Below are 827089 nucleotides of genomic sequence, written 5' to 3' on the forward strand. Positions count from 1 at the left end.
GACGCGGTCGCCCAAGATCAAATTCCAGGCGGTGATGACTCTTTTCACGTCGTCGATGGAGTAGCTGAGGGAGACGTTCTGAGCGAGACTCGTCATTTGCCGAGCTATGGCCGCCGTTGTGCTGGGGTGATTCTCGAGGACGGCGAGAGCACGGATCAGGACGGGGGTCTCGCCGCGTGCCTCTTCGGGGAGCAGCGAGACCAGTCGATGTCGTAACTGCCGCGGGGCATGATCTGAACTGCTGAGTGCGAAAAATGTCCCCGTACCGTTGTACCGCCATGGCCGTGGGCCTGGTTTAAAAGTCTTCGTGCGGCCGCCCAAAACTCACGCGTCGGGTCGCCCTCTGGAACCAGAAGATGTTATTATGCCATTTGAAGTTCCTTTGCGGTTCGACGTCCTCCTTTTGTGAAGTGTAGTCTCCTCGGCGGAGTTTCTGTTCATGTGAGACGCGTCGCGTCGCTCTCTCTCGGGGCTTCTTCAAGCGGGCTTCGAAAACCCCTGACCTGATGTCTATGAAAGATAACCGCCGGCGCTCGGCCCCCTCAACATTAAAATGCTGACCGCCCCTCGCAAGAACCTCGAACTTTCCTGACCTGCTTCTTTTGCCTGTAGGGCCGTTCGATTCCTACAAGGAGAGGAAGAATTTCAGGGTCATAACCACCGCCGACCCACAGATCATGGCGCGATCAGCCTCCCCATGTGAGAGTCTCCCCGGCTCGATAAGGATCTTTTCGCGAAAATACTGCAACGCAACCTCTAAAGTATATATGGCACAACTTGGATCGACTTCATTGACAACACAAAGATACCTCACGGGTACACCTGGTGGGACTAGGACTGGACATCGAGATTGTCCACATCAAGCCGCACGCCCCAGTTTCTCAGGGAGAGGGTGACGGACGAAAGATTGACCAACCGCGTAGACAACTTGCGAGTGACGACGGTGACCCCAAATAGAAACAAGAAGGACGCGAGCGAGGGGTCAGAATGCGAGCGCGATCACAGAATCTTGTATATTGAAATTGTGCACGTACCTGGTAAAACTTAAAAAACTAAAAATGAAAGTCCATTCGGCCCCCTGGCGTACTGGTTGGGAAAGGGGAGCGACTCGAGGACTAGTTACCATGCTCGTCGAGTCAGGCCTCACCATCGCGGGCTAGGAGTAAGGTACGACGGTACGGGGAGTTTTCTGGGAAAGCGAGAATGCTCGGTAGACCTGAAGTCTTACGGTACGACGGTACGGGGAGTTTTCTGGGAAAGCGAGAATGCTCGGTAGACCTGAAGTCTTACGGTACGACGGTACGGGGAGTTTTCTTGGAAAGCGAGAATGCTCAGTGGACCTGAAGCCTTACGGTACGACGGTACGGGGAGTTTTCCTAAAGCTGGAGCGAGATGAGCTTTTCTTTTTAATCCCAGGAACACAATCACCCACTTGACAAGCTCTGCGAGAAGGAAGAAGGGAGAACAACCGGGAGGTTGGGATAATGTCCGACGCGGTTGTATGAGAGGGGCACCCACTGGAGGTGGGAGGCGGGACCTTGGGTCGTGCTTGGATGCGCCCCTTGCTGATGCGCCGAAAAAGCGACCGGACGGGGGCAAAAACAATTGGCAAGTCTTTCGCGTGTGTCTCTATCAGAACGGGCATCGTCGCAGAAGGACATATGACCGACTAAAACCGCCCGCCCTGGGAAGCTGGGGCCGCTGGGGGTTCATCTGGGAAGCCAATAATGACGAAGAGGTTCGGCGAAGGGTACGCCAATGGCTCTACATCTACATGAAAAGTATCATCTCTATGCTTATCAATGCTACTCAGCGCCGTATACATTTGCCTTGGCGGTTGGAAGCGCAAGAGCCGTCACATTGCGGATATGGTTTTGTTGATGTTCGCCCGCCGCTGGGAATATCCCACTTCTTTACAGTGGGGCCATCCGCACTATACCGCTGTTCACCAACAAGATGCGCGTTGACCCAATCCGTCAGATAGGCAAAGTTTGCAACAAGAGTACCGCTCAGAATGTCCCACTGCTTGATGGTGCAATCGGCGCCGCCACTGAACAAGTGCGAGTTTGTGTGTCGAGCGCGAGAGCGGCGAAGTGCCCTTGTCGGAAATGTGTGAGTGTGCCGAGCGTGACGACGAAATCCGAAACTGTTTGACGAACTGTGTGATTTGACGAACTTTGTCAGAGGGAAGTGTTCTGCCGAAGTGTCGACCCTTGCTTGACGAAAATGTTTGACGTTTGTGTTGAGCGCGATCCATACGAAAGTATTTGGATGACGAAACCCGTTCGACGAAAATTTTTGACCGAGCTCGTGCTGAGCTGAGCGACCGAAGTTCATTGTACGACGTTTCGCTGTTGGTTATGCGCTCGCTTGGCCTCCCTCCGCATCTGGTTGCGCTTTTGCTGTTGGTCGAGCGTGCTTGGCCTGCACAATTGACACCCACACCGACCTCTGCGGCAACATCCACAAGCACGTCTGCATTGGCAAACCCTGTACATACATCCGCCTCGAGATCCTCAGCTACGATTGTGGACGAGACCCGACGGTTGACCTTCTTCTCCATGTTCGGCTGCCCTTGTTGCCAACTTCAACGCTGTGAAGATCGGAATCCGAGATCAAAACCCTTTCCATTTAAAAGGAGGAGGTTGCGCCCGAGATTCTCTCCCGATCACCACCGAAATCTGCAAAATCATCGAAAATGGACGCCTTGTATCCAGAGAACCAACCGATCACTCCCGGGCAAAAAGAGGTTGCTTTCCGCCTAGCCATGTACGCGAAGTTCTTGTCCCACGGGATCCATATGATCGACGACCGCGAGTTCGATTGGAGTGAACACGGGTATCTTGACGCTGACGACATTCCCATTCACGAAGTCCCGTACCACAACCTTCGCTATATCATCTTGCACGTCGCCCATATGGCGTCATTCATCGCTGGAGATACGCCGACAACAGTGAGGGGATACAAAAACCAACAGCGGAATACTGCCGTCATGATGGCGACCCTCAGCAACGCCTGGAGGGAGGTCGAACGCGCAAGAAGCTCCGCGGCGGCCGATGAGTATCACGACTGCCCGCTATACAAACTTCGTTTCGAAACCCTGTTTCGCACGTTAAGCGCCTGGCTATTTCGAATGCAGAATGCCGTCTCACGCTTGGATGATGTTGTGATGTTGGATGAGATCCCGACGGATCTTCTACTTTGATACCCTTCCGTCAATGTCAAGATTCGTATTCTTCCAACGAGATCATTGGAACGTTTTCGATTGGATACTTGAGGACGATTATCCCCCCGAAGATTGCAACGGGTGTGTATGGGATGAAAACTTGTCCATACCGCTGCCCCCTCGAAGGTTGTAGGACCGTTTTCCGAGGAAATCTGTGAGGAATCGTCCTTGTCCTCGGACAGCTCCGAAGTGGATGACCCATGTCGCTCTTGTGGCAAAGGACAAGGGCGCAAACCCTGACAAAATTCAAAATGTGGCCACTCGACGTGCCACAAATGCTGTCGGACAACTACGATCTCCCAAGAGTATATCCCGACTCTGAGGAAGGGGAGAAGGCGTAATTCATGATTTTGACTGACCCTCCTGGTATTCCGCCATTCCTGTCATTCTGTCATTCTGTCATTCTGTCATTATACACCCATGAAATCTTGGTTCAATATTTTGTGATCTCATGTAATACTTTGTCTCCTTGAGTGATCCTTGTCATGCAGTGCGTTGTCTAGATACCAAATGATTTGAAGATGGCATTTTGAAGACGCTCCTGGGGCTTCTTCTGGGATTCGATATGTAGCAAGGAGTCTGAAATTTCGGGTTTCGACTTAAATCTAAAAAAGTCATGTGACCGAATCAAGCACTTTCAGGATGATGCCCTCATCCCAAGTCCGTGAAACGACCTGGAGGATTGTTAACTACCACTACCTCCCCGTAATCCGCGATCGCTCGTCGAAAAAGGCGATGAACTCCCGAGATCTTCTTCTTTTGTTGCTTTGCGTTGGACTGGGACTATTGCACGTACGACTCCCCATCCGACGACATGCTAATCCACCAGAGAATCCACTCGAATCAGCGGGTGGCCAAGGGTTCCACGTCCGGATCGTGAAGATTACGAACAAGTCAGACTATCCCATGACGGTGAGGCAGGAGCCTTCCGGGGAAGAGATTCACATTCTCCCCAGTCTGTACGACGACCCGGATATGGACACCATCGGGAAGATCTCTTGGTTGTCAGTCAAAATGACAAACTTCAGCATCGGAGGAAACCATTACGTGGTCGTCCGTTTCAGAGACAATCCGGAGAGACACTATTACGCTGGCCCAGGCGAAATCGTACTAAATCGTCTCGCGGATCCACGAGAGACGATCATGTATAGCGGGCTGGTCGAACAAGTCGAATGGATTTGGCACTACGGTCCAGATCGTATGTTACCCATTTCGGATACCGCCAAGCACCAAGACGAGCGCTTATATCAGGACCAAGAGGCTAGCCGTGCGTCTAGAAGCAAAGCAAAGAGCGACGACCAGCTCTTGCGAGAGGGTTGGATCAAATCGGAAGGGCGCTTTTACAAATCTGTACGACGACAAGTAGTTTCTGGAAGTTGGGCCCCGAGTTTTATCTATTACGACGAGACGGTAGCCCAGCGCCTGTAGTGCGTCAGCGCCGCCGGTAGAATAGTCTCTCGTTTTGCAATGGCTGTCTGTACCCCGCTTGCGTATCTCATGTATATGGATGTAAGAAACTGGGCTTGGCGAGGGCTGGAGGTTCGACATCAAATTTCGAAAGCATGCGACCAGATTATTATCCTGCATGTCACGTAAGATCCGTTTTTGGAAGTTGAACGGCCCTGCCGTCATGTGTGATAATCACACCCAAAGGATTAATATCATTGGACGGCCGCGCACCTATGGTCACTCTCCCACCTTGATCACTCAGCAACAGGATGAGGACACCCAAAGGGAAATGGTTTTGGGTGCGAATCGGGCAGATGCATGATATGAATATATAGGATGACCGTCCTAAGCAACCAAATTGACTAACACGTAGTCCGTATCTATCAAAACTTCCATCTGCACGATTCCCATTTTCTGGGGAGTGGCGAAGTTGACCCCCATGAATCCCATTTTTCAATCAGTTTTCATTGAAACCACGCGGTACATAATGCATAGATTTACAGAAGACTCTGCTACTGATAATGGAAAATTTACCAAGACATGTGGCTCAGGGTGAGGAACCGGTGTCGAATAAGAGGTCCGGCGAGGCGTGTGATCTGCAGCGACTGAGCTTGCGAAAACGTGCTTTCGAAAAGGGTGGTCCCAGGAGTAATGTATGTTCGGTTACTCCTGAATGCCAAACTCTAGGGGAGACGCGAAGGTGTTGAGCGTTTCGATGTGTGGTATTCGTCGGAGGGGTCATGGTCGAAAATGTCATAATCGGCCTTCATGCAGTCCGTGCACTGCTCAGGGGGGTCGCCATACTTTAGGAATTTATCCATGCAACACCAACAGACGTGGTGTCCGCATTGTAAGGTGTGACAGTATCGTTCAGGCAGAATGTCCCTATGGCCGACGCAACGAACCTTATGTTCGTTTTGTTGGTTATTCGCGATCATTGTTGTGGTATGTTGAGTATGTTGCGTATGTAGATGATTCTGTGTAAGTTGTGTAAGTAAAGCGACTCCTTCGAACCCGAGACCTCTCCTTTTATATTCCGTATTCCCCACCTGCTCCGCACTTTTGAATGTGTGCCGAGCGCGACGAAATCCATGTGTCGAAAATGTCTGACGAAGTGAGTGTGTGAATGTGTATGTCGAGCGCCAGAGCGACGAAATTCACTTGACGGAAATGTGGTGAGTGTGCCGAGCGTGACGACGAAATCCATTTGTTGGCGAAGCGAGTGTGTGAAGCGCGAGATGGCTTTCGCTGTTGGTCGGGCGTGCTTGGCCGGCCTCCTTCGGCATCTGGTCGCGCTAGTGTCCGAATAGGAATTCGTCCGTCCTTTCCTCATCAAGGCGCTTTGCTCCATTATCCTGTGAGGGATGAACTGTCAATACTGTCAAACCAGTCACCAGAAATTTGCCTTCTGTGCACTTTCCGTCTTGCGGCTCACTTGCGGCGCTTGTGCACATTTGCCGCGTTCTTGTTGTTGTACATGTTACCACGTCCATGTCGCACACAATTCTCAGCAGGATGCTTTCACGGTTAGGCCGCTGGAGCCTGGAAGAAGAGACTTGGTTGTGGAGTCGCATCACCGGCAGGGAGTGTGGGAGTGAGAGAACTCAGAGCTAATTATGGCGAGAGCGGACTTGGACTTGAAGATCACCTGAGAAGAAGGACGGTACAGGGAAGATGATCACCGTCCACTGCCTGGTCCCTCCACTGGAAATCTACGTAACGGAAGGGCACACTCACACACTCACACACTCACACACTAATCTCATCCACACACCTTTCGTTCGATGCGGTACGGAACCCTGCGCTTCTGCTTTTCCGCCCGCAATACGTTGGACGGTGCCCTTGTCTATCTTTAGCTGCGCGGCAAGGTCTCGATTGTCTTCGCCGAGAAGACGACACCAGAAAATTCGGGTATGTCAACGTGGGCAGTGTACAGGTAAACTTGTGGACGACCCATCCTTTCCAGTAAAGTTTAAACTTATTTGACCCCTTCATGGATGCGTCTGCTTATAAGGCTTTCCATCTTCTTTTTCTATGTATAGACATACAAACTGTCGAACCGTCAAAAGAGAATGCTCTCTTCAGCCCCCAAAAGCGTACAGAGCCTCCGTCGTCAAGGTTAAAGGATTGCCGCTCGACCGGCTCCTGCCGCAGAGCAATACCATACGAGAGGGCTCATTCCCATCCCGATTATGATTCCGGCCGAACTATCTCACAGCCAATGGACAACAACTGCTTCTTTATGGCTTCATCGTTTAGCAGTAGTGGGTCGGACTCGCTCATTTTGATGCTCAGCGAATCAGTAATATTGCGTGCCATTCGGTCCTCCGCGATCGCCTTGATTTCGGCCAGAATTATAGCCTTGAGCTCTCCAAACGCGCTTTGGGAGGAGGCCTGAGCGACAGGTTTGCCTTCAAGGAGGCTGCTGCGATCCTTCGGTTGTTCGGGATTCTCCCGTGCGAAAAGCGCGGGCAAGCTTGTCACCTTGGTCGGATCGTTCGCATACTGAAGGAGATCCAAATATTCCAGTCTAATCTTTGTGTCGACCGTGGACGCGACGATCCTGGGCTCTGCGTCGATGAAGCTGTCTAGCTTTTGGATGCCGGCTTGGAAACTGCAGCAGCGTCGATTGATCTTCTCATCTTTACCGCACTTATCCGAGACCACCCGAATTGCTCCCAGAAGCGTCGCACCGTGTGAAAGGACTATTTCGAAGAAATCGTATGTCTCCATGTCGTAGAGATGGACACCCGGGATAATGGGTTGTGAGGACTCCATTAAGGAGTTCATAGAGCAGATCGCGGCCCCTTCGGCGGTAAGCATGGCGCGCCATCCATGGTCCGTCAGCGGGGTATCTCTCGGGGCCGGAACGCGCGCGCAAAGCTTTTTCTTCGCCCGAGAATCGGAAACCCACAAGTAATGCTTTTCTTGAGCAGGAGCGTCGGCAGGAGCGCTGAGCGCCGGGAGGTTCCGGAGATGGCCCCGATCCCCCTTGTGCGCTACGTTGATGTAGAACGCTGCGCCGATGTTTGTTTCCTTGATGGTCCCGCACGTGCCAAAGACTGCGAAACGGAATTCATGAAAATTGTGGTGACGATAGTGCTCCTTGAAGGCCCGCATGAAATCGTTAAGCTTCAGCAGAAACTTGATATCGCTGTCATCAATAACTTTGCATAGGAATATGCGATATTTCGGATCTTCTGCTGTGCCTTTATTGTAGCAGACAACGTCGAATTCGTGGGTTACATTGCGGATCCGCGTATGGACGATGATGTTTTTGAGAGCTCCGATGGCTTTCCAGAACTCAAAGTTCTTTAGGAATACGATGAAAATCATGTGGTCGCTAGGTAAACCTTTGTGGGTGAGTTCCCTTTAAGCTGAAAGTGAGAAGAGGTACGTTGGCGTGCGGGACCAAAAGATATCAGAAGCACGCATTTAGCACTCGAAACACGGCGGTGCCTCACTGTCGAGTGGAGAAATCATGCTCGTAGAGAGCGTTCCTAACTGTGACTTACCAAGAGCTGTTGCCCGTGATGAGCACCGGCGAGAAGAGGAGCGAGGGAGCCCGAAAGGGGAACGGACAGCGGGATATAAGAAAAGGTCTCTTCAAGTCTTCTGTGAACAGAGTCGCTGTCGAAGTGCGTTTCTATCGGTAAAGTATCTTAACTACTCTCGTCTTCGTTCTTCCCTAACCCTAAGTTCCCTAATTGGTTTTGGATTATGTCAGCCGACAGGTGAAACGCGCTGTCGGAATTGCCGATCAATTACGTAATCGCTATAGGCCGCTACTGGAGAACACGTGTCCACGTCAGTCAGTCCGTAGTCAGCGCGCAAGGTTATAAGGCCAACGGTTCAATGGGTAGTATGCAAAACGTAACAAACGAAATGGCTTCCACCTGTGCACACCAACAAGAGCTCATGCGCTTCCAACAAGTCATGGATAGCGACATGAAGGGGCCGTCCGGACGTGGACGAGCAGAATCATGACCAAATCCGTGCACAATTCATCCACATGTTCGGACGATCCAAGGGCTTCCTTTGCGGGTAGATGTTATTCTCGGATTGCCATGGATCTATATGCTTGACGATGTTCGTTTCGAGCATATAGAAGACGAGATTCCTGTTCTACGATTCCGTGCAGATGAAGTTGAACATACCCTGGTTGCCAGACCAGTAACTAGGAAATGGGAATCCCAGTCGTCCTGTAATGCAGCCGATCTGCGGTCCTTTGACATCAGAAAGAAGTCTAAACGATTCCAGGCGGCGATGCCTGAACGAGAAGACTCGAGTGTAGGAGTTGTAACTTATCTCGAAAAAAGGTGTATGGGAAGTGTTACATAGCGTACGCTATGGACATAGAAGCTGCAGTGAATGCGTCACCAGCTTATGTCCCCGCAGATGAGCGCAATCGCGCCGAACCAGAGCCACAGGTTCAGATGTGCGAAGCTACAGGACAGAAGGTTGATTTGGGCGTGCCATCGGATCACCTTCTATATCCAACGTTGACGAAGTACGTGGATAGTTTGTTTGTGCAACTGCGGCTATTTCCAGGCCTTCGCCACGTATGATAGCGCCAGGCTCGGCGAGATCAGCCGGCGCACCTTGGCCGGTGAAGACGTGTCAGAGGCAGAGATGGGGCTTCTTTCTGGAGCCATACATCGCGCGCGACTGAGTCAGCCACTGGTGGAGGACTTCGATGATGTCGTGAGCGAATGGAAGGATTTCCTGAAAGCGGTAACCACGAGCGCAGACCGGATTTAACGGGTCGGTGGGTTACGTATCCGCTGACCTCATTCGGGGGGCCCCTGGATCTGCAGGGGGGCCAACCACCTTGCATCCGTCGAACAAGCATGTTTACTTGCTCTCAGGCAGAAAAATCAGCAAACGGAACCAATACGATTGCGACATATATTGCAACAACAGACTCTTGGCCTGCCTCGGTGACAGCACCAGTACAGCAGATTCGGGGAGACCGCTACCGCTCCGGTCGCGGGCGTCGTTGGGACTTATCACTCAGCACTTAAGTGAACTTTTCAGAATAAAAGTGCACTGTCTTGGTCTGCGTTTTGAACCCCATCGGTTCCTGGGCCTCGCTTTGTTTCATGTCGGAACCCCATGTTTCCTGCAGGAAAGCTTCCAGTGTAGTTAGTGGACTTTTTCTTCGGCAAGTTTCTCCTACACAACGTTATAGTAACTTTTTTTTTGAGGCATCTCGCCTTTTTTTCGCTTCTTTTCTATTATTCGAAAAACTTAAGAAAAAGTACACCAATCACACCGCAACCCCAGAATCCTGCATAAAATCCAGTGGACTTTTTCTTCAAGGAGTTCGAAAAGAACACCAAAAAGTCCACTGGTTCCTGGAAAAGTCCACCATTTTCCCTCGTGGCGATCAGGGACTTGATCTTGTCGCGCCGTTTTGCAGTCCTGAACCTGCGTAATGGGAGGCTGGGTAACCGGCGTCGGACCACCCACGGGCGGAACCTTCCAACCGTTCATGTTCGCGGGCTTCGACGTCGCGATAGCCTTCGGCAACGCCTCCCGCTTAACACTGAAAGGCACGCGTTTTTTATAACCCGCTTTTCCACCCTTGACGACCAGCCGCTGAATCGTGTCTGGACATAAACCCAGTTGCTGTGATAGCTCCCGGAGCGTGTTCGCAGTCGCAAAGGATCTTGATTGCACGTTCGACTTTTCACGGATTGACGATATTGACCGGGATGCCTTCCGAGATCTTTTGACCCGCATTCACGACAACCGCGGCACCCTGGACATGCGCCTCAAGGTGGAGAAGTACCTTTTAAAAAAAAAGTTTGAGCACGAAGCACACGAAGGAGACCTGGCGGTGATCTGGAAGCGCGCACCAGAACTGATAGACTGCGTTGATGAGTTGGCTTACGGTACGGCGTCTGTTGACTGGGATTGGGACCTCGTCTCATATGCTGATCCTGAAGACCACATTGTCAATCGGATTCTAGCCGAGAACGGCGTCACTCTGGAGCCACGTCAAAATTTCTACTTGCCCGATAACATGTCGACACTGATACCTTTCGAAACGATAAAAACAAAATTTGCGTTCCATTCCCCTGTTCCAGATTACCGCTCAGGGCCTGTCGCGGCCGTCCTCGATGCGTTCTTTCAACTTCATCTATATAAATCAAAACTGGTAAGGGACGGACTGCAGCGCCGCCATGTGTACAAGCCCGATAAGGACTCCCTGATACTCATCCAATTATCCCCGGACAACATTCGTTTGCGCGTCGAATCGGAACCGGAGGGCCATTCCGGAGTCGAATCAGCCGACGAAGAGGTGTCCTCGGAGTGATTTCTTTCCAGCGCCCAGACAATTCCTGTCATAAGACCAGAAAAACTTTTCGGCATCAGAGACGGTTGTGTTACGCCGAAGTATTCCCTTGACCGCCAAGTTGTGCTAGTGTGTCGATGCGGTGGGAAAAAGGGGTGTTGTCACGCTAGTTGGTGCATTCCTTATATAGATATCACGAACTAGCGTGACAACACCCCTTTTTTCGACGGCCAAAGCCACCCACTCTAGTTCTTCCTAGAAGGTTTAAGATCCTGCTAGCTGTGGACGAAGTATAGCAGGATGAGCAATCCCTGCCATGTGTGGAGGGATCCGGCTGCGTTTGGCTGTGTGCGGCGGCATGGTTTGGCGCGTCTTGGGTTTTGACGGGTAATTGACAATGAAAGCTTTTGCTGAGGTAAGCGCTGATGTAAGCCATGGTATGGACGCGTCGGCCATAACAAAACCCTTTCTCGTCCTCGCCGTTGAAGAAGGCTGTTAGAGGGATTTGATCCGCCTCATCCAGCGACGATTCGAACCAGATCCGACGCATGTTTTCACTGCGGCCGGCAGGGACATTTCCCCTCGGGGTGCCTTGTTTAGCATCACCCCAGCTCTGGTGACCAGCCGGCCCCTCCTTAAGGAAGAGCCCATGAACCGTCTTGGCGCTGCGGCGGACCTTGGGAGGTTGACTGATATGCGCGAACGGATCGAAATGGAGGAGAGCTCACGGACGGCAGTTCCGACGTGAGCCTAGAAACGGATTCGAAAACGCCGCGGTATGCTGGCGGTGCGGTCGGGAAAGGCACTATCAGGCGGCGTGCTACGCACGTCGACATCAGGATGGGAAAGCATTATCATAATACCGAGTTGAGTAATCCACGGAACAGTGTTAACCACAACCTCAATTATCAGCTTATCGAAGAGAACGGTTACAGTCCCTCTCATTTTCCGATCGCAAATCGAGCGATCAACAGGATTGGCGGCTCCGGCAACGACAGTGGGACCCTTGACCGCGCCCATGTCGAATCGGGGTTTCCCCCAAATCGAGGGCTCGATGCAAATTAAGAAAACCGGATAAACGACGGAAAAGAACGAGAGCGTGGCGCATGTGAGGTGAGCCAAACATACGGAAGCATCAAGACCATCAACATGAAGAATGGACAGGAACAAGCGGTAGCAAATTACTTTACCCGTGCAATGAGATGTGCGCCACGCCGGTCGTCGCATCTTACACAAGATGTGCAATTGTCTACCTATGACGATTGCGGGCAGGAGGCAAGAGTCTCTCATCCGATGTCTGCGCCTAGCGCTACCCCTGCAAGACGGGGACTTCGTATCACCTCAGGAGTGGTCCTTCACAGATGGCATCAGTTTGCGCTAGGAGGACGTGCATGCCCCAACCCTGTCCCTAACCCTAACCCTAACCCTAACCCTAACCCTATTTCCTGCATCTTGTCGAACTCGCCGAAGAGCTCCTGCTTCCTATGCGCGCCGAAGGCGCATCGTTTGTGAATGGAATCGACGGTGGTAGCGGTGAAGCCTGCTGCTTCAAGCGCGACCTTCTGGGCTTCGCGGACGGTCTTGAACAGCGTTTCGCGTGCAATCAGGGTAGTGGCCTCACAGACCGACATGGTCTGTTGGACAATGGAGACGAGTTGTTCCTGCGTCATCCCAGGCGCGGCTGATTGACCGAGGAGGGAGAGGATGGTGGCATGCTCCTTGAAAGCCCGTTGGTGCCAGTGAACGAGGGGAGCGTAGTTCGCCTTCACCTTCTTGAAAGCTTCCTTCTCAGCGGCGGAGCAATGCACGAGGAGGACATTGTCTGTGGGCGTGCCGGAGTTCATGTTGATGGAGTAGGCGTCCAACACGTCAACTTTGGGGATGCGACGCTGAAGTTCCTTCTCACTCTCCTCCTGCATCGAAACAGATACGACGCCTTCGTCGCGGAGGATGTCGGCGAGGTGCATGGTGAGCGGGATCACCGACCGGCTGGTTGGGAGGCGCACGCGGGTGTCGGCGGCGCCGGACTCGGAGTCGGAATGGTGCAAGCCTTCAGGGTGTTCGAGTTCGTTATCCTCATCATCATCCGCCGGTGCGCGGGACGTGACGACGTTTGGTTTTGGGTCTCTCGGCCGCTTGAATGTCGCGAAAGGATGGCAGCGTTTGGCTCATGGCAATGAAAACCGGCTGCGTGTCCGGTCTAGGATCCCACATGGTCTTTTGAAGCCGGGGGCGAGGAGGAAGTTCGCCGGGCTTCACGCGAGGATAACGGGCGCCTTTTTGGCATGAATGGCGTCGAGGCGATGTTTGGGGATGGGGATGGGGATGGGGATGGGCGCATTCGACGTGGACATGTCGTCGTGCGTACGCTTGCGGCGCGCCCTAGCCAGAGCGATCGCGGCGTGGTGGCGTTCTACAAGCCTTTCCCGTTTTCTTTCGAGGGCGGCGATAAGGGCAGCCTGGTTGTCTCGCTCAATAGAGGCGACGACCTGCTCGGCGTGAGAGAGATGCTCTTCCCATTCCGCAATTTCATCGGCTGTGGGGTTTGCGGGAAGGCTCGGAATGCGGCGAGGGATGCGACGCTCGCGCTCACGGGGTTGAGCGTCGTTTCCCTCTTGGTTGTCGGTTGTCTCCTCATGTTGGAATTCACGCTGAGAATGTTGGAATTCACGCTGAGAACGGTGTGTTGCGAGGCGTTGTCGTCCATGGTGATGATAATGCCGCGGGCGAAAACACAGGTGTGGTAGGTCTGTGCAATAGCCGGGGGAGGAGAGCGAATGTGAATTCAAGGTCTCCTTGTTTTGCGTCTATGCGCTGGGTAAAAACCCAAACCGGTGGCCGCTCGCTGGAGCGACTGCTGGTTGATTCCCCTTCTGTCCAAAGACAGAATCACCATGGAGACCAGATATCGACGTACCTGTGTCGAGAATGATTGAAATTAGGTCGATGTTGTGCAGAATCAGAGTGCAATGTCGTGAACAGAGAGTGCGCTTAGCCTGTTTTTGTTCCAAGATCTGTGCGCTCGAGTGAAAAAGAGATAAGGGAAAGGGAGCTATACGCACCGCAATCTGTTATTTATCCTGTCACTCGCGAAGGAAAATAGAGAAGCTTAGTAAGCAACCTCCGAATGAAGTCCATTATGTGCGGTGCCAGAAGAGAACCGAGAAAGATAACATACGTAGTTTGCACTAAGTAATAAAAACCAACATAAAAGAGTATGATAAATAGCGCAAAAAGCAAAATAACAAAAATCGCAAGAAAAGAAGGAGGTTAGGTCGGGAACCAAAGCCCGCCGGGCGCAAGCATTTTACATAGGAAAAGGGCAAGTCGGGGACGAGACTGACTAGGGAGTACTCGTAGCTGCCTTCTCTCTCTCTCTCCCCCTCTCCTCTCCTCTCACCCTCATAACTATAGCGAGAGGTGGGGAGCAACGAAAATATACATGTACAAAGTGTGTTGAGTGACTGCTTGTATTGGGTTTGGGTTGTCGATAAAGTGGGGTGCCTACTACCGTCGAGAGGCTTTTTCCATCCCCACAAACTACTGAGGGGAGCGCATCAGGGACTGATTGATGGATTTCGCCACGCTGGCAAACAGGCGTTCGATTTCGGGCGCGCAACGGATAAAGTTCGTGTGGTCCCAGAAGTTGTAGCGTGGGTTCCGGATCAGTTCAATGAACGTGATCAAGAGGCCGTATGGGTGAGGTCGGTTCACGACCAGGCGTTCAATCAAGACCCTGCAAATTGTGAGACATCAGAGGCTGTGCAAATATCATTCAGTACGTTCATACACCCCACACATACCTTGTGATCTGCTCCTGAATAACTTCCTGAGTAGCTTCGGCAAATAAATACAACAAGACACAGCTGAAGTAGTGGGTGTGACTGTTGGGGTATCGCAGCTGGTTGGCGATGGCGCTAAACAACAGATAACGGCCTGTTCGACATATATGTTTAGCTCCCAATCTCTGATATCGTCACTGCTCAAAACACAATGTGCATACCTTCTGTGTCCAGATCAACCGCCAGCTGCTGGAAAATATCCATCGGCGCACTGGGCGAAACAGGCGACGCACCCCCTTGCGCCCCCTTGTTCTGCGACTGTGCGATGGCTTGCACTCCTATGTACAATACCAAAGCGTTGATGGTAGACACGTTATACTGCGTGCTCTCGCTGCTAGCCGACGCAGGTCCAGTCAAGAGCAGGCGGCCGCGCAGATCGTTCAGGAACTGAGATGGGCCCCGCGATTTGAGGTACGCATCCACATCCTGCTTCAGGTTGTTCCTCAACAGACCGCTGGTATAGTCGGACAGCACGTGGGGTGGCTGGTTGATTTCGGGAAGGAGATCAACCTTCAGGTTGGGGGTGAAGGGATCGGGTAACCGCATGGTTCGTGGGAACGCGCTGAGGATCAAGTTGCGAAGCTGAATGCACATGTGGGGGATGACGTCCACGAAGCTGAAGTGGTAGTCGCAGAGGAACTCGGGGAAGTCATGGAGCAACACCAGCAAGATCCTCAAAGTTGCTCGGTAGAGCAGTCGAGTTGTGTCGGACATCTCGGATTGCTTCAAGAAGGGACCGAGGAACTTGAACAGGTCGACAAGCAACCTCTGGAAGAACGGCCAGAACTGAAAAGCAACTCTGCATCAGCTCCTGTCATGCGGAAGTCATAACAAACCTATATATTTACCTTCTGGTTCTCCGCAAGCAAGAGCTTGGGCATAAAGAACCGGTGGGAAACCAGTTGCAACCACGAGAACGTGAATCCAGGCAGGAACGATGGTTGCAAAGTGTGGAAGGTATTGCTATAGAGATGACCACACCGTTAGGTGCCTTCCAACAACGCGCGCCGGTTCCAGGATATAAACTTACCTGACAGCCGACAAGATCTGGATATAGATCGGCTGCAGATCCCACTCAAACATGCTCAAGTCGTTCAGCAAGGTCGAGAACAAGCGGAAGAACGGGCGCTGGTTGAAATGCTCCCGCTGCTGCTCGTGCGAGTGAACCAGCACCAAGACAATGATGGACAGAATCTTGGCGGTTAGGTTGAGGCGCGCATGGTTGTTGTCCACACCGGCTGGGTCCACATGGTATCGGACAAGTAAGACGATGAGCCGGGCGAATGCATCAACTGCTTGGAAGGGTGCCGGAAGCCCTGGCGCGGCCTGTGCTTTGTTGTACGCATCCATGCAGATCTCGGTGCATACGCGGAAGAACAGAGGCGAGATGGCTTCCGCTCGCAAAATTCCTTGCTGCTGCAACTACAGAGGGGAAGACGGGAAAGTCAGAGTCAAGATGCCCACGTTTCTGTTGTGAACGACGACATATACCTGTTGGATGAAGAACGCGTGGGACTTTTCATTCGACGCAGGATGGTAGAACGTGCGAACCCAGTCGTGGAAGAGTGCAGCCAGATGTTCCCGAAGGCTGGCGGTCTCGATATCCTTTGTCGTCAAATCCTTGACAGAGAACAAAGGTAGCCGGTTTTTCACAGCGTTCAAACGCTTCGCACAACTATAACAACCAACTTCAGTCAAAAATGGAATCCGAAAGTATCGAAATTCAGAAACATACCCTTCCGGCAACTTGCCGGGTGCTGCGGCAAGTCGGTTAAGCACCTCGAAGGAGTTGAAGAAGTCGTTCTGTACCGACATAGGCGCCTCGCTAGCCATGAACTGCTCGATCAGCTGCACGGTGAATTCGATGACGGTAGTTCGCCCGGTCTCCATGAGCCGTGAGAGTTGCATGTCCAGTTCGGGAATGCTGAGAAGCTTAGCTTGAACGACGGCAATCGTGGCCGAGACGTTGAACTTTCTCTGTGAAACCCGGATACTATCAGTATAAGATCCTCGCATGTGTGGAACTTGATATCTCTTTGAATCACCTCATCGTCATGGTACAACAACCACTCCTTGATTTCCTTCGCCAGCCGCTTTGAGATTTCGCACAGCTTTTCCAGGAGTAGCATGCAAATCTCCCTCATCAACGGCGTCTCGTTGTTGTAGACAAGTTGCATGATCTTCTGCGCGTACAACAAGCTCATCTCATCACGATTGACGGGGCTCATGATGACCGTTGAGATATCCCTAAGAAGATTCTGAATCGCGTGCGGAGTAGGAAGCGAGGCCAAGGTTGCCGTGGGAGTCTGGGCAACCTGAGTCTCAAGCTCGTTGATAGCTTGCGAGAACTTCTCAATGAACTGCTGAGCGGAAAACTGCGACGACTCTTCATCCGAATTCTGGCCGAGGGGATGTCTCGCCTGGTCAGGCCTTCCGTCGCGGGCGGCGCCAGCGCCACCACGCGGCAGTTTGTCCAGAGGCTCCGGCACAGGGGAGGCATTGGCATTGATCCTCGCGAAATCCTCGTACACGCGCAATTGTTGGCCGCTGAGACCCCCGGCCTTGAGGCGGAGAGGGTCGGGAAGATTTGATGGGTATCGTGACGAAGCGAAAACCGACATGTCGTAGAAGGGCCCGTTGTTCCTCGTTCGGTGTTGCCTCCTGTTGATGAACGACGGTTGCAGAGCTTCGTCAATGTCGGGCAACGCTTTCTCAGCGGCAGCTTTCTCAAGCACAGAGCACGCAAGGTCCAGGTTGTCGGCAACAATGATGTACACGGCTTGTTCGGGCATCGTCTGTTCCGTGAAGCCGTTCTGGACAAGCAGGCTCCTCAGATGAGACATCATGCTGACACGCAGAGGCTCCCGCGAGGACACGGATGCCAGGCTCCCTGCTAAACTGGAGACCATGAGATGCGCTGCTTTGCGCATCCTGTTCTCATCATTTTCCAGTGCGAAATCCTTGATGACCAGTTCCCTTGTGGCGATCCCCGCAATGGTAACGCTGCGTTCGACAACAGGAGAGATGATTTCCCTGATCGCCCGGTCGATGGCGATGTACACGATCCTCTTCAATGAAGGTTGGGCGTTGAAGATAGGCAGGTTCGGGTTGAATGTGATGAAGGCGGCCAAGTTCGGGATGCCACCAATGCTCTCGTCGCCTCCAGCCGAAGGATGAGCACTGAGAGCAGATGCGTCATTCGCAAAGCCTTGGGCCAATGCATTCGAGCCGCCGGCCACATTGACATCTCCCGTCTGCAACGAGCCGGACGCCCCAATCCCAGACGAGGTCAAAGACGGTCCCTTTGCCCCGAACTGATTAGCGGACTCAGCACTCTTCGCCGGACGATTACGAAGTAGGTTGGTCGGCTCGATATCTATCAACCAGTATAAGGTGAGACCAGTCCCAATGCAATATGGCAAACAAATGAACCTTACCTTTGATCTGAAGTTTCAGGTTCTTACTGAGAACTTCAATCTCGAACTTCAAGTTCAGCTTCAAGTCAGCGTAGTGGTACAGCTCCGCCAATAGCTTCATGATCGCCATCACCCACGGGTTTGGTGGCTTGAATACTTTGCTCTTGGCATTTTTCGAGCCCTGTTCCAGGACCTTGCATACGAACGGTATCACAACGATGAGTCGTCCGCTGTCATATCCTTCCAGCAAGAGATCCTGCACGGAGCAAAAAGCAAGGAAGGGTCAACAAAGATGTCGTTACGGGCCTGAAGGTAGAACAATCATACGTACCTTCACAGCAAGATTCTTATGCTTGATGGGCTTGTTCTTGGCGAGTGTGATCAATCCTAGCCACGTTCCCAGGTTCTTCAACAAGGATCGCTCTTGAGACGACGTCACCGTCTTCTCAGAGTTCAGCAACACCTTGATGTTCGAGTACGTCTCGTGCAATATTCTCCTGTGAAGGTTCTTGCTCTCCAACATATCCAAGAAATCGATATACAGAGAATGGAAGTTCGGCTCAATACTAGCGCGCTTGACCAGGAAGTAATGACTGAACCACCGGTGATGCGGCTCTTTGAGAATATCCTTCATCTCCACCGCTTTACTGTCGATGTTTGCGACGGAGATGTTGTTGATGATGAACAGAATCTTATCTTGAATTGCTTCATTAGGCACTTCAGACTGATCCCGGCCTGGCGAATCCAATACGGAATCGACCCTCAGAGCCGTGAATACCGGGGCTTCCTCTTGCTTGGGCAGCTCCGCTTGCTCGATAGCGACGTTCGAGTTCAACGCGAGACTCGCTTCCGCGTTCAACTGCTCAGCGGGGTTCGCGTTGCCGTCAACCCCGCGCTGCAACGTCTTGATGTACTCAACAATGTCTGGGTGCGCTTGGTACAGATGTGAGATCTGCAGAAGCAAGGAACAGTACTGTGGCCATTCCCCTAGACGAGCTTGGAATTGATTCAGCGCCTGAATCCCGAATTTGAATAGGCGAGCTCCGACTGGTTGTCGTAGCGCATCCAAAACGTATCGCAGAGCCATCCCAAGCGCCCTTGACGATACAATCTGATTCTGAATCATCGCACCGAAGAGAACGCTTGTGACTGCAAGCTCCTTGTCCGGGTATCTTGCAAAGAACTTGTACTCGTCGAACAGGTTGTGCACCATGCACTTGTAGATATCCACTTCCCGCTGGTTCTGGGATTGTTTGAAGTTTTGTAGAAGATCCATCACTTGACTGATCGACAGCTCGCCTTTGTAGATTCGTTCGTAGTAAGAGTTCGCCTCTTCTTCCACATCATCCGGGAAAGAAATGCCTTCCCCTACTGCGCCTTCGCCAAATGTTGGAACGTTGGCTAGGCGTGGATATGTTTGCAGGCAAGCACTGGAGACATCCTTGAGATATGCGGCATTGGCAGGAGTCAACCTGTTTGATCGCGTGGGTCAGCAATCTTTCCTGTCCAAAATAACGTGCCGAATGATCAAAAACGATGGACTTACGGTGTATGCGCATGCAGAACCCGCAAGAATGTTGCCACCACATCCACCGACAGCGGAATGGACCGCTTGGTGTTGGCTACATCGCCTCTCTGGTTCTGAACGTTTATCTTCTCATTGAGAAAGTCCAGGCATGCAAGAACGAAGACATCGCCTTGATCCCGCAAATGGTCCTGCAACCACTTCTCCAAGTTCAAGTAATCCCGTCGGGATGCCAAAGCAGCGAGATCAATGGAAAACGAGAACGGCCTGGTTTCCAAGATAGCGGATAGCGCCTTGAAACGCATAGATGTCAGGGGACATGTTTGTTGCGCCATTGCTTTGTGAAATGAATCAACATACCCGCATCTCTTGCGCGACATCCAAAATTCGAGAAAGGGAAGAAGGATCTTTCGTGTACATGTGCAGAAGTCCGGAGATGGAGAGATTCTGATTATACTGCCACAGCCGAGGAAGCACGAAGGTGGAGTTGGGATGGCCGGTAAGGAACAGCATCACCAGACCGGGGGTAAGCTCTTTCATGGCGGTGTTCCAAGGAATCTGAACGGGGCACGAATTAGACCGGAAGCATTGAACCCTGGCATCGGGAGGCTACATACCGTCATCTGGGCGAACCCGAGCAGCATGAGTTCGGGTGCTTGCTGTACCCCATAGTCCAGAATAGTCTTCACTTCCGTGTAGAGAGGACCGTCAGATAGCGTGACAAGAGTCTCAATCAGATCCAGTGAATTGAAAGGCTGTGTCACTAAAGACGGGAGTAGCTGCCGCGCAGTTGCAGCGACATCCATCGGCACGACCCGCTTTGTTATTGTTTGGTTCAAGCTGAACAGTTCCGGTACAGACTGCACTGCTTGTCTGATAAAGGATAGCTGTCCTGGCGGATTTTCCCATTTTCCGAAGAAGGCGGTAATCGGAAATTGGTAGGCATCCTGGAAAGGTACTATGAGTTCGGAGACTATTTCCATTATGGGTGATCACTGAACAGACCTTGATGACAGCCTTAGAGGCGTTGAGGATGATCGCCAACCCCTGCGCATCTGTGATGTGAAAGTCTGGTCGATCAAGACTGCGCAACACCGTGAACCAGTCCAAATCCGGATTCTGTAACGATAAACCAAACATCCCGCATTTAGTGACCGTCGTTCTGCGGAGGAGACGCTTCGAAACCCGACATTACCACTTCGAGAGCGCAGTCCACGAATATCTCAACGTTCCATGAGGTGGAACGCTGTAGGTTCACGCCTTCGGATTTGAAGATGGACATTGCCAGAGCGTCCTGGGAGGGGTCTCTATCCCAACCGAAGCTCGTCCGAACCATCATCACCAAGACCTCCGCAACAACCGCGTTCGTTAAATTCGCTCTCGTCACCCCGCCATGATTGAAAAGCCTTCGAACAATCTCCCGCGAGGAGGATGCATTGTAGCCGAGCGCCTGCATTAGCTGCGCCAGCTTCGCGCCTGAAGAGGATGCATCCAGAGCTGACATCCTGGTGAACCATGCGAAGTCAGACACTACTCGGGTCCATGCAGGAAGAAAATCAAAGTCCAACCTTTCCGGAGTTGCTCTATCAGATCTTTCGTGGATATCGCCAGGTCCCACCTGGGCTTTCACTGATTCGCGACCCCTCTGAGAATCGAGGTGGCTGATGTGTTGAAGAGTGATCAAACTATGCCAAGCGAGCTGCGCTTCGGATTCCCCAACGCGAGTAAGCGCTTCTTCGGACTCCGGAGGGAGTCGGAGTATGCGTTCACTGATATAATTAACTATGGAAAGAAAAGCGGCGGTGAGCAATGGATGCTCGCCCTGGTTTAAACCGAGCAGAAACCTACGGGCAGGTTCCGACGCACTAAGCACTGTCGATAGCAAAGCACCAACAACTGTGCGCTGAATCCACGATAGCTCACAGTTGAAAAATGCTTCCCAGCTCACTGACTGATCTGGCAGAAGATCACGAAGCTGTGCGACTGGGAATTTGCAAGTGACAGGAGCGCTGGAGACGGGCTTCGCAAAGTGACTAAGAAACTGGCAGAGTAGAGATTGCGTTACGAGAGGAGTTCGAAGCTAGGTTTGACAGTGGTATGCACCACACCGGTAGGCACGGCATTGGCGTGAAACCTCACATACCTCGTAAACGTCCTCGAAGTCCGTTCGAAGTTCCCAGCCGGGAGCGCCTTTTTCTATGTCCTTGAATAAATCCCAAAGGATTGCAAAGAGAGCTTTCTTCGGGAGCGGGTGGTCGAATGTCACGAAGCGATCCAAAGAGGAGTCCGCGGTGCTGTGTGGTTGTGGTTTGTCTTGATGCGATAGTTCCGGTTTCAGTTCCGAGTTCATTGGGCGGGAGCGCCCCTTTCAACTGCAACGACTATGGGGGGGGGAGGTTGAAGGCGCACGGAGACGGTAAGTTTGCTATCCGACTTGTGCCATGCCTGGGCGATGCTGGTGATTGAGCTCTGAGCGCTTTGAGTGGGAACTTGTCTGCCAGCAGTGGGGAAGGGTCGGCCACATAACGCACGTCAAGCGGACATAGATAAGTCAGCAGCATTAACCACAAAATAATAATTAAATTAAAGAGCGCCAGGCGTAGTGTGCCAATCCAGGTGCCAATGCCCTGCTCGTTTTGCAGCGTATGGTTATTTTACGCTACGTTCTGAAGGCCCTCCCAGCGAAGAACAAATCAGTAAAAAGCACGTTCTTGGCAAATGGCTTCAGAGAAAGACGTCGATGACTTCGACGTGGACACGTTTTTGCGTTTGGAGGTAGGTTCTACCGTCTGATTATCGAGATCGCACCATTTTGTGCCAAGGATTAAACTACGTTCTCGCAGTCAACGGGATTCAACCAAGACAAAGAAGTAGAGCGGATACTCAAACTCCACGCGACTACGAAAAACCCTCTCGAGATTCTGGAGCATCCGCTTTCAGTCTACATCACCCTGAACATCGATGAAAGGGCAACCCGCGTTGCGTTCCGCAAAAAGTCACTGCTGCTGCATCCGGACAAATGCAAGCATCCGCGCGCACAAGAGTCGTTCGATATTCTGAAAAAGGCTGAGACGGAGGTTATGGATGACGAAAAGCGGAAGTCACTTCTGAGCTTCCTGAGGGATTCGCGCGACGCGGTGCTGAGACGGCAAGGCATACAGGGACCCGTTGATGAGCAGGAACCGCGGTGGCAGGAGATGATGAAAGATGATAAGCTCTGCAATGTCATCAAACTGGAAATGAGGCGGCTTTTCACGGAAGACGAAGGGAGGCTGAGGTTGCGAATGAAGAATGAATTTGATCGTAGGGCGACAGAGGCGGAGGAAAAGCTATTAGAGAGGAAACGGAAAGCGGAACATGACAAGCTATGGGAAGAAACCAGGGACGCTCGGGTGGGCTCCTGGCGTAATTTCGTGAAGAAGGGGCCAAAGAAGTTGAAGAAACCGCTTCCTACAGGCGGCCCTAAGCGGTGAAAACCTCAGTCTTCAAACCTCCTGAACTTTCAACCGCACCTCGACAAGGTAATCCCTCATGTAAATAATACATAACAATGGTAGCGTGAAAATGTACAAATAACTTATGCTAAGAGAAGCTTCCAAATGCAATGCGCTCAACTCTATCGCTTTCTGACCGCTTTCCACTTATATATCGGCAACCCCTTCGCATCCACGCCGACCTTCTGCTTTGGCCCTTTGCCCATCAGGTTCTTCTGCACTTCCATTTCCAGCTGCGCTTTCCGCAACTGTTCCTCGCGGTCCAACCGCGCTGCAAGCTCCTTATACGCCTTCTCACGCTTCTTTGAGCTCTTAGCAACCTCTGGCAATTCGCACGTTTCGAGCATCTGGTTCGTCGGCCGATTATATTTGCGATGGAGGAGCTCCTTCTGGGTATCAAAGTGTTTTGCGGCATCGAAGTTTTTTGCTGTAAGGTATCAAATGTGTAAGCTATATGCAATGGGTTTGAAGGATCACTCAGGCGAAAAGAACCCCAATGACGCACCTTCTTCCTCAGTGTCAACAAATATCGTATGGTTCAGCTTCGGCTTTGACGAGCTGGAAGCCCTTGGCGGTTTCTTCACCTCCTCCTCATCTTCCTCATCCAGCTTCATAAAGTCGTACCGAATGGGATCATCCTCGTCATCCAAATCCATCTTGTCCCCACCGTCCCCCTCATCTACCGGTTCGTCGCCCTCCTCCAAAAAGTGCAGCCCACTCCGCAATTTCTCAATCTTCTTCGCATTGAGACTCTTCTGATAGTTGACATATCCTACATCCTGCGTCTTCAACAACTTCAAGAACTCGTGATCGAACTGCTGTTCCCGCTCCCTCGTCAACGTATGTACTCCTTTCCTCGTTTTGGCATTGACCATGCCAAAGTAGAATTCATCCGGGTTCTTGAATGACGCCTTCTGGCGGAGCGTCTTCAAGGTCTTTTGCTTGCGGTTGTAGTCCCGTGCACGGAGCACATAGTCCTTGTGCTTCTCGAGAAGACCACGGTTCTCGCGGGACGATAATTGGGACCGCTCTTTGTGGTTACGCCGTTGGACGGCATTTCGGAGGGACGACATGGCGGTTTTTATTTTGCCGTTGCCAAACTATTCGAGGTGGTGTGGAAAGAGGCGGACCAGCTGGGCCCTGAAGAGATGCCTCTTGCTCTTCGACGCTGTTGAACTTACAGTTTGTGGAAAGCTCTATGGGGCCTGGGGCTGTTCACAAAGTCAAAGTGAGGACGGTTAATGTGCGTCGACAAAAATAGAACAGGAAGGGGAGGAAAACCTTGTGTGACGCGAGCGGGGAAGGCCATTTTCACCACTGTCATTTTCTCAACCTCAGGCTTCGTGAAAACGGCGAGCATAGAAGGACACATTGCTGCTCACCTCAGCTGTTCACCAGCCCACCATGAAAGAAGGCAAAAGATTGGCTCGTTTTTAACCATAGTTACATCGCTAGCCCGGACAGAGCATCGCATGGGCGCAGAAACTACCGTCAGGTAGCGGGAAAGGATATGGCGGTGAGCCACACCCGAGGCTAGGCAGTGTGTGCATACCCGCATGATTGGGTTCGTGATTGGGTTCGCAAGACTAAATTTAAAGTGCACGAGCCATCACAAATACACGGTCGCTGTCGGCCACGTTCTATTATAGGGACTGGAGAGAACGGTCTCATACTTATGCCGACCGGCGAGCACAAGCCGAAGGCAAAGATTCCCGACAAAACGAAACTAAGGTGAGATCAGATCTGACAATGCAAAAATAAAGCCAACAAAGCGCACAATAGAAGATGGTGTAGAATAGATTTGAATTTTGCGGAAAGTGAGACGAATAAAGACATGCTACACCATGTGAAATCAGGTTGCAAGAGACTCGCCACAAGCAAAAGAAAGCTCCCTTCTAAACTGGACAACCCCGCATTCATGAATCAAGATTGTCCATTCCAGTACCCCTGCTGTTGGCTTTGTCCAGCACCGGAACCCTGCTGCCTGCCGCCGCCGCCGTAAAGGCCGCCGGCACCTTGGTATTGCTGGTGCATCTGCAGGTACGGGTTCTGCGCAGGAACGTGCGGCTGCTGGTGAAGATGTTGTTGGCTGTGCTGCTGCTGCTGACCATGCTGTTGTTGCTGGTGCTGCTGCTGCTGCTGGCCGTGCAAGCCACCGAACTGCTGCTGTTGGTTGTAGTAAGACCCACTCGACTGCGATGGCAAGGCGGAGTTGGAGGCGTTGCCGCTGCCTACACCCGAGGGCTGGCTACCGACACCGGCGGCGGTGTTTTGGTATTTGTGCTCGTATTGTTGGCGAGGTGGTCGGCTTGCCTGCTGCGGCTTGTAGTCCTGCTGACTAGCGCCGCCGGCGGTTCCTGACGACGGCTGTCCGGGTTTGTTTTGCGCGGGAAGGCTCTGTTGGTGCAACCCGAAACCTTGGTACCCTTGCTGAGGAAGACCGCTGTAGTTCTTGTAGTCGTGGCCGCCGAGTCCACTGGTCAGCTCATCGTAGCCACCTTGTTGGTAAAGGTGGGGTTGATGTTGACCAGGTAATTGCTGGCTTTGCAGATGTTGCTGCCCGCCCGTGGAGTAGCCACCATAGCCGACATTGCCGCCGCTGGAAGGCTTTGAAGACGTGGTTGCACTAGCGGTGGGTTGCTGTGACTGCTGAGGGTAACCAGGGTACACGGACTTGTTTCCGAAAGGCTGGCCGTACGGGCTCGATTGATACGATTGGAACTGGTTAGGCATGTGGTAGTACGGGTAGTAAGGGTAAGGCAGCGGGTAACCCTGTTGCTGCTGTTGTTGCTGCTGTTGTGTGCCCTGGTGCAAGGAGGCAGACGGGGAAGCCTGTCCCCCCTGGGTTCCTGGTTGCGCGGACGCCGTGTCTTGCCCCTGGTATTTAGTTGCCGCACCTTGCTGGTAGATGGAGGGATCGTAGTAACCATGCTATAAATTCACACCATTTAGTCAGAAACAGCCCATGTAGGACAATATAAACCATTCCATCTGGTCTCACCATCATAGCCGCGCGTGCTTGTGCATCGGACCCATACAACGCCGAGTACTCCGCTGGCAACTGGCCCATATGGCCGAGACCAAAACCGGAGGCAGCGGCGAGTTGCTGCGTAGGGAAGTACGACCCGTAGGGTCCAACTCCACCGTTCGTTAGGCCCGGCGCTGCCGGTCCAGGGTTCGATTGCGCAACATCGTTTTGCTTCGCAGCTCCTTGCTGCAAACCTGGCGCATTCGTGGGGCGAGTATCCCGGGCTCCAGGTTGTTGGCCGTGGGAAACCTGCGATTGGTGTTGAGACTGGCCCTGCTGGATCGTTTGAGACACGTTTTGCGCTGCATTGGATTGAGGAGCTTCGGGGGCGTCAAGTGCAGATGCATCGAGATCCTCTTCATCGGCTGATCCTCCCAAACGAAGCGAGCCAAACTGAACTCCCAAGGTAGACTTGCTGGCGCTGGATGGCATGACTACTGCTGCGTCCTGCTTCAACTTGCGACCAGTGAACGGTGCGGGCTTGGGTGCCGCCGCCTTCAGACCCGGTGGTGCCGATGTTTTCAGCGCTGGACTCGTTTGCTCCTCTACGCGCTCCTCAGCAGTTGGTGGCTTCAGTGGGCTGGAGGACCTCGACTGAGGCCTGGCAATAGGTGCATGCACGGGAGATTTTGGTTCCGGCGTCTTTGTCTTCTCCTCGATCACTTCTTTGGCGAGGCTCTTCACCGGGCTCGGCGAGCGTGCGCGCTCTGAGACGGATTTAGGGGACTCGGGGACAGGCTTGACCGGAGATTTCGCACGAGGAACCTCTTTCGGAGGCGCTGGACGCGCGGGAGTAGGAGTCGGAGTTGGAACCTTCTCAGCCCTATCGAAGGTTGAGCAAAGGCATCATGTTAGTAAAACGATGGGTATCGAGTTCATGTGAAATTGAACATACGTTTTGAGCAGGGCCGCCCATGACGTCGGCGGCTTCGCCGCTGGGGTAGACCGAGCCAAGTCAGGTTTCGCCTCAGCTCCCGTCGCAGGCTTGGCCTCGGACTTTGTCGCAGGTTTGGGCTGAGTAGGTTTGATAGACGTCGCCCAGCCCGTTGCTTTGTCAGAGGGCGTTTCCGCACTCCACGTATCGGCCTGATCGGTTGGCACAGCGGCCCAGTCGTCTGCAGTACCGGGAGCTTCGTCTTTGGATTTGGACTCCTCGTTTTGCTCTCCTGTTGCAGTTCCCCAAGCGTCCGCTGGAGCACTATCCCATTCGCTTGCTGGAGCGGCCTCTGTCTCTCCGTGGCCTCCGTTTTGATGGCGACCACCCCGGGAGCCTATATTGGGCGTAACGATTGAGGATGAGCATAGAAACAATAAAGCCGGTAATGAGAATGAATATTTTCCTCACCTCCAACCATGGCACCGCCACGACCGCCTCCGCGACCACCGCGACTGCCACCTCGACCACCGCGACTTGCATATGTGCCTGTAAATGACAAGCAAATTAGGACAATGGTATCGGTAACGAGAACGTGCTGCTCAGAGCTCGCGGGCTCGTGGTCTGACGCTCGATGCCTTGGCGACCAACGATAACCGTACGTACCACCACGCGCTGGGCGGTTGTTGTCCCTCGCAAACCCATCACGAGAGGGAGGTCCTGGCTTGGATGAGCGGTTTCCACGGGTAGACAAGGAATCTCCGATGGGCTGGCTTTGCTTTGGTTTGTCCTTTTTGTCACGCTTCTTGACTTCACCCCACTGCTCAGCAACACCTGTGAACGTTAAGACAGCATCAGGCTCTGCCTACAGGAAGGAGCTGAACCCAATAAGACATTTTACCTTCAGTAATTCTGGAAATTGCAACGTCAAGATCGCCCTGTGTCTCCTCCAAAAGCGCAAGTAAATCTGCTTCCGACCAGTCTCCGAACAGTTGTTTCAGAGAGGACAGCTCTTGTGGGTACGCTTTCTTGACCTTCAGACTCCCATCGTCCAGGGAGTTTGTGGCAGACGCATTTTGAGGGTCTTGAGTCGACCGATGAGGTTGTCTATCACCTGTGCGGCGAGTTTGGGTGTTTGGAGTCACCATTTCGTTATCACTTTTCGTATCGAAGGCGACTGGAGATCTATGGACAGTAATTGATATTTCAGTTGCTGTTTCGGTCGCAGCTCAATATAATGCCGCCAATGATTGGAGCCTCCAAACGAGCTCCCGCTTTAGGTCAGAGAAGAATGGAGATTTCGGATCGCGTCCACACAACGGGTGGGATTGCGTGATCTACCCCGTGTGTACGGCGGCCAGCTACTCTGCCATTGCTGGTTCTCGTGGGACGTCCGTAGAAACGTTGTCAAATTGTTTACCTTCAGAGGGAAAACCCAGCGAGATCAAAGTCCAGGTGTCCTGATCGGTTGACGACAACGGTGGGGGAACCCACTGCTCGTTTCGAGATCGTCCGGGAGGATCAGCGACTTGTATAAAACACTGCTTGAAGCGAGCGAGACAGAGAAGCTCCAACTCAGCTACTGATAGTGTCTGTAGTACGTTGCCAGGGAGAGGGGTGGGAGCCGGGGGACTGGAAGTGCTGTTGCTTGTTGTTGAGGTTCTCGATGCCTGTAGTCAGAGCGCCTCCAGGCAAACACAAAACATAGGGGAAGCAGTTCCGTCGTTTCTCGTCTTCGGCAATGCTGGGTGCTGTGCTCGGTGCCTTTCCGAGGTGCGTAACTCGAGACACGCACCAGCATTCTTGGTGCCTGTACCCTATCACTGAAGGGATCGCCTCATGGTGCGCCGTTATAGAGTTATGCATGGTTGCGATGCAAGCCCTGCGCCCCTTTCCCGAGGTCACGCACCCTGGCACGGAATCATTTAATCCGCTTCCTCACGTCACGTGCATTTTTCCTTTTACGTTAATCTGACGCTCACGGCAAGAGTAACATTTACGCATGTCCATTACAGCTATGTCCCTGTACGGGCTAAAAGATGCTATAGAGCTACACTCCCATCAGGAAACTACTCAGTTTGTACATAGAATCAAAGGGGAAATCGTAAGGTCCGAAACATGAACCTCATCAAAGTTATACACGCATGTCAAACAAAGGACGAAGTCGCAAAAAAAAAAAGGAAAAGATTTACATGAGCATAGTGGCACCAGAAATTACGCCTGGGAGTCCATCTTCAGATATGTACAAAGGGTCAACGTATTCGGCTGCAGCCGGGACGTGGTAAAACTCGGGATGTTCGCCGGAATGCATCCCCTCGGAGGGTGCGATGCGACCCATCATCATATCGGCGTCCATCATAGGTCGCCGGTGTGCATTGATCGGAACCGACCCGCGGCGACCCATGGCAACGCTGAGGAACGGAGTTTGTTGATCGTGGCCGTCCGTCCAGGAATCGTGTGTTCGGCGACGATCAAGCTTCACGCCGTAAGGCAAATCGTAGCCGAGCTGAGACTGCATCGGAGTGGATGTCAGGGTCTGATGACCGGAAGGGTCGATGGTCTCGCCAAGCTCGACGGGAGAACATAGCGGTTGTTCATCGTCTACGGCTGACATCTCTTCCCAAGGATGGCCCTCCTCGATCGGATGCATATTGTCGACGGATATGGTTCGCGGTAAGTTGTGGTGTTGACTCGGTGACGAAAGCATTTGTTGTTGGAACGAGGCGAGATATTCAGGAGGGCACGAGCCTCTTCGGAGGGAAGACCATGATGGATCCGGATGAAATGCATCCATAGGCCCGCCAAGGTGCGCCTCGCTCATGTCATTGGCATGGGTAAGCGGGTGTACAATCGCATCTGATCGCGTGTCGGCTCGCCGAACTAAGAGCTCGTCCGAGATCATGGTAGGTGTCCTCTGCCACAAGTAGCGGTGAGGGGTCAAACCGGGGTGTGTACCCTGCTCCTCGGACTGTGCTGGCAATTCTTCGTACTGTGCTGATCCGGTGTTAACATAAGAATCTTGGTCTCCGACGAAAAGTCCCGCAGATGTGGGGCTCGGAGGTTGGACGCCGGCTGGGAAGCCTTCGACGGGTATGCCATAGTACAGGCTAGGAAGCGACATGGCGCGGCTACGCATATATGGTTGACGGACTTTCTTAAAATCGCTTTCCCACAAGTACGGGGCATCGGCTTGGTATGGTGGTTCGCAAACAGCGTAGCCGTGATGAGTTATATCGGCCTCAATACTCGGAGCGGTGCTACCGCCCATTGGGGCCGGCATGCGGTATTGCTCGTTAACAGGGGCCGCGGAAGAATCTGTCGTGCTGTTTACACTCGATACTTCTGTCATCGCATTCTCCGGTTTGGACTCCGTCTTGGAAGTCGAGGAAGACCCTCCATCACCCGCCGTGGAGGTAGCAGCAGCATTCTTCTTATTCAATACCGCCTTTTCTTTGGCACGACGATTTTGGAACCATATCTGCACCCCGCGAGCTGCAACCAAACAAGCACACAGATGTGAGATACGTATACGCAAAACAAATCCGTTGAAGTTCCCAAACTTACGTGACATCTGAATTCTTCGGGCCAGCATATCCCTCTCCTTTGCATCGGGTCGTTTTTCCTTTGCGTAGTACTGCTCGAGAACATGGAGTTGCTCCTTGGTGGTCTTGTGCCGAGTCTTGTGGCAAAATGGGTTGTAGGATGGGGCGGAAAAGGCTGCGTACGGCGCGTAGGGGGGGAGATGACAGTAGGCGGGCACCATCCTGTTGTGTCTCGCCGCCACCAGATCCAGCGGTACGTGCGGGTTTGCCATGACAGCTTGGCTGTGGGTGATCTTCACACAAAATGTGAGGTAAGCCGAGGTTTGAGGAGCTACGCTACTGTAAGGCAGTGTGTCCTTATGATCGAGCTACGAAGATGCTATCCCCTTAAGACGTTACTGATAAGAGGCCATTTGCAATCACAGAATGAGGATGGTGGTGGCCATGACAGACACAGCGATGGGCAGTCAGCAAGCTCTGCTTTCCCGTGGAAAGGTCGCGTGCAATCCAGCGTGCAATCAGGGTTGTGAGCAATCCAGGGGTTCTCCGTCACCGCAAGCCGACAACGGCGACAAGTACCACTCCAGTACTACTCCTGCGCACGCCGGTCAGCCAGTGTGGTATGATGCATCTGTGTGCTATCCCATGGACCAGGACCCTGCGGGATGTCCACCCCCGAACGGTTGTGTGCAACCGACGATCGGCGAGACACTGCCCAGTGCCAACCGCGTCCGCGTCCCAGTCGGAGTAAAGTTGACCCGCCTGAGCTGTTGGCAGTGGTGAAGTTTCTCGAAGCCCACCGAGCGTACTGTACTTAAGCAAACGGAATACCGTTTCGATGTTTCATCAGCGATCATCGAAGCCTAGAGCATCGAAACGACACAAGAGCTCAACTTCACCATCCAATATGTACCTGGAATTCGATCGCGGGCTTCCTGTCACGCAACCCTGCATATGCACCGCGACGCGCCGACTGTCAACAACGCCTGCACCTTCAACAGTATCTCTTCAATGACATGAGTGAGAAGGAGAGGCAGACTCCTGGCCCTGAGTTAACGGATACGGAGTCTTGGCAAAAGGCTTACAAAGAGGATCCGTATACAGATATCATCGACGGCGCACTGAAAACGCCTGAGCACGAGAAAAACTCATACCAGCGACGATTCACATGAAGTCACGGTTTGACAACGTATGAGGGGAAGATCTATGTCCCTGACTTGATACACCCAGCATTTCTCAAACAACTCCACAACAAACTCACAACCGGAGTGGCACTATGGCCTGTGGACCTGGAACCTTGCCGATTGGTGGTGGCCAAGCATTCGCAAGGATGTGCTCAATTACATACAACATGTCCCATTTGCCGCCGCTATAAAGCTTCATGCAAGAAATTCGGCTTCCTTCGGCCACTCCTTGTTCAAGACTATTGATAGACAGCCAAAGTTTCAAGTTTTATCCCGACATTGCGGACCAAGGCAATCATCCCGTTGACGCGATTAAACGAAGACTCCATAAGAATGTCAATATTGGCATTACTTTCCGGAATTGATGACTCTCAGTCCCGAATTTCGCAAATCCGTTGCGTCCGATTTACGACAGCACCGTGTACCCATTGATCAGTACGAAGAACGTATCAAAAGAAGAAGTGAACGAGAAAAGCAGAAGAAGGCGCGAGACGAACGAATCACTGAGGTGTCGTTCAATGTAAACGCAATTCAGCTCTCGGCACAACCCTGAGCAAGCTCGCACGTACCTTAAAAACGTATACAACATTCAATCCGAAGAAGTAAGCATGGGAGAATTCATGATGTTTCAGCAACTCGCGACCGAACATTACAAGACCCCGACCTTAAGCGGAATTAGCCCGCAGAGGACAAGCTTGATTCCGTCCTGACCCCGTCCACTACCTCTCCGGACGTATCATGAATAAAGAGGCCAGCAGCCCTAAGCTGGCACGGATCTACATGAATCACATGTGGAAACATACGGGTACTGCACCCACATGGAGCTAGGACTCTCGCAGGGCCCATTATCGACCGAAAACTTGCGGCAATATTCACTCGCATTGCACTATGGCCCATGTCAGCGAGCACATGTACCCATATGTGTATCCGATGTCGGCCTGGAGCGACATCGCAAGCAACGGGTTCTGGTCTGAACAATTCATGACCAGGCAAAAGGACATCCGCGCCACAACCTGTTAAACGTTAAAATGACTCACGAGCGCTGTCGAAATATTGCCGTCCAGCGGCTTCAAATATTCAAGCCATTCGAGAAAATGTTGCACATTATTGAACACTGGTGGACGTCGGCCATCAAGATAACTCGACAGGCCGCTACTCCGAATGACTTCACCAGTACCCTCTAAAAGACGGCAGGCAAGGGCCGCTGCTAAGGCCGGCAGGCCTCCACCGGGCACGGAGGAACCGGGCTCAGAGGCATCCTCAGAGGCGGAGCAGAGCCCGAAAGTCATTAGGAAGCGAAAGCCCAAGGTGTGTGCACTCCCTGGAACGAGTACTCGCCGGGAAGCAAGGACGGAAGGGATGACGGAAGGGGGCGGAGACGGGGGACACACGCATCGGAGCGGTTTAGCGGGCCTTCCCTCTCGTATCCGTGTCATGGTTCGCCCCGTCGACATCGTATTGGGGATACTCTGAGTTTATCGTGTCCCCACCCTTTAGATTCCGGCACCCGGTGCGCTTGCCGTTCTGAAATCCGTGCATCAAGATCTGTTGGAAGTGCGGGCGAAACATGAATATCAAGCCCTGACAACCAAACTGCATTTCGAAGAGGATGGAAGTGTTGCACACGGGAAGAACAAGACGTTAGCTGCTTACGAAGAGGCGCTGTTGGCTTTGCTGGAACGGTTGGACGCTCTGCAGGCGGAGGGTATCCCCGCGGTTCGGGAGGCTAGAAAGAATGCCATAAAGGCTGTGCAAGAACGCTTGCAAACGCTGGATGCATACAAACGAGGAGAGCCGGTGGAGGTGCCCGACAAACAGGAGCTGACGAAGATGAAGACGGCGGTGAAAGCAGCCGTGACGTCACAAAGCAGCGGAACGGGGTTTCAACTCTTGCTGGTGACAGTTTTCGCAAGTGAGCATTTCTCTGGGCTGATTCGAACGCGGACATCTCTTAATATAGAATCATCTCCCCTCTCCTAGGTGCAATGGTGTTGGGATATTTTGGATACGTTCAGAAGTTTCTAGACTTCTTCAAACAGCACATCTGAATGACACCCATTATATTGAACGAGCTGAGCCCTGGAGAAGAAAAGTCCTTTGGTCGCGGACGAAGATGTTATACCATCCTGGTCCTGGGTCCTGGAGGGAGATATTGGGAGCTGCGCCCACACTGGAATTGCCTCCTTGCCGGGTGCATGCTATGGATCCTTGATGTCTCAGACTGGGAACGCCGATAGGCTCGTATAGAGCCGATTTCTCCGAGTGTGTATATGTGTAGGGAATTGGACATGGGCAAACGCGCCGACATCGCGCATTTCCATCTTTCTCTTCCTGTACCGGTGCCATCGGGAAGGGAAAGGAAGAAGGGTGGGGATAATACTACTGAAAATTGAACTAATCTCCTACATCTACATCTGCTATCAACCCTTGGGAGCGTGATTTCAAGCCGCTTGGTGGTCATGGCGAGAATATTGATGAATCAAGAAGCGAAAGAGAGCGCCGGCTTGAATGTCACGACCAAGGATGATGGGAGAACCGGGGCTCCTCCAGTTGTTGCAAACAAAAGCTTACATTTGCTGCTGATCTTGGGTTGGGCGTAGGTACATAGAGAGGTCAAGACCTAAAGGTCATCCATTCTAGGTTCACCTCATCGACATAATCATCACCAAGATAATAGTAGTGGCGAAGGGTGTGGCACCCCATGCCTTCCTTGTGGCGGCGGAACCACCTTCTTCGATGATGACACTTGTGCCATGTCATCTGGGGATGGCTGCACTCGTGTACGTCGTTGTCGGCACTACCTGCTGCCAAACACCGAGATCTTGTCATCAAACACGGCCTACATATACAGGTCAAGAAAGACATACAAAACAACAGCGCTCGCGCTCGCTCCCAACAATTGCAAAATTGGAGCAAAACATCCAAGTCAACCCCAATGCAGGCTGCCTCAACACTCGAACGAAGAACTGGGAGTTGAACTCCTGAGCCACGTGTCCGTGAGCCGAGCTTATCCAACTACCCCAACCACCATTGTTGGATGGTTGGATGTGAACGTCGCTGTAACGTCCGAGGAAACTTGGTCGATATTGGGCCCTTCCGAGAGGGCTGAGATACGATGTATTGTGTGAATGAAAAATTGAAGAAGTCCCCGACAGTCGCCAAAGTGGCTTCAAAAGATGCGGCTCGATCTCACTTTCATGCAGACTTGGAAGCACGCCAAGCGAGAAGTTAGGATCCGAGGGAAATGGTCTGCCGCAGGGTCTGCCGCCGCGATATTGGCTTTGTTAGCTTTGTTGATTTGGTTTTCAGCACTTCAGGAACACCCGTATTGGCAATATGGAACCGATGGCACCACGAAAATGGTGCATTCTGTATATATACACGTCAGAGACGAAAACTTTGCACCAGCAATTGGAGGGTATAAAAGGCCAGCTAATGTTTCATGAGCGTATTGTGGCACAGAAGCGGATGCGCGCACCTAGAGCGACACGACAAGTTCGATTGATTTTCCTCGCATTTCACAGAGGACTTTAGACTTGATCGAACTCGGAGAGGATGTAATTGCGGAGAAGATGAAAAGACCTTGAAAAGACCTTGAGTGGGATGACGATTCCGACGAATATCGACTCAATTTTCCACCTTCTGTCCGGAAATAAATCGTCGGACAATGAATCTTGTGCGGTTTGTGGAAGTGTCCTCTTCCTCCTCACCACCACCGGCAACATAAACCTACTGCAAAGATTTTCGGAATTGTACGCCCTGCTAATGTCCCGCGAAGAAAAGACAGAGAGGAACCTCGCCGCAAGATTGGAATTTGGCGTAGATCAGTGAGCATCGAGGCCGCCGGAGTGCTTATTCGACCGGCATATGTAGGATGACATTTACAGTATATATACACGGTCCACCATTCGCGAAAAACGCGTTCCTCACGAGGCCTGGAAGAAAAAACGTGGGATATACGCACCATGCATCATCCATAGCGGCATCCCCGTCACAGGAAAGGAAAGCTGAACTCCGGAACCACGAAAGTGTCGCTGTCGTAGGATATTGAGTGAAAACGTCTAGGTGATCATATATTTCTGAGAGGGATTAGCGGAATATCCTGTTGCTCCGACATTCACTATAACTCGCAAATCACCGATATAGCTTCGCCACTGCAATTGTTTTCCTGACTGCCTCGGAAAAGCGCAATCACAAGCGAGTCGAGGTATTATAGTATATGTAGGTGCTGCAGAACGAAGGGAACTTGACCATCATCCAGGAAAGCTGTCAGCCTCGCTGTCACCTGTATATGTCCTACTGTCAGTTTGTTACCAAGGATCCTGGTCCCACGACGGCTGGGGGACGTTTGGTTGAGGAAGCCACCCGGGGGACACAAGTCTCCACAATGTTGACCGGGGATGTTTGGTTGAGGAAGCCATGGACGACTTACGCGTTGCATTGCCGGTAAACGAGCCGACAAGTGAACCGACACGGTTGCCTGGCACTGGCTGGCAGAGGATCGCCCGGTAATGGTGACCTCATGAAAGTCCTGTGAAGAATGCGCGCGTGAAATGAAAAGGAGTGGCACACAAAGACGACAAAGACAACGATGAAGGCACGATGAAAGAACGATGTATGAGGGAAAACTTGCGGCGAAGAAGTCCTAGACACCTATAAATAAGGTAATGAGGTGCTCTTGTGGGGGATGCCTTGGTCATGAGGGAAGACAGGTCAAAATCTGCCCATCGCGGGGCCGGATGAAGCGTGAGAGCTGCGGACTGTTATGCTTCATCTGACACGATCAGGACCTTAGTATATAGTCGTGGAGGCTGAAGTTTTGAATTGCTGGAACTTCCTGCTCTGCGTTTCACTTGTTATCGCCCGTTCCCAGGAAGTTTGCAACCATTGTATCGCAACACACAAGACGGCAGTACGATTGCAGAGAGCTTAAGGACGCATCTCGAAAAAGGCTTGCTATTCTGGCTATCCATACCGACATCGCAACGGCTTCTATCCATCCAGACAAATAGAAGAAAGCACAGAGGACACTCTTTGGAAGGGCTAAGCTTCTTCTTTCTACTTGGACCGCTATAACAACATCGTTCAGATCGGGGTAGGATTTGGCTTTTACGAGCGGTTGAAAATGTAAGATTCCAGGTTTTATTGTAATAAAGGTGTGGAAAGATCCCAAACCTTCATGCTGTTTCGGCGCTTCTCATCTGAGTGGCTTGAGATCCCTCGCAACATCCTAACGAGGAAACACAGCCCATGCACGAACTTGTCTTCCGTGGAAGATTCTCGTTGATTCACTCACGTTTGTCAGCGTTACAGGAAGAAACGTCTTCGAGGAAACTGGCGGGGAAGAGGCCAGTACGCGTCATTTGAGCACTTTTAGAATGCGTATTGGGAACCTTTGCAGGATTCTATACTACTCTCCTCTTTATGACGACGACAAGCCTATTTTGTGATGAGAGCCTCGTCTTTCTTGGGACTATCATGATTATTCTCTGGTACTCTATCTGGAACGTCGCCAAGTGGTCAAAAGATGCGCCTCGATCTCACTTTCATGCAGACTTGGAAGCACGACGAACTCCTAACGCCAAGCGAGAAGTAGGGATCCGAGGGAAAAGGCTGGCGCCGCGATATTGGCTTTGTTGATTTGGTTTTCAGCACTTCAGGAACACGCTTCTTGGAAATATGGAGCCATGCAGTATCGAGTTCGACGACTCGCTGACTTTGGACGTCCGGTAAGCTTGTACCATAAGCAGATGCACGTTTGGCCATGCTTATCGGACTTCCATAACTGCATGAAGTGCTGCATGACGTTCAATTCTCGACCAGCTCTGTTTAGATTACCAGAGCCTTGCCACGACGCAGCCCTTTCTGTGTGTTTTCCCGACGATTTCATCAAAAGGGCTTTTCGAGGAACTGCAAACCCTGCAAACCTCCGGCAACCGTCATATCGAGCTAGGTTGCACCTCAAAGTCATGCTTGCAACTGCGCGGTGAAGCAAGCAATTTAGCCGCATCTCTTCTCGCGGCGGATTGAACTGCTGGACACTGCACACGTTAGCTGTGTGACGCTTCATTCAACATATCGTCACTAAAAGCATTCTCAGGGGCACGCGTCGATATGGTGAGAAGTAGATCCGGCGGATGTCGGCAAAGGAGTTTGTGGACCCATGACTCAGACTGCAACCATCTGGATTAGCAATGGCGGCAGCGCCTGCAGTTCGAAATCCAGGAACAATCTCGGACATAGGGCGATCATGATGCAAGTTAAAAAATTTGATTGAACCATAGAACAAATCAGGGAAAGCGCAACGTCAGGAGGAGGGTCTAGCTACTGGGCAAATGAAGGGGCATAGAGTCTGTTTGGTCACACGGACGATCCGTATACGAACGAAGGAGGGGGATGCCATCCCAAAATAACAATATCTCTGCTATGTTTTCTCAAGCAAATAACGAAGGGATATCCGGTATCCTTATCAATCACCGACATTCAGGGCGGCATGGACATACTAAGTTAAATTGGATGATGCATGCAGATGTGAACCCTAGTTTCAGCGACATGTTCGCTGGTTCACAAAACGGCCGGCCACGGAGTTGAAGCCGGGCAATCAACCGCGACGCGTTCGACACTTAAAAAGAGATTCACGGCTCCAATATATGGTCGTTGATGTCCCCAAGCGGAGACGGGTCCAGCCTCATCTGTAGGTGATCGTCGAAAAGCTCATCTTCACACGCCGGAGCGCAGAGAGAGGGGTGCAGATACTCTTCGGCAAGATTCGACGGAGCGCGTTCGTCGTCTAGGTCGTCATTCGTCAGAGGGCCTGCGGAATGGTCGGAATGACCGTCGGATCCGGTGCCTGTATGAATGGAATCTGACCGACGATCGCTACTAGCGGATGGAGGCTCTTGCTCGTCGCTGTAGCCGAATGGACCCCTGGACGACGATCCGCGCGACACATCCAGCGATTCATGAATCGAACTCGGGTAACGCATCGTTTGCATTTGAGGCGGCATTGACGCGTCGGGGCTAGCATAATCACGGTGGCGTTCGTACGCACTGCTTCTACGACGATTCATCCCATGGTCAGGAGATTGGCGAGTGGTGCTCGATGACGCAGGCATACTGCCGGCTCGCGGAGGATGATCGGGGTTCGAATGCGATTGAGGGGTGATGTCGATGCCGTCGAGGCTAACTCTGTGTTTCTTCAAAGCGCTTTCGCGTCGTTTCTTCAGGGGCGTATACTTGTATCCGGGATACCTCAACGCATGATCTTTGCGACCTTGTTCTGCCTTTCGACGATAGTGCTCCTTGACATTCTCGCTTTCTCCACGCCACATCTCGCCAATGATGACCGAGATGTCCTTGTTGTTGGCCCCGGCGTGCTTGGCCAGTACTTCATGTTGCTTGTCCATTCGATCTGCAGCGAGAATAAGTGGTAGATGTTAGACAATGCTGACTTATCATGCTCTGCATGTAATACGGCAACATCAGCATGTATGAACTTCTGTACTCACAGGTCATAAACGAGTTGGCAGGTCGAGGTATCCGCTTCGGGGCCGCTGGTGGAGGTGGGGGCGGTGGCCTCGCATGTTCAAACATGACCAAAGGGTTTATGGAGGGAACCGTGAACTGGGTCACCAGATTCGTCGTGACTGGTAATTGCGATGTCTGGCCTGTCTGAACCAGGATCGGTGTGTAGCCATCGGGGACGATGCAGTACTGTTGACTCCCACTATTGTACAATTGGGAGGGAATGACTCGGGGAGCACTCATCGAGGGCAACGGCGCTGTAGCGTACAGCGGTTGAACTGGGAGGAGGCTCTGCGATTGATGATGAATCAAAGTAGGTTGTTGTGGAAGTGACATAGGCTGCGAGGTGGCTGGCTGGAACTGCAGATGCTGAAGCTGCTGCGGCATAAGCATAGGATGCTGATGTTGTTGCAGCGGCGTCGCAGGCGGGACCTGTTGCTGTTGTTGCTGTTGCTGTTGCTGTTGCTGTTGCCAAAGTTGCTGTTGTTGAAGAACATGCTGCGGAGCTTGAGCCTGACCTTGATTTTGACCCTGCTGGCGCATAGCCGTAATCAAGTTCATCATCTCAAGATTTGGTCCCGAGGCATACGAAGGAGGCGCTTGGATGGGGTGTTGTCCGACGACCAAGGGCTGAGAACCCATCTGGGAGGGCTCCCCGCCAGACTGCACGTACGAATAGGTCGATGTGGGTATCTGCGCGTAATGCATTCTGTTCCAGGTTCGATGAATGCCGAGTCCTCGATGCGCACTGTGGGAGACGTTCTATACGCTTTCGACAAACAAAGCACGAAATCTGCGAGCCGCCGGTTTAGTGAAGTATTCCTCGACCCAGATGTTTGTCGAGACGCGAGATGCCAGGAGGGTGATCATAAAGTGAATAGATTCGGTTTACGGTTGTCGGTTGGAAGTCGGGCTGACTATGGGGAAGTTCAAGGAGAGCCGGGGATGTAAGTACCTCTTGAGAACCGGTGTGAGAGCCGGATCCTCCTTTATGTGCTTCTTAAAACCGATTGGTCGTTGGGAAGCTGCTTACTTGCTGTCGAGTGTCGAGTTCCTGCACACTGTGTACTTCTAGAGTCCGCTGTGTCCCTCGTCTGCGCGGAAAGTATTCATCCGGAGCGTTCAAGGCTTGGCTCGGGAGACAGTTTTGTAACAAAGAACGTATGTTTGACCGGTTTTCTTTGGAAACTCCTCTTTTTCGGGAAGCTTGGGCTCAGGCAGAGCCGCCAGTTGGACGCAAGCCCTGGTGCTCTAGGGGATTGGTTGGAGCGGTATCCAATACTGCACGGTTTTTTCCAACATACAGTACCACGACAAAAGTTTTCGGAACGCACGCGTTTCAATTATAAACAATTAGAAAAATCGCTTATCGAAGGGCTTTAATTGACAACCATGCATACTGGACTTTAGCGCATGGGAGTGATACGGTTGGATTGCCCGGAAGCAGGAGCATATTCAATCTACATAGTAGTCAAGTCTGAAAACTGTCTGGTTGTCAAGTTATAGAAGTCAGAGGAGCAGTCCTCCCATAATTGATTTTCGGGTCCAATTAGAGAAAAAACTCAAACCAATCTTCCGCATGGTATTCTGCCCAAACCAACTTGACAAAGCGCATGGCCAGTTATAAGGAAAACAAGCGGATCAACATGAAGCTTATATTCGTCTCTATGGGCGGATTTAAGTTTAGTGCATAATTGTGGATTTTACCCAGTAGCAAAAGAAGACGGATTTTCTAATTGATTATAATTGAAACGCGTGCATTCCGAAAACTTTCGTCGTCGTACTGTACGTTCGTGGAATATGCTCGGATTTCGGCGTGAACTCAGTGCGTTCCATTCTATTCCCCTGAGCGTTGCCCGCAGGGGTCTGCTGTGACTCTCCTGAGTTGACCAGCTTGCCTTGGTTACATCAAGGGGAACGTGCAAATGAATGGGTGTCTGCAGTGAACGCAGCACAATTTGGAAGGGTCGGAGGTACAGTACGACATTGATGTTGTTATGAACCTAAGGGCCCGCGCGTCTATAATCTAGGTGCTACGACTAACGCAGATCTCGCGCGTTCCCCAATCCATGGGACACTACCGTTCGCCGACATCTGGGACTCTGGGAGCAACTGGGAGGTCTACCGTACACCCAAGGACTTGCCAAGATCCGCAGGGAAACAGCCTTTCCTGTCAAGGACCAGAGCCGTCGTCATCATTACCGGGCGGTTTCTATGATCCGGCATGTTCACTATGATTCATGTGCGTGCATTCATACTGATCCCTACATCCATACGATAAGCAGTCGCATATAAGGTGTTGAAGGAGGTCCTTGGGTCCCAGGGTCATCTCCTCCGAGAACTCCGCTTGGGAATGAACCAGGCATGTGAGGCGATTCTATTGTCACGGCTCTGGTTTTGTTCCGCGCTGTCGAAATACAGTCAATCCAAATTGATATTATCCTCGCTGAACGACGAACCTGATCGCAAATCCTCCTCCCCAATGAAATCGCCATTTCAAACTCCGACAGCTTCACACTCAGGGTGTATGTGATGCGATGATAGGGTGAGAAGTGGCCTTATACAAAATGCGCCGATGCATTTGCGTACCGGGGCAGCTACCGTGCGACTTGTAGCGCACACATCAGTCTCGATGGCAAGCCACAATCAGGGTAGGAGAGAGACAGGTGCAAGGGCGCAATTCGAAAGTGATAGTCAAAACCTGCAGCATATTTTGGCACGGAATCGCGGCAAGAAGATTCGGAGAAGTCGGAGTCTGCCTAGCATCCCCAGCTCATACGATGATGACCAGCCACCGCTATCGCCATCAAATCCGGGAGGTTCGGGCACCCTCAAGGTCATACAGGGACGCGGATGGGTCCCTCGCATGGTAGCAACACTAGATCCGAGAGTAGGCGAGAGCGCGCAAGATGAGGGACGGATCTTGAAGCGTGTGCCTCCCTCGCCAACAAGGTTGGAGGGTCCAACGCCGGTTCTTCGTACAGAGAACGTTTCGGAAATGACCAATCCCGCCGGAATGCAGAGTGAGGGTATGGAGTTGACCGTCGGGCCCCCAGGTGACTCCTCTGGCCGATCTTCGCGAATTGAGCCGGACTCTGGGTCAAGATCTAGCCGGCCTTCCTCCAGTGATATTCCCAGGAGTTCATTAACTATGGGGGAGGTCATTGGGCAACCTCCTCAACGGAAGCCGCCGCCCGTTCCCATGACCAGATCAAAAACCTCAGGAAGGAAAAACAAACCAGCTCCGCAGGCTCCTGGGAGGTCATTATCAGAGCAGGCGACAATATCGTCCATTGCCGAGCAGCCAATACCTGAACCTGGCCTGACGGGACAAAGGGAATTCTCGGCGGCAAAACAGCAGAGAGATCATCTTCTCCTAGTTGCTGAGCACATCATTGGAACAGCGAGAAATGAGGGTCTCACGACCACTGATACGCAATATGGTGATGATATTCAGCAGCGAGTTAACGAGATCGAGCAAGGTAGTTGGAATATTTGGAATAATTCACACTTACGTCTTTTGAACTTTGATCTGACGCGCTAGCCCATACCTAGAGATCTTTAAGGCGACCGCTGCCACGGCGCTCTCGGGCAACTCCGAAAGTGCTGATTTGGAGCTCTTCTCCAGCGTTGGGCCGATTGGGTCGAAACTGGGAGAGCTCGGTAACGTCATTCGAGCACCGAATAGAGCCTCCCTGATCGAGATGCTTTCTTCGATTCCTGTCCCCCAAGGAAGTAACGCAGCGATCAACGTGCGTGGGGGGCAATCCCACCGCTCTGTTGGAGTCGACCTAGCAGCATCGTCCATTGGGAAACTGACGGGGGGACAACCGGGATGGACGCACCCAGTGAGCAGCGGCGAGATATATGCGGCATCACCAGCGGTACCCGCATATGACACTTCGTACTCTGTCTCGAACTTTTCCCCAAATGCTGTCTTCAATCCGTTGGCACCTACAGCAACCACGGCATCGGCTGTTGGGCGACTTGAAAACTCGGCTGGCGGAGGCGCTTTCGGTGAGCCGGCCATTACTCCTTCATCCGTAGGCAAAATGGAGGGTCCTATCCACATTCAAACGGAATTTGCATTCCCGACTGGATCCGGAACAGTTGGAGCATATCCCGTGCAAAGGGCGATTTCAGCTCAAACTGTGAAGTCCAAAGCCGCACAACCCATTTTGACCCCGGAAATATCAATGGGAATTGGCAAGCTACCCCCGGAAGGCTCGGCGCAGGCATCTGGCACGGGACCAACGTATTACGTGGATTGGTCCCCGCAAGACGGGATGAAAAGCACATTGGCAACCGGGAGCGGGGAGATTTCCGCCGTACACAGAAATTCGGAGCCTACAGCCCGGTCTGTCCGGGACTTGAATGCACCTGCGCGGCGACCAATTGATGTCAGGGGCCCAACGGACCGTGCGGAGAAGATCTTTGACGCCGACCCTCCGAAAGCATCATCAATCTTCGGAAAGCGAAGCGAGAAGAAGAAAAAACAAAGCGACATTGGAAAAGGAAAAGCTAAATGGGAACCTGAGGATGACGGTTCGTCTGAATTCTCGTTCGATGAAACCAAAGTTTCCGGCCTCGCGAAATCGCAATCCATCGAAGAGATGCCACGGGAGAGTATCAAAGTGCGTAAACCACGGGGCGACGCTGGCGATGAAGCTGAGGACGGAGAGGGCGGACCATCCGTCGAGGTCCACGATGTATATGAAACTCGTCGGAAGTTGCGCATGTGCCCTTGGATCTCCTGGAAAGTAGATAACAAAGGTGAAGACGGGGACCAAAAAAAACGCAAATTGAAACGTGCTAATAAAGCGCGCAGGAGTTACTGGGCATGCTGCGGACGATGCTGCTCTTGTGCAGCCTTCGCACGAGGAGTCTGCGGTGGACTCTGTCTGATTTTTACGGCTGTTCTCTTGTTCACCAACCTCATTATCCTCAACATCGGCGTTGTGCGAGACTCCATCACCGCGAAAGCCGCTATAGCGGCATTGCAGCAAATCTCGGGAGTGAACTTCACGGTCACCGTGGAGATGGCGGTCCCAACATCAAATGCAGCGCCCGTCTTCTCTTCAACGCATCAGCCGGCTTTGCTTTCCTCCTCCACCATCAATTTGCCTGCCCCCTCCACTTCACAACCTTTTTCGACGTCTTCCATTGCCGCGTTAGTACCTGTATATACATCGCCTTCGCCCTCTTCTGCTTATGTGACGACGAGTACATTGTTCACGTCAATATTACTCTCCAGCGTACCCTCGTTGACATCAACACCCTCGAGCACATCCTCAACTTCCACATCATTTGAATCGGCATCAACTCTGAGCCGTTCCGCGGTGATAACCTCGACACCAGTGACGACTAGTTCGGAGATCACTAACAACGCGCCCAGTCCTCCGCCGAGCATCACAACTATATCCAACCCTACATCGACATCCCCGTCGACAACATCCATCGCTCCTCCAGCGTCTACGTCCGTCCGCTCCACCTCATCCTCGGCAACACCCACTTCGTCATCGTTTACGACCGACTCAATATTCTCAAGTTCAAGTATTACATCCTCGATTCTTCCCTTATCCATATCCACATCCACATCCACATCCATATCCACATTCACGTCCGCATCCACATCGACATCCACATCCCCATCCGCATCCGCATCCACATCCACGTCCGCATCCGCATCCACATCGACATCCACATCCCCATCCGCATCCGCATCCACATCCACATTCGAATCCGAACCCGCATCCGCATCCACATCCACATCCGAATCCGCATCCGCATCCACATCCACATCCACATCCACATCCACATCCACATCCACATCCACATCCACATCCACATCCACATCCACATCCACATCCACATCCACATCCATCTCTTCCATCTTCCCGTCGACATCAACGACGTACACGACGCCAGACGCGAGCAGCAGCATCACGTCCGACAGCTCGACAATAACTTCCGAGACCACAAGTAGCTCGCAAGGATCGAGCAACTCCAGTACCATAGCAGCAGCTGACAGCTCGAGCACCGCTACTAGTAGCTCTGTCACAATCACAGCTTCCGCCACTTCCGACGCATCCTCCACGACGCCGACCACGTCCGAGGATACGACGAGCTCGGCAACCTCAAGCACATCAGATGCCGCGAGCACAAGGACAATCTCGGATGTCAGCAGCAGCTCCACAACGACCTCTGATGCCAGCAGCACAACGACAATCTCGGATGTCAGCAGTAGCTCCACGACGACTTCTGATGCCAGCAGCACAACGACAATCTCAGATGTCAGCAGCAGCTCCACGACGACCTCTGATGCCAGCAGCACAACGACAATCTTGGATGTCAGCAGCGGCTCCACGACGACCTCTGATGCTAGCAGCACAACAACAATCTCGGATGTCAGCAGCAGCTCCACGACGACCTCTGATGCTAGCAGCACAACGACAACCTCTGAGACCAGCAGCTCCATCACTTCTAATGCCAGCAGCACAACTGCAACCTCTGAGACCAGCAGCTCCATCACTTCTGATGCCATTAGCTCAACTGCAACCTCTGAGACCAGCAGCTCCATCACTTCTGATGCCAGTAGCAGAACGACAACCTCTGAGACCAGCAGCTCCATCACTTCTGATGCCAGCAGCTCAACGACAACCTCGGATACCAGTAGCTCCGCCACATCAACCACTTACACCACGGCAACAACCACGACATCATCGGTCGCGGCAGAGCCAGTCCCAACGCGAACGTGGCCGAATTCGGACAACTCAAAGGCGGCAGGCATTCCCTTAGACTCGACAGATCTATCCCTTCGCACACAATGCGTGGACGCGTACACGCAAACCAGCGGAGCTCCCTACCCTGCCAATTCTGCTGACCCTGCCGTGGTCTCGTTCCTGTCGACAACATGCCGGAATACTTGCCTCACGGACATCGGGGTCTTGCCCACGAACGTACTCAACTTTTGCGTGATGGGGCTGTTCAGCTACGACAATGGCTACATTACTGGGTTCTTGTTGAACAATGATCCGTGTACATGGACAACGGACACGAACAACTTTGTCACTTGCGATAGTACTTCCAATGGGATAACTGCCTTGTAAGTTCTGCGTGCGCTTGGGAAGATGCCTCGCACAAGAGTCCCGCGGAAGGGTGGCACTGACACGCTTCCACATGTATAAAACTATATAGGAATGTTGTCAATGCCTTGACGGCTGGGATGCCCGGCTATATGCGGTGGCTCGTGTCCATGACAGCCCTGTAAGTCCGACATCTCATGTTATTCGTTAAGAACATCGCGATTGACAGTGGACAACAGGACGGTAGATGGCTCACCTGGAACCTCTGGGGGGGCTTCCTGGTCGGCGGACTTCTGGAGACTACCAAATCTGGCATACTTGTAAGTGGGGGCAGGATGGTCGGTACTGGCTGTTGAACACTGACATTACGAACAGGAGCGCAAGCAGCGGAGATTGGAATATCGTCATTCCCCCATACGACGGTGCTCAAACGTTCCCAAACATGATCCCAGCGCTGAATCACCTGTGAGTATATGTAAAGGAGAGCTCGGTGGCTCCATCTGGGATCCTTCTGATATGTTCAACCGTCTCAAGTCTATTTTCGGGAATTACGGGCACCATATCATTGAACGATGCTCTGGGTACCGCGCCCATGAATGACCTGTGAGTGGGACTACGAGAATGCTTCTGCATTGCGAGTGCCCAACCTCATGGCTAAACTGCTTCTTTAGGGCAATTGATTATTGCACTGGGTTGACAGACGACATAGGGACATACACATGGATGGCAGAGAGTCCCGACCACAACAACCAGTGGCAGACGTCTCTAACGTCACTGTCGATCACCTTCTCTGGCCTGACGGGCATTTTCCCCGTGCAATGGGGTCTCTTCCAAAACATTCAAGCTATGTAAGTTTCCGAAATCAAGCGTCCATGGAGACCGATGATAGACGAGGCATACTAAATTGAGATTTCCGTAATTCTGTCCTCAGATATCTCAGCGGGAATCAAATGTCCGGAGTCATCCCCAGTGGGGCTTGTAACTGGCCAAACATGCCGCAGACAGGCGGCACCCTTGCTACCGATTATCTATGTGACGTTAGAGGCAATGCAGCAGTTATTGATAACAGAAACTGCCTAGCGTGCAATCCCGATATTTACTAGATTATTCGGCTTATATGCAATGATATTCTTGTACGGAGTGCCTCGCCCGCAGTCCCTTTGAGTTTATGAAAACCCACTCACGAAGATCGTTTTTGATTTGTTTTGCATCAGTCGCCTTGACCGCCTCGGTGTAAAGATAAGGTAAGAGAATTGGTATCATTGGATTCTCCGTGATAAGAAGTAACTACGTTCATGGGAGGGAATCTAGGTTTAATGACAAGAAAATAGGGTGGTTATACGGCTGATCCAGGAAACGGCTTCGCTTACATTGACATAATGAAATCCGGAGCGATGAGAATACTTTACCGGTTCGGATACCAGGATCTGCCTAATCCTGTTCAAATCAAAACCGGTGTCGATCTGTGCAATGCAACTTCAAGGTTGGTAAGGTTTTTGTGAGAACGCATGTGCAGCAAAGATAATACCTCTATACGGTTTATGATCATTGGTGGTTGATGGTCGTCGTGCCTCACGATGCCGTAGTTCTTTACCTGAGCCCAGTCGATAAGCTTCCAGCCTCGACGTTCAGCTCTTTCAGCTTCAATCGAAGAGCCTACCGGCAATTCCAATGGCTTCACCCCCGCAGACCTCAGCCGGTCCGCCTCGCAGGCACGTTGGCTCAAAATGTACGCTTTTGCCACTTCGTCTACCTCATCCATTTCCTCGAATTCCTCCGGAACAGTCGGCTCCGTCATGGTTGAGTATGGGAATAAGCTTGTCTGGTGCTAAAGGTGGGCTGTCAACAACTAATATACAGATATACTGAAAACTAGTGTAGCAAAAACTATCTACGATTTCTTCCCAAGTTTCACGGCCTTGTAAACAAATGCGCCGGAGGACCTTCAAAGTCGTGCAATAACTTCATAGTACAACACTCATGAGCAATTTCCCATCTGTAGTTGCCCAAAGCCCATGAAGGAAACGGCTATCAACGATATATGATTTTTGTAGCATCATTCTATGCAACGGGCAGTAGTGACTCGGTAGGCATCGGTGGGCATGCGCCGGCCGGCGCCAATTAGAGGGATGAACGCCTACGGAAGAGGAGTCTACAAGCTGATCAAAACTGAGAGCATAGAATCGGCCTCAGCATCACATCTATGAAGGATGACACAAAAACATTCGTACCCTTATTTGATATGTCCCTGGCTTCGTCATATATCGTACCCATTTGACACTCGGATAATTGCTCTTTTCGAAGATTTTCAAGAAGCGCACCATCAGGCCTGACGCTGTGAACATCAGAACCTACACACATGATGGCGATGATTGTTAGTGAGTTGAAAGGGCCACGGCCAACATACCAAACCAATTGAACTAACCTGGAAGTCTAGTGATATTGGCGGTCGTGACCAGACTTTCTTCGTAGTTGTGGAAGTGAGCTCGGCTTCCGCCCGAAGTAGGTATTCTTGCTGCCCCTGGAAACGAGAGATCCTGCACGAGACAGATAAGTAGCTGAGCACGTCGCTGGATGAGATTGGAGTCCCCACATCAGCCATACGTACTTCCATACGATGGCATTCTCGCTACCAACGTATTTCGCTTTCCCGGCTGTCACGAAACACTTGGCGCCGCTGGTGTTGGTTGGCACCGGTATCTTTAACTGCACATTCTGCCCAAAGATCTTCCCATTGAACTGTGACCGGACCGACACTTTGAACTCCATCCGTGATTTCGAAACCTCGATGACCACCGCGTGCACGCGGAAGGGAAGGTTGATATTTTCCGTCGTACGGTATTTCATCAGCTCGCATTCTCCATCAGGAGGAATGAAGTTGATTGTCCTGTCGCGCTCAAAGTTGCCAAGTTTGACGCATTGATGGAACTGGCAATCGTCTAGCTCCACGGCCCCAGGTGCTCTTCGACCCGCACTGCCAAGTTTCCCTTCCTTCTCCAACAATACTTTGTCATTGAGACCAAACTTGCACTCAGGCATGCCCGACAAGTATGCCCGCATAATAATCTGTCCGGAAACATCAGCCCGAAGTATGGTACCTGAAGCAAGCTCTGTTAGTCACTCCCTCAACATTCAGACACTAGGCAGTTCGTTTACCTTTCGCACTCATTAACAAATTCACACTCTCCACAACATCCAGGAAGGCCTCATTCTTCCTGTACTTGATATCTGGCCTCCTCCATGCAACTGCTCCTGTGGCCTGTATTGCTATTCGGGAACCTTCTTCCTTCTGTATGTTGAATGCGATTCCATTGATCATCAGTCACATGTGGCATTGTATGGAACTCTGCTCCATGCTCGTACCATCGCCTTTTCCGACCGCACGCCCTCCGTTGTTATATACAGCTTCAAGGTCTCTGCCTCTGTATTCTGTGGAAATCCGAAATCGCAAATCTCTGTGGGACATCTATGAGACTTCCGAAGAAAGCTGGGTGCTGAGAGACAGTATACCGTACCATCCAGCAACTCATATATCAGAGTGAAGTTGCTCTTCACTGCATCCTCGTCGAATTTTCCAAAGTAACTGCGACCAAGGTTTACCACCTTGTACAAGAATTCGAAGATGAGAGCGGCGTTCGCGTTTATCTTCGTGACTCCGACCAGGTAGATATTCTCATGGCGGACATGAAAGAAGGACATGCTCCCTAACGTTGTGATAGGAGAGCGCACGTCCGTCGACGAAACGACTTGGATTCTGAACACATCCGCTACCGAGCGCCTAGAGCGAGCTGGAGTTAGCGTATGGTTCATGTGACCTTTCCCTCTGGGGCAACGTGAGAGCGGCGGCTCAGCCCCACACCCCTTATTCGTAAGCGCGAAAACTTCAAGGCCCCACAGCCTGCCTTCGCCTGTTCATAGAAGCCCAGGAGCTCAAAGGTTCAAATACTCACTTGATGTCTGGTCTATACACGCGAGATATGAGGACCTCTCCCTTCACGTTGAAGATGAAGAAAGCGCTCAACATTGTTCGTGCGCGTTGAAGCCTGAATGTTATGAGAACGCTGAGCGCAGTAGCAGTTTGCAGCCCGAAATTGAGAGAGTGGGTGGTGGGTAGTTGCTGCCTGTGGGCTCTTGTATGCTTCTCCGAGATGTCAACGGCGCGATTTAGGGCAATGGTGGAGAGGTAGCGCTGGCGGAGGATGTGCGGGACGCGTTGGAGGGACCAGAGGGACCTTCTGGTGCTCACGCTTCAGATGCTGGCCAATTGTGGTTTCCCACGATAAGCGTATTTCAGTTGCGTGGACTTCGAGGCAGGTGCTGGGTTGGAGCTAGAGTAGACTTCCGGTTTTGTTCGTCGTCTGCATATATATTTTTTGCTTATTCCTGTGTGTAGGCAGCAAGCAAACTTGGAGTTGTAATTTCCATCGGAAGTGTGACGGGAAGATGGTGGCACACTTACGTGAAGCGCTCAGGCGAAACCTATGCACTGCAGGCCTATCCCTCAGTGAAGCCTTCTCGGCTCAGCGATACAATTCGGACCCGCTATGCACCCGCTTTTCGCCTCTTCCGACTTTTCCAAACCGCAAGTCAACCGCAGCTTTTATAATTTTCAGCACGAAGGCCATGTGGGAGCCGTTCAAGAACTACCTGGCGGAGGATCCTGTCAATAGACTAGAGGGCACAGCGAATCCGATCGATGACTATGCCCGAACGAAAATAGCCGACGCTCTGCGGGAGGCGCTGCCCGCCGACGTCGCGTACGAGATACGATATCCGTACGAGGAGGGAGAGCGATTCGTGTATTTCCAGCGGATGGCGCACCTCGCTGGTCTCGCATACTTTGATCCGAATTGGCAGTTCTTGTGCGTTCATCCGGTGCATGGCCCGTGGTTGGCTTTTAGAGCAGTGGTATTGGTGGATTTGGACGGGCCTGACCCGACGGTGAGCGTAGAGGAAGTGAAAAACCCGTGCGGGGGTGTCGTGGACCATGCGAGGGCGTTGTACGAGCAGTTGCAGGAGGAGGCGGCGAGCGATCCCCATGATCTTGCCACCGCCTATCATAAAAGATGGCGTATGTTGGTGCAAATCAGAGACGAATTGGCCTCGTTCTTGGGCGAGCGGGCGGTCAGAGAAAGATACTCAGATACGCAAGTGACGTATCACTATCTGAAAGATAGACAGATCCTAAGGGATGCACTCAATCGGAGATAGAGCCGATATAGTAGTTACTCTGCGGTCCGGCATCCATCACCACTAATGAAGCCAGGATGTACGCCCCCGAAAAGCATTATTACGTCCAAAATGAACTCTATATTACACGCCAGTTTTCACAAAAACTAACGATCCGCGTTGCAGTCTTCAGTTGAGATTACCCCACGTTTTGCCAGTTTTCAGACGCACGTTAACTGGCACCCGCATATCGCATGTTTTCTCCATGCAATCTCGGATGATCGGGCGGACAACATCTACGAGATTCAGCGGAACCTCCTGTGTGCGTTGTTGATCAGGATCTGAACAGAGGATCTCCATTGAAAGGATACTGCCACTTACGTATAAGAGTTCGTCATGGATCTGCAGGATGAGATGAGGGACGGTATTCGCTGGAACGTCATCGCGTAACCACATTCCCCATCGGCGCTCTCGAAACTGTTTATCTGTGGTCGAGATGTTCGGTACTGATGGTCATTCATGAGCAACGGTCAACGAGCACGATAGCTCACCAAGATGCGCCATTGCGACTTTGATCTAAAAGAACCACACGAATATGAGTTGCAGTATTGGAGACTTCTCCGAGCAGTCAATCAACTTACCAAATCCGCTGCGGAGCCTTGCACGGTGGTATCTGTTGTCATATGAGGTCAGCAACGTCACCGAGAGGCAGAGTCTCCTCCGTGAACGACAGACATACTTATTGACTGGCGCTCTGCATGAGCCCTAAACATGCGCAAAAAGGGTGTGAATCCATGGCCCTCGCACGATGGATACATATAGCCAACTAATCGTACCTGTCAGCGCTCGTCTTGGAATGGATGTCAGGCAAGTATCGTCTCCTTCCCAGTAACGTCTCGACGTAACCGTTTTCATGGCACATCTGCACGGTTCTCCGCTTCCACGCCGCGACTCCCGGGTATTTTTCGTCCATCGTACGTATCAAACCTTCCGCTTCAGTTAACGGTATGTTGAGGTCCTCGGCAATGGCAATTGGCCCTTTCCCGTACATTACTATATTGCCCAGATGGAGGTGTCAACGGCGATATTCCAAGCCTCGGGTTTCGATGCGTCTGTGAACTGAACTCACCTCCATAGGTGCAAGCCTTCGCTCGATCTCTATCCGCTTCCTGTACGTCACCGACTTTTTTCTGCATCAACTCTGCCGCTAGCATGCAGAAGAAATCTCCGCCCGAATGAATCAGGGCGATAAGCTTTTCATCGCCTGACATATGGGCTGAGAGCGCACACATGTGAGCGACGGAACTGGGGAACCATAAACCCATCCAATGCATACGACAATGTATTACGGGCCCCAATGTCTCACATTCACCTACCAATGATACGCAGCTCCACCTGCCCGTAGTCTGCTGACACAAAGATCATTCCCTCAGCAGCGCAGAAAGCGTTACGGATGTTCACGGACTCGATATCAAGCCCATCGCCGGCGCGTCGCGGGTGGGGAATACTCTGCAAGTTGGGGTTTGTAGTTGTCACCCGTCCCGTAGCCTAGACCCGATGAACCAACCAAGACGAGGTAGTTTTAGCAATCAAGCGCAACGTCGGCCAAAAGGCTAGATCTTGCCAACTTACCGTATGTGTCTGGAATGTACAGTGAATCCGATCCATAGCAAAGATGCCCGACGTCACCTTCGCGATTTGCAGAGGCACCAGATGAGTAGCAGCAAGCTTAGACAACCTCCGGTGTTCCATCATCATAGCAGGCAACGGGTGGTGATCCTTAAGTTTCTCCAGTATCTCCTTCGACGTCCGGCGGAATACGTTTTTGCCCTTCTCGCGCCGCTTGTCATCTTCTCGTTTGGTCGCTGGATCCAAAACGCTATCGTAAGGAAGTTGAAGCACGTCATATAGTACTTTGGCCACCTCTTGCCCTTCCGTCAGATTGAAGGCGGTCCCGGCGAGCTTGTGGGCCTGGCTCTCGATGCTGGCAAGCGCCCCACGATATATGTCGGTACACTTCTGGATGTCTTTCAATTGAATTCCGATGCCGACATGCTGCATCTTGGCGAGAATGAAGGCGATCGGCATCTCGATGTTAACAAAGTGTTTGTCGAGACCTTGGGCGCATATTCGCTGGTACAGTGTTTCCATCAGTTTGTACGTCTGCCATGCCGCTTTAGAACATTGGCTCATGATGTCTAACGGGTCACCCTTGAGCGGTGGCTTTACGAGATGGGCCTCAAAGAGACCTTGAAGGGAACGTTCCGGCATGTCTGGCTCCAGCAGCCAGTTTGCGATCTTGGGGTCTCGGAATGTAGGCACAGGAACGACTTTGTTCTCAAGTAGGTGTCCTATGTGCGACTTGGCGTCGAAACATATCTTGACGGACCGAATTTCGAACACTGGCTGAAGGGCGCGCCAGCTGAACACCTTGCTGGTGGTGTCCATGTAGTACACGGTCTCAGGATCCCAACATATGGAGAGGCCGCGTGGCTGGAGGCGGCCCGAGCTCTTGCTAGGCACGCAATGTATATGCCAAACGAAGCTCTTCTTCGCAATCCACGTGCTGAGAACCTCTTTGAATGAGGACTCGCTTGCGGTCGCATGGCTCACAATGTATGGCCGATCGCCTTCCTTGCGACCTGCTCCCAAAGGAGTTGGTTGTACAGCAACCGGTGTGTCAACTGCTACCGGTCCACCGACTCGCGGGCATGGCGTCTCGATATTCCTCATGCGTGCCCTTTTCGCCAGCGCACTCCCAGGAGTTCGCACGCTGTTAGCCGACGATATAATCGGTGTCCTCCCCTTCTGTGTACGCGCAGACATCGGGCTCGCCAGGTCTCGTACCCTTGCAAGGAGATTTCTCTTCCGCTGCGCGTCCACGGCAGCCTGCTGCAATTGCGTATGAACAACCTTGACCGCGCCTTGCGAGATCATATGAGCCGCCCGGTACAGTAAGCGCTTCTGGGCTTCCCTGTCATTGTCAGCTGGATGGAAGGGCGATCCCTTTCGCAGTGCTTCAAAGATGGCGTCAGGACTTGCGGCGGCGAGGGAGGTCACATCCTTGAAACCGGCGGCGTAGAGCATTCGGGCCCGCGCACCTCCAATCTCGGGGATCTGCATGAGGTCCACCAAGTCTCCCGTGACACCAAAGTTGAGACGATCCTGGAACTTGTCCAGGATAGCGACGAGATTGTCCCAGCCGAGATGCTGACAGAATATCTTCACCATCCCAGCGAACGTTCCTGACTGCATTTGCAGGCTCTGCAGATCTCCACGGCTGATATTCGGATATTTATGCAGGATGAGGTCGAAGGGCTTTTCTTGCACAAGGTCGTTGAGAATCATGGCGATATAGAAGCGTTTGTGAATGGCACGACCGCTCGCATCGTTGTCGGCGGACCATCCCCGTCGCTTTCTTGCGCGATAGAGCGAGATTTCATTGATACCGACGAGATCGGCGACGTTTTTGCGAGCATTGTCAACGGTGAGGTCAGCATACAACTCGGCGTATTTGTTCCAGTCTACATACTTGTCGTCCATGTAAACTGGTGTCACGAGGTAAACAGTGTGCAGCTCTTCGTTCAGAGCAAAGCGCTCGCTGGCGCGATGCAGCTCATCGTAAACTACCAAAGCTTCTTCCGGGGACAACGAGGAGAAGACGGCAGCCCGGCCAAGCCTCGTCGGTCGGAACTGCTGATTCTCATCGCGCCCGATGAATCGATTGGTTTCCAAAAACGTGAGGGCGCCGAGAAGGCAATTGTGCGTCTCCTCATCATGCTCCCCGTGCTCGGCATACAACAAAGTGTATCGTAGATACATCTGCATATCCTCCAGGGACGACACGACACCTGCTACGACGACCTCCAACAAGGCTCTCTTCATCCCTTTTACGTCGGTCAGCAGGCATGATGTTACGGGGTGCAGATCGGAGCTAATCAATGCTTGTGCCGCCGCGAACTCGTATTTGTCGCTGCACATAATAATGCTCTCCCCATGCGAATCGAGTCCCTTTCGTCCAGCCCGTCCGCGCATCTGCTGGTACTCCCGTGGGCTGATCAGCTCTCCTCGGAACTTCTTCAGGTCACGGAAGATGACCCGTCGAGCAGGGAGATTCACCCCCATGGCGAGTGTCGAAGTGCATGCTATGACATTGATAACACCAGCTCGATACGCATCCTCAATGATCTCTTTCTCCTCCGTGATCAGGCCAGCGTGGTGGAACGCCACACCCGCCATGATGTAGTTCGCCAAATCCGTGTCGAGGCTCCCAGGGGTACGCTCGAGTTCCCGCACCACATCACGGCGCTTTTCCATCACCTCATTGCTGGCCGTCCGCGGAAGCCGGTTGCTCAGCAGCTTTGCGGTGTTCTCGCAATATCGCTTAGAAGCGGGGCAAAAGATCAAAACGGACGCAGATTCCTCGACCGTGGGCACAACCAAGGAGAGGAGGAGGTCGGGGTCCCAGGTGTTTGGCTTCCCTAGACCTTTGAGCAGGTTCCCTTCGGAATCATAGAGGCTGTTGCCGAATTTGATGTACTCCGTTAGCGGGACCGGGCGGAAGTCGGTAACGTACAAGTGAGCATCCAACCATCTTTCTGGTTGCGTAGTAGAATATTAGCCAACGTAGAAGCCTGCGCTTGCAGGGAATTGCCCACGACAAACTCACCAAAGATGTTGATGTTTGGTAATGTCGCTGACATCCCAACGACCTGCAGCTGCCCGGCCAGAATGAACGAAAGCTTCGTTAACAAAAGTTCCAGCAGATATCCTCGTTGTGGATCTCCTGCCATGTGCAGCTCATCAACTACTACGATGCCAAGCTCTTCGAGTTTGTTCTCTTGTTGCAGTTTGTTAACCAGGCTGTTTGCCTACAGGTAAGATCGTTGGAAACGAGGGAGACGATAGTTGAGGCGGTATTTTTGCGTACCTTCTCAATCGTGCAATATGCAATGTCGATCGCATCGAACGAAGCAGCTCCGACATCACTGTAGTATCCGACGATGTTCAAAGATTGAGAGGCAAAGATGTTCTGCATCGCTTTGGTTCGCTCGCTAGCCAACGCAACGAATGGCACAATCATGATCGCTTTCCGCCTCGTCTTCAGAACTTTCTTCAACATCACTATGTCCGCTACCAAACTTTTGCCACCGCTCGTCGGGGCGCTGTAAAGCAGATTTTTCGAGCCGTCTAGAACTCCTTCCAGCTGGAGGCACTCGGCTTGCCAAGGATACAACGTAGTAATACCATGTCGAGCATACGCCGTGATGATTTCCTCGGGAATGCCGTAAACGTCGTTGGAAAGTAAGAGAGAGGTGTTCTCATCCGCGTCCGCAACGAAAAGTTTATCTATGGGCACGATGGTACCTTCGGAGTCATCCGATCCGCTTGTGTTGGCCTCCACAATCTTTTGCGGGCTCGGCGCCTCATCAGTGTCGGTAATCTGTCCTCGCATCGCAACATCCGGCTCAATGTCAAATGCAGAGTCATCATCCATCATCCAGTCATCGTCCGTCTCGAAAGCCGCGAGAGCCTCCATCACATCCTCGGACATTTCGGAGTCTGGGTCCGTGTCGTGGTTCGTAACGATATCCGGAATCTGAATGACACCTGTTTTGAACTCGTCCGTGATGGGACCCACGTTCGACGATGGTGGTACATCCTTCCGCGTCAATCCATAATCGGCTTCGGAGTTCTTCTGAGGAGCCCGCTGTGACCTTGAAGAGATCGCCATTTCCGTGACAGATAGATTCCCACTTCGTTGTGGTCGACTTCGAGCTAGTGGAGAGCTTTCGGCACTATCGAGGTTCCCTCTCATCTTGAGCTCGAGGCTCGGTACTTTTCTGTTTACAACGCTTCTATCTCCTTCGTGAGCCATCATGGAAGAGGCGTTCTTCTCTATTTCTTCCAGATCCTCGTAATCCAAATCGACTTCGTATTGTGAGTAAGGTGTCACAGGACTTATTCGAGATGATTGCAAGAGCTGCGAGGCCTTCGCAAATGTGGGAGTTTCACTCAATGACCTTCTTACAGCTGATAACGGATCTCTCAGTCTGCTCGGTTCCGGCGTCTCAGCGACCTCTATCCGACATCGATCCGACAAGAGCGATGGACTCTGGGAGGCAGACTTTACCGTGTCGATTTCTGCAGCAATTGGAGAACCCTCCACCATCACATTGGAGACCAAGAGCTCCGGCGTATCCGGTACTGTGTCTTCGCCTTCCGTAGGAGACTCGTCCGAGGATTCCCTCAGTAGCCTATTGCCGGGGTAAACCAAACGTCCGGACCGTCGCAACTTAGGGGTTGGTGGACTGCTCCTCCGGCTTTCAAGTGCGTTGGTGCTAGCGGGTTCCTTCACCTGGGTCTGCAGATTCGGTCGCTTATACTTCGAATTGATCGGCGCGCGCCCGGGTTTGGTGGCTCCGAACAAGTTAGTTATCCGAGGCTGCGATTGCTGCGGTCCTTCCGGCTCAATGGCTGCGGCCGTTGCTGAGACCTTCCTCTTCCTCTTTGGAGGCATGGCCGCAGTGCGAGACGGAAAGAAGCCCCGTGGACTCTCTGAGATCTTTGCAGGCGATGTCAAGCAAGCCCGTTCGAGTTGACACCTACGGACGGCCAACTACACTTTCAGAACTAGCAGGCCATGGCACCCGACCAGGATCCTTTTCGTAGTTCAACCTATATAGAATACAGTTCAACCCGCCGTGTATATATATTAGATGGAGGCGGGTGGGAAACAGACACTGGCAGTCACTTTCCACACTTCAGGAAGTACCGTTGTTCCCAGGGAAAAGGCGTGGTGGGGATTCGGGGGGGGGTGGTCCCAAACGTCCCAAATGAAGTGCGTCCGAACGAGAGAGGCGTGTTCGATGGAATGAGTCATGACTGCATCAAAGTCACGTGGACAGACAGACAGACACATACGCTGCGATGAAATTCACAACTGGGCGATCAGGTCGCGGATCTGCCTGCGTCTGGGTGCGAGCGAGCGAGCGAGAGCACTTTCTTTTTCGCGGCTTACAATTACCCGCAGAAGGCAACGACTCGTTTTCAACAAGAAACAGCGACACTTCGACCACATAGACCACAGCGAGAGGAACGCCTTCCGCGGGACGAAGAGCACCCATCCACAGACGGGCCCCCGAGAGGAACTTGAACCGTCTTAGGCAAAGAGGCCTTCACTGGAGCAGGAGGAAAGAAAAACGGACCTTTTTGTGGACTTTCGCCACCTACGTAGATAGTCACTAGTCGAAATGGGAAAGCAGAAGAAGGAGAAAACCCGCCAGGCGGCCGAAAAGACCACTGGGTCAGGCCACTCCCTCAGCAATGTCACCCATGTGAAGGGAGTCAACTTCTACCGTGACGCAAAGAAAGTGCGTCAGGTGAACATGCTGAAGGGTGGAAAAGCTACCAGGAACGCCGATGGAAAGATCATCAAGGCCGCCGAGTACCAGACTCGCTTGGCTCCTGGAACACAAGCGAGGATTGCTCCGGACAGGAATTGGTTCAGTACGTCTATGCTACCGGAATGCGTTTGCTGCTACCTTACATCGCGGCTAACGCTCTTCAACCCACAGCAAACACTCGAACCATTGGTCAAAATGCCTTGAATAGCTTTCGCGAAGCTATGGCCACCAAGGCCGATGACCCCTACACGGTCATTATGCGTCAGAACAAGCTACCCATGAGTTTACTGACTGACCCTACCAAGGTATTGCCTCAGCTTCCTTTGATCGCAGGGGGATATTCGTCTAACCGTTTGCCATCTTGGTCGCATTCAAGGTTGCCTCCATGAAATTGCTTGAAGTTGACCCTTTTGCCAACACATTCGGCCCCAAAGCACAAAGGAAGCGACCAAAGCTGAAGGCCGGATCTTTGGATGATCTGGCAACGAACGTCGAGACCTCTTTGGGTAAGCAAGGGTGTTTGAACCTTGCTTTCAAGTAATGTGTTACTCATTCAAAATCCCAGATGGCTATGACACCACCAAGGACGGACGACTCTTGGCCAACGTGAGGACAGATGGACAGATCGACGGAGCGCAAGACCCTTTCTTGCGTGCTGGGCAATCGAAGCGTATCTGGAATGAACTCTACAAGGTGCTGGATTCCTCTGACGTCGTCATCCACGTTCTTGACGCGAGAGACCCGATCGGAACGCGGTGCAAAAACGTTGAGAAGTTCATGAGAGAGGAGGCCAAACACAAACATCTCATCTTCGTCCTGAACAAGTGTGATCTTGTTCCCACGTGGGTTACGGTGCGTATACTCCATGTCTCATGAAAGGAACGAGCTAGGAGTCAAAGGAACGAGCTAGGAGTCTAATATGCCCGATCACATAGGCGAAATGGGTGAAGATTCTGTCGCAAGAATACCCCACGCTGGCTTTCCACGCCAGCATTAACAACTCCTTCGGAAAGGGATCTCTTATCCAATTATTGCGTCAATTCAGCAAGCTTCACTCTGACAAGAAGCAAATCTCGGTCGGATTCTTTGGGTACCCCAACACCGGGAAGAGTTCCATCATCAACACTTTGAGACAGAAGAAGGTCTGCACAGTCGCACCCATTCCTGGAGAAACCAAGGTATGTGTGGAAGCCGCTGGCCATATACCGTATTATGCATGTCCAATTTCGCATCTAATCGCCCATCTTCCGTCAGGTCTGGCAATACATTACCTTGATGAAGCGCATCTACCTGATCGATTGCCCCGGTGTCGTCGCCCCGTCCATGGAAGACTCTGAGACCGACTTGGTGTTGCGCGGTGTGACCCGTATCGAGAACATTGCTGGACCTGAGCATCACATCCCCGCCGTGTTGGAACGTGTGCGTCCTGAATACATGCGCCGGACGTATGGAGTCAGGGAGTGGGAGGACTCGGTGGACTTCCTAAGTCAAGTTGCTCGGTCGAGTGGAAAGCTGCTGAAGGTATGACAGCACATTCTCGCATACACTTCACATCGTAGATCCAAAACTCACGTTTCTCTACTGCAGGGAGGAGAAGCTGATTTGAACACGGTCGCCAAGATGATTCTGAACGACTGGCTTCGCGGCAAGATCCCATACTACACCATGCCCCCTGACTCACCCGAGTTTGAGGCAGCTGCTGCTGCTAACGCTGCTGCTGAGAGCGCTGTACCCATGGTGCAACAGCTCTTCAGCAAGATTCCAGTTACCGCCAAATTCCTCCCCGACGACATGAAGCGGAAGCAACCAGAGACTGCCGAGGACGAGGCTGCCGAGGAGGCATCTGCGAACGGCGACGAGACTGTGGTTGCGGACGACGAAGATGTTGATAAGGAGGCTACGGCGGAAGTCACTGATTGGGATGAGGTTTTCGAGAGTGTGGTAGGAGAGGAGGCGCCCTTCGTAGAGAAGGAAGCGGAGGTTGAGGATGCCGCCCAAGCGGATGACGATGACCAGGAGGACATCTCGGATGCCGAGTCATCTGCAGAAGAGGAAGAAGAGGAGACGAAGGTAGTCGAGGAGAAGCCCTCCACCAAAGGCAAATCCACAAAGACACCAGTCAAGGCGAAAGCAGACAATAAAGCCCCCAGCAAAGCAGCCGCGAGCAAAAACAAGCGTGCCCGTGACGCCGATGCCGACGAGGACCCAGCGGACGCCGACAAGGGCCGCACGCGCAAGTCCCCGCGCATGACGACCAACAAGAAGAAGGTCGGAGAGCATTACTACGAGACCGCCAACGTGAAGAATAAGAACCGCAAGAAGTCGAAGCCTGTAGATCCCAACACCCTGGCGAAGAAGTTGCAAGGGAAGGGAACGAAGAGGAACTAGGGTTTTGGTGGAGCTTAGCCGTAGTGGTTAGCGTATCATTATCAGCCAGCAATAGCATTTCTTGGACCTCGCCACTGTTCCAAAGCCGTTTTGCAAATGCCAGCCGTATCTTAAACGTGTAGATAATTTCCCATTGCATTTTTTTATCTTTATTATTGTAACATGAAAGACATTACAGCATAGACGTGTGGACGTTGCCCTTTTGCCCACCACCCACCTGCGGAACAACAAAGCCTCGTATGTGCAACTCCTCTCTTATGATGTCATGGTTTCGCGCGCGTCGCGTTGGAGATGATTGTATAAAAGCTCCCCACCGCCCAGCCCCGTCTTCGCCCAACGAACCGGCAATGCTGCATACCAACGCACAAAAAACGCTCACCAACCTACAAACCAGAAACCTCCTCATCCACAGCACCAAACCCCCCCGTGCTTCCCCGTACACAACCTCAACTCGCAAATCACCTGCAGCCCCGACCCCCACGAAGATGTCCACCCCCCAACAAAACGGAGCAACCCCCTCCTCCGCCGCCCAATTCCAGCACCAAGCCCAGGAATCTGCCGCGGCGGACAAGACCGCCACCCCGGGGGCCGAGCAGGCGCACGTTGACGCTACCGCCGAGAAGCACTGGGGCACAACTCAGAAGTATTTGACTGAGGAGGACGCGTATGGGCCTGGCGGTGACCCGGATAAGAAGAAGGAGGGGAAGTGAGGAGGATTCGACGGTGGAAGTCGAAGGATCGGAAAGTGGAGGAGTTTTGGGTCATAGGAGTTCTAGGTCGAATGTATCATATTTGAGTTTTGACGACTGAAGGGTCGTGTTCATAAGATTGTCCCCTTGAGCCTCCCATTTATGCGAATGCGATTGTGTAAGCTCTGTGAATTGATTGCTTGTCATTGAATGAGCAGCATGTAGTCTATTAGATGCAAAGTAGCAGCTGTGCCAAAAACAATTCTACCAAAAACGTGCCCAACCGTCATCACCGTAGAATCAAGCAAACATCCTCCCAAACATCTTCTTCTCCTTCTGCGTATGTGCCTTCAGCTTTCCCTGCAAGATCTGCTGCTCCCGCCTCAACTCCGTCCACTCTGAACCCGACTTCGGCACCGCCTTCCGCTCCAGAATGTCTTCCAGTTTGGCAAAATCCGACTGTGCCAGATCCAGATCCCTGCCGACGCGCGAATACGCTTGACCACGCCGAAAGATGGCCTTAACGTTCTCCGAGTCGGTTTTCAGGACTTCGGTGCATGCTGGGATGACTGGTGCAAAATCGTTAAGTTTTATCTTGCATGCTGCGTAGTTTAGCCGACAGCTTTGGAGGAGGGCTTCTAACGTCGACAAGTCGATTTCTGGCTCTTTCGTTGTAGAGTCCCCGTTCTGGGCAGGCGCTGCCATTGCTGATTTTGATTTTGACGGACTTGATGTTCCCTGCAGCTTGCTGGGCCGGTCCGGCCTCCCCATATCCTGCACTTCCGGACTCATTGCCACGCTCTCCAGTAGCGCCAGCGCCCGTGTATACTTGTCCAGAGCCTCTTGGTACTTCCCCTCCTTATATAGCCGCCCTCCTTCATCCTTTCTCACAGGCGCTTCCCGGAACTTTTCCATCATGCTCATTTCCCACGGCTCTTTAGTGAACGAGTTTGGAGTTTGCACGTCAATCAGTTCGATTTCGAACTCGAGAGGCGCCCCGTGTAGCGCGGCCAAGTCGGTTTGCGCGTTCATCTCTTCCTGGAATGAGTGCGCACAACAACCGCCGCCAATGGTTTTGACCGGAAGCCCTTTGGCAACGTTTATGCGGTTCTCTCTTTCCTGTTTTAAGACTTTCGCAAGTTGTACGTACCCCTGTATCTCGGAGTTAGAATGCAACCACTAGCACCATCAGATGAACTAGTTCACATACCTCCGTGTATTCAGGCATGCACAGAAACCTCGCCTTCTCTCCCACCCGCATACTTTTCACCGCAATCTCCAGTGCCCGCACTGAAAAGCTGTATCCTATCCGCAACTCGAACGGCTTGTCGGGATCATCTTCCCGTGTATCCGTTACTTTCGTTCGGATGGGCCGATCTCCACTCGCATCTCCTGCCGCCTTCGATGCCGGCGGATGGCTACATGTATGGTCATGCTTGTGAGCACCGTCCTGTTTCGCTGCGTCGCTTTTACCCTGTCCACCCTTCTTCCCGCCCTTTGACTTCTCCTCGCCCGACTGTAGGTGAGGGGGTATCGCGTATGTAAACGTCTTGAAGTGGAAGAGCGCATTGGTACCACGAGTCCACTCCGGTGCTGGTACGTTGGAGCTGCTGCTGCCCTCCAGTTTCACCTTCAAGACGCCGTCGTCGTCTGTCACCCTCTCCATTTGCGAGAGCAGCCATTGTGGGTCTATGGCTGCCATTTTCCAGCCTGGTGTTTGAGCCGGTGAATGCGAGTATAGACAGACGAGGTTTCTTCCTTGCCCGCCTCTCTTTCTGAAGGAGCGTTCAACGTTAAATATGCTGGTGAGTACTAGCGATGTGGGACGAAGGCTTTGTCCGCTTCTCCGAAAGTGGCTGGATATCTGGCGTGAAGGACGCGTTTGAAAGAGTGGTCCGTGGCCGTCCGCCTCCCTCCAATCCCAAGTCTATCTCAAGTGTGTCACTTGCTTCTCACAATGATGTACAAATGTGCATGATGTCTAAACCCGTCGCAATCCTCGAACAGCGCTCAGCACTACCCCTCAAGCACTCGGTTCGACATTATCATCGCCTTCCAACGCCTCAGCCGAGGTCGCGCTCCGAGACTTCCTGCTGCTTGCATCGTTGTCATCAAACTCCGAGTCTTTCGGCGTTTTCGCCTTGTCATCAGCTATGAAGAGGGATGAAGAACCATCGACCGTTTAAACGATAGATTCAATGAAAAAGAGCGTTCATGACATACCTGCAAGCTTGATGTCATTGAAATCCGTATTCTTTTTCTTGAGAAGCCAATCTTCACTAGTGGGATCAAGCGGGACGTCTTCTTTGCGCTGATCTCGCTTCTGACCAGATTCATTTGCTCTATGATGGCAATAGATGAACGCATGTTCGGCTGCGGATGCGGAACGTTATCCTGATGTACCTGAACTTCTGGAAATCAGAGTCAAATGTTTCCTGCTGCAGTGAATTGCTTTTCCCAAACTTTCGGGCCTGAAGAAAGAAAGTTAGAAAGATTGACCAGCTCATCAATCACAACCGGGAAAGGTCTTACCGAAAATGTGGAGTTAACCACCGACTGTGCAAACGGAACGTACATGTCCTGCACAACAGGCGGTGGAGGCTCGACCTACGCAAAAGAAAGCGTTGCATAAGAGTTGCCTGCCCGATGTGCATATTCATATACAAAAGCCTACCTCCGGCTCAAAGGATCGCTCAGATGCCGCTTTTGGTTGTGGTTTCGCAACTTCAGCTTCTGGGGCTTCTGTGGGCTCTTCCTCTGCATTGCTTTCCGTCCGAGTGCTGTTGGAAGTATCATCAATATCTGGCATATTTGCATACCGAGGATTTGTGGCTTCCCACTTACTTTTCTGATTCTCTACTCACGACAGCGACCGAAGTTGATAAGATGAGTGAAATGCATTCTGGAGGTCATGACTGTTCAAAGTTCATACCTAGTAGCTGGAAAGATGTCGAACGGAGACGCGACGACCGATTGTGCGCCGGAGCTCGGAGGCCGGCGCCCGCTCTTTGGTCGCTTCGTGCGCTTCTCATGGGTACTGTTGCGGTAGACCGTTCGTGTTAGCTACCCAAGCATGGGACGCAGATACCATAGGGCAAGACTTACTCGTCCTTGTCCTCATCCGAGCTGTATCCTTCTTCCGAGTCGGAAGACTTGCGGACATCTTGACTGCTACGGATCTGTACATTGTTCCGTCGCAGGTACCGCACTTGCTCTCGGGTGAGTTCTTTGCAAAACGTGTCCGGCTTGTCCTATAGGACGAGAAAGCAACGTTAGCGCCTCATTTCCTCGAACACTGTCTTTACTGTCATATTTACCTCCAACAAGGCAAAGAAGTTTTGACCCATGTGCTCCCGGAGAGCAGTTGCAACGTACTCAAAGTTCTCAACCAGGAACTGCGAGAAATCCAATGAAATTAGTGCAAGGTTCCAATGATCTCAATGGACACAACAACTTACGATGAGAGCGTTTGCTGCGTAGTTCTGACTATCCGGGTGTCCCACGTTCGCAATCACGTTCAGGAGACCACTGACAACCTGCGATTCGATCATACGCTCTGCTAGAGTCCGGTTTATGGCCGCGATGACTCTTTATGAGAAAGTTAGAGATGCGTCCTGTTTCACATTTACTGGGATGCACATACCCCAGGAGTTTTGCAGCATATGCTTGTTGCATGTAGCCTGCAGTGACAGTTTCGCTTTGTCCTTTGCTCTCGTCCCCTGCTTTTGCCACAAGCCCGCCCCAAGCTCCTGTAGTTTTTCCCGCATCCCCTTTCCCCCGTCTTCTGCGATCTGTGGTTCTCTAGTCGTTTGAAAAATCTCCATAGCGAGGAACAGAAAAAGGATGCGCTTCACCTTCTGGTAGCTCCTCCTTTACGTCTTCCACAGTATTCTTGAGAATCGTGATGAGCTGCGTAATGATGATGTCTTGCAGAGCTGGCCGCTTGAGCAGTTCACGTAAGATCTCGTAACCTGCAAATGGTGCAACCGCTATCAGCGCTGCGCTCATATACTAGTATCCACAAAGTGAACCCACCCTCGTATTGAATCTGTATATGCGGATTCTTGAGCAATGCGATGGTAGCTTCGACAATCGAAGGATGGATCGCTTGAATGGAGGGCTACCAGAGTCAGACAGGAGGACAGGCCGCGGGACTGAGATGAATTGTCACCTACAAGCAACAGCCGAAGCGCTTGCCCCGCCATTTGCTGGGACGTGGGTGGAGGTCCCTGAGAGGTGAGCAGAGAGAGCAAGGACTTGTAGACTTGCATCAGGAATTTCGGATTGCCCTGCGGTCCTCTGTGGTGAGCCTTTTGACTAGCCGTAGACTGCAGAAGACAAAAACTTACCACTCCGAGCTGATATAAAAGGTTCCTCGCATAGTCTTGCGTAATTTCGGAGCGGGATCTGCCAAGACAATCCGAGACGGCGCGCACACCTGGAATATGGAGGTGTGAGCGGATGATGTCCACTCGTCTGAGGATAAGTCAACATATACCATAGCTTTCGCAGATGAATTCCTTGTATCTTCGGCCCGCTTGTGCGACACTGAGAAGGACTCTCAAAGCTTCCGCCTTGTCTGGCTGTTGAAAAGTTGAGGACGTGAGCGACAAACGATAATCTTCGACAGTATAGGTGGATACCTCCTTGACTTGCGCCAGTCCGAGGATTTCTAAAACCGTGAGAACCCCCCCAACCTCCAAGAACTCTGCGAGGAAACGATGACCACTGGACGCAGAGATGAATACATTGATCGCTTGGAGTTGAATAGATAGGCTATGCCCGAGAAGGTAACTTTGCGAGGGTTTCAGTAAATGGCATCGCTTTTCATTCCCCTCTTCACATCAGAGCTCATACCTCAAGCGTAGCCATGCGGAAATCCTTGTCAGAAAGAGACTAGCTCCATTGCTAAACTCCCTTTCCAGTTGAGGGCCCGTTTTGTTCCGATTATGGGTAACGAACTCTTGTAGAATCTTCTCTCTCACACTTCTTGTCCCCTAATCATGTCGGAATTTCGAAAGTTTGAGGGCACTGCTTTCTTGCGGAATCCGAAATTGTTTATACCTTGTCCCACGTCTTGCTTAGTTGCATAAAGTAGGTCGGTTGACAACTGGGCAGAAGGGGATTCCCCACTCGTGCCGCTGGAGGGAGTCGTTCTAAGATATTATATTTCAAGAAAGCCGGGTCCATTTCAGAGCCCCGAACGACAGTTTTGCTTGAGTACTGCATATCTGCAATGCCGCCTGAGGCTTCATAGTCTACTTTTGGGTATGTCTTCGTGGTCTTTAGGTCTTGCACATGCTGTCGGAGAATCGGACGGTCGGAGATGGGCGATTATGATGAAGCGTCAGCGCGTCTGGACACCAGCATTCCTCAGATTTCCCCTCTTCCCTTCCTCCAAAGCATCTTCCCACGATTGCCTGGCTTGCTCTGACTTTTCCCACGCAACAGGACCGCATACTTTCCTACGCCGTCTTGCTGTGCCTTGGGCGTAGAAGCCGTAGCGACCTTGCGCACTGGGAGCAGCTATGATAGGAATAGTCTGCTGACACCGTTCCACCTCTGAAACTCGTTTGTTCTACGGAAAGACTCCAGGCGGGATACTCCAATGAACCGACAAAGAGAGCCCACCCTCCCTGCTTCCACGTTCGGCGTGCATGTGTACGATGCTCAGGAGGCGCTGGAGGTTGGGAACAACCTGCGGAAGCAATTGGGCCCCGAGTTCGTTTCAAACCGAAGTGGCCCTGGTGGAAGTGAGTTTTTGCAGTTCGGTGCGTAATGTCTTTTGTGCTAATCTCACCGTTTCACTTTTTCAAGGCAAAGTCTCGTATATTGAGGGATGGAAAGTAGTAAGCCTGGCGAACGAAATATTTGGCTTCAATGGCTGGTCGCACAGCGTTGTGGATATGACCGTCGACTTTGTAAGATGCTGGAGGAGGGCCAAAACGAGGGTTAGGCGCTGACCACGTCGGTTTTGTCTTTTGAAGGTGGACATCGAGAACGGGAAAGTCAGCACGGGCATATCCTCAATCGTGCGTGTGACGCTGAAAGATGGAACGTATCGAGAGGTTGGCTTCCATTCTCTTTCAATCAAGAATCTGTCCCGTCCTCTGACCGTGCGGCGTTTCACCCGCCGAGAACCACAGGATGTCGGCTATGGATCTATAGAGAATGCCAAATCGAAGTCAGCAGCCTTCGAAAAGGTAACATCTATGATTGTCAGTCGACGAGACGGCTTTATCAATAACCTAGGCTCCCCTTTTTCTACTTCGTCGGCAGGCAAAGAAGGAATCCATTACCGATGCACTCAAACGGGCATTGAAGAGCTTCGGGAATAGTATGGGGGGATGCTTATACGATAAAGACTACCTGAAGAAGGTGCAAAGAATTTCCGTACCTGTGAGTGTTGACTTCTCTTTTGTTCCATTGCTTTGAGAAGAATGTCCTCGCTGGCATTGACTCTCCAAGATCTCAGCAGAGCACCAACATTGATCCTAAAGCACTCTATCGCCATGAGAGTTTCCGCGAAGTTCCTAGCAAGATTCCTCCCGATTTCATGAACAAGACCAGCGGCGACCGGCATGCTGGGAAACCCACTTCAACGGGGCTGAACCAACAACGACCACCACCGAATCATCAACATAGTCCTCAGCCGAATGGTAGTTTTCCGGAGGAAGCGCCTTGTTCTCATGCTGAGGAGGTTTCACTCAACCGTGCGGCGATTCTCTTTAAGTTGCTGCTCCAGTACCACCAGCGGCCCATTCGTTTGGGACTATGAGCTCGTTTGGAGGTAACTATTGTTCGAGGAGGACCGCGACCGATGATACCCTCTGATCCCATTCTCCCATCATCGCGCGTAGACGACGACGATTTGTTGGTTGGTGCTGACTTGGAAACCATCGACCCCAGATTGCTTCAGGAGGCAACTCCAGTTAAGCCCACCAAGTAAGCAGTTTCGGTGGACAACACTCGACCTTGCATAAGCAACTCATGGGAAGTCCATATTCGAATCCTAGTCGAGCACCACATAACTCTCTGGCCAACCAGTTTGGCCAAGATACAACAGCAGCGCCTTATGCCTCAGGCAATCAGTCTTTTCAGACGAACCAAGGTACGACAGTTGTGCAGAACCCGCGCAGTCAAGAACAACAACGAAACGTCCACGCCCCTCCGGGTAAGTCGATCAGTGTACGTTATTCTACCGATGAATACCCTAACTAATTTGACCTCCTTAGGTATGGGACCCATGTCAAACAATATAAACAGTAGGGCTGGTCCCAACACAGTTCCGCACAACACAGTTCCGCCCAATGGTATCCCCAATAATCCATCATCGATGCAAATGCATCATCAGACCAACCAAGGGTCTCTGCACCAGCAATCAACATCCTCTGAGCGTCCCAAGCAGGCTCAGATGCAACCGGGGCCAGGGCAGCAACAGATAAATCAGTCGACGACTGTACCACCGCAACCTGGTCCGCATCCAATGCAGAACCAACAGGAACGGACGCATCTGCCACCACAACAGAATGCGCAGCAAACCGGGGAGCAGAATCGGAATGTACAGAACGGTGCAAGCAACGGACATCAAGGACCAGGCTATCAGCAGAAGGAGAACCAAATGCAGTCAGCCCTGAAGCCTTCCCCGACCCGGTCTCTAGACGCGTCCAAGAGGCTCGTAACGCAGAAGTCAGCCCCCGGAGGCTTGGGCATGGGACAAGGCGGTGGCGCTAGTTTCCCGCAACGCTCAGGCCCAAATGCAACGAACAATAACCCCAAGAATAGTGGGCAGGGGCACCCACGCCAAAACGGTATGCAGCAGAATACCGGGCAACACCGAACGTCTCAAGCTGGACAGCAAGAGGGTGGGCAACAGCACAATGGCCAGAATGTAAATATGCAAAGCGCAAATGGCCAACAGCAAATGAAGCGAGGACTCGATGCGTTGGATCCTAGGTGAGAGACAATCGACTGTGGGAATTGACCTGGGAATGGTTCACCGAGCGATGTCTTTTGGGACGGTTGTCCTCAGGCCGAATGGATCAGGGTTCGCTCAACATAGCGGGTCCGCGCCTGGATCAGCAGTCCAAAATACCATGCACCCTCAGCATATGCAGGCGGAGAATGGATCGGGTCAACGCTTCGCTCCTGCAATGAAGCGGCCGCGAACGGAGATCCCCGGTTTCACGTGAGACACGCCGCGCTACATCGTTGTGGATTCGCGACGTCGCCTCTTTCTTAGGTGATTGTATTGTGGACGTTGAGGAGGGCCTCCGGACACCTTCTGCGCCCAGTAAATCTGGATTTGTACATATATGTAAAGTAAGGATTCGTCTAGGAATGTGATTACAGATAGCCTCCTCCCGCGTGCGCCTCCTTCTGATTAAGCCATAGACCCTACATATACACTATTTACTGACACCACTTGGAAACGACTTGCCTACACACCGAGCCCTCCACTCGCCATGATATGTTGCCCTGTGACCCATCTTGCAGACTCACTACTGAGCCAAGCAACCACCTGCGCAACATCGTCGGGATCTCCAACACGGCCCATTGGCGTTTGTTTTGCAAACATGGCGTTGAGCTCCTCCTTAGTACCGTGCTGGGCGTTCGCCTCATAGAGCATATCGGTGGACGTCGCGCCGGGCAGTACAGCGTTGACGGTGATGTTCCTGCTAGCAAACTCCGCAGCCCACGCACGGGTGAAGAAATCGAGAAGCGCTTTGGACCCTCCGTAGATGCTGTCACCTCGCGGATTTTGAAGCCGGGAACTGACCGACCCGATGTTGATGATGCGGCCGCCGTCGTTGATGTAGGGATACAGAGCCTGAACGAGGATGAGCGGCCCGCGAGCGTTGATGTCCATCGCGCGATCATAGTCTGCGACGCGGAGTTTCGTTATGGGGGAGGAAGGGGGAGCGATTGCAGCGTTGTTGACCAGGATGTCAATGCGAGGTTCGGGTCGCGCTTGGGCTTCTGATCCGGTTGAATGCTTCGATGCTACACCTGCCATCTCGGCGGCGAACTTCTTGACCTCCTCCACCATCTGGATAATCTGGTCGGGCTTGCCCATATCTGCTTTGACCGTCGTGCACGCCCTGCCCAGCTTTTCGATGGCTTCTTGGACATCCGTTGGCGGGCTATCGCTGCTGTAGTTGAGGACGATGTCGGCGCCCCGTCCTGCGAGAAGAATAGCGATAGCTTTGCCAATGCCCCTGGATGAGCCAGTGACCAAAGCAAGCTTTCCAGTGAGATCTGGGGCGTTCGGGCTTGTCGTCATGGTTGCGAATCCCGTATGCTGCGTGCTGTATAGATCTGAGTTTTGTATTATGAGGGAGTCCCTCTTTTAAAGGAGAGGTACTTGTCGCAGCGGGGCAGGGAGTTACTAGATAGAGGTAGAGGTACAGTATTTTACACTTTGTATATAATTACGTGTATAATCGCGTGACGACTTGTAGAAGCCGTCTGACCCATGCCCCTCGGCACTGTGTGGGGTCAACATGCTAGGGTATTTTACGTGCACCTGCACACACGGGTGGAACAGACACTAACTAACTAAGTAACTAGCCCACTTGTCTTGATCCATTTTCGCAGAGACTGCACCGACATCATGGCCAGGCGTACTCGTTCAATTCAGACTCAGTCTTGAATGAACATCCTATTTGCGAGTTAAAGATAGGAGGAGTCAGTCAGCATTCTCACATGTTTTCAAGGTAAAGTTGAACTGATTGCGCACATACCCACGACAAAGAGAAGCACGTTCCATTCATCATTCCTTCAAACTCGCTTGCTCTCAGCCTGTTTGGACTGACGACTTGAAGGCGTGGGAACTACGTAGTTGGTCGAAAGTCTCGTATTAACACACAGCTGGCTGACGGTAAAACCACATCAAATGCAGAAGACGGGTTAAGTTACCTACCTGACCACGGCTCGATGCCGTGTGGGATATGCGAAAGGACACTTGTTAAGACAGAAGCGTTGCGTTGTTCCCGACGAGACAACTGGGGGAAGCCGATGGTGCCCTCCTTTTATATCCTTGCGGGGTGTGCAATATCCTTGCGGGGCGTTCTCTTCCCGGAGCCGCTAGAAGTGGACTCTGTACCAACGCTTGAGGCGTGAACTTGAAATTGAGCCGCGCTGCACATGGGTGATGGGATGGGCTGATTGCCATATGGGTGTCATGTGTTTCATCCGTCTCGGCGCGTCATCAATTGCACGGGCACTCTTAATCTCAATACTTCTCCAATCGATGCGTGGGATGGGTTGTTTCCATCCGCAAACACGGCAAACAATTGCATGTGTTTTGGGTGCTCCTCATCAGACTCCTCTGAGTCCTCTCATCACGGTCTCACCTCCTCCCCGGGCTTATATACGGATTCTTGAGGCTTGAGGCTGGTACATCATAGAGGTACTACCTCAGTCTACCTGGATTGGTACGTACGTATCTCAATACTCCTTTCCTTCTGAAATGCTTCGCAGTCTTCTCTATTCACGATAATCGATAAAGTACAAGTTTTCTTCTACTTGGGCGGCGACCGATAAGGTATTCGAAACGCGATTTAGCGTCCGGTGATGCATTTGAATGCGGGTAGAGGTTGTGTAGGTAGGATACAGCCTCTAGGATGTACGGCCGGAGCTTTCGAGGTAGATGGGTATCCACGAAGGTAGCGCGCCGTCTAAAACAATATGCGCAAGTCAAGTCTTCGGTGCGGAAGTCGCTTGCATGGGGTCTCTTCGTCCTCAATCTTGGTCGCCTACGCCTAGCACTCCCCTGTCATGCGGCGTGAGAACGCAACGGGCCACCGAAATGGACCGTCCGTAGGAAGTATGTCAGAGTCTTTGAGACCCGAGGAAAGCGACTGGTCAGTATGCAAAAAAAAAAAATAGGAGTTTCTTACACGGATGTGTGGAGCGACCTATCTACGAAAGTTTCAAATGAGATTGGAATAATGTCCAAGAGTAAACCGCTCAATCCGGAAAAGACAATGGAGATCCCAAATTTGTTCTTTGATACAGGGACTCGATTAGATCTCTCTCTAGCTTAATGTACAGTCAGGTAGCAAAAAGCTGTCTCTCCTAATTGGATTCAATGACCATTTCAAAAGGGAGACAGACGCCGTCGGCTGCCGACTATTAGGTCTCATCAGGACATGCCCGAGATTAAGGATGATGAGTGATGCACGGCTGGCGACACTGACTTAATCTCGAGGAGAGACAGCTTTTTCCTATCTGACGATACAGCAGGTATCCCCTAAATGCTACTCTTGTGCAACGGGCCGCCGGGTGTCGCCATCCCTGCTGAGCTGCTTTATGCACTGGTCGCGATCCGCATTTCCTCCGCTTGACCCTCGGGCCTCCGCCATCCGCGCAAGTATTGTTGTCGCTTGAAGTCAAAACGTCGTCCGGATTCGATTTCGAGGAGCGGCGCTCGCGCAGTATCACCTTACAAATACTCCGAGCGTCTCACGCAAAGACGGGGTTGCATGAGAAGCTCGTAGTGTTTGTACGAAATGCTGCACGACGGCGACAGGTCCGTCGGGTAGTCTTTACGCTGTCGACAGGCACGGTCGAAAGATAATTTTCTGCTAGGTGCTGGAAGTTCGCCGGAATCGCGGCCCATCATCAAGATCCCAGTGTCGGGTGACAAAAGAACCGAGCGATGCGAGGCAGATGGCCACGCACATGGCAACGCTTTCAATGGTGGCGTTCTTTGCCGGATAGTTGGTGAGATTCGCATTTACCGCATCTAGTGTGCACTGCAAGCTGGCTGTTGCTGGCATGGCATAGGTATGCGGCCGGTGCCGTCCTAAGCTATGCTCGCGTGCTGATGTGCATTAAGAAAGGCCATGGCACCCGTGTCGGAATGTTGGAAACCCGCGGACTGGAAAACAAATGTCCAAGTCATCGACATTCGTCGGCAACGAATTCCACGATTTCAGCAAACTCCCCAGCACCTACCAGAAAATGATCTTTCGAGCCTGCATCTTTCAGACGATACAGTTGTGCGAGGATCTGGCCGACGTCGGCATCACCGCCGCAAATATCTGCTTCTGGCAGACGATTGCTAGAGACGCCACAAACAGGAATATCCCCATCGAAATTCTCGATACGAAAAAGGTCGATATCACTCGCATTGACTGGGTGATCCCATCCAAAACTCCTTCCAAACTCTTCGACGAGGTCAGGAAAGAACTTCGCATTCAACGCAAGACGCTCGGGCGGCAAGGAACAAGTCTGGAACGCGCGAGTCTCTCATTCCTTGTGCACAAGGGTTTACCATCCGCCATCCGCCAAACGATTTTGAGGCAGCTTCGAAGGGAAGAGAAAGCGGCCGCCGAGCTGACGAAAGAACAAGCGGCCGAAGCTGAGCTACAGGGGACACTGGCCCGTCGTTGCCCGTGCGCCGCCGTTGCCAAAGAACTACTTCCGTCGCTGCTGTTGGCGGGTGGAGAAGAAGGTGAAGAGAAAGAGGCTGGGGCCGAGGGTGAGGCCGAGGGTAAGGTTGAAGAGGGCGAAGAAGAGCAGGAGGAGGAGCACATAGATGAGGGCGACCAGCAAGGCGGATCTTCACCGGCTGGGGCAGGAAAGAGGCGAGCGGGAGGATCGGAGCAGGAGGAAAGCGGCGCGAGGAAGAGGCGTGCTTGAAAGTGTGTAATATCTGGTTCCACTGCGTAGCGGTTTGGAGTGGGTGTTTTTCGTTGAAAATGGGAGATGCGGTCTCAAGGCTTGATGTGGGAGCGTATGAGAGAGCTTATGAGAGAAGGAGACGGTGTAGCAAGTTGTGTTATAAGTTAGCTATCTGTTTTTGAACAACAGCGCATTGTCAACATAGGCCGTTTCTAACAGGGTTGTTCAGTTCCCCCTCGCAAAAATGGTCGATTTCCCATATGAAATCTGGGCCAAAAAAAGTAAAAAGGATTTTTTGGGAAACGGATAAAAACTGTCACGAAATGCTCCAGGCGGGGTTCGAACCCGCGATCACTGCATTGCATGGGAGGAATGGCCACCTATAAGTACAGTGCGTTAACCACTACGCCACTGGAGCCAGGTTCTTTCGCCACTCAGGCGGGAGGGTCATGTCGCGTAAGTTGTTCGACTCGAAACCACGCTGGTGGCCACATCCATACAGTACATGTCGAGTGTTGATGAGTCGACCCTAACCCTAACCCTAATCTCGACAATCCCAAGAGGTCAGTTCCAGTGCGAGGTGAGCTTCGTCCAACTTTCGCGAGGATGTGCCGTAGAAAGGGTACTACTTAATGAGGACTGGCGGAAGGCGGCCGTCTTGTCCCATGTTGCGGATGTTATCGGCTCCTCGATCTCAAAGCTCCAGAGAAAGACGGCACTTTCGATACAAAGACACAAGTCTCAATAATCAGTGCAAGGGTCGAATAGTATGAGCAAAGGGAGAGCGCAAGAACCATTTGCATTCTAACCTTGTACGCTAGCGGCTGACCCCGTGAACGTCCTCATGCTATCGGCTAAGGCTCGCCCCTACTGTTGGTGTCGGACGGAGCCGTAGGACCACACACGATGTTCCGTGTCTTTCAATAGCTCCGCTTGCCGCTGAAAACGAAAAAGTAGTGTGCTCCCCGTAATGCTGTGTCACACACACCTTGCCCCCCTTTGAGACTTCTCTAGTCCACAAATTCCTCCACGCCTTTGAAGTGCTCAAACATAGCGTTCGTTGTCGTACAGTACGATGGTATTCCCCTGACCGATCCAGAATGCGAGCAAGAGTCGTCGGGGGCTGTTCAGCCCGTCTCCTTCAGGTAGACACCTCACCTCCGACGGTCAGTCTCGCCGCTATTCATCGTTCGGTTTGCCGCTCACTGGTCCTCCGTTCGCTTTCGAAAAGTCTCGTTTGAGTATGGACTATAGGGACGCTCTAGCCGCCGCCCACCTAAGGCTGAACCTTGCACTGTGCAACCCTTTCGGTGCTTTTCTTGCTTTTGGGGGAAAAGACATTTCAGACAGAGTCATCAAGCCGCACTTGACTTTTGCCGCAGATCGTCCACCTTCAGTTACCCGGATTCCGGTAATCCGGATTTTACACCGGAGAACGAACGCTGGAACGAACGCGTGGTCTCCAGGTGCTCCTGTCAGTCTGGATGTCTGCTGGATGTAGCGCTGCTAGCGCACTGTAACGGCAATGAGGTGGAACAATGTAGATGAATGTACGGACTTCCGTGGAAATGCCAATGAGAACAGACATGCCCAAAGTCAACGCATTTTCTAAGGAATAATGAACACTAAAAGCAGAGGCATCTTCGGCACTAAGGTTGTTCTCCAAGCCAACGGTGCGCTTCTTGCTGCCTATGCGATTCCCGCGACCGGAAAGCAATTTAGGTTTGCTATCCATCTAATTCGTACGAGCATGAATACCCTCTGATCGACAGTGCGAGCAGCCGGCAGCCGCATCCTGGCTTGGTGTTCGATATAGGTGTGCCATGTATTTTCCGAGTGATCGATGACCATACGGAACACTCTGCTGGCGATGATTTGCTTTATTATTTCTTTCCCCAAGACTCTCGATAGGTACGTAATAGGGAAGCATCGGACAAGTACCGTTATTTCCTGCCGCCTATCTGTGTGAATCCAGTGTAGTGGACTGTAGATAAAGAGTTTTGTGCAGTAGTACTATTAAGTTTTGCAGCGCACGCGACTACTTCACACTTGGGCGCTGCGCGATTCGACCAGTCCCCGCCAAAGGGGGACGGGTCCAGCGCACACCTCACACTCCTCTGACGTACGAAGTGAACACATAATAATACCCTAGACGCACCCTTGCCCCCATTGCAGGTGGGAACTCTGCATAGATCCACGACCGCATTGCAGCAGAAGGTTACTGTAGTCTACCTTCCTTTAGAGCAGATCTTCTGTTGTTGTCTTTTTGTCGGTGTGCAGCGGTCTTTTGTGTCCCTTTTGAAGCTTGTGGAGCCCTTTGTTTTTGCCCATTCAGAATCGGGTCCCACACCGTCTGTTGAACCGCAGGAAGGGGTTGTGGGAATAAGCAGACGCAGCTCTCGACTGTTCAACGACCATCTACACTCATAGCAGCGTCCCGCAACAATGGCACAGGATTCTGCAAGTAGTGGGGGGTCATGGACGGCTTCTTCAGCGCCAAAGGCCCCGCAGTCCCACACCAACCTCGACCTGGATCGGTATCTTGCAGACACTCAAAAGCACATGGCGGAGTGGGTGGCAACCGCTTGCTTCTCCAACGAGGACTACACCGCTCACGACAGCAGCGTCGAGTCGTCTGGGTCTAACTTGCCGCCGATCCAGGAAGAAGCTGAATCCCCAGCGAGGCAGGGTCATTCGCAGAGTTCCTCACCGTTTTCGCCCCCTAAACCCGGACAGAAGCTATCCCTCGATCTACCAAGAACGATTCCGATGTCGGAGAGTGCCGATGTTTCCGATTCATTTCCGAATTCCGCTCTCAGCGACTCCTCCGAACGTCCTCATATCAAACGAGGGAAGTCTGGCCCACGGATACCGGCAGTGAATCCATTTGCCATCAGAAGTGCACGGAACTCCCTCGATCTTCCCCACGGGGTCAATGGGCCGATCAACAGTTCAATGGATTCGGGTTCACAATTGTCAAAGATCGATACACGGCTTCGTACGTTTCCGGGCTGGGAAGAGTCGAGCGAGCACAAGCGAGAGAACTCTGATGAGACGCTGGTCGCCGATTCGGACATCTGCAGTGCTTACGAGTTTCTCAGCACCGCCAGTCCCATCGCGCATTTGCCAACGCCTGACCCGGACGATTTCACTGAGATTCCTCGACTAGGATTCCCCGAGCCACCGACGAACTCCTTAGCAAAGCGGGGAGACTATCTGCGGGAGCAGGAGGCCGCGCGAAGGAGAGCCAAGTCCATGAAGAGACTCTCTTCTCTTTACCGCTTTTCAAGCAGCTCTGGACGGCCTAGATCCAATAGCGCCTCGGGCACCTCTTCTTTCGACATCTTGACGCAGCCCTTCGTTCTGCCACCGATCGTCACACAACCTGCGATTCAGAAGAACCCGTACACGCCTGCATACTCGATCGAAGAATGGTTAAGTTATCAGAACAACGCCAGGGTGGTATCTCCCACCCAAGAATCCATCCCTCGTTTTCAGGCAGAGGCCGAGTCCAACGGGGCGAACACCAATTTGCCTCCTACCTCGAGCGTGGCAGAGTGGAACAAAGGGCCGCTGTTCAATGCAAAGGTAATGTCCAATTTCTACTGTGTATTGTGACTTCATGCACCATGTTCACTCATCGCTTCTTCTGACTCGGTCAATATAGGATGCAACCATCACTACTTCCGCAGTCACTACCTCCAACACCCGGCCGCAACCTCAGTCTCCCCGATCAGTCGCTCCGACAAAAGCACAAAAAGAAACAAACGCGAAAGCGAACCTGACGGAGGTGCTACTCGACTACACCATGACGGTTAACCGCCTCCGTGAGCCCATGTTGGAGCATCAGCGTGCCGTACTTCGTCCATCGAAGTCAGCTCTCCTGCCGAGGCCAGCGACACCTGTCTCGCGGGCTGCAACCGCAGTGAACGGAACGTCGAGCCCCGGGAGCGTAAAGTCGATACCTTCAGTGAAAGCGACGAGTATTACCGAAGAACATCCAATGCCTTATGCGAAAGATGCCGGGCTTGTAAAGGAACACGCAGCTTTGATGGAAAGGTTTAGACCAAGAAAAAAATCCATCCGCAAAGCTGCTCCACTGTCACCGGTCGCCGCGAAGAGTGTGGCGTCGGCGCCGGCCAGCGATGAGAAGCTTGTGCAAGAACATACTAATCTGATGGAGACTCCCAAAAGTCCGAGCATGGAGGCTCATCGGGAGCCTGCCGCGTCACCGCCGGAAACAGCGAAGAACTTGGCACCACCCATTGGTGGAAAGGACGCCGAGCTGTTAAAGGAACATGCTGTACTGATGGAAAGTGTGAAACGCCCGAGCATGGAGACTACTAAGCAACCCGCTACACCTTCTCGAGCACCCGTGGAGAGCCTGGTACCGACCAGCGATGGGAAGGATGCCACGCTTGTGGAAGAACACACCGCTTTGATGGAAAAACTCAGACGGCCGAGTTTGGAAACTACCCAGAAAGCCGCCCCGTTTTCGCCTGTGTCTACAAAAGGCGCAGCGCCCGACGGTGATGGGAAAGTTGCAAAGCTTGTGGAAGAGCATACCGCTCTCATAGAGAAAGTTCGACGACCAAGTTCGGAGACTACCCCGGGAACTGCCCCATCGCTAAAAGTTCCCACTACGGCCAGCGATGCGAAAGATGAGAAACTCGTGAAGGAGCATGGTGCATTGATGGAAAAGCTCAAGCGGCCAAGCTTGGAAACGACTCCGCCGAATGCAGCCCCGCTAGAAGCACCCAAGAGTGCGGCTGCGGCCAGCAATGCGAAAGATCGGAAACTTCCCACTACGGCCAGCGATGCGAAAGATGAGAAACTCGTGAAGGAGCATGGTGCATTGATGGAAAAGCTCAAGCGGCCAACCTTGGAAACGACTCCGCCGAATGCAGCCCCGCTAGAAGCACCCAAGAGTGCGGCTGCGGCCAGCAATGCGAAAGATCAGAAACTTGTGATTGAGCATGCAGCACTGGTAGAGAAATTGAACCAACCAGAAGCGCAGAGGACAACTGACGAAGCCCAAATGTCACCAATGCCCTTGGGCTCAAAGGATGAGACGTCGACTCGCGGCCCTGGAGACAAGAAGCTTGTCGAACAACATGTTGCTCTCATGAAAAAGCTATCTGAACCTTCACTCGGGAAGGAGCAACTGGATCGGAATCTCAATGAGGCCGAGGGCAGCGTCATGCCCCAAACGGATACGAGGCCGGCGCATTCCATGCGTGATGAGCTGCTTGTTGAGGAGCTTGGTGCCAAACTTGAACGTCTGAGGCAGCCTGTGACAGCCGAGGTTGAGGAAAAGTCGTCGGAAAGGAAGATTCCGGGGAAGCCGAACCAGTCCATGGCCGAGCAACGGCAGAACAACTTCCGAGTGAGTGTACCTTCCATCGTGGCCTCCAACGGCCGGACCTCCCCAAAGTCCCCGCGTGACGGTCTCCTGGTCAAGGAGCATGCAGCACTTCTCGCCGGAGTGACAGCACCGATCACAAACGGCAAGGCGATTCGTGAAGCACCGCCGATCAAGCCCGCGAATCCGCAGGTATCGAAAGCGCAGAAATCCACGCTTGATGGGCACCCCGCCAAGGACCATAGCACTACAGACGGGCGATTGGGGCGTGCAGGCATCAAAGATGATGCGGAATCTCCGAAGACTGCCACCAGCAGCAGCCAGCGAAAGTCCTCGAAATCCCCGGAGCCGCCGCGCGACAATAACTTTTTGGAGGACTTTGAAAAACGCGTCGATCGTCTCGCCCGGCCCGACATGGAGGATCAGCGGGCATGCGTACCGGCTTCGAAGCGAGACAGGGAAGCACGTGGTACGGCGTCCACTACTTCGGCGTCACGGCAAGTGCCTGCCAAGGTTGACCCGAAAGTGACGGAGATTGAAGATTATGCAAAGGCGGTCACGCGGCTGGCGCGACCCAACATGGCGGAACAGCGGGCGGAACTGCGGACGACAAAAAGTACCAACACGGATAACGCTCACGAGACAGCGGATCAGTCCATGAAGCGGAAACCCTCTATGAGCAGGCTCGTTTGGGACAAGTTGCGGGGCAAGGACTCGAACAAGAAGAAGGAGACTGCGGACGACATCCCGCCCGTCCCACCAATCCCTCGGAGTGCATCTCCCACACCTCCGAATTCGAAAATCTGGAGCATGAAAAAGCCTTCCAGCATAAAGTCTTCGGTCAGCGCAGATGCCCGCGGCGAGCCAAATGGGACCGAAGAAAGCCCTAAGGCGGTTTCGGAGCCACCATCCCCTCCTCGAGCGCGGAGTAAAAGCATCTTCAGTCGTCGGAAAGCCAGGGGAGATGATATGAGTATCAAGAGCAAAGAGGACGGGGAAAGCGGGGGGAAGCCTAGCGGCCGTCCCACGCGGTCACCCTTATTGGCGGCGAGTAGCCCAACCACAAACAAAAGCGACATGGGAGATCTAACAGCGGCATTAGGCGCTGCCATCAGCGATGCTGTGGGTGTCACGTACTCCGAGATGGTCAGCCCCGATCCGGTACTCAGAAAGCCTAAAAAGTGTCTGACCTCAATCGAATCTGTCGACGAGACTCCTGTCCACCTCGATCCGGAGATCAGAAAGCGGGTGACCATCATCGAGAGCAACGATGCTGGGGATCTGGAAGGGTTTGAGGGGATCGTCGCTACCTGGGCATCTCAGCCAGACGACGCACATGCGTCAATCAGTCCGAAACCAAGTCTTGAGAGTACTGGAGACAAAGGGGACGCAGCTTTCACAAACGTGAAGACTACACTTGCCATTGATGACCCGACGTCGCACACAATGTCTTATCCAACCCCGGGCACCACACCACCGGCTACACCAAGTAGGCCATTTGAATCCGACGACGTTGCGGAACCCTTACCACCCCGCTCTCTCTCTCTGCCCACAACCACCATCGAGAATATCCCTACACCCATCACCAAGAAGGTGACTCTCCGCCGGAATGTTTCCAGTGCGAAGAAGCTGGCAACCCTTCGAGTCGCACTCGCCCGTCGTCGGTCACTCGCGTGGACTGCCATCCGCCCCTTCCCACCGCCTCGGAAGGAGTCGTTGCACCCTAATGTCCGGCGCTCCCTCAAACGCGTGCGCTCGCCGCTTTTGGCTTCAAGGAACGGCAGCGTCACCTCGCTCAGGTACGGCAAGCTGGACGCAAAGTGGTCTTCGTCGTCGTTGCCGATGTAGAATCCCTCCGTTCAACAGACTCGTTGCCTCGAATGGACGCTCAAAACGACTGGCGCGCACGCCCTATTACCTCGCTGCTACTCAAAACCTCTCATCGGCATATCTCAATACCATCTCATCGTCACCCTAATCGCTTGGGACCAGCAGGAGGATCTTCTTCGACCTTCTCGATCTTTGATTCATAATTTGATCCATATTTTTGTGTACAGTTTATAATTAGAGTCCTATTTTCCCTCATCGGCGTATAGTGTTTCAGTTTTGCGTTCCCGTTCCCTGTAATCATATTGTACTTTTACTGTAGTCCACTTCAATAAGCTCGGCTGGCCCGTTCTATATTCTAGTCTGACATTGTGCGGCGATGAGCGCGATTTCTGGCTCCGCCCATCATTTTCCACAGCGCTCAAATTGCTAAACATGCCGCAACGAAGGCAGGGAATCTACTCCAAAAACGTGACCGTAACTCGAAGAACCCCCTGCAAAGTCGACTCTAAACCGTATCATCATGTTCCTCCTTCGCCGCATCGTCCTTCTGCCCCTCCCCGCTCTTCCCAATCTCACCCCTCGTCGCCCGCCACTCCACCGACCCCGATTGTCGTCCAACAAGGTCCTCAGGATGCTCGACTTTCGGCGCGCCCTTCAGCTGCGTCTCCTCCGCCTTATCACGTTCTTCCAGTTCGGCGATCATGCTTGGTGGCAGCCCTTCGCGGAGAGCATGGGTTAAAACTTTTACTTGCTGTTGAGAGGCAGACAGAACATGATTTAGTGAGAACGTCGTTCGCGACAGTTATGATGTATAGAGAGAGAGAGGACCTGTGATAACCAAGCTTCGTCGACCAGAGTCCGACGCGCGAACGTTTCGTCTGGTCTGGCGGTGTAGCGGTGGATGACGTCCACGACCTCGTAAGGACCGATGCTGAAGATGTAGGTCAGCTTCTTTCCCCAGCCTGCCTCGTACCTGGCAGAGGATTGTAAGCGTTTAGTACGTTCGGACAGACGCGAAATGGTACCAATCGTTCAAGCCTGACATCAGTGGTTGGTCATAGGATCCATCTCCCTCGCAGCAATCGCAGTTTATCCATCGCTTCTCCCGATCGTTGTAGATCTCTGTCCATACCTACTCCAGGATTTGAATTTAGCGTTTTACTCTTGCATCGGCTCTACTCCTGGATCGCTGCAGCCACATCGGGACGACGACGCCGAGCAAAGTCACTCACATGGTCGGTGAAGTCCAGCACGTAACGAGCGTCGAAACCCATCGCTTTCGCGAACAAGCAGAACACCTGATCAAGATTCGATAATCAGATGCTAACAATGCTCTGACGGAAGACAAAGAGAAATTCCCTCGTACATTCGCCCATTCGCCGCATCGCCCTGACTTGGTCTCCATCAGTTTCCGCAGGTCGCTACATACATGCAAAGAGTTCGTCAGTATCAGTTGCAGATAGAGGTCCATTTGAAATATCAGAATCTCACTTGTAGCGAGGGAACCTCGTCTCTTTCGAGCATGCGGTGCATTTATACAGCTCTACCCTCCCGCATTGATAGCTCGCCTCTGTGGGTGTTGGCTGAGCTCCCCCTACTCCAGTTGTTGAGCTCTAATGACACATGGGTGACAAGTGAGCCTTTTCACGCACACACTCGTTTCCGAGTCATAGATGAGCTGACGGCTACCTTACAGAACTGACATTCCGGCGCGTTGACCCACGTGAAATACTACAGTCTTCCATTCAATGAGTATACGCGATGCCTAACCAGTTCTCGTCCCATCGCCCAGCTAATATCCCGGGGTTCACCTTTGTTTTGAACCATCTCAACAAAGCCTTGACCAACTGATCATGGAAATGCAGGTCGGCATTCGCTTTCACCTCCGACTGAGCTTGTTCGTGGAGTTCATCCACCGGGATAGCGTCACGTGCTGCATCCTGTCGCGTGTATCGAAGCGGAAGTCAAACCATCAGCAATCAACATCAATCAGCAACCATCAGGAATCGACCCATCATCCATCAACCTTTGACCATCAACGTATCAACCATCAACCCCCCATCAAAACCCACCGAGGCGGATACTGCGCTCTTGGCGCGATGTGGTGCTCGCTTCGCTCGCAAAAGATCTGACGCTCGCTGAGGCTCGGTAAGAAATGCGGTGATGAGAGTATTGCGCCTTTGGCGCAATGTGGCTCGCTCCGCTGTCCCTCGCCGCAGACAGCCAACATCGCTCGCTTCGCTTGCGGCTCGTATGGCTCGCGAAAAGCGTTTGCTCTGGTCGACCACGCGGTCGACCACGCGGTCACCCAGACCGAACCAACCCTGCACCACGCTTCGCCCGCCGCAGTCGGCCGTCTCCCTATGTCCCGCAAAATGACCCCATACCTGCAGTTCAAAGTCCTCGTAGTGACGAGATTGAGCGATCGCAGACTGAAGTCTGAAACAGCAATACGACGTGAGTCCAGGTAGATTAGGGCAAGGCTAACCTAGCCAGCAGCTATCCTACCGGCCTATTATTTCGCGCTGACCCTGCACGTTGGGTGCTGTCCGGGTTGGCTGCGGTCGAGACTGCTGGCGTTCTCTAAGCCACACCAGGAAGCTGCGAAAAGGATGAAAGTGCTGCAGTTAGCTACAGTATCTTCTTCGGGGAGAGTTTTGTTGGTTAGGCTATGTCTCTCGCTCGACGTGGCGACGTACTTCTGATAGACCTCGTCGGCCATCCTCAGGGCCTCCGTCGCCTCGACCATGTTGAGTGTTGGCGTGAGAGTTGAGATCACAGTCGGAAGCCTGCTCGAGCTCGTCCGTGCCCAGATGCAGGATGGCCTTGGATGGCAGTCGCCGGTTGTGACGTTTGCTGACGCGTGTGACAAACTCCCCGCGGCCTCCATTGGGCCTCACGTCCAACCACTCTTTTCGACTGACGGCGCTGTGAGGATGCTGGTGGTAGCCGTGCTCTTCCCCTGTTGGGAGGTTTTGGACGTGCAGGGCCCGTTCTCCGTCTTGGCGAAGGTTGCCGCTGTCTCCGAGAGTTCTGAGCAATATGCCTTTGCCTGGGTCGGGGAGCAAACCAAGGAACCCATTCCCTCGTCCGCCCACTTTCCGGTCCTCGCTGACTACGATTGGGACTCTTGTCCGCAGGCCGACGTCTTACTGATACCTGTAAGTGATTAGCATCTCGACACACTTTGTTAACGGCACACTATAACTTACATAAGACGGCCTATTAGGGCGGCCCAGGAAGCTTGACAGCCGCGTTTGACCGCAAACTACTTGACTTTGTACGGAGGCAGAGCAAGACCGCTCGTCGGGTGGCTAGTATCTGCACTGGATCGTCCATCTTGGCCGAAGCTGGCCTCCTGGACGGGCGGAGAGCCACTTCAAACAAAGCCGTGTTCGGCTTGCAAACCCAGGTTCGATTGCTGTCCTGATGGCCCTCATCAGTCACACGGAGTTTTTTGCTGAATTTCATTTGCAGTACGGAAAGTCGGTGACATGGATACGAGACGCTCGCTATGTGACCGATGGAAAGTTTACCACCGCTAGCGGTGTCTCTGCTGGCTTGGACATAGGATTTGACCTTGCAAAAGAGTTGTTCAGCGCTGTCCAAGCCGATAAGGTCGCAGGTCTCGTCGGATACGTCCCACTTTCAGACGGCGATGACCCGTTTGCGACACTGCATAAGCCTACGGGTATGATGGGGGCTCTCTCAACTTCGAATATCGTCGAATCCGTCTTATGATGCCTATCTGATGTTCGCGTTTCTAGGCCCTTGGGCAGACTACCTCTACTTTAAAGCTACCACCTTAGTTGCCAGCTCAGTGGTGCGAGAACGTACCGATCTTCAAGGGCAGGCGACCACCAGCCGACTGCCTTCGCTTCCTCTGACGTTCTTCTCGAAGAGGAAGTCGAACACCATCAAAGTACTGTTGTTTCCCGGCTTCGACAGTCTGGATGTGGCTGGAATACTGGAAGCCTGTTTTGGACTTGCGAGCACCCACATAGTCGAGCTCGTAGCTATGCAAGGGGTACCTCCAGCGAATGCCGATGAGTTGGTCGTCACGGGCGGGGATTCATCCGCGCGGAACGCGAACCAGTCGAAGATTGTTCGCGTTCGCTGCGATTCGGCAATACACGCGCCCATCGATGCCCTTCCAAAAGACTGGACCTCGTCGGTTATCCTCGTACCATCCGTCCCGCCGGAAAAGTACGTTCAACTGGAAGCGTCGCTCGCGAGTGGGCTGGAAGATCTTTTGCGCGGATCGGCGGCTGTACTCGCTTGCGGAGAAGCTATGGTCCGCTTGTTACAATCAAGGAATACGCTTTCCGAGCAAGTCCTGAATGAGTACAATGGACCCAAACGATGGGGCCAAGATGAAACTGGCAAGCTGTTCGTCGCCCAGACAGGAGTTACACGTGAGTATCTTCCCTGATCAAGAGGAGCGTACATTCTGTCTCTCCCTTGCTAATTCTCATTCGGGTATATCAAGCCATCACCCCGATGCTCGCCATAATTAGAGATGTTGCCGGCGCAGCTGCGGCTCGGGACGCTGCGATGGAGATGGAAATCGCGCCAAACCTTATGCCCGACGGCGTTACTTTGGCGTAGTGGGTAAACTGGTGTAGTAGTAGTAGTTAGGTTTCGTAGTAGATAGACAGCTAAGACCTTGTACAACTCGCACATCAGGCCTTCACTTTTCGAACGTGCTGCAGAAATTGGATCATTTCAGTGATGCAAAACTATTATACAATGAACTTCTTGAAGCAGATCCTGCTGATGCAATTCACGCCCCTAAAAACAGTCCTTCAACTTCCTCAACGCCCCCAAAACTTCCACCACGCTCGCATCAGCCGGCAACCCCACGGCCTCCCTAATCGACGGCGTATCGCATCGCAGAAAGGGGTTGAAAGTCTTTTCATCGCCGATCGTCGAGGGCACGGTGCATGTGTTGGATTCCACCCATTTGGCTTTCGCGACCACGGCTGGGTTTTGCCCGTCCACGTGTACTGCGAATTTCAGGTTGGACTGGAGGGAAGAACATCTCAGTGAAGACATTGTCAGATGGACGACCGGGCATGGATGTAATCCCTTACCTTTGTGTACTCGTGTCCCACATACACCTTTGTTGCAGCCGGTAACTGCCCCAGAACGTTATACAGCGAGTTGTGCATCTGCTCTGGTGTCCCCTCAAAGAACTTCCCGCATCTAAAAAGCCATATTTTCGAACATCAGCACCGTCACCGACCCCACCCCTAACAAATCACAGCCATCCCGCCTCCTCACCCAGCAACAAAAAGCGTATCCCCCGTAAAAATCGCCTTCTCCCCCGACTTCTTATCCTCAACATAAAACGAGACACTGCCCAGCGTATGGCACAGTGTATAAAGCGGCGTGATGTGCAGCTCGCCCACCGTGAAGGCCGCCCGGTCGACGACTTTCTCGGTGAGCCCCGGGATCCGGTCGTCGCCGCCCCAAACGGGGATGTTTGGGATCTGGTGGAGGAACCCTTTGTTGCCGCCGGCGTGGTCCGCGTGATGGTGCTGGTGAATAAAGGTTAGTGTCGCCATCTCCAGTCCAGATCCTCCGTCGATGGTCCGCGTATCATAGCATACTCACTGTCGTCAATATCCCCGATATCTTCACGTTCTCTTTCTCCATCACTGGGATGACCTTTCGCGGCTCAACAGGGTCTACGGCAAGTCCCTATTCAGCCCACATCATTAGTAAACCTATCTTCCCAGGACGCAGCCACCGCACCCCACCCAGGGGTGTATGCAAAAACGCGGACTACAAGACTATACTGGAAACTACATACTACGCCGTTATCGTCCACGAGCACATATGCATAATTGTCCGATAAACATGGAACGGGAATAACTCGCATAGCGGTGGGTATTGAGGTGGTGAAGTAGCGATGGGGAGGAAGGAGGGGATGAATTGCTGATCTTGCGCTTGAGAAAGGAATGCAGCGAGAGCGAGAGCAAAGCATGTGGTTGCTATATCGAAAAGGTATCCTGAAGCAAAGAACGCAATGTGGCGACGGAAGGCTTGCGAGTCTCTTCATGAGCTGTGAGCGAAAAGCCGCGTTCTGGGCGTTCTCGGCGCCAGCGGCGTTTTGTTTTGCACGCGTCCGCCATACGTGCACGTCACGGCGTCAACAGCCACGGTTTCTGTGGCTTCTGTGGACAACAAGTATTGTAATTATATGTACAGTCGACGAAGGGCCTGCCTGCAGCCCTTCAGAATACAATTTCAACTACAAAAAATGAGAAAAAGAACTTGTAATGGCCCATAAAAGTAGGGAAGAGAAAACTAACGTACGAGACGTAAAGGTTTTTCGCGATGAATCAGAGAAGCCGCGAGCAGCAGCGATCCTTGGTGATTCAAGGTTGAATGAACTCTAGCAGACACTGGGCGAGTGCTTCAGGGTCATCTTCCGGAACGTAGTGGCCTGAAGAGAGTAAAGGTCGCGTGAGTTTCGGTCAGACAAAGGATTCACAGTCTGATGGGCGTACAGATCAGAGGACGAGACTCACCAGCACTGTCGATCGTGACCAATCTCGCACCCATCAAATTCGCAAACCACTTCCCCAGACCACTCCAACACCTATCCCTCGTACCCCAAATCACCAGCGCGCGATGATTCGCGCCCGAAGTCGTCGGAGTCGTGACGACCAGCTTTCCATCGACCCACCGCCTCGCCACCCGACGCGCATAGTCGGTCAAGAACAATTTGGCCTTCTCTGTTTCGACTTCTACGCTTTGGTTGTTGGCGAGGAGGGGCGAGATGAGAGGAGTACGGTGGGCGAAGAAGGGGAAGAGTTCGCGAATGCGAAGGATCAGCGGGTCGGAGAAGAGCGGGAGGGGTAGGGCGGAAGGGAGAGTCTTTACTGCGTGGGCGTGCGATACAGTTGGGTCTGGAGAAGAGGAGGGCTCAAATGAGCTCTTCTAGCAGTATGTGAGCGCAAGAGGAAAGGCACTCACATGGGACGTCGTATCCACGGGCCTCGCCAATGGTAAGCCTGCTACTGGAAGAGAAGGCCGTAGCACATCGTATCATAGTGGACGGTTTGACGAACGTCCGGAAGGTGTAAAAGAGGGATCTTGCAATGAGAAGCGTCTCAATTTCTCTCCCACTGCATTCCTCCTGTTTGGGAAAAGTCAGTGATCAGGTGTAGTCCGAACATTGACATTCTACATGACCTTGAACCTACCTGATGAGGAGGCAGGAAGGTATTCACGAACACCAACCGACTTAGGTTGCTCCCAAAGTCGCCCATCTCAGCCAGCGCGATTCCGACCACAGTGCCTCCAGTCCCATGTGCTACAAGCGTGACGTCCAGGTCCGGATTCGAAAAGCGGTTCAGGAGCGAGCGTATCGCAGCGACTTGAATCTGAATAAGTGCCGCGCCCGACATGGGGATTTTGTCCGATTTCCCATGGCTGAAGAGTAATCGAGACTTAGATTAGCTCGGCACGGTGTGGTAGCGAGAAATGCGTCCGTCTACAAACCCTGGAAGATCGATGGCAATCACCCGCAGCCCGGCATCCACCAGCTGGCGGATCACTTTTCGGTACATGTACATCCACGTCAAAGCCCCATGAACCAGCACGACAACTTTTTGCTTCGTTGCACCACCAGGCGGTGAACTAGACTCCCGGGTCCCTTCATCAATGTAGTGGATGCGCAAAGAGCCCAGCTTGAAGTATTTCGGTTGAAACGGGAAGAGTTCCTTGATAGGCTCGAAGGATGCGTCCGATGTTCGAATGATAGCGTATTTATTGATCTTTGGGAGGTACGCGGGGGCGGCCGATGCGGCTGATGTATTCCAACAGTAAGACCTCTCTCAATCGTGACGGACGGTAAGCCACCACGTCAACTTACTGCTATATATCGAACCGCTCGTTTCACTCCCGCCGTCGCTAAACGTTGAGTTCCGGTGGAACTTCGGCCTCACCGCCGCGCTAACGTTTCGATGCGACCTACTCTCCTCCCCATGCCTCACATCCAGGGAAGACGTACTAGCAGTCGAAGACGGTGGTGGCGTCGGCAACGGCTCTCCTGAGACCCCAGTCGCCGCCGTCAAGGAGCCGCGACGTTCAGTAGGAGATAAAGACGCGCGCCGCTTGTCGGGGCCACTTCCCAGCTCGCGCTTGGGGGTTATTCGCTCGTACAGGTATGTGAGCACAACGAAAGGCTGGATGCACGTCAAAGTAAAATAGCGGACGGGTCTCCACGACAGCCAAAGATCGGCCACTCGGACGAATGGGGAGAGCAAATCCACAGGCGGTCGACCCGAGTGATCTCCGGGCTGATGTTGAGTGGCGGCGGCCATCACGGATGAGGTCTGTTATGGCGAAGCTGCCCGTCACCGACAGACGGAGGTTATCTAAACATTAGGGATGAGGAGCAGACTCTCCATGAAATTGCTCGTTTGATTGACAGAGCGTCGCCGTGACCTTGAAAATTCAGGGACTCCGACCGTTTGACCGTCGTTTGCACGAGCCTGCCTCACGCGTGCTCGTAATTTAGCCCTGGTCATGAACACGTTTGGCATAACATTGGAGTCCCTGCCAGGACTGGGGCTACTGTCCTGACATCCCATGTCTGCCACTGGCCGCACTGCCAAAGCAGTCATTTGTCTGTGAGTGGATGTCCATAGGCTTCGTCGCAATCGGCATCTCGGCCAAGTAATCCGACTCTCGGAAGCGCATGCGAGTGTATGGACGCTTCCCGTAGTGTATTTCGAATGCCATACGAGTATTCAATGCATTCCCAGTGCATAGGGACCCCAACATCCCTGTTTCATTGTGCTTGATGGCGCTGCCACTCCGACTGCCATCCGACAGAATCATCACACACTCCCCTCGTCCAGAATACAGCCAGGAGTTCTCCGACTGCACATCATGGCCCTTCCTTGCCCGAAAATCCCCATGTATCTACACCCATATCATCCCATCCCATCCCGACCACCACTTCCCCCTACTTCTGCTTCTGCTTATGCTTCGGATTCTCCCTGCATTCCACCCTCAGCTTCCCTCTCCGCTTGCAAAAGAAGCAATTCTCGCATCGGAGTTTTAGCGCCGTTCGCGTGCGGTAGCCGCGGGTGAAGAGGGGAGCTAGTGATATTGTCGGTCGTGGCGGTATCAGTAGTGCGGGTGTAAGTGCGACGGTTGGTGAGGAGGTGATGGATGGGAAGGCCCGTAGGCGGGCGGGGAAGAGGATGTGACGGAGGGCGGTGAACATGGATTTTCGATAAGTTGCAGAATGTTATTAGCGTTGTGTGAATTTCCTTCGGTGGGTTTTTGTTCAAGTTTTGCTGTTGTGTGCCGCAAGCTTTGCCGTTTGTCGATCAACGGGCGCTTTCAGCGATTTCTCCCAATAGAAATTGAGGGTGTCGAGTTGTCCGCCACGAAAGGATGTAAACTGTCGGTAGCTCGTCTGTGTGTTGCTGCACCTGCTGCACCTGGATGTCTGCGAGAAAGTCTACAATCCAGCCAAAACCTGGCCAAAACTCTGTGGAAAGTTACGGGAGGCATCGGCGGCTGCGCCACACCCGTCCATAACGTGTCCCTAATGGAACAACGACGACTCAATTTCGAGCGATCCACCATCGATTCCCGCCATACATCCCAACGCAAACCCCCCACAGCGTAACCGACAATGTCGTTCTTCTGGAGGGAAGCTGGTATGACGTACGTATCCTAAGCTTCCCAGAACACATCCCATCATTCCCCTTCCCGACCTGAGCTTCAGCCGACGGCTAAATTCCGATTTTGATGTGGGCCTGACTTTCTCTCCTATACCTTTTTAGATACCTGCAATACGCCAACGTCTCGGCCAAGGCGCTTCGCAACGTTTTGAAGGAAAACGCTAAGGTTCTTGCCCTCCGTCGTGAGGAGCAGTACGCAAAGGTGCAGGTCTGGAAGGATGGAAAGCAGGGTGACTCGGTACGTTTACGGGAGTTTTCGAAATTAACTTTTTGTTGGCTGGCTCGGGTTCTCTGTAGATGGGGAGTCTATGGAAGAAGCCATGTCCGCTTCTAGCAGATTCACTGACTCTATTCTGATTTTTATTTTGCAGAAAGTCATTGACGCCTCGGGCAACAAGACTGGACACTAGTGTATTTTCCCCGCAACAATATCCACCTTCTCTGCCCATGCCGCTGGAAACGTAAATAAATAGAAAGCGATCTAGAGCATCGAAGATCTGACTGGAAGTTTAGTGGGAGCGTTCTGAAACAGAGCGGATTTGCGTTTTCGAATGGAATTCGTGAACAACAACAACAACACTGAGGGGACGAATGGAAGTGGTGTCGTGTATGATGGGGTGGGCGGACATGGGTTGCGTCTTGGAGCGTACTCGGAAGATGTCAGGGGGGGTTACGTTCCAGTGAAGGGAATCATTCGTTAGGCCACTTTCAGGGGCGGATGCTGGCATGGCGTGGGTCTCGGACGGCTGATAAGCCACACGACTGAACACCTGCAGACTGTCATACAGCGGTTTTACCGTTCCCTCCTCCATATCAGGGTCAGCTACAAGATGCAGTCCAGATCCAAATGCTTTCCTGAGGGAAGCAGATCCTACAGACTTCCGGGAAAGCAGAATGGATCCCAAAGGAGATCCAAGCGCATCAAGGAGATCTCCGAGCTAAAGGTTTCTCTTCGCAGGTCAGGGTACGCAATTGCGGTACCAACCAAAAGCTACATCTCTTAATAAACTTCTATTATGCATAAGGGAATCAAGTTCCGGGATGAGTGGTAATCTAGTGTATGGGGTTCCATGAGGCTCGCTAAGGTAAAATCTACTTGGTAAGGTCCTTCTGGTTGTGCTTGAAGAAAGGCTCAAAGTGAGGCAAGATGAAGTCGTGAAGGTGTTTTGCGCCCTACAGGAATGGGATTACGGTTACGGTTCTTAGAATGATTGCCTTGTCCACCGTGGATCGCCCTCCAAAATCTCCAGGCACTCACATCGTATTTGGGCAAGAACATGAGGAATGTTCCAACAAGCTTGGCGACGTAGTACAGAGGGAAGTAGTAGAGGATAGTCCCCGCCTTTAACTCGACGAGGGACAAAAGTCCGAGGAACCAGAAGTATGTAACCCAGACCTTCAGGGATTCGACATCGTTCTTCGAGGACGCTTCAAATGCCCTGCGAAAAAAGATCGATGAGTGAACCTGAAAAGAATCGCGGAAGGCGTCCATCGCAGAAACGATCGCTGCTCATGCATTGCAAGCTTATACGTACCGGTAGGTGGGGTAGATGAGAGCAAGGACGGTGGTAGTGAGGCCGGCCCAGATGTTGAAGAAGACGGAGATGGAGACCAAAACGTATATGGCAAGAGTGAAGTACGTCTATGAATAGGGCGAATGGAAGTGCAGTCAAATTGAGAGGAAGTTCATCGGGAGAAAGCTGAATAGTATCGTCTCCAAAAAACTTCCACGCAACGCTCGTCGCCATCCCGAACCAGTGCTCCAATCCGAGACACCGAACAAGCAATATCTCCCGTTGCCCCCTGCCTTCCTCTATCCCTTGCTCAATCCCGATCCAACAGCTTCCCCATTTACAAACGAACCTTGGGAACACCCGTCGCCGCCTCAATTCGGTTCAGAGTCCGGAACTTTGCGAGGTAGTTGTCGAACTGCTGTTGGTAGGGGGTGATTTTGTCCATTTTGTCGTATCTGGGAAGAAGGAAAGTATGCGGTGCGCGGGTTGAGGCTCAGTGAAGGACGCTTGTTCTGGCGAGTATAGGTAGTAGATAGATTGCTTAATACTGCTGCAATGCCGATGGCGATGTCGAGGAGGGTGTTCGCCGTAGCGGCCTCGCTGCGGTATGAATGACGAAAAAAAGTCAACGCGCAAACATGCAAATTGACACTCTCTACTACTCCTAGGCGTGGCTTTCATTTCGCCCGCATCTCTTGCATGTGCACACTGCCAACACCCACAACCCACACCACCTCACCACCTAGGTCTGCGGTCGTGCCGTGCCACTGCCGGCAAGTGGGATATATATACAGCATATACAGTATGATGTTTTCGCGCAAATTCGGAGCGTTCAAAATCAAAAAAAAACCCGTGTTGTGTCTGTGCGTGCGGCGGAGGATAATATGGCAATCGGTGTTCTATATACGATGGGGGTTTGGGAGACAGAGGCGAGAACTACTATCCTGTGCCCCGCCAAATCGCCGCCGATATGTGTTCGGATTGCTGCTGACCGAGTCGCACAATATATAGGAGCATCTGTCGCTAAGCGACTCGGTCTTTATACGGGTGGGTGCTAGACGGCTGTCGGTGTGGACTCATTTGCGCCGAACACTCCCTACACTTTTCGTGGGTGTAGCTTCATAGATATAGAAAAGCAGCCCGCTATTGGGGCGGTCTTGTGGGCTGCAAAAAGTAACGATGTCGGAGGCTCCACCGCCAGCGGCCTTGGCCATCCCACCGCCCGCCGTGAGCATCGACGTTACTCGTCCTGCCAACCATCGCATCCGTCCACTTGCGGCCCTATCGACTTCCAACCCTTGCCCCTTAAACACTGACACCAATGCTCCCCTCCCGCCTGCAACTCCACTGACGAGCAGATCGACTATATTCTGCCCGCTCCCCGCTCGCAGTTTTGACGACCTGGGCAGTCCCTTATCCCCGACGACACCTGTAAGCCCCAATGTCCCGTTTCCGGCTAGCGTGACACGTTTGAGGACAATTGCGGTCACGCTGATGGCCTTGATGTTCCTAGCGGCCAGTGCTCAAAATGTGTATCGGTACATTAACCAGGTACGTGCCGTAGGGAGACGAGAGGAGATCTGATCTGTGACTTATCCCACCGGTGCTGTGTGCTAAAAATTCGACGTTGAATCCTGATGGGCTCCTAGACGCCGCTGATTAAACACACAATTCGCACCACACAACTGCAAATCCCAAACATCATATTCTGTCTCAACCCAGAACAATACGGAAACCCGATCGCAACATCTTTCATCAATGGAGACGCGGAGCCGACTTGCTTCGGTGATATTGCCCTTCAAACAAGCGACGAAATCGGAGTGGTGAACTTAACTCAATATGTTCAACCAGTGACATTGCCATCCGAGGCGCAATTTTTGACTTGGAGGTTACCTGACAACGCTTCTGTCATTTGCCACCGATTTTCCTCCCCGAATTTGCAGTTTACGGCCTACTCGAAAGAGGCGTATTCCGCTTCGGAGAACAGCGTTTCTGTTGTTACTTGCGGTTACGACTACAGACCCTCGGAACGAACGAACGCGAATGGGAGAGATTGGGAGAGGCGAAATGATAGACTGCACACCGCCATCTTTACGGCCGGCAGTGATGTCACACGTCTCTCTAAACTGCCAGCCGAGGTCGTGTGCAATACTACGCTCGACGTGTACCTCACTTACGAGAACACAAAGGCACTGAAGGGTGATATGCAGACGAAAATCAGGTGGGCCCTGGGTCAGAGTATCGTGTGGTACTATTCACAATCATTGGCGACCTACGTTGATCCCCACCGCCTGGCCACGGGAAGGAATTACAGGTTAGCCTCCCATTGTTCATCATGTGTGCACACCACTAGCTCATGTCTTTTCTTCTCCGCCCGTCAGTGCCTACATCCGTATATCCGCCATCAACGAGCTCGAAGATATCAACGAACCCAACGTGTACATGGTCAGCGTGAAGGAGGAAGTCCCATCTTTGTCACCGATTGACATCTTTGTTACCGTCGGAGGTGTCTTATCCTTCCTCACGACGGTCTTCCTCTTCCTATTCGGATCGCGTCGATTGACGCCATTCGGGTTCGTCCACGCGATCTTCTCGAGACAGATGAAGAAGTACTTGAGGACCAAGTATGGGGACTTCACAAGCTTGGCTGACGTGGCGGTGCCAAAACCTAAGCGGCCCAAGAGACGGAAGCAAAGAAGGAGCCCGAAGAGCCCTGAAAAATCAATGGATGTGTACTCGGGCAGCAGTAACGATGCGAAGAAGGCAGCGGGGGAAAAGGGATTCCCGTTGACCTCGCCCGTCGCAAGCCTGGACAAAAACGGCGAAAAGGAACACTCTCCCCTGCGGTATCCCTTCCCAGCCGAGACTCCGCAGGGAAGTCCAACGACGCCAGCTACACCCATCCCGGCGATAACAAGGAACGATCCGTCTCCCACATCTCCCATCGGATTCTCAACCCTTCCCTCACCAACCACCTCAAATTTACAACACCACCAACATTTCCTAGATCTAGCCCGCCAACGCCGCTGGGTCGAAGAGCAGCGGCGCGTAGGCGGATCGAGTGCGTGGACGGCGGCCGCTACTCCAACATCCGCCGTCGGGGACCCGCGGATATTCCTCAGTTCGCCCGCAGAGCAGAGACATCTGAGGGCGTTGGAGAACTTCTTGTCGGAGTTCTTTGTCGACACGGATATTGCTGTGCCGATCGTGGGCAAGCTGACAAGGCGGAAGGGGAAGACTGGAGGGGACGTGGCTGGGGATGGAAGTGGGAAGGACCCGGAGAATAACGTCTGATCTTGGATAGCGCGATGGCTGGCCCATCTCTTGAGCTACCGTGGTTGACTGCAAGTGCGACATTTCCGCGGCGTACCTATGCCACGGTTTTAGATAGATCTTAGTAGTTTGATTAGACATATACCCTTTCCAGTTACTTTGAATGTAGGAAGGCATACATTGGCGATATGTCGCCATGCCCGAAGTGCCCTCTATTGATGAGAACGTTGATGTTTAACACTCCTTGAATTCGCCAAGTTTTGCGAACTCAATATAGGACGCCCTCTATCTGGTGCTAGAAGCTATCTAGTTCACGGGAGTCCCACGTAGTCCAACTCATGTCTTAGCAACCCCACCCGTCACACTGCTCGCCTTACTCAAACCTTAAAATCATTCTCGATGAGATTGTTCTTACGTGGCACATTCATTCCGCGAAGCACCGCGGGACGCTTAGCGGCCCGGTGGAGCCACTGGTCCACTAATGGAAGCTCCTCGAGGCTTAAACCTGCCCAATTGTGTGCCGCAACTGTGGTGACAAGGTCAGACAAGGTCCTCAGCTGCAAGTGTGCTCCCCGATCTCGTTGCCACCGTGACCAACGTTAGACCACTTACCCCAACCAAAGCACGCAACATCCGCCAGCGAGTACTCTCCAATGAGATACTCCCTGCCGTCGCTCAGCTGACGCTCCATGACGCTATACAAGCGCTTGGTCTCATCTTGGTAGCGCTTGATTGCGTATGGAATGTTTTCCGGCGCGTAACGAAAGAAGTGATTCGCTTGACCCCTTTTCAATTGCACGCGTCGGTTGGATTAGCCTCCATCGCGCGAAGGGCCATGTGGCGACCGCACTTACTGCATAGGGCCAAGCCCGCCCATCTGCCAGTTGAGCCACTGGATGGCCTCACTGCGCTTGTTTGCGTCTTCGGAAAGAAGGATATTCTTGGGATCGTGGTGTTCTGCCAAGTACATCAGGATGGCCCCGGTCTCAAACACGGGGAAGTCACCGCGGCTGTGGTCGACGATCGCTGGGATCCTGCCTGCGGGGACATCCCAAATCACACATCATCTTCTCCAGTTCCAGCTGCGATAATCGTTCGACAGTGTTTGATTACCATTGGGGTTGATCTTCAAGAACCATTCTATATGGGGTTGGAAAGAGTATGACCAACATTATTGTTCCGCAAGGAACCTCAACCACTAAACTACCCGTAGGTTCCATTGACTAACCTTCCTTTTGAACATTTTCTGTGATGTCGACTTCTACGACCTAGCCCCTTGAGCGTCAGCCACACAGAACCCCTATGACAAACGCTGCTGATAGACGCAGGCCTCCCGTACTTTGTATTTGAGTCCAAGTTCTTCGAGACCGATGCTGGCCTTCTGGCCGTTGGGAGTCCCTACATGGAGGAATTGGTGCAAGATGACGTCTTGAAGTTAGATCTCCCTTCGAACACGACATAACGAACCAAAAGTGTAGAGGGTAATCTTGGGGGATGCAGACGCTGTGGCGTATGTTTGCATGCGAGCTCGGAATTGTGATGTGCGACATGCGTGCGATCGGAAGGTATCGACTGTGAGGTAGGCCAGTTTAGACGGCTGTCCTTTGATAGCGGCGGCCATATTGCCGAGGACCTTTGACGAAAGATCCTACAACGGGCTCAGGCTCTCCTGTCAGCCTCCTCCGCCTCTCAGCCTTCCTCCGCACACGTCACCAGTTGGGGAGATTGACAACACGTCGTAAGCAGACATTGTTGACAGGATGTGAGCTCGCCCCTGGTCGGAACTACTCGTTCATGTATTGTTTGAGCTGGCATCATCACCTAGTCCCTAGGCGCTTCTTTGAACATGCCGAGGGGAGCTAGCGTCACTTGCGTACCGTGGGCGTACCGTGGTCGTTCTCCCTTTTTCTATTATGCTCCATACTTAATAGACACCACAATCCTGCTTTCTACTCGACTATCAGTCTTCTATGCATTTTTCATTCGATGCAATGGCCCGTTGTCCGCAACGATTCTAGAGTTCTTGAGGACATCGCGCTCAAACTACTAAAACTTGTCACTGTCCGCAACAATTCGGCGACTTTTTCGATCCTATGTATTCTTCATACGCCCATGCCGCCAAGGCTATTTTCGACTATTGTACAACATCCCCGCTACGATGTCCTATGTATAACCAACCTGCACGTCATCAATCTCCTTCAGCACCTCGAATACATCGGACCAACCACGATGGGCCTATGACCATCCTCGGCGCGACCGCTGCACACTATATCAACCGCTCAGAACAACCCTAACGTACTCCTTTTCTTTGCCGTTGAGGTACTGCTCACAGAGCGCAGAAAAGGAGTTCATATCAGTTTGCGCACAAGTCCGCAGGAATTCCGTTAGGTACGCCTAGATGGGATTTCATGTCAGTCTGGCGAATCAAGTGATGCTGCCACAAGATAGGACATATCGCACCTTTAGATCGATCTTGTAGACGGGGTCATTTGACGCTTCAGCGTTGTCTTTGCCCAGGTTTTCTAACTCATCAGCGCCTAAATCGCCCATCATCCCTATGAAAGCAAAGACTATCAGCACTCAAACCACTCGACAACTGATCTCCCGATGTTCCTCACCTTTCATTACAGGATCGGCGCCAATGAAATCGTCCTCCCATTCTTCACTCTGTCAAAGTTACATGCCCCTGTCAGACAGCTATCAGACAACCTAAGTTGGGAGACCCTGGACGCACCTCATCCTCATCGTCCCAACTGCCTTCCTCGTCGCCATCATCTTCATCTCGGTAGTTCCCTCTTGTGGAAAGCTTGCCCATTTGACTGTCCGATTGATGTTGGAGTTCCACAAGGATCAGCTTGATCGCCTTCGCCGGAAAGGGGATAATGGAGAACTGTTGTGGCTCTGTTTGGGAAACAGCTGAGTATGAACAAGTGGATGTGCTTTGCAACGATTTCAAGAACTCATGAAAGACCCACTTTTCTGACTCATGGACCGAGTGACAATTTCTGAGCAAATTCCTTGTAAGTATTCGTCAGTGACTTTACGCAGCCACCATGCAACTCACTATTAGAAGTGACGATTTCGTCTCCTTTGACCATTATGTTGTTCAAACGTGGATCCCGCGTCTCAAACACTTTTGTGAGACCAATCGCGCTGTGAATCGACAGATCAGGCCGACGTTAGCTCCAAAAGTCTATACTGACACAAACGCGAAAAGGGATAAATACCTCAATTTGATGGTGAGGAAACCTTGGAAGTCGGTGAATTGTTCTGCCCACGCCGTCAGAACGATTTCCAGCCCGCTCTTCCCAGAGACATTCACAGAAGACAGAAAATCCAGCGTGCCCGCCGTTTGCTGAATAAATAGGTTGGCGAACACGAGAACCAGTTGCTGCCGGTTTTTTCGATAGTTAGCATTGGTATTTTGAGATTTTCCGAAATATCTGTACCTGAATGAACGACGGTGTCTTTGACACAGCCAGCTTTTGCAAGACAGCGTCCAGGATTTGTGGCAGAACCGGCATAATATCATTTCCAGCCTACCACCAATCAGACCTTGTGAGTAGATTGCGAATGGAATTTCGCAGTGGTGCCTGACATACCTTCTGAATGAGTGCATTTATTAGGTCGCCGACAAAGATTCCAGCGCTCTCGCTATGATTGGGGCGGCATAGTTTGGCAATAAACGCAACAATAAGATCAAGCCCCGAATGTCCCTCATGAGACCATTTGGCGATTCCCGCAAAGTCCCTTTGTACGAGTGCCCGGATCGTATCCTGGCCATTCTGCAGTATCGCGGCCTGGTCTTCCGTCACAGTGTGTAGCAGCATGATCACTTGCGGGAAGACCGACGACCTGTACTCTGGCGCGAACGGTTCCGGGGCGTTCTTGATCAGGTCGGTCATCAATGAGAGCGCCGTCTTATTAAGGAAGAGTTTTCCATTAGTTATACAAACCAAGGATGTCAGATGACGACTCTCTACATACCGCCACGGCTGACGGCATATTGTGCACATTTTCCGCCTGCAGCACATCCCGTAAAGCTGGGATCATCCGCTCTTGGAGGCGAGGCGCAATCATTTCGTTGGAAGCCAATATCGAGAACAGATCGACCACAACTTCCGACAGGTGGTAATCTAAGCATATCAACGGTCAATTGCTGCGACAACGCGAAGCGATCTGCTTCATACGAATCGGCATACCTTCAGCATTTCGGTTCCAGACGTGCAGGACCATTGTCGTGAGAGGGTCAACGTATTGCGCCGTGATCTCCTTGTTGACTTGGATGACCATCTCCAAGGTCTCGAGGAGAAGGGCAAGCACTTCGTCACTAGCAGCTTCCGTAAGACCCACGATGCCTTGAATCATAGCCGCTTGGAAGGGTATCAGGCTCTGTGGTCCAAGAGTTCCACAGAAGCTAAAATGATGTTGGTTAGAGGTTTCATAGATACCTTGGGAACACGTAATAATTGACACACTTTTGGAGAGCCTTCACGGCCGAGATCTTGACGGCAGGATTCGTAACGTTCGGGCCCAATGCCTCCACCGCTGCTGTCATGTACTGTGTCACAGTCTCATCAGATAATATCTCAGCAAATCGGCTGGACAGCCATAGCGATCGACCCTGCAAGAATGGGCATTCTGGTAGCCAGTCGTCAGCCAGATACGATTTTCAGGCCTGGAGGTAATTCGAGATACGCACCGTTGCACCGCATGTCGGCAAGGACAACATGGTTGAAGAAACCTTCCATGTCGAAGACAAAGCTCTGTTGTTGCAGCCCATCGATGAAAATGTCGCTGACCCTGCCGACCGATAGCAGACATGCCTCGTGAACTTTCCACCTTCAAAGATAACAGACGATTAGCTCGGCTTGATTGAGGCGTATGCCCCGAGGCAATCGTGGAAACATACCAATTCACATCGCCGGCTGCGCGGGCCTGAGTCGACTCTTGTAATTTTGCTTGAACCACGTGCGAAATGGCCTGAAGGGTCTCTTGCGAGTAGAACTCGGCCAAAGACTATGAGAGAATGCAGTAATGAGACGCTTGAAGATATCTCTCGACGGCGGCGAACTGAGCACATACCATCAACAGCTCCTCTGCAGCGATTCTGATATTGAAAGTCAGCGCCTCATCGCTGTCATCCTGGATATACTGATTCATGTCGTTGACCCATGTGTCTTGCTGCAATCATGCGAGATACCAGACGTGAGTTTCGGTGTGAATTTAATTGCTCGAGTGCAGATGCACCAACCAGCTCAGCAGTGATCTGCAGATACGTCAAGCAGACGCCAACCAACTGCGGTAGTAGCTGCCCAGCCTCTCGCGCCCCGCTCACGCCGGAAGAGAAGAAATGCCGCAGATGGCGCTTCTTTGCAACAATCTGCATGAACTCTAGCAGCGAGTACAGTAAACTCTCGAATCCCAAGATCTCGCCATCGCTATCCACATCCTCTGTTTCGATGACATCGTCGTCCGGGTTGACTCGCTCCCGCACGTATTGGGGTTGTAGGGCCACGAGATGATTCCAGATGGGTTCCAAGAACTCCGTGATGTATGTCGCCATGAGCTTGGGGAACTGCTTCAACAGCTTACATAATGTCTGGAGCGGTATGTCAGACTTTCAACTGCATATGCTCGGACCACAACGAGAATAGTTACCCGAAGGATCTCATGTTTGACGGGAACGGTCTCCGCGGGCGTTTCCACAAAAGACAAGATCTCCTTGAAAGTTGCCATCCACCGCGGTATAACGGGATCCAGATATAATGATATGACATTCGGATGCTCTTCGGACACGGTATAGATCATCGCGCTGAAATCCCGGAATACTGCCAACGCCCGCGATCTATCCCGAGGATGCGTCTGCATCGGACGCAGAATGTTGTCAGTACACCCACCGTGGATTCTCGGCCACGCCTCGTCAGACATCACATACGTTGACGTCCGCAAAGATCCTGTGAAGCTCGGGCAGAAGTGCAGGCGCGATGTACGGGAAGTGTGTATCCGTCAAGTCATCTCGGACGAACTCGGCCAACACGCGCATGGCACCGTGAACCTGATCGCCATCGCCGCTTCGAAGCGCGGGGATGATGTAGTCGAACAGATTGGGCCAGGCTTCCGGGAAGTCGAAATGCGCAATCTGCGCTACTACGTATGCCTGCAGGTCGAAGAGCGACGTCGGTCAGAAAGATGCACTTCCTCGAAGTATGCGTGAATGTGTGCTCCTTACGCTAATGACACGTATCTGCTTGGTGGGGTCCGCAATGCCCCTGATCATCAGATTCCTAACACTGGATTTGACCTGGAGTGACCATGCATGAATATGCAAAGTCCCATAGCAAGCTTTCGCTGTCAGCTGAGCCCACCTCTTCGGGAATGTCTCTCGTGGTCACTCCCAGGATCCCCTGCTCCACTTTGCCGGTCCACCTATCGCCAACATACTTCCTCAACGTCACAGCTGATAGCTGCCTTTCAGCAAAGGGGTACGTTTGAGTGACCACGATGCTCGCCAAGCACTTGGGATAGTCTGAGGTGCAGGGAACTTGAGTGATCTAGGGGAGTCCCAAGTCATAATGCCGTAGCAGCGGGCTTCCTACCGGGGTGCTGAGAAGCCAGACCCTCCAGCTGCTGCTCTGCCAGTTTCCGAATGTGGGAGTCCTGGGAGAGACACCCACTCAGTGTGCTCAGAACCGTTTGTTCCATTGTGCCGCCTCCTAACATCCCTGTCAATTCGTGAGCGTTCAAAGTCCTCCGCCAGATAGTAAACCACTTATCAGGTCATACTTGTGTAGGCCAGAAAGAGAAGACCTTCCCTCTCGCTGAAGTCTTTATTGCAGTCCGTGGATATGTACGTATGTATAGTCTGGCGCTCTCCTTCTGACGGTTCCCACCCGTGCGAATTGTGCACCCTGTCCGAAAGAGCGAAGCGGTGCTGCCGACCAACGCGTTGACACTCCCTTCTCGCCTTCCTCGCCATTCAGTTCGCAACTCGACAAACTACGGACCTTCTTGACGATACAGATACAGTATCCAGGGCGGATGAGCCTTCATATTCAGTCGCAAGCCAGTTTTTCTTCTCCGGAATGTTGGCCAATCACGCCTCCTTGCTAAGGCAAGGTTCCTACCGCCGTCTCCTGTCCAAACCCCAGTTCCGCACAACCCACCTCCGTCTCTCGTCCACCCAACCACCAGCAGCATCCTCCAGCAGCAGCGCCACCGCTGCTGCATCCCCCGCCCGCGGCTGGCGCAAATACGCCCATCAATTCCGCAACCACCCGGCATCTCATTTGGTCTCCTTCGCCCTCCTGCACGAACTAACCGCAGTCATCCCACTGCCCTTGATCTACTTCCTCCTTTCAACCACCGAACTACCGATCCCTTTCCCCGACGATATCCTCGCGGACGGGAACCGACGGATGGGCAAGATGCTAAAGTATTTTGGGGTCGGGGAAGGGATCAGGGAGGACAGCAAGGCGATGCTGTATATGGCGACGAGTTACGCGGTGGTCAAGGCTGCGATGCCGTTGAGGATTGGGCTGTGTTTTGTCTTGACGCCGTGGTTTGCGAGGGTTGCTGTGGTACCGGTGCAGAATGGGGTGAGGAGATTCGCGGGGTTGTTTGGACGGTCAAAGAGTTCTTAGGACGTTATTCTGAGACGGAAGTCGCGAGGCCTGTTCCGGAGCACTCTTTTTTTGGTCGATGGCGAGGATAATCCGCCGATACCAAGACACGCGGGGAAATAAGCGGGAAATGTAGATATGATTTGTACAAGAAGAGCACTAGTAAAGACTAGAATTACAGATGCTAGAGACCCTCATAAACCGTAATGCCTGGGACGAATCCCATACCCTTCTACACGTAGCGAAACGCTTCTAAATCTAATCATCCAACCTACGCTTAGCTTTGTGCGCCTGCGCTCTCACATCCTCTTTGACTTTCTGTGCCGCGGTCTTATAACCGCCCTTAGTGCCCAGATTGAAGCCCATGCTCCTTAACTTCTTTGCCACAGTGGGCACTATGGCCGCAGTGATGCCCAACTTGATGGGCAGAAACATTTTCGTCATCGCCATTGCCAACAGTATGTTGGTCAACATGGCGTGAGTGGCTGGGTTCTTCAGCCACTCGGGCATGTGCCGTTCCCACCACGTCGGTTCCTTCGCTGTTTCGTCGTTCAACGCATCTGCCGCGCGAAGCTCGGGTTCTGGGTCGGCCGGGTGGAAGCCCAGGAACTCCTTGATCTTCCTGAACGCGGTCTTGATCTGTTTCTGGTCGATTCCCAGTACCATGATGGAGGTGAGGCAGGCGCAGAAGGTCATGAAGGACAGGGTGAGATAGGTGATGGTCGCTATCGGGCCGTATTCGCGGAGGAGGGATTTGAAGTCGCGCTTCGGCGGTTCTTGGGCGCCAGGTGGCGGTGGCGGTGGCGTGTTGAGCGGTGATTCGGAGGTGGTGGAGGCGAACCGGGTGTTTATGCGGGTTGCTGATGTTGCTGTCGATGGGGAACGTAAGGAATTGCTTCGGGCAAACGAGTGGAATCCCGATTGTTGTTGTCGCTGGCCGGCGGCGTTCGGTTGCCATGCATCCCGGAAATCACTGAGATGGAGAATGGTTGGCGTCTGTCCACTGCATTGCTTGACTGAGAAACGAAGGTCACTGATTCACTCACCTCATACTGGGAAACTTCCGAGGTACAGCTGTAGGGATCATCAATCGCACGCCATGGAGATCTCGCGTTGCCTTCAACTGGCAGGCGAGGCGAGATCTACAGAACGATTTGGTTGTGAGAACCGGTCCGCGGTACTTGTCCCCACCAGCGTAGCATGCTTACCCATCCGTCCGACCAACAGCATACTCTAGCATGTCTTCCTCCTCCTCTGTCACGGGTGGAAGCTTGTTTTGGTAAGCCGGGTCCACTATAGGTAGCGCAACTCGATCAGTCTTATGTCCGGAAGACAGTGGACGTTCACAGATGCATACCAATAACATGGCAGGTCGCACACTCCAAGTTGCCTCCGCATGTGCCTTCAAGGGACGGTAGGTCGTTGTCCCTGCCAATTTCCATCAATCTCGCTCCAACTGGCACCTCGAAAGTCTCCGTAGCATTGTCCGGTAGGATATACGTCAGAGAGATCGTTTCCTGGCTTGCCGCAGGGTTCGGCTGAGACTCGGCTCCCGCGCTCGACTTCGAAATCTCCGTTCTGTATATGCCCTCCTGCTCTTCTTTGGTCAAGCCCAATCGTCCCCTCCACTTGTCCCAGAGTACTTTGTTCTCCAACGCTGAGTCCAGCAACTTCCCTGCGTCTTCCTTTTCGAGAAGGCCGTACCAATTTCCGGCGGGGTAAACCACGGCGTTCCCTGCGTGTTTGTGGCCACCGATATGTGACACACCGTAGACCTTAACGGTGTCGGAGAGACCCCTCTTTGCCACTTCCTTCTTCAAGCTGTCATACAGTGGTAATCCCTTATCTCCGCACCGACAGTCTCGTGCACCATGGATGCAAACCAATATATGAAGTTTGTGGGGATCCTTCTCGAAGGCGATGCTGCTCTTCGAGCCTGCGGGCTCGGAGAAGAGCTTAGCGACTTTGGGGAAATCCGACACGGATACTGACGGAATGCGAATGCCGTCCGGTAGGATCAGAAGAGACCGGGAGCTGTCGTCCGATACCGGGTCAACATCAGGGGAAACGATACTACTCGCCCCATAGTCTGTCAAAGCTGATTGTAGAGCTGCGTAGTATTCATCCTGTTCGTTGATCTTCGATATCCAAGGGTTCGCACCTGCGCCAGAACGATATAAGCAGCCTGAAGAAATAGCACTCGACAGACAACGAGCACCTACGAGAGTTGACCAGGACGTGGCGCTTGTATTTGCCGACGGTGGCGACGTGCGGTGGCAAGTCGCTTGCACTATCCTCCTCATCTTTTCGTTCCTTCTTATCCTTCTTGCTGCCAAGAGAGGGTCGAGTAGTCGAAAAAGCAGCCACGGTTTCGTTTCTCGCATTGGCCCTCACAAGTGCGGCAGAACCGCGCGGGAATGCTCGTATCGTGAGAGAAGGTGAGACTGACGCCAGCCGAGACGCCCTGAGGGCGGACCTCGGGAGTGTTGTTCTTAAAGCGCTCAACATTGTGGGTTGACGGAATACCTTGCTGTCAAGGAGCGGCCTTCGGTGGGAGGAAAAGCGTCGGAGTGATGGTTTTATGGACCTTCGCGCTGGAAACTGTGGTAAGTAAGACCAGCGGGCTATGAGGTTGTCTGCAGCTCTATCTATCCCCTCACAGTCTCGAGCCCCCTCGCTGGCAAGCTGTTGTGGTTCAAGTTAGTTCCTGCGAGGTCTGTGGGGCTGACCAATGGCGTCGGAGAGGTCGGAGCGGAGAGGCCAGGGGCGCTAGCAACGGAATTCCTTCATTTCGTGGTGATTTCGTGGACAGCGCCAACCAGTGGCAGAGGAACGCGTTGTTGCGAGCTGAGGTCATGGATATCCCCATTCTTCTTTACCTTACATTCGACTTGCTGGACTGCGGATGCACTGTGAAACGATGCTAGGTTCTTCGCTGGGCATCTTCTCAAGGGTTCAAATGTCCTTCGTATTAGGTTTGCTGCAGGAAGGGAGCTCTGGACATTCAACCGCGAAAGGATCCAGCAAGTAGGGCCCTGCTTATGACTCTCCTTCGATTCGACCCGGAAGCAGATTGTCTGAGCAGGCTGGTGTCCGATACAACTCCTGCGATTGCCAATAAAGCAGAGATTGATGGTCCGTTTGTCCTTCGTCAAGCTTTCTCTCAGAGTCGTTTTGCCACCGTGAATTCGACACCGCGTCTTTTGAATTGACGGTATCGGACATGGCCCAATCATTTGCGAACGGAGATGCAGCGCACTAACTTGTTGGGTAGCATAGCTCCCTGAGCTTGTGGCTATTATCTCTATACTGTCTAAAATCTAGCTGAACTCCTGTCGGCGCGAGGTCTGGGTTCTTGTAGTGTCAACTGGGCCGGACCCTTTTCGAGGCGAAGGTTCACTTTCATCCAGCAAACGACAAATCCGGCCAGCCACACATCATTTCCGTCGCAGCCAGCAACATGTCTCCAACCGCAAAGAACCATGTACATCAACATGAGCTCTTACTGGCCGAGGATGATCCATACCTGGCCAACTCTATGCGGCCAGGGGAGTTGACACAAAAGCGGCGCGGGAAGTATGTCGAAATCCCGCAGGTGCTGGATGGCTTCTTCATGGTATGCCCGCGTGTTGACTGCTTTCGTCGACATATATAGCGTCCCAGTAGGCTACCCATACCACTTCTGAAGCTAAAGTGCCTACTCGCTCTCTATTAGCTAAATAAAGCACCAGCAGAAGATCCCGACAACGTCTACTACCTCGACTTGACGGGGGAAAACCTACGGCATGTCATTGAAGATGACCTCACATTGTTCGCCAATCTGGAGATTCTGCATTGCGGTGAGAACAACTTGCCGCTGGCAAAACTGGGGGTTCTCCCGGGGCTGAGAAGGCTGGTGATGCCTTGCAACGATGTGACGGATCTGGATTTGGAGGTTGAAGGGAGATTTCTGGGGCTTGAGGTTCGTAAGGTCGTCTCGTATGCGGGATCGTTTCCGTATGGTGGGGAAGAACCACAGCCCTGTAAGGCCCAATCTATCCTGATATACTCCTGAATTACCGAAGTAGGAATTGGACCTCTCCTACAACCGATTAACACCCGCCGGTATCACGGTCTTGGCCTCGCTTCCCTCTCTCCGTCGTCTCGACCTCTCCACCAACGGGCTCACATCATTACCAACAACGCTGATGGACATGACTAATTGGCGGGAACGTGTGATCGAGAGTCTTTTGCCGGAGGAAGATTTGCAGGCTTTGGAGGGGTGGTTGAAGGCTGAACTGCCGGCGCATGGTGACGGGAAGGAGGCGAAGGGTGGAAAGGAGATGAATGGGAAGGAGAAGAAAGTGTCTAAGGCAGAGGACGCAGCGGCGGCATCTTCGCCGTCCGTTATAGCGGAAACGGCGACAAAGTCGAATGATGTTCCGGCGACTGAACGACCCGCTGAAACCCCAGCCGACCCAGGCTCCGAAGAAAACGTGGCGGACGGGTCCACCTCAGACCGTCCAACAACAATCCCGCAAGTTGTACAAGTGGCCAAAGAAATGGCCGTCACGATTGACGAAGACGACGATGATGCATCTATAGCCACCGCCTCTGATGCGGGCGACGCGGAGGCGCCAGATGCTGCAGATTCAGAGGAAGTAGCGCATAGCGAGGAAGATGTTGAGGAGAGCGCCGTCGACCGGAACGCAGATGTGGCGGACGAGGAGAATACAGTGGGAGAGCTGGATGCCAATAGGGCGCAGAATATCTTGAACAGTTCCGGTGGACCGGGTTTCAAACGGCTGGAGCTGCTATCACTCGAGAACAATCGAATCAACAGCCCCGAGACCTTTAGAATCTTAGCGGCACTACCGAAGTAAGATCACTCCTGCCAACATGTCTTGCTTCCGTATTATTACCGACTGACCGCGTATTGCATCGCACCAGCTTGAAAACGCTGAACTTGTCTCGGAACCACATCACAACGCTAGCTTTCCTCACCCCAGCCAGAACGCAATCCTCATTTCACGCCGGAGTTCCAGATACCTCAGAGCCAAGATATGATGGATTCTATTCGTTGGTTGAGGTCAATCTATCTTTCAACAATATCGGATCGCCGGAGCAGCTGACGGGCGTGATATGGCTGCCTGCGTTGAAGAGAGTTTTCTTGGAAGGGAACCCGGTGATGCAGCGGGTGAATCAAAAAGTCACCATCCGGGATGGGGATTCGGATACTGGTGAGCTTCCTACTAACACTAAGCGAAGCAGCGTATGCTCGTTCTAACTCTCCGTGTGGCATACCTTTATAGTCCTGGGCTACCTGCATTTCAACCCCCTCTTCGAACTGCCTCAAAAGTACTCCATTCAAATCGCCGATGCCGTTTACAACATTCCCACCACCACCATCCCCTGCCTCTCCCCAACCTCCACTCTCATGCGCCCAATCGACTCGCCGCGCGAGATCACACCAGACCACGACACCGCCCCCCTCGTCCCACGGCACCTCCACCCAGCCCCTCTCACCCGCCCGGCACAATACCACACCACAATCGCATCCTCCCGCTTCCTTTCCCACCTGCACCGCAAAAACGCGCCACCATCCATCTCCGGTCGCAACATCGTAGCCTCGCACACAGTCTCCGACGCTGGCGAAACGAAATGGACGCTCGAAGCCGGCGTGAAGCGCAAAGCACGGCGAGCGTATGATTTCAGCGATGAGGACTTTAGGGAGATTGTGCGGCAGGGATTTATTCCGGATGTGGAGGAGTTGGTGAAGATCGGGGAGGAGAGGGAGATGAGGATGGCGTTGATGGAGGCGATGGGGCAGGGAGGGTTGGATGGCGGCCGTGATAGTGACGGGAAGATGGGGATGGAACTTGGGGGCCTTGAGAGAGGCGAGGACCGAAAGTCGAGGGGGTCTAGTCCAGGATCAGAGGGGGCTCGGCTGGAAGACGCCGAACCACTCGATGGGGAGGAACCGCTTCAATACGACCCAACAGCGAAAGACGATACGTTCCTCACCCGCGTGCACATCACAGGCGGAGGCGGCCTCGGCTCATCCGACGACCACATGTCCTCGCTCAGCTCATCGCAAGCCTCTGGTCTGTCCACGCCGCCGCGGACGCCATCCCCGTTTTCCACCATCGACGTCAACATCCTCGACGACGACACAGACGCGGACCTGCCGCCGCTGCCGAAAACACTGACGGGTGCGCTGCGGGCTCTCCGCCACGCGCTGTCGAATCCAGTCAGCGGGTGGGCGCCGGTGCCGAAGCCGTATGCGCTGCAGACGCTTGCGTCGACGCAGAAGGCTTATCAGCATCAGGTGGTTGCTGGGGGAAGGGGGAAGGCTGCGTTTGGAGGTAAAGCGCCATTCCGGTTTACGAAAGGCGGAGGTGCGGGTGGGAAGGGTGGAAATACGGCGGTACTGCCAAGCCTGCCGCCTAGAGGCACGCCAAAGGGTGGTAGGGTGACGACGAAGAATGCCGGGCCGTCCGATGAGTTCACGCCGATGAGAGAGTTGATGCGAGGCGTAGATGAGAAGATTGAGATTGTGGAAGAAAGTATCGGTGAGTACAAGGCGTTCATATGGCAGTGCACGCCTCAGGAAAATGGAATCAGCGATACTCATTACATCCCTACATCTCCATATACAAGCGGCACTCATGAAACCGGCGCCGGCTTTGCGCTTCGCCATCAGAAACGCCAGTTTGATCCCGCCTTCGCAAAAACTGCTTCATCAGGTGCAAACCGAGTACGACAGGATCGAGCGGATGTACACGGTCGCAGCGCTCGCGGAACGAAGTGCTGCAGCTCGCAAACCGCAGAACGCAGGTGCAAGGGCCAGTGCAGCAAAAAATGCCGGGAACACGTCACCGAGTGGTGCGAGTGTGGTGGTGTGAGCGGCATCATGCCCCTTCTCCTGTATATATGGCCATCATCACTAGATTGCAGGGCAATAAACGTTGCAGCTTGGGCCCGGAGTTGGTTTAGTTCGTTTTATTGTTTTTTTTTAATGTGCTTTTCAAGTTTTTCTATACAGGGTTCACACCACAACCACGAGTGATGGGGACCAACCACGTTCAGAGAAGCCATTCCGGCCCTCAGGGCCCCCAGCGAAACAACGACCACGATACTTTTCCTCCCTTACATGCGAAGGGGACTTGTTGCCTTCGCGACATCCAAGGTTCTATGAAGGCGGATGGATGACGCGTTCCAAAATGGCACTATATATATGTTGTGGGAGACGAAAGGTTCTTAAGATGTTTCGATTGTTTGTCGATCCATAGGTCGTCAGACAAGCGAGGGTACGACTGCTTGGAAGTCGAACACTTCTATTGGGATTTGCGGAACTCTGAAGGCGCCAAGTTGCCGTTAGTGGCGAATCCTGGACATATGCGAGCCATCGAGTTCAGGCACTTACGTTCCAAGACGGGATAGATGCTTTCGAATGCCTCGTAAATCTCGTTACGAAGCTAGGGATGTAAATAAAGAAAATCAGCACCTCGTTTGACAGAGATGATGACAGTGACGACTTAAGCATACCTTTGCACCCGTGAGCACGATCTTTCCCGAGACGAAGATCAGTAGCACGATTTTCGGTTTCGCCATACGATAAATCAAGCCCGGGAACAACTCAGGTTCGTACTGTGTAGATGGCAAGAGTAACGAGCAATGAGAACAAGGTCTTACGCAACGAGAACGCGATGCCACGACTTACACTGCAGAACGCTGAGTGAGCCATCGCTAATCCTTCCAGCCTGATGGGGAACTTGACATCGGTCGAACCAACGATGTTTTGTATTTTAAATTCAGCGAATTTCGCAGGGAATCCTAACTTCTGGATGATGCGGGCGTATTTCCGGGCGGCCAGCCGAGATTGTTCTTCAGACTTGGCACCCGTGACGACCATTTTGCCAGAGGCGAAGATCAACGCAGTTGTTTTCGGTTCGCGAATACGCATAATGACGGCAGCGAAACGCTAGGATATCGGAAGATACCACAAACGAAGAAGTTGCGCAATAGAGATCAGGACGTGAACGTGATTGAGGAGGCAAAGATTAGCTCAAGTTCCCGAGTGCCACATGGTAGACTAAAGTAGCCTTTGTGATCACCTTAGGGTTGTACTCGGCATTTCTAGCGTGCATCGCGATGGTCTTCAAATCCAAACGGCAGTCCAGATTGACGGTCGCAACGATGTTTCTTTTTTGGGCAAGGAAGCAATTGAGAAACTCATTTTTGCGAAAATACACCAACCGTGCGGAAGAATCCCGCAGTCCCGCAAGTCCCGCGCCAACGCAATAGGTACCAAGCCCTAGGCTTTTCAGAAAACGAAGCCAACGCCAGCAGGGACCAAGAGATCTACCCCACCAAGCTCCGACAATCTACCATATAGACCGATTGATCATATCGGTCCAAGTGGTACTTACTGAAGCATAGGCTTGATGCCCGAACCAGAAGGTCCGGCATCCTGCTCAGGCGACGCTTCCTGCTCAGCCCTGTCGACAACAGCTGTAGACATGACTTGAAGTCCGGAAGTGTTTCGTTTAGGAAAACCGCCGGTCAATGCGCTGGTACGAGGGCAGCAATGCGCTCTTATCGGATGCACCAGCAAACGAAGCGTCGCCAGGGAGCGTTCCTTTGCCGCAAAGCTTTTTCGCAATCCTTCTTTAATGTCTGTCCTCACACCACGAAACGACTGTGAAGCCGCCTAGAGAAGTCCGCTGGGAATCAAATCACTCTGCCCAAAGCCGATGATTCCAGTAGTAGCCCAAGTGTCCGAACACGACTCTCGCAGGGGGTTCAGAGCGAGACCCCAGGGTATAGCTGATGGGTAGTTGATGGATATTTACAGATAACTGACCCCAAAAGTGAGAGTGGAGAATCTATACCGGAAAATGGTAAAGTTATCCCCTTCTCTTGGCGCTCGATTCGGGCGGGGGCGGCGTTCGAAGGTTCTCCCTTATATAGCAAAATTTTGTTTGCAACTTTAGAACACGGTTTCGGATTTGGCTCAGCAGGGAAAGTGAGAGGCGGGCGCAGGGCAGGAGCGCGGCCCATTTGATATGCGCTCGTCACCTCCGGGGGGGCGGTGACTTTAGCATCCCGCGCTTTTCCGTTGGTCCCCATCTCTTCCATGTGATGACTGCGATGATGCGGGCCTCTTTTCGGACACGGTCACCGGCCGTCACCACCCAGGTCACCACCCAACGACCCTGAAATCTTCCGGTAAGTTGACGTTTCGACAGAAGCTATTTCTACATCGCATTGCAACTGTTGGGACGAAAGCCGAAAGGTTCAGACACCGTTTGGTTCGCTGCTCCTGTGATTTCCGGCGACGACAGACGACTTCTTGGGTGGACTTCAACAACTGTGTCGGCGATGGTAGGGTACAACGAGAAGGATGTCGTAGAGTTGGGTGTCATAGGAATGGGTGGGTGCACAATAGTTCGTTGTGTGATCCTGCCGCGAAAAAGCACTCACGGGACAGTTATGGTCTATAGGTGATATGGGCCGTGTTTATGCGAAAGCATTCGCAAGGGCGGGCTGGAAGCGGTATTTGCAGGAGACTTGGTGTGGGAGTGCCTGGGACAAGAGGAAATGACGGTCCGCTCCCTAGGGTGAATGTTTGCGACATCCCCACCAAATACCAGGCATTGAAAGACGAGCTGCAAGGTTTGGCGCTCCCATCTTGGTTTTATTTGAGCGATTGCAATAAGAAGCTGGATTCCATCGCAGGCACCGGCATCAACGTTCTTCCTGACGGATTTGCCGTCGCACGTCGAAGTGACTACATCATGTATTGTGTGGAAGCGGCTAACGTGGACAAGGTGGTGGCGGCCTATGCACCAGGTATCAAACATCTGAAAGACACATTTTCGCGAAACGCATACTCATCATACTCCCACGATCGCTTTTAGCAACGAAGATAGGCGCCGTTGTGTGCGGACAGGTTCGTTCAGACATTCGATCCAAATCCGAGGCAGGGTTCGGAAAACTAAACCACGCTTTGACGTTAAACCTTGCAGACATCCGTGAAAGACCCTGAGATCCGGGCATTCGAGAAGCACGTCCCGCAGGATGTCCACATCGTAACATGCCACTCTCTCCATGGCCCTGGTGTCAATCCGGCGGGACAACCGCTGGTTGTCATGCGGCACCGATCCAACGACGAGGCCTTTCGGCTTACGGTTCGGATACTGGAAGCTTTGAACTCCAAGATCGTATATTTGTCTTACCAGGAGCATGGTAGTTTCAGTCGTTTGAACTTGAGGGTTTCTAGGTGCATTGCTGAGCGAATTGGGTCCGGCAATCTCAGATCGTATCACTGCCGATACTCAAGTAGCGACGCATTTAGCGTTTCTCAGGTGAGCTTGAAGCACTGGTCGGATGGACCCTATGTCACTAGCTTCTATCGGCGCACATTGGCGTAACGATATGGCGATGCATAGTCACCTATTTGAACGCACGTCCTATTGTTGGCAGTATGGGAACAGCTTGGAAAGCAGCGGCCGTATATCCTGTAATGTAACACTTCCTTTTGTATGTAAATCTTTTCCGACAATCTGACTCATTCTTGACATATATGATGCTCTAGTGGGAGAACCCATCTTATGTTGGCGGCCTGGAGAACGTCAAAACCCTCATGATGCTGCGGATTTACAGTAATAAATGGCATGTTTATGCAGGTACACATCTTCGTAATATTGGGCAATGATTGTCTGTGGGACGCTCATTATCCCGTTGATTAACCCCTTCTCACAGGTCTGGCGCTTCTCAACCCCAGCGCAAAAGCGCAAGTCCGCCAGTACGCACAATCGGTCTCTGAACTTTTCAAGATGATGATCCAAGAAGACGACCAAGCGTTTAGGAATCGCATTGCTGCTGTAAGTATGCATTCAAGGCCCTGGAGACCGTTCGACCCCTCATCGCTTCTCCTTTGACCCTCACAGGCATCCGAGTTTGTGTTTGGCAAATCTGCGACGACTACCACGAAGGGCCAAAGCAGCATGCTATTGTCTGACGATGTCATGGATAAGTTTGCGCTCTCCGCCATCCCGAGACATGATTGGAAGCCGAATTCGCACCTCTCACTGCTTGCGGTGGTCGATTGTTGGTGGAAACTCGGTATAAAGTAAGCCGCAATCGAGCATCGCTCAGCTGCACATATTGATGTTGCATATCCAACCAACCCGCCTTCAACTTCCCCCAGTCCATACGCCCACCTCATATGCCAAACCCCGCCTTTCCGCATGCTCCTAGGCAGCACCGAGTACCTCTTCCGCACGCCTCTGCTACTAGAAGACAGCATCGTCGCGGCCCTCCGCGAGAAATCGATTAGAGCGGATGATTGCGAGTTCTATACGGCGACGAGAGGGTGGGTCGAGTGCATTGAGCAGGGGGATTTCGAGGGATATCGGGCACGGTTCGAGGGGACGAAGGAGTTCTTTAGGGAGAGATTAGATGAGGGGGCTAAGGTGAGTCGCTTAAGGCGGGACCTGGAGACCGTAGTTCAAAACTCATTTTGATGTGATTTGGCAGGCCTCAGCAGAACTCATCGAAACGATTGCGAAGCGGACCGCCGCTTCAAATTCGACGGCAAATGTTCATTCAAAATTATGACCGGCTTCAAATGCCTGTGACGCATTATATGTACACTAGAAGTCACAATATCAAAAATCGCATCTCATCAAGCTGAGCGCATGTCGCGATCTGAGCTCCTGGCCTGGATGCTCTAATCGAAGGGTAACGGCCGTGGTCTAGCTGGCTGTGAAGGACCATCCTCCGCTCCACCCGCCGCCCTAGCCGCAATAGCACTCGGGATCCTAATCCCACAACATTGCGGAAATTCCTGGCCAAACGCATGGATATGGCCGTCCCCACACGGGTCATCATCATCCATCATGCTCTTCCCACCCACGGAGTGTCCGTGCCCATCCTCATGGCCCTCATGTGAATGCAGTTGCGCGCTTCCCTCGAAAGCCACCAGGGATCCGAACAGGAAATGCTGCATGATGGGCAACTTGTGCAGTACCTCCGCATCGTACATTTTCATCATTCCCGACGCGATTTTGGACCATTGCTTGACCCCGCTGATGTCGTCCAGCATGGGGGAGTGCCAACGCAGTGAGGCTGTCTTTACTGAGTTGATGAATTTAATGCAGGCCAGGTACATGTAGTCTTTGGAGAATTCTTCGACGATGTCAGGGTCGTGGATGGCTTTCGGGCGGATATGCTTGTGGTCTAGTGTAGCCAATGTCAGAGCGGTTCGTTGTTTCGGGAGGTGAAATTGCAGCAGGAGTCTCACCTGAGAGTTGAGAAGCGCCAAACAAAAAGGGCAAAAAATGGTAGTCATCAAGACCCCAAACACCATGTGATCCTGCTGGTTCCAGCCAGTAGGCGAACTGTAGACTCCGCATGACGCCAATGTACCTATGGAACTGGTTCAGCTCGGGTGTTGCAATGTCGATAGCGCTGGGAAATCTCGCACCTCCAAAACACCGACAGTACTAATGCAGGATAATCTTGCTCGGTGACGAAGCCCAGCTTCTTCAAACATAATCTGCAACAACCCAGGTAAGTTTCACATATGGTCTGCACTTGTTTCGGACGCTCAAAGATACTTACAATAAGGCGATGAAATGAGCCTCGTGTCCTGTCCCATAATCGATGCGCTTCCGGTTTCCGAAACTGTTGAGGAGGTACGTTGCCAGTTCTGGCGCTGCTGGTGCTGGCACAATCTCTTCAAGCAGTGACTCCGCGTGCTAAAGGACGGCAACTGTAAGCGCCCTGCTCATCTGAAAATCTGGCAGCAAAGGCAGTGCAAACACACCGTTGACAGACGGTCATACCACGTCTTGAAAGCAGGATTTCCGAAACGGGACTTTGCATTCTCCGCAGGCGGGATCTCTTTCACCCACTCATCCAGGCGATCCAGTATCGATATAAGCTTCTTCACGGTCTACTCTTGCACAATGTCGTCCATCGTGAGATCACATGTCGCGCCCGGAACGAACAACGCCTACTCTCCCAAATCTCGAGTTCCAGAACCCACCTCGCTCTTTGGCACCTCAGTCCTCAGCGTGTTGCCTCGTACAGAGGCGCTCAGACTCTCAATAAATCCGAGGATTTCTTTATGGGTATCGCTGGTTTGGAATTTTTCGAGGTCCTCTGAAGTGAGAATGGACCGCGTGGGGACTTGGAATTCTGCCGGCGCCTGCGCATTGGCGGCACTTGGCTGATGCTGCCCATCCTCTGCGGGAGCAACCATGGTTCCTGTTGCAGGGGTGTGTTCGACAGTGGCTGCCATTTTCACTTCTATTCTCCGTTTGAGATCACAGGATGAGTTCAAGTCTGAGCTAGCGAGACTTTGGCTTTTCAAAGTCGAATGAATGTGCACATCGGCAGAGTCAAGCATTCCGTGTTCTCCAGTTGCGAGATTGCGTCATAGTTCGCGCAGTCGGGTCAGCTGACATAAGCATACGACAGCGTGCCATTCATTCGATTCACACTGGGAGCTCGTTATATTTGCTCAGCCGGTGGCTCGGCCGCCTTCCACATTCGGTATTGGCGAGACTCCGTGCACTCTCCTCACGGCGCCTTTCTTCCTCCTTCTTTCACCGTCGCCTCACTCCGATATCCAAAATCCGCCGGGAACGAAGAACAAGCCGGGCCGGTATTCGCGATCTTCCATGCTTTAAAACGCGCCCCTACTATACGGTCTACGAGTATTGTACAGTCATCTCGCAAAAGGCTGTGCCCCCGTGAAATAAATCAGCGACTGCCGCGACGCCAAATTCACGTGAGTGACCAATGTTGATTTCAATCAGAGGGGGGCACGGCTTTTTGCGAGGTGATTGTACACCGCAGAGAGTCTAGACCCTTCCATTGGGCTTTCTACACATTCACTCTCCGATTTTACGCCTATATCGTCTCCATCAGGTGATTTTCACTTACCACCCCTAGACCCGTTTAGCAGAGCCACTGCCAAGTCGATTCATGCTCACACTTGGGCACACCTGGCTCCTATACCAGGCTCCCGCTGTCGACCACCTTGACATATCTGGAAACCGGTTTTCTCAACTCGAGCCTCGGAGCCACAGAACCATACGCCTGAACGACGTTTTGCTCTTTCATCTCGCATTCGTCTGCGTATACCTTGTTGGCCCCGGTTTTTGCTGATCATTGTAAACAACTGGCGATTTTCCAATCGTAAACACTGCCGATCTTCGAAGCCTCGTTTCCAAGTCGACGCCTGCGCGTGATATTCGAAGAAGCATTACCAGTATGGCTGAAAGCGACCTCTTTTATCAACAAATGAATAACCCCACATGGCCACCCTCGTCCGACAACTACGAGTTGCCGCCGTCTCCACGCGGCCGACCGAATGCATCCGACCATGTCGCAAACTCATACTCGCAAGTGGGCTGCTCGGGCCCACCGCATGTCGGCGGGTATGCATACCCGCCAGGTCAACCAATGCCTCTCCAGATGTACGGATACATGGACCCACATGCGACCGCTAGTCAGTATGGAACCCCGTTCATGCACGCTTGTGAAGGCAGATCGCTGGTTCATGCCGACCCTTTCGGGTTGATGGATCTTTCGTCGGCGTCAGCTACGACTGGCGACAATGAAGCTGATCCGCATCCGGCCCAAACACGTCCTCAACATTTGACGGCCAATACCGTCTGGAACTCCGGTGCATATGAATATCGTCAGTACCTTGCTCTCGGCAATTGGCAACCATCGCGGGACAGGGAAATATCTGACATTTCATTTCACGAAGCCCAGCCCATAGGAATCGACCCGTTGCATCGGGCATATACCAACGGTAATCCTGGTTACAATTATCAGACATCTGCTGGCCCCCAAAATGGCCCGTCCGATATATTGAGTAGCCACCATGCCATCGATCCGACGAGAGGGCTGGCTCAAAATACAATTTTGGCCCCTCCAACACGAAACACGAAAGCAACTGCGGCAAATCCCTCGATGTATTCTCCGGGAGCGCCTGGCAAGCTTAGGAAGCTGCGGCTACGGACGTCCGATTCAGACCTGAGCAGTCTCTCAACGCGGGTGGGTTCTACGGGCGATGAAGGTGGGGACGAGCGCGACCACTGGGGCGAAAGCAAGTCCGCAGGGAAGAATGCCGCTGCGACAACGACCAAAGATGCGAAACGGCCGGCAAACTCGTGGATACTCTACCGTCAAGAAAAGCATCCTATCGTGCTGAAGCAGCACGCAGGCATCACGAACAACAATATCAGCAAGATCGTTGCCGAGTGGTGGAAAAATGAGCCTGAGGAGATCAAGCGGATATATAAGTCGCGGGCGGAAGAGGAGCGCCGTCGACATCGCCTGCTCCATCCGGACTACAAGTATGCCCCTCGCAAAAACAAACAGCGTCGCAGTCGCGTCAAAAAAGAAAAGCTGGATCGGGGGAAGAGCAGCACGGCGGGCGGGGCGAACAGAGCCAAGCAGGCGCCTATGTCAGACGACAGCGACGCCGCGCTCAACTCCCTCAAGCCTAAGTTACCGACTTTGCCTGTCGCCCTCCCTATTTCGGCTGAGCCGTGGTCCCCAGGCAAAGATCCTGGGGCATTTTCCTTTGACCCACACCATTTCGACACTCGCCAACTTTTGATGGCTGCAGGGTCGTCTTCGGCAACGTTGGTACCTTGGGACGACAATGACCCCGGCCTCCACAGCGTCTACGCACCAGGCCACAATCCATCGAGCGCTGGACCATTTGACCACTACTCTTCCGCGCTCGCGGACGACCTGTCCGTGTATCTACCCTCTCACCTGTACCCGGTTCACCCAGCACACTCTCCCTTCCCTGTTCATAACATTCCGCACATCCGTCCGTCAGTGGTGCCTTCGCAAATGCCTACACTGAGCGCGGCACCCCCCTTCCCGCCGCTACTCGACCCCACAACGCCAAACGTCGTCTCGGACTTTGTCAGCGCTCCGACGCAACATGTCTTTTCTGGATCAGCGGGCCCGCCGTCAGAGCAACAGTTCAATGGTCTCGCTGACAACAAGGAAGACAGCCCATTCCGCGGCTCAGATTTTCCGTTCACGTCGTTGGGAATGACGCTCCCGGGTGACGAGAAGCCGAATGCCTTCGGAACCGACGCCGATGCTGTGCTGGCTTCCGACGATTTTGTATCTGTTGTTGATTTGTTTCTCTCTGACGGTCCTCAAGATTTGCAAGTCCAACTTCCATGACCTGGACAACCTCAACACTGTTTCATTTCCTTGAACTTGATTTGAGTGTCAGAGATCCTCGATCCTCTTGTTAAGCAGTTTAGCTGCCTTATTTTGTTTATCCTGTCAATATACCCACCCCCATTGGTCTTCGGAAGAGCTGTCGAGAGCCGCCACCATTTTTGTGGACGGAACGCGTCAGGCCTAGTACTGTACAGTAGTGGGACGTCCATCGATCAACAACACAAACCTTCGCCCCGAATCCCGATCCAATTTGGATGCCATAATCCAATTGGGAACGCCATTTCCGCCCGTCGTCCACAACACAAAAACCCTCATGTCCCCATGTCCTACAGTGCATCGGTCCCACATTACGCCGTATATAAGTAGCGGCAACCCACCTCCCATCGCCTAAAGCCGTTCAGTGAGACCTCGAAGCGTGTTACAGCATACTGCGAACAAATGTCGCAAGTTTTTGATTTCACGGAACATTCTCATCGAAGGTGCGTGATTCGCTCGCGAATGCCGTTCCGGGCATGTCTATCTTTCGAACGAGCACTTTCTCATCCGCAACTTGTCTTCCAGATGGAACCCGTTGACGGAGTCGTGGGTTCTGTGTTCACCGCACCGTGCGAAGCGACCATGGCAAGGTAAGAGTTGCCTCGAGAGCTAAGGGCGTCGGACGGGAATTGACTCTGTTAGTGTTGCCACAGGTCAGCAGGAGTCGAATACGGTGGAAAAGCGACCGGAGTATGATCCGAAGTGCTACCTTTGGTGAGAGGTTAAAGTTTACGGTATGGCCTTGATATGGTCCATCTACTAACTCCTAACGTTGGTCAGCCCCGGGAACTCCAGGGTAGGCGGAGAGCTGCAGAATCCCAACTATGTCCGCACCTTCATCTTCCCCAACGACTTCCCTGCCGTAAACCAACACCAGCCATCTTTCCACGAGTCAAGCCCCGTACCGACATCCGACGACAAGCAGTCATCGTCAGTCACATCCCTCGCAAACGACCTCCTGAAAGCCGAAGGCGTCCGCGGCCAATGCAAAGTGATCTGCTTCCATCCGCGCCACGACCTAACCATGGCGCAAATGACCGTCGCGGAGATCACGCCCATCATCGACGCATGGGCCGCCGAGTATACCGAGCTGGCCAAAGTGCCATACATCAACTACGTGCAGATTTTTGAGAACAAGGGCGCGGCGATGGGATGCTCTAACCCGCACCCGCATGGGCAGATCTGGGCGTTGGAGGGTGTGCCGGAGGAGCCCAGCAAGGAGATTAGGGCAATGAGGCGGTACCGTGAGAAGAAGGGCGCGGACCGGTGCTTGTTGTGTGATTACGCGACGTTGGAGAGTTCGGATAGGTCTCGCCTCGTATGCGAGAATGACTCTTTCGCTTGCGTCGTTCCGTTCTGGGCGGTCTGGCCGTTCGAAACCATGATTGTCGCTAAGCAGCACGTCACTGCCCTGCCCCAATTGTCTGCTTCCCAACGCACCGACCTCGCTGACATCCTCCGCCGAATCACCTGCAGGTACGACAACCTCTTTCAGACGTCTTTCCCGTACTCAATGGGAGTGCATGGCGCGCCTACCGATGGAAAGGACCATGATGGGGACTGCCACTTGCATTTGCACATGTACCCGCCGCTTTTGCGCAGCGCTACGGTCAAGAAGTTTCTGGTGGGTTTCGAGATGATGGGCGAGCCGCAGCGGGACTTGACATCTGAGCAGGCGGCGGAGAAGTTGCGGAACTGCTCGGAGGTTCATTTCACTGTTGAGCCGAAGAAGGAGTAGAAATCCCCCACCGATTCGTATCGTCCCTGCATAGCATAGAATCTAGGGACATGTAGTACCATAGCAGCTCTCTGACACTTCAATTTCGTATTCATTCATTCATCCCCGAACCGCCCTTCGAACGCATATGCCCCTTGCCAAAGGAGAACTCCCAACCAACGAGATACAGCACGATTATATGTTACAATTCGGACGATGTCTAGCGGGACTGGTCAAGGAAGAACTAGCTCCCTAATGCGACCAAAGCGGATTTGCTGAAGGCTTCTAGCGACTAAGCGACTAGTAGAGGCTGCATCCTACATCGCTTAAGATATTACTTTGCCCCGCCCGAAACGACATTGACCAACCAATCCAGCGCATCCGTCAATCCCTCCCCTGTCTTTGCACTACATTTGTATATCGTCCACGTCCTGTTTCTCAGACTTGTCAACCCCAGCGCCTCGCTAACCTCCGTATGCGACATAGCCCCCTCCATATCCTGCTTGTTTGCCAACACTAGTAGCGCGGCATCCTTCAACTCCTCCTCCTCCAGCATGGCCACCAGCTCCTCTTTACTCGTCCCCACCCGCTCTCTATCTTGCGAGTCGACGACGTAGATGATTGCGTCTGTGTTTGCGTAGTAGCATCGCCAGTAGGGCCGGATGGAGGTTTGCCCGCCGAGATCCCAGACTTGGAACTTAATGTTTTTGTAGGTGACTGTTTCGACGTTGAAGCCGACGGTGGGTATCGTGGTGACGACCTCGCCGATTTGGAAGCGGTAGAGGATGGTCGTTTTGCCGGCGCCGTCGAGTCCCAGGATGAGGATGCGAACTTCTTTGGAGCCCCAGAGGCGGGAGAACATGCGGGAGAAGAGTTGGCCCATGCTTATTTGGTAGGGTTTTTGCGTAATTCGGGTGTTTGAGTGAAGGGTTGTGGGAAAATGGATGTCTTTGACGGGATCGGTGTTCGTCGTCGTCGATGGGAGGCTTTATGTTTCGAAAAAGCCAGCCACTAAACAGTTCTGGACAGAAAGCGTGAGTTGTCGATGGCTATGGAAACCTAGTGAAGCTCCTTTCCCTGAGAACTGGTTGACTGACGTCTCAGGAGACACTCACCGTGGTCGTAGAGGCTGCACGATGAACGGTTGGTTGGTTGGTTTTGAGCAAGAGCAGGCCGTTCTGAGAGGACGGAGGGTGACGGTCAATTGGTAATCAACGGGCTCGTATGATACTTATCCGCGGGCGTGTGACTTATCTGCTTCGCAACAACGTAGGCGCATATATATACGTAGCATCAACTTGGACAAGCGCGACGTTTACGCCGTTTGTGGAAAAGGGGTGCATAACTGCGCCGGATACTCCACGTTTCTTCGATCATCGTAGCTATGCGTCTCGCATGCGTAGACGTCAAAATCAAGACTGGGAAGCGATTTTTGTGCTGTCCGCTTTGGCTCGGTGAAAACTGCCCGTACCCATATCGACGAAGTTCAATAGAAGTTTTGGTCCCCCTTTTTAGCATGCATGACGAATAGATCCATGCAGATGACCGGACGTTTATTGTCCGTCGTATATTGCGTCAACACGTACGATATCGACGCTGGAAAGATGTTCAGAGAGGCCGGCGGGGAAAGATGGGAGCCTGTGACGGTTCTCCCCACGCGTTTTGCGGGTTCAGCATATCGGCAAGCATTCGTCAAGAAGCGAGTCCGAAATTGAAGTTCCCAAGGACAAAACTTCCAGCAAAACTCCCAACCCAGCTTGAGATCGAGACGCATTTACGGGCCCCGGAGGCTCTTTATACAATATATATCAGCAACGTGCGTTTCCCCAACGCTGGCATGTTTGTGACCTCAAGGGCCGTCTTGCCTTTGCATTAGAATACCTGTGTTATTCGACTTTTCGGCACTGAGTACCGCCTTGGCTGACGCTGCATGAGAGTGACGATTTCAGGGTGGAAAGAGGCAGGAAATAGTGGTGGAAGCAGTCTGCGCGGAGATTTTTCTACGGGCGTACCTTCGAACTCGAGTGGGACACGATTGTTCGGTTGGAGGGAGCAGGCTCCCAGTCGCTTAGCGCTACTGCGTACCTGTAGTCCGCTACGCTGCACGAAGGAGGCATTATTGGACGAACGCAGGGATAGCATGGCCATTCACAAGCAGGACAGTTTCATAGCTATTCGGTCGAAAATAGGGCATAGACTACCGGCGGACTCTTCTGCCGCGGTGATGGGGAATCGGGTGAAGAGCTCTGCAGCGGGAGGTGGGGCGTGGAAAACCTACGCGGCACCGCTGTCGGCGAAGAGCAGTCAGCACAGTCAGCGCATGGATGAAGATGATATGCCCGTCGTTGTTGAGAGTTCATCGACAAATGGCAGAAACTCGATCGTCATCGTGGCGGACGATCCTGCCCATACCACACAGCTTCGAAACGGTGCGGACGGCCGTAAACGCAAACGACGTGAATTAGAGAGGGACACGAAGCCAGGCGTCGAGGCAACGCCAACACTCGTGTCCATCAGAAGCCTGTCGAAGTCTCGCCGAACACCGGCCATCCTGCGGCGGATCAAAACGCCGCTGATGGATTTGGCACTGCCAGGCATTCCTCTGTCGAGAAGTCCGAGAAAGACGGGACTAGAGCTTCTGTTCATGCGAACGGACCAATCGCCATCAGCCAGTCTGCGACGAACACAGGCAGCTGGCACAGGACGTCCGGCGGTGAAAACATTGAAAAGGCCGAGAACTCCCGACCTTAAGATGGAAGATTTGAATGGACGAAAGGACAAAAGGCCCAGGCTTAGTGACAGCCTGCTCCTCGGAATTACCAAGTCACCAGCACCATCGAGGCTTCGAAAGTTTAGGAGCAGAGGCGAAAGTGCAGGAGATCTAACGTTATACTTCTCACAAGAGCGGGATGCGTCAGACCAGAGTGTAGCGCTCACATTTCAACCGTGTGAGTCAGCTCCGCGACCTTCAAACCCGCGGAGGTCCCTCGAAGACCAGCCGCGGCACTCCCTGGGATCTGAGTTTGACATGGACGAACTGCTGAGCGGCTCTGAGTCCCCGCAGCTGATATCGGAGTCGGACGAAACAGGGTCAACACGCGGCACATCATCTGCAGCCGCAAAGAATGCGCGTGTTACGGCGGTGCCAGGCCCCTTAAAGCTCGTCGAAGTTCCCAGTATCCGACCGCCGCCATCACTCAAAAAGGTTCCCACTTCTGCAGAGCGACAATCGCCGAAGCTCGTTGGAGTTCCCAGCATACGACTGCCCCCATCACTTGAAAAGACTACGACTTCTGCAGGACGGCAATCGCCAAAATTCGTTACAGTTCCCCTCATACGACCGCCATCATCACTTGAACGGACTGCGACGTCTGCAGGGCGGCAACTGAAGCCCGATCGTCCGATCTCACGTTCACGGTCAGATATGGGAGCGCGTGCGATAAATGACGCCTCTGCGTCGGCACTTCATGCTGAGCCGACTGGAGATGTGCTGGAACAGGATGGAGTGGCGGCGGCAAATGCTCCAAAACGGTCACGTCTTGCGCGGCAGTCGTCTTCCAGGGTGGAAGTCATCCCGCCCCCGCAGAGCAAGCTGACGAAATCTTCAACCGACATCCCGTTCTCCCACGTCGCTCGGGCAGGGAGAGCCAACATGGACGGTAATGGCACGACGATGGCAAGACATTCCCAAACACGGCAGAAAACACCAGCAAAGTCTGAGCGCCCAGGCCGGAAAAGCACACCGCCAATGCACGAGGCCTCATCATCCGATACATTTGCGCCATTCGTAGCTGTAAAGTCAGAACCGGCTTTCCACGGCCTTCGAAAGCGTCAACGAGCGCCTCGGACGTCCATCCTGGCGGCGTTGCAACCGTTCATTGGGTCGAGCAAAAGCCCGAAAAGGGAGCCTGGCACTTTGGGGTCTCAACGCCGGCGGTCGGTTACTCCAACGACTCGGCGTTCAAGGACGCCGCCTGCAGCTGACATCATTTTGGACCCAGGCGAAGCGAAAAATGGATTTGCTTCATATAGCACGTCGCGAACGACCAGACGTGGAAGCTCCGCGGTGTTGATAACTATGGAATCGCCGAAAATATCAGTAAACGGCACGACGGACGCAACTACAGTTGGAGTGGAGCGCGAGGCAGCGGTCATTCAACCGGTGACCGAACAGTTGGAGAAATCGTCCAGCGTTACAGCTTCTTCTGTTGATGGACAAGTTGAAGCCCTAGCGGTTGCCGAGGTTTCCGTTGAAGCGACAAGCACGCCGCAGAGTGGTCGTCCCGTGACCACTGCGATCCCAGGGCTATCAGCAAATGACTCTCCTGGCACTACTACAAATGCTGTGCCGCGCTCTACAGCCTTCAATAAAGATGTGGCCGACCCATGTGCAGGTCCATCGAGCGCAAAAGCATCCTCTCAGGGTATCCTGGCTGAACCCGTGGCGGTTCTGGAGATCCCCACCGAAACAACGCGCAAACTGAGAAGTGGACGGTCAACGGTCTCCATAACTACGGAAGCACGGAAGGTATCTCTCACAACTGGGACCGCTTCGACCGATCTACCGCGCAGCACAACCCTCGCTCAAATGGTGTCTGAACAAATGGAGGGTGGAGATAGATCAATTCACAGCGTGTCCCGTGTTCAGATTGAAGTTCCCGAAGGTTCCGACGAATCAACGAAAACGGAAACAGATGAGTCTCCCCATCATCCGATGTGGACGGCATCGGCGGGCCTCCGGAGTTTGCACGAGACCCTTCTCTCCTGTATGGAACCGCCCGCGGTCAGCTCTAACGATGGGGAGAGAAAGCAATCACCCCCAGTGACGACCACCCTGAGCACGCCTGCCGTTTCCCAGTCAACGAACACGCCAAGATCGATCGCGATCTCGCAGTCGAAGGATACGCGCCCTGCGGCCGTCTCCGTGCAAACCCCATTCACTCCCAACAAAAGCAATGCGTCTCTCCTAAAACCACCATCCGTCTCGAGCGTCGTCATTCCGCCCAATGCAACTGCGCTGGCAAGTCCGAAGCGCCAAATCTCCGTGCTTACACCCGGCAAACCACACCTTGCTCCACATAAAATGCCGACAACACCAAATGCACGCTTCTCCGCCCAACGCAAGCACCAGCCTTCAAGCTCCAAAAGCATCTTTGACTTCCCGGACAGCCAGGAAGCCGATGTTCCAACGTTTGAGATTCCGAAAGACCTCGCCCTCAATTCGATGCGTGCGCTCGCGTCTCCGCGTCCGAGTAAGACGTATCGGACGCCGAAGGTGATTGCAGCTCATGCCCTTTTATTCAGCGAAAGGAGTGAATCTAAAGTGATACTCATACGTACCTATTGTAAACTCTTTAGCGCACGGTGCAAGCTTCCCATCGGCCTGCCATTGTGACCACGCCGCGGTCCGCACAGAACATCGGACAGACTCCCGACCGGCCACCCACTACGCGTCCTGCTGTGAGCGCAATGTCCAATGTTTCCACGAGGGTGGACATGGTGTTACCGTCTATCACGCGGCAAGACTCTCTCAGCTATCTGTACGCCGATCGCTCCTCGCAGGGCGAAGATCATGTGGGCCGTCTCGACCTGGTTAGTAACCATTTAACGCTTGTTATGGAGGAGCCAGTCGTTGGGTTTAATGATATTTCCCTCGTCTTTGATTGCAGATGGCACTGCCAAAGTCTCAAGAGTCGCAAAGCCTGCCTTCGCTGGACATCGACGCCGAAATGCGCAGTATCGAGAGGTTTCTGGAACACGATGTGGATTTGCTGAAGGATAGGGCATCTCCCGCGAGTCTGACTTCGACGAGTAGACAGCCACAGTCATCTGGACGACCGGAATTGAAGCTGGCACTGGGCGCTGTGAGGGGGTCTTCTGATGACATCTCGGAAGTTTCCATAAGTTCGGATCTGGACGATGATGATAGCGACGAGGAGCCTTGAGATATTTTCGGAGAGGCTTTGGCGCCAGCTGAGCCTAAGGCATGCGGTGCAGGCGTGCTCGGACCCCTGGCCATGGTCTGCTACCGAGGCTCGTATCGAAACGTCCTCAGGCGCTCCACCAGCGCAAATTTGAGGTGCCGCCCTTTAGCGTTAGGTATTCAATGTATGTATGTGGCGTTTGTAAGCGCCTCTCCATCCCTCAACGTTAGGACGTGAATTTGGAGGCTTGTAAGCCACCGTTTCATTCGAAAGTATCAGTGTAGCGAATCACGACAGATTTGGGTGCGGAGAGTGCTAATATATTTTTGGAATGGCAAAACTATGTACACATGGTTACATCCAAAACGCCGCTTTACTTCTTGACAACGCGGCAAACCTCCGCACGCACAGGGAAGTTGTGCTCAATCTTCCCGATTTCGGGGAACCCTTCCAGCTCGACGCCCTTGCGGAACATCAAGCAGTGGGTCGACCCACCGAAGTGGAACATTCCGATCTGATCTCCCTTCTTCACTTTCTGCCCTTCCTTCACCGTAATCTCGCACGTACTGACTTCCACCATCCCAATGCCGAGGAAAGCCATGAGCCCGATGCGGGGGTTGTCGGACTCGATGAAGATCAAGGCGCGCGTGGCCGTTGCCGTCAGGTAGCCCTGAGATATGCTCTCTTGCCTAATGTCGATATCGTGGTGATCGCCGTTCGGGTCCCCAACGCCTTCGAATAGGGGCTCGGAATAATACGTGCCGTCAACAACGTACGCTTTCTTAACGGTACCGGAAACAGGCGCATGCCAGCGATGGTAGCTCAACGCGCTGAGGAAAGCTTGGTACACTGTGCCGCCGATGAACTTCTCAGCCAAGGGGTCGTGGGCAAGCATATCCAGCACCGAGTACTGCTGACCCTTGTTCCAGAACCGATCGCGGGCCTGCACGTTTTTGGAGACGTTGTAGGGCTTGCTTTCGCAGGCATTGGCGATCACGTCGTCGTCGTCGGGCGACGCGACGGGCCGGGCGCCTTCGCGGAATTGACGGGTAAAGAAATCGTCCCACGACTTATACCCATGGTACTTGGCAGATGGGTCGCACACGAAGAGGTCTTCGAACTTTTTGCGCGCCGCGGCGTTCTCCTCGCCCAGGTTGGCCGTGATCTCCAGATCGTGCTTGCCGTGCTCGCTGAACCACCCGAACTGGTCGTTGCCAAGCACGGCCGCGCTCTCCTCCGTCGTGAGATATCTTCCCCACTCGTTCAACACCTTCTTTAGCATCTTGTTCACCTCCGGGTCCAAGAACGCCGCGTAGCCGCTCGGTGTGCCCATAGGCCAGTCCAGCACGGCGCCAATGGGCGTCCCGACCATCCCGACTTTTTGGGACTTGTCATTCCAGTGCGGCGCGACCGTCAAGATGTGGTTAAGCACCTGCAACATGTGTTCGTAATCTCGAACTTGCTTGTGATTGCCGCTGGGATCCATTGTGTAAGGCTGCTTTTTCGGGATCTCTTCGAACATGCCGCTGAATAGGAGGTAGAGTCGGGTGTTGTTGTCGATTAGATCTTTGAATTCTTGGATGACCGGATGGAGTGGCTTAGGGTTCTTGTCCACATGGTCTACCACCGAACCCAACCATTCTCGATGGATGCGATGGTCCGTTGGCATCCAGTCTCCAGGCCTACAATGAAGTAAAAACGTGAGCAGATGTGCGTCATTTCGTATTCAGGGGGTAGTTGTGCCCAGCTAGATTTCTATTCCCGCCCCGATCGATGTCGCTCCGTTTCTCGATGTGCTTACCGGTTCCTTTTGTGTTCTTTAGGGACATCCTTGTTCCTCTGATGGAGTGGCATTTTGGATGCAGTTGTGTATACGAACGTAGGTGTGTACGGGCTTTGTCCTTGGAAAAAGGACGAACGCTGGTCTCCCTTTCTTTTTATATGCGCTCAAACAGGAGATGATGACATCAGAGAATGTGGGGAGAGCTCGAAGGAACGCGCGGCTGAGGAGGTGCGGGCACGTCGGCGGCGACACCTATTAATCTATACACATGCACATGGGCAACGGCAAAGCCCCGACTCGCTGCGCACGCCGGATAATGGCTCTTGTCATTCACTATCATGAATGGAACAAACACCCCGGTACAAAGTTGAACAAACAAATAACCCGGAAACAGAGAAAGAACTCCCGCTTCACTAGCCCATAGGCTCATATGTAACTTGCAGCAGGAAGGATCATCCTACGCAGCCAGCAGGCCTAGGGTCCGCGGGGAGAGGATGCTTCATTCAGGGTCTCTTCAAGGCCTTGGCCCTCGAATGCTCGGTGGACATTCCGCCACTGCGTCCATCCGCCTGCATCGCCGTCCATGTCAAGGATCGAGTGCGGATTTCGGGTTTATGGAATGTTCTGTTTTGGAACGACATGATTCCGGCGGGAGACATCGCGTCTTGCGTCAAAAACGCGTCATGATCTCAGTTTCGAGCCTCTCTTGACTCTCGAGTCTTCTGGCGGCGGGAAATAGATATGGAAGCCCCAACAGTTCTCGTTCTATCATATATGACGCGCAATTCATGACGTCTCCTTTCAGAACAACTACATCATTCTTGTGGCCATTGTGACGGCGTACCTCCTCCTTACCAACTTTTGGCTTCTTCTCACCATCTTTTACTGTACATCCTCGGTTGGTGGGAAGTTCGGGAGTGATCAGTCGGTGATGACGCTTGACATGGTCTTTTTGCAGCGGGATGCAAATTCATTTCCTCCATGCCGGCGAACCAACCAACCACACTTCCGGGCGGAAGTAAGGAGAAACTCAGAGCCATTTTGCGTTCATGCCTCTCGCAAAATGGCTAATCTTCCCTTTTGCAGTCCTATCCAAGTCACCTCCACTCAACTCTGGCCGGTTTTGGCTTCACCTCGCTACTGTTTTTCGACATTTCTGGAGCGACCGGAACGATTTTCTACATGTTCGCGATATGCGCTCTCATCATTGGAGTGCACGCAGGGATGATGGAACCGCCGATTGAGGCCAGCTATTCCGAGCAGCAAGTTTGATCATAATGCATACAAGGCCAGCAGCCTGCAGTGCTTAGTTAAAAGACCCCTCTGCGTGCCCATACCAGTTTGTCCCAAAGAAAGCTGTCAGGCTCTCTGGGCCAATTTCCCAGGACGAGCTTGGTTGCGACCAGACCTCTGATTTCAGCTCCCGGTTGATCTCCTCGATCGTCCGGATCCATTTCGCCACTCTGGCCAGATCCGTCGGCTGGCCATCACGACCAAAATCGCTAATCGACACAAAGCGGGCTACCGTGATGTGCGCCGTTGGCACCACGTAGCGGGCTTTGAGGGGCGTTCGCGACTTCCGAACCGCTTCGGAAACGTCCCTTCGCAGGTGATGATGGGTGTACGACGCAGAAACATCAGGAACAAAGCTTAGAGCAATGGCACCCGCATCAAAGCTCAGTTGCGGATGGACAAGTCTTGAACTTTGGCCGGCCAAACAATCTTTTATCCGGCCAAAGTGCGGACGCAAGACCTCGACCAGCGATGCGATCTCCTCGGGCGTTCTTGAGTGAGCGATCTCAAGCACGGTCAAGTGGAGATACGAGCCGGGCACGATCCAGATGTCTGAAAACCAAGTTTAGGGACCAGCTGCCCCAAAAGAGGCTACAAACGGCGATGAGGTAACTGACTGGGTGCAAGGGCGGCCAGACGATCCTGGAGGTTCTTGACCAGGCCGCATATGTGTTTTGGCGGTCTTGCCCAAATGCTGAGGCCATTGCGCACATCGGGGACAGAAGGATTGGCCAAGAGCCCGCTCAGAACAGTATCTGGAACCATGCCTTCAAACGTTGAATCGAGCATTAAGTCTGCATTTCGTTTATTGCGGTTGGTCCTGTGTTGTTCGTACGCTGCGGAAATCAAGGCCTGGTGTCGGTCAGCAAGGTGGTGCGCGAAAACAAGCGGCATGCAACGATACAGACAGCATCAGCGGCGTTAGCGTCGATCAAAGCATCGAAAGGGTTTGTGTTGTCGGGAGCCTGAGCGGCCGTCATGGTTCCAGCTTACTGTATAGCTCAACGCCAGAGATGCCGGGAAGAGATGAAGCAAATCAGTCACTCGTGTGTCGAGATTCTTGAGCAAGTGCCGCTTCGTCGTCGACGGCCGTTTGTTAAGGTTTTGCCGCTCGTGACGCGCGGTGCCAAGTTGCTGATGTGTCACACTGTCACTGGCCTTCCGCCAATGCGAGCCTCGCGCCGTCAGCGACAGAACCACTTTCGCACGCTGCATTGCACACCCCGGAACTTGGATATTCGACAGTCATAACGACACCCCCAGACCCCAAGAAGTCCTTTGGGGCGAGGGGCAAAGAGCATTTGTCCAAAGTTCGTTTAGCGATACCTGCGTATCTTGCCTCGCGTACCCTCCCCGAAACACCATGGGCGAAGTCGGCATCACAGACGTACCGGCGTCTCCAAGGGAAGCAGAGCTTACACTGGACGAACCCGCAGGAACGGCGACGCCCATCCTGCCAGTGGAACTGCATGTTGCAAACGACGGTTTATCCCACCGTTTCGCAAGCTCGTCCGCGGAAGCGGATACCGGTCTTACCGAGGAAGAGGAACCCCGTCCACCAGAACGGTCTGACGCCCCAGATGCAGGCTCCCTGGCAGAGGACGTGGGTCCTACACATGACGAGACTAGTGATAGAGATACAGCAACTGCGGCACCTGGCTCTCTCAACCCAGAAACGAACAGCACGGAAACGGGGGCGGTACCAGAAGAACATCGAATATGCCGCATTTGTTACGGGGGCCCAGCGGAACCAGATGAGCCGTATCTTGGCCGACTCATTAGTCCTTGCAAGTGTAAAGGGACGATGCGGTTTGTTCACACTGGTGCGTATGCATATTCATCGCAAACCGCAAGTGCACATCACATGAGAAAAGGGTGTCATTGACTTCTTTCGGTTATGCAGGGTGTTTGAACGAGTGGCGGAAAGTGAGTCGGAAGAAGGAGAGCTTCTACCAATGTGATCATTGCCTTTATAAGTATCACTTCCGGCGGACGACGTGGGCACATTGGTTGACGAATGAAGGTGAGCTTCTCGGGTCGTCAATGGTGAATGGATCTCACCGTTATTGAGCATCACCTCCGACTCACCCACCTAGCGATCGTAACACTCATAACCATCGGAGTCTTCCTATCGGCCGTCATCCTCGCCGGTTTCGTCGGGAAGCTTCTCGTGTTCCTGATGTCAGACGACGAGGAACCTGAAGCTGCGGACGATGATGCCGTGCTCTGGTTCCTTCAAGGCTCTCGCATCTCCTTCTGGGCGGCGGACCGCGCTCACGTGTACGAGTACATCGTCGAGCATTTCCTCTGGGGATTTAGCGTTGTGGGGATGTTGGGCTTGTCTCAGATGGTCGTTCCGTTGTTCAGCGGGCCCTGGGCGCCGAGGTTACCACGAATCAGGAATTGGAATGAAAGCAGCGGATCAATCGTGCTTATCGTGTCGATGTGCATTGGGGCGGTCAGAGCGTTGTGGTTTATCTGGAAGGCGGTCAGGAAGTGGAGCAGGCAGAAACTTTCGAGGATGGAATTGGCGATTTTGGATGTTTCCGCAGATGCGTAGGATGTGGACGGCACGGAGGCAGTGCGAGGAGCACAGCGATACGCGTACTATGTAGCTTCTCTATCACCTCCTCAAAGTGATCTCACGGCGACATAGGTTTAGGCCGAGACCCAAAGCCACAGGGGAAACTCCCATAATGACACGCGCATCCCGCTTCCGCATCCCGTTGCAAAGTAGTTAGGAATTCCCAATCACCCGCACGAATGAACTAAACAGAAGGCGTTATAATTCAAGATCTCGCACCATCGTCGTGCCCTGTTACATAGTCTTCTGAGCCTGCGCTAACAGCTAGCTACCTAACCCTATTTGTTCTCCGTCTCTGTCCAAAATTCCCATGGGAAGCCTTGAGGAATATATTCCGGTTTATCGTGAATGAAGCCTACCAGCCACTCCAAAGCGTCCTACCCACATCGACCGGGGTTAGAGAATACACAGATGAAGGAGAAAGCGAACAAGTCAGGGAGGCTTACCACCAATCGCGGCCCGGGGCGATTGAACATAGCATCCCCATCAACAACAGCAATCTTCTCGCAGTGAGCCGTCGCATCCTTCCACCAATCCAACTTCATCGCCAGCCTGGCTTCCCGCTTGGCATCCTCCAAGTTGAGCCCACATGGGCATATGATGATGATCTCGGGTTTACTGTCGATGACAGCTTGAGCGCGGGTGCGCACTGACGGACCAGCGCCTTCCTCGGAGGTCGCTGGCGCAATCGGGTGGCTTGCCCCGGCCATCTCGATCAGTTGTGGCGTCCAGTGACCGCCTGGGTAGATAGGATCCGTCCATTCCAAGAATGCAACTCGTTTGCGCCTGCCGCCCGATGCTTCCAAGAGCGCCGCCCCGCGGGTCTTTGCTTCGGCGATCCTCTTCTCCAGGTTCTTGATCGTCTCGGCCGCCTCGGCTTCCATGTTGACTGCCCGCCCAACTTCTGCGATGTTGTGCAAAATGTCTTGCAGGCTCATTGGGTTCAGTGTCACAACTTCTGGAGAGGGGTTCATCTTTTGTGCCACTCGCTGGACTGTGAAAGCAGATGTGAGTGGAATAAGGAAGTAGGACGACGTGAGCAGACCAGCTTACCCGTGACGAGATCAATGGCACAGACATTACAAAGATCCTGAGTAAGAATCACTTGCGGTTGCAGCTTCTCCAGAAGAGTCGTGTCCAATGTATAGAGACTCTACAACTTTGATGTCTCGGTCAAAGAGTTCTCCAACACCTGAGACCGCTAGACTGAGCAACACACCTGCCCTTGCGCAAGAGCCTCGGAGACCTGCCGATCCACGTCCGCGGAAGTTGTAAAAGTGGTCTTTTGACCTGTCAGGATCGGTCGGTCGGTGATGCTGATTGGGTAGTTGTCCTTCCATAGTCATTCCAATTAGCGACCTTCCTCCTAAATTCACCGTCGCCGGCCCAGAAAACGTCCGCAATAGCCCACCTCATGACTCCTTCCGACTAGCAGCTTCTCCCCTCCTATCAAGCATAGCATTTCGGTCGCCGAAGGCAGGACTGAGACCTGCGAGGTGAAGGGAAGTTAGCGAGGCCCTCGACCGGAGAAAGTCCCATTCAGAGCTCAAAACACCTACCACCCGCATTCCCTTGGTGACGACGTTCCCGACGACCATTGTGCTTTTGTATTCTTCTATTCGGGTGAACGACAATCTCCGCAGCTCAACGGCGCTGTGCAAACCTGGCAAACCGGTCCGAGTGAAGCCGAAGTCGACCCCAGGCGCGTGGTTCTGATGAACTTTCGAACTTCAACTTCAACTTGAACTCTCGCTCCTTCTCCTTTCCCTCCCGTGTCCCCGTCGACTCCCCCTGTACCCAAAGAGGATGACTGACTTTGTATCAGGAAGGCCCCGCATCCACCTCCCCTCGCTGGAGGAGGACGAGCGGGTGGTCCGGGGCGGCGGCTCCAATGGGGCGACAAAGGTGTGTTTGATCTTGACAATTCCCACGTATGAAGCTCGCCATTGACCCTGTTGCCATTTATAGGGAGGCCTTACTCTCGACGATCTAGGTGTGTATGCAGGAGGGACAGAGGGGCTGCTTGAATCTTCAGCTGGCATATCAAAAGTCCCTGGAAAGCTGATAAACTATCCACCCCACCAACAGAGGATGAATTCGAGCCAGCGGACACAACGTCGAGGGCGCAAGCCGACCATCAAGCCATTTTGGAAGACTTCGAAAAGAAGCGGTTGGCCAGGAACCTCGCTGTGCCGACGGACGATGGACGGGTGCGGGCCAGGTTACGGGAAGAGGGCGAGCCTATAACGCTCTTTGGCGAAGGGGTATGTTCTTTTGCCCTGCATGCTGTCATAGAGCGAGAGGCTGATAGTGCGGTCCATAGCCAGCAGAGCGACGAGACCGTCTCCGATCAATTCTGGCGCAGAAGCTACATGACCAGCCGATGATGGATGTGGATGAGAGCGAGGACGAGAGCGATGATGAGGAGAAGGCGGAGGCGGAGGAAGAGTTTTATACTTATGGGCCCGATGAGCTGTTGGAAGCTAGGAAAGATATTTCCACTTACTCCATATCAAGGTGGGATACGCTGAGGTGGTGGATGGCTTGGCGCCTAGCTGACTGGGAATTCTATTCAACAGAGCGAAACATAGACTGGACTGTCACCGCGCCGAACTGGAGCTACCATATCCGCAACGGAAAAAGATGCGACACGAATTTTATACCAACATCAAAACATTCGAAACACGCTCGCTACAGTACGGAGACGAGCGGCCATTGTCTAGCTGCTCCTTTTCGCCAAACTCCCGATTACTAGCAACAGCATCGTGGGGTGGGTTGGTCAAACTGTGGAGTGTACCAGAATGCACCCACCTACATACCCTGAAAGGGCATCGCGATCGAGTCAGTGGGCTCGCGTTCCACCCTGGGTCAACCCTCTCGCAATCGCCCGAAGCCCTCAACCTTGTAACGGGCGGGTCGGACGGCACCGTGCATCTGTGGAACTTCAACAGCGAAGCCCCGATAGGCTCCCTTGAGGGCCACGAGCAGCGTGTGACCCGTGTAGCATTCCACCCGTCAGGCCGATACATCGGCACAGCTTCCACCGACACCTCCTGGCGGCTCTGGGACGCCCAGACATCCCAGGAGCTTCTCCTCCAAGAAGGCCACTCCCGCGAGCTCTTCGCCATCGGCTTCCAAGTCGACGGATCATTAGCCGCAACGGGCGGCATGGACGCCATCGGGCGCGTATGGGACCTGCGAACCGGGAAGTCAATCATGGTGCTGCAGGGCCACGTCAAACACATCCTGTGTCTCGACTGGAGTCCGAACGGGTACCAGCTGGCGACTGGCAGCGAGGACAACTCGATACGCGTGTGGGATATGCGCGCGGCGAAGAGCCTCTATACCGTGCCGGCGCATACGAATCTTGTCAGCCAGGTGCGGTATTGGCACGCAGCGGAAAACTTTGAGCAGTCGATTGATAAGGAGTGGACGTTCAAGGCGGATATTATGAGGGTTGATGGGGATGATGGTGATGCCGCAAAACTCACGCGTGTAGAATCAAATGGGGCGGCGCCGATGGAAGTCGAGAGTGAGATCACGACAAAAGTCGAAGGCGATGCGGACACGGCGGGTGCGGGGGCTGCAGGAGGTGTGAGCGCGGCGACGAGACGGCAACTCCTTGATGGATCGTTCCTCGTGTCGAGTTCGTATGATGGGACGTGTAAAGTATGGACGGATGGTGACTATAAGCCGGTCAAGGCGCTGACGGGGTTGGAGGGCAAGGTGATGGCTTGTGATATCTCTGGTGGTGAGTACCTATGCATCTTTTCTCGTCCTTGGTAGTGGAATCTGAGTGTAAACGGTTCCCATTTCATAGACGCAAAGTTCATCGCGACGGCATCGTACGATCGCACGTTCAAACTTTACGCCACCGAAAATGTCGAGACATAGATCACGACGAGCTGTGACGCACTGGATGCTTGATAGCCCGGTAGTCCGTAGCTGTATCCTAGCCCCCATCGAGTTACATTTCCCCGTATTTCCATCTCGCTACTGGTGCTGTATCCTTTGTGCTTATCGTCCGTACATCACGCAGCCCATCCTCAATCATCCAAAGCCCATGCTGGATCACTTGCATTGCGACCGCACGAATTATGTCGCGGAGGGCAGAACTGCCGTGGATGTCAGATATGCAACGGCGACTATAGATATGCTATTCAAAATTTAAGGCAATACGGTATACCGAATTGGTGCAGTATGTAGAATGGATATGGCTCCGACCATTACGAGAAGAGAAGTTATCTTCTTCTAGTGCTTGCGCTTGTCGGCACCTACGCCGTCATACGTGTAGAAGCCCTCGCCAGATTTCCTTCCCAGCTTGCCAGCCTTAACGTGCTTCTCCAACAGAGCAGAAGGCGCAATTAACTTGTCTCCCTTCAAACCCTCTCCAGACTGGTACCACCCGTCAGTGATATGCTTGATGGTGTCGAGACCAACGTAGTCCATCAATTCGAAAGGTCCCAAAGGGTATCCTGCACCAAGCTTCATGGCGGTGTCCACATCCTGCATAGACGCATCGCCCCGCTCGACCAATCGCAGCGACTCCATCATGTATGGGACCAGCAGCCTGTTGACGACAAAGCCAGGGGTGTCCTTGCAAGCAACGGGGATCTTGCCCATTTTCTTGGTGACGGCCACAAGAGAGTCAAAGACGGCGTCGACGGTCTCGGGCGTGCGGATAACCTCTACCAGCTTCATCTGGGGAACAGGGTTGAAGAAATGCAGACCGGCAAAGTGTGCTTGACGGCTCGCCTTTGTCGCAGAAGCAATATCGCGGATGGGTAACGACGAGGTGTTTGACAAAGATGGTCGATGCGGACGCGGCTTCATCCAGAGCTTTGAAAAGGGCCCGCTTCGTCTTGAGGTTCTCGACGATCGCTTCAATGACCAGCTGCGAATCGCGCGCAGCGGCCCCAGAGTCCTTAGAGAGTGTGATACGGGACATGATGTCGTCGATGTACTTTCGTGCCTCGGCTCCCTCAACGTCTCCTCCGAACTTCTTCTTGGCGACCCGCTTCAAGGAAGAGGTGATGATCTTCTCGCCTTTGCGTAAGGAATCGTCTGTGAGATCCACCATGGAGACTTTGAAACCAGACTGGGCGGCGACTTGGACGACACCTGCACCCATCAAACCGGAACCGATGACTGTGATGCGCTCGACGGGCTTGACGTTCGCTGAGGAGGATGCATAGCCATGGCGGGAGACGGACGTTGCGACGGCAGCGACGGCACAGGTGGTGGAACGAGGGGTGTTGACGGCACCGAGACGCCCGAGGACGGTTGAGGCTGCTTTGCTTGCCATTGTTGCGATGCGGAGTTGGATTGTTTGTTCGGCGGTGGGAATCCCCGTCGTCGTCGCTTGGAGCTTTTATGCCTGGGGGATGCTCGAAACGCGTGCGTGTGAGTGTGCCGGGTGGAACCGGGGGTAAATAAACCGCTCAAGTCACGTGTCAGCCACGTTGTTTAAACGGGTGCATTACTGCCTCGTCATGACTTGCCACCAACTGAAGGCCCAACGACCATCATCTCAACAAGAATCTAGGGGCATTCTTCATCCCTTGGTTTTCACTTGACAGCAGTTGCACGGCCGGAGTCCAACAAGTCGCTGGTAAGCAACGGGTACTTCCTTGCTTTCACTTCCAGACCCGACATCTTAAGGCTGATCACGCGTGTACCTGTAGTTTCCTCCTGGGGTTCTCAATACGACCGTCGACATATATTCTTGGAACGAACTAACATGGCGCCACCACGAAAGAAGACTACGCTGGGGTTTCCGGTCTTTGCGGTAACCTGGACGCCATCGAGGCATCGCGTCGCGATCGGTGGCGGCGGTGGACCGACGAAGGCGGGAGTCAAGAACGCGATGGTGAGGCTGCTTGGAGGTTGTGGGGCTGTATGGAGGAGCAGGAAAACAATCGGACAGATCGATTTACGTGCTTTCACTCCCAGATTCTGTATGATGTCGACCCCAACACTCTCGACGTCAAGCCTGTGACGGAACAACTGTTTGGGAAAAAGGACGATGGATGTATGAGTATTGCTGTTCACCCAAAGGTACTGGATAACGGCTGGGATTGGCGCTTTGAGTGCATCACTGACGCTGGGTTACAGGAGAAGGCTTTCATAGCTGGAGTCAACTGCCCGGAGGAGCAAATGAAGGCAGGCCAGAATGAGAACTGTCGCGTGTTCTTCCTGAAAAACAAGGTGTACGTTGCAGGGGTTGAATATCAGGGTGGAAAACCTTGGCTGACTATGACGGTCACCACTTTCAGATTCACCGCCAAAGGAGCCCATAAAACCTTGGACAGCACGGATCCGTTCTTCCATCAGGTGCAGTAGTCCTCTCGAAGCGACCAGCTATGCACCAACTTACCGTCCCAACCTGTCGATAGAAAATCTCTCGATTCACTGAGGATGGTAAACTCTTGGTGACAGGGAACACAGATGGAAAGGTACCATGGTGACATGTTGTGCATTTGCACACGGAATGACACTGACGTCGCCCACAAAGTTAAGCATATGGACATGGCCAGACTTCAAGCCGGCAATTCCGCCAATTGACCATAAAGGAGAGATTGTAGATGCAGATTTCAGTCCTGATGGCAAGCAGGTAAGGCCAGTGTTTCAGAATTGCGCCTCTATGACCTGGAAACTGATAATCATCATCTCAAAACATAACAACAGCTGGTGTCTGTCACAGCAAACATCTGCTACGTAACAAATGTCTCAAATGCAAAGACCCTCTGGTCCATCGAGAAACCCGTCATGAAGAAAACGATAAAGTCCGAGTTCCGCGCATCGCGGTTCGGCGTGCGCGCATCAGAAGGCTACCTGTTCCTCGTCATCAACGCAAAAGACCGGAAGCGGGCATTCATTTGCAAGTGGCAAGTGAAAGGGTGGAAGCTGCATAGGCAAAAAGCGATCGGGTCGAAACCTGTTACTGCGTTTACGATAAGGTATGGCCTTTGAATGCTACCCTTCACTCTCCACGTGCTGACTTTGCAATTCTCTAACCACAGCAAAACGGGGGAGTTGCTCGCATTTGGAGCAGCAGATCTGAGCGTGAATGTGATTTCGGCTAAAGGCTTGCAGGTAACGGAAGCGGTCTATATGTCTTATACCTTTGACTGACACCAATACTGATTCTGACCTATCTCCCCGCTAGACAATATACCGGATACCAAATGTCCACGATTTCCCCCTGACCGCATTAGATTTCGACCCAACAGGACAGATACTCGTCAGTGGATCCGCCGACGGGACGGTCCACGTGGCCCTTGTGCCGCCAGCTTCAGGTAAGCCCGGACTCTCAGCCTCTCGTAGCAGGGAACGAGCCTAACTCAGCGTATTGTTCATCCCTTTCTAGGCAACCTGTACATCATCCCCATCATCCTCATCCTTCTTTTCATCACGGGCCTGCTGACGTATCTGGCCATGCTGGAAGATGACAACGGCGAACTGTAAATAGCTAGTTGTACATAGTGTATTTTGTTACCATGTTCATTCTGGATGTGGTGAGACTGACTACTTGTCCATAGATGCATACATTTGCTTTCTTTTGAGGCCCTGTGGATTGTGGAAGGGCTGCGTTGTCGGAGTCTTCATCCAACGCGTGTGTGAAGCAGTGTGTGAAGGCCGTCCTATTCACCGCCGATGATCGCTCCGCGCATAACCAAGGTGAGTCGACGCCCCTCCGCTACACGTACGAACGGGAGACTGCCGCGCTTCAGTTCGTGGTCGAAGCTCAGACCGAGGGCCATGTCGCTGCCGGCACCCTTTCCGTTGTTCAGGAATGCCTCTCGCATCGGTATGGTAACGGTATGCCAACGGCTGTCTGCTGGTGTGGGCGAAAGACGTGCGGGGGAGGATAACTGGAGTAGCCTCTAGGCGCCACCGGTTGTGCGCAAGGAGGAGGAGTTGTTCTTTTGTGGATGGGGCATGACCTTGCCATTCTCACCTTCAGCAGGTTTCTAGCCGTGCTTCGGACCTGGCCTTCTTTGTGTACGTTTCAACAGCGCTCTCGTCACATGCATCGCCTGTTCTTCATCCGTCGTCTCCCGGCTCCATTCGTCCCAGCCTGCTCCCACACCTCCTTACCCATCTTTTCCCAATCCCGCGTCCTACGAAGAACAATGTCGACCGGCCCAGTATCCGAAGTGGCGGAGACGGAACCAGCATCGGCTTCGAATGCGACGACGACAGCTGATGGCGAGCCTTTGACGATGTATCTATTTGTCCGGAAGGATTTGGAGAGTGTAAATGTCGGCTATTTAGACGAGGCGGTGGGATCACGCCCGATGCAATGAAAGAAGGAAGGGAACGGGCGTAGAGATGATTTGATCAACTCATCAAAGCATATCCTTCATCATCGCACCATAGGACCTCAACTGGCCATCAGGAAGGTAGATGGTGAAACCCCGCCCTGAATCATGTGGACAACGGAAGGGAACAAGTCGCTGACGTTCCCTTATCCAGCGTTATAACACAAGCATGTCATGCATCCATGGCGGTGATGCACAAGAACAGCCGGGATCCAGCTGTCCTGGAGTATCTTAACGATCTTGAGAGGTGCGTCCATCAAAACCCACAAAAGCATTCACAGCATAACCTCTATCTTACACAACGCAATCCCTCATATTCTACCCCCACCAGAATGCACAAAGTAACATTCGCAGCCCGGGACCCCGCGCACCTCACCAAGATCCGCACCGCGCTCACCACGCACTCCAAAGTGTTCCACGAATGGATCGAACAGCCCGAGGGGATCCCGACGTGCATTGCTACGATGCCGTATCGGAGGTCGGAGATGAGGGAGGTTATGAAGAGGTGTCGGGTTAGTCTGTATAAGTAGGCAGCGGGGGTTGAAGGTTGAGACTAGGGATGGAAGAGTGGGGTGGGATGATTTTGGGTGGAGGTTGAGGTACTATTGTTCGATCTGTATCAGGAGGTTTTGCCGATGCGGCACAAGCCCGACGAGCGCACGTACATTCGACATGTAGGTTACATAGTGTGATGTGATCTAGACTATCTCCTACATAATGCGAGCTGCGACTACGTCGGTGCGCCAGGATTTATAGGCAATAGAAATGATAGGAGAACTACATACTGCCATCTCGAGATTCCCAGGACTATATCGGAATTCAATCGCTATATCGTGACGGAAAGCTTCCACCTTTGCGGTTCCCTCCATGGATGACGGGTTAAGGCTCTTCAACCAGAACGTCGAACGCTCCTTAGATGGTATGGCAAAGTCGCCGCCGTCGTCGCTCAAGTCTTGCTGGAAATTCACGGTCGGCGTTCTGCGAATGGCGCTCTGACCATGAAAGGCCTTACATCCGATCCGCGATCGAATGTCCCGTCGCACGTCCATGGAAGGTTGCCACATTCCCTAATAGACTGCTGGGCCACCCGCGATAAGTGGGGTATCCCATATGCAATCACACGGCCGGATGCATGTTGTTTAGGCCCGTCAGGACCCTTCGGAAGGACCTCTGGGTGCAAGCCTACGAAGCGTCGTCCACACAATCCGTCGCCATAATCTCCCTCCCCAAACTCATCCCCTCCTCCCTCCCCCACCCTTCCTCGCCCCCTCCCCCAACCTCGGCATCTTGATTCCCAACCCGCCCAACATACTCCCCGCGGGCCCCGGCAACCCCTCCTGCGCCGAAAACGACTCCAGGATGTTCTTGACGAGGTTCAGGTCTAGATCTACTGGTGCGTTTTTGCGTGTTTCCTCATCACCTTCTTCCTCATCATTCTCATCGTCCTTTGAGTTGGGTTGGGATGGTGCGGGAACGGCCTTTTCGAACGTCCCCGCGAGTTTGGTATGCAAGAGCTCGCGGTCCATCGCTTGCATGTACTGCTCCAGTTGTGGGTCGCCTGTAGGTTCGTCGGTTTCCGAATCCTCTGCGTTATCGGTGCGGGAGAACGGTGCGGTCCAGTCGTCATCGTCGTCTGCTAGTTCTGTGAACCTGCTGTCGTCGGTCGAGGCGGGTCTGAGCACGTCTGGGTCGAATTGTTGTTGAGGGGATTTTTGGTTTTGCAAGTGAGCCATTTCGGTGGCGTCGATACCGAAGGCTTGCATTAGGGTCTGCATGAATTGCTGGTCATCGAATTTGATACCCCCTGCACGATCCGCCGCCGTTCTCCCACGCCCCCCATCGCCCTCATCCTCATTATCCTCCTCCTCCTCGTCCTCCTCCTCATTCGGAAACAACGCCCCTTTCAACCCACTCTGCTTCCCAACAAACTCGCTAAACCCACCAAACATCTTCGCCAACTCATCCATATCCCGCTGATCCTCCTCATCCATCTCCTCCACGTCCTCTTCGCCGCGGGGCATGCCCGCAAAATCTTCCTGGGCGTGTTTGAACTCCTCCTGTCGGGCGTTCAGCATATCGTCCAGGTGCGTGGGGTCGATGTCCATCCAGCTGTCGCTGTCTTCGTTGAGGTTTGTGTCGGTTATGTTGACAGGCGGACGGGCGAGGGCGGCCTTTATCCGCGTGACGGGGTTATCTTCTTTCTGTTCCGTCGTCCTGGCTTGCAGGAACTGGAACTGTGCTCTGGATTCGAGGTCTTTGTAAATTCGTGAACCGGGGAGCTCGGAGCGGAAGAAGTTCAGTTTGTTGAGTTTGTGAAGAAACCGCGCCCAGGCTGGATCCGCGGCGAATGCATAGGTATCGACCGTAGCTGCGTCCGCCTGCGTATCCAGATTCTGCCAGTGTTCGTCGGCATAGAGCATTTCGAAACCGCAGGCGATCTTCATGCCCAGTTCGTGGGATTTGAAGTCGGGGGAGTTGGGTGGAGGCAGGCGGAAGGGTTTTGGCGGGTGGAACTTTTGGCTGACGAGTTGGGCGTATTGATGGCGGTTCATGCGGATGAGGGATGTGGTTGAGGAGGCGGGTGGGAATTGCTCCATTTTATAGCAGGCCTGGTGATATAAGGAGGGAGTGAGCGTCGGAATCGGTTGATCAGGAGCATGTCCCGTTGTACAAACCTTCAACGCCAATGGATCGCGGTTATAGAATGCCTCAACAGCAGGCGCAATCAAATTGGGCTCATGATGTAACACCTGCGCAACATTGAATGGAACATGACACTTTGCATGATGCATGTTTTTCATCGCAGCACCCGGGTAACCGTTGAGACGTTGCATAATGACATCTTGCACCTTCTCTGGTGCATTCGTCGGTGCGGAGCCTCTGATAGTGTCTAGGGCTTGTTCGAGAGTAATATTGCCGGCTGGGTAGAGTGGGATTTCGGCTGGTGTTCGCGGAATGGGAATGATATGAAGAACGCCCTTATGCAAAAACACCTGGAGAGATTCATGGGTAAATTAGTGAAGGATCGCATGAGGTTCGCAACAAAAAGCCAACCCACTCTGTTCCGGATGGTAGTAGGATCAATCCAGGCGCTCAAGTGATCAGCCGCCTCGATGAGTAAAAACTCCCCGTCGTTGTCGCGAACACTGACGACGGCATCTGGATATTTCGCTGTGATTTCGACCAGTAGCGATACAATAAACCACTCGTCTTCCAAGCAGTCACCGAACCGTGTAGAGCCGCGAATACACGAGGTTGAGGCGTCTTTTTCGAGTGATCGAGGTTAGCAAGGAGGGGACGGTGTGTGCAACAACTGATGACCCACACTTACCAAACCCGCTATCAGTCCTCAAGACAAACGCATCCTTGTGCCAGATATAGCCGTCGGTCCATTGCGAGACGAAGGAGAACACTTCCGCAATGAACTCTTCTGCCGCCTGCTGCCATTCCGCCTGCGTGGGTGCTGGATATGCAGGAGACGGACGGAAGTCCCTATGTATAGAGTATTCTACGGTATCGACCTCGTCGTGGCGTTCACCGAAGACCTTGTCCATCTTTCATTCGCCCGTAGCGCTTCAGTAGTGCAGAGCAATCGACGAGACCAACAGCTTCGACGGCGCTCAGGGAAGAGTCGCGAGTGACGGCAATCAGGGGAACGAAATGACAGCAGCGCCGCGTTATAACCTGCACACTTGCGGAGGAACTCCACGGAATCGCAGGGAAAGCCTTTGCTGGGCGGGCACAGCGCTGCTTCCTCATTCAGGTGAGCCTTAGCTTCGGTTGGGATGGATGGAGTGAGTGAGGAGCTCGGCGGGTCGCTCATATGGCCAAGTCTGGGGCGAGAGTGTTTCCGCCTCGTCCCGACAAACTCGAAATTGGGCAGCTAAAGGGGACGGGCACCGACTTTGGGGATAGAGCACCCGTAGGGAGAGGAGTACCGGTCTTTCTCTTAGTTGAAAGGTGGAGAAGGGCCAGCAGTGGTCCATCTGGTGGGTGGGAGAAAAGGGTCATGTGCGAGGAGAGGGGTGCACCGATCTCCCGTCCGGTCTGTCTTGGAGGAAAGCCGGGTCACTTGTTTCCCATACGCCAGCCCAACGTTTGGCACCAGCAGAACGGTGGGAGAAAGGGGAGAGGGGATACGCTATGGACCTCGCAAAAGTTTGCTCTTCCTAATTTAGAAAGCCGTTCTGTCCCCTCCAGGCCAGCCTCCAGGCGCATACATATACCTGTACCCCGTTTCCCAAAAATGTCCGAAACAAAACGCAAATCCCGGCACCCCTCCCTCGACACACCCCTCCCTCTCCCCCACGCTCACAGCGGGGCGACCGCAACATCCAACGAACACGGGCTGTGGATCCAGCTATGCCAGGAACTATGGCGGTTCTCGCGACAGCTGCCGGAGGTCGATGCAGCGGTGCCGAAGGTGAATTCGGTGCATACTAAGATCATTCAGAGGCAGGAGAATGGTAGGTGTGGGAGACGGGGAGGGGTATGAAGGGGGTGGAGGGGGGTGATGGGGAGGAGGAATGGAGGGTGATCAGGCGGGTGAGGTGAGGAGGGATGGGATTGAAGGGGAGGGATGGGGGAGGAAAGATGGCGCGGACGAACCCAATGGGCGAAATATCACCTCCAACCTGTCCAACATTCAACCCCTTCCTCTTCTTTCTTCTGTTCTTCAGGAAAGGACTTCCACGCAAAAGGCGCCATGAAGATCCTCTCCCTCTACGAACGCGCCAACTCCAAAATTGCGGAACAGACGAAGTACGTCCTTCCCCTCTTCCCCTTGTCGCTCCACCCTCCGCTCCTCTCCCTCCCCCCACTCACCACCCATCACTCCCTAACCCCACACCCCAGCTTCTTAACAACAGCCCTCGACAAGACCGCCATCCTCCTCCTCCTCCGCGAAAACCACGACGCAACCACACCGACACCGGACTCCACCCACCCCTCGAAAACACGCAAGAAGCGCAAACTGGACGAAAAAGGGCGCGTCGGTGTCGGTGCCGGGTCACCCACGGCCCCCGTGATTGTGGGGGAGAAGCCGCATACCGTGTTGCTTATACCTGGAAACAAAAAAGGTCGTGGCGGTGCGGGGTAAGCGTCCATCCCCCATCAACCATTCCATGTCATGGTCGCATGAGATGTTAACGGCAACTCAACGACATTTGCAGAACCACAGACCCCCTCCGCCCAGGCCAACAGGTGATCGCGCGCCCTACCCAACCCCACGCCACGGAATGGATCATGGGCACCGTCGAGCGATACATCCCCGAGCGCGGCCTCTATCTATTCACGGACGCGGAGGACGAGGACGGGGCTTTGCAACCCAAGTATGTCGAAAACTCACTCTCTGCATGTTCGTCCCCTCTCTTTGGCATTGACATGGATGATCCATCATGTGGTTTTTTAGGACACCCCTCTACTTCCCACCCCGCGACCTGATCCCCCTCCCCGCCACCGACACCGAGATCGCCAAGAAACAGATCATCGCAAGGGACAAGCCCGTGCTCGCGTTGTACCCCGGCACGACGTGTTTCTATCGCGGGAGGGTAAAGAGCGGGCCTACGAAGGTAAATGGGAGATCCGACGATGTGGCGTATGAGAGAGGGGGCGGGAGTTGATGTATTTTTTGTGGGGGGGTCTTTTTTTTTGTCACAGGCATCACCGAACGAATACAAGATCGTGTTTGAGGACGACCAGAACCAGGAGCGGGCCGTGCCGGCGCGGATGGTTGTTGATGCTGTGCTTGCTGGGGAGTGAAAGCGGAATGATGGATGATGGGGTAGTCTGCGGAAGGGGGGAGCGGGAGAGTGATTTTCATCACTGGGGTTCTTGGATTCTGCGGCCGGCTACCTACCATTTTGTTCGTATACATCTGAATAGAGCACCTAAGAAGATGGAATCGGCTCCGTTCGCTAGAAAGTGAGGGACGGCTTTCACATATGAGATGCAGTACAGTACATCGCAACAAACGGCGAAAACCCCCGCCCCTACCCCAACCACGCCTACTGTAACCCGTGCAAGTCGGGCTGTGGCGTGTTCTGCAGTTGCGCGTCGACAGTCACGTGACGGGGGATGATCCTGCTCGCGCGCCCTCTCTCCGTCTCTCTCTCCGACGGATAGCAATGCTGTCTTTCCTTTCCTTGCTCTACCTGCGTTCCCGCTCGCTGCCTTCGTTGCCATAGCCCTCGCTACTCCCGCCCATAACCCCCTCACCACCAAACTTATTCCACAGCATGCAAGTCGATCAGCCAGCAGCGCCAGCCCCCGCGCAGAACGGAGAGGCTCCCATGACAAGCAAGGACTACTATTTTGACTCCTATGCCCACTTTGGTATGGGCCCTATTGCGCTCCTCTGCTCCCCTTTGGCCGCCCTATCTCACCCCTCCCTATTATTACTCCCACAGGCATCCACGAAGAGATGCTGAAGGATGAAGTGCGGACCATGAGCTACCGCAACGCCATTTACCAAAACTCCCACCTCTTCAAGGACAAAGTTGTCCTCGACGTTGGTTGCGGAACCGGTATCCTCTGCATGTTTGCCGCGAAAGCAGGCGCAAAGATGGTCATCGGTGTAGACATGTCCAACATCATCAACCAGGCAAAGGTTATCGTCAAGGACAACGGCTTCGAAGGCAAAATCCACCTCGTGCAGGGAAAAATGGAGGAGGTCGTCTTGCCCGTCGACAAAGTCGATATCATCATCTCAGAATGGATGGGTTACGCCCTTCTCTACGAGTCCATGCTCAACACCGTCCTGTACGCCCGTGACAGGTACTTGGCCCCTGGTGGTCTCATCTTCCCGGACAAGGCTACCATGTACCTTTCCGCGATCGAGGATGCCGACTACAAGGAGGAAAAGATTGGGTTTTGGGACAGCGTTTACGGCTTTGACATGTCCCATATCAAATCTCTTGCGTTGAGGGAACCGTTGGTGGACACCGTGGACTCCAAGGCCGTCGTGACAACAGCCTGCGGGTTCAGGGATATCGACCTCTACACCGTCAAGGTCGAGGACCTGGAATTCAAAGTGCCGTTCGAGATTACGGCAAACAGGGACGACTACATCCACGCTTTCCTGTGCTACTTTGACATTGACTTTTCTTGCTGCCACAAGAAGGTCTCTTTCTCCACTGGCCCTCACGCACGTTACACCCACTGGAAGCAGGTAGGCCTGACAATCATTGGACATTGGCATATTTCTGTACTCTCCCATTTCACACGGCCAATCATTGACACTCCCCCTCTCGCGCCCCACTCAGACGGTCTTCTACCTCCGCGAATACCTCACCATCCGCAAAGGCGAAAAGATCTCGGGCACATTCTCCCTTGCCGCAAACGACAAGAACCCGCGCGACCTCGACATTATCATCAACCACACCTTCCACGGCCAATTGGCCTCAAACGAGTCGACGCATGAATACAAGATGTGTTAAAAAACAATCGATTCATGTCTTCACCCCCGGCCCGCTATCATAGACAAAGGTTTGCAAATGTGCTGGCCACCGTGCACGTCAGCCTCGGCTCACCCACCTCCCAACCCACCCTCCTTCCGTCCGACAACCGATCTGCCACTCCGATAGACTGGGACACAGCACAACACACACTGATACTCTAGCCGCACCCTCTTCCCACTTGCGAGGCGCCATGCCCCTTGTACATAGTTCCCCCAGCCCCATCTCTAGCTAGTACACCCACCCCCCCAACTCCCGTATTTTATTTGGTCGTTCTTTCGTTTTTTTATTATGTTTTGTGTTCTATTGCTGAATGCAAATGTGCGATGACTGATGGGGTTATGGCAGCGTGCTCGCGCCCCCCGAAAACATTATGTGTTGTGTACAAGGTGGACGGTTCCTGTTTGCTGTGGGTTATGGTTGCCGCTTTGGGCGGAGGACCTAACGACTCGTCGTGAAGGGCTCTGGTTTTCGCCGTGTACCGTCCCCAAACGATCTCTTTCTACCCTTGAATCTCCCATACCATTCGCGCAGTGCAACAAGTTTAGCACGTAGTAATCGTCAGGTCGAAAGCAGCTGTGTTCATACGTGTTTGTCGACGAACTTTCGAACGAAGCGGCTCGGTACCATCTCGTCGAGAGCGTCATTCCCCTGGTGGCGGAGAAAGAACGCGGCGGATACGTCCGAAAGCATCCAGCGTCAATACCGACTCCGCTGACGTTCACGATGACCATGAACGCCGCCGGGGCGGTAGACAGTGGCATACTACAGCGCCGGCGTCCCGTTCCATCCCGGGGATTGCATCCCACAAAACCAGCATGTCACAAAAGCCCCACATCCCTCCCCCTCCTCCCTCTCGTTCCCGTCACCCCCTCCTCCCGCCACCCCCCGCACCCCCCAACCCCTTCCTCACCAACCCGGTCAACCCCTTATGCTCCTCCGCCAACAAATGCTCCGGCCGCGCTTTGAACAGGTACTTGTGCCGTAATACCGTCACCACATTATATGTCGGTTTCAGCTCCCGCTGCTGTTTCGGAATCTTCTCCCTCGTCGTTGCTGCTGTTGTTGCTGTTGTTGTTGTTGTTGTTGGTGGCGGTGTAGATAAACCATGAGCGTTGTCATCGTCCATGGGCAGCGACCCCACCTCTACCTCCCCGGCATCCAACGACATCTCAAGCGACAAATGGATCGGAGGCGGTGCGGGCGGCGGCGTGCGTTGCATCTCATCGCCTTCCACATCATCCTCGTCGATATCCATCACCTCGGCGTCGTCTTCATCCTTGAGAGGTGGGATATCACTCGGTAGATGCTTCTGAAGCACAGCAATAGGGTTCTTGAGCGGGACCCGCTGGCCCTCGAGACGGTGGTGCCCGATTTCCAGGTACGTTGTTTTACCCTGCATGCCCCGAATTCGCACGTTAGGTTTAAAAACAATTCGTTCAAGCACAGAACCAGTCAATCACAGCAAGACGTACGCCAATTCCCGAAACTCACATTCTGGGAAATCCGCCACCGCCCCAACGGCGCCCCGGCCAGATCATGCCGGCGGAGGTCGTCCTTGTCGCTGGATTCGTGTTGTTGGGTGTGCAGGGAGCCTTGGAGTTCTATGAGTGTCCATGCGGGTGGGGTGGTGGTGGAGGAGGAGGAGGAGTGGGAGGAGGGGAGGGTTGTTGGGAGGATTAGTTGGACCATTTTTTGAAGGAGTGATGGGGGTGGGTTTGGTTGATTGAGGGGCTAGTGGGCAAACGACGGGGAGAAGGAGGGTGAGTTCCGCAAACCGTCCAAAGCTTCGGACAACTTCGCTGTCGAATGCCGTCAGTTGCATCTGACAAACCGACCCCTTCGCGCGTTGCTGAGGATGCAAAACCCTTAGAGCGTTCCTTGCTCACATTCAGACCTCATTGCAGCAGTTAGCGACAAAAGATGAAAGTGACAGATGGTCCACATTGTATTCTACAGTTGCTCCACGCATATCTACAAAATCCTCGCATCAGCACCCCCAAAATCACCGATCAAAAGCCCCACCCTCCTCCCCCAACCCCCCATCCAAATCCCACCCAAACTCCTCATCCCCCTCCTCCTCCTCCTCCTTCCCACTCGGCTGCAAAGATCTATAATTCCGATACATCCTCCACCGCCTCAACCGATGCACCGCAAGGGCGAACCGGTCCCAGATCTTGTCGTAGCCGAGGAACCGCGCGATGAGGTAGCCCGTGAACAGGAGGACGGCGGCGATCGCACCGAGAATCAAGGGGATGTTGAGGATGGCTTTGCCGATGTGCTTGGAGATGCTGCCCTTTGCTGGGGTGGCGAGCTTGGAAGGCGTTTTGGGGACGGATTCGAGGAGGGCCATTAGGCCGCGGACGTGCTGTGGTAGGGAGGGCGTAAAGTTAGCGTTGACTCCGGGATGCGGACAGGTCAACGGCATTGCCACGAACCTCATGCAAGACACTGTGAATATCCGCTTGTTTCTTCCCCTTCGTCCCAATCTCCAGTCCCAGAGCAAAAGCGCCTGCCTGGTCAAACGTCCAGTCAAGATCCGATCCCGACAGAGTGGTCCCCCGTGCGTCATACTCCGTCCCAACTATATAGGCGCTATTGGTGGCGAAAGTCAGCGTACTGACAATCCCATCATACGTCGCCGCATCAGCATCCGTGAACAGCTTGCGCGCCCGCTGCACACTGCTATTCGATGGGTGATACGTGTACGGAATGACCAGCCGCGACCGATTCGCCGTCGCCGCATCACGCAGAAACACCGCCACCCTCGGCTTAGCGACATTCGTGACAAACTCCTGCAAAGCATTTGTCTCCGGCTCCGAGAACTCGTCGTCGCCGTGATAGTTCGGCGAACATTCGTCCGTGTACTTTTGGCTCGTTGCCTTGTTGGGCAGGTACAGATCCCATGCGAAATTCCAGTTCGCGGCTAGATCGACGCCACCCTTCGATGTGTCTGCTTTACACCCCGGCCGCATGTTCTTGGCCTTCCCCGATATGGACCCGTCGACGTTCAACATTGGCACCACGTACAGTTTCGTGGTGGCTAGTAATGCTGCCATTTGTGGTTCGTTGACGATTGTCTTTGCGAGCTCTAACGCGGCTGACGCTGACATTGGCTCGTTTCCGCGGGTTAGTGCTGTTACGAGCATCGAGGGACGCTTATCCAGCGGCGTTGCCAGGTTGACGGTGTCTGTTAGTGCCAATACTGGGATGGGCCTAGGGTGGGAGTACCGTCAGCGAGCAGCTTCTCAAAAGCAGACACTGCACTAGAGCATACCTGCTTTGTAGTGACTGTCCTATTTCTATCTTCGACACAAGGTTCGTCTTGTTCTTGACGATAGCATTGCAACCAGTGACAACCTCGTCGTACTGCGAAACAGAGGGGGTTCAGACGCTCGATACTAGTCCGCTGCCAGCATAGCTAAGTCCTCCTCACCTTCCAGTAACCGTCGTACGGACCCTCTTCCACCTTGCCGTCGAACCAGTTCGTCTGCGGGCCGGCGTAGGCTGGAGCGACACAAAGCGAAGCAAATGTCGCCAGCAGCAGTATGCCTGACGGAAGAGGGTGTTTGAGAAGCAGCATTGCTATGATACAGGTATTCTCTATGTATGTTGCAGCTGAGGGTTTGAGGTGGGAGGGATAGTGAGGGACGTTCGAAGTTGTCCTTGGCGGGAGTGCTCAGTAGCCGCTTGCTGTCACTTCTCCTCTCGGAATGCGAAAAATCACCTCGGCTTCTTTCGCAACTCAACGTCTCTCGGCCAAGAACACACACACACACACACACACACACAAAATGGCTGGAAAGAAACGTCAGGCCCCCGCCGCCTCAGAAGACCATGGTGACGCTATGGACGTCTCACCCCGCAAGGGCCCAAAGACTGTCAGCGACAACTCCGTCCATGATCAGCTGCCACAACAAAACGAAGACGAGGGAATGGGCGAGTTCGAGGACCAGTTCGAGGACGAAGTGGAGGACGAGGACGAGGGAGAGGTCGTCATCGCCCCTGATAGCGATGAGGAGGAGGATGAGGATGGTGAGTGGCAAACCCGCAAATACTTACAACGCTTGCCTGTAGAGTATCACGCTGAAGCTTTTCAATGTGAAAAAAAAAAACTTTTGAACAGAAATGGAACTCGACAACAATGACGACGAGGCAGAACCCGCCGACGACCTCGAAGTTTACCTCCCCGGTCAAAAGCTAGCCGAGGACGAAGAACTGGTCGCCGATCCCAGCACTTACGAAATGCTGCACTCCATGGGTGTCGAATGGCCCTGCCTCAGTTTCGACGTTCTTCGAGACAGGTTGGGTACGGGACGAGCTACCTTCCCGATGACCTCGTACATCGTTGCTGGGTCACAGGCGGAGCAGGCTAAGGACAACAAATTGTATGTTATGAAGATGAGCCAGTTGCACAAGACGAAGGTGGCGGATGATGAGGATGGGGAGGAGAGCGGGGATGATGATTTGGATGATGACCCTATTCTGGAGTACAAAACCGTACCGCATTACGGAGGGGTCAACCGTGTCAGGGTGAGTGGCGGGGGTGATGGTTGAAGGTAGAACCCGGACGCAGTGTCTGATCTGCCCATACTTTCACAGGTTATGCCGCACAACGAAGCCCACATCGTAGCCTCCTGGGCAGACACGGGGAAGGTGCACATCTACGATATCACCGAACATGTCCGTGCCTTAGATACCCCCGGTCTCATCCCGCCAAGAGAGCCAAAGCCAATGTACACGATCGACAACCACGGAGCCTACGAAGGTTACGCCATGGACTGGTCGTCCCTTCAAACCGGCCATCTCGTCACTGGAGACACCAAGGGACGCATCTTCCTGACCCAGAGGACAGAGTCGGCCCAATTTGTCACGAACAAGGACTACTTCCGTGGCCACACTGATTCCGTGGAGGATCTTCAGTGGTGTCCTACGAGGACGAACGTCTTTGCGTCTGCGAGTGTTGATCAGACGATCAAGATTTGGGATGCGAGGGAGCGAAGCAAGCCACAATTGAGTGTGCACGCTCACGATTCCGATGTCAATGTCATTAGCTGGCACACGTTAGTACCATCTCTCTCGGCCTGATATCGGCTCTAGACTGATCTTTGCTAACCAATCTTCATCATTCTCAAAAAGAACGAAAGACAACCTCCTGGCCTCCGGCTCCGATTCCGGCGTGTTCAGCATCTGGGATCTCCGCACCTGGTCCGTCACCGCCACCCCCACCCCCGCCGCGACCTACAAATGGCACCAAGACGCCATCACCTCCATCGAATGGGCGCCCCACGAATCCTCCGCCCTCGCTGTCGCGGGCGCCGACGACCAAATCACCCTGTGGGATCTGTCTATGGAGAAGGACGAAGACGAGGCGCCCACGATCGGCGCGTCCGGTGTGGAAGTACCGCCCCAGCTGATGTTTATTCATCAGGGCCAGCAGCACATTAAGGAGTTGCATTACCATAGGCAATGTCCGGGCGTGATTATTAGCACGGCGTTGAATGGGTTCAATGTATTCAAGACTATCAACTCTTGAGTAGTGAGGGACCTACCGCCGCGTAGATAGAGTTGGCGGATGCGGGCGTCAGCGGGCAGTTCCTGGTGAACCGACCTGACCCGCATGTTTCAAGGATATATGGCCTGACTGAGGGCTATATCAGCAATAGTCGTAGGGCCAAGCTAGATGGTAGTACCAGCAACATCACTTTTTTCTTCATATGTAATTTATCATCCCGAGAAGCAATAGCATCATAGCACCCACCACACTTCGCATGTTCCCAAGAGCAGACGCGCGGGAGTGTGGAATGTTCGTATCCTGGGGGGTTCTTTGAGCGGAGCCGCCGGAGAGCCGCTTGCGAGGCGTTTTGCACGCGGCGCGACGTCACATTCACGAATCACCAACACTCCGTCAGCCTCCAAGCCCTCGCTCGACATAAGCGCAAACATAAAGCAGGACGTTGGCCTTTGAGGGTCCTCACCAACACCAACTCAACTCTCGCAAGTCAAACGCCCCTAGCAGAGCCATGTCGCCCGATAACAGCAAATCCGAACTGGGACCCCTTCCCGCGCACTTCAAGAAGGAAAACGTCCGGGTCATTTGCTGCGATATCGGTAAGTAGCTTTCCATCCCAAACTCCGCTCCTATTCCCTATTCGCTGGAACCTGTTCCCACTGACATATATTCTTCAATTCTCAATAGACGGCACAACCATACGAAAGGACCACACAGTCTCCAAACGCACCATCAACGCCTTTCACTACCTCCGAAAAAACCACCCCGATGTGCAAATCATGTTCGCGACAGGTCGGCCCGCCAGCGCCGCTGGGAACATTGCCCCGTTGCTGAAAGACGAGACCGACGGCAAGGACAGCGCACCAAAGGGGAAAGGAAACGCAGTCATCGGCGTGTACCTAAACGGCTCCCTCGTCCTCGAACACGCCGACGGGACCGTCAAATCCGCCACGACGGGTATCGACCTCACCAACGGACAACCCGTCGAGTACGACCCGTCCCTCGCTGACAAAGTCACGGGCGGGGATACCTCCTTCAAAGGGCCGTGGTACGCCTACATCGACACCACCCGCCTGCACATCCTGCATGAACGCCGCCTCCTCCCCAAGGACGCGATCTGGTACCTCAACTACGCGGAAACCTACAATCTGACCATCATCGCCTACTGCGGCAACGAGATAGTCACCCCCAACCGTTACGACGCGGTGTTTGAGCACACGTTTGCCGCCGGTGAGCCGCGCGCGATCTACGATAAGGATCTGAAGGGGAAGGTGGAGCGCGGGGAATTGGTGCCGCACAAATTTGCACTTGTGAGCATGGACTTTGCGAGGATGGACGATGTGGAGCGGTCGTTGGGGGTCGAGGAGGGGGATGTGGTGGAGGCGGGGAGGGATGGGAAGCATAACTTCATCCCGCATGCGTCGCTGGGCCCGCGACCGCGCGATACGACGAAATTGCTGAGGCTCGGGAAGGATCGGTTGGAGGTGATGCATGTTGACGCTTCCAAGGCTGCTGCGTTGCAGACGCTGTGCAAGAGCAATAAACTAGGCACCGGCAAGGTGTCCATGAGCCATGTCATGGCGTTTGGCGATGGGTTCAACGACATTGAGATGGTGCAGGAAGCCGGCATGGGTGTTGCGATGGCTAACGGGGAGGAACCACTCAGAAAGATTGCGGACTTTGTGAGTGCGACGAACGACGAAGATGGGGTGGCGAGGGTGCTGGAGAAGGTGTTTGATATAGAGTGGAAGGATTGAAAAATGTGATCATCCCTACTCGACCCAGGTCGCCACTCTAGAGAAGGTTTATGTAGAACAGGGCATTTCGCATCTATCACAGTGTATTTACATGTTTTAACATAGATCTCTACTCTAATACATCTACATTGCCGTAACGCACTCATCACGACTCCGGTTCAATTTGAATACTTCGTCAATAAATAAACGCTATGTACAAGTTCCAAGGAAACAATGACTCGAGGGAAGGCACAGCTCAAGGTCTACCACGTCTTTTTTTTTACACGGAACCTTCTACAACCTAGAAGTTCTGACACTTCCCATCAAAATCGCAGCCAATCTTCCCAGCCAACGCTTGCTTCAGCAGATGTATCGGACACGCTTCACGGCCTTCGCATCCGGGTATCACGACGGGTTGCTCGCCGACAAGGGCGCGAACTTTGTAGGTTTTCCGATCGTTCGCGATGTGGTGTCGTTGCGGATGATCAAGCTCTTGGGATGCGGGGCATTCCAGCAGTTCGAAGATGAAGTTCCCGCCGAAAGGGGAGAACTCGGCGCCGCGGAATACTCTGGCCTTGATCTGCTCGTCAGTCCAGTGTGGTTGAATCCCCTTCGGCGAATGCGGATCCCGAAACAAGCCGAGTGTCGAGATAAGCGGCGTAAGCGTCTCAGCATGACCGAACCGGAACGCCGCCATGGGATGATTTGGCGTGCCTCCTCCCCTACGGCTCCCAGCGGCGATAGTCTCATCAAAACCCCCAAAGATCTTTGTCAAAAGCGGACAAGCCAGCCACTCATTCACATCCCCCTCCAACCCATACGCTCTATAATAGTTCAGATTCAAATCCACCGCGAAGTCATTCAACGCCAGCTCCTCGTCCGTAAACAACGAGCAGAACCCGGCCTCCTTGCCCTGAATGGTGTATTCGAAAGCGCAGAGCTTGAACATTATCGTCACGTCATGGATCGTCAGGTCGTGTAGGAGAGCGTCGCGGGCCAGTCGGGCGATGATGGCGGGGTAGCGACGCTGGGCGAAGGTCGTGCCGGGTAAGGGTAACGGGGGATTTTCCGTCGCGTTTTCGTAGCGCTTGCAGCAATCGTAAGGGCGGAGAATGGGATCTTGGTGGTTGGGGAAAATGGAGGTTTGGAGGGACGAAAAAGCGACATCCTGGTCGTGCTTATGGGCGAACAGCCCTTGCTGAAACGCTCGTCCTGATGTGATCGTCCGCGATACATTTGTCGTCTGCCATTCGATCCTGCCCACATCCGAGACAAGATGCGCGTACTTTTCCTTCAACCGCCGGCCGAGTTCGAATGAATCCACTTCGCCTTGCGTCGTCAGCATTCCGGTCATTGCGAAATCACACGGAGCCGTGAAGTTCGTCAGGAAGCTGTACTTGTGCCCCGCAGGTGGTGGTGGAGGGGTATACGTTGTTGCGAGCTTCGTGCGCAGATCCAGATATTGCTTGAGATCTGATCCGTTGGGGTTGCGTGTGCCGTGGCGGGCTAAGAGTTGGACGTTGACGACCTTGCATGTGCTTGCTTCTTGACGGTTACCTGATCTGAGCTGTTTACTTTCCCACGCCGTCCTCAGAGGCACGTTGTCGTCGGTTCTGTCGCGCCAAGACTGTGCGCTGGAATCCTCGTCGGGGACAAGGTACCGCGACTTTGTGCTCAACCGCAACTTTCGTTCCGGTGGTGGAAGGAGTTTGAGGTGGTCGTCGACTACGACAGGAGCTGGGAAGTCTACCTCGCTCGTCGCGGTGGTCCGGCACGGAATGTCCAGAGAGCCGCAAAGTGCCTCCGACTGTGCCGTGGCGGGGACAGGACCGGCGTCGGCTGCCGCAAGGAGTAAGAGGGACGCAAATACGGGGATGTATCTTTGGCTTCGCATGACTGTGCGGGTTCTGGCTAATGAAATTGTTGCCTTCTTGGAGTGCGAATGGTGCGGTGCCAGCGGGCGGCGACTGCTGCAGACGGACTCGAAGGAGTAAGTCAAGACTCAGTTAGTGTAGAGAGGAACTGCATGCACCCATAAGCCTTTATATTCCCAGCAGCAGTTGTTCCAGCTGGTCCCTTGGTGGGGCTGGAGGGAGGCAGCGACGGAAAACGTGCTGTGCCGAGAGGTCGCGAACAACGCGAGCAGAAGTGGTGATGACGGCTTGGCTGGCTCAGGGTGGGGGAAGTTGAACAGGGGGACGGCTCATTTTTATTTCAGGCCACGTGCCAGCAGATGCAGTTCAATTGAACAACACACGCCCGGCGGAAATACCCGCTTGTGTGTCCTTCACATTCACAAGCAACTGCAAACGCTCCCCAAACCTCAACCAACGAGAAAACTCGCTCAAAATGGCTGGCGGTCACAAGTAAGTCTCCTCTCCTCAACGGAGCTCATAGCAGTCTACTGGTCGGTTGCAAAATTGCGGTAGGGACTCACTACTGATAAATCTGTGTCTCTTTCCACGGTCCTCGCTCGCCTTCGGTTGATTCCCACTCTCGCTCGTCTTCGAACATACGATCGCCTTCCGCCTTCTCCTTCTCTCTGTGCTAACACGTCACCAACAAAAGATGGTGGGGAAACCAATCGCTGCAAAGCGGATTCTACGAATATGGTCTGTCGCCATTTCAAACACAGACCATGAAGGGCTTCTTCAACCCCGGAGCCTTCAGGCTGTTCAAGCGCTTGGGACGACAGGCCTTGTTCATTGGTCCCCCAGCGCTGGCCTTCTTCTACGTGAAGGACTGGGCTGATGCCAAGGTGCGTTTGCTGGAGGACTTTGAGTTTTTGTATGGGAAAACCGTACTGACGGACGATTTTGACATAGTTCGAGCACTACAATCGGAAGGCATATCTCTTGAGCCCCGAGCACAAGCACGAGCACTAGATACATCGTTAGAGGCAGAATCCCTCGAATTGTCATCATATACCGGACTTAGCCCAAAATACATCAAATATGAATCAGAGTTTCGTCGCGGAGACTTGATGTACGTTACAATCCACCACATCACTTATTTGTTTTGTGTCAAAGGGGTTCCCATTTGTGTTCAGGTTCTCGCCTCATGGCCGGCTATTTATCGTTGCTATGCTGGTGCGTGCATGTTTATCGATAAAGTTGCACTCCAGCAGCCTTTATAACCTGCTCTCATTGTTTGTTTCACAGCGGTTCTGCCACTACCTCAAGCTTTTCAACCTGAAGTTCCTCCACGTCTTGACGACATGAGCTCTGCAACACACGCCACGGAGTCTCGCGTCATCCCCTGCCCTCTGCACATCCTCTGGCAACAGATAGTCGCTACACCGTTACGGTTCTGGAAGACGGCGGTGCAATCGGTAGAAGTCGTCTCCGGGTCGCCAACGGAGGTTGGGGCGCAGTTCATCGTGCAGTTCAAGGACGGAACTAGGCAGCGCCTCCAGATCAATGAGCTCTCTGAGCTCCATCACCATGTGACCTATGAACTTCTTGAGAGCGACCCTCCCGTGTACACATTGGCCGCTCTGCACACGATCCGCTTGGTGCGGGTGACACACGACAACTCAACATACGTGGAGCTCTCGGCGCAGTTCACTCAGCGGCGAAAACACTACCGCAGTCGTGGAGGACTCACGCCTAAAGAAGAAGGAGGCTCTCAAAGCCTTAGCTACGCTCTGATTTTATTTTGGAGATCGCCCGCCACCATCTATCTGCCTTATCCGCCTTGTAAGAAGACAGCAGCGCCGTCTTGTAGCGCCTCTTCGTCCCCACTCCCATCGTCCCCTTCCCTGTCTCGGCGCCCTGGTTCGATAAAGCGTCTCCCTTTGATTCCTTGTTGGCCCCCTCCGCGCCTTCCTTGAACTCTACAGTGTCGCGTGTATTCGATGTTCTTTAACTTTTGTAGCTCCTCTATAATCTTGCTTTTGATCATGGGCTGTTCTCCGGGTATTCACTGAGCATCCATTGCCTGTACTTAGGGTAGAGATCTGATGGTTTCTCCATGTGTCGCGGAGCTGAGGAGTGGTTGAGATGCTAGGAATCGATGCGATGTGAGGAACGGGGTGGGAAACATCACTGTGGGGTGAGCTCCCCGTCAAACGGTCGAGCGAGACTACACCCGTGTGAGGACGTAAATCCCTCCAATCGACTGCGTGCTTGATGTGGCTCTCGGGAAAACATTCTGGTTTCCCACTACGGCTTCGAAGAGACGGTTGCTATTATTCTGTTTGTCTACACAGAGCGGGAAGGCAGGCTGGAAATCATCCAGGGAAGCGTACGCCTAGACAGAGGAGCTGCTCACGACTGACTACTCTAGAGAGTCTACACCATATTGGAAAACTAATCGGCAACCCGAGGATTGACCAGCGCCGAATCGTACGCCAAATCATTCAAGCACTCCACACATCCTCAAACTGCTCGAAGTGAGGCCGAAGTCCCGTGGCTTCCACCGTCATCTCTTCCAGCGACCTTGGCTTCCTTTCGTCATTATCCACTCCCTTCTTGTCCTTTGCTCCTTTACTGAGTTCTGCGTTCATTTCTCTCTCCTTCTTATCAATTTCCGGGTAGATTTCATCGTTATTGGCCCAATCACCCTTCACTCGTGGGATAATGTGGACATGGACGTGCGGTACCGTTTGGCCAGCCATCGGTCCATCCTAAAGGTCAGATTGCCCATTATCAGATCGATCCCCGCAGCACAATCAATAACATCGACATCGTTACCTGTAGTGTAATCGTCAAAGATTCACCCTTATACTCCTTCTCCACAACAGCCCCGACCTTTTGAGCTGTGAGGAACATGTCCTTGACTTCATCCGATGTGAGCTCAGAGAATCGGGGCACAACCCGTCGAGGTAAGACTAGAACATCTGTATGACAAACATCAGAGGACCTTTTCTCAGGGACAGCTGTTACCAAGAGCGAGTAGTCGGAAAGCGACTTTGTACATACGGCCACTTTAGGATTGGAAGAACAAGGTGTTAGCAGTGGCCCGGGAACAACCACTCTCTACTGCAGAGCGCTCATTTTAATAAGCCAATAGATAGCAAGTTCAACGCACTTACGGAACAATGGGCTTGTAGTTGACGATTCCTAGAGACAGCTTTGTGGTGAGAAATACCTCCCCTGCCGGGATGGGCCATTGCCCGAACTTGAAAACCTGGCCCATTGTGAAGCGCGACGGGATACAGTAATACGAGAAGATTGCTGAGAAAGGCTTTGGAGGGAGAGTCTACGGTAGGGTGAGCGACGATGATTGTGAACGTCGAGTCTGTATCGTTGAAGGGAGACTCTGAACAGGTCTTACGAGTTGGCTGGGTCAAGCGGGCATCGGTGATGCTAGATGGTCAACTCGTCACCACAAGCGCGAGAAGCGGAGCTCTCTTCTGCAGTTTGCACCAGAGTTTGCACTCCGGTTTGCACTTTCCGCACTCTTTCCCAACTCTGTTTTCGCGCAAGGACAGCGTCCACGACGGGAACGACGACGTAGACAACGTGCTCATTTCCGCATACCTTGTCGCCTCAAACTGTCCACCGTTGGGAAGCCTTTGTTTTTGGAACACCTCCGAATATCTCCCATAACGCCTCGCCTCTCCACCATGGACCAAACGCTCTCAAAACGCCTCGGCTTCCTCCACGACGCCGCCCACGCCCTCTTCGCCTCCCATCCGTCCCTCTCCCGCCACTACCTCTCGACATTCACCGAAACCTGCGTCGCAACGCAAACGCCTATTATCGACAAGGTTGCACGGCGATATTGCTCGAGGTGTGCGACGCTGTATGCGGCGGGACGGACGGTGGATGTTTGTGTGAGGAGGGTGCATGGCAGGCAGGAGAAGGGGAAGGGCAAAAGTTCGGAGGCGGGGCGAGGGGTGAAGGGTGAGGCGCCGGCGCCCGGCAAGGAGAAAGTGACTCCAGAGGGAGGGACACCGGGCGTTGAGCAGAAGAAGAAAGGGAAGAGACTACAAAAGCAGAAGCGGCTTGGGACAGCGGATATGGGAAGGGCAGAAACCCGAAAGTCCGAAACGGGAAAAACAGCACAGTGGACTGCAGAAACGTACGAGACGGCTACGAGCGGACTCACACCAGTTAACATAAACCGCTTGGGCGATGAAACAACCTCAGCACGACAATCGACAGCACCGCTGGCGAGCAGCTATATTGCCTACGTCTGCACGACATGTACCGCGGAAACGAGGTTGGCAGGCACACCAGCAGGGTTTACACTCCCGAAGCCGGTATCCACTTCCCTTCCCATCAAAATTGCCAAGCCGAAGAGTAAAACATCATTAAGTACTGCCGCCTTCGCCACATCTGCAACCACGCCGAAGGTTGCAGCATCCTTATCCCGCAACGCATCGAAGTCGGCGTCATCAAATGCTGCGGAGTCTTCCAAGTCGGTAGCGCAGGCACAGCTCCCTAAACCCGCAGATCCAAACTCAAAAGCAGCAACGAAGCGGAAACGGAAGGATGATTTGCAGAGTCTGCTTGCTAAGAAAGGGAGTGGCGGCAGTGGTTCCGGATCGTTGTCGCTCACGGATTTTCTTTCGGATCTTTGAGCGTATTCGAATCGGACCATATACCCTCCACCTGCGCGTCCATTTTCGTCAACATTATGTACAACGATCGATAAACCCATAGGTTTGGCATCTGCTTTGCCATTATTTCGTACATAGAACCTACATCGTAGATGCGGTCTACTGAAAATGCAACTAGTCCTCCCGTTTCCGCACATTCCGATTCCCTTTCATGGCGGCCCCAAGTTTCCGTTTCTTGAAAACTGGCGCGGCGGATCCCGTCGCCAAGCCATCAGTCGCAAAGAGGTCGCCGTTGTCTTGGATCATTTTCTCCTTCAACTTGAACTCTTTCAAATTCTGCTCAGGCTCCTCATCCCCATCATCCGCCCATGAATTTCCCACAAACTCCGACACCTGCTCCTTCTTGTCATCGCCTCCTGTCGCAGTGGATGATGGAGGTGGGGGCGGATGAATCGCAATGGTTTCCCAATCACCGTACGGATGTGATTCGGTGTCATCCTTCTCGGTCTTGTTCTTGATAGAGGATGCTTCCTGTGACTTCTTGTTGAGGTTCTCGAGGACTGTGGCCACGGCTGAGTTGGTTGCGGCGTCTTTCTGAGATTGACGACGGGCTGCTGCTGCCGCTTCCGGGGTTAGCGCTAGTGTCGAAGGTCCCTGGGTATCCCGGGCGTATTGTTTGCCTGCCGCCTGAGAGAGCCTTTGTGTTAATCGACTAGAGAAGGATAGTGTTGAAGGCAGAGACAGCCATGCCTGCTCAATCTTTTCCAACATCGCCTTCGTCTCCGCATCCACCGCATTTTTCTCTTCCTGTCGTTTATGCACGTCCCGCAGATAATTTGCTATGTTCTCTTTGTGCTTTCGTCCGCCATCGTGATTTTGCCGGCTCTATTTCACCCCCCAGGGAAAGAATAGAAGAAACGCAGGCTGTCGTAAGACCGTCAGCCCTCTATTGGGACAGCGATTGAAGGAGTCCCTGGGAAAACTTACGATTTTGTTGTCTGCAATGTATATCCCGCAGTACTTACAGTAGTGTTTCTTGTTGGAAACCCAGTATTCTGACATGATCTCTATTTGTCGACGAGACTTGGACCTCGATATCTATGGGACGGCAGTAACAAGCGAGCTATAACAGGTGCTCGTTAGCAGCAGGTATGTAGTTCTTGTCCTTTGGTTTCGGAGTTGATGTTGAAGTGCCGTTTGCGCGCATAAAAAACTACAGACCGAGGACCTGAGGAAGGGGCAGCATTTTTCTCGTTCACTCCGACCTGGCGTCCGAATAGTCCGAATAGAAGAAGCACAGCGTCGTTTACAAGCATCAACAGCCCCGCACTATGTCAAATGTCACTCGCACTGGGGACAGGGTGCTCTACTCTCTCGAGGGCAAGACCCTGAAGCTCGACACTGCTGAAGATGCTAAGCAGTACGCCGACGAGATCCGGGGGGTGGAAGGTCTCACGGAAATCAAACTAAGTGGAAACACTTTCGGAGTGGAGGCTGGTCGGGCTATTGCGCTGGCGCTGAAGGATCAGCATGCTTTGAAGGTGCGTAGTCATTTGGCTGGGAGATTTGTTTGGATTTATATGTTCTCATCGACTATTTTGGCTTTCCAGGTCGCAGGTTTGGCGGACATGTTCACCAGTCGTCTGAGAAACGAAATTCCCCTCGTCTTGGACGCCCTGGTGGAGGCCCTCGAGGACAAGAAAAACCTGGTGGAACTCGACCTGTCGGGTAGGTAGCTGTGTGTGACACACCAGAGCCTTAAGAACATCGAAGCTCATAAGGCCAATTTTGATTTCATTCCAGACAATGCCTTCGGACCGGCTGGGGCTGAGCCTCTGCAACGGCTGCTGATCAACAACCGTAACATCCAGATTCTTCGATTCTACAACAACGGCCTGGGCATAGAAGGAGCGCGGCTAGTCTCTGCTGCATTGGTCAAAGCGGCCGAGAAGAACAAACAGGAAGGTCGACCATCATCCTTGCGCGTGATCTACATCGGGCGCAACCGTATGGAGAGCAAGGGTGTAGAGCACCTTTGCAAAGCCTTCGAAGCCCACGGAGAGAGTCTGCGCGAAATTCGCATGCCGCAAAACAGCATCCGCCCAGAAGGCATCACAGCGTTGATGACTGCCCTCGCATCGTGCAAGAACCTCGAACATTTGGATTTGCAGGACAACACGTTTACGGAGGGGGGTTCGGACGCGATTGCCAAGGTGCTGCCCACATGGACGAACCTCAAAGTGCTCCACATCGGCGATTGTCTTTTGGGTGAGAAGGGTGCCAAGAAGGTCTTGCGGGCGTTGACACCCGGACACTCTGCGCTTGAGAAGCTCCACCTGGCATTCAACGAGATCGACCCGGAGGGCGCTGGTCTAATTCCCACGCTGTTGTCGAATAAGAAGAACCTGACGCTACTCGAGCTGAACGGGAATGCGTTCGATCCAGAAGGCGATGCTGTGCGGGACATCAAGCGCGCCCTGCTTGAGCTTGGACAGGAGGGTGCGTTAGATGAGTTAGATGAGATGGAATGGGACGAGGAGGAGGAGGAGGAGGAGGAGGAGGAGGAAGCAGATGCCAGCGGCAAGGAGGAGGAGGAGGATGCAGACGTTGATGCACTCACGGCTGCCACTGCCAAGCTCAACGTATGATATTCGAGCGTATCTCATAGTTTACCTAGTACTTTACCTATGCCATCAACGATAGATTTGTACTCTTTTAGACTCTGTCAATATTTTATTTCCGAAGACTGAATGCGTAATAGTGTAACTGCCTGGCTAACTGAAGCAGAGGGAACAGACAGTGATATTGGGATATACGCCAGGTTCAGTGACGGGAGTGCATGATATGTGCATCCTCATTCCTCATTCCTCCGAACCCATCTATTCGCTATAATAACTCAACTTTATCCTCTTCTAACAGCCGCCTTATCGATTTGTATCTGAGAATGTAAATATTGTTCTTGCGCATCACGATCGTCTCGGAGCTGACAAGCCGGACCAGAAAGTGAGCGGATGGCACTGAAAGCAAACGGGTCCTCGTCGAAACGCACCTATCTTCCAGCTGAAACTCCCCTATGTCTTCCAGTATTCGGCATATCACTGCATCTTCCAGATCCGGCATGCTCACTGCGGGTAGGCATACCATCAGTACTGATCGAGATCCCCTTCTGGTTCGTACGGTAGCACTCACCCATACTGCTGTCCCCTGCTTGATCGTCCAAACGCGTCAGGAATGGCGGCAGACCCTCCAGACATGACTTCGTAAAGTGTTTTTCTAGAAGTTGTTGAAGGCTGCAGGGAGAGGTACGTTGAGAGCTAGAGATGAGTGTCCGTCCAAATCTGATGCGTCCCAAGGCAACATCTCCATCTTCCACAGCTGTATCGCAGTCATCCCCTCATCCCCTCATCCCGCTTGTCGGATGCTCACTTCTCTGCAAATGCCAACTCCTCCTCCGATAATCGCCCGCGAAACTCTGGTTCTCGAAGGAAGAACGCCGTGTATTTCTGTATCTGCGATTTGAACCCACGTCAGGAGTGTATTCCACATGAGGCAATCCAGAACCTCCCATTCGCCACCTTTGCTAGCCGCGTCCGTAGGTAGCTCCTGATCACAAATTTGATCCTCTCCATCTCTTGCTGGTACAGTACGTTGAGAAACGCTCCATCGGCGGTATCTGACGTTTTCGTTTCTAATATGCTCGTCTGGCAAACCCTTCTTAGCACCGAATGCGGCGGTCACCCGCACAATCCGTCGACACCAAAAAATGTACTCCACACACCTGCGCTTCAACCATCTCCAGCAAGCTCCGTACCAGCTCATCCTGATACGGCAATATTTCCGGCGCGCAGCGCTCATTTACCCACCATTGGGTGAGGGTCCGAACATCGTCGTTGAAGTAGCTTGTGGAGGGGTCCTCGAGCTCTTCGTCGAATTCGAACGGTGAGTCTGTGTCCATGGAATGGCCAGCAGGCCCGTCGGCCGCAGACGGTGAAGAAGTGAGCATGTTGCGGTGGGAGCACTTGGCGAGAGAAGATGATGCGAGGTGGCTGACGGTGTTCTGGTCCGATATTGCGGACGGGGCGGGGAACGACGACTCTTTGTAGCGCCGTGTCTGTACCCTGTGCACGGAATTGCTATGCCTCTTCGCCCTTTGAACCGTTCAAACTCCTGTACTTCGTTTTGAAGTTGTTCTCTCCTTCCAACATGCATGTCCAGCTCGTCGGACACGGCGCCAAATCCATCGCCAGCACGCGTGCACCACGCGTATGAGGATTGAACTCTGAATGAACAAGGAAGGTAGGAACCCAGAGGAAGATGCCGTGGAATACGGCGAACAACAGAAATGCAAAGGGGTTGGGCGCATAGAACTCGTTTCAGACGAAGCGGGTATATTACAAGAAGAGGGTATCGGACCAGCCTGCATACGTTTCCCAAGATGCAGGATATGGAGCTCACGGGAACATACTGCTCGGATTAGGTTTTCCGAGCACCGACTGCTCTTCCCTCTGGATCGAATCGTTCGAGCCGTTCGCAGATGGGTCGGCCTTCGGTAAAGAATACCCCGCGGTGCCGCGGGCTGCTGAAGAGTGGTGGGCGGAAAATGGTATCCCAACGGCCTGCGATAAGCTCTGGTCCGAATACCCCCGTCCTGCTGCCTGCCACTGGTCTTGCGCTTGCTGCTGATAATGATCTTGATATGGACGCCCACCTCCGCCGCTGGCAATATCATGGTCATGCGGTGGTCGGTGTTGCCCTGTATCCAGATACGGATTCCGCCCGTGGTTAGTTGCCCACGTCCTGTCCACGGCCACTGGCATGCTGACTCTCCGAGCAGCTGCCTCGCTGCCTCCCTGGAGTTGATTTGACCAGCGAGGCGAGGTTGCCTCCTTAGGAACTTCCGCCCCCATCGGCTCGTGATTGTCGCGTGGAAGACGGTTTGGATAGGTACCGGAGTCATACACCGGTCGGAAGCTGTCACCAGCTGGACGTTGATACGATCCATAAGGGAAAAACTGCTGCCGCTCAAATGACTGCTCGGGTTGCTGCTGGCTGTGATACCGTGTGTGATCTTCCTGCACTCCCGGATACTGATAGCCGTAGCCGTACGACTGCGGTTGGATCTGGAGCGATTGATGTCGTCTATGTTGGCCGCCGCCATACTCCTGGTAACCGCTCGGAGCCACATAAGCGCTCTGGGTGCCAGGAATCGCGTAATCCCCATGTGCTGCATCTATATTGATCGCTACGAGTGACGGCCGTCGATTGGTGGGGACGGATGGTGGTATTTGCAATGGGGGCTGATAAGCGGGTTGGGATGGGTGAGAGGAGGGCGAGTGTGCTGTTGTAGGTGAATGCATAGACATCGATACGACCTGGTTTGTTTGGTAGGAAGAGTGCTGTTGATGCTCATTTGGGGAGAGCGGCGAATGTAGGGAATACCCGTGCTGGTACGGGTAGTCCCGGTAGGAAGAGGAAGGCGAATGCTGATGTTGTGCGGAACGGGGCATAGAGTGGTGCTGAGACTGTTGTGGTGAGTATTCCGGCGCATCGGCGGGGGTGTGGCTCGACAGACTGGGCTGGAGGCCATATGGCCCCAAGTCAGGCATGCTCGCGTACTTGTACGCGCCCGACAACGATGACGGATTGTCGCTACTATTCCCATTGCGGTCCCTCGTTGTCGCGGCAAAGTGTGCCGCCACTGCCGCCATATGCGCGGTATATAAACCACGGTTGTCAGTGACAACGGAGCTTCGTCTGCTCTGATGTCTGCTGTAGGGAGCACTTGCGGGATCATTGGGAACATCACCAAATGGATCCCACTCAACAGAGCCAAATAGTGAGGGTCGCCTAGATGGGACTGCGCTACGCTCGCCAGTCTCGCCATGTCGTGGGTGTCCCTCTCCCATCAGTTGCGCCATTTGATCTTCCACCATCGTGAGCTGCTGCGACTGGGAAAAGGCCGAGTTTTGGCCGAGGAAACCCAATGGATAATTGTAAGATCCTGCGCGCATCGCACTGTTGTGAGCAGAGCCCAATCCTTCAGCGCCCGTCACTTCCGAACGAGCTTTTCGTAATGGATAGCCTCCAGCAGCAAGAGCCTCTGTCGGTTGGACATTTGTCTGCCCGTGCGAATTATACGCGTTGTTGCCCGGATATGTATAATCTGCATGCTCGGTGGGTCCCGGCTCAAATGGTCCGGGGGCTTCCCGGGTCAGCGTTGGTATCGAGGCAGGAGCGCCTCTACCACTTTGTTGATCATATTGATGTTGTTCCACTGACCTATGCGTCACGCTTTCCGGCGCTACGTCCGCATAAGATGCTGTCAGGGCAACCCGCGGACTTCGCTGCTGCGTTGATTCCGCGGCATCGGTACGGTTAACATCTACCGTCGCCAGTCGCGAAGGGCGTGAGGACGACGTAGGCGACATATCCAGCCCAGTGTAAGCGGAATGGTGTGGGGATAACGGCGAGTTCAGCGGCGTACTGGTCCTCAGAGACTCGAGGCGCGAGGAACCCGTTCGAGACGCGTCTGCTATCAGATCGTTCCCTAACGTTCGGTGGCTATTGATCGAACGACTACTCAGCGAAGAGATGCTGCTTTGTCGTGCGCTGACGAACTGTGAATCGGTGGCCGATATTGAGTCTGCACTGGAACTGTTGCTTCCGCCGCTGGCGTCGCGCGATGTCCGCGAAGGAACATCTTGTGCCGCTGATCTCCCCGTTGTTGGAGCCGGACCCATCGAAGAACCGTACGGTTCTACTGCTATGGGCAAATTTCCCGCCATGTTAGCGTTCCCACCCCTCATGTCCACAATGGGTAATCCCGCGTGAGCAGCGTTGGCGTGGTTGCGCATCGCTTCGTTCCCGCTTTGCCGTTGAGCAGCTGCCAGTCGCTGTAGTTGTGGAGGTAGCGTCTCCTCCAAGCTGCTAATCGTATTAGCCCGCGGACGCCGGCGGGCATTGTGTGGTTCATAACCTTGACTGTCCATATCCGGTCGAGAATCCATTGGGACCCCGGAGGTCGCTACTGATTGCATAGGCTTCCGTGCGCCCTGCGGCATAAATGGCCCAGTATATGCCTCCCCAGTGACGAAAGGATGCATCCTCGCTTGATGAGGTGTCCACCGCTCGAACGGGTTGATGGTGAGTACTCCGTGCAAGAAATCAATGAAGCATTGACGGCTGAGCGTTTCTACAGGGGAGTGTCAGTATCATAGGACCGGAACGAAGAGCAATGCCGGAAACATACCTTTTTCCATATCTTGCACCGACGCCCCTTTCTTCGTTAGTGGATATGCGTTAATCACCTCCGGTAAGGTAGTTCCTGAAAAATACCGCTTCGAGGGCTGTTCGGTAGTTCCAGATTCCTAGCCATTCACATTCGTACGTTAGAAGCAGCTCAGGACCTGTTGACATGCGGAGAGCAGATATCGCGAAATACCTCCATATATTCCACAGGAGTTTTCAGCACAAAAAATGGCCTGCCATCTGCTGTGTACCGCTTGTTCAGGAAGTTCCTGGCCTGCTTCCCTTTCTCGCACATGTACGTGGGCGGCAAACTGCAGGAATGTACCACATAAGCATCGCCGTCCTCTTAAAAAGATGTGACCCAAAAGTATTTCCTTCGGACGTACCCCAACATCTCAACTATCCTCGAGATCTGATTGTATTCCGAAGAACCAGGGAACAGAGGAAGCCCCAAAAACAGTTCTGCTGCAATGCAACCTAATGACCACATATCGATAGACGACGTGTATCTGATTGCCATTAAACGAAATATATGTCGGTGTCAGAGAACAAATGGTTGTGGCAAATGAACACAGGCACTTACGGTAGCCCCAGGAGTACCTCCGGTGATCTATAGAACCGAGACTGGATATATGTGTACACAGTCTGATTTTCATGGCACGCCGATCCAAAATCGATCACTTTGATGTTCGGAGACTCCAGGCTACAGCGACATTCATAGTTAGTGTCAGGCATATGTCGTTCCCAATAAGAAGTTTCCCTCACTTTTTCAGTAGGATGTTCTATGGCGATGTGACGTCAGTTTGTTGACATGCCATTCAGCAAAGATGAAGAGTGCAGCTTGACTTACCTCGGGTTTCAGGTCGCAGTGGATTATACGCGCCTTGTTCAGAACAACCAGTGAATCCAAGATCTGGCGAATGAAGATCCGTACCAAGTTCGCGGACAATCCGCGGAATTGATTTTGTTTGATCAGCTCGTATAGATTCACACTCATAATCTCGAATACGATGCAGAGGTGGCTGAAGTGTACGAAATGGTCCACCATGCGCACAATGTGATGCGAATCGTTCGGGTCAAATTTCCGGTTCAGCTGAAAGAGGTATGTGTCAGTCCAAGTGTTGGCGGTGGCACAGCTATGGTCCGGAACTTCCATACCATCTCCAGTATTGCGACTTCCATGAGAGACTGATTGCGATAGGCGGGTTTGTTCTTGATGACCTTTATCGCCACCGCCTCTTTTGTCTTTATATTCACACATTTGGCAACCTGCCCAAACGTTCCTTGCCCAAGAATATCCTGAATGCTGTACCTACAAAGCGATCGACACCATATCGTCAAGGAACGCGGCGATTTCTGATTGGACGCGTGCACATGACATACTGTCGGCCTTCCTGGTCTCCCAGAATATCATTGACATAGAGGAGATAGTCCCAGTCTTCATTGTCCTTGCCTCCGTTATGGACAGGTTTTGATGGTTTCGTCAGAACCCTCCGCGGGTTGTGCGTCTGCTGGTATATGAACCCCGGGTTCGCTCGGGAAAAGCTGGACAGCAATTGCAAAGAGGCGGCATGCAAAAGCTTCATGCATAGCTATTCAGTCTTGCTTCTGCTTTGCTTTCCACTGAATCTGATGTGCTCATACCAATGGTGTGCCTGACGGTGCCAGTTCTGCCCGACGTGCTTTCCAGTCCACAACACGACTGAAGTTCCTCGCAACCTTCCGCTCGGGAGAGAAATCTACTTTCGGCCCAGCCACTGTATACTCTCGTCGAATCTTCGACTGAAGGAACGACAATCGCTTCCTCTCCAGCTGATGCATGGTCGGCTTCGTCACAGGTGATGGTGACGCCGGAGATTCCAAGACGTTCCCCACGGCTGACCGAGCAGCCATACCCGAGGATAACGGGCTAAGGTTTGCTCCCAAAAAGCGATCGTCTCCCACGCTCGACCGGCTCTTCGTATCCACATATAATGGTCTCTCTGTAGATGCCGAGTTCCGCCCTGCATTTGAACTTTCTGCGGACATGGGCATACTACTCGCCGGAGGACCCGTTTGCCCGTACGACCTCCGAGTAGCTACAGGAGACTGACGAAGGGGATCCTGCCAACCGGAAGCGACAAATTGAGTTCTTCTGCTGGTCGAAAACCTCATAATTGCTTCCCTGACCAACCCAAACCGAACAAACCTGTGGAGACGGGGAATTCCGTTGCATGCTGATGTTAGCCGGAGGCGGAACTACAACTGCTGGGACGTTTCCAGTATGTCGCCGGCTCAGGGAAGTGTGACGAACAGCCGGAGGGTTCTTGGGATCTGTTGCACCCAGCGTCGAGAAGGCATTGCCTTGTGGAGGCGACAAAGCAGTCGGCGGTGACAGTGGCGCGGAATAGTGAAGCGATACAACGTCGTACGGAGAAGTCGCTGGCGGCGCTGGTGGCTGGTAGTTCAGTGCTGGCGAGGTAGCATGCAGATACGCTGCGGGATTGGCTTTGGGTGACGTTGGAAGTAAATCCTGCGGCTCGTGATCCTCCCGACCGTTTGATATAGTAATGGTCATGTGATAATCAGAAGTTGGTTGCTTCGTGATGTGCAGAGAGGAGTTGCTTTCTCGCCGACGTTTTCGCAATGGACTTTTTGAGGGGAGCCGTTGGGGAGCAGGTCTCAGGTATAATGGGATGGGAGATGGGAAGGAACGTCACAGGCTGGCGCGAAGAGGTTGGCGCTAGAGGCTCTAAAGGAAGTTAGACTTCCGAGCAAAATTACAGTACTTACAGTTAGGGTTACGTGCCCTAGTAGGGTTAACAGCCCATAGAAGTCCACAGTTCGTGCGTTAGGGTTAGATTCCTCGTGAGGTAACCCGCCTTCCTCGCGAAGTACTGTACACAAGTCAGAGGTAGGGTTAGGATCCTCGCGAGGTAACGGGCCTCTCCTCTCCCTGAACCGTTTCCGGACTGGTCCGTACAACTGATGCACTCCCATTCTACCCAGCAGGGATGGATCGATGTTCGACATCCTTCATCGAGCGCATCCACCGACAACGACATGGCGAAGCGCATGAGCAGAACCTATCTCCCGCGGGTTTGCGAAATACGTCGACCGAACGGTAAATACGTCGACGCAGCGGGGTTGGTACCACGGGTAACATGACAAATCACATTGCCACACAGCTGTCCAGACACACGTCAACCACGACATCCACACCAATGTTGCAAATCCCGTGTATTTGCCAGAGGTACAGACAGTCCTCGTCCTCCAACCCAAACTCACAACGGGGAAAAGGCTCAATCTACCTATGCGTTGTAAGCGTGTGTCATCATTTTCCTGTCCGGCCAATCAATCGTCAGCAAAAGTGAGCGTATCAGGCTTGTATGGTTTGATACTCACTGCACGGCCATAAGAGCCTGATATCTCACGTCGCCGTCAGCGTGTGTCATGAGTTGCATGACTTGCGTTTTGGCGCCTATCTCTTCCAGTGCCCTGCATCACGAAAGAAAACGCGTTGGTCTGCTTAGCTGTTGACATTCAATTTCAGACTTGGGAGTCGTAACGCACTTCTTCCCGTTCGTCGCGTATTTCACGAACTGGCCAATATCGTGGGCTGCGACGGCCAGGACTACTGGTGATTGCGATGTCGCCACGATCCGGGAGACCAACCTACGTGGGTGTACAATGTTTAAAGGGGCCGGTCGGAGAAAATGGTTGATGAGCGAGCAAGGCCTACCTCAACAGCTCAAAATCGCGCTCGGTCAACTTGTTTGCGTTCTGCTTCCAGAACTGCTCTGACAAGTGTGGTGGTGACCATTCGAGCTTTCCGGACCGGACCTCGGTCTCGTACTCGTCCCATGTGCTGTATGAATCACCAGAAACTTAGGGCGTTGGCTTTCCGGTGTCACAAAAGTATCGAGGTGCTTCTAACCTGAGGTTGGCGACATTCCTCGTGAGCTCCTCCTTCAGATAAGCCAAATCCTCCAGGATATCCTCGTCGGACCATTTCCTCCCTGACAAGTTCTCGCAGACGTTGAGAAGCTTGTTCCCGATTAAGGCAGCCATGTTTTCTTGGGGCGCTTCGCTCATCAGATTCTAAGTGTCGAATGGGAATGTTTAGAAGCGCGTTCAGGGTGCATTAATCGCTGACGATAGTTTCATACTTTGAAGGTGGCGATAACGACTCGCGATACTTTCTCCTTGATCGCAGCTTTGACGATGTCGATGAGTAATGGTACAACATCGTACTTGCTGTACAAGCATTCTGTGAGTGCTCTACTTATCCGAGTCTGCCCAAAATATGTTCTCCATACCGTTGCAGATCAGCGGCAATGTCCTTGATCAAGGTCAGTAACCACAGGTTGTAAATGACCTGATACTGCATCTGGGCACTCGGTGATCCCTTCTTGAGGATGTCCACCATGCTGTGCAAGAATACCCTATGCGTCAGTAGAAGTAGCAGCACTTGCTAAAGCTCCAACTTTTCCGCACTTTTGAACGCCCTGGTGTGTCTGATAGAACGGCAATCTGTACTCTGGAATAGACAGAATGCTCTGGAGCAGTTGCACAGCGATATCCACAATATTGACGTTCGCATTCTGCATCTGTGTCGTTAACCACGTGAGCAGTTCCGAGATGTCTGTGGTCTCATTCGATGGCGCATGGCTAGAGACGTGACCCTTCAGCGAGTGTCGTGATAGTCGGGACGAGATCAAATGTGAACTCACAGTAGAAGGTAGGTGGCGATCTTGGCTGATTTGAGCTGAATGTATTCGTCATCTTTCTTGAGCAGCCTATGGAGGAATGTGAGCTTCATGTGGAATGTATGCGAGATCGAATCCCGATCGTACTTGAAAAATGGTCCATATGGAAGTGTCGGATCATTTTTCTGCTGTGCCAAGCGGAAGAACAACTGCACGCGCTCCGGCTTCTCTGCAAACAGAGTGAATGCCGATATTAGTCTTCTGAATCCGGCGCTCCTCCATGTTCCAGCGTCATCGGCCCTCAATTCGTTTCAACAACAACGTCACTTTGCCCACCTGACAGTACGTCGTCTATCAGAACCAGAATGTTCTGAATTGTGTCGGCCCGTACCAGCTTCTGCAGTAAGGTGAGGAACAGGTCGCTGTACTTGTCTCCGGCCTGAAGAAACTCTTACATTAGCACACCCGAACTGCAACTGAGACAAAACTGATGTAGGATCCTACTTCAGAGAGGGCAGCAGATGGAGATTTCTCAAACTGTCGTATTTGTGCTAGTTCATCCTCTGTAATCAAAGAAGCTCTTTGATATCCCTGCAATCAAAAACAAAATCGACGTTAACGCTGAACGTGGCGGGACGGCAAGGTAAGCCGGCGACGAACACATCGGCACAGCCCTGTGCGCGAAAGTGCGCACCACAGCTACGCTCAGTCATACACATCGTCGCCTTTACCTCCCAAGGGATGGTCCTCGCCCTTATGGACACAGTCTGGTCCTCCAAGTATTTGTTATGACTGGCCACGATTGGCGCGTCAATGGAGACGTTGGATAGGTCATCTTGGGCGGGGGTGGCGTTCGCGACAGTCATCGTGAGCACACAATGTCCAGCTTCACTGTCCGGTGGAAGGCGCAGAGACGAGGTAAGTTCAAGGATTCCAGTGTTCCCTCCACTTGGCGGAACTGTTATCTCCAAAGTCGACTACTGCTGTAGGTCGAGAAAACCCGCTTGTTGTTAAACATGCACTCTGCATTGTACTTCAATGGCGAACTGGAAAGACCATGTCCCATACCAGTTTCTCCGTGCCTGTGTGTGAAGACCGTGAATGCTTTGTTCAGTGACTTTGACCGTGTGGGCGTGAGAAGTTGGGCTTGATCGTGGGAATATGCAGTCGGCCAGTGCAACTCGGTGGTTGTGCAGGAAGTTGGAGAGTCTGAGAGTTCCAACGAAGGGCCCTTGTCATGGGATTAGGGTTACGGGATTAGGGTTAAAAACCCTAACGGTTAGGGTTAGGGTTAGGGGTTAACCTCGCTTTCGCACGACGCATATCTTCAAACATCAACACTGTGAAGGACCCTATAGAGAATCGAGGAGAAGGAACGTTCCCGTTTTGGCCCAATGCGTGATGACATGTATTTCATTACGCATTGCAGAGAGCGGACGGAAAGGGTTAGGGTTGAGTCGCTGTCGCCAGGGGGTTGAACCCGAATCCCGGATCGCGCTATGGGGATGTGCTCGAGTCTAGCCGAAGATCGGCCCTCAACTCAGAGGTTGGCAGGAACTTCTATCCACAGGGGGTATACGAGGCCCAACGCGCTTGACAAAAACTAACCAATCCGTAACAAAATGGTTCAAACATAAACATAACAACGCTGTCCTACGCTTTTGGGCTACAACCTGATACGTGCTATGGGTATCTTAGCGCTCGTACGAGAGATGGTTTTTTGGGACGGAGAGGCTCTGAATGATTCCCTGGTGGAGGCTCAGACGGAGGGGGAAAAGGGTGTAAACGAGTTAAAAGCTTCGAAATCAAAGGGGATAATGTGTTCGCGGAATCGAGTCCGCTTGTCGTGGTGGTAGCAGAAATTGCCCAACAGCATCGTCCAGAATTCGTTTGATTGCCCGTTTCAGGCCCCGTAAATCCTCGGCAAAAGTGATCCCATTCTTGACTGTCTTCTCCCCAACTTGAGGCAATGATGTGGTGCTGGACGACATAATGAAGTAGCGCTGAGAGTTAAGGAATATGGAACGTACAACAGACTGCGATGTTCCGAACAGGTTCACAGGAGCCGACCAACATATCATGCCTGAAGCCGCGGAGAAGCCAGTGAAGAGACGACCTGTCTTTCTAGAACGTGGAAAGTTAGTTCAGTTTGGAAGTTTCAAATTGCCCGCTCTTACTCCGGTTCCTATTTAAAGCTTTGGCGGCTCAGCCACGTTTCAGATGATTCTCCTATACTGTGGGTGTTACCGTGCATCATTGGGATCGTTTCCGCATTTATTTGAACGCTGGGTTGCAGGAGGCAACCGGTGATGGGGGTGGGTGCAGATTGAAAGAGGGCAGAGATTGCTTTCCGAGCGAATGGGTGTGCTGGTTTGGGGGATGCGGGGAAGGGAAACCTTTTCCAAATTCAAATTCGGGGGGGGGCCATTCAAAGCGAACGTTGCGCGTTCATTCTGCGGTTAGGGTTCCATGCGGACTGGCTTTGCACATTGGGAGCATCGGGCAACTGGCAGGGCGAACAGAACAGAGACCCCATATACATATATACTCCCAGTCGGTAGTCCCTGTGTATCCTACAGCGAGTGGATGTTCTCCCTCTTTCGTGCTGCCGTATCACCTGCACGAAGCAGAACCGTCGCCTTGCCCGTCTACTGTGCTCTTTTTCCGCATTCCTTCCACTTCGTCCAGCACACTACGCAGTCTCCCGTCAGAATGGCCAGCAGCAGCAGCATACCACAGAAAAGGGATCTGGAGCTCTCTCCCGAAGAAGCGTCGCTGTCTACGTCGCCGAAACGAGTGAAAGACGAGGAGAACGGCCCCAGTACGGATGTGAAGCCGAAGACCGAGAGCTATGCGACGGATAAGGCATTTTTTCTGGAAGCCGATATGGGCATAACGGCCTACATGGCGCCGGACATTCCTGGGTTTGAGGGGCTTTTGAAGACACGGTATGTTTCTGTTTTCGTTCTAGGGAAGCTGTAGCTGTGGCCACTGTTCTAATTTCAAAAAACTTGGTTGATGTAGGTTCTCCGATTTCCAGGTCAACGAAGTACTCGCGGACGGAACCATCTGCCACTTGGAGTCGACTGCCGCACCAGCCGTTCCGGAAGAGGAGGCCGTCGAAGCAGTTGAACCGAATGAGGACGTGGGATACACAGAAATCGCCGAGTTAGTCAACGACGAAGCGTTCATGTCGAACCTGCGCGCAATGGTCGAAGCCGTCAACGTCAGCCGAGTGCGACCCAACACCCACCCCGAAACAGACGCCACATTAACCCCATCAACCGACCCCGAACCCAAACCAGAGCCCGTCCCGCTCCCAGACCCCATAAGCACGATCGTCGCCGAAAAGTCCGCACGGACAAAGCTGCACAAGCTCATCGAAGTGCATTTCGGCAGCAAGTTGGACAGCCAAGGCGCCGAAGGCGGCGGGCTATTCGTCCGGCCCAAAACCAATCAGAAGCGTGGGGACCGCAATGCCCGCGGTGGAGGCCGAGGCCCGCAGCAGAAGAACTCATGGGGCCCGCGGCGGAACAACAAGAAGGAGTGGGAGCTGTGGGGTGGGGAGTATACCGAGTTTACGCTGTATAAGGAGAACATGGACACGATGAATGCGATTTCGAAGATTGCGGCGTATCTGCGGTGAGGACCCGCCTTGAGGAGAGGTTGGGATTTCTTCGCTCGTGTGGATGTTACTGTTTTGCTGACAATCGTATTCTTTGGCGCGTGGACCAGAATGACGGGCAAGAGCTTCTCCTATGCGGGAACAAAGGACAAGCGGGCCGTCACCACGCAGAAAGTCACCGTCTCGCGTGTGATGCCATGGAGGCTCGAACAGCTCAACAAGGGATTGAGAGGGATGCAGATCGGGGACTACAGGTAATGCTCAACCTCACTGGGCACTTAGTGGGCATGCAAGTTGTTTCCCGGGAAATATGCCCTAATCTCCCGGCCTTGGACCTCTCTTACAGACCCAGACAGACCCAAATGACCCTCGGCGAATCGCGCGGAAACCACTTCAAGATCGTCCTCAGGTAATTGCATGCATAAACACGATTCCTGAAACAACACCCACCCACTTGCTCCCATCTCACGCCTCCCTCCCAATACAGAGACGTCCAAATGACTAACGAACACGACCTCAACCGCGCCATGTCCTCCCTCCGCGACAACGGCTTCGTCAACTACTTTGGCATGCAGCGCTTCGGCACGCGGTCGCTGCCCACTTACGCCGTCGGGATCGCGTACCTCGGTGCGAATTTCGAGAGGGGAGTGGAGATGATTATGGAGCCTAAGGAAGGGGGTTCGTAAAAAACTCTGAATATCCAGCTGGTGGCCAGCAGTGAATGTTGAATGGCTTTTTGTAGACCGCCCAGATGTACTGGAAGCCCGCCGCCTGTGGCGAGAGGAAGGCAACGCGGCTGAGGCGTTGAAGAAGTTGCCGAAGCATTTACTCGCTGAGCGGTCTATATTGCAATACTTCAAGAGTACGAAGAATGTCAATAACTACCTTGGAGCTTTGGAGGCGGTAAGGAATTCAATGAATCCACAACATCTGGGTGGGTAGGCGGAACGGTTTCTCTGACCCACAATACTGTCTGATTTTAGATTCCGCGCAACCTGCGCTTAATGTACCTCCACTCCTACCAAAGCTTTGTCTGGAACAACATGGCCACCGAGCGGCTAAAACTCTACGGCCCAACCCCCGTCGTCGGCGACCTCGTCGACATCACCGGCTCCGACCTCGACATCCCAGACGAGGACGACGTAAACCCATCCGATGACGACACCCCCGCTCCCAGAACCTCAAACAACAAACGCACGCGAACCCCCTCCCAAAAATCATCACAAAAAATCCTCACCATCCAGACCCCCGAACAAGCCGCCCAATACACCTTCGCCGACGTCGTCCTCCCTTTACCAGGCTACGACGTAGAGTACCCCACCCACGCCCTCCGCTCCTCCTACACGACCTTCATGGCCCAACACAACGTCGACCCCTTCTCCATGCACCGGAAACACAATACGGCCTCCCTCCCGGGTTCCTACCGCAAGATCATATGCAAACCGCGTGATGTAGCCTGGAAGTTGTTGAGGTACATCGACCCGGAGTGTGATCTCGCCATAACGGATTTGGAGAGGGTGCAGGGCAGGAAGGAGGTGGAGACGGTGGCGGGTGGGGGCAGGGTTGCGGTTGTGGTGGAGTTTACGTTGGGGGTGAGTCAGTATGCGACGATGGCGTTGAGGGAGTGCGCGAAGATGGAGACCGCTAGTGGGTTTCATGAGCGGACATGGGTTGATAGTCAGAATAAGAAAGGCAAGGGAGGGAAGGAGGGGGCGAACGAGGAGGAGAAGGAGGCAGGGAATGGGGAAGGAGGGGTTGCCCCTGAGGAACCTGCGGTGTAGAGGGAACTCGCGGTGTACAGTTTGGCTTCATCCAACATGTCCCTAGGTAGGTTTGCGTACCGGTAGGTGTGTATATGTAGATAAGGAATTTCCATTCCAACTAGACTGGTTGTGGAGCGAGCCCGTTTGTTTGTTTTAACTTATTCAAGTTCTCGTCAGACATGCAGAGATAACAGCGTAGTCAACCCACCAGAACTGAAGTTGAGGATGACTGCCTTGCGGACGATGTTGAGCCGAGTGTCAAGACTGATAGCAACGTCAAGTCGTCGAAAGGGGCCACCCTTTACTGTATGTTCATGGCACGATTCGTATCACTTCGTGAGGCCCATTACTCGGTACTCGGTGTGTAAGATGTTTCTGGACTTCGGGGAGACTGTGGCCGGCAAGCATGGGGAGATCGTGTTCCCAAACAAGCTGATGTGCATAGCATTCCTTCGTTCGAATTCGATTGGGCAACGAGAGATTCGAGAGTGTAAGGTGCGTTCGCCATCAACGTGCACGCCATAGCGTAGCTATGGCACTCACGTAGAACTTTCCCCAAGTGACAAAGAGCTTACTGGTCTGAAAGCTGACGCTGCCTAACCATGCCCGGTTGAGGCCGTTGACCACATGAGGCCAGGACCAAGTTGCAGGCATCGGGATCTGGCTCATTTTCGACCAATATATCAAGACAATTCTCCAGAAGGAGCGGGTCATGGGATTAGGGTTGGGGATTAGGGTTATCACCGGGATTAGGGTTGGTGCGTAATTGATTTTCGAGCGTGAATGTTCTAGTCGTGCGTTGTTTTCCCCGACAAACGCAGTGATATATCCTGCAAGGATGGTGGGCAGCAGAGGGAACCCATTATACGGGGAGCAATGCGAGCGCTCATGGACAACGGCACTTTATACGATTCCCCGATGCCTTATTAACACCGCCGGGGTGGGCGGCGTGCACGTTGCAGAAATAAAAATCGGTGAAGCCTATCTAAAATGAGATATCTTGTACACATGTATACGACCATGTAGTCTGGATGTACATACATTCACAGTCTTACACCTGGAGCCCGGGCGCGGGGCATGGAAACGCCATCTGCACGGCAGGACGACCATGAATGAATTCCGCTCGGCGGCTCAAGGTACAGTATTTTCCGTCGTTGCCATGCGGCCTCCCAATGGTCGACGATGTCAGCTGTGTTCGTCCGCCTTCATGCAACGCCTACTTTGATACGGCCCATCTTTCACCGACGATCGCAGCACCGGGCGCAATTGCGTATGGGCGTGGGCGCAACGCCCGTCTCGCCCGTCTCCTTACGCCCGTCAGGACTCAGGAGACTTCCAAGGCGCCCAACGCCCACCTGCACATGCACTGTCATGCAGAACTGCGCTGCGACGCAGCCAATCAGCGACGCCTTCATTTCCGAAAACCTTAAATCCACGCGCGGTGATTGGCTCTGAGCACCAATTACGGTCGCACAGACGCGCGGGAAGGCACCTCGAAGGGAAGTTCAGCTCCAAGACAACTGTCAATTTCATGGCCGGGTTGTTCGTGGGCGTTGCGGAGAGCAAGTCGCAGCTCCTGGTTATCATACGAAGCGGGTATATAAATCTCGGATTGTGTGCGCCTACTCGAACGGCCCTCGCACAGATACATGGCAACACAGCGCCAACGACGCCAACGACGCCAAATGATCCTTGTCAGTCTCACAGTGTCCCCTGGAGAATGATCAAAGCATAATCGCCAACTTGCCAGCAAGGTGGGGCGCTGCTTCTCTCCACACACATGATACGCCTGCTCACTTCCTGATGACACCCAGAACCATGTCTCCGCTTTCTGCTGGCAGATATAAAAGAGGCGAGTGATCTAGCATCCCTCTTCCACATTTCAAGGTCCCAAGTTCTCAATCCATTTTCAACCCTGTCCGCCATGGCTGACACAACCGACACCAAGCATGTCGACGGCGACGTCCGTGACGTCCAGATCACCGATGCCGATGTCAAGGATCATAAGGATTTCGAAGAGGTGCAGCCGCACGATGCCACCGCCTACAGCAATCACCCGGAGGAGACCCAAGTTACGGCACGCGCCATCCTCGTCGGAATGATGCTCGGTACCATCGTCGGCGCTTCGAACCTCTACCTCGGGCTGAAGACCGGTTTCACCTTCGGCGCATCGCTATTCGGTGCCATTGGTGGCTTCGCTATCCTCAAGCCGCTTTCTCGCGTCATAGGCGGTCACTTTGGCCCTAAGGAAAACTGCACCGTTCAGACTGCTGCGACCGCCTCCGGTGGTCTCACGATCATCTTCGTCTCCGCCATCCCTGCCATGTACAAGCTCAACCTCCTTGGCGCATCGCCAAAGGAGGACATTGGTCGCCTCATGCTCCTTACCCTCGTTGGATCCTACTATGGTCTCTTCTTCGCTGTTCCCCTCCGCAAGTACTTCGTTATCAAGCAAAAGTTGCCTTTCCCTTCGCCCACCGCTTCCGCCTACACCATCCGCTCTCTGCACGAGGGTGCTGCCGGTGAGGCTGCCGGTATCAAGAAAGCCAAGGTCATGTTTGGCTGTTTCTTTGCCGCGATCATTTGGACGATTATCGGCTATTTCGTTCCCGGTATCTTGAAAGACATGCATGTGTTCTACTGGCTTTACTCCTGGGGATACCACGCTGCCATCCAGGCCGAGAATTGGCACTGGTGGTTCGAATGGACGCCCGTAAGTACCGCTTCGTTCACCAGAAGAGTCTTGCGCCGTCTCGATACTGACTCTGCTTCCTCAATCTGACCTGACATTAGGCCTTCATCGGCGCCGGAATGTTGAGCGGTATGAACGCATCCGCGTCATTGGCTTTCGGGTCCTTCTTGGCTTGGGGCCTCATTGGCCCAATGCTCGTTGCCAACGGCTTGGCGTTCGGAGGTCCAAAACAACTACTAATGGGTATGGAACCAACGGACCCTGGATTCGAGCCGGACTATATTCACTACATGGCTGCGATAACCGCCGACCCCAAGAACGCGCCGTCGCCCAGGTACTGGATGCTCTGGCCCGGAGTGATGCTCATGGTAGTCACCTCCTTCGCTGAGCTCGGCTGGAATTGGAAGTACATCTACTCTGGTTTGAAAGGTGCCATCGATGGCGTTTTCCGCAAGAACGGTGGCGCGGACGTCGATGGCGAAGACGTGGACCCCGCGCCCGCTCACGAGCAAGTTCCGGTCTGGGCCTGGAGCAGCGGTATCCTCGTTGCTGCCGTCTTGACCATCATCGTCCTCCGCACACAGTTCAACGTCGGCATTGGAGAAGGCATCCTCTCCATCATCCTCGCTTTCTTCTTCGCCTTCATCGGGTTGCAATCCGCAGGTTACACCGACATCAACCCCGTCTCAGCCGTCGCCAAGACCTCTCAGCTCGTGTTTGGTGGCGTCACCAAAGGCCAAGGCATGGTCAAAGGCCAAGATCTCATCGACGCTCAGCGTCTGAACCTTGTCGCCGGAACCGTTGCCGCCGCCGCGGCGGCGCAAAGTGTCGACATGGTCGGAGACCTGAAAACTGGCCATATCCTCGGTGAGTATAAATTCCTAAGGAGAATGGACCATTTTTGGCATCCCTTTCGGCATTTGACCCTATTTTTTTCCTTAGGAGCCGCCCCGAAAGGCCAATTCTGGGCCCAAGTCGCCGGCACCCTCATCTCCGTACCCGTCTGCGTGGGCCTTTTCGTCCTCTATTCGCAAGCGTACCCCTGCATCACAGAGACCGACGCCTACATCAAGGCCAACAAGATCGAGTGTCCGTTCGACATGCCGTCCGTCGGCGCATGGAAGGCCTGTGCGATTGCGCTCACGGACCCCAACCCCGCCATTCCGAACAGCAGTGGATACGTTGCAATCGGCGCCGCGTTCTTTGCCGTCCTCACCGTCATCCTTCGCAACACGCTGTCACCCAAACTCGCCCGCTTCGTGCCCAACACCGCCGCTATTGGCATTGCATTCGTGTTGCCTGACACAATCTACGGGTCCGCCATGGTGTTTGGAGCGGCGATTTCCTTGCTCTGGGAGCGGAAGTCGCCCGCCAGTGCTGCTTTCTACATGTCTGCTGTCGCCGCTGGATTGATTGGTGCGTACTCTCATATTACTTGCGTCTGTTCTTACATCCATGACCAATTCCTCATCCATGTGTGTCTACTCTTCCAGCTGGCGAAGGTATCGGGGGTCTCATCCAGGCCATCCTACAGCTTGCAGGTATCACGCAAGCCGAACATGCCAATTACGTCGGATGCCCCTTCGGCCCAGGAGGATGCTAGTTACCCCTTACTGTGACCACATTAGCGACCTCAGACGGCGAGAAGCAATAGATAGCTGGCTCTGTCTTTTCACCCCTCGCCTTTCTTTTGGGCGTACTTTCCCGCATATACACCCACCGCTTAGGTACCGGCCCCAGGTTGACCTCAACTGTACATATATGCGCTTGTATACTCGGCGTACCTAATACATATCCTGTTTTGGGCGATTTAGCGTGCTTCAAGTGCTGCTCTTGGGAAGGCGCGGTCCGATTTGGTAATCGTGGTGTCAATTTGTATGCCCCCCTTCCGCATTTGGGTCTCTTCCTTTCAACATCCAGCCAACAACAGAATCCATCCCATCCCATCGCGTGTATTATAGTTATCTTCCGGCCCGGGTATACATACGTATGCTATGCAAGGGCCTGTTCTATGTTCTGAATCCTACTCATCAAATCCTCCATGTATGTTTTAGAATACCTAAGCGTAGTGTTTGAATGCGTCTACGAGGCAGCTTTCGCGACCTTATTGGCCTTCACGAACAGACCGTGGGCTGGTGGGCACGAAAAGTAGCGGTTGCCTTGGACGAGTCCATCATGCTTGCCCACTGGAAGAATAGAAGCATCAGTAATTTAATACAGAGGATCATAAGAGCGGTAGTTACTCACCAGGCCTATCCAATCCAATCCCACACCAAAGTCCAGTCTCAGGGTGCCCTTGCAACTGTCCGACAAATTGCACGACGCCCGCACACGTTTCGCCCTTGATGTTGACGTTCACTCGCTCGCCTTCTTTGATAGGTGGGTATGCGCTGGCGTTGGTTTTCGATGATGGGTGCGCGTCGAGGCTGTCGTCGTTGCGGTAGCTGGGCGTATGGGGTGCTGTTTGCGGTCGTTGTTGGCCCACTGTGTGAAGATCGCGGATGGGGAATGAAAAGCGGTCAGTGACTTCTCACGCAGTCCCGGATCAACGATGGGATTCCCAAAGCGACTGTTCCGATAATGTTGCAATGCAAGACAAACCCAAAAAACTCACGATGTCCAGACAGCTGCGGTCCAGATCCCCACCACCACCTGCTCCCACTTTCGGGATGGTTCCCTGTGGCAGGCGGCGGGTTCATCGAGAAGTCGTCCACACCGGCGCCGCCGTTTGTAAGGTTGCGCCCTGCAGCTTCTTGCTTCGCTCGGGATAGGCCTGGGAAGTATGTCAACTGTGACGGAGGGGCCGAGGCTGTATTAGAGACCATGGATGGGAAGATGGACACGCATGTTAGAAGATAGTACCAGACTTACCTCGATCAACGGATCTGCAAGTGACCCCCGCTGGAACTGCAGTCGGCGGACTTCGCGACGGAGTTTCTGGACTTGGAGCTGGTACGCCTGGTAGAGATGAGAGCGTACATTGCGACGTGACTTAGCATTGATATCCCTAGCCGTTATTTACCGACGCATAGAAAACTCCGCGATCTTTACCTTTTTCTGTCTATCCAGCAATATCCTGGTGCTTTCGTCTATTTTGTGAGACGACTTCGTCGTGCCGCCGCTATGAGCCTACATGTCCGACATAGATACCAAACAAGAGTCAGTTGTCAACGAGTGGAGAGTTTGGTCTCAAGATAATCATATGCCATTACACTGCGCAGTTCAGCTTCCCGTGCACGCAGAAGGTCTATGGCATGGTCGCGTTCTCCAAGCTGCTCTTTGAGCGATGCGATTTGGTAGCGAAGTTGGGCGATGAGTGGCGCCGTGGCGGCGTCGGGGACGTCTTGGCGATGCGCGTGAGGTTTTTGATGCTCCTGCTGCAGTTGAGTGTAAGACCGGTGAGAAGGAAAGAAGAATACACGTAGCGGGCAGCAGCAATCAAACCAACCTGCTGAACATTCGCCCTTCCTTTTGGAGGCAGCGAGGGTAGAGCCCCAGTCCCCGATTGCTTATGCCCAGGTTTCTTCTCCTTTCTCTGCACTTTTGGCGACTTGTCCACCGAAGGCGATCGGTTCGAATACAATCGTGACTCCTCATCAGGCTCCCTATCACCCGTCCGCGGTCCGGCGGTGTTTGTATTGCTGTGATGATGCGGATGCACCATGTTCGCTATGGAATTCAGCAACGACTTCGATTTAGCTTTCAAAGAAGTGTGTGAGGCCACGTGGTCGTTAGCGAGGTGCTGCTTCGACCCGGACGTGGACGATACATGGAAGTAACCTTCGTCGATTTCGGCGTCCACGGCGCGCGAAGATGGACGGCGCTGCGGGGTCTGCGATGATGGAATGGGCGGCAGCTGCCAGTCTGCGCTCTGATGCGCAGATCCTCGCCTCGATTCACGGCGGCTGGAGTTGTTGCTGCCTGGCCCTTGCTGCTGTCCAACGTAGTTTGCTTGCTCTCTGATATTCGCAGGCTCGTCGAAGGCGTCCATGCTGTAGCCGTAATCGTCATCCGTCGCCGTGCGTGGTCTGATCGCGTATGCGTCGGAATCATGTCGGTTTTGATCGAGCTGGTTTGCGGACGCGGCCCGTGAAGAGTGTCGGCTGGCCTCGCGGGCCAGGCCAACGTCGACGGGTACTTGCGCCGCGTTATCATCATCAAAGGCATCCATGGTGTACCCGAAATCTTGACTGGCTGCATTTGACTTGTGCCTCCCGTTATCGTTTGCGAGCGCATTACGCGACCCACTCACGTTCTTGCGGCTCGCAGCGCGTGATTTTGCCTGCTGGTCGGTTAGCACATCCTGCGAGCCCTTCGCTGCACTGGGCTGATTCTGGTTGGACGATGCCGATGCTGCGCGGACGTTGTTGTGACTGGCCGCTTGTGATTTCGCAGGCGTATCGTTTAGGTGGGTGCGGGACACTGCCTGCGACTCGAAATCATCGGCGTATCCTTCACCCTCAGCGTCGTCCCGCTGCGTGTCACGATCCTCTTCGAAATCGTTTGCGCTATAACCGCGAACGTCGTTATAACTCGGAGTATGCGATCGGCCGGTAGATACCTCTCGCGATCGCTGTGAAGCGAGATTGGGGCGACTAGCAGCGTGTGACGTCCCAGCCGCGTCCTGCAGCGCTGTTTTTGAGGATGTGCTACCTTCTCCACGTATGTCTTTGCGACTTGCAGCCTGCGACTTGCTGGCTTGTTTACCCAGCTGCTCCCGAGAAGCGTGCTGGGAAGCAGTCACACTCGCGGCCCCTTCCGGCCCAACGTGCCCGCTCCCTACAAAGTCGTCCTCATACCCATTCGCATCGCCGTTTGCATCATTCGAGGATATGTTTTGCGACTGGGCCAGAAGCTGTCTCGATCCACCACGAGATCTCACATCGCCCTTGCTGGCGCCTTTCGAGTGCCGGCCTGACCCACCGCCCAGGGCGGCCGCCAGCGCATCCAAGGGAGCATGCAAATCGCGGCCGCTTGCGGCAACCGATTTGGTGCTGTTGTGCGCGCTTTTCTTCTTCGCGGCAGACAGCGCGTCGAGCGCTTCGTGGACCTCATGTCGGCTATTGGCGGGCAGATTGGCATCGTTGAGGTGTGCGCGAGAGGGATGAGTGCTTTCGGTTCCGTCAGTGTTGCTGCCGCGACGCAGGTTCGCTTCGCTCTGCGCTGCAGTCCCGCCCTGCTCGAAACCCGGGTCGTCATCGTAAGCGTCTCCTGCATAGGCTGATTGGTCAGAAACACCCTGTGCTGTTGGCTCTTGGCCGCCAACGCTCTGCTTCGACAAATGCGATCGTGACTGCGACAGACTGGCATTTGCCGCCCCGACGTGTTGCGAACCGCGCACGTCGTTTGCTGCTGCAACGTTTTGCGAGCCACGCATGTCATTACGACTCGTCGTCTGGCCTTCGCCGCCGAGTTTCTGACGGCTCGATGCCTTGTTGCCCTCAGCAATTCCGCGTGACAAGTGCTGTTGCGAACCAGCCATATTCTGAGATCCTCGAACATCCCCCCGACTGCCCGCCGCGGCAATTGCGTTCGATGACCCTTCAAGAGTGTTTCGCGATCCACGAACGTCCGCGCGACTCTGTTTCGGGGAGCTTGATGCCGCCGCATTGTTGTCGAGACGCTGCGAGCCCATCAAGTCCTGCCGGCTCACAACCTGCGACTTGCCGCCCGCCAAAGCATTGTATGAGCCTCGCACATCTTGTCGACTCGCCTCCCACTTGTCTGTAGCTAAAACGTTCCGCGAACCTCTCACAATCTGAGGACTTGTGATTTCCCCGGCGACCAGAGCGTTGCGTGATCCGGCTACATCCTGATGGTTGATATGCATTTGCGATTTGCGGCCGTCCACCCGGCCGCTTTCGAAGTCCTCGAACTCGTCTTCGTTGTAGCCAGACTGGTTGTTGGTGTACTCATCGCCTGCGGCTCGAAGGGAGTGGCGGGATTCTGGACGGCTTATAGGCCCACGTGTATCGTCAGGGCGGTTTTCGTCCTTAGTATGCTTTGGCTCGTCGTTTTGGAGCTGCTGCTGCGAGTTGCGAAGGTTGTCGCGGCTAACAGAGCGTGAGCCTGCGCCGGCATCGGCAGTTGCTAGCCGCTGTTGCGATCTTCCACGCAAGTTGTCCCGACTGACAGAGCGTGAGCCTGCACCGCCGGTATTGTGTAACTGCTGTTGCGATATTCCATGGAGATTGTCCCGACTGGCAGAGCGTGAGCCGGTGGCACCGCCATCGTTAACCAATTGGTGCTGGGACTTCCCACGTAGGTTGTCTCGACTGACAGAACGCGATCCCGCGCCGCTCGCCAACGCTTGCTGAGACCTCCCACGCAGCTTGTCGTCACTCCCACCAAGAGCAGGGCGGGAGCTGCGCATATTGTCCTGGCTATCAGATTTTTGTCGCTCTTCACTTTGCAACGCCTGGCGCGATCCACGCAGGTTGTCTCGGGTGCCAGGTTGGTGCTGCTCTTCATCTCGCGGTGCTTGGCGTGGACTTCGCAAATTCTCCTGGCTACCGGTCTGCTGACGCAGGTTATCCCGGCTACCCGACCTTTGCGGCTCATCAGCACGCAAAGCCTGGCGCGATGCGCGTAGATTAGCCTGACTGCCGACTGGTACATTTGCTGCAGACCTGTGATGCTGCTCGGCATCTCGCAACCCCTGACGCGACCCACTCAGATTTTCCCGGCTGCCAGCTGGTATATTTGCTGCCGACTTGTGATGCCGCTGTTCGCTATTCAATTCCTGACGAGATGCCTTCAGGTTGTCCCGGCTACCGGCCTGCGCACTATCCACAACATTGGCCTGACTGGCTGCTAAGTTCGCTCGACTGCCCGCCACGTTCGCTTGGTTACCAGTCACATTCGCTCGACTACCGGCCACGTTCGCTTGACTCCCCGCCACGTTTGCGTGACTAGCCGCCACGTTTGCTCGACTACCTGCCACATTTCCGTAACTACCCACAACTTTTGATCGAGACGGCGCCGCACGCATGTCCGCCTGCGATCGGCCGACAGTATCATTCAGGGGTTGTTGAGATCGCGCAAGAGTGGCCGTGGAACCGATGGGCAATGTGGCGCGGCTTCCTGTGCCCGCGGGTCCTGTCCCGCCCGCGCCGAAATCTTCAAACTCTTCGTCGCCGTAGGCTTGCTGGTCCTGTTGGAGGTGCTGCGACTGACTGCGGGATTGAGTTTGGCCAGCGACATCGGGCCGCGATGCACCGGGGCGGACATCCTGGCGACTCGCGGCCTGCGACTCCGCGGGGCGGACCGATCCGCTGTCTTCGAACCTTTCCTGGTCGTACTCGTCGTTGCGGTTCAGCGCTGGCTGCGAGTTGAGCCGGGCCTGGCTGCCACGTACAGACACCACTCTCTGAGGCTGCTCTTCCCGCTCAGGCTCGACCGCCTCGCGCTCCTTCCGATTTAGCGCCTGCTGCGAAGTGAGTTGGTTCTGACTGCCACCTACAGACGCTACTCTCTCAGGCTGTAGCTCGGGCTCGAACGCGTCGTCATCGTAGGTTCCAGCATCGCGCACCGAACGCACCGATCGTCCGGCAGCCATATCAGGGCGGCTTCCACGCTGAATCTGCGATTGAGACTGCGACGCATTGCGCGGGTGATCCAAAAGACTCGTACTGCCGCCAGCGACGGAATTAGTTGAGCCTCGCGTCCTGTCTCCTTCCACATTAGCGATATTGCTTTTCGATGTGGATGCGTTGAGTGCGTCGCGGCTTGTGGAGGGTTTGATTGCTTGCAGAGACTTGCGGGATCCTCTCGCCGCTCCCTCAGCGGCAGGTTCCGATATGGGTGCCGGTGCGTAATCATCGTCTCGTAAATGATCATCAGACACCCGCCGGGCTTCCTCCCCGTCCCGAACATCCGCACGGCTGCCGGCAGCCTCGCTCTTATTGCCACTACCTTGATTCAAAGCCTCACGGCTTGCAGCTTTAGCTCTCAGTGACGCCTTTGATCCGTTATTCCTTTTATCGTTATCTCGTCCATCCTCATTCCCACTCTTGTTATTATCATTCCCTACGCTTTCACCCTTCAACTCCTCCTCAGCATGCCTGATCGAAGTATGCATCATCGCCGACGCCCATTTCGATATCGTGCCTGACCCCGTGGTGGAGCGGGTGGGTAGTTCCGGGTTGGACCCTGTGACGTTGGATTTGGATCCGCTAAGGCTAGATTTGGAGCCGGTAAGGTTGGGTTTCGACCCTCCGCCGCCGCTGCTGTTCAGCCCCGATGCGGTCGATTTGCGGAGACCGAGCTTGCTGAGCATGGCGGTAGGCTGTTTTGTAATCTAGGTGTCAGAGGATTTGGTCTTTGCGTGGTGGGTATGTCCCCGGCGGAGAGTCTCTGTGCGTCGTAAATCGAGCGAATGCCGAACTGACGTACGAACGCAGAGTTCCCGTCGATTATGTGCACTCGTCCGTCTATATATGTGTCCGTTGCTTTTTGTGGGATGTAGTTGTTCCGGGAGTTACACCGGCTGCGTGCCTCGCTCACACTCCCGACTTGCGCTGCCGATAAATCCCTTCGGAAAGCTCGGCAAAGAAAATCGGGAAGCGTTCTCAATGCCCGAAATGCGATCCACCGCCAGTTAGAACAAGAAAAGGTATCTTAGGTCGAAAAGCGCTTGGGTAAAATCGGGCTGAAATGATAACTCCCCCCAGGTACGCAACACAGTCGAGAAATTTCCGGATAAGCCTTGTCAGCAGGGATTCCTCACGGAGGCAAAATTGACAGCATTCGAAGTGAGGCCGGAGATTTTCTTTGAGGGTCCTGATTTGAGAGATTTTAACGGCATGAGGGCTTGAAGTGGGTTCGAAGAGTTGAGAGAGAGGGTTGAGTTGCGCTTAACTATGCATACTCAACCACTGGGATTGTGCGTTTTGGGATTTTGAAGTGGAAGGAGGCGGAGACGCGCGCTGTTGCTTTTGGTGAGCAAAGGTGACCTCAATCGACAGTTTGCATAAGATGGACTATAGATGGACGGACGGAACTCCAAGACCAGGCAACTACCCGGCATAGTTCTAGGACCAGTATATTGGAGTCACCAGTGATCAAATTTATTGATGTTGCAAGCTGAATGTGTATATATACAATTTTAGTGGGTTATGATTTGTCACTCTATAGTTCAATTGTCCAAGTGACTCCTCGTCCAAAGTCAAAGTCCAGAACAATGTCTTATCCCGGATGTTATCCATGTCCTCCCCCGATTAAAGTCGATGTCAATCCCGCTCGAAAGGACATCAGCCTCATCAGGCCCTCGATCATGTCCCATTGAGGTGGAGCTTCTGGAGCGTGCATGTCCATTCCTATTGTATATCCATCCGATTGTTGGCGTCTTGACGGCCGCGGACATCGTCCAGCTTCATAACATGAAGCTCCGCCTGCTGTACAGTCTCAAGGGCATTGAGCTCTGGGTTCAGCTTCCCTTGCCAACGCCGCCGATATACTTGCTTGGCCTCGTCTCTGCGTAGCAAGCTGACATTCCGGGTTAACGTGATTGCCGGGTTGCCGTAAGAATCGATAGATGCTGCCGCCTTGCTGGTCCTGGATGCACACTATTGTAGATAGATTTTTGGGTAGCTGCGAGCAGTAGCGCTGCTGCTGACCAACGATCGCCTTTCCCGCCTGCCCGTCATTCGTGATCCACGAGATCAAGGTATTCCGAGCAAACATTGACCGTGCGGCAAATCAAACAGGAAAGACGATGGAGTAATGAGTGTCAGGGGCGCGACCATGGTGGCCGCGCCGGTATATGGGAGCGACGGGCCCGCCCAGGAAGGACCTCGGGGGCTCTACCGGTTGGTCCAACCATGAAATGCCGAACTGCACCGGACTTTGTGCGCAAGCGATGTTCTGGTGACTTTTCGAAGTAGCCCAGTGGTGGCCACAGATATGCATACACAGGTCTCTGATTGCCATGCTCTGGACACAACTCCTCGAAGTTTGCGAACTGCTCGCACGTGGGCCTGAACACTGACACGCCACCCTCGTCAATGTCATATTCAGGGGAAGCGGCGGGGGCGGCTGTGGTCGGCGTGATATATACATTGCTGGCGACGCCGTCTACTCTTCGGCCTGGGTGTCCTGCAGGATCGCTTTCCGGAGGTATTTCACCCCGCAGCAAGGCACCGGTGGTTGAAGCTTGCAGTCTCTACCGCATAGAGAGCAAAAAGGGAGGACGGTCAAGTCCTTGTGAGAGGAGACAAGACGGAACTTCACAGCGCCGGTTGGAGGTCTCAAAAGTACGGGGCGGCTGTTGCAAACCCCGACGATGGCAGTGTTTCTCTTGCACTTCGGGCGCGTAAAGCGTCGATTCGAAGTGTCGCTTTTTGGAATCCGGGAGTATGCTTTGTCCTTATGAGATCCGATTTGTTCCTCGAGGTACCCCTCAACGGGTCGAGATAGTATACGTTGCAGCTTGCGGTATTGCCGTCACGAGACAGCCGCGAACCTCCTTCCTTTTGCATTTCATGTCTTACCAAGGGTGTCCTGAGTAGTGAGTATTGATCGATAATGCCGTTTCAAATCGTAGACATGGCTGCGTTCGGAGGGATGTCTGACGTAGGGAAACTGGTCCTGTTCGAGGCGGTCGCATTTTTCATTCTCGAATCGCTTGTCGGGATTGGCAGCCGTATGGCTTGATCGTAGTATGAATCGATCGATAGTGGCGCTTACGATCGTGGGACCGACGAAAGATGGCTTCATCATCCCGAGGGTTTGCATGTGAACATTTTTTCATGCGAATGCGCTTCCGAATGTGCTTTCAGCGCCCCGACCTTGCCGAACGTCCTTTCGGAGTCCTGCTGGACCGAAATAATTTCCGCCATATGGCGTGGTTTGGCAAATTTATTGGTATTGAGCCGCGGTCGGGAGAGAAGGAGTGGCCTGCTATGCGTGAACGTTCGACGCTCCATGTTCGACTTGGTAGTGTGTCTCCCCCTCGAGTGATCTCCCGACCCCTCTTTTTCCGTTTGGAGCTTGTGTTGGTGTTATTCCGCGCCGGTCCTGGGTCGAGCAGGCTTGCCTCGGTTCGGGGGGCGCTCGCGGAACTCCCGTGGGAACGTGCGCTGATGGAGATCAAATTCTCCGAGGAGAAAAAGGTGGGCTGCCAGGTCAATGTTCGGATGATTGCGGACATCTTGAGCGTCTCAATGCAAAAATGGGTGTGAATGCTGGTGACGGTTTTGAGTTCCGCAATCGGTCCTAGAGGACCCAAGTGATGCCATCCATGTGCCGCACAGCAGAGGATTTCTTGATACTCCGGCGCATCTTGTAGAATGAATCGAAGAGCTCGCCAAAAAAGACCGGTAACTGCCCCCGCAATGACGAAGGGGAGCTGGAGTCGTCGAGCTCTCTTGACTTTCATGGCGACGGCACGGTGCAGTTTTTGCACTGTTTCAGAATGCGCGATGGGTGCGGTTTAGGATGGTTTCGCTGGCGCATCTGACGGAGCGGGCTGCTTTCCGTGGGTCATGAAGTTGATAATGTTCTCCATGTGTCGTAAGGGCTGGAGCTGGGGGACCCATCTCCCCGAGTGGGCAGTGAAGCTCATGATGCAGGAAGGCAAGGATTTGTTAGCGCCGGCGGATTGGACGCAAACCAAGCTCTCTATCTGTGAACTCGTTGATGGTATTTGCGTGGCCGGGAAGCAGGCGTGTGCTGCAGGGCCTGCTGGGCTTGCTCCCTTCTGCCGCTTAGTGGTAACCAGATGAGCCGGGGGTCACGGGCGGGTACGTAAAGTGGTAGAGGAGGTTACGGAACAGTAAAAGTAAGAGACCCGAGGTGGTTGCGTGCGAAAAACGCAAGTTGTATTTGATGGCGCAACAACCTCAGTCCTCCCTACTTATACTGTGGCTAAACCTCCCCTCGCTGACGTTTTGCGCCTCCCTCTCTCTCTGCGTTCTGGGAAGCCTGTCGGAGTTGTGTTGTGGGTTATTTATTAGACTTCAAATTAAGTAATGAAAGGCCTTTCAGGAGGGTTGACGGGCGTAGTGTCGAAATCGGGGCTCTAATGGGGAAATGCGTCACTCCCTTGTGGGATTCAATCCATTCAATCCATAGTGAGAGAGCTAACCCAAACTGCGCCCAATCCCCCCCCCCCCCCCCTCGTCTCTTGCCACGTCTCTCCCGCACGTCATACCAACACTGGTCCAACAGGCAGGGCTTTCCGCAAACGAACAGGAGCTCAAAAGCCAAAGCTTTCCTGCTCACTTCCTCATCCTCATCCTCATCCTCACACACAGCAACAGCCATGTCGCTCTTCAACCAACTCGTCTACTACATGCTCGTAGGAGAGCTCATCGTATACCTCCTCACGCTGGTCCCGCTCTCCTTCTTGCCAATCCAAACGTACGTACATATCTATCCTAAACTGCTCAGTTCACCAACCATCTCACAGGGTTGACGGTAGTTGGGTGTTACTGGTTGATGGATGTCGTTGGTTGATGATTGACTCACTCACACCTCCCTCCTTCACCTTAGCCGAAAGAACATGATGAATTTAGTTTCCCGCGCCGCCCGCTCCGAGCCAGTCGTCTGGACAGCCCGTATCGTATTCTTCATCGTCGCGGGTGTCTTTCTCGATACCGTCAACAGGCTGTACCGGATGGAGGTTGAGTTGCACTCCACTGCCGCGGCGTTGGATGCGGCTGCCAATGATATGATGGGACAGAATGTGGGGGCTGCCCATCATCACCATGTGATTGATTCGAACCCGTTGGCGAGATTGGAGCAGAAGGCGAGGCTGTTTTATGCTCAGAGGAATTTGTATCTGAGTCTTTTTGCGATTTTCATGATTTTGTGAGTATTGCGAGTGTGATTCCGAGTGCGTAGCGAGGACGAACGCGGTGGAGTGCGAGGTGCGAGCAAAGCTAGCGCAGTGTAATACCGAGCGTCAGATCTTTGCGAGCGGAGCGAGCTTCACACACACGCAGCCCAACCGTGCTCGCTCCGCTTGCCATCCACCATCCGACCAACCGACCAACCAAGCGTCCAACCATCGCTTTTTCGCTTCGCTTCGCATCCATGTTATCCACCCCTCACGACACTCATCACACTCACATATCCCTTTCCCTCCCTCTCGTCTTCTAGGGTCGACTACCGCCGCATCCGCGACGTGTACCTCCAACTCAGCTACCAAGAAGAGATCGCCGCAAAGACACAAAAGATCCGGATCCTCACGCGCCAGATCGAAAACGTCACGGGCGTCACGTCCGCCGTCAGCGAGCCGACCACTTCCACCACCAAGAAGACCGCCATTGTCGCGACACCGGAAGTGGATGTCAAGCCCACGGTTGACACGATTCCTGCTGAGATTGCGATGGAGGATTTGAGGGATGTGAAGGAGGGGGCGAGGAAGAGGGGTGCGAATGCGGTTGTTCTTGATTAGTTGCGATCTTTGTGGAAGGCCGGACTGTCCATTATCTTCCCCTTCTGGGGCTAGGTATCGAACATTGAGATATCTCAAACGCCCATCGAGCGCGCGTAACGCCGTACGCGGCTACCCGGCCTTTTACCATATTTGTTCCCTTCTGTTTGTATCATACCATCGCATATGGCATTTGTCTCTACTGTAGATATGCAGTAATAGTATACCTTAGCTTACCCGATAAACGAGTGGGGCTTTTCGAAGCAGGGTTCGTCTTAAAGAACTAGGACAGCACTCCAACTGGAGCATCACGTGACATCGATCTCAACTTTAATTCACCTCCCATTTCGCACTCTCACCTCCACCGCCCATTTCCAATTGCGCACCAGAAACTGGAAGCTCCCCCATATTCATAATGGCCGTCGAACAGAACCCCTTACTCAACGGAGGCAACACGCTGCAGGCTATCCGCTACTCACGAGGTATGTCCCCAGGTGTCTATTTTGTCGGTCGTTATTGTTTTGTGTGTGTTTGCGCAACGGCGACTTGCTTTCCCCTTTCGTCGGAAATAACTCACCCTCGTTTTATATTGCTAGGTTCACTGCTCGTCCTCAACCAGCTGCTGTTACCGTTCGAGTCCGTGTATGAGAAGGTCGAGGATATCAAGGGCGGACATCATGTTATCCAGACGATGAAAGTCCGGGGTGGTGAGTATACCTGAATTGCGCTCCCTGGTCATATTTTTCGCAGGGTTGGAAATTAAACCCACACAATTTCCCAGCCCCAGCAATCGCAATAGTGGCCGCCCTCTCCCTCGCCATCGAACTACACACCACCTCTTCCACCCTCCCCACCCCCAGCGCCATCGCCGACCACGTCCACCAAAAACTCAGCTACCTAAAAACCTCGCGCCCAACCGCCGTAAACCTCTTCGAAGCCGCCGATCGTCTCAACGCTTTAGTCCAGCGGCACGCGGTAGGGGAGGACGCGACTGCCGAAAGCACCGCGTTGGTGTATATACAGGCTGCTGAGGCGATGCTGGAGCAGGATGTTGGGGATAATCGGAATATCGGGATGCATGGGGCGGAGTATATCCTCACCCACTCTTCGAATTCAGAGGGCATCCAGGTCCTCACCCACTGCAACACCGGCTCCCTCGCCACAGCCGGGTGGGGCACCGCTCTCGGCATCATCCGCGAACTCCACGCCCGGGGTAACCTATCCCACGCATTCTGCACCGAGACCCGCCCATACAACCAAGGTTCGCGTCTCACCGCCTACGAACTCGTCTACGAACGGATCCCTGCGACCTTGATCTGCGACAGCATGGTGTCGCACCTCCTCCGCACGCACAAGATCGCGGCGATCGTCGTGGGCGCGGATCGGGTGGCGGCGAATGGGGATACGGCGAACAAGATTGGGACGTATCAGTTGGCCATTACCGCGCGGTATCACAATGTTCCCTTTATCGTCGCTGCCCCGACTACATCTATCGATCTGAACACGCCGAACGGCGACGCGATCACAATCGAGGAACGGTCACCCTTAGAAGTTGTGCAGGTTCGCGGAAGGGTTGTGGATGACGCTGCGGGTGTCAAAGAGCACGATGATGGGAGAGCGGAGGTGGTGACGGAAACGGTGCATGTAGCCGCGCCGGGGGTGGAGGTGTGGAACCCGGCGTTTGATGTGGCGCCTGCGGGGCTGATCAGTGCGATTGTTACGGAGCGGGGGGTTTGTGTGAAGGGGAAGGGAGAGGGGGTGTTTGATTTGAGGGGGTTTTTGGCGTAGGGATTGCATTAGATAGTGTTTTCGGTTCGACTGTCCAGTCGTCGTTGTAGTAGTAGGTTGAGCTATTCAGACGAGGGTAGTGCAGAAAGGAGTATCGTTGTGTTATGCGTCTGCGAGTCGTGTGTCTCTCTGTGTGTCTCGCCGCTGGAAGAGACGAGAACCACGCGCCCTCAAAAGGCCCCAAGACGGGCGTGACTTTTTGGATCCCCGCCTGACTTCCTCCTCGTCTCAACCCACCAACCCATCATCCATCGTCCTTCCTGCCTCCTCCCATCGCCCCCTCTCCCGACTCCCACCCCAGCCCTCCTCCCCCCCCTGCATACATTCCACAATGTCCGCCCTCCCCCCCTTCGACCAGCACGCCACCTTCCACCTCACCTCGCCCCCGCACCCGACCTGGACGCCCGGCACACATCAGCCCGCGCCGGCCTCGCACGGGTCGACGGTGAGCATCGACCCGGCCGCGCTCGCGAAGCCGGATATGTATAAGTTGATCATCAGCGCGGTGGTGCCGCGGCCGATTGCGTTGGTGAGCACGGTGGATGCGGAGACGGGCGTTGTGAATGTCGCGCCGTATAGTTATTTCAATGTGGTTTGTCATGACCCGCCGACGCTGATGGTAAGGTTTGGGGGGAGGGGGGGAAGGGGGAAGTGGAGGGAGGGGGGGACAGCGGTGGCTGCAACACGCTGGGGGTGGATAAGAATGCTCTGCGATACATCGAGAAGTTCTGCCGCCAAGAAAAAGGGCTCACGTCTCTCTCACTCAACGCCCGCACAGATCTCGGTCAACGCCGGGCGGACGGGGCCCAAAGACACACTCCGCAACATCCTCTCGACGTCGCAGCTCGTGATCAACACGTTCTCGGAATGGACCGCCGAGTCCGCCAACCACACCACGACGCCGTACCCGGCCAGCGTGTCCGAGCTCCCCTCGTCGGCGCTCACCCCGGTCGCGTCGGAGCTGGTCCGCCCGCCGCGCATCGCCGAATCCGCCGTCTCGTTCGAGTGCCGCGTCGCGCACGTCAACATGCTGCATAACAAGGACGGGAAGGCCACCGCCGGCGTCGTGCTGGCCGAGGTCGTGAGGGTCCATGTCAAGGAGGGGGTGTATGATCGGGAGAAGGGGATTGTGGATCTGGCGGAGTTGAGGCCGCTCGGGAGGTTGGGCGGCACGATGTATGGGCGGGTCGTGAGTGGGTTTGAGCTGCATAGGCCCGCGACCGTCGTGGCGGAGACTAAGGAGGCGAGGGAGGTGCAGGAGGGGAAATTGGCGGTGGCCGAGCAGGCGAGGAACTAGGAGCCCCTTTCGATCCCTTTTCGTGGGCCATATTCCACGGACACTCACGTCTGGACGTTGCGGTTTCTTTTACTATATCGACTTTTCGGAACGTGAACGATGGCCGAGCCACTTCCGCAGCGACAGACAGAACCCCTAATGCTCCCCAGGCGTATCTTCTGATCCCATTCCCACGGTCGTAACATTTTTTCCCCCCATCCCGTCTCCTTTCATATTACATGCCTTCTGTACATTCCCCAAATACTGGACTGTATGTTTGTGTGGTCACAACAATATATACATTGGTGATGCTAATAGTTTGCCCAAATTGGGAAAGCGGATGAAGCTACCCTTCACCCTACGTGTGGACTATGTAGGTACAGCCGCACTGCATCGACCGATAGGCGTGGGTGTTCCGGAGATGCCTGTGGTATGTGTCGCCCGGCGTGGTGGACCGTAGAGTACGGTGTCACCACGTCGACCCTGCGTTCATGAAGCCCATGAAGCGACGGGGAATAGATCCTCGGTCCGATGCCGATGTGTGGCGATAGAAGGGTGGAATTCTCGCGGTGCCCGGGGTGCAGGACTGTATGCTGCGAAATGTTGGCGCATGGAATGTGGTTGTTTAGGGGGGGTATCGGCCCCATGGCAGCCTGCGTGCTTTCGGGTCGAAGAAAGCCGATCCCAGTTTCGCTTCCTCGTAAACTACACCCCACCCTCCGCCGGCAAAACTCCCGCCGCCGGCCCAACCCCAACCCCATCCAACCCACCATAAACATACCCATTCGCCTTATCAATCACCCTCGCGAGGCTCAACACACTCTGCAGATCCTCAATCGCCAGCGTCTGAAAGCCGACCAGACTGTAATCGCGTACAAGATCACACAGGGCCTCGTTCAACCCGCGAAACTTTCTCGCGAAATACGATGGTTGTCTCGCTGTTGTGCTCTCCCCACCCTCCTCACCATCGTTATTCAACCTCTCCAACAGATAATCCAAATCCTGCACCTCCGTATAGAACTCCACGGGGAACGCCGTCTCCCCATACCGCTCCATCACATCGACCTTGCTCAGCACATTCACATGCGGGAGCTCCATCTGGATCATTGTTTTCAAACTCAGCAGCAGCAACGCGACGTATTTCGCCGGGTCGGTGCAGTAATGCGAGTCGACGAGGTGCACACAGCAGAGCCGGAGATCCAGGTTCTTGCTCAACCGCTCCACGATGTGCTTTAACGAGTTGTGGTGGGTGAAGAGCTCCACTTGGCCCGGGCAGTCGATCAGGATGTACGTGTTGGATTCGAGTAGGGGCTTGAGCTGGGATTCGAGCCAGTCGAGGTTTTTTTCGAGATACTCCAGACAGTAGATCAGCCCGCCATTTGGGCCGAGATTGAATTCCTCCATTGTGTCTTCGAGGGTGATTAGGGAGGAAATGTCGATGGTGGGCGTGTAGGGGAGGGCGTCGTTGGCGGGGTCGAGATTGACGATTGCGCAGGGGCGGGAGAGGGATTGGTAGAATTGGGAGAGGCCGTGGCAGTAGGTGGTTTTGCCGGAGCCGGGGGGGCCGACTATTAATTGGCCGAAGGACATTCGTGAGAAGCTGGGTGGGGTTGAGTGGGTTTCTTGGGGTGAGAAGTCGGTGGAGGGTCCTCTGTCGGTGTGAAGTGGGGGATATCGTATCTTCACTGCTGTGCAAATGTCCTTCGAGCAATGTCCTGCTTGTCCTCCTGTCCTCCGCGCAATGCGACGAGATTGCAAAGGGCATTCTGAAGAAGGACAACCCAATCCTCCCAATCCCACACTTTCCCACGCGCCCAACAAGCCCAGCCAGGCATCATGTCAACAGCCCAAACTAACCCACCACCTCCACCGGCACCACTCTCCACAGGAGCAGGAGCTCCGCCAACCAGTGCCGACTCCCATCCTCCCGGCGACCCGGAGACCCCGCTAACGGCCGGCTCCATAGGCGACGATCTGAGCAATGTGCGTGTATCACGTCCCCTCCTCATCACTCCCACAGTAGGGAATGAAATGACTCGGGGGCGCTGAACCTTGGATTTGGGTTGGGTGACATGTAGGTGACACCGCAGGAATTAGCCAAAGCCGAGAAAACGCTGCAGGAACTGCTGAGTCGCAAGAAACAGGTGGATCGATCACTGGTGTGTACCCCAACATCATTCCAACTTTGCTTTACCTCACACCCCCATGTTGCAAGCCACTCACGTCTCCCCTCTGATTCCCACAGATAGAACTCGAAAAGCGCATCTATAATATCGAAACAGGCTACCTGGAAGACACGTCACAGGGCAACATCATCCGCGGGTTCGAGGGGTACCTGACGAACACGGGGCTGGGAAATAGAAAGAAGCAGAAGCTGGTGGAGGAGGATCGGTTGTTTTCCAGGAGTAGTGTTACGTATCCTAAGGTAGGGTGTTTGTGTCGGGTGTATGTCCTTCCGTTTCAGGTGAGGGATTTATTACTGATGAGAGGAATATGATGAAAAAGGCATTGGAAATAGCCTCCCACACCCGCCACGACGACGACGACAGCTCCCACCGTCACCACTCAACATCCACCGCCGCGCAGGCATCATCGTCCACCTACCGCGGCACACCCACACCGCTCTCGCAAGTAGACCGGTTGAAGAAGGCGGCGCAGAAGAGGCGCAAGTCGAGTTTGAGTGCTGAGCCGGTGGATGCGACGCCGGTGGCGAGGAAGAAGAGGAGGGGTGGGGAGGAGGAGAATGAGTGATGGTAGGGAGTGGGGGTTTATTATGGACGGGAGAGTTGATGTGTATGGATTGGGGAGGGAACGGGGGGAGATGGGGTTTCTTCTTCCGGGCCATTGTGCACAGTTACTGTATACCCAGATCCCGCTTGTGGTGGAGTTTCCCACCGATTAATTGGCTCGTAGGATCAGAGGGTAGTCCGTTGAGGCAAACACAGAAAAGGTGGAGGGCAGTGTACATGTCTATTTGCAAGTCATTTGTATATAAATACAATTGGAATCCGTGCCAGTTTCAACTGCAGCATTAAGCGGATGGCGCACGGCGGGTTGCTGGAACGACCAAAGTGCACACGCATGCGATGTCGGTCGTATCCCCAGTATGACTCTTCTCGCCCATTCTCAAGTCTTGTCCTCACCGCCAAAATCCTACTGCTTCAACAACCTCCTCGGCAAAAACCGCCCCCACATCCTCAACGCCACGGCTCTGAAATACGGCCCACGTCCAAAGATCCGCCCGACCGTCAACAGGATCGCCGAGTACAGCGGCAGCGTGGTCAGAAGGTAGGCGATGCGGTAACTCCAGGGTCCTTCTATAAATGTTCCTGCGGGGTATCACACAAACGTCAGTCATCGAAAATAATACCATACCGAAAGGGACTACTTGGGAGATGTCGATAGTTACCCTCAATACCCAAAACCCTCTCCAAGAAGGGCTTAACAACCCTAACCGTGGTCGAACCCGTGATCCCAAACACGAGGAAGATGACGCTCCAGTCCCACCACCAGCCCTTTGAGAAGCGCGGGTGGAGGGATGCGAGGGCTGCTGTGGCTGCCGCGGAGGCCGCTGATGACGGTAGGGGGGATGGTGGGGGTGTGAATGGGGTTGTGATTGTGGGCGGTAGGAGGGGGGTGGTTGTGGATGGGTCGGTTGGCATTTTATTTGGCGGGGGTTGGGAAGGGGATCTGAGGGCGGTGCTGTGCAATGGTGGTTTGGGCTGTGGCGTTGAGGAAATGGATCGGGGTGTGAGGTGGTGTTGTTGTAACGAGCGGCCACTGACTGTGGGTAGTGGTCGAGCGAAGGTCAAGTGAGACGCAGAAGGTATTATTGAACTCCGGAGTGAAGTGAGGGTGTGGAGAGCTCTGAAGGAGGTGGGGAGACGGGACATTTGGTGTGTGTGGAGTGAGAAGGGGCGGCGGCGGGATGGAGGGCAGTGTGAGGTGGGTGGGAGGTGTGAACTCTCTCTTATGGGAGTGCTGCGTGCGGAGTCATCCGTGGAAGGCCGGGAAATGAGCGAGACCGCCTTACGAGGACGACAGCCCGGAAGCACTTGCGCCTTACCAGCCTGCCCGCCTGCCAGTATGGAGTATGGGAAGCGAGAAGGAAGGAGGGCGGAAGTGCGACGGCGGAACCCTCACCTCACGCGTCCCATTCCGGGCGGAGATGGGAACGACTGGAAGGACGACGTCCCGTTACTTTTTTTTCATTCTCATCCCAGCAACTATTCTCATTCGGCAAACCATACACACTCCCACTCCCTTCGGCAACCCGCAATGCCCACCCCAACCTCAATCTACATCTCCCCCTCCCCCCAATCCCCCCACTCCTCCCTTCCCCTCCCTCTCCCCCTCCCGCCCCTCCTCTCCCCGCTCCTCTTCACCCCAGACACAGACTCCCTCTCACCCACCCACGCCCCCGCAACACCCACAACAACCCCCGCCCAACTCCGCGACGCTCTCGCCCCTTTACTCACACTCCAAATCGGGCCCGCGTTGGATAGAGCACTTGGACACGATCCACGGGCGGTGGGGAGACTTTGGAAGGGCGTGGTGGACAGTAGGGTTGAGAGGGAGGCGGGTGGGAGTGGCGGGGTTAGGGAGAGGGTTGCGAGGGGGCTCGTGGAGAGTGTGAAGAGGGTGTGTGGGCTGGAGATTTTGGAGGAGAATGCGAAGATGATTGTTGAGGCTTATTCTTTGGATACGGGCGTGGTCGATGGCATGGATACCGCTGAGGCGTTTATTCTGGATCTTAAGGTATGTGTGCGAGCGGACCCTAGGGAAAACGAAGCGAGCTGGGAGACCAGGCGTCAGATCTTTTGCGAGCGAAGCGAGCTCGGTCCGCGCCCCGCCCCCCCAACAATCTTGTCGCCAGTTTCTTTATGGTTTTGTGAACCATTGTCTTTCAAAATAAGCACTCAACCCGCTTCCCTCTCTCTTCTATCCCTCAGGGCGGCCTCTCAACGACCCGTCTCACCCTCCTCCACACCCTGCACGCCCTCATCACCTCCCACTGCACTTCCCAACCCCTCATCCAACCGGACACATCCACCTCACACCCGGACCTCCCACCACCACCAACGACTTCACAACGCCCAACAAAAACGTTCCTTCAAGCCGCCCAATCCCTCTTCACACCCGCCGCGCACCCGCGCGTCCGAACAGGGCATGTAAGCGCCGAACAGATGCGGGCGGAGGTGTTTGGGTATTGGCGAAGGGGGAAGAGCCGGGGAGGGAGTCGGGTGGGGCTTGATCTTGACGGGGATGGTAAAAATGCGACTACTACAACAAATATAAATGTGAGGGAGGAGGAGATCACACCCGCCGACTGGACATACTCCCACCTCTCCACGCCCTACACGTCCGCCTATAGCGCCGCGCACGATGATGAGGCGTTTGAGCGGATTCTGGTGCTTTGTTGGCCCGGGCTGGGTGAGGCTGCCGGGATTGAGAGATACGTAGATGGTGGGGAAGGTGGGGAGGGCGAGGCGAAAGGGGAGCGGGAGGAGGATGTGATGGGGAGTATTGGGATGCGGAAGAAGAGGGTGTTGGCGAGACGGGTTAGGCGGTTGAATGCGCTTGGTAAGATAACGGCGAACATCGCTATGATTACTTTCTTCCTTCTATTGGGCCGTATATCTAAACATACTTCTTTTGGGGATATCTACACACAGTATCAGACGCCCGCCGCTTCCGCACAGCCCTCGACCTCATGATCCTCCGCCACCCGCCCTCCCTTCCCCACAAACCCTCCGTCACCACCAACCCCTCCCTCCCGCCACCCCCCACATCAACAACAACCCCCTCCCCGACCTCCCCCTCCGCCCCCATGGCCCCCCGCGAACTCAAGCAAGGCCTCCTAAACCCCTTACTGGACCGCACCTTCATCCACAATGTCGTCAGGGGCCTGTACGACCTCGCTCAGTGTCCGCTCACCTCCCCCGCCTCCACCTCGGATGCGCCCATAACACCCGCAGAAGACCTCAGCACCCTCGACAGCATCTACCGCCGTCTTCTCCGCGAAACCGCCTCGCGCTCCCACAGCAACAGTAACAACGCGGCAGTGACGCTGGCGGATGTGGAGTGGGCGTTGAAGGGCGCGGTGAGGAAGGAGGTGGGGTTCTTGGAGTATTGTGTTGTTGCAAGGGTTTGGGGGGGATAGATATGTGGGTCGGTGATGTCGTTGCTGGGATTTTGGGTCTGCCGATCGATTCAATATCCTGCTGCGGTGTTGTTTGGATGGGAGTATACGGAAGAGGGTGAATCATGCAACGACGTTTTGGTTGTTGATAAATTGAATATGAACATGTTGATACCATCTACGCAATACACGAAATTGAGAATCGATGAATGAGAATGATTTGATGTCGCCAAGGTCGCTATGCCGAATATAGGTTCCACGTAGACTAAGGGGGGCGACCCAGCATGCATGTTTCTGATTATGTGGGTCTGCGTCGGTCTTCCGGGCAGTCCCTAGTAATCGTAGTTGGACCGCACCATCAACGGCTTCGGAAACTTGCGCCCGTCCGGCTTTCGCTCCGACCGCGCGATCTGCAACTTCAGCGCCGCTGGCCGGATCGCCGTATCCAGTACCCGTGCGGACAGTAGCTCAAGCTCGGGTCGATCGGCAACAGCTGCGAGGTTTGGTTATCTCCAGACGCACCATAGTGTAGGGTTGATCTTCACACCCCGTGCTTCTGTCGAGCGTAGTTGTCGTTCGTAGCGATGGGGTGATGGGCGCCCACTGTCTTGATGGTATGGACTATGGTATCTCCTGACTATGGATTTTTCTGCAACCCAGATGGTCGTGTGGGTGGTCGTTGTTAAGGATGAGTACGGACCCTGAGCTATCGGCCAACGTTCAATGCCGCGTGGGTTCCTATCGACATCCGCCACACCCAGCACGGGAATGATAGTAGACATCAAGCCCCGTATGTAAGCTTATAGTCTCCTTGCCAGGATGGTATCTCCCTGCATTTGTGTCTGTGAGGTTCGTATGATCCAACCATATCGATGCCTTGTGCTCTATGTAGTCCTAGATGGCCTGTTGCGCGAGGGGATGTTTCCTACACCTGCCAAAACATCGTCAAGAAGGCGATTGCTCATTCCTGCATTCGGAGCTCGGTCCCTTAGGATGATTACCCCCGGTAGGTGGGGAACCTCTTTTGCCGGATTTGGGCAGATCAGAGCCATTCTGGTCGTGTTTTGATGGTGGGGTGTGTCGGGGGTGGTGCCGACATCCGCCGCTTCTTTCTACTCCCCTCCAGCGCCTCCCAGACCGTTGGCACCGTGATTGTTGTGGTCTCACCGTACATGCATTTCTCGCCGATTTTGTTGAGTTCCCTAGAGAGGATCCAACAAGGTCAGTTTCTGCGGATATGGTGGACACGGCAAAATGGAAGTCTCTACTTGAGGAATATGTCCCTAGCCCCTGTCTCCGGGTCGCGGATTGGGAGGCAGATGATGGGCATTCGAGACCATTGCATTCTGTGGCCCCTCAGGCCCGCACTTCGGTGAACAAGCGTGCTCTCTTTTCCCCCATGGGGTCTGTAGGGGTTCTGGATGGAGAGCCCGTCACCTGCTTCGATGAGTTGACTGATGTTCTGATGTTGGTTGATGGGTGACCATTTCCAGCGCCTCCCCGATCCTTGAGATCAACCCCCGCTATCACGACTGGCCTGGCTTCCGCCACTTGACTGCCAGTTGTATGTGGTGTACGAGTGTTTGAAAGCCCTTGATTCCGTTATTTTTTCTCTCCCCGAGGTTCAATGACGATTACCATCCCTTTGTCCGGGCAAGTCGAAAGCTGAACAGCTTCATCCATCCCTGGCAACTCATGCAAATCATCATTCGAAAATTAACTGAACTGTTGCCGCCGAAGGTCCTCAGTGTCCCGAATCTTCAGACGAAGTATGAGGAACAAAAGCTTTGATCATGGCATCCAACGGTAGCCACACGACCTCAAGAGTGGAGAGGAGTGGTGTCCGCCGCAGACCACACCACATGAGACGGACATCACGATGGGGACAGGAAAATCAGCCGAAAGGTTTCGATGGGCGAGTGGTGGCGGCCGGCAGCGCACCGTAAACGACATCCCACGAGAAAATAGGGTTCCGATAGATCCGATAGGTTCCGGAATTCCCTCGTTTCCTTCTCTTCAGTCTGAGTACATTGATCTCTGTGGCATTCCACACCAACGAGACGGGTAGCGGTGTCGTTTCTCGGGCTTCATTGGTAACATGGCGAGCGCGAGCAATAAAGAGGTTGTAAGCTGCCCTTGTGAGGAAAGACCCGGAAGCTCATTACGAGAGATCGCCAGTGAAAGAGCAGGAGGGGTCATATTCATGGGCGCCTGGATCAACATTTAGCACAAGATTGTCGACGAATTCAGGCCCTATCCCCAGTTCGTTGTGGTGATTGTCCACAACATTAGGGCCTTGCGGTATAGCGGATGGACTGGTGCGAGCAAAGACGTCTTGACACACCTAGCCTCCCGTGCCACGACCCAGCGGATTCTCATCTTCCCAAAGTTCCCGGACCCGCACTGGCCTTTAAGGTATCCTCACCGTCTGTGATGTGTGCGTTGCTGATGTGCGTCCGCATGTCGTGAACGTGTCTTGATGTGCTGGGATGTCCACGCTTTCCTTTTATTGCGCTGGGTGCGTGTCGTCGTCAGGTGAGGATAACTGGATCGGTCAAGTACCTTGACGTTGTCGAGTAGGAGAGTACAATGCAGCTCCGGCGTACCACGAGCAATTCCCTCGTACGCCTTGTAGAGCTCCTCTGTCCGCTCGTTCCTCCGCCGGGCGAGTTTCTCTTCATTGCGGTCTTCTCCAACGCCGCCTTCTGCTTCACCACCTGTAGTTCCAATTCGGAAGGTCGTCTTCATCAACTGAATGTTGCTTGTAAAGCGTCAGCAAACAGAAAACGCGGACGTTCTAGGGCCTTCCAAAGCCAGGAGCTTTGGAGCAGGGTTCAGCACCTCTGACGGAGACATTCCGGTTCGAGGCTGCGGGGTTCACTTTCCAGCCCAACTTGATGTGGGCCGCTGTCTCAAGACCCACATCGTTGTACCCGTATCGACATGCTTCAGAGCAACGCAATGAACAAAGTCTTAATGATCGCATACAAGGCAGCCATATGATCTGGCCTGGATCATATGGCTGGTGTCTTCGGCCAGCGTTCCTCGAAATATGCCAAGACAACAAGCAAAAGTCAAATAGTCCCCAGCAGTCGAAATGAGCATCCGCCGCCAGGCGTTCCCACTGAAGATTCCCTTGCCCCCGTCGAGGTTGGCGTCCCCGCCACCTCCTTAAGAATGCTGGCACTTTGGAAAATATCGCATCGGCATAACCGCCATAGCTTCGCCAGCTCCTTCTATCGATCTCCTAGCCCTTCTGATCCTTCTCACAATAATCTCGTTGAGCTCCTGCCTCGAACCCTCCCTCTCCTGAACCTTCTGGCTCCGCTCCTCCATTGTCCCCGCCTTCGACCCCAATCACCCCACTTCCAAATTATCCCGCTCCAAAACATCCTTATCAGCTTTTCCTGCTGCTCGCGCGTCAAGGCCATCGCGCCTTGAGACATGAGTGAGATGAGTACGGTACCGGTGGAAATGGCGACATCGGCGACGTGGGAATCGATGGTTTAGATGGTGGCGGATGTCGTATATTATCAGAAATTCCAGGGTCCTTCGTCCATGGGAACCTGAGCGGTGCACTCTCCGCTTGCATAGCGTTTTCGACAGCGCGTCAAACACGTGATCAACTCGTTGAGGTCGCTTGGCCTTGAAGCCCCGCAAGTGCTCCGCTTCCCTCAACAACCATCAACAACCACCAATACAACGCAAGGATGACCTTCCGCAAAGGCTTCACTCAGTCCCTCCGCCAACTTTCAGCCGACGCTCGCAAGCCGGCAAAGAAAGACGCCGCCATCACCACCCTCAAGGACATGCTGGCCCACGAAGCAGACAGCCAAGCCCAACGCGCAATTCTATACACCCTATGTGAGCTCCCAGAGACGAGAGCCTGGGCTTTCAAAAAGGTTGAGGAGGACGGGAAATGGACGGACGCTGATGTGGAGATATTGAAGGCGGCTGACGAGTCTGGCAAGGATGTTGGTGAGGTTCAGAAGGCCAGGGACGTCACGATGGCCCCCGTCACGATGGCGCCTGTTCCAGACCCAGCACCCCGAATCGACCAAGAGACTCTGCAAAGTCTCAAAACCGCTCTGATCCTCGAAACGATCTCCTCATCGCTGACGATGATCACATCCATTGCCACCCTCTCGAACCGAATTTTCCACTCGGCCACGACTACGCCCGAAATCCTGCACGACCTGCTGTTCACGCTCATGCAATCCCGTTTAGATATCGCCACGATTGAAACCGGCGGGGAAGACGAGCTTCTGCAATCATGCATTGTCGACCTATTCGGGGGGTCTGCGAACGTTCCGTACCATCGGCTGGTGTGCTACATTGATATGCTGCGATTTGACGGGGAGAGTAAGAAGGTGGCAAGGATAGCGGCGAATTTGATGTTAGTAGATCATCTACGGGAGGATGGGGGTGCGGTGGATATTGCTGAGCGACCTATTGAGTATATTTTGGACACCCTGAAGGCGTATAGGGACTCTATTAGGATGTAGGGTTGGACGACGGTTCCATGCCACTTTTAGTCTAGCGATGGAATAGATATTGGAATTAGTGGCTTCAATGAGGAAACAGATGGAGCAACTCCTTACCCACATCATGCGTCTATGAGTAGCGCTTTCAGATGCAGACAGCGCATCAGTTCCCAGAGAAGTTCAGTCCAGTGCATGAGAGGCGGCCAGTTTAAATCCATTATGGCACGTGATCCACCACGGTCAATTGAATAGCGGCAGATAAGCCATCGATCCACCGACAGACCGACTTCCTTCTCCCTCTCCATCCGGCGATCGCACGGCAAGAGATATCTAAGAGCATACAGACTGGGCCCAGCCTCTACAACCCTGTGCACTGTACGCCAGCCGTTGTGGTGAACTGTGTTGCGCGCTCCATAAATATGGCCGCCAGGTACGTTTACGAGTTCGGCTCATCTCAACCATCGCTCGAGCTGTCAAATCTGGCCATCTGGTTCCTTCCGACCCACCAGCCATTGCTTTCGTCCTTGTCATTTCCCCAAGCCGGTGCTAATGGTTTCATTCCTTTTCGCTCTGGTTCCTGCAGGCTTCCGACTCCTTGCAAGTTTGGCTGCAGCGTGACTCATACCTTTCCCATCGCCTCTCGTCAGTCGCCCATCTGGTGCCAAGTCGGTTGAAAGTCCAAAGCCGAGTTGTGTCCTCGTTCAAAAAGCAGAGCCTAGACTTCATCGACACTGTGCCATGCTTCTTGCTCGCCGTCATTCACATCAGCGCCTTCCGCGGTGTCAAGATGTGCATTCCAAGCGCTCTGGCAATTCCTGTCAGTGGCACCGACGTTGCTGATATTGATCATCACCAGCTTAACGTATCCGTGGGAGACTTCACATCTGCTCTGGCTATGGATCATTTTTCCACAAGATGGTGGTCTCGATCAAGAGTTACAACCGGCCTCGAAACACTTTCGACAGTGACAATTTCCGAACGGCATCAGTGCTACGGAGCGGACTAAATATCGTAAACGCCAACCTCTCATAGAACTGAGGCTCGCCATGCGGCGGATTGCTAAACATCTCTGCCGGCTCTGTTGAAGTAATGACCAAAGTTCACTCACTTCTCTACTCCCTGTCTTTGTCTTCGTGGCGCCGTCCACTCGCTGTCCCTCGGTGTGGCGAGCTCCTGCCGAAACTCCGGTCGCTCTGCTCAACGACTAAGAGGACGCCAATGGAAAACCGACTTTGCGCAGCGCACTACCTTCGAGATGGAGAAGGAACGACCGTACCGAGTAGCGCGAAAGGACATCCAGGATATTATGCTCCCAAGCCGATGGAAGGAATACCAAGATGTCCCCGCGCACATGTACACCCGTGTACATGGAATCTTCTCTCGCTCAGCCTTCGCCACACGATCCCCTGCCCATACAGCAATGCGAAAATGGGAAAAGGAGGTCGCAGCACAATCATTTTCGTCGTAATTAGCGACCTGCCCACACCAGTCCGGCAATGCGCAAAGGCATTCCCCGCCACTCACGGTATCCGCGCCACTCGGGACGACCTCGAAGACCCGATAGCGCTACTTCGGCAGGCAGCCTTCCCCCGAATTTGCGGACGGTGGTGCGCGAGCGGAAAGGCCAACCGGACATTTCGCATTGCCACCGACAACACCCTCATCACCAGCACCAGGAAGGCCTTCACCGCGGAATTTGTCACCAGGTGTACTATTGTTAGACATCGACAGGGCCCGCTTCCGCTGTCAGTTGGTCGGTGCGCCCGAAGGATCGCCAAAGGTCATTATCGTCCATATTGCACCAAACACTTCCCTGACGGTTCGAACAGCCGAAACCTTGAGAGTGCGGAACCAGGACGTTGCTGCCCAGAAAGTGGAGTTTCCAAACGCTGTCCGCGAATTGGAGGTAAACAAAGTGCAAGGCCGCCTTCGAATCATTACCCGGAGCAATATCTGGGAGGGCATTAAGTCGGCAGAGGGAATCAAGCTCCCGGCAGAGGGAGTCGAGGGCAAGGTCGCGGCGGAGGGAATCAAGGGCAAGGTTCGGCGAACACAAACAATACGGAATCAACACCTCGCGGCAGAGGGCAAGGTCCGGCGAACACAAACAATACCCAATCAACATCTCGCGGCAATACCCAATCAACACATCACGGCAGAGCGAATACAAACAACACCCAATCAACAACTCGCTGCAGAGCGAATACAAACAACACCCAATCAATATCTCGCATCACAGACCCCACCAAAATACAATCACATCGAAATCGATTATCTGTGCCATGTACCGTACGACCTGCTCTACCGGCGGATATCAGCAAGGTCAATGGAGCCAAGTACAAGTATGTCACCGTTGACACGTTTTAGGCAATGACGCAGGGTACCCTGGATGGTAGGGATGGAGGATGGAAAACGGCAACGACAAGTCGGCAGGATCCTAGATTCCGAACTCGACGCGGTCACCCGGCAACGAATGCACAATCAGTGATTCACGGAGCAGTGTGGACGACCACGACATCTGGCGGAAAAGCGAACCAGGGCAAATTCCCGCGACCCACGGCTGAGAGCGTCGACCTCAAATCCTCGAGAGGCTGGGCGCAATACCTGGAATTCGCGGAGCATGCTACAGCCCACAAGCGTATGGCCATCTGCCACGAGTGGATAGACCCCACTGGCCATACTAGACGACGGAGGGTCGTCGACAGTCTTCGCCCAAAGTCAGCGAAACATCCCACCTGGCTCCCCGGGCACCATGTGCGTTATCAACTTCAACGTCACAGCCGACTGCCACGTGAACCCCAACAACCACGGGTACACCGTCCAGTACGTTCACGGACGCTTTGATGCTGGTGATCTCACCTTTTGCAACCTATCCGTTCGCGCCTCCACACCGTCAGGAACGAATACCATGCTCCGTACCCAGCGAGTAGAGCACACGGTCCTCGACTGGGGACCTCGACAAGGAGAAAACTGGACCACCACCTGGCGCTTTAGTCAACCAACAACGATGCCGCGAGACGTCTTAGCCGCCGCCACCACGTCCCCGAGTGCAAGGGGTCGCGCATCCGGTTCACCTTCCAGTGCATGCCGGCCCATTCCTAAGGAACCCCGTAGCGAGGCCGCATGGAGGAGCTCCTCCACAACTACCTACTGCTCTAAAGGAACCCGACGACGTTGAAAGAACCGCAACGAGTACAGGCTCTGCAAGTTGCAACCGCGGAAGCCGCAGCGGATCTCTCGTTCCACACCCGAGTGGTCGAGTATGGCAACTGGGACGCATTCAGGTTGTACCAGCTTAGTCAGCTCCAACGGGAACGGATGGCTCGGCGCCGGCGGAATAGTCTTCCCCTTCAAACATCTGTGCCTCAGTTGCGCTGATTGACTCCGTGACTCGAAATTCGTTGACTGGACCGCCATCCCATCCGAATGATCAGTCCATTCACTCTACACATCATCAATATGGTCAGATCACAGCCATTCTCCACAGACGAATTCTCCATTCAGGATCCTTATGAAGGAGAAGTCGTCCATGGGGAATGTCGGTGACACATGACCTCCACTCCAACACCTCAGTCGACGATACTCATCCGGCTCTTAACGGCACCCTAACTCTTCGGCACATTCGCGTGCACCGTGAGCGGTCTTTATCTCCTTCCATTGAATTGCCGACTCTCTGGATCCCATCAGTCAGCAGAGCAATGGAAGGCGATTATAGGGACGACGACGACGACCAGGGTCGCCCCGTCGCTTCGTCCTCTGCCAGCGTAACCTCGGGGATCGTCCCCGCCGTGTGCTGGTTGTGCGGTAATCTCCGCGACGGAGATATGTTCCTCACCCCCTGCCTGCACCACATATGCCGGGAGTGCATCTTCGCGGCCTCGGAGCAGGTACGTCTAGTAGCATCGGTTGTACCCAGACCGTTCCCTCACATTACAACCCCTCAGTGCGATGGGGAACCATTCCGCTGCGGCGGTCGCAACAAGAGTGGGGTCAAGTGCCGGAGGGAACTCCAGTTCTCCGGTACCCCCTTCCACTGCTCAGACCAGGAGTGCCCCAGCGACATGAACAGTCGGTCCTACGCCTGTGTCGACCTCACGTGTGAGAGAAGCGTTGCGACTAGCGACCGAGATTGCGACTTAAGGTACCGAAAGGACAACTACGAGAATCTAGCGAAGCATCTGGCTACTACCCACTCGTTCCCATACTCAACCTCAGTATTCCAGACAGCCAGTCGATACGCGAAAAGATGGCGAACGGTGGCAAGAAAGACGGGAACGGAAAGAAGAGCGGCGACGGAGAGAACGGCAAGAAGAAGAAGCAGACAGCCCGCAAGACGGGGACGCCGGCAGTCCCTCCAGCTGTACCTCCGCCGGGACCCTCAAAACCGACTACGCGCTCAACGCGCGCATCCTCCGCAGCGGCCGCAAGTGACTCGTCTATGTTGAAGTCCCGTGTGAGAGAAGCTCTGCGACTAGCGACCGAGGTTGCGACGATTTGGTATCGAAAGGACAACTACGAGAATCTCGCGAAACATCCGGCGGCTACCCACGCGAGGGTCCAGAGATCGAAGAAAAAGAAGGGTTCTTTCGAGGCGTTGATGGAGAAAGCGGACTACCTTGGGTGCAAGGCAGTGTCGGAGTCGAGGTACAAGAGCAAGGGTGGCATTTCGAAGGAGAAGATGAAGGAAGCAAAGCGCCGCAGCGACGCGGCCGAGACAAACGAGAGGGATAAATTGAAGAAACGACTTGCGTACTTAAAGAAGCACATGGAAGAGTCGTCTTCGGAAGAGGAGAGTGACGGTGACGGAAACGGTGGGGAGTGTGTGAGTGCTCCGAACACGTTAAGGGGTAAGTTCCCTTCGTAACTCTCGTGGTAATCGCCCGCCGTTAACCTTGACGTAACCTTAGCGACATGGAAGTGGCAAGGTGGACTAATGATCAGCCCAGATCAACCCGGCTCCCAGATTGAGTTTCGCCATCCCCGGTCAGGGGAGTGTTCAAAACGGCACTAATCTTCAGTTTGGTACGTCAGATTGGTCATCCGCCGAAGTGCACGTTCCCGAAGGCACTGACTCTGCGACGAAGATTGGGCGGATATCGGTCGGGCGAGTTGGCAGAGGCAGAGATAAAACACTATGCCCATACATATGGATCGGTGATCTTGAAGTCGCCCTTCAGGAAGTTGATAGAGGAGATTGACTTTGAAGTGTCCCGGGCGCACAATCAGAGCATCGCGACAACCCCGGGGGCGACGCCGTTCGCTGAAAGGCATCGCTGGTATCAAGAGGCAGTCGATGCCCTCCAGGAGGCCGCTGAGACGTGCATCAGCGCCCTCTTCTCAGACTCGCTTCATGAGGACGGTCAACACCCTCACCGCAAACTTGCGCAAACGGGAACGCCTAGAGCAGCCTGAGAGCGTCGGAGGAACACCGGGTGTATTGCGAAAAGCTGGACAAACTCGACGCCGTGGTCGATCCTCTGACTGAGGATGCGGCCGCGAGAACGATTCAAGCGGCGACTGAGGTGTGGCGATTAATCATGAAGTGCCGCGAGGGGAAACCTGGTATTCTCTACAAGCTGGCAAGGAAGAGTTGGGAAGCACGCCTGCTCGACACAACGGTCAGCTAGTCGAGTTACCACCCCCGGCCAGAGGACGACCTTTGCGCCAGCCGATCTCGAATGAAGGATACTGGAATTGCCCTGTGGTCCTACCTCCGTGCTTCCTCTACGTGAGCGGAGAGGAAAAACCCTCGCCGCACTTTCCGACTTCGGTTGAGAATCCTATGGAAGCAACGGCTGCTAAAACCCTCTTGGATCGCCTGCAGATGAAGGGCGTCCCGATGTCGACCGTGGGAGTCCGACTCCCTACCGAGGCCAGCTTGCGAACATCCGCGAGGTACTTGGCCAAGCCATCGAAGAAAGACACATCCCAGCATCGGTCGGCAGAGTGCCGAAAGAACCCACTCATCCAACATCACACCAGCTTCCCACCCACAGCATGCGTCCTTTCACGATCTGTATCTGCGTCTGGCTCTTTGCTAGCTGCTGTTCGGCGTTCAGCTTTCGATCGTTGCTCGGTTTGGACCAGCGAGACGACGAGGACCACGATGAGGACGAAGCCTATGAAGACGACCCCGACGAACAAGACGGCTCGACAGAACGGGGCAAGTCCCACCGCGCAGGGTATACCTGCATTGCGGAACGCCGAGCGCAGTGGTGGTTGGTACAAGCCGTGCAGAATCGCGACGGTCCACCTGAACCTGCCGGCTGGCCTGAAGATGTGGATGAGGATGAGCGTCATTACTTCTCATTCGAGTATCATCTCGAGTTGGCTCATGTTTCGGCACATGGAATTGCTGCACGCCAAATGACGCTCATCCTCCTCCACATCTTCAGTTGGCTCATGTTTCGGCGCACATGGAATTGCTGCACGCCAAATGACGCTCATCCTCCTCCACATCTTCAGTTGGCTCATGTTTCGGCGCACATGGAATTGCTGCACGCCCAAGAGCAGCGCGACGGGGAAGCGAGATGGCTTGTGATGTGCCCCCGATCACCAGAAAACACGGGCGCGACGAGGACGACAAGGACGAGGGTGGTCGACGCCAGGAGAAGCGCGGTCGTCGTATGTAGGTGTAGGGCGCGGGCGCCGGCCCCTTGGACCCAGAAGCTCCAAAGACACGGGTCAGGGGTACATGCACTTCAACAAGCCTGTTCTCTACACCAAACGGCGGGTGGATGTAATCGCCGTGCTGTTGCCTTGGATGATCCATCCATGTACGACCTGTCGGAGATGCACTGGCAGATGGGCAGGAGGAGACGGAGACGACGATCGCCGTATTCCGATACCTCTGGATCCTATACGAGCCAACGATCGTTACCCGCATGGTCGATGGCCACCAGGTCGAGTTTTACTGGTGGCCACTCGACCAAATGAGGCACATCAGGACGCTGCAGAGGCGTGCCCGCTCGGCGGCTGCCTTCGGCCTCTGTCGAGTGGATTCAGAGGCGCGAATCTACACTGGGGGAGTTCGACGCGTGGATCAGAAAAGTGAGAAAGTACGCTGCGGTCGATGTCCCCCTCAAGCACGATCTTTTCCCAAAGGATGTGGACAAGTTGCGCAAGCACCACTGGCGGTGTACCACTTGTGGGTTCGAGTTCAAACACCTGAACAATCAACCTCCCTCGGCACACGTACGCTGGCACAGCACGGAGCTTCAAAAGCACTACGAGGAGGACTTCTCCAACGAAGACTATCCCGAGGAGGAAAAGGAGCGAGCGAGAAAAAGACGTCGCCGCGAGTAGTTGTTCGTAGTCCGTACGTACTTCATCAACACTCGGGACAAGGGCGGGCATGTGAAGGGAGTGCCAGAGTGCAGCTGATCTACGGAGGGTCTCTGCAGCGTATACTGCAAGATACCATGCAAGATACATTCAATTTGCCAGCATTACGACTGAACCCGCCCAGGCTCTGGCGCGCCTCCTGAGGGCCATGAGGCTCGGGACATTCAAGGAGAATACGGCAATCGCGTTCAGGTCAACGCTATAGCGACCGCGATCGCCTACAACGACCTTTCCGAGGTTCGCGCTTTCTTGACGACTGGCTAGGAAATACGCAACCTCGCAGATGCCTTTCGTCCGTATGCCCAAGCGACCGGACGTACTGGCATCACTATGGCGCTTGATCCAGACTCAGACACTCTTTCCGAGCGGGGCACTGATACAGGCGAACGCGCAGGGGAGGTTCGAGACGCTGAGGAGAGTGATCGAGAACCTTCAAAACCACTGGAACTCGACCCAGACTGCTGCGTGCGCGGAAGCACATCACGGTTACAACTACAAGTTGGATAAGCCGCACCGCGTGTGTAGCACGCAAAACAAACCAACCATGCGGTGGCTCAACCTCTCCTTGGCTACAGAGGCCCCTCTGTGAAAGCTGACCCTGACCCACGGCTGAGAGTGTCGACTTGAAGTTCCGGTCTTGAATTGCGGTCGACATCCAGCGACGGACACGCAGGCGGTAATCCACGGAGGAGTGTGGACCACGACGACCTCCGGTGGGGAGACGAACAAGGGCAAATTCCCCCGCCCCATGGCCGAAAGTGTGGACTTGAGGTACGGCCGCGGGTGGGCAGAGTACCTGGAATTTGCGGGGAACGCCACGGCCCACAAACGAATGGCTATCTGCCACGAGTGGATCGACAGCAACTGACAGGATAGTTCGCGTCTTCGCACAACACTCCCCCGACTCGAGCTGTCCAAAAGTCAGGCTGTCCAACTTCCACTCTCAACTCCATAACAATGAACAACACACTCCCTCTCCGACATCCACATCCACTCAACCCGTCAGTATGCCAAACGGACCAATCTGCCCGATCTGTATGATCAACCCTGGCACCCACTGCGGTCCGTGTGGGCACCTATATTGCCGTACGTGTATCGTCGGCCAAATGGTGACCCACTTGCACGCCCCACGCTGTGGCGTTTGTCGGTGAGTGGGGCGAAGGGGTAATCCAACTGATAAACGTGTATTGACTGCTTCTCTTAGAGGCCCTTGGCCAATTTACTTTAATCCGGGACGCCACGACCGTCAGTGCTGCATGTGCGGCACCTGGATCTCGTGTCGTACGATCAGCTCGTGTGGCATCCACACCGTATGCAATTCATGCTCCATTTTCCTCGTCCGGTGCACGAATCAAGTTCGTTGCCCGTCTTGTTATGTGGCTTTTGACTTCCCGCCGCTCACTTGGCTCCGAAAAGTTATTATTTAACGACACGGCGTGTAGTGTAGACTTTACTATCGTAATCCGCCATGCTCGACGAAGGAAGGTCATCGACAACCTCCCCGCGCAATGCCAACGCAACATTCCCGCCGGCTCCCCCGGTACTATGTGCGTTCTCAACTTTAACGTGACAGTAGACTGCCACGTGAACCCCAGCGACCACAGGTACACCGTCCAGTACGTTCACGGACAGATCTTCAACTGATCAATCGGAATGCGGATTTCACACACGTACGTCTGCAAACTGATGACCCAGGATTGGGTTACCAATTCTGGTGTGGAGCCAGTGACGTTGACGGTTCGAAGCTGGGAACCTCGCCTTCCGCAACCTGTCCCTCCGCGCCACCCCGTCCGGAACGATCACCATGGTCCTCAAGGCGAAAGCTGGACCAACACTGGCGTTTTAGTCAACCAACTACGATGCCGCGCGACGATATATCTGCTAGGACGACCCGACCTCCATGATGAGTGGGTGAAATACAGGGGAGGATCATGGCCCACTACGGAGAGAAGTATTACCCTGAAGCTCCACCTGCTACGCCGACCAAAGCGACTGGCACTTTGCGGCGTGGCCGGACAACGAGCGGACCAATGCGTATAGCACCGGGCTCGGCAAAACCAGGGCACTCTGTCAGGTGGAAGAGGGTTCCTACATGCGCCACCTCGTTGACGCCATCTTCACCTATATGGACCAGCATAGTTAGCAGAACGCGCAGAAGATCATTGTGAACCAAGAAGGCCGGTTCGAGTACTTCCGCACCATGTTACGGAACCTCGGCGGTCTTGTGGAGGACAAGGTCCTGACCATCCTGAACAAAGTACGGGAGGAGTGCAAGACGCACAAGGAGGACATCAAGCAAGATTTAGATGACCTCGCCACTGGCTGTACATATTGGGACAGGACGGATATTACAAGATTGATCCAACACACCATTTGGCTGCTCTGATGATTGCGCAGACATCTCGTACAATAGCGCGGGTCGTCGCGAACATGACCTGCGGCTGGGGCTCATCGTCGAGTCCTGTGGATCCCGGCCGGCTCTGGTTCGATGGAAGGCTTCAAGGGGAACAATGCACGCCGCGGGGCTCTCGTCGTGGCGTCAAGCACTAGGGATATGCCAGGGGGACGTCGCACTATTCAATGAAAGGAAGGGCAGACATGTTGGCGAAGAAGTTTCTCGTTGCCACGGAAAACCTTCACCAAGCGTCTGCTGCAGGAGCTCGCCAAACGCAACCCCACCGCGGCGGCCTACCTGATGATGTCCATGCCAGAGGTGTACGGGCCACATTCCGATGAGTTCCCCCCGCTGTTCGCCACTACCAACTATCAAGTGGTCGTTCACTCCGACCCGTCGGACGACGGCGTAGCCGGCGAGCTGAACCCGCACACAGGCCGCGCCACATGGAAGCTGACCCCCAAGGAGGAGCTTCCGGAGGAGCTTCCGGAGGAGCCTCAAGCCCGCAAGCCATGCACGCAATGGGTGGCAGGCTACGCCGCCGCTCCGCCAACCGTCGTCGGCGAGTGGATATTTGCGCTGCCAGAGCAAGGCTTCTACTTGGTGCTGCAACACGGGGATCTCACGGGAGGGCCATATCCAGAAGGCCTACGCATCCACACACGGGCCCTTGCCGCGTCCTTCAGACAAAAGAAATGGGCTGAATACGTCAGTGCTCGACTGCTGGATGGAGATACTGAAAAAGAGGCGACGGATGCGGCTAAAAGGGCGGGGATCCGATTGACAGGTTCCGAGGAGGACGCATCCGAGACGGTAACATGGCTTAGCCAGAGTGTGCGGCTGCAGACCATCCGCCGGGCCGAGTCACTCACTAGGCAAGTGTGGCCCCGCGAAGTTGTGATCGGCACAAAACAGTGCCCTGGGAAGCGCGAAGCTACCATGCGTAGGATTACGGCTGAACGCCTCTAAGTCGGAATCCATGCTAGAACGCCGCCAACATATCGAACGAGAAAAAGGAAATGATAAAAAAGATGGCGACGAGTACCGCCAAGATGCTTGCGGCGATGGAATCCCTCCGGAACCAGACCAAGCGGGATTTCCAAGTCGATCTCGTAATAAATGCGGCTTCGGCCCGTTTGAAGGTCGAGCTCGCGTCGGCTGCACGAAGAGCTGAATGGTCCCTCTTCCGTGTCCCTCTTCGAATGGGACACGGTGCCGTCGTTCACCGGGGTCCGCCGACGATACGTCCACACCGGCAACGAGGTTTACAAGTCGATCCAAGACCACATGATCGCCGTCCGGTGGTGCGGCCGCATTTACTGTACATCTGCGGGTACATACATCGGGACAGACTGGATCGTACTGGCACAATTCTCGGGGTCGGCGAGGAATCCTCGGTCGTGGGGCTTTCCCGACACTTGCGCGAACCAAGAATGTGGAGATTCATACATGAAGAGGTGCAGGTTTCAGAGCGCCTCTTCCTTCTTTCTTCTTTTTCCTTGCGCTCAACCTCTTTAGTTGACTTAAGCACGATGGGACGACAGAAGAATCCCAAGTCTGGAAGGGGTGGTGTGGTTGGGGGGGGGGGGGGGGGGCGGGGGGGGAGCGGGGGGGGGCGGGGGGGGGGGGGGGGTCGCCGCGCTCGGGCTCGCTTGTTGCATGATTTGTTGAGGCGGTTCAATCGGTTGACAGAGGCATACGTTGTGCGACGATTGGATGAGCACGGCTGGATTGGGTCGGGGCTGCTTGAGGCGTGGTAAGCTATCATGTATTGCGCTATTGCGTGTTCGCGTAGGGATGTAGGCGGTTGCAGGTTTGGGGGACAGTGGTTGTTTGCTAACTTTTCTTTTCGCTATACCTCTCCTCCCAGTGATGCTCTGCACCGCGCCAACCACTGGGCTGAGGTCAACTGCCGGGCGGGTCGTGCGGTGTCGCTGGAGACGGTTGAGCACTGCCCTATGATGATCGTGCCATCATTCTGAGACCTTGCGGGGTGGAGGTTCTCACTGTGGACGTTTCAGATCCCCTCTATCCCCCAGGAACGGAGGACGGGAGAACCGCACCGTCTCAAAAAGGCGGCGTCGGGTCCCTCTTCCTACGTTCTGGCGCGGGGTACGAGCGATGCTGCCGATACGTGCTGGACGGGGTGATCGGATATGCGTGATTTAGTCAGGACAGGTTGTGGAGTCTGTCGATCTCCACAATATCGTTAAGGAATACCGCTGGGCTATCTTGACTCGATGTGACATGCAGCCCATCGTCACCGATACGCTGACTACCGCCCAGACGAACGAGCTCAAGGACCTCGTCCCCGGAGGTCTACGCACCGCTATGGAAAACTTCTACGAGGACCTCAACGCACTGGCCGAACCGTACATACTCTTTTCAGGTTTGTGGATAACATCCAGCTGATCTTTGGAGAGCCCGGTGTCCACAGCCAGGAAGCATGCCCTTCTTGATGTTCAAGCTGCCTCCTCAATATCCACCTGGGAACTAGGGGTGCGCAGTTCGCCTCTCGACACGGTGTGCGTATCGAGACTGCCCTCCGAGCATCGGCCCGGGGTGCACTGGGAACTGGGCTCAAGAATGCGGCTACACGTGCCGCTTCCTACGCTGCTCTACGCCAGATCGGTACGGACGTTACCCCAAACAGTCCTTCACCCCTGGCGGTTTCAACAACTGAGCAATTGGCCGAAAAGGATGCATTGGCTGCAAGGGAGAAATCTTTCATTTACCTCCGGGACCAGCCACGGTCTTCAAACAAGGCAAGCCCACTGCCTATCCCGTGGGACCCGCTCGCATTATCAGTAGAAACCTGCAACTCATTTGGGAATCACTCACTTGGGAATCAAGAAACAGCGAACAGCGCAACAGCCGCAACAGCCGCAACAGCGAACATGTCCCTCAATCAGCACGAGCGAGAAACCGTAGAAGATGCGCTAGGCACCCTGAAAACCTGCAAGCTCCAGACGATAGCCGTAACCAAACTACCGAAAGGAATAAGGATTTTGCTTTTCGTCGAGATGGACGGCCCAATGTATATGGGTGCATACGAGGTAAGTGCCATGCCGCCCAGCCGATGTCCCATCTGCGTGCAAGATAATGCCCAGTAGTAGGGGCCCGTGTATCATATATGGAAACAACTTTGGCGCCTCGCCTGGGCGCCTACGGCTACCCGAGACATTATTGGCATTGACCAAGAATGCGTTGAGGAAACGGACGTTACACGCTCGCTTTGGCTAGCCATTATCTTTGCGATCAAACTCTGGCATTAAATCGGACACGTCGTGCTGGGGCCCGCTTTGTCCTACCAATTCCGTCTCGCGGGGCAGCAGGTGGTCGGCGTTCGCCATGGTGGATAAGCGTGTTATACTATCAGCCGCGTACGCCAGGCACGCAGTTCCCGACCGTGCTGAATGCGGGGGGGCGGGTTGCAGGGGCCAGCAGGAAAGATGGGAAGTTATCCGCCAGGGCATCGCCGCTCGCGCCCGCTGTCTGCAACGAAGGCTGCCAGACTTGCCGCCGCTTTCTCGGCGGACGCAGGAATCGGGAACCATCTGAGAGGGAGGCCGGTGGAAGCGACAAGTGGTCACAAGATCAACTAGAGACGTACCCCTCACTTGCATGGGCACTCAGGTTGTGCCTGGCTACGCTTCCATATCGCAAGAGATCCTACGAGTCTTTGAATACGGATGAGAGAGACACGGAGATGGCCATGGCCGTCTGCACATTCTACGCTCAGAGACTTCGGGACGTGTACAGTATCAATCCCAAGCTGGGATAGCCGTTCTGGTTACAGACTCAGGCTTTGAAAGCGACTTTGTTACTCCTATCGGCATCGACGACATCTACGCCGAGGCATCCTCCTCTTCCGACGACGAACGCACCTACGACGAATTCCTACGCGATACGGCATCGAACGCGGCTTCCCCTTCATCGACAAATAAGCAACCTCCGAACGGAGTCCATTGTGCTCTGGACGAGGAACGTAGTCCTTTAGAGTCTATGGACAAGGAGGAGGTTGCTTAGTATCCCACCGCCGCACTACCCCCCGCACTACCCGCCGCACTAAGCACATCCTCCCGAATGCCGCATTCGCCTCTCAATTCGCATCGGTTTATTTATCAACATACTTATGGGTTTACGGGTTTCCCTGGACATTAGGTCCTAAATTGCGCACTGCGCTCCCGATGGCTAGTTCTTCTTCATCGAAACATCCCTCCCTCCCACCGTAGTAGCTTTTTCAGTCATAGCACTCGTACGCTCAAAAGAGATAAGGGAACAGGAAAGGATAGGGTTATCTGTTATTTATTCACTCGAGAAGAAAAATAGAGAAGCTTACTAAGCAACCTCCTCCTCGTCCATAGACTCCAGAGGACTACATACTGTCCGTTCCTCGTCCAGAGCCCTTCAAGGCGTAAAGGCGGACGCGTCCCGTTGAAAGATGCCTTGTGTTACGTACGCAATCAGGCCGCGGAAAGTCCGACGTTCTTGGCTTGCTTTCGCCTAGCGCTTTTGCTCGCATAGATCAGCCAACTAAAATATTGCGGTCTGAACAGCATACGCATACCCCCAGTCCGGACATACCCCACATATAGCATCCACTCCACAAGGCACGCCACCATGGGAGCCGGTGTCTCCTCCAGTCGTCGCCCTCCAGTCGTCGCCGTCCATCCAGCAACCAGCAACCAAGTTACGTCTCCCAATCCCCCGTCACTTCCATTCAAGAAAGCCAAGCACCCCCGACCACGACAAGTCTCCTTCCCCCGCATACACCAAAACACATCCCGCCGCGGCCGCTACATGCGTCTAGCCGTACGGTTCGACCCCGGCGGAAAAGATGCGCGACGGGCGTTCAAAAGCGCAAAGAAGTGGAGGGCGGCGTGGGTGGAGTTTGTGACATTGCTGGAGGCGGGAGCGAGGGGGTGTGCGGCTTGGAGCGAGGTACAGTACGTCTCATACAAAAATCACATAAACCCTGCAAAAAACCAGAATCCGCCTTACTCACATTTTCCGTTCCCCCACCCCCCCCCCCCCCCCCACAGTACGAAACACTCAACCGACCCATCGGCTTCAGCGGCCCCTTCACGCATACCTCCCACCTCATCGCTCAACTCCCTGCTTTGTCGCACACCTTTCTGACGCAGCTTGACGCGCACATTACACTGCTTGCGCTCATGTCGCACCAGCCGACGCACGCGCGCGAGGCTATCAAGCGGGAGGAGGGGGTTATGATGTTGCGGAACATGATGGCGACGCTTGGGGAGATGTGGGGCGCGGTTGGGAAGATTTGTGGGGAGATGGAGGGGGCGTTTGGTGGCAGTGATAAGGAGGGGGGCAAGGACGGGGGAAGGGAGGACGATTGGGGAAGGGACGGGTGTGTGGAGGCGAAGATGAAGATTCTGAAGCGGGTGGGGAGGGTGTTTGGGAAAGCGGCGAGGCGGTGGGAGTGCGTGTGTGTGGAGGAGGTTAAAGCAGTGGGGAGTTTGAGGGAGTGGTGGAGGAAGGATTGGATGGTGAGTTTTCTTATCCCACCCTCATCTTTCCGCCCTAGCGTTTACTCCGCATGTGAAAACATGCCTTCGCGAATCGGTTTTCTCAATTATTCATCTCGGACATAGGCACGAATGAAGAACTCCACGACGGACACCACCCCGACTTACCTCACCCTCCTCGACACCTGGCACACGCTGCTCACCTCCCCAGCCGCACTTCCTTCCAGAACAGGCGTCACCCGCGCCACCGCCATCCTTTCCAGCGCGCTCACCCAGCAACACGACAGCGAGCGCGCTACCTCCCAAAACATCGCGCTCGTGCGCAAACTCAGTCGGAATGCGACCGCCGCGTCGAAGAAGCTTTCCAGGGGCCGTGTCGCGCCTGCCGACGCTGCGGTGGAGTATAGTGTGAAGGGAGTGAAGGAACGGAGGAAGTTGTCACAGGATCTGCATGCGTTGGATGTGGCGAAGGAGCGGTTGGAGGAAGGTGTGAGGAGGAACAAGGAGTTAGCGGAAGGGGTTGTCTGCAGGGCCGTGGGTGGGCTGTGGGGGAGTTTGGGGAGGTATGGGGTGGTTTTAGAGGGGTTGTATGTGGGGGTGCTGAGGGAGCGGGAGAGTGCAGCTTTTTTGGACGGGGACAAGTTGATGCAAGTGTCGAGTGCCGACTCTGCACCTGTGCAGCGGCCATCACGGGAAGAGGTGCTGAATCCCGCAGTGGCACATCCGCCACCTTCGGAGCTGGCCCACTCGCAGGCAATAGCCCGGCCGCGACGAGCCAGTCGAGTCAAGATCCCACTATACGAGTACACTTTGGACCACTCGCCAACATCTATCCCCGCCTTCCCACCCGTCGTACCCCCCAAACGCGACCAGAAACGCCCATCCTCCGCCACGTATCCTATTCCCCTCCCCGCCCTCCCCGACCCCAACCCCAACCCGCCAGCTATCCCACCCAAGAAACCAAAATCATCCCCCAACACCCTCACATCCCGCCCCCACTCCGCGCGCGCATCCTACCCAGTCATCAAATCCCTCTACCCCTCCCTCGATGCCCCCTCCCTCACAGACCAAGCACACCCCGACCTCCATCTCCACCCACACCCCCCAACAGCCCCACCCCTCCACCACTTCCCCCGCTCGCATTCATCCATTTCGTCCAATTCACAGGACCCCGACAACACCGCATTCCCAACCACCCTCCTCCCGTCCTCATCCCATTCATCAACAAACACGCTCGCCACAACAACAACCACACCACCCAAAACGAAAACGAGCAAGAAAGTCAATGCGCCGCCCCCGCCGCCGTTCGCGCCGGGGTACGATCCCACGCTGCGGGAACCATCGCGCATCCCGACTACAACAACATTGGAACCGCTACCACAGCCCTCCTCGCAGATCCGAAAACCCGCCCCGCCACCCATCCCCGCGCGCCCGGCGCACATCCGAAAACGGCTGTACAAACCAGCAGGCGAGAAGGGGTCAGAGAGGGTCGCGGCGCCGGCGGTGCCTGAGAGGAGGAAAAGGCCCAGGTCGGGGGGGAAGAGGGAGGGGGTTGCTTGTTGAGCGTGTTTGGGCGGGCGTGGAGCCGGGGATCATCTCATACCCCACTTATCTTTTGGGTGGGTTTATCTTCATACCCGTTTATCTTTTTGACATTTTTCCCAATTTTTGTACATACGGTCTCTCCTGCGGTCGGCGTTGAGCGCCCCTGACCTATATTTCATATTGGTCATATCGTAACAGAACGTTTTTCATGCTCTAGCGAGGTTTCCTCATGCACAGATATACTACTTTCTGTGGATCGAAACCCACCCCGCCTTCGGTTTCTGCCAATCCGCAGTGACCCCAATTCCTGCACCGTGACACCTGCCCTCACGCGCAGCGACGTACGGAAATGACTGAGGAGAATCGTTGCGATCATCAATGGGATGGAAGTTTTTGATGGGGCTGGCACTTCTTCCAAGATGTTGTTCTGGGACTTGGGGGATGTGTTTTTGTGTGGTTGATGAAGGTCCGACACACTTGTTGGGTTTCGGACTTTTTGTTGGCAGCGGGTGAACGCGAAAACGTGTTGTGCTTACTCGCAACTCGCAACCGAAGGTAAAGGGAAAGCCAGGACGAAAAAGACGCAGGTAGCATCGTAGATGTACCACGATGTGGAACACCATAGGCGCCAACCCGACGGAAGAAACCCGGTTACGCGGAGAACGGAACACAATGAAAGGAATATGTGCTTGACAAAGGAGTGGTATACAACGAGACAGAGAGAGGGGGAGAGAGGGAGAGAGGGAGGCAGCAAGAACGCAGGGAATCACAACCCACCCCTTACACAACCCGATGAACACCATCAACCTCATCAATGCCCTCAATCCTAACCCCAATATCCTGCAAGATCCCGTCGTTGAGACGGTAGCACCACCCGTAAATGGTAAGCTTCTGCCCGCGCTTCCAGGCGTTCTGGACGATGGAGGTGTAGGCGATGGCGTGCGCGGAGCGCGAGCAGTTGATTTCGACCATGCGGTCGCATTTCTCGGATTCGGTGAGGTGTTTGAGGGTGGGAGCATGGAAGCTGTAGAGTTCTGTGTTGCGGAAGGTCGATGGAGGATTGTCAGGCGCTTTGCGAGACTTTTGATGTGTATCACCTTGCCATTTGGACCACATACCTTTCACGGTACGAATCCAGTTATCAACGATCCCAAACTGCTGGTTCTGCAGCGCAGCCGCGACACCTCCGCATCCGTAATGGCCACAGACAATGATGTGCCTGACCTTGAGGACGTCGACGGCGTATTGGAGGACACTGAGGCAGTTCAGATCGGCGTGCTGGACGATGTTGGCGATGTTGCGGTGCACGAACACCTCTCCTGGGCCCAATTTCAGGAGCTGCGACATTTAGTTAGTACGTGATCAAGCGGTTCGAAGACGCAGGTATGCACTTGTCTCACCTCGTTAGCGGGAACACGTGAGTCGGCGCATCCGATCCAAAGGACCTCGGGAACCTGCCTCTGAGCGAGCTTCTCGAAGAAACCGGGTTTGGCGGCGCTGATCTCTGCAGCCCCTGCGAGGTATTCCATTTTTGTCAGCTGGAGGCGCTCCCTCGGCGTTTACGAAAGACTAACGGCGGTGGAAGATGGTTCCCGCATACTCACATTCCCTGTTGTTCTGCATCATGATTTCAGGGGTCAGATGAGGGGCGGGCGTTGTTGGTGTAGCCATGGTGGCAAGAGTAGTGTCCTATGGGCAAGATGGGTAATTCTGGTCATCTCAAGAGAGTCGTCAAGTGAGCCCATTTCGGAGGGGGCGTGTCCTCACCTGGGTATATATGTATGCAAGAAAAGCTCTCTAGATGAAGAGGAGAGAGAGGAAGACAGATACTGTACGTCCTGAGTTGGAGGTTATGTGATGCAGCCTTGGGATCGCCCGCGATGAGACCAGGAAGAAAGGACGCAGACATCCATACGGACGCTGACTCGACGCGACAAGGACACATCATCCCCAGCATAGCCACCAGCAGAAGTCGCCGGCCTGCCTGCCCATCTGAACAAGTACATACAGTACACACAGCAACAGCGTTAGGGTTGTGTTCCTCGCGAGGTAACGGTCTTTCCGCGCAGAGGGTAAACTCAGACCTTCCGCGAGCTCGGCGAGAGAAACAGCCTCCCGTACAGTACGAGCAAACAGCCGTACGAGCAAACTCGCCACCGCTAGACGTTCCTTTCCTATTGCGCACCGTCCGCATCCGGCAACGCGAGTCTGTTTGCACATCTATGGTTGTATCACGGGAAGGCGGCGAAATAAACCCAAATGAAGTCTGCAGGTGCATTTGCGGTGTACGGGACGGGCTCGTTGTTATTTGGTATGAGGGGTATTGAGTTCATACGCGAGGAATTGTGGCGACGTGTGGAGACAGCCCTCTCCAGTGCGCTGGGGATAGCTACCACCACATACCCCACCGACGGCCCACCCTCCACCCTCCACCCTCCCGCAGCAAACCGAGCCCAGCCATCGTCCATGAGACCACCAGTCCAAAATCAACTCACGAAAACTAAACAGAAAGAACGAAAATCGACGCCGTTAGCCTTTCTCACGCTGATACGCGAGGTTAAGGGGATGGATCATACCTGTTGCAGGAACTGGATAATGATCATAAGGGGGCAGCGGGAGAGCAGTTGTGTGGCGTCAGTAAAAGCTATCAAGCGACATCCGGGCGCATGCACCTTGCAACTACATACCGACTCGGCCACAATCCGCGCGCGCGCATTCAACGACAACTTCATCTCACTAATCTCCTTATCAACCTCCTCCATAAACTGCACGATGAAATCCACCAGTTTGTGCTTATACATCGTCTCCGTGTGCGTGTTTGTTATCAAAAAGGAGATATCATATCCCTTGACAAAAAAATCCCATCAGTCCCCACTGTGTCACACCCACCAGAACGGGGATCTGAGCACACACTTACAGGCACCGGCTTTCGTCTCAAGATATAGAACCCCTCAGCGCGCATCATCAAGAACCTCGTGAATTTATGGCAGAGGATACGTTCGATCTCGTCGGCCTGTTTGACTTTTATGGAGATGCGGAGGGAGTTGATGGAGCCTTCGATGAGGGTTTTTTCGTTCTCATTGCGGGAGATTTGGACGGGGGTTAGGAGGACTTCTGGGGTTACTCTGGTGAGATCAGAGAGGGAGGGTGGGTTAGTGTCGCGAGCAAAGCGAGCCACATGGTGCCGGAGGGGAAGGGTTGCCACTGAGTGGGATTTTGTTTACGAACCGGGCTTCGACTTCGGGTTTGTTGTGCCGCTCGACGACTTGTGAGGCAAAGTTTTCGAGACAGAGGGCGGCGGTTAGCGTGGCGCGCACGGCAGCGAGGTAGGGGCGTAGTGTGTTTGACTGAGGGGGGTGAGGGAAGGGATGGGTTAGATTGTGGGTGGGTGGCGACGGGAGTTTTTGTCAGTTCTGACAGGCAGCACGCCGATACCACACCCAGGGCAAATAGTAGCCCGACCCTGCCGAGGCCCGGGTCATCCCAGCCTACCGCCATCTACTCCAGGAAACGTCACGCCAAGACCCAGATGCCCATGGGTCCCATCCTCCCGCTCCTCATCCTTCCCTGGCACACCCATCCCCGGCTGTGCATTTCCTCCCGCTCCCTGATCCCACTAAGCAGCTCCATAGCGGGTATGCGATATCGATCGGGTTCTCTCCCCCAGTCGTCCCCGGATTGTCCCGCTGTCGGCGAAGGACGGACGGTGATCACGTTGTTGTTGTTGTTGGCGCGATTCGGACGGGATGCGATGGAAGTAGACTGGGCCCTGTCTGCTGTGGAGACGGGACTTACCATTGGTGGAGTGGTTGTGGCGTGGTTGCTGGGATTGTTGTGTGGGAAGGTGCGAGGGGTGTTTGTGATGGGAAGGGGATGAGGCGGGCGGGCGCAAGTTTCCTGCTTCATGACACTCCGTCGCTCTCCTACGCCGTACCTTAGCCTTCCGACCGTATACATACACTCCACAGAAGCTACCCACAGCGACCCTGCATACCGCCAGCTTATCCGCTCACAGCAAGCGGAAGTGCATCTCATTGGCTCTACTTACGCTTACGGTCCTGATAACACCCCAATTCAAAGTCCACTCGACGGACCCCCTCAAATGTCCGGTGGCACCCACACCCCAACCTCCCCCCGCACCTCCATAGCCCACCTCGTCGCAGCCGCAGAACATCTCGAGCGCTGGGACCACCACGACTCCAAAACCGGTAGCCCCACCGACGACTCCACCACCACGACGGCAGGGAAGCGACGGGCGGTCGCGGGCTCGGGCAGTGTGTCCGCAGCGGGGTCACGAAGGGCGTCGCGGTCGAGTAGTCCCGATCGGAATGATGGCGCGGGAGACGGTGAGAATAGTAGTAGTAACGGCAATGGGAATGGGAATGGAACCACTACCGGTGGAAGGAAGAAGAAACCACCTCCAGCGAAACGCAAAGTAACCCACGCATGCATTTTCTGTCGACGGAGCCATATGACATGCGACGACCACCGGCCTTGTAAACGGTGTATCAAGAGGAAGATAGGGCATTTGTGTCGGAATGACGAGAAGAGTGGTGGTGGTGGTGGGGGTGGTGCTGGTGGTGCTAATAGCGGAGCGGTGGATGCGCATCGTGGGATAGGGTCAGAGGACGAGCATACCCAGTCGTTGGATGTCGGCACCGGGTATACGGGCGAGGTGGTGGATGTCGGGCCGTCACCACGCACGTATCTGGACATGGCGGACCTAGGCGCGGCAGCTGGGGTGGTGCCGATGAGCTCCATTCTGAACCCTGCCCACGCCAACAGCAGCAACAGCAGCGCGGCAAACGATATAGTCAACCTACCTTCAACGCAGGTGTTGAACGCCAACATGGCCAGCGCGTTGGTTAACATCGACGCTATTTCACATCACCAGCAACAACAACATCTCCCGCATCAGCATACGGCACCGACACACCTGCCGAGCTATGCTGCGTACGATAACGGGTTCGCGCATGCAGGCATGTCTGGGTTCCCGCACGTGTTTGCGTCAGCGAGTATGGGCAACGAGTTTGCAGTCTTGTCTGATTTCTTATCGAGTTGGGACGGCACGCTGGACGGCATCAACCAGCAGCAGACCCTGGGCGTCGGATACGAGGCCCTCGAGGGGTTGGTACAAGAACCCCAGGACGGCGCTCTCACCACCGACCCCGCCCTCCCGCAACCCCCACCAACAACAACAACCACCACCGGCCGAAAATACTCTGACACCTCCCTCAACGGCACCAAACTCTCCTCCGCCGAGCGTTTCATCCTCACCGCGGCCGACCCCAACGACGGCCCCAACGAAGACCGTCTCCACTCCATCATCCTTGCCAAAATCGACGCAGGGCTTCTCAAACCCTACAACTACATCAACGGCTACACCCGCTTGCAGAAATGGATGGACACGCACATGTCCGCCCCATCCCGCCAACGTATCCTCCACGTACTCGGCATGTTCCGTCCCCGCTTCCGCCAAGTCGCGCAGAGTCTCACCGACTACGACCTCGTGATGGTCGAAGAAGCCTTCGAGCGGCTGTTACTAGAATACGACCGCGTGTTCTCAGCCATGGGCATCCCCGCCTGTCTCTGGCGGCGCACGGGCGAGATCTACAAAGCCAACAAGGAATTCGCGAACCTTGTCGGACTCGAAGGCGGGGAACTGAGGGACGGGAAGGTGAAGCTGTATGAGTTGATGGATGAGGATTCGGCGGTGAATTATTGGGAGAAGTATGGGAATATTGCGTTTGATGCGGGGCAGAAGGCCGTGCTTACTAGTTGTGTGTTGTTGCCGAGGAAGGGGAGTAAGAGTATTACGGTGGGTGGGACGCCGACGACGACGACGGGGGAGCCGCAGGAGACGAGAGGCGAGCATTGCTGTTTTAGTTTTACGATTCGGAGGGATAAGTATAATATCCCGTTGCTGGTACGTCGGGAGTTTATGTTCTCTCTGTTCGTCGTGCTTTTTGTCTTGGGGCATCAGATAAGTGACCTTCCGTTTCTTCATTAGATTGCAGGCAATTTCCTCGTCGTACGCAGCAACAGCGCCACCACACCGGCTGCCCAATAACACCGCGGAGAATCAAATGCGGCACGCAAGATACCCCCCCACATACTCCAGACTATTCCCCGCGCCCCGCATGTATTCAGCCCAAAACGACCGTCTCACCATATGCGTATTTCAACATTATTAGACAACAAAACATGGGCAATATGCGTAACTGTCCGGCTCGCTGCACTTTGAGGGGATGCTTGTTGCACTGGTTTGAACCGAGGGGTTTGCCAACTGCGCTGGGGGGAGTCCCACACCAAAAGTCCGGGGTACCACCGAGGGACTAGGAAACTCGCGTGGGATGTCAATCCTCACAGCTTAAGTTCGCTTCCGCGTCCCCCCCTAGTAAACAGAGCAAGGCCTTCTGCGGTGAATTAGAACTCCTTCCCACGCGATAGCTGCTCAGGACCTGACAGACTTCTTGGCCGTCCGCATTCCGCTCTGACAAGCGCAGAAGTACCCCTCACTATCACGGTGAGGCGGCGGGGCGACTCGGTCGAGCCCATTGTGTTGCGGCAGAGCCGCGTTCCGCGAAAACACAAGCGGCAGTGTTCTACGCAGATGTCGCCCTTTGAACTGGGGCAACCATGGCGCAAGCTCTTGTACGTCAAGCAGGGGTTTCCTGATAACTATGTCGACAAGACGTTCTTGGATGCTCTGCAGAAGAATGGTAGGCGCGGCGGATTACTTGGACTCGAAAAATTCCGTTCGCCCACGCGCATGCAGCATTACGAGGAGTGAATGCTGGACTCGGCTTGCGCAGCGTATTGCATGGAAGAAATGCCTGAACGGTAGCAAGGGCGAGTAGGAGCGGCGAGTTAATCGAGTCCGTTTGCGGTAGAGGCACCTATCGCAAAAGTCAACAACAGCGAGCACTCGTGGTTTGGTGCGAGCGAAGCAAGCCGCAGCCGTTGTGTAATATCTCGCCGCCCAAGTCGAGGCCGGAGTTTGTGGATAGCGAGAAAGTGGCGGTTTATTGGACGAATATGGGGGAGGTGGCGATGTTGTTTCTATGATGTTCATCCCTCCCAACCATCTCATCAATCACCCTTCCGCGCCTATGCATCGCTCACCCGACTCACGTCCTTCATTCCCCATCCAGTGAACGTGCGCGCCCACAAGTACTGGCCCACCGTCCTCCGCACCTGCGCTGTCTCGCAGCACATCAGCGGGATAACAGCCTTCATCGCCGTCTTAGTGCATCGCTACTCCGGTGTCCTCGCGCCGGACCGGCTAATGATGTGGGATGCAGTGGGACGCCCTCGCCGCTTCGGACAGGTGGCGAGGCGAATCGGTTCAGCGCGGTGGTCGGCCGCACCCCGGATCCTTTCGGGTCCTGGTCATGCAGGCGGTGTCATTCTCGTTTGGTATCAGCGGCGAGTGTGCACTCTGGAACGGATGTTGTGTATGGCGGGCAGGGGCCGGTCATCGACCCTGCTGCACACGAAGGGGTGGGAACAGGGTGTGGCTGCACCAACGTTTTGGGTAGAAACGTATCGGGACCAGTGAACGCAAAAGCCAACGACCGGGTGCCGTCAATGTGCGTACATACATAGTAGTTACTTCGCGAGGAAGGTGGGTTACCTCGCGAGGATTCTAACCCGTTACTTGTGCGTCTTGCGTGGTTCACGCGCGGGCAAGTGACAAATGCGCCGTCCTCCCAGGGAAGTTCCGACTCCCAACTTTTCCCCAAAACCTTGACATTCCGACCCTTCCTACACAGACAACCAACCCTCTTCTCCTACCACCTCACCAACCCACAACACAATGTCCTGGCGCCAACTAGTCCACAATCAACTCGTCGACGCACTCGCAAACAACAAGGCGTTTCAGAAAATAGCGGTGACTACTACGCATAGGTTTAATGAGCTTAGCGGGAAAGGTTGGTATGAATGATGCGGAACGTGGAGACGGAGGTGGGGAGGGGGTGGGGAGGGGGTGCGGGGAAGGAAGGAACGGTGTGAGGGAAGGGGTACTGGAGGAGGAGGGGATATTGGATGCTGGGGAATGGGTAGGGATCGCGGCGAGGTTTGACCGAGGGTTGGAATGGGACAGGTTGGCTGAGCACGTTCTACGGGGGTGAGACGGAAGGGCGGCAGCCAGGAATGAGGTGGGAAACTTATGCTTGGAGTCTCCACGCACGGACTCGGCCGAATTGTCTGAGCAACCCTTGGACTTGGCCCAGGATGTTTTCAAACACTACACCTTCCATTTTCGGCCACCCCCTTACTTACATACTCCCTCCTTCACACAACCAGGCGCCCAAAAAGCAACCCAAATCCAACAAGAGGTCGCCAACCCGGAACAGCTGGAACAGGCCAAGGAGAAAATGATCATTGTAAGTCTCCCTCAACCAATCTCATCAACCATTCGTTCCTACTCAACTCTCTTCTCTCTTTCTCTGTGGATCTAGTTCATGGAAGAGTTCCGAAAGGTATGGATTCGAAATTTGAGAGTGGGAAGAATGAAGGAGGATGATTGGCGTGACTTCCACTGACTGTTTTTTTTTGTGGTATAGGAAATTGGGGAAGGCATCGATAGGAGTTTTGGGCGGAAGAACTGAGATATCTCCACATTCACACACCCACACACACACACACACACACACCGGGGAATCCAGTTCCCCCATTACCTCATACCGCCATCCAAACCTCAAATACGGTTCCGTCCTCTACCGGCGACAGTCTGGTCGCCTCCGCATCACTTAAAGGGCGCCACAAGCTTTCACTGTATATAGTCTTCCTTTACCTCCCCCGGTATCACTTTCCGGTTAATTTAAGTTCTTGTTTGTTGTTCCTGAAGTTTTTCCACTGAATATGAGAAGGAAAATGGAGTCTCTATACCCCACCCTCCGGCGTGATTTGCGCTCCATCATCGATTTTAATTTCAATCAAAAAATAGTCGTATTTCTCTTCCAAATGTATATATCAAATTCTATAAGAGTTCATTCCGCAAAAAAAGGGGGAAAAAAGGGAAAAAGGAACGTAGAGGGTCATATAGGAGGGATGGGTAGGTCGATGGATCTATGTTGACGCATGTTGGGTGCGGGTAGCACGACAAGGCATCGTGACAGGCGTTCGGGGTGTTGAGGCGCGCATAAGGGTGTTCAGGGCTAATCGTCAATAGTCAGCCGTCGCATCTACTTTCGTCGCTGGGCGTTGAGCTCGTCGATTTCCTCTTCCAGGGCCTTGACTTGCTTGTGTTGGGTTTCGAGGTCGCGGTTGAGGCGGTCGCGTTCGGCGATCAACTGTTTGTGTTAGATGGAAGAGGTAGGATGAGCAAGGCCATATGCGAGACTAGTCCATTTGCCAGGCGATTTGAAGTTGACAAAAACTTACCCTCTGCTCCCATTGCCTGAACCTATTCTCCTCCAGCCTAACCTGCTCCGTGAATCGTTTCCTCAACGCCTCCTCCTCCTCCTTCATATTCCCCTCCAGCTGCTTACGCGCGCGGGAGGCTGGGTCATCGTCGGTCCGTCCCTCTGAAGCCAGCTTCTCGGCGCGGAAGTTCTCGTAGTGGGCCTCCTCGGTGCTCGCGATGAGGTCGTGCATGTGCGTGCGGATGAGCAGGTTGCGCAGCTTCTTGAAGTCGCAGTGGGCTTCGTTCTCGACTTCGGCGACGCCCCAGAGATATTGGCGACCCCGGACTTTTTCGCCGTTGACGACAACGTCGGATTCGCTGGCGATTACGGAGAAAGGCATCGCGGACTGTGGAAGATAAGTGTGGTGTCAATTGAAGTGGGCCTATGCTCCCTCCAACTGAAACTGCACGCCAACTTACGAGAATGCTCTGGTTCCGCCTTGTGCTGTCCTCGTCGTCACTCTGCACAGGTGGGCTGTACACTGCAATGTTATGCGCAGCTAAGCAATCTCGGATCTAAGCGACAAAAAGCCTAGATTAGTGCAAGATTCCCTACATCTGAATTTATCTTTCAAATGGAGTTGAAAACCTACCCTGTCCTTGAAAACGGCCAGCTCTCCAGGAGTAATAGTGTCGGCCTTTGCAATAATGGGGATCAGATTGACTCTGCTTCCGAGCTGCTTCATGACTTCGATATCAAGGGGCTTGAGTCTGCACAACGTTTGTCAGTCCATCACATCCAGCCAATAAAACCACCACCCAATAAGCCCACAATCCAAGAACGTACGTGTGTCCAGTAGGCTGAATAAAGTACAGGCAAACGTGCACACGCAAGTCATCCTTCTCCCGTCGTTCAGCCCGACGCTCATGGTGCATGTAGTTGAGGTGCTGCTCGTCAAGGAACTCCACGACAGGAACCCAGCAGTCCTGGTTGTTCACGTAGTCTCCAAAGCCGGGGGTGTCGATGACGGTCAAGCGCACGTTGAAACCTTTCTCCTCGATCTCTGAATGGGGAGTGGGAACATTCGGTGTATCAGCCGTCGCGTTCCTGTTCCCTCCAAGCATTCCCAAACGGCCCTTTCCGCCACGCTATACCAACCTGCGCGGACAACATCGATCTGGACGGTACGTTCGAGCTGCTTTTGGAAACGGTGTTCCGGTCGTTTGTACTCGCGGAGGAGGGTTGTGAACAACGTGTTGACAAAGGTGGTCTTTCCCAGTCCACTCTCGCCTGTGAAGTAGAGCGGGTGAGTTCTAACATACTCCCAGAATTCTGCGCTGTCGCACAACAAAGACTTATAGCAAGCCTCTTCCGCCCTGAATATGCATACCGAGGACCATGACGGTGAAGTTTGCGCCCTTTCGCGAGACGATTTTATGGCGCTGGTTGGGCAGGTTTGCCACACCGATGAGGGGGGCGGCGACGGGAGCCATTGTTGCGCTGGTGTCTGTGTTCGGTGGGTGGTGGTGGTGGTGGTGTTGTTGTGAGAGTGCGTTTGTGAGTGTGGATCTCCCGGCGACGGAATTGCGCTAATGCCGTGAGTGAAAACTTTGCGGCCCGTCGCCGCAGGACCGACGAGAGGGCCGAGAGGAGGACCAACGACCACTTGCGCGTCTCAGTGACTCACTTCAAAGAACGGCCTCAATAAATTCCTCCTCCAGATCACGTGAGCCAAACCTGAGCATCACCCCCTTTCCCAAACTCTTTAGGGTTTAGGGTTAGGGTTGGTAACACCCGCTTGGTTGAGTACAATGGGATGAAGGAGTGGGAAGCGCCGGCTACGTATCCGGGGGGCATGCCTCCTTGATGTTCTCTTATATCTTTCATACCCATTGCCAGCCTCCGCGAAAGAACGAAGAAAGGGAGAGCGACCATATCCGTACTGTACATTAGTTGTTATGGTACGTAGGTTAGTTACCCCAAAAACTCACCAAGTTTATGTTGCTTATTATGGTGTTAAGTGGACGGTAGGGTTATGGTTAGGGTTAGCGTCGTTAGCAATTCCCAATAAAATCTACGCGTTTGGGCCTCGTCCCCCTTGCCCAAACTCCGCTACTACCTTTAGAAAGGCCTTTGGTTCCCACGCCATCATCTTCCACCACGACGCTCAGGTGATGGAACGTTCTCTCGTGCTGCTGTTCTCTCTTGTCCTTCCTCCAACGGGGCGCTCTCCTAGTTCGGAAAAGAGTGGTGAGTGCCATCACTTGTGAGAGCACCCGATGACCAGAAGTCATTTGAATTGACAAGTGACTTATGGAAACGTGGGAATAAACAGTTTGAGCTGTATTAGAGAGCCCAGCTCAAAGGCAATACCCATAGAATATGTTTATGAAAGCCGTGTGTGCGTTACGAAAGCTTTCCCAGATCGCTTAGGGGCGGCAACCAAGATCAACTCGAGCACCGAAAGCTTTGCGGATCCTCTGCCCTAACTTGATTCGTCAGTGCACCTCCTTCCGTGAAGGGAATTGCTGTCACACCGCTCATTGCGTGTCTTGTCAGACACCGACGACCGTACTATGGACATAGGTTGGACACGATTTTATGTAACCTGACGTTCTCGTTATCACCCGGCTAATCGCTGACTTTCGCTTCAAAAGACGTAGGAAGCACGACGGCACGGCTCGTCAAATCAAGTCTGTCGTTTCACGACAGCGACACAAATTCACATACATCCGTCGCATCAGATCTCGACGACGATGAGGACGATGATGGCTCTCCGGACGAAGCTGATGATGCAGATGAGGAGGACGATGAAGACGGGAATGCTGGCGTGTCGAAACGGTTCCGGAAGAAGGAGTTGGAGTTCATGTAAGTGGGCCATCTATGACGGTGTCGCTGTCGACGCGGCCCTGATTATTGGAGTAATTCCAGGCGCATGAACAAAGCAATGGAAGCCCGTAGTGCAGCTGTCATCAAGATGGCTGAGCAGGTTATGGTACGTTGCTCAGCAACCTTCGGCTGTCGTTCCAAGTCCTGGAGAACAAATACTTAACACCTTGCTGGGTTCCTTCGCGCAGAAAGAAGGCAAAGAGACCCTCACGAGGCCGATGACCGCCCCTGCTGGCGGAAAAGATGCGAGGATTAGCGAGGCGGCGGAGGATAGTGAAGGGTAAGTCCGGATGTGCTGGAGCTACATGCATGCCGCAAAGTGTGTTGTGAAAGGCCTGAAGTTCTGATGCATGTTGATCAAAGCCCGCATGCCAAGCCCCGGACGGTGTCCAAAGTGCATGGCAAGCCGCGACAGGTAACAAACCGGAGGCTTTGGGTTCAGTGGTGTGTTTGCCGATTCTCATCTTGGAACATCAGATTCCATCCCGCCCTCAGACAGCCATTCCCTCTCGGTCAGCCTTTCAAAGATCATCTGCCGCCACTTCGGCCACGTAAGTATTATCCCGCATGCCACCCGTACGATCATTAGCTCTAATTTTTTTCCTCATCGCCTGATGCAGTTTGGACGGCAATTCAACACCATCATCTGCAGAAACATATACACCCGCGACTCATAATCCCGCTGGCACACCGAATCCGTCACTCGTCCCTGATCATGACGATGAGGTTGGAGGGGAGGCATCGGTGCGCCTTTTGAAGGCTCGCATGGCTGTTATGCAGCAGGACATGGACCGGCTCGTTATACAAAACACATCGAAGGTACCGAAGCTGACCTCGTAATTCCGAGATTCTCCTTGTATTGGGCATTCGCTAAATCAGTTTTGGATCTTTTAGAACGATACAATAGCAGCGCTCCAACAACGGATCAAAACCCTTGAATCCGAGAATGGCAATTTGAGTCGTTCACTGTGGACGACTGATGCGCAACATAGCCGTGTGCAAGCAAAGATGGAGGAGTTTAAAAAGCGGGCTGAGAATTCCGAAAGCGCCATAGCGAGTCTGAAAAAGGTACATAGTGCGGACTTGCTGTTGATGAGCGTGGCGGTGCGGAACTCGGTTGACCGACTCCCCTACCAATGTAGTCTTTGGATGCACAAACAAGGACCCAAAGACAAAAGGAAACGGAGGGCAATGCTAAGGATGTGCGGTGCGTCACTGATGGGTTCCGTAGGTGATGGTTGTCAAAACAACGATCCTAAAAGCTTCCCCGACTTCTTAAGACTGAACCGAGCATTAGACGAGATTGAGCGACGCAAGCAGATGGCCGCGAAAGCGCAGCAGGAAGCAAAGGTGAGAGAAAACTATGCATCTTACCCACTCGTCGCATCGCTACCTCTCTCCCCAAAGAGCATCGCGGATTTCTTACCTGTCATTGCCATTCCTTTCAAAGGAGAAACTCGAAGAAAGCCAGCGTACCAATGAGAAACTCCTGCACGACCTGCGCCGGGCCACCAAGCAAAAGAACGATCTGCTAATGGCGTTCAAGAAACAGGCTGTTCTTTGTGACGTATTGAAACGGCAAAAGGTAAGCACGGAACACATATCGTTCTGACGGGATGTCCATAGCAATAATGCGGCATGGGTGAGGAGAGTAACGGTGAAACAGTGATTTATTTACCCCTTCCTCTGCTGGTTGACTATAGATCCACATTGAAGCCGCGAAGCTGCTAGATATTGCCGAGCAGGATTTCATGCGCGCTTTGAACTGGGAGAACTCGTAGTCGTATACGAATTCTCCGGACGTATATGCGTTTATGATGTAGTCCATTGAAATAATTGTAGTCCATTGAAATAATTCTAGAATCATGTTACTGACTTGATTTGGCAACATCATCTCCTGGCAGGGGTATCCGTCTTGGCTGACGTCAGTCGTTTCTCTCGACGCACAGTGTGCGATTGCTTGATGGAATGATTTGGTCAAAGCTCGCATAAGGCTCTTATCATCATGGTGATTCGCAGCGTTCTTTGAGGCTCAATGGCATCAGAGTCTGCATCAGAGTAGCTTCCGGGTGCTTTGTTTCACTAATGGATGAGCGAAGAATTTGTCGACGACAAACGACTGTACAGTACAACGCAATAATTAAAATTTCGGCACAGGTACGCGATTCATACAAGAAGTTACAAGACCAGAAGGGAGATGTATATCCAAGAAAACATTTCTATCGCCAAGAGGCAGTGGTGACCCGAAAGCAAGCACATCTACGAGGGGTAAAGGAGAGACAGTCTAAAAATCCGCGTCGAGGGTAAATTCCCGTGACTCCTCGTTCTTCTGCATAACTCCCGCCATCTGGTACTCGCCAACCTTCTTCTCAAAGAAATTCGTCTTGCCCTGCAAGGAGATCAACTCCATAAAGTCAAAGGGGTTGTCAACACCGTATTCCTTGTCGTAGCCCAAAGCCACGAAGAGCCTGTCCGCGACAAACTCGATGTAGCGCATCATCAGCGTAGCGTTCATGCCGATCAGAGCAACGGGTAGGGAGTCTGACAAGAACTCTTGTTCGATCGAAACGGCCTCACGGAGAAGTGCGCGCACTGTTTCGCGCTCCGGCTTGTTGCGGATGAGGGAGTATAGGAGACAGGCAAAATCCGTGTGGAGGCCCTCATCGCGCGAGATGAGCTCGTTGGAAAAGGTGAGGCCGGGCATGAGACCGCGCTTCTTCAACCAGAAAATAGCAGCGAAGGAACCAGAGAAGAAGATTCCTTCTACGGCGGCAAAGGCAACGAGGCGAATGGCAAAGGAGGAAGACGGGTCGGAAATCCAGCGAAGAGCCCAGTCAGCTTTTTTGCGAATGCACGGAACTAACGAATGAAAACCCGCGTGAGTAAGAGCAGATGGTCTCAAAGAGGAATGAAGCCACGCGCTTACCGGTCTCCAGAGCGTCAAAAAGGAACTCCTTCTCCTTGGGATCTCTGATGTAGGTGTCAATTAACAGGGAGTACATCTCAGAATGGATGTTCTCGATCATGATTTGGAACCCATAGAAGCATCGAGCCTCTGCAATCTGCACATCATTCGAGAACCGTTCGACCAAGTTCTCGTTGACGATGCCGTCGGACGCGGCGAAGAATGCCAGAACTCGAGAGATGAAAAAGCGCTCGTTGTCGGTCAATTTGTGGTCCCAGTCGCGCATATCCTTGGATAGATCGACTTCTTCGGCGGTCCAGAAGGAAGCTTCGGCCTTCTTGTACATTTGCCACACCTGAAATAGAACAAATGTTGACCAATAAGCGAATGCTCCATCGCTTGAGGCACAGCAAAACGAAAACGTACCTCATGGTATTGAATTGGGAACAACACAAATCGGCGCGCGTTAGGGGTCAACAGAGGCTCATTATCCAGATTCGGCGCTGAGATGACTCCAGACGGTGCCGCAAGCTCGCCTTTGGATGGAACGCGCGCAACATTTGCGACTGTGCTTTGTTCCGCGGTCGGCGACCCAGTTGGGGAAGCAACCGGCGACGAGCCGTTTCTTGTGTGTACGTCGACCATTGTGAGGGGTGCGAGGACTTTGTGAGAGAACACCGAAGCTTGACTTGCGTTACGGGGAGAGACGCCTGCTTCCGTTGATGTAAACCGAAAGCGTTCAAAAGGAATTGGAAGTCCGACTGACTGCTGTGCGGATAAAGCGATTGCGGAGTATGCGGAACGTGCGTTGGCTTTCAAAGAGACTGTGGGATATGGCGATACCGCCGTGCTTTTGCAGAGAGTTCACAGGAGTTGAGCGCGGACTGTGTGCTTGAGTTCTGATTGTGAAAACAGATGGCGAGGAAGAAGGAGGGGGTTTGAGTGCGCTGGAAGGGAAGGCAGGAGAGACGGAACGCTTCACCATTTGTCAGTCCGAACAGCCAATCCGTCCGAACCCAAACGCCCCTGATTCGTTCCGGTGGCTGTGCATGCCATTCGTAAATGAACTTTCCCGTCAATGGCGCCAATCCCGGATGGGGATGTATTTATACTGTATCGCTCGAGTTCTGGTGGGATTTCGTTTCTCGCATCAAATACACCCACCCCGAACACGAAAGATGCCTCCAAAACGAGCCCGCAGGGGCACCGCAAAGGAGCCCCACTCCGAACCCGCCTCCGACAACGAAGCCGACGGCGACACAGTCCCGCCCGCCGCCAAGACCGTCAAAACAACCCCCGCCGCCACAGTACATGCCAACGCCGACGCGCAACATACCACCCCGCAGGCGTTCAGCTTGCAGCTGGAAGGGAGGAAGAAGTTGAGTATTTCTCAGGTACATATGTGATGGGGAGGTGGGAGAGTTGGGAATGTGCAGGGTGGGAATGACTTTGTGTTATATAGTTCAAGGGCAAGACGCTGATTGATATCCGCGAATGTGAGTACTCCGGTTGTCATCTTGGGCTCGCCATCGTGGGGTAGACGATCATGACTGATAAACGCTCGAGATCAGATTATCTGGATAAATCGAGCGGGTCGGAGAAGCCCGGGAAGAAAGGTAAGTATTCCCCAACCTGTTTTATTTGACTCGAGTTGCTAAAAGTTCGGTTGATCGCCGGATGTGACGTGCTAACGTTCTTTCCGCCGAAGGCATAGCAATCCCGATCGAGTCGTGGGAGATCATCAAGTCGAAGATCGGCGAGATTGACCAGGCGGTTAAGGATTTGGAGGGTGCAGCGGCGGAGTAGGGGTTTGCGGGTGATCCACTGAGGCGCTGGTTGTCGTGTGTTCGGATGGTTGGCAGGTATTGTAGCGCGAGCCGGCGACAGGTGTTAGATATATAGGTGTATGAGTATAGGGGTCCCGGGCGTAGGTCTAGATTCACTCAGTGCGGCCGTATGATTCCAAAAATGTATATATATGTAAAACACAAACATCGCAATGTTTGCCAGTATCATAGCGTCGAACTGTCCGTCCCGTCGGAAAGATCCATCCGACCCCTACAGTAACGACCCAACATCGGCACTACCAAAATTGGCAAAACCACCTGCCACATCTGCCCCAATGCCTCCCCGCCACCACTCGTGATCGGCTCTACCTTTAGCGTCGACGTCGCCGCGGCCTTCCTCGTCGCCGCCGTACTGCTTGCCCCACTACTCCCCCCACCAAAAGGCGGAACATGAGTCGTCTCCGCACACCTCGTCCCATTCCCACCCACCCCATTCAACAACCCCCACAACACCCCAGAATATAATAGAGTCATTACCACTACACGCCCGATTCAGCCTGCCACCTATCAGACCGATAGGTTGCCCACTTACGCCCGTCAGCCTGCCATCCTGGATAGCAGGCAGACGACAAGATTCGCGCTCTATACTTGCTGCTGACTGTTTGCGAAGCTTGACTTACACTCTGAAGTCTTGAATGCCGGTTTGTCGGCAGGCATGTTGTGAATGCATAAGATGAAACAGATCCATTGACGTGACAAGTGGCGTAGGTTCAGATCCATCCACTCGTGGGTGCTAGTTGAGAAGAGAAAGCTTTCATCAGCTCTTTCAAAGCCCGGAGTAGCCAATGTGACAGCACAGACCTGACCTCCGATAGTCTCCACAATCCTTCTCAAAAAAGAACTCTGTAACTTCCAACGCAGAGGTCGGAACCCCCTCCCCAAAGCGATTACAAACATCAACGCCTTGCTTGGAGGTTTCTTCCGAGCTTATGCGGAAGTAATGCGCGCGCAAATTGAAGAGGGCAGCGATGGAACCCCGAGAGCTCAGAAAAAAGAGTGGTAAGGCAAAGGGTCCCCGAAGATAGAGAATGTACATAGGTCCTCTCACAGACCTTAATAAGCCCCAGCAGGGTGAAGCGTCCACGCTCAAAGGTACAAGAAGAGGGAGAGAACAGCGGAAACCAGAAACGGCCCCAAAGAGCAAGCCATGCGCCAAACCGTGCCGATAGATACATACCACTGCGGGTAGCCCTTCCCCATCTCAGGGCGATGAAGCGACGTGTTCCCAGGTGTTCGCCGAGAACGCGTCAAGGGCGTCCACTTTCTCAGAGACTTCCGTTGCCCTGTTTCTCCGCACGGTTCCGCCTCTGCATGCAGCAACCACCCGCAGCCGGACCAGCTCCTTCCTCGTCGCTTCATGTCGCCGGCGGCCACCGCTCCCCACGCCGCTATCAGACGGACAGGCCTGCAGCGTGACGTCCTCGGTAAGTCCTACTCTCCGTAGCAAAAGAAAGCACACCATTCTCCGCCCACCCGCGTTCTTGCAGACTCTCGTCGTGACTGAACAACCCCCTCTTCATAAGATCTCTACCGAGCCCTCCACCGCGCCATCCGCCAGAAACCCGAAAGCGCCCGCTCCCACTTCTACCACCATGTGCAGACGAAATTCAGACAGGACGCCGCGTCCGTGACCGTGAAGGATATCACCACCATCGAGTACCTGCTACGACGCGGGAGGAGGCAGTTGGAGGTGCTGAGGAGTGATGCTGTTGTTGACATACATTAGGGAGAAAGCGAGAAGTGGGGCAAAGGAGGAGTGTTATGCTTAGCTACGTAGGGGTATGGTTTAATTGATGTTTTGGGAGGGAAGGCCGGCTGCAAGAAGGAAGGGGTGTGGATTCACCCAAGTGTACATAGATAGAGGGGCAAGCAGCATGGAGAAGAGGCGATGATTGAGATTCCACGTACGAGGAAGCTGCTCCTTGACTGCACATCGATTTTCTCGGTGTTTGTGTGTGCCTGCACGGAGATGGCAAGGGAGGCCGTTGGGGTTGGGTAGTGGGAAGCAAGCCACGACCGTCTGGCGCGGTTTGTCACCGTTCATGTTCAGCGACCAGCTGCATTCTCCAACTCCTTTTGGGACTCAGCTTGATCTTGAGGGCTTGTTGCATGCAACGGAACTCATAGAACATTCACCGTCTCGTTCGGAGTAGCGCCGATTGCATCGCGGCGGCGGCAGAACATGCCAAATCAATCCGGAGCTACGGGTAAGACCTCTCCCGTCCAATATGACGACGTCGAACACACACACATCCGTCACATCCTTCAACGTAGAACCAGAAAGGAATGTGACAAAAACATATACAATGTTTGCAAAAAAGACCCCCCTTCAACATGTACATGCCTTACGCAAAAACACCCATCCAGCTACCCAGTCCATCTCCCCCATCTTCTCCCCACCTCATCCGTTAACAACAGCCCCACCATTGGGATGCAAAGTCTGCCCACTGATATACGTCGAATCCGGGCCCGCAAGGAACACATACGACGTCGCAACCTCCGCCGGCTGCCCAGGGCGCTTCAACGGGACCGTCGTCCCGAACGACTTGATGCTGTCCTCCGTCATCGTTGCCGCGCTGAATTGAAAAGAGGGGAGTGGAGTTAGCCGCCCCCCGCTGAAATCATCCCCGACTGATTCCAACCAGCAAACACTCACATCAAGGGCGTCCAAATCGGACCGGGCGCCACAGCATTCACACGGATCCCCTTCTCGGCCAGCTGCAACGCCAGCGAGCGTGTGAAGGCCACAATGGCTCCCTTGGTCGACGTATAGCTACAAGCGAAAATCAACACATGTCAATAAACAACCCTCTCAAACTCAACGCGGGTGTCAACCAACTCACTCGAGAAGCGTAGGATGCCCCTTGTAGTGATTCACACTCGTCGTGTTGATGATCGCCGACCCAGGCTTCAGGTGCGGCAGCGCGTGCTTGCACAGGAAGAACTGGGAGTAGATGTTGACTTTGAAGGTTCGGTCGAGCTGCTCACTGTCACATCACCCGTAGTATCAGCAACACATGTTCATCTCATGTGAAGGAGGGGGGGGGGGGGGGTGACATACGCAGAGATATCCGCCAAACTCGGCACCTCCTTCTGCGTCGCGGCGTTGTTGACGAGGATCTCGAGGTGTCCGTATTCCTTGATCGTCCGGTCGATAATCTCTTTACAGTTCTACAACCAAAAAAAAAACAACCCCCATTAGCATCCCCCTCCCAAATCACAGTGCCCGTTGATGTGATTGATTGGTTAACGCACCCCCTCATCCGCAACATCCTTCTGAATCAACAAACACCGCCTCCCCTCCGCCTCCACCAGCTTCCTCGTCTCCTGCGCGTCGGACTCCTCCTCGGGGAGGTACACGATCGTCGAGTCCGCGCCCTCCTTGGCAAAGAGGACCGCAACCGCCCTTCCTAAACCCATCAAAAAGGTTTCAACATCCCCCGCGGGGGAAAACACAACGAACAACGGTGTGATGAGCAAAACGCACCGATCCCGGAATCACCCCCGGTGATGACAGCCACCTTCCCGCGCAGCTTCTCCGCGCCGCGATACTCCGCGAGCTGCGGCACCGCGGCGCCCGTGCCGACCGGGAGGGTGGACGTGTGCGGCTGCGGGTGCAGGTGGGATTGCAGGCCGGGGGAGGGCTGGGTCTAGGCGTGTCGTGACGATATAGACGGGTTAGGAGGGGGGGATGAACTTGAGTTGTGATTGCAAATCATGATGGGTTCTTTTTTTGGGTTTACCTGCACGGGGGGCTGCGAGCCCGCTTTGTACTGCTCTGCCGACATCCTGGTATATGTTCTTCGTTTGGGTGCTGGTGTTCCTTCGTATATGAATGCGTTCGCGTGTCGTTTGTCGCAAATGTAACGGATATGCCGGGATTATACGACGGGAGCGTGAAATCCCTGCTGGGGGCGTTTATATACGCATGAACGCAAGGATATGGGACGGAGGTGTGGCGGGGCCCCCATATTCCATATTCGCGGGGAATCCGCTCATACAGCGCTGGTTTTGCGTAATTATGACCGCCCCTCGCCGCGTATACGCAGACGCAGCCCCGGGGCACTGGAAGAGCACGCAATGGAATGGGAAAGACAGACAAGGGGGGGGGAGGGAGCGGAAAATGCCGCCCGATTTGCGAAAGGTAGGCGGAAAGTGCCGTCGTGACGTCAATTTCGGCGCAGAGGGAAACACGAAGGGCGAATTCCGACAGCGCGTTCACGCTGATTTGACAGTGTCTGCATTTTTTTCACATTCACCCCCACCCGAAAACGAATCAATCGGAAGGGAAAAGAACACATCACACAGGGGTATACTATATTTCTTTTTCGCCAAAATGAACACGAATAGAATACAATGAAAAAACCGCTCCCTCAACATCGACCGCGTATAACTGTAACTATGAGGGAGTTGGGGCGGGGGATGCTGACACTAGTACCCGGCCTTTTGGAATCTCGGGGGAATCTCGGGCGGGGGGGCTGTCGTTTACTTTCCGTTTCCTTTTTGCTTTCGGGACCGCTTCCGATCTCAATACCGGCGGAAATCAAAGATGCTCTGCAGCTCGCTGACAGTGAGCCACACCCATTCCTATCACAGACACAAAAGAAAGGGGGGGGGGGCCTCGGTCAGCATCAGCACACCATCGCCACCCCGCCCCCCCCCCCCCCCTCGAAAACCACAAACACGCTCGCACAAAGAAACTCACCTCCTTATTCCGCCTCCACTCCCTCCTCACAACCGCAAAAAACAAACACTCCCCCACAAACCCCACCCACATCCCCACATCCACCCACGACGCCCACCCATGCAGGTCGGGTCTCTCCGTCCTCGCGCCGTCATACCTCCCCTCCGCATCGGCCACCCGCTTCCATTTCGCCGCACTGTCATCCGCCTCCAACCACCACCACGGCGGGACCGCACACACCCTGCTCTCGTAGTTCGCTCCTGCTGGGCCGTGCATCACGACCGCGTCGATCGCGCGGGTGAGCACCCCCGGCTCGACCATCCAGGGGACGTAGCACGCGCCCGCGGTGAGCAGGAGCAGTTTGGTGGTCCAGGTCGGGTGGTGCCTGCGGCGACGGCCGGTGGGGGTTGAGGAGGAGGTGCGGCGGGAGGGTGGCGGGGAGGGGGAGGGTGCGGTGCCGGACAGGATGAGGAGGATCAGGAGGGGGATGGGGAGGTGTTGGAGGAGGGAGAGGGTTGTTGAGAGGTAGAAGAGGAGGGGGGGTGCGGGGGTTGGGTTGGGGAGGTAGAGGGGGGGTGGGAGGGTGGCCGAGTCGAAGGGGGTTGTTGTGGGTGGGTTGCTGGGGTTGGGGAGAGTCATGGGGCGGGTTACTTTTATGAAGGAAGGAAATTGGAGAAAAGGGAGTGGATTACATACGTAGCCAACCAGATTCCAAACAGATTCAATCCCCACAACACACACCCCGCAAACGGCCAGCTCGCAAACACCCGGCCCCAGAACCCGTCCCACATACATCTCCACCACGAGCATGTGCAACACCTCGACCCACCACGCCGCGTATCCTCATCGTCTCCGAAAACACTATCATCGTCACGGGGGATCCCTTCCAGAAGTGCTTGCTCCTCGCTCGCGTCGATGGACCGGTGGGCGCGGGATCGGTGTGGGGAGGTTTGGGCGCTCGTGCGGCGGCTAGCGGCGGCGGCGGAAGCGATGTTGGTCGCGCGGAGGGTGGCGGGTGAGGGGGTGTGCTCGTCGTCGGTGGACGGGTCGGGGATGAGAAGGGAGACGGAGGGTGCGCGGGAGGATGGAGTGGTGGATGAGCCGTAGGCGGGGTAGGAGACTGGGCGGCGGGGAGGGATTGAGGAGGAGGAGGATCGGGGGTCGGGTGGTGGGTTGTCGGTGGCTGTATTGTTGTTTACGGGTCCTCTCATCACGACTGTGGGGAGATAGACGTGAGCATCACCGAGTTTCATCTGGGTGCGAGACAAAAGGCTACTTACATGAAGAACGATGCTGCAACTGATAGTTCAGTGCCAGAGTGAGCAAAAGCGTCGCGAAACTCCTCAGCACTGCCGAACTGAGCAACAGCCATGCATCCATGATCTGCGGTTCAACAGTCGCCTCCTTCTTTGAGCCCGCTATCGGTTCCACAATGATGGGCGTCGTTGATCTCTGATGTGGCAGATCCAGTGTGTATCGTACAAAATCTATCAAGAAGCTGGAACGAATTGAGAGGGAGGAGAAAAAAAATGATGAGAGTTAGATGGTTGGTCGCTCTGCTCGCGGCAAGGAGTTTGGGCTGCGACGGCGGAGCCCGCTTCGCTCGCAAAAGATCTGACGTTCGGTAAGGCTCACTAAGAGATGCGGTGAGGGGGGCATTGCGCCTTTAGAGCAATGTTGCTCGCTCCGCTCGCGCTTCGCTGTCGCCCCCCGCTCGACGCAAATCCATCAGCCTCCGCCTACACTCCCTCCCATCCCCCTCTCGCCACTCACCTCACCCCCAAAACCGCAAACCACGCACTCCACCATCCATTCCTAACACTAGCGTCCCCAATCCGCCGATTGAACACCCTGGCGCCATCATACCTCCCCTTCACGACCCCCGCAAACACCACGCTCGTTAGTCCGATGATCAGAAACGTGAGCGAGACGTTCGGATTGTGCAGTTTGGGGCCGGGGGAGGAGGGGGGCGGGAGGGAGGAGGAGGGGTACGGGCAGGTGGGGAGCGGGTGCCCGGAGAGGATGTCGTAGGGGAGGGGCATTCTTGGCCGTATCTCTGAGAACGGGCGCTGCAGCTGAAGCGAGGGAGGGTGGGTGCTGTTGGTTGTTATGAGGGACGGTGGTTGGAGGGAGTCTGTGGGTTGCGTTGGTGCTGCTGTCCAGGTATACAGTAATAGTTGGGTGTGTTTTGCGAGCGAGCGAGAGCCCCCGTGGAGAAGCGCCTTCCGAGTCCCGCCCGACACGCCAACGTCACCCTCAACGCCCTCCACGACGCGTCAGATGCCCCCTTTCTCTCTCGCTTCCCCCCTTCTCGCTTCCTGACGGAGAGCTGTGTCCATGCAAGCAATGTCTTTTTTTTATGAGTTATCCAACCCCATCTCTATGATATCCCGCCACCCCGCTGTCTAAAACGCAATAGATACTCCAACTACCTAGTCCCCCCCCCCCACACATCTTCTACCCACTAGCAACCGCCACCGTCTTCTCCTCCTCCCTACTCTCTATCCTATTCTGCACAGTGAAAGACCCTTGCAAATGCGTCCTAACCACTCCAGCAAGAAGGATGAGCGAGAAGGGCACATCCGGGTTCCCGCTCGTGCTCAACTCGATCCATTTCTTGAGGTCTGCGCGCATTTGGGATTCGGAGATTCCTACCGATGGTCTATGATGAATGGGGGGGCGAGAGTACGTTAACTGTTGTTGTTCCCGAAACGTAAGACGTAGCACCCAGGTGATAAACTTACAACCCCCGCGCATCAACAGCCGCCTTCACCTCCTCCACACTTAGATCCTCAAACCCTTCCTGCAGCAACAACTGATCGTCCCTGCGGATATACTCCTCATGTTGGCGGAGGACGCGTCTCAAATACGGAGCCGGGCCGAAGCGCCAGATGCCGAGGTATTTGTTAAAGTCGCGCAGTTGGGAGCCTTTTAGGTGGGTGATGTGGAAGTATTGCGGTTGCGTGTTGGCGAGTTGGAGGAGGAAGGCGTCGGTTGTCAGGGATGAAGGGGAGACCTGTGGGGAGAGGACGGGGGGCATGTGGGTTTGTCAAGATGTCTCATGCAAGGGGCTCTCGAGTACGAAACATACGTTCTGTCCACCGACGGATTCACCATCGTTGATCTTCTCAACCACAGTAAACCCCAGCTCCTGCCGAATGGACTGCAACCGTTTCGTCTTTGCTTCCTACAAAAATTCCAAAATCTTGTCAGTCAAGAAGTAATCCACACAACCATCTCACATTTTTCCTCCATTCTCTTACCACTTGCTCAGGAGTAAGGCACGGGCTAGGAACGATCCCACGAAGCAGCAAAAACGGAATGGCTTCTCCGAGAAACACGCAGCAGAACACAAAAGGAATCGCTTTCCAGAAATCACGCTCGTTCTTCTTAATCTGTAAAACGGTCAGATACTCCACTATGAGACACTTCATTCCACCAACCGTGGGGTAACATGTAGATAGACGCACCAAGAAATACTCCTTCCTAGTCCACTCATACCCCTCCACCGTATTCCTCCTCTTCAACTCCTTGCACTCCTTCGTCTCCGCCATGAAGATCTTCCCGCCCGCGATGATCTGCTTCATCATCGCTTTGGACTTTTCAAAGAACTCTTTTGCTTTCTCGCCCAGGCCCGGTGTTGCCACTGCAGAGTCGGAGCTGGGCTTTTGGACGACTTGCGTCCGCTTGACGGTGGTGGAGGGGCGTTGGGTGGCGGAGTTGGGGGTTGAGGTTATGGAGCGGTATGGTCTGGAAGAAGGACGGGAGTTGAGTTGCAGTTGCAGTTGTCAGGGTCATATTCGATCCTCCGCCCGTCGGCTGGAATGGGCACAAACATACCGAGCTAACGCATACGAGGTTGGTAATCCGGTGAAAGGTCGAGAGGCGCCGAGTCCCAAGAGAGAGCGCTGCGGGGCGAATGCCAGCCTGCCCATGGCTATGTGTTGCTTGCCAACTCTTATTACCGTTGTTGCAGTCATTGTGGGCTGGGAGTTGCGGAAGCTGCGGGAGTTTGGACTGTTGAGAAGAAGCGCTCCGTTCTGCTCCTTCGAAGCCGGCTTTCAACAGTACTGTCACTTTCCCTCGCATCCAACAAAACAGCCTCTCCACAGCTTGCCAAGAAGCACCTACATGTTCCTACTCCCAATCCAGGTGATTGTCCCGAATCTACATACATAAACATACCCTCCCGTCGCTCTCACGCCTCTCGAACCAAAAAGCGATAAGAACCTCCGCTAGGGCTCATCAAACCCAATGCGCGCCCGCGACGTCCTCCTCAACATCCTATGGTTCCTCCTCGGCGGCGAAGTGCTCTTCCTGCTCTGTACGTAAACCGCCACCCGCAACCTTCATCTCCAACCTGTTTCGTTCCCCATCCGAAGAACCGTTGGAGTCAAATGTGATTTTGGGATATGCATCGCGGAGACTGACGCTCCCACTCTGTCCATTTTGGTTCTGTGTAGACTGTATCGGCGGGCTGTTGATGATGATCACAAGTACGGGGCCCCCCCTCCCCACCCCCTTGCCCGCCTCCCGTCCCACCCACCCACTCACTCCCCGTTTTTTTGTTTCTTGCCTTTTTGAAGTCGTCGGCATCCCCTTCGGCATCGAAGCCATCAAACTCGGCTCGCTCTCCCTCCTCCCCTTTGGCGCCGCCGTCGGCAACCTCCCCGGCATCCACGGCCTGCGGTTCGTGTTCAATGTGGTGTGGTTTTTGGTTATTGGTGAGTTTGATCGGGATGATTGGGGCGGGGGGAGGAGGGGGAGGGTGTTGATGGATGGGATTGGATTGATGGATGGTTTGCAGGATGGATTATTGCACTGTTTCATTTTCTGCTGTCGTTGATTTTCGCGGTGACTATTATTGGTACGTTCTCCACCACATCAACCGTTTGTATCTGCGAACTCTCCTCATCCAACTCCCGTCTGATGCGCAACCCAACAGGCCTCCCATTCGCCTACGAGCACTGGAAGCTCGGATTCGTCGGGGCGTTCCCTTTCGGCAAAATCATCGTGCACTAAAAGCCCCACCTCAATCCCACACGACACAAGTTTCATAACAAACATCCCCTCAAATTACATACATATCCCCAAGTCGTCATTTACGCAGTTTTTCTCTCGAAAACTGTCAACTGTACATAATCATAATCTCCCACGGCCCGCCAATCCATGTAACCAACCCCCACTACCGTTTTTCTTTACAAATAGTTTATACGGCGACAGACACCGGGGAAGACAGCGTGTCAGTCCAGTTTTGTAGAAAGAGCTTGGGCTTAGTGACCGTGTGGGTCCTGCTCCTGCTGCTCGGGTTCTATCTTGATCATATCGCTGTGGAAAGGTGGAGGGTGAGCATACGGTCCTTTTTATCAACCTGCCGACAGTGAAAGACTGGGAAGCTTACTCTATCCTCAACAACGCGATAGCAGCCTCCGTGGCGGCCTTGAGCGACTTGAGTTTGGACATGGCGGGCTCGAGGACTCCTGCCTTGAGGTTATCCCTCGGAACACCCTTGATCAAGTCGAGGCCGTACCTATAAACAGACAGGAGAGTGTTAGCTGAGATGCGCATTCGCGTCTTTGTACACGGAATGATGCACATACCACTTCAGAGCCTGCTTCGACTTGTCCCCGCCGGCATTCTGCGCGGCGTTGTGGTACGCGCGGAGCTTGGCGACCAAGTCAGTGGCATCCTTCGCGGCATTGACGGCCAATGTCTTGGGGATGATCAGCAAGGCGTTGGCGTATTCCGCAATGGCGAGTTGCTCACGAGATCCCTACAATGTGAAAGGTTGCAAGATCAACACAATGGTTCCACTGGACACACACGAAACTAGAAATGTAGCCATCCACACGATACTCACCAGGGTAGTGGCAAAGTTCTCCAAGTAGATAGAGAGGGCACTCTCGACAGCACCGCCACCAGGAACGACGGCGTTGCTCTCCAGCGTACGCTTGACGGCACACAGGCAATCGTGGACAGATCGCTCCATCTCGTCCAGCATGTAGTCGTTGGCTCCACGCAGGATGATGGAGGCAGAGGAGTGGACCTTGGTGCCCTTGACCAAAATGCACTCGTCGTCAGAGATGCGCTCTTGGACGACTTCTTCGGCGTTTCCAAGGTATGCCGCGTCAAACGTCTCTTCTCCCTCCAAATTTGCCAGTGTTGCGACCAAGGTAGCTATAAAGTGCCAAACAGATCAGCCCATCGCGACGCATCTGTCTATATTCATCCAAGAAAAGATTATGAGACGTACCTCCCGTAGCCTTGGCGATCCGCTTCAAGTCCTCCTTCTTGACACGACGCACAGCCATAGCGCCAGCCTCCACGAAAAGCTTCAGGCACAAGTCATCGATACCCTTGGTGGTAAGAATAACGTTGGCTCCCGTCGCCAGAATCTTCTGGATACGCTCCGTTGTGATCTCAATCTCCCTCCTTCGGATAGCCTCAAGCTTGTCGGGGTCGTCGATAACGATATTGACACCAAGGTGCATACGCGCCTTTTGCAGGTTCATGTCGAGACATGCGATCTTTGCTCCGACGACCTTTGTCTTGATAGCTGTTGACAAGGGCTTAGATACGAGCAACATCTTAGACAGAAGAACATGGCACAGGTACCTTGCGACGCAACAGTGCAGTTGAGCGCGTAACCCTTAATCAGCAGCGACTCCTTGCCAGACTTTCCGTGCGCCTTCAAGATGTTCACAGCCTTGACGGGATACTTGGCTTCTCCCTTGTAGTTCACAGTCTTGACGGCCGTGATAGCATCCACAACAAGATCCGCGAAAAACTCGTCCTCACTGGGAAATCAAAGCGACGGTCAGCACATCACCCACATGGGAGACTTTGAAACACTGCACCCTCTGAACTCACGATCCGATGATCTTCGAGGACATGGTAGTCTTCGCGACATTTATCAGACATTCACGGCCCAAAGCATCCACCTTCACCGTCATCTGATCCACAATGAACTTGACAGCCTCCTTGCTCGCGAGCCTGTATCCAGAGATGATGGTCGTGGGGTGGATCTTGTTCTTTACCAGGTCGTTTGCGCGTTTCAAGAGCTCCGAGGCAATGATGACGACAGACGTTGTGCCGTCTCCGACCTCTTTGTCCTGTTGTTGAGCCAGCTCTACCAGGACGCGAGCGGCGGGGTGCTCGACTTCCAGGAGCTTCAGGATGGTCGCTCCGTCGTTGGAGATCGTCACGTCCTGTGATGGAACAGTGAGCTCGCTGTACACCGGCAGGCAGTGCATAGATCGTGGAAGAGACTCACTCCGATGTCATCCACGAGCATCTTGTCCAAGCCGACGGGACCTAATGAACTTTTCACCACGTTGGCGACAGTAAGCGCAGCCAAGACTAATACGAGTTTGGGAAGAAAACTGATAGTCAAACGTCTTTTCCTAGACAACCCGTCCTGAAGACAAAGAGTCTTACCATTTTGTGCCCTGACTTCAGCACCCGAGGTTCTTGTACCTGCGCAGATCACAAACGGGGCAGTGAAAGGCAACGTTAGTGATCCAATTCGCAGTCCATAAGACGCAGTCCATAAGACATAAAACCCGGACTCCAGCGCGTATGCCTCCTCGTTCCCCAACCGAGCAATAAGGGGAGGTATGCATACCTCCGATAGGCAGCGGGTTTCCCTGTCTGGACGCCATTGTGATCTAAGGGTATGTGTGGGTTGAGATCGTCGCGAGTTGATATTTCCCAGCGGTTGGTTTTTCCTGATCGACGGGTGTAATGCCGTGCTTTGAGGAGAGAGTTGACGGCAGATATAGACGCTGGTATACGCTCTACTTTGCAGTCAAATGGACGTTGGGAATATAATAGATGTTTCGTGGTCGGGTAGGAGCAATGGGTATTGCAGCAGCTCGGACTTGGAAAGTTGCGCTGGTTGGAAGGGTCCGGATGCGAACGGTCACGTGATTTTATTATGTGTGAGTTCTTTTCAGGCACGGAACTAGCAGACGGAATCCTCCAAGCCGAGATCCAACACCGTATACATGATGTATCAAGTTTCTGTATTCTGAGCTCCACCATCGTTCGAATTAGCCTAAGCAAATGTGGCATAAAGTTACATTGCTTCTACGTCGGAGTGGGTGTGTGATGTAGACGACTGTCGGATGCTATCCACAGGCCCGTCTCTTCTCCCTTGTTCTTCAACCGAAACCAGATCATATATCCTCATCCTCCTCATCATTCTCCGACTCGTCTCCAAAAAGATCGTCAGCGGGCTTTCGCGATGCCTGAGGGTGTATCGATCTAGCAGGAGGCACATCCAGATCCTCGTCCTCCTCGTCTTCATCCTCATCGTCATACCGACTACGTGACGACTTCTTCGTCTGTCTCGGCGCATCGTCTTCATCATCATCCTCATCATCAACTACAAAATCATCCCGATTTGCCCTAGGCGGAGCCCGTTCCTCCTCATCATCATCCTCCCTCCCAAACTCATCCACATCATCCTCCCCAACTCCATCCTCATCACCGCCCGCGCCAGGTGAATCATTCCGTCTCGCACTTGCTGTTGAAGCACGGCGCTCGTCTTCGACTTTCTGCGCATCTTCGGCGGAATCGATCCATTGGGAGTAGACGTCGACGGGCTCGGCTAGAGCGTGGATTTTGGATTGGTAGGAGACGCCGCAGGCCCGGCAGGCGAGATTGCCGATTTTGTTGGCTTGGTCTCTGTATATGATCATTCATTATGGTAGGGATGGTTTTGCGTGAGGAAGAACCTTCCATCGGATGACGTGCGCACAGGGTATGAAACCTACAGTTTAACGGTAACGGTATCCTCATGACTGCAATATAAGCACGCAAACTTCTGGTCCAGCGTTTGCTTCGTCCTCTTCATAGGCTTCCTTGCCGACTTTCTCTTTCCCATGGCGTCGAAGAGGTGTTGTTGATGTTGAAAGTGGGTGAGGCTGGGAGGAGTAAGCTGTAGTTAGAATTGCTTTGCGAAAGACGGTTCAGAGATCAGGAGATCGTGGTCGGCAACCCAGCTCTGTGCGTGCGTAAAACTTACCTCGATGATATCTGAGAAGCGTCCAAAGGGGGTGACTGCTGTGACCTGAATCCGAACGGGAAAGCAAAGGATTGCAAGCGCTGGAAACTCCAAAGTTGACGCGGATGACAGTGAGAACCAAGTGAGAACCGACTTCCACTCAACTTCCACTTATTCGCCATAACTGAAACCTGGATCCTCGCAATCGTGCTCAAACAGTTGACCCACCACACCCGCCTTCCCACACGCAGATCACTCCATCCACTCCTCCCACTCTCCCTCCCTTCCCTATCGCAAAAATGTCAACACCAATGGACATCGACAACCCGCCCACAGACGTCGTCGACACAGCCGAGCCCGGCAGCAGCACGGCCAAACCAAAGAGCGCAAAGGGCAAGGAAGCCGCCGCGGGAAAGAAACGATTCGAGGTCAAGAAGTGGAATGCTGTAGCGTTGTGGGCTTGGGGTAGGTTTGGGGAAGGGATAATTTAGGGGTGGGGATGGGATTGGGGTCAGGACGACGGGGGTTTCATATGTGCTGGGGATTTTGGAGATGAGAGCTGGGGTGTAAGCGGTTCCAATACTGGACGGGAGCAGTAGTTTGATGTCCTTTGGATGGTTTCAGATATTGTGGTCGACAACTGTGCCATTTGCCGAAATCACATCATGGACCTGTGCATAGAATGCCAAGCGAACCAAGCATCAGCGACGAGCGAGGAGTGTACTGTGGCCTGGGGAATCTGTAATGTGAGTATCCGGCATGCGGATTCGTTGGAGGCACTACTCCATCCAAATTGGAGTAGCTATGGGAGAGGGTTGGGAAACGACGCACTGCTCCTCTGGCGCTCAGCAACAAGAAACATTCGCACCATCGCTTATTCCTCTCTCTCCCTCCATAGCACGCGTTCCATTTCCACTGCATATCCAGGTGGTTGAAGACCCGCCAAGTGTGTCCATTGGATAACCGAGAGTGGGAGTTCCAAAAGGTATGCATCTGGCCTCGCTTTGCTACCACCATGATATCAACACCCAAAACTGACATTTCCCATCACCCCAGTACGGTCGCTAAGGAGGTGTTGTATATAAGATGGTTGCTCTTCCGAAGATTTGTCGTTTAGTTTTTCCCGGGCTCGTTCTGGCGAGCACTTTCGCTCGCTCGCAGATACCTACACCCCTCCTTTACCTTTTGATCATGAGTGTATATGATTTACTTACCTCTGCGTCATGACAAATATACCTTTCCTCTGTGCCGGTCCACACTGTTTGTGACATGCTGTGCGGCCCGCAGGTGGATGTTTGGGAGGCATGCTTCTTTTTCATTTCAATGTATCAAGATAGCACTTCGCACGTGACGAAACCTTTAGGGAAGCGCATGGGTATGAAGGTGCTTATGGAAATGGAATGCGGAGAGGTACAAGTTGCCATCATCGGCGACGCCTCAGGCAGAGGTACAATGATGTGGATGGCAGATAACCACCACGGAAAATGGGATGGGGTGAAATCTAGACTACCGGTTACGGGAGAATGCGTCGGGTCTGCGGCCATCAATGCCAAACACCACCGAACGCACAATCAAGAGGAAATTCTTGGTGCTTAGGACGTCCCGATTGTGCACTTTCATCCGTAGTGGTTGTCTCCCAGGAATCTCAAATGGCGTCCAGTCTTGGTTGATACATTCGGGGTTGGAGCAACCCACCAATCCGTGGACGAATTCCATTCTTCCCTTTCTAGCTTGCCACGGCCGAGGTGACAGCTGGCGTCGGATGTTTTTCTTCACACGCCCGTGGCAGTGTGGGCACACGGACGACGTTCGATACTCATCCAGCAAGTAGCATGGAATGCCGTTTCTCGCAAAGAGCGTGCGGAATCTGTTCCATGATGAGTTAGCATATTATAGTACATAAAAAACAATGATGGTCACTCACCCCTTGGTCTTCGATGACTCCTGAAAGCGCATCGTTTTCCCAGCATCGCTCCAATCACCCAAGATGACCGAAAAATGCTTTCCATACCGGCGTCGCATGTTCTTGATGAGCTTGCTCTCAGACTTTTGCCGCAGTGAGAACGCCTTGAATCTGCGAGCTACGTGAATCTCATCCTGGTAAAACTCGTCCATGGCGGGATCTGGGATATGGATGTCAGCCCATGTATTATGGAATTTGAAGACAATGCATAATACATCATACCTGCATGTAAGTGATCCACAATGAACGCTGAGAACGCCTCGATGTTCATGCTCTTGTGCGATGGAATATGTGATTCCATCTCAGCAATGCCGGCATTGATCTTTCGCTCTCTCATGTCTCTTTGAAAGTACCGAGACTTTGTCTCGACCGCCCGTTGATTGGATGTGTATCTGGTATGGGGTGGTGCATTGTGAGGACGCTGCAACGGAATGTTGCCGCAATGGGGATGGTGGGCGGAGACGGGGGGCTGGCGGGCGGAGACTGGGGGCTGGCGGGCGGAGACGGGGGGCTCGCGGGCGGAGACGGGGGGCTGGCGGGCGGAGACAGGGGGCTGGCGGGCGGAGACGGGGGGCTGGGCGGTGGAGACGGGGGGCTGGCGGGCGGAGACGGGGGGCTGGGGGGCGGAGACGGGGGGCTGGCGGGCGGAGACGGGGGGCTGGGGGGCGGAGACGGGGAGCGGCGGCAGAGACGGGGGGCTGGGCGGTGGAGACGGGGGTTGGGATGGTGGAGACGGGGGGATGGTGGGCGGAGACGGGGGGCTGGCGGGTGAGGTGCGTGGTGGCTGGGGCGGGTGCGGGGAGGGTGGTTGAGGGGACGACGGGTTTGCCCGGGAGGGCAGCGATGGCGTCCAGATATGCCTGCGCGCGCCCACACTTATTGCAGGCCGCCCTGGCTGTCTTGACGTTGTTCACAATGCCCGTTCGCCACGCGGCGGACGTCCGAGCCCCGCAAACAACGCATACTCCTCCAGGAGCAAGGCAGGAGTAGTTTCGGTCGTCCCTACCCCTCCCTGCTCCAGCACCAGATTGAGTTCGGCGTGGGGGCGCTTTGGGCATGGTTGTTGTCGTTGTTGTCGTTGTTGTTGTGTTGTCGTTGTTGTTGTTGCTGTGTCGGGGTGTGGAACTCGGCGTGTGCTGGGGTTGGAAGAAGAGAGCGCGAGGAGGAGGTCTCAGAGACAGGGACCGCAAAAGTAGGTAGGTTTGACAGTATTTGGACAGTGTAGGCATATATATACAGTGTAGGCATATACGGTACAGGTGGCCAAAAGAGCTATTCGCTGGTCTATGAGTCGAATTCATCATTAGATCTATGTACTGTATGTATTACTGCATTTCTACTTGACATTTCTATGGCCATCTACGTTCTAAAATCTACATATACCGTGGCCGAGAGCTACATATACCGTTTATCAACCCATGCCGTGCCGTTCAACACCTTGGTAATCGTATACTGCGACAATTCCTTCGTCGCCAGCCGTCTCGAGAACCCAGCCCGCTTCTGCTTTCGCGCGCCAACGCCCTTGTTGTTATACTCATAGAACTGCAAGTTCTCCACCGGATCGGTCGGTCTCCACCGCGCCCATCCCTCCGGGTTGACCACATCAGACAGGTTCGAGTTCATAAACAGGACGTGTGCGAACGTCCGCCACGGCCGGCCAAGGAAGACACCGCCCTTAACCGTCGGCACCGCCTTCTTCGCCGCGGCAACCGTACACTGATTGAACACATACACGCCCCGATTCTGCGCCGAGTCCACCCCGGACGCCGTCACCCAGCCCTTATCCAACGACCGCATATCGCATTTCTGAAAGTACGCGCGGGAGCGTTGTCCGAAGATATAATCCGTCCGGCCCTCGATGTACGTCTTTCCGAAGAAATGGTGGCCTGCGTTGGTGAGGAGCGTGTCCTGGTATCCCAGCAACTGACACCCATAATACGCCTGCCGATCGTCCTGCGCAGACACTGCGATAGCCTGTGATCCAACCCACTCGTTGCGGATGTTGACGTTGTACACTGCGAAATCCTTCAGATGCGCCTGCAGGGTTCCGCTTTTGTCGTTGCTTCCCACCGTCGACGCGGGCTGCTTGTAGGTGATCAACACCTGGTTGGATTTGTAGTCTGCGTCGTGGCGGGAGTATCCGATGATGGTTAAGGGTGCCTTGCGATTGATCACGACCTGCTCGCGGTAGACGCCGGGGTAGATGAAGAGGGTGGCGGGTTTATCGGCGGGAAGGGCTTGGATGGCTGAAGAGACTGTGGGGAAGGTTTTCGTGGTGCCTTTTGGGGTTTTGGAGACGATGAAGGCGCCCGGCGGTGGGTTGGTGACGGCGGAGACGCCGACGGAGGTACAGAGCAGGGCGAGGAGGGTGGTTTGGGTTATTGAGACCATGGTTGCGAAGTGAGGGGGGTATGTTGGGAACAGAATGTGTTGGAGGTTGGGAGGGGCATGCTTCTCGGGTACTCTCTTATATCATTTTCTCGCCTGGTAATGATTTTGGCCAGGATGCGAACTTTATCACGTTCATGTCCGATCTCGTGCGTTGGGGATGCAAGCAGAGAACGCTCGCTGACAGGTTCGTCCAAACGCCCACCTCAAATTTGTCTGGTCGGGATCTCTTAGATGCCGTCAATTTGAGTGCAACACGCGCGTAGGGGGCCTGTCAGATGATACCAAAAACTATCTGTTTACCGACCCCCCCTTTCTCTGCACGCTCATTGGTGAAACATGAAAGCTCATCCAATGCCCATCAGCGCCAACTCCGCTCCGTCAAACCTTGAAAAACATTCCTGGGCGATTGGATTGTTTTTTTTTGTTCCGGCAGCCAGACAAACGAAATGTTGGGCCAAACGTAAATGCGTGGCGAAATCTATACCATCAGGGCCACGAAAATGAAAGACGGGCATCAAAGCGAAGCTTCTTTTTTGAAACAGGACACGAAGCCGGGTGACCAATGCGCAAAGGAAGAAAGTACATTGATCTTATGAAAGAGAAAGCGTTCAACACCAAGGAACGTTGCCGATATATTCGCGCGCAGTCTGCGTCTCGGCACGGTCTACGAGACACTCACAGATTTCAAAGAGCTCCTCCGTTGACACTGAACGGCGCGGGTGATGTACACTCGCTTTCAAAACACCGCAAACGGATATTGGCGACGCACAACAATAAGAAGCTCGGCAGGAGTCATCTCTTCAGAATACTTACAATGAGTGTCGAATGTGGACGGATGCTCCTCGCTAATGACGAATAAACCTGCAGTGTAACTTTATTGGATTTTAACTTGCTAATCGGCTTCCAACGTACCTGACATGTACAATAAGCAATCAGTAACCTGAATAGATACCGATCCACGGTCCCTCCGTTCCAGGCTCCGTCATTCCGGAACGTGGCGCCAACTATGGCGTATACGATCATACGATTTCCCACAAGTGCCAGTGCTAGGCAATCCAAAGGGACCAAAGGGGCAGCTTTGGTGAGCCAAAGAGCTCTCGAAGAATCTGAAATGTGAACAACGATCATATATATGAGACTTAGCAAACCACCCACCCCGCTCCAGCGCCTCGCATATGTGAGAAAAAAAACCGGCCGGGTGCTGTCAGTTAGCCCCACCGACGCCCATAACATCCAACCTCGGGCTCTGCGCAAAAATGATCAAACCCTTCAGCAGCTGCTGGCTCGACAGCATCGACACGGGCATGAACTGGGTGCAGCTCGTCGGATGCACGATGGTCATGTATGGGTACCTCATCTCGAACCGGCGAGGTAGGGAAGCAAACTGTTGATCTCAATATTGATAGCAATTGAGTTAACGACTTATCTCTAAAATGATCTGGCTAAGGACTATGGACGATCGTGCTCGCGCATGGCGCGGCGGGGTTTTTGGGGACCATCATGGAGAGTGCGTTTATTGCGAATGACAAATGTGAGGGGGCGACGAGGGTTGGGTTGATTTTGGGTAGGTTGTGATGTTTGCGTTTGGATTGAACAGTGCCGCATTATTGACGCATTGCACTCGCAACAGGGTTCAACGAGCTGAACTGGATCACGAACGAAATCGCCACCGTCTACTACTCCCTCTGCAAGATCGAAGTCATCATAACCCAAGACACGTACCGCCGCTACCTGCGCTACTTCATGGGCGTCCTCGCGCTCATCTTCACCGGGTTCCGCATGAACATCGGCATCCTGCGCGTGCGCGACAACGTCACGGGCAACCCCGCCATCTCCGAAGCGCACAGCTGGGCGTTTATCATCTGGGGCATCGCGGACCTGCTCATTTTCTTCATGCTGGTCGGCAAAACCTACATGGATATCCACGACGCGAAGCAGCAGCAGAATATCCGTGGCGCGGGCGATCTGATCATGACGCTGATGAAATCGTCGTTGTTGCGGTTGATTATTATCTGCGCGAATACGCTTGCGATTGTGGTTGTCGGGCAGATCAAGAACCCGACGCCGACGTTGGCGGGGTTCAACCAGTTTTTGTGGATGATCAAGGGCACGTATCCGATAATTCTGCTGTTTGATATTTTGACGACGCAGGCGATTATTAAGACCACGGTGAATTCGAGGGTGAAGAGCCAGAATTCCGCGTCGGACAAATCAAAGAACGCCGCGAGTGATCGGAAGTTGGTCGTGCAGCCGGGCGTCGTGGGGTCGAGCAGGATTGATGGAGTGGGGCTGAAGTCGAAGGGTTCGAATATGGTCTGAGCTTGAGCTTTGAGACACGAAAGGGATGAAAGCTGGCTTTTGGGCGAGAGTATAGTGCGATCGGATTTGAATAACATCCGATGCGTCTTAGAGTTTGAGTTTTCGAAAGTCCCTAAGCTCTACATGTTGTAAAACAAGGTGGTCCCAAGGGCTACATACATCGAGGCTTATCTTGACTGGCCAGTGTTTTCTCATTCGGGCCAAACTTTGTTGGATGCCAGTGCATAAGGGGATCCGCAGCACACGACCGCACCGTTTCGCTTCCGCTCGCACATCATACCACGGGGCTCACATCAGAGCAGCTTATTCGTCGAGCCATCGCTCCCTAACATCCCCGGCCCCATCCAACCAGTCTACTCCAACCCATGAGCCCTCAACCGCAACCCCAGACCCTCAACCTGCCTCTCCTTCAAGCTAACCAACTCCTCCAACCTCTCCACCTTGTGCTGCAGCATCCCCACCGTCTCGGTTAATTGCTGGATCTGTTGTTGTTGGTGGTGGTGTTGTGGTGAAACGGCATACCCCACATCTATTGGACCACCCATCTGCTGTGTGGTGTATGCATATCCGCTATCCCCGTGCGCGGGCGCGATCATGCCCCCTGCACCTACACCCAGATTCGCCTGTGAGTGTGCAGCATCCAAGGACGCCATTGACCCATTTGAGGAGTTGAGATGGGAGTAGGAATTGAGCGAGGAATGCGACCGATGGTGCCGGGCGAGGTACGCCTCAATCTAAGCCCACGATATCTGTCAGTGAACCCACACGGAAAAGCTCACGCATACTTGTATACGCACATACCTTGTCCTTCAACCCCCGCAACACGCCCTCGACCACCCCCGGCGTGCATTTTACGATCGCTTCGGCTGTTGAGGTGTCTACCCTCAGTCCGAGGCGGCGAAAAACTTTTTCTGGAAATAAAAATGCCCGCTCAGCTATTGTCCATGTGTCGGGTGCAAAGACGCAAAATGGGGCTTACGATCTAATGTAGCCCAATTGTACAACTTTTGCTTGACTCCGTTTGCCGGGGGGTAGTTGTGCAAATCCACCAGTTTCGGGATGTAGTGGTGTATCACCTCCGCTGTTGCCACTGTATGTAGCAAAAAGGCATCATATGATAGTCAATCGTGCGATCCTTGAAAGCAAATATCAGAGACTGAAAATGGAAAACGCACCGCCATCACTGAAATCCCGTTGTATATTTCGTTTCGGGCGCGAGAGGGGGATGCTGTCGACCCAGGTGTATATTGCGTCGTTAGGGTCTTCTTCTTCCGTTGTCGTTGAAGAATTTACTGGTAGGGGAAGGACGGATGGCTGTGTTGTTGGATTCAATGGCAAGGCGGATGGGAAGGTGTTGGGGTTCTGCATGGGGTTGTGGTTGGGTAGGCTGAAAGGTGTGGGGTAGGCGGGTGGGTGTTGGTGGGTGTAGAGGGATGCCATTGCTGAGGCTGGTTCGGATGATGGGTTGTTATGTGGCTCTGAAACAGCGGAAGGTATTGGGGTCGAAAACGATATCTGTGGTCTCCATAGTGTCAAAAGCGGGATTAGCTTTTTGGGTGGTGTCACGCGTTTCCGTCATTCTTGACGCGTTCAGCCCTTCGCCGTGAACAGAGAACGACAGAATCGGACAGTCAACACAATTTGGGCAAGACGTTGGTTTGCGGTTTTCCTTGCAACATAACGAAGAAGTCCTGTATATGAGAACTGCTGCAGGTTCGCAAGGTACTCTGAATCTACAGGGCGGATCGCAGTACCGTGTGTTTCTGCGGTTTGAGTTGGCCCGTGGCGAAGCAACTCGCCGGCGAGCGTCGGATTGAATACCGTCGCTTGATTGTCGACATCGCTTTGAAAGTTACACTGATTGAGAAGTGGCGGTGGGCAGGATCGCTGACGCCCTACTGTCAAGTACCCCCAAACGCTCACTCCCCCGACCTCCTCCAACACAACCCACGATGTCCTACTACTACCGCAACGCCGGCGACTCCTCCGAGCCCAGCACCCCCACGCGCGACTACCTCACCGCCGACGCCCCCACCATCCCGCGCTCCCCCTCCGTGTCTTCCGTCTCCTCCATCCGCAGCTACCGCACTCGCCGCACCCACCGCGCCTCCCTCGCCACCATCAAGTCCTTCGCCTCCACCGAGTCCGCGTCTTTCCCCTCCGAAGAATCCCTCACGGAAGACGACGCCCGTATCGCACGCTCTAAACTTCAGGACCGCATGCGGGTGTACTACCAGACTCAAACCAACTTCAATGATTTGAGTGCTGAGGCGGTGGATGAGTTGTTTGATCTGGCACTCGCGGCAGGCTACGGGTCACAGGCAGCCCACCAGCGCACCTCCCTCAACGCCACCTCCAAAGCAGCCAAACTCAAGCTCATCCAGATTATCAACGCCGAAGACCAGCGCTCCCCACAAGGCGACTCTGAAAAACGACCCTCCTACTACGTCCAGTACCTCCTCTCCACCACCCAACATTCACAGCACAAGAAACGCGGGGAGAAGTTCTTGAATGCGATCTCGAGGAGTGTTACCGGGGGCCAAAGTAGACAGGGGGTTCTGGTCGGGGTGTTGGAGGAGCTATACAGGCAGTGTAGAAGCCAACCGACGAGTTGGATGAATGATTTTGCGGCTTTGGGCGGGTGGGAGGCGTTAATTGGGGTGTTGAGGGGGGCTCATCGGAAGAATGATAGGTACTTTTGGGGTGCGCTCATGGAGTGGGATGCACGTGCGGCTAGAAAATGGCTGACGCTTTTCCACTGCCATTAGCAAAGGACGGCATTTCGAAGTCGAACGCAATGTATTGCAAGTATTGAAGATCCTGACGAACCAGCGAGTAAGTGATGGGTGAATCCTCTGTTCTCTCGAATCCCACATCACTGACACCGCATGTCCCACCAGAAAGGCATCCTGGTCCTCCTCTCCTCCCCCTCCTACCTGCGCACGATCGTCCTCTCTCTCGACTCCCCCCAGCTTGCCATCCGCACCACCGCAATCGACTTCCTGCTCTGCCTCGTCACCATCGAGTACCCGCGCGGGCACAAGCTGGTTATGGACGCCTTCAACCACTTTCGCGCGAGCCATGATGATTTGTATACGTTCGCAAGGCTGGTGGAGAGTTTGGAGTATTTGGTTTCGACTCGGGGCGTTTTTGGGACGGCTGTTGGGGCCAGAGTGGAGGGCGCGAGGGATCCGGGGTTGAGTTGGGGCGGGAGGGGGAAGGGGGATATGCAGAGAGAGATTAAAGGGTTTTTGGTATGTCCTGCGGTTTTACGGACGTGGGAAAGGAAGGGTTAAGCGGATGGTGATGGAATTTCTGATGGTGGATCCTCTTTCTGTAGGTTTCGGCGATAACGCTGCTCAAACTGGTTGTTCAAGTCCCCGACGAGCTGGAATACAGGATTCATCTCCGCAACGAGTTGATGGCGTCGGGGTTTGGGCGTGTCCTGAAGGCAAGCAACCCCATTCGCTCCCGTGCATCAAGCCTCAACGTTTAACTAACCCACACCCACCCCCTCAGCGCCTCCGAACCTGGGCCGCCTCCGAATTCTCCGAAATCCTCACGCATGTCGACCAATTCGAAGAGCAAGCCGCGCGCGACCACCAAGACTTCGCCGACGATCTCGAAAACGTCACTAGCCTCGACTTGCAGGACCCGTACGGTATCCTGGACGCGCTGATGGGCTCTGTGTGTACGACGGAGCAGGATGGTGGCAGGGATTATGTGTTGAGCATTTTGCAGCATTTGCTGATTCCGGCGAGGTTGATTGATGCGCCGTCGAGGTATGTTGTTGTTGTTGAACGAGGATATGGGGAAAGGCAGGCGTGCGGGCTAATGATGGGCGGTTTGTTTGTAGAGCGAAAGTATTCCGCCTCCTCGACCTCATGATTTCGCAAGTCGTGCTGGATCGCAACGGGATGGACCCCAGCTTTACGGACATGTACCGGGTGTCGATCGAGGAAGTGATGGAAGGGATCTCGGAGGAGATCAGCTCCGAGAATGAGTTGCTGAAGGCGAAGCTGGTGCAGTCGAAGATGACGAGGTCTGAGAGTAGGGATAAGTTTGGTGAGTTGCGCGACGGCTGGGTTTAACCATCCACTTCATACTCTCGTCTTGGGGTGGTGACATGCGGAATGTAGGTTGTTGATGTGCTGTGATTGTTTCTCTCAGGACCATCGGGATCACGAAAAGTCTCCTCCGCCTGGGACGGCGGACCTCCGCGCTTCGGGGATAACAACCTCCTAGATCTAAAACGGCAGCTCGACGGCGACTCAGCGGCACATAAGAAGAGTCTCGAAGACCATCTGAAGGTACAGGACCCTCAGTCGCACGGTTGAGCAAGCACCACGCTGACCATATCATTCACCACAGGACCTAGAAGACATCCTCAAAGTGATCCAAGAGAACGGCATAGAAGGCCGTGTGGACTCGGCTTATGGGTCGCATAACGATGTGTCAAGTGGCCAGCCCGGGTCATCAGATTCCACCACTACCACAACAACAGCAGCCGCCCTGCCCGGAACGCAAATGCCACCCCCACCCCACCCGCTAGCCCCCATGTTAAGCGAACCGGTCATCTTCACTCCGCCCCTCTCCGCACAGACCAGCGCAGCGTCATTAAATATCGGACCCCTGTCTGCCCAAACCAGCACTGCGAGCTTGTTGACTGATCCCGCGCAACCACCACCGCCACCAGGGACGGTCGGGCCGCCCCCGCCGCCTCCCGTTTTGGGCGGTCCGCCCCCGCCCGGTCCACCGCCGCCCCCTGGGCCCGGACCGCCACCGCCGCCGGGGCCGCCTCCACCGGGCGGGTTTGGGTTGCTCCCACGTAAGCCTCTGAGCCGCCTTCCCAGTTTCACATCTTTCCTTCGCTTAACACGTCTTTCCTTCGCTTAACACACAAACGCAGCCCCCAAAAACACCCGCCCCCAAAAGTATCGCCCCAAAACCCCCGTCCGCAGATTCGCGTGGGAAAAAGTCTCCGAATCCGACGCCAAAGAGTGCATCTGGGGGCGGAAAGCGCAGCTCAAGAAGGAAGCTGAGTCTCACACTTCCCCGGATGAGAACCCCGACGATGGTGATGCATCACCGGGCACGAAGGACATGGAAGACCAGGCGGAGCAACTGGGCGTGTTCGAGGAGGTCGAGTCGCTGTTTGCGGTCCGGAAAGTGAAAGAGGATGAAGCGGTGAAGGCGGTGGTTGTGAAGGAGATGTCGGTGATTGATCCGAAGAAGGCGCAGAGTTTGGGTATGTTTGTTACATCGCCCCCCCCCCCCCCCCCCCCCCCGTATGGTTGCGGTTCATACGTCGGCGTGTTCTTAGTTTTTCGATCGCATGCTAGGCATCTTCCTGTCCGCCGGCGATACGAAAAACTTCACCCCGCTCGACTGGCGCAAAGCCGTTCTGGCGGCCGATCCGGTGATCATGACGGAGCGGGTTACCACCTCGTTGCTGGAGAATGCCCTGACGAAGGACGATGTATGTGTTTGCTTGTCATGGCATTCTGATACACTTCTCAGATTTACTGACTTATAATGCAGATCGCGGCGCTGAAGGCTGTTGATATGAGCACCGGGCCAAAACTCGCTAAAATGGATTTGTTCTTGCTCGAGGTACGCATTCCCTCTCCCGCCCTTGGGCCCCTGTTCATGGACCTATCCCTAACGGTATCACGGTATCTTTCACCTCCATTGCCCCGCCATCCTTTGTAGATGATGAAAATCGACCGCTGTGCCGATCGCCTCAAAGCGATGAAATGCCGCGCGCAGTTCGGGGAGCGGTGTGATAAATTGTACCAGGTACAACTAAACCAACCCAGGAACCATTAGCCGGCTTGGTCTCACACGCTAACATCCGTTTCGTTGTTGTCTTTTTTAGGATGTGATGACTGCGTATGAGGGGTTTGATGCGTTGCAGACTTCGGACGCTTTTGCTGATTTGTTGGAGGTAGCCAGTCTGAAAATGGGAGGCCTGTTTGGCCTGTGCCGGTTCTCACCAACCCACTATTCTCAAATAGTTGATCCTCCTCATCGGAAACTACCTCAATTCGGGCTCACTCTCCGGCGGCGCGCACGGGTTCCGGATCAAGAACATCAACAGGGTAGGTCCCCGAACGTCTCACCTGCCCACCTCCCCACCATCCACATCTCTAACTGTGATGTTGTATGATGTGATGTATAGTTGGAAGGCACAAAAGGCGTAACGAAATCCTCGCTCCTCCATTTCATCGCGGACACGGTCGAGACCAAGTTTCCGCACATGCGTGATTTCCTGGACGATTTGAAAATCGTTTATAGGGCTCAGAGGAGTATGTCTTCCTTTTCACACGGCGGCGTGGGATGCTTAAACGACATGGAGGACTAACCATAGCCTTCACCCACACAGTCGACTTGGATGCTCTGAGGCAGGGTATCCGAGATCTCCGAGTGGAGATGGAGGAAACGCGGGAGATTGTGAATTCCATCAAACCGTCGCCCACCGTTACCGAAAACGGCGTAGAGATGCCCGACCGCTTCAGCGCTGAAATGGCCGCCTTCATGAAAGACTCCACGCAGAGATACGACGCGCTCTCCGAAGCGCACACCAAGATGCTGAAATCGTTCGAAGACGCCGTGGTGTTCTACGGCGAGGACCCGGCACTCACGAAACCGGAGGACTTTCTCCCCGTGTTCACGACGTTCATGGACAGCTACACGGTCGCGTCGGCCGAGAACAAAGTGGTCCGGGACCGCAAAGAGCGGGATGAGAAGCGGCGGAAGGCAGAAGAGGAGCGTTTGTCCAAACGGCGGAAGAGTAAAGCGGCGACTACGGAGATGTTTGCGTTGCCGAGCTTGCCGACGCTTGGGGCGGGGGATGAGGGGGATGATGGGGAGGCTGGCGGTGGGTTTGGGCTTGGAATGGATGATTTGTTGGAGTCGCTGAAGCGCGGGACGGGGAGTGGTGGAGGTGGTGCGGGTGGGAATAGTGGTGGAAAGACGGCGCCGCCGCCACGACGCAGTTCGCGACGGAGGTCGAGCGGTGGGTCGAGTCGGCAGCGGAGTCGGAGTCGGAAGGCGAGTGGGGCGAGTTTGTCAGAGACGGTGAGGGAGGCGTTGGGGTTGGCGTTGCTGAGGGAGGAGAGTGAGGGCGTCTTGGGGAGGGAAGAGGGGGGTGAGGAGTGAGTTGCGAAACCTCCTATATCGAAAGTTTTTGCGGGCGGTGACATTGCACGACTCGTGCCAGATGCGCGCTTCGCAGGAGGATTCGAACGATGCTGGCAGTTGCACATACCACTTCTCATGAGTGTATGTACTATTTCTCATGTGTATGTATACACTGACCTATATGCGGCTCATTTCTCATGATGTGCATCTACAAGAATGCTCCTTTGCGTACTCCTTCCACATTCGCCCCAACTAACCCAGCATTCGAGGCAACACCAGTTACCGGAACAAAATCCTGGCGCATCCGTAGGTGGGAACCCAAGATGGAACCAGTACTGCCAGGTATGGCCACAGCGCCAAATCTAGTAAGGCTTCTGAACCTGTTGTTGAAATATCCCATGTTCCTATTGAACACGTTAACGGGCCAGGAACCTGCTGACGAGCCTTCCATCGACAGCAGACCTCATTGAACTTACGAGGCCGCTCAAAACTTGCTCCGTCCAGTCCAGGCAGAATGCGCAACCCTCGAAATTGCGGCCCAAGTACTCCTCCGTGCCCGGAATTTTCGAGGGTGCCACAGCCTATGTTATGTGCGCTCGACACATCGAGCACGAGATGCTAGTAGAGCTCTGTATCAGCGTCTTGCGGATTCGGTTTCCGTCGCGAATGTGAGGGCCCGCTTGTCGGGAGGGAGGTGATGGGTTGGTGATGGGTTTCCGGCAAGGAACAGCTGCGAGCTATATATGTACAGTCACCTCGCAAAACTCTGTACCCCCCCCCTGAAATAAATCAGCGACTGCCGCGACGCCAAATTCACGTGAGTGACCAATATTGATTTCAATTAGAGGGGGGGTACAGAGTTTTGCGAGGTGACTGTACAGTAAGTGATGTTCTCCGTCTGCCCGTCGAGAAACGCGTGAGGTGAGCGCGTCGGGGTTTCCAGCGCCCTCCCACTCCCTCCCACGAACAGCCCTCGTATGCACGCCATCTCCTACTAACCATCGTCGTGAACAAACACTACAACGAATACATAGTGGCGCCTCATACCCAGTCTCTCCGCGCCCTCCTCCAAAGAAAGCCCCAACTTCCAACAGTCTGCACCGAAAAACAAAAAACCCCCTTAACGCAGAAACCTTCCCAGAAAAACGAAAACAGAGTTCGTATTCCCCCGCCCTAATCTCTATAAAGTCTACCCAAGTCCAAAAAGGTCTCTAACCAACCCCGCACATCCTCCTCGCACATCGCAACCCCCGCCCTCACTCCGCACTCCACCCCTTGATAGTCTCATACCCACTCATGGCAATCATCGCCCCGGGCACGGTCACCAGCACCCTCAACCTCAACCCTTTATAGAACCCCCCCCAGCCCTCCTGGGTCCAGATACTCTTCGCGAGGAACCAGTATCCCCTGCGCATGCACTCTGCGTCGGCGGGGGCGGTCCTGTCGAGGAGCTGGTGGCGAATGCGCAGGATCTCCAGGGGGTTGTTGGCCGTGACTGCAGACAGGCCGGCGAGGCCGCCCGAGAGCGCGTTGGTGAGGTGGTCGTGGGTCTGCGGGGATACGAGTGGGGGTGGGGGTCGGGAGGGTGCTAGGGAGGGGAGTTTGGAGAGGAGGTGGGTTTCGAGGAAGAGGAGGAAGCGGTGGACGAGCGGTTTGCCGCGTTCGTAGGTGCCCCATTGGACGGCGGATGCGGGCGCGTAGGCTCCTATATCTGCCGTGCGTGAAAGGGGAGATGGGGTTCAGAAAACTGGCCCGGGGGGCGTTTCTCAACGTGCAGACACAGAACGCTCACAGGCGAGGTAGCCGCGGTAGAACCCGCGGGGCCCTTCGGTGCGAAACACCTTCTTGATCAGATCTATCGCAATGCCAAAAAAAAAAACCAAACCTGCATTAGTCGGCTCCACACGCCCCCGTTTTCGCCCCCATCCCCGTCACCCCCCCCCCCCCCCCCCCAAACACGCATTACCAATCGGCCCGGCATAAAGCCTCGAATTATGCTGGAACCCCGTCACATTCTGCACCTGCAAGCGCTGCGCCACCACGTCGGCGGGGACATAGAACAGGCCGGCGGCGATCTCCGCACACGCTCCGGCGGCAAACCCGCGCACGAACGCCGACCGCTCGAGCAGGTCGCGCGGCATGCTCTGCGCGCACGCGTCCTGCGCCGTCTCGTACGCGAGGTAGTACATCGCCTGGCCGGGGAACGAGCCGATGACCGCGGGGAGGAGGCCGCGCCAGAAGCGGGGGATGCCTAGGGGATGGTCATTCAGAATATCAGTGGTGATTGGCGGGAGTGTGGAAAGTGAATATGCGGGGATGGGCCGGAGCCGCGGGGACTTGCCTTCGGTTCGCGCTATCCGGTACACCGTATGGAGAATCCCCGTGTTCCCGAACGATGTCCCCTACCACCACTTTCGCCCGTTAGCCCATTGTGCGAGTGTCTCATCCCCCCCCGTTCTCGGCCTCCGCCTCCCTCCCCGACCCCCCACACTCACCCTCTGGCTCATTATCACCGTCTTGACAGTATCCAGCGGAAACAAGCACGAATCGAGCCCGAGGATGAACAACGACCCAAACACGGCGTATTTCCCGCTATCCATGTCGGAGAGATTCACGCGGTCCGCTGTTGCCATCATTTCCGCTGTGGTTGCTGGGGATGAAAGAACATCGGTGGCATTGGGGAGGGCTGGGCGGAAGGGAGGATGTGGTTCTGATGCCATTTTTGTGTTGGAGGTTTGAACGAGGCGGTGCTGAGGTGTGGGGTTTGTTGGTTCTGAACTGGCGCAAGCACACTTGGGGTGGAGGGTGGATTTGACAGGCGAGATGGAGAGGCCGGCGGGGTGTGCTTGAGGGGTTTTTTTTGCTGTGGGAGAGGGATATGAGAGAGATGGAGCCTGTGAAAGAACTGAGGCTTTGGACGGTGTAAGCCGGATTAAGCCGTCCGAATGAAAGAGCCTGGGAAGGGTTTATGGCGGGGGTGGGGGGGGGGGGGGGGGACGCGACGCCACGACTACCGGACAGGAGAACACGGCCATGGCAAAAGCCCGACTTGCTCACGTCACGCGTTTCCGGACGAACACTCCTTCGGAACGCATCGCAGAAGTGCAGCAGACCACACCAGACGAAACTAGGGCAAGGGCACCCAACGGGCCCAATATATGTATGTACAAGCATATCGAATCCAGAAACCGCACAACAGTCATAGAAGAGCAATCGAGGCCAAGAGCCATTACCTTCCAACCTTTTTTCCTAAGGGTATCCTTCCCCCCAGCTAATTATATACAGTACAGTCACACAAAGTCCTAGTCCAGTTGAATGCAACACAATTCATTTCCCTTCTTCGACTTCGACCACCGTCCAATCACTCCCCACCCGTTCCACCCCCTGCCCAGCCCCACCCGCGAGCTCCCCAGGTGTACTCGTCCCACTCTTCTTCCCCGCAGGCGAGCCCGGCCCACTGCCCGCCTCATCACCTCCAAGCGTTCCATACCACCGTAGGTCATCGTCGGTGAGTAGATGCTGAGAGTGAGGTGAATCGGCGGGATCCTTGGCGTGTTGGATGGTGTGGGAGAGGGCGGTGGTGAGCGAGATGGAGAGGATGAGGGACCAGGAGGATGTTAGGAGGGGTGTGTAGGGTCCTGCTGATGTTGCTGTTGAGACTGTATAATACGGAGTTTAGTCGACATGTTCGAATGGTTGAAACAGAAAAGGGGGTTATAGCATACCTCGACCGAGTAAGATAGCCCCCTGCAACAAACTCAACCACGGATACCCCGTCCTCGCCCACAAACAGCCCCCTGCCAACACTAGCATCACAGTGCCAGCATACTCCGCGACCTTCACCGCCCGTGCCCCATCTTCGACTTCATACCCTGGTAATCCCAGCCGTTCCTTCAACACCAAGGAGTCCTTCTCCGCAACGAATTCGGACATGTCGTAAACGAACAGCGCGGAGGCAGCAAGAACAGCAGCGATGCGTCCAAACTGGTCGTGATACAACAACCGGCGACGCGGGCCCCCGTGAAGAGTGTGGCAGAGTTCATAGGCGATGAGGATCACGGTTGGTGTGAGGAGGGCGGCGAGGAGGGTGTTGGTGAGGGAGAGGGTGTGGAGAAGATGCAGGGGAAGATGGGGGCTGAGGGTGGTGGTGAGGTCGCGGAGGAGGAGGGAGAAGAGGAGGGGGAGGAGGAGGAGGGTTGGGGGTTTGGTAGTGGTGGCGGGGGAGTGGCGGAGGGTGAGGAGGGTGTAGTAGATGCAGGTGAGCTGCGTGTTGGGATGATAGGTCGATGAGCATGTTTTTTGAGGAGATTGATGAACGCATGAATAGGACATACCTGCGCAACGGTATACCCGCCAAACACAATCTGCAACCTTGTCCACATCATCGTCCTTCAAAGGTAGTTCAAGAGTGACTAAACCTATTCGCCCCTTCCAGCGAGCTACTTTTCCTTGTGTGTCCGAGCGTGGGAAACGACACCGAATTGCGCAGAATGTCTAGGAATTCGTAAGAGGCCTCTATCGGGTGAGTGACTGCCGACGAGCGATACAGCGTTCGATGACTGTGAAGTTGGCGGTTTCCAGCTCGTATTGAGTATGTGTGATGCTTTTCGAATAGTGAGATGGCAGGCTGTCAGAACACAATGTCCTAAGTAGGTCTCGCACTCCGACGTTGGGGGGGTGGGAAAGCGAGGTTAGGGAGGCGGCGGGGGGGGGGGGGGGGGGGGGGTGCCAGGGATAGGGCGAGAGAGAGCACAGGCGGCACACAGCGTATGTACTATGGAGCCGAAGCCAGCGGGTATGGCGAGCGACGTTGGGTAAATACTGGACGCAACTTGGCTGGTGGGAAGAACAGAGGGCCATCCCGCAGTCCCGCAGTCAGTCAGTCAGAGAAGTCAGTGCAGGATGTCATCACTCTCTCGCTCTTGTTGAGACGTTGACCGACAAGGAGGGCCAACCGCACACGTGTCAGACGGGCACACCCTTCGATTCTCAACCCACAGCATGCTCATGTCTCGCCTTATTACTACTATGATTACAATGCTACTCCCACAGCGCCCCTTCACCGTCTCTCTTGCAAACCCATCCCCATCTCCCTTCACATACAATACTCCTATTCGTTCTGGCCTTTCACCCCGCGCGCGCGCAGGAAAAAGAACCATGGCTGCTCTTCCACCACGTGCTCCGTTCAACCCAACTCCTGCAAAGGCCCGCTGTCGGACGATGTGGCGGAGCGGCCGATACGGTGATACGCCGTTGTTTCTCGATATGGGAGCGGTCTGGGGGTGGCGCGCGGGCGGTCCGAAATGTACATAGACCGTCGTGGTTTACCGTGATGGTGACTTGGCGCGGGCATCCGGTGTGCATCTGCGTTTGATCCGCGTGGGAAGATCGGGCATCGCTCCCACAATGGACCCCTCCGGCTCTTCGTCCGTTTTCGAGCCCCTTTTGACTTTGGGGTTTCGTGCCCCTCGGCGCGATCTCGATAAGTGTTCACACAGGCTCCGGCTGAACCTCCCCTGCCTTCTCCACCCTCCTCGGCGGCCACAAAAAGAACGTGCTCGTCGTCGCCTTATACTCCTGATAGTCTGCGAGCAATCGGGGGCAAGAAGAAGGGCTCGGTCAATGCACATCCCCCCAAAAGCATAGCGGAACATCGACGTCAAATGAAACGCCCTTACCTGCCCTACCCCCATACCTCTCCTCCGCCCCCTTCTCACTCAGCCGCACCCCACTGACCCCCACCACAAGCGCTACAACAAACACGGGCCCGATAACCCCCACCCACATCCACTGCTCCACGAACCCCCTAACACACAACAAAAAAACCCCGGCCCAGAGCACACACTCCCCATAGTAGTTCGCATATCTCGACCACCTCCAGATCCCCACCCTCACGAACTCCTTCGGGTGGCGCAACTTAAACAGCTGTTTCTGGACGTCCGCGGTGATCTCCACCCCCAGCCCGTACGCATAGACGACCGTACCGACGCCGTCGAGTGCCGCGAAAGCCGGCTGGTCCGCGGCCGGCGTGCCGAGGACGATGAAGACGGGGAGGGCGGTGAGGTAGACCCACACGGCCTGCATGGCCCAGACGATGATGAATTTCCCAGGGTGGTGTTTGTATGCGTCGAAGCGCTGGACAAAATAGCGTGGTCAGACCCCCCCTCGACGATCACACACCTCCCGGTGAATGCCAACGCACCTTATCCTCCATCCGACTGGCGCGCCACGCCAAGAACCCGCCCAACCGGACGGTCCACACACACACACACGTCGCGGCGACAATCTGCCGCGCGCTCAGAGCCCCGATGGAGTCCCCGGCCTCCCGTCGCCAGAGGAGTGCGACAAGGGTGCATGTGACGAAGGTGATGGCGCCGCTCGCGTCGTAGAATTTCTCGGTGCGGAGGGGTGCGGAGATGAGGTAGGAGAGGAACTGGAGGGCGAAGGTGAGGTAGAGGGACGTCAGGAGGGAGTTGCCAACTGGTGTCATTTTAGAAAGGGGGTGGCGAACTGGTGATGGGGGGAGTGCGGTTCGTTTTGCTCGCAGGAGAGTGAAGATACTCCGTGGTGCTTTTATATCCGGCCTGTCGCTTCTGTGTGTTGCACATTCCACAACCACCCGGCAGCCCTTCCAAAAAAGCACCGAACGGGAAACGGGAAAGGGGGGGGGGGGCAGGGGGAGGCGAAATGCGATCGCGATCCCGAGAACCGTCACAACTTCCGAGTCTCCGTCACGGGCGCGCGCGCGGGGGTCGGGAGAGCCCAAATCGGGAACTGCCAAATCGCGCGCGGGTATCGAAAAGCCAAGTTTCGCTGCGATCCCCTCCCCACCATATGATGATTCACCCATCAAATCCACGATGTGTCCTCCATCCTGACTCCTGACTTTGGAAAGATGCGGGCTGGCAGAGGAGAGGAGGGGGCGTTGGGTCGAGCGTCGGATGAGGGATGATGGCCATTCGGTGCGTGACGGAGGGGATTCTCACTCGGAGGCATCGGCGATTGTTCGCGCGATGTGCGCAGTTCAATTTACATCGGCGATCGCCATATCCGGCAGTACTGTACTTGAATCACAGTCGAAACCCACGACAAGCAAAGCGGATCTTCTTCACTTCCCGACCATACGACACAAACGACACAGACTTCATTTTAAAAGAGAACAAGGAACTAGGATACTCTTTCCCCGCCCTCCTTGCCCACCCCGCTCTTCTTCGTTCGTTGATGAATGAATGCAAAATAAGAATAAGAACTATGGCAAAAATGAAACCAACCGTAGGCAGCGCGTACAGGAAATCTAGGGCATTTTCTCAGCTCATATTGTTGTGCGGGGCGGGGTTTCGCCCATAGTGGGGGTATATATGCAAAAAGTGGTATCCGCCCCTCCATTACCATATCCACCCCACTCTTTCTCAACCGAATGATTCTAAACCCCCGCCTTCGCCACGGGCGCTTTCTTCGAATCCTCAACAACAACGAACCTACTCCCTCTACTCAATGTCTGCCTTGGCCGCCAATACGTCGAATGCTCGCGCGTCACCGTGAATCTGCCTTTCACTGAGACGTTGACGGCTTGTTCGATTGTCGGGCGGCGGGTGGGTGGGCGTGGGGCGATGAGGGGTTGTTGTTGTTGTTGTTTTTGGGTCGTTTCGGTAGCCGGAGGGGAGACCGTCGCAGGTGCGGTGGGGGTATGCTCGATATCTACAGTCCCAGGTTTCCCCGTCGTCCACACCCGCATCTTCTCCTGCTGCTGCGGACAAAGCAACGGTTTCGGTTTCGCGATCGTATGCGGTCTCGGTTTCTCGTTCGGCAGGTCCGAGGGGAATTGGCAGGCGAGGATGTCGGCGAGAATGTGCGGGCGGGTGCAGGCTATTGTTGTGCGGCGGGGGAAGGAGTCGTGGGTTAGGAGGACGGCGGGGATGGACGGTTTGCGGGAGGAGGGTGAGTGGAGGGATTCTGCGGCGGTTGCTGTGATGGGGAGCATGCTTTGAGATTGGTGGGAGGCGTGGACGGGTATGCAGAGGGAGGATGTGTCTATGGCGGGTTTTGGCGCTTGTATTCCAGATACGTAAGACGAATCCCAATGGTGGTGCTGCTGGTCCACAGGGACTTTCCCCTCTGAATCCGGTGGTGGTGTAGCCGGCGTGAAATGTACATGCACGTTCTTGAATGCCGACACGGAGGATGTCAAATCCGAGCGGTCCTTGACGGGAAAATGCGTGCTGGCAGGTTCCTGCGGGCCGAACGCTGAGGGTGGTGGCATCACCTCGTGTAGGTGAGGGATGCGTGCAGGCGGTGAGATTCCAAACGCGGGTGCTGCTGTGCCAACTACGCGAGACTCGCGCGCGGGATCCATGCGAATCAACGCAGGTGATGTTGAATGTTTCGCGGCGGCGACGGGGAGCTCACGGGCGCTCGCGGAGTGGGACAGCGTCGGAGAAATGGAGCGCGACCTTCCCGAAGTCTCGACAGACACTTCAAAGCGGGATTTGGCTGAGGGTCGTCTCCACAGCGCACCCACAGATGCCGGCCCTGATGCTATCGGGGTAGACGGCGAGAACCCGCTGCTCGTCAGCGACGTCGTGGAGGAGGAGCGGGATGACTGAGACAGGTCTGCTGACTCGTAGGCTGGGGATCGGGGTGCACCTATGGAGACTGGGGATGTGAGGGATCCCGTCGAGGACCAGGACGATGAGGACACGGAATCCATTGTTTTTGGGGTGTATTCTGCGTTGTCGTGGCTCAACGACAGTGGAAACGAAGCGTTGAGGGCAGGTGTGGACCGAGCTTTCTGGATATGACTCGAATCGCGGGTGACGACCGAGAAACGGGAGAGTTTCCGGGTGGGTAGACCGGCTTGCGATGCTGATGTCGTGAGTGGATTCACAACTTGCGGTGGTTGTGATTGTTGTGAATGCGATGTTGACGGTAATGGCTGCTCCTTTTGGGTATCCAGCGGAGTTGTGTCCTTCCGCTCGGCAGCCTCCTCTATTCTCCCACCCATTCCCAGTGAACCAGCGTCCGCGTTCCCATTTATTTCCCACATTTGAGCTTCCTTCTTGCTCGCGAGACGCGAAGATCCTGCAGTGAATGAGAGAACGCCGTTATCATCGGTTGGTGGCGGCGGCGGCGAATGGACGGAGAGTGGCGAGAGGACGGGCGCGGACGGGGCGGACGAAGGAGTTTGTGGCGAAACGTGCGACAGGTCCATAAAAGGCCGCTGCAACAGAATGCTGCCGCCTTCCCACAATTTCGTCGTCGAACGTATGGTTGGGATGTCTCAGAGGGGTGATAATTCTCGTATATATTTTGCTGTCCTACTCCGAATCACACAAATCGAAAAATATTGACTTTTCGTGGGGAACTTCAGGCACCTGCTGGGAAAATAGGATTGCCACAGCTTGCAACGCTCAAACGAGACCAGACTGTTCCGTGCTATGCTGTTGCAGTTGTGAGTGCAAGCGTATATATCTCGAAGTTGTGCTTGCCGGCCGTGGGAAACTGTCGAGGAAATTTGGCAGAGCGAGGAATTTCCCAAGCCGAGAGCAGCCTTTTTCTGTTCCGTGGGATTCTCGAGTTCAGCAGCGTCCAAGCGGAATGCCGTGGGCGAGCGAGAGTGAGAAAGGCTGCCGATGGAGGTCGGTTGCTGTGAGTTGGGCGACGGGCGGTGCTTGCTGGTGTGGGCTTTTGTGTAGAGGGGGGGGGGGATGAAGTCAAGAAAAAGAATGTTCATATGTGGGTGGGTGGTTGCTACCGTGTTGCGTGTCTTTTCCCATTGCCGGCCCAGCTGGATTCAGAACTTCCGGACATGGACATTGGACTCTCCATTTGGCATGTGCTTGCTTGCGGATATCATCAGATCTGCGTTGGGGCTGGAAACGCTTCTGCCCGCCCACCCGCATGCATGCTTGCTTTGGTTTGGGGCTGTTGCGCTTTACCTTAACCTTGGGTAACGTTGCCGGGCCATATCATATCTGCCCATCTGTGAGGAGGAATCTGGAGGGATTCCAAAGCAAGGTTGGGCCAAAAACCTTGTTGCGCCCTCCCTCCCTTGAGTCCCTTCTCGATGGCCTCCTCCGGAAGAAAACAATGACGATGACGCGCGGTGGCCACAGAGTCGCACACGTGGCAATCGGCGCGTTTCGCCGGTTTCGGCTTGCAACCTTCAAGCCCTCGTTGCGCAGTCAAGCGCCCGCCCATTGCGCCTCACACATGGCAAAACAAGCCTTCCTTTATTCCAGCAGAGTTCCTTTTATATTCCGAGAGTCTCTGATGTCACATGACCCAATCTATGAATGAAGACGACTGTCCATGACCTTCCAATGCATCCTCCGCAATGTCCAATCCAGAACTGGTACTTATTGTCACTTGATCTATTACCATATACAAGATAGAGTAAAGCGAGCCGCTACGGGAGCTAATCCTACAGGAGCCCTGCTATACTGCAGCCCACAGGAAGGTTCTGAACCTTACGCCTTGGGCTGGTAGGTGGAGAGGTAGAACCATTTGTCGACTACGTTGGAGGTGAGAGGGACGGTAAGTTGAAGCCTCAACAAACAAGATGAGAATAGTGAACAGGACTTACTGGAGGCGTCGATAGGCGCAGGGGGTTGCGGGGCAGCAGCGGGGATGGCCTTGAGCTCGGCGGAATCTGTTCCGACCTTGTAGGGGCTCTCCGCGACGTTGGTGTTCACGCTGTAAAGTATGAAGAGAAGAGTTAACATCTGCTCGTCGTATCCTCACGAATCAATCGAAACGCTCGTACGTTGTGATATCGTAACCCTCTCCCTTGTTGGGGATCTCCTTCTTGATCAAACGGTGCCACGCCTCGTAGCACTCGTGCACGACCTCCGTGGCGTACTTCTTGTTCTTGGCCTCACCAGAGAACGCAAAGTTGTTCTCGGGCTTGTCGTCGGGGATCTTGTAGATCCTGAACCACTCGTTTGTCGCACGCATCAGACCAGGGAGGTGGGTCTCAACGTCCTCCATGTCGTTGAGCTTGTGAGCCAAGGGGTCGTTGATGTCGATGGCGATGATCTTCCAGTCGGTTTCGCCTTCGTCAATCAGGGCCATGGTTCCGAGGATCTTGACCTGCTTGATCTGTCCGGTGTAGCCGACAGTCTCACCGATCTCGCAAACGTCGAGCGGGTCGTTGTCTCCCTTAGCCTTGGTGTCGGGGTGGACGGCGTTGGGGTCTTCCCATGTTTGTGGGAAAGCACCGTAGTTCCAGATGTAACCGTGGTGGGGGAAGCAGTTGCGGACGTAACGGAGCTTGCCCTTCTTGATATCCTGCTTAATGGGGTTGAAAGGCTCGTCCTTCGAGATCTCGAGCTTAGCGTTGGTCCAGCGGGGGATTTCAACAACCATGTTCAAGATGGTCTTTTCCTCATTCGCGAAAAGAGGAATGTCGTGGAAAGGAGAGACAACCTTTCCAGCGGCGTCCTCTGAAAATGCACACAAGATCAGATGGGCATAGACGAACAGACGAACAGACAAACCGTTTCAATTAAAACAAGCGGTACAAGCCCGGGAAGCTACCGCCCAAAAACTCACCAATGAAGACCCTGTGCTCCCGGGTGTTAGGGGCACCGATAACTCTGGGCTTGTATCCAGTCATGTTGCTGTTTGCTTTTGCTGAGAATGTGCGACGCTGGGGGGCGGCAAGAGAAGGCTGCAGAAGTTGGTTGCGGACGAGGAGAGTCCTACGAACTGCTGCGCTGATAGGAGCGTGAGCTGAAGGAGACAGTTTGGGCAACAACGACGACGACAGTTTCGACGACCGGGGGGTATTTGCGACGATGAGGACGAGGATTGACGATGGCGGCAAGCAATGTGGGCTTTTTCGCGAGTTGGCCTTCTTTTGCTTCATTGCGCCACGGAAGTCTCGGAGAAGGGGGCAGTCACTTACCACTTCTGCGTAATGGTTTACCGGCCCCCCTCCCGTGTCTTCAGCGCGTTTGAGCATGGAAACGCTGATGGAAACGCCTCAACGGAGTGGAACTGGAGTATTCCACAGTACGACTGAGGACAGACACGAATCGAAGGGGAAGACCGTGGGAACCAGCTTCGATACAGTCCCCCCAATTCTTTGACGAATAGCAGGGAGGACGATGATTGAAGATGGCGTTCATATCAGAGCGACTGGAGGCTCAGCTTCACGCACTCGACGGACTCTTCCACTTGGCCGCCGACCACGATGATCTAAGCGACGCATTCCGCACTTTGTTCGGGTCAGCCGGCGCGGAAGTGGCGGCGAGCGTCGAGTATGCAGTGGACACCACCAGAGGAGTGGAGGAGACACAGGAGGCATGGCCTGAACCCATCCGACTGCTGGCATGCGTTGCTTTCGCCACCGCCGATTCCCACAGTTGGACGACACGCAGACGCTGGCGACCAGGGGAAGACGGTCTGCCAACGTTACAGCAAATCGAACTTGTCTTTCAAGTGCACAAGGGTGTCTATGGAGTTACAGAGACATTCAGGAGGAAAGTCAGGACTGACGGGTGAGTCTGCTGTCCTTCCCCAGGGACATTATCCGCTCGCAGAGTTGGCGTTCCTCTCCAAGATAGCGGCGGTACTGCAGGCGACGTTGTTGCAGCGTCTGCTGGTGTCATCCACGAGATGGCCGCCAGACATTGCGTACTGGCGAGATCAGCAAATGTCCACCAGCAAAACCATCTACTACGTTCTGTCGATGCTTCCTCAACAGATCTCTCGCTACTTTGCAAATCCTGTATGAATACACTCGCGCAACCACCCATTCGTCAATCCGTCCCCAGTTCCTTTTGTTCTCCGATCGTCTGAATGCAGAGCTTTGTCGAAACTTTTTCGAAAGGGCCGCCCTTCTTCCAACGACGCTCACGACAACGGCTTTCTTGGGACCTTATGCCTTGTACAAAATTTCACACCTCCTTGCGATGGTGAGAAAAGGAGCTTCAGGCTTCATCTACGCCCTGAACTGAAGTCAAACCCCACTCTGCCAAAACCTATTACTAAATGCATGCTCAACAATGTAATCATGCCCCATCTCATCATACACCGCCCGCGCCACCGCACTCGCCCGGAAGGTGTCGGCACGGGCCCACTGCGCGGCGCCCTTCCAGGCATCGAGCAACGGATTGGCTGCGCGACGGACGTTGATGGTGGATCCGAAGGGTTGTAGGGCGCGGAGCTCGGCTTCGATGCGTTCCGTAAGGTTGGGGAGGAGGGCGTTCCCGCCGGTTACTATTACGTTCTGTGTGGACGGTATTATTGTGTGATGGTATGAAGTGAGTGAGTGGATCCGACGGGAGGAAGAAATCTATGGCAAACTCACCTGCATCATGCTCTGTCGCTGTGCAGCCGTAAACCTTTTCAGCACCTCATCACAAATCTCAACAATCCCCGCTTGATCAAGCCCCACAATCGACGGCTGAAACAATACCTCCGGCACCCTTATCCGCTCCACATTGAGGTGAATCTGGTTCTGGATCGCCGGTTCAGTAAGATCGACCGGATGCGTGCCGTGAGTTAACCGGTACATAATCGACTCGCTGAACGGTCTACCGTCCTCGAACGGATCCTCTTCCACGAAATCCGGGTCATGTTGGAGTAGTAGCTCGTCAAGTTTAGTCAATTGCGCGACGTCACCGTCTTCATCCGAGTCATCTTCCTTGCTAATCGAGCGGTACACGCCCCAATCATCGTCATCGGCGCCGAAGGTGTCCTCGCTGTTCCCCGCGCGTCGACTCTTACTCGGCGTATCTTCCGCCGCCAAGGACGCTAGCGTGCGCATTCGCAGTTTCGACTCCCGGCTACGTCGGTCGTTCAGTTTCGCTTTCCGTCGTCGCCGCTCTCGCATCCGTGCCAGTAACGCCTGTCTCGCGTTTCGACGGTCCTCAAGCCACCCTTGGGGATTTTGCACCCGTCGTTCTTCATCCAATCGCAGGTCTTCGGCTTCTTTCGCTATTTCTTCTTCCTTCGCTATCCGCACACGTTCACGTGCGTCCCATCCGGCTTTGAGGAGACGCTGTTTCTTCTTTTCCCTTTTCTGATCGGGGGTCAAATCGTCGTCTGGTACGCCGAGGAGTGGAAAGGTTGGGACAACCTTCTCTTCTGGCTCTTCGATCCCCAGCATGCGGTTTCGCGACTTTCTGATTGCGGTCTCGATCTTTTTCGTCTCGGATTGTAGTTCTGCCTCCGAATGGAAGCCGGCATCGTGCATGCGTCTCTATGAGAAGTGAGGAACGTTAGCGGGTCGGCTTCGCCCAAAAACACAAGATCTGGACGTACCCTGAACTCTGAACCGGTCTCGGTCAACTTCGATTCCATCAATTGTTTCAAGTCGCCAAGATACTCCTCTTTCTCCTTCAGCTGGGGATGTTTTCATCGTGTCAGTTTGGGCTGCATCCGGGAACCCTTACTGTAGGTGCTCACGCAACACCCACCTTCTCCTCGCGCATCCTCGCAGCCTGCTCCTGCAGTCTATGGCCCTGCTCCCTTCGTTTCTGCGTCAACAGCTCGGCTTCTTCCGCGCCAAGCTCTGGTCTCTGTATTGAGGGTGCCATTCCATTAAGCTCGCACGCCACATCAACAGACGTACGCACGACGTCAAATCAGCCAAACCTTTGCTTGAAACGGAAACTGCACGATGCGGGTTTGCGCATTGAGGGTTTCAGGATAACTCAAGGCTTTCAGGTCCGAAGCATAATCGAGTGATACGTAGGCATGTTCGTGCACGAGGTCCTGCGTGGGGAGGTCATTAGCACACAAAGATCTGGTGTGCTGGGTTCGAACTTCAGGATTCGTACCTGGCATTGCTCAGGCGATACACGATGCGGAAACGCTGAGTACTTATACTGCAGTAGCTGCAGCATGTACCCGGGGAAGTCCTGTCCTCCGTAGGACAATCTGGGATTGTTGAGCTAGTGAGCCTTTCCACATCCACTATTCAGGCCAACGCACCATAACGTTTCGCATACCGTTTGCAGTGCTCCACAACCCCCTTCCCTTCAAGAATCGGTATCACACTCGTTCCGTGGTGGCTCGATGAGACCACCATACCCGCGTCCATCGATCCCGTGTTCGCGTAGTAGCTGAAAAGCGAGTCGATGCCGTAGGACACCGCTGGGACATTGTAGCATTCGAATAGAAGTTCTGAAACGCCTATTGCTCGGTCAGCGCACTTGTCGGTCCGTCTTCCGAAACATGGCCCTCTTAACCCACTCACATCGCCGACTATGAACCGGGTTGCACAGCGTTTCCGTCATCAACACCGGATGGCGTACCGAGTCCGTATCGATTCCCAGTTTCATAAACACGTAATCTAGGGTTTGTTCCTTTAGGTCAAATCAATGGCTATCCTCCAAGATATTCCGCCGTATACGGAGCAGGGCCGCCCGTTGCTCACCAAAGTGTTTGGATTGGCTACAACACCGTTCTCGAAGGCCGTTTTGCTACTCGCACGCTGAGCCGCTATGACGACATCGTTTCCTACTAGGATACCGGAGTCCGCCTTCGCCGACTTGCTCCCTCTGTACTTCGCTATTATATTCTCGAACTGCACTGACATGGGAGCCAATGTCAGCCGCGAATGTCGACCGCGAACATGGCGTGATCTACTCACATCGCGGCTCCGTATCCGACGCCCAACCAGCTCTTAAATGGCTGGACCCATTGTCTATCACGATGGGAACGTCTGTGTTCCGGAATTCTTCGTATTCGTAGGATGGCGTCTCTGGAGGAGGAGGGGGGTCGGGAGCGAGAAAGACCTTTGGTGGAATTGGTCCTGCCATTACGGACATCGAGGGAGATGCTTCGCACAGTGAAGGGGAAACTATGCAAACACTTCTAAGGCTGATTACTTGGGAAACTGTCTTGTCCCGACTTCAAGTCTGCAGTAGGCTGCAGTACAGTACATACAGTACCTCCCGACGCTCCCGTGCACCTGAACTATTGGCGTTCAGTATTCAGCGCCGGAAGGGCCGGAAGCTGGCCGGAAGTGTGCGCTGCCCATCTTGCAAAGTCTTCCCCTCCCTATTGCAAGCAGGGAAGCATATTCCTGCAGGCGGCCTCTCTTGCTCCCCTCACTGACACTACACTCATACTGCACTCCAAGCATCGCGGGAGATCCTACATCAGCAGCTCAGAACCCCATAGCCCACAGTGATCCCGGGGCGTTCGCGTTCTCTCCATTCTCCAGAAAAACAGAACACAATGTCCACGAACAACCCATCACCCCCTCCCCCCGCACCCCCCCCAACCATCCCGGCAACCCCACCGCAGTCAAAACGCCTCACAAAACGCACCGACCGCCGGCTTTACACCAACTCCCTCCCCCTCATCCTCCCCCACGCCCCCTCGTCCTCCCCCCACGTCTCACCATTCACTTTCCTCACCACCCTCTTCGCCACCTTACCGCCCGCCCCACCATACAAAGCAACCCTCGACTCCACCGGCTGCATCCACGTATCCCCCCACGACACGGACCGGGCGCGGAGATGGGAACAACGCGTGGGGGTGAGGACGACTATGCGGTTGGTTAAGGGAGATGGGGACGTGGGAGGCGGGAGGAGGATACCTGCGCTGGGGCTGTGGTATGGCGGGTTCTTTGGGAAGGCGACGTTGTCGAGGGGGGAGATGACGTGGTGGGAGAGGGCGTGGGAGGCTGTCGGGGATGCTGCGAATGATGATGGAGGCGGAGGGGAGGGGCCACGGCAGTTACGATTAGGCCATGTTCCACGCGCGATTGCTGGGGAGAGTCTGGCAACGAAGCGGTTAGCGGCGGCAAGACGGGCGGTGGGTCCACAAGCGGGATCGAAAACGGATGATGCTGATGAGGTTGATGACGACGACGGCGGTGGTGATGCGGAGGTAGACCCCTGGGACATCACACTCGGCTCCGACCCGGAAAACCACCAACTCATGCCCGAAGAAGCCTTCTTCCTCGCTCACGGCCTCGGGATCCTCGGGATCATCTCATCACTCTCATCACCCTCCCTCTCCCCCCACCTCACTCCCCAGGCCCTCTGGACCGCCCTCCGCGCCCCCACCCTGACCATCCCCTCACCCCCCTCGCCCCCGACCCTGTCACCCTCCGACTTTGCCTTAACCTACACAGCCTACCACCACTACAAATCCCGCGGCTGGGTCGTCAAATCCGGCATCAAATTCGGCACCCATTTCGTCCTCTACCGCCGCGGCCCTATCTTCCGACACGCCGAGTATGCGGTTGTCGTCGTTCCCACCCTCCTCACACATGATCACACCACACCCCCGGATACATCATGCGTTCCCCAACCGGTGGTACCACAAACGACGTGGCGGCAGACGCTAACGCTCTCCCGCGTGCTCGCGCAGGTGAACAAGAGCGTGCTGCTGTGTTATGTAGGCGTGCCTGCGGATATGCGCGCGGAGGACCTGGGGGATCCGAGTGTCGTGCGCCGGTTGAGCGTGTGGGATGTGGCCATGCGGAGGTGGGTGCCTAGTCGGACTAGGGGGTAGATGCACGCAGGGCGTATGCATGTTTATAAACTTTTGGGTGTGAAGATATGGACGTATATGGATGTGGGATGGGGCGATGCGCGCGAAAGGGAATTGGGAGCGTTGGATGTATTATATGATACAAGCCGAGAGCATGCTCCAAGTAATGGCCCTGAATGACTCCTACGTACTGTACATTATACAGTCCCTCATCCAGCTCATACAGTACGTACAGTACAGTACACCAGTTTTTGGGAATCCAAACCTGGTCTGAATCCTGCAGTACGTTCAGAGCGCGCCCCCTCTGTGACACATGCGTCAAAGTGCGCGTGCACGTTGTTCGCCAATCAAGGTGCGCCGCCATGCGGAGTGGCCCGTCACATTGAAGTTGCAATTCGAAAGGAAAGCCGTCGAACATCGCAGCATCTCGCCCGCTGACTCGCGATCCCGCCACAGCAGCGCGCATACATACGGTACAGCTATCGAACGACGCTTTTGAAAGGACCGACCGCCGGAAAAAGCCAGGGACCCTTCTTGAAGAGCACGCCCGCCGCATACTTCTTTAAAGCACTGCAGTCATGGCACTGGTAGGTAACCTTACCCGCTTCGCTTGTCATCCTCATCCTCTGTCTGAGACACCAAGCTTAACGTGAAGACACTTCCCATATGTGTAGGATCTGAAAAGCATACCAAAGGAGTTTGTCGCGACCGCCGACTTTCTGCGGAGCGGGGATGCGAAGCTGACGTTGAAACAGGGCACGCTTGATGGGAGGCGGGTAGATTTCTTCAAAGGTATGGGGGGATGGATATTGGGCGGTTGTGTGAGGAGGGGCGGGGGTGAAATAGGAGGAAGGGGTAGTGAAGAGGGGGGTCATCAACGGCTTGGTGGATACGTGGAACCATTCTGCTAATAGAACGTCTATCAAATCCAGGCAAACACGCCGTAAACGCCCTTCTCCGCAAACCCTCCCCCAAACGCCCAACCGTCACCTCCCGCCCGACCGCCGAATCCCACCTCTCCGAACTCCACCGCAACGGCCTCTTTATCCAAGTGGACCGCTCCTCCAAACCCACAAAGCCCACCACCCCCGGCGGCGGGCCGCCCCCCATCCCACTCCAACTCTCCCAGCCGCAAGCACCCTTCTCGCCGGATCATTACTACGCTTGGGTCTACGAGGGGTCGCAGCTCAAGGGCATATTGATTGGAACGGGCGTGTTGGCGGTGACGTTTGCGGGGGTGATGTTCCCGTTATGGCCGGCGTCGTTGCGTCAGGGGGTGTATTACCTGTCGTTGGGGCTGTTGGGGCTGATGGGGCTGTTTATGGTGTTGGTGCTGTTTAGGATGGTGCTTTGGTTGGTGTTGAAGGCGGGGACGGGGAGGGATGGGTGGTTGTATCCCAATTTGTTTGCGGATGTGGGCGTTGTGGAGAGCTTTACGCCGGTTTGGGGGTGAGTTGAGCGATTTGGGGGGTCTGGCGCCTCTTCATTCCGTACAGTGACATTGACATTATATCCCTCCTCCACTTTGTCAGCTGGGAAGACGTCAAACCGAAAAAGAAGCGCTCAAAAGCCGTCAAGGAGGCGGTCGGCAGCAGCGACGGGGACGGAGATGGGAATGTCGACCATGAGGATTAGATTTCAACACATCACATTACCTCCTACACCCTTAAACCTGCCATGCCGACACTCGCATTGAACCTTACACAGTGGTAAAATGCACCCACCCGCCCATGTCGTTTTGATTGGCCCTCCGACCAATAGCTACCGCCACCGATGACCTACCGGATGTTTTTGTACAAATGCATATAACAAACACGAAATGAGAAGCTTTCAGGGTTCTTGGGCTTCATAGAAGGTAGTTTGGGTAGGATGCGCATCGGCCCTCATTGATTCCCACGCCGGCGTGATGGTCATGGGCGCCTATGTATCGGTCCGCTTTCACCTGGTCGAGAGTCTTCCTGTAAACGCAGAAGGAACAATCAGTAAAATTTCTTTTTGGACATACGAACAAAGAAGGTGCGGATGCGGGTCCGAAGGATCGCGGATGTGGGCATTCGCGTTTTCCGGTCGGTAGCAAGTCATCGAGAATTTTCCTTGGAGTGAAGTGATCGTTTTCCTCGAACAAATCTCTAAACCTGTGCCATACGCTTCTTCGGATGCTCTCGACGACGACCGCCAGCGGCATCGTCGAGGTACGGTTGAGGAGTATCGGTGGCGTTGCGTCGCCACTGCTTGGCGGGCTTGGCTCTTCTTCTTTCTTGGTTTCGATGGTGTTGCCCGTTCCGCCGATCTGGATGTTGGTGCCTTCGATGTTGATGATTATGGTTGATTCGCTTCGACGCTTTCCAGAGCACATCGGGCCCTAGCCGACCCAAGCGTGGCGTTCATTGACCGGAATCTCAGACCAAGTGTTAGGCAGGAATCACCGCCTGCCAGGGCGCAGAAAACCATCGCCTGCCATGGCGCAAAAGGAGCTCCCGCCCGCAAAGAGCACCCCTTTTTGCGCCATGGCAGACGGTGATTTTTTCGCCATGGCAGACGGTGATTTTTGCGCCCTGGCAGACGGTGATTCCAACTCCGCCGTATGGGTCGGCAGGATTCTGGATGACGGCACCATCGTGCACTCGGTCCACACGCTATCCGGTGTCACACTGCATGCTGAAAGCCGTTCATCGCTTCGGGATGCTGTTGAGACCCTCGAAAAGAGTTCGAGTTGGTCGTCGCTTCTCTTCGCTTCTCATAACGCCGATTTTCACCGAGCTGTCCCGGGGGTCGATATTTCGTCACTGTGGCATTGACAATGTCGTGATACACTCCGCGACAAGGCGGCCCCTGGCGGCTCGCTGGTAGTTCCAACCTGGTTCCAGTCCTCGTGCGTGTCGTCGATTCGTGCAGGCCCTCAGTTGAAAAGGTCAACGAAATCGCTTATGGGAAATCGCTTATCGCAGCATCCTAACTATATAAAAGTGATTGAGTTATCAGTCTCACTTGCTTACCAGAAATAAACGGCCCCTTTTCGTTCTTTCGCTTCGAGGCTTTGGCTATTTCGTTCATGTTAGAGACTTACGGGGCGGGTCGTGGGGAAATGTGTACGCGTAAACCACTTGGAGGGAGGATACTATCGGATCATGGTCGATGGCTGGTCGAGATGTGTCCACGGCAGAGCGGCAGCTCGTAGTCGTAAGCGTTTCATGGACTGAGAGAGTCGAGAGGGCTTCGAGTTTCATGGCCCATGTTCACAATTTTTCTGCCTCCTGCGTGGACTTTGAAACCTATGATCACCGATTGCCTTTGATACCCCGAGCAACGACTTCCGCTCCCGCTTCCATTGAAATGAAAGTCTGGCCGTAAACGCATCCCGTACGTTGCCCTTCGGAAAAATCCAGCAGCAAGGAAATACAGCCTAGAAAAGGTGGACCAATCACGATCACCCCAGTTTCAGAAAACCAGCGCCGCCGACTCATTCCCTGGGCTGCGCTCCTTGTCCCTCTTATCGTTCTTTGGCCGCGAATTCACAAGTAGTTTCCTACGGAAAGGAAGTTCCACACGGTACACATTATACCCTGAGTTACAGTAGCCGACGCAACCGAGATGAGCAACGGACAGGTGAGGGTGCATTGCTGGGCTTGGTTCCCTCCTTGTCCTGCTTTCGATATGATACGCATGAAGAACCCATGTCAACCGTAGGTCACCATCCTGTACTTCGCCTCAGCAAGGGACGCAACAAAGACCTCCCAAGAAACGCTCTCTATCGACTCCCTTCGAACAGCAGGCGGCGCTCAAGTCTCGATACCAGACCTCATCACCGCGCTCAAAGCGCGCCATCCGGCTCTCCAACTCATCTTTACGACCGCGATAGTGGCGGTCAATAACGCATATGTGGACAGAGACGGGCGGAGCGTAGATTCGGGCGACATCGTGGCTGTCAAGGCGGGAGATGAGATTGCTGTTATACCGCCCGTTAGCGGTGGATGAAGCAAATTTCCAAGTTCTACGCTTTGGCGGTGCTGGGCTATATGTGCAAACTTTCGCTTCGGATATGTGGAAGATATGCGGAAAGCGTGGGTCAGATTGGAGATGCGACAGGAGGGTTGGAACTCAGAAGGGGGTGTCTGGGCGGCAGGTGACAGGACAATGGTGCTGGAGAGGTGAGGATAGGTGGTCGATCATTTGGAGGGGAATGGAAAGCCTTAGCTCGCAGCGATTTTCGATGAGTTCTCAAATCGCTCCAGGGAAATCACCTCGGCCAGACAACGGGCCCAGCGAAACATAGTGACACCAAAGTGAACTGCACCTTTGCAGAGTGGGGTCAATCTGCGGATGGGCGGGATGAGGTGGCTTCTCCATGTCAGCAACTTGGAGCACCTCTTCGCTGAGGTGACGCTGCTCGGCGAGCTCGATCCACTGCGCTTTCAGCTCGACCGTGATTAGCTTTACTTGGTGTAGAAATCGGAGTTTGCTGAGTAGAGGCCGGGGCTTCAAAAAGGCGCCGTACTTGGGTGTTCTTCGGCTGAGCTTGGGAGGGTCGGCCGCCGGCTGATTTAACCTGCGGGGTGGTGAGTTGGCTGAGATTCGCAGGATGGTTGGGGTTGGGATTCGCCGGGGGGTTGGGATTCGCCGATTCGGATAGCTCGCGGTGTCGGGCAAGTTGTGACTGTGCTTCAAAAAAGTCGTCGTATTTTAAATGGTCATCTAAACCGAATTGATTGTCCATGTCGAGGCCGTTTGGAGTAGGTGGTAGGGGCCCATGAGTATTGCCCTCCTGTGTCAGATCACTATTCTCTTCAGTTCCCTCGGCAAGCTCTCTAGCACGGTGGATGAGCTCAGCTTTGGGCCCTTTTTTCGGTAGTGTTTCCGTAGTGTTGGCGGCAGGGTGCAAGGGGACCTGTTTGCGGCGAGGAGCAGGGTTGCTTTGCGAAGCCATTCCTAAAAATAGCTTAGTCGTTGGTGGTTGGTGATTTGTCGAGCGTCGGTGAAGGTTGCCTCAGGGTCTTCAACGAGGTCCAGCGCTCAGCAGCCACTGCCAATAAATCGGAGTCAATCGGAGTTGATTACGCGACTTGTCCGATTTTCCCCACTTACCGCCCAACTTTTCGTCCAACCTGGCAGCATCTTCAGGCAAGTTCGGGTGGACATTTCAGTGGGGGCTCTCGGCAGGGTGGTTTCCTACACGGGAGGAGAGTTATGACCCGACTTCTGGTGAATGGAGTGTGGTGATGTTCCGTGCGTTTTCGCCGTTCTGTCTCGGTCTCCCGCGCCTTACCCGTACGAGTTTACGGCCTTCAGCGCGAACTTACAGCCTTCAGCGCAGCCGTCCGAAGCGAGGGTTGTGCCGAGATTGTGCGGGTTCGATTTCGTCAGCGCGTCTCGTAAGCGCATGACTAAGCATGCGTCCAGTGCAAAACGCGTCGGGAATACGCGTTGGAGAACGTTGCCGTGCGAGCATTCCGGAGTCCAGACTCCTTGCAACTTACAGGTGTCCTCCCCAGCGGTTCAAAAATGTAAAGGAATAGCTACATATATAAATATACGTGTACCGTAGGTATGCCTGAATAGTAGCATCTTTTTGTGGTGCCAACGAATATGGCAAAGGGAGGGTCTCATCAGAGGCACAGGCCCATCCATCCTTCCTCCGACCCAGGCCGCTAGGCGGAGTGCTGCAATCACGAACTTGCGGGGACGCTGGGGGGCTTGAATCCTCATTCACTTGCCTCTCTAGCACCATTATCACCCAAAAGTAGACTTGGGGAGCGGCCGATACAGGGAAGGAAAAACGACTCGCTTGAAAAAAAGAGAAATTTGTTTAGATAGTCCTCCTTTGACATCCGCTCACCGTCGATTTTCAGGATGGTCGGGGCGGATTTTGCATGTGGTTGTGTTAGGCCGCACGAGGGGAGCCGTTATGCGACCTATTACAGTGGCACTGGTTTTGAGCTGCAAGTGCTTCGACTTGTGCGTAGAGGCGCATCGGCCGTTGCTAGATCGGTAGCAGATGGGATGTCCTGCATGCACTGCAAGCTGCCATCCTCATCGAGTGTTACAAACGGGGGTATGGACGGAGGATTTGAGCTTTCTGCCGACGCTCCTCGGAATGGCGAATGCTCCTCGGAAGGCGGCGCTCCTCGGAATGGCGGATGCTCGGACGAGGAGCTTGCGAATTCTCGGACGAGGAGCTTGCAAATGCTCGGACGAGAGGATTCACTCCTGGGAATGGCGGCGCTCCTCGGAATGGCGAATGCTCGGACGGGAGAAATTCGCTTCTGGGAATGGCGAATGCTTGGTTCCAGTCTCCGCCGCACCGCAGTTGTATAGTTTGGACCTGCGGAAGTCTGCGGAGATCCAGCCGATCCTCTTGAGGCCAGTTGCCGCCTTCTTGACGGTCCGAGTTCCCCATGTCTCACTTCCATTGCGTACAATGCGCGCGAGCCTCCATTCCGTACAATGCTCGCAAGGGCATTCTGGTGTCTCCGCCCTTTGAATGTTTGATACCAGTCGCTGTCGTTCACTGACTACTCGTGCCAAGGTCTCGTATCATACTCGCCCGCAGTCGCGCCGACGGCGCTCCGGCGGCACTCTCTTCCAGAGAGTGCCGGACAGTCCAACGTACACGACACTCCAACGCACTTTTCTAAGAACAACAAAATCCTAACCCTAACCCTAACCGTAACCCTATTACATAAGGTCCTCCTTTCAATGCAGTCAAACCACTGCGAGGCCGCCCCAATGCAGTCAGCCTCAAGCGAGTGATGGCAAGGTGTCGTTTAAGAAATCCACAATGAAAAGTGCGTTGGAGTGTCGTGTGCGTTGGACTGTCCGGCAGTGGGCACCACGCAGCGCGGGAAGTACCGGGTCGAGAATGATACGAGACCTTTGGCACGGGTAGGGACTTCCAGCGCGCGCCATCATCATCCCCTTCCCTCAAGTAACGCCCCACCCTCGGCTCACTACGAACAAGTCATTGAAGTGTGTGCCTTGTGTGCAGTACAGTCAGGGCGGTTATCGAATCTCTCTATCTCTATCGAATATAAGTTACCAGCACGGAACACTGACGCCTGGAATCTAGTCGAAACGTAGTCATCCTTAGCCATGTTCACAAAGCGTGGTCATCCTCGAGTGTCTGTCGGCAAAAGGGAATTGTAATGCTCTCCCAGGCCGTATGCATGTCGATGATATCTGTGAACACGGGATGGTGGTTGCGTCAGCATTCCATCAAGGGGTCACACGTTGCAATCCCTCCTCCAAGCACTCACGAAACAAATAATGGCTCAGCATCCAAGTCCTCTCCAATCTTCAACACGGGCGTTCCCATTTGGACCACATGTATCGGCATTTCCAACGCGCATGAGATTGCTTGCAGCTGCAAACATTGGAAGGGTGAGCAGCGCCTTCAACCATTAACCATCGCTCATCACCCATCCCTCAGTGCCAGTACCTCAGTCTGCCCACCCCACGCTGCCGTGTTCTCCACCTCATCACAGTAAGCTGTGTAATCCTCCAGTGTGAACATATCGCCAGCGTTGGTCACAAGAAGGGGAGGAAGTCATCTGGATGACCTCGTAGGAAGTCCGCTGCTATCCTTCTCAGGTCCTTATATGTCTGTGATTCAATAGCGTGTGAGAAGTTCGATCACCGCATCACCCGGAAACGCGAGCAGAAACGCACCTTTCCGTCCGCCGCACCTTTTGCCGCCAGCTGATCCACGATCGCATTGTACATGCTAAAAAAAGCGGTATAAGTATCGCGGCCTGTTTCCCTCTAGACCCCATGTGAACCTTCACAGATCCGTACCAATGTCCATCAGGCGGAATCTGCTTTATTCTCAAATTCATAGGTCCCAACATGTTTGCAATAGCATTTTCTTCAATCTCCTTATGATTCACGGAATTCTTCGCCTCTTGTGCCGCCTGCCGCCGAATCGCGTCGAACTCTGCTGCTTTCCGTTGCTACAGGATTGAGGGTGAGATGTCTTTCTCAAATGAAAACGCAACTGAAAATGCCAATGTTGTACCTTTCGTAATTGCGCTTTGTTCGGCTTGCGCTTCCGCTCTTGTGGTGTACCAGGGGTTGAGCTGTCCTCTCCCTCTCAAGTCTTCTGCTGCGTCTTCTCCAGGCCTGTCAACCTTTTGCCGGGAACTGGTCAGCAGCCCCTCTCCCACAAGCGTTCTGCAACACAGGAACGCTGTACCTCTTCCGCAGTGTCAGCTCCAGCGGCCGTGACGGTGGCCTGTGCCGCCTTCTGTTCGAGATCCTTTTTCTCGTTTGTATGTCTATCGTCCAACTCCTTTTCCAGTAGTGCCACCTGCACCTGAACTTCCTTTTTCTGTTGGAATGACCGATTGACACCAATTCTTTAGAGATGCCCTTAAACTGATGCAAGGTGTGCTATCCCCGCAAAACAATGGACGGGAGTAGTACCTTCTGCTTGTTGCCTCCAACTGACTTCTTTAAGGTAGTAATCTTCCCATTCAAGTCCTTGAGTCCTTCCGGTGTCTCGCCAAGAGGTCCTCCATGGTTTCCCTTGTCTCCTGCTCTCTGCGAGTGTCCCGGCTGCAATGTCGTTGCCGCCTCCAGGGAAGACTGGCGTGGACTTTCTGAATCTTTTCGCATGTAACCCTAACTGTAAGTTACAGTATTTCGCACGTCCTCTCGCGCGGAAGCCCTGCCAGAGTTCCTGCACAGACAGAATCGCATTCTGGTGACATTCTGCATTTGCATTCCACCACAAACCCACATCCCATCCCTACCTCACCAAATAACGCAAGAATGCCACCTAAGAAACGTAAGGCAGGAGCAGCCCCCGCTAAATCCCGCAAAAAAGCGGCCGCACCCGCAAAACAAGAAGAAGAAATAGAAACGCCAGTACCAATACCACCACCGGAGGAGACTGGTGATCGCTCACAGTCGGAGGAAGTAGAAGAAGAACGGGCATCATCAACAAGAGCGTCAAAGCGGCGAAAAGGTTCGGCTAGCCAGGATGTCGTTGCCTCACAGCCTATAGAGGTTGCATCCACTGCAAAAGCACCAGCGAGAGGCAAGCGCGGCCGCCCTGCCGCCGACGAATCGACAACACTAGCAGTCACCGAAGAAAGCGTCGAGGAACGCGGTGGGCGGAAAGTGACGAAGAAGGTGCGCAGGGAGGAGGGTGCGTTGCCGGAGGGGAAGACTGTAGCGGTTACGGTCGAGACGGTGACGGTGGAGAAGGTTCCTGTTGGGGAAGTGGTAACGGAGAAGGGCGAGCAGTCGGCGAAGGAGAAGTTGGCGGAACGGATGAAGAAGTTGCAGGATCTTAAGAAATTAAGGGTGTGTAGCCCCTTCATCATTAGTTGCATCAACGGTTTTTCGCGAATGGGTTCTGATACGACTGGTGGGTTTTGTAGAGCGAGTCCCAGAAGGCGAATAGGGAAGACGTGAAAGCCGAGTTCCGAAAGAAGCAGGAGAACCCCAAGGAAGCGATACGGCAGGAACGCAAGCGGGATAAAGCGGCGACGTTACTTGCCAAGGAGGTTCGTCCAGAATCAAATGGCAGATTGGCAAGGGAACCTGATTCTAACCCCTTCTTGACGATAGACGGCAGATTTGGGCGGGCAAGATTACGAGCGCCTACGGTCGATGAACTACTCGATAGAGGATGTCGAGCGGTGGGAGGAGAAAGAGAGGGAGAAGGAGGAGAATGCCGATAAAGGGTTCACAGGTACATTCTTAAATAACGCTCCGTCCCCTTCTTCACCGTCCATACTTGTAACTCACCTCTCTCTCTCATAAATCAAAAGACCACGCCCAAGTCCAAGCCCGCAAATACAACAACCTTATCCGCTCCCTCAAACCCAATCTCGACACCTACACCGACCAAAAAGCCCACGCCCACATCGACGCAGCCGGCGACAACGCCTTCTTCCCGGACGCCAACTCCCTCGCGTACGCCAACCCGGAGGTCAAGACCAGTTCTCAGGGGGTGCAGAGGGTTGTGGCGGATTTGAAGAAGCAGTTACGTTTTGGGGTTTTCATACGTATTCTTTGGGTGTTGGAAATCTTTGAGTGGGACTGACCCTTCTTTTTTACAATCCTTTTTAGGAACGAGAAAAGAGCAACCTTCTCCCGCCGCCGCGAATTCAACGAGGACGACGACGTTACGTACATCAACGAGCGGAATATGCATTTCAACAAGAAGATCTCGCGCGCTTATGATAAGTATACGGCGGAGATTAAGGCGAATTTCGAGAGGGGAACTGCGTTGTAGGTTCCGAGATGGGTGGTTGTGCGTTGGAAGCACCTGATATGTGATACGAGTCACTGTAATTCGAAACTGGAGACGGCTTTGGCCTACTCCACAGTTTCTTTCCCATTGCTGGGTTTTGTACATTTTTATAATTATGGCAACGTTTTTCATATGCAATGCATCAGCTCGCCAAATGCCCTCTATAGTATAGCGGTCCGAAGAACGGACGAGTCTAATCCTGCCTCTATTCCAAAAAAAAGAAAAAGTGTCTGTGATTCTATCTATAAAGGGTCCTTTCAAAGATAAAAAGTGTCTCAATCGTCAACCGGGGGGCTTTACCGCATCCTTCTCCTTCCCACCACTCTGCACCACCGTCGTCGTCTTCCCATCCCCAGCACCACCCAACTCCTCCGCACACCCACACTTCCACTCCTCATTCACCCTCGTACAATCAAACACCGCCTTTCTCAACCGCTCATTAACCTTATTATGCGCCTCACATGCCCATTGCGATATGGTCGCGCGCGAGGTGACGTCGGGCGGGAGGGCGGTGAGGATTTGGGCAAAGTGGCGGGCGCTGGAATGAATCAGTTTATCAGATTTCGTGAGATGATGAACGAAGACAGGGATAAGAATTATGGGATGGGAGGTGGGAACGCACCAGTCGCCACAGGGGTATAACCTCGCAAACAGATATATATAATCGCGCATGGCGGTCTGCTCGTCCTCGGTGGGCTCTTCGGGAAACTTGCCGGCCATGGTGTGTAGCACGCGCCATGCTGCTCGGCCTAGTTCGGCCCTATTGCGATGAAGCTGCATCAGTTGTCTATTCACCCTATATATGATCGTGCCAGGTTGACAATTCCACCCGCCGTGGGAAAAAAAGGTGTTCCAACAACCGAAACGCATATGGACGTGAGATACTCACTTCAATGTCTCATTCCCCATCATGCTCATAATAACCGCCCCCGGCTTTCTCACTGCCTGCAACTGTCCTGCCCCTATCCTCCCCGACGACACCGTGCCCTGCTTTTTAGCGGCATTTGGAACATTTGGGATGTTGTTGGTGAGAGCGAAGGACGAGGAGCGGGCAGAGAGGGCGGAGGAGTTTTGGGAGAATGCTGCGAGGGTGAGGAGGAAGACTGTGCAGGCGAGCAGAGCGAGGAGAGTGTAGGTTGGGCGGATGGTGGGCATGTAGGGAGTGGTGGGGAGAGGGGAGAAGGGGGATGGAATTGTGCGAGTTCTAATAGGGAATTGCTAACGACGCTACCCGTGTTTGCAATCCACGCTGCCCTCCCCAACTCCCACTGCCCCACTGACGACGAACACTGAGCGTCGTCGGAGACGCACTCTCCTAGATCCCCACTCGGACGCACACCATAGATACAGTACATAGATCCTCCTGTCTCTGGCCCCCGTCTTGGAACTATACTCAACCCAGCCACCCCGTTTGTTACACTCCCACACTCCCGAGAATTTTGTCGAAAATGGACTCCACTGCAACGTCAACCTCAAAGAAACGGCCCCAGGAGACCGAACGTTCCGCCTCTCCATCCACCACCTCCACAGCTGCCACCTCCACCTCCACGCCTTCCAAAAAAGCCAAACATCGTCATATCGAACACCACGTCACATGCACAGACGATCCCAACTGCCGCGGATGTTCCGCCGGCGAGGTGGTCATCACTTTCACCGCCACCCCGGACAACGCTGACGGTAACGAAGGTGGTGACGACGCCTCAACGGCCACAGCTTCACAAAGCGATCCGTCCGCTGCTCAGCTGTATCGCATGGCCCTGCAGGAACGGGAGGACCTAGAGAACCGGAGGGCGGATATCAAAGAGAGGGAGCGGAAGAAAAAAGCGGCGACCAATTCCGCCGGGAACGAAAGTGCTGGCGCTGGCGCCACCGCCGCGAATGGAACATCTGCAACATTTCCAACAACAACAGAAGACGGCGGCGGAAAGGACGAACAATTGAATGATGATGAAGACGACCTCCAAGGCCGCCGCAAAGTCGTCATCAAGCTCTTCGAACTAGCCATCGACAAATTCGAAGCCGAGACCCGCGTCCCCGCCACCACACCCCGTACCGAAAAACCCGCATTCGATTTCTCCACGGGGAGCCCAACCGATACCCGTGAGCTTGGCGGGAAGCTCATGTTCGGGTCCTGTCTCCTTGATTTCGGATCGTTTTTCCCGTTACCAGAGTACATTGAACGCAGCGTGGATCTGTTTTCCGAGTGTGTGGCGTTTCTGGAGACGGATCAGGGCACGGCGGCGAGGGGCTCGTGGGGCGCTGGCGCCGCGTTGTTTGGCCTGGCGAGGGCAAAGATGGAGCTGTTGAGGAATCGGTATGAGACAATGGCCGATGCAGATGAGGAGGCTGAGAGCGATGATAGCGATGATAGCGATGAGGAGGACAAGAGGGGCGGTGGTAATGCGGCGGGGAAGCCGAGTGCAGGCCGGAAACTGTTGTCCTTTGAAACGGAGGACACGCTGATTGCAGAAGCCAAGACTGCTGTCGACAAGGTATGGCTTGATATCGCAAAAAGGCAACCCCAATTCCCCACTCACGACTTCGAGTATAGGGCCTGGCACTGGTATCCCGCGACAAGGACGCCTTCGTAGTGCAATGCGTCTCCGCCGCCCTCCTCTTCCGTGGCCACGCTCAACTGCAACGCGAACGCTACGTCGCCGGTCTAGATCGCCGTTAGTTCTCCATGTCCCAATTCCTGCCCATTGCAACGCAAATCTCAAACCTCATTTCGTTCTTTGGTTTTTCCAGACTCAACCCGCTTCACAAAAACCTTCACAACAGCCCTGCACTACCTCAACGAAGCCCAATCCGCCCACCCGCAAGCAACGTCCTTCCACATTGAGGCCCTCGAGGCACGCGGCGCTTGTTTGTATTACCTTGCGGCCGAGCAGGCTGCGCAACTCGACGAGGACGAGGATGAGGACGAGGAACCCGAGTCCGAAACGGAGGGTGACAAGAAGGACGGGAAGAAAGGGGAGAAGGATGGGAAGAAGGAGCAGAGAAGAGAGACATTGGAGATGGTGCACGAAGCCGAAACAGCCCTCCGCGTCGCCATCAAAATCTGCGAGAACGCCAAACTGGAGGCCGGGAAACACGTCGTGCCTGAACTGCATCTCGTAAGTTCTCAAAAAAAAACAATGAATCATCACCGAGGTGTGTTTTTTTTCCGTGGGTTGTTGACTTTATTTTTTTTTGGTTTAGTTGGCCCAAACCCTCCTCCTCCGCACCAACCTCGAATCCGACGAATCAAAGACGATGGAGCTGTTCCACGAGGCGGTGGTTTGTCTTCGGAGAGCTTTTGAGTTGGATCCTGGTACGTTTTCAAGAACAATCCCCTCGTCTTTTGCCCCCCTTCATTCAACTAACTGATGGGATGGGCATGTTTTCTTTGTTTTAGATAATGAGGAGATCCACTCGCAGTTGGAGCAGATGGGCGTTTTTGATGAGACTAGTGGGAGTGAGAGTGGGGGCAGTGCGGGTGGGGAGAGTGATGGGGAGGAATGAAGGCAAAGATGGGAAGGATATATTAGGCCACGTTGAGCGTGGCTGCCGACGCGCGATCTGGGTTGGGCATGGGCACTGCGTGCGGGGGATCCCCACTCCCACCTGGACATTCTCGTTCCCACTGAGCAAAGCGAGCTCCGGAAACGCAACACGAACCATCCATGGCACGCACGCAAATCTCGCCTCCCCCTATCCCCCTATCCCCCCCCCCCCCCCCAATGCGAGAGGACACATCAAGTAACACGCCTGGGCCGTCCGCCCCAATTGGACACCAGGCGGTGTTCCCCACACTTACGTTTGAACCTGCCATTCCCCCACATTATTTACAGTACATTTTCTTTTTTCCCCTTGTTCATTATTATAACCCAATTAGGCATTTCCGCTTTTGATGTCCCTCCCCATCCCAGCATTTACATCTACGCTCTCTTCCGCGCTGGACCGGAGTTTGCACACGTTCTCCCGCCTCCCTCCCGCCCCCCAATATTTTATCGCACGCAAGATGAATGCATCGAAGGACCCAGCGACGCTATCGAGGAGGCCTGTTTGCCCCTCTACGACGCTCAAACACGATGTGCGTGATATGGTCTAAATTTTTGGTGAATGCGTGATGCAGTACAGCGGGTGCCGAGCGCACGGTCAGTAGACCTTTTCGAAGATCTCTACCGGGTGGCGGTGCTCCAACGCCTTCGAACCCACTCAACTGTACCATACACAATCCCCTCCCGCGAAATCCAAAACTCCAAAAGCGCGCAAAGAAAGCCCGCATATAACACACACAAATCTACGCAAACATATCGTCTTCCTCCTCCTCGTCTTCCACTTGCACTGGAACCTGCCTCTCCTCCCGCCCCATCCACCTCGTCTCCCAAATCAAGACCCACATCCGATGCCTGTTCCTCGTCCAAGGGCTCACGGGCTAATCATCTTGTTCATCCGCTTCCTCCTTAGCAAAGGAGAAGGAAAAAGCAGACGCCTTGACACCACGCGTCTACTACCGACACCATGAGCAATGGGATTATACGGGTTCGGGCCTGTGACCCCCTTGCATGTGGAAATCATACCCCTACGCAGAAGATCGCTCCACTCCTCTGGGAACAAGCGGCATGCGCGTCATGGCATGCTGGATAGTACTACGTACTGTGCATACTTCCTTTTTCTATAATGCCGTTGGCGTTTGAAGCGCCAGCGTCATCAACCTCCCTCTTAATCAGTTAGCGGCCCGACGCGATGCGATCAAATCGACTCTGAAGGCGACGCACGACAGTGGGGATGTCCGGTGCGGCGTCAGAATGCCACCCCCAAAATGCCGCATGGAGTCTGCTGTACAAGCTGGTTGACCAAGCTCGTTGACTGTTGATGCTAGGTGCTAGTAATCGTTCTTGCATACTGCCTCGGGTTAGAGCTCCTTCACACCCAACACGGTATTCTTCTACATCAAACGGGATATACGAACAATATCATTAAACGATTCGGCATGGAAAACGCTCATCCGCGCAAAACGCGCTTACCTCAACGAAGTACAACATGCGAGAAGGATATATATCGACCAAAAGATGACGATGAGGCTGTCCTAGATGCCGATACACCGTATGCCGCCGCCATAGGAGCGTTGATGTACCTTGCCAACTGCACGCGTCCAGATATATCCTTCGCCGTCCACTGTCTTGCCCGCTCGACGAAAGAACCGACACAACGACACTGGATGGGTGTGAAAACATTCTGCGGTATCTAAAAGGAACCAGCGACCTCGGTCTATTCTACGAGAAAAAGGAGAACAAGGCTTTGGTTGGCTACTCCGACGCCGGATACCTCTCAGATCCACATACCGCAAAATTGCAAACTGGATACGTTTTTCTTCACGGCGGAACCGCAATATGTCACCGATCCACGAAACAACCCGTCGTCGCAACATCCTCAGACCACGCTGAACCATCGCCCTACATGAAGCAACCCGGGAAGCCATTTGGTTACGGATGATGATCAACCATGTGGAATCTACGACGAGAAGAGGCAACACCTGCCATGAACGTAACAACGATATTCGAGGATAACTCCACATGCATCATCCAAATCGCCCACGGCTTCATTAAAGGCGATAGAACCAAGCACATCGAGCCCAAGGTTTATGCCTACATCCGTCAAGAGAATGCGAAAACGATTAATGTCACTCAGATCAATACGCACGACAACGTTGCGGATATATTTACCAAATCCCTAGATGAAAACAAACACTGGAAGTTTGTTCACGCTCTAGGATTGCGCCGAACAGCCGATGTTGCCTGATACGACGATGCGCATCTTTTCCTACTCCCAGGATCTATTTTTTCCTCACGGAGGTTTTTATGACTGGGAGAGGTTTTTTACCGAGGCATCCACGACTACGACGGCGAAGCGGTCGCGGAAGTTGATAGCGTATCGCGAGGCTGCCCCTATTCCGGGCTGTCTCAAGCGATCGTGACGTGAAGAGCGAATCGCGAGGCTGCACCTATTCCGGGCTGTCTCGAGCGATAGCGGAAGTTGATAGCGTAGCCAACCGCGAGGCTGCCCCTATTCCGGGCTGTCTCTAGCGATCGCGAAGTTGAGAGCGAAACGATCAGAATGCAATGCGACCGCGACTGCCACTGCGACTGAATTCGATCTGCAGTCTGAGAGGGAGTGTTATATTCAGCACAGCTCCCGCAGATAGAAAGCTGGTGTGTGCAGACCGTCCGTTCGAATGTCTATAAAACGAGTGGTGTATGTGAAGGAGAATTAAAGTAACGAGTTCCACAACACTTGCTGACTCGCAGGGTCCAGTGGGATTCGAGACCGTCTGTTCGCACAAAGACCAGAAGACCCCTGTCCAAGATCGCTCCCTCAGGAAACCGACCCCCCCCACCACCCCCTATCGGTCTCACCCATACATAAGTCTCTAGGGACAAGCACCCTCACAGATACTTCCCCCCCGTCCCATTATCGTGTATATATATAGACTATGACAGATATCACAGAAGCTGCCGCAAAGAAACTGCGGGTGCCCGAACTAAAGACAGGTATGCAGAGTCCTCACGATTCACTCTCAGGCTCCGCGTTCTTTTCCTCCGTTCGGACGTCCTTATCCACAATCAACTCCTCACTCAGAGCTGGCAAAGTTCAACCTCCCCACAACTGGAAGGAAGGAAGATCTCCTCGCCCGACTTTTGGAGCACCTCGCGAAATCGAGTGGGGGTTCCACAGCACCATCTGGGACTACTACCACCACAACCACCGCATCTTCCAAGATCAGTAACACTCCCGTCAAGAGTGACTCTATCCGGATGCCAACGATGACTACTGCCACGCCTCTTTCGGCCAAATCCCCCACGGGCGCGCCAACTATCACGGGTCCGGACGGGCAACACGCGCCACCAGCTGGTGATAAGGTAAGTCCGTGGAAGAGTGCCCCGAGGCGTAATCATGAAAGTATTCATCGCGCTCAACATCCTCCTATCTTTGGCAGGCTGCAATGACGGAAGAAGAGCGGCGAATAGCTAGGGCAAAGCGATTTGGAATACCTGTCGAACCGGCTGCCCCTGCAGACGCAAAGACGACAACGACGGCAGGACCAAAGCAAGCTGCCGCTGCGAAACCTGCCAAAGAGGTTGCGAAACCCGCTAGGCCAGCATCAGGCTCCAAGGCTCAGGCTCCAGCTGCGGCACTACCACCGGTTAAGGTATGCACATCTGTAGCAAACGCGTATCTTGAGGCCATTGTTGGAGCACTCATCAAATAGCCATTGCGCGTCCGTTTCCCAGCTCGACCCGGCAGTGCTCAAAAAGCGTCAAGAGAAATTCGGAATCGTGAATGAAGATCTCCCTAAACTCATTGCCAAAGCAGAAGAGGAAGAGAAGAAGAGGAAACGCGCGGAACGATTTGGAAATCCTGTTCCTGAGGTATGGACTCCCGGCAAACGATACCGAGCATGTATGGGAGGACTTACTCGACATCTTTCACGTCAGCCTACCGGTGAACCCAAGAAACAAAAGGTCTAGAGAAAAAGAATGTATGATTAACTTTGTGATGCCTCTGTGGTGTTCCGTCGATGCTTTCTATAGCCATGTCCCCTTTGAGCCGCCCTGCCTTCAATTGGTTCCGAGCCATTATGGGCATCGAAATGGACGACAATTCAGGAGCCGAGGGCTTCATGTGTTTTACATATGGTTAGGTGGTTTTTAGCACCTGGCGCTGAGTAGGGTTCGAGCGTGCGGATATGGATTCTCGTACATTTTATGGGCTTGGAACAAATATACCGTATTCCAAACCAACGAACGCTTGTTGGCTTTTGAGCTGTGTGTGCAGCAACCCTAACTCGTGCATGTAACCCTAACTGTAAGTTATTTCGCGCGGAAGGAACTTAAGCGTTCGTCACTTGGGAGGAACGAGATCCGCTGCTGCCGAAGCCAAAGCATCGGCGCGCCTGAGCCAGCGCTAAACGGTCCATAGTCTCGAAGTTCAATAACTCTCAGTCTGCGCTTCAGCCACATTTTTAGGAGGCGGATGTAGATGGAGGTCGCCTAAGAATGCTCTATCAATCCGGCGAGGAATATTCGATTATTAGATAGGACGCGCCGAAAGAGAACTGCGAGACCATCCGGCTCTCGAATCCACCCCACGGGATTTCGACATGTCGGAAACGCGCTGTCGCTTTCCTCCGTTTCCGTCCTGCCTTCGCCCGTTGCATCCTCCCTCCCAAAGGAAGGTCCCCGTTATGTTCAACAAGAAGATTGCGTGTACAGCTGCTTCGTAAACCTTGCACACCTGTGTATAGGTGTATAGGTGTATTATATAGCGCTATCCAAAGGTCAATCATACCCTGCTTCGTCCCTCGGGCTTGGCTCATATACATCCATATTTTCACGCCGTTTGTTTCCTTCTACGCCTGATCATTCCGTGTCCTCACTTATGTCCTCGCATCCAAAATGTACGCCCCTTCCAAACCTGGTTTACTCCTCCTCCTGCTCCTCACTGTCCTTTCCGTCTTTCAGCTTCTTTTTCGATGGTTTTCGTACCAACTTCATTGGAGAGACCGCTTCGGGATATACCGTCCGCAGCGCCGCGAGCAGCTTCACATTGTTAGGGGTGAGCGGTACCGCAGCGCGGGTTTCGAATGCGTGGCGGTGTCGATGCTTTTCAATCTTGGTCCAGTGGGTTTCCAGCATTTTCTATTTGGTTTTGGTATCGGTGATGGTTTCATCAGCATATATGCCGGTATGGCGACGCCGATGAGAATGTTTCCTTCATACCTTCAACTCGTCAACCGCCATGAGGCACCGTGGAAGATTCGCGATGTTCTCGAGAGAATTTGCAATGGGAATCATGCCGATTTGGACGAACAGGTAGACAGGATAGCGAATCTCGATCCGGTAGAGATAGAACGTCAAGCCGTCTGCAAAACACGTCAGGACCGAAAAATGGCGGGCAGCTGAAGGTGAGACGAGGCGGAACTAAGGGTCATCAGAACATTGAGTCCGGGGGAACGCACCCGGTGCTATGCAAGTCATCAGACTAGGAATGTCATCGCCCCAATCGTACTTTGCTACATCTTTTTTCAGATGTTCCAAAGCACGGAGTAGGCCGTCGGCGAGTTCGAGGCGGCGGAGGTGATTCGAGGCATAAGGTGATTTCAGCTCGCCAAGCCAGAGAGGTCGACCTTGCGCAGACAGAGTGATATCTGGTCGAGCTCGCCCGTTCATCGTGCTGTCACTGCAAGGGGCGGCAGAACCACATCTTCTAGTCGGTTTCAAACCATACTTCACCGTAACAGAAAATGATGCAAGCCCTACTATTGGATCCGCCAAATTTTTTTTGCGAGGCGATTGAAGTGCGGGCTGCAGAATTTGGCAGTAAAGCTTGCCTCGCTTTCTGGACCAGGCGCATCTACCGATAGATGGGGGTATCTGCCTCGACCATCTGAGAATACGACCTGAGGGACGGAGATTCAAGCAAAGCCGGCACTCACAACGTCTCCAAACACTGTCGATAGTCCCGTGCGATATCCCGAAATTCGGGGCTTTCGTCCTCATCGCCGGCGAGAATGGAGGTCTCTAGCAGGCTGCTCGCCGACGCCAGAGCTGAGGATGCGGGACGAGCAGTCGCCGCCCAAAGAGTGTCCCCTTGGGTTACAGCTTCGTAAAGATGCGCCCAGTCGTTGTGGGTGATATAACGACTGTACGGCCCAGGGCGAACCTTCTGCAATACGAGTCCTTTGCGGAGAGAGCTAAGAGACATGTCAGCAATCTTACCTGGATCGGATACTGTCCCATTAGTGCTGTTGCGAATTTGTTAGATCTTACATGGCTCTTAGTACTTTGTACTGTGAGAACACCTGTGCCTCAAGGGGAACTTGTTCATCAAGAAGTATATCGCGGACAACACTCCTGATGATATGTGATACGTTCAAACTACGTTCTCCAATCCTCAGCTGCGTAGGTGCCAAAGGTCAATCATTGCCGGAATTCGAAATATCCGGTCCTCGACCACGGTCATGTTCTCCTCGTTAACTTACGTCGTCGGCGCATTCCACGTCTCCCCCATTCAACATCTCTCGTAAGCCAGGTATATCTGCGTCATTGCTTTCTTCCTGCTCTACGTACGGCGGAAGTGGTGCAGCATTTGGTGTTTCATGGGTAGATTCTCCTCGCGGCCTTTTCTGGTTTTCTCTCCCATGTTGTGCCCCCAATCTTTCGATCCGCCGCTTCAGATCATTGGCATGTACAGTCCGTGCTGCTGGTGTGATTTCTTCATATTGGTCTAGCACTTCCGGCATCTGTGCGATCTTTACGGAAACTTCGAACGCCTTCCTGTCCTTGGCGAATTGCGCCGCATCGCCATCCTGTATAAGAGGCGGGAAGGAACAAAAAAGAGACGAAGGAGGGTTTCACTTTCACCGATTCGATCTGATTTAGGATTCCGCAGAAATGGCTTCGAAGAGAGCGCGCAGGACGAAGCTCATCACCTTCGAGCAGGACGAAGCTCTCGAAGGCTGCACTCTCTTTTCAGCCTACTCTGCCTGTTCCGGCATTGAGTGAGGAGCGCAGGACGAAGCTCATCACCTTCGAGCAGGACGAAGCTCTCGAAGGCTGCTCCTCACCCATTGCCCAACGGAACAGTCGAATCCTCAGACCAGAAGAGTGGACGTACCTTAATGCGCGTTGTGGTCGGTGCCATAGTTTTGATCCATCTGTCGAGCACGCTTATCCAGTGGTTGAAGGACTTCTCGTATAGATCAGAAAGGGGAATAGAATCCTGTAAATGCTGAAAGAAAGAGGACGTGGTGAAGGAGCCATTGTTGACCGATCGTAAGAACGTGTTCACTATGTCCTGGTCCGTCATGGCGCTATACCAAGGAGCAGAGGGCACCTATGGGTGTCTATATGTATGTACGTGCGTGCTGGAGCTGGCCCGACGATGCTAGGGATTGCACCAGGGTCAACGGGGTCAACGCCTCAGTCCAGATTGAAGGGTGCGACTGGGGTGCGAGGACTGAGGAGCGGAGAGGGCCTATTCGGACATTTCGGACGCGCCTACCATCGTCCAGCTTGGAAGACCTACCTTTAAATGTATGTACGTGTAGTATGGCAGTGCATTTCCTAGATTATCCTCAACTGCGACTTGGATCTCTATGTCTGCTTCCCCGGACAGCGCATAGGTCCCTATCCAGAGCAGTGTCTGTACATGGACCTGAGAAAATCAAAGCTTGATACCCAACCCCTGCCATCATGTGTGGGTCTGATGTGGTTTGCGCGGCTTCGAGCTTTCAGTACCTATCAACTATGTGCATGTCCCCAAGAACAGGGTTGAGTGCGGGGAATCGTTATTGATCGTGAGACCTGCCGGGCCAGGCTAGCTAGAGACACCAGACTTCATTAGCTTACATTTGTCGCAGTTCGCACTGGCGTGGCTCCGAGGACTTTGGATGGCTGTTTTTGGCGGTCATGTCCGAAAGCCCCGGTGACCTTACCCTAAGGTCATCCCTGCTCCTCAGGAGTCTGAAACTTCCTTTCCTGGAGGCTGGGCCAACTTCGTCGAGTACGTGCTGTGAAGAAGTGGCAGTGTTCTGAGGGGCGACTGCAGCACGGTCAAACGACCGAGAGCGGAAGTTTGGCGAGGCCGAGCGAAGCGAGGCTGAGCCAAATGCCTAGACGCTGTCGAGGCCGCAGGGTGCAGCGGTCCGATGCTGTTTGGACGCTTGGGCAGTGGCATTGAGCATCTCCCGCGGCTGTGTTGAAAAAAGGAAGCGACATCGGCGTCACGAGAAAGACCAAAGCCTTTTCTTTGAGGGAAAGGATCCACTGAACCTCAAGGCGCTGATGCGTCCTGGCCAGCAGACTCACGGCGGTATCCTGAGCACTCCGCGCCGATTTGCGGGACGACGAACCCCATACCACTCCCCGCCGCCTTGCATACACTGAGTACGTACCCTAATGCACGGCGTTGAAGTTACCCTCATCAATGTCGCGGGAAAAACTCCATGAATCGATTTGTTCAGTAGGCCTATGTCTCTTCATTCACTCAGACTCTTGGTGTAGAGGTTGGAAAAATGATAATATATTCAAAAGGACATGTATAATACAAAATGTTTATCAAGGGTCATAGAAGCTCCTCCCCACGGTCCCCGCATCGTCCCCCTCCCCCAGTGCTCCCATCCGATCAAAATGTCCATATCAACGCATATAGCGTCTGTCGCTATGTAATAAGAGTCGGAAGACAGAGCAGGGGAGTTGCTGTGGATGATGGTGATACGGGTGGCGCCGATGCTGTTGCCTCTTCGACTCCTTCATGAAGGCCTCAAACAAGAGGAACCGTTCGATATCTTCTTTGAGGCTGATGGCAAGCCACGGATGGTGGCTGTGGGCTTCTCTATAATTTCGTCGTATGGTAGGAATCTGGCTCCTAGGCGCGGTTTTCTGTTCACATCTTTAGTTTGTGGAGTAGGTTGGGTTACCGGTGCCGCTTGTCGCGCTGGGGATGCCGCTCGTCGAGCCGGAAGATCATAACTGCTCTCCCCATCGGAATCGCCCCGTAGTTCCCCCAATCGCCCGTTGTAGGTTGGGGAGCCCGACTGTCCCGGTTGGGCTTGCAAGTACAGCAGGACAACGAGGGGGGTCGGAGTGTGATGCGAATGCTGCTTACGAGAGGCCGCGCTCCCTTTTCTCCCGTCGCCCCTTCCGGAAAGCCCTCCCCTTCTCGCTACCGCCCCCAAACACAAGCAAACACTCAACATGTCGCAGAAACTACGCAAAGCGGTGGTAAGTCCTCCCTCCATGTTTCCGGATGCAGGCTATCCCCGGGCCACCTCCCACCCATATCGTTGAGTGTCACCTCCATGTTAAAACTCCATTTCTAATTCCCAACCCACCAACAGGACACCCTCTTAAAGGAAACCTCAACAAAACGCTCCCTGAAGAAAGCCTCCGCCCCAGCCCCACCACCAGACCCCTCCCTCAACCCGACCTCTTCAAAAATAACCAAAAAAAAGCCCGCCCCTCCAAAAAAAACCTCAACAACAGCCCACGCCCTGAACTTCCGCAAATCCGAACGGCAAGCCAAATCCGCCCGCGCTGCGCTCAAAGCCAACGCCGCGTTAGTTGAGCGGATGCGTGTCGCCGGTGTCAAGAATACGTTGCGGAAGATGGAGGCTGCTGAGGGTGGGATTGGGACGGAGGAGAGACGGGAGAGGAATATGAAGTGGTTTGGGAGGAGGGTGGGTGCGGGCCAGAGGGAGGTGCTGGAGAAGGTGCGTTGCATCATGTGTTTTTCTGCGGTCGTTTTTCTTTTGTTGCGGGTTGAGAGAATCAAGGCTGTGGATGGGGCGGATTTGTCCTTACAGCTTTTTTTGTTTCTCGATAATAGCTGAAGAACCGATGAGTGAGCGGGTGGAAGCAAATCACCGGCGGCTCCCCTTTTTTGGACGACAAAGTAACTTATAAAAACCATCGGTAAACGAAAACAAAAGGAACCGCTTGGCATTCTCATGGCCCTGCTCAGCGGACCCAAAATTCGATCACCGTTTAGCCGAAACTCTTTTTGCCATAGCACGTATGTAGCACGTAGACTAGGACTTCAACACTGCAACCTGGAGAAAGACACATCGCGGATGCGGACAGCGGCAAGGAGTTGCAGGACTCTGCAAGGAAGCACGAAGAGTGGGCATCCATCTTGGCGATGTCCTGATCGAACGGCGTGAAACTCGTATAGTTTCTTTCATTGATCGGTATATGTGATGTAGAAATCCCCTTTGTCCCAAATTCGAATTAGTGCATTTGATCACAAAACAAAACCACACTCAAATACGCCAGAGTACTAGTCAACCTCTAAATCCTGGGCTTCACCTAAGGACTCCCAAACCTCACAAACTCCCCGTACAAACCTCCCTCGTAACCCTACAATCCCCCACTACAGCCACCAAACTCGGATGCACCTCCCCTCCCTCAAACATCTCCACCACCTCCCGAGTATCCGCTTCCTCCCCTCGCCACGCCGCAACCACCCGCACAGCGAGCACATACCGCGCCAACGCGGCAAACACGTCATGGTCGAATGTCAATCGGGGGTCTGCTTTCCGATTGTGTTGGCGGAAGCGGTGGAAGATGGATTGGAGGGAGGAGATGTAGGATGGGAGGGACGCGGGTGGTGGGTGCGATAATGGTGGCGATGATGTGCGCGCCAGGAAGGCGGTGAGACTTCCAAAGGCGATATAGGCGTCGACGAAGGGTTCGCGGCGAGGGTTGGCGGCTTCTTTCGCGAAGAGGATGGGGGAGGGTGTACCGGTCGAGTCTTTAGTAGGCTTGTTTTGTGCGGGTGGAATGATCGCAGATTCTAAAAGAGGGGTGTAAGCGGGGGGAAAACAAACCGGAGAAACAGGAAAAGCATTGACCAGACATACCAAACGCAGCCAGCCCCTCCGCACTCGCACTAGGCCCTAGCAATAACCCGGCGAAACATTCCACCACATAACTGGACGTAGACGCATGCGTCCAGCTGCGGGTCGCGAGGTACCGTCCCAACAGCAATCGACACCGTGCCGCCGTCACCGTTTGCTGCAAAATTCTGAAGTCAATCACCGCCCCTACATCTCAATACGCCAAATACACTCAAATCACAACAAAACATACCTTCACCCCCAAAACCTCCCCACTGACAACCTCCGCGGCCACCTCCCTCACATCCGGGTCATCATCCTCCAACAACCGCTCCAGCAAAAACAACAGATCCACCACAAGCCTTTCCTCCCTTTCCTCCTTCCCCCCCTCAACAATATGAGCTAACCGCATAAGTCTTAGACACTCGGCCGCAGCCAACCGCACGCTAAGGGGCTGGTCGTCTCGCGTCCAGTGGGAGAGAATACGGATTAGGGTTGGGGTGGGTGTGGGGAGGTGGGCATACAGGGCGCCGAGGAGGGGGAGGTAGGCTTCGGCGGAGGTGATGTTTGAGGCGGGGGCGGTGGAGGAGGAGGGGAGCAAGAGGGCGGTCGTGACGGCCGTTGCGAAGGACTCTGTGTCGGCTGTTGCAGCGTGGTAGCGCGAGAATAAGCGTACGAGGAGGCTGGCGGATTCCGTTCGGACTCGGTAGTATAGGCCTGGGGCTTTGCTTAATACCAGTCCTTTCAGAGCCATCACCAGCGGGTCAACTTCTATCCCTATATCCTGATTGTTGGTCGCTACGATTTCTGCCACGAAGCCCAACGCGTCAAGCTGCACATCATAATCAGCGTCAGTCACGAGCCGGATGATAGTCGCGGTCGTCGTGGCCGTGCTTGATGCGGTGCGTGGTGAGGTGGTGAGGAGTTTGAGCAGCTGGGTGGCTTGCGCGCGGCGAATAGCGTAGTCCAACGGTGACAGTACATGACTGAGTTCATGCGCAGGTGTAGGCAGGCCCGACTCCAGCAACGCTTGCCGTAGGGGAGCAAAAGCCTCATCCGCGATCCTCGACAAATCCTCCTCCTCCTCCCCACCGGCACCACCACGAACCCACACAGCCTCCACGAAAAACTCCGTCAAAAGCCCCGTAAACAACTCCCTCGTCAACGGGAACATCCCCGTTTCCACGCCCCTCATCCGTCCAAACACCACAGGCAACCGTTCAATCGCCTCCCTCCTCACCCCAGCCCTCGCAACCCGCTGCGCAAGATGCAACCTCATCACCGCCTGTACCTGCAACAACGCGCCATGCACCGCGTTCTGCTGCCCCGGTCCAATCCTTCCCGCCGGGGACGACAACGGGGCAAGCAGCCCCTCAACAACCCCAACGACCGTCTCCGACTGCACAAGCGGCGCAAACGCATGTGCGGCCATCACCCGCGCCTTATAGATCGTCGCGGCAGCACAGCGCGCCACGACGGGTCTGAACGGCGTCAGAGATGTCGTGGTGGGCACATCCGGGTCGTCCACTGCTGACGGTTTCAGCCGCGCGAGGATCATGAGGATCGGGTATAACGCCGGATGCAGCACCGCAACCCTCGTCTCCAACAACTCCGCCGCGGCCGACAACTCCCTCAACAGCAACGGGTGCAACGCGGGGTACCGCGCGAAGAATTCCCGCGCAGTCAGGGCGTTCACGGCATGCTGCTCGTCTTTTGTTTTTTTGGTCCCGAAGATCTTGTTGACGAGGGTGCTGAACAGCATCGCGGCGCAGTTGCGGACGGGGAAACACGGGGACGAGAACCCGTTCACGCACAGCTCGAAGGCTTGTCCCAGAAACGGTCGTGAATCCGGTGCTAATGTCGCGTCCTGCAACACGGCGCGGACCACGTTGAAGGCATGCACTTGGGGTAAATCCAACCGCTCATTGGCGTCGGCGGGGACTGGTTGGGCTGCGATGGCGAAGAGACGCGCAAAGGTGAGTTTGAGAAGGGAGGAGCGGGAGGTGGGTGGGGCGCCGGTGATGACAGCTAGGACGCCGAGAGGAAGGCCGGCGGAACGGCGGGTTATGGAGGTGTCGACTGAGACGACCTGCGCGAGGAAATGCTTGAGCCATGCCTCTGGTAGGTGTATCAATTGGGATTGGTTGGAGGATAGGAGGGTGGCGCAGAGACTTGCGAAGGAGGTGTGCACTGCCGAAAATGCACCCCTGTGTCGAATCGAGCCCAACAATGTCCGGAGCAGATTCCCCGCGGACTCGATCTGATCGTAGGTAAGCACCGCCGTAGCGTTATCCTCCTCACCCATCGACTTTGGCAACGGTGCCCGACACACAACAGCCTGCGTAACCGCCGACGTTTCCTTAATCGTATGGAAACACGCATACAGCATCAACTGCGCATCCGATTTCTTCGTGTCCCCCTCCTCCTCTTCCTCATCATCCGCTTCGGCCTCCGCAATCACATCCTCCATATTTTTCTGCATATCCGCAAATGACGCCGGGAGGTTGCCCTCGGGTGACTCGTCGGCGCAGATGGCCAGCACGGCCTCACATGCGGTGCTGACTAACTCCCAGATCTCGGCGACGAGGGATTTCCACTCGATGGTGTGGGAATGGACGGTGGGAGAGGCCCAGGGGATCTCGGATAGGATGTTGTGGAGGGCGCGGAAGAGGCCGTGCATTGGGTAGGCTGTTGCGCTTTGGTACAGGTTGCGTTTGGCGATAGCGATGTTGTGCGTAAGTAATCCCACGAGCTGCCGGACGAAGAAAATCGTGGGGTCGTGGCTCCCCGTGTCCGTCATTTCGCCAACCCGTGTTAGGGACAATCTCCACCCAAGCGCTTTAACATATTTCTCAAACACCAGCTTCACAACCATCGCCCCCGTATCACTCTGATGCGACTTCACACTTGCCACCCACTCCACCCCCGTCCTCACCAACTCCCCCGCCGCCTCAGCATCCTCATACCCCGGCAGCGGACTTGGCAACCTCACCAAAAGCGCATACGCACGCTCCCTATTCGGCGTGAACGTGTCATTGCAAATGATCCCAATCAGCGCCCGGACCGTGCGGGGGGTGCCTAGGACGGGGTAATCCGGCATATCAGCGAGGGTGACTTTCGCGGTGACGTCGATGGCGGTGTCTTCGGAGTCGAAGATGGTGGACATGAGGGCGAGGTTGCTGGATGTGCGCTGGAAGGAGCAGCCGGGGAAGAGGGAGGCGACGGTTGTATCGATTAGCCATCTTACAAAGTCTCGTTTCATGTCTAGTTTTGCTAGTAGCTCGGTTGCCGCTGTTCGCATCTCGGATAAGTTCGGTGGACAGTCACCGACTTCCTCAGAGTGATCAATGAAGGCTTTCCGGGAGAGGTAGTCCCTCCAATTCGCATACATGGCGCGTCGTAGCCGTCGCAACAATTTAACAAGATGGGTCTGCACACGTTGTCTGAATTCCGGTGACTGCGAGTCAAGGCTGATGAGCAGAAACTGCTGGAGTGTTCGTAATTCCTCTGAGCTGAAATCCGCGGTCTGCTGGCGGGCTTCGCACAGCAGGGCGAGGACGTCGATGCGGAGGTTGGGGTCCGGGTGGCTGATGGCTTGGTCGACCATATCGCCCTTCTCCGCGAGGAAGGCGTCGATTTTGATGAGGTCGAGGGATCGCGCGGCTTTGGAAACTGCGATGGTTGCGTGTAAACTGAACGACGTTTTCGTTGTCGAGGTATCTGATAGCCGGTAGGATTCCAACGTGTCGAGGATCAATGGAAACGAGGCCGGGTTTTCCTTCATAACCAGCGTTGTCATATTCTCGCTGCAAAATTTGCGGACGACCTGGTTCTGGTTGGTCAACGCGCGACAGACGGGTGCTACCCAGAACTCGTTGGCCTGGCGATTCCTCCGCTGGTCTTTGGGTATATCCGCAAACGCATCTTTCAGGAACCTGTTGATGAACGCCGTGACGCGGCTCGCTAGCATGGGGTTGGTCATGACTTCGAAGCAGTTGTCCAAGAATTTGGATCGTAGTTGGATGATGGTGTGCGGGCGAACCTTTGATAGCATCAAGGAGAGGAGATCGTACTTGACTTTGCGGTGCCAGTCTGCGTTGAGGAGGGCGTGCAGCATGTGTTCGATGTGCGGTTTTGCTGTTTCAGAAAGGCTGCCGACATGCAGCAAATCAAGCAGGGCGTCGAGGACGTCTTTCAGTTTATGCTGCAGCGCGTCGCATTGGTCCTCCCAGCCGTTGAAGACATAGGCGAAGATCTTGTCGGACGTGGACGCATGGATCAGTTGGATGACCTGAGTCAATTCATCTTGTGTTGCGTCGGCAGTTTTGCCGGCGAGGATGCTGCGAGCGGCGGTGAGCCATGCCGCTAGGGTCTGGAAGGCCAGGATACGGGTCGCGGCGTCAGATGAGGAATCGCAAACTCGTAGGGTCTTCTCCAGGATCAACGTCAACGCGTTCTGCTGACTGTTCGGTACGGTGAGGAACATATCGCGCTCATTGAACGTCGTCAAGAGTCCGCGAAAAATGCATAATGTGGAGTAGTCCCACCGCTCGTCCTCGTACCAAACCGGCTTGTTGGCAGCGTGGGCTGGGATCGCAAGAGATAGGCCGGTTCCAAAAAGAGTTTGTACTGCTCCTACCGGACTCGTGTTGTAGAGCAGACTGGCAATCAGGAAGCCGGCCATGAACTGTGCGTCTCTTGAAAAGTTTGGCGTGAAGCAAATGGTTACAGCAGCATCCAGGAGTTTTCGGATCGTCTCGTTTCCATCTCGCGTCCCTGCTCCGCCCTGCATAGTCGTGTGCACCGCTTCCGAAAAGCGAGACAGAAGGGCAGTAATCGTCTTCAACAGATCCGCACAGGTAGATTGGGTGCCATTGAGATGAAGGTCATTAGATGCATCGAAGGATTGGTCTGACGTCGAGCTCGCTGTGTTGATGAGCCTAATGAGCTCATTCAGATGTGTAACAAGGACGACCAGCGTTTCCTCGTAGGTCTCTAGCGAAATCGCTTTTCCGGCGACATTCCGCTCATGTGTCGCGAGAACGACGGCACAGTAACCCGTCAAGATGGTTGGATCTTGCCCGGACGCCACTGAGCACGAACCGAACTCCTTAAGGAATTCCCCGTATCGATTCTGCAACCGTGAGCGAGCCAACATGCGATCCCACCGAGATGCAAGATTCTCGGGGGGTGTTTGATCCACATATTCATTCGACCTGACGAAGAGGGCAAAGATAGCACCTCTGAAAGAAGCCTCGGTAGTGGCGGACGGCGTGAAGTGGCGGTCCAAAGCCCCTGGTAGTACGCATTCGTCTAGAAAGCGATACACTTCGAGACGGTCGGTTTGCGTTATTTCCTTATCCTGCGCGGCTTTTCCTATTGAAGTTCCTACTCGTCTGAACGCACTCAGTTGCGCAACGGCATTCTGGGACGGCTTCAGCGCCGAGTCGAGCAAAGCCACCAAAGTATCTAGGTGCTTGTTCGTTGTAGAGGCTGAATTTCTCCGACGTTTGAAAGCATCTACTATTCCTCTCCAGGCCTCGAGGTTCCTGCCGGAGACGTCGTGCGTCTTTGACCTTATCGTTGACATGGGAATTCGCAGGGAGGGCTATACAACTACAAAAGTAAGAGTAAATATACACTTTCTGGCTATGCTCTCTAACTCTATCTACTGGTCCTCCGGCACACGGCCTTTGCCAAGCAAGCTTGGCGGATAATAAGACTGCAAAGTACAGTACGTACTAAATAATTCACACTTCCACACTTCCAGACAGTAGGACCTTCCCGTCGACGGCTCACGTAAGCACCCAAGCCTCCCGTGCGCCACACAAGGTTTATTTCGGCAATCCCGTGCCCTCCATTAAACAGGCGTCACACTTCGCTTGTTTATTGCGGATTGCGGAGGCGCCAATGAACACCATCCCAGGAACCTGCATCGCATCCCCACTTACTACGCTCACCCCAGGTGTCTGTTTTCTACTCGCTGCAGGCCTCTCAGACTACCAGTAGCGATAACGGAGGCAATTCGCAGCGCATTCGAAGAGTAGCATATTGTACGCCTTTAGCAGTTCCTGAGTGTGACGCCCAATTTCAACCACCGCGTATTGTCTTTATCCCAGCGCTGAACACCTCTCATCTGAACCTGCAAACTCTCCACCATCATGGCCTACCGAGCGGGCGGGCCTACGCACGCCTACCCGAACTACGTAGAAGCAGCGAGAATAGCGCCCGGTTACAGGTTTCCCGCTCCAGCAGGCGCCGCCGGCGCATATGGTGCAGGCGCCGCGCCACCTGCGGCGTTCCATCCTCACAGGGCGTTTACCCCGCAACGACACCCGTATATGACACCATATGAAGCGCATTTACGGCCACATTCCCATCATCCGGGCCAGCAGCACTTGCAAGCGGCGCATATGCATTTCGCGCCCCACGGTCGACTTTCGCCGCCTGAGTCTATTGGAGGAAGGCCGGGTGACGTCCTTGGTGGTCGTCGCCCTTATGGACCGCCGATGTGGCATCCTGGACATCCTGGACATGAGAGAGATGCGGGACATTTACTGAATGGACGCAGGAGTTCCATACCCGACGCATTGTGAGTGATCAAGATTCGGGGATCATCTGGAACGTAAATCGTGCTTGTGGAACTGACAATTCCCTTTTTCATTTAGATATGACCCGGAATCAAGAGACGCCCATGGTCACTTCCCCGGCGGTGCGTATCCCGCCATGGAATCCCGGGTGCACCCGCGAATGCACGCCGTAGCAGCTGTTGATCCGGCTCTGTACCATCGCGTATCGGAAGCTGTCCGACGAGGGTCGAAAGAAGGACTGGGAGGACAGATTCTGGGAAAACAATCAAATTCAGAAGATTTAGGTTCCAATGGGCCGTCTGTCATTGATTTGACGGAAGATGAGGATGAGGCGGGTGACATGGTACGTTCAACGTTCGGTGTGCACTGAAGGGATCATTTGGACAGCAGAGCTGATTGAAATTGCGATTTTAGGTTATATCCCCCGTATCAAATGGCACCGTTCAAGGACCCCCCAACCCTCCTCACCCGTATCCACAAGAATGGTCGGATGGCCAGGTACCATTTCCCAACGGCCATCCTCAACCATCCCAACTCTCCTCCCTCTTACCCGAAAACATTCCCTACCCCGCCTCCCGCAAACGCAAAGAGCCCTTATCAGCACTCGTCCCGCACCACCCGCTCGGCGGCGGCAAACGACCACGGCCTGGCCCGGCGGAAGAGTTGGGCGTGCCCCTTGCGCCGCGTATAGCCATCAACCCGAGGTTCCTGGCAAGATATGCTGGAAAGAATGGGGCTGCACCTCCTCCGCCGCCTTTGTCGACGAATGGGGTTAGCAATGCTGTGGGAACGGTGAAGAGAGTTACGCCTGTAGACAGCGCGGATGGAGTCAATGCGGCGACGATAACTGCACAACAACAACGGAACGGCCACGTACCTTCTTCAATCCAGAATGGAATAACTAACGGTATACGCTCAGGAGCCAACCTTGGGAATCGCAACCTCCAACATATCGATCTTCTGACACCACATGCAAACCATGTCTCTTCCCCAATTCCAGGTAAACCCGCCAACGCAACCATCCCAACCATCCCAACCACCACCACAACAACAACAACAACAACAAAACGCCCACTATCCGCCAGCACACCCACAACAGGCTTCTCACTCGACACGCACCCATGGAAAATCACGAGCGCGAAGAAGATTGTTGCCAAGGTTGCGCCTAAACCGTCGACGCCCACGACCACGATAAGCACGGAGGAGGGTGGTGGAAAGACGGTGAATGGGGATACGGGGAAGAGGAGGAGGGTGATTTATGAGGATGCGTGGATGTCACCGGTGCGTATATGGGTCGTATGGGTTGGTATGGGGTGGTCGTGTGATGGGTGTGGAGAGCGTACGGGAGAGCATCTGGAAGAGGATGGAGAGCAATACGGGAAAAAAGGGTTGGGGTGCCGAGAGTGTCTCGTAACCTATTACTTTGCAGCAAGCTAGGCGGACTGCGCAGTCTATTGAAAAGAAAGAAATGGCCATATGGTTGGAGGGGTGTCGCGAGCTTTTGCGTTTTTCCTGTTCCACCTCGCGAAATGATTCTCGCGCTACTAATTCCGGTTCCCCTCCCCCTCTCCCTTCTCTTTTGTTTCCTTTCCTTCCCTTTTTCATTGCATGTGGCACAATTCTTGCTTTCCGAACGCCGAACCTTCACTCGCACACCACACCCGAACCTCAACTTTCCAACCCGCGCTTTGTGGCTTCCGACCTCTGTGACCTCCACGACCTCGATGGATCATCACAAAACAAAAACAGGAGGAACACCGGGTGAAATGCATGGCGGCGCGCTCATTGGGATAGAGCAGTCTGTTGAACAGACTATGTTTTGATGAGACCCTCCACTCCCGCAGAGATGCATAGCTTTTTGGGCGGCTGTTTCGATTGTGGACGGACACGTACATACTCCGCGTCGGAATTTCGGCTACGACGGGGTGATACCCCAGGATACCTACCCCTTCGACCACATGCACCACCCCACCTGTCATGATACCCTCTCCGCGTTACATATCGACCGCATACCGACTACATAGCCCCGCCAACCGATGTATAACCAACCGACATGTAATATCGAAGATGCCCAAGGTAAGGCACCACCCCACGACCTGGATGCGGTGCGCCGCGTAAAGAAGGAAAAGAAAAAAAGTGAAGCCGAAAAGGGAGTGAAGCAAAGACAGTTTTGGGATAGAAGAGAGTGAGAATGTGTGAGAGAAATGGTGTTTCTGGGCTTGCGCGCCCTCTGTTATGTTATGTTGTTCGTTTGCTTGTTTTCTTGCGCTTTATTAGACACTCTTTTTGGGTTGATTTCTTACTTGGGTTGGATGGGTCGGATGGGTAAGGTGAACGGGATGTGAGAGTAGGAAGGGGGGTGGGGTGAGATAGTAAGCTTGGGAGCGGCGAGTGTTGAAGAGAGATAATGATACGTTAATGAATGATTACAAAATGGTTACAAAGCTGAAATTTTACAATGTCTTTGGAATACGCCTAGAGAAGCGTTCTATTTCGACGTCTGAAAATCCATATCTAGACTCTCGGGAAGCCAAACGGCCTTCCAAAAATGTCCTCATCTACGCCGAATCCTCGACGAATTCGACGGGCACAAAGTCGACGAAGAGGAGGATAACCTGACAGGCCGTTGTTCAATCGGGGGTACGCCGTCATCGAACCTCAACCCATGCCACTCCTCACGCAAGCGACCCCGCAATCCCCTGTAAGATCGCCTGTTTCCGATCAATCAATTCCCGCTGCACCCCCAAGAGAAAGAACCAATCAGTCAGTATCCTTAGAACCCAAATGTCACAATGCCACCTAGAAAGCGAAGCAACCCACCAAATCCCGTTTGCGCTCCCCCAGCTTCAACCTCGCCAACGTAATATCCGGCGGCAAATCCTTCAACGCGTCCAGTGCCGTTTCTTTCTTCTCTGTTTCCGCGGCTAGGTCTGCGATTTCTTGTTTCAGGTCTACAAGGGCGCCGTAGGAGTAGGAGTCGACGTTTGCGGGAATGCGGTGCTGGTGAGATTTAAGGTTAGGGGAGATTGGGGGTCAAGGCAAGTGGGTGGGGGTTTACCTCGTAGGATTGGAGACGATCGAGGTATTCGTCTCCCTTTTGGCGAAGCATGTGCGCGTTGCGTTTCTGTTCGCGGATTCGTTGGCGGTCGAGTTCTTCGTTGGTTTCTATGTTTGCGACAGTTCTGGTATGTCGCCGATGTTAGTGATGGGCGACACCAAGATCAAGGCGTTCTGCGTTGCACATACGTGTGGGCTTCCGAGTAGGCTGCCTCAGTTCTCCGGTTCAGCTTCTCCAGTTGTTCCAAGGTGGTGCGCCGCTGTTGCAAATCGTGGTCGAGCGCCAATTCCTCGAGGACTAGCGATGTGAGCCCAGTTTGATAGCTGAGGTCCGATTTGCGAGCTTAGATGACGATTTCGAAATCCCTACAAGACAAGCTCGGTTCGTACCTCGCCACATCAACGTCGTCTCCCAACCCAAGAGCTATCGCCAGCGACGTCAGGGAACCTAAATCCGCCTCCCCTGTCTTCGATATCCTGTCGTTCGAGAGACCCATTGTTTGGAGAATATCGGATAGCCGTGCCGCTGATCACATCGAAAACCAAAACCATCAGATAAAAACCCCTGCTGGAGAAGTGCTGTTCCACATACCTTCGTGCGCATAAAACCCCCCAACATCCCCCTGAGCTTCCTGAACGACCCTCGCTACCACCCTCCGCGCATCGTCTCGTTCTGCAACGCCTTTCAGAACATTTGCGCTGCTAATGGAGCCCAAAAGTTGTTCGTGGACGGTGTCTGTTGCGTCTTCCGCGGGGAAGATGGCGGGGTAGTTTGAGGTGATGGTTACCCATAGCCGGGAGAGGTCTGCTGCTTCGGTGACGGAGTGGATTCCTTTGGATGAATGTGGGCTTAGAGCTGGTTCCATTGCCTGTGCCGGTCGCTGTCGTTGGTTTGAGAGTTTTTGGAGAGTCATTTGCTCAATGTCCAGGACGTTTTCCAGCAAACGCGTGGTAATCTTCGGACAAGCGGTGAAAGTCGGCGACGTGGGACTGGTTGGACCGGCGACACAGGGGGGGAAAGGCGTAGGAGGACCCTGAGGAGGACCTGCGGAAGAGCGAGGCAGAGCGGCTTGGGTGGGCGTAGGCTTGTCGTCGAGGAGGTTCTAGGAACGGCTGTGGGCGCTCGATGTTCCTACGAGAAGTCTTGTTAAAGCAGCCCCCTTGACAATTGAGCCTTGAGCGACAACTACGAGGACGCTCTTGCCGTCGCTCGATTCCCACGACGACCCAACATCTTCACTCGGATATACTCTGCCAACGACGACCGCTCACACTTCCAGCCATCAGGGACTGCAACGGCGGCCATGAAGGACTCCCTCGTCCCCTCCGTCTTCAAGAAAAGGGAGCCATCACCGTCATTCTTCGCAACGCCCCAGGGCCTCATCACGGCCCTCCTCACAACCCCCCTCCTCTACTTTGCCCTTCACCCCCGGACCTGGAAACGATACAAAACCGCCGAATACGTTACCCCAGACGTACTGCACCGGTTCAAGCCCAACGGTCCCAAACCCTCCCCATCATCATCATCTACGCTCCCACCGGGCCAAGGCACCCTCGCCGGAAAGTGCACCTCCGTCCGGGACAACGATAACTTCCGGCTGTACCATCGACCGTTCTGGCATCGCGTGCTGAGGTTTCGTGTGCCCGCGACACAGAAGGAGTTGAAGGACGAGACGATTCATGTGCGATTGGCGGGGGTTGACGCGCCGGAGGCCGCGCATTTCGGGCAGCAGGCTCAGCCGTACTCTGCGGAAGCTAAACAGTGGCTGGAGCAAAGGGTCATGGAGAAGACGGTGTTTGTTAGGCCGTTGAGGAGGGATCAGTATGGGCGATTGGTATGTAGGATTGAGCCCGAGCGATGGCGAGCCCAAGCGGGTCGCGTCAGGCGATAGCCGTATTCATAATCGTTCGCATTCCATCGCTCACACATCCCATTTACCAGGTCTCAATGGTCTGGACACGCTCCCTCTTTCCTCCCTTCCGACGCAACGTGAACGTCGACATGCTGCGAGCAGGATGGGCGGTCCTTTACACGGCTACGGGCGCAGAGTACGATGGAATGTACGAGGAGCTTAAGCAGGCGGAGTTGCATGCTAGGTGGGTGACGGGTGGGATGATTGAGATGGTTGTCCTTGCGTTTGGTCGCTTTGCTTGGCGGTGGTGCTGAATGGAAAGGTTGAATCATTTGTAGGGCGACACGGCGCGGCATGTGGGCCTCCGAGAAGCCGTTGGTCAGCCCTGGGGAGCATAAGAAAGCTGGGCGGAAGGCCTAAAATGCGATAGCTTGTGGACATCTGTTTCTCTTTGGGTTCGGTTCTCTTGGTTCTCCGGCGTTCATCCCTCCAGCTGGATGCACTCGAATCGCGTTCGATCGCATGGGCGACGCCAGAATGAAACGGGAACGAAGCCCCTCAGTTTGCAGATGCGTTGGGGCCCCTTCTTTGGAAGTCAGATGCCAAGAACCCCCTGGATGCGGTTCCATGGCGGTCTCGACCCGATGCACGTTTTTTTGGCACACCATTTCACACAATGTTCACCTTTTGGGGAACTCATCGTTCGGCAATGTGTTTTGGCATCTCGCTTTTTCTTTTTTGGAATCCCGTCTTCGAACTCGCATCATCGCACACAATCTCTCCATGCGGTGGGAACAAGCCAACGCGAATCGCACTTCTGAAACGAACTTGCATTACGCCGCGAAACAAACACCTGCCTCCTGTGCTTCCTGTGCTTCCTGTGCGTCCATATAGAGACAAGAATCATCAACCAATCACGATCTTCATCCACCTCTACACCCCCAACACCTCCCTCAAAACCGCCTCAACCCTCCTAACCCCCCTCCTCACACTCGCATCAACAACAGCAACATGCGGCGCCATGATATACACCACATTCCCCAACGGCCGCGCAAACACGCCCTTGGACCGCAATGCGGAGATGAAGGTGGACGAGGTGGTGGAATTGTAACCTTTTTGGGCGGTCGAGAGCTCGAGGATGAGGACGGAGCCGAGGGAGAGGACGCCGTCGAGGCGCGGATGGTGGGAGAGGGTTGTTATGAACTGTGTGGGAAGGGGAGAGGGGAGGAGGGGTTAGCGTTTGTTAGAATTCATGCACCCATAAACAAATAAAGTCCACGGGGTGGTCAATGAAGACACCCATGTCGCAAAAAAACTCACCTCCTCATCCCACACACCACCCCCCACCGTCTCGGGCAACACATGTCTCCCCTCCTCGCCCTGTCCATACTCCCCACCGTCGCCCTTCACCACCCCTTCTATGAACCCCTCATACTCCCCCAAAGCCTTCTCCGCAACCGCGCACCCCACCGCCGCCGCCGTATAACTATGCCCATGCAACATCGCCTCCTTCTTACTCTCCCCCAAAAAACTCTCATAAACCTCCCCCGTCACAACCGTCGCGGAAACAGGGACGATCCCCCCACTCATATTCTTGGCGTACACCGCGATATCGGGCACCTGGCCGAGGAGTTGGGCCCCGGGGGACGCGATGCCGAGACCGAGCCGGTGGAACCCGACAAAGACCTCGTCAAAGATGGTTGGGGTGGGGATGCCGTAGTGTTTGAGCGTGAGGGCTGAGACCGTAGAGAGCAGGGTGCGTTGGAAGAGGGGGTCGATGAACTGCATGCCCCCCGCGCCAAGGAGGAGGGGCTCGAGGAGGACGGAGCCGATGATGTTACCGGCTGAGAGATAGGGGGTGAGAGCGGCGGTTATGTGGTGTTCGTAGAGGGTGGCGAGGGCGGGGGAGCGGGTGGGGGCGAAGAGGGAGGTGAGGGTTGGGAAGGTTTCGGAGGTGTTGGAGGTGCCCGAGAGGGAGGGCGGGAGACGGATGGTGTAGCGCCCGTTTTTGAGGGTGATGGTTGGGGGGGTGAACCAGAGGCCGCGGGGTTTGTACCTGAAAAAAACAATGAACGGGGGTATGAGTATGTTGTCAGTACGGTGAGCGAGGACGCGAGGGCATATTACCAGTTGATCTCCTCATTATATGTATTCGGATTCGCCGCATCCATAGCCCCAATCGTGTCGCCGTGATACCCGCCCTCCATACCCACCACCTTCATCTCCCTCCTCCGTCCTGCCTCCCTACCCACGTCTCCCTTCCCGACCTTCTCTAACCGCTTCTCAACAACCTTCTGCGCGGCCTTCAATGCCACCTCCACGCCCGTGGACCCATTATCCGTATAGAACACCCTCTCGCCCCACCCCTTCCCGACCGTGCGGAGGAGGGTGGACGCGAGGGCGTAGGCGGGCTCGTGGATGCATTCGGGGAAGATGACGTGGCCGTAGCGGGCGGATGTGTGTGCCGCGGTGAGGGTTAGGCTGTGCGGGGCGTGGCCGAGGGATTGGGTCCACCAAGAGGCGCAGGCGTCGTAGGCGGGTGTGATTGAGCCGGCGGTGGGGGCTTGGGAGGGTGTTTCGAGCGCGCCGCTTTGAGGAGTGTTGGGAGGTGGGGCGTCGGGTGAGGGTGTAGCAACCCCATCGTTGTCGGAAAGCGTCTTCAACGGGTTGTACAACGCAAAACTATCCCCATACGCCGAATCGATCACCGTCGTCTCCTTAACCATCCTATGCTGCGTAAACGGCCACCACACCTTTTCCTCCCCTCGTTTCGCCAAATGCTCCAACCGGTCCAACCTCTGCGAATGGTGCGCCAGTAACCCACGGACAACCTCATCCGCCACGCCAAGTCCTTCATACCACACCATCAGATCCGTAAAGTCCCGCAACCGTTCCTCGTTCGAGAGCGCCTTGCCGTCCTTCGGCACGGGCATCGGCGGCGGGGGCGGGAAGACATGCAAGGGAACGCCGGCATCGATCTGGCGTTGGATGGCGAGGTGGTTGTTATATCTGGGGTTATCGAAGAGGAGCACGGCGGCGATGTCGTAACCGCGGAGGAGGAGGGACTCGTAGGAGGAGAGGGTGGTTGAGATGCCGCCGAGCTGGGCGTCGCCGATGAGGAGGGAGGGGAGGCGGAGGGGGCGGAAGGCGCTGGCTTGGGGGGTGCCGGACATGACGGGGGATGTAACGCCGCCGGCGGTTTCGAGGAGGGCGAGGGAGGGGGAGCGGAGGGTGTGTGCGTGGGTGTAGGCGGTGTTGAGGGCGGCGGTTGTCGCGTCCAGGAGTTGCAGGTCTGAAATTGGGCGGTTTTCCTACGGGGATATTCGAGATTTTTGTTATTTTTTTTGGTTCCTGACGGAAGGGCGGATGGCGACTGCATGTGCATACACGTTCGGCGCAGAGATGCGGCCCCGCCGGCTCCCTGTACGTGAACAGAGTGGTCGCATGCACATCAGGGCAGAACTGCTTTACATGTCTGTCGAAACCAGAAGAACGACATTGGTAACCGCACATCTTTCGCTGCCAAGCAATCCGGCATGAAACGGAGTTCATTAACAACTCCTGCAATACCCATCCCTCACCTGGCATCCGAATCCTCCGGGTATCCCGTCTGCACGGGTTTGATATAGAACACCTCGCGTTTGCGGTTTCCACACAACGTTGCCTTCCAAAGAAACGAAAACCAATTATTAGACTCTGTTAGAGAAATCCAACACTCTTAAAGGACAGTCCACACACCTCAAAGTCCGCTCTAGGAGCCTTCACAGCAGCACGACATATTGCAGCAGAGAGGAGGGTCTTCCCTACGCCAGTGTTTGCCGAGTAGATCTGGAAGGTGGGCAGGAGGGCACGGAAGGATGCTGGACCGTGGGCGGACATTGCGGCGGGTGACTTTGGGAGAGAGAGGAGAGCAAGGCGCAAGCCTCGAGCAGGGAGCTATGTATGTACCTCCTTTTTGTGGACAGGGGTTTTGAAGGGGGCGGCAAGGGAGGAAAGGGGGGGTTGAAGGGGGGGTCTGTCTGGTGGATGTCACACTCGGCAAGTCACACGCGCTCCATTGCAATCGGACACAAGGCGGGAGGTGTTCCGTTTTTCCTTCAGCTCTCATCCGCCCGTCGGAGTTTCCTGCGTTTTTCGACTCGCTCAGGCAGCAGCAGGGCAAGTGGTCTCTTCTGAAGGTTGGCGCTGGTCGTTCCCCGAATACAGACAGTTTTGTGTTGCCCGCCAAGGATCACTCACCTTGGGGAGTGTGCAAACGGCCGTCGACCAAATGTACCCTTTCGAGTGGCTCTTCTCCTCGTTTACCTCCTCCGAACAATCAGAAGCACCAGAACCCACTCCTCCCACCCCACAACCACCCGCCCAATCCCTCCTCCGAACCTCCTTCCTCGCCACCCACAGCGCCTCCTACAACTCCACCATCGAACACCTCCTCCCCACGGAATACCCCCATCTCCACTCTCACACCTATCTCGACCACGCCGGCGCCACCCCCTACCCCTCCTCCATCCTCACCCAGCACACCCGCGACCTCCTCTCCTTCCCCTTCAGCAACCCGCACTCCGCCGGCAGCCCCTCAGCGTCCGCGACACAAGAACGCATCACTGCCGTCCGTGGGCAGGTGTTGCGGTATTTGAACGCGGATCCGGAGGAGTATGCGGTGGTGTTTACGAAGGGCGCGACGGACGCCGCGAGGATTGTTGGGGAGGGGGTGGATTGGGGAGGTGCGGGAGGGGAGTTTTGGTATTTGAGGGAGAGTCATACGAGTGTGGTGGGGATTCGGAGCGTGGTGGAGGATAGGGGTGGGCAAGGGAGGGCGAGGGTTATCACTGCAGAGAGTATCGATGCGTTCTTAAACGCCCCCAATGGACTGAGTGAGGGGGACGAGCACCGCCGCTTGGATACCACTCAATACAACCTCCTCGCCTTCCCCGCCCAATGCAACGCCACAGGCACCCGGTACCCCCTCAACTGGGTCACCAAGTTCCGCCGCCGTCGCCACAACACCAACACCCTCCCCTTCCTAACCCTCCTCGACGCGGCCTCCTACCTCTCCACCTCCTCCCTTGACCTCACAGCGCACCCAGCCGACTTCACCATCCTCTCCTTCTACAAAATCTTTGGCTTCCCAACCGGTCTCGGCGCGCTCATCATCCGGCGATCCGTCGCTCACCTGCTAAACAAATCTTATTTCGGCGGCGGGACGGTAAGCGCCATCAGCGTATCGGACGATCCACATTCCGCTTCCTGGCACGAACCGAAACAGGATGTGGCAGCCCGTTTCGAAGACGGCACCCTCCCTTTCCTCCAAATCCTCGCCCTCGCTCACGGTTTCACTTTCATCGAATCCACACTCGGCGGGATTACCCGCATCGGCACACACGCCCTCTGCCTCCGCGACTTCACACGCACCCACATGTCCCAACTCACACACCCACATACCACCACACCCTTGTGCGTCATCTACGAGTCCCCACCTACCCTGGGCAGGTCCCAGGGCCCCATCCTCTGCTTCAACCTCCTCACACCCACCGGCGCACCCATCAGCCCGACCTCCGTGCTACGACTCGCGGCCGTGCAAGGGATACATTTACGCGCCGGGTGTTTTTGTAACCCGGGAGCGTGTCAGCAGCATCTTTGCCTGACTCCCGCGGATGTACGGAGGAATCATGAGCTGCATGGGGTCGTGTGTGGAGGCGAGTACGATATCGTTGATGGAACATTCACTGGGTGTTTGCGGATTTCGTTCGGTGCTTGTTCGAGTTTTGGGGATGTTGAGAATTGGATACAGTTCCTCACCACCTACTACCTCTCCACACCGCCGACACCCTCACCCACCACGCCGCCGTCGTTGAAAATAACAATAACCTCCCTCCACCTCTACCCCATCAAATCCTGCGCCCCCTTCTCCCCGCCCTCCTGGCCCTTAACCCCAACAGGTCTCCACCTCGACCGCGCCTTCGCCCTCGTCGACGCACACAACACCCCCTTGACACTCAAACGATTCCCCGCGATGGCGAATATCCGCATCTTGGATATCGACCTAGTGAAGGGTGTTATGACTGTCAACGCCGGCGAGGAGCGGGGGGTGGAGATTGCGTTGTGCGAGAGTGGAGAGAGGACGGGAGAGGTGGGGGTTTGTACGCGGCGGGTTGGGGGGATCATGCAAGGCAAGGGGGATGTGGATGGGTATTTCTCAACGTTTTTGGGGGTGGAGTGTCGGCTTATGAGGTCTTCCAGTATATCACCGCCACAACGATCCGAGTCGGCGACGACACAACACCAAAAATCGTTCGCAAACACCTCGCCCTTGCTCATTACCACCCGCGCCTCCTTCGACACCCTACACGCCCAACTCCCCGCTGCCGTACGGGCAAAGGGGTCGGTGACACCCGCGGCGATGCGGGCGAATATCATCCTCAGCGGCGTCGCGGCATGGGGCGAAGACGCCTTCCTCAACAAAACATTACACATCACGAATCCGAATCAGCACAAGGTGGAAATTGGGGTTACGGCCCACTGCACGCGCTGCGCGATTGTGAATGTGGATAATGAGGGCGCCGTGGGGAGGGAGCCGTATAGCACATTGGGGAGGGTGAGGAGGATAGAGGGTTTTGGGGTCTGTTTTGGGGTGTTGGGTGGGGTTAGAGCGGGTGGGTTTCTACGGGTGGGGGATGTGGTGGAGGTCGGGGAGTAGGCCAATGGGTGTAGAGTAGAGTTCTTTGAAAGATATGTAGATTTTTGGATGTGTGTTGCATTTTTGGGCGGAGATACGCCGAGATGGGTGACTTGCGACTTGTCGACCGTAGTGCAAGGAGCGTGGGGTGGACTTGCGGCACTTACTGTAGGTAATTCAAGAGGGAAGTTGTCTGGTAGTAGGGGTCCGCCACGTAAGGAATATGAGATTAGTTGTGTCCCGGAAAATCTCACCTGTTGCTTCGCCTTCGAGATGCCCGAATCCTCAAGAGGGGGACGCAGCACCAGCGTCTCTCAACCTCACTCAGGCTGGCAAGTCAACCCACCTGCAGACGGTCTCCATGATCTCGGCGGTGTGTCAGAACCCAATCTATCTATGGCTGACCTTCTGTTGGAAGACAGCAACTCTCCCCACAACAAACATCGGGCCCCTACGCGGATGTCGATGTGGTCGACTCAAAGTAGCTTTTATTCATTCAAGTGATATCATGCGACAAGTTCACTCAGAGGCATCCAACCCCCCTTCACAGTCGCTTTCGGCCGTCCCCCAACGCGACAGTGTCTACAAAGAAAACATTAACGTTAACATCCATCTCTCCCACATAAACAACATCACCCCAGTACTCACCCAACAACCCACTCCCTCTCCTCCTCCTCCGGCACCCTCATCACCTCCCCCCCATAACCCCTAATCACCTCATCCTTCGGATCGTAATACCCATCGCCCACATCAAACGTATCAGCAGGAATCTCCCGCGGCCCATTCACGTCGTTGCTCAGCTGCGGCTCGCCGGGGAGGAACCCGTTCACGCGCTCGGAGTAGAAACGGCGGTCGGGGGGCGTGCAGTAGTCCCAGGTGGTGGGGGTGTAGGTTAGGCCGTCGTGGAATGTGTAGGTGCCCTAGTGGGAGAGGGGATGTACGTTGTGAGAGTGGTGGATGGATTAACGGGATCCAGGGGCACGGATGTACCTCGACCGCGCGCCCGTTGTCCCAGGATGCGTCGTATTTGCCGCCGTGCGTGAAATGGATGGTGCCTGTTCCGTGAAACCTGCATCACGAGGCGACAGGGAGATATATCCAATAGCCGTCAGACACTCCCACATCTTGAAAGTACTGCAACCCGCATCCACAAGCCCCAACTTTCCGGCTTGGTTGTACCTACTGGCCGTCTTTGAACTCCCCAATGTAAACATTCCCATCCGGAAACGTGTACTTCCCCCGTCCTTCTATCCTAAAGCGGCAAAACAGCATGTGAGTATTCAAAGCCGGTGGGATAAGGCATGCAGAAACCCAGGCGTCCATCTTTACCTTTCATTGACGACTTCAGCCTCAAAAGGCGAGCCTGCAAATGCCATGTCCGCAAGATGTGCTAGCCAGAGGATATGGATCGACGTCGGTTAAGTATTCACGCTGCGATGAGGGGTATCTGTCCGAAAAAGAGTCTCCCACACTCTGCGCAGACGCCGCTTAAGGTTATTTTGAACGCGACGGCGGTGTGTCTGGGACGAACTTTTACAGAGAAAGAGAACTTTGGCAGATTCGAGAAACCCCACGTGGTGATCCGTTACATGATATCTGCATGAAATGCAGACGGAGTCCATCCAACAGTCAAGAGAGGTTTGGCACTGAGGCTACGCTCCAAATGGACGAGCCGTGACCCCCTTTCCCAGATGCCGTTTCTCAAAGTGGGGCGTTGGAAGAGACATTCTTGCGTAGTTTCTCTCTGTTCTGCCTAACCTACTCATAACCTATGACATCAATCCTGATACCCATCTCCAAGCGCATTGCATTAATAGGACTGCGGGCGTCGCTCAAATCATTGCATGTAGTTAAAGCTCCCTGTTGCCGCCAATTGACAGCGCCTTCGGAGACGGGAAGACGGGAGCTGCTGACATAAGAGAGTGTGAGTCACCGATGCCGTCAGTCGCCCTGCCCTCGTCGCCGCCCTTCTTTTTTCACACTCCAAACCAACTTCTTGCTGAAAAGAAAGGTCATCCGTCGCACAGGCTGCCTGAGCGAACCTCGGTCACATCTCCTCCCCAGCTACTCAGCCCGCACTCGCCCTCGTGGGATTCCGGAAAAGACCTCTCCATTGCGCAGACACTCCCGACTCCCATCACTATCACTCCTCCACAAAATGACAACCGCTGAGGTACACTGACATCCAGCATAACTGGGCCCCTAGATGTTAACCCTCTCCTTGCATCGCACAGTCCCAAGACCCCACAACATCCCCCACCCAAGACTCATCCGCCCTGTCCGCTCTCGCCTCCCTAGCCCAATCAGTCGCGGACCAGACGGGGCTGTTGGTGCTTGACTTGCAGAATGGGAATACTCTCGCTGTAAGGCTTTCAGTCATACAAAGGGCCTCCACCGGGTCTGCGCTACGGTTATACTGATGAAGTTTGTGTTTCTCCAGGCATCCGGCGACCTAGCCGACGACCCACCCACCGCCAAAGACATCTTCACGATCGTCCGGGACGCTATCGCCTTGAGCAAAACGGGCGCGCAAACCGCTGCGGAGAACGACGAGGACGGAGGGTCGGAATTTGTGCGCGTTACTGGTGAGATAGATTGTGGGTGTTATCTTGTGGTGTATGGGGTGTGGGTGACTCATTCCTTTTTTTTGGGTAGTGGGCTTGGGAGGGCAGGAGCTTGTTGTTACGGCTGATGAGCGGTTTGTGTATGCTGTTAAGAAGAGTAGGGGGTGAATTAGGGGTCGGTGGGTGAGGAAGGGATTGCCGGCGTCAATATGGCCGTGGACGTGAGGATCACTGTGCATGCGATTATAGGTGCGGAGGGAGATTTGTCGGCATGCGACGTGGTGCCGGTGCCAAACTCAAAGGTGTGAACCAACCCACCCAGAGATGGACTGAAAGGAAAGACCGGCAAGACCCCCACGGCAGCCGTGGTCGTCGTTCCGGTCTGAATTCATGAACGCAATCCCGAAACGAAGCGTTTGTGCGGCTCACACAGCGCAATGCGAGTCGCAAAAGCGAAAACGAAACCTGGGGGAAAGGAGAAAAAACGCATTCATTTTTCTCCCTTTTGTGCCGTGCCTACTTGGGATTGCGCGTCAAACCGCAGAAATGTGGCAGTCTCCGCGAACGTGGCTTTGCTACGGAATGCAGGCGTCGAAGAATATCAAGAGAGATTTCCGACGGGGAATTGCAGCAACCGGAACGACGGAGCGGGCGTTTGTCTGCGCGGAGTTCCATATAGCGTCAACAATGCAAAACGGAGGGTGGGCGCTTGGGAAGAGCTGGGTTTTAATGTAGAGTTTTCTGAGAGTCTGTGGTTTGTTATTGTGGGTGGGCATATAGCCTTGACTAAATGCGATTTCTTTACGGAAAGCATGGATGCAAGTCGTGCTCCTGCGTATGGCGGGGATGAATCGCTATTTCTTGTTACTTCTTGTACAGACAGGATGGGTCGCTGATGCAAGGTAATGCCAGGAAGATCAATGTGCATTCGCTACCAAAGAAGAAGAATACAAGTACATACGCCTAAACGACAGGTGGGCGGGGGCTTGTGAGTATCTCTTTCGTTTGCCCACGCCCGGCTTGCAGCGCTTCTGCGATTGCCCTCTTCTCCTTATCGAGAGCGTCCTCGGCTTTTTTGACCTCTTCATCGATGAAAGCCCGCTCTTCCTCATGGGACTACCAAAATGTATGCGTCGTCCTGCTCATCGTCACCCGCCCTGATCACCTTCCAATGGAAGTGCCCATACCCTGTGTCATGTGTCCATTGCCAAGATAGAGCTCTGTCACAGGTATCGCAAACAGTTGTGTATCATGTGTGTGGGCGCCCCTTTTTATAGTAAAGATCGAACCGTGGAGCAGAGACAACTGTCAACCCTTCCATATCTGAGTCCTCCAGCATCCTCTTGTAGGCAGGAATCTGAGTAATGGAACCCTTGTTCCACTCAAGCTTGCGCTCACTCGGGGTCCCCGCCCACTTGAGCAATTTGGCAAGCCGTTGCTCGATTTGTTCCCGCCTTCCTTTTAGCCGACCGGATTCTGCGGTCATCGGAATGGGATTCCCAACTGCTGCAGCGTTTCGCTCGAGCTGACGGATCGATTCCATTGCGTTGTCCAATACTTGAGCATACTTCCGCAGCGACTGTTCTTGTTCCTGGGTTGGCAAAAGAGAGAACGCATTACAGATGTGCAATTGTCACCACCCACCACCCTTGCGAGTTTGCAAGATATCTTATGTGAGAGGGCACTCTACACTCACCGGCAACATCTCCTGGTTTGCGTGATTGACGATCCTGTCGTTTTCTAGGATGGCTGCCGCGTGGGCAGCTCGCAGTTCATGTTCCAATACTTTGGATACTTCGATACTGCTCTTTTCCGTTGAACGCACAGCATCTAAAGCAGATGGTATATCAGAAGCTACAGTTTGGTTGAGGTTGACAAGAGATAGATCTCGCACTTACCAACCAATGGGCCACCTCTGGGGACTCCTGCATTTTCTTCGCCAAGGTCAACGTCGTCCTCATCTTCGCCGAGTGTAGATGCTCGGACCACCTGATCTTCCGATGGCTCATTGCTCTCCGGCTTCGGGATATCAGGGTAACGATCGCGAAGGTGCAGGTATCTGGGAGCGCAAAAGATGTTACTCGTAAGCACACAACAGCGACTCCAAACCCCGTAGACCACCGGACTTACAAGATTTCGAGTTGTGCGGTCTGCCGGTAGACGTTCGCAGGTGCGACGATAACCCCGGCCAAGGACACCATCAAAAAGGCATAGTAACTGCCCTTCCGCCGCATAGTCTCAAAGAGCCTTGATGATATCGCGTGTGGCCTGATCGATTTTCACTTCATCATCCGAGGAGATGGAGGGCGTGACGGGATTGATACCCCCTGTGGCAGATGGTGTTGTGGGAGACTTCGCCAATGCCCGGTATGATGCGCAAGCTCGCGAGGAGGCAATGTCTCATATTGGGGAATGTAATCCACCCTTGACACCTCTGACGGAAGCGGCTGAAACGCAGATCCAGACTATTGAGGACGGCCGCGCGGTTGATGAGGGGCCCAGCGAGATCGTAACATCGGTCTTCCTCTCCCGACGCCCCATATCGCCATCTTCTTTCTCTGATTCCACCCCGAGCTGGGATAGACATGCCCTCTTCGGTGTTCACACATGTCCGACACATCACACTCTGGGACGATAACGTGATGGGTCGGACATATGTGAACTTCCGCACATAGATATCCAATAAATCCTCAACGTGTCGGAGGAGGGGGTATTTCCCAATGCTGTGCAGGCGGCGAACTGGAATAAGACGATCAATGTCGCTTGGTCTTGAATGGTTTTGATCAAGTTCGCCATTGGAAGATAGCCTCCCCCGTCAGGGTGTTGAAAGTAAGCCCCTTTTGTCGTTCAAATTGACCAAAACGGGAAGCAAGCGAGGATGATCAATGGGTCAACTCTGCCCTCCGAAAGGCTCGCTTCAGCAAGTCACTGATCTTCTGGTCGGAGCGCATGGCAGCGATTTGGGCCTCGAGAGTTGCAACGTGCGCCGCCAATTTCGCTATGTCGGTGTCCTTCTCTTGTGAATCCTCCACGAGATGCGCATTGAGTTCATTAACGGTTGCCTCCAGTTTCTCCTTCTCCTCTCTTTCTCGCCGGTACACGCCGAGCGCTTCGGACACTCGGAGCTTGGAGTGTTCCGCTTTTGCCAGAAGTTGCTTTTCCAGTGTATCTTTAACCTTCGCGAGCTCGACGTGATCTCCACATGGAAGCGGCGCTTGTGCATTCCAAGTTTGATGTCGCAGGGATTCTTGTAATGCACATTTGGCAGGACTTGTGGGTCGTGCAGCGTCTACCGCAGCTTGCGTCTCGATCATCTCCGATCGCATCCGATTGTACTCTGTCTGTAATGCAAGGAACTCTCCGACGTAGCTCGGGCACGCATAAAAATAAAGTGGACTTCTTTGTTAAAACAACCGTTGCTCTTCGGGCGTTGGTTTGATCCCTTCATCATCCCCACTATTATCTTCCAATCGTGATAAATCATCGACTTGCTCGGTCACTGTCAACGACGAATCGGTACGAGAGAGCGTGTGTCAGGAGCAGTGGAGATGGCGGAGACAGTTTGTCTCGGAGACAATGATGAACTCACCCTCACGCAAATGCGTATTCCTCCTCCTCCCACAACTCGGAGCCCGCTGTCTCGTCGCCACCAGATGTAGATCCGTATGACAACACGGACTCCGAGTGTGGGAGGCTCTCCATCGACATATACTCCTCGTCATCATCATCGGCGTCGTCGGAGGCGGGTGTAAAAGCCTGCCCCGTCTCTGCCTTCTGCTTCGCAGCTGCCAGGCGCGCTCGGTGGGCGTCGAAGAGGGGCGTAGTGTGCGCCATCATCGCCTGGCGTGTGGTTGAACCGCACGTCTCCTTCACCAGCTTTCCCAACGCCCGCCAGTGTCCCTCCTCCTCCTCAAGTGTGGCCAGCTCCTCTTGCGCCATTTCGGCTGCGTCATACCCCTCCTCGTCCTTGTCGCCGGTCGTGGGGGTGGGCGCTGCTGCTGCTGCTGCTGCGGCTGCTACCCCTGCGATGGCGGCGGCGCGGGTGGGGCGGGTGGGCCGCGGGTGGGGCGGGTGGGCATGGGGGCAGGGTTGAGGAGGGCGGAGATTGGGATGGGGTTGGGGATTGGGGCGGGGTTAAGGAGGCTGGTGATCGCGAGGGGGTTGGGGATAGGGGCGGTGGGAGCGGCAGCGGCGACGGGAGGGTGGGGGGTGGAGACTGGGGGCTGGGGGGCGGAGACGGGGGGCTGGGGGGCGGCGACAGGGGGAGCGGCGGCAGAGACGGGGGCTGGGCGGTGGAGACGGGGGTTGGGATGGTGGGAGGGCGGGGCGGGAGGTGAAGGGTGAGGCGCGTGGTGGCTTGGGCGGGTGCGGGGAGGTGGTTGAGGGGACGACGGGTTTGCCCGGGAGGGCAGCGATGGCATCAAGATACGCCTGGGCGCGCCCACACTTATTGCAGGCAGCCCGGGCTGTCTTGATGTTGTTGACAATGCCCGTACGCCACGCAGCTCCCAGTCTACGCCACTTGTTGAGCACTCTGTCGTTTTCAAGAGTCATGGCAATTGTGCTTCTCTGCAGCTCCTTGACCATGAGTGCTGAGACTTCAAGGGATGCTGGCTCCTTTGCCCGTATAGAGACTGGAGCAAGTCAACATTGTGTCAGACCTTTGATCCTCTTGCAGACACGGACATTTACAGAGGACCATAGCAGCTGAAGCGCTCGGTTTCTGAGTAGAGAACTGCCCGCCCTAAGTCGCTCTCATCGTCATCCTCGTCCAATGTGGATGCCCTCATCACCTCCACATCCTCAGCTTCATCACTGTCATCATCGTTGCTGTCGTTGTTGCGAGCCTTGGGTGCGACGACGTTGAGGTGGGGAGGTGGGACGGGAGACCGGGGGGGGGGGGGGGGGGGGGACGCGGGGCGCTTTCCACTGCGGCTACGCAGCCCGAACGCAACCAGCAGTCAGTCCGCTTGATGCCAGCTTCACCTCCCCTTCGCCCCTCTCCAATAAGACGTCCATTCATGTGTGTGCCTCCGTACGCCACGGTGCGTAATCATGGAGCAGAGAAATACTCGATGGTCGCTGAGCCGAGGAGGCCTGGATTGATGAGGACCGTGGTGAAGAGCATCCGCTGATATGCGGTACAAATAATGATACAGTGTTCTTGCGGCCCGATTGCCTGGCAGATCCGCGTGTGTTCCAAGCGCCATTCGTCTTCCAGCGACTTCCTGAGCCCCTTCCAATACACCCAAAAGCTGAAGAGGCTCAGCCTGCGAATCTCCGACGCCTTTCCGTACAGGAAAAGGGCGTCCAGTATTGCGGTCAGATCGTCCGTGAAGGCTTCCGATCGCTGTGTTGGCTTGATCGCCGTGTACTCAAATAACCCCTCCAGCTCCTCCTCTCTGTCTTTCAACCTCGTTTGAAGACTGGCGCTAAACAACTCGAGTTCTTCGATCGTCTGTGGGGCTGGGGGTAGATCTTCGGCGTTGTCGTCCTGCGCCGACTGCTTGCCCTTCCCCGTGTCTTCAGCGCGCTCGGCCGCGAGCTTTTCCTTGAGCCCCCACGTGGCGACGATGTTTCGAACACGGCGGCCATTCAGCGCCCTCATCCAGGTTACCCGCTGTCGTCGCCGGTCATTCGGAGACCGACCTCGAGGGTCATTGTCGTAATCAACAAAGCCCCGCGGCCCGAAGGTCTCATGCAATCGAGTTTGTCCGGCAGCCGCTTGACCTTCCGTTGTCACCCAGAGGACTGCAACGTTCTCAATAGTCTTGAGCTCCGAGGCCCAAGCCATCTCCACTTGAAGTTGCATACGAAAGAAGTGCCCGTATCCGGTTGGGGAGGGATTGTTGTTGTGAAGGAAGGTCGTTGCCATCACTGCGCGCTTTTCCGCAACCTCCTCGTCTTCGGAATAATGGTACAAGTCAGGCAAAACGGCCGACGTTGCGCTCAATTCGGCCACCGATAGTCCGAAGAGCCATGTTTGCATTGCGGATGTTACTCGCAGGGACAAGCCTTGGTTTGGCATTGACGCCGCATGGTTACTTTCCAGATATGCCTGCACCCCGTGATTTTGAATGTGGCCAGCTCGTCGCTGCATTGCCAGTGCACAGGGGTATTCCGTTCCCATTCCACAATCCGGCGCACCATTTCGTCCCACCCCTCGATTTTCTCCTTCTTCACATGGACCGTGGTGCCTGCGATAGTCTTGAGGACTTCCGTTGTGGTAATGGTTTCCTCTGGTCGTGGGTGTGGTGATGGGTTGGGGGGTGCAGGGCGGTCGTATGGTTTTGGCCGGTGGTGGGAGCTGCCTGTGTTTGATGGGATCGCATAAATGAAGCGTCCGCCTATAGAAAAGCCCTCCTGGTCCTTGAACAGTGCTCACCTTGAGACCTTGTACCAACATCGACATCTAACGATGCAACTCGCCTAGATTCCACCAATACCAGCTTTGCCATGGCGAGGCAGGTCATGATCGTTTTGCGGTCCTGTGGAAGGCTTCCTGGATCCAGTTGTAGCATTGCGGCCGTATGGGTACACATCCCGTCTTGTGTTGTGGAACTCGTTACTTTATTCCCCTTCACACACACCACTCGTTTTATAGACATTCGATCGGACGGTCTGCACACACACACAACCAGCTCTCTATCTGCAGAGAAGAAAAGGGGTACGGTAACTATAAAAAGGAAGCTGTGGCTGAAACTGGTTGTTTACAACACTCCCTCTCAGACTGCAGATCGAATTCAGTCGCAGTCACTGTCGCAGTCGCAGTCATCGTCGCAGTCGCTCTGCATTCTGATCCCATGGAACGTTCCGCTCTCAACTTCCGCGATCGATGGAGACAGCCCGGAATAGGGGCAGCCTCGCGATTCGCTCTTCTCGACTTCCCAATCGCTTGAGGTGCAGCCTGGATTTGGGCACTCGCGGTACGCTCTCTCGACTTCCCAATCGCTTGAGGTGCAGCCTGGATTTGGGCACTCGCGGTACGCTCTCTCGACTTCCGTCATCGCTTCGCCATCGTAGTCGTGGATGCCTCGGTAAAAACCTCTCCCAGGTGTAAAAACCTCCGTGAGGAAAAAAAAATGGATCCTGGGAGTAGGAAAAGAGCGCATCGTCGTATCAGGCAACATCGGCTTTTCGGCGCAATCCTAGAGCGTGAACAAACTTCCAGTGTTTGTTTTCATCGAGTGACTTGGTAAATATATCCGCAACGTTGTCGTGCGTATTGATCTGAGTGACGTTCATTGTTTTCGCATTCTCTTGACGGATATAGGCATAAACTTTGGGCTCGATGTGCTTGGTTCTGTTGCCTTTAATGAAGCCGTTGGCGATTTGGATGATGCATGGGGAGTTATCTTCGAATATCATTGTTCGTTCATGGCAGGTGTCGCCTCTTCTCGTCGTAGATTCCACATGGTTGATCATCATCCGCAACCAAATGGCTTCCCGGGTTGCTTCATGTAGGGCGATGGTTCAGCGTGGTTTGAGGATGTTGCGACGACGGGTTGTTTCGTGGATCGGTGACATATTGCGGTTCCGCCGTGAAGAAAAACGTATCCAGTTTGCAATTTTGCGGTATGTGGATCTGAGAGGTATCCGGCGTCGGAGTAGCCAACCAAAGCCTTGTTCTCCTTTTTCTCGTAGAATAGACCGAGGTCGCTGGTTCCTTTTAGATACCGCAGAATGTTTTTCACACCCATCCAGTGTCGTTGTGTCGGTTCTTTCGTCGAGCGGGCAAGACAGTGGACGGCGAAGGATATATCTGGACGCGTGCAGTTGGCAAGGTACATCAACGCTCCTATGGCGGCGGCATACGGTGTATCGGCATCTAGGACAGCCTCATCGTCATCTTTTGGTCGATATATATCCTTCTCGCATGTTGTACTTCGTTGAGGTAAGCGCGTTTTGCGCGGATGAGCGTTTTCCATGCCGAATCGTTTAATGATATTGTTCGTATATCCCGTTTGATGTAGAAGAATACCGTTTTGGGTGTGAAGGAGCTCTAATCTGAGGCAGTATGATGTCCGCCCGAGATCCTTCATCTCGTATTCGGTCTTGAGGTGGGAAATATCGCTCTGGATAGCTGCGTCAATGCCAACCATATTGAGATCGTTGACATAAACTGCAATGATGACGAATTCTCCCGTCTTGGGGTTGCTTTTGATGAATAGACAGGGAGTGATGTCCTCGTTGACGAAACGGAGGGATATGAGGTATGCTGAATACCTCAGAGTTGTTGGTACCATATGCGTCCTGATTGCTTTAATCCGTAGAACGATTTCTTCAATTTTACGCACGCTAAACGCAGTCCTTTCGTCGGCAGTGGGGATTTCATGTAGATGACTTTATCGAGGTCGCCGTAAAGATACGCGGTAATGACATCGAGTTGATGCATCTTCAAGAGGTGTTGAGTAGCGTAGCTGATGAGGAATCGAAACATGATTGCGTCCATCACCGGTGAGTATGTATGCTCATAATTGATACCATACGTCTGCGTGAACCCTTGGGCAACAAGATGGGCTTTATAGCGGGAGACTGATCCATCTGCGTTTCTTTTTCGCACTGGAACAAATCTGTGGCCAACGGGAACAATGTCAGAAGGACATTCTTCAACTTTGTCAAATACCTCTCTTTTTCGCAAAGAATTCAGCTCTTTGTCAATTGCTTGTTTCCATCTCCGCCAGTCCGGGCGTTTCATTGCTTCTGCGACGCTCCTGGGATCTGGGTCATCCAGCGCTGTGGCTAGCAGACACGCGGATGCGATGTGATGGCAAGGAACCTCTGTGATTGGCGTTTTTCTAGCCTCCGTTTCATCCAAACTGACAAAATTTGCCGTATTTAGGCCTGCATGGGTGTCCCCATCGCTTTCAACTGCATGGGCGTCCCCATCGTTGTTTGCGGGTGTAGCCACTTGTGGCATTGCAGCTCTTGGCGTTGTAGCCTCTTTTGGCGTCGTAGCCTTCATCATACGTGCACGCTTCTGGGGCGCCTTTGATTTTCCGTCGGTATGCCGTTTTGTACTCATAGGTAGGGGAGCTGGTCGTTCAACGGGAACGATAGCTGGCATATTGTAATAATGCTAGGTCTGTTGTCAGAGGCAAGCTCTGCCTCCGCTTCGATGTATTGAAAGAATTCTAGAGTTTCTACCTCTCGGGGCGCCGCCCGAAGGCTTTTCTTCCCTTCGGGAGTCACCCCAGAGCGTAGAACTCCAATATAATCTATGCTACACGTGATCTCATGCCCTACGCGCTTCCCCACACTAAGGTGACACCTGCAGCACCTCATTACACCCCCCTTAGAGCCAAGTGTCACTCCGACACCGACCGCACCTGTCAGTCGCTCCCCGCTGTTCCTCGATGTGCAGCTGACACAGGTGTCGGCCATGAGGAGTGCGCATGGCTCTATTGGAGCGGCTGGGGGCACCGGTGGTCACCACGATGGCAATCAAGTCCACGCCGATATGAGGTAGAGATGATTCGGCCGCAGCTGGTCATGGGGCGCTATGGTCCTTGTTGCTGCGGCATATAAAAGGAAGGCAGTAGTCCCCTCGGCACCTTCCCGCCAGTCTCCGGACTTACATTTCTTACCCCCAATCTCGTAACCTCTCACCGTCGCCGTTCCCCTCTTCACTATGGCCAGCGTAGCTCCTCCTGCCAAGCCCACTGCTGCCGGCCCGTCATCGGGGAAGAAGAAAGTAGGGGAGGGCCCCACCAAAGGCGACAGCCTAAAGAAGGCTCTCAAGCGACAGTGAGTGGTGAGTCCACGGAGGTTGCCCAATTGACCGAACTTACGTGGTTTGACCAATTCTATCTCAGGACACCCCCAAGGTGCACGCGGACAGTACCCCGGAGCCCCCGGCTCCACCGGCCCGACCTACGTGTTGGAACTGCAACACTTACCGCGCCCGCAAGATGTTCCCCTCGGCGTGCCAGCATGTTATATACCGGCCTTGCATCCTCCCGCTCTGTGATGACACCGTAAGGAACCGCATGTCATGGGTGGTTCCCGTGAGGTGACTGACAGCTCACGTCTCTTCCCAACACGCCTGTCGGGGAGTTCACGTGCGGCTACGTTGACGGTTTCGGGGAGGAGTGTGAAGCGCCGCTCTTCTGCCAGGCGCTACCCTGCACCTGTGTGTGGCCCGACTGCGATTGTCTGGCCCAGGACGTGCAGGTCTTCCCCTGCGACCACATCCAGTGTATGGGGCATGTCCGTGCGTAAGTACAACAGTCGTGAATTTTCGACAGGTCCCGCCACTGACGTGATGCGCTCCGTCTAGCCAGATGAACGTCCAGCAGTTCATCCCGCTGCGTTGTGGCATGGGGACTGCCTGCCACGGCACACGTTGCCAATGGTCTTTCGCCAAACAGGCTGGTATTTAGCCTGGCGTCGTCGTTCTTCTTTCTTGTATATATTTCGTTGAATTTGATCTCTTGGGAGCGTTTCCCTTTGGTACTTCACCGATCGTCCTGAGCCCTGGTGCCTCGCACCCGCTCGCATCCGAGGCCTTGGGATTGCATACCCGCCCGCATGAGCCCTGACACCTCGCTTGCCCGCTCGCATAGGCCCTGGTACCCTGTACCCGCCCGCATCCTAGGCCTTGGTATGGCATACCCGTCCGCATGAGCCCTGACACCTTGCTTGCCCGCTCGTGTTATGATCTCGACGACTGAGGCGGAAGCGAAGTAGAGAAGACAGAGCGAGAGCGATAGGCGACAAGAGATTGTATTGGCGAAACAAGAAACAAGGACTAGATCAGTAGATGAGAAGACCTGGTGTTGATCTGCTGGGGAGGAAGGGAATGGACAAAGAGAGGCCGGCTATTTGTAGATAGACAACCCAGCAGATCAAAGAACACCAACAACAAGAGGGGACTGAGGGGGGCGCCAGCTATGCTCCTAGAGCGGGCGCGGCGAGCGTAGAGAGCATTGCTACAGCTGCTGGCTATGGAGATGTAGTGGGGGATGTGGAGAAGCCGAGGGGGGATTGGCAAAATGAGAGGAGAGAGGAGGAGCGGCGATATTGCGGGAGGATTGGCGAAATGAGAGGAGAGAGGGGGAGTGGCATTGACATTGACATTGACACTGACATTGACACTGACATTGACATTGACATTGGCATTTGACATTGGTGGTTGACATTGGCGGCTGTCAGTAGGTAAGCTTATGGTATGGGCGCATCGTCCATAACAGCTCGCATAGGCCCTGGTACCCTGTATTGTGGAAGACCAGGTCGGCGGTGGATTCAGCGGATTCTGACTCGCTGCAGGCGATGAAGTGGGCCATCTTGGTGAGGCGACAGTTGACGTTCAGGATGGAGTCGTACCCATCAATGGGAGGCAGACCGGTGATAAAGTCCAGGGACCAAGATCCCCAAGGGCGGGTAGGAATACTGTTGGGCTGGAGTAGGCCGTACGGTTTGTGTTGACTGGATTTCGCTTGGCTACAGATATCCCAGGACTTGACATAGGCCTTGACGAAGCGCCACTGGCTGGGCCACCAGTAGTTGCGGGAGGCGAGTTCGAGCGTCTTGGACATCCCAAAGTGGCCGGCTAGGGGTGTATCGTGCATGTTGTGGCAGACTTCAGCTTGGAGCTCATTGGTGGGGACATAGACAAGGTTATCGTGCAGCAGGACCCCATCTTCATCTGAGAACCGCTTGATACGATCTTGGGTTTCCTCGGTTCGTTGGGCGAGGGGTATCTTGAGCTTTTCACGAATGGTCTTAGCGAGGGGATCAGAGGCCTGGGCGGCCTTAATCTTGTCAAGCAGCGTGGTATCCATGGGTGTGAGGTAGGCCGCGGCGAGTCGAAGGCGTTCGGGAGTCAAAATTGTGGTTGCCTGGGAGCGGAACGCTTCTTCCCCCTCTTTTAGCTCATGTTCGAGAGAGGAGGAGTGGTGATATTGCAAGAGGATTGGCAAAATGAGAGGAGAGAGGGGGAGTGGCATTGACATTGTCATTGACACTGACATTGACACTGACATTGACATTGACATTGGCGTTTGACATTTGGCGGTTGACATTGGCGGCTGTCAGTAGGTAAGCTTATGGTATGGGCGCGTCGTCCATAACATCACCCCTCTCTTTAGCGGCGGCGGCAGCGGCGTCGAGTTTGGTGTGGCCGCAGAGGAGGTGCTACGGGGACAGAGGAAGGCTTGTTGGGGTACGCGCTGTGGAAGTCCTGGAGGAGTGCGTCGGTATGGGTGAGGTGTTCCACGGGCTCCCAGGTGTTCTCGGAGTCAGGCCAGCCCTGCCATTTGACCAAGTACTGAAGGCGACGACAATGGATGCGAGAGTCAAGGATGGCTTCGACAACCCACTCTTCTTGACCCTCAACGGTCTCTGGGGGCGCGGGTTCGGGTTCGTGTCGTTCGGGGATAGTGAAGCGGGGTTCGAGGAGCGAGACATGGAAGACATCGTGGATTTTGTACGTAGGCGGGAGCTTGAGCCGGTAGGCGACGGGATTGATTTTTTCAACAATGGGGAATGGCCTGATCTTGCGATGGTCGAGTTTCTGAGAGGGCCGGGCTGTCTGGAGGTTTTTGCGGAGGAGCCAGACATGGTTGCCAGGCTTGAAGTCCGGTCCAGGAATTCATTTAGCGTCGGCGTAGCGCTTCATCTGATCTTGGGCTTCCTTGAGCTCGAGGGCGAGCTGTTCATGGACTTCCCTGATTTGTTTAGCGCGGGCTTCAGCGGCGGGGTTGACGGATTCGGAGGTAGCAGAGGCTGCGAAACTGAAGCGGGGGTGGAGACCCTTGTTGGCGTAGAAGGGGGTGGTCTGGGAGGCGGACTGGTGGGTGTTGTTGTAGGCAAACTCGGCGGACGACAGAAGCTGTTTCCAGTTGTCCTGTTGGTGGTTGCAAAAGCATCGGAGATACTGCTCCAGGATCTGGTTGGTGCGTTCCGTCTGGCCATTGCTCTGGGGGTGGAAGGCCGAGGAGAGGTTGGCTTTTGCCCCAAGGAGTTCGAGAAGTCGACGCCAGAACCGGGACTTAAACTGGGGTCCTCGGTCAGAGATGACGTCGTCGGGGAGGCCGTGGAGACGGATGATGTTGTGGAAGACTAGGTCGGCGGTGGATTCGGCGGATTCTGACTCGCTGCAGGCGATGAAGTGGGCCATCTTGGTGAGGCGACAGTTGACGTTCAGGATGGAGTTGTACCCGTCCATGGGAGGCAGACTGGTGATAAAGTCCAGGGACCAAGATCCCCAAGGGCGGGTAGGGATACTGTTGGGCTGGAGTAGACCATATGGTTTGCGTCGAATGGATTTCGCTTGGCTACAGGTATCGCAGGACTTGACGTAGGCCTTGACGAAGCGCCACTGGCTGGGCCACCAGTAGTTGCGGGAGGCGAGTTCGAGCGTCTTGGACATCCCAAAGTGGCCGGCTAGGGGTGTATTGTGCATGTCATGGCAGACTTCAGCTCGGAGCTTGTTGGTGGGGACATAAACCAGGATATCGTGCAGCAGGATCCCATCTTCATCTGAGAACCGCTTGATACAATCTTGGGTTTCCTCGGTTCGTTGGGCGAGGGGTATCTTGAGCTTTTCACGAATGGTCTTAGCGAGGGGATCAGAGGCCTGGGCGGCCTTAATCTTGTCAAGCAGCGTGGTATCCATGGGTGTGAGGTAGGCCGCGGCGAGTCGAAGGCGTTCGGGAGTCAAAATTGTGGTTGCCTGGGAGCGGAACGCTTCTTCCCCCTCTTTTAGCTCATGTTCGGAGCGTCGGGAGAGGGCATCGGCTTGGTGCTGCTGGGAACCGGGGCGATAGGTAATGACAAAGTCAAAATCCGAGAAGAATATCGACCAGCGGGCTTGGCGGCGGTTCAGGGTGCGGTTGGTCATGAAGTACTGAAGGTTTTTATGGTCGGAGTAAACGGTGATCTTGTGACGGGCGCCAATGAGATGGTGTCGCCACTGGGCAAAGGAGTCTTGGATGGCCAGAAGTTCCTTGTCGTAGAGCTCGTAGTTGATCTCTTCGGCCGTGAATTTGCGAGAGTGGAAGACCACGGGGTGGAGCTGATTGTCCTGGTCAGGTTGGAGGAGAACTGCGCCAAGAGCGAAGTCGGAGGTGTCAGTTTCGACGACGAAGGGCTTCTCTGGGTCAGGGTGAGCAAGGATGGGGGCGGTGGTGAATGCTTTCTTCAGGTTCTCGAAGGCGGGTGTTTGCGGCGGGTGTCCAGGCGTACGGGATGTCTTTCCGGGTCAGGGCTGTGAGCGGGGTAGCGATCTTGGAATAACCTTGGATGAATCGGCGATAGAAGTTGGCAAAGCCGAGGAAGCGCTGGACGCCTTTGACATTCTTGGGAGGTTCCCAATCTGTGATGGCAGCGATCTTCTTGGGGTCCATCTGGATGCCTTTCTCGGAGATGATGAAGCTAGGAACTCGACAGATTCGCGGTTGAATTCGCACTTCTCGGGTTTGGCGTACAACCCATGCTGGCGGAGGCGGGACAAGACTTCGCGGAAGTGCTTGGGGTGATCTTCGAGGTTCTTGGAGAATGTCAGGATATCGTCAAGGTAGACGACAACAAACACATCGAGAATGTTGCGGAAGATGTCGTTCATTAGGTACTGGAAAACGTCAGAAGCATTGCTGAGTCCAAAGGGCATGACGTTGTATTCGAATAGGCCGTAGCGGCAGCGGAGAGCGGTCTTCCATTCATCGCCTGGGCGCATGTGTAAGAGGTTGTAAGCGCCGCGGAGGTCGATCTTGGTGAGACGGCGGGCGCCGCGCAAACGATCCATGATACCGTTGATCAGGGGCAGGGGGTAGCGATTCTTCACCGTGATGCTGTTCAGGCCTCGATAATCCACGCAGAGGCGGAGAGAACCGTCCTTTTTCCTTCACGAATAAGACTGGCGCACCGGCAGGGGACTTTGAGGGTTTGGTGAATCCTTTGGCAAGGTTTTCTTCGAGGTATTCGCAGAGTGCCTTCATTTCTGGTTCGCTGAGGCTGTAGATCGGGCCGAAAGGTGGCTGCTTGCCTTCTTCCAGATCGATTGGACAGTCGTAGGGCCGGTGCTCGGGGAGAGTGTCAGCAGTTCTCTTTTCGAAAACGTCGGCGAAGTCTTCATACTCGGGGGGCAGGAAGTCTTTGATGTCTTTCTCGGGTGTCGGGGGGTTACTGGGGCTAGGCGTGGCCGGGAGATCGGGTTTCGCAGGGTTGGCGTAGGCGACAAAGACCTGGTCATGCCTTGCTGCGACCCGGAAGGCTGGGGCGGAGATGAACGAGACTCGGAGCGGCATGGGAGCCGGTTCTGGGGTGCTGGAGCGAGATACCTTGGGTACTGGAATCGACCATGTTTCGTCGACGGGGACTTCATCCTGGGGGATGCGGATCAAGGGCTCGGGGGTTCTGGCGGGTGCTGGGCTCGGGGGTGCTGGAGAGTTGTCCCAATTCGCGAATTCATGGTACTGACAGTCGCAACGGAAACCTGACCGAAAGGTTCTTGAAGTCAAGGTTAATGTCGTGGAGGCGGAGCCAGGGGAGACCAAGGAGGATTGGAGCATGGGGTGATTTGGTGACATGGAAGACGAGTTCTTCGAAAGTGGTCGTCGACCCACATGCCTACTGGTTGGGTGTGATGGGTGATTGGCTCAGCAGAGCTGGGTTGACCGTCAACAAGTTCGATCGTCAGTGGACGCTGATGCGGGACTAGGGCGATGCGGTGTTTGCGGGCAAAGTCTCTGTCGATGAAGCAGGACAGGGCACCGTTGTCGATCATGGCTGAGGTAGGTATCGGGGCGCGGCTGGATGATACCATTATGGTAACGGGGTAGTTGAAGGGTTCGACGGGACCCAGCGCAAGCATGGCGCGGGGGTTAATTTCGGAGTTTTCGACGTGGGCAGCGGCTAGGAGGGTTGTGTCGGCTATAACGGAGTCGGGAACCAGGGGGGTGGCCTCTTCCGATGCAGGAGCTGCGAGGTTAGGAGGCCCAGAGGAATGTGTGTTGTCCAGTCGCTGGGGCTTTACTGCGGCTGGACCTTGGGAAAACCCTGTTCCGTGGAGGTTTCTTTGATGTCGACGTTGGCAGCACGGGTGGTGGTCTTGTTCTTGACGGGGCAGACTTTTGCAATGTGCCCCGCGCCACCGCAGTAAAGGCAGAGGTTGTTGGAAATACGGCGTTGGCGTTCCTGAGGGCTCAGAGGGCCGCGGGGACGAGCGGCGTCAATCTGCATAGGCTCGCTGTGGTCGACAGTGGTGGTACTAGTAAACGAGGTATGGGGAACCGGGAAGGTCTGGTGGCTTCTGTTTCGCTCCAGGCGGCGCTCAAACAGCCGGTTATCGCACTGGATAGCCTGCTCCATCACCACATCAATGGTGGCCGCAGGGGGCTTTGTGAGCATCAGGTCTTTGACGTCTTCGTTGAGGCCACGGCGGAAGGTAGCAATCAGGGCCTGGTCGTTCCAGGAGACATCGCATTGTAGCTGGCGGAACTCAGCGACGTATTCGGTTGCTGCACGGGTTTGGCGAAGGTTCTGGAGCTTGTTTTCAGAGGTGCAGACCCTGTCGCTCTCTCCGAAGACCGATTGCATCTGACTGATAAAACTATCGAAGTCCTGAAGGCTGTGATCTTAACGTTCGACTAGGGGCGCCATCCAGGCTTGCGCAGTGCCGGTGAGGTGGGTGCCAATCGTTTGGATCTTGATGATGTCGCTGGGGTAGCGGTCGGGCTGGAGAGCAAACATCAACTGGATGTTGTTCAACCACCCACGGAATTTGCCGCGGGTACCATCAAACTTCTCAGGCGAGCTGATTCTGGGCTCCAGAGCTCCCGGAGCAGGGTTAATGACTTGGGGATGGGTGTACGCATCGGCTTGAACCTGGGCGGCGATGCTCTGGGCAGCTTGTGCGTCGGCTTGGGCTTGCGCTGGTTGGCCTGCAAGTTGGCGTTTTGGCTTTGCAAGGCGGCGATGGCTTGGCACATATCGTTCCATTGCTCGGCGGTGAAAGGTACGGATTCGGATTTAGACATGGCGAAAAAGGTTTGTCGGATGCAGGGCTGGACAGGTTCTGAACTTCGCAGTGTTGGAGCAGATCAAACTGTTATGATCTCGACGACGGGGGCGGAAGCAAAGTAGAGAAGACAGGGCAAGTGTGATAGGCGACAAGAGATTGTATTGGCGAAACAAGAAACAAGGACTAGAACAGGAGATGAGAAGAACTGGTGTTGATCTGCTGGGGAGGAAGGGAATGGACGAAGAGAGGCCGGCTATTTATAGATAGGCAACCCAGCAGATCAGAGAACAACAACAACAAGAGGGGACTGGGGGGGCGCCAGCTATGCTCCTAGAGCGTGCGTGGCGAGCGTAGAGAGCATTGCTACAGCTGCTGGCTATGGGGAAGTAGTGGGGGGTGTGGAGAAGCCGAGGGGGGATTGGCGAAATGAGAGGAGAGAGGAGGAGTGGCGATATTGCAGGAGGATTGGCGAAATGAGAGGAGAGAGGGGGAGTGGCATTGACATTGACATTGACACTGACATTGACACTGACATTGACATTGACATTGGCATTTGACATTGGCGGTTGACATTGGCGGCTGTTAGTAGGTCAGCTTATGGTATGGGCGCGTCATCCATAACACTTCAGGAGGTTTGCAGCGTGGAGGACAGTGTGTCCCCATGATGAGGCGGGTAGGTTGCTGTGTAGAATCATTGGTCTGGTGATCGCTTGGATTCTTTTGATTATTGATTCTGCCGTCCCATTCTGACTGTGGCGATAATTGGTTGATGTCTCAAATTTGATGCCTTGGCTTTCCAGAAAGCGCAACATCGTATGGGAAGTGAATTCCCGAGCGTTATCCATGCGAATGGTGAGAATCTGGTGTTCCGGGAACTGGTTTCAAAGGTAAATAATGTTGGCAGTGATGCGGGGAAAAGCGAAGGCTTTAGCTGATAACAAATTGACCATAGCAAATCTGGCGGATGCGTCAATGAATACCATATTAATATCGGAAGGGGCCGGATGCAGGTGTGTATGGACCGCTGATGTCGACGTGTATGCGTTCAAGGAATTTCAGAGGTTGTTGCGGTTCCTCACTTGGGCATGGGGTCATAACAAACTTACCCAACTTGCAGGATTCGCAGGTGCGTCGGATATCGATGAGTGAGGATTGTGCGATGTTGCGGAGGGGCAGATCTGTAGCGTCAGCAATGCGTATGAACATCGTTGATCCCGGATGTCCCAATCGTGCATGCCAAAGTTGGGTGGTGGCTTCATTCTTCTTGCCGACAGTGTGTCCGACAAAGGATATTGGTAAGAGGTGCGTACTGTAGAGCCCGTTCTGCACTTCACGGCATTGTTCACTCAATCTTCCTTCCTTGGTTATTTGTAGTATTTCAACCCTCCCTCCCATCTCCTTTACGGTGAGTGTACGCATGTGGAATCCATTTTCACGTAGGCTGCGGAAGCTAAAGATTGATCGTGGGCCGGTAGCTGCGTACAGCGCATCTGGGATATCATGCTACTTCTATTTGGAAGAGAGAAGCGGGTGTGTCCCTTGCACATGCCTCCGGCGGGGGCGCCGATTGTATTGATGTGGATGGGAGAGTCATTTTGGATGGAGATGAAGAGGCGTTTGTCGTTGAGGATGGTATGTGTTGAACCTGAGTCAATGATGGGCACTTTGCCGACGCCGGTGGTTACTCCGACGCTGGTGGTTGTCATTCCGACGAATCCATTGGTCATGAAGTCGTTGGCGTCGTTCAGCTCAGTGATGTAGGATTTGAGGGCGTCATTCTTGATGTCCTTCTTCTTTCTTGTTTCCTCCCATGCAGCGACAAGGTGGTCGGGAATGCAGCATCTGGCCGATATGTGGCCTGCGGTTCCGCAGCGGAAACAGGTACGGTTGTCTTTACTATCATCCGTTGAACGTGTCCCGTTTCTAAAATGGTTTCCTTTTCCGCGGCCTCTTCCTCTTCCAGCTCCATCTCGGCGAAGTCCTGCTTGGCCTCGGCCCCCGCGGCCTCTTCCTCGGCCTCTTCCGCGACCCCTTTCAGCATTGGAGATGTAATTGGATTCTTTGTTTTCGACGACGGTTCCAGGTTTGGGTGCAGACGTTTGAATCGTTTGCATCGTCGAATTGTTGGTCTCAAACTGTTGAAGAATTCTTGATGACTCTTGGTACGTTTTGTAGTTGCGTCCCCATAGCTGGTTGCTGAGGAGTTGGGCGCTTGTGGGCATGGAAAGTGGGGTCTGTTCAATGATATCTTTATCGGTAAGGTTGGTGCGGCCGCAATCCTTCATTCTGTTGAAGAGATTGAACAACTTTGTATTGTGGTCGTTGACGGATTTGAAGTCGCTGAAGCGGAGACTGGTCCATTCCTGCATGACGCGGCTTGACTCCGCAAGGTACTGGTGTTCAAAGCGTTTGGCGAGGGCTTCCCAGATTTGATTGGCAGATTTGAGGGTGCAATATTATTCTTTGAGGTTCGTGTGGATTGCATTGCGGTGCATTGCATCTGGTAGTTCTTGCCGTTGGCAGAAAGGACCTCCACATGGTTCAATTTGGAGGCGGCGTTAGAGGTGGATGACATGGTTTTTTATTTTTATGTTTAGGGTAAGCGTCATGTTTTGTTTAGGTTGTATAGATTGTTGCTAGCGGGATTGGTTTTTGTGTAGTGGCGTGTAGGCGGTTTGGCTCTAGCTCGTAGGTGGAATGGGTTTTTGCGTAGGTGGTCTTTCTCTAGAGTAGGATGGTCTATGGTGCTGATAACGTGTTGTGGAACTCGTTACTTTATTCCCCTTCACACACACCACTTGTTTTATAGACATTTGATCGGACGGTCTGCACACACACACAACCAGCTCTCTATCTGCAGAGAGGAAAAGGGGTACGGTAACTATAAAAAGGAAGCTGTGGCTGAAACTGGTTGTTTACAACATCTTGCCCATTGCGGCCACGCTTACAATAGATGTAGGAGTCACAGAGGATGCTCAATAAGTGGGCTGGGCAAGACCCAGGGCAAGACCCGGCCAGGTGATTGACGTGTCTACTAAAAGGGAAACCTCCCTTGCGCTTCCCCAAAGCCCCGCTTACAATCTTCTTGGAACTGCGGATCTATGAGCTTATACCGCTGGTCAACTGAAATTGTGCTACTCGCTACTGAAATTATGCCACAATCCCAATACAGACACGACGTTCACCATCATTGTCGCTCATCTCTACCGTAGACTCTCCCTCCAAAGCCTTTCTCAGCAATCTTCTCGTATTATCTTGTCGCGCTTCACAATGGGCCAGGTTTTCAAGTTTGGGCAATGGCCCATCCCGGCAGGGGAGGTATTTCTCACCACAAAGCTGTCTCTAGGAATCGTCAACTACAAGCCCATTGTTCCGTAAGTGTGTTGAACTTGCTATCTGCAGTAGAGTGGTTGTTCCGGGGCCACTGCTAACACCTTGTTCTTCCAATCCTAAAGCGGACGTATGTTCAAAGTTGCTTTCCGACTACTCGCTCTTGGTAACAGCTCTCCCTGAGAAAAAGTCCTCTGATGTTCGTCATACAGACGTTCTAGTCTTACCTCGACGGGTTGTGCCCCGATTCTCTGAGCTCACATCGGATGAAGTCAAGGACATGTTCCTCACAGCTCAAAAGGTTGGGGCTGTTGTGGAGAAGGAGTATAAGGGTGAAGCTTTGATGATTACACTACAGGTAACGATGTCGATGTTATTGATTGTGCTGCGGGGATCGATCTGATAATGGGCAATCCGACCTTTAGGATGGAGCGATGGCCGGCCAAACGGTACCGCACGTCCATGTCCACATTATCACTCGAGTGAAGGGTGATTGGACCAATAACGATGAAATCTACCCGGAAATTGATAAGAAGGAGAGAGAAATGAACGCAGAACTCAGTAAAGGAGAAAAGGTAGTATCGGTATTTCACACCCTGCCATTTTATATTTGTTGCTAATAAGCTACTTTCTACGAAGGACAAGAAGGGAGTGGATAATGACGAAAGGAAGCCAAGGACGCTGGAAGAGATGACGGTGGAAGCGACAGGACTTCGGCCTCACTTCGAGCAGTTTGAGGATGTGTGGAGTGCTTGAATGATTTATGTAGATTCCGAGAGTCTGGCGTACGATTCGGCACTGGTCAATCCTCAGGTTGCCGATTTTCAACTGTGTTTGAAGACTGGCAATAAACAACTGGACAGCGGGTTGCGATTGTCCGTTCGTCTGCTGGTGGTTACTCGAGTTCCCCAATCTGTGGCACTTGGGGTAGGTCTTCGGCGTTTGTCGTCCTGCGTTGACTGTTTGCCCTTCCCCATGTCTTCAGCGCGCTCGGCCGCTAGCTATTCCTTGCGCCGCTTCCTTCTCCACCCTCTCCTTGTACACGAGTTACATGCCGCGCGGGCGGTCTTCACTCTTCCCACCAACCCCGTCCTCCACGCAGGAGACGATGTAGTACCGCAGACGCAGCAGCGCCCACCTGGGGCCAGGCAGGAGTAGCCGCGATCGTCAAGGTCGGCTTGACTGGGGCGGGAGCGTGCCACGTCTTGCGGAGAGGCCTTGCTGCGATATCTTTTTCCTGTTTGGAGGTTTCTGACGAAGGTAAAAAGTGTCCTCGTCCCGGAAGGCGTAACCGCCGACGAGATGGTGAAGGCGTGACTGTGAACAGGCTGGAAGTATGAGTACCGATGATAGGGCCGCGGGGAATTGTGACTTTGGACCCATACCTTGCACCCCAGTTTCGACATCTCGCTTCCGGTGGCAGAAGCGGTGGCTCCGGGGTGTGCTGCAAATTTGCATCATCATGCACTTGACCTTTTCCGAGCAACAACATATCCATAATTGGGCGAGTATATCATCGATATGTTGTTGCTCGGAAAGGGTCAAGTGGATGATGATGCAAGCACCACACATCGGGGCCCAAGTAATCAGTTGGATGAAGAGGAACACTTACACAGGCACGCCGTGATGGTAAGGAGATGAGCGGCATGTTTGGCATCGAGATCTGCTGTCAGCTGGGCTTTCTCCTTCGCCGCCTCACTCTCCTTGAGCTCCGACTTGGCCCTATGGATGGATTCTTCCTTCTCGGCGAACGCGGCCAGTTGGCGTTGAGCTCCGCTCGCTTTGCTGCTTCCTCTTCGAGCTTCGCCGCGAGATGGCCGGCATGTTTGTCATGGAGTTCTGCGGTCAGCTGGGGTTTCTCCTTCGCCGCATCAACTTTCACCTTGCCCGAGCTCGCTCGCAAAGTATTTTACGAGGTCTTGGACGCTGACCGGGTTGCTGTCCACGGGTGGTGTTCCTTGAGATTTTTCGACGTCTTCTTGACCTGTCTCTTCAGCTTTGCGCTCCTCTTCATTGGCCACGGGCCACTGTCACGACGAAAGGACTTCCTGTCCGGCACAACAAGAGGAAAAGCCTCGAAGGTGTTTTTGCTTGCCCGGTTAAAGTAAATTAAGAGGAATCCAGACAGTGAGAATCTTGATAGTGAGCACCGTATCATTCTGTCTGATCGGCCCTCCCGGGGCGGGTTGAATGTCAAGGATTTCGTATTGAAGCAGCGATGTGGACACTGGATGCCACAGTGCCGGGACCATATGGGGTATGTCTTTTTGAGACATCGGTGGCTAGTTGGAAGTCCATATGCTTTCCGGGGTCGTTTTCAATTGCCCCGTCGCAAGTGGTTACCTTATAGAGACGATAAGTGGTTAATATCAATGCGAGACAGGACAGGTGATTGACAGCTACTTACAGTCAATGTTGCATTTGCCAACACCTTGGTACCAGCCTCTTCCCGAGGAAAAAAAAGAACGGCGTCCCGCGCGAGATCAAGGCCTTTCGCCACGGGGACCAGCGGCACCGGGTCTCTCAGTGGCAAACCTTCATTGATGTTCTGCTCATGCTCTCCTTGGAGGTGTGGATAAAAGGCCGCTGTGATCCAGTTGTTTGCATGCTGGCAGACGGCACTTGGCAGGGACTCCCGCCAGCTGCGGCTCATGTATGAACAAAGCCTGAAAACTTCATCGAGGTCCAGGTACTTGAGCACGTTAAGGAGGACGTCCTCTGTACGCAAGGCCCTGTGATGAAGTAACGCCGAATCAGATGTTTGCACAGATGTCTGACGATTTCTACGATCCCCACGTTTGCGCCTTACCAATGTTCGGTCGGATCCACCATCAGAGACTGAATCCGCCCTCCCGGGGCGTCGGCCTTGATGGGGGCGTCGGCCTTGACGTTCTTGACCGAGGGCGGCCGACCTGGGGCCTTGACAATGATGTTGACGATGATGTTGTTCGAGTTCGGCCAGATCGGCCGTCGGAAAACGAAGTGAGATGTGCGGGATGCTGTCATACCGTAGGGTACTGAAAGAAACTCACGAGCGGGTTCCTCTGGAGCATGCTTTGGGACGAGCTCCGCGAGAGTGTCAACTCCAAATACCTCGACAACGACCGGGGGGCGACGGTTGAGATCCACAACGAGAAGGCTGCTGATCTCGATCGCTTCATCGCTGTCACTTGCATCCTGTTGAGTGGATGAGACGCCCTTCTGAGAGGTTGAGTTCGCCCGTTAATCTTTCTTTTAGCCCGCCCGAATATTTTTGACCTCCATCGAGATCACCATTCCGATGGGCCCACCGCCCACAAAGTCCGCTTCATGTTGATGATAATGGCGCCGGTGAGGTTCAACTTTTCTTCGTCTTCCAGTCCTCCACGGGGGCCCGAACTTCCTTGATTCGCTCGATGTCCTACGCTCCTACGATCGACGAGGGCTTAAAGCGACTGCTGAGGAGGGGAAGGGAGGGGATCCAACGGAGACCGCAGAATCCACTCTCTACCCCTCTCGTTCTCCTTCTTTCCTCCTTCTTTGATTTTTCCTCGGGACGTCTCCCATGTGCCGTCATTTCCCAAGAAGAGAGACAAGGCGAGAAGCATATACAAGAAGTGAAATGATGCCGGCTTGTAGCCGCAGCGATGGAAATACGGCTTGTAGCCTCATCGAAAGTCCCCATCGTGCAAAGCGTCTTTCCACGGCTTCACGAGCATGCCGCGGGATGCAAAAGAAGCGAGCAAGAGCGGACCCAGCGACGTCGCTTTCCCTGTCCGAATGACGATCCGACGGGAGTCCCCGGGTTGTCGGATTTACTTTGGGATGTTGCGCGTGGCAGCACCTTCTTTCTTCTTGGCACCAATGACAGCTCAACCAGATTGAGACCGAGCCAGCGGCGCTCGCTAATGGGCCGATGACATGCCCAGCAAAGGTGTGGTGCGTAGAGTGTGCGGGTGGCGTTTCAGAGGGGGGCTAGCAGTACTCTGCGCCTGCGTAGGCTTGACGGTGTTGAGGATAAGCAGGAGCAGTGCGGTGAAACCTGAGACCAATCTCCACGATTTTTTGTTTCTCGGCCCTTTGTTCCGAGATAGGATGTGGTGCAAAGTGTGCGGATTTGCTGGGAGGACACACAAGAGGGGAAATTCGCTCTCCCGTTTTTGACAGCAAAATGACACTATTTCGTGATCCTTCAAAAAAAGGACACCCACCCCTTGACGCCCTAGTTCTCGTTGGACTAAACCAACGGGAGGGCTCTAAGATGACTCAGAGAAATGCAAGAGACGACCAGTTTTCGGCATGGAGCGACGGGGTTATGTAAGTTTTCTTGTAGTGGACAAAAGTCCTTCAACGGACGTAACAGAGCGACGGACCGTTGCAGGTGATCAACCACGTTAGATATCATTTCGCCAATGACGGCGAGATGTTCGTTGGGCCATCTGTACCACCTAACCCTGCTGTCATCCCCAATAGTCCAAAGAAAAGCTATTGCAAACGAGGGTCTTCTCGTCCCAGTGGCATGTGAGTATTGATGCAGCCTTGCGTAAGATTGCCTCACTGCACATGCACATGCATTCTCTGACATGTGTGCTCTTGTACGTACTGTGTATATGGCGAATGTGCGTCTGAAAGGATGGGATGTTTTTCGCAAAGAAAAAAACGTATGGCATCCTCAGGCAGAGGGGCAATTGAAGTGCGGGCATTGTGCAAAACGAGTGGCTGGCGACGCGTTTTTACAGAGGAGCGGAGACACCCAGGAGACACCGCCCAAAAACGAAAGCCACCTTCACCCACCCCGCGACACAGACGTCATATCGTGCTGGAATGGTGTGCCATACAGTATGAGAGTTTGCCTTTCGGGAATGGGGGGCGGAGGGCAAAGTTGGCAAAGATCAGAAAGCGCCCCGCATATTGGGCAAATGCTTCCCGTTGATGGGCCATGAGGTTTTTCCGCCTCAATAATGGAAGCTACTGGAGTCCTTGGATTCGGGAACCGTCCTGGCTCCCGGCGCACACCACCGACGCCCAACCAGCGATGCCCCTCACAAAGATCAAGGCTGCTGATTGATGAATGCGAGCTCGTTCGACAACCATGGCGCAGACAGGCTGGGGGAGAACCGCCACGAAAGATGTCAGCAATTCCCAATGTGCGCAATCCCGTGTCACTCTCGCGTGCATCCCACCCACCCCAGCGTTCGCTTCCAATCCAATGCTTCTCGCAGAGGGTTCCGCAGCCTTCCCCAAAACAGAACATACCCCCCCCCCCCCCCCCCCCCCCCCCCAGAACCCCCATATAAAAACGCACTATCCCAAGGGTCCCCTTCTTCTCCCTTCAACAACAAGTCCCAAACCAGAATTACATGCTCCGCACAACTCAGCGTCGCATCACACTCCTGCGGTCACATCTCTACACAAACCACCGTTCATACTCAACTACACAACATAGCAAGATGACTGCCGTCACACCTACCGCCACGTTCACCCTGAACAACGGACACACTATTCCCGCTGTTGGGCTCGGGACTTGTGAGTATATTGTATTTGGGTTGCGATGGGTTAAGGTGATCTAAGGATGGTGGGACTGAACTTGGGACATTTTTTTGTAGGGCAATCGAAGCCTGGAGAAGTTGGAGAGGCTGTTCTAGCTGCGATTGATGCGGGGTACACGCACATCGATGGTGCTTACGTCTGTAAGTGTTTATATCAACATTGCGCGATGCACTTTATGCGCTTGGGAGAAGATAACTTACACCGAGTCCCATCTTAACAGACGGTAACGAGAAGGAAATCGGCGAAGCGCTCAAGAAGGCCTTCACCTCCGGCAAGATCAAGCGCGAGAACCTCTTCTACACCTCCAAGCTCTGGAACACCTTCCACCAGCCCTCCAAGGTCTCCGAAGCCATCACCAAGACTCTCTCCGACCTCCAGCTCGACTACCTGGACCTGTACCTGATCCACTGGCCCGTGTCCTTCCAACCGGGCAGCGACCTCTTCCCCAAGGACAAGGACGGCAAGGTGATCACGGACCCCACCGACATCGTCGACACATGGAAGGAGTTGGAGAAATTGGTGGACGCGGGCAAAGTGCGCTCGATCGGTGTTTCCAACGCCGATGTGGCCACCCTGAAGAAGGTGATTGACAACGCCCGCATCAAGCCCGTCATCAACCAGGTCGAGCTGCACCCGTATCTCCCCCAGCCCGCGCTGCTCGAGTACGCCAAGAAGGAGAACGTACTCCTCACCGCCTACTCCCCACTCGGATCCGGTAAAGACCACTCCCCGTTGAAGGAGCAGGTCATCGTCGACATTGCCAAGAAGCACGGCAAGGACCCTGGGCAGATCTTGCTCTCCTGGGCTGTGCAGCGTGGAACTGTCGTGATTCCCAAGTCTGTCAAGGCGGAACGGATTGCGAGCAACAGGAAGATTGAGAAGTTGAGCGAGGAGGAGATTGCCCAGATTAATGGGATTAAGGAGCGTGTGAGGATTGTGGACCCGAAGGAGTTCTGGGGGCTTGATCTGTTCAAGGGTGACACTGCTGACAAGTAAAACGGTGGACATCCCACTTCATTTGTACATTTTACTGTAGCTTAGCTTATTTATAGCTTACTACCGCAATTTTGTGAACGATTGTTCCTTTTTGAATACACCACCACTCATGTCGCTCTTCCCCCGAGATGTCTTTTTCTGTAAGCCGTGCGTGGGGAAAAGGCCGTCTGGGAATAAGTGAGGGAGACGGCGCTGTATATACCCCCCTGTCTTCTTATGGTTATCCGGGGCCACGGATTTACCCCCCCCCCCCCCCCCCCCCCCCTTCTCAATACTCTGTCCATCTCACCCAGAATTTCACCCATTCGCACTTGAGTTGACCGTCCCCCAAAATCCAACGTCGCCCCCAACACCCAGAAGCTTGCATTATGCGCCTACATCTGTGCATGAAACCCGACTCTCAGATATCCAGCACAACTACACGATAAATAATAAACGCCCCCCTGTCTGTCACCCACTGATCTCACACACATCCTCTAGCCTCTCCCACCCGTCTGCATTCACGCTCCATTCCATTCGTCACCAGATGACCAAAAGAAGTGGCCAGCACGATTTGCATTGAAATGCGGGCAAACAAAAACAAAAAGGAGATTCTCGCTCCTGGGCAGGCTTGAACTGCCAACCTCTCGATTGCTAACTTGTGTTACCTTGTGTAACCCGAGTATAACAGTCGAACGCGCTAACCAATTGCGCCACAGAAGCTTTGGATGATCGCTCCTGTTTGGTTGTTTGACTTGACACTTACGATCGCAGCTTTTTTGGGACGAAGGACGAACGAGGTTTTACTTTTGGGATGGACGGTGACCAACGTGTGAGAAGCTCACTGAACGGGAGACGCGGTCCGACGTATGTATCTACGGGCGCACGATGTAGGATTGCGGGGGTTCATGGCCTGATGTATGTATGTATTTTGCTGGATCGCCAGTTCAACGTTCGTGTGGGGGTGTGGAACGCGTAGGCCATAAAGCTCAAGCATCTCGTGCAGTCCCCGGAATACGTAAAGAAACGGGCGTCTGAAAAGTTTGGGACCTGAAAACGCGTAGGCGAGGGAACCAACACCGACGAGGGTTCGCGCGCGCAGGCAACCGTTCTGAGATAGGGGTTGCGATGCACGCACGCACGCCATTACGCTTCGCGACCGGGGAGGTTCCGCCGGCCCCCGGAACATCCCCCCTCAAACCCCGCAAAACCCTCACCCACAAAAGTCTCATCGGTCTCAATCAAACAAAACCTCTGTTTCGTTTCCTGAAAATAAACAAGGGACAAAGCAACGCACAAGGGGAAGCAAGAAAAAACAAGAAAACACAACAGGAAAGGGGGCGTAATATAATTAAGGGGGGGTCGCGTTATCGTACTATTTTGATGATAAGGGGCGGGGCGGAAAGTCCGTATATTCATCCGTCTCCACATTCCCGTGGGAGGCGAGGGGGGTGGGGGGTCGTCGAAAGGGGGAGGGGGGGATCTCGGCATTCGCCATTCGACTTTTCTAGCGGGCGGGCATTCAAGCCTCGGCCTCGGCCTCACCCTCCTCCTCATCAAACTCGCCCTCCTCCTCGGCGGTCGCGTCCTGGTACTGCTGGTACTCGCTCACGAGATCATTCATGTTGCTCTCCGCCTCCGTAAACTCCATCTCGTCCATGCCCTCGCCCGTGTACCAGTGGAGGAACGCCTTTCTCCTAAACATGGCCGTGAACTGGTCCGAGATGCGCTTGAAGAGCTCCTGGATGGCGGTCGAGTTCCCGACAAAGGTGACGGCCATCTTGAGCCCCTTGGGCGGGATGTCGCAGACCGCCGTCTTGACGTTGTTGGGGATCCATTCGACAAAGTAGGACGAGTTCTTGTTTTGTACGTTGAGCATCTGCTCGTCGACTTCTTTCATCGACATGCGCCCGCGGAACATGGCCGCGACGGTTAGGTAGCGCCCGTGGCGAGGGTCCGACGCCGCCATCATGTTTTTGGCGTCAAACATCTGTTGCGTGAGTTCGGGCACCGTCAGAGCGCGGTACTGTTGGGAGCCGCGGGAGGTGAGGGGCGCGAAGCCGACCATGAAGAAGTGGAGACGCGGGAAGGGGACCATGTTCACCGCGAGCTTGCGGAGGTCGGCGTCTGTAGAGAGTTGAAGGAAAGAGAGGAGATAATGAGTAAGTATGAATGTCGACAATGGCGATGGGAACAACAACTCCCAAACAACGGGCGATACTTACTCAGCTGACCCGGGAAACGCAAGCAGGTGGTGATACCGCTCATGACAGCGGAGACGAGGTGGTTCAAGTCGCCGTAGGTGGGGGTAGTGAGCTTCAAGGTCCGGAAGCAGATGTCGTAGAGCGCCTCGTTGTCGATACAGAACGTTTCGTCAGAGTTCTCGACGAGCTGGTGGACGGACAGTGTCGCGTTGTAGGGCTCGACGACGGTGTCGGACACCTTAGGTGATGGGACCACGGAAAAGGTACACATCATACTATGGTGATGATAGTGGGGTGGAACAGCGGAAAGAGGTAAGTATCGCGACGATGATGGAAACGCACGTCAAAGCCAACCAGATCACGTAGCGAACGCGACAAGAAAAATGAAAGACTTACCGATCGGGATACTCTTCACGAATTTTAGAGATTAGCAACGTTCCCATACCAGCACCGGTACCTCCTCCCAAGGAGTGAGTGATCTGGAATCCTTGGAGACAGTCGCAAGATTCGGCTTCTTTCCGGACGACATCCAAGACCGAGTCTACGAGCTCGGCTCCCTCGGTGTAGTGTCCTTTCGCCCAGTTGTTACCGGCACCGGATTGTCCGAACACAAAGTTGTCCTATGCAGTAGAGAAGGATGATGGTGTTCAGTTGGGGGATCGATTCATGAGATTTGTGAAATTTCCTGGGGACATTGCCCAAGAAGAAAGATCAAGACTGAAAGAGGCTAGGATACTTACAGGACGGAAGAGCTGCCCAAAGGGACCAGCACGGACCGAGTCCATCGTGCCGGGCTCCAAGTCGACAAGGACGGCGCGAGGCACGTACTTGCCACCGGTCGCCTCATTGAAGTAGACGTTGATGCGCTCGAGTTGGAGGTCGGAATCACCGTGGTAAGTACCGGTGGGATCGATGCCGTGCTACAGATTGAAGAGACGGAGGAATTGAATAGACGTAAGAGGGAAGTGAGGAGAGACCAACCACGCGTCATCTTTGGAGAGAGCGAGGGCCAGAGTATCTCTGAAAAATGCTGTAAGGGATGGGATAGTTGGTATTTACCTCATCGGAGATGACCTCCCAAAACTTGGCACCAATCTAGACGCGAAAAAAAACGAGTATCGGACAAAGAATCAATCTCGGATCTCACAAAGCACAACGCCCTTACACCTAGGACGACTCATCGCAGTGAAGATAGCCGGGCCTACCTGGTTACCGCACTGTGAACGAAGTGAAATAAAAGAATCAAAGGTCAGTGTGAGGATCGCGCAGAGATTCGTGGTGTTGAGATTGCCCCGTGAAGGGCCTGGGCGTGCCACGCGTTTACATACCTGACCCGTCTGAAGATGCACAATCTCACGCATGACTGCAGCAGTATTTCGATTTCTTTGTGGTAGTGGAGTGTGGGAGTGGAGTGGGTGTGGGTGGGTGGGTGAGTGACAGGAAGGGAGGAAAGCAGATGGGGCGGGTGTTTGGGCAGCTTGCGGGGGGGGCTGCTGAGGGCTGCGGGTTTCTGCTTACGCTTCCTCCTGATTGATTGCGAAGGCGCGGACGCGTTTCGTTGCTGGCGGAGTGCGAAAAGGGGCAGCCCTCCAGACAACCGCCCGGGGTGTGACTTTTGGCTCTGATGCTTCCCCTCTCTTCCTCTTTTCCTCAAGCCCCGGTCGTCTTCCCTTCTCCTCAGTCTTCCCTGCATGCAAGCCCATCGCTCCCCTCCTCACAAGTCAATACCGTCCCTCTCGTTCCACGCAAGTTCTCCGCCCTCGACCTGTCACCCACAAATGCCAGTCCAAACAACCCCACCCCGCCCCACCCGCCAACCCCCTCCACCCTCCCTCTTCACCCTAACAGAAACAAAAGGCGACCTCTTCACCCTCTCTCCGCCCTCCGCCGCCCTCGTCCACTGCGTCTCCCAAGACCTCCACATGGGCAAGGGCATCGCCACCCACTTCAAACACCTCTTCGGTGGAGTCTCTGTTCTGAAAGCACAGAACCGTAATGTCGGCCACGTCGCGATCCTCACACCTCTCACAGCGCCCCGTGTCGAACCGCATCCCGCGGTTTATCTCATCACGAAACAAAGGTACTGTACGCCGAAGGGCGAAGCGAGCCCAGGATGACGGATCACCGTCACAGCCCCACCCTCCTTGTCGCGAGCGGAGCGGAGCAACCCATCCTCTCCATGTTGATGGTTGTTGACGGCTCGATGGCTCGATGGCTTGACATTAACGCCTCTTCTCGCCCCGCCCCCACAGATACTACGGCAAACCCACACTGGCAACCCTCCGGGCAAGTCTAGTGGACTTGCGCCGCGTCTGTGAGGAAATGGGGATCAGCGAGCTCGCGATGCCGCGGATCGGGTGTGGGCTGGACGCATTGCGGTGGGATGCGGTTGTGTCGATGTTGAAGGAGGTGTTTCAGGGAACGGAGATGAGGGTCCATGTTTTCCACATCTGAGCGTAATCTGGGAACACCAGGAGACGTTACGAGGGGGATGGGCCGTTCGTAGATGTGCTGCCCAGTTTTCCCCCAACCATGTCCAACAGTCATCACATACAGTACATCCCGCCCGCCGACGTATTCACCTCCCTGCTTTCTATTATCGAACCACTATACCACGTTTGTCTTTGTATCGATAGCCAATCTAATGCAGTAAGGCAGATAGCGGTTTGTTTCTGACTGAATTTTTATTCAAAATAGGATATGAACTACGGGCCATTCCTTTCAGACAGGTCGCACGACCATCCCATCCACTCACTCATGCGGCGATGCGCACTAACACTAAGGAACATTAAACACTAAAAGAGCTACCTCTACTCTAATCTCTAAAAAGTCCTACCTCAACAACCCTTCCAACCTCACCACCCTAAACCCCCCCCCCCCCCCCCCCTACTCCCTATAATCCCCCTCCCCACCCCCACCCCTCCTCATCCTCATCCCCCACTTCCTCAAATCCATATTCACATCCCCACTCACCTCCCTCACCAGCTTATCCATCTCCCTCTGTCTGAACCGATCCCACTTCCTCCGGTCCGTCAGCACAAAATGGCGCTGCAGCACCGCGTCGCGGGAGAGTGCCATCTTCGTGAGCGGGGAGAGGGGCAGCGTGATGGATGCGAGCCGTTCGCGGGCGTCGTGTTCTTGGATTTCGCCCAGGGTTACTTCCGTGAGGGTGTGGATTGTCATGGGGGACGGGAGGGTGCGGGGGGTTGATGATGATGATGATCCAGTTGTTGGGGGGGCGGGGGTGTCGGCGGTTGCGGGTGATGACGGTGCGACAGCGGTAGTCGTCGTCGCAGTCACGGTACTGACATTATTATCCGACTCAACCTCGCCCCCATTCCACATAATCTGCTCCCCAAAATACTCCCCGGGCGAAATATATCCCAAAAAAATCGCAATACAGCACGGCCCTTCAACTTGTGCGTCTTCAAGTAAACCCGAGTCCGTCCGAGCGCGGACGGCGTGAGGTGGCCGGATTTTCGCGTGGCGGTGCAGGTGTAGTTTGATGGCTTCTTCCGTGGTGACTTCGAGGTGGGTGAAGGCGGCGAGGACGCCGGATTTGAGGAATGAGATTTTGGAGACTGTTGCGCCCTGTTTGAGGACGTAGGTGCCTTTGGGGTAGCGGACTACTGCCATTGCCTGGGTGCAGAATGAAACAAAGGAAAACGGGAATGGTGAGTAGCATAATCACCCACGAGGGTAACGTGAGTTGTGTCTTACGTTTGCGATGAGGTTTACTTCGCGTTCGTCGGTAATTCCAACGTATCGGCGGAGGTACAGGATTCGTTCCTGCCGTTCCTTTTCGTGCACGAATCTAGAAAGGAGTACATTTAAGTCTCAAGTCCAACCACTCAAAAACATAAAGATTACGTCATAATCCTTCACGAAATCTCACCGAACAACCCTAAGATAATCCGCCTTTTCAATCTTCAACAACACGCACGAAGTCACCGTCTTGATCGTAGCCGAGCGCACCGTAATATGCGAAAGCGCAAGCTCCCCGAACCCCGCGCCCGCCTCCAAACTCTTCAACACAATACTCTGCCTCACGACATCCACCACATCCATCTCCGCCAACGCATTCCCCTCCGCATCATTCGCATTCTTCAGACCTTTCGTTCCGCCTTTCAGGACAAGGATGTCCACCGTGCCTTCGAGGATGACGAACCAGCTGGACCCGATGTCGCCCTGCCGGAAGACGGTGCGATTTTGTTCCATTAGGACGGGGTGGATGACGCCTAGGAGTTGGGTCATGGTGAAGTCGGACATGGCGCTGAAGGCTTTGAGAGTGCGGAGACCGGCGAACAGGCGCTTGACTTCGTCGGGGGTGCGTTGGGTTTCGGGTTTGTTGAGGATGCTGACGATTTCGGGCACGGTGGGGGTGAGGTTGGTTGCGGAACCTGATGTGGGGCGCTTTTCGAGTGACTTGCTTGAGTGAGGCCTTTTGACGGTAGTTTTATCGCGCTTCGCTTTCGTTCTAGCGTTGTTATGATCTTTGGAAGTCTGCAAACTCCTTTCCAGCCCCATCTGCTGCGATCTGCTCGTCGCTGCCACCTTCGCGAGAGAGGGAATCACGACCTGTTCCGGCCCTTTCACGGTCCGCTGCCGCTTCTGACTCAGCGCTGCGATGTTCACCGGCGGAGGGGTCCGCAGCTCCTTCATGAAATCCCGCAGCCGGGCGAGGAACTCGGCATGTTTATCTTCTACCGGCGGCAACCCAACGACGTTCCTCGAGCTCGACTCCATCCCCGTGTCCTCCGCCTCCATATCCACCGGATTGATCAACGGGACCTTCTGTGCGGACGTGTGACCCCAGATCGTATCCGCTATCTCACACAACCGTTTCACTTCGACGGCTCGTTTGCGACGAGACATGCGCGGAGATGCGAGGTCCCGTTGTCGAAGCTCGGCACAGTCGTGCGTCCTGTGAGCCTAACCAATCCGAATCATGTTGTTATTGTTTGATTGCCATTCTCAGCTCTGAGCGACGGTCCCACCTTATGGCATTTCGTATCCACCGGCGGCAAATGTATTTCGCTCATTTCAGCCGCTGTTGCGTCGTCCGACAAGTTCGGGGGTTCCTGTTCTATCCAACACAATTGCACTAAGTATGTATGAATACCCCTACGTGGCGGTCACATCTCTTCGTCTCCTGTCATCTTCAAATTCAGGTCCGCCCATTGAAAGACATATACAGCGCATTGCTCAAAGGAAGGATGAGCCCCAGCCACTCCTTACCCTTCAGGTGCGTCTCCAATAAAGTAAACCGTGCGTGGGAAAACGTGTGAGATTCGGTGGTGTGTGAATAAATTTCGAAAGTATAGTTGTTCTTTTCGGGGTTTCTGGAGTTGCTGAACGGGAGAGAGCGATACGAGATGGGCGGTTTGCCCCTCTTCTTGAATTGGGTGGAAAGCCTGGAGCGAGGTACGATGCAATTCTGGATGCAATTGGGAGTTATCTTCAGCTGAGGATTTCGGGAAAATGGCCCTTTCGTGGCGTCTTGGGGGATTCCCCACGGCCAGCCGGCAGTATGGACCAAGTATGGACAGACGGACAGACAGACGTCCTGGTTTCCTACGAGCAAGCAAGGGAAGCCATACTGTATGTAGGGCCTCTGTGCTCGCATCGCTCGCAACCCCTCGTCACCACAGTCATCGTCGTCGCAGATATCATGATTCATGATGGTCCTGCCTGCGTCGCCAAATGCACCGCAAACGGCCAACAGCTTCTTGCCGGTACAACAAGGCCGCTCGCCGCTCAGGACTCAGGAGGCCGCTACATATACAGAGTAGGTGACCAGGTCAGTACGGTACCTACCTACATACTACCAGATGCCCTGCCAGGTGCCTTGCCAATGTTGGCATGCTGCCCGAAACGGTCGTCTCATCTTTCGGTTGACCTCTCGATATGTAACGACGACCAAGTGCTACTGATTCTTCTTATGCCGTTCAACAAAGCAACATAGAATATCACACAAGCACTGAACGATTACTCCATATTTCAGCAAGTTTTGACCTCATTTCTGCGACCCCTACTCATATTACCAGCCATGACCGTCGACTATACCGCCTTCGAGACCCTCCATGCCCGCATCCTCACCCTAGAGTCCGCCACACGGGATTTACCAGCCCTATCCGCCCGCCTGTCTACGCTCGAAATTGAGCTCTCATCAAAAGCCTACACCTCCAAAACAGCAGCTGATCTAGCAGCATCGATCGGCAAAAGCGTCGACAAGCTCGAAGACAATCTCTCGCTTAAATCCATCTCGGCGGCGCTGACCGGAAACAAGAAGCAAAAGCTGGAGAAGGAGCGCGAAGACCTCGTCCATGTTCGCGAAGTGGCACTCAGGGAGGCGGAAGCGATGCGGGCGGTCGAGGTGCAGCTGCCCGGTGTCAGGCAGCAGCACACCGCGATGGAGGCGGCCGCGCGGGAGTTGGAGACGCTCCGAAAACAGGAAACGCAGTTGCTGGAGCAGTGGTTCAGCGGGCCGATCGTAGACCCCGAGGAGGCACTGTTGAAGGCCGCGTTGGCCACGGCGACATCTGCGCTGGCTGGTCCGACGACCGAGCTAGCGACCATGAACGCCGTGTCTAAACTCGTGGATCAGGGATACTGGGCACTCGACAAGGCGATGAAGTACATGGGCCGCAAGCGGTGCGACGACGGCATGTGGATCGGCATCGACCCCATCATGGTCCGCCTCCAGGACTCGGTCAAGATCGCGAATGAAGCGATCGAGAAAGCCAACACCGCGCTCGTGCGCGCTCAGCACATGTTGGACGAGTCGCCTTCCGTCTTGCTGGTCTCAAAAACCAACACTTCCCTCCTCCCACCCCTCCCTCTCCCCCTGTTCGGCGCCGACGTCACATCACGCGTAGCAGACGACCTCTTCAGATCCCCGGGGGTGCCCAGCGCCATGAAGGCTGAGGACGTTTACAAGTTCGCAGTCGCTATGCAGCCCGTTGTGGACCAGGTGCAAACGGCCGACGGGATTCTGAAGGATCGGACTGAGGAGCTGGAGAAAAGGAAGGGCAAGCTGCGGGAGGAGGCTGGTGCCGCGGCGAGGGAGTTGTATGAGGCCCGCGTGCGGCTTTTGCAAGAGCGTGTGCTGCAGACGTAAGTTGGTGTGTAGGATAGGTGTTTTTTGTTGGGGAGAGTAGGTCGTCTGAAAACCGCTAAGGAGGTCGAAGGCACACTGAAAAGGGTGCGAATCGCACTGGGAAAAGTGGGCCAACAAGTCGTGGCGTTCGATGAGGCACCTTGGACAACCATGGGAGATATAGTTCGCATAGTTCACCCGAGATAGGCGCGGGGTACAGTGTAATTTCAAACTCCGAGACACCCGAACGACAGCTCAGATTGGGCTATTCTGTCGCTGAGTTTATTATGGGGAACTGGGCTGCGGGGTCATTCCCATTCCCTCAAGCCTTGTATATATATATGCCAGACCAAGGCATGCCACTAAATTGTTCGCAAACGCAATGGTGGCAAAAAGCTATGCCAATCTTCGAAATTACCTCCGGCTGCCTCTCTGCCGCAGGAAATTGCCAAAATAACTGTGATCGAACTAGCGTTCATTCCACATCGGCTACTCTACCATCTCGGGGTGTATCATGTATCAGACATATGTATGCCGTTCTGACTATCCGAGTATCTCTTCGTGGTTACCGCGCCGTGGTGCGCTTCTACGACGACATCGCCGCGTCCTTATCCCCTTCAATCAAAAATGTCAAAAATAGCCTGCTGGTCCTTATAATTGTTATCCACGACATTGACGAGGAACCAGGACTCCGCGACGGTCGTGATCAGGTCGTGCGAGGGTGTTGAAGGGGTGTAGAGGTTTGCCCATTTTTGCCAGAGTTCGAAGGCTTCGTCCTGTAATTGAGAGCGGGGGTCAGTAAACTGTGTGCGGCGAGGTTTTTGCTTTTGACGTTACCTTCCAGGCGATGAAGCTGGCCGAGTCGACGATGGTGGGTTGTACGATTTCTTGGCCGGGGAAGACGCCCCATGTTACGGCGTTGGGGGAGTCGCCTTGTGTGTTTGTGCGGAGGTCGCCCTATTTGTTGCGAAAACAGAGTTTGTTCAGTATCGTCCAAGCGGCATCTGAAAAGAGTTATGTACATCACCCCGAACAGTTACCTGCTTATTTACGGCATAATACGTAACGAACGGATACCCCGCAATCTTCTTCACCAGCCTATCCAGCTCCTCAGGCCCCACAAAAAACTCCAAATACGCCTTCTGGTACACAAATCCGTTTTTGGGTCCCCAACCAAACACGGGATGCGACGACGGCGCGCCGTCCACCGCGGGCTGCGAGTTTATCGTCAGGTAGCCCTTGGTGTTGATATCCACAAGCCGGGATCGGATGACGTCGGATTCGGCTATTAAGGGCCCGTCGCACCAGGGGAGGACGTTGAGCTCGTTTGTGCAGTAGGCGCGGAAAAGCTCGTAGAGGTCGGGGAGGGTGCTGGGGTGTTTCCAAAGGGAGAGGCATTCGGAGGCGGAGTGTTTGAGGTTGAAGCCGTAGCCGTCCAGTTCGCCAAAGGCTTTTGTTGTAAGAAGGGGAGGTGTAAATGGGCGTGCTCTTTCGGTAGCGACATGCAAATACGAATACCGCAGTCACTAACCTGGCGACCTCGCATCCCCCCACCGCCCGTTCGGAAAATCGTCCCACGCTTCCGTCCGCAAGATGTAGCTGCGTATGCGGTTCTTCCAGAAGATAGGCCGCACGTTCTCCTTTTCGCGGTTCCGCGCCAATGACTGGACATCGACGATAGCAAGCTTTGTTGGTCAGTACAAACCGGCGAACGAGAAAGTAGAAAGACAAGGAAGGGGCGGGGCGATTTTGAGGCCGTTGTGCGTGTATCAACGAAACGGGGACGATGGCTTACCGGGTTCCACGGTAACGGCCGCACCTGGTCAATCGGCGCGACAAACTGCAACCCTTCCAAGATAAGCCGCGTCGACCGCTCCAGATTGAGGGTATAGAAATGGAACCCGCGGATCCCACTCTCCTTCATCTTATTGCACATATCGATCGCTAACCGGATCCCATAGTCCTTCACGGCCCTGTCGTCGTCCTTGATCGGTTCCAGGTCCCGTAAGATGTGGTCGGGGACGTAGGTCTTGCAGAGCGATGTCATGCGGTTGAAGCCGCCGTAGTTTTGGATGGGCATGATGCCGGGGAGGATCGGGGCTGTGATGCCGAGGTCAAGGGCCTTTTTGTACCAGGTGATGAACAGGTCTACGTCGTAGAAGAGCTGAGTGACGACGTAATCGGCGCCCGCTTCGATCTTGCGTTTGAGGTGCCGTAGGTCTTCTTCTGGGTCTGGGTTATCCGTATGACCTTCCGGGTAGGCTGGAAAGGAACGATCGTCAGCAGTATACTCTTCACCAACTGCATTCGAAGATGGGACATACCTGCCACCCCAATACAAAAGTAATCCCCATACTCATGCCTGATATACTTCACAAGATCAATCGCATACGAGAATCCTGTCTCGACCTTTGTCCACGTCTCCTGCCCTCGCGGTGGATCCCCTCTCAGCGCAAGGATGTTCTGTATCCCGGCAGCCTTCGCATCCTTTAGCGCGATGTCGATCTTTTCCCGGGGCATGTTTGTGCACGTCCTGTTCGCTGGAGTCATCAGCCGACGACGGGTGGATGGCAACTATCCGACAAAGCCCAACACTCACAAATGCATACAAGTCTCCAGCCCATATACCGCCTGCGCGGTCGTGCACACTTGCATAGTCACATCCGAGCTGCTCCCGCCAGCGTTCCAAGTCACGTCGACGAACTCTGGGCCCAGTTGGTACATGCGCTCCTGTTCATCCAAACAAACAAAGCATCAGAATGGGCTGCCTGGCTCTTGGCTGGAGCCATGGCTGACCCACCATGCGGTCATATAGATTGATCACACCGGCTTCAGTTTTCGGTGGGAAGTATTCGAAGGACTAGGGGGAGGGTGGGAATGGGTCATGTTTGGGCTGGATGAAGACAGGCATCGGGCAGACGATCGCCGGAACTTACCCAGAAGCACCTGTCCTCGGCTATCCATGAGGAAATGAGAGAGCGAGCGTTAGTACGCGCCCAGATACTAGACTGGGAGTTGGGCCGCTCAATAGGGGTCGCTGTGCTTGAGCAATGCTCGAACGTGGCTGCGCCGTAGGCCCTGTCTCCAAAGCTTGGGTGTGGCACATTGCGAGTGGTGGGCGGAAGCATCCTGCTGCTTACCTGTTGCCTTTGCTATCTTGTCGGTGATCTTCATGGTAGCTTTGGCGACGAGGTTTGCGACGAAGTGTGTTTGTGAAGCGGGCTATAAAAGTCAGGGGGGGTGGGGGGCAGTTGGGTGGGGGGGGGGGGGGGGAGTTGGGAAGTTTGGCGCACGAACATCGACGCGTGAGGGGAAAGGGAGATGAGATGATGCTGAGAGAGAGGGACCCCAAGACAGCCCCAGGAGCCGCCAGCGACAACACTACATAGACACCCTCCAAACAACATACTGTACACTATACACTCAAATGTCACATAGAACTTTGTGGCGCTGATGTCTGATGTCTGATGTAGATATATGCAGATAGTTCTTGATTGCTATGTTCAGTATGTACACTGCCATGGCAGTCTATAATCCCGGTCGTGGTCCAACTACCGGCTCTTACTCTGCAAAAACTCCACCACCTTCTGCAAAGCCTTATACCGATGACTAATAGTATTCTTCACCTCCTTCGTCAACTCCGCATAAGTCTCCCCAAACCCATCCGGCTGAAAAACCGCATCCCACCCAAAATCCGTCGGCCCCTTCGCCGGCACAATCGTCCCCCTCGTCCTCCCCTCAAAAACCACCGGCTCCTGCCCAGGCTCACAGTACGCAAACGTGCACACCGCATCCGCCGACTTATCCTCAAACCCCGCCAGCATCCTGTTCAGCCCATCGTGGCCCACCCCCTCCATGAACCACTTGATGTACGGCCCGGGCAGGTCGTTGAGGGCTTTGAAGCAGAGGGAGGTATCTTCGGTGAGCACAGGTGTGTTGAGCAGCGCGCAGGCGTGCCGCGCTTTTTCGCGCGAGACCGTTTGCGTTGTGCCTTGGAGTTCCGGGAGGTCGAGCTTGTGGTTGGTGACAGTGAGCCCGGTGGGGGAGAGGATGGCTTGCACTTCGAGCAGTTTGTTGGCGTTGCCGGTTACAAAGACTAGGGGTTCTTGGGCGGACATGGTGTTTGGCGTCGGTGTGTTGTGAATGGTTTTGTTTCGGACGGTAGTTGTCTGAGGGGTTGAGAGCCAGTCAGACACCAATAAAGCTGGTTATCCCCCGTACTAAGTCAGTGAACCCCACGTTCGTGTACGCCACGGACACCGGCGACGACGGCGACAATGACGGCGGCAGCTCATCATCATCATCCTTATGGTACGGGGATTGGAGCCCTACTCTAGAACTCTCATAATACCTAGTGGTGCCGACGGCAGCCATTCTAAGGGGCACAGACGCGATCACTGCATTTAGATACTCACCGGTCGTCGGCCAGATCTCCTGGACAACTGACGAACGTCAGTCAGTTCAGCTTCAGAAGGCCGCAACTTAGCTGGTCTCCCGGTGGGTTTTTTGGACTGGTAGGAGGTTGGGTCGCCTGGTGCGTCGTCACGAAACCTCTTTATGGTCCTATAAACGGCCATAGTGGAAACTTGCTCCATTGCGGCAATCTCAACCTTGTTTTTTCCTGCCCGGTGCAAGGCAAGTATGGCTGATCTCTTCTGGGGGGTCAGTGCTCTTCCCATTGTGGGCTGGTGTGGTTGACGAGTGCTGGCGTTGTCAAAAAGTTGGAAGATTGAAGATTGCCGACATTGCCCGTCCACGAGCGTCCGCGCGAAATAACTTACATACAGTTAAGTGTCATGGGATTAGGGTTGGGGATTAGGGTTATCACCGGGTTAGGGTTGTGAGGTTGGGGATTAGGGTTGGTAAACCCTAACCGGGTTATATCCCATGACAGTTAGGGTCACATGCGCGAGTAACAGTCCACGGATCTAGAGTCTTTTCTGGAGGCGGCAACGCCGCCGTGGCCAGCCTTGTACAGTAGTTGTCAGGGACTCAGGGAGGGCAATTGCGGGTTGAAAGGGTTTGAGGGGAAGTGTGAGCAAGGTGAGAAAGACGGTGGGGCAAGTCTGGCAAACGCTGGACATGCACGCGTTCTGTGGCTCTTCTCAAAACGCACCCCAAATCCCAACTCACGCGAAAGAGGCATAGCAAACCAACCAAGCCTGCCCGCCCATCAACAATCGACGAACAGAAAGCCGCGAACTTGAACTGATTGCAACCATGACCGTGCTCCCCTCGCCTTTCAACCCCTCAAGCACGAACGACACAAGAACAGAAAACCAAACTTCTTTTTATTTCGAGGCCTATGTACATATCACAGAAGTCAATGAATAAACGGATGATGCAAAGTGACATCGCATTCCATCGCACCCCCATCCCCATCGCGCGTCTCTCCCATGCCGGTCTTTTCCACACTTTGCTTGTTGTGCGATGTGTGGCGGATATGGGGTGAGTCAAGTGTGGGTGGCACGAATGGGTCGCGGGAGACCGAACGATCCATGGAAAGAACCGATTGGAAGACGGGTGTGGGAGGAGATGGGGAAGGACGATGGGTGTTGTTTATTCCGCCCCCCCTAGAACCACTTGGCCCATATGATACCGATGATGAGCAGGATGAGGAGGATGATGATTCCGAAGGAGAGGATTTTGTTTTGGATCATCCTGTGGAGGTTGAAAGGGTCGGAAAGGAAAGGGGTGTTGAGAGGGTAGTTTGTTTCGCATATGGCTGCATTTCGCCGTTCACCAACGAGGGCAGTATAGGCCCCACTCTGCATTCACTGATTCCCTCCGCTCGTTCCCCTCCGCCCGCTCGGCTGGCTAACGCTCACCTACCTCCGATGCATAGTCTTCAACGCCCCCTGACTCTTCGTAATCCACGTATCCGCACTACTCAACCCATCCCTCGTCCTATAAATCTGCTCCCGCTGCCTATTCAAATCATCCAACGTCGCAATCCCCACCGCCTCCGTCTCCAACGCCAATCGCCTCGCATCCTCCAGTCTCCTACTACCCTGCTGCAATCGCTCCGTGCCGTTCATCAATCTACTCCTCTGGTCAGACGACGCGATCTCGAAATCCACCACGTGGGAGCCGTTGTTGGAGGGACGGGAGAGGAGGGCGTCGCGGTCGGCGGTGGTGGAGTAGGTGCGACGGAGCTGTTTTGTGGAATCCTTTGCGGAACGCACGCGCGGGGCGAGACGCATGCGGGTGGCGGCGGGGAGGGTGGACAGCTCGACTTCCATTTGGGAGATGATCTCGTCGAGTTCTTCGAAGCCGGCTTCGAGCTGGTGGGTTAGGAGTTTCTTTTGTTCTGTTCATCGAGATGTTTTTCGTGAGTGTCAAGGGCGGCGTTCAAACCAGATTATCGAAAACATGCACGGCCACTCCAGAGGTAGGAATTTTTTCGCTCAGCATCTCCGCTCGTATGCCATTTCCCAACTTGCACCCCTCAAATCCCAACCCGATTCAACCAGAGCCGCTCGGAGACAGGCGCAAGAGCTATTCGGTCCCACACCCCAGTCCAATCGCCGAATGCCAAGCCCAGCTCCATCCACGTCATCCCCACCGGTCTTCCTCCCATGCCTCCAACCCCCGCACTTCCAGAACACCCACAGCAAACCCACCCCCACCGACTCCCTCCCACCCGAACCCCCAACTCCGTCCCAACTCCGCCCCACATTTGCAACCCCCACAACTCCGCAAACCTTCTCAACTCACCCCCAGATGCAGCCGCGACCGCATCAACCTGCCTCAGGAGCGACTCATGCAGCGTGTCGTACTCCTTCTGGTACGTTTCGAGGATTTCGGAGCCTTCTGACATTTTGAGCTTTGTGGTGACTTGCAATCCGGATGAGTGTTGGGTGACGATGAGGGTTTGGGGGTGTTTGAAGGGAGCTTCAAGGGTGATGACGCCGCCCCGTGTGTTGTTTATGTGGGCGCGGGGATTACATAAGCAACTCAGCTGGGTTCCCGTCACTTCTGCATTCCGGAACTTCCATCGACTCCCTCACATAGACCACAAAGCCCACACGCACGCTACCATGCAAACAACACACCCAAGACAATCATCAAGCGCCGGAAGAGCCTTCAAGACGAGTCCTCGCCGAAGCGGAAGACGGAGATCGTTGCCTCTTGGGCTTGATGATACTTTCGGCGGGGTGCTTATGGGGAAGGCGAATGACGGCGCTCACAGTGGACCCATTCTGAACATCACTTCGAGTCATTCACGGCCGTCAAGTGGAGGAGAAGTCGGGAAGGTATGAATATGCTTCACTATCGCTTACAATAACTCGCTTCATTCTCATTGATCCGAATGCCCCATTTCATATAGATAATCCAACTCCCAACCCTCCACAACGAACTCGTCCGTCTCCAACTCTCCCCGCCGCCCTTCAGCGCCTCTGACTCCGATCATAGACGCTACTCCACCCCCGACCGCGGCGACCATGGCAAATCCACCCTGCCCCATCTAGATAAACGCGGCGGGATACACGCGCGCTCGGAGGAGGATGTTCGCAAACGAACATCGCCTGGTAGCAGGCCAGTGAGACAGGCGTGGGAAATGGAGCGGGATAGTAAGGAGGGCGAATTGCGAGTCGTGAATTTGGAACGATTGATGTTGGAGGCAGTTGGGGCTCCGCTCCCAACAACCCCTGACAAGGAGAAGGAGAATGCGGCAGGGTCAGCGCCGCGGTCCCGCAAAGGCTCAGCCCATCGTCGACGATTCAGCCACTACCCTCGCTCCAACGGAAGCACGCCTCACCAGAGCCGGCCCGTCTCCGCGCGCAACATCCCGCTTCCGCCTTCACGACCGCAGACGCCGGACCCGGATATGGCTGTCATGGGTGTCATACCGCCGATTTTGACCGGTTTGGCTTCGCAAGCCGGATTACATATCCCCTTGGGTATGGGACGGCTGCGGCCCGTGTCGCCGCTCACAGGTGAACAGATAGGGTCCCCGTTGCGGCAGGTTGTGAATCAGAGTTTGGAGGAGATAAGGAGGCGTGACGAAAGCACTGCTTCCGCGCCACGTCCCATCGCCAGCGCACCAGACCCGACCCCCGCACCCACGGGCTTCTTCTTCAAAGCAGACGGCGACATGCAGTTCGACCTCCAAGAAGCCACCGCCTTCATGCACGTCCTCCAAAAAGAGTCCAAAGTCCGTTTTGTCGCATTAGCCGAACAACCCCCACCCTCGCCCACCCTCGACTCGACATCCTCCACCGACGCCCAAACCACCGACACGGTCCCGCGTGAATCATCTATGGGATCAGGAAGCTACCCGCGCAGATCGCCCGAGACACCCGCGTTGCAGGTCAAGACCCCACGGCAGATGTCGCGACGGTCCCGGCGGAGCGTGGATTTCTTCACGCAGCCGTTTGTGGAGAGGAAGGAGGAGCCGGTGACGAGCAGGTTGTTTGAGCCGTTGTTGCTCTTGCAGAGTTTGGATGAGCCTGCTGCAGGGCCAGTGGCGCTTGGGGTGGTTGATGAGGTGGAGTTGGGGGATGTGGGGGTGGAGGGAGGGATGGAAAATGTGCGCGCGACTGCGGGGCTGTCACCGGCAGGCAGCGAGCGAGGGAATGATGGGTTGCAAAACGCTACGTCGGGCTCCTCCCACTCGATCAGTTCAGTGCCCGAGGATCCGCAGAACGACTCTGACTTAGGCGCGGAGATCACGATACTGTCGGGACCCACATCCCGTGAAAATGAGCCGGTGATAGTTCGCTTCGTCAATTCTGCGGATTTGGAGGATGAGGGAGATGAAGATGGTCACCTCCCATTGCAGAGTGATGAGGCGGGGGGAATGCCGGCGCATGAGGAGGAGGAAGGGCCTGCGAGTGAATCGGTGATGGAAGGGCCACCCGGCGGGGCAGAGGAGCCGAATGGGCTGTATAATGGTGAGTTCTCCACGGTCAATTTGACAACGCGGGCGGAGATCGCTGAGCAAAAGAACCACCTCAGACCCAACAGAAGAAGAAACATCGCAGACTGGAACATCGCAGAGTGAAGCTGCGTATCCATCCAACGGTGACAGGGAGGTTGTGGATCCCGGACAGTCGCGGGAAACAGTTTCGCAGATTGCGACCCCTGAGCCGGCCCAGCAGTCCTTTCCTGTGTCCAACCGGAACTCATCAGCTCCGCTGGTAAGTTCTTCAGGAGCAAGCGGATCCGAGGCAGGCTGCTATAACACATCTTTCTTCGCACGTAGCCCGCGCCCATCACACGGGCGATCGTTCATCCTCCACCGCAGGTTTGGACGCGTAGCCTCCTAAAGCTTCACCTTTCTGAATACATGGTCGCTGATGAAAGGGGTTTTTTTCGTCGCAGATCGCAGCCATGAACGAATTCAACGACTACAATAGCCGGTGGAACAGCCGAGAGCGCAGTCTGTTGCGTTCACAGGAATGCATGGCTCTCGCCGTTCTCGACAAGGTAAAGCACACCCCAAAACGGGATGGTGATCAACACCGATGTGTTCATCAACCCATAACTTCCTCCCTATTTGTCTTTAGTACGTCTACACCCTCCACCTCTCCACTCTCAAGAGGCAGCAAACCCTCCACAAAGACCTCATCCACACTCAAACGCGCAACGACGCGCATCTCGCGCGGATGGCAGCCAAAGAGCGGCGGGAGTGTATCTCGCAGGGCCGTGATTTGCACCTGTGGACGTCGCCGGGGACGGCGGGGATGGCAAAGAGGTGTGAGGCTAGTGGGTGTTGGAAGAGTGGCTTGTATCGGGAGGTTGGTGTTAGGAAGAGGGCTTGATAGGAGTGTAGATAGGTAGAAGGTAGGGCGAGACCCACGGGTTTAGAGGCTGGGACGGCAGTTTAGAGAGAGGGAGAGGGAGCGGTTGTGCCTGCAGCGGAATGTCGGCGCTGGCTTCCTTTTATACCCATTTGAAGGACACTGAAGAAAAAAGTGAACCGCATCATACTGTGTATGATTGGACCTCTTCCGGCCACGACATTGAGGGGACATATACCACAGATGCTAAACTGTCACATACAGTCCTCTACATATTACAACGTCCCTCAAAGTCCACATCCCCGCCCACACAACCCCCACTCCCAGCAGTCCCACCCCCTCATCTCGAAGTAATCATAACCTTCTCAATGCTTGTCTGATACATCTCAAACTTACTGCTAATCCTTTCAATAATGTCCTCTAACCCCGCCGCATCCACACTCTCCTGCCGCCTCAACTCCGCAATCTTCTCCTCCATCTCAATCACAATCCGGGTGTTTTCGTCAGTCGCGGTGGCGCAGTGGGTCCGTTCGACGTTCGCGGCGTCGAATTCGTGTTTGAGTTTTGTGAGTTTGGCGGACATGGCGTCTTTTTTGACCGATTGGTGCTTTTGGAGGCGGGTAAGCTTTTCGTGGGCGCCGGTTATTTGGCGTTTCATTTGCTGAATTGTCGAAATCGAGGACCATGGGTAATGAGCACAGCGCAAACTGCATCAAGATTTCGATGAAAAAGCATTTCCAAAAGCAACACAACTTACATCCTCCCTGAAATCCAGCTCCCGAATCTCGCCCCTCCGCTTCTCAATATTCTCCTTATCCGAAACCACCTTCCTCGCCGCCTGCTCCGCCTTGTTCTTCTCGGCCTCACACTCCGCCATTAGCTTCAAGCACGCGTCAATGTCCTGCTCCACCATGTTCATGAGGTCTACTTTTAGCTGCAGCTCGCGGGATCTCTTTTGTATTGATGCGACGGTGTTCTTGTCGCCTTGGAGGGAGTTGTTCATTTCGGCTATTGACTAAGACGATGGGAGAGGGTGATGAGTGGGGATGGTATAGAGGGGGGGGGGGAATGGGAGGGGGGACATACCGCTTTGAGCTTTTCGGGGCTTTGGACGATGCGTGATTTTAGACGGACGCAGTCTTGTTTCAGGTTCATGATGGTCATTTGCATTTTCGACTAGAAGGGGTATTCGTGTTACTCCCCTCATGCACACCGTATAGAGTCTGACCGGGTGACATCCATTCCAATCCAATCCAATTCCCCTACCAGCTTCTCCGCCAACTCCGTCTTCTCCTTTTTCAGCGCTTCCGCCTCAGACGTCAACCCCGTTTGTTTCTTTTGCAGTTGCCGCAGATCAGCCGTGAGTTCGGAGTTTGCATCACGGAGCTTTTGCGCCGCTGGCTCCTGTTCTGCCCTTTGCTGTCTGTACGGATAATCCGATATTCAGCAGTGGCATAAAATCCATGACGTCTTCCCAAAAACCCCAACAACTTACCTCAGCGTATTGACTTTGTCTGCCAGTTGCCGGTTTTGATCTTCCAGGGCCTGCTTTCGTTGTATGATCTCCTCCTGCGATCCCGCGCGCAATCAGCTGTCTCGTCGCCAAATGCCCATCGCGAGTTTGCAAACCCTTACCCCTCGAACCGTACACTTTTCATAAACGCCCAACCTCTCCTCCCTGAACTTTCCAAAATTGACCACCGCGCTCAAAATCTTCCTAATCCTCGGCGGTTCCGGCCTCAAAATGTCCCTCATGCTGAAGTCGTCCACTCCAATCTCGGACATCAGCCGTCTCAACGCGCGGTAATACGACACGAGCGTGATACTCTCCTGCTGCAGTTCCGGCTGCTCGAGGATCTGCATCGCGTCGAAGCTGATTTGGCTGTAGTGCTCGCGCGTGCGGTTGAGGAGGGTGTGTGTGATGTGGTCGTAGATGGCAAGGATGCGGGCTTGGGTGGGTTTGGTGAGGTCTTCTTCGGCGAGGGCGAGGCCGAAGTCGGTCATGCACGGGATGAGCTCGGAGGGTTTGAGGAGAGGGAAGGAGAAGGTGCTCTCCGAGGATGGAGGCTTGTAGTGGCGGTTGCCGCGGTCCATGGTTGCTTTTTCCGTGCGTGGGCCGAGGTTGGGTTGGTGCCGCCGCCGTGAAGTGTGAGTTCTGGTGGGATGCGGTGTTGCGAGGTGTGAGTGAAATCGGGCTGTACAGTAGGTGGGAGTGGCAGCCGCGTCCAAAAAGAGATGACACCGGCGTACGAAGGGTAGCTACTTCTGCCGATCGGGCGACTCTGCAACCTTCCTCTTGTTTCTGTGCTGTGTTGCTGTATGTACATACAGTATGTATGTGGTTGTCGTTTGCCTTCGCCTTGCGAGTTTGCGTTTGGTCGGACGGACTGCTATGTCCGAAACGCGCTTTGCTTTGGCTCATCCAGCCCCAGAGTCGGCCGGCCTACGTTACAGGAGTAACCCTCCCCCAGGCTCCCATTAGGAAGGAGCAACCAACTATCAGCCCGCACCTCAGAGCTCTCCTGCTCTGTCCATACACTCCCTCCCTCCCTCCCTTCCAGCTGCTATCGCTCTACAGCTCGCTAGCTACACAGCTATCGGAAAGCACACCGTACCCGCTAGCAAACGATGACTCAACGACCGGGAGAGACCACCGTGTCTGACGACGGTAAGTAAGCACCCCCGCACAAAGCGAACGGGTCCACTCCAATGGCAACGACGTCCGATGGAAGAGGGACTATCTTGCGCAAAAGTATCGGAACTCAACTTCCCCGCTCGTCGTCTTCCATTTCACAGTCCGCCCTGGCGCCTCTGAACAGGACAAGCAGATCATCGCTGAGAAAATCATAAACGAAGAATACAAAATATGGAAGAAGAACAGTCCCTTTCTCTATGAGTATGTTCAGTTCCTCCTCGCTTCCTTGTTGCAGGCACCTCCAGGATTTCCGAAAACTCACGGTTTTGCAACTTTCTCAGCACCGTAATCACCCACGCTATGGAATGGCCTTCCCTCACAGCACAGTGGCTTCCAGATATCGAGAGGTAGCGTTGGAGCATAGCGAGACGGACAGTCTGCTGGGGGCGATTCAGCCCTGTGTGCATCATCACAAACGTAACCTCACAACCATCCCAAATACAGGCCCGACGGAATGGAGTACACAATCCAACGACTTCTATTGGGAACCCATACCTCCGATTCGGAGCAGAACTATCTGCAGATTGCTCAGGTGCAGCTGCCCACTGAGACGACCGATAATGATAGGTCGAAGTTTGATGAAGAGCGTGGAGGTAGGGTAACGTGAGGGATAGAGGGTGCGAGGCGCAACGCTTGCGAGCAATGCGAGCCGTGAGCGCGAGCAAAGCAGAGTGTCTTGGCCGAGGGAAGCGGGGTGTCTGTGCCCGAGCAAAGCGAGGTGCGGGTCTGGGAGAACCGCTAGGTCGACCAGAGCGAACGCCTTACGCGAGCGAATCTATGCAGAAACCCAACTTACTAAGCGACGGGCGAGCGACAGCGAAGGGCAGAGCGGAGCGAGCCACATTGCGCCAAAAGGCGAAATACACCCCTTACCTTGGATAATTCAGGGTTGAAGGGCTAGGGCTGATGGTTGACAGTTGATGATGGATGGTGGTTGCTGGTTGATGGATGACACATTTTTCTAACGCTCATTATTGCTTCTCAGAAGCCGGGAGCTACGGCGGCAACGAATGCAAGATCAACGTTATCCAAAAGATTAATCACGATGGGGAGGTCAACCGAGCACGCTACATGCCCTTGAACCCAAACATCATCGCTACGCGCACCGTCTCGGGACCCGTCTATGTGTTTGACCGCACACGGCACACGTCGGCGCCTACCCCCGACGGTATCTGTAACCCGGAGATCAAGCTTGTTGGTCACACGAAAGAAGGGTTTGTACTCGATGGCTTTGCGTTTCTCATGTCTTTAGTCAGCGGCCTCCCAACTCACGCTTATTCCCACACAGATATGGCATGTCATGGCATCCAACGCTCCTGGGCCGCCTGATCACAGGATCTGAGGACACGACGATCTGCGAGTGGGATATCACAGGGGCTACTAAGGAGCGGAAAACCATGGCGCCGACACGGACGTACACGGGTCACTCTGCTTGGGTCGAGGTTCGTCGAGACATACTCCATCTTTCCATTCTCTGTGAGATGAAGATCACTGACCCCTTATATCGGAAATCGTAGGATGTGGCGTGGTCAGAACTCTGCGAACCGATATTTGCCTCTGTAGCCGACGACAAGAAGTTGATGATGTAAGGGCCTTTGCCCTTTCTTCCGTGAGCTGGACCTCGAATATGGATTCTAAACTGGCATTGTTTCTATTGACGTGTTTAGTTGGGACACGCGAAATCCCGCATCACACAAACCGCATACCAGCGTCGACGCACACACCGCCGAGATCAACTGCGTGGCGTTCAACCCCCAAAACGAGTTCCTCCTCGCTACCGGGTCCGCCGACAAGGTAGGAAAAAAAAACCATGTCCCCTCCCCCAAAACCCCCCGCAAGCTAACCCCTCCCCCCCCCCCCCCCCCCCCCCCCCCCCCCGTCCAATCTCACAGACAGTAGCCCTCTGGGACATGCGCAACCTCCTCCGCCCCCTCCACACCTTCGAAGGCCACCAAGACGCGATCCTCCAAGTCGAATGGGCCCCCTTCGACGGCAGCATCCTTGCCTCCTCGAGCGCGGATAGGAGGTTGAATGTGTGGGATCTCAGCAGGATTGGCGAAGAGCAGACGCCGGAGGATGCTGAGGATGGACCGCCGGAGTTGTTGGTAAGAAATAAAAGTCATAGGAAGATTGTGGGGGATAGGGGGGGTAGAAAGGGTGGAGGGGGAAGGGTGTTATTGATTGTGATTTTTCCATTTTTTTTAGTTTGTGCACGGAGGCCACACGAACAACATCGCGGACTTTGACTGGAACCGAAACGATCCGTGGGTGATGTGTAGTGTGGCGGAGGATAATGTGTGTCAGGTTTGGCAGATGGTGAGTTTTGAGACACACTTGGTGTGTCCAAAGGTTTCGTTTTCGTTTTTTGGTATCTGTGGTTGGTGATGAGCTGATGGGTTCGTGGTGTGATTGTGATTAGGCGAGTAACATATACAACGCGGAAGAGGTCGATGTGCCGGATACCGAGTTGGAGTAGGCATAGCTAGCCGTCTAGAGATTCGGATAGTACCACCCCGTGGGGTCTCGTCGACGCTTGACACCAACGCGGCGTGGTTGTTCTTGCCAGCTCTCGCCCACGGTCCCCTCTTGCCCCCCTGCTCCTTGCAACGCTCGCACCCCATCCGCCCCCCCAGCGAACGTACATTACATATTATGCACACACACACACCAGGGCTGTATCTCGCGGCGCCTGGGGCTTTTGTATTTTTTCCCCCTTTTTTGTGATTGTGTATTTTTGAGGTGGGAAATGAATGGGGTCAGATTTTTTTTTTTCCGGGGCGAGGCTGGGACCCAAACCCAACAGTGTCGAAAATGTCAATGGCGGGGATGGCCAGCGCCCCGCGTAAGGAATCGTATCGCGCCTGTTTTCGAGACGGCATGTGCGATATGGACAACCCTCCAGGAACCAACAAGCAAGCAAGCAAGGGGGGATGAAGGCTTTGCTTTCGCGGCTTTCGGGCCTTCCTTCATTTCATGGAACTATCTTCATCTCGGAACCCCAACCACAGCAATGCACAAATCTCGCTCTTCTGATGGTATCCTATATACACGCCTTTTGCTTCATGTATTTGCAGAGATGATGAAGTATGTCTATGATATATGTCTGCATGCTTGGGGAGAAATGTCCGCAGGGCAGAGAGAGACCCCCCATGTCCACCGCAAGCCTATCTACCAAATGTTAACAACCTTGTCCGCCGGACGGCGCATAGGGCCCACCGACACATTGTACGCTTTCCAGAACCCTTCAATGTCCGACAACGGCCCATTGATCCTGAAATGCGCGGGCGAGTGCACATCACTCGCAACCTGCTTGCGGGTCGACTCCTCCCTCCTGTTCTCACGGTACGAGACCGCGTACCCGGCAAAGAACTGCTGCTCAGGCGTGAGCGTCACGGCGACCTTCCCTGCGGCATCGCGGAGCACCAAATCAGGCAACCGCCCGTTCTTGGCCATGTAGTTCTGGAACGCAGAGAACCCGATCGCGACGCCGCCCAGATCGGCAATGTTCTCGCCGACCGTCGCGCTGCCGTCGATGTGCAGGCCGAGCACCTCGTACCCGTTGAATTGAGAGATCAGGCCCTCCGTGCGGTTCGCGAAGGCGGCCGCGTCCGCGGGCGTCCACCAGTCGTCCAATTGACCAGTTCCGTCATACAAACGACCATCGTTGTCGAAGCCGTGGGTGAACTCGTGGCCGACGGTACCCGCAGCCATGGAGCCGTAGTTGAATCCGAGGAGATCCTCTTTACGGCCGTATGCGGAGGGGTAGTAGTTGGGCGGGGTCATCATCGCGGCAGTGACGACGATACAGTTGACCAGAGGGTCGTAGTACGCATTGACCTCAGTGGGCGACATGTCCCACCGGTTCGTGTCCGGTTTCTTGCCCACCTCCGAGATAGCCTTCTTGGTGCGCGCGGCGAGGATGATGCGGCGGTTGGCCGCGTACGGCTTGGTGGCGCTCACGCCCTTGACCTCGGCATACGTGTTCCATGTCTCGGGGTACGCGATCTTGGCATTCACCATCCCCAATTTCTCAAACGCCTTCTGCTTCGTCTCGGCCGACAACCAGTCGCGGGTGGAGATGTGGTCCTTGAACGCAGCACGCACAGTCTCGACAATCTCTTCCGCGGTCGCCTTGTCCTGCGCCGAGAACGCGGCCTCCACAAAGGGGCGCGCAATCGTGTCGGGGAGATTAGCCTCCACGAAGCTCTTGACCTCCTTCCACCGCTCGCCTTGCTGTTCCTGCCCGCCCAGCGTCTTGCCAAAGAACTCAAACTGCGCCGTGGCGAACTTCTTGGGCAAGAACGGCGCGTTGGCGGAGAGGAAGTTGAACCGGATGTACTGCTTGAACACCTCGGTCGTGTTCTTTTGCGCGAGGAGGTCGCTGACGGTGGTGAAATACGCCGGGTTGTTGACAATCACAAACTCGCCGACCTGCTTGGTGCTGCTGAACCCCAACGTGCGGAAATACGTCTTCCAGTCAACGTTGGGCGCGGTGGCGGTCAGATTCGCAACCGTCAACACATTGTACGTCTGCTCCACATCGTCCCGGTCATCCACCGACAACGACGCAAGCGCGAGCGTCGACTCAAGATCCCGGATGCGCTTCGCCGTCGCGGTCGCGGCCTTCTTCCCCAATTTCGGGTCCGCGAGCGTCAACACCCGCGCGATGTACTTGACATACTCGGCGTGGATCGGGTCGGTCGCGTTCAGGAAGTAGTCGCGGGGGATGTTGAGCTCCGAGTCGGACAGATCGGACAAATAGACCACGTTCTTGGGCGTCTTCGGGTCCTTCGCGACCCCGGTCGTAAAGACCACACCCAGCGCTTCCCTATGCACGGTCGCGATCAACTCCACCAACGCGGCCGGCGTGTTCCTGCACTTCCTGATCATCCCCAACACATCCTCCACGGGCTTCAACCCAGCCTTCTCGATCAGCTTCACGTCCATCGCCGACTTGACGACGTTCGCAAACAGCGTGGTGTTCCTGGTCGTCTGCGCCTGCTCGAACAGGTTCCTGAGCACGTTGTCGACGTAGTTGGCGGACTCGCTGAACGCGGACACGGACGTGCGGTCGGCAGGGATCGGGTGCGTCTTCTTCCACCCGCCGTTCACGTAGTTGTCGAAATCCTGCTTGGGATCCACCGAGAGGTCAAAGTCGCTGATGTTGAACGGGACCCCCGGGCGCGTCACCACGGGGAGGGTGGTGGAGGTGGGCACCGCGGAGGTGGAGGTGCGGGTGGACGTGGACGAGACGGCCTTGGTGGGTGCCGCGACGGCCGGCGAGAAGACGGCGAGCGCCGTGGCCGCGCAGGCGAGAAGGAAGGTGCGGGCGACCATTTTTGGAATGTCCGCTTCGTTTTTTCCTGGCACGGAGAGAGACGAGCCACTTATATATATCTATACCCCGAGGCTGCTGGAGAAGAAGGGAAAGGGGCCCGATAAGGGCCGGCCCTTTTTTATACGATTTGGAGGAGCGACGGGGCTTCAAGTTGGAACTTCCGAAGCGGGATCCCATGATGTCCCCGATTTCCCCATGTCCACAAAAATACCCGCATGGACGTTCCGGACTTCATCGAAAATTCTTCCCCCGGTGGGCCGGTGGGATAATTTCATATCAAGCTCGCCGCGCACAGGCAACCGGCACGCACACGCTCCCCGGGGAATGTTCAATGTGCTCAAGGACAAACACCAGAACAAGACCCATATCCAATCCCACTTCTTTAGCTTTGAAATGAGAATCGGAGCAAACATCTCTAAACCAAACTGCAGATAGCCACACATCCCATCCCAGCCATCAAGTGTGTCATCAGGACAGCTGAACACCGATCAAGGCCCATCCCGGCAGGACGCCATCGTCTGCAAATTCGACGCCAATGTTTGTTGGCCCCACACCAGTGCAAGCGGTGTTACCGACGGGGGTGTGCGACGTCGATGTCCGTGAATGAATTTTTGTTGCAAAATTGACTTGCCCTTTTTGGGGCCGCGGGTTTGGAAGGTGGGAAGGTGGAACTTCGAAGTGGACGCGCACGGATGACATAAGCATCGGAGGGCTTGGATCGACGCGTTTTGGAACAGGCGGCTTGCAAAGCGGGATAGACCATTCAAGTATCGAGACTATTGCCTCCCCTACTGGCGCCGGGGATCAAGATGGCATTGTTTGATGATACGTTTAGCGCGAGTAAGAGCGAGCCCTAGTATACGGCCCCCGGCCGTTAATCTACCTCTACAACGGGCCCCGCCTCACACCCACCGACCAAGCCCTACCAGCACTCAACAGAATGAATCAACCGATCTCGGCGTCCCACCTTTCCCAAGCGTGCAAGAACCCCGCAACAGAACCAGCAATCGATATCTTCTTCCAGTGGGGATCCGTCGGGAACCGCTGAGAGGGTTAGCAGGACTACAGCGAATGATGTGACGCTGGTGCATGCGATGCCGAAATAACAGTTCAATGGGGCGGGATGACGGCGATACATGGAGAAATCGTTTCGGGGGGTATTGAAAGACGCTTCTGTCCTGTCCTCGGCGCTCGATCTTGTTGGGGATGCGAATGTCATGGCGATCGGGGCGTGGAATGGCTTGGGCGAGGGGACGGGGGTGGGGAGAGATTATCATTAGAGTGTGAAGGGGGAGTTGGTTGCTCCGACGAGGTTTGGAGTGAGAGGCAGTGTGTGGTGGGGAGTGCGGGGTGAGAGATAGGAGAGTGGCGCGGAGTCGGGGTGGTGGACGTGGGGGATTTGTACGTTGGTCGTGGCGGCAGTGCTTGGGGTCGTTTGAATGGGTAATTTTGGGGGGAAGAAAACGACCCGATTACGGAGAATACGGCCCGCAGCAGGACAGGGCCTTTGCATTGGAGCGATGTTCGCTTTCTGGAGTTTGTCATGCTATTAATAATACCAATGTTGATACATAGTTCGCCGAGAACTTCCTTATGCGGCTTCACTCGTGAAGAAATGCTTAAGCATGGGTGTAGCTTTCACAGGAAGCTGGGTTCCAGCTTCTGCAACTCCACATTTGGGCGGCGGTCGACATCTCGTGAGCGGTCCACCCCGACATTCTTACGCCGTCCTTTCCCTGAACGATGGTTCAGGGCATCCCTCTAGGAACGGATTCCATGGCGGAGATAACATCGCGGCCATTACACTTCGATCGCACAAATCGCTGCTCCCCCTCCCGGACCTCCATTCCTCTTCCCAGCCTTCCCTCCCGTGCGGCGAACCATATTCCAGTTTTCGCATATCCACCCAATCTTCATTCAAAACTCTCGGGCGGTAAGGTGATCCCTGACCGCAAACACGTAATCACCCTGCAGGACGACGTGGTTGTTGAGCTCGGAGACGGCGATACGTTCGGCGGGGATGAAGGATGCAAGTTCGCGGGCGAGGAACTGTGTGGGACAGGCGTGTGTGGGTTAGTTTCGTGGGTCAATGGTTCTTGGGAGCTTACGGCCGAGAACGCACGCTCAGATTCGTCCGCCCAAGAATATGTCTTTCGCATGATCTTGGATCTGCCCTCCATCCCATCTCCCAGTGTGCTCAATCAGCCACAACGTTACTCCCCCTGATCCTCCCGTCTCAACCCCAAAGCACATCAGCTCCCTCTCGGTAAGTTCCCCATATCCTCACCTCAGCACTCCCATCGACTCTCCTAATCGTCGTAATGATCTGCGTCCGGCCCTTTTCGTACGCCCTGTATACGGGCAGGTTGCCTGTTTTCGTTCGTCGGACGCGGTACGGGAGTGTGTCTGTAATTGCAAAGGGTGTGAGTAAAACGGCTTTCCCAAATGATACCGCCCCATCGCTGCTCGCTACCTTTCTTCCTTGCAGGTTCAGCGGTGGGATCTCCTATCAGCTCAGTCTTCATGACGGTCGGTCGCGGGCGGTTGCCGAGTGGTGCGCCGCGGTAGCCTCTCGAAGGAGTGAGTATGGTAGCTGCGGATCGTGGGAATAGCGGCGATGGCGTCGAAGGTGAGGCATTTTGTAGTGGTTGTTGGCGGGAAGCGGGATACGATCGGAGGCTGTGGGAGGAGAGTGTTCGCGCGGGTGTGCAACTGCTCAGAGAGGGTGCTGTCCGAGACCGCTGCGAGCGGAGGAGGGTTGTAGTTGCCCGTATCATGGGTGCTGTGCGAAAGCAGTGGTTGCTGCCAGGTGTGTGTCTGTTCTGCCTGTGGCGATGACGTTCTCTTGCCCAGTCTGATCCCGCAGTGCTGTGGAAAAGGCGAAAAAGAGCGACGGGAAGAAGCGCAGAGGAGCGCGTGTGGCGCAGTCATGGGAGTGCGACTAATGCGAGGTGTGATATTAACACCCCCCCCTGGGTGCTCAGAAGACGGACAGAAAACCCCTCGGGTCTCGCACAGCAACAGCAAGGAGAGCAAAAAGGCAGAAGGCCATATTCGGCTTGCTCTCATAATACCCGGAAAAATTACATAGGAGAGCGAAATGGCCGGTCGTGGGGGAGGTGGTGGAGGATGGCGAGGTGGTCGTGGAGGAGGCGGTGGGGGCGGCTTCGGCAGAGGACGGAGTGGGCTGGATATGCCCGATGACCTGGAGGTCCAATACAAAGAGACGCCGCTTTTTCCTGTGAGTGCTGAAGCCTCGCTCCGTAGCGTTGCTCTGGGTGGGAGAGTGAGCACTTTGTCTCCGGAAGTTTAAACCCGTCTAATTGGAGGCCATCACCGCGATCTCGCTACTTCCCTTAGGACTACCAACCAAATCCTTTTACTGAAATGAGTAAGGACGAGGAGCGGCTGATGGAGGGATGGAAACTGTTCATGGATACGTGCAAAGACTTGCCATACTACATCGACGTTGCACCACCAAAACAAGGTTCGCGTCCTTCCGATGTCTCCCTGCATATCGTACGTTGATCCTCACACAACCTCTCTCACACCCCAGACATAGAACGGTATTCAGACCGCTTCAAAAAGCCACAAAAAGCCGGCCGCAAAACATTCGCCACAGTCCCCACCGACCTCTCCTTTTTTCCGGACGAGCTGCATAGCGTCAAGGATGCGTCTAAAGCACCGCGAGCGGCCAAATTGGTGAAGAAGGATATTGATTTGAGCAAATTGGATGCGCTGGAGAAGGAGGAGGGGGCTGGTGGGAAGGTGCAGGCCGCAGGAGAAGACGACGATGACGATGAGTTGCCAGCAGAAGAGATCGACGAGGATCTCGAGGAAGACGATAACGACTACATTATTGATCATTATGACGACGAGTACGACGATTTGGATGGGGGTGGTGGCAGTGGACGTGAGTCTAAACGCTTTCTGTGGGCGTTCGGGTCGCACTTGACCTGTGTTGTGTTGTGGAACATCACTGATACGCTTATCTTTTTCAGAGGAGGATTACTCATAGCTGCCGCTGCTCTCCATCATGACATTATGTTGTCGCTCATTATCGACATCGTTTCCCACATGCGCAACAAGACAACCACTCGCCGAGAGTCGTATACTTTCGCATTTTATTTATGATATTTCATCGACAATCGATGCCGCGCACACCCATCTGTGTGCCTTTTTGGATCCCCATTTTACACGCTTCCGCTTGTACCATACTACAAAAAGATATCCCATGCATGCCGTACAACATAGCATGCGCATATCCCCCTCCCATCCCGACTCATCACATCCTACACACACAATACATATAGAGAGTTACGGGATGCCCACAATAAAGTCAAACCACTTCCGCCTCCACATTGTCCTTCTCATATCCTTGGCAGCTCTTCCTTTTCTTTCTCCATTCCCTCATTCATATCTCCATCCGTTCCATCAAACATTGGCAGAAGCAGCAACCATCGCGTCCCCGTTCGGCTCCTCCCGCCCAGCAGCTCCAGGAGTCACGATCTGAACAACAGGCGTGCCCCCAAGCCCGGGCTTCCCATCCGCCACCAATTTCTCCCCCTCCCTCAAAGACCGCACATCCCCTTCCTCATCTCGTGTTCCAAGAAGCATACTCAATCCCGTCGGTACGGACATGGACGCAGGCAGCATCCGGAACCCGAGGTTGATCATCTTCTTCACGGTGCCTGAGATGCCCATCGTCGGTGGTGTAGCTGTCATCGGGGTGGTGGTGGTGGTGGACGTCACCATCTCCTCCCGACTGATCTGATCCACCCCACCACCGAAAATCAACCCCCGCATCTCCGCCCGAAACTCATCCGCCAAGCCCGATCTGGTAGGCGAAAGCGGGTGGGCGGTCGTTACCTCCAGCGGGGCCACATGAGTTTGCGATGTGATTGGGTGCACGGGGGCTGATGGGTGGCGTATGTGGCGTGTAGTGGGGGCGGATAGGGTTGTGCGTGCGAGGGTGGGCGAGGGAAAGGGTGAGGGAGAGGGCGAGGCGGGGAGAGGGGTGGATAGAGCGTGGTGGAGGAGGGTTGAAAAGTTCAAGAGGGATTGGCATGGGAGGTTTTGTGGTGGTGTTGCCTCCGCGATGGTTGTAGGTGGTTCGGTATGGACTTGGGTGTCGTGTGCGGGCGGGGTGACGATGCTGGGCGTGTCGAGGGATGTGGGAATGAGGTCCGGTTCTGCCCCACCAGACGTTTTAGGAGATGTTTCTTCGGCAGGGTTGCCTGATATCGGTCCCGCGACGGCCGGTTCCACACCCGCATCCGCATCGCAGGAGGTCACCTCAAGCGATGTGCTTCGCACGGGAAGACCAGACGCCGTACCCGTCTCGGGCTGCGTTCTCTCCACTTCCGCGACGGGTGGTTCCGTGCCCGTAGGGACATCGCTGGTGGTCAGGTCAAGTAATGTGTTTCGAATGGGGAGGTTGGAGGGCGTAGCCGCTTCGGCATTCTTTATTTCTATCTCCGCGTCGTTGCTTTTTACCACTGGATCCGATTTAGGGAGGACGAACGGCGAATCCAACCCCGGCAAACCCGGTAAGTTCAACGCAACTTCAGTAGGAGGGATAGTTGTGGCTTTCACGGCTGCCGTCGCAGCACCAGCGCAGCTGGTCACTACAAGCGACGTATCTTGTACGGGAAGGTCGGCCGCCGTATTCGCCGTGGGATCCCTCGCATTAGCCTCCCGCTCTCTCTTCGTCAGCGCCTGATCGCCCTTCTTCACCGACAACGGTGATCTGGGAAGCACAAACGGCGCATCCAACCCGGGCAAACACGCTTTTTGCTCATCCAACACAAACGAATCCGAGCGTTTCGGCATCTCCGGCCGCTTGGCCTCCACCCGGACCTCCATCGGCTTCACCGCCATCGGACCCACCGCCAACGACAACGAAGGTGCCGACGCGTTGTTGTGAGCTCCCATACGGAGTCCGATTGACGACCTGCTTGCCGGTTTAGCGGGCATATTATGACGGATCTCGGTCGGATCCACGCCAAAGATATCCGTTGCATTTTCGATCAAGAACAAACACGCCGCTTCTTCCGCCGTCATCATCATGTCACCAGTCGTAGCTGTGGACGCCCCACCATCGATGCCGAACACGACCTTATGAACCCCCTTCACAATATTCTTCGAATACATGCTGAACACATCCCGCGTGCTGATCCGCTGCCAATGCGCAAACATCAACCGCAGCACGTCCTTGTTGGCGCCCGCGTACGGCGTCTCGCAGACAATGGCGCGGAATTCAGAGACCTTGTCCGTCAATTTACTGCTCGTCGTCTCCGCGTAGTGGTTCCGCAACCCTTGTGCCGCGCCGCGGAGCTGGTCGGCTATACCCCGGGGCAAGACGGTCGGCCCGGCCAGATCGCCATCAGCGCCCTTTTTCTTCACGCAGCAGAGTTTGATGTACGCCAAAACGAGCTTGGAGAGATACTTTGCATCCGCTTTAGGTTTATTGCCCGACCCGGCGGAGAGAAGGTTCCAGGTCGCGATACTCGGGCGTGCCAACAACTGCGACACCGGCTCGCGGAGTTTATCTTCTTCGCCTGCCGTCAACGCAGCATACAACAACTTCTCATTTTTCCCGCTACGCTCGATATCCCCAAACGCACGCTGCAGGAGCTCGTACGTCGTGATCGGGTCGTTCGCGCACCCGGCGTTCCGGCCCGCACCCGGAGACTTGCCGCCGATCCCGAACATCGAGCTGATCGTCCGGCGAGGGGTGGGAGACGCCGCCCGGCTGTTCATCATGCTCCCCGGGATCGGCGGGCGTGCACTACTCCCCGGTTTACCCCGGTTCGGCATCGTGTAAAACGGCGGCGGCGCCGCATCCCCGTTCCCAAATCCGGCGATCGACGGCCTCCGCCCCGTTATCCCCTTCAACGCCATGCTCAGTCTCCTCACACTAATGCCCCCGCCGCCGCCGCGCGGACCCGCCGGCTCCTTTGGCGTGTTGATGTTGGACTCTGTCGCGAGTGAGGCGAGCGAGGCGATGGAGGTTGAGCGGGAGACGGATTGGGACGGGGCGCGGGAGGTCGCGCAGGAGGAGGCGAGGGATTGGGCGGCGCAGTGGGTGGTGATTATGGAGTGGAGGAGGGGGAGGAGGGTGGTGCGGAAGTGGGGTTGGTGGGTTTGTTTGGTGGTTTTGAGGTGGTGGTGGGTTGTTGTTACTATGGCGGTGAAGTGAGATGTGAGTGGATACGCAGGAGGGCAGAATGGACGACGATTGACATGTGATGCATGGAGAAATTCCGTGGTGGACACCTCGCTACTCACCTTCCTCCAACACCCTCCGTCGAACACCACCCACAGCAACGCACTTCTCCGCGGCCGTATAGTCGCTCAACTCCGTGTACGGCGTCTCAGCCGTGGCAAACTCCCGTGGCGCGGCAAGATGGAGCCATGTACGCCCGTCGTCTGCGTACTGTACGATTCCGAGTGCGTCTGCATTGAGGATGAGTGTGAGATGGGTGAATAGGGGGATTTGAGGTCATGGGGTAATGAAACTTACGGTACGATCCTTTGACTTTGGCTACGATGTCCCAGACGTTGGACCCGGCCGGGCATACAATCAGGCCGATAGATCCCTGGATATCGCATACTCGAGTTAGAACACAACCATAGTAATCCAGCACGCGCACAACCAGGTTTCCAACGCACCAAACGCCCTCCAGTCAACCCGGCCAGATGATTATAGTACACATCCACGCCATTCCAGGTCTGCGCATACACCGCAAGCGGTTTCTGTACCGTTTGCGATTTCGGTCCTGTTGTGCACGACGCAGTTATATTGGGGATGAACTGGACATTGGCGGTGAATGTGGGGAGACCTTACCCTTATTCGGTTTGGTTAAGAGATAGATCTGGGCGTTCCGCGCGGCTCGCAGGAACTCGTTCTTGCGGGAGATGTTTTCGGCCCGGATGGCGCGGGTGCCGTCTATGATGTCCTTGAGGCCGATTATGAAGTCTGGTGGCGCAAGGTGGGGGAACAGACCGTTAATGAATGCAAGTGCGCCCACTTAAGAGCTTCAGGCCGCGTACCATGCTCATTGAGATTCGCAAGCACCATCTTCTGCAGCTCATACACATAATTCTCCTCATATGGGGATCTCTTCCTTCTCGTAGACTGTTTCGGATTCGCAGGCCCGCGCACCGCGACGAGCACGCAGGTCGAGAAAAGGAGCAGCGTGACTGCTTCGCAGGGTGTGCTGCTCACTAGATTATCCAGTGTTTGGGCTCGTAGCTCGAAGAGGAACAGTGTACCCGCTTTGGCGAGGGTGCCCCCGGTCTTGAAAACGCAGTCCATAGCCAACGGCAGTTGATCCTCCTCCGCCTTCTTCTGATAATCCTCCATCACGGCCAATAGACTGCACACAGCGTCCAGGGCGCCACGGACATGCGGGCGGGCTTGATGGTCCCCGGGCAACAACTTCATCAAATTCTCAAACCCGAGCTTGTACTGGAACGGTCTTTGGGAGGGCAGGAACCTCAAATCGCTAAACGACGTCGGTACGCCATCGGACTCCTCGAGGCGAGTGCTACAATCGGTAATGAACTCTTGGAAATCGGGGTTTGTCTTAGGGTCCCGCGCCACGGCGACCGCCAGGCGTCTGGCATAGGCTGAGTAGGCCTTCACGCTATTCGGGCTCGTAAGTATATCCGCAAACGCATCGCAGAAGCGACTCATGCCTTGCTCATTGGCGAGGTCGCCCAGTTGCTGGAGCATCTGATCCGACACGGCCACCAGCTCGGCCATGTCCGGCGCGATCTGCCGGAGAAATTCACGACTGCCTACACTAGGCCGCACCCGACCTCCCGTCAGTCGAAGCACGTAGCCCTTCTGATACAGCTTCAGTTTCCCGTTGAAAGATCTTTCTATTGCCATCATTTCTAGTAGTGTGCCGCGGACTTTTGGGCTGTCGATGTGTGTCGGCGGCGTCCTCTCGGACTCCTTCGCGATCCCGCTGTCTATTGTTTTCGGGGCTGGCATGCAGAGACCGAGATCGACGAACGCTCGGCACTCCTTCTCGGGTGAGATGAATTCGTGTAGCGTGGTCCCACCAAAGGCGTCCATGAGCGCCGCAGGAGGCGCCGGGGCTGCACCCACATTTTCCGCCCCGTTGCCAAGCTGTGTGATCACATCCACCACAACATGGTCCACCTTGTCCTCCGCCCGCCACACCGGATCCAGCGCCTCCAGCATCGGCACCGGGTTGCTACGCACCAAACACGTCTCCTGCTCCGCCATCGCTGCAAGATCCGCAATCTCGTCGGACTCTTCCTCTGTATGCGGTGGCGAGTGCAGGAATCCTGCTGAACGCAGACTGGCCGTTACCCATGGCTGCGACAGGTACGCCCGGAGAGCGGCGTGTACAATCGGTGAGTCGGATGTGATGGCGGCGCTGACGCGGTGCGAGCTGAAGCCCTGAAAAGTCCGCATAGGACGTTAAGTACACAATTTTGATGCGCTGGCAGCCAGGAATGAGGCCGAATCAGACTACGTACATGAGGCGAACGAATATAAACCTCGCTCTCGACCGGCGGCTCCTGAACCAGCTTCTTACTACTCCCTTTCCGATCCGGCTGCTTCTTTGTGATCGTTGCAAACACATGCCCAAACATGGCCGGGATAAAGAAGGTAGGCCCCGCCTCCTGTTTCGCATCATTCTTCTTCCGCACGTCCGCGACTTTCTCGACCTTCGCCTTGCCGCCGATCAGACTCGTGCGGCTGCTCCGCGCGCTTGGCGTCGGTGGTCGGCCGTAGATGCGCTCGGCGGCGGTTGCGGCTTGCAAAGCAGGAGATGCAGTTGTGATCGCGGCGTTGGGGCTTCTCTCGCCGTCCGCTGGGTGTGCTTTGTCGCCTTTGGGAACGCTGACGCTGATGTTGTCCCTTGATTTGAGCGGGAAGGGCTGCGGTTGGGTTACTTCTGGGCAGATTGTGAAGCCCGCCTCGGTCAGAGCGCTCTCCGCAAGCTGTAAAGAATGAAGGGGTTGCGAGTCAGTCCCAATACGTCAAAAAGACCTCGGGCATGAGAGAAACTGATCCCGTGCAAGGAAAAGTGTCAAACATACCCGGGCAATGTCTTCCTCGGTGGCCATGACGGAGGAACGAGGAGCAACAAATGAGCTTGAGAGTCTCCGCAGTGTAAATGAATGAGTATTTTCCAGTCCGATGACACAAGGGAGAGTATGGAAAGTGAAAAAGTCGGGCACATGCGACTGACAACAAAAGTTGACAGGATTGACGGGAACGCGAGCTTATATAAGCGAGCGGAATCGCGTTTTTGGCTGAAGTTGGCCCCGGCGCATGCAATTCTCCAACTTGCCGCCATAACCGACGGTGCGGCTCTGCAGGAAGGTCCTAATAAGTACTACTCATGACGTTCTATTTCTTCCGGAGACACGCATTTTGAGATTCCCGCCTCTACAAGAGTTCTAGACGTTTGCGAGGGATTCTGATGGCAAAGCATATGGATGCCAAAACTGTCCTTTATGGAGGGATGTCTTCTAGCCCACATCCCACATCCAATTGAGAATTCACCCTAATTTCTACACCCGCATTCGAGCAAGCGTTGAGGAAGACACAGCAATATGCCTGCACCTAAAAACACCCGGGGATCTGACAAGACCGCATTTCCGGGGGTGGAGAAGAGCGAAAACGACGACGAGATGCGGAAGAGAAGCGACAAGGAGCCTGGCGGTGGCAGTCGCGAGACAACCACCACCCCAGCCAACTCCAGCGAAACCTGCGCGGACCACCCAACAGGGACCATCCAACCCACCCGCCTCACCGCCGCGACCACCATCGACAAACTCAAACCCCCCACCTACTCCTCCCGCACCCCGCTCCTCCTCCGCGTCACCTTCCTCTTCCTCCGCCCACCCCACAACAAAACCCAGCACCTCGTCGCCCTCAACCACCCCCACGCCGTCACCGACCTGCTCACCCTCGCCGCCAAACTGCTGCGCAACCTCCACTCCGTCATGGTCCACCCCCTCCCGAGCGCGGACGATGTGACGATCAGCGTTTATGAAGTCGTGAGGGATGACGAGGGCCGGGATGTGCTGGCAGCCGAGGGGGAGAGGGGGGAGGGGTGGAGGCGGGTCCGAGAGAAGTATGCGATCACTGCGGGGATTTCATGCGGGAGGGGGATCTGGTCGGTGTTTTGAAGGGGGAGAGGTATCTGGTTGTGCATTCCGGTATGTGTTTTGGGGCCCCCTTTTTCGCAAAGGGATGCAGATTTGAACATTCTCTCTCCACACACACATACCAGGCTGGGACCACAAGCTCCCGACCCCGACGCTCGCGCGCCTCCCCCCCGTGCCCACCCAACCCGCCCCCCCCCCGCAAACGATCGCAACATCCCAACACAAAACACCGACAACTCCCACCCCGCGCCGCCCGCGCCGCACCTTCTGGACCGACCTGCGCCCCGCCGCCCTCCCCTTCATGCTCGTCATGGCCATCGGCTTCCTCCTCCCCGTCCTCTTCCCCTCGCTCATCGGCCTGCCGTGGCTGAGACGCAAGTTTATTGATGATGAGGAGTGGGCGAGGAGGGAGGCGGAGTTCAGGGAGGCCGAGAGGAGGGTTGGGGAGAGGATGGGTGGGGTGTGAGCGTGGTGGGAGATGGACGGGCGGATAGGGAGAGGGAGGAAGAGGGGGAGTTGGGGTAGATGTACATCTACGAAATCTAAAATTCAAACACTTTTCTCAAACCCCGCAAAATGCTTCAGTTAGGGTTAAAACTCTTCCGCTCCATCGACACCAACTGACAGTGTATAAGTTTCAGTCAAGGAAGAAAGTCTCATGACCTTGGAATTGACTGAGCAGCCTTCAGGTTGGTCGAGATGGCCGTGATCATTCTTGAGAAAGACCAGACATCCGGGCGTTTTTCCTAACGGTATTCTCAATTGTATTCTCAACCAAACTTGTTCGGAAAAGCATCTATTACATCCTAACAGTCCATCAAAATCTACTCTACCGTCTATGTTGCAATCCAGAGCAATCCCGATTTCTGACCCCAGATAACCACCTCCCAAGTCTGCTAATCTACTGCATGCAGTCCGCCGACACAAAGCTCGGACAGGGGGGATGTGATACGTTACGCCGAACAATTCGGTTCGCGGCAACGATGCAAATGCAGAGCCGAGACCATTGCCTCCCGGTGCGCTGGGCCTGTTCCAAGCCGATTGCATGCGCAGAGGGGTGGACGGCGGGTGGCGAAGGCCGTCCGTTAGTTTTGCGTCGTGCTTTCTTGACTACGTCTGTCTGTGTGGGTCGACATTGAAAGACTCGCTCTCCCTTCAGATGAGATCCTCCTTATGCTCCGCATCCGGCACAGTCCAATCCAACGGGTACGTCGCGCCTTCCGGGATCTTGAATTCTGCATCCCCAACAAACAAGTCAGTCATTTCCCACCACACCCTTAACACCCTCCTCCCGCCAAACAACGTACCTCTCAACGCCTTGAGCACCTCCCCAACCGTGTCCCCGACAACAACCAACCCCCTCGCCCTCTCCCCCACAAACCCCTCCCTCACCGCGCCAGAAATCATCGCCACCAGCGGATCATAGTACCCGTTCGTGTTGACGACCCCAACAGGCTTGCCGTGGATCCCGAGCTGCAACCACGTGATGACCTCAAACAGTTCCTCAAACGTGCCGTAGCCGCCCGGGAGCGCGATGAAGGCGGACGAGTGCGCGGCCATCAGCCGTTTGCGGGTATGCATGTCCTAAAATGAAACCGGCTAGGTGAATATTGTCCCCCGATTTCCTAAGCGATGAGTGGGAGATAGTTACGCACGTTGACGACGGTGATCTCACCGATAGCAGCCATCCCCTCCACCCCCGTCAACGCCCTTGGCATAAACCCCAGCACCTTCCCTCCGGCCTCATGCACCGCTCGCGCAACCGTCCCCATCAATCCCATGTTCCCACCCCCATACACCAATCCAATCCCCTCCTAAAAAAATGAAATCACACAATGAGTGGATGATACAGTGGGAGGGTGCCGGGGGGAGACGTACGGCAACCATGAGGGCGCCTAAGGCTTTGGCGTCGGCTATGTAGGCGGGGTGGGTGCCTGGGCGGGAGCCGCAGAAGACGCAGATGGTCTTCAGCTCGGTTGGCTGGGTGGCGGACATTGGGGTTGAGTTGGTTTTCGAGGTGTGAGGTGGGTGAGATTTGCGAGCCGTGGACGGTGGACGAGAGTGGTGGACGGATATATGTGAAGTGGGTCGAGTGTGGTGGGACGATGTCGCAGCGGCTTCTCTTTTGTATGCGCCGTTCTCTTCGGGTGTTGAAGGTGTTCCCACCACAGCGAGTGAAAACATCAACAAGCGCATCGCGAGGAAAACGCCCCACTTGGACGACTCGCATCCTTTCCCGGAGAAAAAAGTCCATATTTTCACGACAAACATACATGTACATGTACTCCTCCCTCCACACACCCACGGTATCCATCCATAAAAACCAGAAATCCTAAAAAAAAATCCTATGCCGCCCCACCCCCCCACCCATAAGATATCTCCATCTCCGACAACGCACCAAACCCCGCAGAAATCATCCTTCAAACCCTCCCCACCCCACTCCGTCTCACACCCATCATAAACCCGCCGACCTTCTCCACATCCACCTCGCGATCACTCTCCACCGCTTTCAAGAGAGGGTCCAGCATCGCGTCGACGGATTCCAGGGGGACCGAGCAGCATTGGGAGATGAGCTTCTTGCAGAGGAGTTCTGTTGGTGTCGGTTGCGGGTGGAGCGGGCTGGTGGGTGAGGGGGTGAGCGCGGTGGCGGTAGGGGAGAGGGCGGACGGGGTGAGGGAGCGGAGCCGGGCGATTTCGGAGCGGAGGTGCCGTTCGGTGCGTTCTTTCGTAGCGAGTTGCGCACGCAGCGTCTCGACCGTCGGTATCGTTCCATTCTCGCCATGTGTTGCCTCTCCGCTTCCATTCCCATTCGCACCGCCCTCATTCACGTTCACCCCATTCTCAACATCCCCCGCATGCACATCATCCCCCTCCGCAGCCCCCGCTGCCCCCTCCACCACCTCCCGCTCTCCTCCCACTCTAGCCATCTCCCCCCCCAGAACGCCCTCCAACCCCCTGATCCTCAAAATCATATCCGGCAAGGTCTCATTCTCCTCCCTCAGTTTCTGATTCATCTTCCGGACATTCGCCAACTCGCGTGTGACCTGTCGTAGCTGAGATCGGACCTCGTCCAACTGTGTGGTCCGCGCGGCCATTTCGGTGGTGAAGGTTTGGGACATTTCGTCGACCATTTGTTGGACTGCTGTAATTTCGAAAAAAAAAAAGATGAGATGGTTGGGTTTTGGGTAAGTAATGGGGATGACTGACCAGAATATGAGATGTAAAAGGGTGAAAGAGACAAAACCTACCAGAAGCAATCTCACCCCCCTTATTCGCACTCGCAACCGCACTCAACGCCAACGCCGCATCCTCCTCGTCCGTTCTGATGCTCGGAAACACAACCCTTGTCATCGGTTCCCCGGCCTCCATCCCCGCCGCCCAATCCCCACCCCCACCCCCACCCGCACCGTCCCCGCTCTCCGCCGCAACCCCATGCATCTCCGCCGTCCCCAACAGATCCTCAAACCCAAAATCAATCGGCCTCACCCCCGCGCGATTCTCAACCGTCGGGTCAGCGCCCACGTCGACCAGCTGCTCGACCAGGTTCCGATTCCCGACCCGTGCCGCGACGTTCAGAGGCGTGTCGCCCGCGTAGTCCTGCGGATCGACAAACGTCGCAAAGTGGCCCCCGCCGTGCCGCGCCACCCATTCAAGGAAACATTCCGCGTAGTACCGGGACGCGGCGACGCGGCCCTCCAGTCCGGCGGTGGCTGCAATGTGGTGCAGGACGTTGCGGCGTTTCGCGTCGAGGAGGGCCACGGTCGGGTGCAGGAGGTGTAACAACTCCGGGAACGTCTGCGTGTCGTAGTTGTTGGTCACGCGGACGGCGCGGATCAGGGCCGTCTCGCCGTCATTATTAACGCTACGGATATCTGCGCCTTTTTGGAGGAGGACGCGGACGACGTTGATACGTGCCAATGCCGCCGCCCAGTGGAGGGAGGTGTGGCCTTGGTCGTCGATGATGATGTCGAGGTCGAGGTCGGGGGGGAGCACGGGCCCGGAGAGGATGTCGGGGATGTAGGAAGGGTCTTCGTGGACGAACATGGCCATGAGCATTGCGCGGTACTTTTCGGCGTTGGTTTCGATGGGGGTGTCTGAGAAAGCGTCGGGATTGCTCGCGCCTGCTAGGGATGTTACAGTCTCGGTCTCGTCTACGTGATTGTTATTGTTATTGTTGTTGTTGTTCTTTTGCCGTTTGGCGGGAGGGGAGGAGACGGCGGGATGCTGGCTGTCGTCGCCGTCACCTGCCTGCTCGGGCTCAATCTCGACCATGCGCTTGTTGGCGCGGGCTTTACCCTTTTTCTTGGGGCCCTCGGCACCACCTGCATCGTCGGTTGCATGGCGGGCTTTGGTCTTGCCCAAGGCGATGTTGTTGGCTGCTGCGACCGCGTTGTTGCGCTTAATCAGGTCGCGGTTGGCAGCGTAGACTTGCTCCTTGGTCGGCGTGTGGTCGGAAAGGCCTGGGGCAGGGAACGCGAAATCAAAGATAGGTTGTAGTGCAACCTCCACATTGTATTGTTGGGCTAGTTGAACACCGCGCTGGAACGGAACCCTGTGGAAGGGAAGGAAAATGATTGTCAGCGTTCTCACTCGGTACAACGTTTCAAAAGACATGCAAGGCCACGACAACTCGCGGCGATACATACCAAGTCCCCTGATACTTCCCATACCCCCCCTGCACCTTCTCATGCTCGCCCGTCATAACCTCCTTATCCAAAATCTTCGTCCTGCGCCCCTTATCCACACCCGCAACCTTCAAAATCTGCGTCGCATTCAAGTACCCGTCGCTCTTCCTCCTCATCACCGCAACACCATTGGCCATCATCTCGTACACGCCGATGCCAGAGTATACGGCCGAGTAGATCTCGCCTTCGCCTGCGAGGAGCTGGATTTGCACGGTGCCTGGTATCGCGGGGGTTGTGGCCGGGTCGATTTTGGCGATCAGGTCTTTGGAGTCTTCGGTGTCCATTGCATCGTCGTCGGTTGGGCGGGCGGATTGGGTATAGATGTTTCGAGGGGATACGCCGCCGAGGCCGGATGAGGAGGATGCGGATTCGGTCAGACGCGTGAAGGCTGGGATGTGGATTTGGGGGAGGGGTGGTGGGCCCGTGGCACCGCTCGCGGAGAGCATGGGCGGTGGGCCGCTGCTGCTGCTGCTCCCACCGAGGGCGGTGGGAGTTGCCGACAAGCTACCACCGCCGCGATTGAAGAAGCTCTGCAAGAAGTCCGGTGGGGCGCTTCCTGGTCCTCCTGCGCCTCCTGTAGCGGACGAGGATGGCGCCATTGAGGAAAGCATAGGATGTGGGGAATACGAGGATGTATGCGGCGTGCCGGTGGTACTATTCAACGTGGACGAGTTGTATTGAGCAGCGCGCTGAGAGAATGAAGGGAAAAGCGTGGAAGAGGGCAACGGTGAGTAGGAGGACGACGGGATGGAGAGGGGCGTCTGTTGCTGTGCTTGCGTCGCACCGCTCAACGCCGTCGCTGGTTGCTGTGGGCGAGACATAGCGGACTGATAGTACGGAGGAAGTGGGGTTGACGTAGACGTCTGGTGCTGCTGGGACAAGGAGGACGTCGTAGTGGTTGCATTAGCAGGAGGAGGACCCGTTGCTGATGGGCCAGCTTGAGGTTGCGGCGCCGAGTCGTTATCAGCGCGTAGCATGGGTGCCTCGTTTTTCTCAATTGCGTCACGGGTTGGAAAAAACGGGTTGGAATTAAGCTTAAGCCTCTGCGCGACGGTTTGCCTTTCCCCGGGGAGTTGCGCCTCAGACGTTGATACGCTTGGACTGTGAGTGAGTGAGAGAGACGGAAGTGCGTAAGTGAACCGAGGTAAGCTTATTTTTCGATAGCAAGATTGCACGAAGGGGAAAATGGGGAAAAAGAGGCCCGCAGCAGGTTGTGGAATGCGGACGTGTTTTGGATCTGCCCATTTGACCCGTTGAAATGCATATTGCCGGCTAGTCTCCGGTCCACCATCCCCGTATGGAAATAATTAGCACGACACTCACCTTTATGGGTTCAGGCTTGGGGAGGCCGCAGCGACTTTTGGGAGTGGGGAGCGGTAGATTCCACGTGGGTTTCTTTGTTCGTTTGGCGTTCAAGGACACGAGCAAGCGAGGAAGGCGATAGCAATAGGCTAGGAGGGAGGGCGACGAGCGGACAGTATACGCTAGGGGGGGGTTGCTTATGGCAGTGTGGTTGGTGCTGGGGGTGGGTTGTCAGGTCGTGTTCAGTTCGTGTAAGTTTCGTGAGGGAAGCGTTGCGCCGTCTGGCCCCTTCTGTCCCCCTGATTCTACGTTAGCCTCGCGATTAGGACTCACACGCTCCATTTCGCGTCGAGAGAGAGAGAGAACACGCGTTCATCAATTCAGGCGGCGGCTTTTCACCCGCTGCATTGACTGTATTAAAAGAGGAGGGACCGAGGAATTTGTGCATTTCAACACAACGTCGGTTTCGCAGCACATGAGGGACACATTTTGAATGTGGATCGAGTGAACTACGGTGGTGGGTAAAGCGGTCCATAAACGACGAGTGAAGTTTTTCGCAAAACAGTCGTAGTAGATATGTATGTCTTTAAACAAGCAGCTTCATCAAAGTCTGCTAGGACTGGCTGCTTCCCTTCGAAGCTGATCAATCGCCTCAGGAACACCACCAAGTGGGCAACTCCAGTGTTACTCCACCCTTGCGTGTCGCAAAAACTCGCTGACAGTCAAGAGGGTCAAGGTAGTATACAGTCAGTGCCGCTTGTTTTGCAACTGTGCCTAACAACCAACAGTACGTGGATTTGCGTGTCCAAGATCGATCAACGCGTTTGTGATGTGCTTACGTGATGAAGAAATCGCGATCGTTGAGGGAAGGTTCGAAACACAAGCAGAGACTGACGAGGAGAGAGGGGAGAACAAGCGACGAGAACGAAGCAAGAACAATTCATTAGTATACGTACCCAACCCAACCCAAATCAAGTTTTAATCAACCAATCCCGTTCATCGCTCAATTGGGTTTCACATTTGCCACCAATGAAGAAAGAATGCGCCGCCGCTCTCGCTTTCTTCCAAAACCCGTTTGAGATGATGATGCGCACACAAATAAACCCTAATAAGATGCAAAATGCGGTGAATGTCGAGCAATCGTTGTTTCACAATTGGAATCGTGCGCAGAACAGGGATACCTGTCCGATTGTTGTCATTGTCTTCTGTCTGTCCGTGCGCCGCTATCTACGCGGTCGGTCGGTATGCCGTTGCAAGGCTCTATCTACTACACCGATACCGTTGGCGGACTTTGCAGGAAATCCCCAACGCCCGCCGAGAGAGGGCAGGTATACTGTATGTGATCCCCGCTACAATAATGGTCCCCCCAGCAGGTCCTCGCAAAACGTTTAAAAGAGCACCGGCACCAGCACCAGCCCCCTCTTCCCAACAGACACCGACTCCTCCATCAACCTCCATTCACACATCACAAACTCAAATACATTCGCACGGTCGCAAACAAAATCAACATGCACATCTCATACCTCCTTCTCGCCCTCGCCTCCACCCTCACCTCAACAACCCTCGCCGCACCCACCCCGCAAGCCTGCTTCATCTCCACCAAATCCGCCCTCCCCGCCGAAGTCGCCTCTTCCATCCCCGCCCTCGCCCGCACCATCCGCTGCTCCACAACCACCTTCCTCCAAACATCCCCCACAAAAATCCCCGACCTCATCTCGGGATCCACCTCCTTCTCATCCATCGATTTCCGCAACTCCGCCCTCGACCCGCTCGGGTTCGCGTTGGCTAACTTCGCCGTCAACGACCCCAAAACCGCGAACTTGGCAACCCTGACCGAGAAACTGAACGTCTACCTCGCCTTCGAAGCCGCCCTCCGCTCCTCCGGCGCGAGCACCAGCGCATTGACAAAGGCCAAGGTCCCCAAATTCTTCCTGCAGTTCCAGCTGGCGAGGGTCGAGGTGGCGCAGACCGGGAAGACCGCCGTCGCCGGCGGCGTCGAGCATCAGAGGGCAAAGGTTAGCAAAAATGCGGCCGCCATCAGGGCTTCGCAGGCCGAGCTGAAGGAGTTGGCTGCTATCAAGGCGTAGGGGCATATGTATGAATACGATGGTTTGGATTGTTTCCCCCTTTTGGAGTGCGCTTTTGTGTATAGATGTGTTTTGTAGATTTTGTTTAGAGTTCTTGTTTTTATTATATAATGTGCATACGCGAATCGATTACTTGTGCAGAATATGTTGTCGCCATGCATAAGTCGCCACGTCCCGGCAGAGGACGAAAACAGAGAAGGAGCGTTGAGGATGCCGGTGCGCGAGAACAGGGTATGATAGTCAATTATGGCGATATATACAACAAACAGGTCTTCAATTCACATTTCACGCCGTTCGCAGAATCAGATGAACGCCGCTGTCGGAAAACACCGGCTGGCTCAGTTCGCCGACTTGAAGGGCGTAGGTGGCGTTCTCAAATGCGGCTGGTGGAAATCCAATGTAGCTGATTGTCAGTGCTCATTGGCCAGATAAAGGCAGTTGGAAGGACATTTAACGACGTGCCTTGCATATCACCCCGCCCAAACACCCCGAGATCGCCACCGCGTTTGGCGGAGCTGCAGTCGGATTCTTTGCTAGCGAGTTGTGCAAAGTCTGTGCCGGATATGAGTTGGGTGCGGAAGTCTATGGGTAGGAGACCTGAGCATGTGAGCGCGAGGGGTTCAGAGAGGAAAAGGACGGACTTTACCATTGATCTTTTGCAACGCCTCCTCTTTCGTTCGCGTAATGTTATCCTAGAAATATCTCAGGGTGAGCTTCTCCCCACCATCCCAACAACCCATCACACCCCGTCCCCGCACCTACCTCCTTCCAACTCTTAGGGTTCCGACTCTCCCGATGCTTCACCAGCAAATGCGACGCGCGCACTTTCTCCGCCGTCGCCCCACCACCACTTGCAGCACCCCCGACGAAACCGGGCGGCTTTTCCCATAGACTTTCGCCGGTGTTGCGGTTGAAGTAGTAGGCCCGGCTGCGGCTTTTGGAGAAGCGTTCCTGTTGGGTTGGGGAGGGTGAGGTGGTATGGGTGAGACGGTGGTATTTGCCGTCGACGAGCATCGTTCTCTACGACGCAGTTCTCTCGGTGTCGCTCGATACTTTTGAGCTCAGCTTGGTTTCGCTCGGTCTCGCTGGCCTACCAACAGTCCCATGCCTAAGGCACAGTGGCCCGCCTTCGCTCTCACTCTGCTCGCCTCACTCCACCTCGCCATCCTCAAACCCCTTTGTGCCTCGCTCCTCTCCGTACCTCCCATTCGTCGGCCTAATTTGGACAAAAATGGCGACCCGTGTCAATCTTGGGAAGATGTGAAATCTGCAACTAGAAAGATATCACGCCTTGCGGTCGGACGTACCATTTTGGAGCTGTGCTGTAGTAGTTATGTGGGTAATGAGGTTCGATGACCACAGACAAGTTCGCTTTGCTAATTTGTTGCTGCGAGTTTAATGTTTGAGACTGGTTCGAGATCAGTTCGAGACGTTATGGGCATGGAACGCGCGGGTTGCAACCAGCCTTGAGACGAAGCGCATCTGAGCTTTCCGGCCAATTCCCGTGCTGTAGCCTGTCATCACCTGCTGCATATTCCAACTGTGGTATTGGGTATTGAACAGCAGCGACCCAAGCGGATCGTATCTACATAGCCTCGTGTGCGCTACTGCCCATCCTTTCCCATTGACCACCGAAATCCGGAGTGGAGCCCTTTTCGAGATACGAGCTGTGAGTGGTCTTTTGATTTCGTTGCGGTAGCTATCGTTCTACCTGCTCGATTTTTCTCATGCACGTCTTCTTTGGCAGTGAGAAGCTAACATTCACCGCCTGCGACCTTTGGCCATCATCTCTCGCTGCTGCGCATGCTTATAACAGTTTAGTTTGCAAGCCATCGTTGTTTACACAGCGCACAGCCTGTAGTCTTCTCGGGGTTGCTGTCGCACTCCGACTCCCGCTTCTATTTGCGAACGTCAGCCTTTTTGTTCTCGTACGTTTCTGGGTCCTGTTTTCATGAGCGTGGTTGAGCGAAACCACACTTTGCCGTCGTTTCGCTAACGATGTTTCTTCCATGGCGTAGTCACTGCCCGGTTCCGACATTCGATCACTGCGCACACTCTTGGTTCTGCTCGAAAGTGAACGCAAACGCTCTGACCGAACCGCCGCGGAACGGACAGTAACAACATGGCTCAGTTCACACTCCCTCCGGAGATTATCCTCTTCATATTCGACGAGGTTGACCACAGTACAGCAAAGCGTATGGTCGAAGTTTGCAGAGAATGGCATGGGATACTATTGCGACCGTTATATCAAGATATCTTACTGAAAAATCCGGCGCGCTTTCTTGGGCTCTTCACCACGTTGACCCAGTTTCCGGAACGCCGCAATTGGATCGTCAGTTTGGTCCTCGAAACTCTCCCAGGCCCTGAGGAGGGCCCTGTCCTCTGGGGTTATTCTGATACGGCATTGGCAACCGCCGTGCTTCGAATGTGCGGACCTCAACTGGAGTTCGTAAAGCTTAAGCTTGAGAATAAGAAGCTTGATGTGCCGGAAGACGAAGATATACAGGAAGACGAAAGAGAAACTCACGAACAGCGGTTTCGTATCTATTGGGACGCCAGAACTGGTCTCCTACAGCTGAAACTCGGCGACACAAATGGAAACCCGTATTTGATCAGTCTGGCTCTGGATATGATGTTCCTAGTGAGCGGTGACATTCGCGACCTTGAGATTATCAGTACTCAATGGCCGGAGGTTGGAGAGTTCAACTTCCCGACGCTCCCGCCAATGCCCAGGTTGGAACGATTGCTGACGATGTATTCGAACGCATTGCCCGTGTTTGCCAGGATCAAGGATGACGTGTGCCCGCTACTTCGCGAGGTTGTCGTATTTGGGGACTGGCAGGATAATGCAGAAACGCCATGGACGCTTCCATCTAGCATTCAACGTCTGCAAATGCTGGCCTCTGACTGGCCGCCATACTTTCCGCCATGGACTCGGCGAGACGCCAACCGGCTTCTTCGGTACTTCTGGCAAGATTCTGTGATCAGAAGACAGGAAGAGGACCGTAGGGAGCCGTTCCTGCTCGAAGCTCTTGAAAAGTACAATGGAGGCGGCAGACTCGAGATTATCTGCCTCAAAAATCAGCTCACGTCCCCAGAATTCATGAAGATGAAAGGAATCATAGAAAGCACGGGGAAGTTCGACCGAGTTGAATTTGTCAAGCTCGATAAGACGAATGAATTGGAAGAGCGTGCTAATCGCGAGGAAATGGGTGACATTGATTTCGATTGATGGGGATGTCAACGGTGGACGACAATAGGCGGCGCCTCGCGCCAACACCACGCTGCACTAAACTACACGACAGTCCTCGCATTGGGCATTGACTGGGTTACACTGGGCGGAAACGAGTTCGATTTAGGTGCTGAACAATCATGCGGGTCGCCAGCTAGAGGTATGCGGCGTAGGTGCAGGAATGCTTACGGCTTATTGGGTTCCGTCGTAGCAGTCAGGGACGGAAGGTGCCGGAATTGGAGAGTGAAAGTGGACCTGCTCAAATGTGCGACTCTGTACTACGCATCGGTCCCTTTTGTATAGTGTCATTGCTTGTTCGAGCTTTTCTGTATATACGCTCTTCTGCAAATGAGAGAACCTACTCTATCTACAAAGGGAAAGCGATACTACGATATCACGATGTGCGCAACAGTGGCTATGTACAGTGCGTACAAGTTGGAGTGAATTGAGAACCTCCACCTTGATGACAAAGTTGAACGGTTCTAGAGGGTCCTGATCTATTCCGCTGCCGCGCCGCTCACACTCACACGCCCGCCCTTGAACATCTTGGCGACCACCATCCCGATCCCGCCCAGTCGTGATGTTCGCCGCGGCTTCTTGAGCGCGTGTTTGGCCACGGTCTGCTTTTCCAGCGGCTGCTGCGATTCGTCCGTCGCTTCGTCTCGTTTGGCGATGTCTGCTATTGATGACACCACCGGATGCACTTCCTCCGTCTCGATGGTCCTTTCCCCATCCGGTACAACGGACAATCTGGCCTCCGGCTCCGCAAGCGCGAGGACCACATCATCCCCCTCATCCTCCTCGATCACCTCAGGTTCAGCAACCGACCCAAAATCCAGCGTAAAACTCGGCGCATGTTCCGACGTCCGCTCCAATTTGTCAAAATCCCCGTCTCGTAAATCAATCACAACCGGTAGCTCATCGAACGATACGCGGCTGCCTTTACTGCTCCCCGTGTTTCCGTAGCCAAACTGCGATTTCTTCAAAATCGCGCGGTGTTGGAGGTGCCGGTGGTTCGGGTGCCGCGGGAGGTGTGGGCTGGACGTGTTTGAGGAGGCGGAGGAGAGGAGGGAGGAGGTGGAGGGCGTGCGGGAGCGGATGTGGCGGGCGAGGGGGAAGGGGAGTTTGGGTGGGAGCGGTGGTCGGGATGTGGATAGTGGGTCGAACGCATCGGGTGGGTCGGGGATGGGTAACGTCCCGCCGGTTTCATCATGTCCACCGTGCTCCGCGGAACTCCCCAGCAAATCCAACTCCCCCAGGTCCAAGATCCCCCCGCCGCCCGCGCGCGTGTTCGCAGCCTCCACCTGCTTCCTCTTATACTGCTTCGACCATCTGAGCATGATATGCATGCGATTCAGCCGTTCCTCCTCGTCGGAGGCTGCTACGTCGTCCTGCGGGAGACGGGACGAGAGCATGGAGGCTATAATTGGGTCGACTACGGCGGGAGCGTCTGTTGATGTGGAAGCGAATGTGTCGGTGTGGTTATCGGGGTGGAAGGAAATGAACATACTGTTCATTTTGGTGTTGAGGAGGGTTTGTGGGCTGCCCGGTGGGGAGCTGGAGGCGTCTTGGTCTGCGTCGTCGCCTGATATGCTGACTTGAGGTGCGGGTCCGGTCACTATGTCCTCGGACTCCGCGTTAGCGTCGCGAGGGAGTGGTTCGGCTTCGCCCTCGGTGTAGGTCTCGTTCAAGGTACATGTCTCCGCCGCATCCTCGAGAGCGGACGAGACGCCGTACGTGCCCATCGGAGGAACCTTCCTCGAACAAAAAGGCGGGGCGTGATCAAGAATAGCTTTGCTCTTCGCGTCGCCAAATCGCTTCTTCCTGCGATAGCCAGAAAAACCACGAGTCACGGAAGGAGAGATCTGTACTACAGTCCGGTAGCGAGGCGCCTGGGGGGATTGTAGTGTCGATATACTCTCCAAGAAAACGCAACGAATTTGGGAGTGTGAAAGCAGGTTGTAAGTCCCTTGAGGTCCAGATTATTCCCGCCTCAAGAGTTCCGGCGTGACGAAGCTCCGAAGACAGAGGGTTGGTATTTACGGAGAGCGGAGGATCGGGCAGGATGGGCGGGGTGTTTATATTCGAATCCCGGCAATGCCATCCAACTCTTTGATGGCCCTCCTGATTCACCGAATTGATTGGCGAATGTCAGCTACTTGCATTGTGGCACCAAACTTACGACTGCGGAAAGTGTGACAGGATTTCCAATGTGGGGATTGATTGAGCCGGTATGCGGGACATATCAGCTGGAACCTTTGGGGGTCCAGACTCTGGCAGGAAAATGAAATGAATTACGGACATGAGAATCGGGTACGGGAGCACAATGTACGAGCGGGGCGCTAAACTGGTATTTTCTAATCAGCCATGCTGTCATCGTCGTTATCGGAAATAGAAGTGAGGCTTGGCACGATGCTGCGTCATTACTTGAGGATCCTAGCCGCTGTCGCTAGAGTGTAAAAAGCTTAAGTTTGTGCTAAACCCAGGCCCACGGTCCGAGAACGAGGTTAACCAAGCGTCATCTCCTGCAGGTGGATGCCGTTGGCAGGAGGATCGGGTCCATTGCAGAAGCTGGATCCGGAGAATGATTGATTCTCGAAGGCGAGGGACAGTAATGACAGGGCGGTAACGCGCTGTCGATATCGGAAGGTGCTTACTTGTCCACCTTCCTATCAGCCACAACTCCCGCCGTGAACATGCAACTGCCGCACATCAGCCCGTCCACCCACCCACCTTTGAACTCATGCAGGACTCGGGGTCCGGGGAAAAGCGGTGATTTCGGCGCTATATAAAAGAGCAGCGATACCTCCTAACTGCCCCTCTTCCGTCTCACAGAAACATATCCCCACTGGATATTCCACCTGCAACCCACACAGCTAAGACAAGCCACGAGAGATCTGAACATAGTGGATATGAACTCAAATCGACGCAATCCGAAAATGGCAACACATAGTACCATTCCAGAAGCGACTGCTGCCGAGACAAAACCGATACCCACATCCACAGCCGAAATGCCTCCCCGACACGTCTCCGATACATCCGATTCGGACGGCGAAGCGCACATCTGCTACGTCTGCGGACTGGATTTCCGGACTGAGCGCGAGTTCAGCGTCCACGTGAAGTCTCCCGAGCATTCGGAGATGGCAAGCGATGGAGCTGGGGGCTCCAGGAAAGGCGCTCCAGCAAGTTTTGGGAAGGGGATGAAGAGGATCATTGCGAATAGGAAGCGGGCCGTGGCCAAGAGGGCTGGGAAAAAAGGCCCGAAGGTGAATAGTGAAGCGGTGGAGGCTGAGGCAGCGCAGCGGGAAGAAGACGAGGTTGTGTACGCATCGCCATCAGAGGCAGCATCGGAGCAAGCTTCCGCACCATCACCCAACAACGACACCTCGACATCCGCCCCCACCTCCTCAGAAAATCGTTTTGTCTTCGGCGGCGCACCCCCCAAATCCAAATCCACACACGCCGTCTCAACAACCACCCACCTCCCCACCACCAACACCCACCGTCACATCCCAGCGGCTCTCGCCCAAACCCTCACCACTCTCCCCACATCCACGCAACGCACGCTCCTACAACACACCCGACAAGCCGAGCTGATCTCCATGGCGCACTTGCCAGCGTCTGCGTTGGTTCAGATTGCGAGAGATATGGAGGTTGCGACGAGGGAGAGCGCGCGGACGGCGCAGAAGGCGTATGCGGAGGGCGGTGTGAGGGCCAATTTGCAGCGGAATTTCAAGAGTATGAGCAAGGCGATGGACGCGGGGTTAATGACGACCAAGACGTGATGAGGTAGATAGTATTAGATGAACTATGGACTCCACGAACCTTTTTTGGATCTTGTAATATACCAACTTCTAGAACTATTGAAATTTGTATAAGAGATGCTGTGCCTGGTGTGATCATCGACCGCTCGTGTAATACATGTGTTTGAGTTCTGAATTCGCGGTACAAGACAATCCGACTATGGACGAGCCGGTACAATGGTTGCGGTGATGGGCGTTTGTATGAGTTAAAGCAGCTTTTCGGTCTCGCACTCCTGCAGTTACGATCTCACATGCCTTCGGCAGCTACAACGGGTTCTGTGTATCACTTTTGAAGAGGGACTCGCCAAAAACAATAGGATTTCATAGATGGTCGCCGGCGACATCGGGTGAGAGAACTATGAGCTGGGACCTCCCAACCTCTGTGGTACGTCTGCTATGGAATGCATCGGAGTGTAAAACGGCAACCACACCTCCGGTCATTCCATCCCGGCGAAACCTGGCATTGTTTTTTGTAAATGCCCCAGTTCAGCAGGGTACACACTATTAGGGCCTCCATATGAATGCGAATGATGACGGGGAAAAGGGTGTCACTCATTTTTGATGATGTCGCCGGGACCGAACTTCGTTCCAAAACAGTACTGCAGCGGTCGTGGAAGACGTCAGCGCGTAACCTTCTTGGCTGACCGCGGCGCTCGTTTCGAAGAAGGTGGCGGCTGCGGAGGAGGCTTTTGGGTTTTCGCCGTCGACGAGCTTTTCCCAGCACCGCTAGCAGTAAAGGCTTTCCCATCCTTCGCGTTCCTCTTCCGCTTCGTTCCCTTCGCTTGCGGCTCGGGATCCCACGGGTTGCTTCCGGTTATCAAGAAACGGTACATCATGTGCGGTTTCAAGAACTCCATCATGCTTTTGAGGTTTTCGAAAGGACGGGTTTGAAACCTAAGTTGGTGGTGAAGAAGGGCGCCGTACAGCGGATTGATGCCGGTAAGCAGCCAGGAAAGAGTGACGTGGATTCTGTCAATCTTGTAGCTTAAAGCTCGCATACGGAACGCTGCGTTTGGATCATCAAAGTCGAGGATCGTGCATTCGAAAGCCTGCATGTACATTGGTTCATCATAGGGTAAGGTGATCGTCAGCATCAGCTAAACAATAGAAGCACTGAAGACTCCCAAAAGGACAAAGGCGAAAAGTTTCTGCAACAGAATGGAGGCGTACCAATTCCTTGTAGCCGATAATGGCATGCGCAGCGTCAGCCGAATCTTTCTGCTTTCGGTCATTCTGATGCTTCTGGATAGCCGTCGAGAACCCGCTCAGCGAGGAATCAAACCGTTTCCCCCTCGTAGGCCTCCCGCTTGCATTCGTCCCTGACCTCCCGCCAAAAGCCTTCCACCCCACAAAGTCCACGGCTTGGGGTCCGCCATCCTCTATCAACACATCCACCTCCTCTCGGTCGCATGCGAGTCCCGTTATCGTTTTTTCACCCAAGATGACTGTGATTGGCGTGAAGGTGATCATATCTGTTGGCGGGTCGAATGCTACAGGAGCAAAGAAGCATGCGACGTTATGGAAGTCGGTTTCCACAAGGAACAGAGGAGGCGCAGTCCTATCGAGTTGGCTGCGATCTTCATATGCGTAAGGAAGCGTCCGGCTGAGGTGGGTGTCGACCAAGGCGTATGGGAAAAGACGGTCGCATACAGCTTTGACCGAGCGAGAGATAGGTCGCAGCCTGAATATAATTGAGACAATGGTAAGCATGGAGGAATCCCCACAATTGCGCCTTGCTACAGCGGAACGCACACCTCCAAACCGAGCGCCAATCGAGCACGCGGGCCTCCAAGACCAAGTCCAGAATTATGTGGACTGGCAGCGCGGAAGTGTTGCTGTAGCTCCTTTTCGAGTTTCGCCTGTTTGAGGGCATCTTCGCTGCGTATATCGGTTTCTCCGTATGTGCCTGTTCCACGGGTCGAAAAGAAGGGAGGAACAGAGGAAGCGGAAAGACGCTGGGAACTGGGGAAAGACGCATGAACATCTGGGGAATGCTCGGAATGCGACATCTTGGCCATTCCCCCCAGGAGGACAGACCGCCTCTCAGAACCAGTTACGACAGACGAGATATATCATGTATCCTCTGATACCCCTTTCGGAGAGAGCGCAGAGAGGTCTTTATCGGCTGCTTAACATCACATCCAAGGAAATCAAAGACTTTGTTCCCAAAATTACCGTCCGACAGCAAACGCGCCGGTCTCCCATCAAAACCGGATGAACTTGCGGGCATTGTCAGATGTGCGCTTTTCTGCACGCCCCATTCAGAATTTTCACCGGTCTGACCTATCATCTTAATCTGCCTACTTGACTACTGTGTAGCCGGGCAATTCCTACAATCCGAGGGCATTTCCTATAATCGTTCCCCAGCTCTGAAAGCCAGGTTCCACTAGAGATGCCCCTGATTCACAAGGCGATCCCACTTTTTGATGTGCTCGAGAATGTGTACAGCTATTGCGCGTTGCCGGCCAACCTTGAGACATAGAGGTCTTAGGCGAGACCCTCGAGTTACTAGGGACGGATTCGGGAGACCTTCTTCTGAGTGGCCATAGTTTCGTCGATCTGTGGGGCCTAGGTCAACACTGCCTTCCATATTCGCCCTGGGCCGAAAAAACCCAACCGCGGCACGAAAAGCGACTTTCAAGCTTCTATATCAACTGCTACATCTTCCGGCGTCGTCTGCTGAGGATGAACAAGTTGAGGAGGAGATGTAGGGAGCTGTTTTCTTTGTAGCCTCCCACCCTTCAACGTTCCAACCAACCAACCAACCAACCAACGTTTTATATCAATATAAAAGACAAGAAGTATTGTAAGCGCGGGGTACGAGCAGAGATTTCCCCACACGAAGGAACAACGGAAAACTCTGAATTGTTGGCAAAATAAGCGGGCTCCCACGTACTTCGATAAGGGTGAGGAGGCGACGACGGACGAGGAGTTCACTGATTTGTATCGAATGGCTTGGAGGCTGCTGAACGAGGGGCTGGAAGAGGAGGAGAGAAAGAAGATGAGGAGAAGATTATTTGGAAAGAGCAATGCGAAGGCGAAGAAAAGCTGTCCGATTCCGCAGAGGGAGGAGAACAGAAGCCAGATGGTAGACGAGTGATTTATCAGATTGATAGGGATATGTTACCTTCTTTTGGAGACTAGACCTTTCTTCGCTCATCTAGCGTTGAGGAGAAAAAAACCCTTTGCCTTTGTTGCTTTGCTGTTCAAGCGAACTATATGTACGCTTCGCACCACGAGGAAACTCGTTCGTGTTCAATTGACGAACGCTAAACGCAGTTCCTCTTGACGAACTGTTGGCAGGCATACACCAACGATGCGGTTTGTGGTGGGCCTGTAATGAGCGCAGACCCTAGGTAGTAGAAAGCAACCGCCCAGAATGGAAGTCACATCTGTATACCCAGTTTCCGTAACCACCGTCTACGGCTGTGGTTGTACTGTAATTGGCTCTGCTGTCAGGATAAGTAGCTGTCAAAGCGCGTCGGAGTTGCCTCCGAGGTTGAGATCGACGCGAAAACATACTGTAACATGTATTATATTCTGCTAGAGCACGCCGAGAATCCGTTTTCGAGAGGAATTGACTTTCACAATGGATTAATCTCATTTATGCTTCGTATTTATTCAGATTATGCAGAAGCATGAGCAACATGATTTCAAGATCTAGCATCTGATCATATGTATGCCTTAAGTGATAAGTGGAAGTTCGGGGATGATCCAATCATTTCCGGGTAGAAGGAGCATCAATGACAGCTGTAAATGGGCCTTGTCTGGACGACCCTTGTCATGCCAGTAACTCTAAGGTACTATCGCCCGGAATCGGTCTGCTTTGAGCAATGAAGACGTTGATAGAACTGGAAAGCGGAAACACAAGCACCGACGCTGAACCAACGACGGTATCCCCTTGCTCCTCCTAACAAAGCAAGCCCACCCCCAGAATGGCCATCGTACAATCCCAGTATCGGCTAGAAGGAGCATCAATGACAGCTGTAAATGGGACCCTTGTCTGGACGAGCCTTGTCAAGCCAGTAACTCTAACGGTAAAAAACTCACGAGTTTATATTTACTTGATCAGAATGGGCAACGGGAAACGGGAGGACATGTCAATTCTCATTGGCAGCGATGTGGTCCTCTACGCTGGCGCTCTTTCTTGCTTTAGAGCTCTCCTCGTCGACGGCCCAATATTGTCGCTCGGAATCCGTCTGCTTTGAGCAATCACGACGTTGATAGTACTGGAAAGCGGAAACACAGGCACCGACGCTGAACCAACGACCGCCCACATGACGTCCGAGCCTTTGATGATGGAAACCGAGACGGGTCCAGCAACCGGATCCGATTTCAATCCTGCAGCACTCGCCGCGCACCTAGGCGGTGGCTCCACGAAAAGCCATACGAATGCCCCGCTGTGGTGCATTCTTATCGTGGGTCAGCTCGCAATTTTGGCTGTCATTATTGTGCCTAGCAGCACGCTTTTCGTGACGAACGCGTATAGTACGGTTGAACAGGTGAGGGTTAGTCGAACAACCGCTTTCCAGACTCGGAAATGTTCTGACCGTTTCGCCACCCTCATCTCAGAATGCAGATGTCATTTTAGATGTAAGGCCTTGACGCACACAGATTTGGTATCAATGAGGATTCTCACATATTCCCGGGAACAGTTGACGATTTCCAAGTCATTAAACGAAATCTCTGCCACGTTAAATACCAGCTACATCGTAGCTCATAACTTTGGAAAACGGCCAAGCACCACGGCGGTGATTTTGAATGCTTTGGCAGGCGCCAGCTTGGAGGAACAAGTGACCCTTAAACAAGACTGGCCCCGCGGTAAGCTAGACTGTCCGCTTCCTTCTGAGCTCGTTGCGGACGCTGAGCGTACTCTTCGCGATGGACAGAGCTTGCGAATACTTTGGTAGATCATGCCAACATCGCAACGTGAGTGAATCGCACGACGTTCATTGATATCTGCTGATCCGAAACTAACCCGATTCTTGACAGCATTGCGTGCTTTGGAAACGGAGGTGAGTGTTTTCGTTTCGAGTTCCGTCTCAACCAAAAAATATATACGAATGATTGGCTTCTCCACAATAACTTCAGGACCGACTCCGCCTTTCGTTGTGCAAGTGGCCATGGACAAATGGGAGTTCCCCATCACTCCCGCGAGCATCGGCACCACTTATCCCACCATACCAGCCGATTACTACAGCCGAAGATTCTTCACTTACGACTTCATGGACAGTCGAACTCCCGCAGTCACATCTTCCCGCTTCCCCGGTGAGGTCGCGCCTGGCAACCAAGTGTACTACATGCATAACCTGGACGCAAAAGCCACACTATTCTCGCCGACGCTCCAGGCCGCATTGCAGAACAGCTCGGTCATAAACGCAAAGTTTCAATACTACTTCCAATCGCCCGATCCCGCCTTTCCGCAGCTCTGGGCGTATCCTCCGGGGTTGCCATATAACTATTCTGCCGATCCGGGGTATCAGTACATGCAAGCTGCATCGAGAGAGGGCGCAAGGAAGTGGACGGTGAACGGCTTGAGCAATACTCTCTATGGGTTAGTGGCGCGAAGATGCAAGCAAATTTGAGAGAGATGTCTGATAATGGTTGGGTTTACAGGACTGTCATGACGAACTTGTATGCCTTCAACGGGAGTCAGGCGTCTATCCCTTCGCACATGTGTGAGGCGGGCGGATCCATTGCTGATTCCCTCAACCCGCTCCTGGAAGCTTCCGTGCCGTCTGACAATGGTCTCATATTTGTGTTTGATACCACGCCGGCGGCCGAAACAGTGCCACCCTTGAAGCCTGGTCCCCTGATTGCGTCGTCCGTCAAAGACTCCGCCTTTAGAACCATCCTTCGACCGCCTTCCAGAGTGTTCGAAAGATGTGAGTTGGCTTCTGCATGCTTCATGGGCGGTGCGGTGCATGCAACCAAACTTATCCGTTCAGTTTACACCACGCCACTCAGTCATCGTACAAAGCTCGCCGGACCCACGCATATCCCAAATTGGCAACTTCCTCGCAGCACAGAACCCCGCCCTGACTCTGACAGGTCGAAATAAATACCAAGCCAAACTCAACGGCACGACGTGGTATCTCGCGACGCAGGAGCTCCGTCCGGACGACGCGGGCACTCTCTGGCAAGTCGTGGTCGCCTTCCCTCGAAGCGACTTCTTCCACGGCATCGACTCGTCCATCCGCCTGAGCATCATCGTCATCGCCGTCCTCACTTCTGTCGGGCTGATATTCATCCTCATCCTGTCGTTCGCATTTACCATCCCGCTGCGCAGACTTGGCTATCGCATGGAAGAGGTGACACAGATGAGATTCAGCAGCCTGGAAAATAGGTCGCTGGAGGCCCGTAGTTTCGTGCGCGAGATAGGATCATTGGAAAACACGTTCCAAGTCATGGTTCAGGCATTGTGAGTGTTGATCGCTCATTTCAGCGGTTCTATTCTTACGGCGGCGTATCTAATCCCTAGCTCTTTTTCCTAATTAGCGCTGCTGGAATCCGCATGAACGCCAGCTTAACCACGAAGACCAAGTTCACCGCGACTCACGATCACGCCCCGCCGCATGACGGCGCAAATGATTTGGTTGCGGGCCTTGAGGATTGTCCGGGAAAGAGACGGATCGAGGACTACATATGAAAGGAAAACATGGTGGTCTGGTCCTGGTGAACGTTGGCGGGTAGTTTGTACAATAGCATCAAAAAGAGAGAGAGAAGGCCCGAGTGGGTTAGTTAACCCATATGCGCCTAACTGGTTTTCGCATGCCTGTACGAGCTTTATGTGCCGAAAGACCTCTCCTTGCGCTAGCAGAAGAATCGATGCCCTGAAAAGGGCTTCAAAGCACAGCCCACCGGATGTGACCGATTGCCATGGATGCATACGTGTGCTCCCACATAGCAGTTAATAGCCGTCAATCACGCGCAACGGCGACTCCCCAGTTTACGCCGTTGACTGATTTACTGCAAAGGCTCACTCGCCTGTTGTGAGGTCATCAAACTGGTACATGTTCCCAGGCAGGCCGGTCGGTGACTTCTGCTGGTCAGAGAGATTTGTAGTCCGAAGATGAGCAACTGGTTTATAGCAAGCGGCACAATGATTCTTCGCCGTCTTTGGACATTTACAGCACCGCCACCGGACAGTGCTCACCCTGCGTCCCTGACGTTGGAGGGTTCGGGATCGGACCTTCCAGTTATATGCTCGTCGCGTGCATCGACTCGCCTAGGATCATTCAAGTTGCCATTCGCTGAAGTGCAGTAATTGCCCGGCGGATTACTGGTGTTTGGACAGCGACCCATTGAACGTAATAAAACGTTTTACACTCTGCTAGATACCCAAGCCCGGTGTACTTCACTGTTCATACCCGTAGTGTACTTAACCTAGAACGTTGATCGTATCTAGATACAGCAATACCATCTTTCAATTTACCACATATTCCCGCCCTTTACACATCGAGGCCGTGGGGATACCGATGCAGATAAAAGCTCTTGGACCTACAGCATATGCCCCGTCCTTGCGCTAATTCTCCTTCATCAATCTCCGGAAACGTACAAGCCACCGGCGAAGTTGTTTCCGCAGGGACTTCATGGCGCATATCGTATCAGGCTTACTTTATTGACCAGGCCCGTTTGCGTTTCCACGAAGCACCGCAGATAAAGCAAAGACGGCGATGGTCAGCGAAATTATTTGATCAAGTCTGGCGTGAAGTTGCCCAAGCATTTTATTGTCTAGTACAGTAAGAGGGAGGTGCACCAGGTACCTCGAGAGAATGTAGGATGAGGAAAATCTAAGGTGGGATGTGCCTCTATGTAGCAATGATATTTGAGATTTGATTTCAGAACAGTCTAAGACCAATACGACCCCGACGTCTAGACTACAGGGAAAAAGATGCTCAGGCCGGCGGCCGCAGCTGCCGCGAGCACGCCCTGCGCTGCCCTGTTGCCGCTTGCGCCCGCGCTTGGTTGGACTGCGGCCGCGGGGGCAGGGCCGGCAGGCTGAGCCGGGACAACGGCGGATCCAGCACCGGGCTGAGTGGTTTGTACGACCGGCACTGTCGGCCTTCCTGGCGGCCGTTTCGGCCTTGTGACAACTACACCAGACGTGATGGTCTCGTTCCGAAGTCTTGTCGTCCAGGCGTAGAGAGGCAGCGACAGGGTCGGCACCTGCCCATCGCCGCACACACAGACAGCGGTGTAAGAGTCGTACGCAGTGAAGGTGCCGGTGTTAGTAGTGTTCAACGCGGTACACCCGTTCAAGCACTGTGCCCCAAAGAGGGCTCTAGCCCGCCCGCGATGGCGCCTACGGAAGGGGTGGAAATTGTATACCGGCGGAATCACCTGCTGTCCCGTGGTGGGTGATACGAAGGGGATGGGGATCGCGGTAGCGGCGCAGGCTTTGCACATTGTCGCGGCGAACGGGGCATCAACGGGACCAACGCAAGTGCTGCCAGTGGCGGCACTTCTGGGGCGGCCTGTCGGGCAGCCAGGGTTGATCTGAGCTTGCAATTGCTGACAGCGGCTTCGAAGGCTCGGCAGTATTCGGTTGTAGTGGTGTTGCTGGCGATAGGAGCCGTCTCGGTGGTGTTAGTGGCGGGCGTTTGGGCGAGGACGGCGGAGGCTTGCAGCAGGGCGAGCGTCACACCTACTGCAGCGAAGATTTTCGATGGCATTGTCGCAGGGATGTTCTTGGGGGTTTTTGGGGTTTCGGAGTTCTTCTTTGCTGATGCCTTCCAAGACGAAATGGCATTTGAATGCGTACTGGGAAGACGATGGGAAGAGGAGCAAGAGGAAACGTCGCCTTTATATACAAATGGGGAGGCCTCAGGTACCTTTTTGCAAGCCTCCGAGAGCCTCCGTAAACGACTCGAACCTTAATACCTTATATTACGTAGCAGGAGAGCGGGCCGAGGCTCCGAGCGCGATTCACATTCCTCCTTCCTCTCCTGCGGCAGCGTGAAGTTCAGCGGTCGGTGGGTCGCGTGGCCCATCGTGGCAGAGCGGGTAACTTCCGGCGGACGGTCGGAAGGATTGTGCAGTAGGTGGCCAAAAGTCCGGGTGCGACGGGTTCGCCAAGCCTCCGTGTGCAGTATTTGCAGTTGGGCTTGTTGGTTGCATCGGATGAGGAGGAAGGAGTAGAGGAGGAGCCTCTTGAGTCTTGAGGCGTCGTACCCGGACTTTTGGCCACCTACTGTATATATACGCTCGCCGCTGAGCACACTTGTCATACAATGAATGGTACGCCAGGACTGCCGCGGTGACGTTGACAATGAGGACTTCAGGAACAGAGCCGAGCTTCTTCGAGAGCTGCACGCATGCCGGACTGAAAACTGTTCATGTATCACTTATATATACAAGTTGCCATCATCGGCGACGCCTCAGGCAGAGGTACAATGATGTGGATGGCAGATAACCACCACGGAAAATGGGATGGGGTGAAATCTAGACTACCGGTTACGGGAGAATGCGTCTGGTCTGCGGCCATCAATGCCAAACACCACCGAGCGCACAATCGAGAGGAAATTCTTGGTGCTCAGGACGTCCCGATTGTGCACTCTCATCCGTAGTCGTAGTGGTTGTCTTCTTCCAGGAATCTCAAATGGCGTCCAGTCTTGGTTGATACATTCGGGGTTGGGGCAACCCACCAATCCGTGGACGAATTCCATTCTTCCCTTTCTAGCTTGCCACGGCCGAGACGACAGCCGGCGTCGGATGTTTTTCTTCACACGCCCGTGGCAGTCTGGGCACACGGAAGACGTTCGATACTCATCTAGCAAGTAGCATGGAATGCTGTTTCTTGCAAAGAGTGTGCGGAATCTGATTTCCATGATGATGAGTTAGCATATTATAATACACAGTAGGTACTACCAATGATAGTCTAGTCACTCACCCTTTGGTCTTTGATGACTCCTGAAAGCGCATGGTTTTTCCAGCGTCGCTCCAATCACCCAAGATGACCGAAAAATGCTTTCCATACAGGCGTCGCATGTTCTTGATGAGCTTGCTCTCAGACTTTTGCCGCAGTGAGAATGCCTTGAATCTGCAAGCGACGTGAATCTCATCCCGGTAAAACTCATCCAGGGCGGGATCTGGGATATGGATGGATGTCAGCCCATGTATTACTAAATTTGAAGACAGCGCATAATACATCATACCTGCATGTATGTGATCCACAATGAACGCTGAGAACACCTCGATGTTCATGCTCTTGTGCGACGGAATACGCGATTCCATCTCAGCGACGCCGGCATTGATCCTACGCTCTCTCATGTCTCTTTGAAAGTACCGCGACTTTGTCTCAACCGCCCGTTGATTGGATGTGTATCTGGTACGGGGTGGTGTTTTGTGAGTTTTGTGAGAATGCGGCAACAGATGGTGGGGATGGTGAAGGGGGGGGGGGGGGGGGGATGGTGGGACGGGGACGAGGACAGGGTTGAGGAGGGCGTTGATTGGGATAGCGGCGACAGTGGGGACAGCGGCGACAGCGGGGACAGCGGAGCGGGGACAGCGGCGACAGCGGGGACCGCGGCAACAGCGGGGATAGCGGAGCGGGGACAGCGGGGACAGCGGCGACAGCGGGGATAGCGGAGCGGGGACAGTGGCGACAGCGGGGACAGCGGCGACAACACATCCCATGCCGGTTGACCTCCCGCAAGCGGCGGTCGTGCTCAGCACAGGAAGCGTTGAGATCAGCGATGGCGGAAGTTGATAGCATAAAGTTGATGGCGTAACCAACAGCGGCGACAGCGGGGACAGCGGGGACAGCGGGGACAGCGGCGACAGCGGCGACAGCGGGGAGGGACAGCGGGGACAGCGGGGCAGTAGTAATCAACTGAAACGTACCTAAATGGCCGCTCCTTCTTGATGTCTCGACAGAACAAGAGGTCACGCTTGCCCGGATCAATGCTGACGATGTTTGGAGCCTCCCGTAGTTCGGCGATGTGGTGCTCAAAATACAGCTGCTTGACTTCTTCCCGCATTTGGGCCTTGCTGCGCTTCCGGGCCCGATGCCCATACTTGAGCCCTGGCTTCTTGAAGTGGATGGTAGCAGAATACCCGTTTGTGCTGATTGACCCATCAAATTTGAGACCAAGCTTCTTTCGATCCTTGAAGACCTTGTCCTGCAATCCGTCATTCAGTGAGGTGAGGTGAGTGAAATAAGCGCAGAGGGATAGAGACTTACATTCACGTTGAGAAACTGCCCCCACAGCGCCTGTTATGAATGGGCGGAGCCGATGGAAATAGAGGCGACTTGTGGTGCAGGTTGTTGACAGGTAATGGTATTCAGACCGAAACAAGAACTAGAACAAGACTAGGAAGAACTGGTGTTGATCTGCTGGGGGATCAGGAAGTGGGGAGCTCAGGGGAGGCGGCTATTTATGTTTTTCTGGGAAGGCTGGGGAAGCGTGGGGAAGCAGAAGGGTATGGAATGAGAGGGAAGCCAAGAGAAGCGCCAAGGGTGGGGAAGCATAGAAACAGAAGACTGGGGATGGGGTGGCTACGCTGAGGCTGTGGGCGGGTACGTGGGGAAGTATGGAGAAGGGTTTGTAAGCGCCGAGTGTTGGGAGGTGTGGCTACGTGCGGCTGCCTGGAGAAATGAAGGCAGTAGGCAGGTGTGGGGTAGCGCGGCTGCGTGCGGCTGCGAGGTTTGGCAGATGTCAGGTTTTGACAGGGAATTGACATTGACTGACTGTTGGGATGCTGTCATGAGGTAAGCGCATGGTATGGACGCGTCGTCCATAACATCACCCCCTCCTTTAGCCACGGCGTCCGGATGTTGTTTTGATGTTGGCAGGCTTTGGTCGGGGTTTGTCGGGGTACTTTTGGTGGAACTGGGCAACAAGCTCTTGACATCGGGCAAGGTGTTCCACTGGCTCCCATGTGTTCTCCGAGCTTGGCCAACCCTGCCACTTGATGAGGTACTGAAGGTGCGTGCGTCGAATACGGGAGTCAAGAATGTCTTCCACAATCCATTCCTCCTGTCCTTCGACTTCTTCTGGTGGGGTGGGTTCTGGCTCAGTTCGCTCCGGAATGGTGAAACGTGGTTCAAGAAGGGAGACATGGAAGACGTTGTGAATTTTGTAGGATGGGGGAAGCTTGAGGCGATATGTGACCGAGTTGATCTTCTCCGTGATTGTGAAGGGGCCAATCTTACGGTGATCAAGTTTCTGGGAAGGTCGGAGAGTCTTGAGATTCCGCTGTAAGAGCCAGACACTGTCCCCGGGTTTCATGTCTGGGCCAGGTGCCCTCTTAGCATCGGCAAAGCGCTTCATGCGTCCTTGGGCCTCCTTGAGCTCAGTGGCAAGCTGTTCATGGATTTCCTTGAGATGGTTGGCACGAGCTTTGGCTGCAGGATTAAGGGATTCGGTTGTGGTGGCGGAAGCCAGACTGAATCGAGGATGGAACCCATAGTTGGCGTAGAAGGGGGTTGTCTGGGTGGCGGAGTGGATGGTGTTATTGTAAGAGAACTCAGCAGAAGACAAGAGTTCCTTCCAGTTATCTTCTTGATAGTTGCAAAAGCAGCGAAGGTATTGCTCAAGAATCTGATTGGTCCGCTCGGTTTGTCCATCGCTCTGGGGATGGAACGCCGATGAGAGGTTGACCTTGGTTCCCAGGAGAGCGAAGAGACGTTTCCAGAAGTGGGAGTTGAACTGTGGGCCACGGTCAGATACAATATCGTCGGGGAGTCCATGGAGCCGGATGACATGGTGCCAGATCAGATCTGCAGTTGACTCAGCGGTGGCAGTTTTCCTGCACGGTACAAAGTGCGCCATCTTGGTGAACCGGCAGATGACAACGAGCACAGAATCAACCCCATCACTGGCGGGTAGATCCGTGATGAAGTCCATGGAAATTGACCCCCAGGGGCGGTCAGGGACCTGCAGGGGTTGGAGGAGACCGTAGGGCTTGTGTCTGCTGGTCTTGGCTTGAGCACATACGTCGCAGGACCTGATGTAGGACTTGACAAAACGCCACTGGCTAGGCCACCAGTAGTTGCGTGAGATGAGCTCCAGGGTCTTTGACATGCCGTAGTGTCCTGCCAAACGCGTGTCATGCATGTCCCGGCAGATCTCAGCACGGAGCTTGTTGGTGGGGACGTAGACAAGGTTGTCGTACAGCAGAACCCCATTTTCCTCGGAGAATCGCTTTATCCGTTCTTGGTCTTCTTGAGATTGCTGGGCAATGGGGGCCCTAAGCTGTCGCCGGATGGTTTGCGCAAACACATCGGATGCCAGGGCAGCTTTGATTTGGTCAAGGAGCGAGGAGTCCAGTGGGGTCAGATGTGGCGGCCAGGCGGAGATGGTCAGGGGTGAGGATCGTGGTTTCCTGGGAGCGGAATGCTTCTTCCCCCTCCCTTGGCTCGTATTCAGAGCGACGAGAGAGGGCGTCAGCTTGGTGTTGCTGGGTACCAGGGCGGTATGTGATGACAAAGTCGAAATCAGCAAAGAAGATTGACCAGCGGGATTGGCGGCGGTTGAGGGTACGGGTAGTCATGAAGTACTGGAGGTTCTTGTGGTCACAGTAAACGATGACCTTGTGGCGGGCACCAATGAGGTGGTGTCGCCATTGAGCAAATGAGTCTTGGATAGCCAGGAGTTCCTTGTTGTAGATCTCATAGTTGATTTCCTCAGGAGTAAATTTGCGGGAGTGAAAGGCCACGGGGTGGAGTTGATCTGTGTCATCGGGTTGAAGGAGGACGGCGCCAAGGGCAAAGTCGGAGGCATCGGATTCGACAATGAAGGGCTTGTCAGGGTCGGGGTGAGTCAGGATAGGTGCGGAGGTGAAGGCTTTCTTGAGGGTTTCAAAAGCTAGGTGTGCAGCGTGGGTCCATTTGAATGGCAAGTCTTTGTGAGTGAGCGTGGTCAGGGGTGCAACGATCGCAGAGTACCCTTTGATGAATCGCCGGTAGAAGTTGGCAAAACCCAGGAAGCGCTGGATGCCTTTGACATTCGTCGGGGGTTCCCATTCGGTAATGGCAGCCGTCTTCTTTGGGTCCATGGAAATGCCTTGCTGGGAGATGATAAACCCCAGGAACTCAACAGAGTCACGGTTGAATTCGCATTTTTCCGGTTTCGCATACAGCCCGTGCTGGCGGAGTCGTGAGAGCACCTCTCGGACGTGGTTGGGGTGGTCTTCTGGGTTTTTTGAGAAGATCAGAATGTCGTCAAGGTAGACCACAACAAAAACGTCGAGAATGTCACGGAATATGTCGTTCATGAGGTGTTGGAATACTCCAGGGGCATTGGTGAGCCCAAACGGCATGACATTATACTCGAATAGGCCGTAGCGACATCGGAACGCTGTCTTCCATTCATCCCCTGGCCGGATCCGAAGAAGGTTGTAGGCTCCCCGGAGGTCAATCTTGGTGAGCCGGCGTGCCCCTCGAAGACAATCCATGATGCTGTTAATCAAGGGCAAGGGATAGCGATTCTTGATGGTGATATTGTTGAGTCCACGATAGTCGACGCACAGACGGAGGGAACCGTCCTTTTTCTTGACAAAGAGGACTGGGGCACCGGCGGGAGACTTGGAGTGCTTGATGAACCCCTTAGCTAGGTTCTCTTCAAGGTAGTCACAGAGTGCCTGCATTTCAGGCTCGCTGAGACTATAGATCGGGCCGAACGGTGGCTGTTTGCCCTCTTCTAAGTCGATGGGACAGTCGTAGGGTCGGTGCTCTGGGAGGGTATCCGCGTTCTTCTTGGCAAAGACGTCCGCAAAATCTTGGTATTCTTCAGGAATGATGGCCTTCGGATCTTTTGGAGGAGTGGTCGCCAGGGCTTGGGAATCTGACTTGGTCGGATTGGCGTAGGCAATGAATGCCTGGTCATGCCTTGCCGCCACACGGAAAGCTGGGGCGCTGATAAACGATACGTGGATCGGTGTGGGTGCTGGGTCCAGTGTGTTGGGTGTCTGGGCTAGGGAGACTGAAATCTCGTCTTGATGGATACGGATCAGAGGCTCAGGGGTTTTTGAGGGCTTCGGGCTAGGTTCTGTTGGCAGGGCATCCCAGGAGGCGTATTGTCCAAAACCGCAATGGCAGCGGACGCAAAGAGTGCGAGTCTTCCAGTGTAGCTCCACATCATGGAGCTCAAACCAGGGAATCCCCAGGATGATTGGCGCATGCGGGGAACATGTCACATGGAATACCACCTCCTCAAAATGGTCGTTGACCCACATGCCCAAAGGTTGGGTGTGATGGGTAATGGAGCCCGCATGGCTGGGACGTCCGTCAACCAGTTCAAGCGCAATGGGGTCCTCCTTCTTGACAAGTGGGATGCGGTGCTTGCGGGCATAACTTTCGTTGATGAAGCACGACATCGCACCGGTGTCGAGTAGTGCTGAAAGCTGAACTGGAGCTCGCTGGGCCGATATCTGCAGGGTAACAGGGTACTCGAATGGTGAGGATGGGCCCAAAGTCCGCATGGGTGAGGGTATCTCAGATAGGAGATTGACATTGTTGGTGGTCAGGAGAAGGGTGTTGCTGGAGATGCCAGGATCGGAGCAAGGTTTTGTGGCTTCTCCCTTGGCAGTACTTGCGTGGTGAGAAGGCCCAGGACAGGTGTTGCCCAGCTGCTCGGCCTTTACTGCAGCTGGACTTGGGCAAAATCCTGGATGGGTGCAGGTTCCTTAACCGCAACATTCGCCGTGCGTGGTTTGTTCGGGCAGAGTTTGGCTATGTGGCCGGGTTTACCACAATAGAGGCAAAGTTTGTTTGTGATGCGGTGTTGGCGCTCTAGCGGTGTGAGGGGTCCTCGCGGACGAGCAGCGTCAATGATCATAGGGTCGTCTGGGCGGTTGTCGGGGCTCATGAGGGTGGGGCTAGTGGTAACTGGCACATATGGCTGTCGGTTCCTGCTTCGCTCTAGACGGCGCTCAAACAATCGGTTGTCACATTGGATGGCCTGTTCCATCACGGTGTTGATTGAGGCGGTAGGGGGCATCGTGAGCATTAAGTCCTTGACGTCTTCTTTGAGGCCGCGACGGAAGGTGGCAATCAATGCCTGGTCATTCCACGACACATCGCATTGCAGCTGTCGGAATTCAGCTACATACTCTGTTGCTGCACGGGTTTGTCGAAGGTTCTGGAGCTTGTTTTCGGATGTGCGGATCCTGTCGCTGTCTCCAAAGACTGCTTGCATTTGCTGGATGAAATCATCCAGGTTCGTAAGGGAATGATGGTCTTGTTCGACAAGGGGCGCCAGCCAGGCCTGGGCGGTGCCAGTGAGGTAGGTGCCAATAGTTCGTATCTTGGTCTGATCGGTGGGGTAGCGCCTGGGTTGGAGGGCGAACATGAGCCGGATCTGGTTGAGGAACCCACGGAACTTGCTTCGGGTGCCATCAAATTTGTCTGGGAGACTGATTTTGGGTTCAGGGGCAGTGGTCTGGGTTTGCGCTAGTTCGGCTTGTAGGGTGGTATTCTGTGCTCGAAGTTCGTCAATCGCATTGCACATGGCTTGCCAGGCTTCGGCCGTGAGGGGAAGGGCGTCGGACATGGTGATTTGGCGTGGAGGTACAGCGGCTGGGGGTTGTTGAGCAGATCAAACTGTTATGAATGGGCGGAGCCGATGGAAATAGAGGCGACTTGTGGTGCAGGTTGTTGACAGGTAATGGTTTTCAGACCGAAACAAGAACTAGAACAAGACTAGGAAGAACCGGTGTTGATCTGCTGGGGGATCAGGAAGTGGGGAGCTCAGGGGAGGCGGCTATTTATGTTTTTCTGGGAAGGCTGGGGAAGCGTGGGGAAGCAGAAGGGTATGGAATGAGAGGGAAGCCAAGAGAAGCGCCAAGGGTGGGGAAGCATAGAAACAGAAGACTGGGGATGGGGTGGCTACGCTGAGGCTGTGGGCGGGTACGTGGGGAAGTATGGAGAAGGGTTTGTAAGCGCCGAGTGTTGGGAGGTGTGGCTACGTGCGGCTGCGTGGAGAAATGAAGGCAGTAGCAGGTGTGGGGTAGCGCGGCTGCGTGCGGCTGCGAGGTTTGGCAGATGTCAGGTTTTGACAGGGAATTGACATTGACTGACTGTTGGGATGCTGTCATGAGGTAAGCGCATGGTATGGACGCGTCGTCCATAACAGCTCCCGCTTGCGTTCATCGGTGAATTCCCCCATGCGACGTTGGCTCAAACCCAGGATATGAATGGCTAGGATCAGCGTGTCGATCCGAACAGATGACTGGATTCGAGATTTGCGCAGCGGGATAGCGGAAAACAGCCGCATTCCACGGCGCTCATGGAGGCGTGAGAGCTCACAATAGGCACCTGTGATGAGGCGAGGCAGGTGCGGACCATGATTAGCCGAAAGAGGAAGCCGTGGGGTGGGGGGAGGGGAGGAGGGGGGGGGGGGGTTCGCTTCCTGTCGGTCAACATGCCGAGCCTGCTGCTGCCCCGGTCGCCTAGCGAGGACCCGCGCACTTCGCTGACGGAGAAGGAACGGACGGAGAAGGCGGATAACACCTGCGTCGTCACTTTGGCCAGACCCCTCACACCGGCCCGCTGTCGACTCCCACCACAGCACACCATCATGCCCACTATGAACCCATCCCTGCTCACTTTGGGTCTGACCCTCCTCCCCCTTATCGCCGGGCAACCCCTCCCCACCCCCGTCGCTCCCGCCCCCGTCGGACCGATTATCCCTCCTCCGGTCGTTGTGCAGCTGCCGCCGGCTGCTAGTCCGGTTGTAAACCCGGGGATTCCGCCCGTTGTTACTCCGGGGGCGACCGCGGCTCCCGGAGTGGTGGCACCCGCGCCGAGTCCGATTGGGCCAGGGGGTTGTAAAACGATATCGCCGACTTCGTTGTGTAAAGTCCCAGTGCTGCTGTATGCCCACCGCTGTATGCCCGCTGCCGCGCGATGTGGGCTTGAGCGTCTATGTTCGGCACGCGGCGAACACGTCGTCGGCGATGGCAACAGCGCATCACAAACCACGTTGGCCGGGGTCCCGGCGCGCAGCCATTCGGCCAGGTCGGCGTACTAAGCGAGGCGCTTGCTTGCGTCGCTGCGCAGCCACGCACGGGCCAGAGGAAGGGGAGGGGGGGTTGATAAATATACAGGATGCAACTCACCTAAATATGGCATTGCGTCCACCGCAAGGCTGTACGCAAGGGGCTCATCCTGGGGAGGAAACAGAGCCCACAGCTCTTTGAGGATTGTCCGCTCAAGTCGTGTGAGGCTGCCAAACTCCTCTTCCGTCGGAAACTCTTCAAACGTCGCAAATTTTGTAAATGGACGGACCCGCTGATAATACTGTCTCCGCTGCGCTTGGTTGGCTCTGGCTCTACGGAGATGCAGAACGACTTGCTTCAAACCAATCCTTTCGTTAACGTAGCGCAGAAACATTTGCATAAAATGCTCTTGTACGTTAACTTTGAGGTTGGTGAAGATGCTCTGAGCCGTGTACGCTGCGGTCTGTTGGCAATACCGCATGCGTATGGGGGCGAATCCGTGAACATCGCAGTACTCTTGAACCCGTGGACGCAACTCTTGCGCGATGATCGGACTGCCATTGTAGCCTGGGTTGTTTAGCAGCTCAAATATCACACTGATGTGCTTGTCGGTGATGTCCGGGAAATCGTGTAGAGGATGATCAGCTGTGGTGGGCGGACGTAGTAGTCAGGACATTGTTATGGGAAATATTATGGGAAACATACAGTGTACCTCAAAAACTCACCAAGATAGTACTTGAGAAAGAAGGTGGTGTGGCGCGCAAGGACGTGAACATTGCCGATGAATGTTGTCAGGCGCTCCCTTTGAATTTGATTTTGATTATGGATTCGGTGAAGCGAAACCTTGGTGCATGCATGTGTCTGCCGGGGTCGTTGAGCGGGTGGTGGTGGCGGGGGTTCATACACCAGGGATCCACCCGGTGTGCTGGGAAAACGGAAAGGGATGGGCGCGAGGAGGTTCAGTGGGCGCTGCAGACCCCTGTCCGCGGGTGAAAGCCCTCGCTGCGGCTGCTGCTGCTGCCCGTCTTCATCGCCGGAGCTCTCGCCGGAACTCTCGCTAACCATGTCTGCAATTGCTTGGGGCAAGTGGCGTTGGACAGACGGTGGGAATTCGAATCGCGGGGGTGGTTGCAATGGTGTCTGCACAGCGGTTGGCAGACGTATGGGCAACCGCGGGGTAACCGGAGCAACCTTTCTCCTCTTCCGCCGTGGAGTGGTAGCTCCGGTAAAGATGCCACACCACAGGTGCCCCTGGAGCGCCTGGTGTGATGGCATGATGGCCGTGCTGTGCTGTGCTGTGCAGGCAAGTGGTGAGATCAAGGGGACCGAGCAAGGGGACCGAGCAACACATCCTGCTTACCTGCGATGTGTTGAAGTCTTTTAGAGATTGGTTGGGGGTTTGCCTTGATGTGCGAGGCTGTAAGGCTGTAAGGCCGAGGGTGAAGGCTGTAAGGTGAAGCCTTACAGGCTGTAAGGTGATGGCGATGGCGGTGGCGATGGCGGTGGCACAGTGGTAGTTGGCGTCCTCTTGTTCGCGCGTCGCCTGCGCCGGATTCCAGGAGAGCGTTTTCGCACTTCCCGGCGTATTTCACAATTCGCTGCATATGGAGATTGCAAGAGCAGGAACGGAAGATACCTCAGTCAAACGGCCCGAAGCCTGCTGGACAGGAGTAAGCTGAGCTGCTATGGGATCGCGGATTCATATGCGTGCGGTGACCGCGGCACTGAAGTCGATTGCTTTGCCGAGACCTCGCCTAAGCAGCACAAGAAAAGCGCTCGACGATTTAGAAACCTTTCGAGCCTTGAAGCCATCCAAACAGAACAAGATTCTCCAAGCGCGCTTGGTGGAGCTCCGGAATCACGAGAGTATTGCCCAGAGAACCGACGAGTGGCACGCGGCACGTCGCACCCGGATCACAGTAAGTAGTCGCATTGCCACCTTCGTTGGAAAGGAATGTAAGGCGCACAACGTTTGGCAGAGGACGTATGGAGTCCCCCAGCTCAATTTTTGAACCGCTCTGTACCGCTCTAGGCCTCCGAAGTCCCATCGTTTCTCTATCGGAGCGAACGCGTCGTCGATGGCTACTACGATGACTTCCAGATACCCCCAGACCACCGCTTCTATGACGAAAACATGCACATCTCGCCTTTCAACGGTCCCGAAATCGTTTTAGATCGCAAAGTGTCTGAGGAGCGGCGGAAAAGCAACCGCGCCCAGGCTTGGGGCATCGGTTTCGAGCCTCTTGCTTCTTTGATCTATGAGAAGCTTTCGAAACGGAAGCTTGAGAGCTTCGGCCTGCTCCTGCACGACGCGTATCCATGGCTAGGCGCGTCGGTGGATGGAGTGGAGACAAAGAATGGCTTGGTAGTGGAGATCAAGTGTCCATCAAGGATGGTTAGCGAGTTCCCTGAACTAGAACCGCCAGAGTTGCATTATTGGGTGCAGGTCCAGATTCAATTGGAGGTATTGGGGTTACCGGAAGGCTCTCTTTTCACGGTAAGCACCAGATGTTCGAACCATGCCCTTTCTTGAAATTTCGCCTGATCTCTTTGCGTCTGTTAGTGCTACTTTATGAAGTATAACGATGAAGAAGACTTTCTAACAGATCCCATTGAACGGATACGGGGGTGTATGCTGGTTCCGGTATCCGATCGGAAAAAAGCGAGGCTGCCAACCATATACCCCCCAGCGCCGTTGATGATTCTTGATCCCGAGGCGTCAGAAGCGGAGAGGATTGCCCTGATTGAATGGGCAAATAAGGAGATCCGTGACGGAAGCCTGCCGCCCGCTGAAACCTCATCCACAGAAGAATCGGTTGAGGATGAGGTGGAGGAGGCCGCGGAATCACAGCTCATCCCCACCTACAAAACGCTGTATTGGGGATTACACACACACACGACGAAACCCATTCGGAGAAACAAAACATGGTTCGAGTCGATACTGCCCGATCTCGTGCAAACTCACGACGACCTAACGGGAAGGATTGCAGATTGGGACATGGAGACTTCGGAGAGGGAGAGTGTGGCGGGAGCGAAACCGGCGAAGAGGAAAACGGCAAAGAAGCGGATAAAGAAGAAGGCTGGGATAGAAGACGACGCTGGAGATCAGGCAGTTGGTGATACCATCAGCGACGAAGGCGGTTCCGGGGAAACGGTGGGGAAAGCAGCTCAGAAGGCGTCTCGGAAGAAAAAAATAAGCAAGAAGAGCGATCTTGAAGAAACCGCTGGAGGAGAGAATGCTGCAGATGTTGGTGATACCATCAGCGACGACGGCGGGTCCGGGGAGACGGTGAAGAGGCCTGCTAAGAGGGGCCCTAGGAAGAAAACTATAAGCAAGACGGGCGATCTCGAAGAGATTGCCGCAGAACATGTCATCAGCGACGGTCGGCTGGCTGAAACGTCGGAGCAGCGGTCACAGGAGCCTTCTAAGAAGCGAACAATAAGCCAAAGGATCGGAGTCACCGATACCGCTAGAGAAGACATATTCAGTTTTCTCGTTCCCGCTGCCAAGTCGGAGGAATCGATACAAAAGCCCAAGAAGGAAAAGATCGACAAGAGCGACCAAGAAGAGACCGCTGCAGTAGAAGATATTTTCCCCTCTATGACCAACGGCGCCAAACCGGTGGAGTTATCCAAGAAAGCTGCTAAGGCGAGCGGGTAAAGGTCCCTGTCGACTAGAATCCTAGAGCGCAACTCCATGCGCAGATCGAAGATATGGGACGTCCACTGCACGGATAGATGTATGTTGCGGCGTATCTACCCTCCCCAGCATGGTTAGAGTCCCCGATTTAATGTATTCTATTGTCGATATTTCTAATCCTCAGGTCCCAAAAATACATATTGATCCCGCTGCTGCTATATATGTCTAGCGTAAGCTACTCAAAGTAGAAGAAGACTCTTCTCTGGGCTACTATCATGTCCTCCAATCGACCACCCAAAACCAGTAATCCGCGCCGTCTCGATCACACCAGATCCGTCAAACCCCGTTCGTTCTGCCTCGCGCACGCCCGCTCACACGCCCCCACAACCATGAACGTCACGGCAGCCGATGGCCCAGCCTTCAGCACCGCGGGAACGATCCCTTTGTACAGCGCGCGCACGCCTTCGCTTCGAGCGATGGCGAGACCGCACCGGATGAAGGACCGGGGGTATGCTGGTACGCTGCCGACCACGTAGGAGGTCCGCGTTGGGCCTTGGATTTGGAGGCGTTTCCTACGATGACAGACGGTTTAATGAATTGATTTGACCCAAGGTTGGACATGGTAGGGCATGGGGTCCATCTTTATTACCTCACTACGTCGAAAGGCATGACCGCGGATTTCCCAATCATACCCGCCAAACCACCTGTCAAGAAACTTTCCAGCCCTGTCCCCTATAAAAGTGCGAAAAGTTGAGCAAAAGCGCAAGCGAGTGCCAAATCAAAAATCAAGGAGCGCTTCAACGCACCTTTAGCCTCGTTCCATCGACAGCATCATTCAATATCCTGTAAGACGCAAACACAATCCCCATCTGGGGCATCATCTGCATCACACTCGGCCACACGCCCCGATAGAACCCCCGTATCCCCTCCGTCCTCGCTATCTGTCCCACCGCCTGCATCAACCCGGTATACGGTCCACCCTCGGCGCCCTGGACCGCAAACCGCGTCCTCAACAGATCAAACGGGTATGTCGACACCGTCGCGGCGCATCCCGCCAACGCACCCGCGACCATCTCCGCAGGTAAATGCTGTAGCAGGCTAGATAATTGCGCGGGGAGACCTGAATCGTGTCGTTGTTGGGCGGATTTCGCTTTGTGTTCGTTGATGAAAGTGACGGCTCGGTTGTAGGTGTAGAACTGGACTGCTCCGTATGTAAGGTAGAGGTACTCTGCCGAGAGATTGCCCTTCCAGAGGCCACGGTAGCCTTCTTCCCGGACGATTCGGCTGAAGGACTGCACGACTCCGCGGTACTTTTTCGGAGCTTCAGTTGTAGTAGTTGCTTGTGTTGTTGTTGAGGACATTGGCGCGGAGGCCGCTGCCGTCGCTGTTGATGGAGCTCCACCTGCATGTATGGACTCAACAATAGCAGTCCGTGCCGAAGGGATGTGCGATAGTGTGTTCTTCGCTATTTCTTTCAAAGGCGTCAGAGCGCCAGTCTGCAGCTGGAAACGAATTTTTATGACATCCAGCGGCGCAATGACGAAGCGGGAGACGACGCCGGCCGTTGCACCACATAGAGCGTTCTGCCATGGCGGTATTTTCACTTTCGCTTGTTTGGGCTGTGAGGGCTTTTCGGTCAATGCTGCAGCGGCGTTTGTCGTCGTGAGGGACGCTGGACCGTCATGGACGCTGGCCATGGCTATCGAACTCGTGGAGAATTTTTGCGTTATGCACTTTGGCGAGTTTGAGTGCGGAGGAGAATATGCTACGCCTCGCCCACAGAATCGTTCCGAAGGTCAAAAATGTCACAGGGGGCGGTCTTTTATCTCCGTCTGCAATCTACTCTACCTCTGGGAAGGCAAATTGGGGTGAATTCTGAGAGCGCTGGGCGTGCGTCAACAAACGCGATATCGATGGAACAACACCTGGAAAGTGCCTTCACAAAGACTCTTGACCGGGTTGGCCGTCACAGCGTCAACCTCAACTTCAGGTTGGCCCCTCTCTCAACACACCCTCCACCTTGGATCCTTGGACACCATGGCAACTGCCTGTCTCAACGGACGCGACACCTGGAACTACCAGCTAGAAGCAGGTAGGGCTCACTGAGTGGTGAAACAACGCACCGCACCCAGTTCGAACTTCGAAGAGCAGATCACGGCAAGTCCTATCGGGAGGAACGGAGGACCGCGCGACAATGACTCTCTCAGTTGGGCGAACTGCGCCTGCTGCTTTGTGAAACTTGATGCACAAGGTAAGCCGACTGTTTGGACTAAGGCAAGAATATGTTAGAGATGAAATGAACATGGATCCCTCATTCGAGCTACCTGTGCGTTGGTCACCGCCGCGGTGGGAGCTTTGCATCTGTGTGAAGATGGTTGACCCGGTAGTTGACGGTTTCCCTGATGGTCGCCTCCGTAGAGCATCTTCAGTAGATCTCTCGGTTGCCTCTTCACTTGGGTTTTGGACACAACGCATCTTCCGAGCAATGAATACCGGAACTTCACCGAGCGAAAGGCAGCAGAGAGTAACAAGTGCGAGCTGGAAGGTGCCTGATGCACTGATGCACTGCACGTCGTCTGGCTAATCATCGCATCAGCCTGCTTTCACCGTCAGGCGAGGAAATTACCTGGACCGTGGAGCCAAATAAATCGCAAAGACTGAGTGGACAAGAGAATGTGCGCATGGTCTGTTGGATGCACAGAAGATGGACAGAAGATGAGGTCAACCTTCTAAGTGAGAGCGTTTAAGGTCAAGCTGTTTAACACAGTTCGAAACCCATTCTTTCAGTGATTGCCGAACAGACATCGGGAAGAGTTTAGCGAACGCTATGTCACGGTCTGATTCCTTACGCGAAGGATATCACTCCTGCTCGCATTCTTCTATAATCTGTACTAGCAACGGCCAACTTCTACACCTGGCGTCTACGCCTTCCCTGTTGCTCATGCATCGATCCCAGCATGGACCGGATGGTGGATTGCCGTAGCTCGTCCGGCAATGGGGAAATGCGTGCGGCGTGTGTCGAAGAAAACCCCTTCACAACCGGTTACGCCGTATACGCCGTCTACAATCTGGGCGCAAATGTGCATGCGGCCCATCATGCCTGAACTGCCCGCTCCTTACCGAGTACAGGGGAGAGCCTCACTGGACTTTTGCGGTCGCAAAGGAGGTCTCGGAAACGGACACGGCTCCCGAGAAATCTGGTTTCAAGCACGCCGACATCACCTTCCGATATGGAAACGGGTAGCTGTAGAGAAACGGCAGCTCTTTTATGGGGGCAATGAATGGATTACGGAACGGATAAGAGTGAAAGAGAGGAGGGAACGCGTAGCCCTGGATGACCTCAATAGGAGGTCATTCGCTGTAGGACTGACGTAGGAGCAATGGAGGACGCATCTCTAGAAGCGACTTTCCATCGGGCTTCGACATGGTGAGAACCACGGTATCCCCACTCGGAGTGAGAGCCCCCAGACGTCATTCACGTGATACGTAGTTTGAAGAAAAAGGCAAATATCCAAGTACGGAGCGCTTGCAGCAGTCCACCGGGTCAGACTTCATGTATGGGAATTCGACCCTTCAGAACCTTTTCTGCTCATCAGCCTCGTCATTTCCGGATATGGCCGAGTTACTGATTAGTACGTGAGGGTATGGAAGTCCGCGGACCGAGGTAAAAGTGTCAAGCCCTGCTACTATCTAGATCTAGCATGACGCCAACTCGTCGGAGAGGCAACCGGAGTTTGCGAGAATTGAGCGTCTCCCACCGGCCGAGGAGAACGCGCGCATCACGCACGGCGATCGTCCTTCCAAAGCCCCGTTTCCTCACGTCACCAACTTGCGTTTTCCTCCTGTCCCCCTACTGCCTTTTCCCTGCCCGTCCCCTTTTTGGAAAACCCCCCAGGTAAAAAGGATGGGCACCCCTTTCCCCACGCTCTCCTCCTTCTGCAACTTCGAATTCACAGACACTCCATATTACTGTACAACGCATAGTCCTACAGTACCCCGCAGTGGTGTCGCACGCTTAGGAGGAGCTGAAGAGGGAGGCGAACGGTGCGCGACAATTTTGCAACCGAGAGGCTGTCCAAAAAGAGGGCATTTCCGAAATGGATGTCCACCTATTGGCTGGAAGGGCCCACAAACGCTCAGTCTTACTTCCTGGGCCTATGTTGGGTGACGGGAAGGCTCCCGATGCTCGAGACCTCCTGGCACGCACATACGCTGTCATTAGCCACCGCGCTCGTCGGTTGACGATACTCTCTCGACATGGAAGCCCAGACCGCCTAGTGGTTGCTTATCAGGAGTTGGTCATTGACTGCCACTCGTTCTTGGCGACAGTAGCTCGAAAACACTTGCAGGCCACTCTCGCTCCGGGTTCGACAGGCAGTTTTGGTGCTGCACCTGGTTACCCCGATATTTCGCACTTCCCTGGTGCAAAACAGCTTGCTCTTCTTCAAGCGATTAACGCCCTCAAGGATGCGCTGAATACACTCTCGCGAAGTATACGATATACTGCCAGCTCCGGATCGAATGTGGATATGGGACATGGTGACGCAGGAAAGCCAGATGGGCCGGACCCGTTAGAAGGCGACGTGCGTCGTGTCTTGGAAGCTACTAGACGTTTGGTTGAAATCGTGAGCAAGTTTCGGACGCATCACGAACCGGATGCAGGAAGCGTATCCCGTAAAGCAACAATCAGCAAACGGCCGTCATTTGCGTCTCTGGTGGGACAGTTTGGCACGAAGAACATCAACAGATCACTGTCAGATCCTACCACATCCACCAGCAGTCGGAGCAATGGGATCCAAAAAGGCAGGCGACCGTCTGGGAGTCGTATATCGCTACCGCTTGCTGTCGAGTCACATACTACGAAAAAGCGCACAGGCACTCTTGCGAGTGAATGCGATTGCGGAGGAAGAGATATACGTCGCGTTATACCCGTGCTTTCCGAGTTAGGAATCGTTGTCGGAAGCTCTCTGCAGGAAGTGCGAATATTAAAGAAGAACCTTCTGCATAGTTGCGACATCCCGACAACATCGAGGGCAATCGAAGACATGAGCATAACCGAAGCATGTTACGAGCAGGCACTCAACCGATTGCTTCCGTTGATCTCGTCTCTGGCTTCCGATGGGGATCATGGGCACGCAACGGCCGCTGATCTCGAGCGCCTACAGCAAGACCTGGTGGAAAAGGACGCAAAGCTAAATGCCCTAACGAAAGAGTGTGAGAACACTCAGCGAATGAACGCCGCACTCCTCGAGGAAAACGCCATGCTTAAGGCTGACATAGAAGCTCTCAATCGAAGAACCAGTAACTTGGAGCTATGCCAGACGCCCCGGTCCGAGGACACCATACGACTTTCCGAATTTCCCTTGTTGAGTCCTGCCACGGAGATTGACGGAGGGGACTCATACCTGGGTACAAGCGGCATACCATCAGTAGCGGTGTCTTCGCCTGTACTCAACTACGCCGAGATCACCATGCAGAATGTCTCGCGCGAGCCTGACACTACCGCACAGCGAATCCATAGTGGGGTCATACAAGCCGAGGCCTTGTTAAACACGGTGAAACAAAGGCGGCTGGCCGCACGATCTTCTATGAGCTCTGTCAAGTCAACTGCCATCAAGTCATCAAGGAGTCTCCCTGAGATCACAGGCTACACATCCTTGTGGTATGATTTCAACCGCGCGGTGAGTTGCAGTCGAGTTGTCGTCGTACGCCTGGCTGCCACCATCTAATATGTCATTCGCTTGTCCGTCAGTTTGACGCTGATCCAAAGACGACAGCATGTCTCAAAATTCAGCGGCTTTGGCGAGGTTACGTTGCTCGTAAGAAGCTCAAGAACATCAAGCATCGGTTGATGATCGTCAATGAGGTGTTGGACACGGAGGCTTCATACGTCCGAGGGCTGCTCGTTCTGCACAAGGTATGAGGCGTTCGCAGCGACTGTAATCACTGAAAGATCGTTCGGAAATCTGATGTGACCTCTTAGGAATATATGCTTCCCTTGCAAGAAGAAAAAGACGAGAAGTCGCATTCAATAACACCGACTGATTTCGACAACATGTTTGGGCATCTTAGCGAAATCATGCAGTTCAGTCAAAGGCTTCTCGACTCCATGGTGGACAGGGTGGCCTACTGGCATCACGAACAATGCTTTGGTGACATTTTCATCGATGCCGCCGAGTCCATGAAAATCTATGCTCACTACATCAACAATTACGATCTCGCCATGGAAACCCTACAACGCCTGCTCGACAACTTTACCTTTGCCAAACGACTGCAGAGTCTCGAGAAAGCAGCAAGCCGATCGCACGATCTGAAGGATCTTCTGATAACGCCAGTGCAGCGACCACCGCGATATCTACTGCTGTTGCAGGAATTGCTGAAGAGAACGCCAGAGAAGCATCCTGACTATGAAAACTTGGTTTCTGCTGTGAAGCGGATAAAGCGAACTGTCCACACGATCAACGAGCGGAAGAAGAGACACGAGTCCATGCGGAAACTGCATGAAGCGGTGCGCGGCAGCCCTATACATCTCGTGGCTACAAATCGATACATGGTGTTCTCGGGACCCGTTTTGGAACTTAACGAAAGATCAACTGGTGTCAACGACCTCAAATACCACCGCCACTTACTGCTATTCAACGACCTGCTTCTATGCGCCTCACCAACCTCCAATATTACCGAAACGAATTCAGCTAACCCAGAAGCGACACAATATGACTTCAAATGGGCACTGCCTCTTGCAGACATTGTGACCGTAATTGAACGAGACTCCAACTGCTTCCAAGTTGCATGGAAGGCCGGAGCTTCTTCAGGAATCAGAATACTATATACCCGCAACCAAGAAGAGCACACGGACTGGGTCAAACATTTCGCCCACGCTCGCAAAAACCAGATCAGACTCTCACGTCAATCAACATTGGAAGGAGCCGGCCTTATCCTCCCGCCAACCCACCTAGTCGTCAAAACCGCCACACGCCGTAAAAGCTTGCAAACGATCAACCAAACGATAGAGCGTCTAGAATCCGAAATCCAAGAAGAGGCCAAAGTCATCGAGGGCTTCCAACTCCTCGAAAACCTAAACTCGACGAAACCGGAATCCGCAACCAAATCTGCCAAATCTGTTCCGGGGCCAATCAAAGCGCTCGCTACTCCGTTCGCACCTGTCATCAAATCTCATAATCGGCCGATGTTGAGCTGGGATCGGGAGAATTGGATTGGGTTACTTCCTGGTGTCAAGAAACTTTCGAGGACTTTGTCGTTGAGGGGCCAGAGGGATGAGTCGGAGAAGAAGCTGGGGGTTTTGAAGCGTGAAGTCTCTCGGTAAGTTGTGTGGGTCATTGTTTCGGAAAAGTACACCCGGATCACTCTCTCATTATTTTTGTTTTCCAACATAGGCATCAGCTCCTCAGACAGCAACTCCAAACCCCGCCTCCCTTGGGATGAATCGCGCACCTGGACTTCGGACAAGTTGCTGGACTTCCCTACAACATGGCCCTTGACTTGTCCCTGTCAAACAGTGTCCTCCCACCGGAGACGCCTGGAACCTAGCCTTAAGTGTAGACCACTTTCTGAGGATATTTCCTGCTTATACATGGCGTCTCCCTCCCTCCCTCGTTGACCCTTTTTGGCCGTCCCTAGTGGCGTATGTTCGTAATGTCGTGTCGCCCGTTACCTATTCCTGTATCATATACCCGTTGTGCACACAGCTATAAACATATTCCGACAAGGTTTATAATAAACGTTGGTGTTGGTCTACTTGTTGTAATACCATTGCTGAGTTGTCGGACCATTCTCACTGGCTCGTATTTGCATCGTATCGCGCCGGCTCGCATCATACCAAACACACCTCCGCCAGTTCGTATTCTCACATTGAATAATGATCTGGCGGGATAAACACAATTCAGACAAGATCTATCTAGCAAGTCAGAGCGGGATACATGATGCGATCCGCAGAGGCCTCGCTAGAACCGCGAGAGACCAATCATCGACTCGTTGTGTTGAACTGCAGGAAGAAAGCGTCCGTTGGTTCGTTGGTGTACAGAACGTGGTTGATGTAGTGTTGTCTGTAAGGTAAACGCGCACGACATCCATTAGTAAGTCATGCCAACTTCCTTTCTACCGCCGCAAGCCGACATCTCCAAAGCCGAAAATAACGTCCACCAAACACTCACTTCGCCTTCTGCTCCCCAGCCTTCTCCCTATTTTCCTCCAACAGCCTCGCAGCGTCCTCGCGCTGCCGGCGAACCTTCTCGCGCTCAAGCAGCATTGCGGCGCGGATGTTGGCTGCGTCTTGGCGGGCTATGCGTTGTGCTTCTTGGCGTTCTTCTTCGCGTTTGGTCTGTGGTGGGTTGTGAGTTTGGGGAGTGGGAGAGTGGGAATGGGTTGGGTTGGGCTTTACCTGGAGGTCTGCACGCTGCTTTGCTTGTACTTGCGCGATGTATTCTTGTTGTTCCCTCGTGATGCCTTTGAAATCGTCTACGCGGACTCTGTACATCACAAGAAACAGTAGCCAGTTACCTTCCCATCATGTTTCCTACGTATTCAAAGGGTAATGCACTGAACTTACTGATGGCCACCCCGGATGTTGAACACATCAGGCTGCTCGGTCAAGAACCGGCCGTTCACTTGCTGATTCACCTCGTCGATGCTTTGCTGCTCTTCATGGCGGCGGCGTTCTGCTTCGCGCTCTTTTTTGAATTGAGCCTGGGATGAAAGAGGGCGGGATGCATTAGCGGTCTCTTGGAGCCGTTGCATGATACACATGCACCATCGGAATGTGTAAGGTTTTGTGGAGCTTACCTGTTGGCGATTGAACGCCTCATCGGCACGAGCTTGCGCCTGCCGCGCCTCTTGCACGGCCTTTTGAAGTGTTAGGACTTTTTGGTCAACGTCGTTTTGGTACTGCTCGTATCGACTAGAGGGGATGAAGAGTGAGGCCATGCGTTCTCCTTCTCTTCGGCACGATCCAAAAAACTCAATAGATCCTCCTCCCATCTTATGCCCCTCGTCAAATCCTACCTCTTCTCCTCAGCTTCCTCCGCCTTCTTCATCCTCCGCTCCCAAACCTGCTCATTCGTCCACGCCCTAATCTGCTCCTTCTGCAACTTCTTCCTCCTCTCCTGCGCCAAATCCTCCCCTTCAAACCTCTGACACGAGCTCAGCCCAATCGTCTGATCATCATCACCGATCCGGCCCGGCCGGTCCTTTCGCAGCGCTAAGGGGTCGTAGAGGTCATAGTCCCTCCGCTGGGTGGGGTGTTGGTGGGCTGACCGGAATTGATTGAGACGTTCGAGCTCGCTGCGGGCTTGCGCGGCGGCTTCGGCTTCGAGGTGGGCGAGGGTGAGGTTGGCTTCGCGCATTGCTTTGTCTGTGGAAGGTTCAGAAGCTTGGTTTGAGAAGACGGAGGTGGAGGATGGGGTCTGACGAACCGAAAGCTTCCTCCCTCTGCTGCTCTTCCCGCTTTATTCGCTCCTTTGTCCTCATTTGATCCTCCAAAGCCTGGACATCAATCTGCCGAGGAAAGCGGTTAGACTCGGGTGAGCATCCTAGCCGATGTGACCAAGCCCCGACAATCATATCTCATACCCCAAAAACCCGTATCTTAGGATCAAAAATCCTCTTCTTGCGCTCCGCGTCGAGATGCTTCCGCCTGTTAATGGCCGCATCCCGCAGGGTGTCGGAAAGGATCTCGACTTTGTACATGGCTCTCAAACGCAACTGCTCGCACGGATGTACAGGTGTCGGCCGGAGTCTCTCAAGGAAGAGCACCGGTTATGAAGATACAATCCCTGTTTGCCGGCGGACCAGATTGTCGGGACTCCTTCGAAAACACTTATCCTGAGTTTAAAAGGTGGCAAAAACGCAAGTCGGAGATTATTGACAGGATGCTCATTGCTGACGTGAGCTGTCAGTAGGCCGCATGTTGCGGTGGTGCTCTCAACTGCGAATTCAGAATCAGTCATCGCAGGGCATCCTTCTGCTTTGGTATAGGCTAGGCTTCTCAATACACGGCGGGTTGGAGTCGCCTATGGAAGGCAGTAGCGGAGCGCACACAGTCCTGCCGGTCCACTGGGCGCCTACCCGCGGCAGCCTGGTCAAGATGGCGGATAGGGAATTAGGTTCGTACCCTCGGTGGTGTATCCCGTTGGACAACTGTAGCCTCTATTGGGAAAGTGTCCACGCTGGGCATATGTTTCAGTCTCAGTCTTAATTATTGATGTATTTGGCCGTGGTCCTGCATCTCTACCAGAATACAAAGCGAAATAGTACGTTGCGGGAGTTTCAGGCGATCCTTCGAAGGTTCAGGGAATCTGTGAAGTGATAATTGTCTTGTTCGTTTGCGCAGTACGGCTTTGAAAGCCCGCTTGCGAGAGGAGGAGAAGGTGCAGGTTGGCTCTATTTCACGGCATTGTCGACTATTGATTGGCTGACGAGACTCTCTGCCGGTCCTTCCCTTCAGACGTTCGAGCAGCTTCTCTCCCAGTTAACGAAACTAAAGAGCGATGTTCGTCGCTTGAAGCTAGAACAAGGGTGAGCCCCCAGTTATGGGCGAGCTACTTACTCTTGGTGCCTATGGATAGTAATCAAAAGCCCTTGTGTTGTAAGGCTGTGGAGGGAGTCAGAAAGCCCCCCGAGACACGGAGGAGAGCGAGCCCGGGAAGGCGACGCGAGATCAAATGGCAATCACAATCGAAATGGATGACACAATATTCAGTCATGCATATCCTACTCGAAAGTAACTCGGGATATATGGGTGTGTATTCAGAGATGGAAATTTCTGGCGAATGAAATCGGTGTGAATGCATCAGCTGAACATTATACTGCCAGGAGCCTAATGATACGAAATGTGGTGTTGCTAGACTACAATTTCGGAGCTACCACCTGCTACTTGGACTTGGAAGAGAGAGCAACGACACCAGGGAGCTCCTTGCCTTCGAGCAACTCAAGACTGGCACCTCCGCCAGTGCTCACGTGGGAAAAGTCGGCTTCCCTGTTGGCCTTGGCGACGGCGGTGGCGGTGTCACCTCCACCAACGATCGTCGTGGCACCTCGCTTGGTAGCGGCAGCGCACGCTTCCAGTAGACTGTTTGTGCCTTCCGCAAACTTCTCAAACTCGAACACTCCGGCGGGACCGTTCCAGAGGATGGTCTTGGCATCCGCGAGGGCTTGCTTGGATTCCTCGTTGGTCTTCTTTCCCGAGTCGAGACCGAGCCATCCCTTTGGAATGCCTTCTTGCTTGGTGGCATAACCGACGTTGGCGTTGGCGTCGAACTTGTCGGCGATGACAAAGTCGACGGGGAGGTAGAACTTTACATTCTTGGCCTTTGCTTTGTCAACAAGCTTCTGTACGATCTTGGAACCCTCCTCGTCGAACAGGGAGTTTCCAATCTCAACACCTTCCAGTGTCTTGAGGAAGGTGAAGGCCATTCCTCCGCAGATGATGCACGCGTTGACCTTGTCCAGCAGGTTGTCAATGAGCTGGATCTTGTCAGACACCTTGGCTCCACCGAGGATGGCGACGAAGGGGCTCTCAGGGGACTCCAAGGCCTTGGCGAAGAAGTCGAGCTCCTTCTTCATGAGGAAACCCGCGGCCTTGATGGGAAGGTTTACGCCGACCATGGAGCTGTGTGCGCGGTGGGCGGTACCGAAGGCATCGTTGACATACACGTCTCCCAGCTTGGAGAGCGATGCGCGGAACTTGTCGACATCCTCCTTAGGTGCCTTTATCTTATTGCCCTCCTTGTCCTTGACGGATCCCTCCTCCTCAATGTGGAACCGCAAGTTCTCCAATAGGATGACTTCTCCGTTCGAGGCCTTTGCGCAGTGCTGCTCGACCTTTTCGCCGACGCAATCGTCCAGGAAGGTAACTTTTGTGCCCAGCTGCTTTTCAACTTCGGCAGCAACTGGCTTCAGAGAGTACTTTGGAACGACCTTGCCGTCGGGGCGCCCAAGATGGCTCATGAGGACGACGCTCTTAGCACCCTTCTCCAAAGCATACTTGATCGTGGGGATTGCGGCGACGATACGCTGGTTGTTGGAGATTTTGCCGTCTGCGAAAGGCACGTTGAAGTCAACGCTGGGGATAGAGGGTGGAGGAATAAAGCGTGAGCGCTTTGTTACAATTGTCCTTCTTTAGCATTGCCCATCCGGCTCACCGAATAAGGACACGTTTGTCCTTGATATCAACGTCCTGGATGCCGAGCTTGTTGCTAAGAGACATGGTTGCGTATTTGTTGGGATGAGTAGTGCGGTGCGGTTGAGTGATAATGCGTATGAGATGGCTAGACCAGGAGATGTTGGGTTTGGTCAGATGATAACGATGGAAGGTGCGAAGTGGAAGGCAACATGACGGGCATCGATGGGAAACAACGGGTGAAGCCGGGGCGGGTTGTTCAGACCGTTTCTAACCAGTTATTTTCTGGTTTCCTTAAGCTTGCCCCCAACCACATGTGCACGGCAACAGGCACCAGTTGTCGGAGGCCGTCAGCAACCATAGCAGCAACCCGCCGTCCGTATTAATCGTGCGTCGATGAATGCAATGGCGAGAGAAGGGTAGGTCTATCGTCGGCGGACAGCAATTAGGGTGTTACTAACCCTAACCCTAACCTTAACCCTAACTGGGGCACTTAACAATTACAGTAACTTCTCGTTTATTTCAATTCCGGTTACTTCAACTTTCGCTTATTTCAACGGTCAGAGGGTTAGGGTTAGGGTTAGGGTTCGGGTAACATTGACTTTGACAACACTGAGAGCACGAGGCTTGAGCACACTGAAGAGTTCATTGCTCGCCAGATTCTTAGTGAGGAAGGGTTGGAGGTTATGGGGTTAGCCTAGGGAGTGCCTGTTTACCGAGCTTAGCGCAGGTTTTAGTTGCGTACCTGTTTGTATACCCTTAGTATGAGGAGGATTTCAGATATTTCAACTTTCGCTTATTTCAAGGGTCAACGGTGTTGAAATAAACGAGAAGTTACTGTAGAGTATGTGTGCTCAAAGGTAGCGTGGATAGCAAACACGGGTAGCGTCGTTAGCAACTTTCTTTGGTAAAGTACCGATTGGCCAATCCCTGAAGGCCGCCTTTCCACTCCCTGACTGGGAGCCCAAGGACATATAAGCATCTAAATACTCTGGGTTTAAGGGAATGTTACTGGATCTGGATGCCGTATTCTGTGGCGACGCAGGATCTGCGATACCGTCCCGGCAAGCGCCATCCTCCCGCAATAAGGGCTCCATTTTTTACAAAGTTCCGACAGCGCTCCTCGAAAGGCAAAGAGACCCCAGACGATTCAGCCATCGATGAGGTTGCCCCGTCTACACATGTCACGCCTGTCACTTGAGGTCCCGTTAAACGGCGGAGTACTTCACATCGAGGACGTGGCGGAACCACAATCGGCTCGTCTTCAGGTCCAGTTCAGATAGTGGCGTAAGCATCGAGACCGGACTGTCAAAAGACTTCGATTTAAGCAGCGGCTCACCGCCAGGTCGGTTATCGGCGCTACGAAAATCGGATATGGTATGGGAAATCGAACGACACCGTCGGGCTCATATATATGAGAGTGGCCAACTCAGAGCGGTTATGGAGGCTGCTGTCAACGGTGGTCGCTGTGCTGCGCGCTCGCGTTGTCGTCGTCGATCCGGCATTCGGATCGGCGATTTATGAGCGAGATCGACGTTCTACGATCCCCAATAGCATCCGCAAAGACACTTTCCACGCATTTCTCAACGCCTCTTTCATTTGCCATTTGCAACGCCAAGAGCTGGCCGAAGGGAAGGGGAAGAAAAAGGCAGCCCTCCCTCTCTCGCCCTTGCTCGCGGCTCTGGTTTTCTCTCCTTCGGCCCTTCCGTCGGTTTTCCTGCTTTTCGGTCGGCAAACCACGAAACATGTGTGCAACGGCAGAGGAGGGTTTTGGGTCTGGATGTGGGGGGATAGGCCGGAACTCGCACGGATCCCGCAGGGAACTTCTCTCGGCGGCTTGCACCAGAATCGTCGAGCGCAACATCGAACCGAAAGCGAGATACAGTAAACGCTACGCAACATAACGACAGGAACAATTCGGATTACATTCTGTACTGGACGGAATTACCCCGCCTTGCTATGGTCCAAACGATCAACGAATCGCCCGCATCGAAAACTCGATTTAAGTTATGATATACGAAGAGAGAAAACCGAGGACCTATGACAAAGGTTCGAAAAACGAACATTGCTACCGTGCCTTTCACATCGCCCCACCACCCAAAAAAGAGGACGTGTCAGCAAGCCTCCATACTTGGGAGGTGGAAAATTCCGGAAAAATGGGGAAGATAGGTTCCAAACTAGCTGGACGAGTTCGGTATGTAAGAGGGCGATGCGGAGCGGGTTCATCGCTACGACGGCATGAAAGCGTGTCGGAACAGCGTGGGGTTTCGATTGGGAAACCGGAGTAGACGCGCGGTGTGTCGGGCACCGTCGTACGCCCCGAATGGGATAGAGCGGTCGGGAAGGGAAGACCGCTCGCTTGATATCCGTCCCGTCCACTGAGCATCCGAGTATCTTATCTGTCGCGATCGCCATCGCATGGCCAACCGCCAAGCCCAATGAAAGAACTCGATATAGGCACGCGTGCACTGAAGAACGCTGCAAAGCAATGCTACAGTCTGGAAGCCGCCATCGCATTTTCCAAGCACATCAACATCGATCGTCACGCATTCTTCCCTTGAGGCACCGGGGTATCCGGAATAAGTGCCGTCGAGGTCGCCGATCCCAACTTCGGACCTGCCTTGCTACTGTGATTCGTGATAGCACTGTCGCCAGATGCCCGGCCAGCTGCAACGCTACTTCCGCCTCCAGCGCCATTCGTACCCGCGGCTGGACCTCCACCAGTATCGGCAATGTTGAATTTTCGCTGCTTTTTGGAGTAGGCGAGACCGCAGGCGTTACATAGGCTAAAATGGAATGGAGGGAGGGAGGGACAGACGCCCGGTTAGCCGCGAATTCGAAAATACGGCAGCGGCGAAATGGAGTGACTCACGTTTTGGGACCATCGGGGCCTTTACGCCACTCCGGGGACGACGTTGTCCCACACTGGCGACAAAAGAGCTCTTCGCTTCTCGGGGCTTTCCGCTATTCGCAGGAAGAATGGAGTGGATCGAGACGCATCAGCAAATCCTTTCGGCAATTCACGCGACATCTCTCTACCGCCATGAAATCCCAAAATTACCTTTCGTTTCGGCGGAGCACTCGGTTCAGATTTCTCCTTGACGCCAATATTAATATCCGAAACGGCCACGAGGCTACTTGAAGACAAAGACTGGTCCTTGTCTCCGCGATACGATGCTTTGTCTTTCATGCCTGCATTATCTGACAAAGATCCAGCTTGCTGATCACCGACCGGTCGCCCCGTTTCCAAATCATTGAATGGTTCGAAAGATTCTGGATCGTGTGGATGTGGGATCCGTGGCGACGGTGGACCCACCCGAAGCAACGGATGCGTTCCGGGATCTATCCCGCGTTCCCGGAGTTCCACGCTGAGCTGGCGCCGTAAGCGCAGATTTTCGATCCGGTACTCTAACAGCGAGTCGACTGCTAGCGACGCTTTCGAACGGTATTCTCGAGCGGTTAGAACTACGCAACGTGCCGTGCCCACCGAGGAAGCCGCATTGGCAGCACCGGGCCCGTTCGTCAAGCTCTTGATATGCTTGTCATCCATCAGCTGTTTGCCTCGCACCTCCAGCAATACGAAATCGCCGGCTTTCTTTTGGTATCTCAGATACATCGTGCACGATGGTGGCACGCTAATGCCGGTCGCACTGGAAGCCGACGTTCCATCACCCCCCGAGAGATCTTGGCTCTGCAGGGTCCGCAGCAGAGGTGCACGGTCTTCCCGGTGCAAAATTTCGGAGACATGATGCCCCGCTAGATCGTTACCAGTATAGCCCAGGAACCGCTTCACGGAAGGCGAACAGTACACGATTGTTCCGGATGGAGTGACGACGTGAAGGAAGTCATCTAGCTCGTTCAACAACCTTCGATATCCCTCTTCGGTCGCTGTGAAATGGGATATGACTGAGGTGACATGGCGCGACAGGTTCGCTTTTGCGGTGTTGTGCGAGTCTTCCGATCCTGTGGCTTCTGATGCGCCGTCACCATGCCCGTCGCCTGAATCAGGCGTCGATCGATATCCTACGTAATAGCAGCAACTATCAACGCTTCTGATCATCGAAATAAGGACAGCACACCAATGCAACTGGTAATTGCACGATCACGGCTGCGCAAGGAAGATTTCGAGGTCGATACTTACGATTATCTTTGGACGGCTCACTTCGTCTCCGCGGCACCTGTTGATAATGCGATTGCTGCCCTTGCGACTGCTGCCCTTGCGACTGCTGCGTCGACGGGTATGTGGGCGGTAGCGCTTGGAATGACTGGAAAGGGGATGGAGATGCAGAGGACGATTTGCGTGCAGCTGCGGATGGGAAAGGAGTGGGTAACATCGAGCTCGGACTTGGAGTTCCGTCGACTCCTCGCGAGGGATACTGCAATTGCGGCGGGAGTATATTCGCTAAGAGGAAATTACTTTGCCTGGCGGTAGATGCATCTGCTTGGCCCGACTGCGGCACCGGTGGATTTTGACCAGGCTGTGGAAGCTGGGAGGATGTTGGGAGTGGCAATCCAGGGCCTCGCTCTCCGGCGCCGCCTATGGACTGCTGACCATAGCCTTTCAACGGTCCTTCCGTCGAGTCGACATTTACGCCCCCACTCGCCATGTATGTGTCATAGCCATATTGCATGGCCATTGATGAGTTCGGTCGCTGAGACGGTTGGCCGGATGCTCGGGTATCTGGCCCGGAAGGGTAAAGAGGCGCCGATGTGGGATTGTATTGTATCGCCCCCGATCCGTTCGATGCTCCGCTGTCTCCGAATTGGTATCTATGCTGTGGAACGTGCCCAGGCATAGATCCTTGAGGCTGCATTACAAACTGCTGGGAATCTGCTGCGGGATACCGGTGATATGGCTGATTATTGGGCGAAGCAGATGTGGGGTAAGGAGCAGCGTAGCTCGACGCAGGTGGGATGAGAGGCGGTTGTTGATATTGCCCTGACGGTAAGTTATTGTACATATTCGTGGAAATAGGCGGTGGTGGATAATTTCTGGGTTGATATGGCACCGCTGCAGGCGGTTGTGGTTGCTGTGGAAGATACGGGTTCCCTATGCCTCCCGGTGGTTGAGGAGGGACCTGCTGCTGCATATATCCGCCGGATGGCTGTTGTTGAATTGGATTCCCTATCTGAGGTAAAGGCGGCGGTGGAGGGTAATTCGTACTTGGGTACTGTTGTGAATGCAGCTGCTGCTGTTGTTCTTCGCGCCAGCTGGTTGCGCCATTGTCATAAACGCTACCCTGTTCTGGTGGACGATCCATCTTCACGCCTATTGTATTGTGGCGGATCCTCTCCTGGTGGCTTTTCCAATATAAAGTTCGTTCGTGGTGGTTCAGACTCCTGAGGAGGACTTTACCGCGAAAGGTTTGGCTATGGAGGCGAGAGGGTGTTTTCGATTCCCACTGCGACTTGGCGGAACCAATTGCCTTCTTTCGAGCAAAGCGGAGTCGTTTCCCGTGTGCAATCGGCGACCAGCCGTGGGCTAGACGCGGGGCAAACGTGCGGCGAGATAGACGAAGAGCGAGAAGCTTGTGTCTGAACGCAAGCCCTGATGACTGCCCGACCACCTCCTTGTTCTTGGTGTCCGGATTGAGCAAGTTGAGCACGTTGAGCAGTTGCGCAAGACGAGGCAAGGCAAGGGCTGATCCTGGAAGGATCCTTTACGGCGATCCCACTTTTTGCCGACGCTAACTGCTGATTTACATTAGCGCCCTGATTAGCCCCAGAAGGAAGAGTCAGCGTGGCGCTCCAATGCTCCGTCCCCCTTTTGCCAGAAACACGCAGATCCGGCCGTGACATCACGGGAGGGTGTATGACTGCTACAGCACCCACGGCTCGAAGTCACCGGCCCCCCCGCGTCCTCGTGCTTCGACGTTCCGAGAAAGTGGTAAATGGACCAACCCAATACCCCCGGCGATCATATTTTTCCGTCATTTTGACAGGCGATGGCATCAAACGACAGGGATTCAGATTCAAGCGAAAATGGGAGGAATCAACTCTTTGGGAAACGCAAACTGTCGTAGCAAAATTCGCCGTCTACCACATGAACCGCTGTATAACGCCAGGCTCGGAAGGCCATGTGAACCCCTTCTCTCCAAATAGATATAGAGTCCCGACGTTGACTATGAGGAAGAAGATAAGCTCCCCCACACTACATGCAAGTGCAAATTCGGTTACTTGCTTCGTCGCAGTATTGACGGTGTGCTTCTTGGATGCTTTCGCTTGGCCGGTCTTCGAGTGAGGACCGGCATGTGTGCGGTTGCTTGCTGGTGACGAAGGGATGGTATGCACCCGATAGATCAGGAACGGGATGATGTAGTACCGGAAGTCAAAAAGAGGTGTTGGGACCAGTGTGACTGCTGTGCAGATCGCATACAGGGGTAAGAGTAGCGCTGGCTGGCGAGGAGTCGAGACTGAAATTTCCCATGTAGGCCGTCAGTTACACTTTCGTTTCGTGGCATCGGCTTCAGGTAAAGGGCACTGCAGATACCCACCAAATCTGCGGAAACACGACCAGGCCGCAAACACGTATCCCGGCACCACGGCATATCGTGCCAATGGGTGTCGGCGGTATACATTCTTCCAGATGTAGAACGAGTAGTGTCGATTGTCCGCAAGTAAGAATGGGTGCTCGATTCTGTTTCCGAAACATGGTGGTGAGACCGAACTCTCGCACCGGATTCGTGCTGAATGTGCGCGCAAGACACCTACGTGAATTCTCGCACGGTACAAGCGATGCTCAATATGTAGACGGCCGTCAGCACAACTGTCGATAAACTAACCAACGAGGGGTATGAGAAAGTGGATATCTCCGTTTCCGAAAGCCCGACACCGCTTACCATCCGCGGGCAGACCGGCACTTCCGTCCCACATCCTCTAACGCGCTTGTCCACTCGATTGTGAATATGCTGAATCCAAAGAGTGTGCAAATGAAATAGTATAGCTGTGGGATATGCAAGGTGGCGATGTGGTTTGATCTATCGCCTGATCATCGAATTCGTGAGTGATGTGACCATGTGAACACGCCGGCGACGCCGCTTGAATTTACCTAGCACGATGCCATTGTTCCAGTAGACGAAGCCCACAAAAGTCAGCGCAACGCTGATGTACGGCCAGAGGCAGAATACCAAAGGCCCGATCTGTGTGGTAGCCGCCATCACGAACTTCGCAACAAGATTCAGAAAGGCTCCTGAAATGCCGCGAATAGCTTCCTTAAGTACTGCAGCCATGCGCATGTCCCCATTCCGTACGCCCCCGCCACCAACCTGGGCCTCGTAGGTCACTGAAAGAAACATCATGAAATGACGTCTTCCTCCCAGCACCAGTCGTCGAAAGCAACCTCAAAGTCGCAGCTCCGGCCGCAAACATGATCCAGATAACGTTTGTTTGCCTGTAGGTGACCGACACCAAACCTATCTTCGCAATACGAGACGGTGGAGAATGCGAGACCGGAAGTTAGGCAGATGCTCCACGGTGCGCAACGCAAACTCTACACCATCCTTCAGCACCAATAACGAGGAGGGTCGCGATACTCACAAGAGCACTCGACTTATGCCACCCTTTCACCGACATCAAATACGACAGCAAGACCCAAAATGTCGATCCGGGATCCGTGTAGTACAGCCCATGAAAAAAGTACGATATCGGCATCATTGACAATGCCAATGCCTGCGGGACACAGCCTCGCACGCTCATTTTTGGGTTCAGTGTGCTGCCTAGTATCACGAGAACCACGTATGTCCCCAGAAGGAAAAGGAGATTATGTGCCCGAAGACTTTCGGTGCTACACGCTGCCGCCCAGGAAGTCGAGGCCAACAATGAATGGAGCTTGCTGAGAAGATAGGACGTGATGTATCTAGGCAAACGTAGGCCGCATAAGAGCCTATGTCATGTCTACTTACAGGACGGAGGAACTCACAGTCCTGGTGGTGTTGTAATCTTGGGATCCCATACGTGAAAGTTGCCCAGGCAATATTGCTGAGCTTGCCTAACGTGGAATATCTCATCCTAAAAACCGGAGGAGTGGCGTTAACCTATTTCAGTCAGGTCACTTTCTTGATGGACAGGCTGGGAAGCAACGGAGGTGAGCACGCACCATGTAAGGTTCGGGTGCTCTCAAATTCACATAGCGCTGACTGAGCCCACCCGCGAGCAGCAGCGGCGCGGCGCCTGCCAGCACCCAGGTGGCCGCAGACCGCTTCATAGGGTACCCGTCGCAGGATCAACAGTGGCTATGGAGCTGTGAACAATGCTTTTTGAAGGACGGAAGGAAACCCCGGCCGAGTCCAAAAAGGTCAGAAGTCTCAGAAGTTGACCGCAACGGCGCTGTTCCCACGCGTGCCCCTGTGGAGCCTGTGGGTCGCCAGTTGACAGAGCTTTGGACGTCAGAAAAAGCCCCGGGTATACCTTGCAAGGAACACCCTCCTTCTCTTCAGAGGTCTATCGTAACGATGCTGGACCGCTTTGTGCGGCGTCTGTCGCATATCGACGCATTTCCCAAAGTCCAGCGCAACATTCAGCAACCAACAGGCTCCGGCGGCCTGGCGACATTACTGGTCGGAGTACTGCTAGCATATTTGACGCTCTCGGAGTTTGCCCAGTACAGGGCAGTCACACAGGACTACGAGTTTTTGGTGGACCAGACGAGGAGTAATGGTAAAGCGGACCTTGGGCTGCAGATCAACTTGGACTTGACGATTGCTACCCCTTGTCAACGTGAGTTGACGTTTTTGCCCCAGACGATGATGACATCTTGAAGACATTGTCTGACCTGAGGTTGCGTTTGGTGAACAGAGTTAAGAGCAGATGTGTTGGACTATTCCGGAACGACGCTAGGTGTGTCACATCAACTGGAATCGAAGGAGGTAAAAACTAGGGGGTCGGAAAGAATGGGAGGACAGGACGAGAAGTGTAAACAGCGGACGTTTGTCGGTTGACAGGTTGTGTTCTCCACAAAAGGCACGCGGTTGTTTCGGTAAGAGGGGAATATCATTGAAAGGAGCAACACTACTTGGAATGCTGAGACCCCCGCCACATTGTGTAGGGACGTCAGTGGCAAAGATAAAGGCGTCAATGTCCATAAGATTGTTGGACAGGCGAAGAAAGCAGAGAAAGAGGACGCATCGGCACATCCCAATGGTGAATTTGCCCATAATGAACGTCTCCGGCTTCACATGTCTTCTCACACTCTTTCTACCAACCCTTATTGCAGATGGGGCTGCGTGTAGAGTCACCGGCGCCTTGAAACTGGCGAAAGTGTCAGGGATGCTCCATTTCACAGCGCTTGGACACGGATATGCGGGCGGGCATACCCCACACGAAGGTCAGACTTCTATCAGTACAGCATAGAGCGTTCAATGCAGAAGATTGGCGCTTACCGTCCCCCATAAAACAACCCAGTGATGAACTTCACGCATCGAATCGACAAGCTGTCTTTCGGTGCCTACTACCCCGGCCTCCACAACCCACTAGACCGGACACTCGAGCTCGCAAAGACACCACTGGACATGTTCCAATACTTCATTGCCGTGGTGCCTACCATCTACCTCGATAATCGACGTACCTTCGGCAGTAAGGTGCTGTTGACGAATCAGTATGCCGTGACGGATTACCAGAGATCGCTCGAGGGCCAGGCTGTCGGCGGTGTCCCAGGTAAGTGTGTAGGTGTCTAATCTATGCGCGAGGGGGTGGTTTCTCATGTCATGGTCCATCCGCTAGGCATTTTCATCAAGTACGACATAGAACCTATAATGGTGCGGATAACTGAGTCACATCAGGGCTTCCTTAACTTCTTGACTCGATTATGTGGGATAATAGGAGGTATGAAAGCACGCTATGGATTATTCGTCCAAAGCAATGGCGTTGTTGACTGTTCTTGTGACAGGCATATTCGTTACCATCGGAATTCTGCTGGACGTTATACGGTGGATGATGAAATGGTTTTGATGTTCATAGCGGCTGTCTCCATTTGCGATCACGACTCGTCGCAGATTCTCATCCGTCGGTAGGCTCTCACGCCGTCGGTCTCCGCCTTGACATCCGTCACTGTCGACACTCTCAGATCCTACGGAACACTGTCCGCGCGAGCCCTGTCTACATAGCCGTCTCCAACTCAAGTTTGAAATGCTACCATAAATACAAAGGCATAGCTAGAGAGTGCCGTCGTATATATCCACGGACCCCGAACCGAATGCATTCATCTCCCACAGCCTACATAATCAACTCAATACGACAGATTCTTCCTGCCCTTCAACATCCGCCGCTTAAGTATCATCCTTCCACCCAGCGTCCTCAACCGCTTCAGAAACCCATGCCGCCTCTTCCTCTTGATTGTGCTCGGTTGGTATTCTCGTCCGTAGCTGACGAAACGTGGACGGAGGGACGCTAGGAACGGGGATGGTGGGAGAGGGAGGAGGGAGGAGGTGATGGGCGTTGTTGCGGGGGAAGCTCTGATGTACATCTGAGAGTGTCAGCGCGCGCAGAATGTAAATTGATAAAAGAGCGCTTTGACATATACCTTCGGTTGATGCTCGTTAGCCCTATTGGTGATCTCTGCGACAGCATCGTGCTACAGCCAAGGAAAGCGATCGGGATGTCAATCATCGGTAGGGCCTCATGAGGCATAGAATTTTCGATCCAACATCAGAACCTACCCGAAAGTGAGCCGGCCACAAACTCTACTCCCCACAAGCGAGCGACTCGGGGAGGCACCCAGTGAGAGACGGGATATCCCTGATATCAGTGATCTGAACTCCATGATTATTGTGCCGTTTGTGATACGTTTGGTCCTGTATACAGAAGGAATCGATAGGCAGGAAGTTGAGTGCGTTTCCTCTCTCCTATCGATCTGTTTTACACTTTCTCCCCATATTCCTTCATGGGTTGTGAAGAACTTCCCTCGCCTCCCGGGAGCAGTACTTAAGAGCTCCCTCGGCCACATATGCGTGGCCGATCAGAAACGTTTCCCACTTCACAACGTTGATATCAACCTGGTCATGCTCCCATAGACCTTCGCCACTCCATATCCACCCCGACATCAACACCTCGGTTGGACCTGTGTTGCCAAAATGTTGCTACTCCGCAGGAAGTGTGGCTTTTCTGACGAGTTCCGCCCGGGCTGTCCGGCGACTCTCGAGCCGGGGTCGACAGATGCTGCTGCTTCGGAGTACTCACTACAAGCCTGTAAGAACCGTCGAGTAGCTCACCTTCCCGCACTATCGTTGCTGGTGATGTTGCAGGGTTGCACGAATGGGCTTCGATCGTCGGTCAACCCAGCACCTCGAACCCGCCTCGAACATAATTTAAAGATGTTTCCACGTGACCTTCTGCCAGACTGTCGCTCTTTGCACTCGCAGCATCCATTATCCAGGAGGACACCAATCGAGAGCCTCGTTCAAGCATCGGAATTCATCGAATCCACGCAGAGCCTATTATTATAAGCCTTCCAAAGCCCGCAAAGTCGTAACAAAGATTTACAAATGAAAACAAAACGACTCTCCTCTAAATGGAGCTAAGGGGCTATTGAGGGAGGAAGGAAAATCCCCTACCTATGGTTTACACCCGTCCCATACGCCAGAAGTTCCCCTTTTAGATAAAGATGACAGTCTCCTCCTGCTCTTGATACCATAAGGTGTTCTGGGCCGACATTTGCCTCAAAGCCATCTTGACCTCCTCCAACGCGAATCGTTCCTGTTCAGGGATGCTGTTGTTGATATGCGACAAGATGTCGTGCACCATGGCAGTGCCATCGCTGCCGGATCGCTCGAGGACTTCTCTGACACTGAAGAGGCCTTGTCGGAACTGGTCGAAGCGCTGCGGGTCGAGGGGTGTATTGGATGACGAGGCGCCTTGCGTGGTGTTGTTTAAGGTTGCGGAGCCCGACGACTCGATCAGACCCGTCAAATCGCCCGTAGAGCCGGAGGAGGCAGTGCCGTTTGGCTCGGCTGTTGCGGAAGTAGAGATGTCAGCAACATGCGCACTTTCTTGCGTCCCGTGCCAAGGGAGGAAGAGGTACTAACCATGATCCATATCAACGTTCATCTGGGAAAGTGCGTTCGCCGTCTGATCCACTGCATTCTGCTCGGCCCTCGTGGTACGCCTTGGTGTTGTTGGTTTACTCCTACGTCAGTTTGTGAGTACCAGCGAAACCACATGAAAACTTGCTGGGTATAGCATTCCCATCAAGACGAACCTGCCAGTGTACTCTCCATCACTATCATCGTCGCTATCTTCTGATTCCGAATCGTCGGCAATCTTTGCGCGCTTCGTCCGTTTCTTTACTTTCACTTCTTTGTAGAGAGCGAACTTCAAGATCTCTACAGCGACCTCGGCATCATTCTAAGAATGAAAGGCTTCAGGAAACGTGGCAGCGATGAGCGAAGGGTAAAGCTGCGTTAATTACCTTTTCTACACGCGGACTCAGCCTAGCTTTTGCGTGAGCGGTCGACAGCCGAATAAGAGTTTCAAGCGTACGCGCCGTGATGGGCATTGTCTGTACGAGGCAGAAGATAGGCCGATCGGCATCACGGTTCGCGTCATCCAAAGGTTCTACACAACGTACCCTGTACTTGTCACCCTCACCCTCCTTCGATGCCCTCAGTTCCGAGTACTCCTGGCAAATATATTCTGTCGCATCCTCCGTCAACACAGGCTTTACTCTCGTCTTCGCGTAGTGCAAGAACTTCTTCAAGAAGCTAATCGATAGCAGCTCAATCTTCGCCTCCTTCCGTCGACCGCTGCGCGTGCGTGTGCCCGCCTTGTCGCGCAATCCGACGTGCAGCAGCTTGTTGTATTTCTGGAACACCTCCGTGCGTTGAGTCTCTTCTTCGTTGGCCGAACTGCTGAACGCTCCGGGAAGGCCTTGCATCATAGAGTCGTTGATGGGTGCACCTGTGAAAGGGGGATCGTATGAGTCTCGGGATATGGGGCTACCAAAACCATCCCATTTTGTATCATACCCTCTTCCAACCCTGGTGGCACATATCGGTGAACACGACCAACATGTTCCGAGATCATCCGGTTCAATTCATCATCCGTTGTGTCCAGCACGACAAACACCAAATCGAAACGAGATAGCAAAGAGTCCGGCAGAAGAATGTTCTGATGGGGAGGCTTATCGATCATGTACTGTGGAGGTTTCGCATTAGTTACTCCAGGAGATGCGCATCATGCTTGGAGATACTTACGTGTCCGTAGACAGGATTGGCTGCCGCCAATACGCTGCACCTTGCATTCAACGAGGTGTGAATACCAGCCTTTGCGATCGTGACAGTTTGCTGTTCCATGACTTCGTGGATCGCCACACGGTCCACATCGTTCATCTTGTCGAATTCATCGATACACACGACTCCACGATCGGCCAACACCATTGCTCCAGCTTCCAGTGTCCTCTCGCCTGCAAGTGCGAGCGTTTAGTTTCCTCGGTTATGATGCACGTAAGATAAACCCGTTCAGACCACCTACCAGTTTCCTTATCTGTCGTCACCGCTGCGGTCAAACCTACACCGGATGACCCGCGTCCAGTCGTCGCGATCGCCAATGGGGCAATGTTCAGGACAAACCGCAGCATCTGAGACTTTGCCGTTGAAGGATCTCCAATCAAGAGCATGTTGATGTCACTGGCCATGAGGGGAAGAATTAGCACCGGATGCAGACAGTTTCAGGCTATCTGTCCACATACCCTCTCAAATGCGTTCCATTGGCCAAGTTCTTCTCAATTCCGCCCAAAAGCAGAAGTAGCAAGGCCTTCTTGATGTAATCATGCCCGTATATCGAAGGGGCCAAGCTCTGCGCCAACAATTCGAAGACATTCTCCCTCCTTGCGATCTTCTTGATATCGCTGATGTCGGTATCCGTGACCTGCGGCTGCTGCACCTCCTTCGAGAGCAGGCGGATGCTGTTGGCCAGAATTACGGTCTTGAAAATAGCAGAAACGTTGGCGGCAGATTTGCCTAACGAGCGGAACACGCCGACAATCTGTACGCGATCTCCGGGCTTCACTTTGTCGGCGAGGTCATCATCCAGGATGACATCGATCGGGCGAGGAAGCTGCCCTGCAGGCGCGCGCTCGGGCATTTCCTGAAGCGAAACGGTTTGGTAATCGCGGTATGCGGAGAATCCGAATTCCGTTGTCAATTTGTTGCCCTCGTCGTCCTGAGAGATTCATTTGCGTAAGGAACTAAATTAAAAGGATCTCTCCCGCCGAGAGCTTTGAACCCACCTCTTTGGGGTAAATAGCCCCGGTAGGCACAGCATTGCCCAAACTCGTCCCATCCCTATACTCCCTCATGTGAAACACTTCGGTCTTTTCGCAATAATGTACACTCCGCACAACCTTTGGCCTCACAAGCGAGCCTGTGCAAACAACAATCAATCTCCATAACGCGGGAACGGATGATCTCGCACTCGTAAGAACTTACATCGTGTAATAATCCCCTCAATCGAGATCATCTTCCCCAGATGACCTGAGCTGACATTCCTCGGGCTGACTTGATGGTCTCCGAATGATCCTTCCAACCCAACGTAAAAGTTCTGCTCCTCCATTCTCCCATTGCCCGTGACCGCCGCAGGGTTCTGCAACGACAGAGCAATGTCTTTCAGGGCTTTATCGAAAGGTGGGAGGTAGTCCATCGGAGCTTGAAGGAGTCTGTCATGAACGAGCGTCAGTGTAATCTGAGAGCTGAGTTGCAACAGGGGAAATGTGACCTCACCCTTGAGCGTATTCACGGTTGTACTGCCGCAGATGGTTGATGCTAACCATGAGCCGCCTCTCTTTGGCGATAAGCATCTTGCGAATCTTCTCCTTGTATTGGTTTTCGCCATACTGTCCAGAACAAGTTCCTCAGTGTCACCTTCTTCCTCAGGCACGATCTCGAGGATATTTGAGTCGCTACGTACGTCTTCGTCCAGGAACTCCTGGAAGAATCTGACTCGCTCGTTGAAGAGCTCGTCTGCGCCTAGGTTGCGCAGGTTCCCCGCTTCAGCTGCCATGTTGGGAGGTAACGAACGCTTCTAACTAAGAATGTGTGATGCGCTAATGCACACGGACCGATGAAACGAGGAGAATGAGCCGGCCCAGGTGCTCTTAGTGAATGCTGCAAGGTGGGAGAGAGCGGGGCTCAACAGCTGCCTAGTGGTTGCCTTTCTCCTTGCGCTGTGCCTGTCCGAATAGGATGCTCAGTATCTTCTGGACAATTCTGCGTTCGGACACGCGTCCGAACATTGCCTTGTTTAACTCGGGTACCAAAAATTGCTATGGCTGCAAAGCCCCTGCAATATCTCACACACGTTTGCTCACATGCTGATGGTGCATATGGCCCGGAAACGAACGAAGAAGGAGTTGTTATCCTTAATAGATCCATCAGTCTGTACCCAATGGGCATTGCACGTTGTCTGGAAGCCAGTGGACAGTCTCTGTCTTAGAGGAATGTCAGGAGGGGGCTTTCGGGTTAACCCTAACCCCCCGTGGAGCTAGAGATTGCAACTCAGCAGCCGCAGGCAGATCCCAAAGGCACTCGCAGCATTACCGGTTCAAGCGTGAGATGGTCGCATGTAGTACAGTAGCTGACTATCCCCAGCTGTGAATGGTTGTTTTCCAATGGTGGAGGCAGTAACAAGTGAAGAAGAGTCACTGTCAGTCAGATGCGGCGCGCGTCGCGGCCGCTGGTTAGATGAGCCCTGCGCGTTTCCCCGGAGCGGGACGCCATGCGACGACGGTAGGGCTCTGTCTGCTTTGCAGCCATAGAATATTTTCCATGGACAACGACATGGGAACGCTGTGTCAAGCAGCTTTGTCACCCGCAGGAAAGCATGCATGCTCTCAAAAATAAGCGACTACTAGTAACGTTAATCGAAGGGACATCGATTAGGGTAAGCAGGACTGCCGAAATCGAACTGGAGAAGGACTGAGCTTTGAACTCCGAGCAAGGACCCCGAGTGTTCTACGTACAGTCAGGGGAAATAAAGGTGGACCCCTCGTGAAATGAATTACCGACTGCCGGCGACGACTTTTATTTCAATTGGAGGAGGGTCTACCTTTATTTCCCCTCACTGTACAGCACATCTTTGAGGGAAACCCGATAGGCTTCAAACGACGGGTTCAATGAACTCATGCAAAGAATTTCACAAGTGTACAGCGCGGCCGTCAGTTTTTCCAAAATAATGGTATCTCGAATGTGTATTTCACGGAAATATCAAATACAGTTTCATGAGGGAGGGGGGGATGACCACTAAATTAACTCAACGGTTTATATACATAATGACACACGGGTTACGTTGCAGCTCGAGGGACGTATCTAATCGACCTCTTCCATCTTGGACTCGGCGGTGGCCTCCTCCAATGGTGGCAGGTCATCGTGCTCTTGCGCTGGTGCGTCCTCCTCGTCGATGGACAGACCAAGCTTGACCATCCGGTGGATGCGGCCGGCGAAGCTGGACGGGTCCTCGAGGGAGAAACCGGAGGCGAGAAGGGCGGTGTCGAACAGTAGGTGAGTGAGGTCCTTCACGGTCTTGTCGTTCTTGTCCTCCGCGACCTTGACCTTGAGAGCCTTGACGATAGCGTTGTCGGGGTTCAGCTCGAGGGTCTTCTTCGAGGCCATGTAGCTAGACATGGAACTATCCCGGAGAGCCTGGGCCTTCATGATACGCTCCATGTTCGCAGACCATCCATATTGTCCGGTGACGAGAACGCAGGGGGAGTTGATGATGCGGTTGGAGATAACGACCTTCTCGACCTTGTCGCCAAGGATCTCCTTGATTTGCTTGGTGAGAGGCTCGAACTCGGCCTTCTGCTCCTCAAGAGCCTTCTTCTCGTCCTCATCCTCCTCCAACTCAAGACCTTCCTTGGTGGCGGACATGAGCTTCTTGCCGTCAAACTCCTTGAGTTGCTGGACGCAGTACTCGTCGATGGGGTCAACCATGTACAAGACCTCGAAACCCTTCTTCTTGAGCACTTCCAAGAAGGGGGAGTTCTCGACGGCCGCCTTGGATTCGCCGGTGATGTAGTAGATGTTCTTTTGCTTCTCGGGCATGCGGGTGACGTAGTCCTTGAAGGAGGTCATCTCCTCACCAGACTTGGTAGAGTGGAAGCGGAGGAGCTCGGCGAGCTTGGTGCGGTTGGTGGAGTCCTCGTGAATACCGAGCTTGATGTTCTTGGAGAAGGCCTCGTAGAACTTGTTGAAGTTCTCCTTGTCCTCGGAGATCTCCTGGAACATCTCGAGACACTTCTTGACAATGTTCTTGCGGATGACCTTGAGGATCTTGTTTTGCTGAAGCACCTCACGGGAGATGTTCAAAGGAAGGTCCTCGGAGTCGACGATACCCTTGACGAAGTTGAGCCACTCGGGGATCAAGTCATCACAGTCGTCCATAATGAACACACGGCGAACGTAGAGCTTGATGTTGTTACGCTTCTTCTTCGTCTCGAAGAGGTCGAAGGGAGCGCGCTTGGGAATGAAGAGGATGGCACGGAACTCGAGTTGACCCTCGACGGAGAAGTGCTTGACAGAGAGGTGTTCCTCCCAGTCGTTGGACAAGCTCTTGTAGAAGGCAGCGTATTCTTCGTTGGTAATGTCATCGGGGTTACGGGTCCAGAGAGGCTTGATCTTGTTAAGCTCCTCGGTCTCCTTGGTAATCTCCTTGACGGTCTTCTTCTTCTTCTCGGTCTTTTCCTCCTCGTCCTCGACCTCCTCAATCTTTGGCTTGTCCTCCTCATCTTCCTTCTTCACCTCAACCTCTTCGTCCTCAACTTCCTTCTCGACTTCCTTCTCGACGACGAGCTGGATGGGGTATCCAATGAACTCAGAGTGCTTCTTAACGATGTCCTTGATAGTCTTCTCCTCGAGGTACTCCAACTGGTCCTCCTTCATGTGGAGGCGGATGATGGTACCACGGCCGATCTGCTCGTTCTGAGTGTCGCGGGTGATGGTGAAGGAGCCACCGGCAGCGGAGGCCCAGACGTACTGCTCGTCGTCGTTGTGCTTGGTGATGACCTCAACACGGTCGGCAACGAGGTAAGCAGAGTAGAAACCGACACCAAATTGACCGATCATGGAAATGTCGGCGCCAGAGGAGAGAGCCTCCATGAATGCCTTGGTTCCGGACTTTGCGATGGTACCCAAGCTATTAACGAGGTCGGCCTTGGTCATACCGATACCAGAATCGCGGATCTCGAGGATCTTGTTGGTCTTGTCGGGCGTGAGGCGGATGAACAACTCCTTCTCGGAGTCAAGCACCGACGAGTCCGTCAGGGACTGGTAGCGGACCTTGTCGAGAGCATCGGAGGCGTTGGAGATCAGTTCACGAAGGAAGACTTCCTTGTTGGAATAGAAGGTGTTGATAATCAGGGACATCAACTGTTGGAAGCAGAGAGAGAAGGAAGTTAGTTTCCACCGATATCGACATCTGATCTAGCCTTGGGAAAATGTGCCTGAAAAACCTACCTGAGAGATCTCAGCCTGGAAGGCAAATGTTTCAGCTCCTTCCGCCATGTTTGCAATGTGTATTCGTTGAGAACTGGGGGAAACTGTGGTCTGTTGGGGGTGATCGAGTAGATCAAGTGGTGGTTCGAGGCTCGACGGCTGTGTGTCGCAGAAGAGAAACTGGGGAGGAGCGAGGGTTGCGGTTTCGACGGGGTTTTTATGAGGAGGAAAGTTGCTGAGAGTGTGGCCGGCGGGGCCCAGGCACGAGCGGTCTGTGACTTCCGCAGTTAGGCCGCGTCGTGCTATCGATTGTGAGTTGCACTGCGCAAAAGCAGGTAGAAGTCACCGACCCCATTCGCGGCCCGAGCGATTCCAAAGCAAGATCCAGAAAACGTTGGAATTTTTTGATTAGCGGACAAGCCATTTCTCAATGAAAAAGGAGCAAGATGAAAGGCGGTCGTTTTTCTGTCCAGTTCCGAAGAACTGGAAGGAACTTCCATGCCCTTCTGCAGGCTTCCAAGCGGTGACTCAACTGTGTCCGAGAACCTACGGGGATAGACTCGGACGAACCGGAAATGGCGTTCCTCGTCCACCATCCAAGAAAGATGGCACGAGACACAGGCTGAAGTGGGAACGACTCTACGCCGTCGATATACAGTACAGTACGTAGGATACGCCCTCCACTTGTGCTCGGAAAACCACCAGAACCTGTGGTCGTTATTTGTCAGAAAACCACGGTCATTTCTCTGTCAAGTCCCGCAATGCCTCACCACCCGTCCCCATTCGGCACCGATGCTCTCTTCGGCTCCTCACCGTCCTTCCTCAGACGTACCTTTGACTCACCACTCCCTCCAGTAAACGCCCCCACCACACCTGACAACCAGCATTACCACTCTCAGCACCAGCTTTACTCAACAATACGAGGAGTTAACAGTGATATGGCAGGGATGGGAGCGGGGACGGGCATGCGCGATATGGCAGGTGGCGGAGGCGGCATAGGAGCGGTTGCTGGATCTGGAGTTGAGCAAAGCAACCTGTGGGCACGGGACAGGACGGAGCAAGTATTGGAAGGTACGTCTTGTCTGCCAAGCCTTGTATACCGTATGCTTTGTAGGGTACACGCGCGGGAAACCTGAACCTCGGAGTCATCACGGGTGGAAACCAATCTTCTCTCCTAAGCAGCAACGGCAACTGAGATACTCGAATGCGCCCGGGTGCTCGCAGAAGATCTGGAAAACGACGACTGGATGCATGCAAAGAAAAGGACATCTTGGACACCTGCTTTGCTGAAGCCTCATTCAAGACTGACTTCTCGGCACGGCTCGGGGCCCGGAATCGGAGGGAGGGAAAGAACGGTATCAATTGGAAATGAGATCAAAGCATGGTTGAGGAAGAATCCCAAGGTCGGGGTTGGCTGTGGCGAGGAGGATAAATAATGTCGAATGAAGAAAGGTTTTGGAGCATGCATTTTTTGGAGGGGGCGGACCTTTGGGATTGCGTTCACACGTAGCGAAAGAGTACGACGGCTCGTACGATAGCATTGAGGAAGCGAATGTGTGGGATGGGAGTCCCGGAACTTTGCGCATATGTACGTATGTATCACACAAAAACCAAAAATGTATATGTACCATGCCTCGGACCACTCTCATGCTCCGTCAGTCATCATCCGATGTGTCTCCGTACGCCCCACATACTAAGCCGGTGGCATCTACACTCGTTGCCTGCATTTTCGTTGGGCTCTCTAACCCCTCAGACAATTTTCGCTTCTTGACTACTGCCGTTGCTAATGGCCCAGGTGTTGACGGTACTTGCGATGAGGGACCAGATATACGTGGAGGGAAGGAAGTAGATGGTCCAGATGACGGAAGAGAAAACGGAGCCCTGGATAGGGTGACCGCGAACGGATCATGTTGAGACCTGGACTTGCTTCTAAGCGCGGAGAGGACTTTGCGGGCTGCTGGGGTATTGGGTATAGACGTGCGAGGCTGTGATGACTTGCTTGTGGAGAAGATGGATCCGTTGTGAATAAGTTCCTTTTTCTTTGCTATCGTTAGTGGAGACGGTCCTATCGTTCGGGAGTATCAATGAGTGATCTTCTTCCTCGGGCCGCAAACAGGGATGGACACTCACCCCAGTCGATCTGCTTCGCGATAGCTTCATCCTCCGTACTCGCCGGCAGGATCGTCAGCATCAACGAATTCTTCTCCGCAATCGCCAACCCTTCGTCCTCCACAACCTTCCTCTCTTTCTTATCCGTTCTGAACTTCCTCCTCATCGTCTGCGACAGCGTATACGGATCCTGCCAGTTCCTATCATTGAGCTGCTTCAATTTCGTCAAGTAACGCGATGCCTCTGTCGCCTTCCGTTCATCGTTCGTGCTTTTTTCCAGTCGAGAGAATGCGGCGTCAGCTGTGTTCGCAAGAGATGCATCGTTCGTCTCGTATGTCAGCGCCGGCAGGCCGATGTCTTCCGGGTCGTAGCGTTCCTCTCGTCGCCGAGCCCCGCTGATAATCACGTATTCGGCATTCTTCGGATCGGTGTGTATCTCGATCCAGGAGGAGCAGAGGTGGCACTTCATTCGGAAGCTCCATATGGGCGTTGTGTAGTACATTCCCGCTTTCTTCTTCTCCGCATTGTACCTCACGCCTGTCGTATGGAGCGACGTTACCGTTTCAACGCACATGCACACATCGTTTTTGAAACGCAAACTTGACATACCCATCCCAACATGGTTTCCACAGCCCTCACACCAAATATTGTACGGGAGCTCGAACCGCACAATAAGAATCCCCTGGTCCAGCTTCCGTGCTCTATCTCGAAGTGGATGCTGCCCAACATATGTGTTGATAGACCCTTTGGAGGGATCCCAATCAGGGGGCTGTTGGAAGAAACAAAACATGAGTGTCTGAACACCGTTAAGAAGAATGCATAGAGGGACTTACATAGTATTTGTTTGTGGCCTTGCGCTCAGCCATTGTGCGCCATTTCAATTATACAGTTGTTGTGAGGAACCTGGTGAGAAGCCTGGTTGAAGCCTCGAGCTCAGAGCTCGCCCAGGAGCTCGCTGTCAACGCGTTGGTCCCCTCCTCGCTCTCTTCGTCACCTCCTCCGCTCATCTGCCGCACCCTGCTGAGCACCCTGCTTCGACGCACGGCCAAGTCTTTCTACATAGACAATCACTGACTGGAAAATGGAAGCTATGTGCGGAGGCCGTTCCGAGAGCTCACCACTGAGATGGCCTCGTTCACACGAGATTCCTTACGGCGTTCAGAGACACAACGAAGCAGACAACGAAGCACCTGTTTCAGACGGCAAAGCGAGTTGAAAGGGAATCGGGTTCCACTTGCATCACTCATCTTCCACCAGTCTGCGACGTTCATACTTTGCAGTTCAGTTTATTCACTGCACCTCATATGTCTTCCCATATCAGAACCTCCCACACCGTTCAGGGAAGAACCTTCCATATGCCTACCTCATTGAATGGAAAAACCCGGTTGCAACCTCCCTACCTACGCTCAAAACCGATATACCGGACGCCCACTTGAAGATTGAAGGTGAAGGTACAATATTCAAGGTGCGCAAAATATGGCTCAAACTACACTGCGAGTACTTCTCCGGCCCGTGGGTCGAAAATCGGGACACACGAGGAGAGATGCAGCGCATCACACTCAAGAATTTCCCGGCGCGAAGCGTTGGATGTTTCCTAGCTGCCCTCTACGATCGTTTCGCCACTGAATCGTTCTGGACGAGGGAGGATGTGGTCTTCATTTTGATTGACCTGGCTGGCTTTTTTGCTACCGACGTGGTACGACCTGCAGGCGGCCCATAACGTGAACATTGTGGAAACTTTCTCAAGGAAGCAACCGAGCGAATCTCGCAAATTGATGTTCTCCGCCCCCTGTGCCGTGCATTCCTAGAGAACAGGCTGTAGAGCGACTTGCGACTATCTCGTTGAAAACTACAAACTAACGATGGTGCGTCCCGGCGGAATCAATGGCGCAGCGCTGGTGAGATTGTGGAAATCCACAAAGAAAAGCACTTCCAGAGTCTTTCTTCCGACATGCAAAATTGTCTTACCCATCAGAAGGAACTTCTCGCTCAGCTTCCGGCGCATCGGGAAGATCAAGACGCATGGGGGTGTCAGGAAGATGTAGGCAAAGGTAGCTGGAACGAGGATGCACGCTTCAGGGAAAGCATGACTATCAGTCGATCTTGATAGCAAACAGATATGGAATGAAGAATATGAGAACGCCTCCTGGAAGTGGTCATATGGAAGGGATGTGCATGGCCTAGGAGGAGGCTAGTTGTTATTCGATTTATGATAGCGCCTTCGTATATTTGCCTATCACGTCGCAAACAGATTCGATCATGCGTTTGAACTTTGATGCTGTTTGTGGGTTTGCGTTTGTGTGCTGTCAGCGGTCCTGTCAATTTCCAGCTTGAAAACAATTGCGGCCACACGGAGCTTCGGAGGCCCCTGACCTTCCCATGATTCCCTCCACCTACGCTTCTCCTTGCAACGACAAACCGACCCGACGGCCGAGCCCTGCTTTCTACCGACCGCTGTTAGAGCTGACCTGCGGCTCACGACGCACATTTATGTCACGACGTCAAGGCAGCTACTCTTTCTAGATTCTCTTCGGGATTAGCTTGGCCCTCCGACAACTAAACCATAGCCCCGACGTAACCCTCCTTTGCCAACCCGACGAGTCACTGGGAAGGGAACAAGACCATGGCAATAGATCAAGAGGCGCCGGAGCCGCCAACGTACGAGGCTCTAATTGCGCAAATTGCTCGGCTACCCACCTCTCGGTTTGCGAGACCTCAGCACCCTCTTTCACCTTCAGAAACGGATTCCTCCAGCGCCGCGCCACCGGCGTATATCCCTCGCGAACGTTCTTCTATTCCGCTACTTGTTCCATTGCAGTGCGACGGCGTTACACGGCCACGAGTTGTCTTCATGGCCTCCTCAGTCATCGCCCACGTTATGCAAACTCGCACCGTCGGCCTTTCGACGCATTCGCCACTTGAGCCGCCCACCGCTCTCTCGGTGCCACGGCAGCTGAGTGTCCGCGACTTTCTCCGACGATATCTACCTCATTTTGTCCTTTTGCCCCTCATCACTGGCGTTGTGATTGCCATCGATCCGGTCCTAGTCCGGGACGTACGTGTGGATAGAACAGATCCCGATAGGACAATCGTAGAGATGGCAGGGCTATCGGAATGGGAGTTCCCGCTCTCTGCGACTTCGAGGACACTGAAACATAAGAGCAAGAATGTCAAATTGTGCGTAAATAGGAGGATCGCAGACGTGTTGAAAATGATCGATCCTCTTGGGTTTGAATTGGCAATGGGGGACATGACAAATGTGGAGTTGGGACTTGGGAACACTCTGGCTGATGCCTTGAGATGAGCTGGATCTTTCCAGAACACAACGCGGCGTAGATTTTTGGTATCTAGTCTTACGTAGTTTCCGTAGTCTCAATCTCCCTCCAATGTAACTTTGAGTGCGGGCTCTCAACCCCCGGGATGAATGCTTGATGCAAACCCTTTGATTGTCCTTACGTGGCTCCAACGATGATAGAGCTGTGCAAAAGAAAGACATCGTCGGCGCCAGCAGCGTTGTCGGTAACGAGGCTTACGATTCTTCTTACGATCCACCAGCCTCACGCGTCAGCTTCGCGTTAACTTCGCGCCGAGCACCAGAAGTCAGTTGACAAGTGAAGGCAATACCCGTAGAATATATTTTGAAAGCGGTATGTTCGTTACGATAAGTTTTCCCAGATCACTTCGGTGTGGGCATTATCCGCCAGCTATCAGGCTCGTCCTGCAATTACCTTCACCGGTCTCAACTATACCGATTTAAGAAAGTCTTGTGACGGGATCACATAGATCATGGCTTGATTTCTACCCAGGTTCAGAATGGCTAGAGGCGTGGACTATGGGCAGAAGAGCGTGGCGGCAGACTTGGCGCCTTTGCGTTGCTTGACTTACGCTTCACCATAAGCCGGCAGACAGAGAGTTACATACGATGACATGACACGGGATTCGGGGATCTTGACCGACGGGGAGTGATACCGAACATGTAAGAAAAAGGAGGTGTCGGGTTAGCTATGGTCTCAACCGTCCCAACCTTGCTGTGCTTCACAAAAGTCGATCTGTTCAGCCAACGAAGAGTGGTCCTTTCTTGATCCTGTGATGGTCGCAAAGCTTGGCATTCCGTATCCTCGACTTCCCGAGTAGAATCAGTCTGCTGTTGCAGAATCCATGAGTAAGAAAAGCGAGAAAACGTGGAAAGCCACCCCTCAGGAAAGCCACGTTCAGGTCCGCGGCGCGTTGTTGACGCGAAGCGAGGCGAAGCCTTATCTTTCCGCCAAAAGGTCTTGGCATTCGCAAGGCGCTGATGGACTGACCATCATGTCAACCCGCACAGGACAACGCCGTCCAGATATAGCCCCAGACCTTGTTGTACAAAAAGGCTGAGAAGGTCTCAAAGCTTCCTCCGTCGAAGTTCTACAACACGAACTTACAGGTTGGCGAAAAAAAGTTGTTGTGCAAAGCCATCACCACCCGATTTCCCACCACCCACTGGCAGCCATCCGAGCGCAACAATGGCCGATAGGAAGCTTCCTTCAGCGCCTCCCAGCTACAAGGCCGCCACTGGCCGGCCTCCAACTCCCCCGGAGAAACAGCGTGACTACCTCATTGAGCCGAGCGCCCCTCCACTGCCGAACAGACCCGGTCCGCCGCTGCCCAGTCCGCCGCTGCCCAGTAGGCCGTATGGAAGTTCGTCAACGTTTACCCACCTCGAACTGTCGACGCCGGATACCGCGGAAGGCTCTTCCGACGACAAGAAGTTGCCTGCCGACGTGGAGTTTCGCTCTGACGGCCGGTTCACGCTCATTTTGCCTCGACACAAGGACCTCGACGATGTCCTGCCGGAGTATTATGCAACTCTATTTAAAGAGCAGGATCCGGCGGTTATCAAAGCCCAGCAGAAGGTGGATTGGCGCGTACCGTGCATGTCAATCGTCATCCAGATCGTCGGGAGTCGAGGTGACGTGCAGCCGTACTTGGCACTTGCGAAAGAGCTGCAAACTTTCGGGCACCGCGTGCGCATAGCGACGCATGATATCTTCCGCAAACTGATCCGGGATAACGGCGTCGAGTTCTTCAACATCGGCGGTGACTCGGCCGAGCTAATGGCATTCATGGTCGAGAACGGTGGCTTGATACCTAGCGTCGCTTCGATCGCGCGGGGGGATGTGGGAAAAAAGCGAAAGGCGATAGCAGAGATTCTGCGTGGAACGTGGAAGAGCTGCGTTGAGAAAGACGACGAGACGGGCGCCCCGTTCCTGGCGGAGTGTATTATCGCCAACCCACCATCGTTTGGGCACATCCATTGCGCGGAGAAGCTGGGGATTCCGCTGCACATGTCGTTCACCATGCCGTGGACGCCAACAGGGAGTTTTCCTCACCCACTCACAAAGATTGACCATACCGACTCTGTGAGACGGAAATGGAACAAACTGAGTTATACGGTGGTGGAGCAGCTGACGTGGTCAGGGCTCGGCGATTTGATCAATGCCTTCAGGAGAGACATCGGGCTCACGAGGGAGTTGAGCATGTGGCAGGGGACGGAATCTCTGATTGAACTGAAGGTACCCTACACCTACTGTTGGAGTCCGTCGCTTATTGCGAAGCCGGTGGATTGGGGAGATCACATCGGTAAGTTACTTGTGAGGTTTCCCGGTCCTCCTCGTGGGTTACTTACTCATTTCTGCGTCTTCCTGGTAGATATTACCGGCTTCTACTTCCTTGACCTTGCATCAAACTATACACCACCAGATGACTTGACCGACTTCCTGCGAGCTGGGCCACCGCCAATTTACATCGGCTTCGGCAGTATCACCGGCTACGACCCTACGAAGCTCACGAAAGCCATTCTCGAAGGTGTGAAGCTCTCAGGTGTCCGCGCCATCATTTCTAAAGGCTGGGCCGGTCTTGGCAAGGGTAGCGACGCAACGAGTCAAGACAAGCAAACATTCTTTATAGGAGACTGCCCCCACGACTGGCTTTTCAAACACGTATCAGCAGTCTGTCACCACGGCGGGGCAGGCACACTCAGTGCCGGTTTACGTTGTGGAAAACCGACCATCGTCGTCCCTTTCTTCGGTGACCAGTTCTTCTGGGGCGCCATGGTACACCGCATGAAAGCGGGGCCGAAACCCATTCCCGCGAAACACATGAACGCAGAGAAACTCGCAGATGCGATCCGACAGGCCCTGTCACCGGAGATGATCGAGGTGGCTCAAAACATCGCGTCGCAGATGCAACAGGAGAACGGCGTGAGAGCAGGGGTGAACGCTCTCCACGCCAGCTTACCGCTCGAAACCATGCATAGCGATTTCAACGACCAGTACGTGGCCGCATACGCGATTTCATCCGCGAAATTGCGAATCTCGAAACCCGTTGCGCAGGTGCTTGCATTAGCGGGCGTCATCACGGAAGCGGATCTCCGGATCCATCATACGAAGGAATGGGTAATACCTGATGACAAGGATCGGATTTTGGGTCATAGTGCGATTACGGGTGTTGCGGACGGGTTTGTGTCGTTGTTTTCCGAGACGTCGAGGGGGATTAAGAGTGCGAAGGGGAAGGAGACGGCTGGGGATAAAACTCTGGCGGTTACGAAGGGAGTTGGGGTAGGTGTGGGGAAGCTGATATTGCTTCCCTTGAAAGGTATGCATGATCGAGCGTTGTCCGTGCGTTGCGCTGCACTCCATAGCTAATTGCCGTTCACTTCAATTACCCCAGGCGGCCTCGAAACCTACCAAGAAGTCTCCGATGGTCTCTATCGCGCCCCCGGCCTCTGGGACGCGACGTACAAACCCCGTCAGCAAAAGCACATCAACGGCGCACTCACAGGCACGCTCGAAGGCATGAAAACCATGGGCGCCGGGTTTGCCGACGGGATCATCGACCTTGTCCGGAAACCCGTTGAATTTGGCAAACAGGACGGCGCCCTCGGCGTCGCGAAAGGCGTCATGGTTGGCGCGACCAACTGCGCGTTTAAGCCGTTTATGGGTATGATTGGCGGGGTCGGGATGGTGGGTAAGGGATTGTACCGGGAAGCGACAAAGGGAAAAAGTAGCAGTAAAGTCACGCAGGCGATAACGAATGGGGAGGAGGGCGAGGCGGTTGCGACGGGGGATTGGAGAGTGGATGCGGCGTCCATGACTGGGTTTGATGCGATGGTGTGTGAGCAGATTGTGAGGGAGTTTGAGGCGAGGGTTGTTAGGAAGGAGGGGAAGTTAAAGAGGAGGAAGACCAAGTAGACGTAGACTTAAAAGTATATATATACTTCATTTTGCAGGAGGTAATATGAATTGACATTTTTTTTTTACTACTATGCAAGGGGGCGCAGGCTTTGGCGTTCGAGTGCAAACGTGCACGAAAAAACATTTGGGGAGATAACATGTTATGGATGCATTTCGTGGTGATGATGTCTATGAACCAAAAAGAAAAGGAATACACACGCATGGTATTTGCAGCAGATAAATGCTTGAACGAAAAAACGTGGGATATATGCTTGAACGGCCCCGGTACTACTTGGCGTCCGCTGACCAGTTTTCTAAACCATAAAGCTCTCCCCACACCCACACGTCTCCTTGACATTCGGGTTATTGAACACAAACTCCGAATGCAGCACATCATCCACGAAATCCATCTCGCTGCCAATAAGACTGAACAGAGCCTTGGAGTCCACGACCACTTTTACGCCGTCCTGCTCCACCACTTCGTCGAAGCGGCCGGGTGCGGCTACGTAGTCGAGGCTGTAGGAGAGGCCTGAGCAGCCGCGCTTTTTGGTGCCTACTTTCAGGTATTGTGGCTTTTCAGGGTTGGAGAGCATTCTGCGGAGGCGCTCGACTGCTCGTGGGGTCTACGGAAGTGAAGAGGGTGGGGTTTGGTTAGCACCTGGAGGAGCAGGTGAACGCACGGGAAGTCCCATCATGGATCAAACTTACGATTGTCAGTGCTGCTTTCCTCGGCGCAAACCTGGGAGCCGCAGCTGCTTTTCGGACGGAAGTTCCTGGCGGCAGATTCGTGGCAGACGTCGTGGTAGACGGCGCCGTTGCAGCGGTGCTGAGAGGCTGTGTCCTTGCACTTTGGGTGGCTTGTGATAGGGAAGATGCCTGCGACAGCGGCGGAGCGGGCGCTGACGGCCTGCTATGCAGAGAACGGAATGATTGCGGTGTTGTGCGCAACGGGATCGCAGGTGTTTGTGGAACGAACCGCGAGTGACGGGCGGCTGATTGGATGCGACAGCGCAAACAGGTCGATGGAGCGGATAATCGTAGTATTGGTGACATTATGTTGCGACTTTCGGTTCGGCGGTTCGATGGGCTCTGCTAGTCTCCTAAGTGCTCTCCCTGCAATCCCTCCTCCTCTAATTCTATCAGGTGTGATCGCGGACTTTAGCCCTGCGAGAATCGCAGACTGTTTGTGGTCGTTTTAGGCCGCGGTAAATTATGAAAATCGATCAGACGAGTTCTAGAGAACGGTAAGTTCTGTCTCTATCTCTCTACTTGTTCTCCTGTGAGTGCTGTAAGTGTGTGGTGCCGGCTCGGGGATAGTACACTGCGTTTCGTTGGAGCGTCTGAGAATTGGCAGGGCGGTTTGAAGTCCCGAAAGTCGCCAGATCATGCGCGCCTCCAATCCGCCTGACTAATGGCGTGGCTTATTACGCTCCGACACTATTGACACTCTCCTCCTAACGCTTGGAAGCGCTACCCCTTTGTGAACTCGCTACGACGTCAGTCTCGCAGGAGTGTCACTTCAAGCAGCCCAAATGCTCTGCCACACCTTTCGAGTGATTCTCGGTTGAAAGTCGCATCGAGCCCAGTCCATGTCATTCCAATCGATGTAGATGCCAGATATATGTAGGACCCTAATTGCGGGGAAGCGCCACCCCTTTGTGAACTCGCTACGACGTCAGTCTCGCAGGAGTGTCGCTTCAAGCAGCCCAAATGCTCTCGACGCTAGCTCCTCTGATGAATATTTTTTGAACGCTGAAAATCCACTGGATGGACGACTCATCCCATCAAAATTCTCACAAAGGAGGACGCCCCAACAATGTTCGCTGAGTCTGACACAAGAAGCCTGCCATGCGTCGATAAGCCAAGAGGCATGGGGTGTGTGCAAACATGGACAAGGCCCGAACCTGAACCGAGGGAGTCGAGGATTGGATGTGGAAAGCGGAAAACGCAAACGCGTCGGGCCGTGCGTGTGCTTCCCTCCCCTCCCCACTTCCTCCCCACTTACTCAACTTCCCCTGGCCAATCTGGCCCATTGCACGAAAAGTCAAGCACTTTCTCACGCAACAGCTGCCGCGTCGCTCAGGCCGCTGCACCGCAGTCGCAGAGATCTCGGCTCTTTCAACACTCTTAGGTTCCGAAACCACAATGAGCAACAACATCACGAACTGGGCTTATCAGCAAGCGATCAAGCTTCTGAACCCGAACAGAAACGACGACCATACCGCCCAAGCTCCGGCCCCACAAGCCCCTCAAAAGCCGGAGATAAAGCGTCACAAGATTAGCCCAACTGATTTCCCCGAAACCCCAAGCCTCCCTGCCCTCTCGGTGGCCGGCGAAAAGAACAAGCAGCGGCTGAGACTACATCTACTAAACAATGAATTGGTACTGCTCGCCTGTCGCCTTGCCATAAAACCAGAGGAAATGGAATACCGCCAATTCTTGGTCACCCAGATGCGCGGAATAGTCCTGGACTTCTGCAAGGCCCGAAACTTGGCGCAAGATGCAATCACGTTGAGAGTGGTTGGCTCACATGCCTTCAGTTTAGGCAGGCACAACAGCGGGCTGGATTTGGAGTTCAGGACCGACAATACTGGAGTGAAAGCTGAGCAAATGCTGGATTCGTTTAGCATGTGGATGAAGCATGGGGCCAATCAGACCGCGAATACCTTGCTCAACCTCAACAGAATGAGGAAGGGAGGTGACGGATTGCGCCCCTATGTTCAGGTACCAACCCGGTTCGGAGGTGTCAGCGTTTTTCTTCGCGTCAACGTCCCAAACGCGGCTGCCGCCGCTGCCAGCTTCCGAACCTACCTTAAACAGAATCGCGAGGACTTGCAATATCCATTGATGTTGGTTCTCGCATACTACTTCGAGTCGCGCTTCTTCTTGGATCCCGAGGACGGTGGCATCAACATGTTCTGTCTTGCACATATGGTTGTGGCATCCGCACAGAGGGAACACCGACCCAAAAACCTAAACCTGTGCGATACGTTCATGGACTTCCTGCAGTTTTACTCGGGGGTGTACCAGGCACAATCCATGGCCATCTTCATCCGGCCAAACTTCGTCTTCGTTCACCGGAAACACACCGCGACCAACGCCAAACCCAAACCTCCCCCACCGGATCGCAAAAGTCTCACCAGCAAGCAGCCCATCCAGATCCTGGAACCTCACGACCCTGAAAACGACATGACGGCGGGCGCATGGCGATGGGAGGAAATGCGGTGCGAGCTCATGAGTATCTCCGTCATCGTCAAGGAGCGGTTGGAGCTGAACACCATTAGTGGCATCAACAGCAGCTTGACGAATGGGGTCTTGGGAGGGTTCATTCCGCCCCCGCCGCGGGTGGTGCAGGATTACCGAGACGCAGTGGCGAGGGTATGGGTGAAAGCCTGCACGCTTCACGATCCCAACACTCCGGAATTTTTGACCTTCTTGGCCAGCGAAGCGCCGGTGGTCCCCATCACCCAATCTTCCGCCCAACCGCCTGTAAAAATCGAAACCATCTCCTTGATCTCGGATGATGAGGCCGACGAAAATGATGGTCACCCTCTAGGCCCCGTCGGTGGAATGGCTCGATAGTCCTAGTTCCTCCGTCGGTACATATATACCCGGTTCTTTGATGTTTTAGTTTCGCCACTTCGCGCCCTCTCGCCGCCACGTATACTTGGAGAACCGGCCCGCGGTGGGAGGATGGTCGCTGTTGCGGCGGACCCCTTCTGTTTGTTTTTGGCGTTACCCTGTGTGTTTGTATATGTCAATGAATGATAGTTGTAAATATATGAACCCATATCCGAGCGTAGAATACCCGAATCTGCCATCTCAACTCGAAGTCGCTTTGAAATCGTCAGAATGTAAAAGCCCGCAAATGATACCATTAAAGATGCTATGTACAAATGGAAAATGAAATGGAGAAAGGCCTTGGAGTGGAGAGAAAGGACGGTGAATACGCCGTAAAATGGGGTTGCGTGGATATATAGAGACAGTCCTACAACGGCTAAATGATTATCGATCAAAAGAAGTATTTGCATGAAGAAAGAAAGAAAGGGTATGTCAATCACCGCCAAGGTGACTGGGTCGAATACTGAAGTTGCGAATGCGAAAGTCGTTGCTGCAGGTCCAATTCATCGTGCGCTTGTTGAGTTTCATTGGGCGGCGTGACCGAGAAATACGAGAGATGCGAGATGTGCCGTGATGGCGGGGATGGGTAGGTGAGGGTGGTAGTGTCTGATCGTTGGCTGGATAGTGACGCCCGCGTGACGGTGCTCGGGAGCAAGGCGAGAGGCAAACCACCGGACTCTTCTTCGTCTTTCAGTACCGTCGTTCCTCGAGACAAGCTCGTTAACGATGAGTTGGTCAGGAGGTCGTCGATGTTGGTATGAGAGCCGTCCGTCCTGCCCCTATGATGACTGCTCTTGACGATGAACGGGTTCGTCAACGAGCCGTCCAACCCCGCCGCACGCGACATTTCCCTCCCGGCCGCTCTAACAGGCCACGCCAACCCCTCGACCGGCTTCCCCGCCATGGGCCCGTCAAACGCATATGGCAAATGCGGCTGATTCTCCGCCTGCACATCAATCTCGTACTCCGGATCCAGTAGGGAATTTCTCGCAGCCGTAGGCGATCGGTATGTGCGTCGTCTATTCGCGACAGCGGTGGAGATGGGACATGCCGGCCGTACGTCTTTGCGCCTCTGCCGTCGCCGTTCGCGACTCAGATTGAACCAGCGGGATCTCCGTATTCGGAAAAATTCCTTCCATTCCGCGAGGATGGCTTTGCGAAAACCGAATATTATAAATGTCCACGTCCCGAGGAGGCCGGGAATCATCTCGGCCAGGATGAGGAGACGGAGGGATGTGACAGAAGGTCTGGTGAACGGGCGTATGAGTATTTCTTTTAGCTTGATGCTATGAATCTTCGACAGAGCCACTCACGTGATTATAGGTGAGCATTTTTCTTGGGAGCCCCCTGGACTTAGTATGCAAGTTAACCAGCTGACTTTGGTATCCATCGATATCTTCTGCGGAATGGCATCCTGCACGTAGAAATACTACGAACCCAACCATAGCGTCAGCAAGTCCCATTTTTTTCTGAAGCTACGGTGTTCTGCAGACGGACACGTACCCAATAGTAAGCGAAACTCGCAAGGTAGACCGTCACCAGCGCCATACTCCTCCAACTCGTCTTCCACAGCTGTAACACTCGTCGTCTCGTTCCGCTGGTCCCGTCCCAACTCCCCGTAATCGTTTCGGAAGGTATGAAGATAGCGTGGCGGTCGGCAAGGAATGCGATTTTGCATACGTACATCAGAGTCGACGCGTGCAGGAGAACGCCCAAACCAATAACGGGAAGATAGGGATAGAAGAAGATGATCAGTGCCCGCCGGTGTTTGAGAAAACACGCTGACCCAAACTCGTAGGAGATTTCGGTCAAGTCGAGGGCGACGACAGTCATGACCATAGGGATGGCCCAGCTGATCGGGCCGATGTATTTGAAGTTTCGCGAAATGATGTCGGAGTTCCAAACGGTTTTGCAATGTAGGTTGAGCAGTACCGCGGAACAGGTACATATACATGCACCACTACCAAAGACGTTCATTGCACCTGGAACAACACGAGGGAAGGAATCGTTGAGAATACTCCGTTTTTGTCTGCAACAATACCAGTACCCATCACCAGCCCACCTTGAACAGTGCAGCTTAAATTATTCGACTGATCCGATTGAGTTATTCCATCTGCAGCACATTGCGTTTCCAACCTTCGACCCAAGCTGATAAAGCTCGCCACGCAGAACAGAAACATCGCCACCACAAACGACTGCAGTATCCTCAACGCTTCACTCGGCATCTGACGAGCAATCAAAAGCGAGCAGAGCAGGATGAAGGCCAGGATTGCCGATAATCCGCGCATCGTATCGGTCACATTTAGCACTCTCCCGATCTTGTTCGGGGGGAAGAGCTGCTCCATGTGAGGGCAGCGCATGCAGCAGGCACCCAGACATATTTGATTCTTCAGGCATGGCCCATTGGGTACGGGATTTCGAACTAGAGGTTCCGGGCAGCCCACATCTACCATTGTCCTGTTATCAAGGACCTGTTTTCGCGGGCTGCATTGCGATACGTCGGTAGACCATGGGATCGATGTCCCTGGCATGTCCGCGTTGCATTGGGGAATTCGGTAGGTCAAATTGTAAGCGGCAAATAATTCGTCACATGAAGTTTTCACACGCTCGCAGTCTGCGATGATATAAACGTTGAGTCTGCGATAATCTGAGGTTGAGGTTGACCGCTCGCTATACCTGATTTGCAAGGCGGATTTGCGATAGTTCCTATTGTTTTTGTCAAACATTCAGCGATCTATCAAGGGAAATTGCCGATACCGAGCAGAACCCTCACCATTCGCCGCACATTCCGGAAACGCCAAAGCACAGTGGAGCCCGAAGAAGGCGTCGAAGCACGACGGAAAAGGCGCCAAAGCCGTCTCCAGCACATAGTCGACGCCAGAAGCTATGAGTAGCTTCTCGGTATCACCCACGGTGGGCAGTTTCGGCCGTACTGGGTAGTTGATAACGTGTCTGCATACCCCGTCTGCGAGGTCATAGGTGGAGCAAGCTTTGAAGTGGAAATGGGCGGAGGACGCGGTAAGCAAGGAATCGCTTGGAGATGACAACGCCGTTGTTGGCATGACTATTTCCAACTCACCTTGAGCGCTCGCTGCAGTGACCAACCCGCTTGCCACGAGCGTCCAGATCCAGGTCCGCATTGGCCATCCACACGCTACGTTTCGACAACTTTTCCACCACGCAATGGCGCATGGAGAGAGTGTTCGTGGGAGCTTTGTTCGTCAGTCGCCGCCGTATTTCTTTTTTTTCCGTCCTCGAGAGCACAAGTGAGGGACATATATGCGCCAGGGCATAGATTAATTCTGTGTGCGCACATGGAGTAATGCAGATGACTGCGCAGGTACAACCCCAATCCTTGATTACTTGGGACGGTGACATAGTCAGATCTAAGCGGATTGCACATGTACTCGTGTTAGGGGTTAGGTACGCTTGCCAGATAACATTGCCCTCTGTCCCGATGCCGAGACATGGCCGCGGGGATCCTACCGTAGCCACATCCCCAGGACCTGTTTGGCACTGAATTTGCATCATGAGGTTGCTGCCTGATGATGAGAAGGAAAGAAGGCTACGAAGGAAGGCCTCCTCGAATCGGGCCAGAGAAATTTTGGGCATGTTTGACCGACTTCGTACAATTCGTACACAATGATAAGGGGTGAACTACGAGGGGTATGTGAAGAAAGGGAGAGCTCATGTTCATTTTATAGTGTTGACGCACTGTGTGATGTGTTTGTTTGTGGCAAAGGCGTCCCTAAGCCGACGTTGTGTGATGTGTGTAAGGTCGGTTCTTGCGTTGGTAAGGTTGGTTCGCCGCGCGTGATGTGATGTACAGTAGTTTACTTCGCTATTGGCAGCGGTGTGGTTGATATTGAACGGTTCTTGCGGCGTCGCACGTGTGATATGATATGAGATGATCGGTTCTTGCATCATCGCGCTGGTCTGGTGCGTTTATGCTGCTCGTCTCCGTATCCACAAAGACTGTGGATGAGCTTTACGCCATCGTTTGTAGGCAGGCGTGTATCGAAGTGCGGATTCGGGTTCCCATGTAGGGTCAGGATAGCCGGTCCATTTACTAGAAGATTTCGTACGGCGCGTCGCTTGTCGATGATATCCTCTACAACCCATTCAGGTTGTCCGCGTTCTTCGATTGGTTCAGGAGGTTGTGAAACAGCACGTTGCGGGTATTCCTCTAAGCGATGTGGTCATAAAATATCGACGTGAAAGACAGGCCAGATGCCGATGATCTTTGATGGTGATAAATCGAGTTCGTAGGTATCGGGATGCGTTCCTAGCGCGATAATTTTGAATGGTCCGATCCATGTAGCTGAGAATCTAAGTCCTCTTCATTGGTCAACTTCTAGGTTGATTCCTTGTCGATTTAAATCCACAAGGTTGCCGATTTTGTATGCAATTGGCGTTTGACCGTTGTCGTGTTGACGTGCGAATTGATCTTGCGATCTCTGAAGGTTTTCGCGTACGATACAGGCGATGTCTTCTTGCCCTCTCTTGTAGGGTTTGATTTCGTTTTGATCTACAGCTCAAAGCTTGAGTTCTTGTCCTTTGAGTGTTGGATTCCAACCCGGTAGGATTGGAGAGCGTCCGAGATGTACTTTGAATGGCAATAAACCTTCATATTCCCCCTTGGAGCGGTGTTGTATGCGAATTTGACTAGGGGCAATAGCTTAGTCCAATTGGTTTTTTCGTAATTGAGGTATTCCTTCCAAATCCTTTTCAGGGTTTGGATGGCTCACTCAACTTTGCCGTCAGTCTGCTGATGTTGAGCCGTAGCATTTAACACTGAGGAGAATATCAAACGCGAGGAAGAAGTCGGAGAGTGTGCGAGGTTTGCGATCCGTAACGAAGACTTTTGGCATACCAACATGTTTCCATACGTGACCTAAGAAAGCTTGGGCTAGTTCGCATCCAGTGATAGCTTTCTTGATCGGCGTCAGGATCACACGTCCGGAAAGGTAATCGATGCAAACGAGACAAGAATTTATCTTGTCTATGGTGGAAATATCGAATCTGACCGTGTGCCATCTTCCCAGAGGAATAGGAAGAGGTGGAAGAAATCTGTATCGACGGTGACCAGGTTTGAATTGTCGACAGGATTTGCAAGTTCCAACGTACATGAGAACGTCGGAGCGGACGGTAGGCCAGTAGTATTCCGTAAGAATTCAGTTGGCTCGAATTGACGGCCCGCCAGATTATTGACGCGCTGTCGAGTTTTTCGTTTTTCGACAGCCTCTGCCCTTCCACTTGCTTTCTTACTTAAAACTTAGACCCATCCCACTCACCGGAGACGCACACTCTCATTGCCAAATCGTCCCTTAATTGCTCAGGGGATAAGAATATTATGGGGGACCAGCGCTTGCAGTATGGGTCGTACTCAAACTTCGGCGAGCGCCTGAGTCCGGGGCTCAAACCTGTCAGTCGTCCCTCACATATTCCCACGGGCCAACATGACTCAATTGCCTGGGAAACCAGACTCATACGTAGAGATTCTTAAGTAGAGGGAAGCAATATACGAGAGGAACAGGATTCCGGGGTCGATATGCGTCTTACAAATACAGGTTTTCGCCCTTGTTCACGTCCTCCCGCAAGAAACTGCATATGTCAGGCACAGTATTGGGAAGACGAACTCTGTGACTGCCAGACACAAGAGAAAAGGAAATCCATTGAGAAGCGGACTTGGAAGAAAGCATCAAGAAAAAAGGTCCCAGGGTGCTTGGGAAATGTTTCCCTTGCAGCAAAGCCGCGCGTCAATTTCCACCCCCGTCCCCCCACTCTGCATAACCCCCCATCGGTCCCCGTTTCTGTCTGTACATGTACGTAGTAACAAGCCGATTATAAGGTACAGCCGTCGAACAGCACAGCACAGCACTGCACTGCATTTTTGCTTCTCTCGGTTCCCCTTGTTGCCCCTCCCGGTGAGACTTGCTCAGCTCTTCCCTCTCCTCCCGTTACCTCTCAAAACCCAGATTTCCCACGCTCAGACCGTTTTAACGTTTTCCTCCTTACCAACAGCACACACTCGCTCTCACAGTCTCAAAGAGCTGCAGCTACTGCCGTCCTCACTCTCCACACTCTACTCACCTATCTTAAGTCGCAACACCTTTCTACGGTCAGTCCCGGTGGTTTGGCGTCTGCCTCTCAGCTGTCAAATATTCGTGTGAAAACCCGTTTCAAGACGTTGAGCCGTTGCGTTTGGGTTGAACCTGAAGTTAAACTCATCGTCGTTCTCCTTCCAACCTTCTATGCCCTGTTTTTATAGATGAGCGGTTGGGAGGACGAGCCTGCATCTGCCGAAAGCGCTGGTTGGGATATCAAGGAACCCGAGCCTTCGTCTGCTCCTCAAGCCTCTGACGAAACTACCAACGAAACCCCCTACGGCCAAAGTTCCGGAAACGACTATGGCAGTGGCGGCAATGATTACGGCGGCGGCGACTTCGGTGGCGGTGGTGGTGGCGAAGGGAGAGCCTGTCGTCGCTGCCATCAAGAAGGTATGTACGCGAAAAGCTGTGCTCGTCGAATCTCGGTACAGCTCAGCAAGGTCCACGGTGTTCATCCACTTCGCCTCTTCTCCCAGGCCACATGGCTGCCGAATGCACTGAGCCGGACACCAGACCTTGCCATAATTGCGGAGAAGTCGGGCACCAGTCCCGCGAATGCCCTCAGCCACGCAAGCCTCGTGAAGGCGAAAGTTGCCGTCGGTGCGGTTCCCTTCAGCATGTGAACAGGGATTGCCCTCTCAAGAACGTTCCCAAGGAAGGCCAAGGTTGCTACGATTGTGGCAGGTAAGTCTAAAATCTATCCCAATCTGCTAACATTTCTTCTGCTCCCACGTTCCATACTGACACCATCAATCCATTTCCCGAATGCAGTACTACGCACTTCCCTCGCGACTGTCCTATGCGCAAGGCTCCTGAAGAACCCGCGGACCCCGCAGTTCTCGACGATCTGTGGGGGAAAGTTAAAGCTACCGACAAAACCGGCGAATTTGACGATGTCAAGGCCGCCATCCTCGCATATGTCAAGGCCGATCGCGCCCATATTACCTGGCTCGACGTTGAGGAGAAGTTGCGGGAATCTGGATGCAGGTGCGATGCATACAACTTCAAGTCCATTTCGACGATTAGACTCACACTGATGCAATACTGTAGGACTCATATTTTGGCCGAAGGTCCTCGAATGCTTCCTCCCTCGAAGGAACTTGCCGACAACAAGGGCGATGGCAACAAGAAGTACGAGGTTGTCATTGTTCGCAACGCTCGTCAGCTTAAAATGAAACTCAAGGTACGAATATGCGCCGCCCCTGTCCGATTCTATAGCCGTACTCACAAGGTGTGATTGCTTCATCGTAGGACGAGTCTGCGATTGAAAAGAACAAGGAGAACCTCCAGGACGCTGGAATGATTCGCGAGAGACTCCGCAATGAAGAAAACCGCAAGTACGAGTTGCCCGAATGGGCCATGGATCTCCTCACTGCCGACCAGAAGAACATGGCCTTGAACAACTGCCTCCGCTGCGGTAAGGAAAGGCGACCCCTTTCGCGCTTGCGATTCCTAGATTCTCATCAACTGTCCCGCTCCGTTCACTTTTAGGCAACTCCGAGCACAAAACCAAAGACTGCACCGAGGAGAGAGCTACCGATGATGAAAAAAAGAAGTTGGCCGCCTGCTTCAAGGTATGTATTCTACAAAGGCACCTCTGGCGCCGGGCATCGGCACTCATTAATCCCGTTCGCTCGTATCCTCCTTTGTAAATAGTGTGGAAATGAGGGTCACAGCTTCCGGAACTGCCCTGCGCCCAATCGTAAGTGCACTATGGTTGCATCAATGATGGCATGGTGGAAGCCAACCTCATCTCAATTCCTTTACAGCGGAGTTCGCCTGCAAGCGTTGCCAAGGCTATGGTCACCGCAGCAAGGAATGCTCCCAGCCCGACACCCGCGAGCCGTGAGTAGAACGATCTCGCATCCCCAGCGTTATGCGATTCTGGGCTGACTAACATATATCAATCACAGCATGAAGTGTCGTCGTTGCGGTGAAGAAGGTACGAACGACTTGATTCCTAACGGCATATGGGTGCAACTCGTAGCCCAAAACAGTCGAATGGAAGCTGACCCCTTGGCAACTCCTTAGGCCACAAGAGCTCCGAATGTGAAGCACCGGACACTCGTACTTGCAACAATTGCGGTGAACCTGGTCACATGCGCAGTGACTGCCCCAACCCGCCCAAGGGTCGCCCCTGCCACAAGTGAGTCCATCACGTTTCCTGAGCGGCAAAAGTTTCCTCATTGACCGTTTTTTACACTCCACCATACCAGCTGCGGTCAAGAAGGGCATATCTCTCGCGAATGTCAAGAGCCCAAAGTGTTCCGTTGCCGTAAATGCAACCAGCCAGGTAAGGTTCTTCTCCGAACACTACCTACGGGTGCTTGGTTACTCAAAAAGTTTTCTTCCCACCAATATCTAGGCCACAGGGAGCGTGAATGCCCCGGCGAGGTCCCTGCCGACACCGACACTGGTGCCGTCCCCATGGACACCGCCTACCCCGCTGAGCAAGTTGTCGGTGGTGGTGATGGCGGCTGGTGATTGCAAGAAGTTCCCAGTTGGCAACTGGCCATTTAAAAAAATCTCGTTTCAATCATACCAAATAGCTCCTTCTGTATTTCTCGCGTTTTTCTTTCGTATCCTTCGAGGCCTGTCGCCCAGGATATCTCGTTTCCTTTTTCCTGCTAGTACTGCAAATGTTGCTTCAACTCCCCGGCCCGTTCATAGGTCCTCCCTTCTCTCCCACATGCTGCTTTCGAAACATTGTGAAAAGTATTCTCGAGCACTGTCAATGCTGTCAAATGTTTGTCCATCACGTGATTGTCGATTCACGTAAAGGCGAAACAGCATGTCCCGCTTTTCGGCTTTTTCGCAGTTTGGTCGTTGGGACATTTAGCACTGACCTGACGGACTGGTTTATCGCAAACGGTCAAAACGTCCAGGATACAAGTAACTCGGTCAAGTAGCAGATAGAGTAGGGGGTCCGGCTATTTGTAAGAGGAAAGTTCGCTGCGAAAAATAAAGTATATTATACCGGCCATGGCGCCAGCAGCAGCGACCCCGCACGCAAAGAAGCGGAAGGCGGCACCTACACCTCAGAAGGACGACGCCGATTCAAAGTCCGCAGAGAAAGTATCAGCAAAGAAACCGAAAGTAGATAAACCCGCGACGAAAGCCGTGGCGGATAAGCCAGTAGTACCCGTGACAAAAGCGCCGGTGGTGGAAGAGGCATTCCCTCGCGGTGGAGCTTCTGCACTCACACCTTTGGAGTACCGTGAGGTTTCTGACCAGGCGAAACAGGATGTTCTGTTTGAGGTGAGGACTGTTTTTGTGCTTGCAATGAGATGTGGCAACCCAGACTAAACTGGTGTTTCGGCAACAGCAACAAAATGAGACGCCAGAAGCAAAGCCTAAGCCAAAGTCGAAGAAGCGGAGGGCTGAAGACGGCAAGGCGGAGGAGGACTCCGCCAAAAAAGCACGGACGGAAGGGACCACTCACGCGGAAATGCTTTCGTTCAAGCGTCTGAATGTTGGAATGACGCTGCTGGGTTGCATCAAGGAGATCAACGATTTGGATATCGCCATCTCGCTTCCCGATCAGCTTACGGGATATGTATCCATTACGGAAATCTCCGACTACATCACCGCCCAGGTTGAGAAGGCAGCTGGAGACAACGAGGACAGCGAAGAGGACGAGGAGGAGGAGAGCGAGGAGAGCGTTCCGGAATTGCGCGAGTACTTCGGTCTTGGCCAGGTCGTGTCGTGCGTGATTACGGCGTTGGAGCATGACGCCGACTCGGAGGGCAAGGCGGGATCTGGCCGCAGGAGAGTGGCGCTTTCTCTGAAGCCGGAACTCGTCAACGCCAACATCAGCAGCTCAGACCTGGTGGAGGGCCTCGTGCTTGCGTGCTCGATTGTCAGTGAGGAAGATCATGGGTTTATTCTGTCGGTAGGGATCGAGGGTGCGTCTGGCTTCTTGTTGAAGAAGAACGCAAAGGCGTTTGTTGAGAAACAAAACGAAGGACGTCCATTGAAGATTGGACAGGTTTTGCACGGGAATGTGCTGAAGGTGGATGAGGCTCGGAAAGTCGTGTCCGTGACGCTCGACCCCGAGGTTCAGGCGAAAGCGGTGGTGCCTGCCACGCAAGTCATTGCTTTCGACGCTTTGAAAGCCGGCGCGCTCGTGAATGCGAAAGTGAAAGACGTGCTCGACAATGGTATTCTGTTGACTTTCCTCGGCGTGTTGGAAGGCACCGTCAACTTGGCCCACCTGGGTTCCTTGATTGTGGATCCGGAGGAAGAGCTTCCCGCCAAATATAAGGTGGGGCAGAGGCTCCGTGTGCGTGTGCTCTACGTGGACCCCATTCGCAAGAAGATCGCTGCGACATTATCCCCTAGCCTGCTGCACTTTGTCCGATTCACCCCACCGGCGGTCGAGATCGGGTCTATTTTCGACGACTTCGTCGTACGACGTATCGATGCGAAACTGGGTCTCCTGGTCGAGCAGAAGGATGCAGGGTTTGCTTTCGTGCACATTTCCCGATTGTCAGACACGAAGGTTGAGAAGATGGATAAGAACTATAAGGTCGGCAGCAAACACCGCGGACGTGTTACCGGAATCGATTACTGCGATGGCCTCCTGCACGTTAGCTTCCAGAAATCCGTTCTGGAACAGCCTTTCCTTCGCTACGATGAAATCAAGCCAGGTATGGCTGTGAAGGGTCAGGTTGCCAAGCTCCTGCCAAATGGAGCCATCATCTCCCTGGCTGGTTCGATCACCGGATTCTGCCCGAAGCTCCATTTCGCGGACATTGCCTTGACGCAGCCGGAGAAGATGTTTAAGACGGGCGTTGTTCTGAAGTTCCTGGTGTTATCCGTCGACGCCAAGAACCGTAAGGTCACGTTGACACATAAGAAGAGCATTCTGAACTCGACGCTTCCGAAAGTGGCGTCCTACGAGGACGTCAAGTCTGGAGACATTGTGCACGGTGTCATTATGGCTCTTAAGGACTTTGGATGCTTGGTTAGCTTCTTCGGCGATGTTCGTGCGTTGGCCCCTATTTCCGAGTTGAGCGAGAAGTTTGTGGAGAAGGCTGCGGATGTCGTTACCCTGGGACAGGTCGTCAAGTGTCGCGTGCTGAACGTTGACGCTGCGGCTGAGAAGATGCGCGTGAGTTTCAAGCTGCTCGGCGGAGCGGAAGGACAAGCATCTCTCGAAGCTGAGAAGGTGGGAGAGATCGCCTCCGCCACGGTCATTAGCGTGATGCCGTCAGGTCTACTAGTCGAGCTGCGACCATCGCTGGCCCGCGGTTATCTTGCGAAATCCCACCTCTCGGATCATACTGGAAATGTGGAAAAGCTCCACAAAGGCTTCCAGGAGCGCTCGGTGCTGAAGGAGGTCGTGATTATCGGCAAGGACGAGAAGCGTGGCCACGCTATCATTTCGATGAAGAGCCTACTCATCGAAGAAACGAAGCGTCGCAAGGCCGCTTTTGCATTTGACGACATTGAGGAAGGCATGCTTGTACCAGGATTTGTAAAGAACATCACTGACAAGCGATGCTTTGTGTCCTTGGTCGGAGGCGTTGTCGTGGCGGCCATATCCCATAACATCTCTGATCGCTACGTGACCAAGGTGGAAGACTTTCTGCAAATCGGCCAAACGGTCGTGGCGGTCGTCACCAAGGTCGACAAAGAGGACCACAAGATCGAGATCAGTCTGAAGCACTCGCAATGCTCCAAAGCCGAAAACGCTCTGCGATACGAAACCGAACTTTTGCGGTCTTTCTTCCATGAGCAGGACGTGCTCCAGTTTGGTCAGCTTCCCAAGGATAAGGTGAAGGCGGTCAAGGCGTGGGCCATTGGATTGAAGCTGGGAGAGGTTACGCAAGCTGTTGTCACGTCGTCGATGCCTTACGGTGTCATTGTGGAACTTCCCCACAATGTGTCCGGGCTCATCCTGAACCCGCCTGCAGGACAGGAGTTTGCTGCCGGGGCGAAGGTTAATGTCAAGATCATGGACGCTAATGCCGATCGGAAGATCGTCGACTTGATCTACGTGAGCGACGCAGATGTCGCGGACAACAAGCCGAACGCGGACATCGCCGTGACCAAGGAGGCACAGAGCAAATCCGACAAGAAGATCGTCGTGGAGGCCACCATCCAGATTGTCAAAGAAGACTATGCCATTGCGATTATCCCATCGCTCCACAACGCTGCCGCCTTCGTCTTCTCCCGACACTTCAACACCACCGGCACATTTGCTCGATTCCGCGCCGGTCAGCAGATCAAGGCCACTATCACTCAAGTGCCTTCTCGTGGAGACTCGACGAAGAACTTTGACGGATACATCAGGCAAAGACTTCTGATCGTGCCGGTCGTCGAGTCCGAACAGCCGCAGGGCGGTTCAGACAGCAAGCGTGCCATCAAAGGCGCCATCGACCCCGGTTTCAAATCACTGGACGACTACTCCCTTGGAGCGACAGTAAAGGCCAAGATTGCGTCGGTCAAGGACACCCAGCTGAACATGACGCTCGGTTCCAACCTGAAAGGACGCGTCCACATTACGCAAGTGTACGATTGCATTGAGGATATCACTGACCTGAAGCACCCGTTGCATCACTTCAAAATCGGGGACATCATCGAGTGCAAGGTCATTGGTTTCCATGACGCCAAGACTCACAGGACCTTGCCGTTCTCACACCGCAAGAACCCTTCGCACACGGTCGTCGAATTGACGGTCAAGCCATCGGAGCTTGCCTTACCCGAGGGGCGAGTCTCGACCGAGACGGAAGTTCCTCCTACCCTCGATACCTTGCAATCCGGCGCAAAGTATGTCGGTTTCACCCAGAGTGTCGACGAGGATGCTCTGTGGATTCACATCGGACCCAACCTTCTTGGCCGTGCGCATTTAATGGATCATCCCAACCCCGTGGCACTCAAACGTCCCCACAAGTTCTTCCCTACGGGTAGCGCCGTGCAGTGCTGGGTAGTCCGGGCGAACTCCGAACGCAAGATTCTCGATCTCAGCTTGAAGGTGCCTGGGCATCACGACACGGTGGAAGTCGGAGCCAAATTCAACGGGAAGGTGAAGAAGGTTGAGGCTGGGAAGGGCTTGCTTGTGCAGATTTCGCCCGCGTTGACTGGCAGAGTCTACTTGACGGACATCACGGACGAGTATGTGAAGGATCCACTTGAAGGGTTCCGCGTCGGCGGAATCGTGGAATGCGTCGTTATTGGTTCGGACACTGTCAACAAGCGTCTCGATCTCTCTTTACGCCACTCTCGCACCAAGCCCACCGAGGATGCTGAAGTCCCCAACCCGGAGGTCAAGGACATCGGTGATGTCGTCAACGACACGGTCGTCAGCGGATACATCCGCAGCATCTCCGACGGAGGCGTGTTCGTCGGTCTCAACCATAACCTCGCCGCTCGCGTCAAGATCTCAGAGTTGTCCGACGCCTTCATCAAGAACTGGAAGGAGGCGTACACGGTCGGCCAATTGGTCCGGGGACGCATCGTCAATGTCAACGCTGATCAGAACCGTATTGAGATGTCGCTGAAACAAAGCGTTGTCGACCCCGAGGCTGCTGGCGTGCAGATCAAGTGGAACGACATCGAGCAGGGGCAGAAGGTCAAGGGTACCGTCAAGGCCATCCTTGAGTTTGGAATCTTCATCCAGCTGGCCAACAGCGCTATCACCGGTCTTTGCCACAAGACGGAGCTTTCTGACAGCCCCGTAACGGCTATCGACAAGCTGTACTCCGTAGGCGACGCCGTCAAAGCGCTGGTGCTGAAGGTTGACAGAGAGGCGAAGAAGCTTTCCCTGAGTTTGAAGGCGTCTCACTTCGACGAGACGGACTATGCCGATGACGCGAAAGTCATGGAGATGGATGAGTCTGGCAGCGACGCGGAATCGGATGTCGCCGAGGTGGTTGGATCCGATTACGAGGACGAGGACGAGAACGAGGATGTTGAAGGAAGCGATGCTGAGGAGGAAGATGACGCCATGTTGATCGATGGTGCAAGCGAAGGCGACGATGATGACGATGACTCTATGGAGATCGACGAGCCGACTGCGGCCTTGCTCAACTCGTTCGTAAATCTGCCCGATGAAAGCGATGACGAGGACGATGAGCAGGAGGAGCAGGAAGGCCTCGATGTGGGTGGGTTCAACTGGGACGGCACTAGCGCGGGCGCAAACGCCGCAGGCGAGAGCGATGATGAAGACGGGGCCGAAGGCTCAGACGACGAGGACGAGTCCACGCAAACAGGGAAGAAGAAGACTCGCCGCGCCAAGCAGCGCGCTAAGCGCGAGGAAGAGGAGCGGATTGCACAAAAAGAACAGTCGCTCCTCGAAGGTGACCAGCCACCGGAAGTCGCGGAGGATTTCGAACGTCTATTGCTCGGATCTCCCAACAGCTCTTTCCTGTGGATTAAGTTCATGGCTTTCCAGCTCCAGATGGCGGAAGTCGAGAAGGCTCGTCAAGTCGCTGAGCGCGCTTTGAAATCGATCAGCTTCAGAGAAGAGCAGGAGAAGATGAACGTATGGGTCGCACTCATGAACTTGGAAAACTCTTATGGCACGCAAGAAAGCCTTCTGAAGGTCTTTGAGCGGGCGGTGTCCATGAACGAGCCCAAGGCCGTGTACATCCAGCTGATCAAAATTTACGAACGGACCGAGAAGTGGGATGTAAGTAAACGTCTCGGACCCGTTCTCATCTGTTGCTGCGTGTTATTGATCGCATTTGCCTTTACAGCAAGCTGAACAGCTCCACCAAGTCGCTACGAAGAAGTTCAACAAGAGCTCCAAAATCTGGACCTCCTTCGGACTGTTCCAACTCAAGCGCGGGAAAGTGGAGGAGGCACGGAAGATCTTGCAAAGGAGTTTGCAGAGTTTGGCCAAGCGCAAACGTAAGTTGACATATCGTCGCATCTCATAATGGATCCCGAGCTCGGTTTCCTGATGTCCTGCATCCATCCTGCAGACGTCAAAACCATCTGCAAGTTTGCGCAAATGGAGTTCAAATATGGCGAGCCAGAACGTGGACGCACGATCTTTGAGGGTATCATGAGCAACTACCCCAAGCGCGTGGATCTATGGTCTGTCTACCTCGACATGGAGATCAGGAATGGAGATGTCTCGATCACAAGGTATGCTACTCTCTTCGCTCATCAACTCTTTGGATGAACTCGAGCTCATTGAACCTTCCCTCCCTCACAGACGTCTCTTCGAGCGGGTGATCGCACTCAAGTTCTCCTCAAAGAAGATGAAGTTCTTCTTCAAGAAGTACCTCGACTTTGAAAAGAAGAACGGGACACCGGAGACTGTCAACCACGTCAAGCAGGCGGCCGTCGCGTACGTCGAGTCCCTGCAAAACTGAAGAATCTGTTCCCGGACACTGGCGTAGGCATTTAAGACGTAGAAGATAGGTCGATAGGCATTATATATCATTCACGACCCGATATTTATTGTACATAGTATGTCTCTCTTTTTGCAATCACCACTGCTTCATCATACGAACTGGATGTTGCGTTGAGTCGATGGGCACTGGAACATGAGGCTGTCAAGTTTTCTGGTAACAATGTCGATCCCGCCGGCCACAATGCACATGGGGAGCGACCGACAGCAGTGAGTGGATCACGTCACGACGGTTGCACCGACCAAAGCCCCGAAGGGTCTTCGCGTTCAGACTTCAAACCAACTATTTGAGGCTTGCACTTTTGCAAAACACAAGGGCCTCAACAACTCAACGAGACTCACGTCATCCGTATAACTAGCAAACCCTTCCAGACTCTCTCGCTACTTTGAAAACGGTCTCGCCTGGTTTGACGAACGGAGCTGGGCTTTGGAATCCCGCGTTTGAAATTTCGGCAAACTGAAGTCTGGACCAGAGTCTGGACTCACTTCGACGAGCAACCTCAATTGACGCATAGCTACCCAGCACTGGTGGCTGCCTTGCGCCCACGGAGAAGTTATGGGTAACACACAGGCCCGCCCACCGCCCGGGGGTCAGTGTTTCGTTGGGTACTTTTTTCGTCGCATCTTGCTTCTGTCTAACGCATATTGTCCTACCTATAATCATCCTAGCCCCGGTGGACCTGCGCCATTTCGAGCTTCTGCAGTACATCGGAAAAGGGGCGTTCGGGAAAGTGAGGGTGGTGAAGCGGAAGGACACGAACAAAATCTACGCGATGAAGTATATCGACAAGGTGGAATGCGTCAAGATGCGCGCGGTGCATAACATCTTTCGCGAACGGCGGATATTGGAGGAGATTGATCATCCGTTTGTTGTGAACCTTCGGTACGCGGTGCCTGTGGTGACGGAAGTTGGGGGAGCAAGGAAGAAGTATGCTGATTGAAATCCCCGGCTGTAGATACGCCTTTCAGGACGATAGTTGGCTGTTCATGATCACGGATTTGATGGCTGGAGGCGACATGCGTTTTCATATCGACCAGAGGCATGGATTTCCGCATGAATCTGTGAGAATCATGGCGGCCGAGTTGGTGTGCGCTCTCGAATACCTGCATAAGAGGAATATTGTGCACCGGGATGTGAAGGTGAACCAGCTTTGTTGTCCCCGCATCCGTGAAGTTCATGAATTGACTCTTCCTGGCTTGATTCAGCCCGACAATATCTTGTTTGACGAGAAAGGACATGTTCATCTGACGGATTTCAACATTGCGGTGCACTACAATAGGAAGAAGTACGTTTCCTGCTTGTGATTAGGGTGCTGTGATTTGGCAGCAGGTCGCTGATCGCGAGAACCACAGCAAGCTCACATCTGAATCGGGGACGCTGAACTACATGGCCCCGGAGGTTTTTACGAAAGTCGGGTACAGCTGGCCTATCGATTGGTGGGGTCTGGGAATCGTCATTTTCGAAGCCCTGTACGGACGAAGACCGTTCCGCAGCGGCGAGGACGATAATGTTGTCAAGGACAACATATGCCATCAGGAATTGGAATTTCCGGATCGGAATTTGCTCGATGCCAAACCAGTAGAGCTACCGCTAGAGGTGGAAGACTTCATACGCCGCCTGGTTGAGCGCGACGTAAGAAAACGAATCGGGTGCGGAATCATGGGTGTGGAAGAGATTGAAGCCCATCCGTGGTTTCGAGGAATCAACTGGCAAACGGTGGAGAAACTAGAACTACAGCCAGTTTTCGTCCCCGACGCCACGCGCGGAAACTACGATCCATTATTGGATCTGGAAGAAATGTTTGCAGACACCGAACCATTAGCCTACAAATCCAGACAGAAGAAAGCACCGAAGGCGAAATCGCAAGATCTTGCTGTAGTAGATGCGGACACGCCGACAGCTGGAAAGGAAGTTCGAGACGAACGATGCTTGACGAGCCCTATCGAACATAGCGACGAGAACAGCCCTTCCGCGCCAAACCAGCCGGAACGAACACCAGAAGAGATAATGCAGAGGGAGCTCGATTACCTTGACGAGCACTTCAAACACTTTGACTACAGCGTCTACGAAAGCTATAGAGGATTCGTAGACGAGAGGACGATGAGCGTGTCGGAACAAGTTCCGGAGTGGGTCAAAAATCTAGATGAGGCGGGCACATCCCCAGTATCAATACCAGCCCCGCTACCAGAGCGGACATCTATGGCCTCCAGCATCCTGGAGTCCCCGATAGGAACGCCTCCTGCCGAGTTGAGCCGGATGGGCAGCCTTGTGATGAAGACTGTGTGGGAACCACCACGGGCTCCACCACCACCAGAGGAGTTTGTCGGCAATGAAGGGTTGTTCGATCCGGAAAAGTCGACGGGAGATTTATCTTTCCCACGGGCATCTGCCGCGCCAAAGTCAGCTGGGCCAGCTGTTTTCGACTCGACAGCGCCGGGCTGTCACGGCCAGCAGGACTATGACTTGGCGACGATGCACAAGGAAGCGAGACAGTCGGTTGCCACATTATAGTAGCTTTCTCTTCGTTGAGGGGATCTACACTTTTGGACAGGGAGGTTGTTCGGGATCACTGCATGTAGATTTAAGTAGAGGCATAGTTCTTTTTAATAGACTTGTTGTGTTCTTATGGCGGTTGGGATCCGCCGAAGCGCGTTTATCACTGCGCTTCCAATTCGTCGTAGATCCCACCAAACATCTCCCCTGGCTGGCCCCTCTCAGAATTGCCCACTTTCCCACGAGCATTACTTGAGAGATAGAAGAGGTCCATATCATTCTCCACAAGTTTGTTGTTTGTCTAGCAGACACACACACCAGCGCCATGCCTCGGACGCAAGACTCGCTCCTTCGCAGCCAGAGGGGCACAACGCCCTCTCAGCAATTCGCCAGCTTGCAGACTCGGCATTCCGTCCACGGAAGCTCCCTCCAGAGGCCACGCATCCCTCGCTTCACAACCGACTATCGCCACTCCATGGGCCCGGGCACTGCGCCTTCCTTGCAAGTTGTGGGCGTGGAGGGCGAAGACGGGCAACGGCTCGACGGCGTCGCTTTCGATAGTCACCCGTCGCTTGTGAGCGACAGTTCGGAGAACGGGTTGGACGGGCATGAGGATAATGGAAACGAGTCGGGGTTTATGACGGAGGAGGAGAGGGCTGCACAGGAAAACAGCCGGACCTTGCGGGATGTACAGGAGGTACGTTCACCGTCGCCTCGCGGAACGGGAGAGAAGACCTCTGTGGAGTAGAAGTCGAATGTTCCCACTCATATTATCGTACGTTCTTTCGTAGGCTATCAACATCAAGCACCCTTTCGGTCTTCGAATTTGGAAACCAGCACTGTACCGCAAATTTAGGAGTATCGACACGAAAACCTACAAAGCCCTGCATGCCGTACCGGGGGAGAAGCCTGCTAGGCCGTTATACCTCAATCCCGGGAATGTTCTATGGTGTCTCCTCTTTGGATGGTGGATTTCACTGGTGTATGTTCTGGTGGCACTCCTCGTGCTGGCACCAGTCTCGCTTGTGGGCAAGGTCTTTGCTACGATCTGGTTTTGTGGACGCAAGAGAGAGCCCATGCTGTTTGGCATCAAGACGTTCTTGCCGTGGTTCTTTTTGGAACTGGAACATTGCTGGCAATACGCGAAGGTAACGTCTTCCCGTACTCCACTCTCTTCCACCCCCCTGCTGATGTATACTTTCACCACAGGTCCTGTTGAACATATCTGGATATATGTTTTGGCCGTTTGGAAAGTTCATTGCCAAGAGGCGCATGTATCATATGATCTTTGAGCAGGAGGATGCGCTCGACGGTAGCCACGCCGATGAGCAAACGAGTCTCTTGGGCGATTACGACCAGGAAACTCCAGGAGCGCATGAGGACACTTACGTCGTGGGCATCTCGGACGAGTCAGTCCCTTACGACTCGCAGGAAAGGGCCGTCAACGGGTCAGCACCCAAGTTCTCTCCCCATCACGGAGATGAAGATGCTGGAAACCTCTCGGACGAATCGGAGGATTCGTGGCGCGAATATCAGTCCTCGAGCAGGCGGTACAGCATCACAGTTTCCCGGGCCATTCATTGGCAGGAGTGGGTCCCACGATGGATTCGCAAATTGTACAGCGCAGGCCTCTCCGGTTGTCTATTCCGTCTCTGCGTGATCGTATTGATTGGCCCACTTCACCTGGTGATCACATGCGCATGCACGTTCTTCGTCTTCTCTTTACCGATGGCAAAGCTGAACTACGTCTTGCTCAAACACCTTCTTCGACACCCATTGCAAATCTCGGCACATACGCCTGTCAATGCGCCTAGTCCGGGGGACAGACCTAGCCGTAGAGCAGCGATCAAATCCCGCGCCTCTGCTGCTTGGAGACGGACAAGTCAGTATATCTGGCGACCAGCTTCGATTCTGTCCGATACCGCCCAGCCGATCGCCATTCCTACGACTCTCGGTACACCCACTGTTATGCCTACAGGCGCCGTCGCCCAAGGACCACAGCTGGCACCAGAGTTCCAAGTTATTCTTTGCACGTACAACGCGCTAGGATGGGAGTACTACAAGTACACCATCGATGGGATCAACATCATCTTCATTAACTTGATTGCCGTGGTCGCCTTCGCCCTGCTCGATTTTTACTTCATCGGACCAACTTTCGGGTTCCACGGTATCGCCTCCATGAACGTCATCTTCTCGGCCAGTCTGATATCCTCGATCCCGCTGGCGTATTTCATCGGAATGGCTGTCGCTTCCATCACTTCCGAAACCGGTTCTCTTGCTATTGGTGCTGTCATCAATGCCACTTTCGGTAGTATTATCGAAATCATCCTTTACATGCTCGCCTTGAGTGAAGGAAAGACACGTGTGGTTGAGGGAGCGGTCGTTGGGAGTCTTCTCGCTGGACTGCTCGCATTGCCCGGTGTGTCCATGTTCTTCGGCGGGATCAAAAGGAAGGAACAGCGCTTCAACGCCAAAGCAGCTGGGGTCACGGCCACCATGCTTATCATGGCGGTAGTTGGATGTTTCACGCCGACGCTGTTCCAGGAAATCTACGGTACTCAAGAGCTCACGTGCTTGACATGCCCTAAACTTGGGGCACTAGAAACCGCTGATGCTCCCACAACGCTGCTACACAGGTGCATTGGGTGCAGAATGCGGTCTACCCCACCTTTCCGTGACTCCATTTACGTTGGAAGCACCAGGTATCTGGTGTACTTCTGCAGTGGTCTGCTTATCCTTATGTACGCTGTCGGACTCCTGTTCACGCTCCGGACCCACTCCCGTGTGATCTACGCCAAGCCGAAATCCAGCAAGCGAAAGAACAAGTACCGGAAGCACCGAGTGAGCAGATTTGTGAAGAGGAGCGACACTGGCGGAGTTGCGCCGTCGCCGGCATTATCCGCTCAAGGAGTTCCTCACGAAAAGGACACATCCGGCGCAGGAACTCCATTGGAAGGCCCCTCAACGCATTCTAGGGGTTCCGTCCACAGCACGCTTCGCGGAAGGAAGACAGCATTCCGCACATCCCAAGTGCCGTCCGAGAACAGCGGGGAGCCAAGTTTGAGCGAATATCCGTTCCCCTTCGTCAATGGAGAGCATCTGAACCCGGAATCTGCTCGATCTTCCTCGCCCAGTAACCGACGCTCGTCAGAGGTCCCCAGCACTCCCATGTCACCTTCGCTACCTCCACGCCGCAGTGTACATACAACTGGCGGTGTCATCCTCGTGCAGGATCCAGATCCGGTCGTCGCTGTACAACAGGGCGATGATTGGGATAGTGCGTCGGCTCATTCTTCGGATGAGGATGACGATTCCGTGGCGGACGGAGGGCATGATCACCCGAACTGGGGCTTGACCAAGAGCGCGATCGTTCTGCTGGGATGTACGGTGCTGTACTCCCTCGTTGCCGAAGTTCTGATATCCAGTGTGGACAGTGTCGTCGAGAAGATGGGGATTGGAGAGAAGGTTCTGGGAGTTACGTTGTTCAGTTGGGTTCCTCTTGTGACTGAGTTCTGTGAGTACCGTGGTTGATGCACCATTCGATTCCGTCCCGGTAATTTACATACGTCTGCTGATAATACTGTTATATCTCCTCAGACAACGCTATTGCCTTTGCCATGAACAACAACATCGCCCTTTCTCTCGAGATCGGATCCGCGTACGTCATGCAAGCCGCGATGCTCCAAATCCCCGTCATCATCTTCTTCTCCAACATCTACTTTCCAACAACCCAAAAGCCCATCACGGTCCCCGACCCAGATCCCGACCACGACCACGACATGTTAGCCACTTCAGCCAACCGTCTTCCGAGTTTACCGTTACGCAACCTCTTCAACCGCGTCTTTGGGCCAGGGTCTCCGTCGTCGGCGGAGATGCAATCCGCCTCCCAACAACACGATTGGACCCGCGCGGGACCTCATCACCACGCCGAAGGGTTCACGATGATTTTCCCGCGGTGGGACCTCTACGCCGTCATATTCGGCACCTTTATCCTCACCTACATCTACATTGAGGGTAAGGCCAACTACTTCAAGGGGTCTATGCTTCTTGGGGCGTATGCCGTGTTGTGTGCCGTCTACTTCTTCGAACCGAACTGGGATTGAGAGGCGGCTGGTATCTTTTGCGGCATTGGGCGGAGCTCTGCTACCTTCGTCGTGCCGATATTTTTTTCGAGCCAAGCGTATTGCGTATTTTGTCTTCTCCACATCGTTCTCGTAACGCGTTTCTTGCGAGTCTCCCTGCTCTCGTGGGGCGCCTTCTGTATATAGCTTTTCACACATATTCGCCTGTGTAGCCTCCCTTTCGTTCCCATGTTTTGCTCCCCCATGGCCGCCTCGCCAAATCTGGTCGCTGTATCTCTGTCAGGCCGTCGATGCATTTCCTGTGGATATTGAATCAATTTTGAATGTGGCATTACACCTTAGATCGAGCGATCCTCAGATTCATGTAGGCCAATATGATGTAATGAATCCTTTACGACTAAGGTAACACTCATAGAACTGGTACAGAGGGAAACTCCACTAAAAAGAATCGCGCCTTGATATCCGGAATGTATAGAAAGGATCCGGGTTCTACTGCGATGCGAGCACCTATTCTGAAGACATCTACACCGACTCCCTTGCTGCCATCGCCAGATTCGGTACGCTCGCTTCCACAAATCAGGAATCCCTCCGTCGTCCTACGACCTATCAACTCTACGCCGACTTCCGCCTCTTTGGTTTCGCAGCCACCAAAAACTTATGCAGATCGCACTTGATCACGCCGCAGAGCGGTTTATATGCGAGACGATTCACTTCAGGGAAGAAGACTACGCCTGCGGCGCGTTCGACGGCTAGAGAGCGAGTGAGTGAAAGATATCATGAGCAAGTGATGCGAAGGATGCCCAGGGGCGGACGGGAAGAGGTGCCAGCTTACCATCCAAAGGCAAGACAAACTCTTGCAACGGTACGTCGCCGATCTCTGTGTTGGGCAGGACAAATGTCGCCATGGCTTCGGTTTTGCCCTTGACGCCCAAGACAACTACCGAAAAGTGGCGGTCAGTACAGGACCCGGATACATCAGAAAGATCACATTTGGACCCGTGTATCATCGCCAACCAAACCTTTATAGAAATGCGTCGGAACAGCAACATTCGGCGGATTCCCAATCATCTCATACTTGACATAATGCTTCCCATCGTCTTCCAACTTGGGCAGGTACAAGGGTCCCGTAATGACGTAGACGTCGTCGAAGTCCTTTGTGAGGGTGCGCACGAAATGCTCAAAGTAGAACCAGTAGTTGCGATTGAAGCCTTTGCCGACTTGCGGGCTGATGTTTGTCACTTTTTGGAGGAAGGGGTGAATTTATGCATAGAGGGGAGGGTGGGTGGGTTTGAATTGGGCTTACAGAGGAAGGTTTCGTCCATGGCGTCTTGCGATTCGACCACATCTGCTGCCGGGACGAGATGGCCCCTGTAGCGTGCGGATCATCACATCAGCAGATGCCCTCCTCTTACGCAACCCATCCAATGCAACGATCGACTGCTAATGCATGCATATAGCCAACCTATCGAACCCTGATCCCACGAAATCCTTCAAATGTGCGCGAAATAGCCGAGGAATCTGCTGGTCTTCCCGGAAGGCAGATTTCTGCCGGTCCGGCTTCTCCTCATCCAACGCCGCTTCGAGTAGGCCCGCTACTCCAGGGTTCGCCGCTACAGAGCGAGCTGTCAAATGCTCTGCTACCTGTCATCCGCACGAGAGGACGCTGTTTGAGCCACAAATGTGCGAGGCGGGGGACGGATGCCATCAAACTGCCACTCGTACCCAGTTGGGGTTGCGCAAAGACCTGTTGTAAGAGCCCACTGTACAATGAATCCTCTCTTAGTTTTTCTGGGTCTCACCCCAGGGTCTGCATAGCAGCATAGCTCACCGTACGCCGTCCGATACAAGAGGTCAGAAACCGGGCCTAGACAGCCAACGCTGTTTATGAGTGAGCTGACTAGCTTGCGGAAAAAAGGTAACCGACCGCCCAGCCTCAGCTTATACCTGGGAACCCATATTTCATTATTTCCTTCGCCGCGGTCATATGAGCCGGTACTCCCAAAGTTGGCGGACTCGAGACCGGCACATGACTGACAGGCCCCTCGGACGCTGGCGGCGGCCTCACATTCGGCGTTGCAGGTGCACGAGTGCCGAGATGATATAGCGTTGCCGCCGTCACACCTCCCAGTAGACCGCTGCCGAACACCAGTAGACCGCTGCCGAAGACGCCTAGTGTGTAGTTCCGTATGGACGGCATTATGCCTTTGGAGATGTGTGCAGGGCTGGGAATTTGTCCCTCCTCCTTCAGCGTTCAACGTGTCAAGGAGGTATATAATGGTGCACCATGCAACATGACCGCTTCATGCCTAGACATTACAGCGCTGTCCGACGCTTTTGGGCTACAACTTATGCTTCGCCCATGGCCCATGCCCACTAGGTAGCCGACTTCTGCCAAAGTTTGTCCAGCTCCGCATACGCGATTCCGCCGTACACAAAGGCCGTCTTGTCAGTGCCGTACGCTTTCAGAAGTCCTCCGTTCTCAAATCACAGTGGGACATTCCAATTGTCGGCCATGATGTGCCATGTCTCAAAATCTTATATTTCCCTGCAATCTGTGTATTTGCCAAAAAATCGTAGTATTCAGAGAGCGACTATGACGAGGCCCTATTGGCTTGAAGGCTTGATATCGTTCGCGCGGGCTGCGTTTCCAGCGCCTTCCTCGCTTTTCCCAAGGGTCGCCGTGTTCGCATCTTGACCTCGAATGGCCGTCGGGCCGAATGTGCTTGTGGTACGCGTTTCTGTGGTTGGAGCTAAGCTGTTTTCGGAAGGATGTCCAAGAACGACCTGAAATGGGAAGTAGTCTAGTGATTAGGACAGTCCTCGCAGGAAGAAGGAGAAACTTGCACCATTATATACCTCCTTGAACTGTTGGACGATAGGCTTCTCACGCTCGTCGATGTCAGGCATGTTGAAGAGTGGTGGTGATTGGATGTTTTTTGGTCGAATATGTCAATCTACTCGAAAAGATAGCGGGTGCTCTGTCCATGGCAAGCGCTTTATACTACATTGTACCCTCTCACCGAGCAGGTATGGCGTCACAGATACGTTATTCAAGTTTTGACACCATTTCGACAGGACCACATGGTATCTCCCCGCCTTTGGAGTTGTTTCTTCCGCGATATTACTTTGAATGGAACTTACCTGACTATGGGATCCGCAAGGGTTCCGACTTCTTGCGCAATGCCAAACTTATTGGGCATTGACGGTGAATAGGTATATGGAGCAAGTCTCTCCGATACGGCGACGGATGCTGCATTATGCTCCGTACGTCCATCATCTTGTCTACATGCTATGTCAAACTGAGGAGCTTATAGACCGAGGAAGTCTCCAGAGTCGTTACGGCTGACAACCTGAACATCAGAGCTACAGTATACGGTGACTGCTTTGGCGGCGCAAGGTGGGCAGCTGAGGGTAAGACTGGCTTCGATGCGATGTGGCGCGTGTGGCTTTTGCACGGCGAGGCGCCACTTGGGGCAACCTCCGCGAACTCGCAACCTCAACATCACCCATTGGGGACTGTTACTTCGGTGGTTTCAAAAGCCATAACGCTCTCGCCATCAAGGGTAGCTTGGCCTAAGTGGTTACGTAGTAGTGAAGCCGCCAAGACTCGCCGCGAAGCGACTGACCGCGGAAACCTGTCTGTTTAGCGTTCCATTGAAGAACGACATTGAACGGACGCATTGGACAGCGAGCAAAGAACATGTCGCTACAACAAAGCTTCAGGTTAACGAGAGCGGTCGCTCAGAGGTCGAGGGGGTCAGCGAGCTGCTGTTCGTTAGCAGGGGAGCGCTGCGAAGGTCTGCAAACACGGATACTACCCACTCAATCCCGACAACGAGATCAGCGATCTTCCCACAGCACGCTGGCTTCGCTACGCACACCATTCCTATCCACCGCCATTGTTTGTACATCCACCTCTGTCCTTCGTTCCCCCGCATCTCTCCTTCCGTCGCCAACACATGTACCAGTTCGGCATTACGATCGCCAAAAGTACCTGAAACAGAAGAAGGCACTGAAAGCCAAACAGAACCAAGAGGACATCACGCTTGAGGATGGACTGGAAGTGTTTCGCGTATGTTCGTGCGGATGTATCGAATTTGGGGTTTTTTTTGAGATTGGGGCTGATGGAGATATGGAACTGCTATGTAGAAATATTGTCTTGGCGAAAACAGGCTCTTCTCCGCGCACGTACAGGTCTTGAGGCAGGAAGAGGGACAACGGCCTATTCGAGGAGACGTAGCGCTACCAAATCAGGTCTCGGCGGAAGATAAGGCCATTACGCTCGTGTTTGCCACGGTAAGCGGAGATGAGATAGACTCAAAGCCCCGGCGGCGCAGAGCGAGTCACTGACATTCAACATCCTACAAAAGGGAGAGGCAGCAGATGAGGCGAAGCGATTGGGTGCTCACATTGTCGGAGGAAAGGAACTCATTGAAGAGGTACGTATCAATGTGCGGCAGATGAAAGTCGAACGAGATCCCGATCTGAACCTCTCTATCCAATAGATCAAGGCGGGCAAATTGGACTTCGACAAAGTGTTATCTACGAAGGAGATGTTCCCAGCAGTCATTGAAATCGCGCGTATACTCGGTCCCAAGGGGCTGATGCCAAGTCCTGCTAAGGGTGGGTGTCATACACTGATTTGGTGATGGCCGAATATTGCTCCACGTGGTCGGAGCTGTACTATATCACCTACGCATACTGAACTCCTTCGATTATAGGCACTGTATCTGACGACATATCATCGATGATGAGTTCCCTTCGTGCTGTTACGAAATTCGAAGTGGACCCGGACGGTTTTATACATATGGGTACGGTCGCTGATTGTTCCTTGGAAAGGGCGTTCAGCAGACGCTTACTTTTATCGCTTTGGTATTTCAGAGATTGGGAAAACGTCGTGGTCGGATGATAAGCTCTTAGGTAGGCCGAATGTACTCCCGGATGTCGTCTGTGGGCAGTCTGCTGAATGCGCGTTGAATCCATAGATAACATCAAAGCGTTCGTGGCGGCGGTGGTGAGTGTGCGACCGCCAAAGACAGATGGTAGGTTCCTCATATCATATTGGTGTGCATCACGTTCCATCCGAACTCACACTGATACTCTCTCGCCTCCATGTAGCCACGAAGTTTATTCAGAGCGTGAGCATCTCTGCAAAATACACGGCAGGAGTGAATCTGCCACTGAAGCCTTTCAAAGCGCTTTCGGGTACAGCTAAGAAGTGATAGAAAGAGAAGCATAGAGATGGTAGCATAGATTTGGGCTACTTCTGAATGTGAATATGAGCGTCGAACGCGCATGCTGAGAAGCCTAGTATTCAGTATGGAGTCGGGGGAGACGGTCGGAAACGCAAGGCTGCGGACGTAGGGGTGAACGCAAGCCTCCATGTTGGGAAGTCGCGGTAGCGAAGGCGTATGAAGACCTGAAGTAGAGGCGTGAAGAAACAACCACATGACAGACACACCTTTCATATCCTCCTGCTCATACTGTAAAAACCCATCGCTGCTTATGGACCACTCCAGTAAGAAGATCGATTGAATTATACTACATCTACATGCGCGGCATAGCAGACGTCCTGCTCAAAGCTACTCATGCAACCTATTACTGCTTCACCACTCGACATGCTTCCGATCTCTGTAAAATAGACCGTTTTCCAACTTCCCACCCTCCAAAATCTCCTGCTTGTCTGCTGTTGCCAACCACACCGGGGTTTTGGCTCCATCCTCTACACTCAGATGTGCGGCTTCTCCGCCCATGTTTGTCCTAACCCATCCAGGACAACATGCTGCAACCAAGATGTTCTTGGATGTGATTTCTGGTTGCCTAGCGAGCACTCGGGAGAACGCGGTGACCCCAACTTTGGACACACCGTAGGCCTGTTGGGGCCAACCTTTGCTTGCGTATGTCCCGTCCGCGACCGAAGCGACGAACTGATCCATCAGCTTGTCGAGGCCGTCAAGTGTCAGACTCTTGGATGAGAACTGGTCTTGAAGCTCCTTGGAGACTTGTCCGAGCCTTCCCATCGTGGAGCTGACATTGACTATCCTGCCATTTTCGGGTATGAGAGGCAAGAACGCCTGAGTTGTTTTGCGGGTTCCGGTATAGTTCGTAGTGACGGTCCACTTGGCAATCTCCCCGTCGAAAGCGCTTCCCTTAGCGGCGACGCCCGCATTGTTGATCAGCACGTTGACGATGCCCGCCTCGCTCTTCACACGCGCAGCGGCGGCATTGATGCTCGCCTCGTTAGTTACGTCGAGGTGCAAGAATGCGATCGACGTATCGGCTGGCAAGCCGTTCTTCAGCTCGTCGACGGCCTCGTTGCCTCGCTTTTCGTCGCGCGCGGCGAGGTAGATGAGAGAGCTGGTCGGGCGGTGGGCCAGTTGAGCTACGATGGCTTTACCAATACCTTGGTTTGCGCCAGTTACGATGGCGACGAACTTGCTGGTGTTGGGTGCGGACGGCATTTTGGCGGTTCTTCGGGTCGAGAAGAAGGATTTGAAGTCTGATGACTTGTAACGTCTTCCGGTCTGGGTGGTGGGTTCTCGGCTTTGGCAGGCGTGCCTTGTATGCGCCGATTCTGGGCCAGTAATGAATCCAGCTAAGCACTACGCGTAGCTAGTGGCTGCTTCCTATTGCATCGGCCCTATAGCCATGTTGATAAAGGTGTGGAGTCGTCCAATGGTCACGGGGGTTGCCACCATGTCATCTAGGCTTCATCAGCTTCATACCCAGCTGAGTTTCGTCCAGAGGTATTCGCATTCGAAAATATAGGGGTCGACGCGTGATGAATGTTCGGACGATACCAGGGACGATACCAAAACGCAGGAGGAAGCCAAGGCCTATTGCCCACTGAACTCGTTCGGAAACAGCTCCGTCCAACGTACGGATACGTCGTCCAAGGAGGGCGCTCTCTGCTAGAGGAGCAGGATTCTTCTAGAAGAAGGACTCCCCGTCGTACACTCCCATTCACTCAAGGCCGTTCCCACGAGCGATACATATACATAGCACCGGTCGCACCGTGTAATAGCGGGGCAATTAAGAACTGTTCATATGACCGGCATGCTCACCAACGGTACGAATGGTGTGGTGGTGGATGACAGCCCTCTGCGAATCGCATTCTATGTCAGTGGACACGGTGAGTGAGATTGTCTCACGCGTCAACTATTGTGGCCAGACTTTCTAACCACCGATCTCGTGGTCTAGGGTTCGGCCACGCTACGTACGGATTTTGCATACGGTGCTGAGACTCAGGAGAAGGCTGATCGCCGTATACTGATCAGGATGATCCTTTTCCTTCCTCGTCGCCCAGAACAGCCGCGCTGTGGTCACGATCAAAGCCCTCGCCACCCTGGGGCATCACGTCGTAATCGTTAGTTCCGCGCCACCGTTCATCTTCCGCGACACGATCGAGTCATGTGCCAATTGCGAGTTGCGGAGTATAGCTACGCTGTGTCCGGGAGTGATACAGAAGGATCCGGTAACGGTGGATGTTGCGGAGACGATGCGGCAGTTGGACGTGTTTTGGACGGACGCGAAGGATGTTGTTGGGACGGAGGCGGAGTGGATGAAGGGGGCGAGGTTGGATGTTGTTTGTTTGGATGCGCCGTTTTTGCCGGCTTCTGTGGCTAAGGTACGACTGGGGAAGTGGACATCTCGAATAACGCTCTCGGAATTTAGCCCCATTCACCCCTCCGTCTTACCTCATACACAGCAACTAGGCATCCCTTCCATCCTCCTCACCAACTTCACCTTCGACGCCATCTTCTCCGCCCTCGCCAACACCCCAAAAGCCACCCACCTCGTTTCCCAATGCACCTCCATGTACAACTCCACCGACCTCCTCCTCCGCATGCCGGGCCATATCCCCATCCCGGCCTTCACCCACCGCCCAGATCACATCATCGACATCTCACTGATCGTGCGCAAATCCCGCGAATCCCGTACAGCCGTGCGAGAGATGCTGGACATCCCTGTTGACGCGCCGTGCGTGCTGATCACGTTTGGCGGGTTTGAATTGGGGGAGGATGTGTTGACGGAGGAGAAGGTGTTACCCGATGGGTGGTACGGGTTGCTCGCGTGCCGATCCGCGGGGGCTGACGCTTTGGGGCGATTACGGCGTATCCGCACGGACAGGTACTACATGCCGGATTTGATCAACGCGGCGGATGTGGTGATGGGGAAATGCGGGTATGGGACCTGCTCGGAGGTCGTGGCGCATAACGTGCCGCTGGTGTATGTGCCGAGATCGGGGTTTGAGACGGAAGAGGAGGGATTGGTGGGGAATCTGATGGGACCGTATGGACATGCTGTTGAGATGCCGCAGACGGACTTTTATGCGGGGAATTGGGCGGGGTATATAGCGAAAGCTGCGGAGTTGCGTGCGCAGCCTGTGAGGGAACAGATTGCGCATGATGGGGAGATTTTGGCTGCAGAGACGGTGGTTGCTGTTGGTAGACGGAAGTTTCCTGGACTGAGGACGTAGGACTTTGAGAATGATGTTCATTGTTTTAGGGACGGTGGTCCCGCAGTGTTGTTATGTGCATGCATCTAATGATTCTATGTAAATTGAGTGTGTTGCTCCACGTCGGAGTTTCCTCGCTCCGCAATCCCATTGCGTTCCTCGTCGTGTGGCCTCCGTCCACTCAATGCCCACCCTCCCCCGTGACCCCCAACGTCACCAAACTCGTAATCATAATCACCACTCCAAAACAGCCCAAAAAGATAGCGCCCGCCCGCTTCGGGTTGAACCGGGCGGGTCGGTCCGACTCCCGGTCTTCTTGTGTGCTGTACTTGTAGTAGAAGAGGCCAGGGAGGATGTAGCAGATTGTTGTGGAGCCGGTTGCGCCGACGAAGGCTAGGACCTGAGGAATAGAGAAAAAATTGGTCAAGATCTCGCGCACGTACGCAATAAGCAGACCGCAGGACATACCGTAGCCAAATTATGCAACACCAACGCCAAAAGCAAGCTGCTTCCCATCAACCCCAACGTCATGGCCACCCAACGAGTCCGCCCAATCTCGCCCGGCAGCGCAGGAACCTCGTCCACCGCGCATCGGTGGGACTGCAAGTTCGTTATTATCTTGTCCAGGGATGCTCGGGCCGGGTGGCATTGGAGCGGGTAGGAGAGCAGGACGAGGAAGACGATGGCGAGCTGGCCGCCTGTTATTAGGGCGTTTGCGGGATCTGGGATGCAAGAATGGATGAGGCTTGGATCTGCGGGTGGCTGGGACACATGCCGACAGAGATCTTACATTGTCCGATGATATTCGACGAAACAGTGTTTCCAAACGTCAGATAGCCCAAAACCGCTACGGTTTGATAGACAAAGAAGGCGGTGCCTACGGATGTGACGACGACTTTCCGCATGCGCTTGTGCTCGTTCTCAATTAGTTCGTTGTACACCGAGAAGATCTAGTGTGCATTCTGGTCTTGTTATGTCCTGTTCCTGGGTAGTACGATGATGAAAGCGAGCTTGGTTCAACACTTACATTCTGATGACCTGGAGATGCAAACTCCGTTAGTCGTCATCTTCGTGTAGTGCTTAATGATGAGCCTCTATCACTCACATGTGAACGCAAACACAAATATAGGAATCACTCCAAAAAAATGGCGATCCAGCTTAAACCACTTGATCTCATCCCAATGCACATGCGGTGGCATTCCCTCTTGCGGAGCGAAGAAGTACGTCACCACGATGAACACAAGGTAAATCACGGAGAGCAGCGCAAATCCTGATGTGTATCGAAGCGAGTCCAGCCGTCTCAAAAAACATAGCGGCGACACCAGCAGGAGGCAGGCGATGAGCCAGAAAGTTTTGCTGAGAAGGAGGGAGTCTGGAGACACTTCTGGATGGAAACCTAGGATAACTCTTGGGAGCTGCATCGTATGAACTTTTATCAGCCACCGTCCACGATGCCGCCAGAGCAAAAGGAACGGCATACCAAGTCTCCACAAATAACAAGATACGATATTGAGACGCCGAAGCACTTGACGGCAATGGCCACGTCAAACCAGACCGCCGCCCCTGGATAGGTTATTTTCGCGCAGGAGTTGAATGAGGACGTCCGCCCGACTTTCGAAGCGATCTCACTAAGGAGAAGTAATCCGAATGCTGCTGCTGTTCCCGATAAGCCAATAAGAACGATACCGAAGCCAAGACCGACGCGCGCTAGTGCTGAGGGCTATGTGCGAAGCGCCAAGAGAAAGCCAGGTTAGGCCCCCATAACGGTCATATGCCGGCTCACAGCGGTTCTCGTGCCTCGTGCTGATTTCCTCCCCTCTCACTGACAAGTGCCAAATAAATCCATACCATGGCCAGCATTCCGCTCCCCAAAATAGTGTTCCCAATGTTGATACACGAGCTCGCAAAAGACCCCGTGGGCTTCCACTCATCATATATCTCAATGGCAACGTCTTCCTCGTCGTCCTCGTCGTCGGCTGCACTAGTGACTGATCGATACGTTCCATAGCTCCTGGTTGGCGATACGCCGGGATTCGAACTCCCTGCGGAGTGGAGAGACTCTGAGGACCGTGGGCGGCGGTCGAGATCGTCTGCTGGTGGCCCGGCTCCGTTTCGAGAGATGAGACTTTCGGAGGAAATACGGCCAGCGGGTGCTGTTGCGGCTACCTTTGCGTAGTCTCGGGGCATTGTTCGAGAGGGTCGCCGTGGGGGTCTGCTGTGGGGGTGTTCCGGTTTACTTCCCCTATATATACAACCTTCGCAATTGCCAAAGTGGAGAGCGAGTTCGCGAGGCCTCCCCTCCGCCTGAAACCAAAACGAGAGCGCGTGTGATGAGAGCATTGATGACTCACCGCCCGCAGTCACCAATTCGTCGCTTCCAACGCTTCCCCATCTCTACCACCATACAGTAACTTCGACATTGCGGCAAAACAACCACCACACACACACACAATGACAAACTCCACCCCCTTCCAACCTCCCTTCGAGCTGTCCTCTTTGCTCCACTCAGGCTACAGCAACCCAACCCTGCGCCAATGGCAGTCCGCGGACGGAAAAACTATCACAAAGAACTCGCTCATTTACCCGGTGTTCATTCACGATAATGTCGACGAGAAGGTCGAGATCGCGTCTCTTCCCAACCAGTATAGGTATGGTGTGAGTTTCCGAGCGATAGCGAGCCCAGTTGCGCCGGAGTCCGAGTGAAGCGAGGCGGAAGAATGCTTGAGGGGTTTCCGAGCGAGGGAGGTGCAAGAATGCCCGAGATTCCGAGCGATAGCGAGCCCAACATCCTCGTCGCGAGCGGAGCGAGCCGAGTATTGTTTGTTGATGGTTGATGGATGGTGGGCTGACGTTCGACAGTTGATGGGTGACACATACTCTTGCATTCCCCCACAGGTTCGGAGTCAACACCCTCAAAGCCCATTTTGCGCCCCTCGTCGCAAAGGGCTTACGAACAGTAATGCTCTTCGGCGTCCCCACCACCAAGCCAAAGGACGGCAGAGGTTCCCTCGCAGACGACCCCGAGGGCCCCGTCATCCAAGCGATCAAATTATTCCGCAAAGAGTTCCCGCAAGTGGTTGTGGCGTGCGACGTATGTTTGTGCGAGTATACGGACCATGGGCACTGTGGGGTGCTGAATGAGGATGGGACGATCAATAATACGCCGTCGATTGGGAGGTTGGCGGAGGTTTCGTTGAATTACGCGAAAGCAGGTTAGCACGAGGTCGTAATTTAAGCGTCGGCAAATTTCTCACACCGGTGGATTGTAGGATGTCAGATAATAGCCCCGTCGGACATGATGGACGGCCGCATCAAAGCCATCAAGCAGATCCTCTACGACAACGGTCTCGGCTCGAAGGTCGCCGTCATGGCTTACGGAGCAAAGTTCGCCAGTGTGTTCTACGGACCATTCCGGTACTGCCTCACTCACCTCTATAACGGCCCACGTAGTCTCGATGTCACTAATCCCATTATCCCTATCCAGTGACGCGGCCGGCTCAGCCCCCATCCAAGGCTCCGGCGACCGTAAATGCTACCAACTCCCCCCCGGCGCCCGGGGCCTCGCGCGGCGGGCCCTCTCCCGCGACGTAGCCGAGGGCGCCGACATGCTGGTCGTCAAGCCCGCATACCCGTACCTCGACATTGTGCGAGACGCAAAGGAGCTGTGCCCGGATCACCCGATTGTGATTTATCAGGTGTCGGGGGAGTATGCGATGCTATGGCATGCGGCGAAGGCGGGCGCGGTGGATTTAAAGGCGGGGGTTTTGGAGAGTTTGGAGTGTGCTTTGAGGGCCGGTGGGTATCTCTACGTGGGGTTTGACTTGACTTCCGCGACATGACTTCAATGCTGATCGGTTCTCTCCTTTCATACAGGTGCCAACATCCTCATCACCTATTACACACCCGAGCTCCTCGACTGGTTGGAGCAGTAGCGCACGGGAATGTAGTTCAACATACCATAGCATCGCCAGATTTTGGGTTCATCTCTGATTCGAATGTAGCCAAAGGCCGTGAATTTATTATATAGAGTAACATACGCCATCTTTATGCTAGCCTTAACGCGCTGGTGGGGCTATCAACACTACGACCTGAATTACGAGCTTGAATCGGCCTTGCACTGCTAGCTACGCTATTCCTGTCGCGGGCAGACCCGCCGTTTACCTGTCCAACAATTTCTCATGCTCAGCGAACCTGTTTCCGCAGTACAGGCAGTGCGCGATCTGCTGAAGGACGAGGTTTGCGAGCTCAGATGGTTGATTAGCTGCGTTGAGGTAGGGTATAAGCCTGATGCACATCATGCCAGCAAGAAGGAAGAAGAAACAACGTACGTGCAGCGAGCTTCCGTCCACACCCCGTACACGTCCGCAACCCAACCGCTCCCAACGTCGATATCGTCGCCGAACACCGTGCTAAGAACATCAACGTGACATCATCAGCACACACCGCCCAAACCCACAGAATCCACAAACAATCACATACTCCAAACATGCCCAGCCGCACAAACCCCCCTCTCAATCCCCGCCAACCCCACCATCTCCCCACACGCAACACACGCTTCTCTCGCGGGCAGCGCCTCACTCCCTGTACCGCCTCCGGAAACTAGGGCCCGTTCGAGGTCATCGGGGTATAGGGGCGTTGCGCGATTCCTGAGTTGGGTGCAGCAGTCTGCGAAGGCGCTCAGCGTGCTCTCGTCGTGGGATTTGGATAGGCAGAGGGTGGCGTAGGCGTCGGTGAGGAGGCCGATTTGGGTTGTGTCGTGGTCTGATTTGAGGGGTGTGAGAAGTGGGCAAAACTTATGGGCGCTGGCGGAGGATTGGTCTTACCGGTCAGTGTGTCGGTATTGGAGACGTAGGCTTTCAGGAGGTGCATGGTTTGAGAGAGGTAGTAGGCGGTTAGTCGATGGCGGACGCTGAGTTGTGATGCTCGAAGGGATGCGGTGATTTCCTTTGATATCGATTTAGCCTGGGCCTAGTGGAATGGGTAAGGGATGAGTGCCTGTTATTCTCCGTGAGTGGTGGTGATGACCCACCAGTAGATGACCGATAAAGTAATCTTGGAGCCGCAACACGTTAATCTTCGGGTTGCCGAAGAGTGCTTTGCGATAGCCGTTCAGTCTATAGTAATTTGCATTCAGCGTTGTGTACGAGATCCCCACAAAAAACGAAGTGATAGGCGCATCAACGAGGGCAGCAACCTACACTGCATCATCAGCACTCGGCGCCCTCGCGCTAACATTCCGCCATTCCCGAATAAGATGCGAGTCGTCGTACGAGTCACAAAACTCATTGAACGCCTTTTGCGCGAGAGACGTAAATGTATCTCCCGGTTGAGACCATTGCGCGATATCGGCTAGGCAGTATTGGATGATGTCCCATAGTATGTAGGATGATGAATGGGATGTTACTGCGGAGGTTGCGCTTGGTCAGCTGATTTGGGGCGATGACATGTACATGCAAATCGGAGAGCCAGCCTTACAGGTATCTGGCAAACGCAGCAGTTTGCTGAGCTGCACAATGAGATCCTTCTCGAAATCCTCCACGCCTTGCGCGTAAACAGGTCGGACGGTCACAAACGATATAAGACGGTTCGCGGTGTGGTATACAAAATCGTTTGGCGAGGCCGTGCTATGCACAACCATTCTGTCAGCATCCCTGGATCGAGCGCGCATACACTTGATCAAAAAGCCCTTACTGGAAAACAACAGCATCAAACAACCCATTCGCAGATGACGCTGCCCCAAAGATCCGGATCTGCTGCCCCTGTCTCGGCTGACTCTCCTCCGCGTCATTATCTTCCGCCGCATCCTCCTCTCCATCTGCGTTGTCGTTGCTGCCGAGTTGCAGGAGATCCTCATACAAGTCGTCGGTGCTCTCGTCGATTATCCCTAGCCGCTCGGCGGCGCCTTCTTTGATGGTGGAGACGGTGAAGCAGCGGCCGTCGACGGTGAAGACGCGCATTTCGGAGGCGTCCATTCCCCAGACTACGCCTGGTGTGTGTGGTATGTTGTTAGAAGTTTCTCCCAAACTCGGACGAGCACAGCGTCGTCTATTCCCCATGTGAGCGCATGGATTGTGCTACGCACCGGCGATGGACATGATCTTCGGAAATGCCAGGCTCAACGTGCGGCCCTCGCTCGTTGCCATCAGATCTTTCGCAGCAGGCGGGAACCAGATTGTCAACGTGCGGCCTTTACAGATGGCAACGCATTCTCGATCGGTCTGCGCTTATAACGTCGTAAGAATGTCGATATCTGGCAGTGACGAGGTTGGGGTTCCTTTTTCTCACCATTCCCCTCTGAGTTTGCACGAGGGTAACCGTCCTCCCATCATTCTTGTGCAGCGCTGAGACCAGCCTCATGGTGCAGGAAAACATGTTTTCCAGGTCGATGATAACTTGCCAAACGGACACGGTGCCATCGGCTGATGCGACGGTCAGGTACGAGGCTGCGAACCGAAAAGGTTCTCAGCCCAACGTGGAACCGAGATGGGACGTTTTCTATCGAGCAAAGCACGTACAGATCTGGCCGTCGTCCATCGTTTGCCATGAAGACCAACTGAGTCGGCTGACCCATCCGCTCTGCACAGTCTCCAACGCCACTCGCGATATGGAGACCCCTTTTTGGTTGCTGAACCTATGACCCTTTCTTTCAGCGAATGCGGGATTTGCGTCGAAGCACAACAGAAATATGCACCTCCATAAGCTCACAGATCCATCTTTGGCCCCCAATGCGATTATCCCAAATGGTTCTTTGTCGGGCGAAGGACAACATGGTGACCAGGCAATCGCTGCGGTGCCATACATCCTTAGTATTGCGCCATCTCTGATTCATTTGTCCATAGCATAATAGTATCTCACATTTTATGGATAGCTGATTGAGCTCTTCGACCGTCAGCTCATCCAGGCCTCGATCTCCCGATAATTCCGCCCGGTAGAGGGCACTCAAATCTTGTAACTACCCTCAAATGAACGTCAAGATTTGACGCGACTTGATTGAGAGAGACTAGATCGAACCTGCTCCCAGGATGAAATTGCAGGATCCGCATTTGGCTGCCAGATAATGACAGAATACAGCGTCGAGACTGTTGCTAACAAGCAGCTTCAAATGAACCATGGTAAGTCGGAAAGGGGCTCGGCAGCCAGATTGTAGGTCCGCCGCGCATACCTACCCCCCCAAATCTGAGAAACCACTTGGCGACCAAACAGCTTGATTGAAGCCATCTTTCCAAACTTGCACGGCTTTTATGTCCTCTGCTCAGCGATTTAGTCAGTGTCGCATCCGCGTTCATATGCGTTCCAGACGGCGGAATACCATCTTCAGCTAAAAGCAGCAGTTTCAGAAACGCGCTGTCCTTATTATTTCCTGAGGGATTGCTGATTGAGGTGCGGTGGTACTCAAAAGAATCCTCGGCCTGATGCGGAGTCTACCGGTCCCTGAGAAAGTTAGTCCGATCCAGGGAATTGAACCACCTGTGCGAAACCGTTTCTGTGGATTCTCTAACCAGCAGGAATACAAAGGACAAAGTGGTTACTGCGAGCTGGTTGTCGTCTGACCACGCCAGACTATCAGCAGTGTTCGGACGAGTCTTGAGGACAGCTGTGCCTGTTGACATGTTGGTCGGCCTCCACTGTGTCCTCGCAAACGGCCTGTGGGAAAGCCATTTCGTCTTTGTCCGAACCCTCTTTCCTGTTGACGCGCTCGTCAAGAATCCCGTAGTGTGCCGCCCATTCACGGGAGGAGCTCACTCAGAACCCATAATACCGTAAAACGAGTCCCATACGAACGGCGCTCAGGAGTCAGCAACCCCAACTTCGCTTGGAACATGCATGGGAGTCATAGATACCGGGTCTTCTTCTCTACTTGAAAAGTAACTCAGTTGTTCCAGCGAGTAGACAAATATAGTAGGCAAAACACACGTAGCAAAGTTTCCCGGTTTGCACCGAGTTTACAACCAGAAAGCGAAGTCCACATGAATGGAATACCCAACGAGCAAGTAGGTATCCAAGGAACCAGGATGAACGACGATGAAGCAGCGCCTTCCGGCCCGGGTAGCCCATTCGTTCGAGAGTCCACGCCGATGTTCACCATTTATCGCGACTCGGCCACGCACCGCTTCCGTCGCTACTCCGGCGACGAAGACGACGACGACGAAGAGGACTATCAACCGAGCACCCCCAAAGCAAAGCCGGTTCATAAACGACATGCCGCCAAACCCATTCCTATACAAAGACCCTCGTCCGCTCACAGCAGACTCTCTATGTCGATGGAGTCGACAGGCGCTTTCGGCCAAAATCGTATCGGATCCCCTTTATTTCAAAGCTATCGGCCTTCTATATCGACGGGTCTGCTGGGGTCTCGTCGTAATTCAGATGGAATGCTTATGGATGATCAAGGAGGTGATGCGGATGCCATGGCACTGGACAGAACACCCCGGAGAGACTCCAAGCGTCACTCGCTCTGTGGGAGGTCACTGTCCCGAATAGCCGCCCTTCTGAAGGTACGGGTCTTACTTTGGCGGGAATCGTGAATGCGAAGTTGCTGACGTTCTCTTGAACACACCAGGATGAAGCAGACCCTTTGGACAAGGAGATTGCACACGAGCGCGCCATCAACACCAGCAGTCTCTCCCTTCCACCGGTTAGCTCGGAGGACACCGATGACATGATAGATGACATATCGCCTGATTTGCCGGGAGGCACTTTTGAACCTGCAACACCACGTCATACCAGACCTCTTAGCATCAACACAAGTGATTTCAGCCGGGTACGTTTTCAGATGCTCAATCTTCGAGTCGCTGGGCTTCAAACCTGACCAAATCACGCTCCCTTTAGCAGCCTTCCACACCCGAGGACGTTCACCCGGTGACGGTCCGCACTGTCGCCATCCCGAATTCAGCGCTGAAAGATCCCGCTACCTATGTTTCGCATTCATCCAAATTGAATCCTGAAAATAATGTAAGCTGGTGAACGAATGTTCTTAGGTTGATCCTGGTTTCTCACACTTGCTATTTGTCTACATTTCACAGTTTGCGTCGAAGCATCACGATATTATGGTGGCCTCCCCCTGCCTTTCACCCATTCATCCTTCGATGATATCAATGTCACCAAGTGCAGTAGACAGGAAAGGGAAAAGAAAGCGTACGTTCCATAACCATGGTTGCATTGATTCGGACTTGCGTTTACTGACTTCTACCAGTGTCAACAGTCTCCACGGACTCGGATCGGTTTGAACCATATAAGCGCCATCATCGCATGCCAGCATCGCCCACTCTTCATTCGCCCACCATAGGTCATCCCTCCACGTCATCCGGCAACGCCAGTCTGAACGGGGCATCGTACTTCACATCTCCGGCGCCTGCGACATCAAGGTCGACAGGGGGAACCCCTCCGCCGTTTAGCCTGCCGATACCCCTGGTCTTTCAACGTCAACGATCACCGTCGGTCTCCAGCGCTGCATCAAGCGGAATTGCTGCGGCATCAGCGATCCCGAACTGGGCTACCGGCTTTGAACGGGCGTCGTCTGCTTCTTCTTCAATGTCATCTTCATCAATGGGAGTCACAGCGCAACCTCTATCGGATGCAGTGGCCGGTGGCACAGCAATGACACCGCAGCCACAGCACTTGTTCATGTCGGGGTCGAACTTGCAACATATCTTTCAACAAGGCAATACGGCACACCCTCTGGTCATTGCTAGTCCAAGGGCTATGGGACAGCGACTTAATCTCACCGGCACGCAGGAAGGCTTCACGAAAATGAGTATCGCCGACCCGTAACGCATCTTCGACACCCAAGCCAGCCTCCAGATCCGCTCACCTTCGCTCGCAATATACATTTTCAAATCCCTCACATAGCCGATATATGGCGTCTCTGTTTCTAATTCGGTGATTTGGTTTATAGTAGATACCCGCCAAGGCTCAAAGCTCTGGCATTTTTTTTGTAAATACATAGTTGTTGTTGTTTCAATCCGACGTCGCCTTCAGGCGTATATGAACTTCAGTTCCTTCGCAGTCTCCGGAGCTCTGTCTTCAGCTGCCCCTCGTTCGTAAAACGCGTGCCCCTCAGGTGCCCCTTGTCTGCACGGAAAGTCCTTGCGCAACCATACCGCGAAACGAGGACTGTTGAAGAACATCACGCTTGGTCTTTGCAGCGAAACGCAGGGGGAAGCGGACACAGGGAGTTTGGGTGCTATGTCCTCATCTTTGGTCAAAAACTCAGGTTCTGCATCGTAGCATGGTTTCGGACCAGTTCTCGGACGCTCTGGACGAAATGGACGTGGACACGCTGCCAGCCCCCGTCACCACGCTGGACACATGCGAGAGATCAATACGCCGGAGGTCTCTCCCTCCATTACCCAGCACGGCAGAGCTTTCAGAAGGAGAGTCGTCACAGCGCGGACGCGTAGCAACTACCGGTCGCAAGCGGAAAACGAGCGTTCTATCTCAACTCACCAGGGAAACCAAGCTAGCCAAAGAGCGGGGCTCCCCAGCTCCCAGCAGCAGCAGACCCAAGCGGCTCCCGTTCGCCGACCTAGCGAACTACGATGATATCCTCTGCGACCTGCTGGTCGACTCCCTGCACCTGGGGTTCAAAACGCATAAAATGAACGGCGATTTTTATTGCCCCGACGCTTCACCGCACGGTGGCGTTGATGTTTTGGATGCCCCGAGGAAGACGCCCGGGTTGGAGAGGGAGCAGAGCGATACGGAGGCTGTTGCGGCGGCTGTCATTGATATCGTGAGGAGATATGTCATTGATGAGAAGAGGCTGGATTTGGCTGCTCAGGCTCTGTTGACGTGCATAACCATTCCGGAGGATGGTTTTAAAAGGTGGGTATTGCGAAATATCATGCAGAGAGGGGTTCCGCTCGGCAATAACTCCGCCTTGATAGTTTTGGTACCATGTCTGAGGCGCTTCAACGATCCTTCCAAGTTTTCGTGCCCTTCTTCCGTGGGAAAACGCCTGAGCAATTGCAGGACTTCACAGAGTAGGTGGTTGCATGCTGGCTAGTCAATCTCCGCAATCACTTATCCGCACATCGCAATCTAGTCATGCGGGACGGTACTTCGGAATGTATCACCCAGCCGCGGGGTATGAAGTAGCACAGACCAACCGATACGGCAGCTCAGGGAAGGTGGAAGCGTGTCTACGAGCGACACGCACCTTCGCGGTTGGGGATGAGATGCGATATTGCACCGGGGTCATCGCCGAACTGGATCAGAGCGAGGAGGCATATCTCACCGATCGAGACTTTAGCGTCATGTTCTTGACAAAGAAGGAGTGCTCTTGCTTGTTCCTTGGCCCGGCGCGGTTCATGAACCATGATTGTGATCCCAACGCCAAGGTACCGATGTATCTCTGGCTGACCGCTATGAAAGTGACGTATCTCACACGAAGAATGTGATCGAATAGTTCATCATTCTGAGCCTGAAACGGAATCTCATCGGCTTCAAGGTGCTGAAACCGATCGAAGTTGGAGACGAGATTACTACTTTTTATGGCGAGAACTACTTTGGAGAAAACAATAAGGAATGCCTATGCGGAACTTGTGAACGGTGCGTTTCATATCGGCGGCCAGATGCAATATGGGTATGGGCTAACCCGTGAGACAGATTGCACAAGGGAGCTTTCACCAGGCACGACGCCCTGCGCGAGATATTACCCGATGGGGAATACGAGCTCCCCATGATTGCCAAACTGAGGAAGAACTCGGCCCGCTCGCACACGTGGTCATTCGAGCAGAACTTTGATTCCGGAACTGACTCTGCTGATAAGAAAAAGGATAAAGATGACGCTAACGTGCCCAAATGCGCAACCTGCAATGAAGGGCTCCTTGCGCTCAATGCAACTCCGGAAACGGACTGTCAACGGTGTATGCGCCATGGTGAAATTTTCGGCGTACGGTGGCCGAATAGGAAGGGAATAAGACGGTCGACCACCACCAATGTGAGTAAATGTGGCAACTTGTCACATGCTTGTATTCCTCCTGAATTTGGGCCTGATCGCTTCTCGGTTTTCTCTCTGGCTCGTACAGGCCTTGGAAGAGGCCAACGTCAACTCGAGTACGGAAGACTCTGTCACTGGCAACACGACATCCATGTCTGATGTGGAGAACACAGAAGGTGAGGCGTGAGCTCGTCTCTCGTTGTAAATTTGTACTTATGTTGAAGTTTTATTGTGCACAGACACTCCTGTTGCGAAAAAGCCGCGGAAACGAGGCCCACGGAAAAGGAAGAAGGTGAGCTACCATTCGAAGGCGCTGACCAGGGCCCAAATGCTGACGACGCTCGTTATGAATCTCAGGAACCTTCCGAGCCCGTCGTCGTGTTGGATCCTCCAGGAAAACTGGTCCCCGACGGTGAGTTTTGATACCTCGTCGGCGCCTCGGAATGGAACTAACTTCGGATGCAATATAGAGTTCCATCCTCATCTGGTGCTAGTGGATCCGGGCGATGATAGTGTGCCTTATTGGTGGCCTGCACTAGTGAGTTCGACCCCCAAAATGTATCGTTAGTATCCTAGCTAACTTTTGCTCTCCAGGTGGTACCGACCGCCAAGCTGACCAGGACTATGCCGAAACCCGAGGAGCCACAACAGCGACTTGTTACCTTTATGGAAGACGCCTCCTAGTACGTAACGATATCATCAACTCGTTATCGGCTGGTATGGGTATCTCATGATTATCGCACTTGCAGCTGGGTCGCTGAGCCTGAGGAGATGAGGTTACTCGTCAAAGATGAAGAGCCTTTCCTGACCTTCTGGAAAGATCCAAACTTCCAGAAAGACCGTGGCGTCATTAATGCTATGCTGTTGCTCGAGACCGGGAAGCTCCCCAAAGGAATCAAGCAGGAATCGTGGGCTCGGAAAGCGTGGTCGCAAAAGGACATCCAGCGTACCTCGGAAACAAATACTCCAGCAACGGTATAAATTCTGTGACGCATATTCTGCAATGATCAATCCCTGCTAAACTCTTGTCTACGTCTACATAGGCCCGGAAAAAGAGATCTGCCTCTGAAATCGATGACACTCGGACGCCGGACTCGAAAAATTCGAAAAAGCGACGCGTCTCTTACGGTACTACCCCACGAAAGAAACCGGAGCAGACGGTTGAGGAGACTCCGCTAGACAGTACACGCAAACCTGGCAAGATCGGGCGCCCGCGGAAATCTTCATTGGCGACTCCGTTCGTGGCAGTAGAAGGTGCGTGGGCTGATTATTGCATCTACTATCCCTATTGCGCTCAGTACTCACATCATCTCCATCGACAGAGAGTCCGGAGAACGTCCATATTGACATTGAGGCGTGTAGCACGGTAGAAAACTCGCCGTCCAAAGATGATGGACGCCATACGAAAAGCGCACCGGCAACTGTGTCGCGAGATCCCGTGCCTGCAATTCAGGCATCGTCTAGCACGCGTGGCAGTACAGGAAACATGCGACGTCCGCCCACAGAACGACCTCCTCCGCTGGTTCGAAAACGTCCACGTAGGGTTCCTGTTGGCACGTCATTCATTAAGCCAGGGGCTGTAGCAGCTACGGCAAAGGCAAAAGCTAAGGATGAGGAGACGGGTCAGAAGCCGAGCCGGGACACACTGCCCAATTCGGTGGACGACAAGGAGATGATGGAAATTGATGTAGTGAACGACACATCAACAGAACTACATCGCAATTCTCTTCTGGTGACGGAAACAACGGAGCTCATGGCCTCAACGGTCATCATAAACGGTGATTTAGAAGTCCCCAACGCTCCGACCTCAGTTCCGTCAATCAGCAGGATGCACGCGTCGGTAATTAGCACTGGTTTCACCTCGACCTCCTCGCTATCGTCATTGGAAATGTACTCCGATTCTGACGACGACGAAGACGTTCCCCGAGACGGCTACGACAGCCCCGAAGCGGCTCCAGAGCCATCCCGCGATGCACCGCCAGGGGAAGTCATGTCGGACAGCGTGCCGGTTTGTGATAAGGCCGTGATTGATGAAACGAGCATGGAGTGCGATATAGATATAGATACCCCGGCTGCCCATGAACCCGGATGTGAAGAGGCGCCATCCAGGCAACCGATACCACAGGATCACGTTGCGGGTTCCAGCGCAGGCATGTCCGACGGCCGTAGCGCGCCGGCCTCGGAGAGCGATAAGGTGATAGACGATGGAACGAGTATGCAATGCAATGTCGATACGGCGACCGCCGCTGAGCTCGAAGCCAACGAGAAATCGATCATACAGCCAATACCGGAGGCTCGGCCATCTGAACCCTCACACGAGTGTGCTATGGATGTATCGAATGGCGCTCGGGCTAACCTGCCCGGTATGCCCGAGCCGGGGATACAGAGTGATGCGACAATTGGCCTATCTCACATACACGCGCTTCAAACGGCCCCCGCTGCATCGTACGATATGCTCAGCGCAAGCACGTGGCTATCCGATATCCTTGTCTCGCCACGGCGGTCGGTGCCCTCATTACGCAATTTGGCGATGGTTGCATTCAGGGCGAGCAATCCGTTTATGACTGAGCAAATTCCTGTGGGAAGCGCGCTCGCGGACGAAGCCAAAAGCGGCATGCAGGCCCTTTTAGAGCCAGTTGCCAATAGAGGGCCTGCACAGCGGATGGAGGGGTCAGACGCAGAGGAAGCAGACCAAGTGGACTCGGACGAAGAGGAATTATGCGGATTTGTTTCACTGCCGGCGTCAATGCGCGTATCGACGACGAGTGCGTCCGCCCTGAGCCATCTGTTTATGCCAACGCCACGAAGCTGTTTGGAAGATTCGTTGGCGGACGGAGCCCGTCCGGTGGCCGCTACTCATCTGGGGCCTGCACAACCAACGGAGGTGTATTTCGAGGCGGAGGAGTGGGGCCGCGCCACCCGTGTGGAGCCTGCACAGCCAATGGAGGTGGATTCCAAGGCGGAGGGGTCGGACCGAGAGGGAGACCGTCCAGTAGCCGCTACCTATGTCGAGCCTGCACGGCCGGTGGAGGTAGATTCCGAGGCGGAGGAGTCGGACCGAGCGGGACCAGGCGCAGAGGCACCCAAATCGGACGCAGATTCCGACACGCCATTCGAATTGGAAGACGAAACGACTGCACAGGCGTCCGAGGAGGAAATAGGACCTTCATCACTGGTGTCAGACTCGGATGATGAGGAGGAGCTGCAGATCGATCCCAAGCCCACCCTCCAAGCCCATCCGAACACGCACGCATATGCCCTGGAAGGCCGTCAAGACACCGACCTATATGTCTCGGTCCCCTTCAAGATCAACCTGCTTGAATGCCCCGGCTGCCGCATGGATCTTATGAGCATAATAACGCAACAGGGCGTGGACCACCACTGTCAGCTGGTCGTCCGGGCGCCGGTGGCTACAGTGGGTCAGAAAATGTAGGTTTTTTTTCGGTCGCTGTTCCGGGCGCACGTGCCACGATTGGGGAAACCCTGTATTCATTTTTTTTCCACAACCCTTTTCCCCTCTGTATCTCAACGCAATAGTGACGGCGTATTCGTCCCGTTCGCGCCACATCGCCAACTTCCGCGAATGGCTCCAGCTGCCGGGATAGAGATGGGCACGCGTATGCAAGACCGCACATGACTTGGGTTGGGTCGGATTACGCCAACCTTTCGTCTCCTTCTCTGATGTTAGCCCCCTTACCCCTAATGAGAACGATCGAGTGCACGGAAAGTACAAGAAAGTACATATATAGAGCACAAAAAAAGGCCGGGTGTGGCAGGCAGCGTTTCAGGTGGGGTACTTAAACTCTTTATAGCTGGACTCTGAATACGTACAGAACAGATTGTGTAATATGAGGGGGCATGCGCTAAAAACCTATATGCGTATTATGACTGAATAGTGCCGACAAAACGTATACCATGACCATGAAACGAGCAACCTTCGACTTCCAGTAACTGAGGCTTTGTATTCAGAAAATGATTGAAGCATTACACGTAGAAATAAGGGGATGCAGAGAACAAAAATAAACACACCGATATGGTACACGGAGTAAGATCACGACGAAATTTGGGAAAGAGCCAAGCACAATGCTAAGATACTCAATATATAAGGGCAGTAGAGCAACAACGATCAAGCCAACTGCTGTACGGCCCTCGCATCCTCCCTGCTGCAGGTAGCAATATGGTTCCTTAACAGAGCAATCTGGCTCTCCATGGATCCCAACAACCTAACCGCATCCAGCTGGCACATGCGCTTAACCCTGTGCTGGAACATGCCCAGGTCCACTTCCGGCGACGAAGCGATGGTGAAAGGGTCGAACGGCGACGGCGACGAAGACGATGTGGTGGAGTCTTGGTTGGACTCGATGGATTCGCGGCGGCGCTTGAGGGACGGGTTCGTCGTCATTGGCGTGGCGGACGTGGAGGAGGGGTCGAGACGCGCGGTGATTGCTTCTGCGAACGCGTGTTGCATGGCGAAGGCTTCCGTGGTGTACGTTTGGTGTGGCTTGTGGATACCAGACGTGTTGTTGATGGACACGACCTTGACCATTGCTCCGGCGTCCTTCCGCAATGCAGCGGCGCTCGGCATAACCACAGCGTAGTCGGTGCCGTTGGCGGTGGAGACAATGGACAGCTCGACCGAAGAGGAGGTCTTCTGGCGGATGTTCGATGGGCGGTGGCATTGATACTGCTTGTAGTATAAGCCTAGAAAGGAAGGACAAGCGGTTGAGAAAAAGGTTCAACGTCGGGCGAGGTTGATCAAGGACAGGGTACATACCACATGCGTTGCACAACGGATGCTGCCTGTCAGCAGTGCGACGCCACAAGGGCGTCCGACTGGTCTTGCAGTTGAAGCAGATAAGGTTGCGAGTGTTTTCGCGGATTTTCTTGCGCTCAGCCTTTGTCAACTTGCTCATGTTGATGGGCGGAATGACCTGGAGTTCCGGTAAAGGGATGTCCACACTTGCGGAGACATTCTCGGGTCGGTTTGCGTTCGCCTGAAGCATCGACTGCGTCACTTGATGCTGATCCACCAACTGCTGGGCAGCAGAGGCTACAGCACTTACAGTGGTTGCAGCGGAAGCATTGCTGCCCAAGGGCATGGAAGGCTGCGGGAGGCCCGAGTCTCCATCGACCATGGGCGGCAGTGAGAGCGCCCACTGGTTGAGCATCGGCGCGAGCGTAGACCCATCCGGTATCTTCATTCCAGATGCGTTCAAGGTCAATCCCAAGGTGTTGTCCGTGAAGCGATGGTCAGATGTCCACTGATATTCTTCAATCGGCGGAACATACTTTCCGTCAGGAGACAGAGGAGTGTAGAAAGACGTACTGTAGCTGGCGTTGTCGCCACCCGGCACGATGTCACCAGCCAGGTCGGAGAAGAGAGGTAACTCGGCGAACTTGCTTGACGACGGCGAGGGCGCCGAGTCCTCAGATACCGGGCTGACGGGTTCAAACCCGCCAGGCATCCAGTTCTGAGATGCCTCCGAGTTGAGAGGGGTCCCTGGGTAGTTACCCGTCGGGAAGAGTTGCTGATCTAGCATCTGCCAATCGGCAGATCCGTAGAACGAGAAGGTAGGGCTGCTGTTGTTGTCCATATTCGGGAATGAGATGATTTGCGATGGTAGTGGATTTCTTTCGCTGAGGATCTGTAAGATCCTTTCCGTTCGTGTGTTTGAGACTGCGTGCGTTGAAGCTTCGTGCGGTATTGAATAAGGTTGCTTTATTCGCTAATGATGGAGAGCGACAAGATTCGGCTGTTCGTCCGTTTCGAGTCAGATTGTAGTTGGCTGTTTTGGTTCAGGTTATGTTCGTTCGATATTGTAAACGTTTCGGTTTCGCACGGGGTTCTTTCAGTCGCAATCGCAGCCAACGTGTTCGCCGGATACAGTGAAGAAGAAGTAAGCCATTTGAGAAAATATAAGAGTATTGAATAGTTAGGTTGAAAGGCGTCAGGCTCGGATCGAACAGTATCCGAGCTGATAATAATAAGGAATAGAACGGCGATATGTGAATCCCCGAACAAGAAGGAAGGGTTTAGTTGGAACAGGCTTTGCGGCTGCTGAGTCCAAGCTGTCGAATGCTGGTGCGGAAGAGAACCGGAGATAGGGTTGCGGAATCCAGTGTGGGAAGAAGTAAGCGTTGCGCCTTTGCGGGCAGCTACTCGTCGAAGAGCGTGTGGTTGCGGGTTGCAGCGGGCGGGCGGGCGGGGGGTGGTGCGCTCACTACTGCTGTTGTCTGCGTCTCTCTTCTGTTTGCGAGGCACTCTGAGTTTTCCCAGTCCGTCGCTGGGCGGTGGGGATGAACGGGAAGAAGGAGGGAGGGTGACCCTGTGTGGGCGGCTATGCTTTTGGGAGGGAGTGTGTGTGTGTGGGGGGGGGGGGGGGTTGTTGGGGTGCTATCCTATCGCAGGTTGCGCCCTCCCACTCTTGATTGCGATGAGTCCTAATACTGTTCTGGGGGACTCCCACCACGGGTGCGACGCTGATGTCCGTCCCATAAGACTCCCCATTACTAAACCGCACAAAATACTTGCATATGATTGGCAACCCACGCGCCTGGGGGCTGCTGCTGGGTGCGTGTTCCGTGTACTCCCGCCGCCTTCATTAGTACTGTGTGTGGAGAAATCGTGGGGAACAAGGGACCCATCCCCCGCGAAGAAAAACACACATGCCTCAGCTCACCGTCACGTGATCCCTCCAATACCTTCGACATTCGATCGACTCTGTATGTGCGGTGCCAGAAGAGAACCGAGAGAGATAACATAAGATAGTACAGTACAGTACCAGAAGGTGTAATTCCACTGTTAGATATGTGTTTGTGAGGTAAGCATGCGCGTGAGACTTTCCTCCATCAGAGGCTGTCGAATTTTGACGCTCGCTCTCTCCCTCACCTCTCTATCGCCCACCTCTCTCACCCACCTCCCTCACCCAACGACCGTCGAACTCCGATAATACGCCCTCACCGACATGTCAAGCCACAAGCCCGGTGCCGTGCGGCTTCCGCTACCGCCGGGAAGCGGCCCTCGAGGGATTATCGGGGACGGGAACTGCCAGTTTCGCGCGCCTGCATTCTGCCTGCGGAGCAACCAACAGCAACACGGCGACGTCAGAAGAGCGCTCATTGAACAGATGGAGGCGGAGGCTGATGGACGGCTTAAGTATCGGGATGCGTTTGACAGGACCTTACTTGCCGCTCAACAAGAAGATCACGGGTATCAAGGGGACGGTCAACCGCTGAGCTTTGAGCATTTTCTTGAGGAGATGGGGAAGGGTGGCATGTGGCGACGAGACCTTACGCTGCGTGCACTGGCTAACCTTTACCTCGTCAACTTCGGTGTGTTCATTGCCCAGACGGATGGAGGGGGGCTACTACTTCCATAAAGTCACGCCGGAAATGGGACCTGCGGCCAGCACATACTTCCTTATCTTTGATGGGAATCACTACGATGTGCTGGTCAAAAAAAGCACTGGGGACCCCATTCAAGCCTTGGACAATGTGGACGATGGGTGGGAAACAGCGCACGGGTATCGCGCAACGAAAGCATCGAAGAAGCGCCGCGTAAGTTCCGACACAGAACCTGAAAACGCCTGTAGAGCTAAGCGCCTGCCGCAGACAACACTGCAGACAACGGTATCCCATCAAATGCTCGACAACGCCGACAAGCCGCAGAAACCGCTCGAACCAAGCTATGGCATCTTTTTGGTATGGGCAACGGCAAAGAACACGGAGAGGACCTTGGGAATTGCTCAGATCCCGAAGAAATACAAACTCGGTCTACCTCTGCAATGGAGTTGTCTGATTCCGACGCAATTCAATCCGAATCCGAATCCGACGTTGGAGGAAGCGACTTTGCTGATGTTGAAATGTCCAACATGGAGGCTGGTATCCACACTCCCCTGGATGAGGATATGCCGGATAACAGTTTGGCGTGCGATGATGAATCACTGGTTAGTTGGCTGATTGACATTGGACTACGTTTCATTTCCTGACATATGGAACATATACTCAGGACAAGAGACAGAAGCGACTTCAGAGAAACATGCGCCAACGGGACAAGCGTGCAGTTGGTAAACGGGGACGGATTGAGGCTCCCTTTGTATGTATGTATGTATGTATGTATGCACATGTATGTGCATGAACACTCTAATCTCTTCCTTGACAGCCCTGTTCTAATTGCTATCGTCCTGCCGCGTGTAATTTGTCGGTTTGAGGGTGCAGGCGGCGTGTATTGCGAATGAGGTGTGCGGAGTGTGCGCGGTGCCCGTTGTGCGTGGTCATTCTACATACGTCTGCCTGTCCACGAAGAGATGGGAGGCAAACATGACACCCTCCCACTCTCTCCAGATCGCTTTCCTTCCATTCCCGTGCGTGAGATGAATCCTCCTTTCATGCGTCATTCACATCGTGAAGCGAAGGAATGCGAGACGTCGAGGAGCGTAAGGACGCAGCGCAATTATGCCCCGAGGTGAAGCGCCGTTCGAAACGGGCAGTGATAGGTGCCTCAGTTCTCCGTCTCACTCGCCCGCCCCCCGCCTTTCCACCCAGAAAGCGTGACTGCAGTCCACATGGCTAAAGTCCCACCCCCGCAACCCCAACCACCGTCTCCATCCTCCCGGTCCCTCCGTGCCTTCATGCCATGAAGCCGTACTGGCTAACCCCTTCATATATCTACTTCGCCGGCGACTCGACCCCAATATCGGTATTAGCTTCTTCCCACTTCTTCCGTCGTTCGCGCGAGGATTTTAGGCTTGAGCGTTTCTTGCCGATGTACTATGGGGAGTGGGAGAGGTGGGAGAGGCAGGGGAGTGTGAGATAGATCCGTGGGAAGATGCTCCCCTTCCCGTCTTGTTGCTTTTATCCGGAATCCCCTTCTTTTCCACTTCCTTATCGTTCTCACCCCAACCAGACTCCAGACTCCTCGGAACCCCAACGACCTGCCCGCCGTATTCCCCCCCTCCCCGTCATTCTCTTTCAGAACATACCTCCTTTCTCAAACATTTCTCCAGCTCCTCTTTGAGCACGTCGCAGCGGCCCAGCAAGCGGCCCCATAGGTTCTCGCGGTCTACGCAGGCGCGGAACTTGTCGCTGATGGCTACGCAGGGTTCTGGGAGGGTCATGTTTGGGGGTGACTGGTGGTGGTGGTGGTGGTGGTGGTGGTGGTGGTAGGGTAGTGGGAGACGAGGGGGATGGAGGGAGTGAGACTGGGAAACGGAAGTTACTGTAACTTCTCCTAAGGCGCCTCCCCACCCCCACCCCCACCGACATTGCGGAAATCACCTCCACAGCGGACCCCCCGACACCCCCACAAACACTACTGCCCACTCGCTGTTTCAGCACTCCAACAATGGCTCCCCAACCGAAAATATCGCCCTCAATGCTCTCCTCAGACTTTGCCTGTCTCGCCGACGAGGCGAAGCGCATGGTCGGCTGTGGCGCTGACTGTCTTCATATGGATATTATGGATGGGTGAGTTGTGGGGGGTGTGAGGGGGATGCGGGCGTGGTAGGGCGATGGGGAGGGTGGTGGTGTAGAGGAGTATCGAAGTAGGACAGGCCCGCTTGTGGATGGACTCGACAGCCGGAAAGATGACCACTGACTTTTCCGTGATCTTGAAAAACACAACAGGCACTTCGTACCCAACCTGACCATGGGCCACCCTGTGATCAAGAGTCTGCGGAAGCACACTGATGCGTTTCTAGGTAATTGTTTTTCATCCGTTGCTTTTGCCTTCGTGTACCCGCTTCCAAGCGCCAATGCTCGTTTTCGTTGCTAGACTGCCATATGATGGTGTCGAACCCAGAACAGGTCAGTCCTCCAAAACCGTCCCTCGTCCAGTAAACATCACCTCCAATCCAGATACTGACTTTGATCCATAGTGGGTAGAAGAATTCGCCAAAGCCGGCGCCTCCATGTACTGCTTCCACTACGAGGCGACGTCGGACCCGGGCGCCCTGATCGACAAGATCAAAGCCTCAGGGATGAAAGCCGGACTGGCGATCAAGCCCAAGACGGCCGTGGAGGTCGTGTTTCCATTCGCGGAGAAGCTGGATCAGGTGCTTGTTATGACTGTCGGTACGTATACCCCCATCTCGTGTCTCCCCCCCTCCTCGCTCGGCATAACCCCATTTGCTATTGTTTTCGCAGAACCCGGCTTCGGCGGCCAAAAATTCATGCACGACTGCATCCCCAAAGTCCGCACTCTCCGCTCCAAATACCCCAACCTCGACATCCAGGTCGACGGCGGGGTCGGGCCGGACAATATTGACCTTGCGACGGAGGCTGGGGCGAATGTCATTGTTGCGGGGACGTCGGTTTTTGGTGCGCCGGAGCCGAGGGAGGCTATTCGGGTGCTTAGAGAGAGTGTGCTTGTCAATGTTACGAATAAGTAGGTTCGGCGGTGTAGGCTAGGTGCAGGTGTAGGAGGGTTCTTTTTGGGGGGTGTAAATTGGAACGGCGATAGTTAAAGAATACAGTAGAATCATTTCATACATGTTGAGCATCTGGGCGTAAGAATTTGCATTGCAAACGAGGTAATATATTTTGAGACCATCCAGCTCTAGTACACTCCTTTACCTACTAAGACCCGGCTCGCATCCCATCACCTTTCATCCCGACCCAACATCTTGCACCTCCTCCTCAACCGCTTCCTCGTTCACAGCATCCTCTACCTGCGCATCCTCCACATCTTCGTCCACTTTATCTTCCTCCTCTACAAAAACACCCTCTTCACCACCATCCTGCCCCGCATCTCCACCCACTTCCTCCTCCTCCCGCTCAGCAACTCCAGCATCTTCCCCGTCCTCTACATCCTCCTGTCCCTCTCCCTGTTTCGGTTCGTCCCCACCCTCCTGCTCGGGCGCGCCGGCGTCCTCACCCTCGTCGGCGTTGGTCGTCGCTGCAGGGCTTACGTTCGTTTCGGCGGCGTCCGCAGCGTCCGTTTCGGATCCGGATACAGCTGTCGCGGCTTCGACCTCCTGCTCTGGCGACATCGCAGGCTCATCCTCAGCGATGGACGCATCGGCGTCTGAAACCTCAACAGCCTCCGATACCGACTCCGTGGCTGCATCTTCATCAACAACCTCGCCGGCCTCACTCCCCACCCACGCTTCCCCAGCCCCCACAATGCGCGTCGCCCCGCCCCCCCTTTTCTTCTCCCCAGCCTCCCGTCTCCTCCTTTCCCGCTCCTCCCTCTCCCCCCTCAAAACCTCCCTCCCAACACTCCGCGTCTCGACCCTCCACTCCGGGTCCAACCTTGGATGCTCCGCAACCCCACCCTCCGCAAGATACCCCCGCGTCATCACCACCCCCGCGTCCACGACAGGCGGGGCGCGCCGCGGGAGCACGGGGCGGATGAGCGTATCCGCGTCCCGGACGGCGTGGCGGGCGTGCAGGGTGTGGGCGGTGCGGCGGGTGCGGTCGAGGAGGGCTTTGCGGGTCCATTGGGTGTGCGGGTGGTCGAGGGAGGGGTCGGCGTCGGCGGTCAGGGCGAGGAGCTCGGTGGACCCGCCCGTGCGTGGTCTCCGCTCAGACGAGTCGAGCGCGACAACCGAGCGTGAATCGGCCCCCTTCAGTCCTGCCTCTCTAGGCGAGAGGATGTCGTCGATCGTGGCGTACTGCAGCATCTTGTCGCGGACGAGGAGGTCCGAGAGGATGGTTTTGGACGTGGTGAGTTCGGGGAGACGGGTCAGCGGGTTTGCGAGCGGTGGCGGGGGATTGGAGGGTGTGTGGGTGTGCAGGAGGTGCTGGTGTGTGTAGCGGTAGGTTAGGTGGGGTTCGGGGGCTGTTGCCGGGCGCTGTTTGGGGATCGATTGTAGGAAAACAGTGTGAGTTGGGGCAAATCCATCTTTTCCTCAACCTTGTGCCCCACGTTCGGGATGATTACCTTATCCCCACCCCCATGATAGGTAACCCACACCCCCGCAGTCGCCCTCGGCACCGGTCTATCCGGCTCCGGCTGGCTCCACACGGCCAGAAACTTCACTCTTTTGCGCTGTTCGCTTGTTCCGCGGTGTTGGAGGTCGCATGTCCATGTCAATGGTGGAAGGGTTGTTTTAGATGACGTGGTAGATGGGCGGGGGTTGAGGTGGTTCTCGCTCCAGGAGGAGAGGAGGGAGGTTACGGCGACGTGGGCTTCGTGTTCGAGGGCGGTGGGGGGGCGGTGGATTGTTGTTGCCATGGTTTTTGTGGGTTTTTTGTTGCGGGCATCAGTTCAAGGGATAATCTGAAAGCTGGCGAGTGGTAAAAGTTCTGCAGGGGAATATTCTCCGGCGTTTGTGCGAACACTCGTCCAGTCACTTCTCGGTTATTTCAACACCGTTGACCCTTCTTGAAATAAGCGAAAGTTGAAATATCTGAAATCCTCCTCATACGCAACTAAAACCTACGCTAAGCTCGGTGAACAGGCACTCCCTAGGCTAACTCCATAACCTCCAACCCTTCCTCACTAAGAATCTGGCGAGCAATGGAGGGCGCTTACAGTGCCTTGCTTGGCTGGAACCATTCTCAGATCCGTACGCACATACTCTGCGTGCAACTCCATCAACTTGGTCCTAGAACATTTTCTTCCCTATTGAAGGAGAAAAGAATATGGTTTCTGGAATGCAGATGTTACCCTGCCATACGGGCGACCGTAAAGAGGGCAGCGAAAGCGGTTGCTCATGTCTCACGCCGTATGTACGAAAATGAACGTCGTCGACACCTTTGTTGCGTAGCCCATCCGACGGACGTGAAAATTCCGACGCCGGGGGGCTGATGCGCGTTGCTAGACTTGCCAGACTCGTCCGCGAAGCCCATTGGCTGCAATCCGGCCAACGCGTCTCGGTAAGTCCAGCAGGCCTGGTCGCATAGCCCTCCTCAACAACCTTCCCCCCCCTCCCCAACCCAACTTGGTTGCCCACGCAAAGTTCTTCAACGTCCGGCTCGCCATAGCTATACCGGACAGGGCTTACAGACCACACAACCCCACCTCCGCATACCCCTGGGGCTCATAGTCTCGGCGAAAAGCCACAACTCACGAGCATTCTGGTACCCCCAAGGTGCGTTGTTACTGTACAATAGTGCCTCCTCATTGCGTGTGAGAACGAGCTCGGCAGCGGAATATCGCTTGCATGGAGAGGCGCCCTACAGGCTTCGGGGCGTTGTAGGTTACTCTCCCTGCGCAATGTGCTGATCGTCAACTGTGCAGTTCCCTGTCTGGGCTACAACTTGGAAATGATGACAACCGACTCGCCAACCCAACCAAAGGCAGAGGAAGCTGTCGAGGAATCCGCCGTCGCCGCAGAGTCTGTGCCGGCCGGGACTGAGGAGGTTGAAGGTATGAGAGCCTCACTTCTCACCACCTTCGATGATCTGTCGAAAAGCTGACACCTGCCTTCCAGTGCCCATAGAAGACCAAACCTTCTCCCTGACCGTCCGCTTACCGGAGTCCACTACGCAACCCATCAAGTTGTATGTTTCCTCGCAGACCGCCATCCAGGACATTCGCCAGGCCATCTTTGACGTTCCCGACGCGTCGGGATACACTTGTTTCTACCTGACTTTCAACGGACAAAAGTTGAGCGATTTCACAGAGCTCGGCGAGATTGAGGATTTCACGCCTGATTCAGAGCTGGAGCTGCATGAGGGTGGGTTCTTTGATGGAAGCAGGGTGTGCAATTCGCTTTTCAGAGTCTGGAGATCTCACATCTCGCTGTGCAGATGCATACAATGACAGAGAGTTGAGAGTCCACCTCACACGGTTTCGCGAGACCATGACCCTGTTCAACAGCCATCAGCTGAATCGGGGCGTGGACTATGCAAGTTCGTATTTGGGACACGTCGACCGTTGGGATGGTAAGAATGTGGCAAGCATTAGTGGGGCTGCTGAGAAGACATGCGACTGATAAGGCGTCTCCTCAATCAACCAGACTCAGAAAACCTGAATGTTAACGGGAAAGGCAAAAAGAAGGCCAGAACCGAGAAGAACACAAAACCTGGAACTCGCGCAACAGATGACTTGCACGCCTTCGACGACTACGATTTCGAATGTACAGGCCACAATTTGCTCTCGGACTTTGTTGTGGAATACACCGACGAAGCTGAGAGACTGAAGCCAGTGAAGAGCTTCTCTATGTCGGCCTGGAATCCTGTGCCCCATTCGCAGCGTTCTGCAGGGGATCTGCTTTACTTGCGAGTGCAAACCTTGGAAAGCGAAGTTCTTCACATCACTTGCAGTACGTTTGGCTTCTTCATCAACGGGTCGACCGACACACACTTCGACCCCGCACCGAGGGAGGTCAAATCCTACCATGAGCACAACCTCGCCGTGACATTATCCAAAGCCAGCCCCCAGTTTGCAAAAACGTTCGCGAAGCTGCAAAACAAAGTCGCCCAGAGGAACCCTCTGGAATATCTCCACACAGTTGAGGCAGTGTACCCCTGGGCAGTTCGTAGCCGGAAAGTTGCGGCCGATGAAGGCCGCACGTTGGACATGCACCTGCATGCGACGGATCAAGCGGATGGCTTTGGAAGCCACGACTGGAACGAAGAGCTCCAGTCCATCCGCGAGCTCCCGCACGGCACACCGCATGAGAAGGTTCACCGGGACCAAGCGCTCTACCGCATCCACAGCGAGTTCATTGAGGCAGCGTCCCGCGGTGCTGTCGCGGTCCTCACTGGAAACGCCATCCCCCTCAACCCGCAGGAGCCTACAGCTACTCAGATGTTCCTCCACAACAACATTTTCTACTCTGTCGGCTACGACAACCGTGAAGTGTTTGACCGGATAGGCGGTGAAGCCGCCGCCCACGTCGCTGTCTCCAAAGACGTCGACGGTGTTCGTCTGCTCAACAACCTCGAGATTCCCGACCTCTTCACTGTCGGCACAGCTGTCATCGACTACCAAGGCCACCGTGTCGTCGCACAGAGTGTCATCCCAGGCATCCTCCGCCGCGCACCCGACGCCGACCCGCTCGTCAAGTACGGCAGCGTCGACATGGGCAATGAAATTGCAGCTGACCCGGAGTTCCATGTGATGTCCGAAAAGATCGCCAAAGCCCTCCACCTGGGTGAACATACCGTTGTCGACGGTGCTGGCAAGGAGTGGAAGCTCCACACGAGCCTTGAGACTAAGGGAATTGTGGGACAGGATGACCGCAAGTACTTTTTGGATCTATTCAGGGTCACGCCGGTGGATGTGGAGTTTTTGGAGGAAATTGATGGAAAGAAGGATACTGATGGTGAGAAGGAGGTGCCGGAGAAGAGCGAGGATGGAGAAGAGAAGAATGACAAGGCGGACAAGTCTGGGTTACCGGAGTATCCTCACCGATTGGTTCTTATGAGACCGGAGTTGTTGGACCACTTTTACGAGCATAAGCTTCGGGCTGCTATGGCTGAGGCCAAGACGAAGGAAGGCAAGGGCGAAGAGAAGAAGAATGAAGAAGAGGAGGCCTCCAAGGAAAGTGCCGGTGAACTGACAAAAAAGGCAACAAAGGAGAATGCCACGGAGACTACGGAAACTTCTGATGAAGCGAAGGAGAAGCCCGCTGTCGAGAACGGAGATCGAAAGCAGGCCGAGCCCGCTGACGATGTCGACTCTGCCATCTCGCAAACCATCTCGCAATTCAAGCTGAGCCTCAACCCCGATGTGTTCACGCCTATCCAGCAGGGAGACGCACCTGAGGTCAAAGCTGCGCACGAAAATGCTGTTCGCGACGTCGCGCTCTTTCTGCGTAAAACGATGCTGCAACGCCTAGTCATCGAGTGCGTTTACCACGCCCAGCTCACCGACAGTGAAGCACTGACGAAGCGATTCCACTCCCGCGGTATCAACATGCGGTACTTAGGCAAAGCTGTGGAGGTGGCTCAGGAGGTGGGCAGTGTTACAAAGGCGGCAACCAACGCTGACGGTGCGGTTTCGCCCCTCAAGCACAATGCGTACTTCATCCGTGTGTGCAAGCAGGAGATGGTCGGTCGAGCTGCCAAGCATATTCTGAGGAACATGTTGAAGGAGTCACCCGGACACGCCATGAGGGAGTGCGTGGCGAAATTCCTGAGCTGTTTGTTCGCCGATGAAGATGTGGAGATCAACTTTGAATACAAGGCCTCCCAGGGCCGGAAGATTGGACTTAAAGCCAAGTCTCAGCCGGAGTTGCCGTTCGCGTCCTTGACTCCTGCGTCCGTTCACGCTGACATTAGGCACGAGGTGGCCAAGAGGTACAGATTCACGGATCTCTCTGCGACGTTCTGGCGCGAGAGGCCTTTGGCCCTTCTCCGCTCCATCTGCATCAAAGTGGGTTTGCAGATCGAGGCCTTGGACTACTTCGCCGGGTCTCCATCCTCCACCACCCCCTTGTTCAACCCGAGCAACATCATTACACATCTCCCGGTCATCAAACACCACCCACCGCGCGCGACCTTCGCCGAAGAGACGCTCGAGTCCGCCAACTACACCCTCAACACCCACCCTGCCCTCGCCATCGAGCTCTACACCGAAGCCGCTACAGTCTACGAACAGATCTACGGGCCCGTACACGCCGACACCGCGCGCGCATACACAGCCCTCGCCCTCGCATACCACCAAACCGGCGACATCGACAAGGCCGTCGGGTGGGCGCGCAAAGCCGTCGTCGTCGGCGAACGATGCCTGGGTGTCGATTGCGAGGAAGTTGTAGGATGGTATGCCAACCTGGCTTACTTTGAGTATGTGCGCGCCAACAGCGAGTTGGTGGATGTGGCTGATGAGGAAGGGGCTCCCAAGCTTCCCCCGAAGAGTGATGGGGAGCTTGCGAGGGAGAAGAGGGTGCGGGATGAACGTATTGCGAGGGCGTTGAGGTTGATGAGGCATGCGCTGAGGATGTGGGAGAAGATTGCGGCTGGGGAGAGGAACTTGGAGGGTGCGAGCACAGATGTGAGTGACAATTTTCTGTGACATTTCTCTCGGGAGCGGAAGGGAGGAATTCTTTTGTGTAGCTGCGGCGGTAGCCTCACATCGAGGCCGACCGGTCCGCCGTTGCCAATGCCGGCAACCGTCATTACTTCCTTCTCCCATACGATCATGGACTGTGGCTGATCTCGTCCCTCCTTCTATAGTCCAATTTGTCAACGATCCTCTCAGACATCAACCCGTCAGTTTCGCTCCAATTCCTCCTCCGCGCACTCGACACGCACACAACCCTCCTTGGCAAATCGCACGCACTCACTCTCAAATCCCAAGAGTCGCTCGTGAAACACTACATCCAGATCGGGGATTTCCACCAAGCCGTCACTGCACAGCGCATCGTCTGCGAGATCCTCAGAGCGCGCCATGTGCCTGCGGCTACCAAAGGGGACAGCGAAGAGGTGAAGGATGGTAACGACGCGGCTGCCGCTGCCGTCGCTGCTGAGATGGACAGGGAGGAGGAGAAGTTGAGGACTGCTGAGGCTATCTTGGCTGGGTTGACTGCGAGGGCTGTGAGCGAGGTGAATAGTTTATTTCGTCGCAACTCACCATACAAACCCCTATTGACCTCGTACTGACTGAATCTCACTCCAATCAAATAATAGGCAAGGAAAGCAGCGCTCCTCAAGTCCTCCGCGAAATCAAGTCGCGTCGGCAATGGCGTAACATTAGAGCCCTCGTTTTCCAACGGACAAGGTACCAATGGAACGGCGGAAAAGAAGAAGAAGAAAAAGGACAAGGAGCCTTCCATCGACCAATTGCTCGAGTTCATTGGCGAGAAGAAGCAGGCACCTGCGGCTCAGCCGGGGAAGAAGGCCGGCGGCAAGAAGCCCGTTGCTGCCAACGGTGCGACTGCGGCGGCCAAGAAGTGAGGTGACCAGCAGCAGCTCGCCTCCTTTGCATCCGGTGTGAGATGGCCAGGCTCTGCGCTTCTATCAGGTGGTTCCCAGACGGCGGGGCGCATTGCCCTACCTGAGTTGATATCGTTAATCCCGCACGAAGGAGTTTGATGGATCACATTATCGCGCACAGGCGCACACGCACGATCCATACGCCCGCCATTGGCTCACCACTTTCATCACACGCACATCCGCACTTCATCATAGACACAAAAAGAACATGCACATCCCTCATCACACCATCCCCCCCACACATATCTAGAGTTATGCTGTTCCCATCATGTTTCCATTTTTATATATGTATGTATTTGTGCATATGCACCGAGCCCTTTTTGCTTAACAACCAATTCGATAGAGTAAACAGGAGAATACCGAATCTTGTAGACTATTTTCTCTGAAGATGTCGATGGCCACGTTAACCATTCCACCTCGGTTCCTACCTACTATCTTAAGGAGCCGAAGATCTCGATGTGGACGTTGCAACTGGCCAGCTACATCCTCATGTCGAAAGGTAGGTCGTTTTAGGAGTCAATCGATGCTTTTTGGTTAGGGCAGGCCTTCGTGAGTCAAGCACAATGTCACTAATTACGTGACCCATCTTGAGCCTGAAAACGTATTCTTCTTCTTCGTTCATCCCCTTGACGAAGTCATCGTACCAGCCTAGCCAGCGTTTCGGAAGGTTCCCGTCAGGCCCAGCGAAGGCATGGACGAGATCAGCCCACACTAGGAGAAGGATTCCCGGCGAGACCCCTGTGATCTCCTGAGAATGCTCCAACGCGTAAGCCGCCGACTGATATGTGGGGTGGCACGCCTTGCATATCATGACGCATCGCTTGGCGCCATCCATTCCGCTGGAGATGCGATGCAGCAACGTCTGCGGCATCACGTGCTGGCAGACGAGCTCATCGCGAGCTGAGTTGCCGCAACGGACGCAGCCTTGAGCGATCTCGGCGAGATGGTCGTCACGGTTCTTGTACTGCACAGGGTCCATTATTGATGGTGAACGGCGAGGGGAGAAAGATTTCCCTGAGGTTGCGCTCGGACTTTATACACATGGCGGTTTGCCATAACCTAGGAAAGGTAGAAAAACTGCGATCAACGAACGCCTTCGTTTCCGTAGGTACCAACAATCTTACCCGCGGCAATAAAACGAGTTTCAACATCCGCATCACAACCTCAGCAGTTCAGTCCTGCCTCTCGAATGCAGTTCCTTCATATCGACGTTTTTTACACGCAGCTCAATCCACTTCTCCGCCACAACCTCGATAAAGGCTTCCATATAGATTTCGGCAATCAATGGAACGAAGGCTCGCGCCGCCGGACAAGACCTCGGGTCGGTCGAAAACGTCAGACTTACTTTTGGTTCCTTAGCCCGCTCGTTCACTTTTGTGACGTCGATGCGTGAAATGTCGCCATCAAGATGAAAATGCTAGCTTTTTTGGCAAAGTTTCGACAGCGCGTAAGCCGTCACTTTCGACGAGCAGTCCGACAGCATGAATTCCAGCTTAGACCTTTAGAATACTTCTTTCGTTATGTGATATGGCCTGACTATATCGGCATCATGAGACAGGCAAATGCGATAGAAGCTATCTCATCGTCTTCTATAGCCAGAAGATACTTTATCGATCCCAAAGGTACTGTATCCAGAGGAGGGGTTACTTCGGACCAATTCCGCACATTTTCTGGTACGGCGCTACAATAACCGCGAAATACAAGCTCCACGTAATCGGCCAATATGGGCCATTAAGGCCATAATTAAGCATTTTTAGCCATTATGCAGGTACTCGAAGTTCACAAATCCTTCATGGCGTAGTGATCATGGAGAAACGCCATCTACTATGTATATTTTGTGTTCAGCTCCTGAAAATAATCCACGCCGTAAGAGCTACCCAAATTTGTATCTGATAATTGATGTGAAAGGGTCACAAGCGAGCAGGCTATATTCCCTCTTACGCGCCAGTACGCCCTGCAGACCCGTGCACCCCATTCCAGCAATCCAGACTCGGCAGTGGCGGGTACCTCTTATCCTCGGGCTTCGCTACCTCTGACGCTAAAGATGCCTCCACCTGCTCTGTTGTTCTATTTGCAATCGCGGTCGTAGGCGATCGCAAGAACCCAGTATGGACCAGGAACCCGATATACAGCGGCATGAGTGCGCGCATCGAGTGCGGTATCGGTTGTACCGCCGACGATGCCGATACCGCGGTAAGTGCTGCGCGAGCTAAGACGCGTTCGGCGTTGGTGGTATCCAGCACGGGAGACTTGGTGCTGGTGGGTAGGTCATCGACCACGAAGTGGAGGAGAGGAAAGAGAGCTGATGATGTTGGCGAGGTGGTGGTGTCATCGCCCGACGATGATGAAGAGCCGGAAAGGACAAAGTCCATCAGCGATGTCCGCCAGTGAATGTAGTCTGTCGGTTGTAGCGGTCGGTAGCCTACCGCGGCTAGCTGTGCGAATAGGTCGTTGAAGCTGAAACCTTCGGGATTGTAGCAGTGGAAGACTGTGTTGTCGGGAATGGCGGTTGAAGCATCGCCATTCGTGGTAGGCAACGACCGGGCTGCGACGTACGGGTCCGTGGCGACGGCTCCTACCACAGCGGCGACGTAATCTACTGGACACATGTTGATAGCATTGGCGATACGCGGGGCTCTGCCAAGATCCACGCACCCCTTGACCAGACGCCAGATAAAATCATCGGTGTTCGTCACGCCCGTCGTCGTGGAGCCGACAATGTAACCCGGTCGGATGATCGTCGTGGGCAGGTCGGGCTGAGATGAAATTCCCCGATTACGCTTCCTGGCCCGGACGACAAGTTGCTCAGCGACCCATTTGGTTTGCCCGTATCCGGAACGCAGACCCCGCTTCGCACCCATCAGGTCATCGTCTTCGTAGACCCTGGTCCCGGTATCCAGCTTGCGCACATAATGCGGGGTGTCAAGCACAGACGTAGATGAGACAAAATGCACGGGCTTGACATGGGTGGTCGTCGCCAGACGCAAACACCAAAGCGTGCTCAGAACATTAGCGGCTCGGAGCTTGTGGTAAGGATAGACCCAGTGCACCAATGCACCGTTGTGTATGACCACATGTGCCGTTCGGCTGAGCTCCGCCCATTCCGCCTCTGAAAGCCCCAGCCGCGGCTGCGCCAGATCTCCGCAGAGGGCTGTAAGACGGCCTTTGGCCACCCAGTCCTCATTCCACACAAGATATCTCGACGAGTTGGTCCGGATGCGATCGATCGCGTCCTTTGTCGACTTTGCGCGAACCAGTGCGGTGACTTTGTTGTTGGGCGAGCGATTGAGCAAATCAGCGACGATGAAGGCACCAAGGAAGCCTGTAACGCCGGTAGCGAAGAACGAGGCGCTGACCTCCCCAGGGCGTTCAGCAGTAGGAGACAGCCCCGCCGTGGTAATAGGAAACTCCGCGTCCAACGTTTCCAGATCTGCCGCGTAATCCACCTCTCCCACCGTGTCGGCATCGTCAGCGTCTCCCTTCGGCCGGGATCCCAGCGTTGGAGAGCGCCGCTCGTTCCCACCACCACCAGACACGAGCCCCAGCTCGCTATCCATATACCTCTCCACCTCGCCAGACATTCCTCGCACCGTCGGTGTCTTGTACACAATACCAAGAGGTACATCCACCCTGAGGTTCTTCCTGATCATGAACACGAGTTGCGTGGCAAGAATGGAGTGCCCGCCAATGTCAAAGAAGTTGTCGTCGAGGCCTATGGAAGCTGTTGGTTGACGAAGGACTGAGCTCCAGATTTCCCGCACGGCTGTCTCGATGGTTGTCAAAGACGCTGCGTTGGCTTGTTCTTCGACGGCTGGGAATAGCGATGCGAGGAGGGCTGTGTCTGGGAAGGGAAGCGCGTTCTTGTCGACCTTGCCGTTAGGGGTCAGAGGCATTCGCTTAAGAGGTACGATCACTGCAAAAGAAGTATTTTAGCACGTGCCGGTTTAGATGAAGATGGCCCTGTCATCGATTGAAATCCACATACCTCCAGGCACCGCATACGACGGCAACTTCCCTTTCAAATATTCCCGAACACCAGCAACCAGGCTCGCCACATTCTCCGTCGAATCCACAGGAACGATATAGCTAATCAGCACCTTCTCCTCATCTTTATCTCTCTTGACCATGGAGACGTTCTCCCGAACTTGCGGACACTGAGACAGATGTGTGTCAATCTCCTTCAACTCAATCCGGAATCCGCGAATCTTGACCTGATCGTCGGCTCGGCCCGTGCATTCCACCGAACCGTTCGGCAGATAGCGGCCCAGATCCCCGGTGCGGTAGCAGCGATCACGGGGGCCTAGGTAGTAGGGCCACGCCTTCTGAGGCGCCGATAGGTTCTTGGTCGCATCGCCGAATGGGTTTGCGACAAACTTGGCCGCTTTGGCTTCCTCGTCCAGGTAGCCTTCCGCCAAACCGCTACTCCTCACGTAAATCTCGCCAACCTCACCGATTCCACACAGCGCGCCGGCTGGGTTGACGACGAGTAGCTGAACATCAATCATCCCCTTGCCCGCAGGAATGATATCCTTCAACTCAGACAAAAACCCAGGGTTCTTGTTACTCGGCGGAACAATCAAGTGACTAACGGCGCGCTGGGTCTCCGTCGTACCGTACATGTTCACGACATGCACGTTTTCAGCAAGATATTGCAGTCGGAGGACATCGCGCTTCGTGAGAACGTCTCCGACAAAGAACGCGTTGCGAAGGGTTGGGATGGGTGTTGTAGCATTAGCGGAGAGGAGTTGGCCCATTGCTGGGGTGAGATGTGTTACGGTGATACCATGATGCGCCATCCATTCTGCGAGGCGACCAGGTAGACCGATGTCTTCGGATGTAGGGATGCGAAGCTGAGCACCGAGGAAGAGAGGGGTGAAGACTGGGGCACGCAAGAACAGAGAATCAATTAGCAGCAGGCTCTTGAACTCTCCATCCAGAAAATGAAGAGTACTCACTGTCGCGCTGGATGGGATCATGTGCAATGCCGCTCAGCATGGTAAATCGCTCATTTTCCGTTATGCCAAAAGTTTCCTTCATCCACGGATAGAAATGGGTCAAGGAGAAATGCCGTCCCTTGACGCCCTTGGGAATACCTGTACTTCCACTTGTAAAGCTCAGAGTGCTTCCGGAATCCGGGCCCAAAACAACGTCCGGTGCAGTCCCCTTGAGCTCAGCGTCAGGTCCAAAAATGTCGTTTCCGTCCGGCCCTAATCCTCCCGTCAGGTTTCCATCATCATGTATCAGCAGCGAGGGCACCATGCACACGATGTCCAGATTGTTCGCGACGTACTCCTTGACCTCCTGGTCCAGTTCTCCCGCCTTGGCCAACACGACAAGTCCACGCGGTACGGCGACTGATAAATAGATATTTTGGCGAGACGGCGGGTAGGCCGGGTCGATGACGCTGAAGATGGCACCGGCCTTCAACACGCCCATCACGGCCACTACTAAATCAACTCCGCGATACGAGTAAAGAACGACCACATCTTCCCGTTGGATTCCATTTCGAAGCAGGTGGTGCGCCAGAACGTTCGAAGCCTCGTTGATCGCTTGGTAAGAGAATTCGCGCAATGGAGCCAATGAGGGGGAGACGTTCGTATCACGGCTCTCTACCACACAAACCCTGTCGGGGTGCGCTTGAGCATTACGTGCGAAGATGTCGGTGATAGCTCCTTCGAAGCCGTCATAGTGTAAATCAGCGGCGGGATCTGGGAGTAGTGGTCTCGAGAATGTTGACACGAGTGAGATGGCGCCAATCGGGGAGTCGATGTTGGCAGCAGCACCTTCCAAAACTAGTTGCAGTTGTTCAAGCATGTCCGTTATGCGACTATGCGCAAAAAGCACCGAGTTGTAAACGATGCGAATATCTATCGGGAGCAGTCTACGCAGTGTGGGCTCTTGCGAGATGAAGATGGTGATGTCGCAAGACGAGGATGTGGTCGTGGACGCCAAGGTCTCTTGATTCGTATCGGTGAGATTGAAGAAGCGGACTTTGAACAACGATGGTTGATGTGGGTTTGCCTGCTGCTGGGCCGGCTGCGATTTGACCGGGGAAGGCAAAGGAGGTACCAATGCGTTCAGCAATGTCTGAAAGGGCACCTCGTTCGTAGTCGCATCCAGTTCTGCCTCCAGAACGGCACGGATGACAGAGCGAAACGTCGCATCGGCCGTAACAGGGAACCTGAGAACAAGCGGGTTGGATGTCGTCGAGCTGGATCCGACCGTGATATCGCTCTCGCCGCTATGACGATGCAAAAGCACAGCAAAGGCAGCCAGGAGGATGGTGAACGGAGTCACCGTTGCCCCTACACCCTCGTTCCCGCTGTTCACCGCCAGCGACAACTGCAGTATCGCCAACGAGGTTTTCTCACTGACGTGAAGGACCTGATCTGCCTCCACCACTCTGCTGGGAATAGGCCGTGGATAGTCCGTCGGGAGTAGGAGCTCAGTGAGGTCTGCTAAACGCTGCTTCCAACCTGCCAGCAGTGCGTCGTTCCCAGAAGGTTCTGTATCGACGCGAAGATGAGGAGCGACACCGTTGCTTCCTGGCATTTTGACTCTTTGTAAGAAGGGTGTCGTGGGAATGGGTTGGAAAGGTGCAGACCGAAGAAGCCGGAGGTTCCCAGAGGTCAAGTCCGCGGGAATGTAAATACAATGAATTGGCTTGGACAACGACAGCTATACGCAATTCCACCTGCTCACTTATATGGCCGTTGGGAGAAGACAGCTATGCGACTGAGAGAGTGAACCTGGAGAGTAGAGCTGCTTTTGAGCCTTTGATATTTCTGTGTGTTTTTCCCACGGCTTCCCCATGAGTGCATGCCCAGTGGTGAAAAAGGTCTCCAGAGAACGGAGGCATTGACAGCAAAAAGAGATGGCGGAGATTGTCATCAGAGATCGGGCGCAGCTCACATCTGCTGAGTCACATGGTCCGTGACTTCATATGTCAGGGGAGGAAGTCAGCGGCTCCGTGCGCATCCTTTGAATTTAACAGTTTGGTTCGACGTTTGGCGGTGAGTACGTACAGTATATACGACGAGTTCGCCCTTCAGGAAATGTGAAGGTACTGGATTCGATGTACTGTAGGGGCGGCAACGGCTTGACTTGGTTTGACTTGGCTTGACTAGACACCGTAGCACATTCCCGACAAATGCGGGCAATGCATGGGCCGACCTGATCTCGTGAAATCTGTCAGCGCGCTGATGCAAACCACTACTGACCTCAGAATGGATATGCGAGCTCTGGAGAGGAAGATGGACCGCGGCTTTGCCACTGCGAACTATGAACACCCAATTCGCTGCTGTGAACATCCAACTCGCTGCTATAAACGCCACTCTGCACCGCCCGCTCCCGCCGCCTCGTCTTCAGGCGCTGCTCCGGCGGCTCAGTCGTAGTCCTTTACTTCATCCTTGATCCCTTCCTTTGCACGGCGTAAATTGGCTCTCCTCGTTTTTCCGCTACACTATTCTTCTTCGTATCGCGTCGATATCCTCACTCATAGTCTCTCCCCATTCGTATGTTGCCGTAAATAGCCAGCTCATTAATCCAATCGTTTTGTCCATAACATCCCCTAATTCTCAAATCCCTCAATTTTTTGGTCCTATTTCTTCTTAGCGCTCTTTGCTCCACCCTTCGCTGACTTAGCGCCCTCCTTGCCTTTACCGCCTTTACCCTTCTTAGCCGAACCGGACTGCCCAAAGAAGGTAAGATCAACACTACACTCATCTCCGAGAAGCATTACACATGGAAAAGGATGTTTTCACACATACCCGCTGTTTAGCCAACTCCCTCCTAACCTTCCATCCCTTAAAGAACGCCTGAATGCGCGTCGCGGCCATTACGTCGTGGCGGAGGAGGGCTTCGCGTTCCTAAATGAAAAATTCATAGATGTGAGTGTCTGAGGGGAGGGGAAGGTGGCAACCGGAGGTTTGGCTTTACTTTGCATTTTTCGTCTTCGACCTTCCGCTCTTCCATGATAGTTTCGTACTCCTTTTCCATGTCGGCGTGCCCGGCAGAGAGTTCGTCTAGTTGGGCCTTTTCTTCGAGGTAGATTGCCTGGGAATTGTATCATCGGATGTTAGTGATGTGTGGGCAGTTGTTTCATTCACATGTGCGACTTGGGTTGAGACTGGGCTGATATGATATTCAAAATTATGCGGTGATGATGGTAGTCGGGGGTTATTAGAGGATTACGTAGAGTGATGATAAGAATGGGGGTTCCAAAAGATGAATGTTATAAGGGATACGCCGAGATGACGGATGATGCTAAATATGAGGGAGTTCTATCTACAGAAAGGTGGCAGAGGGGAGAAGGAACGCCGATTCGGATTCCTCACAACGAGTCTGCTCAGTGATGTTCGACGGGATTCCGATAGTTGTGGTGCGTGTGTGGTTTTGCCGTGTCACCGTGCGATTTGCATTGGTGCAGCAGCGTCTAATGGCATCGATGGCGGTAATGGCGGTGGTGGGATGGTAGGTATCTCAAGCATGACGGATGAAGACACCGAGCCTTCCTCCTGCTCCACATCGACATCGACATCCACATCCACATCTACTACCTCCACATCGTCCACCTCCGCATCCGTCTCCTCCCCGCCCTCCCCATCGCCCCCATACAGGACTCCAGGCGGATCCGGCGCGACGCCCAACACCTCCCTGCTATGCACCACAGCGGGGTTCAAATACATCGGCAAGGTATCGACACTAAACGTCGGCTGCGGGTCAAAATAGACGGCCGGAAACCCCGTAATCACAATCGGCAGCTGTATCTTTAGAGATTTCGAGAAGGATGCGGTGGAGGTGATTTTAACGACGAGGACGTGGGTGACGTTCAGGATGACGGATTTGATGGAGGGCGGCATGATGCAGGAGGAAGGGATGGGGAAGTTGATGATGCGGTTGATGCGGCGGGTTTTAGAGGAGAAGGTTTCGGTGAAGTTGAGGCGGTGGATGCGCTCCGTGAAGGGGCCGCGGAGTCTGCGAAGAGATACATGTTAGCTATGGGGTTCGACTTGCGCGCGCTGATGGAAGTATTTCATAGCTTGTGAACTCACTCATTGACAATCTTGTAGGAAGCCCTCTGTTTCAGCGCCACAGCTTTCAACACAACCCCACTCCCCGAATGATTTGTAATATCAATCGACAATGGCACCGTCTCTTCACTTGTATAGCCCGTCCGTGGGGTGCTAACCCTCACCGCCAGATGCCCTGATTTCCACAACCAAAACCCCACGGGCACATTCTGCTCCTGCGCGCTGCCCTCCAGCATATCCAGATCCGACGCGTCTAGTGTCGATGGGACCGTTACAGGGTGGTACACCAGTTTGTTGAGTTGGCCTGGTCGGGCTAGGACGGCGGCGACTTCGTACCGTACGCGGCCGTAGCGGCCTTCGAAGGATGGGGGGAGTTGTGCAGGGGGTACGCGGAACGCGAATGGGTACCGGTGCTCGCCTTCGGGTATATCTTCTGTGTCGTTCGAGGGTACGATCGAGCCTATCAAGGATTCCAACTCTTTAAATAACGTCACCGTCGAGGTGTTCTGGTCCGCTGGTCTAAATCAAATCGCGAAAGGATGGAAATCATTGATGAGTGTCTGCTCAACCATCCACCAACAGCGACCATCATCAACCATCCACCAACATCAACCAACTTCAACTAACTACCCGCGGTTAGGGTAATCTTGCGCCTTTGGCGCAATGTGGCTCGCTCCGGTCGGGCGAGAACCAACCTCAAGCATTCCTGGGCCTCGCTTTGCTCGGACAACGGCCCAGTTGGGGATCGCTATCGCTCGCCTTCTCCTCGGTATCGCTCGGATTTTCGCGCTCACGCACCTAATATCATCCGTCTTGTGAAGCTGAGTCTGAATGATGCCCGAGAACCTCACTCTCAACAATTTCACTTTAACGGGCGTCAAAGCAACCAGCACAATTTCCCCTCGCAATATCTGGCCTGGCGAGAACGTGGTTTTCCCTCCCTCTAGTTCGATATCGAATCGTGATATTTGTTTTTTCGTTTGAAAGGGGTGTATTGGAGGGGGTACGAGAGTGGGTAGTTGTGTTGAGGCGTCGAGAAGGTTCGTTGGTGATATGGGGTCGGTCATTGTTGGAGGTGTGTGATGAATGGCAGGGTCCGGAATAAGGCAGAGGTGTGGGACGGTTGGAAGTGTTTAGAGCGTTACACCTGCGCCGCAACAAAACAGTAGTACGTTGTTGTTCTGAGGGGTATTCGGAGTAGTGCGGCGATTTTGGCGAGTGTAAGTACAGTATGTCGTCTAAGCGAGGAGGCAGCTACAGTAGTTGCGTCCGTTGTTCACACTTCTGTTTGCGATATGCCGTGAACGAGCCTTTTTTTCGAAACGGGTTCCGCTCCTCGGTATGAGATGACGGCTGCATTTTTGCTCTCTCTCAATGATGGGGGGGGGGGGGGGAGGGGGGGAGGAACAATTGAAACGGGACGGAGATCCAGCCGGGTTGGCGTCGAAGTCCAAGGCGATGGATCAGACTCATCAGAGGGATCCCCCGGTGCGACTGGGACGCGCCTTCGTTTCGGTCTTTGGGACTGGGAACCACTGCAACATCACGTGACCGTCTGCTTGATTCAACGAAATGGAACGCGAAACCCAACGTGCTTCCTGGTTGGAGCTATTCAGCGAGCTATTCCATCTTGCTGAGTTAGGGTTAGGGTTAGGGTTAGGGTTACTCGTGCTGGGAAACTTATCGCACGGAGACGAACGGATATCCACTCTCGGAAGCACATCTTCATCCGTTGCTTTTCGCCTGGTCGTTTACATACCGAACTTGCACAGGTCCATCCCCCAAAATCTTAACCAACAACCCACCCAAGCAAGAGTCCCAAGCAAGAGTCCCAGCAAAAGAAGATGGGTATCTCCTATCACCACCGCTCGCTCACCCCCACCGTCTACCACCACCTCACCCAACAATCCGCCTACCCCTTCCTGCACCTCGTTACAACATTTACTCTCCTCTTCTTCACCCTCTACAACCTCTCCCACCGCCTCCTCAACAAAACTGACACAATCACTGTACTGATGAACCAAGTTCAACCGGCATTCGCAGGCCGAGCTTCGGATGAGGCCAGTAGACTTTGGATGACTTCAGCCATTTTATATCGAAGGTCGCTATGCCTTGAGACAGACAGGACTCCCAACATACTAACCTGCACAAGTCATACTATGCTTCCGCCCTCGCTGTGAGTCTTTGGTTCGTTACCCAGGTTCAACCTCACAGAAAGAACTGCCAAGCTATGGTACGGACAAGGATGATGAGCGATCCGGCAGTCGTAGAGGAGGTGCCGGTAACGTTGGGTATGAGCGCGTTGGGTCTGAGGGCGTTCGTAGAAGGGGCTTGCTGACGAAGCGCGTTGAAGAAGAGGTGATCGCCTTGAGAGAGTGACGTACTAAATTCACGTGAGTGAGCGACATCGATTTCAATTAGACCCTGAGTCGTGTTTTCCCCCCCCAAACACTGACGACGGCGAAAAACTCAGTATATAACGTTACGCTCGGACAATCATCCCATCAGCTGCAGCAGACCCATTAATACGTATTGAATATCGGCGCCTTACTGCGTCTTCCACCCAGCACCGAACTCACCGCCTCGCCTTTTCCGATAAAATCCTTCCCGACAAACCCCACTGTGCTGCTGAAACACAGCTGGTTTCATGCAAAGTGGCTGTCTAGTCGCAATCTGCTCGCCATATCATCCTTTTATTATGCCTTGTTGTACTCTGTGCGAAAAATCCTCCTCCCTGGCATACCATCCCCTGTCCTGCCGTTGTCGCCGCACCCTTCTCAAGCAGCCCACTGCAACATTACTTTCCGCCTCTCCTTTCACCGCCATAAGCGGCAAATATACCTCAAAAAGGCGACAACGAATTGGGAGACGATTTCGAGATTATAGATTAGAGACATAAGCGAAAAATGCAATTAAATGTGAGTATCCTCGCGAGCCGCGAGGTCCCATTGCGCCAAAGGCGCAATACTCTCTAAGTTACTTCTTAGCGAACCCTAGCGAGCGTCAGATCTTTTGCGAGCGAAGCGAGCACTACATTGCACCGAAGGGGCAACACTTTCCATACCCACGTAGATGGTTGACATTCGATGGTTGATGGGTTGATGAGTAGATGATTGGTCTGGTTTGAGGCGAGGTCGTCTTATAAATTGTTCATTTTCCCTCTCAGAGATATGCAGTTTTGGGTTTACCTCGAAAGGTGAGGAGCAACGCAAACAAAGCCAATTCTGCCATGCCACTCGACGGCAGCGGCATCAAGCCGACGCTCAAAGCTGATCCAGCGGCAATGGCGCAGTTGAGGGAGCTTTTCCCGTTTGTGGCTGAGCATCAGCTGGAATCAACATTGGAAGCGGCTTCCAACGATATAGCGCAGGCAGTAGCGATGCTGTGTAGCGCAGATATGATCTCCATGCAGAGCATCGAAAAGCCGGGAGCATCCCCGACGGCCGTAAATGGTTCACGGGGAATTCATTCACCGACCACATCCGTCAGTCCAAACTCGAGCCAGCCTTCCAGCGTGTTTGGCGCTTCCGCCGAATACCAGCTATTATCGTCACTGTTTCCCTCCCTATCCGTGTCGGCGTTGGAAGAGGCGTACTCCAACGCAGGAAACAACATGGAAACAGCCGTAGATCAGCTGTTGGCCGCCGATAGCGAGTCATCCGACGACAGTGCATCTGGCCTCTCTGGCTCTGAATCATGCGCCGACTCTGCCAGCAGCAAACCTTACGACGATGCCTCCTCTACATCTTCCTCCATGACCCGGAGCAGTCGAAGCACAACTGGATCCAGGGGAGCTGAAGAGACGACCCATCCACGTGGAAGCTCCCAACCCCCGCGATACGCTGAGAGCATGGAGGCATTGACGGCCATGTTTCCGTCCCACACGCACAAAACCATCACTTCGGCTCTAAAGACACATTATGGGGATGTAGACCGCGCCACCACCTCACTCGCCAAGCTCATGCTGGACGAAACTGGAGCGAGTCAAACGTGTGATGATGGCTCTGATTCAGCCCTTGCCGTTCTCGTCGACGTGTTCCCAAATCATAACGTCGATATTTTGAAACGGACCCTGAGACGCACGGGTGGGGTGGACGCCGCGGTCGTTGCGTTATCGGGTGGGCCTGATAAAGAGACGAAAGCTGCTTGGAGTGGGAAAGGCTCGTTGTTTGTGGACACGGAAGATGGAGATGTGGCTGGAACCCCACGGAAAAGTGGGAAGAAGGGGAATGGAAGTTGGAATACGAAAACGAGCCTAGGGGAGAACAAAATATGGACATTATCCATGACTGGGGCCTCTGTTGCGTCGAGTCCGCGGTTCTCGGGGCCGCCCGCTGTTGAGGTAAGACTATACACTGGACAATTCCTTGTTGGCGGCCGATTCATTAGTCTCATCGCCAACCACGTATTCTTCTGCCTCGCAGTCGCCGAAACCCGGACTCCTCTCACCCCAAACTCCAACCAACAAGCACGCAACAACATGGCAAGACCCCAAAGAACTTCGCCAGATGGCGCACGAGGTTCGCGATAGCCGCAACGAGTTGTTCCGCCGGGCTGCCACCGCCTTCCGCAAAGGCAATCTCACGGGCAAAGGCTCTGCCGCTTACTACAGCGACGAAGGACGCATTCTTACGGCTCAGATTGCGAGGTGGAATGAGCAGGCTGCCAAGTCGATTATTGAGCGGAATAAGTACGTAATTGGACACGATCTAGTTGATTTATTTGCATTGGTGTTGTTGAGAGGGAATAGTTCTCCCTATTGTGCATGCCACTCACCTCATCTCCTCCCTTACCTCACCAGCGCCCGCTTCCCGCACGACCCCAACACGATCGACTTACACGAACTCACCGTCCGCGAAGCAGTCGCCTACGCCCTCGAAGCCGTCAACGCCTGGCACGCCCGCCCAAACACATCTTCCTCGCGCCCGCTGAAAATCATCGCTGGCGCAGGCACGCATTCCTCTGACGGCGTCCGCAAGGTTTATCCAGCAGTAGTGAGAGCGCTGAGAGCGAAGGGGTGGAAGGTGTCGGAGGAGGGTGCGGGGTGGTTTTTGGTTAGGGATCGGTGAGGGTCTCTTATCGATTCGACCAGCCCACTCTTCCTCCTGGAATCTTTTTTGGCCCGCGACTCTCGGCTTTCACTTGAGCGACTACCCTCACCGTAGCACACCTTCGCGCGTGCCATACACCGACGTAGATATTTTGGTCCTCATCCTGCTGTCTCGTGTAGACTGTAGACACCCTTCCGACGCCGCCTTTTGTGTTTGGAACTGCCACTTTGTAGATATGAACTTTATTTGCACAGTCTGAATATACCCTTCAATACTTCTGGAATATGACCGAGTGTTTCAGTGTTTGATTAGGAGCGAAGATTGTATATACAGTGTAGAAGGGGGATCCAGCTTCGTTTAGACTCAGGTAATTGTTCCTCCGAGATGTGCTTCGCAGAGCACAAGATACAGTTACGTGGATGTTTCCGGGAGTTTTGTGCGGATATACCTATTGCTCGCCCCAGTTCTGTAGGAGCAAGCCGTGTACGATTGTTTCACGAGGAAAGCGCTTCTACCGACGCCCGTCATTTGGTGGATTATTTGTACCCGTGCCTCCCTGCCCGAACGCGTTCACAAGGCCCGAGTTGAGAGGAATGCCTTGTGCCGCGAGTTGCGAGAGAATCTGTTGTGTTTGCTGCTGCTGTTCTTGCTGTGAGAGCGGGTTCGGTGGTGGTTGTACTTGTGGGTACGCCGGTCGCCCCTGCTGTTGGTGTGGCGGCGGCGTATTGCTCATTTGTTGCGGATATTGCTGGAATGGCGGACGGGCCCCTCCTGCTCCTCCTCCTCCGCCATTCCACCCACCACCTCCGTCATTCCGCCGCTCCCCGTCCCTTCTGTCACCACCCGGCCCGCCAAACCGCCCCTCGTTATACGCCGGCCCAGCCCCTCGCCCCGCGCCAAACCGCTGATCCCTGGCATCAGGCGGGGCGAACCGCTGTTGGTGCTGCGTATTGCCGTAATTGCCGCCGCTGCTGTTGTTGCTATTATGCCGCGAACCCATAGCCACCAAGTTGGGGTTGCCCTGCGGATTATTATCTCGGAACTGTGGCGGCGGCGGTCGACGGTCGCGATGGGCATCTTCATAGCCGCCGCGCTGCTGTGATGCGGCTCCTCCATCGTGGTCTCTCCGCCCTGCAGGTGTCCCCTGCCCTAACCCAGGCGGTAATCCCGATCCCAACCCGGGCAGCAGCGCCGCTGGATCGTGTGCTACTACATCCGGGACTGTGGTCGTATGATGGTGGGCATCGTCTTGATGGTGGTGGTGGTGATCGTCGTCCCTCGCGTTCCCATACCGATCATCGCGCACGAAACTGAACACGTCGCTCATGCCGTCAGCGGGCCTGTTCCGCGCCCAGAAGCGGGTGGTATGGTCGTTGGAGCCGGAAACGAGGATGTGGCCTAGCGGGTGCCAGTCGAGCGCAAAGACGGAGGATTCATGTGCTGCTTCGATGCCGCCAGTTGAGTGCTCGACGCTGTTGACAGATGAATGGATCAGAGAAGTGCTTGGGGGAAGTCTGAGAGTTGTTCTGCTTACCCAACGTTCCAGAACATCATACTGCCATCCGTTCCACCACTAACGAACTCTGTTTCGTGGAAGGGGTGCCATGCCACGGCTGGATACCCGGCGAGAGTCACATGTAAGTAAGCAACTGGGCACTAGAGAACGCGGGCGGAAGCTGCTCCATTCTCTCCACTTGGCTCTATGACCGGGAATGGTAAACTTACACTGTACGTCCTTCTTGTGCCCACGGAAGGTCTGCATCTCCCGCATCGTTCTGATATCGAAGACTCGCAGCAGCTGGTCGCGAGAGGCTGTCGCGAGCCAGTTTCCGTTCTTATTCCATTGAATGCCCAGAATTGTGTTCTTATGACCATGACTAGCAAAGACAGGATGTTAGCGTTCCGGCAGGGTAGATCCGTATGAGTGGAAGGATTCAGTAAGCAACTTACAGCGTTGAGAGAGCCTTCCCTGTCTTGGGATCCCAGAGTTTTGCCAGATTGTCCTTGGATCCCGATGCAAGTAGGCCTTTGCTTGGATGCCAATCAATGCATTTCACATCCCATCCGTGCCCTGCATACCCATAGAATGTGCGTCAGCAGCCGCATGGCACTTTCCTCTCTCTCCACATTTCTTTCATGTCTTCCTCAACAACTCCGCGTATTTTGCTCACGGCTTACACAAGCCCCTGACAACAACATACCCGTCAAGACTCTCTCCTCGATTCCATCAGCAAACGACCAAACCTTGATCGTCCCATCATCCGAACAGCTCGCAAACTTTGCATCAGTCGGCGAAAAGCACAAATCGCGCACCGTCTCCTTGTGCGCGACCACCACTTTGAGGTTATTAAGGTTCGACTGCCAGTACTTGACAATGCCACCGTCATCGCCCGTGATCAGCCATGTGTCGTTATGTGACCATACCATCGTGCGTACTGCTGTGTCGTGTGCCTGGAAATGGAAGCAATCTAGTTTAGACTCTGAATCGTCAAATCTAAACGTACGAGACATGGAAGAACCACCCCATTACCTGCATGATGGTCTCGAAGTTGAATGTTAAACCGTTCCATAGCGTGAATTCCCCACTTGAGGCGCCTGTAATCAGTCGTCGGCCGTCTGGTGTCCACTATATTCGATGTTCGCAGAAGGAAGGAGAAAGACCATATATCAGGAAACTGCATGCCAACGTGTCCTTTCCATCCCCTACCGCAGTCCATCCCTCTCCACCCCTCAACCCCCACTTCCCAAATTCGGAACAAAACAAGCATTGCGCACCCTGACAGCGTTTATGGGACATCGAATTTTATTGGTAGAAGTATGCACAAATTTGGTAGTTATTGAGGTTGATGGGTTGTTCGGATAGCAAAAAGGAGCTAGGACCTATTTTGTTCCCCATTTGCGCAGAGAAAGAAAAAGAAATACCGGTGATCAACCGCCATGCCTTCATAATACAACTCCCAGGCACAGCGCTTTTGCCTTGGAATATCAATGCTCCGATAATGCGTCGCTCCGCTCGTGCTGTTGCAAAGACAAGTGAAGAAAATGATTGAAATGCGAACTTACATCGATGATGAAATTTGGGTCGGGCTGTACTGCCAAATGCTGCTTCCAGTTCCTTTGATATGCTCGTGTCTGTTTGGATTGAAAATGTTGAGAGGGCGCCCGCAGAAACCACAACCGCATGCTTTGCACTCCAGTGCCTGCAAGCCCTCTTTTCCCCCTAACGCACGAACGGAATAATGCATACCTCAAGGTGGCGAATAATAAAGGCGTTGAGGTCGATAGTACGCCTTTGAATGGCCTTGCGCACTCGCTTCCCGTCGATGAACTGCTGCCCCCCACCGCCTCCCCCACCATACCCGCCGCCGCCGCCTCCTCCTCCATACCCTCCCCCGCCTCCACCAGACCCGCCCGCGAAACGGCGCTGCTGATAGGGAGCTGGCCTGTTTGCCTGGTAGGAGGCCATGTTGCTACTCTGTACTAGTGAGGTATGATCTGTTCAGCGACTTTCCCACGATATCATCAACGCTGGTTTTGAGACCGAGGACTGAGTTGAGTATGAACAGGTTCAAAAGCGGGAGGGTGAGTCACACACGCGCTGTCACTCCTCTGCTTGCTGTCAGACGCGTAGCTCTCCTCTTGCTCTTTTGATCTGACGGATGGCTTTTTTCTCTCTTCTTCATAGCATCTTCTCGCGCATCCGCCTCTCGTTTCCTTTGGAGCAAACAGCGAACCAGAAGATTGCCGGCAGCTGGGGAACGCAATCAGACGGCTAGATATGGCTATCCATCCACCGCTGCTGCATCAGCAGCAACAACCGCTGCCCAAGGCCTCCATCGCTCGCGCAGGCGTCTATCCGTCCTTCCTTAAACGTGTTCCGGCCCCAAAGGGTGGATGGGCCCCTTCAGACCGTCAGATGGGAATGAACAAAAGAAGGATGTCCGATGCACAGAGAGAGGATATCAGGCGCATCGCAGATGCGATCTTGGATCCTGATGCCAATGGTTCGGGCCCGAGCGATCCTCGATTAGGTATAGAGGAGTAGTTGGACTTGAATGTGTTTCACAAGCGATTGTACTAACAGACATTTCTCTTCACGAACGATCACAGTAACGACTTCGAGCCTCATCCCCAACACGCATTACAAACTTACCCTCCGTCCGTCCAACCCATCAGACAACCTGCATGGCCCATTTCCACCTGCACATCCATCACACGCGCACATTCACGACCCACCCATTCTGGAAGTCACAGATGTAGCGGATCCTTTCGACCGCTACACTTTCTCATGTACATCAAATGCCCTCGCTGCCGTCGCATCACACGCAGGTTGGGATGCTGAAGAGGATGACATTGAATTTGACGATGATGGTAGGGAGAACCGGAAAGGATTCGGGCGCAAGGTAGCGCATGACAAGAGAGATGGAACTGGGATACCGGACGAGGAGGAAAATGACGAATACAAGTCGTTGTTCGCAAAGTTTGCAAAAGTTCTGAAATCGCTGTTGAGGAAATGCGAGGATGAGCCAAAACAGTAGGTGACGGTTTGCACGCTCTGCTTCGTTACCAAGGTCATCAGAATGCTCATGCCCGTGTTTCGCATAGGTACTCCATTACTGTCTCACATACACCAGCGACAGCCCCCGCGGCGAGCACGATCATTTTGAGAGTCTACAAGCAACTCCCTGTGTCCAGCGCTGCGGAGCGGCAAAGTATCTCAGGCCGCGACGCCCCACCCTCGCGCAAAACAAAACCACGCTTGATGCTCCATTTGGTACTCCAAAAGTCGGACTGGGAAAACACCAAGCGGGATATGTGGGGAGAGATTGTGAGGTTGAGGGTAAGTGCCTTCCATGGATGATTCGTCACTTTTCGTCATCTGGATGTTGATGCTCATTTTCGATTCAGAAACACAACGATGCGTTGACCCTCCGTTTGCTGCAAACCACCGAATACCTTTGCAAGCACAAGCCGTCCCTGCTGCCGACCTCTTTAGCCAAGGCGCTACTACATCCTCGATATGATTCTCCGTTCAAAGGGTTGGCTGGTGCGCACGGGATAGGGTCTGATGGCACTGACAGCGATAGAGAAGGTGGGTGAGCAATTATCGCAGATGTCATGGCCAATAGGACTTCCCACTGACATCGATGCATCTCCAGTGATAGAGGCACAGCCACTCAAGCTTAACATAATATACCCACCTGCACCAGCACCAATCCCACACAACACACCCGTACAACCGCATATGCCTGCATCTGAGCCTGCGCCTTTGCCCAACACATTACCACCGGACGCACATCATCATCACTTCTGCCGCAGGCATCACTGCTGTCGTCACCTCTGCGACAACAAGCATGCTCATAAGCATTACGCCTCTGATGTGTCGGCGGCTTCGTCGCACCAACATCAGTCCCATCAGCGAACCCGCCGTCATCACGAGAGCAAGTCTTGCTCACGATGCATCCGCAGAGCGCAACGTGCAGGCATCGACATCACTTCCCCTGCCTTCCATCATCAGTCACACCCCACAGTCGCCCCACCGATCGCACATAATCCACATATGTATGCTCCACCCGCTCCACCCCACCAGCCATCCTCACACATGGAAAAGGAAACCTTCATTGCAACCCTCCACCGGCACACCCGCCTTCTCCACGACTCAACCCGCGGTGCGCGGCGAGTTGGCTATTACACCCTCACCCTTGCGCACTCCACACGCCCGTTCGAGCATTTCACGAGCGGGAGGATCACCGAGGCGGGGTGGGTAAGGACAATGCTGGGTGGCCAAGCGGGTGCAGATGCTGGGGAGTATGAGGATGTGGAGGATTGGGAAAGTGGGGGAGGGCAGGCAAGCGAGGGAGTGAAGGATGTGCTGTTTGGGGAGTACATCAAAAAGTGTGACAGTGAGCCGGGGGTGTATCGTGCGGTGTGGACGGCACATCCGGCGGCGGCTAGGGACATGTTTACGGCGAATATGGACCCCACGCAGTGTCGTTCCACCCATCGTCACCCGAGACATAAACATTCGCACAATCACAAGCAGTGGTGTATCTACCACGACACGACCGCACCACCAGGGCCAAACGTCGCCGCGACCGCCACAGCACCTATCAGCTACGCCACTTCGCCCGCAGATTCCTCAACATGCACCCTCACATTGCAAACACGCGACCCACCCGACAAGCGGTGGCACACCGTAGTCGCTCTCCCCTTCCACCCTACTTCAAACGCCACGGTAATGCACGAGCTACGCGCCACATATTTCGCGCTCACCGAGGAAGTCGAGGAGAAAGCGGGGCGGCTGCGTGGCGTTGTGGAGGGCTGTGTCTGCTCGGAACCGGGGATTGTGCGCGGGCTGGGCGAGTGGGTGAGCGTGATTGGGCGTGGGCATGGGCATAAGGAAGATGGTGCCCATGGGGTTGAAAAGAGGGACAGAAGGCCGCTTAGCGAGATTGGCGGAGGAGGAAGGATGTTTGTTAACCAGGCGAGCCGGCCGCCGGATGTGTTTTGGCGCGATCTGGATCCTTCTACAATCCTCTCCCGCCGGAAAGAGCAGGATTCCCCACGGCATCAACCGGTTGCTAGTGCTCAGACACTACAGCCACCGCCGCCCAAGGCCACCCACGCGGTTCCGCCACTGCCGCACCGTCGCCCTCGCCAACAGGCTGTCGACACGAGCAAAAACCTTGCACATTCCACCATCGCTCAAGCACCACCTTCTACACAAACCGATACCCACGCATGCAGCCGCCCCGGACGCCACGCCCGGCGCGACCGCAACCACATCCAGCGCATGCAATCCCGCAGCCGCAGCCGCAACCCATCACCATCAAAATCCAAGCGGCGCGCCGCTGCAGAACAGAAGGCAAAAACCTTAGGCGAACTGCAACGCGCGTTGGATTTACTGAATGAGCGTGCGGAGAGAGTGAAGGTTGTTGCACGGGAGGCGCATCACGGCGGAGAGGTTGAAGATGCGCGATCTGAGCGTGTTGCTGTCCGTGATGAGGATGATATGGCCTATGATAGAACTGGGCATGAGAGTGCGGATGCGTACGCATCGGCCTCCGAGCGCAGTAGAACTACCTCTGAGAGATTGAGAGATTACCTCGCGACAGTTCCACCGCCGCGGGCGTTTCTGCGGCCGCGCAGGGAACTCTCGGGGGGCTCGGATGGCGACTCCGATGATGAAAAGGAAAGCGAGCGAGGGTGGCCGCGGAACTGGCGGCCGCAGCGTGATGCGCGTATGGCGTGGTAAAAGGACTCATGTGTTTGATCTGTGTGATGACGGGGAACGAGGCAAGCGGCGAGGAAGGGGCCGCCGCCGCTGCCCATTTGCGCATTCCGGCCGCTGCGTTTGCTGAGCGAGAAACCAAGCCTCAAAGGCCTCCCTCCCTCGCATCATTTGCGTCCCATATCTCATGTGCACGTATGTGCTTGATATAATGCACGCGTATATGCTTAAAATAATGTACATATACAGCTTCTCTCTCTCTCTCTACTGCAATGCCGGCTCTTTTGATTGCGGTAGTTGTACAAGAATGCAGTTCAGTACGCCGCGGATGAATCAGAAACTGTACAGGCCGTGCTCTACCGTCGCGATGCTACGCCTCCACACATGGTGGTTACGCTAATAAGATGAAACGTGAAAGCCAAGGACTCCGAAAATGTGCCGCTAATGATTGTCTAGTACTTGTGCTTAAACCGCGTGCGAATCAGGTATCTGCGAAGTCGTAACGAAGTCACCATAGTCATGTGCGTGCTCAAATCTAAAGAAGAAGCGAAGTGCACCCCACTTACCTGATCTTCGCCTGCTGCACTTTGTACACGATGAACTCATCATATTGCAGGTATGCGCCAGGAACCTTGCTCGGTACGCCCTTTCCGCACGGCACATTCACATCGGGCTCGTCAGGGAGCGCAGTGTAATCCTTCGGGTCAGGGGTTGTTTGGCCCTGCCCGTGAGTGGAATGGCACCCAGCGGCCTCGGCGCCTTCGCCGGCATGGTAATCTGCGTTGGTCAATTTGTGCGTGTCGCCCAATTCCACTTCGCAGAGAAGGAGAATGCCAGTTGGCGAGGAGCGGCTGGTGCAGCAGTAGTTGGCGCTTTTGGAAACCATGTTGGCGAAGTAGATCCCCTTTCCGAACTGTAAGCAAGGATGTGTATCCAGTTGAGTGCCTGCGGGGTGGCATAATCCAACCGCGTAAGAAACGTACCATGTAACCAGTCACTGGAGCCTCTGGTGGTGCAATTTTCAATCCTTGAGACAAGATACCGACAAAGTTTGTGCTGAGAGATCGAAGTTCAATCGCCAGTGACGGTCGCAGGAACCGGACGGGTCAGAATCTACTTACAGACGACTACCATGCCAGAGCAGCTGTTTGTTATGCAACGATTTGCAGCGATCGGCCTCGTCCTCACGCGCAACCTTATTTGATTGGCATCGGTCAAGACCCCAATCTCGTATGGACAAACGGATCAAGCGCACGCAAGAACCTACATCGAAGATGTCCTCAATCTCAAGGCTGTAGCTGTTGTGCGTGGCCGCATGCGTGTTCTTCATGTACTTTTCGATCAGAGTGAAAGTCGGCGACTCCCTATCTATGGGTTTAAGACCCGTGTTCAGCGACTTGTAATGGTTGTCGATGGGATTCGAGTCCAAGAGATTCTTCGTAGACTTGAGAATCTCCGTTGCGACTTCGATGTCCCCAAGAGCCTCGACCATTTCAAGCTTGGACTTGAGCAACTGGGGCGTATTGATCACCGTCGGCCGGGTGGTGTTGGGAAAAACATGTGGGATGATGGTGTAGAAGAGGCTGCTCAATTCGATCAAGACATCCCTGCTAGGCTTTGGCTTCGCCAGTTCATCGGAAATTGCGGCCAGAGCGTTATATCCTTTCTTGATGTTTGTTTTGGTCAGCTTCCCCAACGGCAACTTCTTGGCGTCATATCCAATTTCGACCATGCTTTGAGTCATCATTTCCACATTGAATATCAGACTAATAAGATCTTGAACTCGGCTCGGTAACTTTGAATCCGGGACTTTGACTTCTTCCTTCACAGCATCTCCATCCTCAGATGCTTTCGATTCCTTGTTGTCCTCCAGATCATCTCCGTAGTCGCGTTCGAGAAGGAAATATTTCCCTGGGTGCTTGACAAACTCAGCTCGATCGTCCCAGTCGTTCTTCGTCTTGTCCCGAAACTTTCCCTTAAACCTGCAATGTTTTGGGGCAGCTTATTTATCACCTGCACAATGGATAACACATCAAATAAAGAACTTCATTTATAGCTAACCCGGCAATTGCACGGTCCAGGGAAATTTGCTCCAGCTTGTCCTGCCCGGTAGCTCCGACCCTTCCCCATCTGGAAACGATCTGTCAGTAGAGCGTCTGAGAATGGAGGCATCCAGATGGCGTGACGCCGCCCCAAACCTGTTCCAAAGGTAGTATGACTTGTTTGCGTCGTCTTCCAGCACTTGGATAACATAGAATTTGTTGTTGTTGTTCTTGATCTCCGTTTGGTTGAGCATGCAATCTGAACGTGAGGAGAATCGATGAGAAGATTTTCTCGTGTAGGGAGCACTCCGTTGCGAAACCCACCATACACGCCGGACTCGTCCTCGTATACGTGGCAGGTTCGTGCCACAGGGCAAACCTCGTCAACAACGGCGTTCCCTTTCTTGATGAATTTCACCATTTTGGCCGGCTCCTCCGGCACAGCATCTTCGTCGTCTTCGGTTTCGCGTTTTCGCTTGCTACCGGCTTCGGTCTTTGTTTTCTTTCCATTCGTTGGCTTTTCCTCTTCGGCCTCATCCTCATCCTCCTGCTCGTCGTCCTCGTCTCTTTCATCGGCGTCCACCTTGAAGTCCTCAGTGTTCAAGATTTTACCTTGCTGGGCTGAGCAAACGAAATAATCCAGGGACACAACGGAAACATCGGTGCGCCCCTTAGCAGTTTTCAACTTTGCTGACTGCTTAAGAACATCGTCAGGTACGACCACAAGGTGCGTTAACTGTGCCAACGGGAACGATATTGTCAGATGGCTGAAATCAGGAGGCACGCTAGGCGATACGATCCTGTCGGAGCGAGACAGCCGCACTCACCGCTTTCGTCACAGAGGCGACGACTTTCCCGCCACAAGCGTTGATATAGGAGAGCGCTTGACTTGCTCTCCGGTCTTTGGCAGCATAGGCAGAAAGGGTGATGACGAGGCTATCGAACAGGGTGGAGTCCGGGACGGCAGGAGTATCGGTCTTTGCAGCCTGCTTCCCTCTTGTCTTGGGCGGCATTCTGAGAGCGCAGTTCTTGGGTGAGGAGGGGGTTGTGGCAGAGAAGAAGCGGCACGACGTTCAAGGGCTTTTATGTATGCGCCGGGTAGAAGCCACGAAAGGGCGAGCGGTCACTGGGAATATTGCAATCTGCTAATGGACTGCTGTGCCACTCCCGCCCTCCAGCGATTTCGACACTGCTTTCGACAGGCTCCGCCGTGGGCGCCAGGGACTGAGGGACAATCGCTCACAAGTTGGAGTAAGGGTCCGTAAACTTTACGCTTGATGCGAACAAAGCGCCCCTCCCCCCAAGGCGGTTCCAGGTGTGGCACACCACAAATGCTTCTATTTCCATCGTGGCATCTGCGTCTTCCTCTCAATATGGTTTACAATGCGGTTACTTTCGACAAAAGTCGGCCACCATATCCAGATTTCACAGCTCACTATTATCGGCTTCTCGTTTTCAGTCAGAACGCCCAGAACCGTTTGAAAGGACATCCCGCAGCCCGCATCAATACACTAGAATCAAGACGAACGACATGGCCGCACTCGGCGAACAACGACCTCGCTTCGGACCGCAAGGCAGCCGCATGCGTCGCTCGCAATCCAACCCAGCCTTCGTGCAAGAGCAAGCCGACACGTTCACCGGGTTCTTGTGGAAACACTCTCGCACGCATCCCAGCCGATGGATGCGCAGGCACTTCCGCTTCGAAAACAACTACCTATCCTACCACCACTCAGCGGCCGTTAACTCGCCACCACGCTTCGTCATCCATGCATCGGCCATCGACCGGGTTGTGGCGAGGGGAGCGCCCGCTTCGGGGATAGGAGGCCATGTGTTTGATATCTTCTTCAAAGACGGCAGCCCCGCCATTGAGGTGGCCGCTATCACCAAGCCAAAGATGGAGCAATGCGTCACTGTGCTGGTGCGGGGTATAGCGTCGAAAAAAGACGCAAAAGAGACGCTGACCGTAGAGGTTGCCGCCACGGAGGCGGTCGCTGACCGACCGCTGTCCTTCCACTCGGCCCCGCCCCGCGCTGTACCACTCTTATGGCCATTTCCGGACGTTCCGCTGGACCCACCTGCGTCGCGTCGGAAATCAGACGCTGAAAAGGGTACATCCAAGTTTGATGGCCAACTACCTGCTCTCCCGAAACTTCCGTCGCTCGCAGAGCTTATGGCTCGCGTTGACCAGGCGGTGGCGGACATACCGCGGACCACGATCGACTTTGTGGCTGATGAGAAAAATGACAGGGAGCCTCAGACTGGGGAAGCATCTGAGCAGAGAGGGTTGGAAGAGGGAGAAGCCGAGCAAACAGGGTTGAAAACGCCGGTGCAAAAGTCCAGTCTGAAAATGCCAACGTGGTCGAACAGCACGGGCGGAGCGACCGCGATTTCCAACGCCGCGGCGAAAAATGGGGGATCACAGGAAAACCTCACAGGATACCAGCCTCTGCCAGGTCGAGTGCTGCAGCAATTCCAGCGGTCAAAATCCATCACCTCGAAACCAAACACAAAAGCGAGCACCACCACCGCACCCACGATCGCAACACTTCCATCTCGGGGAGGATCGTCGACGACGGGGCAAAAGGAGCGGAGGAACGCTGCTCTGTTCCCCAGTTACTCAACCTCGGATCTGTACACACCCGACCCAATGCTCACTTCATCATCGGGGCCTCACCCATCGGGACCTCGCCCATCGGCTTTGCATAGTACGGAAACGCTTGATGCGTTGATGCAGGCTTTGCGCAATGAGCCTAAGTTTGTAGGCAACCCGCGTCGGTACGGCATGCTGCCACCGCGGGTGGCGAATCTGTTAAAGGATTTGCCACCACTACCAAAGGGGGCGGAGGAGACGGTGAAGGCATACAAGGCACCGGTCCGTCCCGTTTCATCCGTCCCAGGCACCGAAACCGACTTCAACGACAATCTTGCAACGATCATGTCCGACACCTCTACACCCACCACCGAACAAACCCACCGTCACCGCAAATCCGTCGACAGCGCCCGGACCATCATCCGCCCCGCCCCCATCGAAGTCGCCGCCGATCACACCCTCCCAACAGCCAACCTCTCCCCACTCTCCCCCAGCCGCGACCTCCTCCGCACCCCCGTCGCCGAGTCCCCGCTCGCAACCGGTCTCGATCCCGCCCGCACGACCTCACCCGCCACACGACAGGCCGTGCTGCTGAAAGTGATCAACATCCTCCGTCACGGCGACGCGTTGCATGAGCGGCTAAATCAGGAAGAGGAGAAATTGATGGAGGCCGTGGACCAGTTTGGGAAAGGCGGGAACGCGACGTCGGGGAAGGCGACCGAGCTGGCGGCGAGGACGAAGGCAAGGCGGAAGGCGTTGGATGAGTTTCGGATTGCGGTCGAGGATTTGGGTCGAAAGACTAGGGGTTACATCCGTAAGTTGCCTTTGGGTACCGGTGGTGGTGATGAGGGGGCGAAGGAGGATAAGACCTTATCGATTGCGAGTGATGCATCGATTTCAAACGCTGCGATTGATTTGGTGGAGAGTGTAGAGGTGACCATCATGAAGCTCGCGCAGTTGAAAGAGATCTTTGGGCCTTTAATGTGAGGCTCTCAACTTCGCTCATCCTTGGAGCGATGGATCCTTTCTCGACTTATAATGCGAGGACGCAGATAGGCGCAGTTAGAGTAGGCCTTTTGCAAACTTGTGTTTCGAGAAAACTCGTAATTGATAGAATGATACCTGGTGTGTTTGATCCAATTCGGAAAACGTTTGAGGGGGGTATATTTGAAGGAAAAGATTCCAAAAAAATAGGGACGATATTATACATAGGGTGAAGGTAACCTTCCTCACCGGTTGAGCGTTATGGAAGGGGAAGCACCTAAGCTATCATGATACTGGCACAGTTGATGTAAAACTAATATCCCATTGACGATTGAATCCAAGTCCAAAGTTCATGTCGAAAATGCGGCAAGTAACAGTTGTGATGGGTGGATAGCGCGGTGGCTATTGCCACGAGAAATACAACACGATATTAGTGGTATTATCATCCAAGCTCAGTCGGTCGAGGCCAGCCAAGCTCGCTTGCGTTATGTAGTTGCTGGCAGATGTCGCGTCCGCGTTGCTGCTGACGGCTTTAATTATGTCGTCGTCGGTTACTCCGTCCCACACGCCGTCGGTGGCCATTACGAGGAACCGATCCGAGGGGGTTAGCGTCACGACGTCGACTTCTGGTTCGCACGTTATTCCTAGGCGGCGGGCCACGTTGTCTCCTAATGTTCTGGTCACCACTAGCCTGCATGCATGAGGGAGATTAGTTTTTCGGAGTGCGGGCTTGTGAAATCTGCAGATGGATAACTTACCCAGGATATGGCAACGTGCCCTTGAAGATCCGCAGGGGTCCTGTTTCGAATTCCACGTCCGCAATCAGAAAGGAAGGCTCAGATTTGCACACAGAGAACGTCCTAAACGACGTACCGTCGGTATTGCCATCCGTTGGTAAGCTCTCTACTCTCGCCCCGGCTTTTGTCACCCTCTCGTACTCTCCTGGATCTGTGCAATTATGATCTCTGCATCATTCGTCCCAGAAGTTTGACGAAAGAAACATGGTAAGCATTTCACGCGTGCGCCAACCTTTGCCGTCTTTCTCATTTCAACAGTCAGCCTCCTCTCACCTCGTCAACGGCCGGAGCGACAGGCCGCCCTGGGCCTCCGTCCGTCCCAGGACCACGCGACTGTCGCCAATATGCGCCACATAAAGCGTCTCGCCTACCAGCAACACCAACGCGACGGTCGATCCCGACATGTACGTATCGATGCTCTGCTCATCCTCCAGTTTCTCGTTCACGAGACGAAACACGTTCGTGAACGCGGTTTTCGGGTCCCCTGCTAATATCTGTTCCGCGTGTTGCGCAACGACGGCGGCGAACTGCTCTTTGACGAACTGTGCGACTTTTGTTCCTTCACTGCCGTGGCCGTCCAGGATGATAAAGAGGTAGGTTGGATGTGGGTTTGAGGGGATCGCGGAAGGGTGTATCAGGAAGGCATCTTGTTGGGAGGCGCGTCGGCCAATGTCGGTGCTCGCACCATATGAGACCGTAAGTGGCATCGCTCGAGACTAAGTAGCGCTGCGGTTCCGGAAGAAAGTGGTGCGGTTGATCTCGGGAGAGTGTAGTTGACTTCTCGTTATGTGCTGAGCTCAATAGTGGGAAAAAGCCAAGACAGACACAATTGCGTTTTGGCCCTGGCGACTGCTCCTCCAGAGATGGCCTCCCGATGCGACCCTGTAGCACCTTGAATACAGCGAACACGAGCCAAGCTACCAGCCGGACCCGAAAGGAAAGGCAGCTGATGGTGAGGACAGTCGAACGGGATGGCCGGAAGTGTTGAGAAGGAAAGGGAACGGAAACCGGCAGGAATTTTGAAAATTTTGAGGGTTGAAGCCGCAATCCGATAAAGTTGATTGATGACTTGCTGAGCCATGCGATCCCAATCGACAGCACCCACTAGGGCAAAATGACGGGAACCAGCCACGCCACTTCCAAACTCCGCTCATTCTCACCCCGGCTTCTTTCTTGCATGCACTGGATTACTCGCACTCCTTTGCTGACCTGAAGCTGCATCACGGCGTTTCCATACACCCAAGTTCCCAGCTTTTCAACCGTTTCATTACGCATTTCTGCTGTACGCTATCTTGCTCTGAAAAGTTAGGACTGGTATCTGCGAAAAGTGGATTTGCGATTGGAGACTAATTTCTCCCCGTTCGCACAGCAGGTTCAGCCTGACGAAGCGAGGCGGAGACATTGGCGACTAGTTCCAGAAGCGAATGCCGCAAATACATGTGACGGTAGCGCGATCATCATGGCGACACTTCCACAACTAGATACAGCGCCACACCACCATGCCCATGGTCCACACGCATCACATGGTGGAGAAGGTCACATCCAATCCCACCACTCCCATTACCACCATTTCCAGCAACAGCATCCCGCTCCACTGATCCATGCACATTCCCGGCCCCTTCCACTCCACACACAGGCGCCGCCCAGCGCGCTTATCACAACCGGCCACAGCCAACACCACCACCATGGCGCCCCGCCAAAACCAGAAACATGGTCCCATCGACATTTCCCAACCTACCATGCGACCTCATCAAAGCTTCTGAGTAAGAAGTGGGAGGAGAGGGCGAGGCAGATTCATCTGCAGAAACTGAGGAATGCTGCTTGTACGGTTGATAATCGGCCGCCCAAGAGGCGGCCGCATCTGGAGGTCAGGCTGAAGAAGCTGCAGTCTGAGCAAGGTGAGGGTTAAGAAAACAAGCAAGCTAAAAAGTAGGGGCTTAAACAGAGGGTCACGCTAACCGAACCTACACCAGAACGACTGTACGAAATTGAACGAGCAAACCACATCCTCCTCGACCGCATCTCTTTCCAAATGCAAGCCGCATCCAACCTCCAACCCGGGATCTCACCAGCTGCTGACGAGCCTACCCCCGTTCCTGGCGGGACCACCGTCCTAACCGCTTCTGGTACGCCAGCGCCTGGCAGTCTGCACGGTCCACGGCGCGCACAAATTCTTCGCTCGATAGCGAAAGAGAATGCAACGATCATGCAGCGCATCGAGGACCAGCCACCCAACTACAAGCGCTCGAACTGGACGCGGGAACGATGCAAGAATCTGGACTACTTGCGCAACATTGCAAGTTTCCCGGAGAGTTATACGCGCCTGTTGGAGGATCATTTGGAGATTGGCCGGAAGAAGAAAAATGGAGAGGCCGGTGCATGCGGGCCGGGATGTTCGCATGGGCATTCCGGGCATGGAACGGCGCAGGAGGGACCGAGAAAGCTGGCGCCCCCGCCTGTGCAAAGACCCAAGACGGCGCAGAACCCGAGAACAGGCGGGCTGAACTCACCCACGGTGGCTACGCTCGGCAACCCGAGAATGTCGGCGTCGCTGATCGGACCGCGGGGAATCGTCGGAAGGCCGCAGCGGGCAGGCTCCGCACGCGATTTGGGGAGCAAACGGGCCAGCCTGCTTGAACTGGCGCGTGGGGATGACGACTTGGACTTGGCACCGAGCGAGGAAGGGACGGCGGGAGAAGAGGACTGGGTGCCTGTGTTAGAAACGGGGCGTCCGCAGACCAGAGTCAATCGGATGAAGGGACCGTTGTCAGAGTATGGGGAGAGTGAAGATGAGCGGGAGAGGGACCGGGGACGACAGACCGAAACGGCGTCTTTCGGGTTCGAAACAGAGAATGAATCTGAGGGTGCGGGGCCGAGCCGGCCCGAATCTCGAGAACAGCTTGATGACGAGCAGCGGTACGATGGAGGGGCTGCTGCGGAGGCAGAGGAAGAAGACAACGAACCTGCACCAACGCAAAGACACGCGACACCCTCAGAAGCCGCTGATGAGCAACTAGCGGGAGCCTTCGCAGAGCAAGGCAATCAATACAGCGACGAGTATGACAACGAAAAGTTCGAGTCCTTGCCCTCCTTACCCGCTCAAGACTCGCGACCCGTCTCTGCAATTGTGGATTATTGATCACACAGACCCATTCCCGCGGCAGTGTAGCTGTAGAAGACCAACCCCACTTACATAATGTAATCACCAACAGTAAAAACCTTGAGCCAGCATGGCAGCATCTGTCTTTTGTAGTGAGTGTGCGAGACTAGCGAGGTGTCCGGCAACTTTCTCCAAGACGCGTTCCTGTTCTATTCCTGTCCGCCCTCCGGGACCTCCGAGACCTCCGTGTCGACCGTCAAAAGCTCAAGCCACGACTCTCAAATCGACAGCCTGAAAGGAGGAACATCTGCCAACCCACGCCTGCTTAAAACGCCAAGAAGGAGACCAGTCCCCGTCATCCCACCACCACCATGTCCACACTCTTCAACGTTGCCTTGCTGCTCTTCATCATCAACGCCTTTACCGCCCTCTTCTTCTTCTTCGACAAAGAACGATCTCTTAAACAAGGATGTGGGTGTGACGTCGTGAAGATGGCTGCTGATCGTCTACCTGGATTTTTTTCTCTGTGTTTCTTTCGACGTTCTGTTCCTGCCGTTATGGTGACTCGTTTTTCGGTGACAAGCAGATCGCCGCTCTCGGAAGCGTACTGGTGGGTACCAGCAAATTTGTGAAGTGTTCCCTAATTGGTGTGGGAAAATGTGAGCACAGCCAAACTTGCCCTTTTAGATCTTACATAGGATGGCAATCAATCTGCCAAACTGGAAAGGGAGTTGGAACTTGCAAAACGCTCGCCACACTGGGTATCGGATACATATTTGTCAGCGGGAGTCTGCGTATATGCATTCAAGCTTGTGGAGTGGTGGCGATTGTTTGCAACTCAGCAGCCCCGTACGGCATCTGCCCAGCCGGTCTACCAACGACCATATGTGCGTTGCTAGATGCGTTTCGAAACATGCACGTTTGTCTTCCCGACCGGCGTATCTGTAAACAGCTGAACACTGTATGTAGAATAACCCCGCAATTTGACATATTAAGGAGCAAATATCATGTCGACCGCATCCATTCTACAGTCACACCTCGTTGATATCAACTCCGTTTATGTCAATTCGTGCCGCAGGCCATAAGCACGGAGCTGCTGCGACATCGGCTCTAACCATCGGCTTTTGTTTAGCGCCCGAACCTTCTGAGGACGAAAGGGCCTTGTCTTGTTTAGCGCAATTGGAGACTTATGTCACGGACAAGGGTATTGATGTAAACGAGGAGGTGTGACAGTACGTTGGACGTTTTGAGGACGTTTGCCGATCTCATGATATAAGAGAGGTTCCTCGGTTATCGAAACCCCAAAGCTTAAATCTAGAGCAGGTTGGTCTTTCGGAAGGGCTGTTCAGATTTTCCCATTTCTTCGCTGAAGCTGATTGCCAGCACCGCACACCGGTTAACCAACACGACACCTCAAACTCTATCTCAACATCTGGCCGAATATCCAGTGTTGGGCACTTAATGAAAGGGTTAGGGTTAGGGTTAGGGTTCTCTGATTCGTTGATGATGAGCGGTGCGACGATATCACCGTGCTCATATCCAAATTTTGTACGCTCCAAGCGCAAGTCTCCGCAAGACCCCCGGAAGCCTCCCAGTTTCCCCAACATTTCAGATTCCAACACTGAACAAGACATAGAAGACCACTGAAAATATTTGATTGACAGATATGAACAGCTACATATGCTCAGATTGCAAGAACGCAAATCTAAGCTTTGCCAGCCTTCTTGTCGGAGAAGATATAGGTGAGACCGCACTTCCCGCAGTACTGACGGTCAAAGTGCATGGCCATGAAGACACCGGCACCGCAGGTCTCGTTGGGGCACTCACGACGGAGACGGGTGATCTTGCCATCGTCGTCGACCTTGTAGTACTTCAAGACCGCAAGCTTAACCTTCTTGTGCTTGTGCTTGATCTTCTTGGGGGTGGTGTACGTCTTCTTCTTACGCTTCTTGGCACCACCACGAAGGCGGAGCACCAAGTGGAGGGTGGACTCCTTCTGAATGTTGTAGTCTGGTGCAAAAAAAAGGCGACTTAGCGTCTGGATATATTACCGCCGAGGTTTGGACCACGGTAAAAAAAAACCTACCAGAAAGAGTACGGCCGTCCTCGAGCTGCTTGCCCGCGAAGATCAGACGCTGCTGGTCTGGGGGAATTCCCTCCTTGTCTTGGATCTTAGCCTTGACATTTTCGATGGTGTCGGACGACTCCACCTCAAGGGTGATAGTCTTACCCGTGAGGGTCTTGACGAAGATCTGCATGTCTGTAAATTGAAGCGGTGAAGTCAGTTTTCTTCGCTCCTTCGTTGGTCGACTGTTAAAAGAACGCTTGCGGGTATTTGCCGCTGCCGGTCGAATGGGGAGAGCCACCAGACATGCATTGGAACTACTCACTTGCAACTCTCTCAGTTCAGACTAGCTTGTTCAGTGAAAAAGAAGCGTCCTCACCTGGCCCGAGATATGAGACAAACGGGATGCCAAATTTCCGGGAGTAGCGGAGAAAGAAAGAAGAGCAGAGCCGAGCTAAAGTGCGAGGGTGGCGGCCGACGAACGAAAAAAACGATCAGTCACGTGACTCGGAGAGGTGTGACGTGAATTTCGACAGTGCGTCAGGAAGTGGCTTTGAAATGCAGGACTTCTCCGGCCGGCCATCTCAACAGAAGGCACTTGGACCGGGGCATCCAAGGGTTCGTCGCGAGGTGCTCAGTGCTTGCTTGTTGTTTCTATTTTCTCAGCTCTCATGTCATGCTTGTTCCTGAGGCTCGAGTACGCTAAAAACCGGGAAACGATCCCACTTCAGAACATCATGAGGACTGCCACAGCGCCGCGGCTGCTCCCGGAGCTCATCGAACCGGTCCTCGAATACCTTTCCATACCATTCCTACGCCTGGTCTGCCGCCGCGTCAGCCGAGAATGGCGTTACGCGACCGACACCGTGATCCCAAAGCTCCTGCTTCGTCCACCACTACGAGCCGAAATGGCTTACCTCGACCACGTCTTGATGCGCTACGAGTACGTCAACTTCGACACGCTGCAGTTGATTGATGAACGACAGGATGGAGTTGAGGAGAATAGCGGAGTTCGAGAGGAAAGTTACAAGGACCGGTTAGTCGTGTTCCGCCCCAAACCCGCCGGAGACGTTTGGTTCCAAGTCTGGCACGGGTTTTCAGCCGAGCACGACGCGAGTGTCTGGGAAGACGTAAGGTTCTCAGACGGTTCTTGGGAGTCCAATTGCGACGGCTTTCTGCCGCGCGTAGTATACGATATTAGTGCCGTCGGCGGGTCGGGGATCAAAGTCGCGCGGCGCGGCCCCTGGACGCTGGAGTACGAGGTCCTAGACGAGCATGAGGACTCGGGCGGATATGACGGGGACGACGATTTCGATGAGGCGTACGAGATTCGCGTGCGGTTGGTGTCGATTACCATCACTTTGCGGCATTTGCTGACGTGGGACGGGATGAGGAGGATACGGATTGAGCACAGCAGAGCGTTTTTCGATCAGAAAAAGTTGAGAGAGGTGGAGGCGAACGAGGACGAGAGGACGAGAAGACGGCGGCGGGGAAGATAATCCGAGGGCTCCGCACGTCAACACCTCGAAGCTCTGGCATTGGCAAGCGTCTTACATGAAACCGGATGTTAGAGTTTCGAGCTCAAGCCCCCGCGCCTGGCTGCATTGGCGGATATCAGAATATGCTTGCAGATCGCGGCCCACCCAACGAAAGGCTATCGCATGCAAGCAAGTTGCGCACGAGTAGACTGTTTGTCCAATGCGGTGGCCGCCTTGCAACAACCTGCCGCTCAAAGCTCGGGGCAGTTTTGGACGGGTGTTTGGCTTCGTCACTACGCTCATCCATCGCTTACGATGGTAGGATAGAGGCCTATCATGGTTGACTGGCCTACTAAGAATCAAAGTTCGTTCCCGGAGCGAGAGGCTGAAGGATGGTCGCCGGTACGAAAGAGAACTGGCGTAGCGGTGAACAGCTGATATGTTTGACTTTGGAGAGTCACCCCTATTCCCTATCTCGATCCCTACCTCCCCTCTCTTTTTGGAGCCGAGAACACACAGTCACTCGCACACACATGCATACCACCTCGTTTTTGCTAAGAATATTTGAAATGTCTATTGAATATGGATTCTCTATGATGATACATTGCTTATAGGGCCAGCCAGCCAGTCAATTAGGGGGTTTACAGCAACTAGGAGTTCGATGAGGGACTGACAGACCACCTGAAACAGCTTACTGAATACGGTACAGCAGGTGGTGTAGGAGCCGCGAAAATCGGGTGTGGCAACCCGACTTTTAAATGAAGGTCTGGGGACCGTCCGTTTTCGCTGTGCTTCCCGCATCGATTAACACCGGGTGTATGTGATTATGCTGATTTGCTACAGTTGAGGCTCTCCTCTCCTGCCTATTTACAAGAGCGTGCCGAACACCCGGTCCCACAACTTGGTGGTGATTCCGTAGCCAAGGTTGGCGTCCTTGTAGTGGTGGTCCAAGTGGTAGCTCTTCATGGTTCGTAGATGAGCCGCGAAAGGTCTGCCGTGGTGTAGGTAAACTATATCGCACAGGAATAAGATCGTCAGGAATCGAACTCCGAGGCACGTCGACCTGATGCAAGCGCAAACTTACAATGTATCAGGTCGTACCCGACATAGCCTGGAATGACACCTGTTGCCAGACCGTACACCCACTCCTTGGGCAGGATCGCGCTGAAAAAGTTCCAGAGGCCGATTCCCAGAATTACGGAAAGAGCTGGAGGCATCACAAGACGCAGCCTGTGAACGACCCAATATATCAGATTAGACAACAGACAAAGGAATGCGACAATGAGATGTGATTCTTACCTGTCCATGGGGAGGTAGTGGTGAATACCGTGCAGCAGGAAGTGCAACGTAAGAGCAACACGGTTGTCTGGCAAAACCGCCTCCACGTGGAACAGGAACCTATGCAGGCTGTACTCGATCACGGTCCAGAGAAGCACGCCAAGAGGCAATAATTGCAATGTGGCCGGCAGGCCGATTTGCTGGCTGGCAAGGTATAGAGACACGATCCAGATCGGCGCCCAGAACATGGGCACGGCGTACCAAACGGTCTTGGTTAACGACTCCAAAATCGGATTCCCGAAGATTGGCGCCGACCCCTTAGCGTGTCGTGGCATGTGAACATGCTTTAGGTAGTGCTCTTTGGTGAAGTTGCCGAACCAGACCTGCACCAGCATAGGCTTTGTGACGTCGATGAATGGTTCGACAGGGGTGGTTGTCGTGGTGGTCGTCGTGGTGGTTGTTGTACGCTTCTTCAGAACCGAGACGCCCTCGGAATCCACTGCGCTGGCTGTTACGGACGACGCCGCTAATTCGCCAATGTAGTACTCCTCAAGCAGTTCGTAAGCCGACTCTGAGTGGTCGTGCTCGACGGGGTCCTTCATGACCTCGGACACGTCCTTTCCTCCATACTGCAGCAACAGCTCTTCGCCTCCGGGGTGATCGAACATGAAATTTGTGACATCGTAGACTATACGAATAGAACAGACGTTAGTGAATAGGATCCACTAGAGAAGGTTTTCGACTGACTGAGGATAAGGACCGCCTTCTTCCTGCCATGGCCCTCTCAACGCAGTGTCATGATGCCCCAGGCAAGTAAAAGTGTTCTAATTCTTCGCCTTGCTAGGCTCCCAGGGTTGGCTAAAACGGCCTCACCTCCGGCCTTCCTGCCATCCCTGAACCGTTCTACGCCCTCCGGTCGGTCGTTTGTCAGGCTTCCGCCAACCCGAATTTGCAAGCCTCCAAGGAAAACAAGGCAGTCCTTGCAGCCTGTTCCTGCCACGTCTCCCTGCGACGACTCCTCGATGTCCTCCCAACGCTTCCCGTCCCATGACAACACACCTTTGCTTCCCAAGGTCAGCCATAGGGATTTCGCCGTGTGGTGTTCGGAGACCTCCTCGTGGGAGAAGGTGCGGACCTCCTGCTGGTCGACGACCGTTGTTTGTGCGCTTATCCCCATCATCTTGGAGGGTTGGTATCGGGAAACCGGTGAATATGTGTGGTGTGGGGTGGGATCAGTTCTGTCGACAGAGCTGAGAGGTTGTCCCAAAACTGTGAATTTGACCGTCGTTTGTCAGAGCGGCAGAAGATCGCGGGAGTCGACTCAGTCGAACAAAGTGGAGCGGTTTCTTATCATCGCAGGTTAGGATTCCCGACCATTTGGGCGCTTTCGAGGCTAATCATTCTTGCCGCCAAGCAAACGCGGCAAACCTGAAGCGGCAAATTTTGATGCGCCGCGGCAAAGCGAGCGAACGCCTTACGCAAGCATGACTCTTGTATAAACAAACTCCCTCGGACTGCGCAATTGAACGAAACGCGTGCGGTGAACTTGTTATGCAACAGCTGCGCCGATCTATCTCCAACGCGTCGCATATGTCGGTCCCCTTGCGTCCCCTCTCGGTTCCCAGAAACCCCTTGCATATCTGTTGTCCCGAACCATGAACATGAACGCCGCCGCCAAACATGTCCTTTGACCGCTGAGAAATATCGGAACCCTGGGAGCTTCCGGCAATTGCTCAAAAAGCCCGCCCTTAGGCCCCCGTCCTTGCTCAAGATCTACTCATTCGCACGTAAAAACGTACATATCATCGCCGCCGGAGAAAGGACGTATAGAGACTTCGTGTTTCGTTTGTAGATATCGGGGTCGGGGATCGTGTCAAGATCACCTACCTGTACCTAGATTAGCTCCGATAGAGTCGTCGTTGTTTTCGTCGGAGTTCATTGCGTTTGTTGTCTTCGCTCTTCATCCTATCCTTTTCCTCAAGTCAGCACCAGCGCACTTGAGTAAGTAGGGCAGCAACCAAACACGGAGCATGGATTCACCACGAGCCGACCGCAACCGCGATGATCCAGCAGCAAAAGGCGGCCACTCCGTTCTGTTCGCCCCTCGCCGAAGTCATCACGGCCGCCGGAATACGGGCGGCGTCGGCAAAGGCATAATATCTGGCTCGGGAGCCGGTGGTGGGGCTCTCGCGTATCTCAAGAAGTTAGGACGACCAGGGTGCCTACGCTACGTGTTCTTTGCCCTGCTCGTATGCTTCGTCACGTATACAATCCTTCTCAGCAGCGACTCGGCGAGCCAGTCTTTGGAATCGACCAAAAATGCCGCGCATGGATTCTTGTCCAGAAAGCACCGCTTCAAGCTGCATCACCAAGATCCTACCATACCTGATCAAGAAGATGAGTCTGTGAACTATGACGAGTCTAGCGAGGTCCCGGTCGCAGTGGGCAGTGATAGCGATGCAGCGGCGCCGGACGACCCATCAAACTCAAATACGGAGAACAAGGCTACCTCGCCTGAGAGCGAGGACCAGAGTGAAAACAAACAAACGCCAATGTCTTCCATCACCGGGGAAAACATGAACGCGACTGAAGTGGCCAATGCAATAGCGGACAACGAGCCGGGAGCCCACAACGCACGACTTCCCGCGGCGATGCTGCCCAACAAGGGCGGTGAAGACAACGCCGTAGCGCAAGCTCAGCAAGCCGCGCCGGCACCAGACTCCGACGCGTCGCGACGACCTGCTTCCCCCGGAGCCGACAAGAAACAATCACAGTCTCCTACAGGAAACAAAAAGGATGATATCGCATGGTACAAAGCGCAATACGAGGCGTTGAAACGTCGCATGGCATTGGAGATGGAGAACGCAGTGCAGGCCGATCGGGAGCGCCGCAAGGAGGAACTGGAGACGTTGGTCGAATCCAAGTTAACACAGCGGATCGCGAACGAGCGCGCAGAGATGGAGAAGGAATTCAAGAAGAAGCTTACGCACGAGATCGAGCATGTGAAGGGTGATGCGCGCGATACGGTTACTTCTGAGCTGGACAAGATATTTGCCACTGCCAATGTCAACCAGCTCAATCAGAGGATATTCCATCCGGACCTGGCCAACCGCCTGTCCAGAACGAAGCTTGTTGAGTTGACTGGATTCAAAATGTGTGAAATGCTCGACGGGGCCTTGTTTAATCCCTGGGTGAACCTACGTACGTAGTCCTCGCCGATTCATACGGTGGAATGCAAAGTCTGTGACACTGACGTCTTTTTGAACTTCCTTGTCAAAACAGTGCCCATCGGCGGCAGCCTCGTAACCGCCAATCCCTCCCGCGCGCTCGCAACGGGGATGCTCGACGCCCTCGCACGCAAAATCTTTGACAACATCAACTCCTGGGCCGACGACGACAAGTTCGACAAAGACTCCGTTACCCGATTCGCATGTTACATGGCAGCCCACGGACGGAACGAGTATGGACTCATGACCGATGGCGCCTGGTTGGTGCACATCAACGGTTCCAAGTATTTCCAGGACTTGGTCCTCGAAGGTCCGGGAGATACGCCGCTACATCCCGGTGTAAGATATTTGGGCGTCGAGGGAGAGAGGAAGATCGCAGAGGAGAAACAGCGTAAGGAGAAGGAGGATGCTGAAGGTAACCATGAGAAGAAAAAGGAGCATCCACAAGATCCCAACAATGAACATAAGAGTGATGATAAGAAGGATGATAAGGAAGAGCAAAATAACCAACATGACGATGGCCATCGCAACAACGATGATAAAGCCAGGCGTGAACTCGCCGGCGACAGCGGCGAAAACAAGCAAGCCGAAACCAATAAAGAGCAACCCAAACCGGATGACCTCACCCGCTTCGACCTCCAGATCCCCACCCTTGGCTCCGATGTCACCAAAGACCCCTCATCGCCACAAGTCCCTCGACACAAATACAAGATCGCTTACTTACTTCTTGTCCACGAGCGCCTCGACATCTTCGAGACCCTCTTCGCCGCGCTGTACAACACCGACGGTGTGTTTCTCATTCACGTCGACTCCAAGCGTGTGGATTTCAAACGGAAGGTTCGGGAATGGTTGATCAGGCACCCTATCTACAAGGATGCGCGGAATATTTTCTTGGGCAGATCATTCAACCTGAACTGGGGAGCAAGCAGTATCGTGTTTGGACAGTTGCAGGGGTTCTTTTCCTTGATGGATGTCGCTGATTGGGACTATGTCGTCAATTTGAGTGGATACGACTATCCCATCCGCAGCTCGAAGAGTATTCATGCCATTCTTGAGGTAGATTCTTGTCACGAAGAAAACTTACATGCTTGTTCGGACACTGCCCTAACGTCATCCACTCTCCCTCCCAGCGTGACCCCGGGAAGGTGTACATCGAGCACTGGCAAGACCCCGATACGGAATGGCGCATGGAACGCGCCTTTTTCCTCGCCGAGTCCAAGACGTACGTCAAAACACCCACCGCCGCTCCCGACCGTCGTTTCGCGCTGGATCACCGTTTCCGTCCTATGAAGCACCACCAATGGATGATTCTTCCGCGCGATTTCATCTCCTACCTCCGCAAATCGCAAGACGCGCACGACCTCCTCGCATGGCAAGAACACTCCTGGATCCCCGACGAGTCGTACTTTGCCATGGTCGCCCTGTCGCCCAAGTCCGGATACGCCGACAAGATCATCAACGATTGCAAACGCTTCATCTTCTTCGACAAGGGTGCCCTGCATCCCATCTGGATCCGCGATGGCGATGAGCACAAGCTGGAAAAGGGCGCAAATGTTGAGGTTTCCCTTCCGCCAGAGAAACGTGATAACGCTACCAACCCCACCCGCGAGTACTTTTTCGTGCGCAAAATCAACAGCCTGTGGGAGAAAAAGATTAGTGGGTGGATGGATGACAAGAGACGGAAGACGGATGAGGCATTGGCGCAGGAGATCGAAGAGATCGATAAACGGTTTTGGAAGAATCCAGATGAAACGGGAGATTATAGTGTTTATTGAGGACCTAGAGCTTTCACCATGACAGATACTCCGAGACACATATTCTGGTCAATTTTTCTTTTTCTATTCCCTTTCTCCGCACCATTGCGGCTTGTATTCACCTTATATGATTCTTTTGTAAGCTCTACCCTATTTATCTATGGCAATGATCCCCATCGTTTCATTACAGCTGCGTTGCTGTATATGTACGCTTCGAGTGCTTTTCCGCTCAGGATTTCCCATGGCGTAACGGCACCAAGCTGTCCGTAGATCGAGTAAACCTACTGCCAGGCGATAATGTTTGGGTGTTAAGGCCTGCGATCCGCAATCGGAAGACATGTGTCGTCTCCAAGTCGTAGCTCGGTGCAGGCGGTGGTAAAACCTATGGTCATGTTTAAGATCTCCTGCCGTATGCCATTTGAAATCACCGTGCTGTCCCGCCCCTTTGGGATTTTCGCGGAACTGGAAGTCCAGCCGCAAGCGATGAGGCATGGACAATCATATTCTGTGGCTTGTTCACCGACGCTTCGCTTGACCCGAAGGCTCTATAAGGTTCATCCTCCTGAGTTACACGGGCAGGCGGGCACAGCAAGTCGGGGGTTCGGACTATACGAATCGATATCCCTCGACGATCTTCCCTCAATAATACAGCCTCGATGTATCCATTCCCACCCAAACGGCGGGGCCTTATTTGGGTCCGCCCCTAGCAGCCCTCGCAGCGCTCCTCCTGCCCCTAGCCGACAGCGGTCCAAGCAATGGTCCTCTGCTCTTTTTCCTCACTGGCTTCGCCCCTTTCCCCGTCCTTCCCTTGCCGCGCTTGAATGGCGAGAAACCCCTCCCTGTCCGGCTGGCCGCGATCGCGGAGATTACGAACACGGCTGCAAGGGAGGTAAGGAGAGCTATCCGGGACCCACTCCATGTGCGTATAGAGCGAAGTGCGGCTGTGAAGACGGAGAGAGGAGGACGAGCTGGGGCCGCCGTGCTGGAGGACATTTATAGCGTTCGGCAGTGGCTTGCGTATGAGAACTGCTACGTCGTCGATGAGGCGGGAACTCGAGGCTACTTCAAAAGTCCCACTTTCGACCAGATCCAGCAAACCAGCCAGTGAGTACTCACCGCCGACATACTGCACGTTTCGCAGGGGCGTGTCGCTCTCGGGCCCACCCTCACTTTGACAGCAACTGACACTATCCACGCGACACTCCATTTTCCGCTCCCCAAAAAAACTGAGCTTCCTCGTTTTCGACGCAGACCGCAGCACAGACAAGGGCAACGCGTGAACGCCGTTGGTGCGGGACTTCAGCGGAATTGGCAGGGCTATCAGAATAATTGAAAATATCTCACAAAAGTTTCGAAACCACTGAGTTACAGGCCATTTTTGTAAAGTCATACCGAATTTCTGGAACCTGCTTTTTGGAGTGCAGTCGTGCATCGCACAACTTCTGAACCATCATGAGGTGTTACGCCCTCAGAAACTAGACTACAAGGAACAAAAAATTATAATTGCTCAAAGCGATTCGGCTCATTGCCCACATGCTACGGATGTACAAAGTTGCTCAAAAGTCATATGTCCTAATACTAAAGCCTCGGCCGTCGTAATGTCCATATTGCGAGCAAACCACACCATCATGTCCGTACTAATTTTGATGAACATAACCTGGCAGTTCTGACACATGCCGTTGGGTCCTAAATGTCTCCGGGCACCCACACGAGGCTAACGGCAGAAGGCAGTCGTTGGCGTGATCGGATCCTGCCATGAATTAGGCGAAGCGGAAATCTGAAACTGGTGAATTGGGATGTCCGTATTGAACTGTACGACTGGGGAACGCCTCAGCGGGAGAGGCAGCAGCATCTCTGAAATCTTGGTCGCGGGCGAGGGTTGCGGCGGCGGCGGAACGGGGATGGGGGGCAAAGTTTCAAGGGTAACTCGTGATTTCTTCTTTGGTCACTTCGCTGGGCACTAACAGGGGGCAGCCCGGGTTGCCAAAGCTTGTAGAAACCAATCTTCCTTGATCCATGCTTTGTCGCCTTGAGGACTTCTTCCGAGTGGATAATATCGAAGTCCATGTGGACCAGCCCGTGAAAGGTATGGACAAGATGATCATGCATGCGTGAGACGGCTCCTTCGTAGTTCTCCGAGTTGCTTTTGGAAGATGACGGGTGGTTTTCCTTGTCTGTGACATGAGAGCGTCGCAGTCGGAATGGAGGCCCTCAGAGAACGCATCAAGATCAACAAAAGGGCGAGATTTGGGCGGTGCGGCGATGAACATATCCGGTGAGCTGAGCCAGCGGTCATGCTGAAAGACATTGTAGATACCATCCGTCTGTATGCCTTTCTCATCCGCCCCCCCCCCCCCCCCCCCCCCCCCCCCCCCCCGGCCTGTAAACCCATAACTATATGCGCTTGAGGGGAAAATGCGGCATCCGAGAGGAGGTGCTGAGTGTGGCGGGAAGTGAGGTGGGATACTAAGCAACCTCCTTCTGTCCATAGACTCTGGAGGACTACGTTCCTCGTCCAGAGCACAATGGACTCCATTCGGAGGTTGCTTATTTGTCAATGAAGAGGAAGCCATGTTCGATGCCATATCGCGTAGGAATTTGTCGTAGGTGCGCTTGTCTTTGGAGCAGGATGCCTTGGTGTACACGTCGTCGATGCCAATGGTGTAATGTGTTTGGAACACTCTTGAATTGGGTACCCAACGCCCCTTCTTGATCGTTTCTTTGCTGAGTCCACTGTGAGTTTGTGCGGTCATGATGGCGTGAGTGATGGATTTTGGTGTTGTTGTGCGAAGACGCAAACTATCCTGTCAGTTACTGTCATTGCGTAAGCAGACGCGTAAGCAGTCTGGTCACGTTCAGAGAGACAAAGACCCCGACGCCAGAGTCTGGAGTATATAGAGACATACAAGAAGTAATACAATAAGACCAGTAATGGTTCTACGCTTCATCGGCTCCTTCCAGTAATAACACAACAGGTTATGAGCACTGTTTGCGGAGCCGAAACAAAGCAGTAAGGAACGTATCGCAAACTCGTTAAGCCAGCACAAAAAACCGCCATGGCCTTCAGACAAAGCCCAATTCAGACACGCGCCCGCGCCGGAGAGCTGAGGAAGAGTTGGTCAGGAAGAGCTGAGGCGGAGCACAAATCAGTAGAAGAGGAGCTTCAAGAGCAGGTGGAAGGTGTTGATGAGAAGAACGAGGCTGCATACAAGCTGGAGTTGTTGGAGCAAGAGGTCCGTGAACAGTGTAACGTCAGAGGAAACGTAGACGATATTGGGCCCTTCCGAGACGGCTGAGAGCAATGTATTGTAGTGAAGAAAAAAGTAAGAAGCTCTTCGCAGCAGCCGCTCGACTGACAGCTTTATATATGGGCTGCTAGTGGGGCTTGCGTGGCTTCAGCGAGGCTTGGCGCCTTATGTAATGTATATCAAGAGCTCGGGTGGCCAGCCCGGGTCTCGGATCAAGTAGAAGTAAAGAGATATAATATGAAAAACAAGTGAAGATGAGATATCCCTGACACCTCCCTCAGGTCCTGAGGAGGGCGCCGAATAAATAAGAGGTGAACTACAAGGGATATGTGAAGAAAGGGAGAGCTCATGTTCATTTTCAAGTGTTGTTGCACTTGTTCATTTTATAGTGTTGACGCACTGTGTAATGTGTGTGTTTGAGGCAAAGGCGGCCCTAAGCCGACGTCGTGTGTGATGTGGGTGTGTAAGGTCGGTTCTTGCGTCGCTGCGCGTGATGTGATGTAGTTTACGTCGCTATTGTCAGCGGTGTGATTGATAGTGAGCGGTTCTTGCAGCGTTGCGCGTGTGATGTGATATGGGATGCTCTATGCTGTTCGTCTCCGTATCCACAAAGATTGTGGGTGAGCTTTTTGCCATCGTTTGTAGGCAGGCGTGTAGGGAAGTGCGGATTTGGGTTCCCAAGTGGGGTCAGGATAACCGAGCCATTTGACTAGAAGATTTCGTATGGCGCGTCGCTCGTCGATGATATCTTCTACAACCCATTCAGGTTGTCCGCGTTCTTTGATTGGTGGAGGAGGTTGTGGAACTGCACGTTGCGGATATTGCTCTTCGCGATGTGGTCGTAAAATATTGACGTGAAAGACAGGCCAGATGCCGCTGATCTTCGATGGTGATAAATCGAGTTTGTAGGTATCAGGATGTGCTCCCAGTGCAATGATTTTGAATGGTCGGATCCACGTAGCTGAGTATCAAAGTCCTCTTCGAGCGTCTACTTCTAGGTTGATTCCTTGTCAATTTAGATCGACAAGGTCGCCAATTTGATATGCGATTGGGGTTCGACCTTTGTTGTGTTGACGTGCGAATTGATCTTGCGATCTCTGAAGGTTTTTGCGTACAATACGGGCGATGTCTTCCTGCCCTTTCTTGAAGAGTTCGATCTTGTTTCGATCTACAGCTTGAAGTTTGTGTTCTTGTCCTTTGAGTGTTGGATTCCAACCCGGAAGGATTGGAGAGCATCCGAGATCTACTTCGAATGGCAATAAACCTTCATATTCCTCCCTCAGAGTGGTATTGTATGTGAATTCGATTAAAGGCAATAGTTTTTTCCAATTGCTTTTGTCGCAGTTGAGGTATTGCTTCCAAATCCTGTTCAGGGTTTGGATGGCTCGCTCAACTTTGCCGTCAGTTTGCTGATGACGAGCCGTAGCAAATTCGTGTTTTACACCGAGGAGAATATCAAATGCGAGGAAGAAGTCGGAAAGTGCGCAAGGTTCGCGATCCGTAACGCAGATTTTTGGTGTACCGACATGATTCCAAACATGATCTAGAAAGACTTGAGCTAGTTTGCGTCCAGTAATTGTCCTCTTGATCAGTGTTAGAATCACACGTCCGGAAGGGTAATCAATGCAGACAAGATAAGAGTTTGTTTCATCTACTTCGAAATGTCGAATCCAATTGTGTGCCATATTCCAAAAGGTATAGGAAGAGGTCAAAGAAATCCATATCGACAATGACCTGGTTTGAATTGTCCGCAGGATTTGCAAGTCCCAACGTATTTGATGACGTCGGAGCGTACGGTAGGCCAGTAATAGTCCGTAAGAATTCTCGCAAGAGTCTTCTTAACACTGAGACGTCCTCCGGTGGCGAGTTCGTCATGGAATTTCCGCAAAATCTCCGGGCAAATGTCTTTAGGAACGTATAGACGTCCTTCATGTCGTACTAATCCATTTTCGAACGTATAACGGAGTTCTTTTGAAGTTTTCTCGTGATGAGGCTTTCGAGAAATTTCATCGAGATAATCCGAATATGGATCTTCGCGTAGCGCTTTTTTCCATTCTTCTTCTGAGCAGGTAGGTGAGTTTCGTGGATCGTCTATCGTAGCGTTGGAGGAAGGTTCATTGACAAGCATGTTGCTGATCTGCGTATGCATGTCGAGGCGTTGTTGACAATCTACACACCGAGGCGCATAGATTGGATTGCGGGAGAGTATGTCGGCAATATGATTCCATTGTCCAGGTAAATACCGGATGTCGAAATCATACTCTTGGTGCTTCTCCACCCAATTGGCTTGTCTTCTGCTCAAATGGGGTTGCGTTTGGATGAATTCGAGTCCCTTGTGATCGCTAAAACATCGGAAGTAACGACCGATGAGATATAGTCCATTGGCGACCAACATCTTGACAGGAGCTAAAAGCTCTTGTTCGTGCGTAGGATATCGAGTTTCTGCGTCCTTCATCTTTCTAGAAAAGAAGACCACAGGCCGGAGCCGAGGTAACTTCTTCCATTGTCCGACAAGAGTAGGCAGATTAGTAGGGATCGTTTCATCGCCAGAAGGTTGTCCAATCCAGCCAGCAATAGCGTAGCCTGATGAATCGGTATAGACGTAAATCGGCTTGGTTTCGTCGATGGTTGCTAGCGTAGGCGCATTGATCAACGCTTCTTTCAAGTTTTGAAATGCCTCTTGTTGCTCAGGACCCCATCGAAATTTGACTTTCGAAGATTAAATACTTGATAGGGGCAGAGCAATGTCCGAATAACCTTGTACGAAGTCGAGGAAGTAATTCGTGAACCCGAGAAAGCTTTGAACTCCTTTTGTTGACTTTGGAGTAGCCCAATCCTTGATAGCTTGGATTTTCGAGGGCGCGATGCGAACACCATGTCTTCCGAAAATATGTTTGTTATGATCTCGACGACTGAGGCGGAAGCGAAGTAGAGAAGACAAGGCGCGAGTGATAGGCGACAAGAGATTGTATTGGCGAAACAAGAGACAAGGACTAGAACAAGAGATGAGAAGAACTGGTGTTGATCTGCTGGGGAGGAAGGGAATGCACGAAGAGAGGCCGGCTATCTATAGGTAGGCAACCCAGCAGGCCAGAGAACAACAACAACAAGAGGGGACTGGGGGGGGGGCGCCAGCTATGCCCCTAGAGCGTGCGTGACAAGCGTAGAGAGCATTGCTACAGCTGCTGGCTTATGGTGAAGTAGTGGGGGATGTGGAGAAGCTGAGGGGGGATTGGCGAAATGAGAGGAGAGAGGAGGAGCGGCGATATTGCGGGAGGATAGGCAAAATGAGAGGAGAGAGGGAGAGTGGTGTTGACATTGACATTGACACTGACTTTGACACTGACATTGACATTGACATTGGCGTTTGACATTTGGCGGTTGACATTGGCGGCTGTCAGTAGGTAAGCTTATGGTATGGGCGCGTCATCCATAACATCACCCCTCTCTTTAGCGGCAGCGGCGGCGGCGTCGAGTTTGGTGTGGCCGCAGAGGAGGTGCTACGGGGACAGAGGAAGGCTTGTTGGGGTACGCGCTGTGGAAGTCCTGGAGGAGTGCGTCGGTATGGGTGAGGTGTTCCACAGGCTCCCAGGTGTTCTCAGAGTCAGGCCAGCCCTGCCATTTGACCAAGTACTGAAGGCGACGACGATGGATGCGAGAGTCAAGGATGGCTTTGACAACCCACTATTCTTGACCCTCAACGGTCTCTGGGGGCGCGGGTTCGGGTTCGTGTCATTCGGGGATGGTGAAGCGGGGTTCGAGGAGCGAGACAGGGAAGACATCGTGGATTTTGTACGTAGGCGGGAGCTTGAGCCGGTAGGCGACGGGATTGATTTTTTCAACGATGGGGAATAGCCCAATCTTGCCATGGTCGAGTTTCTGAGAGGGTCGGGTTGTCTGGAGGTTTTTGCGGAGGAGCCAGACGTGGTCGCCAGGCTCGAAGTCCGGTCCAGGAATTCGTTTGGCATCGGCGAAGCGCTTCATTTGATCTTCGGCTTCCTTGAGCTCGAGGGCGAGCTGTTCATGGACTTCCCTAATTTGTTTAGCGCGGGCTTCAGCGGCGGGGTTGACGGATTCGGAGGTAGCAGAGGCCGCGAAACTGAAGCGGGGGTGGAGACCCTTGTTGGCGTAGAAGGGGGTGGTCTGGGAGGCGGACTGATGGGTGTTGTTGTAGGCGAACTCGGCGGACGACAGAAGCTGTTTCCAGTTGTCCTGTTGGTGGTTGCAAAAGCGTCGGGGATACTGCTCCAGGATCTGGTTGGTGCGTTCCGTCTGGCCGTCGCTCTGGGGGTGAAAGACCGAGGACAGGTTGGCTTTCGCCCCAAGGAGTTCGTGAAGTCGACGCCAGAAACGGGACTTGAACTGGGGTCCTTGGTCAGAGATGATGTCGTCGGGGAGGCCGTGGAGACGGATGATATTGTGGGAGACTAGGTCGGCGGTGGATTTGGCGGATTCTGACTCTCTGCAGGCGATGAAGTGGGCCATCTTGGTGAGGGGGCAGTTGACGTTCAGGATGGAGTCGTACCCATCAACGGGAGGCAGACCGGTGATAAAGTCCAGGGACCAAGATCCCCAAGGGCGGGTAGGGATACTGTTGGGCTGGGGTAGGCCGTAGGGTTTGTGTCGACTGGATTTCGCTTGGCTACAGATATCGCAGGACTTGACGTAGGCCTTGACGAAGCGCCACTGGCTGGGCCACCAGTAGTTGCGGGAGGCGAGTTTGAGCGTCTTGGAACATCCCAAAGTGGCCGGCTAGGGGTATATCGTGCATGTCGTGGCAGACTTCAGCTCGGAGCTCGTTGGTGGGGACATAGACAAGGTTATCGTGCAGCAGGATCCCATCTTCATCTGAGAACCGCTTGATACGATCTTGGGTTTCCTCGGTCCGTTGGGCAAGGGGTATCTTGAGCTCTTTGCGGATGGTCTTAGCGAGGGGATCAGAGGCCTGGGCGGCCTTAATCTTGTCAAGCAGCGTAGTATCCATGGGTGTGAGGTAGGCCGCGGCGAGTCGAAGGCGTTCGGGAGTCAAAATTGTGGTCGCCTGGGAGCGGAACGCTTCTTCCCCCTCCTTTAGCTCATGTTCGGAGCGTCGGGAGAGGGCATCGGCTTGGTGCTGCTGGGAACCGGGGCGATAGGTAATGACAAAGTCAAAATCCGAGAAGAATATCGACCAGCGGGCTTGGCGGCGGTTCAGGGTGCGGGTGGTCATGAAGTACTGAAGGTTTTTATGGTCGGAGTAAACGGTGATCTTGTGACGGGCGCCAATGAGATGGTGTCGCCACTGGGCAAAGGAGTCTTGGATGGCCAGAAGTTCCTTGTCGTAGATCTCGTAGTTGATCTCTTCGGCCGTGAATTTGCGAGAGTGGAAGGCCACAGGGTGGAGCTGATTGTCCTGGTCAGGTTGGAGGAGAACTGCGCCAAGAGCGAAGTCGGAGGCGTCAGTTTCGACGACGAAGGGCTTCTCTGGGTCAGGGTGAGCAAGGATGGGGGCGGTGGTGAATGATTTCTTCAGGTTCTCAAAGGCGGTGTTTGCGGCGGGCGTCCAGGCGTACGGGATGTCTTTCCGGGTCAGGGCTGTGAGCGGGGTAGCGATCTTGGAATAACCTTGGATGAAGCGGCGATAGAAGTTGGCAAAGCCGAGGAACCGCTGGACGCGTTTGACATTCTTGGGAGGTTCCCAATCCGTGATGGCAGTGATCTTCTTGGGGTCCATCTGGATGCCTTTCTTGGAGATGATGAAGCCTAGGAACTCAATGGATTCGCGGTTGAATTCGCACTTCTCTGGTTTGGCGTACAACCCATGCTGTCGGAGGCGGGACAAGACTTCACGGACATGTTTGGGGTGATCTTCGGGGTTCTTGGAGAATATCAGGATATCCTCGAGGTAGACGACAACAAACACATCGAGAATGTCGCGGAAGATGTCGTTCATCTGGTACTGGAAGACGCCAGGAGCATTGCTGAGTCCAAGAGGCATGACATTGTATTCAAATAGGCCGCAGCGGCAGCGGAAGGCGGTCTTCCATTCATCGCCCGGGCGCATGCGTAAGAGGTTATAAGCGCCGCGGAGGTCGATCTTGGTGAGACGGCGGGCGCCGCGCAAACATTCCATGATACCGTTGATCAGGGGCAGGGGGTAGCGATTCTTCACCGTGATGCTGTTCAGGCTTTGATAATCGACGCAGAGGCGGAGAGAACCGTCCTTTTTCTTCACGAATAAGACTGGCGCACCAGCAGGGGACTTTGAGGGTTTGATGAATCCTTTGGCGAGGTTTTCTTCGAGGTATTCGCAGAGTGCCTTCATTTCTGATTCGCTGAGGCTGTAGATCGGGCCGAAAGGTGGCTGCTTGCCTTCTTCCAGATCGATTGGACAGTCGTAGGGCCGGTGCTCGGGGAGAGTGTCAGCATTTCTCTTTTCGGAAACGCAGGCGAAGTCTCGATACTTGGGGGGCAGGAAGTCTTTGATGTCTTTCTCGGGTGTCGGGGGGTTACTGGGGCTAGGCGAGGCCGGGAGATTGGGTTTCGCAGGGTTGGCGTAGGCGACAAAGACCTGGTCATGCCTTGCTGCGACCCGGAAGGCTGGGGCGGAGATGAACGAGACACGGAGCGGCGTGGGAGCCGGTTCTGGGGTGCTGGAGCGAGATACCTTGGGTACTGGAATCGATCATGTTTTGTCAACGGGCCTTCATCCTGGGGGATGCGGATCACGGGCTCGGGTGTTCTGGCAGGTGCTGGGCTCGGGGGTGCCGGGGAGTGCTCCCAATTCGCGAATTCATGGTACTGACAGTCGCAACAGAAACCGACCGAAAGGTTCTTGAAGTCAAGGTTAATGTCATGGAGGCGGAGCCAGGAAAGACCAAGGAGGATTGGGGCGTGGGGTGATTTGGTGACATGGAAGACGAGTTCTTCAAAGTGGTTGTCGACCCACATGCCTACTGGATGGGTGTGATGGGTGATTGGCCCAGCAGAGCTGGGTTGACCGTCAACGAGTTCGATCGTCAGTGGACGCTGATGCAGGACTAGGGCGATGCGGTGTTTGCGGGCAAAGTCTCTGTCGATGAAGCAGGACAGGGCGCCATTGTCGATCATGGCTGAGGTAGGTATCGGGGCGCGGCTGGATGATACCTTGATGGTAACGGGGTAGTTGAAGGGTTTGACGGGACCCAGGGCAAGCAGGGTGCGTGGGTTAATTTCGGAGTTTTCGACATGGGCGGCGGCTAGGAGGGTTGTGTTGGCTATAACGGAGTCGGGAACCGGGGGGGTGGCCTCTTCCGTTGCAGGAGCTGCGAAGTTAGGAGGCCGAGAGGAGTGTGTGTTGTCCAGTCGCTGGGGCTTTACTGCGGCTGGACCTTGGGAAAACCCTGTTCTGTGGAGGTTTCTTCGATGTCGACGTTGGCGGCACGGGTGGTGGTCTTGTTCTTAGCTGGGCAGGCCTTTGCAATGTGCCCCGGGCCACCGCCGTAGAGGCAGAGGTTGTTGGAAATGCGGCGTTGGCGTTCCTGGGGGCTCAGAGGGCCGCGGGGACGAGCGGCGTCAATCTGCGTGGGCTCGCTGTGGTCGACGGTGGTGGTAGTAATAAACGAGGTATGGGGAACTGGGAAGGTCTGGCGGGTTGTTTCGTTCCAGGCGGCGCTCAAACAGTCAGTTATCGCACTGGATAGCCTGCTCCATCACCGTATCAATGGTGGCAGCAGGAGGCATCGTGAGCATCAGATCCTTGACGTCCTCTTTGAGGCCACGGCGGAAGGTGTTATGATTTCGAAGACTGAGGCGGAAGCGAAGTAGAGAAGACAAGGCGAGAGCGATGGGCAACAAGAGATTGTCGTGCTGAAACAAGAGACAAGGACTAGAACAAGAGACGAGAAGAACTGGTGTTGATCTGCTGGGGGATCAGGAAGTGGGGAGCTCAGGGGAGGCGGCTATTTATGTTTTTCTGGGAAGGCTGGGGAAGCGTGGGGAAGCAGAAGGGTACGGAATGAGAGGGAAGCCAAGAGAAGCGCCAAGGGTGGGGAAGCATAGAAGCAGAAGACTGGGGATGGGGTGGCTACGCTGAGGCTGTGGGCGGGTACGTGGGGAAGTATGGAGAAGGGTTTGTAAGCGCCGAGTGTTGGGAGGTGTGGCTACGTGCGGCTGCGTGGAGAAATGAAGGCAGTGGCAGGTGTGGGGTAGCGCGGCTGCGTGCGGCTGCGAGGTTTGGCAGATGTCAGGGTTTGACAGGGAATTGACATTGACTGACTGTTGGGATGCTGTCATGAGGTAAGCGCATGGTATGGACGCGTCGTCCATAACATCACCCCCTCCTTTAGCCACAGGCGTCCGGATGTTGTTTTGATGTTGGCAGGCTTTGGTCGGGGTTTGTCGGGGTACTTTTGGTGGAACTGGGCAACAAGCTCTTGACATCGGGCAAGGTGTTCCACTGGCTCCCATGTGTTCTCCGAGCTTGGCCAACCCTGCCACTTGATGAGGTACTGAAGGTGCAGTGCGTCGAATACGGGAGTCAAGAATGTCTTCCACAATCCATTCCTCCTGTCCTTCGACTTCTTCTGGTGGGGTGGGTTCTGGCTCAGTTCGCTCCGGAATGGTGAAACGTGGTTCAAGAAGGGAGACATGGAAGACGTTGTGAATTTTGTAGGATGGGGGAAGCTTGAGGCGATATGTGACCGAGTTGATCTTCTCCGTGATTGTGAAGGGGCCAATCTTACGGTGATCAAGTTTCTGGGAAGGTCGGAGAGTCTTGAGATTCCGCTGTAAGAGCCAGACACTGTCCCCGGGTTTCATGTCTGGGCCAGGTGCCCTCTTAGCATCGGCAAAGCGCTTCATGCGTCCTTGGGCCTCCTTGAGCTCAGTGGCAAGCTGTTCATGGATTTCCTTGAGATGGTTGGCACGAGCTTCGGCTGCAGGATTAAGGGATTCGGTTGTGGTGGCGGAAGCCAGACTGAATCGAGGATGGAACCCATAGTTGGCGTAGAAGGGGGTTGTCTGGGTGGCGGAGTGGATGGTGTTATTGTAAGAGAACTCAGCAGAAGACAAGAGTTCCTTCCAGTTATCTTGTTGATAGTTGCAAAAGCAGCGAAGGTATTGCTCAAGAATCTGATTGGTCCGCTCGGTTTGTCCATCGCTCTGGGGATGGAACGCCGATGAGAGGTTGACCTTGGTTCCCAGGAGAGCGAAGAGACGTTTCCAGAAGTGGGAGTTGAACTGTGGGCCACGGTCAGATACAATATCGTCGGGGAGTCCATGGAGCCGGATGACATGGTGCCAGATCAGATCTGCAGTTGACTCAGCGGTGGCAGTTTTCCTGCACGGTACAAAGTGCGCCATCTTGGTGAACCGGCAGATGACAACGAGCACAGAATCAACCCCATCACTGGCGGGTAGATCCGTGATGAAGTCCATGGAAATTGACCCCCAGGGGCGGTCAGGGACCTGCAGGGGTTGGAGGAGACCGTAGGGCTTGTGTCTGCTGGTCTTGGCTTGAGCACATACGTCGCAGGACCTGATGTAGGACTTGACAAAACGCCACTGGCTAGGCCACCAGTAGTTGCGTGAGATGAGCTCCAGGGTCTTTGACATGCCGTAGTGTCCTGCCAAACGCGTGTCATGCATGTCCCGGCAGATCTCAGCACGGAGCTTGTTGGTGGGGACGTAGACAAGGTTGTCGTACAGCAGAACCCCATTTTCCTCGGAGAATCGCTTTATCCGTTCTTGGTCTTCTTGAGATTGCTGGGCAATGGGGGCCCTAAGCTGTCGCCGGATGGTTTGCGCAAACACATCGGATGCCAGGGCAGCTTTGATTTGGTCAAGGAGCGAGGAGTCCAGTGGGGTCAGATAAGTGGCGGCCAGGCGGAGATGGTCAGGGGTGAGGATCGTGGTTTCCTGGGAGCGGAATGCTTCTTCCCCCTCCCTTAGCTCGTATTCAGAGCGACGAGAGAGGGCGTCAGCTTGGTGTTGCTGGGTACCAGGGCGGTATGTGATGACAAAGTCGAAATCAGCAAAGAAGATTGACCAGCGGGATTGGCGGCGGTTGAGGGTACGGGTAGTCATGAAGTACTGGAGGTTCTTGTGGTCACAGTAAACGATGACCTTGTGGCGGGCACCAATGAGGTGGTGTCGCCATTGAGCAAATGAGTCGTGGATAGCCAGGAGTTCCTTGTCATAGATCTCATAGTTGATTTCCTCAGGAGTAAATTTGCGGGAGTGAAAGGCCACGGGGTGGAGTTGATCTGTGTCATCGGGTTGAAGGAGGACGGCGCCAAGGGCAAAGTCGGAGGCATCGGATTCGACAATGAAGGGCTTGTCAGGGTCGGGGTGAGTCAGGATAGGTGCGGAGGTGAAGGCTTTCTTGAGGGTTTCAAAAGCTAGGTGTGCAGCGTGGGTCCATTTGAATGGCAAGTCTTTGCGAGTGAGCGTGGTCAGGGGTGCAACGATCGCAGAGTACCCTTTGATGAATCGCCGGTAGAAGTTGGCAAAACCAAGGAAGCGCTGGATGCCTTTGACATTCGTCGGGGGTTCCCATTCGGTAATGGCAGCCGTCTCCTTTGGGTCCATGGAAATGCCTTGCTGGGAGATGATAAACCCCAGGAACTCAACAGAGTCACGGTTGAATTCGCATTTTTCCGGTTTCGCATACAGCCCGTGCTGGCGGAGTCGTGAGAGCACCTCTCGGACGTGGTTGGGGTGGTCTTCTGGGTTTTTTGAGAAGATCAGAATGTCGTCAAGGTAGACCACAACAAAAACGTCGAGAATGTCACGGAATATGTCGTTCATGAGGTGTTGGAATACTCCAGGGGCATTGGTGAGCCCAAACGGCATGACATTATACTCGAATAGGCCGTAGCGACATCGGAACGCTGTCTTCCATTCATCCCCTGGCCGGATCCGAAGAAGGCTGTAGGCTCCCCGGAGGTCAATCTTGGTGAGCCGGCGTGCCCCTCGAAGACGATCCATGATGCTGTTAATCAAGGGCAAGGGATAGCGATTCTTGATGGTGATATTGTTGAGTCCACGATAGTCGACGCACAGACGGAGGGAACCGTCCTTTTTCTTGACAAAGAGGACTGGGGCACCGGCAGGAGACTTGGAGTGCTTGATGAACCCCTTAGCTAGGTTCTCTTCAAGGTAGTCACAGAGTGCCTGCATTTCAAGCTCGCTGAGACTATAGATCGGGCCAAACGGTGGCTGTTTGCCCTCTTCTAAGTCGATGGGACAGTCGTAGGGTCGGTGCTCTGGGAGGGTATCCGTGTTCTTCTTGGCGAAGACGTCCGCAAAATCTTGGTATTCTTCAGGAATGATGGCCTTCGGATCTTTTGGAGGAGTGGTCGCCAGGGCTTGGGAATCTGACTTGGTCGGATTGGCGTAGGCAATGAATGCCTGGTCATGCCTTGCCGCCACACGGAAAGCTGGGGCGCGATAAACGATACGTGGATTGGTGTGGGTGCTGGGTCCAGTGTGTTGGGTGTCTGGGCTAGGGAGACTGAAATCTCGTCTTGATGGATACGGATCAGAGGTTCAGGGGTTTTGAGGGCTTCGGGCTAGGTTCTGTTGGCAGGGCATCCCAGGAGGCGTATTGTCCAAAACCGCAATGGCAGCGGACGCAAAGAGTGCAAGTCTTCCAGTGTAGCTCCACATCATGGAGCTCAAACCAGGGAAGCCCCAGGATGATTGGCGCATGCGGGGAACATGTCACATGGAATACCACCTCCTGAAAATGGTCGTTGACCCACATGCCCAAAGGTTGGGTGTGATGGGTAATGGAGCCCGCATGGCTGGGACGTCCGTCAACCAGTTCAAGCGCAATGGGGTCCTCCTTCTCGACAAGTGGGATGCGGTGCTTGCGGGCATAACTTTCGTCGATGAAGCACGACATCGCACCGGTGTCGAGTAGTGCTGAAAGCTGAACTGGAGCTCGCTGGGCCGATATCTGCAGGGTAACAGGGTACTCGAATGGTGAGGATGGGCCCAAAGTCCGCATGGGTGAGGGTATCTCAGATAGGAGATTGACATTGTTGGTGGTCAGGAGAAGGGTGTTGCTGGAGATGCCAGGATCGGAGCAAGGTTTTGTGGCTTCTCCCTTGGCAGTACTTGCGTGGTGAGAAGGCCCAGGACAGGTGTTGCCCAGCTGCTCGGCCTTTACTGCAGCTGGACTTGGGCAAAATCCTGGATGGGTGCAGGTTCTTAACCGCGACATTCGCCGTGCGTATCTTGTTCGGGCAGAGTTCGGCTATGTGGCCGGGTTTACCACAGTCGAGGCAAAGTTTGTTTGTGATGTGGTGTTGGCGCTCTAGCGGTGTGAGGGGTCCTCGCGGACGAGCAGCGTCAATGATCATAGGGTCGTCTGGGCGGTTGTCGGGGCTCATGAGGGTGGGGCTAGTGGTAACTGGCACATATGGCTGTCGGTTCCTGCTTCGCTCTAGACGGCGCTCAAACAATCGGTTGTCACATTGGATGGCCTGTTCCATCACGGTGTCGATTGAGGCGGTAGGGGGCATCGTGAGCATTAAGTCCTTGACGTCTTCTTTGAGGCCGCGATGGAAGGTGGCAATCAATGCCTGGTCATTCCACGACACATCGCATTGCAGCTGTCGGAATTCAGCTACATACTCTGTTGCTGCACGGGTTTGTCGAAGGTTCTGGAGCTTGTTTTCGGATGTGCGGATCCTGTCGCTGTCTCCAAAGACTGCTTGCATTTGCTGGATGAAATCATCCAGGTTTGTAAGGGAATGATGGTCTTGTTCGACAAGGGGCGCCAGCCAGGCCTGGGCGGTGCCAGTGAGGTAGGTGCCAATAGTTCGTATCTTGGTCTGATCATTGGGGTAGCGCCTGGGTTGGAGGGCGAACATGAGCCGGATCTGGTTGAGGAACCCACGGAACTTGATTCGGGTGCCATCAAATTTGTCTGGGAGACTGATTTTGGGTTCGGGGGCGTGGGTGGCAGGGGCAGTGGTCTGGGTTTGCGCTAGTTCGGCTTGTAGGGTGGTATTCTGTGCTCGAAGTTCGTCAATCGCATTGCACATGGCTTGCCAGGCTTCGGCCGTGAGGGGAAGGGCGTCGGACATGGTGACTTGGCGTGGAGGTACAGCGGCTGGGGGTTGTTGAGCAGATCAAACTGTTATGAATGGGCGGAGCCGATGGAAATAGAGGCGACTTGTGGTGCAGGTTGTTGACAGGTAATGGTATTCAGACCGAAACAAGAACTAGAACAAGACTAGGAAGAACTGGTGTTGATCTGCTGGGGGATCAGGAAGTGGGGAGCTCAGGGGAGGCGGCTATTTATGTTTTTCTGGGAAGGCTGGGGAAGCGTGGGGATGCAGAAGGGTACGGAATGAGAGGGAAGCCAAGAGAAGCGCCAAGGGTGGGGAAGCATAGAAACAGAAGACTGGGGATGGGGTGGCTACGCTGAGGCTGTGGGCGGGTACGTGGGGAAGTATGGAGAAGGGTTTGTAAGCGCCGAGTGTTGGGAGGTGTGGCTACGTGCGGCTGCGTGCAGAAATGAAGGCAGTGGCAGGTGTGGGGTAGCGCGGCTGCGTGCGGCTGCGAGGTTTGGCAGATGTCAGGTTTTGACAGGGAATTGACATTGACTGACTGTTGGGATGCTGTCATGAGGTAAGCGCATGGTATGGACGCGTCGTCCATAACACATGGGGTGCCAGCGACACAGAAGTCATATATGGCACGTTTGCCTGGATAGGGCTAGTCGAATACTGGGGGCGAGTGCTGTTCACAGGCGACTGAGCGAGCGGGTTCACGGAGGGGACGGTAGGTCCGCCTTGTTGTGGCGCTCGGCCCGAATTCAAGAACAAGGTAACCAATCCAGTCAGAGTGATTGTTTGATCCTTCATTTGAAGCATCTCCTCTTCCTGCTTAACAGGCATTGGTTCTTCCTGAATGGAATCCATCAGGAAGGGGTCGGTTCCGGTATGTCCGCGTGATTCAGGCGCATCCACATATGGCATGGTTGCGTCTTTCCATTCTGCAATAGTAGCAGAAAGATCCTCCTTCCTCTTTTTCTCATCCACAAATTCCCCAGGCATTTTGTAAGGCGGGGTAGGTGTTGGTTCACTGCGTAAGTCGGCATGACGGGCTACGCCTTCATTAAGCGGAGTACGTGAGTCAATGCCAGTGCGCTGATTAATAGATTCAGAACTCTTAACAGCAGGTTGAACTTTCTTTCCTCCTCCTCTAGTAGCCGCAGGTAGGGGTCCCAGGAGAGCTCCTCCTTGGGACCGTGTGTGGTGAGTGGAGGGCTTGCCGGCTGCCACAGCAGCTGCGTAGCCCTTCTGAGGTTGGGTTGTTGAATCCTTAGGTGGCATGGTGCTTTCTAAGAGAGCGGTGACTGGAGACCGTGAGTTCTTTATCCTGGAACGTCGAAGATTGAATACTTGATAGGGGCAGAGCAATGTCCGAAGAACCTTGTACGAAGTTGAGGAAGTAATTCGTGAACCCGAGAAAGCTTTGAACTCCTTTTGTTGACTTTGGAGTAGCCCAATCCTTGATAGCTTGGATTTTCGAGGGCGCGATGCGAACACCATGTCTTCCGAAAATATGTTTGTTATGATCTCGACGACTGAGGCGGAAGCGAAGTAGAGAAGACAAGGCGCGAGTGATAGGCGACAAGAGATTGTATTGGCGAAACAAGAGACAAGGACTAGAACAAGAGATGAGAAGAACTGGTGTTGATCTGCTGGGGAGGAAGGGAATGCACGAAGAGAGGCCGGCTATCTATAGGTAGGCAACCCAGCAGGCCAGAGAACAACAACAACAAGAGGGGACTGGGGGGGGGCGCCAGCTATGCCCCTAGAGCGTGCGTGACAAGCGTAGAGAGCATTGCTACAGCTGCTGGCTTATGGTGAAGTAGTGGGGGATGTGGAGAAGCTGAGGGGGGATTGGCGAAATGAGAGGAGAGAGGAGGAGCGGCGATATTGCGGGAGGATAGGCAAAATGAGAGGAGAGAGGGAGAGTGGTGTTGACATTGACATTGACACTGACTTTGACACTGACATTGACATTGACATTGGCGTTTGACATTTGGCGGTTGACATTGGCGGCTGTCAGTAGGTAAGCTTATGGTATGGGCGCGTCGTCCATAACATCACCCCTCTCTTTAGCGGCAGCGGCGGCGGCGTCGAGTTTGGTGTGGCCGCAGAGGAGGTGCTACGGGGACAGAGGAAGGCTTGTTGGGGTACGCGCTGTGGAAGTCCTGGAGGAGTGCGTCGGTATGGGTGAGGTGTTCCACAGGGCTCCCAGGTGTTCTCAGAGTCAGGCCAGCCCTGCCATTTGACCAAGTACTGAAGGCGACGACGATGGATGCGAGAGTCAAGGATGGCTTTGACAACCCACTATTCTTGACCCTCAACGGTCTCTGGGGGCGCGGGTTCGGGTTCGTGTCATTCGGGGATGGTGAAGCGGGGTTCGAGGAGCGAGACAGGGAAGACATCGTGGATTTTGTACGTAGGCGGGAGCTTGAGCCGGTAGGCGACGGGATTGATTTTTTCAACGATGGGGAATAGCCCAATCTTGCCATGGTCGAGTTTCTGAGAGGGTCGGGTTGTCTGGAGGTTTTTGCGGAGGAGCCAGACGTGGTCGCCAGGCTCGAAGTCCGGTCCAGGAATTCGTTTGGCATCGGCGAAGCGCTTCATTTGATCTTCGGCTTCCTTGAGCTCGAGGGCGAGCTGTTCATGGACTTCCCTAATTTGTTTAGCGCGGGCTTCAGCGGCGGGGTTGACGGATTCGGAGGTAGCAGAGGCCGCGAAACTGAAGCGGGGGTGGAGACCCTTGTTGGCGTAGAAGGGGGTGGTCTGGGAGGCGGACTGATGGGTGTTGTCGTAGGCGAACTCGGCGGACGACAGAAGCTGTTTCCAGTTGTCCTGTTGGTGGTTGCAAAAGCGTCGGGGATACTGCTCCAGGATCTGGTTGGTGCGTTCCGTCTGGCCGTCGCTCTGGGGGTGAAAGACCGAGGACAGGTTGGCTTTCGCCCCAAGGAGTTCGTGAAGTCGACGCCAGAAACGGGACTTGAACTGGGGTCCTTGGTCAGAGATGATGTTGTCGGGGAGGCCGTGGAGACGGATGATGTTGTGGAAGACTAGGTCGGCGGTGGATTCGGCGGATTCTGACTCGCTGCAGGCGATGAAGTGGGCCATCTTGGTGAGGCGACAGTTGACGTTCAGGATGGAGTCGTACCCGTCCACGGGAGGCAGACCGGTGATAAAGTCCAGGGACCAAGATCCCCAAGGGCGGGTAGGGATACTGTTGGGCTGGAGTAGGCCGTATGGTTTGTGTCGACTGGATTTCGCTTGGCTACAGGTATCGCAGGACTTGACGTAGGCCTTGACGAAGCGTCCACTGGCTGGGCCACCAGTAGTTGCGGGAGGCGAGTTCGAGCGTCTTGGACATCCCAAAGTGGCCGGCTAGGGGAGTATCAGTGCATGTCGTGGCAGACTTCAGCTCGGAGCTCGTTGGTGGGGACATAGACCAGGTTATTGTGCAGCAGGATCCCATCTTCATCTGAGAACCGCTTGATACGATCTTGGGTTTCCTCAGTTCGTTGGGCGAGGGGTATCTTGAGCTTTTCGCGAATGGTCTTAGCGAGGGGAATCATAGGCCTGGGCGGCCTTAATCTTGTCAAGCAGCGTGGTATCCATGGGTGTGAGGTAGGCAGCCGCGAGTCGAAGGCAGTTCGGGAGTCAAAATTGTGGTTGCCTGGGAGCGGAACGCTTCTTCCCCCTCTTTTAGCTCATGTTCGGAGCGTCGGGAGAGGGCATCGGCTTGGTGCTGCTGGGAACCGGGGCAATAGGTAATGACAAAGTCAAAATCCGAGAAGAATATCGACCAGCGGGCTTGGCGGCGGTTCAGGGTGCGGGTGGTCATGAAGTACTGAAGGTTTTTGTGGTCGGAGTAAACGGTGATCTTGTGACGGGCGCCAATGAGATGGTGGCGCCACTGGGCAAAGGAGTCTTGGATGGCCAGAAGTTCCTTGTAGTAGATCTCGTAGTTGATCTCTTCGGCCATGAATTTGCGAGAGGGGAAGGCCACGGGGTGGAGCTGATTGTCCTGGTCAGGTTGGAGGAGAACTGCGCCAAGAGCGAAGTCGGAGGCGTCAGTTTCGACGACGAAGGGCTTCTCTGGGTCAGGGTGAGCAAGGATGGGGGCGGTGGTGAATGCTCTCTTCAGGTTCTCGAAGGCGGTGTTTGCGGCGGGTGTCCAGGTGTATGGGATGTCTCTCCGGGTCAGGGCGCTGTGAGCGGGGTAGCGATCTTGGAATAACCTTGGATGAAGCGGCGATAGAAGTTGGCAAAGCCGAGGAACCGCTGGACGCCTTTGACATTCTTGGGAGGTTCCCAATCCGTGATGGCAGCGATCTTCTTGGGGTCCATCTGGATGCCTTTCTTGGAGATGATGAAGCCTAGGAACTCAATGGATTCGCGGTTGAATTCGCACTTCTCTGGTTTGGCGTACAACCCATGCTGTCGGAGGCGGGACAAGACTTCGTGGACATGTTGGGGGTGATCTTTGGGGTTCTTGGAGAATATCAGGATATCGTCGAGGTAGACGACAACAAACACATTGAGAATGTCGCGGAAGATGTCATTCATCAGGTACTGGAAGACGCCAGGAGCATTGCTGAGTCCAAGAGGCATGACATTGTATTTGAATAGGCCGTAGCGGCAGCGGAAGGCGGTCTTCCATTCATCGCCCAGGCGAATGCGTAAGAGGTTATAAGCGCCGCGGAGGTCGATCTTGGTGAGACGGCGGGCGCCGCGCAAACATTCCATGATACCGTTGATCAGGGGCAGGGGGTAGCGATTCTTCACCGTGATGCTGTTCAGGCCTCGATAATCGACGCAGAGGCGGAGAGAACCGTCCTTTTTCTTCACGAATAAGACTGGCGCACCGGCAGGGGACTTTGAGGGTTTGATGAATCCTTTGGCGAGGTTTTCTTCGAGGTATTCGCAGAGTGCCTTCATTTCTGGTTCGCTGAGGCTGTAGATCGGGCCGAAAGGTGGCTGCTTGCCTTCTTCCAGATCGATTGGACAGTCGTAGGGGCGGTGCTCGGGGAGAGTGTCAGCATTTCTCTTTTCGAAAACGCCGGCGAAGTCTCGATACTCGGGGGGCAGGAAGTCTTTGATGTCTTTCTCGGGTGTTGTGGGGTTACTGGGGCTAGGCGAGGCCGGGAGATCGGGTTTCGCAGGGTTGGCGTAGGCGACAAAGACCTGGCCATGCCTTGCTGCCACCCGGAAGGCTGGGGCGGAGATGAACGAGACTCGGAGCGGCATGGGAGCCGGTTCTGGGGTGCTGGAGCAAGATACCTTGGGTACTGGAATCGACCATGTTTCGTCGGCGGGGACTTCATCCTGGGGGATGCGGATCAAGGGCTCAGGGGTTCTGGCGGGTGCTGGGCTCGGGGGTGCTGGAGAGTTGTCCCAATTCGCGAATTCATGGTACAGACAGTCGCAACGGAAACCGACCGAAAGGTTCTTGAAGTCAAGGTTAATGTCGTGGAGGCGGAGCCAGGGGAGACCAAGGAGGATTGGAGCATGGGGTGATTTGGTGACATGGAAGACGAGTTCTTCGAAGTGGTCGTCGACCCACATGCCTACTGGTTGGGTGTGATGGGTGATTGGCCCAGCAGAGCTGGGTTGACCGTCAACGAGTTCGATTGTCAGTGGACGCTGATGCGGGACTAGGGCGATGCGGTGTTTGCGGGCAAAGTCTCTGTCGATGAAGCAGGACAGGGTGCCATTGTCGATCATGGCTGAGGTAGGTATCGGGGCGCGGCTGGATGATACCTTGATGGTAACGGGGTAGTTGAAGGGTTTGACGGGACCCAGGGCAAGCAGGGTGCGTGGGTTAATTTCGGAGTTTTCGACATGGGCGGCGGCTAGGAGGGTTGTGTTGGCTATAACGGAGTCGGGAACCAGGGGGGTGCCCTCTCCCGTTGCAGGAGCTGCGAGGTTAGGAGGCCCGGGGCGGTGTGTGTTGTCCAGTCGCTGGGGCTTTACTGCGGCTGGACTTTGGGAAAACCCTGTTCGGTGGAGGGTTCTTTGATGTCGACGTTGGCGGCACGGGTGGTGGTCTTGTTCTTGACGGGGCGGACTTCTGCAATGTGCCCCGCGCCACCGCAGTAAAGGCAGAGGTTGTTGGAAATGCGGCGTTGGCATTCCTGAGGGCTCAGAGGGCCGCAAGGACGAGCGGCGTCAATCTGCATAGGGTCGCTGTGGTCGACAGTGGTGGTAGTAGTAAACGAGGTATGGGGAACCGGGAAGGTCTGGCGGCTTCTGTTTCGCTCCAGGCGGCGCTCAAACAGCCGGTTATCGCACTGGATAGCCTGCTCCATCACCACATCAATGGTGGCCGCAGGGGGCATCGTGAGCATCAGGTCTTTGAGGGTCTTCTTTGAGGCCATGGCGGAAGGTAGCAATCAGGGCCTGGTCGTTCCAGGAGACATCGCATTGTAGCTGGCGGAACTCAGCGACGTACTCGGTTGCTGCACGGGTTTGGCAAAGGTTCTGGAGCTTGTTTTCAGAGGTGCGGACCCTGTCGCTGTCTCCGAAGACCGATTGCATCTGACTGATAAAACTATCGAAGCCCTGAAGGCTGTGATCTTGCCGTTCGACTAGGGGCGCCATCCAGGCTTGGGCAGTGCCGGTGAGGTAGGTGCCAATAGTTTGGATCTTGATGATGTCGCTGGGGTAGCGGTCGGGCTGGAGAGCAAACATCAACCGGATGTTGTTCAACCACCCACGGAATTTGCTGCGGGTACCATCAAACTTCTCGGGCGAAAGCCATATTGTTCCATTGCTTGGCGGTGAAAGGTACGGATTCGGGTTGGGACATGGCGAAAAAGGTTTGTCGGATGCAGGGCTGGACGGGTTCTGAACTTCGCAGTGTTGGAGCAGATCAAACTGTTATGATCTCGACGACGGAGGCGGAAGCGAAGTAGAGAAGACAGGGCGAGAGTGATAGGTGACAAGAGATTGTATTGGCGAAACAAGAAACAAGGACTAGAACAGGAGATGAGAAGAACTGGTGTTGATCTGCTGGGGAGGAAGGGAATGGACGAAGAGAAGCCGGCTATTTATAGATAGGCAACCCAGCAGATCAGAGAACAACAACAACAAGAGGGGACTGGGGGGGCGCCAGCTATGCTCCTAGAGCGTGCGTGGCGAGCGTAGAGAGCATTGCTACAGCTGCTGGCTATGGGGAAGTAGTGGGGGTTGTGGAGAAGCCGAGGGGGGATTGGCAAAATGAGAGGAGAGAGGAGGAGTGGCGATATTGCAGGAGGATTGGCGAAATGAGAGGAGAGAGGGGGAGTGGCATTGACATTGACATTGACACTGACATTGACACTGACATTGACATTGACATTGGCGTTTGACATTTGGCGGTTGACATTGGCGGCTGTCAGTAGGTAAGCTTATGGTATGGGCGCGTCGTCCATAACATCACCCCTCTCTTTAGCGGCGGCGGCGGCGGCGTCGAGTTTGGTGTGGCCGCAGAGGAGGTGCTACGGGGACAGAGGAAGGCTTGTTGGGTACGCGCTGTGGAAGTCCTGGAGGAGTGCGTCGGTATGGGTGAGGTGTTCCACGGGCTCCCAGGTGTTCTCGGAGTCAGGCCAGCCCTGCCATTTGACCAAGTACTGAAGGCGACGACGATGGATGCGAGAGTCAAGGATGGCTTTGACAACCCACTCTTCTTGACCCTCAACGGTCTCTGGGGGCGCGGGTTCGGGTTCGTGTCGTTCGGGGATGGTGAAGAGGGGTTCGAGGAGCGAGACATGGAAGACATCGTGGATTTTGTACGTAGGCGGGAGCTTGAGCCGGTAGGCGACGGGATTGATTTTTTCAACGATGGGGAATGGCCCAATCTTGCGATGGTCGAGTTTCTGAGAGGGTCGGGTTGTCTGGAGGTTTTTGCGGAGGAGTCAGACGTGGTCGCCAGGCTTGAAGTCCGGTCCAGGAATTCGTTTGGCGTCGGCGTAGCGCTTCATTTGATCTTGGGCTTCCTTGAGCTCGAGGGCGAGCTGTTTATGGACTTCCCTGATTTGTTTAGCGCGGGCTTCAGCGGCGGGGTTGACGGATTCGGAGGTAGCAGAGGCCGCGAAACTGAAGCGGGGGTGGAGACCCTTGTTGGCGTAGAAGGGGGTGGTCTGGGAGGCGGACTGATGGGTGTTGTTGTAGGCGAACTCGGCGGACGACCGAAGCTGTTTCCAGTTGTCCTGTTGGTGGTTGCAAAAGCATCGGAGATACTGCTCCAGGATCTGGTTGGTGCGTTCCGTCTGGCCATTGCTCTGGGGGTGGAAGGCCGAGGAGAGGTTGGCTTTCGCCCCAAGGAGTTCGAGAAGTCGACGCCAGAACCGGGACTTAAACTGGGGTCCTCGGTCAGAGATGACGTCGTCGGGGAGGCCGTGGAGACGGATGATGTTGTGGAAGACTAGGTCGGCAGTGGATTCGGCGGATTCTGACTCGCTGCAGGCGATGAAGTGGGCCATCTTGGTGAGGCGACAGTTGACGTTCAGGATGGAGTCGTACCCGTCCACGGGAGGCAGACCGGTGATAAAGTCCAGGGACCAAGATCCCCAAGGGCGGGTAGGGATACTGTTGGGCTGGAGTAGGCCGTATGGTTTGTGTCGACTGGATTTCGCTTGGCTACAGGTATCGCAGGACTTGACGTAGGCCTTGACGAAGCGTCACTGGCTGGGCCACCAGTAGTTGCGGGAGGCGAGTTCGAGCGTCTTGGACATCCCAAAGTGGCCGGCTAGGGGAGTATCGTGCATGTCGTGGCAGACTTCAGCTCGGAGCTCGTTGGTGGGGACATAGACCAGGTTATCGTGCAGCAGGATCCCATCTTCATCTGAGAACCGCTTGATACGATCTTGGGTTTCCTCAGTTCGTTGGGCGAGGGGTATCTTGAGCTTTTCGCGAATGGTCTTAGCGAGGGGATCAGAGGCCTGGGCGGCCTTAATCTTGTCAAGCAGCGTGGTATCCATGGGTGTGAGGTAGGCAGCCGCGAGTCGAAGGCGTTCGGGAGTCAAAATTGTGGTTGCCTGGGAGCGGAACGCTTCTTCCCCCTCTTTTAGCTCATGTTCGGAGCGTCGGGAGAGGGCATCGGCTTGGTGCTGCTGGGGAACCGGGGCGATAGGTAATGACAAAGTCAAAATCCGAGAAGAATATCGACCAGCGGGCTTGGCGGCGGTTCAGGGTGCGGGTGGTCATGAAGTACTGAAGGTTTTTGTGGTCGGAGTAAACGGTGATCTTGTGACGGGCGCCAATGAGATGGTGGCGCCACTGGGCAAAGGAGTCTTGGATGGCCAGAAGTTCCTTGTAGTAGATCTCGTAGTTGATCTCTTCGGCCATGAATTTGCGAGAGGGGAAGGCCACGGGGTGGAGCTGATTGTCCTGGTCAGGTTGGAGGAGAACTGCGCCAAGAGCGAAGTCGGAGGCGTCAGTTTCGACGACGAAGGGCTTCTCTGGGTCAGGGTGAGCAAGGATGGGGGCGGTGGTGAATGCTCTCTTCAGGTTCTCGAAGGCGGTGTTTGCGGCGGGTGTCCAGGTGTATGGGATGTCTCTCCGGGTCAGGGCTGTGAGCGGGGTAGCGATCTTGGAATAACCTTGGATGAAGCGGCGATAGAAGTTGGCAAAGCCGAGGAACCGCTGGACGCCTTTGACATTCTTGGGAGGTTCCCAATCCGTGATGGCAGCGATCTTCTTGGGGTCCATCTGGATGCCTTTCTTGGAGATGATGAAGCCTAGGAACTCAATGGATTCGCGGTTGAATTCGCACTTCTCTGGTTTGGCGTACAACCCATGCTGTCGGAGGCGGGACAAGACTTCGCGGACATGTTTGGGGTGATCTTTGGGGTTCTTGGAGAATATCAGGATATCGTCGAGGTAGACGACAACAAACACATCGAGAATGTCGCGGAAGATGTCGTTCACCAGGTACTGACTGGAAGACGCCAGGAGCATTGCTGAGTCCAAGAGGCATGACATTGTATTCGAATAGGCCGTAGCGGCAGCGGAAGGCGGTCTTCCATTCATCGCCCAGGCGCATGCGTAAGAGGTTATAAGCGCCGCGGAGGTCGATCTTGGTGAGACGGCGGGCGCCGCGCAAACATTCCATGATACCGTTGATCAGGGGCAGGGGGGTAGCGATTCTTCACCGTGATGCTGTTCAGGCCTCGATAATCGACGCAGAGGCGGAGAGAACCGTCCTTTTTCTTCACGAATAAGACTGGCGCACCGGCAGGGGACTTTGAGGGTTTGATGAATCCTTTGGCGAGGTTTTCTTCGAGGTATTCGCAGAGTGCCTTCATTTCTGGTTTGCTGAGGCTGTAGATCGGGCCAAAAGGTGGCTGCTTGCCTTCTTCCAGATCGATTGGACAGTCGTAGGGGCGGTGCTCGGGGAGAGTGTCAGCATTTCTCTTTTTGAAAACGCCGGCGAAGTGTCGATACTCGGGGGGCAGGAAGTCTTTGATGTCTTTCTCGGGTGTTGTGGGGTTACTGGGGCTAGGCGAGGCCGGGAGATCGGGTTTCGCAGGGTTGGCGTAGGCGACAAAGAGCTGGTCATGCCTTGCTGCGACCCGGAAGGCTGGGGCGGAGATGAACGAGACTCGGAGCGGCGTGGGAGCCGGTTCTGGGGTGCTGGAGCGAGATACCTTGGGTACTGGAATCGACCATGTTTCGTCGACGGGGACTTCATCCTGGGGGATGCGGATCAAGGGCTCGGGGGTTCTGGCGGGTGCTGGGCTCGGGGGTGCTGGAGAGTTGTCCCAATTCGCAAATTCATGGTACATGACAGTCGCAACGGAAACCGACCGAAAGGTTCTTGAAGTCAAGGTTAATGTCGTGGAGGCGGAGCCAGTGGAGACCAAGGAGGATTGGAGCATGGGGTGATTTGGTGACATGGAAGACGAGTTCTTCGAAGTGGTCTGTCGACCCACATGCCTACTGGTTGGGTGTGATGGGTGATTGGCCCAGCAGAGCTGGGTTGACCGTCAACGAGTTCGATCGTCAGTGGACGCTGATGCGGGACTAGGGCGATGCGGTGTTTGCGGGCAAAGTCTCTGTCGATGAAGCAGGACAGGGCACCATTGTTGATCATGGCTGAGGTAGGTATCGGGGCGCGGCTGGATGATACCATGATGGTAACAGGGTAGTTGAAGGGTTCGAGGGGACCCAGCGTAAGCATGGCGCGGGGGTTAATTTCGGAGTTTTCGACATGGGCAGCAGCCAGGAGGGTTGTGTCGGCTATAACACAGTCGGGAACCAGGGGGGTGGCCTCTTCCGTTGCAGGAGCTGCGAGGTTAGGAGGCCCGGGGCGGTGTGTGTTGTCCAGTCGCTGGGGCTTTACTGCGGCTGGACTTTGGGAAAACCCTGTTTGGTGGAGGGTTCTTTGATGTTGACGTTGGCGGCATGGGTGATGGTCTTGTTCTTGACGGGGCAGACTTTTGCAATGTGCCCCGCGCCACCGCAGTAAAGGCAGAATTTGTTGGAAATGCGACGTTGGCGTTCCTGAGGGCTCAGAGGGCCGCAGGGACGAGCGGCGTCAATCTGCATAGGCTCGCTGTGGTCGACAGTGGTGGTAGTAGTAAACGAGGTATGGGGAACCGGGAAGGTCTGGCGGCTTCTGTTTCGCTCCAGGCGGCGCTCAAACAGCCGGTTATCGCACTGGATAGCCTGCTCCATCACCACATCAATGGTGGCCGCAGGGGGCATTGTGAGCATCGGGTCTTTGACGTCTTCTTGGAGGCCACGGCGGAAGGTAGCTATCAGGGTCTGGTCGTTCCAGGAGACATCGCATTGTAGCTGGCGGAACTCAGCGACGTACTCGGTTGCTGCACGGGTTTGGCAAAGGTTCTGGAGCTTGTTTTCAAAGGTGGGGACCCTGTCGCTGTCTCCGAAGACCGATTGCATCTGACTGATAAAACTATCAAAGTCCTGAAGGCTGTGATCTTGGCGTTCGACTAGGGGTGCCATCCAGGCTTGCGCAGTGCCGGTGAGGTAGGTGCCAATAGTTTGGATCTTGATGATGTCGCTGGGGTAGCGGTCGGGCTGGAGAGCAAACATCAACCGGATGTTGTTCAACCACCCACGGAATTTGCTGCGGGTACCATCAAACTTCTCGGGCGAGCTGATTCTTGGCTCCAGAGCAGGGTTGGTGACTTGGGGACGGGTGTACGTATCGGCTTGAACCTGGGCGGCGATGCTCTGGGCAGCTTGTGCGTCAGCTTGGGCTTGCGCTAGGTTGGCCTGCAAGTTGGCGTTTTGGCTTTGCAAGGCGGCGATGGCTTGGCACATATTGTTCCATTGCTTGGTGGTGAAAGGTACGGATTCGGGTTGGGACATGGCGAAAAAGGTTTGTCGGATGCAGGGCTGGACGGGTTCTGAACTTCGCAGTGTTGGAGCAGATCAAACTGTTATGATCTCGACGACGGAGGCGGAAGCGAAGTAGAGAAGACAGGGCGAGAGTGATAGGTGACAAGAGATTGTATTGGCGAAACAAGAAACAAGGACTAGAACAGGAGATGAGAAGAACTGGTGTTGATCTGCTGGGGAGGAAGGGAATGGACGAAGAGAAGCCGGCTATTTATAGATAGGCAACCCAGCAGATCAGAGAACAACAACAACAAGAGGGGACTGGGGGGGCGCCAGCTATGCTCCTAGAGCGTGCGTGGCGAGCGTAGAGAGCATTGCTACAGCTGCTGGCTATGGGGAAGTAGTGGGGGGTGTGGAGAAGCCGAGGGGGGATTGGCAAAATGAGAGGAGAGACGAGGAGTGGCGATATTGCGGGTGGATTGGCGAAATGAGAGGAGAGAGGGGGAGTGGCATTGACATTGACATTGACACTGACATTGACACTGACATTGACATTGACATTGGGGTTTGACATTTGGCGGTTGACATTGGCGGCTGTCAGTAGGTAAGCTTATGGTATGGGCGCGTCGTCCATAACAGAAACCCTGTTGTTCGGGGTCAATGCCTATGTGTACCTCCGGGCATGCACACCACCGAGTCTCCAGGAGTGATCAGTTGCTGCTTACTCATTATGTATGGCAGCCGTCAACGCATTTACCCTATGCGGATGTTGTTTACCATCAAGGGGCTGTGTGAACACTCGTTTTGTGTAGCACGTTGCAATCCTTCCACAGCTTTGACTTATGTCCAATGATATCGTGAACGAGACTTCTCTGCTCGATTAGCGATATCTGATGTTTTTTCTTGCACAGAAGGTCTCATCCAGCTACAGGTCATTCACGGCTTCCAGCCAACCGTGCGCTCTTGCGTCGCAGAGCCTCAGTTCCCTTAGAGCGCTTCCACTTTCGCGTATCTGTACCGGATTCTGCTTCACCATGGATCAAGATGAAGTCATCGAATGCAGCGCAGTCTTTCCCTCGCTCATGCGTTTCCCATGTTGTCTGCTCAGGTGGCCAACAAACCCACTGAACGAGATACTGAGGTTTTCCATGGACCAACCTACATCCGATAATCTTATCGACATAGTACTCTTCCTTGCCTTCAACTTGGATGGGCCCTGGGTGAGAGTCCTCTACATTGTCGATGCGCAGCAGATCTGGAGTTGGCTTGTGCCATGGCCTCAAGATATCCATATGGAAGACCGGGGAAAGAGTGCCCATCAAAGCTGGCAGCTCTAACTCGTACGTTTCCGGGTGTGGTCCTTCGTTCTTCACAATGAAGGGTCCAAGCCAGCTCTGTCGAAACTTGAGCGGCTTCTTATTGAAAGCAGGGATCGTTATCCCGTCGCTGTTCAACAGGACTTTATCTCCTGGACTAAAGCTCTGTACACGACGTCCACGATCGTGATACTTTGCTTGTTTGTCCTGGGCTTCCCGCAGTTTCTGCTGCACAATGAGTTCATTGGATAGGTATGCCCCAGCACGCTTCTCCATCTGTACAATGAGCTCACGTCGTCACTTATGCAAGAATGGGATCGACGTATCGTCCATACGTTGCAACACCTTTGCGTGAACCTGCCAATGCATCGGCGCCTGCGGAATTCTACCCAATTTAACCTTGAAAGGGCAGTATCCAGTGCTGTTCTGCGTACGGTTGTAGGCAAACTCCAACAATGGCAGTTTGTCAACCCAATCATCTCTCGTTACAGTAAGGTACGGTTTAAGGATCTTGTTCAAGATAGCAATACTTTGTTTGACCTTTCCATCCATCTGTTGGTGTCGTGCCTTGCTCAAGCTCTGCTTAGAGCCCAACAACGATTGAAACACCTTCCAGAAATCCGCCAGGTAGCAGGGATCTCAATCTCCGATGATCACAGCTACAGTATCTTTATGGCGCCATACTTCACGGAAGTAAAGCTGGGCCAACTCCTTGGCAGTTATTGTGGAGGTCGCAGATATAAAGTACGCGCACGATGATAGAGAGTCGATGAAGACAATAATACTGTCATAGAACGCATCACTATGCACCTTCTCCCCCCCCCCCCCCCCCCCCCACGACCGTGTTATTGGCATCAAGACAGGATCACTTAGCAGTAGTCGGCAGAGGAAGCAGATGACTGAGCAAACTCTATGTAGTGTGCAATGCTGTACTGTGAAGTATGTATTGTCTTGTGTAGAAGAGTCTTATGGAGTAGAAAGCGGACGTGAGGTCCGAAGGGGAAGAAAAGAGTGAAGTCCCGTACGCGGAAGCGTGGCGTAAGCGGGAGGTGAGTCACAAGGGGAACTTAACTACTAGAACCCTAACCGGGGACTAAGCTACGGGAACCCTAAATAAGGACTCGGGAGGATGATACCTCCAACAGGATCCATGCCCATTGTGTGCCAACGTCGGTCGGGAATTCGGAGCGAACAAAGTAAGCCAACACGCTGATTCATTGGCACCTTGAACCTTTGGCAAGACCCACAGGTCTTGGTGTACCTTCTCACATCTGCGTCCATATTGGGCCAGTAGACCTTGCGTAGGAGCTTTCCCAAAGTGCCTTGTACTCCCGATTGCGAGCCCGAAAGCAACAAGTTGTGGTACGCTTGCAACAGAGTTCCTCGTCAAGCAGCTGGCACGTAGAACTTATCGTGATACAGTGAACAACCATGCTCATCAATCGAAAAACGCCGATCAAATGTAGACTGCCGTTCCTTTGGCTGTGACAACGCATCTTTCTGAGAAGCGAAGTACTCGTCAGCCTCCAAGCTTTGTATCCAATCCTCAAGCGTAACATTCCCCAAACTAGAGTGATTGATGAAGGCTCAAAATGGGCGATCATTTGTCCGATCCTGCCAGTAATGCCTATTCCCCTTGCATGTCTTAACCAGAGCTAATAGCTTTTGTTGGTGCACGGGGTAACTTGTTTCAACGGACTCCATCTTCCGCCCAAAGAAAGCTATCGGCTTTAACGGTGGCATATTCTTGAATCCTTTCACCGAGGTAGGCAACGTTGATGGGTAAAGCTCCGATGGGTGCGCTGGCTGGCCGAGCCATCCTCCCATTGCAAAACCCGATGCATCCGTAAACACATATAAATCTCGCTCTGGGTCGTAAGACGCAAGCGTAGGAGTTGTAATAATAGCTTCCTTCAGCTTAACAAAAGCTTTTTCTTTGACATCGCCTTGGCGCCATGGCCTATTGCCTGACTGTAGCTCTGTCAACGGATACGCGATGTATGCATAGCGATCAATGTATTGACTCAGTTAGTCTGTCAACCCTAAGAAAAACTGGACCTCATTCTGTTTTATAGGACATGCATAGTTTCGCACAGCGTCCAATTTCCAGGGTGCAATGGCCATTGTATCCTCTCCCAGGATATGGCCGCAGAATTCAAGCTCCTTCTGCATCCATTTGCACTTGGACAGCTTGACATAGAGTTTATGCTCAGCGAGAACAGTCAAACGCTGTCCACATGAGCGATATGCTCCTCAGCCGTTTCCAAGAAGATTAAGGTATCATCCAGGTAAGATATAACATATGCATCGTACATCTTCCCAAATATCTTATTGGTTAACCATTGGAACGTTGCTGGCGCATTCGTCAATCCAAATGGCATAACCAAGTACTTGAAATGACCAAACCGCGTCCGAAACGCTGTTTTGTCTCTATCAGCCTTGTGAACCAAGAGGCGGTGATACGCATCTTTGATATCCAGCAAAGACTTGAACTTCCTTCCACGTACCTGGTCCCGCATTCTAACGTCAGAGGAAACGTAGACGATATTGCCGAGAGGGCTGAGAGCAGTGTACTGTAGTGAAGAAAAAAGTAAGAAGCTCTTCGCAGCGGCCGCTCGACTGACACCTTTATATATGGGCTGCCAGTGGGGCTTGCGTGGCTTCAGTGAGGCTTGTCACCTTATGTAATGTACCACCGAGAGCTTGGGTGGCCAGCCAGAGTCTCGGATCAAGTAGAAGTAAGGAGATATAATATGAAATACAAGTGAAGATGAGATATCCCTGACACCTCCCTCAGATCCTGAGGAGGGCGCCGAATAAATAAGAGGTGAACTACGAGGGATATGTGAAGAAAGGGAGAGCTTGTTGGAGGTATCATCCTCCCGAGTCCCCGGTTAGGGTTCCCGTAGTTTATTTCCTCTTGTGACTCCCCTCCCGCTTACGCCACGCTTCCGCGTACGGGACTTCACTCTTTTCTTCCCTTTCGGACCTCGCGTCCTCTTTTCTACTACAAGACAATACATACTTCACAGTACTACATCTCACCCAACATAGAGTTTGCTCAGTCATCTGCTTCCTCTGCCGACTACTGCTAAGTGGTTATGAGCCCTGGCTTCGCCCGCAACTAGCGGACGTTCCAGGATAAAGAACTCACGGTCTCCAGTCACCGCTCGCATAGAAAGCACCATGCCACCTAAGGATTCAACAACCCAACCTCAGAAGGGCTACGCAGCTGCAGTGACAGCCGGCAAGCCCTCCGCTCACCACACCCGGTCCCAAGGAGGAGCTCTCCTGGGACCCCTGCCTGCAGCTACTAAAGGAGGAGGAAAGGAATTTCAACCTGCTGTTAAGAGTTCTGAATCTATTGATCAGCGCACTGGCATTGACTCACGTACTCCGCTTAATGAAGGCGTAGCCCGTCATGCCGACTTACGCAGTGAACCAACACCTACCCCGCCTTACAAAATGCCTGGGGAATTTGTGTATGAGAAGAAGAGGAAGGAGGATCTTTCTGCTACTATTGCAGAATGGAAAGACGCAACCACGCCATATGTAAATGCGCCTGAATCACGCGGACATACCGGAACCGACCCCTTCCTGATGGATTCCATTCAGGAAGAACCTATGCCTGTTAAGCAGGAAGAGGAGATGCTTCAAATGAAGGATCAAACAATCACTCTGACTGGATTGGTTACCTTGTTCTTGAATTCGGGCCGAGCGCCACAACAAGGCGGACCTACCGTCCCCTCCGTGAACCCTCTCGCTCAGTCGCCAGTGAACAGCACTCGCTTCTCATTATTCGACTAGCCCTATCCAGGCAAATGTGCCATATATGACCTCTGTGTCGCTGGCACCCCATGCGCCTCCTCAGCGCGCTATGGCCTACTCCGTCCCATACGCTTATAAAGCCCCGGAACGGCATCCTTACTTTCAAACCCGTTCTCAAAGCCCTCCTTCCACTGATATTCCACACGAAAGTGCATCTGTGAGATCTTTTACTCCCGTAACACCCCCTACGGCCAGCAAATCAGCTTCCAAAGTCTTCATCAACACTACGCTTAGTAAACTCGGCACCTACAACTGCGATCCTAATGTTACCAAGCTTCAAGGGTTCCTGGATCACATCGACGCGATTATGAAGTACGAGATGATTTCGCCTTCCGAATGCGTAGACTTCGTCGTCAACGCGCTCACTGGACCAGCTCTCCAGTGGTGGAAAAGCCTTCCTGAAAACGAGCGCTTCTCCATAATTTCCTGGCACCATTTCACCCCACCGACGTCGTGACGTTCAATACCGACCGACATTTACTCGCGATGGGAATGCGCAAAGGCGACGCGTACTATTTAGAAGGACGGGTTACTACCTACAAGCCCAATGCCCAGGCACTGGTCGCTTCCATAACCCCCCAACTTCTGCATCAACGTCTTGGACACCCTGGAAACCACAATCTCCCGGTTATGCCTAAGATAGTAGAGGATTGGCCTTCAGTGGGGGGCTACGCCGGATTCCGGCGCACGCTGCGATCCATGCGCTCTCGGCAAAGCTACCCGCCTTACCTTCCCTAAATCGACATCCCCACCACACAAACCCGGTGAGCTGATTCACAGCGATTTACTAGGTCCATTTCGGATCCACGGCATCGACGGAGAGCGCTACAGTCTCGCGTTCCTCGACAACGGCTCCGATTTCGCCCGTACCTACTCCATCAAGGACAAGGAGGCATCCACTATTACCGCAAGGTTTATGATCTTTCATAAGTGGCTCAAGAATCAAACTGGCATCTCCCTCAAGATCCTACGTACGGATAGGGGAGGAGAATACGCTGGCGAGCTCACGTCGTACCTACACGACAATGGGATTGCCCATGAGTCTACTGTTGCGTATTCTAGTCAACAAAACGGAAAAGCAGAGCGCCTTAATCGGACGTTGCTGGACCGCGTACGCGCCATCTTCGTGGATACTCCGCTTCAGCAAGCTCTGGCCGTACATCCTGGAGGCTGTCTCTTACCTGCACAACCTCTACCTGCATTCAGTTGCATCCCCGGACGCCAAATCGCGCTCCGAATTCCTTACCGGTTGCCGCCCGAGCGTCGCGCATCTGCGCAAGCTCGGATGTCTCACGTACACTGTTGTTCCACCCAAGGGCCGGGACAAGATGGCAAATCGTGCTACCAAGACGTACCTAGTGGGCTATGCTCACCAACAAGGCACCAAAGGTTACTATGTCTGGGATCCAGTTCGCGACACTGTCGCCGTCTCATGTGACGTTCGTTTCGACGGATCTACTGGACTCCCTGAGCACCTTGGTCAAGATCCTGCACTCCTAGATCTTGTAGAAGCTGCTCCCACCTCGCAAGAGGAGTTCCCTACCGAACACATCCTTTCTGAACGTCAGCGCCGCGGCAAGAACGTCCAAAAGGAATACCTCGTCAAGTGGGTTGGTTTTACTACCCCTACCTGGCAACCACGCTCTGATCTCATTGAGACTGAAGCGTTGGATATCTGGGAGTCTCCTCCAGACGCTTTCAACGCCCGAACCCTTGCAGCCCTCTCGAACGCCTTCAACGCGCGCACCGAAGACACGCCTCAATCCGTCACTATGACCTGGCGACAAGCAATGGCCTCCCCTCAATCAGCTGACTTCAAGCTTGCAGTCGATAAAGGGTTCCAAGCCCTAGTTGATAACGGGGCTTGGGAGCTCGTACCCCGTCCGCGAAATCAGCGCGTACTTGGTAGTACTTGGATACTTCGTCAAATCTTCAATCCGGACGGTACTTTCAAGAAATTCAAGGGCCGCGGTGTAGTTCAAGGTTTTCGTCAATCCAAGGGTATTGATTATAACGACACCTACGCTCCAACCCTACCCATGTCAGTTCTTCGCCTTTTCCTCTCCATTGCTGTCTCTCTTGGTATGGAAATCCATCAACTCAACGTCCCCAACGCGTTCTTACACAGATATTGACGGACCCGTCTATGTTGAACAGTTTCAAGGCTACGAAGATCCGCAGAAAACGCGCGCAGACTGGGTATACCTCCTACGCAAAGCTCTATACGGTCTGAAGCAGTCTCCGCTTCTCTGGTACCGTACTCTTTGTGAAACCCTCAGTTCTCTCGGCTTTACCCCGTTAAAGAACTGTCCCTGCGTCTTCTATCGCTACGCGACGACGACGCGCACTCTGGACGCCCTCCAGATGCTCCACGGCTATTACCACCTCCTCCGCCGTTTCCATCACCATCTCCATCATCACTCGAAGACGAATCATCCATGTGCTTTCGCGAGTACTGGAGTCCCTTCATCATCTTGTCTCGCTCCCGTCTCTTGGCCGCATCACTGCGGCGCTTCGCCTCTTTCATCTTCTACTTTGTTACACCACCTTTTGCTTTATATCGTGACTCCAAGACTGCCTTACATCCAAGGTAGTCTGCCTCCTCCATCAATGCCTCGAGCGACCCCTTCTTTCGCTTCGATCGATCCAGTTTTGCCTTCGTAAACGCCAGGTGCTTCGCGAGGTTCTCATGGTTATCCTTGCAGTACCTCAACGTCGACACCTCCGTCGCCAATCGAAGAGCTTCTCTCACTCGGGCTTTCGACATCAAAGAGTCGCTTGCGGACGCTGCGGACGATGCGCACGTAGAGCGCGTAGTCGGTTGTGAGGGTCCTGGTGGAGGTGCAGCTGGAGGGGCTGCGGGCGCTACCGTCTTACGGGCCGTTTGCTTCTTCTTGCTGTCGCCGCTCTTCTTGCCACTCCCGCCGTTCTTGCCTCCGTTTGCCATTGTTTCGCGTATCGTGTGGTAGTCTGGGATATGGTAGTTGAGTATGGGAACGTTGGTCTTACCTCTCTGGGGCGACTGACAGCTGTCTCTTGTTTTATACTCGCGGCGTTTCCCTCTTCTTTCATTTTACTCTTTCATTTCTTTCATCTTTAGTCATAGCTATTTACCCGACATCCGCCCGCTTTTCGCGTATGGCCGCACCATTGTACTCATTGTTGATTTATCTTTCACTTAGATAGACTCGTGAGTTTGAGTGGGGGTGTTGGAGGTATCATCCTCTTGAGTCCCCGATTAGGGTTCCCGTAGTTTATTTCCTCACGTGACTCCCCTCCCGCTTACACCACACTTCCGCATATGGGACTTCACTCTTTTCTTCCCTTTCGGACCTCGCGTCCTCTTTTCTACTACAAGACAATACATACTTCACAGTACTACATCTCACACAACATAGAGTTTGCTCAGTCATCTGCTTCCTCTGCCGACTACTGCTAAGTGAGCTCATGTTCATTTTAAAGTGTTGATGCACTTGTTCATTTTACAGTGTTGACGCACTGTGTGATGTATGTGTTTGAGGCAAAGGCCTCCCTAAGCCGACGTCGTGTGTGATATGTGTGTGTAAGGTCGGTTCTTGCGTCGCCGCACGTGATGTGATGTAGTTTACGTCACTATTGTCAGCGGTGTGATTGATAGTGAGCGGTTCTTGCGGCGTCGCACGTGTGATGTGATATGAGATGCTCTCTGCTGTCCGTCTCCGTATCCACAGAAATTGTGGGTGAGCTTTTCGCCATCGTTTGTAGGCAGGCGTGTAGCGAAGTGCGGATTCGGGTTCCCAAGTGGGGTCAGGATAACCGAGCCATTTGACTAGAAGATTTCTGTGATGTGGACTACCTTCCACACGGGTTGTTTAACTGATGTTCGTATACAATAACTACTTTGCTGTAAGGTATTGTAGACGGACTGGGTGTTCGCCGGCTCTGCTATGCGACATGTAGTAGAAGAACTACTTGTTGTGCATAGGAACGCGCGACGAGCACTGTTAAAGTACCCATGAGGTCGGAGTCCCCTGGAGAACACTGTCTGGGACATGTCTCGCACACCTGGCGAGACATGTCTCGCTGACGTGTCATTCTCCAATAAGACCAGACACTCCACATTACACCCCCCCCAGCTTCTACAACGCGAACCTGCCCAGCAAGCTCAAGCAGAGTAGAATATGAAGGTGTCCGGAATCGCACCCAGCGCAATCCTTAATGGTCCTCGTCGTCGGTCCAAATAACGATGGTTCTGCAACTGAACGTCACAATAGTGTGTCATTCAGGAAAGCTTTCCAGACGACCGTCGTGGGTAGCAACATTTGCAAACCATTTTGATTCAATGGTAATTGCCATCCACGCCACCTACAACTGGCAGCGGGCATCCCAGCTGTGAATGCAACAGGTGTGCTGTATTGTACGTTGCCTAATACAAGTTGTACGGCAATGGATGTACCTAGCCATTGAGCCAATGAAACTGTTATGATCTCGATGACGGAGGCGGAAGCGAAGTAGAGAAGACAGGGCGAGAGTGATAGGCGACAAGAGATTGTATTGGCGAAACAAGAAACAAGGACTAGAACAGGAGATGAGAAGAACTGGTGTTGATCTGCTGGGGAGGAAGGGAATGGACGAAGAGAGGCCGGCTATTTATAGATAGGCAACCCAGCAGATCAGAGAACAACAACAACAAGAGGGGACTGGGGGGGCGCCAGCTATGCTCCTAGAGCGTGCGTGGCGAGCGTAGAGAGCATTGCTACAGCTGCTGGCTATGGGGAAGTAGTGGGGGGTGTGGAGAAGCCGAGGGGGGATTGGCAAAATGAGAGGAGAGAGGAGGAGTGGCGATATTGCGGGTGGATTGGCGAAATGAGAGGAGAGAGGGGGAGTGGCATTGACATTGACATTGACACTGACATTGACACTGACATTGACATTGACATTGGGGTTTGACATTTGGCGGTTGACATTGGCGGCTGTCAGTAGGTAAGCTTATGGTATGGGCGCGTCGTCCATAACATCACCCCTCTCTTTAGCGGCGGCGGCGGCGGCGTCGAGTTTGGTGTGGCCGCAGAGGAGGTGCTACGGGGACAGAGGAAGGCTTGTTGGGATACGCGCTGTGGAAGTCCTGGAGGAGTGCGTCGGTATGGGTGAGGTGTTCCACGGGCTCCCAGTTGTTCTCAGAGTCAGGCCAGCCCTGCCATTTGACCAAGTACTGAAGGCGACGACAATGGATGCGAGAGTCAAGGATGGCTTTGACAACCCACTCTTCTTGACCCTCAACGGTCTCTGGGGGCGCGGGTTTGGGTTCGTGTCGTTCGGGGATGGTGAAGAGGGGTTCGAGGAGCGAGACATGGAAGACATCGTGGATTTTGTACGTAGGCGGGAGCTTGAGCCGGTAGGCGACGGGATTCATTTTTTCAACAATGGGGAATGGCCCAATCTTACGATGGTCGAGTTTCTGAGAGGGTCGGGTTGTCTGGAGGTTTTTGCGGAGGAGCCAGACGTGGTCGCCAGGCTTGAAGTCCGGTCCAGGAATTTGTTTGGCGTCGGCGTAGCGCTTCATTTGATCTTGGGCTTCCTTGAGCTCGAGGGCGAGCTGTTTATGGACTTCCCTGATTTGTTTAGCGCGGGCTTCAGCGGCGGGGTTGACGGATTCGGAGGTAGCAGAGGCCGCGAAACTGAAGCGGGGGTGGAGACCCTTGTTGGCGTAGAAGGGGGTGGTCTGGGAGGCGGACTGATGGGTGTTGTTGTAGGCGAACTTGGCGGACGACCGAAGCTGTTTCCAGTTGTCCTGTTGGTGGTTGCGAAAGCATCGGAGATACTGCTCCAGGATCTGGTTGGTGCGTTCCGTCTGGCCATCGCTCTGGGGGTGGAAGGCCGAGGAGAGGTTGGCTTTTGCCCCAAGGAGTTCGAGAAGTCGACGCCAGAACCGGGACTTAAACTGGGGTCCTCGGTCAGAGATGACATCGTCGGGGAGGCCGTGGAGACGGATGATGTTGTGGAAGACTAGGTCGGCGGTGGATTCGGCGGATTCTGACTCGCTGCAGGCGATGAAGTGGGCCATCTTGGTGAGGCGACAGTTGACGTTCAGGATGGAGTCGTACCCGTCCACGGGAGGCAGACCGGTGATAAAGTCCAGGGACCAAGATCCCCAAGGGCGGGTAGGGATACTGTTGGGCTGGAGTAGGCCGTATGGTTTGTGTCGACTGGATTTGGCTTGGCTACAGGTATCGCAGGACTTGACGTAGGCCTTGACGAAGCGTCACTGGCTGGGCCACCAGTAGTTGCGGGAGGCGAGTTCGAGCGTCTTGGACATCCCAAAGTGGCCGGCTAGGGGAGTATCAGGCATGTCGTGGCAGACTTCAGCTCGGAGCTCGTTGGTGGGGACATAGACCAGGGTATCGTGCAGCATGATCCCATCTTCATCTGAGAACCGCTTGATACGATCTTGGGTTTCCTCAGTTCGTTGGGCGAGGGGTATCTTGAGCTTTTCGCGAATGGTGTTAGCGAGGGGATCAGAGAGCTGGGCGGCCTTAATCTTGTCAAGCAGCGTGGTATCCATGGGTGTGAGGTAGGCACCCGCGAGTCGAAGGCGTTCGGGAGTCAAAATTGTGGTTGCCTGGGAGCGGACTGCTTCTTCCCCCTCTTTGAACTCATGTTTGGAGCGTCAGGAGAGGGCATCGGCTTGGTGCTGCTGGGAACCGGGGCGATAGGTAATGACAAAGTCAATATCCGAGAAGAATATCGACCAGCGGGCTTGGCGGCGGTTCAGGGTGCGGGTGGTCATGAAGTACTCAAGGTTTTTGTGGTCGGAGTAAACAGTGATCTTGTGACGGGCGCCAATGAGATGGTGGCGCCACTGAGCAAAGGAGTCTTGGATGGCCAGAAGTTCCTTGTCGTAGATCTTGTAGTTGATCTCTTCGGCCGTGAATTTGCGAGAGTGGAAGGCCACGGGGTGGAGCTGATTGTCCTGGTCAGGTTGGAGGAGAACTGCGCCAAGAGCGAAGTCGGAGGCGTCAGTTTCGACAACGAAGGGCTTCTCTGGGTCAGGGTGAGCAAGGATGGGGGCGGTGGTGAATGCTCTCTTCAGGTTCTCGAAGGCGGTGTTTGCGGCGGGTGTCCAGGCGTACGGGATGTCTTTCCGGGTCAGGGCTGTGAGCGGGGTAGCGATCTTGGAATAACCTTGGATGAAGCGGCCGATAGAAGTTGGCAAAGCCGAGGAACCGCTGGACGCCTTTGACATTCTTGGGAGGTTCCCAATCCGTGATGGCAGCGATCTTCTTGGGGTCCATCTGGATGCCTTTCTTGGAGATGATGAAGCCTAGGAACTCAATGGATTCGCGGTTGAATTCGCACTTCTCTGGTTTGGCGTACAACCCATGCTGTCGGAGGCGGGACAAGACTTCGCGGACATGTTTGGGGTGGTCTTTGGGGTTCTTGGAGAATATCAGGATATCCTCGAGGTAGACGACAACAAACACATCGAGAATGTCGCGGAAGATGTCGTTCATCAGGTACTGGAAGACGCCAGGAGCATTGCTGAGTCCAAAGGGCATGACATTGTATTCGAATAGGCCGTAGCGGCAGCGGAAGGCGGTCTTCCATTCATCGCCCGGGCGCATGCGTAAGAGGTTATAAGCGCCGCGGAGGTCGATCTTGGTGAGACGGCGGGCGCCGCGCAAACAATCCATGAAACCGTTGATCAGGGGCAGGGGGTAGCGAGTCTTCACCGTGATGCTGTTCAGGCCTCGATAATCGACGCAGAGGCGGAGAGAACCGTCCTTTTTCTTCACGAATAAGACTGGCGCACCGGCAGGGGACTTTGAGGGTTTGATGAATCCTTTGGCGAGGTTTTCTTCGAGGTATTCGCAGAGTGCCTTCATTTCTGGTTCGCTGAGGCTGTAGATCGGGCCGAAAGGTGGCTGCTTGCCTTCTTCCAGATCGATTGGACAGTCGTAGGGGCGGTGCTCGGGGAGAGTGTCAGCATTTCTCTTTTCGAAAACGCCGGCGAAGTCTCGATACTCGGGGGGCAGGAAGTCTTTGATGTCTTTCTCGGGTGTTGTGGGGTTACTGGGGCTAGGCGAGGCCGGGAGATCGGGTTTCGCAGGGTTGGCGTAGGCGACAAAGACCTGGCCATGCCTTGCTGCCACCCGGAAGGCTGGGGTGGAGGATTGGACCAAGGAGGATTGGAGCATGGGGTGATTTGGTGACATGGAAGACGAGTTCTTCGAAGTGGTCTTCGACCCACATGCCTACTGGTTGGGTGTGATGGGTGATTGGCCCAGCAGAGCTGGGTTGACCGTCAACGAGTTCGATCGTCAGTGGACGCTGATGCGGGACTAGGGCGTTGCGGTGTTTGCGGGCAAAGTCTCTGTCGATGAAGCAAGACAGGGCGCCATTGTTGATCATGGTTGAGGTAGGTATCGGGGCGCGGCTGGATGATACCATGATGGTAACGGGGTAGTTGAAGGGTTCAACGGGACCCAGCGCAAGCATGGCGCGGGGGTTAATTTCGGAGTTTTCGACATGGGCAGCGGCTAGGAGGGTTGTGTCGGCTATAACGGAGTCAGGAACCAGGGGGGTGGCCTCTCCCGTTGCAGGAGCTGCGAGGTTAGGAGGCCCGGGGCGGTGTGTGTTGTCCAGTCGCTGGGGCTTTACTGCGGCTGGACTTTGGGAAAACCCTGTTCGGTGGAGGGTTCTTTGATGTTGACGTTGGCGGCACGGGTGGTGGTCTTGTTCTTGACGGGGCAGACTTTTGCAATGTGCCCCGCGCCACCGCAGTAAAGGCAGAATTTGTTGGAAATGCGACGTTGGCGTTCCTGAGGGCTCAGAGGGCCGCAGGGACGAGCGGCGTCAATCTGCATAGGCTCGCTGTGGTCGACAGTGGTGGTAGTAGTAAACGAGGTATGGGGAACCGGGAAGGTCTGGCGGCTTCTGTTTCGCTCCAGGCGGCGCTCAAACAGCCGGTTATCGCACTGGATAGCCTGCTCCATCACCACATCAATGGTGGCCGCAGGGGGCATTGTGAGCATCGGGTCTTTGACGTCTTCTTGGAGGCCACGGCGGAAGGTAGCTATCAGGGTCTGGTCGTTCCAGGAGACATCGCATTGTAGCTGGCGGAACTCAGCGACGTACTCGGTTGCTGCAGGGGTTTGGCGAAAGTTCTGGAGCTTGTTTTCAGAGGTGCGGACCCTGTCGCTGTCTCCGAAGACCGATTGCATCTGACTGATAAAACTATCAAAGTCCTGAAGGCTGTGATCTTGGCGTTCGACTAGGGGTGCCATCCAGGCTTGCGCAGTGCCGGTGAGGTAGGTGCCAATAGTTTGGATCTTGATGATGTCGCTGGGGTAGCGGTCGGGCTGGAGAGCAAACATCAACCGGATGTTGTTCAACCACCCACGGAATTTGCTGCGGGTACCATCAAACTTCTCGGGCGAGCTGATTCTTGGCTCCAGAGCAGGGTTGGTGACTTGGGGACGGGTGTACGTATCGGCTTGAACCTGGGCGGCGATGCTCTGGGCAGCTTGTGCGTCAGCTTGGGCTTGCGCTAGGTTGGCCTGCAAGTTGGCGTTCTGGCTTTGGAAGGCGGCGATGGCTTGGCACATATCGTTCCATTGCTTGGCGGTGAAAGGTACGGATTCGGGTTGGGACATGGCGAAAAAGGTTTGTCGGATGCAGGGCTGGACGGGTTCTGAACTTCGCAGTGTTGGAGCAGATCAAACTGTTATGATCTCGACGACGGAGGCGGAAGCGAAGTAGAGAAGACAGGGCGAGAGTGATAGGCGACAAGAGATTGTATTGGCGAAACAAGAAACAAGGACTAGAACAGGAGATGAGAAGAACTGGTGTTGATCTGCTGGGGAGGAAGGGAATGGACGAAGAGAAGCCGGCTATTTATAGATAGGCAACCCAGCAGATCAGAGAACAACAACAACAAGAGGGGACTGGGGGGGCGCCAGCTATGCTCCTAGAGCGTGCGTGGCGAGCGTAGAGAGCATTGCTACAGCTGCTGGCTATGGGGAAGTAGTGGGGGGTGTGGAGAAGCCGAGGGGGGATTGGCAAAATGAGAGGAGAGAGGAGGAGTGGCGATATTGCGGGTGGATTGGCGAAATGAGAGGAGAGAGGGGGAGTGGCATTGACATTGACATTGACACTGACATTGACACTGACATTGACATTGACATTGGCGTTTGACATTTGGCGGTTGACATTGGCGGCTGTCAGTAGGTAAGCTTATGGTATGGGCGCGTCGTCCATAACAGAAACCCTGTTGTTCGGGGTCAATGCCTATGTGTACCTCCGGGCATGCACACCACCGAGTCTCCAGGAGTGATCAGTTGCTGCTTACTCATTACGTATGGCAGCCGTCAACGCATTTACCCTATGCGGATGTTGGTTACCATCAAGGGGCTGTGTGAACACTCGTTTTGTGTAGCACGTTGCAATCCTTCCACAGCTTTGACTTATGTCCAATGATATCGTGAACGAGACTTCTCTGCTCGATTAGCGATATCTGATGTTTTTTCTTGCACAGAAGGTCTCATCCAGCTACAGGTCATTCACGGCTTCCAGCCAACCGTGCGCTCTTGCGTCGCAGAGCCTCAGTTCCCTTAGAGCGCTTCCACTTTCGCGTATCTGTAACGGATTCTGCTTCACCATGGATCAAGATGAAGTCATCGAATGCAGCGCAGTCTTTCCCTCGCTCATGCGTTTCCCATGTTGTCTGCTCAGGTGGCCAACAAACCCACTGAACGAGATACTGAGGTTTTCCATGGACCAACCTACATCCGATAATCTTATCGACATAGTACTCTTCCTTGCCTTCAACTTGGATGGGCCCTGGGTGAGAGTCCTCTACATTGTCGATGCGCAGCAGATCTGGAGTTGGCTTGTGCCATGGCCTCAAGATATCCATATGGAAGACCGGGGAAAGAGTGCCCATCAAAGCTGGCAGCTCTAACTCGTACGTTTCCGGGTGTGGTCCTTCGTTCTTCACAATGAAGGGTCCAAGCCAGCTCTGTCGAAACTTGAGCGGCTTCTTATTGAAAGCAGGGATCGTTATCCCGTCGCTGTTCAACAGGACTTTATCTCCTGGACTAAAGCTCTGTACACGACGTCCACGATCGTGATACTTTGCTTGTTTGTCCTGGACTTCCCGCAGTTTCTGCTGCACAATGAGTTCATTGGATAGGTATGCCCCAGCACGCTTCTCCATCTGTACAATGAGCTCAAGTCGTCACTTATGCAAGAATGGGATCGACGTATCGTCCATACGTTGCAACACCTTTGCGTGAACCTGCCAATGCATCGGCGCCTGCGGAATTCTACCCAATTCAACCTTGAAAGGGCAGTATCCAGTGCTGTTCTGCGTACGGTTGTAGGCAAACTCCAACAATGGCAGTTTGTCAACCCAATCATCTCTCGTTACAGTAAGGTACGGTTTAAGGATCTTGTTCAAGATAGCAATACTTTGTTTGACCTTTCCATCCATCTGTTGGTGTCGTGCCTTGCTCAAGCTCTGCTTAGAGCCCAACAACGATTGAAACACCTTCCAGAAATCCGCCAGGTAGCAGGGATCTCAATCTCCGATGATCACAGCTACAGTATCTTTATGGCGCCATACTTCACGGAAGTAAAGCTGGGCCAACTCCTTGGCAGTTATTGTGGAGGTCGCAGATATAAAGTACGCGCACGATGATAGAGAGTCGATGAAGACAATAATACTGTCATAGAACGCATCACTATGCACCTTCTCCCCCCCCCCCCCCCCACGACCGTGTTATTGGCATCAAGACAGGATCACTTAGCAGTAGTCGGCAGAGGAAGCAGATGACTGAGCAAACTCTATGTAGTGTGCAATGCTGTACTGTGAAGTATGTATTGTCTTGTGTAGAAAAGTCTTATGGAGTAGAAAGCGGACGTGAGGTCCGAAGGGGAAGAAAAGAGTGAAGTCCCGTACGCGGAAGCGTGGCGTAAGCGGGAGGTGAGTCACAAGGGGAACTTAACTACTAGAACCCTAACCGGGGACTAAGCTACGGGAACCCTAAATAAGGACTCGGGAGGATGATACCTCCAACAGGATCCATGCCCATTGTGTGCCAACGTCGGTCGGGAATTCGGAGCGAACAAAGTAAGCCAACACGCTGATTCATTGGCACCTTGAACCTTTGGCAAGACCCACAGGTCTTGGTGTACCTTCTCACATCTGCGTCCATATTGGGCCAGTAGAACTTGCGTAGGAGCTTTCCCAAAGTGCCTTGTACTCCCGATTGCGAGCCCGAAAGCAACAAGTTGTGGTACGCTTGCAACAGAGTTCCTCGTCAAGCAGCTGGCACGTAGAACTTATCGTGATACAGTGAACAACCATGCTCATCAATCGAAAAACGCCGATCAAATGTAGACTGCCGTTCCTTTGGCTGTGACAACGCATCTTTCCGAGAAGTGAAGTACTCGTCAGCCTCCAAGCTTTGTATCCAATCCTCAAGCGTAACATTCCCCAAACTAGAGTGATTGATGAAGGCTCAAAATGGGCGATCATTCGTCCGATCCTGAAAGTAATGCCTATTCCCCTTGCATGTCTTAACCAGAGCTAATAGCTTTTGTTGGTGCACGGGGTAACTTGTTTCAGCGGACTCCATCTTCCACCCAGAGAAAGCTATCGGCTTTAACGGTGGCAGATTCTTGAATCCTTTCACCGAGGTAGGCAACGTTGATGGGTAAAGCTCCGATGGGTGCGCTGGCTGGCCGAGCCATCCTCCTATTGCAAAACCCGATGCATCCGTAAACACATATAAATCTCGCTCTGGGTCGTAAGACGCAAGCGTAGGAGCTGTAATAATAGCTTCCTTCAGCTTAACAAAAGCTTTTTCTTTGACATCGCCTTGGCGCCATGGCCTATTGCCTGACTGTAGCTCTGTCAACGGATACGCGATGTATGCATAGCGATCAATGTATTGACTCAGTTAGTCTGTCAACCCTAAGAAAAACTGGACCTCATTCTGTTTTATAGGACATGCATAGTTTCGCACAGCGTCCAATTTCCAGGGTGCAATGGCCATCGTATCCTCTCCCAGGATATGGCCGCAGAATTCAAGCTCCTTCTACATCCATTTGCACTTGGACAGCTTGACATAGAGTTTATGCTCAGCGAGAACAGTCAAACGCTGTCCACATGAGCGATATGCTCCTCAACCGTTTCCGAGAAGATTAAGATATCATGCAGGTAAGATATGACATATGCATCATACATCTTCCCAAATATCTTATTGGTTAACCATTGGAACGTTGCTGGCGCATTCGTCAATCCAAATGGCATAACCACGTACTTGAAATGACCAAACCGCGTCCGAAACGCTGTTTTGTCTCTATCAGCCTTGTGAACCAAGAGGCGGTGATACGCATCTTTGATGTCCAACAATGACTTGATCTTCTTTCCACGTACCCGATCCCGCATCTCTGCAAGATTTGGTAACGGCGTACGATTGTATTAATGCTAGGTCCGTTGCCAGAGGCTAGCTCTGTCTCCGCTCGATGTATTGAAAGAACTCTAGAGTTTCTACCTCCCGGGGCGCCGCCCGAAGGCTTTTCTTCCCTTTGGGAGTCACCCCAGAGCGCAGAACCCCAATATAATCTATGCTACACGTGATCTCATGCCCTACGCGCTTCCCCGCACTAAGGTGACACCTGCAGCACCTCATTAGACCCCCCTTAGAGCCAAGTGTCACTCCGACACCGACCGCACCTGTCAGTCGCTCCCCGCTGTTACTTGATGTGGAGCTGACACAGGTGTCGGCCATGAGGAGTGCGCATGGCTCTACTGGAGCGGCTGGTGTCACCGGTGGTCACCACAATGGCAATCAGATCCACGCCGATATGAGGTAGAGATGATTCAGCCGCAGCTGGTCGTGGGGCGCTATGGTCCTTGTCCCTGCGGCATATAAAAGGAAGGCAGTAGTCCCCTCGGCACCTTCCCGCCAGTCCCCGGACTTACATTTCTTGCTCCCAATCTCGTAACCTCTCACGGTCGCCGTTCCCCTCTTCACTATGGCCAGCGTAGCTCCTCCTGCCCAGCCCACTGCCGCCGGCCCGTCATCGGGCAAGAAGAAAGTAGGCAAGGGCCCCACCACAGGGGACAGCCTGAAGAAGGCTCTCAAGCGACAGCGAGTGGTGAGTCCACGGAGGTTGCCCAATTGACCGAACTTACGTGGTTTGACCAATTCCATCTCAGGACACCCCCAAGGTGCACTCGGACAGGACCCCAGAGCCCCCGGCTCCACCGGCCCGACCTACGTGTTGGAACTGCAACACGTACCGCCCCCGCAAGAGGTTCCTCTCGGCGTGCCAGCACGTTATATGCCGGCCTTGCATCCTCCCGCTCTGTGATGACACCGTAAGGAACCGCATGTCATGGGTGGTTCCCGTGGGGTGACTGACAGCTCACATCTCTTCCCGACAGACCGACACGCCCATCGGGGAGTTCATGTGCGGCTACGTGGACGGTTTTGGGGAGGAGTGTGAAGTGCCGCTCTTCTGCCAGGCGCTACCCTGCACCTGTGTGTGGCCCGACTGCGATTGTCTGGCCGAGGACGTGCGGGTCTTCTCCTGCGACCACATCCAGTGTATGGGGCATGTCCACGCGTAAGTACAACAGTCGTGAATTTTCGACAGGTCCTGCCACTGACGTGATGCGCTCCCTCTAGTCAGATGAACGTCCAGCAGTTCGTCCCGCTGTGTTGTGGCATGGGGACCGCCTGCCACGGCTCACGTTGCCAATGGTCTTTCGCCAAACAGGCTGGTATTTAGCCTGGCGTCGTCGTTCTTCTTTCTTGTATATATTTTGGTGAATTTGATCTCTTCGGAGGGTTTCCCTTTGGTACTTCACCGATTGTCCTGAGCCCTTGTGCCTCGCACCCGCTCGCATCCTAGGCCTTGGTATTGCATACCCACCCGAATGAGCCCTGACACCTCGCTTGCCCGCTCGCATACGCCCTGGTACCCTGTACCCGCCCGCATCCTAGGCCTTGGTATTGCATACCCGCCCGCATGAGCCCTGACACCTCGCTTGCCCGCTTGCATAGGCCCTGGTACCCTGTACCCGCCCGCATCCTAGGCCTATTGCATACCCGCCCGCATGAGCCCTGACACCTCGCTTGCCCGCTTGCATAGGCCCTGGTACCTCGTACCCGCCCGCATCATAGGCCCTGGTACCACGTACCCGCCCGCATCATGAGCCCTGGTACTATGTACCCGCCCGCATCATAGGCCTTGGTACTAGTACCCGCCCGCATGCGTCCGTAATGGTAATGATCATTTCGGACAGGTGAAACTCTGTTTTGATGTATGTACAAGGTTCAGATACGTTTACGGCGACGAGAGACTGCCGTTCTCTCCTTGGCCTTGGTCTCCCAAGTCTCCCGGCGCTTGGCGGCTTGCTTTTGGACATATCGCTTGTGGGCCAAGGTGTCACGGACGTGTTGGAGTGGCTCCCAGGTGTTCTGGGACACGTCTTAGCCGGCCCTTTGACCAGGAACATCTCGGTGTTGCGTACCCACTTGGAGTCGAGGATGTCTTCAACTCGGTGTTCGAGTTCGCCGTTGACTTCCTCTGGGGGGCGTGGTGCGTCCACTTTTCGGTATGGGCCGTTCTCCGGAGGGTTGTATCTGCGTAGGACGTGGAACACCGGGTGTAGTCCACTGAACTCGTGGGAGAGCTCCAGCTCGTAGGTGTCCGGGTGGGGCCCTTTTCCGCTGACGGTGAAGTACCCTATCCATAGAGGGGACAGCTTCTTGTTTCGGGCCGAAATACTCTTGATCTGGATGCCTTCGCGGTTCAGCAGGATCTGCTCGCCTACTACGAACGCGTCCATATTCTTGTTCCTGTCGTAGTATTTTGCCTGCCTGTCCTGGGCCTCTCGGAGTCTGTGCTAAACGATGCGGCTCACCTTGGTCAGTTGCTGCATGCGCTCCTCAATGCACTTTCGATCGGCCTGTTTCAGTTGCTCTGTTGGGTCGCTGGTACCCCATGGGTCTGGTACCTTTGGGATGTACCCGATGTTGATCTCGTACGGGGACATGCCCGTGGAGGTCTGGGGCGTCCTGTTGTAGTTGTACTCGAGGAGGGGAAGCATCTCGCCCCAGTTCGAGCCGGTGTAGTTCAGGTAGGGGACCATCATCTTCTTGATTTTGATGACGTTCTCCGTCTTGCCGTCGGTCTGTTGGTGGCGTGCCGACGAGAGTTCCTGCTCTACGCCGGCGCACTTCAGGAGGTGCTTCCAAAAGGCGCCGGTCCATTTGGTGTCCCGATCGCTGATGATCGTGTGGGGCATGCCCGTGATGCGGAAGGCCTGGTCAAAGAACAGCTGGGCGAGTTCCTTTGCCGTCGCCTTGAGGTGGGTCTCATGGAGGATAACAAGGCTGGATAAGTAGTCCACCAGGATGAGGACGGCTCCCTTGTCCATGAGGGACTCGTCTCCCGCTTCCCCCCCCCTTAGAGTTCGTTGTGGGGAAGTAGATGTCCAAGCTGACACAACGCCAGCGCTCGTCGGGGACCGAAATGCTGCGTAGGAGCCCGAAGTTGGAAGCCTGCTTGTTGCGTTAGCAGTCGGGACAAGTCCGGACGTACTGGTGGACCTCGCGCTCAAGGCGGGGCCAGTAGTAGAGCGCGAGGAGTTTGGCGATGGTGCGCTGGACACCCGAGTTGCTGTCGTTGGCCAGGGAGTCGTGATAGAACCTGAGGAGGGGGCCCCGAAGGCCCTCGGGGACGTAGCGGCGGCCATAGTACAAAAGGAAGCCGCGGTCGTCGCGCGTGAGGCGGCGGGCAAAACCCTAGAGGGTAGAGGGGTCGTCGGGGTTCGTCGCGGTGGTCTGCAGGTGGGCGAGGGTGTCCTTGCAGAACTTGTCATTGTCGAGCGCAGTGAGCCACTCGGCGTCGGTAGGAGGCGGCCGGTGATGTTCGGTAGAGGTGTCCCGGTGACAATGGAGAACACTTCAACCTTCATCTGACAGCTGGCGCACTTCGGGCCGTACAGCGGGTGCGGCTGAGTATGTCGGCGATGTGATTGAACTAGCCGGGGAGATATTCAGTAGTGAAGTCGTAGTCCTGAAGGAACTCCACCCATCCGGCCTGGCGCCGGGAGAGATGAGGCTGATTCTGGAGGTATATGAGGGATTTGTGGTCGATGAATGCACGGAATTGGCAATCGATGAGGTAGTGGCGGTTAGCACAGATCACTTTGACCAATGCGAGGAGCTCCTGTTCGTGCACGGGGTATCGGGTTTCGGCCGGAGCCATCTTGCGTGAGTAATATGAGATGACGCAGAGGCGCGGAAGGTTATTGAGGCCCTTTTTCGTGGTGGGCAGTGGATTCAGCATGGGAAAGTCGCCGTCCGTGCCCTGACCAATCCAGCCCCCTACGGCGAAGCCCGACGCGTCAGAGAAGATGTAGGGGAACTTATCGGGGTCGAAGAACGCCAGGCAAGGGGCATTGGCGACGCGGGCCTTGATGGTGTCGAATGCTGCTTGTTCCTCGGCGCCACAGGCGGGTGCCGGGTTGAAGGTTGGTCAGTGGGAGGGCTGTGTCAGCATAATGCGGAATGTATTCCTTGACATAGTTGACTAGCCCCATGAAGGAGAGGAGCTCGAGGGCGCTGGTGGGTTCGGGTCGAGAGCGGACAGCCTCAACCTTGGACGGGGCGATGGAAAGGCCGTCCTTACCGACCATGTGCCCACAGAACTTGACCTGGTCCACTGCCCACTGACATTTGGACGGTTTCACGTGGAGGCGGTGAGCCGAGAGGGTCTTGAGCACTTCGGTGACATGCCCGATGTGTGAGTCCATGTCGGGGCTGAAAATAAGGATGTCATCGAGGTGAGAGATGAGATATGAATCGTACTTGTCGCCCAGGAGTTTGTTCGTGAGGCGTTGGAACGTCGCGGGCGCGTTTGTCAGCCCGAAGGGTAATACGATGTACTGGAAGTGGCCGAAGCGCGTCCGGAAGGCAGTCTTCTCACGGTCTTCCTCCCGAATGAGGATGCAGTGGTAGGCATCGCGGATGTCGATAGCGGTCAAGACCTTCATGCCGACAAGGCGGTCCCGAAGCTCGTTGAGGTTTGGGAGGGGCGTTGCGTCCTTATGGGTCATCTTGTTGAGGGCCCGGTAGTCGGTGCAGCAGCGGAGGCCACCGTCCTTCTTCGGGGCAAACAGCACGGGTGCCCCCCAGGGGCTCTTAGAGTGGGAGATCCACCTGCGGGATGATAGGCGCTCGAGTGGCTGCCGTAGCTCGTTGAGTTCATCGGGGGCCAAGTGGCGGACTGGGAGCATGACAGGCTTGGAGCCGGGCTTCAGATTGATGCTGAAGTTGTCGTCACCGCGGTCCGGCGGGAGGCCGGTCTGTTTGGTGAAGAGGGTATCTGTAAACTGTTCCAACGTCGGGCGAAGAGGGTGGTCGGCGGCGACCGACGCGAGTGGATCCTCCAGGGTGGTATCTGGAGGGTTGGCCGTTGCCTTTCGGTCCGCCAGGATCGCACGTTTCTTCGCCTCAACCGTGTGAAGGAAGTTAGTCTCGGCTTCAGCGACGTCCGCGAGGGCGTCGTCTGTGGCCAGGTCCACCTCCGTGTCCGTGCGTGAGACCCATGCGTTATAGACCTTGGTGGTCTTATCCCTCTTGATCGCTCGCTTGAATTGTTTGGCCGTGAGGAAGCCCTCCTCATTTAAGGCCGCGTGCTTTGGGTAGAAACGGCGGGGGCAAGGGCCCGTATGAGGTTCGAGTAACCGGGCCGCGCAAGCCCTGGGTTGTTGCCATCCGCGGGTGGTAGGTTTACCACGGGAGGTTAGTATGGTTGCGTTAGCCTCGAATTGGAGCGCCGGGAACCCATTGTCGCGCCATAAGCATATGAGGTCAAGGTCCAGGATGTAGGGTAGCCCTAGGATAACATCCGCGCGGATCGGGGCCACGACGAACGGGACCTGAGGGGTCTTATGAGGTATTCGTTCCTCCGTGAAGACGGAGAGGTCGGCACAAATCATCCGCGTGGCGCCGTATGATCTAGCTTTGTCACCCCAGCGCACCTCGAGGAGCGTGGGACAGTTGTACATGTTAAGATCATGGCGTTGGGCGAATGAGTCGCTGATGAGCATGGTATTGCAACAAGTGTCTATGAGGATGCGGCAGAAGATGCCGCCGACACGTCCATGGACCATGAACGTGGGCTTGTTGATGACAGGCCTGGGGCGGTAGTCCGGAATGGTGTCCTGCAGTCGGGGTCTGGTAGGTCCCTCGGGTTGTCTGGACGCTGAGGCGCCGCAGGCGGTCAGGCCCGGGAGAAAATCCTGACTGTCGACGGAGTAAGCGGGGCTCGGGGGCTCCTCCGCGGCCAAATGGAACTCGTCGTTGTCATCATTGAAAGCCTCGGCGGGCGCCGCTGAGATCTTGAGTCGGTCCGGGTTCTTAGGGCACGCTCGGGCGTAGTGGTCCTTGCTGCCGCAAGTGTGACATTCGCCTCGCTGAGTTTTCCTCTCCTTCCCAAGGAGTACTCGGTTGGAGTTGAAGGTGCGGGGCGTATCGCGCTTGTCGCAAGCCTGGGCCGGAGTGGCCGTAGCGGGTTGGATCCGTTTGCCGTCTTTCAAAATGCGGGCGATCCCGTTGGCATAACCCCTGACGCTCGGAAGGATGCGAGATGTCCTGGATTTCCTTTAAGCTCTTGAGGAGTGTCTGGTATTTCGCCAAGAGCGAGGCGACAGACCGTGTCTTTTTCAAACTTGTTCCGTCACCAAGCCTTATTGAACCGCTTGGAAGTCATTTCTATGACTTGAGGATTGCAAAGGGCATTGGCTTGAGCAAATCGAGATACATAATGAGGTGTGGCTTGTAGAGAATGGGTACCCACAGGTTTGATGATCCGAACAGGTCGAACGGGTCTTTTGTCATAGACTGGTTCTCGTTGAACATCGAAGTAAGGATTGTTGTGTTTTGGGATGTATTCGACGTCTTCCCAAATTCTTGAAGTTCTTTCGCATTTGATAGTGACAGACTGCGGTGCGTTTGGTATAGGGCCGTAATTGGTCCAGCGAAGGATAGGTAAGGTACTCATCGAGAATTGTTCAGCGTAATTAAAGAAACACCAGAAAGGCATTCCAATAATAGCATCGTAAGCCAGATTACTGACTAGCCAGGGAAGTTGTCCAACTAAGAAAAGCGACTGAGATTCGAGATCACATAGATCTAACTTACTTTTCCGATACGACCGTGTCAAGAATCATGTATGATTCCTTATCGGCCAGCCATATCTGCTTCGGTTCGATACGTTTCTTGGGAAATTTGTGCTTTTCGACAAATGTCTTATCAAGGAATAACCCAGTTGCGCTGCTATTGAAAAGAACACGAGCAAACTTGTTTCCGATGCGACAATGAGACACCCAGAGTCCAGCAGACAGTGGTTCGAAGGCAGGTTTATCGGTAGTATCGTATGTTGTAGGCCAAGCAGAGCTACTGAGGGGCTCTATCAACCTTGGAAAAAACTCGAAGATTGATTTGTAGTAGTATTCGTAGTACTCGCAGAGTTGACAGCGTCATCGAGAATTTCCGTAATGCGTGACCCAGCATCAACCTGATTGACTGAACCTTGTTGTTGATTAGGTTGGCGACTGCGCTACGGAGTTTGAGCGCCACGACCGCGCTGTCGAAAACCACCGCGTCGGTTCTGGGTTTGCGAGCCTTGCTGTCAATTTTCGGGATTTGACCAGCATTCTACTCTCCAATGTCCCATTTTGTTACAAAGGGGACAAGGAGTCGTTGGACGTTGACGAGGAACATAAGTAGTTTGCCATTGTCCACGTCGACGAAAGGGCTGTTCACGTCGGTAAGGAACTTGACCTGTAGTGAGACGACTCCCTCCAGGGGAATAGTATGACGTACCGAGGGCATTGAGCCCAAAGGTCATATCATCTAAGTCTTGCTCAAATTCTGCAATTCGAGGATTGGTGTAAGGGGCAAATCGTCCGCCACGACCACCGCCACGACTACCTCGACCGCGACTGGCTCCACGGCCGCCACGAGCACTTGTTGTCGAGGCAATCGGACGAGGTGTATTGGCTTGGTTGCCGTCAGTGAACCCATGAGCCACATGAGCACAATGAGCTGCAGTGATAGCTTGATCGAGAGTGATAGGGGTGTTGATGTTGGTAGTGCTCGAGACTTCGAAGTTCGTAACGGCTTCAGTGAGGTAGTAACCGATTACTGTATTCTTGAGAAGACCGGCCTTGAAGTATTGGATTTGATCGACAAGGGGAATTGTGCCTTGAGTGTTATCGAGACGATGAGCGGCTTCTAGCTCATTATTGGTGTCTTGAAACTCCTTGATATATTTCTCGGGAGAGTCACCGAGCTTGAGGCCGGGGAGCTTGAGCTCAATAGTATTACGCAAGTTGCGAGGATAAAAGTGAGTGACAAGACCCGTTTGAAAAGCTGTCCAACTCGCGGGAGCGCCGGCGGCGTAAGACGTATTGTACCACCCGAGAGCAGTACCCTTGAGGTAGGTAGTGAGCGTAGGGGCGTACTCTGCCATAGTAAAGGCTATGGCGTTGGCAGCTCCAGTACCATCTGATCCAGCTTTTACAGCCGGGACAGTGAGAGACTCGAGAAAGTTGTGGTGAGACGTAACGAACTCTTCGATCTTTTTGGCAGCTTTGGCGCCATTGTATTCGACGAGCTTGTTCTTGCGAGCGTCCATAAGAAGTTTGAAACGTTTGGCTTGTTTAGTGTCTTGCGTACTAGCACGCTGCTGAGTAGCAAAAGCAGCCGCAACAGCCGCAACGATAGCTTGAGTCTGTGCGTCCATTCTTGCTCGTGAACTAGTGTAAGGGCGACGTCCAGTAGAGGGGCAACGTTGTTGAGGAATGTCTTGGTGATGCTGGCGGTAGGTGGTGCTACCATGTAACGTCAGAGGAAACGTAGACGATATTGGGCCCTTCCGAGAGGGCTGAGAGCAGTGTATTGTAGTGAAGAAAAAAGTAAGAAGCTCTTCACAGCGGCCGCTCGAATGACAGCTTGATATATGGGCTGCCAGTGGGGCTTGCGTGGCTTCGGTGAGGCTTGGCGCCTTATGTAATGTATCACCGAGAGCTCAGGTGGCCAGCCCGGGTCTCGGATCAAGTAGAAGTAAAGAGATATAATATGAAATACAAGTGAAGATGAGATATCCCCGACAGAAGCAACCGCTTTATTGTTCACATCGGTTCCCTTATCGGCGAGACGACGTACAGCAAAGGAACTAAGCGCACAATCCATCAAACAAATCAATGGATATGTGAGCATAGCTATAATCGACCATCGTATGCAACAACAACTGGGCGATCTCATAGCCGACGGTATTGGTCTTATCGCGAGTAAGGCCGCAAAGAAACAGGTTATTCAAATTGTCAGGAGTGATAACCTCCGGGTTGCGCTGTGCCTCGGCAATGATACATCTGAACTCCGTCACATACGAATCCATCAACTTATGGAAAGTCATTCGATGCAGAGCATTGAGCTCGTCGGTTTTCGCGTTTGTAGGATGAAAGGCTAATTTGAAAGCCGTTTCGAAATCCTCTTTCCTGCATGTGGTATCGAACCAGGTACGCGCGTCGCCTTCAAGCGAGCCAGATACCTTCTGCATGTCCTTAAAGTCGTCAATCGGAAGACCAAAAGTAAGCATGAAGTCCCTATGCTTCTGCAAGAATGTGTCGACAAATGCGGCCTCGCGCTGTTTGCCATTGAATGGATGCTGCGAGATCCTTGTACCATGGTGCCTACGCTGCTCGATATAGAACGGATCCACACACCCATCCTACAGCACATCACGGCGCATCGCAGAGTCACGCTCCAACGTAGCTCACAAGCGATCCTGTCGAACCTGATGTTCCTCGCCATGATAACTGCGAACTTCTGCTTGGGCGACAGCCGCCACAGCATTGATTGGGGTGTTGAGCTCCTCGAGGGAGATCGTCAACATAGTCGTAGCGGGTGGGTGACCAGCAGGAGGTGGAGGAGGTCCGATCTGGATACCAATCGATGGAACAGGTCCCGTTCTTTGAGGAGGAGGAGGAAGGCGGAGTTCAACACAAGGTTTGTCAACCGAAGTCTCCGGCTCCTCAACTATCTCAGTAATAACAGCCCAACCTGCAGGAGTAGTTTCCTTACTCCTGGTAACTGTTCTACCCGTTGATGTACTCATAACAACCTTCTGGCCAGTGTAATCGCGTTTTCAGTTTGAATAACCCCAACCAACGACGAATTTGTCCAGAATGCGTACAGAAGTACTCCGTTGATGTTGTATAGCTCATTACCTCGAGCAAACACACACAGACAACTAGGTTCTGAATCAGGTATACGCCGTATGCAATAAGCAAAATTCGGGCATAGATTTTCCCTCGTTGGAGCTAAAAATCCCCAAAATCCACCATGTCCAATGTCGGCGAGTTTTGGCTGCGTTGACCCTACACAGGATATGAAGCTATTAGTTCAAAGAGACCTTTGAGAGGATCAAGAAGAACCTTAATGGCTTAGCTCTGTCTCAAAACTGAGAGACGTTTCCTATCGGCCCGTTTTCGCTTAAGTGTCAAATTATCCATGAAGGCGATGATGGGTCACTCGTTTCGCTGTGATTCAAAAATTCCAAAACGTTCAGCGTAATTGAAGGTAATTCTCAAGATTGGGAATAACCTTATCGGAGGTTGTTTCGGTCAAAACTGCGATAGTTTTGCCATACAGAGGTTATAACGGGGACGAAAAACCCCTTTTTCAATATCTCCGTGTCCGTAGGTCGAATCTCTTTGCAACGTCCACAAGTCCTGAAGCTCAGCGTGCTCCACGAGGGTTCCGAGTTTAGAAGGGATTGAATTGCTGGGGTAGATTCCCAATCCGTGAACTTGCTAATAACTGGGTACCAGTAAAAGCGTGTTCATGTCCACTATGTGTCAACCCTTGAACGTATACTCTCAAGGGGTTGATATACCAAAAGAGTAAGGTATGGATGGCAAACGGTGAGTTATGGAGGTTTGTCCAACCATCCAGGTGCGAAAAGTGAGGTGGTTGCGATGTATCGGTTGTCGTACTAGGTGAATAACCTATAGGTCGGCGCTTTCGGCTATAGCGCACTAGGGGCTTCAGGAGGTGCGGTGGATGTTGTCCTGGATGTAATGAAGGCTATGTAAATCATCTAGAAGTGTTGTATCGACGTGCTGTGGCGATTGCTACGTCCGCAATTTTGAGATGCTGAAGTTGCCGACGTGTTTATCCCCTATGAAGCTCATTTTGCTCGAAACAAGTGGTGCTATGCTGTGATCTGGGCCACCTTCCACACGGGTTGTATGACTGATGTCTGTATACATTAGCTGCTTTGCTGTAAGGTATTGTAGACGGACTGGGTGTTCGCCCACGCTGCTATTTGATATCCAGTGAAAGAGTTACTTCTTGTGAATAGGAACGCGCGACAAGCACTGTTAAAGCACCCGTGAGGCTGGAGTCCACTGGAGAACACACTCGATACGCGTAGGCCAGAAATACCTGTATATCCGCAGAATATACATGTATATTCTGTGAGGCCTGTCTTGCAAACGTGTGGCTCTCCAACCAGACCGGACAACCCACATTACATCCCCCCCAGATTCTACAATGCGAACCTACTCCAGCAAGCTCGAGCAATGTAGAATATGACAGTGTCCGGGATCGCACCCAGCCGCAATCCTTAATGGTCCTCCTTGTCGGTCCAAATAACCATGGTTCTGCAGCAGAAAGCCATGGTATTCCAGCAGAAAGCCATGGTTCTGCAACTGAACGTCACGATCGTGTGTCATTCAGGAAAGCTTTCCAGACAACCGTCGTGGGTAGCGCCATTTGCAAACCATTTTGATTCAATGATCATTGCCATCCATGCTACCTACTACTGGCAGCGGGCCTCCCAGCTGGGAATGCAACAGGTGTGCTGTGTCACACGTTGCCTAGTTCGAGTCGTCCGGCAATGGATGTACGCAACCATTGAGCAGTGTGCAGTACTTCGGTAGCCAGGCCATAGGCAAGGTTGCTCTGGCGTACTCGAGTGCTCTGGGAGCTTGTGATGCATCTGTAATGCACCAAACCGTCATCTTCTCGGTCTTCCTGGTCGCCTAGGTCCTCTGGGGCCTCTGCCCATTGATCGGTGTCATGTTGTGGGTTGGGAGATAGCGACCGGGAGCTCAGAATCCCCCTCTGCAGCGTGCGGGCGTAATTCAGTGTTGTTTGTGGGCTTGGAATCGTGCGAAACGATGCTGTCAGGCTCAGGATCGAATTCAAAGCTCGCTAAGCTGTCATAGGAGCGATCTGAGGTGTCTTCATGCGTATCCTTGTTGTCCAGGCTGTTGTAGAACTTGTTTTCATTGCCTTTGACGTCTCTAGATTCGATAATGGCGCCCTGATCATCGGGTTTGAGTGACTGGAGCCTCCAGGTTTTGCTGGAAGAGCTATAACGGAGAAACAGGCACTTCTTGGCTTTGTTGTCCAGCTTTCCTCGGTTTTTCTTGAGTACCATAGCATAGGCTATGCATCCAAACACTCTGAGATGAAAGAGGATGGGTTTGCGACCGAAGAAGGCTTTGTATGGCGTCTTGGAGTTGTCTAGGGCAACCGTAGGGCACCAATTTCTAATGTGGACAGCTGCAAGCGGCGCTTCTCCCCAGTACTCGTGTCCTAGACCAGCCTGGGTGAGTAGGCAGCGTGCCATTTTGACTAGAGTTCGATTCATACGTTCTGCTACTCCGTTCTGGTGTGGGGTGTCGGTAGCAGCGCGCTGGTGTTGGATTCCAGCCTTTCTGAGTGCGAGGGCGAATCAGATGGATTGGTATTCGCCTCCTTCGTCCGATCTGAGGAATTTGATTGATTTCCCAGTCTGTTTCTCCATAAGAGCCTTGTATTCCTCCCAGGCATCAAAGGTACTGCTTTTCTTGCGTAGGAGCTTGACCCCAGACGATTCTGGACTTGCCATCAATCCATGATGCTGTAGGTACATCCCCCAAAGGTAGACATCCTCATGGGGCCACAGAGGTCAGCGTGGACGAGTGCCAGGACTTCTGTGGCTTGGGTAGCTTGTTTCTTCGGGAAGGGAGCTCTGGACTGCTTGGAGAGCGTGCAGACTTCGCAGATGTGGCCATCAGAATGTCCGGTGACTCTGATGTCGCGTTGGTAGCTGTTGGTGAGCTTCTGGACGTCTTGGGCATTCAGATGGCCGAGTCTCTGATGCCAGATATAAAAGGGTGTGCTACAAAGTGCTCCTGCTGAGTAGGCGTGTTCAGGGGTAGCCTGGGCTGTCATGGTGTACAGACCGTTCTCCATGAGAGCTCTGAAGGCGAGAGCACCATCCCTGGTCTTGATTGTGCACTTTGCACTCAAGAACTCGACTTGTCCCCGTGTGTTCTGATCGAGATGGAGCTTGTTCCGATGGCAAAAACTGACCGGTTGTCAGCTAGCTGGATCTGGATCTAGGTTTCCAGCGTTTTGTAGTCCTGGAGCCATTCCCTGACATGTGTCATGTGTGAGGAGGCTCCTGAATCGATAATCCAGCACTCTGGGCTGATTTCAGTGCGGTTCATAGCTGCCATGGGGAGGAACCCGGTTCACTGGCTGGCCTGGTGTGGTTCGGCTTGATTCGCATTGTTGGCTTGAGCTAGCTCTCATTTGAGCTTCTTGCATTCGTTCTTCCAATGCACTTCAACGCCACGGTGATGGCACTTTCCCTTCTTCCTGGCGAACCTGGCTGAACCCCCAGCCTCCTGCTGGTGTCCCCTGTCCAAACGAAGGTGTTTCCAGTCGTTTCCTTGCGCATAGCTTCTTCATTCAGAAGTCTGGCCCTCAAGAACTCCATGTCTATGTAGTCTGCCCTGCTCTTGAGGCTTGTGATGACTGGTTTGTAGCTGTTTGGCAAGCTGTATATCAAGGTAGTCATGATGTGGTCTTCGGGTCCTGGTGCGCCGATAGCCTCCAGCTGTTGTGCAAGCTGTCTGACTTTGTTGCTGTGGTTTGTGATCGCGTCTGACTTGTTCATAGTGATGGTAACGAGCTTTCGACGTAAAAAGAGCTTGCTGGCAAGCCCCTTTCGTTCGTGCACCTCAGCTAGCTTAGACCAGGCTTCCCAAGCCGTCTGAGCTGTACGCACATGCATAAGCTGAGTTTCGTTCAGACTGAGAGAGATGTATGCCACCCCTCTCGTCCTTCCTCTCCATGGACTCCTCCTCCTCCCCTTCAGGCCCCTTTCCCTTCGACGGGCTTGCTGTAGCCGTATCTCCTTCCTCCTCCTTCTTCCCAGCTTCCACTGCCACCCAAAGTCCCCCCACCTCCAACATCATCATCATCCTAAACTTCCATAGATGGTACTTTTCCCCCGTGAACTTGTCCACCATAAGTTTGGAAGTCTCTGAGTCCAGCCATCGTGTGTTCAAGCTAAATTCATCTGTTTAGGGTGTGTGGACACGTTTCGGATGATGGTGTATCGTTGGACGTGTTTTGGGTGTCAAGTAGTGCGTATTTTGTCGAGTTGAGCACTATGGCGCGTTTTTGGTCGACAATTGGTGATTTTTGAAGGATATATCGAGGATAGGGCGTAAGTAGCGACCGTAGGGGGTTGGGAACGTCTTGGGTAGGATTGGCGAAGGCGGTTTTAGTGATGATAAAGCTCAGGGCTCATAACCTGTTGAAACCTTAGCTGATATGGGTGTATCTGAGCGGTCACTAAGACTAATTCGCCGATGACTGAGAGATGTGGATGCCCTGAGCACAGTGTTGCGATGTAGAGGACAGTACCGTAGCTAGTGCGAGAGAAAGATGTGTATTGAAGCGGGTGAAGTGAAGCGAGGGGATGGGCAACGCGTCTGCCTTTTACAGGATTCTGGAGCTTCTTTCTTGGGGATCTAGCTATGTGCTGGGGCGTCCAAAGCACCCTCTCAGACCCCCTCAGAACGCCCAAGGCGTCTCTGAGTGTCGTAGTTAAGGCTGCTAAGGTTTGTAAGGTTTTGCCAAGTCTGTGTACCCCATGATCTACCTGCTGACACCCCAGGGCTTCTGCCAAGTCCGCGGAGCCCGCGGACGGTGCTACAGGCTACCACAAGCTCAATCAAACCCAAAATAGCTACTACAACTCGATCAGAGGTCCATACAGTCAGAACTGACCGCTATGAGCTCTAAGAACATCATGAGAGCGCAGCTCTGACACCTGGATGTCTGGTAGACGTTCCAGACATCTTCAGAGCCCTTCCAAGCGCGTCCTAAGCTTTGCAGAGCCTTCCAAGTGCCGCATCTTGATGCGATCTCAATAATGATATCCAGGTCGGTGGACCTCCTCCACCTCCTCCTGGTCACCTGCCTGCTACGGCCATGTTGACGATCTCCCTCGAGGAGCTCAATGCCCGAATTCATGCTGCCGCGGATGCCACCCAAGCAGAAGTTTGCAGTTATCATGCCGAGGAACATCAGGTTCGACAGGATCGCTTGCAAGCTACGTTGGAGCGTGACTCTGCGATGCGCCGTGATGTGCTGCAGGATGGGTCTGTGGACCCGTTCTATATCAAGCAGCGTAGGCACCATGGTACATGGATCTCGCAGCATCCATTCAATGGCAAACAGCGCGAGGCCGCATTTGTCGACACATTCTTGCAGAAGCATAGGGACTTCATGCTTACTTTTGGTCTTCCGATTGACGACTTTAAGGACATGCAGAAGGTATCTGGCTCGCTTGAAGGCGACGCGCGTACCTGGTTCGATACCACATGCAGGAAAGAGGATTTCGAAACGGCTTTCAAATTAGCCTTTCATCCTACAAACGCGAAAACCGACGAGCTCAATGCTCTGCATCGAATGACTTTCCATAAGTTGATGGATTCGTATGTGACGGAGTTCAGATGTATCATTGCCGAGGCACAGCGCAACCCGGAGGTTATCACTCCTGACAATTTGAATAACCTGTTTCTTTGCGGCCTTACTTGCGATAAGACTAATACCGTCGGCTATGAGATCGCCCAGTTGTTGTTGCATGCGATGGTCGATTATAGCTATGCTCACATATCCGTTGATTTGTTTGATGGATCGTGCGCTTAGTTCCTTCGCTCTACGATGTCTCACCGATAAGGGAACCGATGTGAACAATAAAGCGGTTGCTTCTGGTAGTAGTGCACCTAAATGTGCTAATGTCTCTTCTGCTGCGGGTACTGCCAGCGAGAAAGGGGCGAAAGCTAAGAAGGCGGAAGCTGCTAACCCTTACACACGCCCAGACCTCTCGAACATGAAGTGTTTCGATCGTGGGCAGATGGGTCATCGTGCGCAGGATTGCCCTCAAAAGAAGAAGGATAAGGATTCCGATGGGGTTAAGGATAAGCTGCGTCGAAATGCTGGTCAGAAGAAGGGTTTTCAGTAGAGATGTTTAATAAAGACACCGTTCATTCGCCTCATTGTGCAGTGGTGTCCATTGAAGAGGAACTTGGGGCTATACGTCAGGAGTCCGCTGATGGTATACTTGTTGATTGTAGCAATATGTCTGCTGCGAGGGCGCTTATGTGCCGGCCAGACAAAACTGAAACCATTTTTCCGACCCTGAAGCCCTGCAACTGCAACCCAATGCGTTGATCGCTCGTTGGGCTTTTGTGGTTTGTGGCAAGTTGGTTGGCAAGTTTTGTCGCATTCTGATTGATACAGGATGCACAACACTTATGATATGTCAGGGATGGGTGTCAAAACATGGTTTTCGAACCTATAACCCCAAAACGCCCATTGATGTTGACTGAGGTGATGACGGCCATGCATTCATCGCCTACAAGGTCTTTTGTGGCTCTTTTGTGGCGATCTGCAGTTATGGGGAGACCAACAACCCGATTTGCGAGAAAAGCTTCCATTTGTGGTTGATCCTCTGCGGGTAGACGCTATCCTCGGATCACCATGGATCTATATGCTTGACGACGTTTGTTTTGAGCAGTTAGATGATGAGATTCCCATTCTACGCTTCTGTACAGATGAAGTTGAACACACCCTGGTTGCCAGACCGGTAACTAGAAAGTGGGAATCCCAATCGTCCTGTAATGCAGCTGATCTGCGGTCCTTTGACATCAGAAAGAAGTCTACACATTTCAAGGCGGCGATGCCTGAACGAGAAGACTCGAGTGAAGGAGTTGTAACTTTTAAGAAGTTCCCTCGCTGAACTTGAAAAAGGTGTATGGGGAGTGTTACATAGCGTACGCTATGGACATCAAAGCTGCAGTGAATGCGTCACCAGCTTATGTTCTCACCGATGAGCGTGTTCGCGCCAAACCAGAGCCAGAGGCTGAAATGAGCGAAGTGACAGGACAGAAGGTTGATTTGGGCGTGCCATTGAATCACCATCTTTATCCAACATTAGAGAAGTACATGGATAGTTTGTTTGTCGAGCACGCAGAGTTGCCGCCCAATAGAGGAGAGGATAACTTCCATATCGAGCTGGAGCCTGGTACGAAATCAGTTTTTAATCCCTTACGACATATGAGCAAAGCCGAACTCAAAGAGCTGAATGAGAAGGTTACTCTCATGCTCGAGCGCGGTTGGATTCAGCACTTGCAGAGCCCGTGGGGCGCGGCAGTGTTATTTGCTAAGAAAAAGGATGGCAGTCTCCGTATGTGCATCGACTATCGTGGCCTGAATAAAGCAACTATAAAGGATCGTATGCCGTTACCGAATCTTGCAGAGATGCGGGACCAGGTATGTGGAAAGAAGTTCAAGTCTTTGCTGGATGTCAAAGATGCGTATCACCGCCTCTTGGTTCACAAGGCTGATAGAGACAAAACAGCGTTTCGGACGCGGTTTGGTCATTTCAAGTACGTGGTTATGCCATTTGGATTGACGAATGCGCCAGCAACGTTCCAATGGTTAACCAATAAGATATTTGGGAAGATGTATGATGCATATGTCATATCTTACCTGCATGATATCTTAATCTTCTCGGAAACGGTTGAGGAGCATATCGCTCATGTGGACAGCGTTTGGCTGTTCTCGCTGAGCATAAACTCTATGTCAAGCCGTCCAAGTGCCAATGGATGCAGAAGGAGCTTGAATTCTGCGGCCATATCCTGGCAGAGGATACGATGGCCATTGCACCCTCGAAATTGGATGCCGTGCGAAACTTTGCACGTCCTACAAAACAGAAAGAGGTCCAATCTTTCTTAGGGTTGACAGACTACCTGAGTCAATACATCGATTGTCATGCATGCATCGCGTATCCATTGACAGAGCTACAGTCAGGCAGTAGGCCATGGCACTGAGATGATGTCGAAGAAAAAGCTTTTGTTAAGCTGAAGGAAGCTATTATTACAGCTCCTACGCTCACGTCTTACAACCCAGAGCGAGATTTATACGTGTTTACGGATGCATCGGGTTTTGCAATAGGAGGATGGCTCGCCCAGCCAGCGGACCCAATGGAGCTTTACCCATCACCCTTGCCTACCTTCGTGAAGGGATTTAAGAATCTGCCACCATTAAAGCCGATAATTTTCTTTGGGCGGAAGATGCAGTCCGCTGAAACACGTTACCCCGTGCACAAACGAGAGCTATTAGCTCTGGTTAAGATATGCAAGGCAAATAGGCATTACTTTCAGGATCGGACGAATGATCGCCCATTTTGAGCCTTCACTGATCATGCTAGTTTGGGGAATATTACGATGGAGGATTGGATACAAAGCTTGGAGACTGATGAGTACTTCACTTCTCGGAAAGATGCGTTGTCACAGCCAAAGGAACGGCGGTCTAAGTTTGATCGGCGTTTTTCGATTGATGAGCATGGTTGTTTGCTGTATCACGATAGGTTCTACGTGCCAGCTCCTTTACGAGGAACTCCATTGCAAGCGTACCACGGCTCGTTGCTTTCTGGCTCGCGTACGGGGGTACAAGGCACTTTGGGCAAGCTCCTACGCGAGTTTCACTGGCCCAATATGGACGCAGATGTGAGAAGGTACACCAAGACCTGTGGGTCTTGCCAAAGGTTCAAGGTGCCAATGAATCAGCGTGTTGGCTTACTTTGTTCGCTCCATATTCCCGACCGACGTTGGCACACAATGGGCATGGATCCTGTTGGAGGTATCATCCTCCCGAGTCCTTATTTAGGGTTCCCGTAGCTTAGTCCCCGGTTAGGGTTCTAGTAGTTAAGTTCCCCTTGTGACTCACCTCCCGCTTACGCCACGCTTCCGCGTACGGGACTTCACTCTTTTCTTCCCCTCCGGACCTCACGTCCGCTTTCTACTCCATAAGACTTTTCTACACAAGACAATACATACTTCACAGTACAGCATTGCACACTACATAGAGTTTGCTCAGTCATCTGCTTCCTCTGCCGACTACTGCTAAGTGATCCTGTCTTGATGCCAATAACACGGTCGTGGGGGGGGGGGGGGGGGAGAAGGTGCATAGTGATGCGTTCTATGACAGTATTATTGTCTTCATTGACTCTCTATCATCGTGCGCGTACTTTATATCTGCAACATCCACAATAACTGCCAAGGAGTTCGCCCAGCTTTACTTCCGTGAAGTATGGCGCCATAAAGATACTGTAGCTGTGATCATCGGAGATCGAGATCCCTGCTACCTGGCGGATTTCTGGAAGGTGTTTCAATCGTTGTTGGACTCTAAGCAGAGCTTGAGCACGGCACGACACCAACAGATGGATGGAAAGGTCAAACGGAGTATTGCTATCTTGAACAAGATCCTTAAACCGTACCTTACTGTAACAAGAGATGATTGGGTTGACAAACTGCCATTGTTGGAGTTTGCGTACAACCGTACGCAGAACAGCACTGGATACTGCCCTTTCGAGGTTGAATTGGGTAGGATTCCGCAGGCGCCGATGCATTGGCAGGTTGACGCAAAGGTGTTGCAACGTATGGACGATACGTTGATCCCATTCTTGCATAAGTCACAACGTGAGCTCATTGTACAGATGGAGAAGCGTGCTGAGGCATACCTATCCAATAAACTCATTGTGCAGCAGAGACTGCGGGAAGCCCAGGACAAACAAGCGAAGTATCACGATCGTGGATGTCATGTACAGAGCTTTAGTCCATGGGATGAAGTACTGTTGAACAGCGAGGGGATCACAATCTCTGCTTTCAACAAAAAGCCGCTCAAGTTTCGACAGAGCTGGCTTGGACCCTTCATTGGGAAGGAGGAAGGACCACCCGGAAACGTACGAGTTAGAGCCGCCAGCACTGATGGGCACTCTTTCCCCGGTCTTCCATATGGATCTCTTGAGGCCATGGCACAAGCCAACTTCAGATCTGCTGCACATCAACGATGTAGAGGACTCTAACCGAGGGCCCATCCAAGTCGAAGGCAAGGAAGAATACTATGTCGATAAGATTATCTGATGTAGGTTGGTCCATGGAAAACCTCAGTATCTTGTTCAGTGGGTTGGTCGGCCACCTGGGCAGACAACATGGGAAACGCATGAGCAAGTGAAAGACTGCGCTGCACTGGATGACTTCATCTTGGTCCATGGTCAAGCAGAATACGTTACAGATCTAAGGGAACTGAGGCTCTGCAACGCAAGAGTGCACGATTGACTGGAAGCCATGAATGATCTGTAGCTGGAAGAGACCTTCTGTGCAAGAAAAACTTCGGATATCGCTGAGAGGTCACTAAGACTGGTTCGCCGATGACTGAGGGACGTAGCTGCCCAAAGGGCAGTGTTGTGATGTAGAAGACAGTAGTGTGGCTAGAGTAGTGCGATAGAAAGTAGTGTATTGAAGAGGATAAAGTGAAGAGAGGGGATGGGCAACAGGTCTGCCTTTTATACGAATCTGGGGCTTCTTTCTTGGGGATTTAGCTATGCGCTGGGGCGTCCAAAGCACCCTCTGAGACCCCCTCAGAACGCCCAAGGCGTCTCTGAGTGCCGCAGTTAAGGTTGGTAAGGTTTTGCCAAGTCTGTGTAGCCTGGTGATGCCCCCATGGATGTCTGCCAAGTCCGCGGAGCCCGCGGAAGGTGCTACAGGCTTCCACAAGCTCATTAAAACCCAATCTAGCTACTACAACTCGATCACAGCTCCATACGGGCATTACTGACCGCTAGGAGCTCTAAGAACTTCATGAAAGCGCAGTTTTGACGCATGGATGTCTGGGAAACGGTCCAGACATCTTAAGAGCCTCCCAAGATGCGTCCTAAGTCTTGCAGAGCCTTGTAAGTGCCGCATCTTGATGCTATCTCAATACTCCCTCTCACTTGAAGGCTGTGCAGCCTCTAAGTGCATCGCAGCTCTCAGACGTGTGAAGTCCGGCATGGGGAGGGGTTTGGTGAGCGCATCAGCTATCATCTCCTTTGTTGGGCAGTACTGGAGGGTAACTGTCTTGTGTGCGACTTGTTCACAAATGAAGTGGTATCGGATGTCGATGTGCTTGGTTCCTGCATGGTGAACTGGGTTTGTGGCAAGTGCCATAGTTCCTTGGTTGTCTTCCCAGATGACTGTGGGGCCTTGGACGAGTCCTGTCTTGTCTTGGTGCGTGCTCAGTTCTCTGAGTAGAGATCTGAGCCACATGGCTTCTTTACAGGCGTCTGTGAGTGCCATGTATTCGCCTTTGGTGGAGGAGAGTGTTGTAGTGCGTTGTTTGCGTGATTTCCAGCTTACTAGACCACCGAAGGTGAAGAGGTATCCTGTGGTCGATCTTTGAGTGTCTGGGCAGCCTCCCCAGTCTGAGTCTGACCATCCCACGAGTTTGGGGGTTCCTTGGACGGCTCCGAGTCGAAGTTGGTAGTTTTTGGTTGTCTTGAGATACGCCAGAATGCGTCTGACAGCTTTCCAATGTCCTTTGCCTGGATTGGCTAAGAACTGGCTCACAGCTCCAACTGCTTGGGCTATGTCTGGTCTTGTGCCGATCATTGCGTAGATCAGACTGCCTACAATGGCTCGATAGGGCTTGTTCTGCATCTCTGCAGTCTCTTCAGGCGTTTGAGGTGCCATTTCCTTGGTGAGAGGGCTTCCCACGACGCTGGGAGTTGACACAGGCTTGCAATCGGTCATCCCGTATGTTTCAAGGCATTTTTCGACAGCGTTGAGCGTCAGGAGTCGTTTGGCTCGGTCTCGAGTGACTAGGAGACCCAAGAAGTAGTGCAGGGCACCTAGATCACGCATTTCGTACGCCTTCTGAAGTTCCTTGGCCTTGAAGCTGTCAACATCGAGTCTCTTGTTGCTCATAAGTATGAGATCGTCCACATAGAGGATCAGGATGAGTAGCCAGCCCTCAAGGAACCTGATATCGACGCAATGGTCTGAATCAAGACGAGTGAAGCCTTTCTCAACGAGAGTGCCGTGGATTTCGATGTTCCATTCCCTGGGGGCTTGTTTAAGACCATAGAGTTTCTTCTTGAGTTTAAGCACGAGATGCTCTTCTCCTGGCTTGATGTAGCCCGGTGGCTGCTTCATATAGATCTCCTCACTGAGTGTCGGGTTCAGGAATGCGGTGGACATGTCCATTTGGTCCATTTCAGGGTCCTGAGCTGCTCCCCATGACAGGAGAAGCCGAATGGTGTCGAACTTGGCCACTGGTGCGAATGTTCCGTTGTAGTCAACTCCCTCTTCTTGTGAGAAGCCTTGGGCGACTAGTCTGGCCTTGTAGCGTTCGATACTGCCATCAGCATTCGTCTCGATCTTGTAAATCCACTTGCAGCCGATAAGGTTGCGATCTTTGGGTGCTGGACAGAGCTCCCAGGTGCCGTTCTTGACGAGGGGTGCGTATTTAGCATCCATGGCTTCCTTCCACTTGGCTGAGTCGTTCGAGTTTAAAGCTTGCTTGAGGGTTTTGGGCTCTGTGTGCAGTACTTCGGTAGCCAGGGCAAAGGCAAGGTTGCTTTGGCGTACTCGAGTGCTCTGGGAGCGTGTGATGCGGCCGTAATGCACCATATCGTCATCTTCCTGGTCTTCCTGGTCGTCTAGGTCCTCTGGGGCCTCTGCCCATTGATCAGTGTCAGGTTGTGGGTTGGGAGATGCGTCAGGGAGCTCAGAATCCCCCCCTGCAGCGTGCGGGCCTAATTCGGTGGTGTCTGTGGGCTTGGGTGCGTGTGAAACGATGTTGTCAGGCTCAGGATCGAATTCAAAGCTAGCTAAGCTGTCATAGGAGCGATCTGACGTGTCTTCATGTGTATCTTCGTTGTCCAGGCTGTTGTAGAACTTGTTTTCATTGAACTGGACGTCTCTTGATTCGATAATGGCGCCCTGATCATCGGGTTCGAGTAACTGGAGGCTCCAGGCTTTGCTGGAAGAGCTATAGCCGAGAAAGAGGCACTTCTGGGCTTTGTTGTCCAGTTTTCCTCGGTTTTTCTTGAGTACCATAGCATAAAGCTATGCATCCAAACACTCTGAGATGAAAGAGGATGGGTTTGCGACCGAAGAAGGCTTTGTATGGCGTCTTGGAGTTGTCTAGGGCAACCGTAGGGCACCAATTTCTAATGTGGACAGCTGCAAGCGGCGCTTCTCCCCAGTACTCGTGTCCTAGACCAGCCTGGGTGAGTAGGCAGCGTGCCATTTTGACTAGAGTTCGATTCATACGTTCTGCTATTCCGTTCTGCTGTGAGGTGTCGGTAGCAGCGCGCTGATGTTGGATTCCAGCCTTTCTGAGTGCGAGGGTGAATTGGATGGATTTGTATTCGCCTCCTTTGTCCGATCTGAGGACTTTGATGGATTTCCCAGTCTGTTTCTCCATAAGAGCCTTGTATTCCTCCCATGCATCAAAGGTATCGCTTTTCTTGCGTAGGAGCTTGACCCAGACGATTCTGGACTTGTCATCAACGAATGATGCGAAGTAGGTACATCCCCCAAAGGTAGACGTCCTCATGGGGCCACAGAGGTCAGTGTGGATGAGTGCGAGGACATCTGTGGCTCGGGTAGCTTGTTTCTTCGGGAAGGGAGCTCTGGACTGCTTGGAGAGCGTGCAGAGTTCGCAGATGTGGCCATCCGGATGTCCGGTGACAGTGATATCACGTTGGTAGCCGTTGGTGAGCTTCTGGACATCTTGGGCATTCAGATGACCGAGTCTCTGATGCCAGATATGAAAGGGTGTGCTACGAAGTGCGCCTGCTGAGTAGGCGTGTTCAGGGGTAGCCTGGGGTGTCATGGTGTAGAGGCCGTTGTCCTTGAGAGCTCTGAAGGCGGGAGCGCCGTCCGGTCTTGATTGTGCATTCTGCACTCGAAAACTCGACCTGTGCTCCGTTCTCAGTCAGCTGGGCTACTGAGGTGAGGTTCTTTTCCAGTTTCGGAACGAACCAGACGTTTCGAAGGGTGCCAGCGTGCTCCCCTTGTGTTCTAATCGAGATGGAACCTGTTCCGTTGCCTAGGACTGGCCGGTTATCAGCTAGCTGGACCTGGATCTCAGCTTCCAGCGTTTTGTAGTCCTGGAGCCAATCCATGACATGTGTCATGTGTGAGGAGGCTCCTGAATCGAAAATCCAGCACTCTGGGCGAATTTCCGTGCGTTTCATAGCTGCCATGAAGGGGAACCCGGTTCCCTGGCTGGCCTGGTGTGGTTCGGCTTGATTCGCATTGTTGGCTTGAGCTAGCTCTCGTTTGAGCTTCTTGCACTCGTTCTTCCAGTGCCCTTCTTGGATTTGTTCTTCTTCTTCTGAGGTAGCGTGGAAGTAACGTGGGCAGCGGATGCGCCCGACTGAGGCGTACTCGGGGTCTTCTTGTTGAGCTGGGCGGCTATATGAATCGCGGCTTCTTGAGAAGGACTAAGTCTATCGTCGTACTGAGCCTGAGCAGTGCTCAGGGTACTAAGATTCTTAGGAAGGGCTTGAAGGAAGTCGGCACAGAGCACGTATTCCGGGAGCCCAGGGAGTTGTCCAGCCAAAAGGTTGAACTGGTCGACGAGTTCGGTTAAACCTTGATGGTTAATTGACTTGGGCTCCAGAGCGCGCAGTGTGTGAAGAACTTGCGGCAGATGAGTCCAGGGAATGAAGCGCCTTAACATCGCGGAGCGTAATCCGAGTTGCTGGGGCAGTCCATAGTTGTCTTGAATATCGTGCCATGAAGTTATGGAGAAGCGCTCGTTTTCAGGAAGGCTTTTCCACCACTGGAGAGCTGGTCCAGTGAGCGCGTTGACGACGAAGTCTACGCATTCGGAAGGCGAAATCATCTGGTACTTCATAATCACGTCGATGTGATCAAGGAACCCTTGAAGCTTGGTAACATTGGGGTCGCCGTTGTAGGTGCCAAGTTTACTAAGCGTAGTGTTGATGAAGACTTTGGAAGCTGATTTGCCGGCCGTAGGGGGTGTTACGGGAGTAACAGATCTCACAGATGCACTTTCGTGTGGAATATCAGCGGAAGGAGGGCTTTGAGAACGGGTTTGAAAGTAAGGATGCCGTTCCGGGGCTTTATAAGCGTATGGGACGGAGTAGGCCATAGCGCGCTGAGGAGGCGCATGGGGTGCCAGCGACACAGAGGTCATATATGGCACATTTGCCTGGATAGGGCTAGTCGAATAATGAGAGCGAGTGCTGTTCACTGGCGACTGAGCGAGAGGGTTCACGGAGGGGACGGTAGGTCCGCCTTGTTGTGGCGCTCGGCCCGAATTCAAGAGCAAGGTAACCAATCCAGTCAGATCGGCTATTTGATCCTTCATTTGAAGCATCTCCTCTTCCCGCTTGACAGGCAAAGGTTCTTCCTGAATGGAATCCATCAGGAAGGGGATGTTTTCGGTTCCGGTATGTCCGTGTCATTCAGGCGCATCCACATATGGCGTGGTTGCGTCTTTCCATTCTGCAATAGTAGCAGAAAGTTCCTCTTTCCTCTCCTTGTCATCCACAAATTCACCAGGCATTTTGTAAGGCGGGGTAGGTGTTGGTTCACTGCGTAAGTCGGCATGACGGGCTACGCCTTCATTAAGCGGAGTACGTGAGTCAATGCCAGTGCGCTGATCAATAGATTCAGAACTCTTAACAGCAGGTTGAAATTCCTTTCCTCCTCCTTTAGTAGCTGCAGGCAGGGGTCCCAGGAGAGCTCCTCCTTGGGACCGGGTGTGGTGAGCGGAGGGCTTGCCGGCTGTCACTGCAGCTGCGTAGCCCTTCTGAGGTTGGGTTGTTGAATCCTTAGGTGGCATGGTGCTTTCTATGCGAGCGGTGACTGGAGACCGTGAGTTCTTTATCCTGGAACGTCCGCTAGTTGCGGGCGAAGCCAGGGCTCATAACCACTTAGCAGTAGTCGGCAGAGGAAGCAGATGACTGAGCAAACTCTATGTTGGGTGAGATGTAGTACTGTGAAGTATGTATTGTCTTGTAGTAGAAAAGAGGACGCGAGGTCCGAAAGGGAAGAAAAGAGTGAAGTCCCGTACGCGGAAGCATGGCGTAAGCGGGAAGGAAGTCACGTGGGGAAATAAACTACGGGAACCCTAAACGGGGACTCGGGAGGATGATACCTCCAACAAATTCTTCGCTTTGCGCAAAGAGGCGTTCTCACAGCCGAAGGAACAAAAGTCTACATTTGCTCGGTTTTTCGATCGATGACTATGGTCGTTTACTGTACCATGATAAGTTCTATGTGCCAGCTGCTTTACGAGGGACTGTATTGCAGGCGTACCATGACTCATTGCTCTCTGGCTCGCATACGGGGGTACATGGTACATTGGGCAAACTCCTATGTGAGTTTTACTGGCCCAATATGGACGCAGATGTGAGAGGGTACATCAAGACCGAAGAATAAGCGTGTTGGCTTACTTCGTTCGCTCCCAGTACCCGACCGACTTGGCACACGATGGGTATGGACCCTGTCTTGATGCCAATAACACGGTCATGGGGGGGAAGGTGCATAGTGATGCGTTGTACGACAGTATTATTGTCTTCATCGACTATCTGTCAGGGCGCGCATACTTTATACCTGCAGCATCCACGATAACTGCCGAGGAGTTGGCCCATCTTTACTTCCGTGAGGTATGGCGCCATACAGGTACTGTAGCTGTGATCGTTGGAGATCGAGATCCCCGCTACCTGGCAGATTTCTGGAAGGTGTTCCAATCGTTGTTGGGCTCTAAGCAGAGCTTGAGCACAGCACGACACCAACAGACGGACGGAAAGAGTCGAATGGTGTATTTCTATCTTGAAGAAGATGATCAAGCCGTACCGTGAAGCTGGAGTTGTTGGAGCAAGAGGTCCGTGAACAGTGTAACGTCAGAGAAAACGTAGACGATATTGGGCCCTTCCGAGACGGCTGAGAGCAATGTATTGTAGTGAAGTAAAAAGTAAGAAGCTCTTTGCAGCGGCCGCTCGACTGACAGCTTTATATATGGGCTGCCAGTGGGGCTTGCGTGGCTTCAGTGAGGCTTGGCGCCTTATGTCATGTATCACCAAGAGCTCGGGTGGCCAGCCCGGGTCTCGGATCAAGTCGAAGTAAAGAGATATAATATGAAATACAAGTGAAGACGAGATATCCCCGACACCTCCCTCAGATCCTGAGGAGGGCGCCGAATAAATAAGAGGTGAACTACGAGGGATATGTGAAGAAAGGGAGAGCTCATGTTCATTTTCAAGTGTTGATGCACTTGTTCATTTTATAGTGTTGACGCACTGTGTGATGTGTGTGTTTGTGGCAAAGGCGTCCCTAAGCCGACGTCGTGTGTGATATGTGTGTGTAAGGTCGGTTCTTGCATCGCCGCACGTGATGTGATGTAGTTTATGTCACTATTGTCAGCGGTGTGATTGATAGTGAGCGGTTCTTGCGGCGTCGCGCGTGTGATGTGATATGAGATGCTCTATGCTGTCCGTCTCCGTATCCACAGAGATTGTGGGTGAGCTTTTCGTCATCGTTTGTAGGCAGGCGTGTAGCGAAGTGCGGATTCGGGTTCCCAAGTAGGGTCAGGATAACCGAGCCATTTGACTAGAAGATTTCTGTGATGTGGACTACCTTCCACACGGGTTGTTTAACTGATGTTCGTATACAATAACTACTTTGCTGTAAGGTATTGTAGACGGACTGGGTGTTCGCCGGCTCTGCTATGCGCCATGTAGTAGAAGAACTACTTGTTGTGCATAGGAACGCGCGACGAGCACTGTCAAAGTACCCATGAGGTCGGAGTCCACTGGAGAACACTGTCTGGGACATGTCTCGCACACATGGCGAGACAGGTCTCGCTGACGTGTCATTCTCCAATAAGACCAGACACTCCACATTATACACCCCCCAGATTCTACGACGCGACCCTGCCCAGCAAGCTCAAGCAGAGTAGAATATGAAGGTGTCCGGGATCCCACCCAGCGCAATCCTTAATGGTCCTTGTCGTCGTCGGTCCAAATAACCATGCAAAAAAGCCATGGCTTTTTGGCAGAAAGCCATGGTTTGCCAACTGGACGTCAGAACAGTGTGTCATTCAGGAATGCTTTCCAGAAGACCGTCGTGGGTAGCGACCTTTGCAAACCATTCCAATTCAATGGTATTTGCCATCCACGCTACCTGCTACCGGCAGCGGGCATCCCAGCTGTGAATGCAACGGGTGTGCTTTGTATCGCACGTTGCCTAATACAAGGTGTCGGGCAATGGATGTACGCAACCATCGAGCCAACGAAGCTCTGTTATTCAGAGTCAACGCCTATGTGTATCTCCGGGCATACACACCACCGAGTCTCCAGGAGTGATCAGTTCCTGCCTACTCATTACGGATGGCGGCCGTGAACGCATTTACCCTATGCGGATGTCGATTATCATTAAGGGGTTGTGTTAACACTCGTTCTGTGTAGCACATTGCAATCGCTTTCACAGCTTTTGACCTATGTTCAACGATATCGTAAACGAGAACTTCTCTATTCGATATCCGATGTTTTTAATGGACAGAAGGTCCCATCCGGCTACAGATCATTCATGGCCTCCAGCCAACCGTGCACTCTTGCGTCGCAGAGCCTCAGGTCCCTTAGAGACGCTTCCGCTTTCGCTTATCTGTTACGGATTCTACTTCACCATGGACCAAGATGAAGTCGTCTAACGCAGCGCAGTCTTTCACTCGCCCATGCGTTTCCCATGTCGTCTGCTCAGGTGGGTAACCGACCCACTGAACAAGATACTCAGGTTTTCCATGGACCAACCTACGTCCGATAATCTTATCGGCATAGTATCCTTCCTCGCCTTTGACCTGGGCGGGCCCTGGGTTAGAGTCCCCTACATCGTTGATGCGCAGCGGATCTGAAGTCGGCTCGCGCCACGGCTTCAAGATATCCGTATGGAAGACCGGGTAGAGAGCGCCCATCAAAGCTGGCAGCTCCAGCTCGTACGTTTCCAGGTGTGGTCCTTCCTTCTTCACCTTTCATTTTACTCTTTCATTTCTTTCATTTTTAGTCATAGCTATTCACCCAACGTTCGCCCGCTTTTTGCGTACGGCCGCACCATTGTACTCATTGTTTAGATTTATCTTTCACTTAGATAGACTCGTGAGTTTGAGTGGGGGTGTTGGAGGTATCATCCTCCCGAGTCCCCGGTTAGGGTTCCCATAGTTTACTTCCCCAGGTGACTTCCCTCCCGCTTACGCCATGCTTCCGCGTACGGGACTTCACTCTCTTCTTCCCTTTCGGACCTTGCGCCCTCTTTTCTACTACAAGACAATACATACTTCACAGTACTACATCTCACACAACATAGAGTTCGCTCAGTCATCTGCTTCCTCTGCCGACTACTGCTAAGTGGATTTATCAGCCTCCAAGGTTCGTATCCAATCATCCAGCATAACATTCCCCAAGGGAATATACTCGACGGACATCCCCACGGCCGCAGCGATTTCCACTCGCTTGTTCCACTCGGCGCAGCGAGGAGCATAAGAAGAATTCCGACTCAACACATCCGCGACGGTGTTCCAACGACCAGGTTGATATTCGATATCAAATTTGAATTGTTGCAGGAATTCAACCCATCGTGCTTGGCGATGGCTCAGGAAGGGCTGTGGCTGCTGCCAGACCAAACTAGCGTGATCGGTGAATGCGCGAAACGGGCAATCATTTGTCCGATCCTGCAAGTAATGCCTATTCGTCTTGCATATGCTAACCAGAGCTAATAGCTCCTGTTCATGCACGGGGTAACGTGTTTCAGCGGGTTGCATTTTCCGCCCAAAGAAAGCTATCGGCTTTAACGGTGGCAGATTCTTAAATCCCTTCACTGAGGTAGGCAACGGTGATGGGTATTGCTCCGATGGATCCGCCGGCTGGGCAAGCCATCCGCCTATTGCAAAACCTGATGCATCCGTAAACACGTATAAATCTCGCTCTGGGTCGTAAGATGCGAGCGTAGGAGCTGAGATAATAGCTCCCATCAGCTTAACAAAAGCTTGTTCTTCGACATCGCCCCAGTGCCAAGGCCTTTTGCCCGACTGTAGCTCTGTCAATGGATACGCTATGTATGCATAACGATCGACGTATTGACTCAGGTAATTTGTCAACCCTAAGAAAGATTGGACCTCTTTCTGTTTCGTAGGACGTGCAAAGTTTCGCACGGCGTCCAATTTCGAGGGTGCAATGGCCATCGTATCCTCTCCCAGGAGATGACCGCAGAATTCAAGCTCTTTCTGCATCCATTTGCACCTGGACGGCTTAACATAGAGTTTGTGCTCAGCGAGAACAGCCAAAACGATATCCACATGAGTGATATGCTCCTCGACCGTTTCCGAGAAGATTAAGATATCATCCAGGTAAGATATGACATACGCATCTTGCATCTTCCCCAATATCTTATTGGTTAACCGTTGGAACGTTGCTGGCGCATTCCTCAACCCAAATGGCATAACCAAGTACTCAAAATGACCAAACCACGTCCGAAATGCGGTTTGGTCTCTATCAGCCTTGCAAACCAAGAGGCGGTGATACGCATCTTTGATGTCCAACAACGACTTGAACTTCTTTCCACGTACCCGATCCCGCATCTCTGCAAGATTTGGTAACGGCGTACAATCCTTTATCGTTGCTTTATTCAGCCCACAATAGTCGATGCACATACGGAGACTGCCATCCCTTTTCTTAGCGAATAACACTGCCGCGCCCCACGGGCTCTGCGAGTGCTGAATCCAACCGCGCTCGAGCATGAGAGTAACCTTCTCATTCAGCTCTTTGAGTTCGGCTTTGCTCATATGTCGTAAGGGATTAAAAACTGGTTTCGTACCAGGCTCCAGCTCGATATGGAAGTTATCCTCTCCTCTATTGGGCGGCAACTCTGCGTGCTCGACAAACAAACTATCCATGTACTTCTCTAATGTTGGATAAAGAAGGTGATTCAATGGCACGCCCAAATCAACCTTCTGTCCTGTCACTTCGCTCATTTCAGCCTCTGGCTCTGGTTTGGCGCGAACACGCTCATCGGTGAGAACATAAGCTGGTGACGCATTCACTGCAGCTTCTATGTCCATAGCGTACGCGATGTAACACTTCCCATACACCTTTTTTCGAGATAAGCGAGTGAACTTCTTGAAAGTTACAACTCCTTCACTCGAGTCTTCTCGTTCAGGCATCGCCGCCTTGAAATGTGTAGACTTCTTTCTGATGTCAAAGGACCGCAGATCAGCTGCATTACAGGACGATTGGGATTCCCACTTCCTAGTTACTGGTCTGGCAACCAGGGTAGGTTCAACTTCATCCGCACGGAATCGGAGAACAGGAATCTCGTCTTCTATGTGCTCGAAGCGAACATCGTCAATCATATAGATCCATGGCAATCCGAGGATAACATCTACCCGCAGAGGAGCGACCACAAATGGAAGCTGTTCTCTCGAATAATGTCGTCCATCTCCCCACAACTGTAGATCGCCACAAAATAACTTGTTGGCGTTGAATGTATGGCCGTTGTCGCCCCAGGCGACACCAATTGGCATTTTAGTAGGTTTAGTAGGTTGTAGGTTTGGAAACCATGTTTCGACACCCATGCCTGACGTACCATCAGTGTTGTGCATCCTGTATCGATCAGAATACGACAAAACCTGCCATTCAACTTGCCATGAACTACAAATGCACATCGTGCGATCAACGCATTGGGTTGCAATTGCAGTGCTTCAGGCCTAGTCTTCAAAACGGTTTCAGTCTCGTCTGGCCGGCACAGGCGCGCCCCCGCAGCAGACGTATCGCTACAATCAACCAGTATACCATCAGCGGACTCAGGGCGTATAGCCTCAAGTTCCTCTTCAATGGACACCATTGCACAATGAGACAAATAAACGGTGTCTTCATTAAACGTCTCTACTGAAAACCCTTCTTCTGACCAGCATTTCGACGCAGCTTATCCTTAGCCTCATCGGAATCCTTATCCTTCTTCTTTTGAGGGCAATCCTGCGCACGATGACCCATCTGCCCACGATCGAAACACTTCATGTTCGAGAGGTCAGGGCGTGCGTAAGGTTTAGCAGCTTCCGCCCTCTTAGCTTCCCCCCCCTTCTTGTCCGCAGTACCCGCGGCAGAAGAGACATTAGCACGTTTAGGCGCAGTACTACCAGAAGCAACCGCTTTATCGTTCGCGTCGGTCCCCTTATCGGCGAGACAACGTACAGCAAACGAACTCAGCGCACGATCCATCAAACGAATCTTTGGATGCAAGCAGAGGGTGTTGCTCCCTAAAATCGACCATCGTATGCAATAACGACTGGGCGATCTCATAGCCAACGGTATTGGTCTTATCGCGAGTAAGACCATGAAGGAACAGGTTATTCAAAGCGTCCGGAGTGATAACCTCCAGGTTGCGCTGTGCCTTGGCAACAATATGTTTGAACTCCGTCACATACGAATCCATCGACTTATGAAAAGTCATTTGGTGCAGAGCGTTGAGCGTGTTTGTTTTCGCATTCGTAGGATAGAAGGCTAACTTGAAAGCCGTTTCAAAATCCTCTTTCCGCATGTCAAGCCTGCATGCGGTGTCGAACCAGGTACATGCGTCGCCTTCAATCGAGCTTGATACCTTCGGCATGTACTCAAAGTCGTCAATCGGAAGACCAAAAGTCACCATGAAGTCCGTATGCTTCTGCAAAAACGTGTTGACAAAAGCAGCCTTGCGCCGTTTGCCATTGAACGGATGTTGCGAGATCCATGTACCATGGTGTCTACGCTGCTCGATATAGAATGGATCCACCGACCCATCCTGCAGCACATCACGGCGCATTGCAGAGTCACGCTCCAACGTAGCTCGCAAACGCTCCGGTCAAGCCTGATGTTCCTCGGCATGTGGATCGCAAACTTTTGCTCGAGCGGCAGCCGCAGCAGCCTTCATTCGGGCATTAAGCTCCTCGACGGAGATCGTCAACATAGCCGTAGCGGGCGGGTTACCAGCAGAAGGTGGAGGAGGTCCACCAACCTGGATACTCTCCATTGGAACAGGCCTGTCGTTTGAGGAGGAAGGCCAACTTCAACACGAGGTTTGTCAACTGAAGTCTCCGGCTCCTTAACGATCTCAGTAATATCAGCTGTACCCCCAGGAGTAGTGTCCTCACCCCTGGTAACTCTACTACACATTGACGTACTCATGACGACCTTCTGGCCAGTGTAATCTCGTTTTCAGGTCGAATAACCTCAAACAATGACGAATACGTCCAGAATGCGTACAGAAGTACTCCGTTGATGTTGTATCGCTCAGTACCTCGAGCAAATACACACAAACAACTATGTTTTCGAATCAGGTATATGCTGTATGCAATAACCAAAATTTGGGCATAGATTCTCCCTCTTTTTGAGCGAAAAATCCCCAAAATCCACCGTGTCCGATGTCGACGGGTTTTGGCTGCGTTGATCGTGAACAGGATCTGAAGCTATCAGTTTAAAGAGACCTTTGAGAGGATCAAGAAGAACCCTAACGGCTTAGCTCTGTCCCAAAACTGAAAGACTTTTCCTATCCGCCCGTTTTCGCTTAAATATCGAATTAACGACGAAGGCGATGACGGATAACTTGTTTTGCAGTGATTCAAAAATCCCAAAACGTTCAGGTAAATTCAAGGTAATTCTCGGGATCGGGAAGAACCTTCTCGGGGGTCGTTTCTGTCAAAACTGTGATAGTTTTGCTACACAGAGGTTATAGTGGCAACGATTTAGCGTGTTTTTCGATATCTCTGTATCCGTAGGTCGAATCTCTTTGAAACTTTCACAAGTCTTCAAGCTCAGTGTGCTCTGCGAGGTTTCCGAGTTTGAAGGGGATCATATCACTGGGGTAGATTTCCGACCCGTGAACGGGTTACCAATAAACACGAGATACTAGTAAACACGCGTTTATGTCGACTATGCGTCGACCCGTCAAACGTATACTCTCAAGATGTTGATATACCCAAAGAGTAAGGTATGGAGGGCAAACTATGAGTTACGGAGGTTTGTTTAACCATCCAGGTACGAAAAGCAAGGTGGTTGCAACGTACCGGTTGTTCCACTAGGTAAATAAGCTAGAGGTCGGCGCTTTTCGACTATAGCGCACTATGGGCTTCAGGAGTTGCGGTGGATGTTGTCCTGGACGTCCTGAAGGCTATATGAATCGTCTAGAAGTGTTGTATCGACGTTCTGTGACGATTGCTACGTCCGCAATTTCGAGATGCTGAAGTTGCTGACGTGTTTATCTACTATGAAGCTCGTTTTGCTCGAAACGTGTGGTGCCCCCATGCGATGTGGACTACCTTCCACACGGGTTGTTGAACTGATGTTTGTATACAATAACTACTTTGCTGTAAGGTATTGTAGACGGACTGGGTGTTCGTCGGCTCTGCTATGCGATATGTAGTAGAAGAACTACTTGTTGTGCATAGGAACGCGCGACGAGCACTGTTAAAGTACCAATGAGGTCGGAGTCCACTGGAGAACACTGTCGAGATGCATTATAGGCCAGGAAATACCTGTATATTCCCATCACATACAGGTATTTTTCCCCAAGGCCTGTCTAACAGACGCGACGTGTCGTTCTCCAATAAGACCAGACACTCCACATTGCACTTTCCCTCAAGTGCCAATACAAACGCTTCAGGTTCCGCTTTCGACATATCCCTTCAAAAATGGAAGTCTTCCATTATGGGTCACCCGCAATACGGCTGCCCGTCTCGTCTAATTTCTGCATTTCCTCTTCGAAGTTGGATGTCGTAGCCCTCGTCAATCAGCGGTGCAGTAATGCAGAGATTCCTACGCGCACTAGGCACGTAGAGTACGTTCTGCAGGGTAATGTGTTTCTCTGGTTCTTCATTGTTGAAGACCCGGACAGTTCCGGCTTTCTGGGCTTCAATGGTCTGGCCATTGGCCACTGTAACTGTGACCGGTGCGATCGGATGGGGCTCTTCAAACATGAACTCATCTTTGACAACATGATGGGTTGCACACGAATCCAGGGCGATGCTGTGGTCAGCACCTCGGTCCGTCGCAAGTACCAGGTTTGCCTCCGCCTCTGATTTCTGCTTCTCTTTTCCAAGCAGCTGTTGCGCTGCCTCGATCTTCGGGCACGTTGTTACCCAATGTCCAAGTTCCCCACATAATTTGCACGGGAGATCCACCACTTCTTTGGGCACCTCCACGTCCACGGCCTCTACCCTGGTTTCCTCCACAACGAGAGTTATCCGAATTATTCTCTTTCTTCTTTGAATTCTGGTTGCGCTTATCAGACAACTCTGATGACTGTTGCGCCTCGGCATTCCTAGCTTCCGCTGATCTGGGGCGTGAGTTGCGTGTGGGGGAATCAAGCGCTGCCATCATCTGCTTTTGACGTGTAGCGGCTTCCTGCATGGCATCCAAATTCGGTAATTCCTTACTGATAATTTGGGAACAGATAGGTCGTTTTAATCCCTTGAGGTATCTATGTTCCACGTCTTCTTTGGATGAATCCGGGATCTGCATCACTAAGCGGTTAGATGCCGCATTATACATGATAACAGAGTGAGTCTGTTTCAACCCATCGAGTTTATCCCTTATCAGCGTGCCGTAGGCAGGTGGAATGAACCTCTTCTCCAACGTTGCCTTTAACTCCATCCAGGTTGTTGGGACCTCAGCTTTTCTTTCTCCAGCGAATGTTATGGACGACGCGCCCATACCATAAGCTTACCTACTGACAGCCGCCAATGTCAACCGCCAATGTCAAACGCCAATGTCAATGTCAATGTCAGTGTCAAAGTCAGTGTCAATGTCAATGTCAACGCCACTCTCCCTCTCTCCTCTCATTTTGCCTATCCTCCCGCAATATTGCCGCTCCTCATCTCTCCTCTCATTTTGCCAATCCCCCCTCGGCTTCTCCACACCCCCCACTACTTCCCCATAGCCAGCAGCTGTAGCAATGCTCTCTACGCTCGCCACGCACGCTCTAGGAGCATAGCTGGCGCCCCCCCAGTCCCCTCTTGTTGTTGTTGTTCTCTGATCTGCTGGGTTGCCTATCTATAAATAGCCGGCCTCTCTTCGTCCATTCCCTTCCTCCCCAGCAGATCAACACCAGTTCTTCTCATCTCCTGTTCTAGTCCTTGTTTCTTGTTTCGCCAATACAATCTCTTGTCGCCTATCACTCTCGCCCTGTCTTCTCTACTTCGCTTCCGCCTCCGTCGTCGAGATCATAACAGTTTGATCTGCTCCAACACTGCGAAGTTCAGAACCCGTCCAGCCCTGCATCCGACAAACCTTTTTCGCCATGTCCCAACCCGAATCCATACCTTTCACCGCCAAGCAATGGAACGATATGTGCCAAGCCATCGCCGCCTTGCAAAGCCAAAACGCCAACTTGCAGGCCAACCTAGCGCAAGCCCAAGCTGACGCACAAGCTGCCCAGAGCATCGCCGCCCAGGTTCAAGCCGATACGTACACCCGTCCCCAAGTCACCAACCCTGCTCTGGAGCCAAGAATCAGCTCGCCCGAGAAGTTTGATGGTACCCGCAGCAAATTCCGTGGGTGGTTGAACAACATCCGGTTGATGTTTGCTCTCCAGCCCGACCGCTACCCCAGCGACATCATCAAGATCCAAACTATTGGCACCTACCTCACCGGCACTGCGCAAGCCTGGATGGCACCCCTAGTCAAACGCCAAGATCACAGCCTTCAGGACTTTGATAGTTTTATCAGTCAGATGCAATCGGTCTTCGGAGACAGCGACAGGGTCCCCACCTTTGAAAACAAGCTCCAGAACCTTCGCCAAACCCCTGCAGCAACCGAGTACGTCGCTGAGTTCCGCCAGCTACAATGCGATGTCTCCTGGAACGACCAGACCCTGATAGCTACCTTCCGCCGTGGCCTCAAAGAAGACGTCAAAGACCTGATGCTCACAATGCCCCCTGCGGCCACCATTGATGTGGTGATGGAGCATGCTATCCAGTGCGATAACCGGCTGTTTGAGCGCCGCCTGGAGCGAAACAGAAGCCGCCAGACCTTCCCGGTTCCCCATACATCGTTTACTACTACCACCACTGTCGACCACAGCGAGCCTATGCAGATTGACGCCGCTCGTCCCCGCGGCCCTCTGAGCCCTCAGGAATGCCAACGCCGCATTTCCAACAATCTCTGCCTCTACGGCGGTGGCCCGGGGCACATTGCAAAGGCCTGCCCAGCTAAGAACAAGACCACCACCCGTGCCGCCAACGTCGACATCGAAGAAACCTCCACAGAACAGGGTTTTCCCAAGGTCCAGCCGCAGTAAAGCCCCAGCGACTGGACAACACACACCGCCCCGGGCCTCCTAACCTCGCAGCTCCTGCAACGGGAGAGGCCACCCCCCCGGTTCCCGACTCCGTTATAGCCAACACAACCCTCCTAGCCGCCGCCCATGTCGAAAACTCCGAAATTAACCCACGCACCCTGCTTGCCCTGGGTCCCGTCAAACCCTTCAACTACCCCGCCGCGCCCCGATACCTACCTCAGCCATGATCGACAATGGCGCCCTGTCCTGCTTCATCGACAGAGACTTTGCCCGCAAACACCGCATCGCCCTAGTCCCGCATCAGCGTCCACTGACGATCGAACTCGTTGACGGTCAACCCAGCTCTGCTGGGCCAATCACCCATCACACCCAACCAGTAGGCATGTGGGTCGAAGACCACTTCGAAGAACTCGTCTTCCATGTCACCAAATCACCCCATGCTCCAATCCTCCTTGGTCCAATCCTCCACCCCAGCCTTCCGGGTGGCAGCAAGGCATGGCCAGGTCTTTGTCGCCTACGCCAACCCTGCGAAACCCGATCTCCCGGCCTCGCCTAGCCCCAGTAACCCCACAACACCCGAGAAAGACATCAAAGACTTCCTGCCCCCCGAGTATCGACACTTCGCCGGCGTTTTCGAAAAGAGAAATGCTGACACTCTCCCCGAGCACCGCCCCTACGACTGTCCAATCGATCTGGAAGAAGGCAAGCAGCCACCTTTTGGCCCGATCTACAGCCTCAGCAAACCAGAAATGAAGGCACTCTGCGAATACCTCGAAGAAAACCTCGCCAAAGGATTCATCAAACCCTCAAAGTCCCCTGCCGGTGCGCCAGTCTTATTCGTGAAGAAAAAGGACGGTTCTCTCCGCCTCTGCGTCGATTATCGAGGCCTGAACAGCATCACGGTGAAGAATCGCTACCCCCTGCCCCTGATCAACGGTATCATGGAATGTTTGCGCGGCGCCCGCCGTCTCACCAAGATCGACCTCCGCGGCGCTTATAACCTCTTACGCATGCGCCTGGGCGATGAATGGAAGACCGCCTTCCGCTGCCGCTACGGCCTATTCGAATACAATGTCATGCCTCTTGGACTCAGCAATGCTCCTGGCGTCTTCCAGTACCTGATGAATGACATCTTCCGCGACATTCTCGATGTGTTTGTTGTCGTCTACCTCGACGATATCCTGATATTCTCCAAGAACCCCAAAGATCACCCCAACATGTCCACGAAGTCTTGTCCCGCCTCCGACAGCATGGGTTGTACGCCAAACCAGAGAAGTGCGAATTCAACCGCGAATCCATTGAGTTCCTAGGCTTCATCATCTCCAAGAAAGGCATCCAGATGGACCCCAAGAAGATCGCTGCCATCACGGATTGGGAACCTCCCAAGAATGTCAAAGGCGTCCAGCGGTTCCTCGGCTTTGCCAACTTCTATCGCCGCTTCATCCAAGGTTATTCCAAGATCGCTACCCCGCTCACAGCCCTGACCCGGAAAGACATCCCGTACGCCTGGACACCCGCCGCAAACACCGCCTTCGAGAACCTGAAGAGAGCATTCACCACCGCCCCCATCCTTGCTCACCCTGACCCAGAGAAGCCCTTCGTTGTCGAAACTGACGCCTCCGACTTCGCTCTTGGCGCAGTTCTCCTCCAACCTGACCAGGACAATCAGCTCCACCCCGTGGCCTTCCACTCTCGCAAATTCACGGCCGAAGAGATCAACTACAAGATCTACGACAAGGAACTTCTGGCCATCCAAGACTCCTTTGCTCAGTGGCGCCACCATCTCATTGGCGCCCGTCACAAGATCACTGTTTACTCCGACCACAAAAACCTTGAGTACTTCATGACCACCCGCACCCTGAACCGCCGCCAAGCCCGCTGGTCGATATTCTTCTCGGATATTGACTTTGTCATTACCTATCGCCCCGGTTCCCAGCAGCACCAAGCCGATGCCCTCTCCTGACGCTCCAAACATGAGTTCAAAGAGGGGGAAGAAGCAGTCCGCTCCCAGGCAACCACAATTTTGACTCCCGAACGCCTTCGACTCGCGGCTGCCTACCTCACACCCATGGATACCACGCTGCTTGACAAGATTAAGGCCGCCCAGCTCTCTGATCCCCTCGCTAACACCATTCGCGAAAAGCTCAAGATACCCCTCGCCCAACGAACTGAGGAAACCCAAGATCGTATCAAGCGATTCTCAGATGAAGATGGGATCCTGCTGCACGATACCCTGGTCTATGTCCCCACCAACGAGCTCCGAGCTGAAGTCTGCCACGACATGCCTGATACTCCCCTAGCCGGCCACTTTGGGATGTCCAAGACGCTCGAACTCGCCTCCCGCAACTACTGGTGGCCCAGCCAGTGACGCTTCGTCAAGGCCTACGTCAAGTCCTGCGATACCTGTAGCCAAGCGAAATCCAGTCGACACAAACCATACGGCCTACTCCAGCCCAACAGTATCCCTACCCGCCCTTGGGGATCTTGGTCCCTGGACTTTATCACCGGTCTGCCTCCCGTGGACGGGTACGACTCCATCCTGAACGTCAACTGTCGCCTCACCAAGATGGCCCACTTCATCGCCTGCAGCGAGTCAGAATCCGCCGAATCCACCGCCGACCTAGTCTTCCACAACATCATCCGTCTCCACGGCCTCCCCGACGACGTCATCTCTGACCGAGGACCCCAGTTTAAGTCCCGGTTCTGGCGTCGACTTCTCGAACTCCTTGGGGCGAAAGCCAACCTCTCCTCGGCCTTCCACCCCCAGAGCAATGGCCAGACGGAACGCACCAACCAGATCCTGGAGCAGTATCTCCGATGCTTTTGCAACCACCAACAGGACAACTGGAAACAGCTTCGGTCGTCCGCCGAGTTCGCCTACAACAACACCCATCAGTCCGCCTCCCAGACCACCCCCTTCTACGCCAACAAGGGTCTCCACCCCCGCTTCAGTTTCGCGGCCTCTGCTACCTCCGAATCCGTCAACCCCGCCGCTGAAGCCCGCGCTAAACAAATCAGGGAAGTCCATAAACAGCTCGCCCTCGAGCTCAAGGAAGCCCAAGATCAAATGAAGCGCTACGCCGACGCCAAACGAATTCCTGGACCGGACTTCAAGCCTGGCGACCACGTCTGACTCCTCTGCAAAAACCTCCAGACAACCCGACCCTCTCAGAAACTCGACCATCGCAAGATTGGGCCATTCCCCATCGTTGAAAAAATCAATCCCGTCGCCTACCGGCTCAAGCTCCCGCCTACGTACAAAATCCACGATGTCTTCCATGTCTCGCTCCTTGAACCCCTCTTCACCATCCCCGAACGACACGAACCCGAACCCGCGCCCCCAGAGACCGTTGAGGGTCAAGAAGAGTGGGTTGTCAAAGCCATCCTTGACTCTCGCATCCATCGTCGCCGCCTTCAGTACTTGGTCAAATGGCAGGGCTGGCCTGACTCTGAGAACAACTGGGAGCCCGTGGAACACCCCACCCATACCGACGCACTCCTCCAGGACTTCCACAGCGCGTATCCCAACAAACCTTCCTCTGTCCCCGTAGCACCTCCTCTGCGGCCACACCAAACTCGACGCCGCCGCCGCCGCCGCTAAAGAGAGGGGTGATGTTATGGACGACGCGCCCATACCATAAGCTTACCTACTGACAGCCGCCAATGTCAACCGCCAAATGTCAAACCCCAATGTCAATGTCAATGTCAGTGTCAATGTCAGTGTCAATGTCAATGTCAATGCCACTCCCCCTCTCTCCTCTCATTTCGCCAATCCACCCGCAATATCGCCACTCCTCCTCTCTCCTCTCATTTTGCCAATCCCCCCTCGGCTTCTCCACACCCCCCACTACTTCCCCATAGCCAGCAGCTGTAGCAATGCTCTCTACGCTCGCCACGCACGCTCTAGGAGCATAGCTGGCGCCCCCCCAGTCCCCTCTTGTTGTTGTTGTTCTCTGATCTGCTGGGTTGCCTATCTATAAATAGCCGGCTTCTCTTCGTCCATTCCCTTCCTCCCCAGCAGATCAACACCAGTTCTTCTCATCTCCTGTTCTAGTCCTTGTTTCTTGTTTCGCCAATACAATCTCTTGTCGCCTATCACTCTCGCCCTGTCTTCTCTACTTCGCTTCCGCCTCCGTCATCGAGATCATAACAGTTTCATTGGCTCAATGGCTAGGTACATCCATTGCCGTACAACTTGTATTAGGCAACGTGCAATACAGCACACCTGTTGCATTCACAGCTGGGATGCCCGCTGCCAGTTGTAGGTGGCGTGGATGGCAATTACCATAGAATCAAAATGGTTTGCAAATGTTGCTACCCACGACGGTCGTCTGGAAAGCTTTCCTGAATGACACACTATTGTGACGTTCAGTTGCAGAACCATCGTTATTTGGACCGACGACGAGGACCATTAAGGATTGCGCTGGGTGCAATCCCGGACACCGTCATATTCTACATTGCTCGTGCTTGTTGGGGTAGGTTTGCATTGTAGAATCGGGGGGGATGTAATGCGGGTTGTCCGGTCTAGTTGGAGAACCACAGGTTTGCGGGACAGGCCTCGCAGAATATACCTGTATATACTGCGGATATACAGGTATTTCTGGCCTACGAGTCTCGAGAGTGTTCTCCAGTGGACTCCAGCCTCATAGGTACTTTAACAGTGCTCGTCGCGCGTTCCTATTCACAAGAAGTAACTCTTTACTGCATATCGAATAGCAGCGCCGGCGAACACCCAGTCTGTCTACAATACCTTACAGCAAAGTAGCTATTGTATATGAACATTAGTTATACAACCCGTGTGGAAGGTAGTCCAGATCACAACTTGATTCGCATTGTTGGCTTGAGCTAGCTCTCGTATGAGTCTTTTGCACTCCTTCTTCCAATGCCCTGGAGCCACAGTGATGGCACTTTCCCTTCTTCCTAGTATACCTAGCTGAGCCCTCAGCCTCCTGCTAGTGCTCTCCGTCCCCAACCAACAGGTTTTCAGTTGATCTGACTGGTTTCAAATTCCCCTTGCGCCTGTGTAATGGAGACTGGCATCTACGGGCTCACAAGGGTATATCTGTATATACTGCAGTGTCTGGAGTAGTATAGATGGACCAGATGGTGTAGTTCACTGCTATTCTGTGCTACTAGAAAAGGTACTTGCATGAGAGGAATAGGAGACGAGCTCCATCATCTCTTAAGAGCTCTGCAAACCCATCATCTCTTAAGAGGTCTCATCAGCTACTGAAGAACACGCTGAGCGTGACTTGGGCGTTAGGGTTCTTCCAACCCTAACACTAGACTATTCCATGTGGAAGGCAGTAATTACATGCGGAAACCCGGCCATCCACATCACAGCCTGGCTTTTTCATTCAGAAGCCTGGCCGTCAAGAACTCCATGTCTAAGTCATCTGCCCTGCTTTCCAGGCTCGTGATGACTTGTTCGTATTCAAAGCTTGCCCAGGCCGAGTCAAACTCAAACCTCGCTAAGCTGTCATGGGAGCGAGCTGACGTGCCTTCATGCGTATCATCGTCTTCCAGACTGTTGTAGAACCTGTTTTTGTTGAACTGAATGTCTCTGGATTTGATAATGGCACTTTGATTGTCAGGTTCGAGTGCCGCCAGGCTTTGCTGAAGGAGCTGTACCCGAGAAAGAGGCACTCTTGGCTTTGTTATCAGTCTCCCAGCCTGTGTGAGTAGGCACCATGCCATTTCAAACCAGTGTATGGTTCATATGTTTGGCTACACCATTCTGCTGTGGGGTGTTGGTAGCCAGCTCGACGGTGTTGGGTGCCATTCTTCTTGAAGGCTAGGGCAAACTGGGTAGACTCGTGTTCACCGCCTCTGTCAGATCTGAGGACTTTGATCGATTTCCCAGTTTGTTTCTCCATTAGGGCTCTGTATTCCTCCCAGGCGCAAGGTATCGCTTTTCTTGCTTAGGAGCTTGAAAAGATTTCGCATCAGCATCCCAAAGCTCATTATTGATGGTCATTATCCCGAAGGGGCCCATGAACGTCCTATCACTTAGAGAAGCCACGTACAAGGCATGTCAAGCTCTTCCCATCCAGATTTGCCTGAAGCCTTGGTTGGGGGAACAGCGGGAGAGATGAACGTTGTAGATGCACGTCTGATACGGAGTTTCTTCCAAAAAGTATGCTTAGGAAGCGAGAGTTGTTTATAGTACGAGGATGATGGGAGGGGGAGATGAAAGCGACAGTAAGGGACAATGTCAACTCGGCTGCATGTCTGCCTACTCGATAGGCAGCCGAAGGTACACGATAAATTAGCAAGAAAGCTGTCATGCAGGGTACGCCCTACCCCGGCCCGTCCTCATTCATAGGACTAGCGACCATGCCCTCAAACGTAGCATTCACGCTACCGTCCCCACTCTCCCTGCCCTCACCGGCCTCGCCTGCCGCATCCCCAAATGGAGTCCTTACAGCGTCCAAATTAGCTCTCGTTTTGATTCTGGGCGCGGCGCAAAATGCTTTGCCGGGTTTGAAGGGCTGGCTGGCGAAGCGGGCGACGGGACGGCGGTGATGTACGCCTGCTCCGGTGGGATCGTCGTTCGTCGTTGATGTTGTCGTTGGTGATGACGATAGATCATTGCCACGGTGCTGTGATCCTGGGGAGAAGGTTCTGGAGTTTGGTGACGCCGACTGTCCAATGGCCCCGTAATTTGAGTCTGTGAGGATGGACTGCGGTGGCGGTGTGTCATCACCGTCGCTATCGTGGTGTTTGCGATGGTGATGGTGGAAATCTTCATCCTGGTGGGCCTCAGGCATCTGGAGCAACGACCCGTGTTTGACATCCACGACCCACAACACAGCTGACGCTGCGGCACCACCCAGGGCGAGGGCAACGAAGAACATTTCGACGGGGACGAAGCTCCCGCCCCACACACGAATTTGTGCCGAAATGAGGGGCATGACGGTCAGTGCGGTGTTGAGGGCGCTGGTGGAGAGGCCGTAGGCGGTGCCGAGCAGCTTTGGGGGTGGATCGTTCGGATTTTCATGATGGAGGGTGTCCTCACGGTGTTGAATGACCGTCGCGATGGAGGGCCAGATGGCAACGCCGTACATGGAGTAGCTGAGGCCAAGGAACACCAGCGGGTAGACTGGATACAGTTGGGTCAAGCCAAGGGTGGCGTGAACGGCGGCAATGACGAGAGCGCAAACTACTAGGAGCGAGGCGCGGCCGCCATACCGATCGACTAAGACACCGCAGATAGGGACTAGGACTGCGGACATGGTGTCCGGTATACTGTTTTACAGCGAGGAAGGGGCAAAGGATCGTCAGCACCGAGTATCGAAGTCAGTATCAGGACCATTTCTGACAGACGCACCTCATGACTGTGCCGGCGGTCTGTGTATCGCCCGGGAACCATTTCGACATCAAGAAATCCGAAGCGATATTGTTAAAGGGTACCACCGTCCCATACAACAGCACACATATCAAGCAGACGAGCCAGAAAGTCCAGGGAAACATTGCAATCTCCGCCAATCCCTCAAGCCAAGCAGGAGCTTCCTTGGACGTTGTCGTTGGAGAATCGCAGTTTAAGGATTTTGGAAGCAAGGGCGTTGTAGCGGAATCCTGGATGCTGCCTCTCCGAGCCGACGAAGGAGGGATGTCTTCCTTTGAGGAAGTCCGGCTGCTGGTGCTCAATCCGGGCGACCCAGGAGTGTCTGGAGCATGATGCGCCATTATATAGACCAGGATGATGGCGCAGCCAAAGGACAAGTAGCAGGTAAGCCCTCCGACCCAAACCGCCCCCGATGAAGTCCAGATTTTCTCGATCCGAGGAGAAAGGTTGGCGTTGACGACGGAGCCAAATCGTGCAATACAGAGCGTGAGACCTAATGCAAATGCTAATTCCTTGCCGCGGAACCAGGCCGTGGTGATGCTAGCTTGCACTACACCTATGCTCTCGCCCCCTATTCCGAAAAAGACGCGACCGGTCAACATGATTGGGAAGCTCTTCGTCGACACCCCGATAGCAAAGAGGGTCTGTCCAAGACAAACGATTGTCGAAAAGACCAGAAGTATCTTTTTGATGTCGAATTTGTCAACCAGCTGGCCCCCAAGAAACGGCAGAAACATGTTTGGGAATGAATAGACCGAGTACAGCAGGTTCAATTCGTACTGCCATGTGTCGTAATCGTGCCCAAGGTACTTCTGTAATGGCCAATTCAGCGCGGCCGGATTGTCGTATGCTAAGGAATATGCGGGATGATTAGAGACAGGATCCGACTCGCAGCTTCCGCCCAATCCAACGATGCAGCCGTCCCCATACCATAGTAGTTTCCGAATAGCAGCATACAGGTGAGACCCAAAACCAGCCACCGCAGATTTGATGCAACATGCTCTTCTTCATCGCCCTCTTCTGTGATGGCCAGCTTCAAGGCTTCGGGCGGCCTAATCAAGATTGGGGCACCTCCGAAACTGCTCATCCGCCGTAAGCTCGCGTGGCGGCTGATGCGTCGGCGTAGCGCAGTGGCCAGATCCAAATCGATGCTGGTCTCTGCTCTCTGGAATGGTGGAAAAGAGTCATATGGGGAGGATGGGGAGCCGAAATGCTCAGTCTGTGCGCGTCGGAAGGGAGCAGGTGCGTGAGGGCTGTTTTGGGCGCTGCTGCTGCTCCCGCCGGCAAAGCCATCCCAGTCCCGAGTGAACGTAGAAGGCAAGAGAGTGACCGCATGGTGAGCAGAGCCATGGCGAGGAGCGACTTTGAATTTGCTACGACCGATGACCTGGTTGCGCCCGTTGGGTGATGTAGCGGAAAGGATGGAGCCGCCGCGCCCTGGACTGGCAGCCGCGTCACCGTCACCGTCCTCCGTTCCATCTTCTCGCATCTTTGCACTTCCTCGTCGTCGTGGCAACACGCCCAGGAACGAGTAGTCGACCTGTTCCTGAAAAAGGGAACTTCGGCCGTGTTACAAGCCTTGACTTCCTAGCTGGATGCGTGGGAACAACGCCGTTCTAGAAAACAGCCAGAGTCGTTGGAAGAAGGGAAAGAGCGACGCGTTGGTTGGAAGAAGTCACGTCAGACAACGGGGGTTAGGGTTGCGGAGGATTCATATCAAGCCACGTGACTGGAATAGAACCCGCGAATCAGGATGACGCATCGGAATCACCCTCTCTCATCTCTTTCTCATAAGTAATGGGACGCGTGCGTTCGCTCAGCCACAGTCCCTTCTCTCATCAACCCCCCCCCACCCTTCGCAAGCAGTCGTCGAAAAGGTCCTCTGCCCCTCGGCTCTCACGATAACAAACTAGTCAACGCAAGAACCCCCGTTTCTCTCCGCTTTCCCACATATAGATAAAGCAGAGTTATTACATTATGACGAAACCCGCAAAGGACAAGCTGATCATATTCGATACCACCCTCAGGGACGGTGAGCAGGTGGGTAGAAAGACTGTGCTTTGGAGGAGAGAGTGGGAGGGAGGATTGGGAGGGAGGAGGAACGTGGACAGGGAGAGCTTCCTGCAAACTCTCGGCTGGATGGTGAAGCCCTTCAGCAACCCAATTCTGACATTTTTATGTTTCCCTCGAAACAGTCACCCGGTGTCACCCTTACAGGTTCAGAAAAGGTCGAGATCGCAAGGCAGCTCTCGCGTCTTGGTGTCGATGTTTGTGAAGCAGGATTCCCTATCGCCTCGCAAGGCGATTTCGAAGCCGTTGAGAGAATCGCAAAGGAGGTTGGACCTCTGAATCTTGGGAGAGCAAGTGGGAAGCCTATGGTAAGGACTTGGAATAGGGAAGAAGCAAGGAAGCGGGCGGGATCTGTGTGAATTGGAGCGGAATGGCGGCGTGGGAGGAACGAGAGCACACAGCGGGCCGAACCCGGTCGAGCGAGCTGGATGCGTCACTGCCAGCGACGCTAGATCGACGAGCATTCTTGTTGTCTTCGCATTTCGAGACTTCCCGTACTAATTGGACGCATTTCCTCATTGCCCATAGGTAATTTGCGGCTTAGCACGAGCAGTGCCGGCAGATATTCAACGAGCGTACGATGCCATCCATCACGCCCCGCATCACCGCATCCACACTTTCCTCGCCACATCCGACATCCATCTTGAGCACAAGCTGCGGATAACGCGCGATGAATGCGTCGCGCGAGCAGTGGCTGCCGTGAAATTTGCCAAATCCCTCGGATGCAACGATATCGAGTTCTCGCCTGAAGATGCTGGTCGGTCCGACGTTGACTTCCTGTGCAGAGTATTGGGCGAGGTCATCAAGGCGGGGGCAACAACGCTCAACATCCCCGATACAGTTGGGTACAACACCCCCGAGGAGTATGGATCCATGATCAAACACCTCGTGCGGAATGTTCCTGGCGGCGATAATGTGACGTGGTCCACGCATTGCCATAACGACTTGGGTCTCGCTACTGCCAACACGTTGGCCGGCATCGTGAACGGGGCAAGGCAGGTGGAGGTGACCATCAACGGGATTGGCGAGCGGGCGGGCAACACGTCCTTGGAAGAGATCGTGATGGCCATCTACACTCACCCATCAACCTACCCCGTGCACACAACCATCGATACATATCAAATCTACCACACTTCGCAGCTCGTTACGAAGAAAACGGGCATGCCGATTCAACCAAATAAGGCGATCGTAGGCGCCAACGCGTTCGCTCACGAGTCCGGGATCCACCAGGACGGCGTGCTGAAACACAAACAGACCTACGAAATCATCGAACCCGCCGTTGTCGGTATCCCTTCCAATGTCCTTGTTCTGGGCAAGCATTCCGGTCGTAACGCCCTACGCTCGCGCTTGACCCAGCTCACAAAGGACACAGTGTACGAAGACGTGTTGAAGCGAAATGCTGCCGTGTTTGAGCGCCTGTTTGTCGCGTTCAAAAAGCTAGCGGACACGAAGAAGAAAGGCGTCACCGATACGGATCTGTATGCTCTCTTGGATGATCAGATGAACGCGTCCGACTCTGGTTTCGAGACTTTCGTCTTCAAAGCCTGCCAAGTCGTCTCCACATCTGGCGTCCTTGCCACAGCCACAATCACGCTCGTTGACAAGACGGTCAGCCCTCGAGCCACCTCCATCACGTCATTGTCTGCGTCGGAGCCAGAAGACCAAAATGGGACGACCCCGACAGAGACAGACGCCAATCCCGGCGTAGAACGCTGTGACGCCGCCATCGGCCACGGACCCGTTCATGCCATCTTCAACGCCATTAACCGCATCATCGAGCGCACCAATGTCTTGGCTTCCTACGAAGTGAAAGCCGTCACGGAAGGTTCCGATGCCCTCGGTCGTGTCCTCGTCCGGATTCAGGAGGCCGCCCCTACCCCAACCTCCTCATCTTCCCCCACCGCCGACGCACCTCCGCCACGATTCCACGACCCCGTGGACTCCACCGCCAACCTGCCCTACGAGCAACAGGCGGAGACGTTCCAGGGCCAGGGTACCGATGAGGACATTCTCGTCGCGTCGGCGAAAGCGTACGTCAATGCGGTGAATAAGATGGTCGATGCTCAGGCGAGGCGGGCCAAAAGTGGGACTAAGGATGTGAATGGAACCGACGGAGCGCCCGCCTCTAGGAAGGTGGATGTCTGAACGCATTTTCACTTCGAAGTTGGCTTCAAGTTGTTCGTTGGGTACGTAGGTAGAACAGGGTGGGATGAATGATGGCAGTTCTGTTGTGTACATTTTTGCTTTCTACATCTTTTATTTCTATATTTGCACATTGATACACCACATAGCTATCCGTTTCCGTCCTCTGACGGGCGAAACTGAGGTACTGGCGTTCTCGGGGTTTTCCTGATATGGGTGTGGTTTTTAACCGTGGACGTATGCGAGCGCTGAGGTGGACGTGCCGTTGACTGAATGACACAGCGTCTGCCTGTCACGTTCATTTTCCGTCTTGTCCATCGAAACGTGAACACCGAGCAGAAAGCACCTGCCAGACTGCACACTCCGTAGGATCTTTCGAACCCGAGAGGAGCATACCAACAATGGCGTGCTCCAAATTCGAGTATGTCAAGGTTTGGACTCTCTCCGTTTTGCCCCGAGCTCCTCGTCTCGTAGCTCGCTCGCTTCCTTCACACTCCAATCCTGATATCCCTCTTTTCCCTCCTCCAGCACTTTGAGCAACACAGCACGCTCCTCCCCAATAGCCACCTGGTCGTGCGGGTAGACGGGCACGGCTTCCACCGGTTCACCAGCGTGCACAACTTCACCAAACCCAATGATGCGCGCGGACTAGATTTAATGGCACGAGCCGCTCGTGCGTGCATGGATGCGTATCCGGAGATCACGCTGGCGTATGGGCAAAGCGACGAGTTCAGCTTTGTGTTCAAGCGGGCTACGACACTGTACAAACGGCGTGAGGCGAAAATCGTGTCGACGGTTGCGTCTCTGTTTACCGCGGAGTATATGTTTCGGTGGAACGACTGTTTTCCGGATACGAAGATGGCGTATCCGCCGAGCTTTGACGCTAGGGCTGTGTGTTATCCGACGGATAAGAACTTGAGGGATTACTTTAGCTGGAGGCAGGCGGACTGCCATATCAACAACTTGGTGAGTGCAGGGCTAAGGAACGGACGGAGAGATGTCCGCCTGGAGCGGAAAACGAAGGCTTGATCTCCCGACAACCGATCATGTAACCACACATACTAAATTGCTCGGCTTTACAGTACAATACAGCCTTCTGGGCCCTCGTCCAAGATGCCAAAAACCCGCGAACCGAACGAGAAGCCCAAGTCATCCTCAAAGACACCGACTCAGCCGCCAAAAACGAGCTTCTCTTCTCCTCTTACGGCATCAACTACAACGCCCTGCCCGACATGTTCAGGAAAGGATCCGTGCTTTACCGCAAGCCCAGCCTCGTCGCCGAAAAGTCGAAGGCGGACCCTTCGAAGGAGCCAACGCTACGCATGCGCAATTTGGTGTGTGTTGAGTATCGGGATATCATTGGGGATGCGTTTTGGAAGGAGAATCCGTCGGTCTTGCCTCCGCCGGAGTAGAGAGTGAGACGGGTGGAGCGCCGGTTGAAGTTAACTGCCGCTTGGAAAGGCTCGGTCTGCCCTCCGTGGAGGGGCAGGAACCGTCTTGATAGCCCAGACCAATTTTACTGCGAACAAGAGTCGGGGCATGCATTCCCGCCCGAACAAGATGCATTCGTCGCAGAAGGCCTCCGCGGCCCCGCTTCGGCGCCGCCGTTTGAGTGTTGGCACCACATTGGACTTTGTCAGAAGGGCGCTTTCAATAATGAAGTGGCATCGGCACGCTTGATCTGATCCGCGTGCGGTGACGATCCAATTGGACGCCGAAGTCGAGTTCGGATTTGGATCCGGTTAGCAGGCGGCCTTCTGCTACCGTCAGCTCCGATGAATGCGATCATTCGGGTGGTCTAGATTTCGCGCCGTGCATGACTTTGCTTTACAGATAGAGATCGACTGAGATTCAAATGGGTACGATAGTCCCGCGATTGCATCTACGCCGTCACGTACGTTTTACTCCCATTCTTAGATAGTGCATTGGCTGGTATAATGGTCGGGTAAAAATAGAACTGCTTCCGATCAAGATGCTCTCAACCTATTACCCGGAGAACATCGCGCTATACTACTTGAGCGCCTGTGCTAGCACGAACTCACATACCAGAGCGAAGTGTGCTGATATGGGGGACTCAGGGTTGATGTCATCATACTCCCTTACTGCCCCAGAAATTACACTCGCGTCTGTCGAGGGTTTCAAGATTAGCAGACAGCCGCAAATCTTCCAGCCTCTCCTCTACCTTTCCACCCCTTCTGCCCTGTGCCCGCCCCCATCCCCCACGCGAACCCAATCCGCGACCGCCGCATTTGGGTCCTTCACATACTCCGCCCTGACAATCTCCTGCCCATTGATCTTGAGCGAACCGACGAGGGCGGCGCCGACCCAATTGAGCGTTGCGGGCGGGAAGGCGGGCGACGGGGTAATGGCGATGGCGAGCTTGCTGGCCCAGCGGTAATGTTTGGCGGTTTGAGTGAGGTGGTGTAATTCGGCGAGCAGGCGGGCGCGGAACCCGGGCGTGCTCGATGTGCCGCCGGTGAGGAGGGTGGTGCCGGCGAGAACGGGGCGGAGGTCGGGCGAGCACTATAATGTCAATGTGTGAGCAGGAGTTAGAGATTGGGTCAGCCGTGTAGGATATATATGTAAAACAAATCCACCTTATGCAGTGCATCAAGTATGACAGTCGCAACGCTTCGCATGTCCTCATCTCCTTCCCACAGCACCTCCGCAGCCCGGGCGCGGACCCATCCAGGCACACGGAGTCGACGGCTCGCCCCGACAACAAACGTGACATCCGGTGTAGTCGACGCGTACACCGTGTATCTTACACCATCCCGCGGCGTTTGCGCTCCCTCACCACCCGTCTCCATTATCTCGTGCGCCGCCGGCCGGTCGTCGATAAAGCAGAGCTGCGCTTTCATCTCTTCCCATTCTTCCAGCGTCACGCGTTCGAGCACGCTGTGTAGGGTGTCGGTGGTGTCATCATCATCGTTGTCGCCGTCGATGAGCTGGGCGTGCTGCATGAGAAGTGCCTTGAGACGCAGGGTGAGTGCGCTGCCTGCGAGAGCAACGGCGTGCACGTCGTGCAGGAATGCTCGTCCCTCGAACACCTGTGTTGATGATGACATTCAGAAACCCTTTGCATTGAGGGATCCAAAATGGAAGATCCCGTACTCCCAGGAAACAGTGTGAAGTTTTTCAAAAAATAATTAAGCACCGCTGCGTACCGGTACTACGGTCGTCTCCAGGTTCCCGCAATCTACGACCAGGCCAGTGATCTGGCCTACCGTCAGAAGCGCAACAACGGACGCCGGAACCACATTTATCGACGGCGTCTACTACATGATACATCATAGGTCAGCGAAACAAAGTGTCATTCAGATCCCTACGTTCATCTCCACAGCGTTGATCAAGCAACACGCCCAACAACCCCATCTAAACCCGACTTCGGGTCGCCTCACCTGCATGACCTCAAAGAGTACTGCGACGATCATCTCCTTGATCACCGTCGGCATCAAAACACTCTCCACCAGAATAACCTTCCTCACACGGGCATCCGCCAGCAGATACATATTGTACATGTTCCTCAGCGTATAGATGATTCTACACCGCAGCGCGTGCATATCCGCGGAGGCGAGATCTAGACCCCATAGGGGCTGCATCTCCCCTACGCCCGAGCAAGAGCCATCGTGGTGCGGGATGGCAATTGTGTGAGGTAGGATGAACCGGGGCCTTGACTCCCCTGTGAAGCCGCATTTGATATAGAGGGAGCCAATGTCGAGGATGATGCGGTCTTCGACGGGGTATATAGCGCGATGGCGAAGGAGATTACTCGACATGGTGCTGCTGCCTTGTAAGATTCGTATCTCACTGAGGTAGCGAGGCCGTGCCGAAGTTCTGTGGGCCTTGACGTGATTGCAGCTCGGCTCGTATCTTCTCCAGTGCCCGGCAACAGGCGGTGAAGGCAGAATGGAAGTCCTACTTTGGAATGGTTTCTCGAGTTTTTCGCGTCAATGCAGAGGGGATACTTACTGACTCGAAAGCCAATGCACATAAATACTGCACATATACAGGTACCGTGAAACCACCCGAATACATAGCCCTTTAAGGGAGAAAACAGAGCGGAATAGCCCACTACATTTGCGCAAACAGCAGCGCATCCCAGCAATCTCCTTCTGGGACTCCTACAACTCCATGAATCCATTCTCTTTTATCGTCCGAAAAGTAAACACGGCCCTCTTCCTGCACGTCGGACCGTTCCCGCCAGAACATCACTCGCTTTCCATCACAGTCCATCTGCGTGATACGCTTCGAGATTTGGATTTGCCGTGAACGGTTTGAGATGACCTTTTGCTTTCAAATGAGCACGTAATACATCACAGGCCAAGTCATGTGCGTTCCAGAAAGCTTTGATAGCAGCTACACCGACGGCTCCTTTGTACATCGCAGTGCTGATATCATCCAAGCCCACGCCGCCCAAAGCATACACGGGCGGTATCACTCGATCCACTGCCGCATCTTTCGCATCTCGCAGAATACGTTCGAATCCATCCCAGCCCAGCGTAGCGGCGGCGTCGAGCGGCGGGCACGATGTTGATAGAGCAACAGGGGAGAGGACCACAAATGCAAATGTGAAAGCTGGCGGGTGGGTTGATGAGTTGGAGACGGGGGGCGGGGTGCACAGCAAGATGTCCTGGACAGAGTGACATGATGCGGCCATGATGTAGGACGGCAACAATGATTCCGGGTCCGCAGCGAGAGTGTCCTCCGCGCGGCCGAAACGATGGGCTTGCAACACCCCCAGAGCCGCGTCAATCTGCACGAGTTCCGCGCTCTTGCTCTCAATGGTTTGCCCTTCATGATTGCTCAATGGAGGTCCTGAGCATAGTGCCTTGAGTACTGCTCCTGAGATATGCACCCCGCCAAGTCCAAACTTATCACACGCGGCCACGGCGGCCTCAACGTCTTCCAGATGTGTTACATTCAGTAGAATATGACGATACGCCTCCTGGTTTGGTACTTGCTGAGCGAGTTGCAGCAAGACCTCGTTGTAGATCACCCTAGCGTTTGCGTTCTTTGTGCGAAGCTGAATATACGTCTTTTTTGTAGCAGTGACGACAAATTGGAGCAATGCGGTGAGCCGGGCCAGAAAGTGGGCTGAAACTTGCAGTGTTGCCGAGGTTGGAGGGACGGGGTCTGGGGTGATCATATAATAAGGGCTTTGCGGTAAATCGGAAGGGAGAGCGTCTCGGGGGGCCATCGTCTCCTGGTTGTTGCGCTCAGAGTGCGTAGTATTGTACAGCTTCGTTAGGGAAACTTCCGTTCGCCGATCTCGTCCGTGAAACCGTTTCACGGTTGTATTGGACCTAAAATCGAATGCAACGAAGCTCGCGGAGGGACTTTGCTTCTGGAATGGAGGGCAAAACGTCGGGACGTTGCGGTGTTAGTTTACCGCTTGCTGATGTTTGAAAGGGTGGCCAAGGGCCCAAGGGGATGGCGACTGGATGGCGACCAGGATCTAGGATCTGTTTAGGATGGCGACTAAAGTGGAACAACGAGACGCGCGGTGGATTCTCTGCATGCATGCTGAGTGGTGCATAATCTGGTCCATAATGCACCTTCCCCCCTACATCGGTCTCCCGACCCGTTATCCTACATACCCCCTTATGCCTTTTCTGCGAGTTCGAGTTCCATCAAACAATCCGCATGTAGCTCCAGTCTCCGAGAGCGCTGATGGGTTGGTGGTGCTGACTCCGTTGTGTACCTATTCGAAACAAGTCCGAGAGGTCGGAGATGGGAAAGCGAGCCTTCGCTAGGTTGCATATCTGGCACAATGGGTCTGATGTTCGTGAATATGCAGTATGGTTGGTAAAGGACAACCCCAACATGTCGAAAGGACAACCTGATGCTCGTCCAGCAATACTTGCACTTTCTGCCGGCTGTTTTCGTGGAGCCATTTGAGCACCTCGAGTGCTTTAGTCTTGCATTCCATCACATAACTCTCGCGTCAACCGTATCGCATCCCGCGGCCAGGGGGCGGCCGAATAGTTGGAATGTTGGGCTTCGCATTTCACGACCAGGACGTCCATGAGCAGCAGTCGATGGATTTTTTTTTATATAGAGTCTTTTGGGCGCTCAAGGTGTCTCATTAGTTAGCCGATTGCAATTGGACAATCGTCTAACTTATTTGAAGAACAGCGAAAGCAAATGCACGTACCTTCATCGTTTCTGACAGCGCGCGCAATACAAAGAAGTATATTGAAAATTCGGTATTATACAACAAGCAAGCGTGCACGGGATTATAACAGAAAGATGTTTGTGGAAGAAGTATAAGTAAGTGCTAACCCCTCTGGATTCCCTCGGAAGAGGTATGTGGGCTTGGGACCACCGTCGGCTCATTAGTTAGCCGATTGCAATTGGACAATCGTCTAACTTATTTGAAGAACAGCGAAAGCAAATGCACGTACCTTCATCGTTTCTGACAGCGCGCGCAATACAAAGAAGTATATTGAAAATTCGGTATTATACAACAAGCAAGCGTGCACGGGATTATAACAGAAAGATGTTTGTGGAAGAAGTATAAGTAAGTGCTAACCCCTCTGGATTCCCTCGGAAGAGGTATGTGGGCTTGGGACCACCGTCGGCTCATTAGTTAGCCGATTGCAATTGGACAATCGTCTAACTTATTTGAAGAACAGCGAAAGCAAATGCACGTACCTTCATCGTTTCTGACAGCGCGCGCAATACAAAGAAGTATATTGAAAATTCGGTATTATACAACAAGCAAGCGTGCACGGGATTATAACAGAAAGATGTTTGTGGAAGAAGTATAAGTAAGTGCTAACCCCTCTGGATTCCCTCGGAAGAGGTATGTGGGCTTGGGACCACCGTCGGCTCATTAGTTAGCCGATTGCAATTGGACAATCGTCTAACTTATTTGAAGAACAGCGAAAGCAAATGCACGTACCTTCATCGTTTCTGACAGCGCGCGCAATCCTCTACACAATTCTCCACATAGTTCGATGGCGAAACCAGCATTCCACCCCGCCCGGCCATCACGACCAAGAGACGATGGACGGGATGTCCAACCCGCTGCGATGGGTCCAGATTTCTCTTAACCTCAACCACATCGCCCCTGCTCTTCTTCCTTCCAGAGCACCGAAGCCCGACCCAACGTGGTCAACTCCAAGGGTTCAACGGATAGCCGGAAGTGGTGAAACCATATCGTCGAATTGCCGCCGGTGGTCCCAAATCGCCGCCCAGTCAAGGGTCCTTGCGTATCAATGACCGCTTCGGGTGTAAACACCCTCGATCCGACTTGCACTGTGGCTCCATGCAGGTTCCCGTTGATCGTAAGTTCCCCTGTAGACCGCAAACTCAGTAACGTCGACATGGTCTCAGGCGAGGCGTTACTAGTCCCCGTTCGAAACTCGAACCCATTAGTGTCTGTGCAAATGCCAAAAAAACCTCTCACTTGCATGCGTCCATACCTTGAGATTGCGATCAGTGCAAAATGTGTTGCCAGCGAAGCGCATTTCGAGCATATACGAACCTTTTCCCGAACCCTCCCATTACAAAGCCCTCCTTTGGCCTGTGCATGGGTAGCCCGCGCGCCTACGTCGCCAACACCCTTTTCATCTTCCACCTCCTTTCCTGCCCACAAGGAGAAGGTGAAAGACGCCATGCACACCCGCTCTACACCCACGAGCTCTTTGGACTTATCGTGGTTTCAAGCACTTGACCGCGGCCTTGCCAGGCCCGGAACCAAAACAGGTATCTTTGCCTCCCGGCGTGATGCAGTCAGTGCATGGGTAGCCCACGCGCCTACGTCGCCAACACCCTTTTCATCATCCACCTCCTTTCCTGCCCACAAGGAGGAGGTGAAAGACGCCATGCACACCCGCTCTACACCCACGAGCTCTTTGGACTTATCGTGGTTTCAAGCACCTGAGCGCGCCGCCTTGAGTATACTTGAACGTATTTCAAGGAGACCGCAACTGCAAGCCAAGAGGAGGGAGATCGTCGAGAAACTATGCTGATCGCACAATGCGCAGAACAGACCGAGGAAAACACCCTTGTGGGAAAGTCGTTGATATCTCCCGCGAGGGGCCCAGTCACGTGTTTGATTACTCGGCGCAGCCGACGCGTCCAGCCGGCGTCCGGCCGTCCGGACAACATTTACAGAATTGCAGGTCCAACCGGGGCACGCCTTTACTGTAAACCGGTATATACCCGCCCAGACGTACTGTACAGTCAGTGGACAAAAAGCTGTGTGCACCCCATATGGATTTCAATGACCGTTTCACAAAGCGCACCGCGCGTTTTGGAGCCGCAAGCTTGAGTATTGAAGCCAGCGACGAAGCCGTGATGGCGAAATGCACGCCAACATCTTCACCACCTCAGCTATGGGGAAACCTCTCACACCACAAAAAAGGGCAGCCATAGTTGCCCTCCATATAGCAGGCAAGACGACATCTGAAATTGCAAGGCAGGAGCACGTTCACAGGAATACTGTGAAGAACACTATTAAGAGGTTTGCGAACGAGAGTGCCACTGCACCAACCGCCTATCAATCGAAGAAGCCAACAGGAAGACCAGCTAAGTACCAGCCTTCTGACAATGATTTGGCTGCCTTCCGCAGTATTGTCGTTGCTGACAGTAGCACTCGGGAGAAAACACTAAAACAGATCACTTTTGAATTCACACAGCTCACCGGACTCCAGGTGTCTGCAAAAACAGTGCGTCGCTACCTACGGGACCTGCTCTATCTCACCTCGCGTTTCAAGGTCCAAAAGCCACTATTGACAGAGGACCATAAAGCAGCACGCCTTGCATTTGCACTGCAGCACCAAGACTGGACGGAAGCGGACTGGTCTCGTGTTTTCTGGACTGATGAGACGTCCTTTGAAATTGGCTGGGTACCTAAAATGCGGTGCTGGCGCTTACGAACTGAACGTTTTCATCCCGATTGCATCCAGGGCACCAGGAAGAGTGGACGAAAAACATTCATGTACTGGGGAGCATTCATTGGAAATGCAGTAGGTCCAATGAAAGAGATGCAGCGTGTTCAGCGAGAGGGTCAAAACCGTGGAGGGATTAACTCTACTGCCTATGTGCAACATCTTACTGCTAACATGTTGCCAATGTGGCGGAATCTAGAGATTTTTCTTCCCAATCCTCTCTTCATGCAGGACAACGCCCCTATTCATACATCGGCTGAAACTCGACAGTTCTTTGATGAACACGGCATTGAGCTTCTTCCCTGGCCAGCGCAGAGTCCAGATCTCAATCCGATTGAGAATCTGTGGGCAATGCTCAAACGGAAGGCATCGAAAGCGAACCCATCCCTGGAATGTTGGACAACGTTGTGCAAACTATATGGCCCACAATGCAGCCGCATCTTGATGCATTGACACGGTCAATGCCATCAAGAATGGCAGCCGTAATCGCAGCCAATGGGGGGACAACTAGGTATTAGCGAAATTCAGATCTAGATCCATTCATTTAGGTCAGGTTTCGCAATGCCCCAAGATTAAGGATGATGAGTTGATGTCGCGCAACGCGCGTCAGACACTGACTTAATCTGGCATGCACACAGCTTTATGTCCACTGACTGTATATCCTGTATATCCCTGTGTACCCTATCCTGTATATCCAGCGCACAGCAGCAACCCGAAGAACATGGCAGATTCGAGCGATTACGAGTCCGAGCACGAAGGAGGTCTTTTCGACGACTGCGTCGTGGAAGTTTCGTCGGATGCCGACGACGCAAAGGCGTGGGCGGTGAACCCGAACGACCTTTTTTACGTTAAAAAAAAATTGCAAGCAGACTGTTTCGAACCAATCATGTTTGCGCAGCGATGCAAGTGGACGGAGGAGTTCGAGCCAAAGGCCAAGTCATATGTTCACGACTGCGTTCAAGCCGCTGTGGACAGTCTGAACAAGCAAGATGGGCATATGAAAGTGAAATTGAAATTCGTGGCAAAAAACGTAAAGAGGCTGAAGACGTATGATGTAATAATCAGATGAGTTATTTGCACCGAGGCCATCCATGGTGATGGTGTACGCGCTAAAGGCTTCATAGTGGTCCGATGAAGGTCCACGGGGAAAGTTTTGGGAAGCCACCAAGCTGAAGGCGCAGATGGTAAATGCCTTCATTGACGCACCGCTCCAGTTTTGATTTCGAAAATCCAATTTGCTGACTGATGTGTGGCACACAGCGTCAAAACAGGCTTAAGCGACTGGCTGAGGCGGATGAAGACCTGACGGAAAACACGAAGCGCATACGCAGGGCATCCAAGAGCCAGGTGATGGGGGCTGTACCTCGGTTTTTTGATCAAACATCCAACTGACTACGTGTCCCGTCATTCAGAGCGTTTACGGCGATCAGTGGCGTAATGTTTTGAATGCGAAAATCTGGGACCTTGTGCCGCGGTCCTTGGAGAATGACCATTTGTGTCGATGGAGTGCAACATTGAACGATATCGCACAGCATTTCCAAAATCCATCCGGTCAGTATGTCTGTTTTGCGCTGCCGGTGTGTGGTTTCCGGCCACCCTTTTTCTTAATGCGCAAATGTATCAGAGGGAACCGTGCTAGTGGATCTTCGAACTGGCTCAACGCAACTTGCCGTTCTCCCGGACGAAGTTGTGGAGAAATACGGCGAATCGCTAGATGAACGCTTCGGGACTATATTCCCAGAGGAGGCACAGTCCTTCCTGGAAACGTTGTTTTCGAGTTTGCAAGATCGCTCCGCGAACAAGTGGGAGGAATATATGGATTCCATACCAAAACCAGAGTCTGCCCTGGTGGCTGATGTCTTGGCGGTCATCAAGCACACTCTCCCTGCATTGTGAGTGAACATGTGCCAAGTGCCAAGTACACACATTCACGGACGCATTTTACTGACAATTCTGTACTGACCAGTTGCCGCGCGTTCGAACGCGACGACAACCCGCTGAAAAGCAGAAGCACGTTGGAGGCCGAGCACTTGGGAACGTTCATCCATCCCATTTTCCGGGAGAGTTGCCATAGGTTTGCTCAGGGAACAGTGTGGCGATCGGGGGAGATTGCCACAGACTATTCCGTCAAAAGGGAGAAGGCTGATGGAATTGCTGTCGTTAAAAATCGCGACGATCTACCCATTGGTTATTTCGAAGGGGGCGAGACCAGTTCCGAAGAAAGGTAAAAGGGCAGCGGATGGGGAGAAGATCCTGAGGAATGTAACGACCATTTTCGCGAGCACTGTGACCAACCTCCTGAGCTCGCGTCGTCGTGTCCCGGACGCCCTCATGACCTTTGGAGCACAATCCGTCGGATTGGAAGTGATCTGTAGCGTTCTAAAGCTTCATGGTATGGTACTGCGAAGCAAGTCATGACATGCGAAAATGGCTGATATTTGGATTGCTTGCAGGGCAGCTTTTCTGTCATGAGTTGGAAAGAGCAAACGTCCCAGCGCAGGAATCTGATGTTTCACTTTTCGTGGAACTATACCAATGCATTATGACGTGGACGGTAAAATGATAACACGATTTTGTGCAACGAATCTCTAACTAATTTCTTGCATGTCAGATAGTGATGGGGACCGCGATCAAGAACATTGAGGCTAAACCTTTGAAGAAAAGAGCGACAAGGAAGTCGCACATAATGGCTTCGCGGCTCTTGACCCAGGCGGGGTGGGTGGTCTCAAGATTTCCTTCTCATGCCCATCAGCTAACTCATCCTTGGAACTAGCAATTCTGAGGCAGGGATCCCCCACGGTGTAGAAGATTTCGGCGATGACGCTATCAGTCAGGCGTAAAGTTGTTTGGAAACTAGGATTTCGAAACTCGCAAGCTCAGTATACCCGAGTAGCCGCAGCTTTGTAGATCACGACGAGAGGACGTTTTCTATTGGAGGATGACATGATGTGAATGAATGAGAAGCATGATGCTTGGATGGCATGGAGCTTCCCATGGGAAAACCCATCCTCGCTGAAAAAAAAAGAAGGAGAAAATAATTATGAGTGCATGATGAGCATGATGTCTGGATGGCACAGATTCTCGTAAAAGAATCCTCAGGCACATCCAAAGGAAAGGGAGGAAAAACCGCCAGTGTACAAGGTGCATCACACTTGTGGATCTTGTCTATGCACAACATACACAACATCCGCAGGAGTGTCTGGCTCCTGGTTCTCAAAACGTAACGGCTGCACCACTGTCTATATAGATACCATCGTTACAGCTGATCCACTACTGTTTCGCTTTCAAGGCACGATGCGCATCTTGCGCATTCCGGAGCTGCAGCGAGACGCGTAAGGTGTGTTAAATAACACTTTTGAAATCGCTTGTCGATTGACAGCGCATAAGATGTGGCTTCTCTGTTTTCCGTTCCGCCTGACGTTGCAAAATGTATTTCTCACTCACGTGAATTTGGCTTTGTGGCAATCGCTGATTTAATTCATGGGGGGCACAGCTTTATGCGAGGTGACTGTAAGTGATCTGCTGCTGAGATTCAGCCCCAGCTCGCACTTCGAGGCATTTTGAAATGTTTTACACCATCCTGGATAGCCATGAGCACGAGGAGGTCCGCGCTGTCGGCCATAGCTTTCGTCGCCACAGGGCCTACTGTCGCTCCACGAAGTATAGCGACGACTCGGGCGACGACTCGAAAATCCCGCCGTGATGAAGCTTACTTGCTCCTGTCAGCTTGCTTCCGAGAATGCTCGAACAAGAGACGGAATTCCTTAACAGCGTGTCACAGCCAACGCTTATTCTGCTGCTTCGCAAGCATAAGAGCATCCGAACTGCCACGGGATATGGGCAAAATACGCCGTCAAACCCGAGGATATTCGACCGTCAACGCCGTCACAACCTCGTCGACGGAAGCGGATTATGCGGAGTCGCCGGAGGCGCTACAAGTCACGGAGTATCTGACTTCGGTCGAGAGTTGTGAAGATGCGCCCCACCGGATAGCAGCCGTAGAGGACCTCTGCGAGCTCCTCCGACAACCCACGCCGGACCCCGATGTAGTTTACGCGATCCTTCAAAAGGCTACGAGTCACACCGAACGTCGAGTCTATCTCCCCAGGACTGTCTGGTCGGCTGCCATCGAAGCCATCGCGCGGTCCACGCCGCCGGAGGTCGCTCGAAAGCGGTTGTCAGCCGCATTACGCAGCAAAGCCCGTTATGGCTCACATGTGACTGACGATGACGTGCTTATGTTGAGCGCTGCGAGTGCTCACCGGTTGAGCACCGCGGAGGACGTTGAAAACTTCTTGATTGACGTGGGTCGATCGTTTGACAAGCAGCTGAATGTTGCCTTGATCGTGCAGCTGATGTGGGGTTTGCTGAGGCAAGGAAAGGCGGAGGAGGCTGGGAGATTCATCGGGGCGCATGTTGACCGGAAGCGCAGGTTTGTCTGGAAGCCTACTTTTTTTCGGGAGGTCGTGAATCAGCTTATGGCTCTGTGCAAGACGCAGCAGGCGATATTGCTCGAAAAGAAAATGAGGAGGGAGTTGGCAATCTTGGAAACGAACATGGAGAGTGTCCTGAGGGAGCTGATCCTGTCGTACCGCGAGTCAGCCGGGCATGGGGCGGTGACCACAGAGGACTACAATATTCTCGCTGTATTAAAGCGACATTCCATAACGGGCTTTGAGGAAGCAGCCATGTACTTAAGACATATGGGTGCGGACAATTTTGTCCCAGACGCCCGCACGTTTGGTCATCTCATCGATCCCCTCATTCTTCTGGATAAACCGAGCGACGTAGCCAAGCTCCTTGGGCTTGCCAAAAGGCGAGGTTTCGAGGATGACATCGCGCTAGAAGGCCATGTTCTATGGCTCTTCGTCCGGCAAAGCGAAGGGCATGAACTGGCAGATTGGTATCAAGGCCGATTTGCAGGCGCGCGGCAGGAACTGATCCGTAAGCACTTCAGGACGATGGAGCTGCTTCTCAACCGCCTTTTGCACCACGGGTATCCCGAAATGGCCGCCACAGTCGCCACCGACATCCACCAGGCTGCCAAGTACCCCAGCAAGTACACCAGCGAGCGCATCGTGGAGGATCTGCTCGTTGTAGGCCACTTCGAGCGCGCATACGAGTACTTCCGGGTGCTGACGGGATCGGTATCCGAGGACCTGAAGGACGCCGAAAGCTTACCCATCACCGAACGCTTCTTTTCCGTCCTCATCCGCGAAGCTACCAAGCGGCGCGCGACCAACGAAGCTATTGCGGTGTACGACAAGATGCGGGAGCTGGGGCTTCGCCCCTCGTGCATGACGCTCACACCGCTGGTGGCTTACTGCTCCAACACGCGCGACGACGTCACCCTCGGGAGGGTGTTCCACAACATGGAGGCTGACGGCGTGATCCCCGACGAGGTCATCTGCGCCGTTATGATGCAGCGGTATATGCGTGAAGGCGCATACAAGGCCGCGGCGGGCTTGCTGGGCTTTATGCAGCGCTCGGGGGTGGCCGTCACTCCGCAAATCTATAGCACGTATATGGGCGGACTAATCAAGGCCGGGCGCGTGGACGCTGTGGCGGGCGTACTGCGGAGTTCTGATCCCAAGCATGGGTATAGCTCACTGTTGGCGAACAACGCCCTCCTGAGGTCGCATATAGACGCGGGGCATGATGACACGGCCTGGGCGCTGTGGACGAATATGCGAGAGAACAGGGATTTCAATCATGTCACATTCTCTATCATGTGGCCGCTGATGTTTAAGCGTGGCCTGGAGGATGATATCCAGTTGGTGTTTCGGGAGCTCATGGCGAGAGTGATAGGCAGCGATGGCGCCGTTGCAGATGCCAGGAACCTATCGAAGCCGAAACAACCGAATCCCTCCCCACACAAGTTATACACGCTCTACGACATCATGCTCGACAGATATCTCCAACACGACGCCTTACCCTCTGCGCTCGCCGTTTTCTCCGAAATGAAGGAGAAACACCGCGACCTCGTCACCGTCAAAGATTATCTCGCCCTGATTGGCGCCGCCGCCGCATCTGATGCCAACGGCGGAGGCGTGACCACGGCCCTCCAACTCTTCACCGAGGCACAAGACGTCCTTCCTCGCGTCGCGGAAGCTAATCGCCTACCCAACCATCTTGCAAAGCGAAGCGTCGTCCTCGCGCCGCTGTTTGATGGGGCTATCACGAGGTTGCTGAAATATGGTCACCGCGATGAAGCGATGCTGCTTTTCCACCGTGCGAAGGGCAGGAAGCTTTTCGACGGTCGTGTAAACGGTGTGGTGATCTCGCACACGACGTACGCGGCTGTGGTGGCCGCGTATTGTGCCGCTCCGCCTTACACCGAGCGCAATGATTTGGGAATGGCGGTCAAGTACCACGCTGACGCCGTGCGCTATTTTCCGTCCACCCTCGACGCGGACGCCAATGCTCCCCTGATCATACCTCTTGTCAAGGATTTGCTGGCTGCAACTACCGATGCTGGCGGTGACAATCACACCAAAAAACCAGAGATTCCCGGAAACTCCAAGTTTGCACGGCGGAGACTGCAGGCGGTGGTAACGACACATTTGAAGCACTTTCAAAATCTGAGGTGGGATGCGGCGGTGGCATGTTTGAGCGCTTGTAATCGCTCGAAGATGTGGGAATTCGGTGGATGGATTATTGAGCGAGTCAGGGACGGAGGCGTTGATCTGGGTGGTGAGCGGACACGACAACCAGCCATACCCTTCATCGCCGGGACCAGTCCTTCCGACAATACCGAGACCCAGCCCGACCCCTTTCAAACCAGTGCACTCACGAAGCTCGGCAACACAGTGCTGGAGTTTTATGCCAAACAAGGTCTGGCCAAGCAGATGGAATATGCTTTTGTCGAGATGCGGCAGGGAGTGTGGTTCGCAGATACTTTCACTCGTACTCCTGCTGGTGGTGATGCGTATTCACCGTCGCCGCCAAGACCCAATGATACGAATATTCTAGCCTTCCAACCCGACACGGCCACTTACACGATCCTGCTCGACGGTTATGGACGCGCGCGCGAGCCGAGAAATGCATGGGAGCTGTTCAAGGAGGTGCTCCTGGTACCGGGTGTAGGGCCGTATCCAGGCGGAAAAACCGCCACACAGCGCCTCGAAAGCAACGCCAAAACATCATCGGCTCTGGCCACCCACTCCCAAGTTCTACCGCTACCAACGCCGACCACCACTCCACTTGACGCTCGGATTTGGGGCATTGGGCACGCGACCGTGTCTGTGATGCTTGACGTCCTCGCGTTCGCTAGGGAGGATACCGCTGTACAGACATTGTGGGGCGTGATCACGGGATATATACCAGTTAAGCAAAAGAAGCGGGAGGGAGACCCGAATGGAGTGGAAAGGGAAAAGCAGCACAGCATGCCTATCCCCGTGGACGTGAACTGCATAACATCCTATCTCGAGGCGTGTGTGCGGTGTGGACGCATTGAGGGCGTTATTGAGGTGTTGGATCGCGGAACGGAAGAAGGCCGTGTAGCGAGCCATAACGAAGGATCGTCTTCGCCATCGACCAACGACGCGTCTGACAACACCGTCGACGACACCAAAGTAGCCGCACCACCGAACACAGCGTACCCCTGGATGGACGCCAAAACCCTCACCAACGTCGTCCTCCTTGTCCGCGCTGCCGAACTCAATTCAAACAAGGTTGAGGTGTACGAAAACCGCTTGTGGGATGTGTATCGAAGGCGGTACCCGCACTTATGGGAGGCCGTTTGGCAGAGAGTTGGGGTGTCGAGTCGTGGTGGTCGTCATATTGGAATTGGAGTTGGGGTAGGTGACGTCGATAGTAGAGGAAAGGAACGAGAGTCGATTTTGCGGAAGGAGGGGGCGTGGATCTTGCGGTGAACTGTGTCTGGCGGCTGTCTGGCGGCGTACGTACTTTCGATATGGCTACTCTCGACATCAAAGAATCATGCGGTTTTGAATATTGAGATTTTTTCAAGTGGGTATTTACAAGAATATGCAGCCATCGTGTGGACCCTCTTTACATCACATTTACATCTGGGATTCAATTTATTGAGCGGCAGCAAGACGCTCTGCGACATTTTTCCAGTTGACAACATTCCAGATGGCTTTGAGATAGTCGGGACGGACGTTTTTGTATTGAAGGTAGTACGCCTGAGGTTGCACGGGAAAACGGGCAAGACGGTTAGCAGGTGAATTACAAATCACGCGATGAACTCCAATGAAGCACGCCCATTCACAGAATCCTCGCCAAACATGACATCCCGCACGTACATGTTCCCAAACGTCGATGCCGAGGAGCGGCACATGAGTGGTGACGGGGTCCTGATTCTGAGTGGTAAGGATATCCAACCGCTTCGACTCCTTATGGTACGCGAGCCAACCCCACCCAGATCCCTGTACAGCAACGGTTTGCTCCGCGAACTTCTTCTTGAACTCGTCAAGAGACCCGAAGCGGTCATTGATAGCATTCAGCAAGGCACCCTTTGGGTTCTCGCCTCCGCCCTGGCTCTGCGGGGCGAGGTTGGTCCAGAAGATGGAGTGGTTAATATGACCACCACCGTTAAACTTGATAGCGGGCTGGAGCGTGATTTGGGCCTTGAGATCGTTTTTGGCGAAGGCGTCGTCGAGCTTCTCCTCTGCGGCGTTGAGGTTAGTGATGTAGGTCTGGTGGTGCTTTGCGTGGTGCAGCTTCATGATCTCGGCGGAGATGAAGGGCTCGAGGGCGTTGTAGTCGTAGGGGAGATCGGGGAGGGTGTGCTTTGCGCGTGCTGCAGCTGCTCCAGCCAGCGGGGAGAAGCTGGAAGAGGAGAGAAGCCGCAGAGAGGCGGGCGAGCGACGGAGGAGGACGGTAGAGAGCATTGTCGCTGTTGTTGGTTGAGTGCAATTGTGGCGATGGGGATGGACTCGGAAAGACACACCGTCAGAAGCTCTCTCGGAAGGCAGCTCGGAAGGCTCGGAAGGTGACCCAAAAAGCGGCTTGTGTTTTTCGCGCGTGGGTGATTAGCCACTTTGACACGATGTGCAGGATTCTAATCATCGTGCTAATGTAAACGCACACAACACCAAGGAGCTCAGACAAGGCAATGGAAGCCGGTTGCGTTGTCCATTAATAATTGGCGGACGTTGGTCACGATTTTGTCGGCGGCCGACGATTCTCGAAATTCATATCTACAGTAGCAGCGTCCGACACAGCAGCAGTCTGACCCGACTGGGATCATATCAAGGAAAACATCTGCGTAGGACACCTACCGTTGGGTTCGAAGTCCAACCTCTCATCCAAGTGGCCGCGCAAACTGTTACGCAGGGCCTCATGGACTACCCACCCGAAACTTACGAGCCAAAACCTTCCTTCTTGGGAATGGGAAGGTTGGAAAATGCTCTCTTCAGGGTGTCCCACGAGCTGATGGACTTCAATCCTCATCCTTTCATTATCCTGGGCGTCCTGCTGCCATGCTACGTCGGAAGTCTCTGGACAATGACCTCGTACGAGTCGGAAATCACAGAACATTCCCGGCGATACTACGGCAAGCTCACCCCGTCAATCCCTGAAGGCGTAACCCACGAGGAAGTGTTGAACTTCGAGATGCTCAGCCGTAGGCGACAGCTCCTACCCGACACACGGCGCGAAATGTACTCTACCTCAGATCTGGCGTCGTTCATTGGGTCTATTGGTGATTCTGGGAGACATACCTACACATTCTATCTCTTTGTGGTTCTGTCGGCCGCGTTCATATGGACCATGTTTATGAGCATGCTTGTCAGCGCCGTGGTCAGAGGACTCGTCAAAGCCGAGAGCGACGCGCAGGATGAGGAGGACGTAGTGAACCAAGATGCAGAAAAGGAACGAGAGGAGTTTAGGAAGGACATGGACGAAATTTCTCGCCGTCTGCCGGCCGAGATGCTTCCACCCTCTTTTTACCTGCCGCGGCCTTTCCATGCCCTTCTGCTGATCAACATCGTTCCGCTCGTCATCTTCATCATGCAGATCGCGGAAGCCTTCCTGCTTTGGCGCGTTGTCGTCAACTACACGCTGCCTCATGACTCGATACCGACATGGGCCACGATCAGCGAAACGCCGTCTCTGGTGTCGCTCGCCGTTTCAGCGAGCAATATTGAGGCAGCCGGTTCCCGCCTACTCACAATCTTCACCGCTATCACTCTCACTTTCGGCTGGGCAAGGATCTTACTCGGCCGTGTCAAACGCGGCGAGCCCATTTGGGGCAAACCACGTAGGCCAGTGATCCCGGTTCCGACCTTTGACCGCTATGGAAAACCCGGAAGCAAGTTTGGGATACCCATGCCTCCCCGGCTGGTTAAGGAGATGGAGGCTAGGCAGAAGCCTGTAGCAGATGCCACTAACTCTGCGGGTGGGCGTGGCGGCGGGGATGGGAGAGGGCGAGGTGGAAGTGGAGGCGTTAGACCACCCCCGGGTTTAACCCGTGCCAGCGAGATCACGGAACAAGTATGGCGAGGCGCCCCGGCGAATGAGAGGAATAACAACAAGAAGAAACGCTAGGCAATCCGATACGGGTTCCTTTCCGCGTTCACTGGTTGTGGGATCCCTCCGATGTGTTGCCGCTTGTTCGAGGTCAAGAATATGCCCTCCATGTAAATACGCTCATTGCATTGCCCTGTTCTGAATATGATATCAGATGATGCGGAGAGACTCATCAAACAAACTGCCAGATCCTATGCTCTCTTGTTGGTTAGTGCTGATGTGCGCTTGTTGGCATTGGGGATGATTTACAGGGTTAACGCGTGGATTTGCGCTCGGTCGCTCGGTCCTTTCGCATTTCGACGTTCGCGGATTTTCAACGACCTCAACCCCCAGATCAACCTCACACAGCTAATCTCACCAACCAAAGATGTATAACCCGCAACAACACCACCCTCCGCCCATGATGCCGCCCATGCCTGGCATGCCCGGTATGCCGCCACCGCATATGCAGCACATGCCGGGTTTGGTCCCGCCGCCGCCGAGGATACCGAAGAACCCACCGCCTACTGAGGTATGTGAGTCGGTCACGTATTACGCAGGAAAGGTGAAAGGTCCAGGGAAGCTCAGTTCGTTGGGTTGGGAAAACGAAGGCACCCAGGACGAGAGGGAGATTGCGCCGAGAGGAATGAGAAGAGGCGGTGTGGAATCATGAGCCTGCCGTTCTCCGTTTGTCGTCGAAGCTTTGGTTTCCTGACGCTGTGCCTTCCTTCTTTCTTATAGCCATGCCAAACACTGTATATCAGGAATTTGCCTGAGACGAGGATGCTGAAATGTATGTGGAAGTTATGGGAAGGCTCTGGTGCGGTGTCTTTTGGGACTGGTTTCGAAAAGGATGCGCATATGATGTTCGGGCGGGTCCGGGGAAAAAGGGACGAGAATGGCGGGACTGGGGAGCCGTTGTCTTTCCTCTCTTTCGTCGAAGCCCGGCGCACAGTATCGGTCGCGATATAGAGTTGGGATTGGGCTTCAAAAGCGTGCCGATCATGCTCATCCTCACCCTTCCCTCATACCCACAGCCCTCGAAAGCGCCCTCCGGGCAGTCTTTAGCCAATTTGGCGACATCGTCGACATCCGCATAAAACGTGCCATCAAGCTGCGTGGGCAGGCGTTCGTGACATTCAAGCAGGTCGACAGCGCGACTAAGGCGCTGAAGGAGGTGCAGGGGTTCCCTTTGTCTGGCAGGCCGATGGTACGTTATCCGCGTCGGATTACTTTCGCTGATTTTGTGACTTTGTGCATCATTGGAAAGAGGCATTCGCTGACTATTATCCCATCTTGTTGCAGGACATACAATACTCGCGGACAAAATCGGACAAAGTGGCAGAGTTGGAAGGACCAGATGCCTTGGAGAACTACAAGAGGCAGCGCAAGGAGGAGAAAGGTAAGGTTCCGGAGCGGCATGGCTTCTTGCACGCACGTTTTTGCGGCTTTTGTTGCTTATCAAGAATGTGCTTTTGTCCGGGCAGAAAAACTCGAGAAAGAACCGGCACAGGTCGATCCGGCGGCTGTCGCTGCTACCTACGGACCAGGTATGATCCTTATACTGATATATCCCAACCTTCACCACGGATTTACCGACATCGCACCCACTTGTAGGCTATTACTATGGCGGAGCGATGCCCGAAGACCTCCTTCCCCCCAACAGCATTTTGTTCGTGCAGAACCTTCCAATCGAAACGACAGAAGCCGTTCTCGCAGCACTCTTCCAACAGTTCCAGGGGTTCAAGGAAGTTCGTCTTGTGCCGGGCAAGAGCGATATTGGTATGTTGGTGGGCCGGACGAGGGATCTGGCATCACTTATACTCACATTTCTGGCGGTCTCTCCCTTCCTTTCATCTTGCAACAACCAGCATTCGTCGAATACGAGTCCGAAGCGCAAGCCGGCGTCGCCAAACAGGCCCTCAACGCGTTTAAGATCAGCCCGGAGAAGGAGATCAAGGTCACGTATGCCAAGAAATGAGAATGGGAGGGAAAAGGGAAGAAAGGAGGGAAGAAGCAGAATGAATGCAGAAGATAGGCGCGAGCCGGTTTCCATATCACAACGCGACGGTCCCCATCACACCTCTTTCATGAACGCGCCGATGGGGAATCGCCCTCACAACGGTCAACATGTAATTTTCTCGCCCGATTCGTGCATCGAAAGCCATCCGTGCCCAGCAATGTATCCGTCGCCATCGACCGGGTAGCAAATCAGCAAACAACAGAGCGCAAACAATACCCTTCTGACATGGGCGCTTCATCCCCTGTCCCTCACCAACACATTCAGATTGCTCGGATGTTAACTGGATTGGCGTAGTCATGCGAACGGAGAGTCACTTGGGATGGGATGAAATTACTGTGGCGTGTGGTTTGTGGCAGGCGTAGGTGCGGATATGACGGCCCGGCACTATCACTTGTAGCTAGGCGAGCGCTCATGTTCTGTTCTACTTCTTTTCCAAACTTGCACATACTACCGTTTCCAACACTCTCTTTCTTCTGGCATTCGCTGCAGCGGTTTAGACCGCGTACATCAATGAACCGATCCTGCCTCAGTACAGAACAAGGTTGTTGTCCATTTCCACAATAGTCCAGCAGTTCTCGTCAGGGCCCGATGTGGCGACCGCAACCTGCTCGCATACCTGCGCAACGCTCAATACCGCACCTATATCATGGCATTCCTTTCGGGTTATTCTTATTCTGGGAAGCAAGGCAAAAGGTCCACGGGCAAACGACGGGGGCTTTTACCGTCGGAAACCCCATCGTAATATATTATTATGCTTCGCTTCCGCAAACAGTCCCTCCAAAGCTACTGTTTGACTGATATGTATATGTGTGGCCAGTCTGAAGACCCCTGCTTTCCTCAACCTTCCATCAATGCTACTACATTCGACGCATTGGGTTTGCACGTATATTTCCTCCTCGTGCTTGAATGGGAAATACAAACGATAAATCGTCATAGTGCGGGCTGCGCGGCGGTGGACGTGAATTTGACCGGAAACTGACTGCAGAACGGCGCCACTTGAGAACACGCATCCTTGTTGCGCAGCAGGTGCAGAAGACGCTAGCCCATTTGCTAACGGCCCTACCCTCCACTTACCACTATAATAAACGACATAAACTTGGTGACTTTTTGGGTAACTAACCGTACCATAACAACACCCTCCGCTCGGGAGTCGGGACGGCCTTCGGCCGGTTAGGGCTGGGTGTTACTAACCCTAACCCTAACCCTAACCCTGGGGCACTTAACAATTAGAGTATGTGTGCTTAAAGGTAGCCTGGATAGCAAACACGGGTAGCGTCGTTAGCAACTGTACCAAGCAGTACTACGTAGAAGGGCAATTAAGCCGCGGCACAACAGGCAGCCAGTGGGCAGCCAGGCTTCCCTGCTCCCGTCCAAAAAGCGATGCAAACCCATCAACGCAACAGCCTTTGAAAGAAATCTTAAACGGGCACCTGGAAAAAAAGTCAGCCGCTACTGTTCTCTGTATGGAACGCTCGCGGAAGGAAAGAGACGGAAGACAAGGAGACGGCCTGGACGGGGGCTCACCGCCCAAAGCTGGGCATGACAATCACGCTTGTTTAGAAACCTCCAATGCGGCGGTTGTCGAGACGAACAACGTGCGATTGGCGGTTTCGTCCTTCGTAGATGTGTAAGGAGCGCGTCCGTAACCCTGGTGGCTGCATATGGTACATTTTCACATACGAAATGGTATGGCTGCCTATGAACCCATCGGGGGCGGCTGCACTCGTTGCATATTGCAGAGTTGTCCGTTTTCCGTTGCCCTACCGCATAGCAGGAAAATGCGGATATCCTCTCGTCAACGATATACATATCATGACATGGCAAAACCGGGCTTCTTGACGACCTTTTTCCCCCGTTTCGGAATATGGTCTTTTTCGTGATACCTCCGGTAAGTGTCCTTCGCATCTCCCAACAACTTCCTCTCTAACCACTTTCAGTGCGGAGATTGCGGTCGCTGTGGATCTCGCTCTCCGATTTACTGCCATTGGGCTCGGCGCAGGTGTACATGTATGTTTTGGCGCTGGGACGGTGTATTTTGATTAATGGCGACAAAGTATGTTTTGGTTGGTGCCGCTCTGGTGTAAACTAATCAAGGCGGCAAAGCTTTTGCTCCATTCTGTTCTCAAAACTACTAACAGGTCAAAGATGTACTTAGGTACGCCAGGGCATGCATCACTGGCTGGCCTTTACGAGCGTGCCGAAGCAAAGTACCCTCGCGAAATGTAGGTACCTACATGATTCCTGGGAAGGTACGGAAGACATGTACTGAAAAACAGCATAACTATTCAACAATGACATCCCGACAAAGACGCCACAAATCAAAGCGATGTGCAGAAAGGGGGAGCCCTCAACGCAGAGGTGCAAAGCCATCGAGATGGGCAGTACCTAAATCCGGCGTCGAGCCAAGGGCCACCAACGCATAATGGCATTACATCGATGTATGAAAGCCAGGGCCGCTGCACATATGTCCGAATGGAAGTGGGTCACAAATAAAACCAGGAGCCGCCGACTGACGCGTACCAATGCACATATGTCATCAAACCCAGGGCGGCTAGATTCAGTTTCTCGCCACGGACGCTTTGGTGGAACTTCAAGGATCGCCACGCATAAGACCAATGCATGGATGTCTAGGAAGCCAGGGCTGCTCGTCTACATGTTCTTGCCACCAAAAAGGATGAATACATTTATGTTACGGAGACTCCATCGAGGGCCTTCGGGGCTCTCCATTCCCGGCATTCCGTTGAGAACGATCATACGTTCCATTCCCGGCATATGTTTCGAAATTCCGTGGAGGCCGTCATGATCTTCCTACCTCGGCAATCATTTCGTCATTTTCAGAAAAGTCGTAGCGCCATATAGTGTGCTATGTCCCCATCGTATGTCCAAGCGAGTGTCCAGCGGCGTTTTCGGTCGTTCGTTCTGTATTTTGCGCAACGAAAAAATAATCCGCGTTGGAAGACGTGCCGATGTCCATTCCATTGACGTAAATGCGATACGATACATCTCATGGGTAACGGTAATCCCATAACTCAGTGAACGCAGATTCCCACCGTCGTTGCGCAGACTATCATATCGGACCCACGGTCAGTCCGCTCTTCGACAAGCCTAACGTGATCGAATGCGGCATTGGGGAACGGTAATCCTATGATTTCAGTGGACGCCTATTCACGGCGTGCTTATGCCACGATACGCATCGTCGAAATGGGCCCCATCCCATCCTTGTAGGGAAACGCCATTCCCCTCCCGGTGATAAACGAATGTAGAGGAACCGTTCAGGCGGTCATTGGATATCTTTCGGTCGGAACGAGTGTCCATCATCAGCAGGTCGGTTGAAGGGAACGCCTATTCCTTGTGTTCATGATAGCCGAGGGCAAAACATCGCACCGAATGTTGGATCATGGACAAGGGAACCCCTCTTGCATTTATCGCTGTCGAGTTTGGAGAATGCAAATCTCCTTCCTTCGTCGAAAGCCAATGTGCTCCACGACGAAGATTCCGTGTCATGCATGTTCTGGTCTCACCCGGAGTGTTCTGTGATAAACGGTACTGTCACCCCACCAAGCCTTCCTGGGCGACAACGAGCAGTTCGATCGCGTCATGTACGTTTACGGGTGCATGGAATCTGGAGGAATATGCATGCACTAGTAGGGATGCCTGGGTCAGGGCAGCACGCGTCGGGCCTTAGCCTGAGGAAGACCGAGGAAGATGTGCCCGCGAAGGGCCCGGAATATCCCTCTAAGGGCAGATTGCCAGTGCGACCCTCCCGGGCCAATGGGAGAACGCGCCTGCGTCGAGTCACAGGTCCCGAGCCCCTGAGAGTCGATTCACGCACGCGTCGTTGCTGCTGCTGTTGCGCACTGGAAAGCTCGCAGGACCTCTTCGTCTATAAAAGCAGAGCCAAAGTCGGCACGCCCTCCTCAGTTTTTCCTCATCAACGCAACGTCTTTGGCCTCTTTACTACTCTACTACTCACTCATACAATAGTCTTCGAATCGTGGAGGGAACACTCTGCCGTGGTGGGGAAGAAACACGTTAAATACGCTCGTGGTGGGGGAGAAACACGTTAAACAGCCGGGGAAGTGCAAAAAACCCCATATCAACACCCTGGGTGGAGCAGCAGGTTAACCAGCCCGTGATGCGGAAGAAACACGTTAAACAGCCGGCGTAATGGGCTTTATATCCTGGAATGTGAGAATCAACGCGAAGCGACCGTTATACTCGGTGGCTGCCTTCGGGTAGACAAAGGTGTGCTAGGAATCCACGTTAAACTCATATGCAAGGTCATTATTCAAATGGTTTCGATAGCAAAGGCTTTTCTCTAGTATCCTTATTCCAGGCTAACTGTCATTATTTAGGTACATTAAAAGGCCCGTGCTGGGCAACCACGTTAAAAAGGCCTGGTGGGGTGCAAATCCAAGCAAAGCGACCGTATACTCGGTGGCCATGGAAGGATCGCTGGGGCGACTCTGTGGACAGTGAAGCCCGTCGGGGGTTTCTCTCTTACATATATACTCTCTGTTGTACTATCATACTCTTCTCAATCAAAACTGTACTTTCGAACTATACTACTCCTGGCTTGATATTGCTTTACTTGTGCTCGTTTTGAAACATACGAAGTTTCCTCAGACCGGTCTAGTTGGTCTCATCGGCTGCGGGATGTAGGCGATGTCGGGGATTATCGAGCCACGCGTCTCCACGCGTTGTCCACCGTGAAAGTGCATTCAAGGTCGCTGTCTAGGGAGCTACTGGCATCGTCGGCGTAGGCCACGCACGGACGGACCAAAGAGCCCTAGCGAGCTAGCGAGAGTCATTGTGGTCCGGAGCGAGAACTTGAGCACTCGGCCTGGCCTTCTTCACTTCCGCCCGGTATAAGTGCAATGAGCGGAAAACAGCAGTCGTACAGACCATATCCGTCCGACTCTCTCGCATTTCAGGCGGTGCACGACCGCCGCGGCGTGCGGCCAACGACCGGCAACCATCTGCGTACTATTATAAGGTCATGTCTACTGCGGCTGGACGGGGAGGTCCAGATGCGTCATATCAACAGTAACAGCAACAGGACGAACTATGCACACCACCGTCTGGCGATTGCAGCGACACAAACCTTACTGCAACAATTGCCGCTGCGCGGTCCTGCTGTGGCAGGGGAGATTATGTGGAGGGTGGGTGTCGAGCTGTTGCGTGGGTTTGTGCCATACCGTGCTCGGATGGAAGAGGACGACGATGCGGGGCATAACGGGGTTGTATTGAGAACAAGGGGATGGCAATGTGAGAAGGGCGATGGAGTTAAACCCTCAGAGGCAACGGCTGGAGATAAAGTTAGTACGGAAGAGAACGATGAAACCGATCAAGAAAACAATCAAAACGAGGAAGAGGACGAGGAAGCCCGGGTGGAATCCTTAGCAGGCGCACGACGGCTCCTCCGTTTTGTAGCGCAGATGAGCGGGATGGAAGGCAACGTTAGCCCAGAACATCTTCTCGAACTGACATTTTACTACATGCGGTTCGGCATGTTTGAGGAAGGTTACAACCGCCTCGAAGGTTACCTGTCGACCTACCCTTATAATGAGCATGCTGCACTGGTCGGTTACGCTGGCGTTCTAAGCTTTGTGTTGTGGCGGAGAGAGGCTGCTCGGCTGAGCAAGGATGCACAGCGCGATGGTAGTGGAGTTGATGGTGGCGACGATGACCAAGCCCTCCCATGGAGCCAGAGCTACCAATCTCAGGGCAGTGTATGGTCATCGCAAGCGTCGTTTACGGCAACATCGTCAGCACTCAACCTGGACATGGCATCGGAAGGGAATCTAGCATCACGGCACTACTCAAATGCACTCCGACATCTCGCGGTATCCTTCACGCTCGACGACCGCAACGAGCTGTTCCTCTTTTACCACCTCAAGTTGCTGCTGGCTGCAGGTGATGATGATATCGCGAAAGACAAGCTATTACAGTTTATCGAAGCTACTCCGCAAAACCTTTGTGGGTACAGGTATCTGCTGCATCTCATGCGCACCCGCATGGCCGCAACTACGAAGGTGGAGGAGTGGTTGCCCGTTGCGCAAAAGGTGCTCATGCTGGATCCTGTATGTGAAGAAGGTTTTGCGTTGCTTCCCCTGTTGGAGGAGTTGGAAGGTAGATGGCGCGCTGTAGGGTCTAGTTCTGCGCCCCCTTTTGCGCCTGCTCCTGCGGTAGTTGGTAGTAGAATTGAGAAGGCCTCGACAGACGAATCCCCACTGCCAGCGCCCTCGCTCAGTACTCAGACACAGATCTCCCTCGACATCATCGCTTTTATCGGCGAGCGCCTGGACCACACCACCGCTGTGTCGGCTCACGTTTGGACCCGCTTCGCAACCCACCTGCATCATCTTCATTCTCATAACGTTACACTCGAAATGTCTTCGGAAAGCGAACATTGGGCCAGACGCAAGCACTGGTGGCCCGCATTTCATTTCTCTGAACGTGCGCCTCCATCACCTTCACAACAAGCACCACCAGAAGTGTCACAACAATCGCTATCAAAATCATCCTCAACATCACTGGCATTGTCCTCATCTACGTTTACTTCGTCGACGTCCTCTGCATCTGAATCATCTCCCTCGCCACCATCATCGCCGTCCCAGAAACCTTCCCAAGCTCCCCCAGCACCGTCATCAGCACCAAACACCCTCTCACCGGCTCTAGAAGAGCTCATAATAGCCAAAGCAACCTGCGCAGCCATTCTCTTTCCAGCGCAGTATCGTTGCACCGCGTGGATGCGCCGTTTTGGGCTGCGGCAACGCGAGCAATTGAGTGACGACATACGAGCGTGGGTTGAGAGCGTGGGGCTCAAGGTTGAGGCCTTGTTTGACGAGGAGGAGGAGGGATACCATCAAAGGGGCGGAGTGGAGGTGGAGGCAAATGTGGACAACGGTTCCGATCAAACCGATCAACGTGGGAGCAGGGATACCTTTACGGCAGCAGATTTGGACGATGTACTCAGGATGCTTGAGGAGGCACCTGAGGATGTGGATGCGGGCGGTTTGACAGCGACTGTAAATGCGGACGCGGAACCGATATTGGCTGTAGCCCAAAATACTGCTGAGTCCCAGCCCGACAAGGGTACCCAGGGTGAAGTGGTTGAGAGCATAGGTCGTTTGCAAACTCCGCTCGAGGCTCCGCTGCAGCCGGATCAGACACAGCAACCGGAGCAGGACCACGCAAGTGAAGACACAACACACGTAGAGGAGGACATGCTCTATACGACCAGAGCCTCACCTGTCGGACGGCCCGGCAAACGCAAGCGCTCGATTGGCGACACCGATTCGCGCAATGATCACCCCGACACCGGCGCAGCGCAGACAGCCAACCTATCCGCCACCGACGGCCCATCCTCAGCCTTGTCGCATGCACCGCAAGTGAAAACACCGACGCGGACCCCGCCCAAGAAGCGAGCGAGGATCGATGATGTGAACATGCCCGCACATTCCGTCGCGATGACTGTGACCACTGCCAAAGTCATATCTGTACCCACACCCACTGTGCTAGCGACTCGTCAACCACACACCCCTACCCTTCGGCAGCTACCCAGCTCCCATGTCGCCGCCGTCACGACAGACACTGGATCCACACCATCACCTTACCAACGGCAGTGACAAGCAGCGTTACGCCAACCAAGACCCGCGTAGCCGCAATGCAATTGAGGAGTACGGCACAGGCAGGACCTTCCACACCGGCTGCACAGCCTCTCCCACAGCAACGAGAATCAGCAACGAAATCGACTTTGACACCAAGTATATCGACAACGCCGCGAACGCCTTGGTTTACGCCAAAGGCACCAACCCGCAGGAAAGGGTTTTGAACGTCATGGAGTGGATGATGCGGCTCTCCGATCGCATCGGGCGTAGGGATATCCAGCACCTCCCCTGACGCGCATGCGTAGGCGCTGCTACGAATGATACGCTACATACATGGTCAAGGCTTGCGACATCCGAACGCAGGGGTAGGGAGGCATCGGCGTAGCTCATCCTATCTATTGACATGTGTTGCATTTGTCCTTAATTCATGATGCCCTGCCATTGAGCCTTTTTCTGGCCGCAAATACATTAGAGAAGTGTAGAAGAGTCTTGCACGCGAGGCCGCTGGCAGCAAATGATCAATGGCATCATATTTCCTATCAGTCTATGGTAGGCGCTCTGTCCTAACGCTATTCCCTGCTACATAACGGCAATCAGTCCAGGCCTTCAAAACAATGTAAAGTCCTACTCGTAATCTCGTCTATCGACCCTTCGCTCACGACCTAAAGGAGAACATAAATAAACTCAGTGATCCATAAGCCATGGGTTTATAAAAGCGTGCCGGCGGATGCATGAACGTACCTCTTTGACTCGCTCATCCCTAGCAAAGTGCTGGATGACAGGCAGACTCATCTCGTCGAAAGTTTTCAGCCGCTTGGCGATGCTCTCGGCGTTGTCGTCGGCTCGCCCGGAGGTCTTGCCGCGCTCGAGAAGGCGTTCGGTTAGGACTTCGTGGTTGGCGGAAAAGTACAGAACGAAGGTGCAGCGGCCTATCGTGTCCTCGAACTGAAATACGGATATGAGGCGAGCTTAGTACGATGCGCCGGAGGAGATATGCGCAACATATCTGTTGCAAACCAAGCGCTCACCACTTTGGCCTGCTCCATCGTTCGCGGGAACCCGTCTATCAAGAAGCCTTTTGCGTCGCTTTTTTCTTTCATCGCTTGCAGAAGCAGTTGCAGTGTTACGTCCTTCGCAGAGCTCATCAGGTTACCAAATGTCGTTCATAAATGTGCAAAACAAAACCTCGGACCAACTTACCATCGACACCATCTTCCCCTCCTTCATGTCAGCCTCCAGTTTCTTGCCCAGCTCGGATCCCCGAGCAACCTCTTCTCGCAATAGATCGCCCGTAGACAAATGCGCCCAGTGCAGCTCGTCCACAAGTTTAGCACATTGCGTTCCTGCAGAAGAGAGAGTTACTTAGATGAAAATAATCTAGTCGTTCGCTGTCATCAAGAAATTTACATCGTCATCAGATGCGAAATTCTCACCTTTTCCTGAACCAGGACCGCCCAGGACAAAGACAAGATTCCTCCCGTCGAAGGGTCGTGCGTGCTCGGAAGGGGCTGAAGATGCGTCCTGGAAGTACTGCTGAGCGTTCTTGTAGACTTCCTCGACAGGTGGTACCGATGAAATCTGGAACAGTTCATAGCGTTTGAGCACACTGTTGACAAATGAATAAAGTGCAATTGAACGCACCTCAACGAGTTTTCCAGCTTTCCGATAATGCTCAACAACCGGCAGACTTTCGTTCTCGTACGTCACAAACCGCTGCTTGATCGTATCCAGCGTATCGTCTGCCCTCCCACTCGTCTTCCCACGTTCCAGCAAGCGCTGCTCAAGCACATCCAAAGGGCACTTGAAATAAAGCACCTGTCTTGGAATACCCACAACCCGCTCAAACGCTAACGTCTGATCCAGCGAGCGCGGGAAACCGTCAATTAAGAAACCTTTGGCGCCGAAATTGTTCTTGATCTCTTTCACCAGCAGGCCCATTATCAGATCCATTGGCACCATCTTGCCCTGCACCATAATATCCTGCGCGATGCGGCCCACCTCCGTGCCCTGCTCGACTTCAGCGCGGAGGAGGTCGCCCGTAGAGATGTGTTTCAGGTTGAAGTCCTTGGCAAGCCGCACGCATTGGGTGCCTTTGCCCGAGCCAGGCCCGCCAAGAATGAAGTTGACGTTAGGGTGGTCCAGACGTTTCTCCTGGACGAAGACCTTGCGGGCGGTCTGGTAGACGTCCTCGATGGGTGCCTCGGAGGAGATTTCGATCACTGTGCCCTTTTGCTTATACCACTCGACCACCTCCACGCTCTCGTTCATGAAGGTCCGGAACCGCTTTCGGATCGTTTCGAGGTTATCGTCGACGCGTCCGCTCGTCTTTCCGCGCTCGATCAAACGCTGCTCCAGCGTCTGCAGCGAGCATGTGAAGTAAAGGACCGTCTTACACGGCCCTATGCTCTTTTCGAATTCGACTACTTGGCTCATTGCACGAGGGAACCCGTCGATAAGGAACCCCGGTGTATTCATGTTCTGCTCCATAGCACTGCGAAGAAGACCCATGATGATTCGCATGGGAACCATCTTGCCCTCTTTCATGATGCCTTCGACTTCGTGGCCGATAGCAGATCCTGTATCGATCTCGGCCCGGAGTAGGTCGCCGGTGGACAGATGGGCAAGATTGAACTCTTTGGCCAACCGCACACACTGCGTGCCCTTGCCCGACCCAGGTCCTCCCAGCACAAACACAATGTTCGGGTGGTTGAGCGGAGCTGGCGCATCAAAACTCTTCCTGACCACCTTGTACACCTCTTCTGGCGCGGGCTCAGATGAAATCTGTACGCATTTGCCTTTCTCTGCGAAAGCTCGGATGACGGGCAAGCTGGTATCCAAAAAGGTCTTGAATCGTTTTTTGATCGTCTCCATGTTATCATCTGCTCGTCCTGAAGTCTCCCCACGCTTCAGGAGCCGTTTCTCCATCACGGCCTCCGAGCATTCAAAGTATAGCACGAACTTGCACGGCCTAATCTGCTCCTCGAACGCAACCGCCTGGTCAAGCTGTCTCGGAAACCCGTCGATGAGGAAACCGCTGAAAGTCGGTGGTGCACGCTCCATGGCCTCTTTCAAAAGCCGGATCGTCACGTGCATAGGGACGATCTTGCCTTCCTTCATCATTTGGTTGAGCTCCTGGCCCAGCTCCGACCCGGTGGCCACCTCATCTCGCAGAAGGTCGCCTGCCGATAAATGGCAGTAGTTGTAATCTTTAGCGATTCGAACACACTGCGTGCCTTTTCCGCATCCTGGGCCACCGAGGACAAAGACGATGTTGTCCCATGCAGGGCTCAGTTGAGCTTTCGTGGTCGCTGTCACGGGTTGCTCATGCGCGATGGGTGGCAGCGGTTTTGACAGAAGGGAGCCTCCACCGCCGGTCTGATTTCCATGATTTGCAGCGTCCGCGAGCCCATTCTGTGCATCTCCTTTTCTCAGACCAGCACTGCGCTTGCTCAACGGTTTCTCCCCACCGACGACAGGCAGGTCGATTCCTTGTTGACGCATAGGAGGCAGAGCAGCGGGGCGTTTTCTCAATGGCGGAACGGCGTTCTTGGGCTTTTTGACCGATGTGGGGCGAGGCAAAGAAGCTGCGATTGCGGTGGAAGATTGGAGTGGCGGAGGTATGAAAACGTCCCACTTCAACTGCGATTTGCCGTCGGGTAGGTCGCCCACGCGAAGGCGATGGACGCACTCCTCGATGTATGCCAGCGGATCCTCTGGCCGGCTGAAGGTTAATCCCGTTACAAGACACTATTGGATGAGGGAAAAGTTGAGTTCCGCAGCGCAAGTCTTACGATCGAAAGTAGATGAGCAGAGCCCCAACCTCTAGAATTTGCCCAATCCGCTTTCTTTCGAAATACGTTCTTGCTTCTGTCTGCAAGTCCACCCCTGGTTGCGCGGTAACAATCATGGTGACGCCGGCTACTCAGCGGCTTCAGCTCCGTGATAACTACGTCGTGGCTGATCGACTATTGGTTCTAGCAACTTGAATTTGAAACGAGCGCTTGATTGACGGCACTAATGTAAATTGGAGTTGGAACGTGGCTTTTGTCTGAGTGTACGGTTACCTACTATAAAAGCAGCATGACTCAAGCCTGTGCGTGGGCGTCCTGTCAATGGTAGGAGAATTTCATATGCGTCGTGCTTACCTAAGAAACTCGACAGCGCGCCGGTTTTCACCAAGTTGGCAGCAATAAAGCTTGGAGTAATGGGAATGAGTGGTTGTTCGCAAGTCGCCGGCGACAGCTTGGGAAACAGCTGGGGTCTCATTCTATAAATCAAGTGACTTTTTGAATGTATGGTTTACATGCTAGCCGATTCGTCGCTCTACATGCGTTGACGTCCAGCGGTTTACCTCAATATGGATGTGGAGACTATGTTGGCCTTATGAAAGCTTTGTTCCCCTCGCATCACCCATATCTGAAGCCTAGACGGGAGTGTCGGTAGAAACAAACTCGGACCCCTGGCAATCATCAGTACCGGTGTCATCCAGGATGGTAGGGAGCGTCCTCTATGTGGATGCTAGAGTGTCAAAATGATTCCAGTCGCTCACGTATGCGGTCGTTGATGCAGCATGCAAGGATGTGAAGCCTTCGAGCGCCTCTGAGTTGAGGAGCGTGTTGGGCTTCTGGTGTCAAGTTCTGAGAGCGGAAGTGAGCGACCCCAGCATGCGCGTTTTTGCGCCGATGGGGGGTCGATGACATCTCGTGACCGAGCCGCGAAGAGCCAGCTGTCGTCCTGCAGATGCAGCCGCACCAAGCGCTTTTGTGCCGCTGGCACCTCCTTCCTCCCGCACTTGACCTACCGCTCATACCCTCCAGAACACACATAGAACGCTTTATGAGCGCACAGCCTATATCTATTCCTGTCCTGCACATATTTATACACGTCCGGGAAGCGGTTCCGGATACCGTCCTTGACGCCCGAAGCGTCTGAGAAAACGAGGAATCACCTGCGGAGCTCGCTTGCCTAGGACATCTCGCTCGTCTGAATTCCTGCAATCTCTTGCGACTCTCTGTGTCGCGAAACTTTCGACGATAGTAGGAACTAGAGAACACTCGCCCGCCCGTCAGTTATCGCATAGCTTCGAAGCCGCAGCGACCCAACCAGGTCCGTCGCCATCTTGCCTCGAAACTCGCCGAGTCGTTCTGGAAGTTTGTGACACTCTCGCTGTAAATCACGCACCGTCGGGGAAACGGACTGCGGTTCAGCTGCACGAAAAGCGCTGGCGCCAACGGGAGATATTGCACAGCACTCGTGAACAAACGAGGAGACATAATAGTAGGCCATCCGAACGAAACTCCACCCCGGGATCGTAACTTGAGCGACATTAAGCATGGGGGCTTTGCTCTCACTTCTTCGGGGTGGTGGCCCGACGGATGAGCCGCCGATCGATATACCAGTGGACCTCGCAGGTAAGGGAGCATGAGCGATTTTGCTGTGGGCACGCAATTCGACTCGGACGGAACGCGTCGAACGCTCGCAAAGGTCGGGAGGTTATGGGCGGAAGCGCGGTCAAACTGGACATGTTTCGCTTAAGATGTTGAGCATATCATCCATAACGCTGGAAGGTTGGGCGAGGGGAGGGGAGAAAGCTAGGACCAAATGCGAATGAGCAAAAAACGTCTATTTGCAAACTATGACCCTAATCTCATCACTTTCACAGGGGCCCAGCCAACGGCGGAAGAAGCAGACATATACCACTACATAATACAAATTATGCAGCCATCGTCAACATACCTCGACGCTTTGAGGGAATATCCCGGGTGTCAAGAGGAGATTCGAAAGGTAAAATGTCTGACGCGTTTTGCACAAGGGATATATTCCGCAAATGAACGTTGACTTACTTCTCCCTTCGAACAGGCCATCGCAAGTCCAAGCAAAGAGAGCGAGGAAGCTGCGTGGGCTGCTTTATGTCCTGCCGTGCTACAGCTGCGGGAGTACTACGAGTTTGCCCAAAGGCTCGGTAAGAAACAACACTTTGCCGGACAAATTCCGTCCCGCATCGGATCCTGATTAATTGTGATACGCAGAGGAGGCATTCCCGCGACTGGTAGCGTTCTTATGTGATGGAGACGTTATGCGCAATTTGGAAGTGCGGCAAGCGACAGCGAAACAGTTGGGGGATATTCTGCACTTTGTGTCTCTCTTTGACGAGCTGAAGGTGGGTTACATAGCATGCACTTCCTTTCTGCCCCTTTCTTCCACCATCTTCTAATTTCGCTGACCTTCATTCGTCCTTTCCGTTTTCAAGATGGGCAATCCAAATGTACAGAACGATTTCTCATATTACCGCCGCACAGCAAGTCGGATGCGAATGGCCAACCCAGTGAGTGTGACTCCGAATTACCTTCCTTCTACTGTGGTGATGGCTAATTCAATTTGTTATTTGTTTTCCGTAGTCCCAGCAAAACACCGTGGTTCCCGACGAATTAGCAAACCGCATGTCCCTTTTCTACGCCCACGCGAATCCCATGTCCAAGGCGATGGTCGACGCCACCCTGAAGCTTCTTAAGGAGGTACGATCCATAACTACCCTTAATCAACCGCAAACATGCGAAAATAATGCTCAAATTCGGACCCGTTTTGTATCCACAGAATCCAAGGATCAGCGCGGACTCGACAACAACGCTGCTCTCCATCATCTGCGGGGTATCCTACAACGCCGTCGTCAAGGAGCGCGCGCGGGACGCCATGATCCCATACTGCCTGCGGGTGCTCGTAGTGGCGATCATATTGTACGATCATGTGGATCCTGAAGGGGCTTTCGGCAAAAATTCGAAAGTCAACGTAAGTTCGGTGATCTCGAGACAGAAGACTTGCAAGGTTGGAGGGATTCCCGAATGTAGGGGCTCGGTCAGGGGCGGTCTTAGGCATTTATGAGGCAATAGGAGCCCGAACTGGGCAGAGGGTTGAGGCTCTATGGACTTCCTGTGTCCTTGCGCTATCGACGTAAATTTGGGCTGCGTCTTCTCCAAATGCTAACATCCCGTACATCTCGTCACACCCTTAGATCCGCGCCTCCGTCAAAGTCATCCAATCTCACGGCGGCTCCGGCAGCAACAACCTCCTCAACTCCCTCCGTTACTCCACCCTCCATCTCAACGACGAAGCCACCCCAAAGTCAATCAAGCTGATGCTGGCAACATAAGGTCGCGACAAGAAGCCCCCTTCCCTTTCCTTCCCACAAATGGATCCCCTTGCACATTTCTTGCAAAAGTCGTACAACTACTACCACCACCCTGCGCTGCCTTTGACCCTTTACCCGCATGTGTTTTGTTATCAAATTCCTTCGGACCTTCCCTTTTCTTCTTTTTTGGTTGTGGAGAATAGAATGAGAGGTTTTTTGCGTCTTGTGTGTCTTATTTATCATTCCGCTCTTCTCCTGAGCCTCAGCTTCGAAGACTCCGTATCGCTATGAATGGTTGCTTCACCACGCCATCAAATTTCATTTGGGACACGACTGAAGACGGGAAGCTCCAAGATTGAGGTATCATGCCCAAGAATCAAATTTTATTATACAAGAAAAGCAAAAACAGGATTCCGAGTTGACGATCAACCCAAAAACAGCAGAGATGACAGCCAGCGCGGTTTTGAAAGAATACGACAGTCCTCAAAGATATGCTAGAGACTGGGTACTGAAGCTTCAATCCCGCTCTATTCGCCTATCACGCGTGGAGGTATATAGATGCCCAACATCTCCCAAATGCGCCGCGAAGTGAGGTTGATGAAGCTTACAGCTCCTGGGGAACAACGTAGGTAGTGCGCTGCACGACGGACTCTGCCGGCGCGGCGACAGCATCGATGTTTTGCGCGACCGGTGCGGTTCCGAGCGCAATCTCAGGCTGCGATGCGCGGTGGTGCAGCAAGCTGTCCATCTTATCAGCGACGATGTTGGTGGCGTTCTTGACGGTGCTGGTGATGCCCGTCGCGACCTTGTTGGCCTGGTTAGCGGCGGTCTCAGTCACGGAAGGAGCGGGGGCGCCGTCGTCGATCAGGTTGGCCGAGCTGGCGGGAAACGAGCGAAGGGCGTTGAGTTTTTGCTTCAGGTCGTTCCTCTGCGCGCGGAACTTGTCCATCTTGATGAGGACCATGTGGAGGTTCAGCAGGACCGCTGAGCAGAATAGGGTAAATGCGAGGACGTAAAAGTCGCGCTGGCCGCGGAATTTGGCCGAGAACAGGTCGTTGAGGTTGGAGACGTTGCCGGAAGCGTCGATCGGTGGGGCCATCGTCGCGGCTGAAGGGTAACCGGGGGTGGCGCCGGGGATGGCCGCGCCGCCAGTCATGACCTGGGCGTGGGCGGCTTGGATGCCCTCGATTTGCAGGCTAATGCGGTTGAGACGCAGGTAGGTGTCTGCCAAGAGGATTCCAACAAAGGCGTGAATGCAAACGATGATCACTCGGAATGTCCAGAGGCTAGAAGTGATCAAGACGGTCCAAGTCAGCTTTCCAGTTTTGTCAGCCACCTAGAACTAAAACATTCTTTTTCTCACCTTGGTGAGTAATGAAGCCACTCCATCAGTTGTCTCCTGTATGGAATGTAGATTGGCACGCTGAGAAGGAGGATAAGGGCGGCTTCCGAGTACATCATATACGATGCCAATGCCATGAGTGGTGTGCCTCCGCCATGTGCGGGAGTGGAGGCGTGGACGGTGTTCGCTGCCTGGTGAAGGTTGGAGGCTGCTCCTCCCATTGCTGCGTTTACGATATCCATGGTGGTAGTTGTTATGGGGTGCTGGCTATATCGTTTTTCGATTAATGATTGCTGTGGGAGAAGGATTTCCAAGACAGTGCAGTTGCGTCAATAAGTCAGAGTGGGGTTCTGAAGACGAGGCAAGCAGGGAACGGGAAGGCAAGCAGGTGCTTTTATATTTGCAGGAATCTGCCCCTTGCTCCCCGCGCCCCCGATATGCGATTGCTGTGGCTTTGACGCAAGGGTCATCCGTGCCCCCGCCTCTGTCCAACAAACACAGGAAACAGGGCCCTCCCTAAGGCAATAGTGTCCAATGTCCCATATAACCTGAACAAGTTGCGCGGGCTTGGGCACCACAAATGACATCATTTGCGTCGTGACTACTGACAGCATCCCGCTAATTGGCGTTGACAGTTTGCCCTGTTCCCCAGACCATGCAACCCATAAACCATGGTAATGCTCCAGCCTTGTGCATTACAACTGTCCCGTCCGATTCCCAGTACCGTGAGCGCAACGCAACGTAGGTTAGAAAGACTCGGGCCTGCCGCGGTTGCAAACATGCACAGTACGTTTTATCGCCGGTGGTGGATTGAGATTCATCAGCGGGCTCCCCAGGGTACATCTCATTCATTCCATCTTCAACTCACCTGAGGAAACCTCGCGATGAGACATCGATCCTCCGAACGTAAATTCAAAGGCCGCAAGTGACCTGGGGTCGTGTTGTTGTTACCTTGTTCTGTCGAGAGAGAGACGACGAAGCCACAAAATGAAGGGTGACATCACCCGGAGCCGTCAGAGTGGCTTGCTCGATCTTCGTCACTTCCGTGTCATCTTGCATTTATCGCAAGGGTCACGCACTATCACGTGAAACATTTAACGGTTGCTTACGTCAAGAAACACCACCGAGTTTCCTGTCAGTGTGGTCGCTCAGCGATCTTCCCCCTTCCCCCTCTTGCCGTCCGCTGCAGCCGAAACCCGTCAATCATGAAAAAGGCAGGATCAAGCTCGAAAGACCGGCTGGCAAAGTCCGGAAACACACGGAAGCGGTCATCTTCCGCTGGTGGGCAAGATAGGCCGACTATCGGCTTACCCGTCGGAGGTGTCAACCAAGCCGCCGCAAACCCTCCAACAGACGAGCCTCAGGATCCGCCGGTCGTGGTTTGGCCCGAATGGTCTGACGCGGAGATAGCAGCAGAGAAGTGGGCGGCCAAGCATGCGTTTGAGGATCCGGAGGGGCTGGGATGGCTGCCACGGTCTCTGCGAGGATCCGTTGACGCGTACAAGCGGCCTGCCGAGCTGGCCCCGGAAGGAACGACGCCGATATGCATACAGGCGTTGCATTTGGAGGACGATGTTTTTCATAGCGCTGCTTCGTCAACGCCTGGGAGTATGGGGTTCAACTTTGGTGCTCTGACGCCGGGGTTGTCACATAACGTCACAAAGCCGTCTACTGCCCATGATACTCATGCGGGCGTTGGGGGACTTGGGACCCCGACCGTGGAGACTCCGGATTCGTTGAATGCTGGGGAGCGCACAGAAGGTGATGCGGACCCATCACCAGTCGACCCCGCGATTGCCAATGATAGTGCTCACAAGACGGGCGGGAGCGGGGACGCACATCATAAATCCGAGCACGGGTCGAAACCACATCCGCCCCAAAATATCTTGGACGAGGAGGCAGTCACCCACAAGCTAGTTGGCGGAACAGGGGACGATGAAAGCGTCGCAGATCACGAGCTGCAAGCCCTCTCAGGAACATCAAAGCTCTTCCAAACTAACCGTCACCTTCTCCCATCGGAACTGATGCGGACGATCCTCTGCAACCTGCACTTCCTGTACGACCAAATAAAGCAATCGCGGGCATCTGGAGGTCCCGGAGCTGCCTCCGTACCCGATGAATACGCACCGTGGGATCACATATACCCAAAGACGAAAGATGGCCTGCCCATGTACAACGTGTCGGGGAAGTATGCGGTCAAGCTCTTTTGGCTGGGCGCTTGGAGGAAAGTGACGGTGGACGATCGGATTCCGGTTGATAGCGAAGGAAGGGTGCTCCTCATTTCGACCCCTGTTGCACATGAGATTTGGCCGATGCTTTTGACGAAAGCGATTCTTAAAGTTGTATCGACGAGGTGAGCCATCTTATATGATTTCATCTTTTTCCTAGCGGTCTCTAATTCCACTATCAACAGCTACAAAGACGGCGAATCAACCTGCGAATTCGGTGAAGTCGACATCTTCCACACCCTCAAAGGCTGGCTTCCCGAAAAGCTCGCCCTCGAAGGGAAACCCTTCAACTCCGTCTGGACCCTCATCTCCGGACTGAATCTCAAATCTCTGCAAACTGGATCCGTTTACCTTGGACCAAACCAGCGGGCAAGCTTCGCGCCCGTACCTACTGCGGCCTCACAGAAAGCTGGTCAGGCGGCGCCGGCGGGTGATAGATCGAATATGCCGTCTGCGCAGGGAGGGAGGGCGGTGCCGGGCGCGCCGGCTGCGACTGTTGGGGGTGGGAAGATCAATGCGCATGTGATTGTTTTGGCGTGGCGAGAAGTTGAGGTGAGTGCCAATGCAGCTCAGAGTGCATTTGCCAGTTCATCCCCTTAAGGTTATCCCTTTGTACTCTTAGGAAGTGACGGATAAGGTGGACATGCACAACATGTCTGGTCCGTTCGGTGTAATCGACATTCGGGAACTCCCGGGCATCATACCTCAACGTCTCATGAAATTGCGGAGTTACTTCAGCTGCGGGTAGGTTTCAGCCCTAGGAGCCCCAATCATATGCTGGTGATCCCTTTTTGACGACATGATGATATGCAGGTTTCGGACCAAGAAGCTGACCGAAGGAAAACCGGGCTCGAAGATAGTGGATGAATCCGCGGATGCTTCTGCCGACGCAACTGATCTATGGATTCCGTACCAGGATTTCCTTCGAACCTTCCGGTACGTACCGTGTACCATATGCCATTTGATCAAGTGCATATGCTCAACGGTGAAACCCCGCTATTTTAGAGCAATTGTTGTGTATCACAGCCCAAGCAGTTTCAAGTTAATGAAAACCATCAACAACATCCCAGATCCATCGAAACCCAGCGACACACTCCGGACACCGCAGCTCCTTTGTAGGTGACTGGTAGAGCGTATAGCGCAAACCTGGACCATGAGCATCGGAGTGCTAAACGATTTATTTCCTCCGAAAACTTAGATCTCTCAGACACAACAAAGGAGCTCCCCGTCCACATCTACTTCGCAACCTACGGCCGCGTCAAAGGCGAGCAACTCGCCCAAGTATCCTGCGTGCTGGTCGAAGAATATGACTGGACAGGCGGCACGGCGTCGAAGAAACCGTTTGCGCTGAAGATGTCCACCAACGCGGCGTTGATGAGCTTTTTCCGCATACCTGCCGGGTACGAGTGAGATTGAGATTCTGTACGTCCTTGCTTATGCAGGTCGCTTCTCTGCCCTTCTGTGCTTTGGCACTCTTCTTCTCGCTTCGAATGGATTTGTGATGTGGTACTTATCGTCCATCACTTTGTTTTTCCATAGCCGGCAAGCCTACAAGTTTATAGTCAACTGCCCAACAGCATATAGTTTGTCAGTGTATGCTCGGGACGGCGAATTCCTCCTCGAAGACGAAGGAAAATACATGACGGAGCGTCTGGACCTCCATGTGAAGGACATCGATGATGGCTTCGCTGCTCAACCTGCGAATTCATGGTTTCTGTTTGTCAAGTACGTACATCCCATTTCCGTTATCATACCGGATGCGCTAACCTCGATCGTATATATCCCACACTCCGCAGAAACGTCATCCGCTTCTCCCAACCCACCTTCCTCGCCGCGTATATCTACGTCCCCGAATACGTCCAATCCCAAACCTGCCTCCGAGCAGTCGACAACGACACCGGCGAAGAAGTGCCCCTCGTCTTCTACCTTCTCCGACCGCAGATATACCACCCCAACAAGAACGGATACACCTTCGTCGCAGAGTGTCGCACATTGACCCCGAAACCGGCTGGGAAGTGGAAACTGAGATATGTCTCAGAGGCGGTCCCGATTTTGGGACCGGAGAAGCCGTTGGAGTTGTGGATCAAGCCGATTGTGCAGGATTTTGATGATGTTTTTACGCCGAATAAGTATAATTTGCTCTTTAGGTGAGTGTGAACTCTGAAGCAACCTGTGCTTGGGGGCGACGATCTCTCATCAACTCTCCTCTGCACCAGATACGTGGTGAAAGTGAAGGACGCACCGACGAACTGCGTCTCTCTGCAGCTTTCGTTTGCCTTCCCGACCGTCTGGGTCAAATTGCAAGTGTTCGACAACGGAGTGGAGATGCACTCGGCACGGGGGAAAGGCGTTGCGACCATTCCAGTTCTCAACCTGGTACAAACGGAAGAACAGATCGTGGCGCCTGCGCCAACGAAGGAGACGAAAGGAAGCGACAAGAAGGGGAAGGATGGTGGGAAAGATGCAAAGAAGGAGGAGAAAGAGAAGGAGAAGGAGAAGATAGATCCGGCGTTGGCGGATGCGGCCGCTGGGGATGTGCCTCCTGCGGTGAGTCATCTCTGGCAGGAAGCATGGCAGATGTACAAAGCTGATCGCGCCCCCTAGCCCAAGCATAGGTACATCATCCAAGGCACCATCGAGGCAACCGACCTCGCAAAGCTGATTGGGACCTCGTCAACGCCGGCGCCCACGGAATCCAACAGACCACCATCTCGCGGACCCAAACCCGCGCCGCCACCAGCCTCATCAGCCAAAAAGAAACGCTCAGCAACTATCAGCGGCCCTTCAGCTGTACCGGCAATCGGGAGCCTGACAGGCTCAGCTGCACTGGGACGCGACGTGGGCATCGGTGGTGGAAGCGCCGGTGGAAGCAGCGCGGACGATAGGCAGACTTACAGTGAGCTTGTATGGCGACTGCGGCTGATATCGACCGACACGGCGTCGCTGGTGGTTGCGCGGGACACGGAGAAAGAAGATCGGTTTCGAGCGGTGAAGGATTCGTGGGAAGCTGCCCAGCAGGGTCGTGCTGCTCGGGCACGAGAGGCACGCGATAGCTACCTGAAGCAGGTAGAAGCGGGGACTGTACGGCCGGTGGTGATCACAGGCGTGGGGGGCGAGAATGTCCCCTACAAGCCATGGACGATTCACGGCACCCGAGCGGCATCTCGGCTCGCGGTCCGGCCACGCGAAAGCAAGTTCGGCTCGTCAGTCAGTATGGCTCGACCGAGCATCGACAATCTCACCAGCATTCATTCCAACGAGGGCACCCCGCCGAGATTGCCCGGTACATCGCGTCCGCCTTCCGCACCGCCGTCCCGCCCCGGCACAGCCTTAACGCGACCTCCTAGAGTTCTAAGCCAGGAGGAGAAAGCGGCACGGGAAGAGGAGCGGCAGATGCAGCACCGCGAGCACGAGCAGTATCAGGACACAGTGCGGAAACTCCGAGCGCAGGACCGCGAGAAACGGTCGCACATGCGGCAGATGTACCTGGACAAGCTGGAAGAAAAGTTCAAGCAGATTGATGCGTTGAAGGAGACGGATCTGTCGAGGAGGGAGGTGTATCGACAGAAGGCTTTGAGGGAGTTTCAGGAGCTTCAGGCGAAGGCTGTGGCTGCGATGGAAGCTGCGGCGCGAGAGTCGGCACTTGCTGCTGAAAGTAGTGCGGAAGCTGAGATTGCTCAAGGCGTTGCGGCGGATAAGGGGCAGCCGAAGAAAAAAGGTACTGGCAAACGGTGACGCGCGAGCGATAGTCTACTTGGAAAACACGCACCATGATTGCTTTTGGCTTTGTGCAATTAGCATTAAGAAAATGTTCATAATGTAAATTGCGCCTTCGGCCCGTACGTTCTTGTCGTGCAGGGACTTCGAGGGCCTTATTCCGCCGGAAAAGAAAACAGGAAGGCGGTAGCTCGTTCCTAATCTTCATTTCCATGCAGGAACCTTCTCCATGTAAGTCCCCGTGTATCCGCTTTGGCTGATGGTGGATAACGCGTACAGCGGACGCGTTATGTCAGCAATTGACCGCCTTTCCGAGCGCCCCATGCGACCATTGTTCCTGGTGTTTCCTTTGCACCCGAGACACTTGTTGACAGAAAAGCCACATTTATCCCATCCAGAAGCGTCCTGAAGAGCATTACAGGGGCGACTTCCCGAGCACGGCGCGCATTTGACCTTGAGCCTTGTACCTTCTTTCTAACATCTGTCGGTCGTGTGCAAGAATTCGAATCCAACCAAACCACCATAGCACGATTGGTTAAACAGTGCAACATGGCAGATTACGCTCGTCAGCCGTCGTTGGCCGCCTCTGGCTCCCGCTCCGGAAGCCTGGAGGGAGGACTCAACCGGTCGCCTAGGTCATCGTCGCGGACCACGCTTGCTCAGCCGGCGCCACTGACCTCGACGCCTTCGATCTGGTTTTCCGCACCGGACTTGCGTTTGGCTCGTGCTGCTGAAGCGGAGTCTACAGAGCCTGAATCACAAGCGCAGCAACGTGCCAGGGCGAAGTTCTTTGATGAACACACCAGCACGGATTTGAGGAGGTGGTGGTTTCCTGTGTTCTTGTCGGAGGAGTTGCGGAAGGGCGCCGTTTTAGGCGCCACTTTGCTCGTAAGTGCGACGAGCGAATGGTATCAGTGCAGCAACATAACTCAGGCCATATGTAATAACACATCCGCCAACAATGCAGGGTGATCCAATCGTCTTGTGGCGTGATGGTGAAGGCACTGCTGTGGTAAGTATTGCTGGCAGTTGATGTTCAAAGGTCCACATCAACAAACTCTGATTACGCGACTCATCACTTCCACCAGTGTCTCGAGGACAAATGTGCCCATCGCAGCACGCCCTTGTCTCTCGGACGGATTGTAGAAGGCCAGCTGGAGTGTGCATACGATGGCTGGCGCTATGACTCCGAAGGAAACGTCACAAAGATACCCGCGCTGCTGCCCGATAGAGATATACCCACAAATGCGTGCGCGAGGCGATATCCTACCGTAGAAACCGACGGGATGCTTTGGGTATGTCTTTACGTCCTTTTCGGATTGTGCAGCGTCGCGTTGTTATTGAACCCTCAAGTCATGTCATGTTGGTTAATAATCGTATTCAAATTGTAGGTATGGCCAGGAGATCCGACTCTGCCGGCGTACGACATCCACGCTCGCTTCCCTCCGATCCTCTCGCCCGGATCCGCATTCGCCCTACGCGCCGCAGTCTCGAAGAAGGTTGCGCGTGGGAGCGATGAGGGGGATTCACTGGATGCAAATGCCAACGCGAATGCTAGCAAAAAGAACCTTGATGATTCGGATGATGAGGGACCGCGTGACTCGTGGGGCAAGGTGTTCACTAGCGTCGTCGACCTCGATATCGACCAGAGCATTCTGCTGGAGAGCTTCCTCGATTATACTCATGTAAGTAGCTCGAAAATTAGCTGAAGCTTGAAGGGTAAGACCCATGCTGAGAATGCCGTTTCTCTGCAGTTGGCATACTCCCACCCGACCCATATGATCACGCATCCGCCACATCCCTCGCCATCTCCGGTGCAAGTCGAAATCAAATTTCTGACTGACGGACCAGGTGTCTTGGCCAACGTAATTCGCCCCACTACCTCCGAAACTCCAGTGGAAGTGCGATTCATTCCACCCTGCCATGTAAGTCTTTAAGAAGCACCTTTGAGCATGGAAATCCGGGCTATAATAACGCAACACCACTCTAGGTCCAAATCTGCACCGACATCAAAGGTCACAAGTTCCATCAGACCATCCACTGCGTCCCTACCCAACCGGGTCAAACACGCGTAATCTATAGACACAGTCGGAACTACTGGAACTGGGTCGACTGGTTGCCTTACGTTGGCACTATGTACAACTCGGCGTGGACGAAGAGGGTGGTCGAGGACTACCGTCTTCTGAAGGGAATGCAAGAGCGTTTAAGGGATGGAGCGAAGCCTTGGTATGTGAATTATGGGCGACGTCGACAGTGAATACCGTCTCATTACTACCACCAAAATCTTGCCCAATAGGAACGCACCGATCCAGGCAGATTTGCTTCCACGCTACTACCGCGAATGGTACAAGCGGTGTATGGTTAAGCCCAACACCTTCTTCTCCACCTTTGCACCCGCCCAACCGCAACCGACTTTGGGCGCCGCCACTGCTCTGCACCCAATGTCCGGCGCTCTTGCTGCCACACATGCGACCTCATCTAGCAGCAACATAACCGCGCAATCCGCTCCAGCGCATCAACAGTTACATCACCAGCATCCAGCAGCCGCGCTGCACACCAACCCTTACGGCGTCACCACCACGCGACCATTCACCATCAATGCGCCTCAGCGATACACATTGGCGCACATTCCCCGCCCGCCGCCCTCACAGTTGGGTATTATTCAGGCGGCGTCCGCTGCTGCAGCTACGGCGGCCGTGGAGGCGACGGGAGGTGCCAGTCGGAGGGGCAGTATCGCCAATCTGGTAGGGGTGACCGGCGTGACTGGCGGTGCGCCGGGAAGTCGGAGAGGCAGCATGATGTGAGTACTGTATACGCTTTTGAACCGGGATCTCATCACACTGTTTCTCAAATACTCTGTTTTGGACCTTGGCCAGTGTGATGCCGCCTGTTTCGGTACCCTCTCTTCACCCGTCCAACCGAGGCGTTGCAGCCTGAGTTAAGCTCGCAGCTGCATTTCCCATCGAGTGAGACTCATCTATCCACGCCGTCGCCTGTTCTACTTTGTTTTACTTTCGCCACTGTCTGCTTCGAGCGTTCTCTTCGCGTTGACCATACGCAAAACGACACCGATCATCTTGTACGAACTTGCCTTCCGCAATTCTCTTCTTCACCCATTCTTCTTCGTTGCATGTTTCTGTTTTTTACGTCATGTGCGCATATGATTTTGCCAAAATTTGAAAAGTGTATCATTATCCTACAACAGAGATTTTATCTATCGAGCTACGCGTAAACGATTCCTCAAAAAGCCCCCCGTTCAAGCCTTGGCCTTCGCCCAGTCGCACTCCCCATTCTGTTTCCACACGCTCCCATCATCATACACCTCCTTCTTCCATATCGGAACTCTCCTCTTCAATTCATCCAAGATCCATTCGGTGGCATGCATCGCATCCTTCCGTTGGGGAGACGAGGTCGCAATGACTACCGAGGCTTCCGCTACTGGTACATCCCCTGTCCGATGTGCTATTCCCACTTTCAGGATGGTGGGATATCGGACGTGGGCTTCTTTGATTATCAGACGCAGTTCGGAAAGCGCCATAGGCTCGTATGCTTCGTAACTGAGAAGCAATACTCGCTTTTTCACGCCGTTCACTGTCGGAGTTCAGACGCTACACATCAATAGGTTTTCCTAAGGTGCAAGACTCTAGGCGCATATCCCTATACGTCCAGCTCCTCTCCCAGTGGTACTTTTGTCTGCTCACCCGTGAAATTATTCCTTGTCGTGCCAGAAAACGTCGATATGGCCCCCGCCTCTTCGCTCCGCACGAAGTCGACAAGCTTCGTCAGGTCGAGTGGTTCCGAGGATAGTTCAACAAGGACGTTCGAGTCGGGTAAGGTAGTTAATTCGGGGACAGGTGCTGGTGCTGGCTCGTGGTCGGCCGACCGTTGGGGACGTCTCGCAGGGAGACTTGGGCCGAAGCTCTCGAATGACATTTGGCCTCTGGAAGGGCGCTAGACTTTTCGGATGGCCTCCGGACGGTTGCTCTGTGTAGAGAAATATACAAACGGCGAAGGAAGGAGGCAGGAATGACCTATGACTACCGGGAATGTGCTGCTCAGTGCTCTTAGGGCTGAAGGCTCTCTGAAGGCTCCATGTTCGAGGTCGCACTCCTCGCATACTGGGTGCTCCATGGGCGTGGTCGGCTGTCGCGCGCGCGATTGTGCCCATCGTGGACATTGGGTTTCGACTGGGTCCTATAGTATGCACCCAGTATGAAGGAGTACGATGCTTGACATGCATATTGTTATCTACATACTCACGGTGCTTGAAGCAGGCAGTTGTCCGTGTGTAAGACCATTTCTCCCCAATTCCGGAACTGGAAAGCAGACAAGAAAGTGCGAAGACTGGCCTGCATCAAAATAAGCTTCACCATACGGTGGCTTTTTGACGAGAGATTACCGTTGCATATCACAACTCCATTCCATTTGATACGTGGCGAAAAAATGTCTGTACATCCAGAAACCTCCCATGACAGGAAGGCCTCAGCAAAGTCGAAGTCCTCACATCATCGACGAGGATCAACAGCCTCCTCGCTGGTATGCCCTTCCAATTCATAGAAAACCCAGGCCACCTTAAGCAAAATTCATGAAGTGTTCTGTCCCACATAGTCGGGGATCTTTCATAATCGAAAATCGTTGGAGAGAACCCATTTCACGAACGAAATTGGGGACTATGAGCTCATCAGCGACATCGGTAAGCACCCAGTCCCTTGGAGCTTCGAGAACGTTCAATCCGAGATCTTGAGACAGAAGGCACTGCTACATTTACATTGTAGGCGGGGTGGATGATATCTCGTACTTGTACCAAGCCAGACACATTCCGACCGGAGATCCTGTGGCCTTGAAATACACAGATCTGACGATATCCCCCGATTATGAGCTGATAGAGGAGTTGATAGTGGGTTGCGGTTCGCAAGTTTGAGATGCGAACCTGCAAATGTTGACGGATGGTTGGGAACTTCCCAACACAGAGAACGGTGAAGAACACGAACCAATGCCATCATCGCAACATCCTTCCCTACTGGACCACGTTCGTCGAGAACGAGCGCATGTGGAATGTGACATGTCCGATGCAAGCAGGTATGAAATCTCTGTCCTCCTACGTACTTCTTCGTTCCTTTGCCGGTTCGCTCACTTTGTGCCGCCCAAGGATCCTTCCGCAACATCATGCGCAATCACTTCCAGGAAGGGTTCAGTGAACCGGTAGTAGCCACCATCCTGCGCGAACTGCTCAAAGCCATTGTATATATGCACGACAACATGCTGATTCACAAGTGAGCTCTCCAGCAGTGCTACCGCAGAACGCCTGATCACATTGCTGAATGGTGTTTTCCAATCAGTGACATCCGCGCCGACAATATCCTCCTCGTGGAACACGGCGAGATCAAGATCACAGGTCTGCGTCAGATGATCTCGTTATCGGAAGGCGGGCAGTACCTCGAGTCTGTGTTTTCTATTGTCGGGGATAACATCGAGTGGGCCGCGCCGGAAGTGATGGCTCAGGTACCACTGAAGTCTTGGGGTTTGTGCTTTATCCAGCTCAGGAGCTGATTTGCTGGAATGCAGAACTCGGTATATGACGAGAAGGCAGACATCTACAGCATCGGCATTACTGCGCTGGAACTTGCGTTCAACCGGACCCCGTTCGACGATTGGCCGCCACTGAAAGTATGTACATCCCCCAATTTCATTGTAGCGTGGCAACCACATTGACAACCACATCACAGGTCCTGCTAAGCAAACTCGAGTACCCATGCCCGTTGATCCCCACCAAGAAAGCGATGAGCAAAGAGTTCTACGATATGGTCTATGCGTGTCTGCATAAAGACCCCAAGCGGAGGTGTGTCACATGTTTCGAGTCCCAACCGCTATTCATCCACGCTGCTAACAAAGCGATCATGAAGACCCTCAGCGTGCGAACTAGCCGACAACGCGTTCTTCAAGCAGGCCAAGAGCACGAAGTTCCTCGAGGCTCAGGTTTTGCAGAAGTTGGAGAGCAAACCTCGGACAGGTGGGTTTGTTGCTTATTGGCCAGAGCTGCTATATGTGATGTTCAACAAACCCTTTGGTTTGCTTAGGTCCTGCGGTATCGCCGGAACAAGGGCCAAGTCCGCCGCTGCCAGTAGAGGATACCACGCCATCAAACCATAGATTGGATGTCGAGGAGCCTCTTGATGAGGAACCTGATGAATAGATGGCGATAATTCCTAGTATGCTTTGCGACAACGTGGCGCGAGTCCGGACCTAATTCCGACGAAAGTATGCGATGTAGAGAACATGAAGGAAGGATGTCATTTAATTGTGTAGATCAACACACGACATGAAACGAACCCCATTTAGGGACCAACAAGGCTAGAAACGTATGCGGAAATATGTGACAGAATGGGGAGGGAAGAGCGAGTGAAGATCGGACTCTCGATCCGGAACCTAATCTATGTACACACGGCGGGTCCGTTGAGATGCCCTCGTGCAGGAACAACATGTACAGCAAAGTCGTTCAGGTATATATAGCCAGACCCGCGAGAAGCATCATCTCCGAGATGCACTCCCAAAAGCCATAGGCAATGAATTCGACGGTCCATTCAACCTGCGCGCGCGTTTGCCCGACTGCAACGGCGGCAGCACAGGCCCCGAGTGCGTATTCGCCGACGTCCCCACAACGCCCGACGCAAACGACCCTGGATTCCCCGCATGCCCCCTGGCGCTCGTATTCAAACCACCCGACACGCGTCTCCTGCCCGTTGGGGACGTGCTGTTAAGCGAGCTATTACTCGTCGAGTGGATGCTGGTCGCGCCCATCCACCGGGTTGGGGAGGTGGGTTGATGCCGATGGGAGAGGGACTCAGCGAGGGAGGCGGTTGGGGCTGGGATGGTGTGTGGGTGGTGGTTGAGCAGCGGACGTTGGGTGGTTGGGAAGTCGCGGGCGGTGAAGCTGATGCTGGGGCGGTGGAAGCCGTTGGACTGGAGGCCGGCGAACAGGGGGTCGATGTGGGGTTGGGAAGCTTTGCCGCGGAGGCGGCCGCCGGGGATGGCGAGGTTGGCGGGGTTGAAGGAGGATTGGGGCTGGGTGAAGGTGGATCGGGGACCTAAGGGATTTGATGCTGCTGCCTGGGAGAACAAGGATGGTGCTTGGGCGAGGTTTAGGGAGTAGTGGTTCCTGGGGGCGCGGTTGGGACTGGCTCGGGGAATGTAAGGGTTTGTCGGTTGAACGAAACTGAGTCCTAGGGAATAAGACACATGAAGAAGATCGTTAGGCTACACTGCAAACATGCTCTTTCCCAAATACATTTGCATTACCTTGCACCTGCAACTGCTTCCCTCGTGTATTTGTCTGCTCAGAGAAGAAGTCCCCAAGGAACGGTGGCGACGAGCGCTTCCCCGGCGCCGTCGGTGACGCATGACTCTGTCGCTGTACGCCATCCTCATCAAAGTCATTCAACAGCAACGACTCGTTCGCCGGCGCATCCATCGCCCCAAGGCTTTGACTCTTGGCTTCAAACCGTACCGCTTCCGCAGTCTTGTGCAGGTTCGCCGGATGGGATCTCGTCACATCCATCTCAACTTGCTCACCAGCCGTCATCTCGGACGCGCGCGGCCGCCGTTGTGGAATCGCATTCGATGGGGCTATCTCCTTTCCTTGTCTTCGACTCTTGATCTGTGGCAGCGGGGAGTGGGTGATATTCTCCGGTTTCGACAGCGCCGGTTCATCCTGCGACCAACCCGAGATGCGCTCATCGGAGAGGTCACGAAGAAGACGGTCCAGGTGCTGCGGGGAAAGTTCGGTGTCTGGGGCGCGATGTATTGGTGGGTCTTTTGTGTGCGCGGTTCCGAAACCACCGATGCCGGGTAATGGGGAGTACATATGCCGGGAAGGCGTGATCTTCCCGTCGCGGTCTATTCTCCCGGGTGCTACCTGCAGGTTGATGGAAGCACGCGATTTCGGTTGTCGCATAACCGTATCTGACTCTCTCCCTCCACCTATGTCATACGGATCGGAAGACGCATTTGTCTGCAAGGATGCATGTGGCGGTGAATATGAAGTTCCGGCAGGTTGCTGTGCCCTCCGATCCCCAGCGCCCGCTGCTGAAGCCGATGATTTCCGACTACCGGGCGCAGGCAACGAGAACGGATGTGCGTTCAGTGAGGCACGACTATGCCGAGGCGAAAGCTTCGACGATGGCGTGGCCCACCGCCCGAACTGGTTCTGATCCGCGTCGTCACGGTTCAACCGTACGCTCTCCCGGTTGGGGCGTTCGGATTCATAGTCGATCTCTTTCCCAGTGGGTGAGCCACCCGCTGCCTCTCCCGTTGCTGCCTTCGTTGCTGTTGAAGATAGCGCGTTCTGGCCTGCCAGCGCGTCCAGTTCGCTTTCTATCAGCATCAGATCGAGCGAGGAGGCCACGGACGCTGTTCGATCGAGGGAGATGCGCGAACTTCTTCGCCGCGCTATGCTCTGCCGTGCGGAGCCTTCTCGACTGCTCACTATTTCTTGCCCCACCGCCGTCCGCTCTTCCAGTGCCTCCTTCGATGGCTGCGCCACTGTCCCCGCCATAGCCAGTTTCGCCATTGGTGTATCCCACATATCCGCAAACCACGGATGCTGCAAGGCCTGTTGCGCCGTCGGTCGGAGATTCGGATCATACCGAAGCATGTCGGCGATAAGCATCAACGCGCTATCGGACGCGTTGGGTATAACCTGCGCCAGAGGGACACTCGGCAACTGCGGAAACCGAAATTTCATGCTCCCGGCTAACCGCAGACCCTCCGCCCACGCCCCGCCACCCGTGATGTGCTGTCGGGGGACTTCAGCTGTCGCCCCGTACTTTCCGGCAAAGGCGCCGTCTGTTCCCATTGCTCTGTTCCCTCCGCTTTCTAACCCTGGGGTGCCTAGGATTTCTACGACTTTGAAGAGTTGGTCCATTTCGGAGGTTCCGGGGAACAGGGGCCGGAGGGTGAATAGCTCGGCCAGTATACAACCGACTGCCCACATGTCGATTGGGGAGGAGTATGATGTGGAGCGAAGAATGATTTCTGGCGCGCGATACCTGCAATGCCCAACGTCAGTGATGTTCTCAGCCGGCACGTTTCCGAGTGATCAGCTTTTACCATCGAGTGCTGACGTATTCCGTATATGGCGGTCGACTTCGAATCTCTCGTGTCAACCCAAAATCAGCCAGCTTCACAGTTGTCCCGGCCATCAGGAGGTTTTCTGCACAAACAAGACGGTGATGAGGACCCAGTTGAATCAGGTAACCCCCAAGGGCTCTTCCTCCTACCTGGCTTCATGTCCCGGTGAAAGAACCCATGCTTATGCATATGCGCGAGACCCAGTAACACTTGAAATCTGCACAGACATTTCCAGCATCAGTCACAACTCGAATCACACTTCAAACACCTTCAAGACGCCGCGCCTCGCCCTGCCTGTCCCTCCAACCAAACTCACATCAAACTCTTAACCTCCGCCTCCGTAAACAAGCTCCCCTCCCGATTCTTCGTATGCTGGTACAGGTTCCCCTCCATGAACTCAAACACAAAGTACAGCTCGTCATGTTCCCTCAGCACCTCCTTCAGCTTGATGATGTTGACGTGGTTGCTCAGCTTGGCCAGCGATTTGACCTCGCGCAGGTTCACCGCTTCGTCCCAGCTGTAGTACTTTTGTTTCATTTTCTTGATCGCAACCTGCGTTGAAAAGTTGGGGTGAGCGATACAGGTCTCAATACCCCCCGTACTGTTGCCCCCCCTCTCATACGTACCGTCTCCCCCGTCTCCACATGTGTCCCCTTCAAAACGACCCCAAACGACCCGTCCCCGATCTGTTTGGCGATTTTGTACTTGTTCATAGCTGAGGGCTGTTCTTACGTCCGAAAGTGGGGAAACCGCGCGGGGGGCTCTCAATGGATGAGGCGCAGGGTGGAGAGCACAGTTTCCAGGTCCAGCCGCCGACTTCCAGTATGCATATGTGGTTCTATGCGTCCTACAACCGAGCTTTTCGCGTCCCCTAGCAGCCCCTGTGCAAAAGTCCGGCGTCTAGAGCGGAGTTTGTGTTTCCCGCAGCCGTTCGACTACCGAAATGTGCTGTTTGCTGTTCGAGGAAAGCGCTCATGGTGAGTTACGTGTAGCATGCCCGTTGACCATTCCCCCGGCACAGCAGGTATTGGCCACGACGCGGGCAAGAAGCTCAGCATCGGCGCAAGCAGAGCATACCCCCGCCGTCGCAAAAGAACCTAGAGGCCGAGTTGTATGTACCTGTTGTTTCCCCAATAGCAGCAGTCGCAGCCATTTTCCACGGTCTGGGGACTGTCTAGTGCTGAGCCAGGCGTTGGCAGGAGCGAAAACACGCCGGGCGGTTGTGGGAAAACGCGTCAGGCAGCCGCGCGCGACGTAACAGGAGTAACAGGCTCAGCAACCCTAACCCCCGCTCAACCCTGCGCTCAACCCACAAGTGCCCAAACACCCAAGTGCAAAAGATGGCAACGTTGGGTAACAGTTGCATTTTCATACCCAATCCCAAGTGTATGAGAACAAGGCATGCACATGACTTCTCAAAAACCCCCGGGGGCCTCCCAAGTCCTCTCTGCCCTCTTTCCTACGTATCCACTGCTCTGAAAACAAACACATAGGCCCCGATTCCCCACCCCCATCTTCCATTTGTAGTCCTACTCGTCCTCCAGATCGGCGGCAGCAGCCGTATTAATCTTTTGCGCGCGGTAGAATTCAGCGACCTGCATTTGTGCATAGCGTGTGTGCGTGTCGTAGGTGTGGGGTGTAAGAGTGGGAACAAAAGCGAGAAACCGAATAGAAAACAAAATGTTGGTCAGTCACTGCTCAAATTCCACACCCCCAGCCTCCTCCACAAAGCAAACAAAGCAAAACCCAACAACGTTCTCACAACCCACCTGCCCAGCATTAGTCGCCTCCTCCGCCTTCTTATCCTCCCTCACCCTCACAAACCTCGGAAACCTCAAACTCACACCCTTGTTCCGATCCACCAGCCCGACCGCCGCATGATGCACAGGCGACACGGACAAATCGGCCGCTTTGACCTCCCACACGGCGTGCGGGGCGAACCACACGTCGGGCGTGAGGTTCGGCGAGTCGGTGTAGCGGTAGTACGACCGCGGGGAGGGGATGATGTGGGGAGTTAGGGTGGCGTGGAGGGTGGTGAGGTCGGATTCGGTGAAGCCTGTGCCGATCTGGGTGCGGGGTTGAAAAAGTGAGTGGGGTGTACGGATGCAGGGAAGTGGACAAACCCCCACCCCAACCGTCAGCACGTCCGTACCTTACAAATACTCTGCCACTCCTCCCTTTCCTCATCATAACACGCCAACAAAAACGCCCCATACACCCCCGTCCGCTTGCCCCTTCCCACATACGCGCCAATCACGCACAGGTCGAACGTGTCGCCTAGCCCGGCGAGGTAGTCCTTTTTCACTTTGAGCCAGTTGCGCGACCGCTTGGAGGGTTCGTAGGTTGAGGTTGTTGTGAGGGTTTTGACCATGAGGCCTTCGCAATTGCCTGTGTGGGGGTAGGGGTGTGGGTTTGCGTATTGGGGGGGGGGGGGGGGGGGGGGGGGGGGATTGGGAATGTGCGTCCGCTCTCGGATGAAAACATACCAACGACAGCCTCATCCAAAAACGTCTGGATCTCCTCGACATCTTTCGACTCCATATGCTTCGCGAGCGCAAACACGCCGGGGACTTCGATGAAATGCTCGATGAGGAGGGCGCGCCGGGTTTGCAGGGTTTCGCCGGTCAGCGGCTGAGACGGGGAAAGCAAAAATGGGGGTTGTGAGCAAAGAATTGCGCGACCCATAAGATGGTGGGTACGCTCTTGACCCTACCTTTCCGTTCAAGTACAACAGATCGAACGCAAACACGCAGACTTGCACCTGCACATCAGCAGCTTGCACGTCCTACGCCATCCCCAATGCAAGTCAACTCAAAATGCCATGAACAATTCCCGCAAAAGCCAAGGCTGTTCAAAACACAAAACTCCCAAACAAGCAGCGCCCCCCCCCCCCCCCCCCCCCCCCCCTTCTGTAACCAACCTTCCTCTTCCGCGTACTCAAAACCTGAAACGGCAAAATACACTGCTTCTCCCGATCCCACGCGACGGCCTCACAGTCCAGCACAAACGACTTCGTGCCTTGCTTAAACACCTGAAAAAATCGGGGTAATGAACTAAATGAGGCCACATGCATCTCTCCAAACAAAAAAAGCGACCACCGGCCAAGGAAAAAGCAAACCTGCGGTAACGCCTCCACAATATCCGGGTACTTGACACTCAGATTCTCCGAATTCCTCGAATACACCATCACATCTCCGCTCTCGATCAGATGGATCTGCGCGCGCTCGCCATCATACTTATACTCGCACGTAAACTCGACGTTCTCGAACCGATTCAGGACGTCCAGCAGGGATTTGGTGGGGTGGGCGAGCATGGGTTTGAGGGGCACGCCGGGGCGGAGTTTGCAGTGGAGCGGGAGGGCGGGGATGCCGTGGGTGAGCATGGCGGGGATGATTTCATCATAGTTGGGGAGTTCGCTGGCGGGCGGGCGGGGAGAGAGAGGGGTGGGGTTTAGTGCCGTTTGGATATGTCGACCACAAATGCGGGCATAGAACAGAAAGCCCCAAACATACTTGTAAACATGCTTCAACGTCGCCGCAGCCTCACTCAACACCGCTGCCCGTTTCTCCTCCCCCATCTTCTCCACCTTCGGATCCGCCAACGCGCCCGCATGCGCCAACGCCTGCAATATACTCTGTTCCGCCAACCCAATCCTCAACTTGCCCTCCAACGATCTGATCAGATACTTCGGCTCGTTATCCTTACACGCAACCAGAAGTTTATTGATCTTGTTGATCTTGAGTGCCTGCGAGGACTGGCCGGTGATGTTGGCGATCTCGCGGAGGGTTTTGAGGACGGACGCGACAGTCAAGGGGGGTGGAGGGAACATGGTCTTCTGATGTCCCCGCCGGGCCTGCGCGACGGTGCCGAGGTCGCCCTGTTCCGCCACGTCCTGCTTGATGCTCTGCGCTGAGAGTCCCGTAGCCTGCGCAACGGCTTTGATCAAGATACTCTCCCCGATCCCCAGCTCCTTGCCCTCGTATTCCGGTCCGATGCGGTTGAGACAGAGGTAGATACACGCGACGAGATCGTCGGGGGATCGCTCGATGACCTGTTTGAGGAAGGTGGTGAGGTAGGCGAGGATCTGGAGGCGTTTGGTGGTGGCGTCGATGAGTTCGAAGGTTTTGCAGAGCGCGGCGTAGGGGACTGCACTGCCCGGTTTCCATTTGAGGCTGCCGTGGGACATGATTGTGGAGGTTTTGTCGATCAGTTTGGCGGTTTCTTTTGTTTCCGCTTTGGTGTCGGGTTTCTCGGGGGGTGTTGCTTTTGTTTCGGCTTTGGAGTCGGGTTTCTCTGGGGGGTTTGCGAGGTTGTCGTCTTCCTCCTCTTCATCTTCTTCCACTGATGAAAAGTCATCGCTTGAGGATGTGTTCAGACCGTGGACCAAACCGGTCTTTTCCGGTCGCTCCTTCGACGGTTTACTATCCGCCATCTTCTCTCCCGCTTCACTGCGCGCAGCCACAGCCACCGGCTTGACCGTCGGCGCCATGTCGATATCAGGCTCCCAGTCGTCACCCTTACTCTTCTCCTCCTTATCCTCATCCGCGTCCACATCTGTCCCCGACTCCGAATCCTCCACTATCCGCCGTTTCTTGACAGACTCGACCTTCCGCGACTCCCCACTCTTCCGTTTCTTCGCTGAGATTTCGCCGCTGGCGCCATTTGTGGTGGCTGGACCGTGTTGCGTGTTCTCTTTGCCTTTGGTCGGGGTTTGGGCAGGGAGGGCTGGTGGTTTGGGTTTTGTTTCTTTGGTGGGGTTGAGGGTTGTAGTTGAGTCGGGGGGGTCCGAAGGGTTGCTATCTTTCTGACTCTGTAAAGGAGATGGTGAGCTCGAATTAACGGGCATACCCTTCAAAGCACGGGGAACAGGGATGTTTACGGACCTCCTGCTCGGGATCTTTGGCAGATGGCGACGACGGCGTCGTTTTGGCTTTTTTCTGAACGGGCTCCGCACCCTTCCCACCAAAGAAGGAACTGCCATTGTGGGTATGTGGGTGAGTTCGAAGTCGTTCCTCTTTCTTCCGACTGTACTTGTTTACGAATTCCTTACCCCAGAGTGGTTTGCTTTTTACCCGCCATTCCTCGACTACTACGATGTAGACGGGGATAGGTAGTTGTAGGAAGTCTCTCACTCTCCCGCTTCTTTAGCAGCTAGCTGAGGACTACAGTACGGCTTGGTATGGGGAGCACACGAGGGAGGCGTTTGGAGGTGGAAAGCCGTGCGGAGCTCAGCGAAAGGGTGCATCCACACATGTGCAAACCGGACACGGAAAAGGAGGGCGTTCGGACATGGTGACTCGCGCAATGGACGGCACCCTCCCGTCAAATGACCGCGTCGCCACGATCCCAGTGTTCCCAACTCATTACCTCTTCCTTGACTGGTTCTCGAATGTCTTTGACCCCGTCTACATCGCATTCGCGGACGAATGCTACGGCAGGAGGCGGGCAGCTACGTGGTATCGCTGAGATGCTCGAGCTGTGTACCGAGATGCCCGCTCAGGAGAGGTTGTTTCAGTCAGGACTATGAGACTATGCATGCTTCTACTGCAATTGCATCGGAGTGTGCTGCAAATGCCTTCCCCAGGTATGCGCTTCCAATCGGAATCCCATACATAACCGACGCAAGGTTCAAGAGGAGCGAAAGTCATTTTCAGATCGGCAGACCGCCTCCGTCCGGAACTTTCCTCGGGGACATTCATTCCCCTTGAGACACTCGACAGGCTTAGACTGATCCCCGAAAACCCTAACCCCAGCCCGAAAAGTCCAAGCCCGATCGACTTGGGAAGGGGCAATGGGGCATGGACATTTGAACGTGGCGATTCCATATGGGTTCAAATAGATGAAGTGGAGGAGCAAGGAAGAAAGCACAGCACCGTCGGAAGAAAGCTGATGAGGGGTGCAAACGGCGAATCACATCCTCCATCGCATCGAAGTTCGAACCGTGCTGCCTGACACATGGCGCAATGCGAGAGACGATCGAATCCGCCCATCCTTTTGCAACATTAAACAGCTCCCGAGTGAGGATTCTGATGAGGAAGGTGCTGAGCCTGTTGAGAGGCGCCCGCCAAGTTGCGCAGCCGCTGTCAGTCAATCAAGGCGATTAGAAATTATAGGATCCCCGCCTTGACGTCACAGACCAGTTCTGGGTGACGATCATTCATCCCATCGGCGGTATGTGATGATTCCGATCGGGGGGTACGTTGCAACGAGAACCGAGAGCGTGGAGCGTTGTATTTGAGCCGAGCCCGTGGAGTTGCTGAGAGTGAGAGAATGCAGGCGCGTCTCCATTGATCAACTCCTCCATTGCGGGGGCGGTGAAAAAAAGGCAGGCGAAAAAAAGCAAAAAGCGGCGAGGGGCGGGCGATGTTCCATGGCTATTCTTAATCCCCAGTCTGATGAGACGCGCGCTCTTTCCTTCCACTCCCCTTCCACTCCGACCTCCGACTCGGACTGGCTTGGCTGTCTTGCCACAGGAAGTAAAAGCCCGTGAGATCGCCTTCCGAATTCAAAGCATCCAATTCATCCCATAACAAGTCGATCCACCCGCGCAACTCTCTGCTCTCTCGTTCTTCCCTTTCCCTATCCTTTCGCTCCCACACCCAACATAAGTCTTCTTATCGGTGGCCGGCGTTCTTTCTCCCAACCCCCACTTGGCGTATCAGATCTTCCGTCCTCACACGTAGCTGGATCTCACGCCTGTCTGTCTGCCGGTGCTCGCCCACCAGCTCAACTTTCAAACCCCGATCCTATTTTCCCCCCTCCTTAGCGGATCGAGTTGTTCTCTCGAGACACACAACGGTTTTGCTCACACGTTTTTCTCGTCTGCTGTTTCTCCGACGCTGATAGTTGGGAGGGCCCGATCGTATATAAACATAGACCCTGCTGCCGCTGCCCTTCTCTGGCAGAGTATAGAGTAGTTGTCGCACACCACTGCTAGAACACTACCCACGATACCTTCCTTCCCATCGTTCGTTCAGAGCAACCTTGCCTTCGACCGACGTTATAGAAACAGTGCAGCAAACATACAGGACCTTTCTCGACCTTCCTCACACTCAACACACAACACCAACAGCATCATGATATCGACAGCAGTCCTCAACCAGCGGACCCGCACCGCCGTCGTGCCCCACCGCCCATCCTCGACTTCATCCACATCCTCCTCAACTTCAGCATCAACATCATCATCAACAAAGCGAGGCGGCCACGTCTCCTTCGCCGTCTCCTCCTCGGAGATCAAATCGCCCCACATTCTCTACAATTGGTCCGGCGTCAACCCCATCGCCAAGCACTCGCAGATCTACTACCCAACATCCAAAAAGGAACTCGCACAGCTGATTCGGTCAACACATGGCCGCGTCAATGTCGTAGGCTCTGGATTGTCGTATGAGAAGATTATGACGACGCCCATGAACGACCCCAGCGCTATACTAGTCAGCATGAAGAACTTTGTCGGCCTCAGACGGATGACAAAGGATACAGCAGTGTTTGGAGCAGCAACGACTATCGACGAAGTCATCCGTATCCTTGGAACCCACGACCGCATGATGCCCTGCAGCCCCGGCGTCATCGGCGTGCAAACCCTCGCCGGCTCCATCGCAACCGGCACCCACGGCCAAGGTCTCTTCCAAAGCAGCTACGCCGACATCGTCACCTCCCTCCGCGTCGTCCTCCCCAACGGCGACCTTGTCACCGTCGGCGGACCCAACGGCCGTGAGGACTTACCCCTCGAAGCCTTCGCGACCTCGATCGGGATGCTGGGCATCGTCACGGAAGTTGAGATTTCCCACGCGCCCCGCCGGGTCTTTACCTGCACGAAACTGACGTGTGATATCACCGAGTTTCTGCAGATGTATGTCAAGTGGAACGAAAGCATCGAGTTTGTGAAGGTGTGGTGGTTCCCGGAGACGGACCAGGTGCATGTGTGGTTGACCCACCCGGCCGACACGGACTCGCCGGCCTACAAGGCGTTTGCGGCATCGGACCGCGTAAGACCCTTCGAAGCCGAGGTGTCGTCGTCTGCGCTGAACGACACTGTGCTCCTATACTGCAAGGCCATGTCGCACGACACAAAAGCCGCCCACGACGACTCCTCCTCAGACACATCCTCCCGCTCCCCCTCCCCATCACCCTCCTCGACATCCTCCCCATCACCCTCCGCCCAAACCACCACCCCCCCACCCCCAACAGACCTAACCCTCCCGCCCCAATTCCGCACCGTCCGCCGCTTCGCCGACGCCCGCGACCTCACCGGCTACCAAGAACAGATCCTCACCAAAGGCATCCCCGTCCCCCAAGTCAACTGCGAAATCGCCCTCCCCCTCTCCCACTTCACCTCCGCAACCCTGGCCCTCCGCACCTGGTCGCTCAACAACAAATCCCGCCTGCACTACCCGTTCATCTACCGCGCCACCGGCCAATCCCGCGCATGGCTCAACCCGGCCCACTCGGGCCCGGTGGTGTACGTCGGGTTGCTGGTGTACCTAGCGGAGGACGGGAGCATCCGCGAGGACGGGTTGGAGACGATGCGGGAGGTGCAGGCGATCCTGGCGCGGTTCGGGGGGTTGCCGCACTGGGGCAAGCATTTTGGGCGCGAGCTGTACGACTTCCCGAATGCGTATGCCCGGTGGGGCGATTTCGCCGCCCTGAGGCAACGCGTGGATCCGCGAGGACGGTTTTTGAGCGAGTTTCTGGGCGGTGTTTTTGGCGCGACGACCGAGAGGAGGACCGCGCGGAGGGAGCCGCTTACGGCGAGACTGTAGAGCTGTTCCCACATATGTACTGTACCTAATCGTTACTTAGATCTGTAATATATCGTCAATGGCACGGGCTAGATAGAAGCAACGCCATGGCGCAGGCCTATGCAGGTTGAACAAACAAGCGCGGTCAACGGAGAGACCTCCAAAAACGTGGAATTCTGCAAAAGTTTTCTGACGGCCACGGGAAGAAAGGCAGGCCATGTCTTCCTTCGCCGAGACATGATCACAGCTTTTGTTCCCCATACATCTCTAGTACGTCAAGGCATGGAAGATTTCCTGTTATGTCCATATGCTTCATATAAAAGTGCACCCCGGTCGAGTTCCCCTTGGCTTTTAAGTGACAGGTCGTGACATGTGTATGGACGGACGTGGCGAAATCGGCGCCTGATGAGCTGGCTGCCGTCCACAGCGCGGGGAAGCACAGCACAGTACGCTCGAGAACGCGGGTCCTTTTCGCGGTGAGGTTCGTGCGTCAAAGCCACGGTCGAGCGGTCCAGAGCGTCGTCCTCCCCGTGTTGATCACAGACATGTACGGCGTGGATGCGATAAGGATGATCGGGCAATCTCCCCACCGGCGCCGGTCCGCCGAATCCGTTTCGGACTCCCGGGAGGGGAGCTGTGTACGAGCTGCACGGGTTGTATGCGAGCAACATCGCCAGCCCGTCATTCTCGATGGTTTAGCCCAGGCTATGAAGCAGGTCCTTTCCTGATCCCCGCAGTCGGGGGTACGAACTCGTGCATGCGTATAAGGGCCAAGCGCAATATCATCCCAAACTGCAAGTCGGGTCCATCCTGTCCGTGTTCTTCCCATGCAACGTCACAATCCTCAAAAGAATCGAGAGCAGTTCACTTCGCGGCACCCGTTGCGCGTAAAGGATGGGTGTGGAAGCGATGGCATCGGGTGCTGCGACGTGACATGCTTTCGATTTTTTTGAGGGGCGTGTGCCTACGGATTGACTAGCCCCAGACGGCGTGCGTGCCGTGGGTCGTGTGAATATTGGCGTTCTTATTTCGTGGCTTTTTGGCAGTGGTCCGTTTCGTGCAGTGGAGTGCTTCTTTTTAGAGTATTTTCGAGACTCTTCTTTAACATCTCCAACGCGAGAGCCTTTTGGAACAGGAGTCGCATTGATTCCTCGTCTGCACGCGCTTCATGTGCCGTGTCGGCCTTTGTCGCTCTGGAGTGTGTCGAAGACTCTATAAACTGCAGTAGACAGCGAAGGGCGGTCAAGCGGGAGATCCTCCGGCAGTAAACCAATTATCGACCACTCGCGGATTCCGCGTCAATGGCATAGCTATTGAGCTGGTCGACGCAAAGCCTGCTCGCGGAGAAATGGAACAGCCGGCAGGTTAGGACAAGATGTATCCCCCCAATGAATCAAATGTGATGGTTTTCTCGTATATCAAGATCCCAACAAACAATTTACTGCGTCACGCCGCCGCATACGATTGCTTTATTTTCGGTCCAGATGCATCTCGTCAGATATGGTAAGGGTTGAATTCGGTTCCCACCTGGAAATCAGAAGCAAGGGCAGCAGCCCTACGACCACGACCACAAATTTGGGCTAGCCGTTCCTCCCTCTTGGCCAGGAGATTGGCGGTCTCTGTTGATATGAGGAGAGATTCCTTGCGATAGACTCCTTAGACACGGGAAGGAAAGGAATCAAACTCCTCTTGGGGGGGTGGGAGATTCTCCAAGATTGCGTGGAATTGCGTTTCTGAGAGTGAGCCAAAGTGAGAAAAAGGCTATGTGCTTCAAGCCCCACCCCAACACAGCTAGTTCTCTACCTCTGGAGGTCCTGTCTTGTATATGTTTTCAGGTGCAATGTGTTTTGGGGATCGTGGGAACGGGCATGTCAAGATGGGAAACTCGCCGAAAGACCGTAACCAACCCAGACGCGTTATCCTGACCAAGCCAATAGACTCTCTTTAGTTCGTCCAAACCTTACGCAAAATGTTCCCAAACGCGAGATGGCTAGGCGACTCGCCGCAACTCGTCTCTGACGACGACGAAGCTGACGGCAGCGAGGGGGCGGTTGACGCCTTTCCTGCGCCAGGCGACGGTGGAGATGTTGAAGTTGGTAGTGGGGAGCTTGACGAAGCTGGGATGAACGAGACTGCGGACAGTGCGGCGGTTGACGGAGTCGGTGAAGAGGAAGATAGTGCAGAGGATGTAGACCCACCCGGAACGCTTATTCCCCGAAAGCAAGGGGTGGGACGATCGCGGGAGTATGCAATGGCGACGACGACTGGGGAGGTCGATAACGACTTCGGAACCTTCGGCGCGGATGACGAGGGGGAGGTTGAGGGTGGAGGTGGAGATGAGGGAGATTTTGGCGACGACGGGATGGAGGAGGAGGAGGAGGAGGAGGAGGATGAAGGTGGAGTTGGGCGTGGGCTACCGGGTGCAGAGGGTGAAGCTGAAACGGGAGATGCGACGGCGGACGAGGTGGCGACTAAGCGGTGAGTAGAGCCAAACGTTTCCGGCCGGGATGATGGGGTGAGAGCAAGTTTTACTGCATCATCCGTTTCCATACGCACGCAAACTCACATACCTCAACCACCCAGTATCCTAGTCCCCCGCCTCCACCTCACACTCCTCACACTCACCTCCCCAACCCCACCCGCCCCAACAACCTCCCCAACCCCAACCCACTACCTCCTCCGCACAGAACTCGGCATCCTAAGCGGCTCCAAAAAAAAATTCAGCATCGCCTCCAGCGCCACATTCTCCCACCTCTTCCTCGACGTCGCGCGTGATTCCAGTGGGAAGGTGGTGGGGTGTGAGTTGAATGGTGCGAGTAGGGGCACGGATGTGAGTCCCGCGGGGAGGCTGTCTCCGCTTGTGAAGGAGTGGGGGGTTAGGGTTGTGATTTGGAAGAAAACGGTTGGATGTACGAGTACGTGGTTTTTGCCCCCATTGGCGTTGGGATGGGGGATTGTACATGGACTCTGATATTGATAACACCCTTCACTTTTCAGCATTCAAAACCCGCGGCTATGGAACCGAGATGGCGCATTTCACGCTCGTCCGGCACGATAACGGGACTTATGGTGTCATCCCGGCTCTGCACACTGGGGATGACGACGCTCAACAGCCACCAGAGGAACGCCCAGCTGCAAGACCGTTGGGACCGCAGGAGTTTCGTGTGCGGATCAAGGGGGGGTGTAACCCGGTGCCGAGGAAGGGGGAGGAGAGGCCGTTGTTTGGGGGTGTGTGTGGGTTGGATGTGGAGGTGGAGTGGGAGGAGGTTAGGGTGCCAGTTGGGGTTGAGGAGGATGGGGAGGTGGAGTTGGAAGGTAGAAATGAGGAAGCGATGGATGTGGATGGGGACGAATTTCACGAGGTGGAAGAGGAGGTGGAAGAGGAGATGATTGATTATGAGATCCATCAGCATGGGATCGAAGATGAAGGCGGGGACGCGGATATCGACAACTACATTGAAAACGAGGTCGATGGGACGCAAGGCCCTACGCGGGTGTTGGTGGTGGGCTCACCGAGAGCGTTGCGAAGGGCTGCTCGGAAGCGGTCCATCTCCTCACTAAGGGAGGAAAAGGAGGGTCCGCCAAGCCGAAACCTACGGCCGCGAACTTCCGCAAGTGTTGGTATCTGTACGAATGTGGAGAAATTCGAGGACCATGAGCAATCTCAACCACATCGAAATCTACGGCCTCGAACTTCTGCTGGGAGTGGTATCTGCAAGGAGCCTGGTCCGTTGATTGTGGATGAGGAAGGGTTCGTGGAAGATGAGGAAATCATAGAGATCGTCGAAGCCCAACCCGACCGCCGACGCCGCTCAGTAGCCCGCTCCGTGACGAACGATCCCGAACCCACACCCCAACGGACCCTCCGCCCGCGCTCATCCTCGGCGATCACGGTGGATACGAAAGACGGGATTGTGGAACTGGAAGCGGGGCGACACCGGGAGAGGGTGAATACTGAGAGGGCGAACGAGGAGAAGATGGCGGCGTATGATGTTGGGACAGTGCTTGATTATAGTCGGGGGTATCATACTGCGACGAATTTGCCGATCTTGGGCGGGGATGAGGAGGGGTATGATAGGTACGCGGTCTTACATCCTCTGAAGGTTCACGCTTCGTGATACTGATCGGTTCCTTTTTCGTTTTGTAGTGACGATCACATGAACATGGACTTCATGCTAGCCACCCAGGGCCAGGTAACGTATCGTCTCAACTACATCTCATTCTTGAACTCTCATTGACAACAAATATACAGAACCTCGACCGCCTTGCACCCACCCTCCCATTCACCCGCCGCGCCCTCTATCTCGCATGGAACAAGCACTGTTTAAGGGATAACCCGCTCGGGTCGTGTCATTTTGGGAAGTCTATGTTGAGATTTGTGAAATCTGTGAGTTTCCTCTCAACTACTCGTTCACAGTCAACAATTCCAACGAGATGCTAACACGATCTCTCGATGACTTGAAGCTGCAACACTCGCACCACCTCTTCACGCACACGGACCTCGTCGAGCTGGTGTACGCGTTCAAGTGCGCGGATTTGATGAGTGCGGATGAGATTTATAGATGTTTGAGGGTGGCGAAGAGGATGCGGAGGGAGGCTGGGGCGGTCTCTCCGGGGTGAGGTGGGGAGGTGGGTTGTGGGTGAGGCAGATATACACTGGGCGTTCTAGGCGGGTCTAAGAGGGGGTCTCACATTTTTGGGAAGGTTGTTTATGCGGCGTAGTGTTGGGTGGAGGGTCATGAGCTTATCGGTTGCTGTGCGTGCCATTGCGACGATGCATAATAATACTTAGCACGTCCATATGGTACTCAAGATAGCGATACTGTATGTGCGGGCTGGCGGCTGTCGGCTGTGATGCATGTCCGCTTTTCCCTTCAAATTCACCTCCTTCACGCGTAATACAAGGGTTAGGTTTAGGGTTAGGGTTAGGGTTATACAGCTAGCAAATCCACAAAATCCCAGCTGTTTGTGGCCCCGTTCTCGCTACCATACCACGCCGAATGCATCAGGCCAAATGGGTGTGGCGCACGATGTGAGAGCAAACCCCGCTTCTGCATCTCTACATACGGAATCATGCGCTTCAACCATATCAGACACTATCCTATACTAAAAAACACGGGATTGCCTATCACTACGTATGTATCGCGGAGACGCGTAGCTAATTATCAACCCTCGAAAGCGATCTGTTTCGAGGTGTTGACGGTGAGGACGAACGCGCCAAGTTGCCCGGGCTCGAAGGTCGACGGGATGATTGTGTATGTTCCCGCTATAGACGCAAACAACCGTCAATGAGGAGAGCATTCTCCAGTGAAACCGCCGTTCCACATCCCGCAAATCACACTCACCCGCGAGTAACTCACACCTCAAAAAGCAAAACCCCTTCCGATAACTCCCGCTGCTCAATACAACCTTATCCACCACCGCCGCATTCCCTCCACTCCCACTACCACCACCCCCAACATCCACATCCATCAACCCAGCCAGTACCTTCAGATTCACGCCATACTCCTTCGGCGCCTCCAGCGTCGCTACAATCTCGATCGGTTCCATGGGCGGGATAGTGAGGACGTACCGTGGGTTGCGGGTGAAGGTGGGGTGGTTCATCGACCCGCCTGCTGACTTGCGCGTCCATTCGCCTAATGTTTGGTGCGAGAAGGTGCATTTGTCGGTGATGCGGGTGATGCGGAATGGTGACATGGCGTACACCGTCAAGGTATATCTCAACGTGCGTTCAGACTTTTCATGCTGTGAGAGAACGACCGTGTAGTTGTTCAATCCGACGGGCGCCGTAAATTTGATGAGGATGTGCGGGTTATTGATGTACGCGCCGCGAACGAACGGCGTGTCGGGGTAGTACACTCTCTCTCCACCGGTGTTGTCGTACACATGGAGGGTAAGATACTCGGTGCTTTCCTCGGTGACCGTGACGTGTTTCGTGAGGAGGATCCAGACGGCGGTGAGGCGCGTAAGCTGCACGTCGACTTGAAGGGAATATTGCGGGTTGCCGCTGAGGTTGAACGCGTCCTTGCGAGGGCCCGTGTTGGGCCAGGAAGCATGCAGTGAGTGGCGATGCCGCCACATGGAAGGGTTCCAGGAGACGTGGATGGTTTCGAAGAGGGTGCTGATCGTGTCGAAGGGCAGGGCGTAGATTCCGTCTTGGGTGACTTTCGTGGTGGTTGCAGTTGCACTTCCCGCTGATGCTCGCCAAGGGTTCTTGAACTCCAGCATATCTCGCGGCGCGCCGTCAATGACGGCCGGGTATGCCTCGATTACAGCATACGCATGGCCCCGAATCAACTCCATCTGTTGGACGACCGCCCCATCGTCCGGCGCCGGCGCCGTCGCAATAGTAATCAACGCATTTCCCGTCCTCAATCCATCTCGCAAGCGCTGAAAGATCCGTTTGGCGCAAAACTGCGGGTCTTTGAAGAAAATGTTCTCGGGGATCCACCCCGTCATGGCGTGCAGATCGATGCCCGAGTTGGACCCGGGAAAGTCGTAGCCGCCCCAGACTTTCAGGTACGCTTTCTCGATGATGCTCGGCCATATATCGCCTCGGGAACTGAATGCGCAGAGAGGTTTGCATTGATGATCGACGGGTATCGTGTCGTCAACTATGACCTGAGTGGTACACGGAATGATCAGTATCATGAGAATGGGATGCTAGACAACACGACGTTCGCTTACCTGCCGGGCTACGCCGTTGATGATAAGCTTCAAAACATACTTTCCTTCCGGATTTACGACCGGATGGCCCTCCGAGTTCTGTGGATGTATGCATCCAACGACCACCTGGATGTTCATCGCTCAAAACCAAAGTCCTCAAAAACGCCGGGCCCAGCACGCGAAATGGCATGGATACCTTCTTCCCAAACTTCGCCTCGTAAGCGGAGCTTACAAGTAAGGAGGCCACGACTGAGCAGTCTGTTACAACATCCTTCGGGAGACGCAAATGTCAACTTAATACCAAGATAGATAACACTTTGGCAGAGCTAAGGATGATGGCCTACTTGATAGATGTCTCCAGGCTTCGCATCGGGTTCCACCATGCGCGACCGAATCTCGCCGGCCCTCTTCCAGCAGTGGAACCTGGGCTTCTGTTGCGCAGAAAGGCGTAACGGGCCGTCAGGATCACTATTCTCTTGTAGGTCAGCACTGCAACCGAAACTTGCGGAAAACAATGACAGAGGGCTCACCTGAAAACATGCCCTGTACCGAAGTGTTCAGAGTAATCTAAGGGCAGCCAAGGTAGATAGATCCTGCCGTTGATAGTAGACGACTGTCTGAGCACGTCGATCTCATCGGATTTCAAAGCGGGCCCGGATTGAGTGCCTGCAATGCATGAGGATCAGTGACGTGTTGCGCGAAGTCTCGAGTGGGAAAAGAAGCCACTAACATTGTTTCGGCGGGACTAGATCTAGACGGCGGAAAGGATGTTGCGATGAGCATGTATAACGGATGGTTACATGGGATGAGAACTCACCGCTCGGTATTTCCGTCAAGGACGGTTGTCTCGAGAATGGAGGCTCATTTCCTAAGGTGATCTGGATGGAGCGAATATGATCAGTGTTGAATCCGGACGTTCGCTCGCTAGATAAGAAGCCTCAAACCAACCTTCGACCCCGCGGTAGACAACGAGGGCCGAGGTACCAAGCTCGATATCTGCTCCGCTCGGTGTGAATATTCCTCATACTTTTCGAGCAAGAAGCGGTTCTTTTGAGGATCGGTTTCGACTAGGGGAAAAGAAGAGAGGATGAGCCAGACACGACGGAAGCAGCCTTTGAGTGTTTTCATGATAATCCATACGTTTCAAAAGTTTCAAGATGCCCTGCCAAAGATACGTGGATAAAAAGTGAGCGTTCAACAATCTCCATAGCCAGCTCTTAGGAGTCTCTCTACCTGCGAGGCCTGCGCATACAGTTCCTTGCTGTTCTTCCAGTTCCGTGCCGTATCCTCGCTCACTGCTTTTGCGGCCGCTGCAAAGGTCTCAATATACAAAGTTTTTAATTGCTGTTGCTTGTGGTCGCCCATCTACACGGTGAATAAGCGGTGTTGTGTTTCGGCCAGCGTAATAGTTCCAAGGACTCCGTCTTGCAAGGACAACCGTCACCCATAGTCGTGCAGGCAGAGAGTTGACAGGGTTGCGATTTTTCCCACGCTTTCAATGGCGGCGGAGAAAAGGCTTCCAAGCTAGTATGGACGCAGATGAACACAGCCAAAGCCACGCGTGAGCATACCGTACAGTACAAGCGGAGGGAGGCCGGACTCGCACGGACGAGGCAATAATCAGGCCAATATCCTCGCTATCCTAGCTCTCATGAAGCTCAGCACCAAGCGGCTAGCGCTAGAGGTATTGAATAACTTGCAGGCTTTCTGGCATCACCTTTCTCGGGGTGCAGCGTTGTATTCCGCCTAGGTACGACGTCGACGTCACTCGAAAACTTAGTGTGCTTTCTGACCTTTCTGATTTTCTCCTTTTTGAGTGCTTGCACAACCGTAACTGCCCTTCCTCCTTGAGGCGGGAAAGGGGAATGGTGGGGTGAGTGAGGAACAGGAAGAGGAGGAGCAGCAGGAGGAGGAACAATAGGGAGAGGAGGAGGAGGAGCATAAGGCGCAAATGAGTGGCATGCATTATTATGACGAGTGAAAGTTGCGGGCAGTTGCGGGCAAACCACTCCAGATAAGGTGTATATGTAGCATAGCATAGCCACAAGCATCGAGTTCCAGAATGTGTCCATTAATATAAGATTCTTCAAGAACCGCAAATGAGATTAGGTGGACCAATCGACCAATCCCGAAACTATGAGCCAGAAGCGGTCGACGGACGTATGCGTAAGTAGGGGGCGAGTGCTGACAATCGTATCCGCACACTCCCAAATTTCTTGAATTTGGATTATGTGTACTGACGTCGGCGTTCACACACTAGTCATTCGAACCGAGGCAGCGTAGAGGGAGCGGAAGTAGAGGGCATCGCAACTCAACTCAACCGTACATATGTGGACGTCATTGGCATTGGGATGGTATGGATTTACGCTACATATTACATTGGATGGTTGCATCATCAAGACTACCAGGAGAAGCTACACAATACGTTCCATGACTACCGAAAGGCTTGCTCCTATGCATCACGCAATGACACGCCTGAAAGACTACGCTCTGTGTACACAGCGGCCCTAAGTGGACCCCCCCTGGTTTGCCCTCGAGCGGGATATTGTGTTGCTAGACATATAGAATCTCAGACTCTCTTGACAAGTAACGCGGGCTCTTCTCACTGTTGAAGGAGTGCACGCTTTCAGATGCCTCCATTTGAAGTAGACGGCGCGGCCGGGATCCCGAGTGTGTTTTGATGGTTGCATGCGGAAGCTTCTTGATGTCCTGGGGTGCCCGCCATCTTCCATAAGCAGTCGACTTTCTTCTGTATCTCTCCCAGCAGACGTTCCGCAAATTCAGCTTTTCGGCTTCCATCATCAGCCTCCTCTTCACGCTTGCGCTGGTGTCGGGCTTCGAGCGCGATTGTAAGTTTCTCCAGTTCACAAGTATAGTCTCTGAATGAGTGACGGGTCTCGATCATATGGCCGTTCAGGTACAGGACATCGGTGCAAGCAACCCGCTCGACAGCGTCCAGATCCAAAATGTGCTTTCCCGCAAAGAGGTACCATCGGCTCATCGTGGGCGAGGTGAGGGCGCAGACTCGGATTTGAGTGAGCGTGTCTTTCCGTCCGACGACTGTGAAACTGCAAACCTCTCAACCGGCAGATGATGGCTTGGGCCGAAGAAGAGAACGCTGCAGTGTCTGAGAAATCCTGCAATATAACACGGCAAGCACTCCACACTACTTCAACTTCCGGTTTCAGAAGGCTGATGGTACCGTACTCCACAAAATGCGCTGTTTCAGTGCTCCCAGCTGTCAAACTGTCAGTGCGCGGCGAAACAACGCTTGACGGGAAAACGCGTCGCGAGGATTCTTCCCCGGTTGTAACGGTGATGTTTCTCCCACCAAATAAAAGGTGGGGCAATGCCTGACGACCTCAATTGCGTCAAGGCTGTACCGCTAGTCTTCAGTTCGGAGAAGAGAGAAGGCACTTGATCGCTCGGCATCTTTGGCATCGCCGTCGGGTGGGACGGGTCAGATGGGGGGTGGATACTCGCGCTGCATACCACAGCCGCGTCAACAGCGTCCGGGTGGTGGGCAATAAGGTCCAAAACAGCCTGTCCGCCCAGGCTTATTCCCACAAGCACAATCTTCCCTCCGGGTGTCGCGGCGCGTAGAGACTGAATGTACTCGTGGATATGGGCGGTGGAGGAGGCGAATGAGAAGGGGCGGAGGGAGGCAGAGGCGCCGTGGCCTGGGAGGTCGGGCGCTGAGATTGGGTAGCCAAGGGAGGTGAGGAAGGGTGTGGTTGTGCGGTACATGCGATGTGACAGGGCGCCGCCGTGAATGAGTATGAGAGTTGAGCGAGGGGGTGCGGTGGCGGTGGTTGGGGCGTAGGTTTCGACGTGCATATTGTTCATTGTTCTGTTAATGCGGGCGATGAGGGGTAAGTCGGGAATGGATGGGAAGCCGGGTGCGACTGCTCGCTTGGCTGGCATCTGGGCTGGGGTTCATCACTGCAGTACTGTCACTTCCCGTCACTAATACCTCCTACTTCTCTCCCCAACGTCCAGCTGAGTTTAACGTTGGCCCACTGGAAGGCGTGAGCGATTTCCGCGCACGCTTACAGTTCCTACCAACAACGGCTGCATGTGAAAGCTCAATCCAGGCATAACCGTGAACATGAAGGAGGGCTCTCGCGCCTCATCGACGGCCAGGCAGCAGCTGTGGTTAACCTAAACATGACTGTTCACGCGGTGAGTGTTTCCCATCACACTTGCGCGTGAGAACCTTTTCATCGTTGATATCTTCCAGCCTTTCTCATCGAAAAACAAGTTACGAAGCGTTCATTCGCCAACCCAAGTGCTCAGTGTTGCTGTATGCAAGTCCTTCCAATCAATGCTCTGTCGAAAGAAAATGATTTCAAAATTGCTCCCGGTCTGACATGTCTTGCGGGGATGTTATCGGCGCGAAAACAGCCGCGCGGGCGGTGCGGCAATTGTGGCCGTAGGTTCTGAGGAAGGATCATCTGTCCTGTGCCATGTACAGTAGGATTGTGCGCTGCCCATCAGCGTAACCGACGCACATCCAAGTTCCTTAAGACCAACACGTGTGTTTCAAAGAAAAAAAAAGAGCCCGTCAAGGATTGGGACCGTCTAAATCGCACCAAGGGCAGGCCCTTCGTCTGTGGAATCTCACCACGCCGGCGGGTGGCTGAACATGATTGCGTCCGTGCCGCCGCCGCCTCAGGAGTATGCTATCCGAAGACGCAGAGGATTTTGCTGGCCACCCGCAGAAGCCAAGATGGCAATTAAGTGTTTTGTGAGCTTTGCACTCGTGGTAATTGGGTTCGTGTTGCAAAGCCTCGAATTTCATACGCTGCTTCCTCGTGCGATGGTTACATCCACTGCCTGCGTCGCAAGTAACGTGGTACAGTCGACGTTCGCATTGAAAACGTGAGAGCGGTAATCTACCGAGGGGATGAGTTGTCGGTGGAAGTGTCGGCTCCTGAATGTTTCCACTCGATACATTGCCCCATGGCTCAGAGTTTCCTTTTTGCAGTCGATGGGCCGAACCTACGAAATGCCGACATCAACCGCTACCATATCGAACGTTACCTATGGAGCCTCGACACATCCCATTCGGACCATCAAACCCGGTCAATGAGTTGCACGTCCATAGGATCATATCCCGGTGTAACTCAAAGACGCAGAAGGCCAAAATATGCAGGCGGTGTATTGAATGTATCCGACAAACGGAAAGGAGCAAACGCCGGATAAAATACAATAAGCCAAAAACAAGGCTCGCAAGTGGGATGGAGTACGCGAAATGGTACATCGCTGACTCGGATATTGCATGCACGGCGTTTGGGCTTTGTCGGACGGGCGGCAAAGCCAAAGTGTATATGTCAGGAGTACAGACGAATGGGGTTATGCTTCGCGCAGATTGGGTGGGAGGTGAGGATCAGTTGTTCTATCGAATTTGGAACGTGCGGGTGTCGTAGTGCACATATAGTACGTACTATATGTGCACTACGACAGCGCTTGTCCGGCGACACCTCGAAAACCAGGGTTTATCAGCAGCGGCTGCGGAATTGGCCAGCACGGCCTACAAAACATCCACGAACCACAAAGAACAGTTGTCCTGGAAGTACTTCAGTATGTGGTGTACTGAACGGCGTCTCGATCCCATTTGCGCCACCGATTTGGACGTGGTGAATTACCTCGACTCCCTCCATCACAATGGGAAAAGCGTCAAGGTCATTGAAAGCGCGCGGTCCGCAATCACCAGCACCCTCACACTCCTTTCCCCGAACCGCTCCTTCCACCGCTCGTACCTTGCTCAGTCGATAGTAAAGGCAATGCATCTTAGAACCGGCCCACGGAAGAAGGCCTACACGACAATATGGAATCCGGCGACTCTGTGAAATTATGTCGCATCCTCGGCGGCGGATTGGAATGAGCTGTGTGCAGTGAGTCATCAATTAGCCGTCATCATCATGCTGTCTAACAAATGCCGGCCAAGCCATTTGGCAAACCTCCATCATGACCTCCGTCTAGAACTCCGATCGTGGCGACCTAAGGAATGGCAATATCAACGTCAACATGAGGAAGAGGTCTTTGAAGGACACGACTACTGTGTTATCACCGTCGCTTGCATTCCTACTCGCAACCTCGACGTCGGTGCGCTCTACCCTCGAATGATCGAGCTGCAAGGTACCCGCCGAGCGGGCCTCAAGGCAGTCTTCATCAACATGCTGAAGAATTCCCCTATGGCGCCGAATACCATATCCAAACTCGTCGCCACCGCCATGCGCGATGCGGGAATTGGTCCCGAATACACGCCGAAATCGATCTCTCACGCTGTCACCACCGCTCAACGCAACGGCGGAGTATCCACCGAGGCCATCTGTGCCGGACGCTGGCTCCCCGGCTCCACGGTCTTCGAAACACACTACACCATCCGCGACGACGACGGAAAGGTGCCCTCTGACGACGACGACAGCAGCGCCGATTCAGCCAACGAAGCCGCTGTCGCAACCTACCTCAACACGGCAGCCGCGGCGCTCACTACATTGACGAATTAGCACAACCTTCGAACGGAATCCATTATGCTCTGGACGGCGGGAACCCTAACCGGGGACTCGGGTGGATGATACCTCCAACATCGTCAAGCATTTGGCGTGGGATCGACTGGCGAACGGTAACTTAGTGAAGTGCAGGGGGGCAAGAACACGGCCAGTACCGCCGTGATCGATAACCGCGTTGCCAGGTACAGCAGCCAGACGACAGCAATACGCACCAAAAGCGATCCCTGCCACTGGGAGCTCATCACACCCATCTTCAAATATGCCGACCATCCGGCGACACGCGCGAGCGTCGTCCTCTGCTGTCGAGATCGGCAGGCCACACGCCTCTACGCTCGAGTGCCGCATCCTTTCTGGAACCAGCCTAGACTCGCTGTATACGACGCTTTGCGGTCATCCCGTGCGGTTTTGATGGACAGAGGAGCTCGAGTTAGGGCCCTATATCGATGGAAAGTCCTTAGCACAGGCTCCTAAACAACCCCAGTTTTGCTGTCACCCCATCGATGTCAACATGTGCATACCAGAGCAGCCCTCATGCGTCCGACTCGCTGATCGGAGTCGTGGCTGCTGTCAAAATCGGAGTACTGCACTTGCACATGAATCACGCGCGGACTGCGCAGCCCGGCGGAGGTGGCTCAGCACTTGCGCGAAAAGTCAAAAATCCAAATCCTCCCGACTTTTGTAAAGTTCCTCTCCCTTCCCCACGACGTTTCCTTCCACAACCCTCCTTCCGATTCTATCCAATGGAAAAAAGAAAACAAGGAAAAAGAAAAGCCCAGGATGAGCATGATGACGCCTTCCTTTCTTCTTGTTTTTTTGCCTCTCCATCATCTTCTCCTACCCCCCACGTCAAGTCGCGTCAACGTAAGGAAATTTCAAATTCCGACTGTGGCTTGCTTTTCCACAACCTTTTTTTACGACGTGGAAAGGGTGTCGGAATGTACAGTAGGAAACGTTTTTACCTTTTCCAAGTGGCTCGTGGGGAAGCTTGCATTTGCTTTTTCTCTCCTCTCTCGATGCCATGGTGGATGAGACCTCCAAAATGTGTATAAAAGGGCGGGGATAGAGACTCGTCCTGTCTGTCTCCCTCATCACATCAACAATCAACTCCACTGCATCAAAGCAATCAACATCCTCAAACCGAAACCTACCCCAACTCCAACAACCCAAACACAACCAACAAAAATGGTCAACGTAACCCCCTCCCACCTCGCCTCCTTCGCCAACAAAGGCGCCCTCCTCCGCGGAAAGCACGCCGCTAAAGATCTCGACTCTGCATCAAACAACAAGAACAGCAACGGGTTCAAGATGTCCAAGGCGTTCACGCAGGATTCCGCCGCGTCGGTGGAGTCCGCGACGGGCAAGATGGGCAGGGTTAAGGCGTTCTTTGCTGGGGCTAGCTGGAAGTGAGCGCATCGAACCCGACCCACATGTGCATCGATTCGGGGCACCTATACCGAGCAATTCCATGCATCCGACCCCTACCGAGCGATCATCGGGCGAGACGTCGCCGGTCGCAAAAAGATCGGCATGATTATCGACACCCTCCCCACCGATTTTGCGATGCACCATCTAGCTCGGAGCCGTCCGCGTCAGGCCTCAGACCCCGCTTTGCCTTCAACATCCCACCGCACCCGGGCGTGCATCAAGATTCACTGCCGACGAGACACTCCGGGCGCTTTTGGGATAGCCACATTGCGAAGCTCGCATGTCTTAAGCCTGTCGCTATAGCTAGCATATCACATAGATGTATATACCCACTGTAAATTTCTAATAGCACCCTTTTCGCTCCATCAAACGCCCGTATATTGTTTCGTTTTGCGATGGCCATATAGAGCATGTAAACTCTTGAGAATAAAGATGATAACAACCTACCTTCGCTCGCTGTTGCCCAATTTAAACCATATGTCTCTCCTGTTCGTGCGACGAGTAGAAGCCATGCCGGTACGGTCTCTGCCACGGCAGCTTGGGCTGAAGTGAAGCAATGCGCGTGGAAGTGGAGTTTGGGAGTTGTCGTCTGGGGGCCGCGAACAAGAGTCAGCAGTGGGAGAAAGACGAAGCAGTAAGGTTAGTAAATGTAGTGGAGGATGGGGTAGCGGTGTATGTGAGCTTGTGTGTCCTTCTTGGCGAATACCCGTTGATGTCCCTGTTTGCGACGTGGCGAGTCGTTGGGGGCCGAAAGCGGCGAACACGAGAGCGCACTTGTCATTCGTTCGAACACTCCCCTGCGAGATCTTGCTATTCGCTGCAACAGCACAGGCCAACCCACAACCACAACGAGTCTCTACTGCCTCCACCCTGGGCACATATCCACTCTCAGCAAACTTCACTGAAACGCACCACCCACTTTCACGACCCAGAAATGACGCTAAAAGACCGCACAGCCGAATTCCTCTCCGCCGTCGAGTCCATCCAATCCCGGTCCGGCGGCCCCGGCAGCATCCTGCCCGCCGACCGACACGCCCTGCTCTCCCCCACCCGCTCCCCCCGGCACGCCCAACCCCCCCAATCCAAGTCCGAATTCGCGCGCGCCGCCGCCTCCATCGGCCGCGACATCAACTCCACCGTCACAAAACTCCAAAAACTCGCCCGTCTCGCCAAACGCAAAACACTCTTCGACGACCGACCTGTCGAGATCAACGAGCTGATATATATCATCAAGCAGGATATCGCCAAAATCAACCAGCAGATTGCGCAGTTGTCGGGATGGATGCGGAAACATGGCGGGCCGAACGCCGGGAATGCGAATACGGGGAGTAGTCCAACGGCACTCGCATCACAAGCGAATAACAACAAACAGGTCCGCGAACACTCGACGATCGTCATCTCCTCATTGCAGAGCAAGCTCGCCTCCACGTCCAACGAATTCAAGAACATTCTCGAGATCCGGACGGAGAATATGAAGGAGCAGAAGAATAGGAGGGATCAGTACTCCTCCTTCCCGGCCGCGTCGCCTTTAACGCCTGCCGCAGGAGGAGGAGGGAGCGGGGCAGCAGCTACAAACGGGGGCGGGATAATGGGCGGACCACCACCACAAGGCGGGATAATGAACATGGGCGCCTCCCCGCTCGACTCCTCCCCGCTGTACAACCCCTCCCGTCGCCCCACAACCCCCTCCAACGGCGACGGCGCAGTCATCATCGACCTCTCCTCCAACCAACAACTCCAACAACAATCCCTCATCCCGGCCCCTTCATCCACCCTCAACATGGAACTTATCGAATCACGCTCGCAGGCCATCGAATCCATCGAATCCACCATCGCGGAACTCGGGCAGATCTACCAGAATTTCGCCTCAATGGTCGCCACACAGCGCGAAATGGTGCAGCGGATCGATGAGAATGTGCTGGATATCGAGATGAATGTGGAGGGGGCTCATAGTCAGTTGTTGAAATATTACCAGGGGATCAGTAGTAATCGCTGGTTGATGATGAAGGTGTTTGCGGTGTTGATTGTGTTTTTTATGATGTTTGTGCTGGTTACGTAGGGAAGGGGGAGGGAAGGAGGGTTGACTTGTGCCGAGTGGCGCGCTTTCTTGGACCTCATACATCTCATCCCAAATAATATATACCTCCGGACTCCGAGAGCCCAAACATCGTACCGCCGAGGGACCGTGTTATGTTTTCGAATCTGTTCTGTCATTTTGCGCAAACGAACGAAGCGGGGTGAAAACGAAAATATGATACAGTGTATATGGAAGGTAGAAAAACAGGTGGGGAGGGGGGGAAAGGCACACCCAACAAACGACCGACGAACAAACAACGCCACACACATGAACAAGACACAAAAGCACAACCCTCATCCCTCCCGCGCCGCCCAAAAGCATCCCCGCGGTTCCCACACAGTCCCCACATCACATGATCAAACAGTCCTTGTCCCCCTGTCCCTCCCTCCCGTCTCGTTCCCGCTCCCGCTCCCGCTCCCTCTCCTTCCCACTCGAACTACTCCCCGCAAAGCTCTTCCTCTTACTCTTCAACAAAAAACTATGCAGCGCCGCCGCCGACGTATTCGTTCCCAGGCCTTTATCTTTCTCCTTCTCTTCTTTCGGAGAGGAGGCGGATGAGGCGCGGCGTTTTGCTGAGGTTGGTGGTGGTGGTTTTGAGGATTTGGAAGCGGTGGTTGTGGTGGTGGGGAGGGAGGGTGCGATGGTGGGTGGGGCGGTCGCGGGTGGCGGTGCTTTTGGGAGGTGGTGGGTGTCGGTGGAGATGGAGGGTGGGGTAATGAAGCGGGCTTTGAGGGGTTTGACTGCGAGTTCTTGTGTCGGCACCGGCGCTGTTTCCTCGTCTTCATCCGCAGCCGGGTCTTTAAGCTGTTCTTTGGATTTGGATTTCAGACTGGAGCGTTTACTCTGCGTCGAGGGCGGGGTTGGCGGGGCGTTCGACTGCTGCTGCTGCTGCTGCGTGCGTTGTGATTGTGACGCCGCCGCAGCGGGTGTGTTGTCGTCGATATCAGCCGCAAGCGCATTGGCTGTCTCCTCCATCTGTTGTAACCCAATCTCATTCAGAACCCTCGAGCTACTTCTCGTCAAGGTGGTCAACGACGGTTCGCCGGGGGTGTTGGCCGCGGTGGTACCGTCGAGCGTCGACAATGTTTGCGATCCGACCCCGGGCGTGGCTTCCCGATCGGCAGCTCCTACAGACCCGGCGCTCTTGTCCACCGCGCTACCCGTTTGCTCCTCATCATACTCCTCCTGCACTTCTTCCTTCACGCTAAGCTGTTTCGCATGGCGGTCCAGTGTCGCCACCCGTGCCAACGCGGGTGACGGGCCGGGAGGAGGACGCCACGACGCGGCGGAGGACGTGTCTGATAGGGACGACCTGGACGACGTGGAGGGGATAGTATCTGTTGGGATGGTGGACAGTGGGGCGTCCAGCACGGCTTCGAAGAGTCGGGCGGGGGGAAGGGAGGACGCGCTAGAGGGGGAGGACGGTGTTGCGGTGCTGCCCGCCGAGGCGCTGTGAGTTGAGGATTCGCTCGGTGAAGTGATGGTGGGAGGGGGGTGGTCTTTTGCATTTTCCTGTATAAGCTGCGCGCCGACTTCGAGGAGTTTGAGGCTTTCCTCTGCTGTGCGAACATCCTGTTTCGCCGCCATCAAATGGTGAGATTCGCAAAAAATGCCTAGAAAATAACCCGTGTGCAGTCTGTACCTTATACTTCTTCTGTATCCACTCATGCTGCAACAACTGACTCGCGCTCGCCCGTTTCGTGATATCTCTCTGGAAGCAACATCCGAAAAAGTCCCGCAGTTCCTATCCCATTGACAAGCCCAGGTAAGGCACTCCTTTCAGATCACGCCTTTCCCACTCTTGCTCTGTCCCCATCTCTCACCTGCGAAATATCCTCCGGCAGCGGCGGCGCGTCGTCCTCCACGATCCGGAACAAGGCGGTCATCGGGTTCTTGAGGTCGAGATAAGGCGGTTTGCCGGTCACCATCTCGATGATGGTACATCCCAAGCTCCATATGTCGGATGCAGTCGATGCGCCTTTCAATTCGATGATCTAATTTTCGTGCTATGTTCAGTACAAAAAAGTGTATTCAATGTGAATGCCTAGGAGTCGTACCTCAGGTGCCATCCAATACGGTGTTCCCGCTGCAAGTGAACAATATCCGATGGTGAGAAAAGATGCACGGGAAGCGCTCGACGACACAACATACCAATCGCGCCCTCGTCCTCGCCAACACCATTCAAGACCTTGCTCACGCCAAAATCGCTCAACTTCACAGTCGAGTCCTTCGTCGTCAAAATATTCGCGCACTAAATGACCCGATTCCGCCATGAGCACTCGAAAGCGTTTGGTTGCCTGTCAAAAGCCCAAGCACACCTTCAAGTCACAATGCACGACGCCCTGAGCGTGCAGATACGTCAGGCCTCTGAGTATATCCTCCGAATAGACCGCAGCGAGCTTTTCTGGGATCAGTAGGTTGTATTTCTTCATCACGCTCTGGAGTGACCCGCACTCCATATATCTAAAGCGGTAGTAAATTCAGTACTCTTGCCATGGACGCTAAGCAGGTAAGGAGGGGAACCCACTCTAAAATGATGTTGAGGTAGTTTTCGTCCAGTAGGAAGCCGAGGTATTTGACGATGTTGGTATGTGTTAGAGATTTGAGGAGCTCGACTTCTTGCTATGAGGGGGAGGGCGATCTTCATGAGCGCCGAGGACGGATGGAACCATTGATGTGCGCATATGCGCACGTACCATCAGATCTGTGACACCCTGTTCTTTCCGATCGGCTAACGGGATGCGTTTGATGGCCGCCACTTGCCCCGTTTCCATATTCAGCGCTCTGATGAGAAGGGCATACTGAATATCCTTATTCTTTGGGAGGACGAGAAATGCGAGACTCCCACTCACTGGTATACGGCCCCGAATTGTCCCTTCCCTATCCCGCTGCCCAATTGCTGTCAATTCAGACCAAGTCAATTCCCAGTGCTCATCATACTCTCAACATTCGTCACCTCCAACGAAAACGTACATAGTTCCCGACAACGGTCTTTTCCTTCATACTCCTCACACTTCCACTCGTCGACGGCCTCGCAGACCGATGAGGCGACTCCGTCCTCCTTCTCGAAACCTTCATCCCCAGCTCCGACTCCGATTTCTTTAACCGTGGGGCCCCTGACGATTTCACGGGCGTCGGACTGGCCCCACCCCTGCTGTCCATGCTCGACCGTCCACTATTCCCGCCTTTCTCGGTCCCGCTTTCGGAAGCCGGCGGCGGGGTGGTGAAGCTGGATGCGGAGGCGGATTTGATTTGCAGGAATGGCGCGTGCGTTGGCGGTGATTTCGGGGGCAGGGTGGGCGCGATGGAGGGTGATGCTTGGTTCGTTGGCAGAGGTGAGGCGTCGTGAATGATGACATTGTCGCGGTATGGGTTCAAATCGTCTGGCGGGCGGGCCTTCAACGGCGCTCCAGCGATGACCCGCGCGATGGTTAGGATCGTGGTGATGACCGACTGCATCTCTTTGCCTTCGAACAAGTCGACCGTCTGGAAAATTTCGTGGCCCTTCAAACCGAGAGTTTGGGCTGCAGTCAGAAAGCGATTAATGTTTTCCATCTGCAGAAAGGGCATGTTTCGAGTGCTGATAATGGGTATCGTCCCTGGTCTCAGCTTATTTATTAACCTAGATGTAAACGTAAGTGAGCACAGGTGTATCCGGGCGATGTGACATCTGAACAACCTTGGGTGGCACTTACTCGCACAAAATCACGCCATTTCTCAGCGACGCCCAAAGACTTTCGTCGGGTAGTTTTCGTCCAAGCGTCGACTCTATGAAAGCTACGGCTGCTTGTTGGTTTTCCGATTGCTATGAATTTTGTTGAAGTCAGTCAGACGCAACTCTTGGTTGGATGGGCCGATGGTTGAATGATGTGATCGATCGGCGGATGGTAAAACGATGGTTGAACATGTGGTGCTCGCTTCGCTCGCAAAAGATCTGACGCTCGCTGAGGGCTCGCCAAGAGCCCTGGTTAGGGGAGTATTGCGCCCTTTGGCCCTCGCGCTCGCTGTCGCTCGCGAAGGCGTTCGGTCTGGTGGAAGGCGGTAACGCTCGGTCTCCCAGACCAAACCAAGGCTCGCCTATGGCTCGCCTACTTCAAACATCCTTGCGCCTCGCTCCGCTTGTCGCAGTCGCTCGCTTCGCTAGCGCCCTGAATCACTCCGCCCGCGGCGCCTCACCTGAGCAGCCTTCTTCATCTCCGCCTTATCAAACCCCAAACTCGACGTATCAGAGCCCGCTGACGCGACGCTGTGCCTCCCTGCCGCTGCCGCAACAGACGGCCTTGCCGAATTCGTATTGCTCATTGTTGGCTGACGCTTGAGGTTCCCAGAGGAAACGCTGGATGGTAAGGTGGACGCGGTATTCGCATCCAAACCGCCGGCGGCGGACTGGGCGAGGGCGAGAGACGCAGCTACTTGAGCCGCCTGTTCTGGGGCGACTCTTGTCATCAACGGCGGCCAGAGGCTAATGCTGGTATTGTACTGGACGGGTTGTTGTCGTTCTGGTTTCCAATTTCGAAACGCGTTACGACAGTTAGAAGGAAATGCGGCGTGGGAAAATGGAAGTCTGAGTGGGAGTGGGAGGGCTGAGTTTAGATACTCAGTGGTGGTGGATGCTGAGTAGACGTTGACGGCTCTGCGACAGTGTTGTATGTGCTCCCCAGACGTCTACCTGCAGATATCTGCCAATTGGAGTCCGCTTCTGCTGTGGATAAGTGGGCCATCCGTCCGTCGTCCATGCCACGCGCGAAAAGGGGTCTGTTCGGATGTCATCACAAACAACCCACGCGTTCGCTCTTACTCACTCGACCCCTGGCTTCCCTGCTTTCATGCCCGCAAATCACTCCCGGAACAGGAGGACCAGGAGGTCGTGCGTGGGTCCAGACTCCTTGATGAGAGCCTCTCTGGGTATGCTGTATGGTACATAACGTATTGTGTGATCCATGACACGGTATACGTGCTTGGATTTTAGAGGTCCCACTCTCGACGTGGGATGGTATTATAGCTGCCACATGCGCCGTCTATCGGCCGGGGCCAACCGCCGTGGTCAAGAAGTTATGAGTTCAGATGCCTTCGCTGAGTGTAAAGAGAGTATCATAGGCCCCTGATATTTACAAAAGAATACAAGATAAGATAGACAAAAAGCATAGCATACAGATGAGTCTCCCTCCAGGTGAATTGAGCGAGATTGCCAGCGAGACAAACCCTCACACTCCTGTCAAATCGGTTCCTCCCGTCTCAACGCCCCGCCCGATGCTCAGCTACAAAGGCACCCCGCCTCAAGGTCACATCCACCTCCAACCCCAGATTTCAAATTCGTTCCCCGCATCCCCCAATCCTTGCCCGGCACGCACGGCATTTGTTTTCCTGCCCGGTTTCCGTCCCAAATGGCTAAACAGGCTGAGGCCGAATTTGCTGGAAAGAGGTTGTTCAGCCCACAACCCCCGGGCAGTCGTTTGTTGTATGCTTTGGGCAGTTGGGCTGGGTACGAGCGGCGCGAACGCCAGAGCTTCCTCATATTTTATCTAGCGCTTCCATGACGAGTACCGAGTTTCCGCGGATGACCTATTGATGGGAATGAGGGTTGAGTAACCTCGCCAGAGGATGATGGCAAAAGCTTGCTTATACGACGGAGATACGTACGACGCTGCCGATCTGCCTTTCCTCCGTGTCCGAGATCTTCTCGACGGTCTCTTCCAGGACGAGGTTCATGAAAGGATCGAAACCTGTAAGAGAAATGACGAGAATGAGTCCAAATCATCCACCGAAACCAACCCCCAAGCCACTCTTTCCCAATCGCAGAATCCTTCCCGCATCCCTAATATCTCACAAATATTTTTGACGCCCCCCACAACAATCCTCCCTCATTCACCACGTACCACGCAAAACACCCTCAACCTTCCTATCGCCGTTAAGTTGAATGAACAACCTCTTGTCCATGTACCTATGGGGGAGAGATACGGTAAGTAATCCAATCAGCTTCTCTGTTACGCTATAGTTCAGTACCCGTCCCGCCTCCCCTCTCCTTGTTGTGCTTTGGACGGCCTTTTCAAGAGGGACGATGCACCATGGTTGCTAACTCCCGGCGCTCATTCAAGAAGCTTCGTACCCGGGCCCCATTTCCCGCTCCTCTCCATCCACACGTCCCCTACCCCACACACATCCCTCGCATACCGCTTCCATCCTCCCGCTTGATCCACCCTCCTTCCCATCCCAAATCCCCCCTCCATGAATATTGATCACGTCCCAGAATCCCATCCAGCGCGATTTTGCGCACTACACCCAATCAGCCCGTCTTTCCATGCGGTGCCCCTGCGCTTGACCAACCGATCTCACCCGTGGGTGTTTATCCAGCTGGGCCTCGCACATTCCCAATCCGGAACAGCTGCTGATCCCTATTTTGAGACTAGAGACTTTACAGGGGGTGAGGCGGTACGTACTTCTTGAGTTCGGGGGTCGGTGCTTTGGACATTTTGGGCGATGTTCCGTTTGTTGTGTGTGGAGCTGTGGGGAAGACGATATTCGCTGTGAGCTGTGCGTCCATAAGCTGCGAGTCTTACCGGGAATTGAATTCGATGTGCAAGTCACGTGAAGTTCCAAAATGATTGAATTCACGCCTTGTTTTTCAAATGAATGTCCACTTCTACCTCATGAACCATCCCTTGAAATGCAAAAGATATATATCGCCACAGGATGTTCGCACTATACCACACCCTCACCCACAACAGAAAAAATATCCCGTCTACTCCGCCCACCAATTAACATAAACCCCCGTCGGCTCCTTCTCCCTCCCCGGCGCCGGCAAGCCCAGCACACTCTCCGCCCAAAGATCATTCACAGTCGGCTCGCCCTCCCCCGTGGTGGCGCTGTTTGCATTCGCAGCCGCAGCGGCCGAGGATCGACGGCGGCCGCTGCGCGGGTTACGTGGTTTACCGTTGGTCGTGCCGGCCACCGAGACCTCGGCTCCACCCACATCCGGTTTCGTTTCCCCATTCTCGTCTGTCGCCTCCAGCGGCGGTACAGGTGCAGAGTGACTCCCTGCGTCATCCACACCCTCCCAAACTTCCAGCACCTCCTCCTCGAGCGCGGCCTTGAGTGCCTTCTCACGCACACCGCGGACTTCAAGGGCGTCGAGGAGCGTGTCGACTTCGCGTTTGGTGGAATAGTAGCCCCAGCGGCCGTGGGTGACGCCTTGGATCACAACATCTTGTTCCCGTGGCGTCAGTTGTGTCGTTGTCGTTGCCGTCGCGTTCTTCTTCTCATCGCCGTCGGCAGCTTGCCCGGGCGGTTGAATCCCAACACACTCAACGTATATCCGATCATGCACAAACACCGGCGGCGGGTGGTGACCCACGCCTCCCGCACCAGCCACACCGGGGAGCGTCTCAATCGCCTTATACATCGCCGGCTCCGGCAGCTGTCGCGCAGTATAAAAGAACGGCTGGTCAAAGAACCAGTACCTATTATGGTACCTATCCGTCGCAAACTTGACCATGCGTGAGGCAGCTGTGCAGTGGTGGATAGCGTTATCGATCGCGACGTCGCGGAGGACGAGGTCGGCGTCGCGGTCGAGGAAGGATTTGCGTTGGAGGTTACGTTCGCGGGCGATTTTTTTCGCGTTCTTCAGTTCGGCTTGTTGCGCGGCCTGGGCTGCGCGTTGGAGGTTGTCGATGTGTTGTTGGCGAAGACGTTCAGCTTGCAGTTTCGCGACGCGGGAGGTTGTGGCGGTCGCTGTCGTGCCTGAGGCGCCGGAATCGCTTTGTCGGCGACCGCCGCGGCCAGAGGACCGCGGAGAGGGGCTATGGTGCTTGGAGTTGGCGGTGGACGCTCCCGTTGAGTGTCTCCCACCAGTCCGACGAGACGTCAGCAGGCGCTTATGATCGTCCTCTGAATCTTCTTCCACATCGACGTCCTTGTCCTCCCAACTCCGTCCATTCGTCTTGCCTTTCCCTTTCCCTTCTGAATCATCGCCACCCGAGGACACCGACCCGGCATCCGACGACCGCGATGCAGACACGCTGAAGGCCACACTTTCTCCATCGCCAGCTCCCGGTTCCGATTCGTGTGTTTCCGCAGGCGGAGATCCACCCGTGATGTCCACACCCTCCGCCCCATTCGCACCCTGACTCCCCTCCTTGACAGCCTCCTTATAAGCCGCCGCCGCCGCCTCATCCCTCTCCACCTTCTCAAACTCCGCCACAAGCGCCGCAAGCTCCCTCTTCTCCCTCCAAATCTCGCGTTTCTCCTTCCGCAGCTCGTTGGCACACTCGATGCACTCATCGATGTAGTCGCGGATCACGTCAGAGGTGCCGACGAGGTGGTCGACGAGGAAGGTGAGGAGTTGGACGCGGTGTGCGGCGGTGAGGCGGGTGGAGAAGCCGGTTTGGGTGTGGTCGATTAGCCGGTCGAAGGCCAGTTTGGCTTTTTTGGATTTGCCCTTTTTCTTGCTTGCCGCACCCGATGTTGACGAAGCAGTCGCGGTTGGCGTGGCGCGGGCTTTCGAGGCGGGAGCAGGGACGGAACCAACTTCGGTGGTTACGCCCTTGACCTGTGCGCGGTGCTGGGCGCGGGCGCCACGACCCGCCGCCGTGTTGGATGCCGGGTCGCCCTCGCGCTTGGACGGGTAATCCGATCCAGCCTCGTAATCGTCGTCATATTCGCGTCGACGGCGTTTGCGCAATCCAAACGGCCTCGCAGTCCCGTCTTCCACCTCGGGTGTCCCCAGATCCGTCGCGGCGGGTGAAGGCGTCTCATCATCATCAATCACAATGTCCATAGCTGCAGACGTATCTCCCGCGGCCACCACGGGGTCCTCATCGTCCTTAACATCGATCTCCATCTCATCCTCCACATCCTCCCCATGATGCTCCCCACACAGCAGCTTGGCAAGAATGGGCCACTTGTCCGGTACACTTTCAATACTCGCACAGTCCCTTAACGCGCCCGCAAGCACAATCTGCCACGCTTTGAGTCTCAACAACGACGGGCCTTCTTTCAGCTGCTGCTGAGCTGCTGCTGTGGCTCCGCGCTTGCCTGTTGGGACTTCGCGGTTCCATTTCTCGGGCTCCCATTTCCACCATTGGTCAAGCGCTGCGCGCTCGTCGTCTGTGAAGGTGCTGTAGGTCGCTGCGTACTGCTCCATCGCCGTGCGGGTTTCCGGCGTGACTGTCGGTAACAGTCCCTCGGCGGATTGATCGTCCGCAACTAGAGTGATGGCCGCCTTGGCCTCTGGGTGGACAGGAGGCGTGTCCATATCGCCTACCTTGAACCCGTACTCATTACAAGCGACGCGAAGAAGACATGCAAACGCCTCGTTGACGAGCGAACTCGGTCCATCCAACGTCGTGCTCGATAGCGAGGATATGAAGTCGGCGACCGTGAACGGGAACATGTTTAATGGCCGAGAGTAGATGTTCAAGAAATTGACCACTTGTATAAGATCCCCGACCAACGGCGGAGGAACGTCGCCGAAATCCGTCTGCGGTTCAGGAATCGTGGCGGTGGGCCATCCAGGCAGTTCTTTGAGCTGATCAGCGTGCGCAAGAAGCTCCAGATCATCCATAGGGAATCGCAGAGGCTTGGGTTTCGGTTTCCGTTTCGGCTTGGCTGGCTTGGGCGGTGGGACTGGGGCAGCTTCAGGCGATGCCGCTTTCTTTGGACGGCCGCCTTTCTTTTTTCCGCTCGATGTCTCCTCGGCTTCGGGATTCTTGCGTGGCCGCCCTTTCTTCTTTGCGCCTGCTTTCGGACCGCTGTCGTCTTCACCTCCCTCATCGCCTTCCTCGAGAAAGGCTGCTTCGCTCTCGCGTTTCGCTTTCTTCTTGGCTTTCTCCCTGTCCTTCTTGGCTGCCTGCGCCTTGGCATCAGCCAAAGACTTCCTCCGCTTCTCGTCGAGCAGCTCACGAACCGCCGGCGGCATGACATCCGGGACGCGATACTCCTGCAGGAACTCCGGCCGCACGATCCATGGCGCACCAGGCCACACATCCCTCGTCGCGACATCCCGGATGAATTTCTTGAAGCTCTGCTTGGCCAAGATCCCTCGATCGCGCCGCAGTTGTGCGACAGGGAGAATGTACTCCACGGGTATACCCTCCGTCTCCTCGATGGTAAGCAGCTCGTCATTTTTGTCCACCAGGTTCACGCGGTAGAGAATTTCAAAGTTATCGGTCGGGAAGGGACCGTCCAGGTTTTCCAGGATCTGGTATGGTTTTGCGTCTGGTGGGGACATGGCCCCGAGGATCTTGGCTAGTGCGAGCGTGCCAACCACACTGACGTACACGTGCTCGAACATGTACAGATGTCCCGCGAACTGTTCGTAGAGGTCCTCAATCAAGTTGTTGAGTTTGTCCGTGCCTTGGGAGGTTGGGGAAAAGAGAAATCAGAACCACGTCGCGCAGAAGAAGGATCCAGGAAAGATATCATCAACTCACTGTAATGGATCATCCGAATCGCAGGCGCACGCCAGACCTCCGGAAAACTTTCTTCTATTCGTTTTACGGCTTGCCTCTCAGACTCGAGCGCCTCCTCGTAGGTGAGATTCGATATTCCGGTCTTTCCACATGTGAACTGCCTCTTGCGGAGAAAGCCATACCGCGCAACATAGTCTCTAGAAGATTAAACGAGTGCGAATTAGCGTCAACTTCATGATCGTTTTCCATGAGCAGTCTATGATGTGTGGATGTCAGAACTCACTCGTAACTGGTGAAGATCTCGCCGGTACATCTGATCTGCCAGACTTCCGTCTGGGCATGCAATCCATACATGGGCTGTGGCTGCTCCGACTCGTCCATCTGATCAGATTCCTGGGATTGAGACTGCTGAGGACGGTCCGGATGGTTGGGATAACCGCCGTGCGCCGGTGTGCGAGGCCTGGAAGGCGGTCCGGAAGCCGGGGAACCATATAGAGCGTTTTCTTGTTGATAAACGCCGCGGTGGCCATGAATACGGAACAGGTTCGTGCGCTCAACCTCAGGCGGCAGCGTCAATAGGGACACCGGTTTTCGCTTGTACCACGGCATCTTGGGTCAGACGGTGGTAAGTGTGCTTTGAGAAGGGGAGAATGGACCGCGGACGGGAGCAGAGCGTTTGGCACCGGTGAGCCTTGTACGCGCAGGGGGCTGCTCGAGCGAAGGTGTGCACGATGCCGAAGGAGTTGACGCCGACGGGAAAAAAAAAGAAGAAAGTATTTGAAGGGAAAAAGCGGAGGTGGCCTTCAACGATGGCTTTCCTATTATGGTGGAAAGAACGAACGCGCGGCTTTCTAACGACTGCCGAGGCAGCTAGAACGCAACTGGGCCGTGCTGCTCGGTGTCGGGGAAATGCGTTGAGGTGTATGCGTGGGGATGGAGGGTGAGACGCTATGAATCGGCGAGGGGCGCAAAAGAAGAGGGACGGGACCGAGTGTGACGGTGAGTTTAGTGGTGAAGTAGTACGCTTGCCAAAAGGCAGGAAGGCGAAGGCTACCGGGTATTGTCAGTGAGTACAGTAGTGCATGTACCGCTGCATGTGCAGACTGAAGGGTTGCGAAGTGGGAGGGAGTGGAAGTGCGGGGGCCGGAGGGATACGCAGGTCAGCCTCTTCTTCTCTTTATGCACGGACGGGAAGGAAAACAAGAAGGCGGCGGGGCGAGCGCGGAGGGGGAGTTGCGAATAGCCCTCTTGTCAAGGCAACCACAGCGAGCAAGCGTTTTTGCGCGCCCCTATCACCTACAAGTGTCTTTCGCATCGACAGAACACTCGAACTGTGCGGGTACCTCGCCTTCCACATGAAGGGAAGACGGCGACGACGACGACGACGACGAGCATTCCAGAGAGAGAGAATGGCGAGAGAATGCATCGTGTGAACATACGCAGCAGCAGTCTTGTGTGTTCTCAATGGGTGCTGGGAGCCAGTGAGGGAGGGGTGTGAATTCTGAAGGGAAAGAAAATGACAGCGTGAGAAATGATCCCACGCGTCGCTTTTGACTCATATTGACACCATTCTCGCCCATCATCATGATCCGACACGGCCAAAGTTGTTGGATGTGAGGTCCGAAGAGAGAAGAAGGCGAGCTTTTTTAACGCAAAGTCCAACCCATGCAAATACGGCATTGCGAAAGAAAATCAAACATAGTATGAATGAACGTTCCCACCCTCAGACGGTTCAGATCATCGCTAGTAACTCCGCTGCGAGCTTCGTGTGACCTCCGTCAATAAACTGTCAAAGCTCTACGTTCTAGTCACGGCCTGGACGGTACCGGCCGCGCGAACTATCATCGACTGGAAACAGCGATATATATATTGGAAGGGACTCGACGGTTTATGCCGTTGACTACCCACATTCAGACGCGGAGACATCTGCCCGTGGACGGATACAACGCTCAACCAAGCAGGGAGACAGAAGATGGTGCCATGAGGCATTTTCGAAAGCGAAAAAGGCCAGGTCTCTGTCCCAGAATACATTCATTCTTGCAGTGCATCGACCCCATTCCAGCTCGCATCGCTTACGGTCACCTCCATTTCTGTCGCTTATCGAGTGTCTCGGCCGGGGTTTGCTCTCGTCCAACCACCCGCAAATACACAGATCCCGAGATGAAAACATGTTCCGTCGTTTCTGGATTTTCAAAAGTGCAAGACTTCTCTCCGTGGAATGATACACCGGGACAAGTCGCGCATGCTGGAATACTCCTCCTCCAGTGTCATGACGATTCTCAACCCAGTGTGCTGATTCGCGGGTTGGATCCTTCCACACACAAAGAAATCGGTCCAACAGAAACGCTAAACACGCTTATTCATTTGATTTTCACCATCGACAGCCTCCTTCCATCCGGTGACACGGTACGAAAGATCGTAACAGGCTGAGTTTGTATACTGATCGGTCCAAGCAGGTCGGCACAGGTGTCGCGCGCCGCGCATCGGAGTCGATGCGAGCGAGGTAAATATCAGTGTTTTCTTCCAGATGGGTGTCATAGCTTATGGCAGCAGTCCACGTTGGTGGAGCCTGCCCATAGTGGGATCCCGCCAATTTCGGCATGTACAGGCCAAAAGCATCCAAAGACCGTAGACTACAGTCGTGTGCGTGGTCGTCACCAGCAAAGTTGATGCGCTGAATACCGTCCATGACCTCGATCATCAGTGACGCATGGTTCTGATATGTATACGACGACCTTAATCGCCCCAGTGCCGGCGGGAGAGACATTCTTGCATACCAGCGCTTCCTCGTCTCCTTGCACGGGATCTTGCCGATGCTCATAACCCTTGCGTTTCCAATCATAACTTTCCAGTCAGGCCGCTCCGACGACGCGAGTGGGAGGTTCACCTTCTTACGGGCATTCTGCTCCAGATGTATATGCAAGTAGGATATGTTGATCAAAAAAAACCGCCCTTCCGAACAGCTTGGACCACTCGTAGATGGCGACGATCAGAGTTGGAGGCGGATACGGTTGGTGCTGGAAGTTGATGTACAAGTTGATGCCCTGCATATCTGATGAACCGATGCTGACAATCCGCTTCGGCCGCAATCGATCACCGCCCTTCACATCCGACACTATCCCGAGCAGCGCAAAGCTCTCCGAATACCTCTGAGGTTCCTTCCCCTTGAATCGATCATTGAATGGTTGACTGGGCTCCTGTCAGATAAGGAGGGCGTAGCGTCCAGGAAACCGACTGGTACGGTAAACTCGCTCCCCATGCGCCCGATCAAGTGCCGTTGTTTGTCGATGGATAACCGTTCGATATGTATGCTGTTGAAGGAGGTGGAGGGTCGAGGGGAGTAGTGTTTCCAGATCTCCGTGCCAACAAGCCATACTGGCGTCCTAGACCGGATAACCAGATTTCAGAACATGGCACGCACTTGCCTTCATCTTGCGGGATGCGTACGTACCTCGAACGGCGACACCAAATACACCTCGCTTGGGAATCCAGCTTTGCTCTCTATCTTCTGGTTGAATCTTTTATTTTATCATTATTTTACGTTGGTAACTCCGCCTCCTCCTTCAACAGAGTGAATGCCCCTGGCTCCCACCGCAAAAGCGCGAGGGTGACTTCCTCACCCAATAGCCGCGACAGGGTCCTCACCGGACCACGGAAACCCCCCTCATCACCTGTGCCTCCCTGTTGCGGGTGGCCGAAATTTCCTGCAGGTCTCTGCGCTAGCGCAGATGACATTGAGGAGGTTCGTATACCCACGGAAGACCGCCGCAATGTTGCCAATGGTTCGCTTTTCATCGAGGTCTACCAAAAATGCGCGGTCGGTTCACACCGCGTCCTTTGGTTCAACCGGAGCGACGGCGCTCGCAGGGGTCCATTGACACTCTCATGAATCTGGTGCGTCCACCCGCGCAAGGCCTTTCGCCATAGTTGCTCTAGTTGCTGCTCTAACGGCCTCGACAATTCTGAGGGAACTCGCCGGCGCGCGATCACGTCAAACATATCGGTTCCATCCGTCTTCTTTCCAGAAACTTGGCCGACTGACTCCTCGACTTCTGTTTTATTGTCTTCATCCCAAGCTTCACGCAAGGCGGCTCGGCCGGGCTTGACTATTGCCAAGCAATGGTTTCTGTCCTTCTTCTCCGCCATCTGGAACGCTTGTGGCACTCCTCCGTCTCTCACAGTCACCGTCGTTCGCTCATACGGTCGCAGGGGTCGTTTTCCATCACTCTCCAGTGTATAAACCCACCGAGATGAGGATCAGTGTCCAGGCCTGGCTTCCCATCTCGCTGCTTGTGCTTGTTGTCTGGGGGCGGTCGTCCAGCATTACTTGGTGGAGAAGCTCAAGAGAAACAGACATCCGGTTAAAAGTCCGTAGCAAAACACATGAGAAAAACAATTAAAATCGCTACCTGGGAAAACGCGTCCCCCAAAACCGCGATATGAGAGACCCTCAGAATCGTAAGTCAGCGGCGGATCGCAATGTCTTCCAGCACAGTGGTGAAGAAGATCATGTCCATCGCCTCCTATGTGGCCAACAGTAGACTCGTCCAGGTGCATCAGGCACTTCATAACTCTGGTATGCCACATCTTGTCCATTCGATCGGGTTCTGAACGACAAGGTCGGCGGCGGATAGCAGCAAGCGTTTTTGGCCAAGCAACCTCTCCGCAACCCACTTCCATCGCCTTGTGGTGTTGCACCTACGTGGATCAACCGATGTGCATAGGTGGCATATCACCATCTTGGCACAAGCTAAGCTACGTCACGGGAAGACTCGCAGAATCTGCTTTATTCCGTCCCCGGCAAATTCATCGTCCGTGGGCCACGATGTTCTTTGCTATCCTTGATCAACTTCTCCTTGACACCCATGCCCGACGCCTTTATCCCACCTTGCACGCATTGCCTTGCTTTGCTTCATGCGCTCCCTCTTCTTGTCATCCGACAACTAGCTTGCATCGGTTGAAAAATACTCCCCGATGCACCTCTCGTTCGAAATCGTCGGGATGTTCCCCATGTAGACGCCATTCCTCTGCTTATTCCTTGGGGATATTTCTTGCCGCGGTTCAACAGGTCGTTGTCGCCAGATATGAGCCGTCCTTTCTCCCGCCGCCGCTGCCTTTTCCTTTGTCGTCACAATGGGAGAAGTGGCCTCAGATTGCACATTTCAGTATTCAGGCCCATTTTATCTTTTTTTTTCTCCATTGTCATTTGCAAAGGGAACCAGACGACGCAGACAACCGGCCTTGAATCATACAGCGCCTATCAAGTCGTCAATCGCCCTCCATTCTTTAAATTTACACGAGTTTGATTCATCTTCTCTTTGTTGTGGAACTCGTTACTTTATTCCCCTTCACACACACCACTCGTTTTATAGACATTCGATCGGACGGTCTGCGCACACACAACCAGCTCTCTATCTGCAGAGAAGAAAAGGGGTACGGCAACTATAAAAAGGAAGCTGTGGCTGAAACTGGTTGTTTACAACACTCTTCCCTTGTCGGGGCGAACTGACTTTCAAGGCTTGAAAGCGAGTGCAAGGAAACTGAGCATCAGCATAATACTTGATAGTTTTCTGCGTAACTTGGCGAGAACTGTGGGCCTGAGGGGAGGGGCTGCACGTGCTGCCAGGGCACATCCGAGCAATCTCAACGCTCTCGTACATAACAGGAGGGTACTCTGCAACTTTCAGGCCGCAACCCACATCACCTCGCTCCAACAACCACCAACAAACCGCCAATCGCTTGCGAGAGCACATACCTGTACGTACATTTCCGGCATAATGCTGAACAGCGTCTCGCCTCCGTCCTACGCAGCAGCGACAAGCTTCTGCTGTATCTCCCTTCACGAAAGCGACAAACTCCGCCTCCTCAACGTACCCCAGGAACTCATCCCAGACTTCGCCGCCCTTCTTACCCGGTCCTGGCAGAAAGGCGTGCAGCGCGTTCAACGTTACGGCCCATCACTGGAATACAAGCTGAGTGGCAGGCCATGGCGTGGTCAAGGAGACGACGCAATTACTTGCCGCTTGCTCGCCCGTGATATCCTGTCATTTATGTTCTCTCGAGGCTGGCGGCTTGCAGTCAGCACCGACCTTTCGAAAAAGCAAGGCGACAGCGACTCGTGGTTCTTTGAGTCATTTGTCATACCACACTCTACGAGGGCCCCACTCGCTGGCGGTGCAGGATCCTCAAAAATGGACCCCCACTTCGGCGCCATCTCCTTCAACCGATCAGACCGCATCCGTCTCATCGGCCTCCCGCCAGACCTCCAAGCCACCATTGTCCAATGCGTAAAGCAAAGCTGGGCGCGCGGAATCCAGCATCACGGACCCTTCGACTCTGACCCACGGGCTTATGAGTTGAAGCTAGCCGGAAACCCTTGGCACACGTATGGCACAGATACGATACTCTCTCGGTCGCTTGCGCTTTCGTTACTGCATTGTATTAAGATGAATGGGTGGGAGATCTATGCTTCGGTGGATCTGGGCGGACGGATTGGCACCAATGATTGTCCGGCTGGGGATTTGGATAGCTGGATTATTAAGGCGGTCGTTCTTTAGACATCATTTTGAACAATCGCAGTTGCAATCTGCTGTAGATATATTTGGAGAGGTGCGGTGGCGTCTGTAGGGGACGATAATGTAGGGGTTGGCTAGAGTTGATACCATTTACTTGCGGATTCGAGTTCGCCATTTTTTTTTGGAATAGGATATCCTGTCAGTGCGGTTCTCCCTCAGGACTATGAAATGCCTACTGTAGAGTCCCATCCAGTATGGAAGACGCTGGTCGCCCCAGAAATGACTTGAAAATCTACTTCTCAGGCTCTCGTTTTGCACCATGATGTAGAGAGTGGACACGCGAAGCTCATCGTGGGAAGCAGGAAAGGGTTTTTGCAGCAGGTTTGATGTGCATCCGATACGCTATCCGATGCTTTTATGTACAAAATGTATATTTTACGTCGCAGTAGGCGTATATACAAGGCGCTCAAAGTATATACAAGTATGTACGAGGGGGCTGGCATATTTACAAGTGTGTTCAGGCGGTTGCACCTATTTACAAGTATTTACAAAGAGTTTGAACGATCTAGAAGTGTTGAGAAAGGCTCCATGTTCACTGAAGCCCCGGTGTTTTCCCACGTTCGAACGAGTGCATGTCGTATGGACTTCAACGAAAGACCTAGTCATCTATGACTGGGAACCCGGTGCAAGCCGTGCATTCCCCGCCAGAGAAAAAATTGCCGGTGTCGGTCTCGACGCATCCGCCGTTGATGGCGCTCCAGCAATCATCCGGACAGTTTGATGTGCGCTGTAGGGAGGGCGAAAGGATAGGAGCGAACAGGTGTAAGAAATACATGATACAAGGAGAGCAGAAGTGGAGGTGGCATCATAGGATCGTTGACGTACCGGACGGTTGCAGACGTTGTTGCCCGCGTTGCCGACGTTGCCGCCGATCCGACCACCAACGCGACGGCCGCGGTTGTCGTCGTCGTCGTCGTCATCACCACCATCATCATCATCACGACGTGCAAGGGCTTGTGCGGTGCGGCGTTGAAGACTGGCTATTAGAGCAAAGGCGGTTCATGCGTCAGTTCAATCCATCCCGTACCCCGGCTGGATTTCAAGACGTGTTAACTGGACTCACCTCGCCTAGAAGTCAGAGATTTCCCGGCGGATACCTCGGAAACTGAGAAAAGTACGGCCAGCGCAAGGACGAGCAGCACGAGCCACGAGCGGGTGCTGTGCATGTTTGCAGTGTTGTTTCTGGGATTGGGAATGGAGAAGGGCGTGGAAGGGATGTGTTCGTTGGGATGGTGGGAGGTTGATGGGGGCGGAGGAAGAGATGTCCTTCTCCTCTTTTAAATACTCGCCGGCTGCCAGTCCTCGCATCGTCAAGTTCCCAACACCCGCTATAGACGCATGCAGCTTCGAGTAGGCGCGTCCAGTAGACGCGTCCATATATTAATTACAGCATAGACGGTGAAACACACAGTGAAACACGGGGAATTAGGGTTAAGGTTAACGCGCCACCCGGAAAGGGGGACATGGCGTCAGTGGACCCAAAGCTGTGCACGCCCTGAAATAAATGAGCGACTGCCGCAAAGCCAAATACCCGTGAGTGACCGACATTGATTTCATGTTTTATACCTTCAACACGGCAAACGTTAATCCTGTGTCACCGGCATAAAGCTTTTTAGGGTTTTGGCGATTAGAGTTTTTTAAGGTTTCTGGAATCGTCGAACGTGTCGAAGGAGGATCGGCGTTGTAACTTGCAAGTCAATTGCCGCTTTCGGACTACGTAGTATGCTACTATGCAATGCCTTTCGGACTATGCAGTGGAAGCAAGACGCGACGCCCCTTCAAGATGAGACTTTGATGGGACTCTCTGCTCCGGCGATGGGCAAAGTGCGTGGTTTCATGTCAGACGCCCACAAGTCGAGGCGGATCCCGGTTCCAAGCTATCACCCAACCTTAATTCATCCAACTCCGCCAAGCTTGATGAACTCCAACGCAGCAGTAGTAGTAAGTAGCAGCAGTAAGGAGGAACAGGATCAGGAGGGGAATCCTGCTAATGGCGAACAAACCCGGAGATTCGCCAACCCTCGGCAAAGGGATGTCGGCCATGAACCCCGCGACATGCATATGTTGAACCCCATATAAAAGGTCCCGGGTGGTTTCCTTTCCCTGCGCCGTTGCACCCCTCCTTCTTGTGTCCATCCGTCGTCCACACCAGCATAGTCAACAGATTCATTTCCACTCGACATCCGCATCCTTTCAACATGGTCATAGTGAACGCCCTTTTCATGGCCGCCTTGCATCTCACCGCAGTCATAGCTATCCCTACCCCCGGCGGTGGTGGGCGGGCCGTCAGCCCACCTCCATCTCCACCAGCGGTAGCCGATTGCACCACCATGGCGGCGCCGGCAGCCGCCACGGGAGTCGGGGACGCTGCCCCGCCGGCCGTTGAAGTGCTAATGAACGGCACTTTTGGCGGGGCAACCGGATTGCGGCCCAATGCCAAGAACAACGTTCTCTATCCCACTGGTGTATGTTCTCGCATTTTCCTTGCAACGTCCTACCATCGCGTGTTTAACCCAAATATCAGCCCCACGGCGCGTTCGAGGTGGAATTCCAGGGCTCTGCTCCAGCGGTCGTCGTCGTCACCACAAAATCCAACCCGGTCGCCCCCCCACCTGGGTTCATCTTCATGGACCCTGTCTCCTACGTAGTCTCCCTGGGCCCCAACGTCACTGGAGCAACATTGCAGAAGATTGATTTTTTCTTCGATCCGACCGGTATGTACGCGTTTTCCGTTGTCAGCAAAGAATATCCCATTCCGCGCATACTCAGCTTCACCTTCCTCCTCCTTTGTGTTTGATTTAAAAGCGTCGTTTGTTTCCCAAGTGGACGTTGCTCAAGGCCGTATCGGCAAGCTCTCCGCAGAGGGCACTTTCATCGTCGACAACACAATCGGCGAACTTGAGTTTGAGGCGGAAGAGAGAGAATACACACTCACCGTGAACGACTTGAACGGTGAATGGGGAATCTTCATCCCTGCCACGGCGGTGACGCTTAAGAGAGAGGAAGGCAAGGAGGCCAAAGTGGAGGTTGTCCTTCAAAGCGACTTTGGGAAAGGCACCCCGGTCTCTGGAGGAGATTTCAAGAATGACATCGCTTTCCCGACTTCGGTGAGTAGAGCTGGTGTACTTCCCGTTGACTGAACTATATATTCTAACCGTGTTCTGCCCTTTCCTTCCTTTCTCCGTCAGGATGTCGGTCTGTTCGAGCTCGAATACAATGCCTCCACCCCGAACGTACTCAGCGTGACGCAAAACAAGAATCCCGCCGCTGCACCACCCGGTTTTAAGTTCGTCGACCCAACCAGCTTCGTCGTCAAGATGGCTTCCCCGGTGCAGAACGCCACCCTCCAAAAAATCGACTACATCTTCTCCGCTGCCACCGCGGCCGCCATCAACGTGAGCGCGGGTGTCATCGGCAAGTTCGATGCTGCGAGCATGTCGTTCAAGGTCGATGGACTGGGCGAGTTTGAGTTTGAGGCCGACGAAAACGAGTGGACTCTAACGGTGCAGGATCTCAATGGAGAATGGGCGACTTTCATTCCAGACGCTGCTGCAGCCCCTGCTGCATTGCCTGATGCGGTCGTACATATTTCTTCTGTATGAGAAAGTCCAATTCTACAGAGCACGTACATACTCGCGATGGTGTACGCTGCAGCTGTTGTACATAACTTGTTTGATACGGACGTAGTTCACCCATTGTAAATGTTTGATACGGACTTAGTCCACCCACGTACAGTAAATTTGTATGAATATACGAATCGGCAATACCTGTTCTAATGACAACCCACCTAATTTCTAGTCAATATCGGGAGATGCTCCCGCTACCGATCTACACAATCAAACAAGACCGCCCGTCCTCAAATCCCCATTTGCGTCCAGCGGAGTCAACAGTGGTAACGGTCTTGTTGGCACATGTCTTGATCAAACACGACTGCTGGTTTTCGAAACCCCATTGCCTTCCTGCCGCATCAACCGCCGTGATGGCAGTGCTTTCGCAAGTGCGGACCATACAGGATTTGCCTTCCTCAAATCCCCATGCTCTTCCTCTAGAATCCGTGGCGGTTATCGTTATGCCGGTGCATATCGGCGGTTGAGAAGGGGCGGGTTCCGAGGTGGGTGAAGGCTTTGGTGGAGGCAACGGTGCAGTGGGAGACCCGGCATCTGCCTCGATAGCTGCCATAGGGTCAATGACCAATTGCTTCATGTACGGGTCACCAGGATGCACTGTAAACCCGTCGAAGTCCTCGTAACTGGGACCTGCCACCATCCACACTAAGCTTGTGTCGATTGCGCTGCGACCCAGAGCCGCATGCCACTCGGAAATGATGCGGGGACGGGAGCCTTTGTCTTTGATTCCATATTCTTCCCACAGCACCGGCTTGTTCAGACGCTCTGCAGTGAGGGAATGATCCTGGATAGTCTTTAGCGCGTAAGACTGTAAGTCCGTGCCAAAGTTTTCGGGGTAGGTGTGGAACGTCCCAAAATCCAACGTTTGGATGGCCATGATCTTCTCAAAGTCCGTGCCATCAGCACCGTTGTCGGGATATGACTCTCCGCTTCTCGCATAGAACCCTTCGTCACCGGATGTGACGAGATGGTTGCGGTCGAGTGATTTGATGAATGTCGACATCTCCGTCATCCAGGAGGCGATGTCGGCCGAAGAGCATGAGCCGGATGGAAGCTGGTCAGCTTTACATCGCGCTTCGTTTGTCAGCTCCCACGCCAGAATGGTTGGATCTTGGATGTATGGTGTGCCCGTCAACGAATTACGTCGCTGGACGATATGTGAAACGTACGCTTTGTAGGCCCTGGACTTAATATGTCAGGTGGGCCATTCTATCGATCGCTGAAAATCAACATGTTCTTACTCTTTGATGTCCGTTCTCTTGTAGAAATCACCGTGGCTTGATCCTCCGAACGACTTGACATCTGTTCCGACACATATGAGCGTCAGACTGACTATCAGGCTTCAGTGCAGGGAAACCTACACAAATCCATTCCGCCGAAGTCGCTCCAGTTATTCACCAACGGCAAAATCAACTTGATCCCCTTCAATCCCGCCTGCTGCACAACGTAGTCCAGCATTTCGAGTCCCGTTGAACCATCATTGAACTTTGTTTGGCGACCGTCGAATGATTGAAACCAAACGCGTTTGCCTTCGTCGGCGGCGACGACATCGGAGAAGGCCCACGTGCGAACAACCTTGATCTTGAGAGTACTGGCTGTTTGGAAGAAGTCATCGGCTAGGCGCCTGTCGTTGAACGGAATGTAATACCCATTCGTCCCGTGGAATGGGAACGACCTGTTGACAACAAAGGGAAAGCCGACTGAGCCGTGAGACTTCCTCCTGAAACGATGCTGGCTACTGGCTCGGGCGTATGCACTTACTTTCCATCCACGAATTTCGTTCCGGAGGTTGCGACAAAGCCGCTAGGGGCATTTGCGGCAGCAGACACAGCAGCAAGACCTGTCGCGAGAAGGAGGAGGGGACAAAGCATGCCTGGATTGCTAAAGACGGTCTATATATTTCTGCTATGATTCTATGAAATGCTCTGCGAATGTCTTTGATAAGTCTCACTGAGGATTCAGGAAGACCTTGCCTTAAGTATTCATTGGCAACTGCTCAATCGAGTCATGATGCATAGCAGAGTCGCTTGTAGAAGCCGCTGCGGGTGCTCGACGCCCTCGATCTGGTGTTTGGCCCCCCCAAATCACCAGAATCATGTGCCGTGTCCCGTATCATAACCCTGAGTCCCCAAGATCGAAACTCGTGGTGCTATCATGTAACGTCAAAGGAAGGTCAGCGACAACGGGTCCTTTCGAGAGGACTGTAGATGTGTTATGCGGGTTCTAGTACAGTCCGTGTGCGAGGGTATCCTGCTGTCGATAGCGGGCGAAAGTGCGACGCTGGCCCTCGCTTGAAACGTGTTTGACGCGGAAGCGGGGAGTAGCTTGCCAGCTTGGCCGCGGGGTTTTGACGGATTTCGACAGCGCGCCAGGTTTCCCTGTGACCCCAGGACGAGGAAAAGACCAGGCCGCGAAGTTCGATCTGGGGCTGGTAAGACGCTACCGCCTCACCTTTTGCGGGGTTCAGCGTACTCGCCTGTTCCTCCATCCCAACTTTCCCGGCTTACATGTACAACTTCTTAGACTTTCCATCTGCTACAAAGCTCAATCTCGCCTGAATCATATCCGCTGAGGACGACAGACTGGCTTGAGCCATAGCGAGAAGGAAGAGCTCGCCGCACAGCCAGCACAAGGGATCCTCCGACCTCTTTGATAGTATTCATTTCGCGTTGAACATCGACCGTCGCAACCTACAGAGTTGAGGGCATGCTGAATCTGTTTCTCCAACCTAGGGTCCAAGCCCAATCCATTTCTAGCGATTCAACTACGTCTATGACTATGTTTATGCCTATATGGTTGTTCATCGACTTTCCGAAATAGGATCCAGCCTAGGTTCCATTTTTGTCAATGTTGAAAAGGATGTCCAAGAACTGTGATTTGCGCCTGTGGTTGCTTACCCAAGATATGACACATGGGAAAATGAGATCATCCCACATCCTCATGTTCGCGCCGTCCATCTGTCGCTCCGGGTCCTCGTCAACTCCCTCAACTCCCCCGCCGCTGTCTGCCACGACCTCAACTTCGCCGAAAGCAAAACCAATGTTGGGGGTTGAGACGGCGCTGGGTGTGGTAGTGCGGGTTGGGCCGGGTGTTGTGCGCTGGTGATCTCCTTCCCGGTTCTGTGCCCATGCAGCCTTGTCAACAAACTGGGGGATCCGCGCCCAGGACCGCATAGCGAGAGGGTCATTTGGGAGAACCGGAGCAAAAATGTCATCTATAATACATGGGTGAGTGTGCTGTCAATGCATGCGGGAACCCGGTCGCCTTACCTAGAGACAGCTTCTGCCCCTTTTTACGCCACTTGAATTCCAGGTAAGGGGCGTACATTCCCCACATGTCTCGCTGACCTTCATCCATTTTTGCTTTTGCCGTAGCAAATTATGGATGATATGGTGGACACCCGCTCGCATTTGGGCACCGCTCATGAAAGGCCGATATCTTGCGAAAACGTGTCCGGTGACACTCCTTCACGTATGCCTCATTGTAGCGTTCTTTGACAAACGCAACGACATCCTCCCTGGAGGTAAAGTACATGCGGCGTTTGGGGGGGCATGGGGCGGTTTCCATAATATTCCACATTAGTGGACAGACACACCGAGCATGAGGACAATGGCAACCGAATCTTTTGTAGCTTACGTGCAAGTGTGCGAAAATGGGTCTCAATGCGCTTATCAGCATTATCAGCATTATCAGCATTAGCCGACCCGTCACTAAGCATTGCAGATAGCATCGGAGATGTCCCTGTTGCTGTTGCATGCTCCGTAGTGATCAAACGTAAACAACCCAAATGCGATACTGGGATCGGCGTAGGTGAGCAGACGTTTCCCGGCACTCAGTAATGCGTCGAGGGCATGGGCTGCCTCGCCTGGAGTTGGAGTTGGGGACAACGGAATCCCTTCGATCGCCTCCTTCTCTCCCGCTCCAAGCTGGTCAGATAGATGTTTTCGTCGGGCATTTACCCACCGGAGAGCATGTTGCTTGTGTTGGGGTGTGCAATTGTGGTGGCATATTCCTCCGCGGATTCAACGTTGAGGTTGAAGCGTGAGATGATTCCGACTCCATCTTGCTTCAGACGTGTATTAAAACGACCGAGTGTAAGGCCGAGCACCAATTTTTGCACAAACGCCTCTTCTTACGCCGTATTTGCTTTCTTTCCCACTCGCACTTGCATTACACGCCGCTCTTACAGCCCGCAACGATGCTCCGTCTCGTCGCCGCCTCCTCCGCCCCCAGGGCTGCCCTCAGGCTCGGCGCCCTCGTCTCCGCCTCCCAACACCAGCAGCCTCGTTTCTTCTCCGCCGCTTCCTCCCTTCTCGTATGTGTCTTCGGAAGCATTGCACATTCCCACGTCCCTTTCTTGAACTAACGTATACTTTCTCTTTTCAACAGCAAAAGTACCGCACGGAAAAGGATACGATGGGAGAGCTCCAAGTGCCCGCAGACAAGTACTGGGGCGCTCAGACTCAGCGGTCCCTAATGAACTTTGATATTGGGGGGGAAACTGAGAGGATGCCTTATCCCGTGATCAAGGCGTTCGCTATTGTGAAAAAGGCGGCGGCGAAAGTGAATGCTGAGACTCATCTCGATAAGACGGTGGCTGAGGCGATCATCAAGGCCGCTGATGAGGTATGTGCCAAGCGAGAGTGTGAGCGAGAACGTAAGCGAACGGTTATGGGCAGAGCCTGGCTGGATTGCGCCGTAGGCAAGGTTGATTCGCGGAGCGAATTCGGACTGTAACGGGCTTTCGCGAGCGAAGCGAGTGATGGTGACCTGTCTGCAACGAGCGAAGCGAACGCCTTTCGGTTGCGATGAGAGCGAGAGCGGAGCGAACCCACATTGCGCCCTTTGCTTCCCCTCACCGCGGTATGCAGTGAGTGGCAGCGAGCGAAGCGAGGAACCCTCCTGCCTTCCGCCGCCCAATCTCCTCGTCGCAGCGGAGCGAGCAGGGTATTGTTTCATCCATCAACCATCAACCATCAACCGTCAACCGACCATCCACTCATCACTTCGCTTCATCGATCGCTTGTATTCATGCCCCTCCCTCTTGTTTCCATTAGGTAATTGCAGGACAACACAAGGAACACTTCCCGCTGGTTGTCTGGCAGACGGGCAGCGGCACACAGACCAACATGAACGTGAACGAAGTCTTGTCCAACCGCGCGATCGAGATCCTCGGCGGTGAACTGGGCAGCAAGAAACCCGTTCACCCAAACGACCACGTCAACAATGGCCAGTCCAGTAACGACACCTTCCCAACCGCAATGCACGTCGCCGCCGCCATCGAAACCCATGAACGTCTTCTCCCCGGCCTACAAAAGCTCGAAAAAGCGCTCCAAGCAAAGGTCGCCGAGTTCGCCGGCATCGTCAAGATCGGGCGCACCCACTTGCAGGACGCGACACCCCTAACCCTTGGCCAGGAGTTTTCCGGCTACGCCCAGCAGGTCACTTATGCGATTGAGAGGGTTAAGGATACGCTGCCGAGGCTGTATAACCTTGCGCAGGGTGGGACGGCTGTTGGGACAGGGTTGAATGCGAAGAAGGGGTTTGCGGAGAAGGTTGCGGCGCAGATTGCGCAGGATACGGGAATCCCTTTCCGGACTGCTCCCAACAAGGTGAGATTTGGAGGGTATCCGTGAGTTACTTCAGTTCATTGATGAACCGTAGGGAATTGACTGTTATCTCAAAATCTCCAGTTTGAAGCCCTGGCCGCTCACGATGCGATCGTAGAAGCCAGTGGCGCCCTCAACACCGTCGCGGTCTCCCTCAACAAGATCGCCAACGATATCCGCCTCCTCGGGTCAGGGCCCCGCTGCGGATTGGGTGAACTTCGTCTGCCCGAGAACGAGCCTGGTTCTTCCATCATGCCTGGGAAGGTGCGTAATGCACGAGGGAAAAAATCATTCGTCTCATCGACACTCTTGTCTGATTGACATTCATGCTTTTAGGTCAACCCAACGCAATGCGAAGCCATGACGATGGTGTGCGCCCAAGTGATTGGAAACCACACCGCCATTTCCGTCTCAGGTCTTCAAGGTCACTTTGAGGTATGTCTCGACGTATCCATCCAATCCTGCATGCCCTTCCCGTTCCAACTCAATATTAACCCACACCCCTCTCCTCCCCGCAGCTGAACGTCTTCAAACCCGTCCTGATTCGCAACCTCCTCCACTCCATCCGTCTCCTCGCCGACGCCTCCACTTCCTTCACCGACAAATGCATCATCGGCATCCAGGCCAACACCGACCGCATCCACTCCCTCCTGCACGAATCCCTCATGCTTGTCACGGCGCTCAACCCCTATATTGGGTATGATAATGCGGCAAAGGCGGCAAAGAAGGCCCATAAGGAGGGGACGACGTTGAAGGAGGCCACCGTGAGTTTGGGGCTTTTGACACCGGAGGAGTTTGAGAAGTATGTGAGGCCTGAGACGATGATTGGGCCCAAGTAGAGGGTGAGGAGGGATATAGATGGGAGTTGTTGTGTTATTAGAATGGTACTAGACATAACAACGCTCAACTGTTTGAGCTTTGCGTGATTTCCCTTTTTTTTCTCGTTCTAGCTCTTTCTAGTCCCTACGCGTTAGTTTCTGCATGTGGAGCATATTAATATCCTCGATGAATCCGTTGACGGTCGCTTTCCGCGAGTTGAGATCTGTTCCAAACATACTGCTCAGCTCATCCCGAACTGCTTGTGCTGCATGCATTCTCATAATTGGGGGTGTATGTCACCATCGCGGGCATGACGGGCTTTGACAGTGCGAAGTGGGCGGGGGGGGGGGGGGGGGTGTCAAAAGTCAACCGTCCCGTCTATGTGAAACCGCAGGCAGGTGGCACTGGCAATCCCTTTGGAAAGTCGTACCGGAGTGCGGGTGCAGCGCAGCGGAGCCTGGAACAAGTTTGCGCCCGTATTTTTTGAGAAAGTGAGTGCACTGTTCCAATTCTCGCACATCCGATGAGCGAGTCCCTCCGGGTCCTCTCGTTCGAGCATTCGCCATTCCGACGATTCTCGCTCGGGATTCCTTCTTGCTGTGCGCAAATCCTACGAGATACGACGGGTGCCCGCGCTATGCGAATCTACTCGTGCCAAGGTCTCGTATCGTACTCGCCCGCAGTCGCCCCGAGGGCGCTCCGGCGGCACTCGCTGGTGCCCGCCTTCACGCAGCGTGGGAAGGACCGCGTCGAGGATGATACGAGACCTTTGGCACGGGTACAATACCATTCGCCGAGTGAGGGAGCACTCATTGGCAGGTGAGCGTCTCCATGATGATACGGGCGGAACGTATATCTCCTGTCGACAGCCCCCGCTGTTGCCGTCACTGCTGGCTATGCAACGGCTGGTTCGGTGTTTACCGGTTTTGCGAAGCAACGAATGTGTGGGATTGGCCGCGCATCCTGCCGAAAGAAAGCGCTTGGGGAGTGTGGCGCTGCTATATGAGATATGTATATAAAGGGGAATGTGATAACTTGTCAAGTAATATGGGATCTCTACGGGACCGACGAAGCGCTTTGGAGGACGATGCTGTGTTGGCGGGGATCGGTCGGTCAGATGAACTTTCCATTGATTAGATCTAGTCGAGCCGTCGGTGTTTCTGGTCTGTTGACCGACAAGGATGTACACGAACCGTCTATACTGTATACCTTCTTGTGATTGATCCACATTGTATATATACTGTACATCCAACCTCTCCTCTATCTAAAAGACGAAGCACTTGCTTTAGATGCCCTGTGCAGGATGCGTCCTAACGTCCGCATATGTTCGCCCCGCTAACAGCCTAACATTTCGCACTTACGCCGTGCGGGTCTCTCCCCCCTCACCACCCCACACAAACTCCGTCCCATTCCCAACATGCACGCTGCAAAACATCCCAAAAAAACCCCCCGCCATGCTGCTCTTTGTGGTATCCTGATTGTTTTTCACGAACCGCATCACGATTCAAGCACACCCGCCAACAAATCCTTCTTATGCAGCAGCTCCAGGTATCGTTTGATGAACGGTCCGTAATTGAAGCGGCGGCGGATGTTTTCTGCCTGTAAAACCATCACAGGATCAATAAACCCATCCTGTTGCCCCCCCACAGTGCGGGAGGGGAGTGTCTTTCGCGGGGTTTACCTTACTGCGTTCCCGGTCACTCCTCAACGCCTCGATCCCCCGCTGCGTCGCATCACACTGCGCCAGCACGATCCTCAACGTCGACACCATCGCCTCCCGTTCCTCGTCGTTGAGGGTAGGCAGCGAGTCCAGCCGCGCGCGCATCTCCTCCGCGACTTTTGTCTGTTCGGCGTGCTCGGCAGTCAGTGTGAGCAGCCGGTCGTGGGTCACCGCCATGAGGTTGAATTCCACTGCGTCGTTTTCGTAACTATGCGAGGGGAGAAACGTGATGAGTTTTTCCACACCACCCGAGTGCATATACAATCCACGCGCCACAGCCACCAACGTAGCCGGTAGGGAAACGATACTAACCCCTTCATCCGCTCCCTGACTGCCCCCAACGCAACACCCACCCACCCCTGCCCCTCCCCGACCGCACCCAACCGCTTGGCCCACCTCTTCAACCCATCCACTTCCCACACACTGCCCCTGTACATCAGATACGAGATGAAGTGGTACGGCGGGTCCTGCTCGTCTTCTTCATGTTTTCGTTTTTTGCTTTTTGGGGTGTGGTTTTCGGGGATGGGGTAGTTTAGAACGGGGAGGTCTGTTTGGCTTTTGGGGGCGTTAGTGGTATGGAGGGAAGGGGGAAAGGATGGGTGGGGGCAGGGAGGGAGGGACGGAACGTTACCGAGCAAAACTGTTGTGAGCGGTGCGGAGGGCGTGGCTGTTGACTAGGGCTAGGCCTCTCATCTATTCGGTCATGGAAAAAAAAAAAGAACGAACCCATTCGGCGCACATGAGCATCAGATTCATCCCCCGGAAAGAAAAGATGGGACGGAGGGAGAACGTACAGCCGGCGAGAAATCCCTCGTAAACTCCTTAAACCGTCGCAACTCATCCCCAATGTCGATCCCGGGCACGTCGGAGCAGTTCAGCGCGATGCTAACAAGTGCCTGCGTCGCACAGGCGTTTTCCACCACCTAACTCAAAAAAATCATCAATCCCAACCGCTACATGAATAGAGGGATGTGAGGCGTATATACCTGATTTAGAAAAAACAAGCCGTCCCCATCCTTCTCGCCCGGTTGCTTCGCGCTCTCCTCCGTGTCCGCGTCTTGCCATCGGAAGAGGAAGATTAGGCCGTAGATTTGTCTACCGGACCATCACGATCGTTAATCCTGACCCAACGGTTCACGAGTGAAAGATGGTATCGTACCCTAGCGCGTCAAAAGAACCCTCATCCATCGAAAAGATCTCCTCCACCTGCACGCCTTTGATGCCGATCTTGGCTGCTAGTTCCGTGAACACCGCTAAATTCTCCCCAAGACATAGATAAGGATCTCAGCTTTCAAAGTCTTATGCGAGAAGTCATCCTCACCTGGATCGCTCTCGATGGTTGACCATGGGGACGCTTCTAGCGGGTCGCCGACGCGCACATCGAGTTCGTTAGGTGGTATTGACGGGGGCTGTGGTGGAGCAGGGAGTGTTGTGGAGGGTAGACCGCCGTCTGTGTCGTCGTCGGTGGTTGTGTTTGGCATTTTGAGGCCAATGTCGGCGGGGTGCACTTTCCCAGAAAAAGTTGGAACGCGAAGTGAACATGAAGGAGCGGAGCAAAAGAAGACGAACGACTATCCCCACAACGGGTCGCCGACGCTGTCAACAAGGTTGTGTTCTCTAGCGAATGGTGGATGTATCAAGAATGCATGCTAGGCTGTCTAGACCCCTTCTGCAATATGTTATGTCTACGGTATGGTCAAGGGTCACCTCACTCTAATGCTGCACCTGGCGTTAGTCTCCCTCTCTCTCCAGCTATCCAAAAACCCATCTCATACCCTCCCCAAATGCTATCACGAAACCCACAACTCCCATCAATGCACCTCCTGCGTCTCCAACCACCGCTCACAATCCAGCGCCGCCGCACACCCGGATCCAGCAGCCGTAACAGCCTGCCTATACCGCCTATCCTGCACGTCGCCCGCGGCAAACACGCCCTCGACGCTCGTCAGCGACGTTCCCGGCGTCGTCACGATATACCCATCCGCGTCCATTTTCACCGGACTTTCACCACCTGTCTCGCTTTTAAGCATGGAGGTGTTGGGCGTGTGTCCGATGGCGTAGAAGAGGCCATTGACGGAGAGTGAGCGGTTCTCGCCCGTTTTCGTGTCCTGCACGATCAGCGCTTTGAGCAGCTTGCCGTCACCCGTAGCTTCGACGGGGACGGTGTTCCACAGGACTTCAATTTTGGGGTGTTTGAGTAACCGGTCAGCCATTGTTTTCGACGCGCGTAACTTGTCTCGGCGGACGAGGACGTAGACTTTTGACGCGTATTTCGTGAGAAAGGTGGCTTCCTCGGCCGCCGAGTCGCCGCCGCCGACAACCGCAAGGGGTTTCTTGCGAAAAATGGGCACGGCCCCATCGCAGACGGCGCAGGCGGAGATGCCGGCCTGCCAGTATTTGTCTTCGCCGGGGATGTGCATGCGTTTCGCGGTTGCGCCGGTGGCGATAACGACGGAGTGGGCGAGAACCGGGGGTTCATCTTCGCGGCCTTCTGGATATAGTTTGAACGGGCGGGAGGATAGGTCGACTTTCGTGATGGTTTCGGTGCGGATTTCGGTGCCGACGCTGACGGACTGGGCGCGGAATTTGTCGGTTAGGTCAGGGCCGGATATGCCGGTGGGGAAACCCGGGAAGTTTTCGACGTCGGTGGTTGTTGTGAGTTGGCCACCGGCTGCGACGCCGCCAGCCATGAAACCTTCGTAGAGGATGGGGCGGAGGTTGGCGCGGGCGAGGTAGATGGCGGCGGTGTGGCCCGCCGGACCTGAGCCGATGATGACGCAGGGGTGAGGCTGTGAGGCGCCGTCGGGGGACTGTGGTGGTGGTGGGGCATTATTTGTCGCTGTGGAGGACGGACGGGAGAGTATTGTTTGGGATGGAGGGTGCGGGGTTGTGAGGCCGACAGTGGTTGCGGACAAACGTGGGATGAGAGTGTGCAGGGCGCCTGTCGTTGTTGTTGTTGGGAGATATTGCGAGGACGATATGAGTGAGGAAGAAGCCCGTGAGGCCCAGCGAGCAGCGAGGCGGTTTATTATGAGCGTCGAGGCGGTGTTGACGGCGGCCATTGCGACTGTTGGTGATTGGGAGCAACGCAGGGGTGTTGGTTGACACTGTTGCGGTTGCGTTCTGAGCCCTTTTTCCCCGCCGATATAAGACTAGGTATGCAAGCGAGAAATGTCACGTGAGCTGGACACATTCAATACGCACGTTGTTTTTCTCTCTCTCTCTCTCGGCGCTCTGACGCTTTCCGACGCGCCCTCTCAGCGCACCGCGCACCCCGTTGGCAGACGCGCACGCACTCAAGCGGCAGACCGCGCGGAGTCAGACTGGGAGTGGGAAGCTGGGAAGGGAAGCGACGGTGACGGGAGAGACGAGAGACTGTGACTGTGACTGTGCATACTCGAAATGGAAGTTGCATCCATTCGTGTCGACGAGTTTTGGCAGGAAACGTAGTACTACATATACAGTACGTTCGTGCTGCAACAGTTATATAGCAGTTTTGGACCAGCATCCCGGAGAGAGAGAAGCCCCGTCCTCTTCAAGAACAACATAGAGGGAGAGACTATCCCCATCTGACAAATGCGGACCGACGACGTCCTCACCGACACACCTCCGCCGACATGTCCCATTCCGCCACGGAACCCTCGCGCAAAACCGCCACGGAGGCAGATCGTCTTTGTCGACCCGGAGGATAACACTTCACCTTGGTGGTGGCCTGCAATGGTACATTCAGAACACTCTGCTGTGTAGGATGTGTGGCATTCGAAATCTGAATTGTTGACGCTTTTGGGATGGTTGGGTGTAGGTTGTGCCGAAGGATGAGTTTCATACGTTCAAGAAGAGTGTGAACGGACAGGTTACGAATCCGAGGGAAGGCGAATGTGTCGTTGTGTACTTTGAAGATGCTTCCTTGTAAGTGTCACGTAGTCTTTAGGCCTCACGCCGATTCTTGTCGGGTGCAGTCACAGTGGAGCCGAAGGAGGTGGAAAGCTGGCGATTTGGGAAGAGCCCACCCAAATCTATTCGCAACACTCAACTTAGGACGTTTACCCAATCTCTCACAAAAAAAGCAACATAGTCCGCGAATCCGATTTCAAAGCCTTCTGCCCATTCCGCCCCCCTTACACCTCCTACGTCGACGGCAAGAACGGCAAAGCCTTCTGCACCGATAAAGCTGTAATCCTCGCCACGCTCTACTGGGAATCCGGCAAAATCCCGCCTGCTTTCACCTGGCTCCAGAGCTGCGTGTTTGAAGACCGCTCGAAAGTGCCTCGGTTGCACTCAGACGACGCGGTGGCTGCTGCTGCGGCGGCGGCGGCAATCGCGGATGGGAAGAGGGAGAAGAGTGGGGAGAATGAGGAGGATGGTGGTGGGGACGCGGGGAAGAAGAGAGGGTCGGGGGCTGTGAGTAGGAGGACGAGCCATACGGGCTTGGTGAGGAAGGACTCGATGAATAAGATGGGGGTAACGAAAGGCGTTGAGAAGCAGGCTGGACCTAAAAAGGCGAGTAGAGAAAGTCTTCTGGGTCATGCGGGATCGGTACACTATCGGAGTCGAGGGCTTACACTGTTTGCATCCTGACAGGCCCACGCAACACTCGCATCCACGAAAACCAACGGCTCCCTCAAATCTTCGCTGCCCGCAAACAGCATCGCTGCCGCAACCGCAATCACCCACGCAAAACCAAAACAAACGGCCAAAACCTCACAGGGACAAGCACATCCCACAAGTAGGGGCACGAACAACTATTGCTTTGCATACATCTTCCCGAGTCTATCCTAACCCTACCCCCTCCCCTTAGTCTCCCGCCTGGGCACCAAGCGCGCCCGCGACCCCCTCCCGCCCTCCACAACCTACCCCTCCCTCTCCACCTGCTCCAAATGCAATCAACCCAACCCCAACAAATCCCGCAAGACTACAGCAGCAACACCACTGCGAGCGATGGTCGTCCCCATCGCCAACGAAACGGGTATCGTGCCGCTGGCGCTGTGTCAGAGCTGTCGACGGCTGTTGGATGAGTGTTTGCCGGCGCCGCATATTGTGGAGGAGGATGAGGAGGGGGGGTGGCGGCCTGGTATGTTTTTGTGTTCCAGGAAGGTTTTCCAACATCGGCGCGCTACTCACGTTAGAAACGTTTCGTATCAGAACCTAGAGACCTGAAATTCCTACGCAGAGTGCTACCGGAAAGCAATCGAGATAAATTGGTGCGGCATTACCAAGGTGAGCAACCGAGCATCCACATCCTCTCACAAGCCCCCACCGCTTCATCTTACACTCCCTTTTTACCAGCCCTCCAACAAACCCTAACCGCAGCCCACCCCAGCCCGAGCATACCCGCACTCGCACCCGCACCACTTCTCCCCACGACAACAACACCAACATCGCCACCCCCAACCTCCCAACCATCAAATCCGAACTTATCCCTACCCGCCTTACCACCAGCACCCTCCCCAACCTCACCCATAACAACCGACGTACCACAATCACAACCACATTCATCACCCTCCCCACTCCCCCCAATCGAACAACAAAATGGACAGGCGAGCGTTATAGACGCTATACCCCCGCCGCCACCGCCTCCGTTGGAATCGGAAGTGGAAACGGAAGTGGCGCCGCAGCCTATGGAGGTTGATGTTGCGCCATAGTTAAAGTTACCTGACGGTGGATGGTACCATTGTTTAACGATGGTGACCATGCCAGACCCATGTACACACAGTTTTGTTTCAAAGCGTGAAAGGAAATGTTGGTTTTGAAATGATGAAAAATGCAAAAAGAGAGTTTTGTATCGCATCGCTCACTTTCCCACGGCGCATTCCCATAAAGAAACCAATGAACACTGTGAATGTGAAAGAAAACCCAAAATTGCTCCATGTCTTCAGAACAGTATACACCTCGTACGCCTTTGAGAATAAACTACCGCCAATCTAAAACAGCCACATGCATCCCACACGCCTCGCCAGGCCTCATCTCCGCTCGCACCAACTCTAAATAACAGTCAATACCCACCCAACAATCTCCCCCAAAAGGCCCATCCCCCAAAACCGCGCAATATTCCCAAACACCCTCGTCCGCCTCACAAACTCCTCTCTGGCCCACACCGTCTTCACATCCCCCGAACACGCCGCACAATGCTCTCTCAGATCCTCCGCTTTGACCATTCGACACCGCGTGCAGGCCACATCTTGCTGCTGCCACGCCGCGAGACGTCGTTGGAGGACTTCAATCAATCGTTGTTCGATCGCGAGGGGGTCGTAGGGGGTTTGGCAGGCGGGGCATGTCCATGGTGTCGTTGTCGTATGACTCCCAGATCCCGTGTTGGGATCCATATTCTCACCACCCTCATCGTTCAGATACCGCGGCAACAGATCCCGATCCCGCGTCAGATCCAGATCCCGGCAATGGTTACAGAACCCGCAGATGACCTGCGGCAGGCGGAACGGCTCACACGGGTTCACAAAGTCCGCCTCGTCGCTGAATTCGCCCTGCGAACCCGCCAGACTCAACAGGTTGCTTTTCAGAACACGGACCTCGCGTTCGAGGTCGCCGTTGAGGGCTAGCACCGCGCAGATGCATTTCGCGAACTCGAGGGCCGGGTTGACCATCTTGAGGTGTGAGCCGGGGAGCGTTGGGAACGTGTATGCGGTCGCGTCGTCGTCGTTCGCGTCGCCGCCGCCGCCGCCGCGCTTGCGAACCATGTCGGGCAACAACTTCAAGATCCGGTCTTTCAATTTGGAGCGAATCAACCCGCGCAACATCTCCGTCAACGGCGACGGCTTGCTCGGGTCCCACACGGCATGGGGGACCTCTCCGCCGCCGGCGCCGTGGAGCATAGCCCGCTCCGTGAAACTCTGCACCTCGTAGATATACTCCGCGACGATCTTCAGAAACTTGCGCTGCACCGCGGGGGGTAGGTACTCGCCGATATTCCAGTCCATATCCGCTCCAATATCCGGCTTCACTGCTATCCGATCCTCGATTCTCAGATTCACAGCCGCTTTCCGTGCCGCCAGCAACTCGTCCGCGTTATTGCACTGCAGCCCGCCATGGTTATGCGAGTCCATCCACAGCAAAAAGGTCCAGTACCGCTCCGGCTTCAACTCGAGCGTCTCGAAAATCGTCTTCTTGCCCAGCGCCTCAAGGACATACACGCCGTACCCGACCGCGGTCCGAATATCCGTCTTGTTGGTGGCGAGCACAATCCGGTCAAAGCTCGCAAACACGATCCGGGCGCCGAGTTTCTTCAGGTCCGCAATCAGCTTCACGAACACCTTGCGCATCAGGTTATGCACCAACGCCAACAACGCCGGGTCGTACATCCGCGACGAGGAGGTCGTCAGCCACCGGTACAGGTGCTCGAGCAGGTACGACGCGAACCGATTGCGGCGGCGCACCTCGTCCGCCCATCCCATCACCATCGATTTCAGCACACTGAAGGTCGCAGGCGTGACCTGACTCTCGTCCACATTCCCGGCAACCTCCTCAGTCCCATCCTCGCCCGGCTTGGCATACTCATCCATCAGATGCCCGACCTGCTGGAAACTGGACCCGATCGCGCCACTCGCATCATCAACGTCGTGCAGCATACTCGAATGCATCAACGTGTTCAGCGCGAAATCAAGGATCTGCACGTCCACGCACACCGTCTGGTACGATCCGGGCACGTTGATCTCCGGGTTGACCAGCTCGTCTAGCTCGAACCGGTTGTCGTCCTGCTCGCGTCCGCCCAGGTCCGGTTTCTCAGACGCCGAGTACCAGAGGATCATGTCCGCGCGCGTCATCCGCCGCGCGAGGCCGAGATCAGCCAGGAACGACGTGTAGTCGTCGGGCAGGTTGCAGAAGGGCACGTCGGCGTACCGCGCGAGGGCGATGCGTTCTTTGAGAAATGCATTCAGAGTCAGGTAATGCCCCAGCATCCGCGTGCAGGCGTATTGCTGCCACCCCAACGCGGGGAACGCCGTATCCTTGTGGTAGGTGGGGATACAGACCACCGGGAAGTCCTGAATCAACGACAACCCATCCATCCTCAAATGCTTCGTGTCCCGATGCGACTGCAGCGCCAGCACCGTCGGCCCGCGTCGTTGGGCCTGGTAATCCCTCAACGTCCTATTCACGCCCGCAATCGTCGCCGCCTCGTCCGCATGTATCGCAACCGTAAACTCCACACTGTCCGCATACTCGACAAGATCGCGCTCCATCGCCCCTTTCCTCTGCGACGCCGTCTGCGATGCACTCACGTCCTCCTGCGTCGCCTGCTCCCGCACCTCCTGCAACCGCTCCCGATACACCCTCTTCAGATTTGGGATCGCGTCCTTGTTCTGCGCCGGGTCGGTGACAAACACCCACGCCCGTCCCATCGCAGGGGCAAAGACGCCCCACACGCCGCGCTGTCCGCTCCCCGCATGGAACAGGTACACATACTGCAACGCGTCGCCACTGGTCAAATACGTCCTCGCGAAATCCGCCTGGTGGTGCACAACTTCCCCCAACGCAAACCCATCCTCCAATCCACGTCCACCGGCAATCCGTTTCTCGTCGACTTTCGCCATACACCCGAGCTTGATCAGCGCGCGGAACTCGAGCGGGACCTGTGTTTCGTAGATACCCTCGATCTGCTGGTGGTTCGCCATCGAGGCAAACATCCCCGCGTTCTCGCGGTAGAAGACTTCCGACATCGTCATCTCGTACAGGAACAGGCACGGGTGGGAGCGAGGTAAGGTACGCACTCGGCGCGTCATCTGCAGTCCGACTCGGTTGGTGTCTTCGTCCGGGTCCGGTATCCGACTGTTGACATAGATCGTCCGTGGCACCGAAAGTTTGATCGCATGCAACTGCCCCTCAACCAACGCCCAGACCTTGAAATCGCCCGGAATATCCGTCTCAGCAATCGACAGCACCTGCCAGGTCGACCGGAGGATATTCCCCGTCTGCCGCCTGAAGAAGCTCTGCACATTCAACGGCTGCCCCGCTTTATCCTGCTGCGTCGCGTTCCACGCGCCAAACCCAGACGCTAGCCGCTCCCGATGCGCTCGTCGTCGTTTCCACTTCCGCTTCTGGAACTCCAGCCACGCTTCGTAATCTTCGCTCGGGTCCGGGCAGTTCTGCGGCTGGTCGCGCGCGGGGAGGGTCGAGTAGTCTTCTTCAAACCGTACGGGTTGCTGTTGCGCCCGTTTCTTGCGCTTGCCCAGTACACTGGTCGACTTGTTGACCATCGCAACGGCTTGCACGGGTCGTTTGTCGCCACCGAAATCCTCCATATCTTGAATCGCACCTCTCTCCCCCTGCGCTGCATCTTCTTCATCGTCCTCCTCCCCAACATCCAACTCCATCCCCTTCCCCGCATCCCCATCACCCTCCCCAACAACCCCCCTCCGAAACATATCCGTAATCCGATACTGCCTCGTCCGATCGTCCTTACTGGCAACCCGTTTAGCCAACCACTCCGGATGCTTAACCCTCGGCACGGGATTGCCCACGCCCTGCATGGCAGCCGGAATCGTAATCAATTTCTGGATAACGCTCCCAAACCGCTCCAAATAGTAATTCCAGTCCAGAATCTCTCTGATATCAAACGTCGTCAGTGAGTTGTCTTTCAGCCATTTACGGAGGAAGTGTTTGCGGACCGAGGCTTCGGTTTGGAAGATGACGACGGGGACGGCGCGTTCCGAGACGGGGATATCGTGCGGTTTGGCCGAGATGATGAATTTGCAGTTGAGGCCTTTGTCTTTTACCATCTCGTCGCCCAACAACTCCGCTAATCGTTTCGCGGTACTGATCGACGTACTCTTCTGCGCGCCGTAATCCTCCAGACTCTTGCTCATGCTCCGATTTTCCGAAATCAGGTCAAACAGCTCGTTGTCGTCCAGATGCGCGCCCTTCGAATACAGAATGTCCAACCACTGGTTCGCCACCGCCGCGACGGCCTCGTAACACGAATCCAACGTCGTGCCCTCCAGAAACACTTTGAAGATCTGACTCTGGAAGATCTTGATCAGCTTCAGCTCCCCACGGCGCTTAACCTCAAACCCTTTCAGTTCCGCGAGCGTCCCGTCGTCGTTGAACACCGCGTACCGCTTCTTCAGCAACTTATCCTCCTCGGTACTGGAGGGCAAGATCATGGCGCGGTACGGCCCGTCGACTTCAAAGAAGATACTGTTCTCGCTGTGAGTCGCGTACGTTTTCCTAACCGGATCCGACAAATCCTGGTACTGGTGATTCGTGAACTGATCATGCACGAGATGGTTGAGCATGACGCAGGGGTACGAGATCGGGAACACTTTGCCGTTCTTCAGTTTGAAGGCAAAGTTCTCCGGAAAGGTTTGCGGGAAGATGCACCAGATCCCGTCCGTGTCGAGCTCGAGTGGGCGGCCGATCTGTTCGACGCGTGCGCGGGCGAGTTGGATGATCTTGGCGCCTGTGAGACAGACGATGCCGGCCATCTCCATCGAGTACCACCGGGCGCCTTTCCTCATCACGTATCCGTAGAACGAGTTCAAGATACACCTATTCAGAAAAAAAATTCAGATAAGTCTTCCTTTCATCTCTCCCAAGCAACACAACACCAAAAGTACTCACTTATGAGCCAACTGCAACGAATCATAAACCACAATCAACTTTTTCGCCTCATCCACGCCCGTCAAATTCCCCTCAGCAGCCGCCACATCCATCTTCCCCTTCCACGTCTTCAACAGCGCCTTATACTCATACCGGCGATCCCTAAACGCTCTCACGGTATCCACATAAAACGGGTTCTCCCGCTGACACACCACACTCTCCTTCGCGACAATCTTGGTCTCATGGATCTTATTATACACCTTCCTTGAATAAAGACTCAACCGTTTCTTGATCGCCGCATGCTGTTCACCGGGTCGGAGCTCATGGAAGGGTCGGAGCGGGTCGGTAGGGAATCGGCCCGGGAATTTTTCCTGCTCCATTTGGTTGCGGATCATGTTGTATTCGCTGCGTTTGGCGGGGAAGTACTCGCCGCGCCAGGACCAGGTCATGGGGCGTTGGCAGGTGCTGCCGGGGCCTTGGTTGAAGTCGCAGGCGGCGCACATTTCTTCGGAGACGAGGGCGTCGGGTTGGAGACGGTTGGTGAGGATGATGTTGGGGTACATGGCCGCGACGTCTAAGTGGTAGATGGACGGCTTTTCGAGACGGTTCGGGAGGTCCCGGAGGTTTTCGAGGGCGCTGAGGATTTGGGCTTTGACCTATATCGCACATTTAGCATAAACAGCACTCAGTCTGTGTCGACACGCATCTCATGGCACATACCTCATCATAATTCGCAACATCCTCCATAGAAAGCTTCCCCTCCACAACCACACTAAACTGCAACGCAGCATCCACCTCATCCATCAACTACCCCCAAAACAACTTATCAGTCTCCATCCTCAAATCCCTCTCTCCTCATGACAAAACCCCTCACATCCCCACATACCTGCTGAAAAGCCTCAGGCACCAACCGAAACTTGCACGGCAAATCCTTCCTAAACACGCCCGCCTCGAGCGCCTCCACGTGCCCACCCACATACGTCTCGCTCTCCAAAAGGTGTCCCTCAAAGAATTGTCCTACTTTCTCTTGGTGCTTGTTTGGCATTAATACATTCACCTTAAACGCCTCCACCTGTTTGGAGGTCATATGAGTAAACGGCAACCTCCAATGATTGAGAAGGTATTGCCATGTACGAACCATCAACAGCGCCTCACAAAGCGTCCCACTCCCCCTCCTCAGCACATCGTCCGGGTTCATCGGGATGATATTGCACAGCGAGAAGATGAAGGGGTGCACGTATTTCATGTACAGGTAGTAGGTCGCGACGGCGTCGGATACGGAGTATTGGGCTAGGACTTGGGGTTGTTCTGATGCAAATCTTTGAAATTGGTTGTTGGCGTTAGATGCGATGAAAATGGTGGAGGGAAGAAGGAGAGAAGGTGCTTACCGCGTCATGTCCTCAGGGTCGAGCTCCATGGGGTTATAGCCGAGCTTAGCGGTTGTAACAGCCTTCACGAATGATTGTCCCGTTCAGCAACATTCATCGACAACCACCGCCAACATTCCCCACGTACCTTTAACCCTTGACTCCCCTGCGGCAAGTAACTATCCCGCTTAACCCAACACAGCGCATCCATATGAATCGCATACGAGCTCTTGTATTCGCCGCTGTCATCTTTGCCGAATCCGATTTCCTGCAAAACCATGTCGTCAACCTAGGTGTCGCACGTACGCGGATATCCGGATGCTCTTTCCGAACCTTCTTCATGTTAAGCCCATACACAGCCGCCCTGGTCTCCACAAAAGGCCAATCGAACCAGTCGCCGTTATATGTGACGATGATGGTTGGGCGGGCGTCACGGACATGTTCGAAGAAGCGGCGGATGAGGGCTTCCTGGAACAATCAATGTGGTGAGAACTTGGGTGGTGTCGTGCACACAGAGAAAGCTTGGTGTACGAACCTCATCCAGCTCGTTGAAGATCGTGAACGGCCCGTCGAATTCGGGTTTCGGTGTATATTCAAAATCGTCGATGTCGTCTGAGACGATTTCGCGGTTTGTGATCAGGTATCCCTGCAAGCAACATCACATGATTTAATTTGCGTTCCCAATTCCCCCTTTTCGTAAATCACCGGCGCACCTGTCCATCAATCATATACGAAATCATCATAATCGAGTCAATATTCGCGTCAGGGAACTTCAACGGCAATTTAGTCGTCTCGATGTCGAAGGCGAGGACTACGGGGTCGGCACGTTTGACTTTATCGGGGCGCGGCTCGATGGTTATGGAGCCTTGGTGGGCTCGGACGTTGTACCATAGTCCTACTCTCAGGTCTGTAATGCAATCACAAAGAGATGAGTTAGGGCGCGTCCAGCAAGAGTGATGTGTGAAGATGAGTACGGACCGCAGTCGATAGCGGCACGGACGTAGTACATCAGATCGTGTTCCCGCACGTCGAGTACGAAATCGAGGACGTCGCGATTGGAGAGGTTAGCGCTTGATTCTTGTGCTTGGCCGAACTCGCCTCCTAATCTGCAATGACATCAGGAAACTGTCATCCTCACACGACGATAGGACTGGGTTTTCACACTCACTCGGCGACGACATCGTATGTGCCAGAAGTCTCCTCTTTCCGTTTGTTGCTTGCGACCGCTTGTAGGAATGTTCTCCGCACGACATTGAGGTTTTGGGTGTTCCAGAAGCGGAGTTTCAGGATTGTGCGTTTGTGCCCGAGTAAGTGATTTGCCTGTTCAACATTCGGATTTCAGACCAATGCTTCTTGTTTGTCCGAGTGCAAACACAAGGGAGATGCTCACGAGTTTCAGATCTTCCTTCTCTTTCCTCTCGACCGAGAGCACGAGATTTGTAAAGCGGCGTTGTATGTACTCCTCCACGTCTGCCTCGGTTCCAGCCTAGGAAGCAATGTTGTCACGATGGGGCTGTGACATTCAATCTATAGTAGAGGCAGTACCTTGCACACAACATAGAAGTATGGCTCATATAGGATTGTTGCTTTGAAAGTTTCGCCGTCTTCCTCCAAGAAGTACAAATCGACGGCAGATTTTCCAGAACCCCATTCTCCGTCGAGCACCATTGTCTACGATGGAGAAAGAGGCTCAGTACTGAACAGCAACGTTTCGAAAGGACGTCAAGTAGAATACGCACAGGGTGCATGTTGACTAGCCAGCCGAGCTTCTCTGGCCCTTCTCGGTATCTCCAAAAGCCCATGTTTTCGTCCAACTCGTCCGTGACCCGTATTTCCTCGATACGAGCTTCGAATTCTCCTGGAGTACCCCATGACTCTTCCACGGGGATATCGCTGCCTTCGTTTGTGGTAGTGGTATTCGCAATGACAGCGGTTGCTCTCGTCTCGGCGTCCTGAACCTCCGGGTCGTTCGCCACTGTTTCTGCTAACTGCTGTCCGTTATTGCTGAAGTCTCTTCCTGTCCGTTTCTGCCACGGCCGCTTGTTGTAGCCGCCCCCACTATGACCGTTGCCTCTCGAGCGCCATCGACCTCCTCCACCGCCACCTCCTCGCCCTCTGCCTCTGCTACCGTACGTCATGGCGTCGTTGGTATTGAAGGCTGTATTGCGAGCTGTGAAAGCGTCGCAAGGGTCATGTGCGAGCCCAATAATAACGAGTGGGGACCCCAAAAGGCGCTCCCGACGAGAGAGGGCGTTCGGACAACCTTGGATTCGGACAACGCGCGCTTTCGGACACCCCTTGGAACACCTTTTTCACCAAACCGGCAGCAGGAAACACTGCCAACAACACCTGGAGAGGTGGGAAGCATATAACTTGATGTCCCAAGACGACGACAAAGACCTGTCCTTCGCTGGCCGGATATCTTCCCTCACCGCCGCTTTTCTCGCCTCCCTCTCTCCCACCTCCAAGGACGATGACGCCTACTGCAGGAAGCTACAAACCCTCTTGAAGGAACTACGCTCTCTCACCTCGTCACACCGCCCGGACCTGCCAAGCCTTCTTGCATCACTATCTCAGACGGAGCAGGTCCTATGTCAAATTAACGAAGTTAGCGCGAGGGTGAGGCGTCAAACTCCTCCAGCGATATGCGTCGTGGAACACGTATCAGGCTTGGCGAATTTGCCGTATCTACGTCCAAGGGACGAGGAGGAAGCCAGGAACATCTTGAGCGCCGTTGGGGACCTCATCAGCAAAACCAACCAGGAGAACACAAAAGAACAATGCAGCACGTGGGGTACGGGACTTTGTATCAGTCTCGTCCCAGTATGTCTGAAGCAAATACGGACTTTCGAAAGCAGCGGGGAGGAAACGGTCGGACTAGGCTTCCGTTCCGATCGTGCAGGGAATCTTGCCGTCGACGCAGTCAAGATGATCGCGCGTGTGTTCGACGGCACGGCAATGAAAGTGCATGCTTCGGCCGTGGAAAGGGCGTCTGTCTGGTATGTATGCATTACTCTTTACACATAGCTATTACAGGTTTGCTTCTCTGACGCAGGAATGGTATCTGCCACGGCAGTGCATGGGCAACCCAACTCCTCTGCGCGACATCCCTCACCAACATCACTCTCGACGTCTGCGCCCGCTGTTCAGCCCTCCCAACATCCACATCCCACACCGCAACCTCCATCCTCACCACAACCCTCCGCACCCTCTCCATCCTCCTAACGTCTTCCACCACCACCGCCCGCTACACCCACCTGCAATCCCACCCCGCAACCCGTCTCACCCCGCTCCACATAAACCCCGCACCTACATTCGCAGCCCTCGCATCCGCCCAGTTGCTGCAGAACTTGCTCATATCTTCACCACCGTTCGCACCCTCCGTAGCCCACCGGTCCGCATCATCACCACATGAACAAACCAACCGCGGTGGCGCACATATCTGGACCCACCTAAACATCCCCGCACGCACCCGCGTCGTCGCAAAGATCGCCAGCGTTGTTCGTGCACAATTGATCGAAATACGCAAGGAAACGCATCCCCGTGATTCCAACTTCCCACAAGCGACATCAACATCCCTCCCTCACCACATCGCCACAAAACTCATCCAAATCACATCCGCTTCACACGCGCTCGAGGCGTTGGTACTCGATACGCAGAGCTGTAGGAAACTCTTCGATGAAGTCGTTCACCACTGTGTTCCATCATCATCGAGTGGATGTATCCGCATAACAGGCCTCGACCTCCGCCTTGCGCTCATGACCTTCATCAGCCGCCTAACGACGCATTTCGCGCTCACCACCGATTTCTTGGTCGTGAATCCGGCGTTGTCGTCACTGACCGAGCTGGTTGAGTCGCATCTGCCAGGGCCGGGGAAGCCGTTGTGGGAGTCGACGAAGGTGTATAGTGGGATTAGTGTAGGGGGGAAGGAGGTGGATGCGAATACGGTGGATGTGGCGGTGGCGTTTTCGAGGGTCTTTTTGGAAGGCGGTGTTAGGGGTGCGTGGTGGGGAGAGGGGAACGAGTGGTTGAGGACGGTTAGGGGGGTTGTAAGTGCGGCTGAGGTGGTTATGGATAGTTAGCTCGAAGGAGTGGGCTCCAGAGTACAGCCTCAGCTGTTGCAAAGAACATCACTAGCGGGTCTATGTGTGTTCCATTTTCAAAGTGTATCAACATAAAATGATGCGATAGTGCGCTCCTTAACGCCCGTACTCAAAAATATACACGCCGACTGTCATTGCTTGAACCCGTGTCTATTAACACCCCTGTGTCTCCTCCGCCTCAGAATCCGAATCCTGCACAGACACAGACCTAGATCAGCATCAAAACAAGCCAATCCCAAGACGCCGCTAACAACATACCTGGAACACCCGTCTCCGCTTCACAGTGCCCTTCACAGCCCTTTCTTCCTCCGCATCCCCCAAGTTCTCTACCCGGTCACCCTCATCACTTCCCTTCCCCTCACTTCCAATCCCCACATCGTACCCATTCTCCACCCCACCCTTCCCACCAACACCCCCCGACCCCTTTTCCTCCCGCCGTCTCCGCTTCGTAGCAGGCGACATCAGCAGCTCCTCGAAATCCACCTCCCCTCCTGTCGTCACGGGGCCTGATAGCGCATTATCCAACGCCTGTAGCGTGTTATCCAACACACCTCCAAACGCACGCTGTCCTTGCGGCGTGGCGACGGTAGACGGTTCTGCGGCTGCTGCTATGGTAGGCGCACCGCTTCCCACCCCGGGGTTGTCATTGCCACTATCATTCCCCCCCAACCCCTCATCGTCATCCTCATCCGACTCCAAAACATGACGTCTCCCCGTCAAAGCCCGTTTGACTATCGGACTCGCTGTCACACGAGGTTTCGGTCGTCCAGTCTCCAAAACCGGTGATATCCGGTTCGACGGCGGCGGCCTCGAATCTTCCTCAGACTCACTCCCACTCCCGCTCCCGCTCACCGACTCGACATCCGACACCGAGATCGGGGTGCTCGTCCCGCTCCCGCTGTTTTGTGCGGTCGTGGGTTTACTCATGCTCTTGCCCTTACTACCAGCAGTAGTGGTAGTGGCAGCAGCGTCGGGCCCACCTTCCATCATCATCTTATAAATCGCATCGTATTTCTCCTTCAGCGCCCGTTCCCGCGCGTAGAACTCCGCGTCGTCATCGTCATCGCTATCCGACACAAACTAGCCATCCCAGAAAAGTTCAATACCAAAAAGCTCACCCCCCCGAACACTCACGCAAACCAACCCAACATACCTGTTTAGATTTGAACTGCTTGACCTCCTTAGCCTTCCTCGTCCCCGCACTCGCCGCCGCCTTCCGTTTCCGCTTCTTCGGCTTCTTGCGGACCATGTCGGAGACGTCTTCAACGTTGGGTGTTTCGAGGTACCGGATGATGGTTTCGCGGTGGCCGAGGAGATATGTGGAGGTGATGATGGGGGGGATGCGGTAGAATATGGAAGGGCCTGGGGCGTGGGATGTGGATGAGCACGTCGTATGGACTCGGGATGCAAGAAACGTTCCTTACCTTCATCGGTAACCTCCTCAAAGCTCAACAGGCGAAGCAATAACCGTAAGGCAACGTTCCGCTGAAGTGCCACGCCTTGTTCTTCCGTCTCATGCTTAATATCTACGTGCCATCAACCAGTCATCCATCAGCGTCCCTCTTCACCCGAACCGGCCAACTCGCGAAATACGTATCGTGCAACGACATACCATAAGCCTCGCTAACAACAACCTCCTCATCCATAGCAACCCCATCAGTCGGCGGCCGCGGCGATCGCAGCGTTGCCGCGTCCAGTAGGATCTGCACCAAGAGATGTCAGCTATCCCTATGAAAGCTGCGAATTCGAAATTGCAAGACTCACATCGGTGATCCACGTTACCAACTCCCGCTCATCCTTCTCCACCAGGAGGGTCACAGCGACTTGCACTTCCTCGCCCCATGTCAACCTACGTGAGCCAAACAACGCACACAATGAGAACCACGCAAACGGAATGAGCTGAACAAGCAGAGTTGAAAATCATACCCAGGCTTAACCTCGATATCCTTAACAACCCCCGTATCCTCGTCCTCTTTGGACGGCAGCACCGGGTCCTCGTTCCCAAACTCAATCCGCATGCAGTCGCCTTTCGTTTTGGTGTACAAGACCTACAAAACATCATATACCAATTCATCCACTCCGTCCGAGATGTTTATGTCCATTCTGCAACAGGCAAAAACGCGAACCATACCTCAAGGAACAACATAGGATACTCCTCCGCCTTCTTAAAGAACTTGCCTGTAGCGTACGTTATGAACGCATACAGCTCCGAGAACGCTTTGCAGACCGGGAGCACGCGTTTGTCGGCTAGGATCTTGTTGAAGAGGTGGAGGACCGACAGCTACGATGTCGAACATCTTCGTTAGCGCGGGGGCAGAACGAATGAATGCGAAAGAGTAAGTGCTTTTTCTCACCTTATAAAACAGCGGCGCCCCAGCCCCGCCCTTAAAAAACAACCGATGGAACATCACAGTTATGAAATATATGTACTGTGTTTCAACCTCCCGGTAATGCTTCAACAGAACGCAGTATGTCGATACGGTGCCATCCGTCGCGAAACGCTGGGGGGGACGACGACAAAGTCAATCTGCTTCCCACAAGAACTGAGCATGGATGGGTTTGAGACTCACGGCGACAATGTGGTTGAACGTAACCTTCGACTCGCGAATGGCCTCCTCGGCAGCCTCGTTCTGTACATCCGGCTCGCCGTCTTCACTTTCGTCGCCTTCGGCTCGGGCTTGCGGGCCTATCATACATCATAAGCGTCAACTGGACCTACAAAAATACAAATATGCACCGACAAAAACAGGTTGACATACCACTCGGACCTGGTCTCTTCTTCTTTTTGACCGTCTTCCGCCTGAGCATCGTGGCGTTTTGCTGGGAATAGTATTCGAGCATCTTGAGGAGGACATGTACCAATTCAACAAGAGTCTTCAAATGGCTATAAATCGGGAAGGCCTTGCGTGAGTATTTCATCACTGCTTGCATTTCTTCAAGGATGTCAGTTCGCACCTCAAATGATGATTCCGCTTGAAACTCGTGACAAGACTGAAAGCCAACTCGATAGTCGAGTGGTCGTAGTACATGTTCTTCTGGATAGTTTCAGAGGCTTCGCGCAGCTCCTCGTCTGCGGAGAGCATCATGGCGTCGAGGGATAGAAGCTGCCGATGAAATCAAAGGGTAAGTTGAGTCACGGTGTCGCTCACATACTCATAGAGTGACGGGTCCTTACGATTTGCTTCAGGCAGTCGATCCCAACATAGACTTCTGGCCATCTCTTCAGAAGCGTGGTATGCGTCAGGAACATGGGAAAAGTGAGTTTGTGCAACGGCAAAGATATGTTCACAAACCTTTTCGTCCTTCGCACGGTTTATGCGGCCACACACAAACTCCAGACCGCGAAGATCCAGGAACTCGGTGACGGTGTCGAAATCCATCTCGCTCGTCTCTGGTGGTGCAAGTCCAGCTTCTCTGTTTACCTCGCCTTTTCGGTGGTATTCCTGCGAGAAAAGTTGAGAGATGAGACGATCGGAGGCTCACGAGTGTGTTGCCACACGGATGATACCCACACGAAGGCATGCTAATTGGAACTTCAGGAAGAACGAGCAGAGCCACAGGAAACGCGCGTAGTGATGCTCCTGTACTTTGTCGCGCTCGGCTGCAAAGTCCCGTCTGATGGACTCCACCATGCCTAGAAGCGCGATTCCGTCAAATACCGACTCTTTGATCACAACCGATAGCGGCATCAGCAGAATACTCACAATTAAAGCAATTCGCCAAGAAAGCACTCGCCGTCTCGGAATAGATTCTGGCCGCTTCCGAGCTTCTAACAGCCCGTGCCTTCTTCATCTCGTTCTGCCCCACTTTATTGCGCACCTCGCGTTGCGCACCCTTGTTTTTGTCCAGCGCTTCCTCGACGCTGTTGTAGGCGGCTGTTGGGTTGTGCACTGTGAAGGTTTGTCCGTCCTAAACATGAAATGCATACTTCAATGCATGCAGTCCCCGGTCATTCGACGCGATGGTGGTCCTTACGGTAAGCTTGAAAGACAACGTTCCGCCGAATCTCGAATGCCTCGTGGCTGCCTTCCGCGCCTGCTGCTTAAGCCGTTGTTCCTCGGCTCTCAAGGCAGCCAGTTCCGTCGACCGACTCTACGAAAACCGACCTATCAGCAGCCCATTTTTGCTGTCAGCGAACGCAATTTGGAAGGCGGACCTTTGCAGCCGAGACCAGATGCTCCGGATCACGCTCAAGGAAGAAGTAGTAGAAGATCTCCATTATGATCATGTTGTACTCGACGTATTCCCGGTCGTCCACTGAGCCCGCGAGAGACAGGAGGAGAGCGACGATGTCTGCCTTTTCCAAGTGTATGATCAAGTCTTCCTGTTGGGCATTACATCAGGAACCAGTCTTCCTTCGAATAAAGGCCAGGACGGGAATGCCAACGTGATTACCTGCAGGGTTGATCTCCGATACTTCTCCACCGTGGATGTGATGTCAGCCTGGTCATCCCGGATGGCCAGGAGGTTGCGGAACAGTGTCAGGATCAGAGCGACAAATGTGTGATCTCTATCCGTCCTCTCCCTGCGAGAAAAACTTTGGCAGTGAGGCCGGAGCACACCAAATGGCGAGAACGATGGCTGATGCATCAACGGTCGTACCGGTATATCTTAGCAAACGGCTTGAGCAGTTGGTCCATAATAGCTTGGAGCACACCCTCTTGAAGGAATGCTTCCTTGTACCCTCTTTGAATCTCCTGCTGACCAGCAGCGTCGATCGATTCCGGGTCAACCGGCCATGTGAGAGGCACAAATAGCTGGACTTTTTCACATAGACCGCGTTTAGTCGTCTTGCTCCTGCAGCCTTCGGCAGTCTGCCAAAATTCAACCCCTACAGTGCATACGCACCAACAGTCTGCGATATCTTCTCCTGCCCGGTCGCCTTTGCCGCCAATAGGATAGGTATCAAGTCCGTCTGCAGAATATTCCACCTCCCCAGCGCTCGCAACACAGTCTTTTCTTTCGAACTCTGGTCGTTTCGAAGCAGCTTCTTCAAGTCTCTCAAACAGGCTGACGATGACAATGGGGTTCAGTACGAGACCTTAACGCTGCTTGTCCCAAGTACCCCGACTAAGACTTCGTACCCAGCGTTTCGTCGCCCATGACATAGTACCGGCCTTCAACGAGCCCGACACCCTCCACAAAGCGCTCCGACTCCTCATATCCCCCCAGGGCCGCACATATAGACAGTAGGTGGGAGTCTCGTTGCGTTGTGTCGTCGTCCATTGCGGCGGTAATATTGCTAGAATTCTCCTTATTGTCGATGCTCAGCCAGAATCGAAGGACACTTTCCCGGTGAGTCTGTTGATAGGACTTCTTGCCGGATTCTCCGCTCTCCTATACAAGTGTTGCAAAATGCCTCTCCTCGGAAGGGCCTTTCGAGAAGTACAACCTTCTCCTATGCCATTGGGGAAGTCCAGATTCCAGATCGTTCAGAGTTCGGACAAATGGAAAGCGTTTCGGACAAGAAGTGACCAGCGAATACAACAGCGCGGTCCTGTCAAAGTGAAAGCGTCAAAAAAGCGCTGTCAGCCACTTCCCGTCCTCGTGCCAGGCGTCACATAGGTATACTAAACTCCCAGCTGTCAGTCACGGGGACCGCCGTATCTATACGCCAGGCATATCTGCTGCCCATCACGCCCGTCCCTTTCCACACTGACCGCAAGCCTGTCCCTTCCACGCCTAACATGGAAACGTCAAACGTATAGCCCACTACTCACGCTCCATCTTTGCTCCCAGCAGAGATATACTACCCCGGCTGTCAGTCAGGGGGACCATTTGAGCCATGCAAGCTAAGTTCAATACGCCTGTTCCATCAGGCATCAGCTGCTCAGCGACCCTTCCTATCCTTCTGTCCTCAACCTCCACAGATTCTAGCGTCATTCACACCAGCGTGCCGCCCCACACCGTGCCACGCAGTCCCTGCCGAGTCCCAGTCTCCCAGAGATTATAAATTCGTGGAGTGACTGGGACTCGGGGAGGACTTCCAATGGCACCAATCCCTTACCTCCCTATCCTCCGGTGGTTGCGCATAGTCCCAGTTAGGTGAGAGGGGGGGATCGCTCCGAAGGAAGGCGTACCTTTTTAACCTTTTCGTCCCCAGTGACTCCTTGCTTTCCCGTATCTCCTTCTTCTGGGAAGAGCTAGAGCAATCCCTTGCTTTCATCCCCCACAAAGGCCGCCGAAAATTGAACCATCGCACTTTCTGGGCAGGTATCAGAGCGACTGAACTGTCACGCTCGGATGTTTGCCCCGGCAGTCCCTTGCGCTGTTCTCAATGCCTAATGCCAGCCAAAATGTCAAAGAGGCCAAATGCCCCTCTTTCGCATGTCCCTTCATGCGTCTCTCCGAATTCGAGAAGCAGGGGTCTCTCCTTCCTCCTTCCTTCTTCATCTATCAATCACTCTCACACCTGCGCCAAAACTTCCTCCAGCACAAGTAAAAAAAGGGGATGGGCTCCCTGAACGACGACACACACACCTCCAACAATGAGTGAGCGCCTCTACCACGATGACTTCTTCGACGACTGGGGTGCGTTCCTGCACCTTGCGCCGGAGTGGGGAAGTCAGGACTGGACCGAGCGAGCTATGTCTGACGTGCATTCGTCTGAAGCTGACGGTGAGGAGGAAGAAAACCACAACGACGAAAACGACGAAAACAACGACGACGACGACGGAGTTTACGAAGAATTCGAGAGCGACGAGCGTGAGCAGGAGACTACTGTGACCCAGTCTGGAAGGCTTATGCAGCATGATGGTGCGTTGCCTCTATTCGATCCCCATTCCTCAGGGCGACCTACATCGACATTAACGTTTTTATTGTTCTTCTCTCCAAATATTCCAGCCAACCACCACCACCCCTACTCCACCCCCCCTCAAAAGCTCGAAGTCCTCCCCGTCGCCCCCGACGGTACCGTAATCACCGCCACAACGCACCTCCCACCCATTCACATCTATCTCTCCAACTGGGGCCCTGAGCACGGTCGTGCCGGCGATACGCTCGAGCTCCTGTTCAACGCGCCGCAGACGTTCACATCCGCCGTGTACAGTGTTCAGTTCGGCTTTTATTTGGAGAATGCTGTTAGTCAGGTGGTGTTACATTCGGGCGCTGTGATGCTGTCGTTGGGCGTGCCGGAATTGAGCTGGACGGGGTATATGGAAAGCGATGTGCCGGTTGCGCTTGTGCTTGACGCGGGCGATGCGGGGAGGTGGGCTGGGCATGTTGGGTTGTTTGGGTATGTGGATGTCAAGATTGAACATGGTGAGCCTGCGCTTTCTTCCCTTCTCAACAATACATATCTGTGCTGATGTCAAATCGGGTATGCTTGCCAGGCAAACAAATCACATACTATCCCAACGGCACCCATGACCCCCACATCGACCTACCCCCGACCCCACAAAGCTCGCTCTCACCCTCTCTTCCTGGGTCCGACGCCGATCTTAGCACCGACGAAGACCGCCTCATGACACCGGACCTGAGCAACTGCACATGTAAGCCCTCTTTCCACATCCCCCATGCTACCTCGTCCCCCTCACTCTCATCTCCCACAGACGGCATCCCCATAATCCCGCAAACCCCACCCTTTCCCGGCCTCCTCGCCTCCCTCACTCCCCCCTCACCCGCCGACCACTTCCGCTGCAAGCACCCGACAATGATGCCCATCAGCCCCGTGGCGTCCACCGCGTCGTCGTGGTCGTCGGATTCGTATTTTAGGTGTGCGGATGGGGTTAGGTGGAATGATGAGGAAGAAGTGGGCGTTGAGAAGGAGACGGAGGAGGGGGAGGAGAATGATATGGACGAGGAGAGCGAGGCGCGGGAGAGCAGCGCGGGCGAGATGGATGCGTGGGAGATTGATGAGGCGATTGAGAGGATGGGTGATGCCAATGTGTGGTATGTCATCGCTGCCTCAAATATTCCGCGCAATCTTCGGCGATGCGATATATGTTTTTCGTGCTATACTGAACACATCCCCTTCAAACAAAATTCAAACAGGACACCTCAAGAACGCCAAGCAGGCCGACGGATCGTCCAAATCGTCCGCACGTTTCCAAACCCGACCACGCTCTCCTACAGGGTCACTCCGTACAACCCTTCCCTCCCGACGGCCGACCCATCATCTACACATCTCGTTTCAAGCATCAACTGGCGCGAGAAGGGCGGTTGTTATATTACTAGTGTTGAGTATGTGTACTATCTGAGTGTTTCTCGTGGGATAAACAATTTGGTGGGATTAACAAATTAGAAACGTTTTCGCTGATGTCTTTTGTGTTAGCTTTATCTCCATGTTGGAGTTTGTTCTGCAGCAACGGTAGGTATCGCGGGCGGTGGGAATTTTGAATTAATACAATGGAGAATACCATGCGGGCTGACCCAATCATCTTGCTTAATGCCTTTCTTCCTTGCTTAATACCTCCCAATCCCCCATCGTTTATCCCAAATATCCCCATCCCTCTTGTCGTTTCCCTTTCCTCATCTCCCAACAACTACCGCAATTTCACATCTTCAATGTCCCTCATTCCCCGACCCCCCCCCCCCCCCCCCCCAGCTACACAACCGAAGCCAAAAACCGGATACGCCGCAATCTCGAATCCCTCCGCCCCTGCACCATCTCCCGCAAACCCACCTCCTCCTTCTTCACCCAGATAATGGCCTACCCCAACCCGCGCCCGCGCAACATTGAGAAGGATATCAAGATCTACCCCTGGAGGAAGTTGAGGGGGGCTATCGGAAAAATTGTGGCGAAGAGGGAGAAGATCCTTTGGGGGGAGTGAGATACGAGAGCTGCGGGGGATGTCACACAGTCGGGAGAGGGCTCGCCCTCATTATTGGAGTTCTTTTTGGTCTTTTTTTGGGCGGATGAGGTCGGAGGCCTCGCCCGTCCTCGCCCGTCCTCGCCCGTCCTCGCCCTTTGCCGCGTCGCCGGCGAGCCCGTGCGTCCGTGAGCGTCGGGCCTCGTCGGCGGGGCAGGCGGGGCGCTTGGCAGGGCAGGGGAAGGGGAGGGGCGGGCACAGGGGGTATGTATGCATTTCTAGCTTAGGATGTGAGGGGATCTCCTTCACACGCATGTATGTAAGTATGTAGGCATTCAATATATTTGCATTTCACACAGGTTTACAAGGTCCCCATTGAGGAGTTATGGGAGGTGAAGGACATTGGGAGGTCCCATTGAGGAGGTATAGCCTTTTATGAACATTGAGGAGGTACATCTTGGAGTCGACCTTTCGGGAGTTCGTTGAGCTGTCAAGATTGGAGTCTCACATCTGGATCCGGATAGCAGGGAAGTCACTGTTGGTTTGAACGTTATGGCATCCCGGTGGCAGAGCTCTGGGCCTTAACGGTTTTGAAAGGCTATTGATCTATTTTCAACGCCATAGTATATTTTCAACGCCATAGCAATGAATGCAGCTACTCTATATGTACAAGTTCTCTACATACCCCTGTGCCCCACCTACCAAAAGTTCGTTCGCAATCATAGAACAGAGCCGTCCAACATCCCCTTCACAACTGAATCTCCCAAGTCGAATAAGTGTACACCTCCTTGAACCCCATAGCAGTCCAAGCCCCCACCGCATCATCATCGCAACCCGCAGTCAACATCACCTCAAACCCCAACTCAACAGCTTTCGTGACCGTCCTCGCCAACAACGCCTTGGTGATACCCTTCTTCCTCCACGCCTCTGCCACGCCCGAACCCTGCAGGTACGCCACACCGCGGTGGACTCGGAGCGTCATGTACGCCACCGTCTCCTCCCCAGCAGTTGCAAGAAGGTGGTAGTCACCATACCGGTCGGTCATCTCCGCCAGCGCAGCCGGCAGATGGGAGGCATGCGTGGGGATGTACACAAAAACATCGCTCTCAATGTCGCATCGGGCGGCGAATCGTGGATCGGTTGACGATGTGATCTCGTGGATCGTCACCCCCTCTGGCGGGGGAATGGATGTGGGCGCGATGGTGGTGCCGTGCGTATCCACCATCTCCAACAGTCTCGCCACATCCGTATGCGTGAACTCGCGTTTTGTGAACCCGGCTTGCTCGAGTATGGAGGGCGTGGCATGCGGCGATGCCACGCCCCCATCCACCCATACCTTCACGCCTTTGCCTAATCCCTCCAAAATACCAGCCAAATCACCCTGCATGTCCTCCTCAGCGCCAATGTGGTCGTATATGAAGATGTGGGTGAATTTGGCGCCTTTCTGGTAGTGGTAAGTGAAGGATGGGGTTGTGATGATGGTGGCGGAGGGGTTGGCGAAAGACATGGAGGTCCGTTCGTCCCAGCACGCGGATTTGATGAAGGCGGAGAGGAGGGCGGTGGTGGATGTGCGAGGGATCGGGGTGACGGGTTGGATTGTCATTTCTCTGTGTTGTGCTGTTTGGGTAAATGTGCTGCGGTTGACTCGTTCGTTGGTTGATAGTCGTGCTGTGAGAACAGGGTTGAGGGAGGTGGAGAAGGGGTGCCTGCACTTTATGTACGTAGGGTGGGTGGGTGGACAAGCGCCCTTTTGACGCGTATTTTGACACACGCATTCGGTCGACGCAAGAACTCCGACCAACGTACAACAGGAGGACGAGCGTGATTGGGATCTGGAAGCAGTGACTTGGTGATGACCGTCGGGATGAAGCCGTCGGTGCGCCATACAAATGTCCCATGCGCATGCGCAGAGGACACCGTCCAGAGGAGCACCGTCCAGAGGAGCACCGTCTACGTGCCACATCCATCATGCATCTCTCCTCAACCCCCAAAAACAACTGCTCGTAACCAAACATGGCAAAAAAATCATATTTTCCAAAAAGAGACCAGGGTTGAAAAACAAGCGGGGGGACACAGCCATGTGCAAGTAATTTTGCCTCCACAACTGCCTGGCAGAGCTGAAATGGGGACAACAAATAAATGCGAGGAAAGAAATGCGGTTAAGATACGTGCGATACAGTATAAGGTATGGGTATAAGGGGGTACGCAGAGTGCAAGTTTTTCTACCCGGTCACCCTCGTCACTTCCCTTCCCCTCACTTCCAATTCCCGGGTCGAGTATGATACAAGACCTTTGGCACGGGCAAGACTCTGATGCGCTATGCAAGAGTGTGGGAAATGAGAGTATCTGTGACACTGCTTGTTTTGAAACAATGTTGTTGGGATTCTACGTACTGATCATTGTCGTCTGTTCTTTTTCCTTCAGACGGAAGTCTCTGCAACGGGAGACAATCACAATCACAATCACCAACTTTTCACTAGACAAAATACACAAAGTCTATTGAAAACGTTCAAAAGTCTCTGATCGCCCGCGTATGTGACCTGCAACGTCCACACCTTCCTCATGTAGTCAAAACAGCTTATTGATACGCCCAACAAGCTGCTCATTGATCTGTACAGATGAACCAAGACGAGTTGAGTCAGGTCCTCTAACAGATGATGTGGTTGCATGCGCATCCTCGGGTCCCCGCCAAATGATCTCTACTACGCCGTCGCATGGCTCAAAGTCAACATGTACTCGGTAGTCTGCATTTGCAAAGACTCCACCGGCACAGGCAAACCCATCCGCCTTGGTTTTCAGATGGCCCGTCGTCTCCCATAGAGGGAGCAACCCATAAGTGAGGTTTGACCTATCATTGTCACGGTGAAATTTGTTGGCAAAGTCATGGGATGTGGCGGTGATGTTGCTGGCGAACAAGTCATTGGGTACAAGGTTGGCGAACTCTGATTGTGAGAAAGTAGGTACGCGTAGTTCCTTTGCATGCTCTTTGATCTGAGACAGCAAGTAAGGTGAAAACTCATTGAGGAAGTGCTGATAGTGTGCTTCAATTTTAGGTAACTCAGCTTGTAAGGCGGGCCATTTCTCCTTGCTGACCGTGGCCTTCTTCATCAGCGGCTGATAGATCTCCGTGGTCCTTCCCCTGTCTGTGCCACCACGCCAGCCAACGGCAATCATAGTGCCAGCCGTCTGGGCACTATTCACCTTTACATGATGAGACAGCTTGCGCTGTTGATGCAGGTGGAGGGCGATCTCTTCGAATCGCTTCCTGTCAGCCGCTGACATGGTGCCAAATGGGTGAAATTTTGCCGCGAATACAATCTTGTTCGTTTCCTTGTCAGTAACAACTACGATCTTCTGATCAAGGTGGGTGTATCGATTGTCATGATCAACTTCTCCAGTGTACTGCTTGAGGGAGTCATTATAGGTGAGATGCTTTCCGAAGGGGTGCGGTTTGGTTTGCTGCTCTTTTTTCCGTTTGCGCCAGATGATGTATGGGCGGCCATCATCTACCGTATGATCAATTGGTGAGTGAGTGAGTGAGTCTCACTCAATGCAGTGAATTCCCACTTAGGTGTATTTACCTTGGTCATTCCGATCAACGTGAGGTTAATCCTCACCAACGGACTTCAATGTTATGATCTCGACGACGGGGCGGAAGCGAAGTAGAGAAGACAGGGCGAGTGTGATAGGCGACAAGAGATTGTATTGGCGAAACAAGAAACAAGGACTAGAACAGGAGATGAGAAGAACTGGTGTTGATCTGCTGGGGAGGAAGGGAATGAACGAAGAGAGGCCGGCTATTTATAGATAGGCAACCCAGCAGATCAGAGAACAACAACAACAAGAGGGGACTGGGGGGGCGCCAGCTATGCTCCTAGAGCGTGCGTGGCGAGCGTAGAGAGCATTGCTACAGCTGCTGGCTATGGGGAAGTAGTGGGGGGTGTGGAGAAGCCGAGGGGGGATTGGCAAAATGAGAGGAGAGAGGAGGAGTGGCGATATTGCAAGAGGATTGGCGAAATGAGAGGAGAGAGGAGGAGTGGCATTGACATTGTCATTGACACTGACATTGACACTGACATTGACATTGACATTGGCGTTTGACATTTGGCGGTTGACATTGGCGGCTGTCAGTAGGTAAGCTTATGGTATGGGCGCGCCGTCCATAACATCACCCCTCTCTTTAGCGGCGGCGGCGGCGGCGTCCAGTTTGGTGTGGCCGCAGAGGAGGAGCTACGGGGACAGAGGAAGGCTTGTTGGGGTACGCGCTGTGGAAGTCCTGGAGGAGTGCGTCGGTATAGGTGAGGTGTTCCACGGGCTCCCAGGTGTTCTCGGAGTCAGGCCAGCCCTGCCATTTGACCAAGTACTGAAGGCGACGACAATGGATGCGAGAGTCAAGGATGGCTTCGACAACCGACTCTTCTTGACCCTCAACGGTCTCTGGGGGCGCGGGTTCGGGTTCGTGTCGTTCGGGGATGGTGAAGCGGGGTTCGAGGAGCGAGACATGGAAGACATCGTGGATTTTGTACGTAGGCGGGAGCTTGAGCCGGTAGGCGACGGGATTGATTTTTTCAACGATGGGGAATGGCCCAATCTTGGGATGGTCGAGTTTCTGAGAGGGCCGGGTTGTCTGGAGGTTTTTGCGGAGGAGCCAGACGTGGTCGCCAGGCTTGAAGTCCGGTCCAGGAATTCGTTTAGCGTCGGCGTAGCGCTTCATTTGATCTTGGGCTTCCTTGAGCTCGAGGGCGAGCTGTTCATGGACTTCACTGATTTGTTTAGCGTGGGCTTCAGCAGCGGGGTTGACGGATTTGGAGGTAGCAGAGGCCGCGAAGCTGAAGCGGGGGGGGAGACCCTTGTTGGCGTAGAAGGGGATGGTCTGGGAGGCGGACTGGTGGGTGTTGTTGTAGGCGAACTCGGTGGACGACAGAAGCTGTTTCCAGTTGTCCTGTTGGTGGTTGCAAAAGCATCGGAGATACTGCTCCAGGATCTGGTTGGTGCGTTCCGTCTGGCCATCGCTCTGGGGGTGGAAGGCCGAGGAGAGGTTGGCTTTTGCCCGAAGGAGTTCGAGAAGTCGACGCCAGAACCGGGACTTAAACTCGGGTCCTCGGTCAGAGATGACGTCGTCGGGGAGGCCGTGGAGACGGATGATGTTGTGGAAGACTAGGTCGGCGGTGGATTCGGCGGATTCTGACTCGCTGCAGGCGATGAAGTGGGCCATCTTGGTGAGGCGACAGTTGACGTTCAGGAATGGAGTCGTACCCGTCCACGGGAGGCAGACCGGTGATAAAGTCCAGGGACCAAGATCCCCAAGGGCGGGTAGGGATACTGTTAGGCTGGAGTAGGCCATATGGTTTGTGTCGACTGGAGTTTCGCTTGGCTACAGGACAGGTATCGCAGGACTTGTGGTAGGCCTTGACGAAGCGCCACTGGCTGTGCCACCAGTAGTTGCGGGAGGCGAGTTCGAGCGTCTTGGACATCCCAAAGTGGCCGGCTAGGAGTGTATCGTGCATGTCGTGGCAGACTTCAGCTCGGAGCTCGTTGGTGGGGACATAGACCAGGGTTATCGTGCAGCAGGATCCCATCTTCATCTGAGAACCGCTTGATACGATCTTGGGTTTCCTCGGTTCGTTGGGCGAGGGGTATCTTGAGCTTTTGCCGAATGGTCTTAGCGAGGGGATCAGAGGCCTGGGCGGCCTTAATCTTGTCAAGCAGCATGGTATCCATGGGTGTGAGGTAGGCCGCGGCGAGTCGAAGGCGTTCGGGAGTCAAAATTGTGGTTGCCTGGGAGCGGAACGCCTCTTCCCCCTTTTTTAGCTCATGTTCGGAGCGTTGGGAGAGGGCATCGGCTTGGTGCTGCTGGGAACCGGGGCGATAGGTAATGACAAAGTCAAAATCCGAGAAGAATATCGACCAGCGGGCTTGGCGGCGGTTCAGGGTGCGGGTGGTCATGAAGTACTGAAGGTTTTTATGGTCGGAGTAAACGGTGATCTTGTGACGGGCGCCAATGAGATGGTGTCGCCACTGGGCAAAGGAGTCTTGGATGGCCAGAAGTTCCTTGTCGTAGATCTCGTAGTTGATCTCTTCGGCCGTGAATTTGCGAGAGTGGAAGGCCACGGGGTGGAGCTGATTGTCCTGGTCAGGTTGGAGGAGAACTGCGCCAAGAGCGAAGTCGGAGGCGTCAGTTTCGACGACGAAGGGCTTCTCTGGGTCAGGGTGAGCAAGGATGGGGGCGGTGGTGAATGCTTTCTTCAGGTTCTCGAAGGCGGTGTTTGCGGCGGGTGTCCAGGCGTACGGGATGTCTTTCCGGGTCAGGGCTGTGAGCGGGGTAGCGATCTTGGAATAACCTTGGATGAATCGGCAATAGAAGTTGGCAAAGCCGAGGAACCGCTGGACGCCTTTGACATTCTTGGGAGGTTCCCAATCCGTGATGGCAGCGATCTTCTTGGGGTCCATCTGGATGCCTTTCTTGGAGATGATGAAGCCTAGGAACTCAACGGATTCGCGGTTGAATTCGCACTTCTCTGGTTTGGCGTACAACCCATGCTGTCGGAGGCGGGACAAGACTTCGCGGACATGTTTGGGGTGATCTTCGGGGTTATTGGAGAATATCAGGATATCATCGAGGTAGACGACAACAAACACATCGAGAATGTAGCAGAAGATGTCGTTCATCAGGTACTGGAAGACGCCAGGAGCATTGCTGAGTCCAAAGGGCATGACATTGTATTCGAATAGGCCGTAGCGGCAGCGGAAGGCGGTCTTCCATTCATCGCCCGGGCGCATGCGTAAGAGGTTATAAGCGCCGTGGAGGTCGATCTTGGTGAGACGGTGGGCGCCGCGCAAACAATCCATGATACCGTTGATCAGGGGCAGGGGGTAGCGATTCTTCACCGTGATGCTGTTCAGGCCTCGATAATCCACGCAGAGGCGGAGAGAACCGTCCTTTTTCTTCACGAATAAGACTGGCGCACCGGCAGGGGACTTTGAGGGTTTGATGAATCCTTGGGCGAGGTTTTCTTGGAGGTATTCGCAGAGTGCCTTCATTTCTGGTTCGCTGAGGCTGTAGATCGGGCCGAAAGGTGGCTGCTTGCCTTCTTCCAGATCGATTGGACAGTCGTAGGGCCGGTGCTCGGGGAGAGTGTCAGCATTTCTCTTTTCGAAAACGTCGGCAAAATCTTGATATTCGGGGGCAAGAAGTCTTTGATGTTTTTCTCGGGTGTCGGGGGGTTACTGGGGCTAGGCGAGGCAGGGAGATCGGGTTTTGCAGGGTTGGCGTAGGCAACAAAGACCTGGTCATGCCTTGCTGCGACCCGGAAGGCTGGGGCGGAGATGAACGAGACTTGGAGCGGCGTGGGAGCCGGTTCTGGGGTGCTGGAGCGAGATACCTTGGGTACTGGAATCGACCATGTTTCGTCGACGGGGATTTCATCCTGGGGGATGCGGATCAAGGGCTCGGGGGTTCTGGCGGGTGCTGGGCTCGGGGGTGCTGGAGAGTTGTCTCAATTCGCGAATTCATGGTACTGGCAGTCGCAACGGAAACCGACTGAAAGGTTCTTGAAGTCAAGGTTAATGTCGTGGAGGCGGAGCCAGGGGAGACCAAGGAGGATTGGAGCATGGGGTGATTTGGTGACATGGAAGACGAGTTCTTCGAAGTGGTCGTCGACCCACATGCCTACTGGTTGGGTGTGATGGGTGATTGGCCCAGCAGAGCTGGGTTGACCGTCGACGAGTTCGATTGTCAGTGGACGCTCATGCGGGACTAGGGCGATGCGGTGTTTGCGGGCAAAGTCTCTGTCGATGAAGCAGGACAGGGCACCGTTGTCGATCATGGCTGAGGTAGGTATTGGGGCGCAGCTGGATGATACCATGATGGTAACGGGGTAGTTGAAGGGTTCGACGGGACCCAGCGCAAGCATGGCGCGGGGGTTAATTTCGGAGTTTTCGACTGTTATGATCTCGACGACGGAGGCGGAAGCGAAGTAGAGAAGACAGGGCGAGAGTGATAGGCGACAAGAGATTGTATTGGCGAAACAAGAAACAAGGACTAGAACAAGAGATGAGAAGAACTGGTGTTGATCTGCTTGGGAGGAAGGGAACGGACGAAGAGAGGCCGGCTATTTATAGATAGGCAACCCAGCAGATCAGAGAACAACAACAACAAGAGGGGACTGGGGGGGCGCCAGCTATGCTCCTAGAGCGTGCGTGGTGAGCGTAGAGAGCATTGCTACAGCTGCTGGCTATGGGGAAGTAGTGGGGGGGTGTGGAGAAGCCGAGTGGGGATTGGCGAAATGAGAGGAGAGAGGAGGAGTGGCAATATTGCAAGGGGATTGGCGAAATGAGAGGAGAGAGGGGGAGTGGCATTGACATTGACATTGACACTGACATTGACACTGACATTGACATTGACATTGGCGTTTGACATTTGGCGGTTGACATTGGCGGCTGTCAGTAGGTAAGCTTATGGTATGGGCGCGTCGTCCATAACATCGACATGGGCAGCGGCTAGGAGGGTTGTGTCGGCTATAAGGGAGTCGGGAACCAGGGGGGTGGCCTCTCCCGTTGCAGGAGCTGCGAGGTTAGGAGGCCCGGGGCGGTGTGTGTTGTCCAGTCGCTGGGGCTTTACTGCGGCTGGACTTTGGGAAAACCCTGTTCGGTGGAGGGTTCTTTGATGTCGACGTTGGCGGCACGGGTGGTGGTCTTGTTCTTGACGGGGCAGACTTTTGCAATGTGCCCCGCGCCACCGCAGTAAAGGCAGAGGTTGTTGGAAATGCGGCGTTGGCGTTCCTGAGGGCTCAGAGGGCCGCGGGGACGAGCGGCGTCAATCTGCATAGGCTCGCTGTGGTCGACAGTGTTGGTAGTAGTAAACGAGGTGTGGGGAACCGGGAAGGTCTGGCGGCTTCTGTTTCGCTCCAGGCGGCGCTCAAACAGCCGGTTATCGCACTGGATAGCCTGCTCCATCACCACATCAATGGTGGCCGCAGGGGGCATTGTGAGCATCAGGTCTTTGACGTCTTCTTTGAGGCCACGGCGGAAGGTAGCAATCAGGGCCTGGTCGTTCCAGGAGACATCGCATTGTAGCTGGCGGAACTCAGCGACGTACTCGGTTGCTGCACGGGTTTGGCGAAGGTTCTGGAGCTTGTTTTCAGAGGTGCGGACCCTGTCGCTGTCTCCGAAGACCGATTGCATCTGACTGATAAAACTATCAAAGTCCTGAAGGCTGTGATCTTGGCGTTTGACTAGGGGCGCCATCCAGGCTTGCGCAGTGCTGGTGAGGTAGGTGTCAATAGTTTGGATCTTGATGATGTCGCTGGGGTAGCGGTCGGGCTGGAGAGCAAACATCAACCGGATGTTGTTCAACCACCCACGGAATTTGCTGCGGGTACCATCAAACTTCTCGGGCGAGCTGATTCTTGGCTCCAGAGCAGGGTTGGCGACTTGGGGACGGGTGTACGTATCGGCTTGAACCTGGGCGGCGATGCTCTGGGCAGCTTGTGCGTCGGCTTGGGCTTGCGCTAGGTTGGTCTGCAAGTTGGCGTTTTGGCTTTGCAAGGCGGCGATGGCTTGGCACATATCGTTCCATTGCTTGGCGGTGAAAGGTACGGATTCGGGTTGGGACATGGCGAAAAAAAGGTTTGTCGGATGCAGGGCTGGACATGTTCCGAACTTCGCAGTGTTGGAGCAGATCAAACTGTTATGATCTCGACGACGGGGCGGAAGCGAAGTAGAGAAGACAGGGCGAGTGTGATCGGCGACAAGAGATTGTATTGGCGAAACAAGAAACAAGGACTAGAACAGGAGATGAGAAGAACTGGTGTTGATCTGCTGGGGAGGAAGGGAATGGACGAAGAGAGGCCGGCTATTTATAGATAGGCAACCCAGCAGATCAGAGAACAACAACAACAAGAGGGGACTGGGGGGGCGCCAGCTATGCTCCTAGAGTGTGCGTGGCGAGCGTAGAGAGCATTGCTACAGCTGCTGGCTATGGGGAAGTAGTGGGGGGTGTGGAGAAGCCGAGGGGGGATTGGCAAAATGAGAGGAGAGAGGAGGAGTGGCGATATTGCAAGAGGATTGGCAAAATGAGAGGAGAGAGGGGGAGTGGCATTGACATGGTCATTGACACTGACATTGACACTGACATTGACATTGACATTGGCGTTTGACATTTGGCGGTTGACATTGGCGGCTGTCAGTAGGTAAGCTTATGGTATGGGCGCGTCGTCCATAACATTCAACCTCTCTCGTATGCTATCAAGCTTTACCAATTTTCGTCGCTGTTGGCGCTCATCTCAAATTGCGATGGAAGCTTTTGATTGTGATCGTCTGGACTTTGCCATGGTAGTTCACTTGAGGTGAAAAGTGGATACTCGAGTTAGCTGTGTTCTGGGGCGATAGTGAGTTGTGGGGATTCGGATGTGATTGCCGTCGTCATGGTGGGAGTGCTTCCCAGGGTGCACGAGTGGACGTTCGCGAGGCCGTCCCAAAACTATCAGCCTCAAGCGATGCCTTTTCCATATCGCGAGGCCGTCCCAAAACAATCAGCCCTATCAGCCTCAAGCGATCGGCTTTGTGTGCGGCTTCTAATTCTCGGCTTCTAATTCTCACCTATAGTGGTGCGGACCGTTCCTTCCATGTAGATGCACGGTGTGAAGGTACTGGCCTCACATCGCCGTCGCCCAAAGCAGCCACACCTATGGGTTCTGAGTGCATGCGTCGGGTCGCCTTGACGGGAACATCGTCGCCGGGCACATCCTTTTTTAATTCCCCATTTTTATCCTCACCCTGACTCTGGCGTCTGCTCACCTGAACAAGCCGGCTCATTTTGTGTGGCGTAATCGCAATGTCTGTAAGCGGCCAATATAAGTAAACATAGGAGTCGCTTATCAAGGTATCGACATCGACGACAGGAGCTGCCGACTTATTATACACTTCGAACAGTGGCACCAGCCTGAGAATCTATATTCCTGGAGACTAGGCAGACAGTCCGACTTGCTTTCTTGTTCTCCGACAAATCAAGCGCAAGCCACGACTCAGGGCGCTTCTCACCATGTTCGCCCGCTGTCCACGAGCAGCCTCAACAGCCTCTGCGGGACGGTCATCCCGTCGCTCTTCTGGCAAGTGTCCCAACGTAACTAGCCATGCCACCCGCTCAGCTCAACGAATGCCGCAAAAGGCAACGGCCAAACAAGGTCAGCAGGGAATAGCGTGCCACTAAACAGAACCGCGGATGGGAAATCAGCTGAGGGGAAATCAGCTGGCAAGAGGAGGTCTCAATTCTCAGCATCTGCAACCTCGCCAGGCCGGTTTTTTGGAGTGACGGTAAGATGCCCTACCATTTGTCATAAACTGGCGGGAGCAGGTCTCGTAGGACAACGGTTTCTGACCTTTCCTGTTCCATTAACCAGAACACAAAAAGACTTAGCAGTAGTCGGCAGAGGAAGCAGATGACTGAGCGAACTCTATGTAGTTTGCAATGCTGTACTGTGAAGTATGTATTGTCTTGTGTAGAAAAGTCTAAAGTGTAAAGAGGACGCGAGGTCCGAAGGGGAAGAAAAGAGTGAAGTCCCGTACGCGGAAGCGTGGCGTAAGCGGGAGGGGAGTCACGTGAGGAAATAAACTACGGGAACCCTAACCGGGGACTCGGGAGGATGGAAACACTCCCAAGGGTATCGCGGAAAGTCTCCACATGCAGTCGGCTTCGATAATGCTAACGAGAATGGTGAGATGCGTGGATCTGGACGATCTATGATGGAGTCCACCATTGGTCCCCTCATATCGCCACCGTTTGTGACACCGGAGGGTCTTTGGCATCAGGAGCATACCATAAAAGCATAAAAGCGAAGCGCTGTCGTACTGGCGCCATTGTTTCTAGGCAGAAAGTGTTATGATCTCGACGATGGAGGCGGAAGCGAAGAAGAGATGACAGAGCGAGAGCGATAGGCGACAAGAGATTGTATTGGCGAAACAAGGAATGAGAACTAGAACAGGATGTGAGAAGAACTGGTGTTGATCTGCTGGGGAGGAAGGGAATGGCCGAAGAGGGGGCGCCTATTTTTAGATGAACAACCCAGCAGAGCGAAGAACAACAACCAGAGGGGGCTGGGTAAGCGCCAGCTATGCTACCTAGCCTAGAGCGGGCGTGGCGAGCGTAGAGAGCATTGCTACAGCTGCTGGCTGTGGAGAAGTATTGGGGGTTGACAAATGGCCAGAGATTGGCTCACAGATGAGTGGGGTAGAGGAGGAGCGGCGATATTGCGGGGGGATTGGCAAACGAGAGGAGAGCGGAGGAGTGGTGTTTGACATTGACATTGACACCAACATGGACATTGACATTGACATTGACATTGACATTGGCATCGACATTGGCGGCTGTCAGTGTGCTGTCGTGAGGTATGCTTATGGTATGGGCGTGTCGTCCATAACAGGGCTGGTGGCGAGGTTGCCCGAGGATTTGTATGATATGCTGGTGAGGCATCCGTTCAATGTGGGCATTTATGATGTTGTTATGGGGGAGAGGGGGGAGGACAGGGGGGAGGTGGGTGAGGGAGGAATGGAGTGGGCGGAGGCATGATGGATGGGGTGTACAATAGGAGTTGATGGATTCCAGTGGCAGATGAGCGGTTGTCGTGTACATTCTATGTTCATAGTAGATATCTTCGAATGCGAACTAAATTTTGACATATGTACCATTTCGAATGTACGTTAACAACTGTGCGATTATCGCTTGATGCCTACATATATGCTACGAACTTCTTTCTCCCAAAGGCCGTTCTCAGTCACTTCACCTGCGCAATCCGATTTACGTACTGTACGTAGTGGTCGAGTAAAACGCGATGAGAAATGGTAGAGCTCCTAGTCGCGACGGGTTAGGGTTGTGACTGGTTAGAGTGGAAAAGACCAGCGACGGCGCCCATATTACTTTGGACAAGCAACCATAGCATCCAGACCTGGTCGTCGGTCTTACCACCATTGGTTTATTATCGCACGGTGATTCGATACTGGCCATCGTTCTCCCAACAATGGTATCGTTCTCCTGCTTCTACCCTCCTCGGGATTCGCGGATAATGTCCGTCTAACCCCGCAGATTCGTTTAGATCATCAGGGTCCACAGCAAGGAGGGACGTTCCAGGGTCGATGTCGAGCCCAGCGAAGATATCGTTTCGCTGCGGAATAAGGTATGGCCTGCGAGCAGCTTGGACATAGTTATGAAGTGGACACGTTTTGTCCTGATTGTCGTCCGATATGCAGATAGCGGCGGCGTTGAAAGTGGACGACAAGTCGCTGTTGATCTCGACAGACTCGAAGGGTGCACAGGTTGTCTCTGTACCGGCGGGTCAGCCGGTTGGTGGGCTTGGATTGAAGTAAGGACCGCTGATGTGCATGTTTTGCTTGATAGTGCAAGGTGGAGAATGGCTGACAACGTGATCCTAACACAGACATGGCGACATTCTTTATGTGGATTTCAAACGTACCGCTGCGGAACCCGCCGCGTCGGCATCGGCGGTGACGTCGACTGGGGCACAGGAGCCTCGTCCGGTAGTTAAGCAGGATGCCATCGATGATGGTCTGGAAAAGCAGCCGGGGACTATCAAACGAGGAAGAGACGCGAGATTGTACGTGGAGAAGCGAGGATGCAGCCATTGTTTGTCTTTTGTACTAACACGCATTGCTACAGCTGCAAACATGGCGCTTCCGGAATGTGTGAATACTGTATGCCGTTACAGGTGTGTGCGCGAATCATGAAGCTGGGCTTCGCGTTAACATGTCACTAACTCAATCTGCACTCTCGTAGCCATGGGACGCGAAATACCTTGAAGACAACAAGATAAAGCACATGTCATTCCATGCATACCTACGGAGACTGACGGATCAGAACAAAACCGCACCCCCGACGAGTTCCCAGTTCCTGTCTCCATTGGAGGAAGCTGAGATGAAGGTGAAAATACCTTGCCCGAGTCGAACGCACGAGTCGTGGCCGAAGGGGATTTGCACGAAATGTCAGCCCAGTGCGGTGACACTGCAAAGCCAGGTAAATTTCTCTCTATCCAATGTGCAGCATGGTGATCGTGGGCTGAGCTGTTCATTTGCGCACCAGAATTTCCGCATGGTGGATCACATTGAGTTTGAAACGGCAGGAATGATCGACAATTTCCTCAAGTACTGGCGTGCAACAGGGTATCAACGGTTCGGTTACCTCTACGGCCGCTTCGAGCCGTACGCGGAAGTACCGCTGGGTGTGAAAGCGGTCGTCTCTGCCATTTACGAACCACCACAAGAAGGCGCATACGACGGACTGCAGCTAACCCTGCCAAACACGGAAATGGCCGCCGTCGAAGAGATAGCTGCGCGACTCGGGCTCGTTAAAGTGGGCATGATCTACACGGATCTGACGGACGACGGGAGGGGGAAGGGGACGGTTATCTGTAAACGCCATGCGGACTCGTACTTTCTGTCCTCGGCGGAATGTATCTTGTCAGCGGAGATGCAGTTGAAGAACCCGACTGTGAGCAAGTGGTCGGCTTCGGGGAAGTTTGGGAGTCGGTTCGTTACTTGTGTTATGACTGGTATGGACTTCGTGCTGTAGCGCGTTCATGTGTTGCGAATGACTGATTGACATCCTGGATTCTGCAGGAAACGAGGACGGCGGCATCGACATCTCGACCTTTCAGGTCTCCAACACAGCGATGGCGATGGTCCGGGACGACATCATCGAAGCCTCCGTCGAACCATCCCTCGTGCGTGTTAAGCAGCTTACAGACGAACACTACGTTCCCGAAGTGTTCTACAAGTACAAAAACAAGTACGGAATCATGGTGCAAGACGCTGCCCGGCCCACATTTCCTGTCGAGTACCTCTTGGTGACGGTAAGTACAATCAAGCTATCCGTTGGTGGAGAAACCCCCAGCCACTAATGTGGTTTTGTCAATCTTTCAGGTAACACACGGATTCCCGCAAACCCCATCCCCACTCTTCACCTCCCCCCTCAACTTCCCAATCGAGAACCGACCCGGTGTCGAGACGCAGGATATGGGCGCACTGCAGCGACACCTTAAACATGGCTCGTTGACGGATATGTTGTCTGATTTCCATTTGCTGCATTATTTGCGGGGTGTTGGGGTTGTTGAGCAGGTATGACTCGCATATCATTTTCGTCTCACCATTGTGACCAGTTGCTTGTTACTGATTTGGTTTTCTGTGATAGTCTGACATGCAACTCGCAATAGACATCGCCAAAGCCCACTTGGAACCCCTCGCCACCCAGTTGGTCCAGCGGCCTTCCTGGCAGACTCTGGAGATGATCATGAAGGAAACGGTTGGCGCGGGACCCGTTTCCTCCGGCCCATCCACGTCCAGCTCAGGCGCGGCAGGACCATCTTCTGCTGCTGCGGCGAAAGCGCCGTGGGCATGTAGGCATTGCACCTTTAGAAATCCGGGCGGGGTGGCGAGTTGTGAGATGTGTGGGTTGCCGAATGAGTAGGGATGGGGCGGGATGGGATGAAATGTGTCTTGGGGGTCTTGGGGATCTGTACGTTCTTTTCCTCTGATCATGTTTTTTGTTTATGATGCTGACGCTCTGGCCCGCTTTTGAGAGGTTGCTCTTGAGGTCTGCAGGAGGACATGATTTAGTACCCATCCTGTCTGAATCGTCATATCTATACGTACTTTGGGGCCGGCGCGCCGACCCTTTGCCACTACTGTTATCTTGGTGATGATTATGATGAGGATGTACCGATGGCCAACCCAAGATTGGCAGCGAACGTCGACTTTACAACTGTGGTATCTGCAACAACTGTAGGAACCCTGGTTCTCCCATCACCCTTGGTCGTGACATTCAAGCCGGGGCCCTCTTTCGTTTCTTGATCCACCAATACTCTCGCTATGATCACCGACCGGCATCGAATTGCGCTCCTGAGGGTTGATAGCAGCTGGGCAGATGTAGTAGTAGACTCCGACCAACCTACAGTAGGCTGCCAGATATCTGGTTACGACGGGTTGTTGAGCCTCCCTGTGCAACCCCAGAAGTCACCGGCGAGCTGTCAGTCCTGCCCTGGGCTAGCGGTCGTGCTGAAAGGATTTGCATGGGGGTCGGCAACTTGAGCCGGTGACTATGCTCGGAATGATGTGTCCTTGGGGCGTCGTAACCTGATATCTGGCAGCCTACTGTACTGTACATCAGGAGGACGAGCGTGATTGGAATCTGGAAGCAGTGACTTGGTGATGACCGTCGGGATGAAGCCGTCGGTGCGCCATACATATGTCCCATGTGCATGCGCAGAGGACACCGTTCAGAGGAGCACCGTCTACATGCCACATCCATCATGCATCTCTCCTCAACCCCCAAAAACAACTGCTCGTAACCAAACATGACACAAAAAATCATATTTTCCAAAAAGAGATCAGGGGTTGAAAAAAAAGTGGGGGGACACAACCATGTACAAGTAATTTTGCCTCCACAACTGCCTGGCAGAGCTGAAATGGGGACAACAAATAAATGCAAGGAAAGAAATGCGGTTAAGATACGCGCGATACAGTATAAGGTATGGGTATAAGGGGGTACGCAGAGTGCAAGTTTTTCTCATGCCAGGTAGTTGTACATTTTCCTATCGGGAGTAAGAGTGTTAGCAAGACGGGTCCGAGAGTAATGGATGTTCAGTGTGGGCAACACCTACCGATCAGATTTATCCCTCTCCAAATACTCCCTCTCAATCAACCCCTCGATCCTCCGCTTCACAATCGCGGGCTCCGGCACAAACCGGCTCGTCGTCTGCTTGATCACCTCGGCGACGAGATTATTATGGTCCAGCTTCTTGCGCGCCTTCATGATGCGCACGATACACGCCTCTATCTGGTGTTTGCGCGCCTCTTCGATCTTTTCCATCGTTTCGGTGCGTTCTGCGTCGGTTTCCATTGAATTGCCAGAAATGGCAGCACCGTGGGAGGATTTCGTGGACCCGGCGACTTGCTGGATTTTGAATTTGTACATGGGGGATGTAAACTCCGTGTTGACTTTAAAGGTGTCGGTGGGGTTGACTGCGGGTCCTTTCGTGCTCTTGAGGAGAATCTTGTGTTTGCCCAGAGCGAGGCTTTGGAGTGTGCGCTTGAGATCTTGTTCGGGTATCCCGCTCTTGTCGCTGATGGTCTGGTACGACACTGCCTCGCCGTCCGCCACGTCGTTGAAGACGCCGACAAGGACAAGCATGCCGTACGTCGAAACGTTGAACTCCTTATTCCCTTTTTTGAACGATGCCTTGATATCCGCCGTGCCCAATTGGCTCGACCACGTGAGCCGGCGGCCCGAGTGGCGGGAGTGGTAATATTTGTCGAAATGTTGTTGGCAGGCGGCGACTTCGGGGGGAAAGTGGCAGACTTGATCGGCGCCGATGCCGGTCATCGGCCAGTAGCTGGATGTGAGGATGCTGATATTGAGGTTGACCATGTCTTTCGGGGCTGTGACGGCGGTTGCGAGGTGGTTGTGGAAGTCGACCATCATGTCCGTGGACGTCCGCATGTCGTTGAACATGCCTTCCCATTTTTGTGTGAATTGGTAGCCGCATTCGGTCTGAGAATTGGTACAGGTTAGCGCCGCGGCCAATTACCAGAAAGAGCACCAACGCACAAACATACCTTCAACTTGGATATCATATTCTTCTCCACATCCTCGCTAATACTCTTCCCAAACAATAACCGCTTCGCCAAGTGCTGCTTGTAGTACCGTTCAAAGATGTCTTTCTCCTGCACGAAGCGGAAGATGGTAACAGTCCGATCCAGCAATGCGTCCACTTCCTCCTCCGATTTCTAGTAAGAACCGGATACGAGTCAAATCACCTGCACGACATGAGCAAAACGAACCGAAGTGGTTGCACAACTCACCCCCTTCAACCCCTTCTTCAAATTCTCATCAATAAACAAGCTGACAAACTCCGGCGCCTTTCTATTCCTATTCAGCGACCGCTCCAGCGCATTATTCATCTCCGTCTCAAAATTCGAATCGTTCGCAAACGAATGCTCAAAATACGCGTCCACTTTCTCTTTCAACGCCAACACCTGCTCCACCCATTTCAGCGGGTCCGCTTTCTGCGCGCCCGCCTTTTCCGTATCGGCGGCGGCGGCGGCGGCGGAGGGGATACTCGACGCGCTGGCCGATTTGCTCATTCGGCTCGGTTGGGATGCGTCGATTCCGCCGACGGTTTGGTTGATTTCGGCAACGTGATCTTCCATAAACTGAGAGAGTGTTTGGCGCATCTGGATGTGCCCATTAGGGACCCGCCCGAGGAGCTTGTACATGCGCCGTAAGTCGTCTAGTTTGTCGTCTTCCATCATCGAGACCATTCCCGAGTTCTCCATCTGTATGCCGATGGAAAGGTTATGAGCGCTCACTACCGTTTGGCTTTGACCTTCATACCTCGATGATTGTCTTGACATGATTCTCCAGCAGCTGCTTCTCCACCACCCGCCGTATCTTCGGCTCCGTTGCCGGGGTGAGGTAATTATCGATCCTTTGCTCTTCCTCGATCAATCGTCGCTCGGCCTTTCGTTCAAACGAGCTTTGTCAACATCCCACTGTTCCCCCCATTCTGGAACCGTCGGCTGGCTGGCCGAAACCCACCCTTTTGAGATACTCCGTCGCATTGCACTCGTGCAACGACATTCCACTCTCCAGACTGTAAAAGTCATTGCTGGTTTGCAGGAACTGGACCTCGAAATCCGTTTCGTAGACTGTGGGCTCGTGGCCAGTTCGTGTGACGTCTGTGATATAGCAACATGCCCAGTCAGGATCCCGCCCCCGGGTAATGGAATGAGAGGCAGTACTCCCGAGGCTGGAAACCCACCTTTCGCCGACGTCAAACTAACCAACATATCTCGTCACGCTCTTCACAACCAGCCTATCCACAACCTCCCCATCCCGTTCCAGCAGGATATGGTACAACAAACGAATTGATCAAATGCGTCTGTATCGGATGCTTCCCCGACCGTGTAATGACGTCCCGAACAGGTCGATGCCCGAATCGTACACCGTCAACAGATCAGCTGCTTCACATAGACCGTATCCTAGAAACCGGCCATTCCCCATTACTCTCATGTCCATTTCAAAACCTAGAACGGGGCGTCCTGTCGTCTTACCATATACCGCAGGATATCCCTAATCATCTTCAAACACGTCGTATGGTCGTCCCACACGTTGCGGATCTCCTTCAAGAACTCCGTAGCCCCCGTCATCCCGCCACCTGGCGCCGACTGCGGGAAGAGGGCACGACCTGATCTACGGCGACTTGCTCCAAATGATCGGTGATGA

General features: G+C 54.0%; 278 protein-coding genes and 2 non-coding genes across 280 annotated transcripts; 132 read left to right on the forward strand and 148 right to left on the reverse strand.

Annotated features, from left to right (window-relative positions):
* Nucleotides 1-1669: 1669 nt before the first annotated feature.
* EV422DRAFT_505742 (uncharacterized protein) lies at nt 1670-2563 on the reverse strand (the record flags this gene model as incomplete). Its single annotated transcript, XM_053068508.1, has 3 exons — nt 1670-1770; nt 1824-2098; nt 2160-2563. 3 exons carry the CDS (start codon nt 2561-2563, stop codon nt 1670-1672), a joined length of 780 nt encoding a protein of 259 aa, XP_052926099.1.
* Nucleotides 2564-3909: 1346 nt separating this feature from the next.
* Nucleotides 3910-5112, forward strand: EV422DRAFT_526261 (uncharacterized protein). Its single transcript, XM_053070131.1, has one exon. The coding sequence runs from the start codon at nt 3962-3964 to the stop codon at nt 4652-4654; it is 693 nt and encodes a 230-aa protein (XP_052926100.1). The 5' UTR covers nt 3910-3961; the 3' UTR covers nt 4655-5112.
* A 1753-nt stretch (nt 5113-6865) lies between these two features.
* On the reverse strand, nt 6866-8011 carry EV422DRAFT_566701 (uncharacterized protein; the record flags this gene model as incomplete). Its single annotated transcript, XM_053072466.1, has 1 exon — nt 6866-8011. One exon carries the CDS (start codon nt 8009-8011, stop codon nt 6866-6868), a length of 1146 nt encoding a protein of 381 aa, XP_052926101.1.
* A 1879-nt stretch (nt 8012-9890) lies between these two features.
* EV422DRAFT_423641 (uncharacterized protein) lies at nt 9891-10615 on the reverse strand. The gene is made up of 2 exons (XM_053067117.1): nt 10537-10615; nt 9891-10469 (listed from the first exon to the last, which is right to left on the reverse strand). The coding sequence occupies exon 2, from the start codon at nt 10418-10420 to the stop codon at nt 9926-9928; it is 495 nt and encodes a 164-aa protein (XP_052926102.1). The 5' UTR covers nt 10421-10469; nt 10537-10615; the 3' UTR covers nt 9891-9925.
* A 1711-nt stretch (nt 10616-12326) lies between these two features.
* EV422DRAFT_526290 (uncharacterized protein) lies at nt 12327-13234 on the reverse strand. Its single transcript, XM_053070132.1, has one exon. The coding sequence runs from the start codon at nt 12941-12943 to the stop codon at nt 12344-12346; it is 600 nt and encodes a 199-aa protein (XP_052926103.1). The 5' UTR covers nt 12944-13234; the 3' UTR covers nt 12327-12343.
* Nucleotides 13184-14031, forward strand: EV422DRAFT_526291 (uncharacterized protein). Its single transcript, XM_053070133.1, has 2 exons — nt 13184-13725; nt 13894-14031. Exon 1 carries the CDS (start codon nt 13262-13264, stop codon nt 13721-13723), a length of 462 nt encoding a protein of 153 aa, XP_052926104.1. The 5' UTR covers nt 13184-13261; the 3' UTR covers nt 13724-13725; nt 13894-14031.
* A 161-nt stretch (nt 14032-14192) lies between these two features.
* On the reverse strand, nt 14193-21493 carry EV422DRAFT_423648 (CCR4-Not complex component, Not1-domain-containing protein). The gene is made up of 16 exons (XM_053067118.1): nt 21328-21493; nt 20955-21264; nt 20765-20878; nt 20377-20706; nt 20120-20317; nt 19781-20052; nt 18566-19706; nt 18256-18490; nt 16864-18194; nt 16554-16795; nt 16310-16493; nt 15849-16240; nt 15667-15781; nt 14980-15604; nt 14780-14912; nt 14193-14712 (listed from the first exon to the last, which is right to left on the reverse strand). The coding sequence occupies exons 2-16, from the start codon at nt 21261-21263 to the stop codon at nt 14517-14519; spliced, it is 5817 nt and encodes a 1938-aa protein (XP_052926105.1). The 5' UTR covers nt 21264; nt 21328-21493; the 3' UTR covers nt 14193-14516.
* Nucleotides 21494-22323: 830 nt separating this feature from the next.
* EV422DRAFT_556337 (uncharacterized protein) lies at nt 22324-23349 on the forward strand. Its single transcript, XM_053071903.1, has 2 exons — nt 22324-22534; nt 22603-23349. Exons 1-2 carry the CDS (start codon nt 22478-22480, stop codon nt 23230-23232), a joined length of 687 nt encoding a protein of 228 aa, XP_052926106.1. The 5' UTR covers nt 22324-22477; the 3' UTR covers nt 23233-23349.
* EV422DRAFT_586424 (small-subunit processome) lies at nt 23350-24520 on the reverse strand. The gene is made up of 2 exons (XM_053073463.1): nt 23759-24520; nt 23350-23680 (listed from the first exon to the last, which is right to left on the reverse strand). The coding sequence occupies exons 1-2, from the start codon at nt 24324-24326 to the stop codon at nt 23376-23378; spliced, it is 873 nt and encodes a 290-aa protein (XP_052926107.1). The 5' UTR covers nt 24327-24520; the 3' UTR covers nt 23350-23375.
* Nucleotides 24521-25176: 656 nt separating this feature from the next.
* EV422DRAFT_614836 (uncharacterized protein) lies at nt 25177-28568 on the reverse strand (the record flags this gene model as incomplete). Its single annotated transcript, XM_053073936.1, has 6 exons — nt 28057-28568; nt 27822-27989; nt 27627-27704; nt 27177-27552; nt 26255-27104; nt 25177-26184 (listed from the first exon to the last, which is right to left on the reverse strand). Exons 1-6 carry the CDS (start codon nt 28301-28303, stop codon nt 25177-25179), a joined length of 2727 nt encoding a protein of 908 aa, XP_052926108.1. The 5' UTR covers nt 28304-28568.
* Nucleotides 28569-29343: 775 nt separating this feature from the next.
* EV422DRAFT_505751 (uncharacterized protein) lies at nt 29344-30969 on the reverse strand (the record flags this gene model as incomplete). Its single annotated transcript, XM_053068509.1, has 2 exons — nt 29344-30647; nt 30720-30969. 2 exons carry the CDS (start codon nt 30967-30969, stop codon nt 29344-29346), a joined length of 1554 nt encoding a protein of 517 aa, XP_052926109.1.
* Nucleotides 30970-32941: 1972 nt separating this feature from the next.
* On the forward strand, nt 32942-34370 carry EV422DRAFT_526306 (uncharacterized protein). Its single transcript, XM_053070134.1, has 3 exons — nt 32942-33189; nt 33379-33793; nt 33862-34370. Exons 1-3 carry the CDS (start codon nt 33043-33045, stop codon nt 33927-33929), a joined length of 630 nt encoding a protein of 209 aa, XP_052926110.1. The 5' UTR covers nt 32942-33042; the 3' UTR covers nt 33930-34370.
* A 4731-nt stretch (nt 34371-39101) lies between these two features.
* On the reverse strand, nt 39102-39308 carry EV422DRAFT_490216 (uncharacterized protein; the record flags this gene model as incomplete). Its single annotated transcript, XM_053067460.1, has 1 exon — nt 39102-39308. A coding segment is annotated over one exon (207 nt), but the record flags the coding sequence as incomplete, so codon positions are not given.
* A 2729-nt stretch (nt 39309-42037) lies between these two features.
* EV422DRAFT_566711 (uncharacterized protein) lies at nt 42038-44310 on the forward strand (the record flags this gene model as incomplete). Its single annotated transcript, XM_053072467.1, has 3 exons — nt 42038-42887; nt 42961-44178; nt 44234-44310. 3 exons carry the CDS (start codon nt 42038-42040, stop codon nt 44308-44310), a joined length of 2145 nt encoding a protein of 714 aa, XP_052926112.1.
* Nucleotides 44311-44552: 242 nt separating this feature from the next.
* On the reverse strand, nt 44553-45559 carry EV422DRAFT_526320 (uncharacterized protein). Its single transcript, XM_053070135.1, has 3 exons — nt 45289-45559; nt 44660-45252; nt 44553-44575 (listed from the first exon to the last, which is right to left on the reverse strand). Exons 1-2 carry the CDS (start codon nt 45310-45312, stop codon nt 45022-45024), a joined length of 255 nt encoding a protein of 84 aa, XP_052926113.1. The 5' UTR covers nt 45313-45559; the 3' UTR covers nt 44553-44575; nt 44660-45021.
* Nucleotides 45560-46028: 469 nt separating this feature from the next.
* EV422DRAFT_577952 (uncharacterized protein) lies at nt 46029-47593 on the forward strand (the record flags this gene model as incomplete). Its single annotated transcript, XM_053073271.1, has 7 exons — nt 46029-46510; nt 46603-46671; nt 46730-46810; nt 46866-46955; nt 47025-47093; nt 47162-47338; nt 47422-47593. The coding sequence occupies exons 1-7, from the start codon at nt 46383-46385 to the stop codon at nt 47591-47593; spliced, it is 786 nt and encodes a 261-aa protein (XP_052926114.1). The 5' UTR covers nt 46029-46382.
* On the reverse strand, nt 47463-48530 carry EV422DRAFT_424317 (uncharacterized protein). The gene is made up of 5 exons (XM_053067121.1): nt 48151-48530; nt 48019-48084; nt 47861-47953; nt 47591-47777; nt 47463-47518 (listed from the first exon to the last, which is right to left on the reverse strand). Exons 1-4 carry the CDS (start codon nt 48286-48288, stop codon nt 47604-47606), a joined length of 471 nt encoding a protein of 156 aa, XP_052926115.1. The 5' UTR covers nt 48289-48530; the 3' UTR covers nt 47463-47518; nt 47591-47603.
* EV422DRAFT_423891 (adaptor complex AP-3 domain-containing protein) lies at nt 48471-50723 on the reverse strand. Its single transcript, XM_053067119.1, has 8 exons — nt 50441-50723; nt 50006-50268; nt 49854-49945; nt 49647-49779; nt 49099-49588; nt 48916-49027; nt 48722-48841; nt 48471-48659 (listed from the first exon to the last, which is right to left on the reverse strand). The coding sequence occupies exons 1-8, from the start codon at nt 50512-50514 to the stop codon at nt 48654-48656; spliced, it is 1290 nt and encodes a 429-aa protein (XP_052926116.1). The 5' UTR covers nt 50515-50723; the 3' UTR covers nt 48471-48653.
* Nucleotides 50519-51774, forward strand: EV422DRAFT_424495 (uncharacterized protein). Its single transcript, XM_053067122.1, has one exon. It carries the CDS (start codon nt 50934-50936, stop codon nt 51699-51701), a length of 768 nt encoding a protein of 255 aa, XP_052926117.1. The 5' UTR covers nt 50519-50933; the 3' UTR covers nt 51702-51774.
* Nucleotides 51775-51848: 74 nt separating this feature from the next.
* EV422DRAFT_566714 (uncharacterized protein) lies at nt 51849-58179 on the reverse strand (the record flags this gene model as incomplete). Its single annotated transcript, XM_053072468.1, has 11 exons — nt 51849-51977; nt 52041-52165; nt 52211-52235; nt 52301-52332; nt 52399-52424; nt 52496-52712; nt 52789-52935; nt 53036-53207; nt 53292-56257; nt 56329-56530; nt 56590-58179. 11 exons carry the CDS (start codon nt 58177-58179, stop codon nt 51849-51851), a joined length of 5631 nt encoding a protein of 1876 aa, XP_052926118.1.
* Nucleotides 58180-58654: 475 nt separating this feature from the next.
* EV422DRAFT_556350 (NUC091 domain-containing protein) lies at nt 58655-61712 on the forward strand. The gene is made up of 7 exons (XM_053071904.1): nt 58655-59168; nt 59237-59370; nt 59442-59571; nt 59631-59917; nt 60001-60243; nt 60320-60586; nt 60653-61712. The coding sequence occupies exons 1-7, from the start codon at nt 58913-58915 to the stop codon at nt 61451-61453; spliced, it is 2118 nt and encodes a 705-aa protein (XP_052926119.1). The 5' UTR covers nt 58655-58912; the 3' UTR covers nt 61454-61712.
* Nucleotides 61713-62442: 730 nt separating this feature from the next.
* On the reverse strand, nt 62443-63403 carry EV422DRAFT_495344 (uncharacterized protein; the record flags this gene model as incomplete). Its single annotated transcript, XM_053067809.1, has 2 exons — nt 62443-63294; nt 63353-63403. 2 exons carry the CDS (start codon nt 63401-63403, stop codon nt 62443-62445), a joined length of 903 nt encoding a protein of 300 aa, XP_052926120.1.
* Nucleotides 63404-65480: 2077 nt separating this feature from the next.
* EV422DRAFT_424560 (uncharacterized protein) lies at nt 65481-67489 on the reverse strand. Its single transcript, XM_053067123.1, has 9 exons — nt 67207-67489; nt 67000-67139; nt 66641-66936; nt 66492-66580; nt 66318-66431; nt 66178-66262; nt 65997-66113; nt 65601-65933; nt 65481-65537 (listed from the first exon to the last, which is right to left on the reverse strand). The coding sequence occupies exons 1-8, from the start codon at nt 67369-67371 to the stop codon at nt 65629-65631; spliced, it is 1311 nt and encodes a 436-aa protein (XP_052926121.1). The 5' UTR covers nt 67372-67489; the 3' UTR covers nt 65481-65537; nt 65601-65628.
* Nucleotides 67490-67750: 261 nt separating this feature from the next.
* Nucleotides 67751-68577, forward strand: EV422DRAFT_495649 (uncharacterized protein; the record flags this gene model as incomplete). Its single annotated transcript, XM_053067819.1, has 5 exons — nt 67751-67895; nt 67960-68063; nt 68130-68210; nt 68289-68345; nt 68422-68577. The coding sequence occupies 5 exons, from the start codon at nt 67751-67753 to the stop codon at nt 68575-68577; spliced, it is 543 nt and encodes a 180-aa protein (XP_052926122.1).
* A 244-nt stretch (nt 68578-68821) lies between these two features.
* Nucleotides 68822-70458, forward strand: EV422DRAFT_424729 (uncharacterized protein). Its single transcript, XM_053067125.1, has 5 exons — nt 68822-68932; nt 69003-69087; nt 69159-69316; nt 69378-70098; nt 70175-70458. The coding sequence occupies exons 1-5, from the start codon at nt 68917-68919 to the stop codon at nt 70332-70334; spliced, it is 1140 nt and encodes a 379-aa protein (XP_052926123.1). The 5' UTR covers nt 68822-68916; the 3' UTR covers nt 70335-70458.
* EV422DRAFT_424685 (uncharacterized protein) lies at nt 70162-71901 on the reverse strand. The gene is made up of 2 exons (XM_053067124.1): nt 71886-71901; nt 70162-71803 (listed from the first exon to the last, which is right to left on the reverse strand). The coding sequence occupies exon 2, from the start codon at nt 71423-71425 to the stop codon at nt 70583-70585; it is 843 nt and encodes a 280-aa protein (XP_052926124.1). The 5' UTR covers nt 71426-71803; nt 71886-71901; the 3' UTR covers nt 70162-70582.
* A 1791-nt stretch (nt 71902-73692) lies between these two features.
* On the forward strand, nt 73693-74913 carry EV422DRAFT_424848 (uncharacterized protein). Its single transcript, XM_053067126.1, has one exon. The coding sequence runs from the start codon at nt 74038-74040 to the stop codon at nt 74788-74790; it is 753 nt and encodes a 250-aa protein (XP_052926125.1). The 5' UTR covers nt 73693-74037; the 3' UTR covers nt 74791-74913.
* A 183-nt stretch (nt 74914-75096) lies between these two features.
* On the reverse strand, nt 75097-75190 carry EV422DRAFT_t69. The gene has a single exon. It is a non-coding gene; the product is annotated as a tRNA-Ile (tRNA).
* A 1687-nt stretch (nt 75191-76877) lies between these two features.
* EV422DRAFT_425165 (uncharacterized protein) lies at nt 76878-82189 on the forward strand. The gene is made up of 2 exons (XM_053067129.1): nt 76878-78360; nt 78440-82189. Exons 1-2 carry the CDS (start codon nt 77218-77220, stop codon nt 81980-81982), a joined length of 4686 nt encoding a protein of 1561 aa, XP_052926126.1. The 5' UTR covers nt 76878-77217; the 3' UTR covers nt 81983-82189.
* Nucleotides 82190-82469: 280 nt separating this feature from the next.
* On the reverse strand, nt 82470-84713 carry EV422DRAFT_566723 (uncharacterized protein; the record flags this gene model as incomplete). The annotated part of the gene is made up of 11 exons (XM_053072469.1): nt 82470-82715; nt 82793-82937; nt 83008-83096; nt 83197-83262; nt 83331-83385; nt 83456-83577; nt 83654-83695; nt 83776-83904; nt 84352-84403; nt 84473-84565; nt 84664-84713. 11 exons carry the CDS (start codon nt 84711-84713, stop codon nt 82470-82472), a joined length of 1089 nt encoding a protein of 362 aa, XP_052926127.1.
* A 187-nt stretch (nt 84714-84900) lies between these two features.
* Nucleotides 84901-85705, forward strand: EV422DRAFT_495515 (transcriptional regulator; the record flags this gene model as incomplete). The annotated part of the gene is made up of 3 exons (XM_053067818.1): nt 84901-85125; nt 85194-85376; nt 85451-85705. 3 exons carry the CDS (start codon nt 84901-84903, stop codon nt 85703-85705), a joined length of 663 nt encoding a protein of 220 aa, XP_052926128.1.
* On the forward strand, nt 85402-86575 carry EV422DRAFT_424884 (uncharacterized protein). The gene has a single exon (XM_053067127.1). The coding sequence runs from the start codon at nt 85716-85718 to the stop codon at nt 86394-86396; it is 681 nt and encodes a 226-aa protein (XP_052926129.1). The 5' UTR covers nt 85402-85715; the 3' UTR covers nt 86397-86575.
* Nucleotides 86576-86689: 114 nt separating this feature from the next.
* Nucleotides 86690-88139, reverse strand: EV422DRAFT_526427 (hydroxyacylglutathione hydrolase). The gene is made up of 5 exons (XM_053070136.1): nt 87780-88139; nt 87581-87667; nt 87248-87504; nt 87058-87169; nt 86690-86989 (listed from the first exon to the last, which is right to left on the reverse strand). Exons 1-5 carry the CDS (start codon nt 88026-88028, stop codon nt 86756-86758), a joined length of 939 nt encoding a protein of 312 aa, XP_052926130.1. The 5' UTR covers nt 88029-88139; the 3' UTR covers nt 86690-86755.
* On the reverse strand, nt 88140-90492 carry EV422DRAFT_526431 (Alpha/Beta hydrolase protein). Its single transcript, XM_053070137.1, has 6 exons — nt 89850-90492; nt 89477-89783; nt 89179-89407; nt 88949-89111; nt 88501-88881; nt 88140-88415 (listed from the first exon to the last, which is right to left on the reverse strand). The coding sequence occupies exons 1-6, from the start codon at nt 90298-90300 to the stop codon at nt 88348-88350; spliced, it is 1599 nt and encodes a 532-aa protein (XP_052926131.1). The 5' UTR covers nt 90301-90492; the 3' UTR covers nt 88140-88347.
* A 1136-nt stretch (nt 90493-91628) lies between these two features.
* Nucleotides 91629-92087, forward strand: EV422DRAFT_566727 (mitochondrial ATP synthase epsilon chain-domain-containing protein; the record flags this gene model as incomplete). Its single annotated transcript, XM_053072470.1, has 3 exons — nt 91629-91660; nt 91780-91915; nt 92049-92087. The coding sequence occupies 3 exons, from the start codon at nt 91629-91631 to the stop codon at nt 92085-92087; spliced, it is 207 nt and encodes a 68-aa protein (XP_052926132.1).
* A 673-nt stretch (nt 92088-92760) lies between these two features.
* On the reverse strand, nt 92761-94003 carry EV422DRAFT_425654 (TB2/DP1, HVA22 family-domain-containing protein). The gene is made up of 4 exons (XM_053067133.1): nt 93541-94003; nt 93213-93319; nt 92936-93116; nt 92761-92850 (listed from the first exon to the last, which is right to left on the reverse strand). Exons 1-4 carry the CDS (start codon nt 93634-93636, stop codon nt 92770-92772), a joined length of 465 nt encoding a protein of 154 aa, XP_052926133.1. The 5' UTR covers nt 93637-94003; the 3' UTR covers nt 92761-92769.
* Nucleotides 94004-94370: 367 nt separating this feature from the next.
* EV422DRAFT_505772 (uncharacterized protein) lies at nt 94371-96485 on the forward strand (the record flags this gene model as incomplete). Its single annotated transcript, XM_053068510.1, has 3 exons — nt 94371-94742; nt 94841-95505; nt 95573-96485. 3 exons carry the CDS (start codon nt 94371-94373, stop codon nt 96483-96485), a joined length of 1950 nt encoding a protein of 649 aa, XP_052926134.1.
* A 356-nt stretch (nt 96486-96841) lies between these two features.
* Nucleotides 96842-98085, reverse strand: EV422DRAFT_505773 (glutathione S-transferase; the record flags this gene model as incomplete). The annotated part of the gene is made up of 7 exons (XM_053068511.1): nt 96842-96969; nt 97077-97249; nt 97319-97502; nt 97578-97604; nt 97693-97732; nt 97804-97862; nt 97932-98085. 7 exons carry the CDS (start codon nt 98083-98085, stop codon nt 96842-96844), a joined length of 765 nt encoding a protein of 254 aa, XP_052926135.1.
* Nucleotides 98086-98720: 635 nt separating this feature from the next.
* On the reverse strand, nt 98721-103410 carry EV422DRAFT_425487 (armadillo-type protein). The gene is made up of 21 exons (XM_053067131.1): nt 103064-103410; nt 102833-102993; nt 102697-102768; nt 102403-102624; nt 102126-102329; nt 101719-102066; nt 101550-101648; nt 101377-101483; nt 101167-101306; nt 100943-101105; nt 100667-100881; nt 100452-100600; nt 100067-100384; nt 99914-100003; nt 99692-99855; nt 99529-99617; nt 99440-99469; nt 99199-99365; nt 99083-99131; nt 98925-99019; nt 98721-98858 (listed from the first exon to the last, which is right to left on the reverse strand). The coding sequence occupies exons 1-21, from the start codon at nt 103185-103187 to the stop codon at nt 98736-98738; spliced, it is 3129 nt and encodes a 1042-aa protein (XP_052926136.1). The 5' UTR covers nt 103188-103410; the 3' UTR covers nt 98721-98735.
* Nucleotides 103411-103705: 295 nt separating this feature from the next.
* On the forward strand, nt 103706-104035 carry EV422DRAFT_489697 (uncharacterized protein; the record flags this gene model as incomplete). The annotated part of the gene is made up of 1 exon (XM_053067450.1): nt 103706-104035. A coding segment is annotated over one exon (330 nt), but the record flags the coding sequence as incomplete, so codon positions are not given.
* A 190-nt stretch (nt 104036-104225) lies between these two features.
* EV422DRAFT_425352 (Sucrase/ferredoxin-like-domain-containing protein) lies at nt 104226-106733 on the reverse strand. Its single transcript, XM_053067130.1, has 5 exons — nt 106309-106733; nt 105444-106247; nt 105295-105379; nt 105133-105228; nt 104226-105059 (listed from the first exon to the last, which is right to left on the reverse strand). The coding sequence occupies exons 1-5, from the start codon at nt 106592-106594 to the stop codon at nt 104345-104347; spliced, it is 1986 nt and encodes a 661-aa protein (XP_052926138.1). The 5' UTR covers nt 106595-106733; the 3' UTR covers nt 104226-104344.
* A 701-nt stretch (nt 106734-107434) lies between these two features.
* On the forward strand, nt 107435-111337 carry EV422DRAFT_425947 (uncharacterized protein). Its single transcript, XM_053067134.1, has 6 exons — nt 107435-107702; nt 107802-108047; nt 108154-108944; nt 109016-109305; nt 109378-110637; nt 110726-111337. The coding sequence occupies exons 1-6, from the start codon at nt 107547-107549 to the stop codon at nt 110968-110970; spliced, it is 2988 nt and encodes a 995-aa protein (XP_052926139.1). The 5' UTR covers nt 107435-107546; the 3' UTR covers nt 110971-111337.
* Nucleotides 111035-112729, reverse strand: EV422DRAFT_425608 (TATA-box-binding protein 2). Its single transcript, XM_053067132.1, has 6 exons — nt 112498-112729; nt 112183-112270; nt 111789-112049; nt 111614-111715; nt 111492-111543; nt 111035-111422 (listed from the first exon to the last, which is right to left on the reverse strand). The coding sequence occupies exons 1-6, from the start codon at nt 112587-112589 to the stop codon at nt 111403-111405; spliced, it is 615 nt and encodes a 204-aa protein (XP_052926140.1). The 5' UTR covers nt 112590-112729; the 3' UTR covers nt 111035-111402.
* Nucleotides 112730-113248: 519 nt separating this feature from the next.
* EV422DRAFT_526472 (uncharacterized protein) lies at nt 113249-115764 on the forward strand. Its single transcript, XM_053070138.1, has 13 exons — nt 113249-113501; nt 113572-113623; nt 113688-113743; nt 113807-113920; nt 113989-114020; nt 114097-114316; nt 114387-114435; nt 114554-114590; nt 114666-114756; nt 114833-114954; nt 115021-115202; nt 115281-115545; nt 115610-115764. Exons 1-13 carry the CDS (start codon nt 113450-113452, stop codon nt 115688-115690), a joined length of 1353 nt encoding a protein of 450 aa, XP_052926141.1. The 5' UTR covers nt 113249-113449; the 3' UTR covers nt 115691-115764.
* Nucleotides 115765-117523, reverse strand: EV422DRAFT_526481 (uncharacterized protein). The gene is made up of 6 exons (XM_053070139.1): nt 117123-117523; nt 116901-117029; nt 116696-116832; nt 116559-116630; nt 116376-116500; nt 115765-116311 (listed from the first exon to the last, which is right to left on the reverse strand). Exons 1-6 carry the CDS (start codon nt 117483-117485, stop codon nt 115803-115805), a joined length of 1335 nt encoding a protein of 444 aa, XP_052926142.1. The 5' UTR covers nt 117486-117523; the 3' UTR covers nt 115765-115802.
* Nucleotides 117524-119248: 1725 nt separating this feature from the next.
* On the forward strand, nt 119249-119464 carry EV422DRAFT_487824 (high mobility group box domain-containing protein; the record flags this gene model as incomplete). The annotated part of the gene is made up of 1 exon (XM_053067404.1): nt 119249-119464. A coding segment is annotated over one exon (216 nt), but the record flags the coding sequence as incomplete, so codon positions are not given.
* A 1027-nt stretch (nt 119465-120491) lies between these two features.
* Nucleotides 120492-122235, forward strand: EV422DRAFT_426182 (galactose-1-phosphate uridylyltransferase). The gene is made up of 4 exons (XM_053067135.1): nt 120492-120783; nt 120866-120930; nt 120994-121054; nt 121121-122235. Exons 1-4 carry the CDS (start codon nt 120743-120745, stop codon nt 122076-122078), a joined length of 1125 nt encoding a protein of 374 aa, XP_052926144.1. The 5' UTR covers nt 120492-120742; the 3' UTR covers nt 122079-122235.
* Nucleotides 122156-123372, reverse strand: EV422DRAFT_526490 (ADP-ribosylation factor family-domain-containing protein). Its single transcript, XM_053070140.1, has 2 exons — nt 123173-123372; nt 122156-123078 (listed from the first exon to the last, which is right to left on the reverse strand). The coding sequence occupies exon 2, from the start codon at nt 122938-122940 to the stop codon at nt 122392-122394; it is 549 nt and encodes a 182-aa protein (XP_052926145.1). The 5' UTR covers nt 122941-123078; nt 123173-123372; the 3' UTR covers nt 122156-122391.
* Nucleotides 123373-128354: 4982 nt separating this feature from the next.
* EV422DRAFT_550492 (Phophatidylserine decarboxylase-domain-containing protein) lies at nt 128355-129835 on the reverse strand (the record flags this gene model as incomplete). The annotated part of the gene is made up of 2 exons (XM_053071777.1): nt 128355-129663; nt 129783-129835. 2 exons carry the CDS (start codon nt 129833-129835, stop codon nt 128355-128357), a joined length of 1362 nt encoding a protein of 453 aa, XP_052926146.1.
* A 1196-nt stretch (nt 129836-131031) lies between these two features.
* EV422DRAFT_426515 (RNA ligase/cyclic nucleotide phosphodiesterase) lies at nt 131032-132142 on the reverse strand. The gene is made up of 3 exons (XM_053067137.1): nt 131966-132142; nt 131675-131909; nt 131032-131609 (listed from the first exon to the last, which is right to left on the reverse strand). Exons 1-3 carry the CDS (start codon nt 132035-132037, stop codon nt 131071-131073), a joined length of 846 nt encoding a protein of 281 aa, XP_052926147.1. The 5' UTR covers nt 132038-132142; the 3' UTR covers nt 131032-131070.
* Nucleotides 132143-132174: 32 nt separating this feature from the next.
* Nucleotides 132175-133818, forward strand: EV422DRAFT_427191 (uncharacterized protein). The gene is made up of 3 exons (XM_053067140.1): nt 132175-132880; nt 132961-133080; nt 133154-133818. Exons 1-3 carry the CDS (start codon nt 132421-132423, stop codon nt 133615-133617), a joined length of 1044 nt encoding a protein of 347 aa, XP_052926148.1. The 5' UTR covers nt 132175-132420; the 3' UTR covers nt 133618-133818.
* Nucleotides 133819-133919: 101 nt separating this feature from the next.
* EV422DRAFT_614898 (uncharacterized protein) lies at nt 133920-135546 on the reverse strand (the record flags this gene model as incomplete). The annotated part of the gene is made up of 6 exons (XM_053073937.1): nt 135201-135546; nt 135053-135130; nt 134861-134974; nt 134695-134794; nt 134088-134635; nt 133920-134018 (listed from the first exon to the last, which is right to left on the reverse strand). Exons 1-6 carry the CDS (start codon nt 135237-135239, stop codon nt 133920-133922), a joined length of 978 nt encoding a protein of 325 aa, XP_052926149.1. The 5' UTR covers nt 135240-135546.
* Nucleotides 135084-137858, forward strand: EV422DRAFT_427138 (WD40-repeat-containing domain protein). The gene is made up of 6 exons (XM_053067139.1): nt 135084-135546; nt 135610-135634; nt 135730-135905; nt 135965-136158; nt 136221-137019; nt 137083-137858. The coding sequence occupies exons 1-6, from the start codon at nt 135448-135450 to the stop codon at nt 137425-137427; spliced, it is 1638 nt and encodes a 545-aa protein (XP_052926150.1). The 5' UTR covers nt 135084-135447; the 3' UTR covers nt 137428-137858.
* Nucleotides 137859-137892: 34 nt separating this feature from the next.
* EV422DRAFT_573688 (3-hydroxyacyl-CoA dehydrogenase) lies at nt 137893-139068 on the reverse strand (the record flags this gene model as incomplete). The annotated part of the gene is made up of 2 exons (XM_053073173.1): nt 138446-139068; nt 137893-138396 (listed from the first exon to the last, which is right to left on the reverse strand). The coding sequence occupies exons 1-2, from the start codon at nt 138944-138946 to the stop codon at nt 137893-137895; spliced, it is 1005 nt and encodes a 334-aa protein (XP_052926151.1). The 5' UTR covers nt 138947-139068.
* A 313-nt stretch (nt 139069-139381) lies between these two features.
* On the forward strand, nt 139382-141108 carry EV422DRAFT_566747 (WD40-repeat-containing domain protein; the record flags this gene model as incomplete). Its single annotated transcript, XM_053072471.1, has 10 exons — nt 139382-139510; nt 139594-139698; nt 139756-139850; nt 139917-139974; nt 140037-140096; nt 140156-140254; nt 140329-140600; nt 140664-140736; nt 140810-140939; nt 141011-141108. The coding sequence occupies 10 exons, from the start codon at nt 139382-139384 to the stop codon at nt 141106-141108; spliced, it is 1119 nt and encodes a 372-aa protein (XP_052926152.1).
* Nucleotides 141109-141776: 668 nt separating this feature from the next.
* EV422DRAFT_495388 (peptidyl-tRNA hydrolase II domain-containing protein) lies at nt 141777-142495 on the forward strand (the record flags this gene model as incomplete). Its single annotated transcript, XM_053067813.1, has 4 exons — nt 141777-141899; nt 142024-142046; nt 142120-142212; nt 142297-142495. The coding sequence occupies 4 exons, from the start codon at nt 141777-141779 to the stop codon at nt 142493-142495; spliced, it is 438 nt and encodes a 145-aa protein (XP_052926153.1).
* Nucleotides 142496-143113: 618 nt separating this feature from the next.
* Nucleotides 143114-145653, reverse strand: EV422DRAFT_426911 (SGT1 protein-domain-containing protein). Its single transcript, XM_053067138.1, has 4 exons — nt 145297-145653; nt 145024-145229; nt 144641-144958; nt 143114-144574 (listed from the first exon to the last, which is right to left on the reverse strand). The coding sequence occupies exons 1-4, from the start codon at nt 145517-145519 to the stop codon at nt 143198-143200; spliced, it is 2124 nt and encodes a 707-aa protein (XP_052926154.1). The 5' UTR covers nt 145520-145653; the 3' UTR covers nt 143114-143197.
* A 558-nt stretch (nt 145654-146211) lies between these two features.
* Nucleotides 146212-147725, forward strand: EV422DRAFT_566750 (SGF29 tudor-like domain-containing protein; the record flags this gene model as incomplete). Its single annotated transcript, XM_053072472.1, has 6 exons — nt 146212-146431; nt 146645-146726; nt 146820-147059; nt 147137-147295; nt 147376-147535; nt 147624-147725. 6 exons carry the CDS (start codon nt 146212-146214, stop codon nt 147723-147725), a joined length of 963 nt encoding a protein of 320 aa, XP_052926155.1.
* A 530-nt stretch (nt 147726-148255) lies between these two features.
* Nucleotides 148256-149401, forward strand: EV422DRAFT_550495 (S-adenosyl-L-methionine-dependent methyltransferase; the record flags this gene model as incomplete). Its single annotated transcript, XM_053071778.1, has 3 exons — nt 148256-148298; nt 148373-149133; nt 149228-149401. 3 exons carry the CDS (start codon nt 148256-148258, stop codon nt 149399-149401), a joined length of 978 nt encoding a protein of 325 aa, XP_052926156.1.
* A 296-nt stretch (nt 149402-149697) lies between these two features.
* Nucleotides 149698-150278, reverse strand: EV422DRAFT_526536 (uncharacterized protein). Its single transcript, XM_053070141.1, has one exon. It carries the CDS (start codon nt 150181-150183, stop codon nt 149791-149793), a length of 393 nt encoding a protein of 130 aa, XP_052926157.1. The 5' UTR covers nt 150184-150278; the 3' UTR covers nt 149698-149790.
* A 6-nt stretch (nt 150279-150284) lies between these two features.
* Nucleotides 150285-151172, reverse strand: EV422DRAFT_577983 (uncharacterized protein; the record flags this gene model as incomplete). The annotated part of the gene is made up of 2 exons (XM_053073272.1): nt 150914-151172; nt 150285-150815 (listed from the first exon to the last, which is right to left on the reverse strand). Exons 1-2 carry the CDS (start codon nt 151109-151111, stop codon nt 150285-150287), a joined length of 729 nt encoding a protein of 242 aa, XP_052926158.1. The 5' UTR covers nt 151112-151172.
* A 252-nt stretch (nt 151173-151424) lies between these two features.
* EV422DRAFT_619436 (uncharacterized protein) lies at nt 151425-153169 on the reverse strand (the record flags this gene model as incomplete). The annotated part of the gene is made up of 4 exons (XM_053074067.1): nt 152856-153169; nt 152697-152788; nt 151858-152635; nt 151425-151787 (listed from the first exon to the last, which is right to left on the reverse strand). Exons 1-4 carry the CDS (start codon nt 153000-153002, stop codon nt 151425-151427), a joined length of 1380 nt encoding a protein of 459 aa, XP_052926159.1. The 5' UTR covers nt 153003-153169.
* A 185-nt stretch (nt 153170-153354) lies between these two features.
* Nucleotides 153355-154955, forward strand: EV422DRAFT_550496 (WD40-repeat-containing domain protein; the record flags this gene model as incomplete). Its single annotated transcript, XM_053071779.1, has 4 exons — nt 153355-153454; nt 153546-153952; nt 154022-154482; nt 154559-154955. 4 exons carry the CDS (start codon nt 153355-153357, stop codon nt 154953-154955), a joined length of 1365 nt encoding a protein of 454 aa, XP_052926160.1.
* A 344-nt stretch (nt 154956-155299) lies between these two features.
* Nucleotides 155300-156771, forward strand: EV422DRAFT_526540 (HAD-like domain-containing protein). Its single transcript, XM_053070142.1, has 2 exons — nt 155300-155530; nt 155619-156771. Exons 1-2 carry the CDS (start codon nt 155443-155445, stop codon nt 156686-156688), a joined length of 1158 nt encoding a protein of 385 aa, XP_052926161.1. The 5' UTR covers nt 155300-155442; the 3' UTR covers nt 156689-156771.
* EV422DRAFT_526541 (histidine phosphatase superfamily) lies at nt 156772-158820 on the reverse strand. The gene has a single exon (XM_053070143.1). The coding sequence runs from the start codon at nt 158559-158561 to the stop codon at nt 156969-156971; it is 1593 nt and encodes a 530-aa protein (XP_052926162.1). The 5' UTR covers nt 158562-158820; the 3' UTR covers nt 156772-156968.
* Nucleotides 158821-159016: 196 nt separating this feature from the next.
* Nucleotides 159017-159552, forward strand: EV422DRAFT_566757 (cytochrome b-c1 complex subunit 8; the record flags this gene model as incomplete). Its single annotated transcript, XM_053072473.1, has 3 exons — nt 159017-159033; nt 159236-159425; nt 159493-159552. 3 exons carry the CDS (start codon nt 159017-159019, stop codon nt 159550-159552), a joined length of 267 nt encoding a protein of 88 aa, XP_052926163.1.
* On the forward strand, nt 159237-160642 carry EV422DRAFT_556413 (uncharacterized protein). Its single transcript, XM_053071906.1, has 3 exons — nt 159237-159425; nt 159493-159756; nt 159829-160642. Exons 2-3 carry the CDS (start codon nt 159651-159653, stop codon nt 160497-160499), a joined length of 777 nt encoding a protein of 258 aa, XP_052926164.1. The 5' UTR covers nt 159237-159425; nt 159493-159650; the 3' UTR covers nt 160500-160642.
* Nucleotides 160643-160781: 139 nt separating this feature from the next.
* On the reverse strand, nt 160782-161725 carry EV422DRAFT_526545 (HIT-like domain-containing protein). Its single transcript, XM_053070144.1, has 2 exons — nt 161362-161725; nt 160782-161294 (listed from the first exon to the last, which is right to left on the reverse strand). Exons 1-2 carry the CDS (start codon nt 161437-161439, stop codon nt 161028-161030), a joined length of 345 nt encoding a protein of 114 aa, XP_052926165.1. The 5' UTR covers nt 161440-161725; the 3' UTR covers nt 160782-161027.
* Nucleotides 161726-162000: 275 nt separating this feature from the next.
* Nucleotides 162001-163273, forward strand: EV422DRAFT_427673 (uncharacterized protein). Its single transcript, XM_053067144.1, has one exon. It carries the CDS (start codon nt 162237-162239, stop codon nt 163194-163196), a length of 960 nt encoding a protein of 319 aa, XP_052926166.1. The 5' UTR covers nt 162001-162236; the 3' UTR covers nt 163197-163273.
* Nucleotides 163274-163349: 76 nt separating this feature from the next.
* On the reverse strand, nt 163350-164237 carry EV422DRAFT_505798 (uncharacterized protein; the record flags this gene model as incomplete). The annotated part of the gene is made up of 3 exons (XM_053068512.1): nt 163350-164060; nt 164163-164173; nt 164201-164237. The coding sequence occupies 3 exons, from the start codon at nt 164235-164237 to the stop codon at nt 163350-163352; spliced, it is 759 nt and encodes a 252-aa protein (XP_052926167.1).
* On the forward strand, nt 164227-166036 carry EV422DRAFT_427949 (uncharacterized protein). The gene is made up of 3 exons (XM_053067146.1): nt 164227-164716; nt 164786-164903; nt 164979-166036. Exons 1-3 carry the CDS (start codon nt 164507-164509, stop codon nt 165821-165823), a joined length of 1173 nt encoding a protein of 390 aa, XP_052926168.1. The 5' UTR covers nt 164227-164506; the 3' UTR covers nt 165824-166036.
* Nucleotides 165943-167395, reverse strand: EV422DRAFT_427775 (uncharacterized protein). The gene is made up of 6 exons (XM_053067145.1): nt 166954-167395; nt 166751-166876; nt 166602-166684; nt 166365-166465; nt 166225-166300; nt 165943-166158 (listed from the first exon to the last, which is right to left on the reverse strand). The coding sequence occupies exons 1-6, from the start codon at nt 167176-167178 to the stop codon at nt 166062-166064; spliced, it is 708 nt and encodes a 235-aa protein (XP_052926169.1). The 5' UTR covers nt 167179-167395; the 3' UTR covers nt 165943-166061.
* A 2582-nt stretch (nt 167396-169977) lies between these two features.
* EV422DRAFT_615011 (kinase-like domain-containing protein) lies at nt 169978-172009 on the reverse strand (the record flags this gene model as incomplete). Its single annotated transcript, XM_053073938.1, has 10 exons — nt 169978-170099; nt 170152-170367; nt 170425-170542; nt 170617-170734; nt 170810-170932; nt 171007-171126; nt 171189-171205; nt 171274-171516; nt 171582-171735; nt 171807-172009. 10 exons carry the CDS (start codon nt 172007-172009, stop codon nt 169978-169980), a joined length of 1434 nt encoding a protein of 477 aa, XP_052926170.1.
* On the reverse strand, nt 171980-173160 carry EV422DRAFT_427972 (uncharacterized protein). Its single transcript, XM_053067147.1, has 2 exons — nt 172612-173160; nt 171980-172526 (listed from the first exon to the last, which is right to left on the reverse strand). Exons 1-2 carry the CDS (start codon nt 172978-172980, stop codon nt 172062-172064), a joined length of 834 nt encoding a protein of 277 aa, XP_052926171.1. The 5' UTR covers nt 172981-173160; the 3' UTR covers nt 171980-172061.
* A 318-nt stretch (nt 173161-173478) lies between these two features.
* On the reverse strand, nt 173479-176303 carry EV422DRAFT_526567 (armadillo-type protein). Its single transcript, XM_053070145.1, has 14 exons — nt 176180-176303; nt 175843-176094; nt 175616-175702; nt 175448-175550; nt 175259-175340; nt 175136-175201; nt 174900-175073; nt 174722-174832; nt 174572-174659; nt 174340-174503; nt 174145-174270; nt 173976-174077; nt 173808-173900; nt 173479-173744 (listed from the first exon to the last, which is right to left on the reverse strand). The coding sequence occupies exons 2-14, from the start codon at nt 175975-175977 to the stop codon at nt 173714-173716; spliced, it is 1362 nt and encodes a 453-aa protein (XP_052926172.1). The 5' UTR covers nt 175978-176094; nt 176180-176303; the 3' UTR covers nt 173479-173713.
* A 1520-nt stretch (nt 176304-177823) lies between these two features.
* On the forward strand, nt 177824-180517 carry EV422DRAFT_566766 (pseudouridine synthase; the record flags this gene model as incomplete). Its single annotated transcript, XM_053072474.1, has 7 exons — nt 177824-178059; nt 178136-178753; nt 178847-178990; nt 179083-179145; nt 179224-179414; nt 179479-179639; nt 179720-180517. The coding sequence occupies 7 exons, from the start codon at nt 177824-177826 to the stop codon at nt 180515-180517; spliced, it is 2211 nt and encodes a 736-aa protein (XP_052926173.1).
* Nucleotides 180518-182044: 1527 nt separating this feature from the next.
* On the forward strand, nt 182045-185016 carry EV422DRAFT_526577 (OPT oligopeptide transporter protein-domain-containing protein). The gene is made up of 5 exons (XM_053070146.1): nt 182045-182253; nt 182314-183212; nt 183293-184058; nt 184134-184607; nt 184685-185016. The coding sequence occupies exons 2-5, from the start codon at nt 182424-182426 to the stop codon at nt 184792-184794; spliced, it is 2139 nt and encodes a 712-aa protein (XP_052926174.1). The 5' UTR covers nt 182045-182253; nt 182314-182423; the 3' UTR covers nt 184795-185016.
* A 7492-nt stretch (nt 185017-192508) lies between these two features.
* Nucleotides 192509-192937, reverse strand: EV422DRAFT_505804 (uncharacterized protein; the record flags this gene model as incomplete). Its single annotated transcript, XM_053068513.1, has 3 exons — nt 192509-192746; nt 192809-192827; nt 192880-192937. 3 exons carry the CDS (start codon nt 192935-192937, stop codon nt 192509-192511), a joined length of 315 nt encoding a protein of 104 aa, XP_052926175.1.
* A 407-nt stretch (nt 192938-193344) lies between these two features.
* On the forward strand, nt 193345-194914 carry EV422DRAFT_615025 (uncharacterized protein; the record flags this gene model as incomplete). Its single annotated transcript, XM_053073939.1, has 5 exons — nt 193345-193833; nt 193868-193917; nt 193970-194302; nt 194479-194580; nt 194627-194914. The coding sequence occupies exons 1-5, from the start codon at nt 193716-193718 to the stop codon at nt 194912-194914; spliced, it is 891 nt and encodes a 296-aa protein (XP_052926176.1). The 5' UTR covers nt 193345-193715.
* A 396-nt stretch (nt 194915-195310) lies between these two features.
* EV422DRAFT_526585 (B-cell receptor-associated protein 31-like-domain-containing protein) lies at nt 195311-196892 on the forward strand. The gene is made up of 3 exons (XM_053070147.1): nt 195311-195551; nt 195684-196001; nt 196293-196892. The coding sequence occupies exons 1-3, from the start codon at nt 195454-195456 to the stop codon at nt 196588-196590; spliced, it is 714 nt and encodes a 237-aa protein (XP_052926177.1). The 5' UTR covers nt 195311-195453; the 3' UTR covers nt 196591-196892.
* Nucleotides 196893-196944: 52 nt separating this feature from the next.
* Nucleotides 196945-198360, forward strand: EV422DRAFT_586511 (uncharacterized protein; the record flags this gene model as incomplete). The annotated part of the gene is made up of 3 exons (XM_053073464.1): nt 196945-197051; nt 197166-197276; nt 197351-198360. The coding sequence occupies exons 1-3, from the start codon at nt 196985-196987 to the stop codon at nt 198355-198357; spliced, it is 1185 nt and encodes a 394-aa protein (XP_052926178.1). The 5' UTR covers nt 196945-196984.
* Nucleotides 198361-198579: 219 nt separating this feature from the next.
* EV422DRAFT_428628 (uncharacterized protein) lies at nt 198580-199996 on the forward strand. Its single transcript, XM_053067148.1, has 2 exons — nt 198580-198976; nt 199136-199996. The coding sequence occupies exons 1-2, from the start codon at nt 198689-198691 to the stop codon at nt 199652-199654; spliced, it is 807 nt and encodes a 268-aa protein (XP_052926179.1). The 5' UTR covers nt 198580-198688; the 3' UTR covers nt 199655-199996.
* A 408-nt stretch (nt 199997-200404) lies between these two features.
* Nucleotides 200405-201223, reverse strand: EV422DRAFT_486194 (GPN-loop GTPase; the record flags this gene model as incomplete). Its single annotated transcript, XM_053067387.1, has 2 exons — nt 200405-200579; nt 200622-201223. Coding segments are annotated over 2 exons (777 nt in total), but the record flags the coding sequence as incomplete, so codon positions are not given.
* Nucleotides 201224-201385: 162 nt separating this feature from the next.
* On the forward strand, nt 201386-202649 carry EV422DRAFT_526592 (histone acetyltransferase subunit NuA4-domain-containing protein). The gene is made up of 4 exons (XM_053070148.1): nt 201386-201616; nt 201712-201792; nt 201879-202058; nt 202139-202649. The coding sequence occupies exons 1-4, from the start codon at nt 201470-201472 to the stop codon at nt 202382-202384; spliced, it is 654 nt and encodes a 217-aa protein (XP_052926181.1). The 5' UTR covers nt 201386-201469; the 3' UTR covers nt 202385-202649.
* EV422DRAFT_526596 (uncharacterized protein) lies at nt 202650-203961 on the reverse strand. Its single transcript, XM_053070149.1, has 2 exons — nt 203043-203961; nt 202650-202962 (listed from the first exon to the last, which is right to left on the reverse strand). The coding sequence occupies exons 1-2, from the start codon at nt 203524-203526 to the stop codon at nt 202787-202789; spliced, it is 660 nt and encodes a 219-aa protein (XP_052926182.1). The 5' UTR covers nt 203527-203961; the 3' UTR covers nt 202650-202786.
* EV422DRAFT_615039 (uncharacterized protein) lies at nt 203627-206117 on the forward strand. Its single transcript, XM_053073940.1, has 3 exons — nt 203627-204391; nt 204586-205216; nt 205309-206117. Exons 1-3 carry the CDS (start codon nt 203648-203650, stop codon nt 205794-205796), a joined length of 1863 nt encoding a protein of 620 aa, XP_052926183.1. The 5' UTR covers nt 203627-203647; the 3' UTR covers nt 205797-206117.
* A 3346-nt stretch (nt 206118-209463) lies between these two features.
* EV422DRAFT_526599 (uncharacterized protein) lies at nt 209464-210376 on the forward strand. Its single transcript, XM_053070150.1, has one exon. The coding sequence runs from the start codon at nt 209486-209488 to the stop codon at nt 210278-210280; it is 795 nt and encodes a 264-aa protein (XP_052926184.1). The 5' UTR covers nt 209464-209485; the 3' UTR covers nt 210281-210376.
* Nucleotides 210377-210570: 194 nt separating this feature from the next.
* On the forward strand, nt 210571-212237 carry EV422DRAFT_526600 (uncharacterized protein). The gene is made up of 2 exons (XM_053070151.1): nt 210571-210689; nt 210843-212237. Exon 2 carries the CDS (start codon nt 211349-211351, stop codon nt 212225-212227), a length of 879 nt encoding a protein of 292 aa, XP_052926185.1. The 5' UTR covers nt 210571-210689; nt 210843-211348; the 3' UTR covers nt 212228-212237.
* A 222-nt stretch (nt 212238-212459) lies between these two features.
* On the forward strand, nt 212460-213118 carry EV422DRAFT_526601 (uncharacterized protein). Its single transcript, XM_053070152.1, has one exon. The coding sequence runs from the start codon at nt 212630-212632 to the stop codon at nt 213101-213103; it is 474 nt and encodes a 157-aa protein (XP_052926186.1). The 5' UTR covers nt 212460-212629; the 3' UTR covers nt 213104-213118.
* A 6685-nt stretch (nt 213119-219803) lies between these two features.
* EV422DRAFT_505811 (uncharacterized protein) lies at nt 219804-220967 on the forward strand (the record flags this gene model as incomplete). The annotated part of the gene is made up of 3 exons (XM_053068514.1): nt 219804-219927; nt 220001-220086; nt 220191-220967. The coding sequence occupies 3 exons, from the start codon at nt 219804-219806 to the stop codon at nt 220965-220967; spliced, it is 987 nt and encodes a 328-aa protein (XP_052926187.1).
* A 62-nt stretch (nt 220968-221029) lies between these two features.
* On the forward strand, nt 221030-224027 carry EV422DRAFT_566780 (uncharacterized protein; the record flags this gene model as incomplete). Its single annotated transcript, XM_053072475.1, has 7 exons — nt 221030-221210; nt 221691-221754; nt 221869-221941; nt 222020-222110; nt 222172-222370; nt 222496-223054; nt 223761-224027. 7 exons carry the CDS (start codon nt 221030-221032, stop codon nt 224025-224027), a joined length of 1434 nt encoding a protein of 477 aa, XP_052926188.1.
* Nucleotides 224028-224445: 418 nt separating this feature from the next.
* EV422DRAFT_578003 (uncharacterized protein) lies at nt 224446-226199 on the forward strand (the record flags this gene model as incomplete). Its single annotated transcript, XM_053073273.1, has 4 exons — nt 224446-224942; nt 225044-225514; nt 225620-226056; nt 226175-226199. The coding sequence occupies exons 1-4, from the start codon at nt 224622-224624 to the stop codon at nt 226197-226199; spliced, it is 1254 nt and encodes a 417-aa protein (XP_052926189.1). The 5' UTR covers nt 224446-224621.
* Nucleotides 226200-226411: 212 nt separating this feature from the next.
* EV422DRAFT_526613 (uncharacterized protein) lies at nt 226412-227535 on the forward strand. Its single transcript, XM_053070153.1, has one exon. It carries the CDS (start codon nt 226542-226544, stop codon nt 227193-227195), a length of 654 nt encoding a protein of 217 aa, XP_052926190.1. The 5' UTR covers nt 226412-226541; the 3' UTR covers nt 227196-227535.
* On the reverse strand, nt 227536-228938 carry EV422DRAFT_526615 (carbonic anhydrase). The gene is made up of 4 exons (XM_053070154.1): nt 228643-228938; nt 228439-228551; nt 228157-228376; nt 227536-228072 (listed from the first exon to the last, which is right to left on the reverse strand). Exons 1-4 carry the CDS (start codon nt 228707-228709, stop codon nt 227819-227821), a joined length of 654 nt encoding a protein of 217 aa, XP_052926191.1. The 5' UTR covers nt 228710-228938; the 3' UTR covers nt 227536-227818.
* Nucleotides 228939-229060: 122 nt separating this feature from the next.
* EV422DRAFT_526617 (uncharacterized protein) lies at nt 229061-230934 on the reverse strand. The gene is made up of 6 exons (XM_053070155.1): nt 230834-230934; nt 230267-230385; nt 229956-230163; nt 229726-229884; nt 229615-229626; nt 229061-229538 (listed from the first exon to the last, which is right to left on the reverse strand). Exons 1-6 carry the CDS (start codon nt 230834-230836, stop codon nt 229530-229532), a joined length of 510 nt encoding a protein of 169 aa, XP_052926192.1. The 5' UTR covers nt 230837-230934; the 3' UTR covers nt 229061-229529.
* A 206-nt stretch (nt 230935-231140) lies between these two features.
* EV422DRAFT_566784 (uncharacterized protein) lies at nt 231141-233108 on the forward strand (the record flags this gene model as incomplete). The annotated part of the gene is made up of 2 exons (XM_053072476.1): nt 231141-232964; nt 233049-233108. The coding sequence occupies 2 exons, from the start codon at nt 231141-231143 to the stop codon at nt 233106-233108; spliced, it is 1884 nt and encodes a 627-aa protein (XP_052926193.1).
* Nucleotides 233109-233380: 272 nt separating this feature from the next.
* Nucleotides 233381-234692, forward strand: EV422DRAFT_428939 (phosphatidylinositol N-acetylglucosaminyltransferase-domain-containing protein). Its single transcript, XM_053067152.1, has 2 exons — nt 233381-233760; nt 234193-234692. Exons 1-2 carry the CDS (start codon nt 233652-233654, stop codon nt 234597-234599), a joined length of 516 nt encoding a protein of 171 aa, XP_052926194.1. The 5' UTR covers nt 233381-233651; the 3' UTR covers nt 234600-234692.
* Nucleotides 234494-235780, forward strand: EV422DRAFT_428865 (uncharacterized protein). Its single transcript, XM_053067149.1, has 5 exons — nt 234494-234665; nt 234814-234972; nt 235349-235428; nt 235504-235524; nt 235609-235780. Exons 2-5 carry the CDS (start codon nt 234858-234860, stop codon nt 235651-235653), a joined length of 261 nt encoding a protein of 86 aa, XP_052926195.1. The 5' UTR covers nt 234494-234665; nt 234814-234857; the 3' UTR covers nt 235654-235780.
* Nucleotides 235781-235969: 189 nt separating this feature from the next.
* Nucleotides 235970-238007, reverse strand: EV422DRAFT_526624 (Septin-domain-containing protein). Its single transcript, XM_053070156.1, has 7 exons — nt 237782-238007; nt 237550-237681; nt 237238-237454; nt 237044-237161; nt 236871-236966; nt 236429-236797; nt 235970-236337 (listed from the first exon to the last, which is right to left on the reverse strand). Exons 1-7 carry the CDS (start codon nt 237882-237884, stop codon nt 236230-236232), a joined length of 1143 nt encoding a protein of 380 aa, XP_052926196.1. The 5' UTR covers nt 237885-238007; the 3' UTR covers nt 235970-236229.
* A 7-nt stretch (nt 238008-238014) lies between these two features.
* On the reverse strand, nt 238015-238422 carry EV422DRAFT_428895 (uncharacterized protein). The gene has a single exon (XM_053067150.1). It carries the CDS (start codon nt 238339-238341, stop codon nt 238114-238116), a length of 228 nt encoding a protein of 75 aa, XP_052926197.1. The 5' UTR covers nt 238342-238422; the 3' UTR covers nt 238015-238113.
* On the forward strand, nt 238290-238943 carry EV422DRAFT_428928 (uncharacterized protein). Its single transcript, XM_053067151.1, has 3 exons — nt 238290-238352; nt 238413-238641; nt 238742-238943. The coding sequence occupies exons 1-3, from the start codon at nt 238350-238352 to the stop codon at nt 238768-238770; spliced, it is 261 nt and encodes an 86-aa protein (XP_052926198.1). The 5' UTR covers nt 238290-238349; the 3' UTR covers nt 238771-238943.
* EV422DRAFT_526628 (uncharacterized protein) lies at nt 238506-241199 on the forward strand. Its single transcript, XM_053070157.1, has 13 exons — nt 238506-238641; nt 238771-238977; nt 239049-239259; nt 239323-239386; nt 239469-239560; nt 239644-239695; nt 239758-239831; nt 239901-240099; nt 240175-240348; nt 240423-240487; nt 240561-240630; nt 240731-240865; nt 240984-241199. The coding sequence occupies exons 2-13, from the start codon at nt 238968-238970 to the stop codon at nt 241059-241061; spliced, it is 1224 nt and encodes a 407-aa protein (XP_052926199.1). The 5' UTR covers nt 238506-238641; nt 238771-238967; the 3' UTR covers nt 241062-241199.
* Nucleotides 241200-241340: 141 nt separating this feature from the next.
* On the reverse strand, nt 241341-243253 carry EV422DRAFT_573699 (ribonucleotide reductase m2 polypeptide). Its single transcript, XM_053073174.1, has 3 exons — nt 242612-243253; nt 242207-242540; nt 241341-242139 (listed from the first exon to the last, which is right to left on the reverse strand). Exons 1-3 carry the CDS (start codon nt 242828-242830, stop codon nt 241565-241567), a joined length of 1128 nt encoding a protein of 375 aa, XP_052926200.1. The 5' UTR covers nt 242831-243253; the 3' UTR covers nt 241341-241564.
* A 51-nt stretch (nt 243254-243304) lies between these two features.
* Nucleotides 243305-244449, forward strand: EV422DRAFT_526634 (transcriptional Coactivator p15-domain-containing protein). Its single transcript, XM_053070158.1, has 4 exons — nt 243305-243579; nt 243648-243681; nt 243757-243801; nt 243894-244449. The coding sequence occupies exons 1-4, from the start codon at nt 243364-243366 to the stop codon at nt 243989-243991; spliced, it is 393 nt and encodes a 130-aa protein (XP_052926201.1). The 5' UTR covers nt 243305-243363; the 3' UTR covers nt 243992-244449.
* An 11-nt stretch (nt 244450-244460) lies between these two features.
* EV422DRAFT_526637 (uncharacterized protein) lies at nt 244461-245305 on the reverse strand. Its single transcript, XM_053070159.1, has 2 exons — nt 244839-245305; nt 244461-244765 (listed from the first exon to the last, which is right to left on the reverse strand). The coding sequence occupies exons 1-2, from the start codon at nt 245066-245068 to the stop codon at nt 244615-244617; spliced, it is 381 nt and encodes a 126-aa protein (XP_052926202.1). The 5' UTR covers nt 245069-245305; the 3' UTR covers nt 244461-244614.
* Nucleotides 245306-245389: 84 nt separating this feature from the next.
* On the forward strand, nt 245390-245758 carry EV422DRAFT_495324 (uncharacterized protein; the record flags this gene model as incomplete). Its single annotated transcript, XM_053067808.1, has 2 exons — nt 245390-245456; nt 245556-245758. The coding sequence occupies 2 exons, from the start codon at nt 245390-245392 to the stop codon at nt 245756-245758; spliced, it is 270 nt and encodes an 89-aa protein (XP_052926203.1).
* A 542-nt stretch (nt 245759-246300) lies between these two features.
* On the reverse strand, nt 246301-248211 carry EV422DRAFT_526642 (oxidoreductase). Its single transcript, XM_053070160.1, has 7 exons — nt 247776-248211; nt 247520-247682; nt 247288-247442; nt 247094-247203; nt 246876-247019; nt 246689-246805; nt 246301-246608 (listed from the first exon to the last, which is right to left on the reverse strand). Exons 1-7 carry the CDS (start codon nt 247818-247820, stop codon nt 246434-246436), a joined length of 909 nt encoding a protein of 302 aa, XP_052926204.1. The 5' UTR covers nt 247821-248211; the 3' UTR covers nt 246301-246433.
* A 116-nt stretch (nt 248212-248327) lies between these two features.
* On the reverse strand, nt 248328-250917 carry EV422DRAFT_578010 (uncharacterized protein). The gene is made up of 5 exons (XM_053073274.1): nt 250490-250917; nt 249997-250214; nt 249413-249932; nt 248738-249335; nt 248328-248619 (listed from the first exon to the last, which is right to left on the reverse strand). Exons 1-5 carry the CDS (start codon nt 250756-250758, stop codon nt 248560-248562), a joined length of 1665 nt encoding a protein of 554 aa, XP_052926205.1. The 5' UTR covers nt 250759-250917; the 3' UTR covers nt 248328-248559.
* A 256-nt stretch (nt 250918-251173) lies between these two features.
* On the reverse strand, nt 251174-252651 carry EV422DRAFT_505822 (LETM1-like protein-domain-containing protein; the record flags this gene model as incomplete). The annotated part of the gene is made up of 6 exons (XM_053068515.1): nt 251174-251378; nt 251461-251732; nt 251808-251903; nt 251980-252111; nt 252187-252466; nt 252557-252651. The coding sequence occupies 6 exons, from the start codon at nt 252649-252651 to the stop codon at nt 251174-251176; spliced, it is 1080 nt and encodes a 359-aa protein (XP_052926206.1).
* A 319-nt stretch (nt 252652-252970) lies between these two features.
* On the forward strand, nt 252971-253738 carry EV422DRAFT_566795 (uncharacterized protein; the record flags this gene model as incomplete). The annotated part of the gene is made up of 5 exons (XM_053072477.1): nt 252971-253040; nt 253180-253212; nt 253303-253440; nt 253524-253583; nt 253662-253738. The coding sequence occupies 5 exons, from the start codon at nt 252971-252973 to the stop codon at nt 253736-253738; spliced, it is 378 nt and encodes a 125-aa protein (XP_052926207.1).
* Nucleotides 253523-256565, reverse strand: EV422DRAFT_526657 (chaperonin Cpn60/TCP-1 family). Its single transcript, XM_053070161.1, has 10 exons — nt 256341-256565; nt 256154-256192; nt 255990-256075; nt 255587-255924; nt 255332-255513; nt 254970-255272; nt 254577-254893; nt 254317-254489; nt 254118-254246; nt 253523-254044 (listed from the first exon to the last, which is right to left on the reverse strand). The coding sequence occupies exons 1-10, from the start codon at nt 256375-256377 to the stop codon at nt 253990-253992; spliced, it is 1659 nt and encodes a 552-aa protein (XP_052926208.1). The 5' UTR covers nt 256378-256565; the 3' UTR covers nt 253523-253989.
* Nucleotides 256566-257283: 718 nt separating this feature from the next.
* Nucleotides 257284-257603, reverse strand: EV422DRAFT_489473 (transcription elongation factor 1; the record flags this gene model as incomplete). Its single annotated transcript, XM_053067444.1, has 2 exons — nt 257284-257404; nt 257494-257603. Coding segments are annotated over 2 exons (231 nt in total), but the record flags the coding sequence as incomplete, so codon positions are not given.
* Nucleotides 257604-257841: 238 nt separating this feature from the next.
* On the forward strand, nt 257842-259025 carry EV422DRAFT_526661 (RING-box protein 1A-like protein). The gene is made up of 4 exons (XM_053070162.1): nt 257842-258188; nt 258348-258469; nt 258622-258708; nt 258780-259025. The coding sequence occupies exons 1-4, from the start codon at nt 258023-258025 to the stop codon at nt 258789-258791; spliced, it is 387 nt and encodes a 128-aa protein (XP_052926210.1). The 5' UTR covers nt 257842-258022; the 3' UTR covers nt 258792-259025.
* A 3-nt stretch (nt 259026-259028) lies between these two features.
* EV422DRAFT_429494 (uncharacterized protein) lies at nt 259029-260175 on the reverse strand. The gene is made up of 3 exons (XM_053067154.1): nt 259909-260175; nt 259648-259846; nt 259029-259590 (listed from the first exon to the last, which is right to left on the reverse strand). The coding sequence occupies exons 1-3, from the start codon at nt 260021-260023 to the stop codon at nt 259230-259232; spliced, it is 675 nt and encodes a 224-aa protein (XP_052926211.1). The 5' UTR covers nt 260024-260175; the 3' UTR covers nt 259029-259229.
* A 760-nt stretch (nt 260176-260935) lies between these two features.
* Nucleotides 260936-262218, reverse strand: EV422DRAFT_526672 (pectin lyase fold/virulence factor). The gene has a single exon (XM_053070163.1). It carries the CDS (start codon nt 262075-262077, stop codon nt 261082-261084), a length of 996 nt encoding a protein of 331 aa, XP_052926212.1. The 5' UTR covers nt 262078-262218; the 3' UTR covers nt 260936-261081.
* Nucleotides 262219-263018: 800 nt separating this feature from the next.
* Nucleotides 263019-264573, forward strand: EV422DRAFT_429647 (uncharacterized protein). The gene is made up of 3 exons (XM_053067156.1): nt 263019-263448; nt 263525-263641; nt 263708-264573. The coding sequence occupies exons 1-3, from the start codon at nt 263334-263336 to the stop codon at nt 264394-264396; spliced, it is 921 nt and encodes a 306-aa protein (XP_052926213.1). The 5' UTR covers nt 263019-263333; the 3' UTR covers nt 264397-264573.
* Nucleotides 264573-265922, reverse strand: EV422DRAFT_429625 (DUF1042-domain-containing protein). Its single transcript, XM_053067155.1, has 4 exons — nt 265572-265922; nt 265376-265486; nt 265198-265307; nt 264573-265130 (listed from the first exon to the last, which is right to left on the reverse strand). The coding sequence occupies exons 1-4, from the start codon at nt 265834-265836 to the stop codon at nt 264750-264752; spliced, it is 867 nt and encodes a 288-aa protein (XP_052926214.1). The 5' UTR covers nt 265837-265922; the 3' UTR covers nt 264573-264749.
* A 1-nt stretch (nt 265923) lies between these two features.
* Nucleotides 265924-268675, forward strand: EV422DRAFT_429657 (armadillo-type protein). The gene is made up of 6 exons (XM_053067157.1): nt 265924-267088; nt 267165-267231; nt 267297-267650; nt 267737-267847; nt 267916-268178; nt 268253-268675. The coding sequence occupies exons 1-6, from the start codon at nt 266349-266351 to the stop codon at nt 268485-268487; spliced, it is 1770 nt and encodes a 589-aa protein (XP_052926215.1). The 5' UTR covers nt 265924-266348; the 3' UTR covers nt 268488-268675.
* A 994-nt stretch (nt 268676-269669) lies between these two features.
* EV422DRAFT_526695 (uncharacterized protein) lies at nt 269670-272037 on the forward strand. Its single transcript, XM_053070164.1, has 8 exons — nt 269670-269875; nt 269938-270009; nt 270109-270195; nt 270275-270343; nt 270414-270497; nt 270578-270704; nt 270782-271942; nt 272015-272037. Exons 1-7 carry the CDS (start codon nt 269732-269734, stop codon nt 271555-271557), a joined length of 1359 nt encoding a protein of 452 aa, XP_052926216.1. The 5' UTR covers nt 269670-269731; the 3' UTR covers nt 271558-271942; nt 272015-272037.
* A 318-nt stretch (nt 272038-272355) lies between these two features.
* EV422DRAFT_526698 (mitochondrial carrier domain-containing protein) lies at nt 272356-274504 on the reverse strand. The gene is made up of 5 exons (XM_053070165.1): nt 274035-274504; nt 273881-273941; nt 273506-273790; nt 273332-273394; nt 272356-273250 (listed from the first exon to the last, which is right to left on the reverse strand). Exons 1-5 carry the CDS (start codon nt 274257-274259, stop codon nt 272796-272798), a joined length of 1089 nt encoding a protein of 362 aa, XP_052926217.1. The 5' UTR covers nt 274260-274504; the 3' UTR covers nt 272356-272795.
* A 125-nt stretch (nt 274505-274629) lies between these two features.
* EV422DRAFT_429727 (uncharacterized protein) lies at nt 274630-276250 on the reverse strand. The gene is made up of 3 exons (XM_053067158.1): nt 275874-276250; nt 275265-275802; nt 274630-275198 (listed from the first exon to the last, which is right to left on the reverse strand). Exons 1-3 carry the CDS (start codon nt 275922-275924, stop codon nt 274867-274869), a joined length of 921 nt encoding a protein of 306 aa, XP_052926218.1. The 5' UTR covers nt 275925-276250; the 3' UTR covers nt 274630-274866.
* A 369-nt stretch (nt 276251-276619) lies between these two features.
* Nucleotides 276620-278172, reverse strand: EV422DRAFT_429754 (uncharacterized protein). The gene is made up of 4 exons (XM_053067159.1): nt 277742-278172; nt 277218-277674; nt 277018-277124; nt 276620-276751 (listed from the first exon to the last, which is right to left on the reverse strand). Exons 1-3 carry the CDS (start codon nt 278027-278029, stop codon nt 277030-277032), a joined length of 840 nt encoding a protein of 279 aa, XP_052926219.1. The 5' UTR covers nt 278030-278172; the 3' UTR covers nt 276620-276751; nt 277018-277029.
* A 752-nt stretch (nt 278173-278924) lies between these two features.
* Nucleotides 278925-280995, reverse strand: EV422DRAFT_429762 (uncharacterized protein). The gene has a single exon (XM_053067160.1). It carries the CDS (start codon nt 280745-280747, stop codon nt 278963-278965), a length of 1785 nt encoding a protein of 594 aa, XP_052926220.1. The 5' UTR covers nt 280748-280995; the 3' UTR covers nt 278925-278962.
* A 780-nt stretch (nt 280996-281775) lies between these two features.
* EV422DRAFT_526708 (putative IPP1-inorganic pyrophosphatase) lies at nt 281776-283449 on the reverse strand. The gene is made up of 4 exons (XM_053070166.1): nt 283090-283449; nt 282302-282980; nt 282122-282231; nt 281776-282049 (listed from the first exon to the last, which is right to left on the reverse strand). Exons 1-4 carry the CDS (start codon nt 283403-283405, stop codon nt 282006-282008), a joined length of 1149 nt encoding a protein of 382 aa, XP_052926221.1. The 5' UTR covers nt 283406-283449; the 3' UTR covers nt 281776-282005.
* Nucleotides 283450-283536: 87 nt separating this feature from the next.
* On the forward strand, nt 283537-284421 carry EV422DRAFT_429812 (uncharacterized protein). The gene has a single exon (XM_053067161.1). It carries the CDS (start codon nt 283802-283804, stop codon nt 284273-284275), a length of 474 nt encoding a protein of 157 aa, XP_052926222.1. The 5' UTR covers nt 283537-283801; the 3' UTR covers nt 284276-284421.
* A 79-nt stretch (nt 284422-284500) lies between these two features.
* On the reverse strand, nt 284501-287318 carry EV422DRAFT_550513 (uncharacterized protein; the record flags this gene model as incomplete). The annotated part of the gene is made up of 10 exons (XM_053071780.1): nt 284501-284770; nt 284852-285745; nt 285808-285888; nt 285963-286064; nt 286141-286260; nt 286326-286425; nt 286497-286680; nt 286745-286853; nt 286925-287079; nt 287141-287318. 10 exons carry the CDS (start codon nt 287316-287318, stop codon nt 284501-284503), a joined length of 2193 nt encoding a protein of 730 aa, XP_052926223.1.
* A 25-nt stretch (nt 287319-287343) lies between these two features.
* On the forward strand, nt 287344-289178 carry EV422DRAFT_526711 (uncharacterized protein). The gene is made up of 2 exons (XM_053070167.1): nt 287344-287364; nt 287442-289178. Exon 2 carries the CDS (start codon nt 287731-287733, stop codon nt 289015-289017), a length of 1287 nt encoding a protein of 428 aa, XP_052926224.1. The 5' UTR covers nt 287344-287364; nt 287442-287730; the 3' UTR covers nt 289018-289178.
* Nucleotides 289179-289349: 171 nt separating this feature from the next.
* On the forward strand, nt 289350-290995 carry EV422DRAFT_526712 (translocation protein Sec62-domain-containing protein). Its single transcript, XM_053070168.1, has 4 exons — nt 289350-289583; nt 289671-289788; nt 289929-290445; nt 290529-290995. The coding sequence occupies exons 1-4, from the start codon at nt 289575-289577 to the stop codon at nt 290629-290631; spliced, it is 747 nt and encodes a 248-aa protein (XP_052926225.1). The 5' UTR covers nt 289350-289574; the 3' UTR covers nt 290632-290995.
* A 1592-nt stretch (nt 290996-292587) lies between these two features.
* Nucleotides 292588-292971, forward strand: EV422DRAFT_566812 (uncharacterized protein; the record flags this gene model as incomplete). Its single annotated transcript, XM_053072478.1, has 2 exons — nt 292588-292602; nt 292684-292971. 2 exons carry the CDS (start codon nt 292588-292590, stop codon nt 292969-292971), a joined length of 303 nt encoding a protein of 100 aa, XP_052926226.1.
* Nucleotides 292972-295778: 2807 nt separating this feature from the next.
* EV422DRAFT_619491 (uncharacterized protein) lies at nt 295779-297603 on the reverse strand (the record flags this gene model as incomplete). Its single annotated transcript, XM_053074068.1, has 9 exons — nt 295779-296169; nt 296247-296353; nt 296429-296478; nt 296550-296592; nt 296659-296713; nt 296785-296929; nt 297005-297116; nt 297182-297316; nt 297412-297603. The coding sequence occupies 9 exons, from the start codon at nt 297601-297603 to the stop codon at nt 296100-296102; spliced, it is 909 nt and encodes a 302-aa protein (XP_052926227.1). The 3' UTR covers nt 295779-296099.
* Nucleotides 297604-298376: 773 nt separating this feature from the next.
* On the forward strand, nt 298377-299233 carry EV422DRAFT_495374 (SYF2 splicing factor-domain-containing protein; the record flags this gene model as incomplete). Its single annotated transcript, XM_053067811.1, has 4 exons — nt 298377-298499; nt 298564-298687; nt 298767-298980; nt 299068-299233. Coding segments are annotated over 4 exons (627 nt in total), but the record flags the coding sequence as incomplete, so codon positions are not given.
* A 300-nt stretch (nt 299234-299533) lies between these two features.
* On the reverse strand, nt 299534-300509 carry EV422DRAFT_586572 (ERV2 protein-like protein; the record flags this gene model as incomplete). Its single annotated transcript, XM_053073465.1, has 3 exons — nt 300141-300509; nt 299874-300011; nt 299534-299789 (listed from the first exon to the last, which is right to left on the reverse strand). Exons 1-3 carry the CDS (start codon nt 300404-300406, stop codon nt 299534-299536), a joined length of 660 nt encoding a protein of 219 aa, XP_052926229.1. The 5' UTR covers nt 300407-300509.
* On the forward strand, nt 300484-302836 carry EV422DRAFT_430194 (uncharacterized protein). The gene is made up of 5 exons (XM_053067162.1): nt 300484-301743; nt 301803-301911; nt 302000-302367; nt 302453-302564; nt 302649-302836. Exons 1-5 carry the CDS (start codon nt 300700-300702, stop codon nt 302753-302755), a joined length of 1740 nt encoding a protein of 579 aa, XP_052926230.1. The 5' UTR covers nt 300484-300699; the 3' UTR covers nt 302756-302836.
* Nucleotides 302837-305526: 2690 nt separating this feature from the next.
* EV422DRAFT_526730 (uncharacterized protein) lies at nt 305527-307035 on the forward strand. The gene is made up of 5 exons (XM_053070169.1): nt 305527-305787; nt 305876-306156; nt 306234-306446; nt 306529-306666; nt 306733-307035. Exons 1-5 carry the CDS (start codon nt 305730-305732, stop codon nt 306763-306765), a joined length of 723 nt encoding a protein of 240 aa, XP_052926231.1. The 5' UTR covers nt 305527-305729; the 3' UTR covers nt 306766-307035.
* A 242-nt stretch (nt 307036-307277) lies between these two features.
* On the reverse strand, nt 307278-310248 carry EV422DRAFT_526738 (uncharacterized protein). The gene is made up of 8 exons (XM_053070170.1): nt 309914-310248; nt 309279-309605; nt 309067-309194; nt 308733-308990; nt 308557-308670; nt 308256-308476; nt 308017-308159; nt 307278-307935 (listed from the first exon to the last, which is right to left on the reverse strand). The coding sequence occupies exons 1-8, from the start codon at nt 310103-310105 to the stop codon at nt 307717-307719; spliced, it is 1602 nt and encodes a 533-aa protein (XP_052926232.1). The 5' UTR covers nt 310106-310248; the 3' UTR covers nt 307278-307716.
* A 1132-nt stretch (nt 310249-311380) lies between these two features.
* Nucleotides 311381-312290, reverse strand: EV422DRAFT_430266 (uncharacterized protein). Its single transcript, XM_053067163.1, has one exon. It carries the CDS (start codon nt 312036-312038, stop codon nt 311550-311552), a length of 489 nt encoding a protein of 162 aa, XP_052926233.1. The 5' UTR covers nt 312039-312290; the 3' UTR covers nt 311381-311549.
* On the reverse strand, nt 311759-313049 carry EV422DRAFT_526741 (uncharacterized protein). Its single transcript, XM_053070171.1, has one exon. The coding sequence runs from the start codon at nt 312746-312748 to the stop codon at nt 312116-312118; it is 633 nt and encodes a 210-aa protein (XP_052926234.1). The 5' UTR covers nt 312749-313049; the 3' UTR covers nt 311759-312115.
* On the reverse strand, nt 313050-319357 carry EV422DRAFT_526745 (putative death-receptor fusion protein-domain-containing protein). Its single transcript, XM_053070172.1, has 3 exons — nt 313888-319357; nt 313659-313812; nt 313050-313591 (listed from the first exon to the last, which is right to left on the reverse strand). The coding sequence occupies exons 1-3, from the start codon at nt 319222-319224 to the stop codon at nt 313122-313124; spliced, it is 5961 nt and encodes a 1986-aa protein (XP_052926235.1). The 5' UTR covers nt 319225-319357; the 3' UTR covers nt 313050-313121.
* A 438-nt stretch (nt 319358-319795) lies between these two features.
* EV422DRAFT_505845 (uncharacterized protein) lies at nt 319796-321661 on the forward strand (the record flags this gene model as incomplete). Its single annotated transcript, XM_053068516.1, has 3 exons — nt 319796-320226; nt 320303-320567; nt 320639-321661. The coding sequence occupies 3 exons, from the start codon at nt 319796-319798 to the stop codon at nt 321659-321661; spliced, it is 1719 nt and encodes a 572-aa protein (XP_052926236.1).
* A 1238-nt stretch (nt 321662-322899) lies between these two features.
* EV422DRAFT_566824 (uncharacterized protein) lies at nt 322900-324147 on the reverse strand (the record flags this gene model as incomplete). Its single annotated transcript, XM_053072479.1, has 6 exons — nt 322900-322959; nt 323045-323224; nt 323283-323406; nt 323471-323605; nt 323672-323807; nt 323874-324147. 6 exons carry the CDS (start codon nt 324145-324147, stop codon nt 322900-322902), a joined length of 909 nt encoding a protein of 302 aa, XP_052926237.1.
* Nucleotides 324148-324390: 243 nt separating this feature from the next.
* On the forward strand, nt 324391-325682 carry EV422DRAFT_430358 (uncharacterized protein). The gene is made up of 3 exons (XM_053067164.1): nt 324391-325116; nt 325224-325378; nt 325473-325682. Exons 1-3 carry the CDS (start codon nt 324586-324588, stop codon nt 325552-325554), a joined length of 768 nt encoding a protein of 255 aa, XP_052926238.1. The 5' UTR covers nt 324391-324585; the 3' UTR covers nt 325555-325682.
* EV422DRAFT_615109 (pyridoxal phosphate-dependent transferase) lies at nt 325651-329013 on the reverse strand (the record flags this gene model as incomplete). The annotated part of the gene is made up of 6 exons (XM_053073941.1): nt 325651-326337; nt 326455-327190; nt 327262-328445; nt 328522-328609; nt 328716-328798; nt 328873-329013. 6 exons carry the CDS (start codon nt 329011-329013, stop codon nt 326068-326070), a joined length of 2502 nt encoding a protein of 833 aa, XP_052926239.1. The 3' UTR covers nt 325651-326067.
* A 189-nt stretch (nt 329014-329202) lies between these two features.
* EV422DRAFT_578034 (pyridoxal phosphate-dependent transferase) lies at nt 329203-331982 on the forward strand (the record flags this gene model as incomplete). Its single annotated transcript, XM_053073275.1, has 2 exons — nt 329203-331729; nt 331944-331982. The coding sequence occupies exons 1-2, from the start codon at nt 329405-329407 to the stop codon at nt 331980-331982; spliced, it is 2364 nt and encodes a 787-aa protein (XP_052926240.1). The 5' UTR covers nt 329203-329404.
* Nucleotides 331983-332454: 472 nt separating this feature from the next.
* EV422DRAFT_505850 (uncharacterized protein) lies at nt 332455-333186 on the reverse strand (the record flags this gene model as incomplete). The annotated part of the gene is made up of 4 exons (XM_053068517.1): nt 332455-332730; nt 332801-332879; nt 332994-333062; nt 333140-333186. The coding sequence occupies 4 exons, from the start codon at nt 333184-333186 to the stop codon at nt 332455-332457; spliced, it is 471 nt and encodes a 156-aa protein (XP_052926241.1).
* A 2308-nt stretch (nt 333187-335494) lies between these two features.
* On the reverse strand, nt 335495-336932 carry EV422DRAFT_430468 (uncharacterized protein). Its single transcript, XM_053067165.1, has 4 exons — nt 336505-336932; nt 336273-336433; nt 336071-336204; nt 335495-335965 (listed from the first exon to the last, which is right to left on the reverse strand). Exons 1-4 carry the CDS (start codon nt 336606-336608, stop codon nt 335624-335626), a joined length of 741 nt encoding a protein of 246 aa, XP_052926242.1. The 5' UTR covers nt 336609-336932; the 3' UTR covers nt 335495-335623.
* Nucleotides 336933-337256: 324 nt separating this feature from the next.
* On the reverse strand, nt 337257-338313 carry EV422DRAFT_578038 (uncharacterized protein; the record flags this gene model as incomplete). Its single annotated transcript, XM_053073276.1, has 2 exons — nt 337257-337743; nt 337970-338313. 2 exons carry the CDS (start codon nt 338311-338313, stop codon nt 337257-337259), a joined length of 831 nt encoding a protein of 276 aa, XP_052926243.1.
* Nucleotides 338314-338672: 359 nt separating this feature from the next.
* EV422DRAFT_526815 (uncharacterized protein) lies at nt 338673-339267 on the forward strand. Its single transcript, XM_053070173.1, has one exon. The coding sequence runs from the start codon at nt 338789-338791 to the stop codon at nt 339083-339085; it is 297 nt and encodes a 98-aa protein (XP_052926244.1). The 5' UTR covers nt 338673-338788; the 3' UTR covers nt 339086-339267.
* Nucleotides 339268-339282: 15 nt separating this feature from the next.
* Nucleotides 339283-341000, reverse strand: EV422DRAFT_526817 (uncharacterized protein). The gene has a single exon (XM_053070174.1). It carries the CDS (start codon nt 340784-340786, stop codon nt 339428-339430), a length of 1359 nt encoding a protein of 452 aa, XP_052926245.1. The 5' UTR covers nt 340787-341000; the 3' UTR covers nt 339283-339427.
* Nucleotides 341001-354607: 13607 nt separating this feature from the next.
* Nucleotides 354608-355423, forward strand: EV422DRAFT_550517 (ATPase-like protein; the record flags this gene model as incomplete). The annotated part of the gene is made up of 5 exons (XM_053071781.1): nt 354608-354711; nt 354793-354797; nt 354880-355025; nt 355093-355242; nt 355307-355423. The coding sequence occupies 5 exons, from the start codon at nt 354608-354610 to the stop codon at nt 355421-355423; spliced, it is 522 nt and encodes a 173-aa protein (XP_052926246.1).
* A 411-nt stretch (nt 355424-355834) lies between these two features.
* On the reverse strand, nt 355835-357978 carry EV422DRAFT_615146 (uncharacterized protein; the record flags this gene model as incomplete). Its single annotated transcript, XM_053073942.1, has 8 exons — nt 355835-355984; nt 356053-356111; nt 356280-356468; nt 356550-356694; nt 357075-357399; nt 357477-357666; nt 357700-357844; nt 357958-357978. 8 exons carry the CDS (start codon nt 357976-357978, stop codon nt 355835-355837), a joined length of 1224 nt encoding a protein of 407 aa, XP_052926247.1.
* Nucleotides 357979-359905: 1927 nt separating this feature from the next.
* EV422DRAFT_526839 (NADP-dependent oxidoreductase domain-containing protein) lies at nt 359906-361438 on the forward strand. Its single transcript, XM_053070175.1, has 3 exons — nt 359906-360172; nt 360253-360336; nt 360417-361438. Exons 1-3 carry the CDS (start codon nt 360007-360009, stop codon nt 361190-361192), a joined length of 1026 nt encoding a protein of 341 aa, XP_052926248.1. The 5' UTR covers nt 359906-360006; the 3' UTR covers nt 361193-361438.
* Nucleotides 361439-361787: 349 nt separating this feature from the next.
* EV422DRAFT_t68 lies at nt 361788-361894 on the reverse strand. Its single transcript has one exon. It is a non-coding gene; the product is annotated as a tRNA-Asn (tRNA).
* A 654-nt stretch (nt 361895-362548) lies between these two features.
* EV422DRAFT_430739 (beta-tubulin) lies at nt 362549-364863 on the reverse strand. The gene is made up of 7 exons (XM_053067168.1): nt 364704-364863; nt 364581-364592; nt 364435-364470; nt 364116-364295; nt 363772-363995; nt 363397-363650; nt 362549-363298 (listed from the first exon to the last, which is right to left on the reverse strand). Exons 1-7 carry the CDS (start codon nt 364734-364736, stop codon nt 362694-362696), a joined length of 1344 nt encoding a protein of 447 aa, XP_052926249.1. The 5' UTR covers nt 364737-364863; the 3' UTR covers nt 362549-362693.
* A 322-nt stretch (nt 364864-365185) lies between these two features.
* On the forward strand, nt 365186-366249 carry EV422DRAFT_526846 (uncharacterized protein). Its single transcript, XM_053070176.1, has 2 exons — nt 365186-365455; nt 365628-366249. Exons 1-2 carry the CDS (start codon nt 365298-365300, stop codon nt 365827-365829), a joined length of 360 nt encoding a protein of 119 aa, XP_052926250.1. The 5' UTR covers nt 365186-365297; the 3' UTR covers nt 365830-366249.
* A 12-nt stretch (nt 366250-366261) lies between these two features.
* On the reverse strand, nt 366262-368250 carry EV422DRAFT_566842 (uncharacterized protein; the record flags this gene model as incomplete). Its single annotated transcript, XM_053072480.1, has 3 exons — nt 366262-367014; nt 367096-367189; nt 367271-368250. The coding sequence occupies 3 exons, from the start codon at nt 368248-368250 to the stop codon at nt 366262-366264; spliced, it is 1827 nt and encodes a 608-aa protein (XP_052926251.1).
* Nucleotides 368251-368859: 609 nt separating this feature from the next.
* On the forward strand, nt 368860-370668 carry EV422DRAFT_430911 (uncharacterized protein). The gene is made up of 3 exons (XM_053067170.1): nt 368860-369175; nt 369380-370491; nt 370556-370668. Exons 1-3 carry the CDS (start codon nt 368906-368908, stop codon nt 370572-370574), a joined length of 1401 nt encoding a protein of 466 aa, XP_052926252.1. The 5' UTR covers nt 368860-368905; the 3' UTR covers nt 370575-370668.
* Nucleotides 370669-370793: 125 nt separating this feature from the next.
* Nucleotides 370794-373718, reverse strand: EV422DRAFT_430800 (methylenetetrahydrofolate reductase-domain-containing protein). Its single transcript, XM_053067169.1, has 10 exons — nt 373615-373718; nt 373411-373430; nt 373275-373334; nt 373074-373204; nt 372799-373007; nt 372270-372736; nt 372006-372138; nt 371515-371924; nt 371312-371431; nt 370794-371250 (listed from the first exon to the last, which is right to left on the reverse strand). Exons 1-10 carry the CDS (start codon nt 373646-373648, stop codon nt 371092-371094), a joined length of 1743 nt encoding a protein of 580 aa, XP_052926253.1. The 5' UTR covers nt 373649-373718; the 3' UTR covers nt 370794-371091.
* A 78-nt stretch (nt 373719-373796) lies between these two features.
* Nucleotides 373797-375493, reverse strand: EV422DRAFT_586596 (inosine triphosphate pyrophosphatase-like protein). The gene is made up of 3 exons (XM_053073466.1): nt 375407-375493; nt 374890-375260; nt 373797-374643 (listed from the first exon to the last, which is right to left on the reverse strand). The coding sequence occupies exons 2-3, from the start codon at nt 375151-375153 to the stop codon at nt 374026-374028; spliced, it is 882 nt and encodes a 293-aa protein (XP_052926254.1). The 5' UTR covers nt 375154-375260; nt 375407-375493; the 3' UTR covers nt 373797-374025.
* A 254-nt stretch (nt 375494-375747) lies between these two features.
* EV422DRAFT_526866 (uncharacterized protein) lies at nt 375748-377353 on the reverse strand. Its single transcript, XM_053070177.1, has 3 exons — nt 377192-377353; nt 376307-376784; nt 375748-376135 (listed from the first exon to the last, which is right to left on the reverse strand). The coding sequence occupies exons 1-3, from the start codon at nt 377292-377294 to the stop codon at nt 376048-376050; spliced, it is 669 nt and encodes a 222-aa protein (XP_052926255.1). The 5' UTR covers nt 377295-377353; the 3' UTR covers nt 375748-376047.
* Nucleotides 377354-377432: 79 nt separating this feature from the next.
* EV422DRAFT_615160 (uncharacterized protein) lies at nt 377433-380241 on the forward strand (the record flags this gene model as incomplete). The annotated part of the gene is made up of 6 exons (XM_053073943.1): nt 377433-377730; nt 377805-379371; nt 379445-379617; nt 379683-379724; nt 379802-379906; nt 379987-380241. The coding sequence occupies exons 1-6, from the start codon at nt 377515-377517 to the stop codon at nt 380239-380241; spliced, it is 2358 nt and encodes a 785-aa protein (XP_052926256.1). The 5' UTR covers nt 377433-377514.
* A 319-nt stretch (nt 380242-380560) lies between these two features.
* EV422DRAFT_566847 (Nuf2 family-domain-containing protein) lies at nt 380561-382314 on the reverse strand (the record flags this gene model as incomplete). Its single annotated transcript, XM_053072481.1, has 6 exons — nt 380561-380881; nt 380978-381235; nt 381307-381396; nt 381487-381643; nt 381716-381789; nt 381856-382314. 6 exons carry the CDS (start codon nt 382312-382314, stop codon nt 380561-380563), a joined length of 1359 nt encoding a protein of 452 aa, XP_052926257.1.
* A 345-nt stretch (nt 382315-382659) lies between these two features.
* On the forward strand, nt 382660-385754 carry EV422DRAFT_526877 (WD40-repeat-containing domain protein). The gene is made up of 10 exons (XM_053070178.1): nt 382660-382888; nt 383017-383116; nt 383197-383262; nt 383360-383508; nt 383901-384129; nt 384204-384357; nt 384433-384500; nt 384583-384709; nt 384808-385020; nt 385121-385754. The coding sequence occupies exons 1-10, from the start codon at nt 382849-382851 to the stop codon at nt 385298-385300; spliced, it is 1326 nt and encodes a 441-aa protein (XP_052926258.1). The 5' UTR covers nt 382660-382848; the 3' UTR covers nt 385301-385754.
* Nucleotides 385755-386083: 329 nt separating this feature from the next.
* On the reverse strand, nt 386084-388252 carry EV422DRAFT_505867 (uncharacterized protein; the record flags this gene model as incomplete). The annotated part of the gene is made up of 1 exon (XM_053068518.1): nt 386084-388252. One exon carries the CDS (start codon nt 388250-388252, stop codon nt 386084-386086), a length of 2169 nt encoding a protein of 722 aa, XP_052926259.1.
* A 1522-nt stretch (nt 388253-389774) lies between these two features.
* Nucleotides 389775-391142, reverse strand: EV422DRAFT_526883 (mitochondrial large subunit ribosomal protein-domain-containing protein). Its single transcript, XM_053070179.1, has 3 exons — nt 390727-391142; nt 390541-390659; nt 389775-390302 (listed from the first exon to the last, which is right to left on the reverse strand). The coding sequence occupies exons 1-3, from the start codon at nt 391028-391030 to the stop codon at nt 390171-390173; spliced, it is 555 nt and encodes a 184-aa protein (XP_052926260.1). The 5' UTR covers nt 391031-391142; the 3' UTR covers nt 389775-390170.
* A 211-nt stretch (nt 391143-391353) lies between these two features.
* Nucleotides 391354-392271, forward strand: EV422DRAFT_550525 (DNA-directed RNA polymerase III, subunit Rpc31; the record flags this gene model as incomplete). The annotated part of the gene is made up of 4 exons (XM_053071782.1): nt 391354-391494; nt 391614-391740; nt 391810-392166; nt 392255-392271. 4 exons carry the CDS (start codon nt 391354-391356, stop codon nt 392269-392271), a joined length of 642 nt encoding a protein of 213 aa, XP_052926261.1.
* A 3179-nt stretch (nt 392272-395450) lies between these two features.
* On the reverse strand, nt 395451-398586 carry EV422DRAFT_431110 (uncharacterized protein). The gene is made up of 7 exons (XM_053067172.1): nt 398340-398586; nt 397773-398240; nt 396309-397692; nt 396103-396234; nt 395928-396034; nt 395779-395854; nt 395451-395711 (listed from the first exon to the last, which is right to left on the reverse strand). Exons 1-7 carry the CDS (start codon nt 398364-398366, stop codon nt 395536-395538), a joined length of 2370 nt encoding a protein of 789 aa, XP_052926262.1. The 5' UTR covers nt 398367-398586; the 3' UTR covers nt 395451-395535.
* Nucleotides 398587-400571: 1985 nt separating this feature from the next.
* EV422DRAFT_495382 (lysine decarboxylase-like protein) lies at nt 400572-401411 on the reverse strand (the record flags this gene model as incomplete). The annotated part of the gene is made up of 3 exons (XM_053067812.1): nt 400572-401000; nt 401072-401230; nt 401295-401411. 3 exons carry the CDS (start codon nt 401409-401411, stop codon nt 400572-400574), a joined length of 705 nt encoding a protein of 234 aa, XP_052926263.1.
* A 309-nt stretch (nt 401412-401720) lies between these two features.
* Nucleotides 401721-405340, reverse strand: EV422DRAFT_431168 (uncharacterized protein). Its single transcript, XM_053067173.1, has 3 exons — nt 404063-405340; nt 402665-403968; nt 401721-402555 (listed from the first exon to the last, which is right to left on the reverse strand). The coding sequence occupies exons 1-3, from the start codon at nt 405076-405078 to the stop codon at nt 401837-401839; spliced, it is 3039 nt and encodes a 1012-aa protein (XP_052926264.1). The 5' UTR covers nt 405079-405340; the 3' UTR covers nt 401721-401836.
* A 1625-nt stretch (nt 405341-406965) lies between these two features.
* On the forward strand, nt 406966-407490 carry EV422DRAFT_480534 (uncharacterized protein; the record flags this gene model as incomplete). The annotated part of the gene is made up of 1 exon (XM_053067299.1): nt 406966-407490. A coding segment is annotated over one exon (525 nt), but the record flags the coding sequence as incomplete, so codon positions are not given.
* Nucleotides 407491-407698: 208 nt separating this feature from the next.
* EV422DRAFT_526912 (peptidyl-prolyl cis/trans isomerase NIMA-interacting 1-like protein) lies at nt 407699-408819 on the reverse strand. Its single transcript, XM_053070180.1, has 4 exons — nt 408253-408819; nt 408137-408182; nt 407953-408072; nt 407699-407873 (listed from the first exon to the last, which is right to left on the reverse strand). Exons 1-4 carry the CDS (start codon nt 408502-408504, stop codon nt 407776-407778), a joined length of 516 nt encoding a protein of 171 aa, XP_052926266.1. The 5' UTR covers nt 408505-408819; the 3' UTR covers nt 407699-407775.
* Nucleotides 408820-409233: 414 nt separating this feature from the next.
* EV422DRAFT_431253 (uncharacterized protein) lies at nt 409234-410854 on the forward strand. Its single transcript, XM_053067174.1, has 2 exons — nt 409234-409418; nt 409509-410854. The coding sequence occupies exon 2, from the start codon at nt 409613-409615 to the stop codon at nt 410720-410722; it is 1110 nt and encodes a 369-aa protein (XP_052926267.1). The 5' UTR covers nt 409234-409418; nt 409509-409612; the 3' UTR covers nt 410723-410854.
* A 365-nt stretch (nt 410855-411219) lies between these two features.
* On the reverse strand, nt 411220-412966 carry EV422DRAFT_619530 (uncharacterized protein; the record flags this gene model as incomplete). The annotated part of the gene is made up of 2 exons (XM_053074069.1): nt 411220-412546; nt 412905-412966. The coding sequence occupies 2 exons, from the start codon at nt 412964-412966 to the stop codon at nt 411220-411222; spliced, it is 1389 nt and encodes a 462-aa protein (XP_052926268.1).
* A 695-nt stretch (nt 412967-413661) lies between these two features.
* Nucleotides 413662-414507, forward strand: EV422DRAFT_566860 (uncharacterized protein; the record flags this gene model as incomplete). The annotated part of the gene is made up of 1 exon (XM_053072482.1): nt 413662-414507. One exon carries the CDS (start codon nt 413662-413664, stop codon nt 414505-414507), a length of 846 nt encoding a protein of 281 aa, XP_052926269.1.
* A 290-nt stretch (nt 414508-414797) lies between these two features.
* EV422DRAFT_615182 (uncharacterized protein) lies at nt 414798-416534 on the reverse strand (the record flags this gene model as incomplete). Its single annotated transcript, XM_053073944.1, has 3 exons — nt 414798-415622; nt 415696-416206; nt 416278-416534. 3 exons carry the CDS (start codon nt 416532-416534, stop codon nt 415146-415148), a joined length of 1245 nt encoding a protein of 414 aa, XP_052926270.1. The 3' UTR covers nt 414798-415145.
* Nucleotides 416535-418711: 2177 nt separating this feature from the next.
* Nucleotides 418712-420780, forward strand: EV422DRAFT_431520 (uncharacterized protein). Its single transcript, XM_053067175.1, has 7 exons — nt 418712-419027; nt 419098-419118; nt 419181-419346; nt 419415-419454; nt 419518-419540; nt 419617-420079; nt 420142-420780. The coding sequence occupies exons 1-7, from the start codon at nt 418803-418805 to the stop codon at nt 420584-420586; spliced, it is 1383 nt and encodes a 460-aa protein (XP_052926271.1). The 5' UTR covers nt 418712-418802; the 3' UTR covers nt 420587-420780.
* A 1620-nt stretch (nt 420781-422400) lies between these two features.
* On the reverse strand, nt 422401-423200 carry EV422DRAFT_505878 (uncharacterized protein; the record flags this gene model as incomplete). The annotated part of the gene is made up of 2 exons (XM_053068519.1): nt 422401-422830; nt 422869-423200. The coding sequence occupies 2 exons, from the start codon at nt 423198-423200 to the stop codon at nt 422401-422403; spliced, it is 762 nt and encodes a 253-aa protein (XP_052926272.1).
* Nucleotides 423201-423974: 774 nt separating this feature from the next.
* On the reverse strand, nt 423975-425615 carry EV422DRAFT_495467 (uncharacterized protein; the record flags this gene model as incomplete). The annotated part of the gene is made up of 3 exons (XM_053067817.1): nt 423975-424344; nt 424418-424852; nt 425371-425615. Coding segments are annotated over 3 exons (1050 nt in total), but the record flags the coding sequence as incomplete, so codon positions are not given.
* A 6432-nt stretch (nt 425616-432047) lies between these two features.
* On the forward strand, nt 432048-432500 carry EV422DRAFT_505880 (uncharacterized protein; the record flags this gene model as incomplete). The annotated part of the gene is made up of 1 exon (XM_053068520.1): nt 432048-432500. One exon carries the CDS (start codon nt 432048-432050, stop codon nt 432498-432500), a length of 453 nt encoding a protein of 150 aa, XP_052926274.1.
* A 529-nt stretch (nt 432501-433029) lies between these two features.
* Nucleotides 433030-433921, reverse strand: EV422DRAFT_431597 (uncharacterized protein). The gene is made up of 3 exons (XM_053067176.1): nt 433829-433921; nt 433181-433758; nt 433030-433113 (listed from the first exon to the last, which is right to left on the reverse strand). The coding sequence occupies exons 2-3, from the start codon at nt 433741-433743 to the stop codon at nt 433110-433112; spliced, it is 567 nt and encodes a 188-aa protein (XP_052926275.1). The 5' UTR covers nt 433744-433758; nt 433829-433921; the 3' UTR covers nt 433030-433109.
* A 1225-nt stretch (nt 433922-435146) lies between these two features.
* On the forward strand, nt 435147-436377 carry EV422DRAFT_432222 (uncharacterized protein). Its single transcript, XM_053067179.1, has 4 exons — nt 435147-435396; nt 435459-435925; nt 435986-436241; nt 436338-436377. Exons 1-3 carry the CDS (start codon nt 435291-435293, stop codon nt 436127-436129), a joined length of 717 nt encoding a protein of 238 aa, XP_052926276.1. The 5' UTR covers nt 435147-435290; the 3' UTR covers nt 436130-436241; nt 436338-436377.
* Nucleotides 436257-438007, reverse strand: EV422DRAFT_526978 (mitochondrial thiamine pyrophosphate carrier 1). The gene is made up of 3 exons (XM_053070181.1): nt 436915-438007; nt 436758-436840; nt 436257-436680 (listed from the first exon to the last, which is right to left on the reverse strand). Exons 1-3 carry the CDS (start codon nt 437803-437805, stop codon nt 436431-436433), a joined length of 1224 nt encoding a protein of 407 aa, XP_052926277.1. The 5' UTR covers nt 437806-438007; the 3' UTR covers nt 436257-436430.
* A 3146-nt stretch (nt 438008-441153) lies between these two features.
* EV422DRAFT_566869 (uncharacterized protein) lies at nt 441154-443551 on the forward strand (the record flags this gene model as incomplete). Its single annotated transcript, XM_053072483.1, has 4 exons — nt 441154-441789; nt 441861-442025; nt 442092-443428; nt 443503-443551. 4 exons carry the CDS (start codon nt 441154-441156, stop codon nt 443549-443551), a joined length of 2187 nt encoding a protein of 728 aa, XP_052926278.1.
* A 296-nt stretch (nt 443552-443847) lies between these two features.
* Nucleotides 443848-445948, reverse strand: EV422DRAFT_526990 (RIB43A-domain-containing protein). The gene is made up of 8 exons (XM_053070182.1): nt 445694-445948; nt 445537-445618; nt 445127-445475; nt 444908-445022; nt 444675-444811; nt 444507-444594; nt 444280-444446; nt 443848-444171 (listed from the first exon to the last, which is right to left on the reverse strand). The coding sequence occupies exons 1-8, from the start codon at nt 445808-445810 to the stop codon at nt 444090-444092; spliced, it is 1137 nt and encodes a 378-aa protein (XP_052926279.1). The 5' UTR covers nt 445811-445948; the 3' UTR covers nt 443848-444089.
* On the forward strand, nt 445920-446938 carry EV422DRAFT_431608 (uncharacterized protein). Its single transcript, XM_053067177.1, has 6 exons — nt 445920-446226; nt 446358-446373; nt 446454-446490; nt 446568-446638; nt 446714-446861; nt 446936-446938. Exons 1-5 carry the CDS (start codon nt 446028-446030, stop codon nt 446808-446810), a joined length of 420 nt encoding a protein of 139 aa, XP_052926280.1. The 5' UTR covers nt 445920-446027; the 3' UTR covers nt 446811-446861; nt 446936-446938.
* EV422DRAFT_527005 (phosphoglycerate kinase) lies at nt 446867-448658 on the reverse strand. Its single transcript, XM_053070183.1, has 2 exons — nt 448264-448658; nt 446867-448184 (listed from the first exon to the last, which is right to left on the reverse strand). The coding sequence occupies exons 1-2, from the start codon at nt 448326-448328 to the stop codon at nt 446993-446995; spliced, it is 1257 nt and encodes a 418-aa protein (XP_052926281.1). The 5' UTR covers nt 448329-448658; the 3' UTR covers nt 446867-446992.
* Nucleotides 448659-450456: 1798 nt separating this feature from the next.
* On the reverse strand, nt 450457-452487 carry EV422DRAFT_431828 (uncharacterized protein). The gene is made up of 3 exons (XM_053067178.1): nt 451303-452487; nt 451114-451205; nt 450457-451027 (listed from the first exon to the last, which is right to left on the reverse strand). The coding sequence occupies exons 1-3, from the start codon at nt 452299-452301 to the stop codon at nt 450784-450786; spliced, it is 1335 nt and encodes a 444-aa protein (XP_052926282.1). The 5' UTR covers nt 452302-452487; the 3' UTR covers nt 450457-450783.
* Nucleotides 452488-454153: 1666 nt separating this feature from the next.
* EV422DRAFT_527022 (DIE2/ALG10 family-domain-containing protein) lies at nt 454154-456570 on the reverse strand. The gene is made up of 9 exons (XM_053070184.1): nt 456337-456570; nt 456160-456248; nt 455778-456096; nt 455507-455657; nt 455290-455430; nt 455081-455225; nt 454953-455018; nt 454736-454878; nt 454154-454654 (listed from the first exon to the last, which is right to left on the reverse strand). The coding sequence occupies exons 1-9, from the start codon at nt 456442-456444 to the stop codon at nt 454278-454280; spliced, it is 1539 nt and encodes a 512-aa protein (XP_052926283.1). The 5' UTR covers nt 456445-456570; the 3' UTR covers nt 454154-454277.
* On the forward strand, nt 456506-458325 carry EV422DRAFT_432256 (endoplasmic reticulum vesicle transporter-domain-containing protein). Its single transcript, XM_053067180.1, has 8 exons — nt 456506-456956; nt 457035-457105; nt 457181-457215; nt 457285-457379; nt 457453-457563; nt 457641-457892; nt 457959-458060; nt 458125-458325. The coding sequence occupies exons 1-8, from the start codon at nt 456692-456694 to the stop codon at nt 458184-458186; spliced, it is 993 nt and encodes a 330-aa protein (XP_052926284.1). The 5' UTR covers nt 456506-456691; the 3' UTR covers nt 458187-458325.
* A 138-nt stretch (nt 458326-458463) lies between these two features.
* On the reverse strand, nt 458464-458804 carry EV422DRAFT_566875 (ribosomal protein L34-domain-containing protein; the record flags this gene model as incomplete). Its single annotated transcript, XM_053072484.1, has 2 exons — nt 458464-458689; nt 458758-458804. 2 exons carry the CDS (start codon nt 458802-458804, stop codon nt 458464-458466), a joined length of 273 nt encoding a protein of 90 aa, XP_052926285.1.
* Nucleotides 458805-459558: 754 nt separating this feature from the next.
* Nucleotides 459559-463511, reverse strand: EV422DRAFT_527037 (MCM2/3/5 family-domain-containing protein). Its single transcript, XM_053070185.1, has 14 exons — nt 463483-463511; nt 463137-463398; nt 462950-463062; nt 462659-462885; nt 462460-462593; nt 461920-462392; nt 461703-461857; nt 461426-461634; nt 461198-461366; nt 460801-461129; nt 460642-460731; nt 460432-460577; nt 460259-460359; nt 459559-460183 (listed from the first exon to the last, which is right to left on the reverse strand). Exons 2-14 carry the CDS (start codon nt 463227-463229, stop codon nt 459828-459830), a joined length of 2595 nt encoding a protein of 864 aa, XP_052926286.1. The 5' UTR covers nt 463230-463398; nt 463483-463511; the 3' UTR covers nt 459559-459827.
* An 810-nt stretch (nt 463512-464321) lies between these two features.
* Nucleotides 464322-466846, reverse strand: EV422DRAFT_578072 (Hsp90 protein-domain-containing protein). Its single transcript, XM_053073277.1, has 2 exons — nt 466679-466846; nt 464322-466591 (listed from the first exon to the last, which is right to left on the reverse strand). The coding sequence occupies exons 1-2, from the start codon at nt 466724-466726 to the stop codon at nt 464534-464536; spliced, it is 2106 nt and encodes a 701-aa protein (XP_052926287.1). The 5' UTR covers nt 466727-466846; the 3' UTR covers nt 464322-464533.
* A 61-nt stretch (nt 466847-466907) lies between these two features.
* Nucleotides 466908-468190, forward strand: EV422DRAFT_432757 (uncharacterized protein). The gene is made up of 3 exons (XM_053067182.1): nt 466908-467319; nt 467513-467728; nt 467837-468190. Exons 1-3 carry the CDS (start codon nt 467088-467090, stop codon nt 468091-468093), a joined length of 705 nt encoding a protein of 234 aa, XP_052926288.1. The 5' UTR covers nt 466908-467087; the 3' UTR covers nt 468094-468190.
* Nucleotides 468191-468914: 724 nt separating this feature from the next.
* EV422DRAFT_488763 (CWC16 protein) lies at nt 468915-469632 on the reverse strand (the record flags this gene model as incomplete). The annotated part of the gene is made up of 3 exons (XM_053067430.1): nt 468915-469303; nt 469376-469535; nt 469600-469632. Coding segments are annotated over 3 exons (582 nt in total), but the record flags the coding sequence as incomplete, so codon positions are not given.
* A 1385-nt stretch (nt 469633-471017) lies between these two features.
* Nucleotides 471018-472278, forward strand: EV422DRAFT_527052 (uncharacterized protein). The gene has a single exon (XM_053070186.1). It carries the CDS (start codon nt 471390-471392, stop codon nt 472068-472070), a length of 681 nt encoding a protein of 226 aa, XP_052926290.1. The 5' UTR covers nt 471018-471389; the 3' UTR covers nt 472071-472278.
* Nucleotides 472279-473017: 739 nt separating this feature from the next.
* On the forward strand, nt 473018-476052 carry EV422DRAFT_527053 (uncharacterized protein). The gene is made up of 3 exons (XM_053070187.1): nt 473018-474385; nt 474455-475399; nt 475475-476052. The coding sequence occupies exons 1-3, from the start codon at nt 473269-473271 to the stop codon at nt 475993-475995; spliced, it is 2583 nt and encodes an 860-aa protein (XP_052926291.1). The 5' UTR covers nt 473018-473268; the 3' UTR covers nt 475996-476052.
* EV422DRAFT_527056 (uncharacterized protein) lies at nt 476053-477344 on the reverse strand. The gene is made up of 2 exons (XM_053070188.1): nt 476686-477344; nt 476053-476600 (listed from the first exon to the last, which is right to left on the reverse strand). Exons 1-2 carry the CDS (start codon nt 477028-477030, stop codon nt 476292-476294), a joined length of 654 nt encoding a protein of 217 aa, XP_052926292.1. The 5' UTR covers nt 477031-477344; the 3' UTR covers nt 476053-476291.
* A 778-nt stretch (nt 477345-478122) lies between these two features.
* Nucleotides 478123-479559, forward strand: EV422DRAFT_505897 (uncharacterized protein; the record flags this gene model as incomplete). Its single annotated transcript, XM_053068521.1, has 1 exon — nt 478123-479559. One exon carries the CDS (start codon nt 478123-478125, stop codon nt 479557-479559), a length of 1437 nt encoding a protein of 478 aa, XP_052926293.1.
* Nucleotides 479560-479815: 256 nt separating this feature from the next.
* EV422DRAFT_527058 (uncharacterized protein) lies at nt 479816-481680 on the reverse strand. The gene is made up of 3 exons (XM_053070189.1): nt 481102-481680; nt 480912-481027; nt 479816-480845 (listed from the first exon to the last, which is right to left on the reverse strand). Exons 1-3 carry the CDS (start codon nt 481573-481575, stop codon nt 480035-480037), a joined length of 1401 nt encoding a protein of 466 aa, XP_052926294.1. The 5' UTR covers nt 481576-481680; the 3' UTR covers nt 479816-480034.
* A 7010-nt stretch (nt 481681-488690) lies between these two features.
* Nucleotides 488691-495034, forward strand: EV422DRAFT_495369 (uncharacterized protein; the record flags this gene model as incomplete). Its single annotated transcript, XM_053067810.1, has 7 exons — nt 488691-488966; nt 489046-491432; nt 492066-493572; nt 493714-494343; nt 494411-494564; nt 494639-494804; nt 494875-495034. The coding sequence occupies 7 exons, from the start codon at nt 488691-488693 to the stop codon at nt 495032-495034; spliced, it is 5280 nt and encodes a 1759-aa protein (XP_052926295.1).
* Nucleotides 495035-495311: 277 nt separating this feature from the next.
* On the forward strand, nt 495312-497725 carry EV422DRAFT_527068 (kinase-like domain-containing protein). The gene is made up of 5 exons (XM_053070190.1): nt 495312-495662; nt 495742-495955; nt 496029-496212; nt 496279-496358; nt 496426-497725. The coding sequence occupies exons 1-5, from the start codon at nt 495629-495631 to the stop codon at nt 497582-497584; spliced, it is 1671 nt and encodes a 556-aa protein (XP_052926296.1). The 5' UTR covers nt 495312-495628; the 3' UTR covers nt 497585-497725.
* Nucleotides 497726-498357: 632 nt separating this feature from the next.
* Nucleotides 498358-501669, forward strand: EV422DRAFT_495651 (uncharacterized protein; the record flags this gene model as incomplete). The annotated part of the gene is made up of 7 exons (XM_053067821.1): nt 498358-498600; nt 498776-498902; nt 498981-499366; nt 499568-500350; nt 500828-501080; nt 501164-501258; nt 501439-501669. Coding segments are annotated over 7 exons (2118 nt in total), but the record flags the coding sequence as incomplete, so codon positions are not given.
* A 373-nt stretch (nt 501670-502042) lies between these two features.
* On the reverse strand, nt 502043-504076 carry EV422DRAFT_527077 (uncharacterized protein). Its single transcript, XM_053070191.1, has 8 exons — nt 503593-504076; nt 503477-503512; nt 503371-503408; nt 503111-503289; nt 502952-503016; nt 502668-502886; nt 502481-502585; nt 502043-502397 (listed from the first exon to the last, which is right to left on the reverse strand). Exons 1-8 carry the CDS (start codon nt 503843-503845, stop codon nt 502261-502263), a joined length of 1032 nt encoding a protein of 343 aa, XP_052926298.1. The 5' UTR covers nt 503846-504076; the 3' UTR covers nt 502043-502260.
* Nucleotides 504077-505109: 1033 nt separating this feature from the next.
* Nucleotides 505110-507162, forward strand: EV422DRAFT_527087 (ribosomal protein L1-like protein). The gene is made up of 8 exons (XM_053070192.1): nt 505110-505720; nt 505798-505944; nt 506019-506087; nt 506154-506271; nt 506370-506459; nt 506530-506568; nt 506634-506690; nt 506767-507162. The coding sequence occupies exons 1-8, from the start codon at nt 505349-505351 to the stop codon at nt 506868-506870; spliced, it is 996 nt and encodes a 331-aa protein (XP_052926299.1). The 5' UTR covers nt 505110-505348; the 3' UTR covers nt 506871-507162.
* Nucleotides 507163-507254: 92 nt separating this feature from the next.
* EV422DRAFT_495440 (inducible carbonyl reductase) lies at nt 507255-508109 on the reverse strand (the record flags this gene model as incomplete). The annotated part of the gene is made up of 1 exon (XM_053067814.1): nt 507255-508109. One exon carries the CDS (start codon nt 508107-508109, stop codon nt 507255-507257), a length of 855 nt encoding a protein of 284 aa, XP_052926300.1.
* A 335-nt stretch (nt 508110-508444) lies between these two features.
* EV422DRAFT_433260 (uncharacterized protein) lies at nt 508445-510209 on the forward strand. Its single transcript, XM_053067184.1, has 4 exons — nt 508445-508717; nt 508849-508864; nt 508960-509275; nt 509357-510209. Exons 1-4 carry the CDS (start codon nt 508696-508698, stop codon nt 510125-510127), a joined length of 1125 nt encoding a protein of 374 aa, XP_052926301.1. The 5' UTR covers nt 508445-508695; the 3' UTR covers nt 510128-510209.
* Nucleotides 510208-512374, reverse strand: EV422DRAFT_433865 (transmembrane amino acid transporter protein-domain-containing protein). Its single transcript, XM_053067189.1, has 8 exons — nt 512273-512374; nt 511955-512211; nt 511587-511826; nt 511212-511521; nt 511134-511144; nt 510897-511056; nt 510575-510828; nt 510208-510506 (listed from the first exon to the last, which is right to left on the reverse strand). Exons 2-8 carry the CDS (start codon nt 511964-511966, stop codon nt 510288-510290), a joined length of 1206 nt encoding a protein of 401 aa, XP_052926302.1. The 5' UTR covers nt 511967-512211; nt 512273-512374; the 3' UTR covers nt 510208-510287.
* Nucleotides 512337-514161, forward strand: EV422DRAFT_433574 (uncharacterized protein). The gene is made up of 5 exons (XM_053067186.1): nt 512337-512754; nt 513002-513318; nt 513376-513520; nt 513591-513901; nt 513980-514161. The coding sequence occupies exons 1-5, from the start codon at nt 512558-512560 to the stop codon at nt 514036-514038; spliced, it is 1029 nt and encodes a 342-aa protein (XP_052926303.1). The 5' UTR covers nt 512337-512557; the 3' UTR covers nt 514039-514161.
* A 49-nt stretch (nt 514162-514210) lies between these two features.
* On the reverse strand, nt 514211-516097 carry EV422DRAFT_433644 (uncharacterized protein). The gene is made up of 7 exons (XM_053067188.1): nt 515798-516097; nt 515305-515509; nt 515136-515220; nt 514930-515074; nt 514586-514867; nt 514435-514515; nt 514211-514329 (listed from the first exon to the last, which is right to left on the reverse strand). The coding sequence occupies exons 1-7, from the start codon at nt 515958-515960 to the stop codon at nt 514289-514291; spliced, it is 1002 nt and encodes a 333-aa protein (XP_052926304.1). The 5' UTR covers nt 515961-516097; the 3' UTR covers nt 514211-514288.
* A 1875-nt stretch (nt 516098-517972) lies between these two features.
* On the forward strand, nt 517973-520106 carry EV422DRAFT_433610 (uncharacterized protein). The gene is made up of 5 exons (XM_053067187.1): nt 517973-518601; nt 518667-518867; nt 518936-519058; nt 519130-519241; nt 519300-520106. Exons 1-5 carry the CDS (start codon nt 518074-518076, stop codon nt 519875-519877), a joined length of 1542 nt encoding a protein of 513 aa, XP_052926305.1. The 5' UTR covers nt 517973-518073; the 3' UTR covers nt 519878-520106.
* Nucleotide 520107: 1 nt separating this feature from the next.
* On the forward strand, nt 520108-522385 carry EV422DRAFT_433553 (uncharacterized protein). Its single transcript, XM_053067185.1, has 6 exons — nt 520108-520930; nt 520993-521088; nt 521151-521445; nt 521514-521656; nt 521714-522047; nt 522136-522385. Exons 1-6 carry the CDS (start codon nt 520335-520337, stop codon nt 522232-522234), a joined length of 1563 nt encoding a protein of 520 aa, XP_052926306.1. The 5' UTR covers nt 520108-520334; the 3' UTR covers nt 522235-522385.
* Nucleotides 522386-522629: 244 nt separating this feature from the next.
* EV422DRAFT_433254 (uncharacterized protein) lies at nt 522630-525981 on the forward strand. Its single transcript, XM_053067183.1, has 5 exons — nt 522630-522730; nt 522797-523022; nt 523091-523301; nt 523370-525476; nt 525585-525981. The coding sequence occupies exons 1-5, from the start codon at nt 522672-522674 to the stop codon at nt 525682-525684; spliced, it is 2703 nt and encodes a 900-aa protein (XP_052926307.1). The 5' UTR covers nt 522630-522671; the 3' UTR covers nt 525685-525981.
* A 192-nt stretch (nt 525982-526173) lies between these two features.
* Nucleotides 526174-527641, reverse strand: EV422DRAFT_566897 (uncharacterized protein; the record flags this gene model as incomplete). Its single annotated transcript, XM_053072485.1, has 2 exons — nt 526174-526748; nt 526822-527641. 2 exons carry the CDS (start codon nt 527639-527641, stop codon nt 526174-526176), a joined length of 1395 nt encoding a protein of 464 aa, XP_052926308.1.
* Nucleotides 527642-529284: 1643 nt separating this feature from the next.
* On the forward strand, nt 529285-530483 carry EV422DRAFT_433939 (uncharacterized protein). The gene is made up of 3 exons (XM_053067190.1): nt 529285-529604; nt 529659-529993; nt 530056-530483. Exons 1-3 carry the CDS (start codon nt 529401-529403, stop codon nt 530282-530284), a joined length of 768 nt encoding a protein of 255 aa, XP_052926309.1. The 5' UTR covers nt 529285-529400; the 3' UTR covers nt 530285-530483.
* A 231-nt stretch (nt 530484-530714) lies between these two features.
* Nucleotides 530715-531163, reverse strand: EV422DRAFT_566899 (uncharacterized protein; the record flags this gene model as incomplete). The annotated part of the gene is made up of 2 exons (XM_053072486.1): nt 530715-530816; nt 531029-531163. The coding sequence occupies 2 exons, from the start codon at nt 531161-531163 to the stop codon at nt 530715-530717; spliced, it is 237 nt and encodes a 78-aa protein (XP_052926310.1).
* Nucleotides 531164-531262: 99 nt separating this feature from the next.
* EV422DRAFT_433963 (Ribulose-phosphate 3-epimerase-like protein) lies at nt 531263-532645 on the forward strand. Its single transcript, XM_053067191.1, has 5 exons — nt 531263-531512; nt 531672-531745; nt 531820-531851; nt 531923-532118; nt 532191-532645. Exons 1-5 carry the CDS (start codon nt 531391-531393, stop codon nt 532433-532435), a joined length of 669 nt encoding a protein of 222 aa, XP_052926311.1. The 5' UTR covers nt 531263-531390; the 3' UTR covers nt 532436-532645.
* On the reverse strand, nt 532497-534222 carry EV422DRAFT_615272 (uncharacterized protein; the record flags this gene model as incomplete). Its single annotated transcript, XM_053073945.1, has 2 exons — nt 532497-533839; nt 533929-534222. The coding sequence occupies 2 exons, from the start codon at nt 534220-534222 to the stop codon at nt 532652-532654; spliced, it is 1482 nt and encodes a 493-aa protein (XP_052926312.1). The 3' UTR covers nt 532497-532651.
* Nucleotides 534223-534911: 689 nt separating this feature from the next.
* Nucleotides 534912-540142, forward strand: EV422DRAFT_527149 (clustered mitochondria-domain-containing protein). The gene is made up of 7 exons (XM_053070193.1): nt 534912-535081; nt 535231-535359; nt 535424-535669; nt 535743-535877; nt 535952-538932; nt 539115-539483; nt 539568-540142. The coding sequence occupies exons 2-7, from the start codon at nt 535257-535259 to the stop codon at nt 539832-539834; spliced, it is 4101 nt and encodes a 1366-aa protein (XP_052926313.1). The 5' UTR covers nt 534912-535081; nt 535231-535256; the 3' UTR covers nt 539835-540142.
* Nucleotides 540143-541506: 1364 nt separating this feature from the next.
* On the reverse strand, nt 541507-546719 carry EV422DRAFT_586674 (uncharacterized protein). Its single transcript, XM_053073467.1, has 3 exons — nt 544829-546719; nt 543859-544752; nt 541507-543786 (listed from the first exon to the last, which is right to left on the reverse strand). The coding sequence occupies exons 1-3, from the start codon at nt 546423-546425 to the stop codon at nt 541811-541813; spliced, it is 4467 nt and encodes a 1488-aa protein (XP_052926314.1). The 5' UTR covers nt 546426-546719; the 3' UTR covers nt 541507-541810.
* Nucleotides 546720-548109: 1390 nt separating this feature from the next.
* Nucleotides 548110-550076, reverse strand: EV422DRAFT_434145 (S-antigen, N-terminal domain-containing protein). Its single transcript, XM_053067192.1, has 3 exons — nt 549704-550076; nt 548927-549424; nt 548110-548849 (listed from the first exon to the last, which is right to left on the reverse strand). The coding sequence occupies exons 1-3, from the start codon at nt 549970-549972 to the stop codon at nt 548276-548278; spliced, it is 1341 nt and encodes a 446-aa protein (XP_052926315.1). The 5' UTR covers nt 549973-550076; the 3' UTR covers nt 548110-548275.
* A 1724-nt stretch (nt 550077-551800) lies between these two features.
* On the forward strand, nt 551801-554240 carry EV422DRAFT_527165 (uncharacterized protein). The gene is made up of 3 exons (XM_053070194.1): nt 551801-553247; nt 553330-553595; nt 553707-554240. The coding sequence occupies exons 1-3, from the start codon at nt 552135-552137 to the stop codon at nt 553972-553974; spliced, it is 1647 nt and encodes a 548-aa protein (XP_052926316.1). The 5' UTR covers nt 551801-552134; the 3' UTR covers nt 553975-554240.
* On the reverse strand, nt 554241-557422 carry EV422DRAFT_619573 (WD40-repeat-containing domain protein; the record flags this gene model as incomplete). Its single annotated transcript, XM_053074070.1, has 9 exons — nt 554241-555428; nt 555491-555569; nt 555682-555833; nt 555907-556027; nt 556158-556407; nt 556487-556582; nt 556732-556836; nt 557020-557088; nt 557204-557422. The coding sequence occupies 9 exons, from the start codon at nt 557420-557422 to the stop codon at nt 554468-554470; spliced, it is 2052 nt and encodes a 683-aa protein (XP_052926317.1). The 3' UTR covers nt 554241-554467.
* A 197-nt stretch (nt 557423-557619) lies between these two features.
* On the forward strand, nt 557620-561387 carry EV422DRAFT_527170 (uncharacterized protein). Its single transcript, XM_053070195.1, has 5 exons — nt 557620-557987; nt 558067-558490; nt 558562-558796; nt 558865-559048; nt 559116-561387. The coding sequence occupies exons 1-5, from the start codon at nt 557735-557737 to the stop codon at nt 561209-561211; spliced, it is 3192 nt and encodes a 1063-aa protein (XP_052926318.1). The 5' UTR covers nt 557620-557734; the 3' UTR covers nt 561212-561387.
* On the reverse strand, nt 561388-564308 carry EV422DRAFT_527176 (poly polymerase catalytic domain-containing protein). The gene is made up of 9 exons (XM_053070196.1): nt 564057-564308; nt 563554-563965; nt 563386-563488; nt 563249-563317; nt 562455-563169; nt 562309-562382; nt 562171-562243; nt 561754-562100; nt 561388-561676 (listed from the first exon to the last, which is right to left on the reverse strand). Exons 1-9 carry the CDS (start codon nt 564240-564242, stop codon nt 561640-561642), a joined length of 2016 nt encoding a protein of 671 aa, XP_052926319.1. The 5' UTR covers nt 564243-564308; the 3' UTR covers nt 561388-561639.
* A 314-nt stretch (nt 564309-564622) lies between these two features.
* On the forward strand, nt 564623-566958 carry EV422DRAFT_527181 (uncharacterized protein). Its single transcript, XM_053070197.1, has one exon. It carries the CDS (start codon nt 564761-564763, stop codon nt 566804-566806), a length of 2046 nt encoding a protein of 681 aa, XP_052926320.1. The 5' UTR covers nt 564623-564760; the 3' UTR covers nt 566807-566958.
* On the reverse strand, nt 566959-568660 carry EV422DRAFT_527184 (phosphatase 2C-like domain-containing protein). The gene is made up of 4 exons (XM_053070198.1): nt 567874-568660; nt 567677-567768; nt 567562-567601; nt 566959-567494 (listed from the first exon to the last, which is right to left on the reverse strand). The coding sequence occupies exons 1-4, from the start codon at nt 568305-568307 to the stop codon at nt 567206-567208; spliced, it is 855 nt and encodes a 284-aa protein (XP_052926321.1). The 5' UTR covers nt 568308-568660; the 3' UTR covers nt 566959-567205.
* Nucleotides 568661-568772: 112 nt separating this feature from the next.
* Nucleotides 568773-570901, forward strand: EV422DRAFT_619578 (KIAA1430-like protein-domain-containing protein). The gene is made up of 3 exons (XM_053074071.1): nt 568773-568904; nt 568970-569498; nt 569574-570901. The coding sequence occupies exons 2-3, from the start codon at nt 569060-569062 to the stop codon at nt 570737-570739; spliced, it is 1605 nt and encodes a 534-aa protein (XP_052926322.1). The 5' UTR covers nt 568773-568904; nt 568970-569059; the 3' UTR covers nt 570740-570901.
* A 35-nt stretch (nt 570902-570936) lies between these two features.
* EV422DRAFT_527187 (uncharacterized protein) lies at nt 570937-571369 on the forward strand. Its single transcript, XM_053070199.1, has one exon. It carries the CDS (start codon nt 571072-571074, stop codon nt 571330-571332), a length of 261 nt encoding a protein of 86 aa, XP_052926323.1. The 5' UTR covers nt 570937-571071; the 3' UTR covers nt 571333-571369.
* Nucleotides 571370-572186: 817 nt separating this feature from the next.
* EV422DRAFT_586682 (ubiquitin-related domain-containing protein) lies at nt 572187-573204 on the reverse strand. The gene is made up of 2 exons (XM_053073468.1): nt 572787-573204; nt 572187-572710 (listed from the first exon to the last, which is right to left on the reverse strand). The coding sequence occupies exons 1-2, from the start codon at nt 572956-572958 to the stop codon at nt 572406-572408; spliced, it is 477 nt and encodes a 158-aa protein (XP_052926324.1). The 5' UTR covers nt 572959-573204; the 3' UTR covers nt 572187-572405.
* Nucleotides 573205-573346: 142 nt separating this feature from the next.
* EV422DRAFT_434494 (uncharacterized protein) lies at nt 573347-574450 on the forward strand. The gene has a single exon (XM_053067194.1). It carries the CDS (start codon nt 573437-573439, stop codon nt 574262-574264), a length of 828 nt encoding a protein of 275 aa, XP_052926325.1. The 5' UTR covers nt 573347-573436; the 3' UTR covers nt 574265-574450.
* Nucleotides 574451-574828: 378 nt separating this feature from the next.
* EV422DRAFT_434432 (uncharacterized protein) lies at nt 574829-576786 on the reverse strand. Its single transcript, XM_053067193.1, has 4 exons — nt 576581-576786; nt 575543-576209; nt 575328-575473; nt 574829-575253 (listed from the first exon to the last, which is right to left on the reverse strand). The coding sequence occupies exons 1-4, from the start codon at nt 576699-576701 to the stop codon at nt 575111-575113; spliced, it is 1077 nt and encodes a 358-aa protein (XP_052926326.1). The 5' UTR covers nt 576702-576786; the 3' UTR covers nt 574829-575110.
* Nucleotides 576787-577355: 569 nt separating this feature from the next.
* Nucleotides 577356-580705, forward strand: EV422DRAFT_434499 (core-2/I-branching enzyme-domain-containing protein). Its single transcript, XM_053067195.1, has 3 exons — nt 577356-578722; nt 578804-579804; nt 579879-580705. The coding sequence occupies exons 1-3, from the start codon at nt 577552-577554 to the stop codon at nt 580521-580523; spliced, it is 2817 nt and encodes a 938-aa protein (XP_052926327.1). The 5' UTR covers nt 577356-577551; the 3' UTR covers nt 580524-580705.
* A 530-nt stretch (nt 580706-581235) lies between these two features.
* On the reverse strand, nt 581236-583255 carry EV422DRAFT_578107 (uncharacterized protein; the record flags this gene model as incomplete). The annotated part of the gene is made up of 3 exons (XM_053073278.1): nt 581236-581799; nt 581895-581982; nt 582468-583255. The coding sequence occupies 3 exons, from the start codon at nt 583253-583255 to the stop codon at nt 581236-581238; spliced, it is 1440 nt and encodes a 479-aa protein (XP_052926328.1).
* Nucleotides 583256-670640: 87385 nt separating this feature from the next.
* EV422DRAFT_586689 (major facilitator superfamily domain-containing protein) lies at nt 670641-673751 on the reverse strand. The gene is made up of 3 exons (XM_053073469.1): nt 673028-673751; nt 672080-672947; nt 670641-671997 (listed from the first exon to the last, which is right to left on the reverse strand). The coding sequence occupies exons 1-3, from the start codon at nt 673584-673586 to the stop codon at nt 671049-671051; spliced, it is 2376 nt and encodes a 791-aa protein (XP_052926329.1). The 5' UTR covers nt 673587-673751; the 3' UTR covers nt 670641-671048.
* Nucleotides 673752-673929: 178 nt separating this feature from the next.
* On the forward strand, nt 673930-676505 carry EV422DRAFT_434748 (2-isopropylmalate synthase). Its single transcript, XM_053067196.1, has 3 exons — nt 673930-674137; nt 674293-674475; nt 674696-676505. Exons 1-3 carry the CDS (start codon nt 674075-674077, stop codon nt 676310-676312), a joined length of 1863 nt encoding a protein of 620 aa, XP_052926330.1. The 5' UTR covers nt 673930-674074; the 3' UTR covers nt 676313-676505.
* A 1-nt stretch (nt 676506) lies between these two features.
* On the forward strand, nt 676507-678001 carry EV422DRAFT_434757 (tRNAHis guanylyltransferase-domain-containing protein). The gene is made up of 3 exons (XM_053067197.1): nt 676507-676740; nt 676838-677275; nt 677392-678001. The coding sequence occupies exons 1-3, from the start codon at nt 676711-676713 to the stop codon at nt 677719-677721; spliced, it is 798 nt and encodes a 265-aa protein (XP_052926331.1). The 5' UTR covers nt 676507-676710; the 3' UTR covers nt 677722-678001.
* A 486-nt stretch (nt 678002-678487) lies between these two features.
* On the reverse strand, nt 678488-680088 carry EV422DRAFT_566948 (actin family; the record flags this gene model as incomplete). Its single annotated transcript, XM_053072487.1, has 4 exons — nt 678488-678832; nt 678907-679359; nt 679477-679584; nt 679711-680088. The coding sequence occupies 4 exons, from the start codon at nt 680086-680088 to the stop codon at nt 678488-678490; spliced, it is 1284 nt and encodes a 427-aa protein (XP_052926332.1).
* A 446-nt stretch (nt 680089-680534) lies between these two features.
* Nucleotides 680535-681509, reverse strand: EV422DRAFT_566949 (uncharacterized protein; the record flags this gene model as incomplete). The annotated part of the gene is made up of 1 exon (XM_053072488.1): nt 680535-681509. One exon carries the CDS (start codon nt 681507-681509, stop codon nt 680535-680537), a length of 975 nt encoding a protein of 324 aa, XP_052926333.1.
* A 1756-nt stretch (nt 681510-683265) lies between these two features.
* Nucleotides 683266-684294, forward strand: EV422DRAFT_527261 (uncharacterized protein). The gene is made up of 2 exons (XM_053070200.1): nt 683266-683661; nt 683740-684294. The coding sequence occupies exons 1-2, from the start codon at nt 683533-683535 to the stop codon at nt 684286-684288; spliced, it is 678 nt and encodes a 225-aa protein (XP_052926334.1). The 5' UTR covers nt 683266-683532; the 3' UTR covers nt 684289-684294.
* A 4459-nt stretch (nt 684295-688753) lies between these two features.
* EV422DRAFT_527272 (uncharacterized protein) lies at nt 688754-693158 on the forward strand. Its single transcript, XM_053070201.1, has 2 exons — nt 688754-691689; nt 691714-693158. The coding sequence occupies exons 1-2, from the start codon at nt 689046-689048 to the stop codon at nt 693081-693083; spliced, it is 4014 nt and encodes a 1337-aa protein (XP_052926335.1). The 5' UTR covers nt 688754-689045; the 3' UTR covers nt 693084-693158.
* EV422DRAFT_527274 (manganese superoxide dismutase) lies at nt 693159-694207 on the reverse strand. Its single transcript, XM_053070202.1, has 2 exons — nt 693477-694207; nt 693159-693356 (listed from the first exon to the last, which is right to left on the reverse strand). Exons 1-2 carry the CDS (start codon nt 694062-694064, stop codon nt 693252-693254), a joined length of 693 nt encoding a protein of 230 aa, XP_052926336.1. The 5' UTR covers nt 694065-694207; the 3' UTR covers nt 693159-693251.
* A 120-nt stretch (nt 694208-694327) lies between these two features.
* EV422DRAFT_527276 (uncharacterized protein) lies at nt 694328-695898 on the forward strand. Its single transcript, XM_053070203.1, has one exon. It carries the CDS (start codon nt 694516-694518, stop codon nt 695719-695721), a length of 1206 nt encoding a protein of 401 aa, XP_052926337.1. The 5' UTR covers nt 694328-694515; the 3' UTR covers nt 695722-695898.
* A 172-nt stretch (nt 695899-696070) lies between these two features.
* Nucleotides 696071-697663, forward strand: EV422DRAFT_566954 (uncharacterized protein; the record flags this gene model as incomplete). The annotated part of the gene is made up of 7 exons (XM_053072489.1): nt 696071-696214; nt 696424-696475; nt 696720-696892; nt 696988-697084; nt 697170-697232; nt 697300-697464; nt 697554-697663. The coding sequence occupies 7 exons, from the start codon at nt 696071-696073 to the stop codon at nt 697661-697663; spliced, it is 804 nt and encodes a 267-aa protein (XP_052926338.1).
* A 4514-nt stretch (nt 697664-702177) lies between these two features.
* Nucleotides 702178-705420, forward strand: EV422DRAFT_434990 (uncharacterized protein). Its single transcript, XM_053067199.1, has one exon. The coding sequence runs from the start codon at nt 702583-702585 to the stop codon at nt 705334-705336; it is 2754 nt and encodes a 917-aa protein (XP_052926339.1). The 5' UTR covers nt 702178-702582; the 3' UTR covers nt 705337-705420.
* A 401-nt stretch (nt 705421-705821) lies between these two features.
* On the reverse strand, nt 705822-709492 carry EV422DRAFT_434988 (adenylate kinase-domain-containing protein). Its single transcript, XM_053067198.1, has 8 exons — nt 709464-709492; nt 709139-709402; nt 706960-709065; nt 706752-706896; nt 706519-706661; nt 706347-706448; nt 706060-706263; nt 705822-705980 (listed from the first exon to the last, which is right to left on the reverse strand). Exons 2-8 carry the CDS (start codon nt 709223-709225, stop codon nt 705912-705914), a joined length of 2856 nt encoding a protein of 951 aa, XP_052926340.1. The 5' UTR covers nt 709226-709402; nt 709464-709492; the 3' UTR covers nt 705822-705911.
* A 958-nt stretch (nt 709493-710450) lies between these two features.
* Nucleotides 710451-712600, forward strand: EV422DRAFT_435082 (uncharacterized protein). Its single transcript, XM_053067200.1, has 8 exons — nt 710451-710729; nt 710981-711102; nt 711178-711280; nt 711348-711478; nt 711569-711643; nt 711717-711833; nt 711913-712104; nt 712328-712600. The coding sequence occupies exons 1-8, from the start codon at nt 710651-710653 to the stop codon at nt 712463-712465; spliced, it is 957 nt and encodes a 318-aa protein (XP_052926341.1). The 5' UTR covers nt 710451-710650; the 3' UTR covers nt 712466-712600.
* Nucleotides 712601-712673: 73 nt separating this feature from the next.
* Nucleotides 712674-714202, reverse strand: EV422DRAFT_527288 (uncharacterized protein). The gene is made up of 2 exons (XM_053070204.1): nt 713808-714202; nt 712674-713730 (listed from the first exon to the last, which is right to left on the reverse strand). The coding sequence occupies exons 1-2, from the start codon at nt 714026-714028 to the stop codon at nt 713049-713051; spliced, it is 903 nt and encodes a 300-aa protein (XP_052926342.1). The 5' UTR covers nt 714029-714202; the 3' UTR covers nt 712674-713048.
* Nucleotides 714203-714911: 709 nt separating this feature from the next.
* EV422DRAFT_619596 (uncharacterized protein) lies at nt 714912-719897 on the forward strand. The gene is made up of 10 exons (XM_053074072.1): nt 714912-716139; nt 716200-716566; nt 716637-716758; nt 716828-716950; nt 717020-717129; nt 717213-717414; nt 717554-717739; nt 717811-718161; nt 718231-718561; nt 718619-719897. Exons 1-10 carry the CDS (start codon nt 714992-714994, stop codon nt 719747-719749), a joined length of 4071 nt encoding a protein of 1356 aa, XP_052926343.1. The 5' UTR covers nt 714912-714991; the 3' UTR covers nt 719750-719897.
* A 190-nt stretch (nt 719898-720087) lies between these two features.
* EV422DRAFT_527303 (uncharacterized protein) lies at nt 720088-722939 on the forward strand. Its single transcript, XM_053070205.1, has 8 exons — nt 720088-720619; nt 720699-720743; nt 720820-721026; nt 721123-721416; nt 721486-721656; nt 721722-721957; nt 722028-722531; nt 722608-722939. The coding sequence occupies exons 1-8, from the start codon at nt 720281-720283 to the stop codon at nt 722666-722668; spliced, it is 1857 nt and encodes a 618-aa protein (XP_052926344.1). The 5' UTR covers nt 720088-720280; the 3' UTR covers nt 722669-722939.
* Nucleotides 722940-723014: 75 nt separating this feature from the next.
* Nucleotides 723015-723547, reverse strand: EV422DRAFT_488209 (Molybdopterin biosynthesis MoaE; the record flags this gene model as incomplete). Its single annotated transcript, XM_053067417.1, has 2 exons — nt 723015-723322; nt 723433-723547. Coding segments are annotated over 2 exons (423 nt in total), but the record flags the coding sequence as incomplete, so codon positions are not given.
* Nucleotides 723548-724073: 526 nt separating this feature from the next.
* Nucleotides 724074-726092, forward strand: EV422DRAFT_435219 (kinase-like domain-containing protein). The gene is made up of 10 exons (XM_053067201.1): nt 724074-724267; nt 724340-724424; nt 724507-724628; nt 724702-724810; nt 724881-725004; nt 725071-725233; nt 725297-725398; nt 725458-725570; nt 725635-725741; nt 725809-726092. The coding sequence occupies exons 1-10, from the start codon at nt 724175-724177 to the stop codon at nt 725922-725924; spliced, it is 1134 nt and encodes a 377-aa protein (XP_052926346.1). The 5' UTR covers nt 724074-724174; the 3' UTR covers nt 725925-726092.
* Nucleotides 726093-728318: 2226 nt separating this feature from the next.
* EV422DRAFT_489453 (kinase-like domain-containing protein) lies at nt 728319-729570 on the reverse strand (the record flags this gene model as incomplete). Its single annotated transcript, XM_053067442.1, has 7 exons — nt 728319-728492; nt 728513-728522; nt 728608-728775; nt 728837-728939; nt 729007-729074; nt 729174-729409; nt 729484-729570. Coding segments are annotated over 7 exons (846 nt in total), but the record flags the coding sequence as incomplete, so codon positions are not given.
* Nucleotides 729571-730548: 978 nt separating this feature from the next.
* Nucleotides 730549-733043, reverse strand: EV422DRAFT_495459 (ATP-dependent DNA ligase; the record flags this gene model as incomplete). Its single annotated transcript, XM_053067816.1, has 7 exons — nt 730549-730923; nt 731010-731245; nt 731344-731488; nt 731571-731642; nt 731778-731888; nt 731976-732273; nt 732370-733043. The coding sequence occupies 7 exons, from the start codon at nt 733041-733043 to the stop codon at nt 730549-730551; spliced, it is 1911 nt and encodes a 636-aa protein (XP_052926348.1).
* Nucleotides 733044-735660: 2617 nt separating this feature from the next.
* EV422DRAFT_435367 (FAD binding domain-containing protein) lies at nt 735661-737743 on the forward strand. The gene has a single exon (XM_053067202.1). The coding sequence runs from the start codon at nt 735934-735936 to the stop codon at nt 737614-737616; it is 1683 nt and encodes a 560-aa protein (XP_052926349.1). The 5' UTR covers nt 735661-735933; the 3' UTR covers nt 737617-737743.
* Nucleotides 737744-739811: 2068 nt separating this feature from the next.
* EV422DRAFT_435436 (uncharacterized protein) lies at nt 739812-742458 on the forward strand. The gene is made up of 6 exons (XM_053067204.1): nt 739812-740110; nt 740179-740504; nt 740593-741673; nt 741743-741788; nt 741848-741982; nt 742060-742458. Exons 1-6 carry the CDS (start codon nt 740103-740105, stop codon nt 742213-742215), a joined length of 1752 nt encoding a protein of 583 aa, XP_052926350.1. The 5' UTR covers nt 739812-740102; the 3' UTR covers nt 742216-742458.
* Nucleotides 742459-742732: 274 nt separating this feature from the next.
* Nucleotides 742733-745772, reverse strand: EV422DRAFT_435443 (uncharacterized protein). Its single transcript, XM_053067205.1, has 11 exons — nt 745495-745772; nt 745402-745423; nt 745210-745328; nt 745079-745139; nt 744992-745012; nt 744792-744927; nt 744606-744729; nt 744458-744532; nt 744283-744387; nt 742956-744216; nt 742733-742861 (listed from the first exon to the last, which is right to left on the reverse strand). Exons 1-11 carry the CDS (start codon nt 745624-745626, stop codon nt 742761-742763), a joined length of 2157 nt encoding a protein of 718 aa, XP_052926351.1. The 5' UTR covers nt 745627-745772; the 3' UTR covers nt 742733-742760.
* A 1614-nt stretch (nt 745773-747386) lies between these two features.
* On the reverse strand, nt 747387-748138 carry EV422DRAFT_435376 (Alpha/Beta hydrolase protein). The gene has a single exon (XM_053067203.1). The coding sequence runs from the start codon at nt 748105-748107 to the stop codon at nt 747511-747513; it is 597 nt and encodes a 198-aa protein (XP_052926352.1). The 5' UTR covers nt 748108-748138; the 3' UTR covers nt 747387-747510.
* A 520-nt stretch (nt 748139-748658) lies between these two features.
* Nucleotides 748659-750773, forward strand: EV422DRAFT_615340 (uncharacterized protein; the record flags this gene model as incomplete). Its single annotated transcript, XM_053073946.1, has 4 exons — nt 748659-749142; nt 749249-749643; nt 749728-750109; nt 750212-750773. Exons 1-4 carry the CDS (start codon nt 748907-748909, stop codon nt 750771-750773), a joined length of 1575 nt encoding a protein of 524 aa, XP_052926353.1. The 5' UTR covers nt 748659-748906.
* A 2362-nt stretch (nt 750774-753135) lies between these two features.
* On the forward strand, nt 753136-754260 carry EV422DRAFT_495650 (t-SNARE; the record flags this gene model as incomplete). Its single annotated transcript, XM_053067820.1, has 2 exons — nt 753136-753722; nt 753759-754260. The coding sequence occupies 2 exons, from the start codon at nt 753136-753138 to the stop codon at nt 754258-754260; spliced, it is 1089 nt and encodes a 362-aa protein (XP_052926354.1).
* Nucleotides 754261-754375: 115 nt separating this feature from the next.
* On the reverse strand, nt 754376-758169 carry EV422DRAFT_435633 (kinase-like domain-containing protein). Its single transcript, XM_053067206.1, has 11 exons — nt 757974-758169; nt 757252-757900; nt 757131-757177; nt 756975-757062; nt 756806-756900; nt 756597-756741; nt 756430-756529; nt 756336-756364; nt 756102-756272; nt 755921-756022; nt 754376-755850 (listed from the first exon to the last, which is right to left on the reverse strand). Exons 2-11 carry the CDS (start codon nt 757846-757848, stop codon nt 754627-754629), a joined length of 2598 nt encoding a protein of 865 aa, XP_052926355.1. The 5' UTR covers nt 757849-757900; nt 757974-758169; the 3' UTR covers nt 754376-754626.
* Nucleotides 758170-758199: 30 nt separating this feature from the next.
* Nucleotides 758200-759042, reverse strand: EV422DRAFT_556644 (uncharacterized protein). The gene has a single exon (XM_053071908.1). The coding sequence runs from the start codon at nt 758722-758724 to the stop codon at nt 758419-758421; it is 306 nt and encodes a 101-aa protein (XP_052926356.1). The 5' UTR covers nt 758725-759042; the 3' UTR covers nt 758200-758418.
* A 301-nt stretch (nt 759043-759343) lies between these two features.
* Nucleotides 759344-760796, reverse strand: EV422DRAFT_527365 (ribonucleoprotein LSM domain-containing protein). Its single transcript, XM_053070206.1, has 4 exons — nt 760716-760796; nt 760155-760219; nt 759919-760001; nt 759344-759840 (listed from the first exon to the last, which is right to left on the reverse strand). Exons 1-4 carry the CDS (start codon nt 760745-760747, stop codon nt 759790-759792), a joined length of 231 nt encoding a protein of 76 aa, XP_052926357.1. The 5' UTR covers nt 760748-760796; the 3' UTR covers nt 759344-759789.
* Nucleotides 760723-765529, reverse strand: EV422DRAFT_435696 (uncharacterized protein). Its single transcript, XM_053067207.1, has 3 exons — nt 764968-765529; nt 764706-764881; nt 760723-764628 (listed from the first exon to the last, which is right to left on the reverse strand). Exons 1-3 carry the CDS (start codon nt 765291-765293, stop codon nt 761018-761020), a joined length of 4113 nt encoding a protein of 1370 aa, XP_052926358.1. The 5' UTR covers nt 765294-765529; the 3' UTR covers nt 760723-761017.
* Nucleotides 765530-767055: 1526 nt separating this feature from the next.
* Nucleotides 767056-769041, reverse strand: EV422DRAFT_505955 (uncharacterized protein; the record flags this gene model as incomplete). Its single annotated transcript, XM_053068522.1, is given in 8 exon segments — nt 767056-767586; nt 767633-767881; nt 767920-768067; nt 768106-768115; nt 768136-768185; nt 768226-768471; nt 768514-768911; nt 768931-769041. 8 exon segments carry the CDS (start codon nt 769039-769041, stop codon nt 767056-767058), a joined length of 1743 nt encoding a protein of 580 aa, XP_052926359.1.
* A 995-nt stretch (nt 769042-770036) lies between these two features.
* On the forward strand, nt 770037-771502 carry EV422DRAFT_527370 (uncharacterized protein). The gene has a single exon (XM_053070207.1). The coding sequence runs from the start codon at nt 770462-770464 to the stop codon at nt 771239-771241; it is 780 nt and encodes a 259-aa protein (XP_052926360.1). The 5' UTR covers nt 770037-770461; the 3' UTR covers nt 771242-771502.
* A 104-nt stretch (nt 771503-771606) lies between these two features.
* EV422DRAFT_578132 (uncharacterized protein) lies at nt 771607-772589 on the reverse strand. The gene is made up of 3 exons (XM_053073279.1): nt 772323-772589; nt 772085-772239; nt 771607-771986 (listed from the first exon to the last, which is right to left on the reverse strand). Exons 1-3 carry the CDS (start codon nt 772423-772425, stop codon nt 771858-771860), a joined length of 387 nt encoding a protein of 128 aa, XP_052926361.1. The 5' UTR covers nt 772426-772589; the 3' UTR covers nt 771607-771857.
* A 1182-nt stretch (nt 772590-773771) lies between these two features.
* EV422DRAFT_556650 (uncharacterized protein) lies at nt 773772-774955 on the forward strand. Its single transcript, XM_053071909.1, has 3 exons — nt 773772-773973; nt 774065-774366; nt 774448-774955. Exons 1-3 carry the CDS (start codon nt 773886-773888, stop codon nt 774859-774861), a joined length of 804 nt encoding a protein of 267 aa, XP_052926362.1. The 5' UTR covers nt 773772-773885; the 3' UTR covers nt 774862-774955.
* Nucleotides 774956-777165, reverse strand: EV422DRAFT_527373 (glycoside hydrolase superfamily). The gene is made up of 4 exons (XM_053070208.1): nt 776647-777165; nt 776247-776560; nt 776127-776187; nt 774956-776066 (listed from the first exon to the last, which is right to left on the reverse strand). Exons 1-4 carry the CDS (start codon nt 776754-776756, stop codon nt 775088-775090), a joined length of 1464 nt encoding a protein of 487 aa, XP_052926363.1. The 5' UTR covers nt 776757-777165; the 3' UTR covers nt 774956-775087.
* Nucleotides 777166-777434: 269 nt separating this feature from the next.
* Nucleotides 777435-778543, reverse strand: EV422DRAFT_527375 (uncharacterized protein). Its single transcript, XM_053070209.1, has 3 exons — nt 778155-778543; nt 777783-778099; nt 777435-777713 (listed from the first exon to the last, which is right to left on the reverse strand). Exons 1-3 carry the CDS (start codon nt 778240-778242, stop codon nt 777576-777578), a joined length of 543 nt encoding a protein of 180 aa, XP_052926364.1. The 5' UTR covers nt 778243-778543; the 3' UTR covers nt 777435-777575.
* On the reverse strand, nt 778021-778732 carry EV422DRAFT_435832 (uncharacterized protein). Its single transcript, XM_053067208.1, has 2 exons — nt 778155-778732; nt 778021-778099 (listed from the first exon to the last, which is right to left on the reverse strand). The coding sequence occupies exon 1, from the start codon at nt 778639-778641 to the stop codon at nt 778264-778266; it is 378 nt and encodes a 125-aa protein (XP_052926365.1). The 5' UTR covers nt 778642-778732; the 3' UTR covers nt 778021-778099; nt 778155-778263.
* A 246-nt stretch (nt 778733-778978) lies between these two features.
* On the forward strand, nt 778979-781543 carry EV422DRAFT_527378 (fumarate hydratase). Its single transcript, XM_053070210.1, has 6 exons — nt 778979-779200; nt 779275-779511; nt 779943-780497; nt 780579-780758; nt 780831-780929; nt 781013-781543. Exons 1-6 carry the CDS (start codon nt 779084-779086, stop codon nt 781331-781333), a joined length of 1509 nt encoding a protein of 502 aa, XP_052926366.1. The 5' UTR covers nt 778979-779083; the 3' UTR covers nt 781334-781543.
* A 976-nt stretch (nt 781544-782519) lies between these two features.
* On the reverse strand, nt 782520-784556 carry EV422DRAFT_619614 (ubiquitin carboxyl-terminal hydrolase). The gene is made up of 8 exons (XM_053074073.1): nt 784355-784556; nt 784193-784286; nt 784020-784128; nt 783828-783956; nt 783665-783726; nt 783346-783588; nt 782995-783241; nt 782520-782912 (listed from the first exon to the last, which is right to left on the reverse strand). The coding sequence occupies exons 1-8, from the start codon at nt 784512-784514 to the stop codon at nt 782811-782813; spliced, it is 1146 nt and encodes a 381-aa protein (XP_052926367.1). The 5' UTR covers nt 784515-784556; the 3' UTR covers nt 782520-782810.
* On the reverse strand, nt 784557-786140 carry EV422DRAFT_527383 (uncharacterized protein). Its single transcript, XM_053070211.1, has one exon. The coding sequence runs from the start codon at nt 786093-786095 to the stop codon at nt 784845-784847; it is 1251 nt and encodes a 416-aa protein (XP_052926368.1). The 5' UTR covers nt 786096-786140; the 3' UTR covers nt 784557-784844.
* Nucleotides 786141-786392: 252 nt separating this feature from the next.
* On the forward strand, nt 786393-788845 carry EV422DRAFT_435965 (uncharacterized protein). The gene is made up of 7 exons (XM_053067209.1): nt 786393-786753; nt 786836-786942; nt 787101-787533; nt 787615-787759; nt 787832-788104; nt 788176-788250; nt 788320-788845. The coding sequence occupies exons 1-7, from the start codon at nt 786610-786612 to the stop codon at nt 788673-788675; spliced, it is 1533 nt and encodes a 510-aa protein (XP_052926369.1). The 5' UTR covers nt 786393-786609; the 3' UTR covers nt 788676-788845.
* Nucleotides 788846-789014: 169 nt separating this feature from the next.
* EV422DRAFT_573743 (uncharacterized protein) lies at nt 789015-797086 on the reverse strand (the record flags this gene model as incomplete). Its single annotated transcript, XM_053073175.1, has 16 exons — nt 789015-793530; nt 793603-794237; nt 794302-794388; nt 794468-794653; nt 794720-794900; nt 794970-795031; nt 795097-795216; nt 795282-795416; nt 795484-795594; nt 795662-795855; nt 795927-796054; nt 796117-796268; nt 796339-796434; nt 796494-796619; nt 796688-796794; nt 796816-797086. The coding sequence occupies 16 exons, from the start codon at nt 797084-797086 to the stop codon at nt 789015-789017; spliced, it is 7107 nt and encodes a 2368-aa protein (XP_052926370.1).
* Nucleotides 797087-797263: 177 nt separating this feature from the next.
* EV422DRAFT_527388 (uncharacterized protein) lies at nt 797264-799455 on the forward strand. The gene is made up of 3 exons (XM_053070212.1): nt 797264-797946; nt 798024-799243; nt 799310-799455. The coding sequence occupies exons 1-2, from the start codon at nt 797325-797327 to the stop codon at nt 799028-799030; spliced, it is 1629 nt and encodes a 542-aa protein (XP_052926371.1). The 5' UTR covers nt 797264-797324; the 3' UTR covers nt 799031-799243; nt 799310-799455.
* Nucleotides 799456-799828: 373 nt separating this feature from the next.
* EV422DRAFT_436047 (timeless protein-domain-containing protein) lies at nt 799829-804563 on the reverse strand. Its single transcript, XM_053067210.1, has 22 exons — nt 804136-804563; nt 803900-804061; nt 803654-803813; nt 803447-803576; nt 803208-803375; nt 803027-803143; nt 802756-802960; nt 802564-802685; nt 802345-802494; nt 802227-802271; nt 802007-802155; nt 801820-801935; nt 801622-801737; nt 801406-801552; nt 801183-801332; nt 800978-801099; nt 800816-800900; nt 800664-800754; nt 800476-800577; nt 800205-800413; nt 800032-800131; nt 799829-799949 (listed from the first exon to the last, which is right to left on the reverse strand). The coding sequence occupies exons 1-22, from the start codon at nt 804275-804277 to the stop codon at nt 799900-799902; spliced, it is 2838 nt and encodes a 945-aa protein (XP_052926372.1). The 5' UTR covers nt 804278-804563; the 3' UTR covers nt 799829-799899.
* Nucleotides 804564-805539: 976 nt separating this feature from the next.
* EV422DRAFT_566984 (uncharacterized protein) lies at nt 805540-807822 on the forward strand (the record flags this gene model as incomplete). Its single annotated transcript, XM_053072490.1, has 7 exons — nt 805540-805807; nt 805895-806311; nt 806383-806541; nt 806602-806941; nt 807044-807232; nt 807324-807359; nt 807597-807822. 7 exons carry the CDS (start codon nt 805540-805542, stop codon nt 807820-807822), a joined length of 1635 nt encoding a protein of 544 aa, XP_052926373.1.
* A 274-nt stretch (nt 807823-808096) lies between these two features.
* EV422DRAFT_527396 (uncharacterized protein) lies at nt 808097-809546 on the reverse strand. The gene has a single exon (XM_053070213.1). The coding sequence runs from the start codon at nt 809402-809404 to the stop codon at nt 808550-808552; it is 855 nt and encodes a 284-aa protein (XP_052926374.1). The 5' UTR covers nt 809405-809546; the 3' UTR covers nt 808097-808549.
* Nucleotides 809547-821229: 11683 nt separating this feature from the next.
* EV422DRAFT_615408 (NPL4 family-domain-containing protein) lies at nt 821230-823591 on the forward strand (the record flags this gene model as incomplete). The annotated part of the gene is made up of 7 exons (XM_053073947.1): nt 821230-821408; nt 821471-821519; nt 821588-821824; nt 821891-822359; nt 822427-822659; nt 822730-822924; nt 822998-823591. Coding segments are annotated over 7 exons (1638 nt in total), but the record flags the coding sequence as incomplete, so codon positions are not given.
* Nucleotides 823592-824273: 682 nt separating this feature from the next.
* EV422DRAFT_436162 (Cullin) lies at nt 824274-827089 on the reverse strand. The gene is made up of 8 exons (XM_053067211.1): nt 826918-827089; nt 826626-826845; nt 826403-826542; nt 826199-826324; nt 825667-826140; nt 825421-825591; nt 824466-825355; nt 824274-824396 (listed from the first exon to the last, which is right to left on the reverse strand). Exons 2-8 carry the CDS (start codon nt 826651-826653, stop codon nt 824372-824374), a joined length of 1854 nt encoding a protein of 617 aa, XP_052926376.1. The 5' UTR covers nt 826654-826845; nt 826918-827089; the 3' UTR covers nt 824274-824371.

Source organism: Fimicolochytrium jonesii (assembly GCF_025526975.1).
Source record: "Fimicolochytrium jonesii strain JEL569 chromosome Unknown EV422scaffold_9, whole genome shotgun sequence".
In the NCBI taxonomy this organism is placed as follows: Eukaryota; Fungi; Chytridiomycota; class Chytridiomycetes; order Spizellomycetales; family Powellomycetaceae; genus Fimicolochytrium; species Fimicolochytrium jonesii.

What these genes read in the sequence shown, in the direction of transcription:
- EV422DRAFT_429727 (XM_053067158.1), bottom strand. Translation starts at nt 275,924, where the DNA reads ATGATGTGGACAAGGTTGCAGATTGTGTTTGGCGGGTATACCGTTGCG. An exon ending in GCGGGTATACCGTTGCGCAG is followed by an intron (nt 275,803 to 275,873) that starts GTATGTCCTATT and finishes CCCAACACGCAG; the next exon opens with CTCACCTGCATCTACTACAC. An exon ending in GGCTATCTTACTCGGTCGAG is followed by an intron (nt 275,199 to 275,264) that starts GTATGCTATAAC and finishes CGTATTATACAG; the next exon opens with TCTCAACAGCAACATCAGCA.
- EV422DRAFT_527365 (XM_053070206.1), bottom strand. Translation starts at nt 760,747, where the DNA reads ATGTCCAAAGCACCGACCCCCGAACTCAAGAA. An exon ending in GGTTGAGGGTGTTTTGCGTG is followed by an intron (nt 760,002 to 760,154) that starts GTACGTGGTGAA and finishes TTTCTCTTACAG; the next exon opens with GTTTCGATCCTTTCATGAAC. An exon ending in AAAGGCAGATCGGCAGCGTC is followed by an intron (nt 759,841 to 759,918) that starts GTACGTATCTCC and finishes TCCCATCAATAG; the next exon opens with GTCATCCGCGGAAACTCGGT.
- EV422DRAFT_526672 (XM_053070163.1), bottom strand. Translation starts at nt 262,077, where the DNA reads ATGGTCTCAATAACCCAAACCACCCTCCTCGCCCTGCTCTGTACCTCC.
- EV422DRAFT_586689 (XM_053073469.1), bottom strand. Translation starts at nt 673,586, where the DNA reads ATGCGAGAAGATGGAACGGAGGACGGTGACGGTGACGCGGCTGCCAGT. An exon ending in GCTATTCGGAAACTACTATG is followed by an intron (nt 672,948 to 673,027) that starts GTATGGGGACGG and finishes CATATTCCTTAG; the next exon opens with CATACGACAATCCGGCCGCG. An exon ending in ACCGCCGGCACAGTCATGAG is followed by an intron (nt 671,998 to 672,079) that starts GTGCGTCTGTCA and finishes GCTGTAAAACAG; the next exon opens with TATACCGGACACCATGTCCG.
- EV422DRAFT_526567 (XM_053070145.1), bottom strand. Translation starts at nt 175,977, where the DNA reads ATGACTGTCGCGAACGCCACCCCCGCCCAAGATGACCTATCCAACGTC. An exon ending in CGAGGACCATCCCTTGGGAG is followed by an intron (nt 175,703 to 175,842) that starts GTAAAGGCGACG and finishes TTTTGATTGCAG; the next exon opens with GGATATCAAAGAGCTTCTTT. An exon ending in TCGTTATCGCCACCTTCAAA is followed by an intron (nt 174,504 to 174,571) that starts GTATGAAACTAT and finishes TTCGACACTTAG; the next exon opens with AATCTGATGAGCGAAGCGCC.
- EV422DRAFT_526712 (XM_053070168.1), top strand. An exon ending in GCGGGTAGATTTCTTCAAAG is followed by an intron (nt 289,789 to 289,928) that starts GTATGGGGGGAT and finishes TATCAAATCCAG; the next exon opens with GCAAACACGCCGTAAACGCC. An exon ending in AGCTTTACGCCGGTTTGGGG is followed by an intron (nt 290,446 to 290,528) that starts GTGAGTTGAGCG and finishes CCACTTTGTCAG; the next exon opens with CTGGGAAGACGTCAAACCGA.
- EV422DRAFT_526536 (XM_053070141.1), bottom strand. Translation starts at nt 150,183, where the DNA reads ATGCCACTGTCTACCGCCCCGGCGGCGTTCATGGTCATCGTGAACGTC.
- EV422DRAFT_435443 (XM_053067205.1), bottom strand. Translation starts at nt 745,626, where the DNA reads ATGGGCGACCACAAGCAACAGCAATTAAAAACTTTGTATATTGAGACC. An exon ending in GGTACAGGGCATGTTTTCAG is followed by an intron (nt 744,730 to 744,791) that starts GTGAGCCCTCTG and finishes ACAAGAGAATAG; the next exon opens with TGATCCTGACGGCCCGTTAC. An exon ending in GGGGTTTTGCTTTTTGAGGT is followed by an intron (nt 742,862 to 742,955) that starts GTGAGTTACTCG and finishes TTGCGTCTATAG; the next exon opens with CGGGAACATACACAATCATC.
- EV422DRAFT_527303 (XM_053070205.1), top strand. Translation starts at nt 720,281, where the DNA reads ATGGCAGATTACGCTCGTCAGCCGTCGTTGGCCGCCTCTGGCTCCCGC. An exon ending in TTTTAGGCGCCACTTTGCTC is followed by an intron (nt 720,620 to 720,698) that starts GTAAGTGCGACG and finishes CCAACAATGCAG; the next exon opens with GGTGATCCAATCGTCTTGTG. An exon ending in AGTCGGAGAGGCAGCATGAT is followed by an intron (nt 722,532 to 722,607) that starts GTGAGTACTGTA and finishes GACCTTGGCCAG; the next exon opens with TGTGATGCCGCCTGTTTCGG.
- EV422DRAFT_429494 (XM_053067154.1), bottom strand. Translation starts at nt 260,023, where the DNA reads ATGAGAGAGCGAAAGATCAATGCCGGCATTGCTGAGATGGAATCACAT. An exon ending in TGTGGATCACTTACATGCAG is followed by an intron (nt 259,847 to 259,908) that starts GTATGATGTATT and finishes TCCATATCCCAG; the next exon opens with ATCCCGCCATGGACGAGTTT. An exon ending in GAGTCATCGAAGACCAAGGG is followed by an intron (nt 259,591 to 259,647) that starts GTGAGTGACCAT and finishes ATCATGGAACAG; the next exon opens with ATTCCGCACGCTCTTTGCGA.
- EV422DRAFT_526711 (XM_053070167.1), top strand. Translation starts at nt 287,731, where the DNA reads ATGTCCACGAACAACCCATCACCCCCTCCCCCCGCACCCCCCCCAACC.
- EV422DRAFT_526613 (XM_053070153.1), top strand. Translation starts at nt 226,542, where the DNA reads ATGCCCCCTCCCTCACAGACCAAGCACACCCCGACCTCCATCTCCACC.
- EV422DRAFT_526472 (XM_053070138.1), top strand. Translation starts at nt 113,450, where the DNA reads ATGGTAGGGTACAACGAGAAGGATGTCGTAGAGTTGGGTGTCATAGGA. An exon ending in AAGCAGCGGCCGTATATCCT is followed by an intron (nt 114,591 to 114,665) that starts GTAATGTAACAC and finishes ATGATGCTCTAG; the next exon opens with TGGGAGAACCCATCTTATGT. An exon ending in TAAATGGCATGTTTATGCAG is followed by an intron (nt 114,757 to 114,832) that starts GTACACATCTTC and finishes CCCTTCTCACAG; the next exon opens with GTCTGGCGCTTCTCAACCCC.
- EV422DRAFT_435376 (XM_053067203.1), bottom strand. Translation starts at nt 748,107, where the DNA reads ATGAACAATATGCACGTCGAAACCTACGCCCCAACCACCGCCACCGCA.
- EV422DRAFT_527288 (XM_053070204.1), bottom strand. Translation starts at nt 714,028, where the DNA reads ATGGATATCGTAAACGCAGCAATGGGAGGAGCAGCCTCCAACCTTCAC. An exon ending in TGGCTTCATTACTCACCAAG is followed by an intron (nt 713,731 to 713,807) that starts GTGAGAAAAAGA and finishes GATCACTTCTAG; the next exon opens with CCTCTGGACATTCCGAGTGA.
- EV422DRAFT_424884 (XM_053067127.1), top strand. Translation starts at nt 85,716, where the DNA reads ATGTTCGCGTTTCTAGGCCCTTGGGCAGACTACCTCTACTTTAAAGCT.
- EV422DRAFT_615039 (XM_053073940.1), top strand. Translation starts at nt 203,648, where the DNA reads ATGAGCGAGACCGCCTTACGAGGACGACAGCCCGGAAGCACTTGCGCC. An exon ending in CGTTTATTCTGGATCTTAAG is followed by an intron (nt 204,392 to 204,585) that starts GTATGTGTGCGA and finishes TCTATCCCTCAG; the next exon opens with GGCGGCCTCTCAACGACCCG. An exon ending in TAGGCGGTTGAATGCGCTTG is followed by an intron (nt 205,217 to 205,308) that starts GTAAGATAACGG and finishes ATCTACACACAG; the next exon opens with TATCAGACGCCCGCCGCTTC.
- EV422DRAFT_428895 (XM_053067150.1), bottom strand. Translation starts at nt 238,341, where the DNA reads ATGTACAGTACGGATATGGTCGCTCTCCCTTTCTTCGTTCTTTCGCGG.
- EV422DRAFT_527184 (XM_053070198.1), bottom strand. Translation starts at nt 568,307, where the DNA reads ATGCCACTTACGGTCTCATATGGTGCGAGCACCGACATTGGCCGACGC. An exon ending in TCGCTCCGGCCGTTGACGAG is followed by an intron (nt 567,769 to 567,873) that starts GTGAGAGGAGGC and finishes CGAATGATGCAG; the next exon opens with AGATCATAATTGCACAGATC. An exon ending in AACGGATGGCAATACCGACG is followed by an intron (nt 567,602 to 567,676) that starts GTACGTCGTTTA and finishes AATTCGAAACAG; the next exon opens with GACCCCTGCGGATCTTCAAG.
- EV422DRAFT_435436 (XM_053067204.1), top strand. An exon ending in TTGGAAGAAAACGGTTGGAT is followed by an intron (nt 740,505 to 740,592) that starts GTACGAGTACGT and finishes TTCACTTTTCAG; the next exon opens with CATTCAAAACCCGCGGCTAT. An exon ending in TGTTGAGATTTGTGAAATCT is followed by an intron (nt 741,983 to 742,059) that starts GTGAGTTTCCTC and finishes GATGACTTGAAG; the next exon opens with CTGCAACACTCGCACCACCT.
- EV422DRAFT_526738 (XM_053070170.1), bottom strand. Translation starts at nt 310,105, where the DNA reads ATGACGGACCAGGACATAGTGAACACGTTCTTACGATCGGTCAACAAT. An exon ending in ACGTGGAATGCGCCGACGAC is followed by an intron (nt 309,195 to 309,278) that starts GTAAGTTAACGA and finishes GCACCTACGCAG; the next exon opens with CTGAGGATTGGAGAACGTAG. An exon ending in CGACAGTGTTTGGAGACGTT is followed by an intron (nt 308,671 to 308,732) that starts GTGAGTGCCGGC and finishes TGGTCGAGGCAG; the next exon opens with ATACCCCCATCTATCGGTAG.
- EV422DRAFT_526540 (XM_053070142.1), top strand. Translation starts at nt 155,443, where the DNA reads ATGTCGCCCGATAACAGCAAATCCGAACTGGGACCCCTTCCCGCGCAC. An exon ending in GGTCATTTGCTGCGATATCG is followed by an intron (nt 155,531 to 155,618) that starts GTAAGTAGCTTT and finishes AATTCTCAATAG; the next exon opens with ACGGCACAACCATACGAAAG.
- EV422DRAFT_424848 (XM_053067126.1), top strand. Translation starts at nt 74,038, where the DNA reads ATGTCCAAGTCATCGACATTCGTCGGCAACGAATTCCACGATTTCAGC.
- EV422DRAFT_434494 (XM_053067194.1), top strand. Translation starts at nt 573,437, where the DNA reads ATGTCATGCTTGTTCCTGAGGCTCGAGTACGCTAAAAACCGGGAAACG.
- EV422DRAFT_433865 (XM_053067189.1), bottom strand. An exon ending in TTGTTATTTGTGGAGACTTG is followed by an intron (nt 511,522 to 511,586) that starts GTATGCCGTTCC and finishes CATACGATGCAG; the next exon opens with CTCCCAAGAGTTATCCTAGG. An exon ending in GTCGAATATCATCGGACAAT is followed by an intron (nt 510,829 to 510,896) that starts GTAAGATCTCTG and finishes CTTGCATCCCAG; the next exon opens with ATCCCGCAAACGCCCTAATA.
- EV422DRAFT_434748 (XM_053067196.1), top strand. Translation starts at nt 674,075, where the DNA reads ATGACGAAACCCGCAAAGGACAAGCTGATCATATTCGATACCACCCTC. An exon ending in CCCTCAGGGACGGTGAGCAG is followed by an intron (nt 674,138 to 674,292) that starts GTGGGTAGAAAG and finishes CCCTCGAAACAG; the next exon opens with TCACCCGGTGTCACCCTTAC. An exon ending in GAGCAAGTGGGAAGCCTATG is followed by an intron (nt 674,476 to 674,695) that starts GTAAGGACTTGG and finishes CATTGCCCATAG; the next exon opens with GTAATTTGCGGCTTAGCACG.
- EV422DRAFT_526730 (XM_053070169.1), top strand. Translation starts at nt 305,730, where the DNA reads ATGACAGATATCACAGAAGCTGCCGCAAAGAAACTGCGGGTGCCCGAA. An exon ending in GGTGCCCGAACTAAAGACAG is followed by an intron (nt 305,788 to 305,875) that starts GTATGCAGAGTC and finishes CTCCTCACTCAG; the next exon opens with AGCTGGCAAAGTTCAACCTC. An exon ending in TTGGAAATCCTGTTCCTGAG is followed by an intron (nt 306,667 to 306,732) that starts GTATGGACTCCC and finishes CTTTCACGTCAG; the next exon opens with CCTACCGGTGAACCCAAGAA.
- EV422DRAFT_526839 (XM_053070175.1), top strand. Translation starts at nt 360,007, where the DNA reads ATGCTCCGCACAACTCAGCGTCGCATCACACTCCTGCGGTCACATCTC. An exon ending in CGCTGTTGGGCTCGGGACTT is followed by an intron (nt 360,173 to 360,252) that starts GTGAGTATATTG and finishes ATTTTTTTGTAG; the next exon opens with GGCAATCGAAGCCTGGAGAA. An exon ending in CATCGATGGTGCTTACGTCT is followed by an intron (nt 360,337 to 360,416) that starts GTAAGTGTTTAT and finishes CCATCTTAACAG; the next exon opens with ACGGTAACGAGAAGGAAATC.
- EV422DRAFT_556650 (XM_053071909.1), top strand. Translation starts at nt 773,886, where the DNA reads ATGGACCCTGTCTCCTACGTAGTCTCCCTGGGCCCCAACGTCACTGGA. An exon ending in TTTTTTCTTCGATCCGACCG is followed by an intron (nt 773,974 to 774,064) that starts GTATGTACGCGT and finishes TTGATTTAAAAG; the next exon opens with CGTCGTTTGTTTCCCAAGTG. An exon ending in ACATCGCTTTCCCGACTTCG is followed by an intron (nt 774,367 to 774,447) that starts GTGAGTAGAGCT and finishes TTTCTCCGTCAG; the next exon opens with GATGTCGGTCTGTTCGAGCT.
- EV422DRAFT_527276 (XM_053070203.1), top strand. Translation starts at nt 694,516, where the DNA reads ATGGACTACCCACCCGAAACTTACGAGCCAAAACCTTCCTTCTTGGGA.
- EV422DRAFT_527087 (XM_053070192.1), top strand. Translation starts at nt 505,349, where the DNA reads ATGTCGCTACAACAAAGCTTCAGGTTAACGAGAGCGGTCGCTCAGAGG. An exon ending in TTACGCTCGTGTTTGCCACG is followed by an intron (nt 505,945 to 506,018) that starts GTAAGCGGAGAT and finishes ATCCTACAAAAG; the next exon opens with GGAGAGGCAGCAGATGAGGC. An exon ending in GTCGGATGATAAGCTCTTAG is followed by an intron (nt 506,569 to 506,633) that starts GTAGGCCGAATG and finishes TTGAATCCATAG; the next exon opens with ATAACATCAAAGCGTTCGTG.
- EV422DRAFT_526866 (XM_053070177.1), bottom strand. Translation starts at nt 377,294, where the DNA reads ATGTCAGAAGGCTCCGAAATCCTCGAAACGTACCAGAAGGAGTACGAC. An exon ending in GGTCGCGGCTGCATCTGGGG is followed by an intron (nt 376,785 to 377,191) that starts GTGAGTTGAGAA and finishes CTCGATGAACAG; the next exon opens with AACAAAAGAAACTCCTAACC. An exon ending in TTGAAGACTATGCATCGGAG is followed by an intron (nt 376,136 to 376,306) that starts GTAGGTGAGCGT and finishes CAACCTCCACAG; the next exon opens with GATGATCCAAAACAAAATCC.
- EV422DRAFT_619578 (XM_053074071.1), top strand. Translation starts at nt 569,060, where the DNA reads ATGGCGACACTTCCACAACTAGATACAGCGCCACACCACCATGCCCAT. An exon ending in GAAGCTGCAGTCTGAGCAAG is followed by an intron (nt 569,499 to 569,573) that starts GTGAGGGTTAAG and finishes AACCTACACCAG; the next exon opens with AACGACTGTACGAAATTGAA.
- EV422DRAFT_527274 (XM_053070202.1), bottom strand. Translation starts at nt 694,064, where the DNA reads ATGCTCTCTACCGTCCTCCTCCGTCGCTCGCCCGCCTCTCTGCGGCTT. An exon ending in GCATCGACGTTTGGGAACAT is followed by an intron (nt 693,357 to 693,476) that starts GTACGTGCGGGA and finishes GTGCAACCTCAG; the next exon opens with GCGTACTACCTTCAATACAA.
- EV422DRAFT_433574 (XM_053067186.1), top strand. Translation starts at nt 512,558, where the DNA reads ATGACAAACTCCACCCCCTTCCAACCTCCCTTCGAGCTGTCCTCTTTG. An exon ending in TCTCTTCCCAACCAGTATAG is followed by an intron (nt 512,755 to 513,001) that starts GTATGGTGTGAG and finishes ATTCCCCCACAG; the next exon opens with GTTCGGAGTCAACACCCTCA. An exon ending in GTTGAATTACGCGAAAGCAG is followed by an intron (nt 513,319 to 513,375) that starts GTTAGCACGAGG and finishes GGTGGATTGTAG; the next exon opens with GATGTCAGATAATAGCCCCG.
- EV422DRAFT_431520 (XM_053067175.1), top strand. Translation starts at nt 418,803, where the DNA reads ATGACGTCCGAGCCTTTGATGATGGAAACCGAGACGGGTCCAGCAACC. An exon ending in CGTATAGTACGGTTGAACAG is followed by an intron (nt 419,028 to 419,097) that starts GTGAGGGTTAGT and finishes CCCTCATCTCAG; the next exon opens with AATGCAGATGTCATTTTAGA. An exon ending in ATGCAGATGTCATTTTAGAT is followed by an intron (nt 419,119 to 419,180) that starts GTAAGGCCTTGA and finishes TCCCGGGAACAG; the next exon opens with TTGACGATTTCCAAGTCATT.
- EV422DRAFT_526599 (XM_053070150.1), top strand. Translation starts at nt 209,486, where the DNA reads ATGACCTTCCGCAAAGGCTTCACTCAGTCCCTCCGCCAACTTTCAGCC.
- EV422DRAFT_427673 (XM_053067144.1), top strand. Translation starts at nt 162,237, where the DNA reads ATGGACCAAACGCTCTCAAAACGCCTCGGCTTCCTCCACGACGCCGCC.
- EV422DRAFT_578010 (XM_053073274.1), bottom strand. Translation starts at nt 250,758, where the DNA reads ATGCCCCTCCCCTACGACATCCTCTCCGGGCACCCGCTCCCCACCTGC. An exon ending in GTTGCAGCATCGTTCTTCAT is followed by an intron (nt 249,933 to 249,996) that starts GTAAGTAGCCTT and finishes ATCTCCCCACAG; the next exon opens with TCGTGATGAGAGGACCCGTA. An exon ending in AGTGGAGGCGGAATAAGGAG is followed by an intron (nt 248,620 to 248,737) that starts GTGAGTTTCTTT and finishes TGTCTGTGATAG; the next exon opens with GAATGGGTGTGGCTCACTGT.
- EV422DRAFT_586424 (XM_053073463.1), bottom strand. Translation starts at nt 24,326, where the DNA reads ATGTCGTCCCTCCGAAATGCCGTCCAACGGCGTAACCACAAAGAGCGG. An exon ending in TGTTGACACTGAGGAAGAAG is followed by an intron (nt 23,681 to 23,758) that starts GTGCGTCATTGG and finishes GATACCTTACAG; the next exon opens with CAAAAAACTTCGATGCCGCA.
- EV422DRAFT_430739 (XM_053067168.1), bottom strand. Translation starts at nt 364,736, where the DNA reads ATGCGTGAGATTGTGCATCTTCAGACGGGTCAG. An exon ending in GGGAGGTCATCTCCGATGAG is followed by an intron (nt 364,296 to 364,434) that starts GTAAATACCAAC and finishes TTCAATCTGTAG; the next exon opens with CACGGCATCGATCCCACCGG. An exon ending in GCGTTTCCCGGGTCAGCTGA is followed by an intron (nt 363,299 to 363,396) that starts GTAAGTATCGCC and finishes AACTCTCTACAG; the next exon opens with ACGCCGACCTCCGCAAGCTC.
- EV422DRAFT_526708 (XM_053070166.1), bottom strand. Translation starts at nt 283,405, where the DNA reads ATGAAGCAAAAGAAGGCCAACTCGCGAAAAAGCCCACATTGCTTGCCG. An exon ending in GGAGCACAGGGTCTTCATTG is followed by an intron (nt 282,981 to 283,089) that starts GTGAGTTTTTGG and finishes GTGCATTTTCAG; the next exon opens with AGGACGCCGCTGGAAAGGTT. An exon ending in GAGGGTTACGATATCACAAC is followed by an intron (nt 282,232 to 282,301) that starts GTACGAGCGTTT and finishes CATACTTTACAG; the next exon opens with CGTGAACACCAACGTCGCGG.
- EV422DRAFT_526657 (XM_053070161.1), bottom strand. Translation starts at nt 256,377, where the DNA reads ATGGCGTCCAGACAGGGAAACCCGCTGCCTATCGGAG. An exon ending in TCCTCGAAGATCATCGGATC is followed by an intron (nt 255,514 to 255,586) that starts GTGAGTTCAGAG and finishes TTGATTTCCCAG; the next exon opens with TGAGGACGAGTTTTTCGCGG. An exon ending in CTGCACTGTTGCGTCGCAAG is followed by an intron (nt 255,273 to 255,331) that starts GTACCTGTGCCA and finishes CCTTGTCAACAG; the next exon opens with CTATCAAGACAAAGGTCGTC.
- EV422DRAFT_430800 (XM_053067169.1), bottom strand. Translation starts at nt 373,648, where the DNA reads ATGAAGATCACCGACAAGATAGCAAAGGCAACAG. An exon ending in CTGGAGACTTGTATGCATTT is followed by an intron (nt 373,008 to 373,073) that starts GTGAGTGTTGGG and finishes TCCAGCGAACAG; the next exon opens with GACGTGCACAAACATGCCCC. An exon ending in ATTATGCCGTAAATAAGCAG is followed by an intron (nt 371,432 to 371,514) that starts GTAACTGTTCGG and finishes CGCAACAAATAG; the next exon opens with GGCGACCTCCGCACAAACAC.
- EV422DRAFT_425947 (XM_053067134.1), top strand. Translation starts at nt 107,547, where the DNA reads ATGTCTCCAACCGCAAAGAACCATGTACATCAACATGAGCTCTTACTG. An exon ending in ATCTTAGCGGCACTACCGAA is followed by an intron (nt 108,945 to 109,015) that starts GTAAGATCACTC and finishes GCATCGCACCAG; the next exon opens with CTTGAAAACGCTGAACTTGT. An exon ending in GGATGGGGATTCGGATACTG is followed by an intron (nt 109,306 to 109,377) that starts GTGAGCTTCCTA and finishes ATACCTTTATAG; the next exon opens with TCCTGGGCTACCTGCATTTC.
- EV422DRAFT_556337 (XM_053071903.1), top strand. Translation starts at nt 22,478, where the DNA reads ATGGCTTCAGAGAAAGACGTCGATGACTTCGACGTGGACACGTTTTTG. An exon ending in ACACGTTTTTGCGTTTGGAG is followed by an intron (nt 22,535 to 22,602) that starts GTAGGTTCTACC and finishes ACGTTCTCGCAG; the next exon opens with TCAACGGGATTCAACCAAGA.
- EV422DRAFT_526596 (XM_053070149.1), bottom strand. Translation starts at nt 203,526, where the DNA reads ATGTCCCGTCTCCCCACCTCCTTCAGAGCTCTCCACACCCTCACTTCA. An exon ending in GAGGGTTTTGGGTATTGAGG is followed by an intron (nt 202,963 to 203,042) that starts GTAACTATCGAC and finishes GATACCCCGCAG; the next exon opens with GAACATTTATAGAAGGACCC.
- EV422DRAFT_431168 (XM_053067173.1), bottom strand. Translation starts at nt 405,078, where the DNA reads ATGCTACGCGCTGATAACGACTCGGCGCCGCAACCTCAAGCTGGCCCA. An exon ending in GGGAAGTATCAGGGGACTTG is followed by an intron (nt 403,969 to 404,062) that starts GTATGTATCGCC and finishes TCCCTTCCACAG; the next exon opens with GGTTCCGTTCCAGCGCGGTG. An exon ending in GGGGGGTGAGATTGCTTCTG is followed by an intron (nt 402,556 to 402,664) that starts GTAGGTTTTGTC and finishes AAATTACAGCAG; the next exon opens with TCCAACAAATGGTCGACGAA.
- EV422DRAFT_527053 (XM_053070187.1), top strand. Translation starts at nt 473,269, where the DNA reads ATGGCCGATAGGAAGCTTCCTTCAGCGCCTCCCAGCTACAAGGCCGCC. An exon ending in GGATTGGGGAGATCACATCG is followed by an intron (nt 474,386 to 474,454) that starts GTAAGTTACTTG and finishes TCTTCCTGGTAG; the next exon opens with ATATTACCGGCTTCTACTTC. An exon ending in GATATTGCTTCCCTTGAAAG is followed by an intron (nt 475,400 to 475,474) that starts GTATGCATGATC and finishes CAATTACCCCAG; the next exon opens with GCGGCCTCGAAACCTACCAA.
- EV422DRAFT_432757 (XM_053067182.1), top strand. Translation starts at nt 467,088, where the DNA reads ATGAAAAAGGAGCAAGATGAAAGGCGGTCGTTTTTCTGTCCAGTTCCG. An exon ending in CGCCGTCGATATACAGTACA is followed by an intron (nt 467,320 to 467,512) that starts GTACGTAGGATA and finishes CACTCCCTCCAG; the next exon opens with TAAACGCCCCCACCACACCT. An exon ending in GACGGAGCAAGTATTGGAAG is followed by an intron (nt 467,729 to 467,836) that starts GTACGTCTTGTC and finishes TTCTCTCCTAAG; the next exon opens with CAGCAACGGCAACTGAGATA.
- EV422DRAFT_556413 (XM_053071906.1), top strand. Translation starts at nt 159,651, where the DNA reads ATGTACGTTACAATCCACCACATCACTTATTTGTTTTGTGTCAAAGGG. An exon ending in TATTTATCGTTGCTATGCTG is followed by an intron (nt 159,757 to 159,828) that starts GTGCGTGCATGT and finishes TTTGTTTCACAG; the next exon opens with CGGTTCTGCCACTACCTCAA.
- EV422DRAFT_526698 (XM_053070165.1), bottom strand. Translation starts at nt 274,259, where the DNA reads ATGGCATCAGAACCACATCCTCCCTTCCGCCCAGCCCTCCCCAATGCC. An exon ending in CGGTGATAATGAGCCAGAGG is followed by an intron (nt 273,942 to 274,034) that starts GTGAGTGTGGGG and finishes AAGTGGTGGTAG; the next exon opens with GGGACATCGTTCGGGAACAC. An exon ending in CTACCGCGGCTACCTCGCCT is followed by an intron (nt 273,251 to 273,331) that starts GTGAGCGTTCTG and finishes CACGCACGGCAG; the next exon opens with ATATAGGAGCCTACGCGCCC.
- EV422DRAFT_527165 (XM_053070194.1), top strand. Translation starts at nt 552,135, where the DNA reads ATGCCACTCGACGGCAGCGGCATCAAGCCGACGCTCAAAGCTGATCCA. An exon ending in CGGGGCCGCCCGCTGTTGAG is followed by an intron (nt 553,248 to 553,329) that starts GTAAGACTATAC and finishes TCTGCCTCGCAG; the next exon opens with TCGCCGAAACCCGGACTCCT. An exon ending in TCGATTATTGAGCGGAATAA is followed by an intron (nt 553,596 to 553,706) that starts GTACGTAATTGG and finishes TTACCTCACCAG; the next exon opens with CGCCCGCTTCCCGCACGACC.
- EV422DRAFT_423891 (XM_053067119.1), bottom strand. Translation starts at nt 50,514, where the DNA reads ATGTTGAGCGCTTTCTTCATCTTCAACGTGAAGGGAGAGGTCCTCATA. An exon ending in TTTGTTAATGAGTGCGAAAG is followed by an intron (nt 49,589 to 49,646) that starts GTAAACGAACTG and finishes AGCTTGCTTCAG; the next exon opens with GTACCATACTTCGGGCTGAT. An exon ending in CAATATCACTAGACTTCCAG is followed by an intron (nt 48,842 to 48,915) that starts GTTAGTTCAATT and finishes TCATGTGTGTAG; the next exon opens with GTTCTGATGTTCACAGCGTC.
- EV422DRAFT_428928 (XM_053067151.1), top strand. An exon ending in TCCTAGTTCGGAAAAGAGTG is followed by an intron (nt 238,642 to 238,741) that starts GTGAGTGCCATC and finishes GAGCTGTATTAG; the next exon opens with AGAGCCCAGCTCAAAGGCAA.
- EV422DRAFT_424317 (XM_053067121.1), bottom strand. Translation starts at nt 48,288, where the DNA reads ATGACGGAGCCGACTGTTCCGGAGGAATTCGAGGAAATGGATGAGGTA. An exon ending in TGAAGCCATTGGAATTGCCG is followed by an intron (nt 48,085 to 48,150) that starts GTAGGCTCTTCG and finishes GACTGGGCTCAG; the next exon opens with GTAAAGAACTACGGCATCGT. An exon ending in CCGGATTTCATTATGTCAAT is followed by an intron (nt 47,778 to 47,860) that starts GTAAGCGAAGCC and finishes CCATGAACGTAG; the next exon opens with TTACTTCTTATCACGGAGAA.
- EV422DRAFT_586674 (XM_053073467.1), bottom strand. Translation starts at nt 546,425, where the DNA reads ATGCCAGGAAGCAACGGTGTCGCTCCTCATCTTCGCGTCGATACAGAA. An exon ending in TGATCCCATCCAGCGCGACA is followed by an intron (nt 544,753 to 544,828) that starts GTGAGTACTCTT and finishes TGCGTGCCCCAG; the next exon opens with TCTTCACCCCTCTCTTCCTC. An exon ending in GTCGTATGCGGTGCCTGGAG is followed by an intron (nt 543,787 to 543,858) that starts GTATGTGGATTT and finishes CTTCTTTTGCAG; the next exon opens with TGATCGTACCTCTTAAGCGA.
- EV422DRAFT_435696 (XM_053067207.1), bottom strand. Translation starts at nt 765,293, where the DNA reads ATGCCGTGGTACAAGCGAAAACCGGTGTCCCTATTGACGCTGCCGCCT. An exon ending in GAGATCTTCACCAGTTACGA is followed by an intron (nt 764,882 to 764,967) that starts GTGAGTTCTGAC and finishes TTAATCTTCTAG; the next exon opens with AGACTATGTTGCGCGGTATG. An exon ending in GATTCGGATGATCCATTACA is followed by an intron (nt 764,629 to 764,705) that starts GTGAGTTGATGA and finishes CAACCTCCCAAG; the next exon opens with GCACGGACAAACTCAACAAC.
- EV422DRAFT_527396 (XM_053070213.1), bottom strand. Translation starts at nt 809,404, where the DNA reads ATGACAATCCAACCCGTCACCCCGATCCCTCGCACATCCACCACCGCC.
- EV422DRAFT_424685 (XM_053067124.1), bottom strand. Translation starts at nt 71,425, where the DNA reads ATGACGACAAGCCCGAACGCCCCAGATCTCACTGGAAAGCTTGCTTTG.
- EV422DRAFT_425654 (XM_053067133.1), bottom strand. Translation starts at nt 93,636, where the DNA reads ATGGACAAAATCACCCCCTACCAACAGCAGTTCGACAACTACCTCGCA. An exon ending in CGGCGACGGGTGTTCCCAAG is followed by an intron (nt 93,320 to 93,540) that starts GTTCGTTTGTAA and finishes CCCTATTCATAG; the next exon opens with ACGTACTTCACTCTTGCCAT. An exon ending in CTCATCTACCCCACCTACCG is followed by an intron (nt 93,117 to 93,212) that starts GTACGTATAAGC and finishes CTTTTTTCGCAG; the next exon opens with GGCATTTGAAGCGTCCTCGA.
- EV422DRAFT_526990 (XM_053070182.1), bottom strand. Translation starts at nt 445,810, where the DNA reads ATGTACAAAGTCGAGATCCTTTCCGACACCCTGCGGGATGCGGCCATT. An exon ending in AGCAGCGTGCAGACCTCCAG is followed by an intron (nt 444,447 to 444,506) that starts GTAAAGCCCAAC and finishes AACCCACCACAG; the next exon opens with ACCAAACGCGAAGAAGAACG. An exon ending in GCTGGGGAGCAGAAGGCGAA is followed by an intron (nt 444,172 to 444,279) that starts GTGAGTGTTTGG and finishes TTTACCTTACAG; the next exon opens with ACAACACTACATCAACCACG.
- EV422DRAFT_435832 (XM_053067208.1), bottom strand. Translation starts at nt 778,641, where the DNA reads ATGCAACAGCAACAGGGACATCTCCGATGCTATCTGCAATGCTTAGTG.
- EV422DRAFT_429647 (XM_053067156.1), top strand. Translation starts at nt 263,334, where the DNA reads ATGATCAAACCCTTCAGCAGCTGCTGGCTCGACAGCATCGACACGGGC. An exon ending in CCTCATCTCGAACCGGCGAG is followed by an intron (nt 263,449 to 263,524) that starts GTAGGGAAGCAA and finishes GATCTGGCTAAG; the next exon opens with GACTATGGACGATCGTGCTC. An exon ending in GAGGGTTGGGTTGATTTTGG is followed by an intron (nt 263,642 to 263,707) that starts GTAGGTTGTGAT and finishes CACTCGCAACAG; the next exon opens with GGTTCAACGAGCTGAACTGG.
- EV422DRAFT_425487 (XM_053067131.1), bottom strand. Translation starts at nt 103,187, where the DNA reads ATGTTAGGAGGCGGCACAATGGAACAAACGGTTCTGAGCACACTGAGT. An exon ending in AGCAGATACGTGTCATTAGC is followed by an intron (nt 102,625 to 102,696) that starts GTAAGGAGCACA and finishes TTCGACCTGCAG; the next exon opens with GCATACGTAGTAGCGCAGAT. An exon ending in GCCGTGAAGGCTCTCCAAAA is followed by an intron (nt 100,882 to 100,942) that starts GTGTGTCAATTA and finishes ACATCATTTTAG; the next exon opens with CTTCTGTGGAACTCTTGGAC.
- EV422DRAFT_527005 (XM_053070183.1), bottom strand. Translation starts at nt 448,328, where the DNA reads ATGTCTCTTAGCAACAAGCTCGGCATCCAGGACGTTGATATCAAGGAC. An exon ending in GACAAACGTGTCCTTATTCG is followed by an intron (nt 448,185 to 448,263) that starts GTGAGCCGGATG and finishes CTCTATCCCCAG; the next exon opens with CGTTGACTTCAACGTGCCTT.
- EV422DRAFT_526601 (XM_053070152.1), top strand. Translation starts at nt 212,630, where the DNA reads ATGACGCAGGGTACCCTGGATGGTAGGGATGGAGGATGGAAAACGGCA.
- EV422DRAFT_526642 (XM_053070160.1), bottom strand. Translation starts at nt 247,820, where the DNA reads ATGTCGGCAGAGCAGTACAAAGCGGGCTCGCAGCCCCCCGTGCAG. An exon ending in CGGGGGTGATTCCGGGATCG is followed by an intron (nt 247,443 to 247,519) that starts GTGCGTTTTGCT and finishes TGATGGGTTTAG; the next exon opens with GAAGGGCGGTTGCGGTCCTC. An exon ending in AGTTTGGCGGATATCTCTGC is followed by an intron (nt 247,020 to 247,093) that starts GTATGTCACCCC and finishes GTGATGTGACAG; the next exon opens with TGAGCAGCTCGACCGAACCT.
- EV422DRAFT_527181 (XM_053070197.1), top strand. Translation starts at nt 564,761, where the DNA reads ATGGCCGCACTCGGCGAACAACGACCTCGCTTCGGACCGCAAGGCAGC.
- EV422DRAFT_426911 (XM_053067138.1), bottom strand. Translation starts at nt 145,519, where the DNA reads ATGGACAAGGTCTTCGGTGAACGCCACGACGAGGTCGATACCGTAGAA. An exon ending in CTACTACCATCCGGAACAGA is followed by an intron (nt 144,959 to 145,023) that starts GTGGGTTGGCTT and finishes GAATCTCTCCAG; the next exon opens with GTGTTTTTGCATAAGGGCGT. An exon ending in GCGATCCATTGGCGTTGAAG is followed by an intron (nt 144,575 to 144,640) that starts GTTTGTACAACG and finishes TTATATCACCAG; the next exon opens with GCCTGCTATAAAATGGAGCA.
- EV422DRAFT_436047 (XM_053067210.1), bottom strand. Translation starts at nt 804,277, where the DNA reads ATGGACGACGACACAACGCAACGAGACTCCCACCTACTGTCTATATGT. An exon ending in CATGGGCGACGAAACGCTGG is followed by an intron (nt 804,062 to 804,135) that starts GTACGAAGTCTT and finishes TGTCATCGTCAG; the next exon opens with CCTGTTTGAGAGACTTGAAG. An exon ending in TGGTAACGTGGATCACCGAT is followed by an intron (nt 800,755 to 800,815) that starts GTGAGTCTTGCA and finishes CTCTTGGTGCAG; the next exon opens with ATCCTACTGGACGCGGCAAC.
- EV422DRAFT_423648 (XM_053067118.1), bottom strand. Translation starts at nt 21,263, where the DNA reads ATGTCAGCTCTGGATGCATCCTCTTCAGGCGCGAAGCTGGCGCAGCTA. An exon ending in CCTCTAAGGCTGTCATCAAG is followed by an intron (nt 20,707 to 20,764) that starts GTCTGTTCAGTG and finishes GTACCTTTCCAG; the next exon opens with GATGCCTACCAATTTCCGAT. An exon ending in ATAAGAATCTTGCTGTGAAG is followed by an intron (nt 18,491 to 18,565) that starts GTACGTATGATT and finishes TGCTCCGTGCAG; the next exon opens with GATCTCTTGCTGGAAGGATA.
- EV422DRAFT_526291 (XM_053070133.1), top strand. Translation starts at nt 13,262, where the DNA reads ATGAATGGCGTCGAGGCGATGTTTGGGGATGGGGATGGGGATGGGGAT.
- EV422DRAFT_526637 (XM_053070159.1), bottom strand. Translation starts at nt 245,068, where the DNA reads ATGTACATTCTCTATCTTCGGGGACCCTTTGCCTTACCACTCTTTTTT. An exon ending in GATTGTGGAGACTATCGGAG is followed by an intron (nt 244,766 to 244,838) that starts GTCAGGTCTGTG and finishes CTTCTCAACTAG; the next exon opens with CACCCACGAGTGGATGGATC.
- EV422DRAFT_527170 (XM_053070195.1), top strand. Translation starts at nt 557,735, where the DNA reads ATGGCTATCCATCCACCGCTGCTGCATCAGCAGCAACAACCGCTGCCC. An exon ending in CCCGAGCGATCCTCGATTAG is followed by an intron (nt 557,988 to 558,066) that starts GTATAGAGGAGT and finishes GAACGATCACAG; the next exon opens with TAACGACTTCGAGCCTCATC. An exon ending in CACTGACAGCGATAGAGAAG is followed by an intron (nt 559,049 to 559,115) that starts GTGGGTGAGCAA and finishes ATGCATCTCCAG; the next exon opens with TGATAGAGGCACAGCCACTC.
- EV422DRAFT_426515 (XM_053067137.1), bottom strand. Translation starts at nt 132,037, where the DNA reads ATGACGGCCGCTCAGGCTCCCGACAACACAAACCCTTTCGATGCTTTG. An exon ending in ACGCTAACGCCGCTGATGCT is followed by an intron (nt 131,910 to 131,965) that starts GTCTGTATCGTT and finishes GACCGACACCAG; the next exon opens with GCCTTGATTTCCGCAGCGTA. An exon ending in TCTGGCCGCCCTTGCACCCA is followed by an intron (nt 131,610 to 131,674) that starts GTCAGTTACCTC and finishes CTTGGTTTTCAG; the next exon opens with ACATCTGGATCGTGCCCGGC.
- EV422DRAFT_433644 (XM_053067188.1), bottom strand. Translation starts at nt 515,960, where the DNA reads ATGAGGATCTCCTGCAACTCGGCAGCAACGACAACGCAGATGGAGAGG. An exon ending in TGCGGCTGGGCATGTTTGGA is followed by an intron (nt 514,516 to 514,585) that starts GTATGTGATTGT and finishes TGATGTTCTTAG; the next exon opens with CACGGTGTTCGGCGACGATA. An exon ending in TGGACGGAAGCTCGCTGCAC is followed by an intron (nt 514,330 to 514,434) that starts GTACGTTGTTTC and finishes CTCGTCCTTCAG; the next exon opens with CAGATCGCGCACTGCCTGTA.
- EV422DRAFT_573699 (XM_053073174.1), bottom strand. Translation starts at nt 242,830, where the DNA reads ATGGTCGACGTACACACAAGAAACGGCTCGTCGCCGGTTGCTTCCCCA. An exon ending in TCCCAATTCAATACCATGAG is followed by an intron (nt 242,541 to 242,611) that starts GTACGTTTTCGT and finishes GTTCTATTTCAG; the next exon opens with GTGTGGCAAATGTACAAGAA. An exon ending in TTTTGACGCTCTGGAGACCG is followed by an intron (nt 242,140 to 242,206) that starts GTAAGCGCGTGG and finishes TTCATTCGTTAG; the next exon opens with TTCCGTGCATTCGCAAAAAA.
- EV422DRAFT_526815 (XM_053070173.1), top strand. Translation starts at nt 338,789, where the DNA reads ATGGCATCAAGATACGCCTGGGCGCGCCCACACTTATTGCAGGCAGCC.
- EV422DRAFT_526592 (XM_053070148.1), top strand. Translation starts at nt 201,470, where the DNA reads ATGTCAACAGCCCAAACTAACCCACCACCTCCACCGGCACCACTCTCC. An exon ending in AACAGGTGGATCGATCACTG is followed by an intron (nt 201,793 to 201,878) that starts GTGTGTACCCCA and finishes TGATTCCCACAG; the next exon opens with ATAGAACTCGAAAAGCGCAT. An exon ending in GTAGTGTTACGTATCCTAAG is followed by an intron (nt 202,059 to 202,138) that starts GTAGGGTGTTTG and finishes ATGATGAAAAAG; the next exon opens with GCATTGGAAATAGCCTCCCA.
- EV422DRAFT_526912 (XM_053070180.1), bottom strand. Translation starts at nt 408,504, where the DNA reads ATGCTCGTCGACGGCAAATACCACCGTCTCACCCATACCACCTCACCC. An exon ending in ACCCTAAGAGTTGGAAGGAG is followed by an intron (nt 408,183 to 408,252) that starts GTAGGTGCGGGG and finishes AGATATTTCTAG; the next exon opens with GATAACATTACGCGAACGAA. An exon ending in TGGGCGGGGTGATATGCAAG is followed by an intron (nt 407,874 to 407,952) that starts GCACGTCGTTAA and finishes GATTTCCACCAG; the next exon opens with CCGCATTTGAGAACGCCACC.
- EV422DRAFT_430194 (XM_053067162.1), top strand. Translation starts at nt 300,700, where the DNA reads ATGGACTCCACTGCAACGTCAACCTCAAAGAAACGGCCCCAGGAGACC. An exon ending in CCAAGACTGCTGTCGACAAG is followed by an intron (nt 301,744 to 301,802) that starts GTATGGCTTGAT and finishes CTTCGAGTATAG; the next exon opens with GGCCTGGCACTGGTATCCCG. An exon ending in AGCTTTTGAGTTGGATCCTG is followed by an intron (nt 302,565 to 302,648) that starts GTACGTTTTCAA and finishes TCTTTGTTTTAG; the next exon opens with ATAATGAGGAGATCCACTCG.
- EV422DRAFT_526741 (XM_053070171.1), bottom strand. Translation starts at nt 312,748, where the DNA reads ATGAGAATGCCAAGCGGTTCCTTTTGTTTTCGTTTACCGATGGTTTTT.
- EV422DRAFT_526661 (XM_053070162.1), top strand. Translation starts at nt 258,023, where the DNA reads ATGTCAACACCAATGGACATCGACAACCCGCCCACAGACGTCGTCGAC. An exon ending in TGTAGCGTTGTGGGCTTGGG is followed by an intron (nt 258,189 to 258,347) that starts GTAGGTTTGGGG and finishes GGATGGTTTCAG; the next exon opens with ATATTGTGGTCGACAACTGT. An exon ending in TGGCCTGGGGAATCTGTAAT is followed by an intron (nt 258,470 to 258,621) that starts GTGAGTATCCGG and finishes CTCCCTCCATAG; the next exon opens with CACGCGTTCCATTTCCACTG.
- EV422DRAFT_526427 (XM_053070136.1), bottom strand. Translation starts at nt 88,028, where the DNA reads ATGAAGAGACTCGCAAGCCTTCCGTCGCCACATTGCGTTCTTTGCTTC. An exon ending in TCGTGGACGATAACGGCGTA is followed by an intron (nt 87,668 to 87,779) that starts GTATGTAGTTTC and finishes TGGGCTGAATAG; the next exon opens with GGACTTGCCGTAGACCCTGT. An exon ending in TGGGACACGAGTACACAAAG is followed by an intron (nt 86,990 to 87,057) that starts GTAAGGGATTAC and finishes TCTTCCCTCCAG; the next exon opens with TCCAACCTGAAATTCGCAGT.
- EV422DRAFT_432256 (XM_053067180.1), top strand. Translation starts at nt 456,692, where the DNA reads ATGCTGGACCGCTTTGTGCGGCGTCTGTCGCATATCGACGCATTTCCC. An exon ending in AAAGGCACGCGGTTGTTTCG is followed by an intron (nt 457,216 to 457,284) that starts GTAAGAGGGGAA and finishes CACATTGTGTAG; the next exon opens with GGACGTCAGTGGCAAAGATA. An exon ending in GGCTGTCGGCGGTGTCCCAG is followed by an intron (nt 457,893 to 457,958) that starts GTAAGTGTGTAG and finishes TCCATCCGCTAG; the next exon opens with GCATTTTCATCAAGTACGAC.
- EV422DRAFT_527077 (XM_053070191.1), bottom strand. Translation starts at nt 503,845, where the DNA reads ATGCCGTCCATACGGAACTACACACTAGGCGTCTTCGGCAGCGGTCTA. An exon ending in AATGAAATATGGGTTCCCAG is followed by an intron (nt 503,513 to 503,592) that starts GTATAAGCTGAG and finishes TTGGCTGTCTAG; the next exon opens with GCCCGGTTTCTGACCTCTTG. An exon ending in GTTTGTCTTGCCTTTGGATG is followed by an intron (nt 502,398 to 502,480) that starts GTAAGCTGGCAC and finishes CTCGCTCTCTAG; the next exon opens with CCGTCGAACGCGCCGCAGGC.
- EV422DRAFT_430911 (XM_053067170.1), top strand. Translation starts at nt 368,906, where the DNA reads ATGGACCAAGTATGGACAGACGGACAGACAGACGTCCTGGTTTCCTAC. An exon ending in TATACAGAGTAGGTGACCAG is followed by an intron (nt 369,176 to 369,379) that starts GTCAGTACGGTA and finishes TCCATATTTCAG; the next exon opens with CAAGTTTTGACCTCATTTCT.
- EV422DRAFT_527058 (XM_053070189.1), bottom strand. Translation starts at nt 481,575, where the DNA reads ATGAACGTCTTTGGTAGTGGTGCATGTATATGTACCTGTTCCGCGGTA. An exon ending in CGAGTTTCGCTTACTATTGG is followed by an intron (nt 481,028 to 481,101) that starts GTACGTGTCCGT and finishes TTGGGTTCGTAG; the next exon opens with TATTTCTACGTGCAGGATGC. An exon ending in AAATGCTCACCTATAATCAC is followed by an intron (nt 480,846 to 480,911) that starts GTGAGTGGCTCT and finishes CCCGTTCACCAG; the next exon opens with ACCTTCTGTCACATCCCTCC.
- EV422DRAFT_619614 (XM_053074073.1), bottom strand. Translation starts at nt 784,514, where the DNA reads ATGCCAAACACAACCACCGACGACGACACAGACGGCGGTCTACCCTCC. An exon ending in GGTTCTTTTGACGCGCTAGG is followed by an intron (nt 784,129 to 784,192) that starts GTACGATACCAT and finishes ATGGTCCGGTAG; the next exon opens with ACAAATCTACGGCCTAATCT. An exon ending in GCTTGTTTTTTCTAAATCAG is followed by an intron (nt 783,957 to 784,019) that starts GTATATACGCCT and finishes TTTTTGAGTTAG; the next exon opens with GTGGTGGAAAACGCCTGTGC.
- EV422DRAFT_527383 (XM_053070211.1), bottom strand. Translation starts at nt 786,095, where the DNA reads ATGGCCGCCGTCAACACCGCCTCGACGCTCATAATAAACCGCCTCGCT.
- EV422DRAFT_527037 (XM_053070185.1), bottom strand. Translation starts at nt 463,229, where the DNA reads ATGGCAGCTGAAGCGGGGAACCTGCGCAACCTAGGCGCAGACGAGCTC. An exon ending in AACCGTGAATACGCTCAAGG is followed by an intron (nt 462,886 to 462,949) that starts GTGAGGTCACAT and finishes CGTTCATGACAG; the next exon opens with ACTCCTTCAAGCTCCGATGG. An exon ending in GGGCTATTTACCCCAAAGAG is followed by an intron (nt 462,393 to 462,459) that starts GTGGGTTCAAAG and finishes TGAATCTCTCAG; the next exon opens with GACGACGAGGGCAACAAATT.
- EV422DRAFT_556644 (XM_053071908.1), bottom strand. Translation starts at nt 758,724, where the DNA reads ATGACAAGAGTCGCCCCAGAACAGGCGGCTCAAGTAGCTGCGTCTCTC.
- EV422DRAFT_424729 (XM_053067125.1), top strand. An exon ending in ACTCCAGTTAAGCCCACCAA is followed by an intron (nt 69,088 to 69,158) that starts GTAAGCAGTTTC and finishes TTCGAATCCTAG; the next exon opens with TCGAGCACCACATAACTCTC. An exon ending in CTCGATGCGTTGGATCCTAG is followed by an intron (nt 70,099 to 70,174) that starts GTGAGAGACAAT and finishes GGTTGTCCTCAG; the next exon opens with GCCGAATGGATCAGGGTTCG.
- EV422DRAFT_430266 (XM_053067163.1), bottom strand. Translation starts at nt 312,038, where the DNA reads ATGGAGGGAGGACTTACCACCGCTTTGCGTAGTTTCTGCGACATGTTG.
- EV422DRAFT_526877 (XM_053070178.1), top strand. Translation starts at nt 382,849, where the DNA reads ATGACTCAACGACCGGGAGAGACCACCGTGTCTGACGACG. An exon ending in GTTGGTCACACGAAAGAAGG is followed by an intron (nt 384,130 to 384,203) that starts GTTTGTACTCGA and finishes ATTCCCACACAG; the next exon opens with ATATGGCATGTCATGGCATC. An exon ending in GACGACAAGAAGTTGATGAT is followed by an intron (nt 384,501 to 384,582) that starts GTAAGGGCCTTT and finishes TGACGTGTTTAG; the next exon opens with TTGGGACACGCGAAATCCCG.
- EV422DRAFT_433963 (XM_053067191.1), top strand. Translation starts at nt 531,391, where the DNA reads ATGGCTCCCCAACCGAAAATATCGCCCTCAATGCTCTCCTCAGACTTT. An exon ending in CATATGGATATTATGGATGG is followed by an intron (nt 531,513 to 531,671) that starts GTGAGTTGTGGG and finishes AAAACACAACAG; the next exon opens with GCACTTCGTACCCAACCTGA. An exon ending in GGTGCTTGTTATGACTGTCG is followed by an intron (nt 532,119 to 532,190) that starts GTACGTATACCC and finishes TTGTTTTCGCAG; the next exon opens with AACCCGGCTTCGGCGGCCAA.
- EV422DRAFT_526846 (XM_053070176.1), top strand. Translation starts at nt 365,298, where the DNA reads ATGGGCAAGGGCATCGCCACCCACTTCAAACACCTCTTCGGTGGAGTC. An exon ending in TATCTCATCACGAAACAAAG is followed by an intron (nt 365,456 to 365,627) that starts GTACTGTACGCC and finishes CCGCCCCCACAG; the next exon opens with ATACTACGGCAAACCCACAC.
- EV422DRAFT_435219 (XM_053067201.1), top strand. Translation starts at nt 724,175, where the DNA reads ATGTCTGTACATCCAGAAACCTCCCATGACAGGAAGGCCTCAGCAAAG. An exon ending in AGCTGATAGAGGAGTTGATA is followed by an intron (nt 724,629 to 724,701) that starts GTGGGTTGCGGT and finishes TTCCCAACACAG; the next exon opens with AGAACGGTGAAGAACACGAA. An exon ending in CATAAAGACCCCAAGCGGAG is followed by an intron (nt 725,571 to 725,634) that starts GTGTGTCACATG and finishes GCGATCATGAAG; the next exon opens with ACCCTCAGCGTGCGAACTAG.
- EV422DRAFT_526431 (XM_053070137.1), bottom strand. Translation starts at nt 90,300, where the DNA reads ATGGCCGCCGCCACTCAACATCAGCCCGGAGATCACTCGGGTCGACCG. An exon ending in CCTTCCTGCCTCCTCATCAG is followed by an intron (nt 89,112 to 89,178) that starts GTAGGTTCAAGG and finishes TTTCCCAAACAG; the next exon opens with GAGGAATGCAGTGGGAGAGA. An exon ending in CCGTGGATACGACGTCCCAT is followed by an intron (nt 88,882 to 88,948) that starts GTGAGTGCCTTT and finishes CCTCTTCTCCAG; the next exon opens with ACCCAACTGTATCGCACGCC.
- EV422DRAFT_433254 (XM_053067183.1), top strand. Translation starts at nt 522,672, where the DNA reads ATGCCGAAACCCGAGGAGCCACAACAGCGACTTGTTACCTTTATGGAA. An exon ending in TTTATGGAAGACGCCTCCTA is followed by an intron (nt 522,731 to 522,796) that starts GTACGTAACGAT and finishes TCGCACTTGCAG; the next exon opens with CTGGGTCGCTGAGCCTGAGG. An exon ending in GCTACAGTGGGTCAGAAAAT is followed by an intron (nt 525,477 to 525,584) that starts GTAGGTTTTTTT and finishes TCAACGCAATAG; the next exon opens with TGACGGCGTATTCGTCCCGT.
- EV422DRAFT_425352 (XM_053067130.1), bottom strand. Translation starts at nt 106,594, where the DNA reads ATGTTGAGCGCTTTAAGAACAACACTCCCGAGGTCCGCCCTCAGGGCG. An exon ending in TGCGACCTGCCATGTTATTG is followed by an intron (nt 105,380 to 105,443) that starts GTATGCATCTGT and finishes CGCTACCTATAG; the next exon opens with TGGACCCGGCTTACCAAAAC. An exon ending in CGGAAGTTTCCCAGTATGAG is followed by an intron (nt 105,060 to 105,132) that starts GTGAGTGAATCA and finishes TCTCCATCTCAG; the next exon opens with TGATTTCCGGGATGCATGGC.
- EV422DRAFT_578132 (XM_053073279.1), bottom strand. Translation starts at nt 772,425, where the DNA reads ATGCACAGCACCCGCTCGTGGCTCGTGCTGCTCGTCCTTGCGCTGGCC. An exon ending in ATCTCTGACTTCTAGGCGAG is followed by an intron (nt 772,240 to 772,322) that starts GTGAGTCCAGTT and finishes TTGCTCTAATAG; the next exon opens with CCAGTCTTCAACGCCGCACC. An exon ending in ACAACGTCTGCAACCGTCCG is followed by an intron (nt 771,987 to 772,084) that starts GTACGTCAACGA and finishes CCCTCCCTACAG; the next exon opens with CGCACATCAAACTGTCCGGA.
- EV422DRAFT_427972 (XM_053067147.1), bottom strand. Translation starts at nt 172,980, where the DNA reads ATGACCATTACTATATCAAACGGTCGGGAGGATCACGAGCCGCAGGAT. An exon ending in GGAATTCCCCGTCTCCACAG is followed by an intron (nt 172,527 to 172,611) that starts GTTTGTTCGGTT and finishes TCCGGTTGGCAG; the next exon opens with GATCCCCTTCGTCAGTCTCC.
- EV422DRAFT_424560 (XM_053067123.1), bottom strand. Translation starts at nt 67,371, where the DNA reads ATGCAGTACTCAAGCAAAACTGTCGTTCGGGGCTCTGAAATGGACCCG. An exon ending in TTTTATATCAGCTCGGAGTG is followed by an intron (nt 66,432 to 66,491) that starts GTAAGTTTTTGT and finishes AGAGGACCGCAG; the next exon opens with GGCAATCCGAAATTCCTGAT. An exon ending in AAAGGAGGAGCTACCAGAAG is followed by an intron (nt 65,934 to 65,996) that starts GTGAAGCGCATC and finishes AGAGAACCACAG; the next exon opens with ATCGCAGAAGACGGGGGAAA.
- EV422DRAFT_526320 (XM_053070135.1), bottom strand. Translation starts at nt 45,312, where the DNA reads ATGTCGACGGGAAGATGGAAGAGA. An exon ending in CGACGGGAAGATGGAAGAGA is followed by an intron (nt 45,253 to 45,288) that starts TGGATGTGGATG and finishes TGGATGTGGATG; the next exon opens with TGGATGTGGATGTGGATGTG.
- EV422DRAFT_430358 (XM_053067164.1), top strand. Translation starts at nt 324,586, where the DNA reads ATGAAGGACTCCCTCGTCCCCTCCGTCTTCAAGAAAAGGGAGCCATCA. An exon ending in GGGATCAGTATGGGCGATTG is followed by an intron (nt 325,117 to 325,223) that starts GTATGTAGGATT and finishes CCCATTTACCAG; the next exon opens with GTCTCAATGGTCTGGACACG. An exon ending in CAGGCGGAGTTGCATGCTAG is followed by an intron (nt 325,379 to 325,472) that starts GTGGGTGACGGG and finishes AATCATTTGTAG; the next exon opens with GGCGACACGGCGCGGCATGT.
- EV422DRAFT_586596 (XM_053073466.1), bottom strand. Translation starts at nt 375,153, where the DNA reads ATGGGAAGAGCACTGACCCCCCAGAAGAGATCAGCCATACTTGCCTTG. An exon ending in GGAGATCTGGCCGACGACCG is followed by an intron (nt 374,644 to 374,889) that starts GTGAGTATCTAA and finishes TCAACCCCTCAG; the next exon opens with ACAACTACCGTCCGAAACAA.
- EV422DRAFT_526628 (XM_053070157.1), top strand. An exon ending in CCATAGCGAGTCTGAAAAAG is followed by an intron (nt 240,349 to 240,422) that starts GTACATAGTGCG and finishes CTACCAATGTAG; the next exon opens with TCTTTGGATGCACAAACAAG. An exon ending in AAGCGCAGCAGGAAGCAAAG is followed by an intron (nt 240,631 to 240,730) that starts GTGAGAGAAAAC and finishes TTCCTTTCAAAG; the next exon opens with GAGAAACTCGAAGAAAGCCA.
- EV422DRAFT_435965 (XM_053067209.1), top strand. Translation starts at nt 786,610, where the DNA reads ATGCGGACCGACGACGTCCTCACCGACACACCTCCGCCGACATGTCCC. An exon ending in AGCAGGCTGGACCTAAAAAG is followed by an intron (nt 787,534 to 787,614) that starts GCGAGTAGAGAA and finishes GCATCCTGACAG; the next exon opens with GCCCACGCAACACTCGCATC. An exon ending in GGGACAAGCACATCCCACAA is followed by an intron (nt 787,760 to 787,831) that starts GTAGGGGCACGA and finishes CCCTCCCCTTAG; the next exon opens with TCTCCCGCCTGGGCACCAAG.
- EV422DRAFT_527370 (XM_053070207.1), top strand. Translation starts at nt 770,462, where the DNA reads ATGCTGAACAGCGTCTCGCCTCCGTCCTACGCAGCAGCGACAAGCTTC.
- EV422DRAFT_526545 (XM_053070144.1), bottom strand. Translation starts at nt 161,439, where the DNA reads ATGTTCCTCACAGCTCAAAAGGTCGGGGCTGTTGTGGAGAAGGAGTAT. An exon ending in CTTTGACGATTACACTACAG is followed by an intron (nt 161,295 to 161,361) that starts GTAACGATGTCG and finishes TCTGACCTTTAG; the next exon opens with GATGGACCGATGGCTGGCCA.
- EV422DRAFT_434757 (XM_053067197.1), top strand. Translation starts at nt 676,711, where the DNA reads ATGGCGTGCTCCAAATTCGAGTATGTCAAG. An exon ending in CCAAATTCGAGTATGTCAAG is followed by an intron (nt 676,741 to 676,837) that starts GTTTGGACTCTC and finishes TCCCTCCTCCAG; the next exon opens with CACTTTGAGCAACACAGCAC. An exon ending in ACTGCCATATCAACAACTTG is followed by an intron (nt 677,276 to 677,391) that starts GTGAGTGCAGGG and finishes TCGGCTTTACAG; the next exon opens with TACAATACAGCCTTCTGGGC.
- EV422DRAFT_428939 (XM_053067152.1), top strand. Translation starts at nt 233,652, where the DNA reads ATGTCGCCCTTTGAACTGGGGCAACCATGGCGCAAGCTCTTGTACGTC. An exon ending in GGATGCTCTGCAGAAGAATG is followed by an intron (nt 233,761 to 234,192) that starts GTAGGCGCGGCG and finishes TTCCCCATCCAG; the next exon opens with TGAACGTGCGCGCCCACAAG.
- EV422DRAFT_427775 (XM_053067145.1), bottom strand. Translation starts at nt 167,178, where the DNA reads ATGCTCACTTCTTCACCGTCTGCGGCCGACGGGCCTGCTGGCCATTCC. An exon ending in TACGGACGCGGCTAGCAAAG is followed by an intron (nt 166,685 to 166,750) that starts GTGGCGAATGGG and finishes TTCAAATCGCAG; the next exon opens with ATACAGAAATACACGGCGTT. An exon ending in AGCAGGGGACAGCAGTATGG is followed by an intron (nt 166,301 to 166,364) that starts GTGAGTGCTACC and finishes GCCTACCCGCAG; the next exon opens with TGAGCATGCCGGATCTGGAA.
- EV422DRAFT_425608 (XM_053067132.1), bottom strand. Translation starts at nt 112,589, where the DNA reads ATGTCTACAGCTGTTGTCGACAGGGCTGAGCAGGAAGCGTCGCCTGAG. An exon ending in CTCACTCAGCGTTCTGCAGT is followed by an intron (nt 111,716 to 111,788) that starts GTAAGTCGTGGC and finishes CCATCTACACAG; the next exon opens with TACGAACCTGAGTTGTTCCC. An exon ending in TCGTGCTCACGGGTGCAAAG is followed by an intron (nt 111,544 to 111,613) that starts GTATGCTTAAGT and finishes TTACATCCCTAG; the next exon opens with CTTCGTAACGAGATTTACGA.
- EV422DRAFT_435633 (XM_053067206.1), bottom strand. Translation starts at nt 757,848, where the DNA reads ATGCCCTTTCTGCAGATGGAAAACATTAATCGCTTTCTGACTGCAGCC. An exon ending in TACCTCAACATCATTTTAGA is followed by an intron (nt 756,742 to 756,805) that starts GTGGGTTCCCCT and finishes CTACCGCTTTAG; the next exon opens with ATATATGGAGTGCGGGTCAC. An exon ending in TCGTGCATTGTGACTTGAAG is followed by an intron (nt 756,530 to 756,596) that starts GTGTGCTTGGGC and finishes CGGGTCATTTAG; the next exon opens with TGCGCGAATATTTTGACGAC.
- EV422DRAFT_526261 (XM_053070131.1), top strand. Translation starts at nt 3,962, where the DNA reads ATGAACTCCCGAGATCTTCTTCTTTTGTTGCTTTGCGTTGGACTGGGA.
- EV422DRAFT_429754 (XM_053067159.1), bottom strand. Translation starts at nt 278,029, where the DNA reads ATGACACCAGTTGGCAACTCCCTCCTGACGTCCCTCTACCTCACCTTC. An exon ending in CCAGTCGGATGGAGGATAAG is followed by an intron (nt 277,675 to 277,741) that starts GTGCGTTGGCAT and finishes TATTTTGTCCAG; the next exon opens with CGCTTCGACGCATACAAACA. An exon ending in GAGGTATGGGGGTAGGGCAG is followed by an intron (nt 277,125 to 277,217) that starts GTAAGGGCGTTT and finishes GATTGCTCGCAG; the next exon opens with ACTATCAGGAGTATAAGGCG.
- EV422DRAFT_526577 (XM_053070146.1), top strand. Translation starts at nt 182,424, where the DNA reads ATGGCTGACACAACCGACACCAAGCATGTCGACGGCGACGTCCGTGAC. An exon ending in GAAAACTGGCCATATCCTCG is followed by an intron (nt 184,059 to 184,133) that starts GTGAGTATAAAT and finishes TTTTTTCCTTAG; the next exon opens with GAGCCGCCCCGAAAGGCCAA. An exon ending in TGTCGCCGCTGGATTGATTG is followed by an intron (nt 184,608 to 184,684) that starts GTGCGTACTCTC and finishes CTACTCTTCCAG; the next exon opens with CTGGCGAAGGTATCGGGGGT.
- EV422DRAFT_432222 (XM_053067179.1), top strand. Translation starts at nt 435,291, where the DNA reads ATGAGGTGGAGGAGGCCGCGGAATCACAGCTCATCCCCACCTACAAAA. An exon ending in ATTCGGAGAAACAAAACATG is followed by an intron (nt 435,397 to 435,458) that starts GTTCGAGTCGAT and finishes GAAGGATTGCAG; the next exon opens with ATTGGGACATGGAGACTTCG. An exon ending in CAATAAGCCAAAGGATCGGA is followed by an intron (nt 435,926 to 435,985) that starts GTCACCGATACC and finishes GCCAAGTCGGAG; the next exon opens with GAATCGATACAAAAGCCCAA.
- EV422DRAFT_527149 (XM_053070193.1), top strand. Translation starts at nt 535,257, where the DNA reads ATGATGACAACCGACTCGCCAACCCAACCAAAGGCAGAGGAAGCTGTC. An exon ending in ACACGTCGACCGTTGGGATG is followed by an intron (nt 535,878 to 535,951) that starts GTAAGAATGTGG and finishes TCAATCAACCAG; the next exon opens with ACTCAGAAAACCTGAATGTT. An exon ending in CTGCGAGGGCTGTGAGCGAG is followed by an intron (nt 539,484 to 539,567) that starts GTGAATAGTTTA and finishes ATCAAATAATAG; the next exon opens with GCAAGGAAAGCAGCGCTCCT.
- EV422DRAFT_526306 (XM_053070134.1), top strand. Translation starts at nt 33,043, where the DNA reads ATGACTTCACCAGTACCCTCTAAAAGACGGCAGGCAAGGGCCGCTGCT. An exon ending in TTAGGAAGCGAAAGCCCAAG is followed by an intron (nt 33,190 to 33,378) that starts GTGTGTGCACTC and finishes CCCACCCTTTAG; the next exon opens with ATTCCGGCACCCGGTGCGCT. An exon ending in GCTGGTGACAGTTTTCGCAA is followed by an intron (nt 33,794 to 33,861) that starts GTGAGCATTTCT and finishes CCCCTCTCCTAG; the next exon opens with GTGCAATGGTGTTGGGATAT.
- EV422DRAFT_619596 (XM_053074072.1), top strand. Translation starts at nt 714,992, where the DNA reads ATGAAAAAGGCAGGATCAAGCTCGAAAGACCGGCTGGCAAAGTCCGGA. An exon ending in GATTTCCTTCGAACCTTCCG is followed by an intron (nt 716,951 to 717,019) that starts GTACGTACCGTG and finishes CCGCTATTTTAG; the next exon opens with AGCAATTGTTGTGTATCACA. An exon ending in AAGTATAATTTGCTCTTTAG is followed by an intron (nt 718,162 to 718,230) that starts GTGAGTGTGAAC and finishes CCTCTGCACCAG; the next exon opens with ATACGTGGTGAAAGTGAAGG.
- EV422DRAFT_428865 (XM_053067149.1), top strand. Translation starts at nt 234,858, where the DNA reads ATGTCCTGGCGCCAACTAGTCCACAATCAACTCGTCGACGCACTCGCA. An exon ending in TAATGAGCTTAGCGGGAAAG is followed by an intron (nt 234,973 to 235,348) that starts GTTGGTATGAAT and finishes TCACACAACCAG; the next exon opens with GCGCCCAAAAAGCAACCCAA. An exon ending in TCATGGAAGAGTTCCGAAAG is followed by an intron (nt 235,525 to 235,608) that starts GTATGGATTCGA and finishes TTTGTGGTATAG; the next exon opens with GAAATTGGGGAAGGCATCGA.
- EV422DRAFT_431253 (XM_053067174.1), top strand. Translation starts at nt 409,613, where the DNA reads ATGGCTCAGTTCACACTCCCTCCGGAGATTATCCTCTTCATATTCGAC.
- EV422DRAFT_427138 (XM_053067139.1), top strand. Translation starts at nt 135,448, where the DNA reads ATGACTGACTTTGTATCAGGAAGGCCCCGCATCCACCTCCCCTCGCTG. An exon ending in GCTCCAATGGGGCGACAAAG is followed by an intron (nt 135,547 to 135,609) that starts GTGTGTTTGATC and finishes TGCCATTTATAG; the next exon opens with GGAGGCCTTACTCTCGACGA. An exon ending in TCCACTTACTCCATATCAAG is followed by an intron (nt 136,159 to 136,220) that starts GTGGGATACGCT and finishes TCTATTCAACAG; the next exon opens with AGCGAAACATAGACTGGACT.
- EV422DRAFT_427191 (XM_053067140.1), top strand. Translation starts at nt 132,421, where the DNA reads ATGGGCGAAGTCGGCATCACAGACGTACCGGCGTCTCCAAGGGAAGCA. An exon ending in GATGCGGTTTGTTCACACTG is followed by an intron (nt 132,881 to 132,960) that starts GTGCGTATGCAT and finishes TCGGTTATGCAG; the next exon opens with GGTGTTTGAACGAGTGGCGG. An exon ending in ACATTGGTTGACGAATGAAG is followed by an intron (nt 133,081 to 133,153) that starts GTGAGCTTCTCG and finishes TCACCCACCTAG; the next exon opens with CGATCGTAACACTCATAACC.
- EV422DRAFT_526481 (XM_053070139.1), bottom strand. Translation starts at nt 117,485, where the DNA reads ATGCTTGACTCTGCCGATGTGCACATTCATTCGACTTTGAAAAGCCAA. An exon ending in GCTCATTTCATCGCCTTATT is followed by an intron (nt 116,631 to 116,695) that starts GTAAGTATCTTT and finishes GGGTTGTTGCAG; the next exon opens with ATTATGTTTGAAGAAGCTGG. An exon ending in TGGCGCTTCTCAACTCTCAG is followed by an intron (nt 116,312 to 116,375) that starts GTGAGACTCCTG and finishes TGGCTACACTAG; the next exon opens with ACCACAAGCATATCCGCCCG.
- EV422DRAFT_429762 (XM_053067160.1), bottom strand. Translation starts at nt 280,747, where the DNA reads ATGGACCTGTCGCACGTTTCGCCACAAACTCCTTCGTCCGCCCCGTCC.
- EV422DRAFT_431597 (XM_053067176.1), bottom strand. Translation starts at nt 433,743, where the DNA reads ATGCCATCACACCAGGCGCTCCAGGGGCACCTGTGGTGTGGCATCTTT.
- EV422DRAFT_527378 (XM_053070210.1), top strand. Translation starts at nt 779,084, where the DNA reads ATGCTCCGTCTCGTCGCCGCCTCCTCCGCCCCCAGGGCTGCCCTCAGG. An exon ending in CCGCCGCTTCCTCCCTTCTC is followed by an intron (nt 779,201 to 779,274) that starts GTATGTGTCTTC and finishes TCTTTTCAACAG; the next exon opens with CAAAAGTACCGCACGGAAAA. An exon ending in TCATCAAGGCCGCTGATGAG is followed by an intron (nt 779,512 to 779,942) that starts GTATGTGCCAAG and finishes TGTTTCCATTAG; the next exon opens with GTAATTGCAGGACAACACAA.
- EV422DRAFT_434988 (XM_053067198.1), bottom strand. Translation starts at nt 709,225, where the DNA reads ATGATTGTTACCGCGCAACCAGGGGTGGACTTGCAGACAGAAGCAAGA. An exon ending in AAGCTGGAAAACTCGTTGAG is followed by an intron (nt 706,897 to 706,959) that starts GTGCGTTCAATT and finishes GAACTGTTCCAG; the next exon opens with ATTTCATCGGTACCACCTGT. An exon ending in GGGATGAGCGAGTCAAAGAG is followed by an intron (nt 705,981 to 706,059) that starts GTACGTTCATGC and finishes GTTCTCCTTTAG; the next exon opens with GTCGTGAGCGAAGGGTCGAT.
- EV422DRAFT_586682 (XM_053073468.1), bottom strand. Translation starts at nt 572,958, where the DNA reads ATGCAGATCTTCGTCAAGACCCTCACGGGTAAGACTATCACCCTTGAG. An exon ending in GGACGGCCGTACTCTTTCTG is followed by an intron (nt 572,711 to 572,786) that starts GTAGGTTTTTTT and finishes TTTTTGCACCAG; the next exon opens with ACTACAACATTCAGAAGGAG.
- EV422DRAFT_426182 (XM_053067135.1), top strand. Translation starts at nt 120,743, where the DNA reads ATGTCGCAAGTTTTTGATTTCACGGAACATTCTCATCGAAG. An exon ending in ACGGAACATTCTCATCGAAG is followed by an intron (nt 120,784 to 120,865) that starts GTGCGTGATTCG and finishes CTTGTCTTCCAG; the next exon opens with ATGGAACCCGTTGACGGAGT. An exon ending in TGCGAAGCGACCATGGCAAG is followed by an intron (nt 120,931 to 120,993) that starts GTAAGAGTTGCC and finishes GTGTTGCCACAG; the next exon opens with GTCAGCAGGAGTCGAATACG.
- EV422DRAFT_427949 (XM_053067146.1), top strand. Translation starts at nt 164,507, where the DNA reads ATGTCAAATGTCACTCGCACTGGGGACAGGGTGCTCTACTCTCTCGAG. An exon ending in AGGATCAGCATGCTTTGAAG is followed by an intron (nt 164,717 to 164,785) that starts GTGCGTAGTCAT and finishes TTGGCTTTCCAG; the next exon opens with GTCGCAGGTTTGGCGGACAT. An exon ending in GGTGGAACTCGACCTGTCGG is followed by an intron (nt 164,904 to 164,978) that starts GTAGGTAGCTGT and finishes ATTTCATTCCAG; the next exon opens with ACAATGCCTTCGGACCGGCT.
- EV422DRAFT_527373 (XM_053070208.1), bottom strand. Translation starts at nt 776,756, where the DNA reads ATGCTTTGTCCCCTCCTCCTTCTCGCGACAGGTCTTGCTGCTGTGTCT. An exon ending in ACGAAATTCGTGGATGGAAA is followed by an intron (nt 776,561 to 776,646) that starts GTAAGTGCATAC and finishes TGTTGTCAACAG; the next exon opens with GTCGTTCCCATTCCACGGGA. An exon ending in AAGAGAACGGACATCAAAGA is followed by an intron (nt 776,067 to 776,126) that starts GTAAGAACATGT and finishes TATTAAGTCCAG; the next exon opens with GGCCTACAAAGCGTACGTTT.
- EV422DRAFT_435367 (XM_053067202.1), top strand. Translation starts at nt 735,934, where the DNA reads ATGATATCGACAGCAGTCCTCAACCAGCGGACCCGCACCGCCGTCGTG.
- EV422DRAFT_527375 (XM_053070209.1), bottom strand. Translation starts at nt 778,242, where the DNA reads ATGGATGAAGGTCAGCGAGACATGTGGGGAATGTACGCCCCTTACCTG. An exon ending in GGGGCAGAAGCTGTCTCTAG is followed by an intron (nt 778,100 to 778,154) that starts GTAAGGCGACCG and finishes CATGTATTATAG; the next exon opens with ATGACATTTTTGCTCCGGTT. An exon ending in TCCCATGTGTCATATCTTGG is followed by an intron (nt 777,714 to 777,782) that starts GTAAGCAACCAC and finishes AATGGAACCTAG; the next exon opens with GCTGGATCCTATTTCGGAAA.
- EV422DRAFT_429625 (XM_053067155.1), bottom strand. Translation starts at nt 265,836, where the DNA reads ATGGCATCCCTCTACACCCACCAACACCCACCCGCCTACCCCACACCT. An exon ending in ACGGGATTTCAGTGATGGCG is followed by an intron (nt 265,487 to 265,571) that starts GTGCGTTTTCCA and finishes TGCTACATACAG; the next exon opens with TGGCAACAGCGGAGGTGATA. An exon ending in CAATTGGGCTACATTAGATC is followed by an intron (nt 265,308 to 265,375) that starts GTAAGCCCCATT and finishes TTTTATTTCCAG; the next exon opens with AAAAAGTTTTTCGCCGCCTC.
- EV422DRAFT_431608 (XM_053067177.1), top strand. Translation starts at nt 446,028, where the DNA reads ATGTTGCGGTGGTGCTCTCAACTGCGAATTCAGAATCAGTCATCGCAG. An exon ending in GCTTGCGAGAGGAGGAGAAG is followed by an intron (nt 446,491 to 446,567) that starts GTGCAGGTTGGC and finishes CCTTCCCTTCAG; the next exon opens with ACGTTCGAGCAGCTTCTCTC. An exon ending in CGCTTGAAGCTAGAACAAGG is followed by an intron (nt 446,639 to 446,713) that starts GTGAGCCCCCAG and finishes TTGTGTTGTAAG; the next exon opens with GCTGTGGAGGGAGTCAGAAA.
- EV422DRAFT_433610 (XM_053067187.1), top strand. Translation starts at nt 518,074, where the DNA reads ATGAATGGAATACCCAACGAGCAAGTAGGTATCCAAGGAACCAGGATG. An exon ending in AATTGAATCCTGAAAATAAT is followed by an intron (nt 519,059 to 519,129) that starts GTAAGCTGGTGA and finishes TACATTTCACAG; the next exon opens with TTTGCGTCGAAGCATCACGA. An exon ending in CAGGAAAGGGAAAAGAAAGC is followed by an intron (nt 519,242 to 519,299) that starts GTACGTTCCATA and finishes GACTTCTACCAG; the next exon opens with TGTCAACAGTCTCCACGGAC.
- EV422DRAFT_526290 (XM_053070132.1), bottom strand. Translation starts at nt 12,943, where the DNA reads ATGCACCTCGCCGACATCCTCCGCGACGAAGGCGTCGTATCTGTTTCG.
- EV422DRAFT_526617 (XM_053070155.1), bottom strand. An exon ending in AAACCCGAAGTCGAAGCCCG is followed by an intron (nt 230,164 to 230,266) that starts GTTCGTAAACAA and finishes TGATCTCACCAG; the next exon opens with AGTAACCCCAGAAGTCCTCC. An exon ending in TGAGACGAAAGCCGGTGCCT is followed by an intron (nt 229,885 to 229,955) that starts GTAAGTGTGTGC and finishes TTTTTTGTCAAG; the next exon opens with GGATATGATATCTCCTTTTT.
- EV422DRAFT_425165 (XM_053067129.1), top strand. Translation starts at nt 77,218, where the DNA reads ATGGCACAGGATTCTGCAAGTAGTGGGGGGTCATGGACGGCTTCTTCA. An exon ending in GGCCGCTGTTCAATGCAAAG is followed by an intron (nt 78,361 to 78,439) that starts GTAATGTCCAAT and finishes CGGTCAATATAG; the next exon opens with GATGCAACCATCACTACTTC.
- EV422DRAFT_527388 (XM_053070212.1), top strand. Translation starts at nt 797,325, where the DNA reads ATGTCCCAAGACGACGACAAAGACCTGTCCTTCGCTGGCCGGATATCT. An exon ending in CGTGGAAAGGGCGTCTGTCT is followed by an intron (nt 797,947 to 798,023) that starts GGTATGTATGCA and finishes TCTGCCACGGCA; the next exon opens with GTGCATGGGCAACCCAACTC.
- EV422DRAFT_527056 (XM_053070188.1), bottom strand. Translation starts at nt 477,030, where the DNA reads ATGTCACCAATACTACGATTATCCGCTCCATCGACCTGTTTGCGCTGT. An exon ending in GGAAAGCAGCACTGACAATC is followed by an intron (nt 476,601 to 476,685) that starts GTAAGTTTGATC and finishes TCACTTCCGTAG; the next exon opens with ACCCCACGAGCAGTCGAGCG.
- EV422DRAFT_527022 (XM_053070184.1), bottom strand. Translation starts at nt 456,444, where the DNA reads ATGAAGCGGTCTGCGGCCACCTGGGTGCTGGCAGGCGCCGCGCCGCTG. An exon ending in GAACAATGGCATCGTGCTAG is followed by an intron (nt 455,226 to 455,289) that starts GTAAATTCAAGC and finishes TTCGATGATCAG; the next exon opens with GCGATAGATCAAACCACATC. An exon ending in GTCGTGTTTCCGCAGATTTG is followed by an intron (nt 454,655 to 454,735) that starts GTGGGTATCTGC and finishes GGGAAATTTCAG; the next exon opens with TCTCGACTCCTCGCCAGCCA.
- EV422DRAFT_527272 (XM_053070201.1), top strand. Translation starts at nt 689,046, where the DNA reads ATGGGCAAAATACGCCGTCAAACCCGAGGATATTCGACCGTCAACGCC. An exon ending in TGCAACTACCGATGCTGGCG is followed by an intron (nt 691,690 to 691,713) that starts GTGACAATCACA and finishes CCAAAAAACCAG; the next exon opens with AGATTCCCGGAAACTCCAAG.
- EV422DRAFT_526695 (XM_053070164.1), top strand. Translation starts at nt 269,732, where the DNA reads ATGCTAGGCATCTTCCTGTCCGCCGGCGATACGAAAAACTTCACCCCG. An exon ending in CTTTTGCTGATTTGTTGGAG is followed by an intron (nt 270,344 to 270,413) that starts GTAGCCAGTCTG and finishes ATTCTCAAATAG; the next exon opens with TTGATCCTCCTCATCGGAAA. An exon ending in GGATCAAGAACATCAACAGG is followed by an intron (nt 270,498 to 270,577) that starts GTAGGTCCCCGA and finishes TGTGATGTATAG; the next exon opens with TTGGAAGGCACAAAAGGCGT.
- EV422DRAFT_428628 (XM_053067148.1), top strand. Translation starts at nt 198,689, where the DNA reads ATGTCCGCCCTCCCCCCCTTCGACCAGCACGCCACCTTCCACCTCACC. An exon ending in ATGACCCGCCGACGCTGATG is followed by an intron (nt 198,977 to 199,135) that starts GTAAGGTTTGGG and finishes ACGCCCGCACAG; the next exon opens with ATCTCGGTCAACGCCGGGCG.
- EV422DRAFT_526615 (XM_053070154.1), bottom strand. Translation starts at nt 228,709, where the DNA reads ATGGCTACACCAACAACGCCCGCCCCTCATCTGACCCCTGAAATCATG. An exon ending in CACGTGTTCCCGCTAACGAG is followed by an intron (nt 228,377 to 228,438) that starts GTGAGACAAGTG and finishes TAAATGTCGCAG; the next exon opens with CTCCTGAAATTGGGCCCAGG. An exon ending in CTGGATTCGTACCGTGAAAG is followed by an intron (nt 228,073 to 228,156) that starts GTATGTGGTCCA and finishes TCCGCAACACAG; the next exon opens with AACTCTACAGCTTCCATGCT.
- EV422DRAFT_423641 (XM_053067117.1), bottom strand. Translation starts at nt 10,420, where the DNA reads ATGCGGGTCAAAAGATCTCGGAAGGCATCCCGGTCAATATCGTCAATC.
- EV422DRAFT_526883 (XM_053070179.1), bottom strand. Translation starts at nt 391,030, where the DNA reads ATGATACGGGCAACTACAACCCTCCTCCGCTCGCAGCGGTCTCGGACA. An exon ending in TGAACCTGCAAGGAAGAAAG is followed by an intron (nt 390,660 to 390,726) that starts GTAGCGAGCAGC and finishes TTGCAATTACAG; the next exon opens with ACACACTCCCGTACCGCGTC. An exon ending in GAGTCGATGGGAGTGCTGAG is followed by an intron (nt 390,303 to 390,540) that starts GTGAGGATATGG and finishes TGTCCCACACAG; the next exon opens with TTCCTCGCCCGCGAACTTGC.
- EV422DRAFT_434990 (XM_053067199.1), top strand. Translation starts at nt 702,583, where the DNA reads ATGAGCGGAAAACAGCAGTCGTACAGACCATATCCGTCCGACTCTCTC.
- EV422DRAFT_434432 (XM_053067193.1), bottom strand. Translation starts at nt 576,701, where the DNA reads ATGATGGGGATAAGCGCACAAACAACGGTCGTCGACCAGCAGGAGGTC. An exon ending in CACTACCTCCCCATGGACAG is followed by an intron (nt 575,474 to 575,542) that starts GTAAGAATCACA and finishes GGTCGTTCACAG; the next exon opens with GCTGCGTCTTGTGATGCCTC. An exon ending in CGGGTACGACCTGATACATT is followed by an intron (nt 575,254 to 575,327) that starts GTAAGTTTGCGC and finishes TGTGCGATATAG; the next exon opens with TTTACCTACACCACGGCAGA.
- EV422DRAFT_526634 (XM_053070158.1), top strand. Translation starts at nt 243,364, where the DNA reads ATGCCTCCAAAACGAGCCCGCAGGGGCACCGCAAAGGAGCCCCACTCC. An exon ending in GCTGATTGATATCCGCGAAT is followed by an intron (nt 243,682 to 243,756) that starts GTGAGTACTCCG and finishes GCTCGAGATCAG; the next exon opens with ATTATCTGGATAAATCGAGC. An exon ending in GGAGAAGCCCGGGAAGAAAG is followed by an intron (nt 243,802 to 243,893) that starts GTAAGTATTCCC and finishes TTTCCGCCGAAG; the next exon opens with GCATAGCAATCCCGATCGAG.
- EV422DRAFT_430468 (XM_053067165.1), bottom strand. Translation starts at nt 336,608, where the DNA reads ATGCGGCGGAAGGGCAGTTACTATGCCTTTTTGATGGTGTCCTTGGCC. An exon ending in ACCGCACAACTCGAAATCTT is followed by an intron (nt 336,434 to 336,504) that starts GTAAGTCCGGTG and finishes TTGCGCTCCCAG; the next exon opens with ATACCTGCACCTTCGCGATC. An exon ending in CAAACCAGGAGATGTTGCCG is followed by an intron (nt 335,966 to 336,070) that starts GTGAGTGTAGAG and finishes TTGCCAACCCAG; the next exon opens with GAACAAGAACAGTCGCTGCG.
- EV422DRAFT_526585 (XM_053070147.1), top strand. Translation starts at nt 195,454, where the DNA reads ATGTCGCTCTTCAACCAACTCGTCTACTACATGCTCGTAGGAGAGCTC. An exon ending in TCCTTCTTGCCAATCCAAAC is followed by an intron (nt 195,552 to 195,683) that starts GTACGTACATAT and finishes CCTTCACCTTAG; the next exon opens with CCGAAAGAACATGATGAATT. An exon ending in TTTGCGATTTTCATGATTTT is followed by an intron (nt 196,002 to 196,292) that starts GTGAGTATTGCG and finishes CTCGTCTTCTAG; the next exon opens with GGTCGACTACCGCCGCATCC.
- EV422DRAFT_526624 (XM_053070156.1), bottom strand. Translation starts at nt 237,884, where the DNA reads ATGGCTCCCGTCGCCGCCCCCCTCATCGGTGTGGCAAACCTGCCCAAC. An exon ending in GATCGATGTTGTCCGCGCAG is followed by an intron (nt 237,455 to 237,549) that starts GTTGGTATAGCG and finishes CTCCCCATTCAG; the next exon opens with AGATCGAGGAGAAAGGTTTC. An exon ending in ATTCAGCCTACTGGACACAC is followed by an intron (nt 237,162 to 237,237) that starts GTACGTTCTTGG and finishes AACGTTGTGCAG; the next exon opens with ACTCAAGCCCCTTGATATCG.
- EV422DRAFT_526745 (XM_053070172.1), bottom strand. Translation starts at nt 319,224, where the DNA reads ATGTCAACGATAAGGTCAAAGACGCACGACGTCTCCGGCAGGAACCTC. An exon ending in GGGAGGTTTTGGGGGTGAAG is followed by an intron (nt 313,813 to 313,887) that starts GTATGTTTTGTT and finishes AGAATTTTGCAG; the next exon opens with CAAACGGTGACGGCGGCACG. An exon ending in GGAGGGGCTGGCTGCGTTTG is followed by an intron (nt 313,592 to 313,658) that starts GTATGTCTGGTC and finishes CCCCTCTTTTAG; the next exon opens with AATCTGCGATCATTCCACCC.
- EV422DRAFT_526490 (XM_053070140.1), bottom strand. Translation starts at nt 122,940, where the DNA reads ATGGGCCAACTCTTCTCCCGCATGTTCTCCCGCCTCTGGGGCTCCAAA.
- EV422DRAFT_578072 (XM_053073277.1), bottom strand. Translation starts at nt 466,726, where the DNA reads ATGGCGGAAGGAGCTGAAACATTTGCCTTCCAGGCTGAGATCTCTCAG. An exon ending in TCCAGGCTGAGATCTCTCAG is followed by an intron (nt 466,592 to 466,678) that starts GTAGGTTTTTCA and finishes TGCTTCCAACAG; the next exon opens with TTGATGTCCCTGATTATCAA.
- EV422DRAFT_433939 (XM_053067190.1), top strand. Translation starts at nt 529,401, where the DNA reads ATGGAGGGGGGCTACTACTTCCATAAAGTCACGCCGGAAATGGGACCT. An exon ending in AAGCATCGAAGAAGCGCCGC is followed by an intron (nt 529,605 to 529,658) that starts GTAAGTTCCGAC and finishes CGCCTGCCGCAG; the next exon opens with ACAACACTGCAGACAACGGT. An exon ending in CGTGCGATGATGAATCACTG is followed by an intron (nt 529,994 to 530,055) that starts GTTAGTTGGCTG and finishes ACATATACTCAG; the next exon opens with GACAAGAGACAGAAGCGACT.
- EV422DRAFT_424495 (XM_053067122.1), top strand. Translation starts at nt 50,934, where the DNA reads ATGGTGGCACACTTACGTGAAGCGCTCAGGCGAAACCTATGCACTGCA.
- EV422DRAFT_431828 (XM_053067178.1), bottom strand. Translation starts at nt 452,301, where the DNA reads ATGATCAGAAGCGTTGATAGTTGCTGCTATTACGTAGGATATCGATCG. An exon ending in GTGCTCCGCCGAAACGAAAG is followed by an intron (nt 451,206 to 451,302) that starts GTAATTTTGGGA and finishes TCCTGCGAATAG; the next exon opens with CGGAAAGCCCCGAGAAGCGA. An exon ending in GGCCCCGATGGTCCCAAAAC is followed by an intron (nt 451,028 to 451,113) that starts GTGAGTCACTCC and finishes ATTCCATTTTAG; the next exon opens with CCTATGTAACGCCTGCGGTC.
- EV422DRAFT_429657 (XM_053067157.1), top strand. Translation starts at nt 266,349, where the DNA reads ATGTCCTACTACTACCGCAACGCCGGCGACTCCTCCGAGCCCAGCACC. An exon ending in GCTCATCGGAAGAATGATAG is followed by an intron (nt 267,089 to 267,164) that starts GTACTTTTGGGG and finishes CACTGCCATTAG; the next exon opens with CAAAGGACGGCATTTCGAAG. An exon ending in GGTTTGGGCGTGTCCTGAAG is followed by an intron (nt 267,848 to 267,915) that starts GCAAGCAACCCC and finishes CCACCCCCTCAG; the next exon opens with CGCCTCCGAACCTGGGCCGC.
- EV422DRAFT_527176 (XM_053070196.1), bottom strand. Translation starts at nt 564,242, where the DNA reads ATGCCGCCCAAGACAAGAGGGAAGCAGGCTGCAAAGACCGATACTCCT. An exon ending in TCATACTACCTTTGGAACAG is followed by an intron (nt 563,318 to 563,385) that starts GTTTGGGGCGGC and finishes GATCGTTTCCAG; the next exon opens with ATGGGGAAGGGTCGGAGCTA. An exon ending in GTGCAGCAGGCGAAGATCAG is followed by an intron (nt 561,677 to 561,753) that starts GTAAGTGGGGTG and finishes ACGACTTCGCAG; the next exon opens with ATACCTGATTCGCACGCGGT.
- EV422DRAFT_527052 (XM_053070186.1), top strand. Translation starts at nt 471,390, where the DNA reads ATGGCAATAGATCAAGAGGCGCCGGAGCCGCCAACGTACGAGGCTCTA.
- EV422DRAFT_436162 (XM_053067211.1), bottom strand. Translation starts at nt 826,653, where the DNA reads ATGTTGGTTAGTTTGACGTCGGCGAAAG. An exon ending in ATGTCAAGACAATCATCGAG is followed by an intron (nt 826,141 to 826,198) that starts GTATGAAGGTCA and finishes ATCGGCATACAG; the next exon opens with ATGGAGAACTCGGGAATGGT. An exon ending in GAGAGGGATAAATCTGATCG is followed by an intron (nt 824,397 to 824,465) that starts GTAGGTGTTGCC and finishes TACTCCCGATAG; the next exon opens with GAAAATGTACAACTACCTGG.
- EV422DRAFT_434145 (XM_053067192.1), bottom strand. Translation starts at nt 549,972, where the DNA reads ATGACCGACCCCATATCACCAACGAACCTTCTCGACGCCTCAACACAA. An exon ending in CACAAGACGGATGATATTAG is followed by an intron (nt 549,425 to 549,703) that starts GTGCGTGAGCGC and finishes GATTTGATTTAG; the next exon opens with ACCAGCGGACCAGAACACCT. An exon ending in TCCTACAAGATTGTCAATGA is followed by an intron (nt 548,850 to 548,926) that starts GTGAGTTCACAA and finishes ATCTCTTCGCAG; the next exon opens with ACTCCGCGGCCCCTTCACGG.
- EV422DRAFT_433553 (XM_053067185.1), top strand. Translation starts at nt 520,335, where the DNA reads ATGGTTTCGGACCAGTTCTCGGACGCTCTGGACGAAATGGACGTGGAC. An exon ending in ATTGTGATCCCAACGCCAAG is followed by an intron (nt 521,446 to 521,513) that starts GTACCGATGTAT and finishes GTGATCGAATAG; the next exon opens with TTCATCATTCTGAGCCTGAA. An exon ending in CTATGCGGAACTTGTGAACG is followed by an intron (nt 521,657 to 521,713) that starts GTGCGTTTCATA and finishes CCCGTGAGACAG; the next exon opens with ATTGCACAAGGGAGCTTTCA.
- EV422DRAFT_527068 (XM_053070190.1), top strand. Translation starts at nt 495,629, where the DNA reads ATGGGTAACACACAGGCCCGCCCACCGCCCGGGG. An exon ending in GGCCCGCCCACCGCCCGGGG is followed by an intron (nt 495,663 to 495,741) that starts GTCAGTGTTTCG and finishes TAATCATCCTAG; the next exon opens with CCCCGGTGGACCTGCGCCAT. An exon ending in GTGCACTACAATAGGAAGAA is followed by an intron (nt 496,359 to 496,425) that starts GTACGTTTCCTG and finishes CGAGAACCACAG; the next exon opens with CAAGCTCACATCTGAATCGG.
- EV422DRAFT_435082 (XM_053067200.1), top strand. Translation starts at nt 710,651, where the DNA reads ATGGGGGCTTTGCTCTCACTTCTTCGGGGTGGTGGCCCGACGGATGAG. An exon ending in TATACCAGTGGACCTCGCAG is followed by an intron (nt 710,730 to 710,980) that starts GTAAGGGAGCAT and finishes TCACTTTCACAG; the next exon opens with GGGCCCAGCCAACGGCGGAA. An exon ending in CCCTGAAGCTTCTTAAGGAG is followed by an intron (nt 711,834 to 711,912) that starts GTACGATCCATA and finishes TTGTATCCACAG; the next exon opens with AATCCAAGGATCAGCGCGGA.
- EV422DRAFT_433260 (XM_053067184.1), top strand. Translation starts at nt 508,696, where the DNA reads ATGACCGGCATGCTCACCAACG. An exon ending in TGCCGGCTTCTGTGGCTAAG is followed by an intron (nt 509,276 to 509,356) that starts GTACGACTGGGG and finishes CCTCATACACAG; the next exon opens with CAACTAGGCATCCCTTCCAT.
- EV422DRAFT_527187 (XM_053070199.1), top strand. Translation starts at nt 571,072, where the DNA reads ATGTCCACACTCTTCAACGTTGCCTTGCTGCTCTTCATCATCAACGCC.
- EV422DRAFT_556350 (XM_053071904.1), top strand. Translation starts at nt 58,913, where the DNA reads ATGGGAAAGCAGAAGAAGGAGAAAACCCGCCAGGCGGCCGAAAAGACC. An exon ending in TTGTTCCCACGTGGGTTACG is followed by an intron (nt 59,918 to 60,000) that starts GTGCGTATACTC and finishes CCGATCACATAG; the next exon opens with GCGAAATGGGTGAAGATTCT. An exon ending in CCATTCCTGGAGAAACCAAG is followed by an intron (nt 60,244 to 60,319) that starts GTATGTGTGGAA and finishes ATCTTCCGTCAG; the next exon opens with GTCTGGCAATACATTACCTT.
- EV422DRAFT_526978 (XM_053070181.1), bottom strand. Translation starts at nt 437,805, where the DNA reads ATGGCCAGCGTCCATGACGGTCCAGCGTCCCTCACGACGACAAACGCC. An exon ending in TCGATGGAACGAGGCTAAAG is followed by an intron (nt 436,841 to 436,914) that starts GTGCGTTGAAGC and finishes GCACTTTTATAG; the next exon opens with GGGACAGGGCTGGAAAGTTT. An exon ending in ATGCCTTTCGACGTAGTGAG is followed by an intron (nt 436,681 to 436,757) that starts GTAATAAAGATG and finishes CTGTCATCGTAG; the next exon opens with GAAACGCCTCCAAATCCAAG.
- EV422DRAFT_526600 (XM_053070151.1), top strand. Translation starts at nt 211,349, where the DNA reads ATGACCAAAGTTCACTCACTTCTCTACTCCCTGTCTTTGTCTTCGTGG.
- EV422DRAFT_431110 (XM_053067172.1), bottom strand. Translation starts at nt 398,366, where the DNA reads ATGGCCACCGAGGAAGACATTGCCCGG. An exon ending in TGCGAATCTCAATGAGCATG is followed by an intron (nt 396,235 to 396,308) that starts GTACGCGGCCTG and finishes TTGCGCCACCAG; the next exon opens with ACTTCATAATCGGCCTCAAG. An exon ending in CTTAACCAAACCGAATAAGG is followed by an intron (nt 396,035 to 396,102) that starts GTAAGGTCTCCC and finishes CGTGCACAACAG; the next exon opens with GACCGAAATCGCAAACGGTA.
- EV422DRAFT_429812 (XM_053067161.1), top strand. Translation starts at nt 283,802, where the DNA reads ATGCAGTGGACACCACCAGAGGAGTGGAGGAGACACAGGAGGCATGGC.
- EV422DRAFT_526817 (XM_053070174.1), bottom strand. Translation starts at nt 340,786, where the DNA reads ATGTCGATGTTGGTACAAGGTCTCAAGGTGAGCACTGTTCAAGGACCA.
- EV422DRAFT_526541 (XM_053070143.1), bottom strand. Translation starts at nt 158,561, where the DNA reads ATGCGAAGCCAAAGATACATCCCCGTATTTGCGTCCCTCTTACTCCTT.
- EV422DRAFT_527261 (XM_053070200.1), top strand. Translation starts at nt 683,533, where the DNA reads ATGACCGCTTCGGGTGTAAACACCCTCGATCCGACTTGCACTGTGGCT. An exon ending in TGGTCTCAGGCGAGGCGTTA is followed by an intron (nt 683,662 to 683,739) that starts CTAGTCCCCGTT and finishes ATGCGTCCATAC; the next exon opens with CTTGAGATTGCGATCAGTGC.
- EV422DRAFT_434499 (XM_053067195.1), top strand. Translation starts at nt 577,552, where the DNA reads ATGGATTCACCACGAGCCGACCGCAACCGCGATGATCCAGCAGCAAAA. An exon ending in TAATCCCTGGGTGAACCTAC is followed by an intron (nt 578,723 to 578,803) that starts GTACGTAGTCCT and finishes TTGTCAAAACAG; the next exon opens with TGCCCATCGGCGGCAGCCTC. An exon ending in GTATTCATGCCATTCTTGAG is followed by an intron (nt 579,805 to 579,878) that starts GTAGATTCTTGT and finishes TCTCCCTCCCAG; the next exon opens with CGTGACCCCGGGAAGGTGTA.